This window comes from Ranitomeya imitator, chromosome 1, assembly GCF_032444005.1.
Source record: "Ranitomeya imitator isolate aRanImi1 chromosome 1, aRanImi1.pri, whole genome shotgun sequence".
Lineage (NCBI taxonomy): Eukaryota > Metazoa > Chordata > Amphibia > Anura > Dendrobatidae > Ranitomeya > Ranitomeya imitator.
Window position 1 is genome coordinate 149,655,467 of NC_091282.1, and position 1,153,433 is coordinate 150,808,899.

General features: G+C 43.7%; 4 protein-coding genes across 7 annotated transcripts; 2 read left to right on the forward strand and 2 right to left on the reverse strand.

Moving 5' to 3' along the window:
- The first annotated feature begins 9,628 nt into the window (after positions 1–9,628).
- POLR3G (RNA polymerase III subunit G) lies at positions 9,629–47,366 on the forward strand. 2 transcript variants are annotated; one of them, XM_069745377.1, is made up of 8 exons: positions 9,629–9,757; positions 10,774–10,892; positions 19,996–20,125; positions 22,031–22,099; positions 24,942–24,995; positions 28,509–28,570; positions 45,504–45,626; positions 47,164–47,366. In XM_069745377.1, exons 2-8 carry the CDS (start codon positions 10,776–10,778, stop codon positions 47,245–47,247), a joined length of 639 nt encoding a protein of 212 aa, XP_069601478.1. In that variant the 5' UTR covers positions 9,629–9,757; positions 10,774–10,775; the 3' UTR covers positions 47,248–47,366. The 2 variants fall into 2 exon arrangements, 1 of the variants encoding a protein (XP_069601478.1); XR_011317113.1 differs by lacking the exons at positions 9,629–9,757; positions 10,774–10,892; positions 19,996–20,125; ... (2 more) ...; positions 28,509–28,570; positions 47,164–47,366 and adding an exon at positions 32,107–32,407 and having other exon boundaries at positions 45,504–45,598.
- A 40,377-nt stretch (positions 47,367–87,743) lies between these two features.
- On the reverse strand, positions 87,744–100,119 carry LYSMD3 (LysM domain containing 3). Of its 2 annotated transcripts, none has more exons than XM_069751730.1 (3): positions 99,938–100,119; positions 93,996–94,276; positions 87,744–89,273 (listed from the first exon to the last, which is right to left on the reverse strand). In XM_069751730.1, exons 2-3 carry the CDS (start codon positions 94,263–94,265, stop codon positions 88,770–88,772), a joined length of 774 nt encoding a protein of 257 aa, XP_069607831.1. In that variant the 5' UTR covers positions 94,266–94,276; positions 99,938–100,119; the 3' UTR covers positions 87,744–88,769. The 2 variants fall into 2 exon arrangements, with proteins under 2 accessions (XP_069607831.1, XP_069607822.1); XM_069751721.1 differs by lacking the exon at positions 99,938–100,119 and adding an exon at positions 97,285–97,410.
- A 63,828-nt stretch (positions 100,120–163,947) lies between these two features.
- On the forward strand, positions 163,948–917,593 carry ADGRV1 (adhesion G protein-coupled receptor V1). The gene is made up of 90 exons (XM_069745343.1): positions 163,948–164,023; positions 214,143–214,327; positions 232,497–232,646; positions 238,521–238,616; positions 247,193–247,297; positions 249,597–249,710; positions 254,781–255,346; positions 262,886–263,150; positions 263,253–263,582; positions 271,480–271,656; positions 273,012–273,235; positions 284,954–285,080; positions 299,342–299,527; positions 301,744–301,924; positions 304,609–304,772; positions 307,113–307,236; positions 308,479–308,742; positions 309,799–309,925; positions 312,037–312,254; positions 312,998–313,741; positions 315,923–316,296; positions 316,381–316,557; positions 317,553–317,733; positions 318,087–318,289; positions 318,380–318,509; positions 320,736–320,816; positions 322,423–322,562; positions 326,547–327,156; positions 328,995–329,210; positions 334,289–334,504; positions 352,135–352,379; positions 352,591–352,772; positions 353,254–354,065; positions 358,743–358,952; positions 359,912–360,042; positions 375,502–375,601; positions 376,489–376,668; positions 379,068–379,225; positions 379,371–379,464; positions 387,073–387,151; positions 388,798–388,936; positions 392,559–392,700; positions 392,792–393,054; positions 395,069–395,244; positions 395,672–395,796; positions 450,940–451,112; positions 453,515–453,655; positions 458,551–458,652; positions 461,284–461,536; positions 463,367–463,492; positions 465,739–465,961; positions 467,876–468,080; positions 468,186–468,332; positions 471,499–471,754; positions 474,343–474,545; positions 476,149–476,325; positions 487,345–487,527; positions 488,012–488,191; positions 501,849–502,013; positions 505,508–505,625; positions 511,480–511,603; positions 514,048–514,186; positions 520,390–520,575; positions 523,910–524,142; positions 526,892–527,040; positions 529,376–529,577; positions 544,494–544,713; positions 580,748–580,987; positions 583,089–583,238; positions 591,894–592,367; positions 592,451–592,594; positions 593,550–593,721; positions 593,957–594,092; positions 596,556–597,391; positions 599,629–599,746; positions 602,680–602,851; positions 607,852–608,094; positions 609,706–610,113; positions 611,240–611,424; positions 624,524–624,770; positions 626,178–626,317; positions 629,567–629,727; positions 646,664–646,764; positions 787,575–787,691; positions 821,195–821,373; positions 894,022–894,179; positions 897,239–897,360; positions 906,352–906,543; positions 906,836–906,989; positions 917,243–917,593. The coding sequence occupies exons 2-90, from the start codon at positions 214,145–214,147 to the stop codon at positions 917,359–917,361; spliced, it is 18,582 nt and encodes a 6,193-aa protein (XP_069601444.1). The 5' UTR covers positions 163,948–164,023; positions 214,143–214,144; the 3' UTR covers positions 917,362–917,593.
- A 136,804-nt stretch (positions 917,594–1,054,397) lies between these two features.
- Positions 1,054,398–1,064,174, reverse strand: ARRDC3 (arrestin domain containing 3). 2 transcript variants are annotated; one of them, XM_069751742.1, is made up of 8 exons: positions 1,063,681–1,064,174; positions 1,058,139–1,058,220; positions 1,057,721–1,057,868; positions 1,057,132–1,057,234; positions 1,056,665–1,056,921; positions 1,056,124–1,056,283; positions 1,055,793–1,055,944; positions 1,054,398–1,055,497 (listed from the first exon to the last, which is right to left on the reverse strand). In XM_069751742.1, exons 1-8 carry the CDS (start codon positions 1,063,958–1,063,960, stop codon positions 1,055,441–1,055,443), a joined length of 1,239 nt encoding a protein of 412 aa, XP_069607843.1. In that variant the 5' UTR covers positions 1,063,961–1,064,174; the 3' UTR covers positions 1,054,398–1,055,440. The 2 variants fall into 2 exon arrangements, with proteins under 2 accessions (XP_069607843.1, XP_069607851.1); XM_069751750.1 differs by lacking the exon at positions 1,057,721–1,057,868.
- Positions 1,064,175–1,153,433: the final 89,259 nt, after the last annotated feature.

Sequence of the window (1,153,433 nt, forward strand, 5' to 3'; positions counted from 1 at the left end):
ACAAAAAAGTTCACTTGAATGTTTTTTCATGCCGACGGTCCGCCAAAACACGACGGATCCGTTACATGACGGACAGTCCCACAGCTGCACCCCAACAGTTTGAGCAGCACTCTAAGAAGAGTCAATGCCCTGAGACAGGGCGATAGTCCCTCACTTTTGTCACTGAGGATGATTTCATTCCCCAGGGATTACTCCGGAGTGGTCCTTGTGCTGGGATGCACGTTTGGATAGCTGTCATCATCCCATTAGATAAGAATTAATGTGTTTGTGTGTGTGCTTTAATAAAGTGTAAGGAATGCTTAGATGAAGTGGCAACTATTTGACAGCCAGGAATGGATGTTTGACATCCCATGATCTATGTAGACTAGTTGTATACTTCGTGTAGTATGGGCTGTCAACAGGGGTCATTTCACGATAGGCAGGAACATAGCTAACATAATGTGTGATAATAAAATTATCAAAAGGAAGAGGCCCCTGTGCAAGAACCGTATATGGGCTGTTTGCAGCACAATAGCTCATCAAAATGCAGAATTCCACCTGCTTTGGAGGTGTAAGTGGGCCCTTTTACCTCTTGGGCCCCTGTGCTACCAAAGAAGTTGCACCAATGATATGTCCGCACCTGAATGGAACCATAGGAAGAATGATACAGCGACAGAGATGACCGTCTGATAGCCTAGCTCGACTATCCATCTCTCCTGAAGACCCTTTCAGCTTTTTGAGAGTTGGGTGGAGGACATCATATCTGAAAATAGGGTCCTACAGCTGCACCCCAACAGTTTGAGCAGCACTCTAAGAAGAGTCAATGCCCTGAGACAGGGCGATAGTCCCTCACTTTTGTCACCGAGGATGATTTAATTCCCCATGGATTACTCCAGAGTGTTTCTTGTGCTGGGATGCAGGTCTGGACAGCTGTTGTCATCCCATTAGATAGATAAGAATTAATGTGTTTGTGTGTGTACTTTAATAAAATGTAAGGCATGCTTGGATGAAGTGGCAACTATAAGACTATAGACTAGTTGTATACTTCATGTAGTATGGGTTGACAACAGGGGTCATTTCGCGATAGGCAGGAACATAGCTAACATAATGTGTGATAATAAAATTATCAAAAGGAAGAGGCCCCTGTGCAATAGCTCATCAAAATGCAGAATTCCACCTGTTTTGGAGGTGTAAGTGGGCCCTTTGACCTCTTGGGCCCCTGTGCTACCAAAGAAGTTGCACCAATGATATGTCCGCCCCTGAATGAAACCATAGGACGGATGCTACTACAGCTACAGAGATGAGCGTCTGATAGCCTAGCTCGACTATCCATCTCTCCTGAAGGGTGACCAGAAAAATGCACACAGGAAAATTGCCCACAGGAAAAATGCCCACAGGAAAATTCCCCACACGGAAAATTCCCTACACGGAAAATTCCCCACATGGAAAATTCCCTACATGGAAAATTCCCCACACGGAAAATTCCCCACACGGAAAATTGCCAACTGCATCATCACAAAGTTTCAGATCTATGATATTTCAGGTGCAAGGTTCACATGATATGTGAAAAGTGCCCACAGACATGAATACTCACAGGAAAACAGTAGAGAGTTATAGGTGAGATGCTCTGCAGAACAGAGAATAGCATAGAGCTATAGGCTAAATGCTCTGCAGGACAGGGGGATAGTATTCAGGTATATGTGAGATGCTCTGCAGGGCAGGAGAACAATATAGAATTATAGGTGAGATGCTCTGCAGATCAGGAGAATAATATAGAATTATAGGTGAGATGCTCTGCAGGGCAGGATAATAATATAGAATTATAGGTGAGATGCTCTGGAAGCCTAGAAGGCACAGCAGAAAGGTGAGATTCTGTCACTTGTACCACTTTGTGTTCTTGCTGAGAATGTATGATATGCTTTTGCAGTGGAGTCCGATGGGCCCCAGTGTGAAATTTGGCCCTTCCCCCCCACACACACGTTGGTCAGATGTATGGCCCCCTGTAGTGTTCTAAATTCTATAAAGACGTATGAATTGCCCCCCTCCATTATGTAGTAATGTCCCCCATACTGGTATATATGCCCATCATCCTGGTGAATATGTCTGCATCCTGGTATATATGTCCTAATGCTGGTATATATGGTCCCCATCCTAGTATGTATGGTCCACATGATCTCCATCCTGGTATTTATGCCCCCTTTCTGGTATATATGTCCCCAATCCTAGTGTATGTGTCCCCGTTCTGACCCTAATGCATAATTAAAAACAATAACATTCTACTCACCTTTCCTCTGCTCCCACATCGCCCAGTGCTTTTTGTAGCCACCGCACAGCCCAGCAGCTGACATCGGAGTGTGCGCCATTTCATGCACCGCTCCCTGTGGCTGCACCTCTGATGTCAGCTCACAGCCAACGCGCTCCAGCCCTGCAGAGCATCTCACCTATAATTCTATATTCTTCTCCTGATCTGCAGCGCATCTCACCTATAATTCTATATTATTCTCCTGATCTGCAGAGCATCTCACCTATAATTCTATATTATTCTCCTGCCCTGCAGAGAATCTCACCTATAATTCTATATTATTATCCTGATCTGCAGAGCATCTCACCTATAATTCTATATTGTTCTCCTGCCCTGCAGAGCATCTTACATATACCTGAATACTATCCCCCTGTCCTGCAGAGCATTTAGCCTATAGCTCTATGCTATTCACTGTTCTGCAGAGCATCTCACCTATAACTTTCTACTGTTTTCCTGTGAGTATTCATGTCTGTGGGCACTTTTCACATTTCATGTGAACCTTGCACCTGAAATATCATAGATCTGAAACTTTGTGATGATGCAATTGCCAATTTTCCGTGTACAGGGGGCCATACATCTGACCAACGTGTGTGTGGGGGGGAAGGGCCAAATTTCACACTGGGGCCCATCGGACTCCACTGCAAAAGCATATCATACATTCTCAGCAAGAACACAAAGTGGTACAAGTGACAGAATCTCACCTTTCTGCTGTGCCTTCTAGGCTTCCAGAGCATCTCACCTATAATTCTATATTATTATCCTGCCCTGCAGAGCATCTCACCTATAATTCTATATTATTCTCCTGATCTGCAGAGCATCTCACCTATAATTCTATATTGTTCTCCAGGACCAACTATCTCTGCCAGCAGCAGTGATACTTTTGCGAGCACTGATAGCAGTGATGGCTCCTCTGGATCACACTGCTGCTGGTTTGCTGGTTCTGCATGTGCTGCTGTTTTGGGCTGGTGGGAGCAGTGAGGCAGAATCAGTGAGAGATGAGAGCAGACTAGATCTATCTATTGCTGATAATGACAGACTGCTGCAAACCACAGATCATCATTTTTGCAGTTTTGCACTAGGTCAACTGTAAATCACAAGTTGATCACATATTATGTGAACATCCTCACCTTGCACCTGAAATATCATAGATCTGAAACTTTTGTGATGCTTTAATTGGCAATTTTCCGTGTGGGGAATTTTCCGTGTGGGGAATTTTCCATGTGGGGAATTTTCCGTGTGGGGAATTTTCCATGTGGGGAATTTTCCGTGTGGGGTATTTTCCGTGTGGGGAATTTTCCTGTGGGCATTTTTCCTGTGGGCATTTTTCCTGTGGGCATTTTTCCTGTGGTTAATTTTCCTGTGTGCAATTTTCCTGTGTGCATTTTTCAGGGAACCCTCCTGAAGACCCTTTCAGCTTTTTGAGAGTTGGGTGGAGGACATCATCTCTGAAAATAGGGTCCCACAGCTGCACCCCTACAGTTTGAGCAGCATTCAAAGAAGAGTCAATGCCCTGAGACATTGCGATAGTCCCTCACTTTTGTCACTGAAGATGATTTTATTCCCCAGGGATTTCTCCGGAGTGGTCCTTGTGCTGGGATGCAGGTCTGGACAGCTGTTGTCATCCCATTAGATAGATAAGAATTAATGTGTTTGTGTGTGTACTTTAATACAGCGTAAGGAATGCATAGATGAAGAAGCAACTATAAGGCAGCCAGGTATGGATGTCTGACATCCCATGATCTATGCAGACTAGCTGTATACTTCATGTAGGATGGACTGTCAACAGGGGTCATTTCACGATAGGCAGGAACATCTACTATATAATTGTCTAAGGGTCACTTCCGTCTGTCTGTCTTTCTGTCTGTCACGGATATTCATTGGTCGCGGCCTCTGTCTGTCATGGAAATCCAAGTCGCTGATTGGTCGTGGCAAAACAGCCACGACTAATCAGCGACGGGCACAGTCCGGCGGAAAAATGGCCGCTCCTTCCTCCCCGCAGTCAGTGCCCGCTCCGTACTCCCCTCCAGTCAGCGCTCACACAGGGTGAATGGCAGCGTTGACCGCGGTATAACGCACTCGGTTAACGCTGCTATTAACCCTGTGTGACCAACTTTTTACTATTCATGCTGCCTATGCAATATATCAATAGTAAAAGATCTAATGTTAAAAATAATTAAAAAAATAAAAAATAGTTATATACTCACTGTCCGTCAGATCAGGAACAGGCCTTTCCCGCTCCTCGCGACACCCCTGTGACCGCTCCATGCATTGCAGTCTCACGAGATGATGACGTGCGGTCTCGCGAGACCACTACGTCATCATCTCGCGAGACCACAATGCACTCTTCAGACCGGAGTGAGCGAGAAGCGTCTGTAACCGCTTCGATCCGGGGGCCAACGGAGGGTGAGTATATAACTATTTTTTATTTTAATTCTTTTTTTTTTAACAGGGATATGGTGCCCACATTGCTATACACTGCGTGGGCTGTGCAATATATTACGTGGGCTGTATTATATACTACTACGTGGCTGGGCAATATTCTACGTGGCTGGGCAATATACTATGTGACTGGGCAATATACTACATGGCTGTGCAATGTACTATGGGGGCTGTGCAATATACTGCGTGGGCTGTGCTATACACTACGTGGCCTGTTATACACCACATGGCCTGTGTTATACACTATGTGGCCTGTGTTATATACTGAGTGCGCGGGCTGTGCAATATACTACGTGGCTGGCAAATATACTATGTGGCTGGGCAATATACTACGTGGCTGGCCAATATACTACGTGACTGGGCAGTATACTACGTGTCTGTGCTGTATACTACGTGGCTGGGCAATATACTACGTGGCTGGGCAATACACTACGTGGCTGGGCAATATACTACGTGGCTGGACAGTAAACTACGTGACTGGACAGTATACTACGTGACTGGGCAGTATACAACGTGTCTGTGCTGTATACTACGTGACTGGGCAATATACTACGTGGCTGGGCAATATACTACTTCACTGGGCAATATACTACGTGGCTGGGCAATATACTATGTGGCTGGGCAATATACTACGTGGCTGGGCAATATACTACGTGGCTGGGCAATATACTATGTGGCTGGGCAATATACTACGTCACTGGGCAATATACTAGGTGGCTGGGCAATATACTACGTGGCTGGGCAATATACTACGTGGCTGGGCAATATACTACGTGGACATGCATATTCTAGAATACCCGATGCGTTAGAATTGGGCCACCAACTAGTAGCTTACATAATGTGTGATAATAAAATTATCAAAAGGAAGAGGCCCCTGTGCAAGAACTGTATATGGGCTGTTTGCAGCACAATAGCTCATCAAAATGCAGAATTCCACCTGCTTTGGAGGTGTAAGTGGGCCCTACATATGGGTTGGCTTTTGAACATTAGGAAAAATATTTGAGAGATGCTTTGCACAGAATTTTGCAAAATTGTGTGAGCTCATCTCTCAAATATTTTTCCTAATGTTCAAAAGCCATTTTGCTATTCATATTTCATGTATTTCATATTAGACAATGCTTTGGCATGATAGAGTGCAACCTTTTCTTGTATATTGTATATGGAGGTAGCTGCTCCTGGTATGCACCTATTCACACTAGTTTGGATGTGCCAGTCGTTTTTCTGTCACCCCCACTGTTTAGTCTGAAAACCCATTTAGCACATCATACGTGAAGCTTCAGGGTTAGGGCTCATATTCACATTCGAGAAACTCGGATGAGTCTTGCACGTTAATACCCGGCACTCAGATTGGAGCGTGCGGCCGCATAGAAATACTTACAATTTCTGCACGAAAATTAATATAAGGTGTGGAATGTGAAATTTTTGTGCAGGACTCATTGCGGATGCAATGCACAAGGTGAAATCTGCAACAAAATCTGCACATAATGTGGATTTTGCTGCAGAAAAATATGCAACAAATCTGCCAGGTGTGAACATAACGTTAAAGGGAACCTGTCACCTGAATTTGGCGGGACTGGTTTTGGGTCATATGGGCGGAGTTTTCGGGTGTTTGATTCACCCTTTCCTTACCTGCTGGCTGCATGCTGGCCGAAATATTGGATTGAAGTTCATTCTCTGTCCTCCGTAGTACACGCCTGGGCAAAGTAATCTTGCCTTGCGCAGGCGTGTACTATGGATGACAGAGAATGAACTTCAATCCAATATTGCAGCCAGCATGCAGCCAGCGGGTAAGGAAAGGGTGAATCAAACACCCAAAAACTCCGCCCATATGACTGAAAACCGGTCCCTCCAAATTCAGGTGACAGGTTCCCTTTAATCTGCTCTCCTGTTCCTTTAAGAAGTTACTTCTGGATTAGCTCACCTGCCGGCAATGTGAGTCCTGCTATTGAACAGGTGATGCCTGCGACCTGGACGTCTCCAGAGAAGAGCTGATTGTGCATTAAAGATCAGGGTTCTTCTGGTAAACATTATGATTATTACTATATTATGATTGCATATAAAACATAGATGTGTATCTGTAAACTATTTATGACATAAGGTGAAAAATAGGTAATGAATTGATGTTGGGTGCATTCATTGTAATATGTGTATATACTCCATACGATAACCGTATTATTTGGCCCAAGCAGTGTACACAGTGACGGACTCTTTGCCTTTGATGTGTAAGGGAAGTTGCTGTTGTGCCTTCTCTTATCCTAGAACACTCTTCCATACGGCATCTGACCTGTATGAGGCTTTTTCTTTATGGCATTTTCCTCTTTTCTTTCAACAGTTGGAATACAGCACCGCTAGGCCATGTTCACACACCGCTTGTTTTTGTTTGTCTATTTTTTTTTTTTTTTTTAAAGATAAATGTAAAGCTGCTTTTTACAGTGCAGGCAAACACTATACGATTTCAGAAATGTCATGCACACACTTTTTTTTCCCTTACTGAATTTGAATATTGCTGTGTTTTTTTAAAAAAACTGCAGCATGTCCAATGTTTCAGCATTTTTTTTTTTTCACTTATAGAATGTGGTGAATAAGTGTAATAATGCAGCAAAAATGTTGCCATCAGTTTTTGTAGCGTTTTTGTTGGGAGGGGGAGGTAGAGCACGTACGACAGGATGTGAAGCACATTTCTATTTGTGAGCTTTCCACGTTTGAACTATGTCTTGGTCTCCTCACATGAGCATGGATGTCCGTTTTTAGTACAGTTTAATGACACTAGTGATAGGCCGGGATCACACATGTGAGGAATACGGTCGGGTCTCGCATGTTAATCGCTGGCACTCAGGAGCGGAGCGTGCGGCTCCATGTATTGCTATGGGGCCGCCCGCTCTGCTCCTGAGTGCCAGCGGCAATTTCGGGTATTAACATGCGATACGCCGCCGCATTTCTCGCATGTGTGATCCCGGCCCTAAGGTAAGCAGTACCCTATCAAGTCAATGACCTACATTAGATAAATCATGCCTGTCCAATTCAACTCTACCCGCTTTTATTACACTTGCAATTGTGTATTTTTTTTTTTTTCATGAACTCGTGAACTTTTTTTTTTCTTCATAATAGTCACTATTTTTTCAGACAAAGAAAAAAAAAAAAAAAAAAAAAAAACAAACCTTTTCCACTAGTTTGATCAAATTGATCACTTTTTTTTTTTCTAAAAATGTTTTATGGTATCATAGTGTTAAGATTTAGAAGGGACCTCAACCCCCTGCTCAATGCAGCATTCACTAAATCATGTCAGACAGATATCTGTCCAGCCTCGGCTTGAATGCTTCCATTGAAGTCACCACCCACCTTCCACGCACTGTTCCTATTGCATTAGTGGCCTAACCCCCTGTATTGTTCATACTTGCATGGTGGAAACAAAGCTGACTTTTGGAATCCTGAAAAACACAGCAAAAACTGCTTTTTGTCTGCGTTTTTTTTTCCTACTGCCAAGAGATCAGGTTTTGGCTGCAAAAAAAAATCAGGCACAAAGCAATGTGTGAACATAGCCTTATAGTTTTCTGTAGACATGCACCACATAGGTGTATTGGGATCCATATTGTACATATGTGTACATGAAGCCTCGTATTGAAAGTGTAATGGATCCATGTGTTAAACTGGGTGCTCAGGATTTGCCATGGCTCTGAGAAGAACAATCTAGCTCTAAGGCCGTCCATCTGTCATACATGGTGACCATAAATTTGCGGTCTGCTCTACTCCATAGCTTTTGGGAGGAAGCGAAGCCCCAGGTTAGAAGCTTTGTTTGGTACACAGTACTTCTTATTCTATAAAGTGACCCTCTCGGTGGTAGTAATTGATTTATGGATGGATTTATGCGCCTCACTTGTGGTTAGAGCGTAGTATCCACCACTGCACCATTCTACAAGATCGCGCATCCATGTACCGCTGGCACAATACTCCAGCTTTGTCATGCGCGAAAGACGGTCCGCATGTTAGCCGATCGGATGTGAGTTCACAGGCAGTTTGCAAAAATTGGGGAAATTTGACCACGTCTGCGTGTTTTTTATTTTTCTTCTTATCATTTGATAAAGGCACATAAAAGTTTGCCAAACTATATCCGAGCCTCCAGACTCTCCTTTGGCAGATGTCAGATGAGAGCAGGTGCAGCCATAGTAGACTATGCTCCCACAATGGTTATTTGGTGAACTTTTGATGTTGCAGATTTTCTGCACCTTTAGGTCATTGTGGTTTTTTTAATATATTTTTCTGCGGTTGTATTGCCTATGGCATTACTTTTTTTTTTTTTTTTTTTTTTTTGTCTCTTCTTGATATCTCCTTTTTAAATTGAGCTACTTTGATTTTGATACTTCCTGGTATTTGACTTTGACAACTTTTATTCATCTAGTCATGTGCGAATTACATGTGTTTATAGCGTTTCCGAAGAAGAAACGCGCTAAAAACAAACATGCTTTTTGCCTATGGATTTTTACATATTGAAAGCAAGTCTATGCAGAAATTCTTGGCATACCTACAAGAGAAATTGACATGTTGCGGATTTATAAAAAAAACTCACCGCAGACCAATTTCCGCAGCGTAAAAACAAACAAAAAAATCAGTGGGCATTCTATTTCTATAAATGTCATTTACTTTGTTAGATCGGTAAAATGCTTTTTTTTTTTTTTTTTTGCAGCAAACCTAGCATCAGCAATTCATCATAGGTGCTTAAAGGGGTTGTTCACTGGACAATCTAAATGTTTGCCCCCATTAAAATAACACTTATTCTCACCTCCCGTGCCGGCGTGTCGATATACTGGTGTCGGTACTCGCATTCCTGAGGCTCACATGAGGCTTTTTTTCATGTGAACCATGCGCCCAATTAATGCTGACGTCATTGTCCCCACGTTCAGACATATTGAACATCAACAGGAAGTCAGGGCTGTGTCTCTGACGCCAGCGTTGATTTGGTATCGGGCTCACATGACAAAACCTCGTGTGAGCCCCGGAAACAAAAGTGCCGACATCACCGAAACCACACCGGCATCGAAGGTGAGTAGAAGTGTTATTTTAATGGTGTCAAACATTCAGATTGAGAAGGGTTTGTGCTAGTGGTGGAAAGCCCTTTAACCTTAATCTATGACACTGGATCCTTTTCTTAATCCTGGAGATGAGCTCCTACCACAGGTGTTCAGCTGCGGCTTACGCCCCTCTTCCCATTGAAAACACATGCAAGCTTGGTCAGGCTTCTGTATGCGCTGGTGAATCGGGAAAATTGTTGGCTGAACAATAGTGATGAGCGAATATACTCATTACTTGAGATTTCCCGAGCACACTCGGGTGTCCTCCGAGTATTTTTTAGATTGTTTTCCTCACCTCAGCTGAATGATTTACATCTGTTAGCCAGCATAAGTACATGTGGGGGTTGCCTGGTTGCTAGGGAATCCCCACATGTGATCACGCTGGCTAACAGATGTAAATCATTCAGCTGCGGTGAGGATGGAAAACTAAATCTCCGAACAATAAAAAATACTCGGAGGACACCCGAGCATGCTCAAGAAATCTCGAGTAACGAGTATATTCACTCATCACTACTGAACAACCATTTGGGCGACCCTTATCCTAGATATAGGGGCACCATTTGGTGGCTTTGGTTGCAAATTGAAGAAAAAAACCCTGTGGTTATGCCAAACAGCAAATTAAGTAAAGTAGCTCCAATAATCCAGTACATCCTGAGAGTTTTATTTTTTTTTTTTTTAATAATCGTATCACATTATTTCTGCTGCAGATTTCAATGACAATAGGCAGTGTATTTAGATGTTGTCTTGGTGCGGGGATGGTCCGCCTTTCTGTGGGGTGGTCTTAGTATACAAGTACAATCTGGAGACTGGATCTCTAGACATGAACTTAGTAAAGATACCAGTCCTGGATGTGATTCTTTCTGCTGTATTGTTACTTTGTTTTTTTGCTTGTTTGCATACTTCCAAAGTAACATAATTACAATATTTTAAAATGTTGTATAATTATAATAATCATTGCTGATTTTACATGTTTTTTTTTTTAAACAGGTATGGCTGGTAAAGGAAGAGGGCGAGGGTCAAACTTTACATTTGACCTGCAAGCAATTGGCTTTTCAAGGGGTGATGCTCTTCCAGAAACTCAAGCACAGCCCTTGCCCCTGTACCCAGTAAGTGCTGTTATTGCTATGGATTTCAAAGGCCTCATTCTGATGTCCGGTTTTTGCACACGAGTGCTATCCGCTATTTTCATAGATGGCACTTTCACCTATAATTGTCTATGGGGCCATTCACAAGTTCGATTATTTTTTTTCCAGGTCACCACCTGACAGCACACTGGAGGACGTCCTTCTTATCCATCATGGGACAGGAAACCCGAGAGTTTAAAAGGACCCTCCCCCCTACCACCCTTCAGTGTTTTTCCTGTCCCATTATGGATAGGAAAAGACGAGAGAAGACTGACCGTTCTGTGTGGGAGGTGTGGATCGGGGAGGCTTTGCTTCACCCTTCCCACCATGAGGCACCCGCCGGCCAACACCCGCCCAAGGGCCCTCTGCCTACCAGTGTAGCGCTCCCCCTGCCGGGGGCTCTCGACCCTTCTGGTGCATGCGGTCCCGGCAGCTGCCTCTGCTGATGGCGGCGTCTCCATGCGGCTGCCGGGGGGGGAAGCCAAACCACACTGCACCGCGCTCAGTTTCCGGCAGCGCGTCACTTCCGGTTTGCGGCCGAGGGGGGCGGGCGGCGTCTCTTCAGCTGGAGAAGTTCTGGAGCGGTCAGATGGCGCGAAAGTGCTGCACCAGACTAACAGAACAAAAAGGTATGAGCCTGGGGTGAGCATTAAGCGATCTCCAAGGGAGCATGGAGGACGTGGCCACATCTGATGTGGGACAGGCGTGCATAACACCAGTAAGTGGGGCGGGAGCCCTGTATAATATGGAACCTCACAAAATTGTCCACCATAGTAGCGAAAGCTATGTATTTCTTGTAGGGTGCCTCCTTGCTTGAGAAATCTTTAAAAGAAGCCCAGCAGGAATAAAAAGTGTCCTATCTGTGCGTCTAAGATGAAGGATACCTTGCTGAAACCCCTGTGTGAAGCATGCACCTGCAGGCTCATAGGAGAGGAGCAGGCTTCTCTTATGACAAATGAGGGCCATCATAAGAGAGGAGGTTCAGGCTTCCGTATCAGGCCTGGTACTCCTTCAGGCCTCGCTTCCAGAAAAATCTAGGAAGAGTATTCCTCTGGAGACTCCTTATCTTCTGTGTCTGATCTTATCTTCCGTGTCAGATCTAGATGAGGAGGAAGAAAGTAGAGAGCCTCCGGAGAAAGGGAGAAGATATTTATTTTTCGCTGCAGACACGGGAGAACTTTTAGAGGCTGTACGGCATACTATGCAGATTAAAGAGCCTCAACCATCCTGTTTGGTTCAGGATGAGATGTTTGAGGTTTACACTCTCAAACCTCTAAGGTTTTTCCGGTAAACTCCCATATCCAATCCATGATTCTGGAGGAAGCGGAGAAAAAGCTGACTATTCCTAAGGACTTCAGACTCCGCTTGCCGTTTGATCCAGAGGAGGTTAAAGAATGGGTGGACATTCCTAAAATAGACATATCGTTGGCTAAAGTGTCCAAAAGGACTGCAATTCCTTTTGAGGACTCTTTTTCCAACCTAAAAGAGCCCATGGATAGAAAGGCAGACAGTTTTAGAAAGGGCCTGGGAGAGTTCATCAGCAGTTATTGGAGCGAATATAGCAGCGACTTCTGTTGCTCGCTCTATGCACCTATGGATAGATGATCTTCAGGATCAGTTAACAACCAAGACTCCTAGGGAAACTATTCTAAAATCCCTGCCTCTGTTAAAATTGGCAACCACCTTTTTGGCAGATGCATCTGCAGAAGTAGTTGGGTTCACAGCTAGGGGTCAATCCCTATCTAATGCAGCCCAAAGAGCTATCTGGCTCAAGAGCTGGTCGGGGGATATGCATTCTAAGAATAAGCTGTGTTCGATATCCTTTTCTGGGGGCAGGGTCTTCGGACCGGTCCTCGATTACATTTTAGAGAAGGCCTCAGATGTAAAGAAAGGGTTCCCGGGAGAAAAGCCTAAAAAATTCCAGCCCTTTCGTAGACCCCGCTATAATCCAAATCCAGATTACAGGGGTAAAGGAAAGCGGGGTAGATGGAGTTATCAAAAAGGTGGGGACAACAGGCTCAAAAGCAAAGATTCGAGCTACTCGGGTTCGGGCTCTAGCCACCGGAGAAAATGATGCCATCAGAGTGGGGGGGTCGTTTAGCCGAATTCCTAGTAGGATGGCGGGAAGTAACGGCAAGTCCTTGGGTCTTACACTTTGTGTCCCAGGGATACAAAATAGAGTTTATATCTCTCCCTCCCAAAAGATTCCTAGTTTCCAGCTCCCATCTAAAATCGGTGTCCCCCATGTGGTCAGATATACAGGACCTCCTGGAAATGGTGGCAATTGTTCCGGTACCCCCTCAGGAAGAGTACAGAGGTCATTACTCAAATCTCTTCTCAATAATAAAACCGTCTGGAGAATCGAGAACAATAATAAAGCTAAAACGCCTAAACAAATGGGTGACATACAAGAGATTAAAAATGGAGTCAATTCGGTCAACTATTCCTCTGTTAGGAAGGGGTATGGTAATGTGTACTCTGGATCTAAAGAGTGCATATTACCATGTACCTATTCATCTAAATCACCAAAAGTTTCTGAGGTTTGTGGTAAATATGGAAGGCAAAATCTACCATTTCAATTTTGCTCTCTGCCCTTCGGCCTGGCATCAGCTCCCAGAGCTTTTACAAAACTTATGGTAGAGGTGGTCTCCTATCTGAGAAATCGGGATATAATGGTAATTCCTTATTTAGACGACTTTTTAATAGCGGCCGACTCGGTAAACCAGCTCAGGATCAACTGTCAATCCCTCATTTCCACACTAGAGAGTCTAGGGTGGATTATAAATTGGAAAAAATCGGATCTGATACCCAAGTCCAGAATAAAGTTCTTAGGAGTCATGCTAGATTCGGAGACAAGAATATCCTACCTACCAGAAGACAGGCTAAAGGGCAAAATAGAAAAAGTCCATCTCTTTGCTCAAGGCCAGAATTCTATCAGAGACGGGATGAAAATCTTAGGATTGACGGCCTGCATCCCTTGCGTGAACTGGAGCCAGTTTCATTCTCAGCAGCTTCAGCAGGGAGTTCTGACGAGCTGGAACAGAAAACTGAACTCACTAAATCAGAGGCTGAGACTCTCTCTTTAGGTCAAGAGATCCTCTTTTTCTGGTTAACAGGAGGGGTTCCTCTACTGACAGCATTTTTAGCAAGGGAAACCAACTCCGTTTCGGCCAGTGAGGAGTTATGAGAATGACATTGGCCTTGTTCGCGCAGATTTTCCTGAGTGTCCTTGGAATCATTGCCAGAGGAGGAAAAGCATACAGAAGACCGTTGTTCCAGGGGTGGGAGGAAGCATCGATCGCTGTTGGGTTTTCCCAGGGATTTAAGGAGTAAAAGGTTCTGACCTTTAGATTTCGCTTGGCAGCAAACAGATCCACATCCGGCTTCCCCCAATGATGACAAAGACTTTGAAGACCTCGATGTTCAGTTCCCACTCTGTAGTGGATACTCTTTCTGCTGAGGAAATCCGCCAACTGGTTCTTGGATCCTTCCAAATGCACCGCCGAGATTGACAGTTCTGACTTTTCTGCCCATCTGAAGATCTGTTCCGCCAGACCCTGCAATGCCATATGTCTTGGGCCGCCTTAATGTCGAAGGAAGGCTACAGTCGTCGTATTGTCCGAAAAGACTTTTACATGTTTGTTTCTCAGTAGGTTCTGCGCGGCCGTTAAGACCTTCCAAACTGCGTGTAGTTCCCTGTTGTTTGATTTCTTGCTGTCCTTCCTTCCCCAACGACCTTGGAAATATCTTCCTTGAACATGACCTCCCCAACCTTGCTGACTTGCGTCTGTCATGACTGAAACACTCGGGGTTTGAAGCCATGGTACCCCTACCTGAAGGTTCCTGGGAAGAGTCCACCATTTCAAGGATCTTCTTCAGCAGGATCCAGTTCTACACCAGAACCCAGGAGCTCTTCGATTGGCAGCCTGGATCTTGAACGGCAGGTCTTTAAAAGCAAAGGGCCTTTCAGATGACAATATCTCTACCCTCCAAGCCAGCAGAAAACCAGTCACATCCGCTATCTATACAAAAATATGGCAACGATTTTGTGGGTTTTGCGGGGAGATGACAGTTGATACTGACCATCCAAATATCCCAAGGATCCTTGACTTCCTGCAGTCAGGATTCCAAAAAGGCCTTAGACCTAGTACATTGAGAGTCCAAATAGCGGCCCTGAGTGTTTTTCGATTTCTATCTCTCTAACCACCCCTGGATCAGTCGGTTCTCTAGAGCAGTCCAGAAGCTAAAACCTTTAATCAGGAGATCGGTTCCGCCATGGGATCTTAATCTGGTCCTGAATTTTCTATGTGAACAGCCGTGGGACATAATGGGGGACATAGAAATCAATAAACTCTCCCTTTAAAACCGCGTTTTTAGTAGCGATCACGTCTGCAGAAAGGTTGGGGGAATTACAGGCTCCATCAGTACAGAACCTGTATTTGCAAATCTTTGAGGATAAACTAGTGCTAAGACTCGACCCGGCCTTTCTCCCAAAAGTCGTCTCAGATGCTAATATGAATCAGGATATTGTCTTGCCATCATTTTGTCAGTTCCCTAAAAACCCAAAAGAAAGGTTTTACCATAATTTGGACGTGAGGGAGACTGTACTCAAGTACCTTGATTTATCTAAGCCCTGGAGACAGGATAACAACCTGTTTGTTCAGTTTAGGGGTCCGAATAAAGGTAAGAGTGTCTAAAGCGACTATTGCACGGTGGATAAAGTTCACAATCAATTTGGCTTATGAAGCTAAAGGGGAGAGCTCCCCGGTTAATCTTAGAGCCCATTCATCTAGGGCCATGGCCACGTCATGGACAGAGTAAGGGGGGGGCTACGATCTGCAGGGCTACATCATGGTCTAGCCTTAGTACCTTTTCTAAACATTGTAAGAGGGCCCCATTCTCATCTGCCAGTAAAAACTCAAAGAAAGGATTACACTCTTGGGCACAAATGGGAGGTGAATTTCTGTCCACTTCTGCTTAGGACAGACACTTTCAGGGCTTTGTTGTGGCCTATAATGCTGGTGGATGGTAAATGCATGCTCCCTCTGTTATGACCTGGTGGTTAGGAGCACCCGGAATGACCTGATAGTTAAACCTCATACAGGACGAGCTCTGGGATGTGGGAGCTCTGCTGACCGCAAGCCCTAATCCTATCACACACACTAGAAATAGCCGTGGAGCGCTCCTGACCAGACCCAGGCGCCTCGTCACAGCCTAAGAACTATCTAGCCCTAGAGATAGAAAATTAAGCCTACCTTGCCTCAGAGAAATTCCCCAAAGGTAAAGGAAGCCCCCCACATATATTGACTGTGAGTAAAGATGAAAGTCACAAACGCAGAAATGAAACAGGTTTCAGCAAAGGGAGGCCAGACTTACTAAATAGACAGAGGATAGGAAAGGTAACTTTGGGAAACACACATTCGCCAGAAGACTCGCTACACTCATCAGGAGGGCGTTAAACTAGAAGAAGAGGGGACGGGAAGAAAAACATTAGACTTGAACAAAGAAGATCCAGGAAAACATACTCAGAAGGGAGGTAAGAACATTTCTAAAACAATCCACAGCGAGGAGATTGGAACAAAACAAAATCCTCTAAACTGCATGCTCGCAAACGCCAGAAGCCTGACAAACAAGATGGAAGAACTAGAAGCAGAAATATCTACAGGTAACTTTGACATAGTGGGAATAACCGAGACATGGTTAGATGAAAGCTATGACTGGGCAGTTAACTTACAGGGTTACAGTCTGTTTAGAAAGGATCGTAAAAATCGAAGAGGAGGAGGGGTTTGTCTCTATGTAAAGTCTTGTCTAAAGTCCACTTTAAGGGAGGATATTAGCGAAGGAAATGAGGATGTCGAGTCCATATGGGTCGAAATTCATGGAGGGAAAAATGGTAACAAAATTCTCATTGGGGTCTGTTACAAACCCCCAAATATAACAGAAACCATGGAAAGTCTACTTCTAAAGCAGATAGATGAAGCTGCAACCCATAATGAGGTCCTGGTTATGGGGGACTTTAACTACCCGGATATTAACTGGGAAACAGAAACCTGTGAAACCCATAAAGGCAACAGGTTTCTGCTAATAACCAAGAAAAATTATCTTTCACAATTGGTGCAGAATCCAACCAGAGGAGCAGCACTTTTAGACCTAATACTATCTAATAGACCTGACAGAATAACAAATCTGCAGGTGGTTGGGCATTTAGGAAATAGCGACCACAATATTGTGCAGTTTCACCTGTCTTTCACTAGGGGGACTTGTCAGGGAGTCACAAAAACATTGAACTTTAGGAAGGCAAAGTTTGAACAGCTTAGAGATGCCCTTAATCTGGTAGACTGGGACAATATCCTCAGAAATGAGAATACAGATAATAAATGGGAAATGTTTAAGAACATCCTAAATAGGCAGTGTAAGCGGTTTATACCTTGTGGGAATAAAAGGACTAGAAATAGGAAAAACCCAATGTGGCTAAACAAAGAAGTAAGACAGGCAATTAACAGTAAAAAGAAAGCATTTGCACTACTAAAGCAGGATGGCACCATTGAAGCTCTAAAAAACTATAGGGAGAAAAATACTTTATCTAAAAAACTAATTAAAGCTGCCAAAAAGGAAACAGAGAAGCACATTGCTAAGGAGAGTAAAACTAATCCCAAACTGTTCTTCAACTATATCAATAGTAAAAGAATAAAAACTGAAAATGTAGGCCCCTTAAAAAATAGCGAGGAAAGAATGGTTGTAGATGACGAGGAAAAAGCTAACATATTAAACACCTTCTTCTCCACGGTATTCACGGTGGAAAATGAAATGCTAGGTGAAATCCCAAGAAACAATGAAAACCCTATATTAAGGGTCACCAATCTAACCCAAGAAGAGGTGCGAAACCGGCTAAATAAGATTAAAATAGATAAATCTCCGGGTCCGGATGGCATACACCCACGAGTACTAAGAGAACTAAGTAATGTAATAGATAAACCATTATTTCTTATTTTTAGTGACTCTATAGCGACAGGGTCTGTTCCGCAGGACTGGCGCATAGCAAATGTGGTGCCAATATTCAAAAAGGGCTCTAAAAGTGAACCTGGAAATTATAGGCCAGTAAGTCTAACCTCCTATTGTTGGTAAAATATTTGAAGGGTTTCTGAGGGATGTTATTCTGGATTATCTCAATGAGAATAACTGTTTAACTCCATATCAGCATGGGTTTATGAGAAATCGCTCCTGTCAAACCAATCTAATCAGTTTTTATGAAGAGGTAAGCTATAGACTGGACCACGGTGAGTCATTGGACGTGGTATATCTCGATTTTTCCAAAGCGTTTGATACCGTGCCGCACAAGAGGTTGGTACACAAAATGAGAATGCTTGGTCTGGGGGAAAATGTGTGTAAATGGGTTAGTAACTGGCTTAGTGATAGAAAGCAGAGGGTGGTTATAAATGGTATAGTCTCTAACTGGGTCGCTGTGACCAGTGGGGTACCGCAGGGGTCGGTATTGGGACCTGTTCTCTTCAACATATTCATTAATGATCTGGTAGAAGGTTTACACAGTAAAATATCGATATTTGCAGATGATACAAAACTATGTAAAGCAGTTAATACAAGAGAAGATAGTATTCTGCTACAGATGGATCTGGATAAGTTGGAAACTTGGGCTGAAAGGTGGCAGATGAGGTTTAACAATGATAAATGTAAGGTTATACACATGGGAAGAGGGAATCAATATCACCATTACACACTGAACGGGAAACCACTGGGTAAATTTGACAGGGAGAAGGACTTGGGGATCCTAGTTAATGATAAACTTACCTGGAGCAGCCAGTGCCAGGCAGCAGCTGCCAAGGCAAACAGGATCATGGGGTGCATTAAAAGAGGTCTGGATACACATGATGAGAGCATTATACTGCCTCTGTACAAATCCCTAGTTAGACCGCACATGGAGTACTGTGTCCAGTTTTGGGCACCGGTGCTCAGGAAGGATATAATGGAACTAGAGAGAGTACAAAGGAGGGCAACAAAATTAATAAAGGGGATGGGAGAACTACAATACCCAGATAGATTAGCGAAATTAGGATTATTTAGTCTAGAAAAAAGACGACTGAGGGGCGATCTAATAACCATGTATAAGTATATAAGGGGACAATACAAATATCTCGCTGAGGATCTGTTTATACCAAGGAAGGTGACAGGCACAAGGGGGCATTCTTTGCGTCTGGAGGAGAGAAGGTTTTTCCACCAACATAGAAGAGGATTCTTTACTGTTAGGGCAGTGAGAATCTGGAATTGCTTGCCTGAGGAGGTGGTGATGGCGAACTCAGTCGAGGGGTTCAAGAGAGGCCTGGATGTCTTCCTGGAGCAGAACAATATTGTATCATACAATTATTAGGTTCTGTAGAAGGACGTAGATCTGGGTATTTATTATGATGGAATATAGGCTGAACTGGATGGACAAATGTCTTTTTTCGGCCTTACTAACTATGTTACTATGTTACTATGATCAGCACAAAAACCTACAAAAGACCACGCAGAGTGTGCAAAAAGGACCTCCGCACCGACTCACGGTGCGGAGGGACCACTCTGCATCCAAGAGCTTCCAGCTAGCAAGACAAAATCATGATAACCAGCTGGACAAGAAAACGGTGAACAAATAAGACTATCAGGAACTTAGCTTCTGCAGGAGAAGGCAGGTCACCAGAGAGATCCAGGAGCGAACTGAAGCAATGCAAAAACATTGACAGCTGGCATGGAGTAACGATCTGAGAGGATTTAAATAGAGCAGCCAACCAAAGGATAAACCACGTCACCTGTGTAAGGAACCTCAGAAGCAGCAGCTTCACTCATAGCCACCAGAGGGAGCCCATAGACAGAACTCGCCGAAGTACCATTCACGACCACAGGAGGGAGCTCGACAACAGAATTCACAACATCCCTCCTTATGGATCCATACTGGTTCATCATATGGTTCTTCTTGATGATTCTTGTGGTATTGATTACTGAGTTATCGGAATGTGTACTATAGATATACTTGGTGTAATAAGATCTGTATACTAACAAATATACATATGCTTGTTGTTTCTGCCTATTCTAGCACATAGACTTCAAACCGTCTTCTTTACTAGAAGGGGAAGAACAGAGCTACTTACTGGCATTAAAAGAAGAACTGCGAGGAAACATGAAATGTTTACCGTACTTCATGGGGAACACCAGTGAAAAGCAAAGTATGGTATATTGAGTTCTATACAATGTCTTACACCCCTACGTACACTCAGGGTAATATACTGTATATACGGTAATTTTTATTTCTTTAACTATATGCCCTCATAAAAGCTTCCACAGGGGTATTGCTTAGTTGTTATCTCTGCCAGGATTGCATAGTAACGAGTGGACTCCTGTATTCTCCTGGTCACCGCTGAAGACGTCTTGGCCCTAACCCTTGCATCTGGGCATTATTTGTGGCAGCTCCTGATCAAAATTTCTTATCGTCTTTAATATAGTGCAACCATCATATTATACAGCACTGTGTACTTACAATTGCTCATTTTCTCCTTCTACCCAGCTCATTCTTCTCTTTTCCATTAAATCTATGACATCATGTGATTAAAAATTGACTAGCTGAATCCTTCTAAGCTCTATATAGAAACAAGAGGTCATTTAAGGCAAAATGAGCAATTGTAAGTACACAGTGCTATATAATATGACTACAATTTATTAAGAGGCTGAAAACATTGATGGGAGGAGTGCTTCTTTAAGAAGGGTGTACATATGAGAGGTATTGGTATGTATAGCTTGTTTTAAAGTAACTCTCTGGTGCAAACCCAAAACTTGACTACACAGCTCTGGCAAAAATTAAGGGACCACTACAAAGTTTTCAGTTTGTCTGATTTTTTTTTTTTTTTTTTTTTCTCTTTTATAGGTATATTTTTGAGTAAAATGTAAATTGTTCTTTTATTCTATAAACTACTGACAACATGTCTCCGAAGTTATAAGCAATACGTTTTGTATTTATTTTCTGAAAATGAGAAATAATCAAAATAACAAAAAAAATGGATTGCTTGCAGATCTCAAATAATGCAAAAAAAAAAAAAACAAGAAGCAACAATACTAATGTTTTAACTCAGGAATAGTTCAGAAATCAATATTTTGTGGAATAACCATGATTTTTAATCACAGCTTTCATCTTGGCATGCTTTCCACCAGTCTTTCACACTGCTTTTGGGTGACCTTATGTCACTCCTGATACAAAAATGTAAGCGGTTCTTCTTTGTTTAATAGCTTGTAACTATCCATCTTCCTCTAGATTACATTCTAGAGGTTTTCAATTCAGAAGAGATGAGGAGCATCCAGAGAACTGCTGTTTAGGTAGAAGCCTGGAGCGGGAGAGTTTTGCACTGACTCATGAGTCATGCAGGAAAAATTGACCCCCTGTTTCTACATAAAGTTTAGAAGGATTCAGCTAGTCAAATTTTAATCACATGATGTCATAGACTTAATGGAAAAGAGAAGAATTAGCTGGGTAGAAGGACAGAATGAGCAATTGTAAGTACACAGTGCTGTATAATATGATGACTGCAATGTATTAAGAGGATAAGAACTTTGGTGGAAGGAGGAGTGCTTCTTTGATATCCCCTTCTAAGAAGTTGGCAAGTAGGAGATATTTATTCACAATTAGAATGAAAAAAGATAAAATATACCTCTTTCCATTTATTTATTTATATGGGTAGTGAGGGCTTATGCCCATCTGAGTGCACATACCTCCTTGCTGACTGTTCCTGACGTGCCGTTAATATAACTTGTTTATATTTATTCCCAAGTTAGATGACGAGAGGGTTTTACGACAATACGACAAATAAAGACTTGATGCGCACTTCAGTTCCGGGGATTGTAAAGGGCATTTAGGATTAATACACCAGAGGGATATTACAAAAGCCTGTTTAGTGGACATTACAGTATATTTACTGGTTAAACCAGCCCATGGGTGACCACCACAGGCTCTACTTCATGATGCGTGAGAGTATAAGAGCGTCTGAACATACAGTATAATTTCTGGTCTTTCTTGCCCAGGATTACTGGAATCAATGGAATATTATCTATGAATTTTACTAATCTGTTGGCATATGTTTCAGGCATTGACAAATACAGCACAAAATATGTGCTTGAAGCGGAAAAGAAACGTACTGATGTGTGGACACCAGGTAATGCTGGATACAACATGAGACATACGGTCCTTTTATCATGTTCTAGGCAGAGCGCGGCTGTTAGCTTCTAGAGAGGAGATGTAGGAAGCCCCGGTCTCCTCCTGCAGATGAAAGCCATGATGAAATTGGTGGTGTAGCTTCTACATACAAATTGATACCGTAGCATTGATGTTTGCACTTCCAAATATATATATATATATATATATATATATATATATATATATATATATATATATATATATATATATACACACAGTGCCTACAAGTAGTATTCAACCCCCTGCAGATTTAGCAGGTTTAATAAGATGCAAATAAGTTAGAGCCTTCAAATAAGAGCAGGATTTATTAACAGATGCATAAATCTTACAAACCAAAAAGTTTTGTTGCTCAGTTAAATTTTTATAAATTTTAAACATAAAAGTGTGGGTCAATTATTATTCAACCCCTAGGTTTAATATTTTGTGGAATAACCTTTGTTTGCAATTACAGCTAATAATCGTCTTTTATAAGACCTGATCAGGCCGGCACAGGTCTCTGGAATTATCTTGGCCCACTCCTCCATGCAGATCTTCTCCAAGTTATCTAGGTTCTTTGGGTGTCTCATGTGGACTTTAATCTTGAGCTCCTTCCACAAGTTTTCAATTGGGTTAAGGTCAGGAGACTGACTAGGCCACTGCAACACCTTGATTTTTTGCCCCTTGAACCAGGCCTTGGTTTTCTTGGCTGTGTGCTTTAGGTCGTTGTCTTGTTGGAAGATGAAATGACGACCCATCTTAAGATCCTTGATGGAGGAGCGGAGGTTCTTGGCCAAAATCTCCAGGTAGGCCGTGCTATCCATCTTCCCATGGATGCGGACCAGATGGTCAGGCCCCTTGGCTGAGAAACAGCCCCACAGCATGATGCTGCCACCACCATGCTTGACTGTAGGGATGGTATTCTTGGGGTCGTATGCAGTGCCATCCAGTCTCCAAACGTCACGTGTGTGGTTGGCACCAAAGATCTCGATCTTGGTCTCATCAGACCAGAGAACCTTGAACCAGTCAGTCTGAGTCCTCCAAGTGATCATGAGCAAACTGTAGACGAGCCTTGACATGACACTTTGAAAGTAAAGGTACCTTACGGGCTCGTCTGGAACTGAGACCATTGCGGTGGAGTACGTTACTTATGGTATTGACTGAAACCAATGTCCCCACTGCCATGAGATCTTCCCGGAGCTCCTTCCTTGTTGTCCTTGGGTTAGCCTTGACTCTTCGGACAAGCCTGGCCTCGGCACGGGAGGAAACTTTCAAAGGCTGTCCAGGCCGTGGAAGGCTAACAGTAGTCCCATAAGCCTTCCACTTCCGGATGATGCTCCCAACAGTGGAGACAGGTAGGCCCAACTCCTTGGAAAGGGTTTTGTACCCCTTGCCAGCCTTGTGACCCTCCACGATCTTGTCTCTGATGGCCTTGGAATGCTCCTTTGTCTTTCCCATGTTGACCATGTATGAGTGATGTTCACAAGTTTGGGGAGGGTCTTAAATAGTCAGAAAAGGCTGGAAAAAGAGATAATTAATCCAAACATGTGAAGCTCATTGTTCTTTGTGCCTGAACTACTTCTTAATACTTTAGGGGAACCAAACAGAATTCTGGTGGGTTGAGGGGTTGAATAATAAATGACCCTCTGAAAAGACTTTTCACAATTTAAAAAAAAAAAAATAAACAAAGAAATATCAATCTTTTTTTCTGCAGTGCATTTCACACTTCCAGGCCGATCTACAGTCCAAATGTCACAATGCCAAGTTAATTCCAAATGTGTAAACCTGCTAAATCTGCAGGGGGTTGAATACTACTTGTACGATATATATATAGTGAAAAAAGGAACAGCATCAAAATACTACCTTGAAAAAACGTGCAGAGCTTTCCAAAACACTGTTGTAGGTGGTTCAAATATATATATATATATATATATATATATATATATATATATATATATATATATATATATATATATATATATATATATATATATATATATATATATATATATATATATATATATATTTATTATAGACTGTATATTAGTAAAATTTTATTAAAGGGAACCTGTCACCCCGAAAATCGCGGGTGAGGTAATCCCACCGGCATCAGGGGCTTATCTGCAGCATTCTGTAATGCTGTAGATAAGCCCCCGATGTTGCCTGAAAAAGGAGAAAAAGACGTTATATTATACTCACCCAGGGGCGGTCCCGCTGCTGGTCAGGTCGGATGGGCGTCTCTGGTCCGCTGCGGCGCCTCCCATCTTCATTACAAGACGTCCTCTTCTGATCTTCAGCCACGGCTCCGGCGCAGGCGTACTGTGTCTGCCCTGTTGAGGGCAGAGGATAGTACTGCAGTGCGCAGGCGCCGGAAAGGTCAGAGGACCGGCGCCTGCGCACTGCAGTACTTTGTCCGCCCTCAACAGGGCAGAGCAAAGTACGCCTGCGCCGGAGCCGTGGCTGAAGATGAGAAGAGGATGTCATGGAAAGAAGATGGGAGGCGCCGCAGCAGACCAGAGACGCCCATCCGACCTGACCAGCAGCGGGACCGCCCCTGGGTAAGTATAATATAATGTCTTTTTCTCCTTTTTCAGGTAACATCGGGGGCTTATCTACAGCATTACAGAATGCTGTAAATAAGCCCCTGATGCCGGTGGGCTTACCTCACCCGCGATTTTCGGGGTGACAGGTTCTCTTTAAGGAACTGCTTTATATTTGTGAATGTGACTAATGCAAGTTCAGAAACCAGGAACGTTTCAATGTTTCCCCATAGCGTCTGACTTTCTTGATTTTTACTTTTTTTTTTTTTTTTTATATAAATATAGATTGGCGGCTACTTCCAAGAGAAATGCAAGCCGTCAAGAAGACTAAAAAGAAAGGTATATCCAATGGGTGAATTTTACTTGGACAAGCATTAAAGATAACTGGTCACCAAAAAAAAAAAAAAAAAAAAAAAAAAAACCCCTTAATCTGCAGATTAATAACATTCTGTATCTGTCCAGCGCGTGCAATTACAACCTTGCTGCCGGGAGGAAATAAACGTTATTCTGCCTGCAGCGTTCGGAGTCATGGAGGTGGCGCCAGCATGGTTTCAGACACCACCCTGTGTAGCAAACAGTGGCTGTAACCGCCCCCGGCACTGACTGACAGCTGGCCCTAATGCTGAGCTGCTGTCAGTCAGTTACAGCCGCAGCTCTCTACACAGAAACTGTCCCAACGCCGCCCCCATCACTGAACACCGGCGGAGGGGGATAATACTCATTTCCTCCAGGCAGGGGGACTGTCAGTGAGGGTGTGGAGCAGATTCAGAAATCCATTAAAATGCAGGTTAACCCCATACCTGCAGATTATAAGCATTTTTTTTCACATGACCGGTTCCCTTTAATATAAAGTAAGATGCCCTAGATTTATTAAGAGATGTCTGACTAAATACTCTGGCAGTCCATGGGAATGAACTTGAAATCGGTAATTGGCATTTATCAAAGGCTTTATGCTACTTTATAGTGTAGAAAACTTCAAAATTCGGATACCTGCTATATTTGTGTTATACTTTTATATGTTTTCAAAAAGGGTTGGGTTTCACAAAAGTGGCAAGACCTCCATGGATCTGATCGAGATAATCACTCACTAGACATTATTGCAAATTATAGTACAAATCTATAGTTACTCACAGCAGACTTAGAATTCAATTTCCTGCACAATCGAAAATTCTAAAAATACCTTTTAACCAGAGGTGAACTGGAGTAAAATGTGCAAAATTTATCAAGATCTATAAATAACAATAAGTAATTTTTCCTCTAGCCTGTCATGAGCTGGTGTAACAGGCCAAATTAAACCTGGGTATAGTTTGGCCCAGGCCTGCGTATGCCCTGGGGATAAACTGTCCTAGGCCACCCGGGGGGTGAAAAATAGCCAAGGCCAAACTATACCCAGGGCTGACATCAGGGTATTACTATCCTTATTGGCTTATGGAGCCCAGTGAGTAGGGGTGCCTGGTATGGGCCACCCTCCTCACTGGGCCCTAGGGGCAGGATTCAGAAACATGAAGCGCCATGGCAAGACAAGCCACCGCATGGAATGTACCATCGACAGATAATAGAGGTGGCTGACAAGGAGAAATCCTACCAATGACTAGAGAAACCTGGACTCTGAGACAACACAAAGGCACTAATCATAGCGGCACAAGAGCAAACGCTAAATACCAGATCCGTAGAAGCAGGAATCTACCACACAAGACAAGACCCAAGGTGCAGATTATGCAAAGAAACCTCAGAAACAGTCCAACACATAGTGGCAGGATGCAAAATGCAAGTAGGAACAGCGTATACCGAACACCACAACCAAGTAACGGGAATTGTATACAGGAACATCTGACCAGCATATGGGCTAAGTCCAGGTGGGGGACCCCAGAGAAAGTGGTGGAGAATGAAAGAGCTAAAATCCTGTGGGACTTCAGGATCCAGATGGATAAGCAGGTGTTGGCTAACCAACCAGACATTGTGATAATAGACAAGGATCAGAAGACAGCAATGATAATAGAAGTGGCAGTGCCAAGTGATAGCAACATCAGAAAGAAGGAATATGAGAAGCTGGAGAAATACCAGGGCCTCAAATAAGAACTGGAGAAGATGAAGGTCACAGTGATTCCTGTGGTAATAGGAGCACTTGGAGCAGTTACCCCTAAGTTGGACGAAGGGCTACAACAGATCCCGGTGCAACACCTGAACTCTCTGTCCAGAAAAGAACAATGCTGGGAACAACTAAGATCCTACGCAGAACCCTCAAACTCCCAGGCCTCTGGTAAAGGACCCGAGAATGAGAGAGGACAAAAAATACCACCCCCATTGGGGGGGTGAGAAGGAAGATTTATATATAAATATTTGTGACAGGGTCACTGGCACAGTGTGTGAATGGAGGTATGTGTAACTGCACATATTAAAGGGAACCTGTCACCCCGTTTTTTGAGATTGAGCTATAAATACTGTTAAATAGGGCCTGCGCTGTGTGTTCCTATAGTGTATGTAGTGTACCCCGATTCCCCACCTATGCTGAGAAATAACTTACCAAAGTCGCCGTTTTCGCCTGTCAATCAGGCTGGTCAGGTCGGGAGGGCGTGGTGACATCGCTGGTTCTTCCTCAGCTTTACGTTGGTGGCGTAGTGGCGTAGTGGTGAACAAGCAGCGCGCGATCTGCGCTGTAATCCCTTGCATCGGTGGGGGCGGCCATCTTCCTGGGGCCGCGCGTGCGCAGATCGAGTGCTCTGCTGCACGGGGCTTCAGGAAAATGGCCGCGGGATGCCGCGCGTGCGCATTAGAGATCGCGGCGGCCATTTTCCCAAAGCCGAGATGCAAACTCGGCTTTGGGAAAATGGCCGCCGCGATCTCTAATGCGCACGCGCGGCATCCCGCGGCCATTTTCCTGAAGCCCCGTGCAGCAGAGCACTCGATCTGCGCACGCGCGGCCCCAGGAAGATGGCCGCCCCCACCGACGAAAGGGATGACAGCGCAGATCGCGCGCTGCTTGTTCACCACTACGCCACTACGCCACCAACGTAAAGCTGAGGAAGAACCAGCGATGTCACCACGCCCTCCCGACCTGACCAGCCTGATTGACAGGCGAAAACGGCGACTTTGGTAAGTTATTTCTCAGCATAGGTGGGGAATCGGGGTACACTACATACACTATAGGAACACACAGCGCAGGCCCTATTTAACAGTATTTATAGCTCAATCTCAAAAAACGGGGTGACAGGTTCCCTTTAACATCAGTGATGTAACACCAGGATATTTTTTCCTCCAGCACGCTATATGTTGAGAGGGTTCAGTTGTTTGTGCTGGACCTTCATACAGCGGGTGGGAGGAGGTCCATCGTATCTCCACCTGCGAAGTTCTGACAGGACCTGTGTGATGTCAAGGTCATGTGATCATCATGTGGGGTGTTAAATACCTGGCCATGAGAGTGAGGGTGGGGTGTTTGGAGCGGTGGAACTCCCAAGCACCCTTCCCCAGATCTATTGAACCAAAATTAGGAGCTGCCCGCTGACATACGACCATGTAATTGCTGCCTGGAATCAATATGAAGTCCAAGTTTGTGCTTTTTCTACCTAAATAAATAAATGGGCAGCATGTCTCACAAAATGGCACACAAAGATGACTTCCATAACAAGTCTTCATCCAGAAGATAAAGAACTAAATAAACATTTTCCCCATCCCTTCCAGACAATAAATTGACAGCAAAGGTCATAAATAGGTGGGCACCCCTTGCTGAAGTTTAGGGAGAACTAAAACTTGCTTCCAGGTAAGCTGCCACTCTAGTGACAGTTGAGAACCTTCGTCTATGTCTGCCTAACCTCAGAAGTTTTTATTGTTAACTGTTGATAAATCACTTCTCAGGTGAAAAAAAGGCCAAAGCGGCTAAACCTGGGACCAATGTGGATGTTCTGAAGAAAATTGAGGTGAGCTTCATGTGTTTGTAAATGTGTCATGGCTCGGTTTTGGGACTCAATCAGGTAACCTTTGTTGGTTGGTTTCCCTCTCTGCTGAGCTACAGCCTGTGTCGTCTCTGTCCAACTGATCATAGTTCTCTTGTATTTCCCTTCCTTTAATTGGATAGCTGTTATTCAGGTGTCTCTCACTTCTGTATTTTGTTCTGTTCTATCACATTTTGGGAGGGGATATTTAGACTTTGCTTGCACCTGCCTCCTTTGGTTGCTATACGTCAAGGTTGATGGGTGTTTGGAGTTCCATCTCCTTAGATAGATATTATCTTGTTTTATTAATCTCAGTTGCTTTCCTTCAGTCTGTTTGTGCTTTATCGTCCCTTGCACCCTTTCTTTTCTTCCACGTTTGCAGTCTGGGAGGTTTTCTCTTGGTCCGTTTATTTTTAGATTCCACATGAGCCTGTTTAGTATCTTACCCTTATCTTGCTGTCAGGGATAGTTTCCGTTTTTGCGTTTACATTTTTTGCTCCCCTTCTTCCCACGGCCATAATTTTTATTTTATTTTTTTCCCATCAATATGGCCATATGAGGGCTTGTGTTTTGCGGGATGTATGGATGGTACTTTTGAATGGCACGATTGATTTTACCATATCATGTACTGGAAAATGGGGAAAAAATTACAAATGCGGTGAAATTGCAAAAAAAAGTGCAATTACACAACTGTTTTGGATTTTTTATTTTTATCATGTTCACTAAATGCTCAAACTGACCTGCCATTATGATTATCCAGTTCATTGAGTTCAGACACCAAACATGGGTTCTAATTTTTTTTTTTTTTTTAAGTAGTGAAAAAAAAATTCCAAAGTTTGTGTGTGTATATGTATATCTACTATATAATTGTCTAAGGGTCACTTCCGTCCGTCTGTCTGTCTGTCACGGAAATCCCGCGTTGCTGATTGGTCGCGGCGAAGGGCACATTCCGGCTGCGAAATGGCCGCTCCCTACTCCCCTGCAGTCAGTGCCCCAACCATACTCCAAAAGTCAGCGCCCACATAACGCGGTGTAAGGCAGTCCGTTAATGCTGCCATTAACCCTCTGTGTGACCAACTTTTTACTATTGATGCTGCCTATGCAGCATCAATATTAAAAAAATATAATGTAAAAAAAAAAAAAAATCATTATATACTCACTATCTGATGGCACCAAGATCCAACCCCGGCCTTTCCCGCTCCTCGTGCGCCGCTCCGGTCGCAATAATGCATTGCGGCAATGACCAGAGATGACGCAGCGGTCTTGCGAGACAGCTACATTATCACATGTTATTGCTGCTTGGGACCGGAGCGGCGCACGAGGAGGGGGAAAGGCCTGGGATAGATCCCGGGGCCGTTGAGTATATAACTATTTTTTATTTTAATTCTTTTTTTAACAGGGATATGGTGCCCATGTCGCTATATACTGCATGGGCAGTGTTATATACTGCATGAGCTGTGTTATATACTATGTAGGCAGTGTTAATATACTGAGTTGGCTGTGTTATATAGTACGTCGGCTGTGTAATAATCTACGTAGCTGTGTAATATACTGCGTGGGCTGTGTTATATACTGCGTCGGCTCGGCAATATACTGCATTGGCTGTGCTATATTCTACGTGGGCTGTGCAATATACGCACATGGCTGTGCACTATACGACTTGGCTGTGCTATATACTACGTGGGACTACGTGGGCTGTGCAATATACTGCGTGGGCTGTGCAATATACTGCGTGGGACTACGTGGCTGTGCAATACACTACGTGAACTGTGTTATATGCTATGTGGGCTGCTATATACTACGTGGCTGGCTGCAAACAATCAGACAGGCTCACTCTGGCTGCAAATTGGCGTGGGATTTGAACCACGCTTCGCTAATTGGTTGCGGCCGGCCGAATTCTGTGTATTCATTGTATTCTAAAACCTTCATAAACTACATAAATATTCTAGAATATCCGGATCGGGCCACCATCTAGTGTGTGTGTGTGTGTGTGTGTGTAATCCATTTTTCAGTATCTGGGGCCGGATGAGGGCTTATTTTTTTGTGCACCGAGCTGTCGTTTATGACAGCATTTTGGTGTGTATACGATCTTTTTATCGCCTGTTATTGCATTTTATTGCAATGTTGCAGCGACCCCAAAAAAACCGTAATTCTGCAGTTTCGAAATTTTTTTTTTTTTTTTTTTTTTTTTGCAACACCATTTACGATTGGATTCTTTTTTTTTAATATTGATTGGGCTATTCTGAACGCAGCAATACCAAATATGTGTATATTTGTTTTTTTTCTTTGTTTTATTTTGAATGGTGCGAGACAGGGGGATGATTTTAACTTTTATATATAATAATAATATTATATATATATATATATATATATATATATATATATATATATATAATTTTTTTTTTTTTTACTTGCGTCAATACTCTCCAAGGGAGACTAGAAGCTACAATCATCCGATAACTTGTGCAACATAGAGCAGGGCTGCAGCCCTACTCTATGTGGATCGCCCCCACGTAAGGGCATGGGGTACTCGGTACTGGGTCCTTCAGTTCCCTCAGCGAGGATGTCACGGTGGCCCGACCCGGACTGTGGCCCTATGAGGGGCGCCCAAATAAAAGGCAGAGTTTGTAGATAACTGTAGTGTTCGTGACGCCACCTGTGGTATTCGGTCAGAGTGACCGACGCTGCTTAGGGGTCCGCTGGGGTGATGGAATGGCAGCTAGATGGTATACCTTCCCACAGGTGAAGTATATCCCCAGGGCTTCCCAAAAGTGTAGATGATGATGATGGTGGATGGTGTGAGGCGCGGTGAATAACGAGGACACAATGGGTGCAGTCTCTTTACCTTTACTGAAGGCTTCAGAATCCACAGTCCAGAGTGCCGGATGACAGGGCAGGTAGAGTCCGGCCGGTCTGATGGCAATTCCAGAGTCCTCTTATCCAGGTGGAAATCAGTAGCCTTCCTCCAGGGCCGGTTTTAGGCAAAGTGGGGCCCTAGGCAAAAGTTTAAAATGAGGCCCCAAATACTAACATATTGCACATCACACAGAAACATTTTGGTTGTAGCTACATGCGTTGATCTCAGGCCACTAAACGAGTGTGATCAACAATATTGAAGTCATTCGCCACTTGTTTCCCAGCCTCTTTACACCTGCTGAGGAATAATGATGGGGACAGAATAATCACCAGTAAATCACTTTCCCTATACAGTATCATCTTACCAGCATATATGCAGTTTTCACTGGGCGATGTGCTGATGAGCAGGATTTTTGTTCCGGCAAAACCAATACAATAGACACACACACACACACACACACACACACACACACACACACACACACACACACACACACACACACACACGTACAGGCACACACACACACTGTACAGGCATACACACACAGCCACACAAATATACCATCCATACACACATATACCATCCATACATACACAGATACACACAGAAGCATACACATAGATGCACACATACTGTACATACAGATGCACACATACATACTGTATATACACACATGCTAATCTGTGATATCAGGTGATCAGATGAGCTCTGGATGAGGTCACATAGTTCAGCTGGAGAGGGCTGCAAAAACAACTGTGGGGGATGGGGCACAGAGCAGACTGATATCAGCCCCCTGGTTCTGCAGTGCTGTCCCGTGCAGTGAGCTCCTCCCCATCTCTTCACATTGAGGAGATGCTGCAGCCTGCTCCGAATAGAACAATGGAGGGAGCAGAATACACACTGTAAGTCCTACTCGTCCTCCACTGTTGTCCCTGTGTGCTGTGCAGCCGGGGCCCCAACCACAGGTGAGTACTCACCATTGGGACGCACCATGCAAGAGGACAGACAGCAGCCAGTGAGTGCTCTCCTCAGTCTGGTGAGGAAAGCGTTCATTGGCTAGCATCTCTCCCTGCATGACACGCCCCCTCTTTGAACTCCTGCACTTCGCGCCCCGCTCTCTCCGGCACTGGGTGTTCCATGATTACAGGAGGAAGTGAAAGGGGCCTGATCCTGCATGATACTGGGCCTGCCTGCAGGGGCCCCCCTCCACCTCTGGGCCCTGGAGCAGTGCCATTAGCAGTATTTCCAACCCTGGCTGGGGGCCCCTAGGGTAGCAGGGGCCCTAGGCAGCTGCCTAGTCTGCCTGCCCCTAATGCCGGCCCTGCCTTCCCCTTGCACACAGTAACGTAGTAGGTCCCTACTTGCATTAGCTACCATAAGGTCCTCACTGTGGTTATTTCTCTCTCTCTGTCCCCCAGATGGATAGGACAAACCCGTATGACGGTGATGGCCTGAGGCTATTTTATAGGGACCCTAGTGACGCCCCTCCTCCACAATTGCCACTGTGTCTGCTTAGGTGTTTAGGTCGGACAGCCAACTTGGAATTGACTGCCTGCCGGTCTCTGAAGTAAAGCGTAAAGTCTATTACTCCCTCGGTGTTCCGGCCACCGGATCTGCGCTTCAGATGGAGGCAGCCTGCTTCTAGCTGGTCTCCCATTGACGTTTCACTCCTGTTGCTATGACTTCTTTTCTCACTCACTACAGCACAATTCCCTTTGTGTCCTTTCTTAGGATGCTGCTGCATGGGTTGCAGGCGCAGCTGCGTGTCCTTCTTTCCTTCCTCCTCAGACTTCAGTCTGGATCTGACCAGAGATCACCCCAGCCAGCTCGACCTGGAGACCTTTCCTCGTCGGTCTCCAGCCAGGAACTCTCCTCTCCTACTCACTAACTTCCTAACCAACCTACCAGTTTTACCCTATGTGAGGAGTGGCCTAGTAGATAGAACCCTTAGCTCCCCCTGGTGGACTGGCGTGTGAAGTGTGTGTGGCTGTGATACCTGGCAGGGTGAACTCCTTTGGTGCCATCAGACGTAACATCACTCCCCCTGGTGGAAGAACGACATTACTGCAACGACCAGGACTCTGGGGAGCTGCATATGTAGCAGATTTGCTCTCTTGCTATGAGCGCTGAACACTGGGCTGCGCTCATAGCTATCTGGCTATGACAACCACAGGGGTCTCCTGCTAACCCTGGGTTGTCATGCCAATCCATCGGTGACCCGCGGTCCTCGCCGTTGGGAGGAGGTAATGATGCGCGTGCATGTTAAATGCCACTGTCAGGTTTGACGGTGACATTTACATGTTAACAGCCATGGGTGAATCGCGATTTCACCTGCGACTGTTAGGGGCACATGTCAGCTTATCAGATCAGTTGTCATATGCCGAAAAAGGTGCAGGCTCCGGCAAGGGGGAGGCGTCCAATGACGTTCTCTGCCCGTCATTGGATGCTAAGGGGCTAATGCAATTTTTTTTTTTATGGTTTGTACAAGAGGTCATGACTCACAGGATTCCCTAGGGCATGTCTTTAGGTTGCCCTGCATAATTATCCTGTGAGCACTGACCCCTTGTGAATACCATAAAAAGTAGCATTATTTAAAAGGTCCAGATCTCTGGGAGTGTATGACGGGGGTGGGGGTGGGCTGTGGAGAAACACAATACTCAGGGAGGGGGGCGGTGAGAATAAAATTAGAGGGAAAAAAACGTCCCCTTTATGCTGGTGACCAGTCCTCTCTAAGCAGAATGCTTTAGGTTGCTTTCCCACTGTCTTGCAGTGTCCATTGGCCATTGAGCCTCATCCACATGGAGGTAAAAAAAACATCATGCAAGACAAAAGGATCTACCCAGAACACCCACATAACCTCCTGTCATTATTTCTCACATCCATATAGTTTTAATAATATACAGAACAGCCTACAGACATACCCAAGAAAATCCTGTGAGCCATGCGCCCTTGTAAAGACCAGAAAAATTGTCATATATTGGAAAGGCCAAAATCTATGCATCCATATAGCGAATTTTCTGAAAACAAAATTCTACTCGGGAATAGAGGGACTAAAGTGAGAGCGAAAATTGACTACTTTTCACCTGGTAACAGGTAGGTTGTGTGGATTGTAGTATTTCTACTCATGGGAGAACTATGAGCAAACAAATTTAAGATTAGAACCCAATGAATTTGATGAAAAATGTATAATACAAGATGACATCTGGAGGGACATAATGCTATTTTTACTGCATTTCCACATAGACAACTTTGGGGTAATATTTAGGCCCCCTTCAAGCTGTCATACCATTGTATATTCTGTTACATACTGCTCTCACTATTAATTAAATCTCTCCAGAAAAACAATATATTGTGAGGCCCTTCAAAACTAATCAAACCTTAAAGTCCATAACGACAGTGGCCATCTGACATGAAGAGATCCCAAACTTGAAAGTTTAAAACCATAATAATTAATATTATAAAAAAAAATACTAAATAGACATGGCAAACAAGCATCCAAAGATAGAGGGGGGACACTGCAAGATCAATCAGATAACCCACCCAGTGGGTGTGGGGTGGACACAGCCTCCTGTCTGCATCTCTGACTTGTCTCACCTTCAGGTAATGCTTTGAGTATTTGTAATGATTTGAGGCTACCATATTGATATCATGTCAGGAATGCCTTCGTCTTCTTCCCTCTGGATCTAATGCCTGGGATGGTATGATGGAGGCACCGGACATAATCAATCTAATAGTTGTATGGATCAATATGGTCTACACCTTTACTCTATAGTGTCCTGTTTGTCTCATCATCATCTTACCTTTTTTCCACGGAGAATGGGTATCCTCTAGGATGGGTATGCTAATGAGGATTGTTACTTTATTTGTATTTTATTGACCGATAACTTGATTAGTCCTTGGCATTTACAGTTGTATGCATTCCCATTTCCTCTGTCCTTTGATTTATTATATAGTCTAATTTTCTAAATGACTTACTAGGTCATCTGGTTTTGCTGTGTTCCCCCTGTATCTTCGGATGCTTGTTTGCCATGTCTTTTTAGTATTGTTTTGTTAATAATATGGTTTTAACTTTCAAGTTTGGCATCACTTCATGTCCGACTACCACTGTATGTTTGCTCACACTATTGTAAGTCTGCATTGGGGCTGCGCACCAGATGGTAAGATAGCATGTTATATAGAATGTACACCGCTTGATAAAGCGACAGAGAAACGCACGTTGGGGATCTCCCCAGGATTCTGCACAGGCACTTTATTATGGGTAAGCGCTTGTCATGGCTAGTAATATTTCACATTAATTACATACTGCTGCTATACATTAGAAACTGGGTGTTGATTTAAGTGGGCTATATAGGATATACTTTCTCATTTATTGTTGGCACTTGAAATTGCTCAGTGAGCCGGTGATATTTACCACTACATAACTATGCCATTGTTGACTTTTGCCTGCTAACCCTTGGGGTTTTTTGGGGGGATAATCTTTTGTCCACCTCCTTTTTATATTGTGTACTTTTATTAAAATTGACATTTTACCTATATATTTTGAAGTTGGCAGTCCAGTTTGTGCACATCATATAGGTTATATTGGGCATTTACAGTCATGGCCAAAAGTATTGACACCCCTGCAATTCTGTCAGGTAATACTCAGTTTCTTCCTGAAAATGATTGCAAACACAAATTGTTTGGTATTATTATCTTCATTTAATTTGTCTTAAATAAAAAAACACAAAGAATTGTCCTAAAGCCAACTTGAATATAATTCCACACCAAACATAAAAAAGGGGGTGGACAAAAGTATTGGCACTGTTCGAAAAAATCATGTGATGCTTCTCTAATTTGTGTAATTAACAACAGCACCTATAACTTACCTGTGGCACCTAACAGGTGTTGGCAATAACTAAATCACACTTGCAGCCAGTTGACATGGATTAGAGTTGACTCATCCTCGGTCTTGTGTCCTTGTGTGTACTGTCTGAGGACTTGAGAAACCAAATTGTGAGGAAGCATGAGCAATCTCAAGGCTACAAGTCCATCTCCAAAGACTTGAATGTTCCTGTGTCTACTGTGCACAGTGTCATCAAGAAGTTTAAAGCCCATGACACTGTGGCTAACCTCCCTAGATGTGGACGGAAAAGAAGTATTGACAAGAGATTTCAACGCAAGATTGTGCGGATGTTGGATAAAGAACCTCGACTAACATCTAAAAAAGGTTCAAGCTGCCCTGCAATCCAAGGGTACAACAGTGTCAACCCGTACTCTCCGTCGGCATCTGAATGAAAAGGGACTGTATGGTAGGAGACCCAGGAAGACCCCACTTCTTTCCCCGAGACATAAAAAAGCCAGGCTGGAGTTTGCCAAAACTTACCTGAAAAAGCCTAAAACGTTTTGGAAGAATGTTCTCTTGTCAGATGAGACAAAAGGTAGAGCTTTTTGGGCAAAGGCATCAACATAGTTTACAGGAAAAAAAAAGAGGCATTCAAAGAAAAGAACACGGTCCCTACAGTCAAACATGGCGGAGGTTCCCTGATGTTTTGGCATTGCTTTGCTGCCTCTGGCACTGGCCTGCTTGACCGTGTGCATGGCATTATGAAGTCTGAAGACTACCAACAAATTTTGCAGCATAATGTAGGGCCCATTGTGAGAAAGCTGGGTCTCCCTCAGAGGTCATGGGTCTTCCAGCAGGACAATGACCCAAAACACACTTCAAAAAGCACTAGAAAATAGTTTGACAGAAAGCACTTGAGACTTCTAAGGTGGCCAGCAATGAGTCCAGACCTGAATCCCATAGAACACCTGTGGAGAGATCTAAAAATGGCAGTTTGGAGAAGGCACCCTTCAAATATCAGGACCTGGAGCAGTTTGCCAAAGAAGAATGGTCTAAAATTCCAAGAGAGCATTGTAAGAAACTCATTGATGGTTACCGGAAGCGGTTGGTCGCAGTTATTTTGGCTAAAGGTTGTGCAACCAAGTATTAGGCTGAGGGTGCCAATACTTTTGTTTGGCCCATTTTTGGAGTTTTGTGTGAAATGATCAATTTTTTGCTTCATTCTCTTTTGTGTTTTTTCATTTAAGACAAATTAAATGAAGATAATAATACCAAAGAATTTGTGTTTGCAATCATTTTCAGGAAGAAACTGAGCATTATCTGACAGAATTGCAGGGGTGTCAATACTTTTGGCCATGACTGTACTTCTCATTATATTCAAAATTATTTTTATAAGGGGACTGTGTTATTGTCATGACATGCTTCCAGCCAAATTATTTTGTGTCCTGTCAACATTAGACTATTCTGTATAATAATATTATCAGGGTAGGTACCCCACACGGGGCAGTCAGAATACACTGGAAGCTGCAGGGCAGTTCTCTAGTGACTTTACAGCGGATTGGAGGCACAGGAACAATACACAACCATTTACAAGACAGTTCATACAGGAATTAATTGGATTAATGTAACCAGCCTTCACTTTACACTTTCTGAGGCATAGGGTCTATAGTCTAATTTTGTTGTGGTTACTTCCTCTTCAGAAGTAATTCCCTTGGTCTTATTTTTGATGGGATTTGAGCAACGACTGTTTTATGGCTGGCCTTAAACTCAACTGTTGGTGGCGTCTTTCCCTTGTTTTCAGTCTCCCTATTCACCTTGGGCCCAATCTTGGCTGACCCTGCAGGCCTCATATCTACAGGCTCACGCTATCTCTCCAGCCTCCAACAAGTTCAACATTTCCTTCTCATTACCTTCAGGTGGTGTGTCGCTTTCTTTGCTTGAAGGCAATAATCTTTCGTAGATCTTGGTGGAACTTTCATGCAGGCACCACCTTGTCAGCTTCCTCTGCAGATTCCTCACCAACATACACTCACATACAGGTGGGTTACCCCACGTTCCTTGAAACTTTTATCCCATTCTTATACACATATTAAACATCCCCCTCATCACGATTTCAGAAACACGGAGGAGGGCTCACTTATCCAAATGATTCCAGTGTCATTCGCCAGCCACTAGCCTCTCAAACCTCCTTCTACAACTTTCCACACAAAATTGTGAAAAAACATTAAAGAGAACCGTTCATCACGATTTATCCTGCTTAAAATAAAGGTATGGCCATAATGACCCGGTTATACTGATTTATGGATACTGTAGTGAAAAAATCTGTAGCCTGGTTCTTTAATTCACCCTAGAAGTTTTGGTGCAATAGCCTCTTTGTCCATCGGGGCGGGATGCAGATAGGGTCTTCAGCTCTGCCTTGCACCTTCTGCATTTGTATGAGCCATATCTTTAAAAATCAGCAAAATGGCACCGCTGGCAGAGCAAGCACACCATCAAGATCTTGACTCCTCATTGAGCTAAGATCTATGCATACACAGCCACTGGCACCAGTTTTGTTGGAGTTTCCCCTGAGGTTAATCTGAGCATGCGTTGCCTCCAGCGCCATTTTGGTGAATGCCAGGACATGACTTATACAAATGCTGAAGTGTCACACCAGAGCCAAAGACCATACTCAGTCCTGCCCCGCACACTGAGCAGGGCGCGGATGCGCCGCTCTATAAACCTACACCACGCAACAAGCAGTCTCAGGCACCTAAACACCAAGGGTCCCTTTCCACATTCTTTACCCTCTACTCTGGCTACAACAACCAAGTAACCCCATGACCTCACCGACCCTGGAGGGTCGAAACGTTGGGTTTTATATCAAGTATATCACTGCACTGCTTGTGGTTTATCTGTTTGAGACTATCTTTGGAATAAAATTGTGAAAACACACTTGCAAACTGACAAACAAGAGTGTGCGGTGAATTTCTACTACTACCCGATACATGACTATTCCACCAAAACTTCTAAGGTCAATTAAACAAGAACCAGGCTACAGTTTGTTTTTTTTTCACCACAGGCACAGCCGCCATCAGGGCATTACTGCCCTTACTGGTGTATGGGGCCGATGAGCGGAGGGGGCCCGCAGCAGGCAGCTGCAGGATCCTGACACTTTAGTAACGGATTGCGCATCCTCTGAAACACAATCAGTTAAAATCTGTTGCCATTCAGGAGAGTCTTCCTGCATGGCAACAGTTAACAGCCACCAACCAATCACAGGCCAGCAGCTGACGTATGATGTCACTGTTATACGCCGTCATGACGCTGCGCTCCTCATCTGAAGCATAGTAGAGCCTGGCCAAAAGGGTCTACCTTGTCACGGTGGCTGTTATGAATAGGTAATTCAGAACCACAATGGACCTTGAAGTTCAGAGCACACAAAGTGACCTGACAATAACCAAAAAACATAGGACGAGCTCTGAGACGTGGGAACTCTGCTGACCGCAATCCCTAATCCTATCACACCACACTAGAGGTAGCCGTGGATTGCGCCTAACGCTCCCTATGCAACTCGGCACAGCCTGAGAAACTAGCTAGACCTGACGATAGAAAAATAAGCCTACCTTGCCTCAGAGAAATTCCCCAAAGGAAAAGGCATCCCCCCACATATGACTGTGAGTTAAGATGAAAATACAAACACAGAGATGAAATAGATTTAGCAAAGTGAGGCCCGACTTACTGAATAGACCGAGGATAGGAAAGATAGCTTTGCGGTCAACACAAAAACCTACAAACAACCACGCAGAGGGGCAAAAAGACCCTCCGCACCGACTAACGGTACGGAGGTGCTCCCTCTGCGTCTCAGAGCTTCCAGCAAGCAAAAAAAACCAATATAACAAGCTGGACAGAAAATAAAGCAAACAAAAGTAACACAAGCAGAACTTAGCTTATGCTGAGCAGACAGGCCACAGGAACGATCCAGGAGGAAGCAAGACCAATACTAGAACATTGACTGGAGGCCAGGATCAAAGCACCAGGTGGAGTTAAATAGAGCAGCACCTAACGACTTAACCTCATCACCTGAGGAAGGAAACTCAGAAGCCGCAGTACCACTCACATCCACCAACGGAAGCCCATAGACAGAATCAGCCGAAGTACCACTTGTGACCACAGGAGGGAGCTCGACCACAGAATTCACAACAGGTGGCGGATTAAAAATTCTTTTGGGCAAAACAAAAGCTGCTGGCTGTGTATGTGGTGATGGGAACTGTAAATGTGTTATTGATGAGGATGTGGTGCAGAAGTGGAGTTTTTTCCAAGAGAGGGTGGTGGGACTGTGGGCGGTTAGAGGGTTAGAGGCGGATCTGGGGTTGAGCCTGGGCAGACTCTCAAGGGAGCACCGAGAATGTTGCCAGTATGGTGCCTCGAAATTCCTGGTGGCCCTGACTACAGGTATCCATTAAATTAGTATAACCGGGCCAATATGGTCATAACTTTACTTTACAGGTTAAATCGTGATGACCGGTTCTATTTGTTATTATTATTATTATTATTTATATAGTACCATTAATTCCATGGTGCTGTACATGAGAAGGGGTTACATACAATGTTATATAGATATATATTTTACAGTAAACAAATTTACGATGACTGACTGGTACAGAGGGGAGACGCCCCTGTCCTCATGGACTTGCATTCCACGGGATAATGGGGAAGAGACAGAAGGTCGGGGGTGCAGCAGCTCGGGTGGTGGTGCGGCGGCAGAATGGTTATTGCAGGCTTTCCTGAAAAAATGGGTTTTCAGGTTCCATCTGAAGGATCCGAGGATGGTGGGTAATTGGACGGGTTGAGGAGTGGAATTACAGAGGACGGGGGGATATTTGGGAGAAATCTTGGAGGCAGTTGTGTGAAAAACGAATAAGTGTGGAGGAGAGTAGGAAGTCTAGGGGAGGATCGAAGATTGTGAGGGGGGAGATTAGTTCAGAGGTATAGGCAAGGGACAGGTTGTGGATGGCTTTGTAGGTCAGTGTTAGTAGCTTGCACTGGATTAGTTGGGGAATTGGGAGCCAGTGGAGATATTTGCAGAGGGGAGAAACAGGGGAGTAGCGACGAGAGGGGTGGATTAGCCGGGCAGCAGAGTTGAGGACAGACTGGAGTGGTGCAAGAGAGTTAGAGGGGAAGCCATAGAGAAGGGTGTTGCAGTAATCAAGGCGGGAGATGATGAGGGCATGCACAAGAGTTTTAGTAGATTAAGGGCTGAGGAAGGGATGGATTCTGAAAATACTTTTGAGTTGGAGGCGACAGGAGGTGGCAAGAGTTTGGACATGCTGTTTGAAAGACAGAACAGAGTCGAGAGTTACTCCGAGGCAGTGGATTTCAGGTGTGGGAGAGGGGGTGATGCCATTTATCATAATAGATAGGTTGGGTAAGGGAAAATACGTGAGATGGAGGAAAGATGAGTTCGGTTTTGTCTACATTGCGTTTTAGGAAGCGAGAGGTGAAGAAGGATATGGCTGATGGACACTCCGGGATTCTGGACAGCAGAGAGGTGACATCTGGGCCAGAGAGGTAGATCTGAGTGTTGCCCGCATACAGGTGGTACTGGAAGCCATGGGACTTTGAGTTGTCCTAGGCCAAGGGTATAGATGGAAAAAAGTAGGGGCCCGGGACAGAGCCTTGAGGGACTTCAACAGAGAGAGGGTGGGATGAGGAGATAGTGCGTTCGGAAAGGTATGAGGCAATCCAGGACAGGGCAAGGTCTTTGATGCCAAGGGAAGAAAGAATCTGTAGCAGTAAGCAGTGGTCGACTGTGTCGAAGGCAGAGGACAGGTTGAGAAGGAGGAGGGTTCAGAACGGTCTGCTAGCTTTGGCTGTAAGTCATTAGTAATTTTGGTTAGGGCAGTTTTGGTGGAGTGGTGGGGGCAGAAGCCAGATTGGAGGTTGTCAAGGAGAGACTTAGATGAGAGGTGGGAGGAAAGTTGAGCATAGACATGCTGCTCAAGGAGTTGGAAGCAAACTGGATCAGTGATATGGGGCGATAGCTAGGCATAGCAGATGGGTCAAGGTTAGTTTTTTTGAGGATGGGGTGATGATGGTATGTTTGAAGGCAGAGGGGAAGGTACCAGAAGATAGCAATAGGTTTAAGAGATGGGTTAGGGCTGGAATGAGCGGGTTAGTGAAGTTGGGGAGCAGGTGGGAAGGGATGGGTCAAGTGCATAGGTGGTGAGGTGTGATTTGGAAAGGAGGTAAGTAAGCTCTCCTTTAGTGATGTTGGGGAGAGAGAGGTTATTGGGGAAGGGCAGAAGTCTGATATATGGAGTGGTGGAACAATAAACATTTGCCTTATTTGGTCGATCTTATTTTTGAAGTAGGTGGCAAAAGTCCTCAGCAGAGATGAGGGGAGTTGGAGGTGTCACTGGTGGGCAGAGGAGAGAGTTGAATGTGCTGAACAGTTGTTTTGGGTTGTAGGATAATGAAGATAGACCTATTTCACAAATCTTGTATTTAGCAGAGGTGAGGGCTAATTTGAAGGCAAGTGTAGCTTGTTTGAAAGCAGTGAAGTTGTATGGCAGGCGTGTTTTCTTCCAACACCGCTCCGCGACCCTGGATGCTTGTTGAAGTTTTTTTGAGAGATTGTTGTGCCAGGGTTGCCTATTGATTTGTCGCACTTTGCCATGTATGAGAGGGGCGACTGAGTTTATGGCTGATGTTAGGGTAGCATTATAGAAAGTGATGGCGCTGTCCATGTCATGGAGTGAAGAGTCTGAGAGTCGGTGAATGTGTAAGTGCGAGATTTCTGCGAGCATGTGCTAGTGGCTGGACATGGGGGCGAGTGAGGAGGAAAAGGGTGAGAAGGTGTGCAGATAGGTGGAAGGGAGAGGTTGTGAGATTACATAGGGAACAGAGGCAGGTGAAGATGAGGTCTAGTGTATGTCCGTCTGTGTGGGTGGCTGTGGAGGACCACTGAATAAGTCCAAAGGATGAGGTAAAGGACAGGAGTTTGGAGGCTGCTGGTTTGCGGGTGTCAGTAGGGATATTAAATTCGCCCATGATGATGGTGGGTATGTCAGCAGAAAGTGAAGAAGCCAGGTGGAGAACTGGTCAACGAAGGCAGTGGCTGAGCCTGGTGGTCAGTATATGACAGCCATTTGGAGATTAGAGGGCGAGTAGATACGGACAAAGTGAATCTCGAAAGAAGGGAGGATAAGGAAGGGTGGGGGTTGGATAGGGTTGAAGGAGCAGTTTTTAGAAAGAAGGAAACCCACTCCTCCACCATTTCTGTTGCCAGAGTAAGGAGTGTGGGTAAAGTGGAGGCCGCCATAACTCAGTGCAGCAGGGGAGGCTATGTCGGGGGGCGTCAGCCAGGTCTGTGAGGGCCAGGAAGGAAAGGTTGGGAGAAGTAAAGAGATCTTGGATCACGTGGAGCTTGTGGCAGATGGAGTGGACATTCCAAAGTGCTCCAGAGAGAGGAAGCGGGGGTGGGGGTCAGTGGCACAGATTTTAAGTGTGAGGGATTGCAGTAGTTCCTCTTAGGTTATGTGCACACGTTGCAGATTTCCTGCGGATCTTCAGTGTTTTTTGCAGTGCAGAAACGCTGCAGATCCGCAAGTGATTTACAGTACAATGTAAATTAATGTGGAAAAAAATGCTGTGCTGATGGTGCGGAAAATTCCGTGCGGAAACGCTGCGGATTAAAAGAAGTAGCATGTCGCAGCCAGCTCTCCAGCGACCAACTATCCCGAGGTCCCCGGTAACCAGGGTAAACATCGGGTAACTAAGCGCAGGGCCGCGCTTAGTAACCCGATGTTTACCCTGGTTACCAGCGTAAAAGTAAAAAAAAAACCAAACCGTACATACTTACCTACCGCTGTCTGTCCCCGGCGCTGTGCTTCTCTGCACTCCTCCTGCACTGGCTGTGAGCACAGCGGCCGGAAAGCAGAGCGGTGACATCACCGCTCTGCTTTCCGGCCGCTGTGCACAGTCAGTGCAGAGAAGCACAGCGCCGGGGACAGACAGCGGTAGGTAATTATGTACTGTTTGGTTTTTTTTTGCGCTGGTAACCAGGGTAAACATCGGGTTACTAAGCGCGGCCCTGCGCTTAGTAACCCGATGTTTTCCCTGGTTACTCGGGGACTTCAGGATCGTTGGTCGCTGGAGAGCTGTCTGTGTGACAGGTCTCCAGCGACCAAACAGCGACGCTGCAGCGATCGACATCGTTGTCGGTATCGCTGCAGCGTCGCTTAGTGTGACGATACCTTAAGTGTGAGAAAGATGTGGGTGAGGATTAGTGGGATGTATATCAGCAGGGGGGGGGTAAGAGAAGGGGAGATAGTTATTTGGTTCTAGGGTGCAGGGTTTTGGGGATGGCGAAGGAGAGTGAGGATTAGTGGAGCAAAAATGGTGAGGGCAAATGGGAGCATGGTTAAAGAGCAGGGTAAGAAAAGAAAGGTACATAAAATTAGAAGACCGTGATTAGTCTTGCCTTCTGACTATTTCTGATATATTTCTACACTTTTTAAAGATGTCACATCTGACCAAGGTCATATCTGATCTGCTGCATTCAACTTATACCATTCAAATGTCCATGAAATGAAGTCCGGTGAGAGAGAGGGGAGGAGGAGGGAGCAGGAGGACAGTTCACAGCAGAGAGCAATTTACAGATTGCAGTTAATGGAACATTTGATTAGCATCAAAGCTGAAAAAAGAGGCAGAAAGAGATGGTAAGGTCGGGCTAGGTGTGAGGAGCATGGACATATTAATATACATTCAGTAAATTTGAAGTATGATACGTGGAATAAAAGTGAGGGAAAAAACAGCAGCCTACTAGTTAGAATAGAGGAAGAGGATTACATGGGATTCTGGAATGCAGTGGGTATTCTGGATTAAGAGCGAGTTCAGACGTACCAGTTAGAACAGAGGAAGAGGAGTACATGGGATTCTGGGGTGCAGTGGGTACTCTGGATTAAGAGGGAGTTCAGAGGTACCTGTGGATGAAAGCAGATGGATCAGGGCATGGCAGCATGAAGGAGAATATACCATTGGTTAACATTCTGGTATATTTCTGATGTTGCACTTTAAAGATGTCACACTTCAAATTATGTCACATCTGACCAAGGTCATATCTATTTAAACCAAGCATGCCATAATTTTTAGCGACAGTCAGAAGAAAAGTGTTATTTGTAGTGAGTCACTTTTAATAGACTTGCTTTTAAATCATGACCACTAATGGTCACTGTATGTTGTATTATTGATAATAGGAACTTGAGAAAAAAGGGGATAATGAAAAGTCTGATGAAGAAAATGAGGAGAAAAAGAAAGAAGAGAAAGGAGAAGATGAAGAAGAGGCTGAAGTAGATCTGGATGATGAAGAAAATGAGGAGGTATCTCATATCGTATTATATGTAAAGCATTTCTGTTCGTTTTTCATGACTTTCCTTTTAAAGGGACACTGTCACCTGGATTTGGAGGGAACAATCTTCAGCCATGGAGGCGGGGTTTTTGGGTTTTTGATTCACCCTTTCCTTACCCGCTGGCTGCATGCTGGCTGCAATATTGGATTGAAGTTCATTCTCTGTCCTCTGTAGTACATGCCTGCACAAGGCAAGATTGCTTTGCGCAGGCGTGTACTATGGTGGACAGAGAATGAACTTCAATCCAATATTGCAGCCAGCATGCAGCCAGCGGGTAAGGAAAGGGTGAATCAAACACCGAAAAACCCCGCCTCCATGGCTGAAGATTGTTCCCTCCAAATCCAGGTGACAGTGTCCCTTAAATTCCTATCTGTGATCTCATAGATAATTTCACCAAATGGGCGTACCTACTGTGGGTGCAGGGGTTGCAGTTGCATCTGAACCTTAGAGCAAAAGGGAACTCAAATGGTACCTTTTGGGTCCATATAAGAAAAAAAAAAACTATTCTAGCCCCATGATAGTTGGGGCTTTGTTGAGGACTTTGCATCGAGGCTCTCGAGCTCCAAGGTATGCCACTGCAAGGCTGCCACTAGAAATTTCGGGGGCCGCATACTGGCAACATTTTCGGTGCCCCCTTGAGACTCCACCCAGGCTCCACCCCAGCCCCGCCTCCACCCCTCGAACTGTCCACAGTCCCACCGCTCTCTCTTAGAAAAACTCAACTTCTCACCTATCACATATTAACAGTTCCCATCACCAGATCACATATATAGCCAGCAGCTTTTGATTTGGCCAAAAGACTTTTTAAGCTGCCACCATAACACGGTAGACACTTTTGGCCGGGCCCTACTCTACTGTAACCTATTAAATATTTGTTAAAATATGCAATATGCGCTGCGCCTGCGGCCGACTTCAGCTGCCAGCCTCCAATTGGCTGGCAGCTGTTGTTAACTATTGACGTGCGGGCACGCACCCGCAGTCAATAGGTGAAACTGCCGCAGCGCCAGTAGGGGCCCGGTGAGCAGACGAGATGGGGCCAGATGTGGGCCCCCTCTGCCCACCGGGCCCATACCCCAGTCAGGGCAGTAATGCCCTGATGGCGGGCAATCTGAGCGGTAGCCCAGGGCCCCCCCCACACCACTGGACCCTGGGCTGCCGCCCAGATTGACCCGATTATAATCCGACAGCTTCTTTTTATAATACATTATACATTTTGTCAAGTTTGTCTTGAAACACAAGCCTTATATTGGAAGTGTAAAAGCTCATTCAGACAGCCATGCACATCAGTCAGAGGTCAGACCATTGATGCACGCACTGTCCAGGAGTCTCCCAACCCGAGCATGACCGCTTCATGTATTTCTATGCAGCTACAATGCACGGATCAGGAGAGCCACGACCAGTCTGTGCCTTGAGGTCCAATCTCCGATTTGCACGGACGTTTGAAAGAACCTTTAGTCTGTGTTCACAAATACCTTATCTTCTAAACCAACATTTTTATTCATCATAGGAAAATGATTATATTGCTTCATATTTCGAAGATGGAGATGATTTTGGTATCAGTGATGACAACATGGATGAAGCTACTTATTAAACGTGTGCAAAAGCATGCACACTACTGAAAATATATTAGTCAAGTTATTTTGTTTTCTATTGTGTGGGAAAAATGTAAAGCTTTCTGTTCCACCATTTGTAAAAAAATAATGGACAAAATGCAGAAGTCTAAGATGTTCTATAAGAATTCATAAAAGCCTACATAGTGCTTTCCTCATGCTTGACCGCTGCATCACATTAACTGTTCCTTACCATTGTAGTGGTGGTGTTCAAGAGAGCAAGCGATTCCCTGATCTGGCGATTTTAGTGGAAATTCCTACATAGTGGACATTATGCACATACTATGGGGGCAGAACTCTATCCTAATCCTGTATAGAGATGAGCGAACCTTTCAAGGTTTGGTTCAGTGAACATCTGGATGTTGGTTGAACATACCTGAACAGCGTCAGACTGGAGCACCTTGGACCCACCACAGAAAATCATGCTGGGGGTCCACTATGTAGCTACATAGAAATAAATGCAAGACCACCAATTGTGCGGTAAAACGTGCTAATATCAGGGTATAATATAAGGTAGACACACGTCTTAATTATGTAGCAGGAATTGTGGTAGCCCCCCTCGCAGAATATAAAGCAGCCCTCTCATAGAATATAAAGCAGCTCCCTCATAGAATATAATGTAGCCCCCTCATAAAGTATAATGTAGCCCCCCATAGAATATAATGCAGCCCTCATTGGGTGTAATGCTGCCCCCTCATTGGGTACAATGCAGCCCCTCATAGGGTATAATGTAACCAAAACTCAGATATATATGTGGCGCCCCAGGGTCCTAGTTGTCACAGTAGCATTGCTTTCCTCCTGGGGAGAGTGATGCTACATTTGGAGGCAAGAAAGGATAACTGTAAGGCTACTTTCACACATCCGTCTTTTTGTTTCAGGCTAAATCCGGTGAATGTTGGAAAAACTGGATCCGGCGCAGATTGTGAAAAACTGATGCGACGGATCCGGCTAGCATATGTAGATTATTGGATAAAAACAAAATTTGGAGCATGCTCAGTTTAAAGAACCAGATCAGGACGCCAGATCCGCCTTTTTCCAGATCCGGCACCTTCCGTCTCCCATAGGCTTCCTTTCTAGCAAACAGCCGGAAGCGCCGGATCTTAAGGCTTTTTTGCCGGAGACCGAAAACGTTACAGTAGACTTTTTTTCCAGACGCCGGATCCGGGAAAAAACTGGAAGAAACGCTGGGCCATGCGGCGCGATCTGGCGCTAATACAAGTCAATGGGAAAAACTGTTCCGGGTTTTTATTTTTTTCGGTTCCGGTTTTTCTCTAAAGAGCCGGATTTAGCCTGAAACAAAAAGACGGATGTGTGAAAGTAGCCTAACCAGGTACCACAAACATGCAACACATTCACACTCCAGGCCACCAGGGGGAGCTTTTGATCCTATTTACTAGGTGACTCCCCATATATATATAACTGGTAGTCTGTAGGGAAAGTCTGTAGGGAAAGTTAGTGAGTTCCAGACATCAGTCTGAGGAGGACAAAGGGTTTACAGAGCTGTGTAAGCCACAGTGCTACAGCTCCTGGAAAGAGACATTTAGAACGCAGAATTGATTGCAGTGAGCATGCAGGAGAGGAAGCACAGGAGAGGCTGCCTCTTTCTGAGGTGCAGAACGCCGGTAGCTGGAACACCGAGGTTGTAAAGGCCTCCACTCCTTACGTCAGACCGGCAGCTAATTGCACGTTACCTATCCGCACCCACACCCAGGAGGCACGGTGACACCCCACAGAGCCGGGTCATCTAAGAGATCCTATAAACATAAAGAGGCTCAAGTCACCAGTCAATACGGGTTATGTCCTATCCTACCCGGGGAACAGAGAGAGAGAGCGATAACATCTGTCAGGACCTTATGTGAAGCTTCTAGTAGTAAGGGACTACAGCGCAAAGGAAGGCTTCTATTTTCCACCTGGATAAGGGGACTCTGGACTTGCCTCCAAACCAGCCGGACCCTACTTGCCCTGTGATCTGGTGCCCTGGACTGTGGCTGCTGAAACCAACAGTAAACAAGGTAAAGAGACTGCAATCCTGTGTCCTCGTTCTTCTCTGCACCTCTCACCATACCACCATCTACACATCAGGAGCCCTGGGGATGTACTTCACCTGTGGGAAGATATACCATCTAGCTGCCAGAACCTCACCCCAGCGGACCCCTTAAAGCAGCGTCTGTCACCCTGACCGAATACCACAGGTGGCGTCACGAACATAAACTTTATCCTTTTAAAGACCTTTCACTTTTACATGGGTGCCCAGGGCCACGGACCGGATCGCCACCGTGACACCCCCCTGTGAACCGCAGGACCTGGTCCCGAGTACCCCACGGCTCAGGCGGGGCCAATAAATATATATACATACATACATACATACATACATACATACATACATACATACATACATACATACATACATACCCAGCGTCAGTACCCGGGCAAGTGCCGGGGCTCTGGCGAAACAGGGGGGCCATTCAGGGCCGGCGTTAGGGGCAGGCAGCTGCCAGTGCCTGGGGCATTCAGCTAGCAACACATCACGCAGCTGCTATGGGGCACCTGTAAGGCGGGGGGGGGCGCCTGTCGCAAGCACCAACTCCTCCGCTGCCGCTTTGAACTTTACCGGCGTCTGCCGGTAAAGTTCAAAGCAAGTGATGGAGGAGAGAGCGTCACCTGACGCTCCCTCGCCCATCATTCCCCACTCTGCCTCTGACACTGCCACTGCGGGTGCGCGATGACATCATCGCGCACTCGCTGTGTGTCAGGCAGTGCAGCGGCAGCCACCAAGACCGAAGCAGCGCAGTGCGGGAACATTGAGAGGTGAGGAGTGTTTTTTTTTTTTTTTTGTAACTAACAGGGAGTACTGGACTATGGGGCCATTCTTGGGGGGAGGGGCGCTGTGCTATATACTACATGGGTGTGTTATATACTACATGGCGATCATGAATCGTGGTATGTGTTAAAGGGTGTGCCCACTGAGTCTCTTTCGCCCGGGGCCCTCACAAACCTGGAGCCGGCCCTGTGTGTATATACACATAGTATATTGCCCGGTGACGTAGTATACAGCACAGAGCCACGTAGTATATTGCCCAGTGACATAGTATACAGCACAGAGCCACGTAGTATATTGCCCAGTGACGTAGTATACAGCACAGCCACATAGTATATTGCCCAGTGACGTAGTATATTGCCCAGCCACGTATGTCACAGGTTAAAAAATAAAAAAAATAAACCTACTCCCCTAACGATCCAAGGGCCCCTTGTAGTCTAACATACTCACCATTCTTGTCGCTGCTCCTCAGCGTCCCGTCTCTCCGCCTCCTGGGATCCAAGGACGCTGTGCCGATGGGCGCACGGCTGCCGCCATCTTCCATTCCCAGGATGCTTTATTAAATTACCCAGATGACTTGGCAGTCTCGCGAGACCGCTACATCTTCTGGGTAATTTCGCAAAGCATCGCTGGGAAAGGAAGATGGCGGCAGGCGCGAGCGGACAACGGAGGGTGAGTGTATAGGTTTTTTGTTTTTTTTAACATTACTTTTTTTACTATTGATGCCGCATAGGCAGCATCAATAGTAAAAGGTTGGGGACACACAGGGTTAATAGCGGCGGTAACTGAGTGCGTTACCCGTGGCATAACGCGGTCCATTACCGCCGGCATTAACCCTGTGTTAGCGGTGACCGGAGGGGAGTATGGAGCGGGCGATGGGGACAGTGACTGCGGGGAGCATGGAGCGGAGCGCCGGGGACACTGCAGGGAGTATATAGCGGAGTGCCGGGGACACTGCGGGGAGTATGGAGCGGGCACTGGGGACACTGTGGGGAGTATGGAGCGGGCACGGGCCACTGACTGCGGGGAGTAAGGAGCGGCCATTTTCTTCCAGACTGTGCCCGTCGCTGATTGTTCGTGGCTGTTTTGCGCCGTCCAATCAGCGACTTGGATTTCCGTGATAGACAGAGGCCACGACCAATGAATATCCGTGACAGACAGAAGGACAGACGGAAGTACCCCTTAGACAATTATATATAATTATATTCCTACTATATAATTGTCTAAGGGTCACTTCCATCTGTCTGTCGCGGATATTCATTGGTCGCAGCCTCTGTCATGGAAATCCAAGTCGCTGGGTATGCAGCATCAATAGTAAAAATATCTAATGTTATAATGTTATAATATCTAATGCTACACGGGAATGGGAAGAAAGTGGCCAAGTGCCAGAATAGGCGCATCTTCCAGATGTGCCTTTTCTGGGGTGGCTGGGGGCAGATGATTTTAGCCAGGGGGGGGGGGCAATAACCATGGACCCTCTCCAGGCTATTAATATCTGCCCTCAGTCACTGGCTTTACCATTCTGGCGGAGAAAATTGCGCGGGAGCCCACACCAATTTTTTCTGCAATTTAACCCTTTAATTCAATAGCTACAGAGCCCACATTTTGCACATACACACTACTAGCATTAGTAACATAGTAACATAGTAACATAGTTAGTAAGGCCGAAAAAAGACATTTGTCCATCCAGTTCAGCCTATATTCCATCATAATAAATCCCCAGATCTACGTCCTTCTACAGAACCTAATTGTATGATACAATATTGTTCTGCTCCAGGAAGACATCCAGGCCTCTCTTGAACCCCTCGACTGAGTTCGCCATCACCACCTCCTCAGGCAAGCAATTCCAGATTCTCACTGCCCTAACAGTAAAGAATCCTCTTCTATGTTGGTGGAAAAACCTTCTCTCCTCCAGACGCAAAGAATGCCCCCTTGTGCCCGTCACCTTCCTTGGTATAAACAGATCCTCAGCGAGATATTTGTATTGTCCCCTTATATACTTATACGTGGTTATTAGATCGCCCCTCAGTCGTCTTTTTTCTAGACTAAATAATCCTAATTTCGCTAATCTATCTGGGTATTGTAGTTCTCCCATCCCCTTTATTAATTTTGTTGCCCTCCTTTGTACTCTCTCTAGTTCCATTATATCCTTCCTGAGCACCGGTGCCCAAAACTGGACACAGTACTCCATGTGCGGTCTAACTAGGGATTTGTACAGAGGCAGTATAATGCTCTCATCATGTGTATCCAGACCTCTTTTAATGCACCCCATGATCCTGTTTGCCTTGGCAGCTGCTGCCTGGCACTGGCTGCTCCAGGTAAGTTTATCATTAACTAGGATCCCCAAGTCCTTCTCCCTGTCAGATTTACCCAGTGGTTTCCCATTCAGTGTGTAATGGTGACATTGATTCCTTCTTCCCATGTGTATAACCTTACATTTATCATTGTTAAACCTCATCTGCCACCTTTCAGCCCAAGTTTCCAACTTATCCAGATCCATCTGTAGCAGAATACTATCTTCTCTTGTATTAACTGCTTTACATAGTTTTGTATCATCTGCAAATATCGATATTTTACTGTGTAAACCTTCTACCAGATCATTAATGAATATGTTGAAGAGAACAGGTCCCAATACCGACCCCTGCGGTACCCCACTGGTCACAGCGACCCAGTTAGAGACTATACCATTTATAACCACCCTCTGCTTTCTATCACTAAGCCAGTTACTAACCCATTTATACACATTTTCCCCCAGACCAAGCATTCTCATTTTGTGTACCAACCTCTTGTGCGGCACGGTATCAAACGCTTTGGAAAAATCGAGATATACCACGTCCAATGACTCACCGTGGTCCAGCCTATAGCTTACCTCTTCATAAAAACTGATTAGATTAGTTTGACAGGAGCGATTTCTCATAAACCCATGCTGATATGGAGTTAAACAGTTATTCTCATTGAGATAATCCAGAATAACATCCCTCAGAAACCCTTCAAATATTTTACCAACAATAGAGGTTAGACTTACTGGCCTATAATTTCCAGGTTCACTTTTAGAGCCCTTTTTGAATATTGGCACCACATTTGCTATGCGCCAATCCTGCGGAACAGACCCTGTCGCTATAGAGTCCCTAAAAATAAGAAATAATGGTTTATCTATTACATTACTTAGTTCTCTTAGTACTCGTGGGTGTATGCCATCCGGACCCGGAGATTTATCTATTTTAATCTTATTTAGCCGGTTTCGCACCTCTTCTTGGGTTAGATTGGTGACCCTTAATATAGGGTTTTCATTGTTTCTTGGGATTTCACCTAGCATTTCATTTTCCACCGTGAATACCGTGGAGAAGAAGGTGTTTAATATGTTAGCTTTTTCCTCGTCATCTACAACCATTCTTTCCTCACTATTTTTTAAGGGGCCTACATTTTCAGTTTTTATTCTTTTACTATTAATATAGTTGAAGAACAGTTTGGGATTAGTTTTACTCTCCTTAGCAATGTGCTTCTCTGTTTCCTTTTTGGCAGCTTTAATTAGTTTTTTAGATAAAGTATTTTTCTCCCTATAGTTTTTTAGAGCTTCAATGGTGCCATCCTGCTTTAGTAGTGCAAATGCTTTCTTTTTACTGTTAATTGCCAGTCTTACTTCTTTGTTTAGCCACATTGGGTTTTTCCTATTTCTAGTCCTTTTATTCCCACAAGGTATAAACCGCTTACACTGCCTATTTAGGATGTTCTTAAACATTTCCCATTTATTATCTGTATTCTTATTTCTGAGGATATTGTCCCAGTCTACCAGATTAAGGGCATCTCTAAGCTGGTCAAACTTTGCCTTCCTAAAGTTCAGTGTTTTTGTGACTCCCTGACAAGTCCCCCTAGTGAAAGACAGGTGAAACTGTACAATATTGTGGTCGCTATCTCCTAGATGCCCGACCACCTGCAGATTTGTTATTCTGTCAGGTCTATTAGATAGTATTAGGTCTAAAAGTGCTGCTCCTCTGGTTGGATTCTGCACCAATTGTGAAAGATAATTTTTCTTGGTTATTAGCAGAAACCTGTTGCCTTTATGGGTTTCACAGGTTTCTGTTTCCCAGTTAATATCCGGGTAGTTAAAGTCCCCCATAACCAGGACCTCATTATGGGTTGCAGCTTCATCTATCTGCTTTAGAAGTAGTGTGGAATATGCAAAAAAAAAGGATGAGATGGTTTACTGTATGTAAACCATGTCTCATATCCTGTCGGGTTTAGGAAGGAGATAGCAAAAGCCGGTAATTGAATTACCGGCTTTTAAGCTATCCAGCGCTGTATGAAATATTAATATATATACAGACGTCTCACTGACATATATACATATGTGTCTCACTGATTACATATATATATATAAATTTCTCTATCCCTATACTGTGTGTAGACATTTATCTTATCTATTCTATTCTAACCTGTCAGTGTGTTTTACTGTACACCGCACTGAATTGCCGGCTTTTCTAGAGAACACCGTTGCGTATTTCTCGCGAGTCACACTGTTGGTCCGTGTGTAATCCGTATTTTTCTCGCCCCCATAGACTTTCATTGGCGTATTTTTTGCGCAATACGGTGACAAACGCAGCATGCTGCGATTTTCTATGGCCGTAGAAGACCGTATAATACAGATCAGTAAAATACGAGCTGGGGCATAGAGAAGCATTGTACCGTATGCAATCCGTATTTTCAGCACCTCTCATACATCCGTAAAACACGGTACTGTGACGCCGGCCTAATAGGTATATTTTCCAGTAAAATGTAAATTGTTCTGTTATTCTATAAATTACTGACAACATGTCTCCGAAGTTCTAAGCAATAAATTTTGTATTTATATTCTGAAAATGAGAAATGGTGAAAATAACAAAAAAATGCATTGCTTGCAGATCTTAAATAATGCAAAAAAAAAGTTCATGATCATTTAGAAACAATACTAATGTTTTAAAATTCAGAAATTTTATATTTTGTGGTATAACCATGATTTTTAATGACCGCTTTCATGCGTCTTGGCATGCTTTCCACCAGTCTTCCACACTGCTTTTGGGTGACCTTATGCCACTCCTGGTATAAAAATTGAAGCAGCTCTTTTTTGTTTGATGGCTTGTGACTATCCATCTTCCTCTTGATTACATTCTGGAGGTTTTCAATGAGGTTCAGGTCTGGAGATTGCGCTGGCCATGACAGGGATTTGATGTGGTGGTTCTTCATCCACACCTTGATGACCTAGCTGTGTACCATGGTGCATTGTCCTGCTGGAAAAAACAGTCCTCAGAGTTGGGGAACTTTGCCTGAACAGAAGGAATCAACTGTTTTTCCAGGATTACCTTTTATCCGGCTTGATTCATACGTCCTTCGCAAAGAACAACCTGCCCAATTCCAGCCTTGCAGAAGCATCCCCAGATCATCACCGATCCTCCACCAAATTTCACAGTGGGTGCAAGACACTGGCTTGTACGCCTCTCCAAGTCTCCGTCTAACCATTAGATGACCAGGTGTTGGACAAAGCTGAACATTAGACTCATCAGAGAAGATTACCTTACTCCAGTCCTCTGTGGTCTAATCCTTATGGTCTTTGGCAAACTTCAGCATGGCTCTTCTGTTGTGAATTCTGTGGCAGAGCTCCCTCCTGTGGTCACAAATGGTACTTCAGCTGGTTCTCTCTGTGAGCTTCCGTTGGTGGAGGAAAGTGGTACTGCGGCTTCTGAGTTTCCTTCCTCAGGTGATGTGGTGAAGTCGTTAGGTGCTGCTCTATTTAACTCCACCTAGTGCTTTGATCCTGGCCTCCAGTCAATGTTCTAGTATTGCATCTGTTTCCTCCTGGATCGTTCCTGTGGCCTGCTGCTCTGCATAGCTAAGTTCCTCTTTGCTATTTGTTTGCTGTTTTTTTTCTGTCCAGCTTGTCAATTTGTTTTTTTTCTGCTTGCTGGAAGCTCTGGGACGCAGAGGGTGTACCTCCGTGCCGTTAGTTCGGTACGGAGGGTCTTTTTGCCCCCTTTGCGTGGTTTTTGTAGGGTTTTGTGTTGACCGCAAAGTTACCTTTCCTATCCTCGCTCTGTTCAGAAAGTTGGGCCTCACTTTGCTAAATCTATTTCATCTCTACGTTTGTCTTTTCATCTTAACTCACAGTCATTATATGTGGGGGCTGCCTTTTCCTTTGGGGTATTTCTCTGAGGCAAGGTAGGCTTATTTTCTATCTTCAGGCTAACTAGTTTCTCAGGCCGTGCCGAGTTGCATAGGGAGCGTTAGGCACAATCCACGGCTGCCTTTAGTGTGGTTGGAGAGGATTAGGGATTGCGGTCAACAGAGTTCCCACGTCTCAGAGCTCGTTCTTGTTTTTTTGGGTTATTGCCAGGTCACTGTATGTGCGCTGACCTCTATGTCCATTGTGGTACTGAATTACCTTTCATAACAGTACTGGAGGCCCGAAGTACTAATGATTCCCAATAGAGGGGAAAAAAGTTCTGAGACCATTTTTTTTTCTTTGCACTGTTTTGCTTTTTTTTTCCCCTAGACATTTGGGTGGTTCAGGACACAGGTGTAGCAATGGACATTAAAGGTCTGTCTTCATGTGTGGATCAGCTCACGGCAAGAGTACAAAGTATTCAAGACTTTGTGGTTCAGAATTCTATGTTAGAACCGAGAATTCCTATTCCTGATTTGTTTTTTGGAGATAGAGCTAAATTTCTGAGTTTCAAAAATAATTGTAGACTGTTTCTGGCTTTGAAACCTCGCTCCTCTGGTGACCCAGTTCAACAAGTTAGGATCGTTATTTCTTTTTTGCGTGGCGACCCTCAGGACTGGGCATTTTCTCTTGCGTCAGGAGATCCTGCATTAAGTAATATCGATGCATTTTTCCTGGCGCTCGGATTGCTGTACGATGTGCCTAATTCTGTGGATCAGGCAGAGAAGAATTTGCTGGCTCTGTGTCAGGGTCAGGATGAAATAGAGGTATATTGTCAGAAATTTAGAAAGTGGTCCGTACTCACTCAGTGGAATGAAGGTGCGCTCGCAGCTATATTCAGAAAAGGTCTCTCTGAAGCCCTTAAGGATGTCATGGTGGGATTTCCTATGCCTGCTGGTCTGAATGAGTCTATGTCTTTGGCCATTCAGATCGGTCGACGCTTGCGCAAGCGTAAATCTGTGCACCATTTGGAGGTATTACCTGAGCTTAAACCTGAGCCTATGCAGTGCGATAGGACTTTGACCAGAGTTGAACGGCAAGAACACAGACATCTGAATAGGCTGTGTTTCTACTGTGGTGATTCCACTCATGCTATCTCTGATTGTCCTAAGCGCACTAAGCGGTTCGCTAGGTCTGCCACCATTGGTACGGTACAGTCAAAATTTCTTCTGTCCGTTACCTTGATCTGCTCTTTGTCATCGTATTCTGTCATGGCATTTGTGGACTCAGGCGCTGCTCTGAATTTGATGGACATGGAGTATGCTAGGCGTTGTGGGTTTTTCTTGGAGCCCTTGCAGTGTCCTATTCCATTGAGAGGAATTGATGCTACGCCTTTGGCCAAGAATAAGCCTCAGTACTGGACCCAGCTGACCATGTGCATGGCTCCTGCACATCAGGAGGTTATTCGCTTTCTGGTGTTGCATAATCTGCATGATGTGGTCGTGTTGGGGTTGCCATGGCTACAAGTCCATAATCCAGTATTAGATTGGAAATCCATGTCTGTGTCCAGCTGGGGTTGTCAGGGGGTACATGGTGATGTCCCATTTCTGACTATTTCGTCATCCACCCCTTCTGAGGTTCCTGAGTTCTTGTCTGATCACCGGGATTTATTTGATGAGCCCAAGTCCGATACCCTACCTCCGCATAGGGATTGTGATTGTGCTATCGATTTGATTCCTGGTAGTAAATTCCCAAAAGGTCGACTGTTTAATTTATCTGTGCCTGAGCACGCCGCTATGCGGAGTTATGTGAAGGAGTCTTTGGAGAAGGGGCATATTCGCCCGTCATCGTCGCCATTAGGAGCAGGGTTCTTTTTTGTAGCCAAGAAGGATGGTTCGCTGAGACCTTGTATAGATTACCGCCTTCTAAATAAGATCACGGTTAAATTTCAGTACCCCTTGCCATTGTTATCTGATTTGTTTGCTCGGATTAAGGGGGCTAGTTGGTTCACCAAGATAGATCTTCGTGGTGCGTATAATCTTGTGCGTATTAAGCGAGGCGATGAGTGGAAAACTGCATTTAATACGCCCGAGGGCCATTTTGAGTATCTAGTAATGCCATTCGGACTTGCCAATTCTCCATCAGTGTTTCAGTCCTTTATGCATGACATCTTCCGAGAGTACCTGGATAAATTCCTGATTGTGTACTTGGATGACATTTTGATCTTCTCGGATGATTGGGAGTCTCATGTGAAGCAGGTCAGAACAGTTTTTCAGGTCCTGCGTGCTAATTCTTTGTTTGTGAAGGGATCAAAGTGTCTCTATGGTGTGCAGAAGGTTTCATTTTTGGGGTTCATCTTTTCCCCTTCTACTATCGAGATGGACCCTGTTAAGGTCCAAGCCATCCATAATTGGACTCAGCCGACATCTCTGAAAAGTCTGCAAAAGTTCCTGGGCTTTGCTAATTTTTATCGTCGCTTCATCTGCAATTTTTCTAGTATTGCTAAACCATTGACCGATTTGACCAAGAAAGGTGCTGATGTGGTCAATTGGTCTTCTGCTGCGGTGGAAGCTTTTCAAGAGTTGAAGCGTCGTTTTTCTTCTGCCCCTGTGTTGTCAACCAGATGTTTCGCTTCCGTTCCAGGTCGAGGTTGATGCTTCTGAGATTGGAGCGGGGGCTGTTTTGTCGCAGAGAAGTTCTGATTGCTCGGTTATTATTATTATTTATTATTATTATTTATTATTATAGCGCCATTTATTCCATGGCGCTTTACATGTGAGGAGGGGTATGCATAATAAAACAAGTACAATAATCTTTAACAATACAAGTCACAACTGGTACAGGAGGAGAGAGGACCCTGCCCGCGAGGGCTCACAATCTACAAGGGATGGGTGAGGATACAGTAGGTGAGGGTAGAGCTGGCTGTGCAGCGGTTTGGTCAATCGGTGGTTACTGCAGGTTGTAGGCTTGTCGGAAGAGGTGGGTCTTCAGGTTCTTTTTGAAGGTTTCGATGGTAGGCAAGAGTCTGATATGTTGTGGTAGAGCATTCCAGAGTAGGGGGGATGCACGAGAGAAATCTTGTATGCGATTGTGGGAAGAGGAGATAATAGGGGAGTAGAGAAGGAGATCTTGTGAGGATCGGAGGTTGCGTGCAGGAAAGTACCGGGAGACGAGGTCGCAGATGTATGGAGGAGACAGGTTGTGGATGGCTTTGTATGTCATGGTTAGGTTTTTGTACTGGAGTCTCTGGGTGATGGGGAGCCAGTGCAGGGATTGACAGAGGGGAGAGGCCGGGGAATAGCGGGGGGACAGGTGGATTAGTCGGGCAGCAGAGTTTAGAATAGATTGGAGGGGTGCAAGAGTGTTAGCGGGGAGGCCACAGAGCAGGAGGTTACAGTAGTCAAGGCGGGAGATGATGAGGGCATGGACTAGGGTCTTTGCAGATTCTTGGTTTAGGAATGTGCGGATCCGTGAAATATTTTTGAGTTGGAGGCGGCAGGAAGTGGAAAGGGTTTGGATATGTGGTTTAAAGGAGAGATCAGTGTCAAGGATTACCCCAAGACAGCGGGCTTGTGGGACTGGGGAGAGTGGGCAGCCGTTTACTGTAATGGATAGGTTCGTTGGGGAGGTCGCGTGAGATGGGGGAAAGATGATGAATTCTGTTTTGTCCATGTTAAGTTTTAGAAATCTAGTGGAGAAGAAGGATGAAATAGCAGACAGACATTGAGGGATTCTGGTTAGTAGGGAGGTGATATCTGGTCCAGAGATGTAGATCTGTGTGTCGTCAGCATAGAGATGATACTTAAAGCCGTGAGATTCTATGAGCTGTCCCAGGCCAAAGGTGTAGATGGAGAAGAGCAGGGGTCCTAGAACTGAACCTTGCGGGACTCCGACAGATAGGGGGCGAGGTGAGGAGGTGGTGTGTGAGTGGGAGACGCTGAATGTACGGTCAGTTAGGTATGATGAGATCCAGGATAGGGCCAATTCTGTGATTCCAAGGGATGAGAGGGTCTGCAGCAGCAGGGAATGGTCCACTGTGTCAAAGGCAGAGGACAGGTCCAGGAGGAGGAGGACAGAGTAGTGTCGCTTGCTCTTGGCGGTTAATAGGTCATTGGTGACCTTAGTTAGGGCAGTTTCAGTGGAGTGGTGTGACCGGAAGCCTGATTGAAAGCGGTCGAAGAAGGAGCAGGAAGATAGATGGGAGGACAGTTCAAGATGGACATGTTGTTCCAGTAGTTTTGAGGCAAAGGGGAGAAGTGATATAGGGCGATAGCTAGATGCAGAGGATGGGTCAAGAGAGGGCTTTTTGAGGATAGGTGTGATTGAGGCGTGTTTAAAGCTTGAGGGGAAAGTGCCAGTTGTTAGTGATAGGTTAAAGAGATGGGTTAGGGTTGGGATGAAGACTGTGGTGAGGTTTGGGATGAAGTGGGATGGGAGTGGGTCAAGTGCACAGGTGGTGAGATGCGATCTTGAGAGTAGAGTGGAGAGTCCATCTTCTGTAATGGTGGAGAAGTTGGTTTTGGAGGTGGAGGGCTGGGTAGTTGGGAGGAAGGGTTCTGGGGGTTGTTTACTAAAATTGTCTCTGATGTTCTCAATTTTCTGCTTGAAAAATGAGGCAAAGTCTTCAGCTGAGATGAGTGGGGAGGGAGGAGGTGCTGGGGGACGGAGGAGAGAGTTGAAGGTGTTGGATAACTGTTTAGGGTTGTGAGACAGGGAGGATATGAGAGATGAGAAGTAGGTTTGTTTTGCTGTGGCGAGCGTGGTTTTGAAAGCAGTGAGGGACTGTTTGAATGCGATGAAGTGCTCGATGGAGTGGGATCTTTTCCATCTGCGCTCAGCAGCTCTGGAAGCTTGCCTCAGTTCTTTGGTCATGCTGGTGTGCCAGGGTTGTCTGTTGATTTTGCGAGCTTTGGTATGTGTGAGAGGGGCAAGAGATTCCAAAGCTGCAGCTATTGTGGTGTTATATAGAGCGGCAGCATCATCCGCATTGTGTAGGGAGCTTATGTCTGTGAGAGGGAGGAGGGATTCAGAGAGTGAGTGAAGATCAAGGTGTTTAAGATTTCTGCGAGGGTGTGAGAGTTTGTGGGGTGGGGGTTGTAGACAAGGAGTGGAAAGGGAAGAGAATGTAAGTAGGTTGTGGTTAGAAAGAGGAAGAGGTGAGTTTGAGAGGTTAGATAGGGAGCAGAGGCGGGTGAGAATGAGGTCCAGTGTGTGACCATCATTGTGGGTGGCTGTAGAAGACCATTGAGTAAGGCCAAAGGAGGAAGTGAGGGATAGAAGTTTAGTGGCAGCTGAGAGGGAAGTGTCAATGGGGATGTTGAAGTCGCCCATGATGATAGTGGGGATGTCAGCGGCGAGGAAATGGAGTAGCCAGGTGGTGAAGTGGTCGAAGAAGGTGGTGGCTGGCCCTGGGGGACAGTAGATGACAGCCAGTTGGAGGTTGGAGAGGGAGTAGATGCGCACAGAGTGCACCTCAAAGGAAGGGAGGGTAACAGAGGGTGGCAGTGGGATTGGGGTGAAGGAGCAGTTATCTGACAGGAGAAAACCAACTCCTCCGCCATGTTTGCTGCTGGGGCGGGGTGTGTGAGAAAGGTGGAAGCCACCGTAAGAGAGTGCCGCAGGGGAGGCTGTGTCAGAAGGGGTGAGCCAGGTTTCAGTGATGCCGAGGAAGGAGAGTTTGTTATTGATAAAGAGGTCATGGATAAATGACAGTTTATTGCAGACAGAGCGTGCGTTCCATAGTGCTCCAGATAGGGAAATTGGGGGAGTGGGGGCTGGATGAATGGGTATGAGGTTACTGTGGTTGCGAGGATGTGTAGAGGATCGTGGCAGGGGATTAGAAATGAGTGTGGGGATGTGATGAGTAGGGCCAGGATTTGGGGATATGTCGCCAGCAATGAGGAGCAGCAGACAGAGCGTTAGAAGGTGTGAGCTGGATAGGTCATGATGTGGCCGTGTGTGCCTGGCGAGAAAGGATTGTATGTGGAGGAATAGTTCTGTGGAGGAGGTGAGATGACTGGGGAGGATGGAGGGAGAAATGACTAGTTCCTTACTGGGTGGAGGGACTACAGGAGTTAGGAAGAAATAAAGTAGTATGGGGGTGAATGTGAAGAGAAACCGAAACATTATAGTGGTATTCTATTTCTTTACCTTCCAGTCAATTCCAGTCCAATTCTAGTCTAATTCATAGCAATTAAAAAACTGCAATTTCTAAGATGGTCAGACACGTCTGGTCAGACTCATGGCTATGAATTTATGGGCACCTAAGGGCTCACAGCTGAGAGGGAGGATGTGGGCGTGTGTGTCCAGAGCACATGTTCACAGTTAAGCCAGGTCATAAAGAGGGGGTGGGGTAGATGGCTACTCAGGTATGCAAGGAAGACGCAAGAGAGGAGTGAAGTACATATGGATAGAAAATAACGGGTAAGCAAAGAATGCCATGTGGCAATTCTGAAACCATGATGAAGGTGATGAAACCATGCGCCTTCTTTTCCAGGAAGTTTTCGCCTGCTGAGCGAAATTATGATGTGGGCAATCGAGAGTTGCTGGCCATGAAGTGGGCATTCGAGGAGTGGCGTCATTGGCTTGAAGGAGCTAAGCATCGCGTGGTGGTCTTGACTGATCATAAGAACTTGACTTATCTCGAGTCTGCCAAGCGGTTGAATCCTAGACAAGCTCGTTGGTCGTTGTTTTTTGCCCATTTTGACTTTGTGATTTCATACCTTCCGGGCTCTAAAAATGTGAAGGCGGATGCTCTGTCTAGGAGTTTTGTGCCCGACTCTCCGGGTGTATCTGAGCCGGCGGGTATCCTCAAAGAGGGAGTGATTGTGTCTGCCATCTCCCCTGATTTGCGGCGGGTGCTGCAAAAATTTCAGGCTAATAAACCTGATCGTTGCCCAGCGGAGAAACTGTTTGTCCCTGATAGGTGGACGAATAAAGTTATCTCTGAGGTTCATTGTTCGGTGTTGGCTGGTCATCCTGGAATCTTTGGTACCAGAGAGTTAGTGGCTAGATCCTTTTGGTGGCCATCTCTGTCGCGGGATGTGCGTACTTTTGTGCAGTCCTGTGGGATTTGTGCTCGGGCTAAGCCCTGCTGTACTCGTGCCAGTGGGTTGCTTTTGCCCTTGCCGGTCCCGAAGAGGCCTTGGACACATCTCTATGGATTTTATTTCAGATCTTCCCATCTCTCAAAAGATGTCAGTCATTTGGGTGGTCTGTGATCGCTTCTCTAAGATGGTCCATTTGGTACCCTTGTCTAAATTGCCTTCCTCCTCTGATTTGGTGCCATTGTTTTTCCAGCATGTGGTTCGTTTACATGGCATTCCAGAGAATATAGTTTCTGACAGAGGTTCCCAGTTTGTTTCGAGGTTTTGGCGAGCCTTTTGTGGTAGGATGGGCATTGACTTGTCTTTTTCCTCGGCTTTCCATCCTCAGACAAATGGCCAGACTGAACGAACCAATCAGACCTTGGAAACATATCTGAGATGCTTTGTTTCTGCTGATCAGGATGACTGGGTGTCCTTTTTGCCTTTGGCTGAGTTCGCCCTTAATAATCGGGCCAGCTCGGCTACCTTGGATTCGCCGTTTTTCTGCAACTCTGGGTTCCATCCTCGTTTCTCTTCAGGGCAGGTTGAGTCTTCGGACTGTCCTGGTGTGGATACTGTGTTGGACAGGTTGCAGCAGATTTGGACTCATGTAGTGGACAATTTGACTTTGCCCCAGGAGAAGGCTCAACGTTTCGCTAATCGCAGACGCTGTGTGGGTCCCCGACTTCGGGTTGGGGACTTGGTTTGGTTATCTTCTCATCATATTCCTATGAAGGTTTCCTCTCCTAAGTTTAAACCTCGTTTTATTGGTCCGTATAGGATTTCTGAGGTTCTTAATCCTGTGTCTTTTCGTCTGACCCTTCCAGATTCTTTTTCCATACATAACGTATTCCATAGGTCATTGTTGCGGAGATACGTGGCACCTATGGTTCCATCTGTTGATCCTCCTGCCCCGGTTTTGGTGGAGGGGGAGTTGGAGTATATTGTGGAGAAGATTTTGGATTCTCGTGTTTCAAGGCGGAAACTCCAGTATCTGGTTAAATGGAAGGGTTATGCTCAGGAAGATAATTCCTGGGTCTTTGCCTCTGATGTCCATGCTCCCGATCTTGTTCGTGCCTTTCATATGGCTCATCCTGGTCGTCCTGGGAGCTCTGGTGAGGGTTCGGTGACCCCTCCTCAAGGGGGGGGGTACTGTTGTGAATTCTGTGGCAGAGCTCCCTCCTGTGGTCACAAGTGGTACTTCGGCTGGTTCTCTGTGAGCTTCCGTTGGTGGAGGAAAGTGGTACTGCGGCTTCTGAGTTTCCTTTCTCAGGTGATGTGGTGAAGTCGTTAGGTGCTGCTCTATTTAACTCCACCTAGTGCTTTGATCCTGGCCTCCAGTCAATGTTCTAGTGTTGGATCTGTTTCCTCCTGTATCGTTTCTGTGGCCTGCTGCTCTGCATAGCTAAGTTCCTCTTTGCTATTTGTTTGCTGTTTTTTTCTGTCCAGCTTGTCAATTTGTTTTTTTTCCCTTCACCATGACAGCGCCGCACGTGAGAGATGGCATCCGCCCCCAGGAACAGGAAACCTGTAGCAGAGATATAAGAATGGGGCGGCCCCTCTCTCCTCAGTTTGGTTTCCTGTTCCTGCAGGTGGACGCCTGTCGCAGAGCTCCTACCTCCGGAGGGATACCCCCTCTGAGTCCGGTCCGGGGGCCGAGGTCCGCGGGGAAGCCAGCCGTAGTCGGCGGCATCGCGTGCGGTGCTGTCCGGTGTCGGGCTGCTGGGTCCGCGCCATCCCTTTCCTCGCTGGACTCCCCGGCGACCGCTCTGTGCAAGAGGCCGGTCCGGGGTTGCGGGGGCGTGTCCCTCACTGACGCTGGCGCCGAAGTGAGGGATGACGACTTCCGGTCGCAGGAAGTGACGTCACACGCCGAGGGAGCCGGTGTGCTGGACACTTCCGGGCGGAAGCTGATCCAGTGGCGCGCACACCACTCCTCTATAAAATACGGCAGCAAAGAGGAGTCGCTGGTCCTGCTCTTCAGACGGAGATGACCGAACCAGCGGTAGATCCGGAGCTGCTGATGCCTGCGCCTAAAATGTCGGAAGACACTCAAGCTGCAGGGGTACCCAGGGTCCTGGAGGGGTGAGTGCCTTTGTAAGGCAAGCTACGCACACACTGATACCTGTACACTGTGTTTTGTAGGAAGGGAAAGCCACCTCCAAGCAAAAGAATAGGGTCTGTCCATTATGTAAAGAAAAACTCCCTAGGCTATACAACAAAAAGATCTGCCAGCCCTGTATTGACAGAACAGTTGCGGAGGAATCTTCTTCCCTATTACAAAACATTAAAACAATCATACGGGAGGAAGTTAAATCTACAGTTAAAGAACAGTTGAGACATCACACAAAGGAGACCCCCCCTCCCCCAACAAGTGAACAAGGGTCGGATGTAGATTCAGGGGATGAGCCGGGAGCCTTAACCCCCTCTGATGCCTCAGATTTAGACTCCTCAGATGAGGAGTATGGCCGCCCATGCTTTCAGTCGGAGGACATTGGAAAGCTGCTCAAACTTGTCAGAACGACTATGGGAGTAGAGACCCCTAGAGAACCACGGACAATCCAAGACACCATGTTTAGCAACTTGGAGGAGAAGAAGCGAAAGTTTTTCCCCTTCCATGATAACATAATTAAATTAATAAAACGTGAGTGGAAAAAGCCTAATAAAAAGATGTCTGTCCCTCAGGCATTAAAACGCAAATACCCCTTTGATGAGGAGGTCTGTGAGAAGTGGGATAAGGCGCCTAAGTTAGATGCAGCCATCGCCAGCACTTCTAAGGGGGTTGCGTTACCATTTGAAGACATGGGAGCCCTAAGGGACCCCCTCGACAAAAAAGCAGATGCTTTTCTAAAGTCGGCTTGGGAAGCAGCGACATGGTCATTTAAACCCGGGGTTGCTGCCACTTGCACGGCACGTGCTATGGTCAAGTGGTTAGAGGAGTTAAGTGACCAAATCAAAAACAAATGCCCAAGAGAGAGGCTTCTGGAAGCATTGCCCTCTGTGCAAGGCGCCGCAAGATTCCTGGCAGACGCCTCGATAGATTCAGTTAGAAGTGCCGCACGCGTGTGTGCCTTATCTAATTCAGGAAGGAGAACATTATGGCTGAAAAATTGGACGGCTGACTTCCAATCAAAGGTCAAACTGCGGAGTACCCTGTGAAGGGCAATACCTTTTTGGCAAATCTCTAGACGAGATCCTTGAGAAAGCATCGGACAAAAAGAAGCGGTTTCCACCCCCTTCCTTTCCCAGGCGCCGATGGGATACCTCTCGTTCGTCCTTTCGTGGTGGATATAGAGGGACCCGCGGCCGATCAGATGACAGGTCTAGTCGAGGCAGACCCTGGAGAGAGCGAAAGGAAAGGGGATTCCTTTTCAACAAACCTCCCCCCAAGCCTGATCCCAAAAATCAGTGACGCCAGCATTCCGGTGGGGGGAAGACTCCGGCGGTTTGTCCATCACTGAGCAGCACTGCCGGCTTCTCATTGGATAACAAATTTGTTGTCAGAAGGTCTAAAGTTCAAATTCTCCAACCTCCCACCAAATCGTGTAAAAATGACCCAGGTGGGGGGAAAAAATCAGGCCATATTAGAAAGAGAAATTTATCTTCTCATGCAAAAAGAAATGTTAGTAGAAGTACCCCATCAAGAGATAGGGAAAGGGTTCTACAGCACTTTATTTCTAACACCAAAACCAGACGGCTCGCTGAGGGTAATATTCAACCTAAAAGCCCTAAACCATTACATTCAAATAGACAAGTTCAAGATGGAGACTTTAAAGACCGCAGTAAAAGTACTCGACCCAAACTGTTACATGGTGGTGATCGATCTTACAGACGCTTACTACCATGTGCCAATCGCCGTCCAACACCAACAATACCTAAGATTGGTGGTAAATCTGGGAAAAACCCCCGTCCATCTACAATATCAATGTATTCCTTTTGGGGTAGCCATTGCGCCCCGTATATTCACAAAAATTATTTCCGAAGTAGCATCTTTCGTCAGGAAAGAAGACATAATGTTGGTACCCTATTTGGACGATTTTTTGATAATAGCAAAAAACAAAGAAAGTTGCAAAAGTGCGGCCGCAAGGGTGCTGGAGGTACTGACCAATTTAGGATGGATGATAAACCTGAAAAAATCAAGGCTTGTCCCAACTCAAACCCAAGAATTCCTCGGAATTGTGTTGGATTCAGTCAAGCAGGAGTGTGTCCTCCCACAGAGGAAAGTTCAATCTATCCAACAGAGGGTAGAGTCATTCCAATTACAACAGACTATCTCTCTGAGAAACGCAATGTCACTCCTAGGGGTCCTAACGGCAACGATTCCAGCAACGCGATGGGCACAAAGCCACACACGGGAGTTACAATGGCAGATACTAGCCGAACAAGAAAAAAATCCATACAATCTGAATCGGAAGATTCTTCTGTCACCAGAAGTTCAAAACTCACTAGAGTGGTGGCTGAAAACAGAAAATCTAACCAACGCAGTGCCATGGTCAGTACGAGATCCAGTAGTCATTACTACCGATGCGAGTCCGTGGGGTTGGGGGGCACATTTGGGAGATCAGGTCCTACAGGGTCAATGGGGAAGCCCAATGACAACAGCGTCCTCCAATCTAAAAGAATTGTCTGCGGTGAGACTAGCACTTCTTCATATAGGGGAAAGGATTCTGGGAAGACATGTGGTAGTGTTATCCGACAACAACACAACAATAGCTTATATAAACCGCCAAGGGGGCACAAGATCAACATCCCTTATGGCAGAGGCCAAAGAACTTTTTATATGGGCCGAAAACAACCTTCTTTCGCTAACCGGAACATACTTGAAAGGATCAGAGAATCAAGTAGCCGACTACTTAAGCCGTCACACGTTACATCAGGGGGAGTGGTCCCTGAACCAGCAAGTATTTGGGAAAATATGTGCCAGCTGGGGCGTTCCAGACGTAGACCTGTTCGCCACAAAACAAAATCGGAAGGTGAAGAGGTTCTATTCTCTGAACCCAAGAGAGCACCCGGAGGGGGTAGACGCGTTCCTGTATCGGTGGAACTTCCATCTAGCATACGCATTCCCCCCAATACCATTAATCCCGGCAGTCCTCAGGAAAATTCGGGAGGACAAAGCACGAGTGATCCTCATAGCTCCCTTTTGGCCGAAGAGAGCGTGGTTCACGTGGCTCAGGCGCATGTCTATCTCGGACCCGTGGATCTTTCCGGATGCTCCGGATCTCCTATACCAAGGGCCAGTTCAACATCCCCAAGTTCACAGATTGCATCTCACCGCCTGGAACTTGAAAGGGAACTTCTGTTAGCAAAAGGATTCTCAAGCCCTTTGGTGACCACATTGCTTGCTAGCAGGAAAAAGGTCACCTCAGACAAATACCAAAAAATCTGGCAAAAATTCCTAGATTTTTCGGGACGACAGTTGTCTGACTCTGGTCAACAGGTCCCAGTAAAAGAAATTCTTGAATTTCTCCAAAAAGGGTTGGAAAAAGGTCTGTCTACTAACACCTTAAAGGTGCAGGTCTCTGCCCTTGGTGCACTGTTCGATCAAAAACTTGCTGACCACCCTTGGATCTATAGGTTCATTCGAGCCTCCTTTACTTCCAGACCCTCAAAATTAATACCTAAGATAGCTCCCCGGGATTTGAATTTAGTTTTAAAGGCTCTTACCGTTTCCCCCTTTGAACCTCTGGATTCTATATCAATAAAATCCTTGACTCTAAAAACGGTTCTCCTAGTTGCCTTAACGTCTGCCCGCCGTACTTGTGAGTTACAAGCTATGTCGGTGAACCCTCCTTACACTACTTTCCATGATGACAAAGTAGTTATTAAAACCGACCCTGCCTTTCTTCCGAAGGTCAATTCTAAATTTCATAGAGACCAGGAAATTATTCTGCCCTCTTTTTGTTCCCAACCAAAATCCCAGGGAGAGAAGACCTTCCATTGTCTCGATGTCAGACGCTGCCTCCTTCAATACTTAGAGGCCACAAATTCCTGGCGTCAGTCATCGGCCCTTTTTGTCACCTATCAGGGGACAAACAGGGGAAAAAAGGCCTCAAAGGCAACTATTGCACGGTGGTTGCGTACGGCTATTTCACTTTCGTATTCTTTTTCTGGTCAAGTTCCCCCACAGGGTGTTACGGCTCACTCCACGCGTGCTATAGCCACTTCTTGGGCGGAAAGGGCTAACGCCTCGATAGAACAGATTTGTAAAGCGGCAGTATGGTCATCACCCTCTACCTTCTTCCGACACTATAGGTTAGACTTAGGTCAATCAGACTTGTCTTTTGGGAGAAAGGTGTTGTCTGCTGTCGTCCCACCCTAGGAATCTTCTATTTTTTCCTCTCACGTGCGGCGCTGTCATGGTGAAGGGAAAAATGATAATTACTTACGGGTAATTTGATTTTCCGGAACCATGACAGCGCCGCATTAATTCCCGCCCTATCTTGGTGATGGTTGTGTGATTCACAAAAAAAAAAAACTTATTGTATATGGATAAATGTATATATGCAAAGCATGTGTGTACACAAGAGCTAACGAAATGGCTATACAAATGTAAATATGATACATAACTGTGTACTAACAAAGCGGTCATCTTCCATACTCTGCAAACAAACTGAGGAGAGAGGGGCCGCCCCATTCTTATATCTCTGCTACAGGTTTCCTGTTCCTGGGGGCGGATGCCATCTCTCACGTGCGGCGCTGTCATGGTTCCGGAAAATCAAATTACCCATAAGTAATTATCATTTTCTGCTTGCTGGAAGCTCTGGGACGCAGAGGGTGTACCTCCGTGCCGTTAGTTCGGTACGGAGGGTCTTTTTGCCCCCTTTGCGTGGTTTTTGTAGGGTTTTGTGTTGACCGCAAAGTTACCTTTCCTATCCTCGCTCTGTTCAGAAAGTTGGGCCTCACTTTGCTAAATCTATTTCATCTCTACGTTTGTCTTTTCATCTTAACTCACAGTCATTATATGTGGGGGCTGCCTTTTCCTTTGGGGTATTTCTCTGAGGCAAGGTAGGCTTATTTTCTATCTTCAGGCTAGCTAGTTTCTCAGGCCGTGCCGAGCTGCATAGGGAGCGTTAGGCGCAATCCACGGCTGCCTTTAGTGTGGTTGGAGAGGATTAGGGATTGCGGTCAACAGAGTTCCCACGTCTCAGAGCTCGTTCTTGTTTTTTTGGGTTATTGCCAGGTCACTGTATGTGCGCTGACCTCTATGTCCATTGTGGTACTGAATTACCTTTCATAACACTCTTCTTTGCTTCTCATTGATAAAAGGCTTTTTTTCTAGCTCTACATGACTTGAGTCCTGCCTCTAGGAGCCTGTTCCAAACTGTTCTTGGCGTGCACATCATCCCAGCTGCCATTTGCCATTCCTTTTGTAGGTCGATTGATGTCATCCTGCGGGTGCTGAGTGACGTTCAAATAATCCCATAGAATGTAAGTCCGCAAGGACAGGGTCCTCTCCCCTCTGTACCAGTCTCACTGTAAATTTGTTTACTGTAAACGATATCTATAACTCTGTATGTAACCCCTTTCTCATGTACAGCACCATGGAATTAATGGTGCTATATAAATTAATAATAATAATAATGATGGTCATCCTGGTCAGTGGAGAGACATTTTCGCCCTCTGCCAGTCTGTAGCTTTGTTGTCCCCAATGTCTGCTGCGTGACTTCGTTGTAATGAACTGCCGCCTTAGAAATGTTAAGGATGGAGGCAACATGACGCTCATTGTGTCCCTGTGCTAGTAAAGCCAGAATTGAGCCCTTCTTCTCCTCACTCAAGACTTTTCTTTTCAACGCCTTTGGCATAGTTAAAAGTTATTCCCTTTACATTCCCTTTACTTTTGGGATATTACTTGCACTTTTTTGCCATCCAGTTTGTCCTGTTGCAAGAGGATTGTGAACACTACAGACGGGAATGATGGGAGAGGGAGCATCACCTGACGCTCACTCCTCCATTATTGCTTTCAACTGTATTGGCATCTATGAAGCAGTTACTGTTGAATGCGGCGCGCACTGGTGGACGGCGCTGGCACCGAGCCCCCCTGACTTACTGTGCCATAGTGGCTGTGTGGGCTGGGGGAGCGGGGGCTCTGATAGCGGGCAGTGTTAGTCGGTTACTGCTGCTAACGCTGCCTACTATTAAAGTGAAATTAATATTTACCCCTCTCCATGCCCATGGGGACAGGCTTTTGCTGCAACAGCCGGCTTCTTCCTCCTGTCACCGGCTGCTGCTCCGCTTGCAGCGGGGGCCCCCATAGCAGCTGCGTGGTGTGCTGCTATTAGCGACATGCAACTGGCTGGGGGCCCTTGGAGCAGCAGGGGCCTAGGCAACTGCTGGCCTTGTATGCCAGTAGGTGTCAGTGCCTTGGGCCACCGGAGAATCCTCCGGTTCTCCGGTGGGCCAGTCTAACCCATTGAATTCATTTGGAGGCCAAACTCATAGACAACATCTTAAGGAGGCCAAAAAAAGCTTTCCAAACAGTTGAAATTAGAGGCACACACCATGAAAAGTGGCATCAATTGACCCAGAGTACAAATAGTATAATTGCGCAGCATGGATGCATGGGACAGGGCTTGGACCAGAATTTCTAGCTGAAACATTGATCAGTAACAGATGGATGAGTGACAGGTGTAGGACTGGTGCTCTGAGAGGCCAGCCAAATTCAGGCAGCACACATGAAGGGAAGGAGACCCAACTATTTACATTATGAAATGTGGGCTGGTGCCTGCACTTCAATATTAGCCCAAATAATTTTGATTAGGAAATGTGGCCTGGTGCCTGCAACCCAATATTAGCTTGCACAATTTTGATTAGGAAATGTAGATGCCCTGCACCCTCTCTGTGCTGTTACAATGACAAAATGGTGAGGGACATGTAACTTCAACAGACAATGACAGAAGCCCTTGTGTCTGCACATTGTGGATGGTTTCTGCACCCTGATTGGCAGCTGAAAGCTACACACATTTAAGTTAATTTAAAGAGGAAAACAAATTACAGTCAGCCGCTACTCGCCCTCACCAAACATGTCCCCCCTGCTCATCATACAACACCACTATCCTAGCCAAAGTCCTAACAAAAGCATTAGTGAAAACACAATTATTTACTGAACAGCGCCTGAATTTAGATGACTTTGAGAAAAAATGCTTGGGAATCCGAATACTAATACGGTACATTCGTGCAGAATTTGAGGTCGGCAATCGTTTTCTGAACAAGTTCGCTCATTTCTAATACTATATGCCTCCTAATACAGTAATGAGTGTTAGGTCACAGTCATACGTTCAGTATTTGTTCAGTATTCTAAATCAGTATTTGTAAGTCAAAACCAGGAGTGGGTGATAAATACCAAGGTGGTGACATGTTTCTATGATATTTTTCCTCTGACTGTTCCACTCCTGGTTTTCTCTATCCCCATGATGGCACCACGGAGAGAGGGGTCCGCCCCCAGGGACAGGAAACCTACAGGTGAAAAAGGGCGTACCTCTCTCCCACATCAGTTGGTTTCCTGTCCCTGACGGGGAACCTACAGCACGTACCTGAGGATTCGTCGTGGGATTCCAGGGAGCTGGTCCGGTCGGTTCCTGACAGGGGGCGCCCTGTCACGGCTGGATCCAGCAGGTTTTTCTCCCCCCTTTTTTCTCTGGCCCTGAAGCACCACCGCTGGGGTCGGCGGGCCCTATGGGGGAGTGTGGCGGGGGGAGGCAGTGAAGGGGGACCCGTCCGGGGAGATCCCAATATAGAAAATCCTTGAGTTCCTACAGAAAGGTTTGGAAAGAGGTTTGGCTACAAGCACTCTAAAGGTTCAGGTAGCAGCCTTGGGAGCACTGTATAATTAGGATTTGGCCAAAAATCGGTGGGTCATGCGATTTATTAAAGCCTCAAGTAGGTCCAGGCCTATTCCCCTCCACAATTCTCCTCCGTGGGATCTAAACCTTGTATTAAATGCTCTAACCAAGCCTCCCTTTGAGCCCCTGGCAGAAGTTCCCTTAAAGATCTTATCTCTAAAAACCACACTCCTAGTGGCCCTAACTTCGGCTCGTCGTGTCAGCGATATACAAGCGTTATCTGCATGCCCACCCTTTACTCAGATACTCGAGGACAGAGTCATTCTTAAAACTGACCCGGCTTACCTCCCTAAAATAGCGTCACAATTTCACAGAACGCAAGAGATTTCTTTACCCTCCTTTTGTCCCAACCCTAAAAATGAGGGGGGAAAAAACACTGCATACCCTAGATGTAAAAAGATGTCTGGTCCAATATCTATCAGCCACTAGGGAGTGCAGAAAGGATAGGGCTCCGTTTGTCTGCTTCCAGGGTCCGCGGAAGGGACAAAAAGCATCGAAAGCCACGTTGGCGAGATGGATAAGAGACGCCATCGCCCTATCCTACTCATCCTGCGGGACAGCCATCCCGGAGAATATAAAGGCTCATTCGACCAGAGCAGTGGCATTATCCTGGGCGGAGAGAGCTGGCGCTTCAATACAACAGATATGTAGAGCGGCCACTTGGTCTTCCCAGTCTACATTTTTCAAACATTACCGTTTAGACTTGACCTCCTCTGATCCTACCTTTGGGTGAAGGGTTCTAGAGGCAGTGGTCCCTCCCTAAGAATTCTATCTATGCAAATCTCTCCGTGGTGCCATCATGGGGATAGAGAAAATGGTAGTTGCTTACCGATAACGGTATTTCTCTGATCCCATGATGGCACCCGTATATTCCCTCCCTTTTCACACACAGGTGTGCACTTGGTAATGTACTAGTAATTAATTTTAGTCACGGTGCCTCTGTTAAGTTAAATTGGTTAAGTTTAATTTGTGCAAATATTGAGTTGCAGCTGAAGTTCTGTATAAGGCTCTGTAATCCAACTGATGTGGGAGAGAGGTACGCCCTTTTTCACCTGTAGGTTTCCTGTCCCTGGGGGCGGACCCCTCTCTCCGTGGTGCCATCATGGGATCAGAGAAATACCGTTATCGGTAAGTAACTACCATTTTTGGCTCACAAATACTGAACGTGTGACCATGGTCTTGGTTTCCTAATGAGGAGGAAGAGGCTTTGACTCCTCACTTTCCTTCAGTCAACTACTTTCCATAATCCTCATGGGAGCAAATGCTTATCTGACACGGTGCTTTATTTCCTTGGAACCTAAGACTGCGATCACAAAAGTATCCGAATTTATGAACAAGTTAAGCTCACAAATTGCAGACGTGATTGAGTACGTGATTGAGTACGTAAGCATCTCTGTGCACTTGTCCGCATGGCCGACAGATACTTCCTCATCCACCTAACTGCGGAGACTGGCGCATTCTCCCCTCATGAGCACCTTACATGTTGTCTATTATTGGTTAGGGTGCTAGCCATTGTACCCTAGTTTGGCACACTGACCAAAGATGTATTTGACTGAACATACCCTTCGGCTAGTGTTTGACAGGGACAAACAGGGCTACACAATGGTGAACAGAGGTCGTAAACGCTCTACACTGCCGTAAGAGTCGTGTTGGGTGACAAGTGATAGAAAAATCTCTTCTAGATTTAGTGTTTCTAGGAGACAATCGCTTTATAGGTGCAGAGTCCAACATGGACTAACAGAAATAACCTCTCTATGGCTATATTATATTGGAGGGATGTGGAGCAGAGGTCCCGTTTCCAGTTTTGCATACAACAAGAAGTTTGATATTTTCTGTGAATAATTCACAAAGCTTTCATCTAACCAGAGGCGTCTTTCCGCTGTGTATAAATAGTAAAATGTCCCTCCCTTTGGTCTTTTTGATGTTTATTGTGCGGTGTCTTTGAATCACAGTGGATTAATTATGGTGATCGTGATGCACATCATTAGAAAACGACTCTCTAATGTCAATGTGAACAAATCTAAGAATAGTACGAGCATTCATTAGTTATCGAGCAAAGAAAATTCACCATGTTATAGTGGTGCTCCTGCATGAGGTCTGGAGCAAAAATAATCACCTTAGCACCATTAATTAATGGTGTAAATGCAGTCGACTATCCCGCCGACTCTCAAGTATTTTTGTAAAATGCTAATAGATACATGTGGAAAGGACACGCAGAGTACACCAACAAAGAAACCTAAAGCTGACATTACGTCCTTCAAGAGATTTGATTTTTTTTTTGTACCTCTGCTTTTAAAGTAGGTAGTGTACAGTACAGTAATTGTTACTAGAATGATAGTCTTGTAACCCTTCTTCACAACATCCAAAGGTCTGTCCAAAATATGAATACATGAATGTAGTGGAGCAGGCTCTGGAACCAAGCCCACAACATCAGGCTTCAGTGAATACAGGCTTTCCCCATTACTGAGATAGAAGGTGACAATTGGTGCTTATAAAGTTCTATGGAGACGGGAGGAGCAAGAGGCAGACAAAGACATTCAGCTGCAAGTTTTCCCGAAACAATATAGTTACACGTTAAAGTAACCTCTGGTCACGAAAGAGGCTGAAATGTAAAATTTGTGAATCCAGCCTATGGGGATATTCCCATCTGATAAGGTAAGAGTAAATTTAAAAAAAGTGAAAACGAAAAAACAAAAAAAACTGGCGCTTTACAATATGGTTGGAGCAGCGTCTGACTGGAGCACCTTGGGCCCACCAGAGAAAATCATTCTTGGGGCCCACTATGTAGCTACATAGACATAAATAGAAGACCACCGATTGTGCAGCGAGACCACCTTCATGACCTGGGTAAATTTTACAATTCTGACCAGTGTCACTGTATGTGGTAATAACTCTGAAAGGCTTCAAAGGATTCAACTGATTTTTAAGGTTTTTTTTTGTGACATATTGTACTTCATGATAGTGGTAAAACTTCTTCTATATGACTTAGGTTTATTAGTGGGAAAAAAACGAAATTTAGTAAGAATTTGAAAAATTTAGCAATTTTCAAACTTATATTTTATATGCCCTCAAATGAGTTATGTCACAAAATAACACAGGTCTGCAAAAAAAAAAATTTTTCAAGAGCTGTTTTGGTTATTCCACGTAATCTTTATGTTTTTAAGTGCGCTGAATCCGAAAATGACCTCCGTTTTGTCATAGAACATCACGTTTTCTGACAATTTAAGTAACTATGTCTGTTCTCTGCTGGATGACGACAATAAGGCGCCGTGCTAGTGGCAGCCCATTGCAGCAGCAATAGTTTTGTTTTGTTTTATTTTACTTTATTTTATTTTGGAATCATTTTTATGTGTGAACCTTTTTTCTTTCTGAACCTCGGTTTTTTTTGGTACACCTAAGGAGCTTTCTTTTCCCCAGTACCTTCTCCTTCTGAACTTGGATCTGCTGGAATGCTTCCCTTGGATTTATGCTGAACCCTGGATTTCCCCTTGTCTGGTTGCTTCTGAACCTGGGATCCTCTGATTTGTTTCCCCTGGATGCATACTGCTACCCACAGCTTTCTGGATGTATGCTTCTGATCCTTGGCTCCCCTGAAAGGTTTCCCTTGGATGTTTGCTGCTACCCGCAGCTATCTGGATTTACAGTGCATTTGTGATCTCCTTGCAACCTAGGACTGGTATTATACGCACCTACTGCCAGGCGGCCACTACCTGTCTGGGAATTGGCACAGCTAAGTCTGGAGGAGTGCACTGTATGCCTCCCTACACGGACAGGCTTAGTGCGACTAACATGGGCAAGGTTTTGACTGATGTCCCTAAGTCTGTTCATAAACGCGTTGCTTACTCAAGGGGCCGACTTCTGGAGCTGCGCAGGCTAATGCCTTCTCCTGCGGTGGCTAGACCACGTGTCCCGTGTGAGGTAAGGCGACCCTACAGAGGCTGCAGAGCGGGCAAAAAACTTAAGGCAAGGCGAAGACGGTTTAAACCTGTAGTTCCGTCCATCATCATGGGGAATGTTCAATCACTGGGTAATAAGTCGGATGAACTGCTGGCATTAATACGGACCCAGAGGGAATACAAGGAATGCAGTTTGATGTGTTTTACTGAAACATGGTTACGTGGTGAGATCCCGGACTCAAGTGTCTCAGTACCAGGATTTCACATGGTCCGGGCGGATAGAGACACTATGAAGAGTGGCAAAAAAAAGGGCGGTGGAGTTATACTCTACATAAACAATGGTTGGTGCAATCAGGGGCATGTGACTGTAAGGGAGCGCCATTGTTGTCCTAACATTGAATTGCTAGTTGTTGGCCTCAGACCTTACTATATTCCTAGAGAATTTTCGCTTGTTACTGCAATAGTGTTGTACATACCACCAACTGCAAACCATGAGGCTGCAGGTGAAGTGCTGTCATTGCTCGGCTCCAGGTGAAACACCCCAACTCGCTTACTGTAATCTCTGGGGATTTTAACCGGGCTAAAATTTCTACTGCCTTACCTAAATTTTATCAATTTGTTAAATGTACAACAAGTGACAAAATTACGTTGGACTTACTCTATGCGAATATCAAGAATGCTTATTCATCGTCTACCCTGCCGCCCTTGGGGAAGTCTGATCACAATCTTATACTATTGTCACCAGTCTACCAACCTGTTGTTAGAAAACAGCCTGCTACCATTAAAACAGTTAGAATGTGGAGTCCAACAAATGAACAGGCTTTGCAGGATTGCTTTCATCTTGCAGACTGGGATGTGCTGCTTGGGACAATGGACGAGTATACAAATGTTAATGAAGTGGTTGGTAGAGTGACTGACTACATTAACTTCTGCACTGATATGTTGGTGCCGGCTAAAAAGATTAGGTGTTTTGCAAACAACAAGCCATGGATAACACAGGAATTGAAGCATTTGCTCAACAGAAAAAAAAGGCATTTAAATTAGGTGACAAAGAGGAAATTAAAATGATACAGCATGAATTGAAGCATAAAATAAAGGAGGCCCAGGAAGCCTTCAGAATTAAACTTGAAAAGAAACTGTCCCACAATAATACCAGGGAGGTTTGGTCAGGAATGAAATTACTAACTGGGCTTAAGGTGAGGCCTAAACATGATGGTGGAAATCTAGACAAGGCTAATGAGATGAATATTTCAACAGGTTTAGCAGTACATGTGCACTGCCAACTGATAGGCGATGGGAATTGGGTGCAAATTCTGCAACATAGATATTGGTGGAGGAGCAGACTAATTTTAGAGTATCTGAAAATGATGTGAGGAGGCAGTTTAAGTCACTTAACATTGGTAAAGCAGCAGGACCAGATGGACTCAGCTCACGTGTCCTTAGTTTGTGCAGACCAGCTGTGTACTGTCTTTACACGCCTATTTAATGGAAGTATACAAACACAGAGTGTACCTGTGTTATGGAAAACTTCCTGTTTGGTGCCGGTACCCAAGACTTCTTCTCCTGCAACCCTAAATGATTATCGTCCTGTAGCCTTAACATCTCACGCTATGAAGGCCTTGGAAAAATTAGTTCTTGCTCACTTAAGACCGAGGGTTAAAGCTTTTATCGATCCCCTTCAGTTTGCCTACCGACATAGATTGGGGGTGGATGATGCTATTCTTTCTCTGTTACATAGGGTACATTCATTTCTGGAGACTGACGGAACCACGGTGTGAGCGATGTTCTTCGATTTCTCGAGTGCATTTAACTCCCTGCAGCCACTTTTACTACACCACAAAAAGATGACTGATATGAAGGTTGAGGAGGGGATGAGAAATTGGATAACTGACTACCTATCAGATCGGCCACAGTTTGTACAGATGGGAGCAGTGGTGTCAAGCAGATTACTGAGCAGTGTAGGTGCCCCCCAGGGAACGGTGCTTGCGCCCTTTCTATTCACACTGTATACTTCAGACTTTCAGTATAAATCTGATCTTTGTCACCTTCAAAAATTTTCGGATGACTCCGTGGTTGTGGGATGCATTAGGGGAGATCAGGGGGATGAGGAATACAGAAGGGTGGTGTCGAATTTCATGGATTGGTGCAATGGTAACTATCTACAACTAAATGTTAAGAAAACTAAGGAGTTGGTGGCCAACTATAGCAGGATAAAGATGGAATGCTTACCGATCACTATTGCTGGTCAGGAGGTAGAGCAGGTGGAGAGTTACAAATATTTGGGGGTCCATTTGGATAGCAAACTGGACTGGAGATGCCACTCAGTCTGTCTACAAGAAGGGGATGAGCAGATTGTATTTCCTAAGGAAACTGAGGTCTTTTAATGTGTGTAGCAAAATGTTAAAAATGTTCTACCAATCTGTGGTGGCAAGTGCCATCTTTTTTGCAATCACGTGCTGGGGTAGTAGTGTGCGAGCCTCTGATGCTAATAAGCTGAATAAGATTATTAAGAAGGCAAGTTCTGCTGTGGGTTGTAATCTGGACTCTTTTGGGGAGGTAGTGGAGAAAAGAACTCTGAAAAAGTGTATGGCAATTATGAACAATAATGCACATCCATTATATGAGCTATTCATGAGACAGAAGAGCACCTTCAGTAACCGGCTCATACTTCTGAGGTGTAAGAAGGAAAAATATATTAAATCGTTTGTGCCGACTGCCAATGGAATGTACAACAATAACATTAGGGTTAAACCACCAAGGTGAATGTCTACTTATTTCTCTACATTTCAGTTCACTTGTTGTGTATGTCCTATTCTAATGTATAATGTTCTTCTGTCAACTCCACTGTCATGTCAACTATGTAATTCCTTTATGATTTAAGTTGTGCTGCTGTGATACACTTTATTGATCCCGTGGGAAATTATGGTATCGTATTGTAAATAAGACAATACCTCAAAATAAATGAAAAGACTCAAAATTAATTTATTGCAAATGTTTCATGAAAATCATTTTTTAACTGCAATGAGCTCACAAACACACACTAAAATCGATTCTTCCCTGTGAGGCTTCTCTTGGTACATTTACGCTTGTGAGTAGCATCTGGAATGTCTCTCTGAAGCGTCCAACAGTAGTCTGCCATCATTGTAATGCTCCATCTTCCCTGGTATCTTCTTTCCATCTCTTTAATGTTCTGGTGGAATCGTTCACCTTGCTCTTCACTCAGAGCTCCCAAATTTTCAGGAAAGTTGTCAAGGTGGGAATGGAGGAAATGCACTTTCAAACTCATCAGGCAACCTAAAGCTTGAAATGCTTTCAGCATTCGTCCGACGATTTTTTTGTAGTCAGGGTCTTTGTTAATGCCTAAAAATTTCTCTACAACCTCTTTAAATGCAAACCACCCTTCTTTTTGAGGATGCATCATGGTATTGATAAACTCTTGATCAGCTATAAGCCTTCTAATGTCTGGTCTGACGAACACGCCTTCCTTCAATTTTGCCTCCGAGATCCCTGGAAACTTGGTGACCAAGTATTTGAAGCATTCTCCATCTTTTGGAAGTGATTTTACGAATTGCTTCATCAATCAAAAATTGAGAAAAATATACTAAATTTGAAGAGAATTTTGCATTTTGTCGCAAATCCTGACATCTAGGATTTTTTTCAATATTTTTTTTCGTTTTCAGCACACCAGAATACATGGAAATCAGATGAAAATAATCAAACAGCTTTTTAGTCGCAGACCTGTGTAATTAATAAATAACATTTTCCACATATCTACTTTAAATCAGCACAATTTACCACCACACAATTTGAACTGCAAGTTATCCTGAGTATGAGAGCCCCTGATGTGCCTAAACAGTGGAATCCCCCCCACAAGTGACACCATTATAGAAACTAGACCTCTCAAGGAATGTATCTAGATGTGCGCTTTACAGACGTTTATAATGTAGAGCCATAAAAATAAAAAAAGGATTTCCCCACAAAAATGTTCTTGTAGCACCAAATTTTAATTTTTACAAGTGTAACAGGAGAAAATGGAGCCTAAAATTGGTTGTACATTATTCCCGAGTACACCAATTCCCCATATGTGGGGGAAACCTACTGTTTGGGTGCACGGCAGGGCTCAGAAAAGGAGAGGTGACGTTTTGGAACGCAGACTTTGATGCAATGGTCTGTGTGTGTCATGTGGCGTTTGGAGAGCCCCTGAAGTGCCTAAACAGTGTAAAACCCCCCACAAGTGATCCCATTTTGTAAACTAGACCCCTCAAGGAATTTATATAGATATGTGATGAGCACCTTGATCCCACAGATGCTTTACAGAATTTTACAACGCTGATCTGTGAAAATGAATAAATTTTGTTTTTGCCCATTAGATATGTTGCTTTAGCCCACAATTTTTTCACTTTCACAAGAATAGTGGGAGAAAATGGACCCCAAAATGTGTTGTACAATTTCTCCTCAATTTGCCAATACCCCATATGTGGTTGAAAACTACTTTTGAGGCACAGTTCAAAGCTCAGAAGGGAGGAAGCCCCATATTGGAGTTCAGATTTTGAGGGTTTAGAAGACTAGTTTGAGGGGTGCCATGTCACATTGGCAGAGCCCCTGAGGAGCCAGAACAACAGAAACCTCCCCCCCCCCCACATAAGTGACCCCATTTTACAAACTACACCTCTCAATGAATTCATTTAGGGGTGCAGTGATTGTATTGACACCACAGATGGGTCACAGAAAAAATAATTACATTTTAACCAGCGAATATTAATTTATCACATTTTACATTTTCACACTGGGAAAGGGTAAAAATGCCACCAAAATTTGTCTCACAATTTCTGCTAAATGTAGACATACCCCATATGTTGGAGTTTTATAAAAAAAAAAAAAACCTAGCAGCGCAAATCCAGTTACTACGGAATCTGCCGCCCCCTCTCTTCTGCCGCCTGAGCCAAAGGGCTCAAATCGCCTAATGGAAGCAGCGTCCCTGCTTGCCTGCTGCCTGTCATGGCTGCCGCGACCAATCAGCGACGGCCACAGTCCGATTAGTCCCTCCCTACTCCCCTAAAAAAGAGAACAAAAAAGACCGAACTCATGCCCAAATAATCATATTAAATAGAATTTATTTGTGAAAAGATACACCATATGGTAGGGGGAAAAGAAACCAAAAAAGGGGGCGCTGTAACAAGGAGACGGAGAAGTATTATAAACAGAGTCCTGGAGTTGTTACATAATAACAAGGTATATCATAAGAATCAATAAAAAAATAAGATCAATAAATAAATGCATGCCACCAAACACGGAACTAAAATAAATAAATGAAATATACACACGAATAAAAGGGTATAAGAGTATACAAAAGTATGTGCGAGGATATGGAAATCCAAGTAGCTGATTGGTCGCAGCAAAACAGCCACGATCAATCAGCGACGGTCACAGTCCAGAAGAAAATGGCCGCTCCTTACTCCCCGCAGTCGGTGCCCGGCGCCCGCATACTCCCCTCCAGTCACCGCTCACATAGGGTTAATGCCGGCGGTAACACATCAACACATATACATACCTACCTGCACGTTGTGAAGAGGTTAAAGGGATATACTCATCTTGTATGTTTTTGGCACATTCATAGGATATGCCCTAAACGTATAGCAGATATGGATTCCACCAATCAGAGCTGCAGCTATCTTGAGAATGGAGTATTGACGCTTGCTGCTGTCAGTGTTGAGATGTTTGAGTTTCCTACACACCTTTACACTGACAGTGGTGGTGTGCGCCGCGGCCCTGATCTTCAGATAGAGGCAGGTCACACTGGTGGGATCCACATCTACCATTCATTTGTTGTATATTCTGTGGAGATACAAAAATGTACAAGGAAAATCCTTTTAATTTTAACATAAGTAGCAGGCTGCCGTCACACTAGCAGTATTTGGTCAGTATTTTACATCAGTATTTGTAAGCCAAAACCGGGAGTGGGTGATAAATACAGAAGTGGTGCAAATGTTTCTATTATACTTTTCCTCTATTTGTTCCACTCCTGGTTTTGACTTACAAATACTGATGTAAAATACTGACCAAATACTGCTAGTGTGACGGCAGCTGCAATTTTGGCAAAAGAGTAACTTTTTTCCCCATAAATCAATAGTACACTTTTGCAGATTAACTTGAGTAAGGGAAAAAAAAGTCCTTTTGAAAATGGCGCCTACGCAGTAGCAGCTATATGTTTGTATAGAGATCCGATAGCTGCTGGTGGGCAGGCGGCGCAATCATGTTGAAGAAAAAAAAAAGTGTTCACCAAGATGACACTGCATGTGCATGTGCAATAGCAGCTGTTGGCGATCTCCGAGAGCTGCTACTGGGCAGGCGCGGACGGTGCCATCTTGGTGGAGGACTTTTTTTTCTTCTCCAGAAAAATGGCGCCACTGGCGCATGCACAACAACTGCTATCGGATCTCTATACAAACAGATAGCTGCTACTGCGCAGGCGCGGCGGGCGCCATTTTCAAAAGGAATTTTTTTCCCTCACAAGTTAATCTGCAAAAGGGATTAAGTGCACAGTAACCATGCGATTATGCTGTGGCACCTGCCTACAGAAGTGCGTTTTTTTTTTTCTTGAGTATGTTGGGTATTCATTATGCAAACTAGGGGGCGGGTCAGTGAGGGGAAAAGTGACCTGTCAGCATTCTGAATATCTAATCCAAGCATCACATACATGAACCCTGCCTTAGGAATCTCATTAACGCAAAACTGAAAATAAAGATTAAAAACAACCACAAGGTGGCTTCATCAACCAAGGTATCATTGTAATCAGTATAACGGAACCGACCTGACACGGTCTGTAGGTTACTGTTTACAATCCTGCTGACAGGTTCCCTTTAAGGGTATGTGCACACGATGCAGATTTAGTGCAGAACTGCAGCAGATTTTTCTGCTGCAGAACTGCACTGTGATTTACAGTACAATGTAAATCAATGTGAAAAAAAAAAAGCTGTGCACACGGTGCAGAAAAATCTGCGCAGAAACGCTGCAGATTTCAAAGAAGTGCATGTCACTTCTTTTGTGCAGTTCTGCAGCGTTTCTGCACCCTCCATAATAGAAATCCATTCGTAAAAAACGCATCAAAAACGCACAAAAAACTCATAAAAAACGCACCTGCGGATTCTGCCAGGAGATGCAGATTTAGTGCAGATTTTATGCAGAAAATTCTGCACCAAATCTGCATCGTGTGCACATACCGTAAGACTTTTAAAAGCCAGAACAAGTGCACAGAAAGCCGTTACACATAGAAATGCAAGCTTATTCTTTTGGGCGTTTTTACTGGGTTTTTTTTTTTTTTTTTTTAAAAGCATTCCACCTGAAAAAGGCAGTATTTGAACAGCAATGCGGTTTTCTCTATCAAATTGAGTTTTTTTTTCCTCAACCACGTTTTGACAAAAACACCTAGGCCTCGTCACAAGGCTGTTGAAAGAAAACAAACAAAGTACACGCCTGCGCAAGGCAATCTTGCGTTGCGCACGCGCAGTATGCTTTGCCCAACTGCGGGCAAAGCCGAAAAGCCTTAGTGCGCATGCGCCGGCGCACTCTGTCCCGGAAGTATTTTGCTGTGTTCCAGGACATATGACCGCAAACCTGTCCTGCCAAATTCAGGTGACAGGTTCCCTTTAAGGTTCAGACTGTGTCAGCACGAGAAGTAATGGATACTAGCGCTGGAGCGTTGTGACTATGTTACTGTCTGCATAGACGCCGTTAAATCCTAACCAGGACATTGATGAAATAGTATGGTGTGTGAACTATAAGGCTGTGTGCACACGCTGCGGATCCGCAGCAGTTTTCCCAAAGCTTACAGTACCATGTAAACCTAAGGGGAAAAAAAAAAACCGCTGTGCACATGCTGCGGAAAATGCAGCTCGGAAACGCTGCGGATTATTTTCCGCAGCATTTCAATTGTTTGTGCGGATTCCGCAGCGGGTTTCAACCAGCACCAATAGGAAAGTGCTGGTGAAAACCCGCAGAAGAAACCGCAAGAAAATCCGCAGTGAAAACCGCAGTGGTTTTGCACTGCGGATTTTCCAAATCTGCTGCGGAAAAATCTGCAGGAAAATCCGCAGCGTGGGCACATACCCTAATACTCACAATCATCTGATGAATGTCCACATTGGCCTGAAACGTCACAACCTGTTCTCTGGACCAGTTGAATGGTAAAAAAAAAAAAAAATCACATCTATTGCCACACATCCTCCTGAGTGGCGAGGTTTACTCTCATCACCGGATATGCAGGTCTGTCATAAGTTACACTTGTGCCATAAATTGTGATGATGATGTTGGGTGGGCTCAACTATGCCTCCTACTAGCCAAGTTCAGCCAATTAAAAAAATTAAAATATAAGAGCGGACTGGGAATCCAGTAAAAACTTAAAAAAATTGCAAGGGTTGAGAAGTGCAGGATAAATTGGCCGCATTGTGTCCAGGTGGCGCTCTGATGGACATGGCAGTAAGAGAGGTTGTACGGTCTAAGAAGAAATGCGTGTAGTCACTGAGTCTGCAGATTGCAAAACTGTGATAGAGGGCGCAGCGCACAATCCCCCTACGTTCCCCATGTGCCTGGACGGTCATGTCACTGCATGACTGCACATTGCTAAGGAGAGTAAAACTAATCCCAAACTGTTCTTCAACTATATCAATAGTAAAAGAATAAAAACTGAAAATGTAGGCCCCTTAAAAAATAGTGAGGAAAGAATGGTTGTAGATGACGAGGAAAAAGCTAACATATTAAACACCTTCTTCTCCACGGTATTCACGGTGGAAAATGAAATGCTAGGTGAAATCCCAAGAAACAATGAAAACCCTATATTAAGGGTCACCAATCTAACCCAAGAAGAGGTGCGGAACCGGCTAAATAAGATTAAAATAGATAAATCTCCGGGTCCGGATGGCATACACCCACGAGTACTAAGAGAACTAAGTAATGTAATAGATAAACCATTATTTCTTATTTTTAGGGACTCTATAGCGACAGGGTCTGTTCCGAAGGACTGGCGCATAGCAAATGTGGTGCCAATATTCAAAAAGGGCTCTAAAAGTGAACCTGGAAATTATAGGCCAGTAAGTCTAACCTCTATTGTTGGTAAAATATTTGAAGGGTTTCTGAGTGATGTTATTCTGGATTATCTCAATGAGAATAACTGTTTAACTCCATATCAGCATGGGTTTATGAGAAATCGCTCCTGTCAAACCAATCTAATCAGTTTTTATGAAGAGGTAAGCTATAGGCTTGACCACGGTGAGTCATTGTACGTGGTATATCTCGATTTTTCCAAAGCGTTTGATACCGTGCCGCACAAGAGGTTGGTACACAAAATGAGAATGCTTGGTCTGGGGGAAAATGTGTGTAAATGGGTTAGTAACTGGCTTAGTGATAGAAAGCAGAGGGTGGTTATAAATGGTATAGTCTCTAACTGGGTCGCTGTGACCAGTGGGGTACCGCAGGGGTCAGTATTGGGACCTGTTCTCTTCAACATATTCATTAATGATCTGGTAGAAGGTTTACACAGTAAAATATCGATATTTGCAGATGATACAAAACTATGTAAAGCAGTTAATACAAGAGAAGATAGTATTCTGCTACAGATGGATCTGGATAAGTTGGAAACTTGGGCTGAAAGGTGGCAGATGAGGTTTAACAATGATAAATGTAAGGTTATACACATGGGAAGAAGGAATCAATATCACCATTACACACTGAATGGGAAACCACTGGGTAAATCTGACAGGGAGAAGGACTTGGGGATCCTAGTTAATGATAAACTTACCTGGAGCAGCCAGTGCCAGGCAGCAGCTGCCAAGGCAAACAGGATCATGGGGTGCATTAAAAGAGGTCTGGATACACATGATGAGAGCATTATACTGCCTCTGTACAAATCCCTAGTTAGACCGCACATGGAGTACTGTGTCCAGTTTTGGGCACCGGTGCTCAGGAAGGATATAATGGAACTAGAGAGAGTACAAAGGAGGGCAACAAAATTAATAAAGGGGATGGGAGAACTACAATACCCAGATAGATTAGAGAAATTAGGATTATTTAGTCTAGAAAAAAGACGACTGAGGGGCGATCTAATAACCATGTATAAGTATATAAGGGGACAATACAAATATCTCGCTGAGGATCTGTTTATACCAAGGAAGGTGACTGGCACAAAGATTTTTCCACCAACATAGAAGAGGATTCTTTACTGTTAGGGCAGTGAGAATCTGGAATTGCTTGCCTGAGGAGGTGGTGATGGCGAACTCAGTCGAGGGGTTTAAGAGAGGCCTGGATGTCTTCCTGGAGCAGAATAATATTGTATCATACAATTATTAGGTTCTGTAGAAGGACGTAGATCTGGGGATTTATTATGATGGAATATAGGCTGAACTGGATGGACAAATGTCTTTTTTCGGCCTTACTAACTATGTTACTATGTTACTATGTATGCGATTTGCCATGTTCTACCAGAGGAAATGGGTGCATAACCGAGAGTACGCAAATCATATACACGCATGTGACCGCCAACCTCCATGGGGACTCGTGACCGAGCACGCTGCACACACTGTCATCATTCAGCAGTTTGCCATCACAAAGTAATTTTACACTTTTCTTCTGAGACTGGACAACCCCTTCAATAATTGACAAATTTGATAGAAACCCAAGACTGTATAGTTTGTAATGAATACAAAACACAGTTTAAATGGCAGATCATAGATTTTATTAGATGAGAAATATAAAATACAAGTGTTTTTTTCCCCGTAGCTTAGAAACGTTGTAGTTCGTACAAAAAAAACAAAAAACACACGCACAAAGGAGCAATTGTACTGTAATGCTAACCTCACCCTCACATAGGATAAAAGCCCACCCTGGAGGGTATTATTGCTGTAAGGCTCCCCAGCACACGGGTCATGTCCTCTTCCCTTAAAATACAGAAAGCAACAATAACCATAGATAAAACCATGTAAATAAGCTCCAAAATAACATTGCAATTGTAGTACTTTCGATAGGCAAAATGCACATTTTTGCAAATCGTATTAATGCCCGCAATACCATGATCTGTTTCAGTCGTCCTGAATTGGAAAGCACACTCCTATAAGGGATCTGGATCATTTCATGAGAACCACACTATAAAAGGTCCATCTAGACAGATTTCTGACTATAACCCTCTGTAAGAGACCATTCATGTGGGCCACATGGTATAGGGAGAGAAGTTGTGCCCCATAGGGTAAATGCTGTTGTAGCACATTCTGTTACATGGTAACGTGCTGCTGAAAACTTTTTTTTATGCTGGCTCATATGATTCAAGGAGACCACAAACAAGATTTTCTCTTTTTTTTTACCAACATGTTTAAATGGACAGATGATTTGGAACAAGCGTCGTCATCAATGCTTGGTGGCCAAATAGTAGCCTACGCAACTGGACTGGAAGGCTCATACACATGGCAGAGGCTTGTGCACAGACTACAGAGCTCCTAGAGTAGAGTCCTACAGCCTCTATGCATTGCCATACACTCAGAATCCATCAGAAAAGCTCTGTATGATGAAGTCTGAGGCACTGGAGGATCAGTAGGGGTCTCATACACACCAACAAGAGTCAAACCATAGCCTTGTACATGAGATCTTCAAAGGTATTCATTGCCTTCTATTTCTCCTCACATGACCATACAGTTGGTTCTGTCTCATCGCACTTGAAATTCAACAGAAGATTTACTCTTTCCATGTCACCCTCCATGTGATGAATCAGAGGGAGGTTCCTTGTTTAATACCTCGTAATAAATAAAATAAAATACTGGTGTGATTATTCCCACAATGACCATTATTACAACTGCCGTCCACCAGCCCAAACCCCAATCCGCTCCATGATAAGGATCTTTTTGTCGGGCAACTTTGGGTTCAGATTCAACATGGAGTTCTTGACTTAAAGCAGAGACGACTTCTTGTAGATTTTCCTTTTTCATGTCGGTGACCCTCGCAATGTGTTCGATGTCTCGGTCTACTTCTTGTAAGAAAGAGTCTGCGGTCTCTGTAGAAAGTGCTTCTAGAGCGGGGTGGAGGTCCAGGTCGGCTACAGGAGGCTGGGTAGATAATGTTTTTGAGATTTTGCTTTTTGGGGAGAAATGAGTCTCTGTCAGTAAAATGAACCTCTTCACTGGAATCTTTAGTGACCGCAATGCAAAGAAGTCCTGTTCGTTGATCAGGTTATTGGCTCTCTTGAGGTCTGCGACCTATGAATATAAAGACAGAGGCACAAAGTAAATACAGACCAAAGTTTCAAGGGAAAAAGAAAAAAAACTTGCAAAGGTATAACTTACTACACGGTAATGGGACTCAGTCTTAGGCCAGGAACACACATGCAAGAAACACATCCGTGTCTCGCATGTGAACAGCAAGCTCTGGCGCCGAGCGCCAGAGCTTGCTGTTCACATGCGAGACATGGACGCATTTCTCGCATGTCTGACTCTGGCCTTAGGCCGAGGTCACACTTGCGGGTGTAATGTGAGAAACTCGCCTCAATACCCGGCACTGGCACCGTCACTCGGGACCGGAGCGTTTAGCTGCACAGAAATACAGTCATGGACAAATTTTGAGTGAGACAAATATTAATTTTTCCAAAGTCTACTGCTTCATTTTTTCTAATGGCAATTTGCATATACTCCTGAATGTCAGAGTGATCAGCTTAAACCGCAATAACTGTACTTGCAAAGTCAATATTTGCCCAGAAAATGAACTTTAACCCCCAAAACACATTTCAACATTATTGCAGTCCTGCCTTAAAAGGAGCAGCTAACATCGTTTTAGTGATTGATCCATTAACACAGGTGTGGGTGTTGAGGAGGACAGGGCTGGCGATCAATCAGTCATGATTAAGTAAGAATGACATCACTGGACACTTTAAAAGGAGGCTGGTGCTTGGTATCATTGTTTCTCTTCAGTTAACCATGGTTATCTCTAAACAAACACGTGCAGCCATCATTGCACTGCACAAAAATGGTTGCACCTCAGTCAACAATCTATCGCATCATCAAGAACTTCAAGGAGAGAGCTTCCATTGTCAAAAAGGCTCCAGGGCACCCAAGAAAGACCAGCAAGCGCCAGGACCGTATCTTAAAACTGTTTCAGCTGCGGGATCGGACTACCAGCAGTGCCGAGCTTGCTCAGGAATGGCAGCAGGCTGGTGTGAGTGCTTCTGCACGCACTGTGAGGTGGAGACTCTTTGAGCAAGGCCTGGTTTCATGGAGGGCAGCAAAGAAGCCACTTCTCTCCAGAAAAAACATCAGGGACCGACTGATATTCTGCAAAAGGTACAGGGAGTGGACTGCTGAGGACTGGGGCAAAGTCATTTTCTCTGATGAATCCCCTTTTCAATTGTTTGGGACATCTGGAAAACAGCTTATTCGGAGAAGAAGAGGTGAGCGCTCCCACCAGTCTTGTCTCATGCCAACTGTAAAGCATCTTGAAACCATTCATGTGTGGGGTTGCTTCTCAGCCAAGGGAATCGGCTCACTCACAGTCTTGACTAAAAACACAGCCATGAATAAAGAATGGTACCAGAATGTCCTCCAAGAGCAACTTCTCCCAACCGTCCAAGAGCAGTTTGGTGCCCAACAATGCCTTTTCCAGCATGATGGAGCACCTTGCCATATAAAGCAAAGGTGATAACTAAATGGCTCATGGAACAAAACATAGAGATTTTGGGTCCATGGCCTGGAAACTCCCCAGATCTTAATCCCATTGAGAACTTGTGGTCAATCAAGAGACGGGTGGACAAACAAAAACCAACAAATTCTGGCAAAATACAAGCATTGATTATGCAAGAATGGACTGCTATCAGTCAGGATTTGGTCCAGAAGTTGATTGAGAGCATGCCAGGGAGAATTGCAGAAGTCTTGAAAAAGAAGGGTCAACACTGCAAATATTGACTTGCTGCATTAACTAATTCTAACTGTCAATATAACCTATTGGTACTCATAATATGATTGCAATTATATTCCTGTATGTGATATAAACATCAGACAAACACTAATAAAAACCAAAGGGCAGCAGAGCATGTGAAAATATAATTTTGGTGTCATTCTCAAAACTTTTGGCCATGACTGTACATCCAGCTGCAAACTCCAGTCCAGAGTGCCGATGCCAGTGCCGGATATTAATGTGAGACTAGTGTGAATTGCTTGCATTGTACTCGCAAGTGTGACCCGGCCTTATCAGAGAACTCGACGTCTGTAGATTAGCTCCAAACAATTATTGGATTACGGATTCTAGTATTATAATGCAGCTCCATAACACTGCGGATATGGTCATTACTTACCGTACTATTTTTTCACTTTTTACAGTGTCACAGATTTTAGGAAATGTGTGTATTAAGCTAGTTTCACATTTGCGTTTGAGTCTGCAGCGTATCCGCATGCAAATGCAGGATAATGCTGCGTTTTTTATCCGCATCAGCTTACGCATGACAGCAAAAAAAATTTGCAGCATTCGTATGCGTTTTTACATGCCTCTGCGCTTTTTATGCGCATTTGTTTGATATTTCCAGGAGGGCGTGTCTAAATAAGTTCCTGGACATGCGCAGTCCAAAGTACACAAGCGCATCGAACACATGCATACGCAAAGACATCCCATCAGTTTTTTGTCTTACCAAAAAGCGTGTCTTATAGTTCAAAGAGTACAGCAGTAATCTGAATGCTGAAAAATTATTCTTTCATTAATGCAAGTCAAATTAACTCCCAACTACTTTTCATTTCAATTGTACACCGTGTAGGTGATAACTTATTGCTCGGTGGGGGTCCGACCACACGAACCTACAATCTGGAGATAGGAGAACTTTTACCCACATTACAAAATGAAGCATCAGTTCAGATGCCCAACTGCAGCGCCATTCATTCTCTATAGCAGGGGTGTCAAACTGCATTCCTCGAGGGCCGCAAACCATGCGTGTTTTCAAGATTTCCTTTGCATTACACAAGGTGCTGGAATCATTCTGTGCAGGTGATTAAATTATCACCTGTGCAATACAAGGAAATCCTGAAAACATGACCTGTTTGCTGCCCTGGAGGAATGTAGTTTGACACCCCTGCTCTATAGGACTGTCAAAAAGGCACTCATCAGCACCATAGGGAATGAATGGAGTCAGTGATCAAATGAGTGCACTGCCGCTCCATTCTAACGGGGATAGACGTCCCCCATTGTGTAGATCAGTGCAAGTCCCAGAGGTCAGACGCCCAATCATCAAGTTATCACCCATTATGTGGCTATGTGACAACATGTTCCAGAAAAATTGTATTGTTTTTTTTTTTTTTACTTTAAATAACTTTCTGAGAAGTGGCCATATTGGAGAAACACTTGTGTACCGTTTTATCAGTACAGACATTGAAGCAAGGTGCAAGATTAGGTTTCTTAATGCAGTTTTATGAATTAAAAACTAAAAATGGAACATAAATGGAAGACACCTGTAAAGAAAAGACTGATAAGTCTGGGCCTCCATTAGTATAATAAAGAGCTCATTAAACCCATGTTAGCAAAGTCTATACCGCAAAGTGGACATGCGAGCTTCAGAAAATAGGAATTATTAGCCGATTGTGGCATATTCCCTGGATAGTCAATTTAAAGAAGGTTCTATTCTTTTATAGAGGTTATTTAAAATCCTAAAAAAAGTCAGCTATGCTCCAAGTTCCTCTTCTCCCACCCTCTCAGTAAGGCCGGGATCATACTTGCGAGTTCAATGCAAGAAACGCGCACGAGTCTCTCGCATCCATACACTGCACTGCACTGCCGCCGGCACGTGGACCAGAACGTGCGGCTGCATAGAAATACATGCAGCTGAACGCTCCGGTCCCGAGCGCCGGGTATTGATGCGAGAGACTCATGCGAGTTAATCGCATCACACTCGCAAGTGTGACCTCGGCCTAAGAGCGGCATCCCTCTGGTGGACCCAAGCTGTCCATGGATTAAAAGCCCAAACACCAGCTGTTCGGCTATATGCAAGTGGAGGGATCTTTAACTTGACATTATATGAATGTTCTGCGAGTACAGAACATCATGTTTTTGCTGGCACATGACCCGTTTACACAGTACAATGTGCTGACAAGGTCAATGATATTAAAGTTTGCATAAAAATCATTAAACCCCAGAATTAAGTGCTTTGCTTACTCATCATGTGATGGTTGAGCTATTTAGACAGTCTCTTGCAAAGTACTATCCATAAAGAAAGAAAAGTTTTATTTAAACTAAATAAAAAAATAATTTCTTGCTAACATACATAATCATGGAAATGACAATTCCTAGGGCTGCTCGTTTCCAACTATTATCCTGTCTATTTGAACCCTAACTAAAGTGGGTGCCTAGACAGAAGTCACACTCGGGCCCTGGAGAGTATAAGGACCCAAGGATCCCTTTGGCTCGTATGAGAATCCCAATACTATTAACAGAGTTGGCTGTAATTTGTATACATCTGGTAGCGTACCGACTAGACGTGCACAGCCTCGGTCAACGCAATTGTATTGAGCAAGGCTGCGCACGTCTAGTTGGAATGTGGTCAAAAGTATTCAAATTGCATACATGCGGTCACATGACAGCCCAATCCTGGCACCGGCACTGGAGAATCCTCACAGCACGCAGTGTGGGTGCTGTGAAGATTCACAAGTCTGCAGTCACAAAGTGACAGCAAACTTGTACCGAGGCTGGACAAGAAACAGCACTTCTTAAGGGACCTGGAGATTTTGCATTAGAGCCCACGAACTTCAAGTTAGACCATTGAATGTGAAGTCATACATTTTCAGCAAAACTGTATTTGCAATGTTACAATCACTGTATACAAATATATGCTAGATGCAAATCATTAATAATTACTTATCTGCAACAAAAAAAAACAACAAAAAAAAAAACCCCACACAACTTCTGGCTCAAACTACATGGTGTACGTCAGAAAAGCAAGAAAGATCACTTACAGTACAGCAATGCTGTAGGGCTATAGAGTTTAAGGTGTCCCCTTCAACAATGTCCTTATTTATAAGTATAATATCATCCAGACGTTCTCGGGACGTGCTTCTTCTCGCCTTCTCTCGCCCTCGTGGTCTTAGTTCATATTCCTCTGCCTCTTCTTCTGACACCTCATTCTCAGAGTTAGCCATGGCTGCAAAGTGATAGCTCTGGCCTGATGTTGTAGACAACACCGATGTGGGCTTCAAGTATCTCCGGGACTCATGTCTGCTGGCCATCCTCCGCTCACCTGCAGGAGAGATTAGAAACAATCAGGGAGAAGACACATATACAATAAGTAAGGCTACTTTCACACGGGCGTCAGTATGGGGCCGTCGCCATGCGTCGGCCCGACGGACGTTGTGAAAGAAATGAACTGCATCCGCTGCCCCATTATAATGTCCGGGGAGGGGACGGATCGAAAATGGCGGACTCGACGCACAAAAAAACTTTACATGTAACGGTTTTTTGTGCCGAGGGTCTGCCAAAACACGACGCATCCGTCGCATGACGGATGCGACGTGTGGCCATACGTCGCAATGCGTCGCTAATGCAAGTCTATGGAGAAAAACGCATCCTGCGGGCACATTTGCAGGATGCGTTTTTTTCTCCAAAACGAAGCTAGAACATGCAAACACCGAATGTGTGACATTGGAACGGCATCACTGCTAGAGAAAGTATGCTAAAAATGAACGTACTTAGCGCACAAATTAGCCAATTCATGAGATCCCACCAGCCAGTGACAAGGTGTACCCCTTCGTTGGAACAAATGTTGCTCACGGCATTACAATTGCAATTTTAAGGGCAGGAAGGATCCAGCTCTTATTAAAAATGCCTGATGGGAGTAGTGCTCAGTCAGAAGGAGTGTACTACAGACATAAAAAATAAAAAAAAATACCTGGCCGGCACCTCCAAAGGAAGAAGACAAGTGTCAACAGGTGCAAGCTGTCACAACTATTCAATGGTAGCAAGAACATACAATAGTATCGAGAACACACAATAGTATCATAGAAGTGTAATGCTCAGAATTCCAGAATGATGTATAGAGATTGTACCCTGCCATCATCGCACTCTAATCAGCATGTACATTTATCTATTCTCCCTGCAGGTATGTCATCCAGCTCTTCCAAACTGAACTTTCCCATCTCAGCCTGTAACAAAACTTTGTGTGCTTTTCTACTGAACTCTGCAATATCCCCAATGTTATTTATGACCTTGTTTACACTGCCTTGATCATATACATCTGGCTCCCTCTTAATTATCTGACCAAGAGGAGCACAGGCCACTCCCGTCTGCTTCACACCTGAATGCACTTTGTTGCACATATATTGTATAGCATAAGTCTACCAAGATGTCAGTCTGCCCAGTGTATCACATAAATGTAATGCTCTGAATTAATTCCAGAATTGAAACAGAAGGGAACTGAAGGTAACTGGATACAGTCATTGTAAACAATGTTTGTTTGTTTTCACTCTCTCCCCTATAATCCTTCACTTTCTACTAAAGGCCCCTTCACATTAAGCGACGCTGCAGCGATACCGACAACGATCCGGATCGCTGCAGCGTCGCTGTTTGGTCGCTGGAGAGCTGTCACACAGACAGCTCTCCAGCGACCAACTATCCCGAGGTCCCCGGTAACCAGGGTAAACATCGGGTAACTAAGCGCAGGGCCGCGCTTAGTAACCCGATGTTTACCTTGGTTACCATGCTAAAAGTAAAAAAAAACAAACACTAGATACTTACCTACCGCTGTCTGTCCTCCAGCGCTGCGCTCTGCTTCTCTGCTCTCCTCCTGTACTGGCTGTGAGCCGGAAAGCAGAGCGGTGACGTCACCGCTCTGCTTTCCGGCTCACAGCCAGTACAGGAGGAGTGCAGAGCACAGCGCTGGAGGACAGACAGCGGTAGGTAAGTATCTAGTGTTTGTTTTTTTTTACTTTTAGCATGGTAACCAGGGTAAACATCGGGTTACTAAGCGCGGCCCTGCGCTTAGTTACCCGATGTTTACCCTGGTTACCAGTGAAGACATCGCTGGATCGGTGTCACACACGCCGATCCAGCGATGTCAGCAGGAGTCCAGCGACGAAATAAAGTTCTGGACTTTATTCAGCGACCAACGATCTCCCAGCAGGGGCCTGATCGTTGGTTGCTGTCACGCATAACGATTTCATTAACGATATCGTTGCTACGTCACAAATAGCAATGATATCGTTAACAATATCGTTATGTGTGAAGGTACCTTAACCCCTCTAATCACTACACTAAGGGTACCTTTCAAAAAACCTGATCTGCACATCCAAACATAGACTGAGTGTGAACAGGTGCTGAACCCAGAGTCGCCAACTCGTATATAGTTAAATAAATAGGGCAGCACACTGCAGCGCCAAAACATGCAAACTTGAAAACACGAAATTTAAACTGCATTACTGCACTAGAAATATGAAAAATGAGAGCTTTTAGCGCATAAAAATGGCCAATTTTATGTGTACCTCGTAGCCACTTTACGGCATCTCTCTTATACGAGGTCCTACTCTAAACCTACCTCACTGTGAATAAACGTCTCCATCTGAATGGGTACATGTGAAACCTCTCCTTGGACTCAAATTCTCTCTCACTGTGGAGGGGTATTGGACCTACTATAATTAAAACACCTGAAGCTAGGAGGCGGAGTGCACGATCAGAAGGCTAGAGAATACATTTCAAAAAACCTGATCTGCACAGTCTCGTATACAGTGTGCTGCCCTATTTATTTAACTATATACGAGTTGGCGACTCTGGGTTCAGCACCTGTTCACACTCAGTCTATGTTTGGATGTGCAGATCAGGTTTTTTGAAATGTATTCTCTAGCCTTCTGATCGTGCACTCCCTGCCTCCTAGCTTCAGGTGTTTTAATTATAGTAGGTCCAATACCCCTCCACAGTGAGAGAGAATTTGAGTCCAAGGAGAGGTTTCACATGTACCCATTCAGATGGAGACGTTTATTCTCAGCGAGGTAGGTTTAGAGTAGGACCTCGTATAAGAGAGATGCCGTAAAGTGGCTACGAGGTACACATAAAATTGGCCATTTTTATGCGCTAAAAGCTCTCATTTTTCATATTTCTAGTGCAGTAATGCAGTTTAAATTTCGTGTTTTCAAGTTTGCATGTTTTGGCGCTGCAGTGTGCTGCCCTATTTATTTAACTACACTAAGGGTACCGTCACACAGTGGCATTTTGATCGCTACGACAGCACGATCTGTGACGTTCCAGCGATATACTTACGATCTCGCTGTGTCTGACACGCTCCTGCGATCAGGGACCCCGCTGAGAATCGTACGTCGTAGCAGATCGTTTGAAACTTTCTTTCGTCGTCTAGTGTCCCGCTGTGGCGGCATGATCGCATGGTGTAAGAAAGTAAGAAAGATGTGCACGATATTGTATACGATGTGCGCATAGTAACCAACGGCTTCTACATCGCACATACGTCATGAAATTATCGCTCCAGCGTCGTACATTGCAAAGTGTGACCGCAGTCTACGACGCTGGAGCGATATTGTTACGATGCTGGAGCGTCACGGATCGTGCCGTCGTAGCGATCAAAATGCCACTGTGTGACGGTACCCTAAGGAACTTGTCATCTCTTCTTTAATCCTCCCCATCCATCTCACCTCCTCTTCTGAACTGTTCCTCAACATACAATCCTCTGTATCCAAACACAGACAGTCCCCTCATGCCCTCACCTGCTCACTGCAGGTGATATTGCTCCAAATCCTCCCCACATTCCCACAGTCATTTCTATCTTCCATCCATGCTCTATCACAACTTTCCGTAACCTCTCTAACCTTACCCCCATTCGCCCAGTCCCACTAACAGGAGCACTATGGAACGCTCGCTCTGTCTGCAACAAACTTTCCTACATCCATGATCTTTTCATTACTCACAAACTTTCCTTCCTCGCCATCACCGAAAACTGTCTCACCCCCTCTGACACAGCCTCCCTTGCTGCAGTCTTGTACCCCCTGCCCCAGCAGCAAGTATGGTGGAGGAGTTGTTTTTTTCCTGTCAGATAACTGCTCCTTCACCCTAATCCCACTGCCACCCTCTGTTACCCTCCCTTCCTTTGAGGTGCACTCTGTGGGAATCTACTCCCCCTCCAACTGAATGTCGTTTACTGTCCTCCAGGGCCAGCCACCACCTTCTTTGACCACTTTACCACCTGGCTACTTCATTTCCTTTCCGGACATCCCCACTATCATCATGGGCGACTTCAACATCTCCAATGACACTTCCCTCTCAGCTGCCACTAAACTCCTAACTCTTACTTCCTCCTTTGGCCTCAATCATAGGTCTTCTGCAGCCATCCACAAAGATGGCCACACACTGGACCTCATCTTCACCCGCCTCTGCTCCCTATCTAACCTCTCTAACTAGCCTCTCCCTCTTTCGGACCACAACCTACTCACATTCTCTTCCCTCTACATCCCATAATCTTGAACAACCTTGCAGAAATCTTAAACACCTCCATCTACACTCACTGTCTGAATCCCTTCTCCCTCTCAGACATAAGTTCGCTACACAATGCGGATGCCGCTGCTGCTTTGTATAAAACCACAATAGCTGTAGCTCTGGAATCTGCTGCCCCTCTCACACATACCAAAGCTTGCAAAATCAACAGACAACCCTGGCTCACCAGCCTGACCAAAGAACTGAGGCGAGCTTCCAGGGCTGCTGAGCAGAGATGGAAAAGATCCCACTCCAACGAGCACTTCATCGCATTCAAACAGTCCCTCACTACTTTCAAGACCACACTCGCCACAGCTAAACAAACCTACTTCTCATCTCTCATATCCTCCCTGTCTCACAACCCTAAACAGTTATTCAACACCTTCAACTCTCTCCTCCGTCCCCCAGCACCTCCTCCCTCCCCACTCATCTCAGCTGAAGACTTTGCGCCATTTGTCAAGCAGAAGATTGAGAACATCAAAGACAAGTTTTGGTCAACAACCCCCAGAGCCCTTTCTCCTAACTGGCTAGCCCTCCTCCTCCAAAACCAACTTCTCCACCATTACAGAAGATCGACTCTCCACTCTACTCTCAAGATCGCATCTCACCACCTGTGCACTTGACCCGATCCCATCCCACCTCATCCCAAACCTCACCACAGTCTTCATCCCAACCCTAACCCATCTCTTCAACCTATCACTAACAACTGGTGTTTTCCCCTCAAGCTTTAAACATGCCTCCATCACACCTATCCTCAAAAAGCCCTCTCCTGACCCATCCTCTGTATCTAGCTATCGCCCTATATCACTTCTCCCCTATGCCTCCAAACTACTGGAACAACACGTCTACCTTGAACTGTCCTCCCATCTATCTTCCTGCTCCCTCTTCGACCGCCTACAATCAGGCTTCTGGTCGCACCCCTCCACTGAAACTGCCCTACAACCAGCAAACACCGAGACATTCACAGTGGTCTTAGGCGACGTTCACACGTTGCTTTTTCCCAGAGGATTTATGCTGATTTTTATGCTAATTTTCAGCTGCGTTGTCCAGTACCAGCAGAGTCCTGAGATTTCAGCACGCTCATGCCCACACATTGGGTTTCTGGACAGTCCTTGGTTTTTGCAGAATGCAGCACGTTACTTCTTTCGCGTTTTTCACATTGAAAGCAATGGGTGGTGCAAAAAAAAAAACACTGAAACAATGCAGGGCTCAGCCTCTCTTGTACCAAAACCCGATGAAGTAGAATCAGCGTTCGTTTGTTTTTCACTAAACGTTATCAGAGACCCCGCAGTGGGGACCCCCGAGAGGGAGGTGACGAGGATGGATAGCCGGACACAGCAGAGCACAGGACGAGCGGCTCAGCCATCACCACACACAGGAGGAGTGATGCCGACCAGACGGAGCGGCCCAAATAACTAAACATCTGCCTTACCCCCGGCTCAGCAGCTGCCCCGTCACTCACTGGCACTGCCCACTTTCTCCTCCAGTCGGCTCTCCATGGCAGGACTCATCTCGGCCACCGTCCACTCCACTGTTCTGTCTGCGCGCCCCCGCGGCAGAAAAGACGCCGCAAGCGGGAGCGCGCTCTCCTCCGTAGCCACGTCCGCAATCTGCGGCGTCACGCCCTTGGTTCCTGCGCATTCGTGTGACGTAAGACGCCGGAGCGTCCTTGCCGGCATGTCTAGTGTGGGCGAAACGAAAAGTGGTTGGGGACGTCTCTGTGTATTCCCCAGATGGCCGCCAAGTGCGGCGGTGAGAGGACGGTGTAATGCCAAGGTGTAATGCCAGCGCGGCACTGAGGAGCTTCACTCATTTCCCGGGGATTCCTCACATAGGGATCACACCGCCCCCTGCTGGCTGTAAAGTGGGACTATGTGGAAACTTTCATATGCATTTGTGTAATAGTCTAATATTAGAGAGAAGAGGCTGAGAGACTAGTCACATGACTGCAGGTGCACCAATCACATACACTTGGTCATGTGACTACTGCGCGGAGCCATATCCTAACAGTGTATGTGTTACACACTCTTCGTATTCGGCAGGCTGCACTGGGTGGAAAGACCCTTTAATCTTGGGGTTGTATGACGACTTTATCCACAGCACAGATTTTCCACCAAATGATCGCTATTTAGTGATGCTACAACACAGGTGACTGTGCACATTACCACCCCTAGAGTACCGCGACAAGTCACAACAAGTTACACCCAGGCCAATGCTTGCGGTCACAGTAACCAGCATGCAATCTGTTTAAAGGGGTTGTCCAGGCTTGGGGCTCAAGTCTGTAGTCACCCTAGGTGTCAAATCCTCACAGTGCGTGCTGTCAGGATTCACCAGGAGCGGGCTCATGTCATAGCACGTATTCGATTTGAATACTTCCAGCCACATTCTGACTAGACGTGTCCGGCTTCTCTCAGTTCACTTGTATTGTGCAAGGCCACACACGTCTAGTCGGCACGTAACCACATGTCTGCGAATCGCGGTCTCACACCCGCCTGTTCCCTGCGAATCCTCACAGCACACGCTGTGAAGATTTATAAGTCTGCAGTCACATAGAGTGACTGTAGACTTGAGCCCCAAGCCTGACATCCCCATTAACCCCTTTACCCCCAAGGGTGGTTTGCACGTTATGGACCGGGCCAATTTTTACAATTCTGACCACTGTCCCTTTATGAGGTTATAACTCTGGAACGCTTCAACGGATCCTGATGATTCTGACATTGTTTTCTCGTGACATATTGTACTTCATGATAGTGGTAAAAATTCTTTGATAGTACCTGCGTTTATTTGTGAAAAAAACAGAAATTTGGCGAAAATTATGAAAATTTCACAATTTTCCAACTTTGAATTTTTATGCAATTAAATCACAGAGATATGTCACACAAAATACTTAATAAGTAACATTTCCCACATGTCTACTTTACATCAGCACAATTTTGGAACCCAAATTTTTTTTGGGAGCAATTTCTCATTTTTACAACACCATTTTTTTTTAGGGACCACATCTCATTTGAAGTCATTTTGAGGGGTCTATATGATATAAAATACCCAAGTGTGACACCATTCTAAAAACTGCACCCCTTATGGTGCTCAAAACCATATTCAAGAAGTTTATTAACCCTTCTGGTGCTTCACAGGAATTTTTGGAATGTTTAAATAAAAATGAACATTTAACTTTTTTTCACAAAAAATTTACTTCAGCATCAATTTGTTTTATTTTACCAAGGGTAACAGGAGAAAATGGACCCCAAAAGTTGTTGTAAAATTTGTCCTGAGTACGCTGATACCCCATATGTGGGGGTAAACCACTGTTTGGGCACATGGGAGAGCTCGGAAGGGATGGAGCGCCGTTTGACTTTTCAATGCAAAATTGACAGGAATTGAGATGGGACGCCATGTTGCGTTTAGAGAGCCACTGATGTGCCGAAACCCCCCACAAGTGACACCATTTTGGAAAGTAGACCCCCTAAGGAACTTATCTAGATGTGTTTTGAGCGCTTTGACCCACCAAGGGCATCACAGAAGTTTATAATGCAGAAAAAAAATAAAAATAAAACAAAAATTTTTTCCCACAAAAATTATTTTTTTAGCCCCCAGTTTTGTATTTTCCCGAGGGTAACAGGAGAAATTGGACCCCAAAATTTGTTGCCCAATTTGTCCTGAGTGCGATTATACACAATATGTGGGGGGAACCACTGTTTGGGCGCATGGGAGGGCTCGGAAGGGAAGGAGCGCCATTTGGAATGCAGACTTATGGAATGGTCTGCAGGTGTCACATTGCGTTTGCAGAGCCCCTAATGTACCTAAACAGTAGAAACCCCCCACAAGTGACACCATTTTGGAAAGTAGACCCCCTGAGGAACTTATCTAGATGTGTGGTGAGCGCTTTGACCCACCAAGAGCTTGACAGAAGTTTATAATGCAGAGCCGTAAAAATAAAACAAAAATTTTTTCCCACAAAAATTATTTTTTAGCCCCCAGTTTTGTATTTTCCCGAGGGTAACAGGAGAAATTGGACCCCAAAATTTATTGTCCAATTTGTCCTGAGTACGCTGATACCCCATAAGTGGGAGGGAACCACTGTTTGGGCGCATGGGAGGGCTCAGAAGGGAAGGAGCTCCATTTGGAATGCAGACTTAGCTGGAATGGTCTGCAGGTGTCACATTGCGTTTGCAGAGCCCCTAATGTACCTAAACAGTAGAAACCCCCCACAAGTGACACCATTTTGGAAACTAGACACCCTAAGGAACTCATCTAGATGTGTTGTTAGAACTTTGAACCCCCAAGTGTTTTACTACAGTTTGTAACGCAGAGCCGTGAAAATAAAAAAAAAAAAACTTTCCCCAAAAAATTATTTTTTAGCCCCCAGTTTTGTATTTCCCCGAGGGTAAGAGGAGAAATTCGACCCCAAAAGTTGTTGTCCAATTTGTCCTGAGTACGCTGATACCCCATATGTGGGGGGAACCACCGTTTGGGCGCATGGGAGGGCTCGGAAGGGAAGGAGTGCCATTTGGAATGCAGACTTAGATGGAATAGTCTGCAGGCGTCACATTGCGTTTGCAGAGCCCCTAATGTACCTAAACAGTAGAAACCCCCCACAAGTGACCCCATATTGGAAACTAGACCCCTCAGGGAACTCATCTAGATGTGTTGTGAGAACTTTGAACCCCCAAGTGTTTCACTACAGTTTATAACGCAGAGCCGTGAAAATAAAAAATCCTTTTTTTTCCCACAAAAATTATTTTTTAGCCCCCAGTTTTGTATTTTCCCAAGGGTAAAAGGAGAAATTGGACCCCAAAAGTTGTTGTCCTATTTGTCCTGAGTACGCTGATACCCCATATGTTGGGGTAAACCCCTGTTTGGGCACACGGGAGAGCTCGGAAGGGAAGGAGCACTGTTTTACTTTTTCAACGCAGAATTGGCTGGAATTGAGATTGGACGCTATGTCGTGTTTGGAGAGCCCCTGATGTGCCTAAACAGTGGAAACCCCCCAATTATAACTGAAACCCTAATCCAAACACATCCCTAACCCTAATCCCAACAGTAACCCTAACCACACCTCTAACCCAGACACAGCCCTAACCCTAATCCCAACCCTATTCCCAACTGTAAATGTAATCTAAACCCTAACACTAACTTTATCCCCAACCCTAACTGTAGCCCCAACCCTAACCCTAACCCTAGCCCTAACCCTAGCCCTATCCCTAACCCTAGCCCTAACCCTAGCCCTAACCCTAGTCCTAACCCTAACCCTAGCCCTAACCCTAATAGGAAAATGGAAATAAATTCATTTTTTTAATTTTTCCCTAACAGGGGGTGATGAAGGGTGGTTTGATTTACTTTTATAGCGAGTTTTTTAGCGGATTTTTATGATTGGCAGCCGTCACACACTGAAAGACGCTTTTTATTGCAAAAAATATTTTTTGCGTTACCACATTTTGAGAGCTATAATTTTTCCATATTTTGATCCACAGAGTCATGTGAGGTCTTGTTTTTTGCGGGACGAGTTGACGTTTTTATTGGTAACATTTTCGGGCACGTGACATTTTTTGATCGCTTTTTATTCCGATTTTTGTGAGGCAGAATGACCAAAAACCAGCTATTCATGAATTTCTTTTGGGGGAGGCGTTTATACCATTCCGCGTTTGGTAAAATTGATAAAGCAGTTTTATTCTTCGGGTCAGTACGATTACAGTGACACCTCATTTATATCATTTTTTTATGTTTTAGCGCCTTTATACGATAAAAACTATTTTACAGAAAAAATAATTATTTTTGCATCGTTTTATTCTCAGGACTATAACTTTTTTATTTTTTTGCTGATGATGCTGTATGGCAGCTCGTTTTTTGCGGGACAAGATGACGTTTTCAGCAGTATCATGGTTATTTATATCTGTCTTTTTGATCGCGTGTTATTCCACTTTTTGTTCGGCAGTATGTGTTGTGAATTCTGCTCTTGGGTTCCCTCCAGTGGTTGTCTCTGAGTCACAGACCTGGCCAAGTGTATTGGATGATTACAATTCTGACTGGGATATTTAAGTGGGCAGGATCCTTTAGCCCTTGCCAGTAGTCAATGTTCCTTGTGAAGTGTTGGATCACTTTCTGGCTTCTCATGCTCGCTGCCTATTTCAGCAAAGATAAGTGTTTGGTTTTTGTTTCTGTGGCACACTGCCAGTGTGCTTGTTTCAGTTTTATTCCTGCTCTGATTGTAGGATTCACTGGAGTTGCAAATTTACGCTCCTACATCTTTTAGTAAAGATAAGGGTATACTGTGAAGATTGGTAGAGCAGCTTAGTATACATTTTTTGCAAAAAACGTATCAACCAAATACCCTGTATTTTACATCTTTTACTAGCACTTGCGGATTACTGCAACATTTTTTCAAACTGAGTGTTTTTGGTTTTACTATTCTCTTTTGTGTCTTCAGGTTTCTTGGTGGTGTGTGAACATGATCATACAGACTTGTTCACTGTGCAAGTAGCCCATGTGTTCCTGTTTCCATAATTGTTCTCTTGTGTCTACAAGACTGGGGAGTTCCACCACTCCTCTTGGGCTATCTGCACAAAAGCTGTTCTACCCTGTATGCACACATGGATTTTTCCTCTCTGAACCCTGTTCACACAGGTTATATACAGATGATCAGGTTTTTAAATACATCAGATAGGGATTGCATACATTAGTTAGGACTGCTCTGATAAGGGTATACCGTGAAGATTGGTAGAGCAGCTTAGTATACATTTTTTGCAAAAAACGTATCAACCAAATACCCTGTATTTTACATCTTTTACTAGCACTTGCGGATTACTGCAACATTTTTTCAAACTGAGTGTTTTTGGTTTTACTATTCTCTTTTGTGTCTTCAGGTTTCTTGGTGGTGTGTGAACATGATCATACAGACTTGTTCACTGTGCAAGTAGCCCATGTGTTCCTGTTTCCATAATTGTTCTCTTGTGTCTACAAGACTGGGGAGTTCCACCACTCCTCTTGGGCTATCTGCACAAAAGCTGTTCTACCCTGTATGCACACATGGATTTTTCCTCTCTGAACCCTGTTCACACAGGTTATATACAGATGATCAGGTTTTTAAATACATCAGATAGGGATTGCATACATTAGTTAGGACTGCTCTGATAAGGGTATACCGTGAAGATTGGTAGAGCAGCTTAGTATACATTTTTTGCAAAAAACGTATCAACCAAATACCCTGTATTTTACATCTTTTACTAGCACTTGCGGATTACTGCAACATTTTTTCAAACTGAGTGTTTTTGGTTTTACTATTCTCTTTTGTGTCTTCAGGTTTCTTGGTGGTGTGTGAACATGATCATACAGACTTGTTCACTGTGCAAGTAGCCCATGTGTTCCTGTTTCCATAATTGTTCTCTTGTGTCTACAAGACTGGGGAGTTCCACCACTCCTCTTGGGCTATCTGCACAAAAGCTGTTCTACCCTGTATGCACACATGGATTTTTCCTCTCTGAACCCTGTTCACACAGGTTATATACAGATGATCAGGTTTTTAAATACATCAGATAGGGATTGCATACATTAGTTAGGACTGCTCTGATAAGGGTATACCGTGAAGATTGGTAGAGCAGCTTAGTATACATTTTTTGCAAAAAACGTATCAACCAAATACCCTGTATTTTACATCTTTTACTAGCACTTGCGGATTACTGCAACATTTTTTCAAACTGAGTGTTTTTGGTTTTACTATTCTCTTTTGTGTCTTCAGGTTTCTTGGTGGTGTGTGAACATGATCATACAGACTTGTTCACTGTGCAAGTAGCCCATGTGTTCCTGTTTCCATAATTGTTCTCTTGTGTCTACAAGACTGGGGAGTTCCACCACTCCTCTTGGGCTATCTGCACAAAAGCTGTTCTACCCTGTATGCACACATGGATTTTTCCTCTCTGAACCCTGTTCACACAGGTTATATACAGATGATCAGGTTTTTAAATACATCAGATAGGGATTGCATACATTAGTTAGGACTGCTCTGATAAGGGTATACCGTGAAGATTGGTAGAGCAGCTTAGTATACATTTTTTGCAAAAAACGTATCAACCAAATACCCTGTATTTTACATCTTTTACTAGCACTTGCGGATTACTGCAACATTTTTTCAAACTGAGTGTTTTTGGTTTTACTATTCTCTTTTGTGTCTTCAGGTTTCTTGGTGGTGTGTGAACATGATCATACAGACTTGTTCACTGTGCAAGTAGCCCATGTGTTCCTGTTTCCATAATTGTTCTCTTGTGTCTACAAGACTGGGGAGTTCCACCACTCCTCTTGGGCTATCTGCACAAAAGCTGTTCTACCCTGTATGCACACATGGATTTTTCCTCTCTGAACCCTGTTCACACAGGTTATATACAGATGATCAGGTTTTTAAATACATCAGATAGGGATTGCATACATTAGTTAGGACTGCTCTGATAAGGGTATACCGTGAAGATTGGTAGAGCAGCTTAGTATACATTTTTTGCAAAAAACGTATCAACCAAATACCCTGTATTTTACATCTTTTACTAGCACTTGCGGATTACTGCAACATTTTTTCAAACTGAGTGTTTTTGGTTTTACTATTCTCTTTTGTGTCTTCAGGTTTCTTGGTGGTGTGTGAACATGATCATACAGACTTGTTCACTGTGCAAGTAGCCCATGTGTTCCTGTTTCCATAATTGTTCTCTTGTGTCTACAAGACTGGGGAGTTCCACCACTCCTCTTGGGCTATCTGCACAAAAGCTGTTCTACCCTGTATGCACACATGGATTTTTCCTCTCTGAACCCTGTTCACACAGGTTATATACAGATGATCAGGTTTTTAAATACATCAGATAGGGATTGCATACATTAGTTAGGACTGCTCTGATAAGGGTATACCGTGAAGATTGGTAGAGCAGCTTAGTATACATTTTTTGCAAAAAACGTATCAACCAAATACCCTGTATTTTACATCTTTTACTAGCACTTGCGGATTACTGCAACATTTTTTCAAACTGAGTGTTTTTGGTTTTACTATTCTCTTTTGTGTCTTCAGGTTTCTTGGTGGTGTGTGAACATGATCATACAGACTTGTTCACTGTGCAAGTAGCCCATGTGTTCCTGTTTCCATAATTGTTCTCTTGTGTCTACAAGACTGGGGAGTTCCACCACTCCTCTTGGGCTATCTGCACAAAAGCTGTTCTACCCTGTATGCACACATGGATTTTTCCTCTCTGAACCCTGTTCACACAGGTTATATACAGATGATCAGGTTTTTAAATACATCAGATAGGGATTGCATACATTAGTTAGGACTGCTCTGATAAGGGTATACCGTGAAGATTGGTAGAGCAGCTTAGTATACATTTTTTGCAAAAAACGTATCAACCAAATACCCTGTATTTTACATCTTTTACTAGCACTTGCGGATTACTGCAACATTTTTTCAAACTGAGTGTTTTTGGTTTTACTATTCTCTTTTGTGTCTTCAGGTTTCTTGGTGGTGTGTGAACATGATCATACAGACTTGTTCACTGTGCAAGTAGCCCATGTGTTCCTGTTTCCATAATTGTTCTCTTGTGTCTACAAGACTGGGGAGTTCCACCACTCCTCTTGGGCTATCTGCACAAAAGCTGTTCTACCCTGTATGCACACATGGATTTTTCCTCTCTGAACCCTGTTCACACAGGTTATATACAGATGATCAGGTTTTTAAATACATCAGATAGGGATTGCATACATTAGTTAGGACTGCTCTGATAAGGGTATACCGTGAAGATTGGTAGAGCAGCTTAGTATACATTTTTTGCAAAAAACGTATCAACCAAATACCCTGTATTTTACATCTTTTACTAGCACTTGCGGATTACTGCAACATTTTTTCAAACTGAGTGTTTTTGGTTTTACTATTCTCTTTTGTGTCTTCAGGTTTCTTGGTGGTGTGTGAACATGATCATACAGACTTGTTCACTGTGCAAGTAGCCCATGTGTTCCTGTTTCCATAATTGTTCTCTTGTGTCTACAAGACTGGGGAGTTCCACCACTCCTCTTGGGCTATCTGCACAAAAGCTGTTCTACCCTGTATGCACACATGGATTTTTCCTCTCTGAACCCTGTTCACACAGGTTATATACAGATGATCAGGTTTTTAAATACATCAGATAGGGATTGCATACATTAGTTAGGACTGCTCTGATAAGGGTATACCGTGAAGATTGGTAGAGCAGCTTAGTATACATTTTTTGCAAAAAACGTATCAACCAAATACCCTGTATTTTACATCTTTTACTAGCACTTGCGGATTACTGCAACATTTTTTCAAACTGAGTGTTTTTGGTTTTACTATTCTCTTTTGTGTCTTCAGGTTTCTTGGTGGTGTGTGAACATGATCATACAGACTTGTTCACTGTGCAAGTAGCCCATGTGTTCCTGTTTCCATAATTGTTCTCTTGTGTCTACAAGACTGGGGAGTTCCACCACTCCTCTTGGGCTATCTGCACAAAAGCTGTTCTACCCTGTATGCACACATGGATTTTTCCTCTCTGAACCCTGTTCACACAGGTTATATACAGATGATCAGGTTTTTAAATACATCAGATAGGGATTGCATACATTAGTTAGGACTGCTCTGATAAGGGTATACCGTGAAGATTGGTAGAGCAGCTTAGTATACATTTTTTGCAAAAAACGTATCAACCAAATACCCTGTATTTTACATCTTTTACTAGCACTTGCGGATTACTGCAACATTTTTTCAAACTGAGTGTTTTTGGTTTTACTATTCTCTTTTGTGTCTTCAGGTTTCTTGGTGGTGTGTGAACATGATCATACAGACTTGTTCACTGTGCAAGTAGCCCATGTGTTCCTGTTTCCATAATTGTTCTCTTGTGTCTACAAGACTGGGGAGTTCCACCACTCCTCTTGGGCTATCTGCACAAAAGCTGTTCTACCCTGTATGCACACATGGATTTTTCCTCTCTGAACCCTGTTCACACAGGTTATATACAGATGATCAGGTTTTTAAATACATCAGATAGGGATTGCATACATTAGTTAGGACTGCTCTGATAAGGGTATACCGTGAAGATTGGTAGAGCAGCTTAGTATACATTTTTTGCAAAAAACGTATCAACCAAATACCCTGTATTTTACATCTTTTACTAGCACTTGCGGATTACTGCAACATTTTTTCAAACTGAGTGTTTTTGGTTTTACTATTCTCTTTTGTGTCTTCAGGTTTCTTGGTGGTGTGTGAACATGATCATACAGACTTGTTCACTGTGCAAGTAGCCCATGTGTTCCTGTTTCCATAATTGTTCTCTTGTGTCTACAAGACTGGGGAGTTCCACCACTCCTCTTGGGCTATCTGCACAAAAGCTGTTCTACCCTGTATGCACACATGGATTTTTCCTCTCTGAACCCTGTTCACACAGGTTATATACAGATGATCAGGTTTTTAAATACATCAGATAGGGATTGCATACATTAGTTAGGACTGCTCTGATAAGGGTATACCGTGAAGATTGGTAGAGCAGCTTAGTATACATTTTTTGCAAAAAACGTATCAACCAAATACCCTGTATTTTACATCTTTTACTAGCACTTGCGGATTACTGCAACATTTTTTCAAACTGAGTGTTTTTGGTTTTACTATTCTCTTTTGTGTCTTCAGGTTTCTTGGTGGTGTGTGAACATGATCATACAGACTTGTTCACTGTGCAAGTAGCCCATGTGTTCCTGTTTCCATAATTGTTCTCTTGTGTCTACAAGACTGGGGAGTTCCACCACTCCTCTTGGGCTATCTGCACAAAAGCTGTTCTACCCTGTATGCACACATGGATTTTTCCTCTCTGAACCCTGTTCACACAGGTTATATACAGATGATCAGGTTTTTAAATACATCAGATAGGGATTGCATACATTAGTTAGGACTGCTCTGATAAGGGTATACCGTGAAGATTGGTAGAGCAGCTTAGTATACATTTTTTGCAAAAAACGTATCAACCAAATACCCTGTATTTTACATCTTTTACTAGCACTTGCGGATTACTGCAACATTTTTTCAAACTGAGTGTTTTTGGTTTTACTATTCTCTTTTGTGTCTTCAGGTTTCTTGGTGGTGTGTGAACATGATCATACAGACTTGTTCACTGTGCAAGTAGCCCATGTGTTCCTGTTTCCATAATTGTTCTCTTGTGTCTACAAGACTGGGGAGTTCCACCACTTCTCTTGGGCTATCTGCACAAAAGCTGTTCTACCCTGTATGCACACATGGATTTTTCCTCTCTGAACCCTGTTCACAAAGGTTATATACAGATGATCAGGTTTTTAAATACATCAGATAGGGATTGCATACATTAGTTAGGACTGCTCTGATAAGGGTATACCGTGAAGATTGGTAGAGCAGCTTAGTATACATTTTTTGCAAAAAACGTATCAACCAAATACCCTGTATTTTACATCTTTTACTAGCACTTGCGGATTACTGCAACATTTTTTCAAACTGAGTGTTTTTGGTTTTACTATTCTCTTTTGTGTCTTCAGGTTTCTTGGTGGTGTGTGAACATGATCATACAGACTTGTTCACTGTGCAAGTAGCCCATGTGTTCCTGTTTCCATAATTGTTCTCTTGTGTCTACAAGACTGGGGAGTTCCACCACTCCTCTTGGGCTATCTGCACAAAAGCTGTTCTACCCTGTATGCACACATGGATTTTTCCTCTCTGAACCCTGTTCACACAGGTTATATACAGATGATCAGGTTTTTAAATACATCAGATAGGGATTGCATACATTAGTTAGGACTGCTCTGATAAGGGTATACCGTGAAGATTGGTAGAGCAGCTTAGTATACATTTTTTGCAAAAAACGTATCAACCAAATACCCTGTATTTTACATCTTTTACTAGCACTTGCGGATTACTGCAACATTTTTTCAAACTGAGTGTTTTTGGTTTTACTATTCTCTTTTGTGTCTTCAGGTTTCTTGGTGGTGTGTGAACATGATCATACAGACTTGTTCACTGTGCAAGTAGCCCATGTGTTCCTGTTTCCATAATTGTTCTCTTGTGTCTACAAGACTGGGGAGTTCCACCACTCCTCTTGGGCTATCTGCACAAAAGCTGTTCTACCCTGTATGCACACATGGATTTTTCCTCTCTGAACCCTGTTCACACAGGTTATATACAGATGATCAGGTTTTTAAATACATCAGATAGGGATTGCATACATTAGTTAGGACTGCTCTGATAAGGGTATACCGTGAAGATTGGTAGAGCAGCTTAGTATACATTTTTTGCAAAAAACGTATCAACCAAATACCCTGTATTTTACATCTTTTACTAGCACTTGCGGATTACTGCAACATTTTTTCAAACTGAGTGTTTTTGGTTTTACTATTCTCTTTTGTGTCTTCCTCTTTTAGTAAAGATGTAGGAAGTTTTTGTATATTCTGCTGTGGATGTTTTGAAGGGTTTTTATACTGACCGCACAGAACTCTGTCCTATCCTGTCCTATCTAGCTAGAGTGGCCTCCTGTGCTAATCCTGTTTTTCTGCCTGTGTATATTTTTTCCTCTCCGACTCACCGCCAATATTTGTGGGGGGCTGTCTATCCTTTGGGGATTTTCTCTAAGGCAAGATAGTATTCCTATTTCCATCTTTAGGGGTATTTAGTTCTCCGGCTGTGACGAGGTGTCTAGGTGTGTTAGGTACACTCCACAGCTACTTCTAGTTGCGGTGTTAAGTTCAGGATTGCGGTCAGTACAGTGACCACTTTCTCCAGTGAATGTTCTCATGCAGCTCCTAGGTCACCGGATCATAACAGTACTATTGGCCAACAATGAGTTAAATGCATCTCAGAAGAAGGGAAGGAAGCTCTTGAGCCATTTTTTTTTCTCCAGTCTGTTTTGTCTTCTCCTCACTCTTTATCTCTGGGTGCCTGAGGAGCCTGGTGCAAGCATGAATGTTCAGGAATTAGTTTCTCGTGTAGACCAGCTTGCTGCTAGGGTGCAAGGTATTTCTGATTATATTGTTCAAACTCCTGCTTTAGAACCGAAGATTCCTATTCCTGATTTGTTTTCTGGTGACAGGTCTAAATTTTTGAGTTTTAAAAACAACTGTAAACTGTTTTCTGACCTGAGACCTCGATCCTCTGGTGATTCCATTCAGCAGGTAAAAATCGTAATCTCCCTGCTGCGTGGCGACCCGCAGGATTGGGCGTTTTCCCTGGAATCTGGGAATCCGGCTTTGCTTAATATTGACTCTTTTTTTCAGGCTTTAGGACTATTATATGATGAACCTAATTCTGTGGATCAAGCTGAGAAAACCTTGTTGGCCCTGTCTCAGGGTCAAGAGGCAGCAGAATTATATTGTCAGAAATTCAGAAAATGGTCTGTGTTGACTAAATGGAATAATGATGCTTTGGCGGCAATTTTCAGAAGGGGGCTTTCTGAATCCGTTAAAGATGTTATGGTGGGGTTTCCCACGCCTTCCGCTCTGAGTGATTCTATGTCTCTGGCCATTCAGATTGACCGACGCCTGCGGGAGCGCAGAACTGTGCGCGCTGTGGCGTTATCCTAAGAGCAAATTTCTGAGCCTATGCAATGTGATAGAATTCTGTCTAGAACGGAACGACAAGGTTTCAGACGTCAAAATAGGTTGTGTTATTATTTTGGCGACGCTTCTCATGTCATTTCTGTCTGCCCTAAGTGGACAAAGAGGATCGCCAGTTCAATTACCATCAGTACTGTACAACCTAAATTTCTGTTATCTGTGTCCTTGATCTGCTCATTGTCATCATTTTCTGTCATGGCGTTTGTGGATTCAGGTGCCGCCTTTAATTTAATGGATTTTGAGTTTGCCAAGCGTTGTGGTTTTCCCTTGCAGCCTTTGCAGAACCCTATTCCTTTAAGAGGCATTGATGCTACACCCTTGGCTAAAAATAAGCCCCAGTTTTGGACACAGGTGACCATGCGCATGGCGCCAGCCCATCAGGAAGATTGTCGATTCCTGGTGTTGCATAACTTGCATGATGCTATCGTGCTGGGTTTTCCATGGTTGCAGGTACATAATCCTGTGTTGGACTGGAAGTCCATGTCTGTGACTAGTTGGGGTTGTCAGGGTGTTCATAATGATGTTCCTTTGATGTCAATCTCCTCTTCTTCACCTTCTGAAATTCCAGAGTTTTTGTCTGATTTTCAGGATGTATTCGATGAGCCCAAGTCCAGTTCCCTTCCACCGCACAGGGACTGCGATTGTGCTATTGACTTGATTCCAGGCTGTAAGTTTCCTAAGGGTCGACTTTTTAATCTATCTGTGCCTGAACATACCGCCATGCGGAGCTATATTAAGGAGTCTTTGGAGAAAGGGCATATTCGGCCATCTTCTTCACCGTTGGGAGCGGGGTTCTTTTTTGTTGCTAAAAAAGATGGTTCCTTGAGACCATGTATAGATTATCGCCTCTTGAATACAATCACGGTCAAGTTTCAATACCCTTTACCTTTGCTTTCCAATTTGTTTGCTAGGATTAAGTGGGCTAGTTGGTTTACGAAGATTGACCTTCGGGGGGCATATAATCTTGTTCGTATTAAGCAGGGTGATGAATGGAAAACTGCGTTTAATACGCCCGAAGGCCATTTTGAATACCTTGTGATGCCATTCGGACTCTCTAATGCTCCATCTGTTTTTCAGTCCTTCATGCATGATATCTTCCGGACTTATCTTGATAAATTCTTGATTGTATATTTGGACGATATTTTGATTTTTTCCGATGATTGGGAGTCTCATGTGCAACAGGTCAGGATGGTATTTCAGATCCTTCGTGACAATGCCCTGTTTGTGAAAGGGTCTAAGTGTCTCTTTGGGGTGCAGAAAGTCTCTTTTTTGGGTTTCATTTTTTCTCCTTCGTCTATAGAGATGGATCCGGTTAAGGTTCAGGCCATTCATGATTGGATTCAGCCCACATCCGTGAAGAGCCTTCAGAAATTTTTGGGTTTTGCAAATTTTTATCGCCGTTTCATTGCTAGTTTTCCAGCGTGGTTAAACCCTTGACCGATTTGACGAAGAAAGGCGCTGATGTGGCGAATTGGTCCTCTGCGGCTGTCTCTGCCTTTCAGGAGCTTAAACGTCGATTTACTTCTGCTCCAGTGTTGCGCCAACCGGATGTTTCTCTTCCATTTCAGGTTGAGGTTGACGCTTCTGAGATTGGGGCAGGGGCCGTTTTGTCTCAGAGGGATCCTGTTGGTTCCTTAATGAAACCGTGTGCCTTCTTTTCTCGTAAGTTTTCGCCTGCTGAACGCAATTATGATGTCGGCAATTGGGAGTTGTTGGCTATGAAGTGTGCGTTTGAGGAGTGGCGACATTGGCTTGAGGGAGCTAAGCACCGTATTGTGGTCTTGACCGATCAAAAGAATTTGATTTACCTCGAGTCTGCTAAACGGCTGAATCCTAGACAGGCTCGATGGTCCTTGTTTTTTTCCCGTTTTGATTTCGTGGTCTCGTACCTTCCGGGTTCTAAGAATATTAAGGCTGATGCCCTCTCTAGGAGTTTTTTGCCTGATTCTCCTGAGGTCTTAGAGCCGGTCGGTATTCTGAAAGAGGGGGTGGTCCTTTCTGCCATTTCCCCTGATTTACGACGGGTTCCTCAGGAAATTCAGGCTGACAAACCTGACCGCTGTCCTGTGGGGAAATTGTTTGTTCCTGACAGATGGACTAGTAGAGTGATTTCTGAGGTTCACTGTTCCGTGTTGACCGGTCATCCTGGCATTTTTGGTACCAGAGATTTGGTTGGTAGGTCCTTTTGGTGGCCTTCATTGTCACGTGATGTGCGTTCTTTTGTGCAGTCCTGTGGGACTTGTGCGCGGGCCAAGCCTTGTTGTTCCCGTGCTAGTGGGTTGCTTTTGCCATTGCCAGTCCCTGAGAGGCCCTGGACGCATATTTCGATGGATTTTATTTCTGATCTTCCGGTCTCCCAGAAGATGTCTGTTATCTGGGATGTTTGTGACCGGTTCTCTAAGATGGTTCATTTGGTGCCCTTACCTAAATTGCCTTCCTCTTCAGATTTGGTTCCGTTGTTCTTTCAGCATGTGGCTCATTTGCATGGTATTCCGGAGAATATTGTGTCCGACAGAGGTTCCCAGTTTGTTTCTAGGTTTTGGCGGGCCTTTTGTGCTAGGCTGGGCATTGATTTGTCTTTTTCTTCTGCGTTTCATCCTCAGACAAATGGCCAGACCGAGCGAACTAATCAGACCTTGGAGACTTATTTGAGATGCTTTGTGTCTGCTGATCAGGATGATTGGGTGGCCTTCTTGCCATTGGCCAAGTTTGCCCTTAATAATCGGGCTAGTTCTGCTACCTTGGTTTCGCCTTTCTTCTGTAATTTTGGTTTTCATCCTCGTTTTTCTTCGGGGCAGGTTGAGCCTTCTGACTGTCCTGGTGTGGATTCTGTGGTGAACAGGTTGCAGCAGATTTGGGCTCATGTGGTGGACAAGTTGGTGTTGTCTCAAGAGGAGGCTCAACGTTTTGCTAATCGTCGTCGGTGTGTTGGTTCCCGGCTTCGGGTTGGGGATCTGGTCTGGTTGTCTTCCCGTCATGTTCCTATGAAGGTTTCTTCTCCTAAGTTTAAGCCTCGGTTTATTGGTCCTTATAGGATTTCTGAGATTATTAATCCGGTGTCTTTTCGACTGGCGCTTTCGGCCTCTTTTGCTATCCATAATGTCTTCCATAGATCTTTGTTGCGGAAATATGTGAAGCCCGTTGTTCCCTCTGTTGATCCTCCGGCCCCTGTGTTGATTGATGGGGAGTTGGAATATGTTGTTTAGAAGATTTTGGATTCCTGTTTTTCGAGGCGGAAGCTTCAGTACCTGGTCAAATGGAAAGGTTATGGCCAGGAGGATAATTCTTGGGTTTTTGCCTCTGATGTCTATGCTGCTGATTTGGTCTGTGCCTTTCATCTGGCTCGTCCTGATCGTCCTGGGGGCCCTGGTGAGGGTTCGGTGACCCCTTCTCAAGGGGGGGGGGTACTGTTGTGAATTCTGCTCTTGGGTTCCCTCCAGTGGTTGTAGGTGGGAATGCAGTTGTCTCTGAGTCACAGACCTGGCCAGGTGTATCGGATGATTACAATTCTGACTGGGATATTTAAGTGGGCAGGATCCTTTAGCCCTTGCCAGTAGTCAATGTTCCTTGTGAAGTGTTGGATCAGTTTCTGGCTTCACCTGCTCGCTGCCTATTTCAGCAAAGATAAGTGTTTGGTTTTTGTTTCTGTGGCACACTGCCAGTGTGCTTGTTTCAGTTTTATTCCTGCTCTGATTGTAGGATTCACTGGAGTTGCAGATTTACGCTCCTACATCTTTTAGTAAAGATGTAGGAAGTTTTTGTATATTCTGCTGTGGATGTTTTGAAGGGTTTTTATACTGACCGCACAGAACTCTGTCCTATCCTGTCCTATCTAGCTAGAGTGGCCTCCTGTGCTAATCCTGTTTTTCTGCCTATGTATGTTTTTTCCTCTCCGACTCACCGCCAATATTTGTGGGGGGCTGTCTATCCTTTGGGGATTTTCTCTAAGGCAAGATAGTATTCCTATTTCCATCTTTAGGGGTATTTAGTTCTCCGGCTGTGACGAGGTGTCTAGGTGTGTTAGGTACACTCCACGGCTACTTCTAGTTGCGGTGTTAAGTTCAGGATTGCGGTCAGTACAGTGGCCACTTTCTCCAGTGAATGTTCTCATGCAGCTCCTAGGTCACCGGATCATAACAGGTATGATAATAAAGCGTTGTTTTTTGCCTCGTTTTTTTTTTCTTCTTCTTACGGTGTTTACTGAAGGGGTTAACTAGTGGGCCAGTTTTATAGGTCGGGTCGTTACGGATGCGGCGATACTAAATATGTGTACAATTATTGTTTTTTTTTTTTATTTAGATGAAGAAATGTATTTATGGGAATAATATATATATATTTTTTCATTATTTAGGAATATTTTTTTTTATTTTTGTTTACACATTTGGAATTTTTTTTTTTCACTTTTTTATTTTGTCCCAGGGGGGGACATCACAGATCGATGATCTGACAGTTTCAACAGCACTCTGTCAGATCACCGATCTGACATGCAGCACTGCAGGCTTCACAGTGCCTGCTCTGAGCAGGCTCTGTGAAGCCACCTCCCTCCCTGCAGGCCCCGGATCCGCGGCCATCTTGGATCCGGGGCTGGAACAGGCAGGGAGGTGAGGAGACCCTCGCAGCAACGCGATCACATCGCGTTGCTGCGGGGGGCTCAGGGAAGCCCGCAGGGAGCCCCCTCCCTGCGCGATGCTTCCCTGTACCGCCGGCACATCGCGATCATCTTAGCCACAGTGCCCCATCACAGAGCAGGACACAGTCCTATTACATCACTACACATTATATACACGGTGCTCCACAATATCAGTACACATTATAACCACAGTGCCCCCATCACAGAGCAGGACACAGTCCTATTACATCACTACACATATACACGGTGCTCCACAATATCAGTACACATTATAGCCACAGTGCCCCCATCACAGAGCAGAACACAGTCCTATTACATCACTACACTGTTACGGTTTAGGACCAGGAGAATAAAGAAGGTGAACCCACTGGACCGAAACAGCGAACCTCCCCAGGACAGGTGGACCAGGTAGACCACCCCCTATACAGGGAGCGTTAGGAGCAGGCCCAGGGGAGACTACAGCACGGCAGCTAGTACCAAAAGAAGGAGGGAAGGTAAAAGGGCTAGGCAGGGACGATGGGAAATAACATGAAAGACGACGAGACGCAGGTACAGGAGACTGACAAAAAACAGACGGGCGGTGAGAGACAAACCAGTAGACAGAATGAGGACACAGGACCACGGATGAGCAGAGGACCACGGCAGGAGGACTAAGCAGGGGAACAGGAGCACCAAGAAAACGGAGACACAGGAGGAATGGAGCTGAAAGGAAACAAACAATGGTTAGGCACAAGAATGGAAAGCTAGTAACGGAAGACAAGCTGCAGGGAGAATGCAGGGCACGCTGAGAAGCGTGAGAGCCAGAGACACTTGCTAGGAAACAAATGACAGGCACAGCTGAAAGGAAGAGGCGGCCTGATATGCAGAGCGGCAGCGTACCTTCCGGGACAAGGTCCTCCAGGGGCATAGAGAACAGCGGAAGGAGCGGCTGATCATGGAAAACAGTGTGCGCGTGCGCAGAGAAACCTAATGCACGCACACCCGACAGGAAGCAGGAGCCGGGAGTGCGAGCAGAGGAGACGGCGGTGGAGAGAGAACAGGAGTGTGCCGGGACGCCGTGGAATGGTAAGTATGAGCGGGCAGCAGGGGCGGCGGCGGTGATGACGGCGACATGACAGTACCCCCCCTTACATCCCCCCTTCCTAAGACCAGAAAGAAATCTAGCCAAAACTCGAGGAGCCTGGATGTTCTCCCGAGGCTCCCAAGATCTTTCCTCTGGACCAAAACCCTTCCAATCCACCAGAAAAAAGGTCCTCCCTCTCATTCTCTTCATGACCAGGATGTCCTTGACCTCAAAAACATCATTAGCGGAGACAGATTGAGTAGTAGAGGCATGGAACTGGTTGAGAACAAGTGGCTTCAGGAGGGTAACGTGGAAAGAATTAGGAATACGGAGCGAAGGAGGTAGCTTTAGCTTGTAAGAGACATCATTAATACGGGTCAAGATCTCAAAGGGTCCAATATAATGGGGACCCAATTTACGTGAAGGAATCTTTAAGCGAACAAATTTAGAGGATAACCATACCCTATCACCAGGATGATATAGCGGGGGTCTAAGCGCCTCTTGTCAGCATGCCTTTTCATTATGTCATGCGCAAATTCAAGAGTGGTCTTGGTCTCCTGCCAGATCCTGGAGAACTCCCCGGACAGATCAGCCGCCGGCACCCCGAGACAGGAGGAACCAGTAGAGGTGCACCAGGATGTTGCCCGTAGATGATAAAGAAAGGCGACTTGGAAGAAGATTCACTGGGATGGTTGTATGCGAATTCGGCCCACGGAAGTAGATCGGACCAGTCACTGTGATGGGAATTAGAAAAATGACGGAGATAAGTCACCAGAGTCTGATTAGTGCGTTCCACTTGACCGTTGGTCTTTGGGTGGTAGGCAGAAGAGAAGTCAAGCGAGATGTTTATAAATTTACAGAGAGCTCTCCAGAACCGAGAGGTGAACTGAACTCCTATCCGAAACGATATGTTGAGGGAAGCCATAAATATTAAAAAATATGGCAAATAAAAACTTTTGCAAATTCAGGTGCAGAGAGTAAACCAGGAAGGGATATGAAATGAGCCATTTTGGAGAACCTATCCACAACCACAAGGATGACGGTGCAGCCGGAAGAGCGAGGCAAATCGGTGATAAAATCCATTGCAATGTGTTGCCACGGAGCCGAAGGAACTGGAAGCGGATGAAGAAGTCCACAGGGCCATTGCCTAGGTATCTTGTTCTTGGCACAAGATGGACAGGAGGCAATAAAACTTTGGACATCTTGGGAAAGAGTTGGCCACCAGTAGTAGCGAGACACAAGCAAGAGAGTCTTCTTAAAACCAACATGACCAGCAAATTTGGAGGCATGTCCCCAACGTAAGACCCGCCTCCTGTTGCGCTCAGATACGAAGATTTTGCCCGGAGGCAACGAAGACAGATTGACAGGAGCTACTACGATGACTTTGGAGGGGTCCAAGTTGTGCGTGGATTCCTCCTCCTGATCGATAGACAAAAAGGATCTGGAGAGAGCATCGGCCTTAAGATTTTTATTGCCAGGACGAAAATGTAACTCAAAATTAAAACGAGCAAAGAAGAGGGACCATCTAGCTTGCCGGGGATTAAGTCTTTGTGCCGAACGAATATAAGCTAGGTTCTTATGGTCCGTTTAAATCTTGAACGGGTGAACAGCTCCTTCCAATAGGTACCTCCACTCTTGCAAGGCCAACTTGATGGCCAATAACTCCCTGTCACCAATAGAATAGTTTAGTTCAGAAGAGGAGAAAGTCTTGGAGAAGAAACAACAGGTGACAAATCGCCCAGACGAAGACTTTTGAGAAAGTACTGCTCTGGCTCCTACAGCAGAAGTGTCTACCTCAAGAATAAAAGGTTTATTAGCCTCAGGGCGATGAAGCACGGGAGCTGTGGAGAAGGCTTGTTTCAGAGACAGGAAGGCATCTTCAGCTTCGGAGGGCCAGATGTGAGGATTGGATCCCTTGCGAAACAAAGAGATGATGGGTCAGGTCAGAGAAGAAAAGTGAGGAATGAACTGTCGATAATAATTTGCGAAACCGATGAATCGCTGGATAGCTTTGGCACCAAGAGGACGAGGCCAGTTGAGCACGGCGGACACTTTTTCCGGGTCCATACCTAAACCAGAGTCAGAGATGATGTAACCCAGGAATGGAAAAAATGACAGTTCAAAGGCGCACTTTTCGAGTTTGGCGAAAAGGCGATTCTCCCTCAGACGCAGAAGAACAAGACGAACGTCCCTTCTGTGAGTAGACAGATCAGGAGAGTAAACGAGAATATCATCCAAATATACCACCACGCAGGAATACAAAAGGTCTTGGAAAATGTCATTCACAAATTCTTGGAATACTGCGGGGCATTGCATAAGCCAAAGGGCATGACCAGATACTCATAATGGCCATCTCTGGTGTTGAAAGCGGTCTTCCACTCATCTCCGGAACGAATTCGGATTAGATTGTAAGCCCCATGAAGATTCGTGCTCCCCGTAGCCGATCAAAGAGTTCTGGAATGAGAGGAAGTGGATACTTGTTCTTAATAGTTATACAATTGAGACCTCGGTAGTCGGTGCAGGGACGGAGGGTTCCATCCTTCTTCTTAAGAAAAAAGAAACCCGCGCCCGTGGGTGAGGAGGACTTTCGGATGAAACCCCTGGCCAAATTCTCCTGTACCTAGTCGGTCATGGCTTGAGACTCAAGAGGATTCAGCGGATAAATTCGTCCCCTGGGTGGAGTTGAACCAGGAACGAGGTCGATCGAGCTGTCATATGGACGATGCGGGGGCAAGTTATCCGCCTCCTTTTTGTCGAAGACATCCGCAAAGAAATGGTAGGCCGAAGGCAAACCTGCCTGTGGAGTGGTAGACACAGATGACCTTATAGGAAGAACAGGGCGCAGACATCTAGTCTGACAGGAATGACCCCATCGGAGGACATCACCAGACTGCCAATCAAAAACAGGCTCATGTATTCTTAACCAAGAAAGACCAAGGAGAAAGGTATGAGACAACGATGGCAGCTCGTAGAAGGTTATCCTCTCTCGATGGAAAGCTCCGATTTGCAGCTCCACTTCTTCGGTGACCAAGGTAATGGTCTCCCGCAAGGGCCGACTGTCAACTGAAGCTAACTGCCGAGGAGACTCCAAGGATCTGACAGGAATTTGAAACCTTCTGACCGCCTCAAGTTGAATAAAATTCCCTGCAGCTCCAGAATCAACATAAGCTACCTCAGAAAATTGACTAGAACCAATATGCAACAGAACTGAGAGAGTAAAGGGTAGAGAGGTATCATTATCACCTAGGTAGGCCTCCCTTACCTGTCCTAGGCAGAAGCGTTTCCTGGCCTCACCGGACAGAACGTAGGAGATGAGAGGCACTGCCACAATAAAAGCAGAGACCCTGTGCAAGTCTCTCCTTGCGATGCTGTTCCGCCGACTTGATATGGTCCACTTGCATGGGCTTAGGTGCCGGTGCCGTTGAAGGAGAAACCTGTAGAAAATGAGGAGGACTGCGAAAAGGCGGAACTTGTCGGGACAACCTCCTCTCCCTGGCTGATTCACGGAGACGTTCCTGAAAATGCAAATCTATGTGGGTTGCCAGGGAAATAAGATCCTCCAAGGATGTTGGAGTGTCTCTACCCACCAACTCGTCCTTAATTCGACCAGACAGACCGCGCCAAAAAGCTCCCACCAAAGCCTCATTGTTCCAACCCAGCTCGGAGGCCAAAGTACGAAAACGAATGGCGTACTGGCCGACAGAAAGGGTGCCCTGGTGGAGATTAAAAAGAGACTCGGTGGTAGAAGATAGCCGCCCTGGCTCATCGAAGACCTTACAAAAAGTCTCCAGAAAAGTAGAAAGTTGGGAGACGAGAGGATCGTCTCGTTCCCAGAGGGGATTAACCCAGGCCAAAGCCTCACCCTCCAAGTGAGACACAATAAAAGCCACCTTAGCTCGGTCAGTGGGGTATTGTTGTGGCAGTAATTCAAAGTGTAACTGACATTGATTTAGGAAACCCCAACATAATTTGGGGTCTCCACTATACCACAGAGGTTTAGCCAGACGAGGAGGTGGGTGAGAAGCCGGAGTCTGGGCAGAGGCAGCAGTTTGTAGGGAGAGCAGATGGTTATCCACCGAAGCCATGTAATTAAGTATGTGGCCCTGAGTATCGCGTTGCTGGGCGAGCTCCTGCTGGAGACCGGCCAGCTGGGCTGCGCTCCCCGGGTCAGAGGGCTGAAGAGCAGTTAAAGGAGATTCCATAGATTTTAAAAAACCCATAATCCTGGTTTGGTTCTCCCGTAGAAACGTCAGTTCCTTTTGGGTGGAAACAGAAGTACCAGCGGGATCCATGGCCTGACTGTACTGTTACGGTTTAGGACCAGGAGAACAAAGAAGGTGAACCCACTGGACCGAAACAGCGAACCTCCCCAGGACGAGTGGACCAGGTAGATCACCCTCTATACAGGGAGCATTAGTAGCAGGCCCAGGGGAGACTACTGCAGGGCAGCTGGTACCAAAAGAAGGAGGGAAGGTAAAAGGGCTAGGCAGAGATGACGGGAAAAAACATGAAAGACGACGAGACGCGGGTACAGGAGACTGACAAAAGACAGACGGGCGATGAAAGACAAACCAGTAGACAGAATGAGGACACAGGACCACGGATGAGCAGAGGACGACGGCAGGAGGACTAAGCAGGGGAACAGGAGCACCGAGGAAACGGAGACACAGGAGGACTGGAGCTGAAAGGAAACAATGGTTAGGCACAAGAAAGGAAAGCTAGTAACGGAAGACAAGCCGCAGGGAGAATGCAGGGCACGCTGAGAAGTGTGAGAGCCAGAGACACTTGCTAGGAAACAAATGACAGTCAGGCACAGCCGAAAGGAAGAGGCGGCCTGATATGCTGAGCGGCAGCGTACCTTCTGGCTCAAGGTCCTCCAGGGGCATAGAGAACAGCGGAAAGAGCGGCTGATCATGGAAAACAGTGTGCGCGTGCGCAGAGAAACCTAATGCGCGCGTGCCTGACAGGAAGCATGAGCCGGGAGTGTGAGCAGAGGAGACGGCGCTGGAGAGAGAACAGGAGCACGCAGGGACACCGTGGAATGGTAAGTATGAGCGGGCAGCAGGGGCGGCGGCGGTGATGACGGCGACATGACATACACATTATATACACGGTGCTCCACAATATCACTACACATTATAGCCACAGTGCCCCCATCACAGAGCAGGACATAGTCCTATTACATCATTACACATTATATACACGGTGCTCCACAATATCAGCACATATTATAGCCACAGTGCCCCATCACAGAGCAGGACACCGTCCTACTACATCACTACACATAATATACATGGTGCTCCACAATATCAGCACACATTATAGCCCCAGTTCCCCATAGTAAAATGCCCCCATCCAATAGCTGGGAGGCATTTAGTATTTGAGTACGGCTGCAAGATGGCTCCCAGCCAATTTCTGGAGGCATCTTGTCTATATAGCACCCTCCTCAATAGGGAGGTGCCTGTGCAACCACTATAGTTAGTTGTAGTGGAGGGGGTGCAACGTCTATTGCTAAATGCCGTGTGCTTAGTTTGTTATAGTTATTCACTTATTCTGTGTCTTCTCATTAGTCTAGTATAGTGTGTACGTGATCCTGAAACCGCTCCTGCGGTACCTGAATCCGAACCTGCTGCAGTGGTAACTGAATCGGAAACCGCGCCGGCGTTACCTGAATCATTTCCCGATAAACTGCGTGTCTGAACGTACCACCTGTGAGCCTGAGTCATCGGCAATGGCAGCAACAGAAGGGTACAGAAGACAGACAATTGACAGGCAGGGACATGGCAAGGCAGATTTATAGACTCTCTGACATTACACTGGAGGCTGGACATGACATTTCTTGCCACTGGTCCAATCTGCTGACAAGTGTCTATGGGATTGGGTTTCAGGGTATTTACCACAGAAAGGACACAGTGCAGGCATGACTGAACCTAGTTTTTAAGATGGTGCGACTGATCTGGTCCATATTGTAATATATACTGTAATTGCTGCTGCCTTGGTTATTTGTTGTAGCTGTAGCGTTGGCATGAGCCAGAGTTCCCCAAAAACATTCACAATTTCAACAAAAATGTAACATTTTGTAAAAAAATGGTAGAAAAGAATTCCAAGAATTCAAAAATTTTAGTTTGATAATTTACAAAAGTTTTGCCTCATGTCGTTTGGGCAAAGTAGTGTTGACTCTAAAGAGAAGGGAAAGGATTTTCTTGGTAAGACATGTGGTTGCCAACTGTTTTCACTTTCCCACAGTTTCAGCAGAGAACACAATTATCTTGGTAATACAAGAATTCTCACGACTCCCAAAATTATAAACAATTTTTACAAAAATTTGAATTTTAGCAAAGAAAACGGAATTCCAAGAATTTGGGGTTGATAAGTTACAACAATTTTGCCATTTGTTCCCTGCCTTGCACAGGTGCTCAATGCTACCAGGGAAGGTCATGACAAGTTAAGAGGGTTTTGGTCCTCCTCATTATACCTTCCACCCATAAACATGCTCACCTCTAGCCCACTACATGTGGAAATAATACACACGACACCTTGCGACTTGGATTAAATGGCCACAGCAGCCTTTTATTAAATATGTGCATAACAAAACAGGGATGCTGGCAACAAATGGCGACCCCACAACAAATAAATACAGTAAACATTTATTGACATTTACGTACAGGCTAATAGATCTAGGCCAGAGGCAAACCCCACTGCCAATAACCTTTTTTCCTGGCTGCACCACACCAGCTAAGGATACCCTTGACCGTGCAGGACCCACGCCCGCCACTAAATTGGAATTACAACCACCAGACGGATTTCATCAACCAAAGTGTCATTGTAATCAGTGTAATGGCGCTGACCTGACACTGTCTGTAGGTAACTGTGCACAATCCTGCTGACAGGTTCACTTTAAGGATGGAAGGATTCTCAATGCACAAGAGGTAACATCATTACATCATTAGCCTTTTCTGTGACTCTTCAGTAGTGTGTAAAATGATGCTGGCCATTTATATTGTTTTTTTTCCAATCTGCTCAAAATCTAATTATAAACTGTTCAAATTTGTAGGGACCTGCAAATTTCAGGAAATTCGAATGAAAGTTTGTTCTCTGTGGATCAATTCAATCATCTCTAATTTCTACCATAGAAGGGGTAGAAATTAGGAATTGTTTCTCAATTAAACAAATACATGCAGCATCTACTAAATTCAGCGGAGACCAGTTGTCCTCAATTCTAAGGATCTCAACAAGAAAGGCGTCAACTATATTAGAACACTCTAACAAGTAGAGGAGAGAGCTGAAATAACGACCCTATATTATAGCTTCCTAGAGATTTTCTAATTGGCACGTAATGTAGAGCACACCCAGCAGCCTGAATGATACCTTTATGTACTGTTTTATAAGAGAATGAAATAGATGACTCTACGTTTTCTAAACCATACTTGTTTCAATCATGTATCTTGGGTCTTCTTTCATTCTCATTAGAAAGCAGCAGCTTGTTATTAATTTGGCTAATCCACTATGGCATCCCTTTCATCGTCATCCAAGTGCAGCAGCAGAGTATTAGAACAATGCAGGGAAATAGACTGCACACATTTTCTCAGGTTCTTAATTAGCAAAAATCTCAGTTTCATTATTATTTTATGTTTTATAATAAGTTTTTAGAAAGGTAGACATAAGGGGTGGTAGCAGATCCCTACTTTCATCAAAATTTTTATCTTTTTAATGTATTGCAGTTATCATATTATATAGCACTGTGCACTTACAATTGCTCATTTTGCCTTTCTACTCAGTTAATTGTTCTGTTTTCCATTAGGTCTATGACATCACGTGATTAAAAACTGACTAGCTGAATCCTTGTAAGTTCTATGTAGAAACAGGAAGTCTTGATTACCTGCATGAGTGATCACTGCAAAAGTCCCTGACGTGGAGGAGCTGAGCATTTGGATCAGGAGTTAAAGAGCGGGATGACTCATGCAGGGACAAGAGACTTCTTGTTTTTACATAGAGCAAAGAGAAGAATTAATTGGTAGAAAGTCAAAGCAAGCAATTGTACACAGTATAATATGATGACTGCAATATATTAAGGTGATAAAATCTTTGATGGGAGGAGTGCTTCTTTAATCCATAGCTTTAGAGGTCTAAGGGGTATCGTTTCTCCTTGTGGAGAGTGACATACCATCTCTGGCTTGTCAAGGTAAGGAGGCTTATTCGCCATGCAACGCTCCTCTGGGAAATTAAATATGCAAATTGCCTAGAAGAGGCAATTTGCATATTTAATTTCCCAGAGGAGCGTTGCATGGCGAATAAGCCTCCTTACCTTGACAAGCCAGAGATGGTATGTCACTCTCCACAAGGAGAAACGATACCCCTTAGACCCCAGTCCAGAGCCTCTCACCTAGCCAAATCAGTTCTCATGCTTCGCACTGACGAGGGCCAACAGCCCGAAACACCGTGTCTGCGAATTGAGATACTGATTTGGCTTTAATCCTAAGTCATATTGCACGACTCGTTAAAGAGTTGATTGTGACTTGTAGGATCGCTACTTCCAATAGGTGGCGCTATAGAGTTTAAGTCCTCTTTTTCTCAGAAGAGGCAATTTGCATAGCTTTAGAGGTTCTTTGATATTTTAAGTGAAGTTTGAGTAAGAAGTACATTGGGTTTAAACTGTTCCAGTGTCGCTGTAAAATATTAGCTGAAATATAATTATATAAGGTGATGCATCATCCACAATGCCCCATTATATCTCTTGTGAAGAAGCTGAGTGTAACAATCTTTTCCATAGTTACACCTATGCTTACACCTACGGTTGTTTTCCACTGCATGTAAGCAGGGCTGTAGAAACCTCCTGTTTTGGGATGCAATTTCTACTCAGTGTTGACACAGGTTTTGGCCAGGAATTCACCCTAAAACCATTGTAAAATTATATATATGTGAACAGGTCCAAGGTGATCATGATTAAAAGGAACAAGTGCAAACTGTTAGGGTCACACTAAAGCTGTGTGATCATCTTAAGTGTCAGTTGCCAAATTATATATCCCGAGAGATTTACGTGTACACGGAGAAAGACTACTTCTGGTTGACCACAAATTCACGAGCAGTAAATCCAATTTATTGAGAATAAAGTACATCCTTATATAGATTATCACGTATCATATTGATCATTGGTAAAACCTTCTAATTTCTCCTCCCTCAGAAGTGGTTTAATCAATATTCATTAGCTTTTATGACTTTTTTTCTTAGCAATACTTAATTCTTTATAAGCAGATGTAGACACTGTAATGAGTAGAAATGGGGGTAAAGATGTTGCAGTGTACATTCATTTATTGCAATTTTTGTGGAACCGCGGGACCACTCTCCGGGGGCTTCAAGGGTGCATGACTATGCAAGCCCCAGACACCCGTAGTAAGACCCCTCAAACAAGGTCAGATTGAAATGCCCAAAGGGATGCAGGTGCTACCTTTAGTTAGACCCCAGACACGTGGAAGCTGACTCAGCGGAACATGTGGACTGGCAGGTATTGCGGGTATCGAAGCACTCTGCTGATGGCATGCCGAAAAGTCAGGTAGTGGGCTGGAGTGGGTAAGAACTGGAGCAGGGAATTCAGGAAACATCCTAGGAGACGTAGGTAGGCACCGCTGGCACACTGAGGAGACAAATGGAATTAGCAGGATACTAGCGGAATACTGACACTAAGGTACGGGGAACCTGGTAATAGCGACAGGAAACACTTGTTGCTTAGGCACCTCCCTAAGGGCAGAGGTGCCTGAAATAATACGTGACACTCAGCCATTGGCTGAAAGCTATTTTTGAAAATGGTGCACTGTCTCTTTATGAGACCGGGAGAAAGAGCACGTGTGCCCTTAGAGACGTGCACTTATTCATTTTTTATACAACTCCTTCTCTGCAACACCTCAGTGTCTGCAAGAAACAAAGTATGATCCCTTTTCTAACCGTACAGTAAATGAGCCTCTACTTTTTATCACTGCAATCAGTTACATAGAATCGACTTTCCTGGGAAGGATGCAAAATAAAAGCAACCGGTAACATCAAGGTTTTCATTCTGCACACGTTTTATACAAGCCCCCACTGTGACTTAGTAACTGAAGGGCAGCTGTCCAGCTGTTACCCTTTTGTTTTAGAAGTTGTTAACATCCCAAGACATGACATTTCATAGGTTATAGTACAGTTACGTGACATTGACTTTACCTTAATGCTAAATAGTGTCCAAGTAAGTAATGAAAAGTAGAATAAAGTGGAAAGAAAATAAGACGAGTATGCGACAAAGACAGATAATAATTGCTGACACCTTCTTTGCTATGCAGGACTGCAAAATGTAAAGCTGTAGGGGCTCCAGACCGTTACTCTACGAAAGGGACAGAGTCAAATTCTGTAAAAGCCAAAACCTAAAGGGTGGAGCCCCATAAAAGAAAACCCCCTCCAGCAGGTCAATCAAATTCAACCTTTATTGTATTCGTTTAAAAATTCATATAATGAGGTGATGGTTAAAATAATTAATATTTAATTGTTTAGTATTTGCTGTCTAGCAATAGCTTATTTCTTTATATTAAGATATCCCCCCGGGGTACCAACAGCAGAGAGTAAGGCAAATATTACATTTGTAAAATTCAGTTATGCAGTACTTCTGTCCCCAACATGTTTCACCGATATATCAGCTTCATCAGGAGAATGGACATTAGCGTAAAGGGACAAATGGGAAATATCTTGTTTGGAAATGTATTGGTAACCTACAGTTAGGGCCAGAAATATTTGGACAGTGACACAATTTTCGCGAGTTGGGCTCTGCATGCCACCACATTGGATTTGAAATGAAACCTCTACAACAGAATTCAAGTGCAGATTGTAACGTTTAATTTGAAGGGTTGAACAAAAATATCTGATAGAAAATGTACGAATTGTACACATTTCTTTACAAACACTCCACATTTTAGGAGGTCAAAAGTAATTGGACAAATAAACATAAACCAAACAAAATATTTTTATTTTCAATATTTTGTTGCAAATCCTTTGGAGGCAATCACTGCCTTAAGTCTGGAACCCATGGACATCACCAAACGCTGGGTTTCCTCCTTCTTAATGCTTTGCCAGGCCTTTACAGCCGCAGCCTTCAGGTCTTGCTTGTTTGTGGGTCTTTCCGTCTTAAGTCTGGATTTGAGCAAGTGAAATGCATGCTCAATTGGGTTTAGATCTGGAGATTGACTTGGCCATTGCAGAATGTTCCACTTTTTGGCACTCATGAACTCCTGGGTAGCTTTGGATGTATGCTTGGGGTCATTGTCCATCTGTACTATGAAGCGCCGTCCAATCAACTTTGCAGCATTTGGCTGAATCTGGGCTGAAAGTATATCCCGGTACACTTCAGAATTCATCCGGCTACTCTTGTCTGCTCTTATGTCATCAATAAACACAAGTGACCCAGTGCCATTGAAAGCCATGCATGCCCATGCCATCACGTTGCCTCCACCATGTTTTACAGAGGATGTGGTGTGCCTTGGATCATGTGCCGTTCCCTTTCTTCTCCAAACTTTTTTCTTCCCATCATTCTGGTACAGGTTGATCTTTGTCTCATCTGTCCATAGAATACTTTTCCAGAACTGAGCTGGCTTCTTGAGGTGTTTTTCTGCAAATTTAACTCTGGCCTCTCTATTTTTGGTATTGATGAATGGTTTGCATCTAGATGTGAACCCTTTGTATTTACTGTCATGGAGTCTTCTCTTTACTGTTGACTTAGAGACAGATACACCTACTTCACTGAGAGTGTTCTGGACTTCAGTTGATGTTGTGAACGGGTTCTTCTTCACCAAATTAAGTATGCGGCGATCATCCACCACTGTTGTCATCCGTGGACGCCCAGGCCTTTTTGAGTTCCCAAGCTCACCAGTCAATTCCTTTTTTCTCAGAATGTACCCAACTGTTGATTTTGCTACTCCAAGCATGTCTGCTATCTCTCTGATGGATTTTTTATTTTTTTTCAGCCTCAGGATGTTCTGCTTCACCTCAATTGAGAGTTCCTTTGACCGCATGTTGTCTGCTCACAGCAACAGCTTCCAAATGCAAAACCACACACCTGGAATCCACCCCTGACCTTTTAACTACTTCATTGATTACAGGTTAACGAGGGAGACGCCTTCAGAGTTAATTGCAGCCCTTAGAGTCCATTGTCCAATTACTTTTGGTCCCTTGAAAAAGAGGACGCTATGCATTACAGAGCTATGATTCCTAAACCCTTTCTCCGATTTGGATGTGGAAACTATCATATTGCAGCTGGGAGTGTGCACTTTCAGCCCATATTATATATATAATTGTATTTCTGAACATGTTTTTGTAAACAGCTAAAATAACAAAACTTCTGTCACTGTCCAAATATTTTTGGCCCTAACTGTATGTCTCAGTGTTTAGGATTATTACTATTCATATTCAGTATTCAGTCCTAGGGTCCTTGATTCAAATCACATGAAGGTTATCATCTGCTTGGCACGTGTATACGTTCTCTGTGTGTATGAATGATAGCTAAGGCATACAATAAAACTAGCCATGTCTGTACCCTCAGGATTAATATGGAAATAGCTATGGAGGATATCCACTAGATTAAAACATAACCTTTAATAAATATGAGTAAAAAACTCGGATCCTAACAAAACACATACATAGACAATGAAAACGTGCTCAGGTGATCCAGTGCTCAAGGTAAAAAATTGGAACAGTCTTACCGATTTAGACGGACATATGGAAGAAATCCCTCAAATTCCATAAGGGTGGTGGTTCCAGAAACCTCGGGCCAAGGGTAGGGAAAGGTACACTGCCACTGTCTTCCCTGTAAACCCTTAAAGAGCTCCTGTCCTAACAAGGACAGGCCCCAAAGTGAGCCCTACTATGGATACCCACCAACCAAAATATAGCCCTAAATGTCTCCCCTATGGGGGAGAAGAGAGACATTTAGGGCTATATTTTGGTTGGTGGGTATCCATAGTAGGGCTCACTTGGGGCCTGTCCTTATTAGGACAGGAGCTCTTTAAGGGTTTACAGGGAAGACAGTGGCAGTGTACCTTTCCCTACCCTTGGCCCGAGGTTTCTGGAACCACCACCCTCATGGAATTTGAGGGATTTCTTCCATATGCCCGTCTAAATTGGTAAGACTGTTCCAATTTTTTACCTTGAGCACTGTTACAGATACACCCAAAACATGCCAATAGGTTGATTGACTTTAAAAAAAAAATGTGTTGTTTCTTATGTGTATTTTATGTGGTTGAAATACCTTAATATACTACTCGGTGGAATATGAAAGAATAATAAATAATATTCTGTTTAGTTCTCTGATATATTTAGTGAAATGAAGCTTTAATTTGATAAAATATTTGGAATACTTGCTGTTCATATTTCACTATTAAAAATATACATTCTGACATAACTTATTTTAATTACAATTCTATTGTCATGTTTCTCGCATTTTTGTTGAATTAATGATAATTAATGATAATTACTTCAGGGCCTGCAGGATACATTTACATGGCAGCTTATCAATATCAGGACAACAAAGGGATGAGGCCAGTCTACATTACGTATCAACTACATAATAATAAGGAAATAATAATTTGTTTAATCAACATTCCTAAAGGCTGGAGTGGAAAACATTGCACTGAGCATTCCCAAGTCTAATAAATCTTAAAAGCTTCAATATTGATTCAATGAAGAGAATGGCCGGATCATTTCTGGGAGGCTCTGACAAGCGGACAATTGCTTCCATGGTTACATTTTGATATGCAGTGTGGTCAGTGTGCTTTGTTGGGTTCCTCCCCCCTCCATTGATGTAAAATAACAAACCACAGGAGACCCCGCCACACATGGTGAGCATCATCCTGGAGCAACTTAAAAAGACCAAGCTGACTGGTCAGAAATAAGCCTTCTTCTTGACTGGGACTTTTGAAACGGGGAGAGAAAAAAAATCTTGCTGCACACATTGGGTTTTGATGGATAGACACGTTTTATCATGCACCAGAATAAAGCTGTAGCGGGCATTTCATGCTCCCTGTAGTCTGGAGAGGAGTGTGAGCGTAACAAGTGGGACGGCTACATCAATTGCTTTTACGCTTCCAGCATCCTGAACATCTGAAGGTAATGTCTTTACTTCTGGATTATATGAATTTGGGACTTTTATATGTGAATATATTCTGATTGCAAGCTACATATAAGTCTGGAGTTTGTGTATCCATTTGTATTTTACATTTTTGATTTGTAATAAACCTGACAATTTGCAGTCGGACTGTAAGAGCAAAGTTTCAATTTGTATTTTACATACGAGTAATTTGAAATAAATCAATAATCTGATGTCTTCGAGGACGTTTTCTTTATAGACAAGGAATACAAAAAAAAAAGTTAGGAGAAGGTAATACTTGATGCAAAAGAGCTTCGTTATCAGATCTTTGTTACAAATTACCTGGCGTAGAAGATGAGAAAAATAATATAAACATGCAAACAATATAAATAAAATGGGAAAAAAAACAATAACAATTTTGATCACAGTAAAGTAGAATGTGGTGTAGAGATAATGAAATACAGCAGGAGGGAAAGGGAACATGTGGAAGAGATGGAAGAGACTATCTTTTTTCCTAATCATAGGTATGACCTTTATGTAGAAGATAAAGGATAGACCATCCCGATTAGTTTTGTCATGTAGTGACGTAAATCCCAGACAGATGTTTTTGCTACGAGTTCCTCCATGTGTTGGCGATTTCTGTTACAGAGGGAGGATGGAGGCTTTTTCATGATATAGGACTCAAAGTGTTGCCAGGAAAGCAGAGGGAACTCTTTTTTTTAGAAGATTGAATCAGTCAGGTAGCATGGAAAGTAACTTTGGTCGCACTGTCCCTGTAATTTGCTTTTTTTCTTTGATAGTTGAGGAATACAAATACCGATTGAAATGGCGGGATTTTCTGAGAATCATGGTAAAATCTGTAGCATTAATTGCACTCCTAATAGTCTGTGACATGAGATTTCTTAAAAAAAAAAAAAAAGATTTGAATTCCGAAGGAAACTGATAGAGACAGTACCGGTAATATAAATTGCACATTTTCATTTGTTTCAAGAAAAGTTTTGTTTTGGGTCAAAAAAAGTGTCATCATACTGGGCCTTTTTATAAATTATGCAGTGTGTAAAAAAATATAGTGTAATAAAAGGTAAAATGTAATGAATGATGTATACAGTCACTCTAATTGAGTATAGTATAAATTGAATTGTCTCTCCTGCTTTTATACCCCGTTATCTGCCATAATACACTGATGAAAGTAATAAAATGCTTAGCCAATAATGGTGGACATTTTTATTGGCAGCAGTAAGAAGATTTAGGTGCAGGTGGTTACCCCTGAAGATTGGGCCAGATTATAGGCAAGCACCTTAATGTACTTTGCTTCTCGCTTGAAAGTTCAGAACATGACTGTATTATTTATTATAGCATTGATTGTTCTCTCTCAATAAGAAATGTATTTGAATATATATATATATATATATATACTGTGTATATATATATGTGTGTGTGTGTATATATATATATATATATATATATATAATATATACATATATATATTATACATATATATGTGTATATATATATATATATATATATATATTTATATATACATATATATAAATATATATATATATAAATATATATATATACAGTACAGACCAAAAGTTTGGACACACCTTCTCATTTAAAGACTTTTCTGTATTTTCATGACTATGAAAATTGTACATTCACACTGAAGGCATCAAAACTATGAATTAACACATGTGGAATTATATACTTAACAAAAAAGTGTAAAACAACGGAAAATATTTATATATATACAATTGCTTATATTTACTGGATATTTACTGGATACTGCACATATTCAGTACACGTTAATTGATGAATATATTTCTGTTAGCAGTATGTGCATCTGTGATGGTCTCTTCAATATTCATTAGGATATGGTTTTATCATCTTTTCTGTTGTTGCTATTAAGCATTAAATATACCGTATATACTCGAGTATAAGCCGAGATTTTCAGCCCAAATTTTTGGGCTGAAAGTGCCCCTCTCGGCTTATACTCGAGTCAATGTGGGTGGCAGGGTCGGCGGGTGAGGGGGTGAGGGCGCTGAGGTATACTTACCTAGTCCCAGCGATCCTCGCGCTGTCCCTGCCGTCCCACGGGCTTCTGTGCTGCAGCTTCTTCCCCTCTTCAGCGGTCACGTGGGACCGCTCATTAGAGATATGAATAAGCGGCTCCACCTCCCATAGGGGCGCAGCCGCCTATTCATTCCTCTAATCAGCGGTGCCGGTGACCGCTGACAGGAAGAGCTGCGGCACCGAAGACCAGGCAGAGGGAAAGCGCGAGGATCGCCAGGACTAGGTAAGTATAGCATATTCACCTGTCCTCGTTCCAGCCGCCGGGCGCCGCTCCATCTTCCCGGCCGGCGCCTCCATCTTCCCGGCGTCTGCACTCTGACTGTTCAGGCAGAGGGCGCGATGACGCATACAGTGTGCGCGGCGCCCTCTGCCTGATCAGTCAGAGCAGAGACGCCGGGAAGATGGAGGCGCCGGAACGAGACGCCGGGAGCTGCAATCAAGGGAGGTGAGTATGTGGTTTTTTTTTTTATTGCAGCAGCGGCGGCAGAGATTTCTATGGGGCACAATGAACGGTGCAGAGCACCGTATATGGCACAGCAATGGGGCACAATGAACGGTGCAGAGCACCGTATATGGGCACAGATATGGGGCACAATGAACGGTGCAGAGCACCGTATATGGCACAGCAATGGGGCACAATGAACGGAGCAGAGCACCGTATATGGGCACAGATATGGGGCACAATGAACGGTGCAGAGCACTGTATATGGCACAGCAATGGGGCACAATGAACGGTGCAGAGCACCGTATATGGCACAGCAATGGGGCACAATGAACGGTGCAGAGCACCGTATATGGGCACAGATATGGGGCACAATGAACGGTGCAGAGCACCGTATATGGCACAGCAATGGGGCACAATGAACGGAGCAGAGCACCGTATATGGCACAGCAATGGGGCACAATGAACGGTGCAGAGCACTGTATATGGCACAGCAATGGGGCACAATGAACGGAGCAGAGCACCGTATATGGGCACAGATATGGGGCACAATGAACGGTGCAGAGCACTGTATATGGCACAGCAATGGGGCACAATGAACGGTGCAGAGCACCGTATATGGCACAGCAATGGGGCACAATGAACGGTGCAGAGCACCGTATATGGGCACAGATATGGGGCACAATGAACGGTGCAGAGCACCGTATATGGCACAGCAATGGGGCACAATGAACGGAGCAGAGCACCGTATATGGGCACAGATATGGGGCACAATGAACGGTGCAGAGCACTGTATATGGCACAGCAATGGGGCACAATGAACGGTGCAGAGCACCGTATATGGCACAGCAATGGGGCACAATGAACGGTGCAGAGCACCGTATATGGGCACAGATATGGGGCACAATGAACGGTGCAGAGCACCGTATATGGCACAGCAATGGGGCACAATGAACGGAGCAGAGCACCGTATATGGCACAGCAATGGGGCACAATGAACGGTGCAGAGCACTGTATATGGCACAGCAATGGGGCACAATGAACGGAGCAGAGCACCGTATATGGGCACAGATATGGGGCACAATGAACGGTGCAGAGCACCGTATATGGCACAGCAATGGGGCACAATGAACGGTGCAGAGCACCGTATATGGCACAGCAATGGGGCACAATGAACGGTGCAGAGCACCGTATATGGCACAGCAATGGGGCACAATGAACGGTGCAGAGCACTGTATATGGCACAGCAATGGGGCACAATGAACGGTGCAGAGCACCGTATATGGCACAGCAATGGGGCACAATGAACGGTGCAGAGCACCGTATATGGCACAGCAATGGGGCACAATGAACGGTGCAGGGCACTGTATATGGCACAGCAATGGGGCACAATGAACGGTGCAGAGCACCGTATATGGCACAGCTATGGGGCACAATGAACGGTGCAGAGCACTATATGGGGCACAGCTATGGGGAAATAATGATCTATTTTTATTTTTGAAATTCACCGGTAAATGCTGCATTTCCACCCTAGGCTTATACTCGAGTCAATAAGTATTCCCAGTTTTTTGTGGCAAAATTAGGGGGGTCGGCTTATACTCGGGTCGGCTTATACTCAAGTATATACGGTACTTTATACTTACACAAACAGAAAAGGAGGATGCTTTTTTAAAAAGTTTGCGTGTGTTCATAGATATAGAACATGAAAACAAACTTCTTAAAATAATTGTCACATATAGTCAATGAGGCTACAAAGCTAATTAGAAGCATTATATATATATATATTTCCTGCAAGACAATAGATCCTACTTAGCCCCATTGAACTCATAAATATTGGAAAATCTGACTCCTAACAGTGGTATGTTTTTTTAGAACAAATACCCAAAGAGGGATAACCCTACATACCAGGCACAATCCTAACAATATTCCTATTCCTCTCTTTCTTAAAACATGTTTTCCCTTTAATCACCTAGCCATGCTCGTAGTTGAAAGAGTTTGCTTACAGTGAGCAATCTCCGTCTCCAACTCATCTGAGTTGGCCTTTATCTTCCACCGCTTCCTAATGGACATTATCCTTTGAACCCTCCAGGTTTTAGCTAAAATAACATTACATTATAATATTCCACCTCAAATAAAACTGTAATAAATTAAATTAACTTTGATTATGTGGATTCTGATTCCACTATGAAAGTTGCGTAGAGATGGGCGAACCTGAACAGTAAAGTTCAGGGTCCATACTGCACACCTACTGTTCGGGCAAAGACCCCTAACATCACCAGGAAATCCGTGTTACTGTTCGGTTTCGGCATCCTGAACACCGGATGTTTCTCGCGCCGTCATCTGCATGACAGCGAGAGAAACACAAGCGGCTCTGATGGGCAGTAAGATCATTACAACTGGTCAGAGCGCTGTGGTTCCCATGCTGTCAGTTTACCTCCAGTCACAGGCGTCAGCTGATGGGACTACTACCTACTACTCCTGTCAGCCTGTTGTCACTGATCACAGCAAGAGCAGGTGCCGCTGTTGGCTGTATTCATTAGCTGGCACCTGCGCTATAAATGAAAAAATGGCGTGGGCTCCCCTGTAAGCTTTAGCAAGGATCAATATCAAGAATGGAAGGGTCCTATGCCATTTTTTAAAATTATTTAAATAAATAATTTAAAAACGGGGTTGGATCCCCCTCATTTTTGACAACCAACCAAGCTAAAGCAGACAGTTGGGGGCTAGTATTCTCAGGCTGGTAAGGTGCCATGGATATTGCCCCCTCAGCTTAAAAATAGCAGTCTGCAGACGCCCCCAAAAAAGGTGCATCTAGTATATGCGTCAATTCTGGCACGTTTCCCGCCTCTTCCCACTTGCCCTGTGGTGGTGGCAAGTGGGGTTATTATTTGTCTGGTGACATCAAGCACACGGTTTAGTAATGGAGTGGTGCCAGTATAAAGTACTTTAGTTGAAAAACAAAAACACTTACTTTTTTATTTGAAAATTACAATCAAAGTTTTACTCACCTAACAAACAATCCATTGAAGAGATCATCTCTTGTAAAAAAAAAACAGAAAATAAACAATAATACTCACCTAAAGCCCATTCCACTGAAATCATCTCTTGTAAAATATAAAAAAAAAACATATCCCTCACCTGTCCAACATTCTGTCCCACGCCGTAATCTTCATCAGCGATAAATAGTTTTCAACCTGGTCGGTGCTAATATACGACCGTCCAGGTTGATAACCACTGGAGAATGAGCTGCTGTGAGTGCAGCATCAGTGACTAGCGGTGATGTCATCGAGGTTGCCACAGGTCACTGAGTCTGCATTCCCAGCTGGGCCAATGAACTGCGGTGACCTCAGTGAGATCACCGCTAGTACTGTGACAAAAAGTCTCACCAAGCTCAGTGAGTTCACCAAAGTTCACCGTGAGCATTTCACTAGTCATACGCCTCTCCATTACTATCCTGTGGACTTGATGTTACCGGACAGTACAAAGGTGATATCAACCCCACAAATATTAACCCCGCTTGCCACCGCCACAGGGCAAGTGAGAAGAGGCACGCAAAGCGCCAGAATTGGCACATCTTATAGTTACACCTTTTCTGGGGCAGCTGTGGGCTGCTATTTTTAGACTTGAGGTTCCAATATCCATGGCCCCTTACCAGCCGGAAAATACCTGCCCCCAGTTGTCTGCTTTAGCTTGGCTAGTTGTCAAAAATGGGTGTAAAACCACAGGTTTTTTTTATTATTATTTATTTAAATAATGAAAAAATGGTGTGGAGAGCCCTCTATTCTTGATATCAAAAACAGCTAACATAGAAAAACTCAAAAAAACACAACATGAAGAGCAGACTCACCAAAACCTTGTCAGATGACAAATGCACTCACAGGGTGCAGCAGGCCCCCGATAATAAATGCTAAAGCAGCACAGGTGCAAGCTACTGATGAGAGAAACCTCCCACTCGCCCAAACATTAGAGGGGTTGGCTTCCTAGTAGCAAAAATGCACACAGGTAAGGTTTGCATAAGACACTATTCACACAATAGTGTGAAAATCTGTCACCAGCTTTTTGCCACAGTCTGAGAGCAGCATAATGTAAAGGCAGATACATTGATTGAAGTGATGTTTCACTTACTGGGCTACTTGCTGTAGTTTTGGTAAAGTCACTGTTTTATCAGCAGAAGATTATTTCTAGAGGACTAGTAAACCTGCTGCCATGTAGTCCTACGTATTCATGTGCTCTTTTTTAGTCCCAGACCACCACTGGTTGGCAGTTTTCTGCCTACGCACAGTGTAGACAGAAAGCTGCCAATAAATGTTGGGGTGGGGTTATACAGAGGTCAGCATTCAGAGAGCTGGTATATCTGCAGCCGATAAACCAGCGATTTTATGAAAATTGCAGCAAGCAGCCAAGTAAGTGATGCATTGCTGGAATGTTTTCTTTCTTTACATGACGCTGCTCTTAAATGGCGTTACAAATACCTGGTAAGATTCCCTTTAATCTGGATTGCAGTTACAATGTGTTATTTATTGCTGGTAGGGGGCACTAATCTGTAGGAAGAAATGATGGTAAAAAGTATAAAAATATAGTAAGACTTTGCCTGACTGGGGCGATTCGCATGTGTTGTTCCTATTTAGTGCCTCTAATTCCATTACAAGTGATATAATTATAGGACGAGATAGATCCCCATTACTGTAGAATTCAGTTGGTAGGAAATTTGCTAAACTTTGGCTACAGGCTGATTTAAAGGGAACCTGTCAGATTTTTCCGCTATAAGATGCGACCACTGCCTCTCAGGGCTTATGTACAGCAATCTATAATGATGTTGATAAGCCCCCGATCCGACCTGCAAGATAAGAAAAATAAATTTTATTATACTCACCGGGGGCGGTCCTGTCCAGTCCGATGGGTGTCGCAGGTCCGGGTCCGGCACCTCCCATCTTCTTGCGATGCCACCCTCCTGCTTGCTTCATTGCTCCTCGGCATTGGCGCTCCTGCGCAGGCATACTTATCTGCCCTGTTGAGGGCAGAGTAAAGCTGGGCCTCTCTGACCTTTCCCGGCGCCTCCGCACTGCAGTACTTTGCTCAACAGGGCAGATAAGTACGCCTGCGCAGGAGCGCGATGCCAGGGAGCGATGAAGAAGCTAACAGGACATATCTTAGATGGAACAGCTTTCATCCAAGACTCCCCTCCATCCTCCTGTCCGCTCCCCCCGTGCTCCGATCCCACCCCCCATACTTACCGAGTTCTGGTGTCCGTCCTGTTGTGAATTCAGCTTTTGGGCTCCCTCCGGTGGTTGTAGAGGGTAATGCAGTTGTGCCTGGACTGCAGGAGTGGACAGGTGTGTCTACTAATTGCAAGACTGACTGGGGTATATAGCTTTGCTGGATCCTTTAGTCAGTGCCAGTTGGCCATTGTTCTTGAAGGATTCACTTCCCTGCTGGTCTCTCCAGTTTGCTGTGTTTTTCTACAAAGATAAGTCCTGGCTTTGTTTTTGCTGTCCACCTGCAGTGGACCTTATAGTTCTGTGCATTTTCATGTTTTTGTCTTGTCCAGCTTGGTCTGTGAAGGATTTTTTGCAGCCTAGCCATTTCTCTGGAGATGCAGATATACCCCCCATGTCTTTAGTCAGATGTGGTGATCCGTATTTTCTGCGGTGGATATTTTCTAGTGTTTTTATACTGACCGCATAGTACTCTGTTCTATTCTTTCTTTTTAGCTAGTATGGCCTCCTATGCTAAAATCTGATTTCATATCTGCGTATGTTATTTCCCTCTCCTCTCACAGTCAATATTTGTGGGGGGCTATCTATCCTTTGGGGATTTTCTCTGAGGCAAGATAGGTTTCCTGTTTCTGTCTTTAGGGGTAGTTAGATCTTAGGCTGTGCCGAGGGGTCTAGGGAGTGTTAGGTACCCCCCACGGCTACTTCTAGTTGCGCTGCTAGGTTCAGGGTTTGCGGTCAGTACAGGGACCACCTTCTCCAGAGTACGTCTCATGCTGCTCCAAGGCTACCGGATCATAACACCGTCCGTCTTCTCCATGGGCGCCGCCATGTTCCAAAATGGTGGGCGCATGCGCAGTGCGCCCGCCGAATCTGCCGGCTGGCAAATTCATTCCAGGTACATAAGTTTTATCACAGTGATCAAAATAAAAAAAATGTAAATGAACCCCCCTTTATCACCCGCATAGGTAGGGTACAATAAAAAAATAAAGAAAATATATTTACTTTTATTTTTCCACTAGTGTTAGGGTTAGAGCTAGGGTTAGAATTAGGGTTAGAACTAGGATTAGGGTTAGAACTATGGTTAGGGTTAGAATTAGGCTATGTGCACACGGGGCGGATTTGGCTGCTAATCCGCAGCCAATTGGCCGCTGCGGATTCAAAGCAGTTTTCCATCAGGTTTACAGTACCATGTAAACCTATGGAAAACCAAATCCGCTGTGCCCATGGTGCGGAAAATACCGCTCAGAAATGCTGCATTGTATTTTCTGCAGCATGTCAATTCTTTGTGCGGATTCCGCAGCGTTTTACACCTGTTCCTCAATAGGAATCCACAGGTGAAATCTGCACAAAAAACACTGGAAATCCACGGTAAATCTGCAGGTAAAATGCAGTGCCTTTTACCTGCGGATTTTTCAAAAATGGTGCGTAGAAATCTCACACGAATCCGCAACGTGGGCACATAGCCTTAGGGTTCGGTTTGGAATTAGAGTTAGGGTTGGAATTAGGGTTAGAGTTGGAATTAGGGTTAAGATTAGGCTTTTGGTTAGGGTTATGGTTAGGATTAGGGTTGGGATTAGGGTTAGGGTTGGGATTAGGGTTAGGGTTAGGGTTGTGATTGGGGTTTCGGGTGTGTTGGGGTTAGTGTTGTGATTAGGGTTATGGCTAGAGTTGGGATTAGGGTTAGGGGTGTGTTGGGATTAGTGTTGGAGTTAGAATTGAGTGGTTTCCACTGTTTAGGCACATCAGGGGTCTCAAAACGCAACATGGCACCACCATTGATTCCAGCCAATCTTGCGTTCAAAAAGTCAAATGGTGCTCCCTCCCTTCCGAGCCCCGACTTGCACCCAAACAGTGGTTTACCCAAACATATGGGGTATCCACGTACTCAGGAAAAATTGCAGAACAACTTTGGGGGTCTAATTTCTCCTGTTACCCTTGGGAAAATAACAAAATGGGGGCTAAAAAATTATTTTTGTGGGAAAAAAATTATTTTTTATTTTCACGGCTCTGCGTTATAAAATTCTGTGAAGCACTTGGGGGGTCAAAGTGCTCACCACATATCTAGATAAGGTCCTTGGGGGTCTAGTTTCCAAAATGTGGTCACTTGTGAGGGGGTTTTACTGTTTAGGCACATCAGGGGCTCTGCAAATGTAACGTGACGCACGCAGACCATTCCATCAAAGTCTGCATTTCAAATCGTCACTACTTCCCTTCTGAGCCCCGACGGGTGCCCAAACAGTGGTTTACCCCCATATGTGGGGTATCAGCGTACTCAGGACAAACTGGGCAACAACAATTGGTGTCCAATTTCTCCTGTTACCCTTGTGAAAATAAAAAATGCATGCTAAAACATAATTTTTGAGGAAAGAAAAGTGATTTTTTATTTTCACAGCTCTGCATTGTAAACTTCTATGAAGCACTTGGGGGTTTAAAGTGGTCACCGCACATCTAGATTAGTTCCTTGGGAGGTCTAGTTTCCAAAAAGGGGTCACTTGTGTGTGAGGGATCTCCAATGTTTAGGCACCCAGGGGCTCTCCAAACGCGACATGGTGTCCCCTGTTATGATCCGGTGACCTTGGAGCCGCATGAAACTTTCTCTGGAGTAGGTGGAAACTGTACTGACCGCAAATCCTGAGCTTACACCGCAACTAGAAGTAGCCGTGAGGTGTGCCTAACAAACCCTAGACACCTCGTCACAGCCGGAGGACTAAATACCCCTATAGATGGAAATAGGAATTCTACCTTGCCTCAGAGCACAACCCCAAAGGATAGGCAGCCCCCCACAAATATTGACTGTGAGTAGGAGAGGAAAGACACACGCAGGCAGAAAACAGGATTTAGCAAAAGAGGCCACTCTAGCTAAATAGGAAAGGATAGGACAGAATACTAAGCGGTCAGTATTAAAACCCTTCCAAAAATATCCACAGCAGATAATACAAAAAATTCCACTATCTAACTAAAGACGTGGAACGTATATCTGCAACTCCTGAGAATCCAACAAGACTGAGAAAATACTGACACAATCTAAGCTGGACAAGAAAAAAACAAATGAATAGCACTGAATTATCAAGCACACAGCATGTGTGCCACAGAAACAAAATCAGACACTTATCTTTGCTGAATTTGGCAGCAAGGCAGGAGGAACCAGACAGAGGTCCAACACCTCCAACAACGATGGACAACTGGCAAGGACTAATGAATCCTGCACGCTTACATACCCCAGTCAGAACTGCAATCAGCAGATACACCTGACCAGGATTGCAACCCAGGGACAACTGCATTACCACCTACAACCACCGGAGGGAGCCCAAAAGCAGAATTCACAACAGTACCCCCCCTTGAGGAAGGGTCACCGAACCCTCACCAGAGCCCCCAGGCCGATCAGGACGAGCCAGATGAAAGGCACGAACCAAATCATAGACATCAGAGGCAAAAACCCAAGAATTATCCTCCTGGCCATAACCCTTCCATTTAACAAGGTACTGAAGCCTCCGCCTCGAAAAACGAGAATCCAAAATCTTCTCAACCACATATTCCAACTCCCCATCAACCAACACAGGGGCCGGAGGATCAACAGAAGGAACAACGGGCACCACATATTTCCGCAATAAAGATCTATGGAAGACATTATGGATAGCAAAAGAGGCCGGAAGCACCAATCGAAAAGACACCTGATTAATAATCCCAGAAATCCTATAAGGACCAATAAACCGAGGCTTAAACTTAGGGGAAGAAACCTTCATAGGAACATGACGGGAAGACAACCAAACCAGATCCCCAACCCGAAGCCGGGAACCAACACACCGACGACGGTTAGCAAAACGTTGAGCCTCCTCCTGAGACAACACCAAATTGTCCACCACATGAGCCCAAATCTGCTGCAACCTGACAACCACAGAATCCACACCAGGACAGTCAGAAAGCTCAACCTGCCCAGAAAAAAAACAAAGATGAAAACCAAAATTACAAAAGAAAGGCGAAACCAAAGTAGCCGAACTAGCCCGATTATTAAGGGCAAACTCGGCCAATGGCAAGAAGGCCACCCAATCATCCTGATCAGCAGACACAAAGCATCTCAAATAAGTCTCCAAAGTCTGATTAGTTCGCTCGGTCTGGCCATTTGTCTGAGGATGAAATGCAGAAGAAAAAGACAAATCAATGCCCAGCTTAGCACAAAAGGCCCGCCAAAACCTAGAAACAAACTGGGAACCTCTGTCGGACACAATATTCTCCGGTATACCATGCAAACGAACCACATGCTGAAAAAACAACGGAACCAAATCTGAAGAGGAAGGCAATTTAGGCAAAGGCACCAAATGAACCATCTTAGAGAACCGGTCACAAACAACCCAGATAACCGACATCCTCTGGGAAACCGGAAGATCAGAAATAAAATCCATAGAAATATGCGTCCAGGGCCTCTCAGGGACCGGCAATGGCAAAAGCAACCCACTAGCACGGGAACAACAAGGCTTGGCCCGCGCACAAGCCCCACAGGACTGCACAAAAGAACGCACATCATGTGACAAAGAAGGCCACCAAAAGGACCTACCAACCAAGTCTCTGGTACCAAAAATACCAGGATGACCAGCCAACACAGAACAGTGAACCTCAGAAATCACTCTACTAGTCCATCTGTCAGGAACAAACAGTTTCCCCACTGGACAGCGGTCAGGTCTGTCAGCCTGAAATTCCTGAAGAACCCGTCGTAAATCAGGGGAAATGGCAGAAAGGACCACCCCTTCTTTCAAAATGCCGACCGGTTCAAGGACCTCAGGAGAATCAGGCAAAAAACTCCTAGAGAGGGCATCAGCCTTAATATTCTTAGAACACGGAAGATACGAGACCACAAAATTAAAACGGGAAAACAACAAGGACCATCGAGCCTGTCTAGGATTCAACCGTTTGGCAGACTCGAGGTAAATCAGATTCTTATGATCGGTCAAGACCACAATATGGTGCTTAGCTCCCTCAAGCCAGTGTCGCCACTCCTCAAACGCCCACTTCATAGCCAACAACTCCCGATTGCCGACATCATAATTGCATTCAGCAGGCGAAAACTTACGGGAAAAGAAGGCACACGGTTTCATCAAGGAACCAACAGGATCCCTCTGAGACAAAACGGCCACTGCCCCAATCTCAGAAGCGTCAATCTCAACCTGAAACGGAAGAGAAACATCCGGTTGGCGCAACACCGGAGCAGAAGTAAATCAGCGTTTAAGCTCCTGAAAGGCAGACACAGCCGCAAAGGACCAATTTGCCACATCAGCACCTTTCTTCGTCAAATCGGTCAAGGGTTTAACCACGCTGGAGAAGTTAGCAATGAAACGGCGATCAAAATTTGCAAAACCCAAAAATTTCTGTAGGCTCTTCACGGATGTGGGTTGAATCCAATCATGAATGGCCTGAACCTTAACCGGATCCATCTCCATAAATGAGGGAGAAAAAATGAAGCCCAAAAAAGAAACCTTCTGCACCCCAAAGAGACACTTAGACCCCTTCACAAACAAAGCATTGTCACGAAGGATCTGAAATACCATCCTGACCTGTTGCACATGAGACTCCCAATCATCGGAAAAAATCAAAATATCGTCCAGATATACAATCAAGAATTTATCAATATAAGTCCGGAAGATATCATGCATGAAGGACTGAAAAACAGATGGAGCATTAGTGAGCCAGAATGGCATCACAAGGTATTCAAAATGGCCTTCGGGCGTATTAAACGCAGTTTTCCATTCATCACCCTGCTTAATACGAACAAGATTATATGCCCCCCGAAGGTCAATCTTCGTAAACCAACTAGCCCACTTAATCCTAGCAAACAAATCGGAAAGCAAAGGTAAAGGGTATTGAAACTTGACCATGATCTTATTCAAGAGGCGATAATCAATACAGGGTCTCAAGGAGCCATCCTTCTTAGCAACAAAAAAAAATCCCGCTCCCAACGGTGAAGAAGATGGCCGAATATGCCCTTTCTCCAAAGACTCCTTAACATAACTCCGCATGACGGTATGTTCAGGCACAGACAGGTTGAAAAGTCGGCCCTTAGGAAACTTACAGCCTGGAATCAAGTCAATCGCACAATCACAGTCCCTGTGCGGTGGAAGGGAACTGGACTTGGGCTCATCGAATACATCCTGAAAATCAGACAAATACTCTGGAATTTCAGAAGAGGAAGAAGAGGAGATTGACATCAAAGGAACATCATTATGAACCCCCTGACAACCCCAACTAGTCACAGACATAGACTTCCAATCCAACACAGGATTATGTACCTGCAACCACGGAAAACCCAGCACGATAGCATCATGCAAATTATGCAACACCAGAAATCGACAATCTTCCTGACGGGCTGGCGCCATGCACATGGTCACCTGTGTCCAAAACTAGGGCTTATTTTTAGCCAAAGGTGTAGCATCAATGCCCCTTAAAGGAATAGGGTTCTGCAAAGGTTGCAAGGGAAAACCACAACGCCTGGCAAACTCAAAGTCCATTAAGTTCAAGGCGGCGCCTGAATCCACAAACGCCATGACAGAAAATGATGACAATGAGCAGATCAAGGACACAGATAACAGAAATTTAGGTTGTACAGTACTGATGGTAAATGAACTAGCAATCCTCTTTGTCCGCTTAGGGCAGACTGAAATGACATGAGAAGCGTCACCACAATAATAACACAACCTATTCTGACGTCTGAATCCTTGTCTTTCCGTTCTAGACAGAATCCTATCACACTGCATTGGCTCAGGAATCTGCCCTGAGGACAAGGCCACAGCGCGCACAGTTCTGCGCTCCCGCAAGCGCCGGTCAATCTGAATGGCCAGAGACATAGAATCACTCAGACCGAAAGGCATGGGAAACCCCACCATAACATCTTTAATGGATTCAGAAAGACCCTTTCTGAAAATTTCCGCCAAAGCATCATCACTCCATTTAGTCAACACAGACCATTTTCTAAATTTCTGACAATACAATTCTGCCGCCTCTTGACCCTGAGACAGGGCCAACAAGGTCTTCTCCGCATGATCAACAGAATTTGGTTCATCATATAATAATCCTAAAGCCTGAAAAAAGGAGTCTACATTAAGCAAAGCCGGATCCCCAGATTCCAGGGAAAATGCCCAATCCTGTGGATCGCCATGCAGCAGGGAGATGACGATTTTAACCTGCTGAATGGAATCACCGGAGGATCGAGGTCTCAGAGCAAAAAACAGTTTACAGTTGTTTTTATAACTCAAAAATTTGGACCTGTCACCAAATAACAAATCAGGAGTAGGAATCTTCGGCTCTAAAACAGGAGTCTGAACAATATAATCAGAAATACCCTGTACCCTAGCAGCAAGCTGGTCTACACGAGAAGCTAATTCCTGAACATACATGCTAGCACAAGACTCCTCAGCCACCCAGAGAAAAAGAGGGAAGAGAAGACAAAGCAGACTGCAGAAAAAAAAATGGCTCAACACCTTTCTTCCCTTCTTCTGAGATGCATTTAACTATTTATTGACCAGTTGTACTGTTATGATCCGGTGACCTTGGAGCCGCATGAAACTTTCTCTGGAGTAGGTGGAAACTGTACTGACCGCAAATTCTGAGCTTACACAGCAACTAGAAGTAGCCGTGGGGTGTGCCTAACAAACCCTAGACACCTCGTCACAGCTGGAGGACTAAATACCCCTATAGATGGAAGTAGGAATTCTACCTTGCTTCAGAGCAGAACCCCAAAGGATAGGCAGCCCCCCCCACAAATATTGACTGTGAGTAGGAGAGGAAAGACACACGCAGGCAGAAAACAGGATTTAGCAAAAGAGGCCACTCTAGCTAAATAGGAAAGGATAGGACAGAATACTAAGCGGTCAGTATTAAAACCCTTCCAAAAATATCCACAGCAGATAATACAAAAAATTCCACCATCTAACTAAAGACGTGGAACGTATATCTGCAACTCCTGAGAATCCAACAAGACTGAGAAAATACTGACACAATCTAAGCTGGACAAGAAAAAAACAAATGAATAGCACTGAATTATCAAGCACACAGCATGTGTGCCACAGAAACAAAACCAGACACTTATCTTTGCTGAATTTGGCAGCAAGGCAGGAGGAACCAGACAGAGGTCCAACACCTCCAACAACCATGGACAACTGGCAAGGACTAATGAATCCTGCACGCCTATATACCCCAGTCAGAACTGCAATCAGCAGATACACCTGACCAGGATTGCAACCCAGGGACAACTGCATTACCACCTACAACCACCGGAGGGAGCCCAAAAGCAGAATTCACAACAGTCCCCTAACGATTGGAGCTAATTTTTCATTCAAAAAGTGAAATGGCGCTCCTTTTCTTCCAAGTCCTGCCGTGTGCCCAAACAGTGGTTTATCCCCACATGTGAGATATCGGTGTACTCAGGAGAAATTGCCCAATAAATTTTAGGATCCATTTTATCCTGTTGCCCATGTGGAAAAGAACAAATTGAGGCTAAAATAATTTTTTTGTGAAAAAAAAAGTACTTTGTTATTTTTACGGATCAATTTGTGAAGCACCTGGGGGTTCAAAGTGCTCACTATGCATCTAGATAAGTTACTTCAGGGGGTCTAGTTTCCAAAATGGGGCAATTGTGGGGGATCTCCAATGTTTAGGCACACAGGGGCTCTCCAAACGCGACATGGTGTCCGATAACGATTATAGATAATTTTTCATTCAAAAGTCAAATGCGCTCCTTCCCTTCCGAGCCTTGCCGTGTGCACAAACAGTGGTTTGTGACCACATATGAGGTATCGGTGTACTCAGGAGAAATTGCCCAACACATTTTAGGATCCATTTTATCCTGTTGCCCATGTGAAAATGAAAAAATTGAGGCTAAAAGAATTTTTTTGTGAAAAAAAAGTACTTTTTCATTTTTATGGATCAATTTGTGAAGCACTTGGGAGTTCAAAGTGCTCATTATGCATCTAGATAAGCTCCTTGGGGGGTATAGTTTCCAAAATTTGGTCACTTGTGGGGGAGCTCCAATGTTTAGGCACACAGGTGCTCTCCAAACGCGACATGGTGTCCGCTAACGATTGGAGCAAATTTTTCATTCAAAAGTCATATGGTGCTCCTTCCCATCCGAACCTTGCCGTGTGCACAAACAGTAGTTTGTGACCACCTAAGAGGTATCGGCATACTCAGGAGAAATTGCCCAACACATTTTAAGATCCATTTTATCTGTTGCCCATGTGAAAATGAAATAACTGAGGCTGAAAGAAATTTTTTGTGAAAAAAGAACATTTTCATTTTTACGGATCAATTTGTGAAGCACTTGGGGGTTCAAAGTGTTCACTATGCATCTAGATTAGCTCCTTGGGGGGTCTAGTTTCCAAAATTTGGTCACTTGTGGGGGATCTCCAATGTCTAGGCACATAGGGGCTCTCCAAATGCGACATGGTTTCCGCTAAAGATTGGAGCCAATTTTTCATTGAAAAAGTCAAATGGCGCTCCTTCCCTTCCGAGGCCTCTTGTGCGGTGGTTCCCCCCACATATGGGGTATCGGCGTACTCAGGACAAATTGTACAATAACTTTTGGGGTCCAGTTTCTCCTTTTACCCTTGGGAAAATAAAAGAATTGCTGCTAAAAGATCATATTTGTGACTAAAAAGTTAAATGTTCATTTTTTCCTTCCATGTTGCTTCTGCTGCTGTTAAGCACCTGAAGGGTTAATAAACTTCTTGAATGAGATTTTGAGCACCTCGAGGGGTGCAGTTTTTAGAATGGTGTAACTTTTCGGTATTTTCAGCCATATAGACCCCTCAAACTGATTTGAAATGTGAGGTGGTCCCTAAAAAAATTGTTTTGTAAATTTTGTTGTAAAAATGAGAAATTGCTGGTCAAATTTTAACCCTTATAACTTTCTAGCAAAAAAAAAAATTTTGTTTCCAAAATTGTGCTGATGTAAAGTAGACATGTGGGTAATGTTATTTATTAACTATTGTGTGTCACATAACTCTCTTGTTTAACAGAATAAAAATTCAAAATTTGAAAATTGCGAAATTTTCAAAATTTTAGCCAAATTTCCATTTTTTTCACAAATAAATGCAAAAGTTATCAACCTAAATTTACCACTAACATGAAGCCCAATATGTCACTAAAAACCAGTCTCAGAACTGCTAGGATCCATTGATACATACAGTGGGGCAAAAAAGTATTTAGTCAGTCAGCAATAGTGCAAGTTCCACCACTTAAAAAGATGAGAGGCGTCTGTAATTTACATCATAGGTAGACCTCAACTATGGGAGACAAACTGAGAAAAAAAAATCCAGAAAATCACATTGTCTGTTTTTTTAACATTTTATTTGCATATTATGGTGGAAAATAAGTATTTGGTCAGAAACAAAATTTCATCTCAATACTTTGTAATATATCCTTTGTTGGCAATGACAGAGGTCAAACATTTTCTGTAAGTCTTCACAAGGTTGCCACACACTGTTGTTGGTATGTTGGCCCATTCCTCCATGCAGATCTCCTCTAGAGCAGTGATGTTTTTGGCTTTTCGCTTGGCAACACGGACTTTCAACTCCCTCCAAAGGTTTTCTATAGGGTTGAGATCTGGAGACTGGCTAGGCCACTCCAGGACCTTGAAATGCTTCTTACGAAGCCACTCCTTCGTTGCCCTGGCAGTGTGCTTTGGATCATTGTCATGTTGAAAGACCCAGCCATGTTTCATCTTCAATGCCCTTGCTGATCGAAGGAGGTTTGCACTCAAAATCTCGCGATACATGGCCCCATTCATTCTTTCATGTACCTGGATCAGTCGTCCTGGCCCCTTTGCAGAGAAACAGCCCCAAAGCATGATGTTTCCACCACCATGCTTTACAGTAGGTATGGTGTTTGATGGATGCAACTCAGTATTCTTTTTCCTCCAAACACGACAAGTTGTGTTTCTACCAAACAGTTCCAGTTTGGTTTCATCAGACCATAGGACAAGCTCCCAAAACTCCTCTGGATCATCCAAATGCTCTCTAGCAAACTTCAGACGGGCCCGGACATGTACTGGCTTAAGCAGTGGGACACGTCTGGCACTGCAGGATCTGAGTCCATGGTGGCGTAGTGTGTTACTTATGGTAGGCCTTGTTACATTGGTCCCAGCTCTCTGCAGTTCATTCACTAGGTCCCCCCGCATGGTTCTGGGATTTTTGCTCACCGTTCTTGTGATCATTCTGACCCCACGGGGTGGGATTTTGCGTGGAGCCCCAGATCGAGGGAGATTATCAGTGGTCTTGTATGTCTTCCATTTTCTAATTATTGCTCCCACTGTTGATTTCTTCACTCCAAGCTGGTTGGCTATTGCAGATTCAGTCTTCCCAGCCTGGTGCAGGGCTACAATTTTGTTTCTGGTGTCCTTTGACAGCTCTTTGGTCTTCACCATAGTGGAGTTTGGAGTCAGACTGTTTGAGGGTGTGCACATGTGTCTTTTTATACTGATAAGAAGTTTAAACAGGTGCCATTACTACAGGTAATGAGTGGAGGAAAGAGGAGACTCTTAAAGAAGAAGTTACAGGTCTGTGAGAGCCAGAAATCTTGATTGTTTGTTTCTGACCAAATACTTATTTTCCACCATAATATGCAAATAAATTGTTAAAAAAACAGACAATGTGATTTTCTGGATTTTTTTTTCTCAGTCTGTCTCCCATAGTTGAGGTCTACCTATGATGTAAATTACAGACGCCTCTCATCTTTTTAAGTGGTGGAACTTGCACTATTGCTGACTGACTAAATACTTTTTTGCCCCACTGTATATGCTAGCCACCTTAGGGAGAGACCCAAGTTGGGCTAAATGTAGCGGGACGAAAGAGACCGAAAAGCCCTCTACTTAAAGGAAATACATAGTGGATGCTTTCCTGAAATGGAAAGTACTTGCAAGCAGCATAATACAAAGAATAGCAGGTTTACCCAGAATCCTTTGCAGTAGGCGGAGCTATACAAATCATCTCTTTCCACCCCAGTGTAATCCACAGCGCTTGGAACCGCCAAGCGTACAATGCTGCGGATTAGTTTCTAAATTTACACAGCCAACCAATTCCTACCTGTGGATGCGTGTTTCGGGCTTTAGGCCCTCATCAGCACAGGGCTGGAATTGGTTGGCTGCATGGAGTGGGGCTCGGTGAGCAAGCGATACATACATGCTAGCCACCTTAGGGAGAGACCCAAGTTGGGCTAAATGTAGCGGGACAAAAGAGACCGAAAAGCCCTCTACTTAAAGGAAATACATAGTGGATGCTTTCCTGAAACGGAAAGTACTTGCAAGCAGCATAATACAAAGAATAGCAGGTTTACCCAGAATCCTTTGCAGTAGGCGGAGCTATGCAAATCATCTCTTTCCATCCCAGTCTAGTCCACAGCGCTTGGAACCGCCAAGCGTGCAATGCTGCAGATTAGTTTCTAAATTTACACAGCCAACAAATTCCTACCTGTGGACACATGTTTCGGGCTTTAGGCCCTCATCAGCACAGGGCCATTGAAGCATTCCTGAGTTATTACCTCATAAAGGGACACTGGTCAGAATTGCAAAAAAACGGCCAGGTCATTAAGGTCAAAATAGGCTGGGTCATGAAGGGGTCATTTTAAGGATGGCAGAGAGAGAAAAATTTGGGAATTCAAACTAATGAAGATGTTCATATCTTTGATGCTAGGACTCAATTTAACACCTGGATTTATGACTCACTACATGGATACAATTCATACCTCCAGATAACTAGAACATTATTCCCACTGCCTCTCCATTTGTGAGAAAATGCCTAATTTGATTTCCATGGCTTATTTTTAGGAGGCATCACACTTCCCACCCCCTGAACAAATGTCCTCCTGTAGTAGTCTTTAAATGTTGTGCTTTTTTCTTGTTAATCTATTTGTAATCTTGCCTGAAGAAGGAGCCACTGTGCTCTGAAAGCTTGTGAACGTATTTTCTGGTTAGCCAATAAAGGTATCACTCTTAGAATACTTTTGACATCATTGGGCAGAAAAGTATTTACCCTTCTTTAATGCCAAATGAAAGGAATTTTAGTGAACTTTTATTATGCTGAACGCTAATTCTGGACTGTTGGATGTGTAGGAACAGTTCTTAGTTATTAATGTGTTGTCTAGAATGAGGCAAAGGCAAATTCTGGTAAATACAGAAAATGTTTTCAGAAAATGTTCTTGTGTATTCATTATTTGTTATTTCATTATTTATTTTTATTATATTTTGCACAATTTATAACATTTGTTTTCATGTTCTCTTTCCAGCATTGTGCAATGTCAGCTTCTTGAAGCAGGTTCAGTTCTTGGATGTGGAAGAGAACCATGGGAAGAGAGTTCCATCTGTATCTACAAAGAGGCGCAGGTGCTGTACCAGATAGCTTTGGTTTCATACACACTATACAGTTTTGGTATAAGTCGAATGTTGTGCAAAAATAACAAGTAACAAAACATCTGACCGGTTTAAGTCTTTGAACTTTACAAGAAGTATTGATAATATTAAGAGTGGGTGTAGCATTGATTTCAACAATTTATAAAATATGTTTACCAATGGTTTATCTATATATTTGAAGTAGGTCCCTAAAATTATCAGAATTTTTCTCTTCCCTTCAATTTGATATTAAATATGTACGGGTCTGCATTAAATGGGCTGCCATATTATATAATCAATTTACAATCATTGGCCATTTAATTCACTTATTTATGTAAAATCCTAACAAATTTTTTTACATATATAATTTATTTAATTATTGATTGATTAATTACCCCGATTTCTGTCCTTAAGCATTAAAGAGCACCTTTCTCCAGATTTTTCATGTTGAACTGCACACACGATATAATAGTGACTGCAGAGTAGAATAGTGTTATTATATCTCACACACTGAGAAACTTGCCCTAAGCTATGGTGGGGGGCGTGTTTCTCCTGTGTGCTGCTGCCTGCTTATGATTGGTCAGCATCATACCAGTGGAGGAAGCACACACCCCAGTGAAAACTATCTGATAACTTTTGTTAAGTTCAGTGGGTGTTAACTCATTAGGGGACAAATACTTTGATTGCTAACATTTCTGCTATGAAGAAATGAATTTTTTTTAAAAAAAAGGTTTTAATCAACTTTGCAGCCTTTATTACTTTCTGTGTTTTAGTTCAATATTAAACACTTCGTGAAAGTCCTTTTTAACCCCTTAGCGACCGCCGATACGCCTTTTAACGGTGGCCGCTAAGGGTACTTAAACCACAGCGTCGTTAATTAACGGCGCTGTGGAAAAAGTCCATAGCGCCCCCCAGAGGCCGATTTTCTCCGGGGTTTCGGCTGCCGAGGGTAGCCGAGACCCCAGAGAACATGATTCGGGGGTTTTTTAACCCACCCCGCATTTGCGATCGCCGGTAATTAACCGTTTACCGGCGATCGCAAAAAAAAAAAAAAAAAGCGATCTCTTTTTAATTTATCTGTCCTCTGATGTGATCGCACATCGGAGGACAGAGAAAAGGGGTCCCAGGTGGCCCCCCAATACTCACCTAGCTCCCCCGATGCTCCTCGTGTCTCCCGGTGGGCGCCGCCATCTTCAAAATTCACCGCACACTCTCAAATGCTGGTTTGCAGACGTGTATTAACACTTTTATTCCAGAAAACAATTTTTTGTCAAACAGAAGATATAACCACAAGCAGTGTAGAAGTGAAGTAAGGTACAACAACCCAACGTTTCGACCCTCCTGGGTCTTAATCATGGGGTTACTAGTGAAGACAAAAAGACATGGTATAAGACACTGAACAATATATATATTATATACAATATGTACAAAGGAATACTCGGCAATAGGATTTTAGCATAGTAGCATAAGTATGATTACCAATAATAGTAGGATAGCATCAGAGCAAGACTGGGCTGCCAGCGTTAGTAGCATTGAACCAGAATCGAATACAATATGATAAGAAATGGTAGACATACATATATGACAGGCCAGTATTACCTTAGTAGGAGATGCCAAAGTAGAAAAAGGAAGATGTAGGACCCTTAGACTTAGGGTAACCGAAACTGTAATGGATAATGGGAACACTGTCAGTGGAGTAAGCAACTAAACTGACTAGAGGGGGTAGCTATATAGAATGGTACTACTAAAATGGATAGTTACTTCTGGAATAGCTGAAGTATGCATGCAGGGACCCAGGGGTAGGCACTTGACATGAGTTAAAAGGCTGCGGTAGTGTATAATGGAGCAGAAATATGGGCACAATCAGATGAGTAGCTGACAATGGGCTAGTGGTAGCTAATCACCCGGGAGGCATGTAGGATATACAGATCATGATTTACCTGCTGACAGTGTGGTGTCCAGGGTGCTAGAGCGGCGCATCCGCGTCCTGCTCAAAGTGCGGCTGTCTGATGTGTACAATGAGGCCAACAGCGGCGTTATAAATGATTCCATACCGCCGGACCGGAAGTGCGTCACCGGGACCGGAAGTGACGTATCGTTACTGAAAAGGTTGCACTGCGCATGTCTGGAGGTGAAATCAAGGCGACGGACATAAGGAGGCAGGGGAGGGAGTATGGATGACCAGCCACAGATGGCATATGGTAGCTGGGAAAGATGTGTGGTATACTCACGGTAACCATGGCAACGGTTATGTTAGGATAGGGGAAGGAGCAGTTAAAAAAGAGCCCTGCATGATGGATGCTACGTAACCAATGATAGCAGATAGAAAATGGACAGAAGTATAAGCTACCCATAATACACTGTCCTAGAAATCTGTTCTAATGATATTGTGGGTGAGAATATAAATGGGAAAAAAAAATAAATAAAGGGGAAAAAATAAACAGGGAAAAATAAAATAAATAGGAGTAACACAAAAATGACAGTCTAATGCAAAAAGAAGGACAACTCACCTATAAGAAATAGAATTTAGCGAGTCTGCAAAAATAAATGGTAAAATGATTAGGATCATATTAACCTATTTGCCTATGACACGGCTACCAGCACCAGTATCCTTTCACTAGTTTCCAGTGCTAATGACTTTCTAAAAACTCCTGCACAGGAGCTAAGAACCAGAGACTACGAGAAAGAGAAACGTAAGCTTATCTCCTATGATTTGCACTGTATTACCTTGGCTGAGTACCACAAACAAGGAAAGATTCCCAGGGGTCTTAGATGCAACCTGCGTCCAACCCTTTTTTCCGATAATCAGGACTTCTGTGAAAAATACAAGAGGATCTTGAATAAGTGCTCTTTGGATATCATCATTCTCACTATCGAATTTCTGCAGAAATCAATTGCTGAGACACAAGAAAGTATCAAGGCCATTGAAACCCAGCTCACCTCAACCTTATCATCTACCGAGTGGACTAAACTCAAGGAGAAAACTGTGAATTCAGCAGGAAAAAAGAAAGAAACCAGAACGTATCGTTCCTAATCACGTCTGACCACTTTTAACTAACAACCCAGCATAGCCAGCCACTAGACTCTAAAACTTAACATTTAATATGTATACCTCTAAAATTATGTGTACTTTAAAAACAATTAGGTGCTCATGTTTAAACGTGCACTAGACAAGAAAAATGGCATGATCTCACCCAATTGCTGTCTCTCTTCTTGTTGTAGATTCTTGTGCTTATTGAGAGCACGGCATGGGACGGAGACCAATAGACCTTTTCCAATGGGGGGGGAGAAGAAAAGAAAAAAAAAAAAAAAAAAGATATAGGTAGGTGGGGGGGAAGGGTTTGAAGCTATCTTCCCTGTCGTGCCCCGTGTATAAGACTCCCGCCCTAACAAGGGCAGTCCCCAAGTTTGAGCCTACTTAATGAAGCCCTTTGGTTAGTATAACCACCCTGGATGATATGTCCTCTTTCTCTTCCCAACGCGTTTCCCTCCCCGTTACGGGGGTTCATCAGGGGAATAAAATGTCCAGGTTAAATGTCCAGGTTAATGGAGGTATTCTGCAGTGGCAGACATAACCTCATTCAGCGGCGTCCTCCATGTGAGGATAAGGCAGTCCCCTGATTATTCCCCTGATGAACCCCCGTAACGGGGAGGGAAACGCGTTGGGAAGAGAAAGAGGACATATCATCCAGGGTGGTTATACTAACCAAAGGGCTTCATTAAGTAGGCTCAAACTTGGGGACTGCCCTTGTTAGGGCGGGAGTCTTATACACGGGGCACGACAGGGAAGATAGCTTCAAACCCTTCCCCCCCACCTACCTATATCTTTTTTTTTTTTTTTCTTTTCTTCTCCCCCCCATTGGAAAAGGTCTATTGGTCTCCGTCCCATGCCGTGCTCTCAATAAGCACAAGAATCTACAACAAGAAGAGAGACAGCAATTGGGTGAGATCATGCCATTTTTCTTGTCTAGTGCACGTTTAAACATGAGCACCTAATTGTTTTTAAAGTACACATAATTTTAGAGGTATACATATTAAATGTTAAGTTTTAGAGTCTAGTGGCTGGCTATGCTGGGTTGCAAGGAGAAAACTGATAAAGTTCTTACGGACCACCAGAATTTCCTACAAGAAAGAAAACGCCTAAAATTCCAACGAGATAACGACGATTACGCCACCAATAGAGTTTATAAATGGAGCGATTCCACCGGGCGAGGCAACTGGCGCCGTCAACCAAGTCAGCGCAGATCCTTCAGTACAGACAGCGACTCATCCACAAATTCCAACAGGTCCCATTTTTTATCAAAAGGTCACAGGGGAGGCCACCAACGCACCGACCGACGAGAAGATCCAGGAGAAAAAATGACGACCCGCTCCCAGGTAAGGCACCTAACCTGGTGATCAACACCTCCAGCTACACGCTCACCCCGGCTGAATTGGCTCTATTACAGAAAGGACTGTCGTTTTGTCCTACTCCCAACTGGGATGCTTTCCAGTTGGAGAGGGACCTCCAGCGGTTTTACCGCGCTGTGAGACTAAAGACTCACTTTGGGACATCATCAGAGACTTCCGAGAGCAGAGTGTCTCCTAACGGAGACACTCTCCCTCCCCTGCCTCCTTATGTCCGTCGCCTTGATTTCACCTCCAGACATGCGCAGTGCAACCTTTTCAGTAACGATACGTCACTTCCGGTCCCGGTGACGCACTTCCGGTCCGGCGGTATGGAATCATTTATAACGCCGCTGTTGGCCTCATTGTACACATCAGACAGCCGCACTTTGAGCAGGACGCGGATGCGCCGCTCTAGCACCCTGGACACCACACTGTCAGCAGGTAAATCATGATCTGTATATCCTACATGCCTCCCGGGTGATTAGCTACCACTAGCCCATTGTCAGCTACTCATCTGATTGTGCCCATATTTCTGCTCCATTATACACTACCGCAGCCTTTTAACTCATGTCAAGTGCCTACCCCTGGGTCCCTGCATGCATACTTCAGCTATTCCAGAAGTAACTATCCATTTTAGTAGTACCATTCTATATAGCTACCCCCTCTAGTCAGTTTAGTTGCTTACTCCACTGACAGTGTTCCCATTATCCATTACAGTTTCGGTTACCCTAAGTCTAAGGGTCCTACATCTTCCTTTTTCTACTTTGGCATCTCCTACTAAGGTAATACTGGCCTGTCATATATGTATGTCTACCATTTCTTATCATATTGTATTCGATTCTGGTTCAATGCTACTAACGCTGGCAGCCCAGTCTTGCTCTGATGCTATCCTACTATTATTGGTAATCATACTTATGCTACTATGCTAAAATCCTATTGCCGAGTATTCCTTTGTACATATTGTATATAATATATATATTGTTCAGTGTCTTATACCATGTCTTTTTGTCTTCACTAGTAACCCCATGATTAAGACCCAGGAGGGTCGAAACGTTGGGTTGTTGTACCTTACTTCACTTCTACACTGCTTGTGGTTATATCTTCTGTTTGACAAAAAATTGTTTTCTGGAATAAAAGTGTTAATACACGTCTGCAAACCAGCATTTGAGAGTGTGCGGTGAATTTCTACTATTGAGCTTTGGGGCCATCTAGGTCCATTACGCCAGCACCTCGTATACTTGACCTGAGTGCACACCATTTTTCTCTATATTGCCATCTTCAAAATGGCAGGCTCATGCGCAGTGCGCCCGCCGGCCGGCACCGGGAGAATCTTTGGGGTCTCGGCTGCCGGGGGTAGCCGAGACCCCAAAGAGCATGATCGGGGTCGGTATTACCAACCCCTGTTTTGCGATCGCCGGTAATTAACTGTTTACCGGCGACCGCAAAAAAAAAAGTAAAGTGTAATTCTCTGTCCTCTGATGTGATCGCACATCAGAGGACAGAGAAATAGGGGGATTCGGGGACCCTAGCATACTCACCTAGGTCCCTGGATCCTCTTGCTGCTCCTCCTGGCCGCCGGCAGAAGAACATGGCGGATGCATGCCCAGTGCGCCCGCCATCTGTCTCCATCTGCCGGCCGGCAGGAGAACAGCAGTTGGGGCTAAAATTAGGGTTAGGGGTAGGGTTAGGGGTAGGGTTAGGGGTAGGGTTAGGGGTAGGGGTAGGGGTAGGGTTAGGGGTAGGGGTAGGGTTAGGGGTAGGGTTAGGGGTAGGGCTAGGGTTAGGGCTAGGGTTGGGGCTAAATTTAGGGTTAGGGTTGGGGCTAAATTTAGGGTTAGGGTTGGGGCTAAACTTAGGGTTAGGCTTCTTTTTTTTGTGCCGACGCTCCGCCAAAACACAACTGATCCAGTGCACGACGGACGCAACGTGTGGCTATCCGTCACGATCCGTCGGCAATACAAGTCTATGGGCAAAAAACGCATCCTGCGGGCACATTTGCAGGATCCGTTTCTTGTCCAAAACGACGGATTGCGACGGAATGCCAAACGACGCAAGTGTGAAAGTAGCCTTAGGGCTAGGGTTAGGGTTGGGGCTAAAGTTAGGGCTAGGGTTGGGGCTAAAGTTAGGGTTAGAGCTGGGATTAGGGTTAGGGTTTGGATTAGGGTTGGTATTAGGGTTAGGGTTGGCATTAGGGTTACGCTTGGGATTAGGGTTAGGTTTGGGATTAGGGTTAAGGTTAGGGTTGTGATTAGGGGTGTATTGGGATTAGGGTTAGGTTTGAGGTTAGGGTTGAGATTAGGATTAGGGGTGTGTTGGATTTAGGGTTTTGATTAGGGTTATGGTTAGGGTTGACATTAGGGTTGTTTTGGGGTAAGGGTTGTGATTATGGTTAGGGTTAGTGATTAGGATTATGGATGAGGTTGGGATTAGGGTTAGGGGTGTGTTGGGGTTAGGGTTGGAGCTAGAATTGGGGGGTTTCCACTGTTTAGGTACATCAGGGAGTCTCCAAACACGACAGCCAATTTTGCGCTCAAAAAGTCAAATGGTGCTCCCTCCCTTCTGAGCTCTGCCGTGCGCCCAAACAGTGGGTTACCCCCACATATGGGGCATCAGCGTACTCGGGATAAATTGGACAACAACTTCTGGGGTCCAATTTCTCTTGTTACCCTTGTGAAAATAAAAACTTGGGGGCTACAAAATCTTTTTTGTGAAAAAAAAAATATTTTTTATTTTCACGACTCTGCATTCTAAACTTCTGTGAAGCACTTGGGCATTCAAAGTTCTCACCACACATCTAGATAAGTTCCTTGGGGGGTCTAGTTTCCAAAATGGGGTCAATTGTGGGGGGTTACTACAGTTTAGGTACATCAGGGGCTCTGCAATCGCAACATAATGCCCAGAGACCATTCTATCAAAGTCTGCATTCCAAAAAGGCGCTCCTTCCCTTCCGAGCTCTGCCGTGCGCCCAAACAGTGGTTTACCCCCACATATGGCGCATCAGCGTACTCGGGATAAATTGGACAACAACTATTGCAGTCCAATTTCTCCTGTTACCCTTGTGAAAATTAAAACTTGGGGGCTACAATATCTTTTTTGTGGAAAAAAAAAATATTTTTTATTTTCACGACTCTGCATTCTAAACTTCTGTGAAGCACTTGGGCATTCAAAGTTCTCACCACACATCTAGATAAGTTCCTTGGGGGGTCTAGTTTCCAAAATGGGGTCACTTGTGGAGGGTTTCTACTGGTTAGGTACATCAGGGGCTCTGCAAACGCAACATAATACCCGCAGACCATTCTATCAAAGTCTGCATTCCGAAACGGCGCTCCTTCCTTCCGAGCTCTGCCGTGCGCCCAAACAGTGGTTTACCCCCACATATGGGGTACCAGCATACTCAGGAGAAATTGCACAACAGCTTTAGTGGTCTAATTTCTCCTGTTACCTTTGTGAAAATAAAAATTTGTGGGCAAAAAGATCATTTTTGTAGAAAAAATGCAATTTTTTTTTTCACGGCTCTGCATTATAAACTTCTGTGAAGCACATGGGGGTTCAAAGTGCTCGCCACACATCTAGATAAGTTCCTTAAGGGGTCTAGTTTCCAAAATGGTGTCACTTGTGGGGGGTTTCCACTGTTTAGGCACATCAGGGGCTCTCCAAACGCGACATGGCGTCCAATCTCAATTCCAGCCAATTCTACATTGAAAAAGTAAAACGGCACTCCTTCTCTTCCAAGCTCTGCGGTGCGCCCTAACAGTTGTTTACCCCCACATATTGGGTATCAGCGTACTCAGGAGAAATTGCACAACAACTTTTGTGGTCTAATTTCTCCTGTTACCCTTGTGAAAATAAAAATTTGTGGGCAAAAAGATCATTTTTGTGTAAACAAAAGCGATTTTTTATTTTCACGGCTCTACGTTATAAACTTCTGTGAAGCACTTGGGGGTTCAAAGTGCTCACCACACATCTAGATAAGTTCCTTAAGGGGTCTAGTTTCCAAAATGGTGTCACTTGTGGGGAGTTTCCACTGTTTAGGCACATCAGGGGCTCTCTAAACGTGACATGGCATCCGATCTCAATTCCAGCCAATTCTGCATTGAAAAAGTCAAACGGCGCTCCTTCACTTCTAAGTTCTGCGGTGCGCCCTAACAGTGGTTTACCCACACATATGGAGTATTGGCGTATTCAGGAGAAATTGCATAACAAAATTTATGGTTACATTTCTGTTTTTACACTTGTGAAAATAAAAAAAATGGTTCTGAATTAAGATGTTTGCAAAAAAAAGTTAAATGTTCATTTTTTCCTTCCACATTGTTTCAGTTCCTGTGAAGCACGTAAAGGGTTAATAAACTTCTTGAATGTGGTTTTGAGAACCTTGAGGGGTGTAGTTTTTAGAATGGTGTCACACTTCATTATTTTCTATCATATAGACCCCTCAAAATGACTTCAAATGTGATGTGGTCCCTAAAAAAAAAAATGGTGTTGTAAAAATGAGAAATTGCTGGTCAACTTTTAACCCTTATAACTCCCTAACAAAAAAAAATTTTGTTTCCAAAATTGTGCTGATGTAAAGTAGACATGTGGGAAATGTTATTTATTAACTATTTTTCGTGACATATCTCTCTGATTTAAGGGCATAAAAATACAAAGTTTGAAAATTGCAAAATTTTAAAAATTTTCGCCATATTTCCGTTTTTTTTTCATAAATAATCGCAAGTAATATCGAAGAAATGTTACCACTAACATGAAGTACAATGTGTCACGAAAAAACAATCTCAGAATCAGCGGGATCCGTTGAAGCGTTCCAGAGTTATAACCTCATAAAGTGACAGTGGTCAGAATTGCAAAAATTGGCCTGGTCATTAAGTACCAAATTGGCTCTGTCACTAAGGGGTTAAATATTAAGTTAGCTCCTGTTCCCTTATTCGGTTTGTGCTCCACACAGGTCAGTATTTTCTACATCAGCACATGGCTGGAGCAGTATGTGAACCCCTTTAAGCCATTGAATGACAGTATAAACGTCTTTGATATCTTGTGCAGAGGGCATCACTACCTGTTCTCTATGTGGCAGTGATAGGGAGTCAGGAAGGGTCCTGTTTCCAGAGGTCATATGGTATCCACAACCATTTTTCTTGCTCAGGGTTTATTCTCCACCTCAGCCTGCCTTTAGGTTTTGATATTTGCCTCAACACATCCCAATTAGGGAAGGTGATTCTTAAATAGCTGAAAATCTTCACGTGGTCTAAGCTTAAAACTAATTGAGTCTGAGATGTAATGATAAACCTGTGTGTGTCATCGTGTCCATTCCTGCGCACTATAGATATAGGATTGTGTTACTGCACCTCTCCCACCTGCCATATGTCAGACTTGTATATGTTTGGAGATGTGGCATAGCTGTATTCTGTGTGATAACCTGCGACTAAATGACCTGTGTCCATGATCTCAGTGCCCAGGGCAGGAGGGCAGTGATAGTTTTCAGTGATGATGTCTGGATTAGTAGCAGACAGTACAGCTCCTCCCTCCTCCATCTTCTCTGAGTAAGACACTGATAATGTGATACACTCAAGAAGCTCAACACAGCAAGACCTGTCACCCTGACCCATCTCATCGCCCTCCTACACTGCCTATGATATCAGCCCCATGGTTCAGGTAAGTGGCATGATCCATCTCAGCAACTTCTACATGTAGACGTGAGGATCCGCTTCAAGAAGGATTACTACTGTGCAAACACTAATTCCTGATCACCCCTATCTTCAGTGCCTAGGAAATCCCTAATTCCAGGGAAGAGAAGGGAAGGATAGCACTATAACAGTATTGCCATGTGCTGCCAGTTATTCATCTTCTGCAGGGTCCACTTCATTCATCAAGGTCTAGGACATATTCCATGTAGTCATCACAACATAAAACAAATGATAATAAAACTACTGCAATCTAGTGTGACTGTAATGTTTGCTAAGTGCACAGTGGGATCTGTGATATATTGTTTGTTTTTGCAAAACTGTATTCATGAAAGTAATTATTGTTATTATTATTATTATTATTATTAGATTTAGACCTTTTGGGATCTGCTATATCTCGTCTCATTGCCTTATTACACTGACAGTCATGTTTGGTGATAACCAGAAATGTTGCAGTTTGCAGACTACATCCCGACATGTGCGCCTTCTGCTATGAGTGTTTTCCTGTATATCCGAGTCGAACATGTATCTGACAGTAAGAAAGCTCCTGAGCAGTTCATCTGAGCCCATACCAGGATTGTGTTACCATATTCCAGCTTTGCATTGTTGTGCGGGTTGCATTCTTTTACAATGAGCCGCAGTCAGGTGTCAATATTAAATAATTTAGTTTTCAGTTTTATCTAAGACAACAGGAGCTTTTCAGCACAGCAAGTGGTTGAGTGCTGGAGTGATGTAAAAAAATGCGGACATTTTTACATGTTATTTTGGGTTGCTTTTAGCTTTATTGGTGATTGGTTAATTAATGTGTGTTAGTGCAGATATTTTTTTTGCTATTATTTTTGCAGGAAAAAACTATGAGAGATAAAAAGGCACCATGGCTGAAAAACATCATACAGTGCCTTGCGAAAGTATTCGGCCCCCGGGAACTTTTCAACCTTTTCCCACATATCATGCTTCAAACATAAAGATACCAAATGTAAATTTTTCGTGAAGAATCAACAACAAGTGGAACACAATTGTGAAGTTGAATGAAATGTATTGGTATTTTAAATTTTTGTGGAAATTCAAAAACTGAAAAGTGGGTCGTGCAATATTATTCGGCCCCTTTACTTTCAGTGCAGTAAATTCACTCCAGAAGTTCATTGTGGATCTCTGAATGATCCAATGTTGTCCTAAATGCCTAATGATGATAAATATAATCCACCTGTGTGTAATCAAGTCTCCGTATAAATGCACCTGCTCTGTGATAGTCTCAGGGTTCTGTTTGAAGCACAGAGAGCATCATGAAGACCAAGGAACACAACAGGCAGGTCCATGATACTGTTGTGGAGAAGTTTAACCCCTTAGCGACCGCCAATACGCCTTTTAACGGCGGCCGCTAAGGGTACTTAAACCACAGCGCCGTTAATTAACGGCGCTGTGGAAAAAGTCCATAGCGCCCCCCAGAGGCCGATTTTCTCCGGGGTCTCGGCTGCCGAGGGTAGCCGAGACCCCAGAGAACATGATTCGGGGGGTTTTTAACCCACCCCGCATTTGCGATCGCCGGTAATTAACCGTTTACCGGCGATCGCAAAAAGAAAAAAAAAAAAAAGCGATCTCTTTTTAATTTCTCTGTCCTCCGATGTGATCGCACATCGGAGGACAGAGAAAAGGGGTCCCAGGTGGCCCCCCAATACTCACCTAGCTCCCCCGATGCTCCTCGTGTCTCCCGGTGGGCGCCGCCATCTTCAAAATGGCGGGCGCATGCGCAGTGCGCCCGCCGGCCGGCCCCGGGAGAATCTTTGGGGTCTCGGCTGCCGGGGGTAGCCGAGACCCCAAAGAGCATGATCGGGGTCGGTATTACCGACCCCTGTTTTGCGATCGCCAGTAATTAACTGTTTACCGGCGACCGCAAAAAAAAAAAAAGTAAAGTGTAATTCTCTGTCCTCTGATGTGATCGCACATCAGAGGACAGAGAAATAGGGGGATTCGGGGACCCTAGCGTACTCACCTAGGTCCCTGGATCCTCTTGCTGCTCCTCCTGGCCGCCGGCAGCAGAACATGGCGGACGCATGCCCAGTGCGCCCGCCATCTGTCTCCATCTGCCGGCCGGCAGGAGAACAGCAGTTGGGGCTAAAATTAGGGGTAGGGTTAGGGTTAGGGCTAGGGGTAGGGTTAGGGGTAGGGTTAGGGTTAGGGGTAGGGTTAGGGTTAGGGCTAGGGGTAGGGTTAGGGTTAAGGTTAGTGGTAGGGTTAGGGGTAGGGTTAGGGGTAGGGTTAGGGTTAGGGGTAGGGTTAGGGGTAGGGTTAGGGGTAGGGTTAGGGTTAGGGGTAGGGTTAGGGGTAGGGTTAGGGCTAGGGTTAGGGCTAGGGTTGGGGCTAAATTTAGGGTTAGGGTTGGGGCTAAATTTAGGGTTAGGGTTGGGGCTAAACTTAGGGTTAGGCTTCTTTCACACTTACGTCGGTACGGGGCCGTCGCAATGCGTCGGCCCGACATACCGACGCACGTTGTGAAAATTGTGCACAACGTGGGCAGCAGCTGTAGTTTTTCAACACATCCGCTGCTCAATCTATGTCCTGGGGAGGAGGGGGCGGAGTTACGCATGCGCGGTCAGAAATGGCGGATGCGACGTACAAAAAAACGTTTCATTGAACGTTTTTTTGTGCCGACGCTCCGCCAAAACACAACTGATCCAGTGCACGACGGACGCGACGTGTGGCCATCCGTCACGATCCGTCAGCAATACAAGTCTATGGGCAAAAAACGCATCCTGCGGGCACATTTGCAGGATCCGTTTCTTGTCCAAAACGACGGATTGCGACGGAATGCCAAACGACGCAAGTGTGAAAGTAGCCCTAGGGCTAGGGTTAGGGTTGGGGCTAAAGTTAGGGCTAGGGTTGGGGCTAAAGTTAGGGTTAGAGTTGGGATTAGGGTTAGGGTTTGGATTAGGGTTGGTATTAGGGTTAGGGTTGGCATTAGGGTTACGCTTGGGATTAGGGTTAGGTTTGGGATTAGGGTTAAGGTTAGGGTTGTGATTAGGGGTGTATTGGGATTAGGGTTAGGTTTGAGGTTAGGGTTGAGATTAGGATTAGGGGTGTGTTGGATTTAGGGTTTTGATTAGGGTTATGGTTAGGGTTGACATTAGGGTTGTTTTGGGGTAAGGGTTGTGATTATGGTTAGGGTTAGTGATTAGGATTATGGATGAGGTTGGGATTAGGGTTAGGGGTGTGTAGGGGTTAGGGTTGGAGCTAGAATTGGGGGGTTTCCACTTCCACATCAGGGGGTCTCCAAACACGACAGCCAATTTTGCGCTCAAAAAGTCAAATGGTGCTCCCTCCCTTCTGAGCTCTGCCGTGCGCCCAAACAGTGGGTTACCCCCACATATGGGGCATCAGCGTACTCGGGATAAATTGGACAACAACTTCTGGGGTCCAATTTCTCTTGTTACCCTTGTGAAAATAAAAACTTGGGGGCTACAAAATCTTTTTTGTGAAAAAAAAAAATATTTTTTATTTTCACGACTCTGCATTCTAAACTTCTGTGAAGCACTTGGGCATTCAAAGTTCTCACCACACATCTAGATAAGTTCCTTGGGGGGTCTAGTTTCCAAAATGGGGTCACTTGTGGGGGGTTACTACAGTTTAGGTACATCAGGGGCTCTGCAATCGCAACATAATGCCCACAGACCATTCTATCAAAGTCTGCATTCCAAAAAGGCGCTCCTTCCCTTCCGAGCTCTGCCGTGCGCCCAAACAGTGGTTTACCCCCACATATGGTGCATCAGCGTACTCGGGATAAATTGGACAACAACTATTGCAGTCCAATTTCTCCTGTTACCCTTGTGAAAATAAAAACTTGGGGGCTACAATATCTTTTTTGTGGAAAAAAAAAATATTTTTTATTTTCACGACTCTGCATTCTAAACTTCTGTGAAGCACTTGGGCATTCAAAGTTCTCACCACACATCTAGATAAGTTCCTTGGGGGGTCTAGTTTCCAAAATGGGGTCACTTGTGGGGGGTTACTACAGTTTAGGTACATCAGGGGCTCTGCAATCGCAACATAATGCCCACAGACCATTCTATCAAAGTCTGCATTCCAAAAAGGCGCTCCTTCCCTTCCGAGCTCTGCCGTGCGCCCAAACAGTGGTTTACCCCCACATATGGCGCATCAGCGTACTTGGGATAAATTGGACAACAACTATTGCAGTCCAATTTCTCCTGTTACCCTTGTGAAAATAAAAACTTGGGGGCTACAATATCTTTTTTGTGGAAAAAAAAATATTTTTTATTTTCACGACTCTGCATTCTAAACTTCTGTGAAGCACTTGGGCATTCAAAGTTCTCACCACACATCTAGATAAGTTCCTTGGGGGGTCTAGTTTCCAAAATGGGGTCACTTGTGGAGGGTTTCTACTGGTTAGGTACATCAGGGGCTCTGCAAACGCAACATAATACCCGCAGACCATTCTATCAAAGTCTGCATTCCAAAACGGCGCTCCTTCCTTCCGAGCTCTGCCGTGCGCCCAAACAGTGGTTTACCCCCACATATGGGGTACCAGCATACTCAGGACAAATTGGACAACAACTTTTGGGGTCCAATTTCTCTTGTTACCCTTGTGAAAATAAAAATTTGGTGGCTAAAAAATCTTTTTTGTGGAAAAAAAAAAATTTTTTTATTTTCACGGCTCTGCATTATAAACTTCTGTGAAGCACTTGGGCATTCAAGGTTCTCACCACACATCTAGATAAGTTCCATGGGGGGTCTAGTTTCCAAAATGGGGTCACTTGTGGGGGATTTCTACTGTTTAGGCACATCAGGGGCTCTCCAAACGCGACATGGCGTCCGATCTCAATTCCAGCCAATTCTACATTGAAAAAGTAAAACGGCACTCCTTCTCTTCCAAGCTCTGCGGTGCGCCCTAACAGTTGTTTACCCCCACATATTGGGTATCAGCGTACTCAGGAGAAATTGCACAACAACTTTTGTGGTCTAATTTCTCCTGTTACCCTTGTGAAAATAAAAATTTGTGGGCAAAAAGATCATTTTTGTAGAAAAAATGCGATTTTTTTTTTTTCACGGCTCTACGTTATAAACTTCTGTGAAGCACATGGGGGTTCAAAGTGCGCGCCACACATCTAGATAAGTTCCTTAAGGGGTCTAGTTTCCAAAATGGTGTCACTTGTGGGGGGTTTCCACTGTTTAGGCACATCAGGGGCTCTCCAAACGCGACATGGCGTCCAATCTCATTTCCAGCCAATTCAACATTGAAAAAGTAAAACGGCGCTCCTTCACTTCCAAGCTCTGCGGTGCGCCCAAACAGTGGTTTACCCTCACATATGGGGTATCGACGTATTCAGGAGAAATTGCACCACAACTTTTGTGGTCTAATTTCTCCTGTTACCCTTGTGAAAATAAGAATTTGTGGGCGAAAAGATCATTTTTGTGTAAACAAAAGCGATTTTTTATTTTCACGGCTCTACGTTATAAACTTCTGTGAAGCACTTGGGGGTTCAAAGTGCTCACCACACATCTAGATAAGTTCCTTAAGGGGTCTAGTTTCCAAAATGGTGTCACTTGTGGGGAGTTTCCACTGTTTAGGCACATCAGGGGCTCTCTAAATGTGACATGGTGTCCGATCTCAATTCCAGCCAATTCTGCATTGAAAAAGTCAAACGGCGCTCCTTCACTTCTAAGTTCTGCGGTGCGCCCTAACAGTGGTTTACCCCCACATATGGGGTATTGGCGTATTCAGGAGAAATTGCATAACAAAATTTATGGTTACATTTCTGTTTTTACACTTGTGAAAATAAAAAAAATGGTTCTGAATTAAGATGTTTGCAAAAAAAAGTTAAATGTTCATTTTTTCCTTCCACATTGTTTCAGTTCCTGTGAAGCACGTAAAGGGTTAATAAACTTCTTGAATGTGGTTTTGAGAACCTTGAGGGATGTAGTTTTTAGAATGGTGTCACACTTCATTATTTTCTATCATATAGACCCCTCAAAATGACTTCAAATGTGATGTGGTCCCTAAAAAAAAATGGTGTTGTAAAAATGAGAAATTGCTGGTCAACTTTTAACCCTTATAACTCCCTAACAAAAAAAAATGTTGTTTCCAAAATTGTGCTGATGTAAAGTAGACATGTGGGAAATGTTATTTATTAACTATTTTTCATGACATATCTCTCTGATTTAAGGGCATAAAAATACAAAGTTTGAAAATTGCAAAATTTTAAAAATTTTCGCCATATTTCCGTTTTTTTCATAAATAATCGCAAGTAATATCGAAGAAATGTTACCACTAACATGAAGTACAATATGTCACGAAAAAACAATCTCAGAATCAGCGGGATCCGTTGAAGCGTTCCAGAGTTATAACCTCATAAAGTGACAGTGGTCAGAATTGCAAAAATTGGCCTGGTCATTAAGTACCAAATTGGCTCTGTCACTAAGGGGTTAAAGCTGGATTTGGATACAAAATGATTTCCAAAACTTTAAACAACCCAAGGAGCACTGTGCAAGCGATCATATTGAAATGGAAGGAGTATCATACCACTACAAATCTATGAAGACCCGGCCGTCCCTCTAAACTTTCATCTCAAACAAGGAGAAGACTGATCAGAGATGCAGCCAAGAGGTCCATGATCACTCTCGATGAACTGCAGAGATCTACAGCTGAGGTGGTACAGTCTGTCCATAGGACAACAATCAGTCATACACTGCACAAATCTGGCCTTTATGGAAGAGTGGCAAGAAGAAAGCCATTTCTCAAAGATATCCATAAAAAGTGTTGTTTAAAGTTTGCAACAAGCCACCTGGGACAAACACCAAACATGTGGAAGAAGGTGCTCTGGTCAGATGAAACCAAAATCGAACTTTTTGGCAACAATGCCGAACGATATGTTTGGCATAAAGGCAACACAGCTCATCACCCTGAACACACCATCCCCACTGTCAAACATGGTGGTGGCAGCATCATTGCTTGGGCCTGCTTTTCTTCAGCAGGGACAGGGAAGATGGTTAAAATTGATGGGAAGATGGATGGAGCCAAATACAGGACCATTCTTGAAGAAAACCTGTTGGAGTCTGCAAAAGACCTGAGACTGGGACAGAGATTTGTCTTCCAACAAGACAATGATCCCAAACATAAAGCAAAATCTACAATGGAATGGTTCACAAATAAACATATCCGGGTGTTAGAATGGCCAAGTCAAAGTCTAGACCTCAATCCAATTGAGAATCTGTGGAAAGATCTGAAAACTGCTGTTCACAAATGATCTCCATCAAACCTAACTGAGCTCAAGCTGTTTGCCAAGGAAGAATGGACAAGAATTTCAGTATCTCGATGTACAAAACTGATAGAGACATACTCCAAGCGACTTGTAGCTGTAATCGCAGAAAAAGGTGGCTCAACAATGTATTAAGTTAAATGGTCCGAATAATATTGCACGCCCCACTTTTCAGTTTTTAAATTTCCACAAAAATTTAAAATAACCAATAAATTTTGTTCAACTTCACAATTGTTTTCCACTTGTTGATAATTCTTCACCAAAAATTTACATTTGGTATCTTTATGTTTGAAGCATGATATGTGGGAAAAGGTTGAAAATCATGAGTCTCTTTCGTCAGAGCTTTAAAGGAACTATGTCAACACAGAATGACTGTTCAAACCAAGTATAAACATTCCGTGCGTTTCAGCATGGCCAATCTTCCCACCTGCTTGGTTTCCACCCTTCTCCAGCTCTATGAAGCCAGAGATGTCAATCAAAGAAAAAAAAGGGGTGGAGATAGAGGGAAAACAGGCAAGTGGGATTGTGTATATAAATGATTGACCGCCACGAAGCATAGAGCAGCGGGACTTAGTTTGAACAGTCATCCTGTCCCTTTAACTGGCCCTTTTTGTTATTGTAGCAGAGTGGTTATGAGTATGGGGACCAAGCAAAATATATGTGTCTGCCAAATATTCTGCATCACTTTACCAATATTGCCCCCCGTGGGGTTCACAATCTATACTCACTATTAGTATGTAATTGTGGTGCGAGAGTACAACCACACAAACACATGGAGAACTTGCAAGCTCCTCGCAGATGTTGTCATTGCTGATAATTGAACCCAGGAACCCTGAGCTGCCAGGTAGCAGGGTTCCTGGGTTCAATTATCAGCAATGACAACATCTGCAAGGAGTTTGCAGGTTCTCCATGTGTTTGTGTGGTTGTCCTCTCGCACCACAATCACATACTAATAGGGATGCAAAGAGTCAATGTAGGTCATCAGCCGCACTCACAAATTTGTTTCAAATGATGCTTATTTTTATTTCAAGATTCATTCACCACAGTGCTGGATATAATGACAAATAACAATAGGTAAAGCAATAGGTTACGTTTTGACCCAGCCAGGATCTTTTTCAAACATCGCTAAGTCCACAAAGCCAGCTAAATGAGGTACAACGCGCTCTTAGCGCTGCCAGCAGTCGTGTAGCCAGATAGAACAGGCAGGTAGTTAGTAACCAATTACCTGCCTATTAGTTTTTAGGCCTATAGTAAAAAAAATCCTGATTAAACCCTTTTAGTGAATACATGAAGTCCACTGTTGCTCTGTGCGCAAAAAAAGTCAAGTATTTAAGTAACATTTTTTTCTCAAGGTGTAATTCATCCAGCCATAGTTAGGCAACCTAATTTTGGATGGTCCCTAATATAAATTAAATTTTCTGGATGAAGAACAAATGATTTTACTTAGTCACGTCTGAACTCGGACTGTAGTCAGAAGTAACTTGATGTTGCTATAAAAAGTGATTGTTGATTCCTGATTTTAGTAGCGAAGGATTTCTTTGGTGAGTTGTTGTGGGCACATTTTTTATATCTGTTTATATATAAAGACCAAAAAAAAAATAGAGTAATCAGAACCGGGAATAATTAAACCCAGTAAGTGGTAAAAGTTTCATTGTTGGGAAACCTTTCATGCTCTTACAGTACACTTTTCCATTTTTCTGGACCTGTGTTGCTGCTGGGAGAGCTTTTCTTTAATAAAAGCAATCTTGGCATCTTTGCTTTTTGAAGTAGCTGGAGGAGCAGGGCTTTTATGTGACAACTCTCTTGCATTGTCAATACATGGCTTAGTGGATTGCTGCTCCAGCATGTAGGACTAAAGTGGGCAAATTAGAAAGGTTTCCCTTTGGTCATGGCAACTTGAGTTAGTCCTGATGAATAGGAAGCATAGACTGGGGATAAATACTGAGCTGTGTTGTGTCTGATCATTCAGAATAATCCAGGTGGGGGCATTGTTATACCTTCTTGCTGTGCGCATTCTATTCAGAATTAGCCAGGAGGAACGCAAATTGGCTGAAATACCGCAGATTCTAAAAAAAATAATTGGCTGAATTAGATGTATAGGGACAAAGGAGGAAGACATCTTGCTGTGCCAGTGTAATAAAACTATACAAGAACGGGAACTACAGTTTGTTACTAAATTGGTTCGCAAATGTTTTGTGGGAAATATGAATCTGTTTTTTGAGAAGAACATTTACTTACTTATGTAGGACAAGGCCCAAGGTTAGACATATCCTTGGAGGCTGAATGCAAAGTGACTAATAATTGTCTCTGGCATAGTTTGTTTTTCTACATTTCTATGTTAGTAGATTTTGCTATGTGATAAAAATTCTGATTGTGGCCATTCTTGATGCTTAGCTGCCCACATAATTTAGACAGTTATATTTTTTTTAGCTAATCCCAAACCTACATGATTGACTTGATAGATCATGTTTATTAAGGTTAGGAGAGGGCAACAAGTCATTGCCAGACTCCTCTGACTGTAGCTTACCGCCTGTGGGGATAGACAGGGTTCACAATCCAATAATCTTGCTTCTGATATCGTCATAAAGGAACAATCGACAATCGGGAGGCTCTTAAGACCCCCATTCCCAATAGATAGCTATTGCTCGAATGATGCTTCAGCCAGTCATTTGCCCAATAGCTATCTCTCCCAAGTCTCTCATACACAGGAACAGTCAGCTCGGCCTAGCCCTACTGTGTTCTTAGCTGACTCCTCTAATGGTGACTTATCTCCCATAAAACAAAAGCAACGGCTGTAAAAAATCTGACATGCCGGATCCTTCTCTCCCGTAACATGGCATGTCGGGGGACAGTTGGGAGGCTTGCATACACTTTAGACTGTCAGGTGATGCCTCTGATATCAGCGGGTTGGGCAACATTATTCTAGAGGTCGCCCAAAGCTGCTGATTTCAACTAGATCAGCTGACAACTTCTTATGTGTTATGGCGGCCTTAACACACATAAGATTTTCATCTGATCTAATAATAATAATAATCTTTATTTTTATATAGCGCTAACATATTCCGCAGCGCTTTACAGTTTTGCACACCTTATCATCACTGTCCCTGATGGGGCTCACAATCTAGAATCCCTATCAGTATGTCTTTGGAATGTGGGAGGAAACCGGAGAACCCGGAGGAAACCCACGCAAAACCAGAGAGAACATACAAACTCTTTGCAGATGTTGTCCTGGGTGGGATTAGAACCCAGGACCCCAGTGCTGCAAGGCTGCTGTGCTAACCACTGCGCCACCGTGCTGATCTAGTTGATATTATCAGATTTGGCTAACTTCTCAAGTCTATGGATTGCTGTAGAATAGGGGTTACAGAAATGCTGCCAGTTAGAAGTCATTTACACTTGCAAATTGTGATTGTTTGTTGTTTCAGGAATCGACTGTAAGCAGCAAAAGCAAAAATGGATTATGGAAAGATTTGTATGTCTTTCATGTCTTGGATTCAAATACTTGTGCCGCATACTAGACACCATGTCATGTGTACGAGATGCCAAAATGATGATAAAAACAGACTCATGCACCCAAAGTTAATAAAAAAAATTGATCCAGCACACTGGTTAAGAAACAATACTTCTTTTCTAGTAGCCATTTTACCACCCAAAAACAAAAGCAGATGTTTAAATGGGGTCTAAGTTATATTCTTACAAAAATAAATACCAACCCAAGGAAAATGAAGTTAATCTAGATGCTTCATAGAACAATAAATAAAAATCACTTTTAGGAGATGATAAACCAGTTTCTGGACAAAAAATATTTTCGACATTACATAATATTTTAGAATCTTAGTTTTTAATATATTGTCTTACAGGTACTTCTTAAAAAATTAGAATGTCATCAAAAAGTTAATTTATTTCAGATCTTCAATACAAAAAAGTGAAACTCATATATTATATAGAGTCATTACAAACAGAGCCAATGAAGACCCAAAAGTCATTATCTCAGTAAAATAGAATAATTATGAAAAAATACCTACAAAGGCTTCCTAAGCATTTAAAAAGGTCCTTTAGTCTGTTTCAGTAGACTCCACAATCATGGGAAAGACTGCTGACTTGAGAAATGCCCAGAAGGCAGTCATTGACACACTACACAAGGAGGGTAAGGCCCCTTTCACACATCAGTTTTTTGCCATCAGTCGCAATCCGTCGAATTTTGAAAAAAACTGATCCAATGACTGATGCACTAGTCGGATCCGTCCAAAAAACAGATCCGTTGAGCCAACGGATTGTGACTGACAGCAAAAAACTGATGTGTGAAAGGGGCCTAAGCCACAAAATGTCATGGCAAAAGAAGCTGGCTGATGATTATGGCTTAGAGCCAATGAAAACCCAAAAGTCATTATCGAGGAAGACAGCTGACTTGACTGATGTCCAGAAGGCAGTCAGTGACACACTCCACAAGGAGGGTAAGCCACAAAAGGTCATTGTTAAAGAAGCTGGCTGTTCACAGAGTGCTGTATCCAAACGTGTTAATGGAAACTTCAGTGGAAGGAAAAAGTGTGGTAGATAGAGGTGCACAAGTAACCGGGATAACCTTGGCCTTGAAAGGATTGTTAAGAAAGGGTCATTCAAAAATTTGGGGGAGATTAACAAGGAGTGGACTGCTGCTGGAGTCATTGCTTCAAGAGCTGCTACACACAAACATATCCGGGACATGGGCTACAAGTGTCACATTTCTTATGTCAAGCCACTCATGACCAATAGACAATGCCGGAAGCGTCTTATCTGGGCCAATGAGAAAAAGAACTGGACTGTTGCTCAGTGATCCAAGATTTTGTTTTCAGATGAAACTGAATTTTACATTTCATTTGGAAATCAAGGTTCCAGAGTCTGGAGGAAGAGTGGAGAGGCCACAATCCAAGCTGTTTGAGGTCTAGTGTAAAGTTTCCACAATAAGTGATGGTTTGGGGAGCCATGTCATCTGCTGGTGTAGGTCCACTGTGTTTTATCAAGACCAAAGTCAGCGCAGCTGTCTACCAGGAAATTTTAGAGCACCTCATGCTTCCCTCTGCCGACAAGATTTTTGGAGATGGAAATTTCATTCTCCAGCAGGACTTGGCACCTGTCCACACTGCCAAATGTACCAATACCTGGTTTAAAAACAACAGTATCACTGTGCTTAATTGGCCAGCAAACTCGCTTGACCTTAACCCATAGAGAATCAATAGGGTACTGTCAAGAGGAAGATGAGAAACACCAGACCCAACAATGCAGACAAGCTGAAGGCTGCTATCAAAGCAACTTGGGCTTCCATAACACCTCAGCAGTGCCACAGGCTAATCCCCTCCATGCCACACTGCATTGATGCAGTAATTGATGCAAAAGGAGCCGCAACCACGTATTGAGTGCATTTACTGAACATACATTTCAGTAGGCCAACATTTCGGATTCTAAAATCATTTTTCAAGCTAGTGTTATAATGTACTAGCTATTGAACCCGTTCTACGCCCGGGTGGCGAGCATTTATATTGGCATATGGTCTCCATCCTGGTATGTGCTGCTCCCATCCTGCGTCTCCATCCTGCCATGTGCTGCACCCATCCTGCGCCCCCATCCTGTCATGTGTTGCACCCATCCTGCACCCCCGTTCTGTCATGTGCTGCCCTATTCTGTCAAGTGCTGCTCCCATCCTGCGCCACCATTCTTTAATTTGCTTCTCCCATCCATATGCCCCGTACAGTGCTCCATAAAGGTTTATGGCCCCCATAAGATGCTCCATAGTATATGCCCCCGTACACTGCTCCATTATGGTTGATGACCCCCATAAGATGCTCCATAGTATATGCCCTGTACACTGCTCCATTATGGTTGATGGCCCCCATAAGATGCTCCATAGTATATGCCCCCGTACACTGCTCCATTATGGTTTATGGCCCTCATAAGATGCTCCATAGTGTATGCCCCCGTACACTGCTCCATTATGGTTTATGGCCCCCATAAGATACTCCATAGTGTATGCCCCCGTACACTGCTCCATTATAGTTTATGGCCCCCATAAGATGCTCCATAGTATATGCCCCCGTACACTGCTCCATTATGGTTGATGGCCCCCATAAGATGCTCCATAGTGTATGCCCCGTACAGTGCTCCATAAAGGTTTATGGCCCCCATAAGATGCTCCATAGTGTATGCCCCCGTACACTGCTCCATTATGGTTTATGGCCCCCATAAGATGCTCCATAGTGTATGCCCCCGTACACTGCTCCATTATGGTTTTTTGGCCCCCATAAGATGCTCCATAGTGTATGCCCCCGTACACTGCTCCATTATGGTTGATGGCCCCCATAAGATGCTCCATAGTATATGCCCCTGTACACTGCTCCATTATGGTTTATGGCCCCCATAAGATGCTCCATAGTGTATGCCCCCGTACACTGCTCCATTATAGTTTATGGCCCCCATAAGATGCTCCATAGTATATGCCCCCATACACTGCTTTATTATGGTTGATGGCCCCCATAAGATGCTCCATAGTGTATGCCCCGTACAGTGCTCCATAAAGGTTTATGGCCCCCATAAGATGCTCCATAGTGTATGCCCCCGTACACTGCTCCATTATGGTTTATGGCCCCCATAAGATGCTCCATAGTGTTTGCCCCCGTACACTGCTCCATTATGGTTTATGGCCCCCATAAGATGTTGCATAGTGTATGCCCCCGTACACTGCTCCATTATGGTTTATGGCCCCCATAAGATACTCCATAGTGTATGCCCCCGTACACTGCTCCATTATAGTTTATGGCCCCCATAAGATGCTCCATAGTATATGTCCCCGTACACTGCTCCATTATGGTTGATGGCCCCCATAAGATGCTCCATAGTGTATGCCCCGTACAGTGCTCCATAAAGGTTTATGGCCCCCATAAGATGCTCCATAGTGTATGCCCCCGTACACTGCTCCATTATGGTTTATGGCCCCCATAAGATGCTCCATAGTGTATGCCCCCATACACTGCTCCATTATGGTTTATGGCCCCCATAAGATGTTCCATAGTGTATGCCCCCGTACACTGCTCCATTATGGTTTATGGCCCCCATAAGATACTCCATAGTGTATGCCCCCGTACACTGCTCCATTATAGTTTATGGCCCCCATAAGATGCTCCATAGTATATGCCCCCTTACACTGCTCCATTATGGTTGATGGCCCCCATAAGATGCTCCATAGTGTATGCCCCGTACAGTGCTCCATAAAGGTTTATGGCCCCCATAAGATGCTCTATAGTGTATGCCCCCGTACACTGCTCCATTATGGTTTATGGCCCCCATAAGATGCTCCATAGTGTATGCCCCCGTACACTGCTCCATTATGGTTTATGGCCCCCATAAGATGCTCCATAGTGTATGCCCCCGTACACTGCTCCATTATGGTTGATGGCCCCCATAAGATGCTCCATAGTGTATGCCCCCGTACACTGCTCCATTATGGTTTATGGCCCCCATAAGATGCTCCATAGTGTATGCCCCCGTACACTGCTCCATTATGGTTTATGGCCCCCATAAGATGCTCCATAGTGTATGCCCCCGTACACTGCTCCATTATGGTTTATGGCCCCCATAAGATGCTCCATAGTGTATGCCCCTGTACACTGCTCCATTATAGTTTATGGCCCCCATAAGATGCTCCATAGTATATGCCCCCATACACTGCTTTATTATGGTTGATGGCCCCTATAAGATGCTCCATAGTGTATGCCCCGTACAGTGCTCCATAAAGGTTTATGGCCCCCATAAGATGCTCCATAGTGTTTGCCCCCGTACACTGCTCCATTATGGTCTATGGCCCCCATAAGATGCTCCATAGTGTATGACCCCGTACACTGCTCCATAAAGGTTGATGGCCCCCATAAGATGCTCCATAGTATATGCCCCCGTACACTGTTCCATTATGGTTTATGGCCCCCATAAGATGCTCCATAGTGTATGCCCCCGTACACTGCTCCATTATGGTTTATGGCCCCCATAAGATGCTCCATAGTGTATGCCCCCGTACACTGCTCCATTATGGTTTATGGCCCCCATAAGATGCTCCTTAGTATATGCCCCTGTAGCATAGCGACTGCTCATGTGAATGATGGATGGTATGTATCGCAGAGGTGGATGGTCCTGTGATGGAAGCCTGGGTATGTTTTGCTCAAGCAGATCTACTGCTTAGGGGTTTGTTTACATTGGGAAGGCTTCCAGGTGATTGGAGAGATGGGTGGGTTCAGTCACCTACAAACCTAGCCAAAGAGACGTGTCTGAACACGTAAGATGGTTTTGTGTGTAAGGACCTGTGGTGATGTCACGCTCACCTGACTAGCCATGTGACAGGTACTTGGGTGTGGTTACACCTATGTAAAAGAGGTGTGTGTGTAGCACATGATGAGAGAGATTGAGTGAGTGTCTGTCAGGGTGGACACACTTCCGTGTGTCCTGGCAGGACACTGCAGAATGGCCTGTGTGTTGGACGGTTCCAATTGGGGACGTCCTGGAAGCACACAGAGACCATTCCAGGCTGGAGAGCCTGCATGCTGGACATAGCACGGACGGTTGGTGTTGGAGACTCCTGGGAGTGGAGTCGTCCTGGAAGCACCTGGAGACCGTAGACCTGGACGGTCGGTGTTGGAGGCTCCTGTGAGTGGAGTTGTCCTGGAAGCACCTGGAGACTGTAGACCTGGACGGTCTGTGTTGAGGACCTGGGACTGACCTGAAGTCAGTGTAAGAAGTGGAACTTCTGAGAGGTAACCCCGGACAACAGGATTGTAATATACAGCAGAGAAGCCTATCTGCTACGTGAACTGTCCAATGTTTCATGGCTGTAATGAAAAAGACTGTACCCTGTCTGGTTTATGCGGAGTTTAAATAAACCATATGGACTAATATGTGTGAGATATCGTGCCTGAAGTGTTTATCCTGCTGCCAAGCGAGTATCCCCAAGACCCGTAGCGGGTGAAACGCTACAATTGGTGTTTCGAATGCGGGCAGAGATCCAAGGAGCACATGTTGCAGCGATGGCTGGTCTGAGCCAGAAGAGTGGACGGTCTTGAAAACCGTGAGTAAATACTGACCGGGGTCAGTGAGAACTGTTATTGGTGGGATACCTTCGAGGAGAAGAGGTATCCGAGAAACCTGTGCGGCACCGACAGGTAACGGGAAGGAACCGTGTTGTACTGACCGGGGTCAGAGTGAGAAAACTGTTGTGTCTGGGCACCTCTGAGGCCGAGGGGTGTCCAGGAACCCGTGAAGTTGCCAACGGGTGACGGTCTGAAAACCGTGTATTATGCTGATCGGGATCAGTGAGAAACTGTTTTTGGGCTATGTTAAAGCCGGGTGTGTAACAGACCGTAGTCTGTGTTAATCTGACCAGGGTCAGTGAGAGACTGTGTTTTGTTTTTTATATAAGCACGTGTGCAAGTGCTTGCTGTGGACCGGCGAGTCCATGTATTTCTATTTTTCCTTCTGTGATCGACTTGCTGTGGCTCGGCGGGGCCATGAAGACTGAAGGCGTCTGGCGGTAACTCGGCGGGGTTACGAAGTTTTGCTGTGGATCGGCGGGTCCACGAAGTCCACGGTGCAGAGCCTTGTGAAGTGCAGTTGCAGCAAAGGAAAAAAAAAAAAGACATTGCTGGTTTAGAGTGTGCAGACTCTTAAAGGGCCAGCGTCACATTGGTGTGCTGTGCAAACTGGGGCCTGAGAGTACTGTGGGAAGTCCACAGGGTGTACCCCAGAGTGGGGTGGTGTCCCTAAAAAGTGGGTGGAGTCCCGAAAACGGAGCGGTGCCCAAATAATTATGGTTGGCCAAAAAGGGGCTGCGTCTCAAAAGGGGGTAGTTGCCCAAAAGGGGGTGGAGTCCCTAAAAGGGGCGGTGGCCCTAAAGGAGAAAATGGTCCACAAGGGGGCGGTAACCCAAAAGGGGGTGGAGTCCAAAAAGGGGCGGTAACCCGAATAGGGATGGCAGAAAAAAGAGGCGGTGGTGAATGCATCATTGGATAGTAGGCCGGACTGTAAGTTATCCTCAGACTTGTAGGAGGAGGTGGTTCCTCTACAGCTGGAGGGTGGAAGTCTCATTACTGTTGCAGGGGCATACGTTAAGTCAGTAATGGGTCCCAAAATTGACGGGTCAGACATCGGGGTGACCAGTGTGAAGGGTTCGTCTGCCCAACTTACCAACATGATGTCACCAAATGTGTACACCGAAATGACTGTTTGTGGTGTGGTAGATAAACTGTGTGGAGCTGACGCCCAGAAAGAGTGTAACTTGGGAGTTCACCATACTGTGGGGTATGACACAGACTATACGGGTGACTGTGACTCTGAAGAAGTTAGGGAGTACAGTGAAGAGCCCCACCAAAAGGAAAAGTCTTCCCATCGCTGGAGACGTAAAGGGTGCAAAGAAATGGTATCAGTTGCACTTTGTGAAGAAGTGGAGGAGGCCACCAATGGAGTGGGGCCTGAAGTTGACTCAGGGATGAGTGACATAGGTGGAAGACCTTGTAGCAAAAGTGTACTGACTAAAGGTTTGGTGGCACAGACACACTGTGACGTAAGGGCCAAAGCTCAAGGCCTACGTGGTGACCGCTGGGGGCGGGGCAAACCAAACAATGAGATGTTGATGTGTGATGCTCAAAACTGACTGAGACGGTTCTCTCGACTGGTAGGGCAAGGTGACTGTGACGTGTCATTACCAGTAGCAACCACTAGAGCTGAGTACGAGGTTGTGCGGATGGAGGCACTTACACAGGGGAAGGATAGTGCTCCCCAAGGTAAAGTCAGGATGGCAGGGGTAGCCATAATAGAAATTGTGACCTGTGTGAGGGCCGACTGCAGGTTACAGGATGACTGATTGGGTGGTGGTGACTCCCATTCAGATGTTGACGCCAGATGGAAGAGTTAGAGGCAGTGACTCCTCCCTTAGCTCACGGCTTAGTGACCTAAGCGGGAGATCCTGTAGCAGCAGAAATGACAAGGGGTCATCCTTATCAAAGCGTGTGACGGAAATGGTTGACAGACGGTTTGATTGTCAGGGACAAGACAGAGAAGGGTCTCTGGTTGGGTAATAGAAAGTGCCAAAGCCCCACGGCTTTAGGCAGAGGGGGGAATATGTAGCATAGCGACTGGTCATGTGAATGATGGATGGTATGTATCGCAGAGGTGGATGGTCCTGTGATGGAAGCCTGGGTATGTTTTGCTCAAGCAGATCTACTACTTAGGGGTTTGTTTACATTGGGAAGGCTTCCAGGTGATTGGAGAGATGGGTGGGTTCAGTCACCTACAAACCTAGCCAAAGAGGCGTGTCTGAACACGTAAGATGGTTTTGTGTGTAAGGACCTGTGGTGATGTCACGCTCACCTGACTAGCCATGTGACAGGTACTTGGGTGTGGTTACACCTATGTAAAAGAGGTGTGTGTGTAGCACATGATGAGAGAGATTGAATGAGTGTCTGTCAGGGTGGACACACTTCCGTGTGTCCTGGCAGGACACTGCAGAATGGCCTGTGTGTTGGACGGTTCCAATTGGGGACGTCCTGGAAGCGCACAGAGACCATTCCAGGCTGGAGAGCCTGCGTGCTGGACATAGCACGGACGGTTGGTGTTGGGGACTCCTGGGAGTGGAGTCGTCCTGGAAGCACCTGGAGACCGTAGACCTGGACGGTCGGTGTTGGAGGCTCCTGTGAGTGGAGTTGTCCTGGAAGCACCTGGAGACTGTAGACCTGGACGGTCTGTGTTGAGGACCTGGGACTGACATGAAGTCAGTGTAAGAAGTGGAACTTCTGAGAGGTAACCCCGGACAACGGGATTGTAATATACAGCAGAGAAGCCTATCTGCTACGTGAACTGTCCAATGTTTCATGGCTGTAATGAAAAAGACTGTACCCTGTCTGGTTTATGCGGAGTTTAAATAAACCATATGGACTGATATGTGTGAGATATCGTGCCTTAAGTGTTTATCCTGCTGCCAAGCGAGTATCCCCAAGACCCGTAGCGGGTGAAACGCTACACCCCGTACACTGCTCCATTATGCTTTATGGCCCCCATAAGATGCTCCATAGTGTATGCCCCCATACACTGCTCCATTATGGTTTATGGCCCCATAAGATGCTCCATTGTATATGCCCCATATGCTGCAGCGATATATAAAAAAAAAAATACCATACTCACCTATCGTCGCTGGCGGGGACTCCGGCGCGCTGTGGGGGTCAGGTGCCGTTATCGCCGCCAACTCAGGCCCCCCAGCACTTGCTATATTCACCTGTCCCCCGTTCCAGCGCTGTGTGCCGCTCTGTGCTCCGGCTCCTCTGGCTGTGACTGTTCAGTCAGAGGGCGGCGCCGGCACGCATTAAGCACGTCATCGCGCCCTCTGAACTGTGAACGTCACAGCAGAGGACCGGGACACAGAGCCGCACGCAGCGCTGGAACGGGGGACAGGTGAATATAATACTCACCCTCCTGGCGCGTCCACGGTCCCTGCCTCTCTGGTGGAGATCGCGGTATGCGTTCAGTGTTTACGCATAGCGCGATCTCCTGGGAGCATCACTCTGTGGGTCCAGACTGCGCCGGCGCTTGCGCAGTCTATAAAGGCTTCGGACAGAGTGACGCTCCCAGCGTTATATTATAGATTCTAATTTACTGAGTTAATGACTTTTGGGTTTTCATTGGCTGTAAGCCATAATCATAAACATTAACATAAATAAACACTTGAAATAGATCACTCTCTTTGTAATGAATCTATATAATATATGAGTTTCACTTTTTATATTGAAGAACTGAAATAAATGAACTTTTTTTGATGATATTCTAATTTTGTGATAAGCATTGGTATATCTGACTGAGTTTTTGCTCGGCTTTTCTAAGTCGGAACACACACTGAGACTTTATTCTTACTGGTAAAGGAAAATACAATGGAACAGAAGGTGCGAGGCTTCTGCTCACTGGAGCTTACAGTCTATAAGACCTAGATGTATTAATCTTCCTGCCTGCCTGATACCTTACAAAACACTTTGGTTCTATGAAGGCGTGACATTTCCAGAGTGTTTTAGTTCTTTTTTTTTTCTTTGTAGGCTAAAACAAAAACTTATGTACTTACATTTATCTTCACTGTTTTATAAAATGGGTATATACGATTGTTTGTAAACTCACAATTTAAGTCAATTGGAAACATTGACTAAGGGGAATATTTTTCAGAGACACAATCTGTTCCCGTATAGACTACTCATCTGTTTTTTCCACAGAAACATTTTCTTTCTTTACCAGCTTCCAGCATTATTTTATTATAGCATTAACAGGGACTTAATCCAGCCATCTGGTTCAGGCTTGTTCAGGCCATCCGATTTGTGATGCCCGTCTGGTCTTTAGAAATTTCCCACATTTTTAAAGGTTAGACAAGGAGCTACCTTTATGAATGGATTTTGAATAATTCTAATATAGACAATAGACCAGAAGTGGAATAAAAAATGTGCGTCATTCTCTGAAGCACAAGATCTCCTGGCTGGCTATCCCCATGGCTGAAAGGCAATTAGCATTTCAACTAGCCAATTTGGTTAGATGCAATGAAGTGCATGGGTGTGTAATTTGCTTCTCTCTGCTTGATGCTGCTGAGAACTCACCATTGTGTTGTCCTGCCAAAGTAGCTCAGTTTCCAGCATAGTCACAATTGTCTGAGGTCCTACAGCATAAATCAACAAAGACATCGCTGTACATCACGCCATGGGGAAGGAGAGGAGAAGCAGCGACTTATTAATAATTATTAAATGACAGTAATGATAATGGCCACAAAACAGTGTGACCATGTCTAGTGTAATTAGTCCAAGGATTGAATGCATTATTTCCATTAACCTAGTTCAGCTGCTGCCCTTTACCCAGTCTTGGCTTTTATATAGTATTGAAGTAGAAAGGCATAAACTAGTGTAAGGAGCTGTGAAGAGCTTCTAGCTATATACTTGTTTTACATTCAGGCTTGTCAGTGTTATTATGGATGCTGTAGTCTATCAGTGAATGAGAATAATATTTTTACTAAGCAAACATGACCGTTTCACGCAAGCAGAACATGACAGTCCATGTTGTAGGTCTTTTTGCCTGTATAGGGATGATTCTTTTATGCCTATTATCTCATACAATGTGTTGTATATTTCCGGAAGCATGTCTTGTCCAGTTTAGTATTTAGTAAAAATGTTGGAAATGAGTCGCATATGACTTATCATATTTTTCAGACTATAAGACGCACTTTTTCCCAAAAAAATTTGGGAAGAAAAACGGGGGGTGCATCTTATAGTGCGAACGCAGACTTACTGGGGGTTTGCGGCAGAGGTGTGGCAATGCTGCGGCAGTGGGCAGTGCAGAGTACACTTGAGCAGGGTCCCCACTTCAGGATGCTGGCGGCAGAAATGTGGCAGCGCCACAGCCCGGTGTCTACGGTGAGCAGAGTGCATCACCAGTTTCCCAGCAGCCATCTTCCTGAAGCCATGGGCCGCCGGAGGCTTCAGGAAAATGGCTGCTGGAGGCCGTGCGTGCGCAGATTGAAATCTCGGCGGTCCTCGGCTTCAGGAAAATGGCTGCCGAGATCTCAATCTGAGCATGTGTGGCCTACGGTGGCCATTTTCCTGAAGCCAAAGGTGGCCCAAGACTTCAGGTCGATGGCCACAGCGAAACCGGTGATGCACTAAGCTGTGCTCATCGTGGACACCGGACCGTGGCGTCACCACATTTCTGCTGCCGGCATCCTGAAGAAGGGACCCTGCTCCATGATCCACAGCATCGCACCCCAGGACTGCAGCATTGCCCCACTTCTACCGCCGCTGGCATCCTGAGGATGGGACCCTGTTCCAGCTCTGCCTCACCGCCGACATCGGACCTGCAGCATCGCACCCCGGGACTGCAGTATTGCCCCACTTCTGCCACCGCCAGCTTCCTGAGAAAAGGACCCTGCCTTCTGTGACCTGTTGTGAATTCTGTGGCAGAGCTCCCTCCTGTGGTCACAAGTGGTACTTCGGCTGATTCTCTCTATGAGCTTCCGTTGGTGGAGGAAAGTGGTACTGAGGCTTCTGAGTTTCCTTCCTCAGGTGATGTGGTGAAGTCGTTAGGTGCTGCTCTATTTAACTCCACCTAGTGCTTTGATCCTGGCCTCCAGTCAATGTTCTAGTTTTGGACTTGCTTCCTCCTGGATCGTTCCTGTGGCCTGCTGCTCTGCATAGCTAAGTTTCGCTTGTGTTATTTTTGTTATCTGTTTTTTCTGTCCAGCTTGCTTATTTGGTTTTTCTTGCCTGCTGGGAGCTCTGGGACACAGAGGGTGTACCTCCGTGCCGTTAGTCGGTACGGAGGGTCTTTTTGCCCCCTTTGCGTGGTTGTTTGTAGGGTTTTGTGTTGACCGCAAAGTTACCTTTCCTATCCTCGCTCTGTTCAGAAAGTCGGGCCTCACGTTGCTAAATGTATTTCATCTCTACGTTTGTCTTTTCATCTTAACTCACAGTCATTATATGTGGGGGGCTGCCTTTTCCTTTGGGCTATTTCTCTGAGGCAAGGTAGGCTTATTTTCTATCTTCAGGCTAGCTAGTTTCTCAGGCTGTGCCGAGTTGCATAGGGAGCGTTAGGCGCAATCCACGGCTGCCTCTAGTGTGTTTGGAGAGGATTAGGGATTGCGGTCAGCAGAGTTCCCACGTCTCAGAGCTCGTTCTATGTTTTTTGGTTTTGTCAGGTCACTGTATGTGCTCTGACTTCTATGTCCATTGTGGTACTGAATTACCAAATCACAACAGTGACCCCACTGTACCACCGCCGGCTCTCAGGTAGTATACCTTAAATTCGGACAATAAGATGGACCCCCATCTTATAAAAATCTTTTTTCTGGCATTTTCCAACCCAAAATTGGTTTTAGCATACCGGTAAATGTTATGTTGTATGTGTATTGCATTGCATGTAGCACACAACTACAAAGACATTTCTTGAATTTTGCAATACAACATTGTATAATATTTGTGTCAAAAGACCAAAGTCATTGTACAGCCCCAACCATTATGAATCGGCAAGAACATCTGTACCTTCAGCCCCGGGCCTGTTTTCACCTTCCTGACCAGGTCAAATTTTACAATTCTGACCAGTGTCACTTTATGTAGTAATAACTCTTGAACTCTTCAATGTTCCCAATAATTATGAGATTGTTTTTTCACGACACTTTGTACTTCATATTGTTGGTAAATGTAGGCCGATATTTTTATTTATGAAAATATTGTAATTTTGGCACAGATTTCACAATTTTCAATGCCTTTAAACCAGATAGTTATATCACACAAAACAAAGCATAATAAATAAATAAATACATGAATTAATTAATATCATTTACCACATGACTACTTTTATATCAACTTCATTTTTTAAACATTTTTTATGTTAGTAAGTTAAAAGGGTTAAAAGTTGATCAGCAATATCTTGTTTTTTCAACACCAATATTTTTAGGGGCTGCATTACATTTGAGGTGACTTTGAGGGGCCTATGTGACCAAACGTAACACTATTTTAAAATTGCAACCCTCAAAGTGCTCGAAACTACATTCAATACGTTTATTAACCTGTCAGGTGCTTCACAAGGAATTAAAGCAATTTGAAAGGAAAACATGAACATTTTACTTTTTCCCACAATAATGTTGCTTTTCCCTAAATTTAGCATTTTTACAAGGATAACAGAAGAAAATGGACTGTAAAATTTTATGTACAATTCCTCCTGAGTACACCGATTTGACTCTTGTCATATTTGCAGAACTCCTAATGTCCCTTACCAGTACAACCCCCCACAAGTGACCCCATTTTTAAACTAGACTCCTCATGGAATTTATCTAGCTGTGGGGTAAGCATATTGAACCCGTAGGTGTTGCACAGACATTTATAAAGTTTATCCTTGAACATACAAAAAAAATTAATTTTTCCCACAAACTGTTGTTTTAGCACCATTTTTTTAAATTTTCACAAGGGTAACAGGAGGATATGGACCCCACAAAAAATTTGATGTGCAATTTCTCTTGTGTACAGTGAAAACTACTGTTTGGGCGGATGGCAGGGCTTGGAAGACAAGAAGGAGCTCCATTTGACTTTTGGAACGCTAAATTGGCTGGAAAAGATAGCGGATGCCATGTCACTTTTGAAGAGCCCCTGATGTGCCTAAACAGTGGAAACCCCAACAAGTGACACCATTTTTTTAAATTACACCTCAAAGAATGTGTTTAGAAGAGTGGTAAGCAGGTGCTTCATAGAATTTAAAAAAATTTGAGCTGTGAAAATGAAAAAATACATTTTTTTTCACAAAAATGAAGTTTTTGACCCATATTTTTAATTTTCACAAGGATGACAGGAGAAAATATACCATATAATTTGTTGAGCAATTTCTACAGTGTACACTGGTATCCCATATGCAATGGAAAACTACCGTTTGGGTGCACCACAGGGCTTGCAAGAAAGGAGCATTATTTGATTTTTGGAGAACAAAATTCGCTCTAATAGATTGCGGATGCCATGTTGCATTTGAAGAGCCTCTGACAGGCCAAAACAACAAAAACCACCACAAGTGACCCATAAGTGAATAGAATTGTATAACATTGAGCTGAATCAATGGAAAATTATATTTTTTTTCCATTAAAATGTTCCTTTTGCACCAAGTTTTTAAATTTTCAGAAAGGGTAATACAAGAAAATGAACATTACAGTTTGTTATATACTTTTTCCTGAGTGTGCCAATACCCCATCGGTGGTTGAAAACTACTTTTGAGGCATTGTACAAAGCTTAGAAAGGATGGATTGCACATTTTGCTTGAATATTTTGAGGGTGCCATGTCACATATACAGAGACCCTGACATGCCAGAAAAACAGACCCCCCATAGATGCCCCATTTTACAAACTACACCTCTCAATTAATTAATCTAGGTGTGCATTGAACATATTGACACCACATGTGCCTCACAGAATTTTGTACCATTTGGCGGAGAAGAAACAATAATTATGTTTTTATCACTAAAATGTTGTTTTAGCCTAAGATTTTACATTTTCACATAGAGAAATGGGTAAAAATGGCACCAATATTTGTCACACAATTTCTGTTGAACGTGGCAATACCCCATATGTGGCTGTGCAATACTTATCTGAGTTATGCATTATTACAAACCATTCCAGATTTAATCTCACAGTGCTGTCAGCTCTTACACTCCCCCCACACTAATTGCTGCGAGATGAGATGTGGAAGTGTTTGTAATGATGCGTACATCGGCTTGGCTTTATCTCTATATAGTAGCTGCAGAGTTATGCATCATTACAAAGACTTCCAGATCTCATCTTACAGTTCTGTGAGCTCTGACTCCCCCCTTCCCCTACTTTGAGTGCTGTAAAATGAGAACTGACATGATTTGCAATTATACAAAACTCAGAAATCCACCCACGGCTGTTAACATGTTAAATGCTGCTGTCAATCTCTAGCATCGGCATTTAACATTCAAAAGTACAACTCGTCTAGCAAAAAAAAAAAGCCCTCACATGGCCATATTGACAGAAAAATAAAAAAGTTATGGCTCTGGGAAGAAGGGGAGCAAAAGACAGGGAAGCAAAAACGGAAATACCCATGGTCCTTAAGGGATTAAAGATACATTTAAATGTTTTTTTTACATATAACAACATAGGACAAATATAATGACAGTGTGTTAAGACCTAGCATGTTTTCAATCATGTATAAAAAATAATAAGAAATTGAGAGTGTCACCATAAAAACTATTTTAGATATTTATAGTGTAGGGTTAGAGTAAAGGTAAGGATAAATTAAACTTACTGTGTACCAAGTAGATCAATTACTTTTCTTTTTTATTCAAATACCGTATATATACTCGAGTATAAGCCGACCCGAGTATAAGCCGACCCCCCTACTTTTGCCACAAAAAACTGGGAAAACTTATTGACTCGAGTATAAGCCTAGGGTAGGAAATGCAGCAGCTACCGGTGAATTTCAAAAATAAAAATAGATGCTCCATACCGTTCATTATTGCCCCATAAGATGCTCCATATAAAGCTGTGCCACATATAATGCTGCATACCGTTCATTATTGCCCCATAGATGCTCTGTATAAAGCTGTGCCACATATAATGCTGCATATTGTTCATTATTGCCCCATAGAAGCTCCATATAAAGCTGTGCCACATATATGCTCTGCACCGTTCATTATTGCCCCATAGATGTGCCATATAAAACTGTGCCATATAGTGCTCTGCACCGTTCATTATTGCCCCATAGATGCTCCTTATAAAGCTCTGCCATATAGTGCTCTGCACCGTTCATTATTGCCCCATAAATGCTCCTTATAAAGCTCTGCCATATAGTGCTCTGCACCGTTCATTTGTGCCCCATAGATGCTCCTTATAAAGCTCTGCCATATAGTGCTCTGCATCGTTCATTTGTGCCCCATAGATGCTCCTTATAAAGCTCTGCCATACAGTGCTCTGCACCGTTCATTATTGCCCCATAAATGCTCCTTATAAAGCTCTGCCATATAGTGCTCTGCACCGTTCATTTGTGCCCCATAGATGCTCCTTATAAAGCTCTGCCATATAGTGCTCTGCATCGTTCATTTGTGCCCCATAGATGCTCCTTATAAAGCTCTGCCATACAGTGCTCTGCACCGTTCATTTGTGCCCCATAGATGCTCCTTATAAAGCTCTGCTATATAGTGCTCTGCACCTTTCATTTGTGCCCCATAGATGCTCCTTATAAAGCTGTGCCATATAGTGCTCTGCACCGTTCATTTGTGCCCCATAGATGCTCCTTATAAAGCTGTGCTACCAGTATATATAATGCTGCCTGCGGCTGCTGCAATAAAAAAAAAAAAATGCCATACTCACCTCTCTTGCTTGCAGCTCCCGGCGTCTCGTCCCGACGTCTCTCCGCTCTGACTGATCAGGCAGAGGGTGGCGCGCACACTATATGCGTCATCACGCCCTCTGACCTGAACAGTCAGTGCGGAGAGACGCCGGGAAGATGGAGCGGCGCCCGGCGGGTGGAACGTGGACAGGTGAATATGTAATACTTACCTGCTCCCGGCGTCCCGCTCCTTCTCCCGGACAGCTGGTCTCCGGGTGCTGCAGCCTCTTCCTCTATCAGCGGTCACCGTTACCGCTGATTAGAGAAATGAATATGCGGCTCCACCCCTATGGGAGTGGAGTCCATATTCATTTCTCTAATGAGCGGTCCCACGTGACCGCTGAACAGGGGAAGAGCTGCGGCACCCGAAGACCGTGGGACTGCAGGGACAGCGCCAGGATCGCCGGGACTAGGTAAGTATGCCTCAGCGCCCTCTCCGCCTCACCCGCCGACCCCACCGCCGACCGTGACTCGAGTATAAGCCAAGAGGGGCACATTCAGCCCAAAAATTTGGGCTGAAAATCTCGGCTTATACTCGAGTATATACGGTAATATTTTTACATTTAAGGACATAGTACTTGTAGATGCGAAGGCTTGTTTCTAAAATGTAGTAAAAGAAAGTGTCAAGTATCTATATTTGGTACTGTACAAAAGTTTTAGACAGGTGTGGAAAGAATATTTTAAAAAATGGAAATGCTAAGATTATTTTTATAAATTTTCAAAATGCAACGTGAATGCACAAATCAACTTATTATTAAATGTAACCACCCTTTGCCTTCAAAACACTTTCACCCCTTCACCCCGAGGCCTGTTTTCAACTTTCTGACCGGGCCATTTTTTGCAATCCTGACCACTGTCACTTTGAGGTCATAACTCTGAAATACTTCAATGGATCCTGGTGATTCTGAGACTGTTTTCTCGTGACATATTGTACTTTATGATAGTGGTAACATTTCTTCGTTATGACTTGCGTTTATTTGTTTAAAAAAACGGAAATTTGTCGAACATTTTGCAATTTTCAAATTTTTGTTTTTTATGCCCTTAAATTATTAGTCATATCATACAAAATAGTTAATAAATAACATTTCCCACATGTCTGCTTTACCTCAGCACAGTTTTGGAAACATAATATTTTTTGTTAGGAAGTTATAAGGGTTAAAAGTTGACCAGCGATTTTCTCATTTTTACAATAAAATTTGCAAAACCATTTTTTTTTAGGGACCACATTACATTTAAAGTCACTTTGAGGGGTCTATATGATAGAAAATATCCAAAAGTGACATCATTCTAAAAACTGCACCCCTCATGGTGCTGAAAACCTCATTCAATAAGTTAATTAACCCTTGAGGTGCTTCACAGGAATTTTTGGAATATTAAAAAAAAATGAACATTTAACTTTTTTTCACAAAAAATTTACTTCAGATCCAATTTGTTTTATTCTACCAAGGGTAACAGGAGAAATTGAACACCAAAAGTTGTTGTACTACTTGTCCTGAGCATGGAGATACCCCATATGTGGGGGTAGACCACTGTTTGAGCGCATGGCAGAACTTGGAAGTGAAGGAGCGCCGTTTGACTTTTCAGTGCAAAATTGGCTGGAATTGAGATCGGACGCCATGTCACGCTTAGAGAGCCCCTGATGTGCCTACACAGTGGAAACCCCCCACAAGTGACACCATTTTGGATCATAGACACCCTAGGGAACTTATCTAGATGTGTGGTGAGCTCTTTAAACCCCCAAGTGCTTAACAGAAGTTTATAATATAGAGCTGTAAAAATAAAAAATCATATTTGTTTCACAAAAATGATCTTTTCACCCCCAATTTTTTATTTTCCCAAGGGTCACAAGAGAAATTGGACTTCAAATATTGTTGTCCGATTTGTCCTGAGTACGCTGATACCCCATATGTGGGGGTAAACCACTGTTTGTGCGCACAGCAGAGCTCAGAAGGGAAGGAACACTGTTTGACTTTTCAATGCAAAATTGGCGGGAATTGAGATTGAACACCGTGTCGCATTTGGAAAGCCCCTGATGTGCCTAAACAGTGGAAACCCTCCAATTCTAACTCCAACCCTAACCCCAACACACCCCTAACCCTAATCCCAACCATAACCCTAACCACACCCCTAAATTGAACACACCCCTAATCCTAATCCCAACCCTTATCCCAGCCGTAAACGTAATCCAAACCCTAAGTCCAACTCTACCCCAACCCTAACTTTATCCCGAACACTAACCATAACTTTAGCCCAAACGTTAGCCCCAACCCTAATCCTAAAGGCAAAATGGAAATAAACACATTTTTTATTCTATTATTTTTCCCTAACCAAGGGGGTGATAAAGGGGGTCTTGATTTACTATTTATAACGTTTTTTTATGTTTGGCAGCTGTCACACGCTAAAAGATGCTTTTTAATGCAAAAAATATTTTTTGCATCACCACATTTTGAGAGCTATAATTTTTCCATATTTTGGCCCATTAAGTCATTGTTTTTTGCGGGACGAGTTGATGTTTCTATTGGTGCCATATTTGGGCACATGACATTTTTTGATCGCTTTTTATTATGATTTTTGGGAGGCAGAATGAACAACAACCAGCAATTCATGAATTTCTTTTGGGTGGGGCGTTTATACCGTTCGGCATGTGGTAAAATTGATAAGGCAGTTTTATTCTTCAGGTCAGTGCGATTACAAAGATACCTCATTTATATAATTTTTTTTATGTTTTAGCGCTTTTATACAATAAAAACTATTTTATATAAAAAATAATTGTTTTTGCATCGCTTTATTCTGAGAGTTATAACTTTTTTCACTAATGGTGCTGTATGGCAGCTCATCTTTTGCAGGACAAGATGATGTTTTCAGCGGTACCATGTTTGTTTATATCTGTCTTTTTGATCACGTGTTATTCCACTTTTTGTTCGGTGGTATGATGATAAAGCATTGTTTTTTGCTTCGTTTTTTATTTATTTTTTTACGGTGCTCACTGAAGGAGTTAACTAGTGGGACAGTTTAATAGGTCGGGTCGTTAAGGTCACGGGGATACCAAATATGTGTACTTTTATTGTTTTTTTATTTACATAAAGAAATGTATTTATTGGAACAATATACTGTATATATATTTTTTTCTTTATTTAGGAATTTAAAAAAATATATTTTTACACCCTATAATATTATTTTTTTTACTTTGTCCCAGGGTGGGACATCACTATATAGTGTCAGATCGCTGATCTGACACTTTTCACATCACTGTGTCAAATCAGCGATCTGACAGGCAGTGCAGGAGGCTTGCCAGTGCCTGCTCTCAGCAGGCACTGACAAGCCACCTCCCTGCAAGACCCGGGAGGACCCCGTGGCCATCTTGGATCTGGGGGCCTGCAGGGAGGAGACCCTTGGAACAATGCAATCACATCGCGTTGTTCTGAGGGTTTCAGGGAATCACGCAGAGTGCCCCCTCCCTATGCGATGCTTCCCTATGCCGCCGGAATGCTGCAATCTTGTTTGATCTCAGTGTTGCGGGGGAAAAGTGCCGGGAGCGGTCCGTGACCGCTCCTGGCACATAGTGCTGGATGTCAGCTGTGATAATCAGCTGACACCCGGCCGCGATCGCATCATATTCGTTTTCAGCACTACAAAAGTAATTGAGTTTAACTGTTTTTGTCTCTGAAACAATTTGGCTGAAGAACAGTGGGATATAAAAATAAAGAACTATAAAATAATGTGTTTGCATAAATATGCACACCTGTAAATTAATAGTTTGTTGAAGTAACCTTTGAATTTATGACAGCTTTCAGTCTGTTTGGGTAGAAATCTATCAGCATGGCACATCTAGAAGTGGCAACCTTTGTCCTCTTATCCTTGCAGTAGTGCTCCAAATCTGTCAGATTGTGAGAGCATCCCCTGTGAACAACACCCTGTTCAGCTCACCCACAGAGTGTTAATTGGATTTAGGTCTGGGCTCTGGCTAAACTTTGATCTTCTTCTGGCAAAACCATTATTTTTTTTGATTTAGAGGTATGCTTACAGTCATCGTCTTCAGTTTTTAGCAGAGGTCTGAAGGTTTTGTTGCAAAATTGACTGAAATTTGGATCTGTTCATAATTCCCTCTGCATTGACTAAAGTTTTAGTTTTAGCTGCTGAAAAATCAACCTAAAGCATAATGCTGCCACTATTCATCACTGTTGGTATGGTATTCATTTGGTGATGGACTTTGGCGATGGATGGACTTCTAAATTATCATGGACTTCTAAATTAGTCTTAGGGGATGTGTTTATATGTTCAGGTATTTAGAAACAGTTTTAAATCCAAAGACAAAAGTATATAAAAAAAATAGAAGAATCAGCTTTTGCTTTAATCCTCTTTAACATGGGCATATTTGTGATATTTATTTAATCCGTTTTATACTATGTTATACTACTGTATGCTACAGTAGGTCATTTATTTAATTTAACTGACAAGTGTTGACTTGTGTCAAATAAAGAAGTTGAGTTCTTTGATTTAGAAAAAAAAGAACTTTTTCTTATTTATTATGTTGCAAAAAATAAATTCCAATATGAGCATAATAGGAAACAGATTATAAACAGTCCCTAGTGTCTTCACCATAAATGTACTAACAGTTGAGAATATTGCGTGTAGTGATCGGCAGTTTCTGCACCTGTCTGGACCTCATGCAGCAGAACATGGATGCTGTGATGTGCGCAATATGTATTAAGACTGGCTTTGGATTATCCTTAGTCTAAATAAATAATATCATATATGAAATTATTATATGAAGTTCTGGCAAACTCCTTATACCTTCATGTAGTTTCATTAAGAAAACTCTAGCTTATGGTTGTTCATGGCTCGGAATAGATTATTCATTGGGATAAAATATATACCTGCAAATGTCTCAACCATACCCAGAAATACTTGACTATATAAAGATATTCATCCAAAATAATTGTAATATTATCAAGACCTAATTATATGACTGAGCTGCAAAAAATGTGACGGCAGAGACCATGAGTGGCCGCTAAGGAGGAGAAGGTTTTACTGAATTATTGATAATAATTATGAAACCTCTCTTAGAACTGGAGTACATAGTCTTCAACATCCATTAGTCTTAGAAATAGAAGACTTGTAACGTAAGACGTTGTTAGCATCCCTGGAAAAGGTTCTGCGGCTGGTATTGATTACTTGCTCTGCTCACTCAGGGAAGACATCGGCACATACTGTAGTAAGTACACCCAAAGTCTATGTATTTCTCCTTATTGCTACTGCTGTATCACTTGTAGATGGAATTATTGTGCAAACTGTACATACTGGGCTCTTGAGATTCACAGCAACATTTTGTGCATGCCAGTTTTAGCATTAAGGTAGCATTAAGCTACACTAGGTAATGGACAGTTTTATGGTATGTGCACACAGAATTATTTGAGGAGTCTTTCGGAGGTCCTCTCCGAAAGAGACCGGAAAATTCACTGACAAAAATGCTTGAAACACTCTTCATATTCATTTATATTGTAAAACCGATTGCTTTTCATATGTTCCATCATCTGAGCCTTTTTCTTCCTCTTCAGGTTTGGAAAAATGCTTGGTGACAAAAAAAAGAAAGTGCATTTCACTTCTTTGTAGCTGATCCAGATGGAAAATGCCCCAAATTAGACACTGTCCAATCAAAAGGCTTAAAAAAGGCTCAGGAAAAAAAAACTGCAAAGCCACTTAAAAATATCTTCAAAACTGCTTCAGTAAATGAAAAACTCCTATGAGGCTCTGTTCAGACTGCTCTCTTGGCAGTAAGAACACTGCATTCAAAACTCCTATTTTCGTGGCATTTTTGTTGCGTTTATTTCCAGCATATTTAGAGGTGCGAAATACATTTATGCTCTAAGTACAGTACACGTTTAAAGGGAATCTGTCACCACTGTTTTGGCATATCATGTAAAAATATCATTCATTTCAGTGTTACCTATGATTCATCATAACAGTACTTTTGATACCCCTTGACTCCTCACCTTTGATCAATAAATACCGTTTATTTCCCCCCTTCTGTCTTGCTCTATGCATTTCTTTCTGGTAATTCCTGCGCCCGTACTGTTACCGCGCGTGCACATTCAAATGGTCTTTCGTGTGTACGCACTATGCTTTGCCCAACAGTGAGCAAAGCATAAAATCATTATTGCGCATGCGCCGGCATACGCCATTACCTTCTATGGCCCGGAAGTATTGCGGCAAAGCATACTGCGCACGCGCAAAAGCCCATTTGATTGCGCATGCGCGGTAATGCTACGTGATCTGTGATATTCACAGAAACTAATATGTACAGAAAGCCGAGAAGGGGGATGAAGACGGACAAAAAGCCCCGCCCATCGGACCGCACTGAGCAGATAAACATACACTGCGGGAGGAATATAAACGGTATTTATTGATCAACGGTGGAGAGTCAAGGGGTATTAAAAGTACTTTTATAATGCATAGGTAACGCTGAATTGAATGATATTTTTACATGATATGTCAAAAAAGTGGTGACAGATTCCCTTTAACCCCTTCCCGACCTGTGACACAGCGTATGCGTCATGAACGTCGGTGCCAATCCGACCTGTGACGCATATGGTGTGTCACAGAATGATCGCGTCCCTGCAGATCGGGTGAAAGGGTTAACTCCCATTTCACCCGATCTGCAGGGACAGGGGGAGTGGTAGTTTAGCCCAGGGGGGGTGGCCTCACCCCCCCGTGGCTACGATCGCTCTGATTGGCTGTTGAAAGTGAAACTGCCAATCAGAGCGATTTGTAATATTTCACCTAAAAAACTGGTGAAATATTACAATCCAGCCATGGCCGATGCTGCAATATCATCGGCCATGGCTGGAAACACTTATGTGCACCCACCCCAGCCCACCGATCGCCCCCCCCCAGCCCTCCGATCTGTGCTCCGCTCCCCTCCGTCCTGTGCTCCGCTCCCCCGTCCTCCTGTCCGCTCCCCCTGTGCTCCAATCACACCCCCGTGCTTCAATCAAACCCCCCGCACTCCGATCCCCCCGTGCTCCGATCCACCCCCCCACACAGCGATCCCCCACCCTGTGCTCCAATCCACCCCCCTGTGTTTCGATCCACCCCCCCGTGCTCCGATGCCCCCCCGTGCCCTGATCTTCCCCCCCTTATACTTACCGAGCCTCCCGGGGTCCGTCCGTCTTCTCCCTGGGCGCCGCCATCTTCCAAAATGGCGGGCGCATGTGCAGTGCGCCCGCCAAATCTGCCGGCCGGCAGATTCGTTCCAGAGTGAATTTTGATCACTGAGATATAACCTATCTCAGTGATCAAAATAAAAAAAATAGTAAATGACCCCCCCCTTTGTCACCCCCATAGGTAGGGACAATAAAAAAAAATAGAGATTTTTTTTTCCACTAAGGTTGGGGTAAGAACTAGGGGTAGGGGTAGGGTTAGGGGTAGGGGTAGGGTTAGGGTTAGGGGTAGGGTTAGGGGTAGGGTTAGGGGTAGGGGAAGGGTTAGGGGTAGGGTTAGGGTTCGGGATGTGCACACGTATTCTGGTCCTCTGCGGATTTTTCCGCAGAGGATTTGATAAATCCGCAGTGCTAAACCGCTGTGGATTTACCGCGGTTTTTCTGCGCATTTCACTGCGGTTTTACAACTGCGATTTTCTATTGGAGCAGTTGTAAAACCGCTGCGGAATCCGCAGAAAGAAGCGACATGCTGCGGAATGTAAACCGCTGCGTTTCCGTGCAGTTTTTCTGCAGCATGTGTACAGCGATTTTTGTTTCCCATAGGTTTACATTGAACTGTAAACTCATGGGAAACTGCTGCGGATCCGCAGCGTTTTCCGCAGCGTGTGCACATACCTTTAGAATTAGGCTATGTGCACATGGTGCGGATTTGGCTGCGGATTCGCAGCAGTGTTCCATCAGGTTTACAGTACCATGTAAACATATGGAAAACCAAATCCGCTGTGCCCATGGTGCGGAAAATACCACGCGGAAACGCTGCGTTGTATTTTCCGCAGCATGTCAATTCTTTGTGTGGATTCCGCAGCATTTTACACCTGTTCCTCAATAGGAATCCACAGGTGAAATCCGCACAAAAAACACTGGCAATCCGCGGTAAATCCGCAGGTAAAACGCAGTGCCTTTTACCAGCGGATTTTTCAAAAATGGTGCGGAAATATCTCACACGAATCCGCAACGTTGGCACATAGCCTTAGGGTTAGGGTTGGGTTGGAATTAGGGTTGTGGTTAGGGTTAGGGGTGTGTTGGGGATAGGGTTGTGGTTGGTTAGGGGTGTGTTGGGGTTAGGGTTGTGATTAGGGTTACGGCTACAGTTGGGATAAGGGTTAGGGGTGTGTTGGCGTCAGAATTGAGGGGTTTCCACTGTTTAGGCACATCAGGGGGTCTCCAAACGCAACATGGCGCCACCATTGATTCCAGCCAATCTTGTATTCAAAAAGTCAAATGGTGCTCCCTCACTTCCGAGCCCCGACGTGTGCCCAAACAGTGGTTTACCCCCACATATAGGGTACCAGCATACTCAGGACAAACTGCGCAACAATTACTGGGGTCCAGTTTCTCCTGTTACCCTTGAGAAAATAAAAAAATTGCTTGCTAAAACATCATTTTTGAGGAAAGAAAAATGATTTTTTATTTTCACGGCTCTGCGTTGTAAACGTCTGTGAAGCACTTGGAGGTTCAAAGTGCTCACCACATATCTAGATAAGTTCCTTGGGGGGTCTAGTTTCCAAAATGTGGTCACTTGTGGGGGGTTTCTACTGTTTAGGCACACCAGGGGCTCTGCAAACGCAACGTGACGTCCGCAGACCATTCCATCAAAGTCTGCATTTCAAAAGTCACTACTTCCCTTCTGAGCCCCGACGTGTGCCCAAACAGTGGTTTACCCCCACACATGGGGTATCAGCGTACTCAGGAGAAACTGGACAACAACTTTTGGGGTCCAATTTCTCCTGTAACCCTTGGGAAAATAAAAATATTCTGGGCTAAAAAATTATTTTTGAGGAAAGAAAACGTATTTATTATTTTCATGGCTCTGCGTTATAAACTTCTGTAAAGCACTTGGGGGTTGAAAGTGCTCACCACATATCTAGAGAAGTTCCTTTGGGGGTCTAGTTTCCAAAATGGGGTCACTTGTGGGGGGTTTCTACTGTTTAGGCACACCAGGGGCTCTGCAAACGCAACGTGACGCCCACAGACCATTCCATTAAAGTCTGCATTTCAAAAGTCACTACTTCCCTTCTGAGCCCCGACGTGTGCCCAAACAGTGGTTTACCCCACACATGGGGTATCAGCGTACTCAGGAGAAACTGGACAACAACTTTTGGGGTCAAATTTCTCCTGTTACCCTTGGGAAAGTAAAAAATTGCGGGCTAAAAAATCATTTTTGAGAAAATAAATTTTTTTTTTTATTTTCATGGCTCTGCGTTATAAACTTCTGTGAAGCACTTGAGGGTTCAAAGTGCTCACCACACATCTAGATTAGTTCCTTTGGGGGTCTAGTTTCCAAAATGGGGTCACTTGTGGGGGAACTCCAATGCATAGGCACACAGGGGCTCTCCAAACTCGACATGGTGTCCGCTAACAATTGGAGCTAATTTTCCATTCAAAAAGTCAAAAGGCGCGCCTTTCCTTCCGAGCCCTGCCGTGTGCCCAAACAGTGGTTTACCCCCACATATGAGGTATCAGCGTACTCGGGAGAAATTGCTCAACAAATTTTAGGATCCATTTTATCCTATTGCCCATGTGAAAATGAAAAAATTGAGGCGAAAATTTTTTTTTTGTGAAAAAAAAGTACTTTTTCATTTTTACGGATCAATTTGTGAAACACCTGAGGGTTTAAAGTGTTCACTAGGCATCTAGATAAGTTCCTTGGAGGGTCCAGTTTCCAAAATGGGGTCACTTGTGGGGGAGCTCCAATGTTTAGGCACACAGGGTCTCTCCAAACGCGACATGGTGTCCGCTAACGATGGAGATAATTTTTCATTCAAAAAGTCAAATGGCGCTCCTTCCCTTCCGAGCCTTACCATGTGCCCAAACAGTGGTTTACCCTGACATGTGAGGTATCAGTGTACTCAGGAGAAATTGCCCAACAAATTTTAGGATCCATTTTATCCTGTTGTCCATGTGAAAATGAAAAAATTGAGGCTAAAAGAATTTTTTTGTGAAAAAAAAGTACTTTTTCATTTTTACGGATCAATTTGTGAAGCTCCTGGGGGTTTAAAGGGCTCACTATGCATCTAGATAAGTTCCTTGGGGCGTCTAGTTTCCAAAATGGGGTCACTTGTCGGGGAGCTCCAATTTTTAGGCACACGGGGGCTCTCCAAACGTGACATGGTGTCCGCTAAAGAGTGCAGCCAATTTTTCATTCAAAAAGTCAAATGGCGCTCCTTCCCTTCCAAGCCCTGCCGTGCGCCCAAACAGTGGTTTACCCCCACATATGAGGTATCAGCGTACTCAGGACAAATTGGACAACAACTTTCGTTGTTCAGTTTCTCCTTTTACCATTGGGAAAATAAAAAAATTGTTGCTGAAAAATCATTTTTGTGACTAAAAAGTTAAATGTTCATTTTTTCCTTCCATGTTGCTTCTGCTGCTGTGAAGCACCTGAAGGGTTAATAAACTTCTTGAATGTGGTTTTGTGCACCTTGAGGGGTGCAGTTTTTAGAATGGTGTCACTTTTGGGTATTTTCAGCCATATAGACCCCTCAAACTGACTTCAAATGTGAGGTGGTCCCTAAAAAAAATGGTTTTGTAAATTTCGTTGTAAAAATGAGAAATCGCTGGTCAAATTTTAACCCTTATAACTTCCTAGCAAAAAAAAATTTTGTTTCCAAAATTGTGCTGATGTAAAGTAGACGTGTGGGAAATGTTATTTATTAACTATTTTGTGTCACATAACTCTCTGGTTTAACAGAATAAAAATTCAAAATGTGAAAATTGCGCAATTTTCAAAATTTTCGCCAAATTTCCGTTTTTATCACAAATAAGCACAGAATTTATTGACCTAAATTTACCACTAACATGAAGCCCAATATGTCACGAAAAAACAATCTCAGAACCGCTAGGATCCATTGAAGCGTTCCTGAGTTATTACCTCATAAAGGGACACTGGTCAGAATTGCAAAAAACGGCAAGGTCTTTAAGGTCAAAATAGGCTGGGTCATGAAGGGGTTAATAACATTAGTTTTAATCTTCAACCAGCAATGGGAAAATGCCATTGCATTTTTTGACTTTCTCAATGTTTTCTATTGGGAAAAATATGTTTAACACGTCTGAACCTTTTATTTTTATTGAGGCATATGCACATATAATACTTTCTTATGGGTTTGTATTGTGACCTGTGACCTAATGCGACTGTAACATGGAGTCACATATGTTTCCAAATGTTCTGTTCTCTGCCGCTGGTCACATGTGACTCAGTTGCCTTAGACTTGAAGGGGTTTTCAACAAAAGTTGTTTTTAATCAATAGATCGTGGAATAATAATAACTTTCACGATTGAATGTGTTTAAATAAAATGTTCCTGTGCTGAGATAATCTTATAAATGTGCCCCTGCTGTGTACTGTGTAATGGCCGAGTCTGACCAAACAGGGGCATGGTTTGATCATAACACAGCTCCTAGACAGGGCAGGAAACAAAAGAGTATATAGACAGGACAGCATGGGATCACAGCTGATTGTTTCTGTGAAGTAAAACAGGCAAGGATATGTTTTATCTCACAAAAACAATCAGCTGTGATCCCGTGCTGTCCTGTCAGTATACTCTTTTGCTTCCTCCCCTGCCCAAGAGCTGTGGTATGATCAGACCATGTCCCTGTACGGTCAGACATTGCCATTACAGTACACAGCAGGGGCACATTTTTAAGATTATCTCAGCACAGGAACATGTTTTTTTTTAACACATCCAATTGTGAAACATATCATTTCAAGATCTATTGATTAAAATCAACTTTTATTCGTGGGAAAACCTCTTTAAATACAAGTTGAATGTGACTGTGATTTGCATGTAATTGATTGGTGATATGTTTTTTTTTTTTTTAACCCCTTAGCGACCGCCGATACGCCTTTTAACGGCGGCCGCTAAGGGTACTTAAACCACAGCGCCGTTAATTAACGGCGCTGTGGAAAAAGTCCATAGCGCCCCCCAGAGGCCGATTTTCTCCGGGGTCTCGGCTGCCCAGAGAACATGATTCGGGGGGTTTTTAACCCACCCAGCATTTGCGATCGCCGGTAATTAACCGTTTACCGGCGATCGCAAAAAAAAACAAAAAAAAACGCGATCTCTTTTTAATTTCTCTGTCCTCCGATGTGATCGCACATCGGAGGACAGAGAAAAGGGGTCCCAGGTGGCCCCCCAATACTCACCTAGCTCCCCCGATGCTCCTCGTGTCTCCCGGTGGGCGCCGCCATCTTCAAAATGGCGGGCGCATCGGGAGAATCTTTGGGGTCTCGGCTGCCGGGGGTAGCCGAGACCCCAAAGAGCATGATCGGGGTCGGTATTACCTGTTTTGCGATCGCCGGTAATTAACTGTTTACCGGCGACCGCAAAAAAAAAAAAAAAGTAAAGTGTAAGGGTATGTTCACACGTTCAGGATTTCCATCCTTTTTTTTTCAGGACAGTTTTTTTTAAAAAACTGCAGCTCTTGGCAGAAAACGCAGGTCCTTTTTTTGTCCTTTTTTTATGCGTTTTTGATGCGTTTTTTGATGCGTTTTTTGATGCGTTTTTTGATGCGTTTTTTGATGCGTTTTTTTACTGTGTGTTTCCTAGGAAGCTTTTTAGGGCTAAAATGGCTGAAAATACCCTAACCCTACCCCTAACCCTAACCCTACCCCTACCCCTACCCCTAACCCTAACCCTACCCCTAACCCTACCCCTAACCCTACCCCTACCCCTAACCCTACCCCTACCCCTAACCCTACCCCTACCCCTAACCCTACCCCTAACCCTACCCCTAACCCTAACCCTAACCCTAACCCTACCCCTAACCCTACCCCTAACCCTAACCCTATTCTAACCTTAGTGAAAAAAAAAAAAAAAAATTCTTAATTTTTTTATTGTCCCTACCAATGGGGGTGACAAAGTGGGGGGGGTGTCATTTACTATTTTTTTATTTTGATCACTGAGATAGGTTATATCTCAGTGATCAAAATGCACTTTGGAGCGAATCTGCCGGCCGGCAGATTCGGCGGGCGCACTGCGCATGCGCCCGCCATTTTGCAAGATGGCGGCGCCCAGGGAGAAGACGGCCGGACGGACACCGGGACGCCGGGTAAGTATAAGGGGGGGAGATTAGGGCACGGGGGGGGGCATCGGAGCACTGGGGGGGGCATCGGAGCACGGGGGGGGGCATCGGAGCACGGGGGGGGGCATCGGAGCACGGGGGGGCAGCCACACTCCGCCCACGCACTTCCGCCCGCTCCCCCGCACTTCCTGCTGCAGCGGTTCTGCACATCAAATCGCAGTAAAACCCGCAGATATATTTTTGATCTGCGGGTTTTACTGCGATTTTGACCTCACAATGGAGGTCTATGGGTGCAGAACCGCTGCGGTTCAGGAAGAAGAATTGACATGCTCCTTCTTTTTTCCGGGAGCTATTCAGCGCGGCTTTTTTTTTACAATTTCCGGACCATGTGCACAGTGTGTCCTGTTTTCCATAGGGTACAGTGTACTGTACCCTGCATGGAAAACAGCTGCGGAACCGCAACGGCAAAACCGCCGCGGTTCCGCGGTAAAAAACGCACTGTGTGAACATGGCCTAATTCTCTGTCCTCTGATGTGATCGCACATCAGAGGACAGAGAAATAGGGGGATTCGGGGACCCTAGCATACTCACCTAGGTCCCTGGATCCTCTTGCTGCTCCTCCTGGCCGCCGGCAGAAGAACATGGCGGACGCATGCCCAGTGCGCCCGCCATCTGTCTCCATCTGCCGGCCGGCAGGAGAACAGCAGTTGGGGCTAAAATTAGGGGTAGGGTTAGGGGTAGGGTTAGGGGTAGGGTTAGGGGTAGGGTTAGGGGTAGGGGTAGGGTTAGGGGTAGGGTTAGGGGTAGGGTTAGGGGTAGGGCTAGGGTTGGGGCTAAATTTAGGGTTAGGGTTGGGGCTAAATTTAGGGTGAGAGTTGGGGCTAAATTTAGGGTTAGGGTTGGGGCTAAATTTAGGGTTAGGCTTCTTTCACACTTACGTCGGTATGGGGCCGTCGCAATGCGTCGGCCCGACATACCGACGCACGTTGTGAAAATTGTGCACAACGTGGCAGCAGCTGTAGTTTTCCAACGCATCCGCTGCCCAATCTATGTCCTGGGGAGGAGGGGGCGGAGTTACGGCCACGCATGAAATGGCGGATTCGACGTACAAAAAAACGTTTCATTGAACGTTTTTTTGTGCCGACGCTCCGCCAAAACACAACTGATCCAGTGCATGACGGACGCGACGTGTGGCCATCCGTCACGATCCGTCGGCAATACAAGTCTATGGGCAAAAAACGCATCCTGCGGGCACATTTGCAGGATCCGTTTCTTGTCCAAAACGACGGATTGCGACGGAATGACAAACGATGCAAGTGTGAAAGTAGCCTTAGGGCTAGGGTTAGGGTTGGGGCTAAAGTTAGGGCTAGGGTTGGGGCTAAAGTTAGGGTTAGAGCTGGGATTAGGGTTAGGGTTTGGATTAGGGTTGGTATTAGGGTTAGGGTTGGCATTAGGGTTACGCTTGGGATTAGGGTTAGGTTTGGGATTAGGGTTAAGGTTAGGGTTGTGATTAGGGGTGTATTGGGATTAGGGTTAGGTTTGAGGTTAGGGTTGAGATTAGGATTAGGGGTGTGTTGGATTTAGGGTTTTGATTAGGGTTATGGTTAGGGTTGACATTGGGGTTGTTTTGGGGTAAGGGTTGTGATTATGGTTAGGGTTAGTGATTAGGATTATGGATCAGGTTGGGATTAGGGTTAGGGGTGTGTTGGGGTTAGGGTTGGAGCTAGAATTGGGGGGTTTCCACTGTTTAGGTACATCAGGGGGTCTCCAAACACGACAGCCAATTTTGCGCTCAAAAAGTCAAATGGTGCTCCCTCCCTTCTGAGCTCTGCCGTGCGCCCAAACAGTGGGTTACCCCCACATATGGGGCATCAGCGTACTCGGGATTAATTGGACAACAAGTTCTGGGGTCCAATTTCTCTTGTTACCCTTGTGAAAATAAAAACTTGGGGGCTACAAAATCTTTTTTGTGGAAAAAAAAAATATTTTTTATTTTCACGACTCTGCATTCTAAACTTCTGTGAAGCACTTGGGCATTCAAAGTTCTCACCACACATCTAGATAAGTTCCTTGGGGGGTCTAGTTTCCAAAATGGGGTCACTTGTGGGGGGTTACTACAGTTTAGGTACATCAGGGGCTCTGCAATCGCAACATAATGCCCACAGACCATTCTATCAAAGTCTGCATTCCAAAAAGGCGCTCCTTCCCTTCCGAGCTCTGCCGTGCGCCCAAACAGTGGTTTACCCCCACATATGGCGCATCAGCGTACTCGGGATAAATTGGACAACAACTATTGCAGTCCAATTTCTCCTGTTACCCTTGTGAAAATAAAAATTTGGGGGCTACAATATCTTTTTTGTGGAAAAAAAAATATTTTTTATTTTCACGACTCTGCATTCTAAACTTCTGTGAAGCACTTGGGCATTCAAAGTTCTCACCACACATCTAGATAAGTTCCTTGGGGGGTCTAGTTTCCAAAATGGGGTCACTTGTGGAGGGTTTCTACTGGTTAGGTACATCAGGGGCTCTGCAAACGCAACATAATACCCGCAGACCATTCTATCAAAGTCTGCATTCCAAAACGGCGCTCCTTCCTTCCGAGCTCTGCCATGCGCCCAAACAGTGGTTTACCCCCACATATGGGGTACCAGCATACTCAGTACAAATTGGACAACAACTTTTGGGGTCCAATTTCTCTTGTTACCCTTGTGAAAATAAAAACTTGGGGGCTAAAAAATCTTTTTTGTGGAAAAAAAAATATTTTTTATTTTCACGGCTCTGCATTATAAACTTCTGTGAAGCACTTGGGCATTCAAAGTTCTCACCACACATCTAGATAAGTTCCATGGGGGGTCTAGTTTCCAAAATGGGGTCACTTGTGGGGGATTTCTACTGTTTAGGCACATCAGGGGCTCTCCAAACGCGACATGGCGTCCGATCTCAATTCCAGCCAATTCTACATTGAAAAAGTAAAACGGCACTCTTTCTCTTCCAAGCTCTGCGGTGCGCCCAAACAGTGGTTTACCCCCACATATTGGGTATCGACGTACTCAGGAGAAATTGCACAACTACTTTAGTGGTCTAATTTCTCCTGTTACCCTTGTGAAAATAAAAATTTGTGGGCAAAAAGATAATTTTTGTAGAAAAAATGCAATTTTTTTTTTCACGGCTCTACGTTATAAACTTCTGTGAAGCACTTGGGGGTTCAAAGTGCTCACCACACATCTAGATAAGTTCCTTAAGGGGTCTAGTTTCCAAAATGGTGTCACTTGTGGGGAGTTTCCACTGTTTAGGCACATCAGGGGCTCTCTAAACGTGACATGGCGTCCGATCTCAATTCCAGCCAATTCTGCACTGAAAAAGTCAAACGGCGCTCCTTCACTTCTAAGTTCTGCGGTGCGCCCAAACAGTGGTTTACCCTCACATATGGGGTATTGGCGTATTCAGGAGAAATTGCATAATAAAATTTATGGTTACATTTCTGTTTTTACACTTGTGAAAATAAAAAAAATGGTTCTGAATTAAGATGTTTGCAAAAAAAAGTTAAATGTTCATTTTTTCCTTCCACATTGTTTCAGTTCCTGTGAAGCACGTAAAGGGTTAATAAACTTCTTGAATGTGGTTTTGAGAACCTTGAGGGGTGTAGTTTTTAGAATGGTGTCACACTTCATTATTTTCTATCATATAGACCCCTCAAAATGACTTCAAATGTGATGTGGTCCCTAAAAAAAAATGGTGTTGTAAAAATGAGAAATTGCTGGTCAACTTTTAACCCTTATAACTCCCTAACAAAAAAAAATTTTGTTTCCAAAATTGTGCTGATGTAAAGTAGACATGTGGGAAATGTTATTTATTAACTATTTTTCGTGACATATCTCTCTGATTTAAGGGCATAAAAATACAAAGTTTGAAAATTGCAAAATTTTAAAAATTTTCGCCATATTTCCGTTTTTTTCATAAATAATCGCAAGTAATATCGAAGAAATGTTACCACTAACATGAAGTACAATATGTCACGAAAAAACAATCTCAGAATCAGCGGGATCCGTTGAAGCGTTCCAGAGTTATAACCTCATAAAGTGACAGTGGTCAGAATTGCAAAAATTGGCCTGGTCATTAAGTACCAAATTGGCTCTGTCACTAAGGGGTTAAACAAAATCACAACTCTAAAATAGTCATTGTAGCCTCAAGTCGCAGAAAAAAAGAAATCACACAAGTGTTTTTGGTTGCGTGACTTGTTGGACAACTGCTGCCACACGGCACTTTACCTTTTTGCCTCCACCATACTGTCAATTACAAGATCATATAGGGTGGGAGACATTCAGTTTAACCCCTTAGTGACTGGGCCAATTTTTTTTTAAATCTGACCAGTGTCACTTTATGTGGTAATAACTCTGGAACGTTTCAACATATCCCAGTGATTTTGAGAGTGTTTTTTCATGGCACATTATAATTTATGATAATGGTAAATTTAGGTTGATATGTTTTGTGTTTATTTACAAAAATTATCAGAAATTTGACAAAATGATAAAAAAATTAGCAATTTTAAAACTTTGATTATCTCTTTAATCCAGATAGTCATGCCTTAGAAAAACATTAATAAATAACTTTTCCCTCATGTCTGCTTTACATCAGCACCATTTGTAAAATGTTCTTTTATTTTGTTAGCATTTTAGGAGGTTTAAAAATGTAACAGCAATTTTCAATATTTTTCAAGGAAATTGACATTTTTTTTGTTAGGGATTTATCCAGATTTGAAGTGACTTTAGGGGTCCTATGTATTGGTAAACCCCCAAAAGTGACACCATTTTAAAAACATCACCCCTCGACATATTGAAAACTGCTGTCAGATAGTTTACTAACCCTTCAGGTGATTTTCTGGAATTAATACAAAGTGGCATGACAGGAATGAAAAAGTGTATTTACAGTCATGGCCAAAAGTATTAACACCCCTGCAATTCTGTCAGATAATACTCAGTTTCTTCCTGAAAATGATTGCAATCACAAATTCTTTGGTATTATTATCTTCATTTAATTTGTCTTAAAAGAAAAAACACAAATGAGAATGAAGCAAAAAGCAAAACATTGATCATTTCACACAAAACACCTAATATGGCCCAGACAAAAGTATTGGTACCCTCAGCCTAAGGCCGGCGTCACACACAGCGTATGAAAATACGGTCCGTATATTACGGCCGTAATACGCTGAAAAGTCCCGAAAATAGTGGTCCGTAGCTCCTCCATAGGCAGGGTGTGTCACCGTTTTTTGCGCATGGCATCCTCCGTATGTAATCCGTATGGCAGCCGTAATGCGTGTTTTTAGCGCAGGCTTGCAAAACCGACATACCGCTATACAAGGGATCCATGTGTTAAAAAAAAAAAAAACATATATACTGTCTCTCTCTCTCTCTCTCTCTCTCTCTATATATATATGTCAGTAGACACATATATGTATATATATTATTGCTTCAAACAGCGCGAGATAGCAGAAAGCCGGTAATTCAATTACCGGCTTTTGCTTTCTCCTTCCTAAACCCGACATGATATGAGACCTGGTTTACATACAGTAAACCATCTCATATCACCATTTTTTTTGCATATTCCACACTACTAATGTCAGTAGTGTGTCTATGCAAAATTTGGCCGTTCTAGCTAGTTAATTAAAGGGTTAAATGGCGGAAAAAAATGGAGTGGGCTCCCGCACAATTTTCTCCGCCAGAGTAGTAAAGCCAGTGACTGAGGGCAGATATTAATAGCCTGGAGAGGATCCATGGTTATTGGCCCCCCCTGGCTAAAAACATCTGCCCCCAGCCACCCCAGAAAAGGCACATCTGGAAGATGCGCCTATTCTGGCACTTGGCCACTCTCTTCCCATTCCCGTGTAGCGGTGGGATATGGGGTAATGAAGGGTTAATGTCACCTTGCTATTGTAAGGTGACATTAAGCCAAATTAATAATGGAGAGGCGTCAAATATGACACCTATCCATTATTAATCTAATACTAGTAAAGGGTTAAAAAAAAAACACACACACATTATTAAAAATTAATTTATTGAAAAAATCACAAAGGCTGTTGTATTAATTTATTCTACTCTCAATCCACTCACTGAAGACCCTCGATCTGTAAATTAAAAAAAAATAATAAACCAACAATATACATACCTTCCGAGGATCTGTAAGGTCCAACGATGTAGATCCATCTGAAGGGGTTAAAATATTTTGCAGACACGAGCTCCGCTAATGCAGGCTGCTCATTTCTGCAAAACCCCGGCGAATGAAGCTAAATATAGATCAATGAGCTATATTTAGCTTAATTTGCGGTGAGGCGCCCTCTGCTGGCTGTTCCTAGATCGTGGGAACTTTCCTTGAAAGCTCCCTTGCTCGAGTTCATATGAGGACAACCAGCAGAGGGCGCCTCACCGCAAATTAAGCTAAATATAGCTCATTGATCTATATTTAGCTTCATTCGCCGGGGTTTTGCAGAAATGAGCAGCCTGCATTAGCGGAGCTCGTGTCTGCAAAATATTTTAACCCCTTCAGATGGATCTACATCGTTGGACCTTACAGATCCTCGGAAGGTATGTATATTGTTGGTTTGTTATTTTTTTTTAATTTACAGATCGAGGGTCTTCAGTGAGTGGATTGAGAGTAGAATAAATTAATACAACAGCCTTTGTGATTTTTTCAATAAATTAATTTTTAATAATGTGTGTGTGTTTTTTTTTTAACCCTTTACTAGTATTAGATTAATAATGGATAGGTGTCATAATTGACGCCTCTCCATTATTAATTAGGCTTAATGTCACCTTACAATAGCAAGGTGGCATTAACCCTTCATTACCCCATATCCCACCGCTACACGGGAATGGGAAGAGAGTGGCCAAGTGCCAGAATAGGCGCATCTTCCAGATGTGCCTTTTCTGGGGTGGCTGGGGGCAGGTGTTTTTAGCCAGGGGGGGGGGGGGGCAATAACCGTGGACCCTCTCCAGGCTATTAATATCTGCCCTCAGTCACTGGCTTTACTACTCTGGCGGAGAAAATTGTGCGGGAGCCCACGCCAATTTTTTCTGCCATTTAACCCCTTATTTTACTAGCTAGAACTGCCAAATTTTGCATAGACACACTACTGACATTAGTAGTGTGGAATATGCAAAAAAAAATGGTGATAAGAGATGGTTTACTGTATGTAAACCAGGTCTCATATCATGTCGGGTTTAGGAAGGAGAAAGCAAAAGCCGGTAATTGAATTACCGGCTTTTCTCTCTAACACCGCTGCGTATTCCTCGCAAGTCACACTGCTGGTCCGTGTGGAATCCGTATTTTTGGGGCTTCCATAGACTTTCATTGACGTTTTATTTGCGCAATACGGTGACAAACGCAGCATGCTGCGATTTTCCACGGCCGTAGAAAGCCGTATAATATGGATCAGTTTAATACGGCAGATAGGAGCAGGGGCATAGAGAATAATTATGCCGTATTTTTTGCGAGTTTTACTGACGTAGTTTCTGCGCTCTTACGTCCGTAAAACTCGCAAGTGTGACGCCGGCCTAATACTTGGTTGCACAACCTTTAGCCAAAATAACTGTGACCAACCGCTTCCGGTAACCATCAATGAGTTTCTTACAATGCTCTGCTGGAATTTTAGACCATTCTTCTTTGGCAAACTGCTCCAGGTCCCTGATATTTGAAGGGTGCCTTCTCCAAACTGCCATTTTTAGATCTCTCCACAGGTGTTCTATGGGATTCAGGTCTGGACTCATTGCTGGCCACCTTAGAAGTCTCCAGTGCTTTCTCTCAAACCATTTTCTAGTGCTTTTTGAAGTGTGTTTTGGGTCATTGTCCTGCTGGAAGACCCATGACCTCTGAGGGAGACCCAGCTTTCTCACACTGGGCCCTACATTATGCTGCAAAATTTGTTGGTAGTCTTCAGACTTCATAATGCCATGCACACGGTCAAGCAGTCCAGTGCCAGAGGCAGCAAAGCAACCCCAAAACATCAGGGAACCTCCGCCATGTTTGACTGTAGGGACTGTGTTCTTTTCTTTGAATGCCTCTTTTTTTCTCCTGTAAACTCTATGTTGATGCCTTTGCCCAAAAAGCTCTACTTTTGTCTCATCTGACCAGAGAACATTCTTCCAAAACGTTTTAGGCTTTTTCAGGTTAGTTTTGGCAAACTCCAGCCAGGCTTTTTTATGTCTCGGGGTAAGAAGTGGGGTCTTTCTGGGTCTCCTACCATACAGTCCCTTTTCATTCAGACGCCGACGGATAGTACGGGTTGACACTGTTGTACCCTCGTACTGCAGGGCAGATTGAACTTGTTTGGATGTTAGTCTAGGTTCTTTATCCAACATCCGCACAATCTTGCGTTGAAATCTCTTGTTAATACTTCTTTTCCATCCACATCTAGGGAGGTTAGCCACAGTGCCATGGGCTTTAAAATTCTTGATGACACTGCGCACGGTAGATACAGGAACATTCAGGTCTTTGGAGATGGACTTGCAGCCTTGAGAGTGCTCATGCTTCCTCACAATTTGGTTTCTCAAGTCCTCAGACAGTTCTTTGGTCTTCTTTCTTTTCACCATGCTCAATGTGGTACACACAAGGACACAGGACAGAGGTTGAGTCAACTTTAATCCATGTCAACTGGCTGCAAGTGTGATATAGTTATTGCCAACACCTGTTAGGTGCCACAGGTAAGTTACAGGTGCTGTTAATTACACAAATTAGGGAAGCATCACATGATTTTTCGAACGGTGCCAATACTTTTGTCCACCCCCTTTTTATGTTTGGTGTGGAATTATATCCAATTTGGCTTTAGGACAATTATTTTAGTGTTTTTTCATTTAAGACAAATTAAATGAAGATAATAATACCAAAGAATTTGTGATTGCAATCATTTTCAGGAAGAAACTGAGTATTATCTGACAGAATTGCAGGGGTGTTAATACTTTTGGCCATGACTGTACACCACCTAAATGTCACAAACTTCTGGACAGGTTACAACAGCCGTCAGACTCTAAGGGTACGTTCACATTTGCGTTGTGTGTTGCATCGGCGACGCAATGCACAACGCATGCAAAACGCATGGTTTTGTTACACATGCGTCCATTTTTGGCTTGCTTTTGGACGCAAAAAAATGCAACTTGCTGCGTCCTCTGCGGCCTGACGCTTGCGCCAAAAAATCGCATGCGTCACAAAACGCAACACAATGCATGTCCATGCGCGCCCCATGTTAAATATAGGGGCGCATGGTGCATGCGTCGCCGCGGCTGCGCCCGCTGCAACGCTAATGTGAACGTAGCCTAAGGCCGCTATTTGATCGTGAATTGCCATCGCAAGCATCAGGACCACACAATCATGATCTGAGGGAGCCAATGAGGATAAAGAGGGAGAAGCCAAACTCTGTTAACCATTTATATGACGTAGTCATTAGTGACAGCAGCATCTAAGGGGTTAAACAGATACGGCCGGTGCTAACACTTATCGTGGCTGATTCAGCAAGTTGTCAGCTATGGTGTACAGCCGACAGCTGCTGGATTGTCACCTGTATGGGGAGGCTATTCTCTTATCTCTCAGGTCAGTTAAAGACGTATTGGCGGCCATTAAGGTGTGTTAATACCTACTTACCCAAGTTTAAAATGAGTGTTTTCAAAGTCTGCTTTCTTCTCCTTACAGGGATGCCCTCTGCTCCTTCCTCTGCACTTATCTTCTTAGCATTATTAGTCACTGTCGTATCAGGAGAAACACAAGTGCAATTTGCTGGACAAACTGAATTTTTTGTAAATGAAACTGCGACTACAGTCATACGTCTGGTGATTGAAAGGACGGGAGCCCCTGTCAACATCACTGCAATCGTCCTGGTAAGAGAAGAGATTGCTATTACATAATGTGTGCGGATTGCACCAGGCGTCTGTTCATTGTGACCCACTTTATAGCATTTATTTGTAATAAGTGATAATTATGGTATGTACGGTATATTATTATATATGGATACAATTACCAGTCTGACTTTTTTCATTTTATTTTCGGTGACTGTGCACATTTATTTTTCCGAGCATTACCGTATAGCGCTTCTAATGCTGAAAGTGCAGGAAATGTGTCGGCAATTTATTGCAGTAAATTGGCATAATCTCTGCTGAAGCAGGCCAGCGCCACTAATCTCTATTTAATCAATATTGACATATCACTTACTTTTAGGTTAAATACTGAAGTAAGGCTCATTATAGTATTATAACCAAAGACCTGTCATCATCATCTAGGTTTTCTACGCACTGATTCACTGCTGAGCCGGCAGTAAGTCCGAGCCGGGGCGCCGCTCACAATGTCCTGACCGTAGCTGCGCACCTCTGTGACTGAAAGCCGTAAGTTGCTGGGAGGAATAAAGTTCATTTCCTCCCAGTAGCCGGGGTGTTGGTGCAGCGGTCGCACAGCTTTAGAGATTAATGGTGTTTTTTAACATAACAGGTTTTTTTTTTATTATTGCCCTAAGAACTCACAGGCAGGTAGTTGATAACAACATGCCTGTTTTTCGCGGTGCCGATCTCAGTGAGGTCAAAGACCGCTTCTGCCAGCTACTCCCGTTGACATCACATCGCCAGAGCTGTGGGTTCTCTTCCGCCCTGCTCTGTTGCCGGGGTGTGACTGTCGATGTCATGCTGGTTGTCAGCCGGCTGTACGCTGCCTAACTGGGGGAAGCCGGCTGTAAATCAGCATGATAACGGCAGTCATCCCCGGTTAACAGAACATCCCGAAGAAGAAGAAGAGCTGCTGATGTGGAGAAGCTGAATTGCCGGCAGGAGTGGTCTGCGATCTCTCTGAGCCGGCATCAGGTAGTTGCCTCTATTAGCATTTTTTAGGCTCATTGTAAAAAAAAAAGTAACGTCATGGACAACTCCTTTAAATGCAGCAGGTTTTTGCATAAGGAATGGAAACATTAAAAGCACAGTATTTCACTACGTGGGGACACCATGCACATCATATTTCAGATGCAAAATCCACTGCAATATGTGTACCTATTACATGCTGCCTTTTTTGTTGCAATTTTGCAGCAGATTTCACCTATGGCTTCTCAGAGGGTTAAAACCTCAAGGAATTCTGCACAAAGGGAGGGTTTTAAAGGGCCACTGTCACCCCCTCCAGCCATTATAAACTAAAAGAGCCACTTTGTGCAGCAGTAATGCTGCATTCTAACAAGGTGGCTCTTTTAGTTTTTTGTTCATGTATTCCCAAAATAAAGCGCTTTGAAACTTATCCAAAATACCTCTCTTTGTCCATGGAGGTGGGTCCTCACTCCTCAGCTTGAACCGGTACTCTGCCGTCACTCACATCTTCAGGGGCTTTCGGCGCCGCCCCCTCCGTGCTTTTTTTGCTTCAAAACCGGCGCCTGCGCTGTGTACAACTGTGTGGGGCAGGCGCAGTAAGCTCTGGCCGTCTGACGTCCCAGCCAGGCTTGCAGACTGCGCCTGTGCGGGCAGTGCGGCCACCCACCTTGGGAATCCCAGCCCCGCAGTGTGTTATGCATTATGCACAGTGTGGGGCTGGGATTCATAGGCAGAGCGGCCGCACAGGCGCAGTCTGCAAGCCTGGCTGGGACGTCAGACGGCCAGAGCTTACTGCGCCTGCCCCACACAGTTGTACACAGCGCAGGCGCCGGTTTTGAAACAAAAAAAATGCGGAGGGGGCAGCGCCAAAAGCCCCTGAAGATGTGAGTGACGGCAGAGTACCGGTTCAAGCTGGGGAGTGAGGTCCCGCCTCCATGGACAAAGAGAGGTATTTTGGATAAGTTTCAAAGCGCTTTATTTTGGGAATACATGAACAAAAAACTAAAAGAGCCACCTTGTTAGAATGCAGCATTACTGCTGCACAAGGTGGCTCTTAAAAGTTAAAAGTTTATAACGGCTGGAGGGGGTGACAGTAGCCCTTTAAAATCTGTGCAGCTGATTTTCTGACCAAATTTTTCTGCAGCACGTTAATGAAATATGTTTGTTTATTCCGTTATTTAGCTAATACTGGATAAAGCTGCTGATTTTATGCACACAAATCCACAAGAAAAAGGCCATTCAAATATGCAACATGTGAACATGTCCTAAAAGTGATTATTAAATTGTTATTCCCATCTTTATAAATGGATATGGTCGGAGTAGGGATTGTAAATACAAGCAATTTCTACAATTTACTGTTTATAGAACCAGAAACACATGGGCTACTTGCTGTTAGGTCTCGAGTTCCCGCTTCTGCACAGGGGGAATCTCGAGCCATCTCCGCTGCGGTCTCCCATTCTTATCCAGCCGCAGTGGAGTCTGCTCAGCAGGGACGTCGGTCCCAGCGTCTTGCTCAGTCTCACTCTGTACAGAGAGTTACTGCTGCTTCTTCAGCTTCTGCCATTAAAGCCAGTGTTGGTCAGCAGCGAGCGGACTTCTCTGGGACTAAGTCCTTGTCTGCACACACTGAGCATGCCCAGGGCAAGATCTCCCGTTGGAGATCGAGGGTCATGTGCTCAGGCTCTGCAGCACATTCCATTGGTCCTCTTGGCAGGTCTTGGAAGGGCAAAGTTTCTGTGGCCACTTCCTGTGCTGCAACTATATAAACTGCGCATGACCGCACGGCCATGCGCTAGTGTACATTTGCATACGTGTGTTTGTTGTGAGTGCAAGTCGTCCTTGGATACCCCTTCCCTATTGAGTGTCTGTTCGCGGAAGGTGTATGGTTGCTATCTAGCGCCCGACTTATCCTACAGCACGAATCACACATTACAGCGTCCAGTTGCTGTGACCGCCAGTACGGCGCCGTGCACTTCCTCTTTGCTTTCCTTACCCAAGCCTGGGTGGTTAGTGGCGTTCGTCAGTGCGGCACCGCATGCACTCTTGTGCCCTAATATTGTTATTTAGCTTCCTTACACACCCAGTTGCGGTGTTGTGCCAGCAAGGGTCTAATCGGACTTCAATCCTAGTTGGGGTTGAGTTCGCTGACTACTTGCTCGCGCTCTATGTGCGGTACCGCGATCCTGTGACGCAACAGGATCGCTTCCTTCACGCTGGGTGAAGTTTAACCCACGTGTGTATACTTATGAGTACCGCCATATAGTCCGTCATTACTTGGCAGCAGGTTCCATCTCTGCACGGTGGACCCCGGGCTGCGAATGCACCATACTCTATCTGTCTCATTATTTGGTGCGTTCCGCTAGCCCTAACATTACACTAGCGCCAGGGTCTGGCTAGTAATGACGGACAAACAGCAATCCTTGCGGTATATCCAGCAGCTGGAGGGGAGGTTGGCAGCTCTTGAGAGCGCAACCTCAGCTGTGGATGTTACCGCAGTTGCTGTACAGGCTGCTAGCGTGGCTGCAGCAACCCTGTCCATTGCCACCCCTGCTCCGACATTTTCTCGCCTCCCGCTGCCAGAAAAATGTTCTGGGGATAGCAAATTTTGTAGGGGATTTGTGAGTCAGTGCTCTATTCACCTCGAGCTCCTGGCTGCACGTTTTCCCACAGAGCGGGCTAAGGTGGGATTTATAGTGTCTCTCTTGTCGGACAGGGCGTTGGAATGGGCTACGCCGCTGTGGGAGCGTGGCGATCATGTGGTGCAGAGTGCTCCGCTGTTTCTGAGCACTCTGAAACAGGTCTTTTTAGGACCTCAAGTCACCCATGATACTGCGCTCCAACTGCTGGCATTAACTCAGGGTGAGTCCTTGGTCAGTCATTTTGCCGTCCAATTCCGCACTTTAGCTTCTGAGCTGGATTGGTCGGATAAAGCTCTTATCCCCATATTTTGGAGGGGCCTGGCTGACCACGTTAAGGACGCTCTGGCCACTAGGGAGATTCCTGCCACACTGGAGGAGTTAATAACTGTCTCCACTCGAATTGACCTCCGTTTTAACGAGCGGAGGTTAGAGCGAGCCCAGTGTAGGCAGAGGTTTCGGCTGGCTCCTACCTTCGCCAAACCTCTGGAATCTCCGGTCCTGGTTCCTGAGTCACATGAGGCCAGGGAAGTGTCACAAGCTGGATCTAAGTCCCGGACCGCTTGTGCACTCAAGGTCTGTCATGTTTGCCAGCAGTCAGGACATCTAGCCACCAGATGTTCTCAGCGGTCGAGGAAACGTCAGCGTCTAGTGGTAGTAGGTGGAGGTACACTAGACACGGCGACGTTTGCCTCTAAATTGTCCTTTAAGGGGACAATTACTATAGGCTCATTCTCCCACTCGGTAGAGCTCTGCGTGGATTCTGGGGCGGAGGGCAATTTTATGTCTTCTGCCTTCGCCCAACGTCACGCAATACCCCTGGTTATGCTAGCTCAACCAGTAACGGTACGAGTGGTGAATGGGTCGACACTGCCCTCACAGATAACACACCAGACCATCCCTTTTACTCTGTCCATGTCGCCATCTCATCAGGAGATTATATCTCTGCTCGTCATTCCTGAGGGAATTGATGAGGTCCTGTTGGGAATACTTGGTTACGGTACCACTCTCCTCATATCGAGTGGTCCTCTGGCAGAATCCTGGGATGGGGCGAATCTTGTGGGGGTAGGTGTCAGAGGGAGTGCGTTCAGGTTGCTACTACAGAGGTACCCGCAGATCTTTCCTCTCTCCCCAAGCAGTATTGGTCTTATGCAGACGTGTTCTCCAAAAAGGCGGCGGAGATCCTTCCGCCCCATCGCCCCTATGACTGTCCTATTGATCTCTTGCCTGGTGCCGAGCCTCCCCGGGGTCGGGTCTATCCGCTATCTCTCCCGGAGACGGAGGCAATGTCACAGTACATCCAGGAAAATCTGGCAAGAGGATTCATTAGGAAGTCAGTGTCACCTGCTGGGGCAGGGTTCTTCTTCGTGCAGAAGAAGAATGGGGAATTGCGTCCATGCATAGACTACAGGGGTCTAAATGCCATCACCGTTAAAAATAAGTATCCTTTGCCCTTGATATCTGAGCTCTTCGATAGGCTTCGGGGAGCAAGGGTATTTACTAAACTAGATCTGCGGGGTGCTTACAACCTGATTCGCATCCGTGAGGGGGACGACTGGAAGACGGCTTTTAACACTAGGGATGGGCACTATGAATATCTGGTGATGCCCTTCGGGCTCTGTAATGCCCCAGCCGTTTTCCAAGACTTTGTGAACGATATCTTCCGGGATATGCTTTCCACCTCGGTCGTAGTCTATCTGGATGATATTCTCATCTACTCTCCAGATATTGATTCCCACCGGAGAGATGTTTGCAAAGTCTTCGACCTCCTACGGGCAAACTCCCTCTATGCCAAGTTGGAGAAGTGTATGTTTGAGCAGGAGTCCTTACCTTTCCTAGGCTACATCATCTCTGCCCAGGGATTGGCTATGGATCCTGCCAAACTACAGGCTGTGATGGACTGGCAGGAACCCCATTCTCTTAAAGCGGTGCAGCGCTTTATGGGGTTCATTAATTATTATCGCCAGTTCATTCCGCACTTCTCAACTTTGGTAGCTCCCTTGGTTGCCCTCACCAAGAAGGGGGCGAATCCCAAATTGTGGTCTGAGGAGGTCTCCAAGGCCTTTAACTCTATAAAGTCACACTTCGCTAGCGCTCCCATCCTACATCGCCCCGATGTTGATAAGCCATTTATCATGGAGGTGGATGCCTCTCCTGTTGGTGCTGGAGCAGTCCTCTTCCAAAAGGATGCTCAAGGTCGGAAGCATCCTTGCTTCTTTTTCTCCAAGACCTTCTCACCAGCAGAGAGGAATTATTCCATCGGGGACAGGGAGTTGCTAGCCATGAAGTTGGCTTTCTCGGAGTGGAGACATCTCTTGGAGGGAGCACGTTTTCCCTTCCAAGTCTTCACAGACCATAAAAATTTGGTGTACCTGCAGACAGCCCAGCGGTTGAATTCTCGCCAGGCCAGATGGTCCTTATTCTTCTCCCGGTTTCATTTCACCCTCCATTTTCTTTCTGGGGAGAAGAACATTCGGGCCGACGCTCTCTCTCGCTCCGTTGTGTCATCTGCGGAGGAGGAGGAGGAGCCTCGGCTTATTGTCCCCACCGAGAGCTTGAGAACTGTGGCCCCGGTTTCGCTAGAGTCTGTGCCTCCGGGCAAGACTTTTGTACCATCCAGTTTGCGACCGGAGGTTCTCTCTTGGGCACACTCGTCCAGGGTGGGTGGACATTTTGGTACCAAAAGGACATCTGAGTTACTGGCGAGGACATACTGGTGGCCGCATATGGCTCGTGATGTCGCAGAGTATGTTCGGGCGTGTGTCTCTTGCGCCAAGAACAAGACTCCTCGGCAACGGCCAGCTGGTTTGCTTTATCCTCTGCCGGTGGCGGACAGGCCCTGGGAGATGGTCGGGATGGACTTTGTGGTGGGCTTACCCAAGTCTCGTAACTGCACCATTATCTGGGTGATCACCGACCATTTTTCCAAAATGGTGCACTTGGTGCCTCTTCCACGGCTACCTTCTGCACGGGCGTTGGCTGTCTTGTTCGTCAAGCATATCTTTCGCCTACACAGTATGCCAGACAAAATTGTTAGTGACCGGGGTCCCCAGTTTGCGTCTCGATTCTGGAGAGAGCTTTGTCGTCTACTCAGTATTGAGTTGAATCTCTCTTCGGCATATCCCGAGACGAATGGGTTGGTAGAGAGGGCCAACCAGACCTTGGTCACATATTTACGACATTTTGTTTCTGCCAGGCAGGATGACTGGGCATCCTTGCTACCGTGGGCAGAGTTTGCACTTAACAATGCCGTAGCCGACTCCACCGGTCAGACTCCATTCCTCCTAAATTACGACCAGCATCCGCGTGTTCCTGTGCCCATGCCTGTGTCTTCTGCTGACTCCAGGGTGGCAGACTGGGCTGTGGAGGCACGGGACATTTGGGACCGCACGCAGGATGCCATTCGGGCCTCCAAGGAGAGAATGAGGTCCTCCGCCGATGTTCATCGGCGCCCCGCTCCGACCTTTGCTCCTGGCGACTTGGTGTGGCTTTCCGCCCGTAACATCAGGCTGTGAGTTGAGTCCACTAAGTTTGCTCCTCGCTACTTGGGTCCCTTCAAGGTTCTCGAACGGGTTAATCCTGTGGTCTACCGTTTGGCTCTTCCTCCATGCTTGGGTATCACCGACACCTTTCATGTGTCCCTCTTGAAACCCGTATACATGTCCCGGTTTTCCGAGTCATCTGCCGGGACATCGGGTTCGTCTACGGACGATTACGAGGTGAACGCTATTTTGGGGTGCAAGGTGGTACGCGGCAAAAAGTTCTATCTGGTGGATTGGAAGGGTTATGGCCCAGAGGACAGGTCATGGGAGCCTGCTGAAAACATTCGGGCCCCACAGCTCATTGCTGCCTTCGAGCGTAGCGAGGCCCAAGGAGGGGGGGCCATGTTAGGTCTCGAGTTCCCGCTTCTGCACAGGGGGAATCTCGAGCCATCTCCGCTGCGGTCTCCCATTCTTATCCAGCCGCAGTGGAGTCTGCTCAGCAGGGACGTCGGTCCCAACATCTTGCTCAGTCTCACTCTGTACAGAGAGTTACTGCTGCTTCTTCAGCTTCTGCAGCGAGCGGACTTCTCTGGGACTAAGTCCTTGTCTGCACACACTGAGCATGCCCAGGGCAAGATCTCCCGTTGGAGATCGAGGGTCATGTGCTCAGGCTCTGCAGCACATTCCATTGGTCCTCTTGGCAGGTCTTGGAAGGGCAAAGTTTCTGTGGCCACTTCCTGTGCTGCAACTATATAAACTGCGCATGACCGCACGGCCATGCGCTAGTGTACATTTGCATACGTGTGTTTGTTGTGAGTGCAAGTCGTCCTTGGATACCCCTTCCCTATTGAGTGTCTGTTCGCGGAAGGTGTATGGTTGCTATCTAGCGCCCGACTTATCCTACAGCACGAATCACACATTACAGCGTCCAGTTGCTGTGACCGCCAGTACGGCGCCGTGCACTTCCTCTTTGCTTTCCTTACCCAAGCCTGGGTGGTTAGTGGCGTTCGTCAGTGCGGCACCGCATGCACTCTTGTGCCCTAATATTGTTATTTAGCTTCCTTACACACCCAGTTGCGGTGTTGTGCCAGCAAGGGTCTAATCGGACTTCAATCCTAGTTGGGGTTGAGTTCGCTGACTACTTGCTCGCGCTCTATGTGCGGTACCGCGATCCTGTGACGCAACAGGATCGCTTCCTTCACGCTGGGTGAAGTTTAACCCACGTGTGTATACTTATGAGTACCGCCATATAGTCCGTCATTACTTGGCAGCAGGTTCCATCTCTGCACGGTGGACCCCGGGCTGCGAACGCACCATACTCTATCTGTCTCATTATTTGGTGCGTTCCGCTAGCCCTAACACTTGCACATTGAACAAGTCTGAAGGAATTTACTGTTTATGACAATTTTCATCTGTTCTTGAAATATTAACACTTGTTTATAGCTCGTTGCCTTGGCGACCGACCACCGCTGCTAGACAGCAGAACATGCACAGTGCTTTCAAGCACTTTTCCATGGAGCTTGTAAGCACTGTTTAAAAACAGAAAAAGATCTGGATGCTGATACAGTTGAAAGCAATGATGGAGGAGGGAAGCCATCCACTCCCTCCCTCATCAGTATCCCCCGACGTCTGATATCTGATATCTCAGCGCAGTGGGAGTGATGACGTCACTAGATGATACCCGCTGTGTGGGGATATGCAGCGCTTCAGATCACACGCTGAGGAGACCGTAGAAGCAAGGGACAGAGAGAAGGTAAGTGTTTATTATTTCTTTTAAATCAATGACTACGTTGTGTGCTGCATTATACTATATGGAGGCCTATTATTTAAATGGAAATTCATTATACTATATGAAGTGCATTGGGAGCACATTATACTATATGGAGGGCATTGGGGCAGTATTATACTATATGGAAGGCAATGGGGGAGCATTATATTATATGGAGGCATATTACACTATATGAAGTGCAATGGGGGTGCATTATACTATATGGAGGGCAATGAGGGTTCATTATATTACACCGAGAGCAATGTGGGGCCCATTATACTATATTGAAGGCAATATGGGGGTCATTTTAATATTTGGAGGGCTTTTTGGGGGTTATTATACTATGTGGAGGGCTATGTGGGTCTCATTATACTATACGGAGGACTATATGGGGCCCATTATACTATATGGAAGGCTATGTGGGGGCTATTGTACTATTAGAAGGCTAAGTGTGAGACCATTGTAATATTTGGAGGGCTACGTGGGAGCCTTTATACTTTATGGAGGGCTATCTGGGCCCATTGTAATATTTGGAGGGTTACGTGGGAGCCTTTATACTTTATGGAGGGCTATCTGGGGGCTATTATACTGTTAGCAGGGCTATATAGGGGGCCATTATACTGTTTGCAGGGCTATGTGGGGCCATTATACTGTTTGCTAGGCTATGTGGGGGCCATTTTACTGTTTGCAGGGCTATGTGGGTGTCTATTATTCTGCTGTGATAGAAGGCCTTTGTGGGTGCTGTTATACTGTTTGGCGGATTAGTGGGGCCATTATACTGTATGCAAGCATTCATACAGTGTGAAGGTTTCTTTCTATCATACTGTGTGGCTACGCTTCTGTGGGGCCTTTATGCTGTTTGGAGGGCTGTTTGGGGGCTATTATGCTGTTTGGAGGGTTGTGTGGGGGCCATTATGCTGTTTGGAGGGCTGTTTGGGGGCTATTATACTGTTTGGAGGGCTAGTGGGGCCATCATACAGTGTAGAGGGTTGTGTTGTGACCATCATACTGTGTGGATGATGTGTTAAGGTTGTCATACTGTGTGTAGGGTTGTTTTGGGGCCATTAGGCCGGTTTCACACGTCAGTGGCTCCGATACGTGAGGTGAGTTTCCTCACGTACCGGAGCCACTGACACACGTAGACACATTAAAATCAATGCATCTGTGCAGATGTCATTGATTTTTTGCGGACCGTGTCTCCGTGTGCCAAACACGGAGACATGTCAGTGTTCGCGGGAGCGCACGTATTACAAGGACCCATTAAAGTCAATGGGTCCATGTAAAACACGTACCGCACACGGACATTGTCCGTGTGCAGTCCGTGTGCTGTGCAGGAGACAGCGCTACATTAAGCGCTGTCCCCCCCACTGGTGCTGAAGCTCCATTCATGTCTTCCCTGCAGCAGCGTTTGCTGTAGAGAAGATATGAATATTAGTGTGTAAAATCAATATCCAGGTCCCCACCCCCTGTGCGCCCGCCCGCCCGCCCGCCCGCCCGCTCGCTCGCCCGCCCGCCCGCTGTAATTAAAATACTCACCTAGCTTCCGGATCCCTCGCAGCGTCCTGTCCTGGCCGCACCTTGTACTGTATGAGCGGTCACGTGGGGCCGCCGATTACAATCATGAATATGCGGCTCCACCTCCCAAAGGGGTGGAGCCGCATATTCATTACTGTAAATGAGCGGCCCCACGTGACCGCTCATACAGTACAAGGTGCGGCCAGGACAGGACGCTGCGAGGGATCCGGAAGCTAGGTGAGTATTTTAATCACAGCAGGGGGGGTGGGGGGGGAGGCGCGCAGGGGGTGGGGACCTGGATATTGATTTTACACACTAATATTCATATCTTCTCTACAGCAAACGCTGCTGCAGGGAAGATATGAATGAGGCTTCAGCACGATGCAGGGGACAGCGCTAAACTTTAGCGCTGTCTCCGGCACGGTGCGTGTGGTACCCAGTGGGCACACGGGCAGCACACATGTGCCGCCCGTGTGCCACACTGATGTGCCACAGAAACGTACCGGCACACGGACACGGATAATTCTGGTACCGATTTTTCCGGTACCGGAAATATCTGGACGTGTGAGACTGCCCTTATACTGTTTTGATGGCTGTGTTGGGGCCACAGTTGTCACAGTTGGGGTATCATGCAGTGTTGGGGTCACCATACCTTGCCAGGGGGTAGAGTCACCTTACTGTGTGTGTGGAGAGTAATGTGGAGGAATTCACTGTGGAGATCATAGTGTGGCACTTTTGTTGGCATCCTACTTTATGGGGCAATGAGAGGGGAATCTCGGGGCTTTAATAGTAGTAAAATAACTTTGTAAGGGCTGCAAAGCTGTGAGATATGCTCTGCTGTGACCCTGTCAGATTTTTTATTCTATGTATGCCTCTATTAAGGGATATGTAAGCAGTAATATGTATGTGTTTGTACTGCACTATCCTATAATATACTTCTGTGAAGATGGAAATAACTCTTTAATAGCCACTTGGTTTTACAGTTAAAATTTATTGTGTACCTGCATAACAGTGCAGCCATTTAACAATCAAACTATGCAGACATGTTTTTGAGGTGCATAAAGATGTAGAGATCAGTTTCAATCCGACTAAACACCAGAACGCATTCAGGCCAGTGTTATTCTAAGAAGCATTCGACATGTTGAAATTTTTCCTCTGACCAAATTGGATCCATTATTGGATCCCAGTTGGCCGTGAAAGTCAATGAGTCCATGGGAACCATTGGACTACACTCGGATGTCATCTGAGTGCAGTCTGATTTCTGCGGAATAACAGAATGGAGAAGATGGTGAGAATCGGATCACCTTACTCTTACACTCTGATCATACTTTGATTGAATTTGATGACATTACATAATCGACCCAATTCATCTCACAAAATTAGAATATCATCAAAAACGTAATTTATTTCAGTTCTTCAATACAAAAAGTGAAACTCATATATTATATAGAGTCATTACAAACAGAGTGATCTATTTCAAGTGTTTCTTTCTGTTAATGTTGATGATTATGGCTTACGGCCAATGTAAACCCAAAAGTCATTATCTCAGTAAATTAGAATATTTTATAACACCAGCTTGAAAAATGATTTTAAAATCCGAAAAGTTTGCCTACTGAAATGTATGTTCAGTAAATGCACTCAATACTTGGTCTGGGCTCCTTTTGCATCAATTACTGCATCAATGCAGCGTGGCATGGAGGCGATCATTGATGGTTTGGGAAGACATGTCATCTGCTAGTGTAGGTCCACTGTGTTTATCAAGACCAAAGTCAGCGCAGCCAACTACCAGGAAATTTTCATGCTTCCCTCTGCCGACAAGCTTTTTGGAGATGGAAATTTCATTCTCCAGCAGGACTTTGCACCTGTCCACACTGACAAATGTACCAATACCTGGTTTAAAAACAACAGTATTACTGTGCTTGATTGGCCAGCAAACTCACCTGACCTTAACCCCATAGAGACTCTATGGGTTATTGTCAAGAGGAAGATGAGAGACACCAGACCCAACAATGCAGATGAGTTGAAGGCTGCTATCAAGGCAACCTGGGCTTCCATAACACCTCAGCAGTGCCACTGGCTGATTGTCTCCATGGCACGCTGCAAGCCATAATCATCAACATTAACAGAAATAAACACTTGACATAGATCACTCTGTAATGACTCTATCTACATAGTAACATAGTAACATAGTTAGTAAGGCCGAAAAAAGACATTTGTCCATCCAGTTCAGCCTATATTCCATCATAATAAATACCCAGATCTACGTCCTTCTACAGAACCTAATAATTGTATGATACAATATTGTTCTGCTCCAGGAAGACATCCAGGCCTCTCTTGAACCCCTCGACTGAGTTCGCCATCACCACCTCCTCAGGCAAGCAATTCCAGATTCTCACTGCCCTAACAGTAAAGAATCCTCTTCTATGTTGGTGGAAAAACCTTCTCTCCTCCAGACGCAAAGAATGCCCCCTTGTGCCCGTCACCTTCCTTGGTATAAACAGATCCTCAGCGAGATATTTGTATTGTCCCCTTATATACTTATACATGGTTATTAGATCGCCCCTCAGTCGTCTTTTTTCTAGACTAAATAATCCTAATTTCGCTAATCTATCTGGGTATTGTAGTTCTCCCATCCCCTTTATTAATTTTGTTGCCCTCCTTTGTACTCTCTCTAGTTCCATTATATCCTTCCTGAGCACCGGTGCCCATAACTGGACACAGTACTCCATGTGCGGTCTAACTAGGGATTTGTACAGAGGCAGTATAATGCTCTCATCATGTGTATCCAGACCTCTTTTAATGCACCCCATGATCCTGTTTGCCTTGGCAGCTGCTGCCTGGCACTGGCTGCTCCAGGTAAGTTTATCATTAACTAGGATCCCCAAGTCCTTCTCCCTGTCAGATTTACCCAGTGGTTTCCCGTTCAGTGTGTAATGGTGATATTGATTCCCTCTTCCCATGTGCATAACCTTACATTTATCATTGTTAAACCTCATCTGCCACCTTTCAGCCCAAGTTTCCAACTTATCCAGATCCATCTGTAGCAGAATACTATCTTCTCTTGTATTAACTGCTTTACATAGTTTTGTATCATCTGCAAATATCGATATTTTACTGTGTAAACCTTCTACCAGATCATTAATGAATATGTTGAAGAGAACAGGTCCCAATACTGACCCCTGCGGTACCCCACTGGTCACAGCGACCCAGTTAGAGACTATACCATTTATAACCACCCTCTGCTTTCTATCACTAAGCCAGTTACTAACCCATTTACACACATTTTCCCCCAGACCAAGCATTCTCATTTTGTGTACCAACCTCTTGTGCGGCACGTTATCAAGCGCTTTGGAAAAATCGAGATATACCACGTCCAATGACTCACCGTGGTCCAGTCTATAGCTTACCTCTTCATAAAAACTGATTAGATTGGTTTGACAGGAGCGATTTCTCATAAACCCATGCTGATATGGAGTTAAACAGTTATTCTCATTGAGATAATCCAGAATAACATCCCTCAGAAACCCTTCAAATGTTTTACCAACAATAGAGGTTAGACTTACTGGCCTATAATTTCCAGGTTCACTTTTAGAGCCCTTTTTGAATATTGGCACCACATTTGCTATGCGCCAGTCCTGCGGAACAGACCCTGTCGCTATAGAGTCACTAAAAATAAGAAATAATGGTTTATCTATTACATTACTTAGTTCTCTTAGTACTCGTGGGTGTATGCCATCCGGACCCGGAGATTTATCTATTTTAATCTTATTTAGCCGGTTTCGCACCTCTTCTTGGGTTAGATTGGTGACCCTTAATATAGGGTTTTCATTGTTTCTTGGGATTTCATCTAGCATTTCATTTTCCACCGTGAATACCGTGGAGAAGAAGGTGTTTAATATGTTAGCTTTTTCCTCGTCATCTACAACCATTCTTTCCTCACTATTTTTTAAGGGGCCTACATTTTCAGTTTTTATTCTTTTACTATTGATATAGTTGAAGAACAGTTTGGGATTAGTTTTACTCTCCTTAGCAATGTGCTTCTCTGTTTCCTTTTTGGCAGCTTTAATTAGTTTTTTAGATAAAGTATTTTTCTCCCTATAGTTTTTTAGAGCTTCAATGGTGCCATCCTGCTTTAGTAGTGCAAATGCTTTCTTTTTACTGTTAATTGCCTGTCTTACTTCTTTGTTTAGCCACATTGGGTTTTTCCTATTTCTAGTCCTTTTATTCCCACAAGGTATAAACCGCTTACACTGCCTATTTAGGATGTTCTTAAACATTTCCCATTTATTATCTGTATTCTTATTTCTGAGGATATTGTCCCAGTCTACCAGATTAAGGGCATCTCTAAGCTGTTCAAACTTTGCCTTCCTAAAGTTCAATGTTTTTGTGACTCCCTGACAAGTCCCCCTAGTGAAAGACAGGTGAAACTGCACAATATTGTGGTCGCTATTTCCTAAATGCCCGACCACCTGCAGATTTGTTATTCTGTCAGGTCTATTAGATAGTATTAGGTCTAAAAGTGCTGCTCCTCTGGTTGGATTCTGCACCAATTGTGAAAGATAATTTTTCTTGGTTATTAGCAGAAACCTGTTGCCTTTATGGGTTTCACAGGTTTCTGTTTCCCAGTTAATATCCGGGTAGTTAAAGTCCCCCATAACCAGGACCTCATTATGGGTTGCAGCTTCATCTATCTGCTTTAGAAGTAGACTTTCCATGCTTTCTGTTATATTTGGGGGTTTGTAACAGACCCCAATGAGAATTTTGTTACCATTTTTCCCTCCATGAATTTCAACCCATATGGACTCGACATCCTCATTCCCTTCGCTAATATCCTCCCTTAAAGTGGACTTTAGACAAGACTTTACATAGAGACAAACCCCTCCTCCTCTCCGATTTTTACGATCCTTTCTAAACAGACTGTAACCCTGTAAGTTAACTGCCCAGTCATAGCTTTCATCTAACCATGTCTCGGTTATTCCCACTATGTCAAAGTTACCTGTAGATATTTCTGCTTCTAGTTCTTCCATCTTGTTTGTCAGGCTTCTGGCGTTTGCGAGCATGCAGTTTAGAGGATTTTGTTTTGTTCCAATCTCCTCACTGTGGATTGTTTTAGAAATGTTCTTACCTCCCTTCAGAGTATGTTTTCCTGGGTCGTCTTTGTTCGAGTCTAATGTTTTTCTTCCCGTCCCCTCTTCTTCTAGTTTAACGCCCTCCTGATGAGTGTAGCGAGTCTTCTGGCGAATGTGTGTTTCCCAGGTTTGTTGAGGTGTAGTCCGTCTCTGGCGAGGAGTCCATCATACCAGTAATTCACACCGTGGTCCAGGAATCCAAATCCTTGTTGTCTGCACCATCGTCTTAGCCAGTTGTTTGCATCAAGGATCCTGTTCCATCTCCTGGTGCCATGCCCGTCTACTGGAAGGATAGAAGAAAAAACTACCTGTGCATCCAGTTCCTTTACTTTCTTCCCCAACTCTTCAAAGTCCTTGCAGATTGTCGGTAGGTCCTTCCTTGCCGTGTCATTGGTGCCAACATGTATCAGAAGAAATGGGTGGACGTCCTTGGAGCTGAAGAGCTTTGGTATCCTATCGGTCACATCCTTGATCATCGCACCTGGAAGGCAGCATACTTCTCTTGCAGTTATGTCCGGTCTGCAGATGGCTGCTTCGGTGCCTCTCAGTAGTGAGTCTCCCACCACCACCACTCTTCGTTGCTTCTTGGCTGTACTTTTTGCTGTCACTTGTTGCTGTGTGCCCTTTTCTTTTTTGCTTGCTGGTATTGCTTCATTCTTAGGTGTGCCATCTTCATCCTCTACAAAGATTTGATATCGGTTCTTCAGTTGTGTGGTTGGTGATTTCTCCATGGTCTTCTTGCTTCTTTTGGTCACATGCTTCCACTCATCTGCTTTTGGAGGTTCTCTGACACTTTTTTCACCTTCTGTGACCAGTAGAGATGCTTCTGTTCTGTCTAGAAAGTCTTCATTCTCTTTGATGAGTTTCAAAGTTGCTATTCTTTCTTCCAGACCCCGCACCTTTTCTTCTAAAAGGGCCACTAGTCTACACTTCTGACAGGTGAAATTCGATTCTTCTGGTCGATCTGTGAACATGTAGCACATGCTGCAGCTCACCATGTAGGTTGTCACATCTGCCATGTTGCTCCTAGATCCTGCTGACTTGCTGTGTGTTTTCCTTCTTGTGTAATCTACTCAGCCAAGCTCTCTTGCAATAATATATCTAATACATAAGTTTCACTTTTTGTATTGAAGAATTGAAACAAATTAACTTTTTGATGATATTCTAATTTTGTGAGATGCACCTGTATATGCTCTTGTGACCCTGACCTCTCGCTAGGGCTATACGGAAAGTTTTTGAAGTGCAAGAGTATAATGGAGCTACAGCTGCAGTCCAGCTGAATACAGTGGGGCTCATTTAGTAAAGCTGTCTCTGCTAAATGCAGACTTAAAATAGACAATCTTCATATTGCAACTTGGCACATCTTTAGTATGTTTGGTGTAAAGGAGAAAATTATCCATGATATTCCATTTTTTTGGCTTCAAAAAGTTGTAAATGTTATCACATTCTGGAATTGCGAAAAATCGGTTCTGGACAGAAGTGTTACATCCAAATGTATCAAATACTGAACGTCACTTTGATAAATTTGGTGCAACAAACAGATAGGCAACGGCAGACAATACTGACTTCAAAAATTCCTCTTATTATTAATCCCCCCTACATCGTTCATCGTTTTTTAGTTGTTTTACTTTGGTCCAACACTTTTTTGGTGCAATTGAGGCACACGGAATCACAATCTAGTTAATCTACAATATTTAATATCCACTTTCTGAAAGGTCATGCCCCCTTCCTGAGCATGGAAAAAATGTGCCTTGGTCTTATTAAAATTACATAAATTTTAGATAACTTTTTACATTAATTAACCAATAATTCTGATCCATGTAGCTAAGTCAATCAACCCCATTGAGTTGAGCACAATCTTAAAAGGGTAATTTCATGTTTTTAAATTGATTTAATTAGCATAAAAATAAGCAAGTTTGTAAATTGTCTATCTGTTGTCATTCTCCTGCTATGAGAGCCTTTATCTTAGATAGTGTACAGCTTGTTTCCAAGGAGCTCAGTAACCAGAGCCTGGCTGACTGTGCACAGAAGTTACATTCCTGGATAGAAGATAACTCCTAAGATATCATCCACCTCTCTCCATTCTGTTCATTTCTGCATAGTAGATAGCTGCTCACCTCCCTCCCTCCCTCAACCTTTTGGCTCCTGACAAGCTGCTGTTATAAATCTTGCAAAAAGACCAGCTCCCATCATCAGCACTTGTTAGAGCAGTTCTTCTATTCACAGCTCTAACTTTCCTGAGCCCTGCACTTGCTCAAAATACAGTGATAGCAGTATAGTCACAAACCACTGATAGCAGAATGTGTTACAGTAGAATGCTAAATCACAATACCAGTTCTGCTAATGTCATAGCTTTGCTACTAATGAAAACTGTCACTCAAGGGTGAGTGCCTACCGCCAGAAACCAGGAAATAGGAAAATTACAGGGCTGTGAGCTGCTCAAGAGACAACTTGAGAATTCCCCTTTAAGCAGCTTTTTATCAATAGTTGAAATTAATCAATAGCGCCAACAATAAGTCTCTATGGACTATAGACCTAGGACTGTATTCACACGTGTGGCCGCATTGTGACTAGGGTTCAGTTTTAGGTGATCTTTCTTTTCCATCTGTGTGATATATTACAAGCTAGTGTGAATACTATGTATCTGCAGGTAAATATATTTCTTTTTCTTACGCATAGCTACAAGAGGAAAATACTGGAGACTTTATAGCAATTGCCACTGCTGCATTCATACCCGACTGGGAGAGAAATCGGACCGTCTACATTTCTGTGTGCGATGATGACTTGCCAGAGGCGGACGAGTTATTTCATTTCCTTCTGATATTACAGGTTAGTAGAAGTAAAATGTTGAGTTATGCTTAGCACACGTACAACCAAGAGATGCTCTTTACAATGGTCTGCTGACATCAGGGGCTATCACCAGACAATTATCAACATTTACATGTAGGTTGTCAGATCCGTCAAAGTCATTTATTTTACTTTGCGCTTTGGATCCCTAGAATTTTTGAAGTGCCTCCAATCTGTCATCAAACTGCAGCTTTTCTGAGTCTTTGGAGCAGTTATTGTAGAATAATATGATAAATATCCTTCATCCTGGGGCTGTGATAACAATGGCTGCTGATGAATATTCAGTACGGTTTCCGCCTTTGTCAGGTCCCCAAAGGGGTATGTGCACATGGAGTTTCATCAAGAGAAATCTATGTCAGAAATTCGCATGGTTTTTGAAGCTTTTTTTTAAGCCTGTTGACTTTAGTGTCAACTTTGATGTGGAATCTGTATTAAAGAAGAGGCGCCTCACTTCATTTTTTTGCTGCGCAATTTTTTAAATCCTCATTGGAAAAAAAAGCTTGTTGCATAAACATCAATGGGGTTTATCATTGAATTGAATAGAAAGCTTAATAAAAATGCATATCCTCAGAACACAGGATTTGGCAGTTGATTGATCGATTATGTGACCCCACTGCAGCTCTGGACGACCCCCAGATATCTGCCGCCCGTAGTATGAAGTACCTCAGATCTTCCGGGGGATTAGCCCTATTGTTATTCAGACGAGCTAATCCTCCTTTTTCTGTGCAGAATCCATGGGAATAAGTAGGGTACTTCAGGTTTGTACTGCAGATTATGATCTGCAACAGCAGCAAAAATTGAGGTGGAAATTTTGTGTTGCATGTGAAAAGATGCAATACATTAACTTGCATGGCATTGCAGAGAAATGAAAAATAAGCCAGCTCACCCGTGATGCATAAACCAATTTTCGGGAGCACGACCCGCTGGGTCCAGGCTTATAAAGTCCAAAAAAGAAAAGAATGTCCAGCTTCACCGAATGCGTAAAAAAGAGTTTTCTTTATTAACAAACTTTGAACATAGAGGATACAGACTGCAGCATGAACCATATGGGTAAAGGTACCGTCACATTAAGCGACGCTGCAGCGATATAGACAACGATGCCGATCGCTGCAGCCTCGCTGTTTCGTTGCTGTGTGGTCGCTGGAGAGCTGTCACACAGACAGCTCTCCAGCGACCAACGATGCCGAAGTCCCCTGGTAACCAGGGTAAACATCGGGTTACTAAGCGCAGGGCCGCGCTTAGTAACCCGATGTTTACTCTGGTTACCATTGTAAATGTAAAAAAAAACAAACACTACATACTTACATTCCGGTGTCTGTCGCGTCCTCCGGCCTCAGCTTCCTGCACTGTGTCAGCGCCGGCCGGCCGTAAAGCAGAGCGGTGACGTCACCGCTGTGCTTTACGGCCGGCCGGCACTCACAGTCAGTGCGGGAAGCTGAGGCCAGGGGACGCGACAGACACCGGAATGTAAGTATGTACTGTTTGTTTTTTTTTACATTTACAATGGTAACCAGGGTAAACATCGGGTTACTAAGCGCGGCCCTGCGCTTAGTAACCCAATGTTTACCCTGGTTACCAGTGAAGATATCGCTGAATCGGCGTCACACACGCCGATTCAGCGATGTCTGCGGGAGGTCCAGCGACGAAATAAAGTTCTGGCCTTTCTGCTCTGACCAACGATGTCACAGCAGGATCCAGATCACTGCTGCGTGTCAAACACAACGATATCGCTATCCAGGACGCTGCAATGTCACGGATCGCTAGCGATATCGTTGTTAAGTTGTTCAGTGTGACGATACCTTTAGAATCTCAATGCGTTTCGGGAGACTAAGCTCCCTTAATCATGACATCAATTAAGGGATTAAGGGAGCTTAGTCTCCAGGAACGCGTTGAGATTCTTACCCATATGGTTCGTGCTGAAGTCTGTATCCTCTATGTTCAAAGTTTGTGAATAAAGAAAACTCTTTTTTACGGATTCGGTGAAGCTGGACATTCTCTTCTTTATTGCAGAAAAATGGCACATATTTAACCCTTTATGGCCCCCTTATCAAATCCGTATAAAACACATATGTGAAAAAACTGTACGGGTGTCATCAGTGTTTTCCATCCATGTGTCATCTGTGTGTCATCAGTGTTTTCTATCCGTGTGTCATTCATGTGTCATCAGTGTGTCATCTGTGTGTCATATGTGTGTCATTGTGTCATTTGTGTGTCATCTGTCATCTGCATGTCATCTGTGTGTCGTGTGTGTCATGTGTGTCATCTGTGTGTCCCATCCTTGTGATGCTTATCATGTGTGTGTCATCCATGTGTCATCTGTGTGTCATCAGTGTGTCTCGTGTGTCATCTGTCTGTCATGTGTGTCATCTGTGTGTCATCCATGTGTGTCATCAGTGTGTCATCTGTGTCATGTGTGTGTCATCAGTGTATCATCTGCGTGTCATCTGTGTGTCATGTATGTCATCTGTGTGTCATCTGTGTGTCATCTGTGTGTCATGTATCTGTCGTGTGTGTCATGTGTGTCATCTGTGTGTAATCAGTGTGTCATCTGTGTGTCATTTGTGTCATCTGTCATATGCTTGTCATCTGCTTGTCATCTGGGTGTCGTGTATCATCTGTGTGTCATCCATGTGTCATCCATGTGTGTCATCAGTGTGTCATCTGTGTGTCATCTGCGTGTCAGGTGCGTGCCGTGTGTGTCACCTGTATGCCATCTGTGTGTCATGTGTGTGTCATCCATGTGTCATCCATGTGTGTCATCAGTGTATTTTCTGCATGTCATCTGTGTCTCATCTGTGTGTCAGGTGTGTCACCTGTGTGTCACCTGTGTGTCATGTGTCTAATCTGCATGTCATCTTTGTGTCATCCATGTGTGTCATCTGTGTAATGTGTGTGTTATCAGTGTATCATCTGTGTATCATCTGTGTGTCATCTGTGTGTCATCTGTGTGTCATCAGTGTGTCACGTGTGTCATCTGTGTGTCATCTGTGTGTCATGTGGGTCACCTGTGTGTCATCTGTGTGTCATCTGTGTGTCATCTTCGTGTCATGTGTGTGTCATCCACGTGTCATCCATGTGTGTCATCTGTGTGTCATCAGTGTGTCACGTGTGTCATCTGTGTGTCATCTGTGTGTCATGTGGGTCACCTGTGTGTCATCTGTGTGTCATCTGTGTGTCATCTTCGTGTCATGTGTGTGTCATCCACGTGTCATCCATGTGTGTCATCTGTGTGTCATCAGTGTGTCACGTGTGTCATCTGTGTGTCATCTGTGTGTCATGTGGGTCACCTGTGTGTCATCTGTGTGTCATCTGTGTGTCATCTTCGTGTCATGTGTGTGTCATCCACGTGTCATCCATGTGTGTCATCTGTGTGTCATCAGTGTGTCACGTGTGTCATCTGTGTGTCATCTGTGTGTCATGTGGGTCACCTGTGTGTCATCTGTGTGTCATCTGCGTGTCATCTTCGTGTCATGTGTGTGTCATCCACGTGTCATCCATGTGTGTCATCAGTGTGTCACGTGTGTCATCTGTGTGTCATTTGTGTAATCTGTCATCTGCTTGTCATCTGGGTGTCGTGTATCATCTGTGTGTCATCCATGTGTCATCCATGTGTGTCATCTGTGTGTCATCTGTGTGTCATCCATGTATATCATCAGTGTGTCATCTGTGTGTCGTCAGTGTGTCATTTGTGTGTCATCCATGTGGTCATCAGTGTGTCATCTGTGTGCATGTGTGTCATCCATGTATGTCGTCAGTGTGTAATGTGTGTCATCTGTGTGTCATGTGTGTATCATGTGTGTGTCATCCATGTGTCATCCATGTGTCATCCATGAGTGTCAGTGTGTCATCTGCGTGTCATGTGTGTCACCTGTGTGTCATCATTGTGTCATATGTGTCCTGTGTTTCATCTGCGTGTCATGTTTATCATCTGTATGTCATCTGTGTGTCATGTGTGTGTCATGTCTGTCATCAGTGTCATCTTCGTGTCATCTGCGTGTCATGTGTGTGTAATCTGTGTGTCATGTGTGTGCTTGTGTGTATCATCCATGTGTCATCCATGTGTGCCATCTGTGTGTCATCAGTATGTCATTTGTGTGTCATGTGTGTGCCATCCATGTGTCATCTGTGTGTCATCCATGTATATCATCAGTGTGTCATCTGTGTGTTGTCAGTGTGTCATTTGTGTGTCATCCATGTGGTCATCAGGGACCAGGTGTCATCTGTGTGCATGTGTGTCATCCATGTGTCATCCATGTATGTCGTCAGTGTGTAATTTGTGTGTCATCTGTGTGTCATGTGTGTGTCATCCATGTGGGTCATCAGTGTGTCATCTGTCATCACAGTGATCAAAATAAAAAAAAAAATAGTAAACCAAACCCCCCTTTGTCGCCACCTTAGTTAGATAAAAATGATAAAATATATATATATTTTTTCCATTTTTTGCAGTTGGGCTTAGGGTTAGGGTTTGGGTTAGGGCTATGTTAGTGTTAGGGGTGTTATGGTTAGAGTTGTGGTTAAGGTTAGGGGTGGGTTTGGGTTGGAGTTAGAATTGTTTTTTTTCTAAAGTAAAAAAATGATGATATGACAGCTAGTTTTGAGTGCAAGTGCTCTCTTTTCAAATTTGCAGCGATTTCTCAAGTATTGCGGATCCCCACATTTTATTTTGTGTGTCTAATAGCCGCAAAACTTGCGAATCAGGCACCCACGATATTCCGTGCATATCCGATCACCTGATACAAACTGGAGCAGCAAGCACTTGCGCGCAACACTAATGACGACATATTCAATATGATGACCTAGTATTATCAAATTCTGTGTCGTACCTGTAGGTTCAAAATGCTAATTATACCCCTGAATACAATCCTTGAGAGCTGTTGTTTCCAATATGGGGTCACTTGTGTAGGGTTTCCACTGTTTAGACACAACAAAGGTTCTCTGAACACGACATGGCGTCCGCTAATTATTCCAGCAAAATTTACATTGAAAAAGTCAAATGGTTCCTTCACTTCCCAGTCCTGACAGGCACCCAAACAGTATATTTCCCCCACAAATAAGGTATTAGCGTATTTGGTAGAAATTGCACAACAAATTTTGCCCTTGTGAAAATGAAAAGTTTGGGTCTAAAGTAAATTTTTTTTCCTTCCACATTGCTTGAGTTCCTGTGAAGCACCTGAAAGGTTAATAAACTTCTTGAATGTGGTTTTGAGCACCTTGAGGGGTGAAGATTTTTTGAATGGTGTCCCATTTGGGTATTTTCTGTCAAATAGACCCCTCAAAATCACTTCCAATGTGATGTTGTCCCTAAAAAAATTTGTAAATTTTGTTGGAAAAATCAGAAATCGCTGGTCAACTTTTTACCCTTATAATTTCCTAAAAAAAAAATTATTTCCAAAATTGTGCTGATGTAAGGTTGACATGTTTTGTATTAACTGTTTTGTGTGACATGTCTCTCTGATTTAAGAGCATAAGAATTAAAAGTTTGAAAATTATGAAATTTAGCTAAATTTCAGTTTTTTTTTTCACAAATAAATGCAAGTCACATCGAATAAATTTTACCACTATCATGAAGTATAATATGTCATGAAAAAACTAGAAACGTTTGACATTTTATGGCTTCTGAATATTTTATTCCTTATTTCTATGGTGTCAGCAATAGACTGTCAGTCTGTGATTAATGGTCTCCTAAATACACTCATACACATCTTCCCATGGGTACATGACACTATTCCATACTGTTACCCTGGACTGTTTGCATTGTGTCTCCTTTCTTCGCTCACTTGGGAATATTACTTGACATGGGAAAAGTGAAGCATGCTTTGTACATGAACTAATTATTTGTTGTTCTTTTGTTTCCAGAATCCTCCACCGAACACGAACCTCGGAGCTCAGAAAGTCGCCACTGTCACCATACTATCCAATGACAATGCCTTCGGAATTATCTCTATCAATATGGTAGGTAGACTATATTATTGTTAGATGGAGTACATGAGAAATCCTGATGTACAGTATACATTATAAACCAGATGCTGGGATTCCTAACATTGCCTTTAAGTTTTGTTGAGGTAGTCAAAAGCCTTTGATTGCAAGAGACCAGGCTCATTGGGAGAATGCATCAAGGAATATGCAACAGTTTTAGTCTTTTTGGAAAAATTGTTGCAATGTGTAATTTTATGCTTTTTTACGTCTCTTTCTACTTTTTACAAGTGGGTATCATGCGTGAATGGTTAGTGACGCAAATAAGGTTTAAGCCAGACTTTCCAAAACAATCGCAAAAAGAGTTACACCAGCTTCTAGTCTCCACCAGGGAAGGACTAGAAGCTATTACTGTTTATACATTGATCTCAAAAGTGACACAGTTTATCGTAAGAACTAAGGCTCTGTATACATTACATTTATCAGCCACATTGCAGGTACATTGCCTTGAAAAAGTATTCATATCCTATGAACTTTTCCACATTTTTTCTGTTACACCCTGTGACAAGGTCACTGGTAAAGTACTGAAGAGGAGAAATGTGTCAGTGAGGATGTTAGCCACAATGATATGAATCTGGAAAAATGCTCCAACACACCGTGTGCTGAGATGGGTTGGTCGGCCATATTAAGAGCTAGGTTTTTGTTGACAGTGAAGAGTGGGTGGGAGACTGTTGACCATATCTCTACCCCCAGGGTGTGGTCCAAAAGGTAAATGTGGAGCCTTTGAACACATTCAGTGTTCAGTGTGTCTGGAGATGAGATCTCCAGAGCTGTGCTCCTGTTAAAGAGAACTGAATCTTGTTTTTGTTCCCCCTCAGTGGACGAATCCCCGCAGCCACACAGATTGTACTGTATGCTATTTTGTTTTTCCCGTTATGCCAGAAGTGATCTAGTTTTGGACTTGCTTATGCAGTACATTTTTAATAATTCAGTTGAAAACTTAAATTGAAAGTGTTCCTGTGTCAATCTATTTAAGCAGCGGAGTGAGTACATTTGCCAAAACCCACAAACTTAAATGTATTTTATTGGAATTTTATATGATATACCAACACAAAGTAGCTAGTATTTCTGAAGCGTAAAGGAAATGATATTGCGCAGTGTGCCTGAGCAGAAGAAGGATAAAGACACTGCCCATAGAAGGGAGGAGAAGATTCGGATAATAGTGCAAGTGCAGGGCGCCGATGCGGGATCACGCGCCACAGCTGCACGTCACAGGTCAGTGTGACAGGCATGTGGGGGAAGTGGGGGACTAGTATTATAATGATGTCCGGAGGCAGAGATTTCTTCCAGGCACCGCACGCCCCAGAGCCTAGAAGAAATCAAAAACATTAACCACTTCTTGACCCCAGCTTTTTTCAGTTTTGCTTTTTCGTTTTTCGCTCCCCTCCTTCCCAGAGCCATAGCTTTTTTATTTTTCTGTCAATATGGTCATGTGAGGGCTTATGTTTTGCAGGATGAGTTTTACTTTTGAACGACACCATTGGTTTTACCATGTACTAGAAAATGGGAAAAAATTCCAAGTGCTGTGAAACTGCAAAAAAAGTGCAATCGCACAATTGTTTTTTGTTTGGCTTTTTTGCTTGGTTCACTAAATGCTAAAACTGACCTGCTATTATGATTCTCCAGGTCACTATGAGTTCATAGACACCAAACAGGTTATTTTTTATCTAAGTGGTGAAAAAAAAATTGCGCAATTTTCCGATACCTGTAGCGTCTCTATTTTTCATGATCTGGGGTTGGGTGAGGGATTATTTTTTGCGTGCCGAGTTGACATTTTTAATTATACCATTTTGGTGCAGATACAATCTTTTGATCGCCCATTATTGCATTTTAATGCAATGTCGAAGCAACCAAAAAAAGGTAATTCTGGCGTTTCAAATTTTTTTCTCGCTAGGCCGTTTAGCGATCAGGTTAATCCTTTTTTTATTGATAGATTGTGCAATTCTAAACTTGGCGATACCAAATATGTCCATGTTTGATTTTATTTTTATTATTTTATTTTGAATGGAGCGAAAATCTCAGATTTTTTTCTTTATAGGTATATTTTTGAGTAAAATGTAAATTGTTCATTTATTCTATAAACTTCTGACAACATGTCTCTGAATTTCTAAGCAATACATTTTGTATTTTTTTTTTTAAAAAAAGAATAATGCTCAAAATTAAAAAACAAACAAACAGTGCTTTCAGACCTCAAATAATGCAAAGAAAACAAGTTCATAATCATTTGGAAACAACAATACTAAGGTTTTAACTCAGGGAGAGTTCAGAAATCAATATTTTGTGGAATAACCATGATTTTTAATCACAGCTTTCATGCGTCTTGGCATGCTTTCCACCAGTCTTTCACACTGCTTCTGGTGCCAAAATGTAAGCAATTCTTCTTTGTTTGATGGCTTGTGACTATCCATCATCCTCTTGATTACATTCCAGAGGTTTTCAATGGGGTTCAGGCCTGGAGATTGGGCTGCCCATGACAGTTTTGATGTGGTGGTCTCTTAATTTTTGCCAAAGCTGTATGACTGTTCTGTACCCCATTGTATAGGCATACTATTGAATACGTTGCCCTTACAGCTGATTTCTACACCCTTTTATAGCGTTAGAAGTCTAGTCCTCCTGTTTAGTAGGCAGTGCTTGTCCTTACGGCTGTGCGCCTCCTATCGGTACCACTGCTGCCCTATACCACCTATGGGAGGGAATCAACAGTGTGTTTGATGGTGGCCACTTACTTTGAGCATTATATAGATATTCATCATAATAAATAGTGTGAGATTATTTAGACCAGTGCTCCCCCCCCCACAGCGTGTGCGGAGGCCGACATGACAATGGAGAGGGTGAGGACATCAAATTTATGAATGGTACTGTGTGAAGTCATTTATATGGCCAGGTCAGGGGTGGGGCCCCTCAGTTACTGCTCACAGGGGTCAAGAGAAGTCCCTCCCACATACCTTCGCTTATAATTGTGTATATGAATCTGGTTCTGAAGAGTCTGAGGGTTGCGACGGAGGTGAGATAGGTGGCTGAGATCATCAGTGGGGTAGCGGGGCGATTGAGGCAGTCTCCCCACTCGAGCGACGTGCCCATTGGGTGAGGCCTTCGGAGCATGTGGCTATAGGCTGGCTTTTCTCCCTTGACCCAGCACAGGTGCATGAGCCCCTCTGGGGACCCTCCAGGCCAGGCGCCTGGTAGTAAGGGAGCCAGCAGGCCCTGGTCTGGTAGGAATCCACCTGTCAGGCTGGGTTCAGCGGCGGTTAGCAGGCTTTGGCCTCAGCCTGCATCGGGGCGGGGACAGCACGCGCCAGACATCTTGGGAGGAGTGACGTCACGGCATGCCGCCGTGGCGATGTTCTTGTCGGGCGGCCTGCATTCTCAGCGGAGATGGACAGCGGGATTGCCCCAGATGATTCGCTGGCGGGCAGTATGTCCCTTGCAGGGTTATCGGGCCATGTCAGTTCTCCCGGTGGTAGCTCTACCTCCCACCATAAGATTGCGTTCAGTGGCCACTAGTGATGAGCGAATATACTTGTTACTCTAGATTTATCGAGCATGCTCGGGGGTCCTCCGAGTATTTTTTAGTGTTTGGAAATTTAGTTTTTATTGCCGCAGCTGAATGTTTTATGTCTGTTAGCCAGCATAAGTACATGTGGGGGTTGCCTGGTTGCTAGGGAATCCCCACATGTACTTATTCTGGCTAACAGGTGTAAAACATTCAGCTGCGGCAATATAAAAACTAAATCTCCGAGCACTAAAAAATACTCGGAGGACACCCGAGCGTGCTCGGGAAATCTCGAGTAACGAGTATATTCGCTGATCACTAGTGGCCACCCCTCCTCTGCTGCTCAGGACTGGATCAGACAGTGGGCTGTATGCTGCAGGGTCCCCATCCCAGATGCAGCCTGCTGGTCCATGAGGATTATCCAGATCGCCTCTTCCCAGCATGGTGTGGCTTGCTAGGACTATGGCATTGGCATTTGCAGCGGCACCTGGCTTCGGACCTCAGGCTCCTGAGGGTTCAGCTGGACGGATTGGTGCAGTGGATGGACATCTGGATTCTGGATTTCCGGCTGGAGGGGTTACAGCTCTCTCGCAAGCTGATGAATATTACTCTATGTCATGTCTGTTTCCTCTGATTCTAATGTCTCCCGGGTTGGGTGGGAGTCAGGTAGTTGAACCAGTAGGTGTAGGTCATGGGGTCGGTGTTATGTCGGGTTTGGCTAATGAAGGGGTTAGGAATATCCTGGTAAATGTCAGAGAGTTGCTTACCCATTTGAAAGGGGGAGGGGAAGCTCCTGGGCATTTAGCGGCATGGGTAGGGCATCAGGGCCACCGGGTAGAATTTCTGATCCCGTCTCTGTGTCAGTGCAGATGGAAAAGAAGGAGTGTAGGATACATTTGGATGACAGGGCGCATTGGGGAGGTGTATGTGTGTTTTGAGGCTCCATTGGGGGCTCATCTTAAAAAGAAAGTTAGTGAAAAAATCTGGAAGGATTAATATGTAGAGATTATTTTCCCTGAATAAAAAGGGGAGAAGCCAGCGCTGCTTATGGTCAGAACGCAATACATAATGTCCACATTCTTTCTGTGTTCATTGTGATTGATCTAGGCTGCTGTACACACATACAGCATCTTTGTCCTGCCCTAGGCTGTTTGATTGTGCACCTGTGTGCCTATCCCACACTTCATCTGTGGTGCTGGTTAGGCAGTGTGAAGGTTGGATTCAAAAAGGAGAAACATTGGAGTTTTTGGCAAAATTTCTATACCAACCTTTATTGAAACAGACCATCAAATTTCTCAAGGGGAGAAAGCAAGGCTATAGAGCGGCGAAAGCAAGGCTATAGAGCGGGGTGCGTCCAGCGGTGTGCCTCAGTCTGGGTAAGATGACCCTTTTATTCAACATAGGTTGATTTTTGTGACCATATGTATTAAGGGGGCAGTATGGTAGAGGAATCCCCAGAGAAGATTCTACAACAGCTTCTGGGCTATATTGATTAATGTCCTACCTCCATTAATCTTTGGGAGCAGGTGGATTGACATTGTAGGTGATGGGGTCCTTAAAATATCATGTTGATTGAAGCCCTTTAGTATTACATTTAGTACTGAGTGCTAAACTTGGTGTCCTTTTTAATCACATCTCTTAAATCTTGTTTGTTAATATATGTTTGATGGTCTGTTTCAATAAAGGTTATTATAGAAATTTTGCCAAAAACTCCAATGTTTCTCCTTTTTGAGTATAATTATCATGGAGTGGTATGTAAGTAGCTAGGCATTAATTGCTTGGCTTACTAAACAATATGAGTCTGGGTATTTTTGCATTGAAGTGTGGAGGTTGGACCTGAAATGTCTATGTCCGAACCTGGTCAACCTTTATTTGCGCTTTCCCTTTCTAGCACCATGGGAGTGATTCAGAAATGCTCCAGGTACAGTTTGCATTTAATGTGGTCTTGCTTTTAATACATTTAGGAGGCCGTAATGGCACAGCGAATATAAAAATCGTAGAGTAGGACTGCCCCAGAGAATGAGAATGCCTTGGCGTGGCGGGGTGGCTCAAAGAATTGATCAATTGTTTGCTAAATGTCTCATTTTGAAATACAGTTAGAAATCAATATGTGCATGTGCATTTTATATATTGCTTTCTGACCATAAGCAGCACTGGCTTCTCCCCTTTTTTATTTTTTTCCCTGCTCCCACTTGAAAAATTCAATTTGGATAAAAGCAAGAAGGATGATAGTAAGAAGGAGGATGAAGAGAAGCGTAGGTGCCGCCTGATTTCTCAAACCTTTGTCAATTGGCTTCATGCTTTTTCTTTTTGGCAAGTGTAATAGGTGAAAAGGCACCCAAAAACTGCTCTCCCCTATTCTGTTACATGGACTCCATTGGTGAGGCCCATAGGATTCATTGGGGACAAGCTTGGCTCAGGTATGATGAGCAGTGGTTCTTCCTGCGAGTTGGTAGGATCAAAAATACATAGGCCTTTGGTTGCCTTTTTGGCAAGTGTAATAGGTGAATTGGCACCCAAGAATTGCTCTCCCCTATTCTGTTACATAGACTCCATTGGTGAGGCCCATATGATACTTCTGGGACAAGCTTGGCTCAGGTATGATGAGCAGTGGTTCTTCCTGCGAGTTGGTAGGATCAAAAATACATAGGCCTTTGGTTATGGGTTATAGCTTCCACTAGGTTTGGTTATTTCTTTCACGGGGTTGCACCGGCTAGGTCAATAGTCAGGCCAGTACTACTGGCTTATGCTGGCAGTTCAACGACAGCCAGTGTAAGTTTGGATCCAACTGTAAATTCAAGCATTTCTGCTCGCAATGCAGTGGTTCCTCCCATGGGGCTGCCAGATGTTTTAAGAAAAAACAAGTCAAAACAAGGGAGCAACAATAACCAAGGGGGAGACGCCAGTGAAACTGGTAGAGATGGTCCCTTATCTAAATAGATATTCAGACAGATGCAAGGTGGAATTGTTGTTGTCATGTTTTGCAGACGGTTTCATAATTCCTGCTCCGCTGTTTGATATTCCTCAGATCCTTAAAAATCTGCCGTTGGCTGAGCAATATGGGGAGCTTGTTTTGGTAAAAGTTGGGTGAGGAAGTTGCTTTTGGCCGGATATCGGGACCATTTAGTGACCCTCCATTTGAGAATTTGGTGGTTTCCCCCCTGGGGGTGGAGCATAAGAAGGAGCCAAATAAGTTTAGGCTCATTCACCATCTGTCTTATCCTCGAGGCATGTTTGTGAATGACGTGATTGATCCGGAGCTTTGCTTTGTGGTTTATATGTCTTTTGATGAAGCGGCATGTTGGGTTAGGAGTTGTGGAAGGGGGGCACTTATGGCAAAGATGGATATTGAATCTGTGTTTTGGTTGTTACCGGTTCATCTAAAGAGTGTTAGGTTGTTGGGCTGTTATTTGAAGGAAGAGTTTTTCATTGATAGAGGTTTCCGAATGGGCTGTTCTCTATCTTGTGCTTTAATTGAGGCTTTCAGTTCCTTCTTAGAATGGGTTGTCCGTTATGTGTCAGATTTTGATTCTCTGATACATAATTTGGACGATTTCTTATAAATTGGTCTGGGTGATTTAGTTTGTTGCGAAACCATTACGAGGGCAGTAGAGTGGGTGGCTGAGCGCTTCGAGGTGCCATTAGCTCAATGAAAAACGGAATGTCCAAGTACGTGTCTTTGTTTTCTGGGCATTGTGATTGCTTCCGTTAATTGGGAATTCAGATTATCGGAGAAGAAGGTAATAGCGGTGAGGGAGGAGGTGGCTAGGGCGCAGCGCTTAAAGAAATCTTCCTTGTGGGAAGTTCTGTCGCTTCTTGGAAAGCTTAATTTTGCTTGTCGGATTATCCTGATGGGGAGAGTTTTTTCTCATCGCCTGGCCAGTGCTACTGCGGGAGTTCGAGCTCCTCACCACTTTGTTTGGCTGTCTGCTGAGCACAGAGCGAATTTGGTGGTTTGGGGAAAATTTTTGAAGCGACATAACGGCTGTTCATTGCTTATGGAGAAGGCGGTGGATAATTGTACTTTGGATTTGTTTACGGATGCGGCAGATGGGATTGGTTTGGAGCATACTTTAGGGGCAGTGGTACCCATCAAAAAGGCATGAGAATTGGGTGCATTGTTGGAGATTTTTCCCATTTTAGTGGTGGTTCATTTATGGAGGAATGAGTTTCAGGACAGGAGGGTGCGTTTTAATTGTGACAACATGGAGGTGGTGTGTGCAATCAATAGTCTTACTGCATCATCACCTCCAGTGTTGCGTACTTCGGCATTTGTTTGTCTTGTTTGTCTGTAATTGCGTGTGTTTCGGCATCTCACGTGCCGGGGATACAGCATTCCATTGTTGATTCACTTTCTCATTGTCATGGAGTGACCCAATGGGTGGTCGGTCACAAAGCGGCGGGACACAATAACAACGGTGGGCCCTGCAATAGGGAATGGGGAAATGCACACCTCCTGCACTCTCCTAGGGATGTGCTCTAATCTTCCTGACATCCCTATACAGCACTAATAAAACACAAAGGGAAAGTTTAGACAAACAAGGTATAAGCAAACAACACTTAGCTTTCTCTGCTGCAATGCACAGTACAGCAGAGTAATGCACCAGGTATGAATATTCAGCAGAGAGCCACTGCACTCAGAAAACTCCTTCCACCTGCTTGGTTGATCTCCAAAAGGACCTGTATAACCAACAGTCAGCTGATGCATCAGGTGACCTTAAGAATGATGATGAGAGTGGTTACCACCAACATCAGCTGACCCAGAAGCAATGCAATGCAACAACACCAGCGGCCACCGGGGGAAGGGGGGGGGGACTGCATTAACCCCCGATGACCAGAAAGTAAAAAAGGTTTTAATCAAAGGAAAACCAGATCTGCCACAGATCCAAACATTTATTGTGACACTCATTTACAGTGGGAACGTTTTCAGTCATTGGCCCTGAAGCCTCGTATGATTCCTCAATTTATGTTTCTAAAGCTTTCTTATTTGTCATTGTCTTGGGTCTTCTTGTTAAATGGTTGAACAGTTTCTAATATGCTGTTCTGTTTTTTTGTGCATCAGTCGTCCTTCATCACAGTGAATGAGCTGCGGGGAAGAAACCAGTCATTGCCTGTCATACTTCTGAGGGAGAAAGGCACTTATGGAAGCGTGACTGTGACTTTTGAGGTAAGATCAGCTTCATTGGTCTGAGGATTTGTTTTGAAAACTCAGCAGTATCGTTAAATGCTAAAACATCCTTCTCTTCATTCAAACTGTTTTCCTGCTTAGGGGGTCCGGAGTATTTTTCCACAATTTACCAGCATTTATTTATTAAAAATTATTTATATAGCGCCATTAAATACACAGTACTTTACAAACATAATCATTAGCATCATCACTGTCACCATTGGGGTTCACAATCTAGATTCCCTATCAGTATATCATTGGAGTGTGGGAAGAAACCGGATAACCCGGAGAAAATCCAGACAAACACGGGGAGAATATACATACTCCTTCCAGATCTTGTATTTGATGAGATTTGAACCCAGGACCCCAGCACTGTAAGAATACAGTGTTAGCCACTGAGCCACCAATTCAGTTTTAGCTGTATCATCCATTCAAAATACTAAAAGCTCAGGTACACTGTATTTTAATGAGTGACAAAACTACAAAATTAACAAGTAAATCTATTTATTTCTTCTTTTTCACAAGCACCATCCTTTTCTACATCCACTCACACCAGTCTTCTATGCAGCATGAATAGTAAAAAGATATAATGTTAAAAATAATTTAAAAAAAAATGGTGCTGTTCTCACCTTCCACCGTCCACCAATGCGCGCAAGCGGCGAGGCTGCCGCCAGCTTCCGTTCTCAGAGATTCATTGCAAAATTACCCAGATGACTTAGCGGTTTAGCGAGACCGCTAAGTCATCTGGGTAATTTCGCAATGCATCACTGGAACGGAAGCTGGCGACAGCCTCGCACGTATCGGGACAACTTCGGTGGACGTCGGAGGGTGAGTATGTAACTATTTTTTATTTTAATTCTTTTTTTAAACAGAGATATGGTGCCCACACTGCTGTATACTACATGGGCTGTGTTATATACTGCGTGACTGATATATACTACGTGGGCAGTGTTATATACTGCGTGGGCTGTTATTTACTGCATGGGCTGTGTTATATACTACTTGGCTGCTATATACTACATGGCTGCTATATACTACGTGGCTGCTATATACCACGTGGCTGTGCTACATACTATGTGGCTGCTACATACTATGTGGCTGCTACATACTATGTGGCTGCTATATACTACGTGGCTGTGCTATTTACTAGGGGACTCTGCTATATACTACGAGGCTGTCTGTGTTATATAGTACATGGGCTGTGTTATATACTATGTGGCTGTACTATATACTACGTGGCTATGCTATATACTACGTGGCTGCTATATACTTCATGGCTGTGCTATATACTACGTGGCTGTGCTATATACTATGTGGCTGCTACATACTATGTGGCTGCTATATACTACGTGGCTGTGCTATATACTACGTGACTGTCTGTGTTATATAGTACGTGGGCTGTGTTATATACTACGTGGCTGTGCTATATACTACGTGGCTGCTATATACTACGTGGCTGTGCTATATACTACGTGGCTGCTATATACTACATGGCTGTGCTATATACTACGTGGCTGTGGTATATACTACGTGGCTGTGCTATATACTACGTGGCTTTACTATATCCTGCACCCCAAACCCCCGACATCCAGTGCCCCGAACCCCCGACATCCTGCGACCAATCAGCGACAGATGCAGTCCAGCCGCGAATTGACGCAGGATTTAAACCACGCTTCGCTGAATGGTCGCGCCTGGCCGGCCGCGACCAATCAGCGATATTGGCACAGGATTTAAACACCGCTTCAGTGATTGGTAGCTCACGGCCGGCCGCGACCAATCAGCGATATTGGCGCGGTATTTAAACACCGCTTCAGTGATTGGTCGCGGCCGGCCGTGAGCTACCAATCAGCGATATTGGCGCGGTATTTAAACACCGCTTCGGTCATTGGTCATGCCCAGCCGGCCACGACCAATCAGTACGTTGCCCATCGGTACGTTGAGCTGTATACACCAGTTGGTGTTTTCTAATGTGCTGTATTTACCTTTATGTTGTAGTAAAGTTCTATACTTTTGGATGTGTAGTTTTGTCTTTATATAGACCTTCTTGTTTTTTGCCTTCCTGTGTCAGTGCAGACTACAGAGCCGCCTGCGCTGGATCCAAGTTGGTATGGGTCGATGACTGTCGCTTGGTTTGTTATTATTAGCAGCTCTAAATGGCTGGACAAACTTTCTTTTTCCCCAGACATCCCTTTTTAGCTAAAGTCCTCATATTTCATGGTATTTTGAATTCATGCCACATTTCTTAGGTAAATCAACAAGAACAGTATTTGATCATTTCACGTTTGTTGTTTTTTTGCAGATAGATGGAGGGCCAAATCCAGCTGAGGAAGATCTAATTCCAGCTAAAGGAAACATTACATTCCTCAGTGGGAGGTCAATCTTCATTTACAACCTGACAGTCTTAGATGATCAGGTAAGATAAAGAATGAATCCCTTGATATTTGGATAGTGACCAGTGCAGGTGAGGATGTTATTTTCTGTAGTAACAATATTAAATTTAATATTACGAAATAGATTGTCAAACCTCAATGTTGAGAAGAATACTGCTGATATTGGATTTGGATTTTGCATAAGTATTTGCCTCTGGAAGTTGCTGATGTAGAGACCCGGGGAAAGTGCTGATTGAAAGAATATAAAGAATGGCTGTAAATTCTAAGTATTCAAAATAGGCTGAAGTTATCGGTGGAGAACCACAAAGGTACTCACCTGATAAATCCCTTGCTGCTTCGGTGATACAATCTGGTGGTCTCCGTCTGCCTTAATTTACCTTTTTAGCAGCAATGATGTGCTATGCATCCATGTGTCCTCTGCAATCAATTACTGGCCTCAAAAGTTACATGCAAATTAATTTACATCCTAAATGCCTATCTATTTAATGCCGTAATATAAACTAATTTCTAATATACTGTAATTAAAAATGCCATATCAATCCATAACTACACAATTTTTTTTTTAATTCCTTTTTGTTGACACTTTTTATTTGAGTATCGCCAGTGCATGTTGGTGCACTCAAACGAAGCGTCATCAGGGGGCAGAGACTGCGGTCACTGCCGCAGCCTCTGCCCCCTACCTGAAATGAAGCCCCTTCCTTTCAGGGGCTGGGCTAGTCCCTGCTCTGTCACTGGGCGATGTGCACAATGACACTGAACTCTCTCGCTGACTCAGATCAGTTGTAACGAGCTGGCAACAGAGCGCACTGTCAGTACTCGTTGTAACACAAATACGCAGCTTACGAAGATCAGATCATACCTGCGAGTGACGTAACTTGCTGGTCTTCACTCCGGGTATTAGAACAGTGGCCGCAGCCTTTGCACGCTGTTGACGCTTCGCTTGAGTATCCAGCAAACACTGGGTTAGTCTCAAGTGAAGCATTATCACAACAGAAGTTGTAAGAAAAAAAAGCAGTTGGATAATGTAGTTAGGGAAGGATAAGGATTTTTTACTTAAAGTATATTAGAAAATATATTAGATTATGCCATTAAATAGATAGGGATTTAGGAGGAAAATTAATTTGTGCTTTGGACTACTCCTTTACTATATCATTATTCAACTTCAAGGTGTATCCTCATCTTAGACATTTATGGCATAGCCACAGAATAGATCTAAAAAATTCAAGTCCCATGTCTAAGACCGACACCTGTCTCCAGAACAGCGGTCTTCTATGTGTGCTTAGCTGAATACAGATTTCCTATAAAATGAAGATGAATGCATTCACAGACAACCTCTAGATGGGCCAATTTGTGTCATTAGTAAGCAGCAATCAACTATATACAAGTCAACAGCACCCTTGTACTGCTGTTTACACTGGCCGACAAGTACTGATAGGATAGAATAGTTTTGTCCCATGCGCCGTCATTTGATTATCAGCACAAGCTCTGATTATACGGGGCGATGTGTTGCAGATAATAATTTGTTAAAGTCATCATAAATTATCCAATTACTCGATAAATAAGTGTTTTATTTGATCAATTGGTGATCACCGGCATGTTGGGATGATATCAGTTTCTCTGACTCACATTTATCAGACATATATGACATACATTGTGCTCATGCCATAGATGTCAAACATGAAAGTACAGTTTAAGCAGCAATATAACAGTAACAGACTAAACAATTATAAAAACAGTATTCTTACTTATTTTCGACTTAGATTTGAAATCGGTGTAGATGTGTCCAATATCAGCACACTTGACTTGTTAAGATATTCTCATATTGAAATGCATTAGATTTTTGTTTTATTCATGAGCTTCCTAATGCAATTGATATCCATCACATGAATATTCATTGATCCACAAAACAGCTACCCTCAGCACGCAAAAAATAAGCCCTCACCCAGACCCAGATCCCGAAAAATGGAGACTCTACAAACCTCAGAAAATGGTGACTTTTTTTCACAACCTTTGGATTTTTTTCACCACTTAAACAGTAAAAAAAGGATACATATTTGGTATCTACGAACTCATAGTGACCCGGAGAATCACAATGGCAGGTCAGTTTTAGCATTTAGTGAATATGGTAAAAAAAAAAACAATTGCCAAAGTGCACTTTTTTTGCAATTTCACAGCACTGTTTTTCACATTTTCCAGTACACTATATGGTAAAACCAATTGTGTAGTTCAAACATACAACCCGTCCCACAAAAACAAGCCCGCACATGAAAAAATTAATGGAAAAATAAAAAGGTTATGGCTCTGGGAAGAATGGGAGCAAAAAACGAAAACGCAAAAATGGATAATCCCAAGGTGGTGAAGGGGTTAAGTTCTATGGGCCAGACATAGATCTCCCTGAGAATCTGCCTCCAGAGCTTATTTTAAATGAGAGGCAGCATTATCAGCGTGAGACATGTAATGGCTGACAGTCTGCTCTCCTGATCTACATGTCTGACACTGGTAACTCACCCTTTCATATAAAATAAGCTCTAGAGGCAGATTCTCAGGGAGATCTATATCCGGCCCATAGATCTTAACCGTTCATTTACATATTAAAAAAAATATGAATTTCTCTGGAATCAGTCATTGGATCACATATATCAAGGTATCATTTTATTCAATTTCCCAAGACCTACAGTACATGCCCATATAGACAGCTTAGGAGGGTTGATCCTATTGACATATTATCTTTAACAATTTCTGGCATTTAGTCTACTCATTTCTTAGGCCATTTGTTTGTCCATTAACTTTTTGGGCACATTGGAGTATACACTGAAAACACACGACAAACATATGAATGGAGTCTGACACATACAATGCTAACGGTATGAAATTTGTGTTATTTTGATAATTTATAATATGTGAGCAGGATGACGATGCTCAGTCACATTTATTTGCATTTACTTAAAGTTTTTTTTTCCAATTTAATAATATTATATACAGTGCCTTGCGAAAAGTATTCGGCTCCCTTGAACTTTTCAACCTTTTCTCGCATATCATGCTTCAAACATAAAGATACCAAATGTAAATTTTTGGTGAAGAAGCAACAACAAGTGGAACACAATTGTGAAGTTGAACAAAATTTATTGGTTGTTTTAAATTTTTATGGAAATTCAAAAACTGAAAAGTGGGGCGTGCAACATTATTTGGCCCCTTCAACCTAATACTTTGTTGCGCCACCTTTTGCTGTGATTACAGCTGCAAGTCGCTTGGGGTATGTCTCTATCAGTTTTGTACATCCAGAGACTGAGATCCTTGCCCATTCTTCCCTTCCTGGGCAAACAGCTCGAGCTCAGTGAGGTTTGATGGAGATCAATTGTGAACAGCAGTTTTCAGCTCTTTCCACAGATTCTCGATTGGATTGCGGTCTGGACTTTGACTTGGCCATTCTAACACCTGGAAACGTTTATTTGTGAACCATTCCATTGTAGATTTTGCTTTATGTTTGGGATCATTGTCTTGTTGGAAGACAAATCTCCGTCCCAGTCTCAGGTCTTATGCAGACTCAAACGGGTTTTCTTCAAGAATGGTCCTGTATTTGGCTCCATCCATCTTTCCATCAATTTTAACCATTTTCCTCTCCCCGCTGAAGAAAAGCAGGCCCAAACCATGATGCTGCCACCACGTTTGACAGTGGGGATGGTGTGTTCAGGGTGATGCGCTGTGTTGCCTTTACGCCAAACATATCGTTTGGCATTGTTGCCAAAAAGTTTGATTTTGGTTTCATCTGACCAGAGCACCTTCTTCCACATCTTTGGTGTCTCTCCCAGGTGGCTTGTTGCAAACTTTAAACAACACTTTTTATGGATATCTTTGAGAAATGGCTTTCTTCTTGCCACACTTCCATAAAAGCCAGATTTGTGCAGTGTACGACTGATTGTTGTCCTATGGACAGACTGTCCCACCTCAGCTGTAGATCTCTGCAGTTCATCCAGAGTGATCATGGGCCTCTTGGCTGCATCTCTGATCAGTTTGTTTGAGATGAAAATTTAGAGGGACGGCCTGGTCTTGGTAGATTTGCAGTGGTATGATACTCCTTCCATTTCAATATGATCACTTGCACAGTGCTCCTTGGGATGTTTAAAGTTTTGGAAATCATTTTGTATCCAAATCTGGCTTTAAACTTCTCCACAACAGTATCACGGACCTGCCTGTTGTGTTCCTTGAGCTTCATGATGCTCTCTGTGCTTCAGACAGAACTCTGAGACTATCACAGAGCAGGTGCATTTATATTGAGACTTGATTACACACTGGTGGATTATATTTATCATCATTAGGCATTTAGGACAACATTGGATCATTCAGAGATCCACAATGAACTTCTGGAGTGAGTTTGCTGCACTGAAATTAAAGGGGCCAAATAATATTGCACGCCCCACTTTTCAGTTTTTGAATTTCCACAAAAATGTAAAATAAGCAATACATTTCGTTCAACTTCACAATTGTGTTCCACTTGTTGTTGATTCTTCAACAAACATTTACATTTGGTATCTTTATGTTTGAAGCATGATATGTGGGAAAAGGTTGAAAAGTTCCAGGGAGCCGAATACTTTCACAAGGCACTGTATGAACAAAAACAACTTTGTAATATATCTTATAAAAAAAGTACTTTTTTAATCCTCCTGGACTGATCTTTCACTCTCAATTCATAAGTAAAATGTGTAAAATCTGTATTAATTGAAGACAGATATTCACATTACTGAGATAGGAGATGACAGTTGGTGCTTTTAAAATTCTATGGAGAAGGGAGGAGTTAGAGCCAGACAGACATTCTGCTGCAAATTCCATAGAACTGTATAAGCACCAACTGCCATCTACCTAATAATGATAGGAAATCCGTATTTCACAGAAGACAGATTTTAACCTTGAGTTGAGGATTTTGAGAATGGACGATCAGTCCTGGCAGAGAAAGAAGCAGATTTCTCTAATAAGATATATTACGCAATTTCTTATTTTACTGTGTACTATTGGTTTAGGGGAGAAATAAAACAAAGCTCTGTCTTTAAAGGTTTATTTCCAAAGTTCTCTAAAATAGTTTTGCTTTTATTTTATAGATACCTGAAAATGATGAAAACTTTACTTTAAGACTTACAAACGTATATGACGGTGCAGAAATTAACACTACAAAGAGCACAATGCAGATAAATATTAAAAAAAATGATAGCCCGGTGCGATTCAGTCAGAGCTCTTACATGGTACCCGAGACAGACGATGTGATCATTATTCCTGTGATGCGTGGAAAGACTCTTACTGATACTGTTGTTGGTTCTGATGACTCTGAAGTCTCCATCAAATACAGACTCATCACTGGGAACTCATCGTCTAGCGCACAGCTCCAATATGACTTCATAGACCTTCAGCCAAATAATACAATTATATTTCCTCCAAAGGTTCAGGAAATTGCACTCAAATTTCAAATTATTGACGATGCGATCCCAGAAATAGCAGAGTCCTTTCAAATTGTTTTGATGGAAGAATCCCTACAAGGGGACGCTGTTTTACAATATCCAAGTATCGTCTACGTCACCATTGAACCCAATGATAAACCCTATGGTGTTTTGTCCATAAACAGTGCCATTCTTGCACAGATAGTAGCTATTGATGAAGATAAAGTATCAAGGTAAAGTTTTAAGGTTTTTATTTAAGGAACAACATGCTTTATGACAGAATTTAAGTGGCCCTTCACCCTGGCATTTAAGAGTGATGTTACATTTTTCATGTATATTCACCCTACCTGGTGTTTCACATCTTCCTTTTGCTGCCTCCTTGAGACTGATGTTCTGGTCCTCCGGCATCCAACATGGCCTCCACAGTGGCACAGAGAGAGTGTTAAAGGGAACCTGTCACCCCCAAAATCGATGGTGAGGTAAGCTCACCGTCATCAGGGGCTTATCTACAGCATTCTGTAATGCTGTAGATAAGCCGCCGATGTTACCTGAAAGAGGAGAAAAAGACGTTAGATTATACTCACCCAGGGGCGGTCCCGCGGCGGTCTGGTCAAATGGGTGTATCAGGTCCACTCCAGCGCCTCCCATCTTCATTCCATGATGTCCTCTTCTGGTCTTCACGCCGGAAAGGTCAGAGAGGCCCGGCGCCTGCGCACTGCAAAAAGAATTGTAACATCATTATCAGTGCATTGGATCCGTGTGTCATTAGTGTTTGGTCAGTGGTCACTGGTTACAGGTTCCCTTTAAACAAATCTCTCAGATTTCACAATACATTCAGCATACTCTGAAATATATATTTAGACTAGATGAGGCTGGTGTACTTACATTGAAAATCTAAGTCAGAATGGCTGTATAATTCTTATCCTATATAAAAATGGCCATTTTATGAGTGGAGCTAAGTTCAGGATTATATCGCCTTTTTGACATGAATTGTCAAAGTAATTACACCAGCTTCTCTAGGTTCTACAGATCTGTTTATTCATATAGACAGATTGTATTGTGAAAGCAGGTGACAGATCCAGGATGCGTTTTTCTAGTGGATAGTGTGGGATTGTGTGGAATTTGTATGAAATTGAGTGAACAAATCTCTATCTTCCGGACAGTAAAATATCATATTCCTAGAACTGTCTATGAAAAATAATTTGTCCTGTCTATACACACTTCAGCAGATAGAACCTGTTCTGTGATTCAGCTCTTTCATGTCACAAGGCGCTGAAATGTTGCAAATATTTTGCTCATGGCTGCACAAAAGTTTTACAATCGGTCCCAGCCAGACAACTCTGTTACCTTTTTAAAATTAGGCTGAGATTTGTTGGGAGAGGACATGGTCGAGCCCGACTGACAGATTCATCATAATTTACAAAAGTGGTGTAAATTGCAACAAATGTTCTTGAGTCCAAGACTGGAGTACATTTCATGTGATGGCGCACAGTGGCTTAATGATGCACCAAATTCAGCAAGTGCTCTTTTCAAGACTCGTAAAAAGTCAGTTTTGGTGAACTTAGGCTCTTGTATTTGAAGGAATCGGAACGATTTGTTTAATTTTAGCAAATGTTACACTCAGTCAATATTTTGTGATAATCTTATGGGCCATTGGGAAAAAACATTGAATCATACAAAAATAAATATACAATGACATGTAAAAGTTTGTGCACCCTTGGTCAAAATTATTGCTATTGTGAACAGTTAAGCAAGTTGAAGATGAAATGATCTCGAAAGGGCCTGAAATTAAAAAATGACACATTTCCTTTGTATTTTGGTAAAAATATATATATATATTTTCAGCTTTTACAATTTAAAAATTACTAAATGAAAAATGGGTGAATGCAAATTTTGGTAACCCTGCGTGGTTGGTACCTAGTAGCACCCCCTTATGAAAGTATCACAGATTGTAAATGCTTTTTGTATCCAGCCAAGAATCTTTCAATTCTTGTTTGAGGGATTTTCAACCTCAGCTTTTTAATAGATGGTGTTATGTTTGCATCAAGAATTTGCTGAAATTTCATTGAATCCATTCTTCCCTCTGCCCCTGAAATGTTCCTCATGCCATTGGATACAACACAACCCCAAAGCATGATTGATCCACCCCCATGCTTAATGGTTGGCGAGATCTTATTTTCCTGAATTTGTGTGCTTTTATCTCCACCTATACCTTCAATTTTTGAGGCCAAAGAATTCTATTTTAACCTCATCTGTCCACAGGACTTTTTTCCATAATGCATCATGATTGTTTATAAGTTCTTTTGCATACTTCTGACGCTGAATTTTATGGAGAGGTCCTCTTCAGATAACTCTTCCATGAAGGCCATATTTGTGCAGGTGTCTCTGAGCAGTAGAACAATGTACCACAACTGCAGAGTCTGTTAAATCTTTCTGAAGGCCTCTTGCAGTCAAGCGGGGGTTCTGATTAGCCTCTGTAGAAATCCTACAAGCAGCTCTCCCTGAAATTTTGTCCAAAAAAAGAAAAAAAGTGTAGCACCCGCACTGCTGCCTAATGCGATCCTCTTATGGTGCGCCCTGTGATGCTGCTCCAGTGCTCATACCCACTCATCCATAAGGGGGCATTCATAGTGTATAGCCACAAAAGTATTTACGATCAAAAAAAGAAGAAAAAACGGCTTGCACTCACCAGGCCCAACGAACAATTCTTATCTTTATTAGAACATGTGCAGTAAATCAGGGAGAACGTGCTGAATGTAGGATGACAGCTGTTTCGCGCACACCGCGCTTCCACTGATCCCGATGGCATGGGGGAAATGAGGTAACCATTTATACAAATGCACAACCCTCCCACCTCATGACATCATACATAATCACTCCCCTTATACAAAATGTGAATACAAATCATTAAAACATAGCTTAAAAACAATACAGCTTAATCAAAAGAGGGAAAAAAAGGGAAAAGAACAAAAGACAAACACAAGAGGAAGGTCACTGAATATTATATCAATCATAACGAATCAAGTCATAAAAACGACATGTTAATTCTTTCATTCAGGCCCATAGGGCCAACAGCATTTGTACACATTATCCATATTGCCTCACGTCTTAGAAGCAACCTATTTAGATTTCCACCTCGCTGTGGCAGAGACACCCTTTCCAATCCCACAAATGATAGCAATTTAATATCACCATGGTGTGCCTGCCTAACATGATTAATGAGGCGGGGAACCCCCTTCCCTGTGTGGACCGAGTTGAAATGTTCTCTCACCCGCACAAATAGGGGGCGGTAAGTCTTACCTATATAATAAAAGCAACAAGGGCATAGTATGGCATACACTACATGTGTGGTTTTACAAGAGATGAACTCACGTACCACATGATCTATGGGACCAATTTTTAAGGTTTTTGCCGTAAGATGATGAGAGCAAGAATTGCACTGTCCGCATTTAAAGTTGGCTATGGGGGCACCTTCTGTTAACCAATTTGTTCGTTTGGATTGCACCCGATTATGCACCAATAAATCCCTTATGTTTTTTCCCCGATGGCTAGCAAACAAGGGGCCATTCTTAGCTCTACTATGTGCAAGCCGTTTTTCTTCTTTTTTTGGTTCTCCCTGAAATTTTGCTTGGTCTTCCAGACCTTATCTTGACCTCCACTTTTCCTGTTAACTGCCTTTTGTTAATTGCATTTCGATCTGAGGAAAGGGCCACTTGAAAATGCTTTGCTATTGTTAGGGTTAGGACATAGTTAATGTCCTGTTCTCTCAGGGTTAATTTTGCTGGCCTCCCTTTCGATCTCAGAGGGGTGTTTATACTCACTCCATGCTAGGATTCGCTGTCAGCTATACTTTATGTTCTAGTTTGGGTGCCTGACCCCTGGAGTGTGTGCCAGGTTTGCAATTGTTTTCCTTGCTCTCCGTGCATTACTCTGTTTGTTCTTCTGGATTTCTGACCTCTGGCTTCACTTCAATCCGCTGTCTCACCCTTTTGGTACTTCATGATCTCCTGGCTCCGATCTTAGCTTGCTCGACTACTCTCTTGTGTTTATCCTTTTCTCTCTTCCCCGGCATCTGGCTCTGCCCCGATCACCTCCCACTCTGTCACATGGTTCAGGTCCTGTTTGCACCTGGTTAGTAACCCGGCACTTTGCTCAGCTCCCTTGCTGCTGTGTGCAGCATTTCCCACAGCAGTATTACCCGGGAGCTATGACAGCTATCTTATAGTCTTCTCCTGCTTTGTGGGCCTCCACCATTTTCATTTTCAGAGTCCTAGGCAGCGGCTTAGAACAACCCATGGCTGCTGTTTTTGGCACAAGGTTAGAGGAGAATGGGTTTTTGTAAAGTTGGTAGATTTGCATCACCTGGCCTTTTCTAACAATGATGGTGAACAAGTCATAACTCTAACAGGCTAATTAAGATCTGGAACCTTGGTCAAAGTTATATGAGCACACAAATCTACAAGGGTGCTCAAACGTTTTCACCTGCCCATTTTTCTTTTTGTAATTTTTAAAATGTAAAAATTATATATATATATATATATATGCCAGGAGCAAGCGACACTACTCTGTCCTCCTTCTCCTGGACTTGTCTTCTGCCTTTGACACTGTTGACCACTCCCTTTTGCTACAAATCCTCTCATCCCTTGGCATCACAGACTTGGCCCTTTCCTGGATCTCGTCATATCTGACAGACCGAACATTCAGTGTCTCCCTCCCCCACACCACCTCCTCACTTCGCCCCTTGTCAGTCGGTGTTCCTCAAGGCTCTGTTCTAGGACCCCTACTCTTCTCCATCTACACTTTCGGCCTGGGACAGCTCATAGAATCCCACGGTATGCAGTACCATCTCTACGCTGACGACACGCAGATCTACCTCTCCGGACCTGACCTCTCCTACTTGCTTACCAAAATCCCGCACTGTCTGTCTGCCATTTCAGCCTTCTTTTCTGCTCGCTTTCTACAACTGAACATGGACAAAACAGAATTCATCATCTTTCCCCCATCTCACTCTACCCCTCCACCACATCTATCCATCAATGTCAATGGCTGCTCACTATCCCCAGTCCCACACGCCCGGTATCTCGGGGTGATCCTCGACTCTGCCCTCTCTTTCAAGCCACATATCCAAGCCCTTGCCTCCTCCTGTCGTCTCAAACTCAAAAATATTTCCCGGATCCGTGCTTTCCTTGACCGCAACACTGCAAAAATGCTAGTGCATGCCCTTATCATCTCCCGCCTCGACTACTGCAACCTCCTACTCTCTGGACTCCCCTCTAGCACTCTGGCACCACTCCAATCCATCCTACACTCTGCTGCCCGACTAATCCACCTGTCCCCCCGCTATTCCCCAGCCTCTCCCCTGTGTCAAGCCCTTCACTGGCTTCCTATCGCCCAGAGACTCCAGTTCAAAACCCTCACACTGACATACAAAGCCATCCACAACCTGTCTCCTCCATACATCTGTGACATGGTCTCCCGGTACCTACCTACACGCGACCTCCGATCCTCCCAAGACCTCCTTCTCTACTCCCCTCTCATCTCTTCTTCCCATAACCGCATCCAAGACTTCTCCCGTGCTTCCCTTGCGCCTACCATAGAAACCTTCAAAAAGAACCTGAAGACTCATCTCTTCCGACAAGCCTACAGCCTGCAGTGATCCTCAACCTACTGAACAGCCGCACAACCAGCTTTTCCCTCTCCTAGTGTATCCTCACCCACCCCCTGCAGACTGTGAGCCCTCGCGGGCAGGGTCCTCCCTCCTTATGTACTCGTGTGCCTTGTTATCTGCTCATGTTTAATGTATTTGTCTATATTTGCCCCGTATTCACATGTAAAGTGCCATGGAATAAATGGCGCTATAAAAATGTATAATAATAATAATAATATATATATATATATATATATATATATATATATATATATACAGTGGGGCAAAAAAGTATTTAGTCAGTCAGCAATAGTGCAAGTTCCACCACTTAAAAAGATGAGAGGCGTCTGTAATTTACATCATAGGTAGACCTCAACTATGGGAGACAAACTGAGAAAAAAAAATCCAGAAAATCACATTGTCTGTTTTTTTATAATTTTTTTTGCATTTTATGGTGGAAAATAAGTATTTGGTCCGAAACAAACAATCAAGATTTCTGGCTCTCACAGACCTGTAACTTCTTCTTTAAGAGTCTCCTCTTTCCTCCACTCATTACCTGTAGTAATGGCACCTGTTTAAACTTGTTATCAGTATAAAAAGACACCTGTGCACACCCTCAAACAGTCTGACTCCAAACTCCACTATGGTGAAGACCAAAGAGCTGTCAAAGGACACCAGAAACAAAATTGTAGCCCTGCACCAGGCTGGGAAGACTGAATCTGCAATAGCCAACCAGCTTGGAGTGAAGAAATCAACAGTGGGAGCAATAATTAGAAAATGGAAGACATACAAGACCACTGATAATCTCCCTCGATCTGGGGCTCCACGCAAAATCCCACCCCGTGGGGTCAGAATGATCACAAGAACGGTGAGCAAAAATCCCAGAACCACGCGGGGGGACCTAGTGAATGAACTGCAGAGAGCTGGGACCAATGTAACAAGGCCTACCATAACACACTACGCCACCATGGACTCAGATCCTGCAGTGCCAGACGTGTCCCACTGCTTAAGCCAGTACATGTCCGGGCCCGTCTGAAGTTTGCTAGAGAGCATTTGGATGATCCATAGGAGTTTTGGGAGAATGTCCTATGGTCTGATGAAACCAAACTGGAACTGTTTGGTAGAAACACAACTTGTCGTGTTTGGAGGAAAAAGAATACTGAGTTGCATCCATCAAACACCATACCTACTGTAAAGCATGGTGGTGGAAACATCATGCTTTGGGGCTGTTTCTCTGCAAAGGGGCCAGGACGACTGATCCGGGTACATGAAAGAATGAATGGGGCCATGTATCGTGAGATTTTGAGTGCAAACCTCCTTCCATCAGCAAGGGCATTGAAGATGAAACGTGGCTGGGTCTTTCAACATGACAATGATCCAAAGCACACAGGCAGGGCAACGAAGGAGTGGCTTCGTAAGAAGCATTTCAAGGTCCTGGAGTGGCCTAGCCAGTCTCCAGATCTCAACCCTATAGAAAACCTTTGGAGGGAGTTGAAAGTCCGTGTTGCCAAGCGAAAAGCCAAAAACATCACTGCTCTAGAGGAGATCTGCATGGAGGAATGGGCCAACATACCAACAACAGTGTGTGGCAACCTTGTGAAGACTTACAGAAAACGTTTGACCTCTGTCATTGCCAACAAAGGATATATTACAAAGTATTGAGATGAAATTTTGTTTCTGACCAAATACTTATTTTCCACCATAATATGCAAATAAAATGATAAAAAAACAGACAATGTGATTTTCTGGATTTTTTTTTCTCAGTTTGTCTCCCATAGTTGAGGTCTACCTATGATGTAAATTACAGACGCCTCTCGTCTTTTTAAGTGGTGGAACTTGCACTATTGCTGACTGACTAAATACTTTTTTGCCCCACTATATATATATATATATATATATATATATATATATATATATATATATATATATATATATATATATATTGCATAAAGTACAAAGGAAATGTGTCATCTTTTACTTTAGACCTTTTATGTATCATTTCATCTTCAACTTGCCCAAACTTTTCCATGCCACTGTAAAAGTGATATGTGAAGCTGGTGAGATGTATGTAAATTCAAAGCCATAATACAGAAGTAACAATATAGATGACTTGTTCTTTGCCTAGATATGATGGAATAACTATAGTAAGAAATGGAGGGACACACGGCAATGTTTCATTAAGATGGGTCATCAGGCGGAATAGCAGTGATACATCACCTGTGACTGCCGATATTTTGCCAGATGCTGGAGTTCTTCAGTTCCTGCAGGGGCAGATGATGGCAACAATTCCCCTCACAATTGTATCAGATGATGTTCCTGAAGAAGCTGAGGCATATCTGTTACAGATCTTGTCAGCTCAAGGTGGTGCAGAGCTTGGCTCTCCAACAGAGGTTTGTATTCCAGAAAAAATATTGTTATTATATTTCATCCACAGAGATGTAAATATGATATTCTATTTCCATTGACCTGACCATCCTATATTTATTTTGCAGCTTCTCTTCTACATCCAGGACAGTGATGATGTATATGGTTTGATTCAATTTCTTGCTATTGAAGAGCAGAAAATTGAGAGCAGCCCTCAGGGTCGAGGCTTGACCTTGAGTTTTGTGAGACAAGGTGGAACCAAAGGGGATGTGAAATTAATTTATAATGCACTGTATATCCCAGCTGGACCAGTGGATCCAATAAGAGCAAAAGACGGAGTCCTTAATGTTTCATCAAGGAACAGTCTTATATTTGAAGAGTCAAAAACAGTTCTTAAAGTAAAACTATCAATAAGAAATGACGCATTTCTACAGAATGGGGCTCATTTTCTTGTACAGGTAGAGTATCATGAAAATGGATTTACAAACTTTATGAAATTCTGTACAATACAATGATGGTCATTTTAAATGCCTCCTTTTATTGGACTCTTTTTTTTTTAAAAAATCCACATAATAGGAGAAGCTTTCTGATAGCTGAAGTCCAACCATTAGGACACTCATCAATCTTGAGATCAGGGCTCTGGAAGGCCAATAATAGGGACTTTAGAGGTGTGGACACTCAACATCGGCTCCATACATTGTCAATGGTATTGCTGGTAATAGCCGAGCACCGAACTTGACTTTCTCTGGCAGTCCCATAGACAATAAATGGAGCTTAGGCTGAGAATACGCAATTCCACTCCATTTAAGAGGGGTTTCTACAGAGCCACGTTCTTGGGGTTCTTCAGCCCTTTTTTGCGGACCACTGGCTTTCTCTGCAGTTTGTTCCCCTGAGATTAGCAAGTTATCCCCAATCATAGGGGATAACCTATAATTTTGGGAAAAACACTTTAAACATCATTAGTGGGCTCTTTTAACATGTTCCTGAAAACAATAGAAAATATATTTGTTACATTTCAGTTTGGATATGAACAATTATGTTTAATGTCGTACCGATCTCATCATTTTATATAAATACCATAATTTATCACTCACTTTTATACTTTATAAAGGATATAGATCTACAGAATCCTCTGCTTAGTGTAGGAGTATGGGGGGGTGTGCCGTTCCCTGGTAGATCTCCTAACTCAGGCTTGGCAAAAACTAAGTGACAGGGAAGAAATATATCTATTCTTTAGTTGACATATTTGTTTTGGGATGTTCCAGAATTTACTTTGTAGAATATGATTGAAATTTGTTTGAAATTCAAGTTTTAGATTTGTGACAAAGAGATAAACTTTATGGAATGAAAAATTACAGTTGGCTAGAATGCTATGTATGCTAATTTGTTACATTGTCAAAGATGGCATCCATCTTAATTAAAGAGATATATAATAACCGACCAGTACATTTAGGGTAGAAGTAGCAGTTTTAAGTGTTTGTTCACACGCTGCATTTTTCCCTGTATTTTTTTTTCTTTTTTGCTGTGAAAAACACAGCATTTCACTGTCCTAAAAAGGAATCAGATTAATCACATCTCATTCACATGCTGATTATTTTTTCCTTGCCGATGTGAAGCAGTTTTAAATCTGCAGCATGTCAATTCTTTCATCTTTTTTAAAGCACTTTTCACCCATTCTAATGAAGGTGAAAAAAAGCATTTCAAAAACGCATCTAAAATTGCACTTTTTTATGCAGAGTTTGACTTGATGTGTGCACATACCAAAACTGAGGATGCGTTCTAGGTAGGTTGTACAGATTTCAGAAGGGGAATTATCCTAAAAAATCTTTGAAGGGGTTATCCAGGTTTTTCACGAAAGTCTGCAGTCAATCTATATGATTGCAGAATTGAGAATTGTCACATTGCTCACAGACCGAGCTGTCATGTGACTACAACTATCCGATATGCATACTCCTGGCCACTTCCCTACTAGACGTGTCTGGCCTCATGCTATACAAGTGAATTGAGTGATGTCACTCACAACTAGTCTGAATGTGGTGGGGAGTATGCATATTGCATATTTACTGTCACATGACTGCTCTGTCTCACCGCCAACACCAGAGAACCCTTACAGTGAGCACTGCATGTGATGTGAGGGATTCCTGAGTTTGTAGTCACATAGAGTGATAGAGTGACTGCAGACTTTCTTGGGAAACCCATTTAAAGATGGCCTATATAAGAGTAAATAGCTGCTTTATGAGCTTGGCATCAGAGTAGAAGAGAATTCTGTGACGATCAACCTTCTAAGAAAAAAAAAGATGGAACAGATGGAAAACTAATTTGGAGCAAAAGGACCAATAACGAAAAAGTGAATAAGTCAACATTTTGAAGAAAAAAATTGATTAATGCTGTCAGCTTGCATCACTATAGTAATTGTATTCTCGTCATTTACATGCCATTTATATAAAAATTCAGAATCCCAATAGTTTACCTACTGGAAAAAAACACACTATAAAATGTAAGTGCTCCAAATCTTACATCTCAAAATCTATAAGAGGGATCACTGTCTGCATTACTGTCTCATCAAGAATATATAGCCGAACATATATATTTTCCATATTTATCTGATATGTAGTTTACGGATAAAATTGATGCTTAATGCACATTAATTATGATGTTTTAGGGAAGAAAACCTATAAAGGTAAGACACAGAGATTGCCGAATCTACCAAAATTATGAGGATTTTCCTGGAAAATTCGGTTCACAGAAAGTTATTCTCTGCAAATTAAATATTCATTATTATGTTCTCTCTTCAGACCTCAGAACATAATAAAAGTAGCAGATAGAAAAAAAATAATTATACCTCACCACTCGCCTATCCCGCTGCCCCACAGTCAGCATCCGGTTCTTTGGTCTTTCCTTTACCTCCTCCTCCATCACATACATCCTCTTCATTCTAGGCTTTGACTTCTGGCTCAACTAGGCCTCGACTATCACTGCGCACCTTGCTGTTACTCAGCCGAAACAATGTCAAAGCGCACTGTGACTTGTGAGGCCTGGTCTAGTTGGAAGCCAGGGTTTGGAATGAAGAGGCCAAAGAGAATGTTTATGATGGTGTATCGCCCAGAGCAGGGTACTCAGGTAGCAGGGCAGCGTTCGATTCAGAGGGTCACGGGGATGGCAGCGTTGCCAAATGTCTGTGCTCCGGGGACAGTGAAATAGGGAATAAAAAAAAAGTTAACAAGGAAAAGAAAAATTTACAAAGAAGAGTTTGTGACGCCAGTTGGAGTGTTCGACTGTAAGATGGCCGGCACTGCAGATGATCCCTGGGGAATAGGTGATGATGGCAGTGCTGGTGTTTAACCCCCTCCAACTAGGGCTGGCTCCCAGGGATAGTGATGGAAGTAGATGGTGCAAATTAATAAGGCAGGATACAAGGAAAGTCACTTTACCATTTACTGAAGTCCAGATGCAGTTTCAGAGGATGGAATACAACTCTCACCAGGTATACAGTCTGCTCTGCATGATGGGAATTATCTCTCTCTGCTGTGATTCAGTATGAACTCCCTGCTGCTCTAATCCCTTCTGGGACAAAGGTTTCCTGGAGTCTGAAACTTCCAGTACAGCCACAGACTCACTGTGTTTTCTCCCCCCGTGAATCCTATGTGAAGCACGTGTTTGTTCTTGCACAATCCCTCACTGATTCTCTGTTACTATGGAGCTCCTGGGAAAAACACTTCACTGATGGTTATCAAAAACCACACAGCATCTCAGCTTACCACCCGACTCTGGAAGCCTGGATGGCCTAGGGGCCGATGTCCTGATCCTTCTCAGCACTGTCCCTGGAGAGAGCACATGTCTCTCCTCCATGAACATTCTCCATTTTCTTTTCACACACTGTCTCCTCACAGACTAACTATGCCCCTCACAGTTAGGATATCCCTGCAAAGCTCTAAAGGTACCGTCACACTAAGCGACGCTGCAGCGATACCGACAACAATCTGGATCGCTGCAGCGTCGCTGTTTGGTCGCTGGAGAGCTGTCACACAGACAGCTCTCCAGAGACCAATGATGCCGGTAACCAGGGTAAACATCGGGTTGCTAAGCGCAGGGCCGGCAGGGCCGCGCTTAGTAACCCGATGTTTACCCTGGTTACCATCGTTAAAGTAAAAAAAACAAACACTACATACTTACCTACCGCTGTCTGTCCCCGGCGCTCAGCTTCTCTGCACTCCTCCTACTCTGGCTGTGAGCGTCGGTCAGCCGGAAAGCAGAGCGGTGACGTCACCGCTCTGCTTTCCGGCCGCTGTGCTTACAGCCAGTACAGGAGGAGTGCAGAGAAGCTGAGCGCCGGGGACAGACAGCGGTAGGTAAGTATGTAGTGTTTTTTTTTTTTTACTTTAACGATGGTAACCAGGGTAAACATCGGGTTACTAAGCGCGGCCCCGCGCTTAGTAACCCGATGTTTACCCTGGTTACCAGCGAAGACATCGCTGAATCGGCGTCACACACGCCGATTCAGCGATGTCAGTGGGAGATCCAGCGACGAAACAAAGTTCTGGACTTTCTTCCCCGACCAGCGACATCACAGCAGGGGCCTGATCGCTGCTGCGTGTCACACTGGACGATATCGCTAGCCAGGACGTCACGGATCGCTAGCAATATCGTCTAGTGTGACGGTACCTTTAGCTTCAGACAGAGTAAGGGAGCGGGGTAAATTGTGATTGCAGTAGTCCCCGGCAGAGAAAGCATAACTCCCATCATTTACAATACACATATAAGATAGTACATATTTGACCATTTTGTGGCGACACAGACACAGGGCGCCACAATGGCAGAAGGGAAAAAGAAGAGGCACAGAGCAACAGACAGCAGGCTTTGGGGGCATCGGGGTGGGTGAGCAGTCACAAGAGTATTGTTATTTTTTTTTATCTGTTTGCCTGGAAGACTATGGTTCAGCAAAATGGCAGTGCTACATAGTCACCATATTGCTGAATTCACATGTAGCGAATTGAAAACCATACGGATGTTGGAGAATATAAATTTTGTAAAATTTGAGGAAAATTCTATTCTACTTAAATAAATTCACTCATCTCTACTTCTTCATCCATTGAATGAAATGTAAATGAAAACACCCAATGATTGACCGGATCCTTGTCCTCTATGGCTTATTAATGTCTGAGATTTGTAGTTCTGACATACCATACAGTACATACCGTACTTTTTTTTCTTGACATTTGCCTATGGATACCATTTCAGCCATGGAAACCAGGAGAATCTTTTTTTTGTTTAGGAGTCGTGGGTTTTATTAAAATCCAACAATATACAGCAACAGTAAGTAGGCCTGCAAAGATTACGTAATATAACCCCAATGAAAATCGAGGTGTTATGTCATCCTTAAAGTAGGTGTCTGGCAGTCCTCCCAGAAAAGCCTTACTTTTGTGTAATAAGGGAAAAAAAGCAGTGACCCACCGCTTTATATTAAAAGATTTCTATTTATTCAACTTCTCTTTCTTGGACAAATGAGCCAAAAGATCAGTGCACATGAAAAACGCTGCCAAAGTGTTAACAAGAAAAGCCCGGACTTTTGTTTTGCTACATGGTTTAGAACAAGAGATTTCGAAAAACTTCCAATATACTTGTACAATACACACAAAGGAGTCTTCATTCAACCTGCAGTCCTGTCGCTCCTCAAATATTCAATTGAAGGGATAAGTCTTATTGAAATGGTGGCGCTTCATACCGTAATTACTAAGTCACTAAATACATTGTTAAATCTGCCGATGGCATGAAGGAAACTGAGATGTCCTCCACTGGCCCGATCTATAGGCCCAACTCACCCAATAAAGTGAGTCGGTCTGTGAATACGACATGACATTTGGTGTGCTGTCTATTTACCATGGACTGAATGTTGGGGGACATACTGTATTATAAACCACCTTTTGAGCCTCATCTTTGGTTTTTTACCACACTTGAAAAATGAACAGACTCAAATTAGATCAAAGAAAAATTGACCGTCTTACAGATGAAAAACATTCCATTTATTGCACAACCCTGTCATGCACTTGTGAATAAGGCCTCACTTTGTGTCTTTGTATTGGTCTGTCCCGGTGGATCTTCTGGTTCTGACCCATTGTTTGTGTCACTATGCTCTAGTTGTGTTATTACTGCTGTGTCCCATTGCCAACCAATGATTATTCTGAGGACCGCAACCTGAAAGTCCCAACCGTCTGATCTTATGGAATACAAAATATCACAGCGGCGTTAGTACCCATTCATTTTACATAGAGACAAAAATGCCACTATTTGTCTAAATTTAGATTTCTATAGCTAAGTTTATCAATTTGCGCCTAAGTAAAAAATGTATACAACAATGTGCGTTTTTAATTAGTTTACTGACTAAAAGATTCATAAGTGCTGCTAATGGACTACTACTTTTAATTAGGATGTCAAACATCTTCTGCTCAGTGATATAATAGGCAGTAGCGTACTGTTTATGGAGAATTATTTTATATGACCTACATAGTATGTGTTAAATTATTAATGTGGTAGACTTAAACTTATGAGCCATTTAGTCAGTGAACTCATTAAAAACGAACATCGTTGTATACAGTTTTTTTTAACTTAAGCACAAATAGATAAACTTTACAACTTTCCAAACTTCCCCGCAGGAGTACTCAAGTTAAAACTGGTTGATCTCTTGGGCCATGTTCACCTGTTCAGTGTTTGGTGAGTTTTTATCTCAGTATTTGCGAGCCAAAACCAGGAGTGGATGAGAAATCCAGAGTGGTGACGTGTTTCTATTATAATTTTCTTTTGACTTTTCCACTCCTGGTTTTGGCTTACAAATACTGAGGCAAAAAACGCACCAAATACTCAACTTGTGCACGTGGCCTTAGGCTCGGCATCTGACTTTATAATATGGAAATCAAAGACAGCACATTAGGCTCCATGTTGCCGCTTCAGTGCATTTTTTGGTCCACAATTCCACTAAAACTGCAATCTTTTTGCTGTTTTTTTTTAAATTGCAGCCAAGGTTGCGGTTTTATTGCACTACAGTCACAACATGTGAACACGGCCTAAGTAAATGATCATTTATTGATCCATACCAACCACACTTAAAGGGAACCTGTCACCTGTTTTGGCCACTATAAGATACAGCCACCGCCTTTCAGGGATTATCTACAGTATTCTATAATGCTGTAGATAAGCCCCCAATCCAACCTGAAAGAGAAGAAAAGTAAGTTTTATCATACTCACACGGGGGGGCGGTACAGTCCGATGGGTATCGCAGGTCCGGGTCTGGCACCTCCCATCTTCTTGCGACACCAATATCCTGCTTCTTCATCACTCCCTGGCATAGCACTCCTGTGCAGGCGTACTTTTATGCCCTGTTGAGGGCAGAGCAAATTCCTTCAGTGCGCAGGCGCTGGGCTTCTCTGACCTTTCCCGGTGCCTGCGCACTGCAGTACTTTGCTCTGCCCTCAACAGGGCATATAAGTATGCCTGTGTGGGAGCGCGATGTCCGGAAGTAAAAGAGATTGACATGTAGCAGATTTTTTAAACAAAAGTCTATTTCTGCTCAGAATCTGCACTCAAAACAGCGCAGCTTGTCTATCAGTTTAAATGGACATTTCTCTAGATGTTTTCATATAAACAGATTACGTCTATCAACATACGCTGCTCCACTGGTTCTGGAACAGGTTTGTTTTTTTTTCTGTGTCCCTCCATTACAAAACAATGACCCCTCCACTCTCTTCCCCTGGTAATAATGATGCATATTTTCCCTTCAACCAACAGGGCGTATATCACAGAAGTTCTCTGTAGGTGTGGCCATGTTTTGATTGGTCAGTGTCGGGGGGAGAAAAAGCAAAAGCCCACAGAGAAGTCCTGTGGTATACGCCCAGTTGGTTGAAGGGAAAATTTTCACTATTAATACTGAGGGGCATAACTTTGGAACAAAGGGGCAGATAAGAAAAAGAAAAACTGTTCCAGGGTCAGTATTATATAAAATAAAAGTAGTAACAATAGTGCTACATAATGTGGCCTGGTTATGGTAAATCGTGCAGTAGAGGTAACATGGAAAAAGCTAAAGTGGTGAAATCCTCCTCATCATGATATCAGCTAAAAACAATCTAATATGTATTCAAGAATGGAAACCATGAGACTTCTCCTTTATTACACAGGGTACAAGGCTTCATGCAAATCTAAAAAAAATTCTCAAAAGGTTACATAAGTCATTTTTAGTTAGTTTTAAGTAATTGTCACTTCTGAGTGCAGAATTTATAATGTTGATTGCGTTTGCTGAATATGTCACTTATGTGTTAATTCTGGATTTGGGTATTCGTGGAATTAATTTCGCTCCTTCATTTCTAGTTGGAATCCACTGAATTGCTGAGACCAAGCCCCTTAGTGCCACCATTGAGCCCAAGACTAGGAACTCTGCAGAATGTTTCATTGAAAGTCACTCCTGACATTGCAAATGGAGAAATTGGATTTACAAGTAATCTGCCAATACTAGTGTCTGAGCCAGAGAATGTGTCCCATAGTGTGGTAAGTAACATGATGTTCCAAGAAGGAGGCAAAATAAGAATAACTTTATCATGTGAATTATGTTCCTATTTTGAACCATTTGTCAGGACTCTTTGTCATGAATGCACGCCCTTGTCTGGGGATTTATACATTTCTATTCTTGATGCAAACATTACACCATCTTTAAAAAAGCGGAAGTTGAAAAGAGGATGGCTTCTACAAATGGATAATGATCCTAAACACATGTCAAAATCCAGAATAGACGACCTCAAAAGGTACAAGCTGACGGTTTTATAATGGCCCTCACAGTCCCCTGATCTGAGCATCATTGAAAATCTGTGACTAGACCTCAAAATAGCAGTGCATTCAAGACGACCAAGGAATCTCACAGAACTGGAAGAATTTTCAAGGAAGAATGGATGAAAATCCCTCAAACAGGAAGTGAAAGACTCTGGGCTGGCTACAAAAAGTGTTTACAGACTGTGATACTTTGAAAAGAGGGGTGCTGCTAGGTACTAACCATGCCTAAAATACAAATGAAATGTGTAATCTTTAACGTTAGGCCTTTTAGAGATCATTTTATCTTCAACTTACATAATTGTTCACAATTACAGTTATTTTGACCAGGGGTGCCCAAACTTTTACATGCCACTGTACTTGAAACTCTAGAATACCTATGCCTAAGAACTAGTGACAACCAGGCATGTAATCAAAGTGGGTGCAGGGGATGTGGTCACACCCAGGCCTTGGACCCTGGGGGGCACCAAAGGTCCCTTTAGCTCATATGATAAACACAATAGTTGGGGGCCCAGCTGAAGATATTGCATTGGAGCGCACTAGATTGTAGTGACGATTAGCTTTAAAGGGAATGTTTCATCACAATATGGCCTACTATTTTTTTTGTTAGCTTTCATATAATGATCTGTATTTAAAAAAAATCTTGCAGTTGTCACACTGGCCACTGAGGCTGCTCTAGACTTACACTTGCTGTTGTTTCAGCAAATGCACATGTACATCAGCAGCATTAGACTGACTCAGACCATTTCTTTTTGTATTTAAGCATCTAATGAGTGTGTGCACAGGTCATTGTGAAGGGAGATGAAGCAGGGGGAGCTATGACTTCGCCTATTGTGATTTGTGGATCTTGTGTTATCCACTGTGTGTAGATGTGTAATCTGTCATTGAAATCCCATCTCTGATGATAATGAGACTACTGAAACGTCTTCAGCAAGTATGAGTGTAAAATAGCTCTAGTGGTCAGTGTGAATATTGCAAGATTTCTATTTATTTTATTTATTTGCATTATGAACATTTAGCCATTGAGAACCATTAACAGTTTACTCTTCTATTTTGATCTTACTTTATACTGTCTTCAGGTGTCAGTTACGTTACATCGTGATGGGACAGGCGATGACGCAGTTGTATATTGGAGCATGAAACCCTATGGATTCAATAAGAATTCCATCACTCTTGATGATTTGAGTCCCTTCAATGGATCTGTGACTTTCTTATCTGGACAAAGTAACACAGAGATAAATATCACCATTAAAGCAGATGATATCCCTGAAGTCAATGAAACCGTGATCATATCCTTAGACAGGTACGCTCTCATTACTATGTAGTTAGCATATAATATAGTACACTTTTTGTCATTGAAGGTTTATGTACAGTTCCAAAAAACTGTAGAAACATACTTAATTGTTTAGTAGAATGGTTTAAAGTGCTCATCCACAGTCCACCTTTTATCGTAATGACATTTTTAGTACCAATATTTATTTTTTATATTGGACACCAGTTTTCTGACAAATCGCTCGAAATTGCCTAGACATACAGACCATTCAAATCAGCCGAGGCAACAACAGCATGGAGTTGTGGCTATTGTTCACATACAGTGGGGAAAAAAAGTATTTAGTCAGCCACCAATTGTGCAAGTTCTCCCACTTAAAAAGATGAGAGAGGCCTGTAATTGTCATCATAGGTAGACCTCAACTATGAGAGTCAAAATGAGAAAAGAAATCCAGAAAATCACCTTGTATGATTTGGCAACATTTATTTTGCAAATTATGGTGGAAAATAAGTATTTGGTCATTAACAAAAGTTCATCTCAATATATACTGTATATATATATATATATATATATATATATATATATATATATATACATATATATTGGTTATATATCCTTTGTTGGCAATGACAGAGGTCAAACCTTTTCTGTAAGTCTTTACAAGGTTAGCACACACTTATGGTGGTATGTTGACCCATTCCTCCATGCAGATCTGCTCTAGAGCAGTGATGTCTTGGGCCTTTTGCTGGGCAACATGGACTTTCAACCCCCTCCAAAAGTTTTCTATGAGGTTGAGGTCTGGAGAATGGCTAGGCCACCCCAGGACCTTCATATGCTTCTTACGAAGCCATTCCTTCATTGCCCTGGCGGTGTGCTTGGGATCATTATCATGCTGAAAGACCCAGCCACATTTCATCTTCAATGCCCTTGCTGATGGAAGGAGGTTTGCGCTCAAAATCTCACTATTTATGTCCCCATTCATTCTTTCATGTAAATGGATCAGTCGTCCTGGTCCCTTTGCCACCCCCATGCTTCACAGTAGGTATGGTGTTTTTTGGATGCAACTCAGCATTCTGTCTCCCACAAACACGACAAGTTTTGTTTCTACCAAACAGTTATACTTTGGTTTCATCAGACCATATGACATTTTCCCAGTACTCTTCTGAATAATCCAAATGCTCTCTAGCAAACTTCAAACGGGCCCAGACATGTACTGGCTTATGGGCGGCACGGTGGCGCAGTGGACAGCACAGCAGCCTTGCAGCGCTGGAGTCCTGGGTTCAAACCCCACTAAGGACAACATCTGCAAAGAGTTTGTATGTTCTTTCCGTGTTTGCGTGGGTTTCCTCCGGGCACTCCGGTTTCCTCCCACATTCCAAAGACATACTGATAGGGAATTTAGATTGTGAGCCCCATCGGGGACAGCGATGAAAATGTGTGCAAAAATGTAAAGCGCTGCGGAATATGTTAGCGCTATATAAAAATAAAGATTATTATTATTAAGCAGGGGGACACATCTGGCACTGCAGGATCTGAGTCCCTGGTGGTGTAGTGTGTTACTGATGGTAGCCTTTGTTACGGTGGTCCCAGCTCTATGCAGGTCATTCACTAGTTCCCCCCATGTGGTTCTAGGATTTTTGCTCACTGTTCTTGTGATCATTTTGACCCCACGGGGTGAGATCTTTCGTGGAGCCCCAGATCGAGGGAGATTATCAGTGGTCTTGCATGTCTTCCATTTTCTTATTATTGCACCCACAGTTGATTTAATCACACCAAACTGCTTGCCTATTGCAGATTCAGTCTTTCTAGCCCAGTGCAAAGCTACAATTTTGTTTCTGGTGTCCTTCGACAGCGTCTTTATCCTTCACCATAGTGGAGTTTGGAGTGTGAGTGTTTGAGGGTGTGCACAGGTGTCTTTTATACTGATAACAAGTTCAAACAGGTGCCATTACTACAGGCAATGAGTGGAGGACAGTGGAGCCTCTTAAAGAAAAAGTTTCAGGTCTGTGAGAGCTAGAAATCTTGCATGTTTATAGGTGACCAAATACTTATTTTCCACCATAATTTGCAAAATAAATCTTGCCAAATCAGACAAGGTGATTTTCTGGATTTGGTTTCTCATTTTGACTCTCATAGTTGTGATCTACCAAAGATGTAAATTACAGACGCCTCTCATCTTTTTAAGTGGGAGAACTTGCACAATTAGTGGCTGACTAAATCCTTTTTTCCCCCACTGTAGGTTATATATTTTCATATGGTTCCTTCCCATGCCACAAGTAACTAATGTTTATGGCAGTCTTAAGTACACTGATGCAGATACCAGGGTATGTTCACACAGGTATCTTGTTCACCCAAGTTTTTTTTTAGATATGATCTGATTCGTTCCCATAACAGCAAATGCATGCTTGATCTTTTTGTTTTAAGGGAGTAAAGCCACCAACAGAGCGGTATCTCAGAGACTTAGGCTACGTTCACATTAGCGTTCCGCTAATGTGCGTCGCTGCTGCGTCGGCGACGCAGCGGCGACGCGCCCCTATGTTTAACATGGGGGACGCGTGCGTTTTTTTTGTTGCGTTTTCCGACACGTGCGTCGTTTCCGACGCTAGCGTCGGACGCAAGAAAATGCAACAAGTTGCATTTTTCGTGCGTCCGATTTTCGTCAAAAAACGACGCACGCGTCGCAAAACGCAGCGTTTTTGCGTGCGTTTGCGTGCGTTTTATTGTGCGTCGTGCGTTGCGTCGCCGACGCAGCGGCGCGCAACGCTAATGTGAACGTAGCCTTACTCCAATCTCACCATTCAGATACCTGTATCTGCATGTGTGCAGGGAAGGGGTTAGGAGAAAAGTTTTATGGCCTTCAGAGCTTTCATCCAACAAGTGGCCAGTCTTAAACATGCTGATGCAGAGACCAGTCTTAGGGTACGTGCAGTTTAAACCAGAAGCTTATATACACTATATAAATAATGACACATATTCATGATTTTCTCAATAACTCACAAGAACTGGTTTCAACTGTACATATGGAACGCAAACATAGCAGATTTTCCAGATTGACCATTTGCTAACATTACAGTACAAACGTTTTTCCTATATTGTGTGGAAATCTCACTTACAAGGTACGGAGAATATTTGCTGCCATTGAAAATTTGTAATACACAGTTTAATTTATGCTGCAAATGCTACCACAGATGGGTGAGCTGCATGGCTTAACCACACTATGATACTAATTATATGTATGTGACTGCAGACTTGTAAATCCTCTGATGTCAGCGGCGGGAACGATGGGCAAGTGTGCGATTTGCATTCATGCGGTCACGTGCTGACTAGACGTGCACGGCCTTACTCAATGCAAATGTATTGACTGAGGTTGGACACATCTAGTTGGAATGTGGCCAAAAGTATGCACATAACATTACCGACTGCCCAATCCCGGTGCCGATACCGGAGAATACTCACATGCATGATGTGAGGATTCAAAAGTTGTCAGTCAGGTAGAGTGATTGCAGACAAGTAGCCTATGGCCGGACAACCCCTTTAAGGGTCATTCATACTACATGTTAATTATGAATAAGTATGGTTAAAAACGCTAGCTTAACGATTATCTTACCATGCAAACAGGCTGCTTATCACCTGATAAATGAGCAAAATTAGGACTCGCACTCCCAAGAACTATGGCCGCCTATGTGCCCCTAGTATAGATCTAGCATAGATCGCTCAGTGCGCATCATCTACTTTGGTCTGCCCGTGTAAACAGGCATTCAAACAACTGCTGATCGGTAAAAGTTTAGTGATTAAAGGTCCTTTTAAATGGACCGACTGGTGCCATGCTACAACTGCCAAAGAGGTTGTCTCAGCCCTGTTGGGGCATGTGGACATCATAAAAGGGGGTCACTTGTTCACCTCTATGTCAGAGTCTTACACGGAAGAGGAACAGGTTCTCTCTACCACCTGGCACACTTTGTATTTCATAGTCATTCCTTTAACCAGGGCCCATATAATACTACATTTCCCATAAAGTTGCCACTGCAGGATCAATGCCAGTCCTCCCACAGCTTTCACTGGTTCTTACACCTGGGGCGACTTTACTCTGGGAAGGAGGTCCAGTACATTGGCTGTATTAGTTGAAGCAATCCATACAAGACACTGATGACTACGGTACGATTGCTAATCATTGAAGACTGCAATGATGCGACTGTACATTAGTCCACCATAGTTCCATGGCAATGTGTGGGGAGGATATTTGCTGGAAAGTAACGGCTGTATAAATATTATTCATCAGTGAACAATATTAGGTAAAACAAACACTTCACTTCCTTCCAGAGAATCCAAAATGAATTTGTTCAGCAGCCTTGGCTTGTAGCTTGGCATCAGTCCTGGGCACAGGGCTGGCCAGGGATGTATAAAATGGGCTGACATGCTGTTTGGTCATAGGGTCGTCTCTCATTAGAAAGCACTGACGGTTTTCTTTCTAGGCTTTGTAAACAGGGCAGCACCCAACAAATAACTCCCCTAAAGCCAGCAACATTATGTGTGCTTAAGGAATAAAAGTGCCTTTTACTTCTTATCCCATGGTATTGAGGGTTTGGCAGTGTCTTTCATTCTGTTCTCTTTATCCCTGATTCCTTCCTGTTTTGCCAGGGTTGAGACAGAAAGATTTGTGGTTTACTTTGGGTAAGTGATATATACGTGTGACTTGCATGAATAATGTATTATATGAAGTCTCTGGTCTTATTCTCAGTGCCAGCGAGTAGTGATAACCTCCAGCCCTGTGCATGGCTCTTGTGGTGTGATGTGTGGGCATGGAGTGGCATTCTGATGTCTAAGGAAATATTTCTGTTTAAAAAAATATTTTCAACAGTGATGCCTTAAATTGAAGACAAGATGATATTGATGAGAGCCCAGATGTAGTTTATCTTTTTGTGTGTAACAGACTGGGTGGTGGAACCACTGTGCCGTGAACCGAGGAGAGCCTGGAGGGGCGTGAATAGGTGGGTCACCAAGTCTGACCTCGGGTGCACGGTGGCTGATGATACTGTGATCTGAGGATGGCGGAACTAGATGCTACTCCAGGACTGACCTTGGGTAGATGGCAGCTCACTCCAGGGAACAGGAGGCAGGAGCAGCCTGGACTGGCACAAAAGGCACAGAGGCAGGCAGGAAATGGCGGGCAAGACTGGTAACTTGTCAGATATGTGCAGGTGGGCATGGCTGATAGACAGGCAGGCGGGCTCAGCTGATAGCAGGCAGGCATGGCTGATAGACAGGCAGGTGGGCATGGTTGATTGACAGGCAGGCAAGCGGGCACGACTGATAGGCAGGTAGGCACAGCTGATAGGCAGGCAGGTATGGCCTCTTTCACACTTCCGTCTTTCCGCTCCCGTCACAATCCGTCGATTTTTGAGAATGCAGGATCCTGCATTTTCCAATAGACTTGTATTAGCGACGGATTGTGATGGATGGCCATCCGTTTCATCCGTCGTGCACTGGATCCTGCGTAAAAAAACGGTACTTCGGGCAGAGAAAACGTTCAGAGGAACGTTTTTTCTGCACGCCGGAAAATTGGTCAGTGACGCATCCTGCGCTGCCCGTCACTGGCTACAATGGAAGCCTATGGGCGCAGGATGCGTCGCTGACTGAAAAGCAGGAATCCATCTTTTCAAACTGAGCATGCGTGGAAGAATTTCCCGTCACGGAAATTCTCTCTCGCTCGCTCTATTTCTCTTTTTACTATTGATGCTGCCTATGCACCATCAATAGTAACAAGATATAATGTTAAAAATAATAAGAAAAATAAAAAATTGCAATATGCTCACCTACCGGCGTTCCCGCTAGGAACGCTAGCTGCTGGGAGCATCGCTGCGCGGGACGTCGGCAGGTGAGAATACTGCGATTTTCTATTTTTTTTTTTACCTGGTTTGTGTTGTGTATGAGTTTTCGCAGCAGAAAACCACTGCGAAGACGCATACACAACAGGTGCACATAGCCTCGATGGGTCTGTCAGAAAGATGGGCCAAGTGCACATGTTTTCCACAATCTGCACAGGATCCATAATTTCAACGTCTTGACAGATCCTATGCAGATTTGGAAGACGGAAGTGTGAAAGAAGCTTATACTGGGATACGAGCAGTGGGACCTGAGAACTAGCAAGAGTGTTTTAGAAACAGACTAACAATGTTGCACAGGCACCTCCTGTTAAGTGGAGGTGCCTTAAATAATAAATGTCTCCCATTAATTGGCTTGGAACACTTTACGATGGCACAAGCTAGACCTTTAAGAGGGCATGATGGCATGCGCCCTAAGCACAGTGCCCGGGGATCTGCGAGCACTGCGCAGACCCCGGGATGTAGAAGCAGTAGACGGAGGAAGGAGTTAGGGGCCTCGACGGTGAGTGAGTCGGCATCTCTGCCATTCACTTATCTCTTGCAAAGACAAGTCCAGCAAATATCTTTATATAGCTAGTCGGTTCTTTTGTCACTGAGAAAGCAATGTGTATGTAAATGAGGCTGAAGAAGTATAGTAGATCTGAGGCCTCTGTTACTCCAGCTCTATTCCCCACCCAGCACTGCCTCCTCCTTCCTGACTGACAGCTCCTTTGCCTGAGGTCACACTGCATAGAAGCTATCAGTCAAGCAGGAGGAGGCAGCACTGGGTGTGAAATAGAGCCAGAGTGACAGAGGCCTCAGATCTACAAATAGCTCTTCAAGTACCACTCCAGCATTTTTTTTTTATCTTAGTGCTTGAGTGGTATCACTAATGTTAATTCCATGACCCCAGCAACTTACCAGCCTCCGTTTTCATCTGTTATTGACGCCGCTCTGCTATTTGTGACCTGCTGGATCACTCCAGTGTTTGCTATGTGAGCCGAAGGCACTTCTCTGTCTCAGTCTGTGAGAGCCAGGACGAGGCCAGAACGAGGATCTGGTAGACATACATTGAAAGCTTGTGACCGTTACCTCTGACTTACTGTCAGTCAGACGTAGCTGTCACGAGAGGGCAGATCGGGACCGGAGCACTGCTAGGAACAACTGATGACAGTATGTTAGAGGCAAGGAATTAAAATTAGTGCCCCCACTCCAGCTATGAAATAAAACAAATGTTGGACAGGTGCTTTAAATGTAAAGTTTTAATTTCTCAGTAATGGAGGAACAGACTGGTCATGTAAGGGGATTTCTGGACTTATCTTTGAAAGCGCTACATGCACATATAAATAGTTTGGGGGTGAAATCCTGCTGACAGATTTCTTTTAAAACAAGGGGAACATACAGTATCTTGCTTTTCCTCATCTAAAGCTCCGTTCACACTTCATATATCCAGGATGAGAACACACACATAATGTTTTAAGTTGTAAATAGAGAGAAAACAAAGCAGTGGCGTACTCTACAGTGAGTACAGAAAGTATTCAGACCCCTTTTCATTTTTCACTCCTTGTTTCATTGCAGCCATTTGGTAAATTCAAAAAAGTTCATTTTTTTCTCATTAATGTACACTCTGCACCCCATCTTGACTTAAAAAACAGAAACGTAGAAATTTTTGAAAATTTAATATAAAAGAAAAACTGAAATATCACATGGTCATAAGTATTCAGACCCTTTGTTCAGTATGCAACATGTTTTTCACACCTGGATTTGGGGATCCTCTGCCATTCTTCCTTGCAGATCCTCTCCAGTTCCGTCAGATTGGATGGTGAACGTTGGTGGACAGCCATTTTCAGGTCTCTCCAGAGATGCTCAGTTAGGTTTAGGTCAGGGTTGGGTTATAAAAAAAAATATCTCAATCTCTGATGATCGCCCAGAGCACCATCAAATCCATTATCATCAAATGAAAAGAACATGGTACCACAAGAAACCTGCCAAGAAAGGGTCGCCCACCAAAACTCTCAGCCCATGTATGGATGGCATCATTCAGAGGCAGCACAGAGACCAAAGGTAGCCCTGAAGAAGCTGCAGAGATCCCAAGCAGAGACTGTAGTATTTGTCCATACCATCACAATAAGCCATACATTCCGCATAGGAGGCCTTTATGGAAAAGTGGGCAGAAAAAAGCTTTTACTTACACACAAAAATTGTAAGACTCATTTTTAATTTGCCAAAAGACATGTGGGAGACTCCCAAAATGTATGCAGGAGGTACTGTAGTCAGATGAAACCAAAATTGAACTTTTTGGCCACCTAGGTAAATGCTGTCTCTGACGCCAAACCAATAAAGTTCATCACTCCAAGAACATGATCCCCATGGTGGTGGCAACATCATTCTTTGGAAATATTTTATGCCAGCAATGACAGGGAAAATGGTCTGAGTCAAGGGAAAAATAGATAGTGCGAAATACAAGGATATTCTTGAGCAAAACCTGTTTTAGTATGTAAGTGATTTGAGACTGGATCAGAGTTTCACCTTCCAGCAAGACAATAACGCAAATCATACTTCTAAAGCAACACTCGAGAGGTTTAAGGGGAAACGTGTAAATGTTTTGTAGTGGCCTTGTTAACGCCCAATCCAATTAAGAATCTGCGGTCTGACTTGAAAAGCAACTTGCAACTATAATTGCCTCAAAAGGAGGCTCTACAAAGTACTCTGACTTTAGGGGGTTGAATAGCTATGCACAAGCTATGAAGTTTTCAGTTATTTTGTCCTATTTGTTGCTTGCTTCACAAAAAAAAAGAGAATCAAATGTTCATAGTCGTGGGGAATGTTCTTTTCATGAACTGATGTAAACCCTCAAAAAAACCAAGTGAGATTCCAGTTGGTGAAGTAGCAAAACATGACAAATGCCAAGGGGATAAATACTTTTGCAAGCCACTGTATACCGCTACCCTTACCAGTCCAGTCTGAACCTGCACCTGTGATCCTGTATACGAGTACGTCCCGTGTTCCTGAACTTATCCTGTCAGTTTCTGACCCCATACCAGTCCTGTCTGCCAGCCGTGCAGTCCTGATCCTAGATCCGTTCTGTCTCCCAACTGCATGTCGTCATGATAATCCGTTCCTGGCTTATCCAGCTTCCCTGCCCCTTTGGGAGTCAGTTGCCACGGCTCCGGTATCTGTCCTGGAATAGCACCTGGCATCCACCTGGGTTCAAATCCCGGTGGTCACTCAGCTACTCTCCTCCCGGCTCTTCCCGAAACGTGGCAGAGTGGTTCCACAACCACATTCATAGCACAGATGTTTCAAACAAGCTGAAGAAAATAGAGTTATTTTTTTTATGAATCTCCCTTCAGCCTGTTTGGGAGTTCAAGAAGAATGCATATCTCATCATCCCCTGAACTCTCAAGGATATTCAGAAGATTTCTCACTAAGACACGGCCTTCTAAAAGGTGGACATTCATTAACAGTATCCCACTTTAAATTCCCTTTGTAACTAACAAATAAAGTAGCGCTCTGTGATGCTATGGCATGCAAACATGAAATATATGAAACTGGAATTGCTTTACTTCTCTAGAAAATAGGAAAAGCGTATGATACGTAGCGAATAAATTGGCCAATTCATGTGTGCCCATTAGCCAACGAGAAGGAAGTCCTCTTTGCTGGGGACCTAACCTAACATGTCCTGGGCTGCTAGCCTAAAATTATGGGTAGATAATATCCTGTTGTGAATAAAATAACCATAGGTTGATGAGTGGCAGTGCTCAGTCAGAGAGCCTATGTATACAAACATCAAAGACTGACTGTCACTTCCAAACAGATAAATAGGGTACAATGGTGTGCACTCAGTCAATTTAGAATGAGGTGCTGGTGCCACGGACTATGAAAGTCCAATCAATCAATTAAATTAGAAGACACCGCACACTCTAATGGTTAAGTATGCACAAATCAGGGTAAATTTTATTAAACATGGGAGCAAAGAACAAGTATACAAGCGATCAAGGTAGTGACATGATGTTTCGACTCTCCCGAGTCTTATTCATATATCGCTTGGTATGCAAGCAATGGGAATATATAGCAACTCCTTTATCAAAGGTATGAATAAAGCTATATAGTGTCGTACTGGTGTGTAGACAATAGAGACCTGCTGCCCTGTGTGAGGGACCTGAAAGATATGGTCTGGTAAGCGGCGCTAACAGCAGGGCACGGGAGCGCCGCTTACCAGACCATATCTTTCAGGTCCCACACACAGGGCAGCAGTTCCCTATTGTCTACACACCAGTACGATGCTATATAGCATTATTCATACCTTTGATAAAGGAGTTGCTGTCACGGCCACTCCTTCTGCGGCTGTGCCTGCTGCCGGGACCACCGCCGCTCCCCCCGATCATACTTACCCGCTGCGGCGCACTCCTCCTGCAGATGCACGTCCTCTCCTTCATTCTTCTCTGCTCCCTGGTTCTCGTTGGGTGCGTGTGCGCACCGCCCACTCCAGCACTTCCTCGTTATGATTTACAGGCACTCTGTATCTCCTCTCTATGATCCTGGAGGACCGTGACCAGGAAGTCCTTCAGCACTCCATGTATATAAGGCGATTCCTTCCTCTGCTCCTTGCCTGTCTGTCATTTGTGCTTCTGTGACTCAGGTCCACCTTTGTCTTTGCACTGCCTGTTCTGAATATCCGCTATGTCTAGCTTCTTTGCCTTTCCCAGGCTTCCTTGTCTCCTCGTCCTGTCCAGCCTTCCCAGTGTCCGCTCTGTACTCTGTTAGTCTGGTGTCTCTGTCCTGTCATGCTTCCTTTGTGTCTTCCCCTTCCCAGTGCTCCTTTGGTCTCGCCTGTATTCAGCTGTTACCAAACTGTACTTCATCTTACCCCGCTCTGTCTGTCCTACGCCCAGCTTCTCTATTTTGTACCTCCTACTACCTGTCTCCGGGTTCCAGCTTCTGCGGCAATAGTCTCCCTTGGGTCTGCCCCATGTTGGCACTTGCGTTAACACAGCCCGTTTAACGCATGTGTTGAACGGGCTGCTGTTAACACAATGTGAACCTAGCCTAAGACGTATTATATTCAAGGATAATAGTACTTTACCTAACTTTTACCAAGTCTATGATGTATACAGTTAGAAATTCTCTGAGTATAGATTAGATATACAATGCTGTTCCATTAGACTTTAGTTGTTAAACATATAGCATATAATTACAAATGTGCACCGCTCATTGGATCCAGTTAAATCTTTCTGAAGATCTTTTGCAGTCAAGAAGGGTTTCTGATTTGCCTCTCTATTAATCCTGCGAGGAGCTCTCATTGAAATTTTGCTTGGTTTTTCAGTCTTTATCTTGACCTCCACTGTTCCTGTTTATCTTGACCTCCACTGTTCCTGTAATTTTCCATTTCTTAATTACATTTTGACCTGAGGAAAAAGCAACTTGAAAATGTCTTGCTATCTTCTTATAACCTTTTCCTGCTTTGTGGGCCTCCACCTTTTTAATTTTCAGAGTGCTAGGCAGCTGCTTAGAAGAACTCATGGCTGCTGTTTTTTGGCACAAAGTTAGAGGAGGCTGGGTTTTTATAAAGCTGGGAAATTTGCATCAGCTAGCCTTTCCCAACGATGATAGTGAATAAGCCATAGTGAATAAGCCATCACCATAACGGGCTAATTGAGGTCTGAAACCTTGGTCAAAGTTAACTAAGCACACAAATCTGCATCAGCCCATTTTCCTTTTTGTAATTTTTAAAATGTAAAAGATGAAAATATATATATTGCCTTACATACAAAGGAAATGTGTCATCTTTAACTTTAGGTCTTTTAGAGAGCATTTCACCACTGTAAGTACCAAACATTGTGCATTATTACGCTATGTAATTATTTTTTACCTGTTCCAAACACTTAAGGGTCAACGTGGAAAATCAAGTACTTAAGTCTGGATTTACCAGTTGTGAACTTACTATATTGGAAAATGATGACCCTGGAGGTGTGTTTGAGTTCTCCCCTTTTTACAGAGGACCTTATACTGTGAAAGTAAGTATTTTCTTTCATTTATCTGTTTAATTCATCTTCGGCACTTAACCGCTTTGTGACCGCCAACAGTAGATATACGTCGGCGCTAGCAGGGCTTTGTGCAGCGCTGACGTTTCTCTACGGTTGGTGGTCTCTGCCAGGTGACGTCATCGGGACCTGATTAGATCAGGTCCCAATGATGTTACCCCTTTGCTATCTTCTAGATGCCGCGATCGCGGCATCTAGAAGATAGCAGAGGGAAACCCCTGCTATACTCACCTCTCCGATGCCCACGTTGCCATGGCAGCTGGAAGTCACATGATGAATTCCAGCTACGGTGCCTTGTTAGGTTCAGCCTGCAGCTGAGTCTAACAAGTGTTTTCACAGTGTATCACTGACAGGTCTACTCCCAGGACCTTCCAGGACCATCCAGGACCTTACACACTGACCATGTGACCAGACCTCAGTTTGTGGCCAAAAGTATTTACACCCCTTCAATTCTGTCAGATAATACTCAGTTTCTTCCTGAAAATGATTGCAAATACAAATTCATTGTTATTATTATCTTCATTTAATTTGTCTTAAATGAAAAAAACACAAAAAGAATTGTCCTAAAGCCAAATTGGATATAATTCCACACCAAACATAAAAAGGGGGTGGACAAAAGTATTGGCACTGTTCAAAAAATCATGTTATGCTTCTCTAATTTGTGTAATTAACAGCACCTGTAACTTACCTGTGGCACGTAACAGGTGTTGGCAATAACTAAATCGCACTTGCAGCCAGTTGACTCATCCTTTGTCCTGTGTCCTTGTGTGCATGGAGAAAAGAAAGAAGACCAAATAACTGTCTGAGGACTTGAGAAACCAAATTGTGAGGAAGCATGAGCAATCTCAAGGCTACAAGTCCATCTCCAAAGACCTGAATGTTCCTGTGTCTACTGTGCGCAGTGTCATCAAGAAGTTTAAAGCCCATGGCACTGTGGCTAACCTCCCTAGATGTGGACGGAAAAGAAAAATTGACAAGAGATTTCAACGCAAGATTGTGCGGATGTTGGATAAAGAATCTCGACTAACATCCAAACAAGTTCAAGCTGCCCTGCAGTCCGAGGGTACAACAGTGTCAACCCATACTATCCGTCGGCATCTGAATGAAAAGGGACTGAATGGTAGGAGACCCAGGAAGACCCCACTTCTTACCCCGAGACATAGAAAAGCCAGGCTGGAGTTTGCCAAAACTTACCTGAAAAAGCCTAAAACGTTTTGGAAGAATGTTCTCGGGTCAGATGAGACAAAAGTAGAGCTTTTTGGGCGAAGGCATCAACATAGATTTTACAGGAGAAAAAAAAGAGGCATAAAAAAAATAACATGGTCCCTACAGTCAAACATGGCGGAGGTTCCCTGTTGTTTTGGGGTTGCTTTGCTGCCTCTGGCACTGGACTGCTTGACCGTGTGCATGGCATTATGAAGTCTGAAGACTACCAACAAATTTTGCAGCATAATGTAGGCCCCAGTGTGAGAAAGCTGGGTCTCCCACAGATGTCATGGTTCTCCCAGCAGGACAATGACCCAAAACACACTTCAACAAGCACTAGAAAATGGTTTGCGAGAAAGCACTGGAGACTTCTAAGGTGGCCAGCAATGAGTCCAGACCTGAATCCCATAGAACACCTATGGAGAGCTCTAAAAATGGCAGTTTGGAGAAGGCACCCTTCAAATATCAGGGACCTGGAGCAGTTTTCCAAAGAAGAATGGTCCAAAATTCCAGCAGACATTGTAAGAAACTCATTGATGGTTACCGGAAGCGGTTGGTCGCAGTTATTTTGGCTAAAGGTTGTGCAACCAAGTATTAGGCTGAGGGTGCCAATACTTTTGTCTGACCTATTTTTGGAGTTTTGTGTGAAATGATCAATGTTTTGCTTTTTGCTTCATTCTCTTTTGTGTTTTTTCATTTAAGACAAATTAAGTGAAGATAATAATACCAAAGAATTTGTGATTGCAATCATTTTCAGGAAGAAACTGAGTATTATCTGACAGAATTGCGGGGCTGTCAATACTTTTGGCCACAACTGTATATATATATATATATATATATATATATATATATATATATATATATATATATAATTTTTATTTTCTCTATCCCCATGATGGCACCACGGAGAGAGGGGTCCGCCCCTAGGGACAGGAAACCTACAGATGAAAAAGGGCGTACCTCTCTCCCACATCAGTTGGTTTCCTGTCCCTGACGGGGAACCTACAGCACGTACCTGAAGGATTCTTCGTGGGATTCCAGGGAGCTGGCCGGTCGGTTCCTGACAGGGGGCGCCCTGTCATGGCTGGTTACAGCGGGTTTTCTCCCCCCTTTTATTCCGACCCTGAAGCACCACTGCTGGGGTCGGCGGGCCCTGTGGGTGAGTGTGCAAGGGGGAGGCAGTGAAGAGATTCCAGCCTGCCTTCCCCGTGAAAAAAAAAAAAAAAAGGGGGAGGAAGGAGGCAGGTGACGGCGGTCACCGATTCAGCCTCTGTACCGCTAAGCGATACATGGAGGTAGCGGTGGCTACCTTTCCATGGCGGGCGCAGGAGCGCTAGAACAGAAAGCGCCCCACAGCACCGCCGATCACCGCCGCTCAAACCGGAAGTGCGGGGGCAGGCGGAACGAGAGAACGCGTGCACAGGCGTTCCCAATAATATCTTCCCTATAGGACGCCTGTGCCGCGAACCGGAAGTGACGCGCGCGCCTGCGCAGATGGTCGCTTCTGCCGGCGGCAGATTCAAAAACAGCGTTCCCTAAGGAGTAAGCGTGGAAATCCCCTCTTTTCTAAAAAATTGCAGAGTGGAGCCACTATGAGTGGTAGAGAGGAGCAAGAGGCACAGGAGTGTGCACAACTGTCACCTGAGCAATTACAGGTGCAGCGGCACCCGCGCTCACAGCATCAGCGGAAGGGAAATGCTTCGTCCCAGCAGCGCAGCAGCAGTGGTCGCTCAGGGTCACAACGCAGCCAAGTCTCTGGGAAATCTACACGACCGGCGACGAATCCAGTGGATGTAGTCCCGAGGCCAGAGACGGTATCTCTCAATCACAAGGGGTGAGTGATCTACGTGAAAGTAATAATGTAATACGAGATTACTTTTTTCTTCTAGGGAAGGAAGTGTACAACTAAATCAAAGCACAAAGTTTGTGCGATATGTTCGGAAGAACTACCTTCCTCTTGGGAAAAAAATTTATGCGGGTCTTGCATAGAAAAAACCATTCAGGAGGAGTCCCCGGCGTTCGCATCAGACCTGAAAACATTAATAAAAAATCAGGTGGAGAGTGCCCTCAAAGGCATTAAAATTCCGAAGGAAAAACGCAGATCAGGTCATAAGTCTCCTGAACCCAGCATAAACGAATCAGAAAGTGAAACATCTGACTCTAACGATTCATCAACATCCGAGACCTCTTCACTATCGTCAGAAGGGGGACGCAGTTGCTTCCCCATCGAAGAGACGGACGCACTGGTAAAGGCCATTAGAACAACCATGGGTCTGGTAGATGAACGTCCTAAAAGAACAGCACAGGACATAATGTTCAGCGGATTAGAACAGAAGAAAAGAAGGGTATTCCCGATAAATGAGAAGATTCATTCTTTAATCAAGAAAGAATGGAAAAAACCGGATAAAAAAGTTCTCTTGACTCCCAAGAGAAAATACCCGTTCGACGACCCAGCCTGCTCATCCTGGAGCAAGGCACCCAAACTGGATGTGGCCATAGCAAAGGCCTCCAAAAAATTTGCCCTGCCCTTCGAGGACATGGGCACCCTAAAAGAGCCGATGGACAAAAAAGCAGACACTTTCTTAAAACACTCATGGGAAGCAGCAGGAGGTGGTCTAAAACCAGCCATCGCAGCCACTTGCACGGCCCGTGCTCTAATGGTATGGCTTGAACACTTGGATTCCCAGCTAAAGGGAAAAGTCTCAAGAGACACAATACAAAAGTCAGTGTCCATGATGAAAGGGGCAGCAGCTTTTTTGGCGGACGCTTCGGTGGACTCAGTGAGATTAGCAGCCAGGTCGGCCTCTTTTTCCAACGCAGCAAGACGTGCCCTGTGGCTAAAGTGCTGGCCGGGGGACTTGCAAACAAAGACCAAGTTATGCTCAATACCTTGCAAAGGGGAATTCCTGTTTGGATCAACATTAGATGACATCCTCGACAAAGCGGGGGATAAAAAGAAATCTTTCCCCGGGTTCCCTAACCAGTCATATAGACGTTCCTTTCGGAACAGAAAGTTTATGCGGAGAAGAACCCCAAAAGGAAATAAGGATGGATGGGAAGACAGAAGAAATAAAAACAGGGGCTTCTTGTTCAACAAACCCCCCCCTCCTGATAATAAAAAATCCCAATGAAGGTATTCCCCAGGTCGGAGGGAGACTAGCCGAGTTTCTTCCAGCCTGGGAAAGAATTTCAAACAGCCCCTGGATCTTAGGCATTATACGAGAAGGCCTCAAATTCAAATTTCGTGTCCCTCCCGGCAACTTCTTCATGATAACGCCTCAAAAACAATCACACGAACAGTCAGCTCTCCAGAAGGAAATTCTGAACCTAGTCCAGAAAGGGGTATTGCAAGAAGTCCCATACCAGGAAAGAGGCACAGGTTTCTATTCTCCCCTTTTCCTCCGCAAGAAGCCGGACGGATCATACAGAACGATCATCAATCTAAAAAAATTAAACAGTTTCCTAGAGATACAACATTTCAAAATGGAGACAATAAAATCTTGCGTAAGAATACTCTTTCCCTTGTGTTTCATGACTGTTCTAGATTTACGAGACGCATATTACCATGTGCCCATCCACAGAGATTATCAAAAATATCTCAGACTGGCAGTGAATATCCAGGGGGAGGTAAAACACTTCCAATTCCGGGCTCTCCCCTTCGGGATAGCTATTGCTCCTCGGGTATTCACGAAAATAATGTCAGAAGTAATGGCCCAAATACGGGAGCAGAACATTCTAATAGTTCCCTATCTGGACGACCTCCTTGTAGTAGGAAACTCATTCCAACATTGCGAACAACAGTTGAATCAGGTCATGACTTCACTGTCAAGTCTAGGGTGGCTGCTAAACATAGCCAAGTCCAAGATGGTACCATCCCAGGTACAGGAGTACTTAGGGATAGTCCTAGACTCGATCACCCAGAAATGCTATCTTCCTCAGGAGAAGATTCAGAAAATGACACAGGCAGTGTTACAGCTGACGGTATCCCCAGTCACTACCCTGAGGAAAGCAATGTCCCTGTTGGGCTCCATGACTGCCTGTATCCCGGCCGTACAGTGGGCACAATGTCATTCCAGGGATCTACAATGGGAGACTTTAGATTCAGGCATATCTCTGCACGGGAATTTAGACGAGCAGTTAAGTATATCACCAAACACGATACACTCCCTAGCATGGTGGGCGGACCCAGGGAATTTAACCAAAGGGGTTCCTTGGGCTCTATCGACAGAAAAAATTCTAACGACAGATGCAAGCCCCTGGGGTTGGGGAGCACACATAGACGATCAAGTGGCACAGGGGAATTGGAACAGAAGTCAAGAGCTAGACTCTTCCAACATGAAAGAACTGTTAGCGGTAAAGCTGGCCCTAACACATTTTCTATATCTCCTTCACGGGCATCATGTAAAAGTCTTCTCGGACAACCAAGTTGTGGTCGCATATCTAAACCACCAAGGGGGCACCAGGTGTCGAGCACTGATGGAGGTAACCCAATCCATCTTCCACATAGCGGAGCACAGTCTAAAGTCCTTGACAGCTCTCCACTTAAAGGGCTCAGAAAACCAGACTGCAGACTTCCTGAGCAGAACATGCTTAAAACAGGGGGAGTGGGAGCTAAATCAGTTGGTCTTCGATCAAATCGTGAATCTCTGGGGTCTACCAGAAATAGACCTATTCGCGAACAGCCAAAACCACAAAGTGAAAACATTCTGCTCAATCGATCCCCGGGGGAACCCTGTAGCTCTAGACGCGCTAACAATTCCTTGGAACTATCATCTTGCCTATGCGTTCCCTCCAATGTCACTCATTCCCTTAGTGTTAAGGAAAATTCGGGAGGAGAGAGCTACAGTGATAGTAATAGCGCCATTCTGGCCCCGCAGAATATGGTTTTCTTGGCTAAGAAACATGTCCATATCGAGTCCTTGGGTTCTACCAGACTCTCCAAAACTTCTGTCCCAGGGTCCAGTATTTCACCCCAATGTAAAAAATTTACACATGACAGCATGGCTTTTGAAAGGAGGTTGCTGAGGGATAAAGGGTTCTCTCCCAACTTGGTGTCTACTCTATTACAGAGTAGAAAACCCGTAACCACTAGAATATATGGGAAAGTGTGGAAAAAGTTTATGTCGGTATCAGGGGCAGACCCGTCCGGGGAGATCCCAATAGGGAAAATACTTGAGTTCTTACAGAAAGGTCTGGAAAGAGGTTTAGCTACAAGCACTCTAAAGCAGAGGTCCCCAACTCCAGTCCTCAAGGCCCACCAACATGTCATGTTTTCAGGATTTCCTTAGTCTTGCCCAGGTAATAATTGCATCACCTGTGCAATGCAAAGGAAATCCTGAAAACATGACCTGTTGGTGGGCCTTGAGGACTGGAGTTGGGGACCTCTGCTCTAAAGGTCCAGGTGGCAGCCTTAGGAGCACTGTATAATTACGACTTGGCCAAAAATCGATGGGTCATGCGTTTCATTAAAGCCTCATCTAGATCCAGACCCATTCCCCTCCACAACTCTCCTCCATGGGATCTAAACCTTGTATTAAACGCTCTAACCAAACCTCCCTTTGAGCCCCTGACAGAAGTTCCTTTAAAGATCTTATCCCTAAAAACCACACTCCTAGTGGCCCTAACCTCGGCTCGTCGTGTCAGCGATATACAAGCGTTATCCTCATGTCCACTCTTTATTCAGATACTTGATGACAAAGTCATTCTTAACCCCTTCCCGACCCATGACGCCACGTAGGCGTCATGAAAGTCGGTGCCAATCCGACCCATGACGCCTATGTGGCGTCATGGAAAGATCGCGTCCCTGCAGATCCGGTGAAAGGGTTAACTCCCATTTCACCCGATCTGCAGGGACAGGGGGAGTGGTAGTTTAGCCCAGGGGCGGTGGCTTCACCCCCTCGTGGCTACGATCGCTCTGATTGGCTGTTGAAAGTGAAACTGCCAATCAGAGCGATTTGTAATATTTCACCTATTATAACGGGTGAAATATTACAATCCAGCCATGGCCGATGCTGCAATATCATCGGCCATGGCTGGAAATACTAATGTGCCCCCACCCCACCCCACCGATCGCCCCCCCAGCCCCCCGATCTGGCCGGTACACTGCTCCGGCTCCCCTCCATCCAGTGCTCCGCTCCCCCCCGTGCTCTTGTCCGCTCCCCCCGTGCTCCAATCACCCCCCCGTGCTCCAATCACCCCCCCTGCATTCCGATCCACCCCCTCGTGCTCCGTTCCACCCCCCCGTGCTCCGTTCCACCCCCCCTGTGCTCCGTTCCAGCCCCCCCGTGCTCCGTTCCACGCCCCCCATGCTCCGTTCCATGCCTGCCGCGCTCCGATTCCCCCCCGTGCTCCGATCCCCCCCCCGTGGTCCCCCCCCCCACCCCATCATACTTACCGATCCTGCCGGGGTCCCGTCCGTCTTCTGCCTGGGCGCCGCCATCTTCCAAAATGGCGGGCGCATGCGCAGTGCGCCCGCCGAATCTGCCGGCCGGCAGATTCGTTCCAAAGTGCATTTTGATCACTGAGATAGATTATATCTCAGTGATCAAAATAAAAAAAATAATAAATGACCCCCCCCCCTTTGTCACCCCCATAGGTAGGAACAATAAAAAAATAAAAAAATTTTTTTCCACTAATGTTAGAATAGGGGTAGGGTTAGGGGTAGGGTTAGGGGTAGGGGTAGGGTTAGGGGTAGGGTTAGGGGTAGGGCTAGGGTTAGGGCTAGGGGTAGGGTTAGGGGTAGGGGTAGGGTTAGGGCTAGGGTTAGGGTTTCGGTATGTGCACACGTATTCTGGTCCTCTGCGGATTTTTCCACTGCGGATTTGATAAATCCGCAGTGCTAAACCGCTGCGGATTTATGGCGGATTTACCGCGTTTTTTTCTGCGCATTTCACTGCGGTTTTACAATTGCGATTTTCTATTTGAGCAGTTGTAAAACCGCTGCGGAATCCGCACAAAGAAGTGACATGCTGCGGAATGTAAACCGCTGCGTTTCCGTGCAGTTTTTCCGCAGCATGTGTACAGCGAATTTTGTTTCCCATAGGTCTACATTGAACTGTAAACTCATGTGAAACTGCTGCTGATCTGCAGCGTTTTCCGCAGTGTGCACATACCTTTAGAATTAGGCTATGTGCACACGGTGCGGATTTGGCTGCGGATTGGCCGCTGCAGATTCGCAGCAGTATTCCATCAGGTTTACAGTACCATGTAAACATATGAAAAACCAAATCCGCTGTGCCCATGGTGCAGAAAATACCGCGCGGAAACGCTGCGTTGTATTTTCCGCAGCATGTCAATTCTTTGTGCGGATTCCGCGGCGTTTTACACCTGTTCCTCAATAGGAATCCGCAGGTGAAATCCGCACAAAAAACACTGGAAATCCGTGGAAAATCCGCAGGTAAAACGCAGTGCCTTTTACCCGCGGATTTTTCAAAAATGGTGCGGAAATATCTCACACGAATCCGCAACGTGGGCACATAGCCTTAGGGTTAGGGTTGGAATTAGGGTTGTGGTTAGGGTTGTGATTAGGGTTATGGCTACAGTTGGGATTAGGGTTAGGGGTGTGTTGGGGTTAGTGTTGGAGGTAGAATTGAGGGGTTACCCCTGTTTAGGCACATCAGGGGTCTCCAAACGCAACATGGCGCCACCATTGATTCCAGCCAATCTCGTATTCAAAAAGTCAAATGGTGCTCCCTCACTTCCGAGCCCTGACGTGTGCCCAAACAGTGGTTTACCCCCACATATGGGGTACCAGCATACTCAGGATAAACTGCGCAACAATTACTGGGGTCCAATTTCTCCTGTTACCCTTGTGAATCTAAAAAAATGCTTGCTAAAACATAATTTTTGAGGAAAGAAAAATGATTTTTTATTTTCACGGCTCTGCGTTGTAAACGTCTGTGAAGCACTTGGGGGTTCAAAGTGCTCACCACATATCTAGATAAGTTCCTTGGGGGGTCTAGTTTCTAAAATGTGGTCACTTGTGGGGGGTTTCTACTGTTTAGGCACACCAGGGGCTCTGCAAACGCAATGTGACGCCCGCAGACCATTCCATCAAAGTCTGCATTTCAAAAGTCACTACTTCACTTCTGAGCCGCGACGTGTGCCCAAACAGTGGTTTACCCCCACACATGGGGTATCAGCGTACTCAGGAGAAACTGGACAACAACTATTGGGGTCCAATTTCTCCTGTTACCCTTGGGAAAATAAAAAATTCTGGGCTAAATAATTATTTTTGAGGAAAGAAAACGTATTTATTTTTTTCACGGCTCTGCATTATAAACTTCTATGAAGCACTTGGGGGTTCAAAGTGCTCACCACACATCTAGATAAGTTCCTTTCGGGGTCTAGTTTCCAAAATGGGGTCACTTGTGGGGGGTTTCTACTGTTTAGGCACATCAGGGGCTCTGCAAACGCAATGTGACGCCCGCAGAGCATTCCATCAAAGTCTGCATTTCAAAACGTCACTACTTCACTTCTGAGCCTCAGCATGTGCCCAAACAGTGGTTTACCCCCACATATGGGGTATCAACGTACTCAGGAGAAACTGGACAACAACTTTTGTGGTCCAATTTCTCCTGTAACCCTTGGGAAAATAAAAAATTCTGGGCTAAATAATTATTTTTGAGGAAAGAAAACGTATTTATTATTTTCACGGCTCTGCATTATAAACTTCTATGAAGCACTTGGGGGTTCAAAGTGCTCACCACACATCTAGATAAGTTCCTTTGGGGGTCTAGTTTCCAAAATGGGGTCACTTGTGGGGGGTTTATACTGTTAAGCCACATCAGGGGCTCTGCAAACGCAACGTGACACCCACAGAGCATTCCATCAAAGTCTGCATTTCAAAACGTCACTACTTCACTTCCGAGCCCCAGCATGTGCCCAAACAGTGATTTACCCCCACATATGGGGTATCAGCGTACTCAGGAGAAACTGGACAACAACTTTTGGGGTCAAATTTCTCCTGCTACCCTTGGGAAAATAAAAAATTGCAGGCTAAAAGATCATTTTTGAGAAAATAATTTTTTTTTTTTTTTTCATGGCTCTGCGTTATAAACTTCTGTGAAGCACTTGGGGGTTCAAAGTCCTCACCACACATCTAGATTAGTTCCTTTGGGGGTCTAGTTTCCAAAATGGGGTCATTTCTGGGGGAGCGCCAATGTTTAGGCACACAGGAGCTATCCAAACGCGACATGGTGTCCGCTAACGATGGAAATAATTTTTAATTCAAAAAGTCAAATGGCGCTCCTTCCCTTCCGAGCCTTACCATGTGCCCAAACAGTGGTTTACCCCCACATGTGAGGTATTGGTGTACTCAGGAGAAATTGCCCAACACATTTTAGGATCCATTTTATCCTGTTGCCCATGTGAAAATCAAAAAATTGAGGCTAAAATAATTTTTTCGTGAAAAAATGTACTTTTTCATTTTTACGGATCAATTTGTGAAGCACCTGGGGGTTCAAAGTGCTCACTATGCATGTAGATAAGTTCCTTGGGGCGTCTAGTTTCCAAAATGGGGTCACTTGTGGGGGAGCTCCAATTTTTAGGCACACGGGTGCTCTCCAAACGTGACATGGTGTCCGCTAAAGAGTGGAGCCAATTTTTGATTCAAAAAGTCATATGGCGCTCCTTGCCTTCCAAGCCCTGCCGTGCGCCCAAACAGTGGTTTACCCCCACATATGAGGTATCAGCGTACTCAGGACAAATTGGACAACAACGTTCGTGGTTCAGTTTCTCCTTTTACCATTGGGAAAATAAAAAAATTGTTGCTAAAAGATAATTTTTGTGACTAAAAAGTTAAATGTTCATTTTTTCCTTCCATGTTGCTTCTGCTGCTGTGAAGCACCTGAAGGGTTAATAAACTTCTTGAATGTGCTTTTGAGTACCTTGAGGGGTGCAGTTTTTAGAATGGTGTCACTTTTGGGTATTTTCAGCCATATAGACCCCTCAAACTGACTTCAAATGTGAGGTGGTCCCTAAAAAAAATGGTTTTGTAAATTTCGTTGTAAAAATGACAAATTGCTGGTCAAATTTTAACCCTTATAACTTCCTAACAAAAAAAAATTTTGTTTCCAAAATTGTGCTGATGTAAAGAAAACATGTGGGAAATGTTATTTATTAACTATTTTGTGTCACATATCTCTCTGGTTTAACAGAATAAAAATTCAAAATGTGAAAATTGCGAAATTTTCAAAATTTTTGCCAAATTTCCGTTTTTATCACAAATAAACGCAGAATTTATTGACCTAAATTTACCACTAACATGAAGCCCAATATGTCACGAAAAAACAATCTCAGAACCGCTAGGATCCGTTGAAGCGTTCCTGAGTTATTACCTCATAAAGGGACACTGGTCAGAATTGCAAAAAACGGCAAGGTCTTAAAGGTCAAAATAGGCTGGGTCATGAAGGGGTTAAAACTGACCCGGCTTACCTCCCTAAAATATCGTCACAGTTTCATAGAACGCAAGAAATCTCTTTGCCCTCTTTTTGTCCCAACCCTAAAAATGAGGGGGAAAAAACACTGCATACCCTAGACGTAAAACGATGTCTGATCCAATATCTGTCAGCCACTAGGGAGTGCAGGAAGGATAGGGCTTTGTTTGTCTGCTTCCAGGGTCCACGGAAGGGACAAAAAGCATCGAAAGCTACGTTAGCAAGGTGGATAAGAGACGCCATCGCCCTATCCTACTCATCCTGCGGGACAGCCATCCCGGAGAATATAAAGGCTCATTCGACCAGAGCAGTGGCATCATCCTGGGCAGAGAGAGCTGGCGCTTCGATACAACAGATATGTAGAGCGGCCACTTGGTCTTCCCAGTCTACATTTTTCAAGCATTACCGCTTAGACTTGACCTCTTCTGATACTACCTTTGGGCGAAGGGTTCTAGAGGCAGTGGTCCCCCCCTAAGAGCTATCTATTCAAATCTCTCCGTGGTGCCATCATGGGGATAGAGAAAATGGTAGTTACCTGCCGATAACGGTATTTCTCTGATCCCATGATGGCACCCGTATATTCCCTCCCTTTTCACACACAGGTGTGCACTTGGTAATGTACCAGTAATTAGTTTTAGTCACGGTGCCTCTGTTAAGTTAAATTGATTAAGTTTAATTTGTACAAATATTGAGTTGCAGCTGAAGTTCTGTATAAGGCTCTGTAATCCAACTGATGTGGGAGAGAGGTACGCCCTTTTTCATCTGTAGGTTTCCTGTCCCTGGGGGCGGACCCCTCTCTCCGTGGTGCCATCATGGGATCAGAGAAATACCGTTATCGGCAGGTAACTACCATTTTTATATAGCGCTAACATATTCCGCAGCGCTTTACAGTTTGCACAGATTATCATCACTGTCCCCGATGGGGCTCACAATCTAAATTCCCTATCAGTATGTCTTTGGAATGTGGGAGGAAACCGAGATGTTGTCCTGGGTGGGATTGGAACCCAGGACTCCAGCGCTGCAAGGCTGCAGTACTAACCACTGTGCTACCGTGCTTATATTTTATATCTTAAAATGTAAAAAGCCCTCAGACTAATGAGACAAGTGACATACCAAGCAAAAAACAGATAGTATATCAAAAGAAAAAAAGGACACCGTGCTAAAGCTAATAGAAACAAATTGTCCTAATGAAAGAATTTGTACCTGTTTGAATGTAGATGCTTAGAGGCTCAACCTAAAGAGCCGTTACTGTATTGCTCTTAATGCCCAAATGTTTAGGTAATACTGCAAAATGATCAAAGTAGTTGTTGCTCAATACCCAGGTACATGGGTATAAACATTACTGGTATATGGTTAAACCTTATATGACCCGCCAGCATCCATATGGATAAACAAATATTGTGAAGTAATAAGGAGATCTTACTTGTGATGAGCTGGAGTGCAGGTGCTGTGTCCGAACTGCGGAGCAGTAAGTGGCCAAGGAGAGCAGGTACGAAATGCAGGTACTGAGTCCGAGATACAAAAGGTAGCAGGTGATCAGAGAGCGCGGGTATGCTCATAGATCCACTACTCCATGAGCTGCGCTGCTGCAAGTTCCCTCCGTGGGTCATCTGGGGATGAGATCATGTAATGCTGTAGATAAGCCAGCTCTCCCCCCCCCCCCCCCCGATGTAACCTGAAAGATAAGAAAAACAAGTTACAGTGCTGTGCAAATTTATTGGAACAAAGCATTGTTTAAGTGAAGTCGGTTACCAGTCAGTGATTCAACAAACCAGTCTTAATATATAATAAATAAGTCTTGTTCAACTAGTCAGTGGAAAAAGGTAATTTTCAGAATTAGTATGTAACAGTGCATTATAACATTTTATTTTTTTGCTTTGTCCCAATTAATTTGCACAGCACTGTATATTATTCTCACCTGGGGGGCGGTCCGGTGCGGTCCGATGGGCGTCGCGGTCCTTGTCCGGCGCCTCCCATGTTCTGTCACGCTCCTGCACTGACGTAATTCTCTGCCCTGTTGAGGGCAGAGCAAAGCACTGTAGTGCGCAGGTGCCAAGAATGGTCAGAGAGGCCCTGCGCCTGCGCACTGCAGTACTTTACGCTGCCCTCAACAGGGCAAATCAGTACGCCTGCACAGGAGCTGCTACAGAAGCAAGGAGGATGACAACATCGTATGAAGATTGGAGGCACCGGACCCGGACCTGCGACGCCCATTGGACCTGAACCGGGACCGCCCCTGGTGAGTATAATTTAACTTGTTTTTATTATCTTTCAGATTACATCAGGGGCTTATCTGCAATATTACAGAATGCTGCAGTTTATAAGGCCAACATTAGGTGACAGATTCCCTTTAATGTGTAACTTTAGTGCCTGGAATCTGATAATTGTCTGAATTCCTAAAATCTGTGCTAAGTTGCCAGTTTATAGCTCTAAAACACAATAGGAGCATTACTATCGATCATTGGAGAAGCGGCAATGGTAATGGCAAACATCATCAGTTACTGAGAGGTTCTCGTGTCTGGTGGGTGGTCATTTATTAATTAACACTGATAGTTTTTTTTTATTCTAAGTAAATAACATTTTTTTGCTCAGGAGGGAGATTCTGTTGAACTCAGAATTGCTCGATCCAGGGGACTCCTCGTTCAACAGTTTCTGCGTTACACCATTGAACCAAAGGACAGCAATGAATTCTACGGAAATACTGGGATCCTGGAGTTTAAGACCGGTGAAAAGGAGATTGTAATTACATTGTTAACAAGGATGGATGGGATACCAGAGGTATTAGACTCTTTCCACTCCCTGGCTGCACTTCTTTCCTGATCTCTTTGTGCAGAGGTTAATGTTGTCCACAACTAACACTTACAGCGCTCAAGGAAAGGTTGTATACACTGCCACATGCTACAAAGGGAGCAATACATGATTAAGTAGTTATTAAGAACCTGTGAACCACTATTCAGATCACAGAGGATTGATAATGGTGTGAAAATCCCCTGACACCTAGTTAGCATAAAGAACCAATCATTTGCCAATTACACCAGCTTGCTATGCACAGAGCTGGGACTGGGGCTCTTGGCTCTTTTGTTCCTGGATTCTGGTGGAACATGTGAGATGCATGTGAATTTCAGCCCTACAGTGAAGTTGTTCCTCAAGGACAAACTTGCATGGTAAGGAACTATGAGACAATGAACCACACTAACTCAGCTGCTAGAACATGAGGTGAAGGTATATATATATATATATATATATATATATATATATATATATATATATATATATATATATATATATATATATATACACTATTCCAATTATACAGTTGTAAAAGAACATGATTGAAGGATTTGAGGTGACGTTGTATATTATGATTCAGTAAGTTATGCAGGAACTGTTTGGACTAAACATTGACTTATCATGGTATGTGATCTGTGGGTTGTAAGCTAGGTTGTTTGCTTGGTGCCCCTTTCCCTGCCTCCCGGAGCTAGACATCACCTCCATCGGCAAAGATTATTCCAGAAGCAGCAGTATACTGTTTTCCTGTGATGCAGTGAATTTAGTTTTCTCTTTACCATTGATTTCAAAATAATCAAGAATTAGAGATGCTGTTTGAACCCACATGCTAAAAGAAATGAGTCATGAATGTTGGAAGCCTCCTCTTACTTTATAATTCCCTAATAGGATATTTTATGACATATTGTGTTTTTATGAAAATGCACTTTTTTAACATTGCAGAATACTAAAATAGTTCCCTTTAATAGTCCAAATTCTCTTAAACCACATTTGCTGTTCCCCTGACACTGCTGGATACACATTTTAAACGCTCCCTCATAACCCGCACTCACATAATTTTCCAATTCTTTGGGAGAGAGCACTTATAAAGCACTCTGATGATCAGCGAGAACTGGTCAGCTGTTTAACCACAATAATAATCCATTCACCACTCTAGACCACTAGTAATACTGATCTTATAAGGGATGTCTACTGCTCTTTCTTCAATTGCACTATGCTCGCCTGTCTTCATGCTTGCCAGGATGTGGTCCTCTCCTGAAGATGGACAGGTTGGACCAGTGACGTGGTTGCGCACACATACCTTGCAGCGTCGGAGGAGCACAGGGACACTGAGGCTAGTTGGATGCAGCCATCTGGTCAGCTTTGGAGCACTGCTTGCAGGCGAGAGATTATAGAGCATGCATGTGCTGCGCTCCTTGCCTAGGAGACTGGCCCCTTTGATAGAGAGCAGAAGGGACCCGTAACCTAAGTTCAGAGCTCTTCAAAGTACAAGTAAAAATATTTTGCATCTTGAGGACAGAGTGGATTTTTTAACAAGAGGTAAATTACAAAGTTGCCAGATTTTACACAAACTTTGCAGTTTTTCTCATTTAAGAAGTTGAGAAAACCACTTTACTGCCTTAGACTATCAAAAACTAAGACAGTAAAGGTGTTTTCCAATCTGATAAAGTGTTGTAATTCTCCTAGAAAATGCTAGCGCCTTATAATTAATGAGGGCTTTAATATTTAATACATTTATGAAACAATGAAGGGACTGGTTTAGCTCTGAATCCCCTTTACAAATTTTCCCCTGCACAGCAGCCTCCTGGTCAACGTCTGGGCAGGGACATTCTGTGCCGTGAATGCGTGCCAGCCATTGTTAACTGCACAGCACAAAACTGGGGTGCAACTGTGGGGAAACAGGGCGACACCAGCACTGAGGCCCCTTCAATGTCAGGGTCTATGAAGGTCCCAGAGGTCAGACACTGATAAAGTGATGGCATAACCTGGCGCTCAATAGAGATTGGAAAACCCCTCCAGTTCCCCAAACCTCCACGGATATTACCATAACCTACGAAGAACATTGGAGTAAATGTGCCCAATTTCTATTGTATACATTATGATTGTGATTGTTGGAAACAATCCGTAATGTGAAGTTGCTCATCACCTTTAGATACTTGTCCTGTAAATGCCTATAGAGACGTCACTTTGTTCTGTTTGGTTCACAGTTGGATGAGATGTACTCGGTGGTGCTGAGCAGTCACGGAGAGTTTCCCAGCACAATGGGGGAAGCCATAAGAGTCAACATAACTATTTTAAAAAATGACGACCCACATGGAGTTATTGAATTCATCTCTCCGGGAATAGTAAGAACCATAAATGAAAGCAAAGGAAATAGCATTCATAATGGTAAGAATAAGACAGTGAGAGTTGGTATATTTTATTCTGCTGAAGTTGTTACAAAGGTGAACCAATAATGCCCAACTACTCATAGAGACTCCCCAGGGCATGACAACGGTCAGAAGGGCACTCGCTAACCTCTTGAATAATGTGGAGGGGCCCCATCTTGTTGGAAATAAAGGTCATTTGAATTAGGCTGTTGCTGTAACTGGGGAACAACTTGATTCATTAGAATTTCGAGATACTTCTCTCCTGTGACCGTTCCATAAAAAAAATGGTCCAAAAACACCAAAACCCTATTACATATACTGTCCACCTACGTTTGGACCACCCTGTATAATAATTTGGCATGCTATACTGGCAGTGAGTGCTGATAGATCGGGATGTTAATATCTATGATTACAGCTTGTCTCATCTGAATTACTAACCTAATTGTAGAAAAAAGCAATACACCATGACCAGTGCCTCATTGTCTCCTTTTACCACCCGTTAGGTTAGCGAGTGCCCTTCTGACCATTGTCATGCTCTGGGGAATCTCTATGAGAAGTTGAGCATTATTAAATGACCTTTATTTCCAACAAGATGGGGCCCCTCCACATTATTCAAGAGTAGTCCGCGAGTATCTTGATGAAACATTTCCTAATAAATGGATTAGCCAAAGAGGCCCACTTGATTGGCCGGCAAGTTCACCAGACTTGATCCCAATGGATTTTTTCTTTTGGGGAGTACTCAAGGACAAAGTTTATAGTCAAAAAACAAAAAGTGTCAGTGATTTGAAAAATTACATAAGAGATGCATTTCAAGAAATTAATTCCCCGTTATGAGCTATACAGCACCTAGTCAGGTCATAGACGCGGCACTTAATCACGTGACACAGCCTTAAGCTCTTTTCACTATATTATTATACCGCTGATGAAATAAAATACTTTTTCAACACGTCTTGGGGAGTGTCGTGGAATGCTGATCTCCGCATATGTGTGCCAAAATATTATATTTGTTGTCACAAATAAAAAGAAATGGCATGTCTGGCGATGAGTTATACTTTCTAGCTTGCCTTAAAGCCCCCATACACACTACACAAAAGACAAAGCAGCCCCCTAGAGAAATGTGCTGACTGACAACGTGTGGAGACCTGCAGTGCCTGCCCTTACTGGGCAGTCAGCAGTGTCAGCCCTTACTAGGCAGTCAGCAGTGTCTGCCCTTACTGGGCAGTCAGCAGTGCCTGCCCTTACTGGGCAGTCAGCAGTGTCTGCCCTTACTGGGCAGTCAGCAGTGCATGCCCTTACTGGGCATTCAGCAGTGTCTGCCCTTACTGGGCAGTCAGCAGTGCCTGCCCTTACTGGGCAGTCAGCAGTGTTTGCCCTTACTGGGCAGTCAGCAGTGTCTACCCTTACTGGGCAGTCAGCAGTGCCTGCCCTTACTGGGCAGTCAGCAGTGTCTGCCCTTACTGGGCAGTCAGCAGTGCCTGCCCTTACTGGGCAGTCAGCAGTGTCTGCCCTTACTGGGCAGTCAGCAGTGTCTACATCAGATGAAAACATGTTAATCAGATTCGCCTATTATGGCAGTCAGGGACATAGGTTATACCACATTGATTGTTTTTCTGGAAGAATGACAATATCAGTTACACTATAAAATCAGTCTTTTCGTAATGTTCATTTTTAATGCACCTATTTTATCCCTGTTTAGCACAGATAGATCACTTACCCATTACACTGTATGGCCATGTTCACATTTCAATGTTATTTTTCAGAGTGAGTGTTCACAAAAAAAATAGATCTGTGAAAAAAGTGAACAGCATACTGATAATATCAGTGTGTCAGCTGAGTACTGTCCATTTCATACTGTTTAATGGGTAGGAAAAGCTCTCAAATTATCAATTTGTTTTTGCATAAAAGAAAAACGGATGCCATACTGATTGTGAAAATGTACACACGGATAAATAATGGATGAAAATCGCATCCAGCTCACTGATCAAAAACAGTCCTTTTTTTCTCTTCAGCAAAATAAAACTGGTGTCTGATTAAGGCCGTAGTTAAATGTCTGTGTTCTCTTTCTTTTTCTTATAGAAGCACTCCTTCCATCAAAGTTTTATCCTCTTACTGTATTGCAGTCATCATACAATATATAGCACTGTGTACTTACAGTTGTTCATTTTGCCCTTATACCCACTTAATTTTTCACGTTCCTATTCGGTATATGACAACACGTGATTAAAAACAGACTACCTGAGTCCTTCAAAGTTCGATGTAGGAAAAGGAAGTCTATTTTCCCTGCAGGAGTCATCATTAGAGCTACAATTCAACATCACTGCAAAGTCCCTGGCAAGGGGGAGGAGTGGAGCAGCTGGGTCACAACTCAAAAAAGAGATGAAGCTGGGCTGCCTGGGATTTTGCAGTGATGTAGAATTGTAGTTCTAATGATGACTCATGCAGGAAATGAGACTTCCTGTTCCTACATAGCGTTTACTAGGATTTAGCTAGGTAGTTTTCAATCACATGATGTCATAGACCTAATGGAAAACAAAAGAATTAGCTGGGTAGAAGGAAAAATGAACAACTGTAAGTACAGAGTGCCATATAATATGATGACTGCAATATATTAAGAGGATAAACACTTTGGTAGGAGTGCTTCTTTAACCATGACATGTCATGATGTGATTGTGGATAAGCATCTGTTATTGTGTATTTTTCTAGCTGAGTTTGAAGTCATAAGGCGACAAGGCAGCTTCGGCAACATTAATGTGACCTGGTCCGTGAGCCCAGATTCTACCCCCGATGTTTACCCAGCACATGGAGTGATTCAGTTTAGAGATGGGGAAACTATGAAGACTATAACTATTTCATCCAGTCCAGATGAGGTAAAAGAGTCGTCTTTTCTCTGTACTAACCGTCTTGTAGAACCAACTTTCTAATGTCTTGTAAACTACGGAAGGTCATGGTTCTCAAAGAGGATACACGGTAATATATTCCACTGACTTCCAATTTTCTGGCATTCTTGCTGCTACGGTTACTTGTGTCATGTATGGATGGTATGAATGCAAGATCATTATTGTAATGGATTCTTTCTGAACCAGCACAGAGGCCCCATAGGGTCATGGGGTTTATTTGTTTTGCCCAGAATCACAGAAAATCCATAACATTTTTGCCACAACACTTTAGATACTGGTGTTCTGCCCCCATTTTTTTTATAAAATTGCTGGAAAAACCACAGCCCTAACATATGACCCATGAATTAGTCCCATGGACTGTGAGTGTCTATCATAAAAGGATCTTTGCACTCGGCATCATTTATCAAATGTTATCTGCTCTCTGATTGGTTGCTGTAGACATCACTGCTTGTTTTTCAGACAGTTTTAATAAGTGAGGCAAATTGTTAAAATATCGCATACACAACAGTGAAACTGTCTGATTTGTGTTTTTCATTTGTTGAAAATTCTAGAATTGTTGTCACCATTTTGTTAGCCTCCCTTTTTATATTTTTATATTACTTTAGTGCATGTTTCCTTGACTTTGTGATCTTGCACACTGTGGTTTGCTGAAGCATTTTGCTTTTGCCAAGTAAAGCTTTACCTTTGAGTGACATTTGTTATATAGCAATTTAATGTACAATATACCAAGCTAATTTCTTTCTTACATTTTTTTTTGTTTGGTCTTACTCCTGTTTTCAGTTTTGCAGAGCAGAAACAGAAGCAGCCAACATCTGATGTTAAGAGGACATTATTGTTAAACGTCTCTATATTAATTACTAATGGTTTGCTTTTCTTTAAATGACATGGTATTTAATGTGCACCCTAGGTAGTCATAATCCAATTTGGATGATCTTTCGTAATTGAACAGTGTTATAGCTAGGGTTTTATACTATATATATATATATAGCTAGAGTATCCTTCACATGGGCAATAGATTCCGTGCACCCATCCCAATGTCGCTATGTATATATTTTTGTGTTAGTACGGTAATTAGAAATGAGTGAATACATTTACAAGATCCTGGTCCTGCAGCCACCTCATTATTCGGTGGCTGCCAGACAAGGGCCCTGCGAACCTCTTCTTTCCTGCCGCATTCCTCAGCACCTCTTCTAATTACTCGGCCCAGGGTGATGTCATCATTGCGGCATGACGCACGGGTGATTTCATGCACGTCTTCTAGTTAAAAGTACCACACCTGGGATGCCAGCAGGTAGGTGTAGATTTGCAGGGCTACCGTCTGTCGCCTCTAGACTTGGAGCCCATGGAATAGTTCGCTCATCTCTAGTACGTAATGCAAAATCACATTAAAGAAGAGTATTGAGGTGGTGGGTACTTATTTCCAGGGGTAGCCCCAAACTTATTGCTTTAGTTGAAATTAACATATAAATAGCGGTACAATACCAAGCATGTAACTCGTGCTGTACTGTACACATTTCTATTTTTATTTTAATCTATAGTCACTGTATATAGTGCTACAATACCACACACATAAATACTGCTACTAACCGTACACATAAATAATAACCTCTATATTGTATATATAAGTAGACATACTATAATATATTCATAAATGTATGACTGTAAATATTTACAAACATTACATAAAAACATCCACATGCTACACACATTACACATGTGCACACATGCACACAAACATCACATTACACTCATACTTTTTACTTCTGTGTACAGGCACTTAGAAAGGAATTGTGGTGAGATGAGGACACGGTCTGCTTTGCTCTTCCCAAGATACTGTCTATCTTAAATATTAAGTTACAACAGCTGATCATAAGCTGGACTGTTGTACTTTAATGTAGAGGGAGCAGGAGGAGCAGGATGGCCGGATCTCTTCTTGTCCTGAAAGAGGAGGATGTGTGGAGGAAGGAGTAAGATCTGCACCTTGCACCACCTTGACATTTTCTCTCTCTGCCTCGGCCACCCCCAACTATGCAGACCTGTTAAAATAATACTGCCAAATAGCAGTAAAAGACAATTTCTACATTGTAAATCTGAACTGTAACATGAAGCAAAAAGAGAACGTAATATTATGTTGTTTATACTTGCAGATTAAAAAAAACAAAACAATGATAATTAAAAATGTCACTTCACTTTTGCTACCATCCCATTGACTAACACAAACTAGCAGCATAAAACTTTGATTTCACTGGCTATATTCTACCTCTTAGTGTACTTTATTGAAAACTGCTAAAAATCTCTGCAAACTCCTAGATTCCAGAAGAGAAGGAAGTATTCACTATAACCATTTTCGACGCCACGGGTGGTGCCAGGATGGGAAATGTTACCACAGCCACACTGGAGATTAATAAGAACGATGATGCCGTTTTCTTTGCAGGTAATATATTACTCTGAAAAGTTGTAGTGACTTGTAGCGTGACAGCACCGAGCCGCTGGTATCTGAGGATTGTCTGTGATGGACTTACCAACACGGTTCTCTGTTTATTTTCATGAACTGCTTTGGCCAATAACCCCTACTAGACTTCTTTTAGAGCGTCATCTATACGAAACAGAGTTGTACTGCATGTAAAAGCCATGATTGTAGTTTTTGCCTGAAGTTTTGGTAACACAATTTTGTACAATTAGGTCAGTGGGGAAAAAATGAATCCCACAGGTCAGGCTACACCAATCACACTACAAACAGTGTAAAAATACTTAGAAAAAAAGACAGAATGTACGTAAAAAACATGATTTGTGGATATGAACTAGTCATGAATCACAACAGGGTTGAATTATTATCGGGATTTGACTCAGTAGAAGTTAAAGGGAGTCTAGGCGTTATTTAGCATTAGCCATAATCAAAGAGCCATTATTAAATCTCTGTGCAGTGTGAAAGGTATATAGAGGTTGTCCTCTACCCAGACAACCCCTTCTCAATCTCTATGTTTCTCCCTTGTAACATAATAACATTTAGGCCGGGTTCACACTACCATATAACATGGCTGAGGGCTATGTGATAAAACATCATTGTTATACTATGGGGCAGCTCAGATCTGCGATTATTTTCTCATGCCGGTTCAGCATGGTAGAACAATCGCAGCGTGTTATGATTGTCAGCGAGACTCTGCTTACTCGCACCCATACAAGTCTTTGGGTGGGAGCGAAACATCGTACTGCACTCAGGTATATCGTGAGTGCAGTGTGATTCCCACCAACACCAGCCGTAGAGGAGATGAAGAAATTACTTTCTCCGTCTCCTCCGCAGCTGTGCTCTGATCCTGTCATGTGAGAGGCTCGGAGAACAGAGCACTGACACTCGGCGTCCTGCGGGTCATTAGCATATCGCATCCGATGCTATACGCTATTGTGACCCCGGCCTTATACTCACCTCCTGGTGCTGTGCATTTCCAGTGGTGTCGGCACTAGCTCTCCCGGGGATCGTGTGACATTGTTATGTTGGCCGAGTAGTGGACAACCCCTTTATCTCCTCCTTCCTTTGGAAGCTTTCTCTCTTTGGGGTTATTGTGCTTATGTGTTTATGTGTGCATTTTTTTTTCTTACTTTTGCTCTGTGTGCCTGTTTTCTCCACCATTCACCCCAAATGTTCGTAATGGTGAATGCTTCTTCATTTCTCCCTCAGAACCAGTCATTTTTTGGGTTGATGAAGGCGAGGTAGCAAACCTCACCATTATGCGAAATGGGTCCGCTGATTTTGTGTCTTCTGTCACCTATGCAACTGTGAGTGGAACGGCCACTGCAGAGGAAAGAGATTTTACTCACATTTCTGGAGATATACTGGTGTTTCAGATTGGCCAAAGGATGCTGAATATATCAGTGAGGACAAGTGAAGATGATGTACCGGAGACAGATGAATATTTTTATATACAACTTTTCAACTGTACAGGTTAGCGCTGCTATCACCATACCGGAATACGTACAGCAAGGAATAACCCATCAATTGTTTATATTGAATGTGAACATTTCATCACTAATTTGTGTTCTCCAATGGCATCACTTTATGTACACATCTCACGTTGGTCCATGCTACGTCAAGCGGCGTCCAGGAATTCTTACAAATTTGGGGAAAAAAATACAGAGATGGGCTAGAGAAGTGTTTCCCAAACTCCAGTCCTTGCGGCTCCGAACAGACAATGATTTCAGGATTCCTTAGCATTGCACAGGTGATAGAATTTATCAAAGTATCAGAATTTGCAACATGTTATCTCAATGCTAAGGAAACCCTGAAAATACGATCTTTTGGGGGCCGTAAGGACTGTAGCTTGCAAACCAATGGGTTAGAGAAAAAAAATCAGGCAGAAAGTGGACCTCTTCCCCCAGCCCCACCGGAGCTGCCATCTTAGTAGTTTTTTACCTGTAACTTTGGCATACAGCCTGTATTGGAGGGATTTTTGTGGATATATCTCTCTGTTTTACCAGTAGTAGAGTTTACCCCAGAAAAATAAATAAAAATATTTTTTTTTCTTCTTTACCTTATGCAAATTAAATAAGAAGTGTCCACTGGTCGGATCTTGATCAGCAAAGTGTCCATCAATATTTTCTCTCCCAGGCTTCTTGAAGTTTCAGCCCTTCTAGCTGAGATCTAGAACATGTTCTCATATTATTCTGGCTACATGAAAATAAAGTATACTTTGTAAATCACAATGAAATTAGGAATCATCTTTTTTCATTAATGATTCCTCCACTAGTAAAATATTATATTTTAGTTAGCCCCATTTTTTTAAATATCTATTAATAATTTATATAAATTACATATATTTCTGCCAATCAGATACCAGTTTAATTTTAATTTGTAATTTTTCAGACATTTTTTGCATTTTTATACTTTTAACCAAAATCCAGAATGGATAAAAAAAAAACAACTTTTAAACTAGTGTCCTCATAGTGGAGTTTTTTTCTTTAAACATCATACATTTTATAGAAATATTTACTTGTTATGTAGGAGACACAGTGGTGAGTGGAAATGGAAATGCTACAATAATCATCAAGGCTAATGACGACCCGAACGGAATATTCTACATTGAACCCATCGATAAAACTGTAGAAGAAGGTGGAAGGAATCAATTCAAGTGAGTCCATGGATTTGATTATATCATGTTTAATTAAAATAAATAAGCCATACATGGAACTTAGTTTTAAAGATAATCTACACCAAATATTGACTAATAATAATAATAATACTAATAATAAAACTTTTGAATATATTGCATGCCTTAACTGGTTATCTGCATTACAGCCTACTTTATGGCATGTTCACATGTGAATGATTTCTTTCAGAATTGTAAGCATATGTCCCAGACTTAGTAGATGGGTTGCAAGAATCAATACAACTGCAGCAGAAACAACCTCACTCACATGCATGAGATCAGTTTTCAGTACCAAAAATTCTACCGTGCAACCTACAGTACATTAATAATCCAAAATTACACACACAGTTCTGCTGCTCCTAATTGAAACAATTGACAAATATACCGTAAGGCTATTGTTACGTGTTACGGAACCACTCAGCACCCAGAATATGTTGTGCAGTTATATGTATGTATAATAGGTTCCATGTGAGATGCATGTCCCTAATGCATCAGCCCACAGCCTGCGCCCCTGGGCAGAGGGGACACGATATTCCTTTGTCCGCTGTTGTGAATTTTGTTGTCAAGCTCCCTCCTGTCGTCATGAATGGTACTTCAGCTGGTTCTGTCCATGGGCTTCCTCTGGTGGTGGTGAGTGGGGCTGCGGCTTCTGAGGTTCCTTCCACAGGTGACGAGGTTAATTCGTTAGCTGGCTGCTCTATTTAACTCCACTTAGATCATTGCTCCATGCCACCTGTCAATGTTCCAGTATTGGTCTAGTTCACTCCTGGATTGTTCTTGTGACCTGTCTTCCCAGCAGAAGCTAAGTTCCTGCTTGTTTTTCTCTGGTTTGCTATTTCTCTGTCCAGCTTGCTATTTTGATTGTTATCTTGCTTGCTGGAAGCTCTGGGACGCAGAGGGAGCGCCTCCGCACCGTGAGTCGGTGCGGAGGGTCTTTTTGCGCCCTCTGCGTGGTCTTTTTGTAGTTTTTTGTGCTGACCGCAAAGCTACCTTTCCTATCCTCTGTCTGTTCAGTAAGTCGGGCCTCACTTTGCTAAATCTATTTCATCTCTGTGTTTGTAATTTCCATCTTTACTCACAGTCGTTATATGTAGGGGGCTGCCTTTTCCTTTGGGGAATTTCTCTGAGGCAAGGTAGGCTTTATTTTTCTATCTTTAGGGCTAGCTAGTTCCTTAGGCTGTGACGAGGCGCCTAGGGAGCATCAGGAGCGCTCCACGGCTATTTCTAGTGTGTGTGATAGGTTTAGGGATTGCGGTCAGCAGAGTTCCCACGTCTCAGAGCTCGTCCTATATTATCAGTAACTATCAGGTCATTCCGTGTGCTCTTAACCACCAGGTCCATTATAGTCCTGACCACCAGGTCATAACAGTTCGCCCCCCACCTTTGTAATTCCCACAGTAAATATCGGCAGGCTCCGGCCACCTGCGGCTATTGTAATGTATGTCTGGCCTGCCGCTTTTCTATTGGCCTGCCCTCTATATCTGTGTGATATATTCTGTGTCCTGTGAGTAAAGTGTTGTCAGACTGGAAATACGTGGAGAAGCACTGATCATTTATATGCGCCCATGTAACTAAGCAATTCCAGCCAGTGTCCTTCATTCAGACTCCAGCCAAAGCAGAGTGGACCTCTTGAAACACGAGGTGGTACTGAAAGAGGTACCCCAGCTTGGTAGACCCCGTTACAGCTATGTTCACACGTTGTGTTTTGCAGCATTTCTTTTGTGCAGCTAAAGCCTGCTCTTTGGCCGTCAAAAAGCTTTTGCAGCTTTTTTTTAGTGTGCATTTTTTCAGCATTTTTGCTGATTTTTTTTTTTTACAGAAAAATGCAACATATGAACACAGCCTTAACCTAATTTGACAGTGCTTGGTGTAAATACTACACTTCCGAAAATGAACATAACCATAATGTTAGGAATTACATGACTTTGCTGCCCAGGATGTTACTTTCTAAGAATATTATGCTTGCAATGTTTGCGATTAGATGAATGATTGCATGCTTTTGTATCACCAATATATCTGCATTGATACATACTGTTTATTGCATTATTGTTATTATTTATGTTACATCCCATTAAAATGTATTATCTTTACAGGGTGCTGAGAGACCGAGGACATTTTGGCAATGTTTTCCTGCACTGGCAGATAATGCAGAATGGATCGGTTTTACAGCCAGGCCAGGAATTTGAAGAAACATGGGGCATTCTTTGGTTTAATGACAAAGACGCTTTTAAATATATTACCCTCCATGCTGTTTCTGATCAAATTCCAGAGTTTAACGAGTTCTACGTTTTAAATCTGATGAATATTTCTGGTGCGTATCTTTATTTTGTGTGCAACACCTTCAGAATAAGAAGAATTTAAACAAATTGTTATTTGCTATATACTGTAAAACGAAAAAATAATAATATAATTAAGAATGGTACCAAATAAATATAGACTGCAAAAGGAAATTTTTAAGGAGGTTGTGTGATGCCTGTCTCTTCTACCCGACCTTATATTGGGCGTGGAGAGAGGCCGTTGTAAGTGAACAAGGCATATACTGACCCAACTATCTGATGCCCAGCTTGGTCTATATACAGAGCATTTACTGTCTGACATGGAGACATGGAGATGTAAAAAATGGTTGTCGGCTTTGGACAGTTTCTACTTGTTAGACCTCTTTGACATGTCCGTATAATACCGGTACCAGTATCATCAGGGTTCTTCTGTTTTTTTTTCCGGTATAGCTTAAGAAAAATCAATTACAAAGCTTCTCCTATACTTTGCAATGTTAAACATGCCATACGTGTGCTGTGCGTCTTTTCCAAGGACTCATAGACTTGTATTGGCCCTTGTCATTGGTGCTGCTGTTAAAAAACGGACATATCTCCTTGTGGTATTCATGAAAAAAAAAATCAGATGCCTCACGTACTGGAGACACGTAGATGTAAATCATTCTCTATTAGCTCCAAATTCCCTTTAGGGTCTATAAAACTGGTTTTCCTAAACTGGAAAACCCCTTTAACCCCATTGTTCAGTTGTTGATAATTCTTTTGTTAATTATTATACTTGTAGGTGGATTTCCAGGGCCCGGTGGTCAGCTGGCAAAAACAAATCTAAATGTTACCGTGCTGATTCCTTTCAATGATGACCCATTTGGAGTATTTGTAATTGGTCCAGAGACACAGAATCAGGTAGTGGCTGAAGATGTCTTGTCAGTAGATGACATCAGATATGTGACCAACATTTCTATTTGGAGACGTCAGGGAACATTTGGAGATGTGCGCGTTGGATGGGAAATTTATTCCACAGGATTCAAAACCGGCCTTCCTCCTATGGTGGACCTGTTGCTTATTGCTGAGTTACCCTCTTATGTGGAGCTGCAGCCACATATGCGCCGGCACCACAGCGGAACAGACGCCTTATTCTTCAGCGGCAGTGAAGGTGCATTTGGAGTGATTGAGTCACAGTATTATCATAGCTTAAATACTACTCTGACCAACTTTACTTTCTCGGCGTGGACCATACCACAGATAAACACTAATGGGTTTGTCATTTCAAAGGAAAGTGATAATGGAACAATGTATTATGGTGTGAAAGTTGAAACAAATGACTCGTATATCATGGTCCTCCTATACTATGTAACCTTCGGATCTAACACTACTTTTCTGGCTAAAGCCGGAGTCTCGAAATTCATGGAACAAAATGCATGGACCCATATACTGATTACATTAGATGATGGATTTATAGAGTTTTATATTGATGGAAACCTTGTCCCTGGAGGAGTAAAAAGTCTGAAAGGAGAAGCCATAATTAACGGTACGTTAACCATTAATTTCTACTTTGCATAAATAAATGTCAGATTGTAAATATCTTAATCGTTCATTCTAAAATGCTCTAAGGTCAGCTTTTGTGAAAAATGAAAAAGACGCAATGTGCATCATGTCTGATGGAAGAGAAATATTGCCCAATTTGCCCAATCTTTGCCCAATATTTATATTTGCCCAATATTGTCCAATCCACATGAATCTGAGGCATCCAGTTACAATTTAGCACAGATTTTCTAGCGAACTAGCTGCTGTTGAAATAAAATAAAAAAGCCCTCTATATTCACTTCCTCTGGTGCCCTTGCTGCAACACTTCTCTGGGCGTCTTCTAACCTCTGTGCATCTGGCCTCCAGCAATGAAATATCACATGTGACCGCTGAAGCCAGTGATTGATTGCATCAGTCAAATGTGATGACACATCATTGCTAGAGGCCAAAGTGAAGTGTTTTTTTGAGGAGATTGGCATTCCATCACTAAAGCCATCCCTAAAAGCTGAGATTTGCTGCAGCAGAGGGGAACAAAGAGACTTATTCCTAACTGTGAAGGGCGCAACCTTCTGTAAGAGGCATAGAGATAACCACCTGTGAGGGGCCAGGACTCGCCCTACCAGAGGAGTCGGTGAAGAGGAGTGCCACACCAGAGACAAATCAGAAGCTGAATTCTGTGTTTGAGAGACTGAGCCAGGATACCTAAAAAGGGAAGACCTGAAGTTAGTGCAAAGTGACAAACAAGCTACTGCAGGAGATTACTGCCAAAAAAGGTGACCATTGAGAGCCCTACTGGGAAAGTCTATGCTGCTCTTCTGAAATAGGGGTACAGGGACTGTCAGGGAGTGATAGATTTGGTGACATGGAAGTGCCACAAATTGTCATGATTGTAAACAACTAAATCTTTTCAAGTCAAACTGTTGTCTCATGTAACACTGTTAGGCCGGTGTCACACTTGCAAGTGCAATGCGAGAAAATTGCATGAGTCTCTCGCCTCAACACCCGGCACTGCCGCCGGCACTCAGGACCGGAGTGTGCACCTGCATGTATTTCTATGTAGGTCCCGAGTGCCTGCAGCAGTGCCAGGTATTGAGGCGAGTTTCTCGCATTGCAGTTGCAAGTGTGACACTTGCCTTAAAGCTATTTGCCTCGCAATGATTAAAATTACTTACCTGACTACTGTATACACATTCAATCTTCCATCACCCCTGAATTAAAAGCCCCTCTACCATCAAAAGCCGCAACATCGTACAGTATATTACATTTAAGTGGCATACTGTTATGAAAGGCAATTCAGTACTACAATGGACATAGCGGGCAGAGCACATATAGTAATCTGACAATAACCCAAAATCATAGATCGAGCTCTGAGACGTGGGAACTCTGCAGACCGCAATCCCTAATCCTCTCCAAACAACACTAGAGGCAGCCGTGGATTGCGCCTAACTCTGCCTATGCAACTCGGCACAGCCTGAGAAACTAACTAGCCTGAAGATAGAAAATAAGCCTACCTTGCCTCAGAGAAATACCCCAAAGGAAAAGGCAGCCCCCCACATATAATGACTGTGAGTTAAGATGAAAAGACAAACGTAGAGATGAAATAGATTCAGCAAAGTGAGGCCCGACTTTCTTAACAGATCGAGGATAGAAAAGGTAATTTTGCGGTCTACACAAAACCCTAAAGAAAACCACGCAAAGGGGGCAAAAAGACCCTCCGTACCGAACTAACGGCACGGAGGTACACCCTTTGCGTCCCAGAGCTTCCAGCAACAAAATAGACAAGCTGGACAGAAAAAATAGCAAACAAATAGCAAAGAAGAACTTAGCTATGCAGAGCAGCAGGCCACAGGAATGATCCAGGGAAAGGCAAGTCCAACACTGGAACATTGACAGGAAGCCAGGATCAAAGCATTAGGTGGAGTTAAGTAGAGAAGCACCTAACGACCTCACCAGATCACCTGAGGGAGGAAACTCAGAAGCTGCAGTACCACTTCCCTCCACCAACAGAAGCTCACAGAGAGAATCAGCCGAAGTACCACTTTTGACCACAGGAGGGAGCTCTGCCACAGAATTCACAACAGCATACTATCTGTCATCTCATTAATAAAGGGGTTCCACCTCACAACAACAATAACAAAACAAAACCAACCCGTTTATAGATCAATGTATCTGTTTTATTTTTTAGATCCAGGAACCCTGCGGGTTGGTGCAGGAGCAAATGGAGGCAGCAGGTACACTGGCTTTCTCCAAGATGTGAGAATATACGAACAAAGACTTTCTCGAGAAGAGATTACTGAACTTCATTCCACTCCAGCCAAAAGCGACCTGCACCCAATTTCTGGCTATTTAGAATACAGACAAGGAGAAATACACAAGTCGTTTGTTGTATCTGCCAGGGATGACAATGAGGAAGAAGGAGAAGAACTCTTCATGCTAAAGCTAGTATCTGTGTTTGGTGGAGCAAGGATCCCAAAGGAAAACACAACAGCCTTAATAAGCATCCTGAAAAGTGATAATGCCAATGGCTTGTTTGGCTTTACTGGACCATGTATTCCCCAGGTAAGAAGAGAAAGACAAACATGAAATACAATGCCTTATTCATAATAGCAAAAGTGATAAATGTTGGATTTCTTGTGTTTTTAGTCTTCAGAAGAAGGAGCTATCATCTCATGTGTGGTGGAACGCACACGAGGAGCACTAGACACGGTGTATCTCTTCTACAACATTCGTCAGACTGACCCTGGAGCCAGTGATGAGCCAGTAGTCGATTTTACTGCAAGTAGTGGCAATATCACCTTCCTACCATCTCAGAGATCAAAGGTAACAGAATATACTGTGCATATATACTGTATTTCTACACATTAGACGTTTAATTATTTCAGGTACTTAGCTCTTTATGGCACCTTTGCTGTAAGCAGGTGACCAGTTGAGCAGTGTTTCTTACACCCTTTCCTTTTTAAAGATTTTTTTTATTTTTAACAATAAGGGTCCAAGTGATGGGTATAAGAGCACACATTTACAGTCATGGTAGCATGAAAGTAAATTAGCTCTTCTTTACGACGCTCCCATGTTATAGTACATAAACCTGATAAGTACAATGCTTTGGGGAAACAAATAACACATAAATTGAGCACCTATAAGAAAAGAGCACTAAATAAAAAAAAAAATAAGTAAATTTAAGAATTCATGAGTGAAAGAAGAAATGATTAAAACAGGACTGAGAGTGACTGCGAGCGCCATCTTGCAGACACAACGCCTCCCATCTGTCATAATGAATCAGCTACTACTCTGATGCCCCATAATCTCATATATTTCCTTCAGGCTACACAGACACTATGCCGGGTGAGTTCAAAGATGCCAAGTGTGCCCCTGAGCTCTTCCAGGCTGGAACATTCATTATATCTAATAGGCAGTAACATCTTTTCTGTTTCCTCTTTGGTATAAGGAAACAAATGTAAGCGCCTTGGCTTAGGAGACAGCCTTTTTTGAGTTTCTCTATTGATGCCCGCCAGCCTCTACTAAGTTAATTCCCAATAGATTCTTCATCTGGGATACTAATGCAGATATGTCAGGGGTTCCCCTCACTAACCATTGGCAGAGATGAGATGGCAGAGTGATACTTCTAGGGAAAACATGAATAATCTGTGGCATTGGCCAGGGATTTGACTCTTCAGATGGCCATGCATGATAAAAAAGCATGGCCTGCGGGGCCACTGGTAGCCCACCTTTCCACAATATTGTGTATACAGTACATTTTATTTTCTGACCCTGTATTAGTAGAGGATTATTATTCATTTGTAATTTATTTGTAATAGGTGTTAAATCTGGATGTTCTGGATGATGATATCCCAGAACTTATGGAACATTTCCAAGTAACTCTGACACATGCCATATCTGCTGATGGGAAAGCCGGGTCCACTCCCACCAGTGGAGCCAGTATAGACCCTAATATGAAATCAGAAGATATTACAATTAATGCAAGTGATCACCCTTATGGTAAGTGAGAATTGTGATATAATTGGTGTACTGTTCTGTTTAAAGGGGTTGTTAACCGGTGGAAAACTCCTGCTCAATCACTTGAGAATAAAAATAATCTACACTTACCTCCCTCAGTTGCAACGTTCTACCAATGACCGCTCTGCTTTTCCTGGCTGGCCATGGGATATTGTTGTGCAACGTGACCGCTGCAGCCAATCAGCAGCCGCTGTGAACAGCCACTGCAGGAGGCGAGTGTAGATTGTTTTCGTTCTCTATGGGGCATTTAAGTGATTAAGCAGGCATTGTGTGGGTATGGACAACCCCTTTGATGGTTACAATGTATACATGTTGATAATATATGTTTTCTGCAGGACTACTTCAGTTCTCTGTGGAGCCTCCTCCAAAACCAGGTGATAACATGACTATTCCTGCAAAATCTGTTCCTACAATAAAAATAAAAGAAGAAATTGGACAAGTTAAGCTGCTTGTGGTTCGGGCCCAAGGACTCTTGGGACGTATAAGAGTTGAATATAGGACTTCTCCAATGACTGCTCTCAGTCCACAGGACTATCAGGTGACCAGTTGAGAAGGACATATACTGCATGCCTGGTCCAGGGTGGGGTAACAAGCTCATACATATTTTTACTATTTTTCGTCCCTAAAGGAAACAGCAGATTTTTTGGAATTCCAGCCCGGAGAGCGATATAAATTCATTTATGTTAACATCATTGATAATTCTGTACCTGAGCTGGCCAAATCCTTTAAAGTTGAACTTTGGAATGCTGACGGAAGTGGTAAGTGTGATAAACCCTACCATGTTCACTTGTCTGATACAGTGACACCTAGGCCCTACTTGATCAATATTGGAATTTTGTACACCAGTCTTGATTAAGGGGAATATGTCATCAGGTTTTTGCTATGTTATCTGAAGATAGCATGATGTAGGGGTTAAAACACAGATTTCAGCAATGTCTCTCTTATCACTCTTTGTGGTTTTGCTTACTTGCATTGATTGTTTTAGCACCAAGAGCTTATCATTGCTATGTCACAGTAGCACCATCATAGAAGTCCGACACACCCCCTTCCTGTGATAAGCATCTCACTTTCTATTGACACTGTATAAAGAGAGCCTGGAGGGGGCGGGGACAGCTTCCTCAGCTCTGCTGCATTGCTAAATCTTAAAACTCTGATTGTGTCAGAATGGCTGCACCCATTAATCTGAGTGATACATGGTTGTATTCAGGTTCTCTTTGCTTACATCAGGCTGTTCTCAGATTGGGTAGCAACAACCTGCTGACAGATTCCCTTTAAGTGTGCGCTGGAGTAAGCAGAGCCAAATTCGGCTGCCATGCTCCACTGCAAAAATGTACTAAATTACCTTTGTAGCTTATGAATTTGTCAGCCATGTTTGGCCATGTACACTCCACCCCCCGTTAAATTCCAAACACTTTTAAAAAGTGCCCAGGACTGGTGTGAAAACTAGAAATAGCGTAAATATTCTGTGACATTCCAATTTTGCCCTTAAATTCTTGCGAAAACTGATAAATCTGAGTTTATTTTCATTTTCTCACTTAATCACCAGAGGTGATCTACTAGTCTCACAGGACTCTGGTCACATCGGTATTCCACAGCTGCTGAATGGGATCCCTGAGAACGTCCTCATACCTCCCAAAAGCCCAGGCTCCTCCTTTGATTATCCAACCTTGTACAATGTCATATGCACATCACACCACAGTGATGACATTGTGCCAGGCTTCCTAATCAAAAGAGGGGCCAGGGATGCCGTGAGGTAGGGGCAGTTCTCAGGGCCCCGTCTGTTGACCGCAGATTACTGATGTGGGGGCTGGACAAGGGTCCTGGGAGTTAATTTGCTCATCTCTATTAATCACATTTCTAGATTTGGTGCATTTTGTTTGTGCATGACAAGGTCCTCGCCCAAGTTATTTCCATTTTCCTAAGTTTTACAGTTGATCTTAATAGAGAATTTCCTGCCATCTTCTTTGTTATATCTCCCAAGCAGAATAAGTGTCTCCATGGTAACAGACAACAAACTTTGTGTAGTCTGATATCGGTCTGAGATTTTAGGAATACAGTCTACAGAACTTATATAGTGTTTGTTACCATGGAGATGCGTAGTCTTCATAGTAGCTATACAAACCAAGTGATTGGAAAATTAAGACATATTGCAAAGTTCTTGTACTTGGCTATCTCCGTCAGTCCAAGACTCATGAAATGTTGACAAAAATCCCCCTCTTGTGATTAGTGGTGGTCCCAGTAGATGGAACCCAAGTGATCATACGTTTTTCACCTTTACCCAGTATAGCTGATGCATTTTGTAAGAGTATTCTACAGTAACCTTGCGCTTATTCTACTGTTGAAATCTATCACTTCAAGAGTAATTCATTTTTTTTAAATAATTTTGTCCAGCCCCGAAGGTTATGAAATATTGAAAATCACATTATTTGGGGATTTTTATTCATTCCTGTAAAACATTGCAGTGGTTTCCAACCTCCTGCTTTTCCCCAGTCTATTCACCAGCCTATAGCTGGGTTGTTATCATTTGAAGTACAGATGATGGCAGTGAAACAGTCAGCTCCGCAGCGGCGTCTCACTATCGCTGGGGATAAGCTGCTGCTGGAGATTATATGGTAAGGACAACACTCAGAAAAGGGCACAGGTGTTGACCCATCACTGCCATCATCTGTACTCTAAATGATTAGGGTCTGATATCATTGTAGCTGATGCAGGGATCTAGACTGGGGAGAAGCCAGGGTTTGGAAGCCACTTACACGGAATTTGTTTTTACAGGAATGGAAACAAATCCCCTAATAAAGTGATTTGCAATGTTTCATAACTTTCCATGATGGACAAAATTGTTAAAAAAAAATGAAACTTTAGTTATTCTTTAAAGGAAATCTTTTTCCACTGCTGTACTTGTCAGTAATTGTGCTCTCAGTCTCCTGTCTATCTCTTTTATGTGTATATATGTATACGTGTCTTCTGTGTGTCTCTTCCTGAAGTGGCTGAACTCTTTAGGGACGATGCCTTTGCTAGTGGTGATGGTGACATGGAACTGTTCCTTCCAGCCGTCCACCAGAGGGGTAAGCACTTCGCTCTCTCGCCTTCCTCTCTATGTAATGTCATGGCGTAGCTTTATCCAGAAGTACACATTAGTAAGTCACATCACTTACACATTTCAGGGACAGTTTTTCTGCTTTGTTTTTTTTTTTTTATCTCCCTTTGGATCACAGTGCGAGTTCTTGCTGTTCGAGGAAGTTTTGTAATTATACAGCTAGACACGACATAAAACTCATCTTGTACAGATCTGCATTGCTTGGACTGAATAGACCTTAAGGTACCTTCACACTAAACGACGCTGCAGCGATATAGACAACGATCCGACCAAAACGCGATCGCTAGAGCGTCGCTGTTTAGGTCGCTGTAGAGATGTCAAACACACCAACTTTCGAACGATGCAGGAGCGATACCATGACGTAACAGCGACATGATTAGTGATTAACAGCAAATCTTATTAGAGTATGTACCTTTTGCAGAGTGATATCCATTCATACAATTGCAGAGTGTCAGTTTTGGAGAAACCAGTGTTATAGCCTCTTAACGGAGGCCTCCAGGAATAAAGAAGGCTCTTATTGTGGGAAATAACGCCAGATTTTGGTCGATCTTAAAGGGTCATTCCCATCTTTAGAAGTTATCACCTGAAAGTCCAACTGCTGGTATCCCAGCTGATCTAAAGGACATGGCACTGAATTGTCCCATCTGAATGGTGCGGTGGCTACGGCTCCGTTCATTCATTGTGGGACTGCCAGAAAAAGTTGAGCTCGGCTATCTGTAGCAGACTCATAGAGAATGAATGGAGCAGTGCTGCTCATCTCCGGCCACTTTTCCTTTCATATGAGGCATTTGAAGAGCCCCGTTTCTGGGATCAGTAAGGGACCCAGCAGTGTTCGGACCCCTTAGATCAACACTTATTCCATGGATAAGTGAGGCTTTTGGTGACATTTATTTAGTTAATGTAGTCATAAATCCAATTGCAATTTTTTCATAAAGTTGTAAATGTCTTTAAAAAAAAAAACAAAAAAAACCCCTGATTTTTTTGTCTTTCTTTTTCCTAAAATGAAATAACTACCTTGTATATTGTTATTCATACTGCTAGTTTTATTATCTCATCTATTTAGGCCTCTTTCACACTTCCGTGCGATGTATTATGACGGATGGCCTTCCATTTCATCCGTTGACGGATCCGTCGTAGGACATTGTTCTTCGACAGGAGACAACGGACCGAGGAACGTTTTTTATGTACGTTGAAAAAAAAGTCGGCCAGCGACAGGATCACTGTCCGTCAGAAGATGGAATCAAGTGATGGATTCCGTTTTTTGAGACAGAGCATATCTGGAAGAATTTCTATTCCCTTAATTTAACCCATTATTCCATTCAGGGAAAAAATATTCTCTCTCTTCTCTCTCTCTCTCTCTAGAATTCTGTTTCCTTAAATTCTGGCTGCAGCTGCTTTAACGGATCCGTAAAAAAAAAACGGATCCAGTGCATCAGTTTTTTACAGGATCTGTCTTTTCAACACTTTGACGGATTGTGACTGATTCTTAAAATTGAGTGTGTGAAAGAGGCCTAATTAGAAGACTCATTTTTGCTGTATAATTCTGACTGTTTTGTTGGTTGCCACTTGAACAGCTAGTCTGGGTATCGCCTCCCACATCATTGTGACCATTGAAGACTCTGATGATGCTCATGGTGTCTTTGAATTCAGACGTGATTCTTTGTTCCTGAACACAACTGAGCCAAAATCTGGATACAGTGCTGTTTCATTTCAGGCGAGTGCAAACTGTCCAGTCCTACATGCGTTATCCGATTATCTCACTAAAATCATTGTTCGCCTATCCACAGAATAAGTGTCTCATTGCTGAGGGCCACATCTTGTCAGATCACACAGTGTCCCGAGCCTTCTCCTCCCTGCCACTCTATTCAATATCTATGGGACTGAGCGATATAGCCAACGCTCCGCCAGGCTGCTTCTGTCAGCCATATGATAAATATTCAAAGGGGAGGAATGGGAGGCTCGAATGCCCTGTTCTAGTAATTAATGGTGGATCCACCGCTGCGGCATGGCCCCCGGCGATTAGACATTTATGTCCTATTTTGTGGATAGGTGGTAATCATCATTAGCTTTTGGTGGTTTTATCCTTCAACTTTGTCCTGTTTAATGTTTTTTTCAATTTTACGGGTAACATTACAAATGGCATAAAAAGCAATAAATCTGTCTCTAAAATGTCATTTACATTTCATCCTCTGGAGGGCGGTACAGAGTTACTCTCTTTTCTAAAGGGTCTGTCCACTCATTGGACAACCCTCGTCTGTAGTACTGAATTTCACAGTGTAAAATAAAAATAACAGATTTTCACCTCCTGTATTGGCGCCTCTACAGCCATGTCGGCGCTTGGTCTCCTGTCCACATGCCTCCTTACTGTATTTAAGGCTTTTGGAAAACAGTTTGCCGAATTGTAATGTATTGTTGAGTGACACAATTCATCTCTTAGCCCCTTACTGATATCTATCTATATAATCATCTAAGGGTCACTTCCATCTGTTTGTCTGTCATGGAAATCCTGCATTGCTGATTGGTCGCGGCCAGGACATAGTCCAGCCGCGAATTCGCCCTTCCCTACTCCCCTCCAGTCAGTGCCCCTCTCTACTGCCCTCCAGTCTGTGCCCCCTCCATACTCCCCTCCAGTCAGTGCCTACATAGCAGTTTAGCAGTCCGTTAAACGGACTGCGTTACACTGCGGCATAACACGGTGTAACGCAGTCCGTTAACGTTGCTATTAACCCTGTGTGACCAATTTTTTACTATTGATGCTGCCTATGCAGCATCAATAGTAAAAAGATCTAATGTTAAAAATAATTCAAAAAAATAAAAAAGCATTATATTCTCACCTTCCGGCGCCTTTCTGGCTCCTCGCAACGCTCGGGTCCCAAGAATCCATTGCGGCAATAACCGGAGATGACGTAGCGGTCTCGCGAGACTGCTACATCATCACGTGTTATTGACGCAATGCATTCTTGGGACCGGAGCGTGGCAAGGAGCATCGCTAAACGCCTGGCTTGGATCCGGGGGCCGCCGGAAGGTGAGCATATAGCTAATTTTTATTTTAATTATTTTTTTAATAGAGATATGGTGCCCACATTGCTATATACTATGTGGGCTGTGTTATATACTGCGTGGGCTGTGTTAGATACTGCGTGAGCTGTGTTATATACTATGTGGGCTGTGTTAGATACTATGTGTGCTGTGTCATATACTGCATGGGCTGTGTTATATACTGCGTGGCCTGTGTTATATACTACGTCTCTGTGCTATATACTACGTGGCTGTGTTATATACTACGCGGGCTGTGTTATATACTTCGTGGGCTGTGTTAAAGTATATACTACGTGGGCTGTGTTATATACTACGTGTGCTGTGTTATATACTGCATGGGCAGTGTTATATACTGCGTGGCCTGTGTTATATACTACGTCTCTGTGCTATATACTACGTGGCTGTGCTATATACTACGTGGGCTGTGTTATATACTACGTGGGCTGTGTTATATACTACATGGGCTGTGTTATATACTACGTGGGCTGTGTTATATACTGCGTGGGCTGTGTTATATACTGCGTGGGCTGTGTTATATACTGAGTGGGCTGTGCTATACACTACTATACATATTCTAGAATACCCAATGCGTTAGAATCGGGCCACCATCTAGTCTAGCATATAATTGTCTAATTCTGTCTGTTTGTCTGTAATGGAAATCCCGTGTCGCTGATTGGTCACGCCAGCCGCCAATGACCAATCAGTGACAGGCGCAGTCCGGCCGTAGTTCAGTTACGTTTACTGAACAAGTTCTGTTAGTCACAGCATGACGTAGTTCAGTCACATTTACTGAACAAGCTCTGTCGGTCACAGTGCCACGTAGTTCAGTCACGTTTACTGAACAAGTTCTGTCAGTCACAGTGCCACGTAGTTCAGTCACGTTTACTGAACAAATTCTGTCAGTCACAGTGCCACGTAGTTCAGTCACGTTTACTGAACAAGTTCTGTCAGTCACAGTGCCACGTAGTTCAGTAACGTTTACTGAACACGTTCTGTCAGTCACAGTGCCACATAGTTCAGTCACGTTTACTGAACAAGTTCTGTCGGTCACAGTGCCACGTAGTTCAGTCACGTTTACTGAACAAGTTCTGTCAGTCACAGTGCCACGTAGTTCAGTCACGTTTACTGAACAAGTTCTGTCAGTCACAGTGCCACGTAGTTCAGTCACGTTTACTGAACAAGTTCTGTCAGTCACAGTGCCACGTAGTTCAGTCACGTTTACTGAACAAGTTCAGTCAGTCACAGTGCCACGTAGTTCAGTCACATTTACTGAACACGTTCTGTCAGTCACAGTGCCACGTAGTTCAGTAACGTTTACTGAACATGTTCTGTCAGTCACAGTGCCACATAGTTCAGTCACGTTTACTGAACAAGTTCAGTCAGTCACAGTGCCATGTAGTTCAGTCACGTTTACTGAACAAGTTCTGTCAGTCACAGTGCCACGTAGTTCAGTCACGTTTACTGAACAAGTTCTGTCAGTCACAGTGCCACGTAGTTCAGTCACGTTTACTGAACACGTTCTGTCAGTCACAGTGCCACGTAGTTCAGTCACTTTCACTGAACACGTTCTATCAGTCAGAATATTCTAGAATACCCGATGCGTTAGAATTGGGCCACCATCTAGTATGTTATACTTGTACATGATATGTAATCTCCTTTTCAGCTGTCCCCGGTGCCAGCGGTGGCCTGATGTGATCAGTTTTTTGAGCTGCACAGCTCTGTCAGTTGTATAGTGGCCGCAGCCGGGTACTGCACATCCATTCCTATTCAAATGAAAATGGTGGATGAGCCATACCCCGTTGCGTCCACTATATAGTTGATGGAGCTGTCCTATTCCACTCCACTGCTGAACTCATCTGGATGCCGGTGGCACCAAGAGCAGCTGATTGACAGGGGTGCCAGATGTCGCACCCACACCGATCTGGCATTGATGAGCTATCCTAAGGATAGGCCATCACTATAAAAGTAGCAAACCACCCCTTTAAGCAATTTTTGCATAGACTTAATTAAACATGTCCTACCATTTTGCTGCTGCGGAGTAACTGGAAGACTTATATCCAACTGAGTTCTTTGCAATCATGTTACAAATCTGTCAGAAAAGAACCGAGGTTGTTCATATTAGATTTTATCTGAAGGTTGTGAATTTACATTTCATAGCTATAGGTCACTGATAAATTACACAACACTGCTCAGTTCTGATGTCCCTCTTTGCTCCTTGCCATCTTTCTCTCAGTATTAAAGATGTCAGCAAGGAAAAAGAGGCGTTTATACACATATCTCAAGAGTATGGGCAGGGAAGAAAGCATGTGTAGTCTCAGTGAGTGCAGAGAAAACAGGCTACAGATCAGGAAATAATTGCAGGATAGAAGCTGTGCTCATATATGAAGACAGCAGTGCTCTATATATATACAGACCTCACATCCAGACTGTGCTACTGGAGAGAAAGTTCCACAAGAGAAAAATGCGAAACTTGAAGCAAACTGCATATCATAGGGCCTAAAAATAAATGAAGGAATGAAGATTGCAGACTGATGCTTATTGCAAGTTTATTAACCAAAGGTAACCACTAACATATGTAAACATATTTTTTTTACATTTCTACAGTGTTAGTAGCCTTTAAAGACAACTAACTTTAACTATTTTTATCTTACTTTTATAGGTTTTGCGTCATCATGGCGCTTTGTCATTAGTGCATGTGTTCTGGAAAATAGATTATGACCCATTTGGAGATTTGGCTTTTACATCTGGCAATGTAACTTTTCAAATGGGGCAAATGGATGCAAATATAACTGTATTGGTGTCTCCTGATGATGTACCAGAATTGGATAAAGATTTTTCCATTATAATCACTCACGTTTCCACTGGAAGACTGGGGAATTTTACCAATGCATCACTTACTATTTTTGCTAATGATGACCCATATGGTCTTTTTATATTTTCTGAACTTAATCGACCCATAAAAGTTGAGGAAAAAAATCAAAATGTTTCTTTAACAATTAAACGATTAAGTGGACTGATGGGATCGGTCATGGTTACCTACCAAACGATGATGGATTCTGAAACACTTTCATTTTTCCCTACAAATATTGCAAGAGCCACTCGATGGAAAGACTACTGGCCCATCTACGGGAGTGTCCTCTTCACATCAAATATTAGTGAAGTCAACATCTTTCTCCCCATTTTGGATGACAATGATCCGGAGAGATCTGAGTCCCTTTTTGTTGAATTATTCAATGTTACATTGGTAGAAAAAGCGCAAAGTCATCCTGGTAAGCTATATTTCAATATACGGTTTGTTTTATATCTTTGCATATGCTGTATATTTTGCATTTTCCTTTATATAGTAGTATGGACTGTACAGTACTCAGAAGCCAAACTATTGTCATGGCTAAAAAAGTTTAAATATTTTAAATTAAAATAGTTAAATAAAAAGTGATTTAGAATGACAGAATTGAATGGGATTGACGCTGATGTTTTGGATAAATCAGATACAGTAATACTAAAAAAAAATTACAAATAATACAAACAAAAAATACCCAGTGCGGATTTATTTGTTTGTTTGTATGCTATAGCAAAGTAGTCACATTATTACATTTTGCCAGCAGGTGTTCGTCAATATCACTTTTTTTGCACCAAAATGCTGAATGTTCCTGACCAGTATAAGATGTCAAAATGACGATCTCTTCAGTACTCTGCAGCTATCGGCTAGAGTTGCACCTTTCAGACGTTCTTGTCCAAATGAGGGAGGATGTAGCATAAAGGATAGGGTGAATGCAAGAGGCAGCCTGTGAAATACATCATGACAACCAAAAATGGTGTGAGTGCATACTCTCTGGAATGACTGTGATGTTTCTGGATAAAAAGAGACCTCTCGTACTCCCTAAGTAGGTGTCACACTGTGACGGTCTTCAGTAAGCGAGAGGGGCATCAAACTGTCCCTGCAACTGGGACTCTAACTATCCCTGTCCGGGGGGTACTCTTGAAGGTAGAGATGCCTGGGTCTCTAGCCTTGCCATACTCCTGTTAAACCCTAATCTGTCCCATCCACCCTATGAGGCATGGGACAGAAAAGTGAGGTAAACAAGACACAAAACAAAACAGGGATAACAGAAAACTTCTATCATAGAAAAGCACAAACCAACAATAGGGAGGAGGATAGGGACAGGGAGGAATAAACTAAATGGGAAAAGGGACACACGTACAAAAGCAAACTACAGATCACTACTACAACAGCTGCACTCCAGCCACTTAGCTTTAGCACTTAGCACAGGAAGACAAATCTATCACCAGCAGGGACTAAACACCCAGAGCCAGTATATAAAGAGGTAGGAAATGATAAGTGGCTGCAGCTGAGAACAACCGGGCTGTATGGTCTCAGGCAGCATGGAAAGAGTCCTTAACCCTCTCAGCACTGAAGTAATGGCAATCTATTTAAAATAGGACATGAATCACACCATCACTCATATGACCTATCAGTATCCGCAAGAAGCTAATTACTCGACGTGACCATCTAACTCCTGGTCTTCCAGGTGGACATGACATTCTTGTGACAGTAGATAGCAAGCCTCCTAGGTGCTGTACCAGCCTCTGCAAGGTAGTGCTTCCCCAACACATCATTGTGATACTGAGACACTTCATCATCAGACACAGCTCCTGCTTTTAAACTCACATCCAAGAGGCAGGAACCAAGTTTGACCTTCCCGAAAGGGGATGTGCTTTCATAAATACTCAGCAGCTTGCAAGCATGCCTCTATCCATAGCCTCCTGAGAAAGAATTTAGAAAACTTGTCAAATGTGTCTCATAGGAGTTGTCTTTCTAGCAATTATCCATGTATAGCCCACTAACATACATCAGTTTTGTTATTTCATGTGTTGTTGGTATTGAAAACCTTTAATGTTGAGAGCATTTTGAAAACTTGCATTTGAGAAAATGGCAGGCTTGGTGTGATAGCGGTCCATTTTACTAATATTCCCGTAATTAGCCTGAAATTTGAGGTAGAATTAAGAGATTTGTATTTACCAAAATTGCTTATTTTGCTTTTTATGAGATGACCGATACTATAATCACTCTATCACTGTGTTTTTTCTTGCTCACTCTTTTCTTCAGTCTCTAGTTCTCCACGGCTGGGATCAAGGGCTGAGACAGTGGCTCATATCATTATAAATGCCAGTGACGATGCATTTGGTGTTCTCCAGCTGTCTACCACCTCTGTACGCATAGCAGAGAGTTATGTTGGGCCAATAATCAATGTCATTAGAACTGGTGGGATGTTTGGTGATGTCTCAGTAAAATTTAAAGCAGTGCCAATAACCGCTACAGCTGGTAAGTCCAACCTGATTCAGTTCTTCTGAGACTTTTTTTTTTTTTTGCAGTTTAAATGCACAAGTATTTTCAATTCTCAGTGTCTTTGAATATTTAGATGGAGCTGGCTGATCAAAAGAAGCTGTTCTTAATGCATTATTTTTGTTCCCAAAACTCCCAAACAGGTACGGATGTATCAGCAGCCAGCAGTGGCGACACACTAAGTTAATAGATGCATTATACCACAGCGCGTACGTTCTCATTCCCTTTTGTCATAGTACTGCATTACATCTGCCATAGCAGCTACTGCCTCTGTACTGTAACATTCAATGGTGAATGACTAAGGAGAGTTTGAGCCAGCCATAGTTGTCCGTAGTTCTTTTATACATAATTTTTTAATGAAGTGCAAATAAAATAATACCTTTTTACTTGTTTCTACAATATCTGATTTCAGCTTTTTGGAATATATTGAGTATCAAAAATATGAATAAACATCTAAATTCATAGCTTGGAGCAAACTCCCTCTCTCCGTTGCAGGTCGCATTAATTTAGTTAAGATGATATTGCTCCCCAAATTTAATTATTGTCTCCAACATAGTGCTGTGCCAATACCCAAATCTTTCTTTGCAAACTTAAACTCCCTGACCACGTCCTTTATATGGGGGAAGACTAGACCCAAACTCAAGCTATCTACTCTACAGAGACCGACAAGGGGGGGAGGGGCAGCCTTACCAGACTTTTATCTATATTATCTTGCCGGGCAGGCTAGGGCGATAAGCAAATGGATGCCTAGCAACTCCCTACCTAATTCAGAAAGCCATATAATCCATTCTGCCCGTATTGACTGTCCACTGGGTTTTTTGGAAATGGAGAAAGTCAGTGCTCCCCGTTTGCTGCCATTGCTTCGACAAGCGAGATTAATATGGAGACAAATTAAAAAAGTTATTAAATATACAGATATAATAGCCGAAATGCCACTGTGGTATAATAGTTATTTTCCAGAATTACTAAATCACCCGTCTACTGAGTTCTGGATCTCATGTGGTGTTCTCTCGGTAGGTAATTTGTATAACCAAGATGTTTTTGTGTCCTTTGAACAATTGCGGGATACCTGCAATATCCCAAGATCTCAATTCTTCCGTTATTTACAGCTGAGGTCAGCTTTCCAGTCACATATGCGAAATGCAGGTGCAGGTCGAGCAATTTCATCTTTACCCCTTATAGGCATTCTCAAATCACAGGGTCCTCAGGGGCTCATTTCCTCTTTATACACATACCTATTATCCGTGGGAGATGGGCTCACTATTAACACCTTAAAAAAGAAATGGGAGGGACTCCTTCCCGATACACTGGGAGAGGAGTGGGAAGATATTTTGGAATCTCCAATTAAAGTTTCTCCCTCAGTTAACAATAGGATGACCCAGCTATATATTACATATCAGACTTATCTGACTCCGACACGACTTTTTAAAATGGGCCGCCTTCAGACGTCAGACTGCTTACGGTGTCACGCACATGATGCGGATTTTACCCACATGATATGGCGGTGCCCGGTAATCCTTCATTATTGGAAAGAAGTCACGACATTGTTAACGTCTTTATTGTTAATCCCTGTCCCACTTGAACCATTGACTTGCCTATTTGGGGTGTGGGATACAGAGACCTGGGATCACCATACTGGGATCTTCCTTCGAGAAACGCTCTTCTTAGCACGAAAGGTACTGGCATTAAGGTGGATGGGTAGCTCCTCCCCGTCTCTCAGAGCTTGGATTGACCTGGTGAACTCGGTTATCCCATATGAAAGAACACTGTACCATAATAGAGGATGCCCAGGTAAATTCGAAAAAATTTGGGGTAGATGGAACTCATCTCATCATACTCTGTAGTCTGCGTGGATTAGATATATGCACGGGGAGGAGGGCATGGGGTTTGGGGACATCGTTGCAGAGCAAACTTGAATCTGTTTTCTTTTGGCGACTTATTACTAAAGGTTAAAGTTGTTTAAGTTGTATAGTAGGTATTTTGTAGGTACTAGTGATTCAACATGCACAGTCTATTGCCTCTGAACTTTGGATGCGATGATGTTTGTAATCATTTGTATCTGATGGTATGTTTAATAATGATAAATGTAATATGTGCAATGTTTGTCTATTCTGAAATTAATAAACGAATTTAAAAAAAAAAAAAAAAAATATGAATAAACAGCACTGTCTGGATACTATTGGTCCCTGATTTCTGTCAACCGGGTTACAGGTTATAGATGAGGCTCCCTACAGGGGACAATGTTGGAAGTCATTTGTCACAGTCGTTAGAATACTGACAATGTTAAAATCAATAAATACATGCGGAAAATTGAGCTTCTTAATCATTGCAGTAATTGCCATTTTTTCTGCTCTGCCTTGATGAGCAAAAGTGCTCAGATAAGGTTTTAATCCAGCATGCTCTGGTGCTAACCGAGAGTCTCTGCGTTGCTTGAAAAATATGTTCGAGTCCCCGCACCTGTATGTCTTGTTCTACAGCCGCAACAAATGCAGGGATTGCCAAACAAACAGGTAATCCCTACATGTGTTGCGGCAGTCTAACAGTCAAGAGACATGCAGCTGTGGGGGCTAGAACATATTTTTCAAGAAACCCAGAAGCCACTCGGTTAGGACCCAAGCATGTTCCAATAACACCTTGTCCGAGAAATTTGCTCATCACTAATCCCTACCCATTCAAGCCATATATAGATATACACATTGTGAGGCTGTGACCCCTGTTTCAGCTAGGGGGCGCTGTTTGTGCTTCCCAGAATGTGCATGCAGACGGATGAAGTCCTTAGGTGTGCATGGGAGTCACGTATTTCTGGTCCGTGTTTTCCATGTGACTGTAGGCCACAGGTTTGTGTGTGTTAAAAGCCCTGCAGTAAGACGTATGGGTGTGTCAGGTGTGTGAAGTGCATGTCAGTGTCAGTCTGGTGTGTGCTGGTGTGCAGAGCAGAGGCCTGCAGAGTGTTGGCTGAGTACATGGAGGCACAGGCCAGCGAAGCCAGCACCCATGGCAGCTGAATAGCCTGGCACCCACAGCATATACAGCGATGCAAGTCGTGTATGGTACTGGTGTCGGATGTGGACAGTCCTGTGACCGGAGGTGCATGTCCTGTGCCCCAAAGAGACGGATGTGGACAGTCCTGTGCCCAGTGGTGGATGTCCTATACCCGAAAGAGGATTATCATGTGTAACGATTGCAAACAGGAGGATATCCTAGGCTGTGTGCGGCTGTGTGAGTAAAGAGACTGTAAGAGACGGTGATGCAGGACACCCACAGGAACTAGTCGGAGGGGGCTGGCGTGTGTAGTGTCTGCAACATATGAGGCTGTGTAAATGAACACTGTAATATGGCGTGCGGTCGCCCAGGGAAACTGGACAAGGGAATTCTGGCCTGTTTATGGACTGTAAATCTAAAGCCATATGATATGTATTGCTATGAACTGGTGTGAACTGAACACTGATAATATACACTGAAGTTATATGCATTTGTGTGAACTGGACTTTAATGATGTGAGGAAACACATTAAAGAGACTTTTGTGTTGGAACTTTGTGGATCACTGCCTCTTCACTATGTAAAATGCTACTACAATCTTACATATGGTGGAGAATGTAGGCAGTGTGAACTGAGGCATACCCCAAAGCGTGCTGCATAGCGTTGTGCAAAGTCTGCTGGAAACATTTTTTCAAGACAGCTTGCTGTGGCTCGGCGGGGCCACAAAGATTGAAGGCTTCTGGCGGTAATTCGGTGGGGTTACGAAGTTTTCCTGTGGATCGGCGGGTCCACGAAGTCTGCGCAGCAGGAGCTGCAGTTCTGGCAGCCTCAAGAGGCGCTGCAGTTGCAGCAGAGAATGTGTTTATGTACTGTGTCGGGCGTAGAACATGAAAATGTTGATACCTGCCATAGGGGTTGCCAAATTAGGGTCAGAGTGTAATCCCAATAGGTATCCCCTAGAAGTATTGTCAGGAGAAACTGAAAATGTTGTTTTGGGTGGGGATGTCACAGGGTCATATGGATGCCCTATCTCGCGCCCATACGGGGTAACAAGTGTTCAACCCCACAGGTATGAACAGGGGGGAGGATATGTGAGGCTATGACCCCTGTTACAGCTATGGGGCGCTGGCTGAGTGCATGGAGGCACAGGCCAGCAGAGCCTGCACCCATCGCAGCTGAATAGCCTGGCACCCGCAGCGTATACAGCGATGCAAGTCGTCCATGGTACTGGTCTCGGATGTGGACAGTCCTGTGCCCGAAAGAGACGGAGGTGGACAGTCCTGTGCCCGAAGGTGGATGTCCTGTACCCAAAAGAGGACTAGCATGTGTAACAATTGCAAACAGGTGGATATGGTGCCCGACATCTATCTGGAAGATATCCTGGGCTTTGTACGGCTGTGTGAGTAAAGAGACTGTAAGAGACTGTGATGCAGGACACCCACGGGAATTAGTCAGAGGGGGCTGGCGTGTGTAGTGTCTGCAACATATGAGGCTGTGTATATGAAGACTGTAATATGGCGTGTGGTCACCCAGGGAAACTGGACAAGGGAAGTCTGGCCTGTTTATGGACTGTAAATCTAAAGCCATATGATATGTATTGCTATGAACTGGTGTGAACTGAACACTGATAATATACACTGAAGTTATATGCATTTGTGTGAATTGGACTTTAATGCTGTGAGGAAACACATTAAAGAGACTTTTGTGTTGGAACTTTGTGGGTCACTGTCTCTTCACTACGTACGATGCTACCACAATCTTACAACATACAAAGTACAGTTTAAGACTTTAACTAGTTTTGTGTAGATAAAAAGTAGACCACTGTAATGTCATGGTTGTTGCAGTCTCAGATATCAATCTTGTCCCAGTTAAGTCCAATTTCACATATAATAATTTTGGAGGTAATTCTTATAGCTCTGTGCTCACACTAACAAGTAACATAACTACTTTTGAAAAAAAAAAAGTCAAACTCCATGTACAGTACTCTATTCACTTTAGTGTTAGCATTAGACTGTAATGTATGCTATGGGTATAGTTGTTTTATGCCAATATTATGTTATCTCATTTAATCTTTCAGGTGAAGATTACAGCGTAGCTTCTTCAGATGTAGTTTTGCTTGAAGGTGAAACAAGCAAAGCTGTGCCAATATATATAATCAATGACATCAATCCTGAAGTGGAAGAGTCATTCCGGGTCCTGCTGTTAAACGAGACCACTGGCGGAGCATTAGTAGGAGACATAATAGAAGCAGTCATAATTATTGAAGCATCAGATGATCCCTATGGCTCTTTTGGTAAGAATAATACATCTTTCACTTTTTTCAGGTTAAAGAGTACTTAGGCTGGTTTCACATTTGCATTTTTTGCCGCTGCGTTTTTGCGCAAAAAAACGCATGCGTTTTTTTCCCCTATACTTAACATTAAAAACGCATGCTTTTTTTGCATGCGCTTTGCCCCTTTTTGCAGCCGCATGCATCTTTTCTATGCATGCGTTGTGTTGCAGAAATGCAACATGTAGTAATTTTTAGCGGCTTTTTTTGCGGCAAAAAAACCTATTGCTGTCTATGTAAACGCATGCGTTTTTAAGCACATGCGTTTAGTTGCGTTAAAAACGCATGCGTTTTTATAGAAAAAAAACAGAAAACACACTGATATGCCACCGCCCACCATAAAGGTGATAAAGGGATCCTAACCCTAACCCTAAAGGGATCCTAACCCTAACCCTACCCCTAACCCTACCCCTAACCCTAACCCTAACCCTAGGGATCCTAACCCTAACCCTACCCCTAACCCTAACCCTACCCCTAACCCTAACCCTAGTGGTTAGGGTTAGGATCCCTTTAGGGTTAGGGTTAGGGGTAGGGTTAGGGTTAGGATCCCTAGGGTTAGGGTTAGGATCCCTAGGGTTAGGGTTAGGGGTAGGGTTAGGGTTAGGATCCCTTTAGGGTTAGGGTTAGGGTTTGGATCCCTGCCCCTAACCCTAACCCTAGCTATTTCTGCTTATAGTGGGTTTTTTACTTGATTTTGATGATTGGCAGCTGTCATACACTTCTCATCATGCGTTTAAAAAACGCAAACGCATGAAAAAACGCATGTAAACGCGTCAAAACGCCGCGTATTTTTCACCACATGCAAAAACGCATGCATCTAAAAAACGCAGCGTTTGCACACGTTTACATGCGTTTCTTCACCATGCGTTTTTTTTTAAACGCATGCGTTTTAAAACTCAAGTGTGAAACCAGCCTTAAACTTTTATTTTTGTTTTTATATATTTTTTTCCAACATGATAAGTCATGAAACTTTGCAAAGTACTTTATTAGGGGATTTGCCTTAATTCTTGCAAAAACAAATGCAGTTGAAACCAGAAGTTTACATACACTATATAAAAAGACACATATGCATGTTTTTCTCAATAGATAACATATGATCAAAATAAACCTTTCCTGTTTTAGGTCAATTAGGATTACCATCATTATTAATATTTTCCAAATGCCAAATTATGAGAGAGAATGTTTTAAAGCATTTTTATTACTTACTGCAAAGTCAAAAGTTTATATACACTAAGATTACTATGCCTTTAAACAATTCTGGACTGCCTATATAATGATGTCATGTGTTTGGAAGCTTTTGACAACCTCTGAGTTAATTAGAGACACACCTGTGGATGTATTTTAATGCACAGCTGAAACACACTGCTCCTTGGTGTAGAATCATGGAAAGTCTCAAGAAATCAGCCAAGATATCAGGAAGAGAATTGTGGACTTGCACAAGTCTGGCTCATCCTCGGGTACAATTTCAAGATACCTGAAGGTGCCTCATTCATCTGTACTAACAATTGTATGCAAGTACAAAGAGGATGGGAATGTCCAGCCATCATACCGCTTTGGAAGGAGACAGGTTCTGTGTCCCAGAGATGAACGTGCTTTGGTCCAACATGTGCATATCAACCCAAGGACAAAAGCAAAAGACCTTGTGAAGACGATGGCAGAAGCTGGTAAGATTGTGTCAATATCCACAGTGAAACTAGTACTGCATCAACATGGGCTGAAAGGCCACTCTGTCAGGAAGAAGCCATTACTCCAAAAGAAACATAAAATAGCCAGATTAATGTTTGCACATGAACACAGTAACAAAGACCTCATTTTTTGAGTCATGTCCTTTGGTCTGATAAAATTAAAATTGAACTTTTTGGGCATAATGACCATTGTTATGTTTGGAGGAAAAAAGGAGAAGCTTGGAAGCCTATTAACACCATCCCAACTGTGCAACATGGGGGTGGCAGCATCATGTTGTTGGGTTGTTTTGCTGCAGGAGGGACTGGTGCACTTCACAAAACAGATGGCATCATGAGAAAAGAAGATTATGTGGCAATACTGAAGCAACATCTCAAGACATCAGCCAGGAAGGTAACATGTCTTCCAAATAGACAATCACCCGAAGCATACTGCCAAAATGGTAACAAAGTGGCTGAAGGGTAAGTCAGTGTTTTGGAGAGGCCATCGCAAAGCCCTGATCTCAATCCTATTGAAAATTTATGGGCAAAGCTGAAAAGTCAGGTGCGAGCAAGGCGACCTACAAACCTGGATCAGTTACACCAATTTTCTCTGGAGGAATGGGCCCAAATTCTGACCAACTGTTGTGAGAAGTTTGTAGAAGGATATCCCAAATCCTTCAGGTTAAGGGCAATGGTACCAAATACTATTGAAATGCATGTACACTTGTGACTTTGCAGTAAGTAATAAAAATGCCTTAAAGCATTCTCTCTCGCTCATTATTCTGGCATTTGGCAAAATATTATTAATTATGGTAATCCTAATTAACCTAAAACGGGAAAGGTTTATTCTGATTTCATGTCAGATATTGAAAAAACATGCATATGTGTCTTTTTATATTGTGTATGTAAAATTTTGGTTTCAACTGTATATAAAAGTGGTTTCCAAACTCCATTTTTGTCCAGTCTATTTCTTTCAGCTGCATTGATACCAGAAAGTACTTTTTTGGAGTACCGATGATGGCAGTGAATAGAGGGGATGAATTGCTGCAGGAGATTGTCCTGATAAACACAACACTCAGTGAGGAGACTGAGTGCTGACCATATAATGTCATCCTCTGTGCTCCAACTCAGGGGTCCCCAACTCCAGTCCTCAAGGCCCACCAACATGTCATGTTTTCAGGATTTCCTTAGTCTTGCCCAGGTAATAATTGCATCACCTGTGCAATGCAGAGGAAAATCTGAAAACATGACCTGTTGGTGGGCCTTGAGGACTGGAGTTGGGGACCCCTGCTCCAACTGACCACATATTGATATCAGTGCACCTAAAGGCACAAAAAAATAGCATTTTTTTCCTATTTCTGCACCTCCCTCCACTTTTAAGAACTACTATATTTGCCATCTTGGCGTCATTAGCTGTACAAATATTGTTTATACCATTTTTTTTTAATTATAAAAGTCCAGTAGTGAAGTGACACAAAAAACATAAAAAATTAGCTCCAGAGAGAAGGATTACATTTACAGAGGTGCCACATTTGTCAAACGTCAAGTAACACTTTTATATATTTAGTATAAGATTTTACCTCCCAAAAAAGGTTTACAGACAGCGTAATGCAATTGAATGTATGGATTGTTAATCGGCAGCTATGATTTCATTAGATTTTCCAATATGGCCACAAAAAGTTTTAGCTGCCAAAAACAACTCCCCCCACATTGTAACATTCTACCCTCATAATGGTGATTGTTTAGTAGGGTCAGCGGCTGCTGTATAGAACTCTAAAGGGAAGCTAGCATCAAAAAATAGCCTATTGTATAAATCAGGTTTTTGTGTAACATGTATGTAAAAAAATGTTGGCAATGTTTTTTTTTTTTTTTAAAAATCATGATATTTATTGAAAACAAAATACTTATAACATCACCCTTTACAGCTGATAGGATTGGAGCCACCATGCACATTAGGTAATGTCACAGATTCCCCTGCTCTTTCCCCCTTCACACTTAGTAGATATTTCAATTCAAAAGATAAGTTTGAGGTCTGACCATTGTGGCTATGGACATGTGTTATTTGCTGAAACAGAAAGTATGAATTAGTAGCCAGTGTGAAAATTGCAAGATTTCGATTTTTCAATTTTTAACCCCTTTATGACCTTGGACGTATCCATACGTCCAGATCGCTATGGAGCGCCCCCAGACACAGGGCCACGAGTTCTCGGTACCGGGCCTCTCTGGTTCAGTTCTGAGGTTGTCACGGTGGCTAGACCCAGTCTGCGACCCTGCTAAGGAGCGTCCAATAATGGTGGTGCAGTCGGTCAGGGATTCGTGGCGCCACCTGTGGTGTTCGGTCAGGGTGACCAACGCTGCTGTGGGGTCCGCTGGGGTGATGGAATGGCAGCTGGATGGTATACCTTCCCACAGGTGAAGTATGTCCCCAGGGCTTCCCAGTAAGGTAGATGGTGATGGTGTGAGGTGCAGTCAATAACGAGGACACAAGGTTGCAGTCTCTTTACCTCTTTACTGAAGACTTCAGGATCCTCAATCCAGAGCACGGTTAACAGGGCTTTCTGAGACCGGCCGGTCCGATGGGCACATCCAGAGTTCCCTTTGCAGGTGGAAATCAGTGCCTACCACTAGCGCCTGTGTGTTGTAGTGCTACCCTGCTGAGCATTCGGAATAGTCCTCACAACTGCTGTTCTCGTTCGTTCATACTTTCTAGTTCTCTTTATTTCTCTCTCGTTAGTTCCAGATGCTACTAGTTTCTCGTCCCCCAGGTATGTTATATGGCTAGGACGCACTCGTATGACGGGAAGGCTCGGAGCTCTTCCGGGACCCTAGAGACGCCCCTCTCCACGCGTTGCCCCCTATGTCTTTGTAGGAAATTTAAGGTAGACAGCCAACCTATAATAAACTGTCCTGCGGAGTTCGAAGTAAGGCCTAGAGTCAGTTACTCCCGCAGTGTTCCGGCCACCGGCTACGCGCCTCAGTAGGATGTTGCCTCGGTCTCACGGCACGACTCCTACTGGCTCTCCTTTGTGCTTCATCTCGTTTCTCACTGTTCCACAATATCCTTCCCTTCGTGTCTCTCTCTTAGGATACCACCGCGGGGTGTGCAGGCGCGGTTCCGTATCGTTCTGCTCTGTTCGCTAGGTACCTGCCAGGTTCCCACGCCCGACAGGGACCCCCCTGTGTCTTCTCCCTGCAACACCCCCTGCCACGGGATGTTGCCTGAATCCAACCCAGTCAGCTTCTGACTAACTTCCTATCCAACCCCTAGTTTTACCAGTGTGAGGAGTGGCCCAATAAATAAAGCCTTTTTCTCTCCCTAGTGGCCGGAGTGTGAAGTGTAATGTGTGCTGGTGATACCTGGTCAGTAGAATTCCTTCAGTGCCATCAGACATACCATCACTCCCCTTAGTGGCAGAGTGTCATACTGCAACGACCAGATCTCTGGGGCGCTGCACTCCCCCCCGGTTAAATCCAGTACTCCTGGACTGGGAAGAAGAACAACAATACATTTCAGCAAAAGACATACAAATTTTTGAAATGCTTAAAACAAGTAAATAGAACAATGCTTCCCTTTATGGGAGGTGAGGACACTTGAACGTTACAAACAAAACAAGGTTAAATATTTTTAAATAACATTCTATGCTACGTACTATAAATAACTCTCATTACCCAGCCGGGAATTCTATTAAGTGCAAATTCTGAACAATAATTTAACTTTTCCTTTAAGGGCGTATAAGCTGAACCCACTAAAGGCCTACTATAAAATACTATAAAAATAACTCAACTTTTCTTTCCTTTCTAGCTTCACCAATGCAGGACCGCCTAGCTCCTGGGCCGGGCCTATTGTCATTGTCTCTCTTTCAGCAACCAACTGTCGTTCTACGGTTCTCAGGAGGACTCTCTCTCTAACCCCTACGGGTTCACTTTCAACCTTTCCTGTCCTCAATCTCTATTAACATTATCAAACTTTTCTAAATCACAACATTATCAATATTTCAACTTTTCTTAAGGGAACATGTGAACATTCCCTTTAAGAGGGAACCAAGTCTCTATGAGGTAGTGCAGATTCTCTCTGTCTGCAAGTCCAATGAAAGCAAGACCTTCTGCGTCATGTCCAAAAGCATTATCTTCGCAAAGTCTTCTTTCTTTTGTAAAACCAATAGGGCGCACCTTTAAGAAGGTGCAAACTAAGTACAAAACAGTTTTAGAATCATTCACTGTTCATTATCCGGCAGTCTTTGGAAACAATGATAACCTGTGCAAAAGGAAATAAAAAGAGAAATGTAAAACAATAGGGATCCCGGGTCAACAAAGGGATCCTTTTAAGAAATAACCCTGGTTGGGTTTAAAGCAGCAAAAGCAGGAGACAGTTAACTATTTACATCTTTTCGGTTCTTCGAGCTTTATTTCTATAGTAGGTTGCAAGGCATCAATCGGTAGTGAACACCTCCCGGCCGTGGAAGCTCTGGTTCCGTGTTCTCGCCTGATGCGGTGTCTGTATCATGGGTTCGTCTCTCAGGTGCGGCCAGGTCACCCGGTGCCTGGATCCGAATGTCAGCTTTGGTTGCAAGTTCAGTAGCGGCGATAATGCACACTGTGGTGACAGGGGTGGAATTCGTCAAATCAGGGTTAGTCGTAGTCAGGACAGCAGGTGGCGCCATTACCGGCTCGCATCGGTAGACGTTTCGAGCGCACCACCCTTGCGCACTCCGATGGCAGGTGTACGTCACCTGGTCCCCTTTATATAGCAGCCGATTATCACATCTATCGTGGCGCGGGGTCTTCACATTGTAGCTAGTAAAGAAGATTTCCGTCGGTAGCCCCTGTTCCTGTATATAGCCCCAACCCCGCTTCGGGTGAAAGGCCAGCACAGTTCCCCGCTTTACCGGACTTCCTTTACTGCGTTCTGTCTTTGGTCCTTGTACTTTCGGTGGGTCACGTTGTTCTGTCTCTTTTCAGTCTTTCCAGTGTAAAATTAGGCATTTTTTATATTGTTCCCAAGTGAGCGCAGCGATGCTGAGGCCCTTCTGCCTGGTCCCGTCTGGCCCAATCCTTGGGGTGTCCCACTGGAAGATCACCCCCTCTAAGCTTACATCTAGTGGCATCCCCATAGTCGTCGGTAGCGGAGGCACCAGCTTCACCATGGTGCCGGGGGCTATAACCACCAGTTCAGGAGCAAGGACTCGGTCACTGTCAGGACTGGGAGCGGTCATGGGGGCCGGATCGGTCAGGAGGGCAGGGGCGTTTTCCATACCTCCGTCTGATGTGGTTCCACCGATGCTGATCGGTTCCATTGATGAGGACACTAGAGTTGGCTGCGGCTCGGACTGCGGTTCTCCCGATGCGGCCCTCTGTGACAGCTCTGACCTCCATTGCTTCACATCGGCTGGCTCCACACTCAGGATAGGCCAACTCGGCTCCTCCGCCCGCAGCTCCAAGAAGTCCGAGTCCTCCAGCAGCGGCAGATTCGAGTCCGGATCCTCCTCCGGCTGACGGGGACAGGTCAGGATCACTCCTTCGTCGTTCGGGCACCCGCTGGTCATCATCCCCACTCCGGGATCTGCGATGGCACTCACACGCTGTGCCTCCATTTTTTGGGGGTGGAGCTCCTTCTTGTCTTGGTTCCCGCCGTTGCAGATCAGAGGCGGTTCTCCTCTGCTTTGGGGTAGATCGTCCTCCTGCAACAGTAATCGGAGGGGGCGGTCAGCACTTCTGACGCCACTTTGGTAGTCTCCTCCCATGGCACGCCCTCTTTCTTCCCCTGCGCTCCTCGTGGCACGGCAATGGCGGCAGTTTTGGCGGGAATCTTGCGGCAGAGAGCAATACACAGTCTTTGCAATAAATCACAGTCCAAACACGTTTCAATCACAGTTCCAAGGCACACATGACCTGCTTCTCAGGCTTAAGTACGATCCTGTTCATGACGCCAAGTTGGAGCGCCCCCAGACACAGGGCCACGAGTTCTCGGTACCGGGCCTCTCTGGTTCGGTTCTGAGGCTGTCACGGTGGCTAGACCCGGTCCACGACCCTGCTAAGGGGCGTCCAATAAAGGTGGTACAGTCGGTCAGGGATTCGTGACGCCACCTGTGGTGTTCGGTCAGGGTGACCGACGCTGCTGTGGGGTCCGCTGGGGTGATGGAATGGCAGCTGGATGATATACCTTCCCACAGGTGAAGTATGTCCCAAGAGCTTCCCAGTAAGATAGATGGTGATGTTGTGAGGTGCAGTCAATAACGAGGACCCAAGGTTGCAGTCTCTTTACCTCTTTACTGAAGACTTCAGGATCCTCAATCCAGAGCACGGTTAACAGGTCTTTCTGAGACTGGCCGGTCCGATGGGCAGATCCAGAGTTCCCTTTGCAGGTGGAAATCAGTGCCTACCACTAGCACCTGTGTGTTGTAGTGCTACCCTGCTGAGCATTCGGAATAGTCCTCACAACTGCTGTTCTCATTCGTTCCTACTTTCTAGTTCTCTTTATTTCTCTCTCGTTAGTTCCAGATGTTACTACTTTCTCGTCCCCCAGGTATGTTATATGGCTAGCATGCACCCGTATAACGGGAAGGCTCGGAGTTCTTCCGGGACCCTAGAGACGCCCCTCTCCACGCGTTGCCCCCTATGTCTTCGTAGGAAATTTAAGGTAGACAGCCAACCTATAATTAACTGTCCTGCAGAGTTCGAAGTAAGGCCTAGAGTCAGTTACTCCCACGGTGTTCCGGCCACCGGCTACGCGCCTCAGTAGGATGTTGCCTCGGTCTCACGGCACGACTCCTACTGGCTCTCCTTTGTGCTTGATCTCATTTCTCACTGTTCCACAATATCCTTCCCTTCGTGTCTCTCTCTTAGGATACTGCCGCAGGGTGTGCAGGCGCGGTTCCGTATCGTTCTGCTCTGTTCGCTAGGTACCTGCCAGGTTCCCATGCCCGACAGGGACCCCCCTGTGTCTTCTCCCTGCAACACCCCCTGCCACGGGATGTTGCCTGAATCCAACCCAGTCAGCTTCTCACTAACTTCCTATCCAACCCCTAGTTTTACCAGTGTGAGGAGTGGCCCAATAAATAAAGCCTTTTTCTCCCCCTAGTGGCCGGAGTGTGAAGTGTAATGTGTGCTGGTGATACCTGGTCAGTAGAATTCCTTCAGTGCCATCAGACGTACCATCACTCCCCTTAGTGGCAGAGTGTCATACTGCAACGACCAGATCTCTGGGGCGCTGCAGCTACGTACTTACCAACCTTAGATGTATGGATACGTTGTGGCGTTGTTTGTTCACGCACGATCGCTGCCAGCTGTTAGCTGATTCTTACAGCTGACACCCGACACTCAGTGCAGGTGCGAGGCCCGCACTGCGACCGGCACTTTAACCCCCCAAATACTGCGATCAATATCGATCGCAGCATTTAAAAGGCAGGCAGAGGGAGGGAGCTCCCTCTGCCTTCCGATCGGTGCCCCCACAATGTTATCACGGGGCCCGATCGTTGCCATGGTGACTTGATGTTGTTATGATGACAACCGGATCACCAGGCCCTAGCAAGATAGTTAGATCATGCGTTGTAAACTTCTGTGAAGTATCTGGAGGTTCAAGGTGCTCACTATACATCTAGATACATTTCTTGAGGGGTCTAGTTTCCAAAATGGGGTCACTTGTGGGGGGGTTTCACACTGTCAAATGGTGCTTTCCTTTCAAGCTCTGCTGTGCTCCCAAACAGTGGTTTTCCCCCACATAAGGGGTATCGGCATACTCAGGACAAATTACATAACACATTTTTTGGTACATTTTCTCCTATTATCCTTGCAAAAATAAAAAATTGGGGTCTAAAGTCAAATTTTTGTGAAAAAAAAGTAAAATGTTCAATTTTTCTTTCCACTTTTTATTAATTCCTGTGAGGCACCTGAAGAGTTAATTAATTTCTTGAATGTGGTTTTGAACAATTTGAGGGGTGCAGTTTTTAGAATGGTGTATCCTTTGGGTATTTTCTGTCATATATGCCCCTTAATGTCACTTCAAATGAGATGTTATCCCTAAAAAAGTTGTTTTGAAAATTTTGTTGCAAAAATCAGAAATCACTCATCAATTTTTAACGCTTATAACTTCCTAGTTAAAAAAAAATATGCTTCAAAAATTGGGCTGATGTAAAGTAGACACATGGGAAATGTCATTTGCTAACTACTTTTTGTGACACAACTCTCTAATTTAAGTGCATAAAAATTAAGTTTGGAAGTTGCTAAATTTTCAAAATTGTCACCAGATTTCCATTTTTTTCACAAATAAATTCAAAGTATATTGCAGAAATTTTACCACTTTCATGAAGTGCAATATGTCGCGAAAATCGTAGTTACTTACCGATAACGGTATTTCTCTGATCCCATGATGGCACCACGGAGAGAGAGGGGTCCGCCCCCAGGGACAGGAAACCTACAGGTGAAAAAGGGCGTACCTCTCTCCCACATCAGTTGGTTTACAGAGCCTTATACAGAACTTCAGCTGCAACTCAATATTTGCACGAATTAAACTTAACCAATTTAACTTAACAGAGGCACCGTGACTAAAGCTAATTACTAATACATTATAATGTGCACACCTGTGTGTGAAAAGGGAGGGAATATACGGGTGCCATCATGGGATCAGAGAAATACCGTTATCGGTAAGTAACTACGATTTTCTCTTTCCCCCATGATGGCACCACGGAGAGATTTGCATAGATTCTAACTCTTGGGACCACTGCCTCTAGAACCCTTGGCCCAAAGGTGAGATCAGAGGAGGTCAAGTCTAAACGGTAGTGTTTGAAAAATGTAGACTGGGAAGACCAAGTGGCAGCTCTACATATCTGTTGTATTGAAGCGCCAGCTCTCTCCGCCAAGGATGATGCCACTGCTCTGGTTGAATGAGCTTTTATATTCTCCGGGATGGCTGTCCCACAGGATGAGTAGGATAGGGCGATGGTGTCTCTTATCCATCTCGCTAACGTGGCTTTTGATGCTTAATGTCCCTTCCGTGGACCCTGGAAGCAGACAAACAGAGCCCTATCCTTCCTGCACTCCCTAGTGGCTGATAGGTATTGGACCAGACACCTTTTTATGTCTAGGGTATGCAATGTTTTTTTCCCCTCATTTTTGGGGCTGGGACAAAAGGAGGGCAAAGAGATCTCTTGAGTTCTATGAAATTGTGACGCGATTTTAGGGAGGTAAGCCGGGTCAATTTTAAGAATGACTCTGTCTTCGAGTATCTGAGTAAAGGGTGGGCATGCAGATAACGCTTGTATATCGCTAACACGGCGGGCCGAGGTTAGGGCCACCAGGAGTGTGGTTTTTAGAGATAAGATCTTTAAAGGAGCGTCTGCCAGGGGCTCAAAGGGAGGTTTGGTTAGAGCATTTAGAACAAGGTTTAGATCCCATGGAGGAGTATTATGGAGAGGAATAGGCCTGCACCTACTTGAGGCTCTAATGAATCTCATGATCCAGCGATTTCTGGCTAGATCATGGTTGTACAAAGCTCCCAAGGCTGCTACCTGAACCTTTAGAGTACTTGTAGCTAGACCTTTCTCCAATCCCTTCTGCAGGAACTCAAGGATTTTCTCTATTGGGGTTTCCCCGGATGGGTCTGCGCCAGATACTGACATAAATTTTTTCCACACTTTCCCATATATTTGGGTGGTTGCGAGTTTTCTAGTCTGTAATAGAGTGGATACTAGATTGGGGGAGAAGCCTTTATCGCTTAGTAGCTTCCTTTCAAAAGCCAAGCTGTCATGTGTAGATTCTTTACATTGGGGTGAAACACCGGACCCTGGGATAAAAGTTTCGGAGTGTCTGGTAGAATCCAAGGGTTTGATATGGACATTTTTCTTAGCCAAGAAAACCATATTCTGCGGGGCCAGAATGGAGCTATTACTATCACTGTTGCTCCGTCCTCCCAAATTTTCCTCAGCACTAAGGGAATGAGGGATATCGGAGGAAACGCGTAGGCGAGGCGATAGTTCCAGGGAATTGTAAAGGCGTCTAGAGCTACTGGGCCCCCCCGGGGATCGATTGAGCAGAATGTTTTTACTTTCTGGTTTTGACTGTTCGCAAATAGATCTATTTCTGGCTGTCCCCAAAGTTTTACCATCTGGTTGAGTACCGATTGTTTTAGCTCCCACTCCCCCTGTTTTAAGCATGTCCTGCTCAAGAAGTCTGCAGTTTGGTTTTCTGAGCCTTTTATGTGGAGAGCTGTCAAGGACTTCAGATTGTGTTCTGCTATGTGGAAGATGGATTGGGTTACCTCCATTAATGCTCAAGACGTGGTGCCCCCTTGGTGGTTTAGATATGCTACCACTACCTGGTTGTCCGAAAAGATTTTTACGTGATGGGAGTGAAGGAGTTTTAGAAAGTGCGTTAGGGACAATTTTACCGCTAAAAGTTCTTTCATGTTTGAAGAGACTAGCTCTTGATTTTGGCTCCAATTCTCCTGTGCCACTTGATCGTCTACGTGTGCTCCCCACCCCCAGGGGCTTGCATCCGTCGTTAGGATTTTTTCCGTCGGTAGTGCCCAAGGAACCCCCTTGGTTAAATTCACTGGGTCTGCCCACCATACTAGGGAGTGTATCGTGCTTGACGAGATACTTAATTGCCCGTCTAAATTTCTGCACAGAGATATGCTTAAATCTAAAGTTTCCCATTGTAGGTCCCGGGTATGACATTGTGCCCACTGCACGGCCGGGATACAGGCTGTCATGGATCCCAGCAGGGACATCGCTTTTGGAGATATTGTCAACTGTAACACTGCCTGTGTCATTTTTTGGATCTTCCCCTGAGGAAGATAGCACTTCTGCGTGATCGAGTCTAGGACTATCCCTAAGTACTCCTGTACCTGGGTTGGCACTATTCTGGATTTGGGTATGTTTAGTAGCCAACCTAGACTCGACAGCGAAGCCATGACCAAATCCAACTGTTGTTTGCAATGTTGGGATGAGGTCCCTACCACGACGAGGTCGTCCAGATAGGGAACTATTAGGACATTCTGTTCCCGTATGTGGGCCATCACTTCTGACATTATTTTCGTGAACACCCGAGGTGCGATGGCTAACCCGAAGGGGAGAGCCCTGAATTGGTAGTGTTTCACTTCCTCCTGGATATTCACTGCCAGTCTGAGATATTTTTGATGTTCCCTCTGGATAGGCACATGGTAATATGCGTCTCGTAAGTCTAGAACAGTCATGAAACACAAGGGAAAGAGTATTTTCACGCAAGATTTTATTGTCTCCATTTTGAAATGTTTAATCTCGAGGAAACTGTTTAATCTTTTGAGATTTATGATCACCCTGTACGATCCGTCCGGTTTCCTGTAAAGGAAGAGGGGAGAGTAGAAGCCCATGCCTTTTTCCTGGTATGGGACTTCTTGTAGCACTCCCTTCTGAATTAAGTTCAAAATTTCTTCCTGGGGAGCTGACTGTTCGTGTGATTGTCTCTGAGGTGTTACCATGAAGGAATTGCCGGGAGGAGTGCGGAATTTCAGTTTGAGACCTTCTCGTATTATGCCTAATATCCAGGGACTGTTTGAAATTTTTTCCCAGGCTGGAAGAAAACCGGCTAGTCTCCCTCCGACCCGGGGAATACCTTCATTGTGATTTCTTATTCTTTTGTTGATCAAAAAGCCTCTGTTCTTTTTCCTTTTGTCTTCCCATCCATCTTTATTCCCTTTTGAGGGTCTCCTCCGCATGAACTCTCTGTTCCGAAAGGGACGCCTGTAAGACTGATTGGGTAACCCGGGAAAAGATTTTTTCTTATCTCCGGCTTTGTCAAGGATGTCGTCTAATGTTGACCCAAATAAAAATTCGCCTTCACAAGGTATTGAGCATAGTTTGGTTTTGGTTTGCAAATCCCCTGGCCAGCATTTTAGCCACAGGGCACGTCTCGCGGCGTTTGAGAAGGAGGCTGACCTAGCCGCTAATCTAGCCAAATCTACCGATGCGTCAGCCAAAAAGGCTGCCGCACCTATCATCACAGACACTGACTTTTGAATTGTCTCTCTTGAGACTTTTTCCTTTAATTGGGAATCTAAGTGCTCGAGCCATACCATTAAGGCGCGGGCCATACAAGTGGCCGCGATGGCTGGTTTTAGTCCACCCCCTGCCGCTTCCCAGGAGCTTTTCAAGAAAGTCTCAGCTTTTTTGTCCATTGGGTCTTTTAAGGTACCCATGTCCTCGAAGGGCAGGGCAAATTTTTTAGAGGCCTTTGCTATGGCCACATCCAATTTTGGTGCCTTACTCCAAGATGAGCAGGCTCGGTCATCGAAAGGGTATTTTCTCTTGGGAGTTAAGAGAACTTTTTTGTCCGGTTTCTTCCATTCTCTCTTAATTAGAGAGTGAATTTTTTCATTTATTGGGAATGCTCTTCTTTTCTTTTGTTCCAAACCACTGAACATTATATCCTGCGCCTTTTTTTAGGGCGTTCATCTACCAGACCCATTGTTGTCCTGACGGCTTTTACGAGAGCGTCTGTCTCTTTGATAGGGAAGCAACTGTGTCCCCCTTCTGAGGATAGCGAAGAGGTCTCGGAGGCTGATGAATCACTAGAATCAGATATTTCGCTTTCTGACTCGTCCACACTGGATTCAAGGGACCTATGACTTGATTTGTGTTTTTTCTTTAAGGTCTTAATGCCTTTGAGGGCACTCTCAACCTGGCTCTTTATTTATGACTTTAGGTCTGAGGCAAACGCCGGGGATTCTTCCTGAATCGTTTTCTCTATGCAAGTAATGCATAGCTTTTTCTCCCATGAGGAAGGTAGCTCTTCTGAGCATATAGCACATATGTGCTTTGATTTGTCTGCACATTTTCTTCCCTAGGAGAAAGAGTAACCCCATATTAAACTCAACACTTTCACTTAGATCACTCACCCTCCTGTGGATAAGAGATACCGTCTCGGGCCTGGTGACTATATCCACTGCTGGATTCGTCACCGGTCGCATGGTTTTCGCAGAAACTCAGCTGCGTTGTGACCCTGAGCGTCCACTGCTGCTACGCTGTTGAGAGGAAGTGTTTCCCTTGCGCTGATGCTGTGTGCGCTGGTGCCGCTGTACCTGCGCTTGCTCAGGAGATATCTGTATAATCTCCTGCACATCCTGCTGCTCCTGGTCGCTCATAGTGGCCTCCGCACTGTGTTTAGTGCAAAGGAGGTTTGAATTATCCACGTTTTCCCGCCTGGAAGCACCTTGCGCCGCCAGCGGAAGTGGTGATCTGCGCATGCACCCGCTCGATCACATAGGGGAAGATATAAGCGGGGAAGATATAAGCGGGGATGTGCCCGCGCGCGCGTCTCCCAGCGTTCTGCCTACCGGCGCCTGCCCGTACACCTGCTCGGCGCCCCCGGCTCAGGCGGCAATGGCGCCGACGTTTCAGTGGTCCCACGTGTCCAGCGCTCCAGATACCGGCTCTTCTGTGCCTGGGACCCCATGGAATGGCAGCCGCCGCTACCCCCATGCACCGCCGAGCAGCTGTACGGAGACTATGACGGTGACCGCCGCCATCTGCCTCCTTCCTCCCCTTTTTTTTTTCCGTGGGGAAGGCAGACTTGATCCTCTTCACTGCCTCCCCCTTCTCACTCACCCATAAGGCCCGCCAACCCTAGCGGTGGTGCTTCAGGGAAGGGAAAAAGGGGAGAGAGAAAAACCGCTCGACCCAGCCGTGACAGGGCGCCCCCTGTCAGGAACCGACTGGATCAGCCCCTGGTATCCCACAAAGAATCTTCAGGTACGTGCTGTAGGTTCCCCGTCAGGGACAGGAAACCAACTGATGTGGGAGAGAGGTACGCCCTTTTTCACCTGTAGGTTTCCTGTCTCTGGGGACGGACCACTCTATCTCCGTGGTGCCATCATGGAGGAAAGAGAAAAAAACATCTCAGAAGCGGCATCTGTTGAAACATTCCAGAGTTTTTATCACATAAGGCGACAATGGTCAGAATTGTAAAATTTGACCTGGTCGTGAAGGTGAAAACAGGCTTAAGGGGGTAAAGGGGTTAATACAAATTGTGATGTGTAAAAAAGTGATAACAAAAGTTGCCCACATTTAAAAAGAAATAAATTTAACATAAAAACCTGTTTTAAATAATAGTTTATTTTCAGATAATAGCTTCCCATTAAGTGAAACTGTAAGATACCACATAGTTGAATATTCAAAATGTACAGCCTCATTTCCACCATATTTCATGACAATATTAATTCCGTGTTTGGTAAGGCCAAACTATGGAGCCAATATTGGTCAATGCAGTTATTTTTATATTTTTGTACCCAGGTATATCAAATACATAGCTTACCTCTACTTGTAATTGTAGCTTATTTTGTATATACAGTACTTCAACAGAGCTTAAAAATATTCTGGAATTATATACACTGCTCAAAAAAATAAAGGGAACACTTAAACAACAGAATATAACTCCAAGTAAATCAAACTTCTGTGAAATCAAACTGTCCACTTAGGAAGCAACACTGATAATCAATTTCACATGCTGTTGTGTAAATGGAATAGACAACAGATGGAAATTATTGGCAATTATCAAGACACCCTCAATAAAGAAGTGGTTCTGCAGGTGGGTACCACCGACCACATCTTAGTACCAATGCTTTCTGGCTGATGTTTTGGTCACTTTTGAATGTTGGTTGTGCCTTCACACTCTTGGTAGTATGAGACGGACTCTACAGCTCACACAAGTTGCTCAGGTAGTGCAGCTCATCCAGGATGGCACATCAATGCGAGCTGTTCCAAGAAGGTTTGCTGTGTCTGTCAGAGCAGTGTCAAGAACTGGAGGCGCTACTAGGAGACAGGTCAGTACACCAGGAGACTTGGAGAGGGCCGCAGGAGGTCAAAAACCCAGCAACATAACCGTTACCTCAGCCTTTGTGCAAGGAGGAACAGGAGGAGCACTGCCAGAGCCCTGCAAAATTACATCCAGCAGGCCACAAATGTGCATGTGTCTGCACAAACGGTTAGAAACAGACTCCATGAGGATGGTCTGAGTGCCCGACGTCCACAGATGGGGGTTGTTATGACAGCCCAACACCATGCAGGATGCTTGGCATTTGCCACAGAACACCAGGATTTGCAAATATGCCACTGGCGCCCTGTGCTGAGATGAGATCCTCAGACCCCTTGTGAGACCATATGCTGGTGTGGTTGGCCCTGAGTTCCTCCTAATGCAGGAGAACGACAGACCTCATGTGGCTGGAGTGTGTCAGCAGTTCCTGCAAGATGAAGGCGTTGAAGCTATGGACTGGCCCGCCCGTTCCCCAGACCTGAATCTGATTGAATACATCTGGGACATCATGTCTCGCACCATCCACCAACTTCACGTTGCACCACAGACTGTCCAGGAGTTGGTGGATGTTTTAGTCTAAGTCTGGGAGGAGATCCCTCAGGAGACCATCCGCCTCCTCATCAGGAGCATGCCCAGGTGTTGTAGGGAGTTCATACAGGCACATGGAGGCAACACACACCACTGAGCATCATTTCCTTGTCTTGAGGCATTTCCACTGAAGTTGGATCAGTCTATAATTTGATTTTCCACTTTGATTTTGAGGATCATTCCAAATTCAGACCTCTGTGTGATATTCATTTTGATTTACTTTGATCATTTTTATGTTTTATTGTTCTCAACACATTCCACTATGTAATGAATAAAGATTTGCAACTGAAATATTTCATTCAGTAATATCTAGGATGGGGGATTTTAATGTTCCCTTTATTTTTTTGAGCAGTGTATATATATTTAATGCACATTTTTTATGCTAATGAAAGAATACACTAGAAATATATGGATATTTTAAAATATTGCATTGGCCACACAGTTGTGCAAGGCTGGATTGGAAAATATTTTCTTCATCTACATATGAAAAGGAGTTTGAAGATACTGTATGTCTTACACTATGCTTCCTTTGCTAATAGTGAACAACTATTCTTCTATTAGTTTTTCAGGTAACATCAGTATCTGTCGATGAGCCTGACTTCAATACTGTTCCTGTAAATCTGCCAGTTATCAGGAATGCTGGCACGCTTGGCAATGTTGTTGTTCAGTGGATCGCAACCATCAATGGAAAGCTTGCCACGGATGACCTCCGAGTGGCATCTGGTAATATTAGCTTTGCTGCTGGGCAAACCATTCGGACCCTGTTATTAGAAATCATGCCCGACAATGTCCCTGAAATTGAAGAGGTGAGGAAATATAAATGCAGCAACAATAACAAAAATAATAAAAATGAATAAATTAATATAAAAAAAATCAATAATAAAATAAGTGTTGCTGGTGTATATTATTTAAATTATGACATATTTTAGAACAATCTGAAAGATGTTCCAAGAGAACATCATTCTGGAGAAAAACAATGTTAAATTGTTACTTTACCCACTGTCTCTATCCCACTAGGTAATTTTAATACAGCTCACTGGAGCTTCAAATGGAGGTACCGTTGGACAAGAAGGAGTAGCTAAAATCATTATTTCACCCAATGACAATCCCTACGGAACCATTTCATTTTACAAAACCATGTACAAGATTCAAGAACCATTGGAGAAAAGTGCTTTTGCAAATATTACCATCAGGAGGAGGTCTGTGCAGGTTCTCAATGATAAGTGCTTGATGTGGTTGGAATATAAGGACTAGAGCTTAGCTTTCTCATTTGTACTCGGGGAACAGCATTAAAAATTGTTCTTCCTGGTTCTGTATGTTTGTGTCGAGGAATAGTGGGAGAGCTAAAACTGGAGGTGATATTGGGAAGAAAGGTCATTTTTACACTGTGGGTGGGTTATCCAGAAGCTTTTCTTCTTGTTATCATTCTCCCTTACAAGTGAAGGTAAGAATTAATTTAGCAGGTGTTTTTTTCTGTAATGTTCTCATGTTATTGGGCTAATGTAGGAAAGCCTCCTTTTTTTTCTACACAGATGACTTACCGTAATTGTATTTCTGTTTTGATTGTTATACTGTTGCAGTTTCATTTACTGCAACCTTTTGTAGCCCATTTAATGTTGTGTTGATGTTTTACCTGGTGTTTACTGTTTTTAAAATTTTGGTATTTCTTTTCCTCTTCAGTGGAGGGCGATTTGGTCTTTTACAGTTGCTATACAGTACCACTGAGATGGATGTGGTTGGTCTTGCGGTTGGAGAAGGACAGGACATGTTATTATACTATGAAACTCCATTCTCTGCAATCCCATTAGTGTCTTCAAGAACTGCTGTCAATGTTTCTTTAGCCAGAAACCCACTTCAGGCCTGTGCCATTGCATGTCTTAAAAATCAAGTATGCTCATCTTTTTCTTTTAGTAATGTCTCCGACAATCTTCAATGTTTCTGGATTACTGCACTATCGTATCAGCTTGCAAACAGTACACAGTTCCGGACATATAAGAAGAACAGTACCAGTGTGTCTGTGCTGTTTAGCTCACAAGCCACTGCCGGCAGTGATTACGAAACTGTATCGGGGCAGTGGTTCACAATGCCGGAGGGAGAAGAATTTGCTAATATCAAAGTTTCCATACTAACTGACAGTTTTCCAGAATTAGACGAGAAATTCGTTGTGTCCCTGCTTGATGTCAGACTTCTAAACATTTCTGCCAGCTTACAGAATAAGCCAACAATAGGTCAGCCAAACACATCAGTGGTTGTGATCATGATGAATGGAGATGCTTTTGGCGTGTTTGTCATTTACATCCGAAGTCCGAATGCCACTGATGGAGGTCACCATGTAGAAGTGCAAGAGCAGCCTCAGACAATGGTCCAGCTGGTAATAGAGCGCCGAGAGGGCAGCCTAGGTCAAGTGATAGTTGATTGGGGCACCGTCGGAGGAACAGCATCCAGAAATGAAGATTTCATAGCAGATGGAGAACTGTTAGTTTTCGCTGAAGGTACCTTTCTCATTCTTTTGGATGCTACGTAACCATGTCATTATCTGTTTTCAGGTAGGGTATTTAAAGTGAACTTGTCACATTTGAGATGCAGTCCAAATCACAAGCAGCATGTCATAGAGAAAGAGGAGCTGAGCACTGTGATGCATAACTTTTGTGGGATTTCACTGTCTAAAGGTACCGTCACATTTAACGACGCTGCAGCGATCTAGACAACGATACCGATCGCTGCAGCGTCGCTGTGTGGTCGCTGGAGAGCTGTCACACAGACAGCTCTCCAGCGACCAACGATGCCGAAGTCCCCGGGTAACCAGGGTAAACATTGGGTTACTAAGCGCAGGGCCGCACTTAGTAACCCGATGTTTACCCTGGTTACCAGTGTAAATGTAAAAAAAAACAAACACTACATACTTACATTCCGGTGTCTGTCCCCCGGCGCTCTGCTTCCTGCACTGACTGTGAGTGCCGGCCGGCCGTAAAGCAGAGCAGTGACATCACCGCTGTGCTTTACGGCCGGCCGGCGCTGACAGTGCAGGGAAGCAGAGCGCCGGGGGACAGACACCGGAATGTAAGTATGTAGTGTGTTTTTTTTTTTTTTTTACATTTACACTGGTAACCAGGGTAAACATCGGGTTACTAAGCGTGGCCCTGCGCTTAGTAACCCGATGTTTACCCTGGTTACCAGTGAAGACATCGCTGAATCGGCGTCACACACGCCGATTCAGCGATGTCTGCGGGAGATCCAGCGACGAAATAAAGTTCTGGCTTTTCTGCTCCGACCAACGATGTCACAGCAGGATCCAGATCGCTGCTGCGTGTCAAACACAACGATATCGCTAGCCAGGACGCTGCAACGTCACGGATCGCTAGCGATATTGTTGTTAAATTGTTCAGTGTGAAGGTACCTTTAGTCATTTATATGTTTACTTATTCTGGGCAAATAGGCAAACATGCTCAGTGACTGACAGTCTTTTTGTATAGGTGTGAACACAGAGATAGCTGTCAGTCACTAGCCTGAAAAGCCCAAAATGAGCAGAGATAATAATAATAATAATCTTTATTTTTATATAGCGCTAACATATTCCGCAGCGCTTTACAGTTTGCACACATTATCATCACTGTCCCCGATTGGGCTCACAATCTAGAATTCCTATCAGTATGTCTTTGGTATGTGGGAGGAAACCGGAGTGCCCGGAGGAAACCCACGCAAACACGGAGAGATGATAATGAATAAAACATAGATGTGTTGAATATTTTCCCATAAAACTAGATCTCAGTCTGTTCAGAATTTCCTGCTTTGTATCATACTCCTTGCAGTTTTGATTGTATTTGCAATATGACAGGTTTGCTTTAAGTTATTATCTATTATTATATAGATCTACTGTCATGGCCAGAGAACATTTTTCTGCTTTGTACTGCATTTCCATTTACTACAACTGCAGAAATTGCTGAAAAAGGATATATCCATGATTGGAAAAATAGGTCTTCTTTCTTCATGTCACTGTATTGCTTTTCACGTCCTATGTACCATGACAAGTTCCATAATGGTGTGAAGATGCAGGTGTGAACTCCCTGTTCTTAGCACATAGGTCTATGGAGAATGAGTGCTATCAGTGTTTGCACCTTCTCAATAAACTCCTTAAATGCCATCAGCTCCCCGCAACACAATCACGGGAGTCATTGTTTACTAGGCTGCCTGTTAGGATAACACTGACTGGATAAAAGTCACTGTAATCATATTGAACACTGCATGGTGAATACCAGAAAAAGAAAATACAGAAAAACAATGACAAAATAGTTGGTTTTACTCTTTCCTCCTATCACATGATGGAATAAAAAGTGAATAAAGCATAATGTGCCTAAAAATGATACCAGGGAAAATTACAGTTTGTTCCACAAAAAGTCAGCAAACTACTCTGTCCATGTAAAAATAAAATAAAATAATAATAATAAGTTGGCAAAAATTCATATATTCCCCAAAATGGGACAAATGAAAACTACTATTCGTCATGTCAGGCAAAACATAAACCATCATATAGCTCAGGTGATGGAAAATTTTAAACTTACGGCTCTCAGAATATTGCAAAACATTTTATTTTCAGACAGTGTATTGATTATTAAAAGCAATAAAAGATAAATAAATCTACGTTTGATTTGTGCAGCATATGAGAGCGTCGTATATAAAATGTAAAATAACAACAACAGAATTGCATTTTTTTTCCTTCTATTTCTTCCCATAAAGAGATAATAAAAATTAGGCATAAAGTTATATGTACCCCTGAATGGTATCACTGACAGTTCTAACTCATCCCACAAAACAAGACAGTCCCTATGCAACTGTCAATGAAAAAGTGTTTAAAAAATCCTGGCTCCTGTGATGTAGCGATAAAAAAAAAAAAAAAATGATGTGTGGCCATTAAGGCCACGTTAGGGTTGGTTTTTAAGTGGTTAATGATTGCTGGGGAAATCTGGTTGAAACAAAGGTGGAAACACAGTAGTCTGACTATTGTAAGTTGTGGAGGGCATCCATAAAGTGGAGGATAAAAGAAAGAATGTGATAGCCCCTAATCCTAGTCATTAATGTGAATGAGGTCCATAACTAGAATTTACATGGTTCTATAAAATTACTATTATGCCCAATGATGACAAAAGTATTCCTGCAGTGATAACTTTATTGGCTAACCAGAAAATAATATGTTTGCAAGCTTCCAGAGCACAGAGGCGGTGGGCATGTACTTAGTTACCTGGAGTCCGTCTGGTAGAGGTGTGAATTGTGTCCATGTAGGGAGTCATAAGTCCAGGTGCTAAATTGAGTCATAGTGTCAAAGATTGAACATCTTTATCAGTTTGAATTCCCAAATATCTCTCTCTGTAGTTCAATTCTTTGACGCTAGGACTCAATTTAGCACCTGGACATATGACTCTCTACATGGACACAATTCACACCTCTACCAGATGGACACAATTCACACCTCTACTAGATGGACTCCAGATAACTAAGAACATTCCCACCAAGCTTGCAAACATATTATTTTCTGGTTAGCCAATAAAGGTATCACTCCGAGAATTGTTGGGCATAAAAGTATTTACATCGATTTTTCTGGCTAACACGGTACCACAATATAATTTATTGTACATCATGATTCTATAAGAAATCAGGCGATTCACCTGCAACTTGATGACCGTTTTGTCAATTAATAAACTGTCTCTTCTTACCTTTCCTTATTTCATGGTATTCTGTTGCAAGTCGCCTATGCTAAATGTGTCCGTGTGTAGCCACCTAGTGGCTTTGATGTGATTTGCAGTCTGTCAATTATTGAATTTTTTATCTTTTGAGAGGCATTAACTCGATTCAAGAAAAAGTGTAAGGGTTAACATGTTTGTCCTTTTAATGGGGTTGTCCAACCTTGGCAAAACCTTCGGCAAGTGCAGCAGTTTGCTGAATCCAAATGAGGTGTAATGCACACACCGTTAGGATTCAGCTCCAATTGCCTGTTCTAGCAGTGGTCATACAACCATAGCAGTCATCATACAGCCATAGGTATGTGATTTTCATACTTTCAGTCACATGTTGACTAGATTCACAACCGGCTGACATCTTCTCGGCATGTGACCGCAAGTATGAAAATCACACAGTTGCTCTCGTCTAATGACCGCTGCATCCGGCAAGTGGAGCCAAATCCTAATGGGGCGTTCAAAACTCACTGTTAGGATTAAGCAATTTGTGGTGCTTGCCGAAGATATCACCAGGGTTGACATGCTGTTTGAGATGATTTGATCTATAAATGCAATAGTTTACCAAATACAATGAATTGATGCTTTTGTCTTGTCTTTCTGATGCTTTTGTCTTGAGCCCTGTTTGTAATAGTGTTAAAGGGGCTGTTCATTTTTTGGAACAGTCCTTAAATAATGTATTTCCCAGTGTAAAATAAAAAATAACAGATCCTACCCTCTGTCTGCAGCACGACACGAACCATCTCGGTGACAGGTATCCTGGGGCTCGCGTGACATTTTTATGCCACGTGGACCATGGCCAATTAGCGGTGGCCGATGGACTGCTTCACTCACACTTATTGTGAACGAATCCCAGATCTTTATAGAATGTGTTTATGCAAAATGGCATCACAGTGTCATTCAACCTATAGAAACCCAGCGCCGATGTGGCTGGATTGTCACCGAAAAGGGAGATGAGTATCTGTACTATTTATTGTAGGAGAAAAGGGGTTTTCATCCAGCAACCACTATATAAAAAAAAATCACATTTATTTGGATTACTGTTAAAAAGTAGGCAAAAATATATAATCCATGGCAGTAAGTGTCTACATGTTTCAAGCAAAACCCTGTTACTCTATTCAGCGCTGTGAAGTTTTAGATTTCGATATAGCGGTTGCTGGATGAAAACCCTTTTCTCCTGCATATCTATGCACCGTGCACTATCTGCCATTCCTCCCCCCTTTCCTCACTTTATTTTGGCTTTTTATTTTATACTGGAAAATTCAATATTTAGGAAGGGGGTTGTCAAAGTAGTGTACATCCCTATTAATGTAATGGACTATGGTTGGTTAAAAGTTTCAAAAAGTAACAGATCTCTGGCAGGAATATCAATTTCCACTCTTGGATTTTGCGAACAGGTCAGAAATTGGTCAATTCATCCAGATCATTTTGTTGTTTTGGTAGGTGAAACAAGCAAAGAGGTAGCAGTTCTCATACTGGATGATACCGATCCTGAGGATGATGAAAGTATTGTAGTTGGGCTGACATATACTGAAGGAGGGAGCCGCATTCTTCCTAGCGCCAACACGGTTACCATAGTCATTTTAGCAAATGATAATGTTGCTGGAAAGATTGGTTTTCAGACAACTTCAAGATCGGTCATTGGTCGGGAAGGTACGTTCCGTTTGCTATTTTAGATATGTGAGTAGAAAGGCTGTGTTCACAATCAGAAGTTTCTGGGACGCCAAGAAAAGATATGGACACTTTTGAGGACATTTTTTAACTTAAATGCAAATACTTAGACATAATTTTCACAGTAGGATTTCATTAAACAATTGGTACTGTTATCTCCTACAGTCCTAAAATGTGCCCATATCCTTTAAAGAGAACATACACTTTTTTATTTCTATATGTTTATTGATCAGCCTTTGCAAGGTTCCATATCTTTGTGTTATGCAGTACTTAAATAACTTATTTTGCCTTTTTCCCAACACTATACTGGAGAGCTGTTTCAGTGCCTCTTTTAGAAGATCATTTCAACTGCTGCTCAGCAACATCTGTACACTGTATTGATACAGATTATGTAAATTCCCCTTTTTGAGTATTGGAGTGGGGAACATAGAGGCTCAGAGGAGGAAAGGCCTGTACACAAATTATTTTTGCATGGATCTCGCTGAGCAGCAGCTGAAAGGATCTTCTAAAGGAGCTTACACTGGACATTGAAACAGCACTGCAGCCTAGTGTTTAGGTAGAAAGAAAGCTATATAAGGTACTGATGTACTGCATTTTACACAACCTTATACTGTAGTTTTGCAAAGGTTTATCAATAATTAGATAAAAAAAATTGTTTAGCTACTCTTAAAGGCTAGGCTTACATCTTTTTTAGAATATTTGCATCTTTACATCAGGAGGAGAATTAAATTGTGGGAAAGGGGAATATTTCATTAATATTTTGTTGAATGCTTCCCCTATCTTTTGTTTTTATCTGATCCTTATTTAATGTTAACAGGGCATATGGGTAAAGATTTTGCAAAATGATGTAAACTTATCTTTCTACTTTAGTCTACTATTAACGTGTCCTTAATCATGTCTAGAGTGTTAAATGCATCTTATATTTATTGTGTTTAATGTAGGTGAAAAACTGCAGTTCAGTGTAGTACGGACGCCTCCTGGCAGAGGCAACGTGACTGTTCACTGGAAAATTGTTGGACACCATATAGGACTGAACTTCGAAAACAGCACAGGATTTATTTTCTTCCCTGATGTAAGTGGACTTTTATGCCTATTTTAGTGACACAGCAGAATATTTGTAATTTTACTGTGTGTTAATGATTTATTGCAGTAATGCATATTGCTTTATGGCATAACATAAGTATAATACATGTCAATGTAACCACATTTATCTATTAATTACATATTGAAAACTGCAGTAAATCTTATTGTATTGATTGCTATGTTCTCATTTCTGTATTGAGTAGTGATTGAAACATCTATTACAAACACCCTGAGACCAGTATAGAATAAGCTCAAAACACAATAGTGTTTTTTCTCTTAAACACTTTGTATATTTCATTTTTTGGGAGATAGATATATTTTCATATATTTATATTGAAAGGTTTCTCATTGTGTTCTATTTTTATACAAAACATTTGTGATCAATAAAAATGGGTGAATGAGACCCTAAAGGGGTAGTAGCTTTCAAATTGCTATGGTACCATACTGTTGCAGATGTCATAAATAACCTATGGAGCTGTCACTCACCTTCCCTGGAACTAGTGCTGCACCGATGTGGCGGTCTTTTTTGATTGACCATCTGTCATATACAGGTGCTTCTCACAAAATTAGAATATCATCAAAAAGTTAATTTATTTTAGTTCTTCAATACAAAAAGTGAAACTCATCTAATATATAATTGCCTAGAATACTACTTCCTGCAATTTGTGCCAACTTCCGTGGCTTTGTCCGGAGCTAATGTGCGGAGATAATGTCCGGAGCTAATGTCCGGAGATTAATTGCCTAGAATACTACTTCCTGCAATTTGTGCCAACTTCCGTGGCTTTGTCCGGAGCTAATGTCCGGAGCTAATGTCCGGAGCTAATGTCCGGAGCTAATGTCCGGAGATAAGTGACGTCAACAGTGTCCAGTGTCTGATTGGTTGCCGCCTGCTGCGAGCGACCAATCAGAAACGTGCCGTACTGTGACACACTCCGCCCGCCATTTTGGTGTGATTTTTGAATTTTTACCTCACAGCAAGTTTCTACTGCGTGGAGGCGGGCCCAGTGACGTTGCTCTTCAAGCTCCTGCCGAATTTCGTCAAAAAAATGATAATACCATTTACCAAAACTATATATATTTAGTTGTGAAGTGGTTCAGTGACATTTTCACACCAATTTTGAACTTTTGTTTGGTGTTTTCTCCATATACTGCCTATTATTTTTGTTCTTTCTTACTATTATTTATTAATTGTATTATTCTTACATTTGAATAAATAAAGTATATATGGATTCTAGACTCCCGATTCTTTAGAATCGGGCTGCCATCTAGTATATTATAAAGAGTCAATAAAAACAGAGTGATTTTTTTCAAGTGTTTATTTCTGTTAATGTTGATGATTATGGCTTACAGCCAATATAAACCCCAAAGTCATTATTTCAGTAAATTAGAATACTTTATAACACCAGCTTGAAAAAAGATTTTAAAATCCGAAATGTTGGCCTACTGAAATGTATGTTCAGTAAATGCACCTAATACTTGGTCAGGGCTCCTTTTGCATCACTTACTGCAGCAATGCGGCGTGTCATGGAGGCGATCAGCCTGTGTCACTGCTGAAGTGTTATGAAGCCCCAGTTTGCTTTGATAGCAGCTTTCAGCTTGTCTGCATTGTTGGGTCTGGTGTCTCTCATCTTTCTCTTGACAATACCCCATAGATTCTCTATGGGGTTAAGGTCAGGCGAGTCTGCTGGCCAATCAAGCACAGTGATACTGTTGTTTTTAAACCAGGTATTGGTACTTTTGGCAGTGTGGACAGGTGCTAAGTTCTGCTGGAGAAGGAAATTCCTATCTCCAAAAATGTTGTCGGCAGAGAGAAGCATGAAGTGTTCTAAAATTTCCTGGTAGACGGCTGCACTGACTTTGGTCTTGATAAAACACAGTGGACCTACACCAGCAGATGACATGGCTCCCCATACCATCACTGATTGTGGAAACTTCACACTAGACCTCAAGCAGCTTGGATTGTGGCCTCTCCACTCTTCCTCCAGACTCTGGAACTTTGATTTACAAATGAAATGCAAAATTTACTTTAATCTGAAAACAACTCCTTGGACCACTGAGCAACAGTCCAGTTCTTTTTCTCCTTGGCCAAGGTAAGATGCATCCGGCATTGTCTATTGGTCATGAGTGGCTTGATACATGGAATGCGACACTTGTAGCCCATATCTTGGATACATCTGTGTGTGGTGGGCCTTGATGCAATGACTCCAGCAGCAGTCCACTCCTTGTGAATCTCCCCAAAATTTTTGAAAGGCCTTTTCTTAACAATCCTTTCAAGGCTGCGGTTATCCTGGTTGCTTGTGCACCTTTTTCTACCACACTTTTTCCTTCCACTCAACTTTCCATTAATATGCTTGGATACAGCACTCTGTGAACAGCCAGCTTCTTTAGAAATGACCTTTTGTGGCTTGTGGAGTGTGTCACTAACTGCCTTCTGAGCATCTGTCAAGTCAGCTCTTTCCCATGATTGTGAAGCCTACTGAAACAGACTAAAGGTACCATCACACATAACGATTTCTTTAACGATATCGTTGCTTTTTGTGACGTACAATGATATTGTTAACAAAATCGTTATGTGTGACAGCGACCAACGATCAGGTCCCTGCTGGGAGATCGTTGGTCGCTGGGAATGATCAGGAGCTTTTTTTGGTCGCTGATCACCTGCTGTCATCGCTGAATCGGCATGTGTGACGCCGCTCCAGCGATGTGTTCACTGGTAACCAGGGTAAATATCGGGTTACTAAGCGCAGGGCCGCGCTTAGTAACCCCATATTTACCCTGGTTACCATTGTAAAAGTTAAAAAAAAAAAAAAAAGTACATACTCACATTCCGTTGTCTGTCTCGTCCCCCGGCGTCAGCTTCCCGCACTGACTGTGTCAGCGCCGGCCGGCCGTAAAGCAGAGCACAGCAGTGACGTCGCGACGTCACCGCTGTGCTCTGCTTTACGGCCGGCGCTGACAGTCAGTGCGGGAAGGTGACGGCGGGGGACGAGACAGACACTGGAACGTGAGTATGTTGTGTTTTTTTTTTTTTACATTTACAATGGTAACCTGGGTAAATATTGGGTTACTAAGCGCGGCCCTGTGCTCAGTAACCCGATGTTTACCCTGGTTACCCGGGGACTTTAGCATCGTTGGTCGCTGGAGAGCTGTCTGTGTGACAGCTCTCCAGCGACCACACAACGACTTACAAACGATCACGGCCAGGTCGTATCGCTGGTCGTGATCGTTGGTAAATCATTTAGTGTAACGGTACCTTAACCCCTTCCCGACCCATGACGCCACGTAGGCGTCATGAAAGTCGGTGCCAATCCGACCTGTGACGCCTATGTTGTGTCATGGAAAGATCGCGTCTCTACAGATCGGGTGAAAGGGTTAACTCCAATTTCACCCGATCTGCAGGGACAGGGGGAGTGGTACTTTAGCTCAGGGGGGGGTGGCTTCAACCCCCTGTGGCTATGATCGCTCTGATTGGCTGTTGAAAGTGAAACTGCCAATCAGAGCGATTTGTAATATTTCACCTAAAAAACTGGTGAAATATTACAATCCAGCCATGGCCGATGCTGCAATATCATCGGCCATGGCTGGAAACACTGATGTGCCCCCTCACCCCACCGATCGCCCCCCCGGTCCACCGATCTGTGGTCCGCTCCCCTCCATCCTGTGCTCCGCTCCCCCATCCTCCTGTCCGCTCCCCCCGTGCTCCTATGCCACCTCCCCATGCTCCGACGTCCCCCCATGCCCCGATCTCCCCCCCCTTACACTTACCGAGGCTCCCGGTGTCCGTCCATCTTCTCCATGGGCGCCGCCATCTTCCAAAATGGCGGGCGCTTGCGCAGTGCGCCTGCCGAATCTGCCGGCCGGCAGATTCGTTCCATGTACATTTTGATCACTGTGATAAAACCTATCACAGTGATCAAAATAGAAAAAATAGTTAATGACCCCTACCTTTTTCACCCCAATAGGTAGGGACAATAATAAAATATATTTTTTTTTTCTACTACAGTTAGAACTAGGGTTAGGGTTAGGGAATGTGCACACATATTCTGGTCCTCTGCGGATTTTTCCGCAGCGGTTTTTATAAATCCGCAGTGCAAAACCGCTGCGGATTTATCGCGGATTTACCGCGGTTTTTCTGCGGATTTTATTGCGGTTTTCTATTGGAGCAGTTGTAAAACCGCTGCGGAATCCGCAGAAAGAAGTGAAATGTGCGGAATGTAAACTGCTGCGTTTCCACGCAGTTTTTTCCGCAGCATGTGCGCACCTTTTTTTGTAAACTCATGGGAAACTGCTGCGACCCGCAGTGGCGGAAACGCTGTGGATCCGCAGCGTTTTCCGCATCATGTGCACATACCCTTAGAATTAGGCTATGTGCACACGGTGCGGATTTGGCTGCGGATCCACAGCGGATTGGCCGCTGCGGAATCGTAGCAGTTTTCCATCAGCTTTACAGTTCCATGTAAACCTATGGAAAACCAAATCCGCTGTGCCCATGGTGCTGAAAATATCGCGCGGGAACGCTGTGTTGTATTTTCCGCAGCATGTCAATTCTTTGTGCGTATTCCGCAGCGTTTTACACCTGTTCCTCAATAGGAATCCGCAGGTGAAATCTGCACAAAAAACACTGAAAATCCACGGTAAATCCGCAGGTAAAACGCAGTGCCTTTTACCCGCGGATTTTCAAAAATGGTGCGGAAAAATCTCACACGAATCCGCAATGTGGGCACATAGCCTTAGGGTTAGGGTTGGAATTAGAGTTAGGGTTGGAATTAGGGCTAGGGTTGGAAATAGGGTTAAGATTAGGCTTGTGGTTAGGGTTATGGTTAGGGGTGTGTTGGGGTTAGGGTTGTGGTTAGGGGTGTGTTGGGGTTAGGGTTTGGATTAGGGTTAGGATTATGTTTAGGGTTGGTATTAGGGTTAGGGGTGTGTTGGGGTTAGGGTTGTGATTAGGGTTATGGCTAGAGTTGAGATTAGGGATAGGGGTGTGTTGGGGTTAGTGTTGGAGTTAGAATTGAGGGGTTTCCATTGTTTAGGCACATCAGGGGTCTCCAAACGTAACATGGCGCCACCATTGATTCCAGCCAATCTTGCGTTCAAAAAGTCAAATGGTGCTCCCTCCCTTCCGAACCCTGACATGCGCCAAAACAGTGGTTTACCCCCACATATGGGATACCAGCATACTCGGGACAAACTGGGCAACAAATATTGGGGTCCAATTTTTCCTGCTACCCTTGTGAAAATAAAAAACTGCTTGCTAAAACATCATTTTTGAGGAAAGAAAATTTATTTTTTTATTTTCGCGGCTCTGCGTTGTAAACTTCTGTGAAGCACTTGGGGGTTCAAAGTGATCAACCCATATCTTGATAAGTTCCTTGGGGGGTCTAGTTTCCAAAATGGGGTCACATGTGGGGGTTTCTACTATTTAGGCACATCAGGGGCTCTGCAAATGCAACATGACGCCCGCAGACCATTCCATCAAAGTCTGCATTTCAAAGCGTCACTACTTCCATTCCGAGCCCCGACGTGCGCCTAAACAGTGGTTTAACCCCACATATGGGGTACCAGCATACTCAGTGCAAACTGGGCAACAACTATTGTGGTCCAATTTCTCCTGTTACCCTTGTGAAAATAAAAAATTGCTTGCTAAAACATCATTTTGAGGAAAGAAAAATTATTTTTTTATTTTCATGGCTCTGCATTGTAAATTTCTGTGAAGCACTTGGGGGTTCAAAGTGCTCACCACATATCAAGATAAGTTCCTTGGGGGGTCTAGTTTTCAAAATGGGGTCACTTGTGGGGGGTTTCTACTGTTTAGACACATCAGTGGCTCTGCAAACGTAACATTATGCCCGCAGACCATTCCATCAAAGTCTGCATTCCAAAACGTCACTACTTCCCTTCTGAGCCCTGACGTGTGCCCAAACAGTGGTTCCCCCCCACATATGGGGTATCAGCGTACTCAGGACAAACTGGACAACAACTTTTGGGGTCCAATTTCTCCTGTTACTCTTGTGAAAATTAAAAATTGCGGGCTAAAAAATAATTTTTGAGGAAAGGAAAATGATTTTTTATTTTCACGGCTCTGCGTTATAAACTTCTGTGAAGCACTTGGGGGTTTAAAGTGGTCACCGCACATCTAGGTTAGTTCCATGGGAGGTCTAGTTTCCAAAATGGGGTCACTTGTGGGGGGTTTCTACTGTTTATGCACATCAGTGGCTCTGCAAACGTAACATTATGCCCGCAGACCATTCCATCAAAGTCTGCATTCCAAAACGTCACTACTTCCCTTCTGAGCCCCGACATGTGCCCAAACAGTGGTTCCCCCCCACATATGGGGTATCAGCGTACTCAGGACAAACTGGACAACAACTTTTGGGGTCCAATTTCTCCTGTTACTCTTGTGAAAATTAAAAATTGCGGGCTAAAAAATAATTTTTGAGGAAAGGAAAATGATTTTTTATTTTCACGGCTCTGCGTTATAAACTTCTGTGAAGCACTTGGGGGTTTAAAGTGGTCACCGCACATCTAGGTTAGTTCCATGGGAGGTCTAGTTTCCAAAATGGGGTCACTTGTGGGGGGTTTCTACTGTTTATGCACATCAGTGGCTCTGCAAACGTAACATTATGCCCGCAGACCATTCCATCAAAGTCTGCATTCCAAAACGTCACTACTTCCCTTCTGAGCCCCGACATGTGCCCAAACAGTGGTTCCCCCCCACATATGGGGTATCAGCGTACTCAGGACAAACTGGACAACAACTTTTGGGGTCCAATTTCTCCTGTTACTCTTGTGAAAATAAAAAATTGCGGGCTAAAAAATAATTTTTGAGGAAAGGAAAATGATTTTTTATTTTCACTGCTCTGCGTTATAAACTTCTGTGAAGCACTTTGGGGTTTAAAGTGGTCACTGCACATCTAGGTTAGTTCCATGGGAGGTCTAGTTTCCAAAATGGGGTCACATGTGGGGGAGCTCAAATGTTTAGGCACACAGGGGCTCTTCAAACGCGACATGGTGTCAGCTAACAATTGGAGCTAATTTTTCATTCAAAAAGTCAAATGGCACTCCTTCCCTTCCGAGCCTTGCCGTGTGCACAAACAGTGGTTTACCCCCACATGTGAGGCATCACTGAACTCAGGAGAAATTTCCCAATAAATCTTATGATCCATTTTATCCTGTTGCCCATGTGGAAATGAACAAATTGAGGCTAAAAGAATTTTTTTGTGAAAAAAAGTACTTTTTCATTTTTACGGATCAATTTGTGAAGCACCTGGTGGTTCAAAGTGCTCACTATGCATCTACATAAGTTCCTTGGGGGGTCTAGTTTCCAAAATGGGGTCACTTGTGGGGAAGCTCCAATGTTTAGGCACACAGGGGCTCTCCAAACGCGACATGGTGTCCGCTAAAGATTGGAGCCAATTTTTCATTGAAAAAGTCAAATGGCGCTCCTTCCCTTCCAAGCCCTGTCGTGCGCCCAAACAGTAGTTCCCCCCCACATAAGAGGTATCGGCGTACTCAGGACAAATTGTACAATAACTTTTGGGGTCCAGTTTCTCTTTCTACCCTTGGGAAAATAAAAAAATTGTTGCTAAAAGATCATTTTTGTGACTAAAAAGTTAAATGTTCATTTTTTCCTTCCATGTTGCTTCTGCTGCTGTGAAGCACCTGAAGGGTTAATAAACTTCTTGAATGAGGTTTTGAGTACCTTGAGGGGTGCAGTTTTTATATTGGTGTCACTTTTGGGTATTTTCAGCCATATAGACCCCTCAAACTGACTTCAAATGTGAGGTGGTCCCTAAAAAAAATGGTTTTGTAAATTTTGTTGTAAAAATGAGAAATCGCTGGTCAAATTTTAACTCTTATAACTTCCTAGCAAAAAAAAAATGTTGTTTCCAAAATTGTGCTGATGTAAAGTAGACATGTGGGAAATGTTATTTATTAACTATTTTTTGTCACATAACTCTCTGGTTTAACAGAATAAAAATTCAAAATTTGAAAATTGCAAAATTTTCAAAATTTTAGCCAAATTTCCATTTTTTTCACAAATAAACACAAAAATTATTGACCTATGTTAACCACTATCATGAAGCCCAATATGTCACGAAAAAACAATCTCAGAACAGTTAGGATCCGTTGAAGCATTCCCGAGTTATTACCTCATAAAGGGACACTGGTCAGAATTGCAAAAAAACGGCCAGGTCATTAAGGTCAAAATAGGCTGGGTCATGAAGGGGTTAAGGTACCTTTTTAAACAATTAGGAAGCCTTTGCTGGTGCTTTTTGTTAATTATTCTAATTTACTGAGATAATGACTTTTGGGTTTTCATTGGCTGTAAGCCATAATCATCAACATTAACAGAAATAAACACTTGAAATAGATCACTCTGTTTGTAATGACTCTATATAATATATAGCTTTTGTACTGAAGAACTGAAATAAATTAACTTTTTTGATGATATTCTAATTTTGTGAGAAGCCCCTATATAAAGTACTCACAATGACTGCAGCTAATCACTGGGCTCAGTGATTGGCTTGAGAAGTTAAAGGTGATGTAGACGTGACCTCACCACTGTAGCCAATCATCAGGGACCAGACCAGCAAAGAAGAGGCATTGCTGACCCAGGGAAGGTGAGTACCAACTCACTTCATTATTTTGATCTCTGCAATTCTATGGTAATATAAGACTTTTGAACTGGCAATCCCTCTAAAGATGATTTTACCTATCAACATGATAGCTTCTAGATTCATGGGTGTCTGACTGTGGAGACCCCTACCAATAGCAAGAGAAAACTTGGCTATCCCCTGTTATTATCAAAAACGTAAATAGTTGGTAACTTCTCATTACTGAAATACTATTTTATAAGTATTGTAAAGTTTCTACTCACTCGGTTGCGTTTGAGATAGGAACAGGAAGCAGTTTAAGTAAAAACGTCCAGGGTAGTTTATTAAAACTCCATAAACAATGCCAAAAACAAAGGCAATAAACTGTCTTTCAGTGCAGACATAAAACCTAAACCGTCCAAATAACAGCACTTTGGTTTTGGTCTGGCACACTCATGCTGGGTAGCATCCAGGACACAAACTCAGTCTGAAGACATCTCACAGGAGGCCTTCTTAACTTCACACAATGTGAAATAATGATACACCAGTTCTTTATATCTGCCATATTATGCACTGTGGTGGGGGATATGTGACAGCCAGTCCCACCTTCTTTCTGATTGCTCGTAAACCTGGCCCTGGCAACGCCTTATTAACACTCAAAGCACTATACGTTCTGAAACTTGATTCTGGTCCAACACCACTGAGGATAACCACCTCTGTGATATATATCTCCTCTAAATGATGTGTCCAGTGGCCATCTTACATACCCCCCTCTGCCCATAGCCAGGGATCATGGCACCTTCTGACAGCATACAGTGGACCCTCGACAGAGTATCAGCATTGCCATGTAGTTTTCTGGGCCTATGTTCTACACTGAAGCTAAAATCCTGAAGAGCTGGGAATCACCTGGTCACTTAGGCATTGTTCCCCTTCTTCTCCGGCAACCACCTCAGTGTTGCATGGTCTGACACTAACCACAACTTCCTGCCTAAAATGTAGTATGTTAAAGTGTCCAATGCCCACTTGATAGCCAAACACTCCTTCTCCAGGATGGAGTAGGTTTTTTTTTGTAATAAGACAGTCTTCTACGACTCGGGTACATTATCGTGTGTTCTTCGCCACTCACTTCGTGAGACAAGATGGCACTTCATATGACATCTGATGCATCCGTCTGGACCACAGACCCTTTGGAGAACTCCAGAGCCACCAACATTGGTTGTTTACACAAAGCTTGCTTCAGTTTCTGAAGTGCTGTCTCAACTTCTGGGGACCACTTGGTCATAACTGACTTATGTTAAAGTTAGGGATAAACCAACAGTAGTGACCCACGATCCCCAGAAATGCTCTTTTGAGAGTGGTTGTGGCCAATCCTGGACTTTATTCACTTGGGGTTTGATCTCGCACCTCCCTCCGACATGTCCCAAGAACTTGGCTTCTTCTATTCCCATGGCACATTTCTTCAGGGTGATAGAAAACCATGCCTTCTTTAAAGCCTGAAGATCATAATGTCATCAGGGTAGGCCGATGTGTACTTCTTGTGGGGAGCTAGGATTCGGTCCATGGCTCTCTGGGAGGTGGATGGAGCTCCTTGCAACCCAATTGGCATCCTGACATAGTGGAAACATCTATCTGATGTTGAAATAGCAGTGTTCTCCTTGGCATCCTTGGGGAGCGGAATCTGCCAATACCCTTCCGTAAGGTCCATAGTGGTAATGTACCTACCGGGCCGACCTTTGCCTTTCAGTGAGCAAATGTGTAAAATTTAGTGACTTCATTTAGCTTCTGGTAGTCATTGCTGAATTTCCATTCTCCATCTAGTTTTGGTACCAGGACTATGGGACTGGACCAGCTGCACTTGGACTCTTCAATGACACTCACTTCACCTCCTTAGGGATTACATCTTAGCGGGCTTCGGAAATATGATATGGTTTCAAATTCTCCAGGACATGAGGCTCCTTGAGTACGTCATGTTCTATGACCTGAGTACAACCTGAGAACTCTGAAAACGGGTCTCTGTTCCAATGAAGAAATTCTCAGTACTGCTACTTTTGGGCATGTGATAGCGTCTTTGCCACCTTGACATCTTCTATCTGATCTCCAGACTTAGCCACCAAACATGTAGCTAGCACGAGCTCCCTATCTTGCAATAGCTTGAACAGATTGACGGGGTACACCTGGTAGCGCTTCCTTCTCCCCGCATAGTGGACTTTATAATTAAACTCACCAATCTTTTCGACAACATCATAGGGGTCTTGCCATTTGGCCAGAAATTTGCCAGTACTGTGGAGATACGGGCAGTTAGCAGGCACCCTGGTTTGCTAGTTGAAACCGCACGGACCAGAGATCATCCCACCAATTGCCCTCTCTCTTTTCACCCTGAGCATAACACTACTCAGACAATACAGAGTGAGGGTAAAACAGTGCTTTACTGAACCACAAAACAGGCAGATAACACATAGAAGAGTCCCAGCAAAATACCCAAGATGGTGCACATTACAAAGTCTCACCCTTCTGCTGATGCGCCGGGATAATAGCAGCTGTTACTTCAGAGCTTCCAGGGCCAACTACCCCACCTGTGACATGCACAGAGAGGAGGTAATGACAAGTTTAGAAAAAATGACAGTCCATTTAGGTACAAGGCTAGTTGACCAGACGCTCACAATCTGGCTTCTCCGAACATCTCCATAGAGCCAGGCAACTGTTGGTTCTCATTCCTGACATTCACAAATGTATCCATGGTTTGGTGATGGCCAATGGGGCAGATCTGTATTCTTCCAGCTGGGGCCAAGGTCCCCTAAGCTGGCATCCTTTAGAATGACAGATCTGTGTCCCTCGTGATGGAGCCATGATGTCTTGGATGTTTTTCTGTAAAGAGTCTCTAGTTCTTTGGATCTCTGGATGTCTTGGCTGAATTAATTAAAAGCTCATATGGCCTGAGGAACTTGTCTGATGGAAAATAGCAGATATCACAGTAGGCAGTCCAAGTGTCAAGATTGGAACCCAGCTCTTGTACACCAGGTGGCATCTCTTCCCTCTGAGCTATTCAGCTCGCTGGACAGTTGTGTGCCACCCCAAATACTTGTACCTGTTTTATTTCTGATTGTGTCCACCCTGAGTTCCTGTTTGTCTCCACCATGAGTTCCTGATTCGTTCCACCCTCATTGAATACCGTATTTAAACCTTGCATTGCACTCCCTTCCTTGCGTGATTATAGAGCTCCCAGCCTCTAGTCAAGCTTCCTTTCACTTGCTGCTTATCCTCAAGATTCTACTGCTGCTCCATGTACTGACCCTTGCCTATCCCTTACTATGCTACGTGCTGCTCCTTAGAACTACATTGCTGTTCCAGTATACCGACTCCCTGGCTTTCCCTGACTATGTTATATGCTGCTTCATAAAACTATACTGCTTCATATACCATCTCCCAGGATATCCTTGACTACGCTACCTGCTGCTGCTGCCCCTAGTCGTTGCAATACCACTGCTCCAACCCAGGTCAGTCCATATCACCCTATTTTGGCTGACCTACGCTATAACTTTTTTAGCATTGACTTCAAGGTTTTATTAACATTTTCCACAAGACAGTCCATCCCTGGGTGGTATACCAAAGCCCTGAGCTGTTTGATCTGCAAGACTTTGTGCAACTTTCTGATGACTTTCGACATGAACGGAGTCCCGGACAAGCTCTCGGGCTATACTCTTAGAGGAGTAATATCTTAACAGTACCGAATTCCCAGGTGGCATCTGAGATGCTTTCAAGGGATCACTCCCATACTGTTGTCTGTTGGAGGTGTCATGCCCCTGGTCATACAGACACCTGTTGTCACATGACCTATGAGCTCATGGACTGCAGCATGAGTCGGCGCTCTTCCTACTTACCTGCAGTGCTGTTCCTCATGCTGGCGAGGGGCGTCAGGTTTACCTACCGGGAGACTGTCAATAGTGTACAAGTGAGTGGACTTCTGGACTCCGGGAGCTTGGTGACCCTGCTAAGGGCAACACTTCTGCGTCTGTTCGTGAAGGTAGTGGGCATAAGGTGTATCCTTGATGGTGCGAAGAACTGTTGCCCCCGTTAAACATGAGCATGGACTGTGGTTCAGTCTCCCATGAAGGAGGAGTAGTCAAGGACTTGTTGCACCGTATAAATGTGGGACGTGATTTTTCTATAAATTGGGATCTTTGTGGGAATCAGTGTCACCTGGTAGCTCTTCTGGCAACTAAGTTACAATTAAAGAAAATTTGCTGCATGCTGTGCTGACGAGTTTCCCTTTTTTGAGCTGGCTGGCAATGGGGTTGAGCAAGCATTTCCTTAAACCAATGTTCCTGAGGTGCAGGTGTTCATGGGAAACTTTGGAACCACCCAACTCACGTACTTAACTTTAAAATTTGCTCTGGAGAATATGACAGTGCTGAATGGGGTTCCTTAGGAGCCAGGAGTCAATACTTGGTTCCCATATTTTGCCATGACTGGATTTATTGTACCAAGTGATCGAGCAAACTGATGAGGTAATAAGGAAAGTTACTGGTGCCAGGAACCTACAGACCCAGGATGTTAGACATGGCTCAAATACATGAATTAGGGATAGACAAGACCCAGGAGTGGATCCTCTAGAAATTCTCCTGGCCCTGGTGTCACTGAGAAATCATTACCTATTGTCATTCCTGTCCCACCTGCCAGCCAACCCCCCACACCACCCCCACCCCAGTAACAAACTTACACATTTTGTTACTATCATTGCCCATCATTGAAGGTCCCATTCAATCATATAGCTATGGATTTAGTGAGACCCCTCGTAAAGTCCGCCAGGGGACATCAATATATCTTGGTTGTCCTGTATTATGCTGCAAGGTTCCCGAAGGGGTGCCATTAAGGAACTCCTCTGCTAAGCATTTAGCTCAGGAGTCAGCCCATATCTTTTTCTTGAATGGGTCTGCCTTAGAGGATCCTAATGGATCAAGGGACCCTTATAGAGCTGTACAAAACACTGCAAATTTTCCAGCTCAGGACCTCAGCTTACCATCCACAGATGGACAGTCTGGTGGTAAGGTTAATTAACCCCTTCATGACCTTGGGATTTTCCGTTTTTCCGTGCTCTTTTTTCGCTCCCCTCCTTCCCAGAGCCATAATTTTTTTATTTTTCCATCAATATAGCCATGTAAGGGCTTATTTTTTGTGAAACAAGTTGTACTTTTGAATGATATCATTGGTTTTAGCATGTCGTATACTAGAAAACGGGAAAAAAAATTCCAAGTGCGGTGAAATTGCAAAAAAAGTGCAATCCCACACTTGTTTTTTGTTTGGCTTTTTTGCTAAGTTCAATAAATGCTAAAAATGACCTGCCATTATGATTCTCCAGGTCATTACGAGTTCATAGACACCTAACATGACTAGGTTATTTTTTATCTAAATACCTGAAGGGTACAAAGTCAGCCATGGCTAAATGGTCACCGGAGACCAAGGGGGCATTTCAGGAACCAAAGCTAGCCCTCTGTTGGCAACTAATATTGGTAGTGCCAGACTTTACAAAATAATTCATAGTCCAGATGGATGCATTGGATGTCGAGCTGAGTGCTGTCATGTCACAGGAATTACACAGGGAGCAGCACTCCATTATCTATCTGAGTAGTAAGTTGTCCCTTTGTGAGAGAAATTAGTTTATTGTGGAAAAAGAGGGCTTGGCCATTAAATGTGCACGGCAGACTTTAACATATTATCTGCTGAGCCAGAAGTTTAAGCTAGTGTTTGACTATGCCTCACTGAGATGGATGTGGGGAGAAAAAGGGGAATAATGCCAGGGTGACCAGGTGGTTCTGGCTCTGCAGGATTTTTCTCAGGTGGAGCATAGACCCGTAAAACAACACAGGAATATGGATGCCTTGTTAAATCTACATTATTTTCTGGCGTAATGTGCCCAGCCCCCTGGCTTTGGGCACAGTATGGGGATATGTAAAGTTGCAGTTGGACAGGTCCTGGATGTGAGGTATGTGTCACTGAAGTGGCCAGCCACAGTGAGGTAGTACCCGGAGAAGCAGGATAAAGCATCGGTAGTGCTGAGAGGGTTTTTCTAATGAGCCTGGATTTTGGATCCAGGTTTGAGGAATGGCCAGAAGAGCTAGGTGGGACATGGACATTCCCATACTTCCAGTTCCAGGCCCGGGAAATACCTATTAAAGGCATTGCAGCTTCCTCATTCAGTGCCTTTGTGTGGGAGGTGGAGAGATTTTTACTTGGTTTTGTTTCAGCCAGAGACAGAAGTGTGGACTGTAGTTTATACCAGTGAGCCTGCATTGCTGCAAACTGTACTACTGCATGGACTGTTTTGTTTTTTCCCAACTTTTATGCCAAACAAAAGGCTGTATTCTGTTCAGTTGCTGGAATAAACTGTAATGAACCTTCCTGTTTACCATAAGGTCTTTGTGTATGTGTAATGCTGCCACAGATCGAGGATCTCTACAAAGTTCAGCTTAACTTTGATATTTTTTTTAGTTATAAATCAGTACAGAGAAATTCAGTAGGAGACAGATAAAAGCGTTACAAGCTCTTGGCCATAAGCTCAATGACAATGCAGAGAAACAAGTCAAATAGTCTAAATTTTCCGTTGAAACCTACGGTAATTGCATGTCAATTTTTTACTGTTGATTTTCAGCACAGATTTTACTTTTTTCAATGTAAAAAGAGGAAAACCATCACAAATTTGCAGCAAAATCTGCATGCTACATATGTGGATTTTACCTCAGTCTGACACAGATTTGAAGTTAAATTTTCTGCTAGATTTGCCGTAGGAAAATAATTAATTCTATATTCACCGAACAAGTTGAAAATTAGATGACGTGTATGTTATCTCTTATGACTAGGGGCTACTGAACTCAAGTTTTACTGTTCATCTGCTAGACGATCAGATTCCCGAGGAAAGAGAAGAGTACAAAATTCTTCTAAACAATGTCACAACTCAAGGTAAAAATGGGATAACTTATTGAATAACTTATAGATTGGAAAACGACTAATAACGTATTTTCACCGGAGAATCCCTTTAGTGAGTCCAGTTAGAGATGTACTTAGATAATGCTCATTTTAATATCACGCCATAAAACTTTCGATATTTATTATAGAGCCTCTGGATTTTAGGTCCAATGGATCTATTGAATAATATATGCATATTGAATTGTGAAATCTGGCGACAGATCCCCTTTTGAAAGTACCAATCCTGGGAAGTTTTTTCTTTTATTTTACCATTTGCTAGTGCTCAGTTACGTACAGTATGTTCAGTGCATGCATTAAAATACTTAAGTCTCTTTCTTCTGCTCTGGTCCTCTACTGTCCTCTCCTGGACCAGGTGGCTGGTAGTATTTCTAGTATTAGAAATACTACTAGCAGATAGTATATCTGTTTGGAGTGGAAGTCACTTTTTCAATGTAAGTCTATGAGACACAGAACAAGACTCTCAAAGACTTACATTAAGAAAGGAAGTAGCGCTGCAAACGGCAGAAGATGGAGACTGGTAAGTATTTTAACGTACATAATGTACATACATACCGATAGCTAACAAATGTCGAAATACAAAAAAGCTGTTTAGTGGGAATTTAAATAGCTATAAACCTGTTTTATATAGTTCATGTGATCTCTCTTAGGTTTATTACAATTTGAAGTTTCTTACACATATGGTGTCAAGAGCCGTAATATTTAACAATGTGAATATACCGTAGAGTTCAGCTTCGAGAATTATAGACTTACATTTTTGCTGCGCAGAATGTTATAAGGGTTTTATTGACTTAGGTACTTGTAAGAGAACAATAGATGTCTTCAGCCATTTATGTTCTTGGATTGTTTACATATTTTAACAGGGATTTCGGGGCCTGGTGCAGCCATTCTTGATGAACAAGGATATGAAGCAGTTCTCACTGTAGAAGCCAGTGATGAGCCACATGGACTGTTAAGTTTTGCTCCTTCTTCAAGGACCATGATAACTCAGGAAACTAATAAAACTATTCAACTCTTTATCAACCGAGAATATGGATCCTTAGGTTAGTGACAAAAATACTTATAGTATTATGAAACACATAAATAGACAGACAGACAGACAGATAGATAGATAGATAGATAGATAATTTATTTCAGTTCTTCAATACAAAAAGTGAAAATCATAGAGTCATTACAGAGTGATCTATTTCAAATGTTTATTTCTATTAATATTGATGACTATGGCTTACAGCCAATGAAAATGCAAAAGTCATTATCTCGGTAAATTATAGCAATTAACAAAAACACCTGTAAAGGTTTACTAAGCATTTAAAAAGGTCCCTTAGTCTGTTTCAGTAGGCTCCACAATCATGGGGAAGACTGCTGACTTGACAGATGTCCAGAAGGCAGTCAGTGACACACTCCAAAAGGAGGGTAAGCCACAAAAGGTCATTGCTAAAAAAGTTGGCTGTTCAGAGTGCTGTATCCAAACATATTAATGGAAAGTTGAGTGGAAAGAAAAAGTGTTGTAGAAAAAGATGCACAAGCAACCGGGATAACTGCAGCCTTGAAAGGATTGTGAAGAAAAGGCCATTCAAAAATTTGGGGGAGATTCACAAGGAGTGGAGTGCTGCTGGAGTAATTGCTTTAAGAGCCACACCACATACAGACGTATCCAGGGCATGAGCTACAAGTGTTGCATTCCTTGTGTCAAGCCACTCATTAGCAACAGACAATGCCAGAAGCGTCTTACCTTGGTCAAGGAGAAAAAGAACTGGACTGTTGCTCAGTGGTCCAAGACGTTGTTTTCAGATGAAAGTAAATGTTGCATTTCATTTGGAAATCAAGGTTCCAGAGTCTGGAGGATGAGTGGAGAGGCCACAATCCAAGCTGCTGGAGGTCTAGTGTGAAATTTCCACAATCAGTGATGGTTTGGGGAGCCATGTCATCTGCTGGTGTAGGTCCACTGTGGTTTATCAAGACCAAAGTTAGCACAGCTGTCTACCAGGAAAATTTTAGAGCACTTCATGCTTCCCTCTGCCAACAAGCTTTATGGAGATGGAAATATCATTCTCCAGCAGGACTTGGCACCTATCCACACTGCCAAATGTACCAATACCTGGTTTAAAAACAACAGTATCACTGTGCTTGATTGGTCAGCAAACTCACCTGACCTTAAGCCCATAGAGAATCTATGGGGTATTGTCAAGAGGAAGATGAGAGACACTAGATCCAACAATGCAAATGAGCTGAAGGCTGCTATCAAATCAACGTGGGCTTCCATAACACCTCAGCAGTGCCACAGTCTTATTGCTTCCATGCCACGCCGCATTGATGCAGTAATTGATGTAAAAGAATCCCGATCAAGTATTGAGTGTATTTACTGAACATACATTTCAGTAGGCCAACATTTCGGATTTTAAAATAATTTTTCAAGGTGGTGTTATAAAGTATTCTAATTTACTGAGATAATGACTTTGGGGTTTTCATTGGCTGTAAGCCATAATCATCAACAGAAACAGAAATAAACACTTGAAATAGATCACTCTGTAATGACTCTATAGAATATATGAGTTTCACTTTTTGTATTGAAGAACTGAAATAAATTAACTTTTTCATGATATTCTAATTTTGTGCGAAGCAGCTGTAGATACATTCTAGACATGTGTAAGATTCGATTTCTTATGCAAAAATTGGGCAAAGCCATTTCCCATTCCAGCATGACTTTGCCCCTTTGTACAAAGTGAGGTTGATTTGACGAGTTTGGTGTGGAGGAGCTCAATAGTTCTGCACAGACTCGTTACCATAACCCAATAAACACCATTGACATGAACTTGAACACTGACTACAAGCCAACCCTTCCGTCTAACATCAGTATCTGACTTCACAAATGCTGTTTTGGCTATAAAAGCACAGAGTTCCAGACACACTACAAATTTTGTGAAAAGCCATTTCAGAATGGAGACTGTTATCGCTGCAAAAGTGGTCTAAACTCTTAATTACCTTTAAAATGAGATAACCAAAAATAATTAATATAAGTGCAATTTGTGGTGTACATACTTTTGGGTGACATCATGAAGATAAAAAAATAGTTAGATGATAGATCGACACCTTGATAGAGAGAGATGGATAGATAGGACAAAGCAGTACAGGTTCAATATAGCAATTTGGTGCATGCCCACCAGTTGTGACCTAACATAATACTTAGGACAGAGAAAAAACATAAAATGTGGTCAACGCTCCAGAAAATTCAGATGCAAAACCCAGATCTCTATTTTTCCATTTGCAAAGTGGCACATGGACAATTATAAACCACCAGTTTTTGCATCTGCGCTTTCTGGAGCGTTGACCACATGTTATGTTTTTCTAGATAGATAGATAATATTCATTTCCAGAGCTATAAAATGCCATAACCTTGTTTTTATAGTGTAAAATATCTGTGATTTATGTGTGCATTTATTAGGAGATATTAATATCACTTACACCACATATGTGGCACATCTGCTGAATGACACCAGTATGAGCCCAGCAGCACCAGGCCTTGACTATATTGGCACAACTGGATCTTTGATCATTTTAGATGGGGAAACAACTGGTACCATTAACGTGACTCTTTTAGAGGTAAAGTTTTTGTTCACATTTGCTATTTTTATATTACTACTTTTGATTTTCACTGTATAAGTATCATCTTTAATTTAATTTATAAATCTGATCTGTTATATGCAAATTGATGAAAAATGTTTTCGATTGTATTTTTTCCCTTCAGGACGATATACCGGAGCTCCAGGAATACATCTTAGTCACTCTAGTGTCTGTGGAACTGACTGTGAAGTTAGCGACATCTTCTCCTCCGCGTTTAGGTATTGCTTTAGATTACTTTATATTACTACAGGTTTCATTGTTTAGTCCTGTGTATAACTTGTGTAAAATGAAAATAAAAAAAATTCCTTTCCTAGTATTACTGTTTTGGTGGAAACCCCTCTGGAACACCCCAGAATGAATAACTTAACTGACCTCTCCTTTTTCATTCTCAGCAAGCAGTATTAACTCAGGAAGCTTTTAAAACTTTACTATCATTGTGTAATATGTAAGATGTTAAGATTCAGCTCTGCTAGCCGGTCCAAGCAGTTGTCATGCAATTTGCATTCTTACGGTCATGACGAGCCCTCTAGCTTCTCATTCACATGTCTCAGTAGAACATGGAGAGAAGCGGATGGGACACTAGTCAGTAATGACCGTAAGTGTGCGAGTTGTCACAGAGCCGTATCCTAACAGAGTGTCCTGGAGCGGGAAAAAATAGCAAATTAAAGAGCAAATATATTTCCCCAAAACTAAGCACTATACAGTATGACAAAAGTCAAGCTCCTAGGAATGTATATTGGATCACAGTTATAAAGTTATTTGTTTACAATTATAACCACTGCGATCCACTAGATCACGATGGTTGCTAGATGTAGAGGTTATAATATAAATCAAATGGGATGCTAGATCCTGTAACACCATAATATTGCAATATACAGTGAAAATCACTGCGTCTTTTGAAGTTCAGCATACAGCCAGGCTTCAAAGGAGGACCAAGATGGCAGCAATGGAGGTCTTCAGCAGGCCCCTGGCTGCAATGGTAACCCACCAGAGCCCCGTGATTGAGTCACATTTAAACTGGGTACCCTTAAACGATGCTGTCAGAGACTGCCGGCGGCTTCTAAATAGTTAACACCCTGGTGGGAGCTTAGGTTCAACCTCCGCTGCTAGAGACATATGCTGACAGTATAATATAGCTGGTATCTGCCTGGTGTGGACAAAGCTCAGCTCCTGAGTCCTCTGGCAATCACATATATACGTGATATTGTGCTAAGAGGGTAATGGGGGGACCAAACAATCATACATACCATAACTGAGACCTTAGAGGGTAAGGATACGACAATTTCTGATATCTCAGATGATCACTGCTGCGATTGGCTGTGCGGACATTTCCAGCCATGTGTGACGAAGATGGAAGCAGGAAGCACAGATCAACAGAGACTGGATAATGGCCAGAACAGAACCTTTAGGGGATGGGTGCAGGGGAGCATTATGTCTTTTATTATATTTAACCACCTGTAAAATATATTTTATTGGCTGACAAACCTCTGCAATGGGGTAATACAGCATCAGAAAATCCCTGTTCTTATAAATTCTGGATAAAGGACGCTACCAGATAAAGTTAGGCTTCATTATGCTGAGGATGTCTGAAAATTGTTTAAATAATCTTAAATTAATATGGAAATAAAAGTTACATTTGAATTACACTTTCCATTTTTTTCTTTTTTATCTATCTTTAAAAAAGTATGTGGCCCTCCCAGAAGCCATCTTACATACCACGCTGAGTGGTGTTTGCACTTTACCCCAAAGGTTTGACTGACTGATTTCCACAGGAAGGTTTTTTTTTTATAATTTTGCTTTTATAGTTTAGTAGAAAATATTAAACAGTGTCATGGTTTATTTCACAATATTTCTGTAGTTATGTTAGAACAAGGGCTATGAGCACGTTATTCTGTCTTTCAATAACTTGTAATTTACCTTATTTCCTATTTTCTGTAAACGTTAATGGTTATTTCTTGTTTTCTTCTGTGCATGCTCATAGAATTTATATCTTACAGGATAAAAGGTACTGTAACTTACTAGCTGTCTAACAGTCTCTTCTGCCTATCTCCAGTAAATACATACAGTACAGGCTTATACAGTAATTTAATGAAGTCATTCAGATTTTATTTGCAGTGATTGCCACCAAATTTGGCTGCAGGATTGTAATAATCTAAATATGTCTCTACTGTATGTTTGGTGTAAGTAGATAGAGAATTTATATCGTCCTTAGAGCAAAATAAAGTAGCAGAAATACATTAAAATGGAACTGTACTTTCTTCAAACTTTGCATAAAACAATGGTACAATAATACTCTTTATTGTGTGTTTTTTTTATGTATGTGAGTATAGCAGCTATACAGTACAAGTCAAAAATATTGACACATTTGTTTATGCAATTGTTTTCCTTGTTATTATTGGAATTTGCATACTGGAAATATATGGAAGCAAAGAGTAAAGAAACACGTGTGAAACAAACCAAATATGTATTAAACCTCAGATTTCTCAAAATACCACCTTTTTCCTCTGATGGCTACTTTACATCCTCTTGGCTGTTATAATTGTATATCAACTTCACTGGAAAATAGGTAAAACTACTGTAGAAACTGCAACTGACCCAGCCGGTTCCTATGTAGACTAGAAATACTGACCCCACAGTCCCTAGTGGTTCCTACATGGGCAGGAATAGAAATATAAAAAAAACTGACTGTGACATCCAAACATAAATCAGGTCTGTTCAGGTGCTTACCAACCAGAGTCACCAACCCATTTACAATGAAACAGATAAGGCAGCACTCTGTAGCGCTATAGCATGCAAACATAAAATATGAAAATTAAATTGCATTACTGCACTAGAAATATGAAAAATTGAGAATGCTTAGCACACAAATTGTCCAATTCATGTGTACCTGGCAGCCATGTTAAGGCGTTTCTCGTTGCCAGGACCTAATGCCAATCCTCTCTTACACAGTCTACATTTCTCTGGGAACCTAATGTGAATCCTCTCTTGGACTGAAGTCTATATCTCTGTGGAGGGGTAGAATACTGCTGCAATTAAAACATTTTTTCTTCTTTCTGTGCAATTAAAAACACCTGAGGCAGAGGGGCAGAGTGCTCAGTCAGAAGGCCAATGGGCAGGAATAGCCCTAAAAACAGAATTGCATATGGATGGTTTGCGGATAGCTGTGTACGCCCTCCCTTAAGCTTCGCCTACTCTCCGCCTACTTCCTCAGGTGTCCTGCATACCCATCTTTAACATTGGGTACGAAAGGGACATGCGTTGTATGTGAATGAGTGCAGATACGGCGTTTTGACGTGCCCGCCCAATATCCAATGTTAAAGATAGGTACGCAGGACGACGCAGGAAGCTTGCGGAAGTAGGCAGAGCTTAAGGGAGGACGTACGCAGCCATCCGCAAAGCATTCACACGCAAGTATGAACTTAGCCTAAACAAGAACAACTCAGACGTATGCTGCCTGAAAAGCCATCAAGTGCTTCACATTCCTCCTAAAGAACCAGAGGGCAGATTAGAGGGCGATTTACCTGCAGAAGGGTAGGAGTGCTTAGATAGAAAGAAATTGCAGGGTGAGTTAAAATAAACCACAGAATACAAAATGAGAAGATAAGTTGTATACTGCTAGGGAGTATACCTCCTGTTTCCTAAACAGGAGATAGATGCAGGGTGAAAAGCATATTCAGGAGAGAGACAGACCCTAGCTAGTCTTTCACTGACTGTCATATACAACGACAGTATGGCTGGACATCCAAATGAGACTATCACCAGCAGCAAATACCCACAGGGGGAAGTATATATAGCCGCACCCAAAAGATGGCTGGGCAGACAAAAGAATAAATGAAAACAGGATAACAGACAATAACCACCCATAGAAAAGGTGTATCTGCTGTGGCACAAGAGGATAGAGGACCTGACCACTTTTTTGTATCTCACAAAGACATGCCAGTTGATACCAAAAATCTCACATTTTAACTCATCAGACTACAGCACAGATTTCAACTAATCTGATCTTCAGTGCTTGTGTTGCTTGCTTGAAATAATTACTTTCTTTGCATCAATTCAACCATAAATACCTGCTTCTCATAGTCTCCTTTGGGAAATTTATGTTGAAATTTGTCAGTTACTTGTTGAATGTTCATCATTTATGAGGGCTGTCATCTGAGGTGCTGTCAATCTGCAGTTTTCTAAAGCTGGTACAAAAACCTAAAGAGTAAATATAAATTTGTGTGCATGCAAAGTGTAGATGTATGTTCACACTGGCCACTAAACAGACATAACCTAAGATAAAAACAAGCAAGCACCCTGCAGTAAATACATAAATGGCAATAATGCATTAAAATAATATAAGGTGCTTAGTTAACATAATTTTGATTAAATAAAAGTAAATCCCACCACGTTAAGGTGACCCAGGGATGGTCCTAACCTCTGGTATTAAAACCTTACCATGTGTCAATGTGAATAAGGGCTGAGAAGGACTGAAACACGACTTATGGAAACCCAGCCATTGGGAACTAAATGAATGGTATCTCCAATACAAGGAAAAGGGAGGCCACACCCTTACTTGCACAGAGCGCAAAACAACTGAAACAAAAAACGATCCTCATGAGTGCCAGAGGTATAAACGCATCTTATACAAATCTATATCAGAATGATAAGTACCCTCTATCTGTATCTACCACGTGCTGTATAACATCCCTCCCACTTTTAGCCTAGTTGTTTATTGTCTGGTCTAGGCTCCCAGAGGTGAGGTGTGTGTGCGTGTGTGTATGTGTATGTAGAGAGGTGAATAGTGCTGTGTGTGTCTGTGTGTGTATGTGGAAGAGAGGGCAATGATGGGGTGATGGGGTAGAAGGCAATGAATGGTTTGACAGAGAGGGCAATGATAGGGGTGATGGGGCAGAAGGCAATGATTGGGTTGACAGAGAGGGCAATAATGGGGTGATGGGGCAGAAGGCAATGACTGGGTTGACAGAGAGGGCAATGATAGGGATGGTGGGGGAGGAGGAAATGATGGAGGTGGTATAATGGGCAATGATAGGGTGGTGGGGGAAAAGGCAATGATGGGGGTGGGGGAGAGGGCAATAATGGGAGGAGGATAATGAAGGGTGGGGGATTGGGATGGGAGGAAGGGGATTTATAATGCATTTAAGAACGGGGAGGTGGAGGAAGCCTTTATTATCGATTATTATGTATAACACAGTCCCTTAGTATAAAGTGCTCTCATTCATGTATAACACAGTCCCCTAGTATATATACGGTACAATATATATAAGGAGGGGGGCCCAGACATATTTGGTATGCATGGTTCCTCATCCCCATCCTTGTATGCATAGCTCCTTATTCCCATCCTTGTATTCATGGCTCCTTATTCCCATCCTTGTATGCATAGCTCATTATTCCCATCTTTGTATTCATGGCTCCTTATTCCCATCCTTGTCTGCATGGCTCCTCATCCCCATCCTTGTATGCATAGCTCCTTATTCCCATCCTTGTATTCATGGCTCCTTATTCCCATCCTTGTATGCATGACTCCTTATTCCCATCCTTTTATGCACGGCTCCTTATTCCCATCCTTGTCTGCATGGATCCTCAACCCCATCTTACTTACCTTTGCTGCGCGCCCTTGCAGCATCTCGTTACAGTGCCAGCAGCTCCTTCAGCTGGGCGATCACATGTCCCCGCTCATTAAGGTAATGAATATTCACCTTTCTCCACGTCTATGGGAGTGGAGAGAGGTGAATATTCATTACCTTAATGAGTGGGCACCCATGAGAACCCAGCAGCTCCTGGAAGTCGGCTGTATCTGTGCGCACTCTATAAGAGAAATGTCTATGTATTGCCAGTGCAGTGAATATTCATTTCTCTTTAGCAATGGGCACAAGCTTTAGCCACAGCCGCTGGCTCCTGCCTCCTGTGACCTGCTGCTCCGCCACTCCCGCTCTGTAAACTGGGACAATGACTTGTCTATAAGCCGAGGGGGGGGGGCATTTTCAGCACAAGAAAAGTGCTGAAAAACTCGGCTTATACACAAGTATATACGGTTTATAGTGCATCAAGACAGTCACATATGAAACATATTTTTTGTATTATCAGTGAGTCTATCATGTTTTTTTGCACTTAAGGTTTTCTTTTGTGGTGTTTTTTTTTTTTTTTACATTTTTTGTAATATACATACTTTTTAAGGGTTATATGTTCACATTTGCAATCCCTTAATATTATTTATATACTTCCTAGCATTCAGTTTCATCATAGCAATTAAATGGTTTTCATGACTGCATTTGAGATACCTACAAGGCTATAAAAAATCTTCGCATTGATTGACCTTCATGTCTTAAAGTAAGGATGGACTGTCTTTTCTCATACTTAGTGGTTCTTGCTATATTCTGGTTGAGTAGGGCTCAGCACTGTATGAAACTATATCAACTCTGCCTCTGTAAAACATACCTTATGGTTGCACTGGTCGAAGCCATTCCAGGTTTTACCTGATGAAGCTGCTTGAGAGAATGCGAAGATTTTGTAAAGCTGTCATCGGTGTAAAAAGGTTACTTTGAGGAATCTATGGTTTAACACACAGGGGCATAATGATCGCGGTCACAGAGGGTGCAACTGGACCCATGCAGGAATTGAACCCAAAAAAACTATCACCTATTTCAACTGGATGTGCGTCCGAGGACATACATTCAGCTGAAATTTATTGTGGCACGGAAACCTGTGGGCTCCCTGCACTGCAATACATCCCGCCGGCTAATCAGAGGCCGGCAGCTGACAGCGCATGGCAGTGACGTCATGCACGACCCGTGGGGAGCACGTCAAATACAGCTGCTGGTTTCTGCGCTGGATATAGAAGATGTTTAATTTTTTCTTCAAATGTGTTGGAGAAGAGCAGCAGAACAGAGGATATTATTACTGGAAGGAATCAAGATGGGTGACATTATTTCTGGAATGGGCTCACAGTGTGGGACATTATTTCAGGAAGGGGCACAGGATAGAGGACATTATACCAGGAAGGGGCACAGGATGGAGGGCATTATACTACAGGAAGGGATCCTGGATGGTGGACATTATTACTGGAAGGAGCCCCAGGATAAAGGACATTATTACAACATGTGTCCAGGAAGGAGGACATTATACCAGGAAGAGCCCAGGATGGGGACATTATTATTACTAGAATGGACTCAGGGTGGAGGACATTCAACCAGGAAAGGGGCCCAGGATGGGGACATTATTACAGGAAGTAAGCCTAGGATGCGGGTGTTATTACCGGAAGAGATCCTTGATGGGGGACCTTATACTAGGAAGGTGGCCATCATGGGGGAGATTATTACTGGAAGGTGCAAGGATGGGGGACACTGACAGGCGGGGGCCACTACAAGGGACTTTATTACTTGAAGGGTCCAGGATGGATGACATCATACCAGGAAGGGGCTCTGGATGGAGGACATTATTACTAGAAATGGCACAGAATGGAGGACATTATTATTGGAAGGGGCCGAGAATGAGGACATTATTACAGGAGTTAGCCCATGATGGGGAGACATTATACCAGAAGGGGCCCAGGAAGGACATCACTACATGGGGGATGAAAACATATCTCTTTATAGGATCTAGAACACTACAAGGACCATATATGTGACCAACATTCAGGTGAGGCTGAGATCCAAATTTTGTTAAAACAAATTCCAGTTTGCTTCACATGTGTTGCTTGACTCCTTGTTTCCATGTGTTCCTTTGTGGTTTTGCTGACTTCAGTCTAAATCTACAATGTGCACTTTCCAATAAGAACAAGGAAAACTGTATATACAGTATATATAATGTATATATATATTTTGCAGATGCTGAAGGGTTGACAGCCCAGATTATTATTGATGCCAATGATGGGGTCCAAGGAGTTATTGAGTGGCAGAGGACAAGGTATGTTTAAATAAATTACAATTTATTCACTTGTTAAATTTTCTTTAAAAGCTGCTTTGTTAGATTTCTGTTACATCCGCATGCATCCTCATGTCCTGCGTACCCAATGTTAAAGATAGGTACGCAGGGCACATGCAGAAGTATGTGGAAGTAGGCGGGGCTTAATGGAGCCCTCCACAAAGCCCCCGAACGCAAATGTGAACTTAGCCTAAGACCCTAGATCCTGTAACTTCATTCTTCTCAGAAGCATTTCCGTTGGTGGTATAACTAACTTCATTAGTGGGATACAGAGCATCAGAGTCTGAAATAAAGGAAATAATATTAAGGCATGGAATCAAAATGCAAATGCTCCATTTAAAAAAGCTAAGAAGGATTATTAGACACCTGCTTATTCACATGTAGCAGTTTTCTGCATTCATTGTGACAGGTAACCGAACAGTGCACTTTATAGAGAACCTGTCATCACAATTTACCCTGTTAAAGTACATATATAAAGTATAAAGATATGGCCATAATAGCCCTGTTAGACTGATTTAATGGATACCTGTAGTGAAAAAAATCTGCATCCTGGTTTTTTAATTCACCTTAGAAGTTTTGGTGCAATATTTTCTTTGTGCATCAAGACAGGAATTTGTAGGGTCTTCAGCATTCACATAACAGAAAACTGACCGGCACATCAAAAACCAGTCTGAACAGATGCATACCAAAAACAGCTACTTACATGTACAGTATACGAAAATGGTTGCACTCAATCGTGTTAAGGCATGTCAATGTGAAATATGTGAAATGTGAATAGCAAAAATAACTTTTGAATATTAGGAAAAATACATGGAAAATACATGAGACGCTTTGCACAAAATTTGGCCAAATAATGCCGGCCCATCAACCAAACGTCAAGATGGCCTCATGAGTCTGATGGGGCCCTGACCAGTGTGAACACATCTCTCTAATGTCTGAATGCATGGGTGAATGTGGACACCTCTCTCAGTAAAGCCTACATATGGGTTGGCAGGAACAAGCTGTAATTAAAATCACATCATGGTGAAGGGCGAAGTGCTAAGTCAGAAAGCTAGCATACAAATAACAGAAAGCTGACCGGCGCATCAAAAACTAGTCTGAACAGGTGCATACCAAAAAACAGCTACTTTGCCGTGGCCCCTCAGCATTTGTATGAGCCTCCTTTATTAAGCTTCGCACTAACGCCGCCCTTGTCGCGGGTGACGCTTGCGTACATTCATGTCCCACCATTCTCCAGCAAAATGGTGACGGAGCATGAAAATTTAAAAAAGGAGACTCATACAAATGAAGAGGGTCGCTGAACACCCTACCCACAGTCTCGCCTCGATGCATGAAGAGGCTATTGCACCATAACTTCCAAAGTGAATTATATAAGAAGCAGTCTATGCATTTTTTTTCAATACAGGTATCCACTAGATCAGTATAACAGGTATATCAGGGTCATTATGGCAATGCCTTTACGTTAACAGGTTAAATCGCTCTCTGTAATACATATTCAATAAAAGTGAAGCTGTAGGTATTGATTTTTGTGATTCTTGAATTATATAGAAACATAAACTGTAAGCTATTATCTGTAGATATAATAAATTCTCACTTTGTAAATTAATTTACAATGTTTTCACTTTCAGCTTTGAAGTCAATGAAACCCATGGTATTTTGACCCTTGTTGCTTATCGGAACAAAGGAACCTTTGGAAACTTGTCGTTATTTTTCTACGCACAGAATATAGGGGCCCAGCTAGGAGTGGATTATAATGTTTCATCAATGGTAGGGTATTTTTTCTAATTTGCTATGTCAATCAATTGCTGTAATACTGATTCTGAACAAGTACAGTATATATCCATAGTGACTGTCTTATAAACCAGATTGAAGTTGTGGGATTCTTTGTTATCAATTGTTTATGTAATGCAAATTATTGGAGTCGCAATCAAGTGTCTGAAAAAGCAAGAAAAAGTCAATAAAGTTTAACTATTGGTTATAGATTTTAGATACAGTGGGGCAAAAAAGTATTTAGTCAGTCAGCAATAGTGCAAGTTCCACCACTTAAAAAGATGAGAGATGTCTGTAATTTACATCATAGGTAGACCTCAACTATGGGAGACAAACTGAGAAAAAAAAATCCAGAAAATCACATTGTCTGTTTTTTTAACAATTTATTTGCATATTATGGTGGAAAATAAGTATTTGGTCAGAAACAAACAATCAAGATTTCTGGCTCTCACAGACCTGTAACTTCTTCTTTAAGAGTCTCCTCTTTCCTCCACTCATTACTTGTAGTAATGGCACCTGTTTAAACTTGTTATCAGTATAAAAAGACACCTGTGCACACCCTCAAACAGTCTGACTCCAAACTCCACTATGGTGAAGACCAAAGAGCTGTCAAAGGACACCAGAAACAAGATTGTAGCCCTGCACCAGGCTGGGAAGACTGAATCTGCAATAGCCAACCAGCTTGGAGTGAAGAAATCAACAGTGGGAGCAATAATTAGAAAATGGAAGACATACAAGACCACTGATAATCTCCCTCGATCTGGGGCTCCACGCAAAATCCCACCCCGTGGGGTCAGAATGATCACAAGAACGGTGAGCAAAAATCCCAGAACCACGCGGGGGGACCTAGTGAATGAACTGCAGAGAGCTGGGACCAATGTAACAAGGCCTACCATAAGTAACACACTACGCCACCATGGACTCAGATCCTGCAGTGCCAGACGTGTCCCACTGCTTAAGCCAGTACATGTCCGGGCCTGTCTGAAGTTTGCTAGAGAGCATTTGGATGATCCAGAGGAGTTTTGGGAGAATGTCCTATGGTCTGATGAAACCAAACTGGAACTGTTTGGTAGAAACACAACTTGTCGTGTTTGGAGGAAAAAGAATACTGAATTGCATCCATCAAACACCATACCTACTGTAAAGCATGGTGGTGGAAACATCATGCTTTGGGGCTGTTTCTCTGCAAAGGGGCCAGGACGACTGATCCGGGTACATGAAAGAATGAATGGGGCCATGTATCGTGAGATTTTGAGTGCAAACCTCCTAACATCAGCAAGGGCATTGAAGATGAAACGTGGCTGGGTCTTTCAACATGACAATGATCCAAAGCACACCGCCAGGGCAACGAAGGAGTGGCTTCGTAAGAAGCATTTCAAGGTCCTGGAGTGGCCTAGCCAGTCTCCAGATCTCAACCCTATAGAAAACCTTTGGAGGGAGTTGAAAGTCCGTGTTGCCAAGTGAAAAGCCAAAAACATCACTGCTCTAGAGGAGATCTGCATGGAGGAATGGGCCAACATACCAACAACAGTGTGTGGCAACCTTGTGAAGACTTACAGAAAACGTTTGACCTCTGTCATTGCCAACAAAGGATATATTACAAAGTATTGAGATGAAATTTTGTTTCTGACCAAATACTTATTTTCCACCATAATATGCAAATAAATTGTTAAAAAAACAGACAATGTGATTTTCTGGATTTTTTTTCTCAGTTTGTCTCCCTTAGTTGAGGTCTACCTATGATGTAAATTACAGACGCCTCTCATCTTTTTAAGTGGTGGAACTTGCACTATTGCTGACTGACTAAATACTTTTTTGCCCCACTGTATGTGTTTATATGATTAACAACACTATTTTGACCACTAAATGTACAAACTGGCTGCGGGCCTTGCAATCTGAACTTAGCAGCTTAATATATGCTTATGATGGTGTCAAGTTCTGGTCAGGAAACCTGTGGCCAATCTATACGCCATGGTCTGTACACCACCATGTTTCATGGACACCTGAATTCAGCATGATATTTTTAATTTTCCACTAGTTTCTTTCCCATTTCCAATTTCTCTCTCTGAGTTAGTGGTTGGAGACTAGCTGCTGTGATGTCTGCCATTCACAGTGCACAGAGACATGAGACACTCCTCTGTGTTTGTGTAGCACATCTTCAGAACTGCAGTAGCATGGAGGACATTACGCAGCAGTGCTGAGCAATCAAGCTGTGAATTCAGTTCTGGGATATATATACACTTACTAGAAAGCAGCAGTACCAGTCCGTGTGTCTCTCTGCCCCTCTTTTCTCTTTTATGTTACCACTTCATATGCTTTGTAAGGTTTCTGCTCACTCTGCTGAGTTTGAGCTGGGTACGGGAAGCCATTAAAGTAAAAATGTCCAGGCTGGTTTATTAAGACTTCATAAACCATTCCTCAAACAAAAGAAATAAACAGCTTTCAGTGAAGACAAAACCAAAGTAAACAGTCCAAATAATGGCACTATGGTGTTGTTATGGTACACCCTTGCTGGACAGCATGCAGTACACAAACCCAGCCGGAGACATCACACAGAAGGCCTTCTTACATCCACACTATGTGCAATATTAATTTTGCAGAACTTCATGTATGTGCCATACCACGCCCCAGGGTGGGGATCTATGAGCACCCAGTCCCACCCATCTCTCTGACTTCCTCCGCCACTCTCTATTAACTCTCTCAGCACTGTACGAGCTGGAGCTTGCTTCCAGGCTTACATCACTGAGAATAACCATCTCTGTGATAGATATCTTCCTTCAATGATGTGTCCACCGGCCATCTTGCCACCTTAATAAACAGTTGTAATCTGATCTGTCAGTGAGATGGTAGGCTGCCTTGCGGATAAGATAAACTTCTTATGTTTGCTTTTATTATTGATTTATGCAAAGTTTGTTGAAATAACTGTGACCATTACACTACAGGATGATTAAAAAAGCATAGTGCAATATGAAAGCCTTCTTATTCATCAGAGAGAACATAGCTCAAAGTTATGATTATAAAAAGACTCATTATTTATCCAAGTTTTATCTATATACTACAAATGTTCCAAGTGATTTCCATTGGTGACATGTCAGATGTCTATGATGTAGTCTGGTTTTGTCCTGACATGTGCCAGTATATCCTCATACTGTATATGGACTCTTCGGTTTCAGTGATACATTGTCCCAGGTTGTTCAAATCCAATGGATGTAGGGGGTGAAGTCGTCAGATAGACTGAGTTCTTGGTCTAACCCCGTAGAAAGGGTGTTAGATTGGGTGATCATGGAGGCAAGCACAACATTGGTGTACCGACCTGAGAAAGCGCATCAGTGACCCAATCGAGTCCTTATCTCAGGATATGTTGTACGCATCTAGACAGAACCAGACCACTGCCTAGACCTCTGCCATGGCACCAATGGAAATCATTTTGAACACTTGTAGTGTTTAGATAAAACTTGGATTGACAGTGTGTATTTTCATGTTAAAAAATTTGTGTTGTGTTCTCTCAGTTATGAATGCTGGGGCTGTAATTTTGGCACTATCCTTTGTGAATTATCCTGTATTATCTGTAAAGTCATCATTCTTGAGTCAAGTGAAGTAAACCGATTTTTTTTTTTAGATTTTAGCTTTTGCTGATGGAGAAAGATATAAATTTATTGATGTAATTATCAATGATGATGATCTCCCAGAAGGAGATGAAAAATTTCAGCTGATACTTGCAAATCCTTCTCATGGACTGGAGTTGGGCAGGAATACCACAGGTGATACAGTCCATTACACAACATATTGCACCAAGTTGTTGTGTGTATATTAATGTGCTGTGTCTGATATCTTGCATCTCTTTTATGACAGCTACTGTTACAATTCTGGCCAATGACGATGGTCATGGAGTTATATCTTTTAACAACACTGAGCACTTCTTCCTGCGGGAGCCCACAGCTGTGTACTTGACCGAGAGCGTTGCAGTGCTCTGTATTATCAGGGACCCTCCACAAGGAATATTTGGGACTGTCACTGTGCAGTATTTTATCACTGGAGAGAATGGCTCGGATGCTTCTGGTGATCTGAATCCAGTAGAAGGCTATGTCATCCTAGAAGAAGGAGTGAGGTTCAAGGTAACGCCTCAACCCAGCATGGACGTTGTAACAGCATTGGGTTATTCATGGCATTTTAAGCATCAAAGCTTGGAAATTACCAAATTATATAGGCTTTACTGTGTGAAGAATGAATCGGCTTTACCACATAGTAGCTGGAGTAGGTTGGGTACATGGTGCCCAATAAGTTATATATTAAACTATATAAAAGGGCATTGTTCAGATTTATTATTCACTCTTAAGGAAATCTAATCCTGAACAATGTCTTTATTTTTTGTAGAAGCAGCTTTTCCCCTATCCAAGGGCTGTATCTGGTACTGGAGATCATCCTTACTAACTTTAGCTGGGCTGGACTGCAGTACTCAGGCCATAAACTATAGTGGTGTTGGTCTGATAAACACTTTTTTTTCTCATATTACCAATCCAATTTTTACAACAATCCATGGCCAATATATAAAGTGGAAAAGGAAATCACAAGCTCACCTTTATTTCCAATTAAGGATTTTGGAGATCCTGGAGCAGAAGCTGTTGGAAGTCGATGACTGATTGAAAAACGAGTTGGGTTTGTTCAGCTCGATTCAAATGGGTTCAAATTAAAATTGGCTCTTTATTTCATAAATGTAAAATTCATAGAAGAATGGTGAAAGGATACTGATCTTCAACTTGTTTCATTCGCTATATGCGTTCTTAGTCATGATGAAATACCATGAGCATGAAGTTTCATCACAATTAAGAACGCATGTAGCGTTTGACACGCGATGATGATCAGTATCCTGTCACCACTCTTCTAGGAATTTTAAATGATTTAAATAAAGTGCTAATTTTTACCCCTTTAGATCAAACTGGAAAACCCACCTTTTATTTCAATATATAAAGTCCTCAAATCACATTAGATTACAGTTGGGAAAATGTACCAATTTCAGTGAGATTGGCCTACAACATAACATTAGTGGTGGCTGGGTAGGGGGTCTTCGGACTCCTCCCTGAGAGATGATGTCTAGGGAAAAAAGATCGGGGTAGTTTAAATTCCAACACCTCATGCTTTTGTCACCCAGGCAGATAAGTCGCTACCAGAAGTGTCTGGTGGCAACGTGCTACACTCTTCTCATAAAAGGACACCGGGAGAGATACTGTAGCACTGAGTATGGACAGCCTAATGTCTATAAATGTTTTAGAATGGAAAAAATAATTACCATCCATCTAACGTTTTACTTGATATTTATGTGCATATTTTTTTTTAAATTTCCTTTAGCCAATATCAAAAAGAACAATACAAACAAATAGAATAACAAACAATGCAAAGATAACCCAACCGGATCATGCCCTTTAACCCCAGAAATAAGGAGAGCAAAATAATAAAAATAAAGTAATAAATAGTTAAATAAAAATAACAGTTACTTTCTCCAAATCTGTAATCTTTTTTTCTTGTGGATTCTGCTAACAAGTTTCATAATAATAATAACTATTATTATTATTATTATTAATTATTATTTTTTAATGCTATAGCACCAACATATTCCGCAGCATGTTTCAAACACAGTGGCCTTCAGACTGGCATTTCGTACGTCTTAATGAAGGTCATGCAGGAATAAGATGCATTGAATTCTTTAAAAGGCACACAATTGCTTGCACATCCACGCACCTCATTAGAAATGTTACTCCAGCACCTGACTGGAATAAAATTTCTGGTGTAAGATATACCATCACTATTGATTAATTTGACGGGTAGCCACACCCCACCCCGCCTCGTGCTTAGCTCCTCCCATTTTGTAAGAGCACCTTGAAAAAGACAATAATCTCAAAATTGTTGCGCAACTCCATTTTGTACAAAAAAATTAAAACTTTTCTAAGTATTTGACATCAATTTTCTGGTTAAAAACACTTTGATGAATCACCCCCAATATGCTTAGACAACCAATTTTTACTGTTACTTATTTTTCCCTAAAGAAAGAGATTAGCTGTAGCTTCTTTTAGAGTAGAATTTATTGTGGGACCGTGATGGAGATTTTGATTCCTTCATTTTTTTTCTAAACAGACTTTGGAGATTGCTGCAGTACTGGATGAAGAGCCAGAGATGGATGAACATTTTACTGTCACGCTGCTTAATCCCACAGGGGGTGCTAGACTGGGCACTAGAATCCACATAGAGATAACCGTCCTCCAAAACCAAGCACCCCAAGGGCTGTTCAGCATCTTCCCCTCAAATAACAGGTAATATAAGTGTATAAGCTTAAAGAGCACTTGCCACCAGGTCGAAAGTGGCCAGTTTTGCCTTGATTTTATTTGCACTGCTCTGCTTAGTATTGCACACATTGATTTTTTCAATCCTCCATACGGTTCCAGAGATATGAGCCTTTTCATTTAGTTCTAATGTGTATGGTCTTTACCAAGGGGGCAGTGCTCACAGGTTTCTTTGGGGGCTTGTCTTTAGGCCGCTCTGCATTATTTTCCTGAGAGCAGCACCACCTTGTAAAGAGCATAAAAATGACCACTAAATAAAAGGGCGCATATATATATATCTGGAATAGTACTAGGGTTTTAAAATTAACACAAAAAAAATGGAGTTACAGATGGCCTGTCAATGTTAATTGTTTGTGTATGTTTTTTTCTCTCTCCACGCCCCAATCTGATGATGTAGAACAAGCTCCATAACAGTTGAAGAGAGCAATGCAACGGTCTATATGAAAGTGTCCCGCAGCAACGGCCTGAACATGTCTGTGAGCGTGGAGTGGGAGACGGTATCGGGGAGCGCGTTTGGCATAAGTAAGATACTGCATACAGTATATCTATTATTTCACAATCTCCTCAGAGCAGTGACCTATCTACCATTACCTGTGTATGTCAGTCAGAATATGCAGGAATTTGAGCAAAACGACAAAGGAGGTTTGTGACAAAAAAAATGGAATAAACTTTATTCCATTTAAAAAAATCAACACGCACAAAATTGAAAAAGGATGACAAGCCAATAGCCAAATCCTTGGTGACACAAAAATGTGATATAACATGTACTATATAATTGTCTAAGGGTCACTTCCGTCTGTCTGTCTGTCTTTTTGTCTGTCACAGATATTCATTGCTTGCGGCCTCTGTCTGTCATGGAAATCCAAGTCGCTGATTGGTCGTGGCAAAACGCCCACGACCATTGCCACGACCAATCAGTGATGGGCACAGTCCGGCAGCAACATGGCCGCTCTTTCCTTCCCGCAGTCAGTGCCCGCTCCATAATCCCCTCCAGTTAGCCCTCACAGAGGGTTAATAGCAGCGTTAATGGACCGCATTATGCCGCGGTGTAACGCACTCCATTAACGCAGCTATTAACCCTGTGTAACCAACTTTTTACTATTGATGCTGCGTATGCAGCATCAATAGTAAAACGATCTAATGTTAAAAATAATAATAATAAAAAAAGGCTATTCTCACCCTCTGACGTGGCACTGTTCTCGGCAGTGCAAGCGGCAGGTTCTGGTGCTAAGGATGCTATGCAAGAAGGAACTTCCATGACGTCACGGTCATGTGACCGCGACGTCATCACAGGTCCTGCGCTCATCCAACCCTGGGACCGGAAACTGCCGCATGCACCGCACACAGGCGACAGGACTACAAGGGGTCCCTCAGAAGGTGAGTATATGTTTATTTTTTTATTGTAAGTCTTTTTAAACCTGCTACATATGTGTCTGGGCAATACTACGTGACTGGCCAATATACTACATGACTGGCCAATATACTACGTGACTGGGCAGTATACTACGTGGCTCTGTGCTGTATACTACGTCGCTGTGCAATATACTATGTCGCTGGGCAATATACTATGTGACTGGGCAATATACTACATGGCTGGGCAATATACAACGTGACTGGGCAATATGCTACGTGACTGGCCAATATACTACGTGTCTGTGCTGTATACTACGTGGCTCTGTGCTGTATACTAGGTCGCTGTGCAATATACTACGTAGCTGGACAACATACTACGTGACTGGGCAATATACTACGTGGCTGGGCAATATACTATGTGGCTCTGTGCTGTATACTACGTGGCTCTGTGCTGAATACTACGTGGTTGGTTCAATATACTATGTGGCTGGGCAATATACTACGTGTCCTGTGCAATATACTACGTGGACATGCATATTCTAGAATACCCGATGCGTTAGAATCGGGCCACCATCTAGTCTATATATATAATTGTCTAAAGGTCTGTTCGTCTGTAACCAAAATCCCGCATCGCTGATTGGTCAAGGCCAGCCAGGCGCGACCAATCAGCGTTCATTTATAAACTACATACATATACTAGAATACTAGAATTAGAATAACATAAAAGACAGTCTGTGAGGGAGAGAATAACATGGAGGACAGTGTGTGAGGGAGAGAATAACATGGAGGACAGTCTGTGAGAGAGAGAATAACATGAAGGACAATCAGCGACAGGCGCAGACCGGCCACGAATTAGCGTGGGATTTGAACCACGCTTCGCTGATAATGTATATATTTTACCCGGAAAATCCTGTGTATTCATTGCATTATTCTTAAATCTTCATAAATAAACTACAGACATATTCAAGAATACCCGATGCGTTAGAATTGGGCCACCATCTAGTTGTGTAAAAAACCCAATAAAGACCAGGGCCCTTACAGGGAGGGCACAGATAGGGGATTCTACCGAACAAGCGGCATAATCTAGTGTGTGATAATATAAATTGTAAACGTCATTATGGACATAACTACCGCACATGCAACCTGTCCCTATACACACTGAAGTAGATAGTCATAATCCTGCACTTCCGTTATATTTTCCCCCAGAGGAAGCCACAAATACCATACGCGAAACATATTATCACACACTAGATTATGCCTCTAGTTCTATATATTCCCATAACTGTGCCTTCCCTTTAAGAGCCCTTGCCTTTAATGAGTTTATTATACAACGCTATGTTACATTTTTATGTCACAATAGTTTTGGCTATTGGCTTGTTATCCTTTTTAAAGGGAACCTGTCACCCCGTTTTTTCAGATTGAGATATAAATACTGTTAAATAGGGCCTGCGCTGTGCGTTACAATAGTGTATGTAGTGTACCCTGATTCCCCACCTATGCTGAGAAATACATTACCAAAGTCGCCGTTTTCGCCTGTCAATCAGGCTGGTCTGGTCAGGTGGGCGTGGTGACATTGCTCTTTTCTTCCCCAGCTTTCCGTTGGTGGCGTAGTGGTGTGCGCATGTCGCAGTGACGAATCCACTGCGCGCACGTGAAGAAGCAGCGCGCGATCTGCGCTATTACCCCCTGTCATCGGTGGGGGCGGCCATCTTCCTGGGGCCGCGCGTGCGCAGATGGAGTGCTCTGCTGCACGGGGCTTCAGGAAAATGGCCGCGGGATGCCACGCGTGCGCAGAAGAGATCGCGGCGGCCATTTTCCCAAAGCCGAGATGCAAACTCGGCTTTGGGAAAATGGCCGCCGCGATCTCTTCTGCGCACGCGCGGCATCCCGCGGCCATTTTCCTGAAGCCCCATGCAGCAGAGCACTCCATTTGCTCACGCGCGGCCCCAGGAAGATGGCCACCCCCACCGATGACAGGGGGTAATAGCGCAGATCGCGTGCTGCTTCTTCACGTGCGCGCAGTGGATTCGTCACTGCGACATGCGCACACCACTACGCCACCAAGGGAAAGCTGGGGAAGAAAAGAGCGATGTCACCACGCCCACCTGACCAGACCAGCCTGATTGACAGGCGAAAAAGGCGACTTTGGTAATGTATTTCTCAGCATAGGTGGGGAATCAGGGTACACTACATACACTATAGTAACGCACAGCGCAGGCCCTATTTAACAGTATTTATATCTCTATCTGAAAAAACGGGGTGACAGGTTCCCTTTAAGTTATGTGTGTACTGATGTTTAACCCCTTCATGACCGGGGGATTTTTCGTTTTTCCGTGTTCGTTTTTCGCTCCCCTCCTTCCCAGAGCCATAACTTTTTTATTTTTCTGTCAATTTGGCCATGTGAGGGCTTATTTTTTGCGGGACGAGTTGTACTTTTGAACGACATCATTGGTTTTAGCATGTCGAGTACTAGAAAACGGGAAAAAAATTCCAAGTGCGGTGAAATTGCAAAAAAAGTGCAATCCCACATTGGTTTTTTGTTTGGCTTTTTTGCTAGGTTCACTAAATGCTAAAACTGACCTGACATTATGATTCTCCAGGTCATTACGAGTTCATAGACACCAAACATGACTAGGTTATTTTTTATCTAAGTGGTGAAAAAAAATTCCAAACTTTGCTAAAAAAAAAAAAAAAAAATTGCGCCATTTTCCGATACTCGTAGCGTCTCCATTTTTCATCATCTGGGGTCGGTTGAGGGCTTATTTTTTGCGTGCCGAGATGACGTTTTTAATGATAGCATTTCGGTGCAGATACGTTCTTTTGATCGCCCGTTATTGCATTTTAATGCAATGTCGCGGCGACCAAAAAAACGTAATTCTGGCATTTCTAATTTTTTTCCCGCTACGCTGTTTAGCGATCAGGTTAATACTTTTTTTTAATTGATAGATCGGGCGATTCTGAGCGCGGCGATACCAAATATGCGTAGATTTGATATTTTTTTTATTGATTTATTTTGATTGGGGCGAAAGGGGGGTGATTTAAACTTTTATGTTTTTTTTATTTTTTTCACATTTTTTTAAACTTTTTTTTTTAACTTTTGCCATGCTTCAATAGCCTCCATGAGAGGCTAGAAGCAGGCATAGCACGATCGGCTCTGCTACATAGCAGCGATCTGCTGATCGCTGCTATGTAGCAGAATTGCACGTGTGCTGTGAGCGCTGGCGCAGGGTGGCGCTCACAGCGACGGGCAATCAGTAACCATAGAGGTCTCAAGGACCTCTATGGTTACCATTCACAAGCATCGCCGACCCCCGATCATGTGACGGGGGTCGGCGATGACGTAGTTTCCGGCCGTCCGGCCGGAAGCGGTAGTTAAATGCCGCTGTCTGCGTTTGACAGCGGCATTTAACTAGTTAATAGGTGCGGGCAGATCGCGATTCTGCCCGCGCCTATTACGGGCACTTGTCAGCTGTTCAAAACAGCTGACATGTCCCGGCTTTGGTGCGGGCTCACCGCGGAGCCCTGCATCAAAGCAGGGGAGCCGGCATCGGACGGTATAGTACGTCCGATGCCGGTAAGGGGTTAATACTGCATTAAAGTTTATTTCTCTTTTTGCCACAAAACTCCTTTTTTTGTCACCTGCTTAACCCAGCAGGAAGTGCGGCGGTGTCTAAAAATCACTAAAATTGACAAATCTCCGGGCCCAGATGGGATACACCCTCGAGTACTGCAGGAATTAAGTACAGTCATTGATAGACCATTATTTTTAATCTTTAAAGACTCCATAATAACAGGGTCTGTACCACAGGACTGGCGTATAGCAAATGTGGTGCCAATATTCAAAAAGGGGACAAAAACTGAACTCGGAAATTATCGGCCAGTAAGCTTAACCTCTACTGTGGGTAAAATCCTGGAGGGCATTCTAAGGGACGCTATACTGGAGTATCTGAAGAGGAATAACCTCATGACCCAGTATCAGCACGGGTTTACTAGGGACCGTTCATGTCAGACTAATCTCATCAGCTTCTATGAAGAGGTAAGTTCCGGACTGAACCAAGGGAACCCAGTGGACGTAGTGTATATGGACTTCTCAAAGGCTTTTGATACGGTGCCACACAAAAGGTTGATACATAAAATGAGAATAATGGGGATAAGGGAAAATATGTGTAAGTGGGTTGAGAGCTGGCTCAGGGATAGGAAACAAAGGGTGGTTATTAATGGAGCACACTCGGACTGGGTAGCGGTTAGCAGTGGGGTTCCACAGGGGTCCGTATTGGGCCCTCTTCTTTTTAACATATTTATTAATGACCTTGTAGGGGGCATTCAGAGTAGAATTTCAATATTTGCAGATGACACTAAACTCTGCAGGGTAATCAATACAGAGGAGGACAATTTTATATTACAGGACGATTTATGTAAACTAGAAGCTTGGGCTGATAAATGGAAAATGAGCTTTAATGGGGATAAATGTAAGGTCATGCACTTGGGTAGAAGTAATAAGATGTATAATTATGTGCTTAATTCTAAAACTCTGGGCAAAACCGTCAATGAAAAAGACCTGGGTGTATGGGTGGATGACAAACTCATATTCAGTGGCCAGTGTCAGGCAGCTGCTACAAAGGCAAATAAAATAATGGGATGCATTAAAAGAGGCATAGATGCTCATGAGGAGAACATAATTTTACCTCTATACAAGTCACTAGTTCGACCACACTTAGAATAGTGTGCACAGTTCTGGTGTCCGGTGTATAAGAAAGACATAGCTGAACTGGAGCGGGTGCAGAGAAGAGCGACCAAGGTTATTAAAGGACTGGGGGGTCTGCAATACCAAGATAGGTTATTACACTTGGGGCTATTTAGTTTGGAAAAACGAAGACTAAGGGGTGATCTTATTTTAATGTATAAATATATGAGGGGACAGTACAAAGACCTTTCTGATGATCTTTTTAATCATAGACCTGAGACAGGGACAAGGGGGCATCCTCTATGTCTGGAGGAAAGAAGGTTTAAGCATAATAACAGACGCGGGTTCTTTACTGTAAGAGCAGTGAGCAGGGCTGCCACTAGAAATTTTGGGGCCCCATACTGGCAAAATTTTCGGGGCCCCCTTGAAACTCCGCCCAGGCTCCACCCCAGCCCCGCCTCCAGGCTCCACCCCACGAACTGTCCACAGTCCCACCGCTCTCTCTTGGAAAATCTCCACTTCTCACCTATCACACATTAACAGTTCCCATCACCAGATCACACATATAGCCGGCAGCTTTTGTTTTGGCCAAAAGATTTTTTAAGCCGCCACCATAACACGGTAGACACTTTTGGCCGGGCCCTACTCTACTGTAACCTACTAAATATTTGTTAAAATATGCAATACAATTTAGGTATATTTTTATTTATTTTTCAATTTTTAAAATGACCTATAATACCACATACAAGGAACAAATACCACAGCACTATGACCAGATGACATATTACCACCACAGTGATCGAATAATATAAAATACAAGGAACAAATACCGCTACACCATGACCAGACCGCATATTACCACCAATGACTGAATACTACAATACTGATCAGTAATAAAAAAAAAACAAAACACAATACTATCACCATCAGTGCCATTATGCACAGGAGATCTGTAATTAGTAAGCAGTGTCTGTGTACAGGTAATACAGTGATCACCGGTGACATTACACACAGGAGCTCTGTATATAATGTATAGGTAATACAGTGATCACTGGTGACATTGTACACAGGACCTCTGTATATAGTATACAGTGTATAGTGTCAGTGTATAGGTAACACTGACTCACCAGTGACGTCTCTAGGTGAAGTCCTTCATCTTTCATCCAGCACAGACCGCCATCACTTCATCCAGCCAGGACTCGTCTCTGCAGGAAATAAAACAGTTATCTCGAGTTCCGCTTGTAGAACACATTACTTAATTTTCCCAACTTCTACATTACACCACATGAAGAAGGCAACATAGTATCACTCTACACAGTAACAGGACCGCCCCCCCATTTAAAACAGTATACTCAAAAAATAAAATAAATACATCACTGCAATAATAATATCCCTTAATTAGCCCCTATGGTAATATTCGCCATCCTAGCCCCCGTGTGTCTCATTCCAGGCTCCAGCCATATGTTCTCCCATCCTGCTCTCATGAGTATCCATTCTGCCCCATATGATCTCTTCATCCTGCCCCATCTGTCTCCAATCTTGCCCCATCTGTCTCCAATCTTGCCCCATCTGTCTCCATTCTGCCCCATCTGTTTCCAATCCTGCCCCATCTGTGTCCAGCACTCTGCCCCATCTGTGTCCAGCACTCTGCCCCATCTGTGTCCAGCACTCTGCCCCATCTGTGTCCAGCACTCTGCCCCATCTGTGTCCAGCACTCTGCCCCATCTGTGTCCAGCACTCTGCCCCCTCTCTGTCCAGCACTCTGCCCCATCTCTGTCCAGCACTCTGCCCCATCTGTCTCCAATCTTGCCCCATCTGTCTCCATTCTGCCCCATCGGTTTCCAATCCTGCCCCATCTGTGTCCAGCACTCTGCCCCATCTGTGTCCAGCACTCTGCCCCATCTGTGTCCAGCACTCTGCCCCATCTGTGTCCAGCACTCTGCCCCATCTGTGTCCAGCACTCTGCCCCATCTGTGTCCAGCACTCTGCCCCATCTGTGTCCAGCACTCTGCCCCATCTCTGTCCAGCACTCTGCCCCCTCTCTGTCCAGCACTCTGCCCCATCTCTGTCCAGCACTCTGCCCCATCTGTCTCCAATCTTGCCCCATCTGTCTCCATTCTGCCCCATCGGTTTCCAATCCTGCCCCATCTGTGTCCAGCACTCTGCCCCATCTGTGTCCAGCCCTCTGCCCCATCTGTGTCCAGCCCTCTGCCCCATCTGTGTCCAGCACTCTGCCCCATCTGTGTCCAATCCTGCCCCATCTGTGTCCAATCCTGCCCCATCTGTGTCCAGCGCTCTGCCCCATCTGTGTCCAGCGCTCTGCCCCATCTGTGTCCAGCACTCTGCCCCATCTGTGTCCAGCACTCTGCCCCATCTGTGTCCAATCCTGCCCCATCTGTGTCCAGCACTCTGCCCCATCTGTGTCCAATCCTGCCCCATCTGTGTCCAGTACTCTGCCCCGTCTGTGTCCAATCCTGCCCCATCTGTGTCCAGCACTCTGCCCCATCTGTTTCCAATCCTGCCTCATCTCTGTCCAGCACTCTGCCCCATCTCTGTCCAGCACTCTGCCCCATCTCTGTCCAGCACTCTGCCCCATCTCTGTCCAGCACTCTGCCCCATCTCTGTCCAGCACTCTGCCCCATCTCTGTCCAATCCTGCCCCATCTGTGTCCAGCACTCTGCCCCATCTGTGTCCAATCCTGCCCCATCTGTGTCCAGCACTCTGCCCCATCTGTGTCCAGCACTCTGCCCCATCAGTGTCCAGCACTCTGCCCCATCAGTGTCCAGCACTCTGCCCCATCAGTGTCCAGCACTCTGCCCCATCAGTGTCCAGCACTCTGCCCCATCAGTGTCCAGCACTCTGCCCCATCAGTGTCCAGCACTCTGCCCCATCTGTGTCCAGCACTCTGCCCCATCTGTGTCCAGCACTCTGCCCCATCTGTGTCCAGCACTCTGCCCCATCTGTGTCCAGCACTCTGCCCCATCTGTGTCCAGCACTCGGGCCCCATCTCTGTCCAGCACTCTGCCCCAATCCTGCCCCATCTGTGTCCAATCCTGCCCCATCTGTGTCCAGCGCTCTGCCCCATCTGTGTCCAGCGCTCTGCCCCATCTGTGTCCAGCACTCTGCCCCATCTGTGTCCAGCACTCTGCCCCATCTGTGTCCAATCCTGCCCCATCTGTGTCCAGCACTCTGCCCCATCTGTGTCCAATCCTGCCCCATCTGTGTCCAGTACTCTGCCCCGTCTGTGTCCAATCCTGCCCCATCTGTGTCCAGCACTCTGCCCCATCTGTTTCCAATCCTGCCTCATCTCTGTCCAGCACTCTGCCCCATCTCTGTCCAGCACTCTGCCCCATCTCTGTCCAGCACTCTGCCCCATCTCTGTCCAGCACTCTGCCCCATCTCTGTCCAGCACTCTGCCCCATCTCTGTCCAATCCTGCCCCATCTGTGTCCAGCACTCTGCCCCATCTGTGTCCAATCCTGCCCCATCTGTGTCCAGCACTCTGCCCCATCTGTGTCCAGCACTCTGCCCCATCAGTGTCCAGCACTCTGCCCCATCAGTGTCCAGCACTCTGCCCCATCAGTGTCCAGCACTCTGCCCCATCAGTGTCCAGCACTCTGCCCCATCAGTGTCCAGCACTCTGCCCCATCAGTGTCCAGCACTCTGCCCCATCTGTGTCCAGCACTCTGCCCCATCTGTGTCCAGCACTCTGCCCCATCTGTGTCCAGCACTCTGCCCCATCTGTGTCCAGCACTCTGCCCCATCTGTGTCCAGCACTCGGGCCCCATCTCTGTCCAGCACTCTGCCCCATCTCTGTCCAGCACTCTGCCCCATCTCTGTCCAGCACTCTGCCCCATCTCTGTCCAGCACTCTGCCCCATCTCTGTCCAGCACTCTGCCCCCTCTCTGTCCAGCACTCTGCCCCATCTCTGTCCAGCACTCTGCCCCCTCTCTGTCCAGCACTCTGCCCCATCTCTGTCCAGCACTCTGCCCCCTCTCTGTCCAGCACTCTGCCCCATCTTTGTCCAGCACTCTGCCCCATCTCTGTCCAGCACTCTGCCCCATCTCTGTCCAGCACTCTGCCCCCTCTCTGTCCAGCACTCTGCCCCATCTCTGTCCAGCACTCTGCCCCATCTCTGTCCAGCACTCTGCCCCATCTCTGTCCAGCACTCTGCCCCCTCTCTGTCCAGCACTCTGCCCCATCTCTGTCCAGCACTCTGCCCCATCTCTGTCCAGCACTCTGCCCCCTCTCTGTCCAGCACTCTGCCCCATCTCTGTCCAGCACTCTGCCCCATCTCTGTCCAGCACTCTGCCCCATCTCTGTCCAGCACTCTGCCCCCTCTCTGTCCAGCACTCTGCCCCATCTCTGTCCAGCACTCTGCCCCATCTCTGTCCAGCACTCTGCCCCCTCTCTGTCCAGCACTCTGCCCCATCTCTGTCCAGCACTCTGCCCCATCTCTGTCCAGCACTCTGCCCCATCTCTGTCCAGCACTCTGCCCCATCTCTGTCCAGCACTCTGCCCCCTCTCTGTCCAGCACTCTGCCCCATCTCTGTCCAGCACTCTGCCCCATCTCTGTCCAGCACTCTGCCCCATCTCTGTCCAGCACTCTGCCCCCTCTCTGTCCAGCACTCTGCCCCATCTCTGTCCAGCACTCTGCCCCATCTCTGTCCAGCACTCTGCCCCCTCTCTGTCCAGCACTCTGCCCCATCTCTGTCCAGCACTCTGCCCCATCTCTGTCCAGCACTCTGCCCCATCTCTGTCCAGCACTCTGCCCCCTCTCTGTCCAGCACTCTGCCCCATCTCTGTCCAGCACTCTGCCCCATCTCTGTCCAGCACTCTGCCCCCTCTCTGTCCAGCACTCTGCCCCATCTCTGTCCAGCACTCTGCCCCATCTCTGTCCAGCACTCTGCCCCATCTCTGTCCAGCACTCTGCCCCATCTCTGTCCAGCACTCTGCCCCATCTCTGTCCAGCACTCTGCCCCCTCTCTGTCCAGCACTCTGCCCCATCTCTGTCCAGCACTCTGCCCCATCTCTGTCCAGCACTCTGCCCCCTCTCTGTCCAGCACTCTGCCCCATCTCTGTCCAGCACTCTGCCCCATCTCTGTCCAGCACTCTGCCCCATCTCTGTCCAGCACTCTGCCCCCTCTCTGTCCAGCACTCTGCCCCATCTCTGTCCAGCACTCTGCCCCATCTCTGTCCAGCACTCTGCCCCCTCTCTGTCCAGCACTCTGCCCCATCTCTGTCCAGCACTCTGCCCCATCTCTGTCCAGCACTCTGCCCCATCTCTGTCCAGCACTCTGCCCCATCTCTGTCCAGCACTCTGCCCCATCTCTGTCCAGCACTCTGCCCACTCTCTGTCCAGCACTCTGCCCCCTCTCTGTCCAGCACTCTGCCCCATCTCTGTCCAGCACTCTGCCCCATCTCTGTCCAGCACTCTGCCCCATCTCTGTCCAGCACTCTGCCCCATCTCTGTCCAGCACTCTGCCCCATCTCTGTCCAGCACTCTGCCCCCTCTCTGTCCAGCACTCTGCCCCCTCTCTGTCCAGCACTCTGCCCCATCTCTGTCCAGCACTCTGCCCCATCTCTGTCCAGCTTTACTGCCCTGGGTCCCCCCCCCCCCCCCCCCCGCCGGATCGCCGCTCTCAATAAAAAAAAGAAGAAGTTCTGCCTACCTGCCGCGCTTCTGCTCTCTCCACGCAGCTGCAGCTTGTACTCGCCGGCGACTGACAATGATGTCAGATGCCGGCGACCTGCACGCTGCGGCTGGCGGCTGGTGTTAACTATTGACGTGCTCACCGGGCCCCATACGCCAGTCACGGCTGTAATGCCCTGATGGCGGCCCTGGCAGTGAGACTATGGAACTCTCTGCCGTATGATATTGTAATGAGTGATTCATTACTTAAATTTAAGAGGGGACTGGATACCTTTCTGGAAAAGTATAATGTTACCGGTTATATATACTAGATTCCTTGTTAGGGTGTTGATCCAGGGAACTAGTCTGATTGCCGTATGTGGAGTCGGGAAGGAATTTTTTTCCCCAATGTGGAGCTTACTCTTTGCCACATGGGTTTTTTTTGCCTTCCTCTGGATCAACATGTTAGGGCATGTTAGGTTAGGCTATGGGTTGAACTAGATGGACTTAAAGTCTTCCTTCAACCTTAATAACTATGTAACTATGTTTTGCTTTAATATATCTATTGGAGTGGCATTACTGCCTATTTCCGCTTGTTTGGATGTAATATGGCTTAGATTGGATACATAATAATGTACCTAATGAATCTACTGCTGTTTATTATATGAAAGGAAAACCATTATAACTACCGAATATTTTATTCCTGTATTTAAATTCACTATCCTGACAACATAAATAGCACATCTGATATTTGTACATTATTTTGGATCCAGATATTGCATTCAGATCAGTCATTAAGAGAATCTGTCAGCAGGTTTTTACTATGTTTTCTGAGAGCACCATAATGTTGGAGCAGAGACCCTGATTCCAGCAATGTGTCTGTCATTAGTCTGTGTTTTGCTATTTCAATACAATCAGTGTTTAACCAGAAGATTATCACTACAAGACATGCTGACTCGTGCATCCTAGTCTATCCATGCACACAGCATTCATTAGCAGCTTTCTATCACTATACATTGTACACAGAACTCTTCCACTATGTGGTGTGGGCGGGGTTATACAGAGCTCAGCATTCTGAGCACTGCTGGATCTGCAGCAGAGAAAACTGTGATTCCATCACAACTGCAGCACCCAGTAATCTAAGTAATACATTGCTGCAATCGGGGTCTCTGTCTCTACATCATGTTGCTGTCAGATTGCATAGCAAAAACCGGCTAACAGATTCCTTTTAAGGCAAGATGTTCAGTTGCAGCTGATGTAGAAGTTTTTTTCCATAGATATATTGCACAAATGTCAAGGACTGTGACATAACTCAGAATTCAGACAGCTTTTACAGACATATTCCCGGACTCATCATTAGCAGTATTATAATACTAGTGAATAGGAGCAGTACTATAATAAATGGTGAAGGAGCAGTACTATAATATATGGTGATAGGAGCAGTACTATAATATATGGTGATAGGAGCAGTACTATAATATATGGTGATAGGAGCAGTACTATGATATATGGTGATGGGAGCAGTACTGTAATATATGGTGATGGGAGCAGTACTGTAATGTATGGTGATAGGAGCAGTACTATAATATATGGTGATGGGAGCAGTACTATAATATATGGTGATAGGAGCAGTACTATAATATATGGTGATAGGAGCAGTACTATGATATATGGTGATGGGAGCAGTACTGTAATATATGGTGATGGGAGCAGTACTGTAATGTATGGTGATAGGAGCAGTACTATAATGTATGGGGATAGGAGCAGTACTATAATATATGGTGATAGGAGCAGTACTATAATATATGGTGATAGGAGCAGTACTATAATATATGGTGATAGGAGCAGTACTATAATATATGGTGATAGGAGCAGTACTATAATATATGGTGATAGGAGCAGTACTATAATACATGGGGATAGGAGCAGTACTATAATATATGGTGATAGGAGCAGTACTATAATATATGGTGATAGGAGCAGTACTATAATACATGGGGATAGGAGCAGTACTATAATATATGGTGAAGGAGCAGTACTATAATATATGGTGATAGGAGCAGTACTATAATATATGGTGATAGGAGCAGTACTATAATATATGGTGATGGGAGCAGTACTGTAATATATGGTGATAGGAGCAGTACTGTAATATATGGTGAAGGAGCAGTGCTATAATATATGGTGATAGGAGCTGTACTATAATATATGGTGAAGGAGCAGTACTATAATATATGGTGATAGGAGCAGTACTATAATACATGGGGATAGGAGCAGTACTATAATATATGGTGATGGGAGCAGTACTATAATATATGGTGATGGGAGCAGTACTATAATATATGGTGATAGGAGCAGTACTATGATATATGGTGATAGGAGCAGTACTATAATATATGGTGATAGGAGCAGTACTGTAATATATGGTGATGGGAGCAGTACTGTAATATATGGTGATGGGAGCAGTACTATAATACATGGGGATAGGAGCAGTACTATAATACATGGGGATAGGAGCAGTACTATAATACATGGTGATAGGAGCAGTACTATAATATATGGTGATAGGAGCAGTACTGTAATATATGGTGATGGGAGCAGTACTGTAATATATGGTGATGGGAGCAGTACTATGATATATGGTGATGGGAGCAGTACTATAATACATGGGGATAGGAGCAGTACTATAATACATGGGGATAGGAGCAGTACTATAATACATGGTGATAGGAGCAGTACTATAATATATGGTGATAGGAGCAGTACTATAATACATGGGGATAGGAGCAGTACTATAATACATGGTGATAGGAGCAGTACTGTAATATATGGTGAAGGAGCAGTACTGTAATATATGGTGATGGGAGCAGTACTATAATATATGGTGAAGGAGCAGTACTATAATATATGGGGATAGGAGCAGTACTATAATACATGGTGATAGGAGCAGTACTATAATATATGGTGATAGGAGCAGTACTGTAATATATGGTGATGGGAGCAGTACTGTAATATATGGTGATGGGAGCAGTACTATAATATATGGTGATGGGAGCGGTACTATAATATATGGTGATAAGAGCAGTACTATAATACATGGTGATGGGAGCAGTACTATAATATGTTGGGATAGGAGCAGTACTATAATATATGGTGAAGGAGCAGTGCTATAATACTATAATATATGGTGATGGGAGCAGTACTATAATATATGGTGATAGGAGCAGTACTATAATATATGGTGAAGGAGCAGTACTATAATACATGGGGATAGGAGCAGTACTATAATAAATGGTGAAGGAGCAGTACTATAATATATGGTGATGGGAGCAGTACTATAATATATGGTGATAGGAGCAGTACTATAATACATGGGGATAGGAGCAGTACTATAATACATGGGGATAGGAGCAGTACTATAATACATGGTGATAGGAGCAGTACTATGATATATGGTGATGGGAGCAGTACTATGATATATGGTGATGGGAGCAGTACTATGATATATGGTGATAGGAGCAGTACTATAATACATGGGGATAGGAGCAGTACTATAATACATGGGGATAGGAGCAGTACTATAATACATGGTGATAGGAGCAGTACTATAATATATGGTGATAGGAGCAGTACTATAATACATGGGGATAGGAGCAGTACTATAATACATGGTGATAGGAGCAGTACTGTAATATATGGTGATGGGAGCAGTACTATAATATATGGTGAAGGAGCAGTACTATAATATATGGGGATAGGAGCAGTACTATAATATATGGTGATGGGAGCAGTACTATAATATATGGTGATAGGAGCAGTACTGTAATATATGGTGATGGGAGCAGTACTGTAATATATGGTGATGGGAGCAGTACTATAATATATGGTGATGGGAGCGGTACTATAATACATGGTGATAAGAGCAGTACTATAATATATGGTGATAGGAGCAGTACTGTAATATATGGTGATGGGAGCAGTACTGTAATATATGGTGATGGGAGCAGTACTATAATATATGGGGATAGGAGCAGTACTATAATACATGGTGATAGGAGCAGTACTATAATATATGGTGATAGGAGCAGTACTGTAATATATGGTGATGGGAGCAGTACTATAATATATGGTGATGGGAGCAGTACTGTAATATATGGTGATAGGAGCAGTACTGTAATATATGGTGAAGGAGCAGTACTGTAATATATGGTGATGGGAGCAGTACTATAATATATGGTGAAGGAGCAGTACTATAATATATGGGGATAGGAGCAGTACTATAATAAATGGGGATAGGAGCAGTACTATAATACATGGGGATAGGAGCAGTACTATAATACATGGTGATAGGAGCAGTACTATAATATATGGTGATAGGAGCAGTACTATAATACATGGGGATAGGAGCAGTACTATAATACATGGGGATAGGAGCAGTACTATAATACATGGTGATAGGAGCAGTACTGTAATATATGGTGATGGGAGCAGTACTATAATATATGGTGATGGGAGCGGTACTATAATATATGGTGATAGGAGCAGTACTATAATACATGGGGATAGGAGCAGTACTATAATACATGGGGATAGGAGCAGTACTATAATACATGGGGATAGGAGCAGTACTATAATATATGGTGATAGGAGCAGTACTATAATACATGGGGATAGGAGCAGTACTATAATACATGGTGATAGGAGCAGTACTGTAATATATGGTGATGGGAGCAGTACTATAATATATGGTGATGGGAGCGGTACTATAATATATGGTGATGGGAGCAGTACTATAATATATGGTGATAGGAGCAGTACTATAATATATGGTGATAGGAGCAGTACTGTAATATATGGTGATGGGAGCAGTACTGTAATATATGGTGATGGGAGCAGTACTATAATATATGGTGATAGGAGCAGTACTATAATACATGGTGATGGGAGCAGTACTATAATATATGGTGATGGGAGCGGTACTATAATATATGGTGATAGGAGCAGTACTATAATACATGGTGATAGGAGCAGTACTATAATATATGGTGATAGGAGCAGTACTGTAATATATGGTGATGGGAGCAGTACTGTAATATATGGTGATGGGAGCAGTACTATAATATATGGTGATGGGAGCGGTACTATAATATATGGTGATAGGAGCAGTACTATAATACATGGTGATGGGAGCAGTACTATAATATGTTGGGATAGGAGCAGTACTATAATATATGGTGAAGGAGCAGTGCTATAATACTATAATATATGGTGATGGGAGCAGTACTATAATATATGGTGATAGGAGCAGTACTATAATATATGGTGAAGGAGCAGTACTATAATACATGGGGATAGGAGCAGTACTATAATAAATGGTGAAGGAGCAGTACTATAATATATGGTGATAGGAGCAGTACTATAATACATGGTGATGGGAGCAGTACTACAATATATGGTGATAGGAGCAGTACTATAATATATGGTGATAGGAGCAGTACTATAATATATGGTGATGGGAGCAGTACTATAATATATGGTGATAGGAGCAGTACTATAATATATGGTGATAGGAGCAGTACTGTAATATATGGTGATAGGAGCAGTACTATAATGTATGGTGATAGGAGCAGTACTATAATACATGGTGATGGGAGCAGTACTATGATATATGGTGATAGGAGCAGTACTATAATATATGGTGATAGGAGCAGTACTGTAATATATGGTGATAGGAGCAGTACTATAATGTATGGTGATAGGAGCAGTACTATAATACATGGGGATAGGAGCAGTACTATAATATGTGGGGATAGGAGCAGTACTATAATATATGGTGAAGGAGCAGTACTATAATACATGGGGATAGGAGCAGTACTATAATAAATGGTGAAGGAGCAGTACTATAATATATGGTGATAGGAGCAGTACTATAATGTATGGTGATAGGAGCAGTACTGTAATATATGGTGATAGGAGCAGTACTATAATATATGGTGATAGGAGCAGTACTATAATGTATGGTGATAGGAGCAGTACTATAATATATGGTGATAGGAGCAGTACTATGATATATGGTGATAGGAGCAGTACTATAATATATGGGGATAGGAGCAGTACTATAATATGTGGGGATAGGAGCAGTACTATAATATATGGTGAAGGAGCAGTACTATAATACATGGGGATAGGAGCAGTACTATAATAAATGGTGAAGGAGCAGTACTATAATACATGGGGATAGGAGCAGTACTATAATATATGGTGATGGGAGCGGTACTATAATATATGGTGATAGGAGCAGTACTATAATACATGGTGATGGGAGCAGTACTATAATATGTTGGGATAGGAGCAGTACTATAATATATGGTGAAGGAGCAGTGCTATAATACTATAATATATGGTGATGGGAGCAGTACTATAATATATGGTGATGGGAGCAGTACTATAATACATGGTGATGGGAGCAGTACTATAATATGTGGGGATAGGAGCAGTAGTATAATATATGGTGAAGGAGCAGTACTATAATACATGGGGATAGTAGCAGTACTATAATATATGGTGATGGAGCAGTACTATAATATATGGTGATAGGAGCAGTACTATAATACATGGGGATAGGAGCAGTACTATGATATATGGTGATAGGAGCAGTACTATAATAATTGGGGATAGGAGCAGTACTATAATACATGGGGATAAGAGCAGTACTATAATAAATGGGGATAGGAGCAGTACTATAATAAATGGGGATAGGAGCAGTACTATAATACATGGGGATAGGAGCAGTACTATAATATGTGGGGATAGGAGCAGTACTATAATATATGGTGAAGGAGCAGTACTATAATACATGGGGATAGTAGCAGTACTATAATATATGGTGATGGAGCAGTACTATAATATATGGTGATAGGAGCAGTACTATAATACATGGGGATAGGAGCAGTACTATAATAATTGGGGATAGGAGCAGTACTATAATATATGGTGAAGGAGCAGTACTATAATACATGTGGATAGGAGCAGTACTATAATACATGGTGATGGGAGCAGTACTATAATATGTGGGGATAGGAGCAGTACTATAATATATGGTGAAGGAGCAGTGCTATAATATATGGTGATAGGAGCAGTACTATAATATATGGTGAAGGAGCAGTGCTATAATATATGGTGATGGGAGCAGTACTATAATATATGGTGATAGGAGCAGTACTATAATATATGGTGAAGGAGCAGTACTATAATACATGGGGATAGGAGCAGTACTATAATATATGGTGAAGGAGCAGTACTATAATATATGGTGATAGGAGCAGTACTATAATATATGGTGATAGGAGCAGTACTATAATAAATGGGGATAGGAGCAGTACTATAATATATGGTGATATGAGCAGTACTATAATATATGGTGAAGGAGCAGTGCTATAATACTATAATATATGGTGATGGGAGCAGTACTATAATATATGGTGATGGGAGCAGTACTATAATACATGGTGATGGGAGCAGTACTATAATATGTGGGGATAGGAGCAGTACTATGATATATGGTGATAGGAGCAGTACTATAATAATTGGGGATAGGAGCAGTACTATAATACATGGGGATAAGAGCAGTACTATAATAAATGGGGATAGGAGCAGTACTATAATAAATGGGGATAGGAGCAGTACTATAATACATGGGGATAGGAGCAGTACTGTAATATATGGTGATGGGAGCAGTACTATAATACATGGGGATAGGAGCAGTACTATAATACATGGGGATAGGAGCAGTACTATAATATATGGTGAAGGAGCAGTACTATAATATATGGTGATAGGAGCTGTACTATAATATATGGTGATAGGAGCAGTACTATAATATATGGTGAAGGAGCAGTATTATAATACATGGGCATAGGAGCATTACTATAATATATGGTGAAGGAGCAGTACTATAAAATATGGTGATAGGAGCAGTACTATAATACAGTTAGGTTCATATATATTTGGACAGAGACAACATTTTTCTAATTTTGGTTATAGACATTACCACAATGAATTTTAAACAAAACAATTCAGATGCAGTTGAAGTTCAGACTTTCATCTTTCATTTGAGGGTATCCACATTAAAATTGGATGAAGGGTTTAGGAGTTTCAGCTCCTTAACATGTGCCACCTTGTTTTTAAAGGGACCAAAAGTAATTTTTACAGATTCAATAATTTTAAATAAAATGTTCATTTTTAGTACTTGGTTGAAAACCCTTTGTTGGCAATGACTGCCTGAAGTCTTGAACTCATGGACATCACCAGACGCGGTGTTTCCTCCTTTTTGATGCTCTGCCAGGCCTTCACTGTGGTGGTTTTCAGTTGCTGTTTGTTTGTGGGCATCTCTGTCTGAAGTTTAGTCTTTAACAAGTGAAATGCATGCTCAATTGGGTTGACATCAGGTGACTGACTTGGCCATTCAAGAATATTCCACTTCTTTGCTTTAATAAACTCCTGGGTTGCTTTGGCTTTATGATTTGGGTCATTGTCCATCTGTAGTATGAAATGACGACCAATCAGTTTGGCTGCATTTGGCTGGATCTGAGCACACAGTATGTCTCTGAATACCTCAGAATTCATTCAGCTGCTTCTGTCCTGTGTTACATCATCAATACACACTAGTGACCCAGTGCCACTGGCAGCCATGCATGCCCAAGCCATCACACTGCCTCCGTCGTGTTTTACAGATGATGTGGTATGCTTTGGATCATGAGCTGTACCACGCCTTTGCCATACTTTTCTCTTTCCATCACTCTGGTAGAGGTTGATTTTGGTTTCATCTGTCCAAAGAATGTTCTTCCAGAACTGTGCTGGCTTTTTTAGATGTTTTTTTAGCAAAGTCCAGTCTAGCCTTTTTATTCTTGATGCTTATGAGTGGCTTGCACCGTGCAGTGAACCCTCTGTATTTACTTTCATGCAGTCTTCTTTTTATGGTAGATTTGGATATTGATACGCCGACCTCCTGGAGAGTGTTGTTCACTTGGTTGGCTGTTGTGAAGGGGTTTCTCTTCACCATGGAGATTATTCTGCGATCATCCACCACTGTTGTCTTCTGTGCGCGCCCAGGGCTTTTTGCATTGATGAGTTCACCAGAGCTTTCTTTCTTTCTCAGGATGTACCAAACTGTAGATTTTGCCACTCCTAATATTGTAGCAATTTCTTGGAAGGGTTTTTTCTGTTTTCGCAGCTTAAGGATGGCTTGTTTTACCTGCATGGAGAGCTCCTTTGACCGCATGTTCACTTCACAGCAAAACCTTCCAAATGCAAGCACCACACCTCAAATCAGCTCCAGGCCTTTTATCTGCTTAATTGAGAATGACATAACGAAGTGATTGCCCACACCTGTCTATGAAATAGCCTTGGAGTCAACTGTCCAATTACTTTTGGTCCCTTTAAAAACAGGGTGGCACACGTTAAGGAGCTGAAACTCCTAAACCCTTCATCCAATTTTAATGTGGATACCCTCAAATGAAAGCTGAAAGTCTGATTTTAAACTGCATCTGAATTGTTTTGTTTAAAATTCATTGTGGTAATGTCTGTAACCAAAATTAGAAAAATGTTGTCTTTGTCCAAATATATATGGACCTAACTGTATATGGGGATAGGAGCAGTACTATCATAAATGGGGATAGGAGCAGTACTATAATATATGGTGAAGGAGCAGTACTATAATATATGGTGATAGGAGCAGTACTATAATATATGGGGATAGGAGCAGTACTATAATACATGGGGATAGGAGCAGTACTATAATATATGGTGAAGGAGCAGTACTATAATATATGGTGATAGGAGCAGTACTATAATACATGGGGATAGGAGCAGTACTATAATATATGGTGATGGGAGCGGTACTATAATATATGGTGATAGGAGCAGTACTATAATACATGGGGATAGGAGCAGTACTGTAATATATGGTGAAGGAGCAGTACTGTAATATATGGTGATGGGAGCTGTACTATAATATATGGTGAAGGAGCAGTACTATAATATATGGTGATAGGAGCAGTACTATAATACATGGTGATAGGAGCAGTACTGTAATATATGGTGAAGGAGCAGTACTGTAATATATGGTGATGGGAGCTGTACTATAATATATGGTGAAGGAGCAGTACTATAATATATGGGGATAGGAGCAGTACTATAATACATGGTGATAGGAGCAGTACTATAATATATGGTGATAGGAGCAGTACTGTAATATATGGTGATGGGAGCAGTACTGTAATATATGGTGATGGGAGCAGTACTATAATATATGGTGATGGGAGCGGTACTATAATATATGGTGATAGGAGCAGTACTATAATACATGGGGATAGGAGCAGTACTATAATACATGGGGATAGGAGCAGTACTATAATACATGGGGATAGGAGCAGTACTATAATACATGGTGATAGGAGCAGTACTGTAATATATGGTGAAGGAGCAGTACTGTAATATATGGTGATGGGAGCAGTACTATAATATATGGTGATAGGAGCAGTACTATAATATATGGTGAAGGAGCAGTACTATAATACATGGGGATAGGAGCAGTACTATAATAAATGGTGAAGGAGCAGTACTATAATATATGGTGATGGGAGCAGTACTATAATATATGGTGATAGGAGCAGTACTATAATATATGGTGATAGGAGCAGTACTATAATATATGGTAATGGGAGCAGTACTATAATATATGGTGATAGGAGCAGTACTGTAATATATGGTGATAGGAGCAGTACTATAATGTATGGTGATAGGAGCAGTACTATAATACATGGTGATGGGAGCAGTACTATGATATATGGTGATAGGAGCAGTACTATAATACATGGGGATAGGAGCAGTACTATAATATGTGGGGATAGGAGCAGTACTATAATATATGGTGAAGGAGCAGTACTATAATACATGGGGATAGGAGCAGTACTATAATAAATGGTGAAGGAGCAGTACTATAATATATGGTGATAGGAGCAGTACTATAATGTATGGTGATAGGAGCAGTACTGTAATATATGGTGATAGGAGCAGTACTATAATATATGGTGATAGGAGCAGTACTATAATGTATGGTGATAGGAGCAGTACTATAATACATGGTGATGGGAGCAGTACTGTAATATATGGTGAAGGAGCAGTACTATAATATATGGTGATGGGAGCAGTACTATAATATATGGTGATAGGAGCAGTACTATAATATATGGTAATGGGAGCAGTACTATAATATATGGTGATAGGAGCAGTACTGTAATATATGGTGATAGGAGCAGTACTATAATGTATGGTGATAGGAGCAGTACTATAATACATGGTGATGGGAGCAGTACTATAATACATGGGGATAGGAGCAGTACTATAATACATGGGGATAGGAGCAGTACTATAATATATGGGGATAGGAGCAGTACTATAATAAATGGTGAAGGAGCAGTACTATAATATATGGTGATAGGAGCAGTACTATAATGTATGGTGATAGGAGCAGTACTGTAATATATGGTGATAGGAGCAGTACTATAATATATGGTGATAGGAGCAGTACTATAATGTATGGTGATAGGAGCAGTACTATAATACATGGTGATGGGAGCAGTACTGTAATATATGGTGAAGGAGCAGTACTATAATATATGGTGATGGGAGCTGTACTATAATAAATGGTGAAGGAGCAGTACTATAATACATGGGGATAGGAGCAGTACTATAATACATGGGGATAGGAGCAGTACTATAATAAATGGTGAAGGAGCAGTACTATAATACATGGGGATAGGAGCAGTACTATAATATATGGTGAAGGAGCAGTGCTATAATACTATAATATATGGTGATGGGAGCAGTACTATAATATATGGTGATGGGAGCAGTACTATAATACATGGTGATGGGAGCAGTACTATAATATGTGGGGATAGGAGCAGTACTATAATATATGGTGAAGGAGCAGTACTATAATACATGGGGATAGGAGCAGTACTATAATAAATGGGGATAGGAGCAGTACTATAATAAATGGGGATAGGAGCAGTACTATAATACATGGGGATAGGAGCAGTACTATAATATGTGGGGATAGGAGCAGTACTATAATATATGGTGAAGGAGCAGTACTATAATACATGGGGATAGTAGCAGTACTATAATATATGGTGATGGAGCAGTACTATAATATATGGTGATAGGAGCAGTACTATAATATATGGTGATAGGAGCAGTACTATAATAATTGGGGATAGGAGCAGTACTATAATATATGGTGAAGGAGCAGTACTATAATACATGTGGATAGGAGCAGTACTATAATACATGGTGATGGGAGCAGTACTATAATATGTGGGGATAGGAGCAGTACTATAATATATGGTGAAGGAGCAGTGCTATAATATATGGTGATAGGAGCAGTACTATAATATATGGTGATAGGAGCAGTACTATAATATATGGTGAAGGAGCAGTACTATAATATATGGTGATAGGAGCAGTACTATAATATATGGTGAAGGAGCAGTACTATAATACATGGGGATAGGAGCAGTACTATAATATATGGTGAAGGAGCAGTACTATAATATATGGTGATAGGAGCAGTACTATAATATATGGTGATAGGAGCAGTACTATAATAAATGGGGATAGGAGCAGTACTATAATATATGGTGATAGGAGCAGTACTATAATACATGGGGATAGGAGCAGTACTATAATATATGGTGATAGGAGCAGTACTATAATACATGGGGATATGAGCAGTACTATAATATATGGTGAAGGAGCAGTACTATAATATATGGTGAAGGAGCAGTACTATAATATATGGTGATAGGAGCAGTACTATAATATATGGTGATAGGAGCAGTACTATAATACATGGGGATAGGAGCAGTACTATAATATATGGTGAAGGAGCAGTACTATAATATATGGTGATAGGAGCAGTACTATAATACATGGTGATGGGAGCAGTACTATAATATATGGTGAAGGAGCAGTGCTATAATACTATAATATATGGTGATGGGAGCAGTACTATAATATATGGTGATAGGAGCAGTACTATAATACATGGGGATAGGAGCAGTACTATAATAAATGGGGATAGGAGCAGTACTATAATAAATGGGGATAGGAACAGTACTATAATACATGGGGATAGGAGCAGTACTATAATATGTGGGGATAGGAGCAGTACTATAATATATGGTGAAGGAGCAGTACTATAATACATGGGGATAGGAGCAGTACTATAATATATGGTGAAGGAGCAGTACTATAATATATGGTGATAGGAGCAGTACTATAATATATGGTGATAGGAGCAGTACTATAATAAATGGGGATAGGAGCAGTACTATAATATATGGTGAAGGAGCAGTACTATAATACGTGGGGATAGGAGCAGTACTATAATATATGGTGAAGGAGCAGTACTATAATATATGGTGATAGGAGCAGTACTATAATACATGGTGATGGGAGCAGTACTATAATATGTGGGGATAGGAGCAGTACTATAATATATGGTGAAGGAGCAGTACTATAATACATGGGGATAGGAGCAGTACTATAATATATGGTGAAGGAGCAGTGCTATAATATATGGTGATGGGAGCGGTACTATAATATATGGTGATAGGAGCAGTACTATAATATGTTGGGATAGGAGCAGTACTATAATACATGGTGATGGGAGCAGTACTATAATACATGGGGATAGGAGCAGTACTATAATAAATGGTGAAGGAGCAGTACTATAATACATGGGGATAGGAGCAGTACTATAATATATGGTGAAGGAGCAGTGCTATAATATATGGTGATGGGAGCGGTACTATAATATATGGTGATAGGAGCAGTACTATAATATGTTGGGATAGGAGCAGTACTATAATATATGGTGAAGGAGCAGTGCTATAATACTATAATATATGGTGATGGGAGCAGTACTATAATATATGGTGATGGGAGCAGTACTATAATACATGGTGATGGGAGCAGTACTATAATATGTGGGGATAGGAGCAGTACTATAATATATGGTGAAGGAGCAGTACTATAATACATGGGGATAGGAGCAGTACTATAATAAATGGGGATAGGAGCAGTACTATAATAAATGGGGATAGGAGCAGTACTATAATACATGGGGATAGGAGCAGTACTATAATATGTGGGGATAGGAGCAGTACTATAATATATGGTGAAGGAGCAGTACTATAATACATGGGGATAGTAGCAGTACTATAATATATGGTGATGGAGCAGTACTATAATATATGGTGATAGGAGCAGTACTATAATATATGGTGATAGGAGCAGTACTATAATAATTGGGGATAGGAGCAGTACTATAATATATGGTGAAGGAGCAGTACTATAATACATGTGGATAGGAGCAGTACTATAATACATGGTGATGGGAGCAGTACTATAATATGTGGGGATAGGAGCAGTACTATAATATATGGTGAAGGAGCAGTGCTATAATATATGGTGATAGGAGCAGTACTATAATATATGGTGATAGGAGCAGTACTATAATATATGGTGAAGGAGCAGTACTATAATATATGGTGATAGGAGCAGTACTATAATATATGGTGAAGGAGCAGTACTATAATACATGGGGATAGGAGCAGTACTATAATATATGGTGAAGGAGCAGTACTATAATATATGGTGATAGGAGCAGTACTATAATATATGGTGATAGGAGCAGTACTATAATAAATGGGGATAGGAGCAGTACTATAATATATGGTGATAGGAGCAGTACTATAATACATGGGGATAGGAGCAGTACTATAATATATGGTGATAGGAGCAGTACTATAATACATGGGGATAGGAGCAGTACTATAATATATGGTGAAGGAGCAGTACTATAATATATGGTGAAGGAGCAGTACTATAATATATGGTGATAGGAGCAGTACTATAATATATGGTGATAGGAGCAGTACTATAATACATGGGGATAGGAGCAGTACTATAATATATGGTGAAGGAGCAGTACTATAATATATGGTGATAGGAGCAGTACTATAATACATGGTGATGGGAGCAGTACTATAATATATGGTGAAGGAGCAGTGCTATAATACTATAATATATGGTGATGGGAGCAGTACTATAATATATGGTGATAGGAGCAGTACTATAATACATGGGGATAGGAGCAGTACTATAATAAATGGGGATAGGAGCAGTACTATAATAAATGGGGATAGGAACAGTACTATAATACATGGGGATAGGAGCAGTACTATAATATGTGGGGATAGGAGCAGTACTATAATATATGGTGAAGGAGCAGTACTATAATACATGGGGATAGGAGCAGTACTATAATATATGGTGAAGGAGCAGTACTATAATATATGGTGATAGGAGCAGTACTATAATATATGGTGATAGGAGCAGTACTATAATAAATGGGGATAGGAGCAGTACTATAATATATGGTGAAGGAGCAGTACTATAATACGTGGGGATAGGAGCAGTACTATAATATATGGTGAAGGAGCAGTACTATAATATATGGTGATAGGAGCAGTACTATAATACATGGTGATGGGAGCAGTACTATAATATGTGGGGATAGGAGCAGTACTATAATATATGGTGAAGGAGCAGTGCTATAATATATGGTGATAGGAGCAGTACTATAATATATGGTGATAGGAGCAGTACTATAATATATGGTGAAGGAGCAGTACTATAATATATGGTGATAGGAGCAGTACTATAATATATGGTGAAGGAGCAGTACTATAATATATGGTAAAGGAGCAGTACTATAATATATGGTGATAGGAGCTGTACTATAATACATGGGGATAGGAGCAGTACTATAATATATGGTGAAGGAGCAGTACTATAATATATGGTGATAGGAGCTGTACTATAATATATGGTGATAGGAGCAGTACTATAAAATATGGTGATAGGAGCAGTACTATAATACAGTTAGGTTCATATATATTTGGACAGAGACAACATTTTTCTAATTTTGGTTATAGACATTACCACAATGAATTTTAAACAAAACAATTCAGATGCAGTTGAAGTTCAGACTTTCATCTTTCATTTGAGGGTATCCACATTAAAATTGGATGAAGGGTTTAGGAGTTTCAGCTCCTTAACATGTGCCACCTTGTTTTTAAAGGGACCAAAAGTAATTTTTACAGATTCAATAATTTTAAATAAAATGTTCATTTTTAGTACTTGGTTGAAAACCCTTTGTTGGCAATGAGTGCCTGAAGTGTTGAACTCATGGACATCACCAGACGCTGTGTTTCCTCCTTTTTGATGCTCTGCCAGGCCTTCACTGTGGTGGTTTTCAGTTGCTGTTTGTTTGTGGGCCTTTCTGTCTGAAGTTTAGTCTTTAACAAGTGAAATGCATGCTCAATTGGGTTGACATCAGGTGACTGACTTGGCCATTCAAGAATATTGCACTTCTTTGCTTTAATAAACTCCTGGGTTGCTTTGGCTTTATGATTTGGGTCATTGTCCATCTGTAGTATGAAATGACGACCAATCAGTTTGGCTGCATTTGGCTGGATCTGAGCACACAGTATGTCTCTGAATACCTCAGAATTCATTCAGCTGCTTCTGTCCTGTGTTACATCATCAATAAATACTAGTGACCCAGTGCCACTGGCAGCCATGCATGCCCAAGCCATCACACTGCCTCCGCCGTGTTTTACAGATGATGTGGTATGCTTTGGATCATGAGCTGTACCACGCCTTTGCCATACTTTTCTCTTTCCATCACTCTGGTAGAGGTTGATTTTGGTTTCATCTGTCCAAAGAATGTTCTTCCAGAACTGTGCTGGCTTTTTTAGATGTTTTTTTAGCAAAGTCCAGTCTAGCCTTTTTATTCTTGATGCTTATGAGTGGCTTGTACCGTGCAGTGAACCCTCTGTATTTACTTTCATGCAGTCTTCTTTTTATGGTAGATTTGGATATTGATACGCCTACCTCCTGGAGAGTGTTGTTCACTTGGTTGGCTGTTGTGAAGGGGTTTCTCTTCACCATGGAGATTATTCTGCGATCATCCACCACTGTTGTCTTCTGTGCGCGCCCAGGTCTTTTTGCATTGATGAGTTCACCAGTGCTTTCTTTCTTTCTCAGGATGTACCAAACTGTAGATTTTGCCACTCCTAATATTGTAGCAATTTCTTGGAAGGGTTTTTTCTGTTTTCGCAGCTTAAGGATGGCTTGTTTCACCAGCATGGAGAGCTCCTTAGTCCGCATGTTTACTTCACAGCAAAACCTTCCGAATGCAAGCACCACACCTCAAATCAGCTCCAGGCCTTTTATCTGCTTAATTGAGAATGACATAACGAAGTGATTGCCCACACCTGTCTATGAAATAGCCTTGGAGTCAACTGTCCAATTACTTTTGGTCCCTTTAAAAACAGGGTGGCACACGTTAAGGAGCTGAAACTCCTAAACCCTTCATCCAATTTTAATGTGGATACCCTCAAATGAAAGCTGAAAGTCTGATTTTAAACTGCATCTGAATTGTTTTGTTTAAAATTCATTGTGGTAATGTCTGTAACCAAAATTAGAAAAATGTTGTCTTTGTCCAAATATATATGGACCTAACTGTATATGGGGATAGGAGCAGTACTATCATAAATGGGGATAGGAGCAGTACTATAATATATGGTGAAGGAGCAGTACTATAATATATGGTGATAGGAGCAGTACTATAATATATGGGGATAGGAGCAGTACTATAATACATGGGGATAGGAGCAGTACTATAATATATGGTGAAGGAGCAGTACTATAATATATGGTGAAGGAGCAGTACTATAATATATGGTGAAGGAGCAGTACTATAATATATGGTGATAGGAGCAGTACTATAATACATGGGGATAGGAGCAGTACTATAATATATGGTGAAGGAGCAGTACTATAATATATGGTGATAGGAGCAGTACTATAATATATGGGGATAGGAGCAGTACTATAATATATGGTGATAGGAGCAGTACTATAATACATGGGGATAGGAGCAGTACTATAATATATGGTGAAGGAGCAGTACTATAATATATGGGGATAGGAGCAGTACTATAATAAATGGGGATAGGAGCAGTGCTATAATATATGGTGAAGGAGCAGTACTATAATACATGGGGATAGGAGCAGTACTATAATATATGGTGAAGGAGCAGTACTATAATACATGGGGATAGGAGCAGTACTATAATATATGGTGAAGGAGCAGTACTATAATATATGGTGATAGGAGCAGTACTATAATACATGGGGATAGGAGCAGTACTATAATATATGGTGAAGGAGCAGTACTATAATATATGGTGATAGGAGCAGTACTATAATATATGGGGATAGGAGCAGTACTATAATATATGGTGATAGGAGCAGTACTATAATACATGGGGATAGGAGCAGTACTATAATATATGGTGAAGGAGCAGTACTATAATATATGGTGATAGGAGCAGTACTATAATATATGGGGATAGGAGCAGTACTATAATATATGGTGATAGGAGCAGTACTATAATACATGGTGATAGGAGCAGTACTGTAATATATGGTGATGGGAGCAGTACTATAATATATGGTGATGGGAGCGGTACTATAATATATGGTGATAGGAGCAGTACTATAATACATGGGGATAGGAGCAGTACTATAATACATGGGGATAGGAGCAGTACTATAATACATGGGGATAGGAGCAGTACTATAATATATGGTGATAGGAGCAGTACTATAATACATGGGGATAGGAGCAGTACTATAATACATGGTGATAGGAGCAGTACTGTAATATATGGTGATGGGAGCAGTACTATAATATATGGTGATGGGAGCGGTACTATAATATATGGTGATGGGAGCAGTACTATAATATATGGTGATAGGAGCAGTACTATAATATATGGTGATAGGAGCAGTACTGTAATATATGGTGATGGGAGCAGTACTGTAATATATGGTGATGGGAGCAGTACTATAATATATGGTGATAGGAGCAGTACTATAATACATGGTGATGGGAGCAGTACTATAATATATGGTGATGGGAGCGGTACTATAATATATGGTGATAGGAGCAGTACTATAATACATGGTGATAGGAGCAGTACTATAATATATGGTGATAGGAGCAGTACTGTAATATATGGTGATGGGAGCAGTACTGTAATATATGGTGATGGGAGCAGTACTATAATATATGGTGATGGGAGCGGTACTATAATATATGGTGATAGGAGCAGTACTATAATACATGGTGATGGGAGCAGTACTATAATATGTTGGGATAGGAGCAGTACTATAATATATGGTGAAGGAGCAGTGCTATAATACTATAATATATGGTGATGGGAGCAGTACTATAATATATGGTGATAGGAGCAGTACTATAATATATGGTGAAGGAGCAGTACTATAATACATGGGGATAGGAGCAGTACTATAATAAATGGTGAAGGAGCAGTACTATAATATATGGTGATAGGAGCAGTACTATAATACATGGTGATGGGAGCAGTACTACAATATATGGTGATAGGAGCAGTACTATAATATATGGTGATAGGAGCAGTACTATAATATATGGTGATGGGAGCAGTACTATAATATATGGTGATAGGAGCAGTACTATAATATATGGTGATAGGAGCAGTACTGTAATATATGGTGATAGGAGCAGTACTATAATGTATGGTGATAGGAGCAGTACTATAATACATGGTGATGGGAGCAGTACTATGATATATGGTGATAGGAGCAGTACTATAATATATGGTGATAGGAGCAGTACTGTAATATATGGTGATAGGAGCAGTACTATAATGTATGGTGATAGGAGCAGTACTATAATACATGGGGATAGGAGCAGTACTATAATATGTGGGGATAGGAGCAGTACTATAATATATGGTGAAGGAGCAGTACTATAATACATGGGGATAGGAGCAGTACTATAATAAATGGTGAAGGAGCAGTACTATAATATATGGTGATAGGAGCAGTACTATAATGTATGGTGATAGGAGCAGTACTGTAATATATGGTGATAGGAGCAGTACTATAATATATGGTGATAGGAGCAGTACTATAATGTATGGTGATAGGAGCAGTACTATAATATATGGTGATAGGAGCAGTACTATGATATATGGTGATAGGAGCAGTACTATAATATATGGGGATAGGAGCAGTACTATAATATGTGGGGATAGGAGCAGTACTATAATATATGGTGAAGGAGCAGTACTATAATACATGGGGATAGGAGCAGTACTATAATAAATGGTGAAGGAGCAGTACTATAATACATGGGGATAGGAGCAGTACTATAATATATGGTGATGGGAGCGGTACTATAATATATGGTGATAGGAGCAGTACTATAATACATGGTGATGGGAGCAGTACTATAATATGTTGGGATAGGAGCAGTACTATAATATATGGTGAAGGAGCAGTGCTATAATACTATAATATATGGTGATGGGAGCAGTACTATAATATATGGTGATGGGAGCAGTACTATAATACATGGTGATGGGAGCAGTACTATAATATGTGGGGATAGGAGCAGTAGTATAATATATGGTGAAGGAGCAGTACTATAATACATGGGGATAGTAGCAGTACTATAATATATGGTGATGGAGCAGTACTATAATATATGGTGATAGGAGCAGTACTATAATACATGGGGATAGGAGCAGTACTATGATATATGGTGATAGGAGCAGTACTATAATAATTGGGGATAGGAGCAGTACTATAATACATGGGGATAAGAGCAGTACTATAATAAATGGGGATAGGAGCAGTACTATAATAAATGGGGATAGGAGCAGTACTATAATACATGGGGATAGGAGCAGTACTATAATATGTGGGGATAGGAGCAGTACTATAATATATGGTGAAGGAGCAGTACTATAATACATGGGGATAGTAGCAGTACTATAATATATGGTGATGGAGCAGTACTATAATATATGGTGATAGGAGCAGTACTATAATACATGGGGATAGGAGCAGTACTATAATAATTGGGGATAGGAGCAGTACTATAATATATGGTGAAGGAGCAGTACTATAATACATGTGGATAGGAGCAGTACTATAATACATGGTGATGGGAGCAGTACTATAATATGTGGGGATAGGAGCAGTACTATAATATATGGTGAAGGAGCAGTGCTATAATATATGGTGATAGGAGCAGTACTATAATATATGGTGAAGGAGCAGTGCTATAATATATGGTGATGGGAGCAGTACTATAATATATGGTGATAGGAGCAGTACTATAATATATGGTGAAGGAGCAGTACTATAATACATGGGGATAGGAGCAGTACTATAATATATGGTGAAGGAGCAGTACTATAATATATGGTGATAGGAGCAGTACTATAATATATGGTGATAGGAGCAGTACTATAATAAATGGGGATAGGAGCAGTACTATAATATATGGTGATATGAGCAGTACTATAATATATGGTGAAGGAGCAGTGCTATAATACTATAATATATGGTGATGGGAGCAGTACTATAATATATGGTGATGGGAGCAGTACTATAATACATGGTGATGGGAGCAGTACTATAATATGTGGGGATAGGAGCAGTACTATGATATATGGTGATAGGAGCAGTACTATAATAATTGGGGATAGGAGCAGTACTATAATACATGGGGATAAGAGCAGTACTATAATAAATGGGGATAGGAGCAGTACTATAATAAATGGGGATAGGAGCAGTACTATAATACATGGGGATAGGAGCAGTACTGTAATATATGGTGATGGGAGCAGTACTATAATACATGGGGATAGGAGCAGTACTATAATACATGGGGATAGGAGCAGTACTATAATATATGGTGAAGGAGCAGTACTATAATATATGGTGATAGGAGCTGTACTATAATATATGGTGATAGGAGCAGTACTATAATATATGGTGAAGGAGCAGTACTATAATACATGGGCATAGGAGCATTACTATAATATATGGTGAAGGAGCAGTACTATAAAATATGGTGATAGGAGCAGTACTATAATACAGTTAGGTTCATATATATTTGGACAGAGACAACATTTTTCTAATTTTGGTTATAGACATTACCACAATGAATTTTAAACAAAACAATTCAGATGCAGTTGAAGTTCAGACTTTCATCTTTCATTTGAGGGTATCCACATTAAAATTGGATGAAGGGTTTAGGAGTTTCAGCTCCTTAACATGTGCCACCTTGTTTTTAAAGGGACCAAAAGTAATTTTTACAGATTCAATAATTTTAAATAAAATGTTCATTTTTAGTACTTGGTTGAAAACCCTTTGTTGGCAATGACTGCCTGAAGTCTTGAACTCATGGACATCACCAGACGCGGTGTTTCCTCCTTTTTGATGCTCTGCCAGGCCTTCACTGTGGTGGTTTTCAGTTGCTGTTTGTTTGTGGGCATCTCTGTCTGAAGTTTAGTCTTTAACAAGTGAAATGCATGCTCAATTGGGTTGACATCAGGTGACTGACTTGGCCATTCAAGAATATTCCACTTCTTTGCTTTAATAAACTCCTGGGTTGCTTTGGCTTTATGATTTGGGTCATTGTCCATCTGTAGTATGAAATGACGACCAATCAGTTTGGCTGCATTTGGCTGGATCTGAGCACACAGTATGTCTCTGAATACCTCAGAATTCATTCAGCTGCTTCTGTCCTGTGTTACATCATCAATACACACTAGTGACCCAGTGCCACTGGCAGCCATGCATGCCCAAGCCATCACACTGCCTCCGTCGTGTTTTACAGATGATGTGGTATGCTTTGGATCATGAGCTGTACCACGCCTTTGCCATACTTTTCTCTTTCCATCACTCTGGTAGAGGTTGATTTTGGTTTCATCTGTCCAAAGAATGTTCTTCCAGAACTGTGCTGGCTTTTTTAGATGTTTTTTTAGCAAAGTCCAGTCTAGCCTTTTTATTCTTGATGCTTATGAGTGGCTTGCACCGTGCAGTGAACCCTCTGTATTTACTTTCATGCAGTCTTCTTTTTATGGTAGATTTGGATATTGATACGCCTACCTCCTGGAGAGTGTTGTTCACTTGGTTGGCTGTTGTGAAGGGGTTTCTCTTCACCATGGAGATTATTCTGCGATCATCCACCACTGTTGTCTTCTGTGCGCGCCCAGGGCTTTTTGCATTGATGAGTTCACCAGAGCTTTCTTTCTTTCTCAGGATGTACCAAACTGTAGATTTTGCCACTCCTAATATTGTAGCAATTTCTTGGAAGGGTTTTTTCTGTTTTCGCAGCTTAAGGATGGCTTGTTTTACCTGCATGGAGAGCTCCTTTGACCGCATGTTCACTTCACAGCAAAACCTTCCAAATGCAAGCACCACACCTCAAATCAGCTCCAGGCCTTTTATCTGCTTAATTGAGAATGACATAACGAAGTGATTGCCCACACCTGTCTATGAAATAGCCTTGGAGTCAACTGTCCAATTACTTTTGGTCCCTTTAAAAACAGGGTGGCACACGTTAAGGAGCTGAAACTCCTAAACCCTTCATCCAATTTTAATGTGGATACCCTCAAATGAAAGCTGAAAGTCTGATTTTAAACTGCATCTGAATTGTTTTGTTTAAAATTCATTGTGGTAATGTCTGTAACCAAAATTAGAAAAATGTTGTCTTTGTCCAAATATATATGGACCTAACTGTATATGGGGATAGGAGCAGTACTATCATAAATGGGGATAGGAGCAGTACTATAATATATGGTGAAGGAGCAGTACTATAATATATGGTGATAGGAGCAGTACTATAATATATGGGGATAGGAGCAGTACTATAATACATGGGGATAGGAGCAGTACTATAATATATGGTGAAGGAGCAGTACTATAATATATGGTGATAGGAGCAGTACTATAATACATGGGGATAGGAGCAGTACTATAATATATGGTGATGGGAGCGGTACTATAATATATGGTGATAGGAGCAGTACTATAATACATGGGGATAGGAGCAGTACTGTAATATATGGTGAAGGAGCAGTACTGTAATATATGGTGATGGGAGCTGTACTATAATATATGGTGAAGGAGCAGTACTATAATATATGGTGATAGGAGCAGTACTATAATACATGGTGATAGGAGCAGTACTGTAATATATGGTGAAGGAGCAGTACTGTAATATATGGTGATGGGAGCTGTACTATAATATATGGTGAAGGAGCAGTACTATAATATATGGGGATAGGAGCAGTACTATAATACATGGTGATAGGAGCAGTACTATAATATATGGTGATAGGAGCAGTACTGTAATATATGGTGATGGGAGCAGTACTGTAATATATGGTGATGGGAGCAGTACTATAATATATGGTGATGGGAGCGGTACTATAATATATGGTGATAGGAGCAGTACTATAATACATGGGGATAGGAGCAGTACTATAATACATGGGGATAGGAGCAGTACTATAATACATGGGGATAGGAGCAGTACTATAATACATGGTGATAGGAGCAGTACTGTAATATATGGTGAAGGAGCAGTACTGTAATATATGGTGATGGGAGCAGTACTATAATATATGGTGATAGGAGCAGTACTATAATATATGGTGAAGGAGCAGTACTATAATACATGGGGATAGGAGCAGTACTATAATAAATGGTGAAGGAGCAGTACTATAATATATGGTGATGGGAGCAGTACTATAATATATGGTGATAGGAGCAGTACTATAATATATGGTGATAGGAGCAGTACTATAATATATGGTAATGGGAGCAGTACTATAATATATGGTGATAGGAGCAGTACTGTAATATATGGTGATAGGAGCAGTACTATAATGTATGGTGATAGGAGCAGTACTATAATACATGGTGATGGGAGCAGTACTATGATATATGGTGATAGGAGCAGTACTATAATACATGGGGATAGGAGCAGTACTATAATATGTGGGGATAGGAGCAGTACTATAATATATGGTGAAGGAGCAGTACTATAATACATGGGGATAGGAGCAGTACTATAATAAATGGTGAAGGAGCAGTACTATAATATATGGTGATAGGAGCAGTACTATAATGTATGGTGATAGGAGCAGTACTGTAATATATGGTGATAGGAGCAGTACTATAATATATGGTGATAGGAGCAGTACTATAATGTATGGTGATAGGAGCAGTACTATAATACATGGTGATGGGAGCAGTACTGTAATATATGGTGAAGGAGCAGTACTATAATATATGGTGATGGGAGCAGTACTATAATATATGGTGATAGGAGCAGTACTATAATATATGGTAATGGGAGCAGTACTATAATATATGGTGATAGGAGCAGTACTGTAATATATGGTGATAGGAGCAGTACTATAATGTATGGTGATAGGAGCAGTACTATAATACATGGTGATGGGAGCAGTACTATAATACATGGGGATAGGAGCAGTACTATAATACATGGGGATAGGAGCAGTACTATAATATATGGGGATAGGAGCAGTACTATAATAAATGGTGAAGGAGCAGTACTATAATATATGGTGATAGGAGCAGTACTATAATGTATGGTGATAGGAGCAGTACTGTAATATATGGTGATAGGAGCAGTACTATAATATATGGTGATAGGAGCAGTACTATAATGTATGGTGATAGGAGCAGTACTATAATACATGGTGATGGGAGCAGTACTGTAATATATGGTGAAGGAGCAGTACTATAATATATGGTGATGGGAGCTGTACTATAATAAATGGTGAAGGAGCAGTACTATAATACATGGGGATAGGAGCAGTACTATAATACATGGGGATAGGAGCAGTACTATAATAAATGGTGAAGGAGCAGTACTATAATACATGGGGATAGGAGCAGTACTATAATATATGGTGAAGGAGCAGTGCTATAATACTATAATATATGGTGATGGGAGCAGTACTATAATATATGGTGATGGGAGCAGTACTATAATACATGGTGATGGGAGCAGTACTATAATATGTGGGGATAGGAGCAGTACTATAATATATGGTGAAGGAGCAGTACTATAATACATGGGGATAGGAGCAGTACTATAATAAATGGGGATAGGAGCAGTACTATAATAAATGGGGATAGGAGCAGTACTATAATACATGGGGATAGGAGCAGTACTATAATATGTGGGGATAGGAGCAGTACTATAATATATGGTGAAGGAGCAGTACTATAATACATGGGGATAGTAGCAGTACTATAATATATGGTGATGGAGCAGTACTATAATATATGGTGATAGGAGCAGTACTATAATATATGGTGATAGGAGCAGTACTATAATAATTGGGGATAGGAGCAGTACTATAATATATGGTGAAGGAGCAGTACTATAATACATGTGGATAGGAGCAGTACTATAATACATGGTGATGGGAGCAGTACTATAATATGTGGGGATAGGAGCAGTACTATAATATATGGTGAAGGAGCAGTGCTATAATATATGGTGATAGGAGCAGTACTATAATATATGGTGATAGGAGCAGTACTATAATATATGGTGAAGGAGCAGTACTATAATATATGGTGATAGGAGCAGTACTATAATATATGGTGAAGGAGCAGTACTATAATACATGGGGATAGGAGCAGTACTATAATATATGGTGAAGGAGCAGTACTATAATATATGGTGATAGGAGCAGTACTATAATATATGGTGATAGGAGCAGTACTATAATAAATGGGGATAGGAGCAGTACTATAATATATGGTGATAGGAGCAGTACTATAATACATGGGGATAGGAGCAGTACTATAATATATGGTGATAGGAGCAGTACTATAATACATGGGGATATGAGCAGTACTATAATATATGGTGAAGGAGCAGTACTATAATATATGGTGAAGGAGCAGTACTATAATATATGGTGATAGGAGCAGTACTATAATATATGGTGATAGGAGCAGTACTATAATACATGGGGATAGGAGCAGTACTATAATATATGGTGAAGGAGCAGTACTATAATATATGGTGATAGGAGCAGTACTATAATACATGGTGATGGGAGCAGTACTATAATATATGGTGAAGGAGCAGTGCTATAATACTATAATATATGGTGATGGGAGCAGTACTATAATATATGGTGATAGGAGCAGTACTATAATACATGGGGATAGGAGCAGTACTATAATAAATGGGGATAGGAGCAGTACTATAATAAATGGGGATAGGAACAGTACTATAATACATGGGGATAGGAGCAGTACTATAATATGTGGGGATAGGAGCAGTACTATAATATATGGTGAAGGAGCAGTACTATAATACATGGGGATAGGAGCAGTACTATAATATATGGTGAAGGAGCAGTACTATAATATATGGTGATAGGAGCAGTACTATAATATATGGTGATAGGAGCAGTACTATAATAAATGGGGATAGGAGCAGTACTATAATATATGGTGAAGGAGCAGTACTATAATACGTGGGGATAGGAGCAGTACTATAATATATGGTGAAGGAGCAGTACTATAATATATGGTGATAGGAGCAGTACTATAATACATGGTGATGGGAGCAGTACTATAATATGTGGGGATAGGAGCAGTACTATAATATATGGTGAAGGAGCAGTACTATAATACATGGGGATAGGAGCAGTACTATAATATATGGTGAAGGAGCAGTGCTATAATATATGGTGATGGGAGCGGTACTATAATATATGGTGATAGGAGCAGTACTATAATATGTTGGGATAGGAGCAGTACTATAATACATGGTGATGGGAGCAGTACTATAATACATGGGGATAGGAGCAGTACTATAATAAATGGTGAAGGAGCAGTACTATAATACATGGGGATAGGAGCAGTACTATAATATATGGTGAAGGAGCAGTGCTATAATATATGGTGATGGGAGCGGTACTATAATATATGGTGATAGGAGCAGTACTATAATATGTTGGGATAGGAGCAGTACTATAATATATGGTGAAGGAGCAGTGCTATAATACTATAATATATGGTGATGGGAGCAGTACTATAATATATGGTGATGGGAGCAGTACTATAATACATGGTGATGGGAGCAGTACTATAATATGTGGGGATAGGAGCAGTACTATAATATATGGTGAAGGAGCAGTACTATAATACATGGGGATAGGAGCAGTACTATAATAAATGGGGATAGGAGCAGTACTATAATAAATGGGGATAGGAGCAGTACTATAATACATGGGGATAGGAGCAGTACTATAATATGTGGGGATAGGAGCAGTACTATAATATATGGTGAAGGAGCAGTACTATAATACATGGGGATAGTAGCAGTACTATAATATATGGTGATGGAGCAGTACTATAATATATGGTGATAGGAGCAGTACTATAATATATGGTGATAGGAGCAGTACTATAATAATTGGGGATAGGAGCAGTACTATAATATATGGTGAAGGAGCAGTACTATAATACATGTGGATAGGAGCAGTACTATAATACATGGTGATGGGAGCAGTACTATAATATGTGGGGATAGGAGCAGTACTATAATATATGGTGAAGGAGCAGTGCTATAATATATGGTGATAGGAGCAGTACTATAATATATGGTGATAGGAGCAGTACTATAATATATGGTGAAGGAGCAGTACTATAATATATGGTGATAGGAGCAGTACTATAATATATGGTGAAGGAGCAGTACTATAATACATGGGGATAGGAGCAGTACTATAATATATGGTGAAGGAGCAGTACTATAATATATGGTGATAGGAGCAGTACTATAATATATGGTGATAGGAGCAGTACTATAATAAATGGGGATAGGAGCAGTACTATAATATATGGTGATAGGAGCAGTACTATAATACATGGGGATAGGAGCAGTACTATAATATATGGTGATAGGAGCAGTACTATAATACATGGGGATAGGAGCAGTACTATAATATATGGTGAAGGAGCAGTACTATAATATATGGTGAAGGAGCAGTACTATAATATATGGTGATAGGAGCAGTACTATAATATATGGTGATAGGAGCAGTACTATAATACATGGGGATAGGAGCAGTACTATAATATATGGTGAAGGAGCAGTACTATAATATATGGTGATAGGAGCAGTACTATAATACATGGTGATGGGAGCAGTACTATAATATATGGTGAAGGAGCAGTGCTATAATACTATAATATATGGTGATGGGAGCAGTACTATAATATATGGTGATAGGAGCAGTACTATAATACATGGGGATAGGAGCAGTACTATAATAAATGGGGATAGGAGCAGTACTATAATAAATGGGGATAGGAACAGTACTATAATACATGGGGATAGGAGCAGTACTATAATATGTGGGGATAGGAGCAGTACTATAATATATGGTGAAGGAGCAGTACTATAATACATGGGGATAGGAGCAGTACTATAATATATGGTGAAGGAGCAGTACTATAATATATGGTGATAGGAGCAGTACTATAATATATGGTGATAGGAGCAGTACTATAATAAATGGGGATAGGAGCAGTACTATAATATATGGTGAAGGAGCAGTACTATAATACGTGGGGATAGGAGCAGTACTATAATATATGGTGAAGGAGCAGTACTATAATATATGGTGATAGGAGCAGTACTATAATACATGGTGATGGGAGCAGTACTATAATATGTGGGGATAGGAGCAGTACTATAATATATGGTGAAGGAGCAGTGCTATAATATATGGTGATAGGAGCAGTACTATAATATATGGTGATAGGAGCAGTACTATAATATATGGTGAAGGAGCAGTACTATAATATATGGTGATAGGAGCAGTACTATAATATATGGTGAAGGAGCAGTACTATAATATATGGTAAAGGAGCAGTACTATAATATATGGTGATAGGAGCTGTACTATAATACATGGGGATAGGAGCAGTACTATAATATATGGTGAAGGAGCAGTACTATAATATATGGTGATAGGAGCTGTACTATAATATATGGTGATAGGAGCAGTACTATAAAATATGGTGATAGGAGCAGTACTATAATACAGTTAGGTTCATATATATTTGGACAGAGACAACATTTTTCTAATTTTGGTTATAGACATTACCACAATGAATTTTAAACAAAACAATTCAGATGCAGTTGAAGTTCAGACTTTCATCTTTCATTTGAGGGTATCCACATTAAAATTGGATGAAGGGTTTAGGAGTTTCAGCTCCTTAACATGTGCCACCTTGTTTTTAAAGGGACCAAAAGTAATTTTTACAGATTCAATAATTTTAAATAAAATGTTCATTTTTAGTACTTGGTTGAAAACCCTTTGTTGGCAATGAGTGCCTGAAGTGTTGAACTCATGGACATCACCAGACGCTGTGTTTCCTCCTTTTTGATGCTCTGCCAGGCCTTCACTGTGGTGGTTTTCAGTTGCTGTTTGTTTGTGGGCCTTTCTGTCTGAAGTTTAGTCTTTAACAAGTGAAATGCATGCTCAATTGGGTTGACATCAGGTGACTGACTTGGCCATTCAAGAATATTGCACTTCTTTGCTTTAATAAACTCCTGGGTTGCTTTGGCTTTATGATTTGGGTCATTGTCCATCTGTAGTATGAAATGACGACCAATCAGTTTGGCTGCATTTGGCTGGATCTGAGCACACAGTATGTCTCTGAATACCTCAGAATTCATTCAGCTGCTTCTGTCCTGTGTTACATCATCAATAAATACTAGTGACCCAGTGCCACTGGCAGCCATGCATGCCCAAGCCATCACACTGCCTCCGCCGTGTTTTACAGATGATGTGGTATGCTTTGGATCATGAGCTGTACCACGCCTTTGCCATACTTTTCTCTTTCCATCACTCTGGTAGAGGTTGATTTTGGTTTCATCTGTCCAAAGAATGTTCTTCCAGAACTGTGCTGGCTTTTTTAGATGTTTTTTTAGCAAAGTCCAGTCTAGCCTTTTTATTCTTGATGCTTATGAGTGGCTTGTACCGTGCAGTGAACCCTCTGTATTTACTTTCATGCAGTCTTCTTTTTATGGTAGATTTGGATATTGATACGCCTACCTCCTGGAGAGTGTTGTTCACTTGGTTGGCTGTTGTGAAGGGGTTTCTCTTCACCATGGAGATTATTCTGCGATCATCCACCACTGTTGTCTTCTGTGCGCGCCCAGGTCTTTTTGCATTGATGAGTTCACCAGTGCTTTCTTTCTTTCTCAGGATGTACCAAACTGTAGATTTTGCCACTCCTAATATTGTAGCAATTTCTTGGAAGGGTTTTTTCTGTTTTCGCAGCTTAAGGATGGCTTGTTTCACCAGCATGGAGAGCTCCTTAGTCCGCATGTTTACTTCACAGCAAAACCTTCCGAATGCAAGCACCACACCTCAAATCAGCTCCAGGCCTTTTATCTGCTTAATTGAGAATGACATAACGAAGTGATTGCCCACACCTGTCTATGAAATAGCCTTGGAGTCAACTGTCCAATTACTTTTGGTCCCTTTAAAAACAGGGTGGCACACGTTAAGGAGCTGAAACTCCTAAACCCTTCATCCAATTTTAATGTGGATACCCTCAAATGAAAGCTGAAAGTCTGATTTTAAACTGCATCTGAATTGTTTTGTTTAAAATTCATTGTGGTAATGTCTGTAACCAAAATTAGAAAAATGTTGTCTTTGTCCAAATATATATGGACCTAACTGTATATGGGGATAGGAGCAGTACTATCATAAATGGGGATAGGAGCAGTACTATAATATATGGTGAAGGAGCAGTACTATAATATATGGTGATAGGAGCAGTACTATAATATATGGGGATAGGAGCAGTACTATAATACATGGGGATAGGAGCAGTACTATAATATATGGTGAAGGAGCAGTACTATAATATATGGTGAAGGAGCAGTACTATAATATATGGTGAAGGAGCAGTACTATAATATATGGTGATAGGAGCAGTACTATAATACATGGGGATAGGAGCAGTACTATAATATATGGTGAAGGAGCAGTACTATAATATATGGTGATAGGAGCAGTACTATAATATATGGGGATAGGAGCAGTACTATAATATATGGTGATAGGAGCAGTACTATAATACATGGGGATAGGAGCAGTACTATAATATATGGTGAAGGAGCAGTACTATAATATATGGGGATAGGAGCAGTACTATAATAAATGGGGATAGGAGCAGTGCTATAATATATGGTGAAGGAGCAGTACTATAATACATGGGGATAGGAGCAGTACTATAATATATGGTGAAGGAGCAGTACTATAATACATGGGGATAGGAGCAGTACTATAATATATGGTGAAGGAGCAGTACTATAATATATGGTGAAGGAGCAGTACTATAATACATGGGGATAGGAGCAGTGCTATAATATATGGGGATAGGAGCAGTGCTATAATATATGGTGAAGGAGCAGTACTATAATACATGGGGATAGGAGCAGTACTATAATATATGGTGAAGGAGCAGTACTATAATACATGGGGATAGGAGCAGTACTATAATATATGGGGATAGGAGCAGTACTATAATATATGGGGATAGGAGCAGTGCTATAATATATGGTGAAGGAGCAGTACTATAATACATGGGGATAGGAGCAGTACTATAATATATGGTGAAGGAGCAGTACTATAATATATGGTGAAGGAGCAGTACTATAATACATGGGGATAGGAGCAGTACGATAATACATGGGGATAGGAGCAGTACTATAATATATGGTGAAGGAGCAGTACTATCATATATGGTGAAGGAGCAGTACTATAATATATGGTGAAGGAGCAGTACTATAATACATGGGGATAGGAGCAGTACTATAATATATGGGGATAGGAGCAGTACTATAATATATGGGGATAGGAGCAGTACTATAATATATGGGGATAGGAGCAGTACTATAATATATGGTGATAGGAGCAGTACTATAATATATGGTGAAGGAGCAGTGCTATAATATATGGTGATAGGAGCAGTACTATAATATATGGTGATAGGAGCAGTACTATAATACATGGGGATAGGAGCAGTACTATAATATATGGTGATAGGAGCAGTACTATAATATATGGTGATAGGAGCAGTACTATAATACATGGGGATAGGAGCAGTACTATAATATATGGTGATAGGAGCAGTACTATAATATATGGTGAAGGAGCAGTGCTATAATATATGGTGATAGGAGCAGTAGTATAATATATGGTGATATGAGCAGTACTATAATATATGGGGATAGGAGCATTACTATAATACATGGGGATAGGAGCAGTACTATAATATATGGTGAAGGAGCAGTGCTATAATATATGGGGATAGGAGCAGTACTATAATATATGGTGATAGGAGCAGTACTATAATATATGGTGATAGGAGTAGTACTATAATATATGGGGATAGGAGCAGTACTATAATATATGGGGATAGGAGCAGTACTATAATATATGGTGAAGGAGCAGTGCTATAATATATGGGGAATAGGAGCAGCACTATAATATATGGTGAAGGAGCAGTGCTATAATATATGGGGAATAGGAGCAGTACTATAATATATGGTGAAGGAGCAGTGCTATAATATATGGTGATAGGAGCAGTACTGTAATATATGGTGATAGGAGCAGTGCTATAATATATGGTGAAGGAGCAGTGCTATAATATATGGTGATAGGAGCAGTACTATAATATATGGTGATAGGAGCAGTGCTATAATATATGGTGATGGGAGCGGTACTATAATATATGGGGATAGGAGCAGTACTATAATATACTAGATTGTGGCCCGATTTTAACGCATCGGGTATTCGAGAATATGCATGTCCCCGTAGTATATGGACAATGATGATTCCAGAATTCGCGGCAGACTGTGCCCGTCGCTGATTGGTCAAGGCAACCTTTATGACATCATCGTCGCCATGGCAACTATTATGACATCTACGTCAATACTGTGCCCGTCGCTGAATCAGAAACGTGGGATTTCTACCTCCTTCTTCGTCGCTGTGCCCGTTGCTGATTGGTCGAGGCCAATCTAACGCATCGGGTATTCTAGAATATTCATGTCCCCGTAGTATATGGACAATCATGATTCCAGAATTCGCGGCAGACTGTGCCCGTCGCTGATTGGTCGAGGCAACCTTTATGACATCATCGTCGCCATGGCAACCATTATGATATCTACGTCGATACTGTGCCCGTCGCTGAATCAGAAACGTGAGATGTCTACGTCCTTTATGACATCATCGTCGCTGTGCCCATTGCTGATTGGTCGAGGCCTGGTGGCCTCGACCAATCAGCATCGTCGCTGTGCCCGTTGCTGATTGGTCAAGGCCTGGCGGCCTCGACCAATCAGAGATGCGGGATTTCTACGTCCTTTATGACATCATCGTCGCTGTGCCCGTTGCTGATTGGTCGAGGCCTGGCGGCCTCGACCAATCAGACGCGGGATTTCTACGTCGATGCTGTGCCGGTCTCTGATTGGTCGAGGCCTGGCGGCCTCGACCAATCAGAGACGCGGGATTTCCAGGACAGACAGACAGACAGAAAAACCCTTAGGCAATTATATATATAGACTAGATTGTGGCCCGATTCTAACGCATCGGGTATTCTAGAATATGCATGTCCCCGTAGTATATGGACAATGATGATTCCAGAATTCGCGGCAGACTGTGCCCGTCGCTGATTGGTCGAGGCAACCTTTATGACATCATCGTCGCCATGGCAACCATTATGACATCTACGTCGATACTGTGCCCTTCGCTGAATCAGAAACGTGGGATTTCTACATCCTTTATGACATCATCGTCGCTGTGCCTGTTGCTGATTGGTCGAGGCCTGGCGGCCTCGACCAATCAGAGACGCGTGATGTCTACGTCCTTTATGACATCATCGTCGCTGTGCCGGTCGTTGATTGGTCGAGGCCTGGCGGCCTCGACCAATCAGAGACGCGGGATTTCTACGTCGATACTGTGCCCGTCGCTGATTGGTCGAGGCAACCTTTATGACATCATCGTCGCCATGGCAACCATTATGACATCTACGTCGATACTGTGCCCGTCGCTGAATCAGAAACGTGGGATTTCTACATCCTTTATGACATCATCGTCGCTGTGCCTGTTGCTGATTGGTCGAGGCCTGGCGGCCTCGACCAATCAGAGACGCGTGATGTCTACGTCCTTTATGACATCATCGTCGCTGTGCCGGTCGTTGATTGGTCGAGGCCTGGCGGCCTCGACCAATCAGAGACGCGGGATTTCTACGTCGATACTGTGCCCGTCGCTGATTGGTCGAGGCCTGGCGGCCTCGACCAATCAGACGCGGGATTTCCAGGACAGACAGACAGAAAGAAAGACAGACAGACAGACGGAAAAACCCTTAGACAATTATATACAGGTCCTTCTCAAAAAATTAGCATATAGTGTTAAATTTCATTATTTACCATAATGTAATGATTACAATTAAACTTTCATATATTATAGATTCATTATCCACCAACTGAAATTTGTCAGGTCTTTTATTGTTTTAATACTGATGATTTTGGCATACAACTCCTGATAACCCAAAAAACCTGTCTCAATAAATTAGCATATCAAGAAAAGGTTCTCTAAACGACCTATTACCCTAATCTTCTGAATCAACTAATTAACTCTAAACACATGCAAAAGATACCTGAGGCTTTTATAAACTCCCTGCCTGGTTCATTACTCAAAACCCCCATCATGGGTAAGACTAGCGACCTGACAGATGTCAAGAAGGCCATCATTGACACCCTCAAGCAAGAGGGTAAGACCCAGAAAGAAATTTCTCAACAAATAGGCTGTTCCCAGAGTGCTGTATCAAGGCACCTCAATGGTAAGTCTGTTGGAAGGAAACAATGTGGCAGAAAACGCTGTACAACGAGAAGAGGAGACCGGACCCTGAGGAAGATTGTGGAGAAGGACCGATTCCAGACCTTGGGGAACCTGAGGAAGCAGTGGACTGAGTCTGGTGTGGAAACATCCAGAGCCACCGTGCACAGGCGTGTGCAGGAAATGGGCTACAGGTGCCGCATTCCCCAGGTAAAGCCACTTTTGAACCATAAACAGCGGCAGAGGCGCCTGACCTGGGCTACAGAGAAGCAGCACTGGACTGTTGCTAAGTGGTCCCAAGTACTTTTTTCTGATGAAAGCAAATTTTGCATGTCATTCGGAAATCAAGGTGCCAGAGTCTGGAGGAAGACTGGGGAGAAGGAAATGCCAAAATGCCTGAAGTCCAGTGTCAAGTACCCACAGTCAGTGATGGTGTGGGGTGCCATGTCAGCTGCTGGTGTTGGTCCACTGTGTTTCATCAAGGGCAGGGTCAATGCAGCTAGCTATCAGGAGATTTTGGAGCACTTCACGCTTCCATCGGCTGAAATGCTTTATGGAGATGAAGATTTCATTTTTCAGCACGACCTGGCACCTGCTCACAGTGCCAAAACCACTGGTAAATGGTTTACTGACCATGGTATTACTGTGCTCAATTGGCCTGCCAACTCTCCTGACCTGAACCCCATAGAGAATCTGTGGGATATTGTGAAGAGAAAGTTGAGAGACGCAAGACCCAACACTCTGGATGAGCTTAAGGCCGCTATTGAAGCATCCTGGGCCTCCATAACATCTCAGCAGTGTCACAGGCTGATTGCCTCCATGCCACGCCGCATTGAAGCAGTCATTTCTGCCAAAGGATTCCCGACCAAGTATTGAGTGCATAACTGAACATTATTATTTGATGGTTTTTTTGTTTGTTATTAAAAAACACTTTTATTTGATTGGATGGGTGAAATATGCTAATTTATTGAGACAGGTTTTTTGGGTTATCAGGAGTTGTATGCCAAAATCATCAGTATTTAAACAATAAAAGACCTGACAAATTTCAGTTGGTGGATAATGAATCTATAATATATGAAAGTTTAATTGTAATCATTACATTATGGTAAATAATGAAATTTAACACTATATGCTAATTTTTTGAGAAGGACCTGTATATAGATATATAGTTATGTAATATTATATGTCATAAAGGACGTAGACATCCCGCGTCTCTGATTCAGCGACGGGCACAGTATCGACGTAGATGTCATAATGGTTGCCATGGCGATGATGATGGCATATAGGTTGCCTCGACCAATCAGCAGCGGGCACAGCGACGATGATGTCATAAAGGACGTAGACATCTCACGTTTCTGATTCAGCGACGGGCACAGTATCGACGTAGATGTCATAATGGTTGCCATGGCGATGATGATGGCATAAAGGTTGCGTCGACCAATCAGCGACGGGCACAGTCTGCCGCGAATTCTGGAATCATCATTGTCCATATACTACGGGGACATGCATATTCTAGAATACCCGATGCGTGGGCACAGCGACGATGATGTCATAAAGGACGTAGACATCCCGCGTCTCTGATTGGTCGAGGCCGCCAGGCCTCGACCAATCAGCAACGGGCACAGCGACGATGATGTCATAAAGGACGTAGAAATCCCACGTTTCTGATTCAGCGACGGGCACAGTATCGACGTAGATGTCATAATGGTTGCCATGGCGAAGATGATGTTATAAAGGTTGCCTCGACCAATCAGCGACGGGCACAATCTGCCGAGAATTCTGGAATCATCATTGTCCATATACTAAGGGGACATGCATATTCTAGAATACCCGATGCCGCCATGGCAACCATTATGACATCTACGTCGATACTGTGCCCGTCGCTGAATCAGAAACGTGAGATGTCTACGTCCTTTATGACATCATCGTCGCTGTGCCCGTTGCTGATTGGTCGAGGCCTGGCGGCATCGGGTATTCTAGAATATGCATGTCCCCGTAGTATATGGACAATGATGATTCCAGAATTCGCGGCAGACTGTGCCCGTCGCTGATTGGTCGAGGCAACCTTTATGACATCATCATCGCCATGGCAACCATTATGACATCATCGTCGCTGTGCCCGTTGCTGATTGGTCGAGGCCTGGCGGCCTCGACCAATCAGAGACGCGGGATTTCTACGTCGATGCTGTGCCGGTCTCTGATTGGTCGAGGCCGTCAGGCCTCGACCAATCAGAGAGCAGGGATTTCCAGGACAGACAGACAGACAGACAGACAGACAGACAGACAGACGGAAAAACCCTTAGACAATTATATATATAGATGGTGATAGGAGCAGTACTATAATATATGGTGAAGGAGCAGTGCTATAATATATGGTGATAGGAGCAGTACTATAATATATGGGGATAGGAGCAGTACTATAATATATGGTGATAGGAGCAGCACTATAATAGATGGTGATGGGAGCTGTACTATAATATATGGGGATAGGAGCAGTACTATAATACATGGGGATAGGAGCAGTACTATGATATATGGGGATAGGAGCAGTACTATGATATATGGGGATAGGAGCAGTACTATGATATATGGTGAAGGAGCAGTGCTATAATATATGGTCATGGGAGCGGTACTATAATATATGGTGATAGGAGCAGTACTATAATATATGGTGATAGGAGCAGTGCTATAATATATGGTGATGGGAGCAGTACTATAATATATGGTAATGGGAGCGGTACTATAATATATGGTGATACGAGCAGTACTATAATATATGGGGATAGGAGCAGTACTATAATATATGGTGATAGGAGCAGTACTATAATAGATGGTGATGGGAGCTGTACTATAATATATGGTGATGGGAGCAGTACTATAATATATGGTGATAGGAGCAGTACTATAATAGATGGTGATGGGAGCTGTACTATAATATATGGGGATAGGAGCAGTACTATAATACATGGGGATAGGAGCAGTACTATGATATATGGGGATAGGAGCAGTACTATGATATATGGGGATAGGAGCAGTACTATGATGTATGGTGATAGGAGCAGTACTATGATATATGGTGATAGGAGCAGTACTATAATATATGGTGATAGGAGCAGTACTATAATATATGGTGATAGGATCAGTACTATAATATATGGTGATAGGATCAGTACTATAATACTTGGGGATAGGAGCAGTACTATAATATATGGTGATAGGAGCAGTACTATAATATATGGTGATGGGAGCAGTACTATGATATATGGTGATAGATGCTGTACTATAATACATGGGGATAGGAGCAGTACTATAATACATGGGGATAGGAGCAGTACTATAATACATGGTGACAGGTGCGGTACTATGATACATGGGGATAAGAGCGGTACTATAATACACGTGGATAGGAGCAGTACTATTATATATGGTGATAGGTGCAGTGCTATAATACAGGGGGATAGGTGCAGTACTATAATACATGGGGATAGGAGCAGTACTATAATACAGGGGGATAGGAGCTGTACTATAATACATGGGGATAGGAGCAGTACTATAATACATGGGGATAGATGCAGTACTATAATAAATGGGGATAGGATCAGTGCTATAATACATGGGGATAGGAGCAGTACTATAATAAATGGGGATAGGATCAGTGTTATAATACATGGGGATATAAGCAGTACTATAATAAATGGGGATATGAGCAGTGCCATAGGGCAGTAGTATCTTATATGGATATAGGGGCGGTATTATAATGCATGGAGATAACTGTGGAGACACAGGGTCAGTGGGTGTTCTCGTCCACTGGGCCGGCTATCTTTAGAAATACTGCATAGACCAGGGCTCATACCACTGGACACCCGCTCTCTATTACAGTTAGAAGAACACTACTCAGACAACACAGGGTGAGGGTAAAATAATGTGGCAATGATTTATTGAACCACCAACAGTCAAAAACATATAGAACAGTCTCAGCAAATACCCAAGATGGTGCAAATCACACAGTCACACCCTTCCGCTGACTTGCTGATATTAGAGCTGATTCCAGGGCTGACTACAACCACATTTTTGCAGGGCCCTCACAGAGAGGAGGTAATGACAAGCTTAGGAAGCTGAGAGCAGTGAGGTACACTACCATTGAGAAGTTTAGGGTAATTTAGAAATGTCCTTTTTTTTTTAAAAGAAAAGCATCGTTTTTTCCAATGAAGCTAACAATAAATGATTCAGAAATACACTCTATACATTGTTAATGTGGTAAATGACTATTCTAGCTGCAAACGTCTGGTTTGTAATGCAATATCTTCATAGGTGTATAGAGGCCCATTTCCAACAACTAGGGTTGAGCGAAACGGGTCGGCCACTTTCAGAAGTCGCCGACTTTTGGCAAAGTCGGGTTTCATGAAACCCGACCCGACCCCTGTGTGGGGTCGGCCATAAAGTCGGTGATCTTCTGAATGTGGTATCGGAATTCCGATCCCGATTTCCGATATGTTTGCAATATCGGAAATCGGTATCGGAATCCATATTTAATGTAAAATAAAGAATTAAAATAAAAAATATCGCTATACTTACCCTCTGACGCGCCCTGGTACTAACCGGGAACCTTCCTTCGAATCAGCATTTCCAGGACCTTGCGGTGATGTCGCGGCTTGTGATTGGTCGCGCGGCCGCCCATGTGACCGCTCGCGCGACCAATCACAAGCCGCGACGTCACGCAAGGTCCTGCAAGCGCTGATTCTTAGGAAGGAAGGCTGCCGGAAAGAAGCAGGGCGCTTCCGAGGGTGAGTATATACCTAATAGGAATATACTCACCCTCGGACGCACCCTGCTTCTTTCAGGCAGCCTTCCTTCCTAAGAATCAGCGCTTGCAGGACCTTGCGTGACGTCGCGGTGACGTTGTGGCTTGTGATTGGTCGCGCGAGCGGTCACATGGGCGGCCGCACGACCAATCACAAGCCGCGACGTCACCGCGACGTCACCGCAAGGTCCTGGAAGCGCTGATTCGAAGGAAGGAAGGAAGGTTCCCGGTTAGTACCAGGGCGCATCAGAGGGTAAGTATAGCGATATTTTTTATTTTAATTCTTTATTTTACACTTAAATATGGATCCCAGGGCCTGAAGGAGAGTTTCCGCTCCTTCAGACCCTGGGAACCATTGGAAACCCAATGCACTGCATTGGGTTTCGGGTTTCGGCCGACCCCGACCCCGACTTTTTTATAGGATTGGCCGATTTCACTCGACCCGACTTTTGAAAACGTCGGGTTTCGTGAAACCCGACCCGATCCTATAAAAGTAAAGGTCACTCAACCCTACCAACAACCATCACTCCAGTGTTTGCTAACTGTGTAAAAAGGCTAATGGATGGTTACAATACCCTTGAAAACCCTTGTGCAAGTATGTTAGCACAGCTGAAAACAGTTTAGCTGATTAGAGAACCTATAAACCTGACCTTCCATTGAGCTAGTTGAGAATCTGGAGCATTACATTTGTTTTTTTCCATTAAACTCTCAAAATGGCCAGAAAAAAAAACTTTCATGTAAAGCTCGACAGTCTATTCTTGTTCTTAGAAATAAAGGCTATTCCATGCGAGTAATTGCCAAGAAACTGAAGATTTCCTACTACGGTGTGTACTACTCCCTTCAGAGGAGAGCACAAACAGGATCTAACCAGTGTAGAAAGAGAAGTGGGAGGCCCTGCTGCACAACTGAGCAACAAAACAAGTACATGTAGTTTGAGAAATCGACGCCTCACAGGTCCTCAACTGGCAGCTTCATTAAATAGTACACGCAAAACTCCAGTGTCAATGTCTACAGTGAAGATGCGACTCCATGATGCTGGCCTTCAGGGCAGAGTGGTAAAGAAAAAGCCATATCTGAGACTGGCTAATAAAAGGAAAAGATTAATATGGGCAAAAGAACACAGACATTGGACAGAGGAAGATTGGAAAAAAATGTTATGGACAGACAAATCCAAGTTTGAGGTGTTTGGATCACACAGAACAACATTTGTGAGACGCAGAACAACTGAAAAGATGCTGGAAGAGTGTCTGACGCCATCTGTCAAGCATGGTGGAGGTAATGTGATGGTCTGGGGTTGCTTTGGTGCTGGTAAAGTGGGAGATTTGTACAAGGTAAAATGGATTTTGAATAAGGAAGGCTATCACTCCATTTTGCAATGCCATGCCATACCCTGTGGACAGCGCTAGATTGGAGCCAATTTCATCCTGCAACAGGAAAATGACGCAAAGCGCACCTCCAAATTGTGCAAGAACTATTTAGGGAAGAAGCAGGCAGCTGGTATTCTATCTGTAATGGAGTGGCCAGCACAGTCACCAGATCTCAACCCCATTGGCTGTTGTGGGAGCAGCTTGACATTATGGTACGCAAAAAGTGACCATCAAGCCAAACCAACTTGTGGGAGGGGCTTCTGGAAGCATGGGGTGAAATTTCTACAGATTACCTCAGCAAATTAACTGCTAGAATGCCAAAGGTCTGCAATGCTGTAATTGCTGCAAAGGGAGCATTCTTTGACAAAAGCAAAGTTTGAAGGTGAAAATTATTATTTCAAATAAAAATCTTTTTTTTGAACCTCGCCAATGTCTGGACTAGATTTTCAATTCATTTGGCAACTCATTTGATTAATAAAAGTATGAGTTTTCATGGAAAACACAAAATTGTCTGGGTGACCCTAAACTTTTGAATGGTAGTGTATGTGGCCGGGTGACTTGATTGTCCAAACCTGGATTCTTCAAGACATTTCTGAGGGTTCAGTGATGGTCAATGAAGCAGTTCTGTGTTATTCCAGCTGGGGCAGTGGTCCCCAAAGTTGACATCCTGTAAAGACTCTGGTTCTGTGGATGTCTGGATATATTTCTGTGTATAGAGGTATATGTTACAGAGGCATATATATTCTCATTTTATAGTTAACAACTTGAAGTCCAGAGGTAAAGGCGGAGAATGGTGACAAGATCAACTCACATTTAATCTCCATAGTTTTTCTCCTCTATTTTGCAAGTCAACAAACTGGCTTGTCTGGACAATGTTTAAGCAACATATCAGCAAACATCATTGTTCAGTGACCCTGTATCACTAGTCATCCAGGATAACAGCACAATATGTTACAAAAAATTGTCAACTTACAAGTCAATATTACAGGCTTAAATGAATAAAAGTCTGTGTTTTCTTGACCAACCAGAAAGAAAAACATACATTTAAAAGTCAACATATAGATAACAATCTATTCCTCCTGGCTTGCTAAAAATAGACGTCTGGTTAATTAAGATAAAATGCAGTGTTGTCACAATAACCTAATAGAGGGTAATATAGAGAGACCTGTAACACAACAAAACAACTTTATTAGCATTGCCAGAGATATATGTGCTGTATTGTTGAGGATGAGGAGGACAAGAAGGCCCAGGATGGCTTCTCTGCCCCTGTTCCTTCACTGAAATAGGGACAGCACAGAACAGTGCAGGAGCAGAGTCCTGGCCAATAAGAGAGGAGTGGGCGGGCAGAGAGGCGTTTAGAGGGCGGGGCTTGCACTGACCTGTGAGGTTAGATACTGCACAGGAAGCTGACTGACCAGGAATTGGAGCATGCACATAGCCAACATAGCAACACTGAACCAAAAACTGCAGAAAGGTAGAAACAAAAGAAAAACATTGTGGGGGCTTTTTTTACTGTAATACAATACAGATTAGCTTATAATTAAAAAAAAAATTTATGTTTGGGGGTTGGAAAACCCTTTTCGATGTTAAGCTCAAAGCATCTGTACTGCCCTAACACCTTTTCCCATCATGTGTCAGGAAAAGTGTTATAACAATTTTCATACATTCACCCCAAATATCATATTTTTAATATACTGATTGCAAAGAAATTAAATACATAAATATTAAATGATATTAAATAAATAAATAGTCATTTAAAGTCCACATAACTACTGTAGTCCACATTGGATCCTATAGCATTGTAAAAACTCGGTGTTATATATATTAACTATATGAACTCATTTTTCATTTTTATAGAGGGTCCCAACACTGTGCTGTCTGTCGTGCAAAGTTTCCCCAACGAGTCTTCTTCCTCTTGGTGTTTCTTCTCTGGTGATGATCTACAATATGCTGTATTACTGAAAATAAATTCAGTCACAAACTCTACTTGCACAGTATATGAATGGCGGGGAGTATTTGTACCCATTCAAGTAGGTATTTTTTATACTAAGTTGATGGTACATACAGTGGGGGAAATAAGTATTTGATTCCTTGCTGATTTTGTAAGTTTGCACACTGACAAAGACATGAACAGTCTATAATTTGAAAGTTCGGTTAATTTTGACATTGAGAGATAGAATATCAAAAATAAAATCCAGAAAATCACATTGTGTAAGTTATATAAATTTATTTGCATTTTGCAGTTAGAAATAAGTATTTGATCCCCTACCAACCATTAATAGTTATGGCTCCTACAGACCAGTTAGACGCTCCTAATCAACTAGTCAAATACTTATTTCCCCCACTTTATGTTATAATAACCCCTGAAATGACCAGTTTTTAAGCCGAGTTAGCTAACCTGATGATAGCACACTTGTGATGTTACATTGCTTACCTGACTGACACAGAAGGTAACATACGGACAGAGCGTTGCATTGTCAATGATATGTATGTAAATGAACCACTATGTGATGTCACGGGGTGTGGGGGCATCCCATGCTCATGACTAGGGTTGAGCGAAACGGGTCGGCCATTTTCAGAAGTCGCCAACTTTTGGCAAAGTCGGGTTTCATGAAACCCGACCCGACCCCTGTTTGGGGTCGGCCATGAGGTCGGCGATCTTCTGAATCTGGTATCGGAATTCCGATACCGAGTTGCGATATGTCTGCAATATCGGAAATCGGTATCGGAATCCATATTTAAGTGTAAAATAAAGAATTAAAATAAAAAATATTGCTATACTTACCCTCTGACGCTCCCTGGTACTAACCGGCAGCCTTCCTTCCTTAGAATCAGCGCGTGAAGGACCTTAGATGACGTCGCGGCTTGTGATTGGTCGCGCGACTGCCCATGTGACCGCTCACGCGACCAATCACAAGCCGCGACGTCACCGAAGGTCCTTCAAGTGCTGATTCTTAGGAAGGAAGGCTGAGTAGGAACTACTCTTAGTTTGTGGCTCTCCGCTCTGAATTGTGCAAGGGGTCATGAGTAGGGTTGAGCGACTTTTACTTTTATAGGATCGGGTCGGGTTTCACGAAACCCGACTTTCTCAAAAGTCGGGTCGAGTGAAATCAGCCGATCCTATAGAAAAGTCGGGGTCGGGGTCGGCCGAAACCCGAAACCCAATGCAGTGCAATGGGATACTATGGTTCCCAGGGTCTGAAGGAGAGGAAACTCTCCTTCAGGCCCTGGGATCCATATTTAAGTGTAAAATAAAGAATTAAAATAAAAAATATTGCTATACTTACCCTCTGACGCGCCCTGGTACTAACTGGCAGCCTTCCTTCCTTCCTTAGAATCAGCGCGTGAAGGACCTTAGATGACGTCGCGGCTTGTGATTGGTTGCGCGACCGCCCATGTGACCGCTCACGCGACTAATCACAAGCTGCGACGTCACCGAAGGTCCTTCAAGCGCTGATTCTTAGGAAGGAAGGCTGCCGGAAAGAAGCAGGGCGCGTCCGAGGGTGAGTATATTCCTATTAGGTATTATTAGATATTCCTATTAGGTATATACTCACCCTCGGACGCGCCCTGCTTCTTTCCGGCAGCCTTCCTAAGAATCAGCGCTTGAAGGACCTTCGATGACGTCGCGGCTTGTGGTCGCGTGAGCGGTCACATGGGCGGTCGCGCGACCAATCACAAGCCGCGACATCATCTACGGTCCTTCACGCGCTGATTCTAAGGAAGGAAGGCTGCCAGTTAGTACCAGGGCGCGTCAGAGGGTAAGTATAGCAATATTTTTTATTTTAATTCTTTATTTTACACTTAAATATGGATCCCAGGGCCTGAAGGAGAGTTTCCTCTCCTTCAGACCCTGGGAACCATAGTATCCCATTGCACTGCATTGGGTTTCGGGTTTCGGCCGACCCCGACCCTGACTTTTCTATAGGATCGGTCGATTTCACTCGACCCGATCCTATAAAAGTAAAAGTCGCTCAACCCTACTCATGACCCCTTGCACAATTCAGAGCAGAGAGCCACAAACTAAGAGTAGTTCCTACTGAACGAGGCTGGTTGAAATATTTCATGGTTGGCTTATCATTTCAATGGCTTTGCTGGAACATTACTTTTGCCTGTATATATACACATTTAAAAGGCATCTGTTTGGCCACTACAGCCAGTCACTGGCCTCAGTGGTATACTGGTGAGGTCAATGTTTGGCTGTAGCAGTCTTGTAGGCAGTCATGGAAGGGTGGTAGATTTTTTGGGTAAGTACTGTACTTTGTCTTCCAAAATATAAGTAATCCTCCACACCCTTTGATTCAATTTCAATTTAAGAGTGGTTAAGTTAAACATAAATTATACCTAGCCACTTGATCCCTTGAACGTAAAAAAAAAGCATAACAATATGTGAATTATTAAACATTATTGTCTGCCTTCTACGTTCTTACAGGAGTTTGTCATTGAAAGCCCCGTGCGTTGCGTCGCCTTTACAACCAATGACTCTCAGGTTGTTGTTATTACGAGCGGAAATGGTAATCTTCCTTCAAATAACAAGGTCTATACATTCACACAGAAAAATGGATTATTACTGGTAAATATGCCCATTATTCTATTCACACATAACAGAGCATTAGTTACATTATTGGTAGTATTTCATGTATTTTAGCATATAGCCTGAAAATATGCCTAGCTAGGAAAGGAACAGATGATTACACTATACGCCACGTTTCAAATTGTTATGCAAATGCTATTTTTATCTGATCTTCCTAATGGCCGATGCAATGAGTCAGTATAATGACTCAAACCTCCCAATGATAACAGTATTTTTTCCAAAACTAAAAAGAAGTCAAAATGCACTGTTTAAAATTATTATGCGCAGCTGAGTTTCTAAACATTGCATAGGTTGTAAAGAACTGAAAATGGTCATATGCTGAAATTGCTGCATTAAGAGGTCACATTTATGGAAATCAAAAACTTTTTCATTCAAAAACATCTTAACAATTCATGCATCCATTGATTTTGTGAGGTTTTGGATAGTTTATGCTTGAATGTTCTTTGTATTCTGTCAGAACAGCTGCCCACCCAGGGGAAAGCGTACGCGGGGGATGTTGGATGGCGCGGTGCAGTGAGGTCATTGCGTCATCCAACGTTCACTGCTACACAGAGGAGACAGTAGACAGGGAGCTTGGAATAGGGGAGTATGAGCTTTTTTTATACTGTGCAGGGGGGCATAAAATGAGGGGAGGAGTTTTGCAGTTGGGGGATATAATAAGGGGAGGGACTGTGCTGATGGGAATACAATGAGTTGAGAGGCTGTGCTAATGGGGGGAATAAAATGAAGTGAATGGCTGTGCTAATGAGGGGAAATAAAAGGAAGTGAGTGAGTGTGCTAATGGGGTGATAAAATGAGGTGAGAGACTCTGCTGATGAATGTGCTGATAAAATGAGTGGAGGGGCTGTCCTGATGGGGGGAATAGAATGAGGTGAGAGGCTGTGCAGACTGGGTGACCATACTGTACGCCAACACCGACGAAGCTGCAGAGGCGGTGAAACGCGCGTCGAGGTGTTCTTGGCAGAATAGTGGATAACTCCTCTCACTATGACTGCAGGTAAATGTTACTAAGGGGTTATAATATGGGCGCATTAATTGTCATTTAGCTGATGAGTGGCATAATAAGTTAAGGTTTAGGATGAGTGCACTTAAACTTTGCTGTCCTTAACAGCGTCTATATTTGCCAGTAGGCATGATACTGGAGTTTGTACCATAGTAATACTTACTGGTATTGGACATTTTTTTTGTATAATCATGAATTGCCTGGGGTATTACTAATATAAAGCTCTGGCAAATATTAAGAGACCACTGCAAAATGTTCAGTTTGTCTGATTTTTCTCTTTATAGGTATATTTTTGAGTAAAATGTAATTTTTTTTTAATTCTATAAACTACTGGCAACATGTCTCCAAGTAACAAAAAATGGTCAAAGTAACAAAAAATGCATTGATTGCAGACCTCAAATAATGCAAAAACAAAACAAGTTCATAATCATTTAGAAACAACAATACTAATGTTTTATCTCAGCATTGGGAACTTTGCCTGAGCAGAAGGAATCAACTGTTCTTCCAGGATAACCTTATATGTGGCTTAATTCTTACGTCCTTCGCAAAGAACCTGCCCAATTCCAGCCTTGCTGAAGCATCCCCAGATCAACACCTGGTCGTCGAATGGTTACACGGAGACCTGGAAAGGCGTACAAGCCACAGTGTCTTGCACCCACCGTGAAATTTGGTGCAGGATCGGTGATGATCTGGGGATGCTTCAGTAAGGCTGGAATTGGGCAAGATGTTCTTTGCGAAGGACGTATGAATCAAGCTGCATACAAGGTTATCCTGGAAAACAGTTGATTCCTTCTGCTCAGGCAATGTTTCCCAACTCTGAGGACTGTTTTTTCCAGCAGGACAAAGCGCCATGCCACACAGCTAGGTCAATCCAGGTGTGGATGAAGGACCACCACATCAAATCCCTGTCATGGCCAGCCCAATCTCTAGACCCGAACCCCACTGAAAACCCTCTGGAATGTAATCAAGAGAAAGATGGATAGTCACAGGCCATCAAATAACGAAGAACTGCTTACATTTTTTTACCCGTAGTGGCATAAGGTCACCCAAAAGCAGCGTGAAAGACTGGTGGAAAGCATGCCAAGACGCATGAAAGCTGTGATTAAAAATCATGGTTATTCCACAAAATATTGATTTCTGAACTCTTCCTGAGTTAAAACATTAGTATTGTTGTTTCTAAATTATTATGAACTTGTTTTCTCGCATTATTTGAGGTCTGCAAGCAATGCATTTTTTTGTTATTTTGACCATTTTGCATTTTCAGAAAATAAATACAAAATGTAATGCTTGGAACTTCAGAGACATGTGGTCAGTAGTTTATAGAATAAAAGAACATTTACATTTTACTCAAAAATATGCCTATAAAGAGAAAAATCAGACAAACTGAAAATTTTGCAGTGGTCTCTTAGTTTTTTTACAAAGCTGTATATAGTTCAAAGTTTACACATTCATTGAGTATTTGGTACGTTTTGATGCTGGACAAAAAAAATAACACAGTTCCAGCAAAGTGGATTGGATTTGCAGAAATCTCATGTCCAAAGTGTTTATGTTTTATGCTGTGTAATCTGCAGCCTCAAATACCTGTTTGCTGCTTTGCAAAGGTATTTTAGCAGCTGCTTTCTTAATCCAATGAATTTGACAGACAGAAATCTTTTACATTATGCCTGTATCTGCATGAACCCGTACAGAAATCTTTTCAGAGTACAACGTCAAGCTTAAATTTTCGTGAAATATCTAATGTTCTCATACTGTGTTCAAGGCATGGCACCATTTGATGCTTTTCAGCAGCAGAGAGATCCTTTTTCTCTCCCATATTGCTTGAAAGCTGCGGCCTGCTTAATAATGTGGAATGTTCTTATAGAGAATCTGTCAGCAGTTTTTTGCAATGTAATGTGAACACAGCATGAGGTAGGAGTTAAAACACAGATTTCAAGGATGCCTCTCTTATCGAGTTTATTTGAAAAACAAAAAAATTACATCTTCATGACACTTTCATACAATTTGCATAATAATTTTGAAGCCAGCTCTCCTCCATTCAGTAAGCTTTGTCAGTGCAGAGAGGTGTAAATACTTCAATTTCTGTTTTTTTAGGAATATTTATTATTTATTTTATTTATTATGCTTTGCTTATATATCACTGTCCCCGATGGGGCTCACAATCTAAATTCCCTATCATGTGTCTTTTGAGTGTGGGAGGAAACCGGAGCACCCGGTGGAAACCCACACAAACACAGGGAGAACATACAAACTCCTTGCAGATGTTATCCTTGGTAGGATATGATAGGACCCCAGCGCTGCAAGGCTGCAGTGCTAACCACAGAGCCACCGTGCTTGTGTGAAGGTTTTTCTTGGGTATGTTAAGAGTAGAGACAACCACGGTCCAGGTCAGTGCTCTCTGTCCGTGGTGGACAGGTGCCGCTTTAATTTCCCTACCCTACAGGATCCTAGGCTTGTCCCATGAGTAGCCAGGCTGGCGAGATGTCACCCTTGCACTGCACACTGCACAGATTCGGTCACACCAGCCTCGCAAATCAACCGCTGCACTGGGGAACCCAGAAGCTCAACATATTGACGAAGGTCCTGTTCAAGGCCAAAGAGCGTCGACCTAGATGGTGGGCTGGAGTTGTATGAAGTGATACGCTCTTCTCTAATTAATATGGCACTGCCATACGGAGCTCATGTCCCATCTGTTTACTATTTGAAGTGTGCTCATATATATTTTGGTCAGTGAACAGGGTATCTTATACTAACATAGAAAAGTCCACAATCTTTTCCCAATTTTTTATTGTGCAGCAATATGTTGTGCGTAAAACCTCCCATTCACTCTACCACATTCTGATACACCAGGAAATCCAGTGGCCCATTTTTTTTCTGTGATATTTTTGGCTGCCTTTTAGTTTTCAAGCGAAACAACGCAAGGGAGATCATATGACATAGTAATGGCCTATTGGTTACGTAAAAGTTGATACTCTATATATATGTTTTATTTAATCACATTTGTAAGATATGAAGATTTATACATTTCTTGTAAGTTAAAGAGATTTTTTAAGATTTTAATATTGATGGTCTATTTTTAGGATAGGTCATCAATCTCAGGTCTGTTGGGGGAGGGGGGGGGGAGGCAAATTACCAGCATCCTGGTTATCAGTTGATTGTAGGTATGGTGCACAATGAAGTGGCAGAGCTCCATACATTGTATCATGGCCATGACTGGAGCTGCAGAGTTATTTCATACAAGTGAATGGGAGAGCGCTTACAGTACTGTCCAGAGCCATTACACAGTGTAAGGAGCTGGGCCATTTCCAGTTGCATCACAGCATCGTCAATCAGCGTATTAAAGAGAAGATGTCACCATGAAGACGCAATCCAATCTGTAGGTGCAGGTTATGGAGCAAAGTGATATCCAGATTGAGAAAACATTCAGTATAACCTGTGTTTTATTCATTTAATCCTCTGCCCTGTCTGGGGGGTCTTGGCCCAGTAGTTGGTCCTATCAGTGATTGACATATATTATGTATGTCAACTTATACAAAGTAAGCTGTCAGTCACTGATCGGACTGATCGCTGGAAATCCCAGATAAAGCTGAGGTCACAATGTTTAAATCACAGATCATACTGAATTTTTTCCCACAAAAGTATATATCAATCTGCTCCGCTCCCCCTGCTCTATAGCATGGTGCCTGCAGATTGGACTGCATCTTCATTGTGACAGGTTCCCATTAATTTGTGTGTTGGAGCAAAGGTTCAACAATTTCATATTGATTGTTCTAAGATTAGCCAAACTCATTAAACACAGAATTACGTTTTTTAAGTGTTTCATGGTACATCTATGACTTCCAATATTATCTAACTCATATGCTCCCCAAATTAGAAACAGACTCTTCAAGTCACAGGAACAACCAGTATAACACATTTCTCACTGGGAAGTCAGGAAGATTACCTGGTCATTGGGAGTAATACAAGCAATTCCCAGGTTAGTTGTTTGAGTTTTGTTGTCTTTTGTTTTAAATGTTGTCAAGTCTGAACAGTGTAAGAAAAATGTTAAGAGAAAGAGTCTGTATCTATCTATCTATCTATCTATCTATCTATCTATCTATCTATCTATCTATCTATCTATGTATCTATCTATCTATCTATATCTTTCTACAGTTGAAACCAGAAATTTACATACACTATATAAAAAGACACATATGCACGTTTTTCTCAATAAATTACATGAAATCATCAGAATAAACCTTTCCCGTTTTAGGTCAATTAGGATTACCATAATTATTAATATTTACCAAAGGCCAGGATAATGAGGGACATAGACGTACTGCAAAGTCAAAAGTTTACATACATTTCATTAGTATTTGGTGCCATTGCCCTTAAACTGAATAACTTGGGTCAAATGTTTGGGAATTCCTTCCACAAGCTTCTCACAACAGTTGGTCAGAATTTGGGCCCATTCCTTCTGACAAAACTGATGCAACTGATCCAGGTTTGTAAGTCGCCTTGCTCGCACCGGCTGTTTCAGCTTTGCCCATAAATTTTCAATAGAATTGAGATCAGGGCTTTGTGATGGCCACTCCAAAATATTGACATTGTTATCCTTAAGCCACTTTATTACCATTTTGGCAGTATGCTTCGTGTCATTGTCCATTTGGAAGACTCAATTTTGACAAAGCTTTACCTTCCTGGCTGATGTCTTGAGATGATGCTTCAGTATTGCCACATAATCTTCTTTTCTTATGATGCCATCTATTTTGTGAAGTGCGCCAGTCACTCCTGCAGCAAAACAACCCCACAACATGATACTTCCACCCCTGTGTTTCACAGTTGGGATGGTGTTCTTAGGCTTCCTTGCTTCTTCCTTTTTCACTTTTCATCCAAATTTAACGATGGTCATTATGCCCCAAAAGTTCATTTTTAGTTTCATAGGACCACAGGACATGTCTCCAAAAATTAAGAACATTGTTCCTGTGTGCAAGTGCAAACATTAATCTGGCTTTTTATGTTTCTTTTGGAGTAATGGCTTCTTTTTGGCAGAGTGGCCTTTCAGCCCTTGTTGATACTTTCACGGTGGATAATGATACAATCTTACCAGCTTCCGCCATCATCTTTACAAGGTCTTTTGCTTTTGTCCTTGGGTTGATATGCACATGTCGGACCAAAACATGTTCATCTCTGGGACACAGAACCTGTCTCCTTCCTGAGCAGTATGATGGCTGGAAATTACCATCTTGTTTGTACTTGCATATAATTGTTTGTACAGATGAAGGAGGCACCTTCAGGTATCTTGAAATTGTACCCAAGGATGAGCCAGATTTCTGCAAGTCCACAATTCTCTTCATGATATCTTGGCTGGTTTCTTTAGACTTTGCCATAATGCTACACAAAGAAGCAGTGTATTTCAGGTGTGCATTAAAAGACATCCACAGTTGTGTCTCTAATTAACTCAGATGTTGCCAAAAATTAAAAAAATCAGAAGCTTACCAAAAACATGACATCATCATATGGGCAGTCGAGAATTGTTTCTAGGCATAGTAATCTTAGTGTATGTACACATTTGACATTCTCTCTCTCTCATTATTCTGACATTTGGCAAATATTAATAATGATGGTAATCCTAATTGGCCTAAAACAGGAACTCTACACTATGTGCTTGTCATTGCAAATTTGTAAGAGCTTAGTACTGGGCACACTGACAGTCACCGGGGAACATCTAGCAGATCAAATACTTCACTAACTACCGTAATTTGTGCCAAAACTGTCTATCACAAACCTATTTTAAGTATATGCCATATGCCCTGTTCACACTGTATTTTTGCAGCACGTTTGAAGTTTCCTCCTGAATCCCTCTAAAAATGGGATGCAGACGAACCCCTGACAGGGCTGTAGACAGCTTTGACACGAACAGAGTTCAGATTAACTCAATTCTTCTTTTTTGTGAAAGTGTCTGTTATTTCATATGGGGGTACAAATTTAGCAGGCTGCATTTCTGTGCTGGTTTGAAAGATGGACACTTTTCAAAGTAAAAAAAATTGCACACAGTTTATTTGAACTCCTTTCAAATCATAGAGATCTATAACCTCAATGGTTATTTGTCTGTGTCCTTCTTTTAGGGCAGGGGTGGGGAACCTCAGGCCCGTGGGCCATTTCTGGCCCACGATTATCTTTTCTCTGGCCCCCGTGCAGATTTCTGAGGACCGCGGTGCTTGGGCCGGCAGCTGTAATTTGATGGCACTTGCCCATTAGTTTCTTCTTGCTCTGTGAGCAGGCGCACATAGCATTCACTACTGAGCACTGAGGTGCATGCAACAAAATTTTACACCAGTGCCAACATCAGGACTTTGTGGGCAGAGTTAGAGCATGATTTGTACGGTCCCCAAATGATGGGATAAATATCCAAATGGCCCTCAGCAGAAAAGAGGGGCTTTCAGGAACCTATGAATGCACTACAGTAACAGTGTGAACATGGCCTTATTAGTTCTCCAAGTACATTTGACCATGAGTTGAAAACCTTCAAAGAGTTACCGTCTTATATGTAAAAAGTTCTGGCAAGTGGGGGGGGGGGGGGTGACATTATTTTACAATAATGTAACTGTGTTCTTGTCTTCTCTAGGTCTTTAAATGGAACAATGGTATATTTTTCCAATTTCAAAATCTCTCCAGCCCTGGTGTTACAGGGCTCACAGTATTCACGCGTGGGGGAGCTGTCTACATGATGCTTTCTCTTGGAGGTGATGACCAGAATTCGTTGATGTTCTTATGGTCTAATAATCGGTTTGGAAATTCACAAAATGTGCCAATTACTGGAACTAAGGATGTGGAAGCTCTTTCTGTTGGTGGAGATGTCTACATTGTATTTATACAAGGTACACTGGTAATAAATTTAATTTCCTTTCTGTGACATCAACTATCAATATGTACTGGAATGACAATATGTCAGTGATCATTTACAGTGGGTACGGAAAGTATTCAGACCCCTTTAAAATTTTCAGTTTTTGTTTCACTGCAGCCATTTGGTAAATTCAAAAAAGTTTTTTTAAAAAACATTAATGTACACTCCACACCCCATCTTGATTGAAAAAAACAGAAATGTAGTAATTTTTGCAAACTTATTACAAAAGAAAAACTGAAATATCACATGGTCATAAGTATTCAGACCCTTTGCTCAGTATTGAGTAGAAGCACCCTTTTGAGCTAGTACAGCCATGTATCTTATTGGGAATGATACAACAAGTTTTTTCACACTTGGATTTGGGGATCCTCGCCATTCTTCTTTGCAGATCCTCTCCAGTTCCGTCAGGTTGGATGGTGAACATTGGTGGACAGCCATTTTCAGGTCTCTCCAGAGATGCTCAATTGGGTTTAGGTCAAGGCTCTGGCTGGGCCAATCAAGAATGGTCACAGAGTTGTTCTGAAGCCACTCCTTTGTTATTTTAGCTGTGTGGTTTGGGTCATTGTCTAGTTGGAAGGTGAACCTTCGGCCAAGTCTTAGGTCCAGAGCACTTTGGAAGAGGTTTTCATTAGGGTTGGGCGAAACGGGTCGAAATTTTTCAAAAGTCGCCGACTTTTGGCAAGGTCGGGTTTCATGAAACCCGACCCGACCCCAGTGTGGGGTTGGCCATGAAGTCGGCGATCTTTTGAATCTAGAATCGGAATTCCGATACCGATTCCCGATATGTTTAAGATATCGGGAATTGGTATCGGAATTCAGATTTAAGTGTAAAATAAAGAATTAAAATAAAAAATATCGCAATACTTACCCTCTGACGCGCCCTGGTACTAACCGGGAACCTTCCTTCCTTAGAATCAGCCTTCCAGGACCCTGCGGTGACGTCGCGGCTTGTGATTGGCCGCGCGGCCGCCCATGTGACCGCTCGCGCGGCCAATCACAAGCCGCGACGTCACCCGCGACGTCACCGAAGGTCCTGGAAGGGCTGATTCTTAGGAAGGAAGGCTGCCGGAAAGAAGCAGGGCGCGTCCGAGGGTGAGTATATTCCTATTAGGTATATATTCCATGAGAAAGAAATGAACTTTTTTGATTTTACCAAATGGCTGCAATGAAAAAAAAGAGTGAAAAATTTAAAGGGCTCTGAATGCTTTCCATACCCACTGTATATAGAATTCCTATTTGATTGTTTCTCCTTATTCATGGGATCACTGACTGTATATAATCCTGCACCCGATCTTGTTGGCACAGTGGCAGTGCCCACAAGATCATCATGATGTATATATTTCAATACTACCACTTTTTTTCTTTATTTAACTCACTTATATAGCAACATTAATTCCCTAGCACTTTATGGACATCATCATCACTGTCCCCATTGGGGCTCACAATCTAAATTCCCTATCTGTATGTCTTGAGTGGGAGGAAACCCACGCAAACATGGGGAGAACATACAAACTTATACAAACATGCAAAATCCTTGCAAATGTTGTCCTTGGTGGGATTACGTGACCGGCATAGTTTTTTCTGTCAATGGTCAAAATAGGGTTACAAAATGTCTTTTTCTGTATTTATTATCAGCATATTGTCAAGTAGTAGATGACAGAGATTAAATAAATCATTTGCATTTAGAACTTTTCTGACAAGTACAAATCTGGTGTACGATGCGGCAAGTACTAAAAATGGTACGAGAACATTGTCAGATAAAATTACCACCTTTCAGTTTGTATTCTATTTTTTTCTCTTACAGCGGCAGAAACAGATTTTATTCATATTTTCCTGTGGGAATCAGGACAGACAGCCTTGAAAAAATTACAAGTTATTCCATTCAAAGCTGCACACATGATTCATACATTTATGCCTTCATCTGGGCTGGGTAAGATATTATGTAATTGTGGAGCTCTAATTTTGCATTAGTTTGGATCTTGCAAAGAACATCATGAAATTTCATCAAAAAGCTACAGAGAGTTTTGGCTACATAATGGTTAAAATCACAGACCTTTATGATTGTTGTGCAAACCCAAAATAACAGTTGCAAGAATTATAACACATGGCCAACATGTAGTTAAAAGCGGTTATAGGGGGCGTCCAAGTGAATGAAAAAGCTGCATACAGCTAAAATAAGGGAATAAAATATAGTCATTAGTGATGAGCAAACGAGCTCAGATAACGCCTTATCCGAGCACGCTCAGGTGTTATCCGAGCATCTGGGAGTGCTCATATGTTATGTTCGAGTCCTTGCGGCTGCATGATTTGTGGCTTTAGACAACCTCAACACGTGGGAGTTGCCTGTTTGTTAGGAATTCCCCACATGTGTTGGGGCTGTCCAACTGCCGCAAATCCTGCAGCCGCAAGGACTCGAACATAATATACAAGCACTCCCAGATATTTGGATAACACCCGAGCATGCCCGTTATCTGATCACCTTCGCTCATCACTAATAGTCATCCCTTCATCCCTGATGTCCCATTTCTGCCATCTTCTCGATTGGTCTTTTATTTACCATAACTGCAACAGTAACATCCTGTATAACCCATGTGTCAGCTGCAGCCAATCACTAGCTTCAGTGGTTGACAACATGTGACTGCAGGCTTTGGCGTTCACATTGGGGTATACAAGATGTCACCTCTGCGGCCAAGGTAAACAGGAAACCATTAGAGAGGATGAGTGATGCAGGGATGGAGACTGTATCTCTTTTGGCCTGAAAATCTTTAATGGGAATCTGTCAGTAAGATCAAGCCCCCCAAACCACATATTTGAGTGTAACATCTCACGGGACGGTAACCATGAGCGAGGTATTCTTCTCATAAGCCCCTGCACATTATGTGAAAGTGGGGTCCTACCTGGGTGTGTGGACTTGTGCTGTGAGGGCGCTACGTTTGTAACTGATGACGCTGGTTTGTCAGGACCAGGTGTTAACCAGTTCATGAGCGGAGACCACCAATTACAATTAAGCTTATTTTTACTGAAGAATAACTAGATACAGCAGATAGTAGGCATTTTTCTTTAAGGACGTTTCTTTAACCACAAGTGACATGAACACACACATCTCTTTCTTCCCTGAAAACACTTTCTCTTCTCCGCTTACTTCCTCTACGCTTTGCACAGCCCGGTACATTATCTTGGGAGCTTCAGTTTTCCTTTGTGGCGACCGCACGTGTCGAGGTATATCGCAACTGCACCTTTTCCTCTGCAGGGACCGCACTTGTTGAGGTATAACGTTACGGTCCCTTTTCCTCTGTGGGGTCTGCACGGGTCGAGGTGTTACGCTCTGGCCCCTCACAGCTACTCCAGTTCAAAAGAGTCATAGACGCCATCCTGTGGCAACGTTTCCTGTGATTTCTCTGTAGGTGAGGCTGTGTCCCAAGATCCCTAATACTAAAAATATCTTTATTAGCAATAATTAAAAATAACAAAGTGCATACAAATCCATCACCAAAAGAAACACTTGAAAATAGAAAAAGAACCTAGGGAGGTGCCTGTCCCTAATAGCCTAACACTCTTCAGTACCCTACCTACCAGCGGAGGTTGGCACCCTAATCCTGCGCAGTGGCACCCCCGCTCGACGTCGACTATCACTATTTGATGCTCACTCTCAGGTCTAAACTCTGGACTTAACTCTATTTTACCCCACTGTCTGTTGCTGGGTAGACTATAACAACGTTATTGCCATCTTGTGGCCATTATGCTTAACATCACATGACATTATGTATCTCACAGTACACATTACACATTACACTGTACAACATCACATGAAAGCTTCTCAAGGGGCGTGGGCAACGTACCCATCCACCTACATGAGCATACAGTCTTTGCAATATAAATCCAACACATTTACGATAAGTCCTCCAAGAATATAATCACTTATTCTCATGTTAATTAAAATGCCAGTTCTTCAGGAATGCAGCAACATATAGAAAATATAAAGGCGTCGATGGATTTACTTTACAAAGTTTTGCATGTCCGTATATCAGGTTTAAGAGAGTTGATCTTACTGATAGTTTCCCTCTAATAAGTGGGTTCAAGTTCTTCCTTGACATTCAAATTATAGGACACACAGATCAAATCTAGCATGTGAAGATGGAACATGTAAATTCATATTTTTTGTTTCTTTTTTTCAAGCTCACTTTCTAATAGCTGGTGGAAATGTATCAGAATTGTATCGCTTGAGCTCTGAAAGGGGACAGTTTTCTCCATTGCTGCTGGCTCCAGCATCTAAACAGTTGATCTCATCTACAGTCATCTCTCTAAATGTGTCCAAAACCATCATTGCCTCGGCCGGAGATGTCAACACACAGATCTTTGAGCTAATCTCAGTGTCTAATCAATCTGATTTCATTCCAAGGTAAATTCTAGATATCTTATGGTAAAGCCTAAAAATTAAAACATGGAAAGAATGGGACCATTTAGTCACTCAGTAATGAGATTGAGATACTTTATGAATATAGTGTACCTGTCCATAAGGAGGGAACATGCTTTTATACTGAGTATTCTACAGTGTGCACGTCCATGTCTATAGTGCATATGGCTATAATGAATTTGCATAATTATTTTGGTGGAGGCGGTTGTTTCCGTTTCTCCTACACATAAAGGTGTACAACCCGACCTTATGTAGAGAGGTGGACAAGAGAGACTGAGTAAAGGCCCCGTCACACATAGCGACGCTTAAGCGATCCCGACAACGATACGACCTGTCAGGGATCGTTGCTGCGTCGCTATGTGGTCGCTGGTGAGATGTCAAACTGTGAGATCTCCCCAACGACGCAGCAGCGATGAGGCGACCTGTAGCGACCTGTACAACGATGCTATTTCATGACGATTCAATGGGACGTCCTGTCAACGAGGTCGTTGGTAAGGTTTCAAACACAGCGATGTGTGTTACCCAGCGGGACCTCAACGATCAAAAAGCGGTCCAGGCCATTCCGACACGACCAGCGATCTCACAGCAGGGGCCTGGTCGCTGCTACGTGTCACACATAGCGAGATCGCTACTGAGGTCGCTGTTGCGTCACAAAACTTGTGACTCAGCAGCAATCTCGCTAGCGATCTCGCTATGTGTGACGGGGGCTTAACTGTAAGCGAACACCGCCATCTGCTGGACAAACTGAAAGCAAAAGTGAAAAAGTATGAATTGTGTTAGCAGCAATCATATTGTGCTCGGAGATTTGAATAAGAAGTGAATTTGCCTACTGAACCTGATCCAGTGACACACAGGAAGGACTTCCTGAACATAAAAGGCCTGACCAGAATGAGAAGAGCAGTTGGCGCCAGAACCTGCACCAGGGCAGGTTGTATGTCTGCGAGGTGGACTTGCAGCCACCATCACCACAGAAGACTCCGGGAGCGGTCAGGTGCCATAGAAGGTCTGACTTGCGTGGAAGATCCGTGCTCTGCTCCAGTGGAAAGCTGTAAACCAGAGCCAAATCAGGTCCAAAAGACGCCACAGCCAAGTTACTGGGGCATGCTTGGAGAGCGAGACAGGTGGGACATCGTGACCCAGTAAGCGAGATTCAGACAACTCTAGTCAAGGCCTGGGATCCAGACTATGCTGGTCACGTACTGAAGACCAGAGCAACCCCGGTCAAGACCTGAAACTCAGACAATGCCAGTCACTTTACCAGATCGAGGAAACACCCGTTGGCGTTCAACTACTGAAGACATCTGGAGAATACGTGACCAGAGACTCTCACCTAGGCTGGTGATTAGAGGACATGAGTGAGCAGGGCCATTGCTTTCAGCACGGACTCACGTTACCGGGTGTGGCAGAGGGGAGGCTGCAGATGAGACAGGGCCTGGCTGATGCTAAAATGGCACCGAGAGCACTATTAGACTTTGTCAGGACCTGGAAAGCCGCAAGGCTGCCCTAGACACTCCAAATACAGCATTTGCCCCTTTCCCGGTTAGACCAAGGTTGGACTGTAGACCCCGAATTTATCTTGAGGACATATTTCTTGTAATGTACTAACCAATATTTGTCTGTGCATATAATTGCCTGTAAATGATACTGTTATTATTGTTCTTTTGCAATTTTTCTGTGATAATCTTTCTCGCATTTAACCCTCTTAAGTTATCGTAATAAAATAGAAGTAGATTGTTGATCTCTCCTGCTGTCTCCGCTGTTGCATTCAGATTACCTGCATTACGCTTAAACCTCATTTTATTTTTGGAAGTATACCTATTAGAAATTATTCTTTTTTTGCTTGTGAAGTCCATTCTGCTTGTTTGTATTAATATTGCGTTGTTTTTACCTTTCCGCTAGTTCAGGTGAGTTGAAGTTTGAGCCTGGTCACAGTGAAGCCATACTCGCAGTTAATATTCTAGATGATTCAATCCCTGAAGAGGATGAAACTTTCAGAGTAAGGCTGAAAAGCCCGAAAGGAGGAGCAGAGATTGGTTTACATTCCTATGTCACCATAATCATTCCTACCAATGACTACGCCCATGGAGTTGTTGCCTTTTCTCAGGTGATAATGTGATTTTATTTACCTTTCTAATGATATTATTACGATGACACTCTGTATATGAAGCCAGTAGCTTATTCACCAAACATATCTATGTGTCAATCTTAGAGCTCATTGTTGAAGCAAGCAGAGGAGATGGAGCAGGACAATCTCATCAGCTTTAGCATTGAGCGTCTTTATGGAACCTATGGCCGAGTTGTGGTGGAATGGTTTGCCAATGGCAGTGTCAGTGACATATTTCCAGCATCAGGAGTGGTATGTGTTTAGTATACTGCAAAATTTCATATTATATATCTATGTGAGAGGAGATATAGACCCTCATTCATCAGTACTAACGTTTTGCATGCCAGTCTTATTCAGCGCATCTGTCACCAGCAAAATAAATGTACTCCAGTCAGGCACCATGTGACATTTGTGTGTGAGTCCACATCAAAGGCAGGGACACGACCTTTGATGTAAGTGTGCGTCAAATGTCATAAAGTGATTAAAGGGGTTTTCCCATGACCAATGTAATCTCAATTTTAATCAATAGATCGTGGAATAATAATAAGTTTCTCAATTGGATGTGTTAAAAAATGTTCCTGTGCTGAGATAATCTTATAAATATTACACTGTTGTACTGTGTAGTGGCTGTGTCCGACCATACAGATTGCTCCAGTTCATGGTTGGCACAAACCACAGCTACTTGTCTGGGTGGAAAGCAGAAGTCACTCATTACAGCGGAGTATATAGCTGCTGTTTTCTGAGACAACACATTTCATTGCCTGAGGTAACACATTTCATTGTTTTATCACAGGAGTGAGTGTTTTTGCCCCGTCACCAGTCTCCTGATCTAATCATAAATCAAGTCAGTGATGGAGGAGCTCCAACAGCTGCTCAACTTCAATGCCTTCGATTGACTAATTAATGTATAATGAGCTCACACGACTGGTGACTTGGCGGAAGCACTCATTCCTGTGATAAAACACGGAAATGTGTTACCTCAGAAATTTTCAGCTATGTGCTAGCTTATTATAAATTACTTATGCTTCCCTTTCTTGGCCAAGAGCTGTGGTTTGAGCTGACTGTCAATTGAAGAAGTGTTGTGGATTTCTTTGCACTATTTTTTTTATATTCCTTTGCTTCGTAAATGCAAAATTAGGCAACATTTTTAATGGTCTGTTTTAAAATGGGCCAGCTGTTTTGTATATACACTGCTCAAAAAAAAATAAAGGGAATACTTAAACAACAGAATATATCTCCAACTAAATCAAACTTCTGTGAAATCAAACTGTCCACTTAGGAAGCAACACTGTTTGACAATCAATTTCACATGCTGTTGTGCAAATGGAATAGACAATAGATGGAAATTATTGGCACTTATCAAGACACACTCAATAAAGGAGTGGTTCTGCAGGTGGGGACCACAGACCACATTTCAATACCAATGCTTTCTGGCTGATGTTTTGGTCACTTTTGAATGTTGGTTGTGCTTTCACACTCATGGTAGCATGAGATGGACTCTAAAACCCACACAAGTGGCTCAGGTAGTGCAGCTCATCCAGGATGGCACATCAATGCGAGCTGTGGCAAGAAGGTTTGCTGTGTCTGTCAGAGCAGTGTCAAGAACTGGAGGCGATACCAGGAGACAGGCCAGTACACCAGGAGATGTGGAGGGGGCCGTAGGAGGGCAACAACCCAGCAGCAGGACCGCTACCTCAGCCTTTGTAAAAGGTGGAACAGGAAGAGCACTGCCAGAGCCCTACAAAATTACATCCAGCAGGCCACAAATGTGCATGTGTCTGCACAAAGGGTTAGAAACAGACTTCATGAGGATGGTCTGAGTGCCCGATGTCCACAGATGGGGGTTGTGCTCACAGCCCAACACCGTGCAGGATGATTGTCATTTGCCACAGAACACCTGGATTGGCAAATATGCCACTGGTGCCCTGTGCTCTTCACAGATGAAAGCAGGTTCACACTGAGCACATGTGACAGACGTGACAGAGTCTGGAGACGCCGTGAAGAGTGATCTGCTGCCTGCAACATCCTTCAGCATGACTGGTTTGGTAGTGGGTCAGTAATGGTGTGGGGTGTCATTTCTTTGGAGGGCCGCACAGCCCTCCATGTGCTCGCAAGAGGTAGCTTGACTGCCATTAGGTACCGAGATGAGATCCTCAGACACCTTGTGAGACCATATGCTGGTGCAGTTGGCCCTGGGTTCCTCCTAATGCATGACAATGCCAGACTTCATGTGGCTGGAGTGTGTCAGCAGTTCCTGCAAGATGAAGGCATGGAAGCTATGGACTGGGCCACCCATTCCCCAGACCTGAATCTGATTGACCACATCTGGGACATCATGTCTCGCACCACCCACCAATGTCACGTTGCACCAAAGACTTTCCAGGAGTTGGTGGATGCTTTAGTCCAGGTCTAGGAGGAGATCCCTCAGGAGACCATCCACCGCCTCATCAGGAGCATGCCTAGGCATTGTAGGGAGATCATACAGGCACATGGAGGCCACACACACTACTGAGCATCATTTCCTTGTCATGATACATTTCCACTGAAGTTGGATCAGCCTGTAATTTGATTTTCCACTTTGATTTTGAGTATCATTCCAAATCCAGACCTCCATGGGATATTCATTTTGATTTACATTTATCATTTTTATGTTTTATTGTTCTAAACACATTCCACTATGTAATGAATAAAGATTTGCAACTGAAATATTTCATTCAGTGATATCTAGGATGTGGTATTTTAGTGTTCCCTTTATTTTTTTGAGCAGTGTATATATGTACCCTGTTACCTTTGTTATGGTTCAACATATCCAAAGATGTGTGGCTCAAGATTAAAAACCCAAATATATTTGCTATGTATGGCCACCTAGTAGTTGTAACGTGAATTGCACCCTATCGGGTTTTTTGCTCACAGGTCATTACATGGCATTGTCTCAAGAGAAATTTCAGTTCTTACCCAAATTCAAGAAAATATAATGGTGGACTGATTTCTAGGTGGCTGTCCATCTGCTTCTGACATTGATCATCCACAGCAGACTCTGCAGGGAGGGTGGAGGGCTACAAATCTCAGCCCCATTGTCTGTCAGCATGAGGAATGGGAGGTTCCTTATGAGCTTGAGCAAAAAATGAATACAGGAATGAGAGCCAGAGAAGCATCATGGACACCGACACACATCCAGCATGTATTACTGAGAGGGACACTTCCACAAGAGAAAACTCTGAAAACAAAAGCAGGCTCGGCCTTCTATATAATGAAGGAATGAAGATTGCAGCTTGATGCTGATGCACCTTTTTTTTACTAAAGAATATCAGGAGACAGGAGAATTGTCTGCACTGGAGTGTGGAGTCACAGATTTCTTTTCGTATTATAGATGCCAGATAAACAGTGTTTCTTCTATCTCTTTCCCTCCTTTGTGCAGGTTACCTTCTCCGAAGGCCAGGCCCTCACCACAATCACTATTACAGTTGTTGCAGACAGTGTAGCTGAACTTGCAGAGACTGTTACGGTTGTCCTTACAAAAGTGACAACTGTGAATATTCAGGATTCTCGAAGGGGAGCTGTACTGGACCCTAAAAGATCGACGGCTGTGCTGACCATCCTGCCCAATGACTCTCCACATGGTGTGATTGGTTGGCACATCAATTCGCTTTCTGTTAAAGTGAATGAACCTGTAGGTAGGTAATCTGTAGAGCTAACAGCTAGGATTAGAAATACATGTCAAATATTTCTTTCTTCAGTTCCAAAACGTTCTCATGCGATTATTGTGAATCAATATTTACAGCTTAATGTGTTGTTTCTTGTTGTAACTTTTGTCCAAATTGGTAAACCCAATGATTAAAGATTACATTTACACTTATGTGTTACAAATTTGAAGGTTGTGCACTTGCAGTAGTATATACCCTTATATCTAAGAGTATGTTCACACAGGGCAGATTTGTTAAATTATTTCCTGCAACTGCTTTCACAAAATGGCCTTAGGTGAGCATACCTTAACAAATGCTGGATTTCCAAAGGTGACAACCATGTATGGCAGCCTTTACTATCCTACATGGCTTTCCATCAGTTCTGAATGTGGATTGCTAAACACAGTTTATTTCTATAAAAGGTCACTGTTTGTTCAACACACTTTGCATAAATTGATAATGGAAGCAATCATAAGAAACATTTCAGTAAATATTAGCAAAGAAATATGCTTCTCCTCTCGCTGCCTCGTAAACTCAAAATTCACTCTGAAAAACAGCCAAAGACATCTTGGTTAAAAATGTACAGAGCGGGGAGAATAGGGAGAAGATGAACACAGTGAGAGATTAAGAAGAGAGAAACAGGCAAATCATGCTGTAGTTTTCTAGTAAGCGTTTCCATGATCCAAGAACTGGATTCACAGCTACACTGCTCAGTACGGCTGTATCATGCCCTCAATGCTGCTGCTTCTAAATGTATTACATAGATACAGGAGAGCAGGAATCCCTCTTGTCTCTGGGTTTTGTGTATTGGAGACATCACAGCAGAAAGTCACCCACTAGCTCAGAGACAACTGAAAATTTAGTGAGAAAGCCAACAAAAGGAAAAATGGGTGAGAAATGCTAGATACAAGTCATGTAATGGAATAGTGTTATTCCTCATGTACACACTTGACAGATTATTTACAGTAGAAAAGACTGTTTTAAGATCCTCATAGTATAGCCCTTTATAATTTGTCAACTGTTAAGACCTAACTCTCACAGTAATGTTCAGACTTAGCTATTCACTGTGTGTATGTCATTTTAAAGTAAATCTGTCATCAGACTATCCTTCCCCATATAAATAGGTGATCAAAGAATACAGTGGACACATAATTCCTGAATCCCGTTTATTCAATGGTAGAAGGCAGCTCACACTTCTCAGAGAGGTGTTTGACGTCTCGCTCCTAGGTGTAGTTGCACACATGCAGTTGAAACTAGAAATTTACATACACTATATAAAAAGACACATATGTATGTTTTTCAATCCTATTGAAAATATATGGGAAAAGCTGGAAAGGCCACTGCGAGCAATGCGACCTACATACCTGGGTCAGTTACTCCAGTTTTGTCTGAAGGAATGGGCCCAAATTCCGACCAACTATTGTGAGAAGCTTGTGGAAGGATATCCCAAACCTTTGACCCAAGTCATCCAGTTTAAGGACAATAGTACCAAACACTAATGAAATGTATGCAAACTTTTGACTTTGCCCGTAAGTAGTAAAAATACCATAAAACATTCTCTCTCTCTCATTATTCTGGCATTTGGCAAATATTAATAACTAGATGGTGGCCCGATTCTAACGCATTGGGTATTCTAGAATATGTATGTATGTATGTCGCGCTGTGAGTGGGGGTTAAATTCCACGCCAATATCGCTGATTGGTCGCGCCCGGCTGGCCGATCAGCGAAGCGTGGTTCAAATACCGCGCCAATTCGCGGCCGGACTGCGCCAGTCGCTGATTGGTCGCGGCCGGCTGGGCACGACCAATCACCGAAGCGGTGTTTAAATCCAGCGCCAATATCACTGATTGGTCATGGCCGGGATATAGTAGGCATAGGCAGCATCAATAGTAAAAAGTTGGTCCTGGATGGGGCGGAACACTGGCACTGACTGGAGGGGAGTAGGGAAGGGCAAATTCGCGGCCGGACTGTGCCTGTTGCTGATTGGTCGAGGCCAATCAGTGATGTGGGATTTCCGTGACAGACAAACAGACGGAAGTACCCCTTAGACAATTATATAGATAGATGATGGTAATCCTAATTGACCTAAAACGGGAAAGGTTTATTCTGATTTCATGTCAGATATTGAGAAAAACATGCACATGTGTCTTTTTATACAGTGTATGTAAACTTCTGGAATGCTGCTCTTTTCAAAGCCAGCACAGATCTGTTTTAATGAGAATTGTATTAATCTGCTTCTTGAACAATTATGAACTAAATAGGAATACCCATCTCAAGCCAGCCTAGCCCCTCTGTGAGAACATCTCGCCACGGTTGTTGGCTCAGCATTGGACCTCTAGTGCCATTTCATAGGTTTTCGAGTCAGTAAAGAAACCAGTGATATATGTATTATATTTCTAGCAGACTATTGTGCATAATTGACCTCTAACAATATTGTATTGGCTGATCTGACAGTTATTAGTGTAGTATGGTATATCATTTCTCATATGTACTCGTCTCCTTGCAGCTGATGTGATATAGGTATTGAATGTTACACGTGTTTTGCTGTAATACGGATTTATTATCTTTTCGATATACAGGGAATCCTATGATCATAACTCTGCAAATTACAAGGGAACAAGGCTTCGCGGGTGACATTGCCATTTATCTTCAGTCTGCGCCAAATATATCCTTGCCGCTTTTAAACAGAGCTACAGAATATGAAGACTATTTAATAAAAGATAAAGTCATAATTATGAGAGAAAACAAAGCGATTGGTCAAGTTAATATTACTATCCTGCCTGTAAGTAAATGATACATTTCCTATATCCCTCCAAGCTAATGACTAGATTGCTTGTATTTCCAAAGTGACAGATTGTGATACGTTGTGATGGCAAAAGGTGCTTATTGAATATATTTTAGCAAATCTAATTAGAAAACTCTGTAAAATCAGGCAAGTACTTCCCCATCTTTATGCAAACTCCATAAGCACCAGCCAGTATTAATCCCACTCCACTTTGCTATGTGGAGTTAACCCACTTTTGTGTGTTCCACAGTAATAGTGTCCCATTGCACTAAAATGCACCCCTTGTGCCACCACACAATAATATTGCCCCCCTGTGTAGCTGTACAAAATAATTATGACTCCTTTTGTCCCTCTACACAAAGATAATGCCCCCTTTGTGCCTCAATTTAATTAGGATGTCTCTCTTTGTGCCCTTATACAATAATGAGGTCCCCCTTTGTATCCCCATAAAATAATTTGGGCATTTGGCCACGTTTTATGTCTCCATACATAGAAAAAAAGGCTGATAGGATAGCACGTCTGCACAGACGGACGATTTATCTGTCTCTTATAACTATGCACACCTTTGGATGTAGTGTAGAGGACAAACCATGGAGATTAGTTGGCAACGAATGTGCCTAATAAGAGGACAGATAGAAGTCTTTGGTGAAGCCGGGATTTACAGGCTGCGTTGCTGGTAAAAGATGATCCAATGGTCAGTAGCGTGAAGAAAAATATTTATTGGATAGTAAAACGCTACACGTGTCTGGGTCAGACTAGAGATGGAGAAAACAGTGGTCCTCGTTTGATTGCAAATAAATAAATAATAAATAAAATAAAAAAAGATACAAAAAGCTTTTATTTGAAATGCACAAGTCGATATTATAGTGTGGTTAGGCATTTATTTCTAAAAAGTAGTAAAATGTATTTTTTTTTAAAGTAATAAGCAATAAAGCCTTCGAGCTTTACTGTCCAATAAATTATTTATCTTTACACTTCTGGCCACTGGTTTGTCCTTTACCACCAGGGCAGCCTGTAAATCCCAAAAATTTTATCTGTACATACAATAATGATTGTCCCTTTTTGTGCCGCCATGCAATAAGTCCTCCCATGCTCTGAGTTTCAGAAAAAAAAAAGAAAAACAAACTAGCCTAGATCTGCACCCAAGAGTTTGTGGCAGGGTGGGTGAAGGCACCGCAAAGAAGTGGCATCATGGCACTGCCTGATACCCTCCGCACACTCCCAGCCACTGATAGACCGCAGAGTAGGGAGTCCATCTACATCTGGCCCCAATCATGATGACAGTTGTATTATATTACAGTAGATTTTCTATATTTTGGAAAGAAGACTTTAAAGAATCTGCATTAAGATATATTTTGGGATATTGCACTTCCATAACTAGTATATCAAATGTGCTAAGGGTAAAGGTGGAAATCAAACCAAATGAAAATAGAACTAAATATTTATTTGTGAATTTTCTGGGAGTTGTTGAATAGTAATTAAGAAGGTCCATGTCCCGATGCAGTTCCCGGGCAGCGTGCTCGGACTTCTCCAATCCATAGTGGACCGTGGATATTAATACATGGATGGGGTTGTACCACATTTGGATTTCTCATTTCAGGATGAGACTCCAGAGTTAGATGAAAGCTTTGTCTTGAACATCGCTGACGTCCAGTTTGTGAACTCGTCCATTTCGAGTGGAATGCCTCTTGTGAAGAAGCCCGGCGAAGAAATCTGTGAAGTAATCATCCTGGAGAACGATGAGCCAAGAGGTGTATTTCAGTTCAATGTCACTAAGGTACATATGCTGGACACATCATTTATTCTGTTACCACCTTGATTGTAGTCCAGTCACAATTCTGCTTGTCAACAGATGCATCCCTGATGGAAGAGCAAGTCACTATCAACCGGTTCTGTGGATACTATGAAGGTGTACTCCAGAGAGATAAACATCAGCATTCTGTGGAAAATATATGGGGTCATACCCTTCTTCATGTGATTTTACTCCTTCTCAATGTGACCTCACGTCACAGCACTTCTGCTGCTCCTGAGTTCTCCACCTTCCTCTTTAAAGTTTGTCAGATATCAAGGATGTGGCTTCAACCCTCAGCTTATACAAGCCGTGCCCACTTATCAAGGCTTAACAAACTCATTCTACACTGCCTGCACCTCCACAGCTTATCTGTGACATGTCATTTACCTCTCCCTGCTTTTATAGCTCTCACGCTACTTGACAGATCACATACAAGCTGTAAAGGAACAGGCAGGTAGTGAAGAACAAGAGTCAGATCAAAGGATGGTGCTTGCAGCAACACAAAAGTCACACACCCTCATCTCTGACCTTGCTATCTCATGGGGGCGGGGAGGCACTCAGGAGCAGCAGCAGTGCTGTGATGTGAGGACACAGGGAAAAGTACTAAAATCACTAGTAACATACAAGAAGAGGCAGAGGGGCGCGAGCCTTAATTTCATACAGATTGTAGATTGAAAGGCATTTTTATGGCAGCAGAGTACCCCTTTAAAGCATGGAATGATGAGAGATTTAATCTACAAAATATGAACACATCTCTGTACAATTATATAGCCTGTAATTTTGGACCAGTACAAATGAACAGGTGTGTCTAACAAAATTAGAATATCATCAAAAAGTTAATTGATTTCAGTTCTTCAATACAAAAAGTGAAACTCATATATTATATAGAGTCATTACAAACAGAGTGATCTATTTCAAGTGTTTATTTCTGTTAATGTTGATGATTATGTCTTACAGCCAATGAAAACCCAAAGGTGATTATCTCAGTAAATTAGAAAAGTTAACAAAAAACACCTGCAAAGGCTTCCTAAGCATTTAAAAAGGTCCCTTAGTCTGTTTCAGTAGACTCCACAATCATGGGGAAGACTGCTGACTTGACAGATGTCCAGAAGGCAGTCATTGACACACTTCACAAGGTTTGTAAGCCACAAAAGGTCATTGCTAAAGAAGCTGTCTGGTTACAGAGTACTATATCCAAGTATATTAATGGAAAGTTGAGTGGAATGAAAAAGTGTGGTAGAAAAAGGTGCACAAGCAAGCGGGATAACCGCAGCCTTGAAAGGATTGTTAAGAAAGGGCCATTCAAAAATTTTGGGGAAATTGACAAGGAGTGGACTGCTGCTGGAGTCATTGCTTCAAGAGCCACAACACACAGACTTATCCAGGACATGGGCCACTCATGACCAACAGACAATGCCAGAAGCGTCTTACCTGGGCCAAGGAGAAAAAGAACTGGACTGTTGCTCAGTGGTCCAAGGTGTTGTTTTCAGATGAAAGTAAATTTTGCATTTTATTTGGAAATCAAGGTCCCAGAGACTGGAGGAAGAATGGAGAGGCCACAATCCAGGCTGCCTGAGGTCTAGTGTGAAGTTTCCACAATCAGTGATGATTTCGGGAGACATGTCATCTGCTGGTGTAGGTCCACTGTGTTTTATTAAGACCAAAGTCAGCACAGCCGTCTACCAGGAAATTTTAGAGCATTTCATGCTTCCCTCTGCCAACAAGCTTTTTGGAGATGAAAATATCATTCTCCAGCAGGACTTGGCACCTGTCCACACTGCCAAAAGTACCAACACTTGGTTTACAAATAAGAGTATCACTGTGCTTGATTGGCCAGCAAACTTACCTGACCTTGGGGTATTGTCAAGAGGAAGATGAGACACCAGACCCAACAATGCACATGATGTGAAGGCTGCTATCAAAGCAACCTGGGCTTCCATAACACCTCAGCAGTGCCACAGGCTGATCGCCTCCATGCCACGCCGCATTGATACATTTACTGAACATACATTTCAGTATGCCAACATTTCAGATTTTAAAACCATTTTTTGTTATAAAGTATTCTAATTTACTGAGATAATGACTTTTGGGTTTTCATTGGCTGTAAGCCATAATCATCAACATTAACAGAAATAAACACTTGAAATAGATCACTCTGTTTGTAATGACTCTTTATAATATATGAGTTTCACTTTTTATATTGAAAAACTGAAATCAAACTTTGTGATATTCTGATTTTGTGAGAAGCACCTATAATTCATTCGATACCAGGAATTGTTAAGGACACCATGCACTTTCAAATAGCCCTAGACACCAGACTGCATACTATCTAGTTAGCTAGTGTTCAGGTTCTGCTGCAGATGTTATGACATTTTGAAAATACAGAGGCATATTAGGGTAGCAGGTTACATCTTTTTTGGGTTGCCGTTATTCACCCAAAATCCAATTCTGAAACATGTAATTGTGTGATTATTCACTAGGTGGCAGCACATGATTAGTACTTGCCTAGAAAACAGATATATTACAATGATGATGATTTCTGTGTCCGTCCAATAGCGGTTCTATGTGGGAAAACTATTTTTTTTTTCTTGAAAAAAATAAACATTTTAATTGCTATACATTAACACAATGCCTAATGAAGCCCATTGAAATACGCAGAGACCTAGTTCAATGCATACACTGGGAAAAATGTTTTTCATAGACCCATATTTACCACATAAAGGCCAAAAGTGCGTCCTTACGGCCACTGTTTGGTTGGTATTGATCTGTCCATCTGCATATCATGTATTCCACTGTACAGAAAAGCTCGTCAGACCGCACTTTTACACATGGAGAACCGTATATCGATATACACCACAACAATGTATACCATGAGGTATTTATTATACGCACTTATTACAATAGGACCCTATTGTGGATGGGTGCCCCACATATATGACGACTGTGGCCACTGGGGGACATGTACCGTACCATAAGACCATGTACTCCGGACACTTGGTGCTAATGTGTGCTGTGCTTCAGAAAAAACGTGTCCCATAATATCAGAAAATACTCTACTAGAGAACAGAGCAGCTCAGGAGCAAGATGTAATATACTGTATATGGGTGCAAAACACCCCAAGGAACCCGGCTTCAGGCTCCCAGGTCTAGCCACATTGCCACATTACAATCTTTATTACGTCCGACCAAAGTCATTGTGTGGCCCAATGAGGATTCAGGTCACCAGGTTTTCACTACCCCATCTGAGAGCAGAATAATGTAGAGACAGAGACCCTGATTCCAGCGACGTATCACTTAAGAGTTTCTTGTTGTGTTCTTTTTAATAAAATAACTGTTTTATCTGCTGCAGATATAACCAACACAACTGAGTAGCCGCTTTCAGTGTATAATGTGCATAGGCAGAAATCTTTCAATCAGTATTGAGGTTACAGAGTTCATGAATATGGAGGACTACATGGCAGCAGGTTTACTAGTCCTCTAGTGATAATCTTCTGCTGATAAAACTGTGATTTTATGAAAACTGCAGTAAGCAGCCCAGTAAGTGATAATTGGCCGTTCCCAAGAGCTCACTGATCCCAGCGTGGCCCTGTAATGAGATACCGCTGTTGTAACACGTCAGTACATTACGTTTTCTCTCCTCCATATTCTGCAATCACCTGTGAGTAACATTATTGAGATGTGGACGCGTGTAGGAACGACGGCACCTAAGTCATGGAGACAGTCACTGTATGCAGAGTCGCGTAGTACACAAAAGTAACTCTTTCCTGACTCAATAACTGTAAACCTACTCTGACATTAAAATCGCCGGTGTTCCAGGCGCTTCATAAGCTTGGGTTTCCATGCAAGCCTTATATCACCTAGCACAATGGCAACCGTCGGATTGAGTGGTGTAAGGCATGTCACCGCTGGACTCTGGAAATGGGTTCTATGGAGTGACCAATCACAAAGAACAGAGATTGGGAGACAGTCCCTCTTGTTCATGAATAGGGAAAACTCCCTGCAAAATCTTGTTGAAAACCTTCCCTGAAGAGTGGAAGCTGTTTAGCTGCAGCATCATATTAATACCTACAGCTTTAGAATGAGAGGTCATAGGTGTAAGGTGTAGATGTCCAGAAGGGGGGCTGTAATGGGCGCAGCTGGATGAAAGCCCCCACATGACTGCGTTGCCAAGAAGGGAGTTTTAGAGTTTTGAATAAAAAAAAAAAAAAAAAAAAAAAAGGGATCTTATAGGTGATTGGTGGAAATTTTTGAATAAGGGGTGGACCTAGTGGGGAAAGGAGGCAGGGGCTGGAGAAGTGCGGGAAGGATCACTTGTGAGGTGAATCATCAGGAGAGAAGAAGTGTGCAGCTACTCACCATGGCCTCCATAGACAGCCTCGTGGAGCAGCTGCGCAGGGAATCCAGGTCCAGGAGCGATGGATGGCTGGAAGAGCAGCTCACCAGGCTGCTGGGCGACTGCGGGAGCCGGGGCAGCAGGACCAGGAGATCCCGGCCCCCAGAAAGATTGTCCCCCGACATGTCACCGCGCGGCAGGCGCAGGCCGCGGAGCCCCTCCGGGGACCCTGCGGGGGCTGCGGGACGCGGCGCGACCATCCTGCCCGTCCCCCCCTCCGGCAGGAATCCACCCGGCGGCTCTGCCGGCGCGAGGCGGCGACGTGGAGCGGCGACCAGCCAGGCACAGCCCGATGCCAGGGCCGCAGCGGAAGCCAGGGCCGCAACGGAAGTGCGGCCTAGTCCGGGAGCGAGCGGCGGTGCGGCGCCCTCTAGCGGTGCCAGAAGCAGCCGGAGCACAGCGCGGGCAGCGGCGGCAGAGTCAGGAGGAGAAGGGAGCACAGCGACGTCAGCGGTGAGGGCCGCACAGGTAGTGCGGCCTAGTCCGGGATCGAGGGGAAGTGCGGCGCCCCCCAGCGGCGCCAGGAACAGCAGACTTACAGCACAGTCAGCGGCGGCGACAACAGGAGGAGCCAGGAGTCCAGCGACGGCAGCAGTGAGGGGGAGCTATGGAGCAGCGGTGACAGCGGCGGGCTCACCTCCCCTAGGTGGGCCTGGCAGCGGCACGAGACGACAGAGTAGGGCGACGGGCAGGCTGGCATCGGTGGTTCAGCTGGGCCCGGGACGCGTTGGTCGTGGGGCAGGTGCCGGTCGGGCAAGTAGGCCAGGAGGCCGAGGTGGATTGCAAACAGCCGTCAGGTCAAGATCCGCCAGGAGGTCCAGCGACAGGAGTGTATCGCCAGTCTCGGTCCCCCCTGGTGACGTGGAGGCCAGGGGCGCGGGCCTGGGGCAATTCAGCGGCAGCGACGACCCCGGATCTGAGAGCGAACATCCAGAAGATGGCGAACAGCGGGATTCCGGAGACACGGCTGGTGGGGACACAGCACCTGCGCAGCCTCGTGAGTACATGTCTATTCCTATTTCGGTGCCGGGTACGGTGGGGTTAGTGGAGGGGGTAGGGGACGCTGGTTCTGGGCTTCCTGGCGTTAGAGAGCTTTTGGCAGGTATGTCGCATATTTTGAGGCGATTGGACGCGGGGCCAGCAAGTAATATGGGAGGGTCACCTGCTGGGGCTTGGTTGGTGGATCCTGTTAGTACAGCCGGGGGAGGGGGCTCCGGTGAATTAGTGAGGTCTGGGGCGGCCGCGTCGGCCCAGGCAGCTGGGGTGTCAGTGTCGGTTCAAACGGAGACGGGTAAGAAGGATGAGATAAAGTTGGATGATCGGGCAAAAGGGGAGGTCTTTGTGTGCTTTGAGGGTCCCCTCGGTGCCCATTTAAAGAAGGAGGTGAAGGAGAAGATCTGGAAGGATGAATTTGTTGAGATTTTCTCCCTCCTCCCTTTGGAAAAATTTAATCTGGACAAAGGGAAAAAAGATGATAGCAAAAAGGAAGAGGAGGAAAAAAGGCGTTGGCGCCTGATTCCGCAAACGTTTGTTAATTGGCAACAGGCTTTTGCTATCTTGGCCAGTGTGATAGGAGAAAAATTCCCGGAAAATTGCTCGGGTCTTTTCTGTTACTTTGATTCTATTGGTGAGGCACATCGTACGTATGGGGGCCAGGCTTGGCAGCGTTACGATGAACAATTCAGGCAGCGGAAGGCGGTTAGGCCTGAGATAAAATGGGAGCATAAGGACATTGGATTGTGGCTGAAGGTGATGGCCCCTGTGAGGTACGGGCAGTCCTTTCAAGGGGGCGCGGGGAGTAGTAGTCAGCAATCAGGACAAGGGGGAGGAGGAGGACAGGGGTATCAAGGGGCGAAGGAAAAAACGGGAACGTGCTGGCAGTTCAATGACGGCCAGTGCAAGTATGGCAATACCTGCAGGTTTAAGCACGTGTGTTCCCATTGTAGCGGAGCTTCACACGGGGCTTCAAAATGTTTCAGAAAAGCAAGGGGCAAGCCAGCAGGGGGTAGCGGTCATGGGGGTGACGCCGGTGAGGCTTCAAAAGATGGCCCCTTATCTAAGTAGATATCCGGACCGGTTGAAGGCGGTGGTGATTAGGGACGGTTTTGCTGAAGGTTTTAGGATTCCTCACCCGAATCATACGGTCCCCTTTTCTACAAAAAATCTGAGGTCAGCAAGTTTACATGCGGATGTTGTTTCGAGTAAGTTAGCAAAAGAGGTGGAGTTAGGAAGAATGGCGGGCCCGTTTAGTTCGCTGCCTATGGAAGGGGTGATCGTTTCTCCATTGGGGGTGGTGCCCAAGAAGGAGCCAAATAAGTTTCGTTTAATCCAGCACCTATCGTACCCAAAAGGTTGTTCTGTTAACGATGGCATTGCGGAGGAATTATGCTCGGTTGTATACACGTCGTTCGATGCGGCAGTGCAATGGGTTCGTATGTACGGAGCGGGGGCCTTGATGGCGAAGACAGACATCGAGTCTGCCTTTCGGCTTCTGCCGGTACATCCGGAGAGCATTCCGTTACTAGGTTGTTTTTGGAATGGAGAATTTTATTTAGACAGGTGTTTGCCGATGGGCTGTTCCATTTCTTGCTCGTTGTTTGAAACTTTCAGTACTTTTTTGGAATGGGTTGTTAGAGACGTTTCTGATGTTGCTTCGGTCATTCATTATTTGGATGACTTCATGTTTGTGGGCCCCCCGGACTCTGCGGTTTGCGGTAATTTATTGGCCACCATGGAATGGGTGTCCGGGCATTTCGGGGTCCCTTTGGCGCAGGAGAAAACAGAGGGTCCCTGTACGGTCTTAAGTTTTCTCGGGATTCTTATCGATTCTAGAAAGATGGAATGCAGGTTGCCCGACGACAAATTGTTGTTGCTGAAGCAGGAGGTGTCCAGAATCGGAAAATTGAGGAAAGTGACGTTGAAGGAGTTACAGTCGTTGCTAGGGCGCTTAAATTTTGCGTGCCGGATCATGCCTATGGGCCGGATTTTTTGCCGAAGGTTGTCCAGAGCTACGGCGGGAGTCCGTGCAGCTCATCATTTCATACGTTTGAGCCGGGAGCACAAGGACGATCTGTTGGTTTGGCAGCGTTTCTTGGAAAATTATAATGGCAGATCATTGATTCAGCAGGAGGATTTGAACGCCTTTGATTGTGAAATTTATACGGACGCAGCAGGGGGAGCCGGTTATGGCGCCTACTGTGCAGGCAAATGGAGTGTCGGAGTGTGGCCGGAAGAATGGCGGCAAAACGGGCTAACCAAAAATTTGGCATTGTTGGAGTTGTTCCCAATTGTAGTGGCAGCGTTTATTTGGGGCGAGAATTTTAAGGATCGTCGGGTACGATTCCATTGTGATAACTTGAGTGTCGTGTCAGTTATCAACAGTTTATCTTCCTCTTCTCCCCCCGTGATTAGGTTGGTTAGAGAATTGGTGTTGAGGTGTTTGGAATTGAATTCGTGGATTTCGGCGGTGCATGTACCAGGTGTCCAAAACAATATAGCTGATGCTTTATCTCGTTTTCAGTGGGACCGATTCCGGGAACTGGCGCCAGATTCGGAACCTACAGGAGCGGGATGTCCTTCGCATCTGTGGCAGATTGTTGCGGAAGGGGAGGTCGCTTGATACAGGCCTCACTGTCGAGCAGGACATGGTCGGATTATGCAGCGGCGTGGGAGATGTGGGAAGGTTGGTTGGTCCAATGCGGCCCAGTGGAATCCGACGGCGATAAGATTATGGCTCTGCTGGCTTTGATGGGTAAGGCGGCCGAATGGGGATGGTCCGTTTCGAGGTTAAACAAAGTTGTTGCGGGTCTGGCCTTTGGTTTTCGGTTGCAAGGTTCAGCTGATCTGACAAAAGATTTTTTGATAAGGCAGGCTTTGAAGGGTTTTCGGAAGGGCAATGTGTCTTTTGATAAGCGTAGGCCGATTTCTTTTGGTATGCTGGAACGGCTTGGGGAGGCTTTGGGCGGTATTTGTAGTTCGCAGTTTGAGGTTGTATTGTTTAGGTTAGCCTTCTCTTTAGCGTTCTTTGGCGCTTTGCGCCTGGGGGAGCTGGTGTCCCCAAATAAAAATAAGGTGGGTGGTCTGTTAGCGGAAGATGTTGACTTTTGGGCAGGAGGTATTGTATTTTGGATCAGGCGTTCTAAGACTGATCAGCTTGGTAGGGGTAGGCGAGTGGTGCTGGGGAGAGTTGACGGTAGCGGGATGTGCCCGCAGCACTGTTTGGAATCTTATTGGCGTCTGTCGGCACTGAGGGCAGGCCCTTTGTTACGACATCAGAACGGGGAATTTTTGTCGCGCTACCAATTTACGGCGCTGTTGAAGAGGGGTTTGGGATCGTTGGGTGTTGACCCGAAGAATTTCGGGTCGCATTCATTTCGAATTGGTGCTGCGTCCGAGGCGGATGGTCTGGGCCTAGGCGTTGATGTTATCAAAAGAATAGGCAGATGGAGTTCGGATCGATATCTGTCTTATATTAGGAATTAGGTCTGTGGGGGAGAGAGCCTTGTTATGGTGTTAATCATTGTTGTGTTTTTTCAGGTCGAACCTCCCTCCTGGCATGGATTATCGGACATTCATTTGTTCATTGGGGTGCGCTTCGTGCGGATGTCAGGCGAAATGGTAGGCAATTAGGCTTTGTAAGGGATTCGGTGGTTATTAGATGGTTGGGATTCCGGGGTATGTTATGGCGGAGTTTGTTGCCGGCAGTTGCCAACGCCGCTAGATTGGATCGACCCCCGGACATTTTGGTGGTTCACCTTGGAGGAAATGATTTGGGAGTTAGGCCAGTGAGGGAGTTGATCAGAGACATTCGTTTTGATTTTTTACGGTTGTGGGTATCTTTCCCGGGTGTTGTGACGGTGTGGTCGGACATTGTACCAAGGCGGAAGTGGCGTGATGTACGGTCCCATAGAGGGATCAATAGAGCCCGGGTGAAGCTGAATAGGGCGGTGGCAGGATTTGTGTCTCGGAACGGGGGTATTGCCGTTAGACATTTGGAGCTGGAGGATGGGATTGGCAATTATTGGAGGGATGATGGAGTGCATCTTAATGATGTTGGTATGGATTTATGGGCACTCGGGCTACAGGAAGGAGTCGAGAGAGCTTTGGTGGCGGTGGGGCACTCACGAGCCTGAGGTGGTCAGGGCTGTTCGTGTGTGGCGGGGGGTGGGGTTCTTGGAGGTGGTGATGACGTTTTTACGGGGTTGATCTGGCTTTTGTTTACGGGCTCTGGACGGGGAATTTACCTCGGGAGCTTTGGGGTTTTGGTTTGCCCGAAATGGGTTACATGGTGCCCTTGAGCTGGTGGTCACGGCTGAGGGTAAAGAAGTGTTTGGTTTTAAAGTTGGTGGTGGCTTTATGCCTATTTTTGAGCCAGATTTCTTACCCCCAAGAACCCTCCCCTCCAGGTTTTTACATATGGTATATATGTTGTTATTTATGTTATTGTTTGTTTAATAAAATGGCCGCTGTGGCCAAAATTATCCAAAGAAATTTACGTGTTGGTGTTTAATTTAAATTTACAGGAGAAGGGGAGAATGGCCCCCTGGGGATGGTGTGGGGGTCAGGAAGATTGAGTACGGGAAAGACCCTGTTTTGGCGATACGCGGTCAAGAAGGGGGGCTGTAATGGGCGCAGCTGGATGAAAGCCCCCACATGACTGCGTTGCCAAGAAGGGAGTTTTAGAGTTTTGAATAAAAAAAAAAAAAAAAAAAAAAAAGGGATCTTATAGGTGATTGGTGGAAATTTTTGAATAAGGGGTGGACCTAGTGGGGAAAGGAGGCAGGGGCTGGAGAAGTGCGGGAAGGATCACTTGTGAGGTGAATCATCAGGAGAGAAGCCCACCCTCCCTCCCTTTATTGTGGATTAGTTTAAGTGAACAGTTTGATGGAGGGGGTAGCCGGGGAGTTGGGTTTTTTTTCATCTCGGTTTTTTAATCAGTTATTGCCAGAGGGGAGTTTTCGTTATCATTGTCACAGTGGCAGTTTTGGCGGGGGGTGGGGTTCTTGGAGGTGGTGATGACGTTTTTACGGGGTTGATCTGGCTTTTGTTTACGGGCTCTGGACGGGGAATTTACCTCGGGAGCTTTGGGGTTTTGGTTTGCCCGAAATGGGTTACATGGTGCCCTTGAGCTGGTGGTCACGGCTGAGGGTAAAGAAGTGTTTGGTTTTAAAGTTGGTGGTGGCTTTATGCCTATTTTTGAGCCAGATTTCTTACCCCCAAGAACCCTCCCCTCCAGGTTTTTACATATGGTATATATGTTGTTATTTATGTTATTGTTTGTTTAATAAAATGGCCGCTGTGGCCAAAATTATCCAAAGAAATTTACGTGTTGGTGTTTAATTTAAATTTACAGGAGAAGGGGAGAATGGCCCCCTGGGGATGGTGTGGGGGTCAGGAAGATTGAGTACGGGAAAGACCCTGTTTTGGCGATACGCGGTCATGATACTTATGTCCATAAAGTGAATATATAATATATAGGGGCGATGCATAACTTCCACAACCTAACAATGGGATGCTATGAGATACTTGACGTATCCTGTGCTACTTGTGCAGGTCTGTGGACCCACGCTGCGATCTTCCTGTGACCATAAGCTTCTACCTTTTCTGTTCCAGGGTGTAAGCGGAGCTGTGATAGGCTACGAGGTTCCTCCTCCGCAAAATGTACTGAGACTCCCTGTCGTGAGACAAGCTGGAACATTTGGCCGCGTCACTGTTTTTTGGGAAGCAATGCATATCACCACAAGTCATGAAGATTTTACCCCGTCCTCAGGGAATCTGACATTTTCTGATGGACAGGTCTGTGTAGTATGAAAATAAATTCAAAGTTTAATATACTCACGCTGACATAACATAGGTTACACATCTGTGGGTCACATATACGTGTATAATTATATCTATTTATATATTGATGACCATTCTCACTGTTCCATACACTAAACTTTATATTTGTCCGTATTTTAGTCTAAGCACGGTAAAAACCTAGGTAGTGTAAATCTGTGCCTCTTGGTGTAAATTGTTATGCAAAAAAAATGAACGATATAAAAATCCTAAAAAATACTCTTTTACCTTCTGTTCATAACCGAACATGGGATCGCCTTGGCTCAATCCACCAGGGGGCGACTGCAATCCAAAAGTTCTTACCAAAATGAAAAGCTATCAGACTATAATGTATTTGTAAAGTAACTTTTGGCATGAAAACATGGAGAAATATGTATCTATGAAAGTTATATAATGAGAATTTTAGCAAATCTGAAATTAACACGTCGTTTTCCCTTTACAGTCTCTGGGCGTCATTGAGATCTTTATATTGGATGATACCATTATCGAGTTTTTAGAAACCTTCAATGTCTCCTTAAAAGAAGTGACAAGCGGGGCCAAACTTGGTAAAGAAAATACCATCATGGTTAACATTCCCCCCAATGACTCCCCAATAGGATTGTTCAGTTTTGAGAAAAAAGTGGTAAGTATTTATAGGATATTATTTCTGCCCTCACCCCCCCCCCAAAAAAAAGTCTCAACGCCATTGAAAATGTATACTTTATTTAATTATATAGGCGGCATGAAATAATGTAATATTGCGATGTATTATATCATGACTTTACCGGTTGACCTGTAGCGTTGCCGTACATCACATCTATATACAAAAGATGCAGCTCTACAGAGTTAACTTCCGTTTTGCTGTGTCTGTGTGATATTCTGTATTTATACACCAACCACACTGCACGACTGCAGATCCGGCAGAGATACATTGGATTAGTTGAAGGATGTTATTAACTTAGGTTCACTCTACACAGTTATGGGAAGATTGCAATATGTATGGATTTTTCTTATAACTAGAAAGGGAACCATAAAGAGGACCTTTCACCAGCATGTTACAGGAAATCTGTCAGTAAGATCAACCCTCCTAAACCGTCATGAGAGTAGATTATAATGATACCTTGATACCTGCGATCTGATGTCCAGAGGAATCCATGTTTTTCTTATGTGTAAATGAGCTGCTTAGGACTACGGGCCAGACATAGACCTTCCTGAGAATCTGCCTCCAGAGCTTATTTTACAGTAAATGATAGGCAGCATTACCAGTGTGAGACATGTAATGACTGACAGTCTGCTCTCCTGATTTACATGTATCATTTTGGTAATGCCTCCTTTTTATATAAAATGAGCTCTAGAGGCAGATTCTCAGGGAGATCTGTATTCGGCCCATAGATCTTAGCAGCTCATTTATACATTAAGAAAACTATGTATTTTTCTAAAATAAGACATCAGATCACATATATCAATTTATCATTCAACTTTCTATAACCTATATGCCCATATAGATGATTTAGTAGTGTAAATCCTACTGACAGATTCCCTTTAAACTGGCAACAAACATTTGAATGTATCCTTAAAGGATATATCCGGGACTTAAAAAAAAATGTACCTAAACACTAACAGGCATGTACTTGCTTACAGAGGCAGCTGTACCTGGCGCCGGTCATTGACCACTCCTGCTTCATTCAGCTGCTCCCTTTCAACAGAGCATTGGTTTCTATTCCGGTTGACAGGGCGGGACTACTGGCATCATGCTGATTGACAGACGACGTCCCCCAATTAGGCAGCATGGAGTCGGCTGTTAATCTGCATGACACTAGTAATCCCATGACGTCAGTGGAAGTCTGTGACCACTCTGTTCCAGCGGATAACGGCGTCAGGCACAACAGGTATGAAGGTAGCAACTACCTGCCTGTTAGTGCTTAGGCACGTTTTTTTTTTTCACGTAGCTCCGGATACACCCTTTAAAGATTACTTTTCATCAGTTGGAGCGTGATAAACAAGACAGATCGTGGAATAGTGGCTGCATAGCTAAGTCAATTTTATTTTTTTTATTTCTCCTCTCTATTCTGGACATATTAACTTGTAAAGTTTAGGTTATAATTTATGATAAGCCGAAACGGGCGTTACCAGAGATTACTAGGGTCTTGTACTTTTTCCCCTGCATTAGGTTAAATAATCATAACGAGAAGGCATCATGCAGGGGCAAAAAATACATATTCACAAGGTCAGAAGAATATGCCTTCTCCTGTGAGATGTAATTACACTCTGAGTTGGTGAACCTACAGTGCACCTACCGCCAGAGTTGAGTTTGGTTACAAACACATTTTGCTTTCATCTCCCAGCAGTCAGTGTGGAAGAGGCATTGGAGCTGAAATGAGTGTGATTATGAAAGGCAGATTTTAATGGACTCAGAAAGAGGGTAGGAAAGGTCCAATCGCTGGATGTTCTAAAGGACATAAATGTGCAAGAAAGATGGGATCTTTTGCTAAATGAAATTCTCACTGCACAATCAGTAGCAATCCCGAAAAGAAGGAAGAATTGGAAGCATTTAAAGAGACCAGGATGGATGAACACAACAGTTAAACATTTGCTAATAAGGAAAAAAAAGTATATCAACTGGAAAAAGGGGGTGCATATCTTAAGGAGAATATAATGCTGTCTGCAGGGAATGCAGGGCAAGCATGAGAAGCGCTAAAGCCAGTAATGAAGTGAGGCTTAGAAGGGAGACCAAAAGTAATTTTAAAATTATGTTTGGAGTGTGTCAAAAGCAAAAGAAAAGTCCAAAGATGCCATAGGATTTTTACAGGATGAAAATGATGAAGTGGTCAAAAATAATGTTGAGCAGGCTGAACTTTTAAATTCCTATTTTGCATCTGTGTTCTCTAAGAAATCAATTGTAACAGCTACTGATCTTCACAGTGCTACCATAAGAATAAAAATGTTCACACTATCTATAGATGGTAGATAAAGATGGTGAGGTAACATTTAGCACTAATTTAAATGAATTTAAATCTCCTGCTCCTGATGAATTACCGTATATACTCGAGTATAAGCTGAGATTTTTAGCCCTCTCGGCTTATACTCGAGTCATACCCAGGGGTCGGCAGGTGAGGGGGAGCGGGGGCTGTCTAATTATACTTAACTGCTCCTGGCGCGGTCCCTGTAGGTCCCTGGCTTCCCGATGCTGCAGCTTCCTCCTGTACTGAGCGGTCACATTGTACCGCTCATTACATTAATGAATATGCGGCTCCACCTCCCGTAGAGGTGGAGCCGCATATTCATTACTGTAATGAGCGGTAACGGTGACCACTTAGTACAGGATGAAGCTGCGGCGTCGGGAAGCAGGGACTGCACAGCGCCAGGAGCAGGTAAGAATAACGGGGAGGGGGAGCGCTGCGCTGCGCGATAGTCACCTGTCCCACGTTCCGGCACCGCTCCATCTTCAGCAGTGGCGCTCAGGTCAGAGGGCGCGGTGACGTGGTCAGTGCACGCCCTCAGCCTGAACGCCAGTTCTGAAGATGGAGTGGTGCCGGAGTGAGGAGCAGGTGACTATTGAAAGCACCAGGGGCCTGAGCGACGGAGAGGTGAGTATGTGATTTATTTTTTTAATTACAGCAAATGGGGCAAGTGTCTGTATGGAGCATCTATGGGGCCATAACGTTTGTGCAGCACTATAAGGGGCCATAACGTTTGTGCAGCACTATATGGGGCCATAACGTTTGTGCAGCACTATATGGGGCCATAACGTTTGTGCAGCATTATATGGGGCCATAATGTTTATGCAGCATTATAAGGGGCCATAATGTTTGTGCAGCATTATATGGGGCCATAATCTTTGTGCAGCACTATATGGGGCCATAATGTTTGTGCAGCATTATAAGGGGCCATAACGTTTGTGCAGCACTATATGGGGCCATAACGTTTGTGCAAAATTATATGGGGCCATAATGTTTGTGCAGCACTATATGGGGCCATAATGTTTGTGCAGCACTATAAGGGGCCATAACGTTTGTGCAGCACTATATGGGGCAAGTGTCTGTATGGGGCCATAATCAATGTTTGTGCAGCACTATATGGGGCAAATATCTTTATGGAGCATCTTATGGGGCCATAATCAGCATTTGCGCAGCATTATATTGGGCAAATATGTCTATGGAGCATCTTATGGGGCCATTATTAACTTTTATGCAGGATTATATGGGGCATATTTTAATATGGAACCTCTTATGGGGCCATAATGAACTTTATGGAGCATTATGTGGGGCTCCTGATTCAATATGGATATTCAAAAACACTTGACCTACTGATGTCTCAATTCATTTTACTTTTATTGGTATCTATTTTTACTTTTGACATTTACCGGTAGCTGCTGCATTTCCCACCCTAGGCTTATACTCGAGTCATTAAGTTTTCCCAGTTTTTTGTGGCAAAATTGGGGGGGGTCGGCTTATACTCGGGTCGGCTTATACTCAAGTATATACGGTACATCTTAGGGTACTGAAAGAGTTAGTAGAGGAAATTGCAGAACCACTAGCCATAATCTTTGAAAAATCCTGAAGAACCGGAGAAGTCCCAGAAGATTGGAGAAGGGCAAATGCTGTCCATATCTTACAAAAAATAAAGAAGATGGAGCCAGAAAATTACAGACCAAGGAGCCTTACTTCTATATCAGGAAAGATATTGATCAAATTATTAAAAGCATCATGTATGTAAATACTTGGATAAGAATACAGTAATTAGCCATAGCCAGAATGGGTTTGTAGTAAACAAGTTATGTTCTAATTTTCTTCTATGATGGAATCATTGACTGGATAAATCAAGGTAATGCGGTAGATACAGTATATCTTGATTTCACTAAAGTATTTGTTAAAGTATCTCATACTATCCTTATTGAAAAATGACCAAGTATGGGATTCACGAGGCTACGGTTAGGTGGATTCATAACTTGCTCAGTGATCATACTCAGAGTGGTAATAAATGATTGCACATCCAATTGGAAGAGTGTTTCAAGTCGGGTACCACAAGGCTGGTCCTGGCCCTGGGATGGTCCTGGCTGTCCTGATCTAGATAAGGGACCTGAAGGTAAACTAATCAAATTTGCATAGTATGCAAAGCTAGGTGGGATAGCTAAGGGTACCGTCACACTATACCATTTCGATCGCTACGACGGTACGATTCGTGACGTTCCAGCGATATCGTTACGATATCGCTGTGTCTGACACGCAGCAGCGATCAGGGATCCTGCTGAGAATCGTACGTCGTAGCAGATCGTATGGAACTTTCTTTCATCGCTGGATCTCCCGCTGTCATCGCTAGATCGATGTGTGTGACACCGATCTAGCGATCTAGCGATGCGATCCAGCGATGCGTTCGCTTGTAACCAGGGTAAACATCGGGTAACTAAGCGCAGGGCCGCGCTTAGTAACCCGATGTTTACCCTGGTTACATGCGTAAAACTAAAAAAAAACAAACAGCACATACTTACATTCTGGTGTCTGTCAGGTCCCTTGCAGTCTCTGCTTCCAGCACTGTGACTGCCGGCCGTAAAGTGAAAGCAGAGCACAGCGGCTGTGCTTTCACTTTCACTTTACGGCCGGCAGTCACAGTGCGGGAAGCAGAGACTGCAAGGGACCTGACGGACACCAGAATGTAAGTATGTGCTGTTTGTTTTTTTTTAGTTTTACGCTTGTAACCAGGGTAAACATCGGGTTACTAAGTGCGGTCCTGCGCTTAGTTACCCGATGTTTACCCTGGTTATCCAGGGACCTCGGCATCGTTGGTCGCTGGAGAGCTGTCTGTGTGACAGCTCCCCAGCGACCACACTACGATTTACCTACGATCACGGCCAGGTCATATCGCTGGTCGTGATCGTAAGTAATCGTACAGTGTGACGGTACCCTAACACTAGAGACGACAGATAAAGGATTTGGAATGATCTAGTTAAGCTTGAACAATGGGCAGTGACTAATAGAATTGTACTTAACAGGGAAAAATGCAAGATTCTACATTTGGGCAAGAAAATGAAAATTATATCCAGAGAATGGGAGGAATATAACTAAGCAACAGCACGTGTGAAAAAGAATTGGGTATACTAATAGATCACAGACTGCACATGAGTCAACAGTATGATGCAGCAGCAAAAAGGGCAAATACAATTCTGGGATGTATTAAGAGAAACATAGAGTTTAGATCACATGAAATAATTATCCCCCACTACTCCTTCTTGTCAGGACCGGTTTTATGCAAAGTGGGGCCCTGGGCAAAATTTAAAATGGGGCAACAAATGCTAATATATTGCACATCACACAGAAGCATATTGGTTGTATTTACATGTGCTGAGTTCTGGCCTTTAAACGACTGCGATCGACAATACTGAAGTCGTTTGATGCTTGTTCCCCAGCCTTTTTCCACCAGCTGAGGAATAATGATGGGGACAGAACGATCACTAATCGATCAATCTGTCCCCATACAATATCATGTTATAAGCAGCATATCTGCAGTTTTCACCTGGCGATGTGCTGCTGAGAACAATAAATAGGCAGCATTTTGCATTTTTAAAATAATACACCCCATAGTCCTCCACATAGTATAATGCACACCACAGTCCTCTATATAGTATAATGTGCACCACAGTCCTCTATATTGTATAATGCACTCCCTATAGTCCTCCATATAATATAATGTGCCTTATTGTGCTCCATGTAGTATAATACACTCCCCATAGCCCTCCATATAATATAATACACTTCCCATAGTCCTCCATATAGTATAATACTCACCCCATAGTGCTCCATATAGTATAATACCCTTCCCATAGTCCTCCATATAATATAATATAATCCACATAGTCCTCCATATAGTATAATACACTCCCCATAGTCCTCCATATATTCAAATACACTCCTCTGTTCTCCATATAGTATAAAATCCTCAGTCCTCCATATAGTATAATACACTCACCATAGTCCTCCATATAGTATAATACACTCCTCATAGTCCTCCATATATAAATACACTCTTCAGTCCTTCATATAGTATAATACACTCCTCAGTCCTCCATATAGTATAATACACTCCTCATGGTCCTCCATATAGTATAATCCACCCCCCATAGTCCTCCATGTAGTAGAATTCACTTCCCATAGTATAATCCACCCAATAGTTCTTCATATAGTATAATGTATTCCCAATAGCCCCCATACAGTATAATGAAGCCACCCCATAGAGCATAAAGCAGCCACCCCATAGAGTATAATGCAGCCACCCCACAGAATATAATATAGCCACCCCAAAGAATATAATGTAGCCCCCCATAGAATATAATGTACCCCCCTCACAGAGTATAATGCAGATCCCCATAGAATATAATGTAGCCCCCTCATAGGGTATAATTAATCCCCTCATAGAATATAATGCATTGCCCCTCATAGAGTATACTGCAGCCCCCCTCAGATAGTATAATGCAGCTCCTCTCATATAGTATAATGCAGCCCCCTCATAGAATATAATGTAGCCCCCTCATATAGTATAATGCAGCCTTCCCCATAGAATATAATGCAGCCCCATAGAATATAATGTAGCTCCCTCATATAGTATAATGCAGCCCCCCATAGAATAGAATATAGCCCCCTCATATAGTATAATGCAGACCCCCATAAAATATAATGTAGCCCCCTCACATAGTTTAATGCAGCTCTCCCCATAAAATATAATGTAGCCCCCTCATTTGGTATAATGCAGCCCCCATAAACTATAATGTAGCTCCCTCATAAAGTATAATGCACCCCATTAGAGTTCATAGACACCTAACATGACTAGGTTATTTTTTACCTAAGTGGTGAAAAAAAATTCCAAACTTTGCTAAAAAAAAAAAAAAAAATTGCGCCATTTTCCGATTCTCGTTGCGTCTCCATTTTTAATGATCTGGGGTCGGTTGAGGGCTTATTTTTTGCGTGCCAAGATGGCGTTTTTAATGATAGCATTTTGGTGCAGATACGTTCTTTTGATCGCCCGTTATTGCATTTTAATGCAATGTCGCGGCGACCAAAAAAACGTAATTCTGGCGTTTCGAATTTTTTCTCGCTACGCCGTTTAGCGATCAGGTTAATGCTTTTCTTTAATTGATAGATCAGGCGATTCTGAACGCGGCGATACCAAATATGTGTAGATTTGATTTTTTTTTTTAGTTATTTTGATTGGGGCAAAAGGGGGGTGATTTAAACTTTTATATTTTTTTTTATTTTTTTCACATTTTTTTTACTTTTACTTTTGCCATGCTTCAATAGCCTCCATGGGAGGCTAGAAGCTGGCACAGCACGATCGGCTCTGCTACATAGCAGCGATCTGCTGTTCGCTGCTGTGTAGCACAAAATCAGGTGTGCTGTGAGCTCCGACCACAGGGTGGCGCTCACAGCTGCCGGGGATCAGGGACGTACTATCCCGTCCGAGGTCAGAAAGGGGTTAGAATATAATGCGGCCCCCCAGCCTTCCACCCATAGAATATAATGCAGCCCCCACCCTCCTACCCATAGAATATACTGCAGCCCACCTCATGGAATATAATACAGCTCCTCCCCTCTCCCCTCCATAGAATATAATCCAGCCCCACAGTCCAGTAGTCACTCACTGATATATTAAAAAAAACCCACAATACTCTCACTTCTCCTCCACGTTCCCCACACTGCTCCAGGCTCTACTCCAGTCTCAGCAGCTGCACTGCCCGACACACAATGGGTGCATGATGAAGAGACATCATCGCGCATCGGCTGTGTCAGATGCAGAGGGGAATGATGCCAATACAGTTTAATGCAGTGCACGGGGGGTAGAAGCGCTGGCACCGGGCAGGCCCCATACCAGCCGCGTGTTGTGCCACTATCTGTGCACATATATATTGCACTGCTCAAAAAAATAAAGGGAACACTAAAATACCACATCCTAGATATCTCTGAATGAAATATTCCAGTTGCAAATTTTTATTTATTGCATAGTGGAATGTGTTCAGAACAATAAAACATAACAATTATCAATGTAAATCAAAATGAATATCCCATGGAGGTCTAGATTTGGAATGATACTCAAAATCAAAGTGGAAAATCAAATTACAGGCTGATCCAACTTCAGTGGAAATGCCTCATGACAAGGAAAAGATGCCAGTATTGTGTGTAGCCTCCATGTGCCTGTATGACCTCCCTACTATATAACGCCTGGGCATGCTCCTGATGAGGCGGGGGATGGTCTCCTGAGGGATCTCCTCCCAGACCTGGACTAAAGCATCCACCAACTCCTGGACAGTCTATGGTGCAACGTGACATTGGTGGATGGAGCGAGACATGATGTCCCAGACGTGTTCAATCGGATTCAGGTATGGGGAATGGGTGGGCCAGTACATAGCTACAATGCCTTCATCTGGCAGGAACTGCTGACACACTCCAGCCACATGAGATCTGTCACTGTCCTGCATTAAGAGGAACCCAGGGCCAACCGCACCAGCATATGGTCTCACAAGGCTACCTCTGGCGAGCACATGGAGGGCTGTGCGGCCCTCCAAAGAAATGCCACCCCACACCATTACTGACCCACTGCCAAACCGGTCATGCTGAAGGATGTTGCGGCAGGAGATCGCTCTCCACGGCATTTCCAGACTCTGTCATGTCTGTCACATGTACTCAGTGTGAACCTGCTTTCATCTGTGAAGAGCACAGGGTGCCAGTGGTGAATTTGCGAGCACTTCATCGCATTCAAACAGTCCCTCACTACTTTCAAGACCACACTCGCCACAGGTAAACAAACCTACTTCTCATCTCTCATATCCTCCCTGTCTCACAACCCTAAACAGTTATCCAACACCTTGAATTCTCTCTTCCGTCCCCCAGCACCTCCTCCCTCCCCACTTATCTCAGCTGAAGACTTTGCCTCATTTTTCAAGCAGAAGATTGATAACATCAGAGACAGTTTTGGTCAACAACCTTCAGAGCCCTTCCTCCTGACTTCCCAGCCCTCCGCCTCCAAAACCAACTTCTCCACCATTACAGAAGATCAACTCTCCACTCTACTCTCAAGATCACATCTCACCACCTGTGCACTTGACCCACTCCCATCCCACTTCATCCCAAACCTCACTACAGTCTTCATTCCAACCCTAACCCATCTCTTCAACCTATCACTAACAACTGGTGTTTTCCCCTCAAGCTTTAAACATGCCTACATCACACCTATCCTCAAAAAGCCTTCTCTTGACCCATCCTCTGTATCTAGCTATCGCCCTATATCACTTCTCCCCTATACCTCCAAACTACTGGAACAACATGTCTACCTTGAACTGTCCTCCCATCTCTCTTCTTGCTCCCTCTTTGACCGCTTACAATTTGGCTTCCGGTCACACCATTCCACTGAAACTGCCCTAACTAAGGTCACCAATGACCTCTTAACCGCCAAGAGCAAGCGACACTACTCTGTCCTCCTCCTCCTCAACCTGTCGGCTGCCTTTGACACAGTGGACCATTCCCTATTATTACAGACTCTCTCATCCCTTGGCATCACAGACTTGGCCCTATCCTGGATCTCATCATACCTAACAGACCGGACATTCAGCGTCTCCCACTCACACACCACTTCCTCACCTCACCCACTATCTGTCGGAGTCCCACAAGGTTCAGTCCTAGGGCCCCTACTCTTCTCCATTTACACCTTTGGCCTGGGACAGCTCATAGAATCTCATGGCTTTCAGTATCACCTCTATGCTGATGACACACAGATCTACATCTCTGGACCTGATATCACCTCCCTACTAACCAGAATCCCTCAATGTCTGTCCACTATTTCATCCTTCTTCTCCGCTAGATTTCTGAAACTTAACATGAACAAAACAGAATTCATCATCTTTCCCCCATCTCATGCGACCCCCCCAACAAACCTATCCATTACAGTAAATGGCTGCCCACTCTCCCCAGTCCCACAAGCTCGCTGCCTCGGGGTAATCCTTGACGCTGATCTCTCCTTCAAACCACATATCCAAGCCCTTTCCACTTCCTGCCGACTTCAACTCAAAAATATTTCACGAATCCGTGCATTCCTCAACCAAGAATCTTCAAAACCCTAGTGCACGCCCTCATCATCTCTCGCCTTGACTACTGCAACCTCCTGCTCTGTGGCCTCTAGCACTCTCACACCCCTCCAATCTATTCTAAACTCTGCTGCCCGACTAATCCACCTGTCCCCCCGCTATTCCCCAGCCTCTCCCCTCTGTCAATCCCTTCACTGGCTCCCCATTGCCCAGAGACTCCAGTACAAACCCTAACCATGACATACAAAGCCATCCACAACCTGTCTCCTCCATACATCTGTGACCTCGTCTCCCGGTACTTACCTACACGCAACCTCCGATCCTCACAAGATCTCCTTCTCTACTCCCCTCTTATCTCCTCTTCCCACAGTCGTATACAAGATTTCTCTTGCGTATCACCCCTACTCTGGAACCCTCTACCACAACACATCAGACTCTCGCATACCATCGAAACCTTCAAAAAGAGCCTGAAAGCCCACCTCTTCCGACAAACCTACAACCTGCAGTAACCACCAATCGACCAAACCGCTGCATGACCAGCTCTATCCTCACCTACTGTATTCTCACCCATCCCTTGTAGATTGTGAGCCTTCGTGGGCAGGGTCCTCTCTCCTGTACCAGTTATGACTTGTATTGTTTAAGATTATTGTACTTGTTTTTATTATGTATACCCCTCCTCACATGTAAAACGCCATGGAATAAATGGCGCTATAACAATAAATAGTAATAATAATGATAATAATAATAATTTGCCAAACCTGGTGTTCTGTGGCAAATGCCAAGCATCCTGCACAGTGTTGGGCTATGAGCACAACCCCATCTGTGGACGTCGGGCGCTCAGACCATCCTCATGGAGTCGGTTTCTAACCGTTTGTGCAGACACATGCACATTTGTTGCCTGCTAAAGAACATTTTGCAGGTGTCTGGTAGTGCTCCTCCTGTTCGTCCTTGCACAAAGGCCGAGGTAGCGGTCCTGCTGCTGGGTTGTTGCCCTCCTACGGCCCTCTCCATGTCTCCTGGTGTTCTGGCCTGTCTCCTGGTAGTGCCTCCAGCCTCTAGACACTACGCTGACAGACACAGCAAACCTTCTTGCCATAGCATGCATTGATGTGCCATCCTGGATGAGCTGCACTACCTGAGGCTCTTGTGTGGGTTGTAGAGTCCGTCTCCTGCTACCACATCTGTGAAAGCACAACCAACATTCAAAAGTGACCAAAACATCAGCCAGAAAGCATTGGAACTGAGATGTGGTCTGTGGTCCCCACCTGCAGAACCACTCCTTTATTGAGGGTGTCTTGATAATTGCCAATAATTTCCATCTGTTGTCTATTCCAGTTGCACAACAGCATGTGAAATTGATTGTCAATCAGTGTTGCTTCCTAAGTGGACAGTTTGATTTCACAGAAGTTTGATTTACTTGGAGTTATATTCTGTTGTTTAAGTGTTGCCTTTATTTTTTTGAGCAGTGTATCTAATATATAATTGCCTAGAATACTACTTCCTGCAATTTGTGCCAACTTCCTGTCCGGAGCTAATGTCCGGAGCTAATGTCCGGAGATAAGTGACGTCATCAGTGTCCAGTGTCTGATTGGTTGCCGCCTGCTGCGAGCGACCAATCAGAAACGTGTTGTACTGTGACACACTCCGCCCGCCATTTTGGTGTGATTTTTGAATTTTTACCTCACAGCAAGTTTCTACTGCGTGGAGGCGGGCCCAGTGACGTTGCTCTTCAAGCTCCTGCCGAATTTCAAGTATATATGGATTCTAGACTCCCGATTCTTTAGAATCGGGCTGCCATCTAGTCTAATATATAATTGCCTAGAATACTACTTCCTGCAATTTGTGCCAACTTCCGTGGCTTTGTCCGGAGCTAATGTCCGGAGCTAATGTCCGGAGCTAATGTCCGGAGATTAATTGCCTAGAATACTACTTCCTGCAATTTGTGCCAACTTCCGTGGCTTTGTCCGGAGCTAATGTCCGGAGCTAATGTGCGGAGATAATGTCCGGAGATAATGTCCGGAGCTAATGTCCGGAGCTAATGTCCGGAGCTAATGTCCGGAGATAAGTGACGTCAACAGTGTCCAGTGTCTGATTGGTTGCCGCCTGCTGCGAGCGACCAATCAGAAACGTGCCGTACTGTGACACACTCCGCCCGCCATTTTGGTGTGATTTTTGAATTTTTACCTCACAGCAAGTTTCTACTGCGTGGAGGCGGGCCCAGTGACGTTGCTCTTCAAGCTCCTGCCGAATTTCAAGTATATATGGATTCTAGACTCCCGATTCTTTAGAATCGGGCTGCCATCTAGTCTAATATATAATTGCCTAGAATACTACTTCCTGCAATTTGTGCCAACTTCCGTGGCTTTGTCCGGAGCTAATGTCCGGAGCTAATGTCCGGAGCTAATGTCCGGAGATTAATTGCCTAGAATACTACTTCCTGCAATTTGTGCCAACTTCCGTGGCTTTGTCCGGAGCTAATGTCCGGAGCTAATGTGCGGAGATAATGTCCGGAGATAATGTCCGGAGCTAATGTCCGGAGCTAATGTCCGGAGATAAGTGACGTCAACAGTGTCCAGTGTCTGATTGGTTGCCGCCTGCTGCGAGCGACCAATCAGAAACGTGCCGTACTGTGACACACTCCGCCCGCCATTTTGGTGTGATTTTTGAATTTTTACCTCACAGCAAGTTTCTACTGCGTGGAGGCGGGCCCAGTGACGTTGCTCTTCAAGCTCCTGCCGAATTTCGTTAAAAAAATGATAATACCATTTACCAAAACTATATATATTTAGTTGTGAAGTGGTTCAGTGACATTTTCACACCAATTTTGAACTTTTGTTTGGTGTTTTCTCCATATACTGCCTATTATTTTTGTTCTTTCTTACTATTATTTATTAATTGTATTATTCTTACATTTGAATAAATAAAGTACCGTATATATGGATTCTAGACTCCCGATTCTTTAGAATCGGGCTGCCATCTAGTATACATATCAATGCATACATGCAGAAAACGAAAGATACTTTGAATAACTCTGTAAAAAAAAGAAGTCTATTCTACAACACCTTTGAGGTTGCACTGAACCAAAATATAGTGGCTCAATTTGGTCTCCTAATGCATGACCATAACATAAAATATACATTTCAGAAGTATACTACTGTAAATGGTGCAGGGATTTCAGCCCTAACTATACATCAAACATTATGCTACATATTCATGTTTTCGTCTCATTTTTAAGGTTTTGGTTTCTGAACCTCAGAAAATAGGAGATCCAGCTGGTGAAGTGTCTCTGACCGTGGTGCGGAGTCTAGGCGGTCATGGGGCCGTCAAAATCATTTGGATTGTAGAAGAAGCCGCACAATATGACCTGAGCCCATTAAATGGCACTCTTATCTTTAATGAGGTGAGCAATTTGTAGGCATTGTAAATACTGCTCTCACTGTATGAGATGTGATGTTACAGACTACTAATGCACTGATCCGCCTGGCAGAGAAAAAATGATGAATGAGAGGACGAGGCTCCTTCTCACACAGCCTCTATTGTCGCACAATACGATTACATAAGCACTTAATAGTTCATGTAACACTTTGTGCTTTCACTCCTTGTTATATAAAGTGAAACCTGCTTAATTCATTTCCTTTCAGTCTTTATTCACTGTACCCACTTATTTTAGAATGGAAATGATGACGTGTAGAAATCTGCTGCCGGTCAGTCTGTCCTGAAAACTTGTTCCTATAGTTTGTTCAACTAGTCATCATGAGCAAATTTAATAAAATACAGCTTCTAGCACAGAACGGCTTATTTCTGATTTTCGGTTGTGGCTGCCCCAGAGACTATTAGTGCATAACTGCTGGGAGCAGCGCTGCGCTGAAAACAACTCTTCCAGGGTGTTGATTGATATCAGAATTGTTTAAATGAATCTATTTCTCTTATGGCGCTCCAGAGCTAATGGTTTAATGCACAGAGGAAGGATATAGACACAAGAGAGTCCGTCAGAACACAGGTCCCCCCCCCATGGATCTCAAGACCTGACCTCAACAGCCTCATAGGCATACAGTTGTGGAAAAAAGTGTTTGCCTCCTTCCTGATTTCCTATTCTGTTACTTAATGACCAAGCCAATTTTTACAATTCTGAGTCTCTGACCACTGTCACTTAATTGAGGTTATAGCTCTGCAACGCTTCAAACTTTTCAAACTTTTAATTTTTGTACCCTTAAATCAGAGAGATGTGTCACACAAAATAGTTAATAAATAACATTTTCCACATGTCTACTTTACATCAGCACAATTTTAGAAACATCTTTTTTTTGAGCTAGGACGTTAAGGGTTAAAAAATTTACAAAACCATTTTTTAGGGACCACCTCATATTTGTGGTGAGTTTGGGGGGGGGGGGAAGGGGGCAATATAACAGAAAATACCCAAAAGTGACACCATTCTAAAAACTGCACCCCTCAAGGTGCGCAAAACCACATTCAGGAAGTTTATTAACCCTTCAAGTGCTTCACGAGAACTAAAGCAATGTGGAAGGAATAAATGAACATTTTACTTTTTTCACAAAACATTTACTTTGCAACCAATTTTTTTTATTTTCACAAGGGTATCAGGAGAAAATGTACCACAAAATTTGTTGTCCAATTTCTCCTGAGTACGCTGATAACCAGTATGTGGGGGAAAGCCACTGTTTGGGTGCATGGCAGGGCTCAGAAGGTAGGGAGCACCGTTTGACTTTTTTAATGCAGAATTGTCTGGAAACAATGGTGGCACCATGTCACGCTTAGAGACCTCCTGATGTACCTACACAGTGGAACACCCCCAATTCTAACCCCAACACACCTAACCCTAATCCTAACCCTAACCACAACCCTAACCCAACACATGCCTAACTCTAATCTCAACCCTAACCATAACCCTAACCCCAACCCTAACACACCCCTAACCGTAATCCCAACCATAACCACAACCCTAGCTCAACCCTAACTTTAGCCCAAGCCTAACCCTAGCCACAAACCTAGCCCAACCCTAACCCTAGCTTTAGCCCAACCCTAACTTTAGCCCAACCCTAACTTTAGCCCAACTCTATTTTTAGTCCAACTCTAACCCTAATGGATAAATGGAAATACATATATATATTTTTATGTCATTATTTTTACCTAACTAAGGGGGTGATAATGGAGGTTAGGATTGGGGCTAGTAATACAGCTAGGGTTACAGTAGGGTAAGGGTTGGGGATTTTTCCATCAGATGTTTGACAACCATGTAGATGTCACCCCTGTGGTTGCCTCAACCCCCCTTCACCTGTGATTATGACAGATGCATCTAGGAGGAAGTTTTTCCGTTTGCCTTTTTGAATGCAAAATTATCTGGAAACAATGGTGGCACCATGTCACGTTTGGAGACGTTTGGAACCCCAACACAAACGTAACCCTAATCCCAACCCTAACCACAACCCTAACCTCAACACATGCCAAACCCTAATCCCAACCCTAACCATAACCCAAACCACAAGCCTAACACACACCTAACCGTAATCCCAACCCTAACCATAATCCCAACCATAACCACAACCCTAACCCAACCCTAACTTTAGCCCAACCCTAACTTTAGCCCAACCCTAACCCTAGCCACAACCCTAGCCCAACCCTAACCCTAGCTTTAGCCCAACCCTCACCCTAGCTTTAGCCCAACCCTAACTTTAGCCCAACCCTAACTTTAGCCCAACCTTAACTTTAGCCCAACCCTAACTTTAGGCCAACTCTATTTTTAGTCCAACTCTAACCCTAATGGATAAATGGAATTAAATATATATTTTTTATTTCATTATTTTTACCTAACTAAAGGGGTGATAATGGGGGATAGGGTTAGGGTTGGTGCTAGAGTAACAGTAGGGTTAGAGTTGGGGCAAGGGTTAGGGTTGGGGCTAGAATTTGGGTTGGGTCTAGAGTTAGGGTTGGGGTTAGGGTTGTGTTGGGGATTTTTCCATCAAAGCTACAGATGTTTGGCAACCATGTAGATGTCACTCCTGTGGTTGCCTTGACACCCCCCCCCCCCCTCGTAATTATGACAGATGCATCTGGGAGGGACTTTTTCCATCAACGTTGCGCATGTTCAGCAACCGTCCAGGTGTCACCCCTGTGGTTGCCTCGACCCCCGTGATGTCGTATAGGTGATCATGACAGATGCATCCAGGAGGGATTAAGTGTGACAAACATGAAAAAGAATAGGAAATCAGAAAGGGGCAAACACTTTTTCATGCAACTGTATATGAGTCCGTTAAAGTTGGTTCAGTTGCTCCACAGCCAATCCGGACATTGTGGCCCGTACTCAGCCAATATAAGTAGTGGTGAAGTGTTGGACATGTGAAAAATAATGTTATCTGTCTTTTGCTGATTTATGACCCAAATCAATGTTCAGCTCAACTTTGATGGGGTTTGTCATCATAAATCCGGTGAGAAGAGTTCAGTAAGAAGCTGATAAAAGTCATACAAACTCCCCATCAGAATGAGATCACTGACAGAGTCTTAGGTAACTGTGCAGCTAGCAGTGTGAAGGGAAATAAAAAGCCTATAAAACCCAAACGGTGCAAAATGTTAACATTTTTGATTACGCTCAATTGCAAAAGTTATTTTTAGACCTAAATACATGCATGTAAAAGAGAAAAAAATGTCCCAAAGGTGTCCATATTCATTAAAAATGGTTGCTATACTAAAAATCTTCGAAGGCCAAGACTACAGAGAAACATCTAATTATTATATTCCAGGGTTTGGAGCCCTGGTCCCGAGATTGATTTGGGATTAAAACTTCAAGCTTTACTACATTTTTAATTTGTTATAATTTATGTTCTATTAATATATTTTCTCTTCTCTTCAATTGTTATATTATTCATATTTTATTTCCAGAGTGATATAAAAAAGACATTCACAATCCAAGCTGTACAAGATGGCCTACTTGAGGGAGAAGAGACCTTCACAGTTCAGCTGGTGTCAGTAGAGTACTCCGTCATCTCTCCAGTAGATGGTATGGCTCATTCACACTGCTGAGGTGTATGGAGCTGTAATATAACTTCTAACGACCTGTCTGAACTTCCTATACACTGCAGCACACTGTACGGAGACGCCATACATCTACTCACAACTCTTTAAGCAATTTGAAGATCAAATGATCTCTAAAAGGCCTAAAGTTAAAGCATTTAAAGCACAAAATGTATATATTTTCATCTTTTTACATTTTAAAAAGTACAAGAAGAAAAATGGGTCAATGCAAACGTTTGGTCACCCCATATGCTTAGTACATAGTAGCACCCCCTTTTAAAAGTGTCACAGCTCGTAAACGCTTTTTGTAGCCAGCCCAGAGTCTTTCAGTTCCTGTTTGAGGGATTTTAATCCATTCTTCCTTGGAAAATTCTTCCAGTTCTGTGAGATTCCTGGATCGTCTTGCATGCACTGCCATTTTGATGTCTAGTCACATTTTTTATATATATTATATCTACTATATAAAGCTGAATGTGTGTGTGTGTGTATGTGTATGTCCGGGATTGACATCTGCACCGTCGCAGCTACAGCCACAAAATTTTGCACAGTCACACGTCTGGACCCCGAGAGCGTCATAGGCTACATTGTGAGGTGAAATTTTAACCCCGCGCTTTTCAATTCACCAAACAATTTTGCCCCTATCTACATAATGGGGAAAAGTTAAAGGAAAAGTGTTGGAGGCAAATTGACAGCTGCCAGATGTGAACAAGGGGGACTTAAAGAGTGAGAGCGATGGCGCCAACGAGTATATACCGTACAGTTGCTAAGGTGGGGCTCCGACATGGGATACTCACCACACACGGGGATATGAACACACACACAAAATGCGCCACACACTACCACGTGCTTGAACACATATTACCCTCAGCACACATTTCACCACACATACACCAACCTCGCCACATAAAAGTCGAAACACAAAAGTCGCCGCTCAAAACTCGCCACGCGCAAAACTCGCCACATGCAAAAACTAGGCTCACGCAAAACTCGCCACAAGTGCAAAACTCACCTCATGGAAAACTCGCCACATGCAAAACTTGCACACGCGCAAAAATTGCCACATGCACAAAAGTTGCAACACATGCAAAAGTTGCCTCACACAAAACTTGCACATACTCAAAAGGCACCACACATAAAACTCGCCATGCACAAAACTCGCCATGCGCAAAACTTGCTGCACACAACTTGCTACACTAACCTGTCACATGCAACTCGACACACAAAAAGTTGCTAGACGCATGTTGCCACACAAAACTCATCTCACAAAAGTCGCTACATGCATGTCGCCACACGCAACTCAACACACACAACTTGACAAACGAAACTCGCCCTAAAACACACACAAGTCTGGTATTATCCTTCAAAAATAAAAATCTGATTAATAAGCAGACAAACTACAAGAGCAACAAATGTACCATATAGGAAATACAGCAGCTGTCAGTCACATGACCTGTCTAATATGTGTATGTGTGAGCTAATATATACTGCCAGGGGGAGGGCTTCCTGTTGGCTGGGGATTTATCAGGCTGCCAATTTAGCTTACAAATACTGAGGTAAAAATACTGAGCAAATAACCTGTGAACGAGGTCTAATACAGGAGGAGATGACACAGGTATATACTATATACAGGGGAGATGACACACAGGTATATACTATATAGAGGAGGAGATGACATACAGGTACATACTATATACAGGAGGAGATGACATACAGGTATATACTATATACAGGAGGAGATGACACACAGGTATATGCTATATATAGAAGATGACATACAGGTATATACTATATACAGGAGGAATTACACACAGATATATACTATATACAGGGGAGATGACACACAGGTATATACTATATACAGGAGGAGATGACATACAGGTATATACTATATATAGAAGGAGATGACATACAGGTATATACTATATATAGGAGGAGATGACATACAAGTATATACTATATACAGGGGAGATGACACACAGCAGGTATATACTATATACAGGGGAGATGACATACAGGTATATACTATATACAGGAGATGACATACAGGTGTATACTATATATAAGGGAGATGACAAACATGTATATACTGAGGTGAAAATGAAAAGGTGTGAGTTCAAAATGAGAGGAGTGAGGGAAAATAGTGGAGTGATCGGAAAATGACAGATGTGAGGTCGAAATGACAAGTGTTAGGGAGGAATGAGAGGAGTGAGGGAGAAAATGAGAGATGTGAGGGGGAAAATGAAAGATGTGATTGGGAAAATGAGAGGCGTGATGGGAAAATAAGAGAAGTGACGTGCTATAACTAACCACAGATATTTACTATGCCCAGGCAACGCCGGGCTCTTCAGCTAGTATATATATAATGATGTTCAGATCAGGGGACTGCGAGGGCCATTGTAAAACCTTCAGCTTGTGCCTTTTGAGGTAGTCTATTGTGGATTTTAACATGTATTTAGGATTATTATTAGTGATGAGCGAATATACTCGTTACTTAAGATTTCCCGAGCACGCTCAGGTGTCCTCCGAGTATTTTTTAGTGCTCGGAGATTTAGTTTTCTTCACCGCAGCTGATGATTTACATCTGTTAGCCAGCATATGTACTTGTTGGAGTTGCCTGGTTGCTAGGGAATCCCCACATGTACTTATGCTGGCTAACAGATGTAAATCATTCAGCTGCGGTGAAGGAAACTAAATCTCCGAGCACTAAAAAATACTCGGAGGACACCTGAGCGTGCTCGGGAAATCTCAAGTAACGAGAATATTCGCTCATCACTAATTATTATCCATTTGTAGAAGCCATTATCTTTTAAACTTTATCTTTTTTACATATGGTGTTATGTTTGCATCAAGAATTTGTTGAAATTTAATTGAATACATTCTTACCGCTACCCTTGAAATGTTCCCTGTGCCATTGGCTACAACACAACCCCAAAGCATGATTGATCCACAACCATGCTTAATGGCTGGCGAGATGTTCTATTCCTGAAATTCTGTACCCTTTCTTCTCCACACATACCTATGATCATTGTGGTCAAAGAATTCTATTTCACCCTCATCCGTCCACAGGACTTGTTTCAAAAATGCATAAGGATTGTTTAAATATTGCTTTGCATACTTCTGATGTTGAATTTTATGGTGAGAACGCAGGAGAGGTTTTCTTCTGATGACTTTTCCATTAAGGCCATATTTGTGCAGGTGTCTCAGAACAGTAGAACAATGTAGTACAACTCCAGACTCTGCTAAAGCTTTCTGAAGGCCTCTTGCAGTCAAGCTGTGATTCTGATCTGCCTTTCTAGCAACCCTACAAGCAGCTCTCACTGAAATTTTTCTTCCAGACCTGATCTTGACTTCCACTGTTCCCGATAATTGCCATTTCTTAATTACATTTCGAGCTGAGAAAAGCGCACCTTGAAAACACTTTGCTATCTTCTTATAGTCTTCTCCTGCTTTGTGAGCCTCCACAATTCTCATTTTCAGAGTCCTAGGCAGCTGCTTAAAAGAACTCGTGGCTACTGGTTTTTGGCACAAGGTTAGAGGAGGTTGGATTTTTATAAATCAAAGTTATCTGTGCACACAAATCTCCAAGGGTGCCCAAACTTTTGCAACTGCCCATTTTCCCTTTTGTAATTTTTAAAATGTAAAAAATTTAAATAATTTTTTTTTTTACAAAATACAAAGGAAATGTGCCCTCTTTAACTTTAGCCCTTTTAGAGATCATTTCATCTTCAACTTGCTTAATTGTTCACAATAACAGTAATTTTGACCAGGGGTGCCCAAACGTTTACATGCCACTGCATGTATTATGCATTATGCCACTGCATGCATTATATGCATCTGAAGAAGATCAATGTGACCAAAATGTTATGTGGTTTTCTGTGGGATTCCATTTACTATATCATATTTATATTGTTCTTTAAATGAGTGCCAAGTTCTTCATTACTTGTTGTATAAGGGGTGGGACCCTAGTTGTGCACGAATAGCACTGGAGAGCCTTGTTTTTTATATATGTCCTGTAGTGATAATCTCCTGCTGATAAAACACTGATTGTATTGAAACATTTAAACACAGCCCAGTACGTGATCAGGAGGTCATGCTGCTCTCATATTACATAGCAAACACCTGCTGACAGATTCCCTTTAGAGGGGGTTTTCAGTTAAGTTATCACCTATCTGCAGGATAACTTATAGATTAGTGGGCGTCTGACCGCCTGTACCCTCACTGATTGTCAGAACAGGACATTTTTACCCCTGTTAGAGTGGTGCAGGAGTGCACATTCTGCTCGATTGATTCCATACAGGACTGCTGGGAAAAGTCAAGTACTGTCCTCAGCAGTCCCATAAAGAATGAATAGAGCTGCAGCCGCCTTTCTAATGTCGGTAAAAGTTTCCCATTCTGCTGATCATTCTGGGTCCAAGCAGTCAAACCTTCACGAATATATACATTGTCATGACTTGTCTTCTCCAGACATCCCCTTTAATTCAATAATAAGGCAAACTGTTTAGAGTACACATGCGACATTATGGAATAGCTGCAATAAGTGTTTCCAGGTTGTAGTACAGCGGGGTTGGTGCAGTGTGACATCGTCAGGGACCACAGGAAAGTTCAAAGCAAATATCTTTTAATGTCCAAAAACTCACAAAAGAAACAGCACTCGGAATCCTCTAGATCGCAGCTGGGTGTCAAAACAGACCTAATCCGAGACCGGTGGCCATGGACAACTGCAGCACAGTGTCACACTGAGGGGCGCTAGGCCTTTTGGCTATGCTTGGCTCCATGTTATGTCACACAGGATGAGTTTTGCAGAGTCATGTGCTCTGCAAGTTTGCAAACCAATGCTGACACACCCAAACCCTTATTGCAGGGTTTTTAAATGGAATCTATGGCCATGGGCCACTTGTAAGACCCGGCCTGGAGGGAGCGAACTGCCCCACCACCATCCTGTAGTTCACTCGAAAAATAGAAGCCCATATCTGGTTTTCTTAAATCCACCTTGGGCACATAGCCTGCCCAAGACCAAATGTATTTTTATTTTGCACTGCAACCACAGCTATATCTGTGACTACAATGCCCTCTCACAGCCTCAATATGCTTCTGTCCACATCCTGGGGGACACATAGCGACCCACGCTCATAACACCTGTCACTGCCTCACAGGGTGAACAACCATTTTTCTGTGCTGCAGAAAGAATTTTAGAGTATTTTCTTGACTGATCAATAGACATTAAGATACCATTTATACACTGGCACAGGCGGCCATACAGACGTGCCTGCGATATGTTCACATGCAGGCATGACAATGTAGACTTACAAGTGATGGCTTGTGAAGTGCTAAATATTTTGTTGAGCGTTCCCATAAAATTCTCCCTAATATTATAAAGATCAATCTAAATTTCTTGCAGAAAAATATTATATAATAAATACATTTTGCTTCGGATCTTGAAAAAGAAGGTGGCACTCACCATTAAAATACTTTTATTTAATCTGTTAAACCTGGAGCTGGGGAGAAGTGTGGAGTGCCGGAATGGCAGTTTATATAGGATTGCTCTTCAGCGGGTCCTGACTGTTTGTCCATCATCCGATCATCCTGCTCTCCACACTTCTCCCAGCCCCATGTTTGCTAGCAGATGAAATAAGTCTTTTAACAAGAGCGGTGAGTGCCACCTTCTTTTTCTCTTTTTCGTGAACTAGTATCATGTATTTCTTGGTGAGCACCCCGTCCCTTGTACGTACAGGTGCGGACCTATTTGACTGCACTTGTATAATAGTATTTGATGTTGGTGTCAGATTTGTTCCCTTTTTCCAATACATTTTTTTTTAGAAATCTGTAATACTGCATTTTAGGAGCAGCTTCGATTATCATCTCTGGAGATGTTGGGGCGTCTGGCGTGGTTGGGATAGCACCATCGTCATTTTATATTCTCATCGGTGAACCATTTGGAACCTATAATGGGACTGCCCATATCAGGTATTGTATGGTTGCATCTTAGTACCATCCTTCATGAAGAATCCTATAGCTGGCTGTACCATTTATATAGCAATTTGCTGGATGCATGTTTTCTGTCAGCTCCTGCCCCTCCTCCATGTACATGTACGCTTAGCCCTGTTTGCCCTCCTGGAGGTCATAAGATGGCTCTGACAGCAGTTTATCTCCTTTGAGAACAAAAGGATCGTGCATTTTATAATCTAGCGTGCCTGACCTCCTTTGCCCGAACATCTCATGTCAGGGGAGCGTCAGGACACCCACTTACACATTATACAGTCGCCATTTCCAACTACAATGAATAGGTTTGCAGAGGACAATAAATAATACTATTTATTTCATACCTAAGAATGGAGTCAAGGGGATTACAAGATGGTTCTTAGTGTTAAGGCTGTCACTAGTATCTTTTTAAAATCCTCAAATCTCATAGAAACAAATGTTAGTAGTCTAACGTATGTAGTCTCGAAAGCTTGCAATTTGTTACCATCTTTTCAGTTAGCCATTAAAAGGTATCAACCACTGAGGACTCTCAATTCTAAGTAGTTATCAGTAGAAGTTCTGGAGCAATAATAACAATAATCTTTATTTTTATATAGCGCTAAAATATTCCGCAGCGCTTTACATACCTTATCATCGAAGTCCATGATGGGGCTCACAATCTAGATTCCCTATCAGTATGTCTTTGGAATGTGGGAGGAAACCGGAGAACCCGGAGGAAACCCACGCAACCACGGGGAGAACATTCAAACTCCTTGCAGATGTTGTGCTTGGTGGGATTTGAACCCAGGACCCCAGAGCTAACCACTGAGCCACCGTGCTGCCCAATCAATCACTAGGAAAAGCAAGTACAGGGCTCTAGTGAGTGGGTGCAAATTGATCCATAGGACCTGGTCCATCAGCCATGTCTGTAACCTGTGGCCACTGGATGGAGCAACAAGTACTGCCTCCTACCACCTGTTATTTCTGGCTCTTCTTCTGAGTAGCCGGCCTGGTGCGATGTCATCTGGCAATGTGACTCATGTGACGTTGCGCCAGGCCAACTAATCAAACTAACAGCTGTGGATGGCGTCAGGTAAGAGGTGGACACAGTTTATCGACGTGGCTACTGGATCGGGTCCTGGAAATCGATTCACATCAATTCCAGTGGGCACAAATTACCGGAGAGATACGTGATGTTGTCAGAGACCATATCCAAGGAGAACTACTGGGAACCAAAGGGATGGAGGACTTTGTGCAGCACTATCACCACTTTAGTCTAGGAATGGGTGGGCTCTCAGCAGTTAGGCCTTCTGCTATTACAACTTCTAAGATGTCTGTATGATATGACAGTGAAAAGATGCTGTGTAATACTGGATGTGCTGGGCAGTGTAAGGGGCCCGCTGTAAAAGGGGTTGTAAATGTACCTGACCGGAAACTCTACATGAGCTAGGTGCCCTGTGGAGCTATGCTATATGTACTGAAAAAACATTAAATGGATTGTCCTGGCTTATCAAATGATCATACCCGTTACCCGAACCCATCAGCTGAAATCTACTCTAGCGATTGCAATGTATGTAGTGTAACACGGCAGCCCGGTACATTACTTAAATGGGTATTTTCATCAACTAAACCCTATCCCAATATGTAGTAGGTATAATAATATTAGTAGGTTTAATAATATTAGCAAATACCTGCAATTAGAAATGTAGTATAGTTTTTCTGATTCGCTATGTCGCTTACCCAATGTGCAGAGCATTACAGGACCTTAGGTATCCATGGTTACGACCACTAGCAACTAGCTAACGAACTGTCACTATATCAGTGGTCATACCCATGGATACCTTAAGTCCTGCAATGCTTACACTTGAGGAAAGAGACATAGTGAATCAGAAGAACTATACTATATTTCTAATTGGATGTATTTGCTAATATTATCATTATTACACCTGCTACATATTGGGATTGTATATTGGAGATGGGAATACCCCTGCACCTAATTCCATATTTTCTTTCAGATTTCAGCTGATCGTGGGGGTGCTGGGTGTTGGGCTCTCACCGATCCTATAGATAGGTCTCACCAGTTATGGACAACCCCTTTAATACCAGTTGTACAATTCTGCGATATCGGCCCCCGCACCTGTCATTCAAAACAGAGAAAATGCAAAAGTTAATACTTCTAATTGTTGTTTACACATAAAATCATTTCAGTCTTCTCCTTTTGGGACATTTCCAGACAATATTTACGACAACGTAAAAGCTTATTTTTCCACTGTTACATTAGATCACAATATAAATCTTGGCAACATAAATCTTGTTTTCCGTGGGATAATGAGAGCATTCCAGTATTCAGATTCTGCGCAGTTCATGTGTTTACAGTGCAGACGCACGCTTGGCCTGACTGGTTTACGGAATGGAATAACTGGTTGTGATATTTAATATCTTTCCCATAGTTTGATCCGTGGTCCAGGAATTTTTGGTGACGTAACAGTGTACTGGAACATAACCCCCGCCTACCCGAACGTGTTCCTAGAGACGTCCGGAATGTTGACATTGAGAGACCGGCAGTCCGCTGCCGTAGTCACTATACAGGTAGGGTATATGTTCAGTGGAATAACTATTTATACATATATTATCACTTAGTCCGCGGACCATGATTCTTTTTTCCTAGTTGGTATGGGGGTGATATGACCCCGCACCTGTTAAGCAGGAAGTCTAGCGGTTTGGCACTTGTTGTTCACCCTATGAATATACTCTGTGTTATACTTGCTGCTGGTTTTGTTTTAATATGGACACCAAAGAGTCATGGGACCCCACTATAACCCTTGAGCGCGCTAATATATAACTGTGGGATCTGGGTTCATTGATTGTCCCAAACACTCACCCCTGTTTTGCATCCCCTACACACATGGTTTCCCTTATTCTCTCCTATTTATCTTTATCTATCTGTTTGGAGAGTTAAGAGGGTAAGTGTGAAGGGAAAGTGAGGGTGAGCCGGCGGAAGCGGGGGCGCCATTCTGCAAAACAAATCTAGGGAGCTAACCTCCGCTGCAAGGCAGGGACAATCATTTCAGGGTGAGTGGAGGGCGAGCCAGATCAGGCTTCCACTTTTTTTCGTCCTCTGCCCTTGAAGCATGTTATTTATGTCTGAGTATCCTATATTTTCTTGTATTTTTGTTTTTTTTTTACTCGGGTTGAATTTGATTGTGTCTGTCTGCCTCCAAACCAACACTGACACACCTCCCCCCTCTAGTACAGGGCATTTTATCAGTCACTGCTTCCCTATTCTAATTACAGTCACACCTGTGTCTGCAGTATGCCCTCATGGCCTCACTATGCCTCCGTGCGCATTCTGGAGAGCACAAACAGCGTTCCCTAACTGTAACAGGGGTCACTGCCTCACATATCCTCCCCCCTGTTCAGAAGCAGGCAACCTATTATTGCCCTGTAGCGATGGCAAGTGGCGGTAATGAGGGGTTAATGTCACCTTCCTATTGTAAGTTTACATTAACCCCTTCACGACATATGCCATACAGGTACTGCGCTTGTCGTGTCTCCCCCTTTGATGTGGGCTCCGGCGCTGAGCCCACATCAAAGTCGCGACATGTCAGCTGTTTTGTACAGCTCACATGTGTGCGCAATAGCAGCAGGTGGAATTGCGATCCACCCGCCGCTATTAACTAGTTAAATGCTGCTGTCAAACGCTGACAGCGGCATTTAACTACCGCTTCCAGCCATTTTCCGGGCCGGAAATGCTCGTATCGCTGACCCCCGTCATGTGATCGGGGATCAGCGATGCATCAGCGTAACAACCTGAGGTCTCCTTGAGACCTCTATGGTTGTTGATGCCGGCTTGCTGTGAACGCCACCCTGGGGTCGGCGCTCATGGCAAGCATGTAATTCAGCTGCATAGGAATGATCTGATGATCGCTGCTATGTAAGCTGAGCCGATGCAGTTGTGCCAGCTTCTAGCCTTCCATGGAGGCTATTGAAGTATGGCAAAAGTAAAAAAAAAAATGTTTTAAAAAATATGAAAAAAATAAAGAAGTATAAAAGTTTCAATCACCCCCCTTTTGCCCCATTCAAAATAAAACAGTAAAGGAAAAATCAAACAGACACATATTTGGTATCGCCGCATTCAGATTCGCCTGATCTATCAATAAAAAAAAGGATTAACCTGATCGCTATATGGCGTAGCGAGAAAAAAATTCACAACACCAGAATTACTTTTTTTGGTTGCCATAACATTGCATTAAAATGCAATAACGGGTGATCAAAAGAATGTATCTGCACAAAATTGATATAATTAAAAACGCCAGCTCGGCACGCAAAAAATAAGCCCTCACCCGACCAGAGATCCCGAAAAATGGAAACACTACGGGTATCGGAATATGGCGCAATTTTTTATTTTTTTTAGCAAAGTTTGGAATTTTTTTTCACCACTTAGGTAAAAAATAACCTAGTCATGTTTGGTGTCTATGAACTCGTAATGACGTGGAGAATCATAATGGCAGGTTATATTTAGCATTTATTGAACCTAGCAAAAAGGGCAAACAAAAACAAGTGTTGCACTTTTTTTTCAATTTCACCACACTTGAAATTTTTTTAATGTTTTCAAGTACAAGACATGGTAAAACCAATGGAGTCGTTGAAAAGTAAAACTCGTCCCGCAAAAAATAAGCCCTCACATGGCCATATTGACGGAAGCATAAAAAAGTTATGGCTCTGGGAAGGAGGGGAGCGAAAAACGAAAATGCAAAAATGAAAAAGGGCTACGTCTTGAAGAAGTTAAGCTGGCTTAGTAATGGAGAGATATCAATAAGACATCAATAAGTTTCCCATCTTTATTAGTCTGCCAATCCAAGCTAAGCCCTCGATCTCCTGTAAAAATTATAAACCAACAATATTCCCATACCTGTCCGGCGTACAGTCAGTCCCACGGCGTAATCCATATCTGGGGGATAGACAGTTTACAACCAGGAGCAGTGCTAATGCGACTGCCTCCGGCTGTAAACTACTGGGGAATGAATGATACGCAGTGGACGTAGGCTCAGTAACTAGAAGTGATGTCACTGAGTCTGTGCTCGCTCGCAGGCATGAACTTCTGTGACCTCAGGACTGTGGGAGAATGCAAGTGTTGAGGTCATGGCAGTTCAAGCTCTGTCACAGTGACCTCATGACTTGCATTCTTCCATGGTCCTGAGGTCACAGGAGTTCATGCCAGCGAGCGAGCACAGACTCAGTGACGTCAGTGCTAGTTAGTGAGCCTGTGCCCACTGCGTATCATTCATTCATTCTCCCTTGCTCACTGGCAGAGCAGGGGAGAAGAGATGACAGCCAGCTGCAGCACCACACCCAGAGGGACAGCGCTTACTGTAGCGCTGCTTCCCCTGAAGCCATCCGTGTGGTACTGATGCGGCAGACGGTTGCCGCACGTGTGCCGCATGTAGTACACAGACAGACACATGGACACTGATATCTCCAGGAAATCTCAGGACGTGTGAAACCGGCATAACAGGGTACTTTAAATTGTATATTTTTTAAGAAGCAGGCAACCTGTTTATTTTTTAGGTTTATTTCAAACTCATGTAGTGTACGGATGAAATAAATACCTGGAAAATCTCCGGAAGAATATATATATACATATATATATCTATATCTATCTATCTATATATATATATATATATATATATACACAGTATACAGATATATATATATATATATATATATATATATATATATATACAGTGGGGCAAAAAAGTATTTAGTCAGTCAGCAATAGTGCAAGTTCCACCACTTAAAAAGATGAGAGGCGTCTGTAATTTACATCATAGGTAGACCTCAACTATGGGAGACAAACTGAGAAAAAAAAATCCAGAAAATCATTGTCTGTTTTTTTAACATTTTATTTGCATATTATGGTGGAAAATAAGTATTTGGTCAGAAACAAAATTTCATCTCAATACTTTGTAATATATCCTTTGTTGGCAATGACAGAGGTCAAACGTTTTCTGTAAGTCTTCACAAGGTTGCCACACACTGTTGTTGGTATGTTGGCCCATTCCTCCATGCAGATCTCCTCTAGAGCAGTGATGTTTTTGGCTTTTCGCTTGGCAACACGGACTTTCAACTCCCTCCAAAGGTTTTCTATAGGGTTGAGATCTGGAGACTGGCTAGGCCACTCCAGGACCTTGAAATGCTTCTTACGAAGCCACTCCTTCGTTGCCCTGGCGGCGTGCTTTGGATCATTGTCATGTTGAAAGACCCAGCCACGTTTCATCTTCAATGCCCTTGCTGATGGAAGGAGGTTTGCACTCAAAATCTCATGATACATGGCCCCATTCATTCTTTCATGTACCCGGATCAGTCATCCTGGCCCCTTTGCAGAGAAACAGCCCCAAAGCATGATGTTTCCACCACCATGCTTTACAGTAGGTATGGTGTTTGATGGATGCAACTCAGTATTCTTTTTCCTCCAAACACGACAAGTTATGTTTCTACCAAACAGTTCCAGTTTGGTTTCATCAGACTATAGGACATTCTCCCAAAACTCCTCTGGATCATCCAAATGCTCTCTAGCAAACTTCAGACGGGCCCGGACAAGTACTGGCTTAAGCAGTGGGACACGTCTGGCACTGCAGGATCTGAGTCCATGGTGGCGTAGTGTGTTACTTATGGTAGGCCTTGTTACATTGGTCCCAGCTCTCTGCAGTTCATTCACTAGGTCCCCCCGCGTGGTTCTGGGATTTTTGCTCACCGTTCTTGTGATCATTCTGACCCCACGGGGTGGGATTTTGCGTGGAGCCCCAGATCGAGGGAGATTATCAGTGGTCTTGTATGTCTTCCATTTTCTAATTATTGCTCCCACTGTTGATTTCTTCACTCCAAGCTGGTTGGCTATTGCAGATTCAGTCTTCCCAGCATGGTGCAGGGCTACAATTTTGTTTCTGGTGTCCTTTGACAGCTCTTTGGTCTTCACCATAGTGGAGTTTGGAGTCAGACTGTTTGAGGGTGTGCACAGGTGTCTTTTTATACTGATAACAAGTTTAAACAGGTGCCATTACTACAGGTAATGAGTGGAGGAAAGAGGAGACTCTTAAAGAAGAAGTTACAGGTCTGTGAGAGCCAGAAATCTTGATTGTTTGTTTCTGACCAAATACTTATTTTCCACCATAATATGCAAATAAAATGTTAAAAAAACAGACAATGTGATTTTCTGGATTTTTTTTTCTCAGTTTGTCTCCCATAGTTGAGGTCTACCTATGATGTAAATTACAGACGCCTCTCATCTTTTTAAGTGGTGGAACTTGCACTATTGCTGACTGACTAAATACTTTTTTGCCCCACTGTATATATATATATATATGTATGTATGTATATATATATATATGTATATATATATATATATATATATATATATATATATATATATATATATATATATATACATATATATATGTAAAACAGCCTTAAATAGCCCAGTATGTTATACAGCAAGTGTGAGATTTGGACTATAGTTGGATCCTGCACCTAGAACTATATTCAGATTCATAGTATTCATATATCCATATTCATCAATTCTGCTTCTTGTTACAGGTGGATAAATGAGAACGTTGGCCCTGACTCATTATTGTCTTTGCACCTTTTTACTGGAGTAAAATTTGCTTTATTAGTTGCATTTTGGTTTACACCTCATTCATTCTTTAATTTAATTAAATTTTTTCAAGTTAACGTTCTTTGTTTTCTTCAGGGTTTTTTTTCTGTTCAGAATTATGCACTTTTTTAAATGTTATCCAGATGTTTTAGTCTATTTCATCATTTACAACTTTAGAAACCGATGTGAATACTTTTCTGCCCAATGATGACAGAAGTATTCTAGGAAAAGCAGCCAATAAAGGTATCACTTCTAGAATACTTCTGTCATCATTGGGCAGAAAAGTATTCACATCGATTTTTCTGGCTAACACGGTACCACAATACAATTTGTTATTGCACATCACAACTTTAGAAAATATTTCAAACTTATTTTGTAATTGTACTCCAGCACCCTAACGGAGTACAAATTCTGTCTGCATATTTTTGTTTGCGCAGTTAAAAACTAATAGACTTTTTACTCTCTAAAGCAACAAAACCTGCAAAAGACAAAAACAATATCTAAATATTTGAACCCGCATCCTCCATTTTGAGGAATTTGGAACAACAACTGGTAATGAATATCACGAAAAAAAATCAGTTTAAAAAATAAAACGCAAATTATGACTTGGTCCTTAATATACTGTATTTTGCTTCAGTGGAAACAGGAGCGCTCCCTTCTTTTTTCCAGTGCACACAGAACGCTGTATATTTTTGATACCGGTCTATGGCACACTGATGTATAGTCTGATGTATATTCTGTAGTTGTAAGCCCTTGAAACAGCCCCTCTGAATATGGCCTTATATACAGCATTCTTCATATTAGCTTTCAAACTTGTCCAATTTAATGACCGAACGACGTCATCAGTCTCCGCAGATGTAAAATATCGGGGCGTTTAGTTACTATTTTGTCTATAAGAAATATTTGATTGTCTTGCATGATTTCTGTTAATTGCTCCACACACTAAAACTGAAAACTGAAGAAAATAAAAACTGGAATCCAGACCCTAAATAAATATGATTTATGTGCTCTTCTTTATGTGTCATCCGACCCACTCAAAAAACTGTGTCAAACTGTCCCTGCAAGTGTTCTAGTCACTGCAGAGCATACGGTAATTACTACACCTACAGAATTCTGCTTTATGTCACTTTGTCACATTTAGGCTCTTGACGACAGTGTTCCGGAAGAAAAGAGCTACTATCAATTTCATCTCAGTAAAGTCAGTGAAGGAGGATTAATAAATGAATCGGCTAGATTTGCCAATATCACCATGGTTTCCAGCGATCTTCCATATGGAAAATTTCAGTTTTCACAAACGCTGCTGCAAATTTCTGAAGATGTGAGATGGGTAATGACCAAACATATTAATATGATTTGTGGCTTTTCTGTAGCGAATTAGCTATTTGTTTCCTATACATTCATGTTTTATTCGCAGTATAGACTATCAACATTAGATCGGTGAAGGATCATCTTTCGGTACTTTCACTTATCAGCTGTTTGATAAGGGCTGCGCTGCTCCTGTGAGTGCCATGTACCCATCAATCCTCTGTGATATCAAACAGCTACTTTATAGTAGCAGCTGTGGTGTGGATTGCAGCCTTGTCTTATTTGCTTGTCAGCCCAGCACAGTCAGTAGGTATGCTGTAATCCAGCACAGTCAGTAGGTATGCTGTAATCCAGCACAATCAGTAGGTATGCTGTAATCCAGCACAGTCAGCAGGTATGCTGTAATCCAGCACAGTTACTACGTATACTGTAATCCAGCACAGTCACTATGTATGCTGTAATCCAGTACAGTTACTATGTATGCTGTAATCCAGCACAGTCAGTAGGTATGCTGTAATCCAGCACAGACAGTAGGTATGCTGTAATCCAGCACAGTCAGTAGGTATGCTGTAATCCAGCATAGTCACTACGTATGCTGTAATCCAGCACAGTTACTATGTATGCTGTAATCCAGCACAGTCACTATGCATGCTGTAATCCAGCACAGTCACTACGTATGCTGTAATCCAGCACAGTCACTAAGTATGCTGTAATCCAGCAGTCACTATGTATGCTGTAATCAGTACAGTAACTATGTATGCTGTAATCCCGCACAGTCAGTAGGTATGCTGTAATCCAGCACAGTCAGTAGGTATGCTGTAATCTAGCACAGTCAGTAGTTATGCTGTAATCCAGCACAGTCACGACGTATGCTGTAATCCAGCACAGTCACTAAGTATGCTGTTATCCAGCAGTCACTATGTATGCTGTAATCAGTACAGTAACTATGTATGCTGTAATCCAGCACAGTCACTATGTATGCTGTAATCCAGCACAGTCACTATGTATGCTGTAATCCAGCACAGTCAGTAGGTATGCTGTAATCCCACACAGTCAGTAGGTATGCTGTAATCCAGCACAGTCAGTAGGTATGCTGTAATCTAGCACAGTCAGTAGTTATGCTGTAATCCAGCACAGTCACGACGTATGCTGTAATCCAGCACAGTCACTAAGTATGCTGTAATCCAGCAGTCACTATGTATGCTGTAATCAGTACAGTAACTATGTATGCTGTAATCCAGCACAGTCACTATGTATGCTGTAATCCAGCACAGTCACTATGTATGCTGTAATCCAGCACAGTTAGTAGGTATGCTGTAATCCCGCACAGTCAGTAGGTATGCTGTAATCCAGCACAGTCAGTAGGTATGCTGTAATCTAGCACAGTCAGTAGTTATGCTGTAATCCAGCACAGTCACGACGTATGCTGTAATCCAGCACAGTCACTAAGTATGCTGTAATCCAGCAGTCACTATGTATGCTGTAATCAGTACAGTAACTATGTATGCTGTAATCCAGCACAGTCAGTAGGTATGCTGTAATCCCGCACAGTCAGTAGGTATGCTGTAATCCAGCACAGTCAGTAGGTATGCTGTAATCTAGCACAGTCAGTAGTTATGCTGCAATCCAGCACAGTCACGACGTATGCTGTAATCCAGCACAGTCACTATGTATGCTGTAATCCAGTACAGTCACTATGTATGCTGTAATCAAGCACAGTCACTATGTATGCTGTAATCCAGCACAGTCACTATGTATGCTGTAATCCAGCACAGTCAGTAGGTATGCTGTAATCCAGCACAGTCACTGTGTATGCTGTAATCCAGCACAGTCACTATGTATGCTGTAATCCAGCACAGTCACTATGTATGCTGTAATCCAGCACAGTTAGTAGGTATGCTGTAATCCAGCACAGTCACTATGTATGCTGTAATCCAGCACAGTCACTATGTATGCTGTAATCCAGCACAATCACTATGTATGCTGTAATCCAGCACAGTCACTACGTATGCTGCAATCCAGCACAGTCACTACGTATGCTGTAATCCAGCACAGTCACTATGCTGTATGGACCAGTGTAAATATTGATGGGAAAACGATTCTTGCTATATCTTACTTTAAACACCTGATTGTAGGAGATTCTGGGAGATAAACCATGTTCACACATTCAATATGTGATCAGTATTTTACTTTAGTATTTGTAAACCAAAACCTGAAGTGGGTGATAAAAACAGAAGTGGTGACGTGTTTCTATTATACTTTTCTTAGGATTGGTGTAAAATACTGACCAAACACTGAATGTATGAACGTGGTTTCAGACTCCCACCAACCTGATTTTGAAGGCCAATCCTGAGGAAAAGACATCAGTTTTAAAGTAGTAGATAATCCCTTTATTACTATTTCTATTTTACTAACTTTTTAAACAATTCTAGTGGGAAAATTAATTTTCATGTGTGCGTATTATTTTTCTTTTTTAACATGTTATTACACATACTGCTGATCACTCTCTTATCACATAAAAACAGCTCTGAAGTGCACTGCTCCTGATCTTGGAGTGCTAACCTTCCCACGCCGGAAGTGCAGTGAGTATTAAGTAGTGTGCACAGTGTCAGCCGTCGGGCGGTCACGTGTGCCGCTACTCAAGAGTAATGAATATTCACCTCTCAGATGCCCATTGGCGTGGAGAGAGGTGAAAATTAATTTCTCTTAAGCAGCGGCACACGTGACCGCCTGGCAGCTGCAGGAGCTGGCTGCGGCGGCTGTAACTGTGCACGCTATTACAGAGAAATGAATATTCATTGCCAGTGCAGTGAATATTCATTTCTGTTTAGCAGCGGGCACGGGAGTTAGCCGCAGCAGCCGGTTCCTGCCTCCTATGACCCGTTGCTCCGCTGTTGCCCCTCCCTCTCCATGTTCTGGACACCTCACTCGAATATAAGCCAAAAGGGGCATTTTCAGCACAAAAAAGTGCTGAAAAACTCGGCTTACACTCGAGTATATACATTTGTTTATATGCATAGTATACATGATGTTTCAGTGATTCCCAGTTATCAAAGAATCCATTACCAATTCTCATACCAAACGCTCTTGTTGAATTAGAAGTAGGAATTCCTTTTTGGTGTCAACTAAAATGTATTTTTATGAAAAATATTTCTGTGCAAATATGATACCAATGATGGTGACACAACTTGTAGCTCAGCAGTTATTGCTATGTCACAAAGGAACCTTCTAGTTGTGTTTGGGTCTGGTGCAGGGCATTCTTCTTTACCCAAGCACAGCTGATTTTCAGAACATGCACATCTAAGTTATTCACCCAATCTAAACGTTTTGTAACTTCTCCCTATTATTTATAAAAGGTGAATGTCACCATCGATCGTTCCGGTGGTAGTTTTGGAGAGGTTCAACTCAATTACCAAACCAAGAGTGGCTCTGCCTTGAGTGATTTGGATTACACAGACACAAAAGGACAAATTGTGTTCAGAGCAAATGAAACTATGAAAAGTATTTCTGTAGGGATTAAAAACGATCTTTTACCAGAAGGGCCTGAAGATTTTTTCATCATCATCACAGAAGTGTCCCTTCTTGGAAGGTAAGAGAAACCTTCTAATTAGTATTTGTTCCTTACTTACAGTAGAATGCGAGAAACGGATTAACTTGTCAAACCTTCTCACAGAGTGTAAGCTGTTCACTAGGACAATAAGCAAACATGCATGTATTATAAGAGAAGCTTACAGAGCAGCCATTGGTTTAATTTTGATTTCAGAAATCAATAATTTAGATCCAATTAAGAAACTTTGCAATATATCTTATCAGAAAAATGTGCTTCTGAGGTTAAGATGCACTGATATCAAATAAATCATAAACCTACCCTATAAAATCAGATTTTATTATACCTATTAAAAACCAAAACATGGTCACCATCAAAATCAAAAACACAGTGAAATAACAACCAACCCTTTGGGGATTTATTATTGGGGTCCCTAGCCTGGTACCTATACTTGCACCTTCCTATCAGCGGAGGTTGGCACCCTATGGGATACGTATTAACGCCCCCGCTCAGCGATGGCTGCCCCTAATGGCCCTTAAATAACAATGAACCATATACTCCCTCCCTCGATAGGGAATAAAGGGCACCTCTGTGTCTAAACAATAATCACTCCTAATATTCTAGGGATACCCTAGTCCCCAAACAAAAGTGCAATAAAAACAATTATGAACACAATCGGCGATCAGTGGTAAAAATTTGCATTTAGATTCAATGCTAATAGGGCAACCATTAAGAAAGATCAACATCTATAGATAATTGTACATGGTCATCCCCTTGTATGGTGAGATACCCAAAAGCCATGATCGCTAGTAGCAAAGGTTACTGCAGTCCAAACAATGCCCTAACTGCTCTTTATATCCTGAGCACAAATTTAAACATGGCATAAAAATGATGGTACTCATCCATGCAGCGCCACCCGCCAGTTCCGCCTCAACGCGTTTCGCCCCTCTGGCTCATCAGGAGGCCTGATATACAGAATGTGTTCCGATCTAGATGTGATGCTTACCAATAGTTGAATCACCTCCATTTAAATAGTCCCGCACTTATCCCCCTCCACTTCCGCATCGCTAAACCGGAAGAACGAGTATTGCGATGCCTTATGGGTCCGATTCCACTGCGCATGCCCCGGCTGGGACGCACACCGAGAACTAGCTGCGCAAGCTCCGTATGGAGCGCACGGCCATATCTTGTAATCAGGACTGCACCATATCGATAATCCCAGGCTTTCCAATGCATCACAGATGAATTTCACCGCGCATACGCTTTCCAAATAGCCCGGACCTATTTCAATGAAACTGAATGGCTACAGCCAGTACATATCTTAGCGTACCCAGCATAGATGAACATAAGGGGACTTTAGGGCTTATAGATTCCCAACCAGCTCCTTTATATCCGCAAACATCCAAATATAATATATCCCTATGGGTTACAATTGTCAAACACTATAATATATTAGGGGAATATTCCACATTCACAATCGGCTTCCTTATTACAAGGGGGATATATAAGGAATAAAAATAATGAATTTCTATTCATATGGAGGATTTTTATTACAAAGATAAATTACAATAATATGTACACCCCCAAAACAGGGGAAATTCATGGTCCAGTCTTTCTAGATTCCTATTTTCATACAAACAGTCCAAGTGAATATATATACTCAGGGTGAAGGGAGCAAAAAGAACAGGTTTACAGGAAGCACGCAAAAGACATTTGTTCATTGATACCTTTAGGTGCCAGTGAATCCATTCTAAATGTCCACTCACATTCCCTTTTAAGAATGGACTTATCCAAATTGCCACCTCTACAGTTGTGTTTCACCACTTCAATTACCATAAAGTCAATGTTGTCTAGCTGGTTCCCATGGTGTTGTCTCATATGTTTGGCCAGGAGGGTGTCCCTATTATTTCTTATATCCCATGTGTTCCCCCACCCTTCTCCGGAACTCTCGCTTTGTCTTCCCAATATAGTCCTTTGGGCATGGGCAAGTGGCCTTATAAACAACACCAGTGGTCTTACAATTAGAATAATCTCTCTGATAGAATGTTTTTTTTCCGTAGAAGAGCTCCTGAACGATTTGTTAGGTTTCATCCATTTACACATGTGACAATGGCCACATCTATAAAAACCACATGGCTTCCTATCCAGCCAGGTCCCTTCTACCACTGGTCTTTTATAGTGGCTATGTACCATTAAATCTTTGATAGATCTTCCCTTACGGAAGGTGATGTTGGGGCGTTCTCCTATAAAATCCTTAAGATCTGGGTCCATTTTGAGTATGTCCCAGTGTCTATTAATGACTTCTCTCACATTTTGGTGTTGGTAATCAGAAGTGACAATGATCCTAGTAATGTCATTTTCAATTTCTTTCATACCCCCCTTCTCTGCGACAGGTGTTGTCTATCATCTTTTTCAGCAAATCTTTATGCTGCATTCAAGACATGACCCGGTCTTGATGCACTGATATTACAATGTGTTAATGTACTTTTGGATTAAGAACTGGATTTAGCTAAAATAAAAAAAAGTAAACCCAACTGCAATATATGAGCTAATCCCCGTTCATATTATGAAATTGTGATGAACTTTTGATAAAAGACAAGGGAAGAACTCTCATTATTGGGACAAACACTGCACCAAACTTACAGTATGTGAAGTCCTCACAGGTCTACTCTGTAGATATTTGACTTTGTTTCTAATGCAAATTGCTTTGTCCCAATACGCATCGCTAATTATATTTATTATAATTGTATTTATATATAATTATTAGAATGTTTATTGTTTTTTTTCTCAGTGGCTATGATCATGCTGTAAGAGAGAATGGACTCCTGATTGATGAACCTCCTACCATCGGGAACAATTCTGTTATTCGAATCATTATCCTAACAAACGATAATGCGGAAGGAGTGATAGAGTTTGATCCAGAGTTTGTTTCCCTACAAGGTACTTTAGTTTTATTTGTATACTATTATATCATGAATATTTATTCCCCGATGTAAACGGGTATTCTCAGCCTTCACAAAGTGCTGAAGCCGATCATGCAAACGGATTCTGGGGACTCTGATGTTTCAGTGATACATTATATACAAATGTAAGGGATAAATCAAAAATATTGTGCATATTCTCACACATCAGTGATCTAATAGAGTTAGACTACTGATCAAGAATTTAAGTTTGCAGCATTGAAACTGATTTAAAGCCATGCCAAATGAATTAAAAAGTAGAAAAAAAAGACATTCTAAAGTTTCACATTGTATTCTGTGTACACTTTGTGTTAGAAGCCATCAGATTCCTTCAGAAAAAGAGCGCTTGGTGCTTTGCTATTCTGCCCTACATAACAAGGGCCACTGTTGTGTCACCCTTTTGAGCCCTATTGTAAGTTATTGTGCCACGTATTTTGCAATATATAAGATCCAGCAGAGCATTGTAGCCTCTGTTATAAGCTATCACTATATATACAATATAAATAGAGCCTTATTTTGACATCTACCTAAAATCCATACTTACTTTATTCTTCCTGCAACCTCCTTCACACTATTTTTTTATATATTCTTAAAATATGTAAAAAAAAAAATACTCCAGGAATTGTACATATGGCATTTTTTTAAAGGTTTGTCCAGGACTTTAATATTGATGGCCTAACCTTAGTATAGGTCATCAATATCTGATCTGTGGGGGGGGGGAGGGGTGTGACGGCCAGCATCCCCGGCAATCAGCTGTTCCTAGTGCTGGCAGTGAGTGTACGTGCTGAGATGTGAAGCTGCAAGCACCGCTCTGTCAACCGCCAAGTGGACGCAGCCGGGTACTGCACATCTGTCCCCTATTTGAATCAATAGACCATCAATATAAAAGTCATGGACAACCCCTTTAAGGCCAGGTTCACATTAGCGTATGTGTGCGCAGCGTATACCTACATCCACATAGTTCCGCATGCGTCTTGTGTACATATATTTAACATTGTGTACTCAGGGACATGAGTTTGCATCAGTTCGCATACGGATGCGTACCCATGCGTCGTTTCGCGGTGTGCGGTGAACGCAAAATGTTGCATTTTTGGGGGCGTCAATTATGCGCAGGCATGCACATGCGGATGAGTGCGTCAAGACAATGCATTACTGTCTATGGGAACGCATTGGTACGCAAGGACATGCGTATGCATGCGTTCGATATGCATGCGTACTTCAAACTGCGCATGTCCAGGAAATGATTTCACCACCTCCACCATGCGCATAAACAACGCAAACGCATGCCAAAATGCACTTAAATGCATGCACACGCAGGAGGTTTATTTGTGTCATGCGTAAGATGATGCGGAGTAAAACCTCAGCGTAAGCATGCGTCTACATGCGTTTTGGCATGCGTTTGCACATGCAGATGATATGCTGCTCCCAGAAACGCTAATGTGTACTTAGCCTTAGACCTACAGAAAAGCTTAAAAAACACCCTAACGTGCTAATGCAGGTTGTATTTTGTAAAAAAATGATATTGACCAAAGAAACAGCATACAAAAAGAAAAACACTATACAGAAAATATTTTGCTATAAAATTTAAAGTAACATCTTCCCCTACCGTTTTTTTGGAATAAAAATCCTAAAACAGTGTAAAACATCAACACAAATGCCATGAAAAATGGAGAAAGTGAGACCAGCCTTACGCTCAATTATCATTCATAGTCAAAAAGGCAAAATCACGTTACAGAATTCATCACTTATGGTCGCCAAGCACATTAGAAATCTGTTGGGCGGACCATCACTCGTCTGACAGCTGTCTATACTGACAATCACATACACATGAACGCTCATCTGACCGCTCCAGCGTTCTCTCTGAGAGAGCCAGACATATCCGGGAAACAAATGGATCGGCTATTAGATATCCAGAGGGCCAGATCCTGCTCTCCTCCAACTTCAGTTGTTGCATGAGAGACAGGAGGCCTCATACCCATTAGACTGCTGATTCCGCCAATAATCAGGGGTTTGGCCGATTTTAGTCTAGTGTGTATAGGAACCTATATAATGCAATAGTTTTCTGTTACTAAAATTGAGGAGGGGATATTCATAGAGCCTGGTAATGGACATTTTTTAGGAGTATTGGGTTGCACATCCTATCAAAATGGCTGAAAATATTCCTGTTGATCTTATTTGGCCAGGAGTAGCTCGATAAAGAAATATAAGAAAAAAACTTTACTGGTTCCAGAAGCGTCTCCATACTTCCAATGTTATACACGTAAGTTTCAGATCTGAGTAAGTCACTTTTGCATAATTTAAATTTCTTTTCTTAGTGGAAGAAGATGTAGGGTCATTACTGATTCCAGTTTTGAGACTACATGGAACATATGGACTTGTGATGGCTCATTTTATCTCCCGGGGTATTTCTGCTTCACCCGATGGTGTTGACTACACAGTCTCTAATACTTCATTGACCTTTCAGCATGGACAGAATAAGAGCTTTATCAACATCTGGATTATCGATGATGAAGAAAGGTATGCATCTACCAATACACACATAAATACACAGACTATTAGGACACAATATTGGTGGGACTCACAAGCCCCTGTGCTGGCCACACTCCTTTAACACTTCGGCTCTAACAATGGACCTAATCAAAATATACACTAATACAATATACAGATTATTATGACATGATAGAGCTGAGCCTATAAATACAGTCAGTATTGTGACCTCCATTATAAGGCTCAGTCACTTTTGTGACATCTCACACAGAATATCATGGGGGCTGCCTCTTTATACACAAACAATTCCAGCATGTTAAATGCATTTGAAAAAAATATGTACTGTATATTTCTTTAATTTGCAATATCACTTTCTCCTTTCCTCAATATTGAAATTGCAACACCAAGAAGGAAATTATGTGGAATTATGGAAATCACAGGATTGAGAGACATGTTCATGATATGCACATGATGAAAAAATGTAAAAAAATAAACAAAAAAAATCTCAATTTATTCAGTATCAAGTATGAGAAATACACTCTTACACAACTTGGCATTTTATCAATGAGATGGATGTCCAAGGAATGTTCTGCCACACTAAATGCACTTGTGCACAGAAATCATCAAGATCCGCTGCTGGCAGCTCCCTTTGCAATTGCCCACCAAACATGTTTCTCATAGTAGCATGAGTAACATGAAACGTGGCGTTATTGTGTGGAAAAATGACTCCTGGAACACTTTTGAGAAATTTCCATATCACTGTCTACAGTACATTATGCCACCACACACCATAATTCCAGGAGAAGGACCAGTGTGATGTTCCTTCGTGAAGGCCTCATCATGACGATACCCACGTGGTCTCAAGACCAATCTCCGGCTACCATTGCATCCAATACGAAAGCTTGACTCATTACTGATTAAGCTAGACTGCCATTCTAATCTTCATTGCTCTCTCCCATCCTCCAGTCTCCATCTGGAGACAACATGGACAAAGCGATGAAGAGGCTTTCACCGGAGAATATCACAACAGTCCTACTCCTGAAATTATGGTGTAGGGTGATAATATGTACGGTAGCTGGGTGCCAATGTGACATATCCTCATGAAGGCCTGTTCATTGACTCCTGCCAACCACAATACTATCATGGTACTGAGCAAGATGGCACTGAAGGCTAGAATGAGGGTCTTTCCTCCTCAGCGATAAATCCCGCTTTTGCATTGATAGCTAGAAATTGGATACCATAGGGGCAACACCATTAACCTCTTCACGACCTATGAAGTAAAAGTTACATCATAGGTTGTGTCTCGGCTTTTGATTCGGGCTGAACCCGTATGTTTTCAGGTACAATGACAGCTGATCTAATCAGCTGTCATGTGCCCCTACAGCCGCATGTGAAATCGCGATCCACCCGCAGCTGTTAACATGTTAAATGCCGCTGTCAATCCTTGATGGCAGCATTTAACTCACGCAGACCAGCTGCACATCACTAGCTCTGCCCATTGGCATCCCTGTCACATGATCGCGCGGTGCCGATGGATTGGCATGGCAACCCAGAGTCTGCAGGAGACCCCCGTTGTTGTCATTGTTGATCTGCTATGAGCGTCGCCCTGTAGCTGAAGCCCTGCTATGTGTTCAACTCACCCCCCTTTTGCCCCATTAAAAATAAAACAATAATTTAAAAAAATACACATTTTGCATTGCCACGTTCAGAAACGCCCGATCTATCAAAATATATAAAGAATTAATCCGATCAGTAAACTGTAACAAGAAAAAAAATAAAAACACCAGAATTGTGTTTTTTTGGTCGCAATAACATTGCAAAAAAATGCAATAAGAGGCGATTAAAATATCGTACAATACAGACCAAAAGTTTGGACACACCTTCTCATTTAAAGATTTTTCTGTATTTTCATTACTATGAAAATTGTACATTCACACTACGCAAAAGGTGGCTACTTTGAAGAACCTAGAATATAAGACATAATTTTAGTTGTTTCAGACTTTTTTGTTAAGTACCGTATATACTCGAGTATAAGCCGAGATTTTCAGCCCAAATTTTTGGCTGAAAGTGCCCCTCTCGGCTTATACTCGAGTCAAGGTGGGAGGCAGGGTCGGCGGGTGAGGGGGTGAGGGCGCTGAGGCATACTTACCTGCTTCCAGCGATCCTGGCGCTCCCCCTGCCGTCCCACGGTCTTCGGTGCTGCAGTTCTTCCTCTATCAGCGGTCACCGTTACCGCTCATTAGAGAAATGAATAGGCGGCTCCACCTCCCATAGGGAGGCCGGGCGCCGCTCCATCTTCCCGGCGTCTATCTGCGCTCTGACTGTTCAGGTCAGAGGGCACGATGACGCATATAGTGTGCGCGGCGCCCTCTGCCTGATCAGTCAGAGCGGGGAGACGCCGGGACCGGACGCCAGAACGAGACGCCGGGAGCTGCAAGCTCTCTTGGTGAGTAAGTGCTTTTTTTTTTTTTTTACTGCAGCAGCAGCAGCAGCGACAATGGCAGAGATTTATGTGGGGAAATATGAACGGTGCAGAGCACTATATGGGGCACAGCTATAGGGAAATATGAACGGTGCAGAGCACTATATGGGGCACAGCTATAGGGCAATAATGAACGGTGCAGAGCACTATATGGGGCACAGCTATAGGGAAATATGAACGGTGCAGAGCACTATATGGGGCACAGCTATAGGGCAATAATGAACGGTGCAGAGCACTATATGGGGCACAGCTATAGGGAAATATGAACGGTGCAGAGCACTATATGGGGCACAGCTATAGGGCAATAATGAATGGTGCAGAGCACTATATGGGGCACAGCTATAGGGCAATAATGAACGGTGCAGAGCACTATATGGGGCACAGCTATAGGGAAATATGAACGGTGCAGAGCACTATATGGGGCACAGCTATAGGGAAATATGAATGGTGCAGAGCACTATATGGGGCACAGCTATAGGGCAATAATGAACGGTGCAGAGCACTATATGGGGCACAGCTATAGGGAAATATGAATGGTGCAGAGCACTATATGGGGCACAGCTATAGGGCAATAATGAACGGTGCAGAGCACTATATGGGGCACAGCTATGGGGAAATATGAACGGTGCAGAGCACTATATGGGGCACAGCTATAGGGCAGTAATGAACGGTGCAGAGCACTATATGGGGCACAGCTATAGGGCAATAATGAACGGTGCAGAGCATTATATGGGGCACAGCTATAGGGAAATAATGAACGGTGCAGAGCACTATATGGGGCACAGCTATAGGGAAATATGAACGGTGCAGAGCACTATATGGGGCACAGCTATAGGGCAGTAATGAACGGTGCAGAGCACTATATGGGGCACAGCTATAGGGCAATAATGAACGGTGCAGAGCATTATATGGGGCACAGCTATAGGGAAATAATGAACGGTGCAGAGCACTATATGGGGCACAGCTATAGGGAAATATGAACGGTGCAGAGCACTATATGGGGCACAGCTATAGGGCAGTAATGAACGGTGCAGAGCACTATATGGGGCACAGCTATAGGGCAATAATGAACGGTGCAGAGCACTATATGGGGCACAGCTATAGTGCAATAATGAACGGTGCAGAGCACTATATGGGGCAGAGCTGTAGGGAAATAATGAACGGTGTAGAGCACTATATGGGGCACAGCTATAGGGAAATAATGAACGGTGCAGGGCACTATATGGGGCACAGCTATAGGGAAATAAGAACGGTGCAGAGCACTATATGGGGCACAGCTATAGGGCAATAATGAACGGTGCAGGGCACTATATGGGGCACAGCTATAGGGAAATAATGAACGGTGCAGGGCACTATATGGGGCAGAGCACTATATGGCACAGCTATGGGGAAATAATGAACGGTGCAGAGCACTATATGGGGCAATAATGAACAGTGCAGAGCACTATATGGCACAGCCATGGGGAAATAATGAACGGTGCAGAGCACTATATGGGGCAATAATGAACAGTGCAGAGCACTATATGGCACAGCCATGGGGAAATAAAGAACAGTGCAGAGCACTATATGGGGCACAGCTATAGGGCAATAATGAACGGTGCAGAGCACTATATGGGGCACAGCTATAGGGAAATATGAACGGTGCAGAGCACTATATGGGGCACAGCTATAGGGAAATATGAACGGTGCAGAGCACTATATGGGGCACAGCTATAGGGCAATAATGAATGGTGCAGAGCACTATATGGGGCACAGCTATAGGGAAATATGAACGGTGCAGAGCACTATATGGGGCACAGCTATAGGGCAATAATGAACGGTGCAGAGCACTATATGGGGCACAGCTATAGGGAAATATGAACGGTGCAGAGCACTATATGGGGCACAGCTATAGGGCAATAATGAACGGTGCAGAGCACTATATGGGGCAGAGCTATAGGGCAATAATGAACGGTGCAGAGCACTATATGGGGCACAGCTATAGGGCAATAATGAACGGTGCAGAGCACTATATGGGGCACAGCTATAGGGCAATAATGAACGGTGCAGAGCACTATATGGGGCACAGCAATAGGGCAATAATGAACGGCGCAGAGCACTATATGGGGCACAGCTATAGGGCAATAATGAACGGTGCAGAGCACTATATGGGGCACAGCTATAGGGAAATCTGAACGGTGCAGAGCACTATATGGGGCACAGCTATAGGGAAATATGAACGGTGCAGAGCACTATATGGGGCACAGCTATAGGGAAATATGAACGGTGCAGAGCACTATATGGGGCACAGCTATAGGGCAATAATGAATGGTGCAGAGCACTATATGGGGCACAGCTATAGGGAAATATGAACGGTGCAGAGCACTATATGGGGCACAGCTATAGGGCAATAATGAACGGTGCAGAGCACTATATGGGGCACAGCTATAGGGAAATATGAACGGTGCAGAGCACTATATGGGGCACAGCAATAGGGCAATAATGAACGGTGCAGAGCACTATATGGGGCACAGCTATAGGGCAATAATGAAAGGTGCAGAGCACTATATGGGGCAGAGCTATAGGGCAATAATGAACGGTGCAGAGCACTATATGGGGCACAGCTATAGGGAAATATGAACGGTGCAGAGCACTATATGGGGCACAGCTATAGTCCAATAATGAACGGTGCAGAGCACTATATGGGGCACAGCTATAGGGAAATATGAACGGTGCAGAGCACTATATGGGGCACAGCTATAGGGCAATAATGAACGGTGCAGAGCACTATATGGGGCACAGGTATAGAGCAATAATGAACGGTGCAGAGCACTATATGGGGCACAGCTATAGGGAAATATGAACGGTGCAGAGCACTATATGGGGCACAGCTATAGGGCAATAATGAACGGTGCAGAGCACTATATGGGGCACAGCTATAGGGAAATATGAACGGTGCAGAGCACTATATGGGGCACAGCTATAGGGCAATAATGAACGGTGCAGAGCACTATATGGGGCACAGCTATAGGGAAATATGAACGGTGCAGAGCACTATATGGGGCACAGCTATAGGGCAATAATGAATGGTGCAGAGCACTATATGGGGCACAGCTATAGGGCAATAATGAACGGTGCAGAGCACTATATGGGGCACAGCTATAGGGAAATATGAACGGTGCAGAGCACTATATGGGGCACAGCTATAGGGAAATATGAATGGTGCAGAGCACTATATGGGGCACAGCTATAGGGCAATAATGAACGGTGCAGAGCACTATATGGGGCACAGCTATAGGGAAATATGAATGGTGCAGAGCACTATATGGGGCACAGCTATAGGGCAATAATGAACGGTGCAGAGCACTATATGGGGCACAGCTATGGGGAAATATGAACGGTGCAGAGCACTATATGGGGCACAGCTATAGGGCAGTAATGAACGGTGCAGAGCACTATATGGGGCACAGCTATAGGGCAATAATGAACGGTGCAGAGCATTATATGGGGCACAGCTATAGGGAAATAATGAACGGTGCAGAGCACTATATGGGGCACAGCTATAGGGAAATATGAACGGTGCAGAGCACTATATGGGGCACAGCTATAGGGCAGTAATGAACGGTGCAGAGCACTATATGGGGCACAGCTATAGGGCAATAATGAACGGTGCAGAGCACTATATGGGGCACAGCTATAGGGCAATAATGAACGGTGCAGGGCACTATATGGGGCACAGCTATAGGGAAATATGAACGGTGCAGAGCACTATATGGGGCACAGCTATAGTGCAATAATGAACGGTGCAGAGCACTATATGGGGCAGAGCTGTAGGGAAATAATGAACGGTGTAGAGCACTATATGGGGCACAGCTATAGGGAAATAATGAACGGTGCAGGGCACTATATGGGGCACAGCTATAGGGAAATATGAACGGTGCAGAGCACTATATGGGGCACAGCTATAGGGCAATAATGAACGGTGCAGGGCACTATATGGGGCACAGCTATAGGGAAATAATGAACGGTGCAGGGCACTATATGGGGCAGAGCACTATATGGCACAGCTATGGGGAAATAATGAACGGTGCAGAGCACTATATGGGGCAATAATGAACAGTGCAGAGCACTATATGGCACAGCCATGGGGAAATAATGAACGGTGCAGAGCACTATATGGGGCAATAATGAACAGTGCAGAGCACTATATGGGGCAGAGCTATAGGGCAATAATGAACGGTGCAGAGCACTATATGGGGCACAGCTATAGGGCAATAATGAACGGTGCAGAGCACTATATGGGGCAGAGCTATAGGGCAATAATGAACTGTGCAGAGCACTATATGGGGCACAGCTATAGGGCAATAATGAACGGTGCAGAGCACTATATGGGGCACAGCTATAGGGCAATAATGAACGGTGCAGAGCACTATATGGGGCACAGCAATAGGGCAATAATGAACGGCGCAGAGCACTATATGGGGCAGAGCTATAGGGCAATAATGAACGGTGCAGAGCACTATATGGGGCACAGCTATAGGGCAATAATGAACGGTGCAGAGCACTATATGGGGCACAGCTATAGGGCAATAATGAACGGTGCAGAGCACTATATGGGGCACAGCAATAGGGCAATAATGAACGGCGCAGAGCACTATATGGGGCACAGCTATAGGGCAATAATGAACGGTGCAGAGCACTATATGGGGCACAGCTATAGGGAAATCTGAACGGTGCAGAGCACTATATGGGGCACAGCTATAGGGAAATATGAACGGTGCAGAGCACTATATGGGGCAGAGCACTATATGGCACAGCTATGGGGAAATAATGAACGGTGCAGAGCACTATATGGGGCAATAATGAACAGTGCAGAGCACTATATGGCACAGCCATGGGGAAATAATGAACGGTGCAGAGCACTATATGGGGCAATAATGAACAGTGCAGAGCACTATATGGCACAGCTATGGGGAAATAATGAACAGTGCAGAGCACTATATGGGGCACAGCTATAGGGCAATAATGAACGGTGCAGAGCACTATATGGGGCACAGCTATAGGGAAATATGAACGGTGCAGAGCACTATATGGGGCACAGCTATAGGGAAATATGAACGGTGCAGAGCACTATATGGGGCACAGCTATAGGGAAATATGAACGGTGCAGAGCACTATATGGGGCACAGCTATAGGGCAATAATGAATGGTGCAGAGCACTATATGGGGCACAGCTATAGGGAAATATGAACGGTGCAGAGCACTATATGGGGCACAGCTATAGGGAAATATGAACGGTGCAGAGCACTATATGGGGCACAGCTATAGGGCAATAATGAACGGTGCAGAGCACTATATGGGGCACAGCTATAGGGAAATATGAACGGTGCAGAGCACTATATGGGGCACAGCAATAGGGCAATAATGAACGGTGCAGAGCACTATATGGGGCAAAGCTATAGGGCAATAATGAATGGTGCAGAGCACTATATGGGGCAGAGCTATAGGGCAATAATGAACGGTGCAGAGCACTATATGGCACAGCCATGGGGAAATAATGAACGGTGCAGAGCACTATATGGGGCAATAATGAACAGTGCAGAGCACTATATGGCACAGCTATGGGGAAATAATGAACAGTGCAGAGCACTATATGGGGCACAGCTATAGGGCAATAATGAACGGTGCAGAGCACTATATGGGGCACAGCTATAGGGAAATATGAACGGTGCAGAGCACTATATGGGGCACAGCTATAGGGAAATATGAACGGTGCAGAGCACTATATGGGGCACAGCTATAGGGCAATAATGAATGGTGCAGAGCACTATATGGGGCACAGCTATAGGGAAATATGAACGGTGCAGAGCACTATATGGGGCACAGCTATAGGGCAATAATGAACGGTGCAGAGCACTATATGGGGCACAGCTATAGGGAAATATGAACGGTGCAGAGCACTATATGGGGCACAGCAATAGGGCAATAATGAACGGTGCAGAGCACTATATGGGGCACAGCTATAGGGCAATAATGAATGGTGCAGAGCACTATATGGGGCAGAGCTATAGGGCAATAATGAACGGTGCAGAGCACTATATGGGGCACAGCTATAGGGAAATATGAACGGTGCAGAGCACTATATGGGGCACAGCTATAGTGCAATAATGAACGGTGCAGAGCACTATATGGGGCACAGCTATAGGGAAATATGAACGGTGCAGAGCACTATATGGGGCACAGCTATAGGGCAATAATGAACGGTGCAGAGCACTATATGGGGCACAGGTATAGAGCAATAATGAACGGCGCAGAGCACTATATGGGGCACAGCTATGGGGAAATAATGAATGGTGCAGAGCACTATATGGGGCACAGCTATAGGGCAATAATGAACGGTGCAGAGCACTATATGGGGCACAGCTATAGGGAAATAATGAACGGTGCAGAGCACTATATGGGGCACAGCTATAGGGTAATCATGAACAGTGCAGAGCACTATATGGGGCACAGCTATAGGGCAATAATGAATGGTGCAGAGCACTATATGGGGCACAGCTATAGGGAAATATGAACGGTGCAGAGCACTATATGGGGCACAGCTATAGGGCAATAGTGAACGGTGCAGAGCACTATATGGGGCACAGCTATAGGGTAATAATGAACGGTGCAGAGCACTATATGGGGCACAGCTATAGGGCAATAATGAACGGTGCAGAGCACTATATGGGGCACAGCTATAGGGAAATATGAACGGTGCAGAGCACTATATGGGGCACAGCTATAGGGCAATAATGAACGGTGCAGAGCACTATATGGGGCACAGCTATAGTGCAATAATGAATGGTGCAGAGCACTATATGGGGCAGAGCTATAGGGCAATAATGAACGGTGCAGAGCACTATATGGAGCACAGCTATAGGGAAATATGAACGGTGCAGAGCACTATATGGGGCACAGCTATAGGGCAATAATGAACGGTGCAGAGCACTATATGGGGCACAGCTATAGGGCAACAATGAACGGCGCAGAGCACTATATGGGGCACAGCTATGGGGAAATAATGAATGGTGCAGAGCACTATATGGGGCAGAGCACTATATGGCACAGCTATGGGGAAATAATGAACGGTGCAGAGCACTATATGGGGCAATAATGAACAGTGCAGAGCACTATATGTCACAGCCATGGGGAAATAATGAACGGTGCAGAGCACTATATGGGGCAATAATGAACAGTGCAGGGCACTATATGGGGCACAGCTATAGGGAAATAATGAACGGTGCAGAGCACTATATGGTGCACAGCTATAGTGCAATAATGAATGGTGCAGAGCACTATATGGGGCAGAGCTATAGGGCAATAATGAACGGTGCAGAGCACTATATGGGGCAGAGCTATAGGGCAATAATGAACGGTGCAGAGCACTATATGGGGCACAGCTATAGGGAAATATGAACGGTGCAGAGCACTATATGGGGCACAGCTATAGGGCAATAATGAACGGTGCAGAGCACTCTATGGGGCACAGCTATAGGGCAATAATGAACGGCGCAGAGCACTATATGGGGCACAGCTATGGGGAAATAATGAATGGTGCAGAGCACTATATGGGGCAGAGCACTATATGGCACAGCTATGGGGAAATAATGAACAGTGCAGAGCACTATATGGGGCAATAATGAACAGTGCCGAGCACTATATGTCACAGCCATGGGGAAATAATGAACGGTGCAGAGCACTATATGGGGCAATAATGAACAGTGCAGAGCACTATATGGGGCACAGCTATAGGGCAATAATGAACGGTGCAGAGCACTATATGGGGCACAGCTATAGTGCAATAATGAACGGTGCAGAGCACTATATGGGGCAGAGCTATAGGGCAATAATGAACGGTGCAGAGCACTATATGGGGCACAGCTATAGGGAAATATGAACGGTGCAGAGCACTATATGGGGCACAGCTATGGGGAAATAATGAACGGTGCAGAGCACTCTATGGGGCAGAGCACTATATGGCACAGCTATGGGGAAATAATGAACGGTGCAGAGCACTATACGGGGCAATAATTAACAGTGCAGAGCACTATATGGCACAGCCATGGGGAAATAATGAACGGTGCAGAGCACTATATGGGGCAATAATGAACAGTGCAGAGCACTATATGGCACAGCTATGGGGAAATAATGAATGGTGCAGAGCACTATATGGCACAGCTATGGGGAAATATGAATGGCGCAGAGCACTATATGGCACAGCTATGGGGAAATAATGATCTATTTTTATTATTGAAATTCACCGGTAAATGCTGCATTTCCACCCTAGGCTTATACTCGAGTCAATAAGTTTTCCCAGTTTTTTGTGGCAAAATTAGAGGGGTCGGCTTATACTTGGGTCGGCTTATACTCGAGTATACAGTGGGGCAAAAAAGTATTTAGTCAGTCAGCAATAGTGCAAGTTCCACCACTTAAAAAGATGAGAGGCGTCTGTAATTTACATCATAGGTAGACCTCAACTATGGGAGACAAACTGAGAAAAAAAAATCCAGAAAATCACATTGTCTGTTTTTTTAACATTTTATTTGCATATTATGGTGGAAAATAAGTATTTGGTCAGAAACAAAATTTCATCTCAATACTTTGTAATATATCCTTTGTTGGCAATGACAGAGGTCAAACGTTTTCTGTAAGTCTTCACAAGGTTGCCACACACTGTTGTTGGTATGTTGGCCCATTCCTCCATGCAGATCTCCTCTAGAGCACTGATGTTTTTGGCTTTTCGCTTGGCAACACGGACTTTCAACTCCCTCCAAAGGTTTTCTATAGGGTTGAGATCTGGAGACTGGCTAGGCCACTCCAGGACCTTGAAATGCTTCTTACGAAGCCACTCCTTCGTTGCCCTGGCGGTGTGCTTTGGATCATTGTCATGTTGAAAGACCCAGCCACGTTTCATCTTCAATGCCCTTGCTGATGGAAGGAGGTTTGCACTCAAAATCTCACGATACATGGTCCCATTCATTCTTTCATGTACCCGGATCAGTCGTCCTGGCCCCTTTGTAGAGAAACAGCCCCAAAGCATGATGTTTCCACCACCATGCTTTACAGTAGGTATGGTGTTTGATGGATGCAACTCAGTATTCTTTTTCCTCCAAACACGACAAGTTGTGTTTCTACCAAACAGTTCCAGTTTGGATTCATCAGACCATAGGACATTCTCCCAAAACTCCTCTGGATCATCCAAATGCTCTCTAGCAAACTTCAGACGGGCCCGGACATGTACTGGCTTAAGCAGTGGGACACGTCTGGCACTGCAGGATCTGAGTCCATGGTGGCGTAGTGTGTTACTTATGGTAGGCCTTGTTACATTGGTCCCAGCTCTCTGCAGTTCATTCACTAGGTCCCCCCGCGTGGTTCTGGGATTTTTGCTCACCGTTCTTGTGATCATTCTGACCCCACGGGGTGAGATTTTGCGTGGAGCTCCAGATCGAGGGAGATTATCAGTGGTCTTGTATGTCTTCCATTTTCTAATTATTGCTCCCACTGTTGATTTCTTCACTCCAAGCTGGTTGGCTATTGCAGATTCAGTCTTCCCAGCCTGGTGCAGGGCTACAATTTTGTTTCTGGTGTCCTTTGACAGCTCTTTGGTCTTCACCATAGTGGAGTTTGGAGTCAGACTGTTTGAGGGTGTGGACAGGTGTCTTTTTATACTGATAACAAGTTTAAACAGGTGCCATTACTACAGGTAATGAGTGGAGGAAAGAGGAGACTCTTAAAGAAGAAGTTACAGGTCTGTGAGAGCCAGAAATCTTCATTGTTTGTTTCTGACCAAATACTTATTTTCCACCATAATATGCAAAAAAAATTATAAAAAAACAGACAATGTGATTTTCTGGATTTTTTTTTCTCAGTTTGTCTCCCATAGTTGAGGTCTACCCATGATGTAAATTACAGACACCTCTCATCTTTTTAAGTGGTGGAACTTGCACTATTGCTGACTGACTAAATACTTTTTTGCCCCACTGTATAAGGTATATGATTCCACATGTGTTAATTCATAGTTTTGATGCCTTCAGTGTGAATGTACAATTTTCATAGTCATGAAAATACAGAAAAATCTTTAAATGAGAAGGTGTGTCCAAACTTTTGGTCTGTACTGTATGTATCCCAAAATGGTATCAAGAGAAACGTCGGCTTGGCGTGCTATGGGGCTTGGAAAATGCACCATTTTTTTGTTGTTGCAAACTTTGGAATTTTTTTTCACCACTTAAATAAAAAAAGAACCTAATCATATTTGGTATCTGCAAACTCGTAATGATCTGGAGAATCAAAATGGCAGACATTTTTAGCAGTTAGTGAACATGGTAAAAAAAAATTGTGGAATTTCACTTTTTTGCAATTTCACCAGTTTTCTGATACAATTATGTTGTTCAAAAAAACAAGCCCTCACACGGCCATATTGACGGAAACATAAAAAAAAGTTATGGCTCTAGGAAGAAGGGGAGCAAGAAACGAACACGCAAAACGGAAAATCCCAAGGTTCTCTAGGGGTTATGGGGCCTTCACAAGGGAACATCACACAGGTCCTACTGCCAGGATTAGAGGATTCTGGCATAATGCACAGTAGCCGGATCCCTCCAGTCTTCATTCAAGGGTCACTAAAAGCAGGGTGTTGCATTGAGTTGGTTTAGATCAAGTGGTACAACGTTTTCTCTAAATTACCATTTCTCCCAGGATATATGGTGCTTGTGCTACTGTGAGCATCCTGCTAGGCCTAAACATGCTACCATGGCCTGCAGCATCTCCAGACTTCTTTCCCATCGAGCACATCTGGGACCTCATTGGTTTGCAAATGCAAAGGAGCTGCCAGCAGTTCATCTTGATGCTTTACATGCCCAATTGCAATCGGCGTGGCAGAACATTCCTCAGACAATCGCACATAACTTCATTGATAGCAGCCAAGGTGTCTAAGCATAGATATTTCTGCACATGGTGCTCATACGCAATACTGAATAATTCGAGATGTTTTGAAACATTTTTTTCCATCTTATATCATTTGCATATCAGTAACATGTCTATCCATTGTGTGATTCCACAAATTTTCCTTATTGTTGCCTTTCACTGATGAGGTGTGTGTATACACAGTATGTATATTGTACAGAAGGGAGAATAAGAGCGTGAGCCCTTGCTGATTTTGTAAGTTTTCCCCCTTAAAATTATAGACTGTTCATGTCTTTGTCAGTGGGCAAACTTACAAAATCAGCAGGGGATCAAATACTTATTTCCCCCAATATATATATATATATGTATATATATCGTGTATATATATATATATATATATATATATATATATATATATATATATATATATATATATATATATATATATACATACAGTGGGGGGAAAAGTATTTGATACACTGCCGATTTAGCAAGTTCTCCCACCTACAGAGAATAGAGAGGTCTGCAATTTTTATCGGAGGTACACCTCAACTGTGAGAGACAGAATCTAAACATGAAAAAACAGAAGATCACATTGTATGATTTTTACATAATTTGCATTTTATTGCATTGTGTATTATACAGTATGCTAGCATGAGCGAGGCCTTAAGAACATCCTAAAGATATAAACACTTGAATTTTTTTATTGTCCGATTAGACATCATGCCAATAGAGCACCACATATCAATACGCACACACTTATTGGAACATCACCATAACAGAGCTAAGTCTACACTGTTGTGACATTGTGGCCATGGAACACAGGAAACAGTAGAACTTAGTCTGTAGAATATATAACACAGCCTATAGACACACAAAATTGTAGCATCATTATGACAAGGCTAAGCCTATAAAGTCATCTATATTGTGGCATCAGGGTAGAGATATACCATGAAGACAGTGTGTCATCATCACAACACAGCCTCTAAATACTTGCCAAAAAATCACCACTATTTATTCTCACATATATATCGCCATCATATTCCGCATCGCTTTACATACATTACCATCACTGTCCCCATTGGGGTTCACAATCTAAATTCCCTACCAGTATGTCTTTGGAGTGTGAGAGGAAACCGGAGAACCCGGAGGAAACCCACGCAAACACGGGGAGAACATACAAACTCCTTGCAGATGTTGTCCTTGATAGGATTTGGACCCAGGACCCCAGCGCTGTAAGGCTACAGTGCTAACCACTGAGCCACAGAGTGCAGCCTGCCAATATACGCACTGTAATATCGTGACAACACAGCTTAGCTGTCAGGGAGCTCGGAGAATTAAACATATGAAAGAGTACAGACATGTAGCTATCAATACGCATTAAGGCTATTTTGATATAAAAATGATTTGTCACTCTTTCTATTTTGCAATAATCTTAATTTCGGCAATTTAATAAACATTAAGCAGTAATGAGAAATGATCTATTATTAGTCTATCAATGATGTTGCTTTATTATCAAAACTATTTTTATATTCCTTTTACAGTGAGTTCGCGGAACAGTTTGAGGTTCGCCTAGTGGGTGCGAGTGGAGGAGCAATTCTGGGTCAGCGCATTGTGTCAGTAATTACAATAGCTAAAAGTGACTCCCCCAATGGAGCTGTGAGGTTCCTCAATCAAAGCCAGATAACTCTCCCGAACCCTAATGTCACACTCACCATATCATTGATGGTGGAGAGAGTCGGCGGACATATGGGAGAAGCTCAGGTACTGTATTGAAACTGCAACGTCCTACCCATGTAACACATTTATCATTCCCTCGTAGCCAGATTTCTTTGGTAAGAAAAATCACAAATTATGGAGCACCCAATATCTGTGTCATAATTTGTAAGTTTTTTTGTTTTTCTGACACTCACTTTTTTGGTGCTTATTAGAAAAGGACAAGGCCACCAGAGGCATAATAAGTTTGATATAAATTCCTTGTCCCAAGCCACACTATAGCCATATACTGTATATGCCAATTTCTGAATTCTAATTGGTCTTTTCTTCTGCCAAAATAATGTTGCTCTCTTTCAAAAATGCAAATAACTTCTTCAGAAAGGAAGAGGACTTGAATTTAAGTGCCACCTTTTAGGGGTAGAACTTCTAAAAATCAATATTGATCCTTTAATGAGCCTTGCTACATGACATAGGGTAAGAAGCCAAATCAGACACTCCATTTACAGATAGGTGTTTTGAGGTGTTTAGTAGGAGGTCTGATTTTGCTTGCTGAGAGGAATCTGACAACGAGTCTCTCCTTGTGGAGATTGCCAAATCGGAATAAGGAGACTTACAGGCCATGTATTGCTCCTCTAGAAATTTAAATCTAGAAACAGGCTTTTCAAATAGGAAGTATACAACAACTCTAATGCCATCTATTGGAGGTAACATAGTAACATAGTAACATAGTTAGTAAGGCCAAAAAAAGACATTTGTCCATCCAGTTCAGCCTATATTCCATCATAATAAATCCCCAGATCTACGTCCTTCTACAGAACCTAATAATTGTATGATACAATATTGTTCTGCTCCAGGAAGACATCCAGGCCTCTCTTGAACCCCTCGACTGAGTTCGCCATCACCACCTCCTCAGGCAAGCAATTCCAGATTCTCACTGCCCTAACAGTAAAGAATCCTCTTCTATGTTGGTGGAAAAACCTTCTCTCCTCCAGACGCAAAGAATGCCCCCTTGTGCCCGTCACCTTCCTTGGTATAAACAGATCCTCAGCGAGATATTTGTATTGTCCCCTTATATACTTATACATGGTTATTAGATCGCCCCTCAGTCGTCTTTTTTCTAGACTAAATAATCCTAATTTCGCTAATCTATCTGGGTATTGTAGTTCTCCCATCCCCTTTATTAATTTTGTTGCCCTCCTTTGTACTCTCTCTAGTTCCATTATATCCTTCCTGAGCACCGGTGCCCAAAACTGGACACAGTACTCCATGTGCGGTCTAACTAGGGATTTGTACAGAGGCAGTATAATGCTCTCATCATGTGTATCCAGACCTCTTTTAATGCACCCCATGATCCTGTTTGCCTTGGCAGCTGCTGCCTGGCACTGGCTGCTCCAGGTAAGTTTATCATTAACTAGGATCCCCAAGTCCTTCTCCCTGTCAGATTTACCCAGTGGTTTCCCGTTCAGTGTGTAATGGTGATATTGATTCCCTCTTCCCATGTGTATAACCTTACATTTATCATTGTTAAACCTCATCTGCCACCTTTCAGCCCAAGTTTCCAACTTATCCAGATCCATCTGTAGCAGAATACTATCTTCTCTTGTATTAACTGCTTTACATAGTTTTGTATCATCTGCAAATATCGATATTTTACTGTGTAAACCTTCTACCAGATCATTAATGAATATGTTGAAGAGAACAGGTCCCAATACTGACCCCTGCGGTACCCCACTGGTCACAGCGACCCAGTTAGAGACTATACCATTTATAACCACCCTCTGCTTTCTATCACTAAGCCAGTTACTAACCCATTTACACACATTTTCCCCCAGACCAAGCATTCTCATTTTGTGTACCAACCTCTTGTGCGGCACGGTATCAAACGCTTTGGAAAAATCGAGATATACCACGTCCAATGACTCACCGTGGTCCAGCCTATAGCTTACCTCTTCATAAAAACTGATTAGATTGGTTTGACAGGAGCGATTTCTCATAAACCCATGCTGATATGGAGTTAAACAGTTATTCTCATTGAGATAATCCAGAATAACATCCCTCAGAAACCCTTCAAATATTTTACCAACAATAGAGGTTAGACTTACTGGCCTATAATTTCCAGGTTCACTTTTAGAGCCCTTTTTGAATATTGGCACCACATTTGCTATGCGCCAGTCCTGCGGAACAGACCCTGTCGCTATAGAGTCACTAAAAATAAGAAATAATGGTTTATCTATTACATTACTTAGTTCTCTTAGTACTCGTGGGTGTATGCCATCCGGACCCGGAGATTTATCTATTTTAATCTTATTTAGCCGGTTTCGCACCTCTTCTTGGGTTAGATTGGTGACCCTTAATATAGGGTTTTCATTGTTTCTTGGGATTTCACCTAGCATTTCATTTTCCACCGTGAATACCGTGGAGAAGAAGGTGTTTAATATGTTAGCTTTTTCCTCGTCATCTACAACCATTCTTTCCTCACTATTTTTTAAGGGGCCTACATTTTCAGTTTTTATTCTTTTACTATTGATATAGTTGAAGAACAGTTTGGGATTAGTTTTACTCTCCTTAGCAATGTGCTTCTCTGTTTCCTTTTTGGCAGCTTTAATTAGTTTTTTAGATAAAGTATTTTTCTCCCTATAGTTTTTTAGAGCTTCAATGGTGCCATCCTGCTTTAGTAGTGCAAATGCTTTCTTTTTACTGTTAATTGCCTGTCTTACTTCTTTGTTTAGCCACATTGGGTTTTTCCTATTTCTAGTCCTTTTATTCCCACAAGGTATAAACCGCTTACACTGCCTATTTAGGATGTTCTTAAACATTTCCCATTTATTATCTGTATTCTTATTTCTGAGGATATTGTCCCAGTCTACCAGATTAAGGGCATCTCTAAGCTGGTCAAACTTTGCCTTCCTAAAGTTCAGTGTTTTTGTGACTCCCTGACAAGTCCCCCTAGTGAAAGACAGGTGAAACTGCACAATATTGTGGTCGCTATTTCCTAGATGCCCGACCACCTGCAGATTTGTTATTCTGTCAGGTCTATTAGATAGTATTAGGTCTAAAAGTGCTGCTCCTCTGGTTGGATTCTGCACCAATTGTGAAAGATAATTTTTCTTGGTTATTAGCAGAAACCTGTTGCCTTTATGGGTTTCACAGGTTTCTGTTTCCCAGTTAATATCCGGGTAGTTAAAGTCCCCCATAACCAGGACCTCATTATGGGTTGCAGCTTCATCTATCTGCTTTAGAAGTAGACTTTCCATGCTTTCTGTTATATTTGGGGGTTTGTAACAGACCCCAATGAGAATTTTGTTACCATTTTTCCCTCCATGAATTTCAACCCATATGGACTCGACATCCTCATTCCCTTCGCTAATATCCTCCCTTAAAGTGGACTTTAGACAAGACTTTACATAGAGACAAACCCCTCCTCCTCTCCGATTTTTACGATCCTTTCTAAACAGACTGTAACCCTGTAAGTTAACTGCCCAGTCATAGCTTTCATCTAACCATGTCTCGGTTATTCCCACTATGTCAAAGTTACCTGTAGATATTTCTGCTTCTAGTTCTTCCATCTTGTTTGTCAGGCTTCTGGCGTTTGCGAGCATGCAGTTTAGAGGATTTTGTTTTGTTCCAATCTCCTCACTGTGGATTGTTTTAGAAATGTTCTTACCTCCCTTCAGAGTATGTTTTCCTGGGTCGTCTTTGTTCGAGTCTAATGTTTTTCTTCCCGTCCCCTCTTCTTCTAGTTTAACGCCCTCCTGATGAGTGTAGCGAGTCTTCTGGCGAATGTGTGTTTCCCAGGTTTGTTGAGGTGTAGTCCGTCTCTGGCGAGGAGTCCATCATACCAGTAATTCACACCGTGGTCCAGGAATCCAAATCCTTGTTGTCTGCACCATCGTCTTAGCCAGTTGTTTGCATCAAGGATCCTGTTCCATCTCCTGGTGCCATGCCCGTCTACTGGAAGGATAGAAGAAAAAACTACCTGTGCATCCAGTTCCTTTACTTTCTTCCCCAACTCTTCAAAGTCCTTGCAGATTGTCGGTAGGTCCTTCCTTGCCGTGTCATTGGTGCCAACATGTATCAGAAGAAATGGGTGGACGTCCTTGGAGCTGAAGAGCTTTGGTATCCTATCGGTCACATCCTTGATCATCGCACCTGGAAGGCAGCATACTTCTCTTGCAGTTATGTCCGGTCTGCAGATGGCTGCTTCTGTGCCTCTCAGTAGTGAGTCTCCCACCACCACCACTCTTCGTTGCTTCTTGGCTGTACTTTTTGCTGTCACTTGTTGCTGTGTGCCCTTTTCTTTTTTGCTTGCTGGTATTGCTTCATTCTTAGGTGTGCCATCTTCATCCTCTACAAAGATTTGATATCGGTTCTTTAGTTGTGTGGTTGGTGATTTCTCCATGGTCTTCTTGCTTCTTTTGGTCACATGCTTCCACTCATCTGCTTTTGGAGGTTCTCTGACACTTTTTTCACCTTCTGTGACCAGTAGAGATGCTTCTGTTCTGTCTAGAAAGTCTTCATTCTCTTTGATGAGTTTCAAAGTTGCTATTCTTTCTTCCAGACCCCGCACCTTTTCTTCTAAAAGGGCCACTAGTCTACACTTCTGACAGGTGAAATTGGATTCTTCTTCTGGTCGATCCGTGAACATGTAGCACATGCTGCAGCTCACCATGTAGGTTGTCACATCTGCCATGTTGCTCCTAGATCCTGCTGACTTGCTGTGTGTTTTCCTTCTTGTGTAATCTACTCAGCCAAGCTCTCTTGCAATAATGTCCTACAGGCAAAAATTTGGTGATGCTTTCGAAGCAGCTGGTCCCGGCTGTACCCAACGATCTTCTAGCTTAGGGAGACTTCGCTTCTCCCAGAAGGCACCTGGAATATGCAAATTAGCCTCCTGAAGCTTGAATCCCTGGTTTGGTGATGCTTTTGAAGCAGCTGGTCCCGGCTGTACCCAACGATCTTCTAGCTTAGGGAGACTTCGCTTCTCCCAGAAGGCACCTGGAATATGCAAATTAGCCTCCTGAAGCTTGAATCCCTGGTTTGGTGATGCTTTCGAAGCAGCTGGTCCCGGCTGTACCCAACGATCTTCTAGCTTAGGGAGACTTCGCTTCTCCCAGAAGGCACCTGGAATATGCAAATTAGCCTCCTGAAGCTTGAATCCCTGGTTTGGTGATGCTTTCGAAGCAGCTGGTCCCGGCTGTACCCAACGATCTTCTAGCTTAGAGAGACTTCGCTTCTCCCAGAAGGCACCTGGAATATGCAAATTAGCCTCCTGAAGCTTGAATCCCTGGTTTGGTGATGCTTTCGAAGCAGCTGGTCCCGGCTGTACCCAACGATCTTCTAGCTTAGGGAGACTTCGCTTCTCCCAGAAGGCACCTGGAATATGCAAATTAGCCTCCTGAAGCTTGAATCCCTGGTTTGGTGATGCTTTCGAAGCAGCTGGTCCCGGCTGTACCCAACGATCTTCTAGCTTAGGGAGACTTCGCTTCTCCCAGAAGGCACCTGGAATATGCAAATTAGCCTCCTGAAGCTTGAATCCCTGGTTTGGTGATGCTTTCGAAGCAGCTGGTCCCGGCTGTACCCAACGATCTTCTAGCTTAGGGAGACTTCGCTTCTCCCAGAAGGCACCTGGAATATGCAAATTAGCCTCCTGAAGCTTGAATCCCTGGTAGCAATCATAAAAGTCCATATCGACCCTTTGATGAACCCTGCCACATTATCTACTATATAATTGTCTAAGGGTCACTTCCGTCTGTCCTTCTGTCTGTCTGTCACAGATATTCATTGGTCGCGGCCTCTGTCTGTCATGGAAATCCAAGTCGCTGATTGGTTGCGGCAAAACAGCCACGACCAATCAGCGACGGGCACAGTCCGGAAGAAAATGGCCGCTCCTTACTCCCCTGCAGTCAGTGCCCGGCGCCTGCATACTCCCCTCCAGTCACCGATCACACAGGGTTAATGCCGGCGGTAACAGACCGCGTTATGCCACGGGAAACGCACTACGTAACTGCTGCTATTAACCCTGTGTGTCCCCAACTTTTTACTATTGATGCTGCTTATGCGGCATCAATAGTAAAAAAATGTAATGTTAAAAATAATAAAAAAACAAAAAAACCTCTTATTCTCACCCTCCGTAGTCCGCCGAGCCGCACACGCCTACCGCCATTTTCCGTTCCCGGCGATGCATTGCGAAATTACCCAGAAGACTTAGCGGTCTTGCGAGACCACTATGTCATCTGGGTAATTTTGCAATGCATCCTGTGAACGGAAGATGGTGGCAGCTGTACGCCTATCGCCGGAGCTTTGCTGGATCCCAGGGGTGAGTATATAACTATTTTTTATTTAAATTATTTTTTAAACAGGGATATGGTGCCTACACTGCTGTATACTATGTGGGCTGAGTTAGATACCGCGTGGTTTGCTATATACTACATAGGCATTGTTATATACTATGTGGGCAGTGTTATATACTACGTGGCTGTGCTATATACTACGTGGGCTATGTTCTATACTGCGTGCTATATACTACGTGGCCACTGTTATATACTGCATGGGTAGTGTTATATACTACGTGGCTGCTATATACTGCGTGGGCAGTGTTATATACTACGTGGCTGCTATATACTGCGTGGGCTGTGCTATATATTACGTGGCCAGTGTTATATACTGTGTGGCCACTGTTATATATTGCATGGCCTGTATTAACGCATTGGGTATTCTACAATATGTATGTATATAGCAGCCACATAGTATATAGCACAGGCCACGTAGTATTTGTCTGCTATATACTACATGGCTCCTATATACTACGTGGCCTGTGCTATATACTATGTGGCTGCTATATACATACATACATACATGCATATTCTAGAATACCCGATGCGTTAGAATCGGGCCACCATCTAGTTTAGGATAAGGAACAAAATCAAACACTCTATTTGCAGTTGGAGTGCCTGTTTGGCTTCTAATCCTAATTCAGAGTATGATGATCTCTCATCCCCCACACAGTATAATGGCCCACACAGCCCCCCAGAGAGCATCATGTCCCATACATACTCTCACAGTATCATGGACCTCACATTCCACCTTACAGAATCATGTCCCTCACAATTCCGACGCAGTATGATGCCCTCTTTTGCCGGCCAGAATATGTGATGGCCCCCACAAACTATGATTGTTTTTACAGCCCCACCAACATCATCATGTACCCTACAGCCGGCAGCGCAATATAATGTCCCTAACAGCCCCCCATACAGTATGATGCCCCCCAGTCTCCAAAAAGTATGATGCCCCCACACAGTATCATGATATATGCAGCCCCCTAAATGGTATCATGTCTCCCACAGCTCTTAAGTACTGACTTAGACTTAAGACTCACCTAGCTGCACTCACCCCATGTATTGCAGCCTGCTTCCTGCTGCACAATTCTATTCATCATTATCTACATACTGAGAATGAAGATACTGTTGAACCTGTGATGGTGGGGAGGCTGGGCCTCAAAGTGGCAGTGTGGTCTACCGCTTTGGATGATATGCCCCCTGGATTGTACAGGGGATGTCAGTCATGCCCAGAGGGTATGGTTTGAGGATACAAGGCATGATTTTTTTTTTTTTGTTTAAATAGTTTTTTATTGAAAGCAAAGATGCACAATACAATTTATGCACTGTCCAGTATTTTACAAAAATTTTAACATTTTCCAAACCCCCAACAATCCCAACCACACCCAAACCTCCCCCTCCCCTGACAGCTCCTTCCCAGTTATACTTTTGTTACCAGTATTGATGGTTCCTTGAGCCATTTGACTCACTTATGTTCGCTTGTTCCTCTAGCACTCTCTTCCTTTCAGAGGCTCTCACTCTCCCATTTCCCATATCTACTCATCCCAGCTCGAGCCACGGAGACCACATTTTGTCAAACGTTTCTATTTTCCCACGTCTTTTATAGACCCCCTTTTCCAGATTGAGACCATGTTTAACATAATTCAGGAATTCACCCCTTGTAGGCGGTTCCTCCTTGATCCAGTTCCTTGCTATTACCTTCCTTGCCATGTATAATAGCCTAGCTATTGCTATCTTCCAGATGTTATCCACTCTAATTTCCTCTACATATCCTAGTATACACACTATCGGATCTCTCGGCACTCTGCATTTATACGCCCCTTCCACACGGCTCATTACCACCAACCAGAAAGCAACCAGTCTTGGACATGTCCACATCATGTGGTATATTCCTGCATTCCCAGTCTTACATCTCGGGCATTCAGAGTCAGCACGCAACCCCGCTCTGCACAACACTTCCGGTGATTTATAGACTCTGTGCAAGATGTACAGCTGCGATAGTCTATACGGCTCGCTCAGCGACACTCGTGGAACCGACTCCAACACCGACTCCCAGGTTTCATCCTCCATTGGGCCTAAATCTCTTTCCCATTTCGCTCTCGCTTTTAAAGGGAAGTCTAGCAAATATGCATGTAGAAGGTCCTTATAAAGGGTGGTAATGACTCCCCTTGTGGACCCTTCCCCACACACGTATTCCAGAACTATGTCCTCTTGGATCTCAACACCACCGCCCCTGTTTTGAGCTTTAAAAGCATGTTTCATCTGAGCATATTGATACTCCCCAGTCGGTCTCAGTCCAAACTCCCCTTGCAGCTGCGAAAAGGACTTTAATCCTCGTTGTTGAACTATCTGAGCCACCAAGTGGATTCCTTTGGCCCTCCACTCCGCCAGCACTCCAAGGGCCGCAAACTCAACCAAATTATTATTAAACCATATCGGTGTAAATTTAGTCAGCCCCGTAACCCCCCGAATCTGTCGCAGTCTGGTCCATAATTTATATATCAAAAACATAGTTGGGTATAATTTCCCCAATACTCCCAAGGAACCATCCTCCAGACACTGCGCTACCGGTCGTCGGTCTGTCACCCTCTCCATCAAGTGCTGTACCGCGCTGGTAGACGCTCCCCGCGCCCAGCCCTTCAAATGCTGGCTCTGGGCTGCAAGAAAATATAACTCAGGATTGGGTAAAGCCAATCCTCCATCTTCCTTGGGTCGCTGAAGCGTCTCCAGGCGAATACGTGGGTACCGCCTCCCCCATATCAGACTTCTAAATAGAGCATTAATCTGCCGGAATTTCCCACGTGGAATCCAAACTGGCGCGTTATGTAGGACGTAGAGTAATTTGGGCATCAGAACCATTTTAATTAGATTAACCCTCCCCACCACCGATAAGTGCAATTTATTCCATGCATCCACTTTTGCTTTAAGGGCGCCCACGAGAGGTGTCAAATTCCTATACAGAAACTCTGTAACTGGCATCGAGATCCATATTCCCAGGTATCTGAAAAGGGATACTACCCTAAGCCGCCCCTCTCCCAATGGCTCACTTCTGCTCTCCTCCACCCCATCCACCTCAAAGAGGACCGATTTATCCCAGTTTATCCTCAATCCCGATAAGTCTCCAAATTTCCCAACGATCTCGATAGCCCCATTCAAGGCCTCATCCGGGTCCGCTAGGAACAGTAGGATGTCGTCTGCATATAACGCAATCTTCTCCTCAACACTCCCATAACTGAACCCAGGGACTTCATCCGACTGTCGGATCTTGGCGGCCAATGGCTCCACAGCTAAGGCAAACAGAAGGGGCGACAGTGGGCAACCCTGCCTCGTACCTCTGGCCAGCTTTATAGGCTGAGAAAGCTCCCCATTCACTCTAATTCTAGCTGTTGGTAGTGAGTATAACAGTTGAGTCCACGCCACAAATTGCGGGCCAATACCCATACATTTCAACACCCGCCAGAGATATCCCCACTCCACACTGTCAAACGCCTTATGGGCATCCAAGGATGCAATAACCCTTCGGCCACAATTGTCAGACTATACAAGGCATGATTAATCTGGGTGGAGCAAGTTCCCACCAATGTACCATCAATCCTACCTTAACTGAGATTGTAAGGTTAATGTAAATCACATCCCGTGGATGTGATTAGAGGACATGAGGAGTACACGTCTGAGGAAAGCATCACCCTGCCTGGCTAATCCTGACTTAACTACATAAAACGAGCTGCCATTTTTGAAAGACAGTAATGTTAGTGTGGCACAAAAAAAAGCCTTAGAAAAAAAAATTGACATATATAATGTTATTATGGCAGTTTATGACTGATAGAGGACCTTTCTAGTTTCCTTAAAAGTCAAGGTTCCTGTTTACATACCACAAGATATCATTGGTGGGTGTCAGTAATTTAACTTCCATCAAAAACATGTTTATTTGGAGATCTTTGCATCATAGAGTTATAGGAGATATTATTATTATTATGCTTTGCTTATATGGCACTGTCATATTCCGCAGCACTTTGCAGACATTATCATCGCTGTCCCCAATGGGGCTCACAATCTAAATTCCCTATCAGGGAATCTTTGGAGCGTGGGAGGAAGCCCACGCAAACACGGGGAGAACATACAAACTCCTTGCAGATGTTGTCCTTCGTGAGATTTGAACCCAGGACCTTTCGCTGCAATGCTGCGGTGCTAACCACTGAGCCACCGTGCTGCCCCAATATTAAACTTTAATTTACATATAATGACATAATATGACATGGCAAATCACAGCAGTTGAAAAACTCAGATCTACTTAACTCCTTTACCTCCCAAGGCTGTTTGCACCTTCGTGACCAGGCCAAATGTTACAATTCTGACCCGTGTCAATTTATGTGGTAACTAGCTGAAGAGCCCGGCGTTGCCTGGGCATAGTAAATATCTGTGGTTAGTTATAGCACCTCACTTCTCTTATTTTCCCATCACGCCTCTCATTTTCCCAATCACATCTTTCATTTTCCCCCTCACATCTCTCATTTTCTCCCTCACACCTCTCATTTTCTCCCTCACTCCTCTCATTCCCCCCTAACACTTGTCATTGCGACCTCACATCTGTCATTTTCCGATCACTCCACTATTTTCCCTCACTCCTCTCATTTTGCACTCACACCTTTTCATTTTCACCTCACACCCCTCATTTTCACCTCACACCTCTCATTTTCTCCTCAGTATATACATGTTTGTCATCGCCCTTATATATAGTATACACCTGTATGTCATCTCCTGTATATAGCATATACCTGTATGTCATCTCCCCTGTATATAGTATATACCTGCTGTGTGTCATCTCCCCTGTATATAGTATATACCTGTATGTCATCTCCTCCTATATATAGTATATACCTGTATGTCATCTCCTTCTATATATAGTATATACCTGTATGTCATCTCCTCCTGTATATAGTATATACCTGTATGTCATCTCCTCCTGTATATAGTATGTACCTGTATGCCATCTCCTCCTCTATATAGTATATACCTGTGTGTCATCTCTCCTGTATATAGTATATATCTGTGTGTCATCCTCCCTGTATATAGTATATACCTGTGTGTCATCTCCTCCTGTATTAGACCTCGTTCACACGTTATTTGCTCAGTATTTTTACCTCAGTATTTGTAAGCTAAATTGGCAGCCTGATAAATCCCCAGCCAACAGGAAGCCCTCCCCCTGGCAGTATATATTAGCTCACACATACACATAATAGACAGATCATGTGACTGACAGCTGCCGTATTTCCTATATGGTACATTTGTTGCCCTTGTAGTTTGTCTGCTTATTAATCAGTTTTTTTTAAGGATAATACCAGACTTGTGTGTGTTTTAGGGCGAGTTTCGTTTGTCAAGTTGTGTGTGTTGAGTAGCGTGTGGCGACATGCATTTAGCGACTTTTGTGAGATGAGTTTTGTGTGGCGACATGCGTGTACCAACTTTTTGTGTGTCGCATTGCATGTGACAGGTTAGTGTAGCAAGTTGTGTGCAGCAAGTTTTGCGCATGGCGAGTTTTATGTGTGGTGCCTTTTGAGTATGTGCAAGTTTTGTGTGAGGCAACTTTTGCATGTGTTGCAACTTTTGTGCATGTGGCAATTTTTCCGCGTGTGCAAGTTTTGCGTGTGGCGAGTTTTCCATGAGGTGCGTTTTGCACTTGTGGCGAGTATTTCGTGAGCCTAGTTTTTGCATGTGGTGAGTTTTGCGCGTGGCGAGTTTTGAGCGGCGACTTTTGTGTTTCGACTTTTATGTGGTGAGGTTGATGTATGTGTGGTGAAATGTGTGTTGAGGGTGATATGTGTTCAAGCACGTGGTAGTGTGTGGTGCATTTTGTGTGTGTGTTCATCTCCCCGTGTGTGGTGAGTATCCCATGTCGGGGCCCCACCTTAGCAACTGTACGGTATATACTCTTTGGCGCCATCGCTCTCACTCTTTAAGTCCCCCTTGTTCACATCTGGCAGCTGTCAATTTGCCTCCAACACTTTTCCTTTCACTTTTTCCCCATTGTGTAGATAGGGGCAAAATTGTTTGGTGAATTGGAACTCGCGGGGTTAAAATTTCACCTCACAACATAGCCTATGACGCTCTCGGGGTCCAGACGTGTGACTGTGCAAAATTTTGTGGCTGTAGCTGCGACGGTGCAGATGCCAATCCCGGACATACATACATACATACATACACACACACACATTCAGCTTTATATATTAGATAACTCTGAAACGCTTCAACGGATCTCACTGATTCTTAGATTGTTTTTTTCATGACATATTGTACTTCATTATAGTAGGGGAAGAGCCTTCGGCACAACAAGTAGTATTGAAGAAAATAATGTGTATTTATTTATATACAGTCATGGCCAAAAGTATTCACACCCCTGCAATTCTGTCAGATAATACTCATTTTCTTCCTGAAAATTATTGCAAACACAAATTATTTGGTATTATTATCTTCATTTAATTTGTCTTAAATTAAAAAACACAAAAGAGAATGAAGCAAAAAGCAAAACATTGATCATTTTACACAAAACTCTAAAAATGGGCCAGACAAAAGTATTGGCACCCTCAGCTTAATACTTGGTTGCACAACCTTTAGCCAAAATAACTGCAACCAACCACTTCCGGTAACCATCAATGAGTTTCTTACAATGCTCTGCTGGAATTTTAGACCATTCTTCTTTGGCAAACTGCTCCAGGTCCCTGATATTTGAAGGGTGCCTTCTCCAAACTGTCATTTTTAGAGCTTTCCACAGGTGTTCTATGGGATTCAGGTCTGGACTCATTGCTGGCCACCTTAGAAGTCTCCAATGCTTTCTCTCAAACCATTTTCTAGTGCTTTTTGAAGTGTGTTTTGGGTCATTGTCCTGCTGGAAGACCCATGACCTCTATAGGAGACCCAGCTTTCTCACACTGGGCCCTACATTATGCTGCAAAATTTGTTGGCAGTCTTCAGACTTCATAATTCCATGCACACGGTCAAGCAGTCCAGTGCCAGATGAAGCAAAGCAACCCCAAAACATCAGGGAACCTCCGCCATGTTTGACTGTAGGGACCGTGTTCTTTTCTTTGAATGCCTCTTTTTTTCTCCTGTAAACTCTATGTTGATGCCTTTGCCCAAAAAGCTCTACTTTTGTCTCATCTGACCAGAGAACATTCTTCCAAAAAACGTTTTAGGCCTTTTCAGGTAAGTTTTGGCAAACTCCAGCCTGGCTTTTTTATGTCCCTTGGTAAGAAGTGGGGTCTTCCTGAGTCTCCTACCTTACAGTCCCTTTTCATTCAGATGCCGACGGATAATACGGGTTGACACTGTTGTACCCTTGGACTGCAGGGCAGCTTGAACTTCTTTGGATGTTAGTCAGGGTTCTTTATTCAACATCCGCACAATCTTGCGTTGAAATCTCTTGTCAATTTTTCTTTTCCGTCCACATCTAGGGAGGTTAGCCACAGTGCCATGGGCTTTAAACTTCTTGATGACACTGCGCACGGTAGACACAGGAACATTCAGGACTTTGGAGATGGACTTGTAGCCTTAAGATTGCTCATGCTTCCTCACAATTTGGTTTCTCAAGTCCTCAGACAGTTCTTTGGTCTTCTTTCTTTTCTCCATGCTCAATGTGGTACACACAAGGACACAGGACAGCGGTTGAGTCAACTTTAATCCATGTCAACTGGCTGCAAGTGTGATTTAGTTATTCCCAACACCTGTTAGATGCCACAGGTAAGTTACAGGTGCTGTTAATTACACAAATTAGAGAAGCATCACATGATTTTTCGAACAGTGTGAATACTTTTGTCCACCCCCTTTTTTATATTTGGTGTGGAATTATATCCAATTTGGCTCTAGGACAATTCTTTTTGTGTTTTTTCACTTAAGACAAATTAAATGAAGATAATAATACCGAATAATTTGTGTTTGCAATCATTTTCAGGAAGAAACTGAGTATTATCTGGCAGAATTGCAGGGGTGTGAATACTTTTGGCCATGACTGTACTAGATGGTGGCCTGATTCTAATGCATCGGGTATTCTAATTATAAGTTTTCAGAAGAATGCAATTTACACACAGGATTCGGCCGGCCGGCCACGACCAATTAGCGAAGCGTGGTTCAAATTCCGCGCCAATTCGCGGCCGGACTGCGCCTGTCACTGATTGTTTGCGGCCGGGCGCCACGTAGTATATAGCACAGACACGTAGTATATTGCCCAGCCACATAGTATATTGCCCAGCCAGATAGTATATTGCTCAGCCACGTAGTATATTGCACAGACACGTAGTATATTGCCCAGCTACATAGTATATTGCCCAGCCAGGTAGTATATTGCTCAGCTTTGTAGTATATAGCACAGCCACGTAGTATATAGCACAGACACATAGTATATTGCACAGCCACGTAGTATATAGCACAGCCACGTAATGTATAGCACAGAGACGTAGTATATAACACAGCCCATGCAGTATATAACACAGGCCACGTAGTATAGAACACACCGATGTAGTATATTGCCCAGCCACGTAGTATATAGCACAGCCCACATAGTATACAGCACAGAGATGTAGTATATAGCACAGCTCATGCAGTATCTAACACAGCCCACTTAGTATATAGCAATGTGGGCACCATTTCCCTGTTAAAAAAAGAATTAAAATAAAAATAGTTATGTAATCACCTTCCGTCAGCCCCCCAGATCCAGCCCAAGCATTTACCGATGCTCCTCGCGGTGCCCCGGTCCCAAGAGTGCATTGCGGTCTCGCGAGATGATGACGTAGTGGTCTCGCGAGATCGCTACGTCATCATCTTGCGAGACCGCAATGCATGGACCGGTCACCAGAACGTCGCAAGGAGCGGGAAAGGCGCCGGAAGGTGAGTATATAATCATTTTTTAATTTTTTAAATTATTTTTAACATTAGATCTTTTTACTATTGATGCTGCATAGGCAGCATCAATAGTAAAAAGTTGGTCACACAGGGTTAATAGCAGTGTTAATGGACTGTGTTACACCGTGGCATAACGCGGTCCGTTAACGCTGCCATTAACCCTTTGTGAGCACTGACTGGAGGGGATTATGGAGCGGGCACTGACAGCAGGGGAGTAGGGAGTGGCCATTTTGCCGCCGGACTGTGCCCGTTGCTGATTGGTCGTGGCCTTTTTGCCGCGACCAATCAGCGACTTGGGATTTCCATGACAGAAAGAAAGACAGACAGACAGAAGGACAGACACAAAGACGGAAGTGATCCTTAGACAATTATATAGTAGATATAGCAGGCACACTTTGGCATGAACACAAGGACCAACGTTTTGGTGTATGCTGGCCTATATCAAGGTTTACCTAAATAAAGCATAAAAATTCATTTTATATCAGTGGCCCAAAAGTAAAGTTATAGCAGGCATAAGATAAACAAAATTATGTACAAGTCAATTGTAGTATGGGACAGTCATATAATAGGGTACAGTTCAAAGGTCAGAAGGGAAGAAGCCCCATATTGGAGTTCAGATTTTGCTGGACTGGTATGAGGGTGCCATGTTTGATTGGCAGAGCCACTGAGGTGCCAGAACAGCAGTACTCCTCATAATTTTACTAACTGCCCTTCTCAATGAATTAATCTAGGGGTACAGTTATCATATTGACACTACAGGTGTGTCACAGAATTTTAAACCATTGGGCAGTGTAGAAAATATAATTACATTATTACGAACAAAATTTAGTATTAACCCCAGATTTTACATTTTCATATGGTGAAATAAAAAATGGCACCAAAATCTGTCCCACAATTTCTGCTGAATGTAGACATACCCCATATGTGGATGTACAGTACTGCTTAGCAATACGGGGAGGGACAAAGCGCTTTTGCCCCCTGGAGCACAGATTTTCCAAGAATAGTTTGCAGACTCCATATACAGAGCCCATAAGTGCTAGAAAAGCAGAATCCCCTCTCAAGTGACCCCATTTTGGAAATTATACCCCTCTGGCAATTTATCCACAGGTGTAGTGACGATTTTGACTCCATGGGTGTTTTCCAGAAATAAGAAGCAGTGGATATTGCTGAGTGAAAATTTCAAACTGCTGTTGTAGTGACCAGTATGTTGTAGTGACCAGTACATTGTAGTGACCAGTTTGTTATAGTTCCCGGTATGTTTTAGTGCCCAGCTTATGCTTCTGGAGACATGCACTTGTAAATTAGGCAGGCTCTCATCGCTACAGAAATGCCAAACGTGGATGCAAAATGTTAAGGCACACTGGGGCTCAGAAGTGATGGTGCATTTGGACTTGGGAGCGCATAATTTATTGCAAAAACTTGTTTTTGCATCGCCATATTTAGATAGCTATATTTTTTTCCATATTTCTGCCAACAGAGTCATGTGAGAGCTTGTTTTTTGCAGGACGAGTAGACATTTTTATTGGTACTTTTTATGGAAATTTGGTTTGGATAAATCTATCCCTGTGTGTGCTGCAGCCGTTCCCAATTAGACTGAGTATTTTGAGCGCTTAAGGAATGAGACTGCACACCATTGTGACAATAACATTCCACCAATACTGATGATTTATTGTACATACATGGATTTATAATTGCATATAGAAAGGAGGTGGTTAGGGGTGGTTAGTTAATTACCATATTGTCTAGCTCCTCTTATTGGTTATCTAAATATATATGGAATATTATGAATAATGCACATATGAATGATGATTAAGCAACTAAAATGTAGCTTTCACAATTATCCTGCTATTCAGCAGGATTCTTAGATATTAGTCCAAGACGTCTGTCCTAGGTTCCGGTTTTTGGGTGTCTGGAAAGTACCGAAGAACCATCTGGCCTAGCTCATGTGGTCAAGTTGAGCAATTGATTATAAACCAGCTGAGTATATAGATATATTTGCGTTTATATGAGTATATATGATTATAAAGGTGTATACATGCAAGTGAGATCTACATGATATATATATATATTTCCATCACAGTACCATTTTCGGGAACATGACTTTTTTTATCACTTTTTATTCCGACTTTTGGGAGGCAGAATGAACAAAAATCAGCAATTCAGGATTTTTTTTTTCTTTTACCTCATATGGTAAAATTGATAAGGCAGCTTTATTATTCGGGTCAATATGATTACAGCAATTCTGCATTTACATCGTTTTTTTATGTTTTGGTGCTTTTACGCAATAAAAACTATTTTATAGAAAAAAAATATTTTTGCATCTCTTTATTCTGAGAGCTGTAGCTCTTTTATTTTACGGTGATTGAGCTGTTTGTTGAGTTGTTTTATGCGGGACAATATGATGTGTACAGCGATACCATTTTTATTTACATTCGTCTTTTTGATCTCGTTTTAATTAACTTTTTGTTTAATGGTATGATGATAAAGCATAGTTTCTTTCTTTGTTTTTTTTTTTGTTTTTTTTTTACTGTGTTTACTGAAGGGGCTAACTAGCATGACAGTTTTATAGGTTGGGTCGTTCCAGACTTAGCGATGCCAAACATGTATACCTTCTATTTTTTTATTTTATTTATTTTTTCCATATAATTATATAATATTTTGCAATCATCATATTATATTGCATTGTGTACTTACAATTTCTCATTCTTTCCTTCTACCCAGTTAATTCTTCTCTTTTCCATTAGATCTATGACATCACATGATTAAAAACTGACAAGCTGAATCCTTCTAAGCTCTATGTAGAAACAGGAGGTCAATTTTCCCTGTATGACTCATCACTTACTGCAAAAGTCAATGGCAAGTGGGAGGAGGCAGTAGCTGGGTCCGGAGTTTAAGAGGGGAATGATTTATGTGGCGAAAAGAGTAGTCATGAGCTGTCCTGCTCTTTTTGGTGATACGGCTCTTTTGGCTCCACTCACCAGGAAGAGATGGCTTTTTGGGATCCTCAATGGATCCCTATTAAATATGTGTTCACAACATGTGAACACATATTTAAAATGACGTGAATGTGACTGAAACTCCGCCAACCCATGTCTGAAACCCCGCCTACTTGTAGGCAGCCAATTAAATTGATGAATGGGCGGAGTTTGGGTCAGGTGGGCGGAATTACATCCGCCAAACACGGGAATTTTATGCCCAGTGAGAGCCATTCAGAGAATTCAGTGGCTCTAACTGGGGTGCCGGCTCCCATCGTTCACAGCCGGGAGCCGGATTTTTTTAAAGGATCGTTCGCAAACGACACATCACTGGAAATGAGACTTTATGTTTCTACATAGAGCAGAGAAAAGAGAAGAATGAGCTTGGTAGAAAGACAAAATGAGCACTTGTCAGCACACAGCGCTATAATATGATGTCTGCAATATATTAAGAGGATAAAAACTTTGATGGGAGTAGAAGTGCTTCTCTAATATTTTATTTTTTAAAACATAATGTAGTGTATATATGTATATGCAGGGCTTGCAGTCTTACAATTCTTTGTGCGTCCTCTTACTTTGTAAATCATTGCATTTTTTTCCGGTCCAATATTTTCTTGAAAATAAAAACAAAACGTGTTTTTTTTTTTCCAGAACTATTTGCATTGTTAGAATATAAGAACAGTACATAATGTGCTGTTTAATATATGCTTTGAATACACCACGCTGTGAAGGACATAAGGTTCATGTTGTGCCAAGAACACCAATGGGAAGTGAATACCTCCTGGGTAGTCTGGTGTCCTATAAATATACCCAGTGCTCAGGAAGTTCGACACTCTACACCTCTCATCAAGCAAACAGATGGAATCACGGCTATGTTCCATGTCTTCCGGGAAATATTTTCAGTGCTGGTTTCATTTATGTGGAATCCCTGCTCTACCTGGAAATGTGTCCGTGTGTCCATCACATACTGTAAAGAACTAGCTGCCAGATAGACATCCTGTAGATTGTAATCCTTATGCTTCATATATACTGTGTATATTCAACCATCAAATCCCACATCATTTAATGTTAGGGACAAAGAAGAGATCCCACACAAAAATTATTCAAACCAATAATGGATAATAAACAACAGTAAAAAAGCAAAATGCCGTCTAGGGGACGCCAGAAAAAATACAATAGAAAAATTCCCCACATTTCTAATATATAATTGCCTAGAATACTACTTCCTGCAATTTGTGCCAACTTCCGTGGCTTTGTCCGGAGCTAATGTCCGGAGCTAATGTCCGGAGCTAATGTCCGGAGATAAGTGACGTCAACAGTGTCCAGTGTCTGATTGGTTGCCGCCTGCTGCGAGCGACCAATCAGAAACGTGCCATACTGTGACACACTCCGCCCGCCATTTTGGTGTGATTTTTGAATTTTTACCTCACAGCAAGTTTCTACTGCATGGAGGCGGGCCCAGTGATGTTGCTCTTCAAGCTCCTGCCGAATTTCGTCAAAAAAATGATAATACCATTTACCAAAACTATATATATTTAGTTGTGAAGTGGTTCAGTGACATTTTCACACCAATTTTGAACTTTTGTTTGGTGTTTTCTCCATATACTGCCTATTATTTTTGTTCTTTCTTACTATTATTTATTAATTGTATTATTCTTACATTTGAATAAATAAAGTATATATGGATTCTAGACTCCCGATTCTTTAGAATCGGGCTGCCATCTAGTCTAATATATAATTGCCTAGAATACTACTTCCTGCAATTTGTGCCAACTTCCGTGGCTTTGTCCGGAGCTAATGTCCGGAGCTAATGTCCGGAGCTAATGTCCGGAGATTAATTGCCTAGAATACTACTTCCTGCAATTTGTGCCAACTTCCGTGGCTTTGTCCGGAGCTAATGTCCGGAGCTAATGTCCGGAGCTAATGTCCGGAGCTAATGTCCGGAGCTAATGTCCGGAGATAAGTGACGTCAACAGTGTCCAGTGTCTGATTGGTTGCCGCCTGCTGCGAGCGACCAATCAGAAACGTGCCGTACTGTGACACACTCCGCCCGCCATTTTGGTGTGATTTTTGAATTTTTACCTCACATCAAGTTTCTACTGCGTGGAGGCGGGCCCAGTGACGTTGCTCTTCAAGCTCCTGCCGAATTTCGTCAAAAAAATGATAATACCATTTACCAAAACTATATATATTTAGTTGTGAAGTGGTTCAGTGACATTTTCACACCAATTTTGAACTTTTGTTTGGTGTTTTCTCCATATACTGCCTATTATTTTTGTTCTTTCTTACTATTATTTATTAATTGTATTATTCTTACATTTGAATAAATAAAGTATATATGGATTCTAGACTCCCGATTCTTTAGAATCGGGCTGCCATCTAGTAATCAATAATCTGATTGCAAAAATTTCCTTATGAACAACCAATACAAAATATGTTATAATTGTATTAATACTTTTTTGGCAATAATAGCCATTCAGAAAACATATTCCACACCTTTTTATTCCAACAAGACTCGATATGTCCAAAGCCAGGTTATATTAACATCAATAATCCTGTGTTATGTTTAACAAACAGGAAAAGGAGACTTGCCTTTATTAATCATTGCATGGTCTCCATATTAAATCCATGTCAACAAACTTCCCCTGGTATCTAGTGATTAGGGTGGTAAAGTAGAAAGTAAAGGTTGATTATTACCTAATATGTGGTCTTTTCTGGCGTCCCCTCACCCCGATGCGCCTTTCGCTGCCTGCATCTTCTGGGGGCCCATCAGAAAAAGACAATTGTTTAAATAATGTTCTTCTGTTCCATGTATTTTTTTTAACCCTTTGCAACGCAGCCATTTTCTTTTTGTTTTTTTCCCAGAGCCATAGTTTACATTTTTTGGCCCACATAGACATATGAAGGCTTGTTTTTCTTATGGGACGAGTTATACTTTTGAATTACACCATTCACAGTGAAAAAAATGTTTCCAAGTTGGTAGAATTAGTGGAAAAAAACTCAATTCTGACTTTGTTTTTTTGGGAATTTTTTTCACAATGTACATTTTGTGGTGAAAACGACCTTGCAATATGATTCTGCTCATCAGTACAATTATGGTGATACTCTGGTGGTTCTATAAGTAATTGACAGCTTTCTATGTACAAGTATGCATTCTGAGGTAGCTGTCAGTCACCGATAGGACCACCCACTTGGCCGAAAATCCCAGAAACAGCAGAGCTTTAAGTAAAGACGTTGTCCACTACCTGGACAACTGCTTCTCGTTCTCCACGCTTGGCCCCGATAAAATAAAAAATCTATACTCCCCTCCCATGCTGACGCCGATCTCACGGTGTCGACACTCGCTCTCCCGGGGCTTTTGTGCTGTTGTTGTGACATGTGACCCTGGGGCCCAATCAGCGCTGGCGTCACTGTTTCCGCTTCCTGTCAAATTGAACATGAAGAGGATGTGAGAGAGCAGCTGCACCTGGACTTCCTCTTCCTGTTCGATTTGTCCGAAGGCGAAGACAGTGATAGGGATTGGGCACCGGGATCACGTGTCACAACTACTTCACGGAGCCCCGGGACCACAAGTTCTGACACCGCTGGAGCCAGCATAGGAGGCGAGTACAGGCTTTTTTTATTTTATTGGGACTAAACAATTAGATCAAGAATGAGTTGTCCAAGTAGTGGTCAATCCCTTACAGATACAAGTTATACTGAATCATTTCTTACAAGCTATAGATTAATCTACTCTGCTTCTGCTGCTCTATAACAGGGTTCCTGCACATTGAACTGCATTTTTATGGTGACAGGATCCCTTTAACCCCTTTCTGCCCTTGGATGGAATAGTACGTCTGAGGGCAGAACCCCTGCCCGAAATGCCACTGTCAAAGCCTGTCAGCGGCATTGAACAAGCGCTTCCGACCATCTGTCCGGAAATGCGTGCATCGGTGACCCCGTAACTAGTGATGAGCGAGTGCACTCGTTGCTCAGGTTTTCCCCGAGCACGGTCGGGTGACCTTCGAGTATTTATGACTGTTCGGAGATTTAGTTTTCATCGTGGCAGCTGAATGATTTACAGCTATTAGCCAGGCTGAGTACATGTGGGGGTTGCCTGGTTGCTAGGGAATCCCCACATGTAATCAAACTGTCGCAAATCATTCAGCTGCTGCGAGGAAAACTAAGTCTCCGAGCAGTCATAAATACTTGGAGGTCACCCGAGCGCTCTCGGGAAAACCTGAGCAACGAGTATACTCGCTCATCACTACCCGTAATGTGATTGGGGGTCAACGGTAGTCAGCATGACAACCAGTGGTCTTTGAGACCTCTATGGTTGTTGATGCCAGATTGCTATGAGCAACACCCTGTGGTTGGCGCTCATAGCAATGCAGGAATTCTACTACATAGAGGCGATCTGAGCATTGCCTCTATGTAGCAGAGGCAATCAAATTGTGCCAGCTTCTAACCTCCCATGAAGGCTACTGAAGCATGCCAAAAGTAAAAAAAAAAAAAAAAGTTTTTAAAAATATGAAAAAAAATATATAAAAGTTTAAATCACCCCCCTTTTGCCCCATTCAAAATAAAACAATAATAAAAAAAATCAAACCTACACATATTTGGTATCGCCGCTTTCAGAATTGCCCGATCTATCAATAACAAAAGGATTAACCTGATCGCTAAACGACGTAGCGAGGAAAAAACCGCCAGAATTACGTTTTTTTTGGTTGCCGCAACATTGCATTAAAATGCAATAATGTGCAATCAAAAGATCGTGTCTGCACCAAAATGGTATCATTAAAAACGCCAGCTCGGCACGCAAAAAATAAGCCCTCACCCAACCCCAGATCACGAAAAATGGAGACACTATGGGCATTAGAAAATTGCGCAATTTAATTTTTTTTGCAACGTTTGGAATTTTTTTTCACCACTTAGATAAAAAAGAACCTAGACATGTTTGGTGTCTATGAACTCGTAATGACCTGGAGAATCATAATGGCAGATCAGCTTTAGCATTTAGTGAAACTAGCAAAAAAGAAAAACAAAAAACAAGTGTGGGATTGCACTTTTTTTGCCATTTTCTAGTATACGACATGGTAAATCCAATGGTGTAGTTCAAAAGTACAACCTGTCCCGCCAAAAAATAAAAATGTTATGGCTCTGGGAAGAAGGGGAGGGAAAAACAAAAATACCCCGTGACATGAAGGGGTTAAGGCTTGTTGGCTAGGTGCAGCAGTCAATTTTGTTTTGTTTAATATGTTTGATTGCTTGCAGGTTTTTATTCTGCTCCAATAGGGATTTGCACTGATTTCCAGGTTAGCTTGAGGTGGGCTTATTTTCATACACAGCAGTGAGCCTGAGGCTGCCGTCACACTAGCAGTATTTGGTCAGTATTTTACATCAGTATTTGTAAGCCAAAACCAGGAGTGGAACAAATAGAGGAAAAGTATAATAGAAACACATACACCACTTCTGCATTTATCACCCACTCCTGGTTTTGGCTTACAAATACTGATGTAAAATACTGACCAAATACTGCTAGTGTGAAAGCAGCCTAAGGCCGGTTTCACATGTCAGTGGCTCCGGTACGTGAGGTGACAGTTTCCTCACGTACCGGAGCCAGTGACACACGTAGACGCATTAAAATCAATGCATCTGTGCAGATGTCATTGACTTTTTGCCAAACACGGAGACATGTCAGTGTTCGTGGAAGCGCACGTATTACACGGACCCATTAAAGTCAGTGGGTCCGTGTAAAACACGTACCGCACACGGACGTTGTCCATGTGCAGTCCGTGTGCCGTGCAGGAGACAGCGCTCCAGTAAGCGCTGTCCCCCCCACATGGTGCTGAAGCTACGATTCATATCTTCTGTGCAGCAGCGTTTGCTGTAAAGAAGATATGAATAATCCATTTTTTTGTGTTTTTTTGTGTATAAAATAAAGGTCCATGTCACCACCCCCTGTGCGCCCCCCCCCCCCCCCCCCCCGCTGTTCTGAAAATACTCACCCAGCTCCCTCGTTGGCTGTCGCTGCTTCCTGTCCTGGCCGCACCTTCTACTGTATGCGGTCACGTGGGGCCGCCGATTACAGTCATGAATTTGTGGCTCCACCTCCCATAGGGGTGGAGCCGCATATTCATTACTATAAATGAGCGGCTTCAGCATGATGCAGGGGACAGCGCTAAACTTTAGCGCTGTCTCCTGCACGGTGCGTGTGGTACCCAGTGGGTACACGGGCGGCACACGTGTGCCGCACGTGTGCCACACTGATGTGCCACAGAAACGCAGGGTCACAAGGACACGCATAATTCCGGTACCGATTTTTTCCGGTACCGGAATTATCTGGACGTGTGGGACTGCCCTAAGACTGCAGAGCTGCAGTGTAAAGCATGATGGAGGGAACACATGCCTGAGCTCCTGATAACTATGCTGGCAATACATGGGAGATAGCTGTAGCCTGAATGGCTGTTTGGTTCTCCTGACACCCCATACACATGAGTTCTCTGCTTGGCCAAATATTTCTGGTTTTAATGGGTAGAGACTAGAGAGCTGAAAGCCAGTGCCAAGCACCTCTAATGTGAATGGAGGCATTAAGAAATTTTTTATTTCATAAGTTAGTGAAATTCTGGCTTGAAACAGAGAACATGTTTTTAAAAAGTAAAAAAAAATGCAACTGATTACTTGCAGGTACATTGCAGCAGGAGATAGTTCTTCAATAGCTACCGTAATTCACATCTTCTTACTTTTTACAATATGACAGAACCAATGCATCCAGTATCTTGCGTTTTTATCCAATGATATATGAATTAAAAGGCTTATAAATCCAAAGCCCCATGAATTGCATGGTGTTAACGAGATGAGTAATCATGCGGAAAATCAGTAGGAGTTTTCTCCCCCAGCATAGGATGTGTACAGAATGAGTCAGTACTCCATCTTTTGCATTTAACATGCTGCTATTACCTTTATTGTGTGATGACGCCGACGTTGTCAGTGTGTGAGAATATCCACAGTCAGAAGTGCTGTGGACAGTATTGACTACAGCACGACATGCATATGGAGCAGACTGCACAATTTCAGCTGTTGTTTGTGGTCGCTTGTAATGTAATCATCCTAGAAGGGTCTGTCACCGCCACTTACCATAGTGTCACTATCCTGCGTGAGCGCTAATTACTAACGATCTGAAAATAAACACAGAATGTGCTCAGCAAAAACAAACATTGGCCGTTGTTTCTGGACCTCGATATCTCTAATCGACCATACATTGCCGTGAGCAAACGTTATCCACTCCATATTAGATTTTTCATAATTAAAGCCAGATGGTGGAACATATTCATTTTTTTTTTTTCTCATTTGTTTTCTTTTTCTTTGCCAGAGTTTCTGTTATCAGTATTTAGAGCTGTGCTTTACAGCAGCCAGCTGCGCCATAGCAAGATTAATATTATTGATTGTACTATAGAGTTTTTTAGGCATGCTCTGAGATCTGCGCAGAGATCACTGTGCAGGGATGGGAGAAGGTGAGATGTGACATCACCTATTATGTATGGTGGATACTGCGTTATCTACTGTATGGACTTTTACACTGCTGTAGAGTCCAGTGGCATCTGCCTGACACCACTCCATCTGACGGTTTGCATTGTGCCTGGTGATGTAAGACTTGTATGCAGATGTTCGGCCATGAAAACCAATGTCATAAAGTCTCCATATTAAGAGGAATGTCCCAATACTGTTAGGGTAACAGTTTGTATCCCTGTATTTAGCAGATGCCAAAGCTTTACACAATTGCTCTACAACAATATAAACAGATACATCTAAAAAATTATTATTTTTCTGCTATCCAGGCATCGATGCACTGTCATTGGTCACTTATTTTTCATGTCTTTAGGTCACTCTGCATTGCCCTGCACCCAGTTGATAAGAAATTAGCACTAAAAAAAGACCATATCTCTTAGACCATATAGCGTGTTAAAAAAAAATGGAGTACTCAGGGGAGCAATGGTCTTAAAGATAAGGACAAAAACTAGCCACTTTCCAAGTGGCAACATGTCTTCTTTAGTTTCAATGGTTTTTATTCAGAATATAACACAATAATCCTGCCACAAGGGAGAGGTAGTTATACAAACTTTGTACACATAGCAAAAAAAAAGAATTATATACTGGGGATATTTATATAGACAAACTAAGACAGGACATGTACGATAAGGAAAGAACATTAAGGATGGGGTAATATAGTGTCACAGCACAGTAGTCTTATACACAGTGATAAACAACAATCACTCACCGACAAAGTTTACCTGATGGGTCGTCAACTCAATAAATAGTACTAAGTATAATTACAACTACAGTGTAATGATTTTAAAACCGAATCTATGTTGCATATTTTTCTGAGTAAAGATTGTTGATTCTCAGGGTATTTGATAATCCATCCCAAGGGCTTGTCTCTCAGTGCTTTCATGGCGAAAGTGTGAGTGCTTGTGTCAGATGTTCGCTGGAGTCCAGATCAAAGCCAGGGAGACCAGAGTTGAAAGAAGGTATTCCAGGTGTCAGTTCTGGTTGCTTGGATATGCTCAAACAGCATAATTGCATTCATTCTATATTTAACTAAGGATATTGAGAGCGAGGCAGTTCTCCACTTGGACGTAATGTGTACCTTAGTCGCCATACTTAGTAAAATTATCAGTCTATGTAGATTTTTGGAGAATCCAGGGGGTTTTGATCCCAGCAGGAAGACCATTGGGTCTAGTGGTATTACCTTTTTATACATCCTTTCTACTAAGAGTTTTACTTCCTGCCAGAGAGATGATACCACCGGGCAAGTCCACCATATGTGCTTCATATCTCCTGGTATGTTACAACCCCTAAAACATTCGTCCAATATGTGAGGGAAAATTACATGAAGCTTCGTTGGGACTTGATAAGTTCTATGGAGGACTCTAAGCGATGATTCTACTAGGGAAACCTGGTGGCTGCCTTGTGTCACAACAGCAGTGCCACTCTTCTAATGACATTTCAAATTCTAGGTCTTCTTCCTATTGCTTCATAAATCTAAGCTTCTCCCCATCACGTATAGTGTTAATAGTAGAGTAAAGTAAAGAGGTTACCCCTTTGCCCAGAGGATCACTCGTGCATTTTTGTTCAAATCCAGTAAGCGTAAAAGGGTTTCTATTTGGCAAGCCTATTCTGGCAAAATCAAATACTTGATTCAAGCGGAATGACTCTCGGAATGGTGGTTTGTATTTCTGAATAAACTCTTGTTTAGTTAGTAAGACATTAAACGGAGAGCAGAGGTGTTTTATCGTGGTTAGGCCCTTTAGTATCCACCAGGAGAAGGGTTGGGGATCAAGACCCGGTGAAAACATTGGGTTATTAAATAGGGAGTTTAATGGTGTATTTTTAGTCTGTAACCCATTCTTAAATCTCTCTTTCCTCCAAAGGATTAGAGATTGGGCTGCAAAGGGCGTTTTGATAGAAATGTTTTGTGGGAGTTTCGCTTCGGTCCACAGTAAGCCTGCCGGAGAATAGGGTTTTAGCAGATATTATTCTAGGTGGACCCATCTAGGTTTGTCAACTGTAGAGCAAATTTTAGTCAATTGGGCTATCTGGGCTGATTTGAAGTAAGCTATGAAGTTAGGTAGGGATAGCCCTCCTTTTTTTCTATGTATGAACATGGTTTTCTGTTTAATCCCTGTTTTTTTACCCTGCCAAATAAACTTTGAGATCATGGTGTGTATGTCATAAAAGACTTTAGAGGGTATTGGGATAGGGAGGGAGCGGAACAAATACAGAAACCTTGGCAGGGAAATCATCTTCATGGCATTTAATCTACCCAACCAGGACAATGTCATTGATGACCATCTAGAAATATCTTTCTGGAGGTTTTTTATTAAGGGGATATAGTTCCATTTATATAGGGTTGATTTATTAGACGAAAGGTTAATCCCTAAATAGGTTAAGTAGTGATCTTTCTTTGTGAAACCGAACTGTGATACCAAGTTCGACTGGATTCCTTCAGGGGTATTCATGAATAGAGCTTCTGATTTTTCAATATTTATTTTAAGGCCTGATACTAATTCAAAGTCTTGGAGTAGTGAAAATAAAATTGGAAGGGTAGTATGGGGGCTGGTAAGGGAGAAGAGGAGGTCGTCAGCAAAAAGTCTAACCTTGTACTGATCTCCTAGGTTGATAGGTCCCATTATATTAGGATTAAGTCTTATGGCCTCAGCTAGCGGCTCCATGGCTAGGGCGAATAGAGCTGGTTAAAGTGGGCATCCCTGCCTGGTTCCTCTCCTTATATTTATTGGGGTAGGTTGTATTGAGGGGAGCTTGAGGTATGCGGTTGGATTGTCATATACTAAATTTAGGCATGCGATTAATTTATGAGGCATACCAAATGTAGATAGTACTTTAAAGAGATATGACCAGGAAACTGTGTTGAAGGCTTTTTCAATATCCAATGCCAATAGCATAGTTGATTGTTGAGAGCAAGTCGCTAAGTGGATAATATTTAGGTTTCTTCTTATGTTGTCTGGCCCTTGCCTCATGGGTATGAAACCTACTTGATCTCTATGTATAAGGGAGGGGAGTACTCTATTAATTCTGTCTGTTATAATAGATGTAAATATTTTGAGATCTACATTAAGTAGTGAGATGGGTCTATAGTTTTTAGTTAACAAATGGTCTCTTTTTTCGGTTTGGAGATCACAGTCACGTGCGCTATATAGATTTCCGGGGCATTTGAGATCCATTTAGTAGGGCATTACAGAATTTTGTGATGTGAGGTATGAGGATGTCACTGAATTTTTTATAATAGAGTGCTGTGAGGCCATCAGGTCCAGGGGCCTTACCAGCCTTTAGGTTTTTAATTATTAATTCTATTTCCTCATCTGTTATTTCCGATTGGAGTTGTTGGGAAGAGGATTCGCTAATTTTGGGAAGTGAAAGGTGTTGTAAGAAAGATTGTAGAAGATGCTGAGGGGGTGATTGTGGGGCCGAGTACAGTTTTTGATAGTAATTATGGAATTCTTTATAGATAGCTTCGGGATGAGCGGAGATACGGCCTTTAGTATTTTTAATTGAGTGAATATTGTTTGAATTCTTTTTGTCTTAATTGTCGCGCTAGTAATCTAGATGGTTTATTTGCCTATCTAGAAAATGTAGCCTTGGTCCAGGTTAGGGCTCTTTCTGTTCTATGGGTAAGAATGGCATTTAATTGTAGCGTAATGTTTTGTATCTGCTTGATGAAATATCATGAGGAAGACAGTTGGTTTGCTTGTTCAAGTTTCAATAACTTGTTTTCTAATTTGCTTTGGAGTTCTGACCTATTTTTTTTTCTTTTTTGAGGCTAATTAGAGAGTCGGTAATGTATTTTTTATGCGCTTGCCAGATATTTCCCGGGGATGAATCTTCGGTAACGTTAGATTGAAAGTAGAATTTGAGCTCATCGCCAATTTGAGCGACGATCTCAGGATCTGTTATTAAAGATTCATTTAATCGCCATCTAAGTAGCTTTGATGTAGTTACGTTGAATTTGAACACAGAGAAGACTGCGTCATGATCAGACCATGAGGATGGGATGTGGCGTGAGAATAGAACTCCAGAGAGTGTGCCAGCTGTGGTTATGTGGAGGTCTATTCTCGAATAAGTCTTATGTACTGTAGAGAAATATGTATAACCTTTGTGGATTCATTAGTCTCTCTCCATATACTGTATCTACCAGTCTATTTTCGCCCATCAGACAGAGGATTTTTTTCCCATCTGTCTTGGTTATATCTGATCGTTTTATTGCTGTGCAATCTAGAGTTGGGTTTAAAGTGAGGTTAAAATCTTCACACCAGATCAAATGTTGGTAGGGAATTGCAGAGATTTTAGATAATATTAATTTGAAAACTAATGTTTGGGTGGTAGCTGGCAAGTAACTATTTACTAAGCAAATGTTTTGCCCTTGTAAATTTCCTTATAGAATTACAAATCTGCCCTCTGGGTCAGAAAAAGCATTGCTTATTTGAAATGGGAGGTTATTTTTGAGAAGAATTGCCACTCCTCTAGTTTTGCGCTCCCAGGTTGCCAAATAGAAACGTGAATAGTTGGAGTCGAAATATTTGGGGCTAGAGGTCTTGGAGAAGTGAGTTTCTTGCAGTTATATAATGTCTGGTTTGTGTTTATGATAGTCTATGAATGCTTTTCTACACTTCAGGGGTGAGTTGAACCCTCACACATTATGGGATATGACTCTACACGTAAGTACGGGATCTATTACCGCTAAATGACGACAAATCTCGATTTATTTTTTTTGGCCTCGTCGCTGTCCCAGTAGGCCAGATCCAACATAGGCAGTGTCGGCGAGAATATACATGTCTGTGGAGAAACAAGAGGGAAGAGACAATACAGGAGAGACTGCTACATAAAACAGTAAATAAAAGAACAATTGGGTGAAAAACCCAGTTGATGTGATGATTTGGAACTCCATATTAAAGGGAAATCTAGATATCATCAAGGTTAGGCAGCATTTTTCGGGACCCGACAGCCTAACCCCTATTTAAAGGTGCCCTTGTGCTGGAATGGAATAGGGTGGGTAAGGTAAAAGTTGGGGAGGTAAGGAGAAATGTGGGAGCAAGAGAAAAAAAAAACAATTTTAAGAGGGGGAGGGGGGATAAAGAGTAGGGGGATCAGGGAAAGTAGTTAGGGAATAAGTAGGGCATATAATATATTATTCAGGATCAACAATTAAACTTAAAGACTGTTCAGAGCAGGTTAGCTGTGTTAGTTTAACCCCTTAGTGACCGAGCCAAATTTTTGAAATCTGACCAGTGTCACTTTATGTGGTAATAACTCTGCAACGCTTCAACAAATCCCAGTGATTTTGAGATTGTTTTTTCATGACACATTATACTTTATGATAATGGTAAATTTTGTTCAACATTTTTTGTGTTTATTTATAAAAAATATCAAAAATTTGAGAAAAATGTTAAAAAAATTAGCAATTTTCTAAATTTGAATGATTATCCCTTTAATCCAGATAGTCATACAACAGCAAACCATTAATAAATAACATTTCCCACATTCTGCTTTACATCAGCACCATTTGTAAAATGTTATTTTATTTTGTTAGCATTTTAGGAGGTTTAAAAATGTAGCAGCAATTTTTCATTTTTTCAAAGAAATTTACAAAATTTCTTTTTTTAGGGACTTATCCATGTTTGAAGTGACTTTAGGGGTCCCATATATTGGGAAACCCACAAACGTGATACCATTTTAAAAACAGCACCCCTAAACATATTGAAAACTGCTGTCAGGTAGTTTATTAACCCTTCAGGTGCTTTACAGGAATTAATGCAAAGTGGTATGACAGAAATGAAAATGTGTATTTTTACCACCTAAGTGTTGCTAACTTCTAAACAGATTACTACAGCCGTCAGACTCTAAGGCCACTATTTGGTCATGAATTGCCATCGCAAACACCAGGACCACAAAATCATGATCTGAGGGCACCAATTGTGACAAAGAAGAAGCCCCCACACTCTGTTAACCATTTATAATGATGTAGTCACTATTGACAGCAGCATCTAAGGGGTTAAACAGATTTAGATGGTGCAAATACTGATCGTGGCTGGTACAGCAAGTTGTCAGCTATAGTGTACAACCGACAGATGCTGGATTGTCATCTGTATGGGGAGGCTATTCTCTTATATCTCAGGTCAGTTAAAAGACGTATTGGCGGTCATTAAGGGGTTAAAGCTGAAAGAGTGGTTTGTGGGTCTGGAACTCTGTAGTGGCAGTTGAAGAGTACTTCAAGGTAAGTGTTATCATCAGTCCTTGTTTTATGTAAAATTCTTTCCTTTTTCTTCCTCTTCCTTCTTGTCCTCTCTCTCTTGTCCTCTCTCTCTCCATCCCAAAGTTAAATGGGTCTAAATTGTGAGGAACCGGTAAGTGTTCAGGTGACCCTTGCGTTCTCGCTCCTGGTTCTGGGTGCTGATTTCCACTCTTTTATTGGGAGCGGTTTTCGTTGTGGCTGGGGGGGTATGACTTCCAAAATTGGGATTCCAGCGTGTTCGAGAGTTTTTTTGCCTTCTTCTAGCGAGCGACAGACATACGATTCGTTGCCATGGGTGAATAGTAGAGCAAAGGGAAATCCCCATTGATATTTTACATGTGCTGCTTGAAGAGCAGCAGTGATTGGTTTAAGCGCTCGTCTCCTGGTGAGTGTGGTAGGAGATATATCTGCAAATATCCGGACTGGGTTCGGCAGGCCAGGCAGAGAGGTTAGTTCTCAACGTCCATAGGGAAATCCGTTGAACGCGGTCTGCCCAAGGCTCTGTGTATCCTTGTGATGTGGTAACATGTCTTCTTTAAAGGACATGCTGAGTTAGAAGAAGAATAGCTCTGTCTTTGCATATATATAAGTTATCTGCCTTTAAAATACATGTCACCTCTAGTATCTTTCAATAATTAAATATAGATAATTAAACATTTTGTTTAATCAGTTTTTGTTTCTTGTATTTTATTTCTATAGATGTGTATTCTGTTTTCTGTATGTGATATGCAGAAATATTGCTGTTGTTGCTTCAAAAGCATCCAGGAACTAGAGGGGTTAACACCATCATGGGAGACAGGGAGTGGTTAGCAGAGCCCCAGGGGGATTATGAGAAAGTTGTTTACTGTTCTGGCAGCAGCCAAATGGCTGTGTGTGATCTCTCTCACAAAAGTTCAGGCAAGTGAACCATAGGGACACAGGATTCCATTACAGAGTGGAGTTGGGCTACTCCTATACTGCTAGTTGAGAAAGTCTATCAAGCCAGGAAGATAAGGACTGGAAGAAGTTGTGTACAGGGATAAGGTCCCTCAGCAATCCCTCCCTTCTCCATTACACTGTGCTGGAAGGAATGCTGTGTACTACTGTGCTTTTGTAAAGAGTTTTGATCTGTGCTATCAAAAGTTGATCTGTGCTATCAAAAGAGACTGTTAGTCTATGTGCCTCTGTGAAGCAGCTGTCCTGTTTATGAAGCCTGTGCTTAAGAGACTTGAATTGTACTGAATGTGCTTTGAGATTAAAGGGAACCTGTCACCCCCCTCCGGCGTTTGTAACAAACAGAGCCATCTTGTGCAGCACAAATGCTGCATTCTGACATTTTAGTTATGATGCCTGCACATGCTGAAATAAACGTTCATAAAATGTGCCCCCTCATACCGTCAAACTGTCCCGGAGATGGGACTTTCCTTCCTAATCAGACGCAGCACAGCCATCACTCCGGGCGCTGCCTCCTCTTGCAGCATTATCGTCCCCGGCGCCTGCGCATTAAGTTTTTTTTTCGGGCATGCGCAGTTGCACTGCTCTTCGTACTTACAGCGCAGGCGCTGGGGACGATAATGCAGCAAGAGGAGGCGGCGCCCGGCGCGCACAGGCCCGGAGTGACGGCTGTGCTGCATCTGATTAGGAAGGAAAGTCCCACCCCTGGGACGGTTTCACGGTATGAGGGGGCATATTTTATAAATGTTTATTTCAGCGTGTGCAGGCATCATAACTAAAAAAGCCACCTTGTCAGAATGCAGCATTTGTGCTGCACAAGGTGGCTCTTTTAGTTACAAACGCCTGAGGGAAGTGACAGGTTCCCTTTAAACTACACTGTTCATCTGTTCATGAGGACTCGATCAATTGTATCTGTGTGAGCAAGTGGATCCATCTTGTGCCTGACGGAGCTGCAGTACATGGTCGCCCTGAGTAATGGTTCCCCCAGAGTTCCAAAGATTTTATGAGACCTGTCACACCCCTATCTGAAACCTAGCGGCGTGCTTGTAACATGTACATGACTGAAGCAGTCATCCTGCAGCATTTAGAGATATATTTTAGCCACATGGGCCATAGCCAGCCTGCTCTTTGACGTGTCAAATGTAAAGGTCATTGTGCAGGGATGGGGGAGGAGGTGAGCTGTGACTATCACCTGTTGTGAATGTTGGAATCTATGGCTGCTGTACAGTGGGTACAGAAAGTATTCAGACCCCTTTAAATTTTTCACTCTTTGTTTCATTGCAGCCATTTGGTACATTCAAAAAAGTACATTTTTTTTCTCATTAATGTACACTCTGCACCCCATCTTGACTGAAAAAAACAGAAATGTAGAATTGTTTGCAAATTTCTTAAAAAAGAAAAACAGAAATATTGCATGGTCATAAGTATTCAGACCCTCTGCTCAGTATTGAGTAGAAGCGCCCTTTTGAGCCAGTACAGCCATGAGTCTTGGGAATCATGCAACAAATTTTCACACCAGGATTTGGGGACCCTCTGCCATTCTTCCTTGCAGATCCTCTCCTGTTCCGTTGGGTTGGATGGTGAACGTTGGTGGACAGCCATTTTCAGGTCTCACCAGAGATGCTCAAGTTGGGTTTAGGTCAGGGCTCTAGATGGGCCAGTCAAAAAAGGTCACAGAAATGTTCTGAAGCCACTCTTTTGTTATTTTAGCTGTGTGCTTAGGGTCATTGTCTAGTTTGAAGGTGCACCTTTGGCCAAGTCTGAGGTCCAGAGCACTCTGGAAGAGGCTTTCATCCAGGATATCTCTTTACTTGGCCGCATTCATGTTTCCTTCAATGACAACCAGTCGTCCTGTCCCTGCCGCAGAAAAACACCCCATAGCATGATGTTGCCACCACCATGTTTCACTGTTGAGATTGTATTGGTCAGGTGATGAGCAGTGCCTGGTTTGCTCCACATATACCTCTTAGAATTATCACCAAAAAGGTCTATATTCTTATAGTCTGGGAGTCTTTCATGTGTTTTTTTTTTTAGCAAACTCTATGCGGGCTTTCATATGTCTTGCACTGAGAAGAGGCTTCAGTCAGGCCACTCTGCTTTAAAGGCCCTACTGGTGGAGGGCTGCAGTGATCGTTGACTTTGTGGAACTTTCTCCCATCTCCCTACTGCATCTCTGGAGCTCAGCCACAGTGATCTTGGGGTTCTACTTTACATCTGTCACCAAGGCTATTCTCCCACGATTGCTCAGTTTGGCTGGACGGCCAGGTCTAGGAAGAATTCTGGTGGTCCCAAACTTCTTCCATTTAAGGATTATGGAGGCCACTGTGCTCTTAGGAACCTTGAGTACTGCAGAAATTCTGTTATAACCTTGGTCAGATCTGTGCCTTGCCACAATTCTGTCTCTGAGCTCCTTGGCCAGTTCCTTTGACCTCATGATTCTTATTTGGTCTCACATGCACTGTGAGCTGTGAGATCTTATATAGACAGGTATGTGCCTTTCCAAAGCAAGTCCTGTCAGTTTAATTAAACACAGCTGGACTTCAATGAAGGAGTAGAACCATCACAAGGAGGATCACAAGGAAATGGACAGCATGTGACTTAAATATGAGTGTCTGAGCAAAGGGTTTGAATACTTATGACCATGTGATATTTCAGTTTTTCTTTTTTATTAAATTTGCTAAAATTTCTACACTTTTTTTCAGTCAAGATGGGGTGCAGAGTGTACATTAATGTGAACAATGAACTTTTTTCAATTTACCAAATGGCTGCAATGAAACAAAGAGAGAAACATGTAAAGGGGTCTGAGTACTTTTCGTACCCACTGTATATGTAGGGGTTATCTATCATTATTCTGCCTATGATATCCTGCTAGAGTGAAAATTGGAAAATGTCAGGATATTTTTATAATATAAATTTCAATATTAGAGCATTTTAAAAATCACTATTTTTTTTAATATAAAACTTAATTTAATCAATAGGTAATTTTCTAACGGTACATTAATTGTTAAGCTTTGTGCTGCATATCTGACAAATGTGGCTATGTGGCAAATATGGCTATAACCATAATGTATCATATTGTTCTTCTGCATCTAATCCATGTATGAAAAGGAAATTGTTCTAAATTTTTTTTTCATTGTACAGTTTTTTCTCCTTTTTTGTAGATTGTATGGCACATATTAGGACCTAACTCTAAAGTCATCTTGACCTCAGGTAATGATGACTTCAGTGAACCTTTGAATGGATCTTTTCATTATAATGACGGAGAAGGAGGAGTAAGGATTATTACTTTAAGTATTCTGCCTCATGGAGAAATTGAAGTCCAAGAAAAATTCATCGTTGTATTAAGTGTTGCAAGCGGGACTACCGAGATTGATCCGAAAGCCGGAAATGTGACTCTAACAGTAAGGATGTATTAGATTATTATTCATGTAGGAATATTATTCCTATTCAAAAGTCAATTTAATCGGAAAAAAGATTAAACTAAACCACTCTTTTAAGTTTAATTTTACCGGCTACAATTTAATGTGCAATTTTGCTTTTTTAGATAATTTTTTATACTTTAAAATTCACCAATTCCTACAAATTTCCCAAATCATAGAAAATTGTCTTCTTGTGAAGAAGCTCTTCAATAGTCATATTAGTTGGCCAGAACCGAGAGGACATGTTGTAGTCATTTATCAAAATTATACCTTGTCTTGTATTTAATATTCAACCACGAACCCTAAATCTTCATGAAATTTCATTCTCAGTAACATAAAATGGTAGTGCATTGTAATTGCTTTTAATAGTAAAAAAAATTACAGTACTTAACAAAAAAGTGTGAAACAACTGAAATTATGTCTTATATTCTAGGTTCTTCAAAGTAGCCACCTTTTGCTTTGATGACTGCTTTGCACACTCTTGGCATTCTCTTGATGAGCTTCAAGAGGTAGTCACCTGGAATGGTTTTCAATTCACAGGTGTTCCCTGTCAGGTTTAATAAGTGGGATTTCTTGCCTTATAAATGGGGTTGGGACCATCAGTTGTGTTGTGCAGAAGTCTGGTGGATACACAGCTGATAGTCCTACTGAATAGACTGTTAGCTGCTTTTTTCTTGCCATAATACAAATTCTAAGTAAAGAAAAATGAGTGGCCATCATTACTTTAAAAAATGAAGGCCAGTCAGCCTGAAAAATTGGGCAAACTTTGAAAGTGTCCCCAAGTGCAGTGGCAAAAACCATCAAGCACTACAAAGAAACTGGCTCACATGAGGACCGCCCCAGGAAAGGAAGACCAAGAGTCACCTCTGTTTCTGAGGATAAGTTTATCCGAGTCACCAGCCTCAGAAATCGCAGGTTAACAGCAGCTCAGATTAGAGACCAGGTCAGTGTCACAAAGAGTTCTAGCAGCAGACACATCTCTACAACAACTGTTAAGAGGAGACTTTGTGCAGCAGGCCTTCATGGTAAAATAGCTGCTAGGAAACCACTGCTAAGGACAGGCAACAAACAGAAGACACTTGTTTGGGCTGAAGAACACAAGGAATGGACATTAGACCAGTGGAAATCTGTGCTTTGGTCTGATGAGTCCAAATTTGAGATCTTTGGTTCCAACCACCGTGTCTTTGTGCGACGCAGAAAAGGTGAACGGATGGACTCTACATGCCTGGTTCCCACCGTGAAGCATGGAGGAGGAGGTGTGATGGTGTGGGGGTGCTTTGCTGGTGACACTGTTGGGGATTTATTCAAAATTGAAGGCATACTTAACCAGCATGGCTACCACAGCATCTTGCAGCGCCATGCTATTCCATCCAGTTTGCGTTTAGTTGGACCATAATTTATTTTTCAACAGGACAATGACCCCAAACACACCTCCAGGCTGTGTAAGGGCTATTTGACCAAGAAGGAGAGTGATGGGGTGCTACGCCAGATGACCTGGCCTTCACAGTCACCAGACCTGAACCCAATCGAGATGGTTTGGGGTGAGCTGGACCGCAGAGTGAAGGCAAAAGGCCCAACAAGTGCTAAGCATCTCTGGGAACTCCTTCAAGATTGTTGGAAGAACATTCCCGGTGATTACCTCTTGAAGCTCATCAACAGAATGCCAAGAGTGTGCAAAGCAGTCATCAAAGCAAAAGGTTGCTACTTTGAAGAACCTAGAATATAAGACGTATTTTCAGTTGTTTCACACTTTTTTGTTAAGTATATAATTCCACATGTGTTAATTCATAGTTGTGATGCCTTCAGTGTGAATGTACAATTTTCATAGTCATGAAAATACAGAAAAATCTTTAAATGAGAAGGTGTGTCCAAAGTTTTGGTCTGCACTGTGTGTGTGTGTGTGTATATATATATATATATATATATATATATATATATATATATATATATATATATATATATATATATATATATATATATAACTATGGTTACTCTTGAAGGGTAAAAGGGGAGAAAACTGATGCAGTTCCAATCTCCTATGTGTTATTCATTTTCTTTTTCACTATACATTTTCTAATCTTAGATACACAAATTTGGAGATCCAAATGGGATTGTGCAGTTTGCAGCTGAGTCACTTGTAAAGAAGAACTATACAGAACCAGAAACCACCGAGGGCCCTTTAAATATAACTTTTACTATCAAAAGAATTCAAGGGACGCTTGGAAACCTTACGGTATTAATTTCCTGCTGTCTGTTATATTTTGGCCACTACTTGTAACAAATCCTATAAAGAGCTCTATAAACAAAAAAAGGTTATTGATTCAGTAATACATAAGCTTTATACTCTTTGGCAAATCTAATACAGCGGCAGATCTTTAGCCTCATAAGTAACCAAAAGACAAGAAATCACCTAGATATTGCATCAGCAGTTGGGACCTTTATTACCGACATGGACTAGGAGTTGGTGTCTCATATCAGTGCCGCCTATCAGACCTTCTGCAGCATTGTGAGCAGAACCAATGTATTTAGAAGACCAGTTTGTGTCTAAGCTCATTCTTCTGCATCTCTTACTAATATACAGTTGGTACGGAAAGTTTTTAGACCCCTTTAATTTTTCACTCTGTTTCATTGCAGCCATTTGGTAAGTTCAAAAATGTTTATTTTTTTTCTCATTAATTTACACTCTGCACCCCATCTTGACTGAAAAAAAACAGAAGTGTAATTTTTGCAAATTTAATAGCAAAGAAAAACTGAAATGTCACATGGTCATAATTATTCAGACCCTTTGCTCAGACACTCATATTTAAGTCACATGCTGTCCATTTCTTTGTGATTCTCCTTGAGATGGTTCTGCTCCTTCATTGGAGTCCAGCTGTGTTTAATGAAACTGATAGGGCTTGATTTGGAAAGGCACACACCTGTCTATATAAGACCTCACCGCTCACAGTGCATGACAGACCAAATGAGAATCATGAGGTCAAAGGCCAGGGAACTCTGAGACAGAATTGTGGCAAGGCACAGATCTGTCCAAGGTTACAACAGAATTTCTGCAGTACTCAAGGTTCCTAAGAGCACAGTGGCCTCCATAATCCTTAAATGGAAGAAGTTTGGGACCACCAGAAGTCTTCCCAGACCTGGCCATCCAGCCAAACTGAGCAATAGTGGGAGAAGAGCCGTGATGAGAGAGGTAAAGAAAAACCCAAAGATCACTGTGGCTGAGCTCCAGAGATTCAGTAGGGAGATGGATCAAGATCCACAAAGTCAACTATCACTGCAGCCCTCCACCAGTCTGGCTTTTATGGCAGAGTGGCCCAATGGAAGCCTCACCTCAGTGCAAGACATATGAACGCCTACATAGAGTTTGCTAAAAAAACACATGCGGTACTCCCAGACTATGAGAAATTAGATTCTCTGGTCTGATGAGAAGAAGATAGACCTTTTTAGTGATCATTCTAAGTGGTATGTCTGGATTAAGCCTGCACTGCTCATCACCTGCCCTATACAATCCCAACAGTGAAACATGGTAGTGGCAGCCTCATGCTATGGAGGTATTTTTAGCTGCAGGGACAGGATCATGATGTCAAAGGAACTGGCCAAGGAGCTCAGAGACAGAATTGTGGCCAGGCACAGATCTGGCCAAGGTTACAATAGAATTTCTGCAGTATTCAAGGATCCTAAGAGCACAGTGGCCTCCATAATCCTTAAATGGAAGAAGTTTGGGACCACCAGAAGTCTACCTACACCTGGGGGACCAGCCAAACTGAGCAATAGTGGGAGAAGAGCCGTGATGAGAGAGGTAAAGAAAAACCCCAAGATCACTGTGGATGAGCTCCAGAGATTCAGTAGGGAGATGGGATAAAGATCCACAAAGTCAACTATCACTGCAGCCCTCCACCAGTCTGGCTTTTATGGCAGAGTGGCCCGACGGAAACCTCTCCTTAGTGCAAGACATATGAAAGCCCGCATAGAGTTTGCTAAAAAACACATGAGGTACTTCCAGACTATGAGAAATAAGATTCTCTGGTCTAGTGAGAAGAAGATAGACCTTTTTAGTGATAATTCTAAGTGGTATGTCTGGATTAAACCAGGCACTGCTCATCACCTGCCCAATACAATCCAAACAGTGAAACATGGTGGTGGCAGCATCATGCTATGGGGGTGTTTTTTATCTGCAGGGACAGGAGAACTGGTTGTCATTGAAGGAAACATGAATGCGGCCAAGTACAGAGATATCCTGGAAGAAAACCTCTTCGAGAGTGCTCTGGACCTCAGACTTGGCCAAAGGTTCACCTTCCAACAGGACAATGACCTTAAGCACACAGCTAAAATAACAAAGGAGTGACTTCAGAACAACTCTGTGACCATTTTTGACTGGCTCATCCAGAGCCCTGACCTAAACACAATTGAGCATCTCTGGAAAGACCTTAAAATGGCTGTCCACCAACGTTCACCATCCAACCTGACGGAACTGGAAAGGATCTGCAAGGAAGAATGGCAGAGGATCCAAAAATCCAGGTGTGAAAAACATATTGCATCATTCCCAAGAAGACTCATGGCTGTACTAGCTCCAAAGGGAGCTTCTACTCAATACTGAAAAGGGTCTGAATACTTATGACCATGAGATATTTCAGTTTTTCTTTTTTAATAAATTTGCAAAAATTACTACATTTCTGTATGAATACTTTCCGCACCCACTGTATATTACTTGGACCCCTGGCCATCGATTGGATTTGTAAGGGCACATTCATCCATCTGAACAGTCTCTGAATGTGCTTAGATTTTAACAATCCCCATTCTGATGTCTCCAACAATCACAAGTTTTTGCAGCAAACCTTTAAAAATCATATGCTAAGATTACTCCTATGGGAGTCCGGGATTCTGCTTTAACCCCTTACCGGCATCGGACGTACTATACCGTCCGATGCCGGCTCCCCTGCTTTGATGCAGGGCTCCGCGGTGAGCCCGCACCAAAGCCGGGACATGTCAGCTGTTTTGAACAGCTGACATGTGCCCGTAATAGGCGCGGGCAGAATCGCGATCTGCCCGCACCTATTAACTAGTTAAATGCCGCTGTCAAACGCAGACAGCGGCATTTAACTACCGCTTCCGGCCGGGCGGCCGGAAATGACGTCATCGCCGACACCCGTCACATGATCGGGGTCGGCGATGCTTGTGAATGGTAACCATAGAGGTCCTTGAGACCTCTATGGTTACTGATTGCCCGTCGCTGTGAGCGCCACCCTGTGGTCGGCGCTCACAGCACACGTGCAATTCTGCTACATAGCAGCGATCAGCAGATCGCTGCTATGTAGCAGAGCCGATCGTGCTATGCCTGCTTCTAGCCTCTCATGGAGGCTATTGAAGCATGGCAAAAGTTAAAAAAAAAAGTTTAAAAAAATGTGAAAAAAATAAAAAAAACATAAAAGTTTAAATCACCCCCCTTTCGCCCCAATCAAAATAAATCAATAAAAAAAATATCAAATGTACGCATATTTGGTATCGCCGCGCTCAGAATCGCCCGATCTATCAATTAAAAAAAGTATTAACCTGATCGCTAAACAGCGTAGCGGGAAAAAAATTCGAAACGCCAGAATTACTTTTTTTGGTCGCCGCGACATTGCATTAAAATGTAATAACGGGCGATCAAAAGAACGTATCTGCACCGAAATGCTATCATTAAAAACGTCATCTCGGCACGCAAAAAATAAGCCCTCAACCGACCCCAGATGATGAAAAATGGAGACGCTACGAGTATCGGAAAATGGCGCAATTTTTTTTTTTAGCAAAGTTTGGAATTTTTTTTCACCACTTAGATAAAAAATAACCTAGTCATGTTTGGTGTCTATGAACTCGTAATGACCTGGAGAATCATAATTGCAGGTCAGTTTTAGCATTTAGTGAACCTAGCAAAAAAGCCAAACAAAAAACCAATGTGGGATTGCACTTTTTTTTGCAATTTCACCGCACTTGGAATTTTTTTCCCGTTTTCTAGTACACGACATGCTAAAACCAATGATGTCGTTCAAAAGTACAACTCGTCCCGCAAAAAATAAGCCCTCACATGGCCAAATTGACAGAAAAATAAAAAAGTTATGGCTCTGGGAAGGAGGGGAGCGAAAAACGAACACGGAAAAACGAAAAAATCCCCCGGTCATGAAGGGGTTAATTGCAAATAATAAGAAAAAACACAAGTATGATTTAAAAAGTATATGTGCTCAGCCAGTTGATGTCGAATGATGAGTATACTTATCAGGGGCGGACATACCATTGGTGTAACCTGTGCATTGCACAGGGGCCCAAGAGTTAAGAGGGCCCAATTCTACCCCCAAAGCAGCTGGAATTGTGCATTATGATGAGCCATTGGACTGCAAAGGGCAGATGTACTATTCTTGTACAGGAGCTCTCTTCTGTCTGTGTCCGCCACTAATGTACAGTACATCATAAGCATCATGCTGCTGTTGTGGTTACAGGTTCCCTAAGGGTACAAGGACTGTGAAACAAAGCTCCAGCAATACTCTGCTGTTTAACACATTGTATTCTACTATACCTTTTGTAGCATTCAAAGGCAAAGTTTCACCTCCTTTGGACTGCATTAGGGGAAATTGCAAGCTGTTGATTGCTGGGGGGTCCGACTGCTGGGACACTCCCGAGATTCTGAAAACAGGGATCGTGTCTGTCCCATGTTGAATGAAATGGAGGTGACCATGCTTAATCTCCACTTCCTTCATTGTCTATGAGACTTGCAGAAGTAGCAGAATGCTGTACTTAGCTTTCTCCTGCAGTTCCTTAGACAATGAAAAGAGTAGAGGCAAGCATACGATTCTCCACTATGTTCAGGACAGGTCTCTACAAAGCTTGTTCTTGGGGTTCTAAAGTCCTGTTCTTGAAATCGCTGGAGGTTTTTGCAGATGGATCCCCAGCATTGGGTAAGCTATCCCTTTGGGAATATCTTGTAATTTTGAGAAGAATCTGTTAAAGAACCCTATGGCTGATCATATTGAATATTAGGGCATTTTAGTGCTCTACTAAAGTTTGGCCCTAACCACTACACACAACAGACCCTGGCAAAGTGCAAAAAACGTACCAGTTCCTTGTAAGGAATAAATTCATGAATTGGTGACTCATAATGATTGATATCATACAGAGAAACAAAGAGTCAGGGTTCTTCAGGCGCCCCTGAAGAAGCTACATTAGCGAAACGTGCGTTGGGACACGGGACCAACGCTGGTACAGGACATCAACTATGGGCAAATACCTATAAATGGGCAACTCTGCATACTTATTTTTCATAGTAGTGCACTCTATTTGAGATTAATGTCTTAATTTGACTTTGTTTCTCCATATGATATAAGACCCGGGCAAACTGCGGTCCACCGGCGAAATCTGGCCCTCTAGCTGTTCCAGTCAAGCCCATGGACTGAGACAGCCAAATAACTGAAAATACTTTCCCATGGGCCACACCACTCGGCTCCCCTCCCTGCCCAATGTCGTGATGTCACTGCTATCTGCATCCTCATGATACAAATAGCAGTGAATGTAATGGTGGAAGATGGAGCTGTCGGCTCCTTCTTCCATCATTCAGTGTGTGCAATGTAGATAGCAGACACGATGATGTCACTACCTTGCGTCTGCTGTGCAGAGCTTCAGTGCACACAGCAAAGACCAGAGCAGAGTGTCAGGGGAATATGAGCAAGATGAGTATGTGGTTTGTGTTTTTGCATGTGTGCGCTATGTGTGTCTGTATGTAGGGCTTGGGGGGGAGGGGCTCACACTGTATACACACATAGGGGGTGTCACGAGGGTATCACACCCCCTAGAAAACATGGAGTTAGATGGTCGGGTAATGAATCACAGGTCTTCTTTACAGATGATGTGTTTTGTATCTCGTATTAAATGGATTTAGTTTCTTCTGGTGTTGAAAAGGTTAATTACCTTTGATATGCTGGTCAGAGATCTGCAACTCCATTTCAGCTGCTTCTGATCTGGTCATTACCTATTCCTATATAAACCTTATTTTCCCTGCTGGTGAAAGATTTGTCTTCCTATGCTGTGTGCTAAAGCTATGTGGTTGGAGTAGAGTTGTTGTAAAAGTGTTCTGTGGTTTGCTGTAGTACGTGTGTGTTTATCTCTTGGTCCCTTTTCCCATTTAGTTTATACCTCCTTGTCCCTATCCTCCTCCCTATTGTTGGTTAGTGCTTTTGTATGATGTAGGTTTCCTGTTATCCCTGTTACGTTTTTGTGTCTTGTTTACATGACATTTTTCTCCCATGTCTCATGGTAAGGTCGGAGACTCGGGCATCTCTAACTTCAAGAGTACCCCAGGGACAGGGATAGTTAGGGTTCCAGTTCCAGGGACAATTTGAGGCTCCCTTTCCTAACCGAAAACCGTCACCACGTGATGGGGGACTGTGTGGGGCTCATACTGTATATAGGGGACTGTGTGGACACTCATACTGTATACAGGGGAACAATGTGGGGCTCATACTGTATATAGAAGAACTGTGTGGGGCTAATACTGTAGATTTTGGGCTATGTGAAGCTCATACTGTATATAAGGGGGCTATGTGGGGCTCATACTGGACTCTGCAGGCTATACTGTGTATATAAAGGGACTGTGTGGTGGCTAATATTGTATACAGGGGCTGTGTGGGTGCTCATACTGTATATTGGAGGATATGTGTGGTATACAGGGCAGTTTCAGCATACCTGATGCTGCTCAATATTAAGTGATACATTTAATACTGAATACTAGAAACATAATATGAGAAAGATAATACTTAAAATGTAATCACACAAACCTATATTTTTATATTACATCATATAATTTAAGTAAGTTCCAAAATAAAACAAAAAATAATTTGTATCTTGACAATCGCAACAACCTGTATAATAAATTCATAACATTATTTATGATGATCAATTTAAATAAATATAATGCATTCCGCAAAAAACAAGCCCTCATTGGGACATGATGACCAAAAAATGTAAGGAATTACTGACTGTAGAGGCACATAATCAAATATTTCTAAAAAAAAATCTAAATCAGCCTGTTGGTGCTGTGTGGCGGCCATTGTTGCTGTGGCTTTGTGCTGGTGGGGCTGCACGGTCTGGAGTCATGGGGACTCAGTCTTGCAGCATGGGTGCTGTGGGGCATCAGGCCGTCTGCCCTGCTGGTGCATTGCCGCTGTGGCGGTGGTCGCCGCACGACTCCGCTCCGTTAGGGCGGTAGGACCCACTACGAGGTTTGCCGTGACGTGGCAGTGGGCTTCATACAGTCTGATCAGAATGTGAAACTGAAAACCTCATGTTCAGTTATATAAATTTTTGCCTAGCGGCTTTAGATCAACGTATGATTTTTGGATGTCGGTTCATGCTCTTTTTTTTCTTTTTTGCACAGCCTGATCTTCGTTTAATCATCCTCACCATAATCTTGCTTGCATTATTGACACTATAATAAAAATGTACCGTACTTTTCGGATTATAAGACGCTCTGGATTATAAGACGCACCCCCAATAGGAAAAAAGTTTTTTTTTTTAATAAAATGGTGGTGCTTCTTATAATCCATGTGTCTTATTGCTTACCAAGGGTGGTGGCTGCGGTGAAGTGGGGTCCCAGGGTCGCTGCTGGAGGAGGCAAGAGTGGGGTGATGCTGCGGGCCGCAGTCTGGGATGAGGGGGTGTTCCGATGTGCGGTGCTGCTGCGGGTGTCCGGCGGTTCTGCTGCTGGCGCCCAGCGGTTTTGCGGGGGTGTCCGGTGCTGCTGATGGTGTCTCCGGTGCTGCGGGGGGGGGGCTCTGCCGACATTTTGTGAAAGGCCAGAGCCCCCCACAGTTCCATGATTTCCTGGCGCATTTGCAAAATAAAAGTGAACTGTATCTATCAATAATTAACTGGTGATAGTCTAGTGGTGGTCCCACATTCAAAGTGCGGCGCGCACACTGACGCGCATTTCGGAACTAAGTCCTTCGTCAGGGGTACATTCACCAGGTAATTATTGATAGATACAGTTCACTTTTATTTTGCAAATGTGCATCATGCAGTGATACTTTAACTATGTCTTCTCTGGAAGGACCTTTTCATATGTGTGCTCGACATGTTATATCATACTGGATTATCGTTGAGCTACTTTAGTCTGGCTCAGTAGCATGTTAATTGTCTTTCACTATGATAAGGTCATTTAATATTTAGCAAATGTCCATCATGCAGTGACACTGTAATACATATATATATATATTTTTTTTGGGGGTATGATTTTTCCATTGTGTGTTTGATCTATTATATTGCATTTATGAATTGTGGTGCCGCTTTTGTCTGGCTCAGTTGATATATTTTTGGACAGTAGCATGTCAATTGTTTTTACTATGATGAGGTCATTTAAAATTCTCATAGAACCTTTATGGATTTCTTTTTTCTCTTTGGTGGTCCCCAGTTGTTTATACTATTTATATATGTTTTTCTTTTATTACATAGTAACATAGTTTTTAAGATTGAAGGAAGACTTTAAGTCCATCTAGTTCAACCCATAGCCTAACCTAACATGCCCTAACATGTTGATCCAGAGGAAGGCAAAAAAAACCCATGTGGCGAAGAGTAAGCTCCACCGTGGGGAAAAAAATTCCTTCCCGACTCCACTTACGGCAATCATACTAGTTCCCTGGATCAACGTCCTATCACGGAATCTAGTGTAAATATTGTGACTTCTATCTCTCACGATAGTGCGGGCAATTTTGTATTCCTATATGTGCCCCATGACTTTTTTCCGTTGGTTATCCATGTTCAGTGGTTTCCTTTGGTTCTCCATATAAAATAGTAGTTTAAAATTTAAATGAGATTTATTTCAAAATATGTATGAAATGAAGACAAATATACTTCTTTCTTGCTTTCTTAGGTGTATTGGCAACTGACTAGTGCATCAGACATTCATGGTGATTTCACAGTGACTTCTGGATGGGTGGTCATTCTGGATGGTCAGAATATTGCAGAGATACATCTTCAGCTCCTACCAGATGATGTGCCCGAACTAGACGAGACCTACACGGTTCAGTTGACCTCTGTGGATGGAGGGGCAGACTTGGATAAAGGCAAAAGCATGGTTTGGTTCACCGTCATGGCAAATGACGATCCCTATGGTGTTTTCCTTTTGGATCCTACAAGTCAGCATATTATTGTGAACAGTGACATGGGACGCTACATACAGGTTAATGTTACCCGGCTCGCTGGAACGTTTGGCAATGTCACTGTTCAGTATCAGATTTCCTTTGGAAAATCAGAAGGAGTTAATCTGACAGGAACAATTGAGGGGATTGTGCTGATTAAAGATGGTGCGAGCTATGGAGTTAGTACAGTGCCAATCAACAACCAGGTCATTTCCCACTACTTCATATATGTCATTATTAAAATAATGGTGCATTATGTGGATGTATTAATTATATTTTTTATTTGTAGGTTTTCCTTTTACCTGGTTTTAATTTTACTCTTGAGTTGACAAATGTCACATTAATGGGTGAAGACACTTTTGGAAATCCCCAAATATTTAAAGGTCAGAAGCCAACTCCAGTACCAGTACCAAAAGATGCTGCCAACTCAGAGGTATAGTAACAATAATTAAAGAGGATGTCCTTCACTCAGTTATTATTTTAAAACTAGTCTAGCTTGCTTTAAAATAAAACTAGACTCACCTTACTGATCCCCCATTGATCCTCTTCCAGTGCTTCCTCTTCAAGGCAGACAGGCATGTGACTGCTGCAGACAATCTCTGGCCACAGTGGGGACCAAAGTGGCATCACTACTGGCCAATGATTGGCTGCAGTGGTCACATATTCATTGGACAGGAAGTAGATGTACAGAGCCAGTTTCTGTATATCCTGTTTTGGTCAAATGGACTAGAAGGAAATACTCCTAAGGCCACGGCAGTATTTTAGTGTTGCACATCAGTATTTGTCAGCTGAAATCTAATCTGACTCACACCTAGCATAGTCAGCTACCTCCTGAAGTCAGTGAAGCCAATAGACGCCAATGAATGCTGTGGAGTATGAGCAGTTGGAAGAAGGCCACATCTCAATCTGTGCACGAGGTAAGACTGGGAAAGCGCTACTCGGAGAATAAAACAATTAAGGTTGATATTAGTTTCATTTGTCCAAAGAATGCTTTTCCAGAACTGGACGGCTTCTTTAGATGTTTTTTGGAAATGCGTAATCTGGCTGATTAATGGCTTTAACCTTCTGGTGAACCGTCTGTATTTGCTCTTATGAAGGCTTCTCTTTAATGTAGGCTTCGATACTGTACACCTACTTCCTGGAGATTGTTCGTCACTCAGGTGGATGTTGTGGTGGGGTTTTTCTTCTCCATGGAAAGGATTCTGCAATCACCCATCACTGTTGTCTTCCATCAACGTCCAGGCTTTTTTGAGTTGCCAAGTTCACCAAAACTGTTGATTTGGCCTCTCCTAACTACATCTGCTGTGGGGCATTGTGCAGAGCAGATCATTATGTGCATTGGGGTACAGTTAATGGTGAAGAATTCAGTAATGTCATTCTCTCTCCAGATCGGTTTTGAGTCCGTTGCGTTTCGACTTACAAATCTCACATCTGGCATGGGCCATGCTGTTATATGCAGAGAAGGGTCTTATGGTGCTGTCACTGTAAATTGGAAAACTGGATATCCCACTGGTCTCATGCCAAAGAACATCAGGATCGGCAAACTTACACCAGAATATGGTAAATCATTTCACTGCCATTTTGGTACATGTGTTAGGTATCCGCAATCCTAGAACCATTAGTTCCGAAGCACAGCATTATTTTAGGAAATTAAAACGTTATTTAAGTACATTTTTAAATCATATAATAACTATTGTCTGCGCTCCACTAAAGTTATAGAATACATGATTCAGAATGTGTTTTAGCTTCCTTATAGTTAGTGAATACGACTTAACGTCATTTTATTCTTCGCTAGGGGCTGTTGTCATTAAGCATGGAGAAGACCGGATATCACTTCCACTCCACTTGGAGGCAAACACTAGTGGGCCAGAAGGTTTTGCTTTGCAACTAATGGGATTGAATAGCAGTATTCCTAGCGGAGCCCGTCTAAAGTATGTACCTCCCACACTCCACAGTACACAAAAGTCCTCTTGTACTAAAAAATAAACATAAACTCACCTCACCCCGCTCCAGCGTTAATAACAGTCTTACTCCTCCCTTATTTCTCCCTCTGTCTGGTGAGATGAAGTGATGATTCTCCTTGTGCTCCAGACCTATGGCAGGTCGCAGGTAAAGCAGTATGGGACTTGCCAGAGGAAGTGGCAGAACAGAGATGGTGGCTCCCTGTTTTATCATAATGCTGTTTGTCCATGAGGTTGGCCAACTTCTCCAGAAGTCCCGGAGGTCTCTCTTTTACCTCAAGCCTCTCCAACATTCTCAGTGCCCCCATTTTTAGGGGTCCTCCAGGGAAGAGAAACCCAAAGGCAAACCACCCTTTAGTACAACTAATGTGACTACAGTATTTAGCAGTGACTGATGGTATTATTTGGTCATTGAATTGTAATATTGCATGTGAACTATATGGCAGTATTATGTGGAATATTGGATACTATTTGGGCATTCTGTGCTATATATGGCAGTATTAGCTTTGTATATTAGCTTTGCCATTATGTGGGCTAAAATTATGTCTAGCGTGCCCTAATAGACTTTATTATTCCTTGAAATTAAACAGGCAAGGTATGTGGACAAAGGAAACAGATAGCAGGAAGGTCACTGTAAGAAAATGGTGGACCTAAGTCTAAAGTATTGTCAGATACCAAGGTTACCCCATCTACCATAATCAGAGATACACTTGTAGGCAGTGAGTCTCATCTGTTGCACGCAGGCGACCTATTAGGTAGAGAGCTGAGGAGGTAACACCTTAAGGTAACTTCACACTGGCCAACTTAACAACGATATCGCTAGCGATCCGTGACGTTGCAGCGTCCTGGATAGTGATAACGTTGTGTTTGACACGCAGCAGCGATCAGGATCCTGCTGTGACATCGTTGGTCGGAGCAGAAAGGCCAGAACTTTATTTCGTCGCTGGATCTCCCGCAGACATCGCTGAATCGGCGTGTGTGACACCGATTCAGCGATGTCTTCACTGGTAACCAGGGTAAACAGCGGGTTACTAAGCACAGGGCAGCGCTTAGTAACCTGATGTTTACCCTGGTTACCAGTGTAAATGTAAAAAAAAAAAAACACTACATACTTACATTCCTGTGTCTGTCGCGTCCCCCGGCGTTCTGCTTCCCTGCACTGTCAGCGCCGGCTGGCCGTAAAGCAGATTACAGCGGTGACGTCACTGCTGTGCTTTACGGTCAGCCGGCGCTCACAGTCAGTGCAGGAAAGCAGAACGCCGGGGGACAGACACCGGAATGTAAGTATGTAGTGTTTGTTTTTTTTTACGTTTACGCTGGTAACCAGGGTAAACATCGGGTTACTAAGCGCGGCCCTGCGCTTAGTAACCCGATGTTTACCCTGGTTACCAGGGGACTTCGCATAGTTGGTCGCTGGAGAGCTGTCTGTGTGACAGCTCTCCAGCGACCACACAGCGATGCTGCAGCGATCGGCATCGTTGTCTAGATCGCTGCAGCGTCGCTAAATGTGACGGTACCTTTAGTCAGGCTTATGTGCGCTATGGTATGTGACAGGCCCACACACACAGTATTGCTAGATACCCCGGTTATCTAATCATGGGTCTGTCTAGCTCCCCTGCTATTCATCCCCTTTTTGCATGTCAACTATCAATCTATTTCTCTCCTTTATCTGTCTGTATTCATGTCTCCCCACCCGATCCACCTATTTGTGCATTCTGGCCCATTATTTTTGCTGCCTCTTTGAATTTCTTCTGCATTTTACATTTTAACTCCATCACATGTATTGATTTGGTGCTATGTGGTAGAGAAAGGCGGCTCCTTCTTAATCTTACTATGAGCCCTTGTATTCTCCTTATTACCCCTTTATGCTTAATATACTGTAGTTCTGAGATCTTTCTTACTTTTTAAAGTTAATCTGCCACCATTTTTTTGCTACACCATCTAACAACAGCATAATGTAGTGGCTAAGACCCTAATTACAGCTATGTGTCACTTACTGGGCTGTTTGCTGACGTTTTCATAAAATCCCTGTTTTATTTTCTGCAGATCTATCAGTTCTCTGAATGCTGAGCTCTGTATAACGCCACCCACACCACTGATTGGCAGCTTTCTGTGTACACCGTGCATAGGCAGAAAGCTGCCAACCAGTGATGGGGGGCGGGGTTATATAGAGCTCATGAATACGGAGGACAACATGGCAGCAGCTTTACTAGTCCTCCAATGATAATCTTCTACTGACATAAACAGTAATTTTATCAAAACTACAGCAGTCAGTCCAGAAAGTGACGCATTGTTGGAAGCAGGGTTTCTGTTCCTATATTATGGGGCTCTCACAATTAACAGATTTGTTGTAATGGAATATTTCTAGAATATAAATGTTCTTTTTGTTTACTATTTATCTCACTTATACTTTTATTCTCTTTTTTTTTCTAGACAGGGGTTCACATTTGCAGAATTTGAACCAATGGGAGTTTTCCAGTTTTCGCCTAACTCAAAGTACATTGTAGTGCAAGAAGACAACCGGACAGTGTCACTCCACGTCCAACGCTTGTATGGTTTCCATGGCAACAACACAAGGGTTACTTTCCAGACCATTTCAGGAAGTGCCAAACCACAGGAAGATTATGTGCCCATTGCTAACGGAGAAGTGATATTTGGCAAATATCAAACAAGTTCTGTAGTACAAGTTTCCATAATTGATGACAAAATGTATGAATCGGACGAACTATTTTACGTTAACCTTACATCTGTAGAAGATATTGATGTGTATCATAAGAGACCACGATTGCATCCTGATTTTAGTCTTTCAACTATACGAATTTTAGCAAATGATTTCATGTCTGGGATGTTAAGCATCGGACCTGCCATTACATATATTGATGAAGACTCAAATCATAGTGCTCTAAATATCGTCACCATTCACATCAAGCGCACCCATGGTGCTAGTGGCATTGTCCAAGTCTTGCTAAGAACTTTTGGAGCTCAAAAGGCACAACATGGTCTACAAGGACTTCCTTTTGAGCATAGCCATGGGTCCAGAAATTATTCCTGGGCTACGGAAGGCTTAGACTTTGATGATCAGGTTATGATCATCACACTGCTGGATGGACAGAGTGAAACAGAAGTGTCCCTCAGGATAATAGATGATGAAGAACCTGAGGGTATGGAGATGTTCTATGTATTCCTCACAGATCCACAAGGAGGGGCTCAGATAATTGAGGGAAAAGATGAAAGTGGATATTCCTCATTTTCAGCCATTGTTATTCCAGGTAGTATTTATAATTTATTTTTCCGAATGTCAATCACTAGAAGTCTGAAAAGGGAAAATGAGGGGGAGGAAAAAGAAAGCTATCTAAGTGTAGTAAGTGCGTATTGATGTCAAGGAGAATGAAAACTATTTCATTCTTCTGTATTGGTTTTGGAATTAGGCCCAACACTAGACGCCGCTTGAGTAACACATGAATTCCTTCACCAGTATGCTGCCATTCCAGTGGGCCATGGAGGAAATTTTTCCTTTCCAAAGAAAATTGTTCCCACTTAAAAAAGGTTATGTGATAGAGATTCTAGGGGGCGCTCCAGTTGTCAGAGGGATATTCCAAAATTAAACCAACAGGTTGTCATCATGAATGATGATAAAAAACAAAAGTTTTATTAATAAGTTGTTAGCGTGGTGTACTGATGGTACCACAGCTGACAATTATAAAATATGCTACAAAAGAAAAGAAGGAAAACACAACACGTTTTGGCTAATATAGCCTTCATCAGGTGTCTGAGGATATATACCCCCTAAAGGATATATACCTTTAGAGGCTATATATCCTTAGACACCTGATGAAGGCTATATAAGCCGAAACTCGTCGTGTTTTCCTTCTCTTCAATTTTAGCATATTTTATGATTGTCAGCTGTGCTACCACTAGTACACCAGCCTAAAAATGTTTTAATAAAACTTAGTTTAACATCATTCATGATGACAACCTATTGATTTTTCTTGGAATAACCGGAAACGCTATCTCATTGCTTCCGCGGGGACTCAATCATATTTTCCGAGCACGCCCATGGTACTCAGATAATGTCTGAGCATGCAGGAATTCCTTAGTATTGCACAGGTGAGGGAACCTGTGGCAATATCTGACGCCTTAAAGGGACACTGTCACCTGAATTTGGAGGGAACAATCTTCAGCCATGGAGGCGGGGTTTTTGGGTGTTTGATTCACCCTTTCCTTACCCGCTGGCTGCATGCTGGCTGCAATATTGGATTGAAGTTCATTCTCTGTCCTCCATAGTACACGCCTGCGCAAGGCAGGTTGAAATATCTAATTCTAGACCAGTAAGGGTATGTGCACACGCTGAGGATTTTGCTGCGGATCCGCAGTGGTTTCTCATGAGTTTACAGTACCATGTTAACCTATGGGAAACTAAATCCGCAGTGCACATGCTGCGGAAAAAAACGCGCGGAAACGCAGCGGTTTATATTCCGCAGCGGTTTATACTCCGCAGCATGTCAATTCTTTGTGCGGATTCCGCTGCGGTTTTACACCTGCTACAATAGAAAACTGCAGATGTAAAACCGCAGCGGAATCCGCAGTAGAAACCGCGATAAATCCGCAGGAAAACTGCAGCGGTTTTGTACTGCGTTTTTTCCAAATCCGCTGCGGAAAAATCCGCAGTCCTCCAGAATACGTGTGCACATACCCTAAAGCTTTGAGATCTACACAAGATAACAGGCAGTGTGTTATGTCTGCCTACATCTCCGCATCAGAGACATCAGAGGATATATTCCCATTTTTACATTTTATTGTGTTGCGTTTATAATATATGTGAAATCATATATAACTGAATTCTCCATGTAACCAAGAGTCACCGTACCTCTACTCATACGCTTTACTCAAGCATGCAAGGAATACTCTGATGTCCATTTTTATTCATGAGGTTAATAGAGGCAGGTTCAGTTTTGTGGTCTGCTGTCTCAGCACGCTGACATGTAGCAGTCAGGTTATCTAAAGTGGCCGCTATTATTATCTGTACTCAGATGATTGCTAAGGACTAATGTGCACTTACTTCACCGCATGACTTTGCAGTAAGAGATCTGCTTATCTGTGATGAATTTGACCACAAAGATGGAGACTGTTTTAGGTGAATACGTGAAGAATTAATTAAATTTGTCTGCTTCAATTGTGGTTCTTGCCCACCAGACTACAGGTTTTGCAGCCATGTCAAACAATGATAAAGTGATATTCATGTTTTTCATTAGATAAGGCATTTTACATCATCAGTTCACATTACGGCCTCTACAGGCCATGTATAAAGGCTCATGGCGCTGCTGCAGCTCAGTGAAGACTTCTATATTTTATGTTACATTGTGACGGAAGGAAAACCAAATGGACCAATAACAAAGAGAACATTGATCAAAACTCATACTTTATTCTGTTATGCAAAAACAACGGACATCTGAATGAAGCCTGACGGGTGATACTTTGTAAGTGACAGTTCTGCTTCATATTTCAGGAAATGACATACAAAATGGCATCCTGGGATTTTCTGTAGAGTCAATAGATGGCCTTGTGCTTGATGAAGATTCGTCAGATAGGACAACTCAGTTAAGAGTCTCCAGACAAGTAAACAGGTTAGAGATATTTGCTCTATTACACAGCGATATACAATATTTGTCCCTTTCTTGAAGTGTCAGATAGAGAGAACCTGTCAGCAAGGTTTTCTCTGTGCAACCAGAGGTGGTAATGTATATGCCATTGTTCCACAACTGAAACGATGCCTATATCGCCCCGATCCTTTACTTACTGCACTTTTATCCATTTGTAAATTAGACTGTGCGTGCACTGGGCACTGAAACCATGGCTCTTCTTTCTCTTTGTGTGACATGACATTATCTACAAAGAACAGTTCCTTTCTCAGTTGTCAATCAAACAGCTTGGCGGGAAGAACTGAAGCCATGGACCATAAGTGCACTCCCAAGTATTGATTTCTCTGCAATGAACAACAAATCAGTGCAATTTAGATATCATTTAATTGCTGATTAGTGACCTATCGCACCACTACCTCTGGTTTCCCCCTTAAAATGCTGCTGACTGCTCTTTTAATCCAAAGAAAACCCTAAAATTATATTCTGGAATATAGGGGTTTGTTGTCCTTTATGTATTGTGAGTAGACAGAGCAGTGACATACTCTGTGTTATTTACTGTGTAATAAAAAGAGGGTATTTATATCATCATTTTCTGTGAAGAACTCCATTCAGTCTAAAGAGCATTTACTGTATAAGACCAGGCACTGATGTTACATGATAAGATCTGGTTCATAATTGTCCAAAATGGCATTGCATTCTGCAGTCTTAGGGTATGTGCACACGTCAGGATTTCTGGCAGAAATTTTCCTGACAAAAACCTGACATTTCTGCCAGAAATCCGCATGCGTTTTTGACGCGTTTTTTGTGCGTTTTTTCCCAAATGCATAGAATAGCAGAAAAACGCTGAAAATCCACAAAATTAATGAACACGCTGCTTTTTTTTTACCGTAATGCGTTTTTTTGCGGGAAAAAACGCATCATGTGGACAAAAATTGCAGAACGCATTCTAAATGATAGGATGCATATGTCTGCAGTTTCTAATGTGGTTTTATTGCGAAAAAACACGAAAAAAATGCAGAAAAACCTGAACGTGTGCATATACCCTGAGTGTATGTTCACACGTTGCGGATTTGGCTGTGGATCCGCCGTGGTTTTCCATGCATTGTACAGTACCTTGTAAACCTAAGGAAAACCAAAACCGCAGTGCACATGCTGCGGAAAGTTCTGCGTGAAAACACAGTGGTTTATTTTCTGCAGCATGTCAATTCTGCACAAAATCCTCTGAAAATCTGCAGGGAAACCAAAGGTAAAAGCAGGGCGTTTTACCTGCAGATTCTGCAGAATCCGCATGGAAAAATCCGCAATGGAATCCGCAACGTGTGCACATACCCTTAACATTTCCCCTCACTGGAAGAAAAGACCTCCCAAAACCTCGCACCACTATTCTCTGTGACCAAATTTTAAAGCAGGTACTATACAGTCTGGTAGGAAGTACAAAGTAAAAAAAAAACCCTCCCATGAACTTTTTTCCCCTAAATCTGTGTATATGTACATATAGTGTAGAGTCAGTGTGTTAATATTCTCATTGCCGCCATCTTCTCCGGGATCCAGTGCCGTTCTGCTCCTCCTCTCAGTGATGACGCTGCTTTTCACATTTTCTGGCTCACTTTGTGCTCTGGGTGTGAGCCGGAAGTGTCTGTTCCAGTGTAAGTCTATAGGGCCTTGTTCTGACGCTCCATAGACTTACATTGTAAAAGTCACTTTCGGGTCATGCAAAGAGAGCAACATCGTCATTCGAAAGAGGACAAGAATGGCGCTGGATACCGGACAAGACCGAAGTAGGTGAGTACATTAATACACTGACACTACTTTACACAAATTTATTAAAAAAGAAAAGGTTCATGGGGGGGTCTTTAACCTCCAACCCCAGACTTCCAGATAGAAAGGACCATGTTTCATCTGCTCCTGACGTTAGTGGTGGTCCGCTTTACACCACTTCATCCAGTGCTTTCCCTTCACAATAATAGAATGAGGCAGCGGTCACATCAGAAGTTTCACTAAGTGACAAAGGTGGATCCTAGAGTGGTGACATTTTCAAAGTCGTTGGTTTGCTCTTCACAAACCGTACTGCTAATGTTTGTCTATGCAGATCACCTGGCTGTGTGCTTTATTTTATGCTCCTGTTTGCAATGGGTAAATAATCTAATGCATGTGAGGCTCTTTGCTATGTACACGTTCACACACTGTATTCAGAACAGCCACGGCGAAATATACAGAGCTGTACCTAGTAAACAATGGAGGGGATACAGACACTATCGGACAACCGCTTGTGAATTCCATCAGTGTTCTGACTAAACTAAGAAAAAAGCACCAGCGGGCACGGTTCCACTACTCCGAGTGCTGTGTCCCTTGGCAATTTAAGGGCACTGTTTATGTCCCGTGAGTGCTTCAGACAAGCCAACGACCAACAACTGCTGATGGGCAGAAGCCGTCACTGTGTCATCTGGTGTAACTGTAAAGGCCGCAACCCGTCAAAGGCCGCTGATAGTCTGCAGCGCTTATTTGACATCAACAGTGTCACAAGTTTGCTGGGGGATGCAACGCCCAGAGAGGAGAAGCAGTGCTGGCGTAGGAGATAAGTACACTTTTTATATCTTCTGTGACAAACTTTGGGCATTTAAAGTGGTTATCCAGCAGTGGACATCTCCTCCAGCTAATCAGTGCAGGTGACAAGTTACACCTCCACCGACCTAATTATGCTTCAAACTTTGTAAAACTTCTTCTGTAAACCCCAGGTTTTATGAAAACTAAAGCATTTCTTTGGCCTTAGTGCTAAAATGTGCTTGGTCTGAGTCTATTATACTACTAGAGTTCTCCAGTAGTTTCTTTTTTTTAGGAACATGTTTGTTTTTCTTTTGATATTGTAGAAAATTGACTTTTTCCAGTTCTGTTGGTAAATGTGTATTTCTTGACTTCAGGGCATTTGAAGACGTGAAGATCTATTGGCGTGCAACCTTTAATAAAAGTTCAGTTGAACTTTCCAGGGATGATGTGAGCCTAGTTAATGAACTGCAGGCGGTATCAGGATACACCATCTGCACTGCTGGACAAACAGAGTGCTTAATTACTGTGGAAATAAAAGATGACAAGGTCAGTGCTGAGAAACTGATGAAGGCTGATTTCATGGGAGCAGGAGTGTTCAGCCCAGCAAGCGTGTTCCTGGAATGTGGCAAACATTAGAAATTATAAAAATATAAAACCCTCAATTGTACGCCTTTTATAGTGGATGACATGTCATTTTTGCAATATTTTAATACTTTCCTTTATGAGTATAGTTTGTTCTAGTCAGAATTGTAAAAAATTATCCATTTGATCTGCACTGACTTAAAGAACTTTTTATTAGAAAAGTCCAGTAGAAATCATTGTGGCCGCAGTACCCAAGAAGGGTACTCGGACAAGCATGCCTCTATCCACTCTTCTAGCAGGTCTGCTTTTTATAGAATTATATTGGGGGTCATTGGGCAAACATCCCCCTTTAATTCAGTTTTTTTGGACAACGTGAAGACGTATCTTTAGGGAGGGTTACCAGGGCATGTGCTTTTGGTGCTGGTGCCAGGAGATTAAAACAAACCAGTTTTGATCTGACTATTTGCATACTGGGCTAAAGATAAAGCTTAGGCTACTTTCACACATCAGGTTTTCAGTGTCAGGCTAAATCCGGCTAATTTTCAAAAAACCGGATCAGGCGAATGTTGCCGCCGGATCAGGTTTTTTCCCATAGACTTGTATTAGTGCCGGATTGCGTTTCGTCCAGTTTTCGTCCAAATCTGCCGCTTCTGGTTTCTTGAAAAAACGTCCATAGCAACCTTTTTTGTCTCCGGCGAAAAAGCCTGAAGCGCCAAATCCGGCGCTTCCGGCTGTTTGCTAGAATGGAAGCCTATGGGAGCTGGAAGGTGCCGGATCCGGAAAAAGGCAGATCCGGCGGCCTGATCCGGTTTTTTAAACTGTGCATGCTCCAATTTTTTTTTATCCAATAATCTTGATAGGCTAGCCGGATCCATCAAAAAAACGGATCCGTCGCATCAGTTTTTCACAATCTGCGTCGGATCCAGTTTTTTCAACATTCGCCAGATTTAGCCTGACACTGAAAACCTGATGTGTAAAAGTAGCCTTAGGAGAACCTGTCAGCAAGATCATGGTTCCTGAACCGCGAACAGCACGTATGAGACACTGGCTACATTTTTGTAGCCATGTATGTTGAAAAGTCGTCTGGAGACGATCGGACTCGGATGAATAGCCCAAAAAGTCAATACCTGGTGGCTTTTCTCAACCCCTCTCCATCTGACTGACAGTTTTTTCTTATATATACACATAGGGAGAGACCTGTCTGCCAACCACTTAAGCTAGTCATTCCAGTCGCATTGTCCCCGGTCGCCTTTTCAACATTTCAGAATGAAACATGCATGGTGGAATAACAGCCAGTTTCTCATTCATGCTTCTCATGGTGCAGGCAGTAGGAATCAGCTCACAGATTGTTTTTAATCTTCATCCTGGGTTGATAGAGTCTTAGCTGTGACTGCATTTTGCTAATTTACTAAAGTAAAGAAAACTGTAGTGGTAGCAAATTTCTGTTCTTGGCTCTGCCTCCTGCTCTTAACTCCGCCTCCTGTGGTTCTGCTTTGCATCTGCTCTTGCAGTCTTGCTCTATCTCTGTTCTGCAACTTGCCGTACAGGTCTCTACCTGTTTCTTTATATTCACCAGTCCGAACAGGTCCCTACCTGTTCCTATACACTCGCCTGTCTGCCAGAGTGCCAGCTGTGCCTGCCTGTCTGCCAGAGTGCCAGCCGTGTCCGTCTGCCAGTGTCTCCGTCAAGCCAGTCTGCCCGACAGGGCCTCTGCCGTACCAGTCTGTCAGCCAGTGTCACAGCCGTACCTGCCTGTGTCCTGTCCCCCAGTGGGATCAGCATCCACAGTGAGACTCCACCCTTGAGTGGTACCTGGTAGCTACCTGCCGCACAAGTCTGACCTCACCATCTGAGGCTCCAGCGAACACCTAGGAAGCTACTTAGTTACTCCCCTTCCAGGAAAGTCTGGTCTGTGGTCCAGTGGGGCCACACCCCCGCACGCTCGCGCCAACCAGTCTGGGCGCGAGCGTTACAGATATCTATTTATAACTTTAAGACTAGGAATAGACAAAAACACACATAGGGCATTAACCAAATAGCATACGTTTTATTATGTGTGTTTTTTTTAGCTCGCCTTGTGATGCTGTGAAGCCACAGCACTTGAATAGCTTTAGATAACAATACTCCAGCTACTGCTGCTCCACTGGTTGGATAGACTGTTGTTATGTCCCAAATGGAGAAATGCACGTTTGCTGTGCAACCGGGAAGGACTTCACAGGTTTAGATGAATAGAAATAGATTTTAGTTTATTCCCAACGTATTTCTAGGTTGAACGGACCTCTTCCTCAAGAGAACCACAATTCCCCAATTTATTGATTTTTCCCCTGAGGATGAGACCTGTTCAACCTAGAAACATGTTGGGAAGAAACTACAATCTATTTCTATTCATCTAAATCCTGTGAATTTCTTACCAGTAGCAAAGCAATCACTTGAGACGGACATCATGGTCAGAAGAATAGAGGAAACAAGGCGAAGAGGAAGAACAGCAACCCGATGGCTTGATACAATCAAAATAACGATGGAGATGACCCTGGTGGACCTATCTAGGTTGCACAAGATCGATCTTCTTACAGAGCGTTCATCCATCAAGTCGCCATTGCTCAAGATCGAGCTGAAGGCTTATCATAATAATAACAACAACAACAATAAGCACAGCAAACCCTCATTTCTCCCTTTGGTGCACATTTACAACTTTAGATATGCAGTTCAGCTGAACTTGTCAGGTAACTTGTTCCTTTAAAAAAAACAACCACAAGAAAAACGAAGTATGCTACCTCAGATTTATCCATAAAACTATAAGTTTATTTCAGATGTTTAAAAAAAGAACAGAGTATAATATAACAATAGAAGTATTAATACAGAGATATCTGAGTCTAAGGATAGGGTGCACCACAACACCCACTATCACATTAAAGGAGGGTAGGAGTTCTAAAAGAAGTAGTAGTACGTCCCTGTATAGACTTATTAGGACCTAAAGTGCCAGTGCTCAATATCTATCAGGGCATTACGAGCATCTCCTAATGCTGCGGACACATGTCAGGGAAATCTCCCAAGATCTAGTGACCCATAGTCCCCGTATATGCAGCAAAGTATATGTTCCTCATGTAGCGATCTTACCCTTCTCCGTCTCCATAGATGATAAAACACGCCCCAACGCGCATTTCGCCCTCGGCTTCCTCAGGGGGCCCTCGGGGTTCCTTTTGTTCATGTTTTATGGAAAACAGCAGTTTTGTATAAAGACCATTGGTACCAGGCTGCACTAAAAAGCCAAACTTATCTTCTACTGAAAGAAGACTATGTGCACAAAGAGTCTTTTTGGAGCACAAAACAGAGCCGAAACTCAACATTTTTGTATAATTTTGAGATTTTAAGGAGAATTTGGAATTTCCGATCCAAAAACTCCTTGAAATACTCTGTGTGACCAAGGTTTATTTGAGAGTATTTTGGAAGACTCATTACTCTTCCAGATGTCAGGAAGTAAGGATAATTACATTGAATCTAATTAGACATGAAAATAGTGTTTCCTCTACAACGGCCCCGCTACTTCCATCATTGCTGTTTCACATGGTAGTGACGTAAGACCATTAACATATGTCACATGCCTATGAGAGCCAGTTGTAGCATGGCAAGCTAGTTGGCAAGAAATCCTAAATCATGGAAGAACCTCAGAACTAACATTTCTGATCTCACTGCTTATCATCTACTCTATAATTGTCTAAGGGTCACTTCCGTCTGTCCTTCTGTCTGTCGCGGATATTCATTGGTCGCGGCCTCTGTCTGTCATGAAATCCAAGTCGCTGATTGGTCGCGGCAAAGCAGCCATGACCAATCAGCGACGGGCAGAGTCCGGCGGCAAAATGGCTGCTCCTTCCTCCCCGCAGTCAGTGCCCGCTGCATAATCCCCTCCAGTCAGCGCTCACACAGGGTTAATGGCAGCGCTAACGGACCGCGTTATGCCACGGTGTAATGCACTCCGTTAATGCTGCTATTAACCCTGTGTGACTAACTTCTTACTATTGATGCTGCCTATGTGGCATCAATAGTAAAAAGATCTAATGTTAAAAATAATTTAAAAAATTAAAAATCGTTATATACTCACCGTCCGTCGGCCCCTCGGACCCACAACAGGCCTTTCCCGCTCCTCGCGACTCTCCGGTGACCGCTACATGCATTGCGATCTCGCAAGATGATGACGTAGTGGTCTCGTGAGACCGCTACATCATCATCTCGCGAGACCGCAATGCACTCTTGAGACCGGAACGCGCGATGAGCGTCGGTAACCGCTTCGCCATGATCCGGGGGCCAACGGAAGGTGAGTATATAACTATTTTTTATTTTAATTCTTTTTTTAACTATATACTGCGTGGGCTGTGCAATATACTACATGGGCTGTGCAATATACTACGTGGGCTGTGCAATATACTACGTGGGCTGTGCAATATACTACGTGGGCTGTGCAATATACTACGTGGGTTGGGCAATATACTACATTGGCTGTGCAATATACTACGTGGGTTGTGCAATATACTACGTGGGCTGTGTGGCATGTGGGCTGTGCAATATACTACGTGGGCTGTGCAATATACTACGTGGGCTGTGCAATAGGCTGTGCAATATACTGCGTGGGCTGTGCAATATACTACGTGACCTGTGCAATATACTACGGGGGCTGTGCAATATACTATGTGGGCTGTGCAATATACTACGTGGCTGTGCTATATACTACTTGGCTGTGCTATATACTACATGGGCTGTTATATACTACGTGGCTGTGCTATATACTACGTGGCCGGCCGCGAACAATCAGCGACAGACGCAGTCCTTCTGTGTATTCAATGTATTATTCTAAAATCTTCATACATACATATTCTAGAATACCCGATGCGTTAGAATCGCGCTACCATCTAGTATATTATAAATATGTAATTATTCTAAATAATAATTCTCATATGTTTGCTGCACAGGTGCCGGAATTTGAGACATATTTCTTCATTGAGCTATATGATGTAAGTGCTGGTGCATTAATAAATGGCAGCACTCGATTTGCCAAAATAATAATCATTGAAAGCGACTCCCCTCGTGGTCTGATCTTCTTTGCTGTGGGGTCTCGAGTGGCTGTTACACACAAGAAGACAACTTTAATCAGTCTGCAAATCTCCAGACAGCCTAGTTCTTACCAGTCCATTTCTTTTGCATACATTATAATGGTGAGTTGGAACAGTTTGTTATAATGCTGGAGTGAAGCTTAAGCATGTCATTGGGTGCAAAATAATCACTAGCATTTTTGTAAGCCATATGCATTGCAGGAGATTTGGAGATTTTCACATACACTGGGATACAAACTGCTCCTGCTTCCTAAGTTTAAGGAAATACATAGTGGATGCTTTCCTGAAACGGAAAGTACTTGCAAGCAGCATAATACAAAGAATAGCAGGTTTACCCAGAATCCTTTGCAGTAGGCGGAGCTATGCAAATCATCTCTTTCCACCCCTGTCTAATCCACAGCGCTTGGAACCGCCAAGCGTGCAATGCTGCGGATTAGTTTCTAAATTTACACAGCCAACCAATTCCTACCTGTGGACACGTGTTTCGGGCTTTAGGCCCTCATCAGCACAGGGCTGGAATTGGTTGGCTGTATGGAGTGGGGCTCGGTGAGCAAGCGATACATACATGCTAGCCACCTTAGGGAGAGACCCAAGTTGGGCTAAATGTAGCGGGACGAAAGAGACCGAAAAGCCCTCTACTTAAAGGAAATACATAGTGGATGCTTTCCTGAAACGGAAAGTACTTGCAAGCAGCATAATACAAAGAATAGCAGGTTTACCCAGAATCCTTTGCAGTAGGCGGAGCTATGCAAATCATCTCTTTCCACCCCTGTCTAATCCACAGCGCTTGGAACCGCCAAGCGTGCAATGCTGCGGATTAGTTTCTAAATTTACACAGCCAACCAATTCCTACCTGTGGACACGTGTTTCGGGCTTTAGGCCCTCATCAGCACAGGGCTGGAATTGGTTGGCTGTATGGAGTGGGGCTCGGTGAGCAAGCGATACATACATGCTAGCCACCTTAGGGAGAGACCCAAGTTGGGCTAAATGTAGCGGGACGAAAGAGACCGAAAAGCCCTCTACTTAAAGGAAATACATAGTGGATGCTTTCCTGAAACGGAAAGTACTTGCAAGCAGCATAATACAAAGAATAGCAGGTTTACCCAGAATCCTTTGCAGTAGGCGGAGCTATGCAAATTTGCATAGCTCCGCCTACTGCAAAGGATTCTGGGTAAACCTGCTATTCTTTGTATTATGCTGCTTGCAAGTACTTTCCGTTTCAGGAAAGCATCCACTATGTATTTCCTTTAAGTAGAGGGCTTTTCGGTCTCTTTCGTCCCGCTACATTTAGCCCAACTTGGGTCTCTCCCTAAGGTGGCTAGCATGTATGTAAGTTTAAGGAGTAATTGGCAGGTAGCTTTTCAGAATAAGTTTCAGAATAATTATGAATGGTCCTAGAGGGGCAGTAGTGAAAAGTGATTTTCTAATGTGTGACTAACATTTCTGCCACTTTCCTGTGATGAGTGGTCACATTTGGAGAAAGTCTCACAAATTTGTTCAATTTCTGCATTCTTATGGACTCTCCTGATGTGCAGCTGCAACTTCATGCAATGAAAATCTGTATGCAGCACTATCCTATCTAATACAATGAACTAGGGCTGTGTAATAGCCAGTGCATTAATGGGAATCTAATGGGAATTCTATTCTAATGGGAGGTCTAATGGGAATTCAGTCCGATGCGTAACAATGTTTGATTTTTTTGTATTTCTTAAGGAGTTGCAAAGATCTGAAGTGATTGGACATACCGTGATTTATCCAGCTGTTGCAGGACGGGATTTTACAGGTTCAGAGGGAAAACTTACATTTCAGCCAGGACAAAAAAACCTTGTTCTGGATGTCACTCTTACACCTGAAACTGCATCACTCAATCCTTATCCAAAGCGATTTCAGGTTTTACTTGTGAATCCCACCGGAGGTGCCAAAATAGATAAACAATATGGGACCGCCAATGTCACCATTTTGTCAGACTCATCTTCTCAGTCTACCTGGGGATTAGTTGACCAACTCCATCAACCCTACGACGAGGTTATTGTGAACAGGGTTCTCCAGACCCTTAATAATAAGGCCGGTGCAGAATTCACACAGGAACAACTTGGTGCCACTATGAGTATCCTGGAAAAGGTAAAAATACAACTGTACAATGTGATCCCAGTATTACTTTGTTTATGATTTCATTGTACTGTTCATATAGATCTACATTTACTGTACGTACCACATTTTTCTTAAAATTCTCACCAGCAATTTTGTGACTGTAAATTCTGACTGACCGGAACTCAGAGCTAACAGCCTCAAGTTCTCAATGTAAGACTTACATTGAGAAATGACTTCTGGTCCGATCAGTAGTCAATGGAGTAATCTGTCTAGTCACAACTGGCAGAACAGGACCGGAGCGGCACAGAGAACAGCAGAAGATGGTGACTGGTAAATATACAAGGACAGGAGAACATACACTAGTGTTACAACTCTGGCAATTTAATAATAAAAAAAAACCATAATGGTGCTGTCAGAGAGAAAGAGGACAGGGACGCCACTGCCAACTATTGAGGCAGCAGTCCTAAAAGTCAATATCGGCTCTTTATTGAGCATTGCCTCATAACTTCAGTTAAGAAGCCAAACTCCATTTTTAGATATGGGATTCAGGATGATTGCCCCTCATCAGTGCAAACTAAAAGTATTGGTTAGGTTGGCTGAGAGGCTTAAGGGATAATGTTTCTGCTTGTGGAGAGTGCCAAGTCTGAGAAGGAGACTTATGCAATGCTTCTGTGGGAGTTTATGCCAATAGCCTAGAACTCTAGTGCTATCTATTAGATGTAGCATTCCTAAAAGTCAGTGTCAACCCTTTACTGAGACTTGTAGAAATTCACTTGCAGAGAGCTCCAACTAGTGATGGCTGCAGACTTCCTGTGTTTCTCATGTACTCTGTGAAGGAAAGCATGGATTACGGCTATAGTGGAAGATGTACAAATGTATTGATTGTTAAACGAAATGAATACAAGTTGGATAAAGTTGGTGAGATTTAGATTCATACTAAGCACAACCTGATTGTAAAAATGTTTCCACTAAGTGGTGCATGTGGTCTGTCCTGATGTTTTTTGGCTAAGCGTGCACCCTGTTGATAAATCTATTACCAGCTGCACAATCAAGTATATTGGCGTTGGTAATTCAATGCTTGTGAGTCTGTCATGGATATCTGTCTGTTTTCACCTGTGCCGGACTGGACTAAATTCTGGATAATTTTCCTTGTCAGGTAGTAAGTGATGGGGAAATCCAAGTTCTTAGTGAAGAGAGCCGCATACTGTTTTACGACATACTCTGTAGTCTTGTTAATCCAGACCGTTTGGACACACGTGGATATAGCCCATTGATTGAAGTTGCTGAAGTTTACGCCTTCTCCCTCCTTGCTGGAGTTACCTGTGGATCGACAAGCATAAGGTAACTGAATATTTGATTTGTTTTGTTCCTCGATGTATGAAAAAGCTAAATACATGCATTCCCAGAAGATATGGCATGGTCTGTCTACGATGAGACTATGAGACTTACCTCCAATGGAAATACAAGGAACCAAGTCAGGCCATACGTATTGGATAGCCTTCAGTAAACACTGGTTTTGGTCACCAAGATTCCTGGGTACGTGTACACGCAGTGCAGCTGAATGTACACAGTCGGTATAGGGGCTACTGCCAAACTGCTCTGAAAATGGTTTATCTTCCCTAAGAACAATGTGCAGTGGAAATCCTACTGCCTGACTCTTATGTCCTCCAACATCAGTGGAGAGTCGGGACGCCCCTATACCGGGGCAGGAAAGATTCCTCAGGTCCTGTCCAGTAGTGGATAGAGGCTGTACATACCTGTTCCATTGGGCCATTGTATGTACAGTGATATTCTCCTTAGAAGCGAAGTGATAGAGCATGGCAGAAATCTGGCAGATAAACGTATGCCTCCACGTGAAATCGGAGGAATACAGAAGTACCACAAGGCCCCATGTGTAGCATACTGTATGAATCAGATACTACAGCTTGGAGATTTATGGAGCCATAAGCATCTGGCTGTATTTCTGAGAATGGTTTCTAAATTCTGTATGAGGAACACTGCACATATGAGCTATAGGAGACGATAAGTCATCTTAGATAGACCTATTTTGTCCTGTTAACAAGTGCTGATTGACTATGTGTGCTCATTTACTGACCTGTTTCCATTGTTATTACGATCATTCTCTCCCCATATATTATCATGCTGTTGGTGGCACATTTCCCCTTTACACATTGGCAGCGAATAGCGTTGATTTTTATGCCGACATTGATAGTCCGATCACCCGATAAGTGAGTGTTTTGCTCGTTTGTCAGGTGCTGAGCGTACCGCCATTTACTCCTTCACCCATGCTGGTTTATCAGGAATGTCTGTTCTTATGAACGCTCCATTCACTGATCATCAAACATTCTCAATGGGCCTTTACCCCTTTATATTAATATTTCTGCTGCCTCTACGATGTCATTATAGAATTATCTTTTAGTTACGTCCCTGCTTTATCCAACCTCTGCTGATAACTTGTATCTGATTACCCATAGATATAATACTCTAGAAGAAACACTCTGTGCTATTATCTACATGCACCATATTTATGGAAATGTTTGCCCTTTTATAAGATTTCGGTTGAAGCTTTAGGGAACTTGGCCGAGGTCTCTGGGCGTTTCCTTGAGTCAGCATTCTGCAGCTTGTAATTTCCTGACTGTGTTACAGGATGTTAATAGGACATTTCAACAAATGCAAATATGTCTGTCTGTTGTCTTCCCTATATTGTTAGACTGTACAGATAGTATCATGATGATTGTTACTGTCAAGCCCATTTGTCCTTTCAGGTAAAACTAACTAAGCTAATAAGATTAATGGAAGATGTATTAAAACATTTTATGTGTAATACATTACAGATTTTGTGATGTGTAAACCATTTGACTCAAAACTATGTAAAACATATCAGCAAGTGACTGGTATTCCCTGACTTCTGGAAGGTGACTAACTTTTCACATCTAGGTTACTCAGTCCACTGATTTTAACAGAACCTGTCATGTGGAAAAAATGCTATCATCTGCAGATATGGGGTTATTTACAGGTTAATGGCATTCTAAAGCTGTGCAGCTGATGTACTGAAGCCTGGCTACTTGGAGGAAATTAACTATATTGCTCCTGTCAGCCTCCAGCTTTCAGTCATAGCCGGCAAGGCTTCAGTTACCTCTCAATAAACAGTGAGTGGCAGCTGTAACCGTGCTTCACTGACTGACAGCCCGCTCTGTCCTAATACACTACAAATCTAGCTGACTGTCATTGCAGAAGCACGGTTATAGCCGCCTATTACTATCTACTGAGCGGTAACTGGAACTTCTCCAGCCCCGCCTCTATGACTGAAAGCCGGAGGCTGGGGAGAGGAATAAAGTTAATTTCCTCTTGGCAGCCGGGCTTTCAGTGCAGCGGCTAGGAAGCTTCAGAATGCTATTAACCTGCAGATTAAAGGGGTTTTCCCATGAACAAAAATTGATTTTAATTAATAGATCTTGCAATAATAATAGCTTCCACAATTAGATATGTTTAACTCAGGGCTTTGGAGTTGGAGTTGGTGTCCATTTTGGTGGAGTCGGTATAAAATGGAGCGACTTCTAAAATATATAATAAATTGTGTACAGTAATTCAATGCAGTATGTACTGAATATTTTTTCATAAAAAATTTGGGAAAGTTATGAAATGTCTTATAAATGTCTGTTCTGTTTTTGATCTAAGTTTCTAGGCTTTTAGTTTATATGAATCTGTTCTACACATTATGTACATGCTCAGTAGTGAAGCATGAGGGAGTCTGAGTCAGGAGTCAAAGTCGGAGTCAGGGAAATGTCGGAGTCGGAGGTTTGGCTTACAGACTCCACAGCGTTGGTTTAACCCCTTAGTGACCCAGCCAATTTTGACCTTCATGACCAAGACAAATTTTACAATTCTGACCAGTGTCACTTTATGTGGAAATAACTCTGAAACGCTTCAGCGTATCCCACTGATTCTGAGATTATTTTTTCAAGAGATATTGGACTTCATTATAGTGGTAAAATTTCCTTGATACAACGTACGTTTATTTATGAAAAAAAATAAATTTGGCAAAAATTTGGAAAATGTTGCAATTTTCAATTTTTTTATGTTTGTGCTCTTAAATCAGAGAGTTATGTCACAAAAAATATTTAATAAATAACATTTTCCACATGTCTACTTTACATCAGCACAATTTTGCAAACATAATGTATTTTTTGTTAGGACATTAGAAGGGTTAAAATTTGATCAGCGATTTCTCATTTTTCCGACAAAATTTACAAAACTATTTTTTAGTGACTAAAAATGAACCATACGGCGCTGCTTAGTTGCTCCAGGTGAATAAGCAGCAAATATATGGACGAAATCACTCCCAATCGTCCCAGAAGTGGTTAGTTAAAGAAAACTATATGTGATATTTGCGCTAAGTACACCTATATGAAGCCATAAATAGTTAAAATACTAAGAAATGTCATAAACAAGGTTCCCCATACAGGACTTTGATTAACAAAATGTGTTTACCTTAATATCAAAGAAAAGGAAATCTGTGTCCAGTGCTGACATGCGGGAAGGTCCTTCACTCATGTGCTGAAAGGTTGGTATCTGAAGCCTTCTCTGAATCTCTGTTCCAAAAATATCCAATATGTTGCAGAGCAAAAAGTAGTATAGGAGACGCTGTCCCAGCCGGTGACTAGCGTACTCCCCCAGAGCTTGGTAACTGCCGTGCACAGGCAGTGGCGGCCGCGTGTATAGAGCTGAAGCCGACAAGGTGCAGGACCTTGTGTGACGTCACAGTCACGTGATGTGTACAATTGTTAATCAAAGTCCTGTATGGGGAACCTTGTTTATGACATTTCTTAGTATTTTAACTATTTATGGCTTCATATAGGTGTACTTAGCGCAAATATCACATATAGTTTTCTTTTATTTTTTAGTGACCACATCAAATTTGAAGTGATTTTGAGGGGCCATTATGACAGCAAATACCTAAAAGTGACACCATTCTAAAAACTGAACCCATCACACATTCAAGTAGTTTATTAACCCTTCCGGTGCTTCACAGGAAGTAAAGCAATCTGGAAGAAAAAAATGAACATTTAACTTTTTTTTCACCAAAATTTTACTTTAGCTTCAAATTTGATATTTTCACAAGGATAACAGGAAAAATGGCCCCTAAAATTTGTTCTGCAATTTCTCGTGAGCATGCCGATACCCCATATGTGAGGGAAATCCACTGTTTGGGTGCACATCAGGGATTAGAAGATCATTGACTTTTTGAATGCAAAATTTGCTGGAATAATTAGCAGATGCCATGTTGCATTTAGAGAACCACTGATGTGCCTAAACAGTGGAAACCCCCACAACTGACCCCATTTTGGAAACAGGACCCTTTAGGGAATGTATCTAGATGTGTGGTGAGCACTTTGAACCCCCTGGTGTTTAACAGAAGTTTATAATGTAGAGTTGTGAAAATAAATAATCACATTTTACCCACAAAAATGTACTTTTATCTCCATTTTTTTTATTTTTACAAGGCTAACAGGAGAAAGTGGACCACAAAATTTGTTGTGCAATTTCTTCTGAGTACGCTGATTCCCCATATGTAGAGGAAAACTACTGTTTGTGTGCACGGCAGTGCTCGGAAAGGAAAGAGTGATGTTTAGGATCGCAGACTTTGATGGAATGGTCTGCAGGCATGATTTCGCGTTTGGAGACACCCCTGATGTGCCTGAACAATAAAAAAAGCCACAAGTTACTGCATTTTGGAAACTACATTCCTCAAGGATTTTATCCAGGGGTATAGTGAGCATTTTAATCCCACAGCTACTATACAAAATTTGATAACATTAGGTTGTCATATTGAGCATTTTCATTTTTTTCACAAAAATGTTGTTTATTTTGACAATGGATAATAGGAGAACCCATAATTTGTTGTGCAAGTTGTCCCAAACGGAATTATACCCCATATGTGGTCAAAAACTTCTGCTTGGGCAAATGGCACGGCTAGGAAAGGAAAGAGCGCTATTTGATTGTTAATGCCATGTCGCATTTGAAGAGCCCCTGACATGTGAAAACAGCAGAAACCCCATTTTGGACAACTCAAGGAAGTCATCTACTGGTATTTTTAACCCATAGGTGCTCCCAGAATTTTATAACATTGAGACTCGGAAATATGACATTTTAGTGGTAAAAATTTTATTTTTGTATTTGCTGCAAATTTGTCAGGTACACAAGGGTTAATAGGTGAAACTAGACCCCCACAATTTATTGCTCAATTTCTCCGAAATGCGGTGCTGCCCCATATGTTGTCAGAAATTACTATTAGACCAAACGTCAGGGCTGAGAAGGAACAAGCGCTATGTGGTTTTTGGAGCACAGATTTGCTAGAATAATTTACAGGCGACATTTGCAGAGCCTCGTAGGTGCCAGAGCAGCAAAAAAAAAACCAAAGTGACCCCATTGTAGAAACTGCACCTCATTTTCTAACATCCACACCAGGTTTTTTTTTTCTGCATAATTGCAAATCTGCCAGTCTAGTACCCATACATTGTGTTCCCTTACAGTGTAGAGCCCCGTATCTTGTAGTACCCCCATACATTGTACCCAGCTTCTGCTTCTGACAATGTGCACCTGTAAATTACTGTAAGTGCCTTTTGTCAATTACAATAATGCCAAACATGGGGCCGCTTACTGTGGTTTAGGCACAGTGGGGTTCAGAAGGAGAGGGGTATTTGGATTTGGAAGCGCAGAATTCACTGGATTTTATTTGAGGGGGTGGGAGCCACACCGCTTTTCCAGAGTCTTAGTTCTAGCAGTAACGTGGGAACCTCCTATAGTTCCAGTGACAGATGATGGACCTGAGTGAAGCTTGTTTTGCGCCAGATAAATTAGGGTTTTTTTGGTAACATTTTGGGGTACATTATTATTTGAGATCACTTCCAGAATAAGTCTGGAATCAGATTCTTGTGTTCTACACTGGGTACTTACGTCAAGGTTTCCTTGTGAAGTCCACAAAATGTGATTCATATGAAACCCCCAACGGAACCACCCATCATAATGAGGCAGATGGAGACCCTTTGTACTCCGCTTTGCGTCTACTCCTGGTGGGATTCATCTTTTTTTCGCATGCACAGATCTGTGGTCGTCCACACTTGTGCGCTAAAAAGACGCCTAAAATTATAGGACGCTGCTGGAACACACTGATTCTCTCTGCCTCATAAGAGAGTGGTTCCGTCCGGGGTTTTGTCTGAATCGTGCTTTTGGGGAATTTACACAGAAACCCCCGATGTAAGCACTCAGCGAAGATCACAGGATAAATGTGAGCCAAGCATTTTTCTGATTTTTGGGAGGTAGAATGAACAAATAGACAGAAGTACTAGAATAATTCCTTTTTTTTTTGCACTGTTCACCTTGCGGTATGAGTGATAAGGCGGATTTATTCTTCGGGTCGGTGCATCCTAGCGATACCAGATTTATATATATTTTTTAGGTTTTGCTGCTATCACACAATAAAAATGCTTTTTTATAAAAGTGTTTTTTTTTGTCGCCATATTCTGAGAGCTGTAACTTTTTTATTTTGGGGCGAACAGAACTATATGAGGGCTTATTTTTTGCGGAACAAGTTGCAGATTTTTCTGGTACCATTTTGGAGTGCATATTTTTTATTCATATTTTTCCGACACAGAATAAACAAAACCCAGCAAATGATTTACTGTTTTTATGTTATGTTTTTTGCGCCATTCACCGTGCGGTAAAAGCGATAAGATCGATTTGTTCGTCAGGTCGGTATGATTGCAGTGATACGAGATTTCTATTTTTTTTTTCTGCTTTGCTATTTTTACACACTAAAAACAATTTTTTAGCAAAATTCATTTGTTTCTGCATCATCCTATTCTGAGAGCTGTAACTTTTCATTTGTACTATTTTTTTTTTTACATTTTCACTTTTTGATCGCTTTTTATTCACTTTTTTGTGAGTTAGTATGATAAAAAAGCGTCATTTTTTGCATGCTTTTTATTATTTTTACTGTGTTTGCAAAACTGAATAAATAGAGCAGGTCGTTCCGGATGTGACAATACCAATTATGTGTACTTTTTTTGCTTATTTTTGTTTTATTTTACTTTTTTCACTTTTTACTTAGTCCCACTGTGGGACACGTGTAATTTTTATTTTGATCACTTGTCTCTTACACTACTGTACTCATGTACAGCAGTGTATAAGACTGGCAGTGTCTCACTGACTGAGCCTGGGAGAGCCAGCTTATTGCTGGATCTCACAGGCCACTGTACCCTAGGGTCCATCACATTACCTCAGGGTACCATGGTAACCATCGGGACCTCATCTCATCGCTGGGGTCCGGTGGGTCTTGTGACCACCTTGCAAGAATAGCACTGTCATTGTTCACAGTTTTATTTAAGGGGTTAATTGGCACCGATCTTTTGCAAAACGGTGTGGGTTCGATACTGCAGGTTGTCAGCTGTAATATACAGCTGACATCCACGGTAATCGCCGCCGCTTTAATGCATATTGGCGGTCCTTAAAGGGTTAAATAAAATGTTCCTGTGCGGAGATAATCTTATAAATGTGAAGAAGAAAAAGTGTATACAGACATTACAGCACAGGATCTCAGCTGATTCTTTTTGTGAGATGAAACATTTCCCTGCCTGTTTTTAAACAATGTTTTACTTCACAGAGTCATTTGTAACCCCCTGCTGTAGTGTCTGTATACTCTTTTGCTATCTTCCTCCCCTGCCCAGGAGCTGTGGTATGATCAGGCCATATCCCTGTACGGTCAGACACGGCCATTACACAGTACACAGCAGGGGCTCATTTATAAGATTATCTCAGCACAGGAACATTTTTTAACCCCTTTCTGACATTAGACGTACTATCCCGTCGAGGTGGGGTGGGCCCCTATGACCACCGACGGGATAGTACGTCATATGCGATCAGCAGCGCTCACGGGGGGAGCGCCGTCGATCGCGGCCGGGTGTCAGCTGCCTATCGCAGCTGACATCCGGCACTATGTGCCAGGACCGGTCATGGACCGCCCCCGGCACATTAACCCCCGGCACACCGCAATCAAAGATGATCACGATGTGCCGGCAGTACAGGGAAGCATCGTGCAGGGAGGGGGCTCCCTGCAGGCTTCCCTGAGCCCCCCGCAGCAACGCGATGTGATCGTGTTGCTGCGAGGGTCTCCTCACCTCCCTGCCTGCTCCAGCCCCGGATCCAAGATGGCCGCGGATCCGGGTCCTGCAGGGAGGGAGGTGGCTTCACAGAGCCTGCTCAGAGCAGGCACTGTGAAGCCTGCATTGCTGTAAGTCAGATCGGTGATCTGACAGAGTGCTGTGCAAACTGTCAGATCACCGATCTGTGATGTCCCCCCCCTGGGACAAAATAAAAAAGTTTAAAAAAAAAATTTCCAAATGTGTAAAAAAAAAATTTAAAAAAATATTTCTAAATAATGAAAAAAAATATAAATTATTCCCATAAATACATTTCTTCATCTAAATTTAAAAAAAACAATAAAAGTACACATATTTAGTATCGCCGCGTCCGTAACGACCCGACCTATAAAACTGGCCCACTAGTTAACCCCTTCAGTAAACACCGTAAGAAGAAAAAAAAACGAGGCAAAAAACAACGCTTTATTATCATACCACCGAACAAAAGGTGGAATAACACGCGATCAAAAAGACACATATAAATAACCATGGTACTGCTGAAAGCATCATCTTGTCCCGCAAAAAGTGAGCTGCCATACAGCATCATCAGCAAAAAAATAAAAAAGTTATAGTCCTGAGAATAAAACGATGCAAAAATTATTTTTTTTTCTGTAAAAGTTTTTATCGTATAAAAGCGCCAAAACATAAAAAAATGATATAAATGAGGTATCGCTGTAATCGTACTAACCCGAAGAATACAACTGCTTTATCAATTTTACCAAATGCGGAACGGTATAAACGCCTCCCCCAAAAGAAATTCATGAATAGCTGGTTTTTGGTCATTCTTCCTCGCAAAAATCGGAATAAAAAGCGATCAATAAATGTCACGTGCCCGAAAATGTTACCAATAAAAATGACAACTCGTCCCGCAAAAAAAAAAAACCTCACATGACTCTGTGGACCAAAATATGGAAAAATTATAGCTCTCAAAATGTGGTAACGCAAAAAATATTTTTTGCAATAAAAAGCGTCTTTCAGTGTGTGACGGCTGCCAATCATAAAAATCCGCTAAAAAACTCGCTATAAAAGTAAACCAAACCCCCTTCATCACCCCCTTAGTTAGGGAAAAATTAAAAAAATGTATTTATTTCCATTTTCCCATTAGGGCTAGGGTTAGGGCTAGGGTTAGGATTAGGGCTAGGGTTAGGGTTAGGGCTAAGGTTAGGGTTAGGGTTAGGGTTAGGGCTAGGGTTAGGGCTAGGGTTAGGGTTAGGGCTAGGGTTAGGGTTGAGGCTACAGTTAGGGTTGGGGCTAAAGTTAGGGTTAGGGTTTAGATTACATTTACAGTTGGGAATAGGGTTGGGATTAGGGTTAGGGGTGTGTCAGGGTTAGAGGTGTGGTTAGGGTTACCGTTGGAATTAGGGTTAGGGGTGTGTTTGGATTAGGGTTTCAGTTATAATTGGGGGGTTTCCACTGTTTAGGCACATCAGGGGCTCTCCAAACATGACATGGCGTCCGATCTCAATTCCAGCCAATTCTGCGTTGAAAAAGTAAAACAGTGCTCCTTCCCTTCCGAGCTCTCCCGTGTGCCCAAACAGGGGTTTACCCCAACATATGGGGTATCAGCGTACTCAGGACAAACAGGACAACAACTTTTGGGATCCAATTTCTCCTGTTACCCTCGGGAAAATACAAAACTGGGGGATTTTTTTTTTTCACGGCTCTGCGTTATAAACTGTAGTGAAACACTTGGGGGTTCAAAGTTCTCACAACACATCTAGATGAGTTCCCTGGGGGGGTCCAGTTTTCAATATGGGGTCCCTTGTGGGGGGTTTCTACTGTTTAGGTACATTAGGGGCTCTGCAAACGCAATGTGACGCCTGCAGACTATTCCATCTAAGTCTGCATTCCAAATGGCACTCCTTCCCTTCCGAGCCCTCCCATGTGCCCAAACAGTGGTTCCCCCCCACTTATGGGGTATCAGCGCACTCAGGACAAATTGGACAACAAATTTTGGGGTCCAATTTCTCCTGTTACCCTCGGGAAAATACAAAACTGGGGGCTAAAAAATAATTTTTGTGGTAAAAAAATTTTTGTTTTATTTTTACGGCTCTGCATTATAAACTTCTGTGAAGCTCTTGGTGGGTCAAAGCGCTCACCACACATCTAGATAAGTTCCTTAGGGGGTCTACTTTCCAAAATGGTGTCACTTGTGGGGGGTTTCAATGTTTAGGCACATCAGTGGCTCTCCAAACGCAACATGGCGTCCCATCTCGATTCCAGTCAATTTTGCATTGAAAAGTCAAACGGCGCTCCTTCGCTTCCGAGCCCTGTCATGCGCCCAAACAGTGGTTTACCCCCACATATGGGGTATCAGCGTACTCAGGACAAATTGTACAACAACTTTTGGGTCCATTTTCTCCTGTTACCCTTGGTAAAATAAAGCAAATTGGAGCTGAAGTAAATTTTTTGTGAAAAAAAGTTAAATGTTCATTTTTATTTATAAGCAGCATAATACAAAGAATAGCAGGTTTACCCAGAATCCTTTGCAGTAGGCAGAGCTATGTATTTCCTTTAGTAGAGGGATTTTCGGTCTCTTTCATCCCGCTACATTTAGCCCAACTTGGGTCTCTCCCTAAGGTGGCTAGCATATATGTATCATTTTTATTTAAACATTCCAAAAATTCCTGTGAAGCACCAGAAGGGTTAATAAACTTCTTGAATGTGGTTTTGAGCACCTTGAGGGGTGCAGTTTTTAGAGTGGTGTCACACTTGGATATTTTCTATCATATAGACCCCTCAAAATTACTTCAAATGAGATGTGGTCCCTAAAAAAAATGGTGTTGTAAAAATGAGAAATTGCTGGTCAACTTTTAACCCTTATAACTTCCTAACAAAAAAAAATTTTGCTTCCAAAATTGTGCTGATGTAAAGTAGACATGTGGGAAATGTTACTTATTAAGTATTTTGTGTGACATCTCTCTGTGATTTAATTGCATAAAAATTCAAAGTTGGAAAATTGCGAAATTTTCATAATTTTCGCCAAATTTCCGTTTTTTTCACAAATAAACGCAGGTACTATCAAAGAATTTTTACCACTATCATGAAGTACAATATGTCACGTGAAAACAATGTCAGAATCACTGGGATCCGTTGAAGCTTTCCAGAGTTATAACCTCATAAAAGGAAGTGGTCAGAATTGTAAAAATTGGCCCGGTCATTAACGTGCAAACTACCCTTGGGGGTAAAGGGGTTAAACACATCCAAATGTGGAACTTATAAGGGTATGTGCACACGATGCAGAAAACGCTGCGGATCCGCAGCGTTTCCGCAGCTGCAGGTCCGCAGCAGTTTCCCATGAGTTTACATGTAAACCTATGGGAAACAAAAAACGCTGTGCACATGCTGTGGAAAAAAACGCGTGAAAACGCAGCGGTTTACATTCCGCAGCATGTCACTTCTTTCGGCTATGGGCACACATATAATGGTAGACTGCGGATTTTTCCGCAGCTGATTTGACAAATCTGCAGGGCAAAAACGATGTGTTTTTTGCACCGCGGTTTTCTATAGAAACAGCTGTAAAACCGCTGCGGAATCCGCAGAAAGAAGTGACATGCTGCGGAATGTAAACCGCGCGTTTTTTTCCGCAGCATGTGCACAGCGTTTTTTGTTTCCCATAGGTTTACATTGTAATGTAAACTCATGGGAAACTGCTGCGGATCCCCAGCTGCGGAAACTCTGCGGATCCGCAGCGTTTTCCGCATCGTGTGCACATATCCTTCTGCGGATTCCGCAGCGGTTTTACAGCTGCTCCTATAGAAAGCCGCAGTTGTAAAACCGCAGTGAAATTCACAGAAAAACTGCGGTAAATCCGCGTTAAATCTGCAGCAAAAATGCAGCGTTTTTGCCCAGCAGATTTATCAAATCCTCTGCGGAAAAATCCGCAGTGGACCATTATACATGTGCACATTGCCTTATTATTCCAAGCTCTATTGATTATAATGAACTTTTGTTCTTGGGAAAACCCCTTTAAACCCATAGCTGCAGGTTCCCTTTAAGGCTGCGGTCACACTAGCAGTATTTGGACAATATTTTACATCTGTATTTGTAAGCCAAAACCAGGAGTGGAACAATTAGAGGAAAAGTATAATAGGAACATATTCACCACTTCTGCATTTATCACCCACTCCTGGTTTTGGCTACAAATACTGATGTAAAATACTGAACAAATACTGCTAGTGTGACGGCAGCCTAATAGTTTAAAGTAGGCCACTACAACTGCTTTTTCCCTCGCCCTCAAGTTCCTTGCTAATATTATTATTATACATTTATATAGCGCCATTTATTCCATGGCGCTTTACATGTGAAAAGAGGCATATATAGACAAGTACAATAAACATGAGCAATACAAGGCACACAAGTACGGGAGGAGGGAGGACCCTGCCCGCGACGGCTCACAGTCTACAGAAAAAACACCGGTACAACTAATCAGTGTATATGTGACATTACAAAATAAAGATCCACCGTGTCAGGAACCAATGGGATTATCAAAGGTAAGACTGTCTATTGATGGTATAGAAATAATACTTAAAGGGGTTGTCTATTACTGTACAACCCCAGCTTAATGGATACGGGACACTAATTTAAATGAAAGCAGTGCATACTTACCCTCTGCAGTTCTGACTTTCTAGTAATGTTACCACCCCTGACACTGGAGGGTCACGTGTCGTGTCATGGGCCATCTGTAGCTCATCAATGTTCCTCCGGGGCAGACAGGCCTGCAGCCATGTCACATCACTTTCCTGGAACAATGGCGCCAACATCACGGGAGCGGCAATGCTGCAGGAGGAGAATATGGACTATTGCATTTTAATTTAAATATTAGGATCTCTTCCATCTTGCATTTTTAAATGTTCTTTTACCTGTTTGTTTTACTGTTCCTCCCCTAATTTATTTTATTCCATCTGGCCATAAATATTATACTAGAAGTCTCAGTGTACTTTTGTCAAATAATATTAAAAATATCTGAAGTATAAGCAGTCAAAAATTGCCAGATGCAATAAATGGCAAAACAAAAACCCTTTTTAATGTTTAATCATCCGTTTCTTGGCCGATTGGAAAATAAATGTCAGTATATGGCAATGTGTGAACTAATTATATTAGTTGTTGGTCATTTACAGAAATAAACATGTCTAATTATTGGCTGACAGAGGAGTAAACGTGGATAATTTTATGAAAAAGACAACTAAAATGTTCTGATATTTGATGCCACATTGTAATGCAATCATCTCTTGTCCCAACAGAGGGAGGACCCATTTCGACACCTGCCCCCATATCACCATAAGTGCCTATCATTGGTACCCACAGCAGATCAATGGGCATAAGTTTGATGGAAAGAATGGTGATTCTATCCAGATCCCTGAAAGACTTTTGCCAGTATTTGCTGAGAATACGACCTCAGAGGAAGGCTGTGTATATTTGCATTTTACTGAATATAGCAGTCAGCAATGGTTCCTTACAGGAGGACAAGAACGGGCATTAAATGATAAGGTAAATGACAGATTCTAGCAGATGGATGCTGTCCCTTCTCGGCAGAAGCCTGTGATGCCTTCCATGTTTATTTTTACTCTCACACCCCGGCTTCATTGCATTTTTCCTGGAATCGTGATACAATTAACTTTACCGTTCCAGAAGAGCAATTGGTTACAAGCTTTATTTATAGCCAGGCACTTGGCTAGTAAAATGTTTGTGACATACATGTGTTCTCCATGTCTGAGGGAATAAATGCAAAACTGATATTACTTAGCTCGGAGATATTCATTAGAGCCCTGCGTGGAATTTATTAAACCATTACTTGCCAAACTCGAAATTTTCATTTTACAGATTTTTCAGAAAAGGGCGTCCCAATATTCAATTAAAAATGACAATGACATGATTTCCTATTTTGAAAACATTCATTTTACAAACACAACACAAAAAATTGGACCTAATTATAAAAATGATAAAATCTTAGTTGCTAGTAGCAAAAGATTTTGCGTCCCCAAAAAAGGACATTGGTAGATAATGGGTTTTTAGGGCCAAACATATTTGTGCAAATTCTATGGACTTTTTGTGGGTTTATGCTCCTACCACCATTTATTATTGAAAGATTAAAAATGAGATAAGAAGTCGATGTGGACAGATATTTGCCTGCTCAGTGGTGCCGATCTGTCCAATGGGGTCATACAGTTGGGTAGTTGGTGTTCACTAGTAACTCTAAAGATTTACAGAGTCACAAAACGGACCCATCAGAGACACTATTTTGTTAGCAAGGATCACTGCCAACCACTTAATGACCCCCCATGACAGTGCCAAATAGAGCAATAGTGCAGTTTAAATGGCTGGCCATTCAAAACCAGTTATCACTTATTAATTGAATAGGCGATAACTTGTTGGTTGGTGAGGATTCACCTATCGGGACACGCACTGATCAGTAAAATGGGGAACTTTTGCCTCTGTTAGAATGGAGAGTGAATGTGCATGCTCGACCACTCCTCCATGCATTTCCTATGGGGCTGTTAAGTGTTACACTTTACCTTTTTGGCGGCTCCACGGAGAATGAAAACAGTGGCAGTCGACTTGGTGTGCCATTTTGTAATGCGGATAGAAGTTCCCAGTTGGGAAAAACAAGTTCCTTGTTCTCCCAATTGGTGCAGGTCCAAGTGGTGGGACACCCACCGATCAGCGAGTAGTCAGCTATCCTGCACATAGAAGATAACTTGTTTTCGCTGGACATTACCTTTAAAAGTCCTACCTAACAACACCCCAGCTTTGGCACTCAGGTTGGCATTGCTAAGACTTGATGAAGATTAGGAGATTAAAGAAGATGTTTTATGATCCCAATTCACCAGACAATATGCATTATTACATTTTGCTCACATTTGACAGATCTTGTTTCACATTTTTATTTGACTGCAGATTTTATCAGTGAGTCTGAAAGTGAACCGCTCCTACCACTTAGCCGAGAACAATGAGGTTGTCTACAGAATTAATACAGCTGATGGCCGGATTGTTCCTCGCATGTCACTTTGTCTCCTGTGGAACCAGGCATCAGAAAGGTACCAATGTATTCCTCATTCTCGGTGCAAGCATTGGTAATGTATGTTATACATTGGGATCGAGACTGTTGGTCTTTAGACTAAAACTCTCAGTAGTACAGACCATTAACCCCTTAAATGAAACTGCCATATAGTACATGTGGTCTGATCGGTGGACAGCATTGTATGGAGAAGGAGACGCGGAGCAGAATAATACATAGTTATGTTGGAGAAGATAATGTATAAGTTGTCTTTTGTTCGTTGATATTCCTGGTGGTTGACAGCAATGTCTGCATGTGCAGTCATACAGGAATGACTGTCGACTGTCAATCACTGAATAAGTTCGCCCATTGCACACATGTATATTGACACCAGTGATTTCAATTAATAAAATACAAGATTTATCACAAAACTGTCTATCAATCTGATCAGCTCCTTTTCTCTATAACATCCTGCTTCCAAATCAGACACCACCCTTGAGTGATCATGGCTACACCGTTTTATGCAGTAAGCTCAGCACGAGTGTCCTGATCCGTCCTACAGTAGGTCCGTAACCATCTGCTCATCCTAGCACTAGCTCCAAATACTAAAAACCTCCAATATTCTTAACCCTTTAATTGCATTCAGAGAGATGTCCAGGACTATCTGCACACGTCTGTAGCTAGGCTGCACTAAGTGCCACCCCCAGCAATCACAGCCACCTGTGTCTGACAAAAATGCCCTAAACAGCCAGCATAACATTAAATACTTATTGCTGTATTCCAATAAACTCCTTTGCATGGCAGAAAAACTTTGAATGTACAGCTCAGAATACACAAATGAGCTAGGACTAGTCCAATGGGGCATCACCCAGGCACAAAAGATATCATGCGCATGTGTACAATTTTCTGTGGACTTACCAAGATGTATTGTATATTACATACAGGATGTCACTCATGCCCTGCGAGGTATGATTAGAGGATTCAATGCAGAGCTAGTCTGGGAGAAGTGATGCAATGCTAGACTATTGCTGGCCAATTAGCATATTGCGAGCAGCAAATTCAAAGCTCATTTTTAAAAGTTTGTGTGACATATAAAGAAGTTCATAGGAATAAAACAATAGGCATATTTGACGCCATGACGAAATAAAAAAATTAGCCAGAGTATATTTTTGTGTAAGTGCAATGCATAGATGTGCATTCACATTGCGGCCATTTAACAGACAGAACCCAAAAACAAAATGAGAAAATACCCTGTAATAGGTAAGTGAATAGTAATAGTTCATTTAAATATCATAAGGGACTTAGTTAACATTATTTTGATCAAAAAATTGTAAAGGCCCACCACGACAAGGTGTGCCCAATCGGGACAATACCTAACTCTTGTAGTTCACCTCACCATTGTTATCAATGTAACATACTCACTCATGGGTAATAGAAAAAGGGAAGACCTATTACAGGGGGACGCCGCACCCATACCCAGCTGGTCCTTGTAGAGACTAGAAAATCCCTAGCTGAACAACTTGAAGACGCCATCTCGAACCTAGCTCCCTGTAAGTCTAACGGGGGTTTCTTGTAACTCCTGAGGAACCAGAGGGCAGGCTACAACACACTGCCAACAAGAGGAGAGGAAAATGTGCAGGAAGATATGAAAACTCTGTATGAGAAAATGAAAACACATTAATAAAGGGATCAAGAATAACCTCCCAGAAACCTAAAGAGGTGAAAGAAAGAGGATCTGGGAATGAAAACAAACAGACTCACTGCAGAAATTCAATTGGTGTTTACTATTCAACGTAAACTCTTTAGCTGAAGGGCTGGAACTCCTAAACTCAAATCCACCTAGAGGTATAGCCAGCAAGGAAGTGCAGTGAAGGGTGAACATATAAAACATAAAACCAACCCAGAATGTGATAGGGCAGACCAAAATGTAAAAATGAAAAACACCTGTCGAGGAATAAGCCAAGAAGGGGGAACAAACATAATTGGAACTATCAGCATTTGGATAGAGAAGAAAAGGCAATATGTCAGCAGACAAAGGAATCAGCCACGGAGCAATAGGTCAGCGGATTGAATCCCCAGACCAAGCTATGACAACTGTTTGTCAGCAGACCTCCAAGTAAGTAAGGGCAGAGAAGGACCGAGTCCCAACTATGCAGCCACCTGTCTGTGAAAGTTATATAAACAAAATTGATGTCCCAAAAAGTGGAAGCCACGCCCATTTGTGCAAAGTACAAAAAACTGAAACAAAACCAAAACAATTAGAGAGCATATGTTATTAAAAGTGCAGTACATAGATTTGCACTCACACTGTGGCCATTTAACAAACAGAACCCAAGATAAAAGCGAAATTAGCAAATACCCTCTAATTAGTAAGTGAATAGTAATATTACATGTAAATAAAATGGGGTACTTAGTTAATACTATTTTGATCAAAAAAGTGTAAAAGCCATCTCACCCCAACAAGGTGTACCGGCCCAATCGGAACAGTGCCTTACTCTTGTAGTTCATCTCACTATGTGTCATCAGACGTCCAAAAAGTTAGCGTTATTGTGGCAGTTTTGGACAGTTGTTGGATCTTACACGTTTCCTGCCTGCAGAAGGGGAGAGAGTGAGTTTATTAACTATCATTCTGTTCCCATCAGTTTTTATTGTCCAGTATATGAGTGCTGATTGACTGATATATAGTTGATCACGCACATTAATGGGCCAAAATACCCCTGTCTAAATGTACCTTGAATATGGACCATTCCTAAGTGGCAGCAGATTTTTCTTCTTGGCAGTGGAGATGGGCCACAAATATGTTTGACATTTTCTTACGATATAACTAATATCCTCATGTAAAGGACTTCAGAGCTGTAAATAACATGTTTATGCCATCCAGTTCTTTCCGCGCATTATATTCTTACCCCGTTTTGCTGAGACACAGGTATTCCTTACAAGCTGAAGGGAACTAAAATAGTTCTTACCCTGCAGCGATGCAAACTCAGTGACCTGCACTATGGGAATGGGCCTGTCAACAGCATCTTCATGCTCTCGTGTCATCATTCGTGCCGTGCAAAAAATGTGGCTGGTTCACCAAGTCCAAAGTGCTTAGGGTTATTTTCGTCTGGTCGTACGCCTGCTTAGAGTTAATTTCAAGGAATTTTTCAGTTGAGGACATACTTTTACATTGAGATCTGAAGACTTGTACATGTTTTGGACTATTTAGCACTACCTAAGAACGCATGCTTTACTCACAATTATGGCATCTGTTTAACGGGTTAATAATTTTGCACATTTTGTTTTGCAGGTGGCTGTCAAATGGTCAGCTGTGCCGAGTGGTGTCAGACGCAGGCCAGTATGTGGAGTGTGCTTGTACTCACTTGTCCTCCTATGCTGTGTATGCTCATACTGACAAGCTCTCCTCCTACAATGAAGCTTTCTTTTGTGCGGGGTTTATATGCATTTCTGGTTAGTGGATTAATACTGTAATACAGATACATTTATTCTACTTTTCATCATGTTGTGTAAACTGGAGACTCATCTATAATTACCATTGATAATGGGTTATGACTCATAGGCTCCATCACTTTATGATCAGTGGGGGTCTGACTTCAGGAACATCAGTTATCCTGAAAATAAAAGTTCTTCAGCTCCTTTGCTGTTGTTTTCCTGCCTCATCCTGTGAACAGTGGCCTGCACAGCAAGGTGGTCGGGAGGGCCTTTGTGGAGGGAAAACAGAGAGGGACACTCTGCTACGTTAGTGATGCAGTCCTTTTAGTTCCAGAGATCACCATTCATAATAACGTTAGGACATGATTACATAGTTAATACGGTTGAAAAAAGACACAGATCCATCAAGTTAAAACAAGGGAAGGGAAATGATATTTGGAATGGGCTATAGTATTGTGACAAAGTCACTAGTAAAGTACTGAAGGGGAGATATGTTTCACTAAGGGTGTTAGCTTCAGTGATAACAACCTAGGAAAATGCTCCAGCACTCTAAGTGCTGAAAGGGGTTAATCGGCCATGTTTAGTGCTGGGTTGAGTGAACAGCTGTAGAGAGGGTAGAGTCCAGAGGATAAATACCCAGCCTTCTAGAACATTCAGTGTGGGGTGGGCCTGGAGGTTGATGCTCTGCAGCTGGGTATCCATGTTAAGGCTTAGCCAGCCACTAGACTCTAAAACTTAACATTTAATATGTATACCTCTAAAATTATGTGTACTTTAACCCCTTTACCCCCAAGGGTGGTTTGCACGTCAATGACCAGGCCAATTTTTACAATTCTGACCACTGTCCCTTTATGAGGTTATAACTCTGGAACGCTTCAACGGATCCTGGTAATTCTGACATTGTTTTCTCGTGACATATTGTACTTCATGATAGTGGTAAAATTTCTTTGATAGTACCTGCGTTTATTTGTGAAAAAAAACGGAAATTTGGCGAAAATTTTTAAAATTTCGCAATTTTCAAACTTTGAATTTTTATGCAATTAAATCACAGAGATATGTCACACAAAATACTTAATAAGTAACATTTCCCACATGTCTCCTTTACATCAGCATAATTTTGGAACCAAATTTTTTTTTTTGTTAGGGAGTCATAAGGGTTAAAATTTGACCAGCAATTTCTCATTTTTACAACACCATTTTTTTTTAGGGACCACATCTCATTTGAAGTCATTTTGAGGGGTCTATATGATAGAAAATACCCAAGTGTGACACCATTCTAAAAACTGCACTCTTCAAGGTGCTCAAAACCACATTCAAGAAGTTTATTAACCCTTCAGGTGTTTAATAGGAATTTTTGGAATGTTTAAATAAAAATGAACATTTAACTTTTTTACACAAAAAATTTACTTCAGCTCCAATTTGTTTTATTTTACCAAGGGTTACAGGAGAAAATGGACCCCAAAAATTGTTGTCCAATTTGTCCTGAGTACGCTGATACCCCATATGTGGCAGTAAACCACTGTTTGGGCACATGGGAGAGCTCGGAAGGGAAGGAGCGCCGTTTGACTTTTCAATGCAAAATTGACAGGAATTGAGATGGGACGCCATGTTGCGTTTGGAGAGCCACTGATGTGCCTAAACATTGAAACCCCCCACAAGTGACACCATTTTGGAAAGTAGACCCCCTAAGGAACTTATCTGGATGTGTGGTGAGCACTTTGACCCACCAAGTGCTTCACAGAAGTTTATAATGCAGAACCGTAAAAATAAAAAATCATATTTTTTCACAAAAATTATATTTTTGCCCCCAATTTTTTATTTTTCCAAGGGTAAGAGAAGAAATTGGACCCAAAAAGTTGTTGTCCAATTTGTCCTGAGTATGCTGATACCCCATATGTGGCAGTAAACCACTGTTTGGGCGCATGGGAGAGCTCGGAAGGGAAGGAGCGCCGTTTGACTTTTCAATGCAAAATTGACAGGAATTGAGATGGGACGCCATGTTGCGTTTGGAGAGCCACTGATGTGCCTAAACATTGAAACCCCCCACAAGTGACACCATTTCGGAAAGTAGACCCCCTAAGGAACTTATCTGGATGTGTGGTGAGCACTTTGACCCACCAAGGGCTTCACAGAAGTTTATAATGCAGAGCCATAAAAATAAAACAAAATTTTTTTCCCACAAAAATTTTTTTTTAGCCCCCAGTTTTGTATTTTCCCTAGGGTAACAGGAGAAATTGGATCCCAAAAGTTGTTGTTCAATTTGTCCTGAGTACGCTGATACCCCATAAGTGGGGGAGGAAACCACCGTTTGGGCGCATGGGAGGGCTCGGAAGGGAAGGAGCGCCATTTGGAATGCAGACTTAGATGGAATGGTCTGCAGGCGTCACATTGCGTTTGCAGAGCCCCTAATGTACCTAAACAGTAGAAACCCCCACAAGTGACACCATTTTGGAAAGTAGACCCCCTAAGGAACTCATCTTGATGTGTTGTGAGAGCTTTGAACCCCCAAGTATTTCACTACAGTTTATAACGCAGAGCCGTGCAAATAAAAAATATTTTTTTTCCACAAAAATTATATTTTAGCCCCCAGTTTTGTATTTTTCCAAGGTTAGCAGGAGAAATTGGACCCTAAATGTTGTTGTCCAATTTGTCCTGAGTACGCTGATACCCGATATGTGGGGGGGAACCACCGTCTGGGCGCATGGGAAGGCTCGGAAGGGAAGGAGCATCATTTGGAATGCAGACTTAGATGGATTGGTCTGCAGGCGTCACATTGCGTTTGCAGAGCCCCTAATGTACCTAAACAGTAGAAACCCCCCACAAGTGACCCCATATTGGAAACTAGACCCCTCAATGAACTTATCTAGATTTGTTGTGAGAACTTTGAACCCCCAAGTGTTTCACTACAGTTTATAACTAGAGTTGAGCGACCTTGACCTTTTTAGAGTCAAAAGTCGGGTCGAGTGAAATCGGCCGATTATGACGTAAAGTCGGGATCGACCGAAACACGAAACCCAATGCAAGTCAATGGGGCAGCATAGTCGGCAGTGAGTGGGGGCCAGGAAAACACCTAGAGTGCCCATTTTAATGTCAAAACCATCCATTCTTCTTAATGAAGCTTGTCAAGCGTAATTTACCTTATAATAATTGGAAGGCATTTGAAATTGGGGGTCATTTGGCTAAAGTTGTGGTGGGTAGGGCTGGTTCAAGTAATTAGTGGGCCCAGGAAATCTGGACCACGTCACGGCAGTGGAGCAGGGAGAGGTAAGTATTTCAACTTTGCAAGTGCTGTGAACCTGAGCAAGCAGGGGGGGCCCACTCGTTGGCATTGGCACTGGCACAGGGCCCCTCAAAGTACAGCGGTGTGTTTGCACGGCGGGGGCGCCTCCCACCGGCAGCAACACTTTTGCGTACCATGAGAGGCCCTGTGCCAGTGACGTCGCCAACTAGTATTCCTCCCCCCACCTGATGAAGGAACCTGCACTTTCATCTGCACCTTCCTGTTTGTCCCCGTGTAAGGTGGTATGGTATGCGGGAAGGGGGACCTGACTTTCAGCAGGGTCACAATCTTGCAGTGTAGCGTGCACGGGAAATGTTGCGTTATGGGTCAATGTACCAGCAGACTCATCTATCACTGGCTGGGCAATGGGCAGGATGAGGAGGAAACACAGATATAGGCCCAAAGAATAAAGTGGGCTAAATGCAGTTCAAAATTGGTAACACAGGACTAATCAGGGGGCATTGCAGTGGAGGACAACTGGAATGAGAGGCTGACACAGAGAGTAGGCCCAAATCAGTAAGTAGTCGAAATGCAGTTCAAAATTGGCAACAGTAGTAAACAGGCGGCACAGCTTTGTTCAGTGGAGGAGAACAGCAAGGAGTGGCAGACACCGATAGTAGGCCCCAACCCAACTAGTAGGCCAAATGCAGTCTAACATTAACAACTACTTAACGAGCGCCTGAAAACGGAATTTCAGGACAGGAAACCAGGAGAACAGCAAGGAGCGGCAGACACCGATAGTAGGCCCCAAACCAACTAGTACGCCAAATGCAGTTGTTCCGTTTAACCACAATTTAATGAGAGCCTGAAGATAGAAGTTCAGGAAAGGCAACCTGGAGAACACCTTGGAGTGGAACACACCATCTCTCTACACCCCATACCCAATTTGTAGGTCTAATGCAGCGTAGTTTCCAACAACTACTAAACGAGAGCATGATGATCGAAGCATTGGCGAGGAAACCTGGGGAATACCTTGGAGTGGAACACACCATCTCTCTACAGTGGAACACACCATCTCTCTACACCCCATACCCAATTTGTAGGCCTAATGCAGCGTAGTTTCCAACAACTACTAAACGAGAGCCGGAAGATCGAAGCAATGGAGAGGAAACCTGGGGAACACCTTGGAGTGCAACACACCATCTCTCTACACCCCATACCCAATTTGTAGGCCTAATGCAGCGTAGTTTCCAACAACTACTAAACGAGAGCCGGAAGATCGAAGCAATGGAGAGGAAACCTGGGGAACACCTTGGAGTGTAACACACCATCTCTCTACACCCCATACCCAATTTGTAGGCCTAATGCAGCGTAGTTTCCAACAACTACTAAACGAGAGCCGGAAGATCGAAGCAATGGAGAGGAAACCTGGGGAACACCTTGGAGTGTAACACACCATCTCTCTACACCCCATACCCAATTTGTAGGCCTAATGCAGCGTAGTTTCCAACAACTACTAAACGAGAGCCGGAAGATCGAAGCAATGGAGAGGAAACCTGGGGAACACCTTGGAGTGTAACACACCATCTCTCTACACCCCATACCCAATTTGTAGGCCTAATGCAGCGTAGTTTCCAACAACTACTAAACGAGAGCATGATGATGGAAGCATTGTCGAGGAAACCTGGGGAACACCTTGGAGTGGAACACACCATCTCTCTACAGTGGAACACACCATCTCTCTACACCCCATACCCAATTTGTAGGCCTAATGCAGCGTAGTTTCCAACAACTACTAAACGAGAGCCGGAAGATCGAAGCTCAGGAAAGGCAACCTGGAGAACACCTTGGAGTGGAACACACCATCTCTCTACACCCCATACCCAATTTGTAGGCCCAATGCAGCGTAGTTTCCAACAACTACTAAACGAGAGCCGGAAGATCGAAGCAATGGAGAGGAAACCTGGGGAACACCTTGGAGTGTAACACACCATCTCTCTACACCCCATACCCAATTTGTAGGCCTAATGCAGCGTAGTTTCCAACAACTACTAAACGAGAGCCGGAAGATCGAAACAATGGAGAGGAAACCTGGGGAACACCTTGGAGTGTAACACACCATCTCTCTACACCCCATACCCAATTTGTAGGCCTAATGCAGCGTAGTTTCCAACAACTACTAAACGAGAGCCGGAAGATCGAAGCTCAGGAAAGGCAACCTGGGGAACACCTTGGAGTGTAACAAACCCTCTCTCTACACCACGGAAGGGCTGATTCTTAGGAAGGAAGGCTGTCGGAAAGAAGCAGGGCGCGTCCGAGGGTGATTATATTCTTATTAGGTATATACTCACCCTCGGACGCGCCCTGCTTCTTTATTTGTAATGAATGTTTATTTGCAATGTGGTTTTGACTTACTCTATTTTTTTGGTAAATAATGATTTTATTATTTTCATTGTTTTGCATCTTCTTGGCAATAATATAAAGAAGACGCGACAGGACAACACTCGGTGGATGCCATATCTGTGTTTAAAATTGAAAAAACCTTTCAGTTAACTACTTGCAGGAGAAAGTTATTGTAGCTGGTGGCCATTTTTAGTACTGTACCAGATTTTTGTTGTATGTGTCTGTTTTTAATGTTAAAATGTCTGCATTTGATATCTCTCCAGTATTTTCTTTTTTATAAGCAAAATACTTATTTTTATATTTTCTGATGTTGGTTCCAGGGGTACACGGGCAGCAGTGGTGTGGTCAGTGGAGGCCTAGTGGAAGGAGTGACCGCAGACAGGCATCGAAGGCCTAAAATAATAACACATGGCTGTAGGCAATTTTAAATTGGTTACAGTGGTACACGGGCAGCAGTGGTGTGGTCAGTGGAGGCCTAGTGGAAGGAGTGACCGCAGACAGGCATCGAAGGCCTAAAATAATAACACATGGCTGTAGGCAATTTTAAATTGGTTCCAGGGGTACATGGGCAGCAGTGGTGTGGTCAGTGGAGGCCTAGTGGAAGGAGTCACCGCAGACAGGCATCGAAGGCCTAAAATAATAACACATGGCTGTAGGCAATTTTAAATTGGTTACAGGGGTACACGGGCAGCAGTGGTGTGGTCAGTGGAGGCCTAGTGGAAGGAGTGACCGCAGACAGGCATCGAAGGCCTAAAATAATAACACATGGCTGTAGGCAATTTTAAATTGGTTCCAGGGGTACACGGGCAGCAGTGGTGTGGTCAGTGGAGGCCTAGTGGAAGGAGTGACCGCAGACAGGCATCGAAGGCCTAAAATAATAACACATGGCTGTAGGCAATTTTAAATTGGTTACAGGGGTACACGGGCAGCAGTGGTGTGGTCAGTGGAGGCCTAGTGGAAGGAGTGACCGCAGACAGGCATCGAAGGCCTAAAATAATAACACATGGCTGTAGGCAATTTTAAATTGGTTACAGGGGTACACGGGCAGCAGTGGTGTGGTCAGTGGAGGCCTAGTGGAAGGAGTGACCACAGACAGGCATCGAAGGCCTAACATAACAAAAATGTCAATACAATTGTATTGTCAGTGGCAGGCATTGAAGGATGTCAGCGCATAGACTAAACATTGGTGGAGCTGTGAGATAATTTTGCAAGTGGTAGAGCACTGTTTGAGCTGGGGTGGGGGGAAACTGTCTTGTGGCCGGCGGTACAGGCCCAGGGCCCCTCATATTACAACGGTGTGTCTGACGTTGGGTGCGCACCACCACCGCCAGAGACACTTTATTGTACTAGGAGGGACCCAGTGGCAGTGCCGTCGACCAAAAGCGGGCTCACCCACCTCTTCAGACAAACTGCACTCTCACGGGTGCTGTCGCCAAGTGTCGATACCACGGCCCCGTGTGGGGAGTTTGGCCATTTAGTGAGGTGTAAACATGTCGTATGCTGGACAATCAGGTGCAGAAAATTACGAGATTGGAAAAGGCATTCAGAATAGTCCACAGGCAAGACCTTTTCATAGGAAAGCTAGGTGTCAGCCGGGCAAGGTGGGGCAAAAGATTTCGAAATCCAGTTGTGGTTCATTTTAATGAAGGTTAGATCATCTACATTTTGGGTAGCCAGACGAGTCCTTTTTTCTGTTAGTATTGAACCTGCAGCACTGAATACTCTTTCTGATAGGACACTAGCTGCCGGGCAAGCAAGCTCCTGCAATGCATATTCTGCCAATTCTGGCCAGGTGTCTAATTTTGATGCCCAGTAATCAAATGGGAATGACGGTTGAGGGAGAACATCGATAAGGGATGAAAAATAGTTTGTAACCATACTGGACAAATGTTGTCTCCTGTCACTTTGAATTGATGCTGCAGTACCTGTCCTGTCTGCGGTCATAGCAAAATCACTCCACAACCTGGTCAGAAAACCCCTCTGGCCAACGCCACTTCTGATTTCTGCCCCTCTAACTCCTCTGGTCTGCTGGCCCCTGCAGCTCGTGTGAGAACGATCATGGGCGCTGTGTGCAGGGAATGCCAGAAGCAAACGGTCAACAAGAGTTGATTGTTTGGTTGCTAATATTAGTTCCAAGTTCTCATGTGGCATTATATTTTGCAATTTGCCTTTATAGCGAGGATCAAGGAGGCAGGCCAACCAGTAATCGTCATGATTCATCATTTTAGTTATGCGTGTTTCCCTTTTGAGGATACGTAAGGCATAATCCGCCATGTGGGCCAAAGTTCCAGTTCTCAAATCTGCGGTTGTGCTTGGTTGAGGGGCAGTTTCAGGCAAATCCACGTCACTTGTGTCCCTCAAAAAACCAGAATCCGGCCTTGCCGCGCCACCAATTTCCAGTGGCCCCGGAAAAGCTTCCTCATTAAAAATATAATCATCCCCATCATCCTCCTCGTCCTCCTCCTCCTCTTCGCCCGCTACCTCGTCCTGTACACTGCCCTGGCCAGACAATGGCTGACTGTCATCAAGGCTTTCCTCTTCCTCAGCTGCAGACGCCTGATCCTTTATGTGCGTCAAACTTTGCATCAGCAGACGCATTAGGGGGATGCTCATGCTTATTATGGCGTTGTCTGCACTAACCAGCCGTGTGCATTCCTCAAAACACTGAAGGACTTGGCACATGTCTTGAATCTTCGACCACTGCACACCTGACAACTCCATGTCTGCCATCCTACTGCCTGCCCGTGTATGTGTATCCTCCCACAAAAACATAACAGCCCGCCTCTGTTCACACAGTCTCTGAAGCATGTGCAGTGTTGAGTTCCACCTTGTTGCAACGTCTATGATTAGGCGATGCTGGGGAAGGTTCAAAGAACGCTGATAGGTCTGCATACGGCTGGAGTGTACGGGCGAACGGCGGATATGTGAGCAAAGTCCACGCACTTTGAGGAGCAGGTCGGATAACCCCGGATAACTTTTCAGGAAGCACTGCACCACCAGGTTTAAGGTGTGAGCCAGGCAAGGAATGTGTTTCAGTTGGGAAAGGGAGATGGCAGCCATGAAATTCCTTCCGTTATCACTCACTACCTTGCCTGCCTCAAGATCTACAGTGCCCAGCCACGACTGCGTTTCTTTCTGCAAGAACTCTGACAGAACTTCCGCGGTGTGTCTGTTGTCGCCCAAACACTTCATAGCCAATACAGCCTGCTGACGTTTGCCAGTAGCTGCCCCATAATGGGAGACCTGGTGTGCAACAGTGGCAGCTGCGGATGGAGTGGTTGTGCGACTGCGGTCTGTGGACGAGCTCTCGCTTCTGCAGGAGGACGAAGAGGAGGAGGAGGGGGTGCGAACGGCTACAGCAAATTGTTTCCTAGACCGTGGGCTAGGCAGAACTGTCCCAAACTTGCTGTCCCCTGTGGACCCTGCATCCACCACATTTACCCAGTGTGCCGTGATGGACACGTAACGTCCCTGGCCATGCCTACTGGTCCATGCATCTGTTGTCAGGTGCATCTTTGTGCTCACAGATTGCCTGAGTGCATGGACGATGCGCTCTTTAACATGCTGGTGGAGGGCTGGGATGGCTTTTCTGGAAAAAAAGTGTCGACTGGGTAGCTCGTAGCGTGGTACAGCGTAGTCCATCAGGGCTTTGAAAGCTTCGCTTTCAGCTAACCGGTAGGGCATCATCTCTAACGAGATTAGTCTAGCTATGTGTGCGTTCAAACCCTGTGTACGCGGATGCGAGGCTAAGTACTTCCTTTTTCTAACCATAGTCTCATGTAGGGTGAGCTGGACTGGAGAGCTGGAGATCGTGGAACTAGCGGGGGTGCCGGTGGACATGGCAGACTGAGAGACGGTGGGAGATGGTATTGTTGCCACCGGTGCCCTAGATGCAGTGTTTCCTACTACGAAACTGGTGATTCCCTGACCCTGACTGCTTTGGCCTGGCAAAGAAACCTGCACAGATACTGCAGGTGGTGCGGAAAATGGTGGCCCTACACTGCCGGAAGGGATGTTGCGTTGCTGACTAGCTTCATTGGCCGAGGGTGCTACAACCTTAAGGGACGTTTGGTAGTTAGTCCAGGCTTGCAAATGCATGGTGGTTAAATGTCTATGCATGCAACTTGTATTGAGACTTTTCAGATTCTGTCCTCTGCTTAAGGTAGTTGAACATTTTTGACAGATGACTTTGCGCTGATCAATTGGATGTTGTTTAAAAAAATGCCAGACTGCACTCTTTCTAGCATCGGATACCTTTTCAGGCATTGCAGACTGAGCTTTAACCGGATGGCCACGCTGTCCTCCAACAGGTTTTGGCTTTGCCACGCGTTTTGGGCAAGATACGGGCCCGGCAGATGGAACCTGTTGTGATGTTGATGCCTGCTGCGGCCCCTCCTCCTCCGCTTCAGAACTGCTGCCGCCTGCACCCTGTTCCCCCAATGGCTGCCAATCGGGGTCAAGAACTGGGTCATCTATTACCTCTTCTTGTAGCTCGTGTGCAACTTCGTCTGTGTCACCGTGTCGGTCGGTGGTATAGCGTTCGTGATGGGGCAACATAGTCTCATCAGGGTCTGATTCTTGATCAGCACCCTGCGAGGGCAATGTTGTGGTCTGAGTCAAAGGACCAGCATAGTAGTCTGGCTGTGGCTGTGCATCAGTGCACTCCATGTCAGATTCAACTTGTAATGGGCATGGACTGTTAACTGCTTCACTTTCTAAGCCAGGGATGGTATGTGTAAAGAGCTCCATGGAGTAACCCGTTGTGTCGCCTGCTGCATTCTTCTCTGTTGTTGTTTTTGCTGAAGAGGACAAGGAAGCGACTTGTCCCTGACCGTGAACATCCACTAACGACGCGCTGCTTTGACATTTACCAGTTTCACGAGAGGAGGCAAAAGAGCTAGAGGCTGAGTCAGCAAGATAAGCCAAAACTTGCTCTTGCTGCTCCGGCTTTAAAAGCGGTTTTCCTACTCCCAGAAAAGGGAGCGTTCGAGGCCTTGTGTAGCCAGACGACGAACCTGGCTCCACAGCTCCAGACTTAGGTGCAATATTTTTTTTCCCACGACCAGCTGATGCTCCACCACTACCACTACCCTCATTACCAGCTGACAATGAACGCCCCCGGCCACGACCTCTTCCACCATACTTCCTCATTGTTTTAAAAACGTAAACAAACTAACGGTATTTGTTGCTGTCACACAAATTACACGGTGAGCTATAACTTCAGTATGATTTAGCTACCCCTTTACAGGTGAGTGAGACCACAACGAAAATCAGGCACAATGTTACACACTCTGTTGTTGGTGGCAACAAATGAGAGAGATGCCACACACGCAGGACTGTCACTGAAGCACAAATGTAAATATTAATCTCCCACTGATTTGATTTTTTTTTTTTTTAAGGGAGACTTTAGGAAAAAAAAATAATAGAATAAAATGATTTTTTCAGGAAGAATTTAGAAACCAAATAAAATAAAATGATTTTTTCAGGGAGAATTTAGAAAAGAAATAAAACAAAAAAAGGCTTTCTATGGCCCACTGAGTGAGAGATGACGCACACAGGAGTCAGGAGTGGCACACAAGCCCAGAGGCCAATATTTATCTCCCACTGATTGATGTAGTGATTTTTTCAGGTAGATTTTGGAACCCAAATCAAGCTAAAAAAATAATAGGCTTTCTATGGCCCACAATTGGAGAGAGAGAGAGAGATGGCACACCCAGGAGTCAAGACTGGCACACAAGCAGAAAGGGCAATATTAATCTCCCACTGATTTGTTTTTTTTTTTTTTTTTTTCAGGGAGACTTTAGGAAAAAAAAAATAGAATAAAATTATTTTTTCAGGAAGAATTTAGAAACCAAAGAAAATAAAATGATTTTTTCAGGGAGAATTTAGAAAACAAATAAAACAAAAAAAGGCTTTCTATGGCCCACTGAGTGAGAGATGACGCACACAGGAGTCAGGAGTGGCACACAAGCCCAGAGGCCAATATTTATCTCCCACTTTTTTTTTTTTGTTCCAGGGAAAATTTATAAACCCAATAAAAAAAATAATAAATAGGCTTTCTATGGCCCACTATCTGAGAGACAGAGAGAGATGGCACGCTTAGGACTGGCACACAAGCCCAAAGGCCAATATTAATCTCCCTTTTTTTTTAAGGGAGAATTTATAAAACCAAAAAAAAAAAAATAAATAGGCTTTCTATGGCCCACTATTTGTGAGAGAGATGGCACGCTCAGGACTGGCACACAAGCCCAGAGGCCAATATTAATCTCCCACTTTTTTTTTTTTTTTCCAGGGAAAATTTATAAACCCATTAAAAAAAAAATAAAATAAATAGGCTTTCTATGGCCCACTATCTGAGAGAGAGAGATGGCACGCTTAGGACTGGCACACAAGCCCAAAGGCCAATATTAATCTCCCACTGATTGATTTATTGATTTTTTCAGGTAGAATTTAGAACCCAAATAAAGCAAAAAAAAAAAAAAAATGGGCTTTCTATGGCCCACTGAGTGAGTGATGATGCACACAGGAGTCAGGAGTGGCACACAAGCCCTGAGGCCAATATTTTTCTCCCACTGATTGATGTAGTGATTTTTTCAGGTAGATTTTATAACCCAAATCAAGCAAAAAAATAAATAGGCTTTCTATGGCCCACTGAGTGAGAGATGACACAGACAGGGATGGCACTCTAGCAGAAATGTCAATCTTAATCTCCTACAAAAAAAAAAAAAAAAACAGGGAGTGTCCTTCAATTACTATCTTCCTGCAGTAATCTCAGCCAGGTATGGCAGGCAGCAATAAGGAGTGGACTGATGCACAAATTAAATAAAAAGTGTGTACAAACCAAAAAGATAGCTGTGCAGAAAGGAAGGAACAAGAGGATTTGTGCTTTGAAAAAAGCAGTTGGTTTGCACAGCGGCGTACACACAGCAATGCAGCTATCAGGGAGCCTTCTAGGGCAGCCCAATGAGCTACAGCGCTGAGGGGAAAAAAAAAAAATGTAGCTTCCACTGTCCCTGCACACCGAAGGTGGTGTTGGGCAGTGGAAATCGCTACAGCACAAGCGGTTTGGTGGTTAATGGACCCTGCCTAACGCTATCCCTGCTTCTGACGAAGCGGCAGCAACCTCTCCCTAAGCTCAGATCAGCAGCAGTAACATGGCGGTCGGCGGGAACGCCCCTTTATAGCCCCTGTGACGCCGCAGACAGCAAGCCAATCACTGCAATGCCCTTCTCTAAGATGGTGGGGACCAGGACCTATGTCATCACGCTGCCCACACTCTGCGTTTACCTTCATTGGCTGAGAAATGGCGCTTTTCGCGTCATTGAAACGCGACTTTGGCGCGAAAGTCGCGTACCGCATGGCCGACCCCGCACAGGGGTCGGATCGGGTTTCATGAAACCCGACTTTGCTAAAAGTCGGCGACTTTTGAAAATGAACGACCCGTTTCGCTCAACCCTATTTATAACGCAGAGCCGTGAAAATAAAAAATCTTTTTGTTTTCCCACAAAAATTATTTTTTAGCCCCCAGTTTTGTATTTTCCCAAGGGTAACAGGAGAAATTGGACCACAAAAGTTGTTGTCCTATTTGTCCTGAGTACGCTGATACCACATATGTTGGGGTAAACCCCTGTTTGGGCACATGGGAGAGCTCGGAAGGGAAGGAGCACTGTTTTACTTTTTCAACGCAGAATTGGCTGGAATTGGGATCGGACGCCATGTCGTGTTTGGAGAGCCCCTGATGTGCTGAAACAGTGGAAACCCTCCAATTATAACTGAAACCCTAATCTAAACACACCCCTAACTCTAATTCCAACGGTAACCCTAACCACACCTCTAACCCTGACACACCCCTAACCCTAATCCCAACCCTATTCCCAACCGTAAATGTAATCTAAACCCTAACCCTAACTTTAGCCCCAACCCTAACCCTAGCCCTAACCCTAGCCCTAACCCTAGCCCTAACCCTAACCCTAGCCCTAACCCTAGCCCTAACCCTAGCCCTAATCCTAGCCCTAACTCTAGCCCTAACCCTAGCCCTAACCCTAGCCCTAACCCTAGCCCTAACCCTAGCCCTAATCCTAGCCCTAACTCTAGCCCTAACCCTAGCCCTAACCCCAGCCCTAGCCCTAACCCTAGCCCTAACCTTAGCCCTAACCCTAGCCCTAACCCTAGCCCTAACCCTAGCCCTAACCCTAGCCCTAACTAGCCCTAACCCTAGCCCTAACCCTATCCCTAACCCTAGCCCTAATCCTAGCCCTAACTCTAGCCCTAACCCTAACCCTAGCCCTAATCCTAACCCTAGCCCTAACCCTAGCCCTAACCCTAGCCCTAATTGGAAAATGGAAATAAATAATTTTTTTTTATTTTTCCCTAACTAAGGGGGTGATGAAGGGGGGTTTGATTTACTTTTATAGCGAGTTTTTTAGCGGATTTTTATGATTGGCAGCCGTCACACACTGAAAGACGCTTTTTATTGCAAAAAATATTTTTTGCAATACCACATTTTGAGAGCTATAATTTTTCCATATTTTGGTCCACAGAGTCATGTGAGGTCTTGTTTTTTGCGGGACGAGTTGACGTTTTTATTGAAAACATTTTCGGGCACGTGACATTTTTTGATCGCTTTTTATTCCAAGTTTTGTGAGGAAGAATGACCAAAAACCAGCTGTTCATGAATTTCTATTGGGGGAGGCGTTTATACCATTCCGCGTTTGGTAAAATTGATAAAGCAGTTTTATTCTTCGGGTCAGTACGATAACAGCGATACCTCATTTATATCATTTTTTTATGTTTTGGCGCTTTTATACGATAAAAACTATTTTACAGAAAAAATAATTATTTTGGCATCGCTTTATTCTCAGGACTATAACTTTTTTATTTTTTTGCTGATGATGCTGTTTGGCAGCCGTTTTTTTTGGGACAAGATGACGTTTTCAGCGGTACCATGGTTATTTATATCTGTCTTTTTGATCGCGTGTTATTCCACTTTTTGTTCGGCGGTATGATAATAAAGCGTTGTTTTTTGCCTCGTTTTTTTTTTTTTTTCTTACGGTGTTTACTGAAGGGGTTAACTAGTGGGCCAGTTTTATAGGTCGGGCCGTTACGGACGCGGCGATACTAAATATGTGTACTTTTATTGTTTTTTTTTTATTATTTAGATAAAGAAATGTATTTATGGGAATAATATATATATATATATATTTTTTTTCATTATTGTGGAATATTTTTTTTAATTTTTTTTTACAGATTTGAAAATTTTTTTTTTTTACTTTTTTACTTTGTCCCAGGGGGGGACATCACAGATCAGTGATCTGACAGTTTGCACAGCACTCTGTCAGATCACTGATCTGACTAGCAGCGCTGCAGGCTTCACAGTGCCTGCTCTGAGCAGGCTCTGTGAAGCCACCTCCCTCCCTGCAGGACCCGGATCCGCGGCCATCTTGGATCCGGGGCTAGAGCAGGGAGGGAGGGAGGTAAGACCCCCGCAGCAACGTGATCACATCGCGTTGCTGCGGGGGGCTCAGGGAAGCCCGCAGGGAGCCCCCTCCCTGCGCGGTGCTTCCCTGCACCGCCGGCACATCGCGATCATGTTTGATCGCGGTGTGCCAGGGGTTAATGTGCCGGGGGCGGTCCGTGACCGCTCCTGGCACATAGTGCCGGATGTCAGCTGCGATAAGCAGCTGACACCCGGCCGCGATCGGCGGCGCTCCCCCCGTGAGCGCTGCCGATCGCTATGACGTACTATCCCGTCCAGGGTCAGATAAGCCCAGGGCACCTCGACGGGATAGTACGTCTAAGGTCACAGAGGGGTTAAAAACAATTTGGTGCTCATGTTTAACCAGGCACTAGACAAGAAAAATGGCATGATCTCACCCAATTGCTGTCTCTCTTCTTGTTATAGATTCTTGTGGTTATTGAGAGCACGGCGTGGGACGGAGACCAATAAACCTTTTCCAATGGGGGGGAGAAAAAAGATATAGGTAGGGGGGGAGGGTTTGAAGCTATCTTCCCTGTCGTGCCCCGTGTATAAGACTCCCGCCCTAACAAGGGCAGTCCCCAAGTTTGAGCCTACTTAGTGAAGCCCTTTAGTTAGTATAACCACCCTGGATGATATGTCCTCTTTCTTTTCCCAACGCGTTTCCCTCCCCGTTACGGGGGTTCATCAGGGGAATAAAATGTCCAGGTTAAATGTCCAGGTTAGTGGAGGTATTCTGCAGTGGCAGACATAACCTCATTCAGCGGCGTCCTCCATGTGAGGATAAGGCAGTCAGCTGGCTAAGGTTGTTAGTTAAAAGTGGTCAGACATGATTAGGAACGATACGTTCTGGTTTCTTTCTTTTTTCCTGCTGAATTCATATCCATGTTAAGGAAAGCAGAACATTTTGATGTTTGTCCTGAAGCGAGCGGATTCCCGTAGTAACAAGGACTGTGCCATACGTTATGATTTTGTTTTCCCGTTAGGCCAGGGAGGCTGGGTTTGTTTTTGCTAATGTTGCGCAGGTTTATATAGTATGTTTAATAAACCATTGCCATTAACTACTTGATGATTCAGCCCCATTTTGTTTATTATACTTCACCCATGCGTCATCCTTAGGTTAAGCTGTCAAGGGTACTGCTTGATCAACTCCTGTTCTACAGAACTGACCTGCAGTATCTAATTCAATAATTAGGAACCTAAAAATTCCTTAATTTAGACCAACTTGTAAAGATTTGCCACCAATCAGAAGAAGGTTTTCCCATCAGGTTCCGATAGTTGAAGGTTTTCCCAACATCAGAAACCAATAGGACAAAGTTTTATTGTTCTGGACTAATGAGATAATCTCCACAGATGCAAATATCTACAGTACCCAACAGGATTATCCTCACCACTATGGCCACCGATTGCCATCTACATCTGAATTCTGATATGTGAACTGGAAATTCATTGGTAATGGAGCCAAGTGTTTGGTTGCTAACAGATTCCTAATTCTCTGATTTCTTAGAAATTCCATATATTTCATTATTTATTGGAGAACAATGAATCTTTAAAATCCTTGAAAGATAGAACATGGCATTTTCAGAAGTTTTGGAAAACAGTACAGCCCATGTCCGTATACAAGATGCATTATATGCTACGAGTTACAGTCTCAATACTGGATTGAGCTCACCGATAATGCTGCACTGTATTCATTCAATAGGTCTTAATCGAAAGTGCAGACTATAGAAGTATAACAGGTTTTGGGAGGATACTTATAACCCGTACAATAAGATATTTGTGATCTGTAATTCAAGAAAAAGATGAAATTTACTTAATGTGCAATAAATACCATTCTTCATCCTTCTTATCCTCAGGGTTCACCTTGGCCATCCTCTCCCAGTTATTCTGCACCAGGTCTTCCATGTTTGCAGCTAAGCTTCTCACTCACATGATGGTGGCTTGTTTAGGAACACAGGTAAGATGCTCCATCATTTATTGCTATAAAAAGCTGAGATATTAAAATCATCTGTGGTTACACTCCTTTGTAGCTGTATATACAGTGTACATGAAAACGAGCTGTACCTTAAATACAGGCCAAAAGATGTGAGACTGATTTTCATGGTCCAAGTACAAATGTGAGGCTCCTGATCTGAACTAACAGTGTCATTTGCAATTTCCAAAGCCACCCTAGATCTCCTGGAAATTCTCTATATGGACCGGATTTGTGAAACTGACCGTCCAGGTATAACTGTGGTGAAAGTGTAAGATAATTATAGTAAATATAGAATATACAGGACTGGACCACACGACAAATGTTTTGTCTCTCTTAGCATGTTTCCTCAAGGGTCATCAGAAAATGACCTGTCGTTTAAATCAGGTTGTTATTTTACGTCTATTTTTTGTGTTTTTAAAAGGTCCAATTTTTTTAAATTTTTTATTACCTTGATGTTGTTTTTAAAAAATAAGTAAATATGTAAATGCTGCAATTTCCTAGGTTTGGAGAAAATAAACTACCTTAACCTATTTTTATCATACATGGCAGCAAGTGTCACGTCTCCCGCATTCCCCTCTGGCTCTTCTCATACTTACCTGTCCCGGCGCGTCGCTGCTGCCGCTTCTCCTGGGTCTTCTTCCGGCTTCCGGCTTGCATGTTCATCTCTGGGTTGTCCGCGCGCCACCTTGTCTCCTCTCTTCTTCCTTCCTCGCTGGATCCTGGTTCTTGGCGCCGGCGCGTGCGCATGTCTCCTTCCTGCTCTGTCGGCGCACGCGCTCTCCCTCAGGCTGGTCTCCACTCTCTCCGCTCCTCCCCTTTCTGATCCTGGAGGGATCCTGACCCGGAAGTGCTGCGCAACTCCTGCTATATCAGGTAGCCTCTCCTACTCTTTACCTGATTGTCATTTGTCCTCAGTTGACCCAGGTCCCGCTATACCTTGCTCTGTCCTGTGCATCCGCCATACCTTGCTCTGTCCCGTGCGTCCGCCATACTTTGCTCTGTCATGTGTGTCCGCCATACCTTGCTCTGTCCTGTGCGTCCGCCATATTTTGCTCTGTCCTGTGTGTCTGCCATACCTTGCTCTGTATTGTGCGTCCGCCATACCTTGCTCTGTCCTGTGCGTCCGCCATACCTTGCTCAGTCTTATGCGTATATCTTACCCTGCCTGTTCTGTGTTACCGCAATACCCTGTCTGCCCTGTGTCTCCGTCCGTTTTAGCCAGTTCAGCATCTTCTCCGCTCCTACTTTATGTCCCCGAGTATCAGCTTCTGCGGCAATAGTCTCCCTCGGGCCTGCCCCTAACGCTTCCTGTATTGGGGGTGGTCCACCTGGTTAGCTCATCCTTGGGAGTTTTGTTGTCGCGGTCCTGTAGGTTCACTCTAGGTCAGTGTTCCCCAACTCCGGTCCTCAAGAGCCACCAACAGGTCATGTTTTGAGGATTTCCTTAGTATTGCACAGGTCATTGAATGCTTGCCTGTGCAGGTGATGCAACTATCACCTGTGCAATACTAAGGAAATCCTGAAAACATGACCTGTTGGTGGCTCTTGAGGACCGGATTTGGGGACCACTGCTCTAGGGGGTTCAGAAGATCTGACACCAAGGAACCTTGGAAATTTTCCGTGTTCCTATTTGCTATGTAAAACATTTTGAATATGTGATGTATCTTTATGCAGATGTGCTAAATAGCTAAAACTTCCTAAAATGGTACACTAAATGGAAGTATCGGTATTTAATAAGTACTAAAATCAGTGTTCGCTTTCAGCAGAGGGGTTAAACTAGTATTTTAGTCATAGGAAGTGAAAAATTATTATTTATGCTGTCCTTGTCCTTTGCTGATTGTTGGGGTCCAGCTGACCCATCTTGAGAATTAAACAGAAAAAAGTCCTTTGTCATTTCCTATACAATGTCGCTTCTGTCAAGTGAATGAGGCTGAGTTCTGGACCTCCACAGCAACTGAATGGCCCATTAATTCCAGCAACATGGGGGTCCCTACAGTCTGTTATGCATTAGCGATTGATAAGTTATTCTAGAGCTATGCCATTACTGGATGTCATTTGAGTACCTCTTTAACTTATCCAAGGTATATAAAACTATATAGAGTATGATAAAAATCTATCCTCTTGACCAATGTGATGATTGTTCTGGTGCCTAAACAGTTTGTATCGTTGATCATGACCTTCCACTATTTGGGATCTGGACACCTGCCCGTGTTACGTGCCTTTTCTGTCCCTTATAATGATGATATCAACATATTAAAGACTGTGACTCAGGGTGAATTACGTTCATTTCTTCCATTTAAACAAGCAATGAACATTCTTTTAGCTCACGTTACAGTGAGTTTTGGCATTATTAACTGGGCGCAGGTGCTGCCTCGGAAAACCTCACTGATGTCCAGCTTTTTGTCCTTCGTGTGTCTGCCAAGTTCTGCACTTCCCATAGTAAATGTCAGCAAATCTTCTCCAGTCTTTCACATTACTCCTCCATGGCGGGCTTTGTCTATCTCTGGAATTCCCAGGATGATATGTGAGCTATGGCTTCAGAGTAAAAGCATTGCAGCCTATTAGTTTCCATAATAAGCTAAGCAGGTCCTTGTGTTTCTCCTTACACTCTGGGACAAAGCGAATGTTTATGGAGCCACATCATAAAGCACAGCAGAGAGTGCCGTAGGTGTAGTCCGGGAACAGTTACAAAGCCGGATATTTCGGGCATGTTTTGCCACAGGCAGAAAACACTTAATCCAAACTTGCATAAGATGTTTGTGCACAAAGTGATCTGTTCCCAATAGTCTGAGGGTCTGAACACGGCATATAAATCACACTTAGATTACGCATATAGCTCGCCATGTAAACACATTCAGCTTTAAAGGGGTATGCTCAAGTTTGGAAGTTATCCACTATCCACATTCTAGGGTATAACGTCCTGATTTCGGGGGGGGGGGGAGGGGGTTTGGTTCTGTTTGGGTCCCAACTGTTGAACCCCAAAATAATTGGGAATTTATCCCCTATCCTATAGATAGAGCATAACTTCCAAACTTGAAGTATGGATAGGGCATAACTTACAGAAAACCTGCCTTATTCCATAGTTTTATAATTAAATGGTTAAAAAGACAAAATTCCATCAAGTTAACCTGCATAGAATGGCAGAGAATAAGTGCATGAGGAAATTGCAAATTCCCCCAGATTTGTATAAAAAGCTCTTTTCTTCCTCCAAATATGGCAATTAGAGTAAATTCCTGGATCAATGTCCCTTCTGCAGAAATTTGCTACCAATAATCTGTAATATCATATCTCTCAAGCAAGTCATACAAGCCCCTACTGAAATTCAAGCAGAATCTTCTTCTTTTACAGTAAAGAATCCCTGCCTATGCAGATGCTGATGTAGAGGATGCCCCCTTGTTAACATTGCAGGCCTAGGTATAAATTGATCATTAGAACGATCTCTGCACTGTCCATTCATAACCAGATTATTATTATTAGTAGTATTATTATTATTGAAATATTAATAATAATAAATAGATCATTAGAACGATCTCTGACTGTCCATTCATAACCAGATTGCCCCCAACACCGTGTGTTTTTCTAGATAACTCAAAGTATAATCTGTCTTAGAACTTGGCAATCAATACTTAAAGCAACTCTACCAGCCTAATGAAACCCTTTGCTCTATAAACATTACTACCTTTTTCATGCTTAGATCCACTCATTCCGGGCACCAAAACTACTCATACTACCAATACACTACTCAACTACCAAAACTATTCAAGCTTCAGGAGGCTAATTTGCATATTCCAGGTGCCTTCTGGGAGAAGCGAAGTCTCCCTAAGCTAGAAGATCGTTGGGTACAGCCGGGACCAGCTGCTTCGAAAGCATCACCAAACCAGGGATTCAAGCTTCAGGAGGCTAATTTGCATATTCCAGGTGCCTTCTGGGAGAAGCGAAGTCTCCCTAAGCTAGAAGATCGTTGGGTACAGCCGGGACCAGCTGCTTCGAAAGCATCACCAAATTTTTGCCTGTAGGACATTATTGCAAGAGAGCTTGGCTGAGTAGATTACACAAGAAGGAAAACACACAGCAAGTCAGCAGGATCTAAGAGCAACATGGCAGATGTGACAACCTACATGGTGAGCTGCAGCATGTGCTACATGTTCACAGATCGACCAGAAGAAGAATCCAATTTCACCTGTCAGAAGTGTAGACTAGTGGCCCTTTTAGAAGAAAAGGTGCGGGGTCTGGAAGAAAGAATAGCAACTTTGAAACTCATCAAAGAGAATGAAGACTTTCTAGACAGAACAGAAGCATCTCTACTGGTCACAGAAGGTGCAAAAAGTGTCAGAGAACCTCCAAAAGCAGATGAGTGGAAGCATGTGACCAAAAGAAGCAAGAAGACCGTGGAGAAATCACCAACCACACAACTGAAGAACCGATATCAAATCTTTGTAGAGGATGAAGATGGCACACCTAAGAATGAAGCAATACCAGCAAGCAAAAAAGAAAAGGGCACACAGCAACAAGTGACAGCAAAAAGTACAGCCAAGAAGCAACGAAGAGTGGTGGTGGTGGGAGACTCACTACTGAGAGGCACAGAAGCAGCCATCTGCAGACCGGACATAACTGCAAGAGAAGTATGCTGCCTTCCAGGTGCGATGATCAAGGATGTGACCGATAGGATACCAAAGCTCTTCAACTCCAAGGACGTCCACCCATTTCTTCTGATACATGTTGGCACCAATGACACGGCAAGGAAGGACCTACCGACAATCTGCAAGGACTTTGAAGAGTTGGGGAAGAAAGTAAAGGAACTGGATGCACAGGTAGTTTTTTCTTCTATCCTTCCAGTAGATGGGCATGGCACCAGGAGATGGAACAGGATCCTTGATGCAAACAACTGGCTAAGACGATGGTGCAGACAACAAGGATTTGGATTCCTGGACCACGGTGTGAATTACTGGTATGATGGACTCCTCGCCAGAGACGGACTACACCTCAACAAACCTGGGAAACACACATTCGCCAGAAGACTCGCTACACTCATCAGGAGGGCGTTAAACTAGAAGAAGAGGGGACGGGAAGAAAAACATTAGACTCGAACAAAGACAACCCAGGAAAACATACTCAGAAGGGAGGTAAGAACATTTCTAAAACAATCCACAGTGAGGAGATTGGAACAAAAAAAAATCCTCTAAACTGCATGCTCGCAAACGCCAGAAGCCTGACAAACAAGATGGAAGAACTAGAAGCAGAAATATCTACAGGTAACTTTGACATAGTGGGAATAACCGAGACATGGTTAGATGAAAGCTATGACTGGGCAGTTAACTTACAGGGTTACAGTCTGTTTAGAAAGGATCGTAAAAATCGGAGAGGAGGAGGGGTTTGTCTCTATGTAAAGTCTTGTCTAAAGTCCACTTTAAGGGAGGATATTAGCGAAGGGAATGAGGATGTCGAGTCCATATGGGTTGAAATTCATGGAGGGAAAAATGGTAACAAAATTCTCATTGGGGTCTGTTACAAACCCCCAAATATAACAGAAAGCATGGAAAGTCTACTTCTAAAGCAGATGGATGAAGCTGCAACCCATAATGAGGTCCTGGTTATGGGGGACTTTAACTACCCGGATATTAACTGGGAAACAGAAACCTGTGAAACCCATAAAGGCAACAGGTTTCTGCTAATAACCAAGAAAAATTATCTTTCACAATTGGTGCAGAATCCAACCAGAGGAGCAGCACTTTTAGACCTAATACTATCTAATGGACCTGACAGAATAACAAATCTGCAGGTGGTTGGGCATTTAGGAAATAGCGACCACAATATTGTGCAGTTTCACCTGTCTTTCACTAGGGGGACTTGTCAGGGAGTCACAAAAACATTGAACTTTAGGAAGGCAAAGTTTGAACAGCTTAGAGATGCCCTTAATCTGGTAGACTGGGACAATATCCTCAGAAATGAGAATACAGATAATAAATGGGAAATGTTTAAGAACATCCTAAATAGGCAGTGTAAGCGGTTTATACCTTGTGGGAATAAAAGGACTAGAAATAGGAAAAACCCAATGTGGCTAAACGAAGAAGTAAGACAGGCAATTAACAGTAAAAAGAAAGCATTTGCACTACTAAAGCAGGATGGCACCATTGAAGCTCTAAAAAACTATAGGGAGAAAAATACTTTATCTAAAAAACTAATTAAAGCTGCCAAAAAGGAAACAGAGAAGCACATTGCTAAGGAGAGTAAAACTAATCCCAAACTGTTCTTCAACTATATCAATAGTAAAAGAATAAAAACTGAAAATGTAGGCCCGTTAAAAAATAGTGGGGAAAGAATGGTTGTAGATGACGAGGAAAAAGCTAACATATTAAACACCTTCTTCTCCACGGTATTCACGGTGGAAAATGAAATGCTAGGTGAAATCCCAAGAAACAATGAAAACCCTATATTAAGGGTCACCAATCTAACCCAAGAAGAGGTGCGAAACCGGCTAAATAAGATTAAAATAGATAAATCTCCGGGTCCGGATGGCATACACCCACGAGTACTAAGAGAACTAAGTAATGTAATAGATAAACCATTATTTCTTATTTTTAGGGACTCTATAGCGACAGGGTCTGTTCCGCAGGACTGGCGCATAGCAAATGTGGTGCCAATATTCAAAAAGGGCTCTAAAAGTGAACCTGGAAATTATAGGCCAGTAAGTCTAACCTCTATTGTTGGTAAAATATTTGAAGGGTTTCTGAGGGATGTTATTCTGGATTATCTCAATGAGAATAACTGTTTAACTCCATATCAGCATGGGTTTATGAGAAATAGCTCCTGTCAAACCAATCTAATCAGTTTTTATGAAGAGGTAAGCTATAGACTGGACCACGGTGAGTCATTGGACGTGGTATATCTCGATTTTTCCAAAGCGTTTGATACCGTGCCGCACAAGAGGTTGGTACACAAAATGAGAATGCTTGGTCTGGGGGAAAATGTGTGTAAATGGGTTAGTAACTGGCTTAGTGATAGAAAGCAGAGGGTGGTTATAAATGGTATAGTCTCTAACTGGGTCGCTGTGACCAGTGGGGTACCGCAGGGGTCAGTATTGGGACCTGTTCTCTTCAACATATTCATTAATGATCTGGTAGAAGGTTTACACAGTAAAATATCGATATTTGCAGATGATACAAAACTATGTAAAGCAGTTAATACAAGAGAAGATAGTATTCTGCTACAGATGGATCTGGATAAGTTGGAAACTTGGGCTGAAAGGTGGCAGATGAGGTTTAACAATGATAAATGTAAGGTTATACACATGGGAAGAGGGAATCAATATCACCATTACACACTGAACGGGAAACCACTGGGTAAATCTGACAGGGAGAAGGACTTGGGGATCCTAGTTAATGATAAACTTATAAACACCAAAACAGAAAACAGAGATCCCTAAAAAATAACTTTTAATAATACCATAAAAAACTATATTTATCCAAGATATTAAAACAGTATTAAATGTACCTAATGGACCCTAGCATGAACTACAATGAGTCCTACCTGGCAGTGGAGGTTGGCACCCTACTTTTCTGCGGTTGGCGCCCCCACTCCTCGACGGCTAACCCTTTAAGGCCCTATTAAGGACCTAGAATAGAAGAAAGGCTAAATACGCCCTACTCTCAACACCTATACTAATCACCTGCCTGCCAGTGGAGGTTGGCACCCTACTTTACTGCGGTAGGCGCCCCCACTCAACGGTGGCTAGCCCTAGGGTCCCTAATAATCCCTAACATAAAGGATAGACAAACAGATATTGTCCCACAAACACCGCGATACCCGTACGGGTAAATATTAAATAATATTAAATATTATTAAAAGTTATTTTTTAGGGATCTCTGTTTTCTGTTTTGGTGTTTATATGTCTCTGAGATTCCGTACTATTGTTATTGGGTTTTCTAATGATAAACTTACCTGGAGCAGCCAGTGCCAGGCAGCAGCTGCCAAGGCAAACAGGATCATGGGGTGCATTAAAAGAGGTCTGGATACACATGATGAGAGCATTATACTGCCTCTGTACAAATCCCTAGTTAGACCGCACATGGAGTACTGTGTCCAGTTTTGGGCACCGGTGCTCAGGAAGGATATAATGGAACTAGAGAGAGTACAAAGGAGGGCAACAAAATTAATAAAGGGGATGGGAGAACTACAATACCCAGATAGATTAGCGAAATTAGGATTATTTAGTCTAGAAAAAAGACGACTGAGGGGCGATCTAATAACCATGTATAAGTATATAAGGGGACAATACAAATATCTCGCTGAGGATCTGTTTATACCAAGGAAGGTGACGGGCACAAGGGGGCATTCTTTGCGTCTGGAGGAGAGAAGGTTTTTCCACCAACATAGAAGAGGATTCTTTACTGTTAGGGCAGTGAGAATCTGGAATTGCTTGCCTGAGGAGGTGGTGATGGCGAACTCAGTCGAGGGGTTCAAGAGAGGCCTGGATGTCTTCCTGGAGCAGAACAATATTGTATCATACAATTATTAGGTTCTGTAGAAGGACGTAGATCTGGGGATTTATTATGATGGAATATAGGCTGAACTGGATGGACAAATGTCTTTTTTCGGCCTTACTAACTATGTTACTATGTTACTCTCTCAAGGCTCCTAATTGAGTAATTGTCTGCGACCATGACTAGACTCTATGGCCATAGAGTCAAGAACTGATAATTTCATTGACGGGTACAGACACTTTCCATCCTTTAGAAATAAAGGGACATTACACATTTAAAGAATGATTTATTTTACAAAGCGTGCTGTATCTGTTTAATCTTCTCATTGACTTTTAGATGCAACACTAAACTGGTTTTTCATGTTGACCTTCTCATACATGGAATTGGGGTGCACATCTTACTGAAAGCGGCTGTGTATTCTCTGACCTTTCAATGAGAAATGCTGAGTTTCCACACTTGTTTTATGTCCACTTAATTCTTGCTTTACAATCTTCCTATACCGTCCGGAAGGCATGTGGTAAGAAGGTAGACCACCTGGACTACTGGAAAAGTTGGAAAATCTACCAGGATTCACTGAAAATGATGTCCCAATAGCCAGTAGTATTAGGTGTCATATGCCTCTGTGTCTCAGGGACCGGGGGACCGAAGCTTAAGTGGTAGAGAATGGATGGGACAGCCTATAAGGTCTCATTCAGACATCCGTTTTTTACATCTGTGTTCCATTTGTGATTTTGACCAGTAGAATATAGTCTATGGGGCTGTTCACATGTCTGTGGTGTGATTTTTGCTGTCCGTGGGCCTATGCAACAATTACAGAGACATCTGTTTTTGTATCCGAATCACTTATGAAAAGTATCAATGCTACTCTATAGGTCCGTGAGAATCACACGGATGGCAAAAGTTGGCAAGTAATGGAGTGTAATCATTTATACTGTTTTTACATTTTTCTCCAATAATGCAATAGATCCATTGTCTGTTTGATGCCCAGCTATTTCTGATGAGGGCCATGGTAAAGGGTTCTGTGCTTCAGTGATGTAGCCATAGTGGCCTTCTGTATACCCAGGCCTAAAAAGAAGATCTAAAGGAAATATGGTTGCCATATCTAATATTTCTCATTTTCCTGTTCTTGCTAAAGATCACTGCTGAGTCACTTTAGGGTAATCTGAACGATGTCGTACATACAGCATATTTCTATGGTTTCTTTGCTTTTGTAATGTTTCATTATCTCTTCCAAACACAAGCTGTTCTGCAGCAAGGTTGGTAGATAAGGTGTAGTAGAGATTATGGAGTGCGTCTTATCATGTGAACAGTAATCTGGTGACATTGGATTTATTTGTACCTTCTGATCTGCTCAGATATCCAGCTGTTCTCAGTCATCATGAAGAAGGATACGTCTGTGTGGCATATTCACTACTGACGAAACTTCTTTGAGGTTTTAAGCATTTGGTAGCAATCATTCTACTACAAGCATTTTCATTGCCTGACTTTTTTCAACGGCTACCTCATTTACGTGTACATTAAACAACAGATTAAACTACATGACAATTTATTTCCTATAAAAACATCCAAAACATTTCAAAATGCAAGATATGTGAGGTCAACTTGTCACCCAGGATGTAGATACTGTACATACAGTATAGACTCACTTGACTCTCCTATGGCAAAAGCCTATCCAGAGTTATGGCCCTGATACACACTAGGCTAATGTCGGCCAAACCTGCCTATATCCAGAGGTTTGGCCAATGGTCTAATGTACATGGGGGGCTTCAGATGAGTGATGGATGGGACAGATGATGATGACACATCTAATTTCAGACTTCCGATTGCATTGCTCTCTCGGAAATGAACCGCTAGCCAGTATGTATGTTTGGATGAACTAACGCTCCTGTGTATGAAAGAATCGGCTAAGATGGCTGCCGGCTACCTATGGCCAGCTTAACTATCATGACTTGCAGACACCGTATATTAAAGAAAAGTCACCATACAATCGGACAGACAAAGATCTAGTATTTGTGTGAACTCTCCCCACTGGTGCCCTAATGTGTCTGACTGTTAAGCCCCCGTCACACAAAGCGAGATTGCTAGCGAGATCGCTGCTGCGTCACAAGTTTTGTGACGCAACAGCGACCTCAGTAGCGATCTCGCTATGTGTGACACGTAGCAGCGACCAGGCCCCTGCTGTGAGATCGCTGGTCGTGTCGGAATGGCCTGGACCTTTTTTTGATCGTTGAGGTCCCGCTGGGTAGCACACATCGCTGTGTTTGACACCTTACCAACGACCTCATGACAGGGCGTCCCTCATTGAGGTCTGTTAATCGTCATGAAATAGCTGCCATGTGACATCGTTGTACAGGTCGCCACAGGTCGCCGCATCGCTGCTGCGTCGTTGGGGAGATCTCACAGTTTGACATCTCACCAGCGACCACATAACGACGCAGCAACGATCCCTGACAGGTCGTATCGTTGTCGGGATCGCTTTAGCGTCGCTAAGTGTGACGGGGCCTTATATATATGACTTATCTTCACTGATAAATGTTAATAGTGTAAGATTAGTATCTGGGACTCATGACTTTTAAAGTGTAGACATAAAAGATGCAAGAAACATTAATCCACTGAGGATTGATTGGAGTGTTGCATCAAATCAAATGCATCATTAAAGGGGTTTTCTCAACATCACATTAAAACATCATGTCCAAATTGTAAAGTGCTGGTAACAGACAAGCAACTTTACAATGTACGTCTTATTAAAAATGCTGATTGGTTACTGTTCCTGGTTACTGCTTTTGCCGAGGTTACCAGCCTCCTCTGCAGTCTATCAGAGGTGGCAGGTCTTCTATCCAGCAATCCCGCCAGCTTAATGTCACGTCGCTCCTCCACTGCTGCAGAAGCAAAGTCTGCTCTGCTGAGTGTACCATTCGGACACACGGCTCAAATATACCACTGTTCAATCATCGGGACCACACAAACAAGGAGCTGGGAGGCAGAGGAGTGGTGCGATGGTGAGCCGCTATGTTGAGGCAACCCTTTTAAAGGAATTCTCTGCTTAAAGTGAACCTGTCAGGAGGAATTTCTACTATAAGATAATGGTATGGTTGTGTCGGCGCTGCAAACCTGTGTGAATCAATACTTTTTTTTGTAGAAGTCCACCCAGCCATTCCTGAAAAATTCGACTTTGAAATTACCTGCACAATTGATGTAAGTGCTCTGGGCGTGTCAGTGCACTTCCAGGTCTCCAGCCCCCACTACTTATAGCCCAGCTAACGTGTCCCTCCTGCCTGTGATTAACATTTCAGTCTAGGCAACATTATCCGCCTCCTGTGCCAAAATCTCTCACTAACTCTATCACTGCCCGGGGCAACTGGAGCTGGTGAATCCTAACTGCGCCTGCCGAGAGAGGTGGTGCTTGTAAGAGATTTCTGTGAAAGACACCAGATGAAGTCATCTGGACTAATATGTCAATCACAGGCATAAGGAAGGCATCAGGAGGAGAATAAGCTGTGGGCTCAGAGAGATGGGCCCCGAGCACTTACATCACTTGTGCATGTAACTTCACAGATTTATCAGGAATGGCTGGGTGACTTCTAGAAGAACAGTATCAATAACCAGGACCGTCCCTGTCAGTGCTGAGCCAAGAATAAGACTGTGCTGGCTGCAAATCAAATGCATGTTTCCTATAAATCTGTAGGGTCTTGTGCCCACAGCAGTCAGGTCTAATATTTAACGATGTCTGGCTAATCTTGGCTACATAGTGTTTCTGCACAATTTAGTAGCACTGTGTAAGTACTATGAGCCCTCGCAGACAGGGTCCTCCCTCCTTATGTACCTGTGTGCCTTGTTTTTTGCTCATGTTTAATGTATTTGTCTATATTTGCCCACTTTTCACATGTGAAGCGCCATGGAATAAATGGCGCTTTAAAAATGCATAATAATAATAACAATAATATAAAACTAATCTGTCAGCAGGTTTTTGCTATTTAATCTAAATGTAGCCCAATGTAGGGTCAGGGATACAATCAAGGTTTTCTCATCAGGAGATTATCACTGCTGGACTTAGTGTTGAGTGCAAGTCAGTCGTCTGTGTAACCATGCCTGGACCACTGATTGGCAGCTTACTGACAATGGACAGTGTACAGAAGCAACTGTCAATCAGAGGTGTGTGGGGTTACATACAGCTCATTCTGAGCACTGCTACATCTACAGCAGAAAAACAGGGATTTTATCATAACTGCAGCCAACAGACCAGTAACTGATACATCACTTGAATCTGGCTGTCATCATGCTGCTCTCAGATTGTAAAGCAGAAACCTGGTTACAAATTCCCTTTAATCAGGATAAAAGTGGCAATACAACAATATCATTAGCGTAAGGTAGAAATTCCTCCTGATATCGTCCCTGAAAGACAGTTTTACTCATTAGGCCGGGGTCACACTTGCGAGTGAAATGCGAGAAACTGGTGTGAGTCTCTCACATCAATACCCGGCACTGCCGCCGGCGCTAGGGACCGGAGCGTTCAGCTGTATAGAAATACATACATCCGCACGCTCCTGTCCCACGTGCCGGCGGCAGTGCCGGGTATTGATGTGAGAGACTCGCACCAGTTTCTCGTATTGCACTCACAAGTGTGACACCAGCCTTAGAAGCATCTCTTCGTGATAAACTGTGTAACCCCAATGCTGGCGTTCCTGCATGGTGCCGCTACCTCGTACCGGCAGGCATGCTGACATACTCACTGCTCCAGCTGCTCAGTGGTGTGTTCTTCCTCTGCTGTCGCTTCATGCTACCCTGGGCCTGCGTACATCATGCAGGTCTCTGTGACATGCTGAATGCGCTCTCCTCGCTTCTTAAAGGGGCAGCATGCACTCTCTAAATACCCCCAGGCAATAGCTGGGAGGCATCAGGTATTTAAGGCATGTTCCTCTGTAGGGAAGTGCCTGAGCAATGCTTCCTCTTTGGATAGTTAGTGTTAGTGCAACTAGTCTGTTGCAAGCTCCTTGTCCCTGAACTAGTTAAGTGTGTTGTCTAAACCAGAACCTGTTCATGTTACCTGTATTACCTAAATCTGTAAGTGCTCCAGCAGTAACTGAATCTGAAACCGCTCTGGTGGTACCTGAGCCTGAAACCACTCCAGCAGTACCTGAACCTGAAACTTCTCCATTGGTGTCTGAACTTGAAACTGCTTCGGCGGTACCTGAATCTGAAACTGCTCCATCGGTACCTGAACCTGAAATTGCTCCAGTGGTACCTGAACCTGTAACTACTCCAGCGGTACCTCATCCTGAAAACCCCTCTGGCGGTAACTGAATCTGAAACCGCTCTGGCGGTGACTGAATCTGAAACCTCTCCATCAGTACCTGAACCAGAAACCGCTTTGGCGACACCTAAACCTGTAAATGTTCCAGCAATACCTGAACCTGAAACCCCTCTGGTGTTATCTGAACCTGAAACCACTCCGTCGGTATCTGAACCTTAATCCACCCCGTTGGTACCCGAGCTTGAAACTGCTCCAGCAGTATCGGAACCTGAAACCTCTCCATCGGTACCTGAATCTGAAACCGCTCTGGTGGTACCTGGCCCTGAAACCACACCAGCAGTACCTCAACCAGAAACTGATTTGGTGGTACGAAACGAAAACCTATAAATGCTCCAGCAGTACCTGAACCTGAAACCGCTCCATCGGTACCTGAACCTGAAACCACTGTGGTGGTGGTACCTGAACCTGTAACTGGTCCAGCAGTACCTGAACCTGAAACCACTCCGGTGGTATCTGGACCTGAAAACCACTGGCAGTGCCTAAATTTGAAACCCCTCCTATGGTACCTAAACCTGTAACTTCTCTGGTGGTACCTGAACCTGCAACTGCTCCTGTGGCATCTAAACCAGCATGAGTATCTATCCTCCTGTCTAGTGTTCCAGAATCTGCACTGTCTGAACCAGCACCAGTGTCCGTCTCCTGTTTATTGTTTCTTAATCCGCACTGTCTGAACCAGTACCAGTGTCCATCCTGTCTAGGAATCCTAGAATCTGTGCCTGTGACTGCGTTCCTCACCGTTGGGGTCAGCTGCTGCAGTACTGGGAACTGCCCTTGGAGAGGTACCTGGCGACCACCGGCATCTCAAGCCTGACTGCATCATCTGGAGCTCTAGCGAAAACCAGGTGGCCACTTACCCTGGAGGAGCGTGGCTTAGCCCGGCCAATGGCGCAGTGGGTCCATGATCCACCAGCATGGCAACCTGATTACAGGGTGTCCCCCGGCCAAGACCCACAGAGATCAGTGGTAATCAGTGGGGAAGCCCAGCAGTGTCAGTTTCCCTACAGAATTGCACAGTGCCCATTCAACCAAGTGGGTTATCTGTGTAATACAAGACAGGTCCCCAGAATTAGAGACATTCATTGTAGCCATTTTCCAATCTCCCAAAGAGATGAAGATCCTGAACAGCGAACCCCGTATACTCAAAATTCCCTAATATGGTGTAGGACAGTGTTCCCCAACTTCGGTCCTCAAGAGCCACCAACAGGTCATGTGTTCAGGATTTCCTTAGTATTGCACAGGTGATGCAATTATCACCTGGGCAATACTTAGGAAATCCTGAACACATGACCTGTTGGTGGCTCTTGAGGACCGGAGTTGGGGAACACTGGTGTAGGATAATGAGTTTTGTAGACCGGACAATTCCTTCTATGTGTCTAGTATCTCAAGGTTAACCTCAGTGCATCTCACAATCCTCTATTTCTCAGAAATGACTTGGTTTCCATTTTCATTTTCTCTCATTGGCAGCAGTGGAATGATACTTTAACATGTTGATTGAGACCGTTGGGTGGTTTGACATCACTGGGTCCCAGAAGGCTCCCTCCTTGTTTTCCACTGCCTGCCATTTATGTATTCATGATGCAAATCTATATTAATAGTATCACAATACCCTGCGCAGCGTCTCTGAAGCCTGAGAACACAAGAGCTGGCTGCAGCGCGGAGAGGGGAAGTCGAAAGTAAACAGTGTTGTGAGAAACTAGTAGAAGAGGAAACACTCGGCCCTGCCGTCCATCGGGTTTGTCAGATAGCCGCCCCTTTCAGTTTATATACTTCTGCCAAGTTCACGGTGCATCTCCTCAGGGGCTCCATATTCACTTTATCCATGACGTCAGAGGCCCCCGTAATGGCCAACATCGTTTTGTAATGGATTCTGCAATACATTATATAACTATTGTTTGTCTTGGAGGAAATGTGTATATAGAGACACGAACAGCAGAGGGGGAGTATCAGGCAGCCAGATTTTATATAAAACTGCATGGAGTCCGCTCAGTATAATGGAAGTGTTGGGGTGTGCATGGCGTCAGGCCAGTAGCCAGCGATAACGGACTGGCTGGCTGTGATGGCCAAATCCTCGGGGTGATGGACTTTGGCTGTTTTAGTAGAGTCTGATTAAGCTTCCAGCATTACTGCATTTACTTTAGCAAGGAATATAATCTTCAGTAGTAATGTTATTGTGAATGTCTCCGAAAGGACAAAATGGAACAAATTATAAGGAATAAATGTTCCAAACCTTTTATCTTAGGCGTGTTTCCGCGTTCCAGTATACAGAAAACATGTGTTAGAAACCGCAAAATCTCTTCCCCTCTTTTTTCCAGCAGGGATTGCCGGTTGCCACTCAACTTTTTATAAGGGGCAAATTTGCCTAAGGCTCACTCACACCACTGTGTTTTCCATCGTGTGCGATCTGACAAAACATCAGACCAATGTTATTCTATGGGGCCGTGAACATCCCAGGTTGGTCCTAGGAAAAATTTGCAGCATACCCCAGTTTGATACAACATTCAGATCACTCTTTGCCATGGAAATCAATGAGTGCTTGGAAATCAACAGACTGCACTCGGATGACATTTGAGTGCAGTCCAATATCGACATCCTGACACAGCAGAGAAGATATTTTGTTCTCTGCCTTCTCCTCACAGTGAGCTCTAATGCTCTCATCCAAGAGAATTGGATCACACTATGCTGACACTCTGATCGGAGTGTGATCAGAGTCTAATTTGCATAATCTTTCCATTTCTCTCGGATGAGAGCATCAACAGCCGTGTGCACCTGACCATGTGCAGAGATCCCTCTGTCAATACCTGAATCAAGTGAAGAAGAATGTGAACTATGATTTTTTTCATACCTTTTCGACATTGCTAAAAAACGAAAACTCAAGTGATTTTCTATTTTCAGAGTTCTTTTTTTCAAAAGTGTCATATGTTTTTATTTTTTACTTACATTTAAAACAAACATTTATTCTGACATTTTTCAAGTCCTATAGAGAACCCATGAGAAGAATTCAGAAAAAGTCTTATCTTCATTCAGCTCATACTATGATCTGCTCATTTTGTGTGCATTATGATGGGGCTCTTTTAGGATTGAAGCTACACCTATTGGCATGCTACTATTTGAACATTTTATAAATATATAAGGGAAATATCTAGTGATGTGTTTTGTTGATAAGGCTGGTGAAAAATGCCATTAGAGTCCTTTTAATTTGAAATGCTATTAAAGGACAAACAAGCAAGGAGAGTATCATAGAGTTACATAGAGAAGCAATAATAACACCTAACTTAATGATACAGGATGAATTGAGTCATGCTCCGACACAAAGTAACAAAACTCGGAACACAAAAATTGCATAAAATTGGACCACAGGACATATACATACGTGGGGAAAATTGTTGGTACCCCTCGTTTAATGACAGAAAAACCCACAATGGTCACAGAAATAACTTGAATCTGACAAAAGTAATAATAAATAAAAAATCTACGAAAATGAACAAATGAAAGTCAGACATTGCTTTTTCACCCATGCTTCCACAGAATTAAAAATAAATAAATAAAACTCATGAAATAGGCCTGGACAGAAATGATGGTACCCTTAATTTAATATTTTGTTGCACAACCTTTTTAGGCAATCACTGCACAGGTTGTAGTGCACCGATAGCACTGTTAAGCAGTGAAGAGGCAATGACCCACAAAATTCAAACACAAAAGTCTCTTTAATGTGTTATCTTCACAGCATTAAAGTTCAAATTCATACAAGTGCATCTCATTAGTGTTCTGTTCACACCAGTCCATAGCTCTACATAGTACACGACTTTAAATCACAGTCCCTAAACATGCCGGACTTGCCTGTGTCCAGTTTCCGTAGGCGACTGCTCGCCGTATCAAAGTCTCTTACACACAGCTTCACTCCATTAGTTTGCACGGAACACGGCTCCTTACCGCTCTGCATGGCTCCAGATGGCGAGCGGCTTCCTTATTCCTCAATAGGAGCTTCTGTTTCGTGCGGAGGCCGTGTAGGTGCATGTCACTCAGGATAGCCACCCGATTCACTGTGACTTCCCTAGTCGATAGTATGACCAACTGCTGAGTCTCTGGTGCCCAGTACACTCTACACGCTTCTACTACCTTTCTAAAGGCCTCACTGCCACACGCTTCTCGCACGTCTTCAGGTACCTCTATCATGCACTTGAAGAGCGAAGTCTCATTCTCTTCATGGATGGATGGCTCCTGCTTTGCCTTGGACATTCCAATCAAGTCATCTGCCACGACCAGGTGGTTGTCTTCCACAAAGCCCAGCCGACTTTGAGCTTTGCCCGCATTCTCCACCATATGTGAGATAGCGCTCCCTTAGTGTGTTGGGGGACACTCCCTTGGCAATGGGATTAAGGCACACAGGAATGGTTTCTCACAAAAACTTTCTATTTGGTTTATTTACTCAGCATAAACTGCATAACGTAAAGTCTATTTCATTACTTCCACAAACATATCATGACCACCAGTCTGGTCGTGTAGCAGATACACCTCTTTGCCTTTCTTACAACCCCCTTGTCTGAGGTTACCTTCCAGGAGTTCCACTCCACTTGCTGACTCCTTGTCAGTCCTGGCTTCCAGGGAAACTGCCTTTCTAGGATCACTGTCCCGTATGATGACTTGCTCGGCAACGCCCCACCCGACAGGTCCAGCCCCTTAGGACGGTAGCTTCCCCAACACAGTTATCCGTCACAGGCTCTGCAGGTACATGGTGTCACCACGTGCTCTTCAGGAATCCGGTCCACTCGCAGGACCTTCCAACACAGAGCATCAGGTACATGGCCTCACCATGTGCTTCTTTCCATCGTCGGAGGCGATTTTATTCTCGCAGCCATTGGCAAGTCTTTGCAGATATACGTGGCCAGTCGCAGCATGCTTTGATTTGTTTCTCAGTCTGATCTTAGCTGAGAAAAAAAATCACAGATGAGCAGGGACTCATAGAATAATGTTAGTCAAAGTACAATCCAATTTTTTATTGGATTGCACTTGTCTGTTTTTCACGCAGATGAGTAAGAGCCCTCTAAAGTAGTCTAGTACCTTTCTGCCCATATTAATAGCTTGGGTACGTCCAAGGGGGTGACAGATTCAATTTCAATACTTATGAAACAAAACTATGTATCTTGCAATAATCTGATGTTAAATATAATGTGATGTGTAATTTGATACATGTTCTCTGCCAGCACAAAAACATTTCTCAACAACTGGGAAACAACATGTGGCGTGCAATCTACAGGACGTGGATTAATGGTTTCCGGTTAGCCTTACTATCATTCTCTACCTTTTCAGCTGTTACAGCTAAGGTAACTTGTTAGGATGCGATGGGAATATCTGCTGCCAGGACAAGCTGCATAGTGATTACTTCATGGATTGCGTGATGTGCGGCCGGGTCAGGTGTCACTTATCAGCCTTTCTGGTGTTTTCTGCTGACTCTTCTAGCAAGCAAGGTTCTCATTATGTGTGGGAAACAGATATTAACACTTATTTTTCTCATCCAAAACTGCTGACCATTTTAAAGATCATGCTATAAACATTCCCGTGAATAATAAGAAGACACTTTAACTTCTTGGCAGAGGTATAGCTAGGGGATTGGTTCAGGGGGGCAAAAAATCTGAGTGGGCCTTTAAGTAGGCAACCCTCATTACAACTATGGTGGCATATCCTAATAGTGGATGTAGGAGAACTTCAGCAGATGACCGCGCTGTTACTAAAACAAATCACTATACAAAGACCAACACCGATATTACCGCCATATGGTGACCATACACTGGTAGATACCAGTCCTGCAGAACATACAAATAATTACAGTACAGTTATAGATAGTTACAGCTGACGTTCTTTCTTATGGAGTCATTCACTTTTCCCGTCTTTTCCATCTGGCCCAGACCAATATGACAACTTCTCCAGCCAGGACTTGTCTGCAGAGATTCCAGCAAAGACATATCGGACTTCTCACATTTCCTGCACTGTCCCCATCTATTCACAACCTGCACAACCTCCTCATCCTGCTGATACCCCAATACTGAGCCGCTGCTGCTGTATGTGTCCCTATTACTGCACCTGCTGTGTGGTACTGTGTGCTCTCTAGATAGTAAAACAAACTTCTAGAATATAGTAATACCATGTGCAAGTGCCATAGAAAACAGTACTCACATTTTGCCTCTAGAAAGTAATAATGCCCTCTGTGTGCCGCCTTGATAGTCACAATAATCAGAATGCCCCGATAACAATAAGTGCCCATTTAACATTTAGCAATGTCCCGAATCTGCCACCTGTACAGCTCCCCTATACACAATATGATGATCTATACACAGTATACTGACCCCTTAGTAGCCCCCAAAATGTTTGGTGACCCCAACACTATATGATGACCTCCATGCGGTATAAAGATCTCAACTTTGCTCCCAACACAGTATTATGGCCTCATCACTGTATGATAGCCCCCACTCTGTATGAAGACATCCTTTGTAGCCCTCGCTCTGTATCATGTCGGTTTGGTAGCCCTCACACTGTCATGGCCCCCTTAGTAGCCCCCACACTGTATCATTGCCCTTTAGTAGCCCTCACACTGTCATGTCTACCTTAGTAGCTCTCACACTGTATCATGACTCCCTCAGCCTCCTCCACTCTGTATTATGGCCCCCTAAGTAGTCCCCACTCTTTATCATGACCCTTTTAGTACCCCCACTTTGTATCAGGGCTGCTATAGTAGCCCTCACTTTGTATCATACCCCCTCTAGTAGCCCCTTACACTGTATCATAGCCCTATTATTAACCCTCATACTGTGTCATGACTCTCTTAGTAGTCCCCAGACTGTCATGGCCCCATTTGTAGCCCACACACTGTCATTGCCCCGTAGTAGCCCCAACTCTCTGAGAGCTCCCTTAGTAGCCCCCACTATGTATGAAGGCCTCCCCTTAGTAGCCCCCACTATTTATTGGTACCTCCTTAGTAGCCCCTACTATTTATGGGGGACTCTTTAGCAGACCTCACTATTTATAGAGGTCCTGTTATTAGCCCCCATTATTTTTGCAGGGCCCCTACGCATTATGACCATAACACAAGTTTAACTCCTTCATGGTTTGCAGAGACATAGGTCATGTCTCTGCAAACCATGCGGGCTCCTGCGATGAGCTTTCATGTTTTCCGGCACATGACAGCTGATTTCGTCAGCTGAAATGTGCCTCTAACGGCCGCGATCCACCCGCTGCTTGTAACATGTTAAATTTCGCTATCAATCTCTGACCGCAGTATTTAACATGGCCACGGAAGTGTGTCTCTAATCTCACTCATCGTTACCCCTGTCACATGATCGCGGGGCACTGATGGATTGACATGTCAACCTGGGGTCTGCAGGAGATCCCTGTGGTTGTCATTGTCGCTCTGCTATGAGCGCCGCCCAGTGGCTGGCGTTCATAGCAGATGATCAATTCTGCTACACATAGCAGGGCCGAAGCCCTGCTACTGTATGTGTAACACAGGCGAATGGAGTATCGTAGCTTCACGTCTCCTAAGGAGACTATTGAAGCAAGTAATAAGTAAAAAAAGGTTTCAAAAAATGTAAAAAATATAAAAGTTCAAATCACCCCTCTTTTGCCCCTTTCAAAATAAAACAATAAAAAATACACATATTTGGTAACGCCACATTCATATTCACCCGATCTATCAAAATATAAAAATAATTAATCCAACTGGTAAACGGCGTAACGAGAAAAAAAAATGCCAGAATAACTTTTTTTTGGTTGCTGCAACAGTGCAATAAAATGCCATAACAGCCTATCAAAACAGCATATCTACCCCAAAATGGTATCAATAAAAACATCAGCTCTGCGCACAAAAAGTAAGCCCTCACCCAGCCCCTAGTTCCAGAAAAATGGAGACACTACGGGTCTTGTACAATGGTGCCATTTTTTTTTTTAAACTTTGGATTTTTTTTTAACACTTAAAAAAAGAATAACCTATATGTGTGTGGTATCTATGAACTCGTAATGACCTGGAAAATCTTAATGGCAGGTCAGTTTTAGCATTTATTGAATATGGTTTAAAAAAAAAAAAAACAATTATTGAAATTTGTTTGCACGTTTTTTTGCAATTTCATTGCACTTTGAATTTTTTTCCTGTTTTCCAGTACACGATATAAGACCAATGGTGTAATTCAAAATTACAACTCGTCCCACAAAAAATAAGCCCTCATATAGCCATAGTGACCTATAAATAAAAAAGTTATAACTCTGGGAAGAAAGGGAGCAAAACAACAAAAACTGAAAACCTCAAGGTGGTGAAGGAGTTAAAAGAAAAAATAAACATCATATGCTCACCTTACCCCGGCAAATCCAGCAACAGACAGTGGCAGGTCCTGAGCAGACAAATGCGGTGATGTCTTTGTGCCGGGACACACGTCCTGTGCATGTTGCGGCACCATGACTTAATTGCGGCACTCCACTCTGGAACTGCCGTTCTGTAGGGCACAGAACTAAAGCAGCCTACATCCAACAGAATGGTGAGTGGCAGTCAGGGGCATACATAGAAATCATGGGGTCCCATAGCAGAAGTTCTATTTGGGGCCCCCCTCAAAAGAAAAAAATATTATATTCGGTGGGGACAAAGAAGAGCATATCTCACAACTTTGTAGTCATTTCAAAGTAGTTTTCCGCTTATTGGAGCCCAGATTCCCCTTTCATTGCACTCATATAAAGTACTATGTCAACAAAAGTATGATCCCCCAAATGTGACTCCCACACAGCCCCTCATGTAGTATAATGGGCTTACATACAGTATAATGGCCCCACACCTTTCCACACTGTATAATGGCCCCCACACAGCCCTCCACACAGTATGATTGACCCAACAAAAACCTTCACACAGTATAATTGCTTGCATAAAGTATAAAGGTTTCCACTTAGCCCTCCAAAAATTATAATAGCCCCTACATAGCCATCCATATAGTATAATGCACCCCATAGTCCTTCATATAGTATAATGCACTCCCATAGTCCTCTATAAATATAATGCACTCCCCATAGTTCTCCATACAGTAAAATGCGCCCCATAGTCTTACATACAGTATAATGAACTCCCCATAGTCCTTCATACAATATAATGCAGTCCCAATAGTCATCCATACAGTATAATGCACCCCATAGTCCTCCATGCAGTATAATGTATTTCCCATAGCCCTCCATACAGTATAATGCACCCCATAGTCCTCAATGCAGTATAATTCATTTCACATAGCCCTCCATACAGTATAATGCACCCCATAGTCCTCAATGCAGTATAATTCATTTCACATAGTCCTCCATAGAGTATAATGCACCCCCACATTCCTCCATACAGTAAAATGCATTCCCTATAGCTCCAGGTGGGCCCCTCAGAATGCAGGTCCTGAGGCAGCCCTCCCTTCCCCCGCCGATTGTCATACAGTTAGGGCCAGAAATATTTGGACAGTGACACAATTTTCGCGAGTTGGGCTCTGCATGCCACCACATTGGATTTGAAATGAAACCTCTACAACAGAATTCAAGTGCAGATTGTAACGTTTAATTTGAAGGGTTGAACAAAAATATCTGATAGAAAATGTAGGAATTGTACACATTTCTTTACAAACACTCCACATTTTAGGAGGTCAAAAGTAATTGGACAAATCAACATAATCCAAACAAAATATTTTTATTTTCAATATTTTGTTGCAAATCCTTTGGAGGCAATCACTGCCTTAAGTCTGGAACCCATGGACATCACCAAACGCTGGGTTTCCTCCTTCTTAATGCTTTGCCAGGCCTTTACAGCCTCAGCCTTCAGGTCTTGCTTGTTTGTGGGTCTTTCCGTCTTAAGTCTGGATTTGAGCAAGTGAAATACATGCTCAATTGGGTTTAGATCTGGAGATTGACTTGGCCATTGCAGAATGTTCCACTTTTTGGCACTCATGAACTCCTGGGTAGCTTTGGATGTATGCTTGGGGTCATTGTCCATCTGTACTATGAAGCGCCGTCCAATCAACTTTGCAGCATTTGGCTGAATCTGGGCTGAAAGTATATCCCGGTACACTTCAGAATTCATCCGGCTACTCTTGTCTGCTCTTATGTCATCAATAAACACAAGTGACCCACTGCCATTGAAAGCCATGCATGCCCATGCCATCACATTGCCTCCACCATGTTTTACAGAGGATGTGGTGTGCCTTGGATCATGTGCCGTTCCCTTTCTTCTCCAAACTTTTTTCTTCCCATCATTCTGGTACAGGTTGATCTTTGTCTCATCTGTCCATAGAATACTTTTCCAGAACTGAGCTGGCTTCTTGAGGTGTTTTTCTGCAAATTTAACTCTGGCCTGTCTATTTTTGGTATTGATGAATGGTTTGCATCTAGATGTGAACCCTTTGTATTTACTGTCATGGAGTCTTCTCTTTACTGTTGACTTAGAGACAGATACACCTACTTCACTGAGAGTGTTCTGGACTTCAGTTGATGTTGTGAACGGGTTCTTCTTCACCAAATTAAGTATGCGGCGATCATCCACCACTGTTGTCATCCGTGGACGCCCAGGCCTTTTTGAGTTCCCAAGCTCACCAGTCAATTCCTTTTTTCTCAGAATGTACCCAACTGTTGATTTTGCCACTCCAAGCATGTCTGCTATCTCTCTGATGGATTTTTTCTTTTTTTTCAGCCTCAGGATGTTCTGCTTCACCTCAATTGAGAGTTCCTTTGACCGCATGTTGTCTGCTCACAGCAACAGCTTCCAAATGCAAAACCACACACCTGGAATCCACCCCTGACCTTTTAACTACTTCATTGATTACAGGTTAACGAGGGAGACGCCTTCAGAGTTAATTGCAGCCCTTAGAGGCCATTGTCCAATTACTTTTGGTCCCTTGAAAAAGAGGACGCTATGCATTACAGAGCTATGATTCCTAAACCCTTTCTCCGATTTGGATGTGGAAACTATCATATTGCAGCTGGGAGTGTGCACTTTCAGCCCATATTACATATATAATTTTATTTCTGAACATGTTTTTGTAAACAGCTAAAATAACAAAACTTGTGTCACTGTCCAAATATTTCTGGCCCTAACTGTATATGTAACTGATCGCTTGTTGTTTAATGGCTGCAGTTGGCAGTGTAAATGCACCATTACTCTACTTTCCTCATAGAAAACATATGAATGCCTAATGGACAGCATTACTAAGACCTGATACCATTATATTTGAGCAGAGAGTAGGGTTAGATTTGTCAGGATTGTGACCTCTGAATGTAAATCAATGTCCTCCAAAACAAAATAGGTGAAGAGTTGAAACACAGAGTATATTTGAAAGTTGTGGAACTTTTTATTTATATTGTGTTTTATCTTTACTTGCAAAAAAAAGAACCTTGGAAACCTTTTCTAATTCTACTTAATTTAGTTGCAAATGATAGGATGTGATGGCTGCTTTGATGTATTTGTAGGACAGACAATACATAATTAGAGGCCCTCATTATAGCTCTATTTGCGGGTGACATTATTCCTTAGGAATTACATGTGATAAGAAATGTAATTATTTTAGTCTCATCATTTCCTATTACATTATCACAGTGCTGCGTTCTATATAGGAACATGAATATACATGAAGGTAGTTCTGCAAGTAACTATACATAATGTATCAAAAACAAAAACAAACAGGCTAAAATGGGCACTAAAGAATAGAATCACCATTTCATCCAATCCTAATACTGCAATAGAATATTAAATTTAAGCGAAAAAGAGCAAACAAAATGCTCTTTACAGGGAGCCTGTCATCATCATGTTTCCCTGTGCTAACCTGCCTTTTTTACCCCTATAACCAGTCTTCTAAATATAAATGTGTGTTCATATCATCACTGCAGGCCATAAAAAATTAACTGTATACTGCAACATATTTAGCCTTTACTATTCAGTCAGGACGGACTTTTAATGTGGTGGAAAACTGAATGCTGCAGCCAGTTAGTGGCTACTGATTGTCTGCAGCAGTCATGTGACATGACAGTCTTGATATATACTTACCTTGTAATGTCTTCACATCCTGTTCCGTCCAGATGTGTCCGGATCCCAGAATTCCAAGCGGTGGAAGTTCACTGAAAGCCATATTGGGACACCCTAGTGATGGGTGTCACAATATGGAAACTGCTGGTGGTACCAGCCTCTTGAGCAGTACCACCAGCGGAACATTGCCGCACCACACACACACACACACACACACACACACACACTGTATACGCCGAACGCACCACACACACTGTATACGCAGTATTCACCACACACACACTGTATACGCCGTACGCAGCGTGACACCAGCGGAACACCATCGCGAACACGCCGCCGCCTGGATCAGCCGAATGATTCACTGACTGCTGCTACCTTTGTACAGGAGGAGCGCATGCGCAGTTTTAATGTAACCGCCGCTATCTGCACAAAGATGTCGGCAGTCTGATTTACTGCACCTATGCAAATTCGGCTGATCCCAAATTCGGCATTTGGCTGATCCCAGCGGCAGATGCGCGACGTGTCTACAGGCAGAGGAAGCCGGTCACATTAAAGGGGCTTTCCCCACGAACGAAAGTTCATTTTAAGAATTGACCGTGTACGAGAGCACATGGGGTACACAGGTCAAAGAAGAGATGACTTGAGAGGAGAAGACAGCAGATGGGTGAGAGAGACAGAGCACAGGGGTGAGAGAGACAGAGCACAGGGGTGAAACAGCTCAAAAAGGACAGCACATGAGGGGAGAACACAGCACAGGAAGGAGAGAGACAGCAGACAAGGGGGATAGCACATGGGGTAGAGCACAGACGGGAGAAGTCAACACATGGGGAAAGAGTGAGTGGATAGGTGGAGAGATAGGGAGAGATTCTCAATGCTGCAAAGCCTGCTCCCATAGTGACATTACCACCCTCCCGATGTGATAGCATCGGGCCTCCATTTCTTGTTACATAAGTGCCTGAGGACACAGCACTGCGATGGGAGAAATAGCGTTGGTACCGGAGGTACCATGTACATTGTTTTCATTTTATAATGGGAAGTGGAGCTATTAAGAAGTCGTTCAGTAATGGACAACCCCATTAAAGTTCACTTGTAGGGTGGCACATCTTCATTCCACAGCTCTGTTCTGGGTATATGTGCCTATGGTGAATGGCAGTAACACAAAGTTTACAACCAGATGTGAATCACTGACAGGCAAAGGGGCCAGATTGTCAGGTTAGCAGCAGGTGCTGAGGACAGTCCAGCCCGAGCCTTTGGACCTCTCAGGAATTATACCAGTATCGCACAGGACATAAGCTTCCTGCAATACACCAGGGCCAGGTTGCAGTGGTGATATGAGGACCTACACTTGTGCTTAAAAGTTTACATACCCCCGCAGAATTTTTGCTTTCTTGGCCTTTTTTTCAGAGAATATGAATGACTACATGGTGGCCCGATTCTAATGCATCAGGTATTCTAGAATACGTATGTCCAGGTAGTATATTGCCCAACCACGTAGTATATTGCCCAGTCACGTAGTATATTGCCCAGCCACGTAGTATATTGCCCAGCCACGTAGTATATTGGCCAGCCACGTACCATATTGCACAGCCACGTAGTATATTGCCCAGCCACGTACTATATTGCACAACCATGTAGTTCACGTAGTATATTGCCCAGTCACATAGTATATTGCCCAGCCACGTAGTATATTGCCCAGCCATGTAGTATATTGCCCAGCCACGTAGTATACAGCACAGAGCCACGTGGTATACAGCAGAGACACATAGTATACAGCACAGGGCCATGTAGTATACAGCACAGAGCCATGTAGTATACAACACAGAGCCATGTAGTGTACAGCTCAGAGCCACGTAGTATACAGTACAGTGCCACGTAGTTTACAGCACAGAGCCACGTAGTATACAGCACAGAGCCATGTAGTATACAGCACAGAGCTATGTAGTACACAACACAGAGCCACGTAGTATACAGCACAGAGCTACGTAGTATACAGCACAGAGCCACATAGTATACAGCACAGAGCCACGTAGTATACTGTCCAGTCACGTAGTATACAGCACAGAGCCACGTAGTATACAGCACAGAGCCACATAGTATACAGCAGAGAGCCATGTAGTGTACAGCTCAGAGCCACGTAGTATACAGCACAGAGCCACGTAGTATACAACACAGAGCCACGTAGTATACAGCACAGAGCCACGTAGTATACTGTCCAGTCACGTAGTATACAGCACAGAGCCACGTAGTATACAGCACAGAGCCACGTAGTATACAGCACAGAGCCACGTAGTATACAGCATAGAGCCATGTACTATACAGCACAGAGCCACGTACTATACAGCACAGAGCCACGTAGTATACAGCACAGAGTCAAATAGTATACAGCACAAATAGTATACAGCTCAGAGCCATGTAGTATACAGCAGAGAGCCATGTATTATACAGCACAGAGCCACGTAGTATACAGCACAGAGCCACGTAGTATACAGCACAGAGCCAAGTAGTATACAGCACAGAGCCATGTAGTATACAGCACAGAGCCACATAGCATACAGCACAGAGCCACATAGTATACAGCACAGAGCCACGTACTATACAGCACAGAGCTATGTAGTACACAACACAGAGCTATGTAGTACACAACACAGAGCCACGTAGTATACAGCACAGAGCCATGTAGTATACAGCACAGAGCCAAGTAGTATACAGCACAGAGCCATGTAGTATACAGCACAGAGCCACGTAGTATACATCACAGAGCCACGTAGTATACAGCACAGAGCCACGTAGTATACAGCACAGAGCCATGTAGTATACAGCACAGAGCTATGTAGTACACAACACAGAGCCACGTAGTATACAGCACAGAGCTACGTAGTATACAGCACAGAGCTACGTAGTATACTGCCCAGTCACGTAGTATATTGACCAGTCACGTAGTATGCACCATATCCCTGTTATAAAAAAGAAATAAAATTAAAAATAGTTACATATTCACCTCCTGGAGCCTCTGGATCGAAGCAGACGATTCCCGATGCTCGTCGTGCGCTCCGGTCTGAAGATTGCATTGCGGTCTCGTGAGATGATGACGTAGTGATTTAGTGAGACCGCACGGCAGCATGCATTGGCAGCATGAATAGTAAAAAGTTGGTCACACAGGGTTAATAGCAGCGTTAACCGAGTGCGTTACACTGCGGTCAACGCTTCCATTAACCCTGTGTGAGCGCTGACCGGAGAGGAGTATGCGGGCGCCGGGCACTGACTGCGGGGAGGAAGGAGCGGCCATTTTCTTCTTGACTGTGCCCGTCGCTGATTGGTCGTGGCTGTTTTGCCACGACCAATCAGCGACTTGGATTTCCATGACTGACAGAGGCCACGACCAATGAATATCCATGACAGACAGAAGGACAGACAGACGGAAGTGACCCCTAGACAATTATATATATAGATAACACCAAAACTTTTTCTCCACTCGTGGTTAGTGGTTGGGTGAAGCCATTTATTGTCAAACTACTGTGTTTTCTCTTTCTAAGTCATACTGACAACCCAAAACATCCAAATGACTCTGATCAAAAGTTCACATACCCTGGTGATTTTGGCCTGATGACAAGCACAGAAGTTGACACAAATGGGTTTGAATGGCTACTAATGGTAACATCCTCACCTGTGACCTGTGACAAATGGCAGGAAAATTGTTCGGGATGCAAAGAATAACCCACAAATAACATCAGCTGGAATACAGGACTCTGGACTACATCAGCTGAAAACTAGCGGTGTGGTTACTTCACGATGCACAATAATTAGGCACCACTAACCATGAGTGGAGAAAAAGTTTTGCTGTTATTCATATTCTCTGAAAAAAGGCCAAGAAGTAAAAATTCTGCCGGGGTATGTAAACTTTTGAGCACAACTACATATTAGCTATTTACAGGGCTAACACAGGGCTGGCAGTGTTATAGTATTCTTAAACCTGATGACACGTTCTCTTTATAATCAAAACTGAAATATCAACAATTGAAAAGGTTTTTGTTTTTTTTTAATGAACAATTTGGTAATGCTGGTTTGACATATACATTGCTGATACAATATTTTTTCCACAAGTAGTATGTAGGAAAAGACTTTCAAGGACAAATCTTCTGATCCGAACCTTTACATGTGCTGTAATAGAAGGCGACATCTCAATGTGTCCTCAGCTGGTAGAGAAAAAGAGATGGCAGAAATCTATGATGAAAAGACTCCACAGACCACCTGGTTTCACATTATCTTTTTCTTCAGGTTTATTATCTTTGCATTCACCGGATTTTCCAGAATTTATGTTCCATGTGAATTTTAGTCAGAATTCATGAGGTTTGATACTTTTGCTGTTTTGTAGGTTTCTAGACAATAAATAGCAGACTGAATATACCGCAAAGTAACAATCCAGGAGAAGACCAGGTGACAACCACATATCTGTGTATTCTTCTGTTGTCACTAGTGATGACTGAATATATTCGTTACTCGAGATTTCCCGAGCACACTCAGGGGTCCTCCGAGTATTTTTTAGTGCTCAGAGTTTTAATTTTTAGCGCCGCAGCTGAATGATTTACATCTGTTAGCCAGCATAAGTACATGTGGGGGTTCCGCAGCAACCAGGCAACCCCCACATGTACTTATGCTGGCTAACAGATGTAAATCATTCAGCTGCGGCAAGAAAAACTAAATCTCCGAGCACTAAAAAATACTCGGAGGACCCCCGAGCGTGCTCGGGAAATCTCAAGTAACGAGTATATTCGCTCATCACTAGTTGTCACTAAATCCTATTGCATTCCTTTAGAAGACAAGTGTTAAAGTGTTGACATCACCAATAGTAAATTATAAAGTGCATTAATCGACTTTGTGTCATTTAACAATTGACGATCGGTAAATATTTCCTGATCGGCGGACATTTAATAGACTGTTTACACAGATGCGCACTGAGCGATCGGCTCGTTCAGTGCTCAGTGCTCATAGGCTACCATTATTCTCGGCAGCACAGCTCCTGTTTACACAGGACGATGCGCTGTCAAGAACAATGATCTTTTGTGACAACTAAAATCATTTCACCTGTATTTCTTGTTTGTGGGGTGATCGACAGCCTGTTTAGACTGCTCGATTATTGTCAAAGAAGCATTTCTAGGATCACTCATTTTCCAATAATCAAGCAGTGTAAATGCACCTTTAAGGTACCTTCACACTGAACGATATCGCTAGCGATCCGTGATGTTGCAGCGTCCTGGCTAGCGATATCGTTCAGTTTGACAGGCAGCAGCGATCAGGATCCTGCTGTGACATCGTTGGTCGGCGCAGAAAGTCCAGAACTTTATTTAGTCGCTGGATCTCCCGCAGACATCGCTGAATCGGTGTGTGTGACGCCGATTCAGCGATGTCTTCACTGGTAACCAGGGTAAACATCGGGTTACTAAGCGCAGGGCAGCGCTTAGTAACCCGATGTTTACCCTGGTTACCAGCGTAAACGTAAAAAAAAAAAAACAGTACATACTTACATTCCGGTGTCTGTCCTCTCCGGCGCTCTGCTTCTCTGCACTGTGTAAGCGCAGCGGCCGGAAAGCACAGCGGTGACGTCACCGCTGTGCTCTGCTTTCCAGCCGGCCGGCGCTTAGTGCAGAGAAGCACAGCGCCGGGGGACAGACACCAGAATGTAAGTATGTACTGTTTGTTTGTTTTTTTACGTTTACGCTGGTAACCAGGGTAAACATCGGGTTACTAAGCGCAGCCCTGCGCTTAGTAACCCGATGTTTACCCTGGTCACCAGGGGACTTCGCATAGTTGGTCGCTGGAGAGCTGTCTGTGTGACAGCTCTCCAGCGACCACACAGCGACGCTGCAGCGATCGGGATCGTTGTCTAGATCGCTGCAGCGTCGCTTAATGTGACGGTACCTTAAGTCTTGGGTGTTACTTTATACTGTATGTTCTTCAATAATCCTCTTTCCTATAGCAGGAGAGACGATGTAACCCTGGACTGTACATAATGAGGTTCACCTTGATTCTTCGTGAGTTTCCTGAACTAATTTACTAGTCAAAAAATTTGAATAACAATGTTGTATGTTGAAGTAGTAATTACAAAGCTTAACCACTGGAGGAGGTCTGTGTCCTGTGTAGTCAGGGACGGTCCTACCATTTAACTTGCCAAGCGCTCTTCATAAATGATTCCCTCGCACATTGTACTTCTATTCTTACAATTGGCATCCAGTTAGTTCTGCTAGTAAGTACAAATTGACTCAGTCTTGTTTACCTTCTCTGTTTCAGTCCATTGGCAAATATAAACATTGGGGCTCCCTGGAGGCACCCAGTGACCCATAGTCCTTTCTCCAGCCACTCTGTCTTATCAAGGATCAAAGTGTTCACATGCGAGAAAAACATCCACTTATCCTTAAATGCACATGGCCCTGCTATAAAAAGCATTTTACCAAATCAAGGGCATCAGTATACATGCTTTTGCTGCAGTATGATAAAGTATAAATAGAAGAAATAACAGAGTAAAAATGTCCAGGGTATGATAAAAGGTATAAATTTCTTCAAAGTACAAAAATATTTAGAATTGAGAGTCCTCAGTGGTTGATACCTTTTAATGGCTAACTGAAAAGATGGTAACAAATTGCAAGCTTTCAAGACTACACAGGTCTCTTCATCAGGCAAAGACTAAAACAAATTCTGAAGAATCACATATTTATGTACAACATAACCTCTCGTGTCTCCCCTTTTCCTCATAGTTTGTAAGCTTGCGAGCAGGGCCCTCATTCCTCCTGGTATCTGTTTTGAACTGTATTCCTGTTATGCTGTAATGTCTATTGTCTGTACAAGTCCCCTCTATAATTTGTAAAGCGCTGCGGAATATGTTGGCGCTATATAAATAAAAATTATTATTATTATTATAACATAGTATAGAAAAAAAAACAAAAAAACATGGATAAGCCAGGTGACAAAGTACAAATAACATGTAACAAACCATGTAGTGCATAATAAATCCGTTTACACAAGGTTTTAAAGAGAAGAGATCAGGTAGAGATTGGCAAGACGTCAATATTGCATCAAAAATCAGCTATTTACTGCCTCATAGTAGGAAAGTGCATAGTGCATATGTAAAGCTAAGAGTCCTAGTGGTGCCATGGGGGAAGGAAAAGTGTAGCAGGACTCCATTCAATATCAGTGCTTTCCCTTAAACTCTTACCCATCATGAGATGCCAATGAGAGGCGCCAGTAGCCCCAACGCGTGTTTCGTCACAGCCCCCTGTCTCAGGCTTTCAGTCATGGAGGCATGGCCAGCACTGCTCCGTTCATCACTAAGTGCATATTGATCGTCAGCTGTAACCACGCCCCGGCACTGACTAACAGCCAGCTCAATATTAGAGCTCAGCATTAGAGCCAGGTCTCAGTCAGTGCTGAGGCGTGGTTACAGCTGCCGCTCAAAATACACAGATCGCGACTGAATCCGTGCTGGCCGCACCATTAGGACTTGGAGCCCGAGGCTGCTGGGCTTTCAGTTGAATATGAAGACACAAAAGAGAATAGTAAAACCAAAAACACTCAGTTTGAAAAAAATGTTGCAGTAATCCGCAAGTGCTAGTAAAAGATGTAAAAAACAGGGTATTTGGTTGATACGTTTTTTGCAAAAAATGTATACTAAGCTGCTCTACCAATCTTCACGGTATACCCTTATCAGAGCAGTATACATTTTTTGCAAAAAACGTATCAACCAAATACCCTGTTTTTTACATCTTTTACTAGCACTTGCGGATTACTGCAACATTTTTTTCAAACTGAGTGTTTTTGGTTTTACTATTCTCTTTTGTGTCTTCAGGTTTCTTGGTGGTGTGTGAACATGTTCTTACAGACTTGTTCACTGTGCAAGTAGCCCATGTGTTCATGTTTCAGTTGAATATGAATAATGCAAGTTAATAATGTTTATTTTCTCCTGGCAGCGGGACTTTCAGTGCCAGCGCTGGTCAGCTTCAGAACTCTTGTAACCTACAGATTAACCTTGTATCCGCAGGTTAATAGCATTTTCTACATGACATTTTCCCTTTAAGACAGCAGACAGCGTCACATGTTGGCCAATGAGTTAGGTTTACATAGGGATCTTTCTGGTACTCCAGGTCCCTCTCATCTACATGAAACATATTAATCAGTTATTTGGTTTGCTGTGAAGAGGGCATTAGTAGGAAATTACATTGTGAGGAATAGTGAGTAAAACACAATTTGTCCTTATTATACCATACATAGAACATGGTGTATGGCGTGATAAGGAGAAGTAAACCAAACATTATCAGTAATTACAAATGAACATTGATGAAACACTGAAGCTGTTATTACCAGAAGACGTGTTTGCTTATGGTGTTTTTCTTCAGCATTATCTTACAGCTTTAAGTCAATGATGATTTTCCTCTCTGGAGAGTGGTTTCAGGTGCTTGATAGGACTGTTTACAGGGTGATCAGCATTTGCTGCAGGGTTTTTTTGTAGGTCAGCACCATAGCTTCTGCTCTGCCATGGATACCAGTTGAGAGGTTCAATGGTGAAAGCTAAAGCAATACCAGTAATCAGCTATGACTTACAGGCAACAGAACAAGTAAAAAATGACAATATGGCAGTGCTAAAGTTTATCCTGGCTAAAGGGGTTGCTAAGGGGTTATACACTGGCTTGAGAAAGTGTTCACCTCCTTGGATTTTTGCCTATTTTATTACATTACAACCTGTGTTTACATATTTTTGTAATCTGATTTGTGTGTGATGCATGAGCACTAAATAGTCTAAGTTGGTGAAGTGAGAAAAATATAGGCATAAATAAAATTTATGGGATCAAATTACTAAAAATTGTCATGTGCATATGTATTCACCCCTTTTGCTATGAAGCCCCTAAAAACTTCTTGTGCAAGTGTAGGATGCTAGCAGGTGTGTAGGATGCAGTGACACACAGGTGGCAGGGCAAGGGTTAACAGGTTCTTTATATATATATATATATATATATATATATATATATATATATATATCTGTGGTTAGTTATAGCACCTCACTTCTCTTATTTTCCCATCATGCCTCTCATTTTCCCAATCACATCTTTCATTTTCCCCCTCACATCTCTCATTTTCTCCCTCACACCTCTCATTTTCCCCTCACTCCTCTTATTTTCCCCCTCACTCCTCTCATTCCCCCCTAACACTTGTCATTTCAACCTCACATCTGTCATTTTCTGATCACTCCACTATTTTTCCTCACTCCTCTCATTTTGCACTCACACCTTTTCATTTTCACCTCACACCTCTCATTTTCACCTCATCACCTCAGTATATACATGTTTGTCATCTCCCTTATATATAGTATACATCTGTATGTCATCTCCTGTATATAGTATATACCTGTATGTCATCTCCCCTGTATATAGTATATACCTGCTGTGTGTCATCTCCCCTATATATAGTATATACCTGAATGTCATCTTCTATATATAGTATATACCTGTATGTCATCTCCTCCTGTATATAGTATATTCCTGTGTGTCATCTCCCCTGTATATAGTATATATCTGAGTGTCATCTCCTCCTGCATATAGTATATACCTGCATGTCATCTTCTATATATAGCATATACCTGTATGTCATCTCCTCCTGTATATAGTATATACCTGTGTGTCATCTCCCCTGTATATAGTATATATCTGAGTGTCATCTCCTCCTGCATATAGTATATACCTGCATGTCATCTTCTATATATAGCATATACCTGTATATCATCTCCTCCTGTATATAGTATATACCTGTATGTCATCTCCTCCTGTATATACAGTATATGTACCTATATGTCATCTCCTCCTCTATATAGTATATACCTGTGTGTCATCTCTCCTGTATATAGTATATATCTGTGTGTCATCTCCCCTGTATATAGTATATACCTGTGTGTCATCTCCTCCTGTATTAGACCTCGTTAACACGTTATTTGCTCAGTATTTTTACCTCAGTATTTGTAAGATAAATAAGATAAATTGGCAGCCTGATAAATCTCCAGCCAACAGGAAGCCCTCCCCCTGACAGTATATATTATCTCACACATACACATAATAGACAGGTCATGTGACTGACAGCTGCCGTATTTCCTATATGGTGCAATTGTTGTAGTTTGTCTGCTTATTAATCAGATTTTTATTTTTGAAGGATAATACCAGACTTGTGTGTGTTTTAGGGCGAGTTTCGTTTGTCAAGTTGTGTGTGTTGAGTTGCGTGTGGCGACATGCATGTAGCGACTTTTGTGAGATGAGTTTTGTGTAGCAACATGCGTGTAGCAACTTTTTGTGTGTCGAGTTGCATGTGACAGGTTAGTGTAGCAAGTTGTGTGCAGCAAGTTTTGCGCATGGCGAGTTTTGCGCATTGCGAGTATTATGTGTGGTGCCTTTTGAGTATGTGCAAGTTTTGTGTGAGGCAACTTTTGCATGTGTTGCAACTTTTGTGCATGTGGCAATTTTTCCGCGTGTGCAAGTTTTGCATGTGGCGAGTTTTTCATGAGGAGAATTTTGCACTTGTGGCGAGTTTTGCAAGAGCCTAGTTTTTGCATGTGGCGAGTTCTGCGCGTGGCGAGTTTTGAGTGGCGACTTTTGTGTTTTGACTTTTATGTGGCGAGGTTGGTGTATTTGTGGTGAAATGTGTGCTGAGGGTGGTATATGTGTTCAAGCACGTGGTAGTGTGTGGCGCATTTTGTGTGTGTTCATATCCCCGTGTGTGGTGAGTATCCCATGTCGAGGCCCCACCTTAGCAACTGTACGGTATATACTCTTTGGCGCCATCGCTCTCATTCTTTAAGTCCCTCTTGTTCACATCTGACAGCTGTCAATTTGCCTCCTACACTTTTCCTTTCATTTTTTCCCATTATGTAGATAGGGGCAAAATTGTTTGGTGAATTGGAACGCGCAGGGTTAAAATTTCACCTCACAACGAAGCCTATGATGCTCTCAGGGTCCCGACGTGTGACTGTGCAAAATTTTGTTTCTGTAGCTGCGACGCCTCCAACAGTTTTCCTTTCACTTTTTTCCCCATTATGTAGATAGGGGCAAAATTGTTTGGTGAATTGGAATGCGCGGGGTTAAAATTTCGCCTCACAACATAGCCTATGACGCTCTCGGGGTCCAGACGTGTGACTGTGCAAAATTTTGTGGCTGTAGCTGCGACGGTGCAGATGCCAATCCCGGACATACACACATACACACACACACACACACACATTCAGCTTTATATAGTAGATATAAACAGTAATGATACATGCAGGGGGTAAAGGATGTGAACTTGAGGATCAAGCTCGTCCCCTGCCAAGTGTCCCGTCTTCCCGCTCAGACTATTTATCTCGGACCCGCCCTCATCAGTCAGGTGTGCTGAACTGCTCCAGTCCGAAATCTCTTCCCCCTGAAACACTGGTGACAGCCCCGACAGTTCTGGCCCAGACACGCAAGAGATGCTGCAAGTTTGGCGCTCCTCCCTACACAAGCAGTTACCTTCATAAGTCACATGCTTAGTGAAATGACATCCACCTGTGTGCAATCTAAGTATCACATGGTCTGTCAGTATATATACACCTTTTCTGAAAGTCCACAGAGGCTGGAAAAACCATTAAGTAAGAGACACTACTAACCAAACAAAATCATGAAGACCGAGGAGATCTCCAAACAAGTCAGGGTCAAAGTTTTTGAGAAGTACAAGTCAGGGTTGCGTTATAAAAAAAAAATCTCAATCTCTGATTATTCCCATCAAATCCATTATCATCAAATAGAAAGTGAATGGTACTATAGCAAACCTGCCAACAGAAGGCCGCCCACCAAAAATCTTAGCCCAGGCAAGGAGGGCATTAATCAGGCAGGCAGCACAGAGACCAAAGGTTTCCCTGAAGGAGCTGCAGAGTTCCCAAGCAGAGAATGGAGTAATTGTCCATAAGGCCACAATAAAATGTATACTTCATAGAGGTGGCCTTTATGGAAGAGTGGGCAAAAAAAATCCTTTACTTACACACTAAAATTGTAAGTCTCGTTTTGAGTTTGCCAAAAGACATGTGGGAGACTCCCCAAATGTATGGAGGATGGTGCTATGGTCAGATGAGACCAAAATTGAACTTTTTGGCTATCAAGGTAAATGCTATGTCTGTCTCTAAACCAACACAGCTAATCACCCCACGATCCCCACAGTGAAACATGGTGGTGGCAGCATCATACTGTGGGGATGTTTTTCGGCAGCAGGGACAGAAAATGGTCTGAGTTGAGGGTAAGATGGATAGTGCGAAATACAGGGATATTCTTGTGCAAAAACCTGTTTCAGTCTGTCAGTGATTTGAGACTGGGATGGAGGTTCACCTACCAGCAAGACAATGGACCACAGTATACTGCTAAAGAAACACTCGAGTGGTTAAAGGGGAAACGTGTAAATGTTTTGTAGTGGCATAGTCAAAGCCTATACCTTAATCCAAAAGAAAATTTGTGGTCAGACTTGAAGATTGCTGTTCACCAGAGGAAACCATTTAGCTTGAAGGAGCTGGAGCAGTTTTGTCTTGAGGAATGGGCAAAAATCCCAGTGGCAAGATGTGGAAAGCTCATAGAAATTTATCCAAAGCAAAACACATTATTGCATTTATTATTTTTTAATCTGCCATATGGTTCCAGAGTATGGACTTTTTTAGATTGTGCTATATTTATTACCTTTACAAGGTGTTGTTCACACGTTAGTTTTTCAGAGCATCCTAAAGACACACCACCATTAAATCCTGGGAACTATGCCCCTTTGGCCACCAGTGACAGGTCCTCTTTAAAGGGCAGCTCCAGAAATAAGAATTAAATAAACTCATAAATGTAATATGAGAAATGAATTCATAAATACGATAAGTAATAAATTTCAATCACTTTCTCTAAGGAGGTAATCACTTTAAAATTTAAACACCTGTCCTAGAATGTTAGTATGTGCAGTAGCTGCTGTGAACTGTACCACGTATAGTCGGTAAGAATAACAGTGGATAGCAGTGTGAGCAGTCTTTTTTAACCTCAGCACATCTGGTATCTCTGTTATTAGATCAGATATACAGGGTGGGCAGCAGAGTGAGCAGTCTTTTCTTACCTCAGCCCCACTAATATCTCAAGTATTAAATCTTAAAGATGGGTGAACAGCAGTGTGAGCAGCCTCTTTTTACTTCAGCACTGCTTGGGTCTCCAGTGTTGGATGAGAAAGTCAGGGTGGATGGCAGTGGGAACAGCCTCTTCATACCTCAGCATTCCTGATATATGAAGTATTAGATCAACCAAACAGGGTTTACAACAGTATGAACCGCCTCTTCTTACCTCAGCACCCCTGTTATCTCCTGTATTAGATCAGATAGGCAGGGTGGAAGCAGTGTGAGCAGCAGTGTAGATCCGACATATAAGATGGACAGCAATTTTAGCAGTCTTTTCTTACCTCAGCACCTCTGGCCGGTTTTAGTGGGACCCTGGGCAAAAGTTTAAAATGGGGCCCCAAATGCTAACATATTGTTTGGTTGTATTTACATACGTTGATCTCAGGCCGCTAAACGAGTGTGATCAACAATATTGAAGTCGTTCGCTTGTTTCCCGGCCTCTTTACACCGGTTGAAGAATAATGATGGAGACAGAACGATCACTAATAGATCAATCTGTCCCCATTTAGTTTCATGTCATCAGCAGCATATCTGCAGTTTTCTCCGGGAGATGTGCTGCTGAGAATAATATTTTTTTTTCCGGCATAACCAATCCAATCACTTGTTGAATAAGCAGCATTTTGCTTGTTTAGTATAATGCAGCCCACAGTCCTCCACATAGTATAATGCACAACCCATAGTGGTACACATACAGTAGTATAATGTGCATGACAGTCCTCCATATAATATAATGTGCACCCCATAGTCCTCCATATAATATAATATACCCTCCATAGTCCTCCATATAGTATAATACACTCCCCATAGTCTTCCATATAGTATAATACACCCCCCGTAGTCCTCCATATAGTATAACATACTATATGGAGGACTACAATAAGTGTATTATACTATAGGGGGGGGCTACATTATACTCTATGAGGGGGATGCATTATATTCTGTAGAATGTAAGCCCGCAAGGGCAGGGTCCTCGCCCCTCTGTATCAGTCCGTCATTGTTAGTTTGTTTACTGTATGTGATATTTGTAACTTGTATGTAACCCCTTCTCATGTACAGCACCATGGAATCAATGGTGCTATATAAATAAATAATAATAATAATATTCTATTAGGAGCTGCATTATATTCTATGGGGGGCTGCATTATTCTATATGGGGCTACGTTATATTCTATAGTGGGCTACATTATATTCTATGAGGGGGATGCATTATATTCTATGAGTGGCTGCACTATACTATATGGGGGATGAGAACCAAAAAACATGAAGTATAACAACTCAAAAATACGTTTAAAAATATATGTTTATTAGTGCAAACAAGCAAAACTTAAAATTTGTAAGACAAAATCCAAATGTATAGTCCAGTGACCCCAAAATAGTCTGAATATAGAGGAACTAGTCCCATACTATCATCTTACCCTTTTCTTTCTCCATGACTGACTGTCAACCCGCGCCCCTACGTGCGTTTCGCCCGCGGCTTCATCGGGATGCGGGCCCCCCGACGAAGCCATGGGCGAAACGCGCGTAGGGGCGCGTGTTGACAGTCATGGAGAAAGAAATGGTAAGATGATAGTATGGGACTAGTTCCCCTATATTCAGACTATTTTGGGGTCACTGGACCATAGGGTACTTTCCCTTTTACTTTGTGTAACGCTTTGATCCTGTATGGCTGCTTAGGGACTTAATAAGCACTGGCACTCTATTTCACCTTATAGGCAGCCATTGGTTCTTGTTACCATATTCATACCCCCCTTTTTTCTGTATCCATGGTGCAACACTGGTTTTAGTGCACCCATTTTCAATATTCAATTGACTCTGTATTATACAATTTTTTGACTATACATTTGGATTTTGTCTTACAAATTTTAAGTTTTGCTTGTTTGCACTAATAAACATATATTTTTAAACGTATTTTTGAGTTGGTATACTTCATGTTTTTTGGTTCTCATATATTAGGAAGTATCTCAGGGTATTATCCCAATTAGTCCTGGGTGATCCAGACGGGACTGTCTTTTATGACAATGGTATCTGTATCTGAGGTTTTGTTTCTGACTATATGGGGGATGCACTATATTCTATGTGGGGACTGCGCTATACTATATGGGGCTACAGCCCCCATAGAATGTAATGTAGCCCCCCACATAGAATATAATGTAGCCCCCTATAGAATATAATGCAGCCCCCTATAGAATATAATGCAGCCCCCTATAGAATATAATGCAGCCCCCTCATAGAATATAATGTAGCCCCCACATTGAATATAATGTAGCCCCCTATAGAATATAATGTAGCCCCCTATAGAATCTAATGCAGCCCCATATAGAATATAATGCAGCCCCCTCATAGAATATAACACAGTCAACTCTATCAACATCTATAATTGTGATACAGTTGAATGCGATGCATGGAGGGGTCCCCCTGACTCACAGACCTCATAGCGGCCATGTGATGTGCCACTATTAGGGGTCCTTGGGTGAGTGGGGGCCCTAGGCAGCTGGCTAGTCTTCCTGCCCCTATCGCAGGCTCTGCTGGCACTTTAAGTATTAGATCAGAAAGTCAGGGTGGACAGCAGTGTGAGCAGCCTCTTTGTACCTTAGTACCCCTGGTATCTCCAGTATTAGATCAGATAGACAAGGCAGACAGCAATGTGAGCTGCTTCTTTGTACCTTAGTACCCCTGGTATCTCCAGTATTAGATCAGATAGACAAGGCAGACAGCAATGTGAGCTGCTTCTTTGTACCTTAGTACCCCTGGTATCTCCAGTATTAGATCAGATAGACAGGGTGGACTGCAGTGTGAGCTGCCTCTTTGTACCTTAGTACCCCTGGTATCTCCAGTATTAGATCAGATAGACAAGGCAGACAGCAATGTGAGCTGCTTCTTTGTACCTTAGTACCCCTGGTATCTACAGTATTAGATCAGATAAACAGGGTGGACTGCAGTGTGAGCAGACTCTTTATACCTTAGTACCCCTGGTATCTCCAGTATTAGATCAGATAGACAGGGTGGACTGCAGTGTGAGCTGCCTCTTTGTACCTTAGTACCCCTGGTATCTCCAGTATTAGATCAGATAGACAAGGCAGACAGCAATGTGAGCTGCTTCTTTGTACCTTAGTACCCCTGGTATCTCCAGTATTAGATCAGATAGACAGGGTGGACTGCAGTGTGAGCTGCCTCTTTGTACCTTAGTACCCCTGGTATCTCCAGTATTAGATCAGATAGACAGGGTGGACTGCAGTGTGAGCAGACTCTTTATACCTTATTACCCCTGGTATCTTCAGTTTTAGATCAGATAGACAGGGTGGACTGCAGTGTGAGCAGACTCTTTATACCTTATTACCCCTGGTATCTCCAGTATTAGATCAGATAGACAGGGTGGACTGCAGTGTGAGCTGCCTCTTTGTACCCCTGGTATCTTCAGTATTAGATAGATAGTCAGGGTGGACTGCAGTGTGAGCAGCCTCTTTATACCTTAGTACCCCTGGTATCTCCTGTATTTTGTCAGATAGACAGGGTGGACAGCAGTGTGAGCTGCCTCTTTGTACCTTAGTACCCCAGGTATCTCCAGTATTAGATCAGATAGACAGGTTGGACTGCAGTGTGTTAGGAGTCGAGTTTCCTCTGCTGCACAGGGGGAATCTCGATCCGTGTCTGCTGCGGTCTCCCATTCGGTATCGGCCGCAGTGGGCTCTGCTCAGCGGAGACATCGCTCCCAGCGTCTCGCTGGGGCTGATTCGGTGCATAGGGTCACTACTGCCTTTTCTGGCTTTCCTATGGTACCCTGCACTGATCTGCGGCGAGCGAGCCTCTCTGGGACTAAGTCCTTGTTTACTCACACTGAGCATGCCCAGGGCAGGGTCTCCCATTGGAGGTCGAGGGCCACATGTTCGGTCACATGCTCAGGTGCTGCAGTACATTCCATTGGTCCTTCTGGAAGGTCCTGAAAGGGCAAAACATGCTCAGGTACTGCAGCACTTTCCAGTGGTCCTTCTGGAAGGTCCTGAAAGGGTAAAAACTTCAGTAGCAGCTTCACGTGCTGCAACTATATAAACTGCGCATGACCGCACGGCCATGTGCTAGTATTGTCTTATGTTATGTGCTTTGCGCCAGTGTGGTCACATGTATGTGTGATCAGGGACCCGGCTGAAATAAGCCCCTAGAATGCTGGCTCCTCCGGCGAGGAGATTGAGTCTGAGTGTATTCAGGGACCCGGCTGAAATAAGCCCCTAGAATGCTGGCTCCTCCGGCGAGGAGTTTTGTGTGTTTGTGTGACCACTGACTGCTCTCTGTTTGGGCAGTTAGCCTGTGCCTCTGTGGAGTCTAACAGGGCACAGTGCTTTCCTTTCACGGCTACTCAGTGAATTAACTGAGTTAGTCTATACCGCCATATAGCTCCGCCGTTTGCTAGCAGCAGGTACTCCTGCACGGTGGACCCCGGGCTGCGAACGCACCAATATCAATAAACATCTCTAATTACTCGGTGCGTTCCGCTAGCCCTAACACAGTGTGATCTGCCTCTTTGTACCTTAGTACCCCTGGTATCTCCAGTATTAGATCAGATAGACAGGTTGGACTGCAGTGTGAGCTGCCTCTTTGTACCTTAGTACCACTGGTATCTCCAGTATTAGATCAGATAGACAGGGTGGACTGCAGTGTGAGCTCCCTCTTTGTACCTTAGTACCCCTAGTATCTATAGAACATATAGATCCTTTTGTGATTGGCCATATTACGATCAAGAAGTGTTTCTGAACCACAATATTAAAACAATAAATTTATTTATTCAACAAATATTTACTACAAGATAAAATAAAACAGATTAGTGCCTCAGACCAAGCAGAGGCCAGCATAATGTAGGGAGACACAAAATTCCTATACGATATAATTTCTCCACTGTATCAAATGGTCTTTTGGTGATATTAGGGTACATATACAGTTAGACAAAATATTGCATATTATCAATCAAAAATTAGTCCAATATTTGCAAATATATCTATCTGTGTTAGGCCGGGTTCACATTGCATTAATGGCGTCCGTTAGACGGACTACGTTACACCGCGCCGTTACTACTTATAGATGCGCCAATTCTGGTACTTAGCCTTTTTCTTCCCACTTGCCCTGTAGCGGTGGCAAGTGGGGTAATATTTGTGGGGTTGATGTCACCTTTGTATTTTCCAGTGACATCAAGCCCACGGATTAGTAATGTAGAAGCGTCACTAAGACACCTATCCATTACTAATCCTATAGTTATATGGTAAATAAGGACACAGCCAGAATAAAGTCATTTAATTGAAATAATCACGCAGACTCCTTTATTGAATCTTAATTTACAATACTTACTGCATCGCCTAATCACCGACTCCCTTGATCTCCTGCAACTAAAATAAAATAATAAATCAACATAAATACTCCCTGTCCAACGTAGTCCATTTACCAAGTGTCCCACGACAATCTCACGTGTAGAACAGTCACATTGGGAGATGTGACCGCTGTACCTTGCCTCCAGTGATAAACTGACAGGAGGTAATTGCTCCTTCAGTGTATCACTGAGAGTTCAACGGAGTTCGTGCTCTCACTTACAGCACTGCTGTGTGAGAACTTTCCCACGCAGCGGTGCTGCAAGTGAACACCAGAACTGATCAGCTGATGTTTATGGAATGGGAGTATATGGTGGTTTATTATTTTATTTTTGTTGCAGGAGACGCGGGTGTCGGGGATTAGGTGTTTGGTGAGTATGAATGTTTTTTTGTTTTGCTATTGAACACAGTCGCCGGTTGATGGGACTACTGTCCCTTCATCAGCTCATGTGTTGTGAATTCCGCTCTTGGGCTCCCTCCGGTGGTTTTAAGTGGCATGGCTGCTCCTTGGATTTAGTAGTTTGCAGCTGCTTCCACTAATTGTCTTTCTGCTCGGCTTTTATTCCTGGCTCTTATCTTCAGCCAGTGCCACTTGTCAATGTTTCCTGGCTGGATTCACATCTCTGCTTGGATTTCCTTGATTTCCTGACCAGTTCAGCAAAGATAAGTCCTGGCTTTGCTCATTTCTGTCCACATGTTGTGGACTTATTGTTCTGTGCATTCTATGTTTTGTCCAGCTTGTCAGTATGGATTATTTCTGTTAGCTGGAAGCTCTGGGAAGCCGATTTACCCTCCACACCTTTAGTCAGGTGTGGAGATTTTTGTAAACTCTGTGTGGATTTTTTGTAGTTTTTATACTGACCGCACAGTATCCTTTCCTGTCCTATCTATCTAGCTAGTATGGCCTCCTATGGCCTATGGCTAAGATCTGATTTCATTTCTGCGTATGTTATTTTCCCCTCCTCTCACCGTCAATATTTGTGGGGGGTTATCTTTCCTTTGGGGATTTTCTCTGAGGCAAGATAGGTTTCCTGTTTCCATCTTTAGGGGAAGTTAGATCTTAGGCTGTGCCGAAGGGTCTAGGGAGTGTCAGGTACCCCCCACGGCTATTTTTAGTTGCGCTGCTAGGTTCAGGGTTTGCGGTCAGTACAGATACCACCTCCTTCAGAGCTTGTCCCATGTTGCTCCTAAACCACCAGATCATAAGAGTACAAGTGGCCAAAAATGAATTAAATGCATCTCAAAAGAAGGAAAAGAAAGTTCTGAACCATTTTTTTTTCTGTGCTCTGTTTTGTCTCTTTTTTCCTCTTGATCTCTGGGTGGTTCGGGATTTATGCTCTGGTATGGATGTTCAGGGTTTGTTTTCTCGTATGGATCAACTTGCTGCAAGAGTACAGAGTATCCAAGATTATGTTGTCCAGACTCCGGCTTTAGAGCCTAGAATTCCTACTCCTGATTTGTTTTTTGGGGACAGATCCAAGTTTTTGAACTTTAAAAATAACTGCAAATTGTTTTTTGCTTTGAAACCCCGTTCTTCTGGTGATCCCATTCAGCAAGTAAAAATCATCATATCCTTGCTGCGTGGTGACCCTCAAGACTGGGCATTTTCTCTTGAATCAGGGAATCCAGCATTATTGAATGTAGATGCATTTTTTCAAGCGCTCGGATTATTGTATGACGAACCTAATTCTGTGGATCATGCAGAAAAAACCCTGTTGGCCCTGTGTCAAGGTCAGGAAGCGGCAGAATTATACTGCCAGAAATTTAGAAAATGGTCTGTGCTCACTAAATGGAATGAGGAGGCTCTGGCTGCAATTTTCAGAAAAGGTCTTTCTGAAGCCCTTAAAGATGTTATGGTGGGCTTCCCTACGCCTGCTGGTTTGAGCGAATCTATGTCTCTAGCCATTCAGATTGATCGGCGTCTGCGCGAGCGCAAAGCTGTGCACCATATGGCAGTGTCCTCTGAGCAGAGTCCTGAGCCTATGCAATGTGATAGGATTTTGACTAGAACAGAACGGCAGGAATTCAGACGTCAGAATAGGCTGTGTTTTTACTGTGGTGATTCTGCTCATGTTCTTTCTGATTGCCCTAAGCGTACTAAGAGGGTCGCTAGGTCTGTTACCATTAGTACTATACAGCCTAAATTTCTCTTATCTGTGACCCTGATTTGCTCATTGTCGTCCTTTTCTGTCATGGCATTTGTGGATTCAGGCGCTGCCCTGAACTTAATGGACTTAGAATTCGCCAGGCGCTGTGGTTTTTCCTTGCAGCCTTTGCAGAGCCCTATTCCTTTGAGCGGTATTGATGCTACACCATTGGCCAAGGATAAACCTCAGTACTGGACGCAGATGACTATGTACATGGCTCCAGCACATCAGGAAGATTGCCGTTTTCTGGTGTTGCATAACCTGCATGATGTTGTTGTACTGGGTTTTCCATGGTTACAGGAACATAATCCGGTGCTGGATTGGAATACTATTAATTAAGTAAAAAGGGCAGCACACTGCAGCGCCAAAACATGCAAACTTGAAAACACGAAATTTGAACTGCATTACTGCACTAGAAATATGAAAAATGAGAGCTTTTAGCGCATAAAAATGGCCATATTTATGTGTACCTCGTAGCCACTTTACGGCATCTCTCTTATACGAGGTCCTACGCTTGACCTACCTCACCGAGAATAAACGTCTCCATCTGAATGGGTACATGTGAAACCTCTTCTTGGACTCAAATTCTCTCTTTCTGTGGAGGGGTATTGGACCTACTATAATTAAAACACCTGTGGCTAGGAGGCAGGGAGTGCACGATCAGAAGGCTAAAGAATACATTTCAAAAACCTGACCTGCACATCCAAACATAGACTGAGTGTGAACAGGTGCTGAACCCAGAGTCGCCAACTCGTATATAGTTAAGTAAAAAGGGCAGCACACTGCAGCGCCAAAACATGCAAACTTGAAAACACGAAATTTGAACTGCATTACTGCACTAGAAATATGAAAAATGAGAGCTTTTAGCGCATAAAAATGGCCATATTTATGTGTACCTCATAGCCACTTTACGGCATCTCTCTTATACGAGGTCCTACGCTTGACCTACCTCACCGAGAATAAACGTCTCCATCTGAATGGGTACATGTGAAACCTCTTCTTGGACTCAAATTCTCTCTTTCTGTGGAGGGGTATTGGACCTACTATAATTAAAACACCTGTGGCTAGGAGGCAGGGAGTGCACGATCAGAAGGCTAAAGAATACATTTCAAAAATCTGACCTGCACATCCAAACATAGACTGAGTGTGAACAGGTGCTGAACCCAGAGTCGCCAACTCGTATATAGTTAAGTAAAAAGGGCAGCACACTGCAGCGCCAAAACATGCAAACTTGAAAACACGAAATTTGAACTGCATTACTGCACTAGAAATATGAAAAATGAGAGCTTTTAGCGCATAAAAATGGCCATATTTATGTGTACCTCGTAGCCACTTTACGGCATCTCTCTTATACGAGGTCCTACGCTTGACCTACCTCACCGAGAATAAACGTCTCCATCTGAATGGGTACATGTGAAACCTCTTCTTGGACTCAAATTCTCTCTTTCTGTGGAGGGGTATTGGACCTACTATAATTAAAACACCTGTGGCTAGGAGGCAGGGAGTGCACGATCAGAAGGCTAAAGAATACATTTCAAAAACCTGACCTGCACATCCAAACATAGACTGAGTGTGAACAGGTGCTGAACCCAGAGTCGCCAACTCGTATATAGTTAAGTAAAAAGGGCAGCACACTGCAGCGCCAAAACATGCAAACTTGAAAACACGAAATTTGAACTGCATTACTGCACTAGAAATATGAAAAATGAGAGCTTTTAGCGCATAAAAATGGCCATATTTATGTGTACCTCGTAGCCACTTTACGGCATCTCTCTTATACGAGGTCCTACGCTTGACCTACCTCACCGACAATAAACGTCTCCATCTGAATGGGTACATGTGAAACCTCTTCTTGGACTCAAATTCTCTCTTTCTGTGGAGGGGTATTGGACCTACTATAATTAAAACACCTGTGGCTAGGAGGCAGGGAGTGCACGATCAGAAGGCTAAAGAATACATTTCAAAAACCTGACCTGCACATCCAAACATAGACTGAGTGTGAACAGGTGCTGAACCCAGAGTCGCCAACTCGTATATAGTTAAGTAAAAAGGGCAGCACACTGCAGCGCCAAAACATGCAAACTTGAAAACACGAAATTTGAACTGCATTACTGCACTAGAAATATGAAAAATGAGAGCTTTTAGCGCATAAAAATGGCCATATTTATGTGTACCTCGTAGCCACTTTACGGCATCTCTCTTATACAAGGTCCTACGCTTGACCTACTTCACTGAGAATTAACGTCTCCATCTGAATGGGTACATGTGAAACCTCTTCTTGGACTCAAATTCTCTCTTTCTGTGGAGGGGTATTGGACCTACTATAATTAAAACACCTGTGGCTAGGAGGCAGGGAGTGCACGATCAGAAGGCTAAAGAATACATTTCAAAAACCTGACCTGCACATCCAAACATAGACTGAGTGTGAACAGGTGCTGAACCCAGAGTCGCCAACTCGTATATAGTTAAGTAAAAAGGGCAGCACACTGCAGCCCCAAAACATGCAAACTTGAAAACACGAAATTTGAACTGCATTACTGCACTAGAAATATGAAAAATGAGAGCTTTTAGCGCATAAAAATGGCCATATTTATGTGTACCTCGTAGCCACTTTACGGCATCTCTCTTATACGAGGTCCTACGCTTGACCTACCTCACCGAGAATAAACGTCTCCATCTGAATGGGTACATGTGAAACCTCTTCTTGGACTCAAATTCTCTCTTTCTGTGGAGGGGTATTGGACCTACTATAATTAAAACACCTGTGGCTAGGAGGCAGGGAGTGCACGATCAGAAGGCTAAAGAATACATTTCAAAAACCTGACCTGCACATCCAAACATAGACTGAGTGTGAACAGGTGCTGAACCCAGAGTCGCCAACTCGTATATAGTTAAGTAAAAAGGGCAGCACACTGCAGCGCCAAAACATGCAAACTTGAAAACACGAAATTTGAACTGCATTACTGCACTAGAAATATGAAAAATGAGAGCTTTTAGCGCATAAAAATGGCCATATTTATGTGTACCTCGTAGCCACTTTACGGCATCTCTCTTATACGAGGTCCTACGCTTGACCTACCTCACCGAGAATTAACGTCTCCATCTGAATGGGTACATGTGAAACCTCTTCTTGGACTCAAATTCTCTCTTTCTGTGGAGGGGTATTGGACCTACTATAATTAAAACACCTGTGGCTAGGAGGCAGGGAGTGCACGATCAGAAGGCTAAAGAATACATTTCAAAATCCTGACCTGCACATCCAAACATAGACTGAGTGTGAACAGGTGCTGAACCCAGAGTCGCCAACTCGTATATAGTTAAGTAAAAAGGGCAGCACACTGCAGCGCCAAAACATGCAAACTTGAAAACACGAAATTTGAACTGCATTACTGCACTAGAAATATGAAAAATGAGAGCTTTTAGCGCATAAAAATGGCCATATTTATGTGTACCTCGTAGCCACTTTACGGCATCTCTCTTATACGAGGTCCTACGCTTGACCTACCTCACCGACAATAAACGTCTCCATCTGAATGGGTACATGTGAAACCTCTTCTTGGACTCAAATTCTCTCTTTCTGTGGAGGGGTATTGGACCTACTATAATTAAAACACCTGTGGCTAGGAGGCAGGGAGTGCACGATCAGAAGGCTAAAGAATACATTTCAAAAACCTGACCTGCACATCCAAACATAGACTGAGTGTGAACAGGTGCTGAACCCAGAGTCGCCAACTCGTATATAGTTAAGTAAAAAGGGCAGCACACTGCAGCGCCAAAACATGCAAACTTGAAAACACGAAATTTGAACTGCATTACTGCACTAGAAATATGAAAAATGAGAGCTTTTAGCGCATAAAAATGGCCATATTTATGTGTACCTCGTAGCCACTTTACGGCATCTCTCTTATACGAGGTCCTACGCTTGACCTACCTCACCGAGAATAAACGTCTCCATCTGAATGGGTACATGTGAAACCTCTTCTTGGACTCAAATTCTCTCTTTCTGTGGAGGGGTATTGGACCTACTATAATTAAAACACCTGTGGCTAGGAGGCAGGGTGTGCACGATCAGAAGGCTAAAGAATACATTTCAAAAACCTGACCTGCACATCCAAACATAGACTGAGTGTGAACAGGTGCTGAACCCAGAGTCGCCAACTCGTATATAGTTAAGTAAAAAGGGCAGCACACTGCAGCGCCAAAACATGCAAACTTGAAAACACGAAATTTGAACTGCATTACTGCACTCATTTTTCATATTTCTAGTGCAGTAATGCAGTTCAAATTTCGTGTTTTCAAGTTTGCATGTTTTGGCGCTGCAGTGTGCTGCCTTTTTTACTTAACTATATACGAGTTGGCGACTCTGGGTTCAGCACCTGTTCACACTCAGTCTATGTTTGGATGTGCAGGTCAGGTTTTTGAAATGTATTCTTTAGCCTTCTGATCGTGCACTCCCTGCCTCCTAGCCACAGGTGTTTTAATTATAGTAGGTCCAATACCCCTCCACAGAAAGAGAGAATTTGAGTCCAAGAAGAGGTTTCACATGTACCCATTCAGATGGAGACGTTTATTCTCGGTGAGGTAGGTCAAGCGTAGGACCTCGTATAAGAGAGATGCCGTAAAGTGGCTACGAGGTACACATAAATATGGCCATTTTTATGCGCTAAAAGCTCTCATTTTTCATATTTCTAGTGCAGTAATGCAGTTCAAATTTCGTGTTTTCAAGTTTGCATGTTTTGGCGCTGCAGTGTGCTGCCCTTTTTACTTAACTATATACGAGTTGGCGACTCTGGGTTCAGCACCTGTTCACACTCAGTCTATGTTTGGATGTGCAGGTCAGGTTTTTGAAATGTATTCTTTAGCCTTCTGATCGTGCACTCCCTGCCTCCTAGCCACAGGTGTTTTAATTATAGTAGGTCCAATACCCCTCCACAGAAAGAGAGAATTTGAGTCCAAGAAGAGGTTTCACATGTACCCATTCAGATGGAGACGTTTATTCTCGGTGAGGTAGGTCAAGCGTAGGACCTCGTATAAGAGAGATGCCGTAAAGTGGCTACGAGGTACACATAAATATGGCCATTTTATGCGCTAAAAGCTCTCATTTTTCATATTTCTAGTGCAGTAATGCAGTTCAAATTTCGTGTTTTCAAGTTTGCATGTTTTGGCGCTGCAGTGTGCTACCCTTTTTACTTAACTATATACGAGTTGGCGACTCTGGGTTCAGCACCTGTTCACACTCAGTCTATGTTTGGATGTGCAGGTCAGGTTTTTGAAATGTATTCTTTAGCCTTCTGATCGTGCACTCCCTGCCTCCTAGCCACAGGTGTTTTAATTATAGTAGGTCCAATACCCCTCCACAGAAAGAGAGAATTTGAGTCCAAGAAGAGGTTTCACATGTACCCATTCAGATGGAGACATTTATTCTCGGTGAGGTAGGTCAAGCGTAGGACCTCGTATAAGAGAGATGCCGTAAAGTGGCTACGAGGTACACATAAATATGGCCATTTTTATGCGCTAAAAGCTCTCATTTTTCATATTTCTAGTGCAGTAATGCAGTTCAAATTTCGTGTTTTCAAGTTTGCATGTTTTGGCGCTGCAGTGTGCTGCCCTTTTTACTTAACTATATACGAGTTGGCGACTCTGGGTTCAGCACCTGTTCACACTCAGTCTATGTTTGGATGTGCAGGTCAGGTTTTTGAAATGTATTCTTTAGCCTTCTGATCGTGCACTCCCTGCCTCCTAGCCACAGGTGTTTTAATTATAGTAGGTCCAATACCCCTCCACAGAAAGAGAGAATTTGAGTCCAAGAAGAGGTTTCACATGTACCCATTCAGATGGAGACGTTTATTCTCGGTGAGGTAGGTCAAGCGTAGGACCTCGTATAAGAGAGATGCCGTAAAGTGGCTACGAGGTACACATAAATATGGCCATTTTTATGCGCTAAAAGCTCTCATTTTTCATATTTCTAGTGCAGTAATGCAGTTCAAATTTCGTGTTTTCAAGTTTGCATGTTTTGGCGCTGCAGTGTGCTGCCCTTTTTACTTAACTATATACGAGTTGGCGACTCTGGGTTCAGCACCTGTTCACACTCAGTCTATGTTTGGATGTGCAGGTCAGGTTTTTGAAATGTATTCTTTAGCCTTCTGATCGTGCACTCCCTGCCTCCTAGCCACAGGTGTTTTAATTATAGTAGGTCCAATACCCCTCCACAGAAAGAGAGAATTTGAGTCCAAGAAGAGGTTTCACATGTACCCATTCAGATGGAGACGTTTATTCTCGGTGAGGTAGGTCAAGCGTAGGACCTCGTATAAGAGAGATGCCGTAAAGTGGCTACGAGGTACACATAAATATGGCCATTTTTATGCGCTAAAAGCTCTCATTTTTCATATTTCTAGTGCAGTAATGCAGTTCAAATTTCGTGTTTTCAAGTTTGCATGTTTTGGCGCTGCAGTGTGCTGCCCTTTTTACTTAACTATATACGAGTTGGCGACTCTGGGTTCAGCACCTGTTCACACTCAGTCTATGTTTGGATGTGCAGGTCAGGTTTTTGAAATGTATTCTTTAGCCTTCTGATCGTGCACTCCCTGCCTCCTAGCCACAGGTGTTTTAATTATAGTAGGTCCAATACCCCTCCACAGAAAGAGAGAATTTGAGTCCAAGAAGAGGTTTCACATGTACCCATTCAGATGGAGACGTTTATTCTCGGTGAGGTAGGTCAAGCGTAGGACCTCGTATAAGAGAGATGCCGTAAAGTGGCTACGAGGTACACATAAATATGGCCATTTTTATGCGCTAAAAGCTCTCATTTTTCATATTTCTAGTGCAGTAATGCGGTTCAAATTTCGTGTTTTCAAGTTTGCATGTTTTGGCGCTGCAGTGTGCTGCCCTTTTTACTTAACTATATACGAGTTGGCGACTCTGGGTTCAGCACCTGTTCACACTCAGTCTATGTTTGGATGTGCAGGTCAGGTTTTTGAAATGTATTCTTTAGCCTTCTGATCGTGCACTCCCTGCCTCCTAGCCACAGGTGTTTTAATTATAGTAGGTCCAATACCCCTCCACAGAAAGAGAGAATTTGAGTCCAAGAAGAGGTTTCACATGTACCCATTCAGATGGAGACGTTTATTCTCGGTGAGGTAGGTCAAGCGTAGGACCTCGTATAAGAGAGATGCCGTAAAGTGGCTACGAGGTACACATAAATATGGCCATTTTTATGCGCTAAAAGCTCTCATTTTTCATATTTCTAGTGCAGTAATGCAGTTCAAATTTCGTGTTTTCAAGTTTGCATGTTTTGGCGCTGCAGTGTGCTGCCCTTTTTACTTAACTATATGCGAGTTGGCGACTCTGGGTTCAGCACCTGTTCACACTCAGTCTATGTTTGGATGTGCAGGTCAGGTTTTTGAAATGTATTCTTTAGCCTTCTGATCGTGCACTCCCTGCCTCCTAGCCACAGGTGTTTTAATTATAGTAGGTCCAATACCCCTCCACAGAAAGAGAGAATTTGAGTCCAAGAAGAGGTTTCACATGTACCCATTCAGATGGAGACGTTTATTCTCGGTGAGGTAGGTCAAGCGTAGGACCTCGTATAAGAAAGATGCCGTAAAGTGGCTACGAGGTACACATAAATATGGCCATTTTTATGCGCTAAAAGCTCTCATTTTTCATATTTCTAGTGCAGTAATGCAGGTCAAATTTCGTGTTTTCAAGTTTGCATGTTTTGGCGCTGCAGTGTGCTGCCCTTTTTACTTAACTATATACGAGTTGGCGACTCTGGGTTCAGCACCTGTTCACACTCAGTCTATGTTTGGATGTGCAGGTCAGGTTTTTGAAATGTATTCTTTAGCCTTCTGATCGTGCACTCCCTGCCTCCTAGCCACAGGTGTTTTAATTATAGTAGGTCCAATACCCCTCCACAGAAAGAGAGAATTTGAGTCCAAGAAGAGGTTTCACATGTACCCATTCAGATGGAGACGTTTATTCTCGGTGAGGTAGGTCAAGCGTAGGACCTCGTATAAGAGAGATGCCGTAAAGTGGCTACGAGGTACACATAAATATGGCCGTTTTTATGCGCTAAAAGCTCTCATTTTTCATATTTCTAGTGCAGTAATGCAGTTCAAATTTCGTGTTTTCAAGTTTGCATGTTTTGGTGCTGCAGTGTGCTGCCCTTTTTACTTAACTATATACGAGTTGGCGACTCTGGGTTCAGCACCTGTTCACACTCAGTCTATGTTTGGATGTGCAGGTCAGGTTTTTGAAATGGATTGGAATACTATGTCTGTGACTAGTTGGGGTTGTCAAGGGGTACATAGTGACGTTCCTTTGATATCAATTTCCTCTTCTCCCTCTTCTGGGGTCCCTGAGTTTTTGTCGGATTTCCAGGATGTATTTGATGAGCCCAAGTCCAGTTCCCTTCCACCGCACAGGGACTGTGATTGTGCTATTAACTTGATTCCTGGCTGCAAGTTCCCTAAGGGCCGACTTTTCAATTTGTCTGTGCCAGAGCATGCCGCCATGCGGAGTTGTGTTAAGGAGTCTTTGGAGAAGGGGCATATTCGGCCCTCTTCGTCACCATTGGGAGCGGGTTTCTTTTTTGTTGCTAAGAAGGATGGCTCCTTGAGATCCTGTATAGATTATCGTCTCTTAATAAGACCACGGTCAAATTCCAATACCCCTTGCCTTTGCTTTCTGATTTGTTTGCTCGGATTAAGGGGGCTAAGTGGTTTACTAAGATTGACCTTCGAGGGGCATATAATCTTGTTCGTATTAAACAGGGTGACGAATGGAAAACTGCATTTAATACGCCCGAAGGCCATTTTGAATACCTTGTGATGCCATTCGGGCTCTCTAATGCTCCATCTGTGTTCCAATCTTTCATGCATGATATTTTCCGCAATTATCTTGATAAATTCATGGTTGTATATTTGGATGATATTTTGATTTTTTCCGATGATTGGGAGTCTCATGTGAAGCAGGTCAGGATGGTATTCCAGATCCTTCGTGATAATGCTTTATTTGTGAAGGGGTCTAAAGGTACCGTCACACATAGCAATGCTGCAGCGATACCGACAACGATCCGGATCGCTGCAGCGTCGCTGTTTGGTCGCTGGAGAGCTGTCACACAGACAGCTCTCCAGCGACCAACGATCCCGAGGTCCCCGGTAACCAGGGTAAACATCGGGTAACTAAGCGCAGGGCCGCGCTTAGTAACCCGATGTTTACCCTGGTTACCATCCTAAAAAGTAAAAAAACAAACGCTACATACTTACCTTCTGCTGTCTGTCCTCGGCGCTCTGCTTCTCTGGTCTGGCTGTGAGCGCCGGGCAGCCAGAAAGCAGAGCGGTGACGTCACCGCTCTGCTTTCCGGCTGACCGACGCTCACAGCCAGAGCAGGAGGAGAGCAGAGCACAGCGCTGGAGGACAGACGGCTGTAGGTAAGTATGTAGTGTTTGTTTTTTTACTTTTAGGATGGTAACCAGGGTAAACATCGGGTTACTAAGCGCGGCCCTGCGCTTAGTTACCCGATGTTTACCCTGGTTACCAGCAAAGACATCGCTGAATCGGTGTCACACACGCCGATTCAGCGATGTCTACGGGGAGTCCAGCGACTAAATAAAGTTCTGGACTTTCTTCCCCGACCAGCGATCTCCCAGCAGGGGCCTGATCGCTGCTGCCTGTCACACTGGACGATATCGCTAGCGAGGACGCTGCAACGTCACGGATCGCTAGCGATATCGTCTAGTGTGACGGTACCTTAAGTGCCTATTCGGAGTTCAGAAGGTCTCTTTTTTGGGTTTTATTTTTTCTCCATCGTCTATGGAAATGGATCCTGTGAAGATCCAAGCCATTCATGACTGGATTCAACCCACATCTGTGAAGAGCCTTCAGACATTTTTGGGCTTTGCTAATTTCTATCGCCGTTTCATTGCCAACTTTTCCAGTGTGGTTAAGCCCCTTACTGATTTGACAAAGAAAGGCGCTGATGTGATGAATTGGTCCTCTGCGGCTGTTGAGGCCTTTCGGGAGCTTAAACGCCGATTTACTTCTGCCCCTGTGTTGCGTCAGCCGGATGTTTCTCTTTTCAGGTTGAGGTTGACGCTTCTGAGATTGGGGCAGGGGCCGTTTTGTCTCAGAGGAATTCTGATGGTTCTTTGATGAAACCGTGTTCTTTTTTTTTCCAGAAAGTTTTCGCCTGCGGAGCCCAATTATGACGTCGGCAATCGTGAGTTGTTGGCTATGAAGTGGACATTTAAGGAGTGGCGACATTGGCTTGAGGGAGCCAAGCACCGCATTGTGGTCTTGACTGATCATAAGAATCTGATTTACCTCGAGTCGGCCAAGCGGCTGAACCCTAGACAGGCTCGATGGTCCCTGTTTTTCTCTCGTTTTGATTTTGTGGTCTCGTATCTTCCGGGTTCTAAGAATGTTAAGGCTGATGCCCTCTCTAGGAGTTTTTTTGCCTGATTCTCCTGGAGTCCTTGAGCCGGTTGGCATTCTTAAGGAGGGGGTGATTCTTTCTGCCATCTCCCCTGATTTGCGGCGGGTGCTTCAGGAATTTCAGGCTGATAAACCTGATCGCTGTCCTGTGGGGAAGCTGTTTGTTCCTGATAGAAGGACAAGTAGGGTAATTTCTGAGGTTCATTGTTCAGTGTTGGCTGGTCATCCCGGGATTTTTGGTACCAGAGATTTGGTTGCTAGGTCCTTTTGGTGGCCTTCCTTGTCGCGGGATGTGCGTGCTTTTGTGCAGTCCTGTGGGACTTGCGCCCGGGCCAAGCCTTGCTGTTCCCGCGCTAGTGGGTTGCTTTTGCCTTTGCCGGTCCCTGAGAGGCCCTGGACACATATCTCCATGGATTTTATTTCGGATCTTCCTGTTTCCCAGAAGATGTCTGTTATCTGGGTGGTTTGTGACCGGTTCTCTAAAATAGTCCATTTGGTGCCTTTGCCTAAGTTGCCTTCCTCCTCAGATTTGGTTCCATTGTTTTTTCAGCATGTGGTTTGTTTGCATGGCATTCCTGAGAATATTGTGTCTGACAGAGGTTCTCAGTTTGTCTCTAGGTTTTGGCGGGCCTTTTGTGCTAGGATGGGCATTGATTTGTCTTTTTCTTCGGCATTTCATCCTCAGACTAATGGCCAAACTGAGAGAACTAATCAGACCTTGGAAACCTATTTGAGATGCTTTGTGTCTGCTGATCAGGATGATTGGGTGGCTTTCTTGCCGTTGGCCGAGTTTGCCCTTAATAATAGGGCTAGTTCGGCTACTTTGGTTTCACCTTTTTTTGTAATTTTGGTTTTCATCCTCGTTTTTCTTCGGGGCAGGTTGAGCCTTCTGATTGTCCTTGTGTGGATTCTGTGGTGGACAGGCTGCAGCAGATTAGGACTCGTGTGGTGGACAATTTGACTTTGTCTCAGGAAAAGGCTCAACGTTTTGCTAACTGCCGTCGGTGTGTTGGTCCCCGGCTTCGTGTGGGGGATTTGGTTTGGTTGTCTTCTCGTCATGTTCCTATGAAGGTTTCTTCCCCTAAGTTTAAGCCTCGGTTTATTGGTCCTTATAAGATTTCTGAAATTATCAATCCGGTGTCTTTTCGTTTGGCTCTTCCAGCCTCTTTTGCCATTCATGATGTTTTCCATAGATCTTTGTTGCGGAGATATGTGGTGCCCGTTGTTCCCTCGGTTGATCCTCCTGCCCCGGTGTTGGTTGAGGGAGAGTTGGAATATGAGGTTGAGAAAATGTTGGATTCTCGTTTTTCGAGGCGGAGGCTTCAGTATCTTGTCAAGTGGAAGGGTTATGGCCAGGAGGATAATTCTTGGGTTGTTGCCTCCGATGTCCATGCCGCCGATTTGGTTCATGCTTTTCATTTGGCTCGTCCTGATCGGCCTGGGGGCTCTGGTGAGGGTTCGGTGACCCCTTCCCAATTGGGGGTACTGTTGTGAATTCCGCTCTTGGGCTCCCTCCGGTGGTTGTAAGTGGTACTTTTGTGAGTTCTGCTCTTGGGCTCCCTCCAGTGGTTCTAAGTGGTATGGCTGCTCCTTGGATTTAGTAGTCTGCAGCTGCTTCCACTAATTGTCTTTCTGCTCGGCTTTTATTCCTGGCTCTTATCTTCAGCCAGTGCCACTTGTCAATGTTTCCTGGCTGGATTCACATCTCTGCTTGGATTTCCTTGATTTCCTGACCAGTTCAGCAAAGATAAGTCCTGGCTTTGCTCATTTCTGTCCACATGTTGTGGACTTATTGTTCTGTGCATTCTATGTTTTGTCCAGCTTGTCAGTATGGATTATTTCTGTTAGCTGGAAGCTCTGGGAAGCCGATTTACCCTCCACACCTTTAGTCAGGTGTGGAGATTTTTGTAAACTCTGTGTGGATTTTTTGTAGTTTTTATACTGACCGCACAGTATCCTTTCCTGTCCTATCTATCTAGCTAGTATGGCCTCCTATGCTAAGATCTGATTTCATTTCTGCGTATGTTATTTTCCCCTCCTCTCACCGTCAATATTTGTGGGGGGCTATCTTTCCTTTGGGGATTTTCTCTGAGGCAAGATAGGTTTCCTGTTTCCATCTTTAGGGGAAGTTAGATCTTAGGCTGTGCCGAGAGGTCTAGGGAGTGTCAGGTACCCCCCACGGCTATTTTTAGTTGCCCTGCTAGGTTCAGGGTTTGCGGTCAGTACAGATACCACCTCCTTCAGAGCTTGTCCCATGTTGCTCCTAAACCACCAGATCATAACACTCATGCTGTCACTGTTATATGTGACAGCAGGCATAGCCTGATGGGAGTAGTAGTCCCATCAGATGACGCCTGGCTACACACACAGACACCCGCAGACAGACACGCACATATTTTATGCTCCGCCCACACACTCTTCCTCATTGTTTTCTGCAACATTTTTGGCACACAACTCTGCAGCAAATCCACAAACCTTTTTACACCTGCGGATTTAACTGACTCAATTTAAGTCAATGGGTGCAGAAACGCTGCAGATCCGCAAAAATAATTGATATGCTGCAGAAAATAAAATGCTGAGAAACAGGACACCGATTCTGGATTCCAATTGATTAACATTGCTTGAGCAATCCTTTGCAGATTTAGTGCAATTCCGCGCTGAAAAATCGCTGCTGATCCGCAACAAATCCGCAACATGTACACATAGCCTAAATGTTACACTAACAGGCAAACTAATAGGCCGTGTCTGGTATATTTGGGGTCCTTTTGTCAGGTTTGCAGCAGCAAATGAAATTTATTTTAACTGTGTAATTTTGTGTGATGACTGGCTAACTGAGGAATTACCTTCCTTTTTGAACTACTTAGAGCCTCCATAAACATTAGATTGGTGTCAACAAAAGTTAGGCCAACATTATTTATTTTCCTCACTTATATAGCGCCATTAATTTCACAAACATCATCACTCTCCCTTTTGGGACTCATAGTCTTAATTCCCTATCATTATGTGTTTGGAGTGTCAGAGAAAACTTACAAAAATATACAAACTCCTTGCAGAGGTTGTCCTTGGTGGGATTTTAATCCAGGACCCCAGCATTGCAAAGCAACACTGCTAACCACTGAGCCAAAATGATCCCCTAAGATGTTGTCCACATTTATCTACTGTTCATTTGAGAACCAGAAATGACTGTGATGGTCATATTGTGGTATACTGTGCTATTGTTGTATGTTGAATCCATATGATGGTGAATATTAACCCCTTTCTGCCATTAGACGTGCTATTCCGTCCATGTGGGGTGGGCCCTACTTCCCAAGGACGGAATAGTACGTCATAGGCGATCGGCCGCGCTCACGGGGGGAGCGCGGCCGATCGCGGCCGGGTGTCAGCTGCTTATCGCAGCTGACATCCGGCACTATGTGCCAGGAGCGGTCACGGACCGCCCCCGGCACATTAACCCCCGGCACACCGCGATCAAACATGATCGCGATGTGCCGGCGGTGCAGGGAAGCATCGCACAGGGAGGGGGCTCCCTGCGGGCTTCCCTGAGACCCCCGCAGCAACGCGATGTGATCGCGTTGCTCCGGGGGTCTCCTACCTTCCTCCCTGCAGCAAATCCTGGATCCAAGATGGCCGCGGATCCGGGTCCTGCAGGGAGGGAGGTGCCTTACCAAGTGCCTGCTCAGAGCAGGCACTTGGTAACGCTGCAGCGCTCTAAGACAGATCAGTGATCTGCCAGAGTGCTGTGCAAACTGGCAGATCACCGATCTGTATTGTCCCCCCCTGGGACAAAGTAAAAAAGTAAAAAAAATTTTTTACAAGTGTGTAAAAAAAAAAAAAAATTCCTAAATAATGAAAAAAAAAAAAAATTATTATTCCCATAAATACATTTCTTTATCTAAATAAATAAAAAAAAACAATAAAAGTGCAGATATTTAGTATCGCCGCGTCCATAACGACCCGACCTATAAAACTGTCCCACTAGTTAACCCCTTCAGTAAACACCGTAAGAAAAAAAAAACGAGGCAAAAACCAACGCTTTATTATCATACCGCCGAACAAAAAGTGGAATAACACGCGATCAAAAAGACGGATATAAATAATCATGGTACCGCTGAAAGCGTCATCTTGTCCCGCAAAAAACGAGCCGCCATACAGCAACATCAGCAAAAAAATAAAAAAGTTATAGTCCTCAGAATAAAGCGATGCAAAAATAATTATTTTTTCTATAAAATAGTTTTTATCGTATAAAAGCGCCAAAACATTAAAAAAATGATATAAATGAGGTGTCGCTGTAATCGTACTGACCCGAAGAATAAAACTGCTTTATCAATTTTACCGAACGGTATAAACGCCTCCCCCAAAAGAAATTCATGAATAGCTGGTTTTTGGTAATCCTGCCACACAAAAATCGGAATAAAAAGCGATCAAAAAATGTCACGTGCCCGAAAATGTTACCAATAAAAACGTCAACTCGTCCCGCAAAAAACAAGACCTCACATGATTCTGTGGACTCAAATATGGAAAAATTATAGCTCTCAAAATGTGGTAATGCAAAAATATTTTTTGCAATAAAAAGCGTCTTTCAGTGTGTGACGGCTGCCAATCATAAAAATACGCTAAAAAACCCGCTATAAAAGTAAATCAAACCCCCCTTCATCACCCCCTTAGTTAGGGAAAAATAAAAAAATTAAAAAAATGTATTTATTTCCATTTTCCCATTAGGGTTAGGGCTAGGGTTGGGGCTAGGGTTAGGGCTAGGGTTAGGGCTAGGGTTAGGGCTAGGGTTGGGGCTAGGGTTATGGTTTGGGCTAGGGTTAGGGCTAGGGTTAAGGCTACAGTTAGGGTTAAGGCTACAGTTAGGGTTGGGGCTAAAGTTAGGGTTAGGGTTTGGATTACATTTGCGGTTGGGAATAGGGTTGGGATTAGGGTTAGGGGTGTGTCTGGGTTAGAGGTGTGGTTAGGGTTACCGTTGGAATTGGGGTTAGGGGTGTGTTTGGATTAGGGTTTCAGTTATAATTGAGGGGTTTCCACTGTTTAGGCACATCAGGGGCTCTCCAAACGCGACATGGCGTCCGATCTCAATTCCAGCCAATTCTGCGTTGAAAAAGTAAAACAGTGCTCCTTCCCTTCCGAGCTCTCCCGTGTGCCCAAACAGGGGTTTACCCCAACATATGGGGTATCAGCGTACTCAGGACAAATTGGACAACAACTTTTGGGGTTTAATTTCTCCTGTTACCCTTGGGAAAATACAAAACTGGGGGCTAAAAAATAATTTTTGTGGGAAAAAAAAGATTTTTTATTTTCACAGCTCTGCGTTATAAATTGTAGTGAAAATGTCACGTGCCCGAAAATGTTACCAATAAAAACGTCAACTCGTCCCGCAAAAAACAAGACCTCACATGACTCTGTGGACTCAAATATGGAAAAATTATAGCTCTCAAAATGTGGTAACGCAAAAAATATTTTTTGCAATAAAAAGCGTCTTTCAGTGTGTGACGGGTGCCAATCATAAAAATCCGCTAAAAAACCCGCTATAAAAGTAAATCAAACCCCTCTCCATCACCCCCTTAGTTAGGGAAAAATAAAAAAATTAAAAAAATGTATTTATTTCCATTTTCCCATTAGGGCTAGGGTTGGGGCTAGGGTTAGGGCTAGGGTTAGGGTTAGGGTTAGGGCTAGGGTTAGGGCTAGGGTTAGGGCTAGGGCTAGGGTTAGGGCTAGGGTTAGGGTTAGGGCTAGGGTTGGGGCTAGGGTTATGGTTAGGGTTAGGGCTAGGGTTAGGGCTAGGGTTAGGGTTAGGGCTAGGGTTGGGGCTAGGGTTATGGTTTGGGCTAGGGTTAGGGCTAGGGTTAGGGCTAGGGTTAAGGCTACAGTTAGGGTTAAGGCTACAGTTAGGGTTGGGGCTAAAGTTAGGGTTAGGGTTTGGATTACATTTGCGGTTGGGAATAGGGTTGGGATTAGGGTTAGGAGTGTGTCTGGGTTAGAGGTGTGGTTAGGGTTACCGTTAGAATTAGGGTTAGGGGTGTGTTTGGATTAGGGTTTCAGTTATAATTGAGGGGTTTCCACTGTTTAGGCACATCAGGGGCTCTCCAAACGTGACATGGCGTCCGATCTCAATTCCAGCCAATTCTGCGTTGAAAAAGTAAAACAGTGCTCCTTCCCTTCCGAGCTCTCCCGTGTGCCCAAACAGGGGTTTACCCCAACATATGGGGTATCAGCGTACTAAGGACAAATTGGACAACAACTTTTGGGGTCTAATTTCTCCTGTTACCCTTGGGAAAATACAAAACTGGGGGCTAAAAAATAATTTTTGTGGGAAAAAAAAGATTTTTTATTTTCACAGCTCTGCGTTATAAACTGTAGTGAAACACTTGGGGGCCCAAAGTTCTCACAACACATCTAGATAAGTTCGTGGGGGGGTCTAGTTTCCAATATGGGGTCACTTGTGGGGGGTTTCTACTGTTTAGGTACATTAGAGGTTTTGCAAACGCAATGTGACGCCTGCAGACCATTCCATCTAAGTCTGCATTCCAAATGGCGCTCCTTCCCTTCCAAGCCCTCCCATGCGCCCAAACGGTGGTTCCCCCCACATATGGGGCATCAGCACACTCAGGACAAATTGGACAACAACTTTTGGGGTCCAATTTCTCCTGTTACCCTCGAGAAAATACAAAACTGGGGGCTAAAAAATAATTTTGGGGGGAATTTTTTTTTAATTTTCATGGCTCTGCGTTAGAAACTGTAGTGAAACATTTGGGGGCTCAAAGTTCTCACAACACATCTAGATAAGTTCCTTGGCGGGGTCTAGTTTCCAATATGGGGTCAGTTGTGGGGGGTTTCTACTGTTTAGGTACATTAGGGTCTCTGCAAACGCAATGTGATGCCTGCAGACCATTCCATCTAAGTCTGTATTCCAAATGGCGCTCCTTCCCTTCCGAGCACTCCCATGCGCCCAAACGGTGGTTCCCCCCACATATGGGGTATCCGCGCACTCAGGACAAATTGCACAACAACTTTTGGAGTCCAATTTCTCCTGTTACCCTCGGGAAAATACAAAACTGGGGGCTAAAAAATAATTTTTGTGGGAAAAAAATTTTAGTTTTATTTTTACAGCTCTGCATTATAAACTTCTGTGAAGCTCTTGGTGGGTCAAAGTGCTCACCACACCTCTAGATAAGTTCCTTAGGGGGTCTACTTTCCAAAATGGTGTCACTTGTGGGGGGTTTCAATGTTTAGGCACATCAGTGACTTTCCAAATGCAACATGGCGTCCCATCTCAATTCCTGTGAATTTTGCATTGAAAAGTCAAACGGCGCTCCTTCCCTTCCGAGCTCTCCCATGTGCCCAAACAGTGGTTTACCCCCACATATGGGGTATCAGCATACTCAGGACAAATTGTACAACAACATTTTGCTTCCAATTTCTTCTCTTCCCATTGTGAAAATAAAAAATTGGGGGCGAAAAGATAATTTTTGTGAAAAAAAAAAATGATTTTTTATTTTTACGGTTCTGCATTATAAACTTCTGTGAAGCACTTGGTGGGTCAAAGTGCTCACCACACCTCTAGATAAGTTCCTTAGGGGGTCTACTTTCCAAAATGGTGTCACTTGTGGGGGGTTTCAATGTTTAGGCACATCAGTGGCTCTCCAAACGCAACATGGCGTCCCATCTGAATTCCAGTCAATTTTGCATTGAAAAGTCAAATGGCACTCCTTCGCTTCCAAGCTCTGTCATGCGCCCAAACAGTGGTTTACCTCCACATATGGGGTATCGGCGTACTCAGGACAAATTGTACAATAAGGTTTGGGGTCCATTTTCTCCTGTAACCCTTGGTAAAATAAAACAAATTGGAGCTGAATTAAATTTTTTGTGAAAAAAAGTTAAATGTTAATTTTTATTTAAACATTCCAAAAATTCCTGTGAAACACCTGAAGGGTTAATAAACTTCTTGAATGTGGTGTTGAGAACCTTGAGGGGTGCAGTTTTTAGAATGGTGTCACACTTGGGTATTTTCTATCATATAGACCCCTCAAAATGACTTCAAATGAGATGTGGTCCCTAAAATAAAATGGTGTTGTAAAAATGAGAAATTGCTGGTCAACTTTTAACCCTTATAACTCCCTAACAAAAAAAAATTTTGGTTCCAAAATTGTGCTGATGTAAAGTAGACATGTGGGAAATGTTACTTATTAAGTATTTTGTGTGATATATCTCTGTGATTTAATTGCATAAAAATTCAAAGTTGGAAAATTGCAAAATTTTCAAAATTTTCGCCATATTTCCGTTTTTTTCACAAATAAACCCAGGTAATATCAAAGAAATTTTACCACTACCATGAAGTACAATATGTCACGAGAAAACAGTATCAGAATCACCGGGATCCGTTGAAGCATTCCAGAGTTATAACCTCATAAAAGGGACAGTGGTCAGAATTGTAAAAATTGGCCCGGTCCATAACGTGCAAACCACCCTTGGGGGTAAAGGGGTTAAACATTATGGGTTTTTAGTTTGGAGGAAACGATTCCGTATGTCAAAGAACCATGCGAGCTGTGGCAAGGGGTCATGTCATTTTACAATGGTTACTTATTATCTAGTGTAGACATTTTTTAGTAAAGAATTAATTTTTTTCTGTTAATCTTGTTAAACATTTTTGTATACCCATGTCCTATTTCACCTTATCTCTCGTTACTATATAAACAGAAAAGCATGCCAACATTTCCAAACCCAAACACTCATCACTCTCTTGCCGCATGCAGGGTGCATTCACAGTTACCTTTGTATTCTTCTCCAGGTTCATCCTGAGGTCTCTTCTATGTTCATTCCCTTAGAGTTTCCAGGGAAACAATCTGTTCTGGCTATCACAAATTCACTTTTGAAATGACAACATTAAGGAGCAAAGTGCACGTTATGTGTTAGGTTTGTTTTGATTTGTCTTCCCTTTTTAAATACAAGTTTATATCTATTTTACAAGTTAAAAAAAGTTATACCGCATTACTTGTAAAATGTAGCCATTGTAGATTATACATCTCTTCCGATTTCCTGCTGCATTTTGGACTTAAACAGATTCTGTCAGTAGGTTCAACCCCCCCCCCCCCCCAAGTCGGCTGCATGGGCATGTAGGTCATAGGAAGCTGAATGCAATGTTATTTGTGATCCAATGTCTTATTCCAGAGAAATCTACATTTTCTTATATGTATGTGAGCTGTTAAGATCTGTGGGCCGGACATAGATCTCCCTGAGAATTTGCCTCCAGAGCTTAATTTAACCCATTACTGACATCCGCCATACTTGTATGGAGCAAACTGGTAGCGGGTGTATGGAGCGGGCTCATTGTGTGAGCCTTCCCTATACTGAGCAGATAATGACTGTAACACACTGCCATGACATAGGGTATACGTGAGTTCCGTGACCTGGAAAAAATTACCCCAACCCCCTTAAACAGATCTCTTAACAATCTAAAGAATAAACTTCTAACGTACTCAAAACAGCAGACGGAGACATATGTTGGATTTAATTGGCCACAGCAGCCATTTTATTAAATAAAAGATAACAGAACTTTTATGACAACCCAGAATAGGAGGGGCGGTCCTCGAAGCCCCAAAGTTATAAAAAACTCAGTATCCCAAAAACTCCACAATGTTCAGCCCAGGATGAGTCTTACCCCCAGCCGTAAAGCACCAGCTCAGGGATAGATAACAACCAATCCTGGTCCACCGAACCCACCCCCATGCCAGGGGTCCATAAATCCACCTCACGCGGAATAACCGTACCGCGCCTTGTTAAATTCTCTCATGGGGTGTCCAGGACCTCTCAAGATCCCCACCCCATTGAACCACGATTTACCATTTCCACCGACTTCGAGGACCTCCACCCCCGCCACGAACACGAATGGCCTGACACCTTAGCCATTCATGTCCCTCCACACCTTCAAGCTTAATTCAATGCCACTACGGATAGCCAAACACCACATATCATTACCCACCGCGTTCAGGTGCACGCCATCAGCTCTCCAGTAAGCTCCTTGACCCGATTCCAAGTCCACATGTCTCACGGCCAACGCGCCATTCCTCACCATAAACCGAGATATGGCCCTGTTTATTTTAATCCGGGCCCTGTTCACCCCCTCGTGTGATCTAGCACCTCTCCATCTTTTACGGGGAATGATGTCGGACCACACCAACAACACTTTTGGAAACATGACCCAGAACCTCAGGATATCGAATTTGATATCCTTAATCAGCTCCCTACAAGACCGTTTAGCCAAATCATTCCCCCCTAAATGTATCACCACGATCTCCGGCACTCTATCCAGTCTAACAGAACGATGAAATTCAGGTAACCATTCCTTCCACACCATCCCCCTTTTACCGATCCATCGTAAAGTCACTGTCTCTCGAGAAAGATCCAACTGACGACCGTCCGGACGAACCGCAGCACGCAACGCAGCCCATACAACATACGAATGCCCCATGATCCAGACGAGCATCGGATCAGGCCCTGCAACACAGAAAGAAAGGCAACAAACAATTAACTTAACACAGCTTCTAACTCACAATAGGTTTGGGCGAACATACGACTGGAATCTTGAAGATTCCCACCTCCCAATTCTCCGAACCACATCCTCACCAAGGCCCCACCTAGCGGCCTCAGTCGCTGCCCCGATCCTGAAGGAGTGACCACTATATTGTGTTGCAGGTAAGCCCGCTGCCGCCAAACATTTCCTAAAAACAGAAATAAACTGAAAACGGGACAAGAAAGACCCATTTTCGTGCACCAAGAATGGCTCGTCTAACACCCCGCCCTTTGCCATGTACTTCTTCACGGATGCCACCGGGCACACCGGGGATCCTTCAACATTGAACAACACCACTTTGCACCCTTTCCCATACACGTCCGTTTTGGAAGCCTTAATAAACACTACCACCTTATTCCCTTCGACATCCACGTTTTCTCTTAACAAAATACCTTTTTTACTAACGGACGGGCTAACCAACTCACCTAACCGAAATGCCCCAAAGAAGGCCAAAGAAAAGGCTGCACGGAACAGAACCACTTCCCATTCGGAAAAACATACCTCTTGCAACTTCCGCTCAATGGCTGAGAGCACCTCATAAGATACGGGTCGGCGACCGTCCGAAGCCTTCCAGCCTTTCTTCCAACCCCGAACAACTTGCCGAACCAAGAAGGATTTCGTTATATCCTTACCCCCCCTCCATTTAAGGTTGAAGGCTAGCCCCGCCAGAAACTTATTCAAACGTGTCACAGACCAACCTGCCTCCCAATGATGACCTAAGAACAACAACAAACCATACTCCTCCTCCATATCCTGGTCCATACTTGACATCCAGGATTCCCACAAGCTCCAAGCCTGATTATAATGAGACCAAGATGAATCCGCGAGCGATTTGGTAAATAACTCTGTTACGGCCCTCGCGGCAGGTTCCACAACTCCACTGGACAATCCCGGCCCGCGCTCTCCGCCTGTGGTGCCAAATCCCGGAAAAGCTGCCACTGAAATTGAGAAAGAGCAACAACTATTGGATCAGGCGCTGACAAGCTAACTTCAGATACAATCCATAAGTTAAACTTAAGACCCAGGAAAACCAAGTGCTGCAAGACCTTCACTACTGCAGGCGTAGCCGCTGACAACGAGTTTACCGCCGTCACCGTTCCAACATGCTCACAATGAAAAGAAATCTTCAAATTCCTCAATTTGTCACCCCACAGGGCCAACGCAACTACCCTGGGGAACAAATGCAACAGTAGCCGGTTGTTTGTTAACCCCTCCTCCTTCCATTCTTCCGGCCAAGCCGCTGCTGACCAGCTACCATGAAAGAAAAGACCAAAGCCACTCATTTCAACGACATGCACCAAAATGCCCAAGGAGGTAGCATCTGCCACCGGCTGAATCCACAGAGATCTGCCATTGTACTCGTCCAGAAAATCCGCCCACATCTTCAAATCGTCCCGAAACTCTTTCTTTATCCTGATGAAATGCAAAGGGGACTTTACCCCTACTGTTGCCAAGGATAGGCGGCGGCAGAACGCTCGACCCATCGGCATGATCCTACATGCAAAGTTCAGTTTCCCTAACAACGATTGCAAACTGCGCAAATTTATCTTCTTCAAACCAATCGTATTAACCACATCTTGGCGCAACGCGGTAACCTTGTCTGCAGGTAGCCTACATTCCATTGCTACCGTGTCGATTTCAATGCCTAGGAAGCTCAACACTGTCACCGGACCAACTGTTTTATCCTCCGCCAAAGGCACCCCGAAGTTTTTTGTCACACTCTCCATTGTATGCAACAAAATCGAACAATCTGCTGATTCCGCTGGCCCTATAAACAGAAAGTCATCCAGATAGTGCGAACATGAGCGTATCCCAGACACATCTTTCACCACCCATTCTAGGAACGTGCTGAAGGCCTCAAAGTAAGCACATGAAATCGAGCAACCCATGGGAAGACAACGATCAACAAAGAAGCCGCCATCCCAAAAACAACCCAATAAATGCAAACTGTCAGGATGAACTGGCAACAAACGAAAGGCCGCTTCGATGTCGGTCTTAGCCAGCTTAGCCCCCTTTCCACATGCTCTAACCCACTCCATCGCTGAATCGAATGATAAGTACGACACCGAACTCAACTCGGGATCAATACCATCATTAACCGAAGATCCCTTCGGAAATGACAGGTGATGGATTAACCTAAATTTATTAGGTTCTTTCTTAGGGACCACGCCAAGAGGTGACACCCTCAGATTTGCAATCGGAGGGGCGACAAACGGGCCTGCCATTCTTCCCAGAGCAACTTCCTTATTCAACTTCTCCGACACGACCTCCGGGAATTGTAACGCCGATTTCAAATTTTTTCTTTTTAAACTAACATCCTGCTCAACATAAGGGATTTTGAAACCCTCCTTAAAACCGTCGCGCAATAAAACTGCAGCTGACCTATCAGGGTATCTACTTAGAAAGGCCTCCATCACGACCCACTGCACCGGAGTCACCCCTTTTGTCAGCTGAATCTCCAACTTTTTGCCTGTTACCCCTGAAACATTTTGAAGCGCTATGCACCCCCCCGCAGGTTGAACACTCGTGCCTATATTTACACTTGCTCCCGAATCTGCATATGCCATCATTGAAGGCGAAACACAGTCCCTTCTGCAAAGCCACGGAGTGTCCTGACTGCCCTGAACTCCCGGCGCCCCCGTGAAAAGGCTGGCTAGTCTGACCTAAACGGGACGGGACCATAACTCTCATCCACAACGCTATGTCCTTGTGATCCCACCTGATGCTTGGCCTAAAAGCCTTACGCTAACGAAACTGTTCGTCATAGCGTAACCAACCCTGTCCCCCATAGGTCCTGTAAGCCTCCCCTATGGCATCTAAGTAACAAAATAATGCCGAGCAATTTTCCGGGGCCTTCTCCCTGATTACGCTAGCCATAATAGCGAAAGCTTGCAGCCAATTTGAAAATGATCTGGGAATCAGCCTATATCTCCGTTTCTCCTCATCTTCTTTTTTAGAGTCCTCCCTTCTAGGTCTATCCAAATTAAATCTCTCTAGGGGTAAAAGAGAAAATATTTCTATGTACTCCCCTTTCCAGATTTTTTCCCTAACCTCTTGTTTTAAATGTGCCCCTAACGGGCCCTCGAAGCAGACATAGACCTCCCCCCTAGCCGCATCATCTAGTTGCGGTACATCCTCCTTTTCCTTATCCTGCAAAGCTCCCTCACCTGGTGCATCAATTCCTGACCCAGACCCTGGTGCTGTTCCGTCCTTCTCCCTTGATGAGCTCCCCGTGTCTGCCGCAGGACCCGCACTGCTGGATGTACCCGTAACTTCAGACAACTGTCTAGACCCCTCAAACGACCCCGTATTTCCCAACCAAGCAGCTGACGGCAAAGACCCCCTGCTAAGACCGGACCCCCACAAGCCCGCTAGCTCCCCTAAACCTCTAAGGATTAAACCCATACCCCCGCTAGCAACTCCCGAAGTAATGTCACTATTCCTAGCTTCAGGGGAAACTATGCCTGGCAAATTAAAGATAGGGAAAATGTTCTCACCTAGCTGCCTGGGTGCTGTGAGCCCAGCAGCCGAAGATCCAGCTCCCAGCCGAAGGTGTCCTGCATCCCGACCGGCTTGATCCGCGATGTTGCCCGCCGAACTCCTGGCGGCCGTATCCGTGTCCTGGCGACTCGGTGATGCCGTCGACTGCCCTGGTGCTACGGAAAGGGAAAAGGCCGAGCCAGCATCCTGCCGCCCGATGGAAGATGTGCGGCTCCTTGCCACGGATACGTCCCCGGCACTGCGTACCGAAGCAACGGAATGTCGCCTGCCGGAATCCGGAAAATTTCCGCCACCACCAGCAGAGGACGCAGATCCAGGAAAGTTCCGGCCATCACCAGCAGAGGGCGCAGATCCAGGAAAATCCCGGCCATCACCAGCAGAGGGCGCAGCTGCAGGAAAATCCCGGCCAACACCAGCAGAGGGCGCAGAACTTGCAATATCCAGGCCACCACCAGCAGAGGGCGCTGCTGCGTTGAAGACTCCAGAGCTGTGCACTGCAGAAGGCCGCACGCTGATGCCAGGGCCAGCCGACTGCCGCCCGCATAATCCTCGGCGCTGAGGGGCCACCGCACCTGACCCCCGTCTCCTCGGCTGTCGCTGCCTCCCACGCTGAGCGGCGCCAGCGGGCATGCTGGCGGCCGCCGTACCGGCTCCTGCTCCTGCCGCCCCACGTCGCCCGGACACTGAAGGAGGGGAGGAAGGATCCACCCCCCGTTGTAGGCCCCGCCGCACTGGAGGATTCCTCCCGGCGCCGCGCTGTGAGGTGGAGGGAACAGCGCTGCTTACCGGAGGGTCCGCAGAGGGGCTCCTATTTCGGCGCCGGGCCCTGGGGATGATGTCCGGGCTTAGGCGCGCCGGAGGCCTAGTCCTCCGCGGCCGGCGCCCGTCCTGCGGTGCCTGCGATGGTGCTCCCGATGTCCCCTGGAGAAGGCTGTTAACGGATGCATTCAGCCAATCTGTCCCCTGGGAGCTGGCTGCCGTCCGGAGACGCTGGAGGATCGCTTCAACGTCCATTCTGGTAAGTGTGACAGAGATTCCTCACTTGTCACGCAGGCACCTAAAATGGATGCCTGCGTGAGGAGCGTGACCCTTTTTATGTGCCCCCTCCCCACAGTCCCCTAGTTCCACCCCTTATTTTCAAAAAATGCCCCTAAAGCCACCCCTCAAGTTCCCAGTTAACCCCTTACCACCGTATCCCTTCTAACTGCTCCAGCTCCCCAGGTCCCACGTAACCCCGTCATGGCGGCCTCCCTTTACGTGCCGTGGGCCCCCAGTACGGCCTTTCTGGATCTGCCTCTAATAGCCGCGGGTGAAGCAGAGCGAAGCCTGCAATTGTTAACTTGCTAAACGCCGCTGTCAAACTCTGACAGCTACATAAAAGGCAATCTGTCACCTACTTTTTCGTATATAAACTGCAGCCACCACCTTTAGGGGCTTATCAACAGCCTTCTGTAATGCTGTAGATAAGCCCCCAATGTAACCTGAAAGATAAGAAAAACAAGTTAGATTATACTCACATGGGGGTGTCCGATGCGGTCCACTCCGATTGCGTCGCAGGTCCTTGTCCGGGGCCTCCCATCTTCATGCGATGACGTTCTCTTCCTTGCTTCCTGTCGCGGCTTCTGCGCACGCGTACTTTATCTGCCCTGTTGAGGGCAGCGCAAAGTACTGTGCTAGCACCGATCGTGGACATTTAGGGTATGTGCACACATTGCGGATTCTCTGCGGATCCGCAGTGTTTTTTGCGGTGCAGAAACGCTGCAGATCCGCAATTGATTTACAGTACAATGTAAATCAATGAGAAAAAAAAATGCTGTGCACACTTTGCGGAAAATCCGGTGTGGAAACGCTGCGGATTAAAAGAAGTAGCATGTCACATCTTTTTTGTGAATCTGCAGCGTTTTTGTTCCCATTCCATTATAGAAATCCGCAGGGGTAAAAAACGCAGTAAATCTGCAAAGAATCCGCAGCAAAAATGCACAAAAAACACTTCGAATCCGCACAAAAAAGCGACAAATCTGCAGCTGCGTTTTCTGCCAGGAGAGGCAGAATCCGCACCAGAAATTCCTAAGGCTAATCCGCAACGTGTGCACATAGCCTTAACCCCTCTGCGCGCTTCCGTCAGAACAACACAATGCGATCGCGTTGTTCTGATGGTCTCCATGGAGACTCCTGGCACCAAGATGGCCACGGGGTCCTTCCAGGTCCTGGAGGGAAGGTGGCTTGTGCTGGCATGACTCCTTCCCTGCCTGTCAGATCCTGATCTGACACTCTGCTGTAAAAAGTGTCAGATCAGCGATATTTTTTGGCCTATTTAAAAAAAAAAAAAATCAGGTTCCTCGCATCATGTTCTCATTCACTTTATGCAGTTATTAGCCCTCTGTGTCTGTACTGCTACATACTTAGGCAGTTAACTGGTTCATGCAGCTTTACATGAACACCCGAGCCTTACACTATGGCCGGTCCGAATAACTAAAGCAATTGTTACCATCCTCCTCTCGTGTCTCCCCTTTTCCTCATAGTTTGTAAGCTTGCGAGCAGGGCCCTCATTCCTCCTGGTATCTATTTTGAACTGTATTTCTGTTATGCTGTAATGTCTATTGTCTGTACAAGTCCCCTCTATAATTTGTAAAGCGCTGCGGAATATGTTGGCGCTATATAAATAAAAATTATTATTTTTATTATATTATTATGATGTAATATAGTGATGTCCCATACTGGGACAATGTAAAAAAGTTTTTTAAAAATTTATTATAATATGTAAAAAAAAAATCAATTTTTATAAATAATCCCCAAATAAAGAAATAATAAAAAAAAGCCAATAAATACATTTATTTACGTAAATAAAATAAACAATAAAAGTACACATATTTGGTATTACCGCATCCGTAACGACCCGCTCTGTAAAACTGTCCCACTAGTTAACCCCTTCAGTGAACACCGTAAAAAAATTTTTTTAAAATAACGAGTCAAAAAACAATGCTTTACCATCATATCGCCAAACAAAAGGTGCAATAAAACACGATCAAAAAGAAGGATGTAAATAAACATGGTACAGCTGAAAATGTCATCTTGTCCCGCAAAAACAAGGTGCCGTACAGCATCATCAGCAGAAAACTAAAAAAGTTATAGCTCTCAGAATAAAGCGATGCTAAAATAATTATTTTTTCTATAAAATAGTTTTGATTGTGTAAAAGCGCTAAAACATAAAAAATTATATAAATGAGGTATTGCTGTAATTGTACTGACTAGAAGAATAAAGCTGTCTTACCAATATTACCACACGTGGAAAGGTATAAAAAAAAGCAATTCAGGAATTGTTTTTTTTTTTTTCATTCTGTCTCCCAAAAATCAGAATAGAAAGTGAACAAAAAATGTCATGTGCCCAAAAATGGTGCCAATGAAAACGTCAGCTTGTCCTGCAAGCCCTCACATGACTCTGTTGGCCGAAATATGAAAAATTATAGCTCTCTTAATATGATGATGCAAAAACTAGTTTTTGCAATAAAAAGTGTCTTTTAGTGTGTGACAGTAGCCAAACATAAAAATCCAATATAAATCTGGTATTGCTGTAATCTCACCCGAAGAATAAAGTCACCTAATCACTTATACCGCATGAGGAACAGCATAAAAAATAAATAACACCAATTCTTCTCATGCTGTTGACTTTTACATTCTGCCTCCAAAAAGATCGCAGTTAGGTTTGGCTCACATTTATCCTGCACTCTGTGCTGAGTGCTTACACCGGTTTTCTGTGTAAATCTCTGAAATACATGATTCAGACAGAACCTCTGGTGGAAGATTCCCTATAATGAGGCAGTGGAGGCACTGTGGACGCCATAAGACCAGAATAACTTTACTGCCTCACTATAGTGAATGGATCCATCGGGAGTTTCATCTGAATCACGTCACTCAGAGATTTAGATGGAAACCCCAAAGTAAGTGGTCAGCCTAGAGCGCCGGATAACTGTGATCCCAAATGTTATGTAAAATGTTCCCAATAAAAGCTTCCACTCAATCCACAAAAAAAGCAAGACCTCACTCAGATCTGTCATCTGTTAATGGAAATATAGGGGGCTTCCACGTTACTGGTAGCACAAAGGCTCTGGAAAAGTGAAATGGCTGCTCACCTGCCAAAAGAAATTCAGCAAATTCTCCGCTCCCAAATCCAAATGCCCGCCTCCCTTCTGAGCCCCAGGGTGCCTAAACAACATTTAGCGCCCAAATGTTTGGCATTTATGTAGTGATGTGAGCCCACCTAATTTACAGGTGTGTGTTTCCAGAAGCATGGGCTGGGCATAATGTACTGGTTACTACAGCGTTCTGGTCACTACAATGTACTGGTCACTTCAACGGCAATTTGCAATTTTCACTCAGCAACATCCACTGCTGCCTGTTTCTGGAAAACACCCATGGAGTCAAAATCGGCACTAAATTGCCACAGGGGTATAATTTCCAAAATGTGGTCACATGATAGGGGGGGGGACATCTGCACTCTAACATGGCGCTACTTCCCTTCTGAGCTTTGCACTGTGCCTCAAAAGTAGTTTTCGACCACATATGGGGAATCGGTAAACTCAACTTTGGAGTCCATTTTCCCCTTTTGCCCTTGTGAAAATACAAAATTTGTAGCTAAAAAAGATTCTTGTGGGAAAAATGTTTTTATTTTTTTATTTTTACAGCTTAACGTTATAAACTTCTGTGAAGCACCTGGGGGTTCAAGGCACTTAATACACATCTAGATAAGATCCCAAAGGGGTCTAGTTTCCAAAATAGTGTCACTTGTTGGGGTTTCCACTGTTTACACAATTCTGGGGCTCTTCAAATGGGACATGGCGTTCGCTAATTATTCCATCAAATTTTGCATTCAAAAAGTCAATTGGCACGCTTTCCATTCCAAGCCCTGCTGTGCGTCCAAACAGTGATTTTCCCCCACATAAAGTGTTATGGTCTGGTGATTAAGGAGCGACATGTGACTAGCTCTGAGCAGGTGAGAACCATACTGACCGCAGTCCCTAAGCTCAACGCAACACTAGAAGTAGCCGTGGGATGCTCCTAACTCTCCCTAGGCATCTCGTCACAGCCTAAGAGCTAACTACCCCTAAAGATAGAAGCAGGAAAACTATCTTGCCTCAGAGAAAATCCCCAAAGGATAGATAGCCCCCCACATGTAATGACTGTGAGAGGAGAAGGAAATGACATACGTAGTATGAAACAAGATTTAGCACAGGAGGCCACTTCTAGCTAGATAGAAATAGTACAGGACAGAACGCTGTGCGGTCAGTAATAAAACCTAGAAAAAGTCCACCGCAGAGAAATGCAAAAATCTCCACACCTGACTAAAGGTGTGGAGGGAAAACTCTGCTGCCCAGAGCTTCCAGCTTAGCTGAATAGATCCATACTGATAAGCTGGACAAAAGAGCAAAAACAAAGACAGTACTGAACAACAAAGTCCACAATAAGTGAACTGCAAAGGACAAGCAAGGACTTAGCTTTGCAGAACTGGTCAGAGTGTCAGGAAAATCCAATGAGCAATGACTCCAGGCTGGAACAATTGACAACTGGCATTGAATGAGGGCTAAGACCAGACTAATATAGCCGAGCCCGAAAGACGATCAGTGAAAACAGCTGCAGAAGCTAAATCCAAGAAGCAGCCATACCACTCAAAACCACAGGAGGGAGCCCAAGAGCAGAACTCACAACAATAAAGGGTATCGGCGTACTCAGGAGAAATGGCACAACAAATTGTATGGAGCATTTTCTACTGTTTCTCTTATGAAAATGCAAAATATGGAGCTAAAAAATATTTATTTGGGAAACATGTGATTCCTTTTTTTTTTACTTCCACGGCTCTATGCTATAAACTTCTGTGAAACACCTGTGAGTTCAAGGTGCACAATATACATCTAGATCAGTTCCATAAGGGGTCCAGTTTCCACAATTATGTCACTTTTATGGGTTTTCCACTGTTTAGGCACATCATGGGCTCTCCAAACACGACATGGCAACCGCTAATTATTCCAACATATTTTACATTCAAACAGTCAAATGGCTTCCTAACAAAAAAATTACTCACATGTTTCCAAAATTGTTCTGATGTAAAGTAGACATGTGGGAAATGTTATTTATTAACTATTTTGTGCGATACCACTCTCTGATTTAAGGGCATAAAAATTAAAAGTTTGAAAACTGCAAAATGTTCAACATTTTCGCCAAATTTCAATTTTTTCCACAAATAAACGCAAGTCATTTCGAAGAAATTTTAACGCTATTATAAAGGACATTATGTCACGAGAAAACTTTCTCAGAATCACCTGGATTCGTTGAAGCGTTCCAGAGTTATTACCTTATAAAGTGACAGTTTTGAGAGTTGTAAAAATTTGCCCAGTCATTAAGGTGAAAACAGGCTTTGTCTCAAAGGGGTTCATATTTATCTACCTCATCATCCTCAGCCCAGTTGTTTTGCTTTTTCTGTGTGTTTTTGTTTCTTCTCTCCCTATAGAAAACGCATGAGCTCTTGGCTGAACTTACCATTAAAGTGTATAGATAAGGTTACTTTTACACTTGCCGTGTTTTTTGCAGGCCGTATCGCCGCAAAAAAGGCGGTCTGCCACAATAACCAACAGCAAAAAACTTGTGGATCGCCGTTTTTCAGTTTCCCAATACTATGGAAGAAGTATTGGGAAAAAAAACGGCGTTCCGCAAAACCGTAAGTGACGGTGCACCGCAAAAACAACTTCGGTTGTTTTTGCAGCACCCATTGATTTTCAATAGGGCCGTGTCCGTACGCTGCTCGATCTTTTTTCACGGCCGCAAATACGGCCCTCACAGCCATAGGACACACGGCGCACCGTGGAATTTTTGCTGGCCGATTTTGGAATCCCATAGAAATCTATTGGGGCCGCAAAAACGGCCAGGAAAAACACTGTATGTATAAAAGAATCCTAAGTTGGGAGACACAGCTGTACACAGAATGAGGATTTGTCCAGTAAGGGCTATGCATGCATACTGTGGTGTACATCTTTAAGTACACCATAATGTACAGTTTCCCACACAGAGAATAATTCAATAATTCAAATTGGACGTATTACTCATTCAGCAATCTTTGTATAGTCATTACAACAAGGAAATACATATAATACATAACATCTCTGGTTTATTTTCTGCCCATTAAAAAAAGACTTCACCATGTCTTCAATTGTTCACCTCCTCAGAGGCGTACACATTCCTTCCACTCAGCATTCTCAGTGTACTATACTTCCTCTACTGGTTTCACTCCAAGTCACTCTTCTCTTCTCCAAGGTCTCTTCCCATGGGCTACTGCCTTCCTTGGCCTAATTTCTGTCAGGTTGCATAGGCTATGATGGTAATTGTAATGACAAATGACAATGTCCTCTGCACAGCCACAGAAACACCTTAGTCTAAGTTCACATTTGCGTTGTGCGCCGCAGCGTCGTCGCCGCAACGCACAACGCAAACAAAAACGCAGCAAAACGCATGCACATGCGGCCCCATGCGGCGCCAATGTTAAAGATAGGGCCGCACGACGCATGCGTTTTTTAAAAGGTCGGCGCCGCACAAAAAATCCAACATGTTGCGTTGCCGCGCCCAGACAGGTGCGCCCTAACGCCGCATGCGGCGTAAAACACAACACAACGCATGCACATGCGGCCCCATGCGGCGCCAATGTTAAAGATAGGGCCGCACGACGCATGCGTTTTGTTGCGGCGGCGACGCTGCGGCGCAGACCGCAAATGTGAACGTACCCTAACTTTATAAGGCCAATATGTGTTACAAGTTACAACATGTTATGACATGAAAATGCATGAAAAAAAACAGTAATAGGAAATGTAATGAATAGCTGGTATTTATCACCTTAGATTTTCCATTTACTGGGCCATTACCTTAACTGAAAAACAAAAAAGAGTTACAAAAAAAAAAAGCACAAAGAAAAAACCCTGTTTTTTCTTTATGCAATGGGATAATTTATATTGTTAATTTTTTCTTTACTTTAAATTCAATAGAAGGAAATGGTGCAGTCATTTATTCTATTTGCACATGTTCCTCACTGATTTCATTGTACATCTCTGTTTACATTAATATTATTAATAATAATTTTTAAAGCACCATTAATTATATGTTGCTGTACATGTGAAATGGGTTGACATACATATTACATACATGGAAAAAAGTAAACAAACTGCCAGACTAAAGGTACCCTCACACTAAACGATATCGCTAGCGATCCGTGACGTTGCAGCGTCCTGGCTAGCGATATCGTTCAGTTTGACAGGCAGCAGCGATCAGGATCCTGCTGTGATGTCGTTGGTCGCTGCAGAAAGTCCAGAACTTTATTTCATTGCTGGACTTCCTGCTGACATCGCTGAATCGGCGTGTGTGACACCGATTCAGCGATGTCTTCACTGGTAACCAGGGTAAACATCGGGTTACTAAGCGCAGGGCCGCGCTTAGTAACTTGATGTTTACCCTGGTTACCAGCGTAAAAGTAAAAAAAAAAATACGCTTCATACTTACCTTCCGCTGTCTGTCCCCGGCGCTCTGCTTCTCTGCCCTGTGTAAGCACAGCGGCCGGAAAGCAGAGCGGTGATGTCACCGCTCTGCTTTCCGGCCGCTGTGCTCACAGTGAGTGCAGGAAAGCACAGCGCCGGAGGACAGACAGCGGAAGGTAAGTATGAAGCGTTTGTTTTTTTTACTTTTAGGATGGTAACCAGGGTAAACATCGGGTTACTAAGCGCGGCCCTGCGCTTAGTAACCCCATGTTTACCCTGGTTACCGGCATAGTTGGTCGCTGGAGAGCTGTCTGTGTGACAGCTCTCCAGCGACCAAACAGCGACGCTGCAGCGATCCGGATCGATGTCGGTATCGCTGCAGCGTCGCTTAGTGTGACAGTACCTTAAGAGAAGGGGATCCTGCCCTGATGGACTGACAATTTATAGAGCATAAAGGGTGATGGTGAAGTAAATGGTAGGGCTAGGGGGTCACAGCAGCTGCAATGGTAGTGAGATGACATCAGAGTCATTACAGGCTGTAGGCTTTCTGAAGAGATGCGTTTTCAGGTTACATCTGAAGGTTCCAAATATGCAGAGACAATCAGGAAAAATCTTGGATTCAGTGAGATGAGGATCGTATGTGAGCATAGGAGAGAAAGAGATCTGTGAGGACCAAAAATCACATGTGGGGAGGTATCAGGAGATTAGTTTAGAGATTTATGTAGGATACAGATTATAGATGGTCTTGTAAATCATTGTTAGTAGTTAAAACTAGATACTTTGGAGACTTGGAAGCCAGTGAAGAGATTGGCAGAGGAAATAGGCAGAGGCGTAGTGAGAAGAGAGGTGGAGTGGTCAGGCAGCAGAGTTAGGAATGGATTCTAGGGGGAAAGAGTTTTAGTTGGGCGTCCACAGAGGAGTCTGTTTCAGTAGTTGAGATCGGCGATGATGAGGCCATGCACCAATAATTTAACAGATTTAGGCTGGTTTCACATTGGCGTTTTTTCGGGTGCGTTTTTGCGGTAAAAAACGCAAAAAAACGCATGGTGAAAAAACGCATGTAAACGCGTGTAAACGCTGCGTTTTTTTGACGCATGCGTTTTTGCATGTGGTAAAAAAAACGCGGCGTTTTACCGCGTTTACATGCGTTTTTTCATGCGTTTGCGTTTTTTAAACGCATGCAGAAAAATGTGTGACAACTGCCAATCATCAAAATAAAGTAAAAAACCCACTATAAACAGAAATAGTTAGGGTTAGGGTTAGGGGTAGGGTTAGGGGTAGGGATCCTACCCCTAACCCTACCCCTAACCCTACCCCTAACCCTAACCCTAAGGGATCCTAACCCTAACCCTACCCCTAACCCTACCCCTAACCCTAACCCTAAGGGATCCTAACCCTAACCCTACCCCTAACCCTACCCCTAACACTAACCCTAAAGGGATCCTACCCCTAACCCTACCCCTAACCCTAACCCTACCCCTAACCCTAACCCTAAGGGATCCTAACCCTAACCCTACCCCTAACCCTACCCCTAACACTAACCCTAAAGGGATCCTACCCCTAACCCTACCCCTACCCCTACCCCTACCCCTAACCCTACCCCTAACCCTAAGGGATCCTACCCCTAACCCTACCCCTAACCCTAAGGGATCCTAACCCTACCCCTAACCCTAACCCTACCCCTAACCCTACCCCTACCCCTACCCCTAACCCTACCCCTAACCCTACCCCTAACCCTAACCCTAAGGGATCCTACCCCTAACCCTACCCCTAACCCTAAGGGATCCTAACCCTACCCCTAACCCTAACCATACCCCTAACCCTACCCCTAACCCTACCCCTAACCCTAACCCTAAGGGATCCTAACCCTAACCCTACCCCTAACCCTAACCATAAAGGGATTAGGGTTAGGGTTAGGATCCCTTAGGGTTAGGGGTAGGGTTAGGGGTAGGGTTAGGTTCCCTTTATCACCTTTATGCTGGGTGGTGGCATATCAGTATGTTTTCTGGTTTTTTAATAAAAAAACGCATGCGTTTTTTACCGCAAAAAACGCATGCACCAAAAAACGCATGCGTCCCCATTGACTCCAATGTATTTTTTGACCCAAAAAAAACGCATGAAAACGCATGCGTTTTTTTTTGGTCCAAAAAACGCTTCTAAAAATACTACAAGTAGCATTTCAGAAAATGAACGCATGCAGTAAAAAAACGCATGCGTCAAAAAACGCGACCAAACGCGTACACAAAAAAAGCATGCGTTTTCAATGTTAAAGATAGGAAAAAAAAACGCATGCGTTTTTTTGAAAAAAAACGCTGCAGACAAAAACGCAAGTGTGAAACCACCCTTAGAGTCAAGGAAAGGATGAGTTCTGGAGTACTTTTGAGTATGAGATGGCAGGAGGTAGTAAGGACTTGAACGTGTGGTTTGAAGGACAGTAGAGTCAAGGTTTACTTAGAGGTAGAAAACTTGTGATACAAGGGAGAGAGAATGGTATAATTTATTACAATAGATAGATCAGGTAGGAGGGTAGATGGAAGAATGATTATGACTTCCATTTTGTCTGCATTGAGTTTTAGAAAGTGCGATGAGAAGAATATGGCTGATAGACACTCTGGGATTCTTAACAGCAAAGAGATGACGTCTGGGTCAGAGAGGTAGATTTGAGTGTTATCATCATTCATGTGGTATTGGAAGCTATGGGACATTATGAGTTGTCCTAGGTCAAAGGTATAGATGGAAAATTGTAAGGGTAGAGTAGGGGTCCCAGGAAATAGCCTGTAAGGACACCAACAGAGAGAAGGTGGGATGAGAACTTAATGTGGGAATGGGGGACGCAAAATGTGTGGTTAGTGAGGTATGAGGAGATCCAGGAGAGGGCAAGGTCTTTAATACTAATAGAAGTGAGGGCAGATGGTGATGCAGCTTAGATGGTTTTGCTCCCCACAGGTAGAGCGGAGTCCCCAGGGCTACCAGGATAGTCTATAAGGGGTTGTAGATGTTGGGGTGCAGGAAATAATTGGAGGACACAGGATTTGCAATCTGCGACCACAGGAGTTGTTGGGTCAGCTCCTCCATCTCAGCGCCGAGGAGCTCTGGATCCACCACTGTCAGCTGCTCCGGGGTTTCATCTCGCTGACCCAGGAAGCCCGCTTCTATTTCGGTATGCTCTGGCGGCCCTTCACTGCCGCCCGCCATCACGTGCGCCGGGTAGCGTTCAGCCATGCTTGCTGCATGCTTTCCCACGCACTTGTCTTCCTCCTTCCCTGGGCGGTCCTTGCTCCTTTTTCCCGCCAGCTATTTCAGGAGGCGGATCTATCCTCCTGACGGACAAGTTCCTTTCACATTCAAGTCCTTACAGTGGGCGGGTCCAGCTTTGCCCCCTTTCTCATGCTCCACCCACGACAGCATATGTTCTCCGTTCCTCACCCGCCACACTGGCGCAACAATGGCAGCAATTGAACAATTTAATAAAGTACATGGCACACAGGACCCGAGTCTTTTTTCAGGTCTGTCCATCCTGTTCATGATGCCAAAATGGAGTACCCACTAGGACCGTTGGGTACTCGGTATCGGGTCGGCACAGTTCTTCAAGGGGAAGTCACTATGGCAGTGACCCGGTCCGTGGCCCTGGGCGTCCAATTAAAGGGGTTTGAAGTGTAATGGCATATAAATTCTAACATAGTAATATTTGTGACGCCACCTGTGGTACTCAGCCAGAGATGGCTAATGCTGCTTAAAGGGATCCTCTGGGGCTGATGGTAATGCAGCTTAGATGGTTTTGCACCCCACAGGTAGAGCGGAGGCCCAGGGCTACCAGGATAGTCTATGAGTGGTTGTAGATGTTAGGGTGCAGGAAATAATTTCAGGACACAGGATTTGCAGACTCTTTACCTTTTACTGGAGAAATTGCAGTCCAGGGCACAAGTTACAGGTGATCTTTGAAATCTGAGCAGCCTGGAAGTGGTTCGGAATCCCCCTAGCCAGGTGGGGATGGAAGCCTTCCTTCTGCGCTGAATTTTAGGTTCTTGATGCCTTAGCTTTCCTCAAGACTCTCAGTCAGTCCCTCAGGTGGAACACTACCTCCATGGCAGGCAGCTCGAGCCTTTTTCAGGTGTCCCTCTCTCATGGTGACTCCGGGCTCTAGTCTGCTGCTGTGCCTTTGGGTTCAGTTGTGGCCAGGAGACCTGCAATCTCCTGCCCTCCGGTTTCTGCTGTGGGGCATACAGCTCCCCCACAACCTCGGACTCTGGTGTCCATTTTGGTGTTCGTTTTTTTGTGCTTAATCCTGGGGGTGAGCTCAATTGCAGCTCCACTCCCACTTTCTCTCCCACTTGCTCCTTCTCCCTTCACTGCCTCACACAGACTGACCTCTCACTCCTCCTCCAGACCAAAAGTTATAGGGAAGCTACCCTGAAAACGGGTTTAGAGCTCCCCCTTCTGGCCTGGAGTCAGGAAAGTGTTGTATGTAAGTGTTACCTGCTAAGGGTATCACCTTTCCCGGGAGGCAGGCAATACCACTGTGGCAACTGGATTCCTGGGGTGCCACATAAGTCGTCATTAGTTTGACGGTTAGTAAATCATCTGCATTATGGTTTCTTTTCTAACAGTAATAAGAGTGCAGTGACCTGTCAAACCACAGACACCAATAGGTGCAGACAGACCCTTTTGACTTATATTGAGACTTTCTTGTACTTTGAAGTGTCCGTCATACAGCAGGAATAAGCAGCACTGCATAGAGTGCTATTCCTTCTGACAACTTATGTAACTTCTGGGTACAGAGCCTAAACCAGACTGATGGAAACATGGACGCTCCAGTATCACAGCATTCCATATCTGTGTCCCGGCTACTGTACCTGTCCGACATTCCCATTTATCCAATAAGAGTATCCATTATACCTAATATGTTTATAACCACTGATGCGATGTGGTTAAAAGTACCTCTGAAATAAAATCCGCAGCTCTGTAGATCGTAGTGTCAGGATAGCTTACCTTTGCCCTAATTTTTTTACTTTAACAGCAAACGAGTAAATGACTTGACCTAGTCACTAACAAAAACAAATGAAATATAAACCCCATTAAATACAATACAGTGTGTCAATAATATGATAATTAATCTTGGGGCAGCTTGCGGTGCAGTATAGATGTTCTTTAGATTAGATGAGCTGTAATGTTGTTGTTCACACACAAAGGATATAGTCCAGGGGATATCAAGGACACGGTCTTCAAATAGTGCGAGCGGTCTAAAGTGTCAGTGAGTTTAGTGCCAGCCGATTGCCCTTTGCACTCTTTTTTGTATACTTTGCAAACAGAACACTGGGATTGTGGATTAGTTTGTAATCGTCTCTAAATAAAGAATGTTTATTTCTTCAAGTTAATGGGACAACCCTCTACAACCCTTTTTAAGGCAGATCGATATAGTAGAGGGATGCCCCCCCAGGTTCCCTTTTTTATTATCCAGAGTGGAGATTGGCTGGAAACAGTGTATGTTAAGTCATTCTCAAAGGTCTCAGTTCCCAGATAAAATCTGTATTCAGTGAAGACAGATTCTTAAATAGCAAAGATAGAATCCTATCAGTAGCATCTGTCATCTTCAGCATAGAGTGAAGGTGGAGAAAGGAGCTAGAAACAGAGCTCCTTCCTCCTCCCATCTGTATAGAATCGTCCCAGTAACCACCATCTCATATCTCATAATAATAACTTTATTTATATAGGGCCGACATATTCCACAGCACTTTACATTTTAGAGGAGACTTGTACTGACTATAAAAGACATTACGGCATAACAATAATCACATAAACAACAGATACCAAGAGGAATGAGGGCCCTGCTTGCAAGCTTTCAATCTATGAGGAAATGGGGAGACACCAGAGGTGGATGGTAACTACTGCTTTCATTGTTCTGACCAGCCATAATGTAAGAAACTGGGTGTTCATGTAAAGCTCATGAACCAGTAACCAACCAGTATGTGTAAAAGTACAGACATGGAGGGCTATTAAATGTATAAAGCGTGTGAATACTGGATGACAAAAACAATAAGTGACTCTTTTAGTAAATCTAGTCCGATCCTGAAGCCGAAATGATCCGGCTGAAAGTTTTTTGGGGACAAAAGCGAGAAGACTCAAACAGAGGACGGTGCAATACTCATAGCCAAGGAATTACGGCAGCAAAAGAAATGCATGACCACAAGGGTATATGGACATGCAATTGGGAGTATAAAGGCCCTACCCCAGTGGCTGGAGAGACCACCCAATGCTCATGTGCCACAATGGAAGGTACAAGTGTTAACAAGTAGCACACAGTAGTGCGGACACTCTGAGATTTTTCATTGAAGCCCAGGAGCTTTCATTTAGGGCCCAATTACACTGACTGCTAATCACTCTGAGTACCTGTCTTATTAGCCCGCAGTTACCCAACAAAAGAGTAAAACTTTTATTTGCCAGTTAAAATGATTTTTAAGAAAGCTTAAAGGAAGCTGTTACCCCAGAAAATGCATATATAGGGTTAATAGAGATGAGCGAATATGTTCAGAAAACGATCACCGAATCCGAATGTGCCATATTTGTACCATATCGATGCCGAATTTATGTTTGATGATTCTTTCCGACCATATTTGCTCACCTGTACTCCCATTGACTCCAATGGCTTTCGGCTATGTTCGTCAAATATGGCAAACACGGCGAGCGTAATCCGAACTGAATATTTAAATATTCGCTCATCTCTAATGGTTAATCTGAGGGGAAATAGTATTAAAATGCTGTCTGGCCACCTTACTGATAGTGTGGCTCCAGGAAGAAAATTAGTTTATTTCTTCCCAGCAGCTGCTGGCTTTCAGTCATGGGGGCCAGGACAAGGCGGTTACAGTCACCACTCACAGCACCACTCACTATACTATGAGCAGCACCTGTAACCAGTTCTATTGACAGCTCGATCATGCTGTGAGCGGACCCTATGACTGAAACTCGTGTGCTTCCCAGAGAAAATAAGTTAATACAAATTAACCAGATATCTGCTGATAAATAGTGGTTACTGAGGTGACAGCTTCCCTTTAAAAATCATATTTCAAGGCAGAACTTTATTTATTTAGCGCCATCATATTCCACAGTGCTTTACAGACATTATCATCACTGTCCCCATTGGGCCTCACAACCCTTCCCTACCTGTATATCCTTGGCATGGGGAGGAAACTGGAGCACCCGGAGGAATCCCACAAAAACACTGGGAGAACATGGAAACTCCTTGCAGATAATGACTTTGATGGGATTTGAACCCAGGAACCCAGCACTGCAAAGCAAAAGTGCTAACCCCTGAGCCACCATGCTGTCCATTACATTCTACGCATACAGAATGATCACATTAGGCTGGGGTCACACTTACCGTATGGAAAATTGGTCCGAGTTTCCCTGCCGAGAGTCGCACAAATGTTCTCCGTATGGTCATCCATGTGTAATGTGTTTGCAATGTGATGGTGCGATTTTATCACACCTATGTATCCGTATGTCATGCGTATGGCTTTACATTTCTCTCTGCTTTTCCCCATTGAATTTTATGGCTCAATGGACTGAAATGAGGAAAACGTGTGCGTATTTCTCGCAAGCTGCACTGATGGTCCGTTTGGTGTCCGATTTTTTTCTCACACCCATAGACTTGCATTGGCGAGACTTGGGCGATATACACGTACTATCACAGCATGCTGTGATTTCACTCGCACGCTGAATACGCCCAAGAAAAAAATGGTGATGTGAGCTGCCACATAGATTAACACTGGTCCGAGTGCTATGCGATGTTTTCTCGCATAGCACTTGTCTGTATTGTACGCTAGTCTGACCCTAGCTTTAAGGAGGGTTTCAGATTTTGGAAAAGCTGTGTCCCCAAGATGCAGTTTGTTTGTTTGTTTTTTTTTTTTTTTAAATGTTCACCCTCCCCAGGACTAACACTGAGCCTCCATTGCCAAACTCGGTGTTTATTATTGTCTGCAGTGCTGTCATCACATTGCAATCTATCAGTGAACTCGATGGTTTGTTCCGTCAGCTTGGGTAGAGGCGCTAAGCTCACTTATTGGTTGTGGCGCTATACACATGACATCACTGCTTCAAAGCTGACACTGGGAGCTGCCACGGAGACTCAGCTCTGGACCCAGGGAGGGTCAGTAATTCCAAGTTTCTTTTAAAAACAAAATAAACAGCAATCTGGGGAACGGGATTTTAGGAAATAATAATAATATTCTTTATTTATATAGCGCCAACATATTCCGCAGCACTTGTGACGAGCACAATATGTCACGAACCGGGGGTGACCTTTGGCCGACACACGGCTATCACATGTGCAGTGGGCTTATCTTAGTTATCCCACCACTGCTAAAATGTGATGAAAACACAAACAAGGCTATAGACCTATCAATTTACCGCAGGGGCTTATTTTAGTTATCCTATTGCTGCTACAATATGTCACGATCTGCAGGGATTTATGTATATCCCGCTTTCCAGTTCAGCTTCGTAACTTGCAGCTCTCCGGTGCCCCCCTTACCCTCAGGTCAGTCAGGGAACTACACCTAGGGTAATTAGTCGCCGGACGGTCCGCTTCACTGTGGACTGGCTAGCAGGCACACTGCAGCGAGGGAATTATAAATGTTCAGGCCGCAGCCAGACAATAGCTTATAAAACCCTGTTCTATCGTTGCCAGCTGTACCCACCTAGTCCAGAACACACTTCACTGCCACCAGCTCAGATTTCTCAACCGAGGGGTTCGAGCCAACCCAAATTAGTAGCGTAATTAACTTTAGGCACGTGAAAATTTGCATAGAACATGGAGAGATGACTAGTAATTTTATAGTTTACTCCGAAAAAGTAGGCAGCGTTTACAAAAAGTATATAAAGATTTTACAATATGAGACAAAGTATGTACAAGCAATTACATAAAAAAACAGGGATTAAAGAAGATAATCACTCACATGTTGCTTAGATCATCCTAGCTAACCATGCTGGTGGGAGGAGCCATATATCCCAATTCATCAGGGAGTCTTGATGCACTGAGGTCCCAGGCAAGAATGAAGGCTGGGTTGTGGGCAGTGACTTATACTCCTGGGCTTGAGACATTCCTAAAGGGGCTGGTTTACCTGCACCCTCCCCTTGCTTCCAGGGTGCACATTTTGGTAAGAAACTTCTAACACTCCTAAATGGGCGCGAGAACCTAGCAGAGTCACAGCACACACATCATTCATCTTATATTAACATTAGCTTTCTAATTAATCTAAACTCGGTCTAGCTATTCCACTCTGTTTAGGATAAATCCATTTCTCTGGTTCTCTTGGTGCCAGACTCTAGCAAAAGGCCCCGTTGTGAAGCTATACCAAAGCACGTTCCGAATATTTATCTGGAATATTCCTATCATACACTGGCAGCGCATTATGGCTTATTTAATATTTCCCCCCTTTACAGCAAGCACATGGGTTTGGAGACAAAAGAGACTTGCACACACTTCTGACTAATTACATTCCGACGGGAGGGGGGAGAGAGCAGAGAGGAGCTTCAAGTTACACAGGGATTGTGACTATGTCAGCGAAGGCGGTGGGAAGGGGACGGGGGGTCGGAGCCCACAGTGTGTGTGATAACAAGGGAAAATAAAAAATCATACTCCATTTTATACATTAACGTGACACCTCCCCCTTTTGGACTGTGCTACAGAGGAACAACCTCTCGGTACGCCTCCATGCACACCTCAGCAGGTTCAACCCGACGGGATAACCCATTTGCATTGCCATTCTCCCTGCCCATTTTGTGTTCGATGGTGGAGTCAAACTGTTGGAGGGCAAGGCTCCAGCGTAGCAACCTTCCGTTGGTTCCACACATGGCGTTTAGCAGAGGATTGTAGTCGGTCAACTCAGATGGTGCAACCATACAAGTAGGGCTGCAAGCGTTGCAGGGCCCACACTATGGCAAGGCACTCCTTCTCGACGGTGGAGTAGGCCACTTCCCTTGGCAGAAGTTTCCGGCTCAGGTAGAACACTGGGTGCTCTTTATCCTCCAAGTCAACCTGGCTGAGCACAGCACTGAGGCCAAACTCACTGGCGTCGGTCTGCACCAAGAAAGGTCAACTGCTGTCAACACAGGGGCGTTGCACAGTGGTGTTTTCAACGCCTGGAAGGCCCCCTCACAACCCTCGGTCCAGTTGACGATGTGAGGTAACTTCTTTCTGCTGAGGTCCGTCAGGGGTTTTGCCAGGCTACTATAGTTCTGTATGAAGTGCCTATAGTACCCTGCAGTGCCCATAAAGGACATCACCTGTTTCTTGGTCCTGGGGGTGGGCCAGGACACCATCACATCCACTTTCCCAGGTTCTGGCTTTATGGTCTTCCCACCTACCTGGTGCCCCAGGTAGTGGACCTCTCTCATGCCCATCTGGCACTTTCCCGGCTTGATGGTCAGACCGCCTCGGTGAAGTTGCCTGAGCACCTCCTCAAGATACTGCAGGTGTTCACCCCAGAAGGAAAAGAAGATGGCAATGTCATCCAAGTACACCACCACGTACTTCTCCAGTCCCTGAAGCAGGTTGTTGACCATCAGCTGGAAAGTGGCAGGGGCATTCTTCATGCCGAAGGGCATGACCGTGGACACGTACAGTCCGAAGGGTGTGATAAAGGCGGACTTCTCCTGCACCTCGGGGCTCAGGGGAATCTGCCAGTATCTTCGACTCAGATCCATTTTGGTCAGGTATTTTGCGCCAGCTAACTTCTCAAGCAGCTCCTCGATGCGTGGCATTAGGAAAGTGAAGAACTCCTTCAATGATCCTTCTGTGTGCATGGAAGTATGGTCAGCAACTTCAACAGGCCATTAAACAACCAGCGATCGGGTTAGATAGGCTGACTGCACTTCCAAAGACGGTGTAAATGGGCCATGCAAGTGTATCAACTAAAAAAGCATTTTCAGAAATGGAAAACTACTCTGATGGCTTTTAAATAAACTGATGTCTTCATTGTCTTGAAATGCTTGTAAATGTTTCTAATCTGTTGATAAACATAGCCAGAGGTCAGGTACGGGGCCCATTTGGCAAATGAAGTTCAGCTCCCTGCACAATCAGCTCCAATGTGACAATTCTTCCAACTGTGTAAGAGGTGACTGTTGCGACAACACCTGATCTCGGAGGGGAGAAGCTGAAACTCGGCAAAGGTCACTCGGACTTGGAGAAAAGTAGAATTTTGTGTCAAACCTATGGTATGTCTCAGTGCACCCATCCATCACTTCTGACTATTTAATAACATTTTAATTTGAGGGTCATTTGCAAAATGTGGATTTTACTGTTTGTAGGTCACTTAGTTATTTGATTTGGCTAAATAATGACAATGACTGCATGCCCAGCAATTTTCTGTGCTGAAATAAGTTACTGGTTTGTTGATCTCATCATGTAACATTTACTAACAAGAGCAATTCTTAAAGAAGAACAGCCACCTAAGGAGGTCCCGAATAACTGTGCGGAGGTCATGTTTTTAGGAGTAAATAGTAAGACTGCCATGTTTGCAGCCAGTTACAACAGTAAATTTGCAGGCTCTTTATGATGCCTTTGGCTCCATGCTCTTTACATTTAAAACACGTTTTTTGAACATGTTTTTCCTGTAAAAACTCCACCGCTTCACAAAACCAGGTCATGTCACAGTAAGAGGGCACGCTCACACCAGTGTAGTCATCAGATGAATGCTATCCGATTGTTTATCAGATAGCCCTCGGACCAACGTTATTCAATGGGGCAGTGCTGATGACCAATATTATTCACTGGCAGAATCTGATAGTGAAAAATGTCAGTATTCTGCAGTGTCCCTCCTAAATCAGATGCTGCTCACCCATTCATGTCTATGGGTGCACGGGAAACATTGGACTGCACTCGGATTACATTACAATGCAATCTGATTTCCGCGGGCTCCTAGAATGGAAAAGAAGGAGACATTTTGTCCTCGATCTTCTCCTCACAGTGTGCTCCGAATCTCTTCCGAGAGTCAGATCACACTATACGTTGATCAGTGTGTCAATTGGATTATCAGATAACAGAATCTGTGGCCGTCTGACTGTGGCCAATCACATGCTTTTGTTGCATGGCACACTATGATGAGTGTGAACCCAGCCTTAGAGATGCATATATGTTTATCATTGTTTTATCCGGGCCCATTTAATTATCCTTTGAATGTGTTATAAAAAGTATGTTTTTTTAAGGGTATAATCCAATGTAACAGTTGAAGCTGCTTTCAGACTAAGGGTACCGTCACACAGTGGCATTTTGATCGCTACGACGGCACGATTTGTGACTTTCCAGCGATATATCCATGACGTTCCAGCGATCTCGCTGTGTCTGACACGCTCCTGCGATCAGGGACCCCGCTGAGAATCGTACGTCGTAGCAGATCGTTTGAAACTTTCTTTCGTCGTCTAGTGTCCCGCTGTGGCGGCATGATCGCATGGTGTAACAAAGGTGTGCACGATATTGTATACGATGTGCGCATAGTAACCAACAGCTTCTACATCGCACATACGTCATGACATTATCGCTCCAGCGTCGTACATTGCAAAGTGTGACAGCAGTCTACGACGCTGGAGCGATATTGTTATAATGCTGGAGCGTCATGGATCGTGCCGTCGTAGCGATCAAAATGCCACTGTGTGACGGTACCCTAATTCTTAGAAACAGAGTGTGAGTGGATTGATAATTCTTAAAGGACTTTATCAATAAATGCATTGTAATAATGCATTAGAATGCCGCTACAACTTTCATAATGGAGTCACATTTTTACCGTTTCTCAGCTGTGTGATGGTGACTGTTATGTTAGACCCTACTCGTATTCTACATTTGTGACACTGATTGTTTTGACAAAATTTCACAAATTACTACTCGAAAAGCTTCTCATTCATCAAACCAGAACCCTGCACTGCAATAACAAGGGGGAAGAGCTCGATAGCAGATGGGTGTCTTTTTCTTTTTTGGGGGGACTCTGATTTTGGCTAATTCAAGCTGATTTGTAGCACCCAAAACTGTGTACACAGCTGCTGTTTACATCCGGCCACTGCCGGAATGGATAATAGCAGACAGGTAGGGGTCTGATGCCCAGTTTCCTAAAGATAGCACATCAATATTATAGTAGTAGACAAATCGGGCATTCATTTAGTTACGGTGTGGGGCAGTTAGCCCAATAGATGGAACTAGAGATAATTTTCTACTTCCTGGAGGCCATGATGTGGGTTCCGAAGTGTTGAGAATAGTAAAGAGCAATTTCCAAGATACTGGCACTCTAGTGAGACACATTATGAAAGGTGGGAGGAGACTTTGAACGGTGATAAATGTTCACAGAAGATACTCTTATAAATGTATTTTTAGGGCTTAATGTCTCCATGCACATTAGACTGATGACTAATTGGTCTTAGTAGTCTAAGAAGGGCTCTTCTATGGAGAACACAGCAACGCTTGGCCGAGATATCTGTGCGAGAAATTATCATGTGGACCTATGATGTTCTGTTATCCTCAAAGCACCTAATCTGGAAAATTAAAGGATCAGCCACTGGAAGCCCAACAGGCCAGACCCTTCTCTTCCCTCAGATCCTTCTGTCAGGGTAGAGTCGGGGGGTCCCCATGCATATTAGACTGTTGGCCGATCCTGCTTATATTGGCAGGTTAAGCCAACTTCAGTCTTATGTATTCACATTAGACTGAAGTCAACTGAATTTGCCGAGATCAGCAAGATCGGTCTCCAGCTTAATGTGTATTGAGACCTCCATATTAGACTAAGCTGTCTTTAAGTCCCTTTAGGGTGCGGTTTAGTAGTCATCAGGCATGGAAACAGATCACTTTACTGTTTATGTTTTCTTTTCTTCTAGATAAAAGATGATCATAAATCATTTGCTAAATGTGAGCTGTTGGTAAATTCTGGCAGCAGATTTGCCCTTTGGAATGGATGGGATTAGATGTGTTGTATATTGTTTACATTTTAACCACATTATATCAGAGGTTAGATGTCATGTCCTTCTGTGATAACTGATATCAGTCTGCAGTTCATACATTGCTCCTCTTATACAGAGAACATATCTGCTGATTTGCCAAAGATTATCTCTAAGCAAAAATTCTGTATGCGGCAGGCAATGTCCAACTGTGGCTAATGGCCGGATCTATGGGGTTCCCATCTGGCTGTGTATTATATCTGTGTATAGCAGGCTCGATTGGTCATGAGCGAACCTCGTTGACTATTCATTTATTGTTGATTTGTTGGTATATTTTCATTTAGTCTCATCGATGTCTCCAAAAAGTTATATTTTATGGCCTGTTATATTTTTTTCATTAGTGGTTTCAGAACCGACCTGTCATACAGGCATAGAGAATGGTGTGATACATATGGAATATCAGGTATCTTTTATTTCTTATTTTCAATGGGTATTTCTATCTCATAAAGTAATGACTTATCCGCACAGCAATCTTTTGACAGTGTTTCCCATCATTGTGGTGTTGGCCACCCCGAGCGCAGGGAAACTCAATACAAGTTAATGGGACTGTGTTTCCCTGAATAGTAGGGTGCTGGAAGTGGTGCAGTGCTGGGAAGCAGTAAATGGACACTAGTGCAGCTGCAGCATCCGGGGTACCTGCATTGTGAAGATTGGTGCGAGTCCACAGGTAAACCCCTTATTGACCAAAAGTGCTCATTACTAGATGCAAATCCACCTTTAGGAACCAAACCGTGCAGATTTTGCAGCAGTATCTTACAATACATTACAGTACACTATAACAATAGGAATAAGATGAGTACAGATGGGACTAAAAAGCAGCCCTGGGAGTCTGGGACACAAACCCCACAGGCCCAAATACGAGATTCCACACCAGCAAGAAAGATAGCAGTGCGCAATGCAATGTCCAGCAAATTTTGAAGATGTGAATGTCTTTAAAGAAACAAAAGCAGACATGCCTACCATAACCCCTGTGGGTCCTGAACAGGCCGCTCCTGACATCAGCTCTAGCAGAATTATCCGCACAGTCTAGATGTCTGCAGAACTGCTGAAGCCTGAGATCTGCGGCAGCGGTCAGGTGACTGCAAGAGAGAGTGCTGGCAAAGCATTGACATCCAGATGGTGGACATATTGTTTCTGGAGCTGAAGCGTTGGATGCACAAGGTTGACGGAAGATGAATATGCTTCCATGTCTAAACTGCATGCTCGCAAACGCCAGAAGCCTGACAAACAAGATGGAAGAACTAGAAGCAGAAATATCTACAGGTAACTTTGACATAGTGGGAATAACCGAGACATGGTTAGATGAAAGCTATGACTGGGCAGTTAACTTACAGGGTTACAGTCTGTTTAGAAAGGATCGTAAAAATCGGAGAGGAGGAGGGGTTTGTCTCTATGTAAAGTCTTGTCTAAAGTCCACTTTAAGGGAGGATATTAGCGAAGGGAATGAGGATGTCGAGTCCATATGGGTTGAAATTCATGGAGGGAAAAATGGTAACAAAATTCTCATTGGGGTCTGTTACAAACCCCCAAATATAACAGAAACCATGGAAAGTCTACTTCTAAAGCAGATAGATGAAGCTGCAACCCATAATGAGGTCCTGGTTATGGGGGACTTTAACTACCCGGATATTAACTGGGAAACAGAAACCTGTGAAACCCATAAAGGCAACAGGTTTCTGCTAATAACCAAGAAAAATTATCTTTCACAATTGGTGCAGAATCCAACCAGAGGAGCAGCACTTTTAGACCTAATACTATCTAATAGACCTGACAGAATAACAAATCTGCAGGTGGTTGGGCATTTAGGAAATAGCGACCACAATATTGTGCAGTTTCACCTGTCTTTCACTAGGGGGACTTGTCAGGGAGTCACAAAAACATTGAACTTTAGGAAGGCAAAGTTTGAACAGCTTAGAGATGCCCTTAATCTGGTAGACTGGGACAATATCCTCAGAAATGAGAATACAGATAATAAATGGGAAATGTTTAAGAACATCCTAAATAGGCAGTGTAAGCGGTTTATACCTTGTGGGAATAAAAGGACTAGAAATAGGAAAAACCCAATGTGGCTAAACAAAGAAGTAAGGCAGGCAATTAACAGTAAAAAGAAAGCATTTGCACTACTAAAGCAGGATGGCACCACTGAAGCTCTAAAAAACTATAGGGAGAAAAATACTTTATCTAAAAAACTAATTAAAGCTGCCAAAAAGGAAACAGAGAAGCACATTGCTAAGGAGAGTAAAACTAATCCCAAACTGTTCTTCAACTATATCAATAGTAAAAGAATAAAAACTGAAAATGTAGGCCCCTTAAAAAATAGTGAGGAAAGAATGGTTGTAGATGACGAGGAAAAAGCTAACATATTAAACACCTTCTTCTCCACGGTATTCACGGTGGAAAATGAAATGCTAGGTGAAATCCCAAGAAACAATGAAAACCCTATATTAAGAGTCACCAATCTAACCCAAGAAGAGGTGCGAAACCGGCTAAATAAGATTAAAATAGATAAATCTCCAGGTCCGGATGGCATACACCCACGAGTACTAAGAGAACTAAGTAATGTAATAGATAAACCATTATTTCTTATTTTTAGTGACTCTATAGCGACAGGGTCTGTTCCGCAGGACTGGCGCATAGCAAATGTGGTGCCAATATTCAAAAAGGGCTCTAAAAGTGAACCTGGAAATTATAGGCCAGTAAGTCTAACCTCTATTGTTGGTAAAATATTTGAAGGGTTTCTGAGGGATGTTATTCTGGATTATCTCAATGAGAATAACTGTTTAACTCCATATCAGCATGGGTTTATGAGAAATCGCTCCTGTCAAACCAATCTAATCAGTTTTTATGAAGAGGTAAGCTATAGACTGGACCACGGTGAGTCATTGGACGTGGTATATCTCGATTTTTCCAAAGCGTTTGATACCGTGCCGCACAAGAGGTTGGTACACAAAATGAGAATGCTTGGTCTGGGGGAAAATGTGTGTAAATGGGTTAGTAACTGGCTTAGTGATAGAAAGCAGAGGGTGGTTATAAATGGTATAGTCTCTAACTGGGTTGCTGTGACCAGTGGGGTACCGCAGGGGTCAGTATTGGGACCTGTTCTCTTCAACATATTCATTAATGATCTGGTAGAAGGTTTACACAGTAAAATATCGATATTTGCAGATGATACAAAACTATGTAAAGCAGTTAATACAAGAGAAGATAGTATTCTGCTACAGATGGATCTGGATAAGTTGGAAACTTGGGCTGAAAGGTGGCAGATGAGGTTTAACAATGATAAATGTAAGGTTATACACATGGGAAGAGGGAATCAATATCACCATTACACACTGAACGGGAAACCACTGGGTAAATCTGACAGGGAGAAGGACTTGGGGATCCTAGTTAATGATAAACTTACCTGGAGCAGCCAGTGCCAGGCAGCAGCTGCCAAGGCAAACAGGATCATGGGGTGCATTAAAAGAGGTCTGGATACACATGATGAGAGCATTATACTGCCTCTGTACAAATCCCTAGTTAGACCGCACATGGAGTACTGTGTCCAGTTTTGGGCACCGGTGCTCAGGAAGGATATAATGGAACTAGAGAGAGTACAAAGGAGGGCAACAAAATTAATAAAGGGGATGGGAGAACTACAATACCCAGATAGATTAGCGAAATTAGGATTATTTAGTCTAGAAAAAAGGCGACTGAGGGGCGATCTAATAACCATGTATAAGTATATAAGGGGACAATACAAATATCTCGCTGAGGATCTGTTTATACCAAGGAAGGTGACGGGCACAAGGGGGCATTCTTTGCGTCTGGAGGAGAGAAGGTTTTTCCACCAACATAGAAGAGGATTCTTTACTGTTAGGGCAGTGAGAATCTGGAATTGCTTGCCTGAGGAGGTGGTGATGGCGAACTCAGTCGAGGGGTTCAAGAGAGGCCTGGATGTCTTCCTGGAGCAGAACAATATTGTATCATACAATTATTAGGTTCTGTAGAAGGACGTAGATCTGGGGATTTATTATGATGGAATATAGGCTGAACTGGATGGACAAATGTCTTTTTTCGGCCTTACTAACTATGTTACTATGTTACTATGTTACTATGTCTACAAAATATAAATGATCATCAAACAGACAAACCCTTTAAACATTAAACTACATAACCAACAGAGAATAAAAAATGCATCACAAAAATATCCAATCACACAGGCGAGGACTAGTCAGGAGCAAACATGGAGGTAGAGGGCCTTTGTGCAAGAATAGTGTAAGGGAACCCTTCCCTTAAAGGGAACCTGTCACCCCCAAAATCGAAGGTGATGCTGTTGGGCTTAGCTCACCTTCGCTTTTGGGGGTGACAGATTCCCTTTAAGTAGCACATTGCTTGTAATAAAAAGATGTACATACATAAGAAATTTTCAGTACAATCAGGCTTGACTGGCCGACAGGGGAACAGTAGAATCCCCCGGTAGGCCCCAACTCACTATTACAGTTGGCACAATGCACTTGATTCACTATATAGAGACAAAGCCAATGTCTTATCATTCATTTAACAAACTACCGTACTCAGTTTATTATTATATAGAAGCACAGTAATTTGTGAATGAGTGTAATGTAATATTTGGAAGGAAATTAACAGTGGGCCCCCAAAATCAATGTAACTGTTGGGCCCTTGGCATTCTAGCCAACACACAGTACACATAGCAGAAAATCTCACCGTACATGTCAGACACATTCGAAAATCACAGTACACACATTATGCATGCACCCTGTTTGTCATGCAGCCACTGTGAATGTCACAAATCACTATGCACACATTATACCAGCATAGCACACACATCAGGCACGTCACATAAGCACAGCGCACACGTCACATAAGCACATTGCGCATGTCACACAAGCACAGCGTACACATCACACAAGCACAGTGTACACGTTGCACAAACACATCGCACACGTCACACAAGCACAGCGCACATGTCACACAAGCACAGCGCACATGTCACACAAGCACAGCGCACACGTCACACAAGCACAGCGCACACGTCACACAAGCACAGCGCACACGTCACACAAGCACAGCTCACACGTCACACAAGCACAGCTCACACGTCACACAAGCACAGCGCACACGTCACACAAGCACAGTGTACACATCGCACAAGCACAGCTCACACGTCACACAAGCACAGCGCACATGTCACACAAGCAGAGTGTACACGTCGCACAAGTACAGCGCACACGTCACACAAGCACAGCGCACATGTCACACAAGCAGAGTGTACACGTCGCACAAGCACAGCGCACACGTCACACAAGCACAGCTCACACGTCACACAAGCACAGCTCACACGTCACACAAGCACAGCGCACACGTCACAGAAGCACAGTGTACACATCGCACAAGCACAGCTCACACGTCACACAAGCACAGCGCACATGTCACACAAGCAGAGTGTACACGTCGCACAAGCACAGCGCACACGTCACACAAGCACAGCGCAGACGTCACACAAGCACAGCACACACGTCACACAAGCAGAGTGTACACGTCGCACACGCATAGCGCACACATCACACAAGCACAGGGCACACGTCACACAAGCACAGTGTACACGTCGCACAAGCACAGCGCACACATCACAAGCACAGCGCACACGTCACACAAGCACAGCGCACACGTCACACAAGCACAGCGCACACGTCACACAAGCACAACGCACACGTCACACAAGCGCAGTGCACACGTCACACAACCACAGCGTACTTGTCGCACAAGCACAGCACATACGTCACACAAGCACAGCGCACACATCACACAAGCACAGCGCACACGTCACACAAGCACAGCACACACGTCACACAAGCACAGTGTACACGTCGCACAAGCACAGCGCACACGTCGCACAAGCACAGCGCACACGTCATACAAGCACAGCGCACATGTCACACAAGCACAGTGTGCACGTCGCACAAGCACAGCTCACACGTCACACAAGCACAGTGCACACGTCACACAAGCACAGCGCACACGTCACACAAACACAGTGAGCACGTCGCACAAGCACAGCTCACACGTCACACAAGCACAGCACACACGTCACACAAGCACAGTGTACACATCGCACAAGCACAGCATACACGTTACACGAGCACAGCGCACATGTCACACAAGCACAGTGTAGATGTTGCACGAGCACAGCGTATACGTCGCACAAGCACAGCGCACACGTCGCACAAATATACTGCACATCATGGAAGTACAGCATACATGTTAAACATGAACAGTGCACACATTACCCAAGCACAACAAACATTTCACACAGATAAAGCACACACATAACTCAGGCAATAGGAAAAATATGCAAGAAGATGAAAAACCTCACCGTGCCTTGTCGCTACATCAATAGTAAGCTGACCAGCAGTGTACCATGAACAAAAACAGGAAAGGGGATCGGTACTTGGATAAAACTTTTATTTCAATCCTTAAAAATAGATTTCACACAAGCAAAGCGCACCTGACACTCATGTCACACAAGCCTAGCACACACATAAGCACAGCATAAAAATCACACAAGCACAGTTCACGTCACACAGACAAAATAAAACATGTACATTGCAAACAAATACAAAGTATGCACAGCACAATCCACATGTAAACTGTCGCTGCATACTCTGACCCAAGCGCAAAATCAGAAATCCAGCCCCCAGCTATGACCCATCATTTCTAGCAGTGGTCTTCTCATGCGGGGCAGATGGAGCATGAGCACGGGCGGGTATGCATCTGCTCAAAGCTGAGATTTCATGATGAATGTGGGGAGTTATTTGTGTGACCTTATTAATATCTATTATGATATAGTTGTTCTTCACTGGAACTTTCCGCTGGTGCTTTATTTCCCAGTAAGCGGCAGTTACGGTACATTTGTATATAGTAAGTAGTACACCTTGTACATTGGACGTATGCCAGGCCCCTGTCATTGTTCTGGTTTTCCCTATGGAACAAGTTAAGTAAAATTCAGTGACAAATAAGCTGTGGGGAAATCTGCTTAAAAATTAACCTGTCCATGTAATTATGTATATTGGCCAATTAGTCAAATTACCGTATCTGAATACTTTGGTAATTCAGCTAAGAATTTGAAAAACAAGAACCAACATGTAGGTCTTTAGTTATTTATTTTTTTTTACATGAGATTTGTTTTGCAAAACAAAGCTGTGCAATGACGACGTAATCAAAAACTTAAAGGGATTGTACATTACATTTTCATTATAACAAAAGACAACCATATACTCACCTACCAGACCCACACCTCATCTCCGGTTCACTGCAATGCTGCCTTTGTCCCTCACCGGCTCCTGTCTTTCTTTTCCTTATAGATTGAAAGCTTGCGAGCAGAACCATCACTCCTCCTGTTCTCATTTGACTAAAGAGCTGCTATTACGCTTTACGGTGCCCATCCTGCTGACAGCTGCCAGCTTTCTCCCCCTATACATAGGCACATTTGGCTGTTAGATAGGACAGTTGTTCATGTTTTTACTGTGGAGAGTGGAGTAAAGGCCCTGTAGGGTTTCCTCTCTCCGGTAGCTGCTTGAATGCGCACCGGCACAGGGTTTTTATATCAAAACAAAGTTTATTATCCATCATAAACTTTACCGCTCCAAAACGAAAACAACTTTTCCAATTTCTAGTACAAATTAATAACATAAACTGTCCTTTCTTCAAGCGCAATGGAACAAAGTAAGTGTTGCAGCCTCACCAGTCTCGGTATTCCAGGCAGTATGAGCTCAAGCAGTTTAAACGTGTTCACCAAGCAAGCACACCTCTGTTCTCCTCAGCTTCACCCTCAGCTGCCTGTTATTAGGCCTAAGGATTATTTCCCATCCACACCGTTTTGGGCTGCTCCTAAATCCCGTAACCAAAATTCAATCAAACTAAAACTCTCTCAATAACTTGGTGGTACTGACATTTTATATTACCGAGGCCAATCACCTCGGTGACACATATCTGCCATCCAGGACCTTACCTCCTGCTTTCTTACAGCCCCCCTACAAATTAGAGTTGTCAATACCTGTAGGGGGCTTCCCAGCTCTGATCATCTGTCTGGGGACTAAGTATCAGGCAGTTTGAACCTAAGCCCCCGTTCCTTATGCTCTCCCTGGAGATAAGCTGCGGCCTGCCGGTGTCTGGAGGGAACAGAGGGGTCTGCAGCCTTCTCTCCTAACCCCACACATGATGCACGCTCATCCATGTGTATGGCAGTGATGAGTGAGGGAGAGTTAGCTGTCAGTCAATCAGGTGTTTGTCCAATGGCGTCACCGTCATCTGTCCATGGAAGGTCAGTAGGCCCCCAATCACATTGGGTATTCAACAGACTCTGCCAAAACCAGCAGGTTTGGCTAACTGCGATCTCATGTTATCTGGGTTATATTGTTTTTATTACTTGTGAAGGGCAGACCCGAAGGAAAAGTGTCTGGCTAGCAGAAAGCTATGGCAGTAGTGCTGTGATAAGACTATAAAGGCTAATAGATCTAAATCTACCCAGAACCATTATTAGACAGGGCAAAGCCGTGAGAATGTATTGATCGGTGGGTATCCGGCTGCGGGGACCTACTCTGATCGGCAAAATGGGGCACTTGTATCTCCGTTAGAATGGAGTGGTAGTGCTCATCCTCCATCGCTGCTTCATCCATTCTCTATGGGGCTTTCTCTAGCAGCCCCAGAAAGGATGGACAAAGCAGCAGTCTGGCATCTGAAATACCAATTTGTAAAGGAGATGAAAAAAAATTCCTTGTCGGAGGAAAAAATTCTCAGGTCTGCCGATGGGTGCGGTCAGAGCTGTAGACCCCCACCCATTAGCAAGTTGTCACGTATCTCGTGGGTGTGGTAACTTGTTTTGACTGGAAAACCCCTTTAAATAGGTAATAAAGATGCTTATAGGGTTATAAAGTGGACCATGGGTGGCGATTCTATAGCCATTGTTTTTCAGTTTGCCTGGACTTTTATAATGGTGCTTGGTTTCTTTGCACATATTATTGCAAGGGAAAAAATATCCAGTCACATTGTTAGGTGACATCGGCATGTTTATTTTTGCTGTAATGACGCATAATGAATAAATACGCCAGGGGAGTCAGATATGGGAAGTTGTATGTGTCATGCTTAAATCATGTCTCCTAAAAAAGTAGGTCAGAAGGGTCTACATGTAGCATCCAGTCCACAAGGGGGAGCTCTATGCTTGGCTTCAGAAGTGTACAGTCATTTCTTAGAGAAATAGAGACGTCTACTCTCCAAGTAATTCTATACAAGTGTAAATGTAGATATTCTTTGTTGTCAGCGCTATTTTATTGTATCTCGTGTATACAGTGACAACACCACATCACGTAGAATACGATATACATTATTACCTGCTTACTAAAGGTTGAAGTTTAAAAGCGCAATTCAGGGACAAAAATAATTACTTAGACCAAATTACGTGTCAGGAACATCACTGTAATAGTGACCACAAGCATCATTATCATAATGAATACCTGTACAAAATATACTGGGCACTACAGCGTACTGGTGACTACAATGTACTCATACTGGTTGTGACTGCAACATACTGGGCAGTAATGGCAGTTCGTAATTTTCACTCAGCAATATGCACTGCTGCTTGTTTCTGGAAAACACCCATGGAGTCAAAATCGTCACTACACCTTTGGATAAATTCCCAAAGGGATATAATTTACAAAATGGGGTCACTTGAGGGGGGATTCTGCTTTTCTAGCATTTAGGGGCTCTGTGTATTAAGTCCGCAAACTAATCTAGCAAAATCTGTGCTTCTGGAGGCAAATAGCGTTCCGTCCCTCCCGAGTCTCGCGGTATTGCTAAGCAGTACTGTACAGTCACATATGGGGTATTTCTACTTTCAGCAGAAATTGTGGGACAAATTTTGGCGCCATTTTTACACATTTCCCAGAAAATGTAAAATCTGGGGCTAATACAAAATTTTGATGGTAAAAATGTAATTACTTTTTCTTCACTGCCCAATGGTATACAATTTTGTGACACACCTGTGGTGTTCATATGATCACTGTACCCGTAGATTAATTCATTGAGAGGTATAGTATGAAAAAAGGGGTCACTTATAGGGGATTCTGCAGTTTTGGCACCTCAAAGGCTCTACCCATCTGAAATGCCACATTCAAACCAGTCCAGCAAAATCTGAACTCCAATATGGCACGTCTATCCTTCTGAGCTTTGCACTGTGTCTCAAAAGTAGTTTTCAACCACATATGGTGGATCTGTGTACTCAAGAGAAATTGCACAACAAATTTTGCATTTTCCATTTCCCCTGTTAAAGGGAACCTGTCACCCCCAAAATCGATGGTGAGGTAAGCTCACCGTCATCAGAGGCTTATCTACAGCATTCTGTAATGCTGACAGAGTACAAAGTACGCCTGCGCTGGAGCCGTGGTGTGAAGACCAGAAGAGGACATCATGGAATGAAGATTGGAGGCGCCGGAGCGGACCTGAGACACCTATTTGACCAGACCGCAGCGGGAGCACCCATGGGTGAGTATAATCTAACCTCTTTTTCTCATCTTTCAGGATATATCGGGGGCTTATCTACAGCATTACAGAATGCTGTAGATAAGCCCCTGAGGATGGTGAGCTTACCTCACCATCGATTTTGGGGGTGACAGGTTCCCTTTAACCTTGCAAAAATAAAAAAATTGGGAAAAAATTAGATTTTTTATTTTCATAGCTCAACGTTATAAACTTCTGTGAAGCATCTGGGGGTTCAAATTAGCCACCACACATCTAAATTCCTTAAGGGGTCTAGTTTCCAAAATGTGGTCACTTGTTGGGGCTTTCCACTGTTTATGCACATCAGGGGCTCTGCAAATGGGACATAACACCTGCAGAACATTCCATCAAAACCTGCGTTCCAAAACATCAGCCAATCCTTTCTGAGGACTGCCATAAACAGTAGTTTCCCCCCATATATGGGGTATCTGCATGCTCAGGAGAAATTGCACAACAAATTTTGGGGTCCATTTTCCCCTGTTATCCTTGTGAAAATTAAAAAAATGGGGCTAAAATATAATTTTTGCGGGAAAATTTTTTTTTTTTTTTCACAGCTCAACATCATAAATTTCTGTGAAGCACCTGGGTGTTCAAGGTGCTCACCACACATCTAGATCAGTTCCCTGAGGGTTCTAGTTTCCAAAATGGGAGGGTTTTCCTTCTTTAGGCACATCAGGGGCTCTCTAAACGTGACATGGCGGCCGCTAATGATTCTAGCAAATTTTGCATTCAAAACATCACTAGGTCTTCTTTCCCTTCCAAGCCCTATTGTTCACCCCAAACAGTAGTTTTCTTCCACATATTGAGTATCTGCATACTCAGGAGAAATTGCACAACAAATTGTATGGTGCATTTTCTCCTGTTGCCCTTGTGAAAATAAGAAAAATTGGGTCTAAAAGAATATTTTTGTGGGATTTTTTAATTTTTATGGCTCAACTTAATAAACTTCTGTGTAGCACATGGGGGATCAAGGTGCTCACACACATCTAGATAAGTTTCCTGAGGGGTCAAGGTCTCAAAAATAGGGTCACTCTTTAGTCACATTAGGGGCTTTCCAAATGCAACATGGCGTCCAGCAAATTTTGCATTCAAAAAGTCAAATAGCGCTCCTTCCCTTCTGAGCCCTGCTGTGCGCCAAAAACATTATTTTTTTTCCCCACTAGTGATTTATTGGCATACTCAGAAAAAATCACACAACAAATTGGATGGAGTAGTTTCTCCTGTTGTCTTTGTGAAAATGCTAGATTTGGGGCTAAAAAACATTTTATGTGAACTTGTTTTTAATTTTCAAGGCTCCACGTTATAAACTTCTGTGAAGCACCTGGGGCTTCATGGTGCTCACCAAACATCTAGATAAGTTCCCTGAGGGGTCTAGTTTACAAAATTGTGTCACTTGTGAACGATTTCCACTGTTTAGGCACATCAGGGGCCACTTGTGGGGGGTTTCCTTTCTTTAGGCACATCAGGGGCTCTCCAAACGCAACATGGCATACACTAATTATTCCAGCAAATTTTACATTCAAAAAGACAAATGGCACTTCTTCCCTTCCCTCACATATGGGGTATCGGCATATTCAGGAAAAATTAAAAATCGCTGGTCAACTTTTAACCCTTATAACTTCCTAATCGGTGGGATCCTGTGAAGTGTTCCAGAGTTATTACCACTTAAAGTGACAGTGGTCAGAATTGTAAAATTCGGCCTGGTCAGGAAGGTGAAAACAAGTTTTGGCGTGAAGGGGTTAAATATATTGTTATTCTTTTTTTTATTTTAGCAGTTTAAAAAAAAAATAATAATAAATACAAAAAATTGGGACTGTCACCTTTTATGCACTCCATAACTTTTTTTTATTCTTTTGTCAGTGAAGCTGTGTGAGGTCTTGGTGGGCTGTAGTTTTTATTGTTACCATTTTTGTGTTCATATGATATTTTCATGACATTATTTTCCATTATTTTGGGGGATCTGTGGTAATTGAAAAATGTTATTCTGACTTATTACATTTGTTTTTCATTATGGTGTTTACAGTATGAATAAATTAATTTCATATTGTGGTGATTCAGATTTTACAGATGAGGCTGTATCAAATGTTTTTGGATTTGTAAAAAAAAGGTGTCTTAAACATTTGTGTTTCATTTTTGCCTATTTTAGACCTTCTAGGGGAATTGTACTGTTTCCTGCATTACTTTATATAATGTTATTTAATCCAGTGGGTGCTTTGTTGCATACATGAACCATTTAAATCATGTAATGTTGCTGTCAGAGATTACATCTAACTAGCTACACAGCGGAGATCGGAGCTAGCTCCTAAACTCTCTATATACCAGCACCTCACCTTGATAATGTGTGCAAAATGTAAAGCACTGCAGAATATGGTAGCGCTATATAAAAATAAAGATTATTATTATTATTAACATATTTAATTGGACAGATGGATAAGGGGTTAATCTCTGGGATTAAAAAAATAAATAAACAAAACAAAAATAAGTAATAATAATTGTCTAAGGGTTTTTCTGTCTGTCTGTCCTGGAAATCCCGCGTCTCTGATTGGTCGAGGCCGCCAGGCCTCGACCAATCAGTGACGGGCACACATGGCGACGATGATGTAATAAAGGTTGCCTCGACCAATCAGCGACAGACACAGTCTGCCGCGAATTCGCCTCAACAAATCAGCGACGGGCACAGTATCGATGTAGATGTCATAATGGTTGCCATGGCGACGATGATGTCATAAAGGTTGCCTCGACCAATCAGCGACGGGCACAGTCTGCCGCGAATTCTGGAATCATCATTGTCCATATACTACATGCATATTCTAGAATACCCGATGCGTAATCTAGTAAGTAATTATTACCATATACCATTACACATTTACAAAGTGGGTGTAAATTGAGTATTAAAACAACTTCAGTCCTAGATGGTTGGGAATCCGAACAATGAGAACCCCAATGATCACCAGAACAGGGGACCCTGTCTGATTTCAGTGACAGTCTGGCATATGCACTGCTGCTATATTCAATGTCTATGGGACTGACGGAGATGCACGAGTACGGCAGTCTGCAGCAATCCTATAAAGTTTAAAGGGAGTGGCAGAACCCATGAGCGACCATCGCTCCATTTTGGCAATCAGTGGGAACCTCGGTAGCTGTGTAGTGTAGCTGGATTTGAGATGCCTTAATGTCGAAGATGGTCAAGGAACGCATACACTTAGTCTGCATTTGGGTCAAACTAGTCCTCCACACAGAGCTAAAAGTGTGATAATATATATATACATATATAGATAGATAGATATTATTTATTTATTACAGACTATAAGCATGATATTTCTATAAAAAAAAATATGCATAACAGAAAAGCACAACAAGATTTGTGTTACTCCAAAAACTAGAAACGTTACAGTTGTTGACGTGTTCTAACATGTGGAACAGGCCCAAATATTTTAGACAGCAGCCAGTTAATAAAAAGTTTATTATTCTTATGAGAAGCCAGATCAGAACAAGAGCGACAGGTAATCAAGGGCCTGAAACATCAAACAGTTTGCACCAGAAAATAGGAGGAACGTTATTGAAAATGTCACAATTTTTTTTTCGAAAAACAATGTTGCGCAATAATTGTTACATTTTGCTTTGCCAGCTCAGCCAACCTTTTGAAAAAGGGACAGAGTTTAGTGAGAGGAGCATGGCCTTAAGCAACTCTACAAATTGGTGATTATTTTCTCAACAAGAGCAGTGTAAATTGAAGCCGAATTGTACTCCAGTCCATGACTAGAGTATGTTTTCTGACAGTGACGCACAGTAGCTAAAAGTCGTGCCAAATTCTGCACCCCCTCTGAATGGATTTGGTGGATTTTACTCTAATAGATTCCAGTCTGCTTCCAGAGCGGTGTACAAAATTCCAGTCTTGATGAATCGGGCCCCAAGTCCATACTCTGGGGACAGTTAAGTTCAAGTCCAAAAGAGCAAGCAGCGACATTAGGAAAAAAGGACCATCGGGTGCTCCAAGAGCCATATCCCAAGGGGCAACCAAGATGGTATTCAGCAGGACAAATGGGATGGGTCAAAGTCAAAGCCCAGCAAAGTAGTACTACAAATACAATAATTGGCACCTGGCAGTGAGTATTTAGGAGATTTACTGTAAATAGGATTCTCATTAGCTGCTATTGGACCGTTCCCTGCCATTCCATTAGGAATGGGCTCTAGTGCTCAGTATGAGGAGGCTTAGTGCCTGGCCCTTTGATGTTAGCGCCGATCCTAAGATCCGAGTGGTGGCATCTCACAGTGGGGTAAACTGGCTCTAGAGCGAGAACAGAAGTTTGTTATGTGGAGCAAGGATGTCAGTAGAGCGACTTTCACACTATGTTTTACTGACATCTGCTCTTGACAGAGGCCATTGTATGGACATACAAGGGAAAGATAAACCAGCCTGACGGAGGCCTAACTCTTTTGGCCACCCTGGGGTGAATAGAGGTCTAGGAATACATCTGACGTATGAAGGCTCTGGAAGCTTTCCCTGTGCATATGGCAAACAGACACTGCAAAATCATGAAACAATTAAAGTAATGGAAAAAAATATGTCAATTGTAAGATTATGAAAATAGGAATATAATGCTTGGTTATTTATGCCGGCATCTTTCTTCATGTTGCTATCTGAAGCACAACTTGTCGGATTCTGTTTGTCATTTGTTATCCCCTTGTAGAACGCTTTCTTGTGGATTATTTTATACTACTGCATTAAATATGCAGAAGGAAGAAAAATATAAGATATGAGATTTGAAACTAGTCTTCTAGAAAGGAATTATCTGGTGTTCCAGTGGCAGTCTAATGCAGAAAGCCTAAACCGGATTTGTAAGTGTCGTGGCAGAGCCAGTCATTTTAGGATTGTTTTATCCTGGCATATTTTTTTTCTTTCTGCTCTGGAGACAAAAGCTTTAACAGCGAGAACAAGCCACAAAGAGGATGATGCTATGCCTAGAGAAAGCCAGTTTGAACCAGCATCAGCTGTCAGCGGAAGGCAGATTCGAGGTGGGATGGAGGAGAACAGATTCGAGGAAAGGAAGCATTGTTTTGTAATACAATTCTCCTGACATTTTCACAAATCAAAGAATTGTGCTCATCAACATCGAAAAAATATGTGATGTCCTGCAGATTTACATACAGTATTTCTTAATTATGTTGCCAGAATTTCCAAGGAAGTATACAAATATTTTATTCTGGCAATATTGGGACCGAATTTGTGTCAGATTCTAAAATAAAATTTAAAATCTGAATTTCCAGATTATTATCCTCTGTTCAATTCTCAATAATCAGCACAGTAAGCATCCTAAAAGTAGATTATATGGGGCCAAAAGGTTCTTGGAACGAGTGGACCTCTCTAGTTTCTGAAAGGGAATCTGTCACCCCCTGGATGATTTTTATCTATTTCTATGGGCATACAGGTAATTGAATGGTTAAAGCCGTCCTACCTGTATGACTCCTAGCTGAGGTGTATCAGAACCAGAATAAAAGAATAAAAGAAATCTGTGGATATCATCCACGCTGCTGAATAAGATATTAATCCAGACGTAGTGACAGGAAAGATGGTGGTTTATACTACGCATTTCAAAGTATATAGTTACTTCTTCATCAGGAAATTACCACATGTATAATAGGGTCACTTGCTAACCCGTGGATCTGATATTTCCAAAAATACATTTCCCATTTGTCAAAGGATTAATCAGGTTAGTATAATCTGAGTACATACTGTAAATATCCATCGGATAAGACCCTATTTGCGCTGATTTCTCCTACAACGTCATTGTTGGTCATAGCTGTGGTGTAGACAATGAGAAATTGATTGATGATGATGATGATTTCTTGTGGGCTTCGTGGCATTCGGTGCCTGGAAGAAATCACTGCCTCCTCACTTCATTATACTATTCCCTCCCCCCCATCATCGTCATACTTATCTGGTCAGCGCTGTAATCCCGCGCATGCCCTGTGTGATCGAGAGGTTACACGAATACTGTCCACCCTTGCATGGACAGTATCTGAATTGAACAACCAGAAATCAGTGTTGGACAAAATGCGTGTAACGTGAGGGTCACGGAAAAGGCAGCGGTACATAAATGTACATACATGTGTGCCAGACTTCCAACGGGCAAGACTTCCCTGTCCCCACCAGGAGGACTACTCTCCATCTCCTCCTGCTCCTCCTCTTCTGGCCATCAACACTGAACAGACGAGAAGCTGGTGTTGGTAGTACTCTCTGTAGCACAGGCAACCATCTCCTGTTCCTCCTCTTCTGCTACCTCCCCCTAATTATCACCCAATCCGCTCTGAGAAAATAAGATGAGCCTGAGTTGGGCAATATCACCCTGTGTACTTTCTTTATCCATCTCCACATTATCCACATGCAAAGCTTCCTTATTAATTGTGAGCAGCGAGCATTTGAGTAGATATCTTGGTTGATTCCTCAAAGTTTTGGAGAGCTGCACAGATGTTAGACATCCATGCCTACTTGTCGGTTGTTATGTGCAGAGGATGTGCTGCCGAGAACAATGATTTTTGTTCTGTCATAAACAATCCAATCAGTCGATTTATAGGCAGCATTTTGCTTTTTCAGTATACCCCATAGTCCTCGACATAGTATAATAAACCCCATAGTCATCCACATAGTATAATGCACCCCATAGTCCTCCATATTTTATGATGCGCACCCCATAGTCCTCCATATAGTATAATGTGCCCCATGAAGTATAATGTGTCCCATTTCCCTCCATATACTTTAATACACTCCCCACAGTCCTCTATATAGTATAATACACTCCTCATAGTCCAATACACCCTCCATAGTCCTCCATATAGTGGGGAGTGCATTGGACTATGATGCCGATAAGTTGAATGCGGGGGGTGGCGCTGGCACCGGACCCCCTCTGTCTCATGGGCCCAATAGAGACCGCTTGATGTGCCGCTGTTAGCGGTATGCCACTGGCATGGGGGCCTAGGCAGATGCCTAGTCTGCGTGCCCTTAATACCGGCCCTGCCATCAGCTATCCCTACTCTGTTTCTGGGGTACAGTGTGGTGATGTAGGGTGGTGATGTAGTGAGGCAGCTGACCAATCACAGTAATGCCGGTAACCAACATTGCTATGGCATTACCGTGATTGGAAAGTAATCCCTGCATGTTTAGTGGCTGAAAAACAGCTGTGAAACATGCAGAGCAGGATTGCTATTTTACAGCAGTATTTGTAAGCCAAAACCTGGTTTTGGCTAACAAAGAAAGATGTAAAATACTGACCAAATATTGAACGTGTAACTGTGGCCTAACAGATGCACCTTTTATTTGCTCTAATTTTCATATATTACATCTCAGTATTAAATCCTGTTCGTTTAAGGGTCTGTGCACACGTTGCAGATTTGTCGGGTTTTTTTCTGTGCAGATTTGAGACAAAGCCTGAAGAGATTCCTGATTCCAGTGTAATGAATACGACTTGGTGCAGATTTAAATTTGCAGAATGTCAATTCTTTCAGTATTTTTGCTGCAGGTTTCACTCATACTAATAAATGGGGGAAAATCTGCACCAAAAACGTGCCTATTTTATGCAGTGTTTTTCCTGCCACGACATGCAGAAATGCTGCAACAATTTCTGCACTAAATACTTAACATATGCACATATCCTAAGGGTATGTGCAAATGATCAGTAAACGCTGCAGTTTGGACGCTGCGTACTTCTGCAGCGTCCAACCCTCTGCGTCCAGATGTTACAGCATAGTGGAAGGGATTTCAAGAAATCCAATGTCCACTGTGCATCCAGAGACGCCTGCGGAGACAGACATGCGGTGCATCTCTCCAGACTGCAGCATGTCTAATTCTCTTGTGGATGTGCTAGGCTCCGCAAGAGAAATTTCACCCATAGAATGTATTAGGGCTTGTTTTCGCATGCGAGAAACACGTCCGTGTCTCGCATGTGGAAACGAAGTTCTGGCGCCGGCACTCCGGAGCAGAGCGTGTGGCCGCATAGCAACACATGCAGCCGCACGCTCCACTCCGGAGTGCCGGCGCCAGAACTTCGTTTCCACATGCGAGACACGGACGTGTTTCTCGCATGTGAAAACAAGCCCTTAGATGCAGCGTCTCCTCAATGAACACATGCTGATTCACCTGCATTCAATAGACGACAGTCCTTTGGATGCAGCAGAAATGCCCTGTGTCCAAAGTGCTGCAAGTTTCTGCTCGTCTGCACATACCCTTACATACCCTTTTTGTTGTTGCAGTATTTCTGCACCTATTATTTAAATTAGTTTACTTGCATTTGTTTATTACGTTTTTAATGCATTTTTGACACTGTGGTTTTCCTCAAGTATGTCTTTAAAACGTCTTTATTTAGTAAAAGCATTAAAGTTTAGCAGTTATTACTAAAAATGCAGTTTCTCCAGAACGGGGGGAAAATCTGCAGAAATAGCATATGGGCACTACATCAGCAAAATAACAATAAATAGCATATGGCAGCAATGTTGTGTGACACTTCCTCTCTATGCATAATAGGGCCCTTACGGTATGTAGAAGTAATAAAGCGCTCCTGTACTGCCTGCAAAAAATGCCATTTTAAGGCAAGGATGATGCCAAAGATTACGTGTAAGGATGAACGGACCCGTGGAGGTTGGGGTTCTGGTACCTGACCCGAACTTTGGATCTGGAGAAATACTCTCTCTCCCCTGCTCTCTCTCTTTACAACTGACTTCTCCGAGAGAAGTGTATGTTCGGCGTTTAATGCCGGACACTAACTGTTCAGTACAAACACCAGACCCGTGGAAGTTTGGGTTCACTCATCTCTGATTACGTGGTCACTTTCTTTTCAAGAAACTTTGCATAAAACAATAGAACAAGAAAGTATAAGAAACTTTGTAATATATCTTATCTCCACTTATGAGCCTCTTTTTATCCTACCCCTTGCCTGCAAAACGTATCATTCATTCTGAAACCTGGTAAAGTATATCCTGCTAAAATGCCACATAGAGAAAGGAGAGCTGGATCCCTTCCATGTGTGCGCTGAGTATTGGAGACATTTTAGCATCTTTTCAGCACCTCCTGAAAACTAGAGAACCTTCAGAGGGGAAGGGAGGGAAAAAATACAGACTACAACTCGTGTAATGGCTTATTATGAAAACTTACCTGAAACGACAGGTATACTGTAAACATGTGTCACAGGGCAGATGCACATATTAAATAATGATACTTTGGAATCCTGGATCACATTTATGATGATTAAAGGCTTTTGTCAAACATTGTGGTTAACTCAAGACACAACAGTGTTCATTCCACCAGGCAATGACCATGAAGTCTCATTCGGAGCTGTGGCGTAGCGTTGTCAATGTAATCCCTCTAGAGACCATACAGTGGAACTACTACAGTAATTCTTGAGATGGTCACTAGTTAGTTGTGTTTTTCCTGTTTTTCTTATATCGACTTTCCATTTTTGGTTTAATCAGAATTTTTATATACATACCCTGGTCTGATGTCCTGTTAATCATTTGGGACCTACCAGTTGCTAGATCGGTTCTGAACACATCTTTGACCCCAGCCATCACAAAATTCACAAGAAACCACTTAATTACTTGGGCTAGGAGCATTTCCAATATCCCATCCTCCCTAATTTACTACCATGAATAAGACTCCTTAGCCGAAACGCGTTGGTCAGTGTGCCGCTGGTGATGCCATCTCTGTTTTTGAATTTTACTCATTTTTGATAATCAAGTTTTTTTCTGAAAATTACCACATATGCCTCCCTAATTTTCCAATCCATTTCATATTGGATTCTGAAAATTCACAAGAAACCACTTAAATACTTGGGATACGAGCATTTTCAATATCCCATCCTCCCTAGTAACTACTGGATGGGGAAGAGAGGAGGTATCCTACCATCTTAGATAATACTAAGTGAATCGGAAGTAACAAATCCAAAATAATACTACCTACAAAGAGTCAGGAAAACGCCATCAATCCTATGAAAAACACCATTTTTACTCAAAGAACTTAAAAACAATTATTGACATAAAACACGTCTATTATAGAGTGATGTAATTGTGACAGGCTTACACCCAATGATGCGTCATCACTAGGGTTGAACAACTTTTAGTTTTTTAGGGTCGAGTTGGGTTTCGCGAAACCCGACTATCTCAAAAGTCGAGTCGAGTGAAATCGGCCGATTATCGCGAAAAGTCGGGGATCGACCGAAACACGAAACCCAATGCAAGTCAATGGGGAAGCATAGTCGGCAGTGAGTGAAGGCCAGGAAAACACCTACAGTGCCCATTTTAATGGCAAAAACATCCATTCTTGTTACTGAAGCTTGTCAATCTTAATTTACCTTATAATAATAGTAAGGCATTGGAAATTGGGGGTCACTTGGCTAAAGTTGTGGGGGCTAGGGCTGGTTCAAGTATTTAGTGGGCCCACAAAATCTGGACCACGTCACGGCAGTGGAGCAGGGAGAGGTAAGTATTTAAACTTTGCAAGTGCTGTGATCCTGAGAAAGCAGGGGGGGCCCATTCGTTGGCATCGGCACTGGCACAGGGCCCCTCAAAGTACGGCGGTGTGTTTGCACGGCGGGGGCGCCTCCCACCGGCAGCGACACTTTTGCGTACTATGAGGGGCCCTGTGCCAGTGACGTCACCAACGAGTTTCCCCCCCCCACCTCATGAAGGAACCTGCACTTTCACCTGCACCTTCCTCTTTGTCCCCGTGTAAGGTGGTATGGTATGCGGGAAGGGGAACCTGACTTTCTGCAGGGTCACATACTTGCTGTGTAGCGTGCATGGGGAATGTAGCGTAATGGGTCAATGTACCAGCAGACTCATCTATCACTGGCTGGGCAATGGGCAGGAGGAGGAGGAAACACAGATATAGGCCCAAATAATAAAGTGGGCTAAATGCAGTTCAAAATTGGTAACAGGACTAACCAGGGGGCATTGCTTTGTTCAGTGGAGTACAACTGTATTGAGAGGCTGACACAGTGAGTAGGCCCAAATCAGTAAGTAGGCTAAAAGCAGTTCAAAATTGGTAACAGAAGTAAACAGGCGGCACTGGTTTGTTCAGTGTAGGAGAACATCAAGGAGCGGCAGACACCGTTAGTAGGGCCAACAAAACAAGTAGGCCAAATGCAGTGTTATATTAAAAACAATTTAACGAGAGCCTGAAGATAGAAGCTAGGGAAAGGCAACCTGGAGAACACCTTGGAGCGGAAGACACCAATTGTAGAACCCAGACCCAACTTGTAGGCCTAATGCAGTGTTGTTTCAACAACTACTTAACAAGAGCCTGAAAATGGAATTTCAGGACAGGAAACCAGGAGAACAGCACGGAGCGGCATACACCGTTAGTAGGCCCCAACCACACTAGTAGGCCAAATTCAGTGTAATATTAACAACTACTTAACGAGAGCCTGAAAATGGAAGTTCAGGACAGGAAACAAGGAGAACAGCACGGAGCGGCATACACCGTTAGTTGACCCCAACCCAACTAGTAGGCCAAATGCAGTGTAATATTAACAACTACTTAACGAGAGCCTGAAAATGGAAGCTCAGGACAGGAAACAAGGAGAACAGGACAGAGCGGCATACACCGTTAGTAGGCCCCAACCCAACTAGTAGGCCAAATGCAGTGTAATATTAACAACTACTTAACGAGAGCCTTTTTTATTTTTTCTGGGAGAATAGTAAATAAATCAGGGCCACTGTATTAAGAGTATATTTTCTGTGGCACAAAATGTGAGACAGATGCCACACACAGGACTGGCACTGAGGCAGAATTGCCAATCTTAATCTCCCACTTTTTTTGCAACTTTATTGTAGGAGAATTGTCAAGAAATCAGGCCCAGTGTTACACACTAGGTTTTCTGTGGCACAAAATGAGAGACAGATGCCGCACACAGGACTGGCACAGAGCAGAATGGCCAATCTTAATCTCCCACTATTTTTTTTTCTGGGAGAATTTAAAAAAAATCTGGCCCAGTATAACACACTAGGTTTTCTGGGCACAAAATTAAGGACAGATGCCACACACACGACTGGCACTGAGGCAGAAATGCCAATCTTAATCTCCCACTTTTTTTGTAACTTTATTGTGGAAGAATTGTCAAAAAATCAGGCCCAGTGTTACACACTAGGTTTTCTATGGCACAAAATTAAAGACAGATGCCACACACACTGAGGCAGAATTGCCAATCTTAATCTCCCACTATTTTTTTTTTATTTATGGGAGAATTGTCAAGATATCAGGCCCACTGTTAGACTGTATGTTTTCTGTGCCAGAAAATGAGACACAGATGCCACACACAGGACTGCCACTGATGCAGATTTGCCAATTTTAATCTGCACCCTTTTTTTTTTTTTTCAGGGAGACTAGTGAATAAATCTGGGCCACTGTATTAGAGTATATTTTCGGTGGCAGAAAGTGGCTTGAAGAGATATAACGAAAAAAAAAAAGGGACTGTCCTACAATTACTATCTCCCTGCAGTAATCTCAGCAAAGTATGGCAGGCAGCAATAACAAGGAGTGGACTGTTGCACAAAAAAGTCAAAAGTGTGGACAAACAAACAAGATAGCTGTGCAGAAAGAAAGGAGCAACAGGATTTGTGCTTTGAAAAAAGCAGTTGGTTTGCACAGCGGCGTACAAACAGGAATGCAGCTATCAGGGAGCCTTCTAGGGCAGCCCAATGAGCTACAGCGCTGAGGAAAAAAAATGTAGCCTCCACTGTCCCTGCAAACAAAAGGTGGTGTTGGACAGTGGAAATCGCTACAGCACAAGCGGTTTGGGGGTTAATGGACCCTGCCTAACGCTATCCCTGCTTCTGACGAAGCGGCAGCAACCTCTCCCTATACTCAGATCGGCAGCAGTAAGATGTCGGTCGGCGTGCACGCCCCTTTATAGCCCCTGTGACACCGCAGAAAGCAAGCCAATCACTGCAATGCCCTTCTCTAAGATGGTGGGGACCGAGAACCATGTCATCACGCTGGCCACACTCTGCGTCCACCTTCATTGGCTGAGAAATGGAGCTTTTCGCGTCATTGAAACGCGACTTTGGCGCGAAAGTCGCGTACCGCGTGGCCGACCCCACACAGCGATTGGGTCGGGTTTCATGAAACCTGACTTTGCCAAAAGTCGGCGACTTATGAAAATGACCGATCCGTTTCGCTCAACCCTAGTCATCACCGCTAGAGCTGGGAGGATCACACAGTACTGCACATAATATGGGTAAGCGCCTTACTTTACAGATGTGTTATCGGGGAAAAGTTTCCGGGGAACTGTTCGCGCCAGTTTTGCTACTTGGATGCTATAGGGGAGGCATACAGGGCGTACGTACGGGGGCCAGGCGTGGCTACGGTATGATGAGCAGTTTCGGCAAAGGAAGGCGGTCAGGCCTGAGATAAAATGGGATCAAAAAGATATAGGGTTGTGGTTGAAAGTTATGGCTCCAACGCGGTTTGGGCAGTCCTTTCATGGGGGGGAGGGAGTAGCGGTCAGCAGTCGGGACAGGGAGCTGGGGGACAGGGGTCACAGCGGGCAATGGACAAAACAGGGACGTGTTGGCAGTTTAATGACGGCCAATGCAAATACGGCAGTACATGCAAGTTCAAGCATGTCTGTTCTCACTGCAGCGGGGTCTTGCATGGAGCGGCCAAATGTTTTAAAAAGGCAAGGGGTAAACCAGCAGTAGGAGGCGGTCAAGGGGGTGACACCAGTGAAGGTTCAAAGGATGGCCCCTTATCTAAGTAGGTATCCAGATCTGGAAAAGGCGAGGCTACTGTGGGAAGGTTTTTCGGAGGGTTTTCGGATTCCTCATCCGGCTCATACTATTCCATTTTCAAAAAAGAATTTGAGGTCGGCTAATTTACAGGTGGACGTAGTTACGGCTAAATTGGCGAAGGAGGTTGAGTTAGGGCGTATGGCGGGGCCGTTTAGTGTTTTACCTGTGGAGGGGGTGGTTGTTTCGCCTCTGGGGGTTGTCCCTAAGAAAGAGCCTAATAAGTTTCATCTGATTCAACATCTGTCATATCCAAAGGGCCAGTCAGTTAATGACAGCATCGCTGAAGAGCTTTGTTCTGTGGTATATACTTCTTTTGATGCTGCGGTACAATGGGTGCGTAGGTATGGAGCTGGTGTGTTAATGACTAAGACAAATGTTGAATCAGCTTTCCGATTGCTTCCGGTTCACCCGGATAGTATCCCGCTGTTGGGATGTTTTTGGAACGGGGGGTTTATTTGGATAAGTGTTTGCCTATGGGTTGTTCAATTTCATGCTTGCTGTTTGAGGCCTTTAGTACTTTTCTTGAGTGGGTTCTTCGGGATGTTTCTCAGGTTCCGTCTGTCATCCACTACTTGGATGATTTTTTGTTTGTCGGCCCGCCAGATTCTCTGTTGTGTGGAAATTTGTTGGCTAACATGGAATGGGTGGCGGGACAGTTTGGTGTGCCTTTGGCGCGGAAAAAAACGGAGGGCCCTTGCACGGTTTTGAGTTTTTGGGGTATTCTCATAGACTCGGAAAGGATGGAGTGCAGGTTACCTGAGGAGAAGTTGTTGGCTTTACGTCAGGAGGTGCTGAGATGTGAAAAGTTGCGCAAGGTTACGTTCAAAGAGTTGCAGTCGCTGTTGGGGCGTTTGAATTTTGTGTGCCGTATCATGCCTATGGGCAGAATATTTTGCAGGAGATTGTCCAGGGTGACTGCTGGAGTGCGGTCAGCACATCATTTCGTACGTTTGAATAAAGAGCATAGGGAGGATTTAGTCATCTGGCGGCGTTTTTTGGATACTTATAACGGCAGGGCTTTGATTCAACAGGAAGATTTGAATGATTTTGATTGCAAAATTTTTACGGACACAGCAGGCAGTTTTGGATATGGGGCCTATTGTGCAGGAAAATGGAGTGTTCGAGGATGGCCTGATTGGTGGTGTGAAACTGGTTTAACTAAAAATTTGGCGTTGCTTGAGCTGTTTCCAATTGTGGTTTCGGTGTTTATTTGGGGTAGTATGTTTAAGGATAGGCGGGTACGTTTCCATTGCGATAATTTGAGTGTGGTGGCGGTGATTAAAAGTCTTTCTTCTTCCTATCCCCCTGTAATCAGACTGGTTCGGGAGTTAGTCTTGCGGTGCCTGGAGTTGAATACATGGATTTCGGCTGTACATGTTCCCGGCGTTCAAAACTCTATAGCGGATGCTTTGTCTCGTTTGCAGTGGGAACGTTTCTGGGAGTTAGCTCCAGAAGCGGAGGATGCAAGAACGACATGCCCTTCTCATTTGTGGCGGATTGTTGCGGATGAGGAGGTCGGTTGATACAGGCCTCGGTGTCGGGAAGGACGTGGTCAGGTTACGAATCATCATGGCATATGTGGGAAGGGTGGTTGGAACAGTTGGGCTCAGTTGAATCGGATGGTGACAGGGTGATGGCGATTTTGATTTTGATTGGGTCGTCGGAGGAATGGGGTTGGTCGGTGTCAAAGCTGAACAAATTTATAGCTGGTTTGGCTTTTGTTTTTAAGCTTCAGGGTTCCACGGATGTTACTAAGGATTTCTTGATTCGGCAGGCGTTGAAAGGTTTTCGGAAGGGTTTGTCGACTTGCGATGCGCGTAGGCCCATATCTTTTGGGACGTTGGAGCGTTTGGGGGAAGCGTTGGGGGGAATTTGTAGTTCTCACTATGAGGCTGTTTTGTTTCGGTTGGCGTTTTCATTGGCCTTTTTCGGGGCGTGAGTTAGTGTCCCCTAATAGGTTTAAAGCGGGGGGTTTGTTAGCGAAGGATATGGAATTTTGGGCTGGTGGAATCGCTTTTTGGATTAGGTGGTCACAGACCGATCAGTTGGGTAAAGGAAAACGTGTGGTTTTAGGGAAGGTGGTTGGGGGTTTGATGTGCCCTCATCTGTGTTTGGAGGATTATTGGGGATTGTGGCCTGACAGGTCTGGCCCACTTTTACGGCACCGACAAGGTGAGTTTTTGTCGAGGTTTCAGTTCACGGCAGTATTGAGAAAATGGCTGACATTGTTAGGCCTTGACCCATTTTCCTTTGGGTCACACTCATTTCGGATTGGGGCGGCATCTGAGGCTGCTGGTTTGGGTTTGGGGCCGGAGGTTATTCGGCGTATTGGCAGGTGGTCGTCTAATCGGTATTTGTCTTATGTTCGTCATTGATGTTGGTTACTTGTTTTGTGGGTATTAATTGTTGTTGTATTTTGCAGGTCAGACCCCACTGCTGGCTTGGATATTCTGACACTCTTTTGTGCCTTGGGGTGCGATTCATGCCAATGCTAGGCAAGATGGTAGGCAACTGGGTTTTAAGAGAGATGCGGTGGTGGTCCGATGGTTGGGTTTTCGGGGCATGTTGTGGTGCAGGATACTATCCGAGTTTGCCCGTGCTGCTAGTTTGGATCATTCCCCGGACATTGTTGTGGTGCATTTGGGTGGGAATGATTTGGGGTCTAAGCCGGTGAGAGAGTTAATTCGGGATATCCGTTTTGATTTTTTGAGATTGTGGGTATCTTTTCCAGGGATGGTGACAGTTTGGTCTGACATCGTGCCTAGGAAAACGTGGAGGGCGGTACGTTCCCTTAAGGGGATCAATAGGGCCCGGGTGAAGCTGAACAGGGCCGTGGCAAGCTTTGTCTCTCGGAATGGGGGTGTGGCAGTTCGGCATTTTGAGTTGGAGGCTGGTGTGGGAAATTTTTGGAGGAATGATGGCGTTCATTTGAACGATATTGGTTTGGATTTGTGGATGTTGGCCATACAGGAAGGTGTTGAGAGAGCCATGGCGGTGGTGGGGCACTCGCGAGCCTGAGGTGTTCAGTGCTGCTCGTGGTTGGCGGGGGATGGGGTTCTTGGAGTTGGTGTTTTATGGGGCTGCTCTGGCTTTGGTTTACTGGCTCTGGACGGGGAGTTTACCTCGGGAGCTTTGGGGTTTGTTTTCCCGGAAAACGGGTTACATGGTGCCCTCGAGCTGGTGGTTACGGCTGAGGGTAAAGAAGGTTTTCGTTTAAAAAGTTGGTTTGGGCTTTTGCCTATTGGGTTTATTAGCTCCAAGAACCCTCCCCTCAAGTTTTTAATACAAATGTATAAATGGTGTTATTTATGTTTGTTTTGTTAATAAAAATGGCCACTGTGGCCAAATTATCCAAAGAAATAATTATCATGTCTTAATTGAGGGTAAGAAGAATATCTTTGGGTGAAGGTGGTCGGGGGTAGGCACTATGCGGCATCTCGAAGGTCCAATCTTGGGATACGCAGTCAAGCGGCGGGGCTGTAGGAACGCAGTTAAACAAAAGCTCCCCATTACTGCGTTGCCAAGGGAACTGGGGGAACATTGTTTAAAATAAGGCAGGGGCAGTGGTGATTGGTTCAAGGGGTAGGAGGAAAGGGGTGGTCTGTAACCTGTAGGGCGGGTCTGTAGGGAAAAGTGCGGGAAAGGGGGGCATTACCTTTTAGTCAGCGAAGAGAGAAGCCCAACACCCTCCCTTGTTTTAGTTCTTGCTTTGGGTGTTTTGTTGGGCTTGGGGGGGGCGTAGTTGGGGGATTCGGAATTTAAATAAGTGTTTTTCCGTAGGGGTTCGAGTTGTACTGTCGTCACAGTGGCTGGTTGGTGGGGTTCTTGGAGTTGGTGTTTTATGGGGCTGATCTGGCTTTGGTTTACTGGCTCTGGACGGGGAGTTTACCTCGGGAGCTTTGGGGTTTGTTTGCCTGGAAAACAGGTTACATGGTGCCCTCGAGCTGGTGGTTACGGCTGAGGGTAAAGAAGGTTTTCGTTTAAAAAGTTGGTTTGGGCTTTTGCCTATTGGGTGCCAGATTTATTAGCTCCAAGAACCCTCCCCTCGAGTTTTTTATACAAATGGATAAATGGTGTTATTTATGTTTGTTTTGTTAATAAAAATTGCCGCTGTGGCCAAATTATCCAAAGAAATAATTATTATGTCTTAATTGAGGGTAAAAAGAATATCTTTGGGTGAAGGTGGTCGGGGGTAGGCACTATGCGGCATCTCGAAGGTCCAATCTTGGGATACGCAGTCATGAGATTTTCTGAACTCGCATGCACATGCTGCTTATTTTTTATTTGCATTTTTTAGCCATCCAAGCATTTAGGTTTTTTTTTCCAAATCTGCAGCATGTCAATTCTTGACACATTTTTTCACCATTTTTCACACTTCAAATGAATGGAAAAATTCAAATAAAACGCATAACAAAAGGCAACCAAAAAAGGGACATTGTGCTTAATTTACACAGCGTTTTTTTCTGCCAAAAATGTTTTTTTCTGCAGAAAAATCTGCTGCAAATACTTAAGGTGGGCACATAGTCTTAGGCTGTGCGCACGTGTTCAGGATATTTACCACGTTTTTTCGCAACCAAAACGCTTAAAAAAACGCATACATATGCATCCCATCATTTATAATGGTTTCTGCAATTTTTGTGCACATGTTGCATATTTTTCCGTGAAAAAAAAAAGCATGTGGAAAAATACGCAGCATGTTCATTAATTTTGCGGATTTTAAGCGGATTTCCCACTATATTATTGCATTGGGAACCTCCTGAAAAAAACGCGAAAAATCCGCACAAAAATTGCGCAAAATACACGATAAAAATGTGACAAAAAAGCGTACAGAATTCCTGCTTAAAACCTCAGGATTTTCTCAGGAAATTTCTGCATACTTTCCGGACGTGTGCACATACATTTAAGGTTCACTGTCAAGCTTTCCTGATTATTGCGTGCCGTATCTGTATTTCTAATAATTTGATAAAATACAAATGCTAATAGCTAAAATGTTATGTTATATAGTAACATAGAACTAATAATCCTACAGGTTATATGATCATACAATAAACAGAACACGATAGAAGGGTTCAAGATAGGAGACAGCTTCCATAGTCGGGCATGTGATATCATTAATGAGGGTGCGGCTGCACGTGTGCCATGTGCATTCGCAGGTTCGGTCTGGGGCAGTTAGATGTTTGTGTTCTACAGTATTGGCAGGTATAGTGAAAATTACAGGTCAAACTCATAAAAATGTAAATGTTTATTTTTCTAAACCTTGGATTTGCTCTTAATTTATAGTGCAAGTAGTAAATCATTACAGCAAAGAAAACAACATGAACGGCCCAGGGCAGTGTGGACGACGGTCTCAGTTCTGGCGGTTTAGTCTTTGCAATGTATTTTCCATTTAAAATACGTAACATTGAGTCCCTGGTGATTGAACACATATTTAATGCTATTTAACACATATGTTTATAATAAGAAAAGGAGAGAAGGAAAACATGTTGTATCTTAGACAGAACAAAAGTAGCTTGAAACATTAAAAAATCTGAATATTTAATATAGCATCCGGGGTCACACTAGCCCACCCAGATGCTAAAGGATCATCCAATAGGCCTAGGCTTTGGCGCAAAATAAGTCCCAAACTTTTAGGTAAAGCCATTTAGTGATCCCCTAATTCAGTAATAGACCTTGATTATAGTAATAACAATGAGTTATCCAGGATTACAGAAAAGGTTCTCATTTTTTTTTTTGTTAAATGGCACCACCCTTGTCCATGAGTTGTGTCTACTATTGCTACACAGTCCCATTAATTTGAATGATTGAAAACCCTCATGGGCTGGGTCCTCACTCCCTTTTTGCCTGTTTCTTGGCCATATTTTAGTTATGATTCCTATGTACCGCTCCATGTAATTAAAGAGGTGTCTCGAGTTTAAAAGTTATCCTCTATCCGTGGGATAATTGGATAACTTCTTGACTGCTAGGAGTCCTAGGAGTCCGACCGCTGGGATATCCACTGATCCTGAGTGCTGAGGCTCTGAAATGTCCTGTGTGACTGAAGCGGTGGTCAATCATGTATCGTGCTGATCCGTTCTGGCCGGGATCACACTACAGCGAGATACGGCCGAGTCTCGCAGGTTAAAACCAAGCTCCGGCACTCCAGAGCGAAGCGTGCAGCCGCACAGCAATACATGGAGCCGCATGCTCCGCTCCGGAGTGCCGATGCCAGAGCTTGCTTTTAACCTGCGAGACTCGGCCGTATCTCGCTGTAGTGTGACTCCGGCCTCATTCTTAATTGGAGCACCAAGACCCTCAACAATGAATGAAGCAGAAGTATGCATGATGAACCACTGTTTTTTTCACACAGGGCTCCTCTGTTCTCAGAATCGGTGGGATGGGGTCTAAAACCACAGTACAAACCCCCCAGCCAACCATATAATTTTATTAGATATGTATTATGCAAATAATGGCACCAAAAAGTGTCTATACGGGCATTGTCTGGTGTATATGCCACAAAGTACACTGTGTGCAAAATTATTAGGCAAATATTTGGACCATCCTCATTTTTATGCAGATTTTCTAACTCTAAGCTCTAAACTTCAATGCTTATTGGACGAAGCAGGTCAGGTGATGTGTATGTGTGTAATGAGGAGGGTGCGGCCTAAGGATACAACTCCCTTTATCAAGGTGCAGAATTATTAAGAGCTTGTTTTCCCCAGGTTAAATGAACCAAAAAGGAGATTTAACTAACTCTGAAAAGTAAAAAATTGTTACTGGTCTTTTAGTGGGATGCAGCACTGTTGATATTGCTAAGAGACTGGGGTGTGATCAGAGAACCATCAAACGTTTTGTGCAAATATTCAACAAGATCGCCAAAAATGTGTTAAGTAAAAAATATGCGCATTAACTGACAGAAAATTTGAGAAGAATCAAACGTGAAGCGACCAGGAAGCCATTATCCTCCAGTGCTGTCACTTTCCAGAACTGTAACTGTAATAGAAGTACAAAGGGAACAGTGCTGAGAGACATGGCCGAGGTAAGGAGGCTGGAACCCGACCACCACTGAAGAAGACACAGGAGGTGAAACGTCAAGACTGGGCCAAGAAATATCTGAAGATGGATTTTTCAAAGGTTTTATGGACTGATGAGATGAGTCTCACCACCACAAAAAGACTAATACAAAAAAATGCGTAAAAACTGCAAGTATGTACAAATATCAGCATCCATAAATTATCATAGGCTAAATAGCCATACAAGTAATCCTAAATATGCACGCAGAAATCAGTAAACAGGTGAAAGAGGCAAAAAGTCCATCAGTAAAAAGAATAGCTTATCCATTGAAGATCTCCTGCATCTTGTCCGGACGCAGTTCCCCTCAAAATCTGGAGGTTCATGAGAGGATAATCCGGGAAACATAATGCAAATAGGACACTAACAATGAGCACCATTCCTCTCCTGCCACTGTAACCATAGTGTGTGTACTGTAGTGGTTGGACCCTCAGCAATCGGAAACTTATTCCCTAATCCATGTATAGGAGATAACTGCCAAACTTGAGACATTCTTTAACCCCTTGCCGCAGTAGACATTACGTTCTATTGAGACTCCGTGATTTTCATGCGAGCTCAAAACCCACATCTTTCCAAACAGATGATGGCTGTGATATACAGCCATCATCTGCCTCTAACAGCCGCACCCCCTGACGAAGGAAAGTGTTTTCCGAAACGCGCGTCGGGGTGCGCGGTGTCAGGACCTGGTGACTCTCCCGAGAGGTAATTTACAGACAGTGACCTTTCTTTTATATTTGTTCATTGCACTTTGCACCTTGCTGGTGTGTTCACTTTGCCTGCAGCTGCGTACTGCTCTCACTTGTGGCTCTGCACCCATTGAGAAAATACCCATGGCACATTGCATATTATGGCTGTGTGTTTTTTGTGGCTCTGCACACTAACATATGTGGCACAAGGATAGATCCCTCATATTTTTGCACTATATTTTAGTATGCTAATTGTGTGCTGCTTCACTTTCATTATTTTGTAGCTATTTTTTTCGCCCATCTCCTGCATCTTCCCCTTTTTTTACACGTATGCACTTTATCCGGTGCTTTTGAGCCGATAGCTTGGCTCTTATTTATGTTATAATATTGCACATATATATTTTAACACAGGGTATATCGTATATCATACACGCCACTATTCAGTGAGTTTCTTTTGATAAATAATTTTTTGCTGCTCGATTTAATTATTTGGTTTTTGCAATTTTGCACATATGTTTCAGTACACAGATAATTGTACATATATATTTTTTTAAAAATTTTTTACTTTTTATTTTTTATTTTTATTTTTTTCTTTACACATTTTTATATTTTTTTAGTGTTCTATCTGTATTAACCGGTACTGGAGGTCACCACATATATTTATCACCATAATTGTATATTTTCTCTAATTGTCCTGTTATAAAACCACGTACTTGTTTTTATTGATTTTTTAATATTTTTATGTATAACTTTGTTGCCATTTCACTATAATAAAGGCTATTTAATATTTATCTCCTGTGTGGATTCACTCCCTTTGGCGTTCCAGGTCTTGGTTGTAGTGTTTGTTTTCACATTCTAGTGTTTAGTCACTATTCTTTCACAGAGCACTGATATTATTGATTTCAGATTTATATTATTATTCATATATTGTTTTATATTTTATTGGTGCATCTGTGTTTTTTAACCTCTAACAGCCGCACGTAGAACGGAGCTCCACCCGTGGTGGTTGTTGACCTGTTATTTCTGACAAAATCTATGTTAAGAACTCGGTATGAAAAAACTCTTACATTAAACACAAACTGTAGTTTATTGTGTGCGCACAATTTATGTTGAATAACCCTTTCCCTAGTGCAGTAACTTGCTCTCTATTTTACATGGTCTGCAGTGTTAGAGATGTTTGGCATTATCCGCTTCCAGCTCGGCCTCTCTTCCGTTTTTCATTATTAATTACAGCAGAAATATCATTTGTTTGGAAAGGACAGCTCACCAGTATTATATTAATCCAAATTTAATTGAGAGGAATAGGTAGGTGGGGGCCAATTATTTTATATTTGTTGTCAGAGAGGCTAAAGATAGAAACCTAAGTAGCCGAGAAAACAGGATGTAACTGTAATATTGAATAAGCAGTTATAGATATTTTTCCAGGTAGCGCTTTAATGTGTAGTTTATATAGGGTCTTGTTTTAAGTCATAACACTTTCCATACTAAGTACAATAAGATTTATAGGACTTACTGTAACTAACAGATACCTAGTTTAACAGCATGGCAGTAAGCCCAAGGATTTTGTAAGCAAAGATCAATACCTGAAATCACATGAATGTATCAGGTCCTGGGTTGTTATTGTATTCTACGGGTACATAAAGGGGTGCACCGCACATAGCGCCGGACCACATTGTCATTATGGGGTCGGTGAGTCTGGGTGAACTGTGTTCAGTGCTATGTGCATCCGGAGAATGGAGATACCACTGAAAACAGTTCCCTTTACAACCATTTTGCCTGTGCATCTGAGATCAGAGTCTCTGATTAATATTTTTATTACTTTTCGTTACTTGTGGGTACTCTGAGAACATAATTCTCTGTGGGTCCTGTGGGGACATCATACTGTGTGGGGGCCTATGGTGGCCATCATACCAAATTGGGGACTGTTTAGGGGATAATAGGGGCATTATACTGTGGGGTTTTGCTGTGGGGTCATCATTCTGTGGGTGAAGTCTGGGGGAATCATATTTTAGGGATGACAAAATGCAGGCATTTTACCTATGGGTCACTGTGGGGGCATCATACTGGCATGGGGACACTTGAGGTATCATAGTGTGTGACGGAATTCACTGTTGTGTATTATACTATGAAGAAAAATTCAGGAGACATCATATTCTATGAGGGTTATGAATGGAGTATTGTAATGGGTGAGGACACAATGTGCAGTTCTGTCCTTACGCCTGTATGTCCTGAACTCGCTTACTCAGCAGAATATTTTTTGGGGGGAGGGGGAGGTAATTACGGTCTGCTTCTAGCCTAAGGAGTTAAAGTTCATCTGTCTGAAGAAAAACATCCTCAAGGTATAGACACATGAGTATACCTCTAGTTAAAACATTCCGATTTATAAACTTATGCCCATATCGTTTGTTATTATTGGAACAGATGTCCTACAAACAATAAATTGTAGCAAACATACTAGTAGAATCTCTAATGGAAATTCATGGAGAATTTACCAAATACAGAAATAATATAAATGAAAAAAAAACCCACAAAGATATGTTCTTAATAAAAAAAAAGAGAGTCAAGCAAATCAAACCGTACCAACAACAGACAGCTCTGTCCTTCACACAGAGATCTGTACAAGGGGGAGCTGAGACCAGGTTCTTTGTTCTGCTGAATAATTAGGAATTGTTGAGAAATGCTACACAAACTCTGAATGTGAATAGCAGATACAGTCATGGCCAAAAGTGTTGGCACCCTTGATATTGTTCCACAAAATGAAATATTTCTCCCAGAACATTTTTGCAATTACACATGTTTTGTTATGCACGTTTATTTGCTTTGTGTGTATCGGAACAGCACAAACAAAACAGAGAAAACAAAGATGACATAATTTCACACAAAACCCCAAAAATGAGCTGGACAACATTGTTGGCACCCTCAACTTTACCCCTTCACGACATATGACGTATAGATACATCATATGTCATGTCTTCCCCTTTAACGCGGGCTACAGCGCTGAGCCCGCATCTTTTCCGGCACGACAGCTGATTTCATCAGTTAAACATGTACCCCTAACAGCCGTGTGGTGGAATCTCTGTCTTCCTGCGGCTGTTAACATGTTAAATGCCACTGTCAGTCTCTTACAGTGGCAATTAACATGATTGCGCCGGAAGCAAGACACCAGCTCATCCCAGCTGCACCCCTGTCACATGACAGTGGGCGCCGATGGGTTGGTATGACAACCCGGGGTCTGCAGGAGACCCTTGGGGTTGTCATTGCTGATCTGCTGTAAGCATCCCCCCGGCCGGCACTCATAGCAGATGATAAATTCTGCTACACATAGTAGGGCCTATTTATGGCTCTCAACTTCCTGAGCCATGTGTTTATTTAAATGCCCTGTTTTCTCTATATATAAATATATTGATAGCAGTGCAGATTCCAGAACGAACAATGATAGCTGAATGGACTAAAATAGAACTATAAAACACCGCACAAGTTCTGCTAATGTGACACCTCACCTATTTTTAAGAAATGTCACCCTAAAAGGAGTGCCCGCCCTCCCAGAGATCAGGAAATAAAGAGACTGTAGAACTGTGAGCTGCTCAAGAGAAAACTTCAGAATACCTATTTAATGGTATCTCTGTATGCATATGTGTGCTTAATATATACAGTTGTGCTCAAAAGTTTACATACCGTGGCAGAATTTTTCCTTTCTTGGCCTTTTTTCAGAGAATATGAATGATAACACCTAAACTTTTTGTCCACTCATGGTTAGTGGTTGGGTGAAGCCATTTATTGTCAGACTATTGTGTTTTCTCGTTTTAAATCATAATGACAACCCAAAACATTCAAAAGACCCTGATCAAAAGTTCACATACCCCATTTCTTAGTACTGTGTATTGCCCCCTCTAAAATCAATGACAGCTTGAAGTCTTTTGTGTTAGTTGTGTATGAAGTTCTTTATTTTCTCAGATGGTAAAGCTGCCCACTCATCTTGGCAAAAAGCCTCCAGTTCCTGTAAATTCCTGGGCTGTCTAGCATAAACTGCCCGCTGGAGATCTCTCCAGAGTGGCTCAATGACATTGAGGTCAGGAAACTGAGATGGCTATTCCAGAACCTTCACTTTGTTCTGCTGTAGCCAATGACAGGTCGACTTGGCCTTGTGTTTTGATTCATTGTCATGTTGGGATGTCCAAGTGCGTCCTATGCGCAGCTACCGGGCTCATGAGTGCAAATTTCCCTCCAGTATTTGCTGATAGCGTGCTGCATTCATCGTTTCTTCAACTTTGACCAAGTTTCCTGTGCCTTTGTAGCTCACACATCCCCAAAACATCAGTGATCCACCTCCGTGCTTTACAGTAGGATTGGCGCTCCTTTCATCATAGGCCTTGTTGACCTCTCTACAAATATAACGTTTATGGTTGTGGCCAAAAAGTTCAATTTTGGTCTCATCACTCCAAATTACCTTGTTCCAGAAGTTGTGAGACTTGACTCTGTGCTGTTTTGCCTATTGTAGGCAAGATACTTTGTAGCATTTGCACAGGAATGGCTTTTTTTTTGGAGACTCGACCATGCAGCCTATTTTTCTTCAAGTGCCTCCTTTTGTGCATCTTGAAACAGCTACACTGCTAGTTTTCAGAGAGTCCTGTATTTCAGCGGATGTTATTTGTGGGTTTTTCTTTTCATCCCGAACAATTTTCCTGAAAGATGTGGACGACATTTTTGTTAGTCTACCTGACCGTGGTTGTGTTTTTACAGAGCCACTGATTTTCCATTTGTTAATCACAGTTTGAACGCTGCCGACTGGCATTATCAATTCTTTGGATATCTTTTTTGTATCCCTTTTCTGTTTTATACAGTTCAACTACCTTTTTACTATAGATCCGTTGGCAATTCTTTTGCTTTCCTCATGACTTACAAACCAGAAATGTCAGTGGTTGGATGAAAGATGCCAGAGTCTGTCTGGATCCCAGAAACTCACTCAGCTTTTATGCACATACACTGATTACAAGCAAACAGGTCACAGGTCAGGATGTTACCTTTAGTAGCCAGTCAAACCCATTTGTGTCAACTTCTGTGCATGTTCTCAGGCCAAAATCACCAGGGTATGTGAACTTTTGATCAGGGTCATTTGGATGTTTTGGGATGTCATTATGATGTAAAAAGAGAAAACACAGTAGTTTGACAATAAATGGCTTCACCCAACCATTAACCATGAGTGGAGAAAAAGTTTTGGTGTTATCATTTATATTCTCTTAAAAAAGGCCAAGAAAGCAAACATTCTGCCGGGGTATGTAAACATTTCAGCACAACTGTATATATGTATGTAATATGTATGTATACAAATGGTTAATGTTTGGACCCAACACACAAGAACAAAAGAAGCTGCTAAGGTGCACCTGGTCCCCTGCAGTCCAGTAAATTACCGTAATTAGTTATAGAGGTCCACACACTCTGCCAAGCCCCATCTACTTTTATTTGTCATCATACTCACAATAACTCTCTTTCTCATGCCCACATTTAGCTCCACCAGTTATCATTGACTTCACCATTTGTAAGGTTTTATTGGTTTACCATAATGTAAAAGCACTAGTGATGAGCGAATATACTCGTTACTCAAGATTTCTCGAGCATGCTCGGGTGTCCTCCGAGTATTTTTTATTGCTCGGAGATTTAATTTTTCTTGCCACAGCTGAATGATTTACATCTGTTAGCCAGCATAAGTACATGTGGGGGTTGCCTGGTTGAATTGAATGTGTGTAATATACAGTATACACACAGTAAGTGAAAAATAAGTGTCTTGTCACAAATTTTCTAAGTAAATATACAGTCATGGCTGAAAGTGTTGAAATTGTTCCAGAAAATTAAGTATTTTTCCTCAAAAATTATTACAGTTACACATGTTTTGTTATACACATGTTTATTTATTTTATTTGTATTTGAACAACACAAAAAATAAGAAAAAAAAAGTCAATTTTACATAATTTCACACAAAAAAATGAGCAGGATAAAATTGTTGACACCTTTCCAAAGTTGTGGGTAAACAACTTTGTTTCAAGTATATGATGCTCGTTCAAACTCACCAGTGACAAGTAACAGGTGTGGATAATATGAAAATCACAGCCGAAACTAGATGAAAGGGGAAACGTTGACTCAATCGTTGCAAGGTGCCTGTGTGTCACACTAAGCATGGAGAACAGAAAGAGGGGAAGAGAACTGTCTGAGGACTGAGAACCAAAGTTGTTGAAAAATATTAACAATATCAAGGTTACAAGTCCATCTACAGAGATCCTGATGTTCCTTTGTCCACAGTGCGCAATACAATCAGGACCTTTATAACCCATGGCACTGTAGCTAATCTCCCTGGATGTGGATGACAGGGAAAAATTGCTGAAAAGTTGCAACACAGAAAAGTCCTAAAGGTGAATAAGCAGTCCCAATCAACTTACAAATAAATTCAAGCTGTCCTACAGGCTCAGGGTGCATCAGTATCATCGCAAACTATCCGTCGAAATTTGAATGAAATGAAACACTATGGCAGGAGACCCAGGAGGACCCCACTGTTGACACAGACATAAAAAAGCTAGACTACAGTCTTGTGGACGGATGAGACCAAGATACAGCTTTTTGGTAAAGTTCATAATTCTAGTGCTTACAGAAAACAGAATGAGGCCTGCAAAGAAAGGAACACAGTACCTCCAGTCAAATATGATGGAGGTTCAAAGATATTTGGGGAGTGTTCTGCTGCTTCTTGCACTGGGTGCCTTGACTGTGCACAATGCATCATGAAATCTGAAGATTACCAAATGATTTTCAGTCGCAATGTAGTGCATCCTAGGTCTTGTGTCTTCCAGCAGTATAATGAAGGTTAGAAACAAGGTGCTGGAGAGTTCTAAAGTGTCCAGCAATGAGACTGGATCTAAATACCATTGAACACCTGTAGAGCTATATTAACATTGCTGCTGGGAGAAGGCACCCATAAAATATGAGAGACATGGAGAAGTTTGCAAAAGAAGAGTGGCCCAAAATTCCATTTGAGAGGTGTAAGAAACTTGTTGATGAATATAGGAACAGATTGATTGCAGTTATTTATTCCAAAGAGTGTGCAACCAAATACTAATTTAGGGTGACAGCAATTTTGGGCATCCCATTTTTTTTTGTGTGAAATTATGTCCAATTTGCCTTTTTTTTTCTACGTTTTTTGGGTTGTTCCAATACACACAAAGGAAATAAACGTGTATAACAAAACATGTTTAATTGCAATAATTTTCTGGGAGAAATACTTAATTTTCAGGAAAAATTTCAAGGGTGCCAACACTTCGGTCATGACTGTATTTCTAAAGGTGCAATTGACATGAAATTCTTATCAGATATCTGTACAACCCATCCAATCCACACAGGCAAATTAATAAAACCATAGATGTCCATAAATTAAGTTACTTGTAATAATGAAAAATGTCACAGGAAAAAAGTATTGAACACGCTTACTGAAATTTAGTAAAATTTCTAAAACAAAAGCCTTTGTTGGTGATTACAGCTTCAAGATGCCTCCAGTATGAAGAAAATAGTCACTTGCATTGCTCAGGTGTGATTTTGGCCCATTTTTCCACACAGACGTTCTTCAAATCCTGAAAATTCCATGGGCTCCTTCTATGAACTCTGAGCCTTAGTTCCTCCCATTAATTGTCTAAAGGATTCTGGTCAGGTCATTGGCTGGGCCATTCTAGCAGCTTTATTTTCTTTTTGTTAAACCAATTGAGTTTCCTTGGTTGTGTGCTTGGAATCATTACCTTGCTTTCTGTTCAGCAATGGAGTCTTGCGCGGTGAGAGTGCATACAGGTCATGGAGGATTAGTGCATTGCTTATTCTTATCTTTGAAACAGTTGTACCTGTTGATTCTTGGTCTTTCTATAACTTTCCGCAGATGATCCTTGGCTCTTGGGCAATGCTTGTGATAATTATTTTCACTCCTCTGTGTGAAATTTTGCCGAGAGCACCTGGTTGTGGCAGTTTTTGGTGAAATGCACTTTCCACAGTGCTTGCTGGAGCCTTCAGTGGTTTAGAAATTCTTCTGTAACCAATGCCATCAGTATGTTTTGCAACAATATGGTTGCAAAGGTCTTGAGACATCTTACTGGTTTGACCCATCATGAGTAGTGATGGGCGAACCCGTGGATGTTCACGTCTGGCGGGTTCAGTCGAATAGTTAAAAAAGTGTGCTTTGGGTACCATAACAGTACCCAAACCCTGGGTACCCAAAAAGCCATTGTTTGCCAAGCTGCAATCTAACAGCGCTGCAACACTGCCTCTGATCGGCGGTAAGATCATTACTGCTGGTGATAGGGCCATGCATTCCACGCTGTCAGTTGACAACGTGATGCAATAATGTAAGAAAAACCTTAAGGAACATAGTTGATTTCAAAGATATATTATGTATTTATTGCTAACACACGCTTGGCAAAAAACAATAGTTTGGTATAGCAAAACAACCAATGTTTCGGCCGTTAATTGCCTTGTTCACTGTTATCTTGCTCAGAAGAGGCAAGAAAGGTGAGAGTCTGTCACCGGGGAGTCAGTGTGGCCAGCGGTGTAATGTAGCTACAGAGCAGGCGCCGGCTGATAAGAGTATCAATAAGACGGTGCCTACGTTACTATGCACAGGATGGCGGTACTATTTTTATGTATGGTGTAGCAATACTGTTAGTGTGTGTGGTAAGACTCTCTATATGTAAGTATGAAGAGCAGTATGCATGTTATATTACATTTTATGGGGGCAGGGCAATTTTACTTACGTTTTAGGTCTATGTGAGTTTATGATGAATCTTTTTCTCTGGTAAGAAAATGCTAAGCAGTTATGACCAAGACACATTTAAAGTCTTTTCAAATGGACAATTAAGGTTTTTATTCAGACTTCAAGAAGAGATCTTGAAAATGCTAAGCAATAGAATTGTTTTATTTTAAAAAATAATTGAAAATTGCATTATTTCTCATCATACAATATATATGTGTGAGGATCTGATGTTGTGGGTTAGAAAAATCACCTAGGCAGGTTAACGATGCAACTATATTTATTCCATACATCCATGGTTGTACAACAAATCCATGTAGATGCCCAATCTACAATGTCCTCAGTCTACAAGTTCCCAATCTGAGATTGGTAGTTCCACTGGCCCCGTACCAGTCCATACCACTGTCTCCCAACTTTTGGTTGGCCCACAGGTTTTGGTATCTCCAGCCGGTATAGTGTGCCGTCACAGCCTATGTTCCTCCAGACGATGGATATCACGACTGTAGCTCATGGATACCCCTCCAACCAACAATCCATCTCCAAAACTCCAGTCTGCTCGCCTTCCCTCTGCTTGCTAGCACTGAATCGAAACATTGATTCCTGAGGATGAAATGATGAGCAAGCAAATCACTAATAAAACACAGCAAGAAAATATCTAATAAAATTCAACAATATCGACGCAACCGGTGCTCCGTGGTGGAAAGAGTTTCTATCTCGTTATAGCTGTGGACTCCGCTCTACATCCATTTGTCCTATTGTCTTTAATAAGCGGCCATATCCTCACTCTATGGTGTCCTCAACTTTTTTGTTTTAGTCTTTACCGACATGCATTCCAATAAAACTTTTAATCATGTCCATGATATTTGGTCCACACAGGTATTATCACATAGAGTAGATAGAAGGATACATAGATAGATAGATAGATAGATAGATAGATAGATAGATAGATAGATATTAGAGTAACTATTAGACCTACTAACTCCTGTTCCTAGTAAAAGAAAAAGAAAAAAGGGTGCCGTTTGTTTTTTTCTTCTTCCCAAACACATTTTTTTTCTTTGGGTCATAATAGAATATCAATATATGAGCCATTGCCTGATGTGACACCTTCGTTAAAGTCGTTGGAGTACTAATCTGTTAAAGAGACCCTCAGTTGCACAATAATATATCTGCCATCCTCTCATTGTTCACTTTTTGCTTTCACAGACAAATTTAGTTTTTGTTAATACATGAACTTGAATACTTTGGAGAGCTCAAAAACAACCATGCCGTGACATGTTACTGGGCTTATCTAATCAAAAGTAAGACTGCATTAATCCAATTACCTCTGGGTAAGCAAGTTCATGGCATTTTTTATTCAGATGAGTTTCTTGTGGTCTCTGCACTCTCCAACTGTGATTTCTGATCTTCCCGTGGTTTTTATAGTAAATCCTATAACAATATTCTTAATTACCGTAATCGAGAAAGAAAACTAGAATTCAAATTCTTGTTCGTATAAAGGCACACATTTAGCTGCTTCTTACCAGTATTCTTATTTTAAAAGTGTTTATTTTACAAGTTTCAGATGTACAAAGGATGTGTGTGTGTATATATACAGGGTATATATATATATATATATATATATATATATATATATATATATACAGTGGGGCAAAAAAGTATTTAGTCAGTCAGCAATAGTGAAAGTTCCACCACTTAAAAAGATGAGAGGCGTCTGTAATTTACATCATAGGTAGACCTCAACTATGGGAGGCAAACTGAGAAAAAAAAATCCAGAAAATCACATTGTCTGTTTTTTTATCATTTTATTTGCATATTATGGTGGAAAATAAGTATTTGGTCAGAAACAAAATTTCATCTCAATACTTTGTAATATATCCTTTGTTGGCAATGACAGAGATCAAACGTTTTCTGTAAGTCTTCACAAGGTTGCCACACACTGTTGTTGGTATGTTGGCCCATTCCTCCATGCAGATCTCCTCTAGAGCAGTGATGTTTTTGGCTTTTCGCTTGGCAACACGGACTTTCAACTCCCTCCAAAGGTTTTCTATAGGGTTGAGATCTGGAGACTGGCTAGGCCACTCCAGGACCTTGAAATGCTTCTTACGAAGCCACTCCTTCGTTGCCCTGGCGGTGTGCTTTGGATCATTGTCATGTTGAAAGACCCAGCCACATTTCATCTTCAATGCCCTTGCTGATGGAAGAAGGTTTGCACTCAAAATCTCACGATACATGGCCCCATTCATTCTTTCATGTACCCGGATCAGTCGTCCTGGCCCCTTTGCAGAGAAACAGCCCCAAAGCATGATGTTTCCACCACCATGCTTTACAGTAGGTATGGTGTTTGATGGATGTAACTCAGTATGCTTTTTCCTCCAAACACGACAAGTTGTGTTTCTACCAAACAGTTCCAGTTTGGTTTCATCAGACCATAGGACATTCTCCCAAAACTCCTCTGGATCATCCAAATGCTCTCTAGCAAACTTCAGACGGGCCCGGACATGTACTGGCTTAAGCAGTCGGACACGTCTGGCACTGCAGGATCTGAGTCCATGGTGGCGTAGTGTGTTACTTATGGTAGGCCTTGTTACATTGGTCCCAGCTCTCTGCAGTTCATTCACTAGGTCCCCCCGCGTGGTTCTGGGATTTTTGCTCACCATTCTTGTGATCATTCTGACCCCACGGGGTGGGATTTTGCGTGGAGCCCCAGATCGAGGGAGATTATCAGTGGTCTTGTATGTCTTCCATTTTCTAATTATTGCTCCCACTGTTGATTTCTTCACTCCAAGCTGGTTGGCTATTGCAGATTCAGTCTTCCCAGCCTGGTGCAGGGCTACAATTTTGTTTCTGGTGTCCTTTGACAGCTCTTTGGTCTTCACCATAGTGTAGTTTGGAGTCAGACTGTTTGAGGGTGTGCACAGGTGTCTTTTTATACTGATAACAAGTTTAAACAGGTGCCATTACTACAGGTAATGAGTGGAGGAAAGAGGAGACTCTTAAAGAAGAAGTTACAGGTCTGTGAGAGCCAGAAATCTTGATTGTTTGTTTCTGACCAAATACTTATTTTCCACCATAATATGCAAATAAAATGATAAAAAAAACAGACAATGTGATTTTCTGGATTTTTTTTTCTCAGTTTGTCTCCCATAGTTGAGGTCAACCTATGATGTAAATTACAGACGCCTCTCATCTTTTTAAGTGGTGGAACTTTCACTATTGCTGACTGACTAAATACTTTTTTGCCCCACTGTATATATATATATATATATATATATATATATATTGGGGGAAATAAGCATTTGATCCCTTGCTGATTTTGTAAGTTTGCCACTGACAAAGACATGAACAGTCTATAATTTTAAAGGTAGGTTAATTTTAACATTGAGACATAAAATATCAAAAATAAAATCCAGAAAGTCATATTGTATAAATTATATACATTTATTTACATTTTGCAGTCAGCAATACGTATTTGATCCCTCTGGCAAACAAGACTTAATACTTGGTAGCAAAAACCTTGTTGGAAAGCACAGCAGTCAAACAATTTTTGTAGTTGATAATGAGGTTTGCAACACAGATAAGGAGGAATTATGGTCCACTCCTCTTTGCAGATCATTTCTAAATCATTAATATTTTGAGGCTGTCGCTTGGCAACTCGGTGCTTCAACTCCCTCCATAAGTTTTCTATGTGGCGTCAGCGCTAGCACGGTGGGAAATGTTCCCACGGCGCTCACACTGACGTCAGAAAGGTAAAGTGAGTTCATTGGCTGTGAACTCGCAGGACCTGTCTGATGGCACCGTGAGCAGGAGAACTTTCTCACGCTCACTGTGCCCTCAGACAGAGAATTGAAGTTCACAGGGAGACACTGAGCACATGCTGCTCAGTGTATCTGCTGGATGGCAGGCGGTGTGGCCGCATCATGCAACCATGTAGCCTGCCATCTAGATGTAGCAGAGCTAGACCCGTCGTGGGACAAATGGATTATCATCATCTTTACGGAAAGGTGAGGAATATAGTTGTTTGGTTTTTTAAACTCTTTTGCAGATGACAATGGCGTCGGTGGAATGGGCAAGGTCAGAAGTATGGTTTAATTAAGATTTATTATAGAAGTCATTTTTTAGGGTTCCCCATTTTAATAGCAAGTAAAGGCTAAGTATACAGCTGTAAGCTGATATTAATAGCCTGGGAAGCTCCATGGGTATTACCCCCTTCCCAGGCTATAAACATCGGCTCTCAGCCATTGGGTTTCCCTCTGCTGGTTACAAAAATTACTAATTAAATACATGTACAGTAAGCTGCACACACACTGTACTAATTGTATTTGTCACAGACATCTATCTGTATATCTACCTATTCTATATGTATTTACTGTATGTAATCCATCTATTGTATGCTGTCGGCTCCTGCAGTGATTTTACACTAGGCGGCTGCTGAATTATCGGCTTTTCTTCTATCTATCTATGTAATATATATATATATATATAGCTCTGGTAAAAATTAAGAGACCACCACATCAAAACCCTGTCATGCGCAGCCCAGTCTCCAGACCTGAACCCCATTGAAAACCTCTGAAATGTAATCAGGAGGATGATGGATAGTCACAAGCCATCAAACAAAGAACTACTTAAATTGTTGTGCCTGAAGCAGTGTGAAAGACTGGTGGAAAGCATGCCAAGACGCATGAAAGCTGTGATTAAAATTCATGGTTATTCCACAAAATATTGATTTCTGAACTCTCCATGAGTTAAAACCTTAGTATTGTTGTTTCTAAATGATTATGAACTTGTTTTCTTTGCATTATTTGAGGTCTGAAAGCACTAGGGGTTTTTTTTTTTCAATTTTTGACCATTTCTTCTTTTCAGAAAAAAATACAAAATTTATTGCTTAGAACTTCGGAGACATGTTGTCAGTAGTTTATAGAATAAAAGAACAACTTATATTTTACTCAGACAAACTCAGAAAAATCAGACAAACTGAACATATATGTATTCTATCTATCTATATATCTATATACATATATATTATAGATAGACATATATATATATATATATGTATGCTATGTGTATATCTATTCTATTGTAAACTGTCACTCTGTGATTTTACTGTATGCGGCACATGAATTGCCGGCTTTTCAAAGAACACCCGTGCATAAAAATCGGACAGCACTCGCATGTTCCGAGTGCTGTGTGATTTTTTTCTCGCACCCATAGGCTTGCATTGCGATGTTTTCTCGCACAGCACTCGTCCGTATTCGCCGGCCATATATTGATCATCTAGAGAAGGTAACTGCTGATTATTGAATCCCATCCATTCTCTTGCGTGCTGCACTTAATAAACGCACATGTCATTTTACCTATGACATAATCAGTGGCTGGATGATATATATCCCGGGTGGGCTTCCTAATTTCTCCATCAGCTATGATGACAGTTTTTCATTGTAGTTAATCAATCATACCTGGGTAGCAGAAAGGGGACGTTGGCCTCAATTATATATGAATTTAATGTCAGTTTAACTTTTTTTAGTTTCTTATAGCAAAAAAAAACACAAAGTCAAGATTAAAATAATATATTGCCCCTAAACATAAAAAAGAATATTTTGTTACCGTTTTTTCAGCTCTTGTGACCAGAGTTTAAACTTTACGTGTACTATTTATTTTGTTGAAAAAAGAAATGAAAAATGCAGCCATTACTCTTTAAAGATAATGTGCCACCAGCTTTTTGCTACCCCATCTGAGAGCAGCATGATGTAGGAGCAGAGACCCTGATTCCAGGGATATGTCACATACTGGGCTGCTTACTGCACATTTGATAAAATCCCTTTTTTCTCTGCTGCAGATCTAGCAGTTCTCGGAATTCTGAGCTCTGTATTACCCGCCCACACCACTGATTGGCAACTTTCTGTGTTCACTGTGCATAGGTAGAAATATGCCAATTAGTGGGGCGCAGGTTTTACAGAGTTTATAAATATGGAGGACTACATGGCATCAGGTTTACTATTCCTTTGGTGATAATCTCCTGCTGATAAAATGCTGAGCTCTGTATAAACCCGCCCACACCACTGTTTGGCAAATTTCTGTGTACACTGTGTATAGGCAGAACGATGGCAATTAGTGGGGGTGGGTTATACAGAGCTTATAAATATGGACTACATGGCAGAAGGTTTACTAGTCCACTAGTGATAATCTCCTGCTGATAAAACAGTGATTTTATAAAAACTACATCAATCAGCCCAGTTAGTGACACATCGCTGGAATCAGGGTCTCTGTTTCTATATTATGCTGCTCTCAAATTAGATAGTAGATTCTATTTAAATTGGAACCAGATTACTGCATCTGTATTTTAGATCCCCTTAGTCCTTACATTGAAAGTTTCTCTTGATTTCCATTTTGCCAATAATGGAAATACCTAATGAAGTCCGAGTCCTGTTTGGTGTAATTGCATTGTTGATGGACTCTTACAGTGTAACATTTTTATAATGGGGCCTTGTGTTCTGTTGCAGATCTCATTTCTGGCCTCGGCTTACATTAGCCCTGAACTCTCCAATGAAAGCTGTGCAGGTTTAGCATCTATCACACATTATTTCTACCTCTCTCAATTCGTCTGGATGCTTATTCAGGTGAGTGAAAATCCTCGTTCTAAACTTGACCCTGTTTTAATTTTGACAGCAAACATCTTGGAAAGAAGAATGTTTGATGTGCAGCTAATGTTGTCAGTTAGTGTCATTGTTGTCAGCAGGCGAGCCTTCCTGTAAGCGTACCTGGCAGTCTAGGCTGTGTTCCCACCATGAGTGCGTACCTGCCAGTCTAGGCTGTGTTCCCACCATGAGTGTGTACCTGGCAGTCTAGGCTGTGTTCCCACCATGAAGTGTGTACCTGGCTGTCTAGGCTTTGTTCCCACCATGAAGTGTGTACCTGGCTGTGTAGGCTGTGTTCCCACCATGAAGTGTGTACCTGGCTGTCTAGGCTGTGTTCCCACCATGAAGTGTGTACGTGGCTGTCTAGGCTGTGTTCCCACCATGAGTATGTACCTGGCTGTCTAGGCTGTGTTCCCACCATGAGTGTGTACCTTGCAGTCTAGGCTGTGTACCCACCATGAGTGTGTACTTGGCAGTCTAGGCTGTGTTCCCACCATGAGTGTGTACCTTGCAGTCTAGGCTGTGTTCCCACCATGAGTGCGTACCTGCCAGTCTAGGCTGTGTTCCCACCATGAGTGCGTACCTGGCAGTCTAGGCTGTGTTCCCACCATGAGTGTGTACCTGGCAGTCTAGGCTGTGTTCCCACCATGAGTGTGTACCTGGCAGTCTAGGCTGTGTTCCCACCATGAGTGCGTACCTGCCAGTCAAGGCTGTGTTCCCACCATGAGTGTGTACCTGGCAGTCTAGGCTGTGTTGCCACCATAAGTGTGTACCTGGCTGTTTAGGCTGTGTTCCCACCGTGAGTGTGTACCTGGCAGTGTAGGCTGTGTTCCCACCATGAGTGTGTACCTGGCAGTCTAGGCTGTGTTGCCACCATAAGTGTGTACCTGGCTGTCTAGGCTGTGTTCCCACCATGAGTGTATACCTAAAATAATAATAAAAACAAGGGAAGCTGCCCCGGCCGGTGGCAGAGCTTCACTAAAAAGGGGAGGTAGTTTGGCGTGCTGCAATCGGATTAAACCGGGTCGGAAATCCGATGCATGTAAGTCGCTGGTTACCTTGTGCAGAGCGCTGGTTATGAGTAAGAGAGAGATGCTCTTTTCTTGTGGCTTCTGCTGGTGTAGGTGTCCGGAGTCCTGTGTTGCTTGGAGAATCACTGATGCCCGCTGTAGTCACTGTCCCCTCGCAGTGTGCGATAACGGAGCAGGACCTGCCGTGACATCACAGGTCACATGAGGCGGCGGGATAGTTTAAAGTTCTGACAGTGTAAGAGTACGGATAGCAGAAAGGACCAAAAAATCCAACGCGTTTCGGAAAGAAGCGCTTTCCTTCTTCAGGGATAACCAGTGGCTTATATGCATCGGATTTCCGACCCGGTTTAATCCGATTGCAGCACGCCGAACTACCTCCCCTTTTTAGTGAAGCTATGCCAGCGGCTGGGGCCCTTCCCTTTTTTATATTATTATTTTTTAACCATACTTCCTTTTTTCCCTTTTTTCTGCATGCACATTTTTGCAAGGACACTGTTATTTCTCCACTAATTTTTCCCATGCGGTGGGAATAATTATATCTAAAACAGAGCCTATTTAATTATTCCATCTCTATTATGACTTTTGAGTGACCATTTGAGATTTGTCATCACCGTCCCTCTTGAAGGTCGCACGTATTATTGTTTATTATAGACACCGCCATTATAGACCGCTTAACCCCTTTACCCCCAAGGGTGGTTTGCACGTTAATGACCGGGCCAATTTTTACAATTCTGACCACTGTCCCTTTATGAGGTTATAACTCTGGAACGCTTCAATGGATCCTGGTGATTCTGACAATGTTTTCTCGTGACATATTGTACTTCATGACAATGGTAAAAATTCTTTGATAGTACCTGCGTTTATTTGTGAAAAAAACGGAAATTTGGCGAAAATTATGAAAATTTCGCAATTTTCCAACTTTGAATTTTTATGCAATTAAATCACAGAGATATGTCACACAAAATACTTAATAAGTAACATTTCCCACATGTCTACTTTACATCAGCACAATTTTGGAACCAACATTTTTTTTTGTTAGGGAGTTATAAGGGTTAAAAGTTGACCAGCAATTTCTCATTTCTACAACACCATTTTATTTTAGGGACCACATCTCATTTGAAGTCATTTTGAGGGGTCTATATGATAGAAAATACCCAAGTGTGACACCATTCTAAAAACTACACCCCTCAAGGTGCTCAAAACCATATTCAAGAAGTTTATTAACCCTTCTGGTGCTTCACAGGAATTTTTTGAATGTTTAAATAAAAATGAACATTTAACTTTTTTTCACAAAAAATTTAATTCAGCTCCAATTTGTTTTATTTTACCAAGGGTAACAGGAGAAAATGGACCCCAAACATTGTTGTACAATTTGTCCTGAGTATGCCAATACCCCACATGTGGGGGTAAACCACTGTTTGGGCGCATGGCAGAGCTCGGAAGCGAAGGAGTGCCATTTGACTTTTCAATGCAAAATTGACTGGAATTGAGATGGGACGCCATGTTTCGTTTGGAGAGCCACTGATGTGGCTAAACATTGAAACCCCCCACAAGTGACACCATTTTGGAAAGTAGACCCCCTAAGGAACTTATCTAGAGGTGTGGTGAGCACTTTGACCCACCAAGTGCTTCACAGAAGTTTATAATGTAGAACCGTAAAAATAAAAAATCATATTTTTTCACAAAAATTATCTTTTCGCCCCCAATTTTTTATTTTCCCAAGGGTAAGAGAAGAAATTGGACCCCAAAAGTTGTTGTACAATTTGTCCTGAGTACGCTGATAGCCCATATGTGGGGGTAAACCACTGTTTGGGTGGATGGGAGAGCTCGGAAGGGAAGGAGCGCCGTTTGACTTTTCAATGCAAAATTGACAGGAATTGAGATGGGACGCCATGTTGCGTTTGAAGAGCCACTGATGTGCCTAAACATTGAAACCCCCCACAAGTGACACCATTTTGGAAAGTAGACCCCCTAAGGAACTTATCTAGAGGTGTGGTGAGCACTTTGACCCACCAAGTGCTTCACAGAAGTTTATAATGCAGAACCGTAAAAATAAAACAAAATTTTTTTCCCACAAAAATTATTTTTTTAGCCCCCAGTTTTGTATTTTCCTGAGGGTAACAGGAGAAATTGGACCCCAAAATTTGTTGCCCAATTTGTCCTGAGTGTGATGATACACCATATGTGGGGGGAACCACTGTTTGGGCACATGGGAGGGCTCAGAAGGGAAGGAGTGCCATTTGAATGCAGACTTAGATGGAATGGTCTGCAGGTGTCACATTGCGTTTGCAGAGCCCCTAATGTACCTAAACAGTAGAAACCCCCCACAAGTGACACCATTTTGGAAAGTAGACCCCCTTAGGAACTTATCTAGATGTGTGCTGAGCGCTTTGACCCACCAAGGGCTTCACAGAAGTTTATAATGGAGAGCCGTAAAAATAAAACAAAAATTTTTTCCCACAAAAATTATTTTTTAGCCCCCAGTTTTGTATTTTCCCGAGGGTAAGAGGAGAAATTCGACCCCAGAAGTTGTTGTCCAATTTGTCCTGAGTACGCTGATACCCCGTATGTTGGGGGAAACCACCGTTTGAGCGCATGGCAGAGCTCGGAAGGGAAGGAGCGCCATTTGGAATGCAGACTTAGATGGAATGGTCTGCAGACGTCACATTGCGTTTGCAGAACCCCTAATGTACCTAAACAGTAGAAACCCCCCACAAGTGACCCCATATTGGAAACTAGACCCCCCAGGGAACTAATCTAGATGTGTTGTGAGAACTTTGAACCCCCAAGTGTTTCACTACAGTTTATAACGCAGAGCCGTGAAAATAAAAAATCTTTTTTTTCCCACAAAAAATATGTTTTAGCCCCGAGTTTTGTATTTTCCCAAGGGTAACAGGAGAAATTGGACCCCAAAAGTTGTTGTCCTATTTGTCCTGAGTACGCTGATACCCCATATGTTGGGGTAAACCCCTGTTTGGGCACACGGTAGAGCTCGGAAGGGAAGAAGCACTGTTTTACTTTTTCAACGCAGAATTGGCTGGAATTGAGATCGGACGCCATGTCGCGTTTGGAGAGCCCCTGATGTGCCTAAACAGTGGAAACCCCACAATTATAACTGAAACCCTAATCCAAACACATCCCTAACCCTAATCCCAACAGTAACCCTAACCACACCTCTAACCCAGACACACCCCTAACCCTAATCCCAACCCTATTCCCAACCGTAAATGTAATCTAAACCCTAACTGTAACTTTAGCCCCAACCCAAACTGTAGCCCTAGCCCTAACCCTAGCCCTAACCCTAATCCTAACCCTAGCCCTAACCCTAGCCCTAGCCCTAACCCTAGCCCTAACCCTAGCCCTAACCTTAGCCCTAACCCTAACCCTAGCCCTAACCCTAGCCCTAACCCTAGCCCTAGCCCTAGCCCTAACCCTAGCCCTAACCCTAGCCCTAACTCTAACCCTAGCCCTAATGGGAAAATGGAAATAAATACATTTTTTAAATTTTTCCCTAACTAAGGGGGTGATGAAGGGGGGTTTGATTTACTTTTATAGCGGGTTTTTTAGCGGATTTTTATGATTGGCAGCCGTCACACACTGAAAGACGCTTTTTATTGCAAAAAATATTTTTTGCGTTACCACATTTTGAGAGCTATAATTTTTCTATATTTTGGTCCACAGAGTCATGTGAGGTCTTGTTTTTTGCGGGACGAGTTGACGTTTTTATTGGTAACATTTTCGGGCACGTGACATTTTTTGATCGCTTTTTATTCCGATTTTTGTGAGGCAGAATGACCAAAAACCAGCTATTCATGAATTTCTTTTGGGGGAGGCGTTTATACCGTTCCGCGTTTGGTAAAATTGATAAAGCAGTTTTATTCTTCGGGTCAGAACGATTACAGCGACACCTCATTTATATCATTTTTTTATGTTTTGGCGCTTTTATACGATAAAAACTATTTTATAGAAAAAATAATTATTTTGGCATCGCTTTATTCTCAGGACTATAACTTTTTTATTTTTTTGCTGATGATGCTGTATGGCAGCTCGTTTTTTGCGGGACAAGATGACGTTTTCAGCGGTACCATGCTTATTTATATCTGTCTTTTTGATCGCGTGTTATTCCACTTTTTGTTCGGCGGTATGATAATAAAGCGTTGTTTTTTGCCTCGTTTTTTTTTTTTTTTTCTTACGGTGTTTACTGAAGGGGTTAACTAGTGGGCCAGTTTTATAGGTCGGGCCGTTACGGACGCGGCGATACTAAATATGTGTACTTTTATTGTTTTTTTTTTTTTTATTTAGATAAAGAAATATATTTATGGGAATAATATATATATTTTTTTTTTCATTATTGTGGAATATTTTTTTTTATTTTTTTTTACACATTTGAAAATTTTTTTTTTTACTTTTTTACTTTGTCCCAGGGGGGGACATCACAGATCAGTGATCTGACAGTGTGCACAGCACTCTGTCAGATCACTGATCTGACATGCAGCGCTGCAGCCTTCACAGTGCCTGCTCTGAGCAGGCTCTGTGAAGCCACCTCCCTCCCTGCAGGACCCGGATCCGCGGCCATCTTGGATCCGGGGCTCGAGCAGGGAGGGAGGGAGGTAAGACCCTCGCAGCAACGCGATCACATCGCGTTGCTGCGGGGGGCTCAGGGAAGCCCGCAGGGAGCCCCCTCCCTGCGCGGTGCTTCCCTGCACCGCCGGCACATCGCGATCATCTTTGATCGCGGTGTGCAAGGGGTTAATGTGCCGGGGGCGGTCCGTGACCGCTCCTGGTACATAGTGCCGGATGTCAGCTGCGATAGGCAGCTGACACCCGGCCGCGATCGGCCGCGCTCCCCCCGTGAGCGCCGCCGATCGCGCTGGACGTACTATCCCGTCCATGGTCATAGGGGCCCACCCCACATGGACGGGATAATACGTCCGATGTCAGAAAGGGGTTAACCAAAATTAATTGGCTTTTTGTTGGTGATATACCGTTGGCTTGATGTGACTTATTGCGCTGCTAATTCATTTGTGTAAAATTTGACCTATTGTATATATTTATCCCTAGGCACTATTTTTTTCTAGTCAGTCTTCGTGGTGGGAAAAGTGCAATTATACGTCTGTAGTGTTTATTCATATATTTGCATCTTTTTATATCAGTTTTTCTATTAGGCCAGTCTCGAAAAAATCGGTACCGGAATTATCCGTGTCCGTGTGCCCCTACGTTTCTGTGGCACATCAGTGTGGCACACGTGCGGCACACGTGTGCTGCCCGTGTGCCCACTGGGTACCGCACGCACCATGCTGGGTACCACACGTACCAGCATCTGGTGCTGAAGCCCCATTCATATCTTCCCTGCAGCAGCGTTTGCTGTAGAGAAGATATGAATAATTGTGTTTAAAATAAAGATCTATGTGCCCCCCGCCCTCCCACCCCCTGTGCGCCCCCCGCCCTCCCACTCCCTGTGCGCCCCCCACCCTCCCACCCCCTGTGCGCCAACCCTGTGCGCCAACCCTGTGCGCCCCCCCTCTCACCCTCTGTGCGCCCGCCCCCCCCCCCCCCTTGTTCTGAAAATACTCACCCGGCTCGCTCCCTCGCCGGCGCTGCTTTCTGTTCTGGCCGCATCTTCTCCTGTATGCGGTCACGTGGGGCCGCTCATTTACAGTAATGAATATGCGGCTCCACCCCTATGAGAGGTGGAGCCGCATATTCATGACTGTAATTGGCGGCCCCACATGACCGCTGATACAGTAGAAGATGCGGCCAGAACAGGAAGCAGCGCCAGCGAGAGAGCCGGGTGAGTATTTTCAGAACAGCGGGGGGGCGCACAGGGGGTGGGAGGGCGGTGGGCACATAGATCTTTATTTTTAACACAATTATTCATATCTTCTTTACAGCAAACGCTGCTGCAGGGAAGATATGAATCGCGGCTTCAGCACCAGTGGGGGGGACAGCGCTTAATGTAGCGCGGTCTCCTGCATGGCACACAGACTGCACACCGACAACATCCATGTGCGGTACGTGTTTTACACGGACCCATTGACTTTAATGGGTCCGTGTAATCCATGCGCTCCCACGAACACTGACATGTCTCCGTGTTTGGCACACGGAGACACGGTCTGCAAAAGATCAATGACATCTGAACAGATGCATTGATTTTAATGTGTCTACGTGTGTCAGTGGCTCTGGTACGTGAGGAAACTGTCACCTCACGTACCGGAGCCACTGACGTGTGAAACCAGCCTTAAACATAGGGCTATCCCCCTTTTTTTGATCTCGTTGTGCGCAAATTTATTTCTTTGAGGTAAAAAATGCAGCATGTTCATTAATTTTGCAGATGTTTTGCATTTTTCCCGCTATTTAATGCATTGGGAAGCTCCGGAAAAAAACGCGCAAAAAACGCATGCGGATTTCTTGCAGAAAATGTCCGATTTTGCTCAGGAAATTTCTGCAAGAAATCCTGAACGTGTGCACATAGCCTAAATGTAGCAGCCTCACCAATCTCGATATTCCCAGCAGCAGTTCACATTTGTATTCAATGCTTTCACCAAACAAACATCTCTTTTTGGCTCGAGCACACCTCTCTTTACAGAGCAGACGAAGGCCGGTTTCACATTTGCGGTTGTGTCCACAGCATTTCTTCCACAATTATCTGCATGCGTTATGTATTCCTATATAACATGTGTCTGCGATCGGTTGCGTTCTGCGTTTGACGACGCATGCGTCGTTTCGTCGTCTGCGGTTTGGCGCGGTAAACGCTACATGTAATAATTTTAGAGGCGTCAATTTGCCGCCTAGAAACGTATGCGGTTGTTATCGGCGGGAATGCGGCAAAAAAACGCATTGCTGTCTAAGTGAACGCATGCGGCCGCAAGCACATGCATTTGCTTGCGTTTGTGAACGCATGCATTGCACCACAGGAAAACAGGTCTAGTCACTGATTAGCCACCCCCCACATGCAAAGTGATAAAGGGAGGGAGTGGACATATGCAGGTCACTACTCAGCAGACAAAGAAGCAGAGCAGACGCACGCAAGAGCCTTGGAGGAAACAAGCCTCTGAACAATGTGAGTATATCCTAGCCAATGCCTTTATTTTCTATTTTCTGTCTCTATATGTCCTAATTTCTGCCATTTCTTTCTTTCTGCATGCATCAGAATGTCATTTTCTTCTGAGAAGGAGCGACGTCCTGGGCCTTCACAAACTGAACATGTCAGTGAAGTGAGTACTCACCTCCTCAGATTGGTAAGTATTCACTGTCACATCTACACATGTGACTTTTTTTTCCCCTTTTTTTAGAGCACTTCTTCCACTGCGGCAGAGGCTGAGCAGGAGCAGCGGATTCACGGTCGGGTGGCAAGGCGGCAGCGTGTAAGTATACCTGGCTGACTGTTTATTGTATCCTCACTTTAGTATTCTTGAATCTTCCTTTATTTACTTTCCTCTTTCTTTACATTTATCTTCTGGACTCCTTTATTATCTTGACTTTCATTATTCATGCCATTTTTCAACCTCTGTTTTCTTTCTTTTCCTTATGTTAATGTCTTCAACCTTAATGTCTTAATTTATTTTTTAGGTTCCAGAACGGAATGAGGACCTCATTGAAAATGACCTCCTTAGCTCCCTGGTCCATGAGCGAGTCCTGTTGTGGGACACCCTGGTTCCGCAGCACTCGGACAACGTGACGATCCGGCGGCTATGGAATGAGGTGGCCAGAGCGATGTGGGATGGCTGGGACAACGCCCCGACTCATGTCCGAAATGCCATTTTGTAAGTATTGCAATGCAGTGTGATGCAGCAGAGACCTTGGCCGGGATCACACCACTGTGTGTGATGAGACAAACTCTCAGGAGTTTCTCTCATCACACACAGTTGTGTGAGCACGGCCAAAAGTCCATTGTCGAACCATTATTTTTTGCTTTTTCAACTCTGCTCAAAGTCAGAGCATGTTGGCGTTCGATGAAGGACCGCTTCAACAAGAACCATCGTCAAGAAAGCCGTGTTCCTAGTGGTTCTGGAGCAAGGATCCAAAAATATAAATACCACCGCATTCTGGCATTTTTAAGACCGGTCCTTGTCCAGAGAACGTAAGTATTTTTTCAGTGTATTAGGTTGTGTTGTATTAATAATAATAATAATAATCTTTATTTTTATATAGCGCTAACATATTCCGCAGCGCTTTACAGTTTGCACACATTATCATCATTGTATTGCCATAATCTGTATGTTTCTATTCCACAGGAGTTGGCATTTTGTAAATGTTTGGTATTATTTCTTTTTCTTTTTTCACAGCACATGGAGCAGCACTCTTGACCCTGGTTCTGGAGCGGTCCTTTATCAGAAAGCCACGGACCCGTCCCAGCCATCCAGCAGCGCTGCAGCAAGTGGGCGTACCACACTAACTGGAGACCAGGAAGCTGGTCCATCAGGTGTTCCCCTTTCCCAGTCCTCTGCCCCTTTTTTTTGGGCTCCTCCCGGCAGCGGCAGAGGGCCTTGGACAGGTCACTCATGGCCGAGTTTTTGCACTTGAGCTCGGTTTTTCACGATGGACTCAAGGCGTTGGGTGACCGCCTGGATACTGCCATTAGCCATATGAATACACGTATCCAGGAGGTCACCAAAAGCCTTGACCAAGTAAAACCGACCTCCAGAGGCCAGCACATCATTTTTTTAATCAAATTGAACAGGGCATGTCGGAACACCTCACTCCTGATCTCCAGCTTAGTGTCATGCAGGCTTGCAATGCTGCTTACGTGCAGGCTATGCAGCAGAGTCGGTATTTTCAGCAGGCAGTGGCGGCATACCCACCTGTGCCTACACTGTCACGCTTGACCTCAATGCCAACCTCTACTGCATACCACTGCACGGCCACCTCCATTCCAAGCACTGCCGGACACCACTACAGCACCACCACCATGCCGAGTGCTGTTGAACAGCCCAGCGCCACCACCATGACAACTGCTGCTCCTGCTTGGACCTCCTCCACTGACACCACCATGCGGCAGCAGGACCCTGGCATGACCTTCCACTCCGCCACCATGCAGCAGCAGGACCCTGGCATGGCCTTCCGCTCTGCCACCACGATGCAGCAGAACCCTGGCATGGCCTTCCGCTCCACCACCACGATGCAGCAGGACCCTGGCATGGCCTTCCAACCTCCTACCGCAACCATGCAGTAGCAGCAGCGGGACAAAGACACTGACAGTTCGGCAACTATGACCAGGCCACAAGAAATGAGCCCGTTGAGGCTCCTCAGACCGCAGCAGACTATTTCTATTTCTCCCCCTCACCTCCCAATGTGTCTGTAATGTCAGGTTTGTCTCACCCTTCCAGTGTGTCTCAGCCCTCTCATGCATCGAGCCCCATCCCCAATCTGCCAGACCCCAGTAATTTAATTGCCCCTTCTCCTGCCACCCCTGTGTCGTCCACAGTGAGTCAAGCTTCACATCTACATACCCCCCGTTTCCAGCACTCTACCCCAAGCAGGCGCAGTTAATTTTTTTGTTTTGTTTTAAAAATAAATAATAATGTTTTTTGCCCCCATAAATGTTTGGTTAAATGTGTATTTCGCCACCGGCAATACAAACCGTGCGCCAAATAAAACACTGCACCACACACTTTATTTTTTGGCCACCTCATAGCTCCAGTAGTTAGCAAGTACAACACTGCAGCTTTATGTGTCTTTGGTATAGAGATATGAGGTGGGCCAAAAAATTTATACTTGTTTTTTCTCCATAATCTCTTTCTTCTGCTTACTCTGTGACTAGTGTTGCAGACTGAAGAGAAAATGGCGGCAATACAATGCAGAACTACACTCAACAGGTCTTGTGTCCAAAAACTCATTTGTTAGGACACCTGACATGGTGAGTAGAGAACTGCCTTGTATAACCTCCATTTTCTCTTCTGTGTACGTATTGTTAAGGTTGTTACTTATGACTGTTGTGTTTGAAACTGTTAAACTGTAAAGCGCTGCGGAATATGTTGGCGCTATATAAATAAAGATTATTATTATTATTTTTTAATCTATTTCACACAAAGTGAAGGGATGATGGAGTTCATACAAGGCATATCTATACTCACCTGAACATGTCAGAAGTAGTGAATTCATGAGGCTGTTATATGTGCATCATGAATTCATTGTTTCTGACACCTGACTTGATGAGTATAGATCTGTTTTGTATTAAACAGCCATCGTCTCTTCAGTCGGCGTCCAATAGATACTGCAGAACAGAATCAGGACGCAATGACGTCAACAACCTTACCACTAATAACCTAAGTGGTTTGTAGAGGAAATACATAGGAGACACAGTCAAGATAACAAAAAAAAAAGTTTATTAACAACAAATATTAGTAACATTTAAAACATAACTGGTACAGACCAAAACCAAACAGGACATTTACATAATATTGTCCTGCCATGCCACACGTCCAATATCAGAATAAAAAAAAGCAGCAAATTGGTCCCGCATGTGGCCAACTTCAGCAGTTGACCGCAGCGGGTGATGCTGGTAATCTGGCAATGGGTTTGCAACTGGTTCATCCAGTTCAATGTTGGGTTGCTCCTTAGCCATTATGTAATTGTTGAGAACCACACAAGCTTTGACCACCTCATCGACTGTCTCCATTTTTAGATTAATGGCTGTTGAAAGAATGCACCATTTTGAGACTAGAATCCCAAAGGTACACTCTACTGTTCTTCGGGCCCTGGCCAGTCTGTAGTTAAAGATCCTTTTAGTGTAATTCAAGTCCCGACTAGAATCGGTGGGCCTTCAGTGTTGGAGAGAGGTCGTGGCCGTGGAAAATTAAAATTTTTGCCATACACACGTCGGCCCATATCCGAGTTCTTGAAAGTCTGGGAATCGTTGCCACGGCCAAAAGCTCCAATGTCCATGGCGATGAAGCGACAGTCCGCATCTGCTATTGCCATGAGCACAACAGAAAAATATTTTTTATGGTTGAAGTACCATAGTACACCATAGTACCATAGTACAGTATCAGATCCTGTTCTGGCTGGTTTGATAATGCGGATGTGCTTTCCATCCACCACACCCAAACAGTTTGGGAAATCACACACACTCCAGAATTTCTCTGCAATTACCATCCACATGTCCTCAGTGGGTAGGAGTATAAACTCATCCCGGAGAACATTCCACAAAGCCCGGCAGGTGTCCACAACTATTCCGGACAGGGTGGAAATTCCAAGCCGGTATTGGAAGTGGAGGGATGATAAGCTCTCTCCGATTGCCGGAAATCTGTAATAAAATAAATAAATAAAAAATAAATTGCAATCAATTCTATTTATGGTGTTGTTCTGCTAAAGACATAAAGGAAAATACAAAGAATACATGTCAGACCAACCAAAATTATGACTGGCATATGTTTAGAATTGTTACGTACCTTAATGTAACCAGCAGATGTTCCTCTGCTGGAATCACTCTATGGAGCTGTCCTGTCCGGATGGCTCCTTGGACACGACCAAGCAAATCCCGAAAAGAGTCTTGCGACATCCTGGTATATTCCGGGAATTTGTTCGGGTTGGCATTAAGCTCACCATATAGAGTGTGATAGGCTCCACGGCTCTCACGTAGTTCGATAATGGGGTGTCACCAAAAACGCCTACGCCGTATCCTTCTCCGTCTTTCGCGATTTCTGTGTTGCTCCCAAGCAAACGCACAGGCAAGAAACAGCTTGATGCTTAAATCCAGGTTGAAATAAAAGCTCTCCATGCGAAGATCCATCATGACACAGGATACAGTAGCATGCTGTTAAGGTTTCAGCAGTCCTAGGGTCTATATATAGATATCCCATAATACACGCCCTCTGTGGTCCCATTGGCAATGTCTGGTTATCTAGATTTTTCTCCTGTTAAATTTTCCACCATGCGCACAAAAAAACGCAAACGCATGACAAAACGCATGGAAAAGCCTGAAAATGCCGCGTTTTATAAACCGCATGCGTTCCCACATGCTTCTAAAATACGTTGCGTTTGTACTTGTTTCTATGCGTTTTTTCCTGCACTTGCAGATGTGGATTAAAACAAAAAAGAAAAAATTGAGTCTGCACCAACAGCACGCTAGATCATCAGCACTTACTGGTCACAGCTGACTTTGCGTTCTATTGCCAATAGCGGAATTCGGGTGCTCATTCAAGTGAAGAGTGAGTCCAAACAAATATATTGGTATAGAAGAAGAGCACTCACGCTCCGCAAACTTTTTCAATCTTTATTCTGGCATCATATAAATAGCAGGAGAACAGTGGATCCAAAAGACGACGGCCGTTTCGCGCTGCTGCGCTTCTTCTACGGATCTAGGTAGCCTAACCAGCAACCCTGCCTTTCTCCAGTCTCAACACACCCCACTCTGCTGAGCTAACCAAAGTGCTGTTAATAGGCCTGTAAACCATGTGCTGGATCATAGGATCAGCTTTTCCCAGCCAGGTTCTTTTGGTTAGTCAAAAAACCCAGACCCAAAATATAGTCACATTAAACCCTCTCGGTAACCTAGTATTACTAGTACAGCTTACATTACTAACACTTATCTACCATCAGGACCTTACCTCCTACTTTCCTACAACATGTCTGACCAACACATAACTAGGATACATTCCTACTGAATGACTGCAAGCAGAGATTTTGAAGAACGTGATGGGTTAAAAATACATAAAAAATGGCTTAAAGGAAACCTGTCACCCCCAAAATCGAAGGTGAGCTAAGCCCACCGGCATCAGGGGCTTATCTACAGCCTTCTGTAATGCTGTAGATAAGCCCCTGATGTATCCTGAAAGATGAGAAAAAGAGGTTGTATTATACTCACCAAGGGGCGGTCCGGTCCGGGGCCTCCCATCTTCTTACGATGACGTCCTCTTCTTGTCTTCGCGCTGTGGCTCCGGCGTACTTTGTCTGCCCTGTTGAGGGCAGAGCAAAGTACTGCAGTGCGCAGGCACCGGGCCTCTCTGACCTTTCCCGACGCCTGCGCACTGCAGCATTACAGAATTCTTAACCCCTATCTGACCTCGGACGGGATAGTACATCCGAGGTCAGATCCCCTGCTTTGATGCAGGGCTCCGCGGTGAGCCCGCATCAAAGCCGGGACATGTCAGCTGTTTTGAACAGCTGACATGTGCCCGTAATAGGAGCAGGCAGAATCGCGATCTGCCCGCACCTATTAACTAGTTAAATGCCGCTGTCAATCGCAGACAGCGGCATTTAACTACCGCTTCCGGCCGGGCGGCCGGAAATGACGTCATCGCCGACCCCCGTCACATGATCGGGGGTCGGCGATGCGTCAGGATGGTGACCATAGAGGTCCTAGAGACCTCTATGGTTACTGATGACCGGTGGCTGTGAGCGCCACCCTGTGGTCGGCGCTCACAGCACACCTCCATTTCTGCTACATAGCAGCGATCAGCAGATCGCTGCTATGTAGCAGAGCCGATCGTGTTGTGCCTGCTTCTAGCCTCCCACGGAGGCTATTGAAGCATGGAAAAAGTTAAAAAAAAAAAAGTTAAAAAAAATGTGAAAAAAATAAAAAAAGAATAAAAGTTTAAATCACCCCCCTTTCGCCCCAATCAAAATAAATCAATAAAAAAAAAATCAAATCTACACATATTTGGTATCGCCGCGCTCAGAATCGCCCGATCTATCAATTAAAAAAAAGCATTAACCTGATCGCTAAATGGCGTAGCGAGAAAAAAATTCAAACGGCAGAATTACATTTTTTAGGTCGCCACGACATTGCATTAAAATGCAATAACGGGCGATCAAAAGAACGTATCTGCACCAAAATGCTATCATTAAAAACGCCAGCTCGGGACGCAAAAAATAAGCCCTCAACCGACCCCAGATCACGAAAAATGGAGACGCTACGAGTATCGGAAAATGGCGCAATTTTTTTTTTTTTTTTTTTTAGCAAAGTTTGGAATTTTTTTTCACCACTTAGATAAAAAATAACCTAGTCATGTTAGGTGTCTATGAACTCGTACTGACCTGGAGAATCATAATGGCAGGTCAGTTTTAGCATTTAGTGAACCTAGCAAAAAAGCCAAACAAAAAACAAGTGTGGGATTGCACTTTTTTTGTAATTTCACCGCACTTGGAATTTTTTTCCCGTTTTCTAGTACACGACATGCTAAAACCAATGATGTCGTTCAAAAGTAGAACTCGTCCCGCAAAAAATAAGCCCTCACATGGCCAAATTGACGGAAAAATAAAAAAGTTATGGCTCTGGGAAGGAGGGGAGTGAAAAACGAACACGGAAAAACGAAAAATCCCAAGGTCATGAAGGGGTTAAGAAATAAATAATGAAAAAAACACCGTGGAGTGCTGTGTTTTTAATAACCAGCCAGTGGAAAGGAGGCAGCTGTGAGCTGGTCTTATTATGCTGGGAAGGGGCCAATATCCATGAACCTTTCTAGCCTATTAATATCAGTTCTCACATACAGTGCCTTGCGAAAGTATATGGCTCCCTGGAACTTTCAACCTTTTCCCACATATTATGCTTCAAACATAAAGATACCAAATCTAAAATTTTGGTGAAGAATCAACAACAAGTGGAACACAATTGTGAAGTTGAACGAAATATATTGGTTATTTTAAATTTTTGTGGAAATTCAAAAGCTGAAAAGTGGGGCGTGCTATATTAATCGGCCCCTTTAACTTAATACTTTGTTGCACAACCTTTTGCTGTGATTACAGCTGCAATCCGCTTGGGGTATGTCTCTATCAGTTTTGTACGTTGAGAGACTGAAATTCTTGCCCATTATTCCTTGGCAAACAGCTCAAGCTCAGTTAGGTTTGATGGAGATCAATTGTGAACATCAGTTTTTAGCTCTTTCCATAGATTCTCGATTGGATTGAGGTCTGGACTTTGACTTGGACATTCTAACACCTGGATACGTTTATTTGTGAACCTTTCCATTGTAGATTTTGCTTTATGTTTGGGATCATTGTCTTGTTGGAAGACAAATCTCCGTCCCAGTCTCAGGTCTTTTGCAGACTCCAACAGGTTTTCTTCAAGAATGGTCCTGTATTTGGCTCCATCCATCTTCCCATTAATTTTATCCATCTTCCCTGTCCCTGCTGAAGAAAAGCAGGCCCAAACCATGATGCTGCCACCACCATGGTTGACAGTGGGCATGGTGTGTTCAGAGTGATGAGCTGTGTTGCCTTTATGCCAAACATATTGTTTGGCATTGTTGCCAAAAAGTTTTATTTTGGTTTCATCTGACCAGAGCACCTTCTTCCACATGTTTGGTGTGTCTCCCAGGTGGCTTGTTGCAAACTTTAAACGACACTTTTTATGCATATCTTTGAGAAATGGCTTTCTTCTTGCCACACTTCCATAAAAGCCAGATTTGTGCAGTGTACGACTGATTGTGGTCCTATGGACAGACTGTCCCACCTCAGCTGTAGATCTCTGCAGTTCATCCAGAGTGATCATGGGCCTCTTGGCTGCATCTCTGATCAGTCTTCTCCTTGTTTGAGATGAAAGTTTAGAGGGACGGCCGGGTCTTGGTAGATTTGCAGTGGTATGATACTCTTTCCATTTCAATATGATCGCTTTCACAGTGCTCCTTGGGATGTTTAAAGTTTTGGAAATCATTTTGTATCCAAATCTGACTTTAAACTTCTCCACAACACTATCACGGATCTGCCTGCCTCTGTGCTTCAAACAGAACCCTGAGACTATCACATATCAGGTGTATTTATACGGAGACTTGATTACACACAGGTGGATTATATTTATCATCATTAGGCATATAGAACAACATTGGATCATTCAGAGATCCACAATGAACTTCTGGGGGGCTGAATAATATTGCACTCCTCACTTTTCAATTTTTGAATTTCCACAAAAATTTAAAATAACCAATAAATTTCATTCAACTTCACAATTATGTTCCACTTGTTATTGATTCTTCACCAAAAAATTACATTTGGTATCTTTATGTCTGAAGCATGATATGTGGGAAAAGGTTGAAAAGTTCCAGGGAGCAGAATACTTTCGCAAGGTACTGTATCTGCTTTCACTTTGCTGCTAAACTATAACCTCCACTGCATCAGGGTAGTCAGGAAGAGCCGAGGCTAAGCTCCAGAATTGGCTCATCTAATAGTTTCGCCATTTCTAGGGCGGCTGAGGGCTAGTCTTATTAGGCTGGGAAAGGGCCAATATCCATGGACTTTCCCAGCCTATTAATATCAGCCCCCAGCAGTCTGCTTTGCCTTAGCTGGTTATTAAAAATGGGGGGACACCATGTGATTTTTTTGGTGGTCCCTCAATTTTTGATAACCAGCAAAGGCAAAGCAGTTATCTGTTGGCTGATATTAATAAGCTGGAAAGGTTCATGGATATTGGCCCCATTGACTTATATGTATCATGGTTATAGATGGGGTTCCATCCCTGCCATCATGGGGTTAATGTTGTGTGCCTCTTTTTGGATCTGGGAGGGACATATATACCCCTCCCTGTCTAAGATTCTCTGTCAGTTATACTTTCGTTCTGACTATATGTCTGACCCCCTGGTGCGCTTGTAGACTGCATTGCTTGATTGCCTTGTATGACCTGGTCTGTCCGCTCCCTCTATTCTCCGTGTCACGTTTTGGTACTGTCGTCTTCTTCAGTTCTGACCCTGTGGCTTGGCTATTGCTACTCCATTACAGTTTGTCACTATCGTACTGCACTGCTGGTTCTGGCTTTTTGACCTCTGGCTTAGAATTGACTACCCCTACGTCTCAGTTCATGGTACCTTCCGGATTTCTCGGTTCTGACCTCAGCACGCATTGACTTGTCTCTGTTTTTCTTGGTCCCCGGCCACTTTTCCGCAGTCACGTGGGACAGGTCCTGTACACGGTCTAGTGAAATTCTCCGCCGTTCCCCGGCCACTCCCCCAGAGTCATGTGAGACACATCCTGTGCACAGACTAGTGAGTTCACCTATGTTCCCCAGTTACTTCTCCTATTTCAGTGTGCAACCCCCTGTGGTAGGTTGTGCAGGGGGCCGTTACAATATGGAGTTCTGGTCTGGGGTCAAGTCCTGGTACCCAAACCGAAGTTTGGATCAAAGTTCTGGCTAACCCGACGAACCTGAACTTCCTTAGGTGCGCTCATCCCTACTAGTGAAGATTAACTTATATGGGCTTCTAAAACTTGTTTTTATTATATTAAGATTATGGAGTTTTAGAAACTTGATGTAGATGAGGTTAAGTTGAATAAGAAAAAGAAAGTATAAATATATAACGATGACTTCTTAATAAAATATTATTATTTTATTGTGCGCTGAATTCCAGTGCACTGTACATAACAATAATTTATCAAAAGATGTCTGAGTGACAGCTACTATGGAAGTGAAGATCAATCTTTAAAGGTCACATGGAAGGAATCCACAAGCTCAGACCAAAGTAGTTTGCAAAATGAAAAGACTATTGTTCCAAACCTCTTTGGCAATTCTTGATATTTGACTTACTGGAATCGTTGACGCTCCTTAGCTTTGGATGGCTTTTCCTTTAGCATGATTTGTTCACAATCTGTTGCAGAGAAAATCTCTGAGCAGTGTTGAAAGGATGTGGGTGGTTTAAAGCTTTGGATATTGGTGCAGGTCTGAGCCAACATACTCTGCATAACTTATGACTTGTATCTATGACATAATTAAAAATTACATTTTGGTGGATTTTATATGTAGAACAAATGCCCTTCTCTAAGAAACCAGGTCACAGGTCCAATACTATCAGCTCTGTTATATTGATTAGTTTTTGTGGCAAGCATCCTGAGTAAAGGCCCCCAAGCACATTACAAGAAAGTTGTCTGAAGCCCCGATTTCAGTAGTACTGTCGACCATCAGATAACTATGTGGTCGTCCATGCTATCTTGAGAAGAATTGAGGTAAAATAACTCTCGTTTTCAAGAGAGATACACTGATGTCGGAGGCAGCAGCTTTTTCCTCTCTCCATTTTGAAAATACATTTAACTGCCATTTCTTAATTACTTTTGGAACTGAGAAAAGCGCAACTTCAGAACACTTTGCTATCTTCTTATAGCCCACTCCTGCTTTATGGGCCTCAACCATTTCCATTTTCAGAATGATAGGCAGCTGCTTAGAAGAACCCATGGCTGTTGTTTTTCGCCACAAGGTTAGAGGAGGCTGGGTTTTTATAAAGCTGGGAAATTTGCATCACCTGGCCTTTCCTTATGATAGTGGTGAAAAAGCCATGACCCTAACAGGCTAATTAAGATCTGAAACCTTAGTCAAAGTTATCTGAGCACACAAATCACCAAGGAGGCCCAAACCTTTGCATCAACCCATTTTCCTTTTTGCAACTTTTAAAATGTAAAAAAAGATTACGGTATATATATTTTTGCGTAAAATACAAAGGAAATGTGTCATCTTTAACTTTAGGCCTTTTAGAGATCATTTCATCTTCAACTTGCCTAACTGTTCACACTAACAGTAATTTTGACCAGGGGTGCCCAAACTATTACATACCACTGTATGTATGGAGGAGTCACGAGGCATAGCCGCAACAGATGTGTATTGTCAGTTTGAAACTGATCACATTACTGCGAAATCGGCAAATTGTTATCCAAAAGAGGCAGAAGCGCTATTGTAGATCTGAAGCCTGTCACTTCAGCTCTATTCTTTGCCCAGCGCCGCCTCCTCCTGCTTGACTCATAGCTTCTATGACTGTGTGACTTCAGGCAAAGGAGCTGTTAGTCCAGCAGGAGGAGGCAGTACTGGGCGGGGGGGGGGGGGGTAGAGCTGGAGTGACAGAGGCTTCAGATCTAATGTAGTCATTTGCATATCAATTTAAGTGCTGATTTCTTAGTAACGAAACAGGCACTCCACGTAAAGTTATTGCTGGACGTCTATTTAAACAAGCTACATGTACATAGAAATAGTTTTGGGGGATAAATCCTGCTGATAGATTCTCTTTCACAGCATTGGAGTAGTGCCAGAGAAGAGAGGAGAGTAGCAGAGAAATGAAGTAGTGGGGGCTTTTCCTGACGGGATGTTGATAGGGCCGATTTAAGTAAAGGTACCTTCACACTCAGCGACGCTGCAGCGATACCGACAACAATGTCGATCGCTGCAGCATCGCTGTTTGGTCGCTGGAGAGCTGTCACACAAACAGCTCTCCAGCGACCAACGATCCCGAGGTCCCCAGTAACCAGGGTAAACATCGGGTTACTAAGCGCAGGGCCGCGCTTAGTAACCCGATGTTTACCATGGTTACCAGCGTAAACGTTAAAAAATCAAACACTACATACTTACCTTCAGCTGTCTGTCCTCCGGCGCTCTGCTTTCCTCTGCACTGTCAGCGCCGGTCAGACGTCACCGCTCTGCTTTCCGGCTGGCCGGCGCTGACACAGGATGCAGGAAGAGTGCAGAGAAGCACAGCGCCGGGGACAGACAGCTGAAGGTAAGTATGTAGTGTTTGTTTTTTTAACGTTTACGCTGGTAACCATGGTAAACATCGGGTTACTAAGCGCGGCCCTGCGCTTAGTAACCCGATGTTTACCCTGGTTACCAGTGAAGACATCGCTGAATCGGCGTCACACACGCCGATGCAGCGATGTCAGCTGGAGATCCAGCGACGAAATAAAGTTCTGGACTTTCCTCAGCGACCAACGATCTCCCAGCAGGGACCTGATCGTTGGTCGCTGTCACACATAACGATTTCCTTAACGATATCGTTGCTACGTCACAAAAAGCAACGATATCGTTAACGATATCGTTATGTGTGAAGGTACCTTAAGGCTGTGTTCATATCACATTTGTGATGCATCTTTTGGTGTGTACGCCAGGAAAGCTGCTGACGTATGGACGAAAAGGGTCCATAGAAGTAAATTAGCCCAAAGGGGGAAAACAGTGTCCCATACACAGTATATTGGGAAAAATGGCATGAAATAGTAGTCTATGCAATTTTATACAATGGAGTCAAGTAAAAAAACATGTTCCACATGATACATACCGTATATAAGAAAGCCCAAATATTAGGTCTGTGACCAGGACTTTATAAATGGAAAACGCAATAATGGAGTGCATGGGATGATTAAAACTTAAAGACCCAAAATAAATAATAAAGGTATAATAAGAATCATAGTTTTGTGTTCTTGTGCCACTCCTGATATGCCCATTTTTACCCACAGCTCTCCTTAAATACAAAGTACATCCTCTGAGTGTAGATCTACCATCACTGAGTACATATATATAAACAAAACATCAGCAAAAAAATACCAAAGATAAATGATGGCGACTCAAATCATAATCATATATAAAGGAGAACCAAGAGTCCAATAATTGCCAAAAATACGTATGTTCAATCATGAACTAATTTATTGATAATTATACAACTGTACAACAACATTAACATTTAAAAACGTACCACTTATGTAATATTATGTGATAATTCCGTGGATACATCAAAAAACAAAGATCATAGATCAGAACTCTGCCCGGTATACCTATATGTAACATGCAGCTAATATGCTATAGTAGCAAGTGCTGAGCTACTGATTGGCCATGGCATTCAGACTGTCCATCAGAGTAAATGTGTGCAATGACAGAGAATGTTCAATAGCAGCTATGCCACCCGGCCGATCATGCGCTCAAGATGGTAACATTAAGACAGTACAATCCAGGTTGTATTTACCCATAGTAAATGTGGCAGGTCCTGTCCTGATCCTTGTGTGGCTACCCCAACGCGCGTTTCGCGTCTGGTGAATACCGCTTCCTCAGGGGGCGTGGCAGGATTTTGCAATGAATTTGTAATAATGCAGCAGGAAGCCGGTGTGGCGCTTCTGAAGTGACCGCGCACTGAACGCTTTGTGCTAGTCTTATTTGCTAACAGACCTTATTATAGTTTTTACCATATTATAGTTCTGTGTCTTTCCAAAAATTAAAATATTGTAACCGTGCTTACATCTGTGTCGTCATACCAATAGTGCAGCTGCTAAGTAGCAGAGTGATAAATTCCCCTTCTAAGAACATTATATTTTTCACAAACTGTCTTTTCTGTATACAGTGATGTAAGCCAGCCCTCCATCCAGAATGCCGATATAGTGTGATGCCAGGTGGTGGGGGCCCAGTGGTGACACAAAGTCTCCCTTGACACACGGGCCCCCTAGTGGCCGCGGGCTCTGCCGCTATTAGTGTTATGCCACTGGTAGTGTGACAGTCAGACCTACAAAACAGGAAACATCAGAAGAAACTGAGTGAGGTGTGCAGATATACACAGAAACATTGACTATACATCTAATCTGGGACTTGCAGCAGACAAACGGTTAATAGCTGAGACTTATGCAATCATTACACAAGTGGTTAACAGCAGTATAGCAGTGGTGAATAGGCAAACTGAATGCTTGCAGAGAAGATTACACACAGTAGCAGAGTTGTATGTGTAAAAGGCACAGTATTAGAAGAAAATAATTCATGATCAGGCACCTGCTGTAGCGGAGTTGTATCAGTATCAGGAGAGAGGAGTTCTGCATTAGATACCTGCAAAGTGAGAGTACAAAAGCATTAGAATTGACAGGTCGGAGATAGGAACTTTTAGAAGAGATGATGAGATAGCTGAGAGAATAATGAGGCAAGCGTCTGTTGAACATGTGGCAGCAGAATGCTTTGCTTATTGAATACTCAAACAGCACATTGCTTTCTGATTTGGCCTTAAAAGTCCTTGGGAGATGATGTCAAGGGTTGTGACTGGATACTGCTGTATCCTCACACAGAATTGCACAAAGGAAACCAGTCATAGGAGAAGGAACTAAGAACTAAACCAGGACAGATGAGTAAAGAAGAATGAAGTATAGGGGAAAATATGTGTAAGTGGGTTAAGAGCTGGCTCAGGGATAGGAAACAAAGGGTGGTTATTAATGGAGCACACTCGGACTGGGTCACGGGTTAGCAGTGGGGTACCACAGGGGTCACTATTGGGCCCTCTTCTTTGTAACATATTTATTAATAACCTTGTAGGGGGCATTGTTGTGAATTCTGTGGCAGAGCTCCCTCCTGTGGTCACAAGTGGTACTTCGGCTGATTCTCTCTGGGAGCTTCCGTTTATGGAGGAAACTGGTACTGCTGCTTCTGAGTTTCCTCCCTCAGGTGATCTGGTGAGGTCGTTAGTTGCTTCTCTACTTAACCCCACCTAATGCTTTGATTCATGCTTCCTGTCAATGTTCCAGTGTTGGACTTGTGTTTCTCTGGATCATTCCTGTGGCCTGCTGATCTGTATAGCTAAGTGCTTCTTTGCTATTTGTTGCTATTTTTTCTGTCCAGCTTGTCTATTTGTTTTGCTGGAAGCTCTGGGACGCAAAGGGTATACCTCCGTGCCGTTAGTTCGGTACGGAGGGTCTTTTTGCCCCTTTGCGTGGTTTTCTTTAGGGTTTTGTGTAGACCGCAAAGTTATCTTTCCTATCCTCGTTCTGTCTAGAATATCGGGCCTCACTTTGCTGAATCTATTTCAGCCCTACGTTTGTCTTTTCATCTTACTCACAGTCATTATATGTGGGGGGCTGCCTTTTCCTTTGGGGTATTTCTCTGAGGCAAGGTAGGCTTATTTTTTCTATCTTCAGGCTAGTTAGTTCCTCAGGCTGTGCCGAGTTGCATAGGTAGAGTTAGGCGCAATCCACGGCTGCCTCTAGTTGTGTTTGGAGAGGATCAGGGATTGCGGTCTGCAGAGTTCCCACGTCTCAGAGCTCGTTCTATTATTTTGGGTTATTGTCAGATCACTGTATGTGCTCTGACCTCCATGTCCATTGTGATACTGAATTGCCTTTCATAACATTACAGGAAGCCAAAAGTACTAATGATTCTCAATAGAGGGAAAAAAGAAGTTCTGAGACGATTTTTTTTTCTTGGCTTTGTGTTTTGTCTTTTTTTTCCCCTAGACATTTGGGTGGTTCAGTACACAGGTGTAGCGATGGACATTAGAAGTCTGTCTTCATTTGTGGATCAGCTCTCGGCAAGAGTACAAAAGATTCAAGACACTATTGATCAGAAATCTATATTAGAACCAAGAATTCCTATTCCTGATTTGTTTTTTGGAGATAGAACTAAGTTTCTGAGTTTCAAAAATAATTGTAAGTTATTTCTGGCCTTGAAACCTCGTTCCTCTGGTGATCCAGTTCAACAGGTTTTGATTATTATTTCTTTTTTGCGCGGCGACCCTCAGGACTGGGCATTTTCTCTTGCGCCAGGAGATCCTGCATTGAGTAATATCAATGCGTTTTTCCTGGCACTCGGATTGCTGTACGATGAGCCTAATTCAGTGGATCAGGCAGAAAAGAATTTGCTGGCTCTTTGTCAGGGTCAGGATGAGATAGAGGTATATTGCCAGAAATTTAGAAAATGGTCAGTGCTCACTCAATGGAATGAATCTGCGCTGGCAGCTATGTTCAGAAAGGGTCTCTCTGAAGCCCTTAAGGATGTCATGGTGGGATTTCCTATGCCTGCTGGTTTGAATGAGTCTATGTCTTTGGCTATTCAGATCGGTCGACGCTTGCGTGAGCGTAAATCTGTGCACCATTTGGCGGTATTACCTGAGCTTAAACCTGAGCCTATGCAGTGCGATAGGACTTTGACCAGAGTTGAACGGCAAGAACACAGACGTTTGAAGGGGCTGTGTTTCTACTGTGGTGATTCCACTCATGCCATCTCTGATTGTCCTAAGCGCACTAAGCGGTTCGTTAGGTCTGCCACCATTGGTACGGTACAGTCAAAATTTCTTCTGTCCGTTACCTTGATCTGCTCTTTGTCATCATATTCTGTCATGGCGTTTGTGGATTCAGGCGCTGCTCTGAATTTGATGGACTTGGAATATGCTAAGCGTTGTGGGTTTTTCTTGGAGCCCTTGCAGTGTCCTATTCCATTGAGAGGTATTGATGCTACGCCTTTGGCCAAGAATAAGCCTCAATACTGGACCCAGCTGACCATGTGCATGGCTCCTGCACATCAGGAGGATATTCGCTTTCTGGTGTTGCATAATCTGCATGATGTGGTCGTGTTGGGGTTGCCATGGCTACAAGCCCATAATCCAGTATTGGATTGGAAATCCATGTCGGTGTCCAGCTGGGGTTGTCAGGGGGTACATGGTGATGTTCCATTTTTGTCAATTTCGTCATCCACCCCTTCTGAGGTTCCAGAGTTCTTGTCTGATTACCGGGATGTATTTGATGAGCCCAAGTCCGATGCCCTACCTCCGCATAGGGATTGTGATTGTGCTATCAATTTGATTCCTGGTGGTAAATTCCCAAAAGGTCGACTGTTTAATTTATCCGTGCCTGAGCACACCGCTATGCGCAGTTATGTGAAGGAATCCCTGGAGAAGGGGCATATTCGCCCGTCATCGTCGCCATTAGGAGCAGGGTTCTTTTTTGTAGCCAAAAAGGATGGTTCGCTGAGACCTTGTATAGATTATCGCCTTCTTAATAAGATCACTGTTAAATTTCAGTACCCCTTGCCTTTGTTATCTGATTTGTTTGCTCGGATTAAGGGGGCTAGTTGGTTCACCAAGATTGATCTTCGTGGTGCGTATAATCTGGTGCGAATCAGGCGAGGCGATGAATGGAAAACTGCATTTAATACGCCCGAGGGTCATTTTGAGTATCTAGTGATGCCATTCGGACTTGCCAATGCTCCATCAGAGTTTCAGTCCTTTATGCATGACATCTTCCGAGAGTACCTGGATAAATTCCTGATTGTGTACTTGGATGACATTTTGATCTTCTCGGATGATTGGGAGTCTCATGTGAAACAGGTCAGAATGGTTTTTCAGGTCCTGCGTGCTAACTCTTTGTTTGTGAAGGGATCAAAGTGTCTCTTTGGTGTGCAGAAGGTTTCATTTTTGGGGTTCATCTTTTCCCCTTCTACTATCGAGATGGATCCTGTTAAGGTCCAAGCCATCCATGATTGGACTCAGCCGACATCTCTGAAAAGTCTGCAAAAGTTCCTGGGCTTTGCTAATTTTTATCGTCGCTTCATCTGCAATTTTTCTAGTATTGCCAAACCATTGACCGATTTGACCAAGAAGGGTGCTGATTTGGTCAATTGGTCTTCTGCTGCTGTGGAAGCTTTTCAAGAGTTGAAGCGTCGTTTTTCTTCTGCCCCTGTGTTGTGTCAACCTGATGTTTCTCTTCCGTTCCAGGTCGAGGTTGATGCTTCTGAGATTGGAGCAGGGGCTGTTTTGTCGCAGAGAGGTTCTGATTGTTCAGTGATGAAACCATGCGCTTTTTTTTCCAGGAAGTTTTCGCCTGCTGAGCGGAATTATGATGTGGGCAACCGAGAGTTGCTGGCCATGAAGTGGGCATTCGAGGAGTGGCGTCATTGACTTAAAGGAGCTAAGCATCGCGTGGTGGTATTGACTGATCATAAGAACCTGACTTATCTCGAGTCTGCTAAGCGTTTGAATCCTAGACAGGCTCGTTGGTCGCTGTTTTTCGCCCGTTTTGACTTTGTGATTTCGTACCTTCCGGGCTCTAAAAATGTGAAGGCGGATGCTCTGTCTAGGAGTTTTGTGCCCGACTCTCCGGGTTTATCTGAGCCGGCGGGTATCCTCAAGGAAGGAGTAATTGTGTCTGCCATCTCCCCTGATTTGCGGCGGGTGCTGCAAAAATTTCAGGCTAATAAACCTGATCGTTGTCCAGCGGAGAAACTGTTTGTCCCGGATAGGTGGACAAATAAAGTGATCTCTGAGGTTCATTGTTCGGTGTTGGCTGGTCATCCTGGAATCTTTGGTACCAGAGAGTTAGTGGCTAGATCCTTTTGGTGGCCGTCTCTGTCGCGGGATGTGCGTTCTTTTGTGCAGTCCTGTGGGATTTGTGCTCGGGCTAAGCCCTGCTGTTCTCGTGCCAGTGGGTTGCTTTTGCCCTTGCCGGTCCCGAAGAGACCTTGGACACATATCTCTATGGATTTTATTTCAGATCTTCCCGTCTCTCAAAAGATGTCAGTCATTTGGGTGGTCTGTGATCGCTTTTCTAAGATGGTCCATCTGGTACCCTTGTCCAAGTTGCCTTCCTCCTCTGATTTGGTGCCATTGTTCTTCCAGCATGTGGTTCGTTTGCATGGCATTCCAGAGAATATCGTTTCTGACAGAGGTTCCCAGTTTGTTTCGAGGTTTTGGCGAGCCTTTTGTGGTAGGATGGGCATTAACTTGTCTTTTTCCTCGGCTTTTCATCCTCAGACTAATGGCCAGACCGAACGAACCAATCAGACCTTGGAAACCTATCTGAGATGCTTTGTTTCTGCCGATCAGGATGACTGGGTGTCCTTTTTGCCTTTGGCTGAGTTCGCCCTTAATAATCGGGCCAGCTCGGCTACCTTGGTTTCGCCGTTTTTCTGCAATTCTGGGTTCCATCCTCGTTTCTCTTCAGGACAGGTTGAGTCTTCGGACTGTCCTGGTGTGGATACTGTGGTGGACAGGTTGCAGCAGATTTGGACTCATGTAGTGGACAATTTGACCTTGTCCCAGGAGAAGGCTCAACGTTTCGCTAATCGCAGACGCCGTGTGGGTCCCCGACTTCGTGTTGGGGATCTGGTTTGGTTATCTTCTCGTCATATTCCTATGAAGGTTTCCTCTCCGAAGTTTAAACCTCGTTTCATTGGTCCTTATAGGATTTCTGAGGTTATTAATCCTGTGTCTTTTCGTCTGACCCTCCCAGATTCTTTTTTCATACATAACGTCTTCCATAGGTCATTGTTGCGGAGATACGTGGCACCTATGGTTTCATCTGTTGACCCTCCTGCCCCGGTTTTGGTGGAGGGGGAATTGGAGTATATTGTGCTCCCAGGCTTTCTAGGAAAGTTCCCACGATCTATGAACAGCCAGCAGAGGGCGCCTCACCGCAAATGAAGCTAAATATAGCTCATTGATCTATATTTAGACTCATTCCCCGGGGTTTTGCAGCGAGGAGTAGCATTGCATTAGCAAAGCTCCTGGCTGCAAAATGTTTTAACCCCTTCAGAAGGATTTACATCGTTGGACTTTACAGATCTGTGGAAGGTAAGTATATTGTTGGTTTATTATTTTTTTTTTGTCACAGAACGAGGGTCTTCACTGAGTGGATTGGGCGTTAAATAAAAAATTACAACAACCTTTGTTTTTATTTCATTAAAATAATTTTTAATAATGTGTGTGTGTATTTTTTTAACCCTTTCTTTCAATTGGATTAATAATGGATAGGTGTCATAATTGACGCCTCTCCATTATTAATTAGGCTTAATGTCACCTTACAATTGCAAGGTGGCATTAACCCTTCATTACCCCATATCCCACCGCTACACGGGAATGGGAAGAGAGTGGCCAAGTGCCAGAATAGGCGCATCTTCCAGATGTGCCTTTTCTGGGGTGGCTGGGGGCAGGTGTTTTTAGCCAGGGGGGGGCCAATAACCATGGACCCTCTCCAGGCTATTAATATCTGCCCTCAGTCACTGGCTTTACTACTCTGGCGGAGAAAATTGTGCGGGAGCCCACGCCAATTTTTTCCGCCATTTAACCCTTAAATATAATAGCTAGAACGCCCAAATTTTGCATATACACACTACTAACATTAGTAGTGTGGAATATGCAAAAAAAATGGTGATATGAGATGGTTTACTGTATGTAAACCAGGTCTCATATCATGTCGGGTTTGTGAAGGAGAAAGCAAAAGCCGGTAATTGAATTACCAGCTTTAAAGCTATCTAGCGCTGCATTAAATATAAATATATATATATATATAGGTGTCTCCCTGACATATACAGTGGGGCAAAAAAGTATTTAGTCAGTCAGCAATAGTGCAAGTTCCACCACTTAAAAAGATGAGAGGCGTCTGTAATTTACATCATAGGTAGACCTCAACTATGGGAGACAAACTGAGAAAAAAAAATCCAGAAAATCACATTGTCTGTTTTTTTAACATTTTATTTGCATATTATGGTGGAAAATAAGTATTTGGTCAGAAACAAAATTTCATCTCAATACTTTGTAATATATCCTTTGTTGGCAATGACAGAGGTCAAACGTTTTCTGTAAGTCTTCACAAGGTTGCCACACACTGTTGTTGGTATGTTGGCCCATTCCTCCGTGCAGATCTCCTCTAGAGCAGTGATGATTTTGGCTTTTCGCCTGGCAACACGGACTTTCAACTCCCTCCAAAGGTTTTCTATAGAGTTGAGATCTGGAGACTGGCTAGGCCACTCCAGGACCTTGAAATGCTTCTTACGAAGCCACTCCTTCGTTGCCCTGGCGGTGTGCTTTGGATCATTGTCATGTTGAAAGACCGAGCCACGTTTCATCTTCAATGCCCTTGCTGATGGAAGGAGGTTTGCACTCAAAATCTCACGATACATGGCCCCATTCATTCTTTCATGTACCCGGATCAGTCGTCCTGGCCCCTTTGCAGAGAAACAGCTCCAAAGCATGATGTTTCCACCACCATGCTTTACAGTAGGTATGGTGTTTGATGGATGCAACTCAGTATTCTTTTTCCTCCAAACACGACAAGTTGTGTTTCTACCAAACAGTTCCAGTTTGGTTTCATCAGACCATAGGACATTCTCCCAAAGCTCCTCTGGATCATCCAAATGCTCTGTAGCAAACTTCAGACGGGCCCGGACATGTACTGGCTTAAGCAGTGGGACACGTCTGGCACTGCAGGTTCTGAGTCCATGGTGGCGTAGTGTGTTACTTATGGTAGGCCTTGTTACGTTGGTCCCAGCTCTCTGCAGTTCATTCACTAGGTCCCCCCGCGTGGTTCTGGGGTTTTTGCTCACCGTTCTTGTGATCATTCTGACCCCACGGGGTGGGATTTTGCGTGGAGCCCTAGATCGAGTGAGATTATCAGTGGTCTTGTATGTCTTCCATTTTCTAATTATTGCTCCCACTGTTGATTTCTTCACTCCAAGCTGGTTGGCTATTGTAGATTCAGTCTTCCCAGCCTGGTGCAGGGCTACAATTTTATTTCTGGTGTCCTTTGACAGCTCTTTGGTCTTCACCATAGTGGAGTTTGGAGTCAGACTGTTTGAGGGTGTGAACAGGTGTCTTTTTATACTGATAACAAGTTTAAACAGGTGCCATTACTACAGGTAATGAGTGGAGGAAAGAGGAGACTCTTAAAGAAGAAGTTACAGGTCTGTGAGAGCCAGAAATCTTGATTGTTTGTTTCTGACCAAATACTTATTTTCCACCATAATATGCAAAAAAAATGATAAAAAACAGACAATGTGATTTTCTGGATTTTTTTTCTCAGTTTGTCTCCCATAGTTGAGGTCTACCTATGATGTAAATTACAGATGCCTCTCATCTTTTTAAGTGGTGGAACTTGCACTATTGCTGACTAAATACTTTTTTGCCCCACTGTATATATGTATATATACCTATTCTATGTGTATATATCTACTCTAATCTAACCTGTCACTGTGATTTTACTGTACTCTGCACTGAATTACCGGCTTTTCAAAGGAGACCCGTGCGTAAAAATCGGACAGCAATACGGATGTCATACGGATGTTGCGATAAAAAAATCGCATGACACTCGAATGACACTCGCATGGCACTCGCAGACGTTACATCAGTTTTTTCGGTCCATAAATCGGACCGTTTTTTTCTCACACAAGTGGAGATGAGCCCTAATTATGACTGATGTTTCAAGTGAACTTGAACAATATTCACAATTGAATTTGGTCAACTGATTAATTCGGCAGGTAAAGGGGCAGGTCCTGTTACATATAGGGGCGGTTAGGTCTAAACAGAATTTTTCATTCAATAAACCATGTAGACCAGCGTTTTTTTTCTTAGGTGGGTTATCTTTGTCTGGCCCAATTCGGACAGGTGCATATGCTTTTTTCATGGTATAGTGCTGCAATGTGAAATACGCTATATATTGCACAAAGTGGGCTATTTCTTACATAAGATTGTTTAATTAACAGAGTTTATGTGGAGTCAGCTATAATGTGAATGTTTGGTTGTTGGAGCTGATAGATTGGTCATAAGAGGCCGGTTTCCTACAAGTTGAGCTATAGTTCACAAATGCCTTGTGTTTTAACCCTGCTGTTCTGTTCGGTCTGGGGAGACCTATTTTGAACTTTGGTATTTTTTGGGGTGTTCAAGATGCGGTTCTGAAACTTGTGGTTGATTGACTTAAATGAGGATGGGTCGGTCGGCCACGGGTTTCAGAGCCGCATCTTGAATATTTTAAAGAATATTGAAGTTCAAAGTCGGTCATTTTTGACCAACAGAACAGCAGGGTTAAAGTGGTTTCCAGTTTCAGCAAACAAGTTTATCCATTGCACAATGTAAAGGTAAACATTCTGCAATATAATTGGCATATTCATTTCTCATCATTTCCAAGATCTGCTTGCAATTATTGTTTTGAGGCTTTTATTGCTTGGTGTCAGTGGATAAGGTTAGGGCTACAGGTGAGAAGTCATGTGGTCAAACAATGTGTGACTTTTATTGCTTTTGATGTAAAAACAATGTCCAAATTCCAGACTTGACTTGACCAATTCCGGAGGTTCTTATATTGGGAATCCACTTACCATGCCTCAAAATGTTCTAATAGGGGGTCATCTACACTGGAGAACCTCTATCCCATGATCGTTACTGTAGTTCTGGTCTGACAAGGCAAGTGGATAAAGATTCTGATCTAAACATAGGCCATCAATGTGTTCCTGATAAATCCCATTAGTACATTTTCTGAATTGATTTGTTCATTATATACAAGTGCTTCTCACAAAATTAAAATATCATAAAAAAGTTAATTTATTTCAGTTCTTCAATACAAAAAGTGAAACTCATATTATATAGAGTCCTTACAAACAGAGTGATCTATTTCAAGTGTTTATTTCTGTTAATGTTGATGATTATGGCTTACAGCCAATGAAAACCCAATAGTCATTATCTCAGTAAATTAGAATACTTTATTACACCAGCTTGAAAAATTATTTTAAAATCCGAAATATTGGCCTACTGAAATGTATGTTCACTTCAGTAAATGCACTCAATACTTGGTCAGGGCTCCTTTTGCATCAATTACTGCATCAATGCGGCGTGGCATGGAGTCGATCAGCCTGTGGCACTGCTGAGGTGTTATGGAAGCCCGGGTTGCTTTGATAGCAGCCTTCAGCTCGTCTGCATTGTTGGGTCTGGTGTCTCTCATCTTCCTCTTGACAATACCCTATAGATTCTCTATGGGGTTAAGGTCAGGTGAGTTTGTTGACCAATCAAGCACAGTGATACTGTTGTTTTTAAACCAGGTATTGGTACTTTTGGCAGTGTGAACAGGTGCCAAGTCCTGCTGGAGAATAAAATTTTCATCTCCAAAAAGCTTGTCGGCAGAGGGAAGCATGAAATGCTCTAAAATCACCTGGTAAACAGCTGTGCTGACTTTGGTCTTGATAAATAAAGCACAGTGGACTTACACCAGCAGATGACATGGCTCCCCAAACCATCACCGCTTGTGGAAACGTCCCACTAGACCTCAAGCAGCTTGGATTGTGGCCTCTCCACTCTTCCTCCAGACTCTGGGACCTTGATGTCCAAATGAAATGCAAAATTTACTTTCATCTGAAATCAATGCCTTGGACCACTGAGCAACAGTCCAGTTCTTTTTCTCCTTGGCCCAGCTCTGGCATTGTCTATTGGTCATGAGTGGCTTGACACAAGGAATGCGACACTTGTAGCCCATGTCCTGGATACCTCTGTATGTGGTGTGGCTCTTGAAGCAATGACTCCAGCAGCAGTCCACTCCTTGCGGCTTACCCTCCTTTTGGAGTGTGTCACTGACTGCCTTCTGGACATCTGTCAGGTCAGCAGTCTTCCGCATGATTGTGGAACTTACTGAAACAGACTAAGGGACCGTTTTAAATGCTTACGAAGCTTTTGTAGGTGTTTTTTGAAAGAAATAAATACTTGAAATAGATCACTCTGTAATGACTCTATATAATATATGAGTTTCATTTTTTGTATTGAAGAACTGCAATAAATTAACTTTTGTGATAAGCATCTGTATGTATATATACAGCTCTGGCAAAAATTAAGAAACCACTGCAAAATTTTCAATTTCTCTTTTTGGGTATATTTTGGAGTAAAATTTAACTCATTTAGAAACAACAATACTAATGTTTTAACTCAGGATGAGTTCAGAAAACAATATTTTGTGGAATAACCATGATTTTTAATCACAGCTTTCATGCATCTTGGCTGCTTTCCACAAGTCTTTCACACAGCTTCTGGAGCAAAAATGTAAGCAGTTCTTCTTTGTTTGCTGGCTTGTGACTATCCATCATCCTCTTGATTACATTCCAGAGGTTTTCAATGGGGTTCAGGTCTAGAGATTGGGCTGCCGATGACAGGGTTATAATGTGGTGACCTCTTAATTTTTGCCAGAGCTGTATGTCTGTCTGTCTGTCTGTCTATCTATCTATCTATCTATCTAGCAAAACATGTACAGTATGTATTTTATTGTTTATTGTATGTTATCACTTTTATTTTCTAGGCAATTAATTTCTGGTATGTTCTAGTGATGAACGATGAGCACGCAGAACGACGGCATCTAATCTTCTTTGTAGTGGGATGGGGGCTTCCTGCAGTTGTTGTTGTCCTGCACCTGGTCATTCTCAAAAGTATCTACCATAAGCACATAACTGAGATTTATGGATTGGTCCATGGAGACATGTAAGTTCTTTCAAATATTTATCAATTTTTCTCATTAGTATTCAGTTAAATGCAATCCTAAAATATTTTTCTACAACAAAATGACAATGAAATGGGTTTTGTGCTCTCCATCAAAGGGAGGGATTTCGATAAGTTAAGGCTGTGTGCCCACAATGAGTTTATGATGCTGCATATTTTTGCTGCTTCAAAAACATCACAGTTCCAGTTCTTTTTTTACTCAGTGTGAACTGATCTGCGGTTTCAAATGCGCAACATAGCAATTTCTCTCGTGGGTACGCTGCATTTTATGTGCAGTTTTTTCCTATAGATTTGCATTAGATGCTGAAGAGCCGTAGGTAAAAAAAAGCACGTGCATTTTTAGTGCAAAAAAATCTGCAATGACTGTGTCAATAAAGTTTTGTCAAATCCAAATACCAGGAAGTATCAAAAATAAAGCAGCTTTATTTAAAACATGACATAACGAGAAGCTATAAAAACTGCAGCGTCAAAAATGCAATAAATACAAATGTAAAAAAAAGCATTCAAAAACGCAATGAAAAAATGCAAGTAACCTAATTTATGTAATATTTGCAGAAACGATGCAGAGTATCCACAAAATGATCGGGTTGGGTGAAATCGGCCGATCATTTCGAAAAGTCGGGGGGCCGACTGAAACACGAAACCCAATGCAAGTCAATGGGGAATAAAAGTCGGCAGTGAGTGGAGGACAGAAAAACACCTACAGAGCCCATTTTAATGTCAAAAACATCAATTCTTGTTACTTAAGCTTGTCAATCTTAATTAACCTTATAATAATAGTTAGGCATTGAAAATTGGAGGTCATTTGGTTAAAGTTGTGAGAGGGGTAGGGCTGGCTCAATTTTTTCTTGGGCCCAGGAAATGTAGAATACGTCACGGCGGTGGAGCAGGGAGAGGTAAGTATTTCAACTTTGCAAGTGCTGTGATCCTGAGCAAGGAGGGGGGGCACACTCGTTCGCATTGCCACTGGCACAGGGCCCCTCAAAGTACGGCGTTGTGATTGACGGCGGGGGCGCCTCCCACTGGCAGAGACACTTTTGCGTACTATGAGGGGCCCTGTGCCAGTGACGTCGCCAATGAGTATGCCCCCCCCACCTGTTGAAGGAACCTGCACTTTCATCTGCACCTTCCTCTTTGTCCCCATGTAAGGTGGTATCGTATGCGGGAAGGGGAACCTGAGTTTCAGCAGGGTCAGATTCAGGCTGAGTAGAGTGCAAGGGGAATGTAGTGGTCTGTGTCAATTTACCAGCAGACTCATCTAGCAGTGGCTGGGCAATGGGCAGGAATGAGGAGGAAACACAGATATAGGCCCAAAATAAAAAAAAAGTAGGCTAAAAGCTGTTAAAAATTGGTAACAGGAGTAAACAGGCGGCATTGGTTTGGAGAACAACAATCAGCGGCAGACACCGTTAGTAGGCCCAACCAAACAAGTAGGCCAAATGCAGTTTCATATTCTAAATATAGGCCGAAAGCCTGAAGATTGAAGCTCAGCTTTGTGTAGTAGAGGAAAACAAGAGGCAGCAGCAGACAATGTTACTAGGCCCAAACCAAGAACTAGGCCAAATGTAGTTTCATATTGTTGTTACAGGCCGAAAGCCTGAAGCTTCAAGCTCAGCTTTGTTTAGTAGAGGAAAACAAGAGGCGGCAGCAGACAATGTTACTAGGCCCAACCCAACAAGTAGGCCAAATGCAGTTTAATATAAAAAATATTTAAACGAAAGCTTGAAGATTGAAGCGCAAGAAAAATAAACCAGGAGAACACCAAGGAGCGGCAGACACCGTTAGTAGGCCCCAACCCAACAAGTAGGGCAAATGCAGTTTAATACAGTATTTGAAACAGGGCAACAGTTGAGGTTCAGCTTTGTTCAGTGAAGGAAAAAAAAGATGCAGCGGCAGACACCGTTATTACGCCCAAATAATAAAGACAGTGGTAGTAGGCGCAAAGTATTAAATGGAGTCCAGGGCCCCTGTATATTTTAACTATCATCTATCATTTCAAATAATTCGTATTGGCAGTGCCATTTCAGGTTTTACCCACACAGACTACACAGTGGTGGAGCTAGGAGAGGTAGTATTGCAAGTGGTAGAGCACAGTTTAATCTGGGGGGGGGGAACACTCTCTCGTGGGCGGTGGTACTGGCACAGGGCCCCTCATATTACAACGGTGTAATATGAGTTGTGGTTCAGTGTCTCCCCCCCAAAAATGAGGAAGTCTGGTGGAAGAGGCCGTGGGCGTGGGTTGCCAGCTGGTACTGATGGTGCTGGTGGTGTTGCATCTCGTGGTAGTGGCAAAAGCACAGTAGCACCTAAGGCTGGAGGTGTTCAGCCGGTGTCATCGTCTGGCTACACAAGGCCTCGAAGGCTCCCTTACCTGGGAGTAGGAAAACAGCTTTTAAAGCCGGAGAAGCAGGAAAAAGTGTTGTCTTTCCTTGCTGACTCACCCTCTAGCTCTTTCACCTCCTCTTCCCAAAGTTCTAAATGTAAGAGCAGCCAGTCGTCAGTGGATGCTCCCGATCAGGAAAAAGACGTTTCCTTGTGTCCTTCTCCCAAACCAAAAGTGAAGGATGCAGCAGGCGACACTACAGGTTACTCCATGAAGCTCTTTACACATACCGTGCCTGGGTTCGAAAGGGAAATTGTACACTGCCAATTACAAGAAGAATAGGACATGGAGTGCACTGATGCACAGCCACAGCTAGATTGTGATGCTGCTCCATTGACTGTGATCACTACATTGCCCTCACAGTTTACTGAGCCAGAATGTGACCCTGATGAGACTATGGTGCCCTGTCCCGAACACTATAGCACCTTACACTGTGACACTGAGGAAGGTGCACATGACATTGAGGAGGAGGTGATAGATGACCCAGTTGTTGACCCAGATTGGCAGCCATTGGGGGAAGAGGGTGCCGCTGCCACTAGCTCAGAAGCGGAGGAGGAGGATCCGCATCAGCCATCTACATTGCAACAGCTGTCATCTGGCAGGCCGGTATCAGGCCAAAAATGTTTGCGAAAAACAAAAACAGTGTTAGGAGAGCGTGGTCATTCGGTGAAAGTAGCACAGCGCCCAATGCCTGAAAAGGTTTTCGACAGTAGGAAGAGTGTAGCGTAGCAATTTTTTCACCAAGATCAGAATGATCAGTCAAAAGTTATCTGTAAGAAATGCTCCAAGACCTTTAGCAGAGAGAAGAATCTTCAAAATTTAAATACAACGTGCATGCTTAGACATTTAACCACCATGCACTTGCAAGCCTGGACTAACTATGAAACGTCCCGTACTGTTGGTTCACCTGCTCGGAGTGAAGGTAGTCAGCAATGCTAAATTGCTTCCCTCACTGTGAGCCCACCGGTTAGGACACCACCAGCAGCAAATGTGGAGGTATCGTCGTAAGGCCAAAGCAGTCAGGGAATCACAAGGTTATTGGTAGGAAAGACTCTATGTTGGGCAACAACAAGAATACCATAACAAACTCTCTCTCAATCCGCAATGTCCACCACCACCACCGCTAGTTCCGCCATATGCAGCTCTCCAGTCCAGCTCACCCTACAAGAGACTCTCGTTAGGAAAAGAAAGTACTCATCCTCTCATCCGCATACACAGGATTTGAATGCCCACATTGCTATACTAATCTCATTACAGATGATGCCCTACCGTTTGGTTGAAAGCGATGCTTTCAAAGACCTGATGGCCCACGCAGTACCACGCTATGACCTACCCAGTCGACATTTCTTTGCGAGAAAAGCCATCCCAGCCCTCCACCAGCATGTCAAAGACCGCATTGTCCATGCCTTGAGGCAATCAGTCAGTGGAAAGGTGCACCTCACAACAGATGCATGGAAAGTAGGCATGGCCGGGGACGTTACGTGTCCATCACGGCGCACTGGGTTAATGTGTAGGATGCAGGGTCCACAGGGGGCAGCCATAGTGCGACAGTTCAGCCTATCCCACAGTCTCAGGAAAAAGTTGGCATATGGCGTTTGCAACTCCTCCTCCTCCTCCTCCTCCAGAAGCGAAAGCTCATGCACAAAGCGCAGTCGCCCTACCACTCCATCCGCAGCTGCTAGTGTTGCACACGGGGTGTCCCATTATCGAACAGCTAGTGGTAAGTGTCAGCAGGCTGTGTTGCAAATGAAGTGTTTGGGCGACAACAGACACACCGCGGAAGTACTGGTGGAGTACTTGCAGCAACAAACTCAGTCATGGCTGGGCAGTGTACATCTTGAGGTAGGCAAGGTATTCAGTGATAACGGAAGGAATTTTATGGCTGCCATAGCCCTTTCAGAACTGAAACACATACCTTGCCTGGCACACACCTTTAACCTGGTGGTGCAGGGCTTCCTCAAAAATTATCCAAAGTTACCAGCCCTGCTCCTGAAGGTGCGAAGACTTTGCTCGCACATCCGCCGGGTGCCCATACACTCCAGCCGTATGCTGAACCATCAGCGATCGCTGAATCTTCCCCAGCACCACCTAATAATCGACGTTGCAACAAGGTGGAACTCCACACTGCACATGATTCAGAGGCTGTGCGAACAGAGGCGTGCTGTTATAAATTTGTGGGAGGATACACGGGCAGGCACTTGGATGGCAGACATGGAGTTGTCTGGTGTGCAGTAGTCGACGCCATCATAAGCATTAACATCCCACTTATGTGTCTGCTGATGCAAAGTTTAACGCACATTAAGGAGCAGGCGTCTGCAGCCGAGGAGGAGGGAAGCCTTGATGACAGTCAGCCATTGTCTGCTCAGGGAACTGTACAGGACAAATTGGCGGACGAAGAGGATGAGGAGGAGGATGATGGGGATGAATATGTATGGGAGGAGGATGATTCTCAGGTGGCAATAGAAACTGGTGGCATTGCAAGGTCTGGTACAGGTTTATTGCGGGACACTTGTGATGTTGATTTGCAAGAAAGTGGGCCTCAACCCAGCAGAAACAGTTAATTCACACCTGGAACATTGGCCCACATGGCTGAGTATGCCTTGCGTATCCTAAAAAGGGACCCCCGCATTTTTAAAATGATGACCGATGACGACAACCGGTTAGCCTGCCTCCTGGATACAAGATATAAAGGAAAACTGCAAAATATCATGCCACATGAGAACCTAGGTCAAATATTGGCTACCAAACAAGCAACTCTTGTAGACCGTTTGGTTCAGGCATTCCCAGCACACAGCGCTGGTGATGGTTCTCACACGAGCTGCAGGGGGCAACATGGCAGAGGTGCTAGAGGTGCAGAAATCCGAAGTGGCGTTGGACAGAGGGGTTTTACGACAAGGTTGTGGAATGATTTCGCAATGACCGCTGACACGACAGGGACAGCTGCATCGATTCAAAGTGACAGGAGACAGCATTTGTGCAGTATGGTTACAAACTACTTTTCCGCCCTTATCGATGTTCTCCCTCTCAGGTCATTCCCCTTTGATTACTGGGCATCTAAACTAGACACCTGGCCTGAATTGCCATAATATGGATTACAGAACCTCGATTGCCCTGCTGTCAGTGTGGTTTCAGAAAGAGTGTTCAGTGCTGCTGGTTCAATACTGACCAAAAAAAGGACACGTCTGGCTACCAAAAATGTTGATGATCTAACCTTCATTTAAATTAACCAATCATGGATTTCACATTCTTTTGCCCCACTTTCCCCTGCTGACACGTAGCTTGCCTGAAAGATGACTTGCTTTTGGGGGGAGACACAGAACCCCAACTCTGGCCCTGTGGTATAACACTACACTATGAACGTGGAAGAAAGTGTCTGCCTGATATATGACACACTAGCAGTACAGCTGAATATACACTGTGTGAGAATTTGAATCTCCATTTTTTTTTTGGGGGGGGGAGACACAGAACCCTAACTCTGGCCCTGTGGTATAACACAACACTATGAACGTGGAAGAAAGTGGCTGCCTGATATACAGTACGATGCACTAGCAGTACAGCTGAATATACACTGTGTGAGAATTTGAATCTCCATTTTTTTGGGGGGACACTGAACCCTAACTCTGGCCCTGTGGGATAACACAACACTATGAACGTGAAAGAAAGTGTCTGCCTGATATACGACGCACTAGCAGTACAGCTGAATATACACTGTGTGAGAATTGTAATCTCCCTTTTTTTGGGGGGGAGACACAGAAGCACAACTCTGGCCCAGTGCTATAACAGTAAACTATGAACGTGGCAGAAAGTGGCTGCCTGATATATACGACACACTAGCAGTACAGCAGAATATACACTGCGTGCGAATTATAATCTCCCTTTTTTTGAGGGGGAGACACAGAAGCACAACTCTGGCCCAGTGGTATAACAGTAAACTATGAACGTGCCAGAAAGTGGCTGGAATTATTATTTAAAAAAAATAAATAAATAACAAGCTCCCTACAATGAGCTCAGGACAAGTATGGCAGCAATAAAAAGGACTGCTTAAAGGGAACCTGTCACCTGAATTTGGCGGGACTGGTTTTGGGTCATATGGGCGGAGTTTTCGAGTGTTTGATTCACCCTTTCCTTACCCGCTGGCTGCATGCTGGCTGCAATATTGGATTGAAGTTCATTCTCTGTCCTCCATAGTACATGCCTGCGCAACGCAAGATTGCCTTGTGCAGGCATGTACTACGGAGGACAGAGAGTGAACTTCAATCCCATATTGCAGCCAGCATGCAGCCAGCGGGTAAGGAAAGGGTGAATCAAACACCCGAAAACTCCGCCCATATGACCCAAAACCAGTCCCGCCAAATTCAGGTGACAGAGTCCCTTTAACACAAAAATGTGGACAAATAATCAAGATAGGTAACTGTGCAGAAAGGAGCAACAGGAATTTTGCTTTAAAAAAAGCAGTTGGTTTGCACAGCACCGTGCACACAGCTATGCAGCTGCTGCACTAAAATACGACCTCCACTGTCCCTGCACAAAAAGGTGGTGTGGGACAGTGAAAATCGCTCCAGCACAAGCGGTTTGGGGGTTTATATTTCCTCCCTAACTCTGTCCCTGCTTCTGACTAACTGCAGCAACACCTCTCCCTATGCTCAGATCGGCAGAAGTAAGATGGCGGTCGGCGTGCACGCCTCTTTATACCCCCTGTGACGCCACAGACAGTAAGCCAATCACTGCCATGCCCTTCTCAAAGATGGTGGGGACCGAGACCTATGTCATCACGCTGCCCACACTCTGCATCCTCCTTCATTGGATGAAAAACGGCGGTGACCGCTAGGGTTGAGCGACCTTGACTTTTTTAGGGTCGAGCCGGGTTTCGCGAAACCCGACTATCTCAAAAGTCGAGTCGAGTGAAATCGGCCGATTATGGCGAAAAGTCGAGGATCGACCGAAACACGAAACCCAATGCAAAGCCAATGGGAATTTTTTTTTTTTTTTTCTCTCTCTCTCTCTCTCTATGGCGCCAAGAGCGTCATACGAAACGCGACTTTGGCGCGAAAGTCGCGTACCGCATGGCCGACCCCACACAGGGATCGGGTCGGGTTTCATGAAACCCGACTTTGCCAAAAGTCGTCGACTTTTGAAAATGAACGATCCGTTTCGCTCAACCCTAGTGACCGCGTCATATGAAACGCGACTTTGGCGCTCTGATCGTGTACCGCATGGCCGATCCCACTGTAGGACCGGTTCGGGTTTCATGAAACCCGACTTTGCCTAAAAGTCGCCGATTTATGAAAATGACCGATCCGTTTCGCTCAACCCTAGTTTTAACTATTGAATGACAGCGGAAGTCCACAAAATTGCATGTAACTCAATGTACTCATGTCCAGGGCAGTTGCTGCTCAATAATTAAAAAGTTTCAATGTAGCCCTTGCCTTTTGTTTTACTGTAATGTGAGACTGGGTAAGCGCATGCACTGAAGATATGAAGGGGACAGTGAAGACTAAGTCACTCACTTAGGGGAAGTGATTATAGGACCCAAAAAAGGATTAGCCCTGGAAATAGATTTGTTGGATTATTTCTGGATACTTTGTACATTAGCATACCTCCCAACTTTTGAAGAAGGCAAAGAGGGACATATGTAGCCACGCGCGCGCAGCACACTGCAACAATTTTAGACCACACCCCTGACCACACCCATTTCACAACTAGTCACACCCATATCCACGCCCCGACCACACTTATTTAGAACTGCTGATCACACTGTTTCATACACAATAATTTTAAACAGAAAAAAATATGGCCACACAGTGCTCCATACTGTATAATGGTCACATATGATGCTCCATACCGTATAATGGCTACACAGTGCTCCACACTGTATAATGGCCTCACATGATGCTGCCTACAGTATAATGGCCACACATGATGCTCCATACTGTATAATAGCCACACAGTGCTCCATACTATATCATAGCCACACAGTGCTACTGTTTAATGGACACAAAGTACTCCATACTGTATAATTTCCACACATGATGCTCCATACTGTATAATGGCCACTCATGATACGCCATACTGTATAATGGCCACACATGATGCTCAATACTGTATAATGGCAACACATGATGCTCAATACTGTATAATGGTCCCACACCATGCTCCATACTGTATAATGGCCCCACATGATGCTCAATACTGTATAATAGCCACACAGTACTCCATACTGTATAATGGCCACACATGATGCTCAATACTGTAAAATGGCCACACAGTGCTCCATATTGTATAATGGCCGCACCTGATGCTCAATACTGTATAATGGCTACACAGTGCTCCATACTGTATAATGGCCACACAAGATGATGCCAGTGTACTGTCGGGGTTGTAGATGTGTCCCAGCAGCTCTGTTTACAATGCAGGCAAAGATTTCACCACCTGTCGCTGTCCACACTGCGGCCTCACAGATACTGCACATTGCAATGTATCCCAGCTCTGCGAACTCTGCATGCACTCAGACAACACCACTATCTACTGGCTCCACTCCATAACTGCTGTAGTATATAAAGGATGCATATATATATATTGTGCCTATCACTAACAGGCTGCAGTGGATTGCTCTGGCTTACAGGCTGCACTGGATTGCACTGGCTAACAGGCTGCAGTGGATTGCTCTGGCTAACAGGCTGCAGTGGATTGCTCTGGCTAACAGGCTGCAGTGGATTGCTCTGGCTAACAGGCTGCAGTGGATTGCTCTGGCTAACGGGCTGCAGTGGATTGCTCTGGCTAACGGACTGCAGTGGATTGCTCTGGTTAACAGGCTGCAGTGGATTGCTCTGGTTAACGGGCTGCAGTGGATTGCTCTGGCTAACGGGCTGCACTGGATTGCTCTGGTTAACAGGCTGCACTGGATTGCTCTGGCTAACAGGCTGCACTGGATTGCTCTGGCTAACAGGCTGCACTGGATTACTCTGGTTAACAGGCTGCACTGGATTGCTCTGGCTAACTGGCTGCACTGGATTGCTCTGGCTAACAGGCTGTACTGGATTGCTCTGGCTAACAGGCTGCACTAGATTGCTGTAACACCACACACACACACATACCTCAGAATATCCTCTCTCCCTCTCTGAACCACCGGAGAAGATGCAGAGGGGGCATGGCCTAATCAAGGGGGCGTGTCGGCTGCTTCTCCTGCTGGCTGTGCGGGAGAAGCAGAGTCTGTGCGGGACTGCAGGACACAGCCTCAAGATCGGGACAGTCCCGCAGTATTAGGGACGGATGGGAGCTATGTATTAGGAGTAATTTTGGCCCAACTATAAAGTTTGTTTCAAGACATAAGAATATATATATAGGGCCCTGAAGTATAATGGTGGTGGTTTGAGTGGTTTGGGGTCTCGACAAATATCTTTTAAACAAACATACATTCACTGGAAATCTCAAATCTCGTTTTCTAAATGCATTTTGGAGAGACCTTGGTTTGTTTTGTAGGTTAGGCTACTTTCACATATCCGTCTTTCGCCATCAGGCTCAATCAGGCAAATTTTTAAAAAACTGGATCCGGCGAAAGATGCCGCCGTATCTGTTTTTTTCCCATAGACTTATATTAGCGCCGGATGACCTTACATTTCATCTGGTTTTCGCTGGATACGGGCAAAAATGTGGTTTCCGGCATCTGGAAAAACGTATACAGTAACGTTTTTTTGTCTCTGACGAAAAAGCCGGAAGCCGCTTCCGGCTTTTTGCTAGAATGGAAGCCTATGGGAGCCGGAAGGTGCCGAATCCGGAAAATGACGGATTCCGGCGCAGGATTCCAGGATTCCGTTTTTTTAAACTGAACATGCTCCAATTTTTTTTAATCCAATTATCTGGATATGCTGGTCGGATCAGTCGAAAAAACGGATCCGTTGCATCCGTTTTTCACAATTTGCAACAGATCCGTTTTTTCCAAAATTCGATGGATCCTGCCTGATGGCAAAAAATGGATGTGCGAAAGTAGCCTAACTTATGTTAACAACCAAAACAAAACATTTGAGATGTTTTAAAACTGTGAGGATGTAGGTCTACTTAGTTTGTGGATCTCCCTTTAGTATTACTGCAATGATACAACGCAAATAATAGTGTTATATTGAACCTAAGCAATGCTGGCGGACAAAGTTCCAATAACTACTATAGCATTGCAGAATGATACCAACACATGATAATTACATGTTACACGGGATACATAACAGTCTTATCCCAAACAATGCAGATAAATAGCAATGCTATATAAATCCACAGTAAGGCTGTGTGCACACTGCGCTTTTGATACGTTTTCTCCATGCAGAAATGGGCCAAAAACATTATGGAAACCTTAGTCTTTGTGCACACTGTGCGTTTGATGCATTGTTGCGGCATTTTTTCAGTGCAGAAATGGGTCAAAAACGCTATGGAATCCTTATGCAAGCTAATTCAATGACAATCCTGAAGTGTTGTGCACATAGTCAGTAAATTTCCTTTGCGTATTTGCAGTGCGTTTTTTTCTGCAGCTTGTCAAATCTTTGTGTGTTTCTGCAGCGTTTTTCACCCATTGACTTCAATTGAATCAGTCAAATCCGCAGCAAAAACGCAGGTATAAAGTTTGCGGATTTGCTGAATTTTTGTTTGCGTTTTCACATACTTCCTATGCTGTCATCTGTTTGACAGCGTGGGAAAGATCAGTGAGGCGGTTCTTTGCGGCGGTAACACTACCGCCTCTAAGAATGTCGGTGAAAGCACTGCGGGGTCATGTCAGATGTCAGCGCGACCCCACAGCTGTGACCTGCGGTAAAATGCTTACCGCAGGTCAGCAGGCGTGGGCTGACGAGACTACTGATCCCATCGGGCTACCTCTGCTTTCACTGATAACAGTGAAAGCAGGTGCCACTGATGGGAGATGTAGTCTCATCTGCCGGCGCCTGTGCTCACAGTTAGAAAAAAAAGTTAAATAATTACATACATATTCAAATAAAAATAATAAACCCATTATATACACCTAACACCAAATCCCTGATGCCCTCGTCTCCTAGAATAAATGTAAAATAATAAACCACCATATACTCACCTGTCCACCGTAGTCCACGTAATTCCGAGTGTCCCACGGCAATCTCACGTGTAGAATACTAACATCAGAAGATGTGAGTGACCAACCCGGCCGCTGACGATACACTGCGGGAGGGAGTACCTCCTGTCAGTGTATCACTGAAGTGCCGCAAGAGAGTTCACCGGAGTTCATCAGCTAATCGGCTCCGGTGCTCTCACAGCACCATTGCGTGAGAACTTTCTCATGGCAGCTCACTGATACACTGCGGGAGCGATTCCTTCCTGTCAGTGCATTGCCGGCTGTCTTTAAGAGTAGTCACATTAGTGACTGCTCTCAAAGCCATGAGGATCGTTGTGAGACATTATGGATTATCTTGTCTGCGGACAGGTGAGGAATATTGTGGTTTATTATTTTATTTTTGTTGCAGATTCATTAAAGGAATCTGTGTCATTATTGCAAGAAAAGGACTTTATTCTGGATGTCTGTGTTTTCATACAATATTACTATGGGGTTACTAATGGATAGGTGTCTTATAGACACCTCTCCATTACTATCCTGTGGGCTTGATGTCACCTGACAATACAAAGGTGAGATCAACCCCACAAATATGAACTCCACTTGCCACTGCTACAGGACAAGTGGGAAGAACGAGGCTAAGTGCCATATTTGGCGCATCTTTAGATGTTTTTAGTCTGGGAGGGGGCCAATATCCATGGCCCCTTCCTAAGATATTAATATCAGTCCGCAGCTTTCTGCCTAGCATTTGGTGGTTAGATTTTATTGGGAGACCCTATGTCAATTTTTTTCTGGCGTCCCCCTGTAAACTAGCCAGTAAAGGCTAAGCAAATATCTGTGAGCTGATATTAATAGCCTACGAACATTTATGGCTATTGGCTCCTTCCCAGAATATTAACATCAGCTTTCCCTCTACTGGTTATGAAAATTATGCGGGAGCCTACGCAATTTTTTTTTCTTTAAAATTAACAGTTGCTGTTTGGTTACAGCTTATGTACAGTCGTTCTGCTAATGCTCCTACATAGGCTGGTGACAATGTGTGTGTATTTGTGTGTGCTTGTGTTTATTTACCGACTTAGTAATGAGGATGACAGGTTGACACCTTTTCATTACTAATCCTAGAGTTAGGTGTCAATAACAGCTGCTGACACCCAGCTCTGTTATCCCATTACCCTGATTCTACTGCATCAGTGTGAAAAATATGGTGTTGAACCAAGAAATTACATTACAAAACTTTTTTTTTTTTAAATATCTTTAACTCAAAAAATCCTTCATTGCTGTACAAAAATACATGCAAAAACGCATACAAAAAACACTGCAAAAACGCACCAAAAAAGTTTCAAAAATGCACAAAAAAGTGGCAAAAATGCGCATTTTTGCAGCAGTGTTTTTCCTGCCAAGAGTTGCAGAAATCTTGCAGAAATTTCTGCAAGCAAATACTCAACGTGCGCACATAGCCTAATATTACCATCATGTGCATGTGAGAGAGGTGCAGTACTACTCAGTGCACAGAGCTGTACCAGGTGTACGGTGCCACAGCCCCCTCAATCAGCTGATCAGTGGGGTACCTAGTTGTTTGACCCTCATAGTATTGAAATGTCATCAACATTAAGGTCCCGCAAAAACATTTTAACGTTTACCAGGGTGAGAGTTTAAAGGAGATGATGCACAGATGTGGAGTCTAATAAATGGTGAGACCCAAGGCTGTATTTGTAATAACTAAACTAAATAGCAAAGCCACTAAAGACTCAATGTCTCCAAAAATTTGATTTAAACAGCAGAAAAAAAGGGCAGTAACACTTACCTGCCCAGATCTTGGAACAAATGCTCTACAGGGTGCAGCCAGCCCATAAAGCAAGATGTTAGCAACACAGGTGCAAAATACCAGATCAACAGCCACTCTCCACATACCCACTCCTGGAGGGGGTGACTGCCCAGTCTACAATTGCACAATGAAGGCCTGTATAGGGCGCAGTTCACACAAAGGTAAATGTCTGGTTCACAGCCTATTAGTCACACCCCTACTTTTCGATTAGGTGGGCTGGCCAGCACACTCTCAATACATCCTAGTGCGAACGCCCCTCATGAGAGACCGAACTTGTTTGGGCTCGGCTGCACCCCGAGAAATATAGTGCAAAAAATATACAAAAGTAGTGAGGTATTGGTTGATATTTTGGCCAAAATACGTAAGCTCGTAACCCACGCCAAGGGTCCCAACGCTTACGAGTCCTGCACTAAACTAAATGGCAAAGCCACTAAAGACTCAAAGTCTCCAAAAATTTGATTTAAACAGCAGAAAAAAAGGGCAGCAACACTTACCTGCCCAGATCTTTATTTTGCACCTGTGTTGCAACATCTTGCTTTATGGGCTGGCTGCACCCTGTAGCACATTTCTTCCAAGATCTGGGCAGGTAAGTGTTGCTGCCCTTTTTTCTGCTGTTTAATATGTATTTCTACTTGTAATAAGGTGCTTGAGGGCACGTGCCTAGGAAGGCAGGAGGGAGGCACATTTCTTCTTTTACTTGTTTTTCACTAATATGTCAATACTGCTGTCACAAATCAGTTATAAAATCTGTCAGCAGCAAGGAAACACCTTCTGGCACACAGACACGTCTGAGCTTATGCAATGTAATACATGTCTCAGCTTATGCACGCTATAAACATCAGCACACTGCGCTTCCCTTATGTTACAGTATATAACTGCTGCAGCGGGGGTCCTCACCCCAGGCTGTGTGCTGCTCATCCCATGGTACGGCACTCCTCTCCTGGAAGCCTAGTCAGCTCAGCCCACATGCGGATTCCCAGCTACGACCCTCCCCTGCGCTACTGCAAAGATCTCTCAGTAATGTGTCTGCAGGATTAATGTAACATAGTAACATAGTTAGTAAGGCCGAAAAAAGACATTTGTCCATCCAGTTCAGCCTATATTCCATCATAATAAATCCCCAGATCTACGTCCTTCTACCGAACCTAATAATTGTATGATACAATATTGTTCTGCTCCAGGAAGACATCCAGGCCTCTCTTGAACCCCTCGACTGAGTTCGCCATCACCACCTCCTCAGGCAAGCAATTCCAGATTCTCACTGCCCTAACAGTAAAGAATCCTCTTCTATGTTGGTGGAAAAACCTTCTCTCCTCCAGACGCAAAGAATGCCCCCTTGTGCCCGTCACCTTCCTTGGTATAAACAGATCCTCAGCGAGATATTTGTATTGTCCCCTTATATACTTATACATGGTTATTAGATCGCCCCTCAGTCGTCTTTTTTCTAGACTAAATAATCCTAATTTCGCTAATCTATCTGGGTATTGTAGTTCTCCCATCCCCTTTATTAATTTTGTTGCCCTCCTTTGTACTCTCTCTAGTTCCATTATATCCTTCCTGAGCACCGGTGCCCAAAACTGGACACAGTACTCCATGTGCGGTCTAACTAGGGATTTGTACAGAGGCAGTATAATGCTCTCATCATGTGTATCCAGACCTCTTTTAATGCACCCCATGATCCTGTTTGCCTTGGCAGCTGCTGCCTGGCACTGGCTGCTCCAGGTAAGTTTATCATTAACTAGGATTCCCAAGTCCTTCTCCCTGTCAGATTTACCCAGTGGTTTCCCATTCAGTGTGTAATGGTGATATTGATTCCTTCTTCCCATGTGTATAACCTTACATTTATCATTGTTAAACCTCATCTGCCACCTTTCAGCCCAAGTTTCCAACTTATCCAGATCCATCTGTAGCAGAATACTATCTTCTCTTGTATTAACTGCTTTACATAGTTTTGTATCATCTGCAAATATCGATATTTTACTGTGTAAACCTTCTACCAGATCATTAATGAATATGTTAAAGAGAACAGGTCCCAATACTGACCCCTGCGGTACCCCACTGGTCACAGCGACCCAGTTAGAGACTATACCATTTATAACCACCCTCTGCTTTCTATCACTAAGCCAGTTACTAACCCATTTACACACAATTTCCCCCAGACCAAGCATTCTCATTTTGTGTACCAACCTCTTGTGCGGCACGGTATCAAACGCTTTGGAAAAATCGAGATATACCACGTGTAGTGGTTAGCTAGCTCAGCTGATGAGGGGGTTATGTGGCTGTCCAGCCTTCCCTGATGTGACATCCTACTGGTTAGGCCGGTTTCACACGTCAGTGGCTCCGGTACGTGAGGTGACAGTTTCCTCACGTACCGGAGACACTGACTCACGTAGACACATTGAAATCAATGTGTCTCTGCACATGTCAGCGTGTTTTCACGGACCGTGTGTCCGAGTGCAAAACACGGAGACATGTCAGTGTTCGTGGGAGCGCACGTATTACATGAACCCATTAAAGTGAATGGGTCTGTGTAAAACACGTACCACACACGGACGCTGTCCATGTGCAGTTCGTGTGCCGTACAGGAGACAGCGCTACAGTAAGCGCTGTCCCCCCAACGTGGTGCTGAAGCCGCCATTCATATCTTCTCTCCAGCAGCGTTCGCTAGAGAGAAGATATGAAAAATCCTTTTTTTTTTTTCGTGTTTAAAATAAAGATCCCTGTCCCCACCCCTCTCCCACCCCCTGTGCGCCTGCCCGCTGTTAATAAAATACTCACCCGGCTCCCTCGCAGCGTCCTCTCCGTGCCGCACCTTCTCCTGTATGAGCGGTCACGTGGTGCCACCGATTACAGTCATGAATATGCGGCTCCACCTCCCATAGGGCTCACGGATAACTCTGGTACCGATTTTTCCGGTACCGGAATTATCTGGACGTGTGGGACAGGCCTTAGGCGGTTATGAGGTCAGCCAGTCTCCTCTGACATCCTACTGGTGAGATGATTTTGTGACCAGCCAGCCTCCATTTTTATCAAGTAACAAAATGCAAAGTATGTGAGCAAAAGAAGAATTTAACTTTGGTATGAGAACCCTTTGACTTCAAAACAGCATGGATTTTTCTAATTACACTTGCATACAGTTTTTTTTTTAAGAATCTCGGCAGGAAAATTGTTCCAAACATCTTGGAGAGCTAACTACAGATCTTCTGTGGATGTCGCTTGTGCAAATCCTTCTGTTTCTTCATGTAATCCCAGACAGACTTGATGATGTTGAGTTCAGATCTCTGTGGGATATTATTCCATATATTACTTCTTGTCCTTCTTTCATGTCAGAGCATATAGCGTTTTTTGATCCAGCTCTACAACTAATTCGGCACAACAACTGATGCGCAAGATGAATGGTGACAATCCCATAAAAAATGTGGGATTCATTCACACAACAGATTCCGTCTGGCTTTTTTTTCTACCATGCAGGACGGAAATAAAACTGGATGGCTGCATAAATGGAAACAAAGTGCATATCTTAATGTTTAGGTGATAGAAGGGATAGAGCAAAAATAAAACATTGGTTCAGATGAGTATTGCTGTATACATAGTCACGTAACATGACAAAATGGAAATACATGAACATTTTAACATTTTAAGACCAATAAAATAGTTCAATTCATACTTGAAGGGGTTCTCCATGTTTGACATTTTAATATGCCAAAGGCTCATTCTTCTTAAAGATATCTAAATCCTCAAACATTACTTTCCTCCTTCCACTCTTGTGGTCTCTGTTGAAATGGTAGCAGCATTGATGTCACGACTACAGCACTTGAGATACAGGCAAGCACTGGGAGTAGCGGTCATGTCTATGTGGACGGTACAAGAACGCTGTGCCCAGTGACTGGCTGCAGGAGTCAGGTGCTGTAGTCATGACATCACCGCTGCAGCCTGTCACCATCAGCGGCAGTGGACCAGACAGAGCTGAAGCAAAAGAGAGTAAAGCTAGGTACACACTGCGCCTGCGCCACTGATGGACGCCAAGACCTAGGAGGTATGTGTCAGACAGTGACCACCATTCTGGGAGGGATACATTTTTTGCAGTGGCCCTTTGTATAGGAAAGCGGAGTCTGCTGCACTTTCCTATACAGTAAAGCAGATGGTCTGCAGATGCATATCGGCTAGAAAAAGGCTCAATGAATACACTTTTGGCCTTCGTCTGGTTAATCGGGCCTATGGCAATATAACAACGCATGTCGGGGAAAAGCTCCAGACATGTACTGCAGGCTAGGCGTATACACTGTGTGCACAATTATTAGGCAAGTTGTATTTTAGAGGATTATTTATTGATTAACAGCTATGTTCTCAATCAAACCAAAAGACTCATAAATATCAAAGCTTAATATTTTTTGAAGTTGGAGGAGGATATCTGTTTGTGCAGGTAACTATTACTGTGCAGAATTATTAGGCAACTTAATAAAACCAAATATATTCCCATCTCACTTGTTTATTTTCACCAGGTAAACAAATATCACTGCACAAAATTTAGAAATAAACATTTCGACATGCAAAAACAAAACCCCAAAAAATTAGTGACCAATATAGCCACCTTTCTTTATGATGACACTCAACATCCTTTCATCCATAGATTCTGTCAGTTGCTTGATCTGTTTATGATCAACATTGCATGCAGCAGCCACCACAGCCTCCCAGACACTGTTCCGAGAGGTGTACTGTTTTCCCTCCCTGTAGAGCTCACATTTTATGAGGGACCACAGGTTCTCTATGGGGTTCAGATCAGGTGAACAAGGGGGCCATGTCATTATTTTTTCTTCTTTGAGACCTTTACTGGCCAGCCACGCTGAGGAGTAGTTGGAGGCATGTGATGGAGCATTGTCCTGCATGAAAATCATGGTTTTTTGAATGATACCGACTTCTTCCTGTACCACTGCTTGAAGAAGTAGGTCTGAGAGTTGAGCTTCACTCCATCCTCAACCCGAAAAGGTCCCACAAGTTCATCTTTGATGATACCAGCCCATACCAGTACCCCACCTCCACCTTGTTGGAGTCTGAGTCGGAGTGGAGCTCTTTGCCCTTTACTGATCCATCCTCTGGCCCATCCATCTGGCCCATCTCACTTCATCAGTCCATAAAACCTTTGAAAAGTCAGTCTTAAGATATTTCTTGGCACCGTCTTGACGTTTTATCTTATGTTTCTTGTTCAAAGGTGGTCGGTTGTCAGCGTTCCTTACCTTGGCCATGTCCCTTAGTATCTCGCACTTGTGCTTTTTGTTACTCCAGTAACATTGCAGCCCTGAAATATGGCAAAACTGGTGGCAAATGGCATCTTGGCAGCTTCACGCTTGATTTTGCTCAATTCATGGGCAGTTATTTTGCGCCTGTTGGCTATTTGCCATGAAACGCTTGATTGTTCGGTGATCAAGCTTCAAAAGTTTGCCACTTTCAAGACTGATGCATCTCTCTTCCAGACATCTCACAATTTTGGACTTTTCAGAGCCCGTCAAATCTCTCTTCTGACCCATTTTGCCAAAGGAAAGGAAGTTGCCTAATAATTAAGCACACCTTATATAGTGTTTTGATGTCATTAAACAACACCCCTCCTCATTACAGAGATGCACATCACCTGATTTACTTAGTTGGTTGTTGGCTCTCAAGCCTGAACAGCTTGGAGTTGGACAACATGTCTAAAAAGTATCATGTGATCAAAATACAACTTGCCTAATAATTCTGCACATCATGTAGACACGGTGTGCACTCAGCCTAGGTCATGATAGTTTTAAGGAGAGCAAACACTTGGGGTATTACAATTACTACTATCCTAATACAGTTGTGGCCAAAAGTATTGACACCCAGCAATTCTGTCAGATAATGCTCAGTTTCTTCCTGAAAATGATTGCAATCACAAATTCTTTGGTATTATTATCTTCATTTACTGTAGATACTCGAGTATAAGCCAAGATTTTCAGCCCACTTTTTTGGGCTGAAAGTCCCCCTCTCGGCTTATACTCAAGTCATACCCAGGTTGGCAGGGGAGGGGGAGCGGGGGCTGTCTAATTATACTCACCTGCTCCTGGCGTGGTCCCTGCACATCCCTGGCTTCCCTGCGCCCCAGCTTCTTCCTGTACTGAGCGGTCACATTGTACCACTCATTACAGTAATGAATATGCGGCTCCACTTCCCGTAGGGGTGGAGCCGCATATTCATTACTTTAATGAGCTGTAACTGTGACCGCTCAATACAGGAAGAAGCTGCGGGGAAGCAGGGACTGCACAGCACCAGGAGCAGGTGAGTATAACGGAGAGCGCAGCGCTGCGCGATATTCACCTGCTCCTCGTTCCGGCGCCGCTCCGTCTTCAGCGTCTTCTGCAGTGACGCTCAGGTCAGAAAGCGCGGTGACGTGGTTAGTGCGCACCCTCTGCCTGAACGTCAGTGCAGAAGACGCTTTAGATGGAGCGGCGCCGGAATGAGGAGCAGGTGAATATTGAAAGTGCCGGGGGCCTGAGCGACGGAGAGGTGAGTATGTGAATTTTTTTTTTATCGCAGCAACAGCAAATGGGGCATGTGTCTGTATGGAGCATCTATGGGGCCATAACGTTTGTGCAGCACTATATAGGGCCAGTGTCGGTAAGGGGCCATAACGTTTGTGCAGTATTATATGGGGCAAGTGTCTTTGGTGCCATAACGTTTGTGCAGCACTATATGGGGCAAGTGTCTGTATGGGGCCATAACGTTTGTGCAGCACTATATGGGGCAAGTGTCTGTATGGGGCCATAATCAACGTTTGTGCAGCACTATATGGGGCAAGTGTCTGTATGGGGCCATAATCAACATTTGTGCAGCACTATATGGGGCAAGTGTCTGTATGGAGCTTCTTATGGGGCCATAATCAACGTTTGTGCAGCACTGTATGGGGCAAATATCTTTATGGAGCATCTTATGGGGCCACAATCAACATTTGTGCAGCATTATATTGGGCAAATGTGTCTATGGAGCATCTTATGGGGCCATCATAAACTTTATGGAGCATTATATGGGGCTCCTGATTCAATATGGATATTCAAAAACACTTAACCTACTTAATTTTACTTTTATTTTTTTAATTAATTTTACTTTTATTGGTACCTATTTTTACTTTTGACATTTACCGGTAGCTGCTGCATTTTCCACCCTAGGCTTATTCTTGAGTCATTAAGTTTTCCTAGTTTTTTGTGGCAAAATTAGGGGGGTCGGGTTATACTCGGGTCGGCTTATACTCGAGTATATACGGTAATTTGTCTTAAATGTAAAAACACAAAAGAGAATGAAGCAAAACATTGATCATTTCACACAAAACTCCAAAAATGGGCCAGACAAAAGTTTTGGCACCCTCAGCCTAATACTTGGTTGCACAACCTTTAGCCAAAATAACTGCGACCAACCACTTCCGGTAACCATCAATGAGTTTCTTACAATGCTCTGCTGGAATTTTAGACCATTCTTCTTTGGCAAACTGCTCCAGGTCCCTGATATTTGAAGGGTGCCTTCTCCAAACTGCCATTTTTAGATCTCTCCACAGGTGTTCTATGGGATTCAGGTCTGGACTCATTGCTGGCCACCTTAGAAGTCTCCAGTGCTTTCTCTCAAACCATTTTCTAGTGCTTTTTGAAGTGTGTTTTGGGTCATTGTCCTGCTGGAAGACCCATGACCTCTGAGGGAGACCCCGCTTTCTCACACTGGGCCCTACATTATGCTGCAAAATTTGGTAGTCTTCAGACTTCATAATGCCATGCACACGGTCAAGCAGTCCAGTGCCAGAGGCAGCAAATCAACCCCAAAACATCAGGGAACCTCCGCCATGTTTGACTGTAGGGACCGTGTTCTTTTCTTTGAATGTCTCTTTTTTTCTCCTGTAAACTCTATGTTGATGCCTTTGCCCAAAAAGCTCTACTTTTGTCTCATCTGACCAGAGAACATTCTTCCAAAACGTTTTAGGCTTTTTCAGGTAAGTTTTGGCAACCTCCAGCCTGGCTTTTTTATGTCTCGTCGCAAGAAGTGGGGTCTTCCTGGGTCTCCTACCATACAGTCCCTTTTCATTCAGACGCCGACGGATAGTACGGGTTGACACTGTTGTACCCTCGGACTGCAGGGCAGCTTGAACTTGTTTGGATGTTAGTCGAGGTGTGGAATTATATCCAATTTGGCTTTAGGACAAATCTTTTTGTGTTTTTTTCATTTAAGACAAATTAAATGAAGATAATAATAACAAAGAATTTGTGTTTGCAATCATTTTCAGGAAGAAACTGAGTATTATCTGACAGAATTGCAGGGGTGTCAATACTTTTGGCCACAACTGTATGGGGTGTTGCCGGGATTGAGTCGTAGGGTAGCAGATGGAGTAGATGCAGCCATAGTGAAACCAATAGATTATTACCATTTTCGCTCACACATTTCGCAGTGTTGTTACTAATATTGTAATATGTGTAGCAATATTAATAAGAAAAAAGTCTGCATAATACTATCATGGAAACTATGAATTACACAACTTAATACACATCATTAATATAAATAATGTAACATGTATTTTTTGCTTTTAATTATGTATTAGCCTTAAATTATGCCATAAATGTATATATGAACTATCAGCATTAGTCTTTCTAAACAGCACTCAGCCAAACAATGTAAGCAGAATATTGCCCGGCGTATTCTGTGTGTATCTGACTTATCAGGACATGAACCAAAGTAGATGCTTAAAAATAAAAGTCACGATTAGAAAAATCATGGTAAGGTTTAGTAATACCACTGGATGGAAATCCACAATCAAGAAATAAGTTGAGATTAGAAATCCAAGCTTATCTCCCCTGCAGTATATGCATTATGAAGAAGTGTGAGAATGGCTATGTGCAGACGCTGACACCTAGAAGAATGATTTGCATGTCCAAATTGCTTTGAGCGCTCGGCTGTTTGTCACGTCACGCTTCACAGCGAGCCCCCTCACTCTAAGCCCCTCGTCAGTGTGTGATATTGCTGCGCCCTTCTAGACCGTCTGGCCTGTCTACACTGGTTATCCTCTTCCCCTGGTTACAAGGTGACGTCTGTATTTCTGCTAATGATCATTTTATAGTTTATGTAATAGAAACCAGAGAAACAATTGCTGCCTCACTCTGCTGGCAGCTGACAGATTCATCCAAGCGTTGATTTTTCTGCAATTAATGTATAAATTCAGTGGGGTATTGTGGGGCATGTACAGGGAGGCAGCTGCCAAAAAGTATGGGGGTACAAATTTTCTCCCTCCGCGGCTTTCACATACCACCTGCAGTGTGACCTGAAATAAGTAGAGCACAACAGGTGAGATGGACATGACAATGCTCAGTATAATGAAGTGAGTTTCGTTATCTCAGTCACTGCCTATGCAGAGCACAGTAACCAATGACAAACTGATCTGCACTGCTGCACTCTGCATAAGCAATGATGAAAAATGAAGAAAAAAAAAACAACAGTAAACCGTTATTGAATCGAATTAGCTGCAGTGCTCATCATTTAGTACAATCTTGATTCATTACTAAGATCTGTTTTTATAGTTTTACACTTTTACTAACTCTAATTAGAGTTATGGATTGATAATAGGGTTAGTGTTAGACTTAGGCCAGGAGTTAGGTATGACGTTAGGCTTAGCAGGTTAAAATTGCATTGCACACAAAAAAAAAAAAACCTGTGTATAACAAAACTTATGTAATTGCAATAATTTTCTAGGAGAAATACTTCAATTTCAAGGATGCCAACACTTTTGTCCATGACTGCACATATAAACATGAAAGGGGTTTTCACTGGGGTCCAACTCTCAGCACTCTCGGCTATCAACTCTGTCACCTGTATTCTGCACCTGGAAAACCCAATTAATCACTTTTAATTTCCTCATCTCTTCTGGTTTGCGCCATTATGTTCCTGTAATGTAACGTTTTGTAGTAAAACCATGGTTTATTGCACCATTTTGCTACAGAGCTCATGATAGAGGTTCCTATGTAGAATAGAATATGTGTGTCCATTTCTTTGTAATCTAATGCCTGTACACAGAGGACAAATCATCAATAAGATCTAGAATAATAATAATAGTAATCTTTATTTATATAGCGCCAACATATTCCGCAGCGCTTTCCAGTTTAACAGTTTCAAGCACAACAGTCATAAGTAACAACATTAACAATACAATAATTAAAGCGAAATAAGACGACCCTGCTGGTGAGAGCTTACAATCTACAATGAGGTGGGGGAGATACAAAGTACAGGTGTGTTTTTACAATGATGTATTTACAATGATGGTGCAGCCATCTTCAGGGGGTGGGGGATAGATGGAGATAATGAATGGGCTACACACACACACAAACATAACATGACTTTGATTACTGAATGTGATAGGCCACTCTGAACAAATGTGTTTTGAGCGAGTGCCTAAAACTATGCAAATTGTGGATGGTCCTAATATCTTGGGGTAGAGCATTCCAGAGGATTGGCACAGCACGGGAGAAGTCTTGTAGTCGGGAGTGGGAGGTACTGTTATGATCAGGTGGCCTTGGAGCAGCATGAAATGACCTTCGCTGGAGCAGTGGTAACTTTACTGACCGCAAACCCTGATCCTATCACTGCAACTAGAAGTAGCCGTGGGGTGTGCCTAACCAGACCTAGACACCTCGACACAGCCTAAGGACTAAATATTCCTAAAGATGGAAATAGGAAAACTCTCTTGCCTAAGAGTAGATCCCCAAAGGATAGGTAGCCCCCCACAAATAATGACTGTGAGTAGGAGAGGAAAAGACACACGCAGACAGAAAACAGGGATAAGCAAAGGAGGCACTTCTACCTAGATAGGAAAGGAAAGTACAGGATACTATGCGGTCAGCATAAAACACTACAAAATATCCACAGCAGAAAAATACAAAAACTCCACCACCTAACTAAAGATGTGGAGAGTATATCTGCGACTCCAGCGAGTCCAACTAGACTGAGAAAAACATCAGGCACAGTCTAGCAGGAACAAAAATAGAAACAAGATAAGCACAGAAAATAAACACACAGCAGTGTGTCTAAAAAAATGAAGCAAACACTTATCTTAGCTGATTGGCAGCAAGCAGGAGAGGCCAGGCAGAGGACCAACACTTCCAAAGGAACATTGACTACTGGCAAGGACTAATGAGTCAGAGATTATTAACACAGGAGCTGAATCTTCACTTATGGAAACCATAAAATAGTTACCTTAGTGGCTATCTCCTCACCGATCATTAGAGCAATGGTAGCATGGCTGTATTAATACACTGCTCAAAAAAATAAAGGGAACACTTAAACAACAGAATATAACTCAAAGTAAATCAAACTTCTGTGAAATCAAACTGTCCACTTAGGAAGCAACACTGTTTGATAATCAATTTCACATGCTGCTGTGCAACTGGAATAGACAACAGATGGAAATTATTGTCAATTATCAAAACACACTCAATAAAGGAGTGGTTCTGCAGGTGGGGACCACAGACCACATCTCAGTACCAATGCTTTCTGGCTGATGTTTTAGTCACTTTTGAATGTTGGTTGTGCTTTGACACTCGTAGCATGAGATGGACTCTACAACCCACACAAGTGGCTCAGGTAGTGCTGCTCATGCAGGGTGGCACATCAATGCGAGCTGTGACAAGAAGGTTTGCGGTGTCTGTCAGCGTAGTGTCCAGAGGCTGGAGTTACTACCAGGAGACAGGCCAGTACACCAGGAGATGTGGAGGGGGCCATAGGAGGGCAACAACCCAGCAGCAGGACCGTTACCTCAGCCTTTGTGCAAGGAGGAACAGGAGGAGCACTGCCAGAGCCCTGCAAAATGACCCCCAGCAGGCCACAAATGTGCATGTGTCTGCATAAATGGTTAGAAACCGACTCCATGAGGTTGATCTGAGTGCCCGACGTCCACAGATGGGGGTTGTGCTCACAGCCCAACGCCGTCCAGGACGCTTGGCATTTGCCACAGAACACCAGAATTGGCAAATTCACCACTGGCACCCTGTGCTCTTCACAGATGAAAGCAGGTTCACACTGAGCACATGTGATAGACGTGACAGAGTCTGGAGACACTGTGGAGAGCGATCTGCTGCCTGCAACATCTTTCAGCATGACCGGTTTAGCAGTGGGTCAGTAATGGTGTGGGGTAGCATTTCTTTGGAGACTGACCACAGACTGTCCAGGAGTTGGTGGATGCTTTAGTCCAGGTCTGGGAGGAGATCCCTCAGGAGACCATCCGCCACCTCATCAGGAGCATGCCCAAGCATTGTAGGGAGATCATACAGGCACTTTGAGGCCACACACACTACTGAGCATCATTTCCTTGTTTTGAGCCATTTCCACTGAAGTTGGATCAGCCTGTAACTTCATTTTCCACTTTGATTTTGAGCATCATGCCAACTCCAGTCCTGCGTGGGATATTAGTTGTGATTTACTTTGATCATTTTTAGGTTTTACTGTTCTCAACATATTCCACTATGTAATGAATAAAGATTTACAACTGGAATATTTCATTCAGTGATATCTAGGATGTGGGATTTTAGTGTTCCCTATATTTTTTTGAGCAGTGTATATACGTTTCATGTAGAGCTGTTCATCACTGAGTCCAAGTGCCGACCACATTAGGTGGAGCTCCGGAAAAAGCACAATGTGGCTTCACTACTCTGTTTTTATAATATACAGTTAGGTCCATATATATTTGGACAGAGACAACATTTTTCTAATTTTGGTTATAGACATTACCAGAATGAATTTTAAACAAAACAATTCAGATGCAGTTGAAGTAGAGACTTTCAGCTTTCATTTGATGGCATCCACATTAAAATTGGATCAAGGGTTTAGGAGTTTCAGCTCCTTAACATGTGCCACCCTGTTTTTAAAGGGACCAAAAGTAATTGGACAAATTCAATAATTTTAAATAAAATGTTCATTTTTAGTAATTGGTTGAAAACCCTTTGTTGGCAATGACTGCCCAAAGTCTTGAACTCATGGACATCACCAGACGCTGTGTTTCCTCCTGTTTGATGCTCTGCCAGGCCTTCACTGCGGTGGTTTGCAGTTGCTGTTTGTTTGTGGGCCTTTCTGTCTGAAGTTTAGTCTTTAACAAGTGAAATGCAAGCTCAATTGGGTTGAGATCAGATGACTGACTTGGCCATTCAAGAATATTCCACTTCTTTGCTTTAATAAACTCCTGGGTTGCTTTGGCTTTATGTTTTGGGTCATTGTCCATCTGTAGTAGGAAACGATGACCAATCAGTTTGGCTACATTTGGCTGGATCTGAGCACACAGTATGTTTCTGAATATCTGAGAATTAATTCGGCTGCTTCTGTCCTGTGTCACATCATCAATAAACACTAGTGACCCAGTGCCACTGGCAGCCATGCATGCCCAAGCCATCATACTGCCTCCGCCGTGTTTTACAGATGATGTGGTATGCTTTGGATCATGAGCTGTACCACGCCTTCGCCATACTTTTCTCTTTCCACCATTGAGGTAGAGGTTGACCTTGGTTTCATCTGTCCAAAGAATGTTCTTCCAGAACTGTGTTGGCTTTTTTAGATGTTTTTTTAGCAAAGTCCAGTCTAGCCTTTTTATTCTTGATGCTTATGAGTGGCTTGCACTGTGCAGTGAACCCTCTGTATTTACTTTCATGCAGTCTTCTCTTTATTGTAGATTTGGATATTGATACGCCGACCTCCTGGAGAGTGTTGTTCACTTGGTTGGCTGTTGTGAAGGGGTTTCTCTTCACCATGGAGATTATTCTGCGATCATCCACCACTGTTGTCTTCCGTGGGCGCTCAGGTCTTTTTGCATTGATGAGTCCTCCAGTGCTTTCTTTCTTTTTCAGGATGTACCAAATTGAAGATTTTTCCACTCCTAATATTGTAGCAATTTCTCTGATGGGTTTTTTCTGTTTTCGCAGCTTAAAGGGAAGGTACCGCGTTTGTAGATCATTAATTAATCAATGTAATGTAGCATAACATGCTGTTATAACCCAGATTTGAATGCATGTAAAACAGATTTCGTGTGATATATGAGTAGAAAGAAGGAACTGGGGGCTGACATCTTGGTTTTGCAGCAGTAGCACGTCACTATCAGTGTCAGATTACGGCACCCCATGGACATAGGAGATAATAGACCGACTCGGACCCTATCTGTAACATTGCAGCAGCATTAGCAGTGAGCTGGGCACGCCTCTGGGGGCTGCAGAACTCACTGCTGTAGGTGTGACTAGCTGCCATTTTATTATAGTCCAGTGCTATCTGTTGAGCTCCACTTACTCTCTATCACAGGAGAGAAGAAGCGCTCACTGCTCCTCTGTACTCCAGGCACTGCAGGTTCTGGGCAGACATCCTCTGCTCTCACATGCTGCCGTGTGTGCTTCCCCCTGCTCTGTCTCCGCCTCCCCACTTGCACAGAGTCCCAGTGATCTCCGGTAAACTGCACTCTCCCCCTGTGTCGCTCTCCCTCTCTGTGCGGCGTGGGGGGTCTCTGTGCGGCGTGGGGGGTCTCTGTGCGGCGTGCGGGGGTCTCTGTGCGGCGTGGGGGGGTCTCTGTGCGGCGTGGGGAGGTCTCTGGGCGGCGTGGGGAGGTCTCTGGGCGGCGTGGGGGGGGTCTCTGGGCGGCGTGGGGGGGGTCTCTGGGCGGCGTGGGGGGGGGTCTCTGGGCGGCGTGGGGGGGGGTCTCTGGGCGGCGTGGGGGGGGTCTCTGGGCGGCGTGGGGGGGGTCTCTGTGCGGCGTGGGGGGGTCTCTGTGCAGCGTGGGGGGGGTCTCTGTGCGGCGTGGGGAGGTCTCTGTGCGGCGTGGGGGGTCTCTGTGCGGCGTGGGGGGTCTCTGTGCGGCGTGGGGAGGTCTCTGTGCGGCGTGGGGAGGTCTCTGTGCGGCGTGGGGGGGTCTCTGTGCGGCGTGGGGGGTCTCTGTGCGGCGTGGGGGGGTCTCTGTGCGGCGTGGGGAGGTCTGTGCGGCGTGGGGGGGTCTCTGTGCAGCGTGGGGGAGTCTCTGTGCAGCGTGGGGGGGTCTCTGTGCAGCGTGGGGGGTCTCTGTGCGTGTATGCAAGCATCGTCCGATGGGACTACAAGTCCCATCGGACGATGCCTGCTACAATGACAGTGATTGACACATTAGCCAATTATGGGACAGTAATAGTCCCATCATCCGGCTAATGTGTTGAATGAAAAAAAAAAAAAAAATACTCCATACATACATGCCACATACATGCTACATACATGCCACATACAATACATTCATACATTACATACATATAGACATACAGTACATTAAACATAGAGTTCATACTCACCATTACTTGTCACTTTGTTCCCCGAAGCCAGTGTCATCTGTAAAAAAAATATTAAAAAAACAAACAACCAATATACTCCCTGTCCGCAGAAATCCACGAGTGTCCCACGATGATCTCCCGTGGAGAGCAGCAGCATCAGATAATGCGACTGCTCTCTAGGGGCTCCAGGAACACAACACAATGACAGCAGGAAGGTATCCTTCCACCAATGTATTCCTCCGCCGCTGTAAAAAAAAAAGTCCCTAGTCTCACTTTATGCCATTGGTGTATGAGAAATTTTCCCAGGCAGCAATTGCCATAAAGTGAGACCTTGGCCTAAGGTAACCTCTCAGTGATGCACTGCAGGAGCCATTGTCTCATGTCAGTGTGTCACTGAGGGTCCTATAGAGCAGTGACATCACCCGATGTCACTGTTCTATAGGGGAGATCATCATGGGACACTCGATATTAATTGGACTACGGCGGATAGGTAGTATACGGTTTACTATTTTACGTTTTTTGCAGGCGCTGAAGTATGGTAAGTATGGTGAAATGAAGAATATTAAAATACTTTTTTCCTAATGTGTGCGTGTTTTTTTTTTAACCCTTTCTTAGTATTGGATTAATAACGGATAGGCGTCTTATAGCCTTTACTGGCTATTAAAATAAGGGGACCCCCAAAAAAAAAATTGTGTGGGGTCCCCCTATATTTTATAGCCAGAAAGGCTACGCAGACAGCTGCAGGCTGATATTCATAGCCTAAGTGCCGGAATTGGTGCATCTTACAGATGGGCCATTTCTGGGGCGGCTGCGGACTGGTATTTGTAGCCTTTGGGGGGCAATATCCATGGCCCCTCTCTAGGCTATGAATATCAGCCTGCAGCTGTCTGCGTAGCCTTTCTGGCTATAAAATATAGGGGGACCCCACACAATTTTTTTTTTTGGGGTCCCCTTATTTTAATAGCCAGTAAAGGCTATACAGACAGCTGCGGGCTGATATTCATAGCAGGCTACAGGTATTGGCCCCCGGCCGTCGGCTTTCCCCCTCTGGCGCAGAAAATTGCACGGGCGCCCACGCGGTTTTTTTTTTGTTTTTTTTTAATTCAACCCTCACAAAGGCCTCCTTCACACTTGCGTCGGTACGAGTCCGTCGCTATGCGTCGGGCCGACGTACCGACACACGTTGTGAAATTTGTGCCCGACGTGGGCAGCGGATGCAGTTTTTCAACACATCCACTGCCCATTCTGAAGTCTAGAAGGAGGGGGCGGAGTTTTGGCAGCGCATGCGCGGTAGAAAATGGCGGACGCGCTGGACAAAAAAAGTTCACTTGAACGTTTTTTCGTGCCGACGGTCCGCCAAAACACGACGGATCCGTTGCACGACGGACGCGACGTGTGGCCATCCATCACGATCTGTCGCTAATACAAGTTTATGGGAAAAAAACGCATCCTGCGAGCACATTTGCAGAATCCGTTTTTTTCTGCCAGATCCGTTTTTTCCACCGGATCCATTTTTTCCCGCCAGATCCGTTTTTTTCCGCCGGTTCCGTTTTTTAACGCCAGATCCATTTTTTCCTGCTGGATCCGTTAATTCCCGCCGGATCCGTTTTTTCCCGCCGGATCCGTTTTTTTCCACAATTTCCTTTTTTTTCTGCCAGATCAGGTTTTTTTTCCATCGGATCCTTTTTTTCCCGCCTGATCCGTCTTTTCCCGCCGGATCAGTTTTTTTCCGCCGGATCAGTTTTTTTCCACAATTTACTTTTTTTTCTGCCAGATCAGTTTATTTTCCACCGGATCCTTTTTTTCCCGCCTGATCCGTTTTTTCCCGCCGGATCCATTTTTTTCCACAAGTTCTTTTTTTTATCTGCCAGTTCCGTTTTTTCCCGCCGGATCCGTTTTTTTCCACAATTTCCTTTTTTTTCTGCCAGATCAGTTTTTTTTTCCATCGGATCCTTTTTTTCCGCCTTATCCGTTTTTTTACGCCTTATCCGTTTTTTTCCGCCTTATCCGTTTTTTTCCACAATTTCCTTTTTTTTCTGCCAGATCAGTTTTTTTTCCCATCGGATCCTTTTTTCCCGCCTAATCCGTTTTTTTCCGCCGGATCCATTTTTTCCCACAAGTTCCTTTTTTTTCTGCCAGATCAGTTTTTTCTGCCCGATCCGTTTTTTCACGCCAGATCCGTTTTTTTCCACAATTTACTTTTTTTTCTGCCAGATCAGTTTTTTTTTCGCCGGATCCGTTATTTTCTCATTGAGTTGTATTAGCGCCGGATGGCCACACGTTTCATCCGTTTTTTGCAGGATCCGTCAAAACAGCTGTTTCCACCGGACGGAAAACACATACAGAGGAACGGTTGAATCGCGATCTCACCTGCCGCTATTGCGGGCACATGTCAGTCATGTTTTTTTCTATTGACAGATTGGGCGATTCTGAAAGCGGCGATACTAAATATGTGTAGGTTTGATTTTTTTTGTTGTTTTATTTTTGATGGGGCAAAAGGGGGGTGATTTAAACTTAAATTTTTTTTTTTTTTTTTTTCATATTTTTAAAAACATTTTTTTTTACATTTGCCATGCTTCAATAGCCTCCATGGGAAACTAGAAGCTGGCACAACTCGATCGGCTCAGCTACATAGCAGCGATCATCAGATTGCTTTTCCGTAGCTGAATTACAGGCTTACTATGAGCGCCGACCACAGGGAGGCGCTCACAGCAGGCCGCCATCAGTAACTATAGAGGTCTCAAGGACCTCTATGGTGACCATCCTGACGCATCGCCAACCCCTGATCATGTGACGGGGGTGGACGATACGCCCATTTCTGGCCGCGCGGCTGGAAGCGGTAGTTAAATGCCGCTGTCAGCATTTGACAGCGGCATTTAACAGGTTAATAGCGGCGGGTGAATTGCGATTTCACCTGCCGCTATTGCGCGCACATGTCAGCTGTACAAAACAGCCGACATGTCGTGACTTTGATGTGGGCTCAGCGCCGGAGCCCACATCAAAGGAGGAGACACGACATACGCAGAACATGTTGCGTTTTTTACTGCGATGCGTTTTTCCCCCAGAAAAAACGCAACATATGCACAAAAATTGCAGAATGCATTATAAATGATGGGATGCATATGTATGCATTTTTAAATTGTTTTTATCACATTTTTATAGCGAACAAACGCAAAAAAATGCGAAAAATCCTGAACGTGTGCACACAGCCTCAATGTGTATCTCCCCATCACACTCCATATGTGTCTCACTCATCATACTTCACGTCTCTTTCTCTCCCATCAGTCACTCTTAGGCCGGGGACACACACAACGTATAAAAAAAGGTCCGTTTTTGATGGACGAGAATCGCACAAATGTTACCAAAACAGTGATCCGTGTGCAGTGCGAGGATGCGATTTTCTCGCATCCAATGATCCGTTTGGCATCCGTGTGACATCCGTATGGCATCCGTATGGTGAGATTTTCTCACACTGGCAAAATGAGCAAATAATGGCTGAGCCTTTCCTGTCACCTGCCCAATGCCTGAGAATTTCTTGCACGTCACACTGATGGTCCGTGTGCTGTGCGATTTTTTTCTCACCCCCATAGACTTTCATTGGCCGAGATACGCTGAGAATTGCAGCATGCTGTGATTTCACTCGGATCCTGAATACGGCCGAGAGAATATCGGATGATGGGAGCTGCCCCATAGATTAACATTGGGACGAGCGCTATGCGATTTTTTTATCGCATTGCACTCGTCCGTATTGCGGTCTAGTGTGACCCCGGCCTTAGCCATACAATGCATCTCTCCCCTCCCTCCATAATGCCTGGCTATTCACTGCAGAGCTGGAGCTCCCAGACAGCTCCTAATGCTGCTCCATGCATACCACATGTCTTCACTCTTCTTGGGTCCAGATGCTGCTGAGTCCACTGTGTTCTGCTCCTCTGTAAACAAGCTGTGCCTCTGATGCAGTAACTGCTGGTGATAGCAGGTTACAGGGCAGTCACACACAAAATGGTGCTGCCCTGTGATGCTGCTCTTCATTCTTACTGTTGGGGCAGTAACTGCTGACATCACCATTTCCCTCCCCTTTTGGGTGGTCTAATATCCCTGGGGCAGAGCTGCTAAATCTTACTATAGCTGCTTGAGGTCTAAAACGGAAAATGCTCCCCCTAGTGGTAAATATGTATATTTGTAGAAAAATATATAATATTTTTCATATAGAAATGTTTGCAAACAGTACAAACATTGCATTAATACATTTTAATTACTATTTTAAGCTTAATTTCACAAAAAAACAAAATACGAGAAAACTGGTGGCACCTTCCCTTTAAGGATGGCTTGTTTCACCTGCATGGAGAGCTCCTTTGACCTCATGTTTACTTCACAGCAAAACCTTCCAAATGCAAGAACCACACCTCAAATCAACTCCAGGCCTTTTATCTGCTTAATTGAGAATGACATAACGAAGGGACTGCCCACACCTGTCCATGAAATAGCCTTGGAGTCAATTGTCCAATTACTTTTGGTCCCTTTAAAAACAGGGTGGCACATGTTAAGGAGCTGAAACTCCTAAACCCTTCATCCAATTTTAATGTGGATACCCTCAAATGAAAGCTGAAAGTCTGAACTTCAACTGCATCTGAATTGTTTTGTTTAAAATTCATTGTGGTAATGTTTATAACCAAAATTAGAAAAATGTTGTCTCTGTCCAAATATATACGGACCTAACTGTATATATAGTCACAGCTATTGATTTCTTTTTTTTCTGGGGCCCAAATCCCTTTATGGATGACGCATGAATGACTGAGATGAGAATATCCCTTTATAAAAAGTATGTAGGATTGGATGTAGGTAACAAGTTCTGCAGTATATGGTATCAGTATTTTACTTAATAAGATGCAATATTAATACTGTAGCTATCCATCTGGAGGCATTTAGCTGAGATTTAGCAATTTGTCAATCCAACAATTTTATTCCATAGCTAAACACTGAGCTAAAAATAGTGGAGCTGGTTCATCAGTAGACGCTCAGTAACCTCTGCTATATTAAGGAGTGACGTCACCGCAATCTGTCAACATTACTCAAAGCAATGGCAGGTTGTGCTCAAAACACACAATGTCACATAAAACAGGCTGAAAAGAACCTTTCACGTCTTTACTGCTAAACAAACATGTGTAATAGCGCATTATGGGCAGAGGGAAAGGATGGAGCATGGAAAAAATACACATATGGCCTGCAGCGGCCCACTACTAAATATACAAGGGCTGTAGTCATGTGGGGGCAGGGTGGGGCGATCTGTGATTGTCATGTAGGGTACACCAAGGTGTCAAGCGGGAAGCATGCAGTGCTTGTCTGGGTCAGCGGGAAGAAGGCATCGATGACAAGAAGAGAAGATTCTTCAGTCGTTGTTTATTCTTCCTCTAATGGGGAAAAGTATTGTGGGTTCTTGTAAGCGCATGTGGGACATATACCAAGGGGAAAGAACATGTAGTGTAATTATTGTGTGTGACTGTGTACAGTAATTATCCTGCTAATCTGGATACAGGGGACAGATGTGCACATGGTGAGTATTTGCTGCAGAAATCTTTGCACCATTTCTGCATCTCTTGGCAGGAAAAACGCTGCATAAAATACTACACATTTTTATGTTTTTGTCACTTTTTTTTACTTCCTTTTTTATTACAGATTTTTCCCCACTCATTAGTATCGGTGAAATCTGCAGCAAAAACTAAAAAGAACTGACATCCTGCACCAAATCTGCACATAAAGCATAAGCAACGTGTGCATGAGACTTCAGGATTCTCATTCACTTTGCTAAGACTGGGAAATCCTTCAGGTTTTTTAGTGAAAAAAAAATTGACAAATACGTAACGTGTGCAGAAAGCCTTCCAAGTGTGAACGTCAGATTTGTGGCTATCTAATGTAACAAACTGACCTAACGTAACCCCCATCAGCTCAGCATTATCAGAGAACAGGGAAACCCGGCACAAAGTATTTCCATCTGAGACAATGATACAATCCATGTGTGATAAATGCCCTGGTACTGCACATCGTATAGCGCTGATATTTATAACCACTGCCTATTAGTAAGGGTATGTGCACACGTACGGAATGCATGCAGAATTTTCCTGAGATAAACCTGAGGTTTTCCGCAGGAATTCTGCATGCGTTTTTTTCTTTTTTTTTTTTTTTGTGGATTTTGCGCGTTTTTTGTGCGTTTTTATGCGGATTTTATGCGTTTTTTTCCGGACACTCCAAAACAATGGGAAATCCTCAAAAAATACGCAAAAATAATGAACATGATGCTTCTTTTTCCGGAATGCGTTTTTTTTTGAGGAAAAAAACCCATCATGTGCACAAAAAATACGGAATGCATTCTAAATGATAGGATGCATGCGTATGCATTTTTTATGCGTTTTTCTAGCGTTTTTATCGTGAAAAAAAGCTAAAAAAACGCAAAAATTTCTGAACGTGTGCACATACCCTCATAGTATCCTGACGACTCAAGGACTATATTCATTGTGTCCTGGGGATATCCAGACACAGAAAGGAAGACAAATTATTGATTTGTCCTTCCTCACTCCAACACTGTTATTTTTAGTAATCCCAATAATGGAAGAGATGTTCCCTGGTATGTGGATAGCGTGACGCCATGATGACTAATTGCAGTAGTGATTTTAGACCCAAGCATGTAGTAGTGAGAATGCTGGCAGGGGTGCTGGTGTAGACACAGGTTATCCTCTGAGGAACACATGTACATACTTAGGCCGGTTTCACACATCAGTGGCTCCGGTACGTGAGGTGTCAGTTTCCTCACGTACCGGAGACACTGACTCACGTAGACACATTGAAATTAATGTGTCTCTGCACATGTCAGCGTGTTTTCACGGACTGTGTGTCCGTGTGCAAAACACGGAGACATGTCAGTGTTCGTGGGAGCGCACGGATTACACAGACCCATTAAAGTCAATGGGTCCGTGTAAAACACGTACCGCACACGAACGCTATCCGTGTGCAGTCCGTGTGCCATGCAGGAGACAGCGCTACAGTAAGCGCTGTCCCCCCAGCCTGGTGCTGAAGCCGCCATTCATATCTTCTCTGCAGCAGCGTTTGCTGGAGAGAAGATATTAAAAAACTCTTTTTTTTTTTTTTAATAGTGTTTAAAATAAAGATCCCTGTCCCCTTTCCCCTCCCAACCCCTGGGGGCCCGCCCGCTGTTACTAAAACACTCACCCGGCTCCCTCGAAGCGTCCTCTCTGCGCCGCACCTTCTCCCGTATGAGCGGTCACGTGGTACCGCCGATTACAGTCATGAATATGCAGCTCCACCTCCCATAGGGGGATAATATATGCACCATATGGGGGATAATATAAGGTATATTGTGGGCTATGTGGGACTGATGTACCGCTTGGCAGAGTGCTGTTAAAGAGGCTTTTAAGTGATTGGTTCCATTTAAACCAGGCGGGTCTGATCCAGAATATAGATCCAAGCTGTGCTCGTTACAATCTGTTACCTGCAGCCCATCGGTCTGTGTATAGAAAGATTCACGTGAACTGTCATATTGACGTGCATCAGTCAGTCACCGGATGTTTAATATGTTCACCTGAGCAAGCCCTTAAATATATTTTTGATATGAAATGGCAAAAAAGGAGAAATCTTCAAAACGTTATGAAAAAAAAATCCAAGGCCCCCTTGGTGTTTTATGTATTAGTCAGACAGTGTGTCGCCATTACAGTTATTCCTGTGCGTGCAGTATTTTAGTTCCTATGAGAACTTATTTAGCAGCACATTAAGGGCTCATTCAGACATCCGTTTTTTTGCGTACTAGTGCTATCCGTGATTTACCTGTGATAGCACTCGTAACTATGATAGTCTATAGGGCCAATGACATGTCTGATATTTCCTCAGCCCGATGGAGAGGCATTACTGGACTGCCAAATACCTCCTTTAACACCTTAATATCTGAATGCTGTGAAAATAGTGTCGACAGCTTGACTCCCTTATATACAATAGTAACAATGAAGTGCCCATCATAATCAGTGCCTGTAAGGTCCCTCCTCACATGCAGTACTGACATAGTGTCTGATAGTCTATGCTCCAATTCCCCAGCTTCCCTTCATACAGCCATAGTTACATGATAAAATAATGTCTGCCTGATGCCACCACTAGTGGGCGCTTAATGTGCTCATATTTATACTGCTATACATTACTCTTGTTGGACATACCCCGGGTTGATCCCAGTCTGGTATAATTATGATGGTGCCCTCCGCCCTTCTTGTTTTGTGCATATTTATACTGCTCCAACTGGGCCCAAAGGGAACAATGTACCCGGGAAGATCTTCCCTGTTTCATCAGTCTCCCAGACATTCTGGAAATGATTCAGTACTCACCACTCGCCAGTAATTTGTGGCCATTGGATGAGAGCCCTGAGACCTCCACTTACCTGACTGCATCTGTGGCTCTTCTTTCGATTAGCCAGCCTGGCACAATGTCCCATGTGCATGGATGACAGGCCAGCTAATAAAAAGAAGAGCCACAGATGCTGTTAGGGCGTTTCGGATAGACCAGGATAGATGTGACCAATGGACCAGCTCCTACAAATAGATTCACACCAGCTCTATCTAGAAGTGTTGGCAGGTAGAAGGCCTCCAGAAAATTGACTAATGACCTGTCGGCAATCAATGAGGTGGCTTACGCAACAATTAAAGTCTGCAAAAACAAGATCCAAAGTTGATCTAACAGCCATATATAATCATAAAGCCCAGACTTTCTCCACATCTGAGTGATCCGCCTGTTGTACCCAGATCAGACGGTGTGTACACAGCAATGGAGGATTACACAATATTGGATGCATCTGCTTAAATGTCAGTGTGGGTGTAAACAAGTCCCGGAATGAAAACGTCGAAATCACCTCCAGCAATTCCAGTTACATTCTCCCAGCAACAGTATAATAGCAGCCAATGAGCGTCTGGGCCCGACGGTTTAGGAAGTTCCTGTTTACAGTCTTGGAAAGCCCAGCAGAGTTATGTCACCGACACCAAGGCTGTATTATCTGCTGCTAAACATGTCTGCGGTGTGTGACATGAGGATACGGTCAGCGGAGAATAAGGAATATCAGCAAATTACCCATAGAAACCTAGCTTACATTACACCCTATGCAACAAGGAAATCAGCAGGCTTATATGTGTGTTGTAATGTCCCTAAATATTACACCACTTTCGTAATAGGTGATATAGGGACAATCTCCACAGTACAATAATCAGGTAACACTACGGATAGGCATCTGCTATAATGGGAAAGAGCATTCCTAGATGGATGCATTCTCTATGTGCCGAAAATATGTAGAGATCATATAAATGTGCCTGTTCCCAAAATGTTACCCAATGAAGCCTGTAAGCATAACGCCATAGTAAATCGGTTCTGGAAAATAGAAACACCTGCCTCCAGTACGCGGGTCTGATATTCACGTAAGATGCAAGTTATTCCAGAAAGTACCGATAACCTGACCCTGAGATCAGCCGCACCATGTGCTACAGTATTTGTTGTCTCAGCCTTTTCCATGGCCACCACAGCCGGCCAAATGTCATGCTATTAATGTGACTATCACACTCTCATATTAAAAATCTTGAATGTCATCCTAGGACAACCACATGGTATCACCGCTGGAAAATATCTGAGATATGAGGCTACTTTTACATCATACTTACAGGGGCAATGAATATAAATCTGGTGCTTGTCTGTGTATGTCATAGATATCTAGACATCTTCAAACTAATACCAAAGTCACTGGTAAATAGGAGTCTTTGTGTCGGGGTCTAGAGAAGACCACATGTTAGGTGGGGGAATAGTTAGAGATTTTGTATTGGGACTCTGTCTTGAGCTTTAAGTAGTTATCAGTTATGTATCTTTTAGGGTATGTGCACACGTAGAATGGTCCACTGCGGATTTTTCCGCAGCGGATTTGATAAATCCGCAGGGCAAAACCGCTGCGGTTTTTCCTGCGGATTTATCGCGTTTCCAAGTGCGGATTCCGCTGCGGATTTACATCTGCAGTTTTCTATTGGAGCAGATGTAAAAACGCTGCGGATTCCGCACAAAGAATTGACATGCTGAGGAAAATAAAACGCTGCGTTTCCGCGCGTTTTTTTCCGCAGCATGGGCACAGCGTTTTTTGTTTCCCATAGGTTTACATTGTACTGTAAACTCATGGGAAACTGCTGCGGATCTGCAGCTGCGGATCTGCAGCAAAATCCGCATCGTGTGCACATACCCTAAAGAAAGGTGCTATAGGGGCTCCCAAAAAAGGTTGTCTAAAGGTACTGTCACACTAGACGATATCGCTAGCGATCCGTGACGTTGCAGCGTCCTCGCTAGCGATATCGTCCAGTGTGACAGGCTGCAGCGATCAGGCCCCTGCTGGGAGATCGCTGGTCGGGGAAGAAAGTCCAGAACTTTATTTCGTCGCTGGACTCCCCGTAGACATCGCTGAATCGGCGTGTGTGACACCGATTCAGCGATGTCTTCACTGGTAACCAGGGTAAACATCGGGTAACTAAGCGCAGGGCCGCGCTTAGTAACCCGATGTTTACCCTGGTTACCAGCGTAAAAAAACAAACAGTACATACTTACATTCAGCTGTCTGTCCCTTGCCGTCTGGTTCCTGCACTGACTGCTGGCCGTAAAGTGAAAGCAGAGCACAGCCACAGCGGTGAGTCACCCCTGTGTGACTCACCGCTGTGCTGTGCTTTCACTTTCACTTTACGGCCAGCAGTCAGTGCAGGAACCAGACGGCAAGGGACAGACAGCTGAATGTAAGTATGTACTGTTTGTTTTTTTACGCTGGTAACCAGGGTAAACATCGGGTTACTAAGCGCGGCCCTGCGCTTAGTTACCCGATGTTTACCCTGGTTACCGGGGACCTCGGGATCGTTGGTCGCTGGAGAGCTGTCTGTGTGACAGCTCTCCAGCGACCAAACAGCGACGCTGCAGCGATCCGGATCGTTGTCGGTATCGCTGCAGCGTCGCTAAGTGTGACGGTACCTTTACTCTACTAAACCCCATGACAAAACATCTGCCTATGTAAACAGTGATGCCCTCCAGCCCAAAAATCCTGAGTTAATAGAAACAATACTGGTTGTCTCTGCATTGTTCAGAAACATTGTTCAGAAACTCATTCAGACATCCATGAATCATGTACATGTCCTATCTGCATTTTTCATGGATAGAACGTGTACCCATTAAAGTCCATAGACCATGTGTCTACAACAACAAAAAAAATCACGGCAACATGTCTGTTTTTTATCAGAGACATGGATCAAAGTTACCCATACAAGTTTATGGGTCTGTGAAAATCACCAACAGCACATGGATGACATCAGAGTGCAATACATGTGCTGCCATGATTAACATTATAAGCTTTGTAATTTATTTATTTATTTATCCATACATGAAAATCACTGACGAAACACTGGTGGTATAAACTGACACTGGCCAAACCCTGATTATTATTATTATTATTTATTATTATAGCGCCATTTATTCCATGGCGCTTTACATGTGAGGAGGGGTATACATAATAAAAACAGGTACAATAATCTTGAACAATACAAGTCACAACTGGTACAGAAGGAGAGAGAACCCTGCCCGCGAGGGCTCACAATCTACAAGGGATGGGTGAGGATACAGTAGGTGAGGATTGAGCTGGTCGTGCAGTGGTTTGGTCGATCGGTGGTCACTGCAGGTTGTAGGCTTGCCAGAAGAGGTAGCTCTTCAGGTTCTTTTTGAAGGTATCGATGGTAGGTGAGAGTCTGATATGTTGTGTTAGAGAGTTCTAGAGTAGAGGTGATACGCGAGAGAAATCTTGTATACGATTGTGGGAAGAGGACATAAGAGGGGAGTAGAGAAGGAGATCTTGTGAGGATCAGAGGTTGCGTGCAGGAAAGTATCGGGAGACGAGGTCACAGATTTATGGAGGAGACAGGTTGTGGATGGCTTTGTATGTCATGGTTAGGCTTTTTGTACTGGAGTCTCTGGGTAATGGGGAGCCATTGAAGGGATTGACAGAGAGGAGAGGCCGGGGAATATCGGGGGGACAGGTGGATTAGTTGGGCAGCAGAGTTTAGAATAGATTGGAGGGGTGCGAGAGTGTTAGAGAGGAGGCCACAGAGCAGAAGGTTAGAGTAGTCGAGGCGGGAGATGATGAGGGCATGGACTTGAGTTTTTGCAGATTCTTGGTTTAAGAATGTACGGATCCGTGAAATATTTTTGAGTTGAAGGAGGCAGGAAGTGGAAAGGGCTTGGATATGCGATTTGAATGAGAGATCAGTGTCAAGGATTACTCTGAGACAGCGAGCTTGTGGGACTGGAGAGAGTGGGCAGCCGTTTACTGTAATGGATAGGTTTCTTTGTGGGGGTCGCGTGAGATGGGAGAAAGACAATGAATTCTGTTTTGTCCATGTTAAGTTTTAAAAATCTAGCGGAGAAGAAAGATGAAATAGCGGATAGACATTGAGGGATTCTGGTTAGTAGGGTGGTGATATCTGGTCCAGAGATGTAGATCTGTGTGTCATCAGCATAGAGATGATACTGAAAACCCTGAGATTCTATGAGCTGTCCCAGGCCAAAAGTGTAAATGGAGAAGAGCAGGGGCCCTAGAACTGAACCTTGCGGGACTCCGACAGATAGGGGGCGAGGTGATGAGGTGGTGTGGGAATGGGACGCTGAATGTTCGGTCAGTTAGGTATGAATGGTCCACTGTGTCAAACGCAGAGGACAAGTCCAGGAGGAGGAGGATAGAGTAGTGTCGCTTGCTCTTGGCGGTTAATAGGTCATTGGTGACCTTAGTTAGGGCAGTTTCAGTGGAGTGGTGTGACCAGAAGCCTGATTGTAAGTGGTTGAAAAGGGAGCAGGAAGATAGATGGGAGGACAATTCAAGATGGACGTGTTGTTCCAGTAGTTTTGAGGCATAGGGGAGAAGTGATATAGGGCGATAGCTAGATACAGAGGATGGGTCAAGAGAGGGCTTTTTGAGGATAGGTGTGATTGAGGCATGTTTAAAGCTTGAGGGGAAAACACCAGTTGTTAGTGATAGGTTGAAGAGATGGGTTAGAGTTGGGATGAAGACTGTTGCGAGGTTTGGGATGAAGTGGGAAGGGATCGGGTCAAGTGCACAGGTGGTGAGATGCGATCTTGAGAGTAGAGTAGAGAGTCAATCTTCTGTAATGGTGGAGAAGTTGGTTTTGGAGGTGGAGGGCTAGGTAGTTGGGAGGAAGGGCTCTGGGGGTTGTCGACTAAAACTGCCTCTGATGTTCTCAATCTTCTGCTTGAAAAATGAGGCAAAGTCTTCAGCTGAGATGAGTGGGGAGGGAGGAAGTGCTGGGGGACGGAGGAGAGAGTTGAAGGTGTTGAATAACTGTTTAGGGTTGTGAGACAGGGAGGATAAGAGAGATGAGAAGTAGGTTTGTTTAGCTGTGGCGAGTGTGGTCTTGAAAGTAGTGATGGACTGTTTGAATGCGATAAAGTGCTCGTTGGAGTGGGATCTTTTCCATCTCTGCTCTGCAGCCCTGGAAGCTCGCCTCAGTTCTTTGGTCAGGCTGGTGTGCCAGGGCTGTCTGTTGATTTTGCAAGTTTTGGCATGTGTGAGAGGGGCAAGAGATTCCAAAGCTGCAGCTATTGTGGTGTTATATAGAGCGGCAGCGTCATCCGCATTGTGTAGGGAACTTATGTCTGTGAGAGGGAGGAGGGATTCAGAGAGTGAATGTAGATCGAGGTATTTAAGATTTCTGCGAGGGTGTGCAAGTTTGAGGGGTGGGGATTGTAGACAAGGAGTGGAGAGGGAAGAGAATGTGAGAAGGTTGTGGTCAGAAAGAGGAAGAGGTGAGTTAGAGAGGTTAGATAGGGAGCAGAGGTGGGTGAAGATGAGGTCCAATGTGTGACCATCTTTGTGAGTGGCTGCAGAAGACCATTGAGTGAGGCCGAAGGAGGAAGTGAGAGATAGAAATTTAGTGGCAGCTGAGAGGGAAGTGTCAATGGGTGTGTTGAAGCCACCCATGATGATGCGCCCACTAGATGGCCATGCCCACTGGATGACCGCACCCTAGCTCCGTATAAGTGTAAGGAGTGAGGATGCACCCACTAGACAGCCATGCCCACTGGATGGCCGCACCCTAGCTCTGTACAAGTGTAAGGAGGGAGGATGTGCCCAGTAGACAGCCATACCCATTGGACAGCCGCACCCTAGTTCCATACAAGTGTAAGAAGTGAGAATGTGCCCACTAGATGGCCATGCCCACTGGACAGCCGAACCCTAGCTCCGTACAAGTGTAAGGAGTGAGGATGCGCCCACTAGACAGCCATGCCCACTGGACGGGCCATACCCTAGCTCCGTACAAGTGTAAGAAGTGAGGATACACCCACTAGATGGCTTCTGCTCAGCAGTATGCGTAACGTATACATCACCATCGTTCCTGGCTCAGAAAACTGGGAATTCCCTCAGCGAACAGTGCGTGTGCTGGGGGGATTTCAAAGTCACCTAGAGTGACCACAGACTTCTCATTTTAGACTTGACAATTCCTTTAAAACAACAGGGGTCTTCAGAGGAGGTGTTAGCCATTTTTTCCACCTTTACAATTATATCACATATTTGTTGACATTATTGTTTTAGCGGTAATAAACATGTCTCTATATAGAGGAAGGATTGAAGGTGTTGAGTCCTACTTCCCAATGTATAGCTAGCTGCACCACCTAACCTCCGAGACCACAGCTGTATGTGATCAGAAAATGTTGTATGTGGTGCAAACATAAAAATGGAGTAAACCTTCTCTATCCCATGGATTATAATGATCATTTGCTTTGCAATCACGCAATACAGTATATAGTGCTGCGATGTTTAACAGTTCTTTCACATGCCCTTTATGCAGGAATTCTCTTACATTTCTATTGCACAGAATACCCTGAAGGAAGTATGGAAATCTTGAAATCCCCTTGTTGCATCCTATTCACAGTAACAATTGTACTACTTATCGTTGGTATATATTTCCTAATGTATCATTACTGAAAAGGTTTTCTGGTTTCGGAAAACATAAGTTCACCAACAAAATACACTTTACTCCCCTTCCCGCTGAGCCTCCTCCGCCGCTCCTGTTGACTATTATTGTCTGCAGTGCTGACAGTGAGCTCAGTGGCTGTGCCCGAGTACTAATTACATTAGTAGACATAGACATGCACTCACTGGCTGCAGTGCTATCGATATGACGTTAGCATTGCAAACAATATATAAACACAAAAGAAAAAAGACTCGACCGATAATGGTATGCACACCCATAAAATATGTGAAAATATCAAAAAATGTTTAATTAATTTGGTGTAATTAAACATTTTTTGATATTTTCACATATTTTATGGGTGTGCATACCATTATTTGTCAAGTCTTTTTTCTTTTGTGTTTATAGCATTCTATTTACTGACCAGGTTTTGCACCCCATCTCCATGTGTTGTGCAGGGGTGCACCACTTATATTAATTATCCCCAGCATTGCAAACAATGGCAGACACCAGGAGCAGTCGCAAAGACTCAGTGCTGGACCTGGGGAGGGTGAGTAAAGAACAGTTTGTTTGTTTGTTTTTTTTTTTTACAAACTGCAGACAAGAGAAGGGGTTTTCAGAAACAGGAAAATCTTTTTAATTGGATTACCCTCAAATGCCTGCCAGCTGATCAGTCAGCAAATCATTGCTTCTGTGACTGCAGGTAAAGCACACTCTGCCTTTATTCATAATAGGCTGACCTAATAATACATGGTCGTATACAGCGGGATTCCACTGCTCTATGTGTTACAGCTAATGACACTTCTACATGACGTCCCTGTATCCGCACAAATGGATAGAGGTTGTCTAACCAGGACCCCTGTTACTACAGTCTGCTCTGAAGACACCATTATTATTATCATACATTTTTATAGCGCAATTTATTCCATGGCACTTTACATGTGAACGGGGCAAATATAGATAAGTACAATAAACATGAGTAAAACAAGGCACACACAAGTACAGGAGGACAGAGGACCCTGCCCGCGAGGGCTCACAGTCTACAGGGGATGGGTGAGGATACACTAGGAGAGGGTAGAGCTGGTCATGTGGCGGTTCAGTAGACTGAGGATCACTGCAGGTTGTAGGGTTGTCGGAAGAGGTGGGTCTTCAGGTTCCTTTTGAAGGTTTCCGTGGTAGGCGAGAGCCTGATGTTTTGCGGTAGAGAGTCCCAGAGTATGGGAAAGCACGGGAGAAGTATTGGATGCAGTTGTGGGAGGAAAAGATGAGAGAGGAGTAGAGAAGGAGATCATGAGACGATCGAAGGTTGCGTGTAGGTAGGTACATGTCACAGATGTATGGACAGGTTGTGAATGGCTTTGTATGTCATTGTTAGTGTTTTGAACTGTTGCCTCTGGGCAATAGGAAGCCAATGAAGGGCCTGGCAGAGAGGAGAGGCTGGAGAATAGTGAGGAGACAGGTGGATTAGTCGGGCAGCAGAGTTTAGGATGGATTGGAGTGGTGCCAGAGTGCTAGAGGGGAGGCCAGAGAGTTGGAGGTTGCAGTAGTCGAGGCGGGAGATGATAAGGGCATGTACTAGTGTTTTTGTGGTCTCTTGGTCAAGGAATGCTCGGATCCGGGAAATATTTTTGAGTTGGAATCGGCAGGAGGAGGCAAGGGCTTGGATATGTGGCTTGAAAGAGAGGGTAGAGAGTCAAGGATCACCCTTAGGCACCGATCGTACGGGATCGGGGAAAGTGAGCAGCCATTGACATTGATCGATAGGTCGGGTGGAGGGGTAGAGTGAGGTGGGGGAAAGATGGTGAATTCTGTTTTGTCCATGTTCAGTTTTGGAAAGCGAGCAGAAAAGAAAGATGAAATAGCAGACAGACATTGTGGGATTTTGGTCAGTAAGGAAGTGAGGTCAGGTCCAGATAGGTAGATCTGCATGTTGATAGCGTAGAGATGATATTGTAAACCGTGGAATTCTATGAGCTGTCCCGGGCCAAAGGTGTAGATGGAGAAGAGTAGGGGTCCTAGAACTGAGCCTTGGGGAACACCGACAGATGGGGCGAGATGAGGAGGTGGTGTGGGAGAGGAAGACCCTGAATGTCCAGTCTGTTAGATACGATGAGATCCAGGATAGGGCCATGTCTGTGATGCCAAGAGATGAGAGAATCTGTAACGAGGGAGTGGTCCACAGTGTCGAAGGCAGAAGACAGGTCCAGGAGGAGGAGGACAGAGTAGTGTCGCTTGCTCTTGGCGGTTAGTAGGTCGTTGGTCACATTATTTAGGGCAGTTTCAGTTGAGTGATGTGATCAGAAGCCAGATTGTTACCAGTCAAAAAGGGAGCAGGAGAGGTGGGAGGACAGTTCAAGATGGACATGCTGTTCCAGTAGTTTTGAGACATAAGGAAGAAGGGATGTTGGGTGATAGCTGGACACAGAAGATGGGTCGAGGGAGGGTTTTTTGAGGATAGGTGTGATTGATGCATGTTTGAAGGATGAGGGGAAGACACCGTTTGTAAGTGAGAGGTTGAAGAGTTGTGTTAGGGTTGGGATGAAGACTTTTGCGAGGTTAGGGATGAGGTGGGACGGGAGCGGGTCAAGCGTGCAAGTGGTGAGATGTGATCTTGACAGAAGGGTGGAGAGCTGATCATCTGTCATGGTGGAGAAGCTGACTTTGGAACAACAGGGCTGAGAAGTCAAGAGGAGGGGCATTGGGGGCTGCAGGCCAAAGCTTTGATGTTATCGATCTTCTGCTTAAAGAAAGAGGCAAAGTCTTAAGCAGAAATGAGAGGAGAGGGAGGAGGTGTTGGGGGACAGAGTAGAGAATTGAAAGTGTTGAAGAGCTGTTTTGGGTTGTGAGTCAGGGAGGATATGAGAGATGAGAAGTAGGTTTGTTTTGCGGCAGTGAGAGTGGACTTGAAGCTGGTGAGGGACAGCTTGTATGAGATAAAGTGCTCAGCAGAATGAGATCTCTTCCATCTCCGCTCAGCGACCCTGGAAACCTCAGTTCTTTCATCAGGCTGGTCAGCCAGGGCTGCCTGTTGATTGTACGAGTTTTGCTATGCATGAGGGGGGCGGCCAAATCAAGTGTAGCTATTATTGTGGTGTTATAAAAAGTGGCAGCAGCATCTGTGTCATCTAAGGAAGCTATCTCTGTAAGAAGGAGAAGGGATGGAGAGAGTGAGTGTAAATTGAGCTGTTTGAGATTTCTGAAAGGGTGAGTGAGTTTGTGGAGTGGGGTTGCACACTAGGAGAGGAGAGGGAAGAAAATAGTAGGTTGTAGTCAGACAGGGGGAGGAGTGAGTTAGTGAGATTAGTAATGGAACAGATGTAGGTGAAGATGACCATTGAGTGAGACCAAAGGAGGCAGTGAGCGATAAAAGTTTTGAGGCGGCTAAGGTGGAAGTGTCAATGGGGGATATTGAAGTCACCCATGATGATAGTGGGGATGTCGGCTGAGAGGAAATGAAGTAGCCAGGTGGTGAAGTGGTCAAGAAAGGTGGAGATGGCTCATTATGGGGGGTGGTAGGTGACAGCTAGCTGGAGGTTGGAGGGGGAGTCGATGCGGATGGAGTGCACCTCAAATGAGGGAAGAGTAGCGGAGGGTGGTAGTGGAATTGGGGTAAAGGAGCAGGTATCGGACAGGAGCAAGCCACCTCCTCCACCACGTTTGTTGCTGTGGCGAGGGGTGTGAGAGAGATAGAGTCCGCCATAAGAAAGTGCAGCTGGAGAGGCTGAGTCAAAGGGGGTGAGCCAGGTTTCAGTGATGCCGAGGAAGGAGAGTTTGTTATTGATAAAGAGGTCATGGATAAATGACAGTTTATTGCAGACTGAGTGTGCGTTCCATAGTTCTCCAGGTGGGGGGGCCGGGGGAGTGGGGGCTGGATGAATGGCTATGAGGTTACCGTGGTTGCGAAGAAGTGTAGTGGATCATGGCAGGGGGTTAGAAATGAGTGTGGGGATGTGTTGAGGAGGGCCAGGATTAGGAGATACGTCGCCAGCAATGAGGAGCAGCAGACAAAACGTTAGAAGGTGGGAGCTGGATAGGACATGATGTGGCCGTGTGTGTCTGGAGAAAGAGGATTGTATGTGGAGGAACAGTTCTGTGGAGGATGGAGGAAGAGATAACTAGTTCCTTACTGGGTGGAGGGATTATAGTAGATAGGAAGAAATAAAGTAGGTTGGGGGTGAATGTTAAAAGAAACTGAAACATTATAATAGTTTTCTATTCCTTTATCTTTTAGCCAATTCCAGTCCAATTCTAGCCTTTTTCAGAGTTATTAGAAATCTGTTATTTGAAAGAGAGAATTTGAAAGATGGTCAGATATGTCTGGTCAGACTCATGGCTTTGAATTTATGTGCACCTAAAGGTACCTTCACACATAACGATTTTGTTAACGATATTGTTACAACGTCACGCTGTTTGTGACGTAGCAACGATCCCGCTAACGATCTCGTTATGTGTGACAGCGACCAACGATCAGGCCCCTGCTGGGAGATCGTTGGTCATTGGGGAATGATCAGGACCTTTTTTTGGTCACTGATCACCCGCTGTCATCGCTGGATCGGCGTGTGTGATCCAGTGATGTGTTCACTTGCAACCAGGGTAAACATCGGGTTACTAAGCGCAGGGCCGCGCTTAGTAACCCGATATTTACCCTGGTTACAATTGTAAAAGTTAAAAAAAAAACAGTACATACTCACATTCCGATGTCTGTCACGTCCCCCGCCGTCAGCTTCCCTGCACTGACTGTCAGCGCCGGCCGTAAAGCAGAGCACAGCGGTGACGTCACCTCTGTGCTCTGCTTTACGGCCGGCGCTGACACAGTCAGTGCGGGAAGCTGACGGCGGGGGACGTGACAGACATCGGAATGTGAGTATGTACTGTTTTTTTTTTTTAACTTTTACAATTTTTTTTACTTTTACAATGGTAACCAGGATAAATATCGGGTTACTAAGCGCGGCCCTGCACTTAGTAACCCGATGTTTACCCTGGTTACCCGGGGACTTCGGCATCGTTGAAGACAGTTTCAACGATGTCGAAGTCGTTCCCCTGATCGTTGGTGGAGAGAGCTGTCTGTGTGACTTACGACTTACGACGACTTACCAACGATCACGGCCAGGTCGTATCGCTGGTCGTGATCGTTGGTAAGTCGTTTAGTGTAACGGTACCTTAACTAAGGGCTCGCAGCTGAGAGGGGATGTGGGCCTGTGTCCAGAGCACATGTTCACAGTTAAGTCAGGTCATAAAGAGGGGGAGGGGTAGATTGACCACTCAGGTATGCAAGGGAGACACAAGAGGAATGAAGTACATATGGATAGAAAATAATGAGTAAGCAAAGAATACCAGGTGGGAATTATATGCACTTCATATAGACAGACAGAGCCTTCAGTTCACTTTAGGTAATAATTTGTGCACCCTTGCTGGCACCTGCAGAAGGGGTACACAGCAGAGCTCAGAGAACTCGCAGACGTCCTTCATAATGTGAAGTAACAGAAGTACACCAGAGGCAATGTAGTCCAGTAAACCTCAATCTACCCCAGTAATGAAAATATGCAACATGTCTTGGACCCTGTGATGTGTTATGTGCAGCCTCTGCTCCTCTGTTATGCCCCATTTTGGGTCTTTTCTGTCTAAATGATATTTGTTTAAAAGTCTAAAGGAATAATAAAAAGGCTAGTAACACGTGAACATTGGGAAGATTTATCGAGACATTACCAAAGAACTTTTTATTTTAACAGGGCTGTTGAAGCTCATATGACTCTTGTAAAAAAGTGTGAAGTACTAGAAGCTTACAGTATCACTGAGTCTTGCACCATCGTAATGAGCAGACATTAACCAGATTGATGACAGGGTTTCACTTACCACTAGATTGTTGTGTTCATTATTGTTAAAGAGAATCTTTCAGCAAGCTTTTGCTATGTTATCTGACAGCGGTATGATGTAGGGACTGAGACCCTGATTCCAGGGATGTGTCACTTACTGGACTGTGTGTTGCTGTTTCAATAAAATCAGTGTTTTATTAGCAAGAGATCACTACAGGAGTAGGTGTCTCGTGCCTCCTATTCACTTCCACTACTGATTAGCACCACTGTAGACAGAAAGCAGCCAATCAGTGGCGGGGTTATACAGAGCTCAGCATTTAGAGAACTGCTAGATCTACACCAGAGAAAACAGTGAATGTATCAAGATGGCAACAAGGAGCCCATCAAGTCACAGATCCAGGGATCAGGCTCTCAGCAAAAACCTGGTGAAAGATTTTCTTTAAATCTTCCCTAGTTAAACTGACAAACACGTTAGATGTTAGTGGATCCCACCAACTTTAGAGTGATCAGCAACCATGAGGTGATCTCTGACCCTGCGGCACACAGTGCAAACCTGGCTCAGCTGAGGGCACATGTATTCTCATTGGTACTAGTGGAGGCAGATAATAATGGTAGTAGCTTATTGCTTGAGGAAAAAGCCATGTTACTAGTGGCATTACTGCACCAAAAGCCACATGGAAGAAGTGCACAATTGTGCAGCAGATTTGATGTGTGAAAAATTACGGTCCATGTGAATCCTCAATTGGTCAAAAGGACTAAAAGGGGTTAATCGGCCATGACTGATTATGAGCAGCTGATGAGTTGGGAGAGACTGCTGCTCACCATATCTCCTCCTCTGGGTGTGGTTCACTTTGTAAATTGAGAGCTGTGTGTCTCACACATGGCTGTGTGTATGGAGGTGTGCAGATCTCCTGGATTGAGTGCCTTTACTAAAGTACTAAGAAGCTGGACTCTAAGGCCTCTTTCACACTTCCGTTTTTTGCCATCAGTCACAATCTGTCCTTTTTAGAAAAAAACGGATTCAGCAATTGTTTCTGCTGGATCCGTTTTTTCTCATAGACTTGTATTAGCGACTGATTGTGACGGGTGGCCTTCCGTTTTGTCCGTCGTGTGCTGGATCCGTCGAAAAAAATCACTGTCCGTTGGAGACAACACAGAGGAACTTTTTTGTATGTTGAAAAGTCGGACAGCGACAGCTCCTGCGGCGTTCGTCGTTGGCTATAATGGAAGCCTATGGGCGCAGGATCCATCGCTGTCTGTCAAAAGACAGAATCCAGTGACGGATTCAGTCTTCTAAAACTGAGCATGCCTGGAAGAATTTCCAGTCAGGGAAATTCTCTCTTGTAACATAGTAACATAGTTAGTAAGGCCGAAAAAAGACATTTGTCCATCCAGTTCAGCCTATATTCCATCATAATAAATCCCCAGATCTACGTCCTTCTTCAGAACCTAATTGTATGATACAATATTGTTCTGCTCCAGGAAGACATCCAGGCCTCTCTTGAACCCCTCGACTGAGTTCGCCATCACCACCTCCTCAGGCAAGCAATTCCAGATTCTCACTGCCCTAACAGTAAAGAATCCTCTTCTATGTTGGTGGAAAAACCTTCTCTCCTCCAGACGCAAAGAATGCCCCCTTGTGCCCGTCACCTTCCTTGGTATAAACAGATCCTCAGCGAGATATTTGTATTGTCCCCTTATATACTTATACATGGTTATTAGATCGCCCCTCAGTCGTCTTTTTTCTAGACTAAATAATCCTAATTTCGCTAATCTATCTGGGTATTGTAGTTCTCCCATCCCCTTTATTAATTTTGTTGCCCTCCTTTGTACTCTCTCTAGTTCCATTATATCCTTCCTGAGCACCGGTGCCCAAAACTGGACACAGTACTCCATGTGCGGTCTAACTAGGGATTTGTACAGAGGCAGTATAATGCTCTCATCATGTGTATCCAGACCTCTTTTAATGCACCCCATGATCCTGTTTGCCTTGGCAGCTGCTGCCTGGCACTGGCTGCTCCAGGTAAGTTTATCATTAACTAGGATCCCCAAGTCCTTCTCCCTGTCAGATTTACCCAGTGGTTTCCCATTCAGTGTGTAATGGTGACATTGATTCCTTCTTCCCATGTGTATAACCTTACATTTATCATTGTTAAACCTCATCTGCCACCTTTCAGCCCAAGTTTCCAACTTATCCAGATCCATCTGTAGCAGAATACTATCTTCTCTTGTATTAACTGCTTTACATAGTTTTGTATCATCTGCAAATATCGATATTTTACTGTGTAAACCTTCTACCAGATCATTAATGAATATGTTGAAGAGAACAGGTCCCAATACCGACCCCTGCGGTACCCCACTGGTCACAGCGACCCAGTTAGATACTATACCATTTATAACCACCCTCTGCTTTCTATCACTAAGCCAGTTACTAACCCATTTACACACAATTTCCCCCAGACCAAGCATTCTCATTTTGTGTACCAACCTCTTGTGCGGCACGGTATCAAACGCTTTGGAAAAATCGAGATATACCACGTCCAATGACTCACCGTGGTCCAGCCTATAGCTTACCTCTTCATAAAAACTGATTAGATTGGTTTGACAGGAGCGATTTCTCATAAACCCATGCTGATATGGAGTTAAACAGTTATTCTCATTGAGATAATCCAGAATAACATCCCTCAGAAACCCTTCAAATATTTTACCAACAATAGAGGTTAGACTTACTGGCCTATAATTTCCAGGTTCACTTTTAGAGCCCTTTTTGAATATTGGCACCACATTTGCTATGCGCCAATCCTGCGGAACAGACCCTGTCGCTATAGAGTCCCTAAAAATAAGAAATAATGGTTTATCTATTACATTACTTAGTTCTCTTAGTACTCGTGGGTGTATGCCATCCGGACCCGGAGATTTATCTATTTTAATCTTATTTAGCCGGTTTCGCACCTCTTCTTGGGTTAGATTGGTGACCCTTAATATAGGGTTTTCATTGTTTCTTGGGATTTCACCTAGCATTTCATTTTCCACCGTGAATACCGTGGAGAAGAAGGTGTTTAATATGTTAGCTTTTTCCTCGTCATCTACAACCATTCTTTCCTCACTATTTTTTAAGGGGCCTACATTTTCAGTTTTTATTCTTTTACTATTGATATAGTTGAAGAACAGTTTGGGATTAGTTTTACTCTCCTTAGCAATGTGCTTCTCTGTTTCCTTTTTGGCAGCTTTAATTAGTTTTTTACATAAAGTATTTTTCTCCCTATAGTTTTTTAGAGCTTCAATGGTGCCATCCTGCTTTAGTAGTGCAAATGCTTTCTTTTTACTGTTAATTGCCTGTCTTACTTCTTTGTTTAGCCACATTGGGTTTTTCCTATTTCTAGTCCTTTTATTCCCACAAGGTATAAACCGCTTACACTGCCTATTTAGGATGTTCTTAAACATTTCCCATTTATTATCTGTATTCTTATTTCTGAGGATATTGTCCCAGTCTACCAGATTAAGGGCATCTCTAAGCTGGTCAAACTTTGCCTTCCTAAAGTTCAGTGTTTTTGTGACTCCCTGACAAGTCCCCCTAGTGAAAGACAGGTGAAACTGTACAATATTGTGGTCGCTATTTCCTAGATGCCCGACCACCTGCAGATTTGTTATTCTGTCAGGTCTATTAGATAGTATTAGGTCTAAAAGTGCTGCTCCTCTGGTTGGATTCTGCACCAATTGTGAAAGATAATTTTTCTTGGTTATTAGCAGAAACCTGTTGCCTTTATGGGTTTCACAGGTTTCTGTTTCCCAGTTAATATCTGGGTAGTTAAAGTCCCCCATAACCAGGACCTCATTATGCGTTGCAGCTTCATCTATCTGCTTTAGAAGTAGACTTTCCATGGTTTCTGTTATATTTGGGGGTTTGTAACAGACCCCAATGAGAATTTTGTTACCATTTTTCCCTCCATGAATTTCGACCCATATGGACTCGACATCCTCATTTCCTTCGCTAATATCCTCCCTTAAAGTGGACTTTAGACAAGACTTTACATAGAGACAAACCCCTCCTCCTCTCCGATTTTTACGATCCTTTCTAAACAGACTGTAACCCTGTAAGTTAACTGCCCAGTCATAGCTTTCATCTAACCATGTCTCGGTTATTCCCACTATGTCAAAGTTACCTGTAGATATTTCTGCTTCTAGTTCTTCCATCTTGTTTGTCAGGCTTCTGGCGTTTGCGAGCATGCAGTTTAGAGGATTTTGTTTTGTTCCAATCTCCTCGCTGTGGATTGTTTTAGAAATGTTCTTACCTCCCTTCTGAGTATGTTTTCCTGGATCTTCTTTGTTCAAGTCTAATGTTTTTCTTCCCGTCCCCTCTTCTTCTAGTTTAACGCCCTCCTGATGAGTGTAGCGAGTCTTCTGGCGAATGTGTGTTTCCCAGGTTTGTTGAGGTGTAGTCCGTCTCTGGCGAGGAGTCCATCGTACAAGTAATTCACACCGTGGTCCAGGAATCCGAATCCTTGTTGTCTGCACCATCGTCTTAGCCAGTTGTTTGCTTCAAGGATCCTGTTCCATCTCCTGGTGCCATGCCCGTCTACTGGAAGGATAGAAGAAAAAACTACCTGTGCATCCAGTTCCTTTACTTTCTTCCCCAACTCTTCAAAGTCTTTGCAGATTGTCGGTAGGTCCTTCCTTGCCGTGTCATTGGTGCCAACATGTATCAGAAGAAATGGGTGGACGTCCTTGGAGTTGAAGAGCTTTGGTATCCTATTGGTCACATCCTTGATCATCGCACCTGGAAGGCAGCATACTTCTCTTGCAGTTATGTCCAGTCTGCAGATGGCTGCTTCTGTGCCTCTCAGTAGTGAGTCTCCCACCACCACCACTCTTTGTTGCTTCTTGGCTGTACTTTTTGCTGTCACTTGTTGCTGTGTGCCCTTTTCTTTTTTGCTTGCTGGTATTGCTTCATCCTTAGGTGTGCCATCTTCATCCTCTACAAAGATTTGATATCGGTTCTTCAGTTGTGTGGTTGGTGATTTCTCCATGGTCTTCTTGCTGCTTTTGGTCACATGCTTCCACTCATCTGCTTTTGGAGGTTCTCTGACACTTTTTTCACCTTCTGTGACCAGTAGAGATGCTTCTGTTCTGTCTAGAAAGTCTTCATTCTCTTTGATGAGTTTCAAAGTTGCTATTCTTTCTTCCAGACCCCGCACCTTTTCTTGTGCTCTCTCTTTTTACCAATGATGCTGCCTAGAAAAAAAAAATAATAAATTACTGATAGGGGTTTGTTATAAATCTCCAAAAATATTGGAAGCAATGGAGAATATCCTGGTAAAGCAAATAGATGAAGCTGCGACTCAAGGAGAAGTCATTATTATGGGGGACTTCAACTACCCTGAAATAGATTGGAGAACAGAAACCTGCAGTTCCAGCAAAGGTAATCGGTTTTTGACAACTATGAGAGACAATTACCTTTCACAACTGGTTCAGGACCCAACAAGAAGGGGGGCACTGCTAGACCTAATATTAACCAACAGGCCAGACCGCATAGCAAATGTAAGGGTTGGGAGTCACTTGGGGAATAGTGATCACAAAATAATTAGTTTTCATGTATCCTTTAATAAGATTTGTAGTAGAGGGCTTACGAGGACACTAAATTTTAGGAGGGCAAATTTCCAACGGATGAGAGATGATCTTGGTGCAATCAACTGGGACGATATCCTAAGACACAAAAATACACAAAGAAAATGGGAGACATTTATTAGCATCCTGGATAGGACCTGTGCACAGTATATACCGTATGGGAATAAACATACTAGAAATAGAAGGAAACCAATATGGCTAAATAGAGCTGTAAGGGGCGCAATAAGTGAGAAAAAGAAAGCATTTAGAGAATTAAAGGAAGTAGGTAGTGAGGAGGCATTAAATAAATACAAAAAATTAAATAAATTCTGTAAAAAGCAAATCAAGGCAGCAAAGATTGAGACAGAGAGACTCATTGCCAGAGAGAGTAAAAATAATCCTAAAATATTCTTTAACTGCATAAATAGTAAGAAACTAAAAAATGATAGTGTTGGCCCCCTTAAAAATAGTCTGGGTGAAATGATGGATGAGGATGAGGAAAAAGCCAATATGCTAAATGACTTTTTTTCATCAGTATTTACACAAGAAAATCCCATGGCAGACAAAATGACTAGTGATAAAAATTCCCAATTAAATGTCACTGGCTTAACCCAGCAGGAAGTGCGGCGGCGTCTAAAAATCACTAAAATTGACAAATCTCCGGGCCCGGATGGGATACACCCTCGAGTACTGCAGGAATTAAGTACAGTCATCGATAGACCATTATTTTTAATCTTTAAAGACTCCATAATAACAGGATCTGTACCACAGGACTGGCGTATAGCAAATGTGGTGCCAATATTCAAAAAGGGGACAAAAACTGAACTCGGAAATTATCGGCCAGTAAGCTTAACCTCTACTGTGGGTAAAATCCTGGAGGGCATTCTAAGGGATGCTATACTGGAGTATCTGAAGAGGAATAACCTCATGACCCAGTATCAGCACGGGTTTACTAGGGACCGTTCATGTCAGACTAATTTGATCAGTTTCTATGAAGAGGTAAGTTTTGGATTGGACCAAGGGAACCCAGTGGATGTAGTGTATATGGACTTTTCAAAAGCTTTTGATACGGTGCCACACAAAAGGTTGATACATAAAATGAGAATAATGGGGATAGGGGAAAATATGTGTAAGTGGGTTGAGAGCTGGCTCAGGGATAGGAAACAAAGGGTGGTTATTAATGGAGCACACTCGGACTGGGTAGCGGTTAGCAGTGGGGTTCCACAGGGGTCAGTATTGGGCCCTCTTCTTTTTAACATTTATTAATGACCTTGTAGGGGGCATTCAGAGTAGAATTTCAATATTTGCAGATGACACTAAACTCTGCAGGGTAATTAATACAGAGGAGGACAATTTTATATTACAGGATGATTTATGTAAACTAGAAGCTTGGGCTGATAAATGGCAAATGAGCTTTAATGGGGATAAATGTAAGGTCATGCACTTGGGTAGAAGTAATAAGATGTATAATTATGTGCTTAATTCTAAAACTCTGGGCAAAACCGTCAATGGGTGTATGGGTGGATGACAAACTCATATTCAGTGGCCAGTGTCAGGCAGCTGCTACAAAGGCAAATAAAATAATGGGATGCATTAAAAGAGGCATTGATGCTCATGAGGAGAACATAATTTTACTTCTATACAAGTCACTAGTTCGACCACACTTAGAATACTGTGTACAGTTCTGGTCTCCGGTGTATAGGAAAGACGTAGCTGAACTGGAGCGGGTGCAGAGAAGAGCGACCAAGGTTATTAGAGGACTGGGGGGTCTGCAATACCAAGATAGGTTATTACTCTTGGGGCTATTTAGTTTGGAAAAACGAAGACTAAGGGGTGATCTTATTTTAATGTATAAATATATAAGGGGACAGTACAAAGACCTTTCTGATGATCCTTTTAATCATGGACCTGAAACAGGGACAAGGGGGCATCCTCTGCGTTTGGAGGAAAAAAGGTTTAAGCATAATAACAGACGTGGATTCTTTACTGTAAGAGCAGTGAGACTATGGAACTCTCTGCCGTATGATGTTGTAATGAGTGATTCATTACTTAAATTTAAGAGGGGACTGGATACCTTTCTGGAAAAGTATAATGTTACAGGGTATATACACTAGATTCCTTGATAGGGCGTTGATCCAGGGAACTAGTCTGATTGCCGTATGTGGAGTCGGGAATGAATTTTTTTCCTCAATGTGGAGCTTACTCTTGCCACATGGGTTTTTTTTGCCTTCCTCTGGATCAACATGTTAGGGCATGTTAGGTTAGGCTATGGGTTGAACTAGATGGACTTATAGTCTTCCTTCGACCTTAATAACTATGTAACTATGCAGCATCAATAGTAAAAAGATAGTGTTAAAAATAATAATAAAAAAAAAAATCGTGATATTCTCACCTTCCGGCGGCCCCCGCAGCCTTCCCGATCCTCGCGATGCTCCCGGCAGCTCCCGTTCCCAGTGATGCCTTGCCTCATCCGGCTCCCTCGTTGGCTGTCGCTTCTTCCTCTCCTGGCCACATCTTCTCCTGTATGCGGTCACGTGGGGCCGCTATTTACAGTAATGAATATGCGGCTCTACCTCCCATAGGGGTGGAGCCGCATATTCATGACTGTAATCGGCGGCCCCACGTGACCGCATACAGGAGAAGATGTGGCCAGAACAGGAAGAAGCGACAGCCAACGAGGGAGCCGGGTGAGTATTTTCAGAACAGCGGGGGGGGCACACAGGGGGTGGGAGGGCGGGGGCACATAGATCTTTATTTTAAACACTATTTTTCATATCTTCCCTGCAGCAAACGCTGCTGCAGGGAAGATATGAATCGCGGCTTCAGCACCAGATGCTGGTACGTGTGGTACCCAGCATGGTGCGTGTGGTACCCAGTGGGCACACGGGCGGCACACATGTGCCGCACGTGTGCCACACTGATGTGCCACAAAAACGTAGGGGCACACGGACACGGATAATTCCGGTACCGATTTTTTCCGGTACTGGAATTATTTGGACGTGTGAGACTGCCCTAAGCCAGGCAGGCTAACCAGCACTGTTGTATGGACTTGTTACTTTATGACAAGGGCTGTTTTTGAGTTTCCTGTGATGTGGTTTATGAGAACTGGAATAAACCAATCGGACTTTAAATTGAAATGGTTCCTGTGATACCTCAGATCGCTCCCAAGTGAGTAACATTGCTTCACTATGTAAATGGAAAGAAAAATGGGGGATTTGGTGCTCTCCTATAGAAATACAAAGCTTCAGTCCATAATACACAGTATACAATATACAGTATTTTAGACCTAATACTATCTAATAGACCTGACAGAATAACAAATCTGCAGGTGGTCGGGCATCTAGGAAATAGCGACCACAATATTGTGCAGTTTCACCTGTCTTTCACTAGGGGGACTTGTCAGGGAGTCACAAAAACACTGAACTTTAGGAAGGCAAAGTTTGACCAGCTTAGAGATGCCCTTAATCTGGTAGACTGGGACAATATCCTCAGAAATAAGAATACAGATAATAAATGGGAAATGTTTAAGAACATCCTAAATAGGCAGTATAAGCGGTTTATACCTTGTGGGAATAAAAGGACTAGAAATAGGAAAAACCCAATGTGGCTAAACAAAGAAGTAAGACAGGCAATTAACAGTAAAAAGAAAGCATTTGCACTACTAAAGCAGGATGGCACCATTGAAGCTCTAAAAAACTATAGGGAGAAAAATACTTTATCTAAAAAACTAATTAAAGCTGCCAAAAAGGAAACAGAGAAGCACATTGCTAAGGAGAGTAAAACTAATCCCAAACTGTTCTTCAACTATATCAATAGTAAAAGAATAAAAACTGAAAATGTAGGCCCCTTAAAAAATAGTGAGGAAAGAATGGTTGTAGATGACGAGGAAAAAGCTAACATATTAAACACCTTCTTCTCCACGGTATTCACGGTGGAAAATGAAATGCTAGGTGAAATCCCAAGAAACAATGAAAACCCCATATTAAGGGTCACCAATCTAACCCAAGAAGAGGTGCGAAACCGGCTAAATAAGATTAAAATAGATAAATCTCCGGGTCCGGATGGCATACACCCACGAGTACTAAGAGAACTAAGTAATGTAATAGATAAACCATTATTTCTTATTTTTAGGGACTCTATAGCGACAGGGTCTGTTCCGCAGGATTGGCGCATAGCAAATGTGGTGCCAATATTCAAAAAGGGCTCTAAAAGTGAACCTGGAAATTATAGGCCAGTAAGTCTAACCTCTATTGTTGGTAAAATATTTGAAGGGTTTCTGAGGGATGTTATTCTGGATTATCTCAATGAGAATAACTGTTTAACTCCATATCAGCATGGGTTTATGAGAAATCGCTCCTGTCAAACCAATCTAATCAGTTTTTATGAAGAGGTAAGCTATAGGCTGGACCACGGTGAGTCATTGGACGTGGTATATCTAGATTTTTCCAAAGCGTTTGATACCGTGCCGCACAAGAGGTTGGTACACAAAATGAGAATGCTTGGTCTGGGGGAAAATGTGTGTAAATGGGTTAGTAACTGGCTTAGTGATAGAAAGCAGAGGGTGGTTATAAATGGTATAGTCTCTAACTGGGTCGCTGTGACCAGTGGGGTACCGCAGGGGTCAGTATTGGGACCTGTTCTCTTCAAAATATTCATTAATGATCTGGTAGAAGGTTTACACAGTAAAATATCGATATTTGCAGATGATACAAAACTATGTAAAGCAGTTAATACAAGAGAAGATAGTATTCTGCTACAGATGGATCTGGATAAGTTGGAAACTTGGGCTGAAAGGTGGCAGATGAGGTTTAACAATGATAAATGTAAGGTTATACACATGGGAAGAAGGAATCAATATCACCATTACACACTGAACGGGAAACCACTGGGTAAATCTGACAGGGAGAAGGACTTGGGGATCCTAGTTAATGATAAACTTACCTGGAGCAGCCAGTGCCAGGCAGCAGCTGCCAAGGCAAACAGGATCATGAGGTGCATTAAAAGAGGTCTGGATACACATGATGAGAGCATTATACTGCCTCTGTACAAATACCTAGTTAGACCGCACATGGAGTACTGTGTCCAGTTTTAGGCACCGGTGCTCAGGAAGGATATAATGGAACTAGAGAGAGTACAAAGGAGGGCAACAAAATTAATAAAGGGGATGGGAGAACTACAATACCCAGATAGATTAGCGAAATTAGGATTATTTAGTCTAGAAAAAAGACGACTGAGGGGCGATCTAATAACCATGTATAAGTATATAAGGGGACAATACAAATATCTCGCTGAGGATCTGTTTATACCAAGGAAGGTGACGGGCACAAGGGGGCATTCTTTGCGTCTGGAGGAGAGAAGGTTTTTCCACCAACATAGAAGAGGATTCTTTACTGTTAGGGCAGTGAGAATCTGGAATTGCTTGCCTGAGGAGGTGGTGATGGCGAACTCAGTCGAGGGGTTCAAGAGAGGCCTGGATGTCTTCCTGGAGCAGAACAATATTGTATCATACAATTAGGTTCTGTAGAAGGACGTAGATCTGGGGATTTATTATGATGGAATATAGGCTGAACTGGATGGACAAATGTCTTTTTTTGGCCTTACTAACTATGTTACTATGTTACTATGTTACAACTACAAATATGTTAAAAGAAGCCAAATTGGAACCAAGGCTGTAATTTTAGAATTGACACAGTGAGAGGAGGCATTTAGCTCATCTCACAAAATCTGCTTTTTTATTTTGCTGATCTAGACAGAAGTTTCTCACAAGGCCCTGGATAGCTTTCATAGCAGAAAGTGGCTCCTTGCACTTCCCCAGCGGCTGAATGTCTCCCAACAAGATGAACAGCAGCCACATTACCAGATGTTTTCTAATTCTCCATCCGCCATACATTAATGTTAAAAAAAAGAAAGTTGGTTTTTTTAGATTTTTTTTTTAATGTTCATAATGAGAATCACATAAGTTTCACCAGGGCCGCCATCAGGGCATTACTGCCTTGACTGGCGTATGGGGCCCAGTGGGCAGAGGGGGCCTGCATCGGCCCCCATCTCATCTGCCCATCGTGCCCAGGCCCCAGTGGCAGGCTTCTGAGACGCAGGTTCAGTTACTCTATTGCGTTGCGTGCCCGCACTGCAGTAGTTAAAGCCGCCAGCCAATGGGAGGCTGGCTGCTGACATCAGCACGCATGTCGCCGGCGTATGACATCATTGTCATTTGCCGGCCAGTCCCCGCTGAAATGCTGGGAATGGGATGAACGTCAGCGCTGGAGCGTGGCCAGGTAAGGAGAAAGGTGTTTTTTTTATTTTTGTTGAATGCGGCAAGCCTGGGGTAGGATGGAGACACAGGGGGCAGGAATGGAAACACAGGAGGCAGGAAAGGAAACATGGGGCAGGAAAGGAAACACAGCGGGCAGGAATGGAAACAACACAGGGGGCAGGAATGGAAACAACACAAGGGGCAGGAATGGAAACAACACAGGGGGCAGGATGTGAGGCATAGGGCAGGAATCGAAACACAGGTGGCAGGAAGGGAAACAGTGGGCAGGAATGGAAACAACACGGGGCAGGATGTGAGACACAGGGGGGGCAGAATGTGAGACACGGGGGCAGGATGTGAGACACGGGGGCAGAATGTGAGACACGGGGCAGAATGTGAGACACGGGGCAGAATGTGAGACACGGGGCAGGAATGGAAACAACACAGGGGGCAGAATGTAAGACACAGGGGCAGGATGTGAGACACAGGGGCAAGATGTGAGACACGGGGGCAGAATGTGAGACACGGGGCAGAATGTGAGACACAGGGGGCAGAATGTGAGACGGGGCAGGATGTGAGACACAGGGGGGGGCAGAATGTGAGACACGGGGGCAGAATGTGAGACACGGGGCAGAATGTGAGACACAGGGGGCAGGATGTGAGACACGGGGGCAGAATGTGAGACACGGGGCAGAATGTGAGACACAGGGGGCAGAATGTGAGACACGGGGCAGAATGTGAGACACAGGGGGCAGGATGTGAGACACAGGGGGCAGGAATGGAAACAACATAGGGGGCAGTATGTGAGACACAGGGGGCAGAATGTGAGACACATGGGGCAGAATGTAAGACACAGGGGCAGGATGTGAGACACAGGGGCAAGATGTGAGACACGGGGGCAGCATGTGAGACACGGGGCAGAATGTGAGACACGGGGCAGAATGTAAGACACGGGGCAGGATGTGAGACACGGCAGAATGTAAGACACAGGGGGCAGGATGTGAGACACGGGGCAGGATGTGAGACACGAGGGAAGAATGTGAGACAAAGGGGGGCAGAATGAGACACGGGGGCAGAAAGTGAGACACGGGGCAAAATGTGAGACATAGGGCAGGATATGAGACACGGGGGCAGAATGAGAGACACAGGGGGCAGGATGTGAGACACGGGGGCAGAATGTGAGACACGGGGCATGATGTGAGACACAAGGGGGCAGGATGTGAGACACAGGGGGCAGGATGTGAGATACAGGAGGGCAGAATGTGAGACACGGGGGCAGAATGTGAGACACAGGAGCGGCAGAATGTGAGACACGGGGCAGGATGTGAGACCAGGAGCACAATGTGGGACATGGGGCAGAATATGAGACACAGGAGAGCAGAATGTGAGACACGGGACAGGATGTGAGACACGGGGAAGAATGTGAGATACAGGGGGCAGGATGTAAGACACAGGAAGGCAGAATGTGAGACACAGGGGGGCAGAATGTGAGATGGGCAGAATGTGAGACACAGGGAGGCAGAATGTGAGACATGGGGCAGGATGTGAGACATGGGGCAGGATGTGAGACATGGGGCAGGATGTGAGACACGGGGCAGGATGTGAGACACAGGGGGCAGGATGTGAGACACAAGGGGCAGAATGTGAGACACGGGGACAGAATGTGAGATGGGGAAGAATGTGAGACACAGGAGAGCAGAATGTGAGACACGGGGGCAGATGGGAGACACGGGGCAGGATGTGAGACACAGGGGGCACAATGTGAGACACTGGGGGGCAGATGTGAGACATGGGGGCAGGAAGGGAGAAACTGGGCAGGATGGAGACAAATGGGGCAGGAATATGGGGCAGGATGGAGACAGATGGGGCAGGATGGAGACAGATGGGGCAGGATGGAGACAGATGGGGCAGGATCATGGTGTAGGATGGAGACACATGGTGCAGGATCATGGGGCAGGATGGATACGATGGAGACAGATGAGGCAGTAGGATCATGGGACAGATGGGGCAGGATCATGGGACAGATGGGGCAGGATGGGGAGATCATATAGGGGCAGAATGAATACTCATAAGGGCAGAATGGGAGAACGTATGGCTAGAGCCAGGAGTGAGATACACAGGGCCAGGATGGAGGATATTATTACCATAGCAGAATGTAAGACACGGGGCAGGATGTGAGACACGGCAGAATGTAAGACACAGGGGGCAGGATGTGAGACACGGGGCAGGATGTGAGACACGAGGGAAGAATGTGAGACAAAGGGGGGCAGAATGAGACACGGGGGCAGAAAGTGAGACACGGGGCAAAATGTGAGACATAGGGCAGGATATGAGACACGGAGGCAGAATGAGAGACACAGGGGGCAGGATGTGAGACACGGGGGCAGAATGTGAGACACGGGGCATAATGTGAGACACGGGGCATGATGTGAGACACAAGGGGGCAGGATGTGAGACACAGGGGGCAGGATGTGAGACACAAGGGACAGGATGTGAGACACAGGGGGACAGAATGTGAGACACAGGAGGGGCAGAATGTGAGACACGGGGCAGGATGTGAGACACAGGGAGCTCAATGTGAGACATGGGGCAGAATGTGAGACACGGGGCAGGATGTGAGACCCGGGCAGAATGTTAAACACAGGGGGCACAATGTGAGTCACGGGGGCAGAATGTGAGACACGGGGGGACAGAATGTGAGACACAGGGGGCAGGATGTGAGACACAGGGGGGACAGAATGTGAGACGGGGCAGAATGTGAGACACAGGAGAGCAGAATGTGTGACAGGGGGGCAGAATGTGAGACACGGGGGGCAGAATGTGAGACACGGGGGGCAGGATGTGAGACACGGGGGGCAGGATGTGAGACACAGAGGGCAGGATGTGAGGCGGTGAAGGATGTGAGATACGGGACAGAATGTGAGAAGGGCGCAGAATGTGAGACACGGGGCAGAATGTGAGACACCGGGCAGAATGTGAGACACAGGGGGCAGAATGTGAGACACAGGGGGCAGAATGTGAGACGGGGGCAGAATGTGAAACACAGGGGGCAGAATGTGAGACACAGAGCAGAATGTGAGACACGGGAGCAGAACGTAAGACACAGGGGACAGAATGTGAGACACAGGGGGGACTGAATGTGAGACACGGGGGGGGCTGAATGTGAGACACGGGGGGCAGAATGTGAGACATGGGTGGCAGAATTTGAGACACGGGGGGCAGAATGTGAGACATGGGTGGCAGAATTTGAGACACAGGGGGGCAGAATGTGAGACACGGGGGCAGAATGTGAGGCACAGGGGGCAGAATTTGAGATACAGGAGGGCAGAATGTGAGACACGGGGGCAGAATGTGAGACACAGGAGCGGCAGAATGTGAGACACGGGGCAGGATGTGAGACCAGGAGCACAATGTGGGACATGGGGCAGAATATGAGACACAGGAGAGCAGAATGTGAGACACGGGACAGGATGTGAGACACGGGGAAGAATGTGAGATACTGGGGGCAGGATGTAAGACACAGGAAGGCAGAATGTGAGACACAGGGGGGCAGAATGTGAGATGGGCAGAATGTGAGACACAGGGAGGCAGAATGTGAGACATGGGGCAGGATGTGAGACATGGGGCAGGATGTGAGACATGGGGCAGGATGTGAGACACAGGGGGCAGGATGTGAGACACAGGGGGCAGGATGTGAGACACAAGGGGCAGAATGTGAGACACAGGGGGACAGAATGTGAGATGGGGAAGAATGTGAGACACAGGAGAGCAGAATGTGAGACACGGGGGCAGATGGGAGACACGGGGCAGGATGTGAGACACAGGGGGCACAATGTGAGACACTGGGGGGCAGATGTGAGACATGGGGGCAGGAAGGGAGAAACTGGGCAGGATGGAGACAAATGGGGCAGGAATATGGGGCAGGATGGAGACAGATGGGGCAGGATGGAGACAGATGGGGCAGGATGGAGACAGATGGGGCAGGATCATGGTGTAGGATGGAGACACATGGTGCAGGATCATGGGGCAGGATGGATACGATGGAGACAGATGAGGCAGTAGGATCATGGGACAGATGGGGCAGGATCATGGGACAGATGGGGCAGGATGGGGAGATCATATAGGGGCAGAATGGATACTCATAAGGGCAGAATGGGAGAACGTATGGCTAGAGCCAGGAGTGAGATACACAGGGCCAGGATGGAGGATATTATTACCATAGGGGCTAATTAAGGGATATTATTACTGCAGTGATGCATTTATTTTATTTTTTTAGGATACTATTTTAAATGGGGGGGCGGTCCTGTTACTTTTCAGGGCGACACTGTCGCCTTTTTTTCTTCATCTGGTGTAGTGTAGAAGTTGGGAAAAAAATAAGTAATGTGTTCTGCAAGCGGAGCTCTAGATAACTGTGTTATTTCCTGTAGAGATGAGTCCTGGCTGGAAGACATGATGGCGGTCTGTGCTGGATGAAGATGAAAAGCGAAGCTGTAAGGGATTTGGGTTATAGACAGGAGGTAATCTGTGGAGCCTGAGCTTCAGTGTGAAGGTGACATTGTTCAGACTGGCCTACCGCCTCAATGCATTAACCTAACGATCCCTGTGTGGCCTATTTATAATAAAAAAAAAAAAAGGTTTCTCGCATCATGTTCTCATACACTTTATGCAGTATTAGCCCTCTGTGTCTGTACTGCTACATACTGGTTCATGCAGCTTTACATGAACACCTGAGCCTTACACTATAGCTGGTCCGAATAACTAAAGCAATTGTTACCATCCACCTCTCGTGTCTCCCCTTTTCCCCATAGTTTGTAAGCTTGCGAGCAGGGCCCTCACTCCTCCTGGTATCTGTTTTGAACTGTATTTCTGTTATGCTGTAATGTCTATTGTCTGTACAAGTCCCCTCTATAATTTGTAAAGCGCTGCGGAATATGTTGGCGCTATATAAATAAAAATTATTATTATTATTATTATTATTCAGCCTGGACCAATGAGGAGGCAGGAGGCGTGTCTCAGACCACCTAATACTCTCTGTAGATACTGTAGCTGAACTGTAATCACCGCTTTTATAGCTTTGTTATAATGGAGCTGAGCTAAAACGCAGCTAAGCAATAATATTGTTGGAAATAAATATTGGGTTAAAGAGATTCATCCACTTGAAATATATCTACCCTAAGCCTTTGAGCTAAATTTTGAACATTTTCAGATAGAATAGTCTAAATTTTTAAGTTTATGGGCCCTGATTCATCAAGCAGTTTTCACCAGTGTATGTTATAAAACTGCTTGAAATTTCACACAATTTTTGCATAAATACAGCTACACTAAATTTTTGCAGCTTTTGGTGTTTTGACGGAAGTCCCTGACTGGAATACATTTCTTGCAGTGAAAGATGTGTCAAATTCTGGCCCAGGAATCTTAATTAAACTTGCACATCTTACTCCAGTGCACCTTTCATCAAAACTGGCACGCAAACAGTCAGTATGGGGTCATGCATACTACATGCTAAATGTATCCTTCTAAAATATATGCAGGCTTCTTTACCGTTCCCTGACACATAAAGATGGGATTGAGAAGGATTGTGCAGTTTGAATTCAAAGCCTGATCCTTCTATTTTCCCTTGCAAATACCTTCTCCACACTCCCCATTGAACCGTTTTGTCGGAGAGAAAGATGTTGCCAAAGTAACTTTCATTAATTACTTACATTACTACAATAATTTTCTTGCAGCTTTATTGTGTAGTAATAAAAATTATACCATTGTATTGGGTGCATATATTGTTTTATAACCTCAAATATAGATATTATATTAAACATACAAATATAACCCCTTCAATAATACATCTGAACCCCAAGCCTTAAAAGCACCACCATTAATTAGACAAAAAGTATCTGTAGTTTAATGGGTGTAGTTAATGGTCATGTAAAATAATTGTTTTTGGGCGTAGTTCTATAAAATCCAATATACGTTTAAGTAACACCTTACCTCAGCAAAAAGTCCATATCAAGTAATCTAGATTCAACAGTGATAATTACAATAATGAGGTTATTGTTGACTGGTTCTCAAATAGTCCACAATTGTTACAATTTTAGCTTTAACTATAAACTGAATGTGATGAAGGACTGATTAGAAATCAAAATTTTATTTTATTTAATTAGTGGAAATTAAAAGGTTATTCCCACTATTTACAAAGCACACGTGACAGCGATTATTGCTAATGCACAGTATAAACTCAATATAAAGTTCCTTTCTCGTACATTGGTGCCTTTTTTATCTCCTTCTGCCTCATTGTCCATCCAGATTCACAGAGCTGAATGCGCGATCCTTTTATTATCTGATAAAACTACTTTTCCTCGCAGCGCACTGCTTTTCCTCAGTGCTGCAGGACCCTCCATCTGCTCTCTTGTGTGCTGCCTGATGGAGATAGATATCAATATATAGATAGGAGAGACAGAAAAAAAGAGGATAGTGGGAAAAACAATGACAAGTGAGAGAAAAACTGAAAGTTGTAGAAAAGAAAGGAATACACAGAAAAGTGAAGGCGATATTGTAGTATACTAGTTATTGTACTATGTTATTGATGATATTGCAAACATGATTTTCTAAAATAATTCATAAGGTTACTTAAAAAAAAGCTATCTATAATCAAACTGTTGAGTTGGCGTGCAAACATTGACTAAATATTTGTTTACTTGCAACCCTCAACATATTGTCTCCTTCCCCACCACGCTGCAGAATGTAAGCTCGCAAGGGCAGGGTCCTCGCCTCTCTGTAACAGTCTGTAATTATTAGTTTCGTTACTGTAAGTGATATCTGTAATTTGTATGTAACCCATTCTCATGTAAAGCACCATGGAATTAATGGTGCTATATATATAAATAAATAATAATACTTACAGTGTGCCCCAGGATGTTCTAGTCTCCTTTAGTAAATAGCAAGGGAAGGCTAGAGCGTAAGCTATTTTAACTTACGTGGATGAGGTGACCCATTATTTGACTTCCACATTTCATTGATGGTCATGGCGATCTTCTGAGTATGATCATGCACTCGCCTGCATGCAGAGCAGAGCATAGCTGGGACATTGGCACATACTGTATGACTAACTCTATATACACAAGATTTCTCTCGTGCATCACCCCTACTCTGGAACCCTCTACTACAACACATCAGACTCTCACCTACCATCAAAACCTTCAAAAAGAACCTGAAGACCCACCTCTTCCGGCAAGCCTACAACCTGCAGTAACCACCGATCGACCAAACCACTGCACGACCAGCTCTATCCTCACCTACTGTATCCTCACCCATCCCTTGTAGATTGTGAGCCCTCGCGGGCAGGGTCCTCACTCCTCCTGTACCAGTTATGACTTGTATTGTTCAAGATTATTGTACTTGTTTTTATTATGTATACCCCTCCTCACATGTAAAGCGCCAAGGCGCTATAATAATAAATAATAATAATAATAATAATACACAGGAAACCAAGACCATAGTATGATTTGGGGAATAACCCTTTAGCAGGTATATTAGAAGCTCACTTAAGAAAATATAGATATGTAGAAAAGATAGTTTAATGGGTAAATGTAATACTCCAGTCTCTTACAGGGATTGCCTTATTTTATGTAACGTATTATTACTTTTGCAAATTTGTTATGCAATATAAGGAACCTAAGCAGTAATAATTCATGATGTAAGGTAAAGACTGGGTGGAATCTAAGTGAAGGAAGGAGGAAGATTGCTACATTATCTCTGCGAGTTTAGACATTTGCTGTCTGTGTGCCAAATGAATGTCATTCCAGGTAAACCCTGAACAAGCTTTAACACAGACATTTCTTGGAGCAGTGTGATGTCATTGTAAAGTAGCATAGACTGTGACAATTTAATTTTGAGCAACAGAAGATGTATGTAGTCCTCACCGAAAGAGAACAGATTTTTTTTTCCATTATTTTAGCACAATCCCCAGACCTTAGCTCTAAAATATGAAGCTTAACATTAGAAACATGCTTTCCATAGCTCAAATACCTGTAGAAAGAAAATATGAGAAAAACACTACATTAATGTAAAAGTGTCTATCACAAAGCAATATACAAAACTCTTAAATAACCAAACAAATGAAATAAGTTCTGTTTATGAAACCGCAGAAATCCTTTCAGCCATCAGCACTTCCATGATTGTGAATTGCAGACTTCATCAAGACTCGCGTAGGGCAAGCTCTGCCAGTCTTGGTGGAATAGAAGAGGTGGCAAATTCTTTAAGGGGCGAATCTTCTGATTGACGTGCGTTGCACCAGAACTTTTGCTCCAGTCAAGGACAGAAGTAGCATTTCTGGCATAAAAAATGCAACCACTTTTCATGACTTAGACGCCAGCCGTGACCCCACGCCCCAGCTCCTAATCAGCTCCACCAATTTCAGCAGAGTTTATCCAAAGTTACATGAAAATCACAAGAGTCGCAGATTTTTTGTGCAACTCTGCGATGAGGAATCGGCCCCATAATCTTTAGAAAAAAAGAGTCTAAGCTGGAAAATGCCAACTGAATAGCTGAATTAGATTGCGGCTAGAACAATTCTGGCATAAAACTAGATGGCAGGTATGATAATGAGCAAGGGCAGCTTCTACTACTTTCCCCACTTTTCTTGGCTGTGTGTAGGTCTGATAATGACATTTCTAGAATTACTAAATTCCAGTTACACACTATAGAAACAATTTTAGAAAAGTTTAATTTTGTCACTGTTTGTCTTTGCCATAATGTCCTATCTCCGTCAATACGCTCTACCATAAAGATCCCATGTACACTAGTATTTTACTACTTTTCTGCTAGACTTACAGCAGAAACTTCAGGATAGGTCATCATTGTCAGATAGGTAGGGGTCCAACACTTCCACTGATCAGCTGTTCTTGGTGTCAGCAGCGACTGAAATTCTTAATTGTGGAGCTGCTCAGTCTTCTGACAGTGGCCACGGCTGGGAGCCGCACATCCGTATCCTATTCAAATCAATAGGAGGCGGATGTACAGTACAGTGCGGTGGCCACGATGAATGCAGCTCCGTAATTGGGCATTTCCATCTAGCAACCGCTGCCACCGAGAACAGCTGGGGGTGAGATCCTGACCGATTAGACATTGATGACCTATCCTAAGGATAGGTCATGAATGACAAAACGGTGGACAACCTCTTAACATGCATGCCCCACTTGAACAAAGGCTGTTAGTGCTTACATCCAGCATGCTTGCACCCAGCAAAACATCTGTATTTGGAATGAGCTCGGGACACCCGATTACATTAGATCTAACGGGAATCAGTGGGTTCGGCTGATGTCTATGGTGAGCTCGAAGGTGGCCGTGCACCTTAAACTGTTCAGACTAACCACAGATACGCTGCGCCCTCCTTGGCGTTAGTGCACCTTCCCAGCTACTTGTTTTCTATCTACCTACATCCTCCTCTAGCTCCTTTAAAACCAGAACTGTCATCCAAGGAGAAGAGGGGTGGGAAGATTCACTGAATTGTTCGGTCACGCCAAGAGGGCACTGAGCACCTGTGCTAGGTTTGAACAGTCATTTTGTGCTGTCAGATTCCCAATTAAATAGCATGTTGGTAGGCTTTATGATCAAATCTGATTTGTATAAAATAACTAATGTGGAGTCAGCACTACTGATGTCTGTAGATGGATAGTGATGGGCAGACCGTGTAGTGTGAATTAGTGGGAAGAATACATGTGACTAGTAGTTATAAATGGGTTTTGATGAAACAATTCTACTTTCACTGATTTGTAATGCTTCTGAGTCTTACATAATGTACAGAACTATGATACATCCTTTCAGTAAGTCTTGTGCACTGACGTAGAACATGAAGCCCACTCCATAACAATGAATGGGACCATTTGTTGATCAGATGACTACAACAATCATCTGTTACAACGTTGCTGTCCTCCTTTTCCCGCATACTTAGCAGTTATGTCAATGGGCTGCATTCACTATTGATACCATGCTAAGAGGGCGCTCACGTCCATTACTGTGAGAGCAATAGTTGGCACGGCCTGTTCACCAGATAAGAAAACAATAAAACATGTCCGTGTTTGCCTCTAATAACATAACGTCCCAGGGAGACCTTAACAAAACCCTCAATAATTTATGGCTGGGACAGTGCAAGAATGCTTATAGGCAGCCATAAATGGAGCCATGTTATATTGGATACTGATGGTCCATCCTCACTATCAGATCACTGGCGATCCAGCCCTCTGCACCCTCACTGATTAGGCTGAAGGGGCTATGGTCTTAGTTCAGTCAAGGAAGGGGCCATGGCTTTTATTGTTGACCATTCAACCATACTGGGCAGCACGGTGGCTCAGTGGTTAGCATTGCAGCCTTGCAGCGCTGGGGTCCTGGGTTCAAATCCCACCAAGTCCAACATCTGCGAGGAGTTTGTGTGTTCTCCCTGTGTTTGCGTGGGTTACCTTTGGGTTCTCCAGTTTCCTCCCACACTCCAAAGACATACTGATAGGGAATCTAGATTGTGAGCCCCATCGGGGACAGCGATGATAATGTGTGCAAACTGTAAAGCGCTGCGGAATATGTTAGTGCTATATAAAAATAAAGATTATTATTCAAGGCAATGTACATCACTGAAAACCTGTCTCAGAGGATTGTATATCCGATGCAAATATGAAGATCATGGCCGATTCCTGGTGTTTATTAATAAAGATTTTAATTGAGCCTGTATGATGCTGGGCTACTTCAGGTTTATCCTTGTGCCGCAAATCCGTTAACTTTTCAGAATAAGCTGTCGTGCGTGTGAATGAGGAATAACACTAATTGTGGTCATTATATGACTTGTATCAAGTGTTATTTATGGTTTTCCCCTCTGCAGAATTTATTCAATAGATGTTGTAAAAATGAAATTTTTCTCCCTCCAAACTGTTTTCTTTTTCCTTTCTTCATAGAGTTGTATAGGCAGCAGGAGTAGTTTTATCACTTGGTGAAGACAGAACTGAGGACAGATTTCAGCAGTTTCTGACAGTATGATCGGTGCTGAAGACAGGGGAGAGGGGCAGATAAGTGGGGAAAGGATCCTTAATATGGACCTTTTTATATAGGGCTAATTTTTATGGTCTAAGGAGCGTGGCTCAAGGGTAATTATGCAGAGCAGACTAAAGACACGCCCCCGAGGATCTGTGAGCCACACCCTCTTGTGGTTATGCAGAAGGATTGGCATTTTGTATCAGGAAAACTGCTGCCAATACTACATCAATGTAATGCTACGCACACGATGTTGGGCACAAAAGTATGATGTTAATTGTCAGATGTATACTGTAAGACAAATAAGACTAATGAACAACAGATTAAGTAACGTTTGTGTTTTTATTTTTCAGGTGTTTTATTCCGAATGTCTATGCAGCGCTCTTTACGGCTGCTCTTGTGCCATTGGTTTGCCTTGTAGTTGTTCTGGTAGTTTTCATCCACGCATACCAAGTCACACAGCAATGGAAAGCATATGATGACGTGTTTAGAGGCAAGCCCAATGCCACAGGTACACTATTATTTGTACAATATAATCTGCAATCAGGCACTATTCACACTGAGGTCCTCTCTTGGCTATTCTGGTTTCATCTTTTATTTGAAAAAAATGTAAAGAAACCGATTTGTTAATGTATTTTTTTAATACATTTTGCAGTATTTTCCATAGTCATAACTAGAGTCTGATTTATATATTCTCACCTCCCATGCGCTCCTCCGCCGCGCAGCGTCCTCTTCTGAACCCGTCAGCTGACTTCAGTGTGCAACTGACGGGAGCGCATGCTGTGACTGCCACCAATGTCAGCTGCTGGCCTCTGATTGGCTGGCAGTGCATGGAGCCGACGGGTCTATGCGCCACAGTACACTTCAGCTGAATATGCATCCGAGGACGCACATCCAGCTGAAGCATTTGCTGGCATTGGGGGGCCCTCACTCGGCAGGCGTGGTCGCGGTGGCGACCCCTGCGACCTTGCTAGCTACGCCCCTGGTATTTTCTCTGATCCGAGAAAAATGGTCTAAGTATGCTGATCACACTCTGATCAGACTTTGATCATAGTGTAATCTGATTTTCTCAGATGAGAAGATGGAAATTTCTTTTTCTCCATCTTGTCTGTCCGTGACAATCAGACAACACTCAGATATCATCCAAGTGCAGTCAAAATTGTGCATGCTTCAATTTGTCCGATTGAACAGATCTGTCCGAGGAAAAAATCAGACGTGCATGGCCCCATAAAATAGCATTGGTCTGAGGGGAAAATACGGTCGTCTGCAGGAGGCTTTAATCTAAGGCTTCTTTTCACTTTGCGTTTTCCCTACATGTTTGATGTATGTAACAAGAAAGCTCCTGAGATATATGGCCATGGTACACATAGTCTGCCAGAGTCTTTTATATATATATATATATATATATATATATATATATATATATATATATATATATCAGACTGAACTATTCCCTACAGAACATACAGTAAAAACAAAAGCATACCATGACATAAATCCTGTAACAGGGGAGCCTTTGGCAGACAGATGCCACTGCGTGCCACCCATTATAAGTATATGTCGGAGGTTTCCTTAGAGAAATCTTTTTATCTAAAACTCGAATGGGCGCTGCAGAATGCAGTGTGAAAAAAGCCAATGCAGAAACAGATGATAAAGGCGAGCATGTTTGCATTCATTAACAATAAATGTGTGGACATAGTGTGAACAGAGCCTTTAACTTTCCAATAGGGAGAATCTGCAGCAAAATCCAAAGCTGCTGCGGATTTCAATACAGATTGTTCACGGTGCAACATAAATTGGCCAACGCTGATCATCTTATGCTGTGGATTTTCTGTGCTGCCTGTGGATAGGATTTGTAAAATCTCTTCCGCAATGTTGCTACAGCAGGTTTTCTGCACAGGAAAACCCAAAAGGAAAATCTGAACTTTGTGAACAGACCTTAAAGGCAATTGTATTATGACTACTTTCTTGCCCCATTTTTTGTAACCTCCTTCCCACACTTTTATTGCATATTTGATGAGCTCCCCCTCACCTTAAGCGTCTTAAGAATGACAGTCCGACAGCTGAAGCGCCTAATAATAGATAGTAATTTAAACAGAATTTAATCTTTCTCCAGGGTCTAAATTTTCCATTTTCATAACAAACTATACCTGAAAACTCCACTCTGCAAAATGTATTTTTTCTTTGAAGTTCAGGTGCTGTTTCTCAGAAATATTGTTTGTGTTCTTTATGCCCTAAGGTGATGACTGTAAAATATATTATACTGTCTCCCTGCTGCAGAAGAAAAGTAAAGAGACTGTTTGTATTCTGTCAGACATTATATCCATGCATAACTCACATGGTATAACTATAATTCCCAGTACAAAGCCTCCTGTGACTACTACATGGGCTTCCTACTATGGCGCCAACATATTCTGCCTTGCTTTACAACTGGGAAAAAATTCCTTCTCTCCACTGACACTTTCTGTCAGGGTAGAGTCACAGGGAGCCCATAATATTCAGATAGTCATCTGGTCTCCCCAAAATCTGTGGGTCCTGAGAACATTTCTCTAGAGTATACAGGGGCCTTAAAGCACCACTCGAGCATGTGTTTTCTTATTTCAGCGCTGGAGTGGTGCCACTAAGTTTCCTGACCCTAGTATTATACATACCAGCCACCATCTTCAGCTCTTCCCTGCACTGCTCTGGTCCAGCGTCGCCATCTTGTGACCCCAGCTCCTGACTGATCAGAAGTCAGAGGTACCAGCCACAAGCTCTAAGTACAAGTCTGAGGACCTCGTTCTGGCCCCGTTCTGGCTCTCATAGACTTACAATGATTAGTGAATTACAGTCGATCCATCAGGTCACAAACTGCTGGAAACCAACCAGAGCAATACCGATAAAAGATGAAGACTGCGGCTGGTAAGTAAACCGCTGAAGTGGTGCTTAAAGGCTCTTTGCTTGTTCCTTATCCTCAGATTAGTGCCTTGAGATCAACACCTAAGGCTGGCCATACATATTAGATGGCTGACAGCTGAACAATGACAGTCTTAACCAACACTCCCATACACAGGCACGCTCAGACGACCTAGCGCTACTATGTTCTGCATGATAAAGCTGCCGGCTGACTCATCAGATGACGGCTTTTCTCAGAGAGAACCATGCAATTGGAAATCCAAAATCGGATATATGTCATCGACATTTTTCCCACCCACCAGTCGGCTAACCTCCCCATACACAGTAGGCCGTCGGCCCAACCTGTCGCTATCGGTAGCTTCAGCCAACTTTAGTCTACTCTGTCTGTGGAATATAAGTAATCTGAGAAAAACAGCATGACCATAAGAACCAATCTTACGAGGCCTCATAAAAGGCTGTGTATCCATAGCACCCACTTTAAATTACTCATAATTTCCATATCCCAGATCAGATTATAAAAATACATTCAGACATAGAACCTTCGATTAGTTTTTTCTCCCCTGTGATATATTTTTAACATTTGCTATATATTATCTCTGACAAAGCTGTAAACATATAAAGTGATCACAGAGTTTTGACAAGTAACATCCTAGGGTAATATGTTTTTTCTCGCAGAAATCCCACTTATTTTGTATCTCTTTGCTGTTATATCGGTGACCTGGCTTTGGGGAGGATTACATGTTGGCTACAGACACCTCTGGATGTTGGTCGTCTTCATCATTTTTAATAGTTTACAGGTAAGACTCCTAGACTATGAACAATTCCACAAATCATTGCTGCATCAATGACAGATGATGGCTCAGTCCACAAGATGACGGTACTGTCATATGGAGGTGAGTGGTATAGTATCATTTGAGACCAGCCTGAAACAGGGGCAGAAATTCTGTTTCCAGCGATATACAACGTACTTGACTTCTTGCTGTAGTTTTGACAAGCAGTGTTTTATCTGCTGCAGCTCTGTTAGTCCTCTCAGTGATGAGCTACTTCTATGGTTTCTTTATACTTATAAGCTGAGGCTATTCAGCTCCCATCACTGATTTGCAGATTTCTTTCTATGCACAGTGTACATGGATTTCTATCACTAAGTGGTGCAGGTGGGATTAGACAAAGCTCATCACTGAGAGGACTAGCAGAGCAGCAGAAGATCAAATGTTGACTTTAGCAAATGTGCAGCAAGAAGCCCAGTAAGTGACAAATTGCTGGAATCGGGGTCACTGCCCCTATGTTATGCTTCCCTGGAAATTTCTTAAACCTGGTGATAGATGTCATGATTCCATCCCTCAGTATGTCTAAGATACAGTTATTGACTGTTCAACTGTCCATTTAGGTACAGGGGTTTCCTGAAGCTGTCAATACTTTGACAGCTGGGTCCAGTCTAGTGCAGGGGCTTGTTGAGCTGTCAGTGTTTTGATTGACAGTTCAGCCATCCAATCTGAGACTGAGGTGCTGGTTGTCTTCAGGTGCTCATTGTCCCAGGTGATTGACAGGCTACTTAAGTTGGCTATTAGTCCCAGACCTCTGCCAGATCTACATCCAGCTTTTTTGTGGTTTGTCTCTGTGTGCGTTGTGTTCTGTTTGTTGATCTTTCTTTGCCTGACCTTGGACCTCATTCTGACCTTGCATGTATTTAACCCATTTGCTCTGTTCTGCTATCCTTCTGGTATTTTGACCTCGGACTGTTACCCGACTACATAGTCAGGGTCTGTATGTTTAGTTAGCACCTGGACAAGGCTAGGATTTTCTGTTCATGGTTTTGATGTTGATATTGTGCAACCAGTGGAAATAAATACTATTCTGCTTCTAGCATATAATTGTCTAAGGGTCACTTCCGTCTTTCTGTCTGTCTTCCTGTCTTTCTGTCTGTCTTTCTGTCTGTCTGTCTGTAACGGAAATCCCAAGTCACTGATTGGTCGCGGCAAAACAACCACGACCAATCAGCGACGGGCACAGTCAGGTGGCAAAATGGCCGCTCCATACTCCCCGGAGTCAGTGCCCGATCCGTACTCCCCTCTAGTCAGCGCTCACACAGGGTTAATGGCAGCGTTAACGGACCGCGTTATGCCACGGTGTGACGCACTCCGTTAACGCTGTTATTAACCCTTTGTGACCAACTTTTTACTATTGATGCTGCCTATGCAGCATCAATAGTAAAAAGATCTGTTAAAAATAATAAAAAAAATAAAAAATCATTATATACTCACCCTCCGTCGGCCCCCCAGATCCAGCCCAGGCCTTTCCCGCACCTCGTGACGCTCGGGTCCATGCATTGCGGTCTCGCGAGATGATGACGTGGCGGTCTCGCGAGACCGCACGTCATCATCTCGCGAGGCTGCAATGCACTCTTGGGAGCGACGGGCACAGTCCGGCCGCTCCCTACTCCCCTGCAGTCAGTGCCCACTCTATACCCTCCCAGTCAGCGCCCGCCGCCCACATAGCGTTGTAGCAGTCCATTAAACCGACTGCGTTACACTGCAGCATAACGCGGTGTAACGCAGTCTGTTAACGCTGCTATTAACCCTATGTGACAAACTTTTTACTATTGATGATGCCTATGCAGCATCAATAGTAAAAAGATATAATGTTAAAAATAATTTAAAAAAAATAAATTGTGATATTCTCACCTTCCGTCGCCTCAACAGCAGCTTTTCCTGCAGCTCGCGATGCTCCGGTCCCACCGCTTCGCTGATTGGTCGCGACCAGTCGGCGCGACCAATCAGCGACATTGGCGCGGGATCTAATGTTAAAAATAGTAATTTTAAAAAAATCATTATATACTCACCTTCCGGATCCAGCCCAGGCCTTTCCCGCTTCTCGCGACGCTTCGGTGACCGGTCCATGCATTGCGGTCTCGCGAGGTGATGATGTAGCAGTCTCGCGAGACCGCTATGTCATCATCTCGCGAGACCGCAATGCACTCTTGGGACCGGAGCGTCGCGAGGAGCATCGGTAAACGCCTGGGCTGGATCCGGGGGGCCAACGGAAGGTGAGTATAAAACAATTTTTTATTTTAATTATTTTTTTAACAGGGATATGGTGCCCACATTGCTACATACTACGTGGCCTATGTTATGTACTACGTCTCTGTGCTATATACTACGTGGCTGTGCTATATACTACGTGCTGTGCAGTATACTACGTGGGCTGTGTTAGATACTGCGTGGGCTGTGTTATATACTACATCTCTGGCTGGACAAAATACTACATTGCTGTCCTCTATACTACGTGGCCTGGGTTATATACTGCATGGGCAGTGTTATATACTACGTATTTGTGCTATATACTACGTGGATGGGCAATATACTACGTGGCTGGGCAATATACTACGTGGCTGGGCAATATACTACGTGGCTGCGCTATTTACTACGTGGGCTGTGCTATATACTACGTGGCTGTGCTATATACTATGTGGCTGTCTTATATACTACGTGGCTGTGTTGTATGCTACGTGGGCTGTGTTATACTCTACTTGGCTGTGCTATATTTCTCTGCTGTATCTGTGCATCATGAATCGTGGTATGTGTTAAAGGGGGTCCCACTGAGACTCTTTCACCCGGGGCCCTCAAAAACCTGAAGCCGGCCCTGGCTTCACTGATTGGTCACGCCTGGCCGAAAACAATCAGTGACAGGCGCAGTCCGCCCACGAATTGGCGCGGAATTTGAACCACGCTTTGCCAATTGGTCACGGCCAGTCGAATCCTGTGTATAAATTGCATTATTCTGAAAACTTCATAAATAAACTACATACATATTCTAGAATACGCGATGCGTTAGAATCGGGCCACCATCTAGTATGATATAAAAACCCTGTGACTTTGTGGGCAAATGCCTTCCAGAGAGCATGAACTACATACATATATATATATATATATATATATATATATATACGGAATATATATATGCAGTGGGGCAAAAAAGTATTTAGTCAGTTAGCAATAGTGCAGGTTCCACCACTTAAAAAGATGAGAGGCGTCTGTAATTTACATCATAGGTAGACCTCAACTATGGGAGACAAACTGAGGAAAAAAAATCCAGAAAATCACATTGTCTGTTTTTTTAACATTTTATTTGCATATTATGGTAGAAAATAAGTATTTGGTCAGAAACAAAATTTCATCTCAATACTTTGTAATATATCCTTTGTTGGCAATGACAGAGGTCAAACGTTTTCTGTAAGTCTTCCCAAGGTTGCCACACACTGTTGTTGGTATGTTGGCCCATTCCTCCATGCAGATCTCCTCTAGAGCAGTGATATTTTTGGCTTTTCGCTTGGCAACACGGACTTTCAACTACCTCCAAAGGTTTTCTATAGGGTTGAGATCTGGAGACTGGCTAGGCCACTCCAGGATGTTGAAATGCTTCTTACAAAGCCACTCCTTCGTTGCCCTGGCGGTGTGCTTTGGATCATTGTCATGTTGAAAGACCCAGCCACATTTCATCTTCAATGCCCTTGCTGATGGAAGGAGGTTTGCACTCAAAATCTCACGATACATGGCCCCATTCATTCTTTCATGTATCCGGATCAGTCGTCCTGGCCCCTTTGCAGATAAACAGCCCCAGAGCATGATGTTTCCACCACCATGCTTTACAGTAGGTATGGTGTTTGATGGATGCAACTCAGTATTCTTTTTCCTCCAAAAACGACAAGTTGTGTTTCTACCAAACAGTTCCAGTTTGGTTTCATCAGACCATAGGACATTCTCCCAAAACTCCTCTGGATCATCCAAATGCTCTCTAGCAAACTTCAGACGGGCCCGGACATGTACTGGCTTAAGCAGTGGGACACGTCTGGCACTGCAGGATCTGAGTCCATGGTGGCGTAGTGTGTTACTTATGGTAGGCCTTGTTACATTGGTCCCAGCTCTCTGCAGTTCATTCACTAGGTCCCCCCGTGTGGTTCTGGGATTTTTGCTCACCGTTCTTGTGATCATTCTGACCCCACGGGGTGGGATTTTGCGTGGAGCCCCAGATCGAGGGAGATTATCAGTGGTCTTGTATGTCTTCCATTTTCTAATTATTGCTCCCACTGTTGATTTCTTCACTCCAAGCTGGTTGGCTATTGCAGATTCAGTCTTCCCAGCCTGGTGCAGGGCTACAATTTTGTTTCTGGTGTCCTTTGACAGCTCTTTGGTCTTCACCATAGTGGAGTTTGGAGTCAGACTGTTTGAGGGTGTGCACAGGTGTCTTTTTATACTGATAACAAGTTTAAACAGGTGCCATTACTACAGGTAATGAGTGGAGGAAAGAGGAGACTCTTAAAGAAGAAGTTACAGGTCTGTGAGAGCCAGAAATCTTGATTGTTTGTTTCTGACCAAATACTTATTTTCCACCATAATATGCAAACAAAATGTTAAAAAAACAGACAATGTGATTTTCTGGATTTTTTTTCTCTCAGTTTGACGCCTCTCATCTTTTTAAGTGGTGGAACTTGCACTATTGCTGACTGACTAAATACTTTTTTGCCCCACTGTATATATAGTATAATTTTTTTTTCTTTATTATCATTATTTTTCATCATTAGTTTAAAATTGTCACAATTATCATGTGTTAGTGTAGCTTGCTGCACGTACTTTATAAATGTTTTTTTTTGTTATTTTCCACTCAACTGTCCAAATGGGATTATCATTGTTGAATAATTTTATGATGTGTTTATAATCCATAAATCCATATTTTCTGATGCAACCTACATTACCGGTCCAAGGGTAAGCTTACCTATACACATCAGCCCCCTTTACCATTGTACACTGAGCTGAATGGAGAAATGTACGAGCAGGTTGTTATATTTTCCCAAGAAGTTCAAGGTCCATCGCATTGTTCTGCTCACACTGAGTCTATTTACAGTCTGCGTATTTTGGCCTAGAGATAACGACATGGCTTCCCATAAATTTTTGTATTCTACTTGTATATTTTGTTACAAGACCTTTCACAGCGATAATGTGTCCAATTATAGCCCCACATGGCGTTTATATAGTCACGTTATCCTAACAAAGATTAGATGTCAGAGCGGAAAGTACCTGCAATATACACGTTTCCTTCAGCACATCTCCGGGGGGAAAGAGTTTCTGGGAAATTCTCTCTGAGATTTTATGGTTTATTGGAAACTGTCCACACAGCGAACAACAAGAAGAAAGTACCAAGAAGCAAAGTTTAGTGTCTGTTTATGTGGGACGCCTACAGGAAACTAAAGTCCCAGGAAATCTGGAACTAATGACCACAACAACCAAAGTGATTGTAGCTGATATTTTGTTTTAACCGCAGAGTAAATCTGCATTTCCACAAGCCAACTCCTGATTTTTGGCACATATACAGCGGGGAAAACAAGTGTTTAGTCAGCCACCAATTGTGCAAGTTCTCCCACCAAATACTTATTTTCCACCATCATTTGCAAAATCAGACAAGGTGATTTTCTGGATTTGTTTTCTCATTTTGACTCGCATAGTTGTGGTCTACCTATGATGTCAATTACATACTTCTCTCATCTTTTTAAGTGGGAGAACTTGCACGATTGGTGGCTGGCTAAATACTTTTTTTCCCCACTAAACGTGGCGGCGATTACGTGGCAAACAAGCAAAATGCATGATAGTAAGAAAAATGGATTGTTTATGCCAGAATAACAATCATCATTTGCACCACATCACTCCGTGAGCAGGGGACGTGCAGCCTATAAAAGATGATTCATGGGCACTGAGATAGAATTAACGTCGGCCCATGAAAATATGACGAAAAGTGAGCATGTTTGGATATAGTCGATTTAATGATCATTAATAGGTCGAAATCGTACCCACCTGAATTGTTCTTTAACTCCTTCTGGTCTTTTTGTTCTTTCCTCCCCTTCTTCGAAGAGCCATAACTGATAACTCATAACATAAATCAATTTAATGTGGCGACCAAAAAACGCAATTCTGGCGTTTTTATTTTGTTTCTCGTTATGCCGTTTACTGATCGGATTAATTTACTTCATATTTTAATAGATAGATCTTTTACGAATGCAGCAATACCAAATTTGTGTATTTTTAACCACTTAACGATCGCCGATACACCTTTTAACGGCAGCAGTTAGGGGACCTTATTTCTCAGCGCCACTTTTTAACAGCTCTGACAAATAAGGGAACAGCGCCCCCAGTGTTAGAAAATCTCCTGGGTCTCGGCTATCGGGGGTAGCTGAGACCTCAGAGAACATGATTCGGGTCAGTTTTTACTGTCCCCAGGCTTGTGATCCCCTTTATTCACTGAAAAATGTTGATCGCAAAAAAAAAAGTCCGATTTCCCATTCCTTTCTCTCTCCTCTGGTATGATCTAGCATCCCTCTGGCTCCGTCCCCCGGCCCTCTATGTCACCTTCCCAGAAGAAAATGGCAGGCGCATGCGCAGTGCACCCACCGACATCTGCCAGCCATTACTCAGCAACAATAGATTTTTCCTATTGGTTCATTTTGATCACTGTGATAGACCCTATCACAGTGATCAAAATAAAATAAAAAGTAAATCAGCCCCCCCTTTATCACCTCCCTAGTTAGGTAAAAATAATAAAATAAAAACATTTATTTTTTCCGTAAGGGTTTGGGTTAGAGCTAGTGTTGGGGCTAGGGTTAGAGTTGGGGCTAGGGTTAGAACTAGGGTTGGGGCTATGGTTAGGGTTAGGGCTAGGGTTAGAATTAGGGTTAGGGTTGGGGCTATGGTTGTGTTGTGGTTAGGGTTATGGTTGTGGTTAGAGTTGGGATTAGGGCTAGGGGTGTGTTGGGGTTAGAGCTGTGTTAGGGTTGTAGTTAGAATTGGGGGGTTTCCACTGTTTAGGCACATCAGCAGGTCCCCAAACCCGACATAGCGCCCGCCATTGATTCCAGACAAAAAGTCAAACGGTGCTCCCTCCCTTCTGAGCCCTGCCATGCCCCCAAACAGTGGCTTTCCCCCACATACGGAGTATCGGTGTACTCAGGAGAATTTGCACAACAAATTTTGTGGTCCATTTTCTCTTGATACCCTTGTGAAAATAAAAAAGTTGGGGTCTAAAGTAAAATGTTCATTTTTTCCTTTCACATTGCTTTAGTTCCCGTGAAGCACCTGAAGGGTTAGTAAACTTATTGAATGTGGTTTTGCACACCTTGAGGGGTGCAGCTTTTAGAATGATGTCACTTTTGGGTATTTTCTGTTACATTGACCCCCTAAACTCACTTCAAATATGAGGTGGTCCCTAAAAAAAATGGTTTTGTAAATTTTGTTGGAAAAATGAGAAATCGCTGGTCAACTTTTAACCCTTAACTTATAACATCCTAAAAAAAAAAAAGATTGTTTCCAAAGTTGTGCTGATGTAAAGTAGATATGTGGGAAATGTTATTTATTAACTATTTTGTGTGACACATCTCTCTGATTTAAGGGTAAAAAAAACTAAATTAAATTGGCCTGGTCATTAAGGTCAAAATTGGCTCTGTCACTGAGGGGTTAATTATTTTGATATTGTTTTATTTTTAATGGGAGGTGATTTAAACTTTTGAGTTTTCTTTATTTTTTTTCATTGTTTAAAACTTATTTTTTCACTGTTTACTGTATTTGTTAGTCCCTTTAAAAGACTTGAGGCTGTAATCGTCTGATCGCTTGTACTATACCTACCACTTTATCAGACTGACTGTTAGAAGAGGGTCCTGACAAAGGACCACCCTTCTATTATCTCAGAAACCCTTAAGGCCCCTTCACATTTAGCGACGCTGCAGCGATACCGACAACGATCCGGATCGCTGCAGCGTCGCTGTTTGGTCGCTGGAGAGCTGTCACACAGACAGCTCTCCAGCGACCAATGATGCCGGTAACCAGGGTAAACATCGGGTAACTAAGCGCAGGGCCGCGCTTAGTAACCCGATGTTTACCCTGGTTACCATGCTAAAAGTAAAAAAAAACAAACACTACATACTTACCTACCGCTGTCTGTCCTCCAGCGCTGCGCTCTGCTTCTCTGCTCTCCTCTTGTACTGTATGGGAGCCGGAAAGCAGAGCGGTGACGTCACCGCTCTGCTTTCCGGCTCACAGCCAGTACAGGAGGAGAGCAGAGCGCAGCGCTGGAGGACAGGCAGCGGTAGGTAAGTATGTAGTGTTTGTTTTTTTTTACTTTTAGCATGGTAACCAGGGTAAACATCGGGTTACTAAGCGCGGCCCTGCGCTTAGTTACCCGATGTTTACCCTGGTTACCAGTGAAGACATCGCTGGATCGGTGTCACACACGCCGATCCAGCGATGTCAGCAGGAGTCCAGCGACGAAATAAAGTTCTGGACTTTATTCAGCGACCAACGATCTCCCAGCAGGGGCCTGATCGTTGGTCGCTGTCACACATAACGATTTCATTAACGATATCGTTGCTACGTCACAAATTGCAACGATATCGTTAACAATATCGTTATGTGTGAAGGTACCTTAGCGGGGAGTCCAGCGACGAAATAAAGTTCTGGACTTTCTTCCCCGACCAGCGACAGCACAGCAGGGGCCTGATCGCTGCTGCCTGTCACACTGGACGATATCGCTAGCGAGGACGCTGCAACGTCACGGATCGCTAGCGATATCGTCTAGTGTGACGGTACCTTTAGTGCGGTATTTGTAAATCAGCTTTATTAACCAGACAGCTCGTCCCTTCCTGTAATCTTCTATATAAACCACATTATGTCGATGATTAAAATTTCCAGTATTCATCAATTCATTATTTATAGACTGTAACATTTTGCTTCCATATTTGTTTTTGACTGCAGGGTCTTTACGCCTTTGTGGTTTACTTCATTATGCACAATCAGATCTGCTGCCCAGTTAAAGCCAGTTACAGTATAGAGATGGATGGACACAGGAGCGCGGCCTCCGCCTTCTTTACCCCAAGCAGTGGGATGCCGTCCACTGGGGCAGAAATCAGCAAATCCACCCAAAATCTGATCAGTGCAATGGAGGAGGTACAGGCAACAATATATGTTACTTGGTGCAGTATGTCGATCAGGGGTGTCAAACTGCCTTCCTCGAGGGCTGCAAAAAACAGTTCATGTTTTCAGGATTTCCTTGTACTGCACAGGTGATAATTTAATCACCAACTCATTATTTGTGTAGGTGATTAAATTATCACCTGTGCAGTACAAGGAAATCCTGAAAACATGACCTGTTTGCAGCCCTCGAGGAAGGCAGTTTGACACCCCTGATGTAGATAATCATGAATCTTTCCCTAACTTCATGCTTCTTTATAATCTTCAGATTTCATCAGAATGGGGGCGAGCAGCCACCCTTGAAAAGCACAGCCCGCAGAATGGGGCCGCCTATACCCCGCCTGGGGGGTACAGCAATGGGTCACTGGTCGCTGATGAGGAGTTGCAAGAATTTGATGACTTAATATTTGTATTAAAAGCTGGTAAGTAACAAGCTGGCTCTTATATTACAAGAACACGTTTTTGTAGGAATGCTCATTCCTGATTATCTGCTGGTGTAAACACGTAGGTAATGACCTCATGAACGATCAAACTACTCCAGTGATTGGATCATTTGTGCCGACAAAAAAAAAACTGTATCAGCAGGATATTTCCCCATGCAAACAGAAAATGTGCTGCCAATATAACGTTACTGTATAGGGACAAATACAGTATCAGTGTTATCATACAGTTCCTTTGGCCAGTGTAAACAAGCACTATATGGCATGGGTACATAGTGAATCAGAACCTCATTAATAGTGTATCGAAGAGTGGACATCAACACGCCTAAATGCACCATGAAAGGAAATCTGTCACCAGGTTATTGCCACCTAATCTGAGAACAGCATAATGTAGAGACAGAGACCCTGATTCCAGCGATGTGACACTTACTGGGCTGATTGCTGTAGTTTTTATAAAATCAATGTATTATCATGAGGAGATTATCAGTAGAGAACTAGTAAACCTGTTGCCCTTTAATCATCCATATTCATAAGCTCAGTTTCACTCCCCCCATGCGCACACACACACTGATTAGCAGAGTGCACCTTTAAAGCTCCCAATCGTTAGTGTGGGCAAGGTTATACAGAGCTCAGCATTCAGAGAACTGCTAGATCTGCAGCAGATAAAACAGGGATTTTATCAAAACTGCACCAATCGGACCAATAAGTGATACATCAATGGAATTAAAGTCTCTGTCCCTCCACCATGCTGCTCTCAGATCGGGAACACTAATCTGGGGTCTGATTCCCTTTCATTTGGATGTAAAATACATTCACATCTTTATGTTTCCTTATTTACTACGTCACTTCTGTTTGCTTTAGCTTTTTTCCTTGATTGCTGCCAAGTACCGAGCTTCTTACAGGAGTGGCCGCCTGTAGCTGCAAGGTAGACACACGGCCATTGTGTAAGATTACTCATCAGAATGTGTTACCTGAGCGGCTCGGAATCAGGGGTGGATTCTACAGAAGAAGAGTAATAAAGGAAGGGAATGGCCATCACTTCACACCATGGTGTCGTTAGGCCTAGTCCACTGTAGGTCGGATGCACCATGCTGATTATTTTCTCTATGGTGAGATACATTGCATTATTGCTATGACCAGCACTCCCTACATAGAATATAATGTTGGGGTAGGACTCTCTGTAAGTGTGAGTAGCCTCAGAAGTAACTAAATCTGCCTTTACTTGCACATCTGCAGACATTTTCTTCACGGCTATAGCAGGTAATAAATTATTAAAGAGTGAGTCTGATATCAGACAATACTATTGCCAATCAAATCTTAATAAAATCTTTAAAGTGTTTTCATTATATTGCTTCACTTTAAACCAGAGTCTCGTGAAAGTTACCTTTATATGTTGCTTAGAGTATTCAATGCCTGGGTTTAGCCCTAGACCTATGGTCAAATTGAGGGTTTAGGCCTGAGTTTTACCATAAGGGAGTCTGTCAGCACAAAATTAGTGATTAAAGGGAATTCATCAGTAGGATCAGCCCTCCTCAGCCGTCTATATCAGCAGTTAGGTCCTAAGAAGCTGAATAAATTGATACCTTGCTATCTGCGATCCGATGTCTTATTCCTTAAGGTATCGTCACACTGGACGATATCGCTAGCGATCCGTGACGTTGCAGCGTCCTCGCTAGCGATATCGTTCAGTTTGAAACACAGCAGCGATCAGAATCCTGCTGTGATGTCGTTGGTCGCTGCAGAAAGTCCAGAACTTTATTTGGTCGCTGGACTTCCTGCTGACATCGCGTGTGTGTGACGCCGATTCAGCAATGTCTTCACTGGTAACCAGGGTAAACATCGGGTTACTAAGCGCGGCCCTGCGCTTAGTAACCCGATGTTAACCCTGGTTACCAGCGTAAAAGTAAAAAAAAACCAAACACTTCATACTTACCTTCCGCTGTCTGTCCCTCGGCGCTTTGCTTCTCTGCCCTGTGTAAGCACAGCGGCCGGAAAGCAGAGCGGTGACGTCACCACTCTGCGGCCCTGCGCTTAGTAACCCAATGTTTACCCTGGTTACCAGCGTAAAAGTAAAAAAAAAACAAACACTTCATACTTACCTTCCGCTGTCTGTCCCTCGGCGCTCTGCTTCTCTGCCCTGTGTAAGCACAGCGGCCGGAAAGCAGAGCGGTGACGTCACCACTCTGCGGCCCTGCGCTTAGTAACCCGATGTTTCCCCTGGTTACCGTCATCGTTGGTCGCTGGAGAGCTGTCTGTGTGACAGCTCTCCAGCGACCAAACAGCGACGCTGCAGCGATCCGGATCGTTGTCGGTATCGCTGCAGTGTCGCTCAGTGTGACGGTACCTTAAGAAACCTGCATTTTTCTTATATGTAAATGAGCTGTTAAGATCTTAACAGCATATAATTTGTTTATAAGAAAAACGTGGATTTCTCTGGAACAAGACATTGGATCACAGATAGCAAGGTATCATTTTATTCAGCTTCCCATAACCTACATGCCCATATAGACGGTTTAGGAGGGTTGATCCTACTGAAAGATTCCCTATAAGCCAAGCACAGGGGGAGGTTGTTAGAAAATAATAAGGTGGGCAGTGACCTAAAATGCTTAGCCATTCCCAGGGTGCACCAGGCGCCTGAGCTTGGTTTGTACAGTTATTTAGCACGGACAGACTCCCTGTAGAGTCGGCCACACGCATTAAATGAATATAATCAAACCTGCCCAATTCAGCAGGATCGACTGATGATCTAAAGCAGTGTTCCCAAACCTTTGTAACTAGAGTTGTTGTAAAACTACAACTCCCATCATTCTCATATGGCTGTCAGAGAATGAGGGTAGTTCCAGTGTTATAACTGCTGGAGAACATTGATGTAAAGTACATGATATAACACAGGTTTGGGAACACTGCTTTAAAGTACACAGAGGCCTTTTTGACTTTATCCTCATATAATGTTGAGGGGAAAGAAGGATTGGGCATGCTGAAATCAACATGTCTGATCAGAGCTCACTGGCAGCAGCCTACTCCCATCTCCACACTCAGAACACAAGCATTCTGAGCAGGCTTATGTAAGTAGGGTTTGGAGGAATACTCTAGCCATCTGTGGTGGCTGTAGACACAACTTGAATAGTGACTAAACTTTTGCAAAAAACCGTTTGCACATTGCAAAGTCTCTGACTTTTTATTGACTCCGTTCTGCACCGCGCCCTCAGTCAGCAGCTGGGGCTTCCACCTCTTGAGTTGTGCATTTCTGAGCTGTATTTTGAGCGGTCAGCATAGGTCTTAGAACCCAGACACCAACCCATATTCCGGGAACTTAGAGGACTAAAAACTATTTAAGAAATGTCAGACGTTTAGGTATTTAAAGGTTTCTGCTCCCACATCTGAGAGCAGCATAATGTAGAGGCTGCTTGCTGCAGTTTCATAAAATCAAATCACAGTTTTATCTGCTGCTGATCTACTACTTCTCTGAAAGCAGCTATAACCCCGTCCACACCACTGACAGCTTTCTGTGTGCACAGTGCATAGGCAGAAAGCTGCCAATCAATGGTGAGATGGGGTTATACAGAGCTCATGAATATAGACGACTGCATAGCAGCAGGATTACTAGTCCTCTAGTCAGCGTCGGTTTTCCTCAAAGTGGGGCCCTGGGCAAAAGTTTAAAGTGGGGCCCCAAATGCTCACACATCACACTATCACACAAACATTTCTGTTGTATTTACAAGCGCTAAGTTCAGGCCGCTAAATTAGCGTGATCGATAATACTGAAGTCGTTTGGTGCTTGTTTCCCGGCCTCTGTAGGGTAGGTGCGCACGTTCAGTAATTGGCAGCGCTTTGGACGCAGCACATGTCCACTGCGTCCACATTGCTTCCGGCTTTTGAACGCTGGTGGTCCCGCATGTGTTCATTGAACTGTGCGGATTCACTGCATCCAATATATTGTGCGGGTGATATTTATCTTGCAGAGACTGAGTGTCTCCGCAAGATAAATTGACATGCTGCAGTCTCGAAAGACGAGTGAGCTGCGAGCATCTGTGTACGCATAGTGGGCATGGTGTTTCTTGAAATCTCATCCACTATGCTGTAACATCTGGACACTGCACAATTACGCAGTGTCCAACCCACATCGTTTACTGACCGTGTGCACCTACCCTTACTCCAGCTGAGGAAGAATGATACAGTATGATACAGTATAATGCAGGTCCCATATAGTACATATAGTAGAATGTACACCCCATGGTCCTTGGTAGAGTATAATGCAGCCCCCTCAGAGGATACTGCAGCCCCCCTCATAGAGTATACGGCAGCCCCCCTCATAGAGTATAATGCAGCCCCCCACACACAGTTCCATGTGGGCCCCACCCCCACAAACAATCACAGTATAGTGCAGCCCTCTTCACACAGTGTAATGCAGCCTCCACACACACACAGTATAATGCAGAACCCCCAGAGTATAATGCAGCCCCAAACACAGTATAATGCAGGCCCCACCCCCACACAGTATGATTCAGCCCCCCAACAAACACACACAGTACAGTGCAGCCCCCACACACAGTATAATGCAGCACCTTCAAACACAGTATAATGCAGCCCCCCACACACAGTATAATGCAGCACTCCCCACACGCACAGTATAATGCAGCCTCCAGAGTATAACGCAGCCCCCTCAGAGTACATTGTAGCCCTCCTAGAGTATAAAGCAGCCCCCTCAGAGTACAATGCAGCTTTACACACAGTATAATGCAACGCCCCCCCACAAACACAGACTCAGTATAGTGCAACCCCCACACAGTATAGTGTGCTGCCCCCGCACACATTATAATGCAGCCCCACACATGAACACACAGTATAATGCAGCCCTCCAGAGTATAAAGCAGCCTCCCGAGCATAAAGTAGTCCCCTCAGAGTATAATACAGCCCCCCAGAGTTTAAAGCAGCCCCCTCAGAGTATAATGCATCCCTACTTACAATGTAATGCAGCCCCCTCACAAACACACAGTGTAGTGCAGCCCCACACACAGTATAATGTAGCTCCCCCCACACAGTATAATACAGTCCCCCCACACACAGTATAGTGCAGTACCCCACATATACTATGGTGCAGCAGACACACACACTGTAATACAGGCACACACAATACTTGTGAACAACGAAAGAAAAAAGTAGAGCAGCACAGCTGTGTAACCTGGAGCTGGCCGTAGCCCGTGTGTGGTGCAATGGAGAGCCTGACAGCATAATGGGGGAGCTCTCATGAAAAAAATGAAATGAAACAAGCACTGAAACAAAGAAAAAAAAAAGAATAAAATGCGGCAGCACTCACCAGTCCAGGAGTGGTTTGAGTCCTTTATTGAAAAATGTTAAAACAACATCTTCACGGCTCAGGGGTGTGTAGATGAGAAGGTGGTGTGCAGGGATTGACAACGGCCGTTTCACGCTAACAGAAGCGCTTCCATGGGTCGATAGTGCTGGGAAGTGACGCTAGCAGAAATTGGTGAGTTGGGGCAAAACCCCTCCCACCCCACGCCCCTAATCCCAGTCACCCAAAACCAAAGTACAACATGTGCATAAAAAACAACACAATAACACATTGACATACTAAAACCAATATCGGTATAATAAACCGGAATGAGTATTTACGTCCTCGTCCTACTCCAATTACTTAGATATTTAAAGTCGCCCAAAAGGTAGTTACAGTGGGGCAAAAAAGTATTTAGTCAGTCAGCAATAGTGCAAGTTCCACCACTTAAAAAGATGAGAGGCGTCTGTAATTTACATCATAGGTAGACCTCAACTATGGGAGACAAACTGAGAAAAAAAAATCCAGAAAATCACATTGTCTGTTTTTTTATCATTTTTTTGCATATTATGGTGGAAAATAAGTATTTGGTCAGAAACAAACAATCAAGATTTCTGGCTCTCACAGACCTGTAACTTCTTTAAGAGTCTCCTCTTTCCTCCACTCATTACCTGTAGTAATGGCACCTGTTTAAACTTGTTATCAGTATAAAAAGACACCTGTGCACACCCTCAAACAGTCTGACTCCAAACTCCACTATGGTGAAGACCAAAGAGCTGTCAAAGGACACCAGAAACAAAATTGTAGCCCTGCACCAGGCTGGGAAGACTGAATCTGCAATAGCCAACCAGCTTGGAGTGAAGAAATCAACAGTGGGAGCAATAATTAGAAAATGGAAGACATACAAGACCACTGATAATCTCCCTCGATCTGGGGCTCCACGCAAAATCCCACCCCGTGGGGTCAGAATGATCACAAGAACGGTGAGCAAAAATCCCAGAACCACGCGGGGGGACCTAGTGAATGAACTGCAGAGAGCTGGGACCAATGTAACAAGGCCTACCATAAGTAACACACTACGCCACCATGGACTCAGATCCTGCAGTGCCAGACGTGTCCCACTGCTTAAGCCAGTACATGTCCGGGCCCGTCTGAAGTTTGCTAGAGAGCATTTGGATGATCCAGAGGAGTTTTGGGAGAGTGTCCTATGGTCTGATGAAACCAAACTGGAACTGTTTGGTAGAAACACAACTTGTCGTGTTTGGAGGAAAAAGAATACTGAGTTGCATCCATCAAACACCATACCTACTGTAAAGCATGGTGGTGGAAACATCATGCTCTGGGGCTGTTTCTCTGCAAAGGGGCCAGAACGACTGATCCGGGTACATGAAAGAATGAATGGGGCCATGTATCGTGAGATTTTGAGTGCAAACCTCCTTCCATCAGCAAGGGCATTGAAGATGAAACGTGGCTGGGTCTTTCAACATGACAATGATCCAAAGCACACCGCCAGGGCAACGAAGGAGTGGCTTCGTAAGAAGCATTTCAAGGTCCTGGAGTGGCCTAGCCAGTCTCCAGATCTCAACCCTATAGAAAACCTTTGGAGGGAGTTGAAAGTCCGTGTTGCCAAGCGAAAAGCCCAAAACATCACTGCTCTAGAGGAGATCTGCATGGAGGAATGGGCCAACATACCAACAACAGTGTGTGGCAACCTTGTGAAGACTTACAGAAAACGTTTGACCTCTGTCATTGCCAACAAAGGATATATTACAAAGTATTGAGATGAAATTTTGTTTCTGACCAAATACTTATTTTCCACCATAATATGCAAATAAAATGTTAAAAAAACAGACAATGTGATTTTATGGATTTTTTTTTCTCAGTTTGTCTCCCATAGTTGAGGTCTACCTATGATGTAAATTACAGACGCCTCTCATCTTTTTAAGTGGTGGAACTTGCACTATTGCTAACTGACTAAATACTTTTTTGCCCCACTGTATATGGATATGATCGATATTGGTCTCTAAAATAGCAGCATATATAGTACATATTCCCCTAAACGTCAGAGAAAAGGAAAGAAAGAGAAGGGATCCCTATGATCATACAAAGAGGAGAGGGAGGTGTAGCCAACTGCATCCACAGGGGGTAAGACAAATGCATAACATCACCGTACTGGGAAATCTTAAAAAAACAGACGTATCAATTCTGTCGTTCAAGCCAACCGGACCCGTCGCCTGCGTGCGCATAATCCACCTAGCCTCCTGCCTCAATAGTAGCTTATGTAAATCCCCTCCCTGTGCTGGTAAAACGACCCTCTCAACTCCCGCAAATGTGAGAACCTCCAGATTCTCCTCATGTGCGTCTCTAATATGACTAATAAGTCTAGGTACACCTTTACCTATCTGAATAGACCTGAAGTGTTCCCTGAAGCGTACAAACAGATGGCGTATAGTCTTGCCTACATAAAACCTTCTGCAAGGGCAAAAGACTACGTAGACAACATGATCAGTTTTACAGGAAATAAATTGTTGGACAGTATGCCTAATGGGACCTACATGTATCATCCGCCCAGTGACATGGTATCTATATATATAATTGTCTAAGGGTTTTTCTGTCTGTCTGTCTGTCTGTCCTGGAAATTCCGCGTCTCTGATTGGTCGAGGCCGCCAGGCCTCGACCAATCAGCGACGGGCACAGCATGGCGACGATGATGTCATAAAGGTTGCCTCGACCAATCAGCGACGGGCACAGTCTGCCGCGAATTCGCCTCGACCAATCAGCGACAGGCACAGTATCGACGTAGATGTCATAATGGTTGCCATGGCGACGATGATGTCATATAGGTTGCCTCGACCAATCAGCGACGGGCACAGTCTGCCGCGAATTCTGGAATCATCATTGTCCATATACTACGGGGACATGCATATTCTAGAATACCCGATGCGTTAGAATCAGGCCACAATCTAGTTTACAATAATGACATTGCCCATAGCGGTAATTGCCCTTTGGAACTGCCTGCTCCAACCATGTCGCTCTCAGTTTAAGCGTGCGGTTACGGACCAAAATGTCCCTAATACGTGTGCTGCGTCTATTGGAAATCAGTGGCCCCCCGGCCATCCTCCCCGATAGGTGCTTATCCCTCTCCAAGACATGCCAATGCCTCCTGATGGAAGCTCGTAGTTCCTGATCCATCGGACCATATCGGTAGCAAAAAGCAAAACGTTGTCCTGGTGAGTGCTGCCGCATTTTTTGTTCTTTGTTTCAGTACACACAATACTTGCCTCTCCTCGTTCCCCAGCTGCTCTGACTTCTGCAGAGTATCTCAGCATCTCATCTCAGAGGCAGAGAGGGAGCGTCACATGACACTCTCTCCTCCATCACTGCTTTCAACTTTATCGCCATGTATGATGCCAATAAGCTGGGTCTCTCTTACTCAAGGGCCCCATAGCGGCCACTGGCTGGGGCCCCTGGAGCAGCGTTGGCCCTAGGCGGCTGCCTGGTCTGCCTGCCCGTAACGCCAGCCCTGCCAATCTATTGCTAATAAACCAGTGATTTCATCAAAACTACGACAAGCAGCCCAGTAAGTGACACATCGCTGGAATCAGGGTCTCTGCCTTAATATTATGCTGCTCTCAGATTAGGTGGCTAAAGCCTGGTGACAGATTCCCTTTAATACAAACCATGCATGCAATCTATGTAACATACTAGAGTTGGGGTGAAAGTCTCATCTGCCCTTTGTGGCTATATTTGTGTGAGTATATACTTGTGTGATTATTATATTTTTATTATTTATAATACTGTTTCCACCTAAAGCGTTTCTGCAATTAATGAGCACAATCATCTTATATCTGTATGGATAATACATTATTCTCAGGGGTCAAGTACAAGTGTCATGTTTTCTATTAACATGGTTTCGGAGCCCGCTTAGGAGGTGGAAATAGTGTCCATTGTTAGACTGAATGTATTGTCCATGGAAGGGCAGAATGGATGATCCAGGAATATATTATCTATTGGAGATGAAGGTTGCCCAAAAAAATCTTTTCTTGACAAATACAGAAGTAAAGAAAACTGTCATGAGAAGCGTTTACAATTGCAATTGATTTGTTAAATTGTATTTTGTTGCATTTATCTGGCATTTCTATTGATACAGTGCTAGATTCTGTACTGTAGGGAAATGATCGATATCTTCATTTCATGCAAGTAAAATCCTCCATTCTTGTACCTGAATATTGCGTTTATGAATACCTAGGTCTTCCAAGATGACAATGAGCAGAAATCGCTCTTTATAGGTTCTGTATGGAGACTACGCGACCGAGCTTCCCCTTATGACCTATAATTCTGCCTGACCCTTAGGCCTCATTCACACCTCCATGTTTAAACACGTGAAAAAATGGTACCGGTGTCATCAGTGTTTTGGATCCATGTGTCCGTTTTTATTGTCAGTGTTTTTTCCGGTATGGATAAAGAAATAAATGACAGCGCTCCTCCTATACTTTGCAGTGTTAAACACGTACAGCACACGGATGGCACATGTGTTATTCAGACGGTTTGTATGGACACACGGTCCATGTAAAAACAGGCATGTGAGTAGCCCCATAGGTTATAATGGGTACGTATTGGAGGCGGGAAAAAATGGATACCTCACGTACTAGAAGCACGGACATGTGACGGAGGCCTTAGGAGCACATGGAGATGTTAGAATTGAGGACATGGTAGTGGTGATGATGATGATGATCTCATACCGGTGGTACATACAATGTGAACTAGGGCTTACAGCAGTCAGTAACTGCATTTGTGAGTATAGGGCTCAGACCGCTCATGGAAAATCGGGCCTGGTCCTATAATTAGTTTATTCTGAGTTAGTTCATAAATGTACATATTAATATAAACCCAGTTCATCTTTTGATATTTGCTTTTAAATAAAATTGTTTTAATGTTTTAGGTTCAGGACTGAACATCAGTGATACTGAATCATGTCACGGAAGTCAAGATGGAGGCAGCATGGCTAACTCACAAATAGTGGAGCTCCGGAGGATCCCCATAGCCGATACTCATTTATAGCTCATTTTGTTTAAAATATCAACCATTTTTGCATCCTTCATTTTGCACTAATATGTCCCGTCCCCTCCAGAACGTAGTGGCCAGATAACACATAGTTTTGAGGACCAATGCCCTAAAGAGGGCGGTTTGGACTAAACTTGGTGGTACTGAAGGACTGTGAATGTGAAAGCTCTTAAAATTGTTTTTGGTTAATCCTTTTCTTGTAGCATGTAATAAAAACTATTTTATATTTCTTCGTGGTTTGTGGTTTACTTTACAACAATTGTTTGTGTGCAGCCTGATAACGTGCACGGTGTAACATTTTACAGCTTGTTTTCGAGCTCCAAGCAAAGATGGATCCAGTTGTCATCATGAGGGATGTAATGTCATCATGAGGGATGTAATGTCAAAGAGCTGAGATTCAGTGTTGCTGTGGCACAACAGACATTGTCATGCCTTAATGCCAGAGGACTAGGGTGTAGCTGGGGGTTCAAATCAGGGGGAGCGTGGGGGCGAAACATGTGAGTGACCCTAACCACGTAACCCTAACTACAACTACAGTGGCCAACTTAGTCGTGGGTATAGGAGAACCACAGCAGATGACCGCACTGTTAATGGACAGAAATAGCTACAAAGACCAATGACTATATTACTGCAATATGGTGACCATGTGACTATATAGTGGTAGATACCAGTGCTGCAGAAAGTGTAAGTGATTACAGTACAGTGATAGATAGTAACTTACAGCTGACATTCTTTTTTATGGAGTCATTCACTTTTCTCATCTTCTCCATCTGGCCTAGACCGACATGACAACTTCTCCAGCCAGGACTCGTCTGCAGAGATTACAACAAAGACACATCGGACTTCTCCCATTTCCAGCACCGTCCCCATCTCTTCCCAACCAGCTCAAACTCCTCATCCTGCTGATACCCCAATACTGAGCCTCTGCTGCCGTATGTGTCCCTATTACTGCACCTGATACCCCAATACTGAGCCGCTGCTGCCGTATGTGTCCCTATTACTGCACCTGATACCCCAATACTGAGCCGCTGCTGCCGTATGTGTCCCTATTACTGCACCTAATACCCCAATACTGAGCCGCTGCTGCCGTATGTGTCCCTATTACTGCACCTAATACCCCAATACTGAGCCGCTGCTGCCGTATGTGTCCCTATTACTGCCCCTGATACCCCAATACTGAGATACTGCTGCCGTATGTGTCCCTATTACTGCACCTAATACCCCAATACTGAGCCGCTGCTGCCGTATGTGTCCCTATTACTGCCCCTGATACCCCAATACTGAGCCGCTGCTGCCGTATGTGTCCCTATTACTGCACCTGCTGTGTGGTACAATAACAGCTCCTAATACCTGCCCACCGCTGTGGCCCTTACATAGTAATAATGCTTCCTATATGCCCATTAGATGGTAAAATTGTCCCTAGAAAATATTAATGTCTTGTGCAATTGCCCTACAAAACAGAATCCACATTTTGCCCCTTGAAAGTAACACTGCTCCTTGTGCACATTTGACAGTCACAACAAGAGTTCCCCTATAACAATAATGCTTCTTATGTGCCCACTTAACATCTTATAATGTCCCCTGAGTCCCAAGGTGCAGCTCCCCTATACACAATATGATGTTCCCACAATCTGCCTTCTTCACAGTATATTGAGCCCACAGCTCCCCTGTATACAGTATAACAGTCCACAGCTCAGCTATACACAGTTTGATGGGACCACAGCTCCCCTATACATAGTATGATGTCCCCACTGCTCCCCTAAAACACAGTATAATAACCCCCACAGTAGCCCTCAGACTGTATAATGGCCCCTGCATTAGCCCCCAAACTGGATAATGGCCCCCATATTAGCTTCAAACTGTATAATGGCCCCTGCATTAGTCCTTAAGCAGTATAATGTGTTGTGAATTCTGTGGCAGAGCTCCCTCCTGTGGTCACAAGTGGTACTTCGGCTGATTCTCTCTGTGAGCTTCCGTTGGTGGAGGAAAGTGGTACTGCGGCTTCTGAGTTTCCTTCCTCAGGTGATGTGGTGAAGTCGTTAGGTGCTGCTCTATTTAACTCCACCTAGTGCTTTGATCCTTGCCTCCAGTCAATGTTCTAGTATTGGACCTGTTTCCTCCTGGATCGTTCCTGTGGCCTGCTGCTCTGCATAGCTAAGTTCCGCTTTGCTATTTTGTTTGCTGTTTTTTCTGTCCAGCTTGTCTATTTGTTTTTTCCTGCTTGCTGGAAGCTCTGGGACGCAGAGGGTGTACCTCCGTGCCGTTAGTTCGGTACGGAGGGTCTTTTTGCCCCCTTTGCGTGGTTTTTGTAGCGTTTTGTGTTGACCGCAAAGTTACCTTTCCTATCCTCGCTCTGTTCAGAAAGTCGGGCCTCACTTTGCTAAATCTATTCCATCTCTACATTTGTTTTTTCATCTTAACTCACAGTCATTATATGTGGGGGCTGCCTTTTCCTTTGGGGTATTTCTCTGAGGCAAGGTAGGCTTATTTTCTATCTTCAGGTTAGCTAGTTTCTCAGGCTGTGCCGAGTTGCATAGGGAGCGTTAGGGCGCAATCCACGGCTGCCTCTAGTGTGGTTGGAGAGGATTAGGGATTGCGGTCAGCAGAGTTCCCACGTCTCAGAGCTCGTTCTATGTTTTTGGGTTATTGTCAGGTCACTGTATGTGTTCTGACCTCTATGTCCATTGTGGTACTGAATTACCTTTCACAACAGTACTGGAGGCCCAAAGTACTAATGATTCTCAATAGAGGGAAAAAAGAAGTTCTGAGACCATTTTTTTTTCTCTGCACTGTGTTTTGCCTTTTTTTTCCCCTAGACATTTGGGTGGTTCAGGACACAGGTGTAGCGATGGACATTAAAGGTCTGTCTTCATGTGTGGATCAGCTCACGGCAAGAGTACAAAATATTCAAGACTTTGTGGTTCAGAATTCTATGTTAGAACCGAGAATTCCTATTCCTGATTTGTTTTTTGGAGATAGAACTAAATTTCTGAGTTTCAAAAATAATAGTAAACTATTTCTGACTTTGAAACCTCGCTCCTCTGGTGACCCAGTTCAACAAGTTAGGATCATTATTTCTTTTTTACGTGGCGACCCTCAGGACTGGGCATTTTCTCTTGCGTCAGGAGATCCTGCATTAAGTAATATCGATGCGTTTTTCCTGGCGCTCGGATTGCTGTACGATGAACCTAATTCAGTGGATCAGGCAGAGAAAAATTTGCTGGCTCTGTGTCAGGGTCAGGATGAGATAGAGGTATATTGTCAGAAATTTAGGAAGTGGTCCGTACTCACTCAATGGAATGAAGGTGCGCTCGCAGCTATTTTCAGAAAAGGTCTCTCTGAAGCCCTTAAGGATGTCATGGTGGGATTTCCTATGCCTGCTGTTCTGAATGAGTCTATGTCTTTAGCCATTCAGATCGGTCGACGCTTGCGTGAGCGTAAATCTGTGCACCATTTGGCGGTATTACCGGAGCTTAAACCTGAGCCTATGCAGTGCGATATGACTTTAACCAGAGTTGAACGGCAAGAACACAGACGTCTGAATGGGCTGTGTTTCTACTGTGGTGATTCCACTCATGCTATCTCTGATTGTCCTAAGCGCACTAAGCGGTTCGCTAGGTCTGCCACCATTGGTACGGTACAGTCAAAATTTCTTCTGTCCGGTACCTTGATCTGCTATTTGTCATCGTATTCTGTCATGGCATTTGTGGATTCAGGCGCTGCCCTGAATTTGATGGACTTGGAGTATGCTAGGCGTTGTGGGTTTTTCTTGGAGCCCTTGCAGTGTCCTATTCCATTGAGAGGAATTGATGCTACGCCTTTGGCCAAGAATAAGCCTCAGTACTGGACCCAGCTGACCATGTGCATGGCTCCTGCACATCAGGAGGTTATTCGCTTTCTGGTGTTGCATAATCTGCATGATGTGGTCGTGTTGGGGTTGCCATGGCTACAAGCCCATAATCCAGTATTAGATTGGAAATCCATGTCTGTGTCCAGCTGGGGTTGTCAGGGGGTACATGGTGATGTCCCATTTCTGACTATTTCGTCATCCACCCCTTCTGAGGTTCCAGAGTTCTTGTCTTGTTACCGGTAGGTATTTGATGAGCCCAAGTCCGATACCCTACCTCCGCATAGGGATTGTGATTGTGCTATCGATTTGATTCCTGGTAGTAAATTCCCAAAAGGTCGACTGTTTAATTTATCTGTGCCTGAGCACGCCGCTATGCGGAGTTATGTGAAGGAGTCCTTGGAGAAGGGGCATATTCGCCCGTCATCGTCGCCATTAGGAGCAGGGTTCTTTTTTGTAGCCAAGAAGGATGGTTCACTGAGACCTTGTATAGATTACCGCCTTCTAAATAAGATCACGGTTAAATTTCAGTACCCCTTGCCGTTGTTATCTGATTTGTTTGCTCGGATTAAGGGGGCTAGTTGGTTCACCAAGATAGATCTTCGTGGTGCGTATAATCTTGTGCGTATTAAGCGAGGCGATGAATGGAAAACTGCATTTAATACACCCGAGGGCCATTTTGAGTATCTAGTAATGCCATTCGGACTTGCCAATGCTCCATCAGTGTTTCAGTCCTTTATGCATGACATCTTCCGAGAGTACCTGGATAAATTCCTGATTGTGTACTTGGATGACATTTTGATCTTCTCGGATGATTGGGAGTCTCATGTGAAGCAGGTCAGAACGGTGTTTCAGGTCCTGCGTGCTAATTCTTTGTTTGTGAAGGGATCAAAGTGTCTCTTTGGTGTTCAGAAGGTTTCATTTTTGGGATTCATCTTTTCCCCTTCTACTATCGAGATGGACCCTGTTAAGGTCCAAGCCATCCATGATTGGACTCAGCCAACATCTCTGAAAAGTCTGCAAAAGTTCCTGGGCTTTGCTAATTTTTATCGTCGCTTCATCTGCAATTTTTCTAGCATTGCTAAACCATTGACCGATTTGACCAAGAAGGGTGCTGATGTGGTCAATTGGTCTTCTGCTGCTGTGGAAGCTTTTCAAGAGTTGAAGCGTCGTTTTTCTTCTGCCCCTGTGTTGTGTCAACCAGATGTTTCGCTTCCGTTCCAGGTCGAGGTTGATGCTTCTGAGATTGGAGCAGGGGCTGTTTTGTCGCAGAGAAGTTCTGATTGCTCGGTGATGAAACCATGCGCCTTCTTTTCCAGGAAGTTTTCGCCTGCTGAGCGAAATTATGATGTGGGCAATCGAGAGTTGCTGGCCATGAAGTGGGCATTCGAGGAGTGGCGTCATTGGCTTGAAGGAGCTAAGCATCGCGTGGTGGTCTTGACTGATCATAAGAACTTGACTTATCTCGAGTCTGCCAAGCGGTTGAATCCTAGACAGACTCGTTGGTCGCTGTTTTTTGCCCGTTTTGACTTTGTGATTTCGTACCTTCCGGGCTCTAAAAATGTGAAGGCGGATGCTCTGTCTAGGAGTTTTGTGCCCGACTCTCCGGGTTTATCTGAGCCGGCGGGTATCCTCAAAGAGGGAGTAATTGTGTCTGCCATCTCCCCTGATTTGCGGCGTGTGCTGCAAAAATTTCAGGCTAATAAACCTGATCGTTGCCCAGCGGAGAAACTGTTTGTCCCTGATAGGTGGACGAATAAAGTTATCTCTGAGGTTCATTGTTCGGTGTTGGCTGGTCATCCTGGAATCTTTGGTACCAGAGAGTTAGTGGCTAGATCCTTTTGGTGGCCATCTCTGTCGCGGGATGTGCGTACTTTTGTGCAGTCCTGTGGGATTTGTGCTCGGGCTAAGCCCTGCTGTTCTCGTGCCAGTGGGTTGCTTTTGCCCTTGCCGGTCCCGAAGAGGCCTTGGACACATATCTCTATGGATTTTATTTCAGATCTTCCCGTCTCTCAAAAGATGTCAGTCATTTGGGTGGTCTGTGATCGCTTCGCTAAGATGGTCCATTTGGTACCCTTGTCTAAATTACCTTCCTCCTCTGATTTGGTGCCATTGTTCTTCCAGCATGTGGTTCGTTTACATGGCATTCCGGAGAATATCATTTCTGACAGAGGTTCCCAGTTTGTTTCGAGGTTTTGGCGAGCCTTTTGTGGTAGGATGGGCATTAACTTGTCTTTTTCCTCGGCTTTCCATCCTCAGACTAATGGCCAGACCGAACGAACCAATCAGACCTTGGAAACATATCTGAGATGCTTTGTTTCTGCTGATCAGGATGACTGGGTGTGCTTTTTGCCTTTGGCTGAGTTCGCCCTTAATAATCGGGCCAGCTCGGCTACCTTGGTTTCGCCGTTTTTCTGCAACTCTGGGTTCCATCCTCGTTTCTTTTCAGGGCAGGTTGAGTCTTCTGACTGTCCTGGTGTGGATACTGTGGTGGACAGGTTGCAGCAGATTTGGACTCATGTAGTGGACAATTTAACCTTGTCCCAGGAGAAGGCTCAACGTTTCGCTAATCGCAGACGCTGTGTGGGTCCCCGACTTCGTGTTGGGGATTTGGTTTGGTTATCTTCTCGTCATATTCCTATGAAGGTTTCCTCTCCTAAGTTTAAACCTCGTTTCATTGGTCCGTATAGGATTTCTGAGGTTCTTAATCCTGTGTCTTTTCGTCTGACCCTTCCAGATTCTTTTTCCATACATAACGTATTCCATAGGTCATTGTTGCGGAGATACGTGGCACCTATGGTTCCATCTGTTGATCCTCCTGCCCCGGTTTTGGTGGAGGGGGAGTTGGAGTATATTGTGGAGAAGATTTTGGATTCTCGTGTTTCAAGACGGAAACTCCAGTATTTGGTTAAGTGGAAGGGTTATGCTCAGGAAGATAATTCCTGGGTCTTTGCCTCTGATGTCCATGCTCCCGATCTTATTCGTGCCTTTCATATGGCTCATCCTGGTCGTCCTGGGGGCTCTGGTGAGGGTTCGGTGACCCCTCCTCAAGGGGGGGTACTGTTGTGAATTCTGTGGCAGAGCTCCCTCCTGTGGTCACAAGTGGTACTTTGGCTGATTCTCTCTGTGAGCTTCCGTTGGTGGAGGAAAGTGGTACTGCGGCTTCTGAGTTTCCTTCCTCAGGTGATGTGGTGAAGTCGTTAGGTGCTGCTCTATTTAACTCCACCTAGTGCTTTGATCCTGGCCTCCAGTCAATGTTCTAGCATTGGACCTGTTTCCTCCTGGATCGTTCCTGTGGCCTGCTGCTCTGCATAGCTAAGTTCCGCTTTGCTATTTTGTTTGCTGTTTTTTCTGTCCAGCTTGTCTATTTGTTTTTTCCTGCTTGCTGGAAGCTCTGGGACGCAGAGGGTGTACCTCCGTGCTGTTAGTTCGGTACGGAAGGTCTTTTTGCCCCCTTTGCGTGGTTTTTGTAGGGTTTTGTGTTGACCGCAAAGTTACCTTTCCTATCCTCGCTCTGTTCAGAAAGTCGGGCCTCACTTTGCTAAATCTATTTCATCTCTACGTTTGTCTTTTCATTTTAACTCACAGTCATTATATGTGGGGGCTGCCTTTTCCTTTGGGGTATTTCTCTGAGGCAAGGTAGGCTTATTTTCTATCTTCAGGTTAGCTAGTTTCTCAGGCTGTGCCGAGTTGCATAGGGAGTGTTAGGCGCAATCCACGGCTGCCTCTATTGTGGTTGGAGAGGATTAGGGATTGCGGTCAGCAGAGTTCCCACGTCTCAGAGCTCGTTCTATGTTTTTGGGTTATTGTCAGGTCACTGTATGTGTTCTGACCTCTATGTCCATTGTGGTACTGAATTACCTTTCACAACAATAATGGCCCCCACATTAGCTCCCACACTGTATAATGGTCCCTGCATTAGTCTCCAAGCTGTATAATGGCCACCACATTAGCTCCCACCCTGTATAATGGCCCCTGCATTACTTCACACACTGTGTAATGGTCCCTGCATTAATCCCCAAGCTGTATAACAGCCCCAGCCTTAGTCCCCAAGCTGTATAATGTCCGCTGCATTAGTCGACAAGCTGTATAATGGCCCCCCACATTAGTGCACAAACTGTATAATGACCCCTGCATTAGTCCCCAAGCTGTATAATGGCCCCTGCATTAGTCCTCAAGCTGTACAATGGCCCCTGCATTAGTCCGCAAGCTGTATAATAGCCCTGCATTAGTCCACAAGCTGTATAATAGCCCCGCATTAGTCCCCAAACTGTATAATGGCCCCTGCGTTAGTCCCCAATCTGTATAATAGCCCCTACCTTAGTCCCCAATCTGTATAATAGCCCCTACATTAGTCCACAAACTGTATAATGGCCCTTGGATTAGTCCCTAAAATTTATGAGGGCCACCACACTCTTTCAGGGTCCTCTACACTCTGTATAAGTGTACGCCATTGTTTATGATGCCCCCACATTACACAACAAGTTTAAAAAAAAACACATAATCACCCAAACCAGGATCCTGACTAGTCCAGTGGCAAGGCAACACGTGTGTCAGCAGCATTCTGTAGGCCGTAGACTTAAAGCAGTCTATGGTCTATACAACCCCTGGCAAAAATGTTGTAATCACCGGCCTTGGAGGATGTTCATTCAATTGTTTAATTTTGTAGAAAAAAAAGCAGATCACAGACATGGCACAAAACTACAGTCATTTCAAATGACAACTTTCTGGCTTTAATAAACACTAAAAGAAATCAAGAACCAAAAATGTGTTAGTAATGGTTACTTTTTTAACTAAACTAAATAGCAAAGCCACTAGAGACTCAAGGTCTGCAAAAATTCAATTTTCAACAGCCGAAAAAAAGGCAGCAACACTTACCTGCCCAGATCTTGGATCATAGTTTGTAAGCTTGCGAGTATTAGGAGTCGAGTTTTCTCTGCTGCACAGGGGGAATCTCGATCCGTGTATGCTGCGGTCTCCCATTCTGCTTCGGCCGCAGTGGGCACTGCTCAGTGGAGGCGTCGCTCCCAGCGTCTTGCTGGGACTGATTCTGTGCAGGAGGTTACTGCTGCCTTTTCTGGCTCTCCTGTTGTACCCTGCACTGATCTGCGGCGAGCGGGCTTCTCTGGGACTAAGTCCTTATTTGCATACACTGAGCATGCCCAGGGCAAGATCTCCCGTTGGAGATCGAGGGTCACATGCTCAGGCACTGCAGCACATCCCAATGGTCCTCTTGGCAGGTCCTGAAAGGGCAAAACTTCTGTAGCTGCTTCCTGTGCAGCAACTATATAAACTGCGCATGACCGCACGGCCATGCGCTAGTATTGTCTTGATATTATGTGTGTGTGTAGATGGATGTATGTCGATGGATGAAAGCTCCTAAGTATCCCTCCCTAGAGTTGTTGACTGCTCGCGGATGATGGTAGCTATCTAGCCCCGACTAGCCATCTGCACGTAACACACATCACAGCGTCCTATTGCTGTGTCCGCCAGTACGGCGCCGTTCGCTTCCTCTGCGCTTTCCTTACCCAAGCCTGGGTGGTTAGTGGCGTCCGTCAGTGCGGCACCGCACGCACTCTCGTGCCTATAGATTCTATTTAATAAGTTTACTTACACACCCAGTTGCGGTGTTGTGCCAGCAAGTGTCTAATCGGACTTCAATCCTGTGTAGGGGTTGAGTTCGCTGACTCCTTGCTCACGCTCTATGTGCGGTACTGCGCTCCTGTGACGCAACAGGATCGCTTCCTTCACGCAGGGTGAAGTTAACCCATGTGTGTATTCTTAGTACCGCCATATAGTCCGTCTTACTAGCAGCAGGGTCTTTTACCTGCACGGTGGACCTCGGACTGCGAACGCACTTAGTTTCATATCATCTTTACTTGGTGCGTTCCGCCGGTCCTTAACTCAATACTAGCGCCAAGGTCTGGCTAGTAATGACGGACGATCAGCGTTTACAGCGGTACATCCAGCAGCTGGAGGGAAGGTTCTTGAGCGTTCAACCTCAGCTGTGGATGTTACTGCTGTCGCTGTTCAGGCTGCAAGTGTGGCTGCAGCTACCTTGTCCACTGCCGCCCCTGTACCGACGCTATCTCGCCTCCCGCTACCAGAGAAATTTTCTGGTGACAGTAAGTCCTGTAGGGGTTTTGTGAGTCAGTGCTCAATACATCTCGAGCTTCTGGCGTCTCGTTTCCCTACAGAGCGGGCTATGGTGGGCTTTATCGTTTCTTTGCTGTCGGACAGGGCGTTGCAGTGGGCTACGTCGCTGTGGGAGCGTGGCGATCATGTGGTGCAGAGTGCTCCGTTATTCCTGAGCACTCTGAAACAGGTCTTTTTAGGACCTCGTGTCACCCATGATACGGCGCTCCAACTGTTGGCATTGACTCAGGGCTCGTCCTTGGTTAGCCATTTTGCCGTCCGCTTCCGCACTCTAGCATCTGAGCTGGAGTGGTCGGATAAACCTCTTATTCCTATATTTTGTAGGGGGCTGGCTGACCACGTTAAGGACGCCATGGCCACTAGGGAGATTCCCGCCACACTGGAAGAATTAATAACAGTGTCTACTCGTATTGACCTCCGTTTTCACGAGCGGAGGTTAGAGCGAGCCCAGTGTAGGCAGAGGTTTCGGCTGGCTCCCACCTTCGCCAAACCTTTGGAATCTCCAGTCCAGGCTCCTGAGTCCCATGAACCTAAGGTAGTGTCTCGAGCGGGATCTAAGTCCCGGACCGCTCGTGCACTCCAGGTTTGCCATGTTTGCCAACAGTCAGGACATCTTGCCACCAGATGTCACCAGCGGTCGAGGAAACGTCAGCATCTAGTAGTAGTAGGTGGAGGTGCACTAGACACGGCGACGTTTGCCTCCAAATTGTCCTTTAAGGGGACAATAACTTTTGGTTCATCCTCCCACTCGGTAGAGCTCTGCATGGATTCTGGGGCGGAAGGCAATTTTATGTCTTCTGCCTTCGCCCAACGTCACGCAATACCCCTGGTTATGCTACCTCAACCAGTAACGGTACGAGTGGTGAATGGGTCGACACTCCCCGCACAGATAACACATCGAGTGGTCCTCAGGCAGAATTCTGGGATGGGGTGAATCATGTGGGGGTAGGTGTCACCGAGAGTGCGTTCAGGTTGCTACTACTGAGGTACCCGCAGATCTTTCCTCTCTCCCCAAGCAATACTGGTCTTATGCAGACTTGTTCTCCAAAAAGGCGGCGGAGACCCTTCCGCCCCATCGCCCTTATGACTGTCCTATCGATCTCTTGCCTGGTGCAGAGCCTCCCCGGGGTCGAGTTTATCCATTATCTCTCCCGGAGACGGAGGCCATGTCTCAGTACATTCAAGATAATCTGGCAAGAGGGTTCATCAGGAAGTCAGTGTCACCTGCTGGGGCAGGGTTCTTCTTCGTGCAGAAGAAGAATGGGGAACTACGTCCATGCATAGACTACAGGGGTCTTAACGCTATCACCGTTAAGAACAAGTATCCTTTGCCCTTGATATCCGAGCTCTTCGATAGGCTTCGGGGAGCTAGAGTGTTTACTAAATTAGATCTGCGGGGTGCTTACAACCTGATTCGCATCCGTGAGGGGGACGAATGGAAAACGACGTTTAACACCAGAGATGGGCACTATGAGTATCTGGTGATGCCCTTCGGGCTCTGTAATGCCCCAGCCGTTTTCCAAGACTTTGTCAACGACATCTTCCGGGATATGCTTTCCACCTCGGTTGTAGTCTATCTGGATGATATTCTCATCTTTTCTCCAGATATTGACTCCCACCGGAGAGATGTTGGCAGAGTCTTCGACCTCTTACGGGCAAACTCTCTCTATGCAAAGTTGGAGAAGTGTATGTTTGAGCAGGAGTCTTTACCGTTCCTGGGCTATATCATCTCCGCCCAGGGATTGGCTATGGATCCTGCCAAACTACAGGCTGTGATGGACTGGCAGGAACCCCATTCTCTTAAGGCGGTGCAGCGCTTTATGGGGTTCCTTAATTATTACCGCCAGTTCATTCCCCACTTCTCAACTCTGGTAGCTCCCTTGGTGGCCCTCACCAAGAAGGGAGCGAATCCCAAATTGTGGTCAGAAGAGGTCTCCAAGGCCTTCACTTCTGTTAAGTCTCATTTTGCTAGCGCTCCCATCTTACATCGCCCCGATGTGGATAAGCCATTCCTAATGGAGGTGGATGCCTCATCCGTTGGTGCTGGAGCAGTCCTCTATCAAAAGGACGCTCAAGGTCGGAAGCATCCATGCTTCTTCTTCTCTAAGACCTTCACATCAGCGGAGAGAAATTACTCCATCGGGGATAGGGAGTTGCTAGCAATGAAGTTTGCCTTTTCAGAGTGGAGACATCTTCTGGAAGGTGCACGGTTTCCCTTCCAGGTTTTCACAGACCACAAAAATTTGGTGTATTTACACACAGCCCAGTGGCTGAATTCTCGTCAGGCCAGATTGTCCTTATTTTTCTCCCGGTTCCATTTTACTCTGCATTATCTTGCCGGGGAGAAGAATATTCGTGCCGACGCTCTCTCTCGCTCCCTTATGTCAACTGAGGAGGAGGAAGAGGAGCCTCGGCTTATTGTCCCTTCTGAGAGCCTGAGAACCATTGCGCCGGTTTCGCTAGAGTCTGTGCCTCCGGGCAAGACTTTTGTGCCCATTAATTTGCGACCGGAGGTTCTCTCTTGGGCTCATTCGTCCAGGGTGGGTGGACACTTTGGGACAAAAAGGACATCTGAGCTACTGGCGAGGACGTACTGGTGGCCGCATATGGTCCGGGATGTCAGGGATTATATTCTGGCGTGTGTCTCCTGCGCCAAAAATAAATCTCCGCGTCAAAGGCCAGCTGGGTTGCTCTATCCCTTGCCGGTGGCAGATAGGCCCTGGGAGATGGTCGGGATGGACTTTGTCGTGGGTTTACCCAAGTCTCGCGGCTGTACCATCATTTGGGTCATCACCGATCATTTCTCAAAAATGGTGCATTTGGTGCCGCTACCACGGTTACCTTCTGCACGGGCCTTGGCAGCGTTGTTCATTAAGCACATCTTCCGCCTACATGGTATGCCTGACAAAATTGTCAGTGACCGGGGTCCCCAGTTTGCGTCTCGGTTCTGGAGAGAGCTGTGTCGTCTTCTCAGTATTGAGTTGAATCTCTCTTCCGCTTATCATCCCGAGACGAATGGGTTGGTAGAGAGGGCCAACCAGACCTTGGTCACATACCTGCGACATTTTGTTTCAGCCAGGCAGGATGACTGGGCATCCTTGCTATCATGGGCAGAGTTTGTGCTGAACAACGCCGTTGCCGACTCCACTGGACAAACCCCATTCCTCCTCAACTATGGTCAGCATCCACGGATACCTGTGCCTATGCCTGTGTCTTCCGCAGACTCCACGGTGGCAGACTGGGCTGTGGAGGCACGGGATATTTGGGACCGCACTCAGGATGCCATTCGGGCCTCTAAGGAGAGAATGAGGTCTTCCGCCGATGCTCATCGGCGCCCCGCTCCGACCTTTGCTCCTGGCGACTTAGTGTGGCTCTCCGCCCGTAACATCAGGCTGCGTGTTGAGTCCACTAAGTTTGCTCCTTGCTACTTGGGCCCCTTCAAGGTCCTCGAACAGGTTAATCCTGTGGTCTACCGTCTGGCCCTTCCTCCACACCTTGGTATCACCGACACCTTTCATGTGTCCCTTCTTAAGCCCGTATACATGTCCCGGTTTTCTGAGTCATCTGCCGAGACATCGGGTTCGTCTACGGACGATTACGAGGTGAACGCTATCTTGGGGTGCAAGGTGGTACGTGGCAAAAAAATTTTTTGGGTGGACTGGAAGGGTTATGGTCCTGAGGATAGGTCCTGGGAGCCTGCTGAGCACATTCAGGCTCCGCAGCTTATTGCTGCCTTCGAGCGTAGCGAGGCCCAAGGAGGGGGGGGCCCTAGGAGGGGGGGTAATGTTAGGAGTCGAGTTTCCTTTGCTGCACAGGGGGAATCTCGATCCGTGTCTGCTGCGGTCTCCCATTCTGCTTCGGCCGCAGTGGGCTCTGCTCAGCGGAGGCGTCGCTCCCAGCGTCTTGCTGGGACTGATTCTGTGCAGGAGGTTACTGCTGCCTTTTCTTGCTCTCCTGTTGTACCCTGCACTGATCTGCGGCGAGCGGGCTTCTCTGGGACTAAGTCCTTATTTGCACACACTGAGCATGCCCAGGGCAAGATCTCCCGTTGGAGATCGAGGGTCACATGCTCAGGCACTGCAGCACATCCCATTGGTCCTCTTGGCAGGTCCTGAAAGGGCAAAACTTCTGTAGCTGCTTCCTGTGCAGCAAGTATATAAACTGCGCATGACCGCACGGCCATGCGCTAGTATTGTCTTGATATTATGTGTGTGTGTAGATGGATGTATGTCGATGGATGAAAGCTCCTAAGTATCCCTCCCTAGAGTTGTTGACTGCTCGCGGATGATGGTAGCTATCTAGCCCCGACTAGCCATCTGCACGTAACACACATCACAGCGTCCTATTGCTGTGTCTGCCAGTACGGCGCCGTGCGCTTCCTCTGCGCTTTCCTTACCCAAGCCTGGGTGGTTAGTGGCGTCCGTCAGTGCGGCACCGCACGCACTCTCGTGCCTATAGATTCTATTTAATAAGTTTCCTTACACACCCAGTTGCGGTGTTGTGCCAGCAAGTGTCTAATCGGACTTCAATCCTGTGTAGGGGTTGAGTTCGCTGACTCCTTGCTCGCGCTCTATGTGCGGTACTGCGCTCCTGTGACGCAACAGGATCGCTTCCTTCACGCAGGGTGATGTTAACCCATGTGTGTATTCTTAGTACCGCCATATAGTCCGTCTTACTAGCAGCAGGGTCTTTTACCTGCACGGTGGACCTCGGACTGCGAACGCACCTAGTTTCATATCATCTTTACTTGGTGCGTTCCGCCGGTCCTTAACAGCGAGCAGAGCCCTCAATCCTCTTGGTATCTATTTTGAACTGTGATTTCTGTTATGCTGTAATGTCTATTGTCTGTACAAGTCCCCTCTATAATTTGTAAAGCGCTGCTGAATATGTTGGCGCCATATAAATAAAATTATTATTATTATTATTATTATTAGAACAAATGCACTGCAGGGTGCAGCCAGCCCATAAAGCAAGATGTTAGCAACACAGGTGCAAAATACCAGATCAACAGCAATTGTATACTGGGCAGTCACCCCCTCCAGAAGTGGGTATGTGGAGAGTGGCTGTTGATCTGGTATTTTGCACCTGTGTTGCTAACATCTTGCTTTATGGGCTGGCTGCACTGTTATGATCTGGTGGCCTTGGAGCAGCATGAGACGTACTCTGGAGAAGGTGGCCCCTGTACTGACCGCAAACCCTGAACCTAGCAGCGCAACTAGAAGTAGCCATGGGGGGTACCTAACACTCCCTAGACCCCTCGACACAGCCTAAGAAGCTAACTACCCCTAAAGACAGAAACAGGAAACCTATCTTGCCTCAGAGAAAATCCCCAAAGGACAGACAGCCCCCCACATATATTGACTGTGAGAGGAGAGGGAAAAAACATACGCAGACATGAAATCAGGATTTAGCATAGGAGGCCATACTAGCTAAATAGAAAGAATAGTACTATGCGGTCAGTATTAAAACACTAGAAAATATCCACCACAGAAAATACAAAACACCACATCTGACTAAAGACATGGAGGGTATATCTGCATCTCCAGAGACACAGCAAGGCTGCAAAAAATACTTCACAGACAAAGCTGGACAAGACAAAACATGAAAATGCACAGAACTATAAGGTCCACAGCAGGTGGACAGCAAAAACAAAGCCAGGACTTATCTTTGAAGAAAAGCACAGCGAACAGGAGAGACCAGAAGGGATGTGAATCCTCCAAAAACAATGGACAACTGGCAGGGACTAAAGAGTCCTGCAAAGCTATACACCCCAGTCAGTTTTGCAATTAGTAGATACACCTGTCCAATCCTGCAGTCCAGGCACAACTGTATTACCCTCTACAACCACCGGAGGGAGCCCAAAAGCTGAATTCACAACACTGCACCCTGCAGTGCATTTGTTCTAAGATCTGGGCAGGTAAGAGTTGCTGCCTTTTTTTCTGCTGTTGAAAATTACTTTTTTAACCAAGCATAGGGGAAAGATTATGGAATCACTCAATTCAAAAATTATGGAATTACCCTGTAAATTTTCATACCCAAAATTAACACCTACATCAAATTAGATCTGCTCGTTAGTCTGCATCTAAAAAGGTGTGATCACACCTTGGAGAGCTGTTGCACCAAGTGGACTGACATGAATCATGGCTCCAACATGTGATATATTAATTGAAACAAAGGAGAGGATTATCAAACTCTTAAAAGAGGGTAAATCATCACGCAATGCTGCATAAGATGTTGGTTGTTCACAGTCATCTGTGTCTAAAATCTGGACCAAATACAAACAACATGGGAAGGTTGTTAAAGGCAAACATACTGGTAGACCAAGGAAGACATCAAAGCGTCAAGACCGGAAACTTAAAGCAATATGTCTCCAAAACAGGAAATGCACAACAAAACAAATGAGGAACGAATGGGTGGAAACTGGAGTCAATCTCTGTGACCGAACTGTAAGAAACCGCCTAAAGGAAATGGGATTTACATACAGAAAAGCTAAACGAAAGCCATCATTAACACCTACACAGAAAAAAACAAGGTTACAATGGGCTAAGGAAAAGCAATCTTGGACTGTGGATGACTGGATGAAAGTCATATTCAGTGATGAATCGCAAATCTGCATTGGGCAAAGTGATGATGCTGGAACTTTTGTTTGGTGCCGTTCCAATGAGATTTATAAAGATGAATAAATGAAGAGAACATGCAAATTTCCCCAATCATTGATGATACGGGCATGCATGTCAGGTAAAGGCACTGGGGAGATGGCTGTCATTACATCTTCAAAAAAATGCACAAGTTTATTTTGATATTTTGGACACCTTTCTTATCCCATCAATTGAAAGGATGTTTGGGGATGATGAAATCATTTTTCAAAATGATAATGCATCCTGCCATAGAGCAAAAACTGTTAAAACATTCCTTGAAAAAAGATACATAAGGTCAATGTCATGGCTGCAAATAGTCCGGCTCTCAATCCAATTGAAAATCTTTGATGGAAGTTGAAGAAAATGGTTCATGACAAGACTCCAACCTGCAAATCTTATCTGGCAACAGCAATCAGAGAAAGTTGGAGCCAGATTGATGAAGAGTCCTGTTTGACACTCATTAAAGGTCCATGCGTCAGAGACTGCAAGCTGTTATAAAAGCCAGAGGCGGTGCAACAAAATACTAGTGATGTTTTGGAGTGTTTTTTTATTTGTTTGTTTTTCATGATTCCATAATTTTTTCCTCAGAATTGGGTGATTCCATAATTTTTTCCCTATGCTTGGTTAAAAAAAGTAACCAGTACTGACTACCACATTTTTTGTTCTTGATTTCTTTTAGTGTTTCTTAAAGCCAGAAAGTTGCCATTTGAAATGACTTTAGATTTATGCATTGTCTATGATCTGCTTTTTTTCTACAAAATTAAACAACTGAATGAACATCCTCCAAGGCCGGTGATTCCATAATTTTTGCCAGGGGTTGTAGAACGGAGAGCAGTAGTGTCGTGAGATTGTGTCTCCATGCTTTACCGCAGGCTCATCTGTATTGGTGCACTGCACACACTGATCAGTTAAGGGTAGTGTAGTTTCGGGTGGCCCGTCTGTGCGCATGGCCCGTGGCGACCGTGTAAGGAGAAGACCCAGATCAGGCATACCTACTCCGTGACGGATCCGGAACTGTTGGGGCTGTCACCCAGGTTGCATGGGGGAAAGCATAAGGCCCCAAACCGACCTTTGTACTCGGGAGCAGGGGGCGCAGCTAAGTTAAAAGAGCTGCAGTGCGGAAATCAGTCAGAGCGGGAATGAACAGCGCGCAGGACAGCAGTGTCAGGGCTCCTACTGTTAGGCATCCAGACAAAGCAGAGCACAGCCAGACGGGTCTGAGAGCTGTGAGCAGACACTGCCGACAAAAACGCATCTGGTCCTCGCGAACATCCCTGACCGTTAGTGACAAATCCCGCTGTCAGGACATAGACGCTCGCACGCACCGAGGGGGAAGCCGGGTCACCCGCTGTGAGTGGTTTCCCGTTACACCTGCTTTTGACTGATTATTGTCTCTGGACTCTGACAAGAAAAAAGGACCGTGTTCTTTTCTGCTCACGATTTCTAGACCTGCCGATCACCAACCGGACCACGAGGAATCACCACTGCCGCCGCCAGGATCCAGGATGCCATCTCCTCCAGGACTACACCGGACCTCTTATGCACCAAGGCCTTGGCGCCAACGATCACATCTCGAAAACCACATTCTGACTGATACGTTTTGCTATTCCTGAACTTGCTACCTTAACCTTTACACCTGTTTACCCTGAGTTTCAAACTCCTTGTTCGTTTATGCTTATTCTCCAGTTTTCTCCCTGCGATGAGTCTCTCTGTTAGTAAACCCCACGTTAACCCTTGCTCTGCCTCCGAGCCGTTACTGCATCTTGCAACCTGCTCACAACTGCACTCTCTGCCCCCCTGGTAGCTACACTTCTGCTTAATACCCAATGGTATTAATGATAGGAAAAGTGGCAACGACTTGCTGCTGGAGGAGCCCTGACTTCAGTGTTGGTTACACTTGTCCATACTACATTCAAAGTTTGCAACTTTCTAAAATTCTTTGTTTAAATTTCTAAATAATTTCAAGCTTCTATTTGCTTGAAAAGTAGCTTGAAAAAGTAGCTTGAAAAGTAGCCCCGACACAGAGCCCAGGCTGGTTAAGAGAGAGGCTTGTCTGCTTTAGACAACCACTATGTATTTGATTTAATACAGATCTCGGCAAAGTGCGGTCCCAGACAACCAAAGGGCTGAAAACGCCAGCCCATGGGCTGCACCATGCAGCGTACTTACCCCCAGTGCCCCCATATTGCCGCTATCTGCATCCTCAGGATGCAAATAGCAGAGAATATAGTGATGGAGGAGAGGCCGCCGGCTCCTTCCATAATTCAGCGTGTGAATCTGAGATAGCAGACACAATGACATCACTATATTGTGTCTGCTCATACTGTAAATAGCTATAGCAAGGATTTTATACATGAAGTGAGCATAATCATAGGGAGAGCAGATTTTATAGTGGGTTTAATAATGTAGATCAGGGAGCTATGTGGGGGCTCATAATATGTATGGGGGCTCATTCTGTACATAGGGGGATGTGTAGGGATTCATACTATATATAGTGGGCTATTTGGGGGCTCATACTGTATATAGGGAGCTGTGTGGGGCTCATACTGTATATAGACAGGCTATGTGTGTGATCATACGGTATACAGGGGATGTCAGTATGCTGAATTAATTCTCAATATTACATGATACAATTAATATTAATATAAAACAATAATTATAAATAATACGTAAATATTAATGTTCATCACAATTAATTTCAGCCTATTGGTTCGGCCCTCCAGAACAGTCATGGTCTCATATGGCCCCTTGGGAAAATTAATTGCCCACCCTTACTTTAATAGGTTACCGTATATACTCGAGTATAAGCTGAGATTTTCAGCCCAAAAAAATGGGCTGAAAGTGCCCCTCTCGGCTTATACTCGAGTCATGGAAGGCGGGGGGGTTGGCGGGTGAGGGGGAGCGATGCCTGTCAAATGCTCACCTGCTCCCAGCTCTCCTGACGTGGTCCCTGCTTGTCCCATGGTCTTCGGGCACCTGCAGCTTCTTCCCTTGTTCAGCGGTCACTGGTCATTAAAGTTATGAATATGGACTCCACTCCCATAGGGGTGGAGCCGCATATTCATTACTGTAATGAGCGGTACCACGTGACCGCTCACTACAGGAAGAAGCTGCCGCTCCCAAAGACCGTGGGACATGCAGGGACCACGTCAGGAGCAGGTAAGTATGTCATATTCACCTTTCCGCATTCCACCGCCGCTCCATCTTCTCGTCCTCTTGCAGTGACTGTTCAGGTCAGAGGGCGCGATGACGTATTAGTGTGCGCGCCGCCCTCTGCCTGAACAGTCAGTGCGGAGAGACAGGACGCTGAGGAGCAGCGACGAGAGGTATGTCATTTTTTTTTTTTTTAGTGCAGCAGCAGCAGCATTACATGTGGCACAATGCATGGCAAGAACTGCATGGAGCATTATATGGGGCATCTATGGGGCCATAACTGCATGGAGCATTATATGGGGCATCTATGGGGCTATAAAGAACTGCATGGAGCATTATATGGGGCATATTTTGTATGGAGCATCTTATGGGGCCATAAAGAACTGCATGGAGCATTATATGGGGCATATTTGTATATGGAGCATCTTATTGGGCCATAATGAACTGTATGGAGCATTATATGGGGCCTATTTTGCATGGAGTATTTTATGGGGCCATAGTGAACTGTATGGAGCATTATATGGGGCTCTTGATTCAATATGGATATTCAAAAACACTTAACCTACTGATGCCTCAATTAATTTTACTTTTATTGGTATCTATTTTTATTTTTAACATTTACCCAGTAGCTGCTGCATTTTCCACCCTAGGCTTATACTCGAGTCAATTAGTTTTCCCAGTTTTTTGTTGCAAAATTAGGGGGTTCGGCTTATACTCGGGTCGGCTTATACTCAAGTATATACGGTATATTGTCCAATAATTGTCAAGCAGTTCATATCATTTTTGGCATAATGGAAGCCCAAAAATGTTGCAAACAAGACAAAAATGTGCATGAAGTTTCAAACTGTATAAAATTTAGTGTTCTTGAATGATGCTTGCTAACGGTTAAAAAAGTGGGAATGTGGATGCAGGAGGGGTTTGGATAACAATGTTTAGACAAATTTATTAATCTTTTCACCACTGCTAACAGGGTGCTCCAGCTATCCGCCGGCCTCACAGCGATACTTACAAGCTCTCCAAAAATGAGCAGTAAACAATAAAATAAATAAATAGTAAATTTCAAAGTTGCATGTTTTTAGCATCACTTGGTAATTTTACTCATAAAGGAAAGCGGGAATAAGCATTTAAGGAGATACATGTACTTTTAACCAAGAACAACCAGTTTTAACGTTATTTCCTACATGTTTTCATGTTCATGAGCTATAGCAAGGATGTCATACATTATTATTATTATTTATTTGCATAGCACCATTGATTCCATGGTGCTGTACATGAGAAGGGGTTACATCAAAATACAGATATCACTTACAGTAAGCATACTAACAATGGTAGACTGGTACAGGGGGAAGAGGACCCTGCCCTTGCGGGCTTACATTCTACAGGATTATGGGGAAGGAGGCAGTAGATCGGGGGTTGCAGTAGCTCCTGTGGTGTTGAGGTGGCAGCGTAGTCATTGCAGGTTGCAAGCTTTTTTGAAGAGATGGGTTTTCAGGTTCCGTCTGATGGATCTAAATGTGGTGGATAACCGGACGTGTTGGGGCAGAGAATTCCAGAGGTTGAGGGATATTCGGGAGAATTCTTGAAGGCGATTGGGTGAGGAACAAATAAGTATGGAGGAGAGAAGGAGGTCTTGGGAGGACCAGAGATTACGTGAGGGAAGATATTGAGAGATTAGTTCAGAAATTTACGGAGGATAAAGGTTATGGATGGCTTTGTAGGTCAGTGTTAGTAGTTTAAACTGGATACGCTAGGAAATTGGGAGCCAGTGAAGGTATTTGCAAAGAGGGGACGCAGTAGTGTAGCAAGGAGAGAGATTAATTAGTCGGGAGTTAATGACAACACCAACAGAGAGAGGGCGAAATAAAGAGGTAGTGTGGGAGTAGGAAACGGTAATTGTGCGGTTGGTAAGGTATGAGGAGATCCAGGATAGGGCAAGGTCTTTAATGTCAAAGGAAGAGTGGATCTGTAGTAGGAGGCAGTGGTCAACAGTGTCAAAGGCAGAGTACAGGTCTAGAAGGAAGAGTATAGAGAATAGTCTTTTAGCTTTGTAAGTAAGGGTACTTTCACACTAGCGTTAACTGCAATACGTTAAAATGTGTCGTTTTGCCGAAAAAACGCATGCAGCAAAATATTTTGCTGCATACGTTTTTTCCCCATAGATTTGTATTGGTGACGCATTGCGACGAATTGGCATTCGTCGGTATACGTCTTTCGGCGGATGCGTCGAAAAGAGGCGACACGTCGTCTGGAAAAACGTAGACTGTAACGTTTTTTGGCTCCGACAATAAAATGTGTCTCGGCGCATTCGTCGGCATACGTCTTTTGCTAGAATGAAAGTCTATGAGCGACGGATGCGTCGAGACACGTCGTACGACGCAATGCAGCTCTGTAATACGTTTTTTTTCTACTGAGCATGCTCAGAAACAGGATTTTTTATCTAATTGGCCAGACATCCCCAAATCCATATAAACCTGGTCTGGGCCTTCAACCCCCACATATGCCAGCAAGACACAGAGACAAGAAAAGAAGCCTCCAGCCAGCCGGACACCAAGAGCCCAGCCTGGACACCAAGAGCCCTGCCGGACACCAAGAGCCCAGCCTGGACCCCAATAGCCCAGCCAGACACCAAGAGCCCAGCCTGGACCCCAATAGCCCAGCCGGACACCAAGAGCCCAGCCTGGACCCCAATAGCCCAGCCGGACACCAAGAGCCCAGCCTAGATACCAAGAGCCCAGCCTGGCAGCAAGGACCAGACACACTACAACAGTGTGAGTATATTGCCATTTTTGTGTGTGTGTGTGTGTGTGTGTGCATTTGACGTACTGACTACAGCAAGAGCTTTTAAAACCTGAATCCAACTTGAGGCCTGCCGTCGTCCTGCAACAGCCAGTGCCCTGCTACAGTCCAGATCCACCGTGAGGCCTGCCACTGTGAAGATATCAAGCTCCAGCCGGAGGACTGATGGCCGTGTGTGTGTGTGTGTGTGTGTGTGTGTGTGTGTGTGTGTGTGTGTGTGTGTGTATTTTTGTACTGCTGTGTGCTTTTGTATGTATGCGTTCACGTGCCTGCACCTTAATATGCCTTCGTCAATATTATGCCTTTTCATGTGTTATGCTTGCGTTATGACTCTGCTTGCAGGTATGTTTTTGTGCGTCTTGTTGGTTGCATGTGCATTTGTCAATGCCATATTGGTTAATGTTGATTTTTGATGTATTTAGTAAAGGTACTGTCACACTTCGCGCCGCTGCAGCAATACCAACAACGATCCGGATCACTGCAGCGTCGCTGTTTGGTCGCTGGAGAGCTGTCACACAGACGGCTCTCCAGCGACCAACGATGCCAGTAACCAGGGTAAACATTGGGTTACTAAGTGCATAGCCGCGCTTAGTAACCCAATGTTTACCCTGGTTACCAGCGAACACATCGCTTAATCGGCGTCACACACGGCGATTCAGCGATGTCCGCAGGAAGTCCAGCGACGAAATAAAGTTCTGGAGTTTCTGCAGCGAACAATGACATCACAGCAGGATTCTGATCGCTGCTGTGTGTCAAACTGAACGATATCGCTAGCCAGGACGCTGCAACGTCACGGATCGCTAGCGATATCGTTCAGTGTGACGGTACCTATATTATAGTTGTTTGTGCAGCATGTGTGTTTTTTTTTTTTTTTTAAATCGGATGTATTATTGCAAAGCCTAGTGGTCTGCAGCTTGTGGTTATAATGTTGATTTTTTTAATTTACTGTTTAAACCATTCCCAGTTGATGTACTTGTATTTAAAATAAAGAGCATTTCTGCTCCATTATGATTAAAAAATAAATAAATAAATAAATAAAAAAAATAAAATGTTTATTAACAAATTGTCCGTAGTATAATTTCATAAAGGTAAATTTAAAACAGGTGTATGTACCAATGGTTACACATGCAATACAGAGTTGGTTGAGGGGTCATTTTTTAATAAAGGTTATCCTTTGAAAGGTTATTTCGGGGAGGTAATATTTTTATTTTTTAAACTTAAAATTTTTTTTAAAGGTCTCTCACATTTTACCTTTTTTTTGGGGGGGGCATGGAAAAGAATGGTATAACGTGCACCTGTTTTTGGGTTTGGGTGTTCACCTATTTTTCTCATTGTAACAGGGTCTTTATTGGTAAACATTACCTATTTCAGCGGTGGTCTAACTATCATTCCATTATACTTATTATTTTGCAGATAGAGTAGGGATCACACCGACCGGCAGAAGTCACCAGGACCACAGCCACTAGCCATAGCCACCTGTCCCGCATCCAGAAATTCTGAAAAGTAAGTTTTGAAGACCCCAAATCTGCTACTTCAATGTGTAGAGCAGATTGCAAGTGTCTTTAAACTTACAGACCTACCAGGACCACAGCCACCTGGAACACAGCCACCTGGACAACAGCCACCTGAACCACAGCCACCTGTCCCGCATCCAGAAATTCTGAAAAGTAAGTTTTGAAGACCCCAAATCTGCTACTTCAATGTGTAGAGCAGATTGCAAGTGTCTTTAAACTTACAGACCTACCAGGACCACAGCCACCTGGAACACAGCCACCTGGACAACAGCCACACAATGTCCTCTTCCGGCAGCCCTCCTCCACAGCAACAGCGGGTATCGGTAAGTAAAAAATTTTTTTTTTTTTTTTGCTTTTTAAATTTACATCATTTTTAGTCACTACATGCATTTATTATGTTTAAACAGGAATCAGAATCCGATGAGGAGCTGTCGGAAGGGACCGAGACGGGTGGAGACATCCAAGTGGAGGAGGAACCAAGTGTAAGTAGTGGTGAAACACTTGCTTCACACATCACACTGCACCATACACAAAACAGAATTTCATATATAACGTAACACACAAAACATATACATACATTAAAGCTAATTTTTTTTATCCTTTATTTCAGTCTCCTGCTGCTGCTGCTGCTGAACGTCCAGCACAGCATGAAGGTTCTCCCAGGCGCTCCCAGAGTCGGCGGACTCGACGCCGCGGTCGGCCATCAGTGAGTTGTTTTTTTGTGGGGCTTCAATTGTTAATTTTTTTGTTTCAGTCTACTAATTTTTTTTTCTTTCTTTTTTTTTTTTTTTTTTTTTTAAAGGCTTCACAGTGTGCTCCCGCATATGATTCAGACATAGATATCGAATCCCTCATCGAGGAGGTTCGTGAGCGGGAGCCACTGTGGAACATGGCTGACCGCAGGCATGCTGATACCAGTGTCACCTGTCGGCTCTGGTTGGAAGTATGCCGGAACATCTTTGCGAGGTGGGAGGACCTTCTTCCACAGCAGCAGAGCAAACTATGTAAGTATTCACTTTTCAGTGATGTTTAGAGCTGAATGTAATGTCTTGCATTTACCAATAATTTTTTTTTCTTCATTCCTGTATTCACAGGTAGCAAGGTTAGGAAGCGGTGGCGGTCACTGAGGGATCGTTTTAAGAGGGAATTTAACGAGGAGATGCAGGCCCCGAGTGGCTCAGCAGGAAGGAAAAAGAGGAGGTATCGATACGGCCCTGCCCTCTCCTTCCTGAGGGAAACCATGCTGAGTAGAGTGTAAGTATTCAACATCTCAGTAACCTGTCTAATCACAAAACTTTTCTTTCAGTCCGGGCTTTTCCATATCTATATTTTAATTTTTTTTTTCTTTCACAGCACCTACTCCAGCCACCGTGCGCCTGCATCTTCCTCTGCGCCCTCTGGAGCGATCCCTCCTGAGTCCGCCACCGGGGACCATGTCGGTAGGCCCCACACCTCTCACCCCTCTGTCCCCTCCACTTCATCCACCTCTACCAGTGGAGCGCAGCCTTCCTTATTTGCATCTGATGGTCAACAGATAGCGTTCCCTTTACCCCACCCCTCTGACCCTGCCACCTCTACACCACCGTTAGGTTCGTGGCGGCAGCGTCAGAGGGGTCAGGAAAGGAGCTATGGTCCTGAGTTCTTGCATCTAAATGCAGGCTTCCAAAATTCTTTTAAAATTTTGGGAGAACAAGTGACTGCTGGTTTCAGCATGGTGCAATCACGCATGAGTGAAAACCACCATGAAATCAGCAGTCGCTTGGATAGGCTGCATTTAGATGTAAGTCAAGCTCCAGCAAATCTTTTTTTTCAATCCATGCTCAGGAGCATGGAAAAGCTTTCTTTTGATCAGCAGATGCGGGTAATGAATAGCTGCCATAACGCTCTGCTCAAGGTCATAAACGAACCCCAATCTACCCCCACACCTCCCCACACATCCCAGTCCCAATTTCAACACCATGCCCCACAATATCACCGCCAGTCCCAATATCCACATCAGTCCCAATATCCACATCTGTACCAATACCCAACCCGGCCTACAACCCAAATGTATTCACCCGTGTTTTCATCGTCTTTGCCCAGCTTTCCTTCCCCAGGAAGTTTTCCACCTATCCCAACACAACCACCCTCTGGTCAGCCTCCTGTTTTCCACCCCCCTTCCACTGCAGACCAAACAGGTAGGGTTTCCCCAATCCCACCTACAGATGTGGTCCAACCTTCCAGCCCCTCCTCCCATAGTTACTCCACCCGACACTACCAAGACCTGTGAGACTGTCATTTCAGTGTTAAAAATTGTTTTGTTGGCAAAAAAAAAAAATTTTTGAAAATTATCAAAATAGGAAAATTTTTGGAAAATTTCCAAAAAATAATTATATTTTAGAAATAAAAATATTTCTGGTTTACAATCTACTGTGTGTGTGTTGATTCATTAAGGTAAATATTAAAGGTTAAGTGAAAAGAAACACCAGACGTTTTCAAGGTATAACAAAATGGTTTTATATTAGCAACCAAACAACACACTTTGTTATTTTTTTTTTTTTGGTGTTGCTCCAAAAACATTTTTTGACAAAACAACAAAAACCAAGGAAAACATGTCACACAATGATGTCTTGCCATGGAATCCGCCCAACAGGTGACAAAAAATAATCCGCAAACTGGTCCCTCATCATTGTAACAGAACTGGTGGAGCGAACAGAGGCACTGCGGAAATCCCACAAGGTTGTCTCCAATTGTTCGTCATCCCAGGTAACAGGCTCCTTTGAAATAACAAAATTATGGAGCACCACACATGCCTTGACAACATCGTCTACAGTTTTTGTTTCCAGTTTTATTGCCGTCAGCAGAACTTTCCACTTTGCCATCAATATACCGAAAGAGCACTCTACCACTCTTCTTGGTCTAGTGAGACGGTAATTAAATACCCGCTTGGTACGGTGTAATTCACGGCTGCTGTATGGTTTCAGTAGGTGCGGCGACAGTTGAAAGGCTTCATCACCTACACACACATATGGCATGGCTGGTTCACTTGTTCCTGGGAGCGGTCTTGCTGGTGGGAAATTGTATGTATCTCCATACAGGCAGCGACCCATCGGAGAGTTTTTAAACACTTGTGAGTCATTGGACCGGCCATACGCTCCTATGTCCACAGCAAGGAATCGGCAGTTGGCGTCAGCAATAGCCATGAGTACAATGGAGAAGTTCGGAACTTCTCAACCAGATTTCCATTGTTGGTTGTGGGATATACTCCGGCTGTAAAGTGTCCCAAATCGCACGACATGTGTCCTTCAAAATTCCGCCAATAGTGGAAATCCCCAGCCTGAATTGGAAATGGAGTGAAGTCAAAGACTCTCCCGTAGCTAGGAAGCTGCAGAAAAAAAAATAAAAATGTTAAAAAAATTGCACAGACCATCAACCAAAAAAAGCAGTGGAATGGCCTCAAACAACCCAACAAATTACATGCTGCAGAAAATGCTGCGCAATGTGTCAGCGCAGTTTTCTCTGCAGCATGTAATAACATTCAATATGACCAATGACACAAGAAAAAAAAAAGCTGTGAGATGGCCTCAAACAAACCAACAAATTACATGCTGCAGAAAATGCTGCGCAATGTGTCAGCGTAGTTTTCTCTGCAGCATGTAATAACATTCAATATGACCAATGACACAAGAAAAAAAAAGCAATGGGATGGCCTCAAACAACCCAACAAATTACATGCTGCACAAAATGGTGCGCAATGTGTCAGCGCAGTTTTCTCTGCAGCATGTAATAACATTCAATATCAGCAATGACATTAAAAATAAAAGATGCTTACCGCAGTGTCAACAGGAGCCGCTCCGCCGGCGTGATGGCAAGCCTCATCCTTGTGTCCTGCCTTTGGATGACCTCCTCTACTTTTCCAACCAAATAATCGAAATGTTCCATTCTCATCCGTACATAATTGTAGAATTTTTGTGGATTCTGCCGCAACTCCAGATAGAGAGTGGACTGGACACCCCTGGTCATCCGCAGCTCATTGATTGGATGTATCCAGAATCGTCGCCTTCTCCGTTGCATCCTCCGTCTTTCTGCTGCCGCCTCCTTCTCCCGCACTATGATATCCAGGCGATTCGTCTCAAAGATAACTTCAGTAACCAAACTCGAAATCCTCCCAATTACACCATCCATCCTTGCCACTAAACTAAAACCCTCAAATATGTGCTGTAAATACAGTCAGTATATAGATTTCCCTTAGTTTCCAGTAGCCAATCAAATTTGGGTGCCTCCCATTTTAAAAACGGATCCGTCGTAAAAACGGATGCAACGCATGGTAAAAACGTATGCAACGTATGCAACGCATCCAGCATTTCAACGGAACCGTTTATCGGATTTGCGACGGATCCGTCTAAATGCTGTATGCGTTGCATACGTTTTGCAGTTTTTTGACGCATCCGTTTTTTCGGGAAAAAGACGTTTTTGGGACGGTTTGCAGTTAACGCTAGTGTGAAAGTAGCCTAAGTCGTTAGTAAGTTTGGTCAGGGCAGTCTCAGTGGAGTGGTGGGGACGGAAGCCAGGTTGTAGGTTGTTGAAGAGCGAGTTAGATGCAAAGAGAGAGGAAAGTTCAGCGTGGATGTGCTACACAAGGAGTTTGGAAGCAAATGGGAGCAACGATATGAGGTGATAGCTGGACATAGCACTCGGGTCAAGGGATGGCTTTTTGAGGATAAGTGTGATTGTGGCATGTTTGAAAGCAGAAAGGAAGGTACCAGAAGTTAGGGATAGGTTGAAGAGATGGGTTAGGGATGATAAGTGTGGTGGTGAGGTCGGGGAGGAGGTGGGATGGGATGGAATCAAGTGCACAAGTGGTGAGGTGTGATTTGGAGAGGAGATGAGTAAGCTCTCCTTCAGCGATTTTGGAGAGGGAAGTTATGGGGTTAGGGCATTTGTCTGGTATCCAAAGGTGTTGTGGTGGTTGGACAATAAAGATAAAGACTTGCCTTGTTTGGTCTATCTATTTTTTTAACCCCTTAGTGACAGAGCCAATTTGGTACTTAATGACGGAGCCAATTTTTACAATTCTGACCACTGTCACTTTATGAGGTTATAACTCTGGAACTCTTCAACGGATCCCGCTGATTCTGAGAAAGTTTTTTCGTAACATATTGTACTTCATGTTAGTGGTAACATTTCTTCAATATTACTTGCGATTATTTATGAAAAAAATTGAAATATGGCGAACATTTTTAAAATTTTGCAATTTTCAAACTTTGTATTTTTATGCCCTTAAATCAGAGAGATATGTCACGAAAAATAGTTAATAAATAACATTTCCCACATGTCTACTTTACATCAGCACAATTTTGGAAACAAATTTTTTTTTCTGTTAGGGAGATATAAGGGTTAAAAGTTGACCAGCAATTTCTCATTTTTACAACACCATTTTTTTTTAGGGACCACATCACATTTGAAGTCATTTTGAGGGGTCTATATGATAGAAAATAACGAAGTGTGACACCATTCTAAAAACCCCTCAAGGTTCTCAAAATCACATTCAAGAAGTTTATTAACCCTTTACGTGCTTCACAGGAACTGAAACAATGTGGAAGGAAAAAATGAACATTTAACTTTTTTTTGCAAACATTTTAATTCAGAACCATTTTTTTTTATTTTCACATGTGTAAAAACAGAAATGTAACCATAAATTTTGTTATGCAATTTCTCCTGAATACGCCAATACCCCATATGTGGGGGTAAACCACTTTTTGGGCGCACAGCAGAACTTGGAAATGAAGGAGCGCCGTTTGACTTTTTCAATGCAGAATTGGCTGGAATTGAGATGGGACGCCATGTCACGTTTAGAAAGCCCCTGATGTGCCTAAACAGTGGAAACCCCCCACAAGTGACACCATTTTGGAAACTAGACCACTTACGGAACTTATCTAGATGTGTGGTGAGCACTTTGAACCCCCAAGAGCTTCACAGAAGTTTATAACGTTGAGCCGTGAAAATAAAAAAATCGCATTTTTTCTACAAAAATGATCTTTTGCCCCCAAATTTTTATTTTTACAAGGGTAACAAGAGAAATTAGACCACAAAAGTTGTAGTGCAATTTCTCATGAGTACGTCGATACCCAATATGTGGGGGTAAACCACTGTTTGGGCGCACCGCAGAGCTTGGAAGAGAAGGAGTGCCGTTTTACTTTTTCAATGTAGAATTGGCTGGAATTGAGATCAGACGCCATGTCACATTTGGAGAGAACCTGATGTGCCTAAACAGTAGAAACCCCCCACAAGTGACCCCATTTTGGAAACTAGACCCCCCATGGAACTTATCTAGATGTGTGGTGAGAACTTTGAATGCCCAAGTGCTTCACAGAAGTTTACAATGCAGAGTCGTGAAAATAAAAAAAAAAAATTTTTCCACAAAAAAGGTTTTTTAGCCCCCAAGTTTTTATTTTCACAAGGGTAACAAGATTAATCGGACCCCAAAAGTTGTTGTCCAATTTGTACTGAGTATGCTGGTACTCCATATGTGGGGGTAAACCACTGTTTGGGTGCACGGCAGAGCTTGGGAGGAAGGAGCGCCGTTTTGGAATGCAGACTTTGATAGAATGGTCTGCGGGCGTTATGTTGCGTTTGCAGAGCCCCTGATGTACCTAAAAAGTAGAAACCCTCCACAAGTGACCCCATTTTGGAAACTAGACCCCCCAAGGAACTTATCTAGATGTGTGGTGAGAACTTTGAATGCCCAAGTGCTTCACAGAAGTTTAGAATGCAGAATCGTGAAAATAAAAAATATTTTTTTTCCACAAAAAAGATATTGTAGCCCCCAAGTTTTTATTTTCACAAGGGTAACAGGAGAAATTGGACCACAATAGTTGTTGTCCAATTTATTCCGAGTACACTGATGTGCCATATGTTGGGGTAAACCACTGTTTGGGCACACGGCAGAGCTCGGAAGGGAAGGAGCGCCGTTTTGGAATGCAGACTTTGATAGAATGGTCTGCGGGCGTTATGTTGCGTTTGCAGAGCCCCTGATGTACCTAAAAAGTAGAAACCCTCCACAAGTGACCCCATTTTGGAAACTAGACCCCCCAAGGAACTTATCTAGATGTGTGGTGAGAACTTTGAATGCCCAAGTGCTTCACAGAAGTTTAGAATGCAGAGTCGTGAAAATAAAAAATATTTTTTTTCCACAAAAAAGATATTGTAGCCCCCAAGTTTTTATTTTCACAAGGGTAACAGGAGAAATTGGACCACAATAGTTGTTGTCCAATTTATTCCGAGTACACTGATGTGCCATATGTTGGGGTAAACCACTGTTTGGGCACACGGCAGAGCTCGGAAGGGAAGGAGCGCCGTTTTGGAATGCAGACTTTGATAGAATGGTCTGCGGGCGTTATGTTGCGTTTGCAGAGCCCCTGATGTACATAAACGGTAGAAACCCTACAGAAGTGACCCCATTTTGGAAACTAGACCCCCCAAGGAACTTATCTAGATGTGTGGTGAGAACTTTGAATGCCCAAGTGCTTCACAGAAGTTTAGAATGCAGAGTCGTGAAAATAAAAAAATTTTTTTTCCACAAAAAAGATATTGTAGCCCCCAAGTTTTTATTTTCACAAGGGTAACAGGAGAAATTGAACCCCAAAAGTTGTTGTCCAATTTATCCCGATTACGCTGATGCCCCATATGTGGGGGTAACCCACTGTTTGGGCGCACGGCAGAGCTCAGAAGGGAGGGAGCACCATTTGACTTTTTGAGCGCAAAATTGGCTGTCGTTTGGAGACACCCTGATGTACCTAAACAGTGGAAACCCCCCAATTCTAGCTCCAACCCTAACCCCAACACACCCCTAACCCTAATTCCAACCCGATCCATAATCCTAATCACTAACCCTAACGATAATCACAACCCTTACCCCAAAACAACCCTAATGTCAACCCTAACCATAACCCTAATCGAAACCCCAAATCCAACACACCCCTAATCCTAATCTCAACCCTAGCCTCAAACCTAACCCTAATCCCAATACACCCCTAATCACAACCCTAACCTTAACCCTAATCCCAAACCTAACCCTAATCCCAAGCGTAACCCTAATGCCAACCCTAACCCTAATACCAACCCTAATCCAAACCCTAACCCTAATCCAATTCATCCCGAGTACGCTGATGCCCCATATGTGGGGGTAACCCACTGTTTGGGCGCACGGCAGAGCTCAGAAGGGAGGGAGCACCATTTGACTTTTTGAGCGCAAAATTGGCTGTCGTGTTTGGAGACACCCTGATGTACCTAAACAGTGGAAACCCCCCAATTCTAGCTCCAACCCTAACCCCAACACACCCCTAACCCTAATTCCAACCCGATCCATAATCCTAATCACTAATCCTAACGATAATCACAACCCTTACCCCAAAACAACCCTAATGTCAACCCTAACCATAACCCTAATCGAAACCCCAAATCCAACACACCCCTAATCCTAATCTCAACCCTAACCTCAAACCTAACCCTAATCCCAATACACCCCTAATCACAACCCTAACCTTAACCCTAATCCCAAACCTAACCCTAATCCCAAGCGTAATCCTAATGCCAACCCTAACCCTAATACCAACCCTAATCCAAACCCTAACCCTAATCCCAACTCTAACCCTAAATTTAGCCCCAACCCTAACCCTAGCCCTAACTTTAGCCCCAACCCTAACCCTAGCCCTAAGGCTAGTTTCACACTTGTGTTTGGCATCCGTCGCTATCCGTCGTTTTGGACAAAAAACGGATCCTGCAAATGTGCCCGCAGGATGCGTTCTTTGCCCATAGACTTGTATTGCGGATGGATCGTGACGGATGGCCACACGTCGCGTCTGTCGTGCACTGGATCAGTTGTGTTTTGGCGGACCGTCGGCACAAAAAAATGTTCAATGTAACATTTTTTTGTACGTCGCGTCCGCCATTTCTGAAAGCGCATGCGTGGCCGTAACTCCGCCCCCTCCTCCCCAGGACATAGATTGGGCAGCGGATGCGTTGAAAAACTACATCCGCTGCCCACGTTGTGCACAATTTTCACAATGTGCGTCAGTATGTCGGGCTGACGCATTGCGACGGCCCCGTACCGACGAAAGTGTGAAAGAACCCTAACCCTAAATTTAGCCCCAACCCTAACCCTAAATTTAGCCCCAACCCTAACCCTAACCCTAGCCCTAACCCTAGCCCTAACCCTAACCCTAGTCCTAACCCTAACCCTAACCCTAGCCCTAACCCTAACACTAGCCCTAACCCTAACCCTAGCTCTAACCCTCACCCTAACCCTAATTTTAGCCCCAACTGCTCTTCTCCTGCCGGCCAGCAGATGGCGATAGATGGCGGGCGCACTGCGCATGCGGCCGCCATTTTCTTTTCCCCGGCAGCCAGGAGGAGCTGCAGGAGGACCCAGGGACACCGGTGAGTGTGATAGGGTCCCCGAATCTCCCTATTTCTCTGTCCTCTGATGTGCGATCACATCAGAGGACAGAGAATTACACTTTGCTTTTTTTTTTCTTTTTTTTTTTTTTGCGGTCTCCGGTAAACAGTTAATTACCGGCGATCGCAAAACAGGGGTCGGTAAAACCGACCCCGATCATGCTCTTTGGGGTCTCGGCTACCCCCAGCAGCCGAGACCCCAAAGATCCTCCCGATGCGATCGCAAAACGGTTAATTACCGGCGATCGCAAAAGCGGGGTCGGTAAAAAAAACCCCGAATCATGTTCTCTGGGGTCTCGGCTACCCCCGGCAGCCGAGACCCCGGAGAAAATCCGACTCTGGGGGGCGCTATTTACTTTTTCCAGAGCGCCGTTAATTAACGGCTGCCGTTAAAAGGCGTATCGGCGGTCGTTATGGGGTTAAGTGTGTAGCAAAGTCCAGCGATTATGGAAGTGGTGGGTGGAGGAGGGAGTTAAAAGTGTTGAACAACTGTTTGAGGTTATAGGATAAGGAAGATACCAGGGATTTAAAGTAGGCCTGTTTAGCAGAGATGAGGGCTGATTTGAATGCGAGTGTTGCTTTTTTGAATGATGTGAAGTAATCTTGTGAATGTGTTTTCTTCCAACGCCACTCTGCAATTCTGGATACTTGCCAAAGCTTTTTAGTGATTTTATTGTGCCAGGGTTGTCTATTGATTCGTGACACTAAAATATATATATATATATATATATATATATATATATATATATATACAGTGGGGCAAAAAAGTATTTAGTCAGTCAGCAATAGTGCAAGTTCCACCACTTAAAAAGATGAGAGGCGTCTGTAATTTACATCATAGGTAGACCTCAACTATGGGAGACAAACTGAGAAAAAAAAATCCAGAAAATCACATTGTCTGTTTTTTTTATCATTTTATTTGCATATTATGGGGGAAAATAAGTATTTGGTCAGAAACAAACAATCAAGATTTCTGGCTCTCACAGACCTGTAACTTCTTCTTTAAGAGTCTCATCTTTCCTCCACTCATTACCTGTAGTAATGGCACCTATTTAAACTTGTTATCAGTATAAAAAGACACCTGTGCACACCCTCAAACAGTCTGACTCCAAACTCCACTATGGTGAAGACCAAAGAGCTGTCAAAGGACACCAGAAACAAAATTGTAGCCCTGCACCAGGCTGGGAAGACTGAATCTGCAATAGCCAACCAGCTTGGAGTGAAGAAATCAACAGTGGGAGCAATAATTAGAAAATGGAAGACATACAAGACCACTGATAATCTCCCTCGATCTGGGGCTCCACGCAAAATCCCACCCCGTGGGGTCAGAATGATCACAAGAACGGTGAGCAAAAATCCCAGAACCACGCGGGGGTACTTAGTGAATGAACTGCAGAGAGCTGGGACCAATGTAACAAGGCCTACCATAAGTAACACACTACGCCACCATGGACTCAGATCCTGCAGTGCCAGACGTGTCCCACTGCTTAAGCCAGTACATGTCCGGGCCCGTCTGACGTTTGCTAGAGAGCATTTGGATGATCCAGAGGAGTTTGGGGAGAATGTCCTATGGTCTGATGAAACCAAACTGGAACTGTTTGGTAGAAACACAACTTGTCGTGTTTGGAGGAAAAAGAATACTGAGTTGCATCCATCAAACACCATACCTACTGTAAAGCATGGTGGTGGAAACATCATGCTTTGGGGCTGTTTCTCTGCAAAGGGGCCAGGACGACTGATCCGGGTACATGAAAGAATGAATGGGGCCATGTATCGTGAGATTTTGAGTGCAAACCTCCTTCCATCAGCAAGGGCATTGAAGATGAAACGTGGCTGGGTCTTTCAACATGACAATGATCCAAAGCACACCGCCAGTGCAACGAAGGAGTGGCTTCGTAAGAAGCATTTCAAGGTCCTGGAGTGGCCTAGCCAGTCTCCAGATCTCAACCCTATAGAAAACCTTTGGAGGGAGTTGAAAGTCCGTGTTGCCAAGCGAAAAGCCAAAAACATCACTGCTCTACAGGAGATCTGCATGGAGGAATGGGCCAACATACCAACAACAGTGTGTGGCAACCTTGTGAAGACTTACAGAAAACGTTTGACCTCGTCATTGCCAACAAAGGATATATTACAAAGTATTGAGATGAAATTTTTTTTCTGACCAAATACTTATTTTCCACCATAATATGCAAATAAAATGTTAAAAAAACAGACAATGTGATTTTCTGGATTTTTTTTTTCTCAGTTTGTCTCCCATAGTTGAGGTCTACCTATGATGTAAATTACAGACGCCTCTCATCTTTTTAAGTGGTGGAACTTGCACTATTGCTGACTGACTAAATACTTTTTTGCCCCACTGTATATATATATAAAACACGTGACTAGAACATCAGTATCTTCTGACTAAACAATGGCCTGATGGATGACTGTGACATTATCTACATTGGAAGGAGTCCAGAACATGATAAGCATGTGTGAGGCCGGCTGCAGAAGTGAGCATAATCATATGGAGAGCAGAGTTTATAATCTCATTAATCTGTTTGTTATAATTCTGTGAAAGAACAATTATTGTATATGATGAAATCAGGGAGTGATCAGCCTTATGGAACATGCAATTACAGGTCATTGCATGGAAAGCTAAGGGTAATCAGCAGAGGTGAAACGTGAAGCTTGTGGGTCCCAATGCAAAATCTCCAGTGGGACTTCCAAATAATACAAAAAGTACATTGGGGCCCCCCTTGTCTCCAGGGTTCGGGTGCGATTGCAACTCCTGCACCTATTATAGTTAAGTCCCTGGTAGTCTGTGGTTTTAGTTGTGTAACACGTCAGGTACTACTGTGTAATAGACAACATCTATTAAGCATAAGTCAGCAGTAAAAAGTCCATGTCTTTTGTTTTCTGTATCCTTAATTCCCATTAAAACTGTATTTGATTTAGCCAGGAACATTAATTAAATTAAAATTAAAGCCTGGGTACGTACACGCAGTCTGTCTATAGGACAACAATCAGTCGTACACTGCACAAATCTGGCCTTTATGGAAGAGTGGCAAGAAGAAAGCCATTTCTCAAAGATATCCATAAAAATTGTTGTTTAAAGTTTGCAACAAGACACCTGGGACACACACCAAACATGTGGAAAAAGGTGCTCTGGTCAGATAAAACCAAAATCAAATTTTTTGGCAACAATGCCAAGCGATATGTTTAGCGTAAAGGCAACACAGCGCATCACCCTGAACACACCATCCCCACTGTCAAACATGGAGGTGGCAGCATCATGGTTTGGGCCTGCTTTTCTTCAGCAGGGACAGGGAAGATGGTTACAATTGATGGGAAGATGGATGGAGCCAAATACAGGACCATTCTTGAAGAAAACCTGTTGGAGTCTGCAAAAGACCTGAGACGGGGACGGAGATTTGTCTTCCACAAGACAATGGTCCCAAACATAAAGCAAAATCTACAATGGAATGGTTCACAAATAAACGTATCCAGGTGTTAGAATGGCCAAGTCAAAGTCCAGACCTCAATCCAATCGAGAATCTGTGGAAAGAGCTGAAAACTGCTGTTCACAAACGATCTCCATCAAACCTCACTGAGCTCTGGCTGTTTGCCAAGGAAAAATGGGCAAGAATTTCAGTCTCTCGATGTACAAAACTGATAGAGACATACACCAAGCGACTTGTAGCTGTAATCGCAGCAGAAGGTGGCACAACAGAGTATCTAGTTAAAGGGGCCGAATAATATTGCATGCCCCACTTTTCAGTTTTTGAATTTCCCCAAAAATTTTAAATAACCAATAAATTTCGTTCAACTTTACAATTGTGTTCCACTTGTTGATTCTTCACCAAAAATTTACATTTATGTTTGAAGCATGATATGTGGGAAAAGGTTGAAAAGTTCCAGGGAGCAGAATACTTTTGCAAGGCACTGTAGATAGTGATTTAGGCTGAAAAGTAATTTGTGTTTCGGACCACCCCTTTAATGTTAATGTTTTACTCTTTAGGGGAGATTTACCAAGACCGATGTTTTTTACACCAGTTTTATTTTCCCTTTCACTAGAGCAAGATGAGGGAAATGTGCACATCCATTATGAGGCCTTTATGGCTGGCTCCTATCTATGGTCCCCTGATGAGCCCTTATACTAGGAGGGGGCGAAACGCGTAGGGACGTGGACACTGGGACAAATCTTTTTATGCTATTCAGATAGGTAACCTATTATGGTTCCTGTCGCATGCTATAGTTTATCTCTATGGCAATATTTACTATGATATTTGCGTTATGGCAGCATGTTGTGCTGTGGTCATGAGAGATTAGTGAAACTGTCTATATATCATGTTTCTCTCTAGCTTGCTACAGATTTGTAGCTTGGTCGTTGTGAATTGACTTTGTAGCCCATTGAGGCATTAAAATATGTAGAGTCTAAGCACAAGAGCACTTTACTTTTTTTCAAAAATCTTCTTTTCTGGGAGTATATTTGTCCCTCCCTCATGCCTTTGATAGCTATGTGGACACCCTAATCTAATTGGATGGTAAGCTAAAGAATAGTCTCTGATTTAGAAAGTGGACAGCTATCTTTAGTTCCATTTTGAGTCACTATTATGTGACTGAAGTGTATTACCACTTCTATGTTGTGGAAGTCAATTCAAGCGTTAAGGCGTAGTTGATAGGGTCTTTAGGGTCAGAAGGGACAGCTGACACGGAGTGGGGGCGCCATGTCGAAATTAGGGTGCCAACCTCCACTGCCAGGAAGGTACAGCCTAATAGGAACCGAATAGGGTCATTCATGGGCGCACATACCGCCTGTTCAACCTGTGCAACTGCACAGGGGCCCAGAGCGGGAGGGGGCCCCCGACAGGCATACAAAGCAATGAATGTGAATGACAACCGGCGGTAGTATTACTGCTAACAGGAGAAGCAGGGGGGCCGCTCTGCTGCACGCATGTGATATGACAGTTAAACGGGCCCCCCTCCTCACCTGCTAGCATATATTATGCTGCTGTTCAGCCGGCTGTCACTGCTGCTGTCTGCGGTGAGGTGACCGGTAGCAGACGCTGGACCAGGAAGAGAGGCGGGAGGGGGAGGGCCTCTCAGTCACAGTGAGACACTGAAGCTTGCTCAGGACCTGTGATGAGGTTACAGGAGGGGAGGAGTCAGGAGTCACATGATCAGGGGCCTCCGTGTATTGCAGGACTCTTGTGCTGTCATGGTGCTAGATGGTAAGCTTATGTGTGGCGTCAGGAGTTGTTTACAGTGTGGATGTAGCAGAGCCGTGTGTATGAGGTGTACAGAGCGGAGCTGTGTGTGTATGAGGTGTACAGAGCGGAGCCATATGTATGAGGTGTACAGAGCGGAGCCGTGTGTGTGTATGAGGTGTACAGAGCAGAGCCGTGTGTGTATGAGGTGTACGGAGCGGAGCCGTGTGTGTGTATGAGGTGTACGGAGCGGAGCCATGTGTGTATGAGGTGTATGGAGTGGAGCCGTGTGTGTGTATGAGGTGTGCGGAGCCGTGTGTGTATGAGGTGTACGGAGCGGAGCTGTGTATGCAAGATGTACAGAGCGGAGCCACGTGTGTAGGAGTAACTATGTGTGGCCATCATACTGTATGTAGCATCATGTGTGGCCATTATACAGTATGTAGTATCATGTGGGGCCATTATGCAGTATGTAGCATCATGTGTGGTCATTCTACAGTATGGAACACTGTGTGGCCATTATACAGTAAGGAGCATCATGTGTGGCCATTATACAGTATGGAGCATCATGTGTGGCCATTATACAGAATGGAGCACTATGTGGCCATCATACAGTAAGTAGCATCATCTGTGGCCATTATACAGTATGGAGCATCAGGTGTGGCCATTATACAGTATGGAGCATCATGTGGGGCTATTATACAGTATGGAGCACTGTGTGGCCATTATACAGTACGGAGCATCATTTGTGGCCATTATACAGTATGGAGCATCATGTGTGGCCATTATACAGTATGGAGCATCATGTGTGGCCATTATACAGTATGGAGCATCATGTGTGGCCATTATACTGTACGCAGCATCACTTGTGGCCATTATACAGTATGGAGCACTGTGTGGCTATTATACAGTATGGAGCATCATGTGTGGCCATTATACAGTATGGGGCATCATGTGTGGCCATTATACAGTATGGAGCATCATTTGTGGCCATTATACAGTATGGAGCATCATTTGTGGCCATTATACAGTATGGAGCATCATGTGTGGCCATTATACTGTACGCAGCATCATGTGTGGCCAATATACAGTATGGAGCCCTGTATGGCCATTATACATTATGGAGCATCATTTGTGGCCATTATACAGTATGGAGCATCATGTGTGGCCATTATACTGTACGCAGCATCATGTGTGGCCATTATACAGTATGGAGCACTGTGTGGCCATTATACTGTATGGAGCATCATGTGTGGCCATTATACAGTATGGGGCATCATGTGTGGCTATTATACAGTATGGAGCATCATATGTGGCCATTATACAGTATTGGGGCATCATGTGTGGCTATTATACAGTATGGGGCATCATGTGTGGCTATTATACAGTATGGAGCACTGTGTGGCCATATTTTTTGTTTATAATTATTGTTTATGAAACAGTGTGATCAGCAATGCTAAATGGCTGTGCTTGGGATGTGGATATCGGTGTGACTAGTTGTGAAATGGGTGTGGTCAGAGGCATGGCTTAAAATGTGCAGCTGTGTGTGCCGCAAACTTTATGCCTCTTTCCCCTCTTCAAAAGTTGGGAGGTATGGTTTAACTGAGCACCTACTTGTATATGTTTGAGGAAAAGGTGTGTGTAAATGGTTGTGGCTTAAAAAATGGGTGTGGTTTTCCTACACACAAACACAGAACCTGTTGTTAAAAATTTGAATCCCACCCCTGCCTATATGTTTACATCACTTTGTTGTGCTATGGGGGGGGGGGCCTCTGCAGTCTGTGTCCGCCCCTGGGGCCATTGTAGGACTGCATACCATTAGCAGAGATTCCTGGCCTAGCTAAGACCTGTACCCTTGTATCAATACCCAGCTCTAGTCTTCAGTTTTTGGTAATTATATATTTATTTGTTAACTAGAAATAACAATTTTAAAGTGTATAAAATTAAAGATTTTTTTTTAGGATTGTTTTCTACTCTGGTTTATAGACTAAAGGTACCGTCGCACTGAATGATATCGCTAGCGATCCGTGACGTTGCAGCGTCCTGGCTAGCGATATCGTTGAGTTTGACACGCAGCAGCGATCTAGATCCTGCTGTGCCATCGTTGGTCGGAGCAGAAAGTCCAGAACTTTATTTTGTCGCTGGGTCTCCCGCAGACATCGCTGAATCGGCGTGTGTGACGCCGATTCGTTGATGTCTTCACTGGTAACCAGGGTAAACATCGGGTTACTAAGCGCAGGGCCGCGTTTAATAACCCGATGTTTACCCTGGTTACCAGCGTAAACGTAAAAAAAAACAAACACTACATACTTACATTCCGGTGTCTGTCTCCCGGCGCTGTGCTTCTCTGCACTGTGAGCGCCGGCCAGCCGGAAAGCAGATTACAGCGGTGACGTCACCGCTGTGCTTTCCGGCTGGCGCTCACAGTCAGTGCAGAAAAGCACAGCGCCGGGGGACAGACACCGGAATGTAAGTATGTAGTGTTTGTTTTTTTTTTACGTTTACGCTGGTAACCAGGGTAAACATCGGGTTACTAAGCACGGCCCTGTGCTTAGTAACCCGATGTTTACCCTGGTTACCAGGGGACTTCGCATAGTTGGTCGCTGGAGAGCTGTCTGTGTGACAGCTCTCCAGCGACCACACAGCGATGCTGCAGCGATCGGGATCGTTGTCTAGATCGCTGCAGCGTCGCTAAATGTGACGGTACCTTAAGTATATTCTTTATATAATTTGTTTTGGTTTTTCGGAAATGTATTGAAGGGTTTTTTCCTATGAACAAAGGTAATTTTAATTAATAGAGCTTGCAATAATAATAACTTCCACAATTGGTTGTGCTTAAATAAAATGTTCCTGTGCTGAGATAATCTTATAAATGAGCCCCTGCTGTGTACTGTGTAATGGCCATGTCTGACCGTGCAGAGACATGGTCTGATCATACCACATCTCCTGGGCAGGGGAGGAAGCAAAAGAGCATACAGACATTTACAGCATCTGTTTATTGTTGACTGGTGGTCTCCCTCGTTGAACCTTTCATTATCTGGTCCTGTCCAGCCAAAGTCACAGGCATCACGCAGCATGCAGGAGGGCAGCACCCCTGTAGAGAAAGTCCACGCACCCAGCCAGGGCCCCCCAACTTCATGTAGTGTTCCGGGGCGTAAAAGATGAACACCTCGCCTGTGGCTACAGCCACACGCTACGGTACATGTACATTGCATGTTGCAGGCCACTCTCCGTTCACAATGATTGACATGTACACAAAGTACAGTAAATGTTCCTGTAAATAGGTCAAATTCCATGCGGCCAATAATGTTTCACCTTTTTCATGCATCCTAGAAAATCTACAGAGACAATAAACCTAAAGTCAACATTATGTACATTTCCTGTAATTTGCAGAAAAGTGGTAAAATATTCTTTGTAGCTACATCTTGAGACATGGAGGACCCAGCTCACCAATAAACAGACAGTATTGATATCAATGGGATATATTGATTCCACTGGTGATGTAGATGCATTGTTACATTACATTTGTTACATTACAACCTGTGTTTAAGTATTTTTGTAATCCAATTTGTGTTTGATGAATCAGCACTAAATAGTCTAAGTTGGTGAAGTGAAGTGAGAAAAATATAGACATAAATTACATTTATTGGATTAAATAACTAAAAATTGGCATGTGCATATTCATTCACCCCTTTTGCGATGAAACCCCTAAAATTTTTTGATGAAAGCAATTACCTTTATAAGTCACATGCCTAGTGAATGAAAGTCCCCCTGTATGTAATCTAAGTGTCACATGGTCAGTATATACGCACCTTTTCTGAAAGAGCACAGAGGCTGCAACACCAATAAGTAAGAGGCACCACTAACCAAACAACACCATGAAGACCAAGGAGACCTCCAAACAAATCAGGGACAAAGTTGCTGAGACGTACACGTCAGGGCTGGGTTATAAATACATATCCCAATCTCTAGTGATCACCATCAAATCCATTATCATCAAATGTAGAGAACATGGTACCACAACAAACCTGCCATAAGAGGGCCACCCGCCAAAAATCTCAGCCTGGGCAAGGATGGCATGACAGAGACCAAAGGTAACCCTCAAAGCTGGAGTATCTATGCATACAACTGCAAGAAGCCGTACCCTCAATAGAGGTGGCCTGTATTGAAGAGTGGGTAGAAAAGAGCCTTTACTTACACACACAAATTGTAAAACTTATTTTGATTTTGCCAAAAGACATGTGGGAGACTCCCCTGATGAGGTCAGATGAGACCAAAACTGAACTTTTTGACCGTCAAAGTAAATGCTATGTCTGGTGCCAAATCAATACAGCTCATCACTCCTAGAACACCATCCCCACAGTGAAACGTGGTGGTGTCCGCATCATGCTATGGGGATGTTTTTCTGCAGAAGGCACAGGGAAAATGACCTATGTCAAAGAGAAGATGGATGGTGTGAAATACAGAGATATTCTTGAGCGAAATCAGTCTGTTAGTTCACCTTCCAACAAGACAATGACCCAAATTATACTGCTAAAGCAACACTCGAGTTGTTTAAGGGGAAACGTGTAAATGTTTTGGAGTGGCCTAGTCAAAGCCCAGACCTTAATCCAATCCTCTAACTTGAAGGAGCTGCAGAAGTTTTACCTTGAGGAATGAGCAAAACTCCAAATGGCAAGATGTGGAAATCTTTCAATATTTCAATATTCGGTTTGGATTACGATTGCCGTATTTGCAATACTCACCGAACATAGCCGAATGCCATAAGAGTCAATCAAAGTACAGATGAGCGAATATGTTTGGAAATGATCGTCAAACAGAATTTTGGCACGAATATGGCAAATTCAGATTAAGCGATCGTTTTCCGAACATATTCACTCATCTCTATTTGACACTTATCCAAAGCGACTTGCAGCTGTAAAAAAAAGGCTCTACATGGGGCGTGACCTAACTGCCGATGGAGTAGGTCGCACAGAGCGGGAGCTCCGCAGCCAGGAACCTTAAAGCTGCCCATATCTACCTCCTCAGCGTCCTCGTTCATCTCCGCGATATCGGTACCGGCTCCCAGTGCGGTGGTGAGTGTATGGGGAAATCTAAAGCGGGCGCCCGTGATCCCTCCAGGAGAATTCCTGATTTCTTTGCGGCCACCCCACAGCCACCGCCGAAATCCAAGATGGCGCCGTCCTCCCCCAGGCCTTCCCGCTCTTCGCAACGCAACGCTCAAGCGTCGCAATCAAGTGGTGCTGCGTTGCATTCAGGATTCAGCTGACGGTCCGGTAACTGCTGCTTTCCTCAAGGGCCTACTTGGAGACCTCAGAACCTCCATTCAAGAAAATATGCGCTCTATGCTGGCTGAACTAAGAGGGGAAGTGGTGGAGTTGGGTAATCGCACGGACCGCCTGGAACGCAAGATGGCGGAGCTGGTCTCTTCCCATAACGAGCTCTGGGACGCTCATGAGACCCTGCAAACCCTGGCCACTAAAACCCACTCTAAAGCCCTGGACCTGGAAGATAGGTCCAGGAGAAACAACGTCAAACTCAATGGCATTGAGGAATCTGTCTTTGCAGGAGATTTGAAACTATTTTTGCAGGACTTTATAGCTGCAGCTCTCCCTCAGTTTGCTCCAAAGGATATCATAATTGACCGTGTGCACAGGATCCCTAAACCGTCTGGCCTGGGTCCCTCCGTCCCAAGAGACGTGCTGGCACGCATACACTTCTACGAAATGAAGGAAGATTTTCTCCAGGCTCTAAGGAAGAATCCAACCCTCCCTGAAAGATTTGCACACATCTCTGTTTTCCCAGATCTCTCTACGGGTACTCTTGCCCTTCGGAGGGCCTTTGCCCCCTATACTACTATCCTCAGAGAGAAAGGCATCCAGTACCGCTGGGGGTTTCCTACCAAGCTCCTCATCCGCAAAGATGGATCGATCACCACCTGCCTGATGCCGTCTCACGCAGCTTCCGCTCTCTCCAAATGGGGACTCTCAACTCCTGACTCTCCGGTTTCTGTGAACCTGTCTAGGCCTGGAGGTGGTGGAGGCCTGAGCCCACTGCATCTATGGTTCCTGGCTATCTTCCCGCACGGATTTACTTTACTTCGTTTTCTCTTTTCTCGTTTTCAAGCTGCGCTGGTCCCTCTTTCGAGTGTATCCGCAGCATTTGTTTGCCCCATAGGTGAACTGTTTTTTGATTCTCACCTTTTGGACTCAGGGTTTCCCTGAATGGACCTCGGTCCACTGGTTTACTTGTTATTTGTCGTATGTCTTGTTTGTGTCCCCCCTTCTCTTTCTTCCCTCCCTCCAGTTTTCCCACATGTATGCTCTAGGTTATTGGCCACATGTCTTATGCTCTCATACACAGGTTATCGGTGTCCAGATGATTGCAAAACTGTTTATATGACATCATTATGAGTATCTCGTTGTATTCAATTAATGTTAATGGTCTCAACTCTCCGGGCAAGAGGTCTGTTGTGTGGCGTCAGTTGAGCAAATCCCGCCATGATATTTTGTGTCTTCAGGAAACACACTTGCTGGAATGTGATAATCCCAGAATGCATAAAGGTTTATACCCGCACCAATTTTTTGCTAATGGCCCGTCAAAAAAGGCGGGAGAAGCCATTTTCTTTAGCAGGGCCAACTCCTTCCAGCTGGTTCGCTCTATTGCGGATCCGCTGGGTAGGTTTATTGTGGTTCTCTGCCTTATTAACAACGCACCCTACACCATTGCCTCGATCTATGCCCCTAATGTAGGGCAGCTCAAGTTTCTGGAGGGGGTTTTCAAAATTCTACACGATATCCAACATGGTCATAAACTGATTGCTGGTAATTTCAATGCTCCAATGTTTAGGGATTTGGACTGCTCTGCCTCTTCCCTGTCAAGATGCGAAGCAGGTCCTCTGACTAATTCTTTCAACCTACATGATATCTGGAGATATCTGCATTGCGGCGAGAGAGACTACACGTTCTTGTCTCCCAGGCACGGCTCCTACAGCAGGATTGATTTTGTGCTGGTGAATGACGTGGCTCTTCCTCATTGCATCTCAGCAGATATAGGCAGTATCACATGGTCGGATCATGCCCCAGTGTCCCTTACTCTAAAAGACCCCTTGGCCATCAGGCCTCCCGCACACTGGCGTCTCAACGCCCATCTCCTTGCTGACCAATCTAACTCCCAGGGTATTGAGGAGGCCTTGCGGGAATTTTTTGCTTCCAATGATACCCCTGACATACGTGACGACACCCTTTGATTTGCCCACAAGGCAGTAATCAGGGGTTGCCTCATCAAGATGGCGGCAACGGCCAAAAGAAAGTATAACGCAGCTCTCCAATCTGCCCTGGATGAATTATCCCATCTCAAGACGGCTCACAAACTTTCCCCTACTCCAGCGCTTTTCTCTGATCTCTCTACAGTCCGCATGCATGTCCGCAACCTGCTCCTCCATAAAGCTGAGAAGTCTCTGAGGAAAACTAGAGCTAAATTTTATGCAATGGGGGACCGAGCGGGCGCTGTTCTGGCTAGACGTGTTAGGAGGAGAGAGGCTCAATCCAAGATCCCATTTTTGCTCAGGACTGACGGCTCCCAGGTGTGCAACCCTATTCATATTGCTGAGGAATTTGCATCTTATTATTCCTCTCTCTATGACCTCGGGTCTGACCCAGGGATTCCCCAGCCTTCGCGGGAGTCAATTTTGGCATTCTTGGAGAAGGCTAATCTCCCCTCGGTCACTTCGGAGCAGCTCTCTTTCCTAAACTCCCCCATTGTCGAGTCTGAACTCGCGCAGATTGTCAGAGAGGCCAATAAGGGTTCCTCCCCTGGGCCAGATGGCTTTTCTTTTCTTTACTATGCCCAGTTCTTCTCTGTCCTCTCCCCTTATCTTTTGCGCCTTTTTAATAATTGGTTGTCGACAGGCAGTATTAGGGCTGAGGGGTTGGAGGCCTCCATAGCGACTCTCCCTAAACAAGGGAAACCCCCAACATCTCCGGGGAACTTCCGCCCGATAGCACTCTTAAACTGCGACGTGAAGATTTACGCAAAAATCTGGGCCAACAGATTATTCTCGGTGCTCCCTGGCCTCATTCACCCAGACCAAGTTGGGTTTGTTCCGGGCAGACAGACCAGGGATGGCACCAGGCGCCTGATAGATCTTTTGGATGTGGTGGAGAGGGGTGGTCTCCCCAGTGTATTTCTGTCGCTAGATGCCGAAAAAGCGTTCGACAGGGTGCACTGGGGATATATTGAACTCATACTGGAAAAGTTTGGGCTTATTGGGCAAATTGGTAGAGCGGTTATGGCATTGTATTCCAACCCCTGTGCGTCGGTTTGATCGGCGGGTTTTGGGTCTCGAACATTTCCCATTCGGAATGGTACGCGTCAGGGCTGCCCCCTCTCCCCTATCATCTTTGCTCTGGTCATGGAGCCCTTGGCTGCAATGGTCAGGCAAAGTGCGGACATAAAGGGAATTGTGGTGGGGGGAACTGAACATAAAATTGGTCTTTATGCCGATGATGTGGTATTAACCTGCACCTCACCTTTAACCTCGTTGAGCGCGATTACCTCCATTTTAACGGAGTTCTCGGCGGTCTCATACTACAAACTTAATTTGACCAAATCCACAATCTTTCCCCTTTTCCTCCCGGTTCCCCTCCAGATCCAAATTCAATCACAATACGCGTTTATTTGGGCTCCCCTGGGCTTCACGTACCTAGGTATTAAGATCACGAGGTTAGACAATATAGTTCGCGCTAATTGTCAGGAAACCCTTGCGGAGGTCAGGAAGGGCATAGATCATTTATCGAATGCGTCGCTCTCATGGATGGCCCGTATACAAACTGCTAAAATGCTATTCCTACCTAAAATTATGTATCTCTTCCGTTGCCTCCCCCTTTCTATCCCCGCGAAGTTTTTTCAGCTTTTCAATCGCTTATAGATCGGTTTATTTGGAACAAGAAGCCACACAGGGTCAGGCGTCGGATTATGTCCCTACCGTACTCTATGGGTGGGCTGGGCGCTCCTGCGGTACAGTCTTACTATAGGGCGGCGATCCTTGAGCCCCTTAAAATATGGTGGGAGGGGAACTCATGCTTGCCCTGGTTCCTTATTGAGTCCCACTTTGCTCCCCAGAACTCGCTTAAACTACTCCTAGAACTTCAGCTGCTTCGGGTTCCTCTTGTGGGACCTTGTCTCCGCTCTATCAGGAATGCTGCTAAACTCTGGGCGCTGCTTAGCTCCTCCGATTTGGGGTTCATGTATGATTATGTCTCTTTGCGGGCTTTGGAGTATGCCATAGGGCACATTTCTCTTTCCTCCTGGAGAAGTCGTGGGGTGCTCCGGGTGGCGGACCTATTTGGCTCAGATGGTCTTCTGTCATTTGAGGACCTCTCAGGGAGATTCTCCCTGAACATCACTGACTTTTTCCAATATCTTCAGCTCCGTAGCTTTCTCAGATCACGTCGGTTGTTCGGAGCGTCCCCGCCTTTAACAGAGGACCCGGCTCATAGGTTCTTCAGACCAGCCACTATATTGCCCCATGGCATATCCATTATCTACAAAGCCCTCATATCCTATGGTTCCACTGACAAATTTCAATTTATGACTTCCTGGGAGTCTTCGCTGGGCTTTGAGGCCTCCCTGGAGGATTGGCAGTTTGCAATGATACATCCTTCTAAATTCTCCTCATGTATTAGTCACTTGGAGCAGGTGAAAAAGATACAACTACATTGGTACATTACCCCCGTCCGCTTGGCGAGGTTTTCCCCGTCCTCCTCCCCTCTCTGTTGGAAGGGGTGTGGCGCCTTGGGGTCCTCATCCCATGTTTGGTGGTCGTGCCCGCGAATTCAGGCTTTCTGGCGCGAGGTGGAGGCACTGATTACCGACCTGACTCGTCTCCCCCTGGCGCTGAGTGGTCAACTTGCTGTCCTGGGCATTTCCCTCATCGATCTTCCCTCCCCTCTCCGGCCCATTGTCTCTAATGTCCTAGTTGCTGCCAGACAATGCATTGCGAAACATTGGAAGTCCTCGGATCTCCCTTCCAGAGCTGAACTGATCGCCAAAATCGACTTACACTTTTGTTATGAGGTTATTATGGCTCAGGGTTTGTCGAGGAGAACTAGGGTCCTCTCATGGTGGGACCCCTGGGTGTCCTCCGTACACATCTCCCAGTCTGCTCTTACCCTCATTTAAATCGTATATTTCATCAATCTCCTTTTTTTTTGCTGTACTTAACACTGTAACTGTGTATTTTGTACTGATTATGTTGTGGTCCTCATGCTTTTTGTACTGGATTTGTCCCCCCATCCCCCTTCCCTCTCCGATTGCCCTCCCCTCCCTTCCTCCCCCTCCTCTTCCCGAAGTTCACTGATGTATGGTTAATATGCAATTTCTCAATAAAAACTTATTGGTTAAAAAAAAAAAAAAGGCTCTACAACGTACTGACTTTAGAGGGGTGAATAGTTATGCAGTTTTTATTTTGTCCTATTTGTTGTTTCATTCACACAGAAAAAAAGAAAAACAAATGTTCACAGATGTACTCATGTTCTTTACGTGAAATGATGCAAATCCTAAAAAAAAAAACCACAGTGACATTCCAGGTTAAGAGGTAGCAAAGCACACAAAAAATGGGGGTGAATACTATCACAAGCTACTGTATTAGTAAGACTCCTTGAAATGATGACCCTTTAACTTACTCTTTGTACAGTTGTCATATTAGAGCCATTTCATTTCCACAATGCTTGCAGGTAAGCACTGCTGATCGGATAACCGTGAACATACATTGGGGTACCTGTCAATTGAAAAAATGGTGCAGCACATTTAGCATACAAATTTAATCTTACATTCATGATATAATAAAAAGTACTTGATGAACTTTAGTTCCAAAGTTTGCTACAGAGTAAATATCATTAGAGAAGTTCAAACATTGGAAGCTATAAAAGACTCAATGCAGCAGGTTCAGATAAGCAATAACATCTAAAAAAAAATCCAGAATTGCTCTCATAATATGGCTGATAGGAGAAGCTGGGGACAATCTACGTCAATTGTTAGGCTGGGGTCACACGAGCGTATATTCTCTACCCTGAGAGCATTGGATCGATTATGTTAATGATATTTCAATTAAACTCTGATCCGAGTTAGATTAGAGTGTCAGTGTGATCTGATTCGGATTATAAGCTGCTCTTTTTCCCCCCAAATTTGGTGGGGAAATGGGGGGGTGTCTTATAATGCAGATATACCTTACCAGCCGCGGTGGAGCAGGGTCCAGGGTCTCTGCAGGCCGCAGGCTGGGATGAAGGGGTGATCGCATGTGCGGTGCGCCGCTGCAGTATTCGGTGCTGCGGGGGCTCTGCCGACATTTTGTGAAAGGCCAGAGCCCCCGCAGCTGCATGGTTTCCTATGGGGTGGACTCCAGAAAAAGAGGCTGCTGGGGGCGGCACATGAGCAGATGGAGATCTCGGCACGGTGGCTCAGTGGTTAGCATTGCAGCTTTGCAGCGCTGGGGTCCTGGGTTCAAATTCCACCAAGGACAACATCTGCAAGGAGTTTATATGTTCTCCCCGTGTTTGCGTGGGTTTACTCCGGTTTCCTCCTACATTCCAACGATAGGGAATTTAAATTGTGAGCCCCATTGGGGACAGTGCCACTAATGTCTGTAAAGCACAGTGGAAGCGCTATTTAAATGAGTAAAAATAATTAAATAAACTGCGGGGGTTCTGGCCTTTCACAAAATGTAGGCAGACCCACAGCGGTGCGCTGCACATCCGAACACCCCCTCATCCCAGCCTGTGGCCTACAGCATCGCCCCACTCTTGCCTCCTCCAGCAGTGACCCTGGGACCCCGCTTCACCGCAGCCACCACCCCCCGGTAAGCAATAAAACGCATGGATTATAAGAAGCACCACCATTAAAAAAAAGGTTTTTTTCCAATTTTTCCTCTCAAAATTTGGGGAGCGTTTTTTAATCCGCAAAATACAGTAAACTATTGATTCCTGTTATAGCGTCACTACAATTACAGAGCTATATATGCAGCACATATACACGGATACACACTATACATGCACACACATTATATAAACTTTACACATATAGAAACACTATATAAAGTATATACACACAAACATTCAGTTTATATACAGTATGCTCACATACTTATACAGTTTATATATTTACACAATATACTGCACACATACAGTATACAAATGTAGTATACATACACATACTATATAGTGTATGTACATGTGTGTGTGTGTATATCTACTATATAATTGTCTAAGGGTCACTTCCGTCTTTCTGTCTGTCCTTCTGTCTTTCTGTCACGAATATTCATTGGTCGTGGCCTCTGTCTGTCATGGAATCCAAGTCGCTGATTGGTTGTGACAAAACGCCCCCGACCATTGCCACAACCAATCAGCGATGGGCGCAGTCCGGCAGCAACATGGCCGCCCCTTCCTCCCCGCAGTCAGTGCCCGCTCCGTACTCCCCTCCAGTCAGCCCTCACACAGGGTTAATGGCAGCGTTACCGGAGCGCAGTGTAACGCACTCCAGTTACGCAGCTATTAACCCTGTGTGACCAACTTTTTACTATTGATGATGCGTATGCAGCATCAATAGTAAAAAGATCTACTGTTACAAATAATAATAATAAAAAAAAACGTTATTCTCACCCTCCGACGTGTTGTCCTGTCCTCGGCAGTGCAAGCGTCAGGTTCCGGTGCTAAGGATGCTATGCGAGAAGGACCTGCCATGACGTCACGGTCATGTGATCGCGACGTCATCACAGGTCCTGCACTCATACCAAACCTGGGACCGGAAGCTGCCGCGTGCACCACACACAGGTAACAGGACTACAAGGGGTCCCTCGGAAGGTGAGTATATGTTTATTTTGTATTTTTTAACCTGTTACATACGTGGCTGGGCAATATACTATGTAGCTGGGCAATATACTACGTGACTGGGCAATATACTACGTGTCTGTGCTGTATACTATGTGGCTCTGTGCTGTATACTACGTTGCTCTGTGCTGTATACTACGTGGCTCTGTGCTGTATACTACGTGGCTGGGCAATATACTACGTGGCTGGGCAATATACTACGTCACTGGGCAATATACTACGTGTCTGTGCTGTATACTACGTGGCTGGGCAATATACTACGTCACTGGGCAATATACTACATGACTGGGCAATATACTACGTGGCTGGGAAATATACTACGTCACTGGGTAATATACTACGTAACTGGGCAATACACTACGTGACTGGGCAATATATTACGTGGCTCTGTGCTGTATACTATGTAGCTGGGCAATATACTACGTGACTGGGCAATATACTACGTCGCTGGGCAATATGCTACGTAGCTGGGCATTATACTACGTGGCTGGGCAATATACTATGTGGCTGGGCAATATACTACGTGGACATGCATATTCTAGAATACCCGATGCGTTAGAATCGGGCCACCATCTAGTATATATATATATATATATATATATATATATATATATACACTCACATGCACCACAGATAGATACAATCATACTATATACTGCATATATGTACACACATACTATATACACATATACCGACACACTCTGCTAGGAGCAGTCATGATAAGGGGAGAGGACACAGACGCACTTGGCTGCAGGCATCTTCCTCCTGGCCTGGCTATGACCTCTGCTGTGCTTTAGTCAGACCACCTCCCCCTTACTTGCAACTTCTAACCTGACTGCAGGCAGGGAGAAAGAGAGAGAGAGGGGGGCAGGAAGGGGGTTTGGGAGAGACGTTCCAAGACTCACTGCTTATTTACTGCTGTACGCCTTCTGGGCACTTCATAAAGGGGCTGCAGTCGCAGGGGGCCCCCTTTGTGAGTGGGGGCCCCAGGCATCTGCCTGGTCTGCCTGCCCCAAGCCTGCCCTGATTACAGGAATAAAATCCTATCTGTACAGATTAAATTAATAGATTGTCACATTATAATAAATAGATCTCTCTTAATTTACTTTGGAAAGAAGATCCTTCGGCATCTGTAAGTCTCATTCACGTGTTTTCTTTTGAAGTTCCACCAGAAATCCTGGAATATTGTGCAATGTGTCAGAAAACTTCCTGTTTGTGTACATGTGCCGTATAAATAATGCTAATTATACAGCTCACTCTTTCTGCAGTTCCAAACATGTATTTGTATTGGCACCCAAAACTCACTCTTCAGCCTGAATCCATTTCTTCATATGCTGACTATAATTATTGTGATGTTTTTCTGTATTTAACAGGTTCCATGTAGGCCTGATATGACATAGTGTGGAAGAAGGAGATAATGGGTAAAAGGGTTGTCTGAAACCTAACACTTAATTTAATATTAATGTCTAATAATTACATTTTTAAAAACTAGCATCATTTCTACTATAGAAAAAAAAATTCCTACTGTCCTCTCTCTCCTGTTATCAACCATCTATGGGGTTTTTCTTACACTGGATGATGTTTTGTCACTTCCTTCTCCTTATAGTTGACAGGGGAGTGCACTGTCGCTGTACATGGACCTGTACATCTGACCAACATGCTGTTGGGGGCCTAGGTCCAAATTTTGCACTTGGCCCCATCAGACTATAGTTATCCCACGGTTTCCCAACATTGTATGTGGAGGAGGAGTAGGGAGGCCGCTATAGACATTAGACTGGGGTCCTTTAGCAGTATAACCGGCTCAGCCAGCACAGGGCAGTAGGGGGTTCTCTAAGATTGGATTCTGCTTAAGGTATTTCAAAGACTTTCTCCTCGGGTAAATCAGATGTCATTTTGATTCAGCGTCCTGGATAGCGATCTCGTTGTGTTTGACACGCAGCAGCGATCTGGATCCCGCTGTGCCATCGCTGGTCGGAGCTAGAAGTCCAGAACTTTATTTCGCCGTCAGGTCAGCGTGTATCGTCATGTTTGACATCAAAAGCAACGATGCCTGCAATGTTTTACATGGAGCTAACAACCATCGAGAACGATAAGTGAGTCGCCGTTACATCACTGGATCGCTCCTGCATCGTTCTGGAGTTGCGGTGTTTGACGTCTCTACAGCGACCTAAACAGCGATGCTCCAGCGATCGGCTCATTGTCTATATCGCTGCAGCGTCGCTGAGTATGTGACGGTACCTTTAGTTACACAAGCGTCATTAATAATTAGTTTGGCATTGTTTACTGTGTATTAGTTATGTGTATAATGTAATTTATCCATCTAACAGTTTGCTGTATCCTTCTTATTCTGTATCATGCAGATTTTTGGAGTCCAAGGAGTCAGTTACTGGGAAGCATGCTGTTGGTATTGTTGGTAAAACAGAGCTTGCGCTAAAGGTACCGTCACACTAGACGATATCGCTAGCGATCCGTGACGTTGCAGCATCCTCGCTAGCGATATCGTCCAGTGTGACAGGCAGCAGCGATCAGGCCCCTGCTGTGATGTTGTTGGTCGGGGAAGAAAGTCCAGAACTTTATTTCGTCGCTGGACTCCCCGTAGACATCGCTGAATCGGCGTGTGTGACACCGATTCAGCGATGTCTTCGCTGGTAACCAGGGTAAACATCGGGTAACTAAGCACAGGGCCGCACTTAGTAACCCGATGTTTACCCTGGTTACCATCGTTAAAGTAAAAAAAACAACCGCTACATATTTACCTACCGCTGTCTGTCCCCGGCGCTCTGCTTCTTTGGTCTGGCTGTGAGCACAGCGGCCGGAAAGCAGAGCGGTGACGTCACCGCTCTGCTTTCCGGCTGCCCGGCGCTCACAGCCAGACCAGAGAAGCAGAGCGCCGAGGACAGACAGCGGTAGGTAAGTATGTAGCGGTTGTTTTTTTACTTTTAGGATGGTAACCAGGGTAAACATCGGGTTACTAAGCGCGGCCCTGCGCTTAGTAACCCGATGTTTACCCTGGTTACCGGGGACATCGGGATCATTGGTCGCTGGAGAGCTGTCTGTGTGACAGCTCTCCAGCGACCAAACAGCGACGCTGCAGCGATCCGGATCGTTGTCGGTATCGCTGCAGCGTCGCTTAGTGTGACGGTACCTTAACATACTGTACTTTATTTTTAATTTAATACCTCATCCTCCTTAATTCCTTGTAATATCATGGCAGGTTCAGTGAAATTTGCATACATTTTAATTAGTAATGAGCGAGCGTGCTTGGATAAAGCATTATCCAAGTACGCTTATGTACTAATAGAGTATCTTCAGCGTAACACAGGTAGTTGACTCAAAGGAAGTGGAGGCCTGACGGTCTTGGAGGCCTGCTGCTAGAAGCAACAAGCATGAAGGTGACACAACCAGGAGTCTACACATTTTAAAAAATTAGTGGCAGGCTCCAATAAAGTGGCATAAATTTCACCACAGTAGAAATAGTATAATGGGACCGACATCTCTTCCACTACAGCCAACCCAGCAGATGTACACCCAACCAGGAGTGTACACATTTTGAAAAATTAGTGGCAGACCTCAACAAAGTGGCATCAATTTCACCACAGTAGAAATAGTATGATAGGGACCGACACCTCTTCCACTACAGCCAACCCAGCAGATGGACACCCAACCAGGAATGTCCATATTTACAAAAATTAGTGGCTGTCACCAAAAAAGTGGCATCAATTTCACCACAGTAGAAATAGTATAATAGGGACCAACAAGTCTTCCACTACACCCAACCCGCAGATGTACACCCAACCAGGAGTGTTCACATTTCCAAAAATTAGTGGCAGTCACCAACAAAGTGGCATTAATTTCACCACAGTAGAAATAGTATAATAGGGACCAACAGGTCTTCCACTACAACCAACCCAGCAGATGGACACCCAAGCAGGACTGTTGACATTTCCCCAAATTAGTGTTAACATCTGCAGCAGCAACAGCAAGAACAGAATCCCCACTAAGGATATCACAGACTGCAATTACACAAGAGCAATGCAGCACATTAAAAAAAAACAACATCCAGTAACAGAATTTGTCAGTTGTCTTTGAATAGAAAGTGACATTGTTGGTTCGCTGGTGTTTACCCAAACATTACCACATACCCCACATACACCTTGAATACCAAGCCTAATCCCCCTTCCACCACTACCTCGCTTTTTCCCAGTCATGTTTCTCAGAAAGTGTGCAAAGAGCACAGAATTAGCAACTTAAAATTTGATTTTTTACTCTGCACCACATCTGCACACAGCTGAATTTCAGAAACTCTAACAGAGATGGTGAAATATAGTGCGCTGAATCGCATTAGTCACAGATTAAAGAATTGTTTCAGTGTGGATGAGGGCTGTATAACATATTCTAGATGCTTCAAACAATTTCTAAATAAGATCCCCCCCCCCTACTGTATCGCATTAGTAACCAAAAAAAATAGTTTTTAGTATGGATGAGGCCTGTATAATCTAGAGGATAGGCTCAAAACTATTTCAAATTCTGATCTCGGCTACTGTATCACATTTGTAAAAAAAATTATTTAATGCGCAACAGGTCTGCACACAGAACAATTTCAACCCCACTAAATAACAAGGTGGGATATGGTGGGCTGTATCATGTTTTACAACAGAAAAACATTTTTTTATGTGCGCGAGGTCTGCAGGCTGCTTCATATTACCGTCACAAAATTACAATTTGGGATATGGCAGACTGTATCACATTTTGCAACAGAAAAACATTTTATTTAAATGTGTGTGAGGTCTGCAGACAGCTTCATATCACCGCCACAAAATGACAATGTGGGATACGGCAGATTGTATCACACTTAGCAACATAATTTTTTTTTTAATGTGCGAGAGGTCTGCAGAGAGCTTCATATCATGCCACAAAATTATAACATGGAATATGGTAGGCTGTATCATGTTTTACAACAGAAAAACATTTTTTTAAATGTACGTTAGGTCTGCAGACAGCTTCATATCACCACCACAAAATTACAATGTGGGATATGGCGGGCTGTGTCATGTTTTGCAATAGAGAAAAATTATAATTTTTTATTAATGTGCATGAGCTATGCAGACCGAATTTCACCGCCACTAAATAACAAGGTGAGATATGGCATGTTGAATCACAGTAGCAACTGCCCACAAACATTTTTTTTCATGCACAACATTTAAAATCACAGAATAATGTCACCACACCAGTAAATGACAAGGTGGGATACAGCATGCTGTTTCACATTTAGCAAGTGAAAAAATAAGATTTAGAACATTATACTTGTGAATGGAGCACAATAGAAGCAGTGCAAAACACACTTGTTTGACATGTGCCCTGCTGGCTTTGTCTGTAGACCTCAGAAATGGTAAAAAAAAAAAACAACTGCTGGAACGTCAGTTTCACAGTCACACAGGTCAGTACCAAGCAAAACTATCTAAGAAACGACCGCCTAGCTAACTAGCTAAAATCTAGCCACTAAAAGTGTCAGGAGCAGCCTCTCTGCGCTGTTACAATGTCAAAATGACACTAAAACAAGATGTCTGCTCTTTATATGGAGGGGAACATGTGATTTCCGCAGCCAATGACACAAGCCGTTGTGTCAGGACATTGTGGATGTTTCCTACGCCTTGATTAGCTAGCCGCAATGTGCACACATAATGTTAGAAGAAAAAACAAATTACAGTTTACAAACACGCCGCACCTCTGAGCTCTGCAAACCCCCTCCCCTAATCAAACCCATGACCCACGCTCATCATACATCACCATTATCGTAGCCAAAGCACTGAAAATACTTTAGTGGCAACGCAAATATTATTGTGCACTTTTACCGAATGTTTCCAATTTTATAAAATTTTGCTCATGCTTCCGATTACGAATCCGACTGTGCCATATTTGTGCATTTATGTTTGGCAATCGTTTTCCAAAAAAATTCGCTCATCAGTCTTCGACTCCTTCTGAACGACACTCCTTTCTCATTGGTAGAGCATGAAGTGTTAAGTAACCACTGAAACCTTGATTTCGGTGATGTGTCACTTATTAGGCTGTGTTGCTGTTTCAATAAAATCAGTGTTTTATCAGCAGGATATTATCATTACAGGACTACATATCTTGTGCGTTGTAGTCAGCTGCTCTGTATAAACCCCACCCTCCGTACCAAGAAAGTAGTAGTCCAGGAAGAGTTATAAAAAATTCTGCAAACTACTTCAATTGCCATATAGAAGTGACAGAAGGTATAGTTGCACCAATGCTGTGGAGAAAGACCCCAAAAATATTCTATGTGGGGAGACCGGAACTATAAATTGTGTAAAAGATTTGAGGGTCCATATTACAGATTTTGCTTTGAGACCCAGGTGCTTCAATTTATTTTTCAAACCAATGTATTAGCTGAATGCTGGAATTTTCTTCATCTGAAAATCAGTTCCATTCTACTAAATAGAATTCAGATAAATGTTACAGATCCAGAAATGTCATCAACAAAACTTCCAGAAATTGAATCCACCCCGTTAGCACAAAAGGGTTGATTAAATGAGTCACCTGAGTATAAATCCTGATGGCCTCATGGTGCCTCTTTGGAGACTGGTAAAGGCACATGTCATTGGACGCATATTTTCGACAATGGTCTTCTGGCATAGCACTATTTTACAAAAGAGATGCAAAGTTCTGCTTGCAGGATGGGTGTAGCAGGGTGAACAACCAGCACTCTTTTTTGGTCAAGATAAATGTAACAAGAGGGTCACGGGAAAGGCAGTGGTACATAAAGTCTGCCATATGTGCCAAGTTCCCTACAGCCAACACTTCACTGTATCCACCATGAGAGCACAGAATGCTGTATGGATGAGTAAGTGAATAGAAGAATTTTTCAAATCTTTCTTGAAGTGTTATATGCCACAGAAATATACGCCAAAGCACAGAATACTCTATGGATGAGTAAGATTATGCAGAAACAAATTTCAACGCTTCTTTGGAATTTTGTATGCCACAGAAATGTACCACAGAGCACAGAATATTCTATGGGTGAGTAATTGAATCCAGAAAAATGGGTTCAACACTTTTGTGAGTGGTATATAATACCAACATGTACCACAAAGCACGTCATACTTTATGGATCACAATATAGTCATTTTTTTTCACACAAAAAAAAAACAATTTGGGCAACTGCCACAGCTATGGACTGAAAAGCCCAAATACCTGCTTAGAGACTGTATTCAGCCACTCTCCCTGCTCCCTTCCTATGCTAAATGCAGAATGTATCTGATACAAACAGCAAAGCACAACATTAGCCCTTAGAAGGACTGTTAGTAACATGGTTCAGCTTCAGCACCAGTATCTACACTACAGGACTCTTGAGTCCTTAAATTGTGCACACACTGATGGGATTGGTGCGTTCGCAACCCGGGATCCACCGTGCAGGAAGGAACCTGCTGCTAAGTAAATGGCGGCACTATATGGCGGTATGAACCAGCTCTGTTAGCTTCACAGAGCAGCCGAGAAAGCAAAGCTCTGTGCTCTGTTAGACTTTCACAGAGGCACAAGCTAACTACCCAAATGAGAGCAGTCAGTGGTCATGCATGCACACAAAACTCCTCGCCGGAGGTGCCAGCATTTTAGGGGCTTATTTCAGCCGGGTCCCTGAATACACACAAACACAATCTCCTCACCGGAGGTGCCAGCATTCTAGGGGCTTATTTCAGCCGGGTCCCTGAACACATACAAACGCATGACCACACTGGCGCAAAGCACATAACTTAGGAAGATATTAGCGCATGGCCGTGCGGCCATGCGAGCCTTAAATAGTTGCAGCACTTACAGGGCCTTCAAAGGAGGACCAATGGAGTTGCTGCAGTACCTGAGCATGTGACCCTAAATCTCCACTGAGAGATCTTGCCCTGGGCATGCTCAGAGTGCAAAGCAGGACTTAGTCCTAGCACCTACAAGGACCTTCCAAGAAGGACCAATGGAAGTTGCTGCAGTACCTGAGCATGTGACCCTAGATCTCCACTGAGAGATCTTGCCCTGGGCATGCTCAGTGTATGTAAAGCAGGACTTAGTCCCAGAAAAGCCCGTTCGCCACAGAGCAGTGCAGGGTACAATAGCAGAGCCTGGAGAGGCAGTAGTAACCCTTTGCACAGTATCAGTCTCAGTGAGACGCTGGGAGCAACGTCTCCGCTGAGCAGGCTGCACTGCGGCCGATGCAGAATGGGAGACCGCAGCAGAGACGGATCGAGATTCCCCCTGTGCAGCAGAGGAAACTCGACTCCTAACATTACCCCCCCTCCTAGGCCCTCCCCTCCTTGAACCTCGCTACGCTCAAAAGCTGCAATAAGCAGCGGAGCCCGAATGTGCTCCACAGGCTCCCAGGTTCTATCCTCTGGACCGTGGCCCTTCCAGTCCACCAGATAAAATTTCTTGTCACGTACCACCTTGCACCCCACAATAGCATTCACCTCAAACTCATCCATGGATGAACCCGATGTCCCGGCAGATGACTCAGAAAACCGGGACAAATGAACAGGCTTTAAGAGGGAAATGTGAAAAGTATCGGTGATACCAAGGCATGGAGGAATAGCCAAACGGTAGACCACAGGGTTGACCTGTTCCAGAACCTTGAACGGGCCAATGTAGCGAGGTGCAAACTTAGTGGGCTCAACTTGCAGCCTGATGTTACGGGCGGAGAGCCACAATAAGTCGCCAGGAGCAAAGGTCGGAGTGGGGCGCCGATGTGTATCAGGCGAAACCTTCATTCTCTCCTTGGAGGCCCGGATGGCATCCTGTGTGCGGTCCCAGATGTCACGTGCCTCCACCGCCCAGTCTGCCACCCTAGAATCGGTGGATGACACGGGCATGGGCACAGGGACACGCGGATGCTGGCTGTAATTAAGGAGAAAAGGAGTCTGACCAGTGGAATCGGCTACGGCGTTGTTCGATGCAAATTCCGCCCAAGGTAGCAAAGATGCCCAGTCATCCTGCCTAGCAGAGACAAAATGTCGCAAGTATGTCACCAGAGTCTGGTTGGTTCTCTCTACCAACCCATTCGTCTCGGGATGATATGCAGAGGATAGATTCAGCTCTATGCTGAGTAAACGGCAGAGCTCTCTCCAAAACCGAGACGCAAACTGGGGACCCCGGTCACTGACAATTTTATCAGGCATTCCATGTAAGCGGAAAATATGTTTTATGAACAACGCCGCCAATGCCCGTGCAGAAGGTAACCGTGGAAGCGGCACCAAATGCACCATCTTAGAAAAATGATCGGTGACTACCCAGATAATGGTGCAGCTACGAGACTTGGGTAAGCCCACCAAGAAGTCTATCCCGACCATCTCCCAGGGCCTGTCTGCCTCCGGCATGGGGTAAAGTAACCCAGCAGGCCATTGTCGAGGAGACCGATTCTGGGCGCAGGAGACACACGCCCCAATATAGTCCCCAACGTCACGGGCCATATGCGGCCATCAGTACGTCCTCGCCAAAAGCTCAGATGTCTTCTTGGTCCCAAAATGTCCACCCACTCTGGACGAGTGAGCCCAAGAGAGAACCTCCAGTCGCAAATTCACTGGTACGAAAGTCTTGCCCGGGGGCACGGACACTAGCGAAACCGGAGCCACAGTTCTCAGGCTGTCAGAAGGGACAATAAGCCAAGGCTCCTCCTCCTCAGATGACACTACGGAGCAGGAGAGAGCGTTGGCACGAATGTTCTTCTCCCCAGAGAGAAAATGGAGAGTAAAATGGAACCGGGAGAAGAACAGGGACCATCTAGCGTGGCGAGAATTCAGCCGCTGGGCCGTCTGTATATATACAGTGGGGCACAAAAGTATTTAGTCAGTCAGCAATAGTGCAAGTTCCACTACTTAAAAAGATGAGAGGCGTCTGTAATTTACATCATAGGTAGACCTCAACTATGGGAGACAAACTGAGAAAAAAAAATCCAGAAAATCACATTGTCTGTTTTTTTAACATTTTATTTGCATATTATGGTGGAAAATAAGTATTTGGTCAGAAACAAACAATCAAGATTTCTGGCTCTCACAGACCTGTAACTTCTTCTTTAAGAGTCTCCTCTTTCCTCCACTCATTACCTATAGTAATGGCACCTGTTTAAACTTGTTATCAGTATAAAAAGACACCTGTGCACACCCTCAAACAGTCTGACTCCAAACTCCACTATGGTGAAGACCAAAGAGCTGTCAAAGGACACCAGAAACAAAATTGTAGCCCTGCACCAGGCTGGGAAGACTGAATCTGCAATAGCCAACCAGCTTGGAGTGAAGAAATCAACAGTGGGAGCAATAATTAGAAAATGGAAGACATACAAGACCACTGATAATCTCCCTCGATCTGGGGCTCCACGCAAAATCCCACCCCGTGGGGTCAGAATGATCACAAGAACGGTGAGCAAAAATCCCAGAACCACGCGGGGGGACCTAGTGAATGAACTGCAGAGAGCTGGGACCAATGTAACAAGGCCTACCATAAGTAACACACTACGCCACCATGGACTCAGATCCTGCAGTGCCAGACGTGTCCCACTGCTTAAGCCAGTACATGTCCGGGCCCTTCTGAAGTTTGCTAGAGAGCATTTGGATGATCCAGAGGAGTTTTGGGAGAATGTCCTATGGTCTGATGAAACCAAACTGGAACTGTTTGGTAGAAACACAACTTGTCGTGTTTGGAGGAAAAAGAATACTGAGTTGCATCCATCAAACACCATACCTACTGTAAAGCATGGTGGTGGAAACATCATGCTTTGGGGCTGTTTCTCTGCAAAGGGGCCAGGACGACTGATCCGGGTACATGAAAGAATGAATGGGGCCATGTATCGTGAGATTTTGAGTGCAAACCTCCTTCCATCAGCAAGGGCATTGAAGATGAAACGTGGCTGGGTCTTTCAACATGACAATGATCCAAAGCACACCGCCAGGGCAACGAAGGAGTGGCTTCGTAAGAAGCATTTCAAGGTCCTGGAGTGGCCTAGCCAGTCTCCAGATCTCAACCCTATAGAAAACCTTTGGAGGGAGTTGAAAGTCCGTGTTGCCAAGCGAAAAGCCAAAAACATCACTGCTCTAGAGGAGATCTGCATGGAGGAATGGGCCAACATACCAACAACAGTGTGTGGCAACCTTGGGAAGACTTACAGAAAACGTTTGACCTCTGTCATTGCCAACAAAGGATATATTACAAAGTATTGAGATGAAATTTTGTTTCTGACCAAATACTTATTTTCCACCATAATATGCAAATAAAATGTTAAAAAAACAGACAATGTGATTTTCTGGATTTTTTTTTCTTAGTTTGTCTCCCATAGTTGAGGTCTACCTATGATGTAAATTACAGACGCCTCTCATCTTTTTAAGTGGTGGAACTTGCACTATTGCTGACTGACTAAATACTTTTTTGCCCCACTGTACCAAGTTCTTGTGGTCAGTGAGCACTTGGAAGGGAAAGCGAGCTCCCTCCAAGAGGTGTCTCCACTCTGAAAAAGCCAACTTCATGGCTATCAACTCCCTGTCCCCGATGGAATAATTCCTCTCCGCTGGTGTGAAGGTCTTGGAGAAGAAGAAGCAAGGATGTTTCTGACCTTGAGCATCCTTTTGGAAAAGGACTGCTCCAGCACCAACGGATGAGGCATCCACCTCCATGACAAATGGCTTATCTACATCGGGGCGATGTAGGATGGGAGCACTAGCGAAGTGTGACTTAATCGAGAGAAAGGCCTTGGAGACCTCCTCTGACCACAACTTGGGATTTGCTCCCTTCTTGGTGAGGGCAACCAAGGGAGCTACCAAAGTTGAGAAGTGTGGGATGAACTGATGATAGTAGTTAATGAACCCCATAAAGCGCTGCACCGCTTTAAGTGAATGGGGTTCCTGCCAGTCCATCACAGCCTGTAGCTTGGAAGGATCCATAGCCAAACCTTGGGCTGAGATGATATAACCAAGGAAAGGCAAGGACTCCTGCTCAAACACACACTTCTCCAACTTGGCGTAGAGGGAGTTTGCCCGTAAGAGGTCGAAGACTTTGCGAACATCTCTCTGATGGGAGTCAATATCTAGAGAGTAAATGAGAATATCATCCAGATAGACTACGACCGAGGTGGTGAGCATATCCCGGAAAATGTCATTCACAAAGTCTTGGAAAACGGCTGGAGCATTACAGAGCCCGAAGGGCATCACCAGATATTCATAGTGCCCATCCCTGGTGTTAAAAGCCGTCTTCCATTCGTCCCCCTCACGGATGCAAATCAGGTTGTAAGCACCCCGCAGATCTAATTTTGTAAATACCCTTGCTCCCCGTAGCCTTTCAAAAAGCTCAGATATCAGGGGTAATGGGTACTTGTTCTTAATGGTGATGGCGTTAAGACCCCTGTAGTCTATGCATGGACGTAGGTCTCCAGTCTTCTTCTGTACAAAGAAGAACCCAGCCCCTGCAGGTGACACTGACTTCCTAATGAATCCTCTTGCAAGATTCTCTTGGATGTACTGAGACATTGCCTCCGTCTCCGGGAGAGATAACGGATAGACTCAACCTCGGGGAGGCTCAGCACCAGGCAAGAGGTCAATAGGACAGTCATAGGGGCAGTGAGGCGGAAGGGTCTCCGCAGCCCTTTTGGAGAACACGTCTGCATAGGGCCAATAGTGCTTGGGGAGAGAGGAAAGATCTGCGGGTACCTGTATTGTAGCAACCTGAACGCACTCCCTCTGACATCTACCCTTGCAGGATTTACTCCATCCCAAAATTCTCCCTGAGGACCACTCTATATGAGGAGAATGATAGCGTAGCCATGGTATCCCCAACAGGACCTCATCAATTCCCTCAGGAATGACTAATAGGGAGATAATCTCCTGATGTGATGGAGACACACAAAGCGTGATAGGAATGGTTTGGTGGGTAATCTGTGAGGGTAGTGTCGACCCATTTACCGCTCGAATGGTTACTGGCTTGGCGAGCATCACCAGGGGTATTGCGTGACGCTGGGTGAAAGCGGATGACATAAAATTACCCTCCGCCCCAGAGTCCACGCATAGCTCTACCATAAGAGTGGATGGGCCGATGGTTATTGTCCCCTTGAAGGACAACTTTGAGGCAAACGTCGCCTTGTCTAGTGTACCTCCTCCAACTGCCACTAGACACTGACGTTTCACCGACCGCTGAGGACACTTGGAGGCAAGATGTCCTGACTGCCGGCAAACATGACAGACCTTATGTGCACGAGCGGACTGGGACTTGGATCCCGCTCGTGTCACCTCTGTGGCCTCATGTGAATCGGACGCCTGGGCTGGAGAATCCAAAGGTGTGGCGAAGGTGGGAGCCAGCCGAAACCTCTGCCTACACTGGGCTCGCTCCAACCTTCGCTCGTGAAAACGAAGGTCTATGCGAGTTGATACAGCTATGAGCTCCTCCAGTGTGGCGGGAATCTACCTAGTAGCCAAAGCGTCCTTCACATGGTCAGCCAGCCCCCTCCAAAATACGGGAATGAGGGTTTTATCTGGCCATTCCAACTCAGACGCTAAAGTCCGGAAGTGAACAGCAAAATGGCTGACCATGGTTGAACCCTGAGTCAAAGCCAGCAGTTGGAGCGCCGTATCATGGGTGACTTGAGGTCCTAAAAAGACCTGTTTCAGAGTGTCCAGAAACCGAGGAACACTTCGCACCACATGATCGTTGCGCTCCCACAGCGGCGTAGCCCACTCCAACGCTCTGTCCTACAAGAGAGAGATTATGAATCCCACCTTTGCCCGCTCAGTGGGAAAACGTGCAGCCAGGAGCTCGAAGTGTATACCACACTGGCTCACGAAACCCCTACAGGACTTACTGTCCCCTGAGTATCTCTCAGGCAAAGGGATGTGAGATAGGGTCGGAACAGAGGTGGCAGTGGGTAAAGCTGCTGCAGCCACGCTAGCAGCCTGAACAGCTATTGCGGTAACATCCACCGCCGAGGTTGCACGCTCAAGAGACGCCAACCGGCCCTCCAGCAGCTGGATGTACCCCTGTAATCGCTGTTCAGCCGCCATTACTTAGCCAGATCCTGTCGCTAGTACAGTATACTGTTAGGTTTGGCGGAAGGCACCGAATATATTAACCTGCTGCTAAGTAAATGGCGGCACTATATGGCGGTATGAACCAGCTGTTAGCTTCACAGAGCAGCCGAGAAAGCAAAGCTCTGTGCCCTGTTAGACTTTCACAGAGGCACAAGCTAACTACCCAAATGAGAGCAGTCAGTGGTCATGCAGGCACACAAAACTCCTCGCCGGAGGTGCCAGCATTCTAGGGGCTTATTTCAGCCGGGTCCCTGAATACACACAAACACAATATCCTCGCCGGAGGTGCCAGCATTCTAGGGGCTTATTTCAGCCGGGTCCCTGAACACATACAAACGCATGACCACACTGGCGCAAAGCACATAACTTAGGAAGATACTAGCGCATGGCCGTGCGGCCATGCGAGCCTTAAATAGTTGCAGGACATACAGGGCCTTCAAAGAAGCACCAATGGAGTTGCTGCAGTACCTGATCATGTGACCCTAAATCTCCACTGAGAGATCTTGCCCTGGGCATGCTCAGAGTGCAAAGCAGGACTTAGTCCTAGCACTTACAAGGACCTTCCAAGAAGGACCAATGGAAGTTGCTGCAGTACCTGAGCATGTGACCCTAGATCTCCACTGAGAGATCTTGCCCTGGGCATGCTCAGTGTGTGCAAAGCAGGACTTAGTCCCAGAAAAGCCCGTTCGCCACAGAGCAGTGCAGGGTACAATAGCAGAGCCTGGAGAGGCAGTAGTAACCCTTTGCACAGTATCAGTCTCAGTGAGACGCTGGGCCCGACGTCTCCACTGAGCAGGCTCCACTGTGGCTGATGCAGAATGGGAGACCGCAGCAGAGACGGATCGAGATTCCCCCTGTGCAGCAGAGGAAACTCGACTCCTAACACACACATGCCTGAATGAGCACTCTCTGCCTGCAATAACAACTGTCACAGAGCTGGCTAATGGCATAAGTTGAGCTTGCCCTTTTATAATCCCTGATGATGTCAGACGGCCAGCCAATCACAGTAATTTCACTACCAAGATGGCTCCGGCATTACAGTGACGCGCAGACGATTCCTGCATGCTTATTGGCTGTGTAACAGGCATCAACCACGCAGGGCGGGTATTCAAGTTTGAAATTAAAGGGACACTGTCACCTGAATTTGGAGGGAACAATCTTCAGCCATGGAGGCGGTGTTTTTGGGTTTTTGATTCACCCTTTCCTTACCCGCTGGCTGCATGCTGGCTGCAATATTGGATTGAAGTTTATGCTGTGTCCTCCATAGTACACGCCTGTGCAAGGCAAGATTACCTTGTGCAGGCATGTACTACGGAGGACAGAGAATTAACTTCAATCCAATATTGCAGCCAGCATGCAGCCAGCGGGTAAGGAAAGGGTGAATCAAACACCCAAAAACCCCGCCTCCATGGCTGAAGATTGTTCCCTCCAAATTCAGGTGACAGTGTCCCTTTAAGCACCAGCTAATGTTCACCGAGTAACGAGCACATCTGAGCACACAGATACTCGAGTGATTTCCGAGTATCACCGAGTACGTTCGCTCATCCCTATTATTTATACATTTAGTTGTATTTTTTTTTTACTTTGTGCAGTTAGTGTGATTTGTTTATATCATTCACATTACAAAAGAGCTTAAAATGTAGAGTAAAGGTCTCAGTGACTGCAAGTATTTATTGACTTACCAATTTAGAGATGACCACAGGCCAATGTTCTGTGTGCCATGTTCCCATATCTTTCCATATAACCTTTTCCTGTGCAGGACATTAGCAGATAATGTGAAATGGTTTATGATCAGAGGTCAGTGTCTGTTGACCTTAATCAGGGTTATCTACTGAAGGAGTAAAATCAATGACACATAGGTAGCACCTTTCTAAAGAAAAAGGTGTTTCTAACCTTAGGAAAGGAGAAAGACAAGTATGTTATTTTACGTAAGCATGTCACTGGACAGGGCAGAGACTAGGGAAAGATCATAATCGTTAACCTCATGGTCACATTCAGAATTTGTATTGTGCTAAGCTGTAACAAGGCACCCATACCATACTACAGTATATAGCCATGTTGTGCCACTGTGATACTTCCAATTTTACATATCCGGTCAATAGAGTGTCTTATTCTTGGTTCCCATTGCGTTAATGGGAACGCGCTAACGGACAGCGTTGCACGGCGAAATTAACACCGTGCAACGCGTCCGTTAGCGCGCCCATTCACGGCAATGGGAACGCGCAGCACTAGCGCGTGCCATGTTCGGCACGCGCTAGCGACGCGCCGGTGTTTCCTGGCGCGCCGCGGATGCTGCTTGCAGTGTCCGAGGCGCGCCTGCGGTCCGTTCCCCGCTCTCGTAGATCGGGGATCTGCGAGAGCGGGGACGTTACCGCGACCCCGGGACGCGGCCACATTAAAAACATTGCATTAGCGCAACCCGCTAGCGCTAGCGCTAAACGGGTTGCACTAACGCAATGTGACCCTAGCCTTAGAGGTGGCACCTGTCAGACATTTATGCGGACTTGGAGGAAGAGTGGATATAACACTGTGCTGCCAGAGGTCCAAAGTACGATGGGAGACAGAAATGGTGTAGATGCGTTTTTTATTTATCAAGGCGTTTCGAGGTGTTCATACCTCTTCATCAGGACAAACCACAATGATAGCTATTGTGTTGACAAATAAAAACCACATCTACACCATTTATGTCTCATCGTTTTATATCCATTCTTCCTCCAAGCTTGCATCTTATCACATTGGTGGTTCTGCAGCAGCCTATCCCTAGAAGCAATCGCAGGGGTTGTAACTGTGATGGCTTGCAGGAATAGGCTGCTGCAGATCCACCAATGTGATAAGATGCAATTTCCCTGTTTTTTATTTTTTCTTATATACCAGATAAGACCCAGTTGCGCTTTCTGTCATTTTTGTTTTTATCTCACTCGTGTGAGACATTTATGGCTATGCTGAAAAGGCTTGGATGGAGTGTGTGAAAAATGCAAATTACGTAGATATAGGGAAGTTACTCCTATAAAAATCATACCAGCAGCGTGCAATTTTGTGTTTTGATGTCAGAGATCTACTTTTATTTAACATGCAAGTGAGGGCACTTTGCCAAGTGTTGCAATGTGATAGTCTGAAGGGAGAGGGGCCTAAAACTGTCCCTAGAACTGGGACCCTAACTATCTCTGTCCCAGGGTTACTCTTGATGGTAGAGAGGAAGGGGTCTCCAACCTTACTATACTCCTGTTAATCCCCTCCCCCACCCCATGAGGCATGGGACAGAAATGGAAGGGAAAGGGGACACAAAGACAAACAGTATTAAATGAATGAATACTGCTATCATACAAAAGCACTCACCAACAAATAAGGAGGTGGATAGGGAAAGGGAGGAATAAATGAACTGAATAGGAATAAGGACAAGGAGATAAACACTCATGCTACAGATAACCTCAACTACTGCTCCCAACTAACACAGGACAACGCTTTCCAGAAGAAATGCCTAGAGTCAGTATATGTAGGGAGAGTAAATATTTAGCAGTGCAGTTGAGAACAACAACACTGTATGTTCTCTGCCAGAATGGAAAAAGTCTTTAACCCTTTCAGCGCTGATGGAAAGGAAATCCATTTTTAGAATAAGACATGAATCACACCATCTCTAAAGAGGACCTGCAATTCATTACCTGGCATGACCTTCTAACTCCAGGTCTCCAAGGGAGACGTGACACCCTCGTGACACCAAGAGTTCAGTGCACTGATAACCCTCTAATTTGCATACCAAACACTTTCCCTGATCTTGATTGACAGTGCTTGGGTGCACACTGACACTGAGGGAGCCCAGCAGTGTGCACCCAGTGCCCGTTCCTCAATGTGGGTAAGAGTGCTTTCTCACCTCTTGTTCCCCTCTCAAGCCACTTGCTTGCTACACTCCCAGGTGATCTGTATAGCAAGTGAGTCGCCCGCCAGGACGGTGCGCTACTCGGTACCGGGTCCGGTACTTAAAGGGGATGTCATGGTGGCTGCGACCCGGTCCGTGGTCCTGGGCACCCAAATAAAGGGGAAAGGTCTTTAAAGGGTTTAATAAAGTTTATGTTCGTGACGCCACCTGTGGTATTCGGTCAGAGGGGACCGACGCTGGGTAAAGGGGCCCGCTGGGGGATGTTATGGCAGATAGATGGTATAACTTCCCACAGGTAAAGTAGGTCCCCAGGGCTCCCGGTGTGTAGATGGGGATGGTGAGTGGTGCAGTAAAGAATGGAGGATGCAGGTTTGCTTTCTTTTTACCTGGTTTACTGAAGACTTCAGGCAGCAACAATCCAGGGCACCAGATACAGGCAGGGTCCAGCCGGCTTGGAAGTGAATTCAGAGTCCCCTTTACCAGGTGGAGTTAAAAGCCTTCCTATGGGCGTGGTGATGTTGTAGTTACTTACTGCCTTTGGATTCTAGCAAGGTCCTCACAATTCTCTCTGCCCTCCATGAAGGTTAGGACACAAACCTGTATGACAGGAGGCTCGAGCCTTTTTATAGGGTCTCTATCACGACCCGGGCTCTATGTGCCACTGTGCCTCCTGGGTATTAGGGCAGACAGGTAATGTGTAATCCAGGTGTCCTGACGGTTTCTGCTGTGCCTCCTAGAATCCGATACAACCTCAGTCTTCCGGCTACCAGAATCTGCGCTCGGCAATGGAGGTAGCCCAAACGCTGCTATGCTCCCCTGGTGTCTCTCTCCTGTGCTTCCTTCTCCTGCACGCTCACTAAACACTGTTCTTCTTTCTCAATTCTCTTTCCCCAGGAGCTGCAGCAACTCTGGCTGCACGGCCCCTTCAGTCTTTCCGACACTCACTGTCTGACTGCTCTCTTATCTGTCCTCCTGACAGACTACTCACTCACTTCCCCTCCAGCCAGAATATATCTCTAGGGGAGTTCTCCTGAAATCCGGGTTCAGAGCTCCCCCTTCTGGCCTGGAGTGCGAACGTTTTGTGTGCTTTGTGTTTACCTGGTGAAAGAGATCTTCCTTCGCTTCCAAGCGTGACAGCACTCTCCTCGTGAGGAAAGCAATGCCACTGTAACAACCAGGACCCTGGGGTGTTACACAACTGGTGGATGCAACAGGAGGCAAGAATCAGATCCTTGCATCTGTACCCACACTGTGTGCCGCTGGGCTCCTCTAGTGTCAGTGCACACATGCAGGATCGCAGATTGAGCTTGCACTGGGCAAGCAAGCGCTGTCAATCAAGGTTAACGAAAGTATTTCATATGCAAAGTCCCCTATATAGTTTAATTTGCATTTTGGGGTGACAGACTGTCTTCAATATAGTAATAACCATTTACCTTTCAATTAAAATGTGGTAGGACGTAAAAGGGTTATATATGACAATCACTGTGTATTTGCCCTGTTGGATCTAATGAACGTCATAAAGGGTGGTTCCCAATATGTCAGAATTGAATTCTCCTCCTGGTGGCTCCAAACTAAAAGGTATGTTACTTACAAATGTTAAATGACAATTCTATCTTCTATGACATAAACGTAGTTCAATTTTAAAATTTAATGAGAAAATTGCAACTTATGTTTTCAGCATAGTATAAAAGAACAGGACTGTGCCATACTGCAGGACTCATTAGTTACTAACATACCAATCCTTACTGATCATCTGTTAATTACTTCTCATTTAAGTTATTCATGGTTCCACCACTATTGAGGTCATCGTGTTTCCTCTTCCATGTACATTTTGTTTTCTGCAAGGAAACTATCAATGATCTTGTCAATTAAGAAAAAACAACCAAACTTAGATGAATTGAGTCCAGCCTGGGCTTCACAAATGCTGTGCGTTCATAGTGCAACAACTGGATGTACAATGACAGGAGAACTTAAATGAAAGTGTAGTTCCAGTGTGTGGGGCAATTGATGTAACCATATAAGCCCACACATCCCATACATAGAAAGTGCTGCATAAGAAAAGGGACATTACATTCTGACAGTCAAGGCCATGTTCACCGCACTAATTATAGACAGTGAGAGAAAAAGACTCCATTCAAGCCATCCTAATTGCAGGTTCTAGGATGATTTTATCACCCGCACAGGTTAATTATGTGTTGCAGTAGGAGACATGCAGACACAGCTGGCTGATGTTCATGGCCTGTGTGATGTCTGTAAGACAAATGTGGCACAAAGAGGAAGAACTCATATGTACAGTAGATGACATCATGTTGTCTGTCTAACCTCAGTAGTGACTTTTAGTTCATGTGCGTCATCATCATCAGATGCACTAGATGGTTATACGAACAATACCAGCCAAAAGTTTGGACACACCTGTTTATGCAGTTGTTTTCCTTTCTCTTATTGAAATCTGCACATTGAGGATTCAGACTGAAGACTGCCAACCCATGAAGGTACACATATGCCAAAAGGAAGAAAGAAACGTGTGAAACAAACTGGTATATATGTAAAACCTTGGAATCCTCAAATATTCCCCTTTTACTCCGATTACAGCTTTACACAACCTTGGCACTCTCTCAAGCAGCTTCACCATGTAGTCAACTGGAATGGCTAATCATGAACAGGTACGCCTCGTCAAGAGTTCTTTCATTCAATCACTGGCATTCCAAAAATGGATGCAACCATCAGGTGTGTTTTGCAGAGGCATTGTTGGTACACAGTTCGTACATTGCTGAGGCCTGTTCCACAACTGTTTCAAGCCATTATGGCAAGAACAAAATACGGTAAGTAAGACCCGAATATCAGTTAATTCGGAAAATTGCTAAAACCTTGAAGGTATCCTCAAATGCAATTATGGCAATGAATAATGGCTATGATGAAACTGGCTCTCATGATGCCTTCCCCATGAAACAAAGACCAAAAATTACCTCTGCTACAGAGGATAAGTTCATCAGAGTTACCAAACTCTGAACCCATAAATTGACAGCATTTCTCAATTGCCCAAAGTAGACTGTGAGAAGCAGGTTTTTATGGTTAAATTTCTGCAAAGAATCCACTATCACAAACAAGAAGAGGCTTGTTTGGGTCAAGCATCACAAAGACTAGACAATAGATTAGAAGAAATTTCTACTATAGTTTGAGGAGTCAAAATGTTTTGTTACCAACCACCATGTCTTTATGAGACATAGAAAAGATGAGCAGATGGTTTCTTACATGTGTGATACCCACACTGAAGAATGGATGTGGTGTGAAGGAAATGAAGGTGTGATGGTGTGGGTGTGAATTGCTGGTGACACTGTTAGTGATTTAGTAACCAAATTTACCGAATTGAGATGAAACAGGATGATTTGACCTAGAGAGTGAAGGCAAGGCAGCCAATATATGTTCTACACCTCTGGGAAACTCCTTCAATACTGTTGGAATTTTATTCCAGGTGACTTCCTCATGAAGCTGCTTGAGAGAATGCCAAGAGTGCGTGAAGCTGTCATCAGAGTGAAAGGAAGGTACTTTAAAGGATCTAAGGTTAAACACATATTTTGGTTTGCTTCACTAGTGTTTATTTTCTCCTTTTTTCCATGCGCTTCTTTGTGGTTTGCGGGTCCTTCGCTAAGCATCGGCGCGACTTACCGACGCACGTTGTGAAAATTATGCACAACGTGGGCAGCAGATGCAATTTTTCGATGCATCCGCTGCCCATTCTAAAGTCCGGGGAGGAGGGGGCGGAATTCCGGCCGCGCATGTGCGGTAGAAAATGGCAGACGCGCCGTATGAAAAAACGTTACATTGAACGTTTTTTCGTGCCGACGATCGGCCAAAACACGACGGATCCAGTGCACGACGGACACAACGTATGGCCATACATCACAATCCGTCGCCAATACAAGTCTATGGGAAAAAAAACTCATCCTGCGGGCACTTTTGCAGGATCCGTTTTTTCCCAAAACGATGGATTGTGACGTACGTCACACGACACAAGTATGAAAGAAGCCTAAGAACAAATTTACTTCAGCTCCAATTTGTTTTATTTTACCAAGGGTAACAGGAGAAAATGGACCCCAAAAGTTGTTTTACAATTTGTCCTGAGTACACCGATACCCCATATGTGGGGGTAAACCACTGTTTGGGCGCATGACAGAGCTTGGAAGGGAAGGAGCACCGTTTGACTTTTCAATGCAAAATTGACTGGAATCGAGATGGGACACCATGTTGCGTTTGGAGAGCCACTGATGTGCCTAAACATTGAAACCCCCCACAAGTGACACCATTTTGGAAAGTAGACCCCCAAAGGAACTTATCTAGAGGTGTGGTGAGCACATTAACCCACCAAGTGCTTCACAGAAGTTTATAATGCAGAACCGTAAAAATAAAAAATCATATTTTTTCACAAAAATTATCTTTTCACTCCCAATTATTTATTTTCCCAAGGGTAAGAGAAGAAATTGGACCCCAAAAGTTGTACAATTTGTCCTGAGTATGCTGATACCCCATATGTGGAGGTAAACCACTGTTTGGGCGCATGGAAGAGCTCGGAAGGGAAGTAGGGCCGTTTGACTTTTCAATGCAAAATTGACAGGAATTGAGATGGGACGCCATGTTGCGTTTGGAGAGCCACTGATGTGCCTAAACATTGAAACCCCCCACAAGTGACACCATTTTAGAAAGTAGACCCCCTATGGAACTTATCTAGATGTGTTTTGAGCGCTTTGACCCACCAAGGGCTTCACAGAAGTTTATAATGCAGAGCCGTAAAAATAAAACAAAAAATTTTTTCCCACAAAAATTATTTTTTAGCCTCCAGTTTTGTATTTTCCCGAGGGTAACAGGAGAAATTGGACCCCAAAATTTGTTGTCCAATTTGTCCTTAGTGCGATGATACACCATATGTGGGGGGAACCACTGTTTGGGCGCATGGGAGGGCTCAGAAGGGAAGGAGCGCCATTTGGAATGCAGATTTAGATGGAATGGTCTGCAGGTGTCACATTGCGTTTGCAGAGCCCCTAATGTACCTAAACAGTAGAAACCCCCCACAAGTGACACCATTTTGGAAACTAGACCCCCTAAGGAACTTATCTAGATGTGTGGTGAGCGCTTTGACCCACCAAGGGCTTCACAGAAGTTTATAATGCAGAGCCATAAAAATAAAACAAAAATTTTTTCCCACAAAAATTATTTTTTAGCCCCAGTTTTGTATTTTCCCGAGGGTAACAGGAGAAATTGGACCCCAAAATTTGTTGTCCAATTTGTCCTGAGTGCGATGATACCGCATATGTGGGGGGGGGGAACCACTGTTTGGGCGCATGGGAGGGCTCGGAAGGGAAGGAGCTCCATTTGGAATGCAGACTTAGATGGAATGGTCTGCAGGTGTCACATTGCGTTTGCAGAGCCCCTAATGTACCTAAACAGTAGAAACCCCCTACAATTGACCCCATATTGGAAACTAGACTCCCCAAGGAACTTATCTAGATGTGTTGTGAGAACTTTGAACCCCCAAGTGTTTCACTACAGTTTATAACGCAGAGCCGTGAAAATAAAAAAAAAAAATTTCCCACAAAAATTATTCTTTAGCCCCCAGTTTTGTATTTTCCCAAGGGTAACAGGAGAAATTGGACCCCAAAAGTTGTTGTCCTATTTCTCCTGAGTACGCTGATACCCCATATGTTGGGGTAAACCCCTGTTTGGGCACACGGGAGAGCTCGGAAGGGAAGGAGCACTGTTTTACTTTTTCAACGCAGAATTGGCTGGAATTGAGATCGGACGCCATGTCGCGTTTGGAGAGCCCCTGATGTGCCTAAACAGTGGAAACCCCCCAATTATAACTGAAACCCTAATCCAAACACACCCCTAACCCTAATCCCAACAGTAACCCTAACCACACCTCTAACCCAGACACACCCCTAACCCTAATCCCAACCCTATTCCCAACCGTAAATGTAATCTAAACCCTAACCGTAACTTTAGCCCCAACCCTAACCCTAACTTTAGCCCCAACCCTAACTGTAGCCTTAACCCTAGCCCCAACCCTAACCCTAGCCCTAGCCCTAACCCTAACCCTAGCCCTAACCCTAGCCCTAGCCCTAACCCTAACCCTAGCCCTAACCCTAGCCCTAGCCCTAACCCTAACCCTAGCCCTAACACTAGCCCTAACCCTAACCCTAACCCTAGCCCTAACCCTAGCCCTAATGGGAAAATGGAAATAAATACATTTTTTAATTTTTCCTAATTAAGGGGGTGATGAATGGGGATTTGATTTACTTTTATAGCGGGTTTTTTAGCGGATTTTTATGATTGGCAGTCGTCACACACTGAAAGACGCTTTTTATTGCAAAAAATATTTTTTGTGTTACCACATTTTGAGAGCTATAATTTTTCCATATTTGAGTCCACAGAGTTATGTGAGGTCTTGATTTTTGCGGGACGAGTTGACGTTTTTATTGGTAACATTTTCGGGCATGTGACATTTTTTGATCGCTTTTTATTCCGATTTTTGTGAGGCAGAATGACCAAAAACCAGCTATTCATGAATTTCTTTTGGGGGAGGCGTTTATACCGTTCCGCGTTTGGTAAAATAGATAAAGCAGTTTTATTCTTCGGGTCAGTGCGATTACAGCGACACCTCATTTATATCATTTTTTTATGTTTTGGCGCTTTTATACGATAAAAACTCTTTTATAGAAAAAATAATTATTTTTGCATCGCTTTATTCTCAGGACTATAACTTTTTAATTTTTTTGCTGATGATGCTGTAAGGTAGCTCGTTTTTTGCGGGACAAGATGATGTTTTCAGCGGTACCATGGTTATTTTATATCTGTATTTGTGATCGCGTGTTATTCCACTTTTTGTTCGGTGGTATGATAATAAAGCGTTGTTTTTTGCCTCGTTTTTTTTTTTTTTCTTACGGTGTTTACTGAAGGGGTTAACTAGTGGGCCAGTTTTATAGGTCGGGCCGTTACGGACGCGGCGATACTAAATATGTGTACTTTTATTGTTTTGTTTTTTTATTTAGATAAAGAAATGTATTTATGGGAATAATATACAGTGGGGCAAAAAAGTATTTAGTCAGTCAGCAATAGTGCAAGTTCCACCACTTAAAAAGATGAGAGGCGTCTGTAATTTACATCATAGGTAGACCTCAACTATGGGAGACAAACTGAGAAAAAAAAATCCAGAAAATCACATTGTCTGTTTTTTTATCATTTTTTTTGCATATTATGGTGGAAAATAAGTATTTGGTTAGAAACAAACAATCAAGATTTCTGGCTCTCACAGACCTGTAACTTCTTCTTTAAGAGTCTCCTCTTTCCTCCACTCATTACCTGTAGTAATGGCACCTGTTTAAACTTGTTATCAGTATAAAAAGACACCTGTGCACACCCTCAAACAGTCTGACTCCAAACTCCGCTATGGTGAAGACCAAAGAGCTGTCAAAGGACACCAGAAACAAAATTGTAGCCCTGCACCAGGCTGGGAAGACTGAATCTCCAATGGCCAACCAGCTTGGAGTGAAGAAATCAACAGTGGGAGCAATAATTAGAAAATGGAAGACATACAAGACCACTGATAATCTCCCTCGATCTGGGGCTCCACGCAAAATCCCACCCCGTGGGGTCAGAATGATCACAAGAACGGTGAGCAAAAATCCCAGAACCACGCGGGGGGACCTAGTGAATGAACTGCAGAGAGCTGGGACCAATGTAACAAGGCCTACCATAAGTAACACACTACGCCACCATGGACTCAGATCCTGCAGTGCCAGACGTGTCCCACTGCTTAAGCCAGTACATGTCCGGGCCCGTCTGAAGTTTGATAGAGAGCATTTGGATGATCCAGAGGAGTTTTGGGAGAATGTCCTATGGTCTGATGAAACCAAACTGGAACTGTTTGGTAGAAACACAACTTGTCGTGTTTGGAGGAAAAAGAATACTGAGTTGCATCCATCAAACACCATACCTACTGTAAAGCATGGTGGTGGAAACATCATGCTTTGGGGCTGTTTCTCTGCAAAGTGGCCAGGATGACTGATCCGGGTACATGAAAGAATGAATGGGGCCATGTATCGTATGATTTTGAGTGCAAACCTCCTTCCATCAGCAAGGGCATTGAAGATGAAACGTGGCTGGGTCTTTCAACATGACAATCATCCAAAGCACAGCGCCAGGGCAACGAAGGAGTGGCTTCGTAAGAAGCATTTCAAGGTCCTGGAGTGGCCTAGCCAGTCTCCAGATCTCAACCCTATAGAAAACCTTTGGAGAGAGTTGAAAGTCCGTGTTGCCAAGCAAAAAGCCAAAAACATCACTGCTCTAGAGGAGATCTGCATGGAGGAATGGGCCAACATACCAACAACAGTGTGTGGCAACCTTGTGAAGACTTACAGAAAACGTTTGACCTCTGTCATTGCCAACAAAGGATATATTACAAAGTATTGAGATGAAATTTTGTTTCTGACCAAATACTTATTTTCCACCATAATATGCAAATAAAATGTTAAAAAAACAGACAATGTGATTTTCTGGATTTTTTTTTCTCAGTTTGTCTCCCATAGTTGAGGTCTACCTATGATGTAAATTACAGACGCCTCTCATCTTTTTAAGTGGTGGAACTTGCACTATTGCTGACTGACTAAATACTTTTTTGCCCCACTGTATATATATATTTTTTTTTCATTATTTAGGAATTTTTTTTTACATTTTTTTTTACACATTTGGAAATTTTTTTTTTAACTTTTTTACTTTGTCCCGGGGGGGGGGACATCACAGATCGGTGATCTGACAGTTTGCACAGCACTGTGTCAGATCACCGATCTGTCTCAGAGCACTGCAGCCTTACCAAGCGCCTGCTCTGAGCAGGCACTTGGTAAGCCACCTCCCTCCCTGCAGGACCCGGATGCCGCGGCCATCTTGGATCCGGGCCTGCTACAGGGAGGGAGGTAAGGAGACCCTCGCAGCATCACGATCACATCGCGTTGCTGCGGGGGGCTCAGGGAAGCCCGCAGGGATCCCCCTCCCTGCGCGATGCTTCCCTGTACCGCCGGCACATCGCGATCATGTTTGATCACGGTGTGCCGGAGGTTAATGTGCCGGGAGCTGTCCGTGACCGCTCCTGGCACATAGTGCCGGATGTCAGCTGCGATAAGCAGCTGACACCCAGCCGCGATCGGCCGCGCTCCCCCCGTGAGCGCGGCCGATCGCATATGACGTACTATCCCGTCGGTGGTCATAGGGGCCCACCCCACCTCGACGGGATAGTACGTCTAATGTCAGAAAGGGGTTAAAAAACGACACAACAACAAGAAATGGCCGTTTTACTGGCTAAAATAGGCCATCACATACCATGCCATCACATACCAAGCCTAAGGGTGCTTTCACATTCAGGCTCTCGTTTAGAGGCCCAGTTGGGGCAAACTTCCGAACCACCCCCGCATAATGGGATTTGAAGGTGCCGACAGAGTGAACGTGCGCTTTGAGGTGCATCATTTTTGGGCACGTATACATACTGAAGGAGGACACTCAGACGTAGTAGGATATATGCAGAATATATATGTAGTTAGTTTATCCTTTCTATATTGACAATACACAGTATAGAATTATCACAGATAGACTGTTGAGTGACTATGTATCGCACAAAGCAAAAAAAAAATATATAGGGTTGCATATACTTTTAAATGGCTGCTTTAGTAATCCAAAATCTCACCAATCAGTTCCACATTTCCCCTGCAGGACAAAGCTGGCTAAGTTTCTTTTGCTGTGAACTGTTTCACAGGGCACTGGACATCTGCCTCCTATTGATATGAATAGGAAGTGGATGTGTAGTACCCTGCTGTGGCCACTATCACAAGACGAAGCTGCTCCGCAATCGGGAGGTTCCGGCCAGAAGCCGCCACCGTCAACACCAAGATCAGCTGTTGTGTTGGATCCCGACCGATCAGACATTGATTACCTATCCTGAGGATAGGTCATCGGTGAAAAAGTAGTGGACAACTTCTTTAATTTCCCTATTTGTATTAAACCTACAAAACTATGTAAAAACCTATAATACCTGAGATTCTCTAGAATTTATTTTACCAGGAAGAAAACATTGAGCTTTGCACTTGTCCCGAGGACATCAGGAGTTGAATTGACTTGTATAAGGTCACAATAAGATGGAACTTGAATTTGGACTATTATTTCCCAATAATTGTTATTGTTGAATAGTGCAGTCACCTCTACTAAATACCTAGTAATGTAACATCAAGGGTCATGAATAATGAGCGTTACCTTAAAGGGGAGCTCTTACATAAAAGGGTCAATTTGCATTAATGTATATTAACTACGTAGTGACAGGACCAAATTTTGAAATCTGACCAGTGTCACTTTATGTGGTAATAAGTCTGGAACGCTTCAACAAATCCCAGTGATTTTGAGATTTCTTTTTGTCGCACATTATAATTTATGATAATGGTAAATTTAGGTCGATATGTTTTGTGTTTATTTATACAAAATATCAAAACTTTGACAAAAATATAAAAAAAGTGTAATTTTCAAACTTTGAATGATTATAGCTTTAATCTAGTCATACCACAGAACAACATTAATAATTAACATTTCCATCATGTCTGCTTTAAATAAACACCATATGTAAAATTCTATTTAATTTTGTTAGCATTTTAGGAGGTTCAAAAATGTAGCAGCAATTTTTCATTTTTTCAAGGAAATTTACAATTTGTTTTTAAGGACTTATCCAAGTTTGAAGTGACTTTGGAGGTCCTGTATATTGGCAAACCCCCAAAAGTGACACCATTTTGAAAACAGCACCACCCAACATATTGAAAACTGCTGTCAGGTAGTTAATTAACCCTTCAGGTGATTTTCAGGAATTAATGCAAAATGGCATAACAGGAAAGAAAAAGAGTAATTTTTACGACCTAAAAGTCGGTAACTTCTGAGCAGGCCGCTGTAGCCGGCAGACTCTAAGGCCGCTATTTGTCCATGAATTGCCGTGGCAAACATCAGGACCACACAACCATGAACTCTGGGTGCTGATGAGGTTGAGTAGGAAGCACCCACATTCTCTTAACCATTTATATGATGTAGTCACTTTTGACAGCAGCATCTAAGGGGTTAAACAGATATGGACGGTGCAAACGCTGATGGTGGTGTAAGACTCATGTCGGTGTGGTAGTTGGGGGCAGGTATATCTCGCCCAGGTATTTGTCCTATGTGAATTAGGCCACTCAGTATCTTCAGGATGCTAATAGGTTAACAAGTGCAGGAATAAAGGATGACCAGCTGGGGGTTTCCAGCGTCAGCCTGGGGCACACAGATTGCCTGTCTGTGTGAGACAAACGTGAGTGAGAGCTGTGCTCAAGAATTGTGTGATGTTAGCTGGGTGGGAGAAGCCCCCCAGTTGTTGAGATAGCAACGTGTTGGTTTAGTTAGCGCCGGACAGGCTAGGATTTATTTTTATGTTTTGTTTTATCTAATGTTGCTTTCACGTTAATAAATCTGACCTGAGGTCAGCCTGATCAGAAAACCTGCTGTACGCCTCAGATTAAATGCACAAACCACGTGGCCTTTGACCCCAGCAAAGGCGATCCCGGAGTGTTGTGTCACATTGTGGTGGAGAATGCGGGCATACCGTGGCACAGGCGACAGCATGGAAGACGTGGTGAAAGCCTTAGTACAGTCCACTGCCGTACAGCAGCAGGCCACTGCCGCACAGCACGAAGCTAATCGCTTGATGGCCGCACAGCTGAAGGAGTTAGTGGACATGACGGTTGCAGACCGCCAACTTCTCCAACAGGTGGCGCAGCGCCTGGTGAGCATGCCTGACGCTGACCCGGAAGCAGAGTCCAGAAGGATCCATGTGAGTCGATACTAGCAAAAGCTGACTGCAGAAGATGACGTCGAGGCATACCTGACAACGTTTGAGCGGATGGCATTGAGAGAGAAGTGGCCGAAGGCACGATGGGCCGATTTGATTGCCCCGTTTCTCTCCGGCGAGGCCCAAAAAGCTTACCATGATTTGGACCCGGAGGCCGCTCAGGACTTTGAGAAGCTGAAAGCTGAAATCCTGGCCCGGCTGGGTGTGACGACGGCTGTCCGGGCACAGAGGGTACATCAGTGGACATACCAGCAAGATAAACCGGTGCGGTCTCAGATGTTCGACCTGATCTACTTGACAAAGAAATGGCTGCAACCCGAGGTACTGACAATACCCGAAATAATCCAGCGGGTTGTCCTGGACAAGTACCTGAGAGTACTACCACCAGCGCTGAAAAGGTGGGTAAGCCAAGGAAATCCCACGACGGCGGATCAACTTGTGGAGTTGGTCGAGCGTTATTCCGTGGCAGAAGGACTTCCCGACGACACCGCCAGCCCCCGGTCTGTGCCTCCTCCTCGTGGAACCGGTAAGACTGTTCCAGGGACCATGGGTGAAGGAAAATCGCTTAAAACTGTGGGGGAGGAACCCGGGACTGCTCGCACTCCGAGACCGAGAGTATTGGACGGTGGTCTCAGTAGGGGACCTGTTAGGTGTTTCCGCTGCCATGAGAAGGGCCATGTTTCTGCGAACTGTCCTGTTACCGCTGAACCCATGCAGTGCGACGTTATAGACTCTAAAAAACGCATGTCTTTGGTTACATGGCTAGTGAGTGTGAATGCGGGCCAAAATGATACAAAATGAATTATCTGTTGATGGGAAGAATGTTGTGGCATTACTAGACTCTGGAAGTGTGGTGACTCTGGTGAAAGCTAGTCTGGTGGCACTTCCATCTGGTCCGTCTGACAAGTTTTCTGTAACGTGTGTGCATGGTGACACCTGCTCGTACTTAACAGCGGTCACATGGATTTCCACTCCCTATGGGTCAGTGCAGCACAAAGTGGGACTCGTTCCCGCATTGTTACAGGATGTAATCCTGGGCAGGGATTTTCCCTATTTCTGGCAGTTGTGGGAGAATCAGTTGCTCCTTCACGGTAGCTGTACCCGTGAATCTTCTCCCATGCCATCTGGAGGTCCCGAGTCCCTAGAGGAGACCCCACATGAAAATGATGCTGGGGAGGTTAGTGAATCTAACCTTCAGTACCCCTTCTCCGTCATGGCGAGGGAAACGGAGGAAACTGAGGAACCTCAGCGAGAGGCGGAGGCAGACAGCCATCCGGCACCCTGCCTGCCAGATTTGGGAGTCCAGTTGGATGACTTCCACAGCGAGCAAATGAAAGATCCTACCCTGACTCCGGCTAGGAAAGATGTAAAAATGATAGATGGGGTACCCGTAGAACCTGACACTAAGCTAGCGTACCCGTATATGGTTCTTGAAAATGATTTGCTCTACCAGGTAGAAAAAAAGGGGAAGACACAGTGCAACGGTTAGTTGTACCCAAACCTTATCGGCGGAAGGTACTGGACTTGGCCCACGGACATATAATGGGGGGACATCTGGGGGTACAAAAAACCACAGAAAGGATATCGCATTGTTTTGTGTGGCCTGGAATACATAATGATGTGCGTAACTATTGTGAGTCCTGTCCAGAGTGCCAAATCTCGGCACCTAAACCTCAGTTCCGTAGCCCTTTGGTACCCCTTCCTATCATTGGAGTCCCTTTTGAGAGAATGGGAATGGATTTGGTTGGGCCCCTTCCCCGATCCGCACGTGGGCACCAACAAATCCTCATCATCGTGGACTATGCCACTCGTTATCCGGAAGCCATCCCTTTGCGTAACACAGCTACCAAGATGATTGCCAAGGAATTGGTACAAGTGTTTAGTCGGGTGGGAATTCCAAAACAGATACTCACCGACCAGGGGACTCCCTTTATGTCGAGGGTAATGAAGGAGCTCTGCAGACTCTTACAAATAGACCCGTTACGTACGTCTGTCTATCACCCTCAAACAGATGGCCTGGTTGAGCGGTTCAACAAAACCTTAAAACAGATGCTCCGGAAGGCGATAGACAAAGATGGGAAGAACTGGGATTATTTGTTACCCTATTTGCTGTTTGCCATTAGGGAAGTTCCCCAGTCTTCTACAGGGTTTTCGCCTTTCGAACTGTTGTACGCCCGTCGTCCCCGGGGACTGTTGGACATCGCAAAAGAAACCTGGGAAGGTCAAGTCACTCCCTTTAAAACGGTGATCGACCATGTAACACAAATGCAGGATCGTATTGCCGCTGTCATGCCCATTGTTAGGGATCATATGTTACAGGCCCAGGGAGCCCAGAGGCAAAGTTATGATAGAGGCGCTAAGGTCCGTACATTTGCATCCGGGGATAGGGTGTTGGTCCTAATCCCTACGGTGGATAGTAAATTTCTGGCGAAATGGCAGGGCCCATTTGAGGTCCTGGAAAGAGTTGGTGAAGTGAACTATAAAGTGTACCAGCCTGGTAAGAGAAAACCAGAACAGATTTATCATGTGAATCTGGTAAAACCCTGGAAAGACCGCTCTGCCCTAGCGGCGGATCTGCCCCGTCCGGTTTGTTCACCTATCATACCGGAGGTGCAGGTTGCCGAGACTCTCTCGGAACGACAAAAATCTGAGGTTAAGCAGTTTTTGTTACAGAGCCGACAGTTTTCCTCGGAAAAACCTGGCCGGACTAAGCTAGTGAAACATGAGATTGTCACAGAGCCTGGCGTCACAGTTCATGTGAAGCCCTACCGGATTCCGGAAGCACGCCGTGAAGCCGTTTCCCGGGAAGTGATGGCAATGTTGGACTTAGGAGTCATTGAGGAGTCGCACAGCGCCTGGTCCAGTCCAATCGTGTTGATACCTAAACCGGATGGCTCCATACGGTTTTGTAATGACTTTAGGAAACTGAATGCGGTTTCTAAATTTGATGCGTACCCTATGCCCCGGGTCGATGAGTTGATCGACCGGCTTGGTAAAGCCCGATACATTACGACCCTGGATTTAATAAAGGGGTACTGGCAGATCCCTCTGGCCGAGGCGGCCAGAGAGAAGACGGCATTTGCTACACCGGAAGGTCTGTTCCAGTATGTCTACATGCCGTTTGGACTTCACGGAGCTCCCGCAACGTTCCAGAGATTGATGGATCGAGTCTTGAGGCCCCACAGACAGTACGCTTCTGCCTACCTGGATGACATCGTAATTTACAGCATGGACTGGGAAACTCACCTCCGGAAGGTACAAGCGGTGATTGATGACCTGCGAGATGCAGGCTTAACGGCAAACCCCAAGAAATGTCACATCGGGCTTGAAGAAGCCCGATACTTGGGCTACGTGATTGGCAGAGGAGTGGTTAAACCCCAGATCGACAAAATACAGGCAATCCAGGGCTGGCCACAACCAGTGAACAAAAAACAAGTACAAGCTTTCCTGGGGATTGCCGGCTATTATCGCCGGTTCATACCCAATTTTGCAGCCATGGCTACCCCCTTGACGGATCTTACCAAAGGGAAGGGTTCCGTCATGGTAAAATGGACCTCAGCTGCTGAAGAGGCCTTCCACAGCCTGAAACGGGCTTTGTGCTCTCAGCCCGTATTAGTGACTCCTGATTTCAGCAGCGAGTTTGTGGTACAAACTGATGCCTCTGATACTGGTGTCGGAGCTGTACTTTCCCAGGTGAGGGACGGAGTCGAACACCCGGTCCTCTACCTCAGTCGGAAACTGAATGTACATGAGCAGAGGTATGCGGTGGTTGAAAAAGAGTGCCTAGCCATCAAATGGGCTCTCGACTCCCTCAAGTATTACCTGGCCGGTAGGAAGTTTAGGCTGGTCACGGACCATGCCCCTCTCAAGTGGATGCACCTCCACAAGGACCGTAATAGTCGAGTAACTCGGTGGTTCCTTGCCCTGCAGGCTTACTCTTTTACGGTGGAGCACCGACCTGGGGTGCAGATGGGGAACGCCGATGCCCTGTCCCGAGTGCACTGTTTCAAGAGTGTTCTTGCTCGACCGGAGTGGTCTGAGCAAGGGGGGGATATGTAAGACTCATGTCGGTGTGGTAGTTGGGGGCAGGTATCTCTCGCCCAGGTATTTGTCCTATGTGAATTAGGCCACTCAGTATCTTCAGGATGCTAATGGGTTAACAAGTGCAGGAATAAAGGATGACCAGCTGGGGGTTTCCAGCGTCAGCCTGGGGCACACAGATTGCCTGTCTGTGTGAGACAAACGTGAGTGAGAGCTGTGCTCAAGAATTGTGTGATGTTAGCTGGGTGGGAGAAGCCCCCCAGTTGTTGAGATAGCAACGTGTTGGTTTAGTTAGTGCCGGACAGGCTAGGATTTATTTTTATGTTTTGTTTTATCTAATGTTGCTTTCACGTTAATAAATCTGACCTGAGGTCAGCCTGCTCAGAAAACCTCCTGTACGCCTCAGATTAAATGCACAAACCACGTGGCCTTTGACTCCAGCACAGGCGATCCCGGAGTGTTGTGTCACAGTGGCTAATGCAGCAAGTTGTCAGCTAGAGTGTGTAGCCGACACCTGTATGGGGATGCTATTCTCTTATATCTCACTTCAGGAAAACGATGTATTTGAGGTCATTAAGATTATGTTTACACTTTTTATTATATGGCTCTCTTTTATTTAAAGGGGTTGTCAACTCCTTGGAAAAGCCCTTCTGATTCCTTCTGCTTCCCTTTCCCCCGTAACACGATAACTCTTATATTCACCTCCGGTGCCACTCCAGGTGTGTTGGCACCAGCTCTCCATGGCATTGCATGACCTGGGGGCAGCAGGTTGTTTTTAGATCAGATAGTCCACACCATTGCAAAACGTCATAAGAGTGGTCCGTACCCACCAAGGCTAAAATATAATAATAACTGCTGTCCAGAAAGCTAATGATAGGTTTCACATGGGGAAGGACTAAAAATATGTACCCTACAAAGGTAATAGCCAGCGAAATGATTTACTATAACCTGCATAAAGGAGGAATGGAACAATACCTACCCTCATGTGATACCATCTATCATTATTAGATCTATACACTAATAGGGAAATACTTCCCAATAGGGAAGCACGGTGGCTCAGTGGTTAGTACTGCAGCGCTGGAGTCCTGGGTTCAAATCCCACCAAGGACAACATCTGCAAGGAGTTTGTATGTTCTCTCTCTGTTTGCGTGGGTTTCCTCCGGGTACTCCGGTTTCCTCCCACATTCCAAAGACATACTGATAGGGAATTTAGATTGTGAGCCCCATTGTGGACAGTGATGATAATGTGTGCAAAACTGTAAAGCGCTCTGGAATATGTTAGCGCTATATAAAAATAAAGATAATAATTTATTATTATCTACCACTCTTATAATCACACTGCTTGAGGAGGCATTACGCTGATGTATACCAGCAATACATCAAATCAGGACATCAATAACTATTGTGGACTCTGTACTTTTAATGAATCACCTTTCTGCTGCCACTTCATAAAACAAGTGTAATTTGCTATTATTCATACAGTAAGTGTAACATGGTGCTCCTGGATGCCCCATTCCACAAATAAAACAAGTTTCCATCTAGGAAGCCAAGGTACAACTGCAGTCCCATGTAAGCTATCCCTCTACGGATAAAGGGGTTTTCTCATCTGAGACAAATATGACATACGGATGTATATGCCAAAAATATCACATTATTGCACCATTGGTGCCTACATTTATCTCGATAATGGAGCCAAGTTTCTAATGATGGACCTGCATCTATTGGACATTTCTGAAATTCCCTGTCAGAATTTCATAAATGTCCTATTTGGAAAAAAACATATTATGCTACTCTGGGTAACCTAGTTGGATAGTGTACCTTGCTTTCTAGATAGCCACTTCCACCTACCGGTAATATATGGACCTGATGCACAAAATAGATTGAATAGCATATGAGCAAAATAATCCAGTATATTGTAGCCCGAATTTCTAGATGACACAGAGTAAACCTGAACCTGCTCCAAGTAGCACAAGAACCTAACCATGAGATAAAACAGCCGTAGTAAAATGAACTTTTAATCAAATACTAACTTCAAAGGGAAATCACATTTAAAAGAGCAGCAGAAAATGTTCTCCTTTACAATGTCACAGAGTGCCATCAACATGTGCCAAGATCAAGCTTCATGTGCGTCATTGCTAGGGTAGTCCAGTGCTAAGGTCTGCCACCAGGCCCATGGTGGAGATAACATTGTTAACACACAAGGTTTGATGATTATTTCGAAGGGTTTAGCAAGTTATCCTTCACAGTCCAGTAAGTCTAAAGTAAACTACTACTTTAGCAATGAATTATAAGGACAAGTATCTTAATGAGGCTATGGAGTGTCAATGTTCCAGAAGAATATGACCAAAGAAATAAAAAAGGAAAATACAGTCCAGTAAAAGAGCAAGATGCAGCTCCAACTGGGTGAATCTTGTCCTGCTCTGAACCAGCCTGATGAGGCTTTTATAGTAAATGCTAGTGTGGATTTTTTCTTGGCCGTCAGTGATAGGCTGGGCACAACAGCTGAGCTGACATACTGGGAAATCCATTGGCAAAGAATTCAGTAAGTCAGAGCTGAATCATCTCTTGGCCTACGTGACAGCTGAATGCACAGAGCAGCAGGGACTGGATTAGAAGTGTCCACGATTCCACTGACTAGAAGATTCCAGACCAACCTTTTCAGGAAATGTTTATAGTGTTCAGAAAAGTGCTTGGGCTTGGTAAATGACCACAGACATGAACTCATGTGAACCTGAAACTCAACTGAGCTATAGTATTCACCTATTGACTATACATAGCTCCACGTTATGCAGCTATATCAGGTTTTACTTTTACTTTGGTGATGCAGATCTATATTTTCTTCATTGAGAAAAACATTGAATGAAAAAGTAAATACGTGATTATCATAATAGAGCATAAAGGTGCATTAAAATGTCTTTTTCACAATGTACTGATGCAGCACCAAAATATTAGTCATTTTGCATTTGGAATTTATTAAAAAAATATGCATGTTACGAAAGATAATCAGTCATTGCCAGCTTGCCACCTTCTGTTTTTTGTGCCCTTTAGCTCCATCCGCCTCAGTGACAATACGTAGGTGGACAACATATATGTGCAGTAATATGTGGTGAAAGGGCTTCATGACACTACATCATTTCATCTTGTCAGTGGAGCCTCGGCACGCATTTAGTCCACTGACAGGCCAGGAGAAGCTGCCATATCGCCGCTGTCAGCACTGCTCTCTTTCTACATGGAGTCCCTCTCTCCAGCAGAAACTATTTGTTTTAGAAATTATTACAGCAGATTTATCTCATGGACCCCACTATATTACCTAGGTCCTGTTGGACATCTTTGTGTCCCTTCTAAGATGGATGCAGCTCGATAATGACAGAGCAGAATAATGGAAATGTGAACAGATTGTTACGTGATGAATCTACTGTTAAAATATATATGAGTCAGGGTGGAGAGAGGAATGCAACCCGGCACCAGGCAGAGAGGCCGGTCCAAATGCACCTGAGAGAAGGAGTTCCTAGGACAACCAGTGTGGTGAAACCCATTGCATGGGGTGCCAGCCAGAAAGCAGAAAAGTGAATGGTTATTGTGGAGAAACGGGGTCAGTGGGTGCTCTCGTCCGCTGGCCCAGCTGTCTTTAGCAAGACTGCATGGACCAGGGCTCATACCACTGAACGCCTGCTCTATCTCCCGGTGGGCAATACACTACACAGACAACACAGGGCTAAGGTAAAACAGTGTGGCAATACTTTATTGAACCACAACACACAATAGCAAACAGAACAATCTCAGCAATTACCCCAACATAGTGCACATGACAGGGTCTTACTCTTCCATTGTCTCGCTGGGATTATGGTAGATGTTATTTCAGAGCTCCCAGGGTAGATCTCTCCCAGAGAAGAGATATCGTCGAGCATAGGAAGATGATAGAGAACAGTCCATAGAGTCCGTACAAGGTCAAAAGCCAGTTAACATTATGTCAGAGCTCCCAGGGTCGCAATTCCACCTGTGATACACACACACAGAAAAGGTAGCGACAAGCATAGGGAGATAACCAAGAACTGTCCATAGAGTCTATACAAGGTCCAAAGCCAGTTGACACGAGAGTCACCACTTGGTGTATCTGACCATCTCCATGGAACCAGGTGACCAGTGGGTCCCAAACCTGGCTTTTTTCAAACATATCCATGCTTCAGAGATGGTCCCTGGATCAGATCTTTGTCCTTCCAACCGGAGCCGAAAACCCCTAGGTTGTTTCCTATAGAATCCTAGATCAGTGTCCCTCGTGATGGTGCCATGATGAATTGGCTGCTGTCCTTTCTCTTGTCTGTTGGTTGGTTTGCAGAATGTTACTTCAGTCTCCCATGATGTGATCTCTGAGTCTTTTTATACCCAAGGCATGTAAGCTACTATTTTTAGAATTACCCAGGGTCCTTCAGTCCAACATCAAGATAAGGTAAACAATGGTGATGGGATTAACTAGCACTATTAGCATATCACACATCAATAAACAAAACTTAACACACCCTATGTACAGTCACTATTACAGACTTAAGGTACCGTCAGCGACGCTGTAGCGATATAGACAACGAGCCAACCTAAACTAGATCGCTGGAGCATCGCTGTTTAGGTCGCTGTAGAGACGTCAAACAACAGCAACTCCAGAACGATGCAGGAGCGATCCTGTGAGGTAACGGCGACTCACTTCTCGTTCTCGCTGGTTGTTAGCTCCATGTAAAACGTTGCTGGAGTCGTTGCTTTTGATGTCAAACATGACGATACACGCCGACCTGGCGACGAAATAAAGTTCTGGACTTCTAGTTCCGACCAGCAATGGCACAGCGGGATCCAGATCGCTGCTGCGTGTCAAACACAACAAGATTGCTATCCAGGACGCTGCAACGTCACCGATCGTTGTCGTTCTCTTTGCAAAGTTGCTGAGTGTGACGGTACCTTTACACAGTAAGTTAGATAGTATATCCGTTGACAAGTCTGTCTTCTTGACCCACCAGACATGAACACTTAAATTCACAAGCCAATATACAGATAAAAAGCCAGTTCCTTTGGTTTTGCAAAAATATGGTTGTCTGGGTAATTAAGATACAATCTGGTTTCTTCACATTGCTCCCCCATCTTAATTAACCAGACAAGATAGGCTTCCGGTCATCCAGTTTCCTTAGAGCATATTCCATATGCTCCTTATGAAAATAAACTGCATACGTGATTGAAGAGTAACTACTGGTATCCATTGGGTCCACGCATGGATTCCTCAACATTCCGTAGCTCCTGCATTAAATTCTATTCAATCCGTTGAAGCCGGAACATCTCCTGTAGTTTCCATTTCTAGTTGAGTTCATATAGCCACTCTGGTCCTCTTCCCAAGGCCGATTTGGTGGGGTTGGATATAGTAGCATCCAAAACCTTCTGTGCATGCCTCATCAATGGTCTGCTGGGTCTGTCTGTCTACCTCCCTGGTTTGTGGAGCCCTGGATGGTGTGTGAGAACACCAGTCCCCTGCAGCTCCCCGCTTCCGCCGGGCTGAGTAGTGCAGCGCCCCAGAGATCTGGTCGTTGCAGTATGACACTCTGCCACTAAGGGGAGTGATGGTACGTCTGATGGCACTGAAGGAATTCTACTGACCAGGTATCACCAGCACACATTACACTTCACACTCCGGCCACTAGGGGGAGCAAAGGGCTTTATTTATTGGGCCACTCCTCACACTGGTAAAACTAGGGGTTGGATAGGAAGTTAGCCAGAAGCTGACTGGGTTGGACTCAGGCAACATCCCCTGGCAGGGGGTGTTGCAGGGAGAAGACACAGGGGGGTCCTTGTCAGGTGTGGGAACCTGGCAGGCACCTAGCGACCAGAATAGAACGTTAAGGAACCGCGCCTGCACACCCCGCGGCGGTATCCTAAGAAAGAGACACGAAGCGAAGGATATTGTGGAACAGTGAGAAACGAGATCAAGCACAAAGGAGAGCCAGTAGGAGTCGTGCCGTGAGACCGAGGCAACATCCTACTGAGGCGCGTAGCCCGTGGCCGGAACACTGAGGGAGTAACTGACTCTACGCTTTACTTCAAACTCCGCAGGACAGTTAATTATAGGTTGGCTGTCTCACCTAAACACCTACGAAGACATAGGGGGCAACTGTGGGAGAGGGGCGTCTCTAGGGTCCCGGAAGAACTCCAGGCCTTCCCGTCATACGGGTGCGTCCTAGCCATAACATACCTGGGGGACGTTGAACTAGAAAGATCTGGAACGAATTAGAAAGAACGAACAAACGAGAACAGAAGTTGTGAGGACTATTCCGAATGCTCAGCAGGGTAGCACTACAACACACAGGCGCTATTGGTAGGCAACGATTTCCACCTGCAAAGGAAATTCTGGATGTGCCCATCGGACCGGCCGGTCTCAGATAGCCCTGTTAACTGTGCTCTGGATTGAGGATCCTGAAGTCTTCAGTAAAGAGGTAAAGAGACTGCAACCTTGTGTCCTCGTTATTGACTGCACCTCACACCATCACCATCCACTTTACTGGGAAGCCCTGGGGACATACTTCACCTGTGGGAAGGTATACCATTTAGCTGCCATTCCATCACCCCAGTGGACCCCACAGCAGTGTCGGTCACCCTGACCGAACACCACAGGTGGCGTCACGAATCTCTGACAGACAGTACCACCTTTATTGGACGCTCCTTAGCAGGGTCGTGGACCGGGTCTAGCCACCGTGACAGCCTCAGAACCAAACCAGAGAGGCCTGGTACCGAGAACTCGTGGCCCTGTGTCTGGGGGCGCTCCAGCAGTGTCCCACTGCTGCCACCAATTGTGGAGAAACGGGGTCAGTGGGTGCTCTCGTCCGCTGGCCCTGCTGTCTTTAGCAAGACTGCATTGTCCAGGGCTCATACCACTGAATGCCTGCCCTATCTCCCGGTGGGCAACACAGTACAAATACTACACTAAAATACATCAGAGCAATCATCTGATAGTATACAAGCCTAATAAATTGTATACACCCAGTCATTCAAAAGCTCAGAGTCAAAGTTGGTCAAGAGATACAGTATATATAAAAAAAGAAAAATAAACAAATGTTAATAACACTTACAATCCACTCTGTTGGAGGTGTCTTTCGAATCCTGGTTCATACTTTCACATACAGTTAGGTCCATAAATATTTGGACAGAGACAACATTTTTCTAATTTTGGTTACAGACATTACCACAAAGAATTTTAAACAAAACAATTCAGATGCAGTTGAAGTACAGACTTTCAGCTTTCATTTGAGGGTATCCACATTAAAATTGGATCAAGGGTTTAGGAGTTTCAGCTCCTTAACATGTACCACCCCTGTTTTTAAAGGGACCAAAAGTAATTGGACAGATTCAATAATTTTAAATAAAATGTTCATTTTTGGTACTTGGTTGAAAACCCTTTGTGGGCAATTACTGCCCGAAGTCTTGAACTCATGGACATCACCAGACGCGGTGTTTCCTCCTTTTTGATGATCTGCCAGGCCTTCACTGTGGTGGTTTGCAGTTGCTGTTTGTTTGTGGGCCTTTCTGTCTGAAGTTTAGTCTTTAACAAGTGAAATGCAAGCTCAATTGGGTTGAGATCAGATGACTGACTTGGCCATTCAACAATATTCCACTTCTTTGCTTTAATAAACTCCTGGGTTGCTTTGGCTTTATGTTTTGAGTCATTGTCCATCTGTAGTATGAAACGACGACCAATCAGTTTGGCTGCATTTGGCTGGATCTGAGCACACAGTATGTTTCTGAATATCTCAGAATTAATTTGGCTGCTTCTGTCCTGTGTCACATCATCAATAAACACTAGTGACCCAGTGCCACTGGCAGCCATGCATGCCCAAGCCATCACACTGCCTCCGCCGTGTTTTACAGATGATGTGGTAGGCTTTGGATCATGAGCTGTACCACGCCTTTGCCATACTTTTCTCTTTCCATCATTCTGGTAGAGGTTGATCTTGGTTTCATCTGTCCAAAGAATGTTCTTCCAGAACTGTGCTGGCTTTTTTAGATTTTTTTTAGCAAAGTCCAGTCTAGCCTTTTTATTCTTGATGCTCAGGAGTGGCTTGTACCGTGCAGTGAACCCTCTGTATTTACTTTCATGCAGTCTTCTCTTTATGGAAGATTTGGATATTGATACGCCTACCTCCTAGAGAGTGTTGTTCACTTGGTTGGCTGTTGTGAAGGGGTTTCTCTTCACCATGGAGATTATTCTGCGATCATCCACCACTGTTGTCTTCCGTGGGCGCTCAGGTCTTTTTGCATTGATGAGTTCACCAGTGCTTTCTTTCTTTCTCAGGATGTACCAAACTGTAGATTTTGCCACTCCTAATATTGTAGCAATTTCTCGGATGGTTTTTTTCTGTTTTCGCAGCTTAAGGATGGCTTGTTTCACCTGCATGGAGAGCTCCTTTGACCTCATGTTTACTTCACAGCAAAACCTTCCAAATGCAAGCACCACACCTCAATTCAACTCCAGGCCTTTTATCTGCTTAATTGAGAATGACATAACGAAGGGATTGCCCACACCTGTCCATGAAATAGCCTTGGAGTCAATTGTCCAATTACTTTTGGTCCCTTTAAAAACAGGGTGGCACGTGTTAAGGAGCTGAAACTCCTAAACCCTTCATCCAATTTTAATGTGGATACCCTCAAATGAAAGCTGAAAGTCTGAACTTCAACTGCATCTGAATTGTTTTGTTTAAAATTCATTGTGGTAATGTCTATAACTAAAATCAGAAAAATGTTGTCTCTGTCCAAATATATATGGACCTAACTGTATGGTGGTCTTGTAGCAAAATCAAGAAATATTGGTTTGATGTCAAGTATCATAGGGAGAACACTAAAAATCCCTATTACCTCAAACCTGGAAATATGTCTCTTATACCTCTTTCCAGAGACAATTCCTAAAAACAAACTTCCCCTTCTTAGACACTTGCTTGCATGGGCCAGAATGTAATTCCAACACTGTGGAAGCCTGGCTTGGCTCCTTTGTCACCCAATGGAAACATAAAGTTGAACAAATACATAGGCGAAGAACTCTCAAGCTGGGATCACAAGAAACATGAGCAGTTTAAGGATATTTGGGCCCCTTGGTGACTCCTTGCCCAGCAGCAATAGCCGAGTATTGACCATCACTACTCAGCATTAAATGGCAGACAAGTTATTTTGATAACATACAGGCTCCTGTCTAACTTTACTTGTTTTTAATCCTTTCCTAGGATTACGCTCTTACACCTAACACTTAAGGTACCGTCACACATAACGATATTGTTAACGATATCGTTACTTTTTGTGACGTAGCAACGATATCGTTAAGGAAATCGTTATGTGTGACAGTGACCAACGATCAGGCCCCTGCTGGGAGATCGTTGGTCGCTGAGGAAAGTCCAGAACTTTATTTCGTCGCTGGATCTCCCGCTGACATCGCTGGATCGGCGTGTGTGACGCCGATCCAGTGATGTCTTCACTGGTAACCAGGGTAAACATCGGGTTACTAAGCGCAGGGCCGCGCTTAGAAACCCGATGTTTACCCTGGTTACCAGCGTAAACGTTAAAAAAACAAACACTACATACTTACCTTCAGCTGTCTGTCCCCGGCGCTCTGCTTCTCTGCACTCCTCCTGCATCCTGTGTCAGCGCCGGCCAGCCGGAAAGCACAGCGGTGACGTCACCGCTCTGCTTTCCGGCTGACCGGCGCTGACAGTGCAGAGGAAAGCAGAGCGCCGGAGGACAGACAGCGGAAGGTAAGTATGCAGTGTTTGTTTTTTTAACGTTTACACTGGTAACCATGGTAAACATCGGGTTACTAAGCGCGATGTTTACCCTGGTTACCGGGGACCTCGGGATCGTTGGTCGCTGGAGAGCTGTCTGTGTGACAGCTCTCCAGCGACCAAACAGCGACGCTGCAGCGATCGACATCGTTGCCGGTATCGCTGCAGCGTCGCTGAGTGTGAAGTTACCTTTACTCTTATTCAGAGATAACACCTCTGCTTTAACAGGGTATTTCACTCTGCTTCAGCAGCTTTGTGTAAGCAAATCTCTTTGGTCTCTTTACCCCCCAACCCTTCCTCTTCCTTCCCCCCTCTCCCCTAGATGGTTTAGGCTTCTTTCACATTTCCGTCTTTCTGCTACTGTCGCAATATGTCGATTTTTGAAAAATTAGCAGGATCCTGCATTTTCCCTGCATTTTATTGCCAACGGATCGCGACGTATGGCCACACGTTGCGTCCGTCGTGCACTGGATGCGTCGGGTTTTGGCGGCCCGTCGTCACAGAAAAACGTTCAAGGCAACGTTTCTCTGTACGCCGCATCCAGAGTTTCAGACTGCGCATGCCCAGCAGGAAATATCGCTCTAACGATCTTTCCTCACCCCGCAGTCTGACGGAAATGTGAAAGCACACACTACCGTCGGTACGTCGTGCCGACGCTTCGTGACGGCCCCGTACCGACGGAAATGTGAAAGAAGCCTTAATTGTTTGATCACAGTCATGTTTGTAGATGTAGCCTATAACCCTTTGCACGACTGTTTACTTTATCTGATTATTGCATGTATATGTAACACCCCAGGTAACCGGTTGTTACAGTGATGTTGCCTTCCTTTCGGGGAGGGCGATATCATGCTTGGAGGCAGGGAGGATTCTCTTTACCAGGTAAGCACCTACACACAACACAATCTGAATCCAGACCAGGAGGGTGAGCTCAGCACCCGGATTCATGGGAGCTTCCCTCAGCTTTATATATCCTGGTCTGGAGGAGGAGTTAGACAGTTGGTCCAGGTAGACCAAGGAGTTCGGTTAGAGAGAGACACTGAGGAGAAAGGAAGTCTGGTACAGAGTGCAGACAGTGGAGCCGTGCAGCCAGGACTGAGCTGCGGCTCCTGGGAAGGAAGAGAACCCGAGGGACTGTTGTATGCAGTGGAGCAATTGAGGAAAGGAGCACAGGAGTGGAAAAGTGCTCAGAGGGGAACTGTGATCGGGCACCCTCAGAGCCGAAGCACAGAAACCGGGTACCGGCAGCGCAAGGCTTTTGTGTGACTCTAAGATACATAGCAGAACCGGAGTACATTAGACTGTACGTTACTTGCCCACACCACACCTGGAGGTGAAGCAGCACCGTAGAAGCCCGGGTCGTGATAGAGACCCTGTAAAAAGGCTCAAGCTGCCCATCATACAGGTACCTGTCCTAAGACAGGAGTGAGAGGACTTTGCCAGCAACCTTCAGGTAGCAGGGACCTCGCATACTAGTGCAGCAGGAAGGCTTACGGACCTCACCTGGGAGAGGGGTCACCTTTGCATCCAAGCTGGCTGGACCACATCACCACCTGTGCCTGGTACCCTGGACTGTGGACTACTACCACCAATAATCAAAGTAACAACTTTGTGTCCTCTACTTATTCATCGGCATACACCATCCTTGTCACACACCTCGGGAGCCCTGGGGACCCCGCTTCACCTGTGGGAAGCGTTACCATCTTGTTGCAACAACACCACCCTAGAGGACCCCTTTAATCAGCGTTGGTCCCACTGACCGAGAACCACAGGTGGCGTCACGAATACACTTTACCAAAATCCCTTAAAGGACCTTTACCCCCCCTTTAACTGGGCGTCCAGGGCCACGGACTGGGTCGCAGCCACCGTGACATCCCCTTTAAGTACCGGACCCGGTACCGAGTATCCCCATTGCCCTGGTGGGCGACTCATCAACCTATTACTCTTTTTAAGGATATATGACCGCTATTGTTGTTGCTTCTGTATTTCTATTAAAATTTAATAAAAATAATTAAAAAAGATAATTAAATAAATGAACACCCTAAATAAACAAGTAATACAACAATATGAATGTAAAGGTGAGACAATTATGCAATAATAATTGAACAAAATGCATACTCCCCACACAACTGTAAGAACTGTTTCAATAAAAAGAAGGTCAAATATTAGGCATGTTAAAGTAACCTGTATGATGGAATACCGACAGAAAAGGAATACCCTATGCGTTTTGCCACTAGGGATAGGACACCATCAGCGGCACAGTCATATATATATATATATATATATATATATATATATATATATATATATATATATATATATATAAAAATCACCTTAATCAGCACCAGCAGTGGGAGGCAGAAGTTGGTGTCTCACAAGGTTTCATTGCTTTTATATTAATAAGTTTCAATAAAGTTACATAATATATATATGACTGTGCGAGACATTGGGAGGCAGTCAGAGCTGTGGTTGCTTTCTCACTTCCTCCAGATGCCTGAATTGTCCAAAGGAGGGGAGAGTGAAGCGAACGCATTGGCCGCTGGGATCAGTGGGAGAAATAGTGCCGACACTGGTGGAATGGTGTCTAGTGAGTATAGGCTGTTGTTATTTTTATCAAGGGGGACATAGTGATTGAGAATGGGTTGCCTGAGTAATGGACAGCCCCTTTAAGTGCTATGAAACTTCCGGACTTGTTGATAGAAGGTTGTGACAGATTCCATACTATAGAATCCAGAACCCATAAGAATCCATTGTAATAAAAACTGATGTGCTATTCCATAGAGCCAAAGCGAAAGAAACCCTGAAATAAATGTTTCATTGAATGGAGGCCAAATTTCTTCTTCTTTGCAACTGTGGGGTTTATGGATCCTTTTATCATATGTAACAGGATTTCTCCCAGCACATAGGATAGTTTGTACTTTTTTTATAGTAGTTTGTTTATATTACACATACTCGCTCAGCTAAAAAATGTGACCTTTTTGCATAAAACTTTCTTTCCTACATTTGTGAACAGTCTTTTATAGACCACAATGCGACTTAAATCTCTGGCTTGATATTTGTTCCAGACATGTTCTCACTGGCCGTAGATGTAAACTGTGTTTTGCAACAATCCAAAACATTGTCCTAAAGTCCATCTGCTGCCCTCTCCCCTAAGCACAAAGCAGCTGATCTATGGTAAGCTATTAATGTAGTGCCAAGCTTACCGTGCCAATACCGAGATGATGAGAGGCATACGTGACAGACGTGACAGTATTCTATTATTACTGTGTATTTAGCTTTACAAATACATTTTAGCATCCTATGTAGAAAAAAAAGTGAAGTAGCACCTTGGTAATCGTGTCGTCGTGATAAGTACCACAAATGAAGAGTCACAAACAAATTTTGCCCATAAGGAAATACGTAAATAAATTTAATGCATTCTGAAACCAAAGACAATGCACATTTTTAAATAAATATGTCAAGATATAGGGCTGCATATAGAGATAAGTGAATCGATCTGTGGAGAATCGAGGGCGAGTCCAATTTCCTGAAAATTGCGTTTTGACGTAAAGTCGAACATTTTGAGGTACGAATCGCTGTCTGCAAAAAAAAAACTTGCCCAGCCCCATTTCCCACGCTGCAGAAGAATCAGAGTGGGCTAACTTAATTTTGTGTTTGTGCGCGGGCTTTCCCATTATGCCCTGCAGCTATTACATCTTATAGATTATCATTCCGTGTATAGTGGTGGTCAGTACCTGGGCCACCTGAGATTAGCGTTTCCCAACAGAGCATAATTTGAGAATTTTCCAGCTCAAAAGTTCGGATCCCCATTGATTTATATGGGGTTCTGGTTCAAGTTCGAGTACAGTTCTGGTACTCAAACCAAACATTGGACGGAAATTTAGCCATTCCCAAGGTCCGCTCATTGATATCTGTACTGAGAAGAAGAAAATATTGCGTCTTAGGCGCTTCTGGCAGGGTTAGTCCTGATGGAATACGAAGTAGATCCAGAGAAATGTGGACTACATGAGTATTTTATTGTTACAGAATTACTCAAAAGTATAAAAAACAGCAAATAGGCATAAGGTTAAACGTGTAAAGTCCATACAAGGCGTTTCAACGCTCTACTGCCATCTTCATCAGGCATTACGATCTGACAGGGAAACAAGCTACATGGACTATACACCGCTAACTTTATGCCTGTTTGTCATTTTTTATACTTTGGAATAATGCTTTAAAAATAAAATACTCATGCTGGATCTACTTTGTATTTCATCTGGACCTCCCGAACCAGAAGAGCCCAAGATGCAGTATTTTCCTATGGACTTCATCTTAAGTATTTGTGTGGATGCCCAGACATCACAAACGCTCCTGAGCCGCTGCTGCAGCTGATTCCTCATGCACCCGGACTTATACCATACCATGACCCTCTGTACTGTGCCTGATCTTTCCACAACCTCCTAAACTGAGCGGCTCTCTGGTGGGCTGATATTAGCCTGGGTTACAAACCCGTCTATAAGTTACTGCGATAAGAGGTGTCGTGTTTCTTTCTATTTATTTCCCCCAAGCTCATTTTTTTGCATACTAATTAGAGTCCTTTGGCCTAATGGGGTGATAGGAGTAGAGATTACATGGAGTGTTGATTGGAAGGAGAGATCCCCTTTCAATAGGACATCAGGCACTTGCAGGTCAGGTGTTCTTTATCTTTCTGCCTGTCGCTAATAAGTCTGCAAGAGGATGTGTAAAGGCCAAGACCTACCATGAGACTAGTATGTGACATTTTGTTTTTGCTGGAAAACGGTAGCGAAACACAAGGCAATCAACACCAACAAGTTATAGCTTGCGCTTCGAGTATCAGCGTAACAGGGTTGAGTACTAAATTTGATGGGTTTCAAGGCAGTTGAGTGCCAAGGTACGAATATATTGTATGCAATATTAATAATGTAATTATTTGTAAGAATATTCAAATGTATAGAGTTTCAGGGTTATTACCAACTTTGCAAGTTATTACTGGTTTTGTCCTCTGGGGTCCCACTGACTCTGAGAAATGCCCAGTTGGATAAGCGCAGTCACACCACAACTCCCATTAATTCATTATGGGACTGTTATAGATAGCAAGCACAATGTTCTGTTTTCTTCAGCAGTCAGTTCTACAGGCCTTTTCACAGCCAAATTCTCAGGATCAGTGGGGGTCCCATTGGTTGAACCACCACATTCAGTATGTTTTCATATATCCTTTGTATAGGTTATCACTTAGAAGGGCAATAACCCTTTGATTTTCTCTATATATTTTTTATCAATCAGAAAGAACATATTACATATATATAGCCATTATCTAGCCATATAGTTTCTAATAGGCTAATAAGTAAAGCTACTTAAAGTAAAAACCAAATTCACATATCATTGGCCCTGTTCACACTATCATTTGCGTAAAGCTGGCCATACTGTACATATGCAATATTTGTTGGACAAATATAAATTTTAGCTATGGAAGAAAAGGATTTCTAAAGCATCATTCTAACACAGGGCAGACTGGCTAATATAAGTGTTTGGGCAACAAGTTACATGATATGCTAGCCCGCCTTGCAGTAGTAATACAGTCCGCTTTGGTCATACAGAGGGATGAGTGGACCCTTGGAAGTTCATGGTACCCGAACTTGACCCCGATCTCCATAGAAGCCAATGTGGACCCAAACTTTGGTGTTGTGAAATGGTTGTAAAATGGAGGTAGTAAGGGGTAGGGGGCTGCTAAAGGAAGCAGAAAGTGGGTAAGAGCAGGAAAATTGCCCTGTAAAAAAATGTGAATAGGGAAATTATGGCGTTTACTGTCACAACTCTCTTACATATAATAAATTAGCAGCTTTTAATGCCTTTCATCTGACACTAAAGGGTGCTTTTAGCCTTATTTAACCTATTAAATAAATAAATGTAAAAAAATGATGTGGGTCCCCCCTATTTTTAATAACCAGCTAAGGGAAAGCAGAAATGTGGGTTGGTATTTTTAGGATGAGAAGGACCAGATAACCATGAACCTTCCCAGCCTATTAATATCAGCCTCCAGCTGTCTGCTTTCCCTTTGCTGGTTGTAAAAAATGTGGGGGACCATAAAAAAAATGACCCGGGGTCCCTTTTAGCCAGCTATGGCTGATATTAATAGGCTGGGAAGGTCCATGGATATTGACTCTTTCCCAGCCTAATAAGACCAGCCATCAGCTGCCCCAGAAATGGTGCATCAATTAAAAGCGCCAATTCTGGTGATTAGCCTCGGCTCTTCTTGATTGCCCTGGTGTGGTGGCAGTCAGGGTAATGGTTTTGGGCTTCATGTCAGCAGCTGGCGCTGACATCAAGTGTAGGGGTTGGTAATGGAGTGGCATCTGTCAGACACCCCCATTACTAACCCAGTAGTAAAAAGAAATACACACACAAAAGTAATTTATGTGCCCAGTTATTAAACTAAAAAATGAAAACCCATGTCGTTCTGCCATAATCCACATCGAGGTCCCTCAATGATCCCTTTCTCCGTGGTCCAGTGTATGGAGCCTCGTTCAGAGAACAAAGCTTCATAGGCTGGAGCAGCAGCAGCTGCCGGGACCTCGGAATGCACTACGGTGGACCGGCATGGTTTTTTAATAAATGAGTGACAGAGGGAAGTGTTGGGGACTATTTTTTTTAAATAAAAGACTTTTGCTTGTGTCTTTATTTCTTTTGACTACTGGGTTAGTAATGGGGATATCTGACAGACACCCCCATTACTAACATCTGGGCCTGATGTCAGCGCCAGCTGCTGACATCACCACCTAAACCATTACCCCAAATGTTAATGCACCAGGACAATCGGGAAGAGCTGTGTTATGAACAGGTGATTCAGAACCACAATGGACCTAGTGGTTAAGAGCACACAAAGTGACCTGATAGTTACTAACATAGGACGAGCTCTGAGACATGGGAACTCTGCTGACCGCAATCCCTAATCCTATCATACAACACTAGAGGTAGCCGTGGAGCGCTCCTGACCAGACCTAGGCGCCTCGGGCACAGCCTGAGAAACTAGCTAGCCCTGAGGATAGAAAAATAAGCCTACCTTGCCTCAGAGAAATTCCCCAAAGGAAAAGGCAGCCCCCCACATATAATGACTGTGAGTTAAGATGAAAATACAAACACAGAGATTAAATAGATTTTAGCAAAGTGAGGCCCGACTTACTGAATAGACCGAGGATAGGAAAGATAGCTTTGCGGTCAGCACAAAAACCTACAAACAACCACGCAGAGGGGGCAAAAAGACCCTCCGCACCGACTAACGGTACGGAGGTGCTCCCTCTGCGTCTCAGAACTTCCAGCAAGCAAGAAAAACCAATAGAGCAAGCTGGACAGAAAATATAGCAAACAAAAGTAACACAAGCAAAACTTAGCTTATGCAGGGCAGACAGGCCACAAGAAAGATCCAGGAGAAAGCAAGACCAATACTGGAACATTGACTGGAGGCCAGGAACAAAGAACCAGTTGGAGTTAAATAGAGCAGCACCTAACGACTTAACCTCGTCACCTGAGGAAGGAAACTCAGAAGCCGCAGCCCCACTCACATCCACCAAAGGAAGCTCATAGACAGAACCAGCCGAAGTACCACTCATGACCACAGGAGGGAGCTTGACCACAGAATTCACAACAGAGCTGAGGCTAAGTGTCAGAATTTCTGGAGTGGCTGATCTTATTAGGCTGGGAATGGGCCAATATCCATGGATCTTCCCGGCCTATTAATATCAGTCTGTGTCTGCTTTGCCTTTGCTGGTTATTAAAAATAGGGGGAACCCCATTTTTTTGGTCCCAACATTTTTAATAACCAGTAAAAGCAAAGCAGACACCTGTGGGTTGATATTAATAGTCTGGGAAGATCCATGGATACCATTGTTCCCTTTCCAGCATAATAAGACAAGCTCAGAGCTGTCTGCTTTCCCTTGGCTGGTACAAAAATAGGGGGGACCACAAGTCTTTTTTTTTAAATATATTTATTTAACATAGTTATACAGCCCGGGTCACGTGGTGTGCCAGCCAATCACACCCATGCTAACACTTGGCATGGCTATGATGGGGCCAGAAGTGACCACAGCCTTAAAGGCTTTCAACAAGCTTTACTTGGCTGGTGAACCTGAACAGTAACATGGACCTCTGGGAGAAGTCTGTGTTCGGGGTTCAGCACCGAAAACTGTCTGCTACGAACCCCGAACTTTACCGTGGGTTCCCTCATCCCTAGTCAGAGACCTATGTACAGTATTAACATTGAGTGAACATAGCCTAGCAAAATCATAATAAGAACTAAAATAGTCAGACAGTTATTTAGGTACACAATGTCACAATTTGACAGGCTTGAATTTCGTTATGTAATATGTACACCCAAATGAGGATGTGACATTGCAGCAGGGCCAAATTAACCCATGGCCAGCTCCTAGGCTCTGAGATATTTTAGGCCTCCTTGGGGAATTCAATCTTTCACCGCACTATAGCTGATAGCCTGATCCTGGTACAGTAGGTATTGAGGCGAGATACAGAGCACTATATCTATTTTGAGGATCCCCTGATGAATTCTATTCCAATTTTTTTTTAGATTTTTATTGAGTGAGTAGAACTCTTGAGAAAATGTATAATTATTATTGGCCTTGGGTGATTAAGGTTACGACAGGACTTCATTGACCATGGAAGTGTAATAAAGTTAGAACTGGTATGACGTCACAACCCAGACACTAGTATTTATTTACTATGCTTTGCTTATATAGCAGCATCATATTGCGCAGCGCATTACATACATTATAGTCACTGACCCCATTTGGATTCACAATCTAAATCCCCTATCAGTAAATCTTTGGTGCGTGGGAAGAAACAAAAATACCAAGAAGAAATTCATGCAAACACAGGGAGAACATACAAACGTCTCATAGATGTTGCCTTGGTGGGATTTGAACCAAGGACCCCAGTGCATCAAAGGAATCAGTGAGCCAACTTTCTGCCTTATAGTCATCTTTATGTATAACATGACCCTGCATTGCAATGACTACATTTTGAGGTCAGGAGGAAAAAAAATGAAAACTATTCTGATTAGCTAAAATACACATGAAGAAGGGAGGTTGGGATCACTCAATAACCTACTTTTCTGCACGTCTTTTTTACAGTATTTAAAATTATTCTTATGTTGCCAGTCATATTTTCAGTCCACCGTATCTCATTTTCCACACTGACGTCCATACAGACACTTTCACTAAGCTGCTCTTCACATTGCACAATGCTGTGGGTGACTTGACTTTAACAAAAGTTTCCTTTCTGCTGCTCACTTGCTATTTCTGGCTCTGTGAAGCGCTTGCTCTGTACAAATCCTTAGGTTCCTCCTGAAAATAGATTGTACATTTAGATACCTGACGATAGATCACAACGTTGAATACAATGTGTGAATACGCACCAGTCACTCTACTGGTGTAAACAGAGTATATTTACTCTATATCACCAATAAAATATGATTAGCAACAATGCAATGATAATTCGTCATGTCATTGTCTATAGGATGAAACACAAGACAACTCAGAGATGTGCTCATGCGCCCTTATGCTTATCTATATATATAATTGTCTAAGGGGTACTTCCGTCTTTCTGTCCCGGAAATCCCGCGTCGCTGATTGGTCTCGGCAGCTGCCTGTCATGGCTGCCGCGACCAATCAGCGACGGGCACAGTCCGATTAGTCCCTCCTCTGCAGTCAGTGCCCGGCGCCCGCTCCAGAATCCCCTACAGTCACCGCTCACACAGGGTTAATGGCAGCAGTAACGGGCCGCGGTGTAACGCACTCCGTTACCCCTGCTATTAACCCTGTGTGTCCCCAACTATGTACTATTGATGCTGCCTATGCAGCATCAATAATAAAAAATATGTCATGTTAAAAATAATAACAAAAAAAAAAACCTGCTATACTCACCATCCGCCGCCTTTCCCTCTCCTCGGGACGCTCCGGTGACCGCTCCATGCAAGCGGCAGGTTCCGGTGGCAAGGATTGTATGCGACAAGGGCCTGCCATGACGTCACGGTAATGTGACCACGATGTCATCACAGGTCCTGCCCTCATACCAGCCCTGGGACTGGAAGCTGCCGCTTGCAATGGAGCGGTCACCGGGGCGTCCCGAGGAGCGGGAAAGGCGGCAGATGGTGAGTATAGCAGGACTTCAACGGGCCTTCGGAAGGTGAGTATATGTTTATTTTTTATTTTAAGTCTCTATACTACGTGGCTCTGTGCTGTATACTCCGTCACTGTGCAATATACTACGTGACTGGGCAATATACTACGTGACTGGCCAATATACCACGTGGCTGGGCAATATACTACGTGGCTCTGTGCTGTATACTCCGTCGCTGTGCAATATACTACGTGACTGGGCAATATACTACGTGGCTGGGCAATATACTACATGGCTCTGTGCTGTATACTCCGTCGCTGTGCAATATACTACGTGACTGGGCAATATACTACGTGACTGGGCAATATACTACGTGGCTGGGCAATATACTACGTGACTGGGCAATATACTACGTGGCTGGCCAATATACTACGTGGCTGGCCAATATACTACGTGGCTGGCCAATATACTACGTGGCTGGCCAATATACTACGTGGCTGGCCAATATACTACGTGGCTGGGCAATATACTACGTGGCTGGGCAATATACTACGTGGATGGGCAATATACTACGTGGCTGTGCATTATACTACGTGGACATGCATATTCTAGAATACCTGATGCGTTAGAATCGGGCCACCATCTAGTGTTTCTAATAAAATAGTTTGAAATGCCAAGACACATTATAAGGGTATAGATCACACAAGTGAATCCAGTACTGATCAGGTGGAAACAGATCCAAATTGTATAATTATATTTATACATCTTCTCTATCTATAGCTGTAATTTTTTCATCATTTGCCCAGACCGTTATGACAACTTCTCCCGGTTATGAATTGTATTTGCAGAGTATACTGCCCAGACAAGTTACACTCCACTTTTAAACATATATACTCAACAATAACTTATCAGTCTTATATTACTCTGTTGTGCCAACAAGATTTTGCTCCAGAGACATATATATACTCTACCCCAGAATGTTTTTGTGTTGTCATCACTAAAGACTTACATGGCAGCCAATATCATGCCCAATGATATACAGTATGTACAATTCTTTCCATATTTATTGTGCTGTGCGTCAGACATCCATACTGTCACATGCGTACCCACAAATATATACTCTGCTGCGATATATGCTCAAAAGATATACTGTGCAACCATACATGTGCATTACATCAGAGGAGGTAATACCATCAAGATTTACACAAAGGCAATATGTGTGTGAGAGAAGCCTGGAGGACTCACCCTTCCTTACTCTTTCTTGATTTACGGTGCCCCTTCCCCTACTTGGATCACTCTGCCTTGGTGAAGGCAACAGTTATAGCCATGGGTGAGCTCCACCATGTCAGTGAGCCCGAGACAGCTGCTGCCCTTTTTATCTAATCCACTGACCAAACCATATGATATTCATGTTTAGAAAATTGCATACAATAGGGAACACGATGCATACAGTGAAGGAAATTAATGGTTAATTAATTAATTATGTTTTCTACAGGAGTTAATTCCCTGCACACCTTCATTGACTTTTAATCCTTTTATTACCTGTAAAACATCAGCTATGAATTTTTATTACGTATGCAAGATATCAAACCCAAGGGTTTCATAGGTTAATGATCAGTAATGTCACTTATTCATTAGAGATGCCATGATTGACACTAGATCTGTGTACGTTCTATTGGTACATTATTTCCTAAATAACAGAATGAAGAATAAAATCCTAGCAAGAATAAAAATGTCATTTTTGTACCTTAAAGGGAACCTGTCACCCCCAAAATCGAAGGTGATCTAAGCCCACCGACATCAGGGGCTTATCTACAGCATTCTGGAATGCTGTAGATAAGCCCCCATCTATCCTGAAAGATGAGAAAAAGAGGTTAGATTATACTCACCGAGGGGCAGTCCTGCTGCGGTCCGGTCCGATGGGCCTCGCGGTCCAGTCCGAGGCCTCCCATCTTCTTACGATGATGTCCTCTTCTTGTTTTCACGCTGCTGCTCCCATGCAGGCGTACTTTGTCTGCCTTGTTGAGGGCAAAGCAAAGTACTGCAGTGCGCAGGCGCCGGGAAAGGTCAGAGAGGCTCGGTGCCTGCGCACTGCTGTACTTTGCTCTGCCCTCAACAGGGCAGACAAAGTACGCCTGCATGGGAGCAGCAGCGTGAAAACAAGAAGAGGACGTCATCGTAAGAAGATGGGAGGCCTCGGACCGGACCGCAACGCCCATCGGATCGGACCGCCTGCCCAGGTAAGCATAATCTAACCTCTTTTTCTCATCTTTCAGGATACAGCGGGGGCTTATCTACAGCATTACAGAATACTGTAGATAAGCCCCTGATGTCGGTGGGCTTAGCTCACCTTCGATTTTGGAGGTGACAGGTTCCCTTTTATAAAATCATTGAATAAAATAAGTGCCATTATCTGCCTATCACAGCACCACACTACACTACTAGAGCTGACACTAAGGGCTCATCTCCACTTGTGTGAGAAAAAAATGGTCCGATTTACGGACCGAAAAAACTGATGTAGCGTCTGCGAGTGCCATGCGAGTGTCATGCGAGTGTCATGCGATTTTTTTATCGCAACATCCGTATGACATCCGTATTGCTGTCCGATTTTTACGCACGGGTCTCCTTTGAAAAGCCGGTAATTCAGCGCAGAGTACAGTAAAATCACAGTGACAGGTTAGATTAGAGTAGATATATACACATAGAATAGGTATATTATATACATATATGTATGTCAGGGAGACACCTATATATATATATTTATATTTAATGCAGCGCTAGATAGCTTTAAAGCTGGTAATTCAATTACCGGCTTTTGCTTTCTCCTTCCTAAACCCAACATGATATGAGACCTGGTTTACATACAGTAAACCATCTCATATCACCATTTTTTTTGCATATTCCACACTACTAATGTCAGTAGTGTGTCTATGCAAAATTTGGGCGTTCTAGCTATTATATTTAAGGGTTAAATGGCGGAAAAAATTGGCGTGGGCTGCCGTGCAATTTTCTCCGCCAGAGTAGTAAAGCCAGTGACTGGGGGCAGATATTAATAGCCTGGAGAGGGTCCATGGTTATTGGCCCCCCCCTGGCTAAAAATACCTGCCCCCAGCCACCCCAGAAAAGGCACATCTGGAAGATGCGCCTATTCTGGCACTTGGCCACTCTCTTCCCATTCCCGTGTAGCGGTGGGATATGGGGTAATGAAGGGTTAATGCCACCTTGCTATTGTAAGGTGACATTAAGCCTAATTAATAATGGAGAGGCGTCAATTATGACACCTATCCATTATTAATCCAATTGAATAAAAGGGTTAAAAAAACACACACACACATTATTAAAAATTATTTTAATGAAATAAAATCAAAGGTTGTTGTAATATTTTATTTAACGCCCAATCCAATCACTGAAGACCCTCGTTCTGTAAAAGAAAAAACATAATAAACCAACAATATACTTACCTTCCGCAGATCTGTAAAGTCCAACGATGTAAATCCTTCTGAAGGGGTTAAAACATTTTGCAGCCAGGAGCTTTGCTAATGCAACGCTACTCCTCGCTGCAAAACCCCGGGGAATGAGCTAAATATAGGTCAAGGATCTATATTTAGCTTCATTTGCGGTGAGGCGCCCTCTGCTGGCTGTTCATAGATCGTGTGAACTTTCCTTGAATCTTCCAGATGTGCCTTTTCTGGGGTGGCTGGGGGCAGATATTTTTAGCCAGGGGGGGGCCAATAACCGTGGACCCTCTCCAGGCTATTAATATCTGCCCTCAGTCACTGGCTTTACTGCTCTGGCGGAGAAAATTGCGTGGGAGCCCACGCCAATTTTTTCCGCCATTTAACCCTTAAATATAATAGCTAGAACGGCCAAATTTTGCATATACACACTACTGACATTAGTAGTGTGGAATATGCAAAAAAAATGGTGATATGAGATGGTTTACTGTATGTAAACCAGGTCTCATATCATGTCGGGTTTAGGAAGGAGAAAGCAAAAGCCGGTAATTGAATTACCAGCTTTAAAGCTCTCTCACGCTGCATTAAATATAAATATATATATATAGGTGTCTCCCTGACATATATATATATGTATATATACCTATTCTATGTGTATATATCTACTCTAATCTAACATGTCAGTGTGATTTTACTGTACTCTGCGCTGATTGCCGGCTTTTCTAAGGACAGGGGTGCGTAAAAATCGGACAGCACTCGCATGGTGCGAGTACTGTGCGTTTTTTTTTTCTCGCACCCATTGACTTGCATTGGCGAGTCTCGTCCGAGAATCTCAGCAATACGCAGCATGCTGCGATTTTTTTCTCAGCCGACACAGATTTTTCTCAGTCCGATTTCGGCTGGGAAAAAAATCGCAAATGGAGTGTCACCTATTGATTAACATTGGTCCGAGTGCAATCCGATTTTTTATCGGATTGCACTCGTCCGTTTTCCTCACAAGAGATGAGCCCTAAAGCCCACCAACTATATATAAAAGGTAGGAAAGAATCAGAGAAAAACACATTGACCTCTATTCATCATTATCTTTGTGCCTGTTTTTGTTTAGTTTTGTGTGTTTTATGCCTTTTTATGTTTCCACCCAATTCATTATTCTATTTCTGCCTTCTTAAGTCTATATTATATGTGCTCGCCTGTTTTTTTTTAAGTTATTTTTTTCTGTTTAGTGATTCCAGATGTTTTCGCCTGATTCATCAATTGTGACTTTTTAAAACGTCACAAAATTTGCCACAATTTCACTCCAGTTCCCCTCTCGTTGTGTTTTTGAGTGTGCAAGTATTTTTGTCATAATTGTTTTGCTCCCTATTGTGACTTTTTGCACAAAAAAAGCTCTAAACACTTCAAAGTTGAAAAAAGAGCATTTTTTTGGCTTTGCGCCAAATTCATGAATTGCATGCGCAATTTTGTACAATTTTGCACACAAAAGGTAATTTATACCATAAGGCAAAAAAGGAAAATAAGTTACAAAAAAAGCCCCCTGCAAATTATAAATTAGGGGCTTTTGGCTACAGAGGTTTTAGGCTATATGCACACGTAGGAAAAGTGCAGAATTTTCTGCACAAAATCCGCATCTCCTGGCAGAATCCGCAGCTGCGGATTTGCCGCGGTTTTTATGCGAAATTGATGCGGATTTTGTGCGGATTTTCTGTGGTTTTTGCCACTGCAGATTTTTAACATGGAGGGGTGCAGAAACGCTGCAGATCTGCACGAAAGAAGTGACATGCACTTCTTTGAAATCTGCAGCAACTCCGCACTGATTTTTCCGCACATCTGCACAGCTATTTTTTAATCCCATTGATTTACATTGTACTGTACATCACAGTGCGGATCTGCAGCGTTTCTGCGCGGAAAAATCCACTGCAGATCCGCAGCAAATCCGCATCGTGTGCACATAGCCTTAGGGCGCAGTCTGACGGCCATATAACGCGGCATCGCAGTGCATGACCTGAGCATGACAGCTGCATAGAAATACATGAAGCAGTCACTCTCGGGTCAGGAGAGCCGCAGAGCGTGCGGCCGCACAGCAATACATGGAGCTGCACGTTCCGCTCCGGAGTGCCGGTGCCAGAGCTTGTTTTTAACCTGCGAGACTCAGCCGTATCTCGCTGTAGTGTGACTCCGGCCTTATATTTATTCTACAGCCATAGTTCTAAAACATCCAAATTATGTCCAGTAATCTTCAGCGTTGACTGAAAAGGAAGCCGGAATAAATTCTAAGGTCTTGAAAAGTAATCATTCCACCAAGACTAGGGCTACACAATTTTAAGAGCTAGGCAGATGAAAAGGATAGCTGTATTTGTACAAGCTACTTGTAAAAAAGGAAATGAAAACCTAAGGTATTACATAAGGCGTAATCATTGGTTTCTATTTAAAGGTCTTTTAAGGGCAAGTAGTGCTCTGCGAGTCGGTCTGGGGGCCTCAGGCACGGCAGACTCGCGAGCTGCAATGATTATCACTTCAAACAGCTGCTTCTTGCTATGGAGGCTCCGGCCGGTCTTTGCCGGTCCTTGATGACTCACATGAAACAGAAACTTTTATATCCAGACATGACTCATTTTACCTTCCATTAGTCCAAATATAACATGCTGAAACACTATTGGACCTATTGCCTTAAATACATCCATTTAACAGCTAATAAGGAATAATTATTCCAGCAAACCAAGAGACAACATGAATCTTAGAAAGGAGCAATAAAGAGTAACCGTTGTTTTTACTTTTATAACTCAATGGTACACATGAAAAGAAACAACTTTGTAATATAACTTTATTAGAAAAATATGCTTCTTTCTTCTCCTGGCCTGATCTCTGAAATCATTGGGAAAAGATTTTTCCCATTAATGCAATAACAGCTGGTTCTTTTAAAATTCTATCCAGGGAGAAGTTAGAGACAGATATTCTGCTGGCTGCAAGTTCCCCTGAAACGACGCAGTTCTCCATAGAAGCTTATAAGCACCAACTGTCATCTCCTATCTCAGGAATGGAAACGTCTATGTTCACTGAAGTCAGATATTTCTTGTGAACTGAGAACTTTGAGACTGCATGATCATTCCAAGGTGAGAAAGGAGCAGATTTATCTAATAAAATACAGAGGCCTCGATTCATCATTGCCTTTGTGCATGTTTGTCTAGTTTTCTGTGTTTTGTGCCCGTTTTGTTTGCACCCAATTAATTATACTATTTGCACAATTTTTGGCGTTTGTATGTGCTTACTTGTTTTTTCCTTCCTGCTTTTTGGGTGGAGTTCAGCGATTTCAGATGTTTTCGACTGATTCATCAATTGTGACTTTATAAAAAGTTGCAAAGTTTGGCGCAACTTCAGTCAATCCCCCCACTGGTGTATTGTTGACTCCACTAGTATTTCACTGAGTTTTTTTACAATTTTGAACACAAATGTGCAACTTGTGACGCCAAGAGTCAAAAAAGGGTTCAAGACAGGAAGAAATGCCATTTTTATGAATCACGTGCATCATTTTGATGTATTCAGAGCCAAAAATAGAAACTAATACCACAAGCCAAAAAAAAAATGGAAAGTGACTTTAAAAAAACAGCAAATGATGAATTTGGGCCAAAATTTCATATTTTCATGAGTATTATTGATTTATGGGAAAAAAAATAAAATGAGTGTTACACTTTAAAGAGCACCTGTGGGAATTAAGAAAGTGAGCCCCAATGGCGACAGCAATGTTGATGTCTGCAGAAATAAATGACATAATATAAGCGGGTAAAATAAATAAATAAAATGCAAATGAAGAGACTTTCCTGCAACTTGGCATGGCCGCACAGTTCACAATTATATCCCCTCAATCTGCATTTTGGGGACTTAAGTTGCTCATGGCTGACCAAGTTCGCTTTCCCAAAATTACTGCAGCCTGAACTCAACCCACATATCTGCACATTCACAGTGACATTGCCTGAGCTGCATCCACACACTGTGGGCTGGCATGCTCTCCTCTCTGAAAGAGGAGTCAGTACGGAGAATGTGTCCTATGTGAACATTAGTGATGAGCGAGTATACTCATTGCTTGGGTTTTCCCGAGCACGCTCGGGTGGTCTCAGAGTATTTGTGACTGCTTGGAGATTTAGTTTTCCTTGCCACAGCTGTTAGGGGTCGAGTTCCGGCCTCTGCACAGGGGAAATCTCGAGCCATCTCCGCTGCGGTCTCCCATTCTTCTCCAGCCGCAGTGGAGCCTGCTCAGTGGAGCTGTCGGTCCCAGCGTCTGGCTCAGGCAGACACTCTGCATCTGGCTACTGCTGTTCTTCCAGGCTCTGCCATTATAGCTGGTGTTGGTCAGCGGCGAGGACTCGCTTCTGGGACTAAGTCCTGCTTTCTCCCTTCTGAGTATGCCCAAAGGAAGACCTCTCATTGGGGGTCAGGGGTCACACGCTCAGGGCCCGGCTGAAATAAGCCACTAGAATATCCGCACCTCCAGTGAGGAATTGTTTGTGTGCTTCTCTGACTGCATGACCACTGACTGCTATCAGCTCAGTAGTTAACTGTGTACTCCTGTGAGCTTAACAGGACACAGAGCTTTTCTATCACGGCGACTCTGTGAAGTAACAGAGGTCGCTTATACCGCCACATAGTGCCATTTGCTAGCAGCGGGTTCTCCTCCTGCATGGTGGACCCCGGGCTGCGAACGCACCAATAATAACATCTATATTTACTCGGTGCGTTCCGCCAGCCCTAACATAATACTAGCGCTAGGGTCTGGCTAGTAAATGGCAGAGCAACAGCAATCTTTGCGGTGCATCCAGCAGCTGGAGGGTAGGTTGGCGGCTCTCGAGCGCTCAATCTCAGCAGTGGATGTTACCGCAGTTGCTGTTCAGGCTGCAGCAACCTTGTCCACTGCCACCCCTGTTCCGACTCTTTCTCGCCTCCCGCTGCCAGAAAAATTTTCTGGAGATAGTAAATCTTGTAGAGGTTTTGTGAGACAGTGCTCTATACATCTCGAGCTTCTGGCCGTACATTTCCCCAGAGAGCGAGCAAAGGCGGGATTTATAGTGTCTCTCCTGTCAGACAGGGCATTGGAGTTGGCTACGCCACTGTGGGAGCGTGGTGATCATGTGGTGCAGAGTGCACCGCTGTTCCTGAGCACACTGAAACAGGTCTTTTTAGGACCTCGAGTCACCCATGATACGGCGCTCCAACTGTTGGCATTGACAGGGCTCGTCCTTGGTCAGCCATTTTTCCGTCCACTTCCGCACCCTAGCATCTGAGCTGGAGTGGTCGGATAAAGCCCTTATCCCTATATTTTGGAGGGGGCTGGCTGACCATGTGAAGGACGCTCTGGCCACTAGGGAGATTCCCGCCACACTGGAGAAGTTAATAACTGTGTCCACTCGTATTGACCTCCATTTTCACAAGCAGAGGTTAGAGCGAGCCCAGTGAATGTAAATGGGTTAGTAACTGGCTTAGTGATAGAAAGCAGAGGGTGGTTATAAATGGTATAGTCTCTAACTGGGTCGCTGTGACCAGTGGGGTACCGCAGGGGTCAGTATTGGGACCTGTTCTCTTCAACATATTCATTAATGATCTGGTAGAAGGTTTACACAGTAAAATATCGATATTTGCAGATGATACAAAACTATGTAAAGCAGTTAATACAAGAGAAGATAGTATTCTGCTACAGATGGATCTGGATAAGTTGGAAACTTGGGCTGAAAGGTGGCAGATGAGGTTTAACAATGATAAATGTAAGGTTATACACATGGGAAGAAGGAATCAATATCACCATTACACACTGAATGGGAAACCACTGGGTAAATCTGACAGGGAGAAGGACTTGGGGATCCTAGTTAATGATAAACTTACCTGGAGCAGCCAGTGCCAGGCAGCAGCTGCCAAGGCAAACAGGATCATGGGGTGCATTAAAAGAGGTCTGGATACACATGATGAGAGCATTATACTGCCTCTGTACAAATCCCTAGTTAGACCGCACATGGAGTACTGTGTCCAGTTTTGGGCACCGGTGCTCAGGAAGGATATAATGGAACTAGAGAGAGTACAAAGGAGGGCAACAAAATTAATAAAGGGGATGGGAGAACTACAATACCCAGATAGATTAGCAAAATTAGGATTATTTAGTCTAGAAAAAAGACGACTGAGGGGCGATCTAATAACCATGTATAAGTATATAAGGGGACAATACAAATATCTCGCTGAGGATCTGTTTATACCAAGGAAGGTGATGGGCACAAGGGGGCATTCTTTGCGTCTGGAGGAGAGAAGGTTTTTCCACCAACATAGAAGAGGATTCTTTACTGTTAGGGCAGTGAGAATCTGGAATTGCTTGCCTGAGGAGGTGGTGATGGCGAACTCAGTCGAGGGGTTCAAGAGAGGCCTGGATGTCTTCCTGGAGCAGAACAATATTGTATCATACAATTATTAGGTTCTGTAGAAGGACGTAGATCTGGGGATTTATTATGATGGAATATAGGCTGAACTGGATGGACAAATGTCTTTTTTCGGCCTTACTAACTATGTTACTATGTTACTATGTTACAGTGTAGGCAGAGGTTTCGGCTGGCTCCCACCTTTGCCAAACCTTTAGAATCTCCAGTCCTGGTCCCTGAGTCACATGAGGCCATGGAAGAGTCACGAGCGGGTTCTAAGTCCCGGACCGCTCGTGCATGTTTGCCAGCAGTCAGGATATCTTGCCACCAGGTGTTCCCAGCGGTCGAGGAAACGTCAACGTCTAGTGGTAGTAGGTGGAGGTACACTAGACACGGCGATGTTTGCCTCCAAATTGTCCTTTAAGGGGACAATTACTATATGCTCATTCTCTCACTCGGTAGAGCTCTGCGTGAATTCTGGGGTGGAGGGCAATTTTATGTCTTCTGCCTTCGCCCAACATCACACAATTTCCCTAGTAATGCTAGCTCAGCCAGTTACCGTACGAATGGTGAATGGGTCGACACTGCCCTCTCAAATAACACACCAGACCATCCCTTTCACTATGTCCATGTCGCCATCTCATCAGGAGATAATATCTCTGCTCGTTATTCCTGAGGGAATTGATGAGGTCCTGCTAGGGATACCTTGGCTACGGTACCACTCTCCTCATATCGAGTGGTCCACAGGCAGAATCTATCCTCTCTCCCAAAGCGATATTGGCCCTATGCAGACGTGTTCTCCAAAAGGGCTGTGGAGACCCTTCCACCTCACTGTCCCTATGACTGTCCTATTGACCTTTGCCTGATGCTGAGCCTCCCGGGGTCGAGTCTATCAATTATCTCTCCCAGAGACGGAGGCAATATCTCAGTACATCCAGGAAAATATGGCAAGAGAATTCATTAGGAAGTCAGTGTCACCTGCAGGGGCTGGGTTCTTCTTCGTGCAGAAGAACGGGGAACTACATCCATGCATAGACTACAGGGGTCATAACGCCATCACCGTTAAGAATAAGTATCCCCTGCCCCTGATATCTGAGCTTTTTGATAGGCTTTGGGGAGCACGGGTATTTACTAAGCTAGATCTGCAGGGTGCTTACAACCTGACTTGCATCAGTGAGGGGGACGAATGGAAGACGGCTTTTAACACTAGGGATGGGCACTATGAATATCTAGTGATGCCCTTTGCGCTCTGTAATGCCCCACTCGTTTTCCAAGACTTTGTAAACGATATCTTCCAGGATCTGCTTTCCACCTCGGTCGTAGTCTATCTGGATGATATTCTCATCTACTCTCCCGATATTGACTCCCACTGGAGAGATGTTTGCAAAGTCTTCGAGTTGGAGAAATGTGTGTTTGAGTCTTTACCTTTCCTGGGCTATATCATTTCCGTCCAGGGATTGGCTATGGATCCTGCCAAACTACAGGCTGTGCTGGAGTAGCAAGAACCCCATTCTCTTAAAGCGGTGCAGTGCTTTATGCGGTTCATTAACTATTATCGCCAGTTCATTCCTCATTTCTCAACTCAGGTAGCTCCCTTGGTAGCCCTCACCAAGAAGGGAGCAAATCCCAAATTGTGGTCTGAGGAGGTCTCCAAGGCTTTCATTTCTATTAAGTCTCATTTTGCTTTATGCGGTTCATTAACTATTATCGCCAGTTCATTCCTCATTTCTCAACTCAGGTAGCTCCCTTGGTAGCCCTCACCAAGAAGGGAGCAAATCCCAAATTGTGGTCTGAGGAGGTCTCCAAGGCTTTCATTTCTATTAAGTCTCATTTTGCTAGAGCTCCCATCCTACATCGCCCCGATGTAGAGAAGCCGTTTATAATGGAGGTGGATGCCTCTTCCGTTGGTGCTGGAGCAGTCCTCTTTCAAAAGGATGCTCAAGATCGGAAGCATCCTTGCTTCTTCTTTTCCAAGACCTTCACACCAGCGGAGAGGAATTATTCCATTGGGGACAGGGAGTTGCTAGCTATGAAGTTGGCCTTCTCTGAGTGGAGACATTTTTTGGAGGGGGCTCGCTATCCTTTCCAAGTATTCACAGACCACAAGAATTTGGTTTAGCTGTTAGGGGTCGAGTTCCCGCTTCTGCACAGGTGGAATCTCGAGCCATCTTCGCTGCGATCTCCCATTCTTCTCCAGCCGCAATGGAGCCTGCTCAACGGAGACGTCGGTTCCAGCGTCTGGCTCAGGCAGATACTCTGTGTCTGGCTACTGCTGTTCTTCCAGGCTCTGCCATTATAGCTAGTACTGGTCAGCGACGAGGACTCGCTTCTGGGACTAATTCCTAGTTTCTCCCTTCTGAGCATGCCCAAAGGAAGACCTTTCAGTGGAGGTCAGGGGTCACACGCTCAGGTCCTGAAGCAACTCCCATTGGTCCTCTAGGAAGGTCCTGAAGTTGCTGCAACTATAAAAGGTTCGCAAGGCTGCACGGCCATGCCCTAGTTTCAATCTTTTTCATGAGCTTTGCGCCAGTGTGGTCATGTATACTTGTGGTCAGGGCCCGGCTGAAATAAGCCACTAGAATACCGGCACCTCAGGTGAGGAGCTTATTTGCATGTATTCAGGGCCCGGCTGAAATAAGCCACTAGAATACCGGCACCTCCGATGAGGAATTGTTTGTGTGCTTCTCTCACTGCATGATCACTGACTGCTATCAGCTCAGCAGTTAGCTGTGTACTCCTGTGAGCTTAACAGGACACAGTGCTTTTCTATCACGGCGACTCTGTGAAGTAGCAGCTCGCTTATAACGCCATATAGTGCCATTTGCTAGAGGTTCTCCTCCTGCACGGTGGACACCGGGCTGCGAACGCACCAATAATAACATCTATATTTACTCGGTGCGTTCTGCCAGCCCTAACAGCAGCTGCATGATTTACAGCTACTAGCCAGCCTGAGTACATATTGGGGTTGCCTGGCTGCTAGGGAATCCCCATATATATTCAAGCTGTCTAGCAGTTGCAAAGAAAACTAAATCAGTTGCAAGAAAACTAAATCTCCGAGCAGTCACAAATACTCGGAGACCACCCGAGTATGCTGGGACACCAGAGCAATGAGTATACTTGCTCATCACTATCAAACATGTTTTATTTTCTCATGTCCCAAAAAGATCATTGGTTGCACTCACCGGTACTAAGTAAAAACTTCTTTTATTTGTACACTTAATTAACAGCTGTTTCGAGACTCTTGCGCTTCAACTGGCCCTAAGCGCAGGAGGCGCGAAATGGCTGTGGTCCAGAGTGTATCTCATGAGTACCTTTCTGCTGGTATGTTTTAAGTGTAGGGTGGCGCAGTGGATAGCACAGCAGCCTTGCAGCGCTGGAATCCTGGGTTCAAACCCCACCAAGGGCAAAGAGTTTGTATGTTCTCTCTGTGTTTGCGTGGGTTTCCTCCAGGTACTCCGGTTTCCTCCCACATTCCAAAGACATACTGATAGGGAATTTAGATTGTGAGCCCCAACTGGGACAGCGATGATAATGTGTGCAAACTGTAAAGCGCTGCGGAATATGTTAGCGCTATATAAAAATAAAGATTATTATTATTATTATTATCAATGAAGGAAGTTTTTACTTATTACCGGTGAGTGCAACCATTTATCTTTTTGGGACATTATTTGCATAGCCTTTCTTATGTTATGCACCCAGTCATCCAGGCAGGGCCGGACAGGCCATCTGGCAAATGCCAGAAGGGCCTGTCTGGTCGTGGGTCACCTTGTCTACTATGTTATTAACAGAATCGGTGTTCTCAAGACACCCATATTGTTAAGAGTTGTGACAGAGGTATCATTAGAAATATTGGTCTTGCTTTACTTCACGCAGGGTAATATTAGTAATATATCCCATCTGATGCTTGGAGAGTTGGACAGCATGGGCATGTGTGATTTCAAATACCAGGGCTGAATTTCAGCCCCAGTCCGTACTTACATCCAGTGGCATGGTGGAAATCACTGGCATCTAAACCAGCTAGCCACAGGTGTTATAGCAGTGCTTTTCTTCTGTTACTAAGCTTTCGTTTCTGGGTTCTTGTGTCTCCCTCCACGCTTTCCTCTACCTCTGTTGGATTTGTGTTGCGGCCTCCTCTCTGATTCCTCAGAAGGTATGAGAAACCCCTAGACCCCCTTTTAGGGAGCAAAAGGCCAAGGAGGTGGGCCTTTTCTAGTGTGTTTAGGAACCAGTTGGGTACAGGTGCAGCTTTGTCTCTTTGGTGGTTCTTTCCCTCCTCTGTTCCCCGAGTGAGTGAATGAGCACGATCATAACAAATGTGCGTCCTAGGATGCACATCCAGGTAAAATTGGCAAGCCCACCTTCCGCACGAACCCTGTCACTCCCTCTGAGACCACAATAGAAGAAGTATAATGCACCCCCATAGTCCTCCATATAATATACTGCAGTGTACAGTCATCCAAAAAAGTATAATGCACAGCCCATAGTCATCCATAAAGTATAATGTGCCCCGTAGTTATCCATAAAGTACACTGCTCAAAAAAATAAAGGGAACACTTAACCCCTTAACGACCGCCGATACGCCTTTTAACGGCAGCCGCTAAGGGTACTTAAACCACAGCGCCGTTAATTAACGGTGCTGTGGAAAAAGTAAATAGCGCCCCCCAGTGTCGGATTTTCTCCGGGGTCTCGGCTGCCGGGGGTAGCCGAGACCCCAGAGAACATGATTCGGGGTTTTTTTTACCGACCCCGCATTTGCGATCGCCGGTAATTAACCGTTTACCGGCGATCGCAAAAAAAACAAAAAAAACAATTTCTTTTTAATTTCTCTGTCCTCCGATGTGATCGCACATCAGAGGACAGAGAAATGGGGTCCCAGCTAGCCCCCCAATACTTACCTGTCTCCCCCGGTGCTCCTCGTGGCTCCCGATGGGCGCCGCCATCTTCAAAATGGTGGGCGCATGCGCAGTGGGCCCGCCGGCCGGCACCGGGAGAATCTTTGGGGTCTCGGCTGCCGGGGGTAGCCGAGACCCCAAAGAACATGATCGGGGTCGGTTTTACCGACCCCTGTTTTGCGATCGCCGGTAATTAACTGTTTACCGGCAACTGCAAAAAAAAAAAAAAGCAAAGTGTAATTCTCTGTCCTCTGATGTGATCGCACATCAGAGGACAGAGAAATAGGGGGATTCGGGGACCCTATTATACTTACCGGTGTCCCTGGGTCCTCCTGCTGCTCCTCCTGGCCACCGGTGTCTTCTTGGCAAAAGAAAATGGCGGGCGCATGCGCAGTGTGCCCGCCATCTGTCGGCCGGCAGGAGAAGAGCAATTGGGGCTAAAATTAGGGTTAGGGTTAGGATTAGGTTTAGGGCTAGGGTTAGGGCTAGGGTTAGGGCTAGGGTTAGGGCTAGGGTTAGGGTTGGGGCTAAATTTAGGGTTAGGGTTGGGGCTAAATTTAGGGTTAGGGTTGGGGCTAAATTTAGGGTTAGGCTTCTTTCACACTTACGTTGGTACGGGGCCGTCGCAATGCGTCGGCCCAACATACCGTTGCACATTGTGAAAATTGTGCACAACGTGGGCAGCGGATGTAGTTTTTCAACGCATCCGCTGCCCAATCTATGTCCTGGGGAGGAGGGGGCGGAAATACGGCCACGCATGCGCGGTCAGAAATGGCGGATGCAACGTACAAAAAAATGTTACATTGAACGTTTTTTGTGCCGATGGTCCGCCAAAACACAACTGATCCAGTGCACGATGGACGAGACGTGTGGCCATCCGTCACGATACGTCGGCAATACAAGTCTATGGGCAAAAAACGCATCCTGTGGGCACATTTGCAGGATCCGTTTTTTGTCCAAAACGACGGATTGCAACGGATGCCAAACGACGCAAGTGTGAAAGTAGCCTTAGGGCTAGGGTTAGGGTTGGGGCTAAAATTAGGGCTAGGGTTGGGGCTAAAGTTAGGGTTAGAGTTGGGATTAGGGTTAGGGTTTGGATTAGGGTTGGTATTAGGGTTAGGGTTGGCATTAGGGTTACGCTTGGGATTAGGGTTAGGTTTGGGATTAGGGTTAAGGTTAAGGTTGTGATTAGGGGTGTATTGGGATTAGGGTTAGGTTTGAGGGTTGAGATTAGGATTAGGGGTGTGTTGGATTTAGGGTTTTGATTAGGGCTATGGTTAGGGTTGACATTAGGGTTGTTTTGGGGTAAGGTGTTATGATCAGGTGGCCTTGGAGCAGCATGAAAAGACCTTCGCTGGAGCAGTGGTAACTTTACTGACCGCAAACCCTGATCCTATCACCGCAACTAGAAGTAGCCGTGGGGTGTGCCTGACCAGACCTAGACACCTCGACACAGCCTAAGGACTAAATATCCCTAAAGATGGAAATAGGAAAACTCTCATGCCTCAGAGTAGATCCCCAAAGGATAGATAGCCCCCCACAAATAATGACTGTGAGTAGGAGAGGAAAAGACACACGCAGACAGAAAACAGGGATAAGCAAAGGAGGCCACTTCTACCTAGATAGGAAAGGAAAGTACAGGATACTATGCGGTCAGCATAAAACACTACAAAATATCCACAGCAGAAAAATACAAAAACTCCACCACCTAACTAAAGATGTGGAGAGTATATCTGCGACTCCAGCGAGTCCAACTAGACTGAGAAAAACATCAGGCACAGTCTAGCAGGAACAAAAATAGAAACAAGATAAGCACAGAAAATAAACACACAGCAGTGTGTCTAAAAAATGAAGCAAACACTTATCTTAGCTGAATTGGCAGCAAACAGGAGAGGCCAGGCAGAGGACCAACACTTCCAAAGGAACATTGACTACTGGCAAGGACTAATGAGTCCTGCACAGCTAAATACCCCAGTCAGAATTGCAATTAGCAGAAACACCTGTCCAAGACTGCTGCTCAGGAATAACTGCATTACCATCAACATCCACCGGAGGGAGCCCAAGAGCAGAGTTCACAACAGAAAGGGTTGTGATTATCGTTAAGGTTAGTGATTAGGATTATGGATTGGGTTGGGATTAGGGTTAGGGGTGTGTTGAGGTTAGGGTTGGAGCTAGAATTGGGGGGTTTCCACTGTTTACGTACATCAGGGGGTCTCCAAACACGACAGCCAATTTTGCGCTCAAAAAGTCAAATGGTGCTCCCTCCCTTCTGAGCTTTGCCGTGCGCCCAAACAGTGGGTTACCCCCACATATCGGGCATCAGCGTACTCGGGATAAATTGGACAACAACTTTTTGGGTCCAATTTCTTCTGTTACCCTTGTGAAAATAAAAACTTGGGGGCTACAAAATCTTTTTTGTGGAAAAAAAAATATTTTTTTATTTTCACGACCCTGCATTCTAAACTTCTGTGAAGCACTTGGGCATTCAAAGTTCTCACTACACATCTAGATAAGTTCCTTGGGGGGTCTAGTTTCCAAAACGGGGTCACTTGTAGAGGGTTACTACTGTTTAGGTACATCAGGGGCTCTGCAAACGCAACATAACGCCCACAGACCATTCTATCTAAGTCTGTATTCCAAAACGGCGCTCCTTCCCTTCCGAGCTCTGCCGTGCGCCCAAACAGTGGTTTACCCCCACATATCGGGCATCAGCGTACTCGGGATAAATTGGACAACAACTTTTGGGGTCCAATTTCTCCTGTTACCCTTGTGAAAATAAAAACTTGGGGGCTACAAAATCTTTTTTGGTTAAAAAAAAATATTTTTTTATTTTCACGACTCTGCATTCTAAACTTCTGTGAAGCACTGGGGCATTCAAAGTTCTCACCACACATCTAGATAAGTTCCTTGGGGGGTCTAGTTTCCAAAATGGGGTCACTTGTGGGGGGTTACTACTGTTTAGGTACATCTGGGGCTCTGCAATCGCAACATAACGCCCACAGACCATTCTATCAAAGTCTGCATTCCAAAACGGCGCTCCTTCCCTTCCGAGCTCTGCCATGCATCCAAACAGTGGTTTACCCCCACATATGGCACATCAGTGTACTCGGGATAAATTGGACAACAACTATTGTGGTCCAATTTCTCCTGTTACCCTTGTGAAAATAAAAACTTGGGGGCAAAATGATCATTTTTGTAGAAAAAATGTGATTTTTTATTTTCACGGGTCAACGTTATAAACTTCTGTGAAGCACATGGGGGTTCAAAGTGCTCACCACACATCTAGATAAGTTCCTTAAGGGGTCTAGTTTCCAAAATGGTGTCAATTGTGGGGGGTTTCCACTGTTTAGGCACATAAGGGGCTCTCCAAACGCGACATGGCGTCCGATCTCAATTCCAGACAATTCTACATTGAAAAAGTAAAACGGCACTCCTTCTCTTCCAAGCTCTGCGGTGCGCCCAAACAGTGGTTTACCCCCACATATTGGGTATCGACGTACTCAGGAGAAATTGCACTACAACTTTTGTGGTCTAATTTCTCCTGCTACCCTTGTGAAAATAAAAATTTGGGGGCAAAAAGATCATTTTTGTAGAAAAAATGCTATTTTTTATTTTCACGGCTCAACGTTATAAACTTCTGTGAAGCACATGGGGGTTCAAAGTGCTCACCACACATCTAGATAAGTTCCTTAAGGGGTCTAGTTTCCAAAATGGTGTTACTTGTGGGGGGTTTCCACTGTTTAGGCACATCAGGGGCTCTCCAAACGCGACATGGCGTCCGATCTCAATTCCTGCCAATTCTACATTGAAAAAGTAAAACGGCACTCCTTCACTTCCAAGCTCTGCGGTGCGCCCAAACAGTGGTTTACCCTCACATATGGGGTATCGACGTATTCAGGAGAAATTGCACAACAACTTTTATGGTCTAATTTCTCCTGTTACCCTTGTGAAAATAAGAATTTGTGGGCGAAAAGATCATTTTTGTGTAAACAAATGCAATTTTTTATTTTCACGGCTCTACGTTATAAACTTCTGTGAAGCTCTTGGGGGTTCAAAGTGCTCACCACACATCTAGATAAGTTCCTTAAGGGGTCTAGTTTACAAAATGGTGTCACTTGTGGGGGGTTTCCACTGTTTAGGCAGATATGGGGCTCTCTAAACGTGACATGGCGTCCAATCTCAATTCCAGCCAATTCTGTATTGAAAAAGTCAAACGGCGCTCCTTCACTTCCAAGTTCTGCGGTGCGCCCAAACAGTGGTTTACCCCCACATATGGGGTATTGTCGTATTCAGGAGAAATTGCATAACAACATTTATGGTTACATTTGTTTTTACACTTGTAAAAATAAAAAAAATGGTTCTGAATTAAAATGTTTGCAAAAGAAAGTTAAATGTTCATTTTTTCCTTCCACATTGTTTCAGTTCCTGTGAAGCACGTAAAGGGTTAATAAACTTCTTGAATGTGGTTTTGACCTTGAGGGGTGTAGTTTTTAGAATGGTGTCACACTTCGTTATTTTCTATCATATAGACCCCTCAAAATGACTTCAAATGTGATGTGGTCCCTAAAAAAAAAGGTGTTGTAAAAATGAGAAATTGCTGGTCAACTTTTAACCCTTATAACTCCCTAACAAAAAAAAATTTTGTTTCCAAAATTGTGCTGATGTAAAGTAGACATGTGGGAAATGTTATTTATTAACTATTTTTCGTGACATATCTCTCTGATTTAAGGGCATAAAAATACAAAGTTTAAAAATTGCAAAATTTTAAAAATTTTCGCCATATTTCCGTTTTTTTCATAAGTAATCGCAAGTAATATCGAAGAAATGTTACCACTAACACAAAGTACAATATGTCACAAAAAAACAAACTCAGAATCAGCGGGATCCATTGAAGCCTTCCAGAGTTATAACCTCATAAAGTGACAGTGGTCAGAATTGCAAAAATTGGCTCGGTGATTAAGTACCAAATTGGCTCTGTTACTAAGGGGTTAAACAACAGAATCTAACTCCAAGTAAATCAAACTTCTGTGATATCAAACTGTCCACTTAGGAAGCCACACTGATTGAGAATCTATTTCACATGCTGTTGTGCAAATGCAATAGACAACAGATGGAAATTATTGACAATTATCAAGACACCCTCAATAAAGCAGTGGTTCTGTAGGTGGGGACCACAGACCACATCTCAGTACCAATGCTTTCTGGCTGATGTTTTGGTTACTTTTGAATGTTGGTTGTGCTTTCACACTCGTGGTAGCATGAGACAGACTCTACAACCCACACAAGTGGCTCAGGTAGTGCAGCTCATCCAGGATGGCACATCAATGAGAGCTGTGGCAAGGTTTGCTGTGTCTGTCAGCGTAGTGTCCAGAGGCTGGAGGCGCTACCAGGAGACAGGCCAATACACAGGAGACGTGGAGGGAGCCATAGGAGGGCAACAACCCAGCAGCAGGACCACTACCTCTGCCTTTATGCAAGGAGGAATAGGAGGAGCACTGCCAGAGCCCTGCAAAATGACCTCCAGCAGGCAACAAATGTGCATGTGTCTGCACAAACGGTTAGAAACCGACTCCATGAGGATGGTCTCAGAGCCCGACGTCTACAGATGGGGGTTGTGCTCACAGCCCAACACCGTGCAGGATGCCTGGCATTTGCCACAGAACACCAGGATTGGCAAATTCACCACTTGTGCTCTGTGCTCTTCACAGATGAAAGCAGGTTCACACTGAGCACATGTGACAGATGTGACAGAGTGTGGAGATGCCATGGAGAGTGATTTGCTGCCTGCAACATCCTTCAGCATGACCGGTTTGGCAGTGGGTCAGTAATGGTGTGGGGTGGCATTTCTTTGGAGGGCTACACAGCCTTCCATGTGCTCGCCAGAAGTAGCCTGACTGCCATTAGGTACCTAGATCCAGACCCCTTGTGAGACCATATGCTGGTGCGGTTGGCCCTGGGTTCTTCCTACAGCAAGACAATGCCAGACCTCATGTGGCTGGAGTGTGTCAGGAGTTCCTGCAAGATGAAGGCATCGAAGCTATGGACTGGCCCACCTGTTACCTAGATCTGAATCTGATTGAGCACATCTGGGACATCATGTCTCGCTTCATCCATCAAGTTGCACCACAGACTGTCCAAGAGTTGGCGGATGCTTTAGTCGAGGTCTGGGAGGAGATCCTTCAGGAGACCATCCGCCACCTCATCAGGAGCATGCCCAGGTATTGTACAGTAGGGAGGTCATATAGGCACATGGAGGCCACACACAATACTTGGCATCTTTTCCTTGTCGGAAGGCATTTCCACTGAAGTTAGTTCAGCCTGTAATTTGATTTTCCACTTTGATTTTGAGTATTATTCTAAATCCAGACCTCCATGGGATACTCATTTAGATTTACATTGATAATTGTTATGTTTTATTATTCTGAACACATTCCACTATGCAATGAATACAAATTTGCAACTGGAATATTTCATTCAGAGATATCTAGGATGTGGTATTTTAGTGTTCCCTTTATTTTTTGAGCAGTGTATAATTCATTTCATAGTCATCCATAAGTATATTGCACCCCATAGTCGTTCATAAAGTATAATGCACCCCATAGTCCTCCATAAGCTATAATGCCCCAACGTCATCCATGTACTAAATTGGCCACTGATTTAAAAATATATATTCACCTTTCCATCGCTCACCTGCTGTGAGCATTCTTTTCTGAAGCCGACAGCTGACTTCAGTGTGCGACGGGAGCGTGTGACATCACTGCCATGAGCCCAGTCACGTGCACGCCATCGTCAGCTGCTGGCCTCTGATTGGCCGGCAGCATGTATTGTGGTGTGCAGACCCGATGTGTCTGTGTGCTGCAATACACTTCAACTAGATGTGCGTCGACTGTGACCATGGTCGTTGTGCCACTGCAAAGGGCTCATTCACATGTCATTGGTTTTCATTTTCACATATGAGAACATAGACCCAAGTTTCATCAATGATTTGGATCATAGTTTCATACTTTCACCAACATGTCATCAGCATTTCAAAAGTTTTTTACTGATGATGAAAAAAAAAAGGTTCTCCATCTTTTATGTATCAGTCCATCCATGGGCATCTGAGGGCTGTCTGATTTTTTTCATGGACCCATAGACTTTCACTGTCGAGTTTTATCATACACTTGGATCAATATCGGGCATGTCGCTGCCATTTTGTATGGGCCTCTCGGTCAGAGGAAGAAATCGGGCATGTGAACAGCCCCATAGACACTACTGGGAACGAATACTATGCATGAAAAAAACAAATAACACTCATATGAGAAAAAATTATGTCTGAATGAGACCTACGTCAGCTTCAAATGTGGTAGTCTTCTTCAAAGCCTCTGGAGATCACTATTTTATCATGACTTGGGCCTACTAGAGGATCTTGGCAATCAAGTGGGCTAATGACCATGTATGCATAACTAACTCGAGTAGAGGGAGGTAAGGGTCAAGTTATAGATTTCTTATTAAATTAACTATATACCTCTTCTCCTGACATTAACCCTGCATTACTACAAAATTCCAGTGATTGTCTTTCCATTGGCTCTAACATTATGTCCTCCCTCTATCTAAAACTGAATCTGTCAAAAATTGAACTTCCTCCCTTCACTAACCTATGTATGCCCGATGCGGTCGTGGGAAGGAAAGAGCCGGCACTCACCGATCGTCCAAGACAGGTTACTTTATTAAAGTGCGGTTAAAAAATCTTCACGGCCGGGGGTGCTAAGTGAGGAGAGCGGCAAGCATGACGACGGCCGTTTCGCGCCTGGTGTGCACTTCTACGGGTCAGTGATCACACCAGGCGCAAAACGGCCGTCGTTATGCTTGCCGCTGTCCTCACTTAGCACCCCCGGCCGTGAAGATTTTTTAACCGCACTTTAATAAAGTAACCTGTCTTGGACGATCGGTGAGTGCCGGCTCTTTCCTTCCCACGACCGCATTGACTGTCTATTGCATCTGCCAAGGCAACCGTGATCAGAAGTCTGGACTTCCACTGCAGGTGAGCGGTTCACACTATTATTAAGAGCGGTGGTGCCGTCCATCTGTTTCTACATATCTACGTATGCCCGATATTGCCATTTCCGTGTGTGGCTTCACCGTTACTCCTGAGCAACATGCCAGCTGTCTTTGTGTCATATTTGATTCAGATCTCTCCTTCACTCCCCATATCTCATCTCTCATCACTTGCCCGCTCATGTCACCTACAGCTCAAAATATCTCTAGAATTAGACCTTTTCTTACCTTTGACTCGGCAAAAACTCTTACTGTTGGCTCTTATTCATTCTCGTCTGGACTATTGTAACTCTCTACTAATCGGTCTCCCACTCACTAAACTCTCCCCTCCCTAATCTGTCCTGAATGCTGCAGCCAGGATCATATTCCTTTCCGCCCGTTACACCGATGCCTCTAGCTTGTGCGAGTCGTTACACTAGTTGCCCATCCGATAGAGTTCAATATGAACCTATCAATCTCACCCATAAATTGCGCCATGGTTCAGCATCCCTCTACATCTCCTGCTTTGTCTCAGTCTACCACCCTTTCCATGCTCACGGTTCTGTCAATGATATGAAACTAAAATCCTCAGTAATGCAAACCTCCCATTCCTGTCTCCAAGACTTCTCGCGTGCTGCGCCATTTCTGGCATACAGAATGCACTACCCAGGACAATTCGATTAGTTTTCAGCATGGTCTAAAAACATATTTCTTTAGACTGGCCTATCGCCCCACCTCACTTATCTAAATATCCTCGTTTGGCCCATACAAAATTTTCTTCAAAATCATGACCCTCGTAGCATCTGATGATACCCTCCATGCACTCAATAGCCCTCTGTGTTTGTACTGTACCCATACTGACTGGTGACCGGTTCATGCAGTGTTATGCGCATACCCGGTTTAGTATATTATAGCTATATCATACTATATAAGCACATTTTACCATTTACCTTTCATGTCTTGCCTATTTCCTCATAGATTGTAAGCTTGCGAGCAGCAGGGCCCTCATTCCTCTTGGTATCTATGTTATCTTTATTCTGTAACGTCTTTATTGTCTGTACAAATCCCCTCTAAAATTGTAAAGTACTACGGAATATTAGTAAAACAGGATGATACCGCGCTAAAGGGAAATGTCTGTGCTGAGGAATCTATATACCAATAGGTGGAGTATACAAAAGTTGCCCCTATTAATAAACTCTCCGCTGAGTCCCTGCTACATTTGATGGGAAAAAGTGGAAGGATAAGTGCACTGTGATAAATACTATGCTGAGCACAGCGTGGTATCAGAGGTGTTGGCACTAACCAATACGAGTCTGACTCATCAAGGTCTGATGATAGACGTAGTGCCCGAGGTACCAAGGATCCGAGCGCCTGGAAAGTGAGTCCAGCACATGAGACGCTGATCCTGAGGAACAGGTACTGGGCGAGGAAGTCAGCGCCAGCAGCCAAACAGGAAGGCGGTGAGTCGGCGTGGAAACCAGGAACGCTCCGGCCGGTGGCGTCCCTGGAGACAGTGAAGGAAAAGAGGAAAAAAAAAAAAATTGGCCGACGGGAGCGCTGACTGTGTGACGTCACAAAAAGTGTGGAGCAACACTGGGACCAAGCAGACAACTGACGCGTTTCGAAGGAACGCAGTCCTTCTTCATCAGGGTTACCATCTGCTTGGGAAACCCCACTTATATAGCCACTAGTGTCCCACCCCCCACTCCTAGCGCCGCCCATAGGGCTGATACTGAAAATAATTAAACGCGTCGGTTCTGCTGGACTCACTTTCCAGGCGCTCGGATCCTTGGTACCTCGGGCACTACGTCTATCATCAGACCTCGGTGAGTCAGACTCGTATTGGTTAGTGCCAACACCTCTGGTACCACATTGTGCTCAGCACAGTATTTATCACAGTGCACTTATCCTTCCACTTTTTCCCATCACATGTAGCAGGGACTCAGCGGGGAGTTTATTAATAGGGGCAACTTTTGTATACTCCACCTATTGGTATATAGATTCCTCAGCACAGACATTTCCCTTTAGCGCGGTATCATCCTGTTTTACTAATATTGTTTACTTACATTGACAGCCCTGGCATCTGCCTGTTTTGATACCAGCAGCAAAGGGTATCTTTTCTATTGGTAGCGCTGGTGTTTTCCTTTGTTGTACTGCGGAATATGTTGGAGCTATAAAAATAAAAACTATTATTATTATTTCTTATACTGCAAGTCAATAAAAATTATGAAATTCCTTACGTTGGATAAAGTCTAATAAAATATACGGTTTTGCTATGATTGTAGATGGTCATTGTTTGGTTAAATAAAATAAGTTTTAATTGTAAAGTAAATGTGAAATTTGGAAAAAAAATAATCTACGTAGTAAAGTAATCCAGATGTTTTGAACCTCAGGTTTTATATATTGCTGTCCAGAGAGCACAGCTGCGCACAGGAAAACTATGCATAGTGTATATAGTTCCTTAGTGGAAAAAATATTCCTGGAACTAGCAGCAGCACAAATTCCTAGTATTCCATGTAAGTGAAATTCATACTAGCACGTAAAGTATCATTGTCATATACCAACTGGCCAAACCCAAACTTGTCATTTATATTAAGAAAATCATTCAGTAACTCACACTGACAAGCTAATTACAGATAGGATACGAAAATACAAAGGGTTTGTAGCTATGTCTTTCATCAAGTAATTGCAGTTGTCAGTTCGACCATAAACCATCTACGAAACTGATTTAACCCCTCAACAACCGCCGATATGCCTTTTAATGGCGGTCATTCAGGGGCCTTAATCCACAGTGCTTTTTTATGTTGAAGAGGATTAAGTGAATAGTGGTCCTCAACGGGCAAAAGTGATACCCTGCTGCATGCCGCAAATGCATTGTAGAATCAAGCAGAGCTGGTTAAAGGGAATCTGTCAAAAGGACTTCACCCCCAAAACTATTTACAAGTGTTTGTGGCTCTTTCGAATACAAGTCTAGCAATCCCTTTACATTGCCAGATTGTCCCTTCATTACTTAGAAATCAGTATTTTAATTGATATACAAATCAGGCGGTAGATCAGAAGCCTCTTGTCACTCCAGCTCTATTTCCCATCCAATGCTGCTTTTTCCTGCTTGACTTCCTCCGGGGAAAAGAGCTGGAGTGACAAAGGCTTCAGATCTATAGCCTCATTTTCATGCAATTTAAAATGCAGATTTTTCAGAAACGGAAGAACACACTGGCCATGTAAAGGTATTTTATTGGTGTCAATAAAAATTTCAATTCGTCCTGCAAAAAATAAGCCCTCATATAGCTTTTTTTTTGGTCAAAATAAATAAAGCTTTCAAAAGAAGGCAACAAAATTTTAATATATTTTTTTTTAATAAGAAAACATTTTTAGCGTGCAAAAGTTGCTCAGAATACAAAAGCTCGCAACCCATGCCAAGGGTCCTCATTTTCTTGAGAGATCCTACACTAAAATTCTAAGCAACTTACCTAAAAGGTAAGTCACAATACGAAAGTACAGGATGCAGCAGGCCCTCATGAAATAGGCACGAGCCCAACAGGTACAAAATACTGATTAAACAACGCACACTCCTACCATTCATCGAGGGTAGCAATTAATAGATGGGTTGCCATTGTGCATATTTTGGCCAAAATATGATCAATACTGCATGCATTTGATACATTTTTATTATTGCACGTTTTATTATTTTCAGTGTTCAGCCAGGCCTTTTAGTGCTGGCTTAGGGAAATAGGGTGTCTGTCCTTGTGGGGTGCACTTGCATGGTGCTGGGCAGTCCGCCTGATCTAATGGGCTGTAAGACAAGACACCGTGCACTACACTGGTCGGTGTGACTGGCGCCCTGTACAAGCCTTATTCATCTGCATTTATATTACAGGGCAACATCCTCTCCATGAATTGCAGGTGTGTGAGTGGTTGTCACATCAGTATTTTGCAGCTGTGCTACCTCCGCCTTTATCATGGGGACCTGCCGCATCCTGTACTGCACTTGATATTAGGTCCTGGTACTGGTAAATATGGCTACCATTTTTTAATTTTATGTCCTTTTCGGTGAGTTGCAATAAAAGCGTCAATCTATCCCTTAAATGTCTGTCACCACTCAGATCCGTCATCTGTCTATGGAAATATAGATGGTTTCCATGTTACTCGAAGGACAAATGCTCTGAAGCAAGATACCCCCCTCAAAAAATAAAATCCAGTGAAATCTGAGCTCCCAAATCCAAATGACCTTCCCCTCATTCCGAGTGCCACAGTGTGCCTAAAAATGTCTAATTTGTAAAATTCGGTGAGTTTCATGTGCGTTTAAAGTACTCACTATACCCCTAGATGACGAATTCCATGAGCAAGGACATTTCCAAAACAGGGTCACTTATGTTTTTTTTGCCGTTCTACCACCTCATGGACTCTGTTAATGGCACCCACAATCTATTCAAACAAAATCTGTGTTCCAAAAGCCAAGTAGTCCATTTTTTACTTCTAATCCCCCCATGTAATCAAACAGCAGTGTACAACCACACATGGGGTATTGCCATGTTCGGTAAAAATTGCTTAAATTGTGGTCTTCATTTTTCCCTCGTGTGAAACTTTGAGGCTAAAGTAACATTTTAGTGGAAAAAACAAAACGTACATGTTTTACATTTTTCCTTGTCCAAGATTATACAAGTCTGTGAAGAGGATTAAAAATGCTCGCCAGTCGTATAGCCGAATTTCTTGAGGGATTTAGTTTCGCAAATGGGGTCACTTGTGGAAGTTTCTGCTTTTTAGATGCTTTTGGGCCTCTACAAATTCCACATGGTGTCCAAATTTGCACTCCAAAAATTAAATTGTGCTTTCCAAGCACTGCCCTTAGCCCAATATTAGCTTTTCATCACATATGGGGTAACACCATATTAGGGAGAAATATGCAACAAATTATGGGTCCATTTTTTTTTATCTTTTACCCCTGTGTAAAGATTTTCAAATTTCAGCTAATAAAACATTTCACTTGAAAAAAATTTAATTTTTAATTTTCACATGCAAATGTACTGTAATGAAGTTTTGTGAAGCACCAGAGTACAAATAGTCACATGTATGAGAACTCTTTAAGGGATTTAGTAGGTCGTGTGTGGGGGCGCTTCTGCCATTTTGGTACCTTAGAGGCTCTGCAAATGAGTGTTCCAGGTCCAAAAATCAAATAACGATTCTTTCCTTCCAAGCCCAGTCGTGTGCCCAAACAGTGTTTACCCACATATGGGATAATGGCATATTTAAGGCAAATGGCAAAATAAATATTGGGGTCCATTTTCTCCTATTAACCCTTGTGAAAATTACAAATGTGAGGCTAAAGCAATATTTTAGTGATCAAAATAAAAATGTAATTTTACATTTTTTTTTTTCATTCCACTTTGCCTTAACTCTACAGGTACTACACAGGAATTAACAGGTTTCCTGACAGTTGTTTAGAATAATTTGAGGGGTGTTTTTTTTTTTTTTTTTAATAAAATATCACTTCTGGTGGTTTTCCAATATATAGACTCCGCAAAGGTCACTCAAATTGGATAGGTCTGTAAAAATTGAATGGAAAAAAAAAAAAAAATTTACATCACAACTAAAAGGATGCTTACATAAAAAACGATAATGACAAAAGTTGACAAATTGGAAGTGTTATTTCATGTATATTACTGCTTTTTGCTGTAGTTTCAGACATGCTCCTCGTTGACAGATTGTGTATTCTGATACCCCTACACTACGGTATCTAAAACTAAACAGTATTAATCTGAGATATTTAAAAACACACATTAACGATACCTGGAACACTGAACGCTGTCACTTGACATGCACTATTCTTGTTTTATTTTTGTATAATTTGGGGCAAGAAAGACCCACTGAAAGTGGCCATCTGGAAGTGCATCCCATGTATCTATTGCGGATAAGCAAAAATGTATGAAACTGAACAATGTTCTTAATTAACATTTTGATCATAATGTATAAGCACACTGCCACAGAACAGTGGGTCCATAACCAGTGTCAGTGCGGTGCTGTGACGGCGGGGTAACGGACTTGTGTCCTACAGCACTAATGCCTTCAGGCCGAGACCCCACAACAACTTTGATAGGTTCACATGACCATATTATATTATCGGAGCACTGTTCATGGGAAAAGTGAACCGCACATGGACTAATGATATTCAACGGGGCCATGCGGATGTGAACCGAGCCTAACCACACAACACCGAGTCAAGAGTAAATTAATGTATACTGTTTGGATGTGTGGTCCATGCGTTATTCTACTGTAGAAAAGTAGAATGCACACATTTGTACCTACAAGAAAGAAAATAATGGACCAACATAAAAATTGAACTGCTTTTAAAAATATTTGATATTTCATAAATTTGTATTGTTTTCCCTTTTCTGTGAAACAAGAGACGGCAATCAGGCACCTATGTACTCCGAATGAAGTACCGGATCTGCATTGTACGCTGTTGCTCACTGCAGCCATGTAATAGTCCGTCCAACCAAACTTCACACGGGTCACCCTCCAATAGTCTAAGATTTCATGATAGGCTTTAAAATTTACTTTGTTTCTTTCCATATCAGAAGTGTGATGAGGTGTCACATTAAAAGGTACCTTCACACATAACGATATCGTTGCTTTTTGTGACGTAGCAACGATATCGTTAAGGAAATCGTTATGTGTGACAGCGACCAACGATCAGGCCCCTGCTGGGAGATCGTTGGTCGCTGAACAAAGTCCAGAACTTTATTTCGTCGCTGGATCTCCCGTGGACATCGCTGGATCGGCGTGTGTGACACCGATCCAGCGATGTCTTCACTGGTAACCAGGGTAAACATCGGGTTACTAAGCGCAGGGCCGCGCTTAGTAACCCGATGTTTACCCTGGTTACCAGCGTAAAAGTAAAAAAACAAAAACAAACACTACATACTTACCTACCGCTGTCTGTCCCCGGCGCTGTGCTCTGCACTCCTCCTGTACTGGCTGTGTCGGTCAGCCGGAAAGCAGAGCGGTGACGTCACCGCTCTGCTTTCCGGCCGCTGTGCTCACAGCCAGTACAGGAGGAGTGCAGAGAAGCAGAGCGCCGGGGACAGACAGCGGTAGGTAAGTATGTAGTGTTTTTTTTTTTTTACTTTTACGCTGGTAACCAGGGTAAACATCGGGTTACTAAGCGCGTCCCTGCGCTTAGTAACCCGATGTTTACCCTGGTTACCCGGGGACTTCGGGATCGTTGGTCACTGGAGAGCTGTCTGTGTGACAGCTCTCCAGCGACGCTGCAGCGATCCGGATCGTTGTCGGTATCGCTGCAGCGTCGCTTAATGTTAAGGGGCCTTTTGTCTAGGGCTACACGGTTTGTGTACAGGAGATCAGTGTTGCATAGCGGCTACCAATTTCCTATGGCATAGCATGGTGACACTTTCCAAATATATTTGATCTTCTGTCGCTAGATGTAGATAGCATGCAGGTTTTTATGTCCTATGGCAAAATTACTGCTCTAGGTCTCCATAGGCCGACTTGGGACTCTCCACGAGTGGAAACTTTAGCTGTAAAGCAATCGTGCACCATCAAGCTGCACAAGTGTTTACGGTCACGTATCCGGTCTGAGAATTGCCGTCACACGACATCGCCATCTAGTTCCAGTCTTACAACTTCAAGAATTTTTGCTTAGGTACCCATTTTCTTAATTGATCAGAGCTAAGCGTTTTCAGGAAATAAAACAAAACATTGTTATAAAAAAAAAAAAGGAACTTTATTTTGAAACAAGGAAGAACAAATAGGAAAAAAAGTAACATTTCCCACAGAAGTTTGTTTTGAACTGGAGCTTACAACAACATTTTTTTTCTCAGCACCAAAACTATATAAAAAAAAAAAAAAATTATACAAACAGCCATAGATTAGTATCTATAAGCATACACGTAATATTGCACTTTATTTCTTTAGAAATTTGGATTCATTCGTTTCTAGTTAGGAAACCATCTTGAATGCTGGGCTATATTTGCCAACTTTTTTTTCTTCCTTTTTAAGAATCTGCCCAATACATGTATAAAAAAGAAAAACAAAAAACCATAATGCCTCTAAACAGAGTAAATAAATATCTTCACAAACCTTGCAGAAGTTTTAAGCATTTTTTTTTTTTTTTTTTTGATTTACCACATTTCATGCGATACAGTGCCAGTGGCCTTAATGCTAATAAACCTCACATACCGGTACATTTGCAGTGGCTATTAATATTGGTCGACCCTATTCAGACATAAAACGTTGCCTATAGCTTTACAGGCAAGCCAGGAATTGTTCCCCATTTTTTTTTTTATAATCTATGGAAAAATGGAACAATAGTTTTGAGAAAAAAAAAAAATATATGTTTTACTGCTGATTACATGAGAACTAAATCAGCGTTTAAAACAGAATAGTGAATCAGAGAAGGAGGAAAAATAGAAAAGGTCAAAACTACTGTTATATCCTCTTATGTCAGAAAGTGAAAACCAAGACGTCGGATAAATCACTTAAAACGTGACCAATAGTTGTTATATCTTCACTGTGGAAGTTTTTTTTTTTTTTATTTTATTTTTTTAACTGAAACTTCACTAAGTTAGCTTAAAAAAAAAGGACACTTGCAAAAAGCATGGATTAAAGTGGATGTCAAAAGTTTTCACGGTTCAGCTTCCTTGTCAGAAGAGCAACTTCGTTTCAACATTCGCAACACTATGGCGGGACTATTCTGATATGGGGTCCAGCAGACCGTGCTGTGCGGACGACTTGGTTTGATGCAAGCACTCACCACATGTGCTATATCTTGTAGGGAGAGTGATGAATGCATTAATACATTAGCTGTACAATAGCCCAAGAAAAAGCTTCAGTGTATAGAAACGATTCAGTAACACTGTTATTTAAAAAAAAAAAAAAAAAAAAAAAAATCATAATATTTCTATCTACCGTGGGCCAAATTTGAGTAGCGCTTTGATATTTATACTAAACACAGCCCACATTAATGCCCTAAATTTATGTGCAGAAAAAAAAAAATTATAGGAGTTTTTTTTTTTTTATTTTGCTAACTTTTTTCGTTTTACTTTCTTGTGCATATTAGCCAACGCCACCTTATAACTCCCCACATTGTACAGTGCAAAGTAAAGACACAAACAGAATATTAAAGTTTGGCAAGTGATGAAATCTCCTGAGATTAAGTGATTTGTAGAAATCTGTAACAAAATCCTGCTTGGGGTGACCGTATAAAGGCAAAATGTTTTAGAAACTAAGCATACAATCTTAAAGAAAGTCTGATTTCCTCATGTGGTATTTTTCGCTCTTCTGTATAATTTTTCCTAAACCCACTGGAAGTGGCGCTATTCTACAACAGTAGGTCGTAAACCATAACAGCAATAAACTGGCATGAAGGCATTTGATGGGTGTAAAGAAATCCGTTGCTGTATGCAAGCTGAAGATGGTGCACATGCAGCCATAATGGACAATACTAAGCATGTAGAGCCCAGGCTACAAGAAAACAAAAAATATATATATTAGTGCATTTGTCACTGCATTGTCTCTTGCTTGCGTCTTGGTGTGCACAACACAACCAAATTTAAGGAGGAAAGCTGTAGTGATTCCACTCTGCTCTACATACACACTGAATGTGTGGCGATCAGCGGGAGAGGAATCCAGATCCTCTGTTCACTACGCGCCGGGCATCTTGCCGCTCGACTGTGCCGTAAGAGCGCAGCATCTTTGTGTGCCGACAGCACGACAGTCTGACTTCCAAAAGTATGGAGCACAAACGTATTACAAAGCTGTAAGCGCCATAATCATGACCACAGGTGGATTCAGTTTGCAGCTTCCAAGGGGAGACTCAAACTGTATTTTCCGAAAGTCTTCCATTATGGCTGCCATGTCTCATTGTCGGCAGTTAACTTAAGTCTCATCGGCTGAAAAATTGCAGATTACTTCAGCGAGATGGACAGGAGGGATGGTCTTCTACCGGCTGATCAGGGTTTGGATCAACCTAAAGGAGAAAAAATAAAAAAAATAGATGTATACAGGTCAGAATTTCACATGAACCTCAAACACAAGCAAGCTCTAAACAGAGGATGAATTCACGATCAAGAAATGTATCAAGGGGCCTGAAGAAATTCCATGACACGAGCCATCTAAGGCGCTTTTCTCGACATTCGATACGTCTGTTCTGGATGCAATATAGTTAATGCTCCTACTAAGAGTGGATACCTTAATCAATACCCTACCCCTTGTCACACAAGGCTAGCTGTTCATATTAATTCATATATCTAGCACTAGCTTACCTCTGAGTAAAGAGGTGGAGGCAGGTAACGAAATTCTTGGATATAAGCAAAAAGTGGTCCTTGAAGTGCCAACTCAAAGTGATCACACATATTGGATGTCACCATATTTTGCCTTTGCTCCTCTGTGACAATTTCTGCATAGCTTGGAGGTGCTAAAAAAATAAAGTAACAAAATAAATATTGTAAATCGCCGTCAGATAATAGATTTTTAAGCAATGCCGCCATAGTACTGCATGATCCTGCACACGCATTTTAATAGCCATCAGCACGTGGAAGAACACGCTGTGATTGCAACACCTGGAAAGATTAAATAAAAGGATTGCAAAATTACCTTCAGGTCGCTCCGGTAGAACTAAACCCAGCCAGTTATTCATGCTGTACTGACTGCTTACACTAGATGTCCGACTGCCAAATGGGTGCAAAGGAATTGTTCCAATGACAAGAGGTAAATTAAGAAATAAGTCCATAGCGCCTGGAATATCCACGTACACCTAAAAAAGAAGTAAAATGGTTATTGTGAAATATGCATCGTCCCTTTATGTAGAAAACAACTGGCTGTGTTCTTAGGGAGTAATCACACCCGGGGTGCAGCAGTGACGCGGACCACCTAATGACCATATTACAAGTCTTCGATGGTGGCAATTTAGTCATAGTAGCACTAGACCAATTACTAGACTGGAGATCTTTAGTGCCCCTACTGGCACTGTATATGGCTTACACTTTTCCGCTTTGGTTCACCAATTACTATACTAAGATCAGATTGAATATTCCCCCTTGGATGAAAATATTAGATCTTTAGTGAATGGCCCTTTCAAACAGTGGCTTAGAGCGGTCAGTTAATTGGGCATTTGGCATCATCCGGTCATGCTTACCATGAGCGAATATTCTACGCGGATGATGCTGCAGTCAATGATTGAGGGGGATACTGGTGGAATTTTTAGCAGCTTGCCATTCCAGGTCTCCGTTTTTCCAGAAGAAAGGGATTCTCCCCGCAAGTTGGCAACGAGCTGCTTCACCTCCTTCATTTTCCCTTTGGCATAGAAAGTCTGTGTTTGATAAATGGCCGCCTTAGGCACAACCATTCTGGAAGAGCAATTCTCAATCTCGGCGAAAATTTGAATTGATTCACCTTCAAGAAAGAGATAAAACACAGGCTTTAAGGAATCCGCAGCTACACGGTAATATATAAAGAGCCAAACCACTACACGACACTAACATTTATCTTCGCTTCGAGCCACCAAGAAGCTGAAGAGATCATTTCCTTCCCTACCTAATCTTGAAGGCTTTATGATCAATATATGTAATAAAAAAAATAAAATAACCCTCTCCTCACACATACCTGGTGTATAGCCCTTCCTTTCAATTTTGGCACTTAGGGAGATTGGACCTGAGGTACAAAACCAGCAACACAGAGTTTTCTCTTTTGTGCCCGCCTGTGGTGACTGAAAGAGAAAAGGCCAAATTTAGTTGTAATAATATAAAGAACTCCATACACAAGACACCATTGTAGTGAAAAAAAAATGTATATTTAGGGGAAGACTAGTAAAATGAATCAGGACATTACAGGACAAGTCCCCAACTAGGTAGATGTATGGGACGCAAGACCAGAAAATGGTCCTGCCACTAAAAATAGGGTGTCGTAAAAAATTATTTCTAGTTAAACAAAACATTTTTTTCCCCATCCAATATTTTACTAGCGTTTGAAAAAAGAAAAAAAAAAATATATATATATATATATAGTAGTATATAGTCTGGCCAGGCAAAGGTTAACAATAGGTTCCAGCATGCCGTAGAAAGCAGTATGTGCATCGGCTTCACCATTACTTTAAAAGGCATGCGTGGTAGATAAAAATTGGATTTTTAGATTTTAAAAAACCATTTATGGCTTGGGAAATTTTACTGTCAAAGAAAAATCCAAAATTCCTTACCAGTAATGAAGGAGTGTTGATATCTATATGCTCAAACACGGTGAATTCCTTCTTTAATTTTACTGGTAGCAGCCAGGCTCTGTGCAACTCTGCTTTCACCCAATAACGCACACTGCCGTGTCTGCCTTCAAATGAGGTAGCGAGTGGTCTGCGCGAGGAAGGAAGGCAAATTAGTGACAGTGTTCATTACAGGCTCGTCAGTACAGCCCATCGCCGCCTGCAGCAGAGGCCTAGGTTCAGCAAACCAAACAATTAGCTGGGGGCGTCATTATCCTGGCCAGTCGCTAAAGAAGGACATTAGAGAGGAGACCCATGCCCGGTATATATTACATTACGCTACCCGCCCCTGGACTGGATGTCTGGTGAGGGGTTTCTAGATCAGGGTGTGGGGGTTTCATCACATGGACAAGATACTTACGTCTGTGGAAGCTCAAAACTGAATGCATATTCATGGCGTCCTGAAAGAATAGTGGTCAGTCCTTCTTCAGAATTATCGTCATCTGGAAAAAAAAAAAAGCAGAAAAAGATGTATAGATCAGCATTCGGAAAGCTGCCGCCAACTCCTGCCTGTTGATTTGACTATTGGATCGGGCTCTGGACCTGTATTTCTCTCCATGACCAGTGCTGCTGGGGTTGGCCACCTTTGGAGACACTTCTTATTTAAATGCTGATATTTTGGGCTATAAACCAATTTTTGGGAGGAATTCGGGTCAATTACAAATATTAGTCTTCAAAGGTGGTATAAACTGCTGACTGCAGAATAGGTCAACAGAGTCTGGGCTCATTCTGATGGTCCAGTGAGCTCCTCCATCAGCAGGTTTATGGACAGGAAATCAGACTGTTGAAGCCAAAAAACAGTGCAATTGGTTTTATGAAAACCAGTTGCTAAACTATGAATACATTGAAAAATGTGAAAATAATGTCCCCCGAGGTGAACACCCCTTGCCGTTTCCCCCATTATCACATCTAGTCGCCCCCATAAAGAACCACATTTAAGGGTTAACCCCAGAAAGTCCAGCTGTGAAGGTTACATAAATAACCAGTATTTATTAGGGATAACAGCAGCCGAGAGGCTGACCCAAATACCGGGACCGAACAATAGGACGATACAATGAAGTCCAGTCCGGGGCGGCGCCTAGTCGCAGGACACACGTTAACCTTCACGCGCCACCTGTGCACGATTATCACAAGGGCCATACACCGGATTCTGGGAGTCCGGAGAGCACGGGGTGTGCGGAGAGCCCGGGGTGCGCGGAGAGCCCGGGGTGCGCGGAGAGCCCGGGGTGCGCGGAGAGCCCGGGGTGCGCGGAGAGCCCGGGGGGTGCGCGGAGAGCCCGGGGGGTGCGCGGAGGGCACGGGGGGTGCGCGGAGGGCACGGGGGGTGCGCGGAGGGCACGGGGGGTGCGCGGAGGGCACGGGGGGTGCGCGGAGGGCACGGGGGGTGCGCGGAGGGCACGGGGGGTATGCGGAGGGCACGGGGGGTGTGCGGAGGGCACGGGGGGTGTGCGGAGGGCACGGGGGGTGTGCGGAGGGCACGGGGTGTGCGGAGAGCACGGGGTGTGCAGTACTGCAGAAAGCCGGCACAACCAGTTATAGGACAGAACAATATGCCATCACTGTCACAGAAGGAAAACACGCAGGCTTCTCTATAGGGCGTGATCGGTGCAGTGTGGGGCTTGTCCCACTAATTCTGCTCCTTATCTGTACACACTGCACTCTCTCTTCTACGCTGCTAAGTGTTTCCTCTGCCAGCTCAGCAGTCTCCGGGAAGACGGCACTAGCAGCAGTGTGGTAAACAAGTGCTGAGCTGTCAATCACAGGCAGACTCCAGCAGGCGAGGACCGGCCTGAACCGGTGCGAGCAGATCCTCAGCCAGTCTCATATGCATAGACATGACGTAGGCGCGCTGCGGGGACAGCTCGTGCACAGCCTAACGTGCTGGAGCGCAGCCTAACCTGCTGGAGCGCAGCCTGCACTGACTCAGGCCCGCCCACCGCTTCCGGGTCTACTGTACAGCACGCTGGATTATTGGGCAATGTTCTGCCCCCGTGGCTGCGGATTCCTGTACAATCACTAATTACAGCCGTGTGTGAGGAGACAGGAGGCCAACGGGGGCACCGGCTGCAAGGAGGGGGGCCGCCTGCAGTGCACTGTGTATATAGTGGCTGTGGTGAGGCCCAGCTCCCATTCTGGCCTAGTTAAAACGGGGTCAGACTCCGTCATTTTTTCTCCAACTGTGAGGAATTCTTAATGGCGGTTCCTGATGGAGCCTCCTAAGCAAATGTGAATGAGTCAAACCAGTGCACTTAACCTAAATCCTAGCCCTCCTCAGCGGGGCACTAGGCCCTACCTGTCCTCCATACTGCACGGTCCCTCAGTCCTACCTGTCCTCCCCGCTGCACGGTCCCTCAGCCCTACCTGTCCTCCCTGCTGCACGGTCCCTCAGCCCTACCTGTCCTCCCTACTGCACGGTCCCTCAGCCCTACCTGTCCTCCATACTGCACGGTCCCTCAGTCCTACCTGTCCTCCATACTGCACGGTCCCTCAGCCCTACCTGTCCTCCATACTGCACGGTCCCTCAGTCCTACCTGTCCTCCCCGCTGCACGGTCCCTCAGCCCTACCTGTCCTCCCTGCTGCACGGTCCCTCAGCCCTACCTGTCCTCCCTACTGCACGGTCCCTCAGCCCTACCTGTCCTCCATACTGCACGGTCCCTCAGTCCTACCTGTCCTCCATACTGCACGGTCCCTCAGCCCTACCTGTCCTCCATACTGCACGGTCCCTCAGCCCTACCTGTCCTCCATACTGCACGGTCCCTCAGCCCTACCTGTCCTCCCTGCTGCACGGTCCCTCAGCCCTACCTGTCCTCCCTACTGCACGGTCCCTCAGCCCTACCTGTCCTCCATACTGCACGGTCCCTCAGTCCTACCTGTCCTCCATACTGCACGGTCCCTCAGCCCTACCTGTCCTCCATACTGCACGGTCCCTCAGTCCTACCTGTCCTCCCTACTGCACGGTCCCTCAGTCCTACCTGTCCTCCCTACTGCACGGTCCCTCAGTCCTACCTGTCCTCCCTACTGCACGGTCCCTCAGTCCTACCTGTCCTCCCTACTGCACGGTCCCTCAGTCCTACCTGTCCTCCCTACTGCACGGTCCCTCAGTCCTACCTGTCCTCCCTACTGCACGGTCCCTCAGTCCTACCTGTCCTCCCTACTGCACGGTCCCTCAGTCCTACCTGTCCTCCCTACTGCACGGTCCCTCAGTCCTACCTGTCCTCCCCGCTGCACAGTCCCTCAGTCCTACCTGTCCTCCCCGCTGCACAGTCCCTCAGTCCTACCTGTCCTCCCCGCTGCACAGTCCCTCAGTCCTACCTGTCCTCCCCGCTGCACGGTCCCCTCAGCCCTACCTGTCCTCCCTGCTGCACGGTCCCTCAGCCCTACCTGTCCTCCATACTGCACGGTCCCTCAGCCCTACCTGTCCTCCATACTGCACGGTCCCTCAGCCCTACCTGTCCTCCATACTGCACGGTCCCTCAGCCCTACCTGTCCTCCATACTGCACGGTCCCTCAGCCCTACCTGTCCTCCATACTGCACGGTCCCTCAGCCCTACCTGTCCTCCCCGCTGCACGGTCCCTCAGCCCTACCTGTCCTCCCTACTGCACGGTCCCTCAGCCCTACCTGTCCTCCCCGCTGCACGGTCCCTCAGCCCTACCTGTCCTCCCTACTGCACGGTCCCTCAGCCCTACCTGTCCACAATGGTGGCTAGCACCGTAGACTTGCAGCACTGGGTATAAATCCCACCAAGGGGAACTTCTGTAAGGGTTTGTATGTTCTCTCCATGTTTGCGTGGGTTTCCTCCGGGTTCTCCAGATGTCCCCACTGCAGCCTGACTGTAGAGCTCATCAATGGGGTAAGTGACAGGAAGTCTGGGAGTCTCCATGGAGACCCTTTACCATTACAGACACTACTTATATGGGCAGCGTTATGTCCTACACTTATTATTCGGCCGCTGCCGACACCCAGCACATCACCCCGCAGCCTTCTCCCCCAGCGCCCCCATCCCCTCAGTGCCCCCACTGCAGAGCAACAGGACTGACGCGGCCGCTACCTCAGAGAGTTAACAGCGTCATCGCCACGCCCATCTCACCACCTGCTTCCCGTGTGCCCTAAGCAACAGCATCAGCCAATCACAGCGCGCTGTCATCTCCATAGCAACAGCCTAACAAAAGCTCGCCATCCAATCACCAGCCTGCTAGGTGCAGCTTGCGCTGCTGCCCAGTCCTTCCCCAGAACCAAGCTTGTGTGAGAGCGGATTGCCAAACTGCACGTAACAGAAGGGCAAGATTAACCCGTGCACTGCCGCTCACGGCAACTAAACTCTGGCGTTTAATAGTGCAGCACACGGCTCACATCCGCCATTATGTGATCGTATAGAATCCAGACCACTGCACATCTAAAACCGGGGAATAGTAACGCTATGTAATCGGGCTGCCATTATACGCCCATGATGGATTGTGACTGGCACCAAGCACAGATCTGTAACAAGCTGGGTCCTCAGGCCGGCAGCACCAAGAGAAAGCAAATCAACAGGCAGGAGCTCCCCAAATAAAGCAACTCCACACGCCCAGGCAGGCGAGGACAGGGCTGCAGTAATGGCATTTGTTGGGAAGTGTTCTCGATGTGCTAGTCTCCTATGGAAGATGATATGAAGTCATTGGCACCACCTGACCGCCAAGCAGCCAATGCCCGGAGAGCAGAGGAGGCCCCCTCCCACTCACTGCTCTCCACCGACACCACTAGCCCAAAACAGGATTGAACCGCTTCTAACAAAGGCTGCTGGAAACTTCAGAAAAACAAGATGACCCCCCCCCCCGCTCCCCCAGGCAACGACTTCTCCCATTCAATCTCCACACAACCAAGAAGGTTCCTGCAGCGCAGCAGACAGTGCCGCATAACGCTCCGAAAGTTGGGCTGGGGCTGAGAGCAGCTGTGCAGGAGCCCTGCCTGACTCCTACAAGCCTGCACCCCACACAATGCCCAGAGGGTCCCCATTAGCAGGGCACATCACACAATGTCCACTGAGGGTCTTCTAGCAGGGCATACCCCACACAATGCCCAGAGGGTCCCCCATTAGCAGGGCATACCTCACACAATGTCCACTGAGGGTCTTCTAGCAGGGCACTCACCACACTGTGCCCACCGAGGGTCCCCCATTAGCAGGGCACACACCATTGTGCCCACCGAAGGTCCCCCATTAGCAGGGCACACACCACACTGTACCCACCGAGGGTCCCCCATTAGCAGGGCACACACCACACTGTGCCCACCGAGGGTCCCCCATTAGCAGGGCACACTCCACACTGTGCCCACCCAGGGCCCCCCATTAGCAGGGCACACTCCACACTGTGCCCACCCAGGGCCCCCCATTAGCAGGGCACACACACCACACTGCCCACCGAGGGTCCCCCATTAGCAGGGCACACACCACACTGCCCACCGAGGGTCCCCCATTAGCAGGGCACACACCACACTGTGCCCACCCAGGGTCCCCCATTAGCAGGGCACACACCACACTGTGCCCACCCAGGGTCCCCCATTAGCAGGGCACACACCACACTGTGCCCATCCAGGGTCCCCCATTAGCAGGGCACACGCCACACTGCCCACCGAGGGTCCCCCGTTAGCAGGGCACACTCCACACTGTGCCCACCGAGGGTCCCCCTTTAGCAGGGCACACACCACACTGCCCACCGAGGGTCCCCCATTAACAGGGCACACACCACACTGCCCACCCAGGGTCCCCCGTTAGCAGGGCACACTCCACACTGTGCCCACCCAGGGTCCCCCGTTAGCAGGGCACACACCACACTGCCCACCGAGGGTCCCCTGTTAGCAGGGCACACTCCACACTGTGCCCACCCAGGGTCCCCCGTTAGCAGGGCACACAGCACTGGCACTCACCTCTCTCATGGCCGATCAGGAGGTCCTTGTGGGTGAAGTACTCCACCTCCTCGGTGTAGTTCTGGGTGTAGGCAGTGTTGGATCCCGCATTCCTAGATTCCGTCCACCTCACTTTGGCATGTCCTCGTGCATGGATCTTCAGGGATTTGACTCGGATCTCCCCTGTAACTTCCAGATTGACCTTCCCTGAGACGGTGTCCCCACTGGAATACACAGGGACATGGCTGCCATTCAGACAGTCAAAGCTTATGGTTAAACTCTTCACCTTCCCCAGCACCATGATTGTAAGAAAATGTAGAAAAATAGATGCTGTGTAATGGTGGAAAAACGGGGGAGGAAAGAGTAAAAATGGAAGCTCTCATATAAAATGTGCCGTTGTGTTGCACTGCGGGGTCAGTGCTGGCTGTGCAGGCAGGTCATTGGGGACAGTGGCAGGAGAGGTAACAGCAGCGCTGCCGTCACAGTGCTCCGCTCAGTGGTCTCCTCACAAAGACGGCTGTCTGCAGTGTGCCGGCTCACTTTATGGACAGCTCTGTGAAAAACAACCTCTCTGCGCAGGCGCCAGCCTCTGACACTTCCACTCCTCCTAGCCTTTTATTCCTTCTTCTAGAAAACTTTGCAGGACGTGTCTTTTTTTTTTCTGCGCTTGTTTATTTCATATCCTAAAGCAGGAATTTCAGTTACTTACATGTCTGCAACTGAGTTAATATGATAGTTGTAATAAGGTATGAAAAGCGAATAGAGCCATAATGCTGCATATAACAAAGGGGAGCCATCAACTACACTGCACCCTGCTACTATAGAGGGAAGGGTGCATGATCAGGGCAGGAGCAGTCATGGCTGCTGGGTGTGTGGAGCTCCAGGGTGCAGTCATCTGCTGCAGTCTGCCTCATTGCTGAGGACTCCTGATACAGCACACATCAGAGACACCTTTCTTGTATTTACAGGGGTTAAGAATAATTCATTGGTTTTTTTTTTGGTTTTTTTAACTTCTTTGGAAGTAATATATTATCAAGATATATGTGTTCTTAGTTACTAAAGCTCCTGCATGGGGATTGTATATGACGGCTGTACTATCCATAAAAAATAAAAAAAAAAGGTTCATTTGCGTTTCTCCTTAAACCTACCTCCCCACAATGAGTATTTGGTAATTTTTTATGGTGCGGGTTTTCTGCACCTATAAGGCCGGGATCACACATGCGAGAAATACATCCGAGTCTCGCCAGGTAATACCCGACATTGTCGCCGTCACTCAGGAGTGGAGCGTGAGGCTGCATAGCAATACATGCGGCCGACGCTCCGCTCCTGAGTGACGGCAGCAATGCCGGGTATTACCATGCGAGACTCGGATGTATTTCTCGCATATGTGATCCCGGCCTTAGAGTATGTGACCAGGATCCGGAATTGCTGCGGGTTGTACCCTGCTGCTTAGGCCGGTTTCACACGTCAGTGGCTCCGGTACGTGTGGTGACAGTCTCCTCATGTACCGGAGACACTGACTCACGTAGATACATTGAAATCAATGTGTCTCTGCACATGTCAGCGTGTTTTCACGGACCGTGTGTCCGTGTGCAAAACACGGAGACATGTCAGTGTTCGTGGGAGCGCACGTATTACACGGACCCATTAAAGTCAATGGGTCCGTGTAAAACAGGGATCTTTATTTTAAGCACAAAAAAAAAATGGATTTTTCATATCTTCTCTCTAGCGAACGCTGCTGGAGAGAAGATATGAATGGCGGCTTCAGCACCAGATGCAGGGTACAGCGCTTACTTGTAGCGCTGTCTCCTGCACAGTCCGTGTGGTACCCAGTTGGCACACGGGCGGCACACGGCTGCCGCACGTATGCCACACTGATGTTCATGGTAAGCACACGGACACAGATAATTCCGGTACCGATTTTTCCGGTACCGGAATTATCTGGACGTGTGAGACTGGCCTTATACAGCATCAAAGCTGAAGTGGCGGATGTTACAGCATAGTGGATGGGATTTCAAGAAACCCCATGTCCACTACTTATCCAGAGACACCCGCGGTCCGCGGATCACCTGCGGAGACTGACAGGGTGCATTTTTCCAGACCGCAGCATTTCAAATTTTACCCATCGAATGTATTGGACGCGGTGACTCCGCACGGTTCAGTGAGCACATGCAGATACACCTGCGTTCAATAGGCGGCAGCGCTTCGGACGCAGCAAACATGCACTGCTTCCAAAGCGCTGCTACTTTCCAGATCGTGGGCACCCAGCTTTTCATAAATTAGGTTACTTGTGTTTTTCATTGCATTTTTGAATGTTTTTACATTTTTTTTATCGCGTTTTTGATGCTGCGTTGTTTTGTTCTCTTGTTAGTATGTCATGCTTTAAAGGGAACCTGTCAGCAGCAATTACACTTTAAGGGCTCATACTCACTTGCGTGAAACTCGGATGAGTCTCGTATGGCAATACCCGGTGCTGCACCTGGCACAGAGGAGCGGAGCGTGCGGCTGCATGTATTCCTATGTGGCCGCACGCTCCGATCTGAGTGTGGGCAGCAGCGCCGGATATTGCCGTGCGAGACTCATCCGAGTCTCCCACAAGTGAGTATAAGCCGTTAACCTGCAGATATGGGGTTAATCTGCAGGTTAGCAGTGTTTTGATGCTGTCCGGCGCCTGCACATGACCAAACGCAGTGGAGAGAAAATTATCTTTATTTTTCCCTTCAGCATTCGGTGTTCAGTCATGGGGGTGCCGCGGGTTCAGTCACCGCTGTGAGTATACAGAACGGCCGCTGTAACAGCGGCCCCAGCCCTGACTGACACTGTCTCTACATTGAGGCCGGCTGTCAGTCAGGGCCGCAGTTACAGTGGCCATTCTGTATACTCACAGCGGTGACTGAACCTGTGCCGCCCCCGTCCATATTACTGAATACCAAATATAGGCGGGGAGAATAAAGACCATATCGCTGTGGAAATGCACTAAAGACATATAAGCATTTTTTACCTATGGATTTTCCACATTTAATCCAAGTCTATGGGAAAAATCTGCTCATAAAACAGCGTACCCACAAGAAAAATTGACATTTGCATCGCAGGTCAGTTCATGCAAAAAACAGAATAAAAAAAGTAAAGCGTTAAAAAAGAACAATGGTCATAAGATTTCTAGAAAGTCACGTTTAGGATTTGGTCAGTATTTTACCTCAGTATTGAAAAGCCTAAATCAGGAGTGAGTAAGAAATGGAGACGTGGTACTTGTGTTTCTATTATACTTTTCCTTTGACTTTTCCACTCCTGGTTTTAGCTTACAAATACTGAGGTAAAAAACTCATCAAATACTCAACGTGTGCACGTGGCCTAAAGATAGAGTCTGAAGGCCACTCAACTAGTGATGAGCGAATATACTCGTTACTTGAGATTTCCAGAGCACGCTCGGGGGTCCTCCGAGTATTTTTTAGTGCTCGGAGATTTAGTTTTTCTTGCCGCAGCTGAATGATTTACATCTGTTAGCCAGCATAAGTACATGTGGGGGTTGCCTCGTTGCATGTGGGGGTTGTCTATGCCCCAGGAAAAAAAAAAAGACATGTCTGTTTTTTATTCAAGTCACGATTGTGTCTGTGAAAAAAACGGATAGCACACAGACGCCATGAGAATGTTATTCATTATTCATTACAGTTTAGGACCATCAGAACCTGGTCTTTTTTTAACTTTCTTTCTTCCAAGAGTAATACATCTTTTATACATTTTTTTCCATAGGGCTCCTTTTTTGCTGTATAAGTTGTAATTTTGAATGGCACAATTAAATTACTATATAATGTGCTAAAAAAGGCAAAAAAAATTCTAGTGCAGTGAAATGGTGAAATAAAGCATAATTACGCCATTGTTTATTGGCTTTCTTTTTACGGAATTCTTTGTGCGATAAAGATGATCTGGCAATAGGATTCTTCAGGTCAGTGAAATTACGGCAATACCAATTTTGTAGGTTATTTTTTTATTTTAGTAGTTATAACAAAGTAGAACTTTAATACAAAAATTTCTGTGTGTCTCCACTTCTGAGACCAATAAGTTTTTTTTTAATATTTCTTCAATAGAATTGTATGAGAACTTGCACTTAAATGTATTTTCTCAAGAGTCTCAGGAGAAAATAGACCACAAAATTTGTTGTGCTATTTCTCCTGAGTACGCCGATACCCCATATGTGGGGGAAAGCTACTGTTTCGGTGCATGGCAGGGCTCAGAAGGGAGGGAGCACCATTTGACTTTTTGAATGGAAAATTGGCTGCAATCAATGGTCACGTTTGGAGATCCCCTGATGTACCTAAACAGTCGAAATCCCCCAATTCTAATTCCAACCCTAACCCCAACACTCCACTAACCCTAATACCAGCCCTAACCACAACCCTAACCCCAACACACCCCTAACCCTAATCCCAACTCTAGCCACAACCCTAACAACAACACACCCCTAATCCTAATCCCAACCCAAACCACAACCCTAACCACAACATACCCCTAACCCTAATCCCAACACTAACCATAACCCTGACCACAAACCTAACCCCAACACACCCCTAACCTTAATCCCAACCCTAACCATAACTCTTAACTACAAACCTAACCCTAACACACCCCTAATCCCAATCCTAAGCCTAACCTTAACCCTAGCCCTAACCCTAACCTTATTCCTAACCCTAATTTTAGCCCAACTCTAACCCTAATGGAAAAATGGAAATAAATATATATTTTTTTACTTCATTATTTTTCCCTAGCTAAGGGGATGATAAAAGAGGGTTTTATTTACATTTTTTTATTTTGATCACTGTGATAGTGTTTATCACAGTGATCAAAATGAACCAATAGGATGTTAGGGCTCAAGTTCCCGCCTCTGCACAAGGGGAATCTTGAGCCATCTCCGCTGCGGTCTCCCATTCTTCTCCAGCCGCAGTGGAGCCTGCTCAGCAGAGACGTCGATCCCAGAGTCTGGCTCAGACAGATACTCTGCATCTGGCTACTGTTGTTTTTCCAGGCTCTGCCATTATAGCTAGTACTGGTCAGCGGCGAGGACTCGCTTCTGGGACTAAGTCCTGCTTTCTCCCTTCTGAGCATGCCCAAAGGAAGACCTCTTATTGGAGGTCAGGGGTCACACGCTCAGATCCTGAAGCAGCTCCCATTGGTCCTCTAGGAAGGTTCTGAAGTTGCTGCAACTATAAAAGGTTCGCATGGCCGCACGGCCATGTGCTAGTATCAATCTTTGTTATGACCTTTGCGCCAGTGTGGTCATGTATGCTTGTGGTCAGGGCCCAGCTGAAATAAGCCACTAGAATACCGGCACCTCTGGTGAGGAGTTTGTTTGCATGTATTCAGGGCCCAGCTGAAATAAGCCACTAGAATACCGGCACCTCCGGTGAGGAACTATTTGTGTGCTTCTCTGACTGCATGACCACTGACTGCTATCAGCTCATCAGTTAGCTGTGTACTCCTGTGAGCTTAACAGGACACAGAGCTTTTCTATCACGGCGACTCTGAAGTAAGAGGTCGCTTATACCGCCATATAGTGCCATTTGCAAGCAGCAGGTTCTCCTCCTGCACGGTGGACCCCGGGCTGCGAACGCAACAATAATAACATCTATATTTACTCGGTGCGTTCCGCCAGCCCTAACATAGGAACATTTTCCTTTCCTATTGTTGCTGAGTGCTGACCGGCAGATCTCGGCGGGTGCACTGTGCATGTTCCCGCTATTTTCTCCCTGAAGAAGATGCTGGCGGCCCGAGGGACATCACGGGGGGATGCAGCGACTCCAGAGGTACAGGGGAGGTGATCGGGGGACCCTATTTCTCTCTCCTCTGATGTGCGATCACATCAGAGGAGAGAGAAATTAAATGGAAAAGCTGACTTTTTTTTTGCGGTCGCCGTTATACCGTTGCAACACCGGGGTCGGTAAAAATGTAGCCGAGACCCCGAAGAAATTCTTACTCTGGGGGGGTCACTATACACTTTTTCCACAGCGCCGTTAAAAAGCGACGCTGTGGTTGAAGTACCCTTAATTGCCGCCGTGAAAAGGTGTATCGGCGGTCGTTAAGGGGTTAAGACACAAGTACAGTACACACAGAGAGTGCTTCATTAAGAGGCTAATAACATATTTAATAAGTTTCGTCTCTGCTGCTTGAATTCCAAAGCTTTTTTAAGACTACGCTTAGACCCAGTCCAGAAGTTAGTAATGTTGGTTTGTTTCAACGAACAGTGTCTCCGTGATAACAATATTATTGATTCTGCCAGATGAAAGTGTATTACACACATCAGGAAATAGATACAGCGGTCTCCACCTGTTCCCATGCTCAAGACACCCAAAATGTCTGAAAATATCCAGTCTGCCATTCATGAGACGCAGCCATCACCCAATTCAATCAGGGACTGGGTAAGCGGGCATCTCCACACATTTCACGTGTGTCCAGGTAGGGACCTGAAAACAGTTACTGCCAGGCATCACTAAGGTTGAGTGTGGCTTCATTTTATTTTTTAACATGTAGTTTAAGCTTTTTCAAAATTAATCTATACTAGCTGGCCCGTGCAAACTTTTCGCACATTGGTTGTCGGGGGTGCAGGCAATTTCAGGAAAATTAAGCTGGTCAAATGTAAATGTATTTAATGAGATGATGAACACAGAGAGGTATGTGTCTCACTGACATATATATAGAGACTGTGTATATGTTTTCATGAATATTTCAGCGCATGGATCCAATATATGTCCATTTTGCAAGCCGGCGAGAAAATCTCACCATACGGATGTCACACAGATGCTTAAATGCGAGAAAATCACATCCTCGCCCTGCACACGGATGACATACGGATCACCGTTCAGGGAATATTTCTGCAATGACCGATTTTTTTTTTTTTTATACGTTATGTCTGACTCCGACCTAAAGAAGATCCCCCAAGATTAAACATAATGGTATTTTACTTACTGATCAGAAGGGGTCTGATTGTCAGGACCTTGCAACAAGAACAGGGTCAGCAGCATTTTTTCCTCTCCACATCAGCACTGCCATCTATCTGCAGTGTAGGGAAGTGCAACACAGCCCTATGTATGTGAACGGAGCAGCTCCCTGTACAGCAGTGCCACTTTGACAGTAAAAATGATGAAGGAGAATTGACGCCATAACTGAGCATATTTACACCATTGTATAATAATTGGGAATATCCCTTTAAAAGAAAAAAAAAGTAATATCTGCAGATTATTTTACCTTTTTTTGCCCTACGGTTGGATTTTTTTTTTCAGTTTTTGCAAGGTTTTTTCCACCAATCTCTCCCATCGGGAAACAATGTACAGTCTGAGTTATGTCAATGTTGCAGTTTTTTTACTTGGAACCAGAGGTGACTCCAGGTCACTAATAAACTGCAACCTTAGAAGGAAGATAGACTTTTCAATGACTGTCTAATAATACAGAAAATCTGATGGTTCAGAACCTGTCCGGTCCCTTTTAGGCTGCATTCATTTATATCTTCGGTTTTAAAGCTGAAGTCTAAAACAGGTAAAGTTTTACTTTCTTTTACTTCCACGTATGTACAGCTACTTTTTTCTTTTGTTTTATCCCCATGAATAAGACCCGGATGGGTCGAAACGTTGGGTTTCAATCAGATTGTATTACTTTACTGCTTGTGGCTTTTTTGGACTTATATTTTGGAATACATTTTTGAAGATGTTTGCAACTTATCTAAGAGAGTGTGCGGTAAATGATAACTACTATTTCTGGGACTATCATTGTCTGTTCCACCTGCACCTCACGTTCTAGACCTGAGTGCACACCATTTTTCTCTTATTCTAAATTATTGAAACACTATGTAAGGCTTAAGGTACCGTGACATTTAGCGACGCTGCAGCGATCTAGACAACGATCCCGATCGCTGCAGCGTCGCTGTGTGGTTGCTGGAGAGCTGTCACACAGACAGCTCTCCAGCGACCAACTATGCGAAGTCCCCTGGTAACCAGGGTAAACATCGGGTTACTAAGCGCAGGGCCGCTCTTAGTAACCCGATGTTTACCCTGGTTACCAGCGTAAATGTAAAAAAAAAAAAAACACTACATACTTACATTCTGTCCCCCGGCGCTGTGCTTCTCTGCACTGACTGTGAGCGCCAGCTGGAAAGCACAGCGGTGACGTCACCTCTGTAATCTGCTTTCCGGCCAGCGCTTACACAGTGCAGAGAAGCACAGCGCCGGGGGACAGACACCGGAATGTAAGTATGTACTGTTTTTTTTTTTTTTTAAGTTTACGCTGGTAACCAGGGTAAACATCGGGTTACTAAGCGCGGCCCTGCGCTTAGTAACCCGATGTTTACCCTGGTTACCAGTGAAGACATCGCTGAATCGGTGTCACACATGCCGATTCAGCGATGTCTGCGGGAGTCCAGCGACGAAATAAAGTTCTGGACTTTCTGCTCCGACCAACGATGGCACAGCAGGATCCTGATCGCTGCTGCCTGTCAAACTCAACGATATCGCTAACCAGGACACTGCAACGTCACAGATCGCTAGCGATATCGTTCAGTGTGAAGGTACCTTTAGGCTACTTTCACACTAGCGTCGGATTCGGCCTGTCGCATCACGTCGGGCCGAGATTCCGACGCTAGCGTTTGATGCGCCGCACAACGGGTGCAGCGGATGCATTTCTCCGGCGCATTCGTTGCCCCATTGTGAGGTGCGGGGAGGTGGGGGCGGAGTTCCGGCCGTGCATGCGCAGTCGGAAAAAGCGGTCCGTCGGCAGCAAGAAACGTTACATTTAACGTTTTTTGCTCCCGGCGGTCCGCAACAACACGGCGCAACCGTCGCACGACGGTTGCGACGTGTAACAATACGTCGCAATGCGTCGGTAATGTTACTCTATGGGGCAAAAACGCATCCTGCAAACAACTTTGCAGGATGCGTTTTTTCCTCTAAAGGACGCATTGCGACGTATTAAAAAAAACGCTACTGTGAAAGTAGCCTTAGGGTATGTGCACACGTTCAGGATTTTTCACGTGTTTTCGCTATAAAAAGCATTAAAAATGCATACATATGCATCCTATCATTTAGAATGCATTCCGCAATATTTGTGCACATGATGCGTTTTTTTTCGCCCAAAAAAAACGCATCCAGGTAAAAAAAAATTGTGGATTTTTTGCGTTTTTCCCGCTATTTAATGCATTGGGAAAGCTCTGGAAAAAAACGCGCAGAAAACGCATGCGGATTTCTGGCAGAAAAGTCCGGTTTTTGTCAGGAAATTTCTGCAAGAAAACCTGAACGTGTGCACATACCCTAAGTCTCAAAAAATCATGCATAGGATGTAGGATAACTTTTTTGATTGCTGGGGTTCAACCATTGGGATCCTTAGTGATCAAGGCTTTGGAACCCTGAGAACAGGAATCTACAGTCCTGTCCTGAATGGAGTGGAGGTGCGCATGATTAGCCTCTGCTCCATTCAATGTCCATGGGTCTGCTGAATACAGCACTTGGCTATTTTGGGCAATACTATACACAATGAAAGGAGCAATGACTATACATGTGCAACTCCAGTCCATTCAGGTCAGGGCTGCAGAGCCTAATTCTCGTAGTTCCAAAGCCCCAATCTTGGGATCGCTGTGGATCACGACAGTCAGACCCCCAGTGATCATTAAATTATCCCCTATCCCTTAGGCCTCTTTCACACTTCCATCTTTCAGCTCCCGTCACAATCTGTCTTTTTTGAGACTGCAGGATCCTGCATTTTCTCATAGACTTGTATTAGCGACGGATTGTGACGGATGGCCATCAGTTTCATCCGTCTTTCACTGGAACCTGCATAAAAAAAACCGGTCCGTCGAGCAGAGAAAACGTTCAGAGGAACGTTTTTTCTGCACGTCCGAAAATCGGTCAGCGATGCATCCTGCACTTCCCGTCACTGGCTACAATCGTAGCCTATGGGTGTAGGATGTGTCGCTGCCTGTGAAAAGCAGGAATCCAGGGACGGGTCCCGCCTTTTCAAAGAGAGCATGCGTGGAAGAATTTCCTGTTAGGGAAATTCTCTCTTGCTCGCTCTCTTTCTCTTTTTACTATTGATGCTGCCTATGCAGCATCAATAGTAACAAGATATAATGTTAAAAATAATTTAAAAAAAATAAAAAATCGCAGTATTCTCACATACCGGCGTTCCCGCGCAGCGTCACCGATGTTCCCGGCAGCTAGCGTTACTTCCTAGTAATACATTGCAAAATCTCGCGAGAAGTTGCAGTCTCGCGCAACGCTAGCAGCCGGGAGCATAGCTGCGCAGGAACGCCGGTAGGTGAGAATACTGCCATTTTTTTTTTTTTTTAACCTGGTTTGTGTTGTGTATGCGGTTTTCCGCTGCGAAGACGCATACACAACAGGCGCACATAGGCTCGACGGGTCCGTCAGAAAGACATCAGCATTAATTTGTGTTTTTAATTTGACCTTTTTGGCCCATTTTTGCATATTTTGTGTATTCATATGATTTGTGTATAATACAGTGATTATGTGATTGATTATTTTCAGATGTGCAGCCTGGTTTTCATATATGGGCTCTGCTTCAGGTTTGTGTAAAGTCGTTAAGCATCCATCCTAGCCCCCGTTTAACGAATACGTTGTGAATTTGTACTTGCATTTATGTTACAAGTAGGCAAGAACTAGAATGTAAGCAACCAACGAGAAAGAACTTATGCGGCACTCACCCCAAGGTAGCAATATAAATCGTGATCTTTATTGGAGAAGAAGTGGGAATTACATCCGTCAGGACATCAGGTACAACGGAGGGTGCGGTATAGGAGTGCACTTCTATACCGCACCCTCCGTTGTACCTGATGTCCTGACGGATGTAATTCCCACTTCTTCTCCAATAAAGATCACGATTTATATTGCTACCTTGGGGTGAGTGCCGCATAAGTTCTTTCTCGTTGGTTGCTTATGGACTGTTGTTTAGCTATCATATGCAGAGCACCATAACCCTGAAGCATTCGTGAAGCCTGATATTCTTTTGTCCGCCTTCAGTCTTGCCTGTTGGATTCCGTATTAGTTCTAGTGCCACCCTTTCTGTTCTACTTGTGGAAGAACTAGAATGTGCCCTGTCCTAATGCTAGGTGTCTTATTATCAGGCTACCGGCACGTGACTTGCTGGAATTAACATGACATGTCATATATTGTACCTTTGTGTTCTACCATTTCAAATGTCTTACATCAGAATTGCAAACACAATGATCTTCTGCCAAGTGAGCACAGGACCAGCACACCTTAATACTCTACTTAGAATAAGTACTAAGCAGAATGTACGAACCGTTTTTCATTTATTCTAACAATTTGCATTTCCTTTGTATATTTACCAGGATGTTTAACAGTTTTATAGGGGTTGTCCAGTACTTTTATATTAAAAGGAACCTGTCACGTGAAAATAACGCTATTAACCTGCATATATGGGTTTAATCTGCAGGTTAATAGCGTTCTGAACCTTCTTGGTGCCCGCACTTAATTTCCTCCCGGCAGCGGGGCTCTATCTTTAGTCCTCCCTTCGTAATTCAGTCACAGGGGCAGTGCTTGCGAGGGTTCAGTCACTGCTCTCTGTATAGAGAGTGGCGGCTGTAACTGCGCGCTCGGCGCTGACTGGCAGCAAGCTCATCATTAGGTTTTGTCTAATGGTTTGACTAGGTGCAGACGACTGTAGAGTCACTCATCCGAGAGAATTGGGCTGAATCAAGCTGTGATCAGAGTGTGAGCATAGTGTGATCTGATTGTCCTGAATGAGGATAAGATAGAGAACAAAAATTTTCCATCTTCTCCATTCTGTGAGGCCGCCGAAAGCAGACTGCAGTCAAATGTCATTTGAATACAGTCCGATGTTTTCCATGCACTTATTGACTTGCATGGCTGATCCGAATATTGGATTAAACTCGGGCATGCAGTGATTTCTTGCCTCGGACAGACACTGTCTAAGGAAAAATGTTAACATATACACGTCCCTATAGTGTAACATCCAATGTTTTGTTGTATGGCACTCATAGCAAAATTACGCTCGTCTGCATCTGCCTTTCGGATAAGTCATAAATATCAGGTTGGTGGGCGTGCCACATCGGCCACACCAGCCGATCAGCTGTTCCTGTAGCCGGCCAGATGTGATCAGTTACAGAGCGTAATAACATAGCTCCGTCACCTGTATGGTGGCCACGGCGGCTACTGAAGACTCACATGTATTCATTCACTTAGAGGCAGATGTGAAGTCCCCAGCCGCTATACATTTGACAGAGCTGTGCTGTGCAGCTTCGCTACTGATCATATCCATTCATCACCAGGATCACTTGATCTGCGGAGTGTAAGTGTCGAGCCCCAATAATCTGATATTCATGATACTAAGGATAGGATATTAATATAAGAGTACTGGACAACCTCTTTAATGTATATGCCTTGAAAACCTTATGACACGTGCGTCTATCAAATGCCATCCACTGGGATCTGAAACTTTTTGTCTACGTAGGCTACTTTTTTAACAGACCCTGCAAGGATGATATATCATAGTCTACTATATTTTACTTTCTTTTCTTTTTTTTTTTTTTTACAGAATACTGCTGTATACATCATGCCAACCAAAGCCCCCTGTGGAACTACTAGGTTTCTATAGACAATTTTAGCATGCATATAAGTAACCTTCCTGACATGTACATAAAACATGAACGCTCATTGTGGTATCACTGGAAACTAAGCTATTTGTGCAATCCATCACAAAAATGCATCTGCTATCCCTTGTTGATCTCTGAGCTCTCAGTTGATTTCCGGATAGGCAGGTGTCTAAGTGGAAGTTGATCTTGGTGAGTCATCTGTCTGTACCTTAAAGAGACTCTTTGCACATCCAAAAAGTTCTCGAAACTACAGTGTTCAGTGGAAAAGCGGATTCACACATCCATGTGCAGTAGGCATATATATCTGCGGAGTTCTGGTCATAAGACCCGAGAATGGTCCTTACATCACAATCTACACTTGGATCATGAAACACTCATGTGTGAATCTTAAGGATGTTTCTAGGTTTATGCTGTTGAGGAGCTATCATTAAGATAGGGCATCAATATCAGATTGGTGGTGTCCGATACACAGAACAGTACTGTAATCAATGAACGGAGCTTGAGCACCACGGTTTAATGGCTGTTCTCAGGTACCACATTTCAGAACATTTGGAAGTGAAAAGGATCTGAGCTGCAAAACACAGAGAAGAGATCCTATACAGAGGACTGAGCAGTCCTTTATTGTCTCTCTTCGCTGTTACATCTGGCCACCGCAGGGGATATCAACAGGTGATCACCACCGAACTGATATTGATCTTCTGATCTGATATTGATTTATTATTATTTACAGGATATGTCATCAATATTATAAGCCTAGAAAATCTTTTGATTGCGAATCTGCTATGTTTGCTAACTTGCATTCCCCCGCTGTCTACATGTGCTGCATGCTGATGCATTGGGAGGACTCCTAGAGCTCATTTATGCGCAAGTAAAGGGAAAGATAATGGCTAGGACTCAACATCCTTTTATAGTTTTTACTGCAGTTTAGGAGGGTTTTGGGAAATTACAGAATCCCTTTAGGGAAGCCAATTCAATATCGAAAAGCTTTATTTTTTAAAGTAATATTTCATGTATGTATCAGTCACTCATGATGTAAGTACTAACTCGGTGACACATGTAACACTAGTATATTATTATTCATCCATGTGCTTTAAATATTACACACTCATTAGACAAAACCTCATACCGCCCATATATTAAGCATTGTCAATGTGATTTCCTTTTCTTTCATCAACCTCAGTCTGTCTTTTAGTGCTTGATGATAGAATGAAACCTACAATGTCCACTATTCACAACCTCTAATGTACAGTATTGAATGTGACTCGTGGTATGTTGGACCTCTTTCCTAAACATTCCTGACATAGTTATTCTGTAATGATTCCCTCATTGCTAGCATAAACTTATAGGGGGAGATATATTAATGTAAATGCACCAGAGTTCTGGAGTAATTTGTGCAAACTGTCCTTTATAATTTCCAACTTATTTATTAGACACATTCTTGACAGACAGTGCAGTGTGGCTTTCAATAAAAGGAGAATGGCTTTGAAAGGCTTAAAGGGCCACTGTCACCCCCCTCCAGCCGTTATAAACTAAAAGAGCCACCTTGTGCAGCAGTAATGCCGCATTCTTACAAGGTGGCTCTTTTAGTTTTGTGTTCATGTATTACTAAAATAAAGCGCTTTGAAACTTTTCAAAAATACCTGTCTTTGTCCACGGAGGCGGGTCTGAAGCCTCCTCTGTGAAGCGCCCAACTGCCGTCACTCATCTCTTCTGGGGCGATGGTCGCCGCCCCCTGTGCGCTGTTCTTCTTAAATCCGGCGCCTGCGCTGTGCCTGCCTGCCTGGGGCAGGCGCAGTGTTCATTGGCCGTCATAGCTCAGATGCCGGGTTCCTGACGGCGCCTGTGCGGGCAGTGCGGCCACCCTGTTACTGAATCCCCGCCCCGCACTGTGTTATGCATTATGCACAGTGTGGGGCTGGGATTCCTGGGCAGATTCCTGCACAGACCGACGCTGAAAGGCGGGGAACCTGGGGGAGCGTCTGACAAGCGCAGTGCGCATGCCCAGGAATCCCAGCCCCGCACTGTGCATAATGCATAACACAGTGCGGGGCGGGGATTCAGTAACAGGCTGGCCGCACTGCCCACACAGGCGCCGTCAGGAACCCGGCATCTGAGCTATGACTGCCAATGAACACTGCGCCTGCCCCAGGCAGGCACGCACAGCGCAGGCGCCGGATTTAAGAACAGCACGCAGGCGGTGGCGACCATCGCCCCAGAAGAGATGAGTGACGGCAGTTGGGTGCTTCACAGAGGAGGCTTCAGACCCGACTCCATGGACAAAGTCAGGTATTTTTGAAAAGTTTCAAAGCGCTTTATTTTAGTAATACCTGAACACAAAACTAAAAGAGCCACCTTGTTAGAATGCAGCATTACTGCTGCACAAGGTGGCTCTTTTAGTTTATAACGGCTGGAGGGGGGTGACAGTGGCCCTTTAACGTGCTGCCGTGGCCCAAAATTTTGATGCAAGTTTCTGGCACAGAGTAAGCCAATTAATAGATGGTGTAATTAGACTAGACAATTTAATGATGAACCAGAATTATAACCGAGCGTGAGCCACTTAGGGGCTGATTCATTAAGACTGACATGTAAACATCCGTCTTAATGAAGAGGAGTGGTGGGCTAAGATGCACCAAATTTATTGAGAGGCACACACCACTTAATAAATTTTGCACATTTCAGCAATGTGTGCCTCCATGAGCCTCATAAAAAAATGCAACTCCAGTCATAAGTTATGCCACCAAATGTGTCAACTTGTCAAAGCTTACTGGTATTGGCATGAAAATGGTAAGTCACAAAATGTTACAAAACTGCACGTTCCTACACAATTTTGTGACTTTTCAAGGTATTTTTATGTTAGAAAACTGGTTTGATAGACTGTGTAGCCTAAATGTGCTCAATCTAAAAATTAGACAATATTGAAAATATTCCCCATAGAATACAACCAAGAGACTGTATAAAACCTCATTGATCTTCACATTGCTTTTGGTAATAGTGCGGCTGACATACTGTATGTTTAAAGGAATTTTCCAATATTTGACATTGATCACTTATTCTGTAGATTGTCTGATTTCTGACTAAGGCCGGGTCACACTTATCATATGGAAAATTGGTCCGAGTCTTCCTGCCGAGAGTCGTACAAGTGTTCCCCGTATGGTCATCCGTGTGTAATGCGTTTGCAATGTGATGATGTGATTTTTTTGCACCTATTTTTCTGTATGACATCCGTATGGCTTTACATTCACTGACTTTCCCCATTGAATTTTATGGCTCAATGGGCTGATATGAGGAAAAGTGTGCATATTTGTCGCTAGCAACACAGATAGTCCTTGTGGCATCCAAGTTGTTCTCACACCCATAGACTTGCATTGGTGAGATTCGGGCGATATACGCATACATTCGCAGCATGCTGTGATTTCTCTCACACGCTGAATACGCCCGAGAAAAAAAACGGTGATGTGAGCTGCCACATAGATTAACACTGGTCCGAGTGCTATGCGATGTTTTCTTGCATAGCACTAGTCCATATTCTACGCTAGTGTGACCCCAGCCTCAAACAATAGACCCAATCACCCTGTTTCGACAGTATTCACTCAATGAATCTCATGGTTTTCAGTATCATCTCTATGCTGACGACACGCAGATCTACATCTCTGATAAGTGTGCCGCCCTGCCTATGAATCCCAGCCCCGCACTGTGCATAATGCATAATACGCTGCGGGGCTGGGATTCCCAAGGTGGGTGGCCGCACTGGCCGTACAGGCGCAGTCTGCAAGCCTGGCTGTGACGTCAGACGGCCAGAGCTCACTGTGCCTGCGCCAGGCAGTACAACACAGTGCAGGCACCGGATTTCATGCGAAAACAGCGCGGAGGGGGCGGTGCCCGGCGCCCCAGAAAATTTGAGTGATGGCAGTGTGGCGTTTCAAGCAGGGGGGTGAGGACCTGCCTCCCTGGATAAGGACAGGTATTTTGGAGGTTATAAAACGCTTTATTTTGGGGATAAATGCACCAAAAACTAAAAGAGCCACCTTGATAGAATGCAGCATTACTGCTGCACAAGGTGGCTCTTTTAGTTTATAACAGCTGGAGGGGGTGACAGTGGCCCTATAAGCACTAAAATGCCTGCTGCTAGTGGAAAGGGGAATAGGTGTGTTGGAAATGGAAAAAAAAGTTGTGTCCGTAGGGTAGGTGGTAAAGCACCTTCCATCTTCCAGCCAAAGTAAGATGTCTACTTCTTTTCGTGGACAATATGATATGATCCCTTTCTTACGACCATCGCTACAAGCATCGCCAAAAATTCCAGATGAGGCACAAAAACAGCAGGTGCTTGAACGGATATCAAGTGCTCGTTCAAGTGTGCTCTCCTCCATGTCAACTTCAACATCACAACTACTCCAGTCCTCAGAGTTGTCACCCCAATCGCACTTGCTTCCTCAGAGCTCCCAAGTCTCCAGCTGCCCGGCTGAGCATGGGGTAACACACATGGTTGAGTCTGTAGAGCTGTTTACGCATACTATAGCCTGGGAATCAGAGGTCTGCTCCAGAGCTTCTGTGAATCCAGACAAGGAAATGATCTGCACTGATGCCCAGAATCTTTGTGAGTCAGATCCAGGCCCAGATGAAGAAGGTTCTGAGCATAATGTAGACCCTCGTTCCCAAACTGTAACTCCTGTTGGTGGAGACAATGAGGAAGATGATGATGAGACTGAGATACCTGATTGGAACAAAAACTTGACTTTTCGGTTGGGGCAGGAAGAGGTTGGCTCTGAGGACGACGGGTGTGAGAACACACAGGATGATGATGATGACGAGGTTGTAGACCCCACTTACTGTCAACCCCCAGTCTGCCAGTCCATGAGGTCAGCAGAGGAGGTGGAGGAGGATGCTAGTGACGGGTCTGACGACGAGGTAATGGTGCGCCTTCCTGGACAGAGACGGAGTACTGGAAGCACGTCAACAACTGCATCCTCAACCCCAACTGTGCCTCAGACCAGAAGTCGTGGTGGCTCTTCAGGTCGCACGGGCTTTAAGCCTTGCATAGCCTGGGCATTTTTTGACATCGCAAAGGATGACCCAACTCATGTTGTCTGTAAGTTTTGTCAACAAAATCTCAGTAGAGGCCAAAAAATCACTAGCTTGAGTACTTCATGCATGAACCGTCACATGGATATGACGCATAAGTTGCAGTGGGAAGCTCACTGTACTACAATGCGGCCTATTGGGTCAGGTCAACCACCGTCTGCCCCATCAAGTGCATCTGCGTCCTCTTCATCCTCTGTGACTGTGGGGACAGCAGTCGCATATGGTTTTGGATGCAGACCTTCCACCTCTTAACCCACAACAGCCAGTGTGATTGGCAGGTCATCAGGACATTTGCAAGTGGAAACAACTGCTGGTGTTGAGCGCTCTCTGACATCGACACCACATTTTTATCAAGGCAACATAACATCTCCGCCTGCACCTTCCTCACAGACCAGCAGTTTGCCGGGGACACCCTACTCAACTCCATCTAAGCACGGCAGCCAGCCCTCAGTCCCTCAGATGTGGACAAGTAAAAGACCATTTCCTCCTAGCCATGACAAAGCTAAGAGGTTGAATTTCTCCATCTGCAAGTTGTTGGCTACAGAAATGCTGCCTTTCCGGCTGTTGGACACAGAGGATTTTCGAGACCTTATGTCCGTCGCAGTGCCCCAGTACCAGATGCCTAGTGGCCACTACTTCTCAAAGAAAGCTGTGCCTGCGCTACACCAGCATGTCGCAAACAACATCACCGCTTCCTTGAGAAACTGTGTGGGACAGGGTGCATTTCACCACAGACACTTGGACGAGTAGACATGGACAGGGGCGTTACATGTCGGTGACTGGGCACTGGGTAACTACGGCAACATCAGGAGAAGGGGCTGCTGTCTAAGTCTTGCCGTCCCCACGAGTTGCTCGTCGATCCTCTGTATCTAGAAGTTCCTCCACTGCTTCTGCCTCCTCAACCTCCTCTCGGTCCTCCACCTGCACCCAAAGCCTGTCTGGTAATGCCACCCGTGTTGTAACTGCGCAGAAGGAATCCTGAACACCTTCTCACTATGCTGTCACCAGGGCTCAACGGCATCAGGCAGTGTTTACATTGAAATGTCTGGGAAATGTGAGTCACACAGCTGAGGAGTTGTGGTCAGCTCTGGAGACCGAGTTCCACCAATAGTTGTCTCCACTCAACCTGCAGCCCACGAAGGCTGTTTGGGACAATGCTGCAAACCTGGGTGCGGCCCTTCACCGGGGCAATGTCACACATGTGCCTTGTATGGCTCACGTTTTGAACCTGGTTGTCCAGCAATTTTTATCCCACTATCCCGGACTAGATGGGCTTCTGCAGAGGGCACGGTCGCTGTGTGCTCTCTTCCGCTGTTCGCATCCCGCAGCTCAACGACTTGCATCTCTACAGAAGTTGTGGGGCTTGCCAGTTCACCGGCTGAAATGCGATGTGCCCACACAGTGGAATTCAACTCTGCACATGTTGCAGCGACTGTGGCAGCACCGACGAGCCCTGGTGCATTACGTTATGACGTATAGCCTGGGCCAAGGAGATCAAGAGGTGGGGCAAATCACGCTGCAGGAGTGGTCTCAGATCAGGGACCTATGCACCCTTCTGCACAGTTTTGAAATAGCAAAGAAGATGTTTAGTGCTGACGATGCCATTATCAGCATGACCTTTCCGGTGATTTACATGCTGGAGCACACCTTACACAGTGTTCGGAGTCAGGTGATGGAACAAGAGGAGGAGGAGGAGGAACAGGATGAGTCGTATGTGGAAGGGATCATATCTCCAAGGTCAAGAAGGTTGGCAGCACCAAGGTGGCTAGCTTTGGAGGCTGGGGGAGAGGGATTACCGAGGGCGCATGGTAGCAGCCAAACTGTTGAGGAAGGTGCAGGAGGCGAGGAAGAAGTGGAGGACGAACTGGCGCTGGGCATGGAAGACTCATCAGATGAGGGAGACCTTGATCAAATTTCTGTTGTGCGAGGTTGGGGGGAGAGGGCAGACGAAGGAAGCATGATTCTCACCTCGCCACCACCAAGACAACAAGGACTTGGTCCTCCTGGATGCGCAAGACACATGAGTGCCTTCTTGCTGCACTACCTGCAACATGACCGGCGGATTGTCAGAATCCGAAGTAATGCCGACTACTGGGTTGCCACACTCTTAGATCCCCGATACAAAAGCAAATTTGGCGAAATAATTCCTGCCATAGAAAGGGATTCACGCATGCAGGAGTATCAGCAGAGACTGTTACAGAATCTAACATCCGCTTTTCCACAAAACACCAGGGATGCACGTAGTGAATCTCTGAGTTCTCACTTGCCAACCGTGGGACTATCGAGTCATCACTCAAACCGTAACAGTAACATTGTATCTGGTGGTAACAGCAATTTTTTCCAATCATTTCAAGATTTTTTTAGACCATCCTTTGCAAGGCCACAGGAGACAAGAAATCTGACGCACAGCCAACGCCTAGAGAGGATGGTACAAGAGTATCTCCAAGTTAACATCGATGCCATGACTGTGGAACTGGACCCTTGCTCATTTTGGACTTCCAATCTTGAAAAATGGCTTGAGCTCGCCACTCACGCCTTGGAGATCTTGTCGTGCCCCGCAGCCAGCGTTCTCTCTGAACGTGTGTTCAGCGCTGCTGGTGGTGTGCTGACAGATAAGCGCACGTGGCTGTCCAGTGACAATGTAGACAGACTAACGTTCATCAAGATGAACAAATCCTGGATCTGCAAGGACTTTTTTACCCCTATGTCTTCTTGGGGAGACTAAAAGCTTGATGATTTTTGAAAATCACCTCACCAACCGTTTTAAAAAACTCTGGCGAAATTGATGCCACTTAAGTGGTGTCTGCGGCCGAATTTTTGGAAAAAATGGAGACTCTTTTATTTAGTCCCCTTGCTGAGTTTTACATGACGTTGCCATCGTCAATTCCAGGTGGGTGGGGTCGTCTGCAGAGTTGATTACTCATACTATGGCCTGGGATTCAGAGGTCTGCTCCAAAGCTTCAGTGTCTGCTAGTCAGCAGAGTAGCCTAGCCACCCACCGCCTATTTACCTAAGTACTATTTTTAATGGCATCTGGCCGAGGAAATCCTTTTGGGCCTAGTAGAATTTAGTGCTACTCAGCAGCGTACCCCACCCATGAAGCAAGCAACACTGCCTGTTTACCTAAGTACTATTTTTTAATGGCATTTGGCCCAGGAAATCCTTTTTGGCCTAGTTTCAATTTCTGCTACTCAGCAGAGTACCCCACCCATGAAGCAAGCTACACCGCCTTCTTACTTTCTCAATCTAACCCCTCGGCTCTGGGGTGTCCGCTCTCCCTCCAGCTCTCTCCTTCTCACAGGTGGACTACTGCGTATTTTCACACTGTGGCGAATCTTTTGGGCCCAGGCATAAGAAGTCGTCGAGGTAAGATATGGAGCACCCCATGGGCAAACAGCGATCTATGCAGTCTGCTCCTTCACAGAAGCAGCCCAATGGGAGGACACTATTCGGAGGCACAGGTAGTAACCGGAACGCCCCCTCAATGTCTGTTTTGGCCATTAGGGTGCCCCTTACCAACTTCTTGACCCGCCTGATTGCCTCGTCAAAGGAGGTACAGTATATAGTACTGTACTTGGTTCCGCGTCGATGTTGTCGTTTACTGACCTGCCCTTGGATATGACAAATTGTGGATCAGTCTGAATGTATTGGGTTCATTTTTTGGCACAACTCCCAACGGAGGTACCACTACGTCTTCTAAGGAAAGTGTTCTGAATGGACCCGCCGCCATTCTACCTAAAGATATATTTTTTTTTTTGTCAAGACGTCTGGGTGTTGGTAGAGTGAGTTTAGATTTTTACTCCAGCCTGTCTTGATTTTAGAAGGGCATGACATTCCTATATCTGTGTCTCCTCCTTTTACTCCTCCACCTCTTTTCTTTTCGCATGACTATATGTAGTTGCGACCTTTCCATGTGTTTGTTGTGTCTTCTGAGCAGTTTGTCAGCTTTTGGACACCTTTTAAGGTGTTTTCTATGTGTTTTCCATGTGTTTGTATGTGTTTGTGTTTGGCTGCCATTGGTTTCAATGGGGTTCGACGGACATTTCGTCGAACACATTCCTGAGATAGTAGTCGGCAGTTGGTACTGATAAGATTCTATGTAGATGGGATGAAATGAGGGGAGAGGAGGAGCTCGTACTGTAACAATCTATCCTTACTGAATACAGATTGTACCCATGAATTGAGAAAATCAAAAATGAATCATTAGTCCAGAGCAAGAAGCAGATATATCTGATAAGATACCTTGGAAAGTTTCTTATTTTCATGCTCAGCGGGGCTGTAGAGTCGGAGTCAGTGTCCATTTTGGTGGAGTTGGAGTCAGTATAAAATGGAACTACTCCGACTCCTAAAATATATACCGGTAATAAATTGTGTACAGTAGCACTTTATGTACATGCTGAGTAGTGACCAGTGCTGTGGAGTCAGAATTGTGCAGTCGTGAGTCAGGGAAATTGAGGAGTCAGAGTCGGTGGTTTGGTTTACTGACTCCACAGCCCTGATGCTCAGTATTGATTTATGAAATAAACATGAAACAACGGTTACTCCTTAAACAATATGTCATTTACTCTCCTTGTCCAATCTATAACACTCATAGCTTAAAGTTACATACAGCCATTAATAGTGCCTGAGATCTCTTTTGAGAACAAAAAGATTGGATTCGAAGAGCCATCCTAATTCAACAGGAGAGACAACTGCAGATACACAGCACAGAATTGAGGAATAAATATGTTTCTATTAAAAGTTCCATGTGTATCATTATATTCTCAAAAAGGGTGCATGAGTATATTTAATGCATGCAGTAAATAACGTCAAACAGTAGAAAAAAATTGGATGACATAAGAAGGTCATGACTAACATACATAGCTATCAAGTAAATGTTCCAGAAAGTATGACAGGTACATATGAACACTTCCTGTAAGGCTACTTTCACACTAGCGTTAACTGCAATCCGTCACAATGCGTCGTTTTGCAGAAAAAACGCATCCTGCAAAAGTGTTTGCAGGATGCGTTTTTTCTCCATTGACTAACATTACGCGACGCATTGCGACGGATTGCCACACGTCGCAACCGTCGCGCGACGGTTGCGCCGTTTTTCGGCCAACCGTCGGCCGCAAAAAACGTTCCATGTAACATTTTTTGCAGCCGACGGACCGTCTTTTCCGACCTCGCATGCGCGGCCGGAACTCCTCCCCCACCTCCCCGCACCTCACAATGGGGCAGCGGATGCGCTGAAAAGCAGCATCCGCTGCACCCGTTGTGCGGCGGAGGCAACGCTAGCGTCGGTAACCTCGGCCCGACGCACTGCGACGGGCCGGGCCCGACGCTAGTGTGAAAGAAGCCTAAGGGTACACGTTGGAGCAAAACTTATTTAGTGCATAATACAAGTTCACACAAATCTGCAAACAGTGTGGAATTTCACCCTTTAGCAAAACCCTTCCATGTACGTCAGGACTGACCTGGTGCGAGCTGGTCATAGTTTTTGGTTGGAGTAGAACATGCCACACATATTTATACCAGACTCATAACAATCAAACTGTCTCCTGTAACCATTATACACATGGGGATGGACAAAGCTAGGAACAGATTTATCTGAGGAGCACCTTTAAGGAATTTTGGATGATGGTTGTGGGGTCACTTTACTAATTTGATAAATAGTGACATGTGGGGCATTTGGGTGGGTAATATTCTCTAGGCTAAGACGGTTTAATTATCTATGGTATTTTATGAACATTATTTCTTTTCTTTTTATACTGATACTAGCTGAAGAGCCCGGCGTTGCCTGGGCATAGTAAATATCTGTGGTTAGTTATAGCACCTCATGTCTCTTATTTTCCCATCACGCCTCTCATTTTCCCAATCACATCTTTCATTTTCCCCCTCATATCTCTCATTTTCCCCATCACATCTCTCATTTTCCCCCCTCACATCTCTCATTTTCTCCCTCACTCGACTCATTTTCTCCATCACTCCTCTCATTCCCGCCTAACACTTGTCATTTCGACCTCACATCTGTCATTTTCCGATCACTACACTATTTTCCCTCACTCCTCTCATTTTGCACTCACACCTTTTCATTTTCACCTCACACCTCTCATTTTCACCTCAGTATATACATGTTTGTCATCTCCCTTATATATAGTATACACCTGTATGTCATCTCCTGTATATAGTATATACCTGTATGTCATCTCCCCTGTATATAGTATATACCTGTATGTCATCTCCTCCTATATATAGTATATACCTGTATGTCATCTCCTCCTATATATAGTATATACCTGTATGTCATCTCCTCCTATATATAATATATACCTGTATGTCATCTCCTCCTATATATAGTATATACCTGTATGTCATCTCCTCCTGTATATAGTATATACCTGCTGTGTCATCTCCCCTGTATATAGTATATACCTGTATGTCATCTCCTCCTATATATAGTATATACCTGTATGTCATCTCCTCCTATATATAGTATATACCTGTATGTCATCTCCTCCTATATATAGTATATACCTGTATGTCATCTCCTTCTATATATAGTATATACCTGTATGTCATCTCCTTCTATATATAGTATATACCTGTATGTCATCTCCTCCTGTATATAGTATATACCTGTATGTCATCTTCTATATATAGCATATACCTGTATGTCATCTCCTCCTGTATACAGTATATACCTGTAGGTAATCTGCTCCTGTATATAGTATATACCTGTGTGTCATCTCCTCCTGTTATAGTATATACCTGTATGTCATCTCCTCCTGTATATAGTATGTACCTGTATGTCATCTCCTCTATTTAGTATATACCTGTGTGTCATCTCTCCTGTATATAGTATATATCTGTGTGTCATCTCCCCTGTATATAGTATATACCTGTGTGATCTCCTGTATTAGACCTCGTTAACACGTTATTTGCTCAGTATTTTTACCTCAGTATTTGTAAGATAAATTGGCAGCCTGATAAATCCCCAGCCAACAGGAAGCCCTCCCCCTGGCAGTATATATTAGCTCACACATACACATAATAGACAGGTCATGTGACTGACAGCTGCCGTATTTCCTATATGGTACATTTGTTGCTCTTGTAGTTTGTCTGCTTATTAATCAGATTTTTATTTTTGAAGGCTAATACCAGACTTGTGTGTGTTTTAGGGCGAGTTTCGTTTGTCAAGTTGTGTGTGTTGAGTTGCGTGTGGCGACATGCATGTAGCGACTTTTGTGAGATGAGTTTTGTGTGGCAACATGCGTGTAGCAACTTTTTGTGTGTCGAGTTGCATGTGACAGGTTAGTGTAGCAAGTTGTGTGCAGCAAGTTTTGCGCATGGCGAGTTTTGTGCGTGGTGAGTTTTATGTCTGGTGCCTTTTGAGTATGTGCAAGTTTTGTGTGAGGCAACTTTTGCATGTGTTGCAAATTTTGTGCATGTGGCAATTTTTCCGCGTGTGCAAGTTTTGCGTGTGGCGAGTTTTCCATGAGGTGAGTTTTGCACTTGTGGCGAGTTTTGCGTGAGCCTAGTTTTTGCATGTGGCGAGTTTTGCGCGTGGTGAGTTTTGAGCGGCGACTTTTGTGTTTCGACTTTTATGTGGCGAGGTTGGTGTATGTGTGGTGAAATGTGTGCTGAGGGTGGTATATGTGTTCAAGCACGTGGTAGTGTGTGGCGCATTTTGTGTGTGTGTGTTCATATCCCCATGTGTGGTGAGTATCTCATGTCGGGGCCCCACCTTAGCAACTGTACGGTATATACTCTTTGGCGCCATCGCTCTCACTCTTTAAGTCCCCCTTGTTCACATCTGGCAGCTGTCAATTTGCCTCCAACACTTTTCCTTTCACTTTTCCCCATTATGTAGATAGGGGAAAAATAGTTTGATGAATTGGAAAGTGCGGGGTTAAAATTTCACCTCACAACATAGCCTATGACGCTCTAAGGGTCCAGACGTGTGACTGTGCAAAATTTTGTGGCTGTAGCTGCGACGCCTCCAACACTTTTCCTTTCACTTTTTTCCCCATTATGTAGATAAGGGCAAAATTGTTTGGTGAATTGGAAAGCGCGGGGTTAAAATTTCACCTCACAACGTAGCCTATGACGCTCTCAGGGTCCAGACGTGTGACTGTGCAAAATTTTGTGTCTGTAGCTGCGACGCCTCCAACACTTTTCCTTTCACTTTTTTCCCCATTATGTAGATAGGGGCAAAATTGTTTGGTGAATTGGAACGCGCGGGGTTAAAATTTCGCCTCACAACATAGCCTATGACGCTCTCGGGGTCCAGACGTGTGACTGTGCAAAATTTTGTGGCCGTAGCTGCGACGGTGCAGATGCCAATCCCGGACATACACACATACACACACACACACACACACACACACATTCAGCTTTATATATTAGATGTCTGGCCCATTGACACCTGGATGTTTCAGAATATTTTTTTCATGCTGACCAAATTAACTATTGCCTGTAACCTTACCAGGTATTTCCCAGGATAAAGCCACATTCAGACATCTGTGTAACATGTACTGCCTGGTAAGTAATAAAAGTGGCACATATTCCACCGAGCATGAGAGATCTAACTAGTGGGGGAAGGTGAAGAATGTGCTCCAGCACAATTATCAAGGGGGAAAGGTTGGTGCCAAAGACATAGCATAGCACCTGCACCTGCTGAACATGCAGAGCGTCTCTCTGCAACAATCAACTGTGCAAGGATCAAATTCAAAGGCTTCTGGTTTTAAGCCCCCCACACACCTGCACTCTGTCTGCTATCCCCCCACCAACTGCCCTTCCCTATCCTCAACCCCACATCCCAACAGCCCTCTCCAATCCGGTCTTCTCCTCCAAACCCCGGCTGACCTCTCCCCCAACAACTCCTCTCTCTTGGGCCACATAGCACCAAAGTGCCCCCATTTATTGATGTCCTAGGATGCATTGCACTGCACATGTAGCATTTTTTAGAGCAGTGTTCCCCAAGTTCGGTCCTCAAGAGCCACCAACAGGTCATGTTTTCAGGATTTCCTTAGTATTGCCCAGGTGATAATTCCATCATCTAGACAGGCAATTTTTCAATCACCTGGGCCATACTACGGAAAACACGACCTGTTGGTGGCTCTTGAGGACCGAACTTGGGGAACACTGTTTTAGAGCTTTTTCAGGCAGGCAAGTTTTGGAGCGGACTCCCCTGAAAAAGCAGTCGTGTGCACATACCCTAACATTGTAGACATTGAAGTGAATGCAGACAATCATATTGACTGTGTAATAATAAAATCATTCACTTCACATACAGAGGTCAGATCTATAAATAATACTATTATGCTAGCGCTCCGAACACACCTAAAACAAATATGAGATAGGCCTCTTTTATTATCTCTAACTTGGGAGTAGAAAACGCTAGTGAATATGATATCAGATGGAATCCATTTTCTGCGTTTTGTAGAATCTGTTACATTTGTCCATGACTAGTCTTCCTGCTTTTAATTTGCCTTTCCTGACATTTTCTACATTTCTCATCATTCGTTGTATAATTTTTCTGCCATTAATAACTGAATTTATTTATTAATTAGCTTCTCATTGGCAATTTTGTTTCATGATTCATATAGCACACACAGAATTTAACTGTCGCCTCTGCTCAAACAAAGAGGGTAATATTAGGATAGCAGCAGCGGTTTGTGAGTCACAGCTTTACTGTGAGTAAGGTCACACTTAGTAAATGGCTGATAGCATATTGCATTCCCCCCATTACTTTATACAGCATTGCTTTACCTTCAGCTCAACTCTGAGATATTAGGCAATTTTATTAGAGGTAACCTGTCAGCAGGATTGTGCACAGTAACCTACAGACACTGTCAGGTCGGCGCCGTTATACTGACTAAAATGATACCTTGGTTGATAAAATCCATCGTGTGGTTGTTGTTGTTTAATCTTTATTTTCAGTTTTGAGTTAATGATATGCTCGTGCTCTGGGGCGGCCGGTGGCGGTGCTGTGGGGGTCTTCATGTGATGCTCTGATTATATATTCATAATGCAGACTGCTGACCAGTCACTGATCCCTCACTGACCTGCCCCATACTTTACATAATGAAAATTATATATACATATTGGGAAAAAAAAAACCCTTCTGCAGGCAGGCAGGCGGCCGTGGCACCTGCGCTGCATCATAATCGCATATGTATCGGATTTTCTTTTTTGAATATCAGGATAACCTCAAACATATTAATTATATACACAGTACACATGCGAAATGCAATATTTTTTTATGATATGTATATACAATATTCATTATGCAAACTAGGGGGCAGGTCACTGAGGGTTCAGTAGTGCGGTTATGTGGCACAACCGTTGTTGGTGCTCAGGTAGGGTCCATTTATACTTAGCTGAATAAAACTTGGCACACATCGGATGAATAGGAAATTATTTTAATGTAGTCCAAGATTAGTACATATGATGCAGACGTTTCGGTCATACAACGACCTTCATCAGTGTACCGACTGCAATCAGGAGGTATATTCAGGATGTTCCAAGGATCTTATACTGTAGCTTGGAAATGTCCTAGGGCTTGAGAGTGAAGAAGATAGGGAGTGGTACATCAGGTATCCCCGCTGATCGCTGCAGTTAGTCGGAGTGTCATGTATACGTAGTCTCTCCTCTGACCTGGTATCTCACCTGCATCCTGAACAAGAATGGCTTTGTAATAGCTACTGAATATAAATACTATATATGTTCTCATTCCTTTGTGGAAAACTAATAGCTTGAAAATACTGAGATATTAAAGCATAAAGTGCATTAGATATATGGAAGGCTTACATACAGTAGTTACATTTACATTTTATTTACAAAAAGACCTTTTAACAGTGAAAGGTAAAGGATCTGTGTGAGCAAAAAGAAAAGTTTCCACAGAGACTGAAATCTGTAAAAAATTACTTATTAAAGGAGTTGTCTGGTCAAAATGTTCACTCTGTGTGACTGCAGATTTATGAATCCCACAAACCAGCGAACTGTGCGCTGCAGGGATATGCCGGTTTCAGACCCGGGACCAGAAGGTATGTGTGAGTTATAGATACCCCCGCTTAGTGGGCGTGGCCTCGCTCCATACACTTGTATGGAGCCGCGGCCAACTCCCATCTAGGGATGCGGCCACCAGTGGGTTTGTCCGACTAGAGGGCGCGGCCTCGCTCCATGCAAGTGTATGGAAAACAATGCCCACAGACTTGACGGTTTTGACCAGACATCCCCTTTAAAGATGGCTACAGCTTGATGTATTTCTATGCAGCAATCACACTCAGGTGGGGAGAGCTTCTCTCCAGTGGCCATTTAACTCCATCCTAACTGATACTCACCAGCCGACACCCATCAAGACCAAGGAGTGACCTGTACAGACACAGGAAAAGGAGAAGTCACTCAGTTCCACAAGCATCAGAACTGCTGCGGCCCATGATTGGCTGGAGGGGTCAGCTGACTTGAGCAGCATGTCTTTGGATGTTTCTCACCTGATTGCTGCAGCCAATGACAGCGTTTCTGCTTATGGTGGAATTGTGGCGCCACCACTTCCTGTGTCAAGGCCAGTGTTAAGTAGTTTGTTAATCTTTACAGATTAATTTCTTTTTGCCCTGACAACCGTTTACACCATAACCTACAGGGTAGTTTTCCATTTTTGTGCTTATACTTGACAGCGAGGCAAACACTGCTTCTGATCGGTGGTAAAATCATCACCGCTGGTCAGACAGCCGTGGGTCCCATGCTGTCAAATGACAAAGTGAGCCAGAAGCTGTCATTGGTGTCGGCTCTAAATAAATAATAATAATAATAATATTAATACTAATAAAAAAATGGCGTGGGTATTTTTGATAACCAGCCAAAACTGATAGCTGGGGGCTGCAACCCTGTTTTATTATTTATTTATTTATTCAGTGGAATTAGGCATTAGGTGAGTATAACCGTGTTTATTTTTAAGTAAAAAAGTAAAAGTGTTTTGTTTTATTTCAAATAAAAGTCTTTATTCTGGCTGTGTCTTTTTTTATCATATAACTATAGGATTAGTAAAGGATAGGTGTCTTAGGCCTCTTTCAAACATCCGTTTTTTAGAATCAGTCACAATCCGTCAGTGTTGAAAAGATGGATCCTGTGCAGATTGTAAAAAACTGATGCACTGGATCCGTTGAAACAGTTGCTGCCGGAATTTAACCCCTTCCTGACATGCCCCGTACTAGTACGGCACATGTTGGGTCCCCTGCTTTGATGTGGGCTCCGGCGGTGAGCCCACATCAAAGTCGCGACATGTCAGCTGTTTTGTACAGCTGACATGTGCGCGCAATAGCGGTGGGTGAAATCGCGATTCACCTGCCGCTATTAACCTGTTAAATGCCGCTGTCAAACGCTGACAGCGCATTTAACTGGCGCTTCCGGCCGTGCGGCCGGGGATAGCCTCATTGCCGATCCCGTCACATGATCGGAGGTCGGCGATGCATGAGGATGGTAACTGATGCTGGCCTTCTGTGAGCGCCCCCCTGTGGTCGGCGCTCATAGCAAGCCTGCATTTCTGTTGCATAGCAGCGATCTGATGATCGCTGCTATGTAGCAGAGCCGATCGAGTGGTGCCAGCTTCTAGCCTCCCATGGAGGCAATTGAAGCATGGCACAAGTTAAAAAAAAAGTTTTTTAAAAATATATATAAAAAAAAATAAAAAATTAAACCTACACATTTGGTATCGCCGCGTTCAGAATCGCCCGATCTATCAATAAAAAAAAGCATTAACCTGATCGCTAAACGGCGTAGTGAGATAAAAATTCAAAACACCAGAATTACGTTTTTTTTTGGTCGCCGCGACATTGCATTAAAATGTAATAACGGGCGATCAAAAGAACGTTTCTGCACAAAAATTGTATCATTAAAAACGTTAGCTCGGCACGCAAAAAATAAGCCCTCACCCAACCCCAGATCACGAAAAATGGACACGCTACAGGTATCGGAAAATGGCGCTTTTTTTAAGCAAAGTTTTTAATTTTTTTTCACCACTTAGATAAAAAATAACCTAGACATGTTTGGTGTCTATAAACTCGTAATGACCAGGAGAATCATAATGGCAGGTCAGTTTTAGCCTTTAGTGAAGCTAGCAAAAATGCCTATCAAAAAACAAGTGTGGGATTGCACTTTTTTTGCAATTTCACCGTACTTGGATTTTTTCCCCCCGTTTTCTAGTACAAGACATGGTAAAATTAATGGCGTCGTTCAAAAGTACAACTCGTCCCGCAAAAAATAAACCCTCACATGACCATATTGACGGAAAAGTAAAGTTATGGCTCTGGGAAGGAGGGGAGCGAAAAACGAAAAAACAGAAACGAAAAAGGGCCACGGCGGGAAGGGGTTAAAGGAACAAAATGAGAGAGAGATAGAGATTTTTTTTTCTTCCACCCCGGAATAGAAAAATGGGTTAAATTAAAGGAGTACAAATTCTTCCAGGCATGCTCAGTTTCAAAAAACGGAATCCGACGCTGAATTCCGTCTTTTGACAGACAACGATGGATCCTGCGCCCATAGGTTTCCATTATAGCCAATGATGGACGGCGCTGGATCCCTCGCTGTTTGACTTTTCGATGTACGCAAAAAACATTTCTATGTCCTGTCCTTGTCCTATGTCTCTGGCCGACAGACAAGGACTTTACAACGGATCTGTCAACGGATGAAACGGAAGGCCATCTGTCGCTAATACAAGTTTATGAGAAAAAAACGGATCCAGCAGCAACATTTGCTGGATCCTTTTTTTCACAAAACGACGGATGTTGATGGAAACAAAAAGACTGAAGTGTGAAAGAGACCTTATAGATACCTCTCCATTAGTAATCCATGGGCTTGATGTCACCTGACAATACAAAGGTGACATCAAACCCACAAATATGAACCCCACTTGCCATCACTACAGGGCAAGTGGGAAGAGCCAGGCAAAGCGCCAGAATTGGTGCATCTATTTTTAGGCTGGGGGGGCAATACCTATGGCCCCTTACGAGCTTGAGAATACCAATCCCCAGCTGTCTGCTTTAGGTTGGCTGGTTGTCAAAAATGGAGTAGACCCCACACCATTTTTTAAAATGTTTTTTTTTTTAAATAATTAAAAAATATGGCTGAGGTTCCCGCTGTTCTTGATAACCAGCCTGGTTGAAGCTGACAGCTGAGGGTTGAAGCCCCCAGCTTTGAGTTTTGCCTGGCTGGTTATCAAAAATACAGGGGAACCATGCCATTTAAAAAAAAATTCTTTATTTACAGCGCAGATGCCGACTGATGAATACTCCCATCAGCCGCTCCTGCTCTCACTGTTATTAGCAGCAGCAGGAGTCAGCTGATGGGAATAGTAGCCCCATCAGCCTGCGCTAATTACCAGAAGTAAACTTTATACTTCCGATCACATCTGCTGGCTCTAGCTGTCTTTTGATAGGTGTCTGACCAGCGGTGATGATTTTACCACCGATCAGAAGCAGTGTTTGCTGCGCTGTTATGCAAATTACAGCATGGCAAATACAGGATGTTCGGGCCCCCCATTCAAGTGAATGGGGTTCGGGTTCAGGTCCGGATACTGTTCTGGTACACAAACCTTAACTTTTTGTTAATTTTCGGCCGAACCCGCTGGACCGGAACGTTCAGATGTCCGTCCATCTCTAATGACGTTTATTTTAATGTGGGAAAAATAACTTGCCAACTATAATTACGCCAATACCAAACTTCTCTGTCAATGTTTTTGAAACCCATAACAATTTGATTTTTCTGTCTGTGAACCAGTATGAGGGCTTTTTTTATGTACTTTTTTTGTCTTTTGTAGGGGTTTGTACTCACTCAGCTGCTTGAGGTAAGCACAGGAAACAGTATTGCTGCAATGTTCCGGCAAGTTTATTCAAAGTTCATAAATCCCTCCGGATGGCAAAACAAAACAGAGCCTTTTCTGGCACAACGTGAAAACAAACTGAAAACAACATGAAAACAAACTGCAATAAATAGTCCATATAGTACTATGGGTACACCCGCTCAGGTCAGTGCCTTTATCAACACATACCAGAGGTCTACACACCTCCAGCCACAGACCCTAAAGGAGAGACTTGGCCTCCATTTTATCTGCCAAACCACGCCCCTGGGGGGTTGGGATATGTGAGCAGCCATTCCCACCCATCTCTTATGACTGCTTGTAAAACCCAGCCCTGGAATGGCCCAAATAACTCTCTCAGCACTATATGTTCTGGAGCTGCTTCCGAGCTCACATCACTGCAGCTAATAGCCGCGATGACACATATCTCCCCTCAAGGACTCATCCAATGGCCATCTTATATTATATATAACATTTTGATTGCTTTTTTATTGCAATTTTTTAGGGATGTGCGGCAACCATGGTGGCTCAGTATTTAGCACTGTTGCTTTGCATAACTGGGGACATGGGCTCAAATCCTACCAAGGACAACATCTGCAATGAGTTTGGATTTCCTCCCTGTGTTTGTGTGGGTTTCCTCCGATTTCCTCCCACATTCCAAAAGACAGTGGTAGAGAATTTAGCTTTTGATCCCAATAAGGACAGTGATGATGTCTGTAGAGCGCTGGGAAATTTAATTGCACTATATAAGTGAATGAAACAGCCAAAGAACCTCAATTCTTGCATTTTTTTTTCTCATTGCAGCGTTTACTGTTTTGATTAATTTTTTATTCCTTCAAAAGACCATACTAAGGATCAGGGGGCACTCATTACGGGTGAAAGAAAAGCAATTCCGGCACCTAAGTTTAAAATGCATTTGGATTAATTCACCTCCTAAGTACAAATACTTAGAAACCTCCCCATGTTGTACTGATATCGTCAGCCATAATGTACTTTCTTCAGTAGAGTCAGAAGCAAATAGGACAAGATTTGTCATGAAATATGGAAGTACAAGATGCTAAGGTTACATTTCTCATAGCTAAGCACTTAGCTTTTGGACAGAACGTTAGGTGCGAAGACACATGAAATGCCAGGGTCATTTGTGGACAGTCTATGAAGGACTGGAAGTACTGTCGGCAACTACCTGTTCTTATTGAATTTAACCTCTGTAGTGCTGGCTTCAGCTAGAAGGATGCTCGCAGCAAAATCCTTCACTTTCACGATTTCGACAGCTTTAGAACACAACGTTGTAAATCGATTAGATTTTTGTTGACATGGCTCAGAGTGTGACAAATGGTTGTACTGGTCCTGCAAGATTATACATGCACATCTTGTCATTTCAATCTCAGACTAAGCATATGGGACAAGCAGTACGGATCACTGGGATCCTTGTCCAACATAATGAAGATGAAATGCAATGAAGATCGAGACCTTGTGGATGGATCCTTACCTTCCACTCCCCTATATCAAATATTTAAAGAGGAACCCATCACATATAAGAGGTCTCCTACTTCCTTAAGTGTACATTATTGTCGTTGTGATGCAATTATTTATTTGATAGAATTTTTATAATGAAGAAGTTTCGATAAGAACAAGTGGAAATTTTAATGCCCTCAAAAAGGTAACAAAACTTTTATCTAACGTTTCTAAATAGGTTGCAATGTCTGTTTACATCAAGAATATCACTATTTCTGGTTATTATCTGGTTTATATAATTCGTTTTTCATCAATTTTCTCTTCAGGTGATTCTCAAATTTTCTGTTCTTTCTGGGCTAGTGAGGGTAGACTAGTTGACATTATAGCTTCTGCACAGAAAGAAGGATTCACTTCTTTTGTTCGGTACCACACAGAGAGAATCAGAAAGAGGCACGGAAGAAATTCAATAGTTGTGATGGGCAAACCCGAACAGTAAAGTTCAGGGTCTGTACTGAACACCTACTGTTTAGGCACGGACCCAGAACATGAACTTCTCCAGAAAGTCCGTGTTACTGTTTGGGTTCGATACCCTGAACATCAAGTGTTTTCAACGCTGTCATCTGCATGACAGCTCAAGAAACACTGATAAGATTATTACCGCCGGTCAGGGAGCTGCGATTCCCACAGCAGCTGTGACCAGTGGTAAAAAGTTTACCGCCAGTCACAGAGGCATCAGGTGATGTGAGTACTACTGCCATCAGCATACTCCTGCTGTCACTGATAACAGCGAGAGGAGGCGCTGCTGAAGGGCGTATTCATCAGCCGGCGCCTGGGCTTTAAATAAATACAGATGGGCACAGGCAGGTGCAGGCTGGTATACAGATATTCACAGGTAGGTGCAGGCTGGTTCAGCTGGTATACAGATAGGCACAGGCTGGAGTGCGTGATATACAGATTGGCACAGGCATGTGCAGGCTGGTATTTATTTTTGCTTCTAAGTATGACCCTGTAGAAGGACATATATTATGGCTGACGATATCGGTTCATCATGGGGAGGTTTCTCAGCATTGGTACGTAGGAGATGAAGGTATCCAAATACATTTTATATTACAGATTGAGTATAATGTAAATGCCTTTACGCATTCAGTAACAATTTAGAATACTTTTTTTTCAGCAGTGTATTGTGTATTATACCCAGGGCTGCCACTAGAAATTTCGGGGCCCCATACTGGCAAAATTTTTGGGTCCCCCTTGAGACTCCGCCCAGGCTCCACCCCAGCCCCGCCTCCACACTCCACCCCTCGAACTGTCCACAGTCCCACCGTTTTCTCTTGGAAAAACTCCACTTCTCACCTGTCACACATTAACAGTTCCCATCACCAGATCACACATATAGCCGGCAGCTTTTGTTTTGGCCAAAAGATTTTTTTAAGCCGCCACCATAATACAGTAGACACTTTTGGCCCCACTCTGCAGTAACCTATTAAATATTTGTTAAAATATGCAATACAATTTAGGTATATTTTTATTTATTTTTAAATTTTTAAAATGACCAATAATATCACATTCAAAAGGGACAAATACCACCGCACCATGACCACACACCATATTACCACCACATAGTGACCTATAATACCACATACAAAGAACAAATACCGCTACACCATGTCAAGACCACATATTACCACCAAAGTGATCGAATAATATCACATAAAAGGAACAAATACCACCGCACCATGACCAGACCACATATTACCAACACAAAGTGACCAAATAGCACATACTGCACAAGGGACAAATACTGCAACACCATGTCCAGACCACATATTACCACCACATAGTGACTGAATACTACAATACTGATCAGTAATAAAAAAAAAACACAATACGAATATCACCATAAGTACCATTATACACAAGAGATATGTACTTAGTATGCAGTGTCTGTGTACACGAAATACAGTGATCACTGGAGATATTATACACAGGATCGCTGTATATAATGTATAGGTAATACAGTGATCGCTGGTGACATTATACACAGGACCTCTGAATATAGTATACAGTGTATAGTGTCAGTATACAGGTAGCACACTGACACACCAGTAACGTCTCTAGGTGAAGTCCTTCACATTCATCTTTCATCCAGCACAGACTGCCATCACTTATTCCAGCCAGGGCTCTTCTCTGCAGCAAATAACACAGTTATCTAGAGCTCCGCTTGTAGAACACATTACTTAATTTTTCCCAACTTCTACACTACACCAGATGAAGAAAAAAGGGTGACATAGTATCACTCTACACAGTAACTGGACCCCCCCTCCCATTTAAAACAGTATACTCCAAAAATAAAATAAGTACATCACTGCAGTAATAATATCCCTTAATTAGCCCTCATGAGTATCCATTCTACCCCATATGATCTCTCCATCCTGCCCCATTTGTCTCCATTGTATCCATCCTGCCCCATGATCCTGCAGGATCTGTCTCCAATCCTGCACCCGGTGTCTCCAAACATGCCCCTATGTCTATCATTCTGCCCCGTGTCTCCAATCATGCCCCGTGTCTCCATTCTGCCCCTATGTCTCCAGCATTCTACCCCCAGTGTGTTCAGTCCTGTCCCCAGTGTGTCCAGCATTCTGCCCCGGGGTGTCCAGCATTCTGCCCCCGGTGTGTCCAGCATTCTGCCCCCCGGTGTGTCCAGCATTCTGCCCCCTGGTGTGTCCAGCATTCTGCCCCCCGGTGTGTCCAGCATTCTTCCCCCGGTGTGTCCAGCATTCTGCCCCCCGGTGTGTCCAGCATTCTGCCCCCAGTGTGTCCAGCATTCTGCCCCCCGGGTGTCCAGCATTCTGCCCCCGGGTGTCCAGCATTCTGCCCCCGGTGTGTCCAGCATTCTGCCCCCAGTGTGTCCAGCATTCTGCCCCCCGGGTGTCCAGCATTCTGCCCCCCGTGTGTCCAGCATTCTGCCCCCCGGGTGTCCAGCATTCTGCCCCAGGGTGTCCAGCATTCTGCCCCCGGTGTGTCCAGCATTCTGCCCCCGGTGTGTCCAGCATTCTGCCCCCCGGGTGTCCAGCATTCTGCCCCCCGGGTGTCCAGCATTCTGCCCCCGTGTGTCCAGCATTCTGCCCCGTGTGTCCAGCATTCTGCCCCCGGGTGTCCAGCATTCTGCCCCCGGTGTGTCCAGCATTCTGCCCCCGGTGTGTCCAGTATTCTGCCCCCGTGTGTCCAGCATTCTGCCCCCGGGTGTCCAGCATTCTGCCCCCGGTGTGTCCAGCATTCTGCCCCCGGTGTCCAGCATTCATCCCCCAGTGTGTCCGGTCCTTCCCTTCGTGTGTCCAGCATTCAGCCCCCAGTGTGTCCAGCATTCTGCCCCAGTGTGTCCTGCATTCTTCCCCACTGTGTCCTGCATTCTGCCCCACTGTGTCCTGCATTCTGCCCCACTGTGTCCTGCATTCTGCCCCAGTGTGTCCAGCATTCTGCCCCAGTGTGTCCTGCCTTCTGCCCCTGTGTGTCCAGCATTCTGCCCCCGTGGGTCCAGTCCTGCCCCCCATGTGTCCAGCATTCTGCCCCCAGTGTGTCCAGCATTCATCCCCCAGTGTGTCCGGTCCTTCCCTTCGTGTGTCCAGCATTCAGCCCCCAGTGTGTCCAGCATTCTGCCCCATTGTGTCCAGCATTCTGCCCCAGTGTGTCCAGCATTCTGCCCCAGTGTGTCCAGCATTCTGCCCCACTGTGTCCTGCATTCTGCCCCACTGTGTCCTGCATTCTGGCCCACTGTGTCCTGCATTCTGGCCCACTGTGTCCTGCATTCTGCCCCACTGTGTCCTGCATTCTGGCCCACTGTGTCCTGCATTCTGCCCCACTGTGTCCAGCATTCTGCCCCAGTGTGTCCTGCATTCTGCTCCAGTGTGTCCTGCATTCTACCCCAGTGTGTCCTGCATTCTGCCCCAGTGTGTCCAGCATTCTGCCCCAGTGTGTCCAGCATTCTGCCCCAGTGTGTCCAGCATTCAGCCCCCAGTGTGTCCAGCATTCTGCCCCAGTGTGTCCAGCATTCTGCCCCAGTGTGTCCAGCATTCTGCCCAACTGTGTCCAGCATTCTGCCCCACTGTGTCCTGCATTCTGGCCCACTGTGTCCTGCATTCTGCCCCACTGTGTCCTGCATTCTGGCCCACTGTGTCCTGCATTCTGCCCCACTGTGTCCTGCATTCTGCCCCACTGTGTCCAGCATTCTGCCCCAGTGTGTCCAGCATTCTGCCCCAGTGTGTCCTGCATTCTGCCCCAGTGTGTCCTGCATTCTGCCCCAGTGTGTCCTGCATTCTGCCCCAGTGTGTCCAGAATTCTGCCCCAGTGTGTCCAGCATTCTGCCCCAGTGTGTCCAGCATTCTGCCCCAGTGTGTCCAGCATTTTGCCCCAGTGTGTCCAGCATTCTGCCCCAGTGTGTCCAGCATTCTGCCCCAGTGTGTCCTGCATTCTGCCCCAGTGTGTCCTGCATTCTGCCCCAGTGTGTCCTGCATTCTGCCCCAGTGTGTCCAGAATTCTGCCCCAGTGTGTCCAGCATTCTGCCCCAGTGTGTCCAGCATTCTGCCCCAGTGTGTCCAGCATTCTGCCCCAGTGTGTCCTGCATTCTGCCCCAGTGTGTCCTGCATTCTGCCCCGGGCCCCCCAGATCGCCACTCTCAAAAAAAAAAACCCCGAGTTATTCTTACCTGGCCATGCTCCAGTGGCGAAGCTCCCTCTACGCAGCTGAAGCGCGCAGTCGCCAGTGACTGACAATGACGTCAGACGCCGGCAACGTGCGCCCTGCGGCTGACGTCAGCTGCCAGCCTCCGATTGGCTGACGGCTGTTAACTATTGACGTGCGGGCACGGGCCCACATGTCAAATAGCGTTACACTGCCGCAGCGCCGGTAGGGGCCCGGTGAGCCGGTAATGCCCTGATGGCAGCCCTGCCTGCATAAGATGGAGTGTGAGACACAATGTCTTTAGGAAATGTATTTATTAATTTTAACCTGATATAAAAAAAGATAAAAAATACATATAATGTAATGACCTAAAAAGAACTACTAACCTGTGAAGTATTGACATTCCACTGACAAATACAGGGAAGCACTTCCTGACGAAGCAAGGTGAGAAACAAGCGTCGGGTGCGTTCTCTCGGATTAATGAGGTGTGCTTTATGCAACTTTAGCTTTGTTTACACTTCTACAAAGATGTATTTTCGGTTATGTTTTACATCTTCTTTCTCTCCTTATCTGTGGTCCATTTAAACTGTATATTACTAAAGGTACCTTCACACTGAGCAACTTTAGAACGATAACGATAGCGATCCGTGACGTTGCAGCGTCCTGGATAGCGATATCGTTGTGTTTGACACGCAGAAGCGATCAGGATCCTGCTGTGACATCACTGGTCGGAGCTAGAAGGCCAGAACTTTATTTTGTCGCTGGATCACCCTCTGACATCGCTGAATCGGCGTGTGTGACGCCATATCCAGCGATGTCTTCACTTGTAACTAGGGTAAACATCGGGTTACTAAGCGCAGGGCCGCGCTTAGTAACCCGATATTTACCCTGGTTACCATTGTAAATGTAAAAAAAAAAAAAAACACCCTACATACTTACATTCTGGTGTCTGTCGCGTCCTCCGGCGCTCTGCTTCCCTGCACTGTGTCAGCGCCGGCCGGCCTTAAAGCAGAGCACAGCGGTGACGTCACCGCTCTGCTTTACGGCCGGCGCTTACACAGTGCAGGGAAGCTGACGCCGGGGGACGCGACAGACACCGGAATGTAAGTATGTAGTGTTTTTTTTTTTTACATTTACAATGGTAACCAGGGTAAACATCGGGTTACTAAGCGCGGCCCTGCGCTTACTAACCCGATGTTTACCCTGGTTACCCGGAGACTTCGGCATCGTTGGTCGCTGGAGAGCTGTCTGTGTGACAGCTCTCCAGCGACCACACAACGACTAAACAGCGACGCTGCAGCGATCGGCATAGTTGTATATATTGCTGCAGCGTCGCTTAATGTGATGGTACCTTAACACTTACCATTCTTTGACCTAGTCCTCATTGAAGAATTCGTTGACTATGTATACATTGACTGTACACACTTTGTATTGGTTTTTGCTTCCTTGTACCCACCTATTTGTCTATGGATTATGTTAATACTCACTGGTTTGTAGTTCTTTTTATGTCATTACATTGTGTGTATTTTTTAACTTTTCTATATCAGATTAAACTTAATACATTTTCTAAAGATATTGTGCCTCACACTCCATGTAAGGCCATGTTCACACAGTGCGTTTTTTACTGCGGAACCGCAGCGGTTTTGCCGCTGCGGTTCCGCAGCTGTTTTCCATGCAGGGTACATAACAATGTAACCCTATGGAAAACAGTCACTGCTGTGCACATGATCCGTAATTTCGTTTAAAAAGCCGCGCAGAATAGCTGCGGCAAAAAAGAAGGAGCATGTCACTTCTTTTTCCTGAACCGCAGCGGTTCTGCACCCATAGACCTCCATTGTGAGGTCAAAATCGCAGTAAAACCCGCAGATCAAAAATATATCTGCGGGTTTTACTGCGATTTGATGTGCAGAACCGCTGCAGCAGGAAGTGCGGGGGAGCGGGCGGAAGTGCGTGGGTGGAGTGTGGCTGCCCCCCGTGCTCCGATCCCGCCCCCCCGTGCTCCGATGCCCCCCCCCCCCGTGCTCCGATGCCCCCCCCAGTGCTCCGATGCCCCCCCCGTGCCCTAATCTCCCCCCCTTATACTTACCCGGCGTCCCGGTGTCCGTCCGGCCGTCTTCTCCCTGGGCGCCGCCATCTTGCAAAATGGCGGGCGCATGCGCAGTGCGCCCGCCGAATCTGCCGGCCGGCAGATTCGCTCCAAAGTGCATTTTGATCACTGAGATATAACCTATCTCAGTGATCAAAATAAAAAAATAGTAAATGACACCCCCCCCCACTTTGTCACCCCCATTGGTAGGGACAATAAAAAAATTAAGAATTTTTTTTTTCACTAAGGTTAGAATAGGGGTAGGGGTAGGGTTAGGGGTAGGGTTAGGGTTAGGGGTAGGGTTAGGGGTCGGGTTAGGGTTAGGGGTAGGGTTAGGGGTAGGGTTAGGGTTAGGGTTAGGGGTAGGGTTAGGGGTAGGGTTAGGGGTAGGGTTAGGGTTAGGGGTAGGGTTAGGGTATTTTCAGCCATTTTAGCCCTAAAAAGCTTCCTAGGAAACACACAGTCTCTGCATAGAAAACTGCATAAAAAAAGGATAAAAAAACGCATCAAAAAACGCATCAAAAAACGCATCAAAAAAGGACAAAAAAAGGACCTGCGTTTTCTGCCAAGAGCTGCAGTTTTTTAAAAAAACTGTCCTGAAAAAAAAAGGATGGAAATCCTGAACGTGTGAACATACCCTTATGTAGGTTTTTAAGCTTTCAAATGAGTCATACATGATTTGGATGCTATTTCTCTACAAATTACCAATATATCTGAAGGTAAATATCTTTTTTTTATATTTGATATATTCCCTTAAAGTTTACCAGCTTCAGTTTTTTCTACCATTGTTGGATTGGATCTTTACATTATTATCACAACCACTCGAGATAAAGCTTAATTAACACAATTGCTGGGACTCTCTTGCATGAACTGAAATTTCTAGGGACATGACCTAGCTGTAAGCCCCATTCAGCTCTGTTTAGGAAATGTGACACGGCATCGGAGCCATACATTGAACATGCGTTAATACAAAAGGGAGAATGCATTTTGCATGCCAGCTCTGCAAATAAAGTTTTATCTCAGCAAACTATTCCATTGTTGCAGAGCCTTTGGGCTTAGAGCCTTTCTATGGTGCTCAGACATATGTAAGTACACCGCTACCTCATATTGTTATCAACATTTGGAATATTGGGACCACATCTACAATAAAGTCTAGGGTACCGTCACACAGTGGCATTTTGATCGCTACGACGGCACGATCCTTGACGCTCCAGCATCGTAACAATATCGCTCCAGCGTCGTAGACTGCTGTCACACTTTGCAATGTACGACGCTGGAGCGATAATTTCATGACGTATGTGCGATGTAGAAGCCGTTGGTTACTATGCGCACATCGTATACAATATCGTGCACACCTTTGTTACACCATGCGATCATGCCGCCACAGCGGGACACTAGACGACGAAAGAAAGTTTCAAACGATCTGCTACGACGTACGATTCTCAGCGGGGTCCCTGATCGCAGGAGCGTGTCAGACACAGCGAGATCGCTGGAACGTCACGGATATATCGCTGGAACGTCACGGATCGTGCCGTCGTAGCGATCAAAATGCCACTGTGTGACGGTACCCTAATAAAATTTGGTGGCTATTTTTAAAGATAAAACAAAAACATTTGCATGTCTTTTATAGCCCATTGCTGCCATTTACTTCCTATATTGGTACTGAAAACAATGTGATAATTCAACAATTCCCCAGCCCAGCATTTTGTATTTTGCTGTCATGTGTGATCTGACTGACATTATGCTCGCTCAACTTTCTATTGTCAAATTCGTGATGAGTGGCATTGTTAGCTATGACACAAATCTAACTCCAGCAGGGGCTGGAGTAGGATTTGTGGCATGGCACACCGAGGTGTACGCCACTCATCAGACACTCATGAAGCCTCATCATGAATCAGGAGTGTCTGACTTGAGCACGTGAACAACGCGGGTCTTGATGCATCAGACCCATAAGTTGTATATGTTGTGTTCTCCCGCAGCAAAATAAATTTGGAGTTAACCAGATGCCTCCATGATGGTACTGTATGATAGATAAGTATCTGCCAGTATTTCTCAGCAGAGAAGACACAATCCTGATCAAATTACCAACTCCATTTGCTGATCTATAGCCCCAAACTTGCAAGGAACCTCCGCCATGCTTTGCTGTTGCCTGCAGACACTAATTGTACTGCTCTCTCCATCGCTTCAGTGAACAAACCATTTTTAGTCACAGCCAAATATTTCATATTTTGACTCATCAGTCCAGAGCGCCAAAGCGCGATTTTTCTTTGCCTCAGTGTTGTGAATTCTGTGGTCAAGCTCCCTCCTGTGGTCATGAGTGGTACTTCGGCTGGTTCTGTCTATGAGCTTCCTCTGGTGGATGTGAGTGGGGCTGCGGCTTCTGAGTTTCCTTCCTCAGGTTCGAGGTTAAGTCGTTAGGTGCTGCTCTATTTAACTCCACCTAGTTCTTTGTTCCTGGCCTCCAGTCAATGTTCCAGTATTGGTCTTGCTTTCTCCCGGATCGTTCTTGTGGCCTGTCCGCCCTGCATAAGCTAAGTTTTGCTTGAGTTACTTTTGTTTGCTATATTTTCTGTCCAGCTTGCTATGTTGGTTTTTCTTGCTTGCTGGAAGCTCTGAGACGCAGAGGAAGCACCTCCGTACCGTTAGTCGGTGCGGAGGGTCTTTTTGCCCCTCTGCGTGGTTGTTTGTAGGTTTTTGTGCTGACCGCAAAGCTATCTTTCCTATTCTCGGTCTATTCAGTAAGTCGGGCCTCACTTTGCTAAAATCTATTTCATCTCTGTGTTTGTATTTTCATCTTAACTCACAGTCATTATATGTGGGGGGCTGCCTTTTCCTTTGGGGAATTTCTCTGAGGGAAGGTAGGCTTATTTTTCTATCTTCAGGGCTAGCTAGTTTCTCAGGCTGTGCCCGAGGCGCCTAGGTCTGGTCAGGAGCGCTCCACGGCTACCTGTAGTGTGGCATGATAGGATTAGGGATTGCGGTCAGCAGAATTCCCACGTCTCAGAGCTCGTCCTATGTTAGTAACTATCAGGTCACTTTGTGTGCTCTTAACCACTAGGTCCATTGTGGTTCTGAATCACCTGTTCATAACAGTACTGGAGGCCCAAAGTACTAATGCTTCTCAATAGAGGGAAAAGAGAAGTTCTGAGACCATTTTTTTTTCTCTGTACTGTGTTTTGTCTTTCTTTTCCCCTAGACATTTGGGTGGTTCAGGACACAGGTGTAGTGATGGACATTAAAGATCTGACTTCTTGTGTGGATCATCTCACTGCAAGAGTACAAAATATTCAAGACTTTGTGGTTCAGAATTCTATGTTAGAGCCAAGAATTCCTATTCCTGATTTGTTTTCTGGAGATAGAGCTAAGTTTCTGAGTTTTAAGAATAATTGTAAACTGTTTCTGGCTTTGAAACCCTGCTCCTCTGGTGACCCAGTTCAACAAGTTAAAATCATTATTTCTTTATTACGTGGCGACCCTCAAGACTGGGCATTTTCCCTTGCGCCAGGAGATCCTGCATTATGTAATATTGATGCATTTTTTCTGGCGCTCGGATTGCTGTATGATGAACCTAATTCAGTGGATCAGGCAGAGAAAAATTTGCTGGCTCTGTCTCAGGGTCAGGATGAGGTAGAGATATATTGTCAGAAGTTTAGGAAGTGGTCTGTGGTCACTCAATGGAATGAATGTGCGCTGGCAGCAATTTTCAGAAAAGGTCTCTCTGAAGCCCTTAAGGATGTCATGGTGGGATTTCCTATGCCTGCTGGTCTGAATGAGTCTATGTCTTTGGCCATTCAGATCGGTCGACACTTGCGTGAGCGTAAAACTGTGCACCATTTGGCGGTATTATCTGAGCATGGACCTGAGCCTATGCAGTGCGATAGGACTTTGACCAGAGCTGAACGGCAAGAACACAGACGTCAGAATGGGCTGTGTTTTTACTGTGGTGATTCCACTCATGCTATCTCCGATTGTCCTAAGCGCACTAAGCGGTTCGCTAGGTCTGCCACCATTGGTACGGTACAGTCGAAATTTCTTTTGTCCGTTACTTTGATCTGCTCTTTGTCATCCTATTCTGTCATGGCATTTGTGGATTCAGGCGCTGCCCTGAATTTGATGGACTTGGAGTATGCTAGGCGCTGTGTTTTTTTCTTGGAGCCCTTGCAGTATCCTATTCCATTGAGAGGAATTGATGCTACGCCTTTGGCCAAGAATAAGCCTCAGTACTGGACCCAGCTGACCATGTGCATGGCTCCTGCACATCAGGAGGATATCCGCTTTCTGGTGTTGCATAATCTGCATGATGTGGTCATTTTGGGGTTGCCATGGCTACAAGTCCATAACCCAGTATTGGATTGGAAATCAATGTCTGTGTCCAGCTGGGGTTGTCAGGGGGTACATGGTGATGTTCCATTTCTGTCTATTTCATCATCCACCCCTTCTGAGGTCCCAGAGTTCTTGTCGGATTACCAGGATGTATTTGATGAGCCCAAGTCCAGTGCCCTACCTCCGCATAGGGATTGTGATTGTGCTATCAATTTGATTCCTGGTAGTAAGTTTCCTAAAGGTCGACTGTTTAATTTGTCTGTGCCTGAGCACGCCGCTATGCGGAGTTACGTAAAGGAATCCTTGGAGAAGGGTCATATTCGCCCGTCGTCGTCGCCATTGGGAGCAGGGTTATTTTTTTTGGCCAAGAAAGATGGTTCGCTGAGACCTTGTATTGATTACCGCCTTCTAAATAAAATCACGGTCAAATTTCAGTACCCCTTGCCGCTGCTGTCTGATTTGTTTGCTCGGATTAAGGGGGCTAGTTGGTTCACCAAGATAGATCTTCGTGGTGCGTATAATCTTGTGCGCATTAAACAGGGCGATGAATGGAAAGCAGCATTTAATACGCCCGAGGGCCATTTTGAGTACCTGGTTATGCCATTCGGGCTTTCTAATGCTCCATCAGTGTTTCAGTCCTTTATGCATGACATCTTCCGAGAGTACCTGGATAAATTCCTGATTGTATACTTGGATGATATTTTGGTCTTCTCGGATGATTGGGAGTCTCACGTGAAGCAGGTCAGAATGGTGTTCCAGGTCCTGCGTGCGAATTCTTTGTTTGTGAAGGGGTCAAAGTGTCTCTTTGGTGTTTAGAAGGTTTCATTTTTGGGTTTCATTTTTTCCCCTTCTACTATCGAGATGGACCCTGTTAAAGTTCAGGCCATTTATGATTGGACTCAGCCGACATCTGTGAAGAGTCTGCAAAAGTTCCTGGGCTTTGCTAATTTTTATCGTCGCTTCATCAATAATTTTTCTAGTATTGCTAAACCGTTGACTGATTTAACCAAGAAGGGTGCTGATGTGGTCAATTGGTCTTCTGCTGCTGTGGAAGCTTTTCAAGAGTTGAAGCGTCGTTTTTCTTCTGCCCCTGTGTTGTGTCAACCAGATGTTTCGCTCCCGTTCCAGGTCGAGGTTGATGCTTCTGAGATTGGAGCAGGGGCTGTTTTGTCACAAAGAAGTTCTGATGGCTCGGTGATGAAACCATGCGCCTTCTTTTCCAGGAAGTTTTCACCTGGTGAGCGTAATTATGATGTTGGCAATCGAGAGTTGCTGGCCATGAAGTGGGCATTCGAGGAGTGGCGTCATTGGCTTGAAGGAGCTAAGCATCGCGTGGTGGTCTTGACTGATCACAAGAACTTAACTTATCTCGAGTCTGCCAAATGGTTGAATCCTAGACAGGCTCGTTGGTCGCTGTTTTTCTCCCGTTTTGACTTTGTGGTTTCGTACCTTCCGGGCTCTAAAAATGTGAAGGCGGATGCCCTGTCTAGGAGTTTTGTGCCCGACTCTCCGGGTTTGTCTGAGCCGGCGGGTGTTCTCAAAGAGGGGGTAATTTTGTCTGCCATCTCCCCTGATTTGCGGCCGGTGCTGCAAAAATTTCAGGCTAATAGACCTGACCGTTGCCCAGCGGAGAAACTGTTTGTCCCTGATAAATGGATGAGTAGAGTTATCTCTGAGGTTCATTGTTCGGTGTTGGCTGGTCATCCTGGAATCTTTGGTACCAGAGATTTGGTGGCTAGATCCTTTTGGTGGCCGTCTCTGTCACAGGATGTGCGTTCGTTTGTGCAGTCCTGTGGGATTTGTGCTCGGGCTAAGCCCTGCTGTTCTTGTGCCAGTGGGTTGCGTTTGCCCTTGCCAGTCCCGAAGAGGCCCTGGACACATATCTCTATGGATTTTATTTCGGATCTCCCCGTCTCTCAAAGAATGTCGGTCATTTGGGTTGTTTGTGATCGCTTCTCGAAGATGGTTCATTTGGTACCCTTGTCTAAATTGCCTTCCTCCTCTGATTTGGTACCATTGTTCTTCCAGCATGTGGTTCGTTTACATGGCATTCCGGAGAACATCGTTTCTGACAGAGGTTCCCAGTTTGTTTCGAGGTTTTGGCGAGCCTTTTGTGCTAGGATGGGCATTGATTTGTCTTTTTCCTCGGCTTTCCGTCCTCAGACAAATGGCCAGACTGAACGAACCAATCAGACCTTGGAAACATATCTGAGATGTTTTGTTTCTGCCGATCAGGATGATTGGGTGTCTTTTTTGCCTTTGGCTGAGTTCGCCCTTAATAATCGGGCCAGCTCGGCTACTTTGGTTTCGCCGTTTTTCTGCAATTCTGGTTTCCATCCTCGTTTCTCTTCAGGGCAGGTTGAGTCTTCTGACTGTCCTGGTGTGGATACTGTGGTGGATAGGTTGCAGCAGATTTGGACTCATGTGGTGGAGAATTTGACATTGTCTCAGGAGAAGTCTCAACGTTTCGCTAACCGCAGGCGCTGTGTGGGTCCCCGACTTCGTGTTGGGGATTTGGTTTGGTTGTCATCTCGTTATATTCCTATGAAAGTTTCCTCTCCTAAGTTTAAGCCTCGTTTCATTGGTCCGTATAGGATTTCTGAGGTTCTTAATCCTGTGTCTTTTCGTTTGACCCTTCCAGCTTCTTTTTCCATCCATAACATATTCCATAGGTCATTGTTGCGGAGATACGTGGCACCTGTGGTTCCATCTGTTGATCCTCCTGCCCCGGTTTTGGTTGAGGGGGAGTTGGAGTATATAGTGGAGAAGATTTTGGATTCTCGTATTTCGAGACGGAAACTCCAGTACCTGGTTAAGTGGAAGGGTTATTGTCAGGAAGATAATTCCTGGGTCTTTGCCTCTGATGTTCATGCTGCCGATCTGGTTCGTGCCTTTCATTTGGCTCATCCTGGTCGGCCTGGGGGCTCTGGTGAGGGTTCGGTGACCCCTCCTCAGGGGGGGGGTACTGTTGTGAATTCTGTGGTCAAGCTCCCTCCTGTGGTCATGAGTGGTACTTCGGCTGGTTCTGTCTATGAGCTTCCTCTGGTGGATGTGAGTGGGGCTGCGGCTTCTGAGTTTCCTTCCTCAGGTTCGAGGTTAAGTCGTTAGGTGCTGCTCTATTTAACTCCACCTAGTTCTTTGTTCCTGGCCTCCAGTCAATGTTCCAGTATTGGTCTTGCTTTCTCCTGGATCGTTCTTGTGGCCTGTCCGCCCTGCATAAGCTAAGTTTTGCTTGAGTTACTTTTGTTTGCTATATTTTCTGTCCAGCTTGCTATGTTGGTTTTTCTTGCTTGCTGGAAGCTCTGAGACGCAGAGGAAGCACCTCCGTACCGTTAGTCGGTGCGGAGGGTCTTTTTGCCCCTCTGCGTGGTTGTTTGTAGGTTTTTGTGCTGACCGCAAAGCTATCTTTCCTATTCTCGGTCTATTCAGTAAGTCGGGCCTCACTTTGCTAAAATCTATTTCATCTCTGTGTTTGTATTTTCATCTTAACTCACAGTCATTATATGTGGGGGGCTGCCTTTTCCTTTGGGGAATTTCTCTGAGGGAAGGTAGGCTTATTTTTCTATCTTCAGGGCTAGCTAGTTTCTCAGGCTGTGCCCGAGGCGCCTAGGTCTGGTCAGGAGCGCTCCACGGCTACCTCTAGTGTGGTATGATAGGATTAGGGATTGCGGTCAGCAGAGTTCCCACGTCTCAGAGCTCGTCCTATGTTAGTAACTATCAGGTCACTTTGTGTGCTCTTAACCACTAGGTCCATTGTGGTTCTGAATCACCTGTTCATAACACCTCAGTTCCTGTGTTTTACTACATAGCTAAGTCGCTTAGCCTCGTTTTCATGCTGATGATGTGGCTTTTGTTTGCAATTGTTCTATGAAGACCATTTCTGGACTGGTTTCACTGAAGAGGGGACAGGTGTAGCTGGATTACAGTAGTTCCTGCCAGTTCTGAGCTGATGGCATTGCTGGGCATCTTCCAATTTCAAATGGAAGTCAGCATGATGTCTTTCATCTGTTGTGCTAAGTTTCCTTGCTAATAACTGCATATACGTCCTCATTATTGTCCATTTTTTGGTGCTTCTTCAATAGAGCTTGAACAGTACAACTTGAAACCCCAGTGTAATTTGAAATCTTTGCCTGGGAGACACCGTACTGATGCAGTATAACTACCTTGTGTCTTGTTGCTGTGCTCAGTCTTGCCATGGTGTGTGACCTATGACATGAAACTGTCTTCCACAAACTCACATATGTAGCAAAGTTTGACAGTTATTCATCCAGTTTTAAGCCTAATATAGATCAGTTTTTGTTTCAGTTAATAATTTTGTTTTATCCTACACATGATAATTATGATCATTATTATTATCATTGATCATTATCATTATTATGATTCTTGCTTATTTAGTATAGCTGCTCACTCATACACCTGACTATAATCTTACAAAATCCATGACTATGTGCAAGTGTAATTAGAAAAGTTGATGGTGTTTTGGATGAAAAGCGTGGTCACACCAAATATTGATTTGACTTAGATTTTGTTCATTCACTTCATATTTTGTTCATTTATACAAATAATGTATTAACCCTTCTATTTTCAAACGCATTCTTACTTTGCGGCATTTTTTCCACAGGGGCTAAAGTGTTTGCACAGTACTGTACATCAAATGCATATAGAAAACATGGCGGAAACACAGCCTTGTCAATTGCTTACATTTTAGTAGCTGTTGTTATTTGTAGTTGGAGGTCACAGTAAAGAATAATTCATACAGTTTAAAACTATGTACAGTATGTCTTTCCTAGGTATTTTTAGTGGGGGAAGTTGATGCATAGCCCACCTAAAAGTGGGCTTTCAAGGCGGTCTGGAGTTGTTCCTGGGATGGGCAGGATATTCCCAAGTATTTTGGAAACTATTTTATATGATTATTTTATGTGTTTAGGGCAGGGCCTTTTTAAGACTTTGCTGGGCCTACCAGAAAGTTTTCATGGGTATGCTTCACTCTGGAAAGTCCTCCTCAAAGTTTTCTCACCCGCAATGCTTGCTCTTTACTTGTTACAAGTTTATACAGTGGGTAAGGAAAGTATAATAATAATCTTTATTTTTATATAGCGCTAACATATTCCGCAGCGCTTTACATTTTGCACACATCATCATCACTGTCCCCAATGGGGCTCACAATCTAAATTCCCTATCAGTATGTCTTTGGAATGTGGGAGGAAACCGGAGAGCCCGGAGGAAACCCACGCAAACACGGAGAGAACATACAAACTCTTTGCAGATGTTGTCCTTATCTGCAAGGCTGTAGTGCTAACCACTGCGCCACCGTGCCGCCCACAGTAGAACCATCTCAAGGAGGATCACAAGGAAGTGATTTAATAAATCACTTTTTTTTAATAAATGTGCAAAAATTTCTACATTTCTATTTTTTTCAGTCAAGATGGGGTAAAAAGTGTTCATTAATGAGAAAAAATGAACTTTTTTCAATTTACAAAATGGCTGCAATGAAACAGGCTCTTGGTAAGCCTGCAGTGCTGTAAGTCAGATCGCTGATCTGACAGAGTGCTGTGCAAACTGTCAGATCAGTGATCTGTGATGTCCCCCCTGGGACAAAGTAAATAAGTAAAAAAAAAATTTTCCACATGTGTAAAAAAAAAAAAAAAAAAAAAATATTTCTAAATAAAGGAAAAAAAAAATATTCCCATAAATACATTTCTTTATCTAAATAAAAAACAACAAACAATAAAAATACACATACTTAGTATTGCCGCGTCCGTAACGACCCCACCTATAAAATAATATCACTAGTTAACCCCTTCAGTGAATACCGTAAAAATAAAAAAAACGAGGCAAAAAACGCTTTATTCTCATACAGCCAAACAAAAAGTGGAATAACACGCGAAGAAAAAGACGGATATAAATAACCATGGTACCACTGAAAACATCATCTTGTCCCGCAAAAAACGAGCCGCAATACAGCATCATCAGCAAAAAAATAAAAAAGTTATAGTCCTCAGAATAAAGTGATGCAAAAATAATTATTTTTTTCTATAAAATAGTTTTTAGCGTATAAAAGCGCCAAAACATGAAAAAATGATTTAAATGAGGTATCGCTATAATTGTACTGACCCGAAGAATAAAACTGCTTTATCAATTTTACCAAACGCGGAACGGTATAAACGCCTTCCAAAAAAAAAGAAATTCATGAATAGCTGGTTTTCGGTCATTCTGCCTCACAAAAATCGGAATAAAAAGTGATCAAAAAATGTCACGTGCCCGAAAATGTGACCATTAAAAACGACAACTCGCCCCGCAAAAAACAAGACCTCACATGACTCTGTGGACTCAAATATGGAAAAATTATAGCTCTCAAAATGTGGTAACGCAAAAAATATTTTTTACAATAAATAGCGTCTTTCAGTGTGTGACGGCTGCCAATCATAAAAATCTGCTAAATAACCCGCTATAAAAGTAAATCAAACCCCCCTTCATCAGGGGAAAAAATTAAAAAATTAAAAAAATGTATTTATTTCCATTTTCCCATTAGGGTTAGGGCTAGGGTTAGGGTTAGGGCTAGGGTTAGGGTTAGGGCTAGGGTTAAGGCTAAAGTTAGGGTTGGGGCTAAAGTTAGGGTTAGGGTTGGGGCTAAAGTTAGGGTTAGGGTTTGGGTTACATTTACGGTTGGGAATAGGGTTGGGATTAGGGCTAGGGGTGTGTCAGGGTTAGGGGTTTGGTTAGGGTTACTGTTGGGATTAGGGTTAGGGATGTGTTTGGATTAGGGTTTCAGTTTTAATTGGGGGTTTCCACTGTTTAGGCACATCAGGGGCTCTCCAAATGCGACATGGCGTCCGATCTCAATTCCAGCCAATTCTGCTTTGAAAAAGTAAAACAGTGCTCCTTCCCTTCCGAGCTCTCCCGTGTGCCCAAACAGGGGTTTACCCCAACATATGGGGTATCAGCGTACTCAGGACAAACTGGACAACAACTTTTGGGGTCCAATTTCTCCTGTTACCCTTGGGAAAATACAAAACTGGGGGCTAAAAAATAATTTTTGTGGGGAAAAAAAGGATTTTTTATTTTGACGGCTCTGCGATATAAACTGTAGTGAAACACTTGGGGGTTCAAAATTCTCACAACACATCTAGATAAGTTCCTTGGGCGGTCTAGTTTCCAATATGGGGTCATTTGTGGGGGGTTGCTACGGTTTAGTTACATCAGGGGCTCAGCAAATGCAACGTGATGCCTGCAGACCAATCCATCTAAGTCTGCATTCCAAATGGCGCTCCTTCCCTTCCGAGCTCTGCTATGCTCCCAAACAGTGGTTCCCCCCACATATTGGGTATCAGCATACTCAGGACAAATTGGACAACAAAATTTAGGGTCCCCTTTCTCCTGTTACCCTTGGAAAAATACAAAACTGGGGGCTAAAATATAATTTTTGTGGAAAAAAATATATTTATTTGCACGGCTCTGCGTTATAAACTGTAGTGAAACACTTGGGGGTTCAAAGCTCTCACAACATATCTAGATGAGTTCCTTAGGGGGTCTACTTTCCAAAATGGTGTCACTTGTGGGGGGTTTCTACTGTTTAGGTACATTAGGGGCTCTGCAAACGCAATGTGACGCCTGCAGACCATTCCATCTAAGTCTGCATTCCAAATGGCGCTCCTTCCCTTCCGAGCCCTCCCATGCAGCCAAACGGTGGTTGCTCCCCACATATGGAATATCAGCGTACTCAGGATAAATTGGACATCTACTTTTGGGGTCCAATTTCTCCAGTTACCCTCGGGAAAATACAAAACCGGGGGTAAAAAATAATTTTTGTGGGAAAAAAATTTGTCTTATTTTTACGGCTCTGCATTATAAACTTCTGTGAAGCCCTTGGTGGGTCAAAGTGCTCACCACACATCCAGATAAGTTCCTTAGGGGGTCTACTTTCCAAAATGTTGTCACTTGTGGGGGGTTTCAATGTTTAGGCACATCAGTGGCTCTCCAAATGCAACATGGCGTCCCATCTCAAATCCTGTCAATTTTGCATTGAAAAGTCAAATGGCGCTCCTTCCCTTCTGAGCTCTCCCATGCGCCCAAAACAGTGGTTTACCCCCACATATGGGGTATCGGCGTACTCAGGAGAAATTGTACAACAACTTTTGGGGTCCAATTTCTCCTGTTACCCTTGGTAAAATAAAACAAATTGGAGCTGAATAAATTTTTTGTGAAAAAAAGTTAAATGTTCATTTTTATTTAAACATTCCAAAAATTCCTGTGAAGCACCAGAAGGGTTAATAAACTTTTTCAATGTGGTTTTGAGCACCTTGAGGGGTGCAGTTTTTAGAATGGTGTCACACTTGGTTATTTTCTATCATATAGACCCCTTCAAATGAGATGTGGTCCCTAAAAAAAAATGGTGTTGTAAAAATGAGAAATTGCTGGTCAAATTTTAATTCTTATAACTCCCTAACAAAAAAAATGTTGGTTCCAAAATTGTGCTGATGTAAAGTAGACATGTGGGAAATGTTACTTAAGTATTTTGGGTAACATATCTCTGTGATTTAATTGCAAAAAAATTAAAAGTTGGAAAATTGCAAAATTTTCAAAATTTTTGCCAAATTTCCGTTTTTTTCACAAATAAACGCAGGTAATATCAAAGAAATTTTACCACTATCATGAAGTACAATATTTCACGAGAAAACAATTTCAGAATCACTTGGATCCGTTGAAGTGTTCCAGAGTTATAACCTCATAAAGGGACCGTGGTCAGAATTGTAAAAATTGGCCCGGTCATTAACGTGCAAACTACCCTTGGGGGTAAAGGGGTTAAAGGGGTCTGAATACTTTCCGTACCCACTATAGCAATGTACACGTCCACCTGATCAGCTGAGTGCTGGGGGTCACACATGCTCTCACGGTCTGTATAGCATGGCGGTATAGTTGAGAAGACATTTGCAGCAGAGAGAATAAGAAAGGACCGAATAGCATGAAAACAAAATTTCAATGAAAAGGGCATTTTCTTTGCTAAAAACAAAGCAAATTACAGTAAAACCAATCAGAAGCCTTCGAGCAGGTAAACAATAATACCGTAAAATGACTTTCTAATTTAAAGTAATTGTTTATTACCAGCGTCAATGAGCAGGGAACATTTATATAAGGGCTGCAGCATTAAATCAGAATTTTCAGGATCAGTGATGATCCTCACAGACACTCAATCGTCAGAAAACTGAACGGAAAACCCCTTTAGGCTTAAAAATGCCCCACGTTAGTGCATCCATCTCAGATAACCCCCAATCTGCTTTGCACAGATATGTTCCCTACTAGCCATAGAGATTTTTTTTTCCTTAGGTAAGCTGGTACAAGTGTTCTCTTTTTAGATTGGCTGATATAGTGCAAGTCACAGACAAAATTACTAAAGTGCCACCTTGAGTCCCTAGGTCCCCAGAGTCCTGCCCTGCTTGCCTCCTGACCAACTTGAATTTCCAACCATTGATTTATGTTATGGCTTTACAGCCACCTTGTGGTCGAACACCTGTACTGCTATATTCATAATTCAATAGATTTCAGCCATAATCACCATGGTGTCTACAAGGAACCTCATATTTGCACACACACAGAGATGCGTGGGTTAAAACAAGGAATGATGGCTTCTAGGAGGTTTATAACTGATATTTTGCAGACAAAATAATAGATTTGCTTACCTATATCCTTTGAATTATTTTTTCCAATCGTTGTTTGACTTAAATTAAGATGTTTGGTAAAGTGAAAATCCCTATGTTGAAGGATAATAATGATAATTGTTAAAGAGAAAATAAAGTAGTAGCTCAGCTCACCTGCTTAGTGCACGGACAAAAAAGCTCAAAGCAAAAAACAAAGCATAGGAAGTGATCAAGGACCACAAAGGTCAGAAACATGTTTTCTTTCTATGGTTTTCCTCTTGGAGTACTGCTGTGTGAATTGTGTTAACTTTATGGATGAACTGAGTGCTGGCCTCTTCCTGGACTGTAACTCCTGTTACCAATTATTAATTGAGTGACGTATGCAGAGTATGAAATTATTTGGGATACATCTTTCAAAAACATACATAGAGTAACAATACAGTACTTGGCAACATTTAGAGTTTTTCTTCAACATAAAAAATGTGCATTACATCAAAGCAAGTGTGAAGGGGGTCATAGAATATAATGTGCCAGTGTGCTGTCAGGGAAAAACACTGACAGAGCGTGTACGACAAACAATGACGTGTGAATTAGGCCTAGGTTCATTTCATATTTGTGCTATACATGGTAAATGTGTTCATAGGGTTACATTAGCCAATATATTTCATAATAATGCAAAAAAAAAGGTGGCGGTGGCGCCACGGTGGCGCAGTGGTTAGCACAGCAACCTTGCAGCGCTGGGGTCCTGGGTTCTAATCCCACCCAGGACAACATCTGCAAAGAGTTTGTATGTTCTCTCTGTGTTTGCGTGGGTTTCCTCCGGGCACTCCGGTTTCCTCCCACATTCCAAAGACATACTGACAGGGATTCTAGATTGTGAGCCCCATCAGGGACAGCGATGATAATGTGTGCAAAACTGTAAAGCGCTGCGGAATATGTTAGCGCTATATAAAAATAAAGATTATTATTATTATTATTATTATTATTATTATTATTATTATTATTATAATAAATAGCGTACCAGATTGTGCAATCCATCCTGTGGATTCTGGTAAAAACTGTGTACCCTAAAAAAATACTGTGCGGTATACATTTTTTTTTTATTATAGAAGTCAATATATGGCATTTGTTGCAGTTTTACTTTAAATAGGTTATAAAGGGGCTATCTGTGACTTTTGTATTTTTTTCTTATGGGGCTAACAACTTACAGGCAGGTAGTTGTTAACTACCTGCCTCTACTGCCCAGCACTGATCTCTGTTGGCTCAGAGTAGTGGTCACGGACCGCTCCTGCCAGCGATTCTGCTGCTTCAGATGACCTCTCATCAACAAAGCAAGTCTTCCTCTTTTGGCCTGCTCTGCTTTTGGTCTCACTGTCAGCATACAGCTGATTGACAGCCAACTCCCTGCAGATAGGCATCGGGGAGCTGGCTATTAATCAGCATGACATTGGCAGAAACGCCCCATGAACAAGTCAGAGTGGCAGAGAAGCTGCTCTGTCAACGTGACATCACCAGAAGATGCAGAATCAAAGGCAGGAGCGGTTCATGACTGCTCTGGACAGAGATCAGTGCTAGTCAAAACAGACAGTTACAGTGCTTTGAAAAATTATTCATACCCCATAAACTTTTCCCTATTTTTTATGTTACATCCACAAACAAAATGTATTTCAGTAGAATTTTATGTTATACAACAACTCATAGTAGCAAGCATTTGGGAAGCATAAAGGAAATGATACATAGTTTTCCAAATATTTTAAAAATATAAATGTGAAAATCGTTATGTGCATTTGTATCTAGCCCTCTCTAGTCTGATACCCCTAAATAAAATCCTGATTAACCAATTGCCTCTAAACATCCCACAATTAGTAAATTGAGTCCACTTGTGTGTAATTTATTCTCACTATAACTACAGCTGTAGTGAATACCTCAGAGGTTTTGTTTTAGAACATTAGTGAGATCAAACCGCATCAAGAAAACTAAGGATCACACCAGACAGGTCAGGTATAAAGTTGTGGAGAGGAGTAAAGTAGGGTTAGGTTATAAAATTAATCATCCTAAAATGGAAGGAGTATGGCACAACTACAAACCTATCAAGACATTTAGGCCGGCGTCACACTTGCGAGTTTTACGGACGTAAGAGCGCATAAACTACGTCCGTAAAACTCGCATAACATACGGCACAATGATTCTCAATGGGTCTAGTCCTATCAGCCGTATATTACGGATCCGTAATATACGGCGTTCTACGGCCGCACAAAATCGCAGCATGCTGCGTTTGTCAGCGTATCGCGCAAAAAATACGCCAATGCAAGTCTATGGGAGAGCGTATAATACGGAATGCATACGGACCATGCGTGTGCCTTGCGAGAAATACGCAACTTACTGGCAGATGTCCGGAAATGTCCAAAGGACTCAATCAGGCAGGTGAGACATGCTAATTAGCTGAAAAAGCCAGACAGTGAACCCGGAAGTCTGCTGCACGCCTCCACGGAGTGAGATTCAGCATGGCGAGCATAATTAATGTAGACATGCTGATCATTTTGGTCCAAGAGAGGCCTGTCATCTGGGACCAAAGAGACCCAAATTATGCCAACAGGGCACAAAAAGAGGCTGCATGGAGGAGTGTGTGTGGGTCCCTCTTCCCACATTATGACCAGCAGCCACGTGAGGCACAGCGACAGATAAGTAAGTACACCCATGTTTGAAATGTAATGTTCTTGTGAAACAGCAGGCCTTTACTAATTAATTTATCATCAAGAATGTCTTAAATATTCATGAAAGAACAAGAAAGCACACCAGTATATACATGGTGTTGTACCTGATAAAAGGATTTCATTAATGTTTTGAATAGGTGTCCCTAACTAACAGTGTTTCCCATGAATTGTCCTTTCTGTGATAGAGGTTAGGGGACTCTGTCCTTGTGGCCTTGCTTCATAATTGTGTGTGTGGTTTGTAAATTTAATATTAAATGTGCTCCACAAATGCCTATTTGTATGCTAGCCTTAAATCTGGGTATTCTATTTCACCTTGTGTGAGCAATCTGCATAATGGTGTAATGAATGTGTATATTTTTTGTTGTTTTAGTGGGTGATGTTACAACAAGGTGGCGGAGTATCCGTGACCAGTATAGGAGGGAGAGGCAGCAGCGGGAGAAAAGTGGAGCCGGGGCACCTCCTAAAAAAAAAAAAATACGTCTACTTCGACCGCCTAACCTTCCTTAACCCCAGCATGGACCTCAGGCCGTAAGTACAAACATCACTCACTGTTTTTATTAAGTCTTTTGATACAAATGTTCAATAAAATTTGGAATAAATCAAAATTTTTCTTTTTCAGAACTCAGTCTAACCTCACTGACAGGGAGACAGGGTCTGAGTCAGAGCTGGTCATTGACCCAGTTGGGGAAGGTGAAGAGGTGGCTGGTCCATCTGCTGCTCCCTCCGGCTCCATCCCTCATGGATCCTCCACATCTGGCCAGGCAGCTCCATCTGCATCAGAACGACACCCAGAGGCCCCAGAGTTTGCATCTTCCGCCGCAGCATCAGCAGCAGCAGCTGCACCACCACCTAGCCAGGATGACCCTGGAAATAGCAGCAGCCCAACTGTTGCCCTGGATCCATCCCCACAGGCTGCAGTCAGACCACAGCGTTCACGCCGCAGGAGAGAGCTGATCCAAAGCCGGCGAAACGTTGATGCTGGGGTCATGAACTATTTGGCATGGGTTCGAGAGGATGATGGGGAGGAGGGATTTACAAGGAGCCTTCCCAGTACTTAAGGTCCATATAGCGGGAGTTGAGGCTGTGTTTGAGAGGGTGTTTTCAGATCCTTATTGACGCATGCACCCCCCCAAATAACCCATACAATCTCTTGCAGATGATTGAACAGTGGCAGATGTCACCTGAAAATATTCTGCGGCCTCAGAGATTACAAGGCCTGGCTGCTCAACAAGGATCTGAAGCACCCCCTCAACGTCAGCCAACCCCTCAACCCCAACCCACAATGAACCCACAATGGCAACCTCAGCAACATATGGCAGGATATCATCAACCATCCAAATATGGCCACTTGTCCTCACCTACTGCTGGAGGCTGGTCCCAACCTGGGTATGGACAATATGGTCATTTTGGGTTGGGGTATGATTCACGGACATATGGTCAGCAACAGCAGGGGTATGTCCCAAATCCTCGGCCCACTCTTCAAACTTTCCAGCATCATAGCTGGGCTAATGTCCCTCAGGCCACTACAACATCTGCACAGGGTGCTGGACAATTGGGCCTACAAAGGCCACCTGATGCTGACCCTGAGCAAGCTACATCTCCTGCACCAACCTACCAGGACTTGTAATTTTTTTTGTTTTGTTTTTGTTTTATAATTTTTCCTTGTTATTTTTTTGTGGTTTAGATTCTTTTATCCACAATATTGGTTTAGATTGTGCATACATAGCAGTCTTAATTGTGGATGTTGTAAATAATTTTGTGGCCACTTAAAACAGGCAAATTTGATGCCAAAATCTGGTTATGGGCCAAAAAAAAAAACCATAACAAATGTTCTACAGTAAAAAGTTATATTACTACCAATCAAAGTCTGGATGCGCTCGAATCATTCTTCCATCACACACACATGATATGCTGACAACCATATGTGAAATAATTAAATACAACAGACCGAGTTTATAAATTGGTTAACACATACTTCATAGATCCAAATAATTAAACATGCAAAAATGCATAGTCTTGCCAGGGAGTAGCACCTTGAGGACTCAAAAAATAATTTGTAAAGACATCACGAACTTTCAGACCAGAAAGTGGACGGCGCGAAGGAGGGACATATGGGGTAGGCCTACTAACATTGTTCATGAGGTGATCTTCAAAATTTGGAGAGGAACAATCATGTATTCTTGTGAAATTATGTAGAATTACACAGGCTTTGATCACTTCATTGATTGTAGCCTCACTCAGCTGGATGGCAGACTGAAGAACACGCCATTTGGCAACAAGAATCCCAAAGGCGCACTCAACCAGTCTCCGTGCCCTTGCAAGTCTCAAATTAAACACCCTCCGCCGGTGGTCAAGGTTGCGCCTGGGGTAAGACCTCATGACGTGCCTCGTCAGTTGGAAGGCCTCATCTCCAACAAAAACAAAAGGCACTGCTTCTGCATTGGAGCCTGGGAGTTGTTGTGGTGGTGGGAGGTTCAACTGGTTGTCACGTAGCCGCCGACCCATTATGGACGAATTGAAGACCCTAGAGTCTCCAGTTCGCCCATAGGCCCCAATGTCTACAATTATAAACCTGTAGTTACTGTCAGCAACTGCTAACAGAACTACAGAGAAAAACTGTTTGTAATTGTAGAATTGGGAACCAGAGTTCGGCGGCTTACGCACCCTGATATGTTTCCCATCCACAGCTCCAATGCAGTTAGGGAAGTCACAAGTATTTTTGAAACCAGTGGCGATTTTGACCCAATCCTCCTGTTGGGGCTCAGGCATCACAACTTCCTGAAGTTTCTGCCATATTTGGGAACAGGTTGTCCTAACAATGCCTGAAATTGTCGACCACCCAATCAGAAACTCCAGGTGTAGACCCGCATAGGACAAGCCTGTGGACAGGAAGCTGCAATACAAGAAAAAGGTACAAAACCCATTAACATGATGACTACGAAAACAGGAATAAGCACAAGTGTATATTTCATTTACTAGGACATTATTTACAATAGAAAATGGTTAATTTTAATATCTTAAAATAATAGCATATTAACAACATTCTTTTATATGTGCTTGTGGCTTCATGTCCAAGTTAAGTTACTGAAACATAGTAGGACAACACACAGTTTTGAACAAACAAAAAAAAAAACAGTATGGGCGAATGTGGAATACATACCGTAAGGTTAGGAGCAGACGCTCCTCAGCAGAGATGGCTTTTCTCATCCAGGTGTCCTGATAGGTGAGGCCAGGACGTAAGATCTCCAACAACATGTCAAAAGTCCTGATGGACATGCGACTATACAGGTAAAACTTGTCAGGATGTGCCCTCAAAGCTGAATATAATCTCTGGAAATGTCCTTTTCTCTGGCGTTGGGTCAATAGATGATGGACCCACAATCTTCGTCTCCTCCTTCGCGGATCAACATTGACCGGATATGGCTGGCTAAAGCGACGAGACAACACCCAGTGAAGCAACACCCGCTGAGTTGTGCTTAAATACACATGGTCAGACATGTTTGTAAGGTCCAAACAACACAGCCAAAATATGCAAGAGAACATATAGGGCAGATGGGAGGGGTCCACCTGTTGTAGAAGGCTTAAATAGTGTGTTTAATGATGATTTAAATGATTTGCAGGCCAGAAAACCGTTAAATGTCCATTTTGTGAGGGTGCGTGAAAAATACGCCATACGGATCACATACGGATTACACACGCACAAGCACATGCGCAAAATACGCGACCACACCTAAGCAACGCATTAACTACGGAAGTCGATTACGGAGACATTGTGGCGTATTGAACGCGTAGTACGGACGTATAATACGTTCCGTATTGTCTTACGCCAAGTGTGACGCCGGCCTTGAACTGACATCCCAAGCAAGGAGAGCATTAATTAGAGAAGCAGACAAGAGGACCATGGTCAATCTGGAGGAGCTGCAGAGATGCACAGCTCAGGTGTGAGAATCTGACCACAGGGCAACTATTAGTTGTGTACTTCAGAAATCTGGCCTTTATGGAACAGTGGCAATAAGCCATTTTTAAAAGCAAACCAAAAGAAGTTCCATATGCAGTTTGCAAAAAGCCATGTAGGGGACACAGCTAGTATGTGGATGAAGGTGCTCTTGTCAGATGAGACCAAAGTAGAACTTTTTTGACTAAATTCAAAAGACTATGTGTGTCAGAAAACTAACACTGCACATGAACCTGAAAACACCAGCCCCATCGTCAAACATGGTGGCAGCAGCATCATGATTTGGGAATTGTTTTTTCAGCAGAGACGAGGAAGCTAATTAGAATTGATGGGAAGATGGATGGAGCTCTAAATGGACAGGGCAGATGAGCAATTTTTTCACTGATCAAATCTGCCCGTGAAAAAAAAATTGCAGTATGCACTACTGTCCTCCATAAATTGGATGAAGCTCATCCATTTAAGTCTATGGGTGCGTGAAAAACATTGGATGCTATACAGAGACAAAATAAACCATCCGAATTTTAAGGATGCATTTTCTGCAACATAGTAAACTGTAAATGGTCTTATAATTGATTAATAGGTGCTGTAAAAAAATGGAATGCAGACAAGTGAGAAAAGTGAGAAAAAAATAATCCCACTTTGCTGGATGAAACCTTGAATGATTTTTTCATACATTCGTGTGAACCTATCCAAATATACTGGAGGGTGTATATATAAGCAGGAAAAGTCTACAATTCACGTAACAAAAGAATGCTGACTTTTCTACGAGTTACATCATTAGGGAGAGAACAGAGGGTATGACTCATGGTTGATCACCACAGTTGCTGGCAGCATTGACCGGCTCTCTAAACTGCACAATTTTATGCAAAATGTAACTGTTTTTGTGCGCTCTCATGTACATGTAAGGGATTTTTGGGTTTCTTTTTAATTTTTGTATCTTTAGTTGCTAGTCCCTCACCTTATGCCAATTAAAATGTACAAAAAAAATAAGGCTTCATCAAGATGTCAGTTTTTTGATGAAGGAGAAAAAAGAACAGAGTTTTATCACTGATTTTCATTAGCGTTTCATCAGATTTTCATCAGATTTTTATCAGTTTCATCATATTTTTTATCAGAGTTTCGTCAAAGTTTCATCAGTTTTTTTTCCCGATGAGAAAAATAAAGTTTCTCCACCTTCCCCTATTTATCAATTAATGAAAAACAGACGGTACATGGATAGCATCCAAATGCTGTCAGATTTTTTCACTGATCCCTAGACTTGCATTGCCACTTTTGATCCAACACTAATCAATGTATATCGGACTTATCTCTGTGATTTTGCACAGGCCTCTCGGTCCGAGGAAAAAATCTGACACAAGAACAGCCTCGTGGACTGTCCGTAGGCACGAGTGTTATCCTTGAAAAATATAAATAGAACTCATATGTGAAAAACTGACATGTGAATGAGGCCTAGTCAAATTATTTCTATGTCTGTTAGATTTTAAAGGCTGGGACAAGGTGTAGATCCCTTAGGCTATGTGCCCACATTGAGTTTTTTAAGCGCTTTTGCTGCGATATTCTGCTGCGGAAACGCTTAAAAAACACTTACAAACAGCATCCCATTCCACATTAGAGGGTAAAAAGTGCACACTAAATGCACATGTAATCCGCACCTGATTGTATCAATAAAGTTTTGTCAAAGCCAAATACCAAAAAGTATCAAAAACTCAGCAAATGTATTTAAAACAGGATAGCAATAAGACACATAAGCTGCACCAGCAAACACGAGATAAAAACACATGTAAATTCAGAGGAATTCTGGCTGTAAATATTATAGATATCACTGTCTAGAAAATTAAAGTTAAAACTCAGGCCCAATTCTTCAAATCTTTTACACCAAAAAAATCAAAAAGCTTTGAAAAGTCATAATTTTTGTGCAAATCGTACTCCAGACACTCAATGAATCAGGCGCCTCTCACTCTATCACACCCCTCACCAAGACCAACGTGAAAAACGCCATGTAGATAAATCCCAGTCTCCTGTCTTTTTCTGTGAAATACTACAAGGTAGCTGCTACTGAACCGTAATCAAATTTGGGAAATGTGAAAAAAGCCTATTGATCAGTGTAAAATACTGGTCAGGATATTCCTGCAGTAATGACAGTGATATCAGAAGGTCCTATACTAAGGAGAATCAAACTTTGGTATATTGTCACTATAATAACAGCAAAAGGTCACTCTCATGTAAGATATATATATATATAATATTAGTATAAGGCTGGAGTCACACTAATGTACAGAATCGGATGCGATATGCTAATGCACCTTTCATGTCTCCCCTTTTTCCTCATAGATTGTAAGCTTGCGAGCAGAAGGGCCCTCATTCTTCTTAGTATCTGTTGATCTATGAGATTATTGTTATGCTTAATGTCTGTTATTGTCAGTACAAGTCCCCTCTAAAATGTAAAGTGCTGTGGAATATGTTGGCGCTATAGAAAGAAAATTATTATTTATAATGACCCTCAGGACTGCTCTGCTGTGGGCGGGACGCCGAGTGTCAGCGCTCTGTGCTCCGAGCCTCTCGCATGACAGGATCAGAGCACAGCTGTGGAGGAGGCGGAGAAAGTAATTTCTCCATCTCCTCCATGGCCTAACTTGGCGTATATCGGACTGCTCTGGGATGACAACCAACATAGACTTGTATGGGATTGTGTGAGCCGAGTCTTGATGCCAATCACAGCATGGTACGATTGCTCTCTGATGCCGAATAGGTATGAGAATATAATCGCAGATCTGAGCTGCTCCATAGAATAACACTGGGACAAGTGGTATGGGATGTTTTATCACATAGCACTCAGCCATGTTATATAGTAGTGTGACTTCTGCCTAACAGAGCTCTACAATGGGGCACTCGCATCACTGGAGGACACAGAAAAGGGCCTTTGTGCCTAGTATATATGGGTTCTTTGCAGTCGTCCAAAAATCATAATACACAATTACACTTTTTTGCAGTGAGAGTGTTAAAGGTCGTCATCAGTTTCTATTCCCAGACTCTTCTGTCTCTCTTAGATTTGAGGCTACCTTTTAACACAAGTAATTTCAAGTCCATAATGTTATGATTTGGGAGACAAAAATGTATTGCCTCAGGTAGATCCATTCTTTTTTCTCTTATTGTGTGGCGGTGAGAATTCATTCTTGTTCTAAGCTTTTGCCCTGTCTCCCCCACATACAGACCCGCAGTTGGACATTTAGTACAAATAATTAGGTACACCACATTAGAAGTGAAGCAGCTAAAAGTACCTGGGATCTTGTAGTCCTGAACTAAATGTCCAACTGGGGGTCTGTATGTGGGGGACACAGGGCAAAAGCTTAGAACAAGAATTAATTCTCACCGCCACACAATAAGAGAAAAAAGAATGGATCTACCTGTGGCAATACATTTTTGTCTCCCAAATCATAACATTATGGACATGAAATTACTTGTGTTAAAAGGTAGCCTCAAATCTCAGAGAGACAGAAGAGTCTGGGAATAGAAACTGATGACGACCTTTGACACTCTCACTGCAGGAATGAATGTGTCGCATGGATTTATGTCTTTTTACATCAACTAAGGAACTTGCCCCTCAGACTATGAGGGGTCATCACAACAGAACCAGACCCCAATAAAACAATCCTTATCTAAGAACTGGCCCAATATTTATGGACATACGGTAACTGTTTATCACTCATGGTAATTCTGCTTCATGTCACCTGTCTTATCCATGGTTTTTCCTTTTTTCTATGCTATGTTGTGCATAAATATGTGATTCTTCAGAATTTCTTTTAGTCTTTGCCTGATGAAGAGACCTGTGTAGTCTCGAAAGCTTGCAATTTGTTACCTTTTAATGGCTAACTGAAAAGATGGTATCAACCACTGAGGACTCTCAACTCTAAATATTTTTCTATAAAGACTCAAAGAATTTACCAGTTCTTATTTATTAGCAGTTCGTCAGGTAGAAGCCTGAGATACAATCCAATAGTGCTGCTCTCTTATTGATGCTTGCGGCACTCCAGATGTTGATTGTTACAACTTATAGACCCCAGATGACACACTAATAAATACAAACGTTTTCATTGGTTGTTCAATTAAAACAGGTTGTCCCCATCCACAAGATAAGTGATAACTGCTGATCAAAGGATGTCCGACAGCTGGGACCTGCACTGATCAGCTGAAAGAGGAATTTTTATCTCTATTAAAAAATGGAGTGGCAGGTGGGACGCTCGACTGCTGCCCCATTCATTTCCTATGGAAAAGCCGAGCGCAGCACATGCCTTTGGTACAAAAAGAGCTTGTCTAAGGCTACTAGATAATAAGTAATACAGATTACTGACCTCTTTATTTTCAAAAACATATAATACATGTAATTGTCTTTAAAGGGACTCTGTCACCTGAATTTGGCGGGACTGGTTTTGGGTCATATGGGCGGAGTTTTTGGGTGTTTGATTCACCCTTTCCTTACCCGCTGGCTGCATGCTGGCTGCAATATTGGATTGAAGTTCATTCTCTGTCCTCCATAGTACACGCCTGTGCAAAGCAATCTTGCCTTGGCCACAGAATGCAGGTAGCACTGGCTGTATTAAAAACTCCTCTTTGGAGAACAGTTAAATGTATTAAACGCTGTGTACTCATAAGTTGTCTGACATATATCGGTTTCTCTTTATCTGCACAGATTGGAGTTATTTGGGTATAAGTGACCCACTGCTGCTGCACTACAATAGCCATTCCTAGCCACCTATGGGTGCACCATTACTCCTCAGTGCAACTCACAGTTTGTAGAAGGCTTTATAAGGACATGTGCATAAAACCTAACTGAATAATGCTGACTACGTCTAAGGGTATATACACATAATATGTTTTTCAGACAGGTGTGCTCTATAACCCACTGGAAAAAAGTGCTAATTAAACGCTAAAAAGAAGAAACATATGCTTTTTGATATAAAAATGACTTGCCGTTCAAATGTCCAGTTTTTTAAAGGTGTTATCCAGGACTATTTTTTTTCTCATGGGTTTAAGAACTTACAAGCAGGTAGTTGCTAACTATCTGTTTGTTGTGCCTTGTGAGAGCTGTCACGGATCGCTCCTGTATGCGATTCTGCAGATTCTGGTGACATCACATCGACATAGCACCAGCATCTCTTCTGCTCTACTCTGTTGATGGGATGTGACTGCCTATTGCATACTGATCGTGGTGAGCTGGCTGTCAATGAGCATGACATCCAGACATCCACAGCAACACCTCGTCGACAGAGCAGCCTGGAAAATGAAGAGCTGCTTTGTTGATGTGAAGCAGCAGAATCGCCCACCTGAGCGGTCTGCAGTCATCCTGAGCTGGCTCCTGGCAGAACAGATGGATAGTTGGCAACTATTTGCCTATTAGTCCTTAGATCTGTTGTAAAAAATAAAATGGTCCTAAAAAACCCCTTTAACCTCTTCAAGTTTCCAAAGATGGAAAGCGGTAAAAGAAGAAACCTTCCCATCTTTTCGACACCTTATACTTGGAAGATGTTCACTATTTGTTACATTAAAAAAACACCAGAGACAAAAAGTTGCCAAACAATATTCTTCAGGAAGAGTACTGCTTGTGTTTTCGTGAAGCAACTTTGTTGCCTCTTAGGCTATGTTCCTAAATTGAGATTTTGGTGAGTTTTTGATGTTGCAGAATTACTGCACCTGTTATTTAAATTAGGTTACTTGCATTTTTTCATGGCGTTTTTATGTGCATTTTTTAACATTCTTTTTATCGCGTTTTTGACTCGTTTCCTCAGTGGAAATGTACTAAAAATTAATAATATGTGTATTTTACTGTGGATTTTCCGCAGCTAATGTAAGTCTATGTGGAAAATCAGAACAGAAAACATAACGTACCTGCCAGAGAAACTGACCTGCTGCAGATCTGAAATGTGCAGAGCAGGGGAGTTTATGCAGCGTTAAAAAGAAGCAAAGTGGGCGTGAGATTTCTATAAATCCCATCCACTTTGCTAGATCTGTAGGACGCTGTGTTTTTGACACAGCAAAAACATAAAGTGCCCAAAACTCACCAAAAGCTCATTGTGTGAATGTAGTTTTACAGTTGTCATATACACATGCCCAAAAAAGTTTTCCCAAACTTTTATATTGATCCTATCCTTATCCTATTTACAGCTGAAGTGCCATGGCACTCATCAAAGTTTTAATGTTTTCCAAGCATATCTCCCTTTTGTAGAGACTGCGCCTATTATTGAAGCTCAATCCTCATAAATAGGTGACCACTTTAATCAGCTGACTGGCATGCGTATCACCAGTCGGACCTTTACTTATCTCATATTGATCATATATCTTAAGGATAAACAACCCTTTACATCCGTTCTTTTCGGCACTGTAGTCTAATTATTACCTGTGCTCAATATATATTCATAAGTTCTATAAATCTACTGTATGGAGACAGCAGATATTTAGATGTAACAGAGAATTCTTCACATAGTTCCACAACGTTTCATGTACACATTTCATGCTTTTACATGTAGGTGACCATTAATTAGAGCATACAACCCATGATGCAGAGGCGGAAGTATAGAGATAACGTACCATAGCAGCTTGCTTTGAAGGAGAATGTGCCACATAAAGGTTTAGTCACTGTTAGGAAGGAAATTGTGAAACTGCCAGTCATCTGTCTAACAAATACTCTACAATATTCCTGGTTAAAGAGCACGAATTTCATTATGAGAAAATGTATATTTATGATTTTCTCATCTGTTGAAGTTTTAGTTATTTTGCTGCAGGGCCGCCATCAGGGCATCACTGCCCTTAATACTGTATGGGGCCTGGTGAGCAGAAGCAAATAGAGGGGCCCAAACACGCTGGCCCCCTCTCTTTGCTTCTGCACACCGGGCCCCAGGGTCATTTTGTTCAAGGCTGTCTCACGCCAGCTGCATAACACTGTAGTGATTTAATGATATACCCAGAGTGTTGTTAATGCATCCGGTGGACGGAAATGGGCACTGTACCTATAAGCTGAGGCCAGCCCAGGTGCACCATGGTCCTGACATTATGTGACACGCTGCGTGGTCTTCCTCATTCCGGAGCAGAGCAGCTTCCGGTGTGCCACGTGTATTTTTGGCGGGCAGGCTGAGGCAGCGAGCAGCTGAAAGTGAGGAGACTGTGTTTGGTGAGAAGATGCTTCGGGTGGCTGTGTCTGGCAGCATGTCGCTGATGAAGGAAGGCTAGTGGGGACTGGGGGGCTGTGTGAAACAGGGCCTGGGGGGGCTAATGGGGACTGGGAGGTCTGCACCCAACAGAGCCCAGGGGAGGCTGGTGGGGACTGGGGTCTGCATCCAACAGGGCCCAGAGGGTGGCTAGTGAGGGGATTGGGAGTCTGCGTCCAATAGGGCCCAGGTGGAGGCTAGTGAAGGGACTTGAGGTCTGCATCCAACAGGGCCAAGGGGGAAGCTAGTGAGGGGACTGGTGGTCTGTGTCCCACAGGACCTAGGGGGAGGCTAGTGGGCAGGGGTGTAACTACAACAGGTGCAGGGGTTGCAATCACACCCGGGCCCTGGAGCCTAGGGGGCCCTAAAAGCCCATTTGGCCTATAGAAATAGACTATTACTATAAAAGAATTAAAATATTTGTGGTCCCATTGGAGCTTTTGCATCGGGGCCCATGAGTTTCAAGTTACGCCACTGCTAGTGGAGACTGGAAGTCTGCATCCAACAGGGCCCAGAGGGCGGCTAGTGGGGAGTGGGGGTCTGCATCCAACAGGGCCCAGGGGGAGGCTAGTGGAGACTGGGGGTGTGAGACCAACAAGGCTACTTATCATTCAACTCCTTGAATAACATTTACTTAGTCTAGATGCACATGGTGTCTGTGCAGTTAGACTACAGTATACAAGCGGAGCTTTTCCTGAAATATTCTTTAACATTGCTATAGACTGCCATTCACCAGACAGAGGCCGTTATGCATCGGCAGACCATTTTGTTTTACTGTTTAGAACAAGAAGGCAGACATTACAGAGGTCATCAACTGCAAGAAAATGTATACAGTACCATGCAGTATACATTTTTTTACAATGGGTCCCTATGGTGGACGGAAGCCTTGGCATACATCCTCTAATCTGTACCTACTTGTTATGAAAGGCAATTCAGTACCACAATAGACATAGCGGTCAGAGCACATACAGTGATCTGACAATAACCCAAAATCATAGAATGAGCTCTGAGACGTGGGAACTCTGCAGACCGCAATCCCTAATCCTCTCCAAACAACACTAGAGGCAGCCGTGGATTGCGCCTAACTCTGCCTATGCAACTCGGCACAGCCTGAGAAACTAACTAGCCTGGAGATAGAAAATAAGCCTACCTTGCCTCAGAGAAATACCCCAAAGGAAAAGGCAGCCCCCCACATATAATGACTGTGAGTTAAGATGAAAAGACAAACGTAGAGATGAAATAGATTCAGCAAAGTGAGGCCCGACTTTCTTAACAGAACGAGGATAGAAAGGTAACTTTGCGGTCTACACAAAACCCTAAAGAAAACCACGCAAAGGGGGCAAAAAGACCCTCCGTACCGAACTAACGGCACGGAGGTACACCCTTTGCGTCCCAGAGCTTCCAGCAACAGATTAGACAAGCTGGACAGAAAAAATAGCAAACAAATAGCAAAGAAGAACTTAGCTATGCAGAGCAGCAGGCCACAGGAATGATCCAGGGAAAAGCAAGTCCAACACTGGAACATTGACAGGAAGCCAGGATCAAAGCATTAGGTGGAGTCAAGTAGAGAAGCACCCAACGACCTCACCAGATCACCTGAGGGAGGAAACTCAGAAGCCGCAGCACCACTTCCCTCCACCAACAGAAGCTCACAGAGAGAATCAGCCGAAGTACCACCTGTGACCACAGGAGGGAGCTCTGCCACAGAATTCACAACAGTACCCCCCCCTTGAGGAGGGGTCACCGAACCCTCACCAGAGCCCCCAAGCCGACCAGGATGAGCCACATGAAAGGCACGAACAAGATCGGGAGCATGGACATCAGAGGCAAAAACCCAGGAATTATCTTCCTGAGCATAACCCTTCCATTTAACCAGATACTGGAGTTTCCGTCTAGAAACACGAGAATCCAAAATCTTCTCCACAATATTCTCCAATTCCCCCTCCACCAAAACCGGGGCAGGAGGATCAACAGATGGAACCATAGGTGCCACGTATCTCCGCAACAATGACCTATGGAATACGTTATGTATGGAAAAAGAATCTGGAAGGGTCAGACGAAAAGACACAGGATTAAGAACCTCAGAAATCCTATACGGACCAATGAAATGAGGTTTAAACTTAGGAGAGGAAACCTTCATAGGAATATGACGAGAAGATAACCAAACCAGATCCCCAACACGAAGTCGGGGACCCACACAGCGTCTGCGATTAGCGAAACGTTGAGCCTTCTCCTGGGACAAGGTCAAATTGTCCACTACATGAGTCCAAATCTGTTGCAACCTGTCCACCACAGTATCCACACCAGGACAGTCCAAAGACTCAACCTGTCCTGAAGAGAAACGAGGATGGAACCCAGAATTGCAGAAAAATGGCGAAACCAAGGTAGCCGAGCTGGCCCGATTATTAAGGGCGAACTCAGCCAAAGGTAAAAAGGACACCCAGTCATCCTGATCGGCAGAAACAAAGCATGTCAGATATGTTTCCAAGGTCTGATTGGTTCGTTCGGTCTGGCCTTTAGTCTGAGGATGGAAAGCCGAGGAAAAAGACAAGTCAATGCCCATCCTACCACAAAAGGCTCGCCAAAACCTTGAAACAAACTGGGAACCTCTGTCAGAAACGATATTCTCTGGAATGCCATGTAAACGAACCACATGCTGGAAGAACAATGGCACCAAATCAGAGGAGGAAGGCAATTTAGACAAGGGTACCAGATGGACCATCTTAGAAAAGCGATCACAGACCACCCAAATGACTGACATCTTTTGAGAAACGGGAAGATCTGAAATAAAATCCATAGAGATATGTGTCCAAGGCCTCTTCGGGACCGGCAAGGGCAAAAGCAACCCACTGGCACGAGAACAGCAGGGCTTAGCCCGAGCACAAATCCCACAGGACTGCACAAAAGCACGCACATCCCGCGACAGAGACGGCCACCAAAATGATCTAGCCACTAACTCTCTGGTACCAAAGATTCCAGGATGACCAGCCAACACCGAACAATGAACCTCAGAGATAACTTTATTGGTCCACCTATCAGGAACAAACAGTCTCTCCGCTGGACAACGATCAGGTTTATTAGCCTGAAATTTTTGCAGCACCCGCCGCAAATCAGGGGAGATGGCAGACACAATTACTCCTTCCTTGAGGATACCCGCCGGCTCAGACAAACCCGGAGAGTCGGGCACAAAACTCCTAGACAGAGCATCCGCCTTCACATTTTTAGAGCCCGGAAGGTACGAAATCACAAAGTCAAAACGGGCAAAAAACAGCGACCAACGAGCCTGTCTAGGATTCAACCGCTTAGCAGACTCAAGATAAGTCAAGTTCTTATGATCAGTCAATACCACCACGCGATGCTTAGCTCCTTCAAGCCAATGACGCCACTCCTCGAATGCCCACTTCATGGCCAGCAACTCTCGGTTGCCCACATCATAATTTCGCTCAGCAGGCGAAAACTTCCTGGAAAAAAAGCGCATGGTTTCATCACTGAGCAATCAGAACCTCTCTGCGACAAAACAGCCCCTGCTCCAATCTCAGAAGCATCAACCTCGACCTGGAACGGAAGAGAAACATCTGGTTGACACAACACAGGGGCAGAAGAAAAACGACGCTTCAACTCCTGAAAAGCTTCCACAGCAGCAGAAGACCAATTGACCAAATCAGCACCCTTCTTGGTCAAATCGGTCAATGGTTTGGCAATACTAGAAAAATTGCAGATGAAGCGACGATAAAAATTAGCAAAGCCCAGGAACTTTTGCAGACTTTTCAGAGATGTCGGCTGAGTCCAATCATGGATGGCTTGGACCTTAACAGGATCCATCTCGATAGTAGAAGGGGAAAAGATGAACCCCAAAAATGAAACCTTCTGCACACCAAAGAGACACTTTGATCCCTTCACAAACAAAGAATTAGCACGCAGGACCTGAAAAACTGTTCTGACCTGCTTCACATGAGACTCCCAATCATCCGAGAAGATCAAAATGTCATCCAAGTACACAATCAGGAATTTATCCAGGTACTCTCGGAAGATGTCATGCATAAAGGACTGAAACACTGATGGAGCATTGGCAAGTCCGAATGGCATCACTAGATACTCAAAATGACCCTCGGGCGTATTAAATGCAGTTTTCCATTCATCTCCTCGCCTGATTCGCACCAGATAATACGCACCACGAAGATCTATCTTGGTGAACCAACTAGCCCCCTTAATCCGAGCAAACAAATCAGATAACAATGGCAAGGGGTACTGAAATTTAACCGTGATCTTATTTAGAAGGCGGTAATCTATACAAGGTCTCAGCGAACCATCCTTCTTGGCTACAAAAAAGAACCCTGCTCCTAATGGTGACGATGACGGGCGAATATGCCCCTTCTCCAGGGATTCCTTCACATAACTGCGCATAGTGGCGTGCTCAGGCACGGATAAATTAAACAGTCGACCTTTTGGGAATTTACTACAATCAAATTGATAGTACAATCACAATCCCTATGCGGAGGTAGGGCATCGGACTTGGGCTCATCAAATACATCCCGGAAATCAGACAAGAACTCTGGAACCTCAGAAGGGGTGGATGACGAAATTGACAGAAATGGAACATCCCCATGTACCCCCTGACAACCCCAGCTGGACACCGACATGGATTTCCAATCTAATACTGGATTATGGGCTTGTAGCCATGGCAACCCCAACACGACCACATCATGCAGAATATGCAACACCAGAAAGCGAATAACCTCCTGATGTGCAGGAGCCATGCACATGGTCAGCTGGGTCCAGTATTGAGGCTTATTCTTGGCCAAAGGCGTGGCATCAATTCCTCTCAATGGAATAGGACACTGCAAGGGCTCTAAAAGAAACCCACAACGCTTAGCATACTCCAAGTCCATCAAATTCAGGGCAGCGCCTGAATCCACAAATGCCATGACAGAATACGATGACAAAGAACAGATCAAGGTAACGGACAGAAGAAATTTTGACTGTACCGTACCAATGGTGGCAGACCTAGCGAACCGCTTAGTGCGCTTAGGACAATCAGAGATAGCATGAGTGGAATCACCACAGTAGAAACACAGCCCATTCAGACGTCTGTGTTCTTGCCGTTCAACTCTGGTCAAAGTCCTATCGCACTGCATAGGCTCAGGTTTAAGCTCAGGTAATACCGCCAAATGGTGCACAGATTTACGCTCACGCAAGCGTCGACCGATCTGAATGGCCAAAGACATAGACTCATTGAAACCAGCAGGCATAGGAAATCCCACCATGACATCCTTAAGGGCTTCAGAGAGACCCTTTCTGAACATAGCTGCCAGCGCAGATTCATTCCATTGAGTGAGCACGGACCACTTTCTAAATTTCTGACAATATACCTCTATCTCATGCTGACCCTGACAAAGAGCCAGCAAATTTTTCTCTGCCTGATCCACTGAATTAGGTTCATCGTACAGCAATCCGAGCGCCAGGAAAAATGCATCGATATTACTCAGTGCAGGATCTCCTGGCGCAAGAGAAAATGCCCAGTCCTGAGGGTCGCCGCGCAAAAAAGAAATAACAATCAAAACCTGTTGAACTGGATCACCAGAGGAGCGAGGTTTCAAGGCCAGAAATAATTTGCAATTATTTTTGAAACTCAGAAACTTAGTTCTATCTCCAAAAAACAAATCAGGAATAGGAATTCTTGGTTCTAACATAGATTTCTGATCAATAGTGTCTTGAATCTTTTGTACTCTTGCCGAGAGCTGATCCACAAATGAAGACAGACTTCTAATGTCCATCGCTACACCTGTGTACTGAACCACCCAAATGTCTAGGGGAAAAAAAAGGCAAAACACAGTGCAAAGAAAAAAAAATGGTCTCAGAACTTCTTTTTTCCCTCTATTGAGAATCATTAGTACTTTTGGCTTCCTGTACTGTTATGAAAGGCAATTCAGTACCACAATAGACATAGCGGTCAGAGCACATACAGTGATCTGACAATAACCCAAAATCATAGAACGAGCTCTGAGACGTGGGAACTCTGCAGACCGCAATCCCTAATCCTCTCCAAACAACACTAGAGGCAGCCGTGGATTGCGCCTAACTCTGCCTATGCAACTCGGCACAGCCTGAGAAACTAACTAGCCTAAAGATAGAAAATAAGCCTACCTTGCCTCAGAGAAATGCCCCAAAGGAAAAGGCAGTCCCCCACATATAATGACTGTGAGTTAAGATGAAAAGACAAACGTAGAGATGAAATAGATTCAGCAAAGTGAGGCCGACTTTCTTAACAGAACGAGGATAGAAAGGTAACTTTGCGGTCTACACAAAACCCTAAAGAAAACCACGCAAAGGGGGCAAAAAGATCCTCCGTACCGAACTAACGGCACGGAGGTACACCCTTTGCGTCCCAGAGCTTCCAGCAACAGATTAGACAAGCTGGACAGAAAAAATAGCAAACAAATAGCAAAGAAGAACTTAGCTATGCAGAGCAGCAGGCCACAGGAATGATCCAGGGAAAAGCAAGTCCAACACTGGAACATTGACAGGAAGCCAGGATCAAAGCATTAGGTGGAGTCAAGTAGAGAAGCACCCAACGACCTCACCAGATCACCTGAGGGAGGAAACTCAGAAGCCGCAGCACCACTTCCCTCCACCAACAGAAGCTCACAGAGAGAATCAGCCGAAGTACCACCTGTGACCACAGGAGGGAGCTCTGCCACAGAATTCACAACACCTACTATATCACAAGATCAGTTCTTTTTTATGTCAGTCTAAGGGCAGAGTCTGACGTCCATATAAATCGGTGTGCTCGGAATGCAGTGCATGGACTGGCTGGCAGCTCTCCTGACCCGAGTGTGACAGCTGCATCAATTTCTGTCAGGAGATCCACCAGCCAGTCTGTGCACTGCATTTCGATCTCTCCCATTTATACGGTCATCTGACTCTGCCCTAAGCAAAATAGGTAGTTGGAATAGCCTGTGCTGGCAAACATAAGCAGGCACAGATTTGTACCATGAATGTACTGTACACAGGGCCGCCATCAGGGCATTACTGTCCTTACTGCTTTATGGGGCCCGGTGAACAGCAGTACACAGAGGGGCCTGCAGGTCCAGGGACCCGCTTATGTGCTACTGTTCATTGGGCCCCATCCTGCAGCAAAGTGGTGTGCGCTGCGGCGCACACATCGGCGCTGGGGCCCGGGAGCTTGACGGCTATGCAGCTCCTGCTCCCTCCATCTTTTATGTCAGGAGACTGCACGTACGCGACATGTACCAGACACTGGAGGCAGAGCCGCGCTGCTGGGGAGCGACTGTGAGGTAAGCATGCAAAACCGTTTTGTTTTCTGTACAAAATGAATTAAATGGGTAAGGGGAGGAGGAGGAAGGGGGACTGCACATGATTACGGGGGAAGGTGTAAGGGGGACTGCACATGATGATATGGGAAGGGGGATTAAAGGGGGACTGCACAAAGTGGGGGGTTAAAGGGGGACTTCACATGATGTGGAGAGGGGTTTTTAAGGGGGACTGCACATGATGATGTGGGGGTTAAAGGGGGGACTGCACATGAAGTGGTGGGTTAAAAGGAACTGTAAAGGATGACATGGGAGTGAAGGGGACTGCATATGATGATGTGGGGGGGTTAAGGAGGACTGCACATGATGATGTGGGGAGGGGGTTTAAAGGGGGACTATACATGATGATGTGGGGGGTTAAAGGGGGACTGTACATGAAGTGGGGTGTTAAAAGGAACTGCAAAGGATGACATGGGAGTAAAGGGGACTGCACATGATGATGTGGGAGGTTAAAGGGGGACTGCACATGATGAGGTTGGGGGAAGGGGACTGCACATGATGAAGTGGGAGAGGGAGACTGCACATGATGAAGTGGGGGAGGGGACGGGAGACTGCAAATGATGAATTGAGAGTGAGGGAAGAGGGACAGCAATTGAATTGAAGGTGAGGGTTGGGGAGAGCAAATGATCAGGAGAGAGTACATAATAATGAATTTTGAGGGTGGGGGAGTAAATGATGTATTGAATGTGGGGGTAGAGCTGTTGAAAAGTTGATAATGAATAGAGGCTGGGAGGGAGAAGACATGACAATGAATTGGGGCAGAAGGGACATGTAAATATAATGAGTCGGGGGAGCGGGAGGTACATAGTGGGGGCCTTGAGTATGCAGTGACTGGTAATTAATTGGGGGAAAGAGTACACGTGCTAATTAATTTATATATTTATTAGGTGGGGAAAATGGCTATGTATAGCTAGAAAGGGCTCAGTGGCATATTATAATTTATATTTGGAATGGTGGGTTTCATAATAACCAATTATATATTAATGTTGGGTGCATAGCTATATTCAGATGTGTAGTGTAGAAGAAGGGGAAAAAGAGGGGAATACGCTCTGTAAGCCGTGCTCTAGGTAACTGTTATTTTATGTAGGGATGAGTCGTGGCTGGAAAAGTGATGGCGATCTGCACTACATGTAAAAGAAAAGCAAAGATGAAGGACTTCAGCTAGAGACATCATTGGCGTTAATCAATATGTTACCTGTACACTGGTGACATTATACACAGGAGCTCTATACAGAGTATATAGTGTATAGTGTCAGTGATCACTATATTATCTGTACACTGACACTGTATACAGAGGTCCTGTGTTTAATGTTACTGGTTATCACTGTATTACCTGTGCACTGACAGTAAATACAGAGTTCCTGTGCATTCTGTTACTTAGTATTGTATTTTTTTTAATTAATGATCAGTATTGTAGTATTCAGTCACTATGTGGTGGTAATATGTGGTCTGGTCATGGTGTGGCGGTATTTGTTCCATGTGTGTGGTATTATAGGTCGCTATGTGGTGGTAATATGTGGTCCGGCCACAGTGTGGCTGTAGTTCTCTCTTGTATGTGGTATTCTCGGTCATTATGTGGTGGTAATATGTGGTCTGGTCATGGTGTGACGGTATTTGTCCCTTGTATGTTGTATTAATGGTCATTTAAAAAAAATATATGTGACTTATTCCCTTAAAGAAAAATATATAAAAAATATATTTATATTTAATAGGTTAGAATAGAGTAGGGTCTGGCCAAAAGAGTCTACCATGTCGTGGTGGCAGTTTAAAAATCTGATTTTCGGATTTTAAAATCATTTTTCAAGCTGGTGTTATAAAGTATTCTAATTTACTGAGATAATGACTTTTGGGTTTTCATTGGCTGTAAGCCATAATCATCAACATTAACACTTGAAATAGATCAATAGATCAATCTGTTTGTAATGACTCTATAGAATATATGAGTTTCACTTTTTGTATTGAAGAACTGAAATAAATTAACTTTTTGATGATATTCTAATTTAGGGAGAAGCACTTGTACGTGCTATGATAACAGAAGGCTGTGCACTTGTGTTTAGCTATAGGGTTACCCCTCTGAATTATTCATGATCTAGTTCTGTGTAGATGAGAATGTCTAGCAAAGATCTTACTAAGGACCTTTCAGGGTATATTTTATAACTACATTTTGGGAAAACCTTTTCTGGAAAAGTGATAAATGGAAGACATTGTACAACTTATTAAATAGCTTTATGAAAAAACTGAGTATGTATTGCCATCTAGTGGTCAACTAGTAATAGACAAACTAACGTCACCACCCAGATATTTTCTTAGGAAAAGTGGCTCTCATCTAATATTGCAAAATTTCTCGTCTGTGCTTACACATGCTTTTGTCTTCAAAGGGTTACTCATTTTATTAAGACTGAATTGGGAAATTGCACTTGCGATATTTCACCATAATCCCCGGGTCTGAGTAAACAGTATAAAATCTACATATTGTACAATTCCCAATATAGAATTTAATACTTTAATGTAATTTTCTGGCTACTTTGTTGAAACATACTTAAATTATAAACATAGACTCCCATTCATCAGATGGGGGACAAAGCAGAGTCCTGGTTGATAACTTGATTTTTTATTTTTTTGGGACACTTTATCAAAAAAATCCCAGACAGCCAACCTTTTTTACAGACACATTCAAAACCTGTAATGAATGACTCAAATTTTAACCCCTTTACCCCCAAGGGTGGTTTGCACGTTAATGACCGGGCCAATTTATACAATTCTGACCACTGTCCCTTTATGAGGTTATAACTCTGGAACGCTTCAACGGATCCCACTGATTCTGACACTGTTTTCTCGTGACATATTTTACTTCACGGGAGTGGTAAAATTTATTTGATATGACTTGCCTTTATTTGTGAAAAAAACAAATTTGGCGAACGTGTAGAAAATTTTGCAATTTTCCAACTTTGAATTTTCATTCCCTTAAATCACAGAGATATGTCACACAAAATACTTAATAAGTAACATTTCCCACATGTCTACTTTACATCAGCACAATTTTGGAACCAAAATTTTTTTTGTTAGGAATTTATAAGGGTTAAAAGTTGATCAGCAATTTCTCATTTTTGCTACACCATTTTTTTTTAGCAACCACATCACATTTGAAGTCATTTTGAGGGGTCTATATGATAGAAAATACCCAAAAGTGACACCATTCTAAAAACTGCACTGCTGAAGGAGCTCAAAACCACATTCAAGAAGTGTATTAACCTTTCAGGTGCTTCACAGGAATTTTTGAAATGTTTTTTAAAAAAAAAGAATATTTAACTTTTTTCACAAAAAAAATGTACTTCAGATACAATTTTTTTTATTTTACCAAGGGTAACAGGAAAAATTGGACCACAAAAGTTGTTGTCCAATTTGTCCTGAGTACACTGATATCCCATACTTGGGGGGGGGAGCACTGTTTGGGCGCATGGCAGAGCTCGAAACGAAGGAGCGCTGTTTGACTTTTTCAAACTAAAATTGGCTGGAATTGAGATCGGACGCCATGTCGTGTTTGGCGAGCCCCTGATGTGCCTAAACAGTGGAAATCCCCCACAAGTGAGACCATTTTGGAAATTAGACCCACTAAAGAACTTATCTAGATTTGTGGTGAGCACTTTGACCCACCAAGTGCTTCACAGAAGTTTATAATGCAGAGCCGTAAAAATAAAAAAATCATATTTTTTCACTAAAATGATCTTTTCACCCCCAATTTTTTATTTTCCCAAGTGTAACAGAAGAAATTGGACCCCAATTGTTGTGCAATTTATCATCAGTACGATGATGCTCCATATGTGGGGGTAAACCACTGTTTGGGCACATGGAAGAGCTCGGAAGGGAAGGAGCGCCGTTTGACTCTTCAATGCAAAATTGACTGGAATTGAGACCCCCTAAGGAACTTATCTAGATGTGTGGTGAGCACTTTGAACCCCCAGGTGCTTCACAGAAGTAGATCACGTAGAGCCGTAATAATAAAAAAATATTTTTTTTTCACAAAAATGATCTTTTCACCCCCATTTTTTTTTCACAAGGGTATCAGGAGAAATTGGACCCCAAAAGTTGTTGTCCAATTTGTCCCAAGTCTGTCGATACCATATATATGGGGGTAAATCACTGTTTGGGCGCATAGCAGAGCTTGGAAGGGAAGGAGCACCATTTGACTTTATCAACGCAGAATTGGCTGGAATTGAGATCGGATGCCATGTCGCGTTTGGAGAGCTCCTGATGTGCCTAAGCAGTGGAAACCCCCCAATTCTAACTCCAACCCTAACCCCAACACACTCCTAACCCTAATCCCAGCTCTAACCATAACCCTAACCACAAACCTAACTCTAACACACCCCTAAGCCTTATCCCAACCCTAACCCTAATCCCAACCCTAATCCAAACCCTAACCCTAGCGTTAGCCACAACCCTAACCCTAACTTTAGCCCCAACCCTAACCCTAAAACGAACTTTAATCCCAACCCTAATCCTAACTTTACACCCAACCCTAGCCCTAACTTTAGCCCCAACCCTAACCCTAATACTAATGGGAAAATGGAAATAAATATTTTTTTTTAATTTTATTATTTTTCCCTAACTAAGGGGGTGATAAAGGGGGTTTGATTTACTATTTATAGCGGGTTTTTATATCGGGTTTTTATTTTTGCCAGCTGTCACACACTAAAGATGCTTTTATTTGTTGTTGCAAAAAACAGTTTTTGCATCACCACATTTTGAGAGCTATAATTTTTCCATGTTTTGGCCCACAGAGTCATGTGAGGTCTTTTTTTTTGCAGGACGAGTTGATGTTTTATTGCTACCATTTTCGCACATTACATTTTTTTATCTCTTTTTATTACGATTTTTGAGAGGCAGAATGAACAAAAACCAGCAACTCATGAACGTCTTTTGGGTGCGGCGTTTATACCATTCCGCATTTTTTATACAATAAAAACTATTTTATATAAAAAATCATTGTTTTTGCATCACTTTATTCTGAGAGCTATAACTTTTTTATTTTTTTCACTGATGATGCTGCATGGTAGCTCATTTTTTGCGGGACAAGATGACGTTTTCAGCGGTACCATGGTTATTTATATCCGTCTTTTTGATCGCGTGTTATTCCACTTTTTGTTCGGCGGTTTGATGATAAAGCATAGTTTTTTGCCTCGTTTTATTTTTTTACGTTGTTCATTGAAGGGGTTAACTAGTGGGACAGTTTTATGTCAGGTCGTTACGGACACAGCAATACTAAATGTGTACTTTTATTTTTTTTTTAATTTACATAAAGAAATGTATTTATTGGAACAATATCTTTTTTTTTTCTTTATTTTGGAATTTAAAAAAATATATTTTTACACAGTATATTTTTTTTTTACATTGTCCCAGGGTGGGACATCACTGAATAAAGTCAGATCGCTGAGTTGACACTTTCAGCAGGCACTGAGAAGCCAGCTCCCTGCAGGACCCGTAAGGACTCCGTGGCCATCTTGGATCTGGGGGTCTGCATGCAGGGAGAACCTCAGAACAACGAGATCACATTGCGTTGTTCTGAGGATCTGAGGGAAGCACGCAGGGAGCCCCCACCCTGAGTGATTCTTCTCTATGCCACCGGACCGCTGCAATCTTGTTTGATCACAGTGTTCCAGGGGTTAAAGTGCCAGGAGCAGTCTGTGACCGCGATCAGCCGCGCTCCCCCCGTGAGCGCGGCTGATCGCATGGGATGTACTATTCCGTCCATGGGAATTAGGGCCCAGGTCACATGGATGGAATAGTTCATCGGATGGCAGAAAGGGGTTAAAGATAACCTGTATGTAAAATAAATGGGTTAATCTGCAGGCTAATAAGTTTCTAAAGCTGCCAGGTGCCCGCACTGAGTTCTTCACTGTCAGGAAGAAATTAACTTTATTCCTCCTGGCAACATCCAGCTTTCAGTCAAAGGCGGGGCTGTGGCAGCTTCAGTTAATGCTCAGTATACAGCGGCCCGGCACTGACTGACATCAGGCTCAGCTATGCATCCAGGACAAAGCAGCTGTCAGTCATCGCCGAGGCGTGGTTACATCCGTGGCTTACAGTATTGAGAGCGGTGACTATGACTAAAAGCCAGAGGTTGTTAGTTCATTTCCTTCCGGTAGCCATGCTTTCAGTGCAGTGGTCGCATGGCTTTAGAGCGCTGTTAACCTACAGATTAACCCCATATCTGCAGGTTAATAGCCTTTTTTACATGACAGGTTCCCTTTAAGTGATGCATGTTTACAATCCATAATACTTTAAAGACAATAGCTATATTCACTGTGAGTGTCTACAAGCAGTGGTGTAACTAAAATGTGATGGGCTCCGCTGCAAAATATGGACCTGGGCCTCATGTGTTTGTCAGATGTATGGGCCCTTGAAGCGTCTTAGATCATATAAGGACATATGACTTGCATCCCCTTACCAATTATGTAGTTGCTAGATGGTAGCCCGATTCTAACGCATCGGGTATTCTAGAATATGTATGTAGTTTATTTATGAACACGCACACAGTATATAACACAGGCCACGTAGTGTATAACACAGGCCACGTAGTGTATAACACAGGCCACGTATTGTATAACACAGGCCACGTAGTGTATAACACAGGCCACGTAGTGTATAACACAGGCCACGTAGTGTATAACACAGACCACATAGTGTATAACACAGCCCACGTACAGGCCACGTAGTGTATAACACAGCCCACGTAGTGTATAACAGAGGCCACGTAGTGTATAACAGAGGCCAGGTAGTGTATAACACAGGCCACGTAGTGTATAACACAGCCCACGTACAGGCCACGTAGTGTATACCACAGGCCACGTAGTGTATAACACAGGCCACGTAGTGTATAACACAGCCCACGTAGTGTATAGCACAGTCAACGTAGTATATTGCACAGCTCACGTAGTATATTGCACAGCCCAAGTAGTATATTGCACAGGCCACGTAGTATATTGCACAGCCCATGCAGTATATTGCACAGCCCACGTAGTATATTGCACAGCCCACGTAGTATATTGCACAGCCCATGCAGTATATTGCACAGCCCACGTAGTATATTGCACAGCCCACATAGTATATTGCACAGCCCATGTAGTATATTGCACAGCCCGTAGTATATTGCACAGCCACGTGACGTAGTATATTGCACAGCCCATATAGTAAATAGCACAGCCACATAGTATATTGCACAGCCCACGTAGTATATAGCACAGGCCATGTAGTAAATAGCACAGCCACGTAGTATATTGCCACAGGCCACGTAGTGTATAACCGAGGCCACATAGTGTATAACACAGGCCACGTAGTGTATAACACAGGCCATGTAGTGTATAACACAGTCCACGTAGTGTATAACAGCCCATGTAATGTATAACACAGGCCGCGTAGTGTATACCACAGGCCACGTAGTGTATACCACAGGCCACATAGTGTATAACACAGGCCATGTAGTGTATAACAGAGGCCACATAGTGTATAACAGAGGCCACATAGTGTATAACACAGGCCACGTAGTGTATAACACAGGCCACATAGTGTATAACCCAGCCCACGTACAGGCCACGTAGTGTATAACACAGCCCACGTAGTGTGTAACAGAGGCCACGTAGTTTATAACAGAGGTCACGTAGTGTATAACACAGGCCATGTAGTGTATAACACAGCCCACGTACAGGCCACATAGTGTATACCACAGGCCACGTAGTGTATAATACAGGCCACGTAGTGTATAAGAGAGGCCACGTAGTGTATAACACAGCCCACGTAGTGTATAACACAGCCCACAAAGTGTATAGCACAGCCACGTAGTATATTGCACAGCCACATAGTATATTGCACAGCCCACGTAGTATATTGCACAGCTCACGTAGTATATTGCACAGCCCACGTAGTATATTGCACAGGCCACGTAATATATTGCACAGCCCATGCAGTATATTGCACATGTAGAGAAAGGAAATGTGGATCCAGCTCCAGGAATAAAATGTAAAAACTTTATTAGTTCACATTAAAATGCTGCTGAGATATGACCGGCATAGTGGATAAAGGAGAGCAATCAGCACCCCACTGGATGCATTTCGAGCAACAAATGTGCCCTTAGTCCTCAGTATGAACTATTGAACTAAGTAATGAACTAAGTATGTGAACTAATAAAGTTTTTACATTTTATTCCTGGAGCTGGATCCACATTTCCTTTCTCTACACGTCGACCAGTGTTGTGGCAGCAACACTTTGTTTCCGTGCTCGGATGGATACTTACCACATTGGACAGATGAACTAAGGGTGAGCTGAAATATACTCTTTTTGTTTTCTGTGTTCAGTATATTGCACAGCCTGTTGCACAGCCCACGTAGTATATTGCACAGCCCACGTAGTATATTGCACAGCCCATGTAGTATATTGCACAGCCCACGTAGTATATTGCACAGCCCACAAAGTATATTGCACAGCACACGTAGTATATTGCTTAGCCCACGTAGTATATAGCACAGGCCACGTAGTAAATAGCACAGCCACATAGTATATTGCACAGCCCACGTAGTATATTGCCCAACCCACGTAGTATATTGCACAGCCCAAGTAGTATATTGCTCAGCCCACGTAGTATATTGCACAGCCCATGTAGTATATTGCACAGCCCATGCAGTATATAGCAATGTGGGCATCATATCCCTGTTAAAAAAAAAAAAAATAGTGATATACTCACCTTCCGTTGGCCCCCGGATCATGGCGAAGCGGTTACCGATGTTCCTTGCGCGCTCCGGTCTCAAGAGTGCATTGCGGTCTTGCGAGATGATGATGTAGCGGTCTCGAGATACCGCTACGTCATCATCTCGCGAGACCGCAATGCATGGAGCGGTCACCAGAACGTTGTGAGGAGTGGGAGAGGCCTGTTGTGGGTCCGAGGGGCCGACGGACGGTGAGTATATAACGATTTTTTATTTTTTTTAAATTATTTTTAACATTAGATCTTTTTACTATTGATGCCGCATAGGCAGCATCAATAGTAAAAAGTTGGTCACACAGGGTTAATAGCAGCATTAATGGAGTGCGTAACACCGCGGCATAACCCGGTCCATTAGCGCTGCCATTAACCCTGTGTGAGCGCTGATTGGAGGGGATTATGAAGCGGGCACTGACTGCGGGGAGGAAGGAGCGGCCGTTTTGCCGCCGGACTGTGCCTGTCGCTGATTGGTCATGGTTGTTTTGCTGCGACCAATCAGCGACTTGGATTTCCATGACAGACAGAGGCCACGACCAATGAATATCCGCGACAGACAGAAGGACAGACGGAAGTGACCCTTAAAGAATTACAGTTAGGTCCATATATATTTGGACAGAGACAACATTTTTATAATTTTGGTTATAGACATTACCACAATGAATTTTAAACAAAACAATTCAGATGCAGTTGAAGTTCAGACTTTCAGCTTTCATTTGAGGGTATCCACGTTAAAATTGGATGAAGGGTTTAGGAGTTTCAGCTCCTTAACATGTGCCACCCTGTTTTTAAAGGGACCAAAAGTAATTGGACAATTGACTCCAAGGCTATTTCATGGACAGGTGTGGGCAATCCCTTCGTTATGTCATTCTCAATTAAGCATATGAAAGGCCTGGAGTTGATATTGGGTGCGGTGTTGCATTTGGAAGGTTTTGCTGTGAAGTAAACATGCGGTCATAGGAGCTCTCCATGCAGGTGAAACAAGCCATCCTTAGGCTGCGAAAACAGAAAAAAACCCATCCGAGAAATTGCTACAATATTAAGAGTGGCAAAATCTACAGTTTGGTACATCCTGAGAAAGAAAGAAAGCACTGGTGAACTCATCAATGCAAAAAGACCTGGGCGCCCACGGAAGATAACAGTGGTGGATGATCGCAGAATAATTTCCATGGTGAAGAGAAACAACTTCACAACAGCCGACCAAGTGACCAACACTCTCCAGAAGGTCGGCGTATCAATATCCAAATCTACCATAAAGAGAAGACGGCATGAAAGTAACTACAGAGGGTTCACTGCACGGTGCAAGCCACTCATAAGCTTCAAGAATAAAAAGGCTAGACTGGACTTTGCTGAAAACATCTAAAAAAGCCAGCACAGTTCTGGAAGAACATTCTTTGAACAGATGAAACCAAGATCAACCTCTACCAGAATGATGGAAATAGAAAAGTATGGTGAAAGCGTGGTACAGCCCATGATAAAAAGCATACCACATCATCTGTAAAACACGGCGGAGGCAGTGTGATGGCTTGGGCATGCATGGCTGCCAGTGGCACTGGGTCACTAGTGTTTATTGATGATGTAACACAGGACAGAAGCAGGCGAATAAATTCTGAGGTATTCAGAGACATACTGTGTGCTCAGATCCAGCCAAATGTAGCCAAACTGATTGGTCGTCATTTCATACTACAGATGGACAATAACCCAAAACATAAAGCCAAAGCAACCCAGGAGTTTATTAAAGCAAAGAAGTGCAATATTCTTGAATGGCCAAGTCAGTCACCTGATCTCTACCCAATTGAGCATGAATTTCACTTGTTAAAGACTAAACTTCAGACAGAAAGGCCCACAAACAAACAGCAACTGAAAACCACCGCAGTGAAGGCCTGGCAGATCATCAAAAAGGAAGAAACACAGCGTCTGGTGATGTCCATGAGTTCAAGACTTCAGGCAGTCATTGTCAACAAAGGGTTTTCAACCAAGAACTAAAAATTAACATTTTATTTAAAATTATTGAATCTGTCCAATTACTTTTGGTCCCTTTAAAAACAGGGTGGCACATGTAAAGGAGCGGAAACTCCTAAACCCTTCATCCAATTTTAATGTGGATACCCTCAAACGAAAGCTGAAAGTCTGAACTTCAACTGCATCTGAATTGTTTTGTTTAAAATTCATTATGGTAATGTCTATAACCAAAATTAGAAAAATGTTGTATTTGTCCAAATATATATGGACCTAACTGTATATAGTAGATGTACCCCATCTTAGGCTCCTTCCTGGTATATATGTTCCCCATCCTGAGGCCATCCTAGTATATACAGTATGTCCCCCATCCTGGTATATATGTCCCTCACCCTGGCTCCAACCTGGTATATATATCCTCCATTATGGTTTATATGTCTCTTATTCTGGTATATATATTCCCCATCCGATCATATATATCCCTCATTTTAGGCTTATATATCCCCATCTTGGTATATACCCCCCATCCTGGTATATATGTCTCCCATCCTGGTGTATTTGTCCCCCATTCTGCCTCTCTTCTTTAAATTTCTACTTGCTTTCCCTCCATGCCTTGCTGTGCGGTGTCCTCTTCTGAAACCAGCAGCTGACGTCAGTGTGCAAGCAATGTCACTGCCATGCGCCCCCAGTCATGTATTCGATAATGTCACCTTCTTGCCTCTGATTGCAATGCACACTGCTGGCCAGTGCACAGACCTGGCGGGTCTCTGCACTGCTATATACTTCAGCTGAATGTGCTTCTGAGGATGCACATCCAGTTGAAGTTTGCGCAGGTGTTGACGGGCCTCTCACCACCACGGGCCCGATTGCAACCTCTGTGACCGTGATCTGTATGTCCCGGTCTATGATAGATGGATGCCACTGTTTGTACAGTGGCATCTATTGGAGGTATATTTTGCGGAATCCTCCCAACATATAGCTGTAATGGAGAATGCAAAAGCAGTGTGTAAATATCCTTATTTGCCCATATATAATTATAAAAGAACTTGCACTAATGTGAAGTAAATTAAATGAAACAACCAAAAGCCAAAAATGTGTAAATTCTTAGACTCTTATTGCACTTGTGTACTCTTAAACTTAGTATCTTACTATTATTTATATTATTGTACTTCATATCTGTGTACAATAAACTTCTATGTACAATAGATCAATACTAGTCCACACACGCTTTATAACATTTCTGTAATTGATTATAATATCTGGGTGACGCCTATGTACTGAGCTTGCAAATTGAGCTTATAGTTTTCATTCTTATTTGGAAATTCAACCTCCAAATTGCACTTGTGTAGAAAATACAAATAGCGCATTATAAAAGATGGATAACCACTGGTGTTATGAATTGTGCTTAAAAGACTTGAGATGGTGGTTTCAATTGGCACATATACACTTCTTCATTTGCACATTGGAGTTACATATAGTATACCTTTTAGTTCATTGACTGATTTCAAAATTGTAGCTTGGAATCCACACCCTGTTCTAGGGATGTCACAGGATAGAAAATGTGGAAGCCAAGTGGCAAAGTGATCAAGGAACTAAAGGGAGGGGCCCAGAGGACGGTACACACTGCCACTTTAAGGGAGAAGGGGCTGTAGAGTCTGACAGTGTGGACCCCAAAACAAGGGAAGATAAGTGAGGATACTTATTGGATAACCTGAAAAGTACATTTTTTGATAGGAGCAGATCAACACCTCAACCTGGTCTTTTGTTAGATCTTGAGGTATGAGAGAAATGTAGTCCAGCATATGAGAGAGAAGCAGCAGTGGTGGTGTTTGACTTCTGGATCCAGATTTCAGTAAGAGTCAGAAAGTTAAGAGAATCAGAAAGGAAAAAGTCATGAATGTAGGAGATCTTGTTACATGCTGTGCTTGAATTCCAGAGGGCACAGTTAAAAGAAACGGAAGGCATGCAAGGAATATTAATGAGATTAGCAAGGTTTCAGAATGTAGTAGGTGAGGGATTCAACTGACTATTACAAGAACGGACGATGTTAGGAGAGATATCTCCTGCGACTAAGGGCAGTCCCACATGTCCAGATAATTCCGGTACTGGAAAAATCGGTACCGGAATTATTTGTGTCCGTGTGCCCGTGCGTTTCTGTGGCACATCAGTGTGGCACACGTGCGGCACACGTGTGCCGCCCGTGTGCCGACTGGGTACCACACGCATCATGCAGGAGACAGCGCTAGAGATAAGCGCTGTCCCCCCCACGTGGTGCTGAAGCCGCCATTCATATCTTCTTTCCAGCAGCGTTTGCTGTATAGAAGATATGAATACTCCTTTTTTTTTTGTTTCTCATGTTTAACATAAAGATCCATGTCCCCAAACCCCCTCCCACCCCCTTTGCGCCCGTCCGCTGTTATTAAAATACTCACCCTGCTCCCTCGCTGGCGCTGTTTCCTGTCCTGGCCGCACCTTCTAATGTATGAGTGGTCATGTGGGGATTATTCATATCTTCTCTACAGCAAATGCTGCTGCAGAGAAGATATGAATGGCGGCTTCAGCACCATGTGGAGGGGACAGTGCTTACTGTAGCGCTGTCTCCTGCACAGCACACGGACCCATTGACTTTAACCCCTTCATGACCCAGCCTATTTTGACCTTAAAGACCTTGCCGTTTTTTGCAATTCTGACCAGTGTCCCTTTATGAGGTAATAACTCAGGAACGCTTCAACGGATCCTAGCGGTTCTGAGATTGTTTTTTCATGACATATTGGGCTTCATGTTAGTGGTAAATTTAGGTCAATAAATTCTGCGTTTATTTGTGATAAAAACGGAAATTTGGCGAAAATTTTGAAAATTTCGCAATTTTCACATTTTGAATTTTTATTCTGTTAAACCAGAGAGATATGTGACACAAAATAGTTAATAAATAACATTTCCCACATGTTTACTTTACATCAGCACAATTTTGGAAACAAAATTTTTTTTTGTTAGGAAGTTATAAGGGTTAAAATTTGACCAGCGATTTGTCATTTTTACAACGAAATTTACAAAACCATTTTTTTTAGGGACCACCTCACATTTGAAGTCAGTTTGAGGGGTCTATATGGCTGAAAATACCCAAAAGTGACACCATTCTAAAAAC

Excerpts from the sequence above, each read along its gene's own strand:
- ADGRV1 (XM_069745343.1), top strand. The coding sequence starts at position 214,145 with ATGCCCTCTGCTCCTTCCTCTGCACTTATCTTCTTAGCATTATTAGTC. Across the intron at positions 379,226-379,370 it reads TTAACGTGACTCTTTTAGAG|GACGATATACCGGAGCTCCA; the intron begins GTAAAGTTTTTG and ends TTTTCCCTTCAG. Across the intron at positions 593,722-593,956 it reads CAAACTTACACCAGAATATG|GGGCTGTTGTCATTAAGCAT; the intron begins GTAAATCATTTC and ends ATTCTTCGCTAG.
- POLR3G (XM_069745377.1), top strand. The coding sequence starts at position 10,776 with ATGGCTGGTAAAGGAAGAGGGCGAGGGTCAAACTTTACATTTGACCTG. Across the intron at positions 20,126-22,030 it reads GAACACCAGTGAAAAGCAAA|GCATTGACAAATACAGCACA; the intron begins GTATGGTATATT and ends CATATGTTTCAG. Across the intron at positions 22,100-24,941 it reads TACTGATGTGTGGACACCAG|ATTGGCGGCTACTTCCAAGA; the intron begins GTAATGCTGGAT and ends ATATAAATATAG.
- ARRDC3 (XM_069751742.1), bottom strand. The coding sequence starts at position 1,063,960 with ATGGTGCTGGGGAAGGTGAAGAGTTTAACCATAAGCTTTGACTGTCTG. Across the intron at positions 1,057,869-1,058,138 it reads AGTTTTGAGCTTCCACAGAC|ACCACTCGCTACCTCATTTG; the intron begins GTAAGTATCTTG and ends TTCCTCGCGCAG. Across the intron at positions 1,056,284-1,056,664 it reads GCGTAGAATATTCGCTCATG|GTGTACGTGGATATTCCAGG; the intron begins GTAAGCATGACC and ends CTTCTTTTTTAG.
- LYSMD3 (XM_069751721.1), bottom strand. The coding sequence starts at position 97,405 with ATGCGATCATGCCGCCACAGCGGGACACTAGACGACGAAAGAAAGTTT. Across the intron at positions 94,277-97,284 it reads GTGTCAGACACAGCGAGATC|GTGAGCGGAGGATGGCCAGC; the intron begins GTAAGTATATCG and ends TCTCTCCTGCAG. Across the intron at positions 89,274-93,995 it reads CCCTACAGCATTGCTGTACT|GTCGCAGACCTCAAGAGAGC; the intron begins GTAAGTGATCTT and ends TTATATTCATAG.